Raw genomic sequence first — 1041127 nt, 5'->3', positions numbered from 1 at the left:
CAATAGACTAGAGAGGCGGGGGGGGGCATCCCCACTCCCCAGAGAGTTGGCAGGACAAAGTCGGGCGATAACGGGTTGGGCGCGAAACGGAGAGCTAGAGAGAACGGCGGGATAAAGAGAGGAAGAGAAACTGGGACAGATAGAGTACGAGATACGGGGCTTTTGCAGAGGAATAGCAATGCGTGACTTGAGCAGAGAGGGACAGACAGACGCGGACAGAGCAATCCAGGGAGGGACAATGCAGAGAGATAACAATAGACTAAGCGGATTTTCAATGAGGCCGGGGGAGCGTGAGTGCAAAAACAGACATCAAGAGTGGCGAAAAGGAATGAGAGAGATGGGTCTTGGCAGTGAGAACACAATGCAAGAGAGACAGCTAGAGGGAGAGGGAGAGAGAGGAGGACAGCTGGAGTGATGGGGAGAAAAGAGCGGCAAAGAAGGGCAACAGCGAGAGAGAGGCGGTAAAAGAGACCGGACAAGGCACAAATACATCTTTACACTAACGCACCAAAGAAATGGCAGACATACACGTGCAGTCTGAAGGTCGAAGGTTCAAACCCGAGTGCGCCTCCCAGCCTCTCATCCTTGTGAGGTCGGTAACTTTGCACCATTCAGCTGAGTAATACAACTCCACGCTCGCTTTTGAATAGCAATAAATACTGTTAAGTGAAAAAACAAGAGGGTTCAAAAGAGATCATGCAATCCAGAGTGGAGAGAAAGGAGAGACTGCCAAGGAAGACAATGACACAAGAAGAAAGACTCGGGATAGACCCAGAGAGTAAAATCACTCTCTCCGAAGCAGTGGTGTAGAAGGATGCCATTGGCCCTCGTGCATGAAAGGAACAGCTCCCTTTGTTGATGTGGCAGTAAAATGCAACATTTATCGTTGAGAAAACATGTCCCCAAGCAACATACTTTCAGTGCGAATCATTCGCCTGCTGGTATCTCGTGAGACTTCTTTTTTTTTATACAAGTTGACCGCTTACTCAAAAAAATGGTGAAAGGATGGACACCCTTCCCTCTTGAAATAGTTTCCATATTAGTACTAAATAATCGTATGTACGTTGTGTCAGAATGCATGATGTTCCACTGTAATATATGTACCTTAATGAGGACATGTTAGCACAACTATGTACCTACTCGGAGTAGGACTGTCAAGCAACAATTACATTGGAATTCTGTGGCAGTGTGTGATTGTTTTATGAGTCTTAATGAGCTAGTAATCTTGCTTCCTAATGCTAAATCCTACATACATTTAAATCCGATTGTTAAACTGTATGTTTCATAGTATCGTATGTATTTCTTCTATAGACTATAGGTCAGTATGTCAACGTGTAAATAAATCAGTTTGTAAATATTTTGCAAAATGTATTAAAACCCACATTTATCAGGCATGTTACTTTATTTCGGTGTTGCTGCAGATACAGTGACAAACGTTGTAAGCACATGCTCACAATCTCATGGAACTACACTGAAGCCAAATCTTTTGTCGGAAATGAGTATGCCCTCTCAATTCATAAATTCAGCTCACCGGTTCAGCAGTTGAAAACAAGAGCTGGATGCAACAGGATTTGCATGTGTGCTTCCTCAGCAGTCTCCTCCCCCCACCCCATTGATGGTTTGTGAGGGAGACAACCTTTACAACGCAACTTTTACTACGCAGTGCCATTACGACGCAACTTTTACAACGCAAACCATTACAACGCATTGCGCTGGGGGGCGCTCTAGGATAGGGAATAGGTTTAATTTACTATCCAACACCTTCCCTACTATCCACGGGGACTGGAGTTGGAATAGTAAATTAAACTATTCACTATCCAGCACCCCAAAGCGCTATGCGTTGTAATGGTATGCGTTGTGAAAACCGCGTTGTAAAGGCATGCGTTGTGAAAGCATGCGTTGTGATGTCATACATCCGGTTTGTGAATGGCGAAGAATTTGCACACAGGCTCAGGTTGCAGCGCTTCTTGGTCAGAGCGGGGAGCAAAGGCCTGGCAAAGGGTTAGATGAGGCCAGCCACTGCCTGTCATTTCCTGAGCACGCCGGCTATAGCCACGCCTCCGTAATAACATTAATGATTTGATGAAAAGCTGTGCAAATCCTATTTTATCCTCCGTTCTCCAAAACAGAATGAAGCAAGACATTAAGAAGGAAGCTTCGCCGTGTTTTAGATTCTTAAATAGGCACTGCTGGTTCCCCTCAAGACCAAGATTTAGTATTTTTGATGCTGCCGCTTTTATCCGTCTTCTGCCAGTCTAGCACATTTAGTTTTGGTGTGGAAAATACGTGAAAGTTTAATAATTTGCCTTCACCGGGCTTGAACACTAAATACTAGCATCATTTGCTCACGCAAAATAAAAATAAAAGGCTGCTGTTTTAGGCTTTGTTGTCTTTACCTATGCTGCGTAGTTTAAACAGATAATCTACAGTGTGTTGTAAAAGCGCACGGGCTTTGTGGGGGTATTGGTGACCAGCCTTCTGGTATTTTAGAGGAGGGTCAGTTCATCTTCATCAGTGGAAAAGTGTGTTTATAGCAAGTGCTATTAAAGATGTAAACACTGAGTACAGGGTCCACGTTTATACAAACAGACGACACTTTCTTATGTGCCGGACCTGAAAAAAAGCCCTGGAGACCACCCATGTCCCTGTACATTGGATCCGAGTAGATTGGCGTAGTGGGTGGGGTGCGGTTTGGTCGTCAGTCAGTGAGGATGGAGGCTGGGGGGGCTAATTGGGGAGAGGGCCTGAGGTTTCAGTGGGGCGCAGCTGGGCTCGCAGTTTGAATGGGTGAGGGAGGTGGGGGGTAGCATGGCTCGGGAGGAGGCGGAAAGGGGATGGGTACTGGAGGGACGGCGTCCTGGGATCCGGGGTTTAAATGGAGGTGGAGGAATGAGGGGGGGGGGGGGCGGTCGGCGGTGCGCCGGAGGAGGGGGGTGCTTGCAGGAGAGACATTACATTAAGGGGGTGGTCACAGCAGGGGCCTTTCATCCTTCTGAGGCTGTTTGGGTTGGGGGGTAGTTCGGCAGGCGATGGGAGGACAGGGCGGGGGTCGGGCACGGTCTGTTCCAGAGTGGGACCACCAAAAAACAAGCATTTACAATGCAACGGTTTCGCCTTTGGAAAAGTTTGAGCTATCGGCATTGTGAATTACAAACTTTTTATTTATGTGTTGGTTTTGAAAACAGATAAATAAATGGCATTGTCATTTACAATGGCAATAGCTTAATCTCTCGCAAATGCGATTTGTATTGCATTTTCAATGCAATAGGTCACGTATTTAAGCAAGTTTATGCTATTGACATTGCAAATAATTCGTTTTATTTATGTTTCAAAAACCAAAACATAAATAAAAGGTCTCACACTGCTGTCTCTCTCACACTGCTGACTCTGCCTTGAACACACCCACTGCTGTCTCTCTCACACACACTGCTGTCTTTCTTACAGACACTGCTGTCTCTCATACACAATGTCTCTCACACTGAAGGTGTGGGTTGTTTCCAGCTCATCCCGGCTCCCCAGGTTGAAAAAAAAAAATCTGATACGATATAAAGGGCTTTAATGCTTTTGGGTCAAGTTCCCGATATAAAAAAAAATGAACAAAAAAAAAAGTTGCATTACCACCTAAACAGAAAACTCGCTACTACTAATATATGAGGAGGACACTACCAATTCTAGTAAACAAAAAAAACACCAACGCTCCAATTTAAACAGAAAATACACCCCCCCCTTGCATGCAAATAGAAAACATACACGCTAATACAGCACACTTCCACTTATACGTAAACAGAGCACACACTACAGCTTGTATTTAACCAGAACACACACCACTTGATTGTGAACAGAAAACACACAACCACCAGAATGTAAAACAGAAAACACACAACCACCAGAATGTAAAACAGAAAACACACAACCACCAGAACGTAAACAAAATAAATACTGCCAATTGCGGCTAAACAGAAAACCCTACCATTTGACTGTGAACAGAAAACACTACCACTTGCACGTAAATAGAGGAAACACTACCACTGGCAACAAAATACAGAAAACACTACAACTCGCTTGATTGCCAACAGCAATCCTGAGGGCCCCGGGATTAAACACGTGCCAAGTGAGTGCTGGGTGAGTGACTGAGCGCAAAGATGGAAAAGTGAGGGGATAGATGGGCTGCTGGACTAGTGGGTGAGAGCATGAATGGATGAACAAGGTCTAATAAGTACAACTCTCTGGGGTCTACCTTGTCCAGCTTTCTGGCGGTGATATTGCTATAGGGAGCACAACGAGAACCTGTGCAAAAGTACAGTCACCCAAGAACAAAGGGTACAACAGTCTCCTGAGGCAGATGTATATGAAACTAGATCCCCCAACAATAGTACCCATCAGCAGGGACACAAGGGACTAGGAACCACACATTTTCAAGGGGCAATTTGAAGTTGTGGGTATTGGTGTATATTTAAAAAGAAAAATATCATGGTCTGCAGGCCTTCAGCATAGCCAATTTAGTAATTCTAGAAGTACTAATGTTGTAATCAATCTCCAAAAGTGCCACTTGGTTGTAGCATGCAAGTACATTTTGGTTGTCACCAGAATCTCTATTAAACTTCACAAATTGCTTGTAATCAAGTGGTTGCCAAAGAGGACAACCTTTTTTCTTCTAATGAAAATTGATGCAAAAAAACTCTAAAACCCCTAGGAGAGGCAACAAAGCAGCTCCAATGGGGTGAAAAAATAAACAAGAGAAAGGGCTGTGATGTGTTCTGTACTCTAGTGATGATGTAACCACTGTATCATCAATAAAATGCTGACAATGAATGGGGAGACGGATTCCAGTTGGAGATATCACGAAGAGCGGACCTTTGAGCAGCTTCTGGTGTGGATGAGGTCTCAGTTTTTTGCGAACCTAATAAAAAGGGTTTTGGACTTTTGCTGCTGTTGTAAAAGACTCAGTTGGATCCTAACAGATTGCTTTAAACCCTATCACCAATGTCGAATACAACTGCACAAAAGCAATTCTGGCTGCAGAGATGCCACACACTAGCAAGAAAAACATACACCTTAGTACCCACAGCATCAACCTACAGAAATCATGCCCTGGTGTGTCAAAAAAATTCAAACCCGGGGCAGAGAGGAAACTACAAACAAAGAGCCAGAAAACGTCACTTGCTGGTTTTAACGCTATATTAAACTATGTAATTATGTTTTACTAAATTTCATGGAAGTTAATAAAACTAAATTACTATTAGTCAAGCAAGATACGGCAAACCACTTTTTTTTGCTATTTTAACACCAAGTCATACCGCCTACATAACTGCTATGCAACATACCAAAAGCAAAAGAGTGGCCAGGAAAGAAAATGTCTCTGCGATACATTTTTGGGTCACAATTGTCTCCTGTATGTGAAAATGACGCAAAATGGCATAATGCAAAATTGAGAAGTTTTGCCTATTTCGCGTAATGCAAAATTCAGGAATTTCGCCATAGGGATTTCAATTTTGCCCAGGCTTAGCTTTTTACACCCTTGTTAAATTCTTAACTCCCATACAAACTTTTAAGTTTATGGGACTTGCCAAGCATTGCCAATGTCAATCATTTTGATTCCTCTATACTGAGAAGGTTTTCAGTAAGCTTAAGTAACATGCAAAATAAGGGCAGCACGAACAGGTAAAAGGCAGGTGGTGATAGCAGCAGCTCAAGATTGTACAGAAATAGTTTATAAAAAGCCGAATGCATACAATTTGGGCTGCACAGGAATGGCAGGCAGAAGTGCACACTTATTCAGACACAGAACAGTTACTCAAGTGCGAACTCCCTTGCATACAAAGCATAATAAATGCCTATGATGTGGAACTGCCGGCATCCACAGAGAGAGGGAAAAGAGAAAGGAAATAAGGAAAAGAGAGTGGAGGGTAGGAAAATAAAGCAAAGAATGAATAGAAACAGTAAGTAATAACGTGATTTAAAAAGAGACTGAAGTAGCATTGTGTAAGGACGGCGTCCTTACCCGACGGGAATGGTGGCGCCCGCCCCATACTGACGTCTCGTTTCCGGCTTCTCCACAGAGCCCCGAGTGGGAACACGGATATGCCTCTGACGGCGAGCGCGAGGACGATGGGCCCTTTAAGTGGGCGTCACCATACGAGGGGGAAGTCCCGGCCCCTCATGACGTCACGGAGACCGCATTGGTCAAAAGAGAGGAAGTCCGGTATACAGTGTGTGGAGACACCCCAAGGAGGGAGGCGGAACCAGCGGAGACGGAGAATCGGGACGGGAGAGCAGACGGAACCCGGAGCATCGTTGTCGGAGAAGCCCAAGACGAAACAGAACCACGAGGAGAGCCAGGAGGCCAACGACCCTGCGGATCGCCGTGCCACACTCCCGAGGGAGGAGTGTGGCTGACACAGGTACGGCGGCGTTTGGCGAGCTGGATAGGCAAGCGTACCACTAGCGCCTAAAAGTCACCGCGCATACCGCTCTTGCTGCATCCTACCCCTTGTCCTTTTCCCTACCCTCCTTGTCCTTCCCTCCCGACTCCAACCACACGAAGCACGCCCCTTTGTACATTAGAATCACGCGGTGTTATCCCGTCACCCCCTGGGCCCCCTGGTGCAAACCCAGTTGAGGATTGTGTCCTAACGGCTTTCCGCCCTGTTGGTCTTCTCTATTGCATGTGGCGAGACCCCTGGTGCCCGAGGAGAAGAACCAGCTACCCAAGCCGGACCCTCAGACGAGCAGCGCCACGGACCCCAGTGCATTCGCCCGGGAGAGACTAACTTTCAGGACTAGAAAGACGTTTGTCACCAAACCATTGAGAGGATTAAAAATAAAACCTTCCTTAAACCCTACAGCCAGTGTCACGGTCGTCCCTTCACCCACGCCAACACATTGTCAGTGCAATATCTTGGTCAATGAGAATCCACACATGCACACGCACACACACACAAACACACACCCATGCACACATGCACACACACACCCACACGCACATGCACGCACACACACACACGCACGCATGCACACACACACTTTCTCTAAAATACATTTAAAGTGGTTTCTCACAAATTTTCTACTTTAAGTTGACATTTGAAAGTGAAAAATACCCCCTTTTGCTGATTTTGTCCTATTTAACTGGCCTTAACAAAGATATGCTGGCTACTCAGCTAAAATGTGCATAAGAAACCACAGTAAGTTCGTCAATCGATGGCGGCCGTGATGTCAGCCGTGTAAGCTGGTGTTTGACTCCTCTGGTCCGTGACTATCCTCCTAGCTCAATTTCAATATTCCTTTCCCTGAGCACTTTAAAGGATAATATGTGTGCCAAAAGAACATGCTAATAGAGTTTTCTGTACTTTATGGCGCTTATCTGCCGATTGAACTACGTGAGATTGGGACTCACCGTTAAGCTGCTCTGGGTGTGGCGGGCGGCTCCTCGCTTCTATCTCCGCACACCTGGGTCGACACCCACACAACTCCACAACTCCACAGACCCGAGGAAGTGATTCCTGTTGCGAGCAAGGCACCTCGCTCGACAACATGCCTCCGAAGCCCCAAACAAAGGCGGCTGGTGCAGCGTTGAAAGCCCGCGCCTCGGCTCGGGTGAACACAGAAGCTGAGCCTAAGGCGGCTGCCCCTGCAGATGCGAGTGCGAAGGGACGTCCGGCAGCTCCCACGAAGTCTCTCTCTCCAAACATGATTCCGGCGGCAGCTATGGGAAAACAAGCACCTACGAAGACACAGGGGGCGGGGGAGGACACGGACGGCGGGAGGAGGGCGGGAGAGGACACGAACGGCGGGAGGGGGGCGGGAGAGGACACGAACGGCGGGAGGGGGGCTGGAGAGGACACGAACGGCGGGAGGGGGGCGGGAGAGGACACGGACGGCGGGAGGGGGCGGGAGAGGACACGGACGGCGGGAAACGTGCACAAGACAGCGAGGGAGGGGCGGGGAGGCACACGGAGGGGGCGGGAATGGACAGCGCATCTGAATTCACTTTCAGTGAAAGGGGAGGGAACGGGAAAAAACGTAACTCCGCCCTGGGAAAAAATCTCGGGAACGCCCCCGAATCTGGTCCGGCCTTGACGGACAGATCCGGCACTCAATGGCTAGCCTCCATTTATGGAGCTAGCCAATGAGAGCCGGGGGACGTTCCCGAAGTGCTTAGTGTCGACATAGGATTTCACCTGCGCTGAAAAGCTGCGCAGAGCGCAGCCTTTCGGCAGGCGAAACCCAAAAACCAAGATACTTGCTGATGTGCATGCAGGCGTCATGGCATGTACATTGGGAAGTCTCTGCACACGACTAGTGATATATGTGCACATGCGTCATGATGCAGGCAGTGATTTTTATTTTACCACTCTAACTTGGCAGATGGCTATTTAAGAATAGTGAATTCAAATGTTAAAAAAACAAAAGCAGTGCGCGTGAAACAAAATTAACAAAAGCATGCTTTGAAGTTAAGTCTATTCCGTAGTTTCGTTTTTAGAACTAAGCATTAAAAAAACAAGAGCAATGAAAGAAGAACAAGTAATGGCAGCCTGGTTGGGGAGTGCAGGCGGGGGGCGGGGAGGGAAGCCTGTGAGAGGGAAGCCTGCATAAGCAGAAACCGTGACCACAAACCAGATAACGAGTGCTGCATGACATAAGCAGTGCTCGTAAAGGAATTTAAAAAAACGTGTAGAAAGCAACGTTAACGGGCAGACCGCGAGGTATGTAGGAGCCGGCTGCAGACAGGGCAGAGGTACACACACGGAGGCTCTGCGGGGACAAGTATGTAAGAGAGGATGTACATGGAAAATTGGACATACGGTCTGTGGAGACAGACTCTGAAGGACACGAGGTGTGCAAACTACGGGTTTGCAGGGTCCCCGGACACGTAAAGGAGGGCTCTGCACAGACACTGCAGAGACCGGCCCGGCATAGAATACTGTATGTGAATGAGCTCTGCAGAACCGCGGGGCATGTAATGGAGCCTGTGATGCGGGGTGTGTAAAGGGATGCTCCGTGTGCAGATGAGGCACAGAACAGAGATGTAAGGTGGAGGCGAGCGGAATGTAAAGAGGCTCCGAGGCAGAGACATCGGGTAATTGAAGAAGAGACCAGCGCGGGCCGAGAGCAGAGGCTTGGGTGCCCTGGGTGTGTAAAGGAGGCGTGCATCATATGGTGTATGTAATGGGGGGGGTCTCTGCTGGGACGTGAGGTGTGTAAATGAAGCTCTGGTGTTCATGAGGTGGGCAAAGTGAGGCTTGGCGGAGCCTCGAAGTGTGTAAGGACTCGGCAATAGGAGACTCCGGCAGAGAGAAAGAGAAGAACGAGGGAGATAAAATTGCGCAGTCAGGGTGGCCGCATATGAAAACAAGCAGTGACCGGAAGTAGAAAAAGAAGTTCTCGCAAACGAAGATAATGAATGTCACACATTTGGAGGCGAGGGTGGGGGGCAGAGAGGTGGTGGGGGCAGGGTGAAGGGTTAAGGGGTAGGGAGAGACGGTACAGGCTGGGCAGGCTGCGATGGGCTGGTGGGAGGAGAAATGCGAGTGAGTCACGGCCTGGTGGCCGTGAAAAGTGAAGTGAATAATTAGGGGAGGAGAAATGCCAGAGGCCGGCCGAGCGCACGCTGGGGGAGCCTTTGAAGTCATGGGGAGGGAAGACTGTGGGAGGCTGATGCAGGGGGGAGTAGAAATGCGAGTCACGGTCTGCGGCCGTGAATAGTGAAGTAAATAATTAGGGGAGGGAGGCTGATGCCTTTTTATGTGGGGAAATGTGCGTGCTTGTGGTCACGTGATTCACGTGAACTGTTGAAAATCCGCTTTTGGGGAGCCTTTTGAGAGCCTTGGTTTAGCGGTGGTTTAGCGGCATTAGACTCGCATATTCATTCCTGCGAAATGGAATAGACGAGACCTAAAAACATACACACTTGTCTCTGTTTTGAACATATTTTACAAAATGCTATGTTTAAGTACCTGTTGCATACAATGTAAGTACACATGAAGGAATGTTAGAGATGTCATTAAGCGAATGTTTACAGTTGGGCATTCTGGAACCCTTCTACGCGAAAGACTCCATGAAATCGTTTCTAGTGTCAATTTTATGCAAAGAGGCTGAGGCAATAAAGCATCACACCTATCACTTAGGTGGGAGGGGGGGTCAACAATAAATCAAAGTGGTGTGCAAGTCCGAAGACCAGCCACTTTCGTCTTCCTCATAGGAGAAATACCTAGGCAATTACAAAGTTAGATGGCTCAGCAGTACAGTTTTTTATGATTATAACAGAACAGTATAAAATTCAGTTCAATATCATTTAAGACAATTATTGAACATAAGGCACAGACTCCATTATGTGTGTTCAAAAGAAGAGCTTTCTTTATTCATATTCTTTTAAAACAAGCTTCTTTAATTCAAATATAGCCAACGTGCTTCATCACAAAGGACTTCTTCAGGGCTTCATATGAAGGTTCTTCTAAATGAAGCAGTGTAGAAATGTTGTAGTGTAAATAGTACACTGGCTCTTTCAACAGTATCCGGATTTCCCTAGGTTCTTTAACAGGACAGTACCCACTTGTGAATTTATCTCTCTATGTGAAGTATCCCGGGGCCAAATAGTTCAAAACTGAAATTATCATTCTAGGGCCTGTCATGATTCCAGGTCGGGATTTCTATATGTTGTCTGTCATTCTATGGATCCAGTGAGTCCACAAAGCAAAACAGGACAATTTATATCTGTTTGCAAAGGGTCACAGAAACAATTTAGAGTGAACTGTGTGAGTATGGAGATGGATAAGTTAATCCAAGATCTTTCCCATGGTTTGTCTAAAGTTGTTTTTAAACATAGAATTGATTAAGGTACAACCTGTACAGATCAAATGACCATTATTTGGGTGATGTATCACTTACAATGATGGCAGATTTTGAAGCTGTTATTACAATTTTATCAGATTCAAAAATCTTCAGTTTGTGGGGACATAATAAGAAATTGAAGTCTCCAGATGTTAACCCCAAAGCTTTTGGGGAAAACTCCATCAATATGCTTGGTTATTTTGTGGATGTCGTGACGTGCCTGGGTAGGATAGCAACTACAAACATTTATGTGGCATTAAAAGGTTGGAATCTTGTTGGGTGGCATGATTTAGCCAAACTTGGGTTGATGTTGGAAAACCTTCTGAAGATGGTTGAAAACAATTAAAATTAGAAGTGTTTAAAGAAAAAGTTGGTTTCATTACTAAGTTTGAACACCACATCAAATTAAAGGCTGATGCTGTTCTGGTAGCTCATAAGGTGAGACCTGTTCCATTAAATGCACGAAATGATAATAGTTCTACAAAAGTTAACTGATGATAATATAATTGCTGAAACCAATTCTTCTGAATGGGTTAGTTCCATTGTCAGAAAGAAATTGAGAGAAATTTGGTTTTGTGTGGATTTACGCATGCTGAATAAAAATATTAATATAGATTGTCATCCCCTATCAAAACTTCAAAAGTTATTAGCCAATTTAGGTCAAGCAAACTATTTCAGTATTTTTGATTTAAGATCAACGTATCATCAAATACCTCTAGATACTGCTTCATTGGAATTAACCAGTTTTATCATACCTTTTGGTGCCTATACATCTTTGAAAATTCCTGTTGGTTTGGCTTTGGCTGCCAACGTTTTCAGAAGCTTATGGATACTATTTTGAACAGTATAAAAGGAGTACAAGCATTCTAAGAAGATGTTTTAATCTTTGCAGACAACATGCATGACCAAAATTGTATTTTAAGGAATGTTTTTTCTATTTTTATGTGACATGGAATTACTTTGAGATCAGATAAGTGCAAAATTCTCATGAACAAACTGAATTATCTAGGTCATAGAGTAACGTCAGAGGGTATCAAACCAAAATAGTGTCTTATAAAGGCCATCAAAGAAGCACCTGCCCCAAATTACAAGGATTCTCTGAGGTCTTTCTTAGGTCTAAGTGAGTATTACTCACAATTTGTTAAGGGATATGCCTTTGCGGTACAACCACTTAGGACTTTACTCAGGAAAGGTGTAAAGTTTACTTGAACTACTGAAGGGAGGGAAGCCTTTGAGAAGGTTAAAAACGTACCTGTACATGCTCCTGCTCTTACACCATTTACTGCGGGTAAGAAGTGTATCTTGACTGTGGATGCTAGTCAAGTGAGTCTTGGTGCGGTGTTGTCGCAGTGGTTTGATGACAAAGCGGTTACAGTTGCTTTTGCTTCACGATGCTTGAAGACACTCAAATCCAACTATAATACCATTGAGAAGGAAGCTCTGGCTTGCACATGGGCTGTGGATAGATGTAAAACCTTTTTATGGGGTGATAGCTTTACCAACTATACTTATCACAACCCCCTTGTATAGCTTCCCAGTGGTATTGGTACAGGTAAGGCTTCTGCCCACTTTGAGAGATTGTAATCATGACTTCAGAAATATGTATTCGACATTAAGTGACCGCTGACCTCGAGGGAAACGATACTCACCGCAGGGGTTGCCGCTGCGCGGTGGGTTGATCCGCTGCCACTCTGCTTCCTGCTGGGGCGGTCTGTTTGTTGCCTGCTGTCTCCCCCGCCGCCGCTGCCTACAAACACCACAGGCGCGGCCGCTGTGTGGGGAGACTACATTGCCCAGAAGCCCCTGCCTAACGCTGTGGGACACGCCCCCTTCGCGCCCGGTGGCGCTTAAATATCAGACTGACCTCCCGCATCGCGGGACGCGCGCGGGCGGCGCCGGGAGAAGCCCGGGACAAGGGCGGGGCCGTCCGAGGCCCGGGACAAGGGCGGGGCCGTCCGAGGCCGGGCTGGGCTCATTCTCTTTAGGTTGTGATCATAGTACTCGTTGGACTTATTGGGACTTGCCAGGACATTTAAGTATCCCTAAGCTATAACGGACTCCGTGGTAAGCCTGCTGCCTTGTGTTTTGTACTTCCTTTAGTGTACATTTGTACCCTGTCATAGTACTTAGTTATCACTTATTTGTCCATCTGCTTACAATGGGGAAGAAGAGAGTTCAGCCAATTCCCGCCGATACTTGTAACACCATAGACAACTATTTGGTCAAAGCTGTGAGCGCTCTGGCCAAGGAAATTGATCTCACGATAAGGCGTCTCTCTTTGGGGCTAAGTATAATACCGAGTGAGCAAGCAGAGTTAAGTTCCCATTTGATAGTAAGCCCTGCGGTATCCCCAGGTCTCGATCAAGAAGCAGGCGCACTTAGGATAGAAGAAGATAGCTCGCCTATCTCAGGAAATTCTAACTTATCACAAGTAGTTATTTCTGTCACCCCTGTTAACACGATTGAGCCAGTTGTTATAAGGAAATCAAAGAGGCCAAAAAGGGGGGGGCAGAAAAGTACAAATGCAAACCTGACCATTAGCAACTCACCTCAAGGTAACAAGGTGACAACAAGGTCAAAATGCTCTATACCAGCACCCTTGAATACTATTGACCCTGAGGCTATCTATTGTAAATTAATTGAGCTAATGAAACCTATTCATGACAAAATTGACAATATGGCCAGGGAGGTACACAAACTTAGAAACCAGATAGCGAAATCCAGCACTGCAGCTCATCTTTTTTTTTTTATATTTCTTTTTATTTCAAATAAACATAAACAAAAAAGGCAATAAAAATCGGTACAGTTGGATGGACGCTCAGCGGGGAAAGGAGTGCATTCAAGTTTGATACAAATCATCTGTGCAAGGGGGGGACAGGGGGGAAATTCAAAGTCATAGACATCAATGCATAAACATCACCAGGAATGTCAGGTCAGGGGGAAGACGGAACCTCCGGAGTATCCACGAGGGGAGGTGTACATATATCACCCCGGTAGGTGTTCCAATGACCCCAGATCCTGCCCCACTTCTTAGGTCTGCCACGCGCTACATACACCGTCTTCTCTCTAAACATACACCAGTCCATATTCTCTTTCCATGCCTGGACCGTGGGCGGTCTTGGGGAGCCCCACAATTGCGCGATATCTCTCTTTGCAATCATATTCCCAAGGGTACCCCACTGAGCCCGCGCCACATCATAATCATTCGGCTCCCACACATTCAGCAAACAGCGCCTCGTCTCCGGCAATAGCGCTATACCCGTGACCTCCTCCATCACAGCATGCACTTGACTCCAGAACAGCATCACCTCCGGACATTCCCAAATGATATGGAGGATAGTACCAGTTAAACCGCATCCACGCTTACACAACCCATCCACAGAATATCCCATACGAATCAGGCGAGGGACGGTCACATAAATCCTATGCAGGATCTTGAGCTGTACGAGTTGGAGACGAGCTGGAATCACGACCTCTTTCGGTGAGGATATAGCCGATTGCCAGTCCTCATCGTTCAACTCCAGGCCGTCACTAGTCCAAGCCTCTCTGAGGTGGACCAACAAATCAACCCGATCATTAATCAATTTTTTGTAGATCAGGGAAATCGTGCTGTCAGGAACGTATCCGTCAAGCACCCGATCTTCAAGTGGGGATGATTCCGGGATGACGGTACCAGTAGGAAAAACCGAGCTCAGTGCGTGGCGTATCTGTGCATATCGGAAGAACTCCTTATCACTCAACTTATATTCTACTTTCAATTCCTCGAAGGTCTTGATCCTACCTTTCATCCAGATATCATTCACCCTGCAGATACCAATCATGTCCCACTTCTCAAAACCTTTCGACCTCCACAGGCTGCCCAGTCTTTCAGACGCATAAAGCGGAGTTGCTCTAGTCAGCCGATCCTTCCATCCCATTGCCGCATTAGCACACTGCCACACTCGTACCGAAAGATTCTGCCCTGCAGATTTGGAGTAATGCGCTCTGTTATAATCGCCACCCGGCAATAGCCACTTATCCATTTCAAATGCAGGATTCGTCGCAGGACCGTACATTCCATGATTAATCGCTCCCAGCTGGGAAGCCCAGTAGTATCGCCTTATATCTGGAAGTGCAATACCACCGTCGTACCAGGGAAGCGTTATCTTGGCGAGAGCGATCTGCGAACGCCCACCCCATATCAATTGTCTCTGCAGACTTTCTACCTCCCGAAAATAACTCGCCGGAATGACGTCAAGTGTGAATTGCAGCGCGTATAAAAACCGCGGCAAAGACATCATTTTAAAAAGAGCTGCACGCCCGAGGGGGGACAACGGCAGTTTGCGCCAAGCCACAATGTCAGATTTTAAGCGTTGGAGCGGGGGAAGCAGATTACGTTCATAACGTACCACGGGGTCCAAGGTGATAAAAATCCCTAGATATTTAAACCCCGTTTGTACGATTTGCATGGGGCAACCGCTTGGTAATGAAGGAGAGTCACCCGAGAGTACATAGACACAGGATTTAGCCCAATTAATCACGAGGCCGGAGTTTCTCCCGAACGAGCTCAACACATCAAGCAAGACAATCAGCGATTTTCGAGGCGAAGTAAGATACAACAAAATATCGTCAGCATAGAGCGATATTCGATCCTCAAAATCCGGGGTCCACCGGATCCCCTTCATCGATGGCTCCCACCGCAGCCAAGCAGCCAGGGGTTCCAAGGCGAGGGCAAAAAGAAGCGGGGACAGGGGACACCCCTGTCTCGTGCCCCTCCCGAGAATGAAAGACGTGGAAGCCCGACCATTCACCACAACCTGAGCCAATGGTTCCTCATACAAAAGTTTCACCCAACCGATGAAACCAGGACCGAAGCCAAACTTTGCAAGAGCAGCCCAAAGATACGGCCATTCCAACGTATCAAAGGCCATCGTAGCATCCAAGGAAGCCAAGATGGCCGGTTCACGCAGTGATGCTGCTCTGGCAAGGACGCCATGCAAGCGCCGTAAGTTCAATGCGGTATTACGGTGTGGAATGAAACCGGACTGATCCGGATGGATCAGGTCGCCAATCACTGTTATCAAACGGTTTGCTAACAATTTTGCGAGGATCTTGGGCTCCGCATTTAAAAGCGAAATAGGCCTATAAGATGCGCAGCTATCCTGCGGCTTCCCTTCCTTATGGATCACCACAATGGTCGCGAGTCGTTGATCACGAGGGAGAGAGCCGATGTCTCGCGACTCTCGGAACATAGAAAGAAGATACGGCGCCATTGTATCAGGACGCAGTTTATAAAGCTCGATGGGGAGACCATTAGGGCCCATAGCTTTCCCCGAGCGTACAGAGCGGATAGCGGTTGCGACCTCGTCAAAGGAAAGCACTGCGTCCATCCGTTCCCTATCTGAGTCCGACAGGCAAGGCAATGCTAAGTCCCGTAGCAGCAGACGGGAGTCCTCCTCTGGTCTATCGGATACTGGGGAATACACCGTTTGAAAATATTCCGCAAAACACTCCACAATCTCAACAGGATCAGTCACTCTCACTCCGTCCACTCTCTCAACCACAGGGACCATGCGATTCACCTTCTCCTTTCTATCTAACCAAGCAATCAATTTCCCAGCCTTATCACCCACATCATATAAATGTCCCTGTTGCTCTCTGCTCATGACTTTAGCAGCATCTGTTACCAACGACTTGTAGTCATGTTGTTTAAGACTGAGAAGATGAATCTTGTCGTAAGTGGTACACAATTCCAAATCCCCTTCCAACTCAGCTATTTTGGTCTCAAGGTGGACCACCGCTTCGTTTTTGCTTTTCTTAGCGCCAGCAATTAACGAGAGCGCATGGCCACGGATAACCGTCTTGAAGGCCTCCCACAGCGAAACAGAAGAGGATACAGACCCCACATTCTCGGCAAAATAATGATCCAGAGACTTGACCAACTCCGCCCGGGTTTTGGGGTCACGGAGGTACCATGGATTGATCGGGGCCACTCGACCCTCAGTACCCATCTTCGCATCCATCATAAGCCACAGTGGGAAGTGGTCAGAAATGCCCCTAGCCAGATGTCTGACTTCCCTGACCGAAGAGGCCTGCGCCGCCGGCATCAGGACATAATCCAGTCTCAATAGACTGCCATGAGCACCAGAGTGGAAGGTGTACTGCAATTGTCCTGGGTGCATTAACCTCCAGCAATCCACCAGTCCCAGCGTTTCCAAGAAGTCACCCAACCAAGATTGTGATCTCGTGAGATCCCTGGGGGGGTAACGGTCTTCCCTACCGGAGACGACAGAATTGAAATCTCCACCCATCACCAGGATGCCTTCCGGAAGCCCCAAAACTACTCTTCCCAAATCAGCAAAGGTTGTGGTCTGTAAGCCGGGAGGGACATAAACAGAAAGCAGGGAGACAGACTTCCCCTCCCATCTACCAGTGAGTGCAGCGTAGCGCCCCCTGTCGTCAAGGATTATATCATCCACCTCCAGAGGGAGGGAACCCCTGACCAGGATACCCACCCCCCTAGAACCAGTAGTAAAACCAGAGTGCACCACAAGACGATAACCTCGCCGATTCATGGCATGGCATGTGTTTCCGATCAGATGAGTCTCCTGTAGCAACACTACATCAGGGGAGAGGCGTCTCAGTAGCTGCAGCACAACTCCACGTTTTATCCTATCCCCCAGCCCGTTAACATTCCAGCACAATAACCTCAGCCCCCTACCCCCCATCTCAAGAAATAAATGCAGAGTCCACCCCGCAGCGAGCACAGCACCCAGGTCCAAGAGTTAAACAATGCGTTGCCTTGAAACAAAATGAAACATACACTTACCCCCCCTCCCCCAACATATACCCAAAAAACACCCCCCCACCCTGCACCCCCGCGTTAGACTCAAAAGCCACCCCAACTTGCAGTGTGCCTGTCGCCCTAACATGAAACTAGTCTACAAAAAGAAACCCGGAGGCGGAAAGAGTCCCCCCCCCGCCACCTCTGGGTATAACATCACAAGCAGTGCAAGTATAAGAGTCATCGAACCACAGCTGCCAGTTGCACGCAATGTCCAGGAAGTCCAAAAGCCACTGCTCACTCCTGTTCCAACGGGCCGCCTTCAGCTCCTCCGGAATGTTCAGAGCGGTCACGCTGCAAGGGCAACGTATCGAGCCAGTCACTCACATTCTCGGGGCGATCAAAGAAAAACGTCCGATCTTCGTATTCCACACGGAGCCGAGATGGAAAGAGCATCGCATATTTTATACTCATGTCTCTCAATCGTCGCTTCACCCCCTGAAACCCCATTTTCTGTTTCTGAACAAACTGGGTGAAATCCGGGTAGAAGCTCACCGTAGCGTTTTCAAACTTTGTGGGGCCGCCCACCCGCGATGCCTGCAGGATAGCGTCTCTATCCCTAAAGTTGAAAATTCTGGCGATGATAGGACGCGGAGGGGCGCCCAGCTTGGGTTTCCCACCCGGCACTCTGTGCGCACGTTCCACCGCAAAGAAGTTGCTCAGGCCTTTGGGGGCAAGATGATTGAGGATGAGGTCCTCGACAATGAGATCAACTGCTGGATCTTCCGGTTTTTCAGGGACCCCAATAATACGTACGTTGTTGCGTCTGGCCCGACTTTCAAAATCCTCCAGCCGGCGAGAAAAGCGATCATTGGAGGATCGTAGATTGCGAACCTCCGTCTGTAAGTCGGACACATCAGTCGTGAGGCTGGAGGTCTTCAAGTCTAAGGATTTGACTTTTTTTTTTTGTCTTTGATAAGTCCGCTCTGATCAAGTTGACATCAATTGCCACAGTGTCAAGCTTTAAGGCCAGAGCCTCATATTGTTGGCCGATAGAGGTCTTCATACTAGCAATGGCGCCCATGACATCACGCAGGGTCAAGTCATCCACGGCCGCTGAGTCGTCTCCCGCTTCTCCCAAAGACCTACACGTAACACCGGGGGACCCCTTAGGATGAGTGTAGCGGTCCATGATATTCGATTGAGTAGTGCCCCCCCCGTTGCACGGTCTTCGTCTTCCGTTTCTCGCTGTCTGGTTTGCCCGCCATATTGGATGTCGCGCCCCTGAGGGGCCTGAGGGACCTGGTGAAAATGGCTCCTTCAATTCACCCACCAGATTCACCAAAACACCAGATTCCAGCTAGATCTCACGCAGCCGGTGAGGATGAGAATCCATTTTAAGGTCTTATGTTTGGCCTTCAAAATTTTGAAAGGCACTGCCCCCCAGATCCTGACCAATCTTTTCTCTTTGTATGTCCCGACACGCCCTCTCCGATCCCTGGGACAGGCTCTCGCCGTGGTTCCCCGGTTCAAGCTTTGCCGTGCCGGAGGCCGATCCTTTCGAGTGAGAGCTGCGGCTATCTGGAATTCTCTTCCGGTTGAGATTCGTTTGTTGGAGGATCTTCTGCAGTTCCGTAAGGCTATTAAAACCTTCCAATTTTAACTCTGCCTCACAGTTGCTCTTTTTCTGTTCTTGCTTTTAGCGGTGTTGTGTTTCACCTTGTTTTGCGCCAGGACGCTCCTTTGCTGGAGCAGCTGTGCGCACTATAAATGCCTGTAACATAACATAACATAACATTCAATGGCAATCACACAGTGGGGTCGCGGGGACAGACTGCATCCCGGGTCGTCAGAGCGGCTCTAGACAGGAGAAAGCCGAGGAGCCAAAAACGAAACCGAAAGTTAACTCCGGGGCTGTGAGCAATGTCCCGTAGGCCGCTGTTGTTCAATTACTACCTGGGTGCCACATTGACTCGAGCTCTGGGCAGTGCCATGGAACAGGCCGCAAAAGTTCAAAGTGCCGTAGTTACGGTTCCCGGAGTCCAAATCGATTTTTGAAAGCAGCTATTAGATCAGCTGGGCTGCATCCTCAATAACCCATCGTCATTATCAGGATAAAGTGCAGGATGGATGCGGGAGGTGGCGAAGGTCTCGGGAGCCCTGTGCTCACGTGTCCATCTCTGTTGCGCGCGAAGCTCCTCCCCCCACTGCAGCTCATCTTGATGCACTTAAGCAAACTCAAAACACGGATAAAACATCAGTTAATGCGTGCCAGGATAGCACGAATGCACCTAGACAGGTAATTGCCCAGCAAACTGCCCCAAAGGAAAGATCAACAAACGATCCGGTCTGTAGGGGCCCTAGAGGAACCAGCCGCCTAGGGTCAACCACTATAGACACTATCTTGGAAAGACTATCCCCTAATGGTTCTAACATCACCACAGAGCAGACAGCGTTGATGGAACGTAACAAGCAAGGTAACCCAGAACCCAATAAGTTAGGCAGGTCAGACCCTGTACGTAAAAATCAGAATGTAATTCCAGCCGTGATAAATTTACCACCTGAATGTGGTGCCTACGTAGCAGTTCTTGCGAACGTTCCAAAACTAAAACCCACCCAAACTGAAAACCATGAAATGCTTAAAAATAAAACCTTGCACTGGCTTTCTAGGCATTGTGGCTTTCCTATGTACGGGGCTAACTAGATAATTATGACCCAAAGAGTAGGCTGGCTGGGCCCCCTTGCAAAGAAAATTGAGGGTGACTGCGTAATTATTAATTTTAGAACACCAGACTGGGCTAGGGATTCCATTATGAATGCAACTCCCCCCTCCAAATGGGAGTATAATACAATTTTATTCCCACTAGATTCTTTCTATAGGGATCAGACGGCCAATCACACCAAAGTGCATATAAACGATCATCCAAGAGTTAACCATCACATCAAAGCCCACAATTTGTTCCCCTTATCTAATATCCAGGATTGTTTTTCCATTCCAACTTCTAATAGATTTCAGGCATTTGAATCAATCGAGGACATAGATTCACTCATGGGTCATCATGTTCAGAAGCACATTGTTGACGCCACATGCCGTGAAATGGGAACTGATGATCAGGCCTGCATAGTTAACCCTGGATCTGAAACTAGTCCTGAAGTGGTCAGATTGAACAGTACAGCTAGTAAACCCAAGGAGGTGGTTTTAAGTAAAGATATACAGACGGTTGTAGAAACGGTACAATATAATACTACACCGCCAGTAGTTTCTAGTATACCTGATAGTCTAGCAACATCCCGACCCCACATTATTTTACATGACACCATCGAAGAAGGCCTTAATATTATCACCTGGAACATAGCGGGCATCGGTGGGAAATTAACCACCCCATTTTGGAAGGACTTTATCACACAAGGGTATGATATAATTTGTCTCCAAGAGACATGGCATAGAGAGTCAATTCATGTTGAGGGCTACACATCTTATTGTGTAGACGCAGCAACGTCTGCTGCAGGCAGGGCGAAAGGTGGCCTTCTAACTTTGATATCAACTAGGTTAACCGAGTTTAAACTCGGGAGTTGTTCCGAGGTTGCCCCATATGCACAGCTACTTCGCTTGGAGCATCATAAAGGCAGGGATTTGATTGTAATACATTTTTATAACAATATCTTCAATGCTAGCAGGGGATCAATAGTGCAGGACTTAGGGAGGGTGATAGATGAAATCCTAGCCCTGTCTAAAGATTTACTGGCTATTCTCTGGGCTGGAGATTTTAATACGCAGGTTTGTAGATATGCACAAAAGGGGATCTGTGGATTTTTAGGCGAGCAGGGTCCCAGAGGCAGTGCCCCATATAATCACTTCCCCCATAACAACTATGGAACTGCGCTGAATAACCTAGTTGCCAAATTGGATTTAGAGTTACTGGATTGTACTAAGAAAAAGGGTAACATCAAGTGCCCAACTTTTAAAGGAAGGGATGCCCATTCTAACATTGATCATATCCTTGTGTCTTGTGGTTTGGCTTACTCTAACCTATGGATAGTTGAGCAGGTCATGAGCGATCACAATAGCATTTCTTTGAGATTACTGGGTTGGGGACGTAAAACTTCATTTATGGCAGTCCCATTCAGGATATTATGGCGTAACACCGAATGGCATGAGAATTAAGTGGGCCAATATTAATCCTGATCGACTTTTGGCGGATGTTCAAGTCAAATGTAGTGCAGAAATAAGTTACTGTTTAAGTGACGAGGTAACTCCTGCTACCCTGCTTTCTAAGTTCTGTAAAATAAATACGGTAATTGAGGGCTTATTGACAGCTACGAGTCGGAAATTGAAGACTACACAGGTCGTTTGGTTCGACAAAAACTGTGCCCAAGCCTTAGTTAAACTAAAATTGGCTTTAGATGCGAAACCAAGAGACATAGTACAAATCAGGGATAAGCGCCTGTCAGAGTCCACAATTCTTACCAAGTCTTGTCTTGATACTTGCTCAGGAGCAGAAGAGGCTAAGTCCCAACGCCCACCTTCAAATTCCTCAGAGTTCAAATAATTTCCAACTCTAATTAATTCAAAGGAGGGAAAGGGGAAGTGGATAAAATAATAAAGAACAAGAAGAGACTGTCCAGGACCCTCTGGTTCCACTCGATTCTTCTGTTAGCTTGTAATCAGCTCACCAAAGATTTCTAAGGAAACTAAACACACAACAAGAATTATAAGCTCCTTCCTCCTACTCTCATCTGCTCTGTCTCTTTGTACTAATTCTGTTAACCTACCCTAGGTCCTGAAGTAACCTGCCTCTCTTCTTAAGTGTGACGCAGTTCCTATTAGTAGTTCAGGAATCAACATCTGCAAAATATTTAGGCTGTCCGGTTTTCGGTTTAAACCGAATCTGACCGAAAGTACACTACCGAGTCAAAATAAACTGACCTGGTTTAAACCGAGTGTCACTGGTTTTTTAAATTTGTTGCACTGCTTGGCCACTTGGGGGAGCCAAAGCAGTACAAAACAGCATCCAAGCTAGCATCGGTAATTCCAATATATGATCTCACCCTCCTCCCGCTGTTAATGGTGTTCTTTGCTCTCTTCCCTACTCCTCCTGCTATCAGTGGCCATGCTTGCTCTCATCCCGCCCCCCTCCCAGTGTCCGTAGCTTTCCTGCTCACCATCCGGCTCCCGTCCTACGCTCCCACCCCCTCCCAGTTTCCGTAGCTTTCCTGCTCACTATCCCGCTCCCGTCCTACGCTGATTAGTCACCTTTGGTAAAAGAAAATCTGCTTTCGCCTAACTCGGATCGGGCCCGATGCAGACAGATCACTGCAGCAGGCGCCTTGATCACAATTCAGCTCCGCTATCTAATCACTTAATTGGAGTGCTTCTAGCTGTGAAGTCGACTCTCCACCTCTCCTGCCCCCGTTTCTTTTATGAGAGGCGCCTTTAGCCCTCCAGGGGGTCCATTCGCTGCTGGGAGAAAAGTCTTCAACGTTCACATCTGAGGAAAAGTACTTAATTGACACCCCCCCCCCCGACTGCTGGCTCTGTTACAAATGAAACCCACTCTATTTCTTTGTTGGTGCAACAATGGTATTCACTACTCTGTTTTGTTTGTGTGCAGCATTTAATCTCTTAGGTTATTTCTCAAATTATTATTAATTTGAAATCGCTGCTGCTGGCTTTGTGTTGGTGTTAGGAAAGGGACCGTACGCAGCACGATGGCTTCGGTTCAGTTAATCCCTTGGGGCATTTGCTGAAACTGGGGCTCATGTTACACAGAGGAATGCAACCTTATGTGAAGGTGACAAGGTCATTAAATTATTCAGATCCTTTAAGAAAGCCGTCGCTTCACTGGCCAGGATACTTCTTTGGGCTGCTGGCTCAAGGCAAAGACAGCTGAGGCACTAGTGTGTCTTGTGGGAGGTGCAACGTAATTCAATGGTTAAAACTGGCTCAACATTTCAGCTGCTTATGCTCGTCTTGCAGTATGGATCGGTCCTTTTAGTTATGTGTTGTGGGATCAACATTTCAGCAGTCTATCTACATCTTCCAGGAAGGCAAAGCATGTTTTAGTTAGTAACGGTTAGCTCAGCATTTCATCAATCGTATTTAAGTTTTTCAAGAAGGATGGTTTAACATGTTTGTTAATATTGGTTGGCTCAGTATTTCAACTTTCTTTGTATTTTGTTTTTATTCCCTGCCTCTCATATAAATACAATTCAATATACACATTTCCTGTTTTTCCCGTGTGAATAAAAACCTGAGATTAGGAAACATTAATGACATGTGCAGGCAGAGCTTGGGTACATTTCAGTTGACATCTGTACATTCTACAGTACCTTGAGCCGTCCTCAGGGCCATATTAAGCAGGTAGCAACATTGGCCTCAGAGTATAGACACAAGCCAAACATACAAGCACAGCAGAGAAGTGAATCCCTATTGTAAAAAAATAATAATAAACACGCAAGTCAGAAATAGTGGTGTAGTGCAATATATAAGCAAGTCACTATGGGAGCATTGTAGCATCGAGGCACATCACAAAAGGGAGTACCTCACAATATCCATGTAAATAACAATTGGGGGTTAGGTGTGAAATTTGGCCAGGTCTTAAGAGGAGTGCTGGACAATATGCTGGCAACCCCAAAAGAATATCTTTATAACACGCAAGCAGAGCACAAACCTAACTGATTCATAGCTCAAGAGAAAACCTCAAAAGCGGCACATTCTATGTAAGGGCACAGAAAAGAGGTACATTCAAATATAGGCAAAGTCACAAAAGGGTTGCTTTATTGCTTACAGGAAGGGTATTATGGGGCAGGTGGCTGTCAAGCCACAACGGTGAACCAATTTCACATGCTCATTTTGCCTTTATGTACACAGTTTGGTTTTAAAATTCTGTCTCCCATGCTATCCCTGAGTAGCGCTGGGGGGCAGGGAGCACAAACCTTCGCTTCCATCTTCCTTTAACAGAAAGGTGGGTCAGTGCCTTTTAACAATTTTAAAATTAACTGCATGGTTGCTTAGCACAACTTAGGAAGAAAGGCCACAGCCCCTCCCCCACACATTTACATTTCCTTTAACTGCACTTTCAATTACCGAAGGCAAATCTCTCCAGAAAGCTGCATAAATAGGAGAGGGGAAGAAGGAAGGCTCTGTGGGTGAGCTGGTTATGGGCAAAGCGGGCTAGTTTTTTTGAAAGAGCACTTGTCACTTTCTTGACCAAAGTAGCCTTTCAGAATCCCCATCAAGTAGTTCTCACAAGGCCACAGTGATAAAGTGTATGAGTGATGCTGTCCACCCTCCAGAAGTCACCACCAAGACCACAGAAGGCAGTACTTGACTCGTTCCTTGAGAGAATGGGGTGGCTGCTACAGATGTTAAACCACTCCATCATCTGTCATCAACAAACGAGGTGTCGTAACAATGCACCTTTCACATGCTACACTTTTTATCTGTTGGCAGAGTGCTTATATCCACTAATGGTGTACCTTACATCTATATCTGTTGGCACAGTGTCTTGCATCTCTTTGGAGCTCCCTGCACTGAACAACTCTGAATTTATTATTTACTTCAGCTCAAGCACACTCCTGGCAACTAGGGTCGGATCTTTGTCAACCCTCTTCCTTGTTCCAAACAAAGAAGAGAGTAAGGGAGTTCGTTCACCCAAAAGTGAACTAGAGACTTCTCCTATTCCCCTGGGAGGAGATATGGCAAAAACAAAGAGAGGAGTATCCACTATGATTTTGAAGAACAGACGTATCTGGAGGACCGGTTCTTGGCAAAAAGAAGGAAATTCATCCTTTTGATAGAAACCCCTCACTCACCACCTAGTGGTGACATGCTTCATCATCGGGGTCCACCTTGGCGTCCTAGCGACACCAAGGTGTGCTGCAACACCTGGACTACAGTGGAGCGGGTTGTGGCTGTAGGTGCAAAAAAATGTTAAAAATTGTCCTGGTTGTACTCAGAAAAAGTAGTTTTATTTTTAGAGCAACTGAACAATGTTTTAAAATTAATACTGGCGAGATCCTGGTAGGGAGGGTTACGACCAAGGGATCTCTATATGTGTTGAGTGGTCAACATGTTTCTTCCTTGACCAGCCTCTATCAGGGCCCATTCCTGGAACAAGCAGCCTTTCTGGCGGCAACAGAAAACCTAGCAGACTAGATGTTTGAACAAGATAACTGGTGCCTCACTTGTGGGCCTGTGCATAGAGTGGGTGTTTTTATGCTGACTACACTCCTGTCTCAGCTCTATGAGGAACAAGGATTTTAAGTCAGGTGGTACTAGATTGTGATCGTACCAACCCAGTAATGGAGAGATCATATAATGTCGCTCTGCACAGTACTTTGACACTTGGCGTACCCTTCCTACATTGGGGAAGTGGTCTCCAGCTGGAATGTGTCAGAAAAGCAGACAGACTAGGGATCCAACTAGGCCTTGTGTGGTGTAGCTACTCGGTCAGCACCATCAGGCATAATTTGCTGATTGGCCTTTTTGTCTGCTGCACTCCCTGAGCTGCCCAGGACTGGTATTCGGAATCAGGTAGCACTATGCTGTGATCTTACCAGTCTGGCAGCAGCTCTACAAAGTTAATGCAGTCACAAAGTGAGCACAAAATGCCAATTCCCACTGAACATTAAGAGTCATATGCTGATATTGCTCTTACAAATTCAGCATGTCACTGCAATCGTGCTGCCATAGTGCTCTCCTACCTCTTTTAGAGGCCTCAAGGTGCTTTCTGGTTGGTCGAGTAAGAAGCTACTCTGTTGTGTATGACCGCAGGGTTGGTAGAGGCGCATGCTGTAGACAGACCCTACTGAGGCCCTAATCTACAGTTGGGCGTTAACTTTGGGGGATAGGGCCCCCAGCAGTAATAATGTTACTGTAATCAAGAGGTGAATTGAGAATTCGGGAGCAAATACATTTGGTAAAACATGCGCAAGAGCTGTGACTAGAGTAGGGCAGCCGTATGGTCCTCACTGATGGCCTCTCCTTGCCTCTGCTGTGGACGAAACCTTCCCATGTGCCCTGGTCTGAGTCACCATCTGGCCACAGCCTGCTGCAGCCCTGGTTCGATGGTTTGGAGCACAGGCTCCTTCTTGTGAAACAATCGTGCATCCGTCACTGTTGAGAGGGACTTTTCACAGATACATGGGAAGGAAAGAGTGAGTGAGCATTATGAAAGACTCATTGAAGAAGGTATTTTATGGTGTACTACAAGAAGTTTGATTTGTAAATATGTATTTGGACCTCACATACACTGTGGTACACTTTCTATATGTCATGCATTATCAGTGCAGAAAGCAAGCAATAATAAAAGCAAAACGTTCCATAAACACCGGAAAAACACTGTTTCTGTTGTTTTTAATGGAGCGAAAATGGGTAACCACTGATAACCACTGTTTTTTTAAGGTATTGAAATCACTGGAAAACACTGAAAAAACACCACCAGAATTTACCAAAAATAGAAACTGAAAACAGGAAAGCCTAAAAATATTTAACTAAGGTTAGCTCTATTCCTTTCAAGTATTACGTATTATTTTTAAAATGTATCTATCCACTACCTACCAGCTTATTTACTTTTATTTGTTTCTTAATTTTTTCTGTAGGTTGAATAAGAAGACTCTGAGAGGTTAGCTTCTTCCTGTATTTTTGCCCTTGCTTCAGTAGAAGAACTTCTAATTATTTCTGTGGAGTTCCTCAGTAAGTATTCAGTTTTATTTCTTAGTTTCAATGTCTGTCAAAGATTCACTAGTCGATATGCTTAAAAAAGTCTTTCTTTTTCTATTCAGAATACCAACTAATTCAGGATTGCATTGACGATCTTTTCAGGTAAGCATATATTAAGTTTGCATTCAGTCTTTTCCGTTTATTTTAACAACTTAAATCAACTTAGCTTTGTCTTCGTGTTCCGTCTAGGAAGATTCTAAACTGCCGCTCCGACGCTTTGCCACTGAAGAGAATGAAGCCTTACAGGAAATCGTTCAAACTGCACAGCGCCGAATACAACGAAGACTGTCTGGAAATTGTTCAAAAGCACAGCGCTGATAGCAACGAAGTCTCGACTGTAAGTCTCTGAAGAGAACGCAATTTCTCAGAATGCTATTCTTCCGCACAGCGCTGAGGTGACACGACTTTCTCTTCAAGAAATACGAATACTTGGCACACGGCCTGTCTCCAATTCAAGGAATACTCGGGAAAACCATTAATTTCTGTGACTGCGAGATTTAACTATTAACACTAGGGGCATGACTAACTGAGAACCGTTCCGGGTAGAATTCTCGGTGAAGTGTGCAATTTTACAGTTGGGCGCGCGTCATCTCAATTCTCACCGGGAAGGTTTAGAACAGCTAGACCGCCAACTTCGCCCCAGTGGCGGCCATCTTGGAATTCCGAATTCGCCACATTGCAGACCATCTCGGACTTCCCTTTGATTCTTCTCTGCTGCTTTGACAACGAGGGAAACTCGAGATGCCAACAGGTCTACAATGTGTTTTTAAAACGTCATGGATCCTGACAGCGCCACAATTACAAGATTTCTCTGGAGGCGCGAAAAAAAGAACTACAAAATGAGGCCTGGTCTAACCTGGATTTGGCGGCGTCCACAAAAAACAACAAATTATTCCGGGAGACTATTAATTGCCCCTTTTCAAAGAACGAAAATACTCCTGAAATAACTTCCCATGTAAACTGCAATGCCTGGATAGACCATTTTTCAAAGATTTTTAATTCAGATGGGCTGATTTTAGATTTTATAATGGAAAATAAATCCAAATGGCAGATTATGTCGATATCTATTAGCTTGACAGAGGTACATGAGGGTTTAGTAAAGAGCAATGGTGGTAAAGCCCCGGGTCCCGATGGTGTGCCAGTGGACCTATACAAGCATGAGATGAATTTATGGGCACCCATACTAACACGTTTTTTTAATGCTGCTATTGAAGACAACCTTCCATTGACTTGGGGACAATCGATTATTGTCCCCCTTTTTAAAAAAGGTTCAAGGTCAGAGGCACGCAATTACCGCCCCATCTCCCTCCTGGACTCGTCGATTAAGGTCCTGAGCAGAATTCTTCTAGAGAGACTAGAAACTTGGGCTGAGGAAAATACCATCTTATCAACTGTACAGTACGGGTTCAGAAGGGGGATGGGAACAATGGAGCAGTGCGTAAACCTCTACCTTATCATTAACAAATATACCACAGTTAAAGAAGGTAATTTATTTTTATGCTTTGCCGATTTAAGTTCTGCTTTTGATTTAGTTGAACATTCCCTTTTATGGCCTATTTTACTGGAAATGGGAGCACCAAAAGAGATTATACATTTCCTGGCAAGACTTTATGAAAATCTGTCTAGCAAAGTGCGTTTTGGTCCTGCCGGCGAATGTACTCCCTTTTTTAAGATTAACAGAGGCATTAGGCAAGGTTGCGTTTTAGCACCTCTTTTATTTTCCCTATTTATCAATCAAATTGACCCAATACTTAGAACAACTCCAGCGGATGCCCCCTTGATTGATGGTAACCCCATTCCAATACTGCTGTATGCGGATGACGCGATCCTCCTATCACGCACCCGAAACGGTCTCCAACGCCTTATCGACAAATTCCAGTTGTTCATAAACAGCAGGAAATTGTTAATTAATAAAGAAAAAACTTTTGTAATGTCATGCGGGAAGAAGATCAAGCAAAATAGGACCTTTTATCTAGATGATTTAAAACTAGAAATTGTTAAAAAGTTCTGTTACCTTGGCATTACATTCTCTGGAGATGGAAGGTGGGCCGATGAACAAGAGTGCGTACAACTTAAAATGTTAGGAACACTAATAGTGTTTTTAGATTTGCCACAAAATTGGGGTGCCGCAGAATCAAAGAGATGGTGTCAATTTACAATTCAAGGTGCTTGTCATCCGCATTATATGGGGCGGGTGTATGGGGCCACCACACTCATAGCGGCAAGCTAATCCAACTTGAGGAAAATTTATTTCTGAAACGCTTGCTGTGTGCCCCCGTATCAGCCTCTAATGAGATAACCCATAGGGAAGTGGGATTAAATTACGTTAAAGACCTAATAGCCCTGCGCCCGTTGGCATTATGGCGATCGATTTGGTCTAAAACCGAAACTAAATTCACCCAGGATGTAATTAACGACTGTCTAAAGCTTGACTACTGCTCACGCATTCCATGGCTTAGACACATCCAACATTGGTATAAGTTACTTTTTGACCTAGATCCTTTCCAGGAAATGGAACAGGGCGCCGCTACATCCAAAAAAAGAGCTCAAGGAATCCTTCCTAGAACACAAAAGGAATGCCAGGGTTGTCGAATGCGAGAAACAACGTACTTTTACTTTTTATCAGGAGTATAATGTAAGCGAAGGCTTTCATCCCTACTTAACAGAAGTTACAAGAAATTCCCATTGCTTTGCATTAACACGCTTAAGATTAGGCACTGTACACCACCTTGTGGCATTTCCTTACACTAGACGGAACAGTACCTCCCCATGTCCTTGCGATGGCATTTCCAAACAGAGCTGTTGTCATTTTATGCTGTTTTGTGAATTTTATACCTCTTTAAGGACTTTTATTTAAAACCCATCTTTTTAGTATTAAATCTGTTTTATTAGTTTTTTCAGGAGCAAATATCATAGACAAAAATTGCCTACAACCCAATGGGCCGGCCTGGAAGCATAATACCGTGCAGTCGATTCAGTGAAAACAGTAATACATAAGGTATTTAACACAGCAAGCCGCCTACAACCCCGAAGGGCCGGCCGCGTCTTAAATCGAGAGGAAGGGGTGAGGGGGATGAAAGTATCGTGTTTTGCATCATCAGGAAACACCCGACTAACGAGCCACCCCGAAAGTTCTCCAGCCAGGCCCCGCAAAACAGGTGATGCCACTATATAGGCCACATTGTCAAACAGTTGAAAAACAAGAGACTAGAAAGAAAAACACCCTACCCCAACCCTCCCCCCAACCCAACATTCCCACCATCCCACCCTCCTCCCCAGGTCCAGGTCCAGCTTCCCCCGCAAACAAGGATGAGGTCCGTCAGATTTCCTCAGCTTTCGATCCGGGCCAGGCGCAGCAGGCGCAGATACTTAGGACAGGTGACTTCTCTAAATTCCGTGGCTAGCAGGGAGAGGAATGGTTGCCACAATTCCGCATATCTCACCCCCTTCCCCGCCCTGATCAGTGACAGCTTTTCCATGCTCAGAACCGCCCAGAGACGATAAAGCCATCCCTGAAAAGTGGGAACGTGTGTGGTGCGCCAGTAAGACACAATGTTCTGCAATGCTGATCCCAAAGCGATGGCGATCAGTCTGCCCCTACGGAACCGCAATGGGTACGTGATGGGATTGGGTAAACCCAGTAGTACATAGGAGGGGAAGCGAGGGATTTCGGTATCAAAATGGGTGTCTATTTCATCTAACACTGATTTCCAGTACTCCCGGAGATGGACACAAACTCATCTTTTTAAAATATAAAGTACGATCCACTAAGGCTGCGATGCAGATAATGTTTGAACTGGGAAGTCCAGATGTATGTTTTTATGTAGCTACATATATTTTAAGATGTATGTCCGTAAGGAAATCAATTATTATATGAACATCCAGGTTACTAGCACGCGTATTATTAATATTGCGAGATTTGCACATGTGTTATAAATGAAATTGCACTTTATTATTGCAAGTTTTTGCACATACGTTTTAAAGGAAATTGCATGTACGTGTTTTTGATTATTAGCATGCGTCACTTTCCCATTTGCGAATTTGCACATGTGTTATAAAGGAAATTGCACTTTAATAGGCGTACTTTGCCCATAATAGAGTACTGTAGTTCCTGCATACACCCCGCAACTGTTTAATCATTCTTGAAAAATTTGATCTCTGTCTAGGTGCTGACACTGTAGGGTTCACTTTTACTACAGAAACTGTATTATATTTCCTATATGTAATCTTATGTTTTATGCTTTGACTGCTATATGGTTATATATACCGAATAAAGCATTTTGAACTTGAACTTGACATTAAGTATATTTCAGTAGGAAATAATGTAAGAGCTGACTGTTTATCAAGAATGCCTCTAGTTGCTAGTAATAAAGTTTGCTGTCAGGAGCAAGTAGAGTGTGCCGTTGCTACGGTCGAAGATGTAGTAAATGGAAAAGCTAGTACATCGTACCATGAATGGTTGGAAACACTAAAAGTTGATAATGTGTTGCAGAAGTAATACAGTTTACAAAACTTGGTTGGTCGGGAGCAAGGCATTTGGGCTCTTAGGTGAAACAAATTGCTCACATTGCACAGGAACTGTGAGTTTTCAATGATGTTCTCATGCGTAATGACAAATGTATCCCACCCACTAAGCTTCGAAAGACTTTAATTGAATTTGCTCATAAGGGGTAATGAAGGGGTAAATAGTACGGTCAACTTTTAAAACAGTTTTATTGGTGGCCAGGTATGGATTTGCAAGTGGCTGATTGGATTGATAATTGTGCAACCTGTCTTCTCTCTGATAAGCCTAGGAGAACTTCAGAAACCCCTTTGAACACTGTTTCCATGCCTGAAAATGTTTGGCATAAAGTCGCTCTTGATTTTGCTGGTCCATTTGAGTGTTTATCTGTAGGAACAAAAATGCACTATTGTGTTGGTTGATTATTATACCAGATGCGTGTATATGGATTTTGTATCCTCTCCCAATTCTGAATGTGTAATTATGTTTTCTTTTTTTTAAACTCTCTTTTGAGAGTCTACCCAAATATTTGGTTACAGACAATAGAACCCACTTCGCTTCTAATTGCATGGCACAATTTATCAAATCTTTGGACTTTGATTATCTTCAGGTTGCACTGTATTCCCCTACATCTAATGGTTTAGTAGAACGAGTAAATAGAATTCTTGAAGAAGGGGTACAAACTGCTGTAGCAGTTCATGTGGATGTGGAAGGATTTTGTAAGGCAAACGTTGTAGAAGTATCTCATTACTCCGCATACCACTACAGATGTTTCATCATTTGAACGTATACAGTAGAGAATTCCTAAGTCATTGGTGACTCTAGATTGGACGAAGGAATTGCCAACCCATAAAGATAAATCTGGTCTTAATCTGAATGAAATTTTAAGTAAAGTGTAAAAAAAGCAGCAAATAACAAAAGAAAGATTTGATAAAAACATAATGTGAGAGAAGTGGCACTTTGTGTAGGAGATTGGGTTTTAATTAAGAAACCATTTAGAGTCAAAAAGGGATAATCAAAGTATTTGTACTCTGTGAAAGTTGTTAAACTTTCAAAAAAATTCAGATTATTTCTCAGTGAAGGGTTGGTGTGATAAAGGAAGTTTAATAAAATTGACAGATTTACAGGGAACTAAGATACTCAAGGTGAAAGTGAGTATATTTGGTTTGATTATGAGAGTTTACATGCTAACGATACTTCTTCCAACACTGTGATTCAAAATTCTTCAACTGTTTTTTCTCTTTCAGGATCTCCAGTAGATGTCTGATCTTCTGCTACTAGTTCAGTTGTTTCTGATTTTGGGACTCATAACAATATAATTCATAATACCACTGAAAATGATAATGTTTCCAATAACCACAGACCAGTACCCACAAAGTTTAAAGATTTTTATTTATATTAAGCAGTGATGCTATTTCAGTACAGTTACATGAAAATTTATATTTTATTTGTTTTTTAAAATGTATTTATATGGGGGAAAGGTGTGTTACATACACTGTAAGTACACATGAAGGAATAATTGTGATGTAATTAAGGGACTGCTTATTATTGGGCATTTTGGAACCCTTCTACATGAAAGATTCCATGCAACGGTTTCTTGTGTCAGTTGCTTCAGCACTTTCATGTAGAGGGTCTTAATCCATTGGGCTCCTCTGTTAATACTGAATAAACTTCAGTTACCTAACTTCTGGTTCCTGGTCTTTCGTTCATAACAGTACCCCTCACAATCAGTACTCCTGTCCCTTTCATCTAGCCCCTAATTCCCCCTCATGCACTGCTGCCACCCATATAATGATCAACATGATAATGCTAGCGTGATTGTTGGTAAATCTGAAGTCCCCTGCCAGTCTTCCTGACCAAGCTACGCCTCATGGCGCCTGTTAGTAATTAAAATGCTGGACAGGACAGGGCACTAATAACCTTTTGGCAAAGAGGGGGAGCAGCACCGATCAAATAACACCCAAAACCCGGGCAGTCATCCAACTGCTCCACTTTCCCAAAAAACTAGGGGGCAGACCTCACTATGGTCGGCTGCTCCTAAATCCCCATTGCTAAATAGGGGAAGCAGCGCCGACCACTGACACCAGGTTTGTGTGAAAAAGGTTGCTTTATTGAAACAGGTACACATTAAAAAAACAACTTGGGCCTTTGTTTTACAAAACTACAAACCTCACTATAAAAAGTTGTTCACCTATGTTAACCTATCCTCTACCCCTAAATGTTTCTCCCCCTCACGACAACTTCATTATGTAACTGTGTACTTGCTCCAGAACTGATCAAATGCAACTGATACCTTTAGACTCCCCTCACTCTTTACTACAACTATTAACCTCTAACTAACTAAACTACCTACATAACTGTTATATTTATTCCTGCTGCTCAGCCTAGAATGTTTGGTGTCAGAGCTTGTTAGATTGTTGAGTGTGTAAGATTGTCAGTTGGACGGAGGGCTGAGCGGCAGGAGGCTGCTCCTGGTGGGGTTTCCCTTTCTTATTCTTAACTTACCATCTTACATGAATAAAGGAACTACAATGAACTACTAGGACTACGCTGCATTTTTTTACAAACTTTTTGGTGACGACGGTGGGATGGTTGAATTTTAGTATGGCCCTACTATATTTAGGTTGTGTATGTTTACCAGATTTTCTTTTTTGAGTGATATGTGTGTTACCTAAGTGACGTCACTGTTGTCACATTCATACGTTTTATATAATGTTTCTATAATTGTTGCTTCTTTCCCTGTCACGCCGTGAGTTGGGACCCTTTTTGCCTCGTGCTGACCTGCCAGTCAGTTTGTTTGGTTTCTCAGGTTTTGTATGTTGTGTGGTGGTGTGTTGGTTATTTCCATTTGGGAGTAATGTTTTGTTTGAGGAAGGGAGAAGGTGGTGTGAATGTAATTTGCTGGTTTGCGTGATTTGAGTGAGTGGATGTTAAATTGCTGATCTGTTTTTATTTGATTTTAATTGCTGAAGTAGCTTGATGTGACTTGTTTTCCACAATTCTATTCGTATATATTGTTCTTCTATTAAAGAAGGAAGATGTGTTACATTTATTCCTGCTGCTCAGCCTAGAATGTTTGGTGTGAGAGCTTGTTAGAATGTTGAGTGTGTAAGATTGTCAGTTGGATGGAGGGCTGAGCGGCAGGAGGCTGCTCCTGGTGGGGTTTCCCTTTCCTATTCTTAACCTACCATCTTACATGAATAAAGGAACTACAAGGAACTACTAGGACTACGCTGCATTTATTTACAACATTTTTGGTGACAAGGGAGGGATGGTTAAATTTTAGTATGGCCCTACTATGTTTAGGTTGTGTATGTTTACCAGATTTTCTATTTTGAGTGATATGTGTGTGACCTAAGTGACGTGACTGTTGTCACATTCATACTTTTTTATATAATGTGTCTATAATTGTTGCTTCTTTCCCTGTCACGCCGTGAGTTGGGACCCTTTTTGCCTCGTGCTGACCTGCCAGTCAGTTTGTTTGGTTTCTCAGGTTTTGTATGTTGTGTGGTGGTGTGTTGGTTATTTCGATTTGGGAGTAATGTTTTGTTTGAGGAAGGGAGAAGGTGGTGTGAATGTAATTTGCTGGTTTGCGTGATTTGAGTGAGTGGATATTAAAATGCTGATCTGTTTTTATTTGATTTTAATTGCTGAAGTTGCTTGATATGACTTGTTTTCCACAATTTTATTCGTATATATTGTTCTTCTATTAAAGAAGGAAGATGTGTTATATTTATTCCTGCTGCTCAGCCTAGAATGTTTGGTGTGAGAGCTTGTTAGAATGTTGAGTGTGTAAGATTGTCAGTTGGATGGAGGGCTGAGCGGCAGGAGGCTGCTCCTGGTGGGGTTTCCCTTTCTTTTTCTTAACTTACCATCCCACATGAATAAAGTAACTACAAGGAACTACTAAGACTACACTGCATTTATTTACAACAATAACCTTCTAACTTCTTAGCTCCTGCAGGCCTGAACTTGACTATCTGTTCTCTTTTAGCCTGAATTACTGCTGTCAGCAACAATAAACTTCAGTAAACCATGGCAACTTCTCTCCAACCACCACCCAGAAAAAGAGAGGAGGCCTTCCACCGAAACCTTTTCTACCCCCCCCCCCACCCCCTCCTTAACCACACTCCTGACTGTCAGACGCTTAACAAGTGAATGTTCAAGACCTTGGCCAAAACAAACTTCAACTGCAGCAAGTACAGTTCCATGCCCATGAAGGACAAGTGTACACAATCCCCTCGAAAAAACTCCACAATATCATAATGAAGGTCTGATTGCTCAATTTTACCCAAACCAATCTCTCTATGTAAAGAGCGCATTTCAGGTTAAGCTTCCTCCTGGCCCCGTCTATCCCTGCCGACGTAAGGCCCCCCTGCCAGACCCTCCTGGGCATTCACTCTGTCTATAAAACATGGCATCCAGCCCACTGCCTAAGAATATCCTTCAAACCCTACTTCATGGACTGTATCAATGCTAACCCCTTCTCCACTACTAACTTATTCTCCCCTAAGTGTAACAGCAAGATATCAGGGTACTTTCCCTCTACCAGCAACCTGTTCAAACAAGGAAGAAGCTCCCTCCAACACATGCCCCCTTTCCCATGCCAGCTAACAGAATAAATGGCAGCATCAAGGCCCAAATATGCATTAAAAGCGCAGTGTCTGACCTGTCTCTCCACCTACGTTATGAAATAATGGCCCATAATCCAGATATTCAAACCGACGGACTCTGGACCCCCGAAGCAATTGACCAACCAATCGACCAAGGCAAGTCTTTCAGCGCACTTGGAACATTCGTACCGGAATTTACAATATTCTCTAGTGCAGAGACCTTTGATGAAATCCCAGCAAGCCCCCGTTTGACTGCCTTGACCTTTTCCAGACACACTCACCCCATCCCGGGTGGGGTGACCCTGAAAGGGCTAATAAACTATCGGCAAACAGCTGTCCGTGAAACAGTTTTGCCAAACTTGGCAGCCTCCATAGTGTTTCCGACATAATTCATTGTCAAGCGCACACCACTGTGCCTCCGTATCCACGGCCATGTGGGTCTGGAATTCCTCATCATATTGTAACCACCATCATTTATTTGGGCTTGTCTGATGACGTCCATATATGTAAATTGTGCGACCGACGTCCCCATGTATTCTCACAGTACACACTAGCATAAAAAAGGAATGGTGTCATCCAATTCTCTGTGGTCATCGGCACGTTCGACCCTTGGACAGTTCGAATTCCTCCTCCTTTGAACTCTCCTAGACCCTTAACTCCCTATGAAAGAGTTTTAGCATCTTAACGTACTCCCCCTTCCATATCTTCTCCTTAGTCGCCAGCATGAGGTGAGCCCCCAATGGTTTTAGCATCCTGATATATGTGAGATTTTCGATTTTCAACTCTTTGCTCTTCAGCTTGTCTGTCTTCCCTGATTCCTCTGCTTTCTTGTCTCAGTTCTCACCCCCACCATCCGCATTTGCAATCTTGCCAGAAACTATGGCTGAAGATCCAGGCTATACCTTGTCCACTTCAACTTTCCCTGCTGTCCCCTAGACCTCCTGCTTGTGTTCCCCTTGTCACAGCACAAGCGCCTCTGCCTCACCTAGGCTGTGCTCTTCGGTACAGTGGTTTTCCTTACTTAAAGACTTTTCCTTAACTGGGCCTCCCCGCTCACCGGAGGCTCCCTTGCCTCCACCCCAATGGATACCATTTTGGCAGCACTCGTCCAGCTTAACCTTACCTGGTGCCAAGGACGGTGCCCGCTCAGGTGCCCGCCGCCATGCCATCCTTTTCTGCAGCAAGGTTCCACCCAGTCCCCCACGAGGTTGCCGGGTACCTGCATCCTGTAACATACTACGGACAGATTGATTAGGGGGACCCCCATGCCCTGAGCCATTCTGCCACCATCTTGACTCCACAATTTGCACCTCATCCCGCACCTCTCCTTCTTCTAAGCCTCTTCTTCATAATCAAGAATTGATAAATCCCCCTAATTTGTCTCACTACCTGCTGGGCATTCTCATTTGCATACCATTGTGTGCATATATTGTATTGCACTATGATCTAACCAACCAACTTACGCTGGGGGGGGACGTACCTTGCCCTCCCTGCCTTTCCCCTGATGCGGGACAAATCACCCAGTGAGCTGTTCTGCTGGGGGTTGCTTTAACACCTTCGAGTTTCATGACGAGCTCAGCTCGTCATGAGCCACGGTGCTCGTGTGCTCATGACTAGCTGAGCTCTTCATGACCGTTAGAACGCTGGCATGCTGGGCAAATTCCCCTGCTGTTCGAGCGTTCTAAAGAAACGGGTGTGGTCATGACGAGCTCAGCTCGTCATGAGCACACGACCCCCGTGGCTCATGACGAGCTGGCCTCGTCATGAGCACGGGGCGCTGTGCGCGCCCCCCCCAGCCTTCCAGCACAGCAGGGGAATTTGCCCAGCTGTGAAGGGGTTAAACCCTCTTGCATGTTGCACCACGGAGGCCACGCCAAACTATCTTGAGGTGGTGATCTTGTCCAGCTGGCCACACGGAGCTGAGCCTACTCTTCCCCGTAGGGCCAAGAAGTCGTATTAGGCTCTACAGAGTCTGCTACTCTAGCTTCTTCGTCGTCCTACAGAAAAGAAAAGAGGCCTGTGTGCTTGTAAAACCCTCATTCTGTGATATACCCGACTCTGACAACTCCTACCAACTTCCCAAGACTGCCGGCTATGGGGTAATCGGGGGTCCCGAACTACTAACCGACTGTGACTGTAATGGGTGACCCCCAGCCTTCTCTCTTATTAACCATTCTATGCTGTACTCCCACCTGTCCTGACTTCCCATACACCCCGAAAGGAAGCCTCCCTTCCATGTTGACCGACCTGTGACCCCACCACCCCCAGGGCAAACCAACATTTTCCAGACCCCCTTTCTGATCCCCTTCATCACTCCACTCTAATTGGGCCATAGACACAGGCCCTTCTTCTGAACCATCACCTCTCCAGACTTCTGTTCATTTCCTGACCTGGCTCCAACCAATGCGACTCCTCCCTCATGCCTGTCCCCTCCCCCCTGCTGCCCAGGAGCCCACTAGTCCCTGACCCCAGCTGGCGCTCTTATCAAGCCAGCTGCCACTGTCCCAATCAATGGGATTCCAGAGCCCCTTTTTCATCCCACTGAAACCCCCTTCCTTTTCCATAGCCTTCCCTCCTGCTGAGGGCCCAGCACTGTCTTCTGTGAAATTGCAGTAAACCTCATGAAAATCCACATGTTTAGCCATATCTGCATTATACTTCTCGCATGGCTTCTTCTCCTCTCTCGGCCCCTCCCACCTCCCTGCTATTTCTTTTGCTGCCTCGATTACTCCCCTGGGATACCCGTTCTGAGTGGCCTTTGCCCCTCTCTCTACTGGAGCATCCCTAGCAATCCGGATCTGTTGCTTGCTTCCCCTTTGGCAGTTTATACAGATGACACACCAATATTCTCACACTGCTTGGAACCTACAATTCAATGTGATTTTGGCCACGTTTCAGGGTATAGATTAAATGCCCATAAAACACAACCTATTTTAGTAGGTGGAGCAAGTAGCTAAGATCAGAGGGTGACACTTTGAGCCAGGTACCTGGGTATTATTTTTGCACCCACTGTGAATACAACTATACGGCGCAGCCGCTACAGATTAGGGTGTTGCTGAACAAATGGATGCATTTCCTGATCTCCCTTATTGGGCGAATCAATTTAATTAAAATGAACATTGTTTAAAAAATCCTGTATCTTTTTCGTTCATTACCTCGCTATGTTCCTCATAGGTACTTCAAAATGATAGATACTGCAGTGTCAAGATGTATTTGAAAGGGGAAGAAAGAGTGGAGAACTTTAAAAAGCTTAACATTTCTAATAATTAAAGGTGGATAGACACTTCCTGACTGGCGCCTCTATTACTGGGCTAGTATGACCAATCGCATTCGCATGATGTACGAATCATATCCTGAGATCTGGCTCCATGCCATTTCATTTTTGAAGGATCCTAATATTAGTCTTACCAAATTTTCAGCAGAGCATTCTTCAAAAAAGTTAGATTTAAGTCCATGCTTGCCTTTTGATAAGATCAGGAGCAATATGAGGAGGTCTCTGAAAATTCCATTCTTTAATGCTTTTACACCACTGATAGACAATCCAGACCTATGCAACTGCTTTGCCTCTTCCTACTTTGGTGCTTGGGGAAACTTGGGGATTAAGTGAATGGGTGATTTGATTGATGAATTCAGGGTTAAAAAATGTTTTGATCTACTGACAGAATTTGCTATTCCCATTTTTAGGTCGAGCTGGCGTTGGAGCGCGAAGCGCTCCCGCCAGCGAGACTATAGTCACCTTCCTCCCTGTCAAGGGAGTAACAGCTGTGAACGAGCCCGATACAGACCTGGGCACGAGCCGACCCAGGTCTGTGAACGGGTTGAGCAGCTTGTGCACGTTTGTTGGACGTCAGGCGCTGCAAGCCCGCCAGACCAATTATCCCAGCATGAAACTCTACTTCCTGAGGCCCACAAGACCAATTATCCCAGCAGGAGTCTCCACTTCCTCAGGCACCGCAACAATTATCACAGCATGAGACCCACTTATCACAGCATGTCAACAGGCGCCCCAGGCTGCTGGAGCACTCAACTATAATTAATGTGCAGTTGAGTGCTCCAGCAGCGTGGGGCGGCTCTCTGCATGCTGTGATAATTATATCTTTGGGGCCTCATGCTGTGATAATTAGGGCGGCATGCTCTATTTGCAGCACTGAACATTTTCAAAGAAGGCCAAGCAGTGACATTCATTGGAGACACTCACCCTCACGCCATCACCGCTCACACACCTCCTCACCCTCACACACCTCCTCACCCTCACACCCTCACCTTCACACCCCCTCACACACACCCTCACATACCCTTACCAGCACAGCAAAACACAACACAACACAGCACAGCAAAACACAGCACAACACAGCACAGCACAGCAAAACACAGCACAGCACAGCAAAACACAGCACAGCACAGCAGAACACAGCACAGCACAACACAGCACAGCACAACACAGCACAGCACAGCAAAACAGCACAGCACAGCACAACACAGCACAGCAAAACACAACACAACACAGCACAGCAAAGCACAGCACAGGACAGCACAGCACAGCACAGCAAAACACAGCAAAGCACAGCACAGCAAAACACAACACAGCACAACACAGCACAGCACAGCACAGCAAAACAGCACAGCAAAACACAGCACAGCAAAACACAGCACAGCAAAACACAGCACAGCACAACACAGCACAGCAAAACACAACACAGCACAGCACAGCAAAACACAGCAAAACACAACACAGCACAGCACAGCAAAACACAACACAGCACAGCACAGCAAAACACAACACAGCACAGCACAACACAGCACAGCACAGCAAAACACAGCAAAGCACAACACAACACAGCACAGCACAACACAACACAGCACAGGACAGCACAGCACAGCACAGCAAAACACAGCACAGCAAAGCACAGCACAGCAAAACACAGCACAGCACAGCAAAACACAGCACAGCACAACACAGCACAGCACAGCAAAACACAGCACAGCAAAACACAGCACAGCACAGCAAAACACAGCACAGCACAACACAGCACAGCAAAACACAGCACAGCACAACACAGCACAACACAGCACAGCAAAACAGCACAGCACAACACAGCACAGCAAAACACAACACAACACAGCACAGCAAAGCACAGCACAGGACAGCACAGCACAGCAAAACACAGCAAAACACAGCAAAGCACAGCAAAACACAACACAGCACAACACAGCACAGCACAGCACAGCACAGCAAAACACAGCACAGCAAAACACAGCACATCAAAACACAGCACAGCACAACACAGCACAGCAAAACACAACACAGCACAGCACAGCACAGCAAAACACAGCAAAACACAACACAGCACAGGACAGCACAGCACAGCACAGCAAAACACAGCAAAACACAGCACAGCACAGCAAAACACAGCACAGCACAGCAAAACACAGCACAGCACAACACAGCACAGCACAACACAGCACAGCACAACACAACACAGCACAGCACAGCAAAACACAGCACAGCACAGCGCAGCAAAACACAGCACAACACAGCAAAACACAGCAAAACACAGCACAGCACAGCAAAACACAGCACAGCAAAACACAGCACAGCAAAACACAGCACAGCAAAACACAGCACAGCACAACAAAACACAGCACAACACAGCACAGCACAGCAAAGCACAGCACAGCAAAACACAGCACAGCAAAACACAGCACAGCAAAACACAGCACAGCAAAACACAGCACAGCACAACAAAACACAGCACAGCACAACACAACACAGCACAGCAAAACACAGCACAGCAAAACACAGCACAGCACAGCAAAACACAGCACAGCAAACCACAGCACAGCACAGCAAAACACAGCACAGCAAAACACAGCACAGCACAGCAAAACACAGCACAACAAAACACAGCACAGCAAAACACAGCACAGCACAGCAAAACACAGCACAGCAAAACACAGCACAGCAAAACACAGCACAGCAAAACACAGCACAGCAAAACACAGCACAGCACAGCAAAACACAGCACAGCAAAACACAGCACAGCAAAACACAGCACAGCACAGCCAAACACAGCACAGCAAAACACAGCACAGCACAGCAAAACACAGCACAGCAAAACACAGCACAGCACAGCACAACCAAGCACAGCACAGCCAAGCACAGCACAACCAAGCACAGCACAACCAAGCACAGCACAACCAAGCACAGCATAACCAAGCACAGCATAACCAAGCACAGCATAACCAAGCACAGCATAACCAAGCACAGCATAACCAAGCACAGCATAACCAAGCACGGCATAACCAAGCACAACAAAACATAGCATAACAAAAAATTGCATAACAAAAAATAGCATAACAAAACACAACAAAACATAGCATAGCATAACAAAACATAGCATAGCATAACAAAACACAACATAGCATAGCATAACAAAACACAACATAGCATAGCATAACAAAACACAACATAGCATAGCATAACAAAACACAACATAGCATAGCATAACAAAACACAACATAGCATAGGATAGCAAAACTAAACAGAGCATAGCATAACAAAACAAAGCATAGGATAGCAAAACAAAACATAGCCTAACAAAACATGGCATAACAAAACATGGCATAACAAAACATGGCATAACAAAACATGGCATAACAAAACATGGCATAACAAAACATGGCATAACAAAACATAGTATAGCAAAACATATAATAGCATAGCAAAACATAGCATATCAAACACAACAAAACATAGCATAGCAAAACAAAGCATAGCATAGCAAAACATAGCATAGCATAACAAAGCATAACAAAGCATAGCATAGCATAACAAAACATAGTATCGCATAACAAAACATAGCATAACAAAACATAGCATAACAAAACATAGCATAGCATAGCATAACAAAACACAACATAGCATAGGATAGCAAAACTAAACAGAGCATAGCATAACAAAACAAAGCATAGGATAGCAAAAAAAACATAGCCTAACAAAACATGGCATAACAAAACATGGCATAACAAAATATAGCATAGCAAAACATATAATAGCATAGCAAAACATAGCATATCAAACACAACAAAACATAGCATAGCAAAACAAAGCATAGCATAGCATAACAAAGCATAACAAAGCATAGCATAACAAAACATAGCATAACAAAACATAGAATAACAAAACATAGCATAACAAAACATAGCATAGCAAAACAAAGCATAGCATAGCAAAACACAACACAACACAACATAGCATAGCATAACAAAGCATAGCATAACAAACACAACAAAGCATTGCATAGCATAACAAAACAAAGCATAGGATAGCAAAAAAACATAGCATAGCATAACAAAACAAAGCATAGAATAGCAAAACAATACATTGCATAGCATAACAAAACATAGCATAACATAACAAAACATAGCATAGCATAACAAAACAAAACATATCATAGCCTAGCAAAACATAACATACCAAACACAACAAAACATAGCATAACATAACATAGAAAAACAAAGCATAACACACACAACCACACACACACAACCACACACACACACAACCACGCACACATAACCACAACCACACACACAACCACAACCACACACAACCACACACACAACTATCTATCTATCTATCGCCCTCACTCTATCTGTCTATCGATCTATCGCCCTCACTCTATCTGTCTATCTATCGCCCTCACTCTATGTATCGGCCTCAGTCTATCTATCTGATCGCCCTCACTCTATCTGTCTATCTATCGCCCTCACTCTATCTATCTATCGGCCTCACTCTATCTAATCGCCCTCACTCTATCTATCGCCCTCACTCTATCTATCTATCGCCTTCACTCTATCTTATCGCCCTCACTCTATCGCCCTCACTCTATCTATCGCCCTCACTCTATCTATCGCCCTCACTCTATCTATCGCCCTCACTCTATCTATCGCCCTCACTCTATCTATCTATCGCCCTAACTCTATCTATCTATCTATCGCCCTCACTCTATCTATCTAATCGCCCTCACTCTATCTATCTATCAATCTATCTATCTATCTATCACTCCATCTATCTATCTATCGCCCTCACGCTATCTATCGCCCTCACTCTATCTATCTATCGCCCTCACTCTATCTATATTTCTATCGATCTATCGCCCTCATTCTATCTATCTATTTAGATACTGATCGCCATCACTCTATCTATCTGTCTAGCTATCTATCGCCCTCACTCCTATCTATCTATCTATCTATCTATCTATCTATCTATCTATCTATCTATCTATCTATCTATCTATCTATCTATCTATCTCGCTCACTCAATCTCTCTATCGCCCTCTATCTATCGCCCTCCCTCTATCTATCTATCGCCCTCACTCTATCTATCTATCCCACTCACTCTATCTATCGCATCACCACAGCATCACTCAGCACCACCACAGCATCACTAAGGGGCACAACAACATCACTATGCGCTACCACAGGATCATTGAATGCCACAGCATCACTAGTCGCCACCACAACATCTCTCAGCCCCACCACAGCATCAATCTGTGCAACCATTTACCAACAACTGGGTCAAATATGATCTCTCAATGTTTCAAGCTTTATTACAAATGTCACAAAAAGAGGTTAGTATTTCACTTCTGTTCTTGGATTTTCGTCACAATAAAATACACTGAACATATTCTTCACAAAAGTTATTTACAAAAGTTTAAGCTATTGCCATTATAAATTACAATAACTTTTATTTAAGTATTAATTATTAAAAAAATTAAAAGCCATTGTTATTTGTACTATCAATACATCTAAGTCACGTGAATACAACACATATTGCATTACAAATGCTATAGGTGTCACAAGTTATAACTATTGGCATTGTAAATGACAAAGCTATTATTTTTGCTATTTTCAAAACCAACACATATATAAAAAATGTGTCATTTACAATACCAATAGCTCAAACTTTCCTAATGCGAGACCTTATGCATTGCAAATGCTTGTTTTAAAGTATCTACAGATCTCGACTCTCTTACTGAGTAGGGATACTAACATCACAACTCCGCTGGACCCAGCCTGGTATTACATAAATGATTTTTGGTAAACATCTGTTTAATATTTCGTAAAACTATAGTTGTCTTGTCCAGTCTTTTTCTAATGATTTGGGAATATGGGCTGACACGTGGACTCCTGGCCTAGGTGAGGAGGTCACGGAACAAGAACTAATTTGTGTCCTAGGGCAATTCTATAAGGTTATTAATCCTACCAGACTAAGAGGACAGATTTATCGGACACTGTTCGAGTCCTACATTACGTTAAACAGAGAGAGAATAAGGGTTTTTTGTTGGGAACAGACTCCCAGTCCCCTAGGGTTAATATATCAAAAACAAAAAGAGGGAGCGTCCCAGGACACAGCGTCCTAGTGGTTTGGAGAAATGGAGAGCAATAGAATAGAAAAAAATTCTTTCTTTATTTAAGAAACCCCTCACTCACCAACCTAGTTGGTGACATGCTTCATCATCGGGGTCCACCCAAGTAGCCGAATACCACTTGGGTGTGCTTCGACGCCTGAACTACAGCGGAGCTGGTTTTCTGAACAATGTGAAAAAGTGGTGTAGGTGAGTGGATTAAAAATGTATTTGTTGTACTCCTTAAAATTTTTTATTTGGAGCAACAAGACAAGATTAAAAACCAAGTGAGATACTAAAATGGCGTTGATGACCAAAAAGTATCAGTGTTCAAGTGAAAGAGTTGTCGGTCAACATGTTTCAACCTTCAAGTGATATTACAAGGTTTTCGTCAGGACCAAATGTTTGAACTGGGAGGTCTACGCATGCTAAGGCGCACCCGTCCCTGGTTCAGCAATTTGCCAGACCGTGTACTTACGGTTAGGCCATCTTACAGCCTTCTGTGTAGTGGAAAAAAAGTTATTTCCGGAAAGACCTCTGACACTGCTCGAAGGCAGGTCGCTCCCGATGCTGCTGCATTGTTTTTGCCTAATCTTGTATTTTTCCCCTGTGCCTAACTTGCTTTCTTGTCCAGACTTGTTTTCATTCCTACGTGCCTGTACTTGCTTTCTTGCCCAGACCTGTTTTTTTTCCTCTGTGCCTGTACTTCTTTTCTTGCTTAAACTTGTTTTTCCTTCCTGTGCCCAGTTCTCCCGCGGGCCCTGCCCATTTTTTCCTGCCGCTGCGTCCCTGCGGCCCCACACCCCTGCAATCCCATTCGCCGCCCGCTCCCGCCTCCCAGCTGCTCCTCCCTCCCACATCCCACATTGTCCTAAGACAAGCCCGTCTGTGCCCGTCCGCGCCTGGACCGCACCCAGCGCCAGGACCCCTGGAGCCTGCGAATGCCATGACGCCCGACACCGCTACGATGCCAGAACCCTCTACACACTCCACACCGGACGATCACACACCTGCTTCCTGGCCGCCCCGAAGCGCACCCACTGAGCTTTCACCTGCCAGAACTGCAGCTTCACAGGCATCCGCCCCACCATGCTGCCGACCAGGAAAGAACCCAACCACCTCAGATGCATCCTTCTCAACACCCGCTCCGCCTGCAAACACGCTGTTGAGCTCTGGGACCTACTCAACTCAACCTCCCCAGACGTCGCCTTCCTGACGGAGCCCTGGCTGAACTCCGCCTCGGCACCCGACATAGCCATAGCCGTCCCGGTAGGCTACAAGATCACCCGAAGGGACCGCACCAACGGAGCAGAAGGAGGAGGAATCGCCATCGTCCACATGAACACTCTGAGTCTCGACCAACACCGACGACACCCTCAGCACTGCCGAGCACCTGCACTTCCAGATCCACACCGACCCCAACACCACCCTCAGAGGAACCCTCATCTACAGACCCCCCGGACCCTGACCACAGTTCAGCGACTCCATCGCCGACTTCGTCAGCACACACGCCCTTGCCTCCACGGACTACATCACCCACCCACTCTGCCGGTAACACGCTTGACCCCATCTTCCCCGCAAGTCCCCACGTCTTCTTCAACCACACCACCGAACTCCACTGGACCGACCATCGCTGCATTCACTTCACCTTCAAGAAACCCACCACGCACCACCGCACCCAACAGATGCCTCGCCGCTGCTGGAGCAAAGTCACCGAATACCAGCTAACCACCACCCTCGCTCAGAGCCCACCCGCCGACCTCGCTGCCTGCAACCTCAGACAGTGGATCAACGACTGCGCCAACACCCTCGCCCCGATCAAGAAACCCTCCAACAGTCACACCAACAAGAAAGCCAGCTGGTTCACTAAAGACCTCCGGGCCTCCAAGCAAACCTGCCGACAGCTGGAGAAGATCTGGCTCAGTGTACGAACACCGGACAGCCACGCAGCCCACAAGAACGCCACCCGCAGTCACCATCACCTCATCAAATCCACCAAAAGGGTCTCCTTCAAAGACCGCCTAGACAACAACGCGCACAACAGCAAAGAGCTCTTCAACATTGTGAAGGAACTCTCCAACCCCAGCTCCAACACCAACGACGTCCCACCCTCGCAAGACCTGTGCGACTCGCTGGCCACCTTCTTCCACCGCAAGATCGCAGACATCCACGACATCTTCAATGCTACGACCACCCCGACAACCACTGAGACCTCGCCCCCACGACCACCATCCGCACCAACCGCCTGCTCTCCTGGACCGACATCAACGACGACGACACCATCAAGATCATGAACACCATCCACTCTGGATCTCCGTCAGACCCATGCCTACACCACATCTTCAACAAAGCCAGCACAGCCATCGCACCCCATCTCCGGAAAGTCATCAACACCTCCTTCGGGACAGCAACCTTCCCGGAGAGCTGGAAGCACGCCGAGATCAACGCCTTACTCAAGAAACCCAAGACGGACCCCAAAGACCTCAAGAATGTCCGGCCCATCTCCCTGCTTCCGTTCCCGGCAAAGGAAATCGAGAAGACCGTCAACGAACAACTGACCCGATACCTCGAGGAGAACAACATCCTGGACCCTTCCCAGTCCGGGTTCCGCAGCAACCACAGCACAGAGACTGCCCTAATCGCCACCACCGATGACATCAAGTCCCTGCTGGACCACGGAGAAACGGTGGCCCTCATCCTCCTGGACCTGTCAGCCCCCTTCGACACGGTCTGCCACCACACACTACAAACACGCCTCCACAACACCGGGATCCAAGAAAAGGCCCTGGACTGGACCACCTCCTTCCTCTCTAGCAGAACACAGAGCGTCCGCCTTCCTCCCTTCCGTTCCGAAGCCATGGAGATCATCTGCGGCATACCCCAGGGCTCATCCCTCAGCCCAACTGTGTTTAACATCTACATGGCACCGTTCGCATACGTCGCCAGTCGGCACGACCTCAACATCATCTCCTATGCCGATGACACGCAGCTGATCCTCTCCCTCACCAAGGACCCCCACAGTGCCAAATCCAACCTTCACGAAGGAATGAAGGCCATCGCTGAATGGATGAGGAACAGCCGACTGAAGCTGAACTCGGATAAGACTGAGGTCCTCATCCTTGGATCCATCCCTTCAGCCTAGGACGACTCCTGGTGGCCGACCGCACTGGGAACCGCTCCAACACCCACCTACCACGTACGCAACCTAGAGGTCATCCTTGACTCCACCCTCTCCATGACTAAACGGGTCAACGCCGTCTCCTCCTCCTGCTTCAACACCCTCTGCATGCTCTGCAGGATCTACAAGTGGATCCCCACTGAAACGAGAAGAACGGTCACCCAGGCCCTCGTCAGCAGCAGGTTGGACTACGGAAACACCCTCTATGCAGGAGCCTCGGCCAAACTCCTGAGACGGCTCCAACGCATCCAGAACGCCTCTGCACACCTGATCCTCGACATACCTCGCCGCAGCCACAACACACCCCACCTGAGAGACCTGCACTGGCACCCGGTCAACAAGAGGATGACCTTCAAGCTCCTCACCCACGCACACAAGTCACTCCACAACACCGGACCAACGTACCTCAACAAACGACTCAGCTTCTACATCACCAGCCGGCAGTTCTGCTCCGCCGCCCTCGCCACAGTCCCCCGCTCCCGAAGAGGACCTCCTGCAGCAGATCGTTCTCCCACCTCGCCGCCAAGACCTGAACACCCTCCTGTAAAGGATACACGATGATTCTGCAGGAGCGTCAGGAATCCGAAGTATAATCCACAGCCTTCCCCTGTAGCCTTCCGACTCTATCAAGCACTAGAGCACAGGAGGCAAAACAGGGGAAAACAGGGGGACAAAACAAGGAAAGGTTGGGGGTAACAAGTGGGTGTTGAGGGTCTTCAGACTGGTCGTCTCAACCTTCTTGTGGGCTTGGCAATCAAGAGAGACTGTAATGCAAAATGTTATATTCTTACATCTGAAGAGGACAATCACATTCCCAATTATACAACATAACCTTTCATACCTAGCTACTTGTATGTTGATGTTCCTGAATGGATATGAAAGAACCTCTGGAAAGGGATATAACTGGAGTCTGATCTTCTGTCTTAACTGCCACGAAGCACACCCCAAAGGATTATTTGAACATAAGAATTCGGTTGTCAATATCCTGGATAGTGGAAACAACATCGTGTTTCTGGAACATGTAGCTGTAGCCCATTCCTCTCTGGTCCACGCAAGATATCAAGTCCAATGAGGTGAAGTAATCACCAGAGCTGAATAACCCCCAAGAGTAATTGGTGTGAGAAGGGATAAAGAAAAGCCCTAACTAACTAAGGGCAGCACACCTGTAACAACCCGGCCGCCAGCGGAGCAGAACCCGGCTGGCAGCGGAGCAACCTGGTGTGGTAGAAAAAAGGAAGGGTGAAGGTGTGCCCGGCCCGTCAGCGGAGCAAAACCCGGCTGACAAGCGGAGCGGGAAACGAGGCCAACAACAGAGGGAGGATGCCCGGCTCGTCAGCGGAGCCCAAGCCCGGCTGACAAGCGGAGCAGCAAGGAGGCAAAGGTAGGGAGAGGGAATCCCGCCGGATGGCGGAGTCAAACCCGGCCGCCGGGCGGGACACCAGAACACTGCACAGCAGCTAAATAGGGAAATGACACGGAACGTGTCAAAGTGCACAAGCGCGGTGGAGAGGCGCTTTGTAAACAAGAGAGACGGCCCGCAAAGGTTCTCAAACGAACCAACAGAGCCGAAGACACTCTCACTGCGGAAGAACGCCAGGACGGAGAAAAACCGGAAGTCAGGCACAGGAAGTCAGGCACAGAAACGAACCCAACGGAGCTAGACGCTAGAACGTGAAGCGTCGCTCCCTGGGTCAAGAATACCTTTATAGTGCACAATTAAAGGGCTAGCGCACTGGGAGGGGGCTTGAGGCATGACACCTCCCCATCCACCTACGGCAGACCCAAGACCTGCTGACCTTCAGAAAACTCCTCAAAGACCTGGCTTTTCGAGCAGTAGCAGCATTCCCCACCCCAGCGCCTTGAGACCCTCACGGGTGAGTAGTGCGCTTTACAAATTATATGATTGATTGATTGATTGAAAGAGACAGAGCAAAACATATGTACACAGTTATTTGCATTTCTACTGGGAGTATGTTACCCCATACTCCTTATCTTAACTCTCCATTATTCAAGAGTGAGTGTTCTTGAAATCCGCAAAACATGCATGTCATATTTGTTGTGACATAGTTATCATTCACTATCTCCATGATGCGTCTTGTATAAGAGTCTTGTGTATACTCCTATCATCCATAACATACCCACAATCATTCATGTTTATCAGTGGGTGTCATGCGGCTCCCTAAGTTTAGGGGCGTATTGCATTGTGACTGAATAAGTCTTTTAGTCATGCATCACCTGTGTAGCTACGCTTCAGCTACTAATGCCAATGAATAAAAAGCGACAGACACTTGGAGGAACCAAGGTTTAGAAATGGAATAAAATGAACTCACAGGAAGCTAATTGTAGTTTCGCCCATGGAAACTGGGGGGGAGGGGGCTGGTTATAGGTGCATTCTGTGGGTTTTAAAATTGCGAGAATCAAAGGTACATTCTCTTTAAAATAAGATCAATAGATGGCTTGGGCTCTGGTCGGGACTCGCCGCGTTCCTCCACCGCCTCGTCTGGACGCTGGACCGCAACCTCCGTCTCCTCCGTGGGCCTGAGGGATACTTGAAGCAGAAATATCTGCACGTGCACGGTATGGTTCCGTCACGGCTGCAGAGGATCAGGGGGCCTGCGTGGCTTCTCCGGCGCGTGGGGAAAGGGCAAGTCCCTATTCGGGCGCCATTATGTGGTAAATAAATAAATTATTACCGGATCTATTTTTGACTATAATCAATAAACAGGTAGCTCAATAAATAAGAGTCAAGATACGAGGTAGCTGAAGTTGACAGGCTTTAATCAAGCATAAAGGACAGGAACAGGACAGCCTGTACGGGAATAGGATGGCAGGGCCCGGCAGCTGTCGGGCAGGATCAGACGAGCTCTCACCGAATGCCGTTATGATCCAGTCCCAGGCGATGATAATATGGCTATATATTCATTGCGCGTAAGACGGGTGACCGAGTATTTGGACACCCTACCGAATATGAAAGAAGATCTAGACAGAATATATCGTTTCATCCGTACAGGAGACGATCCAGAAAGTATTGGCGAAATCATGTCTCTAAGGAAAGCTGAGACTCAGCTCATGCTATTAAAATTTCTAATCAATTGCTTAATAAGGGAACAAGATTGTCCGACTAAAGATCCGATCGAAATGAGAATCCTGACAAAGTGGAGTGATCATATAGCCGAGGGAAGACACAAGACACTCAGTAGTATAGAGAGTATGTACAAGAAAATTCGTAAGGAAATAATAAGGTTACACGAGAAACGCATAGCAGCACAAGTAAGCGAGAAAGAAGACAACACTGATACTGAAGAGGTAGAAGACGAGAATACCGCCAGAATAGGGTATGTAGGTAAATCTGGATTTCCAGACCGACATTCACGCCTAGAACACAAGAAAGTTTTTCACCTTCCAGCACTAGAACAAGAGAATCTAGAACAAGTATTTCAAGCTACCGATCACATTCTGAAATCACGTATCGGTTATAGTGAACTTAGTACCATGCATGAACAAGAACTAGCCCGATCAGCAGTCCGATGGATTACTGATTCTACCACTTTTCCAGACGGAATAGTGGCACAAATGTTTCTGAAACTGCCCCCAGCCGAGCAGCGACTGGTGGGTATGTATATGATCCAGCACCTCATTACACTGTATGAGGGTCAGCATTCTGATCCAGGTCCGTTACATGATGTCCTGAACGAGCTACTCCAGTATAGATGGAGAGGTTTAGGTACCGATTTAATTAGTATCATTCTAGAACAACGCCAAAAATATAGAACGTTTCTGAATCCGCATTTTGTTCACATCTCACCTCCAGAAAGTAAACCATTCTACATGGATAGACAGAATCCGTTACGAGAAGTACACCCAGTTAGGACACCGGGTGGTGAAATGCAACGAGTATTTGTTTACACCCCTATTACAAAGATGGAACTCTTAGAGATGAAGAAATTAATTCCCTGTCACGACAAAGACCCAGCAGGGTTCCATCGAGAATTAAAAGACATGCTCCGTATGGGAGAATACACGTATCCAGATATTATTAAAATGTTAAAGGTCCTGTTGCCCGCAGGGGTATATGAAAAACTCAAGGAAAAAGAATGGGAGGTGGGAGAGAAAAAGATTGATTGGACAGCTCTAGAAGCTGAAGATAAAATACGAGTACCAGGTACCGGTCTTGGGGACAAATGTAAAGAATTGCCCGAGTTATTGATACAAGTTTTGCCAAGGTTACTAGCCACGAAAAAGGAAGATTGGGATGCAATCTCAGCATGCAAACAGAAACAGGATGAAGATACTAGTGATTTTTATTCTAGATTTGAGAAATGTTTTATTATTAACAGTGGTTTGAAGACAAGTAGCGAGTCGTACCCTCATCTTTTTGTTACTAAACTAGTCGAGAATTCAAGTCCACAAGTTAAAAATAGAGTATTGAAAGTCGAAAGTACCTGGCAAGCTAGTACCCCGTCACAAATGCTTCAAATGCTCCAGTATCACCAGAACAGAATCAGGGAAGAGCAAGAACACGAAAGGAGACGTATGAAAGACACGAAAATGAAAGTACTAGTTGCACAATCTGTTCCACAAGACAGTCAGAAGAGGGGTCCGAATCAAGCCAGTCATCCTGCAGTTCCCGTTAAAGGGACATGCAATTATTGTAAACAGCCAGGTCATTTTATAAACGAGTGTGCAGTTCTGAAACACAACATAGCTACTGGTAAAACTAAAGAAAGACCACGTCCGCCTAGACAAGAACAAGTTTCACAGACTTCTCAGTCACCACAGAATGCACAACAGACAGTTCCGTGTTTGTTATATACAAGGGGACCCCATACAATAGAACCTGGGGTAGAATGATAATTTTGTAAAACAATGGTTCGGAGTAGGCCTTATGTGGTCCTTAAAGGAGAACAAGGGGTATTAGCGAGTATTTAATAAGTCGCTAGGGAGCATTGGTAGTAGGAAAAATGGAATTTTTTATTTTTACTCTTTTCTCATAGCAAGACACAAAATTATATATATATATATACACAGTATTTCAGGTGCTCAGGTGAATAGTACGGTGCAGGACGTGACATAGGTGATCAAAGTGAACGAACTGTCACACACAACAAGGATAAACATACACAACAATTATATACAATGGTACAAGTGAAATTCCTTGGGTAGGTCGACGGCGTTTCGATCTATATTATTTTAGATCTTCATCAGGACAGTTGAGCCTCCTGAAACTTGCCAGTGGGGGGGGCAAGGATGGTCATTCGCGGAATACTATCGGGCGGATGCCGCAGCTTTTCACGGAATACAAGATTGGTTAGAATCCAGGCATTAAATGGGGATTCAGGTAGTGGCTGTTTACTTCAATGTGGGGAAAATACTTGAGAGAAAATTAAGGTCAAAACATGACACAAAGGTGAGCTTCTAGGAAGAGGAACTCGGACCCCCTGCTTGCCGCACCGACCCGCTAAAAATAATTTCAGGTCGCTCCTTCTACAAAAACGACGAATGCGCTGTCTGAACCCACAATAATTGTTTTCAGATAACCTTCCCTACCATAGCGACGACTGCGCCTTGGCAGTGATACTGATCATGTTTTAACCTTAATTTTCTCTCAAGTATTTTCCCCACATTGAAGTAAACAGCCACTACCTGAATCCCCATTTAATGCCTGGATTCTAACCAATCTTGTATTCCGTGAAAAGCTGCGGCATCCGCCCGATAGTATTCCGCGAATGACCATCCTTGCCCCCCCCACTGGCAAGTTTCAGGAGGCTCAACTGTCCTGATGAAGATCTAAAATAATATAGATCGAAACGCCGTCGACCTACCCAAGGAATTTCACTTGTACCATTGTATATAATTGTTGTGTGTGTTTATCCTTGTTGTGTGTGACAGTTCGTTCACTTTGATCACCTATGTCACGTCCTGCACCGTACTATTCACCTGAGCACCTGAAATACTGTGTATATATATATATATAATTTTGTGTCTTGCTATGAGAAAAGAGTAAAAATAAAAAATTCCATTTTTCCTACTACCAATGCTCCCTAGCGACTTATTAAATACTCGCTAATACCCCTTGTTCTCCTTTAAGGACCACATAAGGCCTACTCCGAACCATTGTTTTACAAAATTATCAACAGACAGTTCCAGCACCGCAGCCTATCGCTGCAACACAGCATGTTACACAGCAGATGTACCAGTATGCCCAGACAGAGTATCCAGAGTATCAACAGTATTCATGAAACAGCCTAGAGAGGGAGGTAGGCTTGCCTCTCATCGAGATACCTGTAGATCAAGAGGGTCCCTATGTACACAGTCAAGTATTAGGGAAAGACAGAAAGTTTTTGATTGATACAGGGGCAAGTAGGACTACTATCAGTCATGACGAGGTTCCAGGGGCTCCGCTCTCAGGCTCTAAAAATGTTTCCCTTGGATTTTCAGGAAAGCCTATTGTTAACGAGATTTCAAAACCAGTTACTCTAGAAGTTGGTCCATTGTCCCGAACTACTGATTTGTTACTTACGAAGTCATGTCCAGAAAATTTGTTAGGCATTAAAACATTGAAAGAATTAGGTGCAGTAATTTGCTGCTCCCCAGAAGGAATACGATTGTTTTTGCGTGACTTTAAAGGTCACTATGTATTACGCGATTTTGATCCAAGATTATCCAATGTACCGCAGCATTTATGGGCGCAAGGTCCAACTGATGTAGGTTTTATGCAAATTACACCCCATCGTGTGACTCTCAAGCAAGGTATAGTCTTGCCACGAATCAGACAGTACAGATTGCCACCTGAGGCTGTAGCAGCCTTATCCAAGATTATTGACAAGCTTATTGCTCAAGGAGTGGTTGTAGAAACTGACTCCAATGTATGTAATTCTCCTATCATTCCAGTCATGAAACGTACTGATCCAAATGCACCTCAGGTATATCGATTAGTGATTGACCTTCGAGAGCTTAATAAATGTATCATACCCCAGTATCCAGTAGTCCCAGATATTTCATCCCTATTGACAGCTATTGATTCTGAAGCTACATTTTTCACTGTTATAGACCTCAAGAATGCATTTTTCAGTGTTCCCATTCATCCAGACAGCCAGTACCTTTTCGGTTTTTGTTTAAATGGAAGGAGCTATAAATTCACACGAGCTCCTCAAGGTTTCACAGAAAGTCCTAGTATTTACAGTCAAGCACTTAAAAGACAACTAGACAACATTCACATGCCAACTGACACTGCCCTGCTCCAGTATGTCGATGATCTACTGATCACAGCCCGTTCTGAACGTGACTGCGAGTGAGCGTCACTTAAAGTTCTGTATTTCTTAGCCGAGATGGGGCACAAGGTGTCCCCTTCGAAGCTTTAGTTCTGTGTCCAGCAAGTGATCTACTTAGGCCACTTACTGTCCAAGTGGGGTAGGCAGTTGACACCAGACCGTATCCAGTTGATAGCGAGTCTTCCACAGCCCAAGACACAGAAGGAGGTACGTGCTTTTATTGGCCTCACTTCTTACTGCAGACAATGGATTCCTCAGTATGCATTTCTAGCCAAGCCACTGATACAGTTAACGACACAGGAGGCAGCCGTATCGACTGTTCTCCCTTGGACATCTGAACATACACTTAGTTTTAATGAATTAAAGAAAGCCTTATGCCAAGCACCTGTTCTAGCTACACCGAACTACAGTAAGCCTTTTACACTTTTTGTCACAGAACGTGATGGTACTGCATTATCTGTTCTCACACAAGATCAAGCAGGACAGTACAAGCCCTGTGCTTATTTTTCGAGCACATTAGATCCAGTAGCCCAGGCTCTGCCTGCGTGCCTCAAGTCAGTTGCAGCCACAGCTCTAGCTATCAGACAAAGTGATTCCATAGTATTAGGACACTCCCTGACAGTACAAGTCCCACACTCCGTGGAAGTTCTTTTAAACCGAACACAGACACAGCACTTGACCATTGCACGTTTAACAGGTTATGAACTGACACTGTTCCAGCCACACATAGAAATCAGACGCTGCAACGTTCTAAATCCTGCTACACTGTTACCGTCAGTTACTTCAAATCCCGCCACACATCACTGTGTGGAAGTTATTAACACTATGACCAAGCCAAGACAAGACCTGACAGACATTGCATTACCTAATCCCGACCTGACACTTTATGTGGATGGTTCATGTATGAGAACTAGTGCAGGAGAACTAGTAGCCGCGTATGCAGTGACTACTGACACTGAAGTTATTGAAACACACCGTATTGACACCCTGTCTGCTCAAGCAGCAGAGCTAGTCGCTCTGACCCAAGCCTGCATACGTGCCAAGAACCTGAAAGTAAACATATATACAGATTCACGTTACGCATTCGGAGTTGTACACGACTTCGGAGTGCTCTGGCAGGAGAGAGGTTTCATGACTTCTCATGGAACCAAGATTCAGCATGGTCTCCTCATTCAAGCTCTGTTAGATGCAATACATTTACCGACAGCTATCGCTATCATGAAGTGCAAAGCACATACGAAAGTTACTGACATCATTTCCCAAGGTAACGATCTAGCAGATCGAACAGCCAAGCTTACAGCTCAGACTCCAGACATTCCAGTTAACAAGACACAGACATTCATTCCAGAACAGACTACTTGTATGACAGTTAAGGACCCTACACAAGATGTCATAGACATACAGTTACATGCTACTCCTGAGGAAATCAAGAAATGGTCCGAACAAGGAGGGGTCCAGACAGATCAGGGATGGTTGACGAAGGGAAAAGCCACATGGTTTCTCCCCGACTCTATGGTTCAAGTCATTATCAATACCGCACATAGTCCAGCACATCTAGGAGAAAAAGCCATGTTAGACAGTATACAGAACCTTTGGTTCAACAATCACTTACGAGCTGCAGCCAAGCAGAAAGTCCGTACCTGTATGATATGTTGTCAGTTCAATCCAGGTAAAAGTGTCCCGGTGGAACAAGGGGGATTCCAACCTCCTGACCACCCTTTTGAAGTCCTCCAGATGGATTATATTCAGATGGAGCGATGTCGAGGTTTCAAGTATGTCCTTGTAGTTGTATGCGCTTTGTCCAGGTGGACAGAAGCATATCCAGTTCCAGATTACACAGCAGCGACCACTGCCAAGCAGCTGGTTCGTGAATTCTTTCCCCGTTATGGACTCCCTAGGGTCGTATATTCTGATAACGGCCAGCCATTCTCATCCGAGTTAATGAAACATGTTTCCCTTTTGTTAGGGTACCAGTGGAAGTTCCATTGTGTGCGCCATCCTGAAGCAGCCGGTCTCGTAGAGAGACATAATCAGACCCTGAAAATCCGTATTGCTAAGACATGTAAAGAGAAAGGTGTAGACTGGCTAGTTGCCCTGCCAGTTGCTTTATTCTTTATGCGAATGGTTGCACACTCCAGATCAGGTCTGTCCCCTTATGAGGTCATATTCGGCCGCCCCCCAAACATGTGGGGTACACCTAGACCCCGCAGTATTACAGATGTTTCCAGTAATATGTTGACAGATTACCTAGCTTCCTTGATGTCTGCCCTACACTCTTGTCGTTCACAGGTTGCCGCCGCATTCCCAGACAATACCGAAGTGAAACCGCATGAGGTCATTCCAGGCGACCTTGTCCTTGTAAGGAACTTTGATCGTTCAAGTCCGCTGGAGCCTCGTTGGAAGGAGCCGCGACTTGTCCTTCTGACCACCCGCACGGCCGTGAAGTTGGAAGGCCGCAAGGGGTGGGTCCATCTGTCCCATATAAAGAAGTTCCATGGAGTTCGAGAAAAAACATTTTCTAAGGACTGTTCCATTTCTAAAGACTGCCTGAAACCAGACTTTGATCTGAATCCTGAACTGAAAGTTCCTCTGTTAGAGAAAACTCCGCAACAGGAGTATAAGTTAAAGCTCCGGTCTAGTAAAATAAGTCAGCCAGTTTAATTGTCTAAGTCCCTCTCGGGTGAAACGGTTAGACAGGTATCTGACATGTATGAGATAGGCCCCCATAGTGAGAGAGTTAGTCAAAACTCTATACGATGTATCGTTTTTCTAAGTTTCTTATTGTTTCTAAGTTTGATGGTTACCTGCACAAGTTATGCATTACATTTATGTTTTCCAATTTCTCATGTAAATAAGTTTTCTAATGCTACAGTAGAGCATACATTTAGTGATCTGCCTCCTCACGAGTTATCCTATCGTCTTGCTATGAGAAATAATACATTCATAAGAATGTTACACTATTCACACCAGACCAGCAATGCCACTAATTGTTGGGTGTGTGGTCGACTCCCCCCTTTCCAGACACCGAAGGGAGTTCTGCCACTCTTTCCTTATCCGTTTTCACATAATGGTTCGTGTGGAGCATGGTCCACGTTAACGTCATCTTCAAATGATATGTCCCTTCTGAATAGAACATGTTTTCCAGACAAGCAAGGTCTCTCCCATAGAACAGGGTTAGATCTAGAAAATGAAGTTTATAATTTAGGTAATTATTCTTCGAATTTTATGGTCCTGAATGTTCAGTCTGATACTACTCCAGACTTACCTGCTATTTCAGTACTACCAGTCAAAGGCGAATTATGTGTCAGAAATAATGGTTCCACACATGTAGGACATAGTGATTGTACTACTACTGTCGAGTATAGTGACAGTGGGAAATCGATTTTCAAAGCTTCACGTCATTCTTATTTTGTTTGTGGTCAGACCGCATATGTTCGTCTGCCCCTCGATTGGGATGGAACATGTTACATTGCCTTCCTACTGCCACCAGTTTTTCTAGCCCCATCTGATTATCACAGAAACACACATCTAGTACACGTCAGACATAGAAGGGAGATCGAGTCCCCAATTGTCGATCAAACTGAAACTGCTCTAGAACAGTATACAGATTTCAATAAAGGTTTCTTCTTCTTTATAGGACCTATCCAGAATAGTAAGTTAATCCGTAGGTTAACCAGAACCCTTGAAGCAGTAGTGAATGAGACTACTTCTGCTCTAGGTAACTTAACTGAAGAGCAATCTGCTATGAGATTTGTCGTGCTCCAAAATCGTCTCGTTCTTGACGTCATACTGGCCGATAGAGGAGGAGCATGTAGAGTCATCGGATCTAGTTGCTGCATTTTCATTCCTAATAACGCGCCATCTGTTTATTCAGCTATAACCAGACTTCATAAAATTGCCCATCAGTTACACCAGAATCCAGGCACCTGGACATGGTCCGGTTGGCTCTGGAGTATTATATCTGCTTGGGGATGGAAAGTATTGTCATTCCTAGGTATTGCAGTAATGATCATATTCAGTTGCTGCCTCTGTATACAATGTGGCCCTGCGATTTGCGGCATGTGCGCTACCTCTTGTATTCCTAGTCCTAAGTCCCGTTCCAAGACAATTCGAGACGAGCAAATGATGCTATATGAAATGATAGATGGTATCATGAATATAGATGTTTCCTGATGGAAACGTAGGGCACAAGGAGGGAATGTGGAAAAGTAAATTTTGCCATGTTGTATGTGCCTACGTGTTCCCTATGTTATGTCATATGTGCATGATCGATATGCATGTATCCCCCTCTGATCGATTAAAGACGCAATTATAGTTGTGTCCATCTCCTGTATGCCAGTTTCCAGTCCTCGTGAAAGCTACGAATATTAGGCCTATGTAAAGCTACGTTGCCACGTTTTACAGTGTGCACGTTAATTCATTGAATTATCCCCGTTTCTAGGCCTCAAAAGGGCCCGGACTCAGATTCAGCTCCTGTTTCCTGAACCCTCTCCGAGGAGCGATACAGCCCCCACCTGTATCCCTGACCCTTAGCTTACTTTCATGCCTCGCAGTGCCCGGCTCGGCCTGGCTCTGCCTCCCAGTCTGCCAAGAGTATGTTATGTTTCTAGTTATCAGTCCAGGCCTCCTTCTCTGCATTCCTAAGCTACTGAATCGCATCAATAGTTCCCGTCATGGTCTAGCCTTTATGTCTCCATGTAAGGGAAATACTGTATTAATATTCATAGAATATTCCTCGCACACGCACTACACGTAGAATAATGCATGCACCAGTCTTAATGTCTGTTAGCCTTTACCCTGATAACTTTTGGATTCTATCAACATGTACTCTAAACACTAGATACTAGATATGCCTGGGTACATGTCGCTCTGACACTCCAGACTTTAGTCTCCTCTTCTAGCGCAGAAGTCATAGCCCCCCAGTTCTCCCTAGTAACACGTCATTGTCAGTTTGCGCGCACCACTAGGTTAGAGGTCCCAGCTGCTCAGGTAGCCCCCTCCATGTTTCCGCACCGTTTATGACATATTCTGTTACGTTTGCATCACATGTCTATGTATACGCCCTGTAACGCCTTCTTGTTGCATCAGTTTTGCCCTATCTTTCGCGACTGCTACAAACCCCGCCTACTGCTACGCCTACTGTATTGAATATAATGCAATTGTTTTTATATAAATACTGTGAACTGTTATTAAAAGTTACCCCCCTTTTACCCCCTATATGCTAGCCAATTCCCAGATCCTGCCCGACAGCTGCCGGGCCCTGCCATCCTATTCCCGTACAGGCTGTCCTGTTCCTGTCCTTTATGCTTGATTAAAGCCTGTCAACTTCAGCTACCTCGTATCTTGACTCTTATTTATTGAGCTACCTGTTTATTGATTATAGTCAAAAATAGATCCGGTAATAATTTATTTATTTACCACAAATGGCAAAATGGACTTTGGGAACTATCTGTCTTTTGCTAATACTTGTGTTCTGAACCTAAAATGTTAACGTTATTTCTGAAATTTTCTAAAATAAATGAAATTAACTGTTTGAACTAAAAACTTTAGTTTTAAATGTCATTAAAAGATTAAAATAAATAAATAAAGAAAAGAAACTTTTAGACATGTTAAATTGCTCTAATAAAATTAGATACATGGGAAATTAAAGCTGGTCTCGAGTTTTCCTACGCCTAATTTTCTTACTAGCAGACTCATCGACCCTTATGGCGATATGTCTAAATGTATATTTTCTGATGATAAAACCATGGTAAACTTTCAAAAACTGCAGATGTATATAATATAAACGTTTAGTTAAGTTAGACATTTCGCTATGATACAGCAGCTCTCCATTGAGATTCACTGATCCCAAGAGTGAGATAGAAATTGTGTGTACGAAACTCATAGTGATACGTGCCCCACTGGTGAGTGAATGTATGTTCTGGTGTTTCAGGGATAAGTGATATGGTTTCAGAAATTATTTCTGGAGTAGCGCTGCATCAATTCACCTCAGTTCCCGCAAAGCCCACCACCCCTTTCCTGACGCACGCGAGGTCACATGACTTAATCGCGGACCACGTGTGCGGATACAATCAGGAAGTACATCTGGCATTTAAGGCACCGGCAGCTAACGGCTCACATCCTCGGGATTCGGTAAGGCCCCACTGCAGGTTCTCCGGTGGGCACCAATGTTATAGGACGTGAGTACTTTTTGCTGCGGGGGGGGGCAACGCTTTTTCTTTTCTTTTTCCACCCTTTTTATCCCCCATATTAAGATGGGACTCTGCTCTCAGCAAGGGCAGGTGGACTCCGCTTATTACCTCATGTATCGCTCTTATTTTAAAGTGAATGTACCTTTGATTCTCGCAATTTTAAAACCCACAGAGTTCACCTATAACCAGCACCCCACGGTTTCCATGAGGCGAAACTACAATTAGCTTCCTGTGAGTTCATTTTATTCTATTTCTAAACCTTGGTTCCTCCAACTGTCTGTCGCTCTTTATTCATTGCCACTGGTATGCTGAAGCGTAGCTACACGGGTGATGCATGACTAAAAGACTTATTCAGTCACAATGCAATACGCCCCTAAACTTAGCGTGACACCCACTGACACCCACTGATAAACATGAATGATTGTGGGTATGTTATGGATGATTGGAGTATACACAGGACTCCTATACAAGACGCATCATGGAGATAGTGCATGATAACTATATCACAACAAATATGACATGCATATTTTGCGGATTTCAAGATCACTCACTCTTGAATAACGGAGAGTTAAGATAAGGAGGATGGAGTAACATACTCACAGTAGAAATGCAAATAACTGTGTACATATGTTTTGCTCTGTCTCTTTCAGAAAATACCTTTTTTCCCCCTACACAGAAGGCTGTAAGATGGTCTAACCGTAAGTAAACGGTCTGGCGAATTGCTGCTCCAGGGACGGGTGCGCCTTAGCGTGCGCAGACCTCCCGGTTCAAACATTTGGTCCTGACGAAAATCTTGTAATATCACTTGAAGGGTGAAACGTGTTGACCAACAACTCTTTCACCTAAACACTGATACTTTTTGGTCATCAAAGCCATTTTAAGTATCTCACTTGGTTTTTAATCTTGTCTTGTTGCTCCGAATAATTTTTTTTAAAGAGTACAACAAAGACATTTTGAATCCACTCACCTACACCACTTTTTCATATTGTTCAGAAAACTAGCTCCGCTGTAGTTCAGGCGTCGAAGCACACCCAAGAGGCATTCGCCTACTTGGGTGGACCCTGATGATGAAGCATGTCACCAACTAGGTTGGTGAATGAGGGGTTTCTTAAATAAATAAAGAAAGAATTTTTTCTTTTCTATTGCACTCAATTTCTCCAAACCACTAGGATGCTGTGTCCTGGGACGCTCCCTCTTTTTGTTTTTGATACAATTCCTACAGTAGCCATTCTAAGCTGAGCAAGTGGTACAAAAGATCGTATAGCTGTCCACGTTGCTTAGCTGGGACTGCTCATACTGTCAATATGTTTGTTACTTGTCCCAAACTTTCATAATGTTGGCCCTCGGTTGAGCGGCAAATATTTCTCGTACAAACCTCTCGAATAATAAACACCACAAATATAATGTTGTTGGGCATAGGTAGTACTGTTTGGATCTTTTATGTCTTTTCTCTGGCTTGGTTAAATATTTTGAGGAATTGGAAATCTGCTTTCCTGCCCAAATATGATGAGTGGTAGAAAGAAGTAATGGCATTGTATGAACTGGAATGCCAGATAGTGAGGGCTAGAGGATCTGTGGAGAAATGTAAATTTAAATGCGTTATTTGTAAAGCGCGGGTCTCATGGCGCTGGGGGCCACCGTGGAAATTAAGCGAGCTATTTCCCAGAGTCACATGGTGCTGAGCTGAGCTGCCCCCGGGGATCGAACCGTGAACCCTGGGCTCCGAAGTCAGCTGCCCTGGCCGCTGCACCACACCTCTCCACATTATCATATTTGGGGTAATTTACCTGATTACTTAGCGTCAGATTAGAGATTGTTGCTTTTTTCTGCTCATCTTGATTGCCCGCTGTTTAATGATTTACCTGAATATTGCTAATTGTCTATGATGTCGATAATGAATTTGTGTTCTCGGTGTCTATTTAATATTCTATTTTTCATATTTCTTATTGATAAGATCAATATCTAGCATACTGTCGTTTTTATATTGCTTGCACTCTCAATAAAAAAGAAAAAAAGGAAGCAGGCTGTCACAGCACGAGCAACTCCAAATCCAATAGCCCCAGAACACAGGCCATTGGAGTGACTAGAGCTCACACCTGGATGACAGCCACAGTGATATGTGTATCAAAAGGTTAGTCCAGGGCCCCAACCCTACTTTTTATGATTCTCTTACCAGCTTCATATCCTCACTGAGGTGTGCCCAGGCTCATTGTTTGTGACCGCTTACAAAATCAAAGAGTACACTTTTAAGTGTAAGAGGGTCAGCCTGGCACTCCTCCTTTCCAGTGTGTGTCCCACCTCCTCGGCATTTTTCACCATGTGGGCCAGGATTTCCCAAAATAGAACCCAGGTCCCTCCATGTATTGTCCCAACCACAGGCACACATACACCCAGTGCATGTATACATACACACTGCACAGCACTGTATCCTTTATGTACTGTACCTCTCACACACACAAATACATTCAGGACACACACGTAACATACACGTAACATGCACACACTGTGCAGCACTATTCTTCATATACTGTACCACTCATAGGCACACATACATCCAGCACATGTATTGTATTTGCTATGGACGCACAGCTCAGTACTGCACTATTCCTGAATTATTAAACAAGGGGTCCAGGTCTTTGCTTAATTCAGTTCAGTCTTTGAAAGCACCAATTATGTAGATCAAAGGTGAAAACGCACTCTCTCATCTGCCTGTCTCTCCTAGGCTTGTGTCCACTTGCAGCCATACACTTAATACCGCCCACTTCTATTAGCTTATAGATACATTGCAGGTAGAGGAGAACAGGTCCATGAGAAGGCACCTCAGGGTCCCAAAGGGTGTCCCTGCCTATATTGCCCACGAAGAGTTGGGGGGGGGCCTTTATAGAGGATAGGATTCAGGTCAGACCCCTGTTAGCATGGCTAAAGATTTGGGACAACCCAGAGGCTGAACTGACCAGGCAAATTATTATGGACTGTCTAGGCAGGGACAAGGGAATGGACATCCCATGGCTGAAGTCTCTCAAGGTTGTTTTTGAAAAAATTGGCTGTAAGGACCTCTTCCCAAATCCGGCCAGAGGTGCAGACCGGGATAAGGCTAGTGTGAAGAAGAGGTTCACTACTTATAAGATAGCCTCCAGAGAGGAGAAGGAATGGGGCAAACAGTCAGTTAGAGCATATAGCTTAGTGAGGTCCAGCGAAGGAATGGAACCATATCTCGCCCTCACACAATTTCAATTTATTTTATTATGTTTGGCTCTGGTTAAGGGCCACATAAAATTCATAACAAATACAGACAAACAAAAGAAACTACATCACATATACAAAATAAATTTCATCCATAGAATCGATGGCACTAGGGCACAGAATCAAATCTCTCCAGGTTACCTTAATAAAGAGCTAAAAAAACTTTAAAAAAATTAAAAATATAGAAGCAAAACATTTCATTTGGGGGACAGTATAAAGCTCCCAAAAACACATTAACATCAAATATACCCAATTGGAGACATATCGATTTTAACCATTTAAAACGCAATGGTCGGAGTGCAGGGCAGATTAACAAAACATGAATACAGTTCTGAGTACTCAAACTACAAAGATTGCAAATAGGGGAGGTTCCGTACCATTTGGAGAGTAGCAAATTTAAGGGCAGTACATCATAGCGTAGCAAAAACCATAGTCTACGAATACCATGCGGTAAATTCCAACTTACATATTGTTGGGGCAACTTCATGATGTAGGAATTGAGGAGAAGATTACTACCCCCTTTCTCTTGAATTAAATTCCTATCCATTTGGTGACATAGTTCCCACGATGCCTGTTTTAGGACCAGTTTTAGCTGTGATGATGAATACAGAAATAACATACTTTCATCTAGCTTTAAGAGTGACACAGCTCTTCTGAAATTCCTAACCATCTATGAAAACTCATTGAAATTGCCCAACAGTTCCTTTTTAAGAAGGGCCCTCATCGACCCTGATTCAGCTCTAGCCAAGCAGGCCACCCATCTTACCAAGGCACATAGTCCCTGAACCCAGCTGCTTCTGAGGCCGAAATCCAACCTACAGGCTGCCAAAGAGCAGGAAGTATTAAAGCTGGATAGAGATCTTAGGAGTTTCCCCTCAATTTTATTACAGAACTCCCAGTTCTTCAACTCTAACAGTTCTATACCATACAGTATCGTAGGAGGAATCTTGGCCCTAAACACTTCAAGAAGACAAGCAAAGTGTCTCTTTCCAGTAGCAGAATAAAGGGAGTTTAAGGCTCTGCCGTGGGCAAATGCTTTGCGTGAACAGTGCTCTATATGGGGCCTCTCACTCAAGTTAGCCGCAATAATTTTTCCCAAAAAGGTGTAGGTTTTAACAACCTCTAGTTTTTGGCTCCCTATAAACCATCCAAAATTTACAGAACGGCATTTCTTTTTTCCAGCGATACACATAACTTTGCTTTTAGATATATTAATTTTCATACAGTGGGTATCAGCAAAAACGTGCAAAGCTTTCAGCCGATTAGCAAGACCTTTAGGGGTTAGATCTAGTACGAGAATATCGTCAGCATACATGAGACAAGAAATCGGGGTCCCACCTACCACCGGCGCTATACCCACACATGCTGCTAAGTAGGCAGGAAGGTCAGCAGTGTAGAGTGAGAACAATAGAGGTGCCAAAAGACAGCCTTGTTTAAGGCCATTCTGGGAGGGGATCTTAGGAGAAAGTCCCCTCACACCCCCCTGAAGCACACTGCACCATGTCTCTGAGTGGAGTGCACGTAATAGCTCCAAGAGATACACTGGTAAGCCAAGAGCAGCTAATTTTCTCCACAGCGTTCGACGATCGACTTTATCGAACGCTGTGGAGAAATCAATGAACGCCGCGAACACCACTCCTCTTCTTACACGTACATATTTATCTGTAATCACATGCAGAGTAGTGAGATTGTCCAATGTACCGTGTTCCTTACGGAAACCAGTCTGTTCACATGGGAGAATATTATTCTCCACTACCCAGTCCTCAAGCAAGCCCAGAATACATTTAGCGAAAACCTTTCCGACTGAATCGAGGAGAGCAATCAGACGGTAATTCATGGGACACTCCCTAGATCCTTTCTTGAAAATAGGGATCAATATACTTCCCTTCCATGAGGCTGGAACAGTCTCGCCCTCACACATAACGCTCAGGATAGATTTTTAATAACACGTTTTAGGCTCAACATTTTACATTATTAATTAGCTGAACCAGCAGGTTTTACCAACTATGTAGAGCCAAAGGGTCCCTGCGGCTGCGATCATCGATCTCCGCAGGATACCCTTCATTTTGTATTACTTTGCCCTCTTTATTTATTGCCCAGGCGCCTGTATTTAATAAACTGGCTGGAAAAAATGAAATTTAGGCATGCCAAGGTTGCCCTTTTACATTTACAAATGGCGCAAGATCCCTTTACCCTGCTTGCCATTACAAGTTTTCTAAGGTTAGCATTGAAATTAAGAGAGACAAGAGGATCCGTGGAAAGGAGTGGGGGATAGATAGGGGACCACTGAATTTCAATGAACTGTAATAAATACTGTTGTGCCCTTTTTCAACTTTTCTCTCTGTATAGATGATAAGATTGTGTGTATCGTTAGCATTTTTACCTGAACTCTTATGGTGTTTTGTACAATACAGAATTAAGGAATTGATTTATCTATCTATCTAACAGCTTATACACTTCAATAGAGCGCACACACAATATAAGCGGTCACAAACAATATAATTAATAAGTCAGAGTCCCCTTTTAGAGAAAACATACAAATAAAAAAAATCTAAAAGTTCAATCATTTACAAGTTGACTTATTAAATATTGAGGGAAACTGTATGTTTGTAAACTAAAAATGCTGTGTTTGGGTGCACCACAGAGATCTGCACAAATGTGTTGTTTCCGATCGCAGGCAGCAATTACCAGGTCAGTGAAGGTAAACAAGAGGGAGGAAGGGGTTAAGGATTGGTGCTTGGGGGGGGGGAGGGGGGGTGACTCAGTGAGGGAAACAGAGATAAAACGCCCCACTCCCACCCACCCCAAATGGCAATGGTGTTGGAGAGAGGATGTGGCATGAAATCTAGAGCTGACGACTTTGAAACTGGGTATCAAGATTTGAGTTTCGGGGTCGACTCTCCCAGTACCTAAAAAAAGTTATGTTTCAATCCAAGGAGCAGTTAATAGAAAAGTACAATAATATGAAACATGAAGCACAGTCCATGCTGAAAAGCAAAAGCTGCGTGGGCTGCAAAAGCATATCATTAATCAAAGTTATTTTACACACACTACATTCTGTTTGGCACATGCCCTCAGGTGAGTGTGTTAAAAAAAGAACAAAAACACCACATTCCAAAAACACAAGCAGAGAAGAAGAAAATAAATAGTGCACCAAAACGAACTAGATAGTCCAGTGGGAAGGACTTCATATAATAGGGCCAGTAGCCATGGTGGGAAATCAAACAACAAAGGGAGGGACACATACAGCCAAACCACCCCTTAAAAGCCAGGATTTTAGAATGGCTCACAAAAGAATGAACGCAAAACAATGGTTGTGCTTGAAGCCTGTAGAGTAGATACAGTATGACTCGAAGAGACATCGCACTTGTTGCCTAGGCGAGACCTAAATAGGACCTGTTCACTCCTACTGATCAGTAATAGGTATGCTGCCAGCACTGCACTCGTATTGCTTAGCTTCTGGTGAAGGCAGTTGTCTTTCAGCCCTATGAGGGTAGCTCAACAAGACAGCAATCCGTGAGGCAGACCTATGTCATGGCACACATGCATTATCCATGTCTGTCTATAACAAAAATCAGCATTATGGGTTTAGACATCAGTACAATTGGACACTCAGGGCAGTGGTGCACATCCATTACCATGCAGAGGAGTGATCGCCACGGCGGCACAGAATCCCTCAGATCTTCCCACCGGCTGGTGTTGAAGACTAAGTAATGATACAAATAAAGAGGAAAATACGCCTCACATGAATAGGAGTTTGTCGGCTGACATTCTCCACTCCACAGCGGAATCCATCCTTGTTGATAATTGCCCTGTTAACAAGGCTGTCCACCCCCTTTTGCAGTCCTGAGGAAGACCCGCCTTTAGATGCACAAAGTCAGCGAATCCTATTAAGGGTCGAAACGCCGACGTTCTGTCTATGTATCGGTCCACACAGAGTTTCAACAAAACTAAAGGAAGAATATATCTGTTTGAAACTATTGTAATGCAATGTGGACACTTATGATTGAAATATAGTGTTTACATATATACTTATGATTATGTTATCTGTTTCATTTTCTGTTGAGCACCTAGTCACCAGTCACAACTCACCTTCCTAAATGTACATTGTGTTGATGTATTGTTTGTTTTGGACCGTTTCTTGAAAACTTTGAGAATCAAACCACTAAAAAGGCCAAATACAAAAGATTTGCCTACAAACGTCAATTGTGGTCAGCTGTTTGCTTCTGTTCTCCTTTTAATTAAGTTTTTTTATATATCGCTCATTGGTTATATCCTTAACATTATATATTCATAAATATATTTTCAATGCAAATGTGATTTCCAACAGAACCATTGTTTTCTTTTAGCTTCTGGTGAAGGCAGTTGTCTTTCAGCACTATGAGGGTAGTTCAACAAGACAGCAATCCGTGAGGCAGGCCTATGTCATGGCACACATGCATTATCCATGTCTGTCTATAACAAAAATCAGCATTATGGGTTTAGACATCAGTACAATTGGACACTCAGGGCAGTGGTGCACATCCATTACCATGCAGAGGAGTTTTCATCCTAAAGGTGGTAAAAAAAACAGATATTGGGAAATGGAGGTGGTGTGCCAGAGTGCTTCGCAGGAAGATGGTGAACTGAGCTGGCCACTTCCTAAGCCAAGGGAAAGCCAGTATAATCTAGCATGCTGTTGAAGTTTTTTTTACACTCCCAAATATGCAGATATGGCCCAGTGGCAATGCTGATTGAGACAAATGAGTGGAGGGTGAAATTACAGTATCCTAACACCTGAGGAAATCCAGTTTGCCCCAACCTTAGTGCCTACCTTTGCTTGGCCGCGGGACAACCATTGTCTGAGATAAAATCACTCATCAGCCACAGAAATTCTGGAATCACTCTGTGTGAGGCAGCCTCAAAGGAATTAGAGAACTATGTGGCCCATGCAGACAGGAGCGTTAGCTGCAGGTGAGGTAAGGCCCGACTGCGATGCGGCCGACTGACTGAGGCGAAACCAACAGAACTGATGCGGGGTTTGTGTTGGATGGAATCAAGATGGGTTTCGCCAGTGAATTAAGATCTGAAGGGTGGTTTGGCAGAAGGCCATGGAGTGAGTCCATGGTGCGACTGGAAGCCCAGCGGGAAGGATTAAATGACTGGGTGGCCCCCTATCCAAGCAAGTTGTGGGGAGACTAGTGAGATTGGTGGGGTGAACACTTTTCTCTTCTGCCATTGACTTTTACTTTCCCTATACTGCGAACAGTAAAAATAAAAAGGCTGTGAACTTGGTGGGCCATCCATGAAGGGTGCAGTAATATTATACAGTGCCACCTTTCCAGTGTTACTTTTGATGGAGAACCTTGGTTTCGGCCATGAGTCCATATTGGTAAGGGGAGTGTGGAAAATCTATTTCTGGCCAGGAAACATCTGAAATTGCCCCCTGCAAGCTGTGAACCCTTGAGCACAGACTTGAGCAAAACTGTTCAGTGTTGGTGGACTGAGGACCCATTCTGCAGATAAATGGTGCCTGTTGTAGCACTACATTAATAGAGCCCCTTCTGTAGGCCTACTGGAAGTTCATTCCATCCCCTAGGCAAAATGGGCATCTAGTGTCACTCTCAGGATCAATTACAGACCTTAGTTTGCCACTGTACCAAATTACATAGAGCTAGAAAAACTAGTACACCACAACAGATTGCAGACTATCTAGGCAATATCACACTTGCATGGTTGGGAAGGTCCTGTGCAAACTGCTTAATACACCAGTCGGCCTTGAGGATATACTAGAGGTCTCTGCAGAGTGGTAAAACTCCTGGACCCGAAGGGCTCCCAAATGAGTTCTATAATGCTGATGCTGATATAATAGCCCAACTACTTACGGTGAATGAGGAAATCATTCTGGAAGGGTAACTCCCCACAACAACCCAAAAGGTTATATTGATAGCACTTTTCAAACCAGAGAGATCACAAGACCACTCCAGGATTTCGCAATTTGCAACACAAAATAAAATAGCAAAATCTGCAGCTTCTGCTTTTTAGTATAGTGCCTGTGAAATTTGAGAATGTTACCCTCCTTGATTTGGTCCACTGGGCCAATAGGAGGGTTTCTTGTATTCTTTCCTGTGAGGGCTGTGATGACTCAGATCTGTAAATACCCGCTGGGCCCACCACATGCCCTGTGGACCCTAAACATAAAAAAATAAATATATATATATATACATATATATATACCCCCTGGGCCCTAGGCGTGTCCCGTGGGCCCAAATCATAAAAAAAGGGCCAAAACTTGAAACAAATTAATGTGCTGTGGGGGGCATGAACTTTTTTATGAAGTTATAATCCTGCTGCCCACAGGGCACACGGTGGGCCAAGGGGGCATTTATTTTGATCAAGTTCCCCAAAACATGATGAAAATACATGCCCCCTAGGCCGCCGCCTTCCCCATGGACTGCGGCCCTAATTATTTTAAAGAATGCATGCCCCTTGCTTGCCCTGCGGGTGGCGGGCCCAAAACATCATAAATGTTAATGCCCCCCGGGTGCCCCATGGGTGGCGGGCCCAGGGGGCATTATTTGCCTCAAGTTTTGCAGCCGCCACCAAAGGGCGGCCTGGTGAGCCCAGGGGCCATTTAAAAAAAAAATATTTAATGACCCAGCCCACGGGGCACGCGGAACTTTCAGGGGGTATTTATTTTTTTAAATAAGGGACAGTTGCCTAGGCGATGGGGTGGGGGCATTCATTTCTTTAAACATGTATGACCCGCCACCCACAGGCCACGTGGCGGGCCCAGGGGGCATTTATTTTTATCCCGATCCCAAAACATTGATAAAAATACATGAAAATAGCAAAATGAAAGGCAGCAAAAAAGCCACAAGATTTGCTGATCCATGCCGCAGTATCCGGGAGGTTTGCAAAACATCATCCTGCCAGAATATCATATCCAGATTATTGACTAAGACAGTATCATAAAAGTACTTATACATTATATAGCAGCTTTAAATATATGCTTAGGATGACCATCATTATGTCAGGACTTTAATTGTGCTATTGCTCCCAACATAAGATCTACCACATCATGTCAGTAATGCACATTATCATTCCAAGTTTAGCCATAAATATAGGATAGATAGCCACAATTCGGCAAGGAGAACTGCCATTATGCCACGATTAGCCCATGGGCACCCATCATATATCAAGGTTTACCATTATTATTCTAGTGCCAACATTACGTCATTATTGTGCCAGAGAAGAATACCTTATACTAGGGGCACCATACACATTTGAGGGTCCCCGATTCAAGGTTTCCAGGGTGAGAAATGTCTTTCACTGGAGGACACAGTACTAGCCACACACACAAAACATAATTAATAGCACTTATATACTTACATATGCACAGATAAACTGTAAGAAATGTATTAGTTGTGAGGGGTGGAAGTCACACTCAAATAATAAACAAAATGCTGGTCAGGATGAACTACAAAAGACACTAAATAAACCAGTGCTTTACCTACTGGTAGCTTGCCACAAAAGCAGTCATGCTTACCTTAGAGGGAATGTGTAAAGTATTTATACAGCACTCAAACAGTAATAAAGTTAAAACTCAACCCAAGCACCATCGCAAACACATTTAGAAAACAGAGAGCATTTTAATAAATTAATACTTTATAAAATGACACCAAAAATTAAAAAATCCAATCAGTAGAACTGGAGAGAACACTTGTAAAGTTTCAGGTGAAAATAGTGCCAAAAGCACAAAGCGCAGCTATCTGGTTGCATTGGACTGGGAGGAAGTCACAAGTTCAATCCAACTATAATGGAGTGCAGGTGGGATACAACGACTAGGTTTATCCCTCTTAAGAGTTCCCCCTCTCAAATCCATATGAAGACCTGCTGTTAGAGGTGGTGAGGGCTACGAAGAGGTTGTTGTCAGCACGATGAACAAGTTGGGCATCACAGGGCTGGTCATTGCTGGAGATTTATGTTGGTTGTCGCTATTGGAGCTATGTGCATGTCCCACTGGAGCCTCGCATTTGCAGTTGATGTAGACTGTTGATGTTGGTGCGAAAAAAAGCAGGTCCCGCTGGAGCTTTGCATTGACAGTCCTCATTGGTGGTTGATTCTTGGCATTAAGAGGTCACTTCACAGTGGAGAGGAGCCTCAAACTTATGTGTCTTCACCTTTTCCACAGGAGGAGTACACTCAGATGCCAACCAAGGGTCCATCACCTGGGTGGCACCTCTTGGGTATGAGGACTACTCCAGCAGAAGCCAGCAGCAGGGATCAGGCAGGTTAAGTTAATGCTGGTCAGCCGCAAGGAGGCCTCTGAAAGCTTGTTGTGTCCCTGTAGCTCAAATAGGTCAGAAAACTGCCCCTTGGAGTCACTTCTGGGGAACCTGGTTTCAAGGCAAGCTGGTCCAATCTTCCTTCTTGAGAAAGCAGGACAGTCCTTCTTCTGAATCTTTCACGAATCCAGGAGTGTTCTGATGAGAGGTTCAGAAGGTGCCTCTATTATACCTGGTGCCAACTTTTGTGCGTGGGAATTCCTTGACTTACCCCCAACACTAGGTTCGAAAGAGGTGAAAGGGATTGTAGTTTTGCCCCACCAATCTATGTAATCTCCCATATTGTTCAGAACCTGATGGGCATATTTTGTGGGGCATTGTGTAATTGCAGACAAAGATACTGCAATAGAAGGGACATAGTGATTATGTGAAATGAAATTCTATCTCAATGTATTATGATTGATGTGCTGCCATATTTCTGTTAAGTATATGTTATGGTATGATATGTGCCATAGTGCAAAAAAAAAGAATTAAATAACATTGCGTTTAGGCCTCCATGACTTTTTCCCCACTTAAGGTATACACGCCAAATTTGTGTCCTTTTTTTCTAAAACCCAGGTGATTGTGTAGGTATCCAGGATTTGGGGATTCCCTGGAAGGCAACAAGAAAATAGGCAAAATATAGCTAGAGTGTGAGTTTTTGGGACAAATAGGGGAAAAACAAAAAAGCGTCTGTTTTTCCCCCCTAAAAATGGCATCAACGAGGGAGGCGCTAGACTCTGAGTTGAGTGTAGAGGAAGTAGAAAGTCCCATACGAGATCTGCAGTCCGAGAAAGCGGCAGGCCCAAACTGGCTCCCTACAGGATTGTACAAGGTTGTGGAGGGGAAGCTCTCCCACATATGCTCAATATGTTTCTGGGGGCAAGAGACGAGGGTCAACTACCAGAGGATGTGAGGATGGCGACCATAGTGGTCATCCTGAAAAAGGGAAAACCACACAATCTCTGCAGCTCCTATAGACCTATCTCCCTCTTGAACTTTGAAGCCAAAGTTTTGGCTAAGGTCATCGCAAATCGTTTAAGCTCAGTCATACAGTCCCTGATACACTCGGACCAGTCCAGCTTCATGCCACACAGGAGCAGTAGGCTTAATCTGCGCCGACTCGGTGGCATAATGCATGTGACCCAAAAGCAGCCAGATGTGCCTGCGGCCCCTCCTGTCACTTGATGCGCGAATGGCATTCAACAGTATTGAATGTACATACTTATTTGCCATTCTAAACAAGGTAGGACTTGGCTCAAACCTACGGGAGTGGATACAACTATTATATACCGCCCGTTAACGCGAGTCAGAGTTAATGGGACCATATCCAGAGCTTTCACCTTCCACAGGGGCACACGGCACAGATGCCCGTTGTTGCCAATGCTTTTTGCGCTGGCACTTGAACCGTTGGCTATCTGGTTACGAGGAGACCCGCTGGTGAGAGGCATTGATCTAGGTGGGGGTTGGGAAGAACGCATATCCTTGTATGCGGATGACATCCTGCTCTTTGTCCACAGACCCCGACAAACATTCCACAGGCTCATTCATATAATACAGACTTTCGGTACATACTTAGGGTACTGTATAAACTGAGAAAATTCCCTGGTGTTTTCCCTGGAAGGATTGCTCCCAGCCCTGACATCGGCATGTACAGAGCTGGTACAGAAAGAGACGTTCAACTACATGGGCATATGGATAACAAAGTCAGAGGAGGAATTCATGTAGTTAAATGTACAGGCACAGCTAGACAGACTGAAGGATGACGCGACCCATTGGAGGCGGTTACCTGTCTCCCTTATGGGCGGAGCAGTCTTATTTAAAATGATGGCCCTCTTTCGTTTACTATACGTTGTACAGAACACCCCATATCAGATATCGGAGACATTTGTTCAGGCTGTTGAGTCCGAGCAGTGAACGTTGCTGTGGGGAGGTGGCAGGATCGCACTCCAGAAACTTCAGAAAGGGGTGTACAAAGGGGGATTGGCGGTTCCAGATATTAAAAAGAATTATTGGGCTCTCAACTGATTAATTTCAATAGATGGGCCTTTGCACCGCTCTAGGAGCCAGCATATAGGGTGGACCGACCGGCAATGCGCAAAGGTAGCTACCTGATTGAGTTATACAGGAAGAGGAGAGGCAAGGTGCACCTCCCAATACACACACTGACAGTGGTTGATGCATGGCATAAAGCAACTAAAATGACTGGCTGGGAGGCTAAACTCAAGTAACAGAGACCACTGTGGGAAGGAGATTGTTTGGGGGAAGTGAAGCTACTAGAGAGCTTCCGGAAATGGAGCCTTATAGGGATTGACTGGCTGGGAGACGTCTGGAAGGGAGGGAAGATGATTGAATTCGATACCTTGCGGGAAGACTTCCAAATGGGGTGGGGGGGGAGTATCTTCGATACCGGCAGTTAAGCCATGCTTTTCACTGTCACCTGAAGGAAGGGGATCTGATACTGGAATATGCACCACTCGAGGATAGACTCCTCTTCGATCCTATGATCGACAAAGCTATACCCCTCACATACAGAAAAATTGTGAAAAACTCCCCAGACTGCATGAGACCCCTGAGGGAGGCCTGGTAGTCGGATGTGGGTCTGCTCAAGGACGATGTTTGGGCTGAAGCCCTACAGAGCCCCAGAAAAATAGCTATTAGGGCACATTTTAGGCTTATTCAGCACCGCTTTCTACATCGATCCTATGCTTCCCGAATGGTGCAATTCTGTATTGGTAACTGTGTATACGAAGAGTGCGCGAGGGGTTGTGGCGAGAAAGGGACATACTTTCACATACTGTGATCCTGCCCAAACATTCAAATGTACTGGGTGGGTCTAGCCCGAGTAATGACACAGTTGTGGGGCGACGGTCCCGACAGCGCCAGGGGGCACATCCTGGGAGTAACAGGAAAGATTGGAAGGCCACAGTGGGCCAGGACCTGTCTGGCGTTAGTAGGGGGGTGGCCAAGAGAAACATTGCCCGGGCATGGGGGGCAGGAGATTCCCCATCACTGGAATCCTGGAAGAGAGACATGGATTGGTGCCACAGGGTGGAACAGTCGATTTACCAGAGTAGGGCAAAGTATAGAGGCCAATGGTCAGTGTCATTAAGAGCATCTCAAAGACTTCCTAAGAAACTATGATGTTGGTGGCTCCCTGGATCGTACTGGTCGCAGCAGTGGGCTGTTGGGAACGATATACTATACAATATATGGTACCTGCTATGCATGTCAGTCCACCAAATGTAAATTTTTTAAGATGTTGATCCATATCATGTTTTGCGCGTTTAATAAAAAGAAAGATTTTTTTTTTTGTAAATGGCATCAACGAAAGGTTCGCTGTAGTAAAGCCACTATCTTCCCAGATTTTAAGAACATGCAAAGCTGAATCAAAAAACCTATTTTCTTTGCACAGTTTTGGCATTTTTCAAAGAGGCAGACAATTTTTCCTATTTTTGTACTTTCAGCCTAGTTACAGTTTGTGGTGGAAATCGGTCTGAAACCATGGGTAGATACAAATCTGAATTCGGCAAGGAGTCAGTAATATGTTTTATTTATTTAAGAAGTTTTCTATAGCGCTGGCCAGACCCAGGGGTATCGGAGCACTTTACAATAGGTACATAGCAGAAAATCAAGAGATACAAAATAGAAAAGTGACACATCAACATAAGAACGTAAAAATAAAGAGCAACACAATGTAGTGCAGGATAGTAATTTGCCTTCAGGGTGCATCGGAGTCTTAGAGCTGGACCAGAGCTCGATGACCACTAGCTGCCCCGAGCTATCCATTCCCTAGGGAGTGGTTGAGGAACAAGGTTTTGAGTTGGCTTTTGAATTCTACAAAGGAGGGAATGGTTCTGATGTGAGGGGGAATGGAGTTCCAAATTTTGGGAGCGCTTCCGGTGAAAGATCGGTCCGCAGTTTCTTTTCTTCTAGTTTTTGGTGGTATGAGTAGGAGGGAGTTTGAACTTCTCAGGTTCCTGGTCTGCCAGTCTTTAGTGAGTTTTTTAGCCAAGTACTCTGTTTTGCCGGTGTGAAGGGCTTTATGGGAGGGGCAGGCTGTTCTGAAGCTAATCCGCATTTCGACTGGAAGCCACTTTAGTTCCTTGAGAGCAGGGGAGATATGATTGAATTTCTTGATACCGGTGATCATTCTGGCGGCCGCATGCAACGTTGTTTTGATGGGAGCCAGGTGTGATTTTGGAATTCCTGAGAGGACTGCGTTCCCATAGTCGAGTCTTGACAGTACCAGAGATTGGGTGGCCTGTTTGAGATCATTGGACAGAATGTAGGGTTTTATTTTGTTCAGTAGTCTGAGGTTAAGGAAAGCACTTTTGGCCGAATTCTTAATGTGACTCTTCAAGTTCAGTTTTGAGTCTAGAGTGATGCCTAGTGATTTGACAGAGTCTGCTAGAGTGAGATTTCCGTTGAGCGCATCGATGGCCTTTAACCATTCGGCAATTTGGGGGTTATCTTCCTTATTCGAGATGAGGAGTGTCTCAGTCTTATCAGGATTTAGTTTCAGGTGGTTGCTAGTCAACCAGTGTTGGACATCTTTCAGTACATCATTAAGTCTTTGTATGTCTTTAAGAGATGTAGTTTCCAGATAGATCGGAGTATCATCAGCATAGAGATGGAAGCGGATGTTGGCTTTTCTTAGAAGTTTGGAGAGAGGTTCCATGTAGATGTTAAAGAGTTGCGGTGATAGCTCAGAGCCTTGAGGGACGCCCTTGTTGACTTGCTGGAGGTCGGAAGTGAAGTTTTTGATTTTTAATTTTTGTGTGTGATTATGTAGAAAGGAGGAGAACCATTTGAGGACTACCTCGCCAAGACCAGCTCTTTCTTGGAGAGCCCTTATGAGGAGTTTGTGATCTACAGTATCAAATGCTGCCGAGAGGTCAAGGAGAATGAGGAGGCAGCATTGGCCAGAGTCTAGTGATCCAAGGATATCATCGACGATGTTGAGAATCGCGGTTTCTGTGCTACAGCCTTTTCTGGAACCAGACTGGTGGGGGTTCAGGAGGTTGATGTTGTCTAGGTGCTGGGTTAGTTGATGAAGTACGTATCTTTCTAGAATTTTTGGAAGAAGGGGGAGGTTTGACACAGGTCTAGGCTGGGTTTTTTCTAAAGGGGGGTGACTTGACCCATTTTAAGGCAGTCTGGAACCACTCCATTTTTCAGGGAGCTATTTATGATCGTGCTCCAAAGCTGAGCTAAGGCGTGCTTCAATTTTTTGGTCATTAGGGGAGGAATGGGGTCTAGGACATGGGCTGAGGGTTTGGAGGTGGAGATCAACGTGACTATCTCAGTTTCTAGGATGGGACGGAAACTGAGCCAGGAATTGGGATAGGAAGCGGGAGAGAGATCAGGCGACCTAGCCGCGATGCTTTTCGTGGGGTGCGTGTTGTTGACGTCCAGTCAGAGTTCGATTTTGGTGATCTTATCATTGAAGAAGTCGGCGAAGTTATCACATAGTTCTTTGGACGCCTGTACAGAGGAGGACACAGGCTTGGAGGTTTGTTGTCTGATGATGCTATAGAGCTCCTTGGGTCTGTTTTTGGCGCTGTCCAGTGCCGAGCGGAAAAAGCTGGATTTCTTGTTTTTGATGTGGTTGTTGTATTTCCTATGGGCTGATTTGAGTTGATTGCGGAGGATGGAGGTGGGGTTATTTCTCCACTTTCTTTCTTTGGCTCTTAGATTTCTCCTTTCGGAGTTGAGGTCGGGATTGAACCATGATCTGGATGGGATGACTCTACTCTTTTTGTGCTTTAAGGGAGCTAATTTGTCAAGTATGGACACTAGCTTTGTGTTGTAACATTCAGTGAGGTCATTAGTTGAGAGGTGGGCATTGTTGTCGGTGAGAAGTGAGCTAATCTGTTCTTCAAGGACTCCCATGGGGACCTGAGAGAAGTTTCTCAACCATTTGGGGGGATCTTGCAAAGATGATTGAGAGAGAGTTAGTTTGGTTGATATGAAATAAGATCATGTGGTGGTCTGACCAGTCGACTGGGAGTATGTGATTGATAGTGATGGTGTTTCTTTGAGCGATGATGGCATCCAAGCTGGCTCCTTTGTAGTGTGTCTCCTCTGTGCAGCACTGGGTTAGATTGTTATTACAGAGGAGACTGGATAGCGATTGGATTTGCGGGTTGTTGGTCTCATTCCACCGTAGGTTCAGGTCGCCTAGAATTAGATTATTGGCCTCACCGAGTGCACCATGAGCTATCAAGTCAGATAATTGTTCTCCAAATGCGGACGTTTTACCTGGAGGATGATAGAGAAGGTGACAGAGTAAAGATCCATTATCTTTGGTCTTAATGTTGGTTGAGAGACATTCAAATGTGTGTTAGTCATATTCATTTATTTCCGTGATGACGATGTTGTCTTTATGGATGATACCTACACCTCCCCCTCGCTGGTCTTTTCTGTCTTTGTTTATGAAGGAGAAACCTGGGGGTACAAGCATGTCTAAGCATGGTGGGGATATCTCATTGAGCCAGGTCTCAGGGAGGAACGCAATGTCAGTGTCATGCGAGAGGATGGCCTCTGCTAGTTCAGTTGCATGCAGAGAAGCCGACCTGCAGTTGATGAGCAGGCAGTTGGTGAAAAGCTCTTCATTGCTGGCAGTCTTTTCTTTGGGCGCCCTAGGTAGGGTGGTAAGGACAGGCGGTCTCGGGGGTTTTGTGCAGGGAAGGACTTTACGGAGACCCATGATCACTTGGATTTGGGATTTAGGGGAGTCACAAGGGGCTGTGTCGTAAGAGGAGGCTAGAACAGCAGCCTCATTGTCGGACATGGCTGCTTTTGTTCTAGTGGGTCTTGAGGTCAAGGGTTTTGTATCGGTATTTGAGCGACTCTGAGCTCTAGTGGGAAAGACTGCAATTCTTGAGGCTTTATGTGGCCAGGGTTCCGTGACCAGTCTTTGGGGTCTCTGAGGCTGAGTTTCATGGGTTTCTGAGGGCCAGGGGGGCTCTTGTAGCTATTGGTGTTGACAGTGGGGGGAACCCAGGGAGGAGATTGGTGGGGTCCGCGTGCTTTATCTAGATTGGAGAGGATTTCGGTCAGGCCCCGGGAGATCGAGTCTATCTGGTTTTCTAGTGATGCGAGTCGCAGCACCATTGAGTCGTGGGAGGGGTTGGCGGCATCTTGGGGGGGTTCGCCTTGTGTGGTGTAGGACGGGTTGATGGAGTGTTGTCTCTTACTCATTGTGTAAGACAAGTTGCCCCTTTTTGAAATCCTGGGAGGGGGGTGGATTAGGTCGAGCAATGAATCTGTGCGGGAACTAGTGAGGATGGGGGTCACTGTCAGCGGGGCTCGTTCGTGAGGTTGCGGTGGGTGGGTCCAATAGGGGAGTCTGGTTGTGTTTTCCTTAGGGATCTGTGGGGTATGCTTGGTAGGGGTGCTGTGTTGAGCAGGGACTCGGGGGGGGGGCGTGTGGTATTGTGTATTGTGTTTCCAGTTGGGGCCGGTTAGCTGTAGGCGGGAGTTGGGATGAGGCGGGTCGAGGCAGGTGGGGGAGAGCGGATCGGAGTGAGGGAAAGAGGGAGTCGAAAGCTTTGAGGTTCTCATTGTTTGCCTGAATGAGTATAGTGCCGTTAGTGTAGATGGTCACGGATGTGATCCCTCTTCTAGACGAGCGATTAGGGAGTAGGGATGTTAATTTGCAGCTGTGTGATGTGGTTTTGGCAAACAATTGCGCTCTGAGCGTGGAGATCCAGTCTTCTGGTCTCACAATGTGGAAAATTAGGTTCATCTTAATCAGACCTTTGGAAGAGGAGTGGTAGATGTCTATAAATAGGGGTTCTCTGTGTTGTCGGATTAGTTTCTGTTTGAAGTTTTGTCTCATTTCAGCAGAGCGGTGGGGGGAATTAATAGTGTATGAGTTCAGGCTGTGGGGTTTCAGATGTGTAGGTAGGGATTGGGGGGTTGGCGTGTCAAGATCCATAGTGAGGGTACTGTATGCGGGGGGGGGTCGAGTCTCTGAAGTCCCAGCAGAGCCCTGTAGGAAGAGAGTTCCCCCGCACTAGCTGTTGGCAGGTCTATTCCAGGTTAGCTGTGACAAAAAAAACACTTCTTTACTTTTGCTGCAGGCAGAGATAGTAAAAAAATTGGCTAGTCCTACTTCTCTGTGCACAGTCAGCAGGCCACCCTTAGATGGATATAATAACTGGTGGCTGATCCTACTCCTCTGTTCACAGTCCAATGAATGGTGGCTAGTCCTACTCCTCTGGTTAGTCCTATCCCTCAAGGTTTCCCCAAAAATACTAACTGTTGCAATAAAGAAGTATTGAAAATGAGTAGGAAAAACAGCTTTTTTGTGACGTTTTCATCTGTAATGGTTTCGTCCCAATGTCTGATTTACAAAAGTAATGTACCATTACATTCACTAGACCCTTATGGTTGTGAGGATACATAGGGTTTGTAGATTGTCCAAGAACCCGAGGTACTCAGAGCAAACTGAGCAGCACCGAACAGTGGTTTTTCATTGTGTAGAAGTATAGACCAATTCATATGGTGAAATATGTAGAGTGAAAAATGTGCATCAAGGAAACCTATGTATTTCTGAAATGTGCACCAGATATGTAGTTTTGATGAAGTGGTTATTTGATCTTCTCTCTAAGGTCTTCTTTCTTACACACTGGTTACATTTAGAACAAATGGAGCGAAATCTAATTGTCAATAACAAACTTTCTACTATTTGATGTTCCCACACATCTTCTGATACAAATTGTACCTCACATGTGTGGGTAGGCTTCGTGCTCGTAAAAGGAAACAGACAAAAAGCAACCTGGACACATCACATTTTTCCACTGAAAAAACCCTTTTTGCAAAGTGGGTAGCTGTAGATTTTGGGCCTTAGCTCAGTTGGCACCGTGGGAACCCTAGCACACCTCCACATTTTTGAAAACTAGACAACTAGGTGAATCTAGGGTAGGATGGCTTGTGTGGCTCTCATTCGCTTTTCATACCCACAAGCCTTTGTAAACCTCAAAAGTTGGCTAAAGAGACACATTTTCCTCACATTTTTAGGAGGAAAACATCTGGACTCTGCAGGAAGCCATAAATGTCCTACGACCCAACATTTCTCCAAGTCTCCTGATAGAAACGCTATCTTACTTGTGTGGGTAGGCCTAGTGCCCATAACAGGAAAGGACCCAAAATGCAACATGGACACTTCATATATTTCCACTAAAAACTGAACCTTTTGTTTTGCAATGTAAGTGTGGCTCTAGGTCAGCTGGCAACTAGTCCAAACCTACAAACCTGCACATTTGTGCAAGCCAAACACCTAGGTGATTCAACGGTGAGGAGACTTGCGTGGCTCTCAACAGATTTCCTGGCCCATAAGTCTTTGCACACTTCATTCTTTGTTTAAAAACACACATTTCCCTCACATTTCTGTGAGGAAAATACCTGGAATCTGCGGAGAGCCACAACTTTCCTACCACCCAGCATCCCCCAAAGTCTCCTGATAAAACTGCTACCTCACTTGTTTGGGTATGCAGTGTTCAAAATGCAACATGGACACATCACATTTTTCCACTGAAAACGGACCCTTAAGTTTTTGAAAACTAAATACCCAGGGAAGTCCAGGGGTGTGTCACTTGAGTGGTATCACCATGTGATTCTACACAGAAGCCCTTGCAACATCAAATATAACAACACAGATTTTCCACACATTTCTGTGACAGAAAGTTCTGGAATCTGCGGGGAACCACAAATTACCTACCACCCTGAGTTCCCACAAGTCTCCCGATATGAGCAGTACCCCCCACTTCTGTGGATGGGCCAATTGACCGCCACACATAAGACCTTAAAACGTGCTACATTGAGAGATAAGCAATAGGGGTAGTTGTGGTATTTGGGGCCATGCTGTGGTGCCACCCATGCAAACCTAAGAACCACAGACATTCTTAGCACTTCCAGAAGTGCTAGCTTCAAACAGATACTAATCACAGTATCAGCATACTGAAACTAAAACTACTGAAGGTGAGTGATAAAGCCACAGCAAGGCACCAATTGCTTTATTGGCCGTTCACATGCCATTCATGTACCACACACAAGACTCTCATACATCCAGCTATAGGCCCAATCCAACACATCAGTGCACTCACATCACTATACCGCTGTCAATCAAGGCCCATTGCATTCATTCACCACAGAATGTTCTCCCCAATCAAATTTCACCCAGTCGTCAACCAACTTGCATGCCTGTAGGCCCGTAGAAATGAATGGCAAAGCATTCCTTAATTGCGAGTCGCAATTTGCGAGTCGCAATTAAGGAATGTTTGGGAATCGCTAATTTTATAGCGAATCCTACATGCATCGGCTTTTGCAATTCTTTAATTGCAATTCCTTAATAATCGCAATTAAGGATCGCAAAAACCTAAATTTATGTATGTGCCCCAATGTGTATACATCACTGGTAAACCATAACATGGAGCATGGTGCTGAGGTTTGTAGAACACACCTGAAATGTGTTCAGTTGAGGAGGCCTCATTTATAGTGCATCAAGATTTGGAGGTCTCATCTAGAATACTGTGCAGTTAGCCAAATGCACTGAGCTGTGTAATGTTCTGAAACCCTCATCTGGATTGCGTCCAATTCTTGAGGTCACATGAGTAACATTTTTTTCACTCATCTGGAGTATTGTGTTCCGTTCTGCAGACCCCATCTAGAGTACTATTACATGAGCCTGAAGTCAAAATGTGGAGTATTGAGGCATCAAGAACTCCACACATCTGAAGTGTTGCTATTACCAGTGGATGCAAAATGTTTCATATTGTCTCCAGTTCTGGCCCATATCTAAAGGGTTGTATTTAGCAATGTTGGTCTGATCTGATGTACTGTCAAATGTCTGAATCTGTTTATTGTATGGAGCTCTTAAGGTCTCCATTGAACTAATGTAAATTCTTTTAGGGGTACTATCTGGAGTAGTGTGTACAGTTTTGAAAAATGTACATTCAAAGTTCACAAAGCATCCGCCTCATTACGATTTATGAAACTGGAGCCATAGTGTAAGCCACTGTGGTTGCCTGCAATTGTAGGGATTGAGGCATGTGAGGGACAGCAGACGTTCATCGCAGCATTCACATTTCTTACATGTGAACATTTTTAGTAATTGGCCCGTCTAATTACAAAATTGACATATGAAAAAATTAATTTGGGGTGGGGGGCGGTGTACTTGCAGTGGTCCTATGCCACTGTTTGCTCCCACAAGGTCTGTGACCACAAGTGCCATAGCAAACCACATATGTATTCAGAAAGTGGGTTTTTCAGGATTTGCTCTAAATCAGTTAAGCCGTTTTCAAGACATTCATATTTAAACAGTTGCTCAATGAGGTATTGAAAAGGTTAAAAAAATAGGTATGCCTAAACCGTTGGTCTTGCAGAAGTCCTGTATATTAATAAACATAAAGTCATCTGATTGGCAAAGCAAGCTTTATTCCCCATCGATCATCTCAGTCCTACGGGACCGAGTGTTCTGATTGGATGGCTGCAACTTGAACAGAAATGTTGCTACTACCATTACAGGACATGGAGACTTGGTCCCTGTGTTCTGGAGTTGAATTTGAAATTACAAATAACGAGGCAGAGTTTGGATAAAATGACCCCCTAGCACTTCTTAGGGGCGCCCATTAGGGACACACACTGACCACTCCAGACCAAAAAAATAAGCTCTGTGGGTACAGTGTTGCTCCCACATAACTCAGGGGCCCATTAGTATGTCGGGCAAATTGCCACCGCCCGCATGGCGGTGGCGATCCGCCTGACATTTTCTGCCGCCCGCATGCCAATTCCCCCCTAGATATCACTATGGCAGGGGGGGGGGGGCCCGGCGGATGGAAAGAACGTCCGCTGGTTTTCTGCCCGGTCGATGAGTCGACCTGCCGGAAAAGGTTTTAATATGGTACAATATTCCTAAATCCAGCACTCTTCAACAAAGTAATGGCAATCTATAACAAACATAATTATTTCAATTTATTCAATTATTGTGATGACTAAATCCTGACAAATGATGAATCTTCAGCGGAGTAGTAGTAAATTCTTTATTTAATCCAAAAAGTTCTTTCTTCATTAAAACAGACTGTAGCCGATGCCTACGCGTTTCGTCCGACAAGGATTTCTTCAGGGCACTCAATTGAAATTCTTGATTCCTTGTATACCAGAAATTTGCTCCTTCTATGTAATTTACTTTATGTGGGTCACTTCTTTAATGTTGTCAATACAATGCTATATCAAGAATCTCTTATATGTGTTCCGGGTATCTCTCTGGGTCTCAAACAGTCTGATTTTTTCTTATGGCAAACTGCGGTGGATACAACGCCACGGAGCCGGCTGTAACATCGAACTCGATATGTTGGAGATATAAAAATCCAGCGTATGACAGACCTTAAAATAAGAAAAAATCAGAGGGATGCGGAGGCGGAAAGAAGGTCGGCAAGGTGATGGACTGCCCAATGTGGAAGGCTGAGACAACCTTGGGCAGGAAGGATGGCTTGGTACGCAACACAACCTTGTCCGGATGGACAGAAAGGAAAGGTGGAGTACAAGAAAGGGCCTGGAGCTCATTCACTCTCCTGGCAGAGGTGATGGCAACCAGGAAAGCAGTCTTTAGAGTCAGAAGAAGAAGAGGACAGTTGTGAAGTGGCTCAAAGGGAGCGCACATCAGGAAGGTAAGAACAAGGTTCAAGTCCCACTGGGGCATCACGAAGGGAACAGGGGGGGAACATGTGCGTAATGCCCTTAAGAAAACGATTTACAATAGGGGACTTGAACAAAGAAGGCTGATCAGGTAGCCTTAAGAAGGCAGAAAGGGCAGAAAGGTAGCCCTTGACAGTGCCCAGAGCAGAGCCCTGCTGGGCAAGAGAAAGAAGGAAGAGGAGAACCTCAGAAAGGGGGGCAGAGAGTGGATCCACAGCCTTTGCTGTGCACAATGCCACAAATCTGTTCCACCTGCAGGCGTATACCGACTTTGTGGAGGGCCGCCTGGCCGCCAGAATGACATTACAGACTTCGGGAGGCAAGTCAAATGGCCTCAACTGTCGCCGCTCAATCTCCAAGCTTGTAGGTGGAGACTGGACAGGTTCGGGTGCAGGACCGTCCCCTGCTGCTGCGACAGAAGGTCCTCCCGAAGGGGCAGACGAATCGGGGGATCTACTGACATGCTGAGTAGCTCGGGATACCAGTATCTTCGTGCCCAGTCCGGAGCCACAAGGATGACTTGGGCCCGGTCGCGCCTGATCTTCTTCAGCACTCTGGGCAGAAGTGGTATAGGGGGAAAGGCGTACAACAGACCGCAGCTCCACTCGGGACGAAAAGCGTCTCCGAGCGAGTGCGCGTTCTCTTCGGTGGCGAATAGATCTAACCAAGGCTCTCCCCATCGCTGAAAGAGGCATTGCGCCACGTCCGAGTTCAGACGCCATTCGTGATCCATCATGCACCGACGGCCGAGTTCGTCCACCCTGGCATTCAGAGAACCTGCCAGGTCTTGAACCACCAGGGTCACCCCCTGATGTTCCAGCCACTGCCAGAGGCGCAGAGCCTCCTGGCATAGGGTCCACGACCCCACCCCGCCCTGTTTGTTGCAGTACCACATGGCGGTGGTGTTGTCCGTGAACACCTGCACCACACTCCCCCGGACAGAGGGGAGGAATGCTTTCAGTGCTAGACGAATCGCCCGTAACTCCAACAGGTTGATGTGGAGCCGGGCCTCCGCCGGAGACCAGAGTCCTCTGATCTCCGCCTCTCCCATGTGGCCACCCCAGCCCTGGAGGGACGCGTCCGTCACAACTACGTGCTCCGGGTGGGGTAGGGAGAGGGACCTGCCACTGACCCAATCGCGGTCCGTGAGCCACCACTGCAACTGTCTTGCAGTGCCCTCCGAGATCAAGACGTGATCGGACAAGTTGCCCTGATGCTGGGCCCACTGAAACTTCAGGTCCCACTGCAGAGCCTGCATCCACCACCGGGCGTGACGCACCGGAAGGATGCAGGAGGCCATCAGCCCCAGAAGCCGCAGCGTCACCCTGACCGAGACTCGGGATAAAGGCAGAAAGATGGGAATCAGAGCCTGAATATCCCGAACCCGCTGTTCGGGAGGGTAAACCCGAAACTGCGCCGAGTCTAGAACCGCTCCGATGAAGAGGAGCTTCTGAGAGGGACACAGGTGCGACTTCGGCACATTGATGGAGAACCCCAGCAAGTGCAGGAGGTCGGCCGTAGTCTGGAGGTGGCTGACGACTGTCTGGGGCGAGCCCGCCTTCAACAACCAGTCGTCGAGGTAGGGGAAGACTGACACCCCTAACCTGCGCAGATAAGCTGCGACCACCGCCATCACCTTCGTGAACACCCGTGGGGCGCTGGTAAGGCCAAAGGGGAGCACGGTAAACTGAAAGTGCTCGTGGCCTACCGTGAACCGCAGGTAACGCCGGTGGGCCATCCTGCAAGTCCAACGCTACCATCCAGTCTCCGGGGTTCAGGGCAGCTAAGACCTGAGCCAAAGTCAGCATCTTGAACTTCTCTTGATGGAGGAAGCCGTTGACGTTCCGTAGGTCCAAGATCGGGCGCAGGCCCCCCTTGCCCTTCTTGGGCACCAGAAAGTAGTGGGAGTAACATCCACACCCTACTTCTGGCCCAGGAACGCGCTCGATGGCCCCCTTGGCCAAGAGGGCCGTGACTTCCTCTTGCAGAAGTTGCAAGTGATCCCCCGACACGCGGTGGAATTGCGGTGGCATGGCTGGAGGGGTCGCCTCGAAGGGGAGGGAGTAGCCCCTTCGGTCGATTTGCAGCACCCACTTGTCCGATGTGACAGTGCGCCAGTGGAAGTGGTGATGGCGAACCCTGCCTCCCACAGGCGTCACATGGGCCTGAAAGCTCGGACTAGGAAGGTTTGGAGGCAGGTGCTGCGGAGGGAGGTGTGGACTGGCCTCGCCGCTGACCCCGACCGCCGCCGCCACGGCGGTTTCCACGGCCACCACCGCGCTGTGTATTCTGCGGTGCGTGGCTGGCAGCACGTGTGGTGACGCCCCTTCCGTGGCCACGAAAGGAGCGAAAGGCACCCGATTGCTGGCGCGTGGTCGAGAGACCTAAGGACTTGGCCGTAGCCCTGGAGTCCTTAAAGCGCTCCAGCGCATGGTCTGCCTTGTCGCCAAAAAGGCGACGGCCATCGAACGGCATATCCAGGAGGGTGGCCTGGACATCGGCCGAGAAATTGGCGGACCTCAACCAGGCGTGGCGTCGAACCGCCACCGTTGTTGCCATCGCCCTGCCCAGTGAGTCCGTGGTATCCAGTCCACACCGGAAAGAGTATCGTGCCGCATCTCGACCCTCCACAAGGGCTTGGGCGAGTTTAGCCCGGACCTCCTCCGGGCATTGTGGCAGCACGTCCGCGACCGTGTCCCACAGGGTGTGGGTGTAGCGGCCCAAGAGACACGCGGTGTTGACAGACCGCAGTCCCAAACTCAGGGACGAGAACACTTTCTTTCCGAACTGTTCGAATCTCTTGGATTCCCGATCGGGCGGGGCCGTCTGGAATGCGGTCTGGGAAGTGGAGGCCTGGATAACCAGGCTCTCGGGGGTGGGGTGGGTGGACAAAAAGCAAGGGTCGCCCGGGGCCGGGCGGTAGCGTCTGGCCACGTTCCTATCCACAGGCGGGCCTGTGGCGGGCTTGGACCAAGTGCCCACAAGAACGTCACATAGGGCTTCATTAAACGGCAGCAGAGGCTCGCTGGAGCTTGCCTGCGGTTTAAGAACCTCAGTGAGGAGGTTAGTCCTCACGGCCGCGACGGGGAGCTCCAGGCCCAAGGCCTTGGCTGCCCTCATCAACACTACTCTGTAAGCAGCCCCCTCCTCCGTAGCCACGGTGGGAGGGGAGACAAATCCAGTGTCTGGCGAGGTGTCAATACCACTGGCCTCCCCAAGCTCATATGTCCAGTCCTCCTGTGACTGGCAATCCTGTGCCAGAGGGTCCTCAGACCCCTCCCAATCACCTCCGTCATCAGTCTCCTGTAACCCAGGGTCAACAGACTGGACCTCCTCATGGAAATAGAAATCTCCAAAGGCTGTCTGAAGCGGCGCCCAACGGCGCCGTTCCGGCGCCAGAGTCGGACCGAAGGGAAGATTGGGGACGGCGTCCACAATGGGCGCCGGGGGCGACACCCTCGGGGCCGGTGAGGTCGACCGGCGACGACCCGGATCCGGAAGCGGGTCCGGTGAGGTCCCGCGGCGCCGGGCCCGAAGTCGCCGGCGGCGCCGGGGCTGAAGCACCCGGCGGCGTCGGGGCCGAAGCGCCCGACCCGCTAGGGCCTCCAGCCGGGACCACTGGGCCCGGAGGCGCCGTGGGGCCCGGCTGAGGAGGGAGGGACTTCATGGCCATGAGGTACCGCTCGACCTCCTCCGGCGTCGCGCCGTGCCCAGGGACCCGAAGGTGTGGGGCAGGCGGCGATGCTTACGACTCTCGCGGAGCCACGTGGGCGGTGTCGCCGAACCCCCGGCCGCATCGTGCGAGCGTCGGGGTGGGTCGGAGGAGCGATGATGCCGCTCCGACCTCTCATGCCTCTTACCTGAGGACTTGGATCCCGACGACCGATGTCCACTCCCGGAGCTGCGAGGACTCCGACCCCGCGACCGGTCCCTCGACCTCCCGTGGGACCGGGACTTGGAACGGCGCGGAGCCGACTGCCGGACCGCTCCCGCCTAGCCTTCGACGTCAGGGCCCGGCAGTCGGAGCAGGTGCGGTCGTCGTGGTCGAGGCCTAAACATTTCAGGCACCGGCGATGGGGGTCCGTAACCGACATCAGTCGGTCGCACTTCGAACAGGGCTTGAACCCGGGCATCCCTACCGGCACCGATAGAGTCGAGGACTCAAGAAAGAAAGGATCGAAAAGATCAATAAGTTTAGTCAAAAAATGACTAGGGGTAGAGCTTCTCTGGATCTGCGCTAGCTGGCGCGGAAAAAAGAAGAACTGACGTCAGCGCGCATGGGCGGCATCTAAGTACTCCGACGACGTCATTCCGGCGCTAACGACGCCGACGACGGACGCGGAGCCGCAGACGACGCCTACCGACGCGCAGGGGTATTGCTACGCAAAAATTTCCGGATCCAGTCTGACGCTTGGGGATATTCTAAGGTAAGGAATCTATCACTAACGTGTCTCTTTCAGATTGTATGTGCAGGACCGCCGCATGCATTGCGGGTGGTCCCATTTCCCGGGGCTATGGCGGGCAGACAAAGTCTGCCCACCATGCTAATGATACCCTTAGAGTGGCCCTTCTGTGAGATACTGCGTACTCCTGCGGGAGCTGCCAGACAAGTAGTACACCATAGTACCATGGGAACGTGCAGCTTCAGTAAATGAATCTGGTGCGACAAACAAAAAGGGGAAAAAATGTGTGTTGGGGGTTGTGGGAGGTTGACCGTCTACATGGGGGTTGGTCATCCATGGTAGATTTGATGCAGGGCCTGGCCTGGTGGTCAAATATGCTCAATAAAAACCGATCATGTAACAGAAAAAAATACAAGACATTATAGGTAGCCATGGTAAAAACATTTCACTTTAAGTTGAAAAATCTGTAGCAATTCACTGGAAAAAACAAAGGTTAAAGTGATGTTATAGTTAGGAATGGTAATAAGATCTTATTTTATATTTAAAATAAAACCTTACAATTTCACTGAAAACAACAATGGTTGAAGTCACGTTATTGTTGGGTAAGGCAATTAACATTTTAGTTTACAATAAAGAAAAACATAGAAATTCACTGATAAGACAAAGGTTTGCAGTGATGTTATAGTTAGATGTTGAAATAATACAAAAACTAATTTTTAAAAAACCAAACGCCTGAACCTTACCAGTTATAGGTTACTGAGCTAACTTTCATTTGTGTCCCTGTGTCTAACTCCTTCCTGCTCATGGTATGACTGAATTCCAAAAAGATGTTTTATACATTTTTGTTTGAAAATTATCTTTTTGAAATTCACTCATACCATGAGCAGGAAGGAGTTGGTATTTTTGCAGAAGAGGGTATCCTGAAGAACAATAAGCGTGAGAAACCAACGGCAAAAAACTGTCTGCTTTTGTATGAGTTTCCACTCCAGACATCTTAAAGATAATCTACCTTTTGGACAGTTCCTAAGGATTAGAAGAACCTGCATTGAACTCAGCGATTTTGAGAAACAGGCTGACCAACTGACAAAAAAACTGATGGCTAGGTGCTATCCAAGACTAATTGTATCTCAAGCAAGGAAACGCGGTTTAAAAAACCATAAGGATGCCCTTCTGGAACCCCGCTCCACAAAAGACAACCAGGAAGAGAGACTCATCTGTATTAAAACATTTAGCATAGCTTCTGACCAAGTCTCCAAAATCATCCATAAATATTGGCACATTCTGAACAGTGGAACTTTGTCTATACCTGAACCCATGTTCTCCCACAAAAGAGGGAAGAGCCTGAGGTATATGTTGGTAAACACCCGCCCTCGTACCACAAACGTGAGACTAAGGACACAACCCAACACTGTGACGTCACCAATGGGTCACTATCCATGCGGGAACTGTAGTGTCTGTCACTTCACTAAAGTCACTAAAACAGTGAATTTCAATAATGGACTGACATGGCAACTACACAAACTAACAAATTGCAACACATCAAGACTGGTCTACCTCATAACCTGCCCTTGCAACCTGCACTATGTAGGTATGACCACTCAAAAAATCAGAACTGGAGTATGTGAACATCGTAGTAACTGAAGATGTCAATGTACAACTAAGGTGTCCTCCCACTATCTTGAACTCAACCACACACCTTGTGACTTGAAATGGGTAATCCTGGAACATATAAAAGAGACAGAGAATTCAGAAAGGGGGCTTTTTGAAAAATAACAGAGATGAGTCTTCAAACTCAAAACGGACACCCAGGGCCTTAATGATACTATCCCATGGGGCCAGTTCCTCTGAGTAGCACGGATCCTTTACTGGTTTTGAGTGTCCATCATTCATAGGCAGTAAAGAGCAGATGGACCGTAATTGTAATCCTGCATGGTCCCCACAACAACAACCTCCACCTGCTTTGAGACCTCAAAACCATGTCTCCCAACAACAAGATATCCAATTGTTATTATTTAAAACTTTGAAGATAATAACATACCATCTTGATGGGTATGCCCCACAGGTGGTCTTTCGCAGCTCTAATTTTTTCACAATTCTCTCACAATGATTACCATACCAGTCTCTGTGGCCCCCTTTCCCCTGAAAATCCCAACTTACTCGTCAAGCATACCTGTCACGAACAAACATTGAAATGATTTTTTTAAATTAAAAATTTACTTGTTTTTCCCCCAATTCTTTTGCAATGATTGCCTCATCAGTCTCTGAGACATTTCCAAAAGTCCCCCATTTTTCTAGCTAAGAATACCTGTCAAGAATAAGCATAAAAATATAGATTTTTCAAAATCGTATTAACTACCCCACAGAATCCACTAAACATACTGGAGTGAAAAATTATTTTTTAAAGAAAGTTTACCATCCCAGGAGCCCGCGCACTTATACGGGTCCTCCAAAAAAAGAAATCACATATGTGGAAAACTTTGGCCATAGTTTCTCCACGCATTGAGTAATACTCCAATGGATCCGTCTCTGTGCCGAGACGGCCAGCCATCTTAGGAACTCTTGAGCGGACTAGTATTTCTGACATATCTATGTGGAAGCTACCTGCTACATGTCTGCTTAAGAAGCTCGCCTGGGACACCCACCGTTAGGATGCGGTTGCCGGGTGAGCGGTTAGGCGAAAAGTCAGAGGACAGCCTTGATGAAGTAAGTAGCAGGGGTGGGCCCTTCATTTCGCCGCATACTTTGTCGTCTAACGTATCTCCCTGCTACGCGGTGGAGTCTCATTTTCTCAGCAGAAACCTGGTGCATTACTTTTAAAACTAATCCATCCATGTTGGCCACAACTTTTTTCTTCCTTTCGGGTGTGACTGCAGACCCCCTCCTCCCCGACACGATCATGACGCACTAGTACGGCGTCATCAATGTATGTAATTTACTATGTGTGTGTTTTCTCTTGCTATTAAATTCCGCTATTACATATACAAAGGCGGTTTTCAGCCACTATATGGAATAATGGGCTGTGGGTTTAGCATGGAACTGCACACAGTGTGACCACATGATGTACATGTTTTTAAGCACTTTCACACCAAGGTTGTTCACATCATTACGTTTATAAGCATCTCAGTTTGTCAGCCCGGGCTGATGTTTTCTTTTAAACTCTCCTCTCTTGTCTTTTTACAGACATGCTGTGACGTTATGGCTTACATTGATATCAATCATATGTATGTTGTGTGATTATGCATGGCATGCTAGATAATGGGTTCCTGGCAGGGACATCAAGGAGTGGGAGCAATAGGAACTTGTTTGCTGTCGGTCCTGACGGACAGTCAATAGGGGCAAGGCTTGAAACATATTGACCTTCCTGAAGAAATAGACTCATTACAACCTAATTTCTCAACATCATCCCCTGATTTTAACCATACCTGCTATAGGCCGGAACAAAGTAGGGTATCTAACTAGTCAGGTATTTTTCCTTAATAGCATTCTCATTCCGCTCCCCTCTTTCAACACCACCTTTATCATAGTCATCATCAATAAGTCCTTCCGCGGATTCGCTTGGTTGTAGCACGCCTCGATCTGCAGCGGATTGGGAAGAACCCTATTGATGAAGCATGCCACCAAGAAGTAACCCTGGTGGGTGAGTTTTTTTTAGGAGAAACTAGATCTTTCTCTCATTTCTATCGCAGTGGAGAGTTTGTCATATTCTAGCCCTTCCATCTGCTGGGTTCTTTTGTTGAGGATATATTATGGAGGAGGGTGAACTCAGTTTTTCCTCTTTCTCCCCCTTTTCTGATTAACACAAATATTTTAAACATTGCCTCTTAAATTAAGCCTAACTACTCTATGCCAAGTTACCAGAGGGTGAGCACAGGTTAATTTAGGGTGTGTAACTGACTTACCCGGACTAGGATTGTGGCCTCTATTTGGACAGGGTGCATACCTCTGCCAACTAGAGGCCCATTTCTAACATTAGTGGCAGTGGTAGGATAGGACTGGTATTTCTTGTCCTACCCTTCCTGATTGGCATTTTTGGCTTGTTCCTAAAATCATGACTCTGACTGGGGGGCAATACTAACCAGCATTCCACGAGCCGCGAGGGCAACGGCGCTACTTCTCTTTCCTGTGCCATGAGGGAAACGGCAGGACTCGCCACGCCGTGAGGGGAACGGCTCTAGTTTTTAATACCTAACTACATGCCCCAGCAGCCCCGGGGGAGGCGCACATCCCTGACGGCCACAACACGCCTGGAAGAGCTTTAAGAACTCGGAGCGCCGAGTGCTCCTGGGGGCAATGCTAACCAGCATTCCACGAGCCTAGAGGGCAACGGCAATGACGCTACTTCTCTTTCCTGTGCCGTGAGGGAAACGGCAGGACTCGCCACACCGTGAGGGGAACGGCTGTAGTTTTTAATACCCAACTACATGCTCCAGCAGCCCCGGGAGCGGCGCACATCCCTGACGGCCACAACGCGCCTGGAGGCGCTTTAAGAACTCGGAACGCCTACCGCATCGCGGGACGCGCGCAGGCAGCGCCGGGAGAAGCCCGAGACAAGGGCGGGACAGTCTGTGGCAGTCCAGGGCAGGACGAGGCTGGGCTGGGCCACAGACCCTGGTCGTCGTTGTTGCGGAGGGTATTTATACCCGTAAAGTGAGACTTCTGATTTCCATAACTGTGACTGGCCGCCCATTGTTATTAATTTCTTAAAGCCATAAGATTATGAGCTGATTTTATCTATAGTACATAACAATTCATGAAAGTCTTTGTTTGTGTTTTAAACACATTAGATATTGTTGTTATCGTCAAAAATGTCTAAACAGAAAGCCCTAAATACCCCACCAGTGTTAGCGACGCTGGATAATTATCTAGTGAAGGTGGTTAGCAAAATTAATAACGATCAGAGAAAATCCCTAGGTAGGGGGAGTCCTCCACCGTTATACCCCCTGCAACTCCAAGTGCATTGACCACTACCCTTTTAGATGATAGCTGTGAACTAGTTAACCCTGCTGATGCGAGTATTGAAGTGCCCGCTGAACTAGAGACAAATCAGGATACTCCGGGTGCATCTAATGAAGCTCTGTTACAGACCCCTCTGGCCCCTAGAGCAGTAAGGGCATGTAGAAAACTACAAATTAAACGGGGGGAAATCGCAACAACAAAAGAGCAGACCCACCCCCTAATAAAATCCCTGGTGATCTGGAGTTATTGGATAAGTATAGTGTTGTTAAAATAGATAATGAGCAACTTGATTTTCTAGTCCGCATCATAGACCCTAAGATTGAAAAGCTGATTAAACCCCTAGTGCTTAAACTTGATATCATCTCTGCTGAAGTATTAAGACTAGGTGGTCTCTTCGATTCCCACATTGACCGGGCCGGAAGTTCTAGGGTTGCCAAGTTGGATTCGGTCGAGAAGGGTCTTAGAATTAGGGAAGATGTACTTAACCTATCTAAGGGAGAATCTAAAAAAAAACAAATAGCTATGCTTAACCCTACACCATTACCATGCCAGAATAATCAGGTTGCATTAGCACCAGAGAGTACAATGGGATTAGCAGAAGCCAAGAAAAGTCGTTTTATTAACCTCCCCCCCGACTGTGCACCGTATGTGGTCGTTTTAACCAATGTGCCACCAATCGAAAACCATTCTGCACAGCACCAGCAGGAACCACATGACTCCCTTAAAAATAAAACAGTCTCATGGATGCACAGGCAATGTGGGTTTCCTATTGCTTATTCGGACCAGATTTTATCCACTAGAAGGGTTAACTGGATTGAAAACTCTAGAAAGACTTGTAGGGGCGACTGTGTTATTGTTCATTTCAAACATCCCCAACATGTTGCTACTGTTCTATTAAGAGCAGCTTCGCTATCATACAATGAGAATAGTGTATGTGCGCGTTTACTTGGCTACTTTTATAGTCATCTAATTAAAGCGCCCCGAGAGATTAGTAGAAATAGACCATTCACTCCTATTTACCGCCCAGTCTTTGATATTTCAACGCAAAACAGGTATCAAGCTCTAAGTTCCCTGGATTCAAACGATTGACTTATCAAGGATCATGGGTTCCATGTGTGTGTGCCTACAAATAGCAAGGTGTCCACCTGTAGACAGGCGACCGAATTAAGAGAGGAGCTTACATATCCTGAGCCAGTTTGGACGACTGATCAAAATGTGCCCCCAGATAGACAGGTGTTAACGTCCAGACAGGTGATTGAATTAAGTGAGGAGCTTACATACCCAGAGCTAAATCTGATGGGCGATCAAAATGTGATTGGTAACTGCGGGGATATTTCAAATGGAAACCCGAAGGCGGGATATGGCATAAAAGTTATTGATGTACAGGATACTGTAACAAGAGTGGGTTCCATAGGTTTTACAATTGTCAGCTGGAACATTGCCGGACTGAAGTCCAAGGGGAATGTTTTGGGCTGGACGAGTTTCATCAATAGCCATGATATTCTTTGCTTTCAGGAAACATGGTGCAGGGAAGATGTTAATTTTGAGGGGTTTGTCTCTTACAATTTATTGGCGCAAGCCTCCCCTTCAGGGAGAGCTAAAGGCGGCCTCTTGATATTGGTTTCTATTGGTTTCTATTAGTCGGCAAATCATAGTAAAAAGACATCTGACTGTGGGTACGCATGCACAGATTCTTTGGTTTGTTGAGGATCAAGGGCGTAACATACTGTTAGTAAATTAGTATAATAATGTTTTTGATAATACCAGGACAACAGTAGTCAATGATTTGGCCAGCGCGATAGATAATTTTAGTGTAGAAAGTTGTGTTTCCTTTGATATTATTTGGGTGGGTGATTTTAATATTCCGTTATGTGATTTGTCAACCCAAAAAGTGTGTGGGGTTACCAATAACGATGGTTCTGATGACCTGCGATGGTTCTGATGACCTGCATTTTAGACACAATAGCTATGGTGAAACGCTGCATAAATTTATGGGATGCTATGACCTGGAAATTTTGGACCCTGTCAAAGATGAAGGGGGCCAGTTTATCACTACTTGTAAGAACAAACAGAGTAGTTCCGTCATAGATCACGTGATTGTTTCTTCTAATATTACCCCATTCTTTGCTCCTCCTAGGATTGAAGTCACTTCTCTTAGTGACCATAATTACATAATCCTAGTTTGTTCTTTATGGGGTAGAAGTTCTGTAGGTATAGGAACTATAATTACCAACGTGGAACCTCATAGACCTAACGGAGTTAGATTACGATGGATAGGAGAGAAAGCCAAAGAATTATTAAGCTCTATCGTTAAAGAAAATTTGATTGACATTACACTTATTCTTGATAATAACACGGATTTGAAAGGGTTTTACATGTTTTTAACTGTATTAATAAATCTATTGATGCCAGGTTTACCAGACCCAAAAGGACTCAGATTAGTAATGGACCAGTTTGGTTTGACCATTCGTGCACCAGCTTATTAACCGAGTTAAAACACGCACTTGCCAAAAAGCCCAGGGACCCAGGCCCTATTATTAAATTAAGACTAGAGTACAAGCAAGCCCTGAAATGGAGGAAGTGTGAGCTACAGCAGGAGGCCTGGGATTCTCTTAACCAAGCCGCGGAATTATCCAACAATACACTATTCTGGGCCACGGTAAATTCCCCTTTTCTTAAGGAGGAAATTATACCCGAGTTAACCTCCAATGTACCTAGCGATGGATGGGTCTCGCATTTTTCAAACATTTTTGGCTCTGATAGTCGTATAGATACTAATGCTGGCAGGTGGCCCATTATACCTCTGGGAATATCTGTTAATGAGGTGGAGCTTGGGATACGTGCAAGCAAGGGGGGGAAAGCCCAGGGACCCGATGGGGTCCCAATAGATGTTTATAAAGCAGCCCCAGAGATGTGGAGTCCCCTTTTGGCTATCGTTTTTAACGCAGCAGTCTGCACGAGGCACCAAAAACCTGGAAGGAATCCATTATAATCCCAATATATAAAAAGGGTAGTAGGGCAGATGTTAAGAACTATTGCCCCATCTCTCTTCTAGACTCCTCAGTTAAGATCATGAGTAGAGTTATGCTGGTTAGATTAGAAGAGTGGGTTGAGCAGGAGGCCATTTTGGCCGATAGCCAGTATGGATTCAGGAAGGGCCGGAGCACAGTGGACCAGTGTATAAACCTTGATTTACTGAGCGGTAAATACACGGAAGCCAAACATGGCGCACTATACCTCTGCTTTGCAGACTTAAGTAGCGCATTCGATATGGTTGACCACTCTAAATTATGGCCAACCTTGTTACAGCTTGGAGCCCCTGAGGGCATAATCTTTTTTCTTGACAGGCTGTACGAAAAATTACAAACTTGTGTGCGCTACGGTACTAACGGGGAATGTACCCCCAAATTTAGTGTCAATCGCGGGATTAGACAGGGCTGTGTACTAGCCCCACTCCTTTTTATATTGTTTATCAACGAAATCGACGCTATTTTAAAAAATGTAAACGCGGATGCCCCTAAGATCCAAGGTGTTTCTGTGCCAGTGTTATTGTACGCTGACGACGCTGTACTGCTCTCAAGAACTCTGCGTGGACTACAGCGTCTGATTGATAGATTTTCCACCTTTATCAAGGATAGAAAACTTACTATTATCAAGGGGAAAACATACACTATGACCTGTGGGGCAAGAAGCAAACTTACTAATGCCTTTTTTATTGACTGTGAAAAGGTGAAACAAGTAGATACATTTTGTTATCTTGGTATAACCTTCTCAAAAGACAGAAAATGGACTAATGAATTTCATAATATTAGCAATAAAATGGCCAAAAATTCCTATGGTGTTTTTAAATTTGCGGCAAAAATTGGGGATAGAAGGACCAGGGATATGCTGCAAATATACCAGGCCAGATGTGTCACTATAGCTTTGTATGGGGCGGGTGTATGGGGCCACAGGTGTGATCATAACTTACAGAAGGAGGAGAACACTTTTTTTAAAAAGCTCCTGTGTTTACCTGCCCCTGCCCCTTCTGAGTTGATCCATCGGGAACTGGATATTAATTTTTTAAACAATCTATTATCCCTAAGGCCACTTATGGCTTGGCGCTCTATCTGGCTTCAGGATGAAAAGTCATTTAATAGATCTATAATAGAGGATTGTTTGTCCCCGGATAAACATCGAAATATCCCTTGGCTTAAATATGTTGCTGATTGTTTTATGGAAATTTTTAACATAAATGTATTGGTTGATCCTATTGCCGCTTCTCAAATTCCCAAAGTAGAGCTAAAAGCCAAATTTTTGGTTAACAGAGCGAGGAAGCGGGCTTCAGTCTATGGATCTTTGTCCACTGTCATGTTTTACAGTAAATATATCATAAAGGAAGGTTTCCCAGTTTATCTAATCTTGGTGACTAGGCCATCCCATAAGTTTGTGTTGACTAGACTAAGGTTTGGGGTAGTACACCACTTAGTGGCACAACCGAACCCTAAGAAACACCCGATGGGGCCGTGTTTGTGTGATGGCGTTTCTAAACAAAGCACCTTGCACTTTTTATTATTTTGTAAACTGTACATGAATTTTCGAATAGCCTATTTGAAACCTATGTTCGTCAAATATGGTGTACGTACAGTTAATCAGGCAATGAGTTTAATATACAATTTGGAATTGGTCGATGTCTGTTTTTATACAGCTACATTTTTAAACCAGTCTATCAATGCACGTAAAAGCATTGCTATTTTAGGAAATCTGTATGTATTTTATTGAATCCCTTTATTGATTTGAATACTGAATTTTGTAATATTTATATCATGTATTTTTCTTTGCGCTTTTATGGTCATTTTTACATGTACCAAATAAAGCTTCATGAATTGAATTGACTCTGACTGGAGGTTGAACATCTGCACCTGCAAAAATGGATATTGAGCAAGCCAAACTTGAGAGTTACACTGTGGCCCAGCTTAAGGATTTCTGCAAGGGGTTTAAGCTTTCTACTAAAGGCTTCACCAAGAAGGTGGGGCTCCAAAGGGCACTGGGGCCTGGAAAGAAGCTCATGATGCAGCACTTGTAACCCCAGTGGACGATAATGAGGAACTGGATGATGATGAGGATCTGGACCAGGATTCACTGGAGATTCTAAGACTACCTGTGGGTCACAGGGACAATATTCTGCCAGGAGTAGATGTTTTGGTTTCCACCAGGACTGGGAGCAGTGTATTATCCAGAGGCCTTTCCCCAGAGGAGCTGGAGGGCGGAGGAAAAGTTGAAATTGGAGCTGGTCAAGCTCAAATTGGAGAAGGAGAAAGCCTTAGAGGAGAAAAAGCTAGCCACCGAGGCAGTGGAAAAGAACAAGTCTTTTGAGTAAAAGATATTGGCCATAGGCTAGAGAGAACTCATGTTGGCTCATCAACTGAGTCTGAAGGAGCTGAATATTATGGCCAGGCAGGCTGAATGCAGCAGTGATGGTGGCAGCGTTTCCTCAGTGCCCTCTGACAGGTGGGTCCACATACCACATGTTCCGGTGTCTGACTTTGTGATGGGAGGTGACATAGATAGATGGGTTGAGGCTTATGAAATTGCCCTACAGATGCACAATGTCCCTGAGGCAGATTCGGGGGCTAGTCTGTGTAGGCATATCCCTAATGAGGGGCGGGACACTGTACTGGCCCTAGAAGGGAGTTACAGGATGAGGTATCCCCCCATGAAGGAATCCCTAATCAGGAAATCTGATCTGACCTCAGAAAAATACAGAAAGAAGTTCAGGGACAGTAAGACGATAACCCAACATACCTGGGAGGATTGTGTTGATTCCCTTTGCAAGGCACTGGACGGCTGGGTGAAAGGCAATGAGGTAAATGATTACCAGGGGGTATATCATTTGTTTGCAAAAGAGCACATGTTCAGTCTTTATCTAGATCTGCTCCAAAACTTTGTTGACAGTAAGCGCTCTGACCCCAGGGAGCTTGCTAAGGAGACAGGCTGCTAGATCAGCACCAGGGTCCACCAGAAGGTGTCGGAGGGGGGGGGGGGGGTCACCACAAGGGTGAACAGGGTTCTCACCAGAAGGGGGAGGGGACAAAAACAAAAGCAAGGAGATCTTTAAAGGGCCCAAAACAGTTCTTCTGGTCAGAACTCCCATCCCCCTACTGAGAAGAAAAATAAATGGTTCCTGGACGGTAGGTCTGCAAGGAAGGCTCCACCTAAGTGTTATGAGTGTCAGAAGGTAAGACACTACAAGGGGGATGCCAAGTGTCTCAAGCGGGCACAGCCCCTCACCGGTGTCCAGTCACTGGGGTTGGCTAGTGTAGGCCTTGGGAAGCAGATTGTCCCAGATAGTCCTAGATAGTTTGGGGACAGAGTAGAGGTTACCCTAGTGTCTCTGGGTGATAGAGAGGTGGTGCAGAGAACCCAGATGCCCTAATAATACTAGGACGTACAGACAGTGGGTCACCATTAATGGGCAGAGGGTGGAGAAACACTGGAGCAAGCATTACCACCATCCAGTGTCATTTAGGGGCACATGTATCTATGTTAGAAATTGCGCGTTCCTATTTGCGTATCACAATTAGGAAATTGCAATCTCCAATGTACGAAACTCTATTGAGTTTCATTTGCGATTGCCAGTGGATCACAAATAAACCTACCTCATCAATATTCATGAGATAGTTCACCATTTGCAGCCCATAAGGAATTGCTAAAAATACAGGCATAGTGGCCTGCTGTGGACAACAGACCACCATGTCTATGTTTGCTTTTAAATAAAGCAGACCGTTTTCCATAAAGGAAAACAGGATGCGTTTCAAAAAGAAAAATTAAATGTTTCAGTGTAATTTTTTAAGAGCAGGCAGTGGACAGTTTGACCACTGCCTGTTTTTAAAAATGTTTTCACATGCATTTACAAAAAGGAAGGGGTACCCTGGGGACTCTTTCCTATTTGCAAAATGAGTTACCACCAAATTGAATTTGGTGGTAAAAAGTTAATTTTTTGCAACCATATTTCGGTCTCAAAACATTCGTACATGGCCTAGCGAGTCGCTATTAGGAAAGGACGCTCTTAACATGCCCCTTCCAAATACCGAATCGCAAAACTCAAATTGCGATTCCTGTAACAAGTTAACGAATCGCTATTTGGGCTTCGCAAATGGGCAAATTGTGCAAATCAGCCAATTTGTGACCAGCAAAAAGGTTTGTATATATGGTACTTAATGCCACAGAGCAGGTTGTCCCTAATGTATTCTACCAAGTTGTTGCAGCTAACAACTGTGAGAGCCTGTGCTCATCATCCAAATCCACGCATCGCCGTCATTGCACCGGTCAGAACAGACACATCGCCTGCTTTGAGGACATTGTATCGCCATTGGCGGGGCTCGACGATGGATCATCTACATCGGAAGAAGCCACCGCATCTCGATTTGCGTGGCTCAGAACAGACTAACTGCTTACATCCATAGGGATCGACGACGATGCGTCGCCTCCGCTGCTCCACGCAACGGGCCAGCTTACGGAGCAACAAGGTACTTTTTCAGTGGGACATGGTTGGTGCCTGTATCTGGCCTGCGCTCTGTTGCGGCCGGCCTGAACTTTTGGATTTGCTTCGGTCAATCGCGGCAAAAACAGTTTCTCTTTCAAAATTCATAACTCCGGATCTACTTATTGAATTTTGGTTGTTTGTGTCTTGCTTTACTCATAAAAATATAATATATTTTTCTAACTTGGTGTGGAGACTCTTTGTGGTGTTTTCCCTGTGTTACTGTTTTAAGTGTTGCACAAATACTTTTCACATTGCCTGTTACGTTAAGCCTGACTTCTCTGTCTCTGTGCCAAGCTAACAGAGGGTGAGCACAGGGTACTGTAGGGTGTGTAACTGACTTACCCGGACTAGGATTGTGGTCCTTACTTGGACAGGGTGCATACCTCTGCCAACTAGAGTCCCAATTTATAACACTCTTACCCCACAACAAACATGAATCGATGCCTCAGCCACCGCATCTTTACCGGACTGTGACCACCGAAACCAGAGTCAAATGTTCCCCCAACCTGCACCCATCTGTGATGACTTTGTAAATGTACCCAAAAGGCATAGGAATTCCGAAATCAATTAGTGCCAACTGCTACCACCCCACTGATAGGTAGAAGGTAGAATGTGGAATGCTGGTCCCTGCTTGATCAGGTGAGTTTGAACTGTGCACCATCCCGGTCTGCAGTATTGACTGTTGCGGAAGGCACATAATGAACGAAGAATGAATGCCTGCACACGCCCAGTAATAGCAATACTTGTCACATGGACCGACAAGCTGCCAGAAACTACAGCATGATGACAAGCTCTATTCAGTCTCTTGCATTAAATCATTGAAAAATTCAATTGACTCATTTGTACTTGAACCAAAAAGTAGCAAACAAATTCTTGCAAGGGTGTAAATATTTTCAAAAAATGTAATTTATAATGAAAAAACTTTTAAAGGGTACAAAGAAGAATATTTAAGTAAAATAACACATAGCAACTGAGGTTTACAGATATTTTGATGTTACAGACACCTCTTTGTCACTAATGTGGACACCTCTTTCCAAAATAAAATATACACGAAAATGTGACTGATCAAACAGAAAACAGATCCTTGAACAAAACAATGTAACAGGAAAGTAGGTGTTATTGTCGACGTTTCGGTCTAAACTGGAAACATCAGCTAGACCATCTTCAGGATGTAAAATTAAAGTGTTGGATGACCCTTAAGGAGTTATATGAACTGGTCGAGGTTGTAGTTAAATCCATTCAAATGTACTAGTTAGAAAACGACGAAGGGGCTGTTGATTCGCAACCACTGCTTCAAAAATAGAACATGCAGGCAAATAAGATTAATTATGAACCTGTCGGTTTCCTCTACGGCAGTACGTCCTTTGAAGCCAGGCCCGTACATTTTCTAGACACAAGCTACATCCTGGCATACTGGAGCCAGTCGAGGAGGTACCGGCAGTAGTGTTTGGTAAATATGTGCAATGAAGCCCACGTAGCTGCCTGACAGATGTCATGAGGGGAACTCCACACCCCAAAGCAGTAGTAGCTGCCGTTGCCCTGGTGGAATGGGCACGCAACCCCACTGGAGGTTCCTTTTTCGCGAAGGTATAGCAGATTTTTATGCAAAGAACAATCCATCGAGAGATGGTTCGTTTTTGCACGGCCCAACCTTTCTTGGCGCCCACATAGCCAACAAAGAGTTGGTCATCCACCCAGAATTGTTTTGTGCGATTCAGATAGAATGAAAGCACACGTTTTGGATCTAGAAGTTGGAGCCTCTTCTCCTTTTTAGAAGTATATATAGAAGTGGAAAGAAGGTGGGCAAAGTGATGGTCTGTCCTATGTGGAAAGAGGTAACCACTTTGAGAAGGAAAGGAGGCCTAGTGTGAAGGACAACTTTAAGACCAACAACAAGGGACCCCGAGAAAAACAAATGAAGGCAGGGACTCTCTGGAACAACAATAAGAAAAAGTCCACCCTTCAGGGTGGACTTTTCCTTAGTGAAGGACAACTTTGTCCGGACGAACAGCAAGAAAAGGAGGTTTAGAAGAAAGAGCCTGAAGCTCACTCACCCTGTGAGCATAGGGGAAGGCGACCAGAAAAGCAATCTTTAGAGTCAAGAGTCTGAGAGGACAATTATGTAGTGGCTCCAAGGGAGCGCACATAAGGTAGGTCAGAACCAGGTTCAAGTCCCACTGGGGCATTATGAAAAGAATTGGAGGAAACAAGTGATTAATGCCCTTAAGGAAGCAATTTACAATGGGGGACTTCAAAGGAGAGGGCTGATCAGGAAGCCGAAAAAAGGCCGAAATGGCCGAAAGATAGCATTTTAAAGTGCCCAGAGCAGAGCCCTGCTAGGCCAAAGAAAGAATGAAGCGGAGATCTTCTGAATGGGGTGCAGAACGGGGATTCTCAGACTTTGCTGCGCACCATGCCACAAATTTGTTCCATCTACAGGCATCTACCGTTTTGGTGGAGGGACGCCTGGCTGCCAAGATAACGTTACAGACTTCGGGAGGAAGTTCGAAAGCTGTCAACTGTCGCCGCTCAATCGCCACGCAAGGAGGTCGAGGCTGGACAGGTTCGGGTGGAGGACCGTCCCCTGCTGCTGCCAAAGAAGAGCCTCCCAAAGGGGCAGTCTGACTGGAGGATCGATGGCCATGTGCAGAAGCTCGGAATACCAGACTCTTCGTGCCCAGTCCAGAGCAACAAGAATGACTTGGGCCCGGTCGCGCTTGATCTTCAACACTCTGAGCAGAAGTGGTAAAGGCGGAAAGGCGTATAGAAGATCGCCACTCCACTCGCAACGAAAAGGGTTGCCTAGCGAGTGCCGCCTTGGAAATTCCAACGTGCAAAATTGCTGACATTGCGCATTGTCTTTGGTGGCGACTCTCCCCACCGCTGAAAGAGACCTTGCACCACTTCCGAGTGAAGACGCCATTAGTGATCCATCTTGCACTGGCGGCTGAGTTCGTCCGCCCTGGCATTCAGAGAACCAGCCAGGTGTTGAACCACCAAGGACATGCCCTGATGTTCCAGCCACTTCCAGAGGCGAAGTGCCTCCTGACATAGGGTCCACGACCCCAACCCGCCCAGTTTGTTGCAGTACCACATGGCGGTGGTGTTGTCCGTGAACCCCTACGCTACTCTTCCTTTGACAGACGGAAGGAATGCCTTCAGTGCAAGACGGATCACCTGAAGCTACAGAAGGGTGATGTGGAGCCCGGACTCCTCCGGAGACCAGAGGCCTCTGATCTCCGCCTCCCTATGTGGCTGCCCCACCCCAGAAGTGATGCATCTGTCACCACTGTGAACTCTGGTTGGGGAAGGGAGAGGGATCTGCCGTTGACCCAATCCTGGTTTGTTAGCCACCACTGCAATTGGTGTGCAGTGCCCTCCAAGATCTGGACGCAACCGGAAAGATTCCCCTGATGCTGTGCCCACTGGAACTTCAGGTCCCATTGCAGAGCCCGCAAATGCCACCTGGCATAGTCCACCAGCAGGATGCAGGAGACCATGAGGCCCAGTAGCCTCAGGGTCATTCTGAGCAAAACCCGGGATAAAGGCTGAAAGATCAGAATCATAGCCCGAATATCCCAGACTCGCTGCTCGGCAGGATAAGTCAGAAACTGCGCTGTATCCAGAACCGCTCTGAAGAAAAGGAGCTTCTGAGAGGGACGTCGGCATGTTGATGGTGAACCCCAGCGAATGCAGGAGGTCGGCCGTAGTCTGGAGGTGTGAGATGATAGCCTGGGGCGAGCCCGCCTTCAACAGCCAGTCGTAGAGATGGGGGAAGACTGGAACCCCTGATCTGCACAGATGAGCTGCGACCACCCCTATCACTTTCATGAATACCCGAGGAGCGCTGGTAAGGCCAAAGAGGAGCATGGTAAACTGACATAGAAATCGCCCTGCCTAGTGAGTTGGCAGTGTCCAGCCCACGTCTTATGGCGAACTTCGCTGCGTCTTTCCCTTCTGCAACTGCACGGGAGAGCACGGCCTAGGCCTCCTCCAGGTACTGTGGCAGCACCTGCGTGACTGAATCCCACACTGAGTGGGAATAACGCTCCAAGAAACATGCAGTGTTCAATGACCGCAATCCTAATCTGGAGGAAGCTGAGCAGCAAGGGCTCGTAGAGGCTGCCGCCAGTTGAAGCACCTCAGTCACAAGGTTAGTCCTGACCGCCACTGTAGGAAGCTCAAGGTTTAAGGCCTTAGCCGCCCTACGCAACACCACTATGTAAGATGCACCCTCCTCAGTAGCCACGGTAGGGAGAGATAGCATGCCAAGGTCTGGGGAGGTGTCCAGACCACTAGCTTCACCTAACTCCTCGCGCCAGTCCGGTTCCTCTAACTGGTCTGCCAAAGGGTCCACAAACCTCTCCCAGTTTTCCCACCCTCCTCTGGTAGCCACTCAGGGCAGTAGGGAACACCATGTGAGAACACTGGTACAAAAGTACCAGTAGGCAACGGCCCAACGCCGGTCCAGCTCCGTGTCCACATCGAGGCTGGGGTCGAAGTCTGATGGGGATTCAACCGACGTCGGCAGGGGTGTCGCCACTGGATTTGGCACCGGAGGAAGTGTCACGAGGTCGACCCGCGCTGATCCAGATCCAGGCCTGGATCCCTGGGGGGGTCTGCGGTGCCAAAGCCGAAGCCACTGGCATCGAAGGCCTAGAGCACCCAGCCGAGTCTGCGGAGCCCGAAGGCGCGCCAGCGGAGTGGGGCTGCCCAAAGATGGAATGGAGGGCTTTGTAAAAGCTATGTAAATGGGCAGGGGTCGCTCCAGCTCCCAGGAAGAGCGGAGTCTAACCAACAGGCTCCGCAGGCGGGGCCGCATGACTACCTTCCGTGTCGGCCGATGGACGGAGAGAACGAGAAGGGCAACGGTGCTTCTTCGCCTTTTATTTGTGGTTCGACTTACACGAAGACAAACACTTCGGCGAGGAGTGGTGAAAATGACTCCGTGGCCGGTCCTGCGACCTCCCTCTCGGTCGGGACCATGAACGGCACGTAGCGGACTGCTGGGCCTCGAGAAGCTTTTGGGACCGCTCCCGCAAATACTTTGGGTTCATGGCCCGGCAGTCGGAGCACAACTTCAGGCCGTGGTCGTGCTTCAAACACTAAAGGCACACGAGGTGTGGGTCCGTAACCGACATCAATTTGCGACAGGAGTCACAAGCCTTGAAACCGGTTCGAGGACGGGATATCCCTGTGTACACCAGAAGTCGAACAACTCGAAAAGATGTTGACAAAAAGTGAGTCAAAAACTGATTTGAGGCGGGGGCGTGGCTAGCAGCCAAGCATGGCGGCAGCTTAGAGGACGAGATCCATAGCTAGAGCGGCCCCTCCGTAGATCCGAAGACCCATCCGAAAGTCTACAAACCTCTATCGGGGTGGACCTGACGCCCGGGCGGCGTCGAGGGCAGTGACTCCGGTTGCTATCGGGAGCCGGGAAGTCAAGCAATCGTCGGAGACTCGAGAGGCCAGAGTGACGATCGGAGACCGGGGACTCGCTTGCCAGTGGAACCCGGCCGGAAGTATAGGGTGCAGGGGCGTTCCGGGCCGGAAGTGCCCAACCATCATGAGGAGGCACTGCAGCGAGCGGGTGCCCAGCGAGCGGAGAGCGCCGGACCACTGCAGGGAATCGGAGACAGTAGCGGTGCCAGGTGCGGAGGTGAGAGCTCCGTCGATTGAGGCCGGACTGCGGGCAGGGAGACCCCGCCAGTGACGCCGGTAACAGGACCGGGACCGGCGGCTGCTTCGGGGGGTGTGCGTGAGCCCTGCGCACAACCGGAGCGTGGTGCAACCTATTCTCCAGAGGGGCGCAGCGGGTAGAAGGGGAAAACGAAAAAAAAAAAAAAAAAAAAAAACAATAAAAACGCAAAGGAAGGCAAAAAAAAAAAAAAAGACCCCATTGCACGAGAACACAGCTCCTACAAGGCCGAGTACAGCCGCGGTTGGGACCGCGCGTCCCCCCCCCCCCCGACGCAGCAGAGCATAAGGAGGGAGGAGCGATCACCGTTGGGCCAGTCGACTACTGTCCACGCCGTACTACCGCACCCGAGTATTGTGGAAACTGTGTGTGACAGCGGCACTAGAGGGCAACATCAGCCGACAGAGAGGAAGCGCAGTGAGCCCCAGGGTGCTAACGCAAGGTAAGCCCAGCAAGCGCCATAGCGCAACAACGGGCACGCAGCCATAGTCTGGGTTTGGGACTGCCATATTGCCTGAAAGCCGAACGCTGAACTGTGAGCGCATCAACTCCTGACACTTAAGTGCGCGGAGGTGCATCGACTGCAGTGGATGACTGGCATGACCAATCTCTACTAAGTGACCGAGCTGGTGTGGTGCGGACATCGAGGAAACAGAAATCAAAACAGACGGGGCCCCACGTTCATCACGACCCCGGCCTCTAAGAGCACCCTGACGTTGACACGCCATAACGAACACTAAGATGGCAGGAAGGGGGCCCAAAGGGGGTGCAGCACAGGCCCGCCTCGAGAAGTATGCTTATGGCAAGGGTGCATCTCCCCCACCAGAGGGAAGGCAATCCGGCGGGAAGACAAGGGATGGATCAGGCGGGAAACAGGTGACGCTGGAAGATGTTATGCGCACGTTGACGCAGGTGCAGACCACTGTGGGCTCAATTTCCACGGAAGTCACCCTCCTAAGAGCAGACCTACATAAGATATCGGAAAAGGTGGTCTCGCTAGAGGTGGTCACGAAATCGCTGGTAGAAGATGTGTCGGAGCTGCAGACGGCGATGGAACGAGTAACAGCGGAGAACAAAGCATTGAAGGACAAGTTGGATGACCAGGAAGGGCGGTCTAGGAGAAACAACATAAGGATCCTGGGAGTTCCCGAATCGGAAGGTACTGAAGCTACAGACTTGTTCGTTGAAGATCTGATCAAAACGAAACTACAACCTAAAGGCCTGTCTGCCTTCTTCTCAGTGGAAAGAGCGCATAGAGTACCGGGGGGTCGACCAAAAACGGGAGCAGCTCCGAGACCCATCCTAGCAAGACTATTCAACTTCCGGGAAAGAGACGCCATCTTACAGTCAGCAAGGAAGTTCCCTCCTGTTAAGATACAGAATGTAACACTGGCCTTCTTCCCTGATTATACGGCGGGGGTCGCCCGGCGTAGGAAAACGTTCCTGGATGTGAAAAGAGACTTGAGGACACGAGACATTCAGTACTCAATGATTTTCCCAGCCAGGCTGCGCGTAGTAGCAGATAACAGAACTTGGTTTTTTGACACTCCTGAAATGGCGCAGGACTGGCTGGAGGGATGGAGGCCGGCCACTCATCCCCGTAGATCGAGCAGGGCACAGGGCGATCGCAACGCACAGGGTCGCACCGGTTCGCGGACTCCAGAGCACGAAGAGAGGGAGCACTCTCCACTGACCGAACGGGTGGAAGAAGACCCAGGTTCGGGACACTGACCGACCGGCGGTTAATGGACAATTGCTGCACAAGATAGCTGCCTGAAAATGCTGCCATTGGACACTGGGCGGAAGGCCTCCGGGGGTGTAAGAGAGGCCGCCGACTGTGGGGTATTCCTCACCTCAACAAGCAAGTATTCTATTTGGGATAGGGGATGAGCACTCTGCTAAGTTGGGGGGGCGGGCAGTTCTGAGTCCGTGTGGCATGAGGGCAGGGAGGGGGGGAGTAGTTGTAGAAGTTCACACCTCAAGGCAGGAGGTTTTGTTTGTTGAAAAGTTGACTCAAAGTAGAAAAACACGTTGCAGGGGTGCTGCTCACGCACAGATTGGCCCACTCAAGCGTCCACATGGGGACTTCCTAGCGCCAAGCAGGGGCGCCTCACTCCATTATATAGATGGCACAGGACGAACAGGTTGATGCCCCACGGGGAGGCCCCCAGATGTCACCAGTGTCGCCGCTGCAGCTTATGACATGGAATGTAAGGGGCCTAGGAGACAAAATCAAGCGGGGTCTTGTAATGCAGGGTATTAGGAGAGCACACCCAGCCCTGGTACTTCTCCAGGAGACACACCTAGTGGGTAATGCCAGTCAGGCGCTGAATAGGAGAGGATACCATATGATAGTGCATTCTGACTTTACCTCGGGATCACGGGGGACAGGAATTCTACTGCGGAAATCATCCCCGTTTTTGTTGCAAACTACCAAAACTGAAGACCAGGGCCGCTTCGCGGCTGCACATGGCCAATGGGAGGGCAAACCACTGACTATAGTATCAGTCTATATACCTCCAGCGTTACATATGATTGCGTTTCCAGATCTGGGGAGGTTTCTACTCGAGCTTCCGGAAGGGGATCTAGTCATTGGGGGAGATTTTAATGCAGTCATAAATAATACACAGGATAGATTTCCGGTATGGACGCTCACCCCTGGGCCCTCCCGTTTCGGTGACTTTATAGAGGCACAGGGGTTGGTGGACATATGGCGAAGCCTACACCCCGAAGAGCTACAATACACCTACTATTCAGCAACACACAATAGCCTATCCCGTATAGATTATATCTTCACCCTGGGTGATGGATGCCTCACCATAGACGAAATACAAATTAAACCTAGGGGAATATCCGACCACTCACCAATAACTCTAACTATGTCATGTCCAGAAAGGGCGTATAAGAGATTATATCAGATACGACCGGGCTATCTAGCGATACCGGCGATAAAAAAAGAACTGAAGAGGGCAACTCGGTACTATTTTGCCGAAAATGCGGCTTCGGTAGAGTCTCCTACGACCTTGTGGGAGGCATATAAAACGGTTCTCAGGGGACAGGCCATCTCATCCATAGCGGGGTACAAGCGCGAGCAGGGGAGAGAACTCCTACAGCTAGAATCCAGCCTGGCAGAGGCGAACAAAGTGCATATGGCAGACCCGACAACGGACACTCTGCACTCGCTTCAACTTTGCCAACAACTCCATGAGAACCTCCTGAAAAGAAGGGCCTTGGAACATATAACGGCGCATACAATTTATGATGTAGGGGACAAGGCCAGCAAACTCTTGGCATGGCTAGAAAAGAAGAGGGAAGGAGGCAGGAATATACTACAACTGAAGGATGCGGGAGGGAGGGCACACACACGCCCGGCGGTGATCGTAGAGACATTGGCGGACCACTTCCAGGGGGTATATACCCCGGAAGTAGTGATCACAGAGGAGATAGCGGTGGCAGCGCTCGATGACGTACCGACGTCGACCCTGTCACAAGATGAGATAGATGAGCTTGACTCAGATTTCACATCAGAAGAAGTGCAAGAGGCCATTAGCAAGATACACTCTGGGAAGGCAACGGGCTCTAACGTCATTCCGATTGAGTGGTGCAAGGCCATGTCGGAAACGCTGAGCCCTCGCCTACTGGCTATGTAGACCGAAAGCCTTGCCCGAGGCATAACGCCACTCGATCAACGTCAGGCCATTATAGTGGCGATCCCGAAACCAGGCAAACCACCTGATGACTGCGTGTCATACCGCCCGATATCACTTCTCAACGTAGAGGCTAAAATACTAGCGAAAATGCTGGCCACCAGGTTGATGCCCTGTCTCGCCCAATTGATTCATCCGGACCAATCGGGATTTATGCCGCACAGAAGTACAGCACTGAACCTCCGTAGAGTTCATGGAGCAGTGGCACGCACTCCGCTGCTGACAGAACCGACGGCCATTCTATCTCTGGATGCCAGGATGGCATTCGATATGGTGGAATGGGAATACCTTTTCGCGGTACTGGCTCATATGGGCTTTGGTCCAAAATTCATCTTATGGATACGGCTCTTATATAAAAGACCGGTGGCACGGGTGACAGCTAACGGCCACATCTCCCGTGAAATACCACTGGGGAGAGGGACAAGTCAGGGATGCCCACTTTCTCCGTTGCTGTTTGCATTGGTCTTAGAACCACTGGCTGTAGTCCTGAGGACCACCCCGCTGCTCAGAGGGATTAATTGGGGAGACAACTGGGAAGACAGAGTCTCTTTGTACGCAGACGATATGCTGATATATCTGACGGACCCGGAGAGAGGCATCCCGGCACTACTTGCACTGTGTGAAAAGCACGGATGAGCGTCCGGATACAAGATCAATTGGACCAAATCAGTCATATATGAGCTGAGGGGTCCCTCTCCGGTTTTACCAAGCGACTGCCCACTGGAAACGGCGGACACGTCGTTCAAATACTTGGGCATACACGTTACACGTGATGCAGCGGCTTTCTATGAGTGGAATCTCTTGCCACCATTAAATAGACTGAAGAGAGATGTCAGACACTGGAAGACCCTTCCCCTGATGCTGCTGGGGAGGGCAGCCTTGTATAAAATGATGGCCCTGCCGCGCTTCCTGTACGTGCTGGAGAATGCTCCAAGCCTGGTGTCACCACGCTACTTACAGAAGGTGACAGCAGAGGTGAAAGGGTTACTGTGGGGTGAACGCCCGCCACGAATAGCACATTTAAAACTTAATAGAAGCTGGTATGACGGTGGTATAGCTTTGCCTAACATACAACTATACTATTGGCCGGCTCAGCTGAAGGTTATTAACCGTTGGATACATGCCCCACAGGATGACCCAGCCTACATGGCGGACAGAGCACAGCTGGGTACAAATAGTCTGCTAGCACCGTAATACCACAGGACCGTGGCGGGAAAGCTACAGGGGCCGACCAAGCACACAGTCACGCTTTGGTACAGTGCGCAGGCGAGGCTCAAATGGAAGGGAGTCATAACGAAATTAACACCCTTATGGGACACCAAGGCATTGGGACACTTGCGACGCACCAAGGGCTTCACCCAATGGGACAGCATAGGAATTTCCACAGTAGGGGATATGTGGACAGCAGGTGGGGTGGTCCCGTTCTCAAACCTCCAACAGGACTATAACCTAGGTCCCAACTAAACACACCGGTATATTCAAATTCGGCACGCACTTATGACAGTAATACCATCGATAACTACAATCCCTGAATCCTCTCCGATGGAGGACCGGCTGCTCACCGATAATATGCAGACTAGCGCCCCCTCCCTCACTTACAGCAAGTTAATAAACAACCTGCCAGACCCGCTAGTTAAACTAAGGGAGAACTGGGTAACTGAACTAGGGGAAATGGACGAAAATGATTGGAATGCGGCACTGGCGTCCCCAAGAGAGGCCGGTATTTCGGCAAAGTTTCGTTTAGCGCAACTTAAGATCTTGCACCGAATATATTTCACAAGGACCTCCTTACACAAACTGCACAGGGCGGATCACCCGTATTGTTTGAGAGGCTGTGGTGAAGAGGGCACATTCATGCATACACTCTGGAACTGTCCCAGTGTCTCAGATTATTGGAGACGAATACTCCGCACCATTTCACAAACACTAAACAACACACTACCACCCGATCCCCGTACAAACTTACTACATATGTGGGGCCACACGGAGCTGACACACCAAGGTAAAATATGGGCGATTATAGGGTTTATGGTCGCCAAACGGGACATTGCTCAGAAATGGGGGGCAGCAGACACTTCGACTCTGGCCCAATGGTGCAGGACTATGGATGCGATCATGGTAACGGAGAGGGCAGTGTACGAAAAGAGAGCCAACCCACGCAAATGGAATACAGTCTGGTCACCCTGGAATAAATACCGGGGTGACATATGTGAACCGTTAGTAGAGGACGACGTAGGAAGCTCAGACGAAGAAGAGGGTGAGGGATTTAAATACAAGACAGGACTATGGGTAGCTGGCAGGACTCACTCGGAAAGTCGAGTAAAGGGGGGTACACCCTGTACGAGGATTTGTAATGCAGACGCATAGGTAGACCGAGAGTGGAAGTTCATATCACGGGGGCCGAGACACAGGAAATCTGTAGCACTACTGAGTCAAAATGTTGAAGTTTTTGTTTAAGAAAATTAGAAAAGTAAGAGGAAATCTGATTGTAAAGTGATATAAGTTATGATTGATGTGCCGTTTCTAATATCTCGCTGCCGGACCGCTGGTTGTCGGCTGAATAGCTGTGTAACATACAAATGCCAAGAATGTCTTTGATAAGCAGCCGGCCCCAGGGTTGTTGGCGTATTGCAGTGTTAAAGTGACGAATCTCAATAAAACTGTTACGGCTCAAAAAAAAAAAAAAAAAAAAAAGTGATTTGAGGTAGCGCTCTCTACGGACCTGCGCTGGCTGGCGTGGAAAAAGAAAGAACTGACGTCAGCGCTCAGGGGTGGCGTCTAAGTAGATACTGTAACATTATTCCGGCGACCAGGACACCAACGACAAAAGTGGAGTCTACCGACGCCACCTACTGACGCACAGGGGTACTGCTGAAGAAAAATTCTCCGGACCCAGTCTGATGCCTGGGGTAATTCTAAGGTGAAGAATCCATAACTAATTGTCTCTTTCAAATATGAGATAATAGCTATTCAATAGAGGTCTTTAAAAAGGCCTCCTGTCCCTGGTTAGGGACATGGTCCACCCCCAGGTAGACCAGAAAATTATTCAGGGCTCCATTTAGAAGCAGCCACCTTCCCACTGTGTCAACCAAAGAGGATTCAAGAGTAAAGTGGGCCCCTTTTATTAAAAAGAATTGTTATCCCCTTGATTTTGATTTGCTTGGGTGCAAAGTATTGTTGGAGGAACTGTTTGGAAATCAATCTGCTGTTATCTTTCATTAAACGATAAATCTGCTGCATAAAATTTACATCTCCCCTGCTATGCTTCAGTCTGTTAATCATGGAAATCTTTTTACTATGGATGTTAAGACCCTTTACTTTGAAGGTTATGAATGTTACAGCCTCATTCATGACAAGACCTGAAATGAAGAAAGAGTGGCTCTCTTTCCTCTGTGACTTGCAGGAGTCAGGACGCTTAAAATGTGTGTTCTGCTAATTTCTGACAAAATACTACAAAGAAGTTGTATGGATTGGTGTAAACTCCCATAAAACAACTCTTTAATCCGGTGTAAACACCCCCATAAAACAAGTCTTTAATCCAACTAGTCCCTCAATGTGGGAAAAACGTGTCCCTTGTAGAGAATTTGAAGTTGCTGGGAAGTTCTCTACAAGATATGCCCTGTCCCGTGGTAGTAAAAAAAGGCATATCTAAAATGTACAGGAAAATATTCTCAGTTTCATCAAGCTATCTGTCTCTACTAGTGATGTAAACACTATGACCTTAGATTCTTCTATTTCCTTCATATGTGTGAATGGTTGGATACCCACAGAAATGCTGGCATCACTTGCACCTGATCTCTAGGATTGTTTGTTAGAACTTGAATATATGAGATGAAGGTGATAATCAGGCTGACACATTTACCTCCATGATTGTTAGTCCTCTTGCTAAGTTAATCATATCATATCATAGATGTCTGTGAGCTTTGTCAATATTTTCATTATATCTGATCTTAAAATAAAATTCATATCCTGCAACGTAGTGTTACACATATACAAAAGAGGGTGTGGGAGTTTTATAGTTCTCTTGAATTTATCTTATTGGACTAATTGTTAATATTGAACACTTCCTGCTCAACATTGCTCAGTGAGTTGTTCATGGATCGCGGTCCAACTGGATTTCTGATGCACTTTGGTAAATTGACTAAGTCCTTGGTGCCGAGAGGGAATGGGGGGTTTGGAAAGCCAAACCCTGAAACGCTAGGGGGCCGTACTCCTAGAGAATGTATCACTTGGGGGTTTCCTCACACACAGCCCAAACTCATTTCTGAGCATTGTAGCCCTGGAAGCTCTCTTCGCCCCCACACCTATCTATACAGCCATACTTGCACAAGTGAAGTGAAGCCTCATAGCTCTTTATCTGTGGCATAACGTCCCGGTAAGAGGAGACCACCTTTGGCAAGCCGTTTAGTAGCTGATTCAAAACTGCCCTCCTTTCTCTTTTAATGATGGTTGCGATTGATTTGGGGTCTTTTCCTAGATACTCTTACATCCGTTGATGTTACTGGGATGCACTCTGTTTCTGTCTGCACTTTTAGAACTGGTTTGGGTCACTTTTTCTTTAAAATTAAAAATCTTCTTGTTGCGCTACCCTATGCCACTGTGAAAGGGCAGGAATGCACTGTATTTATAAAATACGGTGAATTCCTGTCCTTTCCCTTCGTGTTGACACACAACTTGCTGCCTAGCACCAACATAGGCAGGATTGTTTGTTTTATTTTTATTTTTTAATTTTATTTGTGAGATTTTGTGTACATACAATACAGACAAGAACTGTTATGTGGGCTACCCTCCTCTGAGAATACAAGGTATAGAGTTAATGGCATATATTTCGGCCGGTTTCCCCTTTGCTGGTTATACGTTGGTGGTAGGATAAAGGATAGAAAGAGGAAGAGAAGAAACTATGAATAAGTGTAGGAGAAGGATAGGACAGGAGTAAATCAGACATTACAGTTCTGTTTACCCTAGCAGATTTTATCCCACACCACTGTGTTCTTTTGGGCATACCCTTGTTCCGCTGTCAGTTATCCTATTGTGGCTCATATGGGATTAGGTTCTTCTCCAAAGTTTCCCACAGGCTCCTAGAGGAGACTTTCCAAGGCGAGTATCGTAGTGCTAGGCTGTCCGCTCCTCTTAGGTGGGTGACCCAGTTGAGCAACCCTTTGTATGTCGTTTTAGAGGAATCCTTCCAGTTCGTAAGCACTAGCTTGACTGCCGCGGTTAGCAGTAGGTCCATTCGCTCTCTTTCCCCCTCTGTGGGGAGATCAGTTCGGATGAATGCCGTGGTGAGAGTAGCGAAGTCTCTTATAATTTTACACTTGAACGATTTGTTTATGAAGTCAAACACCCCCTCCCAGAATCCCTTGAGTATCGGGCACAAAAAGATGAGGTGTTCTAGGTCCCCCTTGCCCGTGTTGCAGTTCCAGCATGTTGGGCTGTCCCTGAGGCCCAGTTTGTGCAGGCGGTCTGGGGTCTAGAATGTTTTGTGGTGCAACCAGAGTTTAGTTTGTGCTGGCACTGGAGTGATTTTATTGCGAGTGGCGGATGACCATCAGGTGTTCCACTCTCGGTCACTTAGGGCGGGTTGTGTACGGCTGTCCCAGTATTCTTTCGTTCTGTTGTTGCTTTTGGACTTTTGTGGGCTAAGGGTTTTATATAGGAGTGAAGCTTGGTGTCCCAGTTTGTTTATGTTTGTTACGTACTGGAAAATTGATGGGAGGGTTTCTGCTATTTTGGATTTTGTTATGTCCTGTTTTAACCTTTAGGAATCTGTAAAGGTCTATTTCTTCTATGTGGTGGGAGGCTTTCAGTTCTGCGAACGTCAGCAGTGAGGAGCCCTTTTCTAGTTGGGAGAGGTGTGAGATGCCCTTCTCTATCCATGTGTCGAACTTGAGGCTTTTCCCCTTGTACTTTATACTGCTGTTTGCCCATAGTGCTTCTGATGTGGACCCTTTAATGCTGACCTCCATTTGTCTAATTTTAGGAGCGCCATCTTGGTGTTTTTCAGTATTTTGTTGCTAGCGTGTGGGTGTGCATTGGCCATGACTAGGGCTAGTGGGTTTAGATTATTCAGTATGGCCTTTTCTACCTGCAGCCACATCGGTGTGTACCCCGGTGTTTGCTCGATCCATTGTGTACCTTGCTTAGCCAATAAAGCCAGCTGGAAGACTTTATAGCCAGCTAAATTCACTCCCCATTGGTTCTTTGGCCGTCTTAGTTTCTTCATGCTAATCCTTGCCTTTTTATCCCGCCATAGGAATTTGGTGCACATTTTATCTATTTTCTGCTGGAACTCGAGCAGGAAAGGGCACCTTCCTTCCCAGAAACAATACAGAGAGGCGTTTTCCTCTTTCTATGCGAACTGCAGAATGCAGCACACAAGGAAAGAGGAAGAAACAAGAAGAAATGAAAACATTCTCCTTGTTAAGACTTTGCTGGGGAGGTGTAAGGTTTTGGGACTGCCCCAGGTTTATGTGATTTGGTAAATCTAGGACAGAATCGAAATGCATGGGAATCCCCAAGCAACGCCTCTTTGACGTAGATTAAGGCAATGCAGTAACTTGCGCTGCTTTGTCTTACTCCATAACTATGGTGCCATGTAAACTCATTCATAGTGACTTTGCACCGCCTCATGGGTATGGTAGAGACACTTGCGCCACCGGGGCGGCAAAAATAGTGATGCTCTGACGGCGCAAGTCTCTCAAAAATAAGCCCCAAAATATTCTGTAGGATTTTTAGGTGTTTCACCATCAGGTAGCACCATAAAAAAACAGGCTGCTTAAATGAAAAATAAATTAAAAACAGTTGTTACTTCGTGGGAAATGCACTGGTAGTTCATTATGAAATCTCCATTAGTTAATACACTGTAGAGGTCTGTGTGCAACCAGAGAGCCACAGAATGAAATCTTGGTTGGTGCAGTGGAGAATAGTGACTTGTGACTTTTTAGTGCTATGAGGTCACATCCTTTGACAGAAAGCACTGTCAATATGCAAGTCATTATTTTATACTGGCACTACACACAGTATAAGATAGAGTGCTACAAAATGTGCAAATATTTTTACGATAAAATGGCAGACAAAATGTAGATTTTAGTAATACCAGAGCATATGTAATGCAATTAATTTTTTTACATAACTGTCCCTTTAACACCTCCTTAGAGGCGGTGTAAATATAATTATGATTAAAAGCACGCACTTCACAGCCTAGTTGTTAACTCTTTGCACTACCACTCAAAAAACCCTAATCTTTGTCATCACAAAGCTTGGAGGGATTCATTCAACGGCTCCCAAGCACCCTTTGCACTGGCAGATTAACTAATAGTGCACATTTGCATTTCATTCAGGCAAGCAGGCACCCTGGCATGAAACCTATTCCTAGCACAGGAGACTCAATTAATGAAACTTCAGCTTAAGTATTTTAACAATCAAAATTAGACCTCCCAGGAACATTGTCTTTTTCCAAATAGAAAGCAAACATGTTGAACTCCAGGCACAAGTGAGGCTGGGGAATGCACCTCTCCCCTCTTCCCAGGACTCCACGGCGCCCTCGGGGGGTCGCACCCGACAGATTGAAGGGTAAGGCTCCACACAGTCCCTTGGTTGCAGATATGACAACAGAGGTGTTGTGTCGGTTTCTTACTGTGCGGAAAGGTGATGCGTTGGTTTCTTACTGTGTGGGGAGGTGATGCGTTGGTTTCTTACGAAGACCCTGGTGTTCTTGCCGGGGTGGTGCCCAGTTGCGATGCGTTAGGATCTGGGAGGCGTCGGTTCTCGATGCGGTGGTGGCAACTGCGCTTGCGTTGGTTTCTTTAGCCGCAGTCCCACGATGTGTTGGTTCTTACAGCCACACAGCAGGGCCTGTGTTGGAATAAGTGTGGTCATCTCGGCCTCCGTAGATCAGTGCACTCGATGCGGAGTGCGGCAATTTCTCAAGCCGCGGGTAGGCGCTGCGTCCGTTTCTTCGGCGTTACATCAGAAACCGGTATGGATGCATCGCGCTTCTAAATGTTGCGTTCGTTTTCCAGCTCCCAGCGGCAAACAGCCTCCAGAGGCCTAAAACAGCAGCAGGAACCTCTTAGCAAGTCAGAACTCCCAGCAAGGACGTTCAGGGGAGCTGGCGGTAAAGTCTTTGTGTCCCAAGACTTCAGAACAGGAGGCAAGCTCCATTTCAAGCCCTTGGAGATCTTCCTCAAGTAGGGGACACAGCAAAGCCCTTGTGTTTTCCTTGGCAGAAACAGCCACTGCAGGCCAACCCCAGACAGCAAACAGCAAATGGGCATTACTCCTCAGTTTCTCCAGCTCTTGTTTTTGGCAAAGGTTCCTCTTGATTCCCAGGAGTGATCTAAAAGTCTGGCGTCTGGGCCCCTCATTTTATAATACAAAACTATTTGTTCTCTGTGGCAGAGAACCTCTTTGCCCAGCAAAAACCAATTCTGTCCTCTCTGGTGCAGCTTCCTGGCAGGAGGTGAAGACAGTATTGTCTAAGGCAGGCCAAGCCCATTCAGGTGTGAAAGAAATCTCACCCCCTTACTCTGAATGCAGCCCAGGTCTATTCAGCCCAGCTCTGAATCACCCTGGAACGGCAGGACACATGTCAACTCCCCAAGTGGCTGTCTGAATAGAATGCACATCCTCAGCCCCTGTAACTCCAAAGCCAGACAGTCAATACCCAACCTAGCTGAGGCACACTGGATGGTTAGTCACGAAAATACCTACTTTCTAAAAGTGGTGTTTTCAAACCCAGAACGCAAAAATCGTCCTCTCTTAAAGATACTATATTTTCCTTGGGCATTAATGCTCATAAGATGTAATGAGCAAACTTTCCATTCTATCCTAAGGGGACAGATAGCCTTTCAATAGTGAAAAGTGAAATTAACAGTATTTCAATTTCAGGACACATTAGGGCATGTCCTACCTTTCACATACACTGCACCCTGCCCACAGGGGTATCTTGGGCCTACCTTAGAGGTTACTCACATGTAAGTGAAGGTTTGGACCTGGCAAGTGGGTGTACTTGCCAGATCAAAATGGCAGTACTAGACTACACACTGGCACTGCAATGGCAGGCCTTATTTACATTTACAGGCTGCTTATGTGGGTGACACAATCAGTGCTGTAGGCCCACTTGCAGCATTTGATTTACGGGCCCTGGGCACCCATGGTGCACTGTACTAGGGGCTGACTAGTACATCAAATATGCCAATCATTAAATCACCAATCCATAACAACAGTTTACAAGGAGCACTTGCACTTTGGCAATGAACAGCAGTGGCAAAGTGCCCACAGCATCTAGACCAGAGAAAACGAAGTCCATTACCCAGCAACATAACAGGGGGTAAATGCAAAAATATAGGGTAAACCCAGATCCAATGGTCCCAGGCCTAACAAGAGGCACAGAGAGATGTTAGCATTCTGCACCTAGTTATTAGTAGCCATACTGACAGTGATTATGAAGAATGGCCTCTTCTAAAGAACCTTTCATACTTTGAATAACAGACTGCAGTCCCACACGTCTCCCCAACCAGAAATGTCATGACTCAGGGTGGCTAATCAGAAACTCGCTGCAGCAAAAGGAACATTTTGAATTTCTAAAAGCAGCACCGTCTCCTCTTCGACACTTCAATATCTTGGTCCTCAACCTCCAAATGACCTAGAAATGTCAATACATTTCCTTGAATCCATCGTATGCACATGAACTATCCAGGGCTTCCAAAATAGAAGCCACAGGCCTCCTTCACTCTGGTTCACCTACATATACATTATGTGTGTAACATGCAACCCCCCCACCCCCCCCCCCACACACACACACATATAGAACCATGCATGTGCTGGGATGGTTTCACAAGCATCAATAAGCTTGCAGCATCAGAACTTTACACGAGTATGCTACTACTCCTGTGACACAGATAAAATGACTGATTACACTAATGGATTTACTAAAATCACATGATGCTGTTACCACTGCCCCACATGATAGAACCTGTGACCAGGACAGTAGTCCACGCCACTAAGGAGAATGCAGTTGGTGTGCCATTCCAGTTCCTGGACTGCTCTAGGAACTGCTGACAAGGAGCAGGCATACGCTCACACTAGATTAGCATGAGGCTGGGCCAACAGTCCAAAACGTAGGACAACAGATACTCTTAGCTTGGCATAAAGGGAATGGGACACAACTGTAACTCCTATCAAAGTGAAGTTTGTGCCGATGATATGGCAATAACAACATCATTTTTAATGGGCGCTAAGAGCCTGTGTAAAGATAACATAGATTGCCAAATGTCAGCTGATATGAACTGGCTGATCAGTAGGTAGTGTAAAACTCACCTGGTTGAAAAAGCGAAGCTGTAACCAATTTTGAGAAAAGAGCAGTCTATGGGGCACATGCATCAACGTTTTTTGCATTCGCAAACGGTGCGAATCGGAAAAATCGGCCATTTGCGAATGCAAAAACCGTTATTGGGATGCATCAAACTTTTGTGCACAATTCGCATTTTTTTGAATTTCTAAAAAAATGCGAATGCATTTAAGGAATCGCATTTGTGCGATTCCTTAAATGCAATGCATCATTTTTTCTAAAATTGCGAATTCAAAAATTGGAAGTGCAAATTAACACGAGGTTGACCCTCGTGTTAATTTGCGAAAATTGTTAAAAAAGAAAAAAAATGCATTTTTAAAACTTGCATGTTACAGACACACATGTCCATAGGACATGTGTGTGTGAAACATCCACTTAAAAATACATTTCAGGGGTGCAGGGGGGGGTCCTTTGGCCCGCTCCCCTGCACCCGTGGAATGCATCAACAAATTGCGAATTCTTAACTGCCTTCCCATTGACTCCTATGGGCCTTTCGGCCCATAGGAATCAATGGGAATTGCGAAAATGCACTTTGGAATTCGCTATTTATTTGCGAATCGGTAAAAATTGCGATTTTTAGCGATTCCCAAATAAATAGTGAAAAAATGGATGCATAGCATTTTGCAATTCTTAATTTGCGATTCGGTAATTTTCGCAAATTAAGAATCGCAAATGCTATCAATGATGCATGTGCCCCTATGCGTCTTACATCAGTGAGAAGAAAACAAGCTGATCTGAAGTGGCATGATTTTAAATGAGGCTGTATAAGAAAAACAATTCATGTCTACTGTGGAGAAATATAGCCCTATAGTGTGGGTCAAAAGTGTGCAATTCAGCCACTTTAATTTTACATTAAAACGGGATTGACTATATATCTGACCTAGATGCTTCAACAAGGACCAACGCTTTATCTGGTTATTTCACTGAGGAAGACCCTTTCTTGTGGTCTGCCGTATGTGGGTAGGGAGGGTGTTCCAGGTCTTGGCGGCGAGGTAGGAGAAGGATCTGCCGCCGGAGGTTGTTCGTTGGATGCGGGGGACAGCGGCGAGGGCGAGGCTGGCGGAGCTGAGCTGGCGAGTGGGGGTGTGGAAGCTGAGTCTGCTGTTCAGCTAGGCTGGTCCGGCGTTGTGGAGTGCTTTGTGTGCGTGGGTGAGGAGCTTGAAGGTGATCCTCTTGTCGACGGGGAGCCAGTGTAGGTCTCTCAGGTGGGGGGTGATGTGGCTGCGGCAGGGACGTTGACGATCAGTCGGGCGGAGGCGTTTTGGATGCGTTGTAGTCGTCGTAGGTGTTTGGCTGGGATTCCTGCGTAGAGTGCGTTGCCGTAGTCCAATCTGCTGCTTACGAGGGCCTGTGTCACAGTTCTTCTTGTTTCGGTCGGGATCCACTTGCAGATCCTGCGGAGCATACGGAGGGTGTTGTAGCAGGAGGAGGAGACGGCGTTTTATTTATTTTTATTTAAGGTTTTTGTAGAGCGCGCAGTAACCCTGGAGCATCCCGGCGCTAGAACCTGTGGTCAGGAGGGGACATCACGGAAGGGGAGGAAGATCAAGGGAAGAGAAAAGTTTTCAGAGCCTTCCTGAACTGCAGGAGGTTCGGTTCGGTCCTTAGTCTCCGGGGGAGGCTATTCCATCGTTTGGCGTGTGTACCGAGAAGCGGCAGCCTCCCGACCGTGCTTTTTTTACTCTGTGAACAACAATGAGGTTCTCTTGGTTTGACCGAAGTGCTCTAGTGGCTTTATAGGGAGTGATGAATTTATTGAGAATGGGTGGACCTTTGTGGTGAAGTAGTTTATGGGCCAGACAGAGGGCCTTGAAGACAACCCTCTCTCTGACTGGGAGCCAGTGAAGCAGCTTCAAGGCTGGCTTTGCTGAGGATCTGGCCGGGGTGTGAGTGAGTAGTCGGGCCGCAGCGTTTTGGATTTTCTGCAGGGTGTTGAAAGTGGCTTCCGGGGCGCCCAGGTAGATTGCATTGCTGTAATCCAACCTCGCTAGGATAAGACCTTGGATCAAAAGTTTACGTGAGGTGACCGGAAGCAGAGGGAGGACCTTCCTGCAGGCCCTGAGAAGTCCAAAGCATATTCCTGCCGTCTTTTTGGCCTGCGTTCTGAAGCTCAGATCTTTCTCGAGCCAAACGCCTAGGCTCTTAACCTCCTCCTTAGGGGCGGGGGGTCACCCAAGCAGTCGGGCCAGATGTCAGGCGGCAAGGAGGGCCCTTTGTGTCCAAGTAGCAGGATTTCGGTCTTGGACCCGTTGAGTTTTAGGGCTGAGGTTACCTTAGGGCTCAGGGTTAGGGCTGTCTTACCGAAATCCAGCTGTGGATTTCGGTAAGACAGCTGTGGAGGTCGGAGGGATCTTGATGGGGGTGTGAAAGGGTCACTACCAGCTGGGTGTCATCTGCGTAATTGACAATTGACACACCAAACGGGGTGACCAGATCCTCCAGTGGAGACATATAAACGTTAAATAACGTCGGGCTAAGAGATGAGCCCTGCGGAACTCCACAGCGGAGGGGGATCGCGGGGGAGTGGCTGTCGTTCTCCCAGACTCGGAAGGAGCGGCCATTTAGGAATGACGAAAGCCGCTTCAGGGCCATATCCCTAACTCCGATGTCTCTCAGACGCTGGATTAAAACCTGGTGATTGACAGTGTCGAAGGCCGCACTGAGGTCCAGGAGGATCACTGCCACTGATCCTCCTGCATCCAGAATGCTTCTGGCCTCTTCCACTGCCGCCAGGAGGGCGGTGTCAGTGCCCTGGCCTGGGCGGAAGCCAGTCTGGGAGTTTTTTAGGAGGTTGTTGCTTTCTAGGAAAAAAGATAATTTTTTATTCACTAGCTTCTCCGTAATTTTGCTGTTTCCTGGGAGGAGGGAGATTGGCCTATAGTTGGCTAGGACCTCGGGGTCCAGTGAGGATTTCTTCAAAAGACCCTTGACCACCGCTGCTTTCCAGCTGGGAGGGACTACTCCCTGTGTAAGGGAGGCATTGATGAGAGACGTGAGAGGAGGAATGATGGTGGGGGCTACCTTTTTCAAAAAGCGTAGCGGCACCGGATCACTGGGAGAGCCACTCTTGATTGTGGCCAGCGTCACGGCTACCTCTTCCGTGGATACTGGGCCGGAGGTGTCAAGAAGAGGTATGGGGACGTCAGTGGGAGGGCTGTGGCCTGAGGAATGGTGGGGGGGGGTCCCCTTCTGTGGAACCGGCATCACAGGGTGGGAGGGATGCGAGGATTTTTTGAATTTTATCGTCGAAAAAGGTAGACAGTTTCATGCATTTATTTTCCGCGGCTGTGGGGTCCAAAGGTTTCGCAGGGGGATCTGGGGGATGCAGGAGTTCTTTAAGAATGGCGAAGGTTTCCTGGGCGGAACAGGATGAGTTTTTAATTCTATCTTCGTAGAATGTACTTTTGATTTTCTGGAGCGCAAGTTTGTAGGTTTTTATGGAAGCCCGAAACCTGACTTTCTTGTCTGCTGTCATGTCTTTCCTCCATGCGCGTTCATTTCTCTTGCACTCCCTGCGAAGGAGATTCAATTCAGGAGTGTACCAGGGAGAGGGGTTCACTCTTTTAGTGCGTTTAAGGGAGCTGGATCTCGGTAGGAGGCCATCCAATGATTGGGTGAGCCATGTATTGAATTCAGTGTCGGCCGTAATGGGGTTTTGAATGGGGATGGGGGTATTTTCCCTGAGTCTGGCTGCCCATTCTTCAGGGACCAGCTTGTGCCAGCGCCTAGTGAGTGTTCTGATTTTGGGCGGTTGAGGTGGGGGGATATTGATGTGCCATTCGAACGGGACCAGGAAGTGGTCCGTCCAGGGGAGGGGAAGGTGCGCGCTTGTCTTGAGGCCTGGAATGTTTGTAAAGATTGGATCTAACAACTGTCCTTTGTCGTGGGTAGCATGTGAGTTCTTTAAGCAGAGACCAATGGAGGAGATATCCAGCAGTAGTTCAGCTGCAGGAGTGTCGGCAGGGTCCAGGAAGTGAAGGTTTAGATCCCCTAATAAGAGGTAGTTAGAGGAGGTCATGGCCTCAAGGGTGATATGGTCAATAAGCTTGCTCGGGAACTCGGCGATTTGTCCGGGGGGGGCGGTATACAAGCAGTCCAGACAAAGAAATTTCAGGTGAAATTTGGATATTGAAGTGACAGCTTTCGCAGTCTTTGATGTTGCCATCCGAGATTCTGCAAGTGAGGGAATCTTTAAGTATTATGGCTAGACCCCCTCCTCTGCCGCATGGCCTGTTCAGAGAGCGGATTTGGTAGCCCGGAGGGAGTGCGTTGACCATGTCGTGGCCGTTGTTGGGGGTGAGCCATGTTTCGGTGAGAAACAGAATATCCATGGCATGGTCCGAGATCAAGAGATTTATTTCATGGGCGTGTTTAACAAGCGACCGGCAATTAAGTAGGCCCAGCTGTAGGCCGCCGCGTTCAGTTTCTGTGCATGACGGATTGCAGAGACTGCAACCCATGAAAGGGTTATCGCCCAAGTGGGTGTAACTACAGAAAGGGTGTTTAAGGGGGTTCAAAGCCAAGAGCATATCACGTGTATATGCAGGCTGTGTCTTGAGAGACAGGGGCATAGTGGCTGGGCCTGGGACCGTTCGGGCCCAGACGGGCTTGCCTTAGGCGCGCCCGCTGCGCCCGTCCGCTGCGCGTACGAGTGCTGCACATGTTTTATACAAGGGAAGGGGCGTGGCCTGGCAAAGTGGGCGTGGCCTGGCGGCAGGCTCGCTCGCTGATGGCGATAATGGCGGTTCCCTGTCCCGTGGCAGCGTTGAGATCGGCTGCACGGGTGTTGTAAAGTAGGAATAGGTGCCCAGAACAGACTAACAGGTGAGGGAGAGGTGCGCAAATTCTTAAATCCATTAACACACAAAGTTTTAAAAACAGTATTTACACAAACAAAGCTCCCGGCTGTGCCTCAGGAGTACAGGATCAACAGAGAGCTGGGCGTCAGCTCTTTAAGTAGTCGGTATGGGCGTGGCTTAATTAGAGGGGCGTGGCCTGGCAAAGTGGGCGGGGCCTGGCGGCAGGCTCGCTCGCTGATGGCGATAATGGCGGTTCCCTGTCCCGTGGCAGCGTTGAGATCGGCTGCACGGGTGTTGTAAAGTAGGAGTAGGTGCCCAGAACAGACTAACAGGTGAGGGAGAGGTGCGCAAATTCTTAAATCAATTAACACACAAAGTTTTAAAAACAGTATTTACACAAACAAAGCTCCCGGCTGTGCCTCAGGAGTACAGGATCAACAGAGAGCTGGGCGTCAGCTCTTTAAGTAGTCGGTATGGGCGTGGCCTAATTAGAGGGGCGTGGCCTGGCAAAGTGGGCGTGGCCTGGCGGCAGGCTCGCTCGCTGATGGCGATAATGGCGGTTCCCTGTCCCGTGGCAGCGTTGAGATCGGCTGCACGGGTGTTGTAAAGTAGGAATAGGTGCCCAGAACAGACTAACAGGTGAGTTGACCTGTTTAGACATGGAGAGGGAGGAGTCGAGGATGAATCCTAGGTTGTGTGCATGGTCGGTGGGTGTTGGTGCTGTACCCAGTGTGGTCGCCACCAAGAGTCGTCCCGGGTTGAGGGGGTGGGTCCGAGGATGAGGACCTCCGTCTTGTCCGAGTTCAGCTCCAGACCTTACAACAGCATACCAGACTGCCTGACTTATTTATACAGCTACATATTCATGCATGATGGGAAGAGTTAGAGCCACATTTATCAAATAAGCATTTTGCAAATATCAAATTGCGATTTCTAACTAATTGCTATTTGGTAATCGCAAAATGCTATATATGTAAGGAATTACCAAAGATTTAGCGATTCCTTAATATTACCTAATAGCAAATCGATAACTAGCGAATCACTACTAGGTAATATTACTCCATACGTTCCTATGGGACGAAAGGCCCATAGGTGCAAATGGTTTCGAAGTAGCTAATTTGAGATTACCTAATTGATAATCGCAAATTAGCTAATGCAAAGCAAAGGCAATCCCCCTGAAGCACCCCCAAAAAATAAATGTGCACGTGTAAAGCGCAGTCATGCCCTAGGGCATGTGTGTGCTACGTGGGACTTTGAAAATTTGAACATGGTTACCATCGACTTGAAGTCAATGGTAAGTGCATTTTCCTAAATGCAGTTAGCATTTGGAAAATGCTTCCTACATGTGCGAAGGCAATCGCAATTTGTGATTCCCTATATGTAGTCGCAAATTAGGTAATCACACTTTTTGCGATTACCTAAAATTGCAACTACAAAGCCTTTCGTACATCGTGAAATTGTAATATTAAAGCTCCCTCAAGCAGTTGGCTGACAAGCCTGGGACCCCGCACCTGCGCGCCTGAGTGGTACTAAACCTGGCAATATTTGACAGCCACCGGCAACCCCAGAACACAGCCTAATCCCTGCTGATGAGGGGTATATACCCCAAAACACGTGTCCAGGGATGGCGAAGATAGCGAACATAGCAGAGAATCGAAAGAAGATGCATCGCGGAACACAAACTACACTTACCATAGTCCTTAGGGGCGATCCCGCTGGTGTGTGAGTAGTGTGCGACCCCACCCCCATTTGTAATGTTAAAGCTCCCTCGAGCAGTTGGCTGACGAGCCTGGGACCCCGCACCTGTGCGCCTGAGTGGTACTAAACCTGGCAATATTTGGCAGCCACCGGCAACCCCAGAACACAGCCTAATCCCTGCTGATGAGGGGTAAATACCCCGAAACACGTGTCCAGGGATGGCGAAGATAGCAGAGAATCGAAAGAAGATGCATCGCGGAACACAAACTACACTTACCACAGTCCTTAGGGGCGATCCTGCTGGTGTGTGAGTAGTGTGCGACCCCACCCCCATTTGTAATGTTAAAGCTCCCTCGAGCAGTTGGCTGACGAGCCTGGGACCCCGCACCTGCGCGCCTGAGTGGTACTAAACCTGGCAATATTTGGCAGCCACCGGCAACCCCAGAACACAGCCTAATCCCTGCTGATGAGGGGTAAATACCCCGAAACACGTGTCCAGGGATGGCGAAGATAGCAAAAAAAGCAGAGCATCGAAAGAAGATGCATCGCGGAACACAAACGACACTTACCACTGTCCTTAGGGGCGATCCCGCTGGTGTGTGAGTAGTGTGCGACCCCACCCCCATTTGTAATGTTAAAGCTCCCTCGAGCAGTTGGCTGACGAGCCTGGGACCCCGCACCTGCGCGCCTGAGTGGTACTAAACCTGGCAATATTTGGCAGCCACCGGCAACCCCAGAACACAGCCTAATCCCTGCTGATGAGGGGTAAATACCCCGAAACACGTGTCCAGGGATGGCGAAGATAGCGAAGATAGCAGAAAATCGAAAGAAGATGCATCGCGGAACACAAACTACACTTACCACAGTCCTTAGGGGCGATCCCGCTGGTGTGTGAGTAGTGTCCGACCCCACCCGCATTTGTAATGTTAAAGCTCCCTCTAGCAGTTAACTGATGAGCCTGGGACCCCGCACCTGCGTGCCTGAGTGGTACTAAACCTGGCAATATTTGGCAGCCACCGGCAACCCCAGAACACAGCCTAATCCCTGCTGATGAGGGGTAAATACCCCGAAACACGTGTCCAGGGATGGCGAAGATAGCAGAGAATCGAAAGAAGATGCATCGCGGAACACAAACTACACTTACCACAGTCCTTAGGGGCGATCCCGCTGGTGTGTGAGTAGTGTGCGACCCCACCCCCATTTGTAATGTTAAAGCTCCCTCGAGCAGTTGGCAGGCGAGCCTGGGACCCCGCACCTGCGCTCCTGAGTGGTACTAAACCTGGCAATATTTGGCAGCCACCGGCAACCCCAGAACACAGCCTAATCCCTGCTGATGAGGGGTAAATACCCCAAAACACGTGTCCGGGGATGGCGAAGATAGCAGAGAATCGAAAGAAGATGCATCGCGGAACACAAACTACACTTACCACAGTCCTTAGGGGCGATCCCGCTGGTGTGCGAGTAGTGTGCGACCCCACCCCCATTTGTAATGTTAAAGCTCCCTCGAGCAGTTGGCTGACGAGCCTGGGACCACGCACCTGAGTGGTACTAAACCTGGCAATATTTGGCAGCCACGGCAACCCCAGAATACAGCCTAATCCCTGCTGATGAGGGGTAAATACCCCGAAACACGTGTCTAGGGATGGCGAAGATAGCAAAGATAGCAGAGAATCGAAAGAAGATGCATCGCGGAACACAAACTACACTTACCACAGTCCTTAGGGGCGATCCCGCTGGTGTGCGAGTAGTGTGCGACCCCACCCCCATTTGTAATGTTAAAGCTCCCTCGAGCAGTTGGCTGACGAGCCTGGGACCCCGCACCTGCGCGCCTGAGTGGTACTAAACCTGGCAATATTTGGCAGCCACCGGCAACCCCAGAACACAGCCTAATCCCTGCTGATGAGGGGTAAATACCCCGAAACACGTGTCCAGGGATGGCGAAGATAGCAGAGAATCGAAAGAAGATGCATCGCGGAACACAAACTACACTTACCACAGTCCTTAGGGGCGATCCCGCTGGTGTGTGAGTAGTGTCCGACCTCACCCGCATTTGTAATGTTAAACCTCCCTCTAGCAGTTGGCTGACGAGCCTGGGACCCCGCACCTGCGTGCCTGAGTGGTACTAAACCTGGCAATATTTGGAAGCCACCGGCAACCCAGAACACAGCCTAATCCCTGCTGATGAGGGGTAAATACCCCGAAACACGTGTCCAGGGATGGCGAAGATAGCGAACATAGCAGAGAATCAAAAGAAGATGCATCGCGGAACACAAACTACACTTACCACAGTCCTTAGGGCCGATCCCGCTGGTGTGCGAGTAGTGTGCGACCCCACCCCCATTTGTAATGTTAAAGCTCCCTCGAGCAGTTGGCTGACGAGCCTGGGACCCCGCACCTGTGCGCCTGAGTGGTACTAAACCTGGCAATATTTGGCAGCCACCGGCAACCCCAGAACACAGCCTAATCCCTGCTGATGAGGGGTAAATACCCCGAAACACGTGTCCAGGGATGGCGAAGATAGCAGAGAATCGAAAGAAGATGCATCGCGGAACACAAACTACACTTACCACAGTCCTTAGGGGCGATCCCGCTGGTGTGTGAGTAGTGTCCGACCTCACCCGCATTTGTAATGTTAAACCTCCCTCTAGCAGTTGGCTGACGAGCCTGGGACCCCGCACCTGCGTGCCTGAGTGGTACTAAACCTGGCAATATTTGGCATCCACAGGCAACCTCAGAGTACAGCCTAATCCCTGCTGATGAGGGGTAAATACCCCGAAACACGTGTCCAGGGATGGCGAAGATAGCGAAGATAGCAGAGAATCGAAAGAAGATGCATCGCGGAACACAAACTACACTTACCACAGTCCTTAGGGGCGATCCCGCTGGTGTGTGAGTAGTGTGCGACCCTACCCCCATTTGTAATGTTAAAGCAGCCTCGAGCAGTTGGCTGACGAGCCTGGGACCCCGCACCTGAGTGGTACTAAACCTGGCAATATTTGGCAGCCACCGGCAACCCCAGAACACAGCCTAATCCCTGCTGATGAGGGGTAAATACCCCGAAACACGTGTCCAGGGATGGCGAAGATAGCGAAGATAGCAGAGAATCGAAAGAAGATGCATCGCGGAACACAAACTACACTTACCACAGTCCTTAGGGGCGATCCCGCTGGTGTGTGAGTAGTGTCCGACCCCACCCGCATTTGTAATGTTAAAGCTCCCTCTAGCAGTTGGCTGACGAGCCTGGGACCCCGCACCTGCGTGCCTGAGTGGTACTAAACCTGGCAATATTTGGCAGCCACCGGCAACCCCAGAACACAGCCTAATTCCTGCTGATGAGGGGTAAATACCCCAAACACGTGTCCAGGGATGGCGAAGATAGCGAAGATAGCAGAGAATCGAAAGAAGATGCATCGCGGAACACAAACTACACTTACCACAGTCCTTTGGGGCGATCCCGCTGGTGTGTGAGTAGTGTGCGACCCCACCCCCATTTGTAATGTTAAAGCTCCCTCGAGCAGTTGGCAGACGAGCCTTGGACCCCGCACCTGCGCTCCTGAGTGGTACTAAACCTGGCAATATTTGGCAGCCACCGGCAACCCCAGAACACAGCCTAATCCCTGCTGATGAGGGGTAAATACCCCGAAACACGTGTCCAGGGATGGCGAAGATAGCGAAGATAGCCGAGAATCGAAAGAAGATGCATCGCGGAACACAAACTACACTTACCACAGTCCTTAGGGGCGATCCCGCTGGTGTGCGAGTAGTGTGCAACCCCACCCCCATTTGTAATGTTAAAGCTCCCTCGAGCAGTTGGCTGACGAGCCTGGGACCCCGCACCTGAGTGGTACTAAACCTGGCAATATTTGGCAGCCACCGGCAACCCCAGAACACAGCCTAATCCCTGCTGATGAGGGGTAAATACCCCGAAACACGTGTCCAGGGATGGCGAAGATAGCAGAGAATCGAAAGAAGATGCATCGTGGAACACAAACGACACTTACCACAGTCCTTAGGGGCGATCCTGCTGGTGTGTGAGTAGTGTGCGACCCCACCCCCATTTGTAATGTTAAAGCTCCCTCGAGCAGTTGGCTGACGAGCCTGGGACCCCGCACCTGCGCGCCTGAGTGGTACTAAACCTGGCAATATTTGGCAGCCACCGGCAACCCCAGAACACAGCCTAATCCCTGCTGATGAGGGGTAAATACCCCAAAACACGTGTCCAGGGATGGCGAAGATAGCAAAGATAGCAGAGCATCGAAAGAAGATGCATCGCGGAACACAAACGACACTTACCACTGTCCTTAGGGGCGATCCCGCTGGTGTGTGAGTAGTGTGCGACCCCACCCCCATTTGTAATGTTAAAGCTCCCTCGAGCAGTTGGCTGACGAGCCTGGGACCCTGCACCTGCGCGCCCGAGTGGTACTAAACCTGGCAATATTTGGCATCCACAGGCAACCTCAGAGTACAGCCTAATCCCTGCTGATGAGGGGTAAATACCCCGAAACACGTGTCCAGGGATGGCGAAGATAGCAGAGAATCGAAAGAAGATGCATCGCGGAACACAAACTACACTTACCACAGTCCTTAGGGGCGATCCCGCTGGTGTGTGAGTAGTGTGCGACCCTACCCCCATTTGTAATGTTAAAGCTCCCTCGAGCAGTTGGCTGACGAGCCTGGGACCCCGCACCTGAGTGGTACTAAACCTGGCAATATTTGGCAGCCACCGGCAACCCCAGAACACAGCCTAATCCCTGCTGATGAGGGGTAAATACCCCGAAACACGTGTCCAGGGATGGCGAAGATAGCGAAGATAGCAGAGAATCGAAAGAAGATGCATCGCGGAACACAAACTACACTTACCACAGTCCTTAGGGGCGATCCCGCTGGTGTGTGAGTAGTGTCCGACCCCACCCGCATTTGTAATGTTAAAGCTCCCTCTAGCAGTTGGCTGACGAGCCTGGGACCCCGCACCTGCGTGCCTGAGTGGTACTAAACCTGGCAATATTTGGCAGCCACCGGCAACCCCAGAACACAGCCTAATCCCTGCTGATGAGGGGTAAATACCCCAAACACGTGTCCAGGGATGGCGAAGATAGCGAAGATAGCAGAGAATCGAAAGAAGATGCATCGCGGAACACAAACTACACTTACCACAGTCCTTTGGGGCGATCCCGCTGGTGTGTGAGTAGTGTGCGACCCCACCCCCATTTGTAATGTTAAAGCTCCCTCGAGCAGTTGGCAGACGAGCCTTGGACCCCGCACCTGGGCTCCTGAGTGGTACTAAACCTGGCAATATTTGGCAGCCACCGGCAACCCCAGAACACAGCCTAATCCCTGCTGATGAGGGGTAAATACCCCGAAACACGTGTCCAGGGATGGCGAAGATAGCGAAGATAGCAGAGAATCGAAAGAAGATGCATCGCGGAACACAAACTACACTTACCACAGTCCTTAGGGGCGATCCCGCTGGTGCGCGAGTAGTGTGCGACCCCACCCCCATTTGTAATGTTAAAGCTCCCTCGAGCAGTTGGCTGACGAGCCTGGGACCCCGCACCTGCACGCCTGAGTGGTACTAAACCTGGCAATATTTGGCAGCCACCGGCAACCCCAGAACACAGCCTAATCCCTGCTGATGAGGGGTAAATACCCCGAAACACGTGTCCAGGGATGGCGAAGATAGCGAAGATAGCAGAGAATCGAAAGAAGATGCATCGCGGAACACAAACTACACTTACCACAGTCCTTAGGGGCGATCCCGCTGGTGTGCGAGTAGTGTGCGACCCCACCCCCATTTGTAATGTTAAAGCTACCTCGAGCAGTTGGCTGACGAGCCTGGGACCCCGCACCTGCGCGCCTGAGTGGTACTAAACCTGGCAATATTTGGCAGCCACCGGCAACCCCAGAACACAGCCTAATCCCTGCTGATGAGGGGTAAATACCCCGAAACACGTGTCCAGGGATGGTGAAGATAGCAAAGATAGCAGAGAATCGAAAGAAGATGCATCGCGGAATGTGGAAAAGTAAATTTTGCCATGTTATATGTGCCTACGTGTTCCCCATCTTCTGTTATATGTGCATGATCGATATGCATGTATTCCCCTCTGATCGATTAAAGACGCAATTACAGTTGTGTCCATCTCTAGTATGCCAGTTTCCAGTCCTCGTGAAAACAACGAATATTAGGCCTATGTAAACCTACGTTGCCACATTTTACAGTGTGCACGTTAATTCATTGAATTGTCCCCGTTTCTAGGCCTCAAAAGGGCCCGGACACCAGTTTCAGCTCCTGTCTCCTGAACCCTCTCCGAGGAGCGATACAGCCCCCACCTGCATCCCTGACCCTTCACTTACTTCTTGCCACGCAGTGCCCGGCCCGGCCTGGCTCTGCCTCCCAGTCTGCCAAGAGTATGTTATGCTTCTAGTTATCAGTCCAGCCCTCCTTCTCTGCATTCCTAAGTTACTGAATCGCATCATAGTTTCCGTCATGGTCTAGCCTTTATGTCTCCATGTAAGAGAAATACTGTATTAATATTCATAGAATATTCCTCACACACGCAATACATGTAGAATTATGCATGCACCAGTCTTAATGTCTGTTAGCCTTTACCCTGATAACTTTTGGATTCTATCAACATGTACTCTAAACACTAGATACTAGATATGCCTGGGTACATGTCGCTCTGACACTCCAGACTTTAGTCTCCTCTTCTAGCGCAGAAGTCATAGCCCCCAGTTCTCCCTGGTAACACGTCATTGCCCATTTGCGCGCACCACTAGGTTAGAGGTCCCAGCTGCTCAGGTAGCCCCCCTCCATGTTTCCGCCCCTTTTATGACATATTCTGTTACGTTTACATCACATGTCTATGTATACGCCCTGTACACGCCTTCTTGTTACATCATTTTGCCCTTATCTTTCGCGACTGTTACGAACCACGCCTACTGCTACGCCTACTGTATTGAATGTAATGTATTTTGTTTAACTATATATATTGTGCACTGTTATTAAAAGTTAGAGCTCCGATTCCCAGATCCTGCCCCCGGCAGCTGCCATCCTATTCCCGTACAGGCTGTCCTGTTCCTGTCTTTTATGCCTGATTAAAGCCTGTAAACTCCAGCTACCTCGAATCTTGACTCTTATTTATTGAGCTACCTGTTTATTGATTATTCTGAAAAATAGATCCGGTAATAAATTATTTATTTACCACATAATGGCGCCCGAATAGGGACTTGCCCTTTCCCCACGCGCCGGAGAAGCCACGCAGGCCCCCTGATCCTCTGCAGCCGTGACGGAACCATACCGTGCACGTGCAGATATTTCTGCTTCAAGTATCCCTCAGGCCCACGGAGGAGACGGAGGTTGCGGTCCAGCGTCCAGACGAGGCGGTGAGGAACGCGGCGAGTCCCGACCAGAGCCCAAGCCGAGAGTCCAAGGTCCGAGGTATCCAGAGGCCCACCTGTAACTGAAGTCCGAAGTTCGTCCGTCCGTCGTCGTAGCAGTCCAGTCCAGTCCGAGGCCTTCCGTTCTTGCTGCCCGGTGAGTACCGTTGCTGGGGTAGTATCTAGACAGGGTCAATCAATTTGTCTCTGGTCCGTGGGTTTGGGTACACAGATCCAACACGAAGTGTTCACCTAGGTGGATGCGGGTCCTGACGTGTCTCTTTATGGGACCGGTAAGTTTCGTACTGTTTTAGCAGTGCATCTAGTCATTCTAGTAAGTTTCTGTTCTCGAGAAAATTCATGTATTTTGTCCGAACTGTTATTATAAATGTTATTCCATGTGTTTTCAATGTCGTGGTATGAATGATTCGTTTTTCAGTTATTATTGTGTTTATCGTGTATTGTATTGTGTCCAGACTCCAGCCTAAGTTATGCCTCTGTTCTCGAAGTTACGTCAGTTAAAAACCAGAAAAGGTCTGCTCGAGGAAGCAGTTCCTGTCCCGCCTAGGGACAGTCCAGGTCATTTTATGTATCATAAGCATGGCATAAGTGCCATATTATATCTAGACTTATGGGTGGAGTACACCAAGGAATTAGAAGAGAAATATAGATGGCCCGTATCAGGTACGTGGGATGCCGAGTGCATCATGCGAGTAGAAGAAGTGTTATGGAAGAAGAAAGCCAGACAGTCCCAGAAAGATGCCATCGAGTTATGGCGCAAAGAATCTCATAAAAGAATTGAAAAAGAAATCAGAAAATCAGAATTAGGTAGGGAATCCTCAGAAAGAGCCCAAGAAAGGGAATTAATTGAAATAGGTGAACGAGTTAAAGCCGAACAGTCAGACAGACAGAGAAATGCCCTTATTAAGGGTATGTATCCTCTTCTTGCCGAGGGCTTGCCGAAAGCAACCCCGGAAGCACCATGTAATTTTCCGCCGCCATTGGTTCCGATTAAGCTACGTCACAAACCGACCGCAGCTGATATTTTTCTCTCGTCCTATTTGGACGACACAGTCCCAGAATATGCAAATACAGTTCCGCCAGCTCCCGTAAATAATGTAATTCCTGTTCCTCCAGCCACCGGGGCACCCGTTGCACCACCTGTTACGGTACCCCCGGTCCAGCCCACAGTACAAGTACCCGCTACATCAGTCACTCTGCCAGCACGAATAGTACCAGTCGACGATTCTAGTTTAGGAGCCGCGGGGGGGGGGGGGGGAAGTCCTCCTTGTACCCCGCCGCAACACAAACGTCCGTCGTTTCTCGAGTTACATGAACGTGCGTTACAGCGTACGCCCAAACCCCAGTCCGTTGCAGATATCAAGCGAGCTCTCACCGCATGCCGTTATGATCCAGTCCCAGGGGATAATGATATGGTCATATATTCATTACGTGTAAGACGGGTAACCGAGTATTTGGACACCCTACCGAATATGAAAGAAGATCTAGACAGAATATATCGTTTCATCCGTACAGGAGATGATCCAGGAAGTATTGGCGAAGCCATGTCTCAAAGGAAAGCCGAGACTCAGCTCATGCTATTAAAGTTTCTAATTAATTGTTTAATAAGGGAACAAGATTATCCAACTAAAGATCCGACCGAAATGAAAGTCCTGACCAGGTGGAGTGATCATATAGCCGAGGGAAAACACAAGACACTAGGTAGTATAGAGAGTATGTACAAGAAAATTCGTAAGGAAATAATAAGGTTACACGAGAAACGCAAAGCAGCACAAGTGTCCGAGAAAGAAGACGACTCTGCTACCGAAGAGGTAGACGACGAGAGTCCTACCAGAATAGCGTATGTAGGTAAAACTAGACTTCCCGACCGACATTCACGTCTAGAACACAAGAAAGTTTTTCCTCTTCCAGCACCAGAACAAGGTTCTCTTGAGCAAGTATTTCAAGCTACCGATCACATTCTGAAATCACGAATCGGTTATGGTGAACTTAGCACCATGCATGAACAAGAACTAGCCCGATCAGCAGTCCGATGGGCTACTGATTCTACCACTTTTCCAGACGAAGTAGTGGCACAAATGTTTCTGAAACTGCCCCCAGCCGAGCAGCGACTGGTGGGTATGTATATGATCCAGCACCTCATTACACTGTATGAGGGACAACATTCTGATCCAGGTCCGTTACATGATGTTCTGAACGAGTTACTCCAGTATAGATGGAGAGGTCTAGGTACTGATTTAATTAGTGTCATTCTAGAACAGCGCCACAAATATCGAACGTTTCTGAATCCGCATTTTGTTCACGTCTCACCTCCAGAAAGTAAACCATTTTACATAGATAGACAGCATCCGTTACGAGAAGTACATCCAGTTAGGACAGCGGGTGGTGAAATGCAACGAGTATTTGTTTACACCCCTATTACAAAGATGGAACTCTTAGAGATGAAGAAATTAATTCCCTGTCACGACAAAGATCCAGCAGGGTTCCATTGAGAATTAAAAGACATGCTCCGTATGGGAGAATACACGTATCCAGATATTATTAAAATGCTAAAGGTCCTGTTGCCCGCAGGGGTATATGAAAAACTCAAGGAAAAAGAATGGGAGGTGGGAGAGAAAAAGATTGATTGGACAGCTCTAGAAGCTGAAGATAAAATACGAGTACCAGGTACCGGTCTTGGGGACAAATGTAAAGAACTGCCCGAGTTATTGATACAAGTTTTGCCAAGGTTACTAGCCACGAAAAAGGAAGATTGGGATGCAATCTCAGCATGCAAACAGAAACAGGATGAAGACACTAGTGATTTTTATTCTAGATTTGAGAAATGTTTTATTATTAACAGTGGTTTGAAGACAGGTAGTGAATCGTACCCTCATCTTTTTGTTACTAAATTAGTCGAGAATTCAAGTCCACAAGTTAAAAATCGAGTATTGAAAGTCGAAAGTAGTTGGCAAGCTAATACCCCGTCACAAATGCTCCAGATGCTCCAGTATCACCAGAATAGAATCAGGGAAGAGCAAGAACACGAAAGGAGACGTATGAAAGACACGAAAATGAAAGTATTAGTTGCACAATCTGATCCACAAGACAGTCAGAAGAGGGGTCCGAATCAAGCCAGTCATCCTGCAGCTCCCGTTAAAGGGACTTGCAATTACTGTAAACAGCCAGGTCATTTTATAAACGAGTGTGCAGTTCTGAAACACAACATAGCCACTGGTAAAACTAAAGAAAGACCACGTCCGCCTAGACAAGAACAAGTTACACAGACTTCTCAGTCACCACAGAATGCACAACAGGCAGTTCCAGCACCGCAGCCTATCGCTGCAACACAGCATGTTACACAGCAGATGTACCAGTATGCCCAGACAGAGTATCCAGAGTATCAACAGTATTCATGAAACAGCCTAGAGAGGGAGGTAGGCTTGCCTCTCATCGAGATACTTGTAGATCAAGAGGGTCCCTATGTACACAGTCAAGTATTAGGGAAAGACAGAAAGTTTCTGATTGATACAGGGGCAAGTAGGACTACTATCAGTCATGACGAGGTTCCAGGGGCTCCGCTCTCAGGCTCTAAAAATGTTTCCCTTGGATTTTCAGGAAAGCCTATTGTTAATGAAATTTCGAAACCAGTTTCCCTAGAAGTTGGTCCATTGTCCCGAACTACTGATTTGTTACTTACGAAGTCATGTCCAGAAAATTTGTTAGGCATTAAAACACTGAAAGAATTAGGGGCAGTAATCTGCTGCTCCCCAGAAGGAGTCCGATTGTTCTTGCGTGACTTTAAAGGTCACTATGTATTACGTGATTTTGATCCAAGATTACTGCATGTCCCGCAGCATTTATGGGCGCAAGATCCAACTGATGTAGGATGTATGCACATCACACCCCATCGTGTGACTCTCAAACAAGGTATAGTCTTGCCACGAATCAGACAGTACAGATTGCCACCTGAGGCTGTAGCAGCCTTATCCAAAATTATTGACGAGCTTATTGCTCACGGAGTGGTTGTAGAAACTGACTCCAATGTATGTAATTCTCCTATCATTCCGGTCCTGAAACGTACTGATCCAAATGCACCTCCAGTATATCGATTAGTGATTGACCTTCGAGAACTTAACAAATGTATCATACCCCAGTATCCAGTAGTCCCAGATATTTCATCCCTATTAACAGCTATTGATTCTGAAGCTACATTCTTCACTGTCATCGACCTCAAGAATGCATTTTTCAGTGTCCCCATTCATCCAGACAGCCAGTACCTTTTCGGTTTTTGTTTAAATGGAAGAAGCTATAAATTCACACGAGCTCCTCAAGGTTTCACAGAAAGTCCTAGCATTTACAGTCAAGCACTTAAAAGACAACTAGACAATATTCACATGCCAACTGACACTGCCCTGCTCCAGTATGTCGATGATCTACTGATCACAGCCCGTTCTGAACGTGACTGCGAGCGTGCGTCACTTACAGTCCTGTATTTTCTGGCCGAGCAGGGGCACAAGGTGTCCCCTTCCAAATTACAATTCTGTGTACAGCAAGTGATCTACTTAGGCCACTTACTGTCCAAGTGGGGTAGGCAGTTGACACCAGACCGTATCCAGTTAATAGCGAGTCTTCCGCAGCCCAAGACACAGAAGGAGGTACGAGCTTTTATTGGCCTCACTTCTTACTGCAGACAATGGATTCCTCAGTATGCATTTCTAGCCAAGCCACTGATACAGTTAACGACACAGGAGGCAGCCGTATCGACTGTCCTCCCTTGGACATCTGAACATACACTTGTTTTTAATGAATTAAAGAAAGCCTTATGCCAAGCACCTGTTCTAGCTACACCGAACTACAGTAAGCCTTTTACACTTTTTGTCACAGAACGTGATGGTACTGCATTATCTGTTCTCACACAAGATCAAGCAGGACAGTACAAGCCCTGTGCTTATTTTTCGAGCACATTAGATCCAGTGGCCCAGGCTCTGCCTGCGTGCCTCAAGTCAGTTGCAGCCACAGCTCTAGCAATCAGACAAAGTGATTCCATAGTATTAGGACACTCCCCGACAGTACAAGTTCCACACTCCGTGGAAGTTCTTTTAAACCGAACACAGACTCAGCACTTGACAATTGCACGTTTAACAGGTTATGAACTGACACTGTTCCAGCCACACATAGAAATCAGACGCTGCAACATTCTAAATCCTGCTACACTGTTACCGTCAGTTACTTCAAATCCTGTCACACATGACTGTGTGGAAGTTGTTAACACTATGACTAAGCCAAGACAAGACCTGACAGACATTGCATTACCTAATCCCGACCTTACACTTTATGTGGATGGTTCATGTATGAGAACAAATACAGGAGAACTAGTAGCCGCGTATGCAGTGACTACTGAAACCAAAGTTATTGAAACACATCGTATTGACACCTTGTCTGCTCAAGCAGCAGAGCTAGTTGCTCTGACCCAAGCCTGCATACGTGCCAAGAACCTGAAAGTAAACATATACACAGATTCACGTTACGCATTCGGAGTTGTACACGACTTCGGAGTGCTCTGGCAGGAGAGAGGTTTCATGACTTCTCATGGAACCAAGATTCAGCATGGTCTCCTCATTCAAGCTCTGTTAGATGCAATACATTTACCGACAGCTATCGCTATCATGAAGTGCAAGGCACATACGAAAGTTACTGATATCATTTCCCAAGGTAACGATCTAGCAGATCGAACAGCCAAGCTTACAGCTCAGACCCCAGACATTCCGACACAGACACTCACTCCAGATCCGACTACATGTATGACAGTTAAGGACCCTACACAAGATGTCATAGACATACAGTTACATGCTACTCCCGAGGAAATCAAGAAATGGTCCGAACAAGGAGGGGTCCAGACAGATCAGGCATGGTTGACGAAGGGAAAAGCCACATGGTTTCTCCCCGACTCTATGGTTCAAGTCATTATCAATACCGCACATAGTCCAGCACATCTAGGAGAAAAAGCTATGTTAGACAGTATTCAGAACCTTTGGTTCAACAAGCATTTACGAGCTGCAGCCAAGCAGAAAGTCCGTACTTGTATGATATGTTGCCAGTTCAATCCAGGTAAAAGTGTCCCGGTGGAACAAGGTGGATTCCAACCTCCTGACCACCCTTTTGAAGTCCTCCAGATGGATTATATTCAGATGGAGCGATGTCGAGGTTTCAAGTATGTTCTCGTAGTTGTATGCGCTTTGTCCAGGTGGACAGAAGCATATCCAGTTCCAGATTACACAGCAGCGACCACTGCCAGGCAGTTGGTTTGTGAATTCTTTCCCCGCTATGGACTCCCTAGGGTCGTGTATTCAGATAACGGCCAGCCATTCTCATCTGAGCTTATGAAACATGTTTCCCTTTTGTTAGGGTACCAGTGGAAGTTCCATTGTGTGCGCCATCCTGAACCAGCCGGTCTCGTAGAGAGACATAATCAGACCCTGAAAATTCGCATTGCCAAAGTATGCAAAGAGAAAGGTGTAGACTGGCTAGTTGCCCTGCCAGTTGCCCTATTTTATATGCGGATGGTTGCACATTCCAGATCAGGTCTGTCCCCGTATGAGGTCGTATTCGGCCGCCCCCCAAATATGTGGGGTACTCCTAGACCCCGCAGTATTACAGATGTTTCCAGTAATATGCTGACAGATTACCTAGCTTCCTTGATGTCTGCCCTACACTCTTGTCGTTCACAGGTTGCCGCCGCATTTCCAGACAACACCGAGGTGAAACCGCATGAAGTCATTCCAGGCAACCTCGTGTTGGTGCGGAACTTTGATCGTTCAAGCCAGCTGGAACCCCGTTGGAAGGAGCCTCGCCTAGTCTTATTAACTACAAGGACTGCCGTCAAGTTGGAGGGCAGGAAGGGATGGGTCCACCTGTCCCACGTCAAGAAATTCCATGGACTTCGTGAAAAATATTTTGCTAAGGACTGTTCCATTACTAAAGACTGCCTAAAAACAGACTCTGAACTTGATTCCGAACTTAAAGTTCCCCAGTTAGAGAAAACTCCGCAACAGGAGTATAAGTTGAAACTCCGGTCTAGTAAAATAAGTCAGCCAGTTTAATTGTCTAAGTCCCTCTCGGGTGAAACGGTTAGACAGGTTTCTGACATGTATGAGATAGACCCCCATAGTGAGAGAGTTAGTCAAAACTCTATGAGATGTATCGTTTTTCTAAGTTTTATATTGTTTCTGAGTCTTATGGTTACCTGCACAAGTTATGCTTTACATTTATGTTTTCCAAGTTCTCATGTAAACAAGTTTTCTAATGCTACAGTAGAGCACACATTTAGTGATCTGCCTCCTCACGAGCTATCCTATCGTCTTGCTATGAGAAATAATACATTTATTAGAATGTTACACTATTCACACCAGACCAGCAATGCTACTAATTGTTGGGTGTGTGGTCGACTCCCCCCTTTCCAGACACCGAAGGGAGTTCTGCCACTCTTTCCTTATCCGTTTTCACATAATGGTTTGTGTGGAGCATGGTCCACTTTAACGTCATCCTCCAATGATATGTCCCTTCTGAACAGAACATGTTTTCCAGACAAGCAAGGTCTCCCCCATAGAACAGGGTTAGATCTAGAAAATGAAGTATATGATTTAGGTAATTATTCTTCGAATTTCATGGTCCTGAATGTTCAGTCTGATACTACTCCAGATTTGCCGGCTATTTCAGTACTACCAGTCAAAGGCGAATTATGTGTCAGAAAGAATGGTTCTGCACATGTAGGACATAGTGATTGTACTACTATTATCGAGTATAGTGACAGTGGGAAATCTATTTTCAAAGCCTCACGTCATTCTTATTTTGTTTGTGGCCAGACCGCATATGTTCGTCTGCCCCTCGATTGGGATGGAACATGTTACATTGCCTTCCTACTGCCACCAGTTTTTCTAGCCCCATCTGATTATCACAGAAACACACATCTAGTACACGTCAGACCTAGAAGGGAGATCGAGTCCCCGATTGTCGATCAAACTGAAACTACTCTAGAACAGTATCAAGATTTTAATAAAGGTTTCTTCTTCTTTATAGGCCCTGTCCAGAATAGTAAGTTAATCCGTAGGTTAACCAGAACCCTTGAAGCAGTAGTGAATGAGACTACTTCTGCTCTAGGTAACTTAACTGAAGAGCAATCTGCTATGAGATTTGTCGTGCTCCAAAATCGTCTTGTTCTTGACGTCATACTGGCCGATAGAGGAGGAGCATGTAGAGTCATCGGATCTAGTTGTTGCATTTTCATTCCTAATAACGCGCCGTCTGTTTATTCAGCTATAACCAGACTTCATAAAATTGCCCATCAGTTACACCAGAATCCAGGCACCTGGACATGGTCCGGTTGGCTCTGGAGTATTATATCTGCCTGGGGATGGAAAGTATTATCATTCCTAGGTATTGCAGTAATGATCATATTCAGTTGCTGCCTCTGTTTACAATGTGGCCCTGCGATTTGCGGCATGTGTGCTACCTCTTGTATTCCTAGTCCTAAATCCCGTTCCAAGACAATTCGAGACGAGCAAATGATGCTATATGAAATGATAGATGGTATCATGAATATTGATGTTTCCTGATGGAAACGTAGGGCACAAGGAGGGAATGTGGAAAAGTAAATTTTGCCATGTTATATGTGCCTACGTGTTCCCCATCTTCTGTTATATGTGCATGATCGATATGCATGTATTCCCCTCTGATCGATTAAAGACGCAATTACAGTTGTGTCCATCTCTAGTATGCCAGTTTCCAGTCCTCGTGAAAACAACGAATATTAGGCCTATATAAACCTACGTTGCCACATTTTACAGTGTGCACGTTAATTCATTGAATTGTCCCCGTTTCTAGGCCTCAAAAGGGCCCGGACACCAGTTTCAGCTCCTGTCTCCTGAACCCTCTCCGAGGAGCGATACAGCCCCCACCTGCATCCCTGACCCTTCACTTACTTCTTGCCACGCAGTGCCCGGCCCGGCCTGGCTCTGCCTCCCAGTCTGCCAAGAGTATGTTATGCTTCTAGTTATCAGTCCAGCCCTCCTTCTCTGCATTCCTAAGTTACTGAATCGCATCATAGTTTCCGTCATGGTCTAGCCTTTATGTCTCCATGTAAGAGAAATACTGTATTAATATTCATAGAATATTCCTCACACACGCAATACATGTAGAATTATGCATGCACCAGTCTTAATGTCTGTTAGCCTTTACCCTGATAACTTTTGGATTCTATCAACATGTACTCTAAACACTAGATACTAGATATGCCTGGGTACATGTCGCTCTGACACTCCAGACTTTAGTTTCCTCTTCTAGCGCAGAAGTCATAGCCCCCAGTTCTCCCTGGTAACACGTCATTGCCCATTTGCGCGCACCACTAGGTTAGAGGTCCCAGCTGCTCAGGTAGCCCCCTCCATGTTTCCGCCCCTTTTATGACATATTCTGTTACGTTTACATCACATGTCTATGTATACGCCCTGTACACGCCTTCTTGTTACATCATTTTGCCCTTATCTTTCGCGACTGTTACGAACCACGCCTACTGCTACGCCTACTGTATTGAATGTAATGTATTTTGTTTAACTATATATATTGTGCACTGTTATTAAAAGTTAGAGCTCCGATTCCCAGATCCTGCCCCCGGCAGCTGCCATCCTATTCCCGTACAGGCTGTCCTGTTCCTGTCTTTTATGCCTGATTAAAGCCTGTAAACTCCAGCTACCTCGAATCTTGACTCTTATTTATTGAGCTACCTGTTTATTGATTATTCTGAAAAATAGATCCGGTAATAAATTATTTATTTACCACAGGAACACAAACTACACTTACCACAGTCCTTAGGGGCGATCCCGCTGGTGTGTGAGTAGTGTCCGACCCCACCCGCATTTGTAATGTTAAAGCTCCCTCTAGCAGTTGGCTGACGAGCCTGGGACCCCGCACCTGCGTGCCTGAGTGGTACTAAACCTGGCAATATTTGGCAGCCACCGGCAACCCCAGAACACAGCCTAATCCCTGCTGATGAGGGGTAAATACCCCGAAACACGTGTCCAGGGATGGCAGAGCATCGAAAGAAGATGCATCGCGGAACACAAACGACACTTACCACTGTCCTTAGGGGCGATCCCGCTGGTGTGTGAGTAGTGTGCGACCCCACCCCCATTTGTATCGTGAAAGGCTATTTTGCATTCGCAAATGGCTGATTTTACCGAATCGCACTGTTTTTGAATGCAAAAAACGGTCATACACGTGGCCCCAGATTCCCTAAACAGTATTGAAAAGGGCTCCTATTTTCTTGAAAAACTTTGTGGGCCCTTTGCCACATCATTACGTTGCATCCGACACTATTAAAAAGAAGATGCTGCTAGGATCCTGGGAGGTAAAGAACATGTCTTTATTACGCAAGCCAGTATAACTCATCCAACAGATCAAGAGCAAAAAAAAAAGAATGCCCTCTATATTAGACATAGCATTGCACATAAAAATGTACTACTACACGTGTGCAAGAACAAACAGCTATTATTTGTAATTTTTAGGGCTAAAGTGAAGCAATATACTACCCATATCTACAAAAAGGCTGTAAGTCTCCAAAGAGCCATACACAAATAGCACCTCTGGATTCAGAAGGCAAGATACCGGACAACAGTATCTTGGACCACCTACAGATCTGGGGCTTTGAAAATGTTATCAAACTATCTGTATAGTTAGGTTTTAAATCCAACTGACCTACTCAATATTAAACAATGTATCTGCAATAGAATCTATGCTGGTAAGGTATGTAGACTCATGGGGTTCACTGACAAAATATTGCCTCTAGAAATATCGGCATACCAAAATATTGTCACATAAATATAGCATTTACAACAAGGGGTGGTGATGGACAGAGTCTCTGAATTAAGCAGTCAAGAGATCAGGGCTAGATCCAACACCGTTTTTTAGCTCATTGCACCATCCCAGTTTCAGAACCTGGCTGTATGCAAATTAGTCTGTCCCTGGCACAGTGCATCATGGGAACAGGGCAGACCAGACTACAAAAGCCAATTCTTACACTGGGAAGGAAACAAGCTTCAGGGGACCGGTTTCTGGCATTTCAGCCGTCTTCGGCCCGGCTTGCTTGAATCCTGATGGTACAACAAGGGGTGGTGATGGACAGAGTCTCTGAATTAAGCAGAATACTCTCACCCAGTCAAGAGATCAGGGCTAGATCCAACACCGTTTTTTAGCTCATTGCACCATCTCAGTTTCAGAACCTGGCTGTATGCAAATTAGTCTGTCCCTGGCCCAGTGCATCATGGGAACAGGGCAGACCAGACTACAAAAGCCAATTCTTACACTGGGAAGGAAACAAGCTTCCGGGGACCGGTTTCTGGCATTTCAGCCGTCATAAATATAGCAGTCAAAAATATCATCATGCTATCTTTATAATGAAACTGACAAAAATATCAAATATAAATATAACTTATACTTATTGAAAAATCAACACACACATTTCCATTTTCCATTTCCATTTTATTTCATTTGTATCGCGCATAAATCACCCGAAGGTCTCAGAGCGCTAGTAGGCAAAAAGGATCCTCATGACCAACTGATCCAGGGAGTAGGAGTACTCAACTGGCTAGAAGAGGCAGGTTTTCAGTTGTTTTCGAAATTTCATGTGGTTGGGCTCTAACCTCAGCTGAATAGGGAGGGAGTTACATGCTTCTGGGGCAGTTTTACTGAAAGCTCTATCTCCGTTTCTAACTGTCCGAACTCTGGGTACAGAGAGAAGCGGTTTGTTGGAGGAGCGTAGCGTCCTACTTGGGATGTGGGCCTTGAGCTTGTGTTCAAGATAGACAGGTCCATGACCATTAACAGCTTTATGGACTAGGTAGCAAAGCTTGAACTTTATGCGTGTTTGTATGGGGAGCCAGTGCAGAGTCTTGAGGCATGCTGCTGAGGCAGTACGAGGGGGGAGATCTAGCACTAGCCTAGCAGCAGTATTTTGGAGGACTTGCAGTCGATTCAATAGTGTTAGATTGATGGCTGAAAAAAGGGCATTTCCATAGTCCATCCTGTTAACAATGAGTCACTGGACTAGGGGCATACGTGCTGAGAGTGGGATCCATTTAAAGATCTTCCTCAGACTGCGCATCTGGCCAAAGCTATTTCCCACTGTTTTCCTGATATGTTCAGACATGGTCAACTTATCATCTATTGTTACTCCAAGATTCCTGACAAAGGGCTTAGGGGCTGGGCAGGAACCGAGGGAGACTGGCCACCATTCTGATGACCAAATTTGGTCGGCTTTGCCGAAAAGCATGACCTCAGTCTTTCCAGCGTTCATCATGAGGTAATTTCTGGTCATCCATTCTTGTATACTGGTCATACAGTTTTTGAACCTACTTTTTATATCATCAGGGTTTTGGTTGATAGTGACGAGGATTTGGGTATCGTCAGCATAGGATACGGTTCCAAAACCATGTTCTCTGATGATCTTCGCCAAGAGGGAGACATAAATGTTAAAAAGGGTCGGGCTCAAGATGGATCCCTGTGGGACACCCTTGTCATTTTCATAAAAAATGGAAGAGTGGGAGCCTAATTGGACCCTGGACCGTCTGTTACCAAGGTAGCTTGTCAGCCATTGGAGTGCGGCGCCTTCAACACCAATCTCTGCAAGGTGCTCTAACAGAACGCGATGCGAGATGGTGTCGAAGGCCGCAGATAGGTCTAGCAAGATCAGTAAAGCTGATTTTTTTTTAGTCCAAAGACAGTCTTATATTGTCCACGACCTCAAGCAGGGCCGTTTCAGTGCTATGGAACGCCCTGAAGCCGGATTGGGATGGGTCGAGGAGTTTGTTGGACTCCAGGTGAGCGATGAGCTGTTTATTTATTAAAGCCTCCATAACCTTCCCAAAGAGTGGTAAAAGGGAAATAGGTCGGTAGTTTACAAGTTGATCCGGGTCGGCCGAAGGTTTCTTTAAAATAGGCCTGATTACTGCCTCCTTCCAGTGTTTAGGGACAACACAGTGCTGTAGTGATTGATTGAAAATGTTGGTTAGGACGGGGATCAGAACTGGGGAGATTTTAGATATAACTTGCGGAGAGGCAAGATCTCCCGGTGCTTCAGATTTCATTTTCAGCAAGATTTGGTTCACCTCGTTTTCTGACAAGGGTGAGAACTGTTTTAGCGTGGCAGAGTGATTATCAGAGATGTTTTGCCCTTTGACGAAAGGGGTAGTGGTTTCATCTTTTGTCGTTGACTGAGGGAACCGTTTATGAATGCCATTAACTTTCTCATGAAAGTAGGAGGCTACAGATTCCACCCACTCCTTAGTATCGGGGCGCGCCTGCTGCGTTCCTGATGGAGTGGTGAATTCCTTAACAATGTTAAAGAGTTCTCTTTGTGAGTTGGCTGCTAGAGTAATCCTATTGCCTAGATAGACTCTTTTTGCCTCAGCAATGTCCTTCATATACTGCCGATGTGCAGTTTTATATATTTCCCTGTCTTGGACACTTTTTGTGTGTCGCCATTTCCGTTCTGCCATCCTGGTAGAATATTTTGTTTGTTTCAACTCTGGCGTGAACCAGGGTGAATTGTTTTTCGGAGGTTTGGATTCACGCATGGGTGCTATGTCATCTAGTGCACGAGTGATAGCCGATTCCAGTTTCATATTTATATATATATATATATATATATATATATATATATATATATATATATATATATATATATTTAGTTATATATAATTAAGAATATTATTAAACTAATATTTTCAATTCATATTTTAATTTAAAAATGCATTTTAAATTTAACATATATATCATAAAAACGAATGTATGTCTGTCTGTCTGTCCTTTATGCATTACTACACCATTCATCCGATCGCCATGAAACTTTGGGAAGTTATTGAGTACACTCCCGCGAAGGTTTCTGGCATAACATTTTTAAAAATATCGTCCCCCCCAGGGCCCTCATGATCTTTCGAATACTGATGTACGCACCAGACGGAAAAACAACAAATCGTGTATCCACAAGCACTCGAATAAATAAATAGAATGAAAACAGAATTCATCCGATCGCCATATAACTTTGGGAAGTTGTTGAGTACACACCCGCCAAGGTTTCTGGCATCATTATTTTTAAAATATCGGCCCCCCAGGGCCCTCATAATCTTTCGAATACTGATGTACGCACCAGACGGAAAAACAAAAAATCGTGTATCCACAAGCACTCAAATAAATACATAGAATTAAAACAACACTTTGAAATGTTTTCCATATTAAAATGAATACATTTCAATAAAAATGACAATGTAAATTGAATGTCATCATAACGAGTTTCCTTTCTTCTGAGATTGCAGCAATGCGCGACGGGTAAGCTAGTATATATATAAATATATACACACCCAATAACATGATCAAATAAAAAAACATATCAATTTAATTACAATTAAAAAAGTAAATATAAAAATATATTAAACATTAATAATGATAAACATTACATTTATACATACCCAATTTTCTTTTAAATAAATGAAAGTAAACTATAAAATTCTGTGAATAATAATTTTACTATTCCCACTCCAATTTATACAACAGTAGAAAGAATGTTGGACTCGGGCTGGGTAAAATTTACTACTCCCACTCCACGCAGTGCAACAGTATGGAAAATGTTTAATTGCAGAGTGTTATAAAAAAAAATTTTTCCCACTCCAGTCCGTGCAAGAGTAGGGAATTTGTTGAGCTAATGAGGGGTAAATTTAACGATTTGCACTGCACACAGTGCAAGAGTAGGTAAAGTGCTGGATTGCGAAGGGGTAAAAGTTACAAATCCCACTCTAGTCAGTGAAATCCAGACACCCCTACAAAACCTACAACCAGCACCTTAACCATAACATTTAAAAAATGTATAACACAATTTGCATAAAATATCAACTACATATTATTAATTTAAAAATAAATATTCATTAATTTAAATTAATTTACTTCCCACCCTATACCCCTACAAAACCCACAACCCGCACCTGAAACGTATCTTAAAACAAATTTAAACAATTAACAATTATTTATCAAGTAGTTGATATTAATTACAAATGAATTATTAACGGGGAAAAATTACACAGTTAAAATAATTATCAATTAAATAATTCATATTAATAACATTTTTATTAATTAATTATAATACATTTACCTCCCAAACCTGTGCCCCTATAAACCCCACAATCCGCTCCGGTACTAAAAATCACAAAAAATGATTGAACTAAATTTCATAACTACTAAATGCCTTTCCTCTATAGGATAACAGTACCGCTTCAGAAATTGCACTGTGCTGAGATATGAACACTGTAAATATTTCAAACTCGAAACATACTTACCTGATTTTGATGATCTTGGTGCCTAAATTTATATGAAGATACATTTCATTATTATAAATTGGTGTGGATGTCCGTATTGAGTAGTGTGCATCATTATTTAACTGTGTGTATGCAGCAGATGTCTAACACTCATCTCTGATAAGCCCAAGGCTGCTCAACCACACTGCCCCCTAAGAGATCACCTTGGAATTGCTATAGCAAGCCCCTTCCTACCTATAAGGGATACCTAGACTATTTTCACATTATACTTATTTTTGGTATACTATATAAAGAGCCAGCTTCCTACACCAAACACCAAAACTATTCCTATGGTGGTGCATCCAACTACTGACGCAACACCGTCCTTGACTTCACCCTTGCCTCATGAGCAAACAAACGCTCCTCCTCCACCCCGTGACCTCAATGCCATTCCTGATACATGTCTTATTGACTGGCCTTCACATTACTCGGCCTGTGATATGCGGATGCCTACTCAGAAGATCCTACATATGTTCACAAGTTCCCTATTAAGCTTCCATGGTCACAAATGTGATATGTAACTTGCTGTATATGACTACTAGCAACATCTAATGTTTGACAAGGCGCACATATAATGATCAGGACACTACTGTATTGGGCACCAGAATGCACATTGATGGACTGTTTCTAAGAGAATACTAGCTGTACAACTGTTATATGCTTTTTCAGCTCATGTACGTGATGACATGTTTGTTAACTGTAATGTAAACAAAATGTATACCAACATATAGTTTAAAAAAATAAATATATATATATTCCTATGGTGCTCTTGCACCTAAATTATGCTCATATCTGAATAGCTAAATCAGCTCAAAAGCATGCCCCACCCTGTTGTTCTTACAATGCAGCCAAATTCTAATTCACATATGACACTCATAGAGGTGTTGTCAGATGTATTTGATTACATGCACTGGTTACAGTGAAGGAAACACCCAAGGCAATAGTATAACAAAAGTGCACTGGAATAGGAAGTCTCAATCTCCAGGAATGTCACATGGGGTCCAGTGGTACAGATGAAGCAGCAAAGACTAGCAAAAATATTTCTGTGGCTAGAAAATGCTATGCACATAGGTGCCCGTTGCAACTGCACAGATAGATTCAGGCAGAGCCAGACTGGCTGCAGCCCATCTAGGATCATATAAGAAGCTTGCAGACAAGGTCGTGAAACAAATTACTCTACCAATCCCAAACGTGCTACTCAATTGAGTGCTGGCTTCTGAAATCATACTCCAATCATGTTCGGTTTCCCCAGTCATAAAAATAAATAAATTTAACAATTTAAACATATAATACATTTGTAATAACACAGATTTATAATTTTACAAGTAGCATACGTGTTCTAACTCTAAAGGTACAATAACATTTTAGGTCACACAATGAACTTGTAGGGGCCAATATGAGGTTCGTGGCATAGGAATGAAATAGGAAGAAATAAAGAGAAAGCAACCCACATAAAGTAAACAAACTCAAAATAAAACAGTCTAATGTTTAGTTCATTTTAGTCTTTGTAAAAGTGAAAACATTCTAAACAGATATTAGTAAGAAAAACAACAAGCCATTGTGTTAATGTGGTCTCATAACTGGGAGGAAAACAGTTCCTAATTCTATGCAGCAGGAAATGCACTCCTTATTGAGAATCCAATCCATGCTGTTATTTGTCAATCTTTGTAATCTTCTGGAGCCCTGCTGCTCTTATTCTTATAAACTCAGCAACTGTTTTGCTTATAGCTCTTTGCATAACTATAAGGTATTGGATCAGAGCTTTAAATGGGTTTCAAAGTTCCTTTTACTTGCTTGGAAAATCTTTAACTCCTTTGTTGTGTTCAAAGAAAAGAGTACATATAGTAATATATTTGTATTACCTTAGCAAATTCTGCCCAACTGAGAAATTCAACTTGATATTATCTCACAAAGAAAATAAACTGTTGAAATAGTTGCTATTGTTGTCACTATGGTTTAGAACGGTTTGAGTAATACCCATGTTTTAATTATTATAATCATTGATATGGAGTTAATATATTGTGCACAGTGAATGGAAGGTTTTCTATCTGAAACCACAAAACTACGCCATCTGTTCATACCATTACAATTACATGTTGCAGCAAGATGTTGGTGACATTATACTACATGCGCAGACACATGCATAAACACAAACACGTATACAAATACACACACCAATGCTCTTCATTGTTCTTCACCACTATCAACATTAAACAGAGGAACAGGAATGTAATCATCTTTTTTGGCTCCATAAACATTTTTGTTCATATTGTTTCAAAATACATGAATTAGCAGATGTTTATTCTAGGAGTAAACTAGAAGTAAAACTAAATGTAAACCTACTTTAACTCATGGATAGCAGATGGTATTAACTAAGATTTAATGCAAATTTAAATAGGATTATCCATGTCACAGAATTCAAACGTTTAAACCTTATAGGAGTAGTTGAAAATCTTTTTGAGAAAGTCCAAAACATCTCTATGATGCATTTTTTTTGTTATGGAGAAAAGTGAATACGAGATCTCAATTATACAGTAAAAAGGAAATAGATGCCTTGTAACAGACAATTTGTATGTTGCGTTTTAGCGTGTTAGCATGGTCTAACTAACATTTTTAGTTACACTGTACAATAAACATTGTTTCTAAGTTTAAATATTCATAAGGCGACATGCAAAACTATTTACAATTTTTAATATTCACCAATATTTACACTGTAAAAAATAAGACCAAGATTAACAATCGATATCAACCAATAAAATCTCACAAAATATTTTGTTAAAGACATTTCTGAATTATTTACATTTGATATAGTTATATACTATCTTATGTTTTAAAATAAAGAGTTCTCCAAAAACAATTCTGATTCAAGCAACACTTAGTATGGGTCCCAATTAAATAGGCACCAACACTACATATTTAGACTAAGTAGTTTCTAATAGGTTTGGAAAAATTGCTTAATGTTAAAATACATGCTAAAAATCTTTGAAACTGGTATATTAAACATCAACTCAAAGCCTGCTCAAATCACGTATATACTATGTGTCCACACTGTATATAATAAATACAGTAATCACAACTGTAATAATAAATATCAAACATATATAATAGGCACACAACGTTCTGTTTTACTTTACAAACCACTATATTTGCTATACTGGATCACATGTAAGGGGGCAATGTATAAAAGTCCCCGCACACCCCCAAAAAAAGAGGGTATGCCCATGTTTGGAGTAAATTTGAAATTCAATCCCAAGAACAGTTCTTAAATTGTTTCTCAATTCCATGTTACTCACCTGCTTAGCTATTTAGGTATGCTTACAAGTATCAAAAAAGTGAGTTTGCTAACTTATTTTCCTTTCTCTTTTCTCTATCGAAAATATATTACTGCAGGGACAACTCCTTCTTAAACACCCATCAATTTTGTCGGTGTTCCTTCCCCATTGCCATCCAAATTATGGACTTGACAGGAGTTAACCTTATACAGGGTGAGAAATTGCCTGCCAAAACTTTGTGAACCTCCCAAAAACTCACAGATTTGGGGTTGGTCTACTACCTAGGCAAAATTCATATATAGGAACATCCATAATCCACCACGTAAGCATATCTATTCACACAAATTCACACCATGCCCATAGCATTTTAAGTATCAGTGAATCCATTTACTTGCATATAATGAAGTCTTCTAAATGACAGATTATTGTACCTGAATACCTAAGCCTTTGTGACTAGGGTCCTAAAGCCAGTAAAAACATGACTGCTTCTTCAGAACAGGGACTATCATTTGCAAAAATGCTCGACACAAGCAGTCCTCAGATTACACAGCGGTATACAAATGAATATTGCAAATGGGGGGTAAATATCCTTCACGCTTTAGTTAATGTTGGTGGCAGTTCATAGTCTGTGTGATTTCCTCCAACAGAACAGAAAAGGAGTTCATATACAAAGTTTTGAACATGCCATTTAAGGTTTAGTTGCAGAATATATAATATAGCTCTCCAATACTCGCTGCCCTTCTCACTCCCCAAATCTACCTCTGCGAGAAGAACAACAAAGCCTAAACTGACTTATCACAGTATTTGTAGACTGAGCAAGACATTCTACAAATAACATATCTTATATTCCAATGATGAGAACAAAGCTGAGATTCCCTTTGAATCTTGCAATCATTTCATCACATCCCAAAGGGTGGATCGATGAATTGTGTGTAAGTTATTTGCCTATATACTTTCTTTTCAGCCTCTACAAATATATAATTGCATGTGAACATTAATAGAAACATCTCCCCCACTTCTTTTACATTTTCAAATAACTTCTGGAAATCCCACTTATACACTTGCATTTTTTCAGGTTACACAAATAGAAGAGCTTTTCTCTTGTTTTTTCCATGTCAATTGATAACATTTCTAGCACCACGTAGCATGAGTATGTTTATGCTGTTTTCTGGCACTGTCTTCTTAAATTACATTGTTTGAAGTTGTTAAACTTTTGGTCCTTTCTTGGTTTTCTGGCACTGTCTTCTTAACTTACATTGTTTGCAGTTGGTAAACTTTTGGTCCTTTCTTAAGAAGGTATCCCTGATCATTCAACGATCCAATGAAGCTTTCAAAATCAGATACCTGAAGGGTGGAAAAAGACCATTCAGAAACAAGATGTCAAATACCTTTTCAAAAGATGCCCATAAATAACAAAACATGTCAAGGAAAGAAAGGAAGATACTTGTCTCTATTACAAATTATCAGCATTGATAATGCTCATAAATGTATTTGTTTGAAGTATTCTGAATTACCTGGCTGGGAATGCTCTGCGAGTCATTTAATTTTAGCTTGCCATTATGTCTATGTTCCTCTTTGCTTCCATTCAAGCGACAACTAGATGGGAGGCTGAGACCCACATTTGGAGCAATTAAAAAGCATATAAATGCTCCTGCATACTTTGGAATGCCTGGTAATTGCGGCACATTGCATGTAAATGTATTAAAGAGGACTCGAGATCAAAACTACAGATATGCAATCTTTTTCTTCTAGCATTACATATTTTTTAAATCTTACATGTATCGATTAGACTGCTGTTGTATTCACAAGGTGGCACCAAGTAAGTTGAAGAGGCTTGTTTATTCAGAAAGCCCGTAATAAGTCCCTGCTGTTCATCTCTGCAGTGACTGGCACCAACTGACAAGCTTACATTGTTCCCTTGAGCTCCAATCCCCTGAGCTCACCCCCGTAATATTCAAGAACTAATGCAGACATTACTGCAAAGCTATTTATCTATATTACAACAATATCTCCCTTAAAAAAAACTGTTGTAAGCAAAAGTACACATACAACAAATCTAAAATACTAATAAGATAAAATATAATAAACTGATTTTGACAAAATTATACACACCATTAGAAAGATAAGAAATAAGATGAGCAGTAGCAAACCACCAAAACGCAAGTGAGTCTATATATCCATGGTACCCGTGTCGTACGGAACAATCTCCGCAGCTTTCACTCACAAGAAGTACCCTGAACTCACCCACAATCATTGTCAGTCTCATCTTTCTCATTTGACAAGTTTTCACAACTCTTTCAACATTCCACCACCGGCCACCTTGAACTCTGACAGCATTACCACAGACTTTATCAACTACCACAGGTGCCCCATAACTCTCTTCTTTTTTTGTTAACAAAGCCAGGTTTCTTGAAACGTACCACATCTTCTATCTGGAAATCAATCCGTCTCACATTTCTCATGATATTGTTATCTTATTTTTGAACCTCCTGAGTTTCAAGCACTCTTTTGTGAGCAATTTCATCTACATTATGTTTCAGATCCCCCTTTTTTAAGCCACCTAACCCTCCACACTGTAAAAAGAATAGTTGTGCATTTATGACCTCTCAATAACTCAAACTGTGCTATCTCAGCAACTCAATGAGGTGTTGTACGATAAAAACACAACATGGACCTCACTGACTCTTCAAAAGCATGCTTATTTAAAAAAAAAAAAAAAATAATGCATTCATTCAGCACTTGTTTCATGTGTCTCCGTAAGGCCATTAGTTTGCGGATTATAGAGCAATCTCCAGAGATGCTTAATCCCGGATTCCTCTAAAAATGCGGACATGTCCGGACCTTCAAATTGAACCTTATTATTTGAGTCTAAGAACTCTAGGAACCCTTTTATCAAAAACATGCCTCTCAAAGATTCAGCTCCTTTCCTGGCAGAGGACTCAGCAAATAATCTTACTTCCAGCCATTACCATTAAAACAAAAGCATAGCTAAGTTGTAGTGCCAACATTTTTAAAGGATCAACCATATCTATGCAAACCTTGTTTCAAAGTTTAGTTGGAAACGCAATAGGATTAAGAGGAGGAATGTTCTCTCTAAGTTTTTCTCAGACCTACTATATATTACACAACAATTACACAACAATCATCTATCCCTCTATCCATTGAAGGCCACCAAAAAACAGACCCAATTCTTTCCTTCGTCATGGTGCAACCCAAATGCCCATCATAAGCATTTAGAATCAAATTCTTATAGATATCAGTGTGTGGTACCTATCACACCCCTCTCAATACCATCCTCAACAGACAGTTCCTCCAAAATCTTAATAAAGGTTGAATGTTAGAATGTGCATTCTTCCTATAAGGCCTACATTCACGCACAAATTTGGATTCTCTTAATAGTTTCATCCTTCTCACTGGTTTCCCTCCAAACGTTTTCTTAGCACACAGAGAAGTGACATACATCTCTAGAAGCAATAAAGCAATTCTCAGGATCATGTTCTGGGTCTAAAAAGTCTTACCCCCAAGGGTAATCTGCATAAAAAAAAGTTACCCTAGGATTAATTTTGCCCGAAATATGCTTCACCACAAAATCATATTGAAGTATCTTAGTTGTTAACCTAGCTATTCACGGAGAGGTGTACTTAGTAAACTGACCATCCAAAATGTATACCAATGACTTGTAACAAACTTCCTTCCCCAAACATAATCACATTTCTTAATTGCCCAAAAACATGCCAAAAGTTCTTTTTCAATAACACAGTAATGCAATTCTGCATCTTAAAGGACACTGGGAGCATAACTAAGAGCATATTTGTTTTGGGTGTTAAAACAGCACCCAAGCCATCTTTAGCATTAGTCATTTCTTGTTTTACACATTCAAATGGTTTTGACACATAATATTCCTTGCACTTGAAGTGCAACAGCGGGAAAACCAAAATCATACCATTAGGGAAAGATTTACTCTTTTGCCCTAAGGATTGGTGGCCCAAAGATTCAGAGGCCCCGCCTAGTGCAGTGACTTCTGCTCGCAACCTGGGCGTGCAATTTGATGCAACCCTCTCCTTCGACGATCACGTCAGGATTACGGCCGGTTGCTGTTTCGGACTCATTAAATCTCCCCAAAACTTTTTTGACTTCCTCCCCATTGCTTCTAGGAAATCGGTCGTGGTTGCATTAATACTCTCCCGACTCGATTACTGCAATGGGTTGACGGCCGGAGTGAAAAAGTCCACTCTGAAGAAGTTGCAAAGTGTACAGCACGCTGCTGCAAGATTAGTGTTAAAACTACCCAGGAAATCTTCAGCTTCAGCAGCATTAAATTGTCTCCACTGGTTGCCTCTGCATAAGAGAATCCTTTTCAAACTCTTACTAACAGTTTTTAAAGCCCTGAAAAACATAGGTCCTAAATACCTCGCCAACCGTTTTATCCACTATGACCCCGCACGCTGTCTGAGATCCTCAGGGACCAACCTCACCAAGATCCCAAGGTATAAATACAAAACCAGGGGTGGAAAAACTTTCACAGTCCTTGCAGCAAGGGCTTGGAACAACCTGCCCGTAAACCTCAGACTGATTGAGACTGAGAGTCTTTTCAGGAACCAACTGAAGACTTGGGTCTATCAGCAATCCGATACCTATGTGATGGCAGCCATCTAGATCCTCTATCATCCAATCTTACACACGCTCGCTTAGCGCCAAGATGCTCCCTTCGGAGCGAAAGGCTGCGCTTAATAAATACCCACAAATACAAATACAAATACAAATATTCCATTGGAATGGAACAGTTTTCTTAAGCATTGCAGTTAAATTCTTCATTTTAGATGCGTAATCTTTAGTACATTGAACAACAATTTGTTATGGTCCTGGAGATTGTTTGCATAAAGCAAAACATCATCTTGAAACCCACCACACCATCAATATCTTCCAACAAATGAAACATAATCCTGTGGAATACCAATGGGGTGACAGCAAGCCCAAATGCCATGCCGCAGTACTGAAATGTTCCCAAGGGCGAATTAAATGCAGTAAAGAGTCTTGATGATTAATCTACTTCAACCTGATGGTAGGCTGAGGCAAAGTCAATTATCATGAACCACTGAGCCCCTCCCCCACCTCCAATCTTCCCAATAGCTCACCAATAATAGCAGGGTGAGGAGAGTCTGTCCAAATTTCTTTATTTAGGCTGTGTAAATCCACACACGCTTAAATCGCCAACCCTCTTTCAGGCAACTACTACAGGCTCAATTATTTCTTTACTAGTAACAGTTTTAGTTCTTTTTCCAAATCCTCCTTGAGGTGACAGGGATAGTATGTACCTTGTGTTTGACTGGTATTGCTCCTTTTTTTTTACCTATGTCTAAAACCTTTTATCATTCCTAGAGTATCAGCCAATACAGACAGAAATTTCAATTTCAATTCCGCTGCAACGGTCTGGTCCTTCACTACCACAACTTGATCTTTGGAATCTGGTCACAGTACCATTCCAAACAATCGTTGATGAAACCAGCCCAGTATATTAAGAACTATGGCTGCAATGGGGGACGGAGCTAGCGCGCGACAGCGATGGCTGCCTGAGCCGAGAGCTCCCTCGCCTCCATACCTATCCGGCTGACTATCCTGCACCTTAACGTGTCCCCCACTTTGGGACACGATCGATTCCAGCTCCGGAGCACAGCGAGCGCTATCTGGGACAGTTTCGGCCGTCTCTGCGGTGAGGTAGTGCCGCATTTCGCCGTTGTGCCTTGCCGTCTGGTGAGGCGCAGTGATACCCCCTGTGAGCCCGGAGCGGGGCTGACCCGGTCCCCATCGAGCACCCGGGGCGGCCGAGGAAGCCCGCATTGCCTGCCGGGTGCTCCCCAGTGAATCGGAACCTGTGGCGGATCCCCCCTGGCCTGTGCGAGGGCCGTGAGACGCGGCGAGGAGACTGGTGTCTCGGCCGCGGCAGTGAAGAGCTACGAGACTCCCCGGCCTTGCATGCGGGGCTGGGCCCGGTCGCGCTCGGGAGCGCCTGAGGCCTAAGTGCCTTAACTTGGGGTCCTGTTCACATTTGGCCCGAGCCGCCTATATGCACGATCTGAGTACCTGAGAGGACGAGTGGCAAGTTATAGAACAGGTGCTGTGTACCTGCACAAATTGGTCTAGGGGATTTGCGATTGGTGGTCACCCCTCCCCCCCTACATGCTGAGCGCGATATTGGAGCACAGCTCTGAGGCTCTGAGCTTGTGGTGCAGCAGGACCGGAGTTGCAGTGGCAAGGACAACGACCGGGCCCCGTGGTGTAGATGGCCGCCTGGTGCTGATTTGCTAACTCACCCAAACTTCTGACCATTGCGGGGGCTGCAGCATCTGGAGTGCGATCGGCCCTGCAGGCCTGCCTACTGCTGTACCTGGAGAGGTCTGGCAACTGGTGTCTACGATTTTTTTGGCCCAGGTACCTGGAGTACGACACTGCGAGCTACACTCAGCCACCGGGCTATTCGCGTAGAGGAGCTGACTGGCTGAGCTAAAAATGGAGACGGGGGAAAGACTGCGGAGCTACAGGGCCCCCTTTTCGCACACTCGGACGGGTCCGGGGAAGCCCGGGCCGCAACGGTCCGCCCGGCCAAAACACAGCCTAAATTGACTTTTGGCTCCAAAGGCTCCAAGCCAAGCGAGCCCCCGCCGAGCGCAGATGGTGGAGGAACAAGACCTGCGGTAGAGGAGACTGCGGCAGAGCCGGATATTCGCCCCATCTTGATGGCTATGGAGAAGAACTTGCAGGGCGGTATTACCTCATTGGGGACTAAGATGGATGCCCTAACATACCGCATGGACCGCATGGCGGAACGCCTCGACAAGCACGCGGAGCGCCTGGACATGTCGGAACAACGCCTTGTAGAAGTGAAGGAGGCACAAACGACGTTGGATGCTAACCATAAGCAGCTTGGCAGGGTAATACAAATTTTGCAGGACAAGGCTGAGGACTTGGAGGCGCGGCCCCACAGATGCAACATACGCATCACGGGCCTGCCGGAAACTACTTCGACGGGCAATATGGAACACTTTGTAGAGGCCCTATTGAAGAAACTGTTGGGTGAGGACGCTTTTTCGGGAATGTTTGTGGTGGAGAGGGCGCATCGTACTCTCGGACCACGGCCCAAGCCTGGCGCCCCGCCGCATCCAATTATTGCCAAGCTCCTCAATTACAGGGATCGGGACGTGGCGTTGAAACTTGCACGTGAGAAGCAGCCGCTACAATATGAGGGGTCCACACTGTCTCTATTCCCGGACTTCACGGCGAGGGTGCAAGAAGCGAGACGTCAGTTTGTCCCAATGAAACGTCAACTCCGAGAGCTTGGGATTGACTACGCCAGGCTGTATCCTGCCAAGCTCAGAGTCAACAGGCAAGGGAGGTCTGTGATTTTCACGGATCCTCGTGCGCTTCAGAAGGCTATGAAAGGCTGGAACAGGAACACCCGACGCCCAGCGGAGAACGACCGTCCTGATGAGTCTGCGGACAGATCGCTGGAGGATCAGGAGTGACCGTGCTGTCTGAGACTTGCCGTGCTGTGTGCCCTCTTGCGCTGTTCGGACTCTTCAGGGCTACATCTTGGGGCTCTCACTTCGGACATAGCTACGGGGACCTGGAGACTCATGGGTCCCTAATCCTCTGTACGAGTTCGCTGCAGGGCTGCGTCCACTGTAAGTGAGGGGTGGGGGCGGGGGGAGGAGGGTGTGCTTCTGCGATCGCCATTTACAGTGGGTGCTAATGTGGTGTTTAAGCCCCGTAATTCTTGCATGTACATAAGGCCTCACGAAGGGTTGCTGCCCCTCTGACTCTCTGGCTCTACTTGGTGATCTTGTGGTGTCGTGTATTTCTATAGGTTCTGAATCAGTCCCCCTATTCCTGACCCTATTCTGGTTAAACTAACTATCAAGTTAACTAACAGTCAGCCCATGAGGCATGAAAACCCCCATGATGCAGATACCGTTATCTGACGCAGTCACACTACGGCACAGGAACGTGTTATCTGATTAGGTCATAACGCTTGAGATCTAATTAGACAAGCGACATTCCTCCAGCCCCTGATAAGGCATACGACGTTCTCATAACAAATCAAACCTATGACAACCTGGATAATCCGTGCGGCCATTGTTTTGATTTCACAGAGAACTTTTGCAAAAGAATGTGCTAACGAGCAAGTCGTATGACATCTTTATTGACGTACCTATGTCCATCCTTACGTCAATCTCGGCACCTTTAAGGTATAAATATTGCCGACCTTGCCCTATGCAAACACATGCGTGGTGACAAGACGGAGCAGCCATACTTGCCGAAGCCGAGAGCAGAAGCAGACCCCGCTGGCAGCAGCCCCGCCTTCCTGACGCGCTGAGAGACGCGCTGCTATCTCAAGCCGAGAGACCCAGCACCGGCGCTTCTGGGCAGCCCTCGCAGGCAGCCTGGAATATCGAGAGCAGAGAAAGAGATATCATTCCTCATTCATCCTAACTTCCAGGTACAGAACTGAATAACCCCTCACAGAGAATTCTTTAGTTATTCACTTGGCAAAAACAAACTTAACTTAAACTGTAACTTTCTATTCCCGCCCACGCATTAGACTTAGGTCAGGTACACGGGGTAGGCGTATTTAGAAACACCAGTTGAGTACGTTTAGTCAAATGTATATGTGTATGTAAATATATTTTAATCATTTTAAACATCATATGGCTCAGAAACCATATCAATGTTTTTACAGTATTATTTTATACTATTGCTTTTAATGTATGCACTTTACTTAACTATAAGTATTGCAATAATATCGATCCATTTCTCATGTATGAGAAAAGAGACTGATCAATAAATAACACCTTTTTATTGAACACGCCCGTCTCTTCCTTTTCTCTACATTCTGATGAGACTAAGAATGCACGTACTGACTGAGTAAAATAATTGCCTTGTGCTCACACGACTCTCGAGATTGACTCTTGATTAGGGGAGAGCAAAGTTGTCATGTTCTATGGTTGTCAGAAACTAAATCCCTTCTTGTCTAATCAGGGAAGTTAATCCTTCCTTGAACATTCGAGAAAGTTTCTAGCGAACTCTGAGCTTAGCTGGCAAACCCAAAAATTAAGTCTAGTATCGACAGTAGTAGACCTAGTTAACGTCTGGCCTAGGCCTTTACTGCTGTAGGTACTATTCCAATGCGCAGAGCCTATTGGGAAGATAGGAGCTACACTACATGGCGCCCAACGCGTTTGGAAAGGGCGATAAAACTAACGTAAGACATTTAGAGTAACTCAGTCGTGCTTTCTCACTCAGACCCCTTTTCCCATTATACTCCAAAGACGTCTGGAGTGGGTGAAAGGTTATATCCTCCAAAACCTCGCAGGAGGGAACTCCTATGTATGGTTCTTGGTCAAGTCAACGTTGAAGGATAAACAGTTCCAAAATATTGTGCATCTAATCTTTGTTCCATAAAGAAACCTGATCTGCAAATAGACATAATACCATCCTGTCTGTAAAATGGGAGACAGTGATGAAGAAAGAGAGGCAGTTAGATTAGCAGCTGAAATAGCAGCAGCTGATAATACAGCACTCACAGCAGACCCGGATATAATACTCATCCAGGTCGCCAAAAGGAGATCTATAACTCTAAAACTTATAGAAAATGGACTGACACCTAGAGGTGGCACAGTCATATTCGTAATTGAGGCACACGAATATCGGCAGACAGAGGTATACTATACATGGATACATTTTCCAGCAGCTAATGCTATAACAAAGTACTTCCACTATTACAAAGTAGAGGAACCTCCTGAAACGTACACTCCTTTCGAGGAGGTGGAAGTACCACTCAAATTCCAAGAGCATTTGCTCTTATTTGATGGCGCCCTAAAACATAATAATCACATTACAAGGCTCGGTCCTTTAGGAAGACCAGGAGCAACGTGGCCGGTCTTAGCCGGATACACACCACATCCAGACATCGATAGGATGCCTGCAGCTGAGCTGTTAATACAGCTAAAACAATTACTAAAAATTCATAGACAATTAGTTCAGTATGTAATGCGGACTTCAACAATTCAGCCAGCGATTAAACTTCCACAGCTGACCCCTCACCAGGGGAACACAAATAAAATTACACCACAGAACATCCAATCCTGCCTAGGTAAAGTTCCAGCTAAACGGGAACAGATACCATTCTGGTTGGCACAGAAAATTACCCAAATAGAGGCGGTGTTTCCTGACACCACCCCATTAGAAAAACACAGGATTCTGACTATATGTCTCCCAATGGGAATCGCACCACACATTGAGGACTGTGACACTTGGGGTACAGTCTTTGCTTCCATCTACACAAAAACGCACAGTGTTCCATCCATTTCGGTAATACCAGATGTGCTAAAACAAATTCAAGATGAATACGGTCCAGAACCTGCTTTAACTCTTGGTATGAAATTACTGAAAGACTTCAAGCAGGTCTCGGCTATATTACTAGCCAACATAAAAGGTGAAGCAGCAAACGTGGCGATCCGCCAGAGGTTAAAAGAGACAGATATAGCAGACCAACCAGCTGAAATTGCCAGAATCATAGAAAAATCCTATGAAGAACTAGGCAGAGATAGTCTAGGTGGAATACCAGTAAAACCGCAACTGACTACAAGTCCAGAAAAAATAATTTTTAATAATAATTCACCAAAAAAGAACTGGGATGGAAACAAACAATCCAATCCTAAAGAAAAGAAATTCCAGTCCCGAGGAAGGTCTCCTAGGCGAAGAGAGAAATCTCCAAACCAAAGACAGAGGTCACCGCAGAGTGACCCCTCTGGGAATAGATATAACCTTAGAAATAGGGATAATATTAAAAAACCTGATAGATATCAAGACATTGATACACGTCCCTCTCAATCTTTTCAGAATTCCTCGCAGAAATCGGAAAGAAGAGGACGATCAGAAGAGCACGCCAAGTCCAAAGACAAGGAACCTGCTCAGCTAAAAAAGAAATTACAATTTCCAAAAAAGAAGGTAGCCAGTATCAAGGTAGTTAACAATGCCGAGAATACTGAGGACACAACTGAAAAACGGAGAGTGGGCTCAGACAATGCTAGACAGCGCAGCAGAGGTGAGCATAGCTCGCAAAGTCCTTATGAATCATCTGGAGACAGTGGACACGAATGAATATCTTCAAGTGGAAACTGCAGACACCAGAGTTAGCAAGCCCCACAAGATATACGAGATAACATTACGTATAGAGGGAGATAAGACTAGGAAAATAAGGGGACTATTTTGGGATAATCTATCCAAAGGCTATGACATCCTTCTAGCTGAAAAAGACTGGCCACCAGAGTTTGTCAGGGAGTGCCCTCATGGCGAAGAAGTAATTATGCCTGCCTTCTCGAATCAAATACCGATTCATAAAAAATACACACTTGCTAGAAAGTGGGCAGTGGCCTTAGCACCTGCTTTATATAAAAATCATGTAGGATGGGATGAGGATTCTCCTCCTCACAAAATCCAGTTAAAATCACAACCAACTGCACAAAGGCAGTACCCAATTAAGCAAGAAGCTAAAAAACAAGTAAATGAAATACTAGATCAGCTAGAATACCAGGGGGTGATTGAAACTTGCACCTCACAAATGAACAATCCTTTGTTTCCGGTCTCCAAACCAGACAATTCGTACCGTCTAGTTTTGGATTACCGACACCTTAACACATGTTGCAAAACCTTTGCAGTGCAAAACTCACACAGTGCTGCACTAATGAATAACATAGTGCGCAAAAAATACAAAACTACCTTGGACATTTCCAATGGATTCTTTTGTCAAAACATAGCACCGGAGAGCAGATATTTAACTGCATTCTCAGTAAATGGCACTCAAAAACAATTCTGTCGGTTAGCCCAGGGGTACAAGAACAGCCCGGGGGTATTCTCAGCGAGAGTAACAGAATTACTACAACTATATGATGATGAAGCATTATCTTATGTTGATGACATTTACTTAACAGATGATGACTTGGAGACTCACTTGAAAAGAGTGAACACCATAATACTTGGGTTCGCTGCAGAGGGTTACAAATTCAACTTCAAAAAATCCAGAATTGCCCATCTGACAGTCCTATTCTTAGGATATGAGTTATCAAGTGAAGGCAAAAGCCTGGCAGACAATTTCCTAGAGAAATGTGCCGTAATCCAAGCTCCTAAAACACTAAAAAACCTACAGTCAATTCTAGGCTTCCTAAATTTCGGAAGAACATACATTGCAAATTACGCAGAAAGGGTCAAACCCCTTTATGATCTAATTAAACCAGACTTTAAAAGATCCAGTTGGACTCAAACACACACAGAAATTTTGAGATCCTTACAAACAGACATGCTAATTAAAACAAAATTAGAAACACGTGATAACACACGCAACCTTGTGATCCGAGTCATCCCAGGGAGATGCGGATTCACATACCTAACCTCTAATGAGGGAGATAAGGTACCAATTGCATTTAAATCACACATGTACACAGAAGCTGAACACAAATTCAGTAATACAGAAAAAATGATTCGTGCAGTTCAAACCGCAATAGCTAGAGAAAAAGACATAGCTGACGGTAGACATATCACAGTCAGAACAGCAGAATCAGCCTTTGAGGCACTAACAACACCGTGTAATTTACCAACAACAACTTTGAATCCGGAATGGATACAATGGGTGAATTCAATTACAACGGACAAAGTATACTACTACTTTGATCCAGAACTAGAAGAATTAAAAAATCTAAAATATGAAAAGACGTATCCTCTGCCAATCGACATTCTGCCTCTACGACATTACGCCTGTGTAATCTATACAGACGGACATGCTCAACCCTCCGTTTGGGGAGAACAAGCATACAACCCCACATGTGAGATTACAAAAGAAGTGTGGCGCGGAGGTAAATTAAAACCTCTATTAACAAAATCACACTCAGTAGAAACCAATTCAGAAAAACAAACTGAAATAATCGCATTGAAAATGGCGCTAGATAATGCGGATCGCGAATTCCCGACACTTATAGTGTCAGATTCATATTACTGCGTCAAATCATATAACAGCGATTTGCAGACATGGATTCAGAACGGTTACAAAGATGACACAGATGCACCAATAAAGCAGAGACTGCTCTGGGAACAAGTAGCTCTTTTGAAAAAAGAATTACCAAAGACTCACGTGACTCACTCACTGAGTCATCAACGTGATGGCGTTCACGTTGTAGGGAATTCATTGGCTGAAACAGCCGCAGCGGCAGCCACTAAATCGGCTCCCGTAGATCGAAAAAAGCGTACATTAAAATACATTGACGGTGAAACATGGCTGGCGGTGAAAACGTCATCAAAAGGCGACTGCTCAGCGTTACCGATCAACTATCCACTCAATTACACATACATAATCGATGCAAACTCCGTCCCTTTTGCTCGAATCCATGGAGTGGGGGATAGAGTGATTCCAAACATGGACAGGAGACACTTGTTAATCGCAGACGCACATATGGGTGAGGGTCTTGGATACCTCAAACTGAAAGATTCTCTGGAAGATTTACAATCACGGTACTGGTGGCCAGGCATGAGCCTACATCATACCATGTTTGTAAAAAACTGCCCAAACTGCAACAGAAATCGCAGTGGGGAGAGAAAAAATAAAATACGGTGGAATCTGACTGCAGATAACATCACCAGTAAAAAGAATGGCTTGCGATTAACATATACAGGCTAGTTTCCACTTATAATGTAGATCCTCAGCACTCGGCTGACGTCCGGACTGTTATACAAAGATTCGCGAGTCTAAATGGCATATACGCTAAAAGCATGCTACGTTCGACCATTGTTTTCACTCAGGCAATCCAGCCTGGGGGGGAAACATGGCCAAATGAGCACAGCCCAGCGGGAATCTTCTCACTTCCTTCCTGAGGGTATGGGATGGTGTAAAGAAAAAACCAAGGCAGAAAGCAATCTATAATAGAAAGGATATTAGGTTCGGGAGCTGGGTGGGTCAAACATCTAATAAGTGTCCAACGTAGTCTAAATAACTTGCCAAGAAATTCTCTGAAGGGATTCAGTCCGTACGAATTATTATTCGGAACTAGGATGTTGATCTCTGACCTTGATAGTCAGACTTCAGTGGTAATAGAAAAAACCTTTGATGTCAAAGACCGTTTGGCTATTTTGCAGGACTTAAACAAAACAAGAAAAGACCTGAGCAACATACAGTTGAAACAACAGCCAACAACCACTGAAGAATCACCACCTGTCCCAGCAAGACCTGTCTGGATTCCAAAAGTCGGGGATCTAGTCAGGGAGAAGATCGCGGTAAAGAAGGAATTTGGGCCTTCTTACAGAAAAGCAGTTCCTGTCTTGTCTGTCAACGGGACAAGATCAGTTGTACTACCGCCACTTGCTGGGAAAAAGGAGAACCGAGTTGTATCCATCGACCTGGTAAAACCACAACATGTGGCCGATAACAAACAGTAGGCCAAGTGGACTCCCAATAAGTAGCAGAACACCAAGGTTTGCTACCAGTACAGAGGTCCTATCAAAGAGGCTCATCACATTCGAAACACCTACAGAAGAACAACAAGGACTATGCAACAATGCAATAGAACTCAGACCTCTGAAAACCCAAATAAAGACATTTAGCAGAGACACACCAATCTATACTGAAGTACCAAGTGACAATGCAAAAAACAAAAATCCTGAACCAATTGGAACAATTGACAGAACTGCATCTGGTTACTTCATCAACTTCGATGATTCCTCTGAAGGCTTCAGTGAACCAAAGACACAGCCATCATCAAAATCCTTTAAAGACAAAGCTAAGGAACTTTTGAAACAACTGAAAGAAACATATCTGGTTTCTCCATGGATTGAATTTTGGGTGGGTTTTGGTGCATTTATCCTCATACTTTGGCTCATCATGGTATTTACTTTGAGACGCTTCATTGAGGGAAAATATGCTAAAATGGACACAGCAAGTCAGAACATCAACTTGGTCCTCAAACCACACACATCTTCGCACGTCGAGAAAAGAGAACTTTCTTCAGAACTTTCTTCAGCCAACTTCACAGCAATTCCAATACCTGGTGGGGTAGCCTGGGACAACACTGACTATGAAATTTATGGTCCGGTCGAGATCCTGAAATATCCACACCAAATCAAGATCTCCTTGAGTGACTTTGCAAAACCAAACTCATTTGCTGATGATTGGGACTTTGAAAGTATTAACAATATGATGTCTGACTTAGTAATGTCTGCTAAATTTACAAAACATGATTATTTGCAAGGTTCTACAAATTATGATAGTATGTATTGCTATAACCATTATGGTAACCATTTCTTGCATAAATCTGCACAACCTAGAAATGTTTTAAATTATAATCAATGGGAACATTGTGCAACGCCTCCAAAAGGGAGTTCAAGAACCGTTTATGACAAATATTCATACTTTCAAGGTTTTAACACAAGTAATGCTGAAACATTTTATTACAAATTGTCAAACAAGACAGGGATGAAAACCATGATAACCAACACAAAATTGATATATTCAGATTCATTCTTTGAAAAAATGAATACTTTTGGATTTGATTATTGGGACAAAAATGTTGATTTGAAAAGTGTTTGGGGTACAAAAGAATGGCAAGTACAGGGTTTAGAAGCTTTGTTTAGAGCCTGCATGATCCCAGAACAAATGATATTTTTAAATGACACTGTTCAACAAACCACCTGTCTTGGCTTAGCCAAAATCAAAGATTTAAATAACCTGTCTATTCCAAAGCCAACAATGTTTAGCAATAACTCTGATACAGATGAAGAAATAGACATAAACCATATACTTAACCAAAACAGAACACATCCTGATTGGAAACAATGGTTGATCTGGCCCACAGATACAAATAACTGTCAAGATAGATTCCTGAATAAAACACAGGGTTTCAAAATGACCAGGCCAGACCCTAGATATCCTCAAAGACATCACCCAGGGATAATAACAACCTACAGTGTGGGCAAATTATGCCTTCAATGGCTACAAACTTCCACACTGCCTGAAATTAAGCAACACCTAACTTTACTTACTGATGGTGCTGACTTGCGTGATTTCATAATGGGACCACGCAAACAGCGTCAAAAGCGTTTCATAGCAGCCTCTGTATATGCAGCATACAATGAGGCCTGGAAGGTTACTCAAATTGAAACAGCAGAGAGAATACGTGAAATTGATCGTATTAATTTGGAAAAATCACTTTCTGTAGTGGACAATGGGTTAATGACTCTGTCCTCCAGAATATTTTCATTGGACAGCATTGTGTCTTCAGCAATCGATATATTATCGCAAGACTTACTGTTATTACAACATGGTCAGTCACAATTGCGTTCTATTGTACAGCTTGGCTGGACGTTACAAAATCTGCGTTCAGGCTATGTGCCTTGGCGTTTAATCAACACAACGTCACTATTCCAAATCTTTAACCTTACTGATAGACAAATCGGTATGGCGCAAAAGGGTGCTGATTATACAATCTTGAGCATTGAAAAACTAGAAAGATTACCAATGACAATGTCAGAACGACCTGTCAGTGAATGGATAATACACGGAATCATAAATATTCCAATCTCAACCTTCAGGTTTCAATACTGCCAAAAATATATACAGGCTGGCATGTACGAGAAATTGGGAAAGGGGTACCTTAAAACAACTTGGAACCTGCCCTATTCACATGCATTTGTCAGTAATAAAGGACAGAAAGTGTTTCTTAGTGGCAACAATTGTGCTATGTCACTAAGCGGCACGCTTCTGTGTAACGGTATTAGTTTGCACGGAGCCTGTGAAGGGAATTCATACAACCTTTCATGTCACCAGCAAGGCGCACCTGCAACTGAAATAGAACCATTCTTTCAAAGACTCTATAATGGGAGTTACATTCTTATTGTAGACCGCAGATGTTGTAGTCTTATGCCCGGGACTCCTTATCTAGTCACTACGACGGCCAAGGTCAAGTGCTGTGGACGTTCTTTGTTCCCCAGCTCCTTTCCAGACAGGGAGGCAAGGGCATGGCCCAATTTGAAAATTACTTCTATTCGAATAGATACTTTAAGCAGAATGAAAACAGTGCTTCTTCAGACGCCTACAAGGCTCACGTCATCAAAAGAAACGTATGATCTACAAGTCGCAAGGACGACTGCAGAGATACATACATTATTATCAACTAATTCCCCCGTACATTTCGCGGAAATCCTAAGCGAAATCTTAAATATTTCTGATACCACTGGGGTCTCAAAGGTATTTAAGACAGTATTTTCGATGGCATTAACACCATTCAAAGCCATACTGGGTATTTTTCCAGATTTCGTCCATTCGATTTTTGGCGGACTTCCCCTGATACTGGGACTAATTGCAGGAATCCTATTCCTAGTCCTTATTTTTCGTTATGGCAACCCATGTCACAGACCAAACTCTCGCGACAATGGAAGATACGATCCTAGCCATTGGATACCGGGACCGGATATCAAAAATCCTGGGACTCTCCCGGCTTAGAGACCTGAACATGACTTGGTTTCTATCATTTCGACCAATGTGGCAAAGGTGTGTTTTACCTGTACTAAGGTGTCTGCTATGCGGAGAAGAATGCGTGTTAGACACCTGTCTGACGCTACAATCGGATGCGCCAGTGGATGCAGATACACTGTTGGTTCCTACCAAGGTTCACGCTTTGTGCTGCCCTCAAAGGCTGCCAATCCTGATGACGGCATTCCTGGAATCTTCACCACTACGATTGAAGAGTAGTGAAGTTCAAGATGAAAGCAACATCGAACAGGTACGACCTTCTGTCAGCAATGCAAATCAGAATGTCAATGGAGACAATCATGCGCACGAATGCATGGTTACCCCTATTTCCGACTTAGTGGAACTTTCCCATGAAGCTGTTGACAGTTTTTTCGAAAGCCTGAATGATATGATGTTCTCTCCGGAACAGAAATAGAGACTTTTGAGTAAACTCGCACACGGCGTTCCCTGAATTCGGCCTTCAACTTTTAAAAATAAAGTCACATGAACAATTACAATCCAGTTCACGGACAGCGATTTTTTCAGTAAGCCCCTAAAATATTTTTCTATATATTTTTTTCCGGGACACTGATCTTCTGCTTAAAGTAAGAAACTATTCCTAGAGAACTAAGATTTCTATTTTTAGATACTTTATATAGACTTTAGCTGCCCGCTGGTATGTTCACAAGTATTTTATTATGTGATGAAATGGTCTCGAACTTCCTTTCTGTATAGCCATATTAAGAGCCATTTCATGTGTATTTCTCATATACCAAAAAGCAATAATGCATAACAATGCGTGTTTACCTTTGCATTTAATCCATAGCTTAAGTGCATACAATATATATGACTGCAATTTTTCAGTATATTTGAAAATTTCAAAATGCATTTATGTATTTTGGGGTGGTAAGGTATACACTATACTCTATAGTATGTTGTACTATGTTATACTATGCATAGATTAGTAGATATGACCATAGTTAGCGTGGAGTGGGTGTTGTGTATTTCTATAGGTTCTGAATCAGTCCCCCTATTCCTGACCCTATTCTGGTTAAACTAACTATCAAGTTAACTAACAGTCAGCCCATGAGGCATGAAAACCCCCATGATGCAGATACCGTTATCTGACGCAGTCACACTACGGCACAGGAACGTGTTATCTGATTAGGTCATAACGCTTGAGATCTAATTAGACAAGCGACATTCCTCCAGCCCCTGATAAGGCATACGACGTTCTCATAACAAATCAAACCTATGACAACCTGGATAATCCGTGCGGCCATTGTTTTGATTTCACAGAGAACTTTTGCAAAAGAATGTGCTAACGAGCAAGTCGTATGACATCTTTATTGACGTACCTATGTCCATCCTTACGTCAATCTCGGCACCTTTAAGGTATAAATATTGCCGACCTTGCCCTATGCAAACACACGCGTGGTGACAAGACGGAGCAGCCATACTTGCCGAAGCCGAGAGCAGAAGCAGACCCCGCTGGCAGCAGCCCCGCCTTCCTGACGCGCTGAGAGACGCGCTGCTATCTCAAGCCGAGAGACCCAGCACCGGCGCTTCTGGGCAGCCCTCGCAGGCAGCCTGGAATATCGAGAGCAGAGAAAGAGATACCATTCCTCATTCATCCTAACTTCCAGGTACAGAACTGAATAACCCCTCACAGAGAATTCTTTAGTTATTCACTTGGCAAAAATAAACTTAACTTAAACTGTAACTTTCTATTCCCGCCCACGCATTAGACTTAGGTCAGGTACACGGGGTAGGCGTATTTAGAAACACCAGTTGAGTACGTTTAGTCAAATGTATATGTGTATGTAAATATATTTTAATCATTTTAAACATCATATGGCTCAGAAACCATATCAATGTTTTTACAGTATTATTTTATACTATTGCTTTTAATGTATGCACTTTACTTAACTATAAGTATTGCAATAATATCGATCCATTTCTCATGTATGAGAAAAGAGACTGATCAATAAATAACACCTTTTTATTGAACACGCCCGTCTCTTCCTTTTCTCTACATTCTGATGAGACTAAGAATGCACGTACTGACTGAGTAAAATAATTGCCTTGTGCTCACACGACTCTCGAGATTGACTCTTGATTAGGGGAGAGCAAAGTTGTCATGTTCTATGGTTGTCAGAAACTAAATCCCTTCTTGTCTAATCAGGGAAGTTAATCCTTCCTTGAACATTCGAGAAAGTTTCTAGCGAACTCTGAGCTTAGCTGGCAAACCCAAAAATTAAGTCTAGTATCGACAGTAGTAGACCTAGTTAACGTCTGGCCTAGGCCTTTACTGCTGTAGGTACTATTCCAATGCGCAGAGCCTATTGGGAAGATAGGAGCTACACTACAGTGGAATGACTGTTAATTCTGAACTTTGATACCACATTGAGCGGGGCGGGCATTGAGGGGGTATTGGACAGTTATATATTGCTTTTGGAGCGCAGTCCAGTTTTATGGGGATATGTGTTGTGCCTTATGTTGCTGCTTTGGAGGCGGGGGCTGGGGGACTGCAGAAAGTTGCTTTGATTTGTCTTGAACTATACTTATTGAGAGTGAGCTACCTACGCCCCTGCGTGTATTTCACATTAGTTAGGGGTCCCTCAGATTGGGGGTGCCTCTGATTGTTTGATTTCCTTTATGTGTTTTGTTGCTCGCATGGGCGCTAGAGTTTTTTGGGGATTGAGGGGGGGAGGGGTGGGGAGGCGGGGATTTCCGTAGCTCTGTATTGCATTGGGGGGAGGGAGTTGGGGGAGGTAGGGAGCTGGAGGGGCGCGGCCATGTTGGGGTTGGGCAAGCGTGGGAGGAGGGAATGGTGACTTGTTTTGCTTTACTTTTTTTGTTGTTAATACAAATGGTAAAATGTGTAAAGGTTGTAGAGGTATCAGAGACCATGGCTGACATGACAGTAGGGGGAAATTGCTGGTGGATCACCACCAGTATGCCAGGCGCACTGCTTACATTAAAGTATAAAAGATACGAACAACAAATATTCAAATTGCATGAAAACATGAATCCATGAGATTTTGGAATTTTTTGTTCAACCGCTTTTTAGTGTCAAAAGCAATGAATCACGAAATATAACATACAAACAATATATTCATTTGTGTGTCAGCCCTATTCTCAGTCAAGTAAGATATGCTGTCAAAGGACATGATGTGAATGCAAGTGCGGGGTGCTACTCACCAGAAGAGGCAATTAAGTACAGAAAAAATGACTGGGTGTGTGCACTCCCTTTAATCTAGTGCTTAACAAATGCAAAATTGTACTCAACTAGACCTAATTTTGGATTTGTTAAGCACTAGATTAAAGGGAGTGCACACATGTAGTCATTTTTTCTGTACTTAATAGCCTCTTCTGGTGAGTAGCACCCCGCACTTGCATTCGCATCATGTCCTTCGACAGCATATCTAACTTGACTGAGAATAGGGCTGACACACAAATGAATATATTGTTTGTATGTTATATTTCGGGATGCATTGCTTTTGACACTAATAAGCGGTTGAACAAAAAATTCCAAAATCTCATGGATTCATGTTTTCATGCAATTTGAATATTTGCTGTTCGTATCTTTTATACTTTAACGTAAGCAGTGCGCTGGCATACTGGTGGTGATCCACCAGCAATTTTCCCATGTTCTTGTGGCCGGCAACCGTTCCACCAGGCAACACGCATCAGTTGAGTACAATTTTGCATTTGTTAAGCACTAGATTAAAGGGAGTGCACACACCTAGTAATTTTTTCTGACATGACAGTAGACCATAGTGAGCGTTGCTCAATTACGGAAAGGGATACACTTGCTGACACACATGTACAATGCCATTGTGATGGCACAAAGTTCCCTAGACGGTGACGTCGCCCAGGCGCACTCCACATCCCCTCGATGGACGCAAAATTCGCAGGACAATGACACTATCACCCTGCTGACCTGGAATGTTAGGGGGCTAAATGATCACAGGAAGGTCCGAAAAGTGCTCCAATACCTCTCTCGTCATGCAATTGACATTGCATTCTTGCAGGAGACTCATCTTAGACCGGACAGCCCAACGCTGCGCTATAGGGGTCTTCATGGACGTTTACATGCAGCCAGTTTTACCTCGAGTGCTGGGGGGGGCGCTTACTTGGGTAAACCCGAGGTCCCATTTTACGCTCACGCCGATTGAGACAGATGTTGGGGGACGCTATATCATTACTAAGTGCGAAGGGAAAGGCATGACTTTTCACGTGATCAATGCATATGGCCCTAACTTTAACTGCCCTTCATTTTATGTGACCCTTGCTAGCAAGATTAGGGATCTCGGGGAGGGACATGTCCTGTGGGGAGGTGATTTTAACCTGACACTGCAGCCAGCTATAGATAGATCGGACGGGCCTAGCAGACGTCCTTCTGCCTCATCTCGAGTCCTTACTGCAGAGATGGCCAGATTGGGGGTACAGGACGTCTGGAGGATTAAGTACCCAACACGAGGGGGATACAAACACTACTCCTCACAATATGACAGACACACTCGCATTGATTATTGGCTCCTTTCTTCGCATCTCCTCTCCAGTGTACAAGCAGTGTACAAGCATGCGTAACGCTCCCACGCACCTATTCTGACCTTTCCCAGTGCTGCTTTCCCTGCGCGCCCTGTCAAGGCGTCCTCCACCTTTCTCTTGGCACCTGCCACCATACGCGTTGCTTGATGACACCTTTCGCGAAGAACTTGCGACTGACATAGAAGACTTTTTCAGTAGAAATGAGGGAACAGTGGAGTCCTTCCTCACTGTGTGGGAATCCTTTAAAGCGTATATTCGTGGAGTCATCATTTCTAAACACGCTGGTGTCCTTAAATCTATTTGGGACTGCCTGACGCTCTTAGAGAATCGGCTTAAGGAGATAGAGGCACGTATTGTACTGGATCCGAACGTGGATCTGACACAACAGCTGGCGCAGACGCTTCGGGAGTATCATGAGGAGGCGGACGCTGAGGTTAAACATCTCGGGAAGTACGCCATCGCCCGCTCCTACGGGGAGGGTGAACGTCCCGGTGCAGTGTTAGCCAAAATGGCTAAACAACACAAACAAAATATGCCCACATCCGATATGCGGTCTCCCCTAGATTGAGAAGAGTTGACCGACGCTCAGGTAGCAGCCCGTTTTCGCGACATTATGCCACTCTGTATTCCTCCAGGGGACCAGTTTCGGAGGACAGTATCATGGATTATCTCACGTATATCCAATTGCCCTGGCTCACTAACAGACATCGTGAGTTTCTTATCCGCCCGTTTGAACGGGAGGAGATCGTCTGGGCGCTGTCCTCTATGAGGGCTGGCAGTGCTCCGGGCAGTGACGGGTTCCCAGCCTCTTTTTATAAAACATTTTCCGAATTGCTGATCCCTAAGTTATTAATGCTAGTTGAACAGGTTGCGGAGTGCGGCGAGATGCCCCCAACGATGCGTGAAGCTATTATAATAACTCTGTTGAAGCCGGGTAAACCTCCGGGGGACTGTGCCTCCTACCGTCCGTTGTCTCTTATTAATGTTGATGCGAAGATCTTCGCGAAAATTATCGCTAACCGTCTCAGCCCCTTGCTTCCGACTCTGGTTGCACCCGAGCAGGCAGGCTTTGTCCCCTGTCGCACCCTTACTTATAACTTGCACACAGTTTTTGCGGCATTCCAACACACGCGTCAAGAAGTGCCGGCTGTAGTGGTCTTCCTTGATATGGAAAAGGCGTTCGATTCCGTCGAATGGCCCTTCCTCCGCGCGGTGTTGAAGCGCATGGGTGTGGGGGATCTTTTTATCCAGCTGCTAAACACGCTATATGAATCCCCAGCGGCGAGAGTCCGTATAGGGGCGGTTATGACTGAACCCTTTCCTATAGGTCGCGGCACCAGACAGGGCTGCCTCCTCTCCCCTCTCCTTTACGCCCTTGTCGCAGAGCCTCTCGCCTGTGCACTAAGAGAATATCATGGTCATCGTGGTATCCGTTTCCCTGGGTACAATTTAATTGTGTCCACATATGCGGATGACACTCTGCTTTATGTGAGAGACCTGGAGGTCAATCTTTCGAGAGTGTTGCGGGAGGTAGTTTTGTTCAGCTCGCTCTCTGGTATCAAAGTGAACTGGGGCATAACTGTAATGTTTCCACTTACCCCGGCCACTAAAAGGGTCGACTCAGAGTACCTTATTCAATGGACCACTGATGCGGTCAGATACCTGGGCATACAGCTTCACACGGATGCGGAGGTGGTACTTAGAGAAAATTATGGGGTGGCGGTTTCCAAACTGGAGGATGATGTGGAAAAGTGGATTGGCCTTCCCCTCTCCCTCATGGGCCGAATATCGTTGTTAAAAATGACGGTGCTTCCTCGTTTTTTGTTTCTATTTAGCAATATTCCGATGGTATTGTCTAGTGTTTTTTTTTAAACAACTGCATTCCCTGGTGTTTCGACTTGTTTGGGCGGGTAAACAGCCGAGAATGGCGTGGGATATCCTTCTACGGGGACTGCAAGCTCCTGATCTAGAATTATATTATCGGGCTGCCTAGTGCGCTCATGCTTATGGTTGGATGCATGGCCCTGACACCGCCCCGCACATACGCATCGAAAAGATAGTGGCGGACCCGAAGCCGGCTCTACTAGCCCGCTCCCGTGATCGGAGAACGGGCCTCTTAGATTCACTTAATGTTGTAACACACGCTTGGCACCATCTCATGGACGCGCAGGCCTGTTCGCTATTGTATGCCCCGGAGGCAAGACTAGAGTGGTGTTCGTGGCTCGGACCATGCAGGGACCGGGGAGTTCTGTCTTCACTTGCGAAGTTAGATAGACATACCATGGGAGACCTGTTCCTCGATCGACTGTGGGATGATGTGGACAGGGGAGATGGGCCGGGGGCTCCTCCCCTCACCCGCTTCCAATTTCACAGGGTGAGACTCGCTCTCAGGGACTTACTGGGTGAAGACATTGCGGAGCCCCCAACAGTAACGGTATACGACTATGTAGTCACAGCTAAATCACCGACTCGGCTTATCTCGCGACTTTACCGCGACACACTGCCTGAAAAAACAATACATTATGCCAAGCCTAGATTGGAATGGCAGACTGATTTAGAGCAGGATCTTCCGGAGGACAAATGGAGGTATTGTTGTGCAAATATTAAGAGGGTGTCCCTTAACGGCCGGCATCGGTTATTGCATTTTAAATTTCTCAATCGGGTGTATTATTCCCCTGAGCGTTTGTGCAGATATGGTTTGCGTGAGTCGCCTAATTGTGAAAGATGTTCGGCTCCAACCGCGGATTTTTTACATCTCGCCTGGCTCTGCCCTAGGATTGCAGATTTCTGGAGAGCGGTGTTCACCAAGGTGAATGAGGTCTGCGGCTTATCACTATCCCCCTCCCCACTGCTTGCGCTGCTGGGATATTCTAAAGATATAGCCCCGGAACATTGCAGGTTGGTGGATATGGCTTTCCTTGTGGCTAAGTGCTGCGTAGCGCTGGCCTGGATGAGAGTGTGGTAAATAAATAAATAATACCTCTATTTTTGAATGGATAAATGAATAACAGATAGCTCAATAAATAAGAGTCAAGATTCGAGGTAGTAGGAGTTTGCAGGTTTAATACAGCATAAAGGACAGGAACAGGACAACCTGCATGGGAACAGGATGGCAGCTGCCTGGGGCAGGATCTGGGATGAGCGCGCTCTGGGGAAAGGACTGGCGTAACATTTAATAACAATACACAAGCATATATAGTAAAACAGTTGCATTACAGTACATATGATAGGCGGAGCAGTGGGTGTGGTCAATAGCAGTCGCGAAAGATAAGGGTGAAAATGGGTGTAACAGGGGCGTATACATAGACATGTGATGTAAACGTAACAGAATATGTCATAAATGGGGCGGAAACATGGAGGGGGCTACCTAAGGAGCCGGGACCTCTAACCTAATGGCGCGCGCAAACCGACAATGACGTGTTACTAGGAGAAGCTGGGGGCTACGAACTCTGTGCTAGGAGCAGAGACTGAAGTCTGGAGAGTCAGGGCGACATGTACCGAAACAGTATCTAGTATCTGATGTTTAGAGAACATGTTGATATAAACTAAGAGTCAGGAGGGGAGAGGCTAACGGACTCTAAGACTGGAGCATGCATTATTCTACATGTAGTGCGTGATGAAGAATATTAAATGACCATTAAATGCAGTATTTCTCTTACATGGAGACGTAAAGGCTAGACAATGACGGAAACTATTGATGCGATTCAGTAGCTTAGGAATGCAGAGAAGGAGGGCTGGACTGATAACTAGAATCATAACATACTCTTGGCAGACTCGTAGGCAGAGCCAGGCTGAGCCGGGCACTGTGAGGCAGGAAGTAAGTGAAGGGTCGAGGATACAGGTGGGGGCTGTATCGCTCCTCAGCGAGGCTAAGGAGACAGGAGCTGAATCTGGTGTCCGGGCCCTTTTGAGGCCTAGAAACGGGGACTTTACAATGAAATAACGTGCACACTGAGAAACGTGGCAACGTAACTTTACATAGGCCTGATACTCGTAGCTTTCACGAGAACTGGAAACTGGCATACTAGAGATGGACACAACTATAATTGCGTCTTTAATCAAACATGGGGGATACATATGCATATTTAATCATGCACACATAACATAAGATGGAGGACTCGTAGGGACACAGAACATGGCAAAATTTACTTTTCCACATTCCCTCCTTGTCACTACGTTTCCATCAGGAAACATCAATATTCATGATACCATCTATCATTTCATACAGTATCATTTGCTCGTCTCGAGTTTTCTTGGAACTGGATTTAGGACGGGACTTGGGACTAGGAATACAAGATGTAGCACAAATGCCGCAAATCGCAGGGCCACATTGTAAACAGAGGCAGCAACTGAATATGATCGCTACTGCAATACCCAGAAATGACAATACTTTCCATCCCCAGGCGGAAATTATATTCCAGAACCAACCGGACCATGTCCAGGTGCCTGGATCTTGGTGTAACATATGGGCAATTTTATGGAGTCTGGTAATAGCTGAATAAACAGACGGCGCGTTATTAGGAATGAAAATGCAGCAACTAGATCCGATGACTCTACAGGCCCCGCCCCTATCAGCCAGTATGACGTCAAGGACGAGACGATTCTGGAGCACGACAATTCTCATAAAGGATTGTTCTTCGGTTAAGTTACCTAGAGCAGAAGTAGTCTCAATCACTACTGCTTCAAGTGTTCTAGTTAATCTACGTATCAGTTTACTATTTACAACAGTACCTAAGTAGGGGAAGACACCTTTATTGATATCTATGTATTGTTCTAGAGCAGTTTCAGTATAATCGACAATCGGGAAATTTCTCTTGTGTCTAGTATGTACTAGGTGGGAATTCCTATGATAGTCAGGTGGGGCTAGGAAAACTGGTGGCAGTAGGAAGGCAATGTAACATGTTCCCTCCCAATCAAGGGGCAGACGAACATATGCGGTCTGACCACAAACAAAATAAGAATGACGTGAAGCTTTGAAAATAGATTTCCTACTGCCACTATACTTGACAATAGTAGTACAATCACTATGGCCTACATGTACGGAACCATTATTTCGGACACATAATTCACCTTTGACTGGTAGTACTGAAATAGCAGGTAAGTCTGGAGTAGAATCAGACTGAACATTCAGGACCATGAAATTCGAAGAATAATTACCTAGATTATAAACTTCATTCTCCAGATCTAACCCTGTTCTGTGGGGAAGACCTTGCTTGTCTGGGAAACATGTACTGTTAAGTAAAGACATATCTGTTGAGGATGACGTTAACGTGGACCATGCTCCACACGAACCATTATGTGAAAATGGATAAGGAAAGAGTGGCAGAACTCCCTTCGGTGTCTGGAAAGGGGGGAGTCGACCACACACCCAACAATTAGTGGCATTGCTGGTCTGCTGTGAGTAATGTAACATGCGGATAAAGGAATTGTTACGCAGAGCGAGGCGGTAAGAGAGTTCATGAGGAGGCAGATCACTAAACGTGTGCTCTACTGTAACATTAGCAGACTTATTTACATGAGAAACTGAAAAACACAAATAAAATGCATAACTGGTGCAGGAAATCATAATGCTGAAATATAGCAGAAAACATAAAATAATAGTGCAACTTCTAGAGTTCTCACTAACTCTCTCTCTGTGGGGGTCTATTATATACATGTCAGAAACCGGTCTAACCGTTTCACCTAGGGGAGGACTTAGACAATCAAACTGGCTGACTTATTTTACTAGACCTTAGTTTAAGCTTATACTCCTGTTGCGGAGTTTTCTCTAACAGGGAAGGGTTCGTAGCAATGTCTTTTGCGGGACAGTCCTTAAGAGTAGTACTTTGGCAGTCTTTAAGATCCTCGGAAATGTTCTTTGAAACAGGCTTCAATCCATAAAACTTTTTGATATGCGAAAGATGCACCCAGCCTTTGCGTCCCTCCAACTTCACGGCTGTACGGGTGGCCAGGAGGACCTGTCGGGGCTCCTTCCAGCGAGGCTCCAGCGGAATTGAACGATCAAAATTTCTCACTAAGACCATGGATCCGGGAACGATTTCATGCGGTGCCACCTCGGTATTGTCTGGAAATGCGGCGGCAACCTGTGAACGACAAGAGTTGAGGGCAGACATCAAGGAAGCTAGGTAATCTGTCAGCATATTACTTGAAACATCGGTAATACTTCGGGGTCTAGGTGTACCCCACATGTTAGGGGGGCGGCCAAATACGACCTCGTACGGGGACAGACCTGATCTGGAATGTGCGACCATGCGCATATAAAACAAGGCAACTGGCAGAGCTACTAGCCAGTCCACACCTTTCTCTTTACATACTTTGGCGATGCGGATTTTCAGGGTCTGATTATGTCTCTCTACGAGACCAGCTGCTTCAGGATGGCGTACACAATGGAACTTCCACTGGTACCCTAACAAAAGGGAAACATGTTTCATCAACTCGGATGAGAATGGCTGGCCGTTGTCAGAATATACGACTCTAGGGAGTCCATAACGGGGGAAGAACTCACGAACCAACTGCTTGGCAGTGGTCGTGGCTGTGTAATCTGGGACTGGATATGCTTCTGTCCACCTGGACAAAGCGCATACAACTACGAGGACATACTTGAAACCTCGACATCGCTCCATCTGAATATAATCCATCTGGAGGACTTCAAAAGGGTGGTCAGGGGGCTGGAATCCACCTTGTTCCACCGGAACACTTTTACCTGGATTAAACTGACAACATATCATACAGGTACGGACTTTCTGCTTGGCTGCAGCTCGTAAATGCTTGTTGAACTAAATGTTCTGGATACTATCTAACATTGCTTTTTCTCCTAAATGTGCTGGACTATGTGCGGTATTAACAATGACTTGAACCATAGAGTCGGGGAGAAACCATGTGGCTTTACCCTTCGTTACCCATCCCTGATCTGTCTGGACCCCTCCTTGTTCGGACCATTTCTTGATTTCATCGGGAGTAGCATGTAACTGGATATCTATGACATCTTGAGTGGGGTCCTTAACTGTCATACAGGTAGTCGGATCTGGAGTGTGTGTCGGTGTCTTATTAACCTGAATGTCTGGTGTCTGAGCTGTAAGCTTGGCTGTGCGATCTGCTAGATCATTACCTTGAGAAATAGTGTCAGTAACTTTCGTATGTGCTTTGCATTTCATGATAGCAATGGATGTCGGTAAGTGTATGGCATCTAACAGAGCTTGAATAAGGAGACCATGCTGAATCTTGGTTCCATGAGAAGTCATGAAACCTCTTTCCTGCCAGAGCACTCCGAAGTCGTGTACGACTCCAAATGCGTAACGTGAATCTGTGTAAACATTAACTTTCAGGTTCTTGGCATGTATGCAGGCTTGAGTCAGAGCAACTAGCTCTGCTGCTTGAGCAGACAGGGTGTCAATACGATGTGTTTCAATAACTTCAGTGTCAGTAGTCACTGCATACTCGGCTACTAGTTCTCCTGTACTTGTTCTCATGCATGAACCATCCACATAAAGTGTCAGGTCGGGATCTGGTAATGGAATATCTGTCAGATCTTGTCTTGGCTTAGTCATAATATTAACTACTTCCACACAGTCGTGTGTGGCAGGATTTGAATTTACTGACGGTAACAGTGTGGCAGGATTTAGAACGTTGCAGCGTCTGATTTCTATGTGTGGCTGGAACAGTGTCAATTCATAACCTGTTAAACGTGCAATTGTCAAGTGCTGAGTCTGTGTTCTGTTTAAAAGAACTTCCACGGAGTGTGGGACTTGTACTGTCAAGGAATGTCCTAAGACTATGGAATCACTTTGTCTGATAGCTAGTGCTGTGGCTGCAACTGACTTGAGGCACGCAGGCAGAGCCTGGGCTACAGGATCTAATGTGCTCGAAAAATAAGCACAGGGCTTGTATTGTCCTGCTTGATCTTGTGTGAGAACAGATAATGCTGTACCTTCGCGTTCAGTGACAAAAAGTGTAAAAGGCTTACTGTAGTTCGGTGTAGCTAGAACTGGAGCTTGGCATAGAGCTTTCTTTAACTCATTAAAACTAAGTGTATGTTCAGATGTCCAAGGGAGGACAGTCGATACGGCTGCCTCCTGTGTCGTTAACTGTATCAGTGGTTTAGCTAGAAATGCATACTGAGGAATCCATTGTCTGCAATAAGAAGTAAGGCCAATAAAAGCACGTACCTCCTTCTGGGTCTTGGGCTGAGGAAGACTCGCTATTAACTGGATACGGTCGGGTGTCAACTGCCTACCCCTCTTGGACAGTAAGTGGCCTAAGTAGATCACTTGCTGGACACAGAATTGAAGCTTAGAAGGGGACACCTTGTGCCCCATCTCGGCAAGGAAATACAAGACTGTAAGAGATGCTCGCTCGCAAGCACGTTCAGAACGGGCTGTGATCAGTAGATCATCGACATACTGGAGCAGGGCAGTGTCAGTTGGCATGTGAATATTGTCTAGTTGTCTCTTAAGTGCTTGACTGTAAATACTTGGACTTTCTGTGAAACCTTGAGGAGCGCGTGTGAACATATAGCTCCTTCCATTTAAACAAAAACCGAAAAGGAACTGGCTGTCTGGATGAATGGGGACACTAAAAAATGCGTTCTTGAGGTCTATGACTGAAAAAAATGAGGCTTCAGAATCAATGGCTGTCAATAGGGAAGAGATATCTGGGACAACTGGGTACTGGGGAATAATACATTTATTAAGCTCTCGGAGGTCAATCACTAATCGATATACAGGGGGTGCATTTGGATCAGTTCGTTTCATGACTGGAATGATCGGAGAATTACATACATTGGAGTCAGTTTCTACAACTACTCCATGAGCCATGAGCTCGTCAATAATTTTGGATAAGGCTGCTACAGCCTCAGGTGGCAATCTGTACTGCCTGATTCGTGGTAACACTACACCTGGCTTGAGAGTCACACGATGGGGTGTGATTTGCATATAACCAACATCAGTTGGACCTTGTGCCCATAGATGCTGCGGAACATTGGACAATCTCGGATCAAAATCTCGTAATACATAGTGACCCTTGAAGTCACGTAGGAACAATCGTATTCCCTCGGGGGAGCAGCATATGACTGCACCTAATTCTTTCAGTGTCTTAATGCCTAACAGATTTTCTGGACATGACTTAGTAAGTAGCAGATCAGTAGTGCGGGACAATGGACCTACTTCTAGAGTAACTGGCTTTGAAATTTCATTTACGATAGGTTTTCCTGAAAATCCAAGGGAAACATTTCTTGAGCCTGAGAGCGGAGCCCCTGGAACTTCGGCGTGACTGATGGTGGTCCTACTTGCCCCTGTATCAATCAGAAACTTTCTGTCTTTCCCTAATACTTGACTATGAACATAGGGACCCTCTTGATCTACAGGTATCTCGATGAGAGGCAAGCCTACCTCCCTCTCTAGGCTGTTTCATGAATATGGCTGATACTCTGGATACTCGGACTGTGCATACTGGTACATCTGCTGTGTAACATGCTGTGTTGCAGCAATAGGCTGCGGTACTGGAACTGTCTGTTGTGCATTCTGTGGCTGAGAAGTCTGTGAAACTTGTTCTTGTCTAGGCGGACGTGGTCTTTCTTTAGTTTTACCGGTAGCTATATTATGTTTCAGAACTGCACACTCGTTTATAAAATGACCTGGCTGTTTACAATAATTGCAGGTCCCTTTAACGGGAGCTGTAGGATGACTGACTTGATTCGGACCCCTCTTCTGACTGTCTTGAGGAATAGATTGTGCAACTAGTACTTTCATTTTCGTGTCTTTCATACGTTTTCTTTCATGATCTTGCTCTTCTCTGATTCTATTCTGGTGGTATTGGAGCATCTGTAACATCTGGGACGGGGTATTAGCTTGCCAGGTACTTTCGACTTTCAAAACTCGATTCTTAACTTGTGGACTTGAATTCTCGACTAATTTAGTAACAAAAAGATGAGGGTATGACTCGCTACTTGTCTTGAGGCCACTGTTTATACTAAAACATTTCTCAAATCTGGAATAAAAATCACTAGTATCTTCGTCTTGTTTCTGTTTACAGGCTGAGATTGCATCCCAGTCTTCCTTTTTAGTGGCTAATAATCTTGGCAAAACTTGTATTAACAGTTCTGGTAATTCTTTACATTTTTCTCCTAGACCGGTACCTGGTACTCGTATCTTATCTTCAGCTTCTAGAACTGCCCAATCGATCTTTTTCTCTCCCACCTCCCAATCTTTTTCCTTGAGTTTTTCATATACCCCTGCGGGCAACAGGACCTTTAACATTTTAATAATATCTGGATACGTGTATTCTCCCATACGGAGCATGTCCTTTAATTCTCGGTGGAACCCTGCTGGATCTTTATCATGACAGGGAATTAACTTTTTCATCTCTAAGAGTTCCATCTTTGTAATCGGGGTGTAAACAAACACTCGTTGCATTTCACCATCTGTTGTCCTAACTGGGTGTACTTCTCGTAACGGATTCTGTCTGTCTATGTAAAAGGGTTTACTTTCTGGAGGTGAGACATGAACAAAATGCGGGTTCAAAAACATACTATATTTGTGGCGCTGTTCTAGAATGACACTAATTAAATCGGTACCTAAACCTTTCCATCTATACTGGAGTAACTCGTTCAGGACATCGTGTAACGGACCTGGATCAGAATGTTGACCCTCATACAATGTAATGAGGTGCTGGATCATATACATACCCACCAGTCGCTGCTCGGCTGGGGGCAATTTCAGGAACATTTGTGCCACTATTTCGTCTGGAAAAGTGGTAGAATCAGTAATCCATCGGACTGCTGATCGGGCTAGTTCTTGTTCATGCATAGTACTTAATTCACTGTAACCGATTCGTGATTTCAGAATGTGATCGGTAGCTTGAAATACTTGTTCCAGAGAACCTTGTTCTGGTGCTTGATGATGTAAAACTGACTTGTGTTCTAGGCGCAAATGGCGGTCTGGAAATCTAGATTTTCCTACATACGCTATTCTAGTGGGATTCTCGTCCTCTACCTCTTCTGTAGAAGAGTCATTCTCTTTCTCGCTTACTTGTGCTGCTTTACGTTGTTCGTGTAACTTTAGTATTTCCTTACGAATTTTCTTGTACATACTCTCTATACTACTGATAGTCTTGTGTTTACCCTCGGCTATATTATCACTCCACCTTGTCAGGATTTTCATTTCGGCCTGATCTTTAGTCGGGTAATCTTGTTCTCTTATTAGACAATTAATCAGAAACTTTAGTAACATGAGCTGGATCTCAGCTTTCCTTTGAGACATGGCTTCGCCAATACTTTCTGGATCATCCCCTGTACGGATGAAACGATATATTCTGTCTAGATCTCCTTTCATATCTGGTAGGGTGTCTAAATACCCGGTCACCCGTCTTACACGGATGGAATATATTACTGTACTATCATCACCTGCAACTGGATCATAGCGGCATTCAGTGAGAGCTCGTCGGATTTCTGCAACGGACTTAAATTTGGGCGTACGCTGTAACGCACATTCATGTAACTCGGCCAACGTTCTACGTTGGTGCGGTGGCGGGGTACCAGGAGGACCTCCTCCTGCGGCCCCTAAACTGGAATAGTCGACTGATACTCTTCGTACCAGCGCGGCGGGAAATTGTAATGTAGGCTGGACCGGGGGTACCGTAGCAGGTACTGCAAGAGGTGCCCCGGTGTCTGGGGGAGCAGGAATTGCCCGATTTACAGGGACTGGCGGAACAGGATTTGCATATTCCGGGACTGTGTCGTCCAAATAGGACGAGATGAAAATATCAGCTGCGGTCGGTTTGTGACGTAGCTTGGTCGGAACTAATGGTGGCGGAAAATTACTGGATGCCTCCGGGGTTGCTTTCGGCAAGCCCTCGGCAAGAAGAGGATACATACCCTTAATAAGGGCATGCCTCTGTCTGTCTGACTGTTCTGTTTTAACTCGTTCACCTATCTCGATTAGTTCCCTTTCCTGGGCTCGTTCCAAGGATTCTCTACTTAGTTCTGACTTTCTGATTTCTTTTTCGGTTCTTTTATGAGATTCTTTGCGCCATAACTCGATGGCATCTTTCTGTGACTGTCTGGCTTTCTTTTTCCATAATGCTTCTTCTACTCTCATGATGCACTCGGCATCCCACGTACCTGATACGGGCCATCTATACTTTTCCTCTAACTCTTTGGTATACTCTACCCATAAATCTAGATATAATATGGCACTTATGCCATGCTTCTGATACATAAAATGACCTGGACTGTCCCTAGGCGGGACAGGAACTGCTGCTTCTAGCAGACCTTTTCTAGTTTTTAACTGACGTAATTTCGAGAATAAGGGCATGACTGAACTGTAATCTAGACACAATACAATACACAATGAACACGATAATTACTTCACATTCATACCACGACATTAAAATACATGAAGAATATTTAAAATAACAGTTCGAACAGAATACTACCTGGAATACTGAAAACAGAATACATGAATTTTCTCGAGAACAGAACTGACTAGAATAGAAACTAGATGCACTGCTGAAACAGTACGAAACTTACCGGTCTCATAAAGAGACACGTCAGGACCCGCATCCACCGAAGTGGACACTTCGTTTTGGGTCTGTGTACCACCAACCCACGGACCAGAGTCAATTAGATTGACCCTGTCTAGATACTACCCCAGCAATGGTACTCACCGGGCAGCAAGAACGGAAGGCCTCGGACTCGACTGGACTGCTTCGACGCCGGACGGACGGACTTCGGACTTCTGTTACGGGTGGGCCTCCGGATACCTCGGACCTTGGACTCTCGGCTTGGGCTCTGGTCGGGACTCGCCGCGTTCCTCCACCTCCTCGTCTGGATGCTGGACCGCCACCTCCGTCTCCTCCGTGGGCCTGAGGGATACTTGAAGCAGAAATATCTGCACGTGCACGGTATGGTTCCGTCACGGCTGCAGAGGGTCAGGGGGCCGGCGTGGCTTCACCGGCGCGTGGGGAAAGGGCAAGTCCCTGTTCGGGCGCCATTATGTGGTAAATAAATAAATAATACCTCTATTTTTTAATGGATAAATGAATAACAGATAGCTCAATAAATAAGAGTCAAGATTCGAGGTAGTAGGAGTTTGCAGGTTTAATACAGCATAAAGGACAGGAACAGGACAACCTGCACGGGAACAGGATGGCAGCTGCCTGGGGCAGGATCTGGGATGAGCGCGCTCTGGGGAAAGGACTGGCGTAACATTTAATAACAATACACAAGCATATATAGTAAAACAGTTGCATTACAGTACATATGATAGGCGGAGCAGTGGGTGTGGTCAATAGCAGTCGCGAAAGATAAGGGTGAAAATGGGTGTAACAGGGGCGTATACATAGACATGTGATGTAAACGTAACAGAATATGTCATAAATGGGGCGGAAACATGGAGGGGGCTACCTAAGGAGCCGGGACCTCTAACCTAATGGCGCGCGCAAACCGACAATGACGTGTTACTAGGAGAAGCTGGGGGCTACGAACTCTGTGCTAGGAGCAGAGACTGAAGTCTGGAGAGTCAGGGCGACATGTACCGAAACAGTATCTAGTATCTGATGTTTAGAGAACATGTTGATATAAACTAAGAGTCAGGAGGGGAGAGGCTAACGGACTCTAAGACTGGAGCATGCATTATTCTACATGTAGTGCGTGATGAAGAATATTAAATGACCATTAAATGCAGTATTTCTCTTACATGGAGACGTAAAGGCTAGACAATGACGGAAACTATTGATGCGATTCAGTAGCTTAGGAATGCAGAGAAGGAGGGCTGGACTGATAACTAGAATCATAACATACTCTTGGCAGACTCGTAGGCAGAGCCAGGCTGAGCCGGGCACTGTGAGGCAGGAAGTAAGTGAAGGGTCGAGGATACAGGTGGGGGCTGTATCGCTCCTCAGCGAGGCTAAGGAGACAGGAGCTGAATCTGGTGTCCGGGCCCTTTTGAGGCCTAGAAACGGGGACTTTACAATGAAATAACGTGCACACTGAGAAACGTGGCAACGTAACTTTACATAGGCCTGATACTCGTAGCTTTCACGAGAACTGGAAACTGGCATACTAGAGATGGACACAACTATAATTGCGTCTTTAATCAAACATGGGGGATACATATGCATATTTAATCATGCACACATAACATAAGATGGAGGACTCGTAGGGACACAGAACATGGCAAAATTTACTTTTCCACAAGAGGGCCGACCCCGACACTCTCCAGATGGTCCCGTGATATGCTATACTGCTGCACACAGATGGGATTATACAGCGAGCTGTTGCCCCCCGTAATCGCCCAAAGAACTATTGGTCACTGTACATGGAGAGGAGGTCTGTGGAGGGAGACGGGGATCCTGGGGACGCAGGGTCAGACTTGGAGACGACGCATACACCAGAATGAACCGTGGTAGGAACATAATATGTGCAAGACTTGGACTGTCACACTTGAGGGATATGAATACTCACGTTGCTGATGTTATTGCTGCGGAGGAGAGCTGTGTGGGGAATTGCAGCAGCTGCTGGACAGCTGATGTGGATGTTGAAGGGAGTAATGCGCTCATATTGAAATGTTTTATTGCTATTATACTGATATTGCTGTAAATGGGTCTCTTGTCATTTAACTGGAATTCTTTTGAAATGCCAATAAAAAAAAAAAAATAACTATGGCTGCAATGTCAAATTTTCCTTGAATCTTATGACTCTTAAAATCCAAAATTGCATCAATAAATTCTTTTAACTGAATAGTCCTACCTTTGTATGAAGTCGGGGATCTATATGGTGGGAATAATTTCCTATCTCCCCATTTCTCATGGAAATAAATCTGAAGTAATCATAGTAATCGTTCTCCTGAATCTTCCTAGAAATGTACAGACTTTTCACCAACATTAATGTCAACATACGGATCAATGCAATCACCAGGGTAAACTTGAACTCTGGAATATTTTGGCAAAATGTTCCACTTTAGAACAGAGCCTACACTCAACATTTCGAGCAGGGCATTATTTCCCTCCTTTCACATTTGGTGAGTTACCACACCTAAAACACACATTGCATAATTTAAAGAACCTTCTATCAGCCATTTTCATTTCTTTTTTTTGGGTAGATTCTTTTTCATGTACGACTGATAATCTACTTTTCTGTTTGTAATATAATTCCTTCATGGAAATACTCTTTGTTACTCTGATGACCTCTTTAAGTGATGGGCCACCCATGGTGAGCAACTTCTGTTGGATATGTTTTTGCACTGGCCCTTAATCAACTGTTCACTGACGTTTTCAAAATGACAATGAGAACTCAATTTTAGAAGAGCACTCACAAATGTGTCTATACTTTCATCCAGTATTGGTGACCTTTTAAAAAACCTTGAGATGTAAAGCCACCTAACTAAGTTGAATGCCAAACTTAGTCTCCAATTTCTTCACTACTTCTTAGAATTCATCAAGTTCTTCAGCATCCACGACTATTGGTGCAGAAAGATGTTCAAACATTTCTCTACCCTTAAACCCTAATGAATATAGTAATAAAAACGTTTTCCTTTCAGGTCTGAAAGATGATGTTGCAATTGCTCCCAAATACATCTGAAATGCTTGAAACCATTGCTTCCATCGCACAGGTGGTAGGTCAGGAGTTTCCAAAAAAGGAGGTGGAGGAGCTACTGACTGCATATTTGCACTACAATGACACCTTCACTATACCGACACATAATCAACTACTGATGCTTTCACTAAACAAAACAATGTTCACATCATACCATTTCACCTGTCTGACACACTAGTTACCTGAACATAAGTGTGTGTCAGTGTAAGTATTGTCTTTATTGCCTGACACACACCAATTACATAAAGGTGTGTGTGTCATCGTGTTTGGACTGGACAGTTGCTGCCTGACAGACAAATTACATAAAGGTGTGTGTGTGTCACTGTTTTTGGATTGGACTGTTGCTCCATAGTCTTTTTCACTCAAATAAGAGTGCCTATCACCGAAGACAAGTTGTTGCACAACTTCAGGGCTGAACATTATGTTGATTTTGAGATGTACTAGAAGACCTCTCAAACTTCAAAGATGGCCCCCATGTTGTGTAATTGGTATTTTTTTTATAGGTGATGGTCCTTGTAAACAGGTCTTTCCAAGCAGACAAAATGGGCACTGAAAAACACTCAGTCACTTTTCCTTAGGCGATTGGGCTCATTCCTATGTTTCTACTGGCACTGCTAAGATGGCTGCCAAGAAACAATCAGCTTATTTTCACTGATTGTTTGGGCTTATTTTTTAATGTTTCTACAGGGGGTGCAACTTGTTTAGCAACTGTTGGTGCCACCCGAGTGCCTACCTTCAAACCACACAGATCCACCTATGAAGCCCAGAAATCACTATTATGAAGCGGCGCACCTTAATTAAACAACTCAAACATGTTACCATCTTAGGCAGGGTTGGTATCCTGTGTTTTTGCCAATTAATGCCTTGACAGGAAAGGTGAAGCTGAGTTCAACATCCAGCGGTGATTATCCCCTGCTCTTTGCCAACTTTTCTATGTTGTGATCACAAGTAAGTTGAAAAGGCCTGCTAATTCAGAAAGCCCGAAACAAGTCACCACTGTTCAGCTCTGCAGTGACTGGCACCAACTGAGATGCTTACATCATGCCCATTTTCCCCTCGAACTCCAATCTCTTGAACTCAGCACCTTAACATTCTAGAACTAATGCAGATATTCCTGCAAAGCTATTAGCTCAACTCATATTGCGACTGTCAAGCAGTATTTATCTGGGTGAGGGGGACCAGTGGCAAGGAATTTTATAATGAAATTCCTGAACACTCCTTTCCCACTGTTATCGTTTACCTGTTATTCAAGCAATAAGGAAGAAGTTACTTATCTTCGGTAAGGCCTTATCTGGTAAAGATTATATCTAGCTGCAGATTGCTTACCTTCGAATTTTTCCAGGCACTAGACTGGATCCGGAAGATTTTTTGTGAGAAGTACTCGGGCACGCTGGTAGGTGGCGTCGATCAGCACTGCATCCAACGTCGTCCGCACCAGAAGTGATATTGCAGTACCCATACAGGCGCCACCCAGGCATGCTGACGTCATTTTCTTTTAACGACTTTCTACAACAGAAGAGCAGAGCCATGGAGAACACGGACCACTGGTGTGTCAAAACTGAAAGGTTCATCCCTGTCCTTTGAAATCTGTTCACAGAGCAGGGAGGATGGGTGGGTCAGTAAAGAATCTGCAGCTAGATGTAGTCTCTACCAGATAAGGCGTTACCGAATCTAAGTAACTTGTTCACCTGACAGAGACCTTTAGCAGTAGATTCCTTACCTTAGACTAGATACCCAAGCAATACCATACCTGTAGGAGGGTCTGCAAACCAATTTCAAATGAGAAAGTCCTGCCGGACCAAACGGGCAAAGTGCTCATCCCTGTGGACCTGACTGTCCAGACAGTATTGTTTGGTCAACCTGTGTAGGGAAGCCCACGTCACTTCCTGGCAGATATCCAGGACAGAAACCCCACATGCTAATGCTCGAGTTGGCCGCTTTAGCTCGGTTGTAAAGAGCTTGCAAAAGTTTAGGAAGTTGCTTCTTCGCCTGTGCGCAGCAGATTTTGATTCAGAGCACAACCCATCTGAAGATGATCTGCTTCTGCACTGCTCAACCTTTCTTCACACCAACCTACCCCGTGAAGGAGTAGTTTCTTACCAGTAACTCCAGTTCTGTAGTAGGGGTATCTCTGTCATAGTCATAATCTAGTGAATAGTCCCGCCCATGTGCGGGGACCAGGGAGCAATCAAAAATAATCTCTTAAGCTGTCTTCTTTGCAGTCCTGCATAGACCCTTAAGAGAAAATCAAAGACAAATAATGCAGCCTATAACTACAAGGCTACACTGGCCAGCACTTCAACTTAAAGTGAAAAGGATATCCAAATAAAATCAAATTTTGCATACATTGCCAAGTTTCACTCATAGAGAAACTTCCCTTCACCAAAATCTTTGAAATGATAGAGAGGAAGGGTTGGACAGACAAGCCCCCATAGGCTGCCATTATGTGTCTGGAAAAGGGATACCTTGCCTTTAAGGAACTCTCCAGAGACCCTCGGTATCCCAGGATGCACAGCCAAAGTCCTTTTACTTTCAGTTCTTTTTGAAGGTGTATAAAGCAAGGCCTGTAGCATACAGTATATTATAATTTTCTCCACCGGGGAGGAGGGCGGGCGCTTATGACTATAACAGAGATAACCCCTACTACAGAACTGGAGTTACAGGTAAGAAACTACTCCTTCTGTAGTAGGGGATCTCTGTGTATAGTCATAATCTAGTGAATAGAATGGCAAGGCTATCCCAACAAACCAATCCGGCGGTGGAGGAAAAAGACAACACCACTACTGTGCAAACAGATTTCTCAACGAAGCCTGCCCAACCTGCGCATCTGCTCTGGCATCAGAGTCCAGACAGTAGTGTTTAGCAAAGGTATGGACCGACTTCCAAGTGGCAGCCCTACAGATATCTGCAATGGGAACATTACGTAGCAAAGCTGTTGTAGCTGCTTTGCCCCTGGTAGAATGAGCCTTAGGCTTACCCCCTAAGGTCTTGTTAGCTTTCTGATAACATAACTGAATACAGGACACAATCCACCTCGAGATAGACTGTTTTGAGTTGGCAAGACCAGTCGTGACCGACCCATAATTGACAAACAATTGATCTGACCTACGAATGTCCTTGGTCTTATCCAAGTAGAATTTCAACACCCTTCTGACATCCAGGGAATGAAGAGACCTTTCCGCTGGAGTGAAAGGATTTTGGAAAAACGTAGGAAAAGTTATTGTCTGATTTACATGGAAATCAGAAATCACCTTAGGAAGGAACTTAGGGTGAGTAGGCATCACAACCTTAGCAGCATTAATTATAGTATAAGGTTCTTGGCAACACAATGCCCGAATTTCACTCACCCTGCGGGTCGATGTAATGGCCACGGGGAAAGCCGCCTTCCATGACAAGTGCTGTAGTGAAGCCTTATGAATAGGTTCAAAAGGTTCCTTCATCAACCTGGACAGCACCACATTCAGCTCCCATGAAGGCAAAGGACGCTGAACAGGAGGAAACACCTTCTTCAATCCTTCAAAAAAATCTTTAATCACAGGAATCTGGAAGAAGGATGTCTGTGAAGGATATTTCCTATACGCAGTTAATGCTGCAAGGTGGACCTTAATAGAATGAAAATTAAGGCCAGATTGAGCCAAATGAAAAAGGTATGGAAGTATGACATCGTCCTTGCAGGTCATCGGATAATAGTTCTTGGACATGCAACAGATGCAGAACCTCTTCCACTTGTAGGCATAGGAAATCCTAGTGGAAGGTCGCTTAGCCTCCTTGAGTATATCCATGCAATTGTCAGGCAGATTCAGGTGTCCATATTGCACTATTTCAGGAGCGATGCCGCCAAACTCAACGATGAGAGGTTGGGGTGCACCATCTGCCCCCCGAACTTCGTGAGAAGGTCCGGCCGACACGGCAGCCGCAGGTGGGGAGGAGAGACCTGTGAAGCAGGTCCGTGAAACCACCACTGTCGGGGCCACTCCGGAGCAATGAGGATATTCCGTGCTCTGGACTGAGACAGCTTGATGAGTACCACCGGAATCAGAGGAATGGGTGGAAAAGCGTACAGAAAGCTGTTCGGCCAGCTGATCCAAAGTGCGTACAGAAAGCTGTTCGGCCAGCTGATCCAAAGTGCGTTCCCCAGAGTCCCCGGTTGGTAATACCTGGAGGCGAAGTCTCGCATTTTCTATTTTCGGCGGTGGCGAACAGATCTACGTCTGGAGTGCCCCACCTGTAGAAGATGTTTCCTAGCACCTCGTCGTTTAGAACCCACTCGTGGTTTTCTTGCACGAGCCTGCTGAGTGCGTCCGCCTGAGCATTCTGCACACCTGGCAGATGGGTAGCCGTTATCGTCAGTCCTCTGGCTAGCAGTCAGTGCCAGATCGCCTGCGCTTCTTGTGACAGTGTGCGCGATCTCGATCCCCCCTGCTGTTGAGGTAATACATTGTGGTCGTATTGTCCGTCTGTACAAGCAAGGAGTTGGATTGGAGGGACGGATGAAAGGCCTTCAGTGCCATGTGAACAGCTCTGAGTTCCAGGAAATCTATGTGATACGTGGATTCCGCCGGGGACCACGTTCCCTGGATCTGTAGATGGTCTGAATGCGCTCCCCAGCCGTGGAGAGAAGCATCCGTGACGATAGTCTGAATGGGAATGTCCTTGTGGAATGGAACCCCTTTGAGGAGATTCTCTGCTGAGCACCACCATCTCAGGGACTGTTGAGCGTGAAGGGACAGCCGGATCCTGTCATGCCAGCTCCCCCGCTTCTGGTCCCACTGATTCTCCAGACAATCCTGCAGCGGCCTCATGTGGAGGCTTGCGTGTGGCGTGAGGAAGATGCAAGAGGCCATCGACCCCAGTAGAGAAGACACCGTCCTCACTGTCGTAGATGGAACAGCTATGAGAGTCTGAGCCTTCCGAAGGATCGATAAGCGTCGCTCCTCCGAAGGAGTCACGCTTGCTGAAAGAGTATCGATGGAGGCTCCCAAGTACTGTAGGCACTGGACAGGAGTCGAAACAGACTTGGACATGTTTATGTGCAACACCAGCTGGTTCAACAGAACGGCCGTCCTGTTGAGGTGCAACTGCGCTTCCTGGAAGGTGGAGGCTTTGATCAACTAGTCGTCCAGGTACGGGTAGACAAACACTTTGTTCTTTCTCAGGTGCGCTGCCACCACTGCCATGCATTTTGAAAAAGTCCTGGGTGCAGACTTCAGTCCAAACGGTAGTACGGTGTACTGATAGTCATTGGTGCCGACTAGAAAGCGCAGGAACTTCCGGTGTTTCCGTGCAATAGGCACATGGAAGTACGCATCCTGTAGATCTATTGCGCAAAGCCAGTCTCCTCTTTGCAGCTGAGGATAAATCTGGTGCAAAGACAGCATGCGAAACCTTTCCCTGCAAATGCATTTGTTTGCTTGTCGCAAATCCAGAATGGGACTGAACTCGTTCTTGTCCTTCTTGCGCACTAGGAAGAACCGTGAGTAAAGACCCTTTCCCCTTTGAGGCAAAGGGACGTCTTCTATCGCCCTTTTTCTTAACAGGGTATCGGCCTCCGCTTGGAGCTCGCGCAGCTGGTATTGCGAGCGAACCGGTGGAATAGCTGGAGGAGGGCTGACAAAACGAAGACTGTATCCATTGCAAACAATATTCAGCACCCACTTGTCCGGAGTAATTTTTCTCCACTCTGCCAGGTAATTTTGTATGCTACCCCCTTCGGAGCGGGTAACGGACTAGGGGGAAGTTGCACCTCAGGGCTTAGACCCAGCCGGGTCCTTGTTCGCCGAGGAGGACTGCTGGCGGCCTCTGCCCCTCTGACGCTTTTGGAAAGGCTGCTGCTGGTACTGCTGCTGTTGTTGTTGCTGCTGGCCAGCTTGACGACCTTGCCCTCGGTTCTGGGAACCATGGGCCAGATGTAGGAGAGAAAATACCGGTCGGTAATGGCCGATTTCGGCCGTTACCGACTGGTATTTAGGATTTGGCATGTAGGGGCCATCATTTTACCGAATCGGTAAATTTACTGATTCTGTAAAATACTGAATCGGTAATTTTACCGATTCGGTAAATCCACATGTTGGTGACACTCCTAAGAGTGTCACAGGCCCTTAAGAATCGGTATTTTACCACCCAATCCTATTGGGTGGTAAAATACCGAATTCAGGTGTGCATGCACATCTGTGCATGCACACCTGTGCCATGTGACACACAGACATGCCCTTAGGGCATGTATGTGTGCCACATGTCACACATGACTGTATTTGGGGTGCTAGAGGGTGTCAAAGTGACACCCCCTGCACCCTTGCAGGATTCGGTATTTACCGATTCGGTAAATACCGAATCGGTATTGCCCATTGATTCCTATGGGCTTCAAGGCCCATAGCAATCAATGGGCAATACCGATTCGGTATTTACCGAATCGGTAAATACCGAATCCTACCGATTCGGTAAATTGAAAAAGAAAATTACCTACATCTCACTACTTCTATTTTACCGATTCATAAATACCGAATCGGTAAAATTCGGTATTTATGAATCGGTAAAATAGAATTACCTACATCTGGCCCCATACCTCCTCTGGAACAGACAGAAGGACTTCTGTTGTTCCTTTGGTTTCTCCAAACCAACGACCTTCAATGTCTCTACTTCTGCCTTCATGCGGGCCATCTCCTCATCCGCATGCGTCCCGAAGAGAGTCGATCCAGAGAACGGCAAATTTGCGACTCTCTGCTGCGCCTCCGATTGAGAGAGGTAAGGCGCAACCAGGAATGGCGTCTTAAATTAATGCCATGGCAATAACCATGAGCCGCCAGGAGAGAGTCGTCCGTCGCAGAGCTGATGACTTGATTGGAGACCATCATGCCCTCGTTCAATATCTCCTGGAAGTCTTCCCTCCTATCTCTCAGGAGGAGCTCAATAAACTGTTGCAGTGACTCCCACAAGGCGCGGTCATAGCGACCCAAGAGGGCCGAGACACTTGCAGCTTTCATTGAGGTGGCAGCCATACCGCAAACCTTCCGTCCGGCTGAGTCCAATCGACGGCTCTCCTTGTCCGGAGGCACCGTAGAAGACGGAGCAGTAGCATGCTGTTTCTTGGCTGCTGTCACGATGACAGAATCCGGTACAGGATCTGACCTCAGGAACGCCGGATCAGAATGCCGGGGCCTGTACTTCTTTTGCAGCCGACTTCACAGAAGCCGGGGTCAGAAACAGTGGCCGTTCCTCCAGTCCTGGCACCGAGGGCAACAGCGGGCGAGATAGATGCCGTTTGTGCAAAGTCTCAACGATCACAGAGGTAGATGGTGTGGGTACCGTCAAAGTGATCCCTAACTTCACTGCCCCCCTCAGCAGCACCTCCTGAAATGTCACAATGTCGCCCACAGGTGACACTCTCGTAGGAGGGGAATCCGGTAACGTTGGAGAATACCTCCGGTCACTCGAGGAGCCTGTGTAACCGGACCGCGACCTGTCCCTCCGATGACGGGACCTTTTGGAGGAGCGCTGTCTACTGCCAGTGCGATCCCTTTCTCTAGACCTTGATCTAGATCTCCTGGGCCTCACCGGAGCCGCCAGTTTTGGAGGAGGCGGAAGCAGAGGAGTCAGAGCCGGAACCTCAGGCCGAGGTTGTGGAGGTCAGGGAGGCGGTGGAAGAGGAGGCAGGGGCGGTGTAGGAGGCGGTGGAAGTGGAGGAGGAGGAGGAGGAATCGTTGGAGGAGGAGGAATCGTTGCTGGAGGAGGAAGCTGCGGAGGAGGCATCCTTGGAGGCATTGGTGGAGGCGTAGGCGTTCTGGGCCTAGAAGGTGAGTAGGTCCGTGAATGCTCCCATTCCGATGACCTCACCACTCTCCTCTTCTTCTGAGCAGGCCTCGAAGATGTTCTGGAGGAAGATCTCTTCGCGGCCGAGCGCCGCCGCGACCGGGAACTCGCCGATGAAGACGACAGACTGACCACTGAGGCAGGGGACACTGTCCTGGGCCCTGAACGTCTCCTCGACGTCGATTTTTTTTCCTCGACATCTTCGACTTTCTACTTCTCGATGTCGATCTTCTAGACGTCGACAAACTCCTCGACGTCGAACGTCTTCTCTTCGACGTCGACTTGCCTCTTCTTGACGTCGACCGTCGTGTCGACGTTGACGGCGGTGCAGCGGCGACGGCGAGCGCCGTCGCCTCCTGAACTCATCTCGACTTCGATGGTGTGTCGACGCCGGTGAAGTCCTCAACGTCGACCTCGTCCGAGGTCTTGACGTCCTGCCCCTCGACGTCGAGCGGCGACGCTGTTTGGACCCAGAGCCCTGGGTCGACGGGGAGCAGATGGCGGTCATACCTCTCGACGCCGACGTCGAAGCTATCGACGTCGACCAGGATCTGTGCCTTTTCTGGGCCTTTTCTTGACTGGGGAGCCCCCCAGGCTGAAGCACGGGCAAAGGACAATGACTGAGTCCCTCCATGCCCAGAAGTCCCACCTGCTTCTTCATGTCTCCTCGGTTCCAGTCCCTGGAGATGAATCTTCTCCCTGTCACGCAGGGTCCTCCTGGAGAAAGAGTGCCAGATATCACAGGAGTCAGGGACATGGGTTGAAGGGAGACAGAGTATGCATACTCTGTGGGGGTCAGATTTAGCCTTCTTCCTACCACACTCAGGGCACTTGTTGAATAAAGCTGGCATTTTCGACAGAAAAAGGTGGTAAAACTGGTTAAAAAACACAGCAAATGGAAGAGGAAGACCCCGGACGTCGAGTGAAACACTCAAAACACTGGAAAAGTGCCAAAAATTGAAGAAATACCCAAAAAGGGAGAGCTCAATGCTCCAGGGTCCTGCTAGCAGGAGCCGGGAAAAAGAACTGAAACTAAAAGGACTTTGGCTGTGCATCCTGGGATACAGAGGGTCTCTGGAGAGTTCTTTGAAGGCACGGTATCCCTTTTCCAGACACATAATGGCAGCCTATGGGGGCTTGTCTGTCCAACCCTTCCTCTCTATCATTTCAAGGATTTTGGTGAAGGGAAGTTTCTCTAGGAGTGAAACTTGGCAATATATGCAACATTTAACTTTATTTGGCTATCCTTTTCACTTTAAGTTGGAGTGCTGGCCAGTGTAGCCTTGTAGTTATAGGCTGCATTATTTGGCTTTGATTTGCTCTTAAGTGTCTATGCAGGACTACAAAGAAGACCGCTTAAGAGATTATTTTTGATTGCTCTGGGGTCCCCGCACATGGGCGGGACTATTCACTAGATTATGACTATACACAGAGATCCCCTACTACAGAAGAGTTTGTTGTCCACCCAGAACTCTAGTGTACGGTCATGGTAGAAAGACAATGTTCCTTTTGGGTCTGGACAGTGGAGTCGCTCCTCTTCTTTAGAAGGATGTGGAGGAGCAAAAATGGTAGGCAAGGTGATGGATTGTCCTCTAAGAAAAGGAGTGACCATGTTTAGGAGAAAGGAGACCCTTGTGCGGAAGCATCACTTTGTCAGGATAGACAGCGGTAAGGTGGCTTAGATAAGGCCGGCAGCTCACTCACTCTACTGGTAGATGTAATGGTCACAAGGAAAGCGGTTTTCAAGGTGAGAAGCCTGAAGGGCACAATGTGTAGAGACTTGAAAGGAGCGCACATCAAAAAACTTAAAACCAAATTAAGGTCCCACTGAGGCATAATGAATGGTGAAGGAAGGAAGAGATGAGTAAGATCCTTGAGGAACCTATTTATAATAGAGGACTTAAACAAAGATGGTTGATCAGGCAACTGTACAAAGGCAGAAATGGAAGAAAGATAGCCCTTAAGAGTGTCCAGAGCACAGCCCCGCTGGGCTAGAGAAAGAATGAAAAGCAGAACTTCAGAAAGAGAGGCAGAAAGGGGATCAACTGATTTTTCTGCACACCATGTCACAAATTTCTTAAACGGCAGGTGTATACCGTTTTGGTGGAGGGACACCTGGCTGCCAAGAAGACGTTACAAACTGAGAAACCAGAACTTGATTTGGGCCTAATAAAATATGTAGATTTCATTAGTTATTAGCGTGATGCACCTATTATGCCAGTCTAGGGATCCACATCTGCATAAGCACGCAATACGTGGTAAACCTAGGGATTAGTATACGCTTGTCACACACTCTAACACCTAACCATAGCATATGTAGCTTGACCGTACTGGACGCCATTTTGTGGCCTAGCTTGCTCATCGCATTAGTGAAGCCTCACCATTATAGTTAGACGAAACTGTTCCCCTGAGAAATAGTATAATTGTAGCCAACTGCTGCTTCTGCACGTTAGGCCTGTCAAGGTTGTAGGTGGGGGTATGCTGGATGAGCACATTCCAGGAGGCACTGTCCGGACTCCCTCAGAGCCAGCAGAAGGGAGTCACCCTCTCGACCTTGCTATAACGAGCTGAGCGAAACTGAGCAGGCTTTATGTTCCATATATGGTCTTTCCCTTGCACCAACCTGTACCAAATTATATTTTTCCTTCTTGGGTAACGGTTTCGAAATGTATTAGTATATATGTGATCGGTTGACAATGTGCAAGCAGTCTTCTTGGCGGACCTCGTGGGGCTAGGTCGCAAGGAGCTCCTCTGGCAGAGTTTATGTTTGTTGTAATAAACGATTGGACCGTCTACACTGCCAACTGACTGATTGTTGGTAATTGGTAACAGGCTATTTGTAAGTATAGCTCGTTTGGGTTGTAATTATTTTTCGGTACTTCAAAACCTTGGAAGGCCAAAAGCTGTCAACTAGTGCCGCTCAATCGCCAAGCAAGAAAGCAGAGCGAGGACAGGTTCGGGTGGAGAACCCTGCCCTGCTGCTGCAACTGAAGATCTTCCAGAAAGGTCAGCCTGATTGGAGGACCGATGGCCATGCCCAAAAGCTCGGGATATCATACTCTCTGAGCCCAGTCTGTAGCCATAATGATGACTTGGTCCCGTTCGTTCTTAATTTTCTTGAGATCTCTGGGTAGGAGTGGAATGGGCGGAAAGCCGTACACGGGGTCCTGAGCTCAACTCGATACGAAAAGCATCTCCAAGCAAGTGCCGCCTTGGAAACTCCAGGGCGCAAAAACTGCTGACATTGCACGTTCTCTGCGGTAACTAACAGATCTAACCATGTTTCTCCCCACTGCTGAAAGAGACCTTGCACCACCTCTGGATGGAGGCACCATTTGTGATCCACTATGTTTAATAAGAGAAGAGCCAAGTGACCCTCTAGGCCTTTGACAGGTTTAAATGTGAACAAAAAAAGAATTGGCCAATAAAGGATAAGTTATGTCATTATTTTAACAATAGTGTATTAATAACTATTGGATTGTCGCAGAGAGTTCGACTCAGAATGCTTAAACCTTATAACAAAAACTACTCGAAATAGCTGTAAGTATGGTTCTTGTTTATGATTTATTTTCTCTTCTTACAATATAGTGTCCAACTCGATCATATTCAATGACACCCTTATAGGAATTTTACAAAATTTCCTCAAATATTTTACAGGAAAAACTGTCAGCCCACATCTTGTTTTATATGCTGGATCCGTCTTCTAGGTAGTCCACATGTTTCCACTAGCCACCCCATCTAATGTACAAAGACTGCATCTGACATCGGTGTCTTCGCTTTACACTTTCATCTACATAAAAATCATCATATATTAATCCAAGGCCAACACTAGACATTTTCAATTACCCCTTGATTAACACGTATAAGAGATCATTCAGTTATACCAACGGCACAGCAATTGCGTCTGTTATCTCGGTGTCTTATCTACATACTCATGTGTTATTTAAAATCCAACACCTATCCTGTTCCTTTAGCTCCTAAAGGCTAATGTTCGCTAGGCATCTGTGGATGAGTTTGTCCTCTCTGGCGTTCAGAAAACCTAGCATATGTTGAACCACCAGAGATATGCCCTGGCATTCCAGCCTGTCCAGAGATGCAGGGCCTTGACAAATGGTCCATTACCCAACCTCACCTTGTTTGTTGCAGTACCACATAGCGGTGTTGTTGTCCGTGAACACCTGTACCAGCCTTCCCTTGATGAAGGGTGGAAAGGCTTTCAATGCCAGTCAGATCGCCCGGAGCTCCAGCATGTTGATGTAGAGTCTGGATTCCGTCGGAGACCAGAGTCCACTGACCCCCACCTCTCTCACATGGCTGCCCGATCCCAGTAGTGACACATCTGTCACCACTGTCAGATCTGTTTGGGGAAGGGAGAGAGGTCTGCCTCTGCCCAAATTGCGGTCCGTTAGCCACCACTGCAAATCCTTCGCAGTACCCTCCAAGATCTGGACCAGGTCAGAGAGATTCCCCTGATGCTGCGCCAACTGGATCTTCAGGTCCCACTGCAGGAACCACACATGCCACCGGCATGTGTTACTAGCAGGATGCAGGAGGCCATTAGGCCCAGCAGCCTCAGAGTCAGTCTCACCGACTATCAGTATCATAGCCTGGATATTCTGAATTCATCGCTCAGGAGGAGAAATTAGACACTGCACAGTGTTCAGAACAGCTCAGATGAAAGGTAGAGTGTGAGAGGGAGTCAGGTGTGACTTCGGCACGTTAATAGTGAGCCCTAGCAAGTACAGAAATGTTGCCGTAGTCTGGAGATTGGAGACGACAGCCTGGGGCAAGCCCGCCTTTAACAAATTTTGCCGACCTAGGGGACAACTGACGCCCCTGATCTACGCAGATGAGATGCAACCACTGTCATCACCTTGGTGAACCCCTGAGGGGCGCTGGTAAGGCCAAAGGGGAGCACTGTAAACTGAGAGTGCTTGTGGCCTACCCTACACCGATGGGCAGGCAGGACGGGAATATGAAAAGAAGCACCCAGCAGGACAATCCAGTCTCCTGGATCCAGGGCAGACAAGACCTGAGACAACCTGAGTATTTTGAATGAAGTCTTCTTGAGGAAGAGACAGAGTTTGGAGAACAAGGATAGGATCTTTTTTTTTGGAAAAAGACATTAGCAGGAATAAAACCCACAGCCAACTTCTGGCACTGGAACCCTCTCTATGTCTTTCTTGGCCAAAAGAGGCATAACATCCTGGCGGAAAAGTGACAGATGATCCTCTATCAGCCGGTCGTGAAATGGTGACATGGGGGGAGGGGTAGTTTCAAAGGGGAGGGAGGAGCCCCTTTGGACAATCTGCAAAACCCACCTGTGATGTTATGGACTTCCAGTGGGGCAAGTGATGGCGAATCCTGCCGCCAACAGGGTGCCCATGGTGGTAAAGGGGCAGACAAGGAGGGTTTGGATGCAGCTGCACTAGGGACGGGGGGCACTGGACCGACCAGGCCGCTGCCCACCTGACCCACAAGATCTGTGGGTAGTGTGCCCTTGGCCACACAGAGGCTAGGTAGCCAGTGCGGCACGATGACTGGGCAGGAATTGGCATGGCTTGAAGCACCTTCGGTACCCACGAAAGGAGCAAATTCATCGATTGAGGTAGATGTGGGGTTGCAGAGAGGTCTAAGAACCTGGCAGTAGCTCGAGAATTCTGAAAGGGCTCAAGTGCCGAATCTCTATGGTCTCAAGAGACAGTTGCCATTGAAAGGGGGTCCATAAGGTAGGCTTGGACATCCCCCGAAAAGCCAGTCGTCCTCAGCCAGGCATTGCACCTAGGGGCCATTGTCGTGGAAACTGATCTGTCTTGGGAGTCAGTTGTGTCAAGTCCACATCGAATAGTGAACTTGGCTGCATCCCTCCCGTCGGTGACTGCTTGGAGAGTACAGCCCGGGCCTCCTCCTGGACCTGTTGCAGCACTTGAACCACCATATCCCATATGGTTTGGGATAACTGCCTAAAAGGCATGCAGTGTTCACGGACCATAATGCCAGGCTGGTGGAAGAAAACATCTTCCCAAATGAGTCCAGCCTCTTGGATTCCCTATCGAGGGGAGCAGTAGGCAAAGTGCCTTGGGAGGTGGAGGCTTGCACAACTAAGCTCTCAGGGGTAGGATATTGTGTGAGAAGTTTGGGTCCCTGGGTATGGGCCGATGGTGGCGGGCAATCATCCTATTCGCAGCAGCCCATGTGATCAGTTTGCACCAGGTACCCAACACCTATGTCAAGAGATTAGTCTTGAATGCCACTGTGGGTAGTTGAAGGTCAAGGACGTCAGCCGCACTCCTCACCACCATTGCGTAAGAAGCTCCCTCCTTCATAGCCACGGTAGGGGTAGAAAGCAGACCAGCAATTGGAGACATATTCAGGCTGCTGCACACCGTTCTTCCTCATAGGGCTGGAATTCAAAAGGGTCCTGTGACCCCTCCCAGTCTTCCCCGAGGCCTAGCTAGTGAAAATAAGACTGAGGCTTCGATCTAGGAGGCGAAGCTCCTGCCGGATCGAAGTCTGGCGATGCCCCTCCGGCTCCATGTCGGAGTTGGGAATGACAATGAAGAGAGGGGGCTCCAGCAGCATTGGATTCGGGACTGGCGCCAGGGAAGGTTGGGATGGCATGACCGGCATTGGTCTGGATCCAAGAATGAATCCCTTGTGCCCCACCAGGGCCAGAGCTGCTGACATGGAACCAGATGGGCCTTTTCTGATTCCACGGGCCTGAAGGCACATATCTTGGAGTCGGGCTGCCCAAATATAAGGTGCATGGCCTCACAGAACTCGTTCTGTTGGGCGTGGGTCACTCCAGCCTTTGGAAATTCGGGAAGGTGCAGAGTTTGCCCAGGTGCTGTGGAACTAGGGATTAAAACGCTGATGCTCCCTCGTCTTGTCAGCAGGTGGTCGTGAAGTTGAAGAGCACATCAATTTCTTGCTCCTCTTTTTTTGCCTCCAAAGGGAGTGTCCCAAGGACTTTGTTTGGGACAAAGAGGACTTCGAACGATCCCGTGACCTTCCCCTCGACCGGGATCTCTACTTGCAGCTTTATGGTCTGCTCCCTCAAAGCCTATTGAGGCAAGGCCTGGCAATCGGACCACGACTTGTTGTTTAAATCACGCTCCAGACACCACAGCCAAACGAGGTGAGAGTCCGTCACAGACATCGGTCGGTGACAGGTACCAGGATGTAAACCTCAAAAACAGTAGAAAAAAGCCTTGCAAAAAACAACAGAGCAGTAGCTCTTAACCGAAACAGCACTGGCTGCTGCATAAAGAAAAGTACTGATGTCAGCGTGCCTGAATGGCTGACTACTGACGTGGAGCCGATCGATGCCACATATCGTCAGTGCGCAGGGGTACTGCTCACGAAAAATCTTCCAGATATAGTCTGACACCTATGGAAATCCTAAGGTAAAGAATCTGCGGCTAGATGTTTCACACAGGCATTAGCCAATCTCCAGGTTACTCTTTTGCAGACTTCCAGTAGGACAGTGTATGCAGTAAGTGGTGCTGTTAAACTGCAAACTAATACCTAAGGACTCACTGAACAATCAAATTGTCCACAGTCTTTTCTGCTAAAACTGACAAAGTGGGCAAGAAACCTGACAACAAAAGTAATAGTTTAGATTCCTTTCCGATACTACCTTCCAGGAAATGGTACTTTTCAGTGCAACTGTGCCTGGTCTCAAAGGGTGCATGTATTCATTTGCAAATGTTACTGAGTAAGCTTCCCCCATAGGGGCTGGCAAATTCGCTGATGGCAGCTGAAGGAGGCTTGTCAGAAAATCCACAATTAATTGGTCAGACAATAAAGATGGGGTTACTTAAGGTTAGACGGATGCGGAATATCCCCCCAATCATTGGTGGCTTACCCACATCAACCAAACCCACCTCAATCTGTTTTGAAACAAATGTATGTATTGACTTTAGACGATGCACTCCGGTGTGTGATCAAGACCGTACTTCGGTCAAAACACGTCATTGGCGATTTATGCCATTAATAGACCCCTTTTTCTGTGAACTATTTCCTTCCTCTTTAGCCTGAGTGCACGCTATATTGGATTGGATTGGGGAATATATATATAAAATAAAATAGAATGAAGACCACTGTCCTTCAGCACAAGGAACTAGCTGGAGTAAACCCCAGATCCTACTTCCAAGGCAGAAAACCTCTGTTCGGTCCCTTTAGCTAAACGGGCCTGCACTTCCTGTTGTTAGATGGACAGATTGTCCTCCGTCAGAGGCCCTGATAGTGGTGGAACATGCTGCAGGTTAGAAAGAAATGGACAGCGAACATTCCATGAAACGTCAGGTCAACGCTGTGTCCTCAGCCTGCTTCCACACTCTCTGCAAAGTCTTCAAGTGTCTCCCCATCGACACCAGGAAATCAGTAATGCAGGCGCTCATCTCCAGCTCGTGGACTATGGCAACGCTCTCTATGCCCCACCAAAATGATGAAAAGACTCCAGATGATCCACAACGCAGCAGCAAGACTGATCCTCACCCTTCCCAAGACGACCCATATCACCCAGTACCTGAAAGACCTCCACTGGCTCCTCACCCAGAAAAGATGCCAATTCAAGATTCCGACCCATGCCTACAAAGCCCTCTATGACCAAGGACCCACCTATATGAACTAGCACCTGTATTTCCACCTACCTCCCAGGAACCGCCTTTCATCTTGCCCTTGCACAGAAACCACAAATCCACCGCTGCCGCACCGGAGGATGCTCCTTCTCCCACCTTGCCAAGTCCTGGAACATCCTTCCCCTCCACCTCCGTACTGCACCCTCATTGAGTCAAATCGGGAAGGGACTCAAGACCTGCATCTCTGACTGATAACTCGCAGCACAGAGCCTGGATACCCTCTGGGGTGATTAGCTGCACTATATAAGTACCTCTTGATTGATTGATTGATACTCAGCCACCTCTGTAAGAAACATCGGATTCTGCCTCTGACAGGGTGGCGGTGTTCCAGCAAGGACACAAACAAGCAGTTTTGAGGCTGAAGATGATGGAGTGGCCGGGGATGAGCTGCACCTTCTCCCTGCTGTCCTGGGCGTGGTTTCTGAGAACCGTTGCCATGGCCATAAAAGGATTGACCTGCTGGACTGTTGAGAGAGGTATGGTGTTGGCCAAAACTGAAAACCCAGACCATAGCTACAGTGAGGGTAAAATTATTGGTGTAAATGTCTGGTAGGAGCAGAAAGACTCAAAGAACATGCTGTAGCTCTACACACTCTTTATACCGCTGCAGGGCAAAGTCCGCTTTTTCACCACAGAGGTTAGAGCCAGTAAATAGCATGTCCATCAGGGGTTTTTGGGCATCCCTAGGGAAGCTTAGACCTCGCCAGTTGTGATGTTGAAGTACCAACCTGATGCCTTTTACCTGGGCCGAGCAGTCAGTTGAATCCAAGACAGAACGTTTTACAAATTACGCTGTATATGAACCATCCTGGATAGCTTGAGTAAAAGATGCCTGAAGATGATTTGGAACAGCCAGCAAAACTTGTGCCATTGTGTCCAGAAGAGTAGCAACTGAGAAGACATCTGGCTTTTACTGACCTCAGAGCAAAGCTCTTAGAGAAAAGAATCTATTTGCTAAATGTCTCTATCTGTTTTGACTCACGATCAGGCAGAGTGAAAGGGAAGACTTTGGGATTTACTTTGCTGGTGGAATGCCTGTAGCACAAAACTCTCTGGCCTTGGATGTTCAATAAGAAATGCGGAGTGCCCTAGTGCAGGACAATGGCGACGAGCAACCTGCCTGGTAACAGGTGGACTGAACATGGTTTCCCAAGTGACCAAAAGGTTGTCTGTAAGGGCCACGTAAAATGATAGTAGAGTGTTGGACTTGGGCCTTTTTGGCAGGTTCACCCCTAAACTTTTTGCCTTTAGCCTCTGGCATGGTGATAGTGATTTTAGGCCTCTGCGCACTTTAGCACTGTGGGCCAGTGTAAAGTGCATGCGCACTATGAGTGTGTGTGCTGAGTTGGTCTGCCCTCCCATAGGAATGCATGGGGAATATGTGTGTCCATGATCGTTCCTGATGCGTGGGGAGTGCAAGGTCAAGTTTGGTATGTGTGAACTCGTGAGATTAAATGCTGCGCGATGATATGTGCGGATTTATTGTAGCTAGTGTGGAAGTGCCACTTCTAGAAGTTGGCAGGTTTGTGTAATTTGTGTCTGGCTTGTGATTGGCTGGAGCTGGCTGGTGAGCCTGGCTCCATGAGTCATGATGGGTCTGCCCCGGTGGTGAGTGTTGAGATTAGCATGAGTGATGTGAGGGAGGAGTACACCTGGAACCTGAATAGGGCTGGGCTTTCCCCACACAATGCTGGCTCCGCCCCCTGTGGTGCGTCTGATGTCCCTGGCCTGTCTTGTGAATAGAGAGGGTGGCAGAGGAAAACAAAGTACTCAAGAACCAGTTGCATCTGGTTCTACCCTTGCCTACACTGCTACATCAAAGGATTTCTGTGTATAAAAGAGGGGCTGTGACCCCAAGTAAATGTTCTTGTCTTGTACTGGAATCTGCCAGGGGCGTGCTGCTGCTGGAGCTCAAGGGAAGGCTTGCCTCCCTGGGCTCTGCCCAGCCCCTGGATGCCTGGAGGACTTCTGGGGGACCCCTCTGCCTGCCTGGGCCGAGTGGGGGACTTTGCTTTGCCCTGGAACCCTTTTGACTTTTTCCATTTCCTTGCCCCAGGACCTTGCTGCATCTTTTTAGCACCCTGGGAGTGCTTTCCTCTTTATTTCAGGACCCTGGTTGCATCTAGCGCCCTGGGAGCGCTGTGTACATTGTGGCCGTGCTATTTCTGCTTTCCTGAAGCGAGTGCCCACCTCGCGTCATGGCTGCCTATTTTTAATTTTTAAATACACGGGTGCCACCCAGCTCATTTCAGAGTGTATCCCCGCAGGTCATACCCCGCTATTTATTTTTATTCACGAGGGTGCCCACCCCTCTTTTTGGCCCCCGAGATTCACCGCCGCGGCCCGGAGAAACACCGGAAGCGGAAGTCCGGCCAGCCACCTGGTTGTGGGCGGGGCCGGGAGGACGTTGTTTCTGCTTTCCCCTGCCTGGGGGAAGCCATGGTCTGTTTGTGACCCGCTAAGTTCCGGCCCCGAGATGGGGGGCCGGGTGAATCAGGGCATCTGGTAAGGCGGGGCTCCCATGGCGGAGGGAGAGCCCCGCAGCTGCCAGAGAATGCCCCCACCGCCAGTGCCGAGCAGAGGAGACGCCGTAGAGAGGAGACGCCACCTCCCAGCTATCCGGTGAGTGCGGGTGTCCCCGCGGGTCCCTCCTCAGCACTTCTGCTGTTTCTGAGTCCACAAGGGACTCCAACGTCTCGGGGGCACATTTCCGTTTTAAAGCGCTAGTACGCTCTAAGGGTGCACATGTTGTTGTCTGAGCCTAGAGGGCTCCAACGCTCCCGCATTTTTCCTAAAATGTTTTTAGAGCGAGATGGCTCCACCATTGGGCCACCCTTAATTTCAAGTACCAGTGGGGGCACCAGTTGTTTACCGCTCCAACGGGGGCTATATGTCTTTCAAAGGGTCCCGAGGGGCCCATGCTCTTTCCCGCACTTTCGCCCCCATTGCTCCCAGAGCCTAGAGGGCTCCAAGGCTCCAACAGTTTGCATATTTTGCTTGCAGAGCCAGATGGCTCCCAAGGGGGTACATTATTTATTTACTGAGCCCCGTGTGGCTCCACCACCTTGCGCATTTGTTCAGAGGGCCCCTGAGAGCCCATGCCACATTTTGATTCCCAGCTGCCCAGCAATTAGTGGGCAGCTGCACCGTTTAGGTTCTTGCTTCTAGGGGGGCCTGTACTTTTAATTCAGGAGTGAGACGCACTCCTTTCTCCCTACCCTGGTCTGCCCAGCTGTGCAGCACTTAGTGCCAGCTGCAACGTTTAGGCCTTCATTGATTTTCCAGTTGCCCAGCAAGTAGTGGGCAGCTGCCACGTTTAGGTTTGCGCCAAGTGTGCCCCTGTGACTGTCGCTGTTTAGACAGCAGCCCTGACTTTATGGACAGAGGGCATTTGAGCCCCTTATAGATGGCCAGTCGGCCCCGGGGACTATTAGGTTTTATAGGGCGCAAGGCCCTAATGTCATTTTATATGTACTAGAAGATGTAATGTTTTTAGTATGATTTATGCACCTTGATTTATGTTCATAGATGTGCTGTTGTGATTCTTAGGTTTTACCTTATGTTTTAATTATCTACTGTGGTCTAGGTTTGATTTATTCCCTACTACAGGTTATGTGCTTTTATACTTGATAGGTTTTACCTACTGTTTTACTTCTACTGTGGTCTAGGTTTGAGTTATTCCCTACTGCAGGTTATGTGATTAAGTGTATTTCTTGATGTTTAGGAGATTGTGGTTTATCCTACTTTTAGCTTATGAGGTTGGCGCAGAATAGAGTTCTCGCCCTATGTGTAACTGTGCCTGTTCTGATTCATATTACAGGTTGATGCTGAGTATAGTGTCTGCCAGTGATTACTGGCTGTGTTCTAAATTCATATGTATTCTTACTTTTTACTATTTCTTTACCAAGTGCTAATTCTGACAGTGGCCCACGTGGCCCTGTCATGTGTAAATAGTCCCATGTAAATATTGCCCGTGCCAGTTGGCACAGTGTATATTGTGTGATTACTATCTGATGTGTTTTTATTATAATACAAAGGCTATTTTTATATAACCTTGTGTGGAGTTCCTTTTGTGGTGTGCCTAGTGTGTTGTTGGGGGTGCGTGTGCAAACACTTAACTCACATAGCCTCCGAGTTTAGCCTTACTGCTCGTGTCACGTTACCAAGGGGGTGAGCAGGGGTTATCTTTGGCGTGTAACTCCCTTGCCCGGATGTAGAATGGTGGTTTCTGCCTGACTTTGGCGCAAGCCTCAGCCAGCTAGAAATCCCATTTCTAACAAAGAGGTTTTGTATTGGATTGATCTAGCTCAGTTAAAACATTAATCTTGTCCTTCATAGTGGGGAGCTGTATGCCTAAGACTTATGCTGGCGTCGGCATAACGACTGAGGAAGTGCTTTTCTCAGTAGCAGAACCAAGGGGTAATACAAATACAGTATCTGGAGAAGTATCCAGACCACTGGCATCTTGGAGTTCTCCATATCAGTTATCCTCATCACATTTTGGGATATAAACACCCATTCATCATTATTGTCATCGTCCGAGTCAGTGCCAAAAATATTGTGTAAAATGAAAAGTCTGAGCCCCACTGTTTGGTAAGGGCAAAGAGTCAGAATCACAGGGATTGCCTGTTGGCTGGATGCCAGTCAAAGCTGGACGCTACCTTGGTTGAAGTCCTGGTGTATTCTGTTCGAGGTCAGATACAACAATGGGATGTAAATCCGCCTCCGGCATCGATGCAAAGAGAAACAGTCCAGGGGGTGCTGCCAAAACCAAAGTTGGCACTAGAGCCAGTGCTGAACATTATGAAGGTTCAAGGGGCACATACAGCACCAAGGGTGGACCTGCTGGTGGACATTAGACATGAGGTGTCTTTGGATCCTTGGGGATAGAAGGCACGCCAGGGTGTGCTGAAAAAGTGACTCAAATGCACACAATGGGCTCTCTGATGGCCTATGGATGATGTGATGTCAACAACAGATCCGGAAACTCAGGGTGCACTGGGACTAGACTGGGGATCGTCTCTGATGACAGCGAGACCAGGAGATACCCTCTCAGGAGTCAGAGTGGCGGGAAGGGGTCGATTCCTGCTTCAACTTCCTATGCTTTCTCTTGAACTTACACAAAGACTTGAACCACGAATATGATCCGGCTCAGGAACGAGTTCTGGAACAGGATTTGCCTTACAAGTTCGACTGGTCATGTTGTGGAGTCTTCTTAGGCTTGCCAGCATAATGTTTGGCCTCACAGTCCAGCATGGCCTTTGGGTTCATCTGAGGGCAGCCATCATAGTACCTGGAGTATGTATCAGATCACAGGCACCAAAGACACACTTCGGCACAGACTTCTGTTTGCAACAGTCTCTACAGGGTTTGAACTTTATCATCCTGGGGGTAAATTTTTCCTTGTACAAATCTGGCGCTTTGAAGACCATGGAGAAGCACTAGGTCTGTGCCTGAAGTCACAAAGAAAGGAACCGACATCAGCATGCATGTGTGGCCCCTACATGTGGCTACTCTCGTCACTTCTGAATGGAACGATGTTGGCATGGAGGTGCTCAACACCACCTACTGGCATGATGCTGTACTGTTTAAAAGTTTCTGGATCCACTCTGATTCCTAGAGAATATTCACAAGGTGAGAAATCTTTGTCAGAAGTATTCATCAGGAATTAACTTACTGCCCATAAGGAAGGGTGCTTACTATCTAGAAGTGGTACATCCATAAATTAATATAATAATGTACCTACAGTGAAAAAAGGGAGGCAGTTGGATCCCCTTCCTCCTGAAATCTAAGGAGAGAAAGATCTCGGAGGATCATAAGGCTGATCCCCGGGTGGATGCAGATAAAAAAAGCTGTAGAGGACATTCCTGTTAAGAATTCCAGTGGTTCAGTGCCAACCGGACTGGGACTGGACTATGCTGTTGGCCTGACACCCTAATCGTCTGCATGTGCCTACCCATAAGGTTCTGGTGTGCTAGACGTGTACTCCTGTGGTTGTTTGGGTACCAGAAGAAAGTTTGGAAACTTTTACTCCAGAGCTCACATAGTATCCAACTAGCATAGCATCAGATTTGACCCATTTGAAGTTGGGACTTGGATATACTTCAGAAGAGAAGCCTCAAACATTGGCGTGCCCCATTGGGCCCAACCTGCTTCAGGTATCCCTTTGTTCCATGGTGGCTACTACAGTTTCAGCAGCGGGCAAATCTGACTTTTTTTATTTAAAAAATTAAGAAATTCTCTTACTGAAGTAGGAAATGGGAAACTTTTTTGAACTCATGTGACTTCTGGACTTTCAACTGAATCTATCCAATTGGTCTATCGATCTGGGCTCCATTGTTTTTGATCTGAAACTGTGCTTTGACCCAAAACTGCACTTTGGTCCAGGTATACGGCAACTATTGACTTACAAAGGGTGCTTAATTTTTTATTTAAAAATGCAAATCTCTGCTCTCCCTTATTGGATTTTAGTTATTTTTTTGAAAAACATTTTATAGATTTTATAACTTTCAGTAAAAAAGAAGCACTAATGCAAAAACTTGGCCTGCATTGCATTACTACAAATAGGCAGAAAAGACATCATATTACATTTCACAGCTGAACTACTGACCACCCGACTGTGGGGCAGGACCAGATCCTCCCATTCTCACAATAATAGATTCCACCCCACACAGACACTGGACTCCACCATCCGCTCATGGCCTCGCAGTGCATGGATCTAACTGTATCCCTCTATACTCCGCCCATTCCTTCCAAAATATTAAAGTGTTTCTGGGGCAACCCCGTGGCAAGTAAATCGGGCGTTCCATTCCCATACAGTGATCCAAGCCCCTAGGTCCAGGTGTCCACAAGTGGAGCATCCTTAGCCTTTCAGGCCCTGGCAATACTCTTCTTTGCGACTAAGTCCAAGCCAAAGAAGCACCCTTTGATAGCTTGTGCCCACCAGGTCATCCGTGATAAGCAGAGGAATGAGTTTAGGGTCTCTGGAGATATTCCAGCCTATCACTCCCTCGAGGCGGCCCAGCAGTCTCCTCCAGAAGTGGGCCAGTCCCGGGCAGTGCCTGAATGTGTGATGTAAATCCCCCCTTGGGTCATAACACTGCAGACACTTCGCAGTAGTTTATGCCATTTGAGGTATGTAAGATGGATTTTGGCTTCCATCGGGGAAAACTCGAGGATGTTCTCCACAGGCCGTATAAGAGGGAAGAGGGAATGACAGAGGTGCAAGTAAATAAAGAACTGTGTACGGTGCATGTCATATTCCTCCTGCTGGACCTGGAAGGACTTTATCATCCACCGTACAACATATCCCCTAATGTTGAAATGCCTATAACGTCCCAGGTCACGACTCTCCTCAGGGCCATCACCTGCGGACATCTGGTGCCCTGGCACAACAGGGTTTCCGAAGTTAAATGGTCAGCCCATTGCACAGTCTTCATGGCCACATTCCATATCTCTAGCACTAAGCAAATGGCAGGAGGGAAAGCTGAAATGGCTCTCCCCCATAGAGCAGGTGGAAAATGTTGCGGGCGTCCAACATGCATCCCTCCATTGCATACGCAGGGTCCCAAATCCCCCCGAGCCGCCACTCATTCAGAACAAGCAGCGGCGCCGCCCAAAATTATAGTAGTATGTCGGGTGGCCATTCCCCCATCCACTGCCGGTTGACAACATTTTGCCAAGGCGATACGTGGTGCACCTGCCCCACCCCATAGCAACAGTCTGAGTTGTACATTAATCTTGCCAAAGAATGATTTATCGATCAGAAAGGGATTATTCTGCAAGCGGTAAAGCAGACGCAGGAGGGACACCATTTTAAAAATTGCCGAGCGGCCCAGGAGGTAAAAAGGTAAGGTAGACCAGAACTTTACATCCCATCCAAGGGCAACCAACTGAGGCGCCATGTTCCTTTCAAAGGAGCGTGCTACGTCGCTGGTAACAAAAACTCCTAGGTATTTAAAGCCTAGGTGAAGAATCAGAATTCCTGCCACCCAAGACATTTCCACCGGGCAAGGAATTTTTGAAGATTCATCCAAAGACCCGAATAGGAACCAAGTGTGTCCTGGGTCTGGAGCACCTTAAGGCCCAAGACCGCTGGGCCATCCAAGAATAAAAAGACGTTGTCGGCATATAATGACATTTTATTGCTCACCCCCTCAGACCACTGAAAACCTCTAATAAGCGCGTCCACCCTCACCTATGCAGCCAGAGATTCAATTAACAGGGCACAAAGTAGAGGGGACAAGGGCCATCCTTGACGGGTGACCTTCTCCACAGGGAACTACTCCGAAGCCACTACTCCAAACCGCACCCGCGCTACCAGGTTAGTATAGCGAAGGTGCACATAGCTCACAAACTTAGGGCCGAACCCTACCTGAGATTAAAGGGTGAACAAACACTCCCAGTCCACTGCGACAAACGCATTCTGAAAGTCGAAGGAGAGAAGGGCCCTATGACCACAGAAGACCCCGCTGCGAACCCATTGCAAACTGTCCAGTGGCCCGTTAAGGCATAAACCCAGATAGGTCGGGTGGACGAGGCTTGTAATCACTCTTGCAAGATGAGTGGCCAGCATCTTAGCTCATATTTTAACTTCTGAGTTTAAGAGCAAGATTGGTCGGTAATACCTGCAATGCGTGTCCTATGGGATCACCACAACCTCTGCCATCCGCAGATCCGGGGGCAACTTGCCGCCTTTCACATCCTCCAGAAAAGCCTCAAGAAGTAACAGGCCAGTCTATGGCTGTATGAAGCTGGCTCTGTATATACTATACTGAAACGAGGTATAGTGTGCACAGAGTCCAATGGATCCCCAAAGGCTTTACAGAGGCTCAAGTAGATAATACTAATTCTCTTAGTGGTGGTGTGGGCGAGCAGTTAGGCTTATCAGAGGGCAATGTTAAGCATTTGTTGTACACACACAGGCAAGAAATGATTACACACTCAATAACTAAATCCAAGACCAATGGTTTGTAAAAATATTACTTTTTGTATATTTATTTCTTGGAACCAAAGATACTGTGTTGCAGTAAACTACGGTTTGCAATATCACTGTTTTTCAATGTAAAAAGTGGACTCTGCATTTTTCAATCAGTACAATATTATCGTAGGGGAGGAAACACAATCAGCAATATGCAGGTAAGTAAAAAATGTACAATATTGAGCCTTTGGATGAAGAATCAGTACCAGGCAAGGTTCAGTTAAGTGACCTCACTGCACCACCAGAGGCATGGTGGCGGCGAGGTGCAGAGATCAAACTCAGGATCTGGTTCCAATGTTATCCAATGGAGAAAGGGGGCAATCAAAGTGCTACTACTTGCAGGTAGGTAGCACTGTTTTGTAATCTAGTTTCCAGAGGTTAAGGCAAGCACAGGGGGGAGAGGAGTTGGCACAAGGTAGAATCAAACCTACACCCTCGGCGGCAAAGGGGCGACCGAGTGCAAAGTGCCATCACCGCTTCGGGCACCCAATGCAAGCCAATGGAGAATCTCAAACTTGGAAAAAGGCTGTAGGCTTAGGCCAGGAGACTGAGCTAAATAAACCTATAACGGCACAGGTAAGTTGGGATGTGCTGGAGCATACAGAGACCGCCAATAGATCTCCCCAAGGCCCAGGGGCTCCAAGTGGAGGGGTGTCCTTTGGCATCATAAATCAGCTTACCGGTGCGGTCGCGGTTTGAAGGGGTGGTCGTGTAGAGGCTGCAGGCGTCGACATAGAGTCCGGCAGGGGTCTACCCACGAGGGACTCTTGCTCAGGATCACTGGGGAACCTTTCCTTGGACTAAGGCCGTGGGAGTTGGGTACAGAGGTGGTCGAGTTTATGGTTCCACAGACAGAGCTTTGGTCTTTAAACTTGGTTTTTTTCTGGGCAGGTCCACTGTCCACCGAAGTTCAGGATTTTTTTTTTAGAAGGCAGACAGCCCCCCCTGGTGCGAGAGATCACTGGGCTGCAGGATGAGTCGCTCTTCTTTAGCAGGGTCTTTGAGGGCTGCTCAATTCAGGGGTGTTACAGGGATTAAAAGACTACTTACCTTTAGGGTGACTACACCCTCTGTATGTCCACTCCCTTTGGGGATGGGTCATACACCTAACACTAGTAGCTAGAATCCTCCAAAGCAATATGTAAGATTCTTGAAGAAGGCAGTCACTTCAGCTCAGGACACCTCAGGGGTGGTCCTGGCTAAAAGGGGGCAACACACCTCTTCTGCTTACAAATTTTTCTGCCGACCTTGCCACCAAAAGTGGGACTGGGTCAAGGGGGTGGGCGTCTCCACTAGCTGGAGAGGCTCTGGTCAGCGTAAAGGATGGGACGCCTTTGAGGCTCACCGCCTTTCAAGGCTGTTCCTGCTTGATGGTAGGTGAGAAGACCCTCCACCCAGAGCAGGCATTGTTTCCAGAAAAGCAAAATGCTCCCACATTAGGGGGCCAGAAACATATGTAGAGGTGCAAGCTGGTGCAGACCATTCAGGCACTCATTAGTGAGTTGGTAGGTTTTCTGATGTGCCCTATGAGTGCATTTATTAATTAATTCAACAATGGCATTAGTGCGGCTCATTAATCTGAGATATTTGGTACTTGGGGCCAGATGTAGGAAGGCAAATACCGGTCGGTAACGGCCGATTTCGGCGGTTACTGACCGGTATTTGGAGTTTGGGATGTAGGGGCATGTTAAAATACAGAATCTGTAAAATACCAAATCGGTATAATTACCGAATCTGTATTTTGACATGTAGGTAGCACTGTAATCAGTGCTACAGGGGTTTAAGAATTCTTAATTTACCACCAAATAGAAGTTGGTGGTAAATTATGAAAACCCTTTAGAAAGCTTTTCTTTTGCTTTTTAAACAGTGCCATGTTGCAGACATACATGCCCTAAGGGCATGTATGTCTGCAACATGTGCACCCATGCACAATTGAGAGGTGCAACAGGGTGTCAAAGTGACACCCTGCCACTCTTCAATGTTTCCCCCAATTACCGAATCGGTATTTACCGATTCGGTAATTGACATTCATTCCTATGGGCCTCCAGGCCCATAGGAATGGATGGCAATTACCGAATCATACCGATTCGGTAATTAAATCGGTGAAAATACCTACATCCCGATTGCCAGTTCTTAAATATCGAATCGGTATAATTCGGTATTTAAGAATCGGTAATCTGGGATAACCTACATCTGGTCCCAAATATCTTGAAATTCGGTGAAGCCATTACGAAGCTGTAGAACTCGTATTGACAAGCTCCCAGCCCTTGTACTTAGTATGGTTTCACTTTGCACTTATAATTTCTAAGAATGGACTTAGACAATAGAGGGGCATATCTGCTCAAGCAGTAATGCCCTCACATGAGGTATGGTGCAGCCTGCCTTAGGGCTAAGGCCTGCTGTAGGGATGACTTATCTATGCCTCTTACAGTGCTGTCATGCCTGGCACACAGGGAGGTGTGCCAGGTCGAATCTTTAGTATTATCTGCACTAAAACACATAGGCAGCAGTGGCAGTGTGCATGTGGTTGGTGAGGGTCTCTTAGGGTGGCACAATACATGCTGCAGCCCTTGGAGACCCTCTTTGGGAAAGAACACAGGCACAGGTAACCTGGTTAGCAGGAACCCAGTGCACACTCAATCAAAGATGCATCAGAGTCAGGCAGCAAAAAAGTGGGGGGTAACCATGTCAAAAGGGGTACTTTGCTATAGCAGCCATACCGGGTACCAAAACTCATGCATTTTAGTTCTTTTTTATCTTTTTTTACTAAAAAAATCTAAGTGCCACAAAACATATGTACTATTTTTATCGTATTCAAGTCATATATATATATTTTTTAGTGCTTTGGTATCCATATTTGCTACTTTTTAAGTTAAGGGTTTTTGCATGTGAGATGGAGTGCATGTGGAATATAGGTGATTGCAGTCTTCAATATAACCTGGGGGGAACATTTATTGGTTTGGTCTTGATAACCCTGTCCCTTGGTTGGATGGGTTACTCCCTATTTTATTGTCTGTCTTCTGACGTTACATCACATTTTTCCATGTCCAAGGAGAGCATTCATTAGTTATATGAGGCGCCACGCCATGTAGTGAAGTGATGACAGTCATGGAGAATGTAGTGACAATGTTTGGACAAGCGACACAATCAATGGCAATGGGGTAGCCGTCAGGGGTATCAAAGTTGTAGGTGATGGTGAGTCCTGTTCTTTTCGACATCGATGATGATGTTGACTTTGATGGAGCCCTGTGGTGTTTCCTCTTCGATGTCATGATGTGTGACGACTATCAGTGTTCTGCTTTTGAAATCAATGCTCAATTGTGAAGCCGATATACATGTCGATAATGAAAGCAGTATTTTTCAACACTGTTCAGTGGGTTGCCTTCAAAATCACCACCAACCACCAAATTAGGAACTGCAAGGCGCTCCTTGGTGGCTTTTAATGGAAGAGAAGGATATGACCTTCTAAAAAAAGAAGGATAATGCTCTGATCAGAGCAAAGTAGGCTTATTATCAGATAAATTGGGACCTTATGATTAGCACCCTCCAGGATACGGAAATTAATACATTTTGGAAGCTATTCGAGAGAGCGTGAAATAAGTTGAATCCACCTTTAAGGTGCACAGTCCCAGAAAATGCTTGGGTTTACGCATTTAAGCAATATTTATAAGGCCAGAGAGGCAGCTGAGAGAGGAAAATGGCCTAAATTGGAGGAGAAGTTATTGGATTCATTTTCTGTGCAATCCTTAGTAAAACTGATACCCTTCCTTAATCTAACCAAGGCAGTGGGTCAGATAACCTACACACAATTAAAATAATGTCCAACCCTTAAGTAGTGGGCAACCTTCTTTACAAAAGTTTTTGTATCTATAACAGGACAGGTACATTCCTGCCAAGATATAAGGGTGCAATAATCAAACCTAAATATAAAAAAAAGGAGACGGATGTCCTGGGTAATTTTCGCTTGACAGGCGTGCTTGATGTTGGTGCAAAATTCTACTCAAAGGTAATTTTAGGGGGAGCGTGGCCACAGGAGCAATGGAGTAGGACCCATCTCCTTCGCGCTCCGTCCTCCCGGAGCTCGCCGTACTGCATTTTTAAGCACCAGATTGTCTGCGGTTGGCCCAGGATGCCTCGACCCACCTCTTGGAACCTGACAGAGCCTGGATGGCGGCTGTCCGCACACCGGCCGGCCTGAATTGCAGCAATTTGTCCCGCTGGAGCACTGAGGCTGGAGGGGACGATCGGTGGCCGCCATTTTGACTCCTGAGCCCGCAGCTTTGCGGCGTACCCCGGGTGCCTCAACCCACTCCTGGAACCTGCCAGAGCCTGACTAGCGGGTGTCCGAGTACCAGCTGGCCTGACTTGCAACAATTTGTACCGCTGGGCCGCCCGTTCCCTCCAGCGGCACTGGGACACTCAGCTCCTCCCGACTGGTGCACTGGGAGTGAGTCAGTTCCATCCCAGGGGCACCCAGCTGCTAGGAAGGTTGACGGGGGCGGCACCCTGCACTGCGCCAACTACGTGGGATGGAGCGGGGTGACGGGCGCACTGCAGTGTTAATAGGCCCGGACTGGGGCCGGATCCCTCCACCCCCAACAGGGCACAACCCGAGCCGTCCCCCACCCTCACATGGAACTTCAGAGTGGGTCGGAGGGGTGGACGGTGCCGCATTGCCCATTGATCTGTAAGGGCACCCTTGGCCGGCGGAGAACAACCCGGCACATCGGCGCATTGAGTGCTGCATGGTGACAGGCCTGAAAAACGGCCTTCTGTAGAAAAGAGACGGGCTTGCCTCCTCCTGGTAAGCGGGCGATGCTGGCTGCAAGTTGGGACGCCCGGGGGGGGGGACCATTCTTGACGCGCACGTCGGACACGCAGAAGGCCTTGGACCGTTGATGGGTGCCGGAGGGGAGGCCGGGTCGAGTGACAGACCACCTCGTCTGGTGCACGGCAGCCCCCAGACCCACCTGCCTGAAGCGTGTTAGCTCCTGCGGTGATCCCCCAGAGCGCCAGTGACACGGATGGTGGATGCAGCATTGCCCCAGGCATGTAATCCCCGGCTGGGACTGACAACGGGAACACAGGTGGTGATGAGCGCCTCTGATGGACTCTAGCTGCCACTGAAACCGGCTACCCTGGGGGGTCTCTGCTCACCAATGCTGGCCTGCTTGTCTGTGAGGTGACCGGCAGCTGCGCGCACCCCGTTGAATCTGTTTTGATCTTTCTACTGCCACAGCGGTCTTATCAGAGTCCCAGGAGAACCTGTCGACTGGTGGGCTGACTTAAAGGTGGGTCTCCGAAAGTGAACCTGGTACACCCCCCCCCCCCCCCCCCGCTCCAAGGCTTCTAAGGATGCTTCAGTAATGTCCCTCTGTGGTAAAGCTTCACAATCGGAGGTGGCATCACGTCCCTCAACACCGCCGGCAGGGAAAGAGCCCTCAGCCCCAATAATTAATGGGTACATAGACCCCTTTCTTCAGGAGATATGGGCTGATATTTCATTTCTCAGAGACGACTAAGGAGGGCGTCCGGGACGTTCAAATAGAGGTGTCAGGGATTGGACGTTATGGCAGAGCTCCAACAGGCTGTCTGGGGAGATGACGATGCATCTCCCCCTGCCCAAGACCGGAGTAATCGAGTCTCTCGGAGAGCGAGCAGTGGACCTGATATCCTGACATGGGTGTACTTTTTCACTGAAAAAAAGGCAATCATGCAAGCGGCTAGAAACCAGGCTGAGCTCACTATTCAGGGCCACAAGATCCAACTCTACCAAGACCTCTCCCCAGTTGCACTCCGGAAGCACTGTGACTTCAAGCCTGTTACAGACAAGCTACGTACCCAGGGAATACGCTTCGCTCTCCTATTCCAATAGGTGGGCAAACGCTGCTCGCCACATTCGCTGGCAGAAGCCAAGACACTGTTGGGGCTGTTAGATGAACCCTCGACCAGTGACGGTCCGCCCCGGACTGACTCGCTGGGGCACGATCTCAAACCCAAATGGGCAACGGTCCCTCCGCAACGTGCAAGCAAACAACAAGTTGGTCGCTCCTCTCAAGATGCCAAACAGGACATAATTAATCACCTCAGAGCGCTTGACAGAGAGACCTCTCCTGATCACTGGAAGACTTCATTGTCTTTGGGGATTTTAACCTGGTGTTGGACCCCTCCCTTGATGGAAGTGCCGCGACCTTCCAAAACACAGGCGCTGTGTGTGCGAATCTTAAACGGGATATCGAAGGCTATGGACTGATAGATGCATGGCGATACAAGCACCCAGGTGAGAGGGATTGCTCCTGCTACTCCCATTGCCACACCTCCTATTCCCGCATCGATTACACCCTTGTCTCATATTCAGTCTTGCGACATCTCCACACAGAAGATATCGCTATATCTGATCATGCCCACTTGGCCCTCACCTGTGACACTGGTGCCCGTCATGACCATGCCCCACACTGGCACATGCCCCCACACGTGTTGGCCGACCCTGTGGATGTGGCGGAGATAAGCAATGGCATAGAAGAATACTTTCACCTTAACGCCCTGCCTGAAATCTCCCTACATTCGCTTTGGGATGGCTTTAAAGCTACTATCAGGGGCACAATCACGACCACAGCTATCACGCGCAGTTAGTGGAAGCTAAACTTACTGCAGAGATTAAACAGCTGGAGCAACTGGATAAGACCGCCCTCAGCCGCCGAACGAAGCGACCAATTGCGTGCCCAATGCACGGGTAGAGCTCAGCGCACCCTTCTGTCCTCACGTCAACAATACTATGAAGGGGGCGACAAAATGGGGAAGCTGCTGGCTTGCAAACTAAGCCACCAGCATGCTAGGTTCCATATTGCCAAATTAGAGGTGGGCGATACGGGTTGGGTAACGGTGGAGAGAGAGAGAGACAAACTGGAGGCTTTCCGGGCCTTTTATCAGCAACTGTATTCTAGCGAGGACCCCACCGCGCGCGGCTTCACACATACCTTACCGAATGCGCCTGGGAGCCCCTATCCCCACAGCATGCAGCTCTCCTGGATGCCCCCATCACTGCAGACGAATTGCGCAGTGCGGTCCACGCTCTCCCCCTAGACAAGGCTCCAGGACCCGATGGGATCCCTGTGCTCTTGTACCGCATGCAACACCTCCTGACCCTCTTCAACTCCTTTTCACAAGACACTGTATTCACGCTCACGATGGCAGAAATCTTGCTAAAACCGGAAAAGGCCCTGCACATTGCTCCTCATATCTCCCTATAGCCCTTCTTAACACGGACCCAAAACTCTTTACCAAAATCCTTGTGGCACGCCTCGACACGTATCTACCAGGCCTCATGAATCCGGACTAAGTGGGGCTATTCACCAGCGAAAAGGGGGCGATAACGTATGGCGAATTGCCCATTTAGTAGAGAAAGTCCGCAGACTCGACATACCCACTTGTCTTCTCTCGCTTGACGTGGAGAAGGCATTCGACAGGGTGGACTGGACATACCTTCAGGCGGTGCTCCACAAAGTGGGGTTGGGACCGATCTTTGTCTCCAAAATCATATTGTCTTACGTCGCTCTAACTGCCCGTATTCGTGTAAACGGGAGGACGACGAGCCTTATTTCCTTGGGTCATGGCATGAGGCAGGGGTGCCCGCTCTCGCCACTGCTCTTTGCCCTGGCTATGGAGGGGTTGGCTATCCGCGTCCGGGCTTCAGAGGGGGATCAGGGGCATCCCCTTTGGGAGGCAGGAACACAAGATCAATCTATTTGCAGACTACCTCCTTCTTACCCTTGCTCAGTCCGCGACCTCACTCCCCACTGTCATAGATGATATACAGTCCTTCGCAGCTACCTCTGGCTTAAAGGTCAATATGACCAAGTCATTCTCAATCTTACCCTCCTGGCTGCAGAGGCTAAGGCATTACAGGATGTCACCCCCTTCCAATGGTCAACGGCTTCTATTAAATATCTGGGTCTTTATAGTACCTCCAATCCTTCCATGTGGTCTCGGGTTAATTGGTCCTCCTTCCGTTGTGCGATTCTGGTGGACCGGCAACAGTGGAAACCCCTTTATATCTCTTGGTTGAGGTGTATTAACGCTATTAAAATGAATATACTCCCCCCGGATTCTCTATGTCTTTCAGATGCTGCCCACGTCAGTACCGCAGGAGGACATCCAATGACTTAAGAAAGACCTGCACGCTTTCATATGGAATGGGAAGCACCCCGCATCGCTCACTCTGTACAGATGCGGTCCCAAGACAGGGATGGGCTGGCGTGCCCAAACCTGTTAGAATACTACTGGGCGGCTCACGTCAGGTATATCTCCAAGTGGGTGGTGCGTAAAAGCGAGAAGCACTGGTTCCACATGGACCGGGCAGTAGCATGCCAGCCTCTGTGGGAACTGGCTTGGCTGTCCAAACGAGCACGCCTGCACAGAGCCTATGTTGCAGCCTGACCAGGACGGTATTCGATATCTGGGATAGAATCGCGTTGAAGAGGGGTCTCACTTCCTTCCCCTCTACCAACATACCCATAGCACATAACCCAGCGGGTCAGCCGCCACTGGCTCTATGCTACTGGACGGAGGGGGATTGCCGGACACTTAGTGACTTGTTCCAAGGAGACACCATCAAGCCCTTTGAGACTTGTAAGGCGAAGTTTGCTCTTCCTGCCATGACCCACCACCAATACCTCCAACTGCGACACTGGGCAACACAGGCCGGGACACACGCGGCAGCGACACGCCTCTCACCCCTTTCGAGAAACTAGTGCGTAACTTTGGGATGTATGACGTTACAACGCATACTTTTGCAAGGCATACCTTTACAACGCATTTTTTACAATGCAACATCCATTACAACGCATTCCATTACAACGCATGCCATTACAACAAATTTTTAAAAACTACCTTTACAACGCATTCCATTACAACGCATACTACCTTTACAACGCATACCATTACAACGCATAACATTACATTGCATGTATGGTAAGTATTGGAAAGTGTAGGGGTAAAAATTACTATTCTTACTCCAGGGGGTGCAACAGTAGGGTAAGTGTTGGATAGTGTAGGGGTAAAAATTACTATTCTAACTCCAGGGGGTGCAACATTAGGGTAAGTGTTGGAAAGTGTAAGGGTACTATGCGTTGTAATGTTATGCGTTGTAATGGTATGCGTTGTAATGACATGCTTGTAGTGGTATGCGTTGTAGTGTCATGCGTTGTAATGGTTGCATTGTAATGGCATGCAATGTAATGGATGTTGCGTTGTAAAAGTTTTGTTGTAATGGTAGTGCGTTGTAAAAGTTGCGTTGTAAAGGTTGTTTCCCGTAACTTTGATGGCTCTAAAGGGCTGATCTCCAGTACCTATCAGGTGCTCCAACACTCCACTTCAGCACCTACACATAACTACCAGGCCGCATGGCAAGGCGATACCCCTGGCGGGATAACCACTAAACAATGGGAAACACTATGGCAAGACATCCCTACAACATACCGCAGTATTGCAGCGCACGAAACTGCGTACAAATTTATGTTCCAATGGTGCCATACACTCGCCCATCTAGCAACTATTTACCACACTGTCCCTGATGTGTGCTGGTGTTGCAGACAGTAGGGTGGTACTCTCTGCCACATTTGGTGGTCCTGCAAGGTAATTACGACCTTTTGGAAGGAGGTATTGGGCCACATTAAGGGTATTTTGGGCTTCCCGCTCCCGGGCCTGCCTTCCATCATGGTCTTCGGTATACGCCCGCCCGTCATCAATGCTAGGACCCACGCTGACTGGGCGTTAACGAGCCATCTACTGCTAGCCGCACGGCAGGTTATCTCATGCACTTGGACACAATGGTCGCCCCCATCTGTGGCACAGTGGTTTGCTAAGATGTGGCAGCTCCTGGCGATGGAGCAGCTGTCACACAGCCTGGCTAACACCGATAAAAAGTTCCAGCGGATATGGCATCCCCTCATACACTATCTCAGATGCATAGAATTTACGTCTTTCAAACCCCCTTGCCATACCAGCGCGGCCGGCCCAAAGTGGTTGTAGGCAACTTGCTTTGTATCACCTGTACTGCCTTCTTAGATTTCTCATTCCTGGACATGTAGCTGGCCCCACCGGGGTTGTAGGCGATACATTGTATACAGCTTGTCTCCCTGTTAACTATAAAATGTTTTAAGTAATTTTATTCTCTCTTAGGAACTAGATTGAGTGCAATTATATTGTTCCAATGCAAGGGCATTCAGCAGTTTATCACTGCTTTAGCCTGTGGGCTCTGAGGCAGAAAGCAATAGAGACGACAGGGAATGTGTTCTGTTGCTTTGTCGACTTTAGCTCAGCTTATGATCTTGTGGATCGTAGTATTCTGTGGGAGAAGCTACGACAACTGCAAATTTCAAGTAGCCTATTAGTTATACTTCAAGAACTGCACTCATAGATTTAGGCTCAAGTCGAGCTTGACCTAAATGGGGCATTATCGAAAAGAATACCCTCAGATAATGGGCTGAGGCAGGGTTTGTCCTGGCCCCTATATTGTTTTCATTATTTCTTGCAGACCTTCCCTTAGCCCCTGCTATTACCAAATCTTTCTCGCCGAAAATTGGCGGCAGGCACAATATGTGCCTCTTCTATGCGGATGACCTGGCCATTTTAAATCGGACTCAAGTAGGCCTTCAGAGGAAATTGCATAGATTTAATATGTATTTCGAGGCCAAAGACCTTAAGGTCACGAAAACAAAAATAATCGAAAACGTTCAAGTGGTTACTGGGCAATAAGATGGTGGAGGTAGTATCGTCCTGTTAATATCTAGGAATGACTTTTACTAAAAACCTGAATTGGGCCTTACATGAAGAAACTGTGGAGATGCACGCAGCTTCCACTACAGGAGGACTAGTAAGATTTAAGAATACATTTGGAGGACCGTCTTGCACCCCGCTTCTAACAGCTTATGGCATGATAGTCCCCACTCTCTGCCTGTATGGGGCTGAGTTGCGTACCCTAAGCACAGAGGCAAACTGGGATAATTGAGGGTAAATGTTTTATAATATTGCAAGTGTTACCAAAAAGGGCAATGGGCCCGGCGATAAGACTGGAACGGGACTTACAGGATTGGAATTTCCTGGCCTGCAAATCAATCTTGAAATTCTGGGTTAAAATTTGGTCCTCGGATGTTCAAAAGGTATTAGTCCTCTGTGCTAATGAAATTGCAATCAGTGAACTAAGATGGGCGGTGCAGGTCCGGAATAGATGAAAATTTAAAGTTACAGAGGCCTCCCACCTTTCAAATGGGGGAACGTAAAGCGGCCTGTAGAAGACCTTGAAGGTTGACTGATTTAGGGTATATATATATATATATATATATATATATATATATATATATATATAGATAGTTGTGAAACCCTCAGACAAGGGTGGTAATGTGGTTCTATTAACTCGAAATCAGTATTGTCAGGAATCATTGAAACAATTGCAAGATCCTGGATACTATCAAAAGATCAATAAAGAAGAATACACAGAAAGCATCAAATCCTATCATATCTTACTGACTAAATGGCGCAATAAATCAATGTTAGACACTGATGAGTTCCTATTTCTCCGAAATCCAGAACTGGTATTGCCGACCTTCTATCAATTACCGAAGGTCCACAAAGACTCTAAGTTTCCACCGGGACGACCGATCGTCTCTTCAAGGGGGAGTCTAACCGAGAACTTATCTGTCTACATTGATTCTTTTCTCTCTATCTTTGTCACTGACTTACAATCTTATGTGAAAGACACTAAGGACTTCATTGGACAAATTGATCAGATCACTTGGGATCCATCTTATGTGCTAATCACTTTGGATATAGCCAGCCTCTATACAAGTATCCAACATGATCAGGGTATAGAGGCTGTCAAATACTTTCTGGACAAGAGACCAGCAAAATATGCTGTGCATGGACAATTCTTGATTGAATGTTTAAATTTCTGTCTAAGAAATAACATTTTTCTCTTCCAGAATGACCTATTTAGGCAAACAAGTGGCACAGCGATGGGAACCTGCTTCGCCCCCAGCTATGCGAATCTTTTCGTAGGCTGGTGGGAGGAGCAGGTTGCCCTAGCTGGTGAAAACCAGAAATGGGCCAATCATGTCATCGCATGGCGTCGATATATCGACGACCTCTTCCTGGTGTGGGGGGGCTCCACCACTCAGGCAGAGGAATTCATCGAGGGTCTCAACAGAAATAATCTGAATCTCAGATTTACATCGGACATAAGTGTGAAGGAGGTACACTACCTTGACTTAAGGGTTTATGTACAAGATGGTAAACTGGAGACAAGTCTCTATCGCAAGCCGACAGCTGGCAACAGCATTCTGCATGCTGAAAGCAGCCACCCCCCTAGTCTGATCCGTAGCATCCCATATGGGGAGCTACTAAGATTGATACAAAACTGTTCTTTGGATTCTGAGTTCGTCAGAGCAGCAAATGAAAGCATAGCTAGATTTCTAGTTAGAGGTTATGATCAATCTCTCCTTGATAATGTGTTCAGGAGAGTTCTGAGAATCCCTAGGAAACATCTACTAACTCAGACATCTCTAACTGCTGACGAAGCAGACTCTAAAACCAAATTCCGTCTGATTACTACATACTCGGACGAAGTTAATCAACTAAGACAGATTCTTACAAGGAACTGGCACATCCTCCGAACAGATCCTATCATAGGAGGTGATGTCCCAGCCAAACCCCTAATAACTTTCAGAAAATCCAAGTCAATCAAGGACAATCTTGTACAGAGCCACCTTATGCCACCTCCTCCGAAATCTACAGGTACTCTGAAAGACATGAAGGGGTTCTTTCCCTGTGGGAAATGCCGAGCCTGCGATAACAGTAGAAGGACTCTAACATACAAGGTGCCTGGTCTCAGTAAACCCAAAATGATAAATAAATGTATCACCTATACAACACCATTCGTAGTGTACTGCTTAGTTTGTCCCTGCGGGTTACAGTATATTGGAAGTACTATCAACAACGTAAAACTCCGTATACTGGAACACCAAAGGGCAATCACAAATAAGGATGCAACCTATCCAGTTGCCCGACACTTTGCCGAGACACATGGCAGCAATAGGGAATTGCTGCGTTATTATGGCATCAATCATGTGCCCCTACATCCCAGAGGAGGAGATAGACTGCTGAGTCTTCGTAGACTGGAGTCTAGATTCATAATAGATCTACAAACTAAGAACCCTTTGGGTTCAAATGTAGGGGAAGAATTAACAGTACATCTGGGCAGATAACAAATTGTTCCCAACATTAATCTGATACAGTCCCTGTCTGCTACCTCCTGTAGAAACTAGACAATTTCCATGCTGTACTAGTAAGTTTCTCTGTAGAATCTAGATTTAGTACATATAAATTCTCCCACCATCCTTTTCTTTTTGTTTTGTTTTGAATTTGCTTTCTTACCTGCCCTAGACTACATGAAATAGTCACATGCATTATTTTTATGGATAGTAACAATACTAATAAGGAATAAGAGAACTGGTATCCTATCCAGAGCAATTAAATTATGCGAAATGTGATTTTTTTATGTATATATACATTTCTCGATACAATCTCTCTATACATTATATATAACCTTTTGTATATTGTACTTTGTAAATATGATCAAATGTATTTCCTGACAGGTTACTCTCCGGACCACATATAGCTGTATGTTACCGGAGCTATGCCGATACACGGCTAGATTATTTCCTGTCTCTGGTGTTGAATATACAGCGAGTCACATGTTGGATGCTAGAGAAAATCCCCTCCGGTTAATCCTGCCAGTTCAATGCCGATACACGGCGATATAGTTTTGTTTTCTGGCAGTGGTGAATAGTCTGTATAAAGTTTATGATTTATATCTTTAATTGTTTTAGAAATCGTAAACGTTGCAATGTAATCGTATATTTACGTTTTTGCTTGTATATAAAATGTGTACAATATGGCTGCCACACTTAACCTATGTTTGACATCACGTTTAAATGCTTTTGCAAATACGTCCGCCCTTAGTTTCTATGGGGGCGTATACAAAAATGTGCCGCAAACTGAGTGCCGGCGACACTGAGGAAGGACTGCTGTCCGAAACGCGTTTGTCATCTTTTGCCGTGTGCGGGGAATAAAATCTACTACCATACCCGGAGTGCTTCTAGTTCTCTTTCCGAGTTGTGAGGGAGATCAATGAGCTTCAATATTTATATATATATATATATATATATATATATATATATATTTATTTTTTTTTCCAATCCTGGTTCCTTTCGTGCGGAATAAGGCGCTGACACCATGGGATCACGATCAAAGAAAAGTTGCTTTTATTTCAAACGATCAGCTTGACGTGTTTCGACGGCAGAACCGCCTTGCTCACAACATTTTGACACTGAGTGAGTAAGTGATTTATATTTTTATGCTTAGGTGATTGGCTTGCCTGTGGCGTGAGTGTGTTGCCATGGAAACTCCCCTGCTTAACAGTCATGGAAAAGGTATGCTACATAACATAACGTCAAGTCATGATCCTACAGTCTTTCTTTTTTCTCATTTTTACAAAAAAACACCATAATTGCGTTTTATGGTGCAAATTCATTTCCACATTACAATTGCATAATTGGCATATGTAAAGGATCAAGGAAAATTATAAAAAGTAAAGATAATATTTCTGGTACAAATAATGTTTGGGGAAGTTTAGACATTCTGGCAATTATAATATTTACAGTTGTGCAGTGAGTGAAATATTTACAAAAAGTGCTATTTATACTTTATTTTATTCCTGCCCTTAATTGGATAGAATATCGCTATTTTATCATTATGTCTCCCTTAGGGTCGTAAAGTGTGTTTGTGTAACTCGTAATCTGGTGTGGTTCTTGCTGCATAGTGGGCCAGTGCCCATTGAGCAGTGAATTTGGTTCAGCCCCTGTGGGCTGACATGTTCTGTACCTGGGGTCTGGGACCAATCTTGATGGGGTGTTCGACTCAGCAAGTGCATGTTTGTGGAGACACCTGAACTAGATGAGAAGGTCAAGAATTTATTTAAGTAGAGATGATGATTACTAAGTGCTTATATGCCACTAAGCCACTGTTTCTTAGTGATTGTGTGGGTTACTGTGATATAAGTTTTTTCTACTAAATGTGTTCAAAATGTAAATTGAGGACTTCGGTCAGGAATGTGGGAGGTTCGCATTGTCATAATAGGGAAATTCATTTCAAAGGTGGACACTCATGGCTTCATCTGAGTTCAGACCGTTAGGGGTCTTGGAGTCAAGTAAGATGATGTATCTTGACTCTAATCTCCTGAGTGCGAGTAATCTGTTTCCTCCTCTAGCATTTTTTGGAACATTGTCGATCACAAAATATTGTAAATCCTCAGCTCTGCTTTTGTGGTGTGTGTTGATGTGCCTTGCTACAGGGTAGGCCGGATCATCATTATTGATTGCCCGTAGGTGTTGGAGTATCCTCAGATGGACAGGATGTATTGTGCTGCCTACGTATCTCTTGCGGCAGGTGCACTGTAAGGAGTAGTTTCTGTCCTGTAACTCCAGTTCTGTAGTAGGGGTATCTCTGTTATAGTCATAATCTAGCGAATAGTCCCGCCCATGTGCGTGGACACCGGAGCAATCAAAAATAATCTCTTAAGGTGTCGAAAATTGCAGAACTGCACAGACACTTAAGAGAGAATTAAAGACAGATAATGCAGTCTATATCCACAGGCTACACTGTCCAGTACTTCAACTAGAAATTCCACCAAAAATCCACAAACAGCAAAGCCTGTCCAGATTTCCCTTGCTTTACCAGCAAAAACCCTCTGGAATGATAGAGAGGAAGACATGGACAGACAAGCCCCATAGGCTGCCATTATGTGGCTCAGAACAGGATACTGTGCCTTTAAGAGAACTTTCCAGAACTTCACAGTATCCCAGAATGCACTGCAGGTCCCTTTTACTTTCAGTTCTTTTTGAAGGCGTAACACGCCAGACCTGTAGCATTCCTTACATGAATATCTCTCTCCACCGGGGAGGAGGGCGGGCGCTTATGACTATAACAGAGATACCCCTACTACAGAACTGGAGTTACAGGACAGAAACTACTCCTTCTGTGGTAGGGGATCTCTGTGTATAGTCATAATCTAGTGAATAGAATGGCAAGCCCATCCCCACACCAAAGCGGCGGTGGAGAACAGAGAAAATAACACCACTATTGTGCGAACAGATTTCGCAGCGAAGCCTGCCCAACCTGAGCGTCTGCCCTGGCATCAGTGTCCAGGCAGTAATGGTTAGCAAAGGTATGGACCGACTTCCAAGTGGCCGCCTTGCAAATTTCTGCAATGGGAACATTATGGAGCAAGGCAGTCGTAGCCGCCTTGCCCCTGGTGGAATGAGCCTTAGGTTTACCCCCTAAGGTCTTATCAGCTTTTTGGTAACACAACTGTATACAGGACACAATCCACCTAGAAATGGACTGTTTAGAGGTAGCAAGACCTGTCCTGACTGATCCATAATTGATAAACAATTGGTCTGACCTACGAATATCCTTGGTTTTATCCAGATAAAATTTCAACACCCTCCTGACATCCAGGGAATGCAGGGACCTTTCCGCTGGAGAGGAAGAATTCTGAAAAAACGTAGGTAAAGTTATGGTCTGGTTAACATGATAGTCAGATATAACTTTAAGAAGAAATTTAGGGTGAGTACGCATAACAACCTTAGCAGCATGAAATACAGTATAAGGTTCTTGGCAACACAACGCCTGAATTTCATTCACCCTGCGGGCCGATGTAATGGCCACGAGGAACGCCGCCTTCCAGGACAGGTGCTGCATTGAAGCCTTATGAATAGGTTCAAAAGGCTCCTTCATCAATCTGGACAGCACCGCGTTCAATTCCCATGAAGGCGAAGGAAGTCTAACAGGAGGGAACACTTTCTTCAAGCCTTCCAAAAAATCTTTGATCACAGGGATCTGAAAGAAGGAAGTCTGTGAAGGGCATTTCCTGTAGGCAGTCATGGCAGCCAGATGAATGCGAGTATAAAATCCTAGGACATCCACAAAATAAGTGACCATACACGCTGGACCAAAAGAAAGAAGAAATTGTCGGGAGATAATGTGTGTATTTAAAAACACCGTATATATTTAATCACACATGAAGTAAAAATCATATAGAGACTAATTCGATAAGTCAAACTATATGATACAATAAGACATTAACATGTTAAAACAATTCCTTAACACAATAACTCAAATACATTCATTGAAAAGCAATAAACTTCATAATAAAAGCATAAATCCTAACTAATTGGACAATTATATACAAAAGGAAAATGTATACTAAAACACCAGATACATCTATAACAAATTAATTCAATGGACTCGACGCGCGTTTCGGCAGTAGGGGAACTGCCTTCTTCAGGAGCCGTTGATTAAATTCTGTAAAAAAATTTTTAAGGAACAAAATTATATCTCAACATATACATGTCTTTTAACAATTTTAGTCTATTTATCTACTGAAAAACCTAATGGTTCCTCACACAATGCGAATTTTTTAAAACACTTCTATATCTCCCTTAAAGGTCCAGACATTTTAATTGGTCACTTAACGTCATATATTAGACTGATATATAAAAAGTAGTGCACACTCAGCTTGACTTCAACAGAGCTCTTATTATAGGTACATTTAATGTTCATATGCATCATTCTTAAATAATTTCCTAATTAGAGACTCAAATATTCAATACAAATACATAATGCATTTTGGTCTCACTCCTGGATATATACATATTAAGTCACTTACATAGCACAAAAAAACATTGATGTTTTCCTCGGTAAATTAGAAGGATTTGCCAAAAATCACGAATAACAAGGACATTTGTTAAAGATGATACCTGATTATAAACAAAATTTATAATGAAAACAGACTATATGGTGGAACAAAATATAAAACAACTTAAACTCAATCTGGCATTACAAACACAATAATTTAATACAATGATGTAATCTGTATAAGATACCATTGGGATTAACAAGATATAGCTAATTAGTCCATATCTTTACATTTACACAAACAGAGGGGGTGGGAGCGGTTTTGCTTTTATAGTCGAAAGTTAAATGGATTTCCATTCAGAAGAAGAAGTTACCTATTATTGTTGCTGCTAGGGTATATTGACTCACTGTTACTCAAAAAGTCATTCCTGAGAAAAGTATACTAAACGGTGAGTGGCAGTCACTATAAATGGACAAAGGAATATATATGTATATTTAAGAAGCCATGGTCAAACATTTCTATCCTTGTTAGTGTTGCAGATCTAATTTTTATAACTAAGCTGTTCACACTAAAAAATCTTCTAGAAGTTGTGTGTTAAAGAGGGGAAATTACCTTTATATTTTTAGTTGTTTATGTTCCAATACTGGTGGTCAAGACGAATCTAAAAATGCCCAGGGCATAAGAGAGGCTGAAACAATATAAATTGGGCGATGGCAAGCATTAGATGTTATCTTAGACCTTAGATCATATACATCAACTTATAATGCAACGTATCCTATAATTCGAGACGCCGGAGTTTTACGAAAATAGATGAACAGTTACCTTTAAAACCAAGCAAGAATGCCAACAGCAAGATGGTGCTGTTCCATTTGGAGAACCGAGTCGGAATGCCGCTTTTTTCAGGGTTTCTGCAAATAAATATCAAACGAACTCAAAGTAAATAAAGGGCCATATCTGTGAAATGGGGTAGTTTTAAATATCTTTAGTGTGGAGACAATTGTCACCTTAATCTAAGGGAGGTGTTGCAGACTCCAAGTGGGTTCAGATCCAGGCGATAGATCAATGGGACTGCTTCGCCGGAAAAAGATGTAAGTTCCACTACTGGCTGATCTTTTAAGAAAAATGTTATTTCGTAAGAGGCCACATTTTAAGATTCAAACAGTTGCCAATATTGAAGCTTACATCTCACCTTGTTAAAATATAAATTTCACGGGCTGCAGGATGGTGCAGTTCCAGACGGCGGGATTGCGGGACTGCCTCGCCGAAAATGATGAGTATTCTGCTTCTAGCAAATCTTTAAAGCAGCCCGTGAAATTTATATTTTAACAAGGTGAGATGTAAGCCCACTTTAAAATATTAGGAACCGTGTAATTTTGTCGGATGTGGCCCTTTACGTAAATATCTTTCTTTAAAGATTTGCTAGAAGCGGAATACTCATCATTTTTGGCGAGGCAGTCCCGCAATCCCGCCGTCTGGAACTGCACCACTTTGCAGTCCACGATATCCATATTGTTACGAGGTGAGATTTATGTCCGCTTCAATATTGGCAACTGTTTGAATCTTAAAATGTGGCCTCTTACGAAATAACATTTTTCTTAAAAGATCAGCCAGTAGTGGAACTTACATCTTTTTCCGGCGAAGCAGTCCCATTGATCTATCGCCTGGATCTGAACCCACTTGGAGTCTGCAACACCTCCCTTAGATTAAGGTGACAATTGTCTCCACACTAAAGATATTTAAAACTACCCCATTTCACAGATATGGCCCTTTATTTACTTTGAGTTCGTTTGATATTTATTTGCAGAAACCCTGAAAAAAGCGGCATTCCGACTCGGTTCTCCAAATGGAACAGCACCATCTTGCTGTTGGCATTCTTGCTTGGTTTTAAAGGTAACTGTTCATCTATTTTCGTAAAACTCCGGCGTCTCGAATTATAGGATACGTTGCATTATAAGTTGATGTATATGATCTAAGGTCTAAGATAACATCTAATGCTTGCCATCGCCCAATTTATATTGTTTCAGCCTCTCTTATGCCCTGGGCATTTTTAGATTCGTCTTGACCACCAGTATTGGAACATAAACAACTAAAAATATAAAGGTAATTTCCCCTCTTTAACACACAACTTCTAGAAGATTTTTTAGTGTGAACAGCTTAGTTATAAAAATTAGATCTGCAACACTAACAAGGATAGAAATGTTTGACCATGGCTTCTTAAATATACATATATATTCCTTTGTCCATTTATAGTGACTGCCACTCACCGTTTAGTATACTTTTCTCAGGAATGACTTTTTGAGTAACAGTGAGTCAATATACCCTAGCAGCAACAATAATAGGTAACTTCTTCTTCTGAATGGAAATCCATTTAACTTTCGACTATAAAAGCAAAACCGCTCCCACCCCCTCTGTTTGTGTAAATGTAAAGATATGGACTAATTAGCTATATCTTGTTAATCCCAATGGTATCTTATACAGATTACATCATTGTATTAAATTATTGTGTTTGTAATGCCAGATTGAGTTTAAGTTGTTTTATATTTTGTTCCACCATATAGTCTGTTTTCATTATAAATTTTGTTTATAATCAGGTATCATCTTTAACAAATGTCCTTGTTATTCGTGATTTTTGGCAAATCCTTCTAATTTACCGAGGAAAACATCAATGTTTTTTTGTGCTATGTAAGTGACTTAATATGTATATATCCAGGAGTGAGACCAAAATGCATTATGTATTTGTATTGAATATTTGAGTCTCTGATTAGGAAATTATTTAAGAATGATGCATATGAACATTAAATGTACCTATAATAAGAGCTCTGTTGAAGTCAAGCTGAGTGTGCACTACTTTTTATATATCAGTCTAATATATGACGTTAAGTGACCAATTAAAATGTCTGGACCTTTAAGGGAGATATAGAAGTGTTTTAAAAAATTCGCATTGTGTGAGGAACCATTAGGTTTTTCAGTAGATAAATAGACTAAAATTGTTAAAAGACATGTATATGTTGAGATATAATTTTGTTCCTTAAAAATTTTTTTACAGAATGTAATCAACGGCTCCTGAAGAAGGCAGTTCCCCTACTGCCGAAACGCGCGTCGAGTCCATTGAATTAATTTGTTATAGATGTATCTGGTGTTTTAGTATACATTTTCCTTTTGTATATAATTGTCCAATTAGTTAGGATTTATGCTTTTATTATGAAGTTTATTGCTTTTCAATGAATGTATTTGAGTTATTGTGTTAAGGAATTGTTTTAACATGTTAATGTCTTATTGTATCATATAGTTTGACTTATCGAATTAGTCTCTATATGATTTTTACTTCATGTGTGATTAAATATATACGGTGTTTTTAAATACACACATTATCTCCCGACAATTTCTTCTTTCTTTTGGTCCAGCGTGTATGGTCACTTATTTTGTGGATGTCCTAGGATTTTATACTCGCATTGGTCTTTACCCTGCCCTAGGAATCTGTGTATTTGCGATACCCAGGGGGTCCTTGTTTATCTCTCAATGGCAGCCAGATGAACCTTAATGGAATGGACATTAAGGCCAGACTGCGCCAGATGTAGAAGATATGGAAGGATGACATCTTCCTTACATGTCGTAGGGTCATAGTTCTTGGACTTGCACCAGATGCAAAACCTCTTCCACTTGTAAGCATAAGAAGTCCTAGAGGAAGGTCGCTTAGCCTCCTTCAGTATGTCCATGCAATCTTCTGGTAGATTCAGATGGCCATATTGCACTATCTCAGGAACCATGCCGCCAAATTCAAAGACGAGAGGTTGGTGTGCAACATTTGCCCCCCGAACTTCGTGAGAAGGTCGGGCCTGCACGGCAGCCGTATGTGAGGAAGGAGAGACCGGAGAAGCAGGTCCGTGAACCACCACTGTCTGGGCCATTCCGGGGCAATCAGTATCATCCGCGCCATAGACTGGGACAGCTTGATGAGCACCGCCGGAATCAGGGGAATGGGTGGAAAAGCGTACAGAAAGCTGTTCGACCAGTTGATCCATAAAGCATTCCCCAGCGTCCCTGGCTGGTAGTACCTGGAGGCAAAGTCTCGGCATTTGCTGTTTTCGGCGGTGGCGAACAGATCTACGTCTGGAGTCCCCCACCTTGCGAAGACTTCTCAGAGTACTTCGTCGTTTATGACCCATTCGTGGTTTTCCTGAATTAGTCTGCTCAGTGCGTCTGCCTGAACATTCTGCACACCTGGTAGATGGGTAGCCGTGATCGTCAGTCCTCTGGCCAGAAGCCAGTGCCAGATCGCCTGCGCCTCCTGCGACAGAGTGCGCGATCTCGACCCCCCCCTGCTTGTTGAGGTAATACATCCTGGTCGTATTGTCCGTCTGAACAAGCAGAGAGTTGGTCCGGAAGGACGGATGAAAGGCCTTCAGTGCCAAGTGAACAGCTCTGAGTTCCAGGAAATTGATGTGGTACGTAGACTCCGCCGGGGACCACGTCCTTTGAATCAGTAAGTCTCCGGAATGCGCCCCCCTGCCGCGGAGAGACGCATCCGTCACGATAGTCTGCGTGGGAATGTCCTTGTGGAAGGGAACCCCTCTGAGGAGATTCTCCGCTGAACACCACCACTTCAGAGACTGAAGAGCATGCAGAGACAGTCGTATCTTGTCGTCCCAAGATCTTTTCCTCTGATCCCACTGATGCTCCAAGCACTCCTGCAATGGTCTCATGTGCAGCCGTGCATGTGGCGTGAGGAAGATACAAGAGGACATCGATCCCAGTAGAGAAGACACCGTTCTCACTGTTGTAGATGGAGTGGTCATAAGAGCCTGAGCCTTCCGAAGGAGTGATAATCGTCGCTCCTCCGAAGGAGACACGCTTGCTGACGGCGTATTGATGGAGGCTCCCAAGTACTGTATGCACTGGACCGGAGTCGGGACAGACTTGGACATGTGCAACCCCAGCTTGTTCAATAGAACGCACGTCTTCTGGAAGTGTGCTAGAGCTTCCGAGAAGGAGGAGGCCTTGATCAACCAGTCGTCCAGGTACGGGTAGACAAACACCTTGTTCTTCCTTAGGTGTGCAGCTACCACCGCCATGCACTTCGAGAATGTTCTGGGTGCAGACTTCAGTCCGAACGGCAGTACTGTGTACTGATAATGATTGGCGCCGACTTGGAATCGCAGGAACTTCCTGTGTTTGTGTGCAATGGGCACATGGAAGTACTCATCCTGTAGGTCTATAGCACACTGCCAGTCTCCCTGTTGCGGCTGAGGATAAATCTGATGCAACGACAGCATGCGAAATTTCTCTCTGCGATTCCACTTGTTTGCTTGCCGCAAATCCAGAATGGGCCTGAACTCGTTCTTGTCCTTCTTGCGGACCAGGAAGAATCGGGAGTACAGACCTCTTTCTTTTTGAGACAGAGGTCATCTTCTATCGCCCTTTTCCTTAACAGGATATCTGCCTCCGCATGGAGCTCGCGCAGTTGAAACTGCGAGCTGACCGGTGGAATCGATGGAGGCGGGCTGGTGAACCGAAGACTGTATCCCTTGCAAACAATATTCAGCACCCACTTGTCCCGAGTAATTTTTCTCCACTCTGCCAGAAAAAATTGAATGCTTCCCCCCACCGGAGCGGGTAAAGGATGTAGGGAAAGTAACCGCTCAGGGTCGAGACCCGGCAGCGCCCTTGTTCGCTGTAGAGGACTGCTGACCTCCTCTACCCTTCTGGCACTTCTGGAAGGGCCTCCGGAACTGCTGCTGTTGTTGCTGCTGCTGTCCCGAAGCCTGCCCTCGCCCTCTGCCCTGTGCCCCGAACCGTCTCTGGAACGGGCGGTAGGTTTTCTTTTCTTTGGGCTTCTCCAAGCCCACAGCCGTCAGAGTCTCTGCCTCCGCTTTCATGCGGGCCATCTCATCGTCCGCATGCTTGCCGAACAGGGTTTCCCCCGAGAAGGGCAGATTGGCCGCTCGCTGCTGGGCCTCCGGCTTGAGTGATGTGAGCCTGAGCCAAGCATGGCGTCGCTAGTTGATCCCATGGCAGTACCCATGGGCCGCCAAAAGAGAGCCATGAGCGGTCGCGCTGATGACCTGGTTCGAAACCAGCATCCCTTCCTTCTGGATCTCCAGGAAATCCTCCCTCTTTTCCGTGAACTGCTGGAGGGATTCCCACAGGGCACGATCATACCGCCCCAGCAAAGCCGTATCGCTAGAGGCCTTCATGGCCGTAGAGGCCGTCCCACAGGCCTTCCTGCCAGCTGAGTCGATCCATCAGCTCTCCTTATCCGGAGGCACGGTAGAAGACGGCGAGGTAGAGTGTTGTTTTCTGGCTGCCGTCACTATAACGGAGTCCGAAACAGGGTCAATCCTCAGAAAAGCCGGGTTGGAATCCGGAGCCCTGTACTTCTTAAGAAGACGGGATGGAGCGGCTTTCGTCATTGCAGGCGTGAGGAACAGCTCCTCCGCTGGCTCTATCAATCCTGGCACGAGCGGTAGCAGAGGGCGAGACAAATGCTTCTTGTGAAGTATCTAAAAAATCACGAACGTCGTAGGTGTTGGAACCGTCACCGTGGTTCCCAATTTTGCTGCACCCCTCAGGAGAACATCCTGGAATGTGCTGATGTCATCCACGGGAGACACCCTCGTCCCCGGGGAGTCTGACAAGGTCGGGGAGTAGGACCTTGTTCTGGAAGAATCCGCACGGGACCGTGATCCGTGCCTCCTGTGGCGCCGTCTTGACCTCGTAGAGGATCTGTGATGACTGCGCGACCTCCCTCTCCGTCCGGAGCGGGATCGCGACTTCCGTGGCTTCGGTCGCCCTGCCGGTTCCACCGGGACGGGTGACTTTGGCTTGGACGGGGTCCTCGGCCGAGGAGTCCCCTTAGGAGGAGTCGGAAATCGTGGCAACGAACCTGTCCTCGGAGGAGGCTTGTCAGCCGGCAACTGGGGTTGCGGTTGAGGCTGAGGTTGAGGAGGAGGAAGTGGAGGCGGGGTGGGAGCCCGCGGAGGAAGTCCTCTCAGTAACGGAGGAGGAGGAGGCGTAACTGTCTTCGGCCTAGCAGGGGTATACACAACAGAGTACACCGAGCCGGGTGACCCGCCCTCCTTACTAGGCAGGGACTTTGGAGAGCCCAAAGGCACTTGACACCTGCTAGATTTACTCCTGGCGCCAGAACTCCTTCCGCGCCTTCTTGGCGTCGAAGAACAGCGACCGGACGGCGAGCGTCGGCCCCTTGACGTCGAGCTACGTCTTCTTGACGGCGAGCGCCTATCCCTCGACGGCGAATGCCTTCGCCTCGACGGCGACCTTCTTCGCCTCGACAGCGACCTCCTACGCCTCGACGGCGACCTTCTACGCCTCGACGGCGACCTTCTACGCCTCGACGGCGATCTTCTACGCCTCGACGGCGATCTTCTCCTCGATGTCAAGGATCCCCTCGACGACGCCCTGCTCCTCTTCGCCGACGGCGAACGGCGGTGTCGCCTCGACGGCGAGCGCCGACGCCGGGCCTCTCGACGTCGAATACTCGACGACGAAGACAAAGACGAAATCGTCACCAGAGACTTCGACGGCGGTCTGTTCAGTTCCCTCGACGCCGAGCGTCAACGTCGCTTCGACCCAGAGCCCTGGGGAGACGGGGAACAGACAGCAGTCATCCCTCTCGACGTCGTGGTCGGTGCAATCGACGCAGACGGAGAATGGGGACGTATGCTGGTCTTCCTCCCCCTGGGGAGCCCCCCAGAGGCCTCAGCATGGGCAGAGGAAGCCCCTCCTGACCCACCTTGCGCCTTCAGTCTTCTGGCCTCCAGGCCCTGAAGTCTGATCTTCATTCTATCCCTCAGGGTCCTGCCAGAAAAACCCTGACAAATGTCACACTCCTCTGGGACATGAGAAGAGGACAGGCAGATGAAACACACCTCGTGTGGGTCCGATTTGGCCTTCTTCCTGGAGCACTCTGGACATTTGTCGAATAATGCAGGCATAATTCAATCAAAGAGTGCACCAAAAGACAAACAGGAAGAAGAACCACCAAAGTACTTCAGAAAAGCACTCAAACAACTATGAAAAAGTGAATTTTTTTTACCAATAAACCCTTGAAAAGGGAGAGCTCAATGCTCCAGTGTCCTGCTTGCAGGAGCCGGAAAAAAGAACTGAAAGTAAAAGGGACCTGCAGTGCATTCTGGGATACTGTGAAGTTCTGGAAAGTTCTCTTAAAGGCACAGTATCCTGTTCTGAGCCACATAATGGCAGCCTATGGGGCTTGTCTGTCCATGTCTTCCTCTCTATCATTCCAGAGGGTTTTTGCTGTTAAAGCAAGGGAAATCTGGACAGGCTTTGCTGTTTGTGGATTTTTGGTGGAATTTCTAGTTGAAGTATTGGACAGTGTAGCCTGTGGATATAAGCTGCATTATCTGTCTTTAATTCTCTCTTAAGTGTCTGTGCAGTTCTGCAGTTTTCGACACCTTAAGAGATTATTTTTGATTGCTCCGGGGTCCACGCACTAGATTATGACTATACACAGAGATCTATAATGTTTAGAAGAGAAGCACTCCAATTTTAATCTCAATTTCTCTTAAACTCTTATTTTCCGTAACTAAACTAAGTTTTATTGTGCGTGCTACAGTGGTGACACGTTTGACCTCACGTGCCTGCTAACTAAACCTTCATACCTCGAGTGTGAACACACTCGACCTCTGTGCACTGTTGCTGGAATTATTTTCCAATAAAGATTCAAAAACACTCTTTGTTTGTGGTAAACATAAACCAAAAAGTTTTTTATATGATGAATTTTTAAGAGTCATTAAATGACTCAATGCTTTTTACCAAAACAGCATCAATGATACATTTCATAACTTATTCATTCAAATCATGAACAATAAATCAACAGTAAGTTGCATTTTGACAATACACAAAATCAGAATATTAAATCCATTTCACATAAATGCTCATTTCACATGAATGCCCGATGCATTTCGAGCCTAAAATGGCTCTTCTTCTGGGGCCTGAAATCTAAACGTATAAAAGACATGCTGTAAGTTTCTGACAAGCAAAAGGGGCCAAAACATTTTCATACAAACTTCAGTTACATCGGAAATTATAAACTCAAAATTGAGGAAAGAAAGAATACCAACACCTTCACCCCAGTGGTTCTAGTGCAACCGCCGAATTTAGCATGCTAGACGCTTACCCTCTTAGTAGTTCAATGTTGTTACCAATAATGTCTAAACCAAATGAAGAAAAAATTAGGGTCCTTTCATCTAGTTGCCAATATTGTGGTAAATAAATAAATAATACCTCTATTTTTGACTAGATATAACAATAACAGATAGCTCAATAAATAAGAGTCAAGATTCGAGGTAGCTAGAGTTTGCAGGTTTTAATACAGGATAAAGGACAGGAACAGGACAACCTGCACGGGGATAGGATGGCAGCTAGCTCGCTCTTAATAACAGTGCACAAGCATATATATACTTAAACAAAATACATGGTATTCAATACAATAGGCGTAGCAGTGGGCAGGGCCTGTAGCAGTCGCGAAAGATAAGGCAGAAAGTAGGTGTAACAAGAGGCGTGAACAGGGCGTATACATGGACATGTGATGTAGATGTAACGGAATATGTCATAAATGGGGCGGAAACATGGAGGGGGCTACCTAAGGAGCCGGGACCTCTAACCTAGTGGTACGCGCAAATTGACAATGACGTGTTACTAGGGAGAAGCTGGGGGCTATGACTTCTGCGCTAGAAGGAGAGACTGAAGTCTGGAGAGTCAGAGCGACATGTACCTAAACACTATCTAGTATCTGATGTTTAGAGAACATGTTGATAGAATCCAAAAGTTATCAGGGTAAAGGCTAACAGACTCTAAGACTGGTGCATGCATAATTCTACATGTAGTGCGTGTTGAGGAATATTAAATGACCATTAATACAGTATTTCTCTTACATGGAGACGTAAAGGCTAGACCATGACGGAAACTATTGATGCGATTCAGTAGCTTAGGAATGCAGGGAAGGAGGGCTGGACTGATAACTAGAATCATAACATACTCTTGGCAGACTGGCAGGCAGAGCCAGGCCGAGCCGGGCACTGTGAGGCAGGAAGTAAGTGAAGGGTCAGGGATACAGGTGGGGGCTGTATCGCTCCTCGGAGAGGGTTCAGGAGACAGGAGCTGAATCTGAGTCCGGGCCCTTTTGAGGCCTAGAAACGGGGACTTTACAATGAAATAACGTGCACACTGAGAAACGTGGCAACGTAACTTTACATAGGCCTAATACTCGTAGCTTTCACGAGAACTGGAAACTGGCATACTAGAGGTGGACACAACTGTAATTGCGTCTTTAATCGATCATAAGGAATACATATGCATATTAATCATGCACATATAGCATAAGATGGGGAACACGTAGGGACACAGAACATGGCAAAATTTACTTTTCCACATTCCCTCCTTGTCACTACGTTTCCATCAGGAAACATCTATATTCATGATACCATCTATCATTTCATACAGTATCATTTGCTCGTCTCGAATTTTCTTGGAACGGGACTTAGGACTAGGACTTGGAATACAGGATGTAGCACAAATGCCGCAAATCGCAGGGCCACATTGTATACAGAGGCAGCAACTGAATATGATCGCTACTGCAATACCTAGAAATGACAGTACTTTCCATCCCCAGGCAGAAATTATACTCCAAAACCAACCGGACCATGTCCAGGTGCCTGGATTTTGGTGTAACTGATGGGCAATTTTATGAAGTCTGGTTATAGCTGAATAAACAGACGGCGCGTTATTAGGAATGAAAATGCAGCAACTAGATCCGATGACTCTACATGCTCCTCCTCTGTCGGCCAGTATGACGTCAAGAACGAGACGATTTTGGAGCACGACAAATCTCATAGCAGATTGCTCTTCGGTTAAGTTACCTAGGGCAGAAGTAGTCTCATTCACTACTGCTTCAAGGGTTCTGGTCAATCTACGTATTAACTTACTATTCTGGATAGGTCCTATAAAGAAAAAGAATCCTTTATTGAAATCTGTATACTGTTCTAGAGCAGTTTCAGTTTGATCGACAATCGGGGACTCGATCTCCCTTCTATGTCTAATGTGTACTAGATGTGTGTTTCTGTGATAATCGGATGGGGCTAGAAAAACTGGTGGCAGTAGGAAGGCAATGTAACATGTTCCATCCCAATCGAGGGGCAGACGAACATATGCGGTCTGACCACAAACAAAATATGAATGACGTGAGGCTTTGAAAATAGATTTCCCACTGTCACGATACTTGACAATAGTAGAACAATCACTATGTCCTACATGTACGGAACCATTATTTCGGACACATAATTCGCCTTTGACTGGTAATACTGAAATAGCAGGTAAGTCTGGAGTAGGATTAGACTGAACATTCAGGACCATAAAATTCGAAGAATAATTACCCAAATTATAAACTTCATTTTCTAGATCTAACCCTGTTCTGTGGGGAAGACCTTGCTTGTCTGGAAAACATGTACTATTCAGAAGGGACATATCTGTTGAGGATGACGTTAACATGGACCAGGCTCCACATGAACCATTATGTGAAAACGGATAAGGAAACAGTGGCAGAACTCCCTTCGGTGTCTGGAAAGGGGGGAGTCGACCACACACCCAACAATTAGTGGCATTGCTGGTCTGGTGTGAATAATGTAACATACGGATAAATGTATTGTTGCGCATAGCAAGACGATAGGACAGTTCATGAGGAGGCAGATCACTAAACGTGTGCTCTACTGTAGCATTAGAAAACTTATTTACATGAGAGATTGGAAAACACAAATGGAATGCATAACTCGTGCAGGTAACCATCAGACTTAAAAATAATATAAAACTTAGAAAAACAATACATCGGATTGAGTTTTGACTAACTCTCTCACTATGGGGTCTATCTCATACATGTCAGATACCTGTCTAACCGTTTCACCCAGGGGGACTTAGACAATTAAACTGGCTGACTTATTTTACTAGACTGTAGCTTCTGTTTATACTCCTGCTGTGGAGTTTTCTCTAACAGGGGAGGATTTGAGGCAAAGTCATTAGCGGGACAGTCCTTGATAATAGGGCAATGTTTGAACTCGGAAGTGTCTATAGAAGTGTCAATAAACGTTTTAGTTCTTAGTCCGTGAAATTTCTTGACGTGAGACAGATGCACCCAGCCTTTTCTGCCTTCCAACTTCACGGCCGTGCGGGTGGTCAGAAGGACTAACTTCGGCTCCTTCCAGCGAGGCTCCAGCGGACTTGAACGATCAAAATTCCTGATTAGGACCAGGGTGCCGGGAAGGACCTCGTGTGGCTTGACTTCAGTATTGTTGGGAAATGCAGCGGCAACCTGTGAACGACAAGAGTGTAGGGCAGACATCAAGGAAGCTAGGTAATCTGTCAGCATATTACTGGAAACATCTGTAATACTTCGGGGTCTGGGTGTACCCCACATGTTCGGGGGGCGGCCGAATACGACCTCATAAGGGGACAGGCCTGATCTGGAGTGTGCGACCATGCGCATATAAAACAAAGCAACTGGCAAGGCAACTAACCAGTCTACACCTTTTTCTTGACAGACTTTGGCAATACGGATTTTCAAGGTTTGATTATGTCTCTCTACGAGACCGGCTGCTTCTGGATGGCGTACACAATGGAACTTCCACTGGTACCCTAGCAACAGGGAAACGTGCTTCATTAGTTCAGATGAGAATGGCTGGCCGTTGTCAGAATACACGACCCTAGGGAGTCCATAGCGGGGGAAAAATTCACGAACCAACTGCTTGGCAGTGGTCGCGGCTGTATAATCTGGGACTGGATATGCTTCTGTCCACCTGGACAAAGCGCATACAACTACAAGAACATGCTTGAAACCTCGACATCGCTCCATCTGAATATAATCCATCTGGAGGACTTCAAAAGGGTGGTCAGGGGGCTGGAATCCACCTTGTTCCACCGGGACACTTTTACCTGGATTGAACTGGCAACATATCATACAAGTACGGACTTTCTGCTTGGCTGCAGCTCGTAAATGCTTGTTGAACCAAAGGTTCTGGATACTGTCTAACATGGCTTTTTCTCCTAAGTGTGCTGGACTATGTGCAGTATTAATAATGACTTGAACCATTGAGTCGGGGAGAAACCATGTGGCTTTTCCCTTCGTCAACCATCCCTGATCTGTCTGGACCCCTCCTTGTTCGGACCATTTCTTGATTTCTTCAGGAGTAGCATGTGACTGGATATCTATGATATCTTGAGTAGGGTCCTTAACTGTCATACAAGTAGTCTGTTCTAGAGTGGATGTCGGTGTCTTGTTAACTGGTATGTCTGGTGTCTGAGCTGTGAGCTTGGCTGTTCGATCTGCTAGATCATTACCTTGGGAAATAATGTCAGTAACTTTCGTGTGTGCTTTGCACTTCATGATAGCGATAGCTGTCGGTAAATGTATTGCATCTAACAGGGCTTGAATGAGGAAACCATGCTGAATCTTGGTTCCATGAGAAGTCATGAAACCTCTTTCTTGCCAGAGCACTCCAAAGTCGTGTACAACTCCGAATGCGTAGCGTGAATCTGTGTAAATATTAACTTTCAGGTTCTTGGCATGTATGCAGGCTTGTGTCAGAGCGACTAGCTCTGCTGCTTGAGCAGACAGGGTGTCAATACGGTGTGTCTCTATAACTTCAGTGTCAGTAGTCACTGCATACGCGGCTACTAGTTCTCCTGTACTTGTTCTCATACATGAACCATCCACATAAAGTGTCAGGTCTGGATTAGGTAAGGCAATGTCTGTCAGATCTTGTCTTGGCTTAGTCATAGTGTTGACTACTTCCACACAGTCATGTGTGGCAGGATTTGAAGTAACTGACGGTAACAGTGTAGCAGGATTTAGAACGTTGCAGCGTCTGATTTCTATGTGTGGCTGGAACAGTGTCAGTTCATAACCTGTTAAACGTGCAATTGTCAAGTGCTGAGTCTGTGTTCGGTTTAAAAGAACTTCCACGGAGTGTGGAACTTGTACTGTCAAGGAGTGTCCTAATACTATGGAATCACTTTGTCTGATAGCTAGTGCTGTGGCTGCAACTGACTTGAGGCACGCAGGCAGAGCCTGGGCTACTGGATCTAGTGTGCTCGAAAAATAAGCACAGGGCTTGTATTGTCCGGCTTGATCTTGTGTAAGAACAGATAATGCTGTACCATCACGTTCTGTGACAAAAAGTGTAAAAGGCTTACTGTAATTCGGTGTAGCTAGAACAGGTGCTTGGCATAAAGCTTTCTTCAACTCATTAAAACTAAGTGTATGTTCAGATGTCCAAGGGAGAACAGTCGATACGGCTGCCTCCTGTGTCGTTAACTGTATCAGTGGCTTGGCTAGAAATGCATACTGAGGAATCCATTGTCTGCAATAAGAAGTAAGGCCGATAAAAGCTCGTACCTCCTTCTGTGTCTTGGGCTGTGGAAGACTCGCTATTAACTGGATACGATCGGGTGTCAACTGCCTACCCCACTTGGACAGTAAGTGGCCTAAGTAGATCACTTGCTGGACACAGAATTGAAGCTTCGAAGGGGACACCTTGTGCCCCATCTCGGCTAGGAAATACAGAACTGTAAGTGACGCTCGCTCACAAGCACGTTCAGAACGGGCTGTGATCAGTAGATCATCGACATACTGGAGCAGGGCAGTGTCAGCTGGCATGTGAATATTGTCTAGTTGTCTTTTAAGTGCTTGACTGTAAATACTAGGACTTTCTGCGAAACCTTGAGGAGCTCGTGTGAATTTATAGCTCCTTCCATTTAAACAAAAACCGAAAAGGTACTGGCTATCTGGATGAATTGGAACACTGAAAAATGCGTTCTTGAGGTCGATTACAGTAAAAAAGATTGCCTCAGAATCAATGGCTGTCAATAGAGATGAGATATCTGGAACTACTGGATACTGGGGAATGATACATTTATTGAGTTCTCGAAGATCAATCACTAATCGATATACTGGGGGTGCATTTGGATCAGTACGTTTCATGACTGGAATGATAGGAGAATTACATACATTGGAGTCAGTTTCTACAACCACTCCTTGAGCCATAAGCTCGTCAATAATTTTGGATAAGGCTGCTACAGCCTCAGGTGGCAATCTGTACTGTCTGATTCGTGGCAGGACTATACCTTGCTTGAGAGTCACACAATGGGGTGTGATTCGCATAAAACCAACATCAGTTGGACCTTGTGCCCATAGATGCTGCGGAACATTAGACAATCTTGGATCAAAATCTCGTAAAACATAGTGACCCTTGAAGTCACGTAAAAACAAACGTATTCCCTCTGGGGAACAACATATTACTGCACCTAATTCTTTCAATGTCTTAATACCTAACAAATTTTCTGGACATGACTTCGTAAGCAATAGATCAGTAGTTCGGGACAATGGACCAACTTCTAGAGTAACTGGCTTTGATATCTCGTTCACAATAGGCTTTCCTGAAAATCCAAGGGAAACATTTCTAGAGCCTGAGAGCGGAGCCCCTGGAACCTCGTCATGACTGATAGTAGTCCTACTTGCCCCTGTATCAATCAGAAACTTTCTGTCTTTCCCTAATACTTGACTGTGAACATAGGGACCTTCTTGATCTACAGGAATCTCGATGAGAGGCAAGCCTACCTCCCTCTCTAGGCTGTTTCATGAATACGCTTGATACTCTGGATACTCGGACTGTGCATACTGGTACATCTGCTGTGTAACATGCTGTGTTGCAGCAATAGGCTGCGGTGCTGGAACTGTCTGTTGTGCATTCTGTGGCTGAGAAGTCTGTGAAACTTGTTCTTGTCTAGGCGGACGTGGTCTTTCTTTAGTTTTACCAGTGGCTATATTGTGTTTCAGAACTGCACACTCGTTTATAAAATGACCTGGCTGTTTACAATAATTGCATGTCCCTTTAACGGGAGCTGCAGGATGACTGGCTTGATTCGGACCCCTCTTCTGACTGTCTTGAGGAACAGATTGTGCAACTAGTACTTTCATTTTCGTGTCTTTCATACGTCTTCTCTCGTGTTCTTGCTCTTCTCTGATTCTATTCTGGTGATACTGAAGCATCTGTAACATCTGGGACGGGGTACTAGTTTGCCATGTACTTTCGACTTTCAAAACTCGATTCTTAACTTGTGGGCTTGAATTCTCGACTAATTTAGTAACAAAAAGATGAGGGTATGACTCACTACTCGTCTTTAAACCACTGTTTATTATAAAACATTTCTCAAATCTGGAATAAAAATCACTAGTATCTTCGTCTTGTTTCTGTTTACAGGCTGAGATTGCATCCCAGTCTTCCTTTTTAGTGGCTAATAATCTAGGCAAAACTTGTATCAATAATTCTGGTAATTCTTTACATTTATCTCCAAGACCGGTACCTGGTACTCGTATCTTATCTTCAGCTTCTAGAGCTGTCCAATCGATCTTTTTCTCTCCCACCTCCCAATCCTTTTCCTTGAGTTTTTCATATATGCCCGCAGGCAACAGGACTTTTAGCATTTTAATAATATCTGGATACGTGTATTCTCCCATACGGAGCATGTCTTTTAATTCTCGGTGGAACCCTGCTGGATCTTTGTCGTGACAGGGAATTAATTTCTTCATCTCTAAGAGTTCCATCTTGGTGACTGGAGTGTAAACAAATACTCGTTGCATTTCACCACCCGCTGTCCTAACTGGGTGTACTTCTCGTAACGGATGCTGTCTGTCTATGTAAAACGGTTTACTTTCCGGGGGTGAGACATGAACAAAATGCGGATTCAGAAACGTTCTATATTTGTGGCTCTGTTCTAGAATGACACTAATTAAATCGGTACCTAAACCTTTCCATCTATACTGGAGTAACTCGTTCAGGACATCATGTAACGGGCCTGGATCAGAATGTTGACCCTCATACAGAGTAATGAGGTGCTGGATCATATACATACCCACCAGTCGCTGCTCGGCTGGGGGCAGTTTCAGAAACATTTGTGCCACTATTTCGTCTGGAAAAGTGGTAGAATCAGTAATCCATCGGACTGCTGATCGGGCTAGTTCTTGTTCATGCATGGTACTTAATTCACTATAACCGATTCGTGATTTCAGAATGTGATCGGTAGCTTGAAATACTTGTTCTAGAGAACCTTGTTCTGGTGCTGGAAGATGAAAGACTTTCTTGTGTTCTAGGCGTAAATGTCGGTCTGGAAATCTGGATTTACCTACATACGCTATTCTGGCGGTATTCTCGTCTTCTGCCTCTTCAGTAGAAGAGTCATTTTCTTTCTCGCTTCCTAGAGCTCCTTTGCGTTGTTCGTGTAACGTGCACGTTATTATTTCTTTACGAATTTTCTTGTACATACTTTCTATACTATAGAGTGTCTTGTGCTTACCCTCGGCTATATTATCACTCCACCTTGTCAGAATTTTCATTTCGTTCGGATCTTTAGTCGGGGAATCTTGTTCCCTAATTAAACAATTGATCAGAAACTTTAATAACATGAACTGGATCTCAGCTTTCCTGAGAGACATGACTTCACCAATACTTTCTGGATCTTGTCCTGTACGAATGAAACGATACATTCTGTCTAGATCTTCTTTCATATTCGGTAGGGTGACCAAATACTCGGACACCTGCCTTATACGTACGGAATATATAACCATACTATCCTCGCCTGGGACTGGATCATAACAGCATTCAGTAAGAAGTCGCCTGATTTCTGCAATGGACTTATATTTGGGCGTACGCTGTAACGCACGTTCATGTAACTCGACTGGCCCTAGACGTCTATTTGGCGGCGGGGTACCAGGAGGACCTCCTCCCGCGGCCCCTAAACTGGAATCGTCGACTGATACTCTTCGTGCTGGCAAAGTGACTGATGTGGCGGGAATTTGTACTGTAGGCTGAACCGGGGGTACCGTAACAGGTACTGCAACAGGTGCCCCGATGACTGGAGGAGCAGGATTTACATTATTTACAGGAGCTGATGGAACAGGATTTGCATATTCTGGGACTGTGTCGTCCAAATAGGACGAGAGAAAAATATCAGCTGCGGTCGGTTTGTGACGTAGCTTGGTCGGAACTAATGGCGGGAAATTACTGGATGCTTCCGGGGTTGCTTTTGGCAAGCCCTCGGCAAGAAGAGGATACATACCCTTAATGAGGGCATTTCTCTGTCTGTCTGATTGTTCGGTTTTAACTCGTTCGCCTATTTCGATCAGTTCCCTTTCTTGGGCTCTTTCTGAGGATTCTCTACTTAATTCTGACTTTCTGATTTCTTTTTCTGTTCTTCTATGAGATTCTTTGCGCCATAACTCGATGGCATCTTTCTGGGACTGTCTGGCTTTCTTTTTCCATAATACTTCTTCTACTCGCATGATACACTCGGCATCCCATGTACCCGATACGGGCCATCTATACTTTTCTTCTAACTGTTTGGTGTACTCCACCCATAAATCTAGATACAATATGGCACTTATGCCATGCTTTTGATACATAAAATGACCTGGACTGTCCCTAGGCGGGACAGGAACTGCTTCTTCTAACAGACCTTTTCTAGTTCTTAACTGACGTAATTTTGAGAACAGAGGCATGACTGGGCTGGAGTCTAGACACAATACAATACACAATGAACACAATAATTACTGAAGAACAACACATTCATACCACGACATTGAAATACATGAATAACATTTAAGATAACAGTTCGGACAAAATACTACCTGGAATACCAAAAACAGAATACATGAATTTCTCGAGAACAGAACGGACTAGAACAGAAACTAGATGCACTGCTAAAACAGTACGAAACTTACCGGTCTCATAAAGAGACACGTCAGGACCCGCATCCACCTAAGTGGACACTTTGTGTTGGATCTGTGTACCCAAACCCACGGACCAGAGACAATGCAATTGACCCTGTCTAGATACTACCCCAGCAACGGTACTCACCGGGCAGCAAGAACGGAAGGCCTCGGACTGGACTGGACTGCTACGACGACGGACGGACGAACTTCGGACTTCAGTTACGGGTGGGCCTCCGGATACCTCGGACCTTGGACTCTCGGCTTGGGCTCTGGTCGGGACTCGCCGCGTTCCTCCACCGCCTCGTCTGGATGCTGGACCGCAACCTCCGTCTCCTCCGTGGGCCTGAGGGATACTTGAAGCAGAAATATCTGCACGTGCACGGTATGGTTCCGTCACGGCTGCAGAGGATCAGGGGGCTTGCGTGGCTTCACCGGCGCGTGGGGAAAGGGCAAGTCCCTATTCGGGCGCCATTATGTGGTAAATAAATAAATAATACCTCTATTTTTGACTAGATATAACAATAACAGATAGCTCAATAAATAAGAGTCAAGATTCGAGGTAGCTAGAGTTTGCAGGTTTTAATACAGGATAAAGGACAGGAACAGGACAACCTGCACGGGGATAGGATGGCAGCTAGCTCGCTCTTAATAACAGTGCACAAGCATATATATACTTAAACAAAATACATGGTATTCAATACAATAGGCGTAGCAGTGGGCAGGGCCTGTAGCAGTCGCGAAAGATAAGGCAGAAAGTAGGTGTAACAAGAGGCGTGAACAGGGCGTATACATGGACATGTGATGTAGATGTAACGGAATATGTCATAAATGGGGCGGAAACATGGAGGGGGCTACCTAAGGAGCCGGGACCTCTAACCTAGTGGTACGCGCAAATTGACAATGACGTGTTACTAGGGAGAAGCTGGGGGCTATGACTTCTGCGCTAGAAGGAGAGACTGAAGTCTGGAGAGTCAGAGCGACATGTACCTAAACACTATCTAGTATCTGATGTTTAGAGAACATGTTGATAGAATCCAAAAGTTATCAGGGTAAAGGCTAACAGACTCTAAGACTGGTGCATGCATAATTCTACATGTAGTGCGTGTTGAGGAATATTAAATGACCATTAATACAGTATTTCTCTTACATGGAGACGTAAAGGCTAGACCATGACGGAAACTATTGATGCGATTCAGTAGCTTAGGAATGCAGGGAAGGAGGGCTGGACTGATAACTAGAATCATAACATACTCTTGGCAGACTGGCAGGCAGAGCCAGGCCGAGCCGGGCACTGTGAGGCAGGAAGTAAGTGAAGGGTCAGGGATACAGGTGGGGGCTGTATCGCTCCTCGGAGAGGGTTCAGGAGACAGGAGCTGAATCTGAGTCCGGGCCCTTTTGAGGCCTAGAAACGGGGACTTTACAATGAAATAACGTGCACACTGAGAAACGTGGCAACGTAACTTTACATAGGCCTAATACTCGTAGCTTTCACGAGAACTGGAAACTGGCATACTAGAGGTGGACACAACTGTAATTGCGTCTTTAATCGATCATAAGGAATACATATGCATATTAATCATGCACATATAGCATAAGATGGGGAACACGTAGGGACACAGAACATGGCAAAATTTACTTTTCCACAATATCACGAAAAGAACATTGTACTTATGCACCAGACACTCACCCTCGTAAATATCCTCCTATTCATGAAAAAGACCTTCCAACTCGAAAAAAATCTGAAAAAACGAAAACCGCAACTTAAAAACCTGGTACGAGCTGTGCAGTCTACAACAACAATCTACTCTGCCTCCGTTCCACAACATACCTGGTGGTTGTTCTTTAAACGGCTTAGTCTGCAACTATCCGTGCCATCCTCAACTCCAGCTCACTGTCAACTCGGACGCTGCCACCCGCCATTTTTACGAACCCCCTTCACGGACTCTCTCCAATACAATCTCGCGTTTCCCCATTGCGTCATTAGAACAACTAGAACGTCAACCTATCTTCCTCGTACCTCCTTCCTGGAGGTGACCAACGCCGTTACTAATCAACTCCCGCGATACCAACCATCATCATGGGAACTCCGTGATCTTGCAATCCCTCTGACTATTCCGCAAACCGGAAAAGGTATTACGCTGCTGCCAGCGAATGTAAACAAACTCAGTTCTTCATAGTCAACACAAAGATTCCTTAGTTTTAACAATCCGCAACGAAACGGAAAGAACATAATGCTGTGCAAAGGAATAAAAAAGTGAAAAATAAATGAATAATACAAAATAATAAAAACGGTAGAAAAAAGATGTAATTCTGAAGTTTAAATAATACACATCATCAAGGGGAATAACCAGTATTTCATACATTCGCACATGGTGAATCAGCTGTAAGAACTTGTTATAAAAAACAAGAAAAATCTATTTTTTCATTTAAACCCTTCGGATCCTGAGTTTCTAATGTTTTAATCCAATAAGTTTCTCTCTGCAGGAGGGATCTAGTGAGATCCTTTCCTGCTTGTGGTTGAATTTTTTCTATCACTGAAAACTGAACCTGCGCTATGCTACGTGTAGCCTCCATCCAGTGAACGGCTAGTGGACTTTTGGCATTTTGATTTCTAATTGTACTTTTATGTTCTGAAATTCTCACTTTCAATTTGCGCTCAGTTTTTCCAACGTACAGTTTTCCACATGGGCACTTTATGTAATAGATCAGCATACTGGAATTGCAATCTGAATTGTGAAATAGCATGATTTTCTTGCCTGTTCGAAGATGGTAAAGTGAAGACCCTACTATTACTTTGTTACAATGTACGCAGTTGCCACATTTTTTCCATCCCTTTAAAGACTGATGTTTGTTTCTGTTTCGTTTGGCTTTTCACAATGTCTTTCAAATTTTTCGATCTAGTATAAGCAAAAATTGGTTTTTGATCGAAAAGGCCTTGAAAATCACTTTCATTTTGAAGAAGCTCCCAATGGCGATTAATAATATTCTTAATCTTTTGTGAAATTGCGAAAAAGCCAAATTCTCCTTAAGATTTTGTGGATGGAAGCTTTGAAATGATAGTGCGTTGTTAACATCAGTATCTTTACGGAAAACTTCTGTTTGTAGGCCTGTATCTTCTAAGCGTATAGCCACATCTAAAAATGAGATCCAATTTTCACTGATGTTGTGGGTGAATTGAATATGCTCATCATGACAATTAAGGGTAACTAGTTTATCTTCCAACAATTGTCGGTCTGCATTCCAGATTACAAAAATATCCTCGATGAACCGGCAGTAAAGTACTGCAAGATTCTTCCAGTCTTTGTCTGTGTATATGTGATCTGACTCGAACTTGGCCATGAAGGTGTTTGCATATGCAGGAGACCCTGCAAAGCCCATAGATGTGCCATTTTGTTGAAGAAAAAACGTATTTTGCCATTGGAAGTGACTGTGATATAAGCAAAAGTGAAGGATTTCTAAAGTGAACACTTTGTCAGCTCCTATGGTGGGCTGACATAGCAGAGCCCATTCCACAGCTTCCAGACCCGCTTGGTGAGGAATTGACGTATATAGAGATTTAACGTCTATAGTGCACAGCAGCATCTTGCTGTCTACTGTTATTGTCTGAAGTTTGAGCAAAAAATCCGTGGTGTCTTTTACATACGACGGCCACTGTTGGACAAACGGTTGCAAGAATTTGTCTATATAATGACCAAGGGGTTCGAAGATGGTACCACACCCTGTCACTATTGGTCTCATCGGTGGATTGTTCAAATCCTTATGGATCTTTGGGAGCATGTAGAGACGTGGTCTCCTGGGGTGATCCACAGTTAAGAACTGCTTGGTTGATGATGAGATGTGTCCTAGTTCAAAAGATTTTTCTAAAATTTCTTGGAGCGTCAATTTAAGGTCTTCAGTGGGATCTCTGTCAAGTTGTAAATAAGTCAAAGTGTCTGAAACATGTTCTTCAACTTTATCCATGTAAAATTTAGTATTCAGCACTACGATCGCCCCTCCTTTGTCTGCTTTCTGAATTGTTATCTACATGTTATTTTGTAAAGATTTCAACGTGCTTCTGTCTTGGTTTGACAGATTCTTTCTTTTGACATTCTGCATGTTGATTTTTTGCAAATCATTGCGCACTGATCTTTCAAAAGCATCCAAAATGTTGTGCGAAACTGGTGCTTGATATTTAGATTTTGGCCGAAACTCCAAAAATTCTGTTTCAGTTTTTTGTGTCTGACTTGGTGTTACGTTAGTGAAAAAATGCCTTAATCGTAACACTCATAAATTTGAACAAGGCTACTTCGCTTTCAAAGAGATTCGTTGTATATGTTGGAACAAATCCTAAGCCTTTGTTTAAAACTCTCTTTTGTTGAGACGTCAGTTCAACATCTGATATATTAACTACCAGATTTACTTCTGGCTCCTTGTGCGAGCTTTTTCTGCTGCTTCGCCTTGTTTTGCGGTTGGCTTTGATGTTCCTGGTGGGCGACTGGTGTCCGCGGCATTGGATAAAAAAAAGGTTGTTTAGAACTTGAGGCATGTGCCCCTCCTTCATCTGTTGTTTTTGGAGTTGATACTTCTTTCGGTAAATGAGTTTGGTCTGATGGTCTATTTGTTGTAGTTTCTGAATCTGATACCAAACTTTCTTCCGATGAGACGTTAGTTCTTCTCTTAGGATGGACCCGTCGCTGGGCATACACATCTGCCCAGGTATACACTTCTTGAAGTTTATAATCAAGTGTATCTCGTTTAAATTTCCTTATTTTACCATCTTGAATTTCTTTAGTGTGTTTCTCTAGTTTCATGTTAATGTCTTCAAGAGTTTTGTCCCAGTCTACCTTATCCATTCTTTCCTCCAGATTTGATTTGATTTCTTCAATTTCTTTGGCTAGATCTCTAATGGTCTTAGCTAGTTCCTCAACCAATAACAAAATCAAATCCAAACTGCACTTATTTAAAATAGAATACCATCGATCCATGAATTCTTTATTCAGATGAAACCTAAATAACATGGGTTTGATAGACAGCCTCAAACCTCGCGGGATATGATGAACTCTGTGATATTGCACCAGTGTTGATGCATGAAGTTTCTGATTGATTTCCCGTCTTGCTAAAAATTCCAAGTGTTTTAATTGCTGAATTATGGTGGTCCCTTGCTTGTCTGATGTTTTAACTTCTTCAATTAATGAATAGATATTCGAAGCTTATTCAGGTGTAAAAGCCAAAGTGCTTGCCCTATGTTCTGTTGTGTTTAAAATGGTGTCAAAAGACATGGTTGGGTGCTATCTCTATAGTGGACAAAGTAACTAATGAATAATGTTTAGAAGAGAAGCACTCCTATTTTAATCTCAATTTCTCTGAAACTCTTATTTTCCGTAACTAAACTAAGTTTTATTGTGCGTGCTACAGTGGTGACACGTTTGCCCTCACGTGCCTGCTAACTAAACCTTCATACCTCGAGTGTGAACACACACTCGACCTCTGTGCACTGTTGCTGGAATTATTTTCCAATAAAGATTCAAAAACACTCTTTGTTTGTGGTAAACATAAACCAAAACGTTTTTTATATGATGAATTTTTAAGAGTCATTAAATGACTCAATGCTCTTTACCAAAACAGCATCAATGATACATTTCATAACTTATTCCTTCAAATCATGAACAATAAATCAACAGTAAGTTGCATTTTGACAATACACAAAATCAGAATTTTAAATCCATTTCACATAAATGCTTATTTCACATGAATGCCCGATGCATTTCGAGCCTAAAATGGCTCTTCTTCTGGGGCCTGAAATCTAAACATATAAAAGACATGCTGTAAGTTTCTTACAAGCAAAAGGGGCCAAACATTTTCATACAAACTTCAGTTACATCGGAAATTATAAACTCAAAATTGAGGAAAGAAAGAGAATACCAACACCTTCACCCCAGTGGTTCTAGTGCAACCGCCGAATTTAGCATGCTAGAAGCTTACCCTCTTAGTAGTTCAATGTTGTTACCAATAATGTCTAAACCAAATGAAGAAAAAATTAGGGTCCTTTCATCTAGTTGCCAATATCACGAAAAGAACATTGTACTTATGCACCAGACACTCACCCTCGTAAATATCCTCCTATTCATGAAAAAGACCTTCCAACTCGAAAAAATCTGAAAAAACGAAAATCGCAACTTAAAAACCTGGTATGAGCTGTGCAGTCTACAACAACAATCTACTCTGCCTCCGTTTCACAACATACCTGGTGGTTGTTCTTTAAACGGCTTAGTCTGCAACTATCCGTGCCATCCTCAACTCCAACTCACCGTCAACGCTGACGCTGCCGCCCGCCATTTTTAAAAACCTGTGGTTCTGAAAATCTGGACCCTGTTGTTATCCCAATATCGAGGTCCAATACCCGTGTCACAAAATATCAACGTACCATGACGATTTTGGTGTCCATGAACCGATAATGATTAGGACATCATTCCTATGTATTTGCGTCACAATCGAGGGTTGCCAACACCCCTAAAATCGTAGTTTCCGTCCCAATCCCTTAGACTCCATTTTGTGAACGGCATCCATCCTACATCTTGCCCTCATGTTAAGTCAATTAAAGGTCGAGCTTGATCCAAAGGGACACGTCCACCTTCCCTGACTTCCCCCTGACCTGTCCCAACTGACTCCATGGCCTTAAGCCAAACCTGTTTGGGCAGCTCCTCGCCCAGTGGCCGAATACGATAGCATCAATGCATAACATTCCACAAACCATTTACCCCATACAGAACATGCTTTCTACAAACATGCACCTGTCCATATTCCTTGTTTATGGCCAGTTTTATGACTGGGTGGTACCTGCCTTTATTGGTGTTTCATCGATATCTGATGGGAGTCCCGGATCTTGCTGGGTAATCTATCACGAACTGGACATCTAAAATGTGGGCTTGCTTACATGACTCCGCACTTTGTATTATTGCAGAAATATGTTTATAATCAATAAACAAAAGAAGAGTGTCTGGGAGAAAAAAGAAGAAGAACTACGCTTGGAGCTCAGTAACAACCACACTAGGATGTTTAGGAAGGCCCTCACTCACCACCTAGTGATGACATGCTTCATCATCGGGCCCCACCAAAGAGACCGAGTGTCTCTTTGGTGTGCTGCAACGCCAGGATTACTGCGGAGCTGGATGGTGAATATAGTCCACTTTTAATTGAATGGTGGGATCTCTAGGATCCCACCTCTCTAGGATCCCACCATTCAATTAAAAGTGGACTGGATCCTTTAATACATTTTACATTTTCTGTCTTTAGTGATCATTAATAAAATTGCTTCAGATACACTATTGACAATTTTTTAAATACCCTCATCACTCACTAATTTTTCATTTTCACTCAACACGCCCTATATTCACCATCCAGCTCCGCAGTAATCCTGGCGTTGCAGCACACCAAAGAGACACTCGGTCTCTTTGGTGGGGCCCGATGATGAAGCATGTCATCACTAGGTGGTGAGTGAGGGCCTTCCTAAACATCCTAGTGTGGTTGTTACTGAGCTCCAAGCGTAGTTCTTCTTCTTTTTTCTCCCAGACACTCTTCTTTTGTTTATTGATTATTGACCGGGGAACAAGAGTGTCAGATACTCTCCCTACCTCTCTCCTTGATATTTCGAAATATGTTTATAGCCATATCATAAACTCAAGAATTCTTGCTCGAAGCCATTTTTTCTGTATAAAAGGAGAAGGCTGGTTCTGTAAAAACGAATACGAACAGTCTCCTGAGAATACATGACCCGTGTTTGTCGTGCTTCTAGGACACGTGTTACTTGGTAGCTACCAATAAAACTTGATTTCTGACTGCGACTAGAAGACTCATTGTTTCTGTGGTCCGGAACAAGGGAGAACTCAGAGGTCTTCGGGTGTTATCCCCTGGCACCACCGGGTTCCTAAAAACCCAGCACCTCAGTTGGCGCCCAACTCGGGGCGATATCAAGCGGCGACGGTCCAAGCCAGATGTTCGTGAGGAGCTTCGTGTGAAAATTCCGGAGGACGGCCAGCCACTTCAGCGACCCCTGTATGTCGACGTGGTTCCGAAGGTCTTTGCTGCGAGGTTCCCCGCGTCCCGACGGCTACGAAGGACTGCTGCCCTGACTATCGCCTTGTTTTGGACCCAGTGATCCTTGGTAGAGCGAAACGATAGACGAGTCTTCTAGCGACGTCACCGATCTTCAAATACTTCAGTTAAGTATAAGTGGAGCGTCTCCCAGTCCTTAGTTTTTGGTATCCTTGAGATACGACTTGATTTGGTACTTGCAAGCCCCAAAGCCGAAGGACTCGTGTTTTCACGAGAAATATCGTAATAGAAAAACCTTTGAAGTTTGAAGCTAGACTAGTGAGCGAAGATGCCTGGTTTTAGCAGACTTGGAAACTTGTTTTGTCTTGGTTATAATAAGGACTCCCGATTAGAGGATTCTTGTCCGGTTCCTCCAATTGGAACTCCAACGTATGAGCTCTATGTAAAACATGGCGTAGGTCCTATCACATATAATGAAGTGTGGATAAAATACACCCGTAAGGATGGTGTTTTAAAATGGCCCCAATATGGTAGTTTCGACTCAGAAGTTTTAGATAACCTAGAGGTCAAACTGTTCAAGAAGAAAGCCCGACCGGCGATGTTTGACTCTTTCCGCTTATGGCGTAAAGAGGCCAAACAGAAGGAAATTAAATTAGAAAAGAAGAATTAGAGGGAAAGAGGTATTTCAGTAATGCAAGCCGCGATAAAATTTAAAGACAACGAAGAGGATCGAATAAGTGAGCAGTTGCACAGGCAACGTAAAATGGCAATAGATAAATGCTATCCTGTTTTACCTTCTCTTCAGCAAGAGACAGTAAAAGAGCGTGAAAAAGATCCATTAATGGCTCATTTGCTAAGTTCGCCACCACCCTATGCGCAAAATGCCACAGCACCTCCGCAACCTTTAGTTGCACCTCTGGTAGCTGTTATACCAGCTCCTCTACAGCACTCACCAGCTACTCTTCAGCTGGCTTCTATTTCTCTAGTGCAGCCTCCTCAAGGCTCACCAATCACATCTACTTCTCCTACTGTTCCTTCTACAACTTCGCCTAGCGCACCTTCTATTTCCTCTGATACTAGTTCTGCGAACGCTTCTGTTTCTGCTTTGCGTGACTCTGTTCTGCCACCAGTTATTCCTCCGCTTTCACCTTTCGTCTGGCATAAAATGGCCAGCATTGTTACTAACATTCCTTCACCACTGTTTCGGTCGCCTAAAACGACCCCTAATACGGGACAAAGACGAAGCCAAATGCCTGATTATCAAGAGAGGGAATGCCTGAATAAGTTAGCACGGAATTGGGTTCTGGATACAGCCAGATATGATGTAGAGTCCGTCATGAACGTTTTCCGTCAATGGGATGAACCGACGCATAGATATGTTTTTGAACAGATGTGTGTTTTTCTGTGTGAGGATTTGGAAGATAATGGTCAAGAGAGCAACGCTCGAGAGTTGTGTAATGTACGATTTAAATTTGGGAAAGGCATGATTGTAGGTCCCGATGTCGACAAAGCAGTTGAGGTATTATTATCATATCGAAGTACAGGTGGTAACTCTGGGTCATCGTCTGAATGTGGTACGTCTAGTAGGAAAAGAGCGAGACAGTACCCCATGAGAGAGTTCCTCCAGTTTGGAGGGAAGGTGATGCGAATGCTAATCCACCAATTCTGCCCCATTTCCAGCGTGTATGGGTACATGTCCCATGGAAAAGATCGGAAGTATTAGCACTCAAGCAGTCACTACCTGACCCTCGTAAGAACCCAACTGGGTATTATAAGGAGTTATCGCAAACTGCAAGCTCATGTATAATGAATTTAGCGGATGTAGACATGTTATTTGGAAATGTTGTTCCACATCCTTTATGGAGCAAGATACGTCATACGGATCACGATCAGGAACTAGGTGACTCGTGGGCGAACATTGCGACTACAGATGCTAGACAAATCGGTGGTTTTAAACCTGAGCCGTTAATAGCCGAACTTCCCGGTAGAATTATAGCATACATGAAGACAATAATGCCTGAAGTACGCGTAAATTGGGACAAGCTATCAGCGTGTAAACAAAAGAAAGATGATAATGTGTCTGACTTTTTCACAAGAATTGAGGAAACATTCACCGACCACAGTGGTCAAGATATGGCTACCGAGGGTGGCCAAAGATTGTTTGTGGACAAGTTCGTACATAATTTGCTCCCTGAACTATGTAATAAACTAAAAGACTCTGAGAGTGCTTGGGCTGTCTCTACGTCAGCGCAGATTTTAGCTACGGCCCAGTACTATGAAAATAGGCGTAGGGACGAGCTAGACAAGGCAGATAAAAAGACGAAAGATTTGAAAACTAAGGTTCTCCTCCAGCAGGCCTATCCGCCTCGCATGGCTAGTCAGCCCGACTATCAACCACGACAGCAGTATTCGAGGAACGCGCAAGGTAACGAGTTTTCCCATCAGCGTCCTACATATGGCCCGAATCAATGTGCGTATTGCAAGGAAGAGGGTCATTTTAAAGGTAATTGTCCGGCTCTTGCGCGACGTTTAAACGGTGCTCAAGGTATAAGGGGAAGAGGTGTTCAGCATGCCCCTAGAGGTAGAGGCCGTGGAAATTTCACTCAGAATACAACTTCTTTTCCGCCTCAGAAGTCCATGAATAGCTTTGACCAACAGAATAATTCATCGTCTAAGTCAGCTCAGTACTATGCTGACGACTATTACGCCGAACACGAGAATGAGGGTAATGATTGCTAGGACAGCCATGGACAAAGAGAGGGAGTTGTTTCAGTTCCGGTAGATCAGAATGGACCTTATGTCGAGGTGATTACCTCAGGAGTGTCAGAGCCATTTCTGCTGGATACTGGTGCTACAAAAAGTTCTATTATGCACTTGAAACTTCCTGGCGCACCTTTGTCTGGCGAAATGAATGTCTCAGTAGGTTTCTCTGGCGCCCCTGTTAGAAACCCGATCTCTAGTCCTATATCCCTTTCTGTTGGCCCATGCGAATTAGAAGCACCCCTCATTTTGACAACAGGTTGTGGTGAAAATTTGTTAGGTTTGGATTTACTAAAAAGGTTATATGCGACCTTGTACTGTTCTCCCTCGGGAGTACAACTTACTTTAGGTAAGAAGGTCATTTCTTTGATGTATTTGTCAAAGGAAAATATTCCAACTGAATTATTGTCACTTCCTGATATACTTTGGGCTAATGGTTCTAATGATGTAGGTCGTTTGGATATAACACCATATGTCATAACTTTGAAAGCCGACGTTAGGTTGCCACGTATTCCCCAATACAAAATATCTAGCGAATGCGAAAAAGCATTGTTGAAAATTGTTTATGATTTGATTGATAAAGACGTCATCGAAGAAACGACAGGAAATGTCTGTAACAGTCCGGTTTTGCCCGTCTTAAAACGCACTGATCATTTACAACCGCCTACATACAGATTCGTGATCGACCTCAGAGAAGTGAACAAGGTAGTTATTCCACAGTTTCCAGTCGTCCCCGACATTACTGCTTTATTGACAATGGTTCCAGCTTCAGCAAATTGGTTCTCGGTGATTGACCTGAAGAACCCTTTATTCAGCATCCCGATTGCTGAGGAGAGTAGAGACATTTTCGGCTTCAATTTAGGAGGACGAAGCTTCCGCTTCAAGTGCGCTCCTCAAGGCTACTGCGAAAGCCCATCAATATTCAGTCAGGCCCTGAAAACACAACTGGACACGATTATTCTACCAGATGGTTCGACTCTGATTCAGTATGTCGACGATTAGCTGATCGCCGCAGACACTAAGGAAATTTGCAAGCGAGCTACATTGTCATTATTACGTCACTTATGTGACATGAAGCACAAAGTATCCCTTTCCAAACTACAATTTTGCCGACAAGAGGTAACCTACTTAGGTCACATCTTGTCGAAGGAGGGAAGGAGACTGACACCAGAAAGAATACAGGCAATTGCAGAACTGAGTGCCCCAAGGACACAGAGAGAAGTTCGAGCCTTTTTGGGCATTACATCGTACTGTAGACAATGGATACCGAATTTCTTACTACTAGCTAAACCCTTGCTGGCACTACTCCGTAAAGATACGCCCAATCCTATGCCCTGGTCTGAAGATTGTCAGACAAGTTTCCACAAGTTGCGTGATGCATTGTGTTCGGCTCCTGTGTTGGGAAACCCCAACTACAGTAAGCCTTTCACATTATATGTCCATGAGAAGGAAGGCTGTGCATTATCAGTCTTAACACAACACTTTGGGGACAAACAGCGCCCATGCGCGTATTTGTCAGCAAACTCTAGATCCTGTGGCTAAGGCACTACCAAGTTGTCTGAGAGCCACCGCCGCAGCAGCTGTCTGCATTCGACAGTCTGCTGGATTAGTCATGAATAATACTCTGATTGTTATGGTTCCACATGCAGTAGACATTTTACTAAACAGGACAAAGACTTACTAGCGCTCGACTATCCAGTTACGAACTTACACTGCTAGCAAGTCACATACACATAAAGAGGTGTGATACACTCAACCCTGCTACACTATTACCCATCCCGACAGAAACAGACACAGACAAGATTGATAAACATGACTGCTGCTTCAGGACAGAAGAAGAGACAAAAGGGAGAGTAGACTTACAGGACACTCCCCTTCCTGAATGCAAAGATACTTTATGGGTTGATGGTTCATGTTTCAAGTTACTGAATGGTGATACGACTGCCGCATATGCCGTAACAACATTACACACCATTATAGAGACCGCACGTATTTCCCACAACTCTGCACAAGCTGCGGAAATTATTGCACTTACCAGAGCATGCGTGTTAGCAAAAGGAAAGCGAGTGAATGTGTACACTGACAGCCAATACGCCTTTGGCGTGGCTCACAGTTTTGGGAGATTATGGAGTGAACGTGGCTTCCTTACATCACATGGTGCAAAGATACAACATGGTCAGCTAGTTAATGAGCTCCTTGAATCACTGACCATGCCACTACAAGTTGCCATTATAAAATGCAGTGCACACAAGAAAATTCAAGACGATGTTGGCCGCGGGAATGCATTTGCAGACGGGGTTGCGAAAGAGACCGCAAGGAACACGATGAGTCGAATGTATGTAGCGGGTCCCGCTAGATGTATTGCTGATGTGGGAATGTGTGAGGACACCATTGAAAGCGTGAAATCTATACAAGCTGAGGCAACTGAGAATGAGTTGAATGAGTGGAGAGAAAGTAAGGGTAGATTGGATGCGAATGGTTGTTGGGTCGAATTATCGGAACACCAGCGATGGCTACTACCTAATGCATACGTACTTGCAGTAGTAACAATGGCTCACGGCATGGCACACATCAGCTCGAAAGGAATATGTAAGCTATTGGCCCCAGTATGGCAGAATAAGCAATATCCCAAAATATGCAGAAAATGTGGTCAGAAACTGTATGATATGCCTGAAACACAATCCCGGTAAAGGAACTCCAACTCCAGCTGGTCATTTTGCGCCTCCTACGTATCCGTTCGAGGTTTTGCAGCTCGATTTCATCCACATGGAGAGGTGCAACAATCTAAAGTATGTGCTTGTTGTTGTTTGCGCCTTTTCAAGGTGGGTGGAAGCGTACCCCCTTAAAGACAATACCGCTTTGACAACTGCCAAAGCTCTTGTCAAAGAGTTCTTCCCGAGATTCGGTATGCCTAGAATTGTCTGGAGTGATAATGGAAGTGAATTCATAGGACGAGTGATGAAGAGAGTGTGTGAGTGTCTAGGCATACACCAGAAATTCCACGCTGCAAATCACCCCCAATCAGCTGGATTAGTAGAATGCTACAATGGCACATTGAAACTCAAGCTAGCCAAGATCCAAGCCAGTACGGGTCTTAAATGGCCTGACGCCTTGCCCCTAGCACTCTTGTCAACTAGGATGACTGTCCATTCCAGATTAGGTCTTAGCCCCCACGAGATAGTGTTTGGCCGCCCAGCCAATGTCTGGGGCGTGCCAAGACCAAAGAAACTCAGTGACATAGAACACCCCGTACTGCTTGATTATTTGTGCGAATTGACAGCTAAATTGCGTGTTTTACACCAACAGGTTCACAGTTCCTCTCCGCCAGCCTCTGACGATCCAGGTCATACAATCAAACCCGGCACGTGGGTCTTGGTGCGGAACTTCCAGCGCACCAGCAACGGACAGCCGAGGTGGACCGGACCGTATTTGGTGCTTCTTTCCACGAGGTCAGCTGTTCGGGTGGACGGCAAAAAGAACTGGGTGCATGGGACCCATTGCAAACGGGTCCCTCTGCCCCTTCCATACGACCGGTGGGTCGATAAAGGACTTGCCAACTCTGAGACTGAATCCGTACCTCGTTTCATCCCTTTCAGCGATGCACGTTTAAAAGAGACTGGTACCGAAAAGGAGAGTGATCGTATTTTGCAAGGACTTGTGTCACCGTCTATGCAGTTGGACACTACCGAACCTGAGACATTGTTTAAAGACCACACCGTACCTGAGAAGCGACGGTACGACCTGAGATCTAGCCCCAGAGACTAATAAAACTTGATCTAATGTGATTTCCCTTTTCCCCCCCAAGAACTATTTTTGATCTTTCAGCTCTCTCGTCCCAGGGAACTAGCTCATTTTTTGATTTGCGAACCGCCATCCGGTTCCGCTGCTAGGGTCGCGGTTGAAGTGTAGGGAGTGCAACCAAGGAAGTTTTAGGTCCACGGTTCTGGTTGGTCCGAGGGAGTCACCCCGGACTGAACGGAGCGCACTCCCTGGCAGAATCAACCTACCACCGCGGGCAGCAAGTAGAGGATGGAGTTTCCAAGGGTAGAGAGACCTGTCAAACCTACGAACTTTGAAAAACAATTGTGTACTATACTGTCCAAGAGAAGATTTTTAATAATATGTGTTCTAATGCTGTGTAGCACTGTGATGCTTTTGATTGGTTATGCTCTATTCGTATTTCGAGTTTCCCTATTCTCAAATGACACTCTGCCAACGCCTCCTCCCACTCTCTCCCCACACTCTTTTCACCCTCTACCTGAACAGGAGTCTGCCAGAAGACTCGAATTTGTAAATAACTCTTTCATCCAACTCCTACACCAACACCAGTCTATAATGAACACATCAAACTGTTGGATATGCGGACTCATGCCGCACACAACTGATAAGGGTATCCCATACTTCATCCTGCCATTTAGTTATTATGGTTCTCTGTGGGCTTTTCAGACCATGTTCCTATTCGCCCTAGAACCATACCCGACCCGTTCCACTGAGAGCGATTCCAGTAATAAGGCACTAATAGCAGGGATAAGAAATATGAGTAGGGATATCGACACATATCTGACTATCCCCAAAGATGAACTGACTCCATACACTCGTTGGAACGTAACCAAACATGGCGCTTACCTGATCAAGAGCCAAGCAGCAAAGAAATCCCGCCCAGTTTGGATAGTGCCCCACCGAGGTCACTTATGTTTACAAGGTATTGGTAGGGATCCCACAGCACAGTTAGGAAAGAGCATTTGCACAGAAACATATGTGTTCGCCTCCCGAACTTCCCCTATACTCTTAGCAGCCAAAGGCACGTATTTCGTCTGCCACGACCAAGCCTATACATGGTTACCCCCTGACTTCTCAGGCACGTGTTTCATCTAATTTCTGCTGCCTCCCACCTACACGGCCCGAGCAGATTACCATCGGACAAGGACAGCTAGAGGTGTCGTGAGTAAAGACGACACCGCGGGTCAGGAATTCGCTGACTTCGCAAAAGGTTTTCTGCCATTTTGGGGGCCTATGGTGAACAGCAGGAATATTCGCCAGTTAGCAAGAATAGTTGAATCCGCCGTGACTACAACGGCCGGAGCACTTGGCAATTTGACAACCGAGCTTCAGTCGGATCGACTTATGACCCTTCAGAACCGAATTGCCCTTGATATCATACTCGCCGATCGTGGTGGTGTGTGTAGAGTCATCCAATCCAGTTGTTGCATATTCATCCCTGATAATGCGCCGACAGTATACCAGGCCCTCTCTAAACTACATGAAATATCTGGTTCCCTTCACGTTGAGAAAGGGGATTGGTCCTTGCTAGGGTGGTTCTGGGGACTGATCGCTGCCTGGGGATGGAAAGCACTGATCTTCATTGGGATGATCTTAACACTTCTGTTTATGTTCTGCCTGTGTGTACAGTGCGCTCCTGCACTCTGTGGCCTCTGTGCTACTTCATGTGTACGGAAGCCTGTGTCAAGGGACGAACTGAGCAACAGAATGATGTTACAGCAGCATCTCCACGAATTCCTTCATACAGATTTGGACTCGGATTAACATGAGTTATTGCCTTACATAAGGGCAAAAGGAGGGTCTGTGGTTCTGAAAATCTGGACCCTGTTGTTATCCCAATATCGAGGTCCAATACCCGTGTCACAAAATATCAACGTACCATGACGATTTTGGTGTCCATGAACCGATAATGATTAGGACATCATTCCTATGTATTTGCGTCACAATCAAGGGTTGCCAACACCCCTACAATCGTAGTTTCCGTCCCAATCCCTTAGACTCCATTTTGTGAACGGCATCCATCTTACGTCTTGCCCTCATGTTAAGTCAATTAAAGGTCGTGCTTGATCCAAAGGGACACGTCCACCTTCCCTGACTTCCCCCTGACCTGTCCCAACTGACTCCATGGCCTTAAGCCAAACCTGTTTGGGCAGCTCCTCGCCCAGTTGCCGAATACGATAGCATCAATGCATAACATTCCACAAACCATTCACCCCATACAGAACATGCTTTCTACAAACATGCACCTGTCCATATTCCTTGTTTATGGCCAGTTTTATGACTGGGTGGTACCTGCCTTTATTGGTGTTTCATCGATATCTGATGGGAGTCCCGGATCTTGCTGGGTAATCTATCACAAACTGGACATCTAAAATGTGGGCTTGCTTACATGACTCCGCACTTTGTATTATTGCAGAAATATGTTTATAGCCATATCATAAACTCAAGAATTCTTGCTCGAAGCCATTTTTTCTGTATAAAAGGAGAAGGCTGGTTCTGTAAAAACGAACACGAACAGTCTCCTGAGAATACATGACCCGTGTTTGTCGTGCTTCTAGGACACGCGTTACTTGGTAGCTACCAATAAAACTTGATCTCGGACTGCGACTAGAAGACTCATTGTTTCTGTGGTCCGGAACAAGGGAGAACTCAGAGGTCTTCGGGTGTTATCCCCTGGCACCACCGGGTTCCTAAAAACCCGGCACCTCAAACCCCCTTCACGGACTCTCTCCAATCCAATCCTGCGTTTCCCCATTGCGTCATTAGAACAACTAGAACGTCAACCTATCTTCCTCGTACCTCCTTCCTGGAGGTGTCCAACGCTGTTACTAATCAACTCCCGCGATACCAACCAGCATCATGGGAACTACGTGATCTTGCAATCCCTCTGACTATTCTGCAAACCGGAAAAGGTATTACGCTGTTGCCAGCGAATGTAAACAAACTCAGTTCTTCATAGTCAACCCGAACATTCCTTAGTTTTAACAATCCGCAACGAAACGGAAAGAACATAATGCTGTGCAAAGGAATAAAAAAGTGAAAAATAAATGAATAATAAAAAATAATAAAAACGGTGGAAAAAAGATGTAATTCTGAAGTTTAAATAATACACATCATCAAGGGGAATAACCAGTATTTCATACATTTGCACATGGTGAATCAGCTGTAAGAACTTGTTATAAAAAACAAGAAAAATCTATTTTTCCATTTAAACCCTTTGGATCCTAAGTTTCTAATGTTTTAATCCAATAAGTTTCTCTCTGCAGGAGGGATCTAGTGAGATCCTTTTTCCTGCTTGTGGTTGAATTTTTTCGATCACTGAAAACTGAACCTGAGCTATGCTATGTGTAGCCTCCATCCAGTGAACGGCTAGTGGACTTTTGGCATTTTGATTTCTAATTGTACTTTTATGTTCTGAAATTCTCACTTTCAATTTGCGCTCAGTTTTTCCAACGTACAGTTTGCCACATGGGCACTTTATGTAATAGATCAGCATACTGGAATTGCAATCTGAATTGTGAAATAGCATGATTTTGTTGCCTGTTTGAGGATGGTAAAGTGAAGACCCTACTATTACGTTGTTACAATGTACGCAGTTGCCACATTTTTTCATCCCTTTAAAGACTGATGTTTGTTTCTGTTTCGTTTGGCTTTTCACAATGTCTTTCAAATTTTTCGATCTAGTATAAGCAAAAATCGTTTTTTGATCGAAAAGGCCTTGAAAATCACTTTCATTTTGAAGAAGCTCCCAATGGCGATTAATAATATTCTTAATCTTTTGTGAACTTGTGGAGAATTTAGAGACAAAAACATGTCTCTCAATAGTCTTCTATGGTTTATGTTTTAACAGATACATTCTATCACACACCTTTATTCGTTCCCTTGTTTTGGATAGTAGATCCATAGGATATCCTCTTTCATTATATTTTCTTTGTTGAATGTCCAGGTGTTTATCTAGATCAGTGTTTGAAGAGCAAATTCTCTTGATTCTCGTACATTGCGAAAAAGGCAAATTCTCCTTAAGATTTTGTGGATGGAAGCTTTGAAATGATAGTGCGTTGTTAACATCAGTATCTTTACGGAAAACTTCTGTTTGTAGGCCTGTGTCTTCTAAGCGTATAGCCACATCTAAAAATGAGATCCAATTTTCACTGATGTTGTGGGTGAATTGAATATGCTCATCATGACAATTAAGGGTAACTAGTTTATCTTCCAACAATTGTCGGTCTGCATTCCAGATTACAAAAATATCGTAGATGAACCGGCAATAAAGTACTGCATGATTCTTCCAGTCTTTGTCTGTGTATATGTGATCTGACTCGAACTTGGCCATGAAGGTGTTTGCATCTGCAGGAGCCCCTGCAAAGCCCATAGATGTGCCATTTTGTTGAAGAAAAAACTTATTTTGCCATTGGAAGTGACTGTGATATAAGCAAAAGTGAAGGATTTCTAAAATGAACACTTTGTCAGCTCTTATGGTGGGCTGACATAGCAGAGATGAAAGGACCCTAATTTTTTCTTCATTTGGTTTAGACATTATTGGTAACATTGAACTACTAAGAGGGTAAGCGTCTAGCATGCTAAATTCGGCGGTTGCACTAGAACCACTGGGGTGAAGGTGTTGGTATTCTCTTTCTTTCCTCAATTTTGAGTTTATAATTTCCGATGTAACTGAAGTTTGTATGAAAATGTTTTGGCCCCTTTTGCTTGTCAGAAACTTACAGCATGTCTTTTATATGTTTAGATTTCAGGCCCCAGAAGAAGAGCCATTTTAGGCTCGAAATGCATCGGGCATTCATGTGAAATGAGCATTTATGTGAAATGGATTTAAAATTCTGATTTTGTGTATTGTCAAAATGCAACTTACTGTTGATTTATTGTTCATGATTTGAATGAATAAGTTATGAAATGTATCATTGATGCTGTTTTGGTAAAGAGCATTGAGTCATTTAATGACTCTTAAAAATTCATCATATAAAAAACTTTTTGGTTTATGTTTAGCACAAACAAAGAGTGTTTTTGAATCTTTATTGGAAAATAATTCCAGCAACAGTGCACAGAGGTAAAGTGTGTTCACACTCGAGGTATGAAGGTATACACAGAGATCCCCTACTACAGAAAACATATATCGCAAAGTCTGTTTTACATGTGTAGTTGTTCCGTATGTCTAGTGGTGTTTTTCTTAGAGGGAGCTCAACTCTGCTTGTGTTCACACCGCTTTGCTCTTTGCTCTTATAGAAGCCTTTCGTACTTTGTAGCCAAATCGTGTCTTTCTTTTTTTTGTGGTATGTTGTGCACTAACTCTTCCTTCATGGATTTCGCCCTCCTAAAAGTTAATTGAGGACGTTTGGCACATGAAGTCCCAATTGTGGGATCACTTCGCACAAGTGGCCAATGTTTGTAAAGGATTTTGCGCAGCTGGTTGTGGTATGCATTGTATCCTGTGATTAGTCTTGGTGTGCCTGGTGATTTTGATGGTGGTGGATTGTCTGGGGTTTTAAAAATAAGGCTTTCCCTGCTCCTTGTTTCACATTTCTGCTCAGCCTTGATGAGAGTGTGATGTTTGTAACCCCTAGTGCGCAGTCTTTTAAATAATTCCTGTTTTGATTCTGCAAAGCTGTTTTGCGTACTACAGTTACGCTTCATTCTTAAGCATTCCGAATAAGGGATGCTGTTGATGATGCTGGTGGGGTGGAAGCCGTTAGCGTGCAGTATGGTGTTTCCTGCTGTGGGTTTTCTATATGTTTTAGACTGTACCTTGTTGTCACAGATCAAAAGTTCTAAATCTAAAAACATGATAGATTTTTTACTGGTTATATATATATATATTAAACCCTCAGCAAATTATATTTTGGAGTCCTGGTATAGTCAAAGGGCATTCCCATATATATCTGCATTTCCTAATGCTCAGTTATGGCTACTATTACAAAAATTTCAGGTTGCTTTTAATATGCGTTAAAGTAGGAGAAATGTAGTGCATTTTTGGAGTCTGTGAACAACTGCACTTGCGTATTAAGGTTTCAACATTTTAATGTTCCCCTTTTTAATAGATTGTCTGCACCCTAACAGAACCCGCTGTTCAGATTTTAAAACTGCTTTTCAGAAAAATACAATATATATATTATCGTAATGAAGCACTCGCACTTTGGGCTAGTAATGCGTTTATTTCAGATTTTAGATATTCTAGGCTTGCTGATGTTGGACCCTATGGAATGAGCGACAGACGGGGCCTATGGGGATTCATGAGCATTTCAGTCCTGATTTTAATAGAGGAACATGAGGGGTAGGCTGAGTTAAGGACCTCGGAATGGTCCGGGGGAGGGGTTAAATTTTAGTGTTATATTGTATGTATTTATGTTTTCTGCCTGGAACATGGGGTGAGAGCAGCAAATGGGCGGACTAACTCGGATGAAACTGGGATGCCAACTTTTACCAGTGGGCAACGTGCTAGTCGTATAGACTTTTTTTTGCTTAGTAAAGAACTCTGGCCGAGCTTACTGGATATGGAGGTACACGTCCATCCTGAAAGTGATCACAACCCTTTGCTACTTTCTTTACGCTACTCTAGTTCTATCTATGCAGAGGGTATGGTGGTTAGCTCAGAATATGTAGAGGCCTACATGACTAATGACACACGTCGCCTCAAATGGTCTAAGGTAGCGTGTAATGTCAAGTGTGTGAATTACATGAATATGCTGGTATCTAGTGCTATAGCAACATTACAGGTAGAGGTAGAGCACGGAGTAGTGACCAATAGAGCAGTTGATGTTCACGAGCACCTTTTTAACAAATTTAAAATGTTTTTTATTACTAAAGGGAATGAACCAAATAAACCTGTCCGACTGAAAGCAGCTGAATGGTACAAGTCGTCTTGTGGGATAGCGTACAGATCGCTAGCAGCAGCTATTAGGAGTGAAGATAGGGCACTAATTAGTAAAAGTAGGTCTGTTTATAAGGCTGCGCAGTTTGTGGCCAAAAGAGAATGGGACGAAGAGCATTGGGTTTCCCTCCTAGAGGCTTGCTCTAGGAGAGACATGACCACGTTTTGGCACTTGGTGAAGTGGGGTAATGGCTTGGAATGGATTTCCCACTTCAACTGTCAATTTACTTGTGACACCGCAATAAGTGGTTTCACAGAAATGCCGACAGTAACCCCAATTCTTCATGTAAAAAAGCTTGAAGTAGAAAATGCTCTACTTCGGGTCCCAAAGGGTAGGGCCCCGGGGCTCGACTGCATCCCCGCCGATCTGTTCCTCCAAGATACAGGATTGTGGGCTGAATACATTCAGCTCCTAGCTAATGCCATTGCCAAGGGAGCTCGATTACCCTGTACTTGGGCAGGAGCAGTAATTCTTCCCATCTTTAAAAAAGGGGATCGGTCGATTAACTACAGGCCCATCAGCCTAATAGACTGCATTCAAAAAGTTATCGCAAGGGTGGTGCTAGGCAGGATCAGGCCTGGTTGGAGGAACATGCCATCCTTTCGAACCTCCAGGCAGGGTTCCGGCATTGCACAAGCACTGTGGACCAGGTTATGAGGTTTATTTTGATATATTGGCACACTGTGATCTTAGGAAGGGGCACCATCTTTGCAGCGTTCATGGACCTCAAGTCAGCGTTTGACTTGGTCCCGCGTAACAAGCTGTGGTGTACACTGAAAAGGTTAGGCATGTCGGCAGACCTGTTAGCCTTTGTGGTGAAATTATATACTGACAACTTTGCCCTGGTAAGATGAGATGCAAGGGGTAATACTACACGAAAATTTCCAGTTGAAAGGGGGGTGAGACAAGGTTGTGTCCTTGCTCCCACTCTCTTTTCAATATACATAAACAGGGTGGTAAAATACTTCGAGGATTTCCCTACTGATGCTCCAACTTTAGCAGGGACTAGGATCCCGCTACTAATGTTCGCGGAGGACACCCTTATCCTCTCTAAAACCAGACAGGGCCTTCAGCGTGCCCTGTCCAGATTTGAGGAGTTTTGCCAGGACTATGATCTTGTTGTCAATGTTGACAAGACCAAGTACATGGTCCTGACTAACTCCCCAAAGGCTATTGGTGTCGTCCGGATGAACGAGGGAATTCTTGAATAAAGTGAAACATTTTCTTATCTAGGCGTTCTAATCGATAGAAGGATAAGTTAAGTTGGAAGCCACAGGTTAACTGTCAAGCCGTTAGGCATGCCCAACTTGCAGGAGCTTTGTTGAAGGAACATAGACAGTCCCACACAAAACCTATAGCACCGGTGCTCCAGCTCTATAATTCTAAAATTGGTGCCTCATTACTCTATAGGGTTGAGCTGTGGGTCTAGGCGAATGTGGACTGTCTAGTTACGGCTCAGAACAAATTCTTACGTTCAATAATTGGTCTTCCCCGATCTATCCCGTTAGTCCCTCTGTTTCTGGATCTAGGGTGTTATACAATCAGGGATGTGGCACACTACAGGTTGGTTGCCTAATGGAGAAGACTATGGGTGACCCCAGAACTCTCCCATTACGCCAGGCTCTGATGGAAGTCAGGGATTTGGACGTAAACAGGAAACTGGGGTAGTTCAGGAGTGAAAAAAAATACTTACGGATATGGGGCTGGCCCACTTGTGGACTTCCCCAATGTATTTCCATCCAAACCCAAGTTCAAAGCTGCCTATTGGACTATGGTTAATATGAAATGTATTATGGTCTCCCCTAGCTCTTCCCCGTCTGGTGTTTTCCTGGACTTCAAGCAGGAGCCAAAATATGAGGGGTACTGGGATATCATTTCATCAATCTGCGATAGGAAGCTATTCCATAAGTTCAGGGTGGGCACGCTACCCATCAATAATTTTACATCCAAGTGGGGTAACACACAATCCAGCAACTGCCCATTTTGTGTGGACATGACAGAAACAATAGGTCATATCTTTTTCGTCTGTCCCACGTACAGCAAACCTAGATCTAGGTGGCTGAAACCCACCTGTGCTAATAAGGGTATTAGGTCCAGCCTTGTGACTCTTCGAATCCTCAAAACATCAGTAGCTGGACCGGTTGTGGTTGCAGTAGCCAAGTATCTAGGTTGGGTATGGGTTCTTCGCTGGAAATAGATGAGGCAGAAGCATTGGTCCACCCCCAGATAGGCCTCTTTATATTCTGAAACATTTATTATGTATTATCCCCCTAAGATAAAATATACTCACTATAAAAGCAGAGCACCAATTTTAGGATATTCGTCATGGTTTTTTTAAAACATGTTTTAATGCTTTTATAAATATTTATAAATAAATTTAACGAATAGACAAGGTGCTTGATTGGATATATTGTATCAGTTTTCTCAATCATAATGAGTAGCTCCATCTTTTCTTTTACTATATACTATGTTCATGTGTTTTTACCTTTTGTGATTTTATGTAAATCGAAATAAAGTTATAAATGAAATGGTATGTATTTATTGTTTTAAATACTATTATCCATACATTAATAAAGAACTTGACTGATTGGCTTTATGATTTAAATTAAGATTCCTATAATTAAGAACGATATTGAGGACTAATAGTTTAAAAAAATATTTACCTGTATCTGCGCCTCCTTTGCAATCTGGCGAAGTTGCTGAAACTCAAAGAGGTTGTTGTATGTTCTTTCTGCAATTCTGTTGAGCGCAGAAACAAATCGTTTTGCTTGTGACCTATTGCTCATTCCAGATCCATGCTGGGAACGCTCAAAGTCTAACTTCCCAAACTCATCAGAGTATGTGCCTAGGAGGCTAAGAAACAAAGACAAGATAAATGTATTTATGACGACACAATCATTTCAGATTACATGTTAAATTAATGTAGAGAAACATTCCCATTTTTTAAGTACACGTAATGCAATTCTGTACCCCTAGATGTCAGTATAGTACATTCTTCTTTAGAATGTTTTCTCAAACTTTATGAGTGAGCCTTTGGAAGAGAGAATAAGGCATGATTCTAAACCGTCTGCAACAACAGTAGGTGGTTCCACTGGTGCTCCATTAGAGCTTCTTGCTTTGAGGCCCACTTCATATTGGTAAACTCAATAGTGAGTGGAGTGGAACCATGATCGTCCGGTGTTCAGTCTTCTGAATGTCCAAAGATACAAAGTGCCATAATGTGGACTACTACTTGGCTACAGTAAAGGGTGAAAAGAAGTGGAAATCTCTTCTCACAATCCAAGATCACTTGAGGTACAGAAGGGGAAGATGGACCACTAATTGTGTCCTACATCGTAGACCTCAGGGCAGACGTGACATTATCCTTGTAAAGCCCGTCGAGACAACATTTCTGAGATACCCATTGGTGATTGCCGCAATGTTAGAACCAATGGGTTCTTCAGAAATGTTCCTACAGGTAGGCCATACCAGTACCTTGAGTTAGTCAAGACTGGATGGTTTGCCATCAGGGACCCTCCTCCCCTAACTCAGAGAGCTCTCTCAGTTCAAGTGAGGAATGATGTTGAGAAGAGCTGGCATCAAGGTAGGCAACCTGTGAAGTAAGCACTGACAAATACAATGTTTTTTCTTGTTGGTGTGTAAGCATTTGTGTGTTCAGTGTGAAAGTTGTGGTGTTTAGTTATAAAATGTAGGCCCTGATTCAGAGTTGCACAGTACTGGGACCACAATATAATCACAGTGATTTTACTGTCACCGACTGATAAAATCACCCTAGTATTGTGCAATTAAGAGTAAAATCCAAAGGAATGGATAAATATCGCGTGGGACCGATTTTTCCTAGCCATTAAACTACACAGAATTTGCAATGTCATGGGGTTTTACCACATATATACATTTACCATATGCCCCCAGCAGGAGGTGAACGTATGTATGGGCCTGCGGTGGAGTAGGGAGGGAAGGTGTACGTGCCATGTTAGGAAAAAAACTGCAACGAGACTTAGCTTTTGTCAGCATTACTGGCCGGAAAAATAATGTACATTTTTCCCAAACCCAGCAAAACAATGTGAGAAAAAAGCACTAAAAAGTTAGAATCTGGCATAACGAAATTACAGCATAAAACCATGTATTAATTTCACTCCATTTAACTTGAAATCAGGGCATGAGTGTGGGAAAATAATATATTTGTTGAGAGTGTCGTAATCGGTTAGTTCTGGTATTTATCGGTGTACTTCTAGGTTTATAAATAACGGACAAGTTACTTACCTTCGGTAATGCCATAACTGGTAGAGACATGATCTAGCTGCGAGTTCCTTACATTATCCCAGGCATCAGGCTGGATTCTGCTCGAGCACCGACAGTGGTATGTTTAGAACAACTGTGGCCCTGACAGAGATCAGTACTGACCCTAAAAACCTGTCCGGAGTACAGTGACGATGGATCGGTCGGTAAGGAATCTGTGGCTAGATTATGTTTCTACCAGATAAGGCGTTACTGAAGTAACTTGTCCATCTGATGAAGACATCCAGCTGCAGATTCCTTACCTTAGAATAGATACCCAAGTAATACCATCTGCAGAGGAGGGACTGCGGACCAGATTAGCCCAGGTAGTCCTGCAGGACAGAGTGGCCAAAAAGGGCGTTCCTGCGGACCGACTGTCCAGGCAGTAGTGCTTAGTGAACGTGTGCAGTGCTCCCCACGTTGCTGCCTGACAAATGTCAAGGACTGGAACACCACATTAGAACGCTGAGGGAGAAGCCTTAGCTCTGGTGAAATGAGCACTTAAGCCTTCAGAAGGCTTTTTTTTGGCCACAGCATAGCAACTTTTGATGCAGAGGACTACTCATCGCAAGATCCTCCTCTTCTGAGCCACAAAATCTTTTTTTGATCCAACCTGCCCGACGCAGAGTTGGTTGTCCACCCGGAACTCTTTAGTGTGGTCAAGGTAGAATAACAACACTCTTTTTGGGTCCAGACGGTAGAGTCGCTCCGTCTCTTTGGAGAGGAGCGGAGGACTATAGAAAGTGGGAAAGGTGACTGATTGCCCCATGAGGAACGGTGGTACCACTTTCAGTAAGAAAGAGGACATAGTATGCAACACCAACTTATCAGGGAAGATGGTCAGGTAAGGATGCTTAGATGACAGAGCCTGCAACTCGCTCATCCTCCTGGCATAAGTTATTCCGACTAGACTAAAAAGGCTGTTTTGATGAAAAGGAGCCAGAGGGGACAGCGGTGCAGAGGTTTGAATGGAGCACACATCAGGAAGGTGAGAACCAAATTAAGGTCCCACTGAGGCATGTTGAATGGGGCAGGTGGTAACATAGGTACAATCCCCGTAAGAAATCTGTTTACAATAAGGGATTTAAATAAAGAGGGTTAGTTGGCAGACTTAAAAAGGCAGACAAGGCCAAAAGGCACCCTTTAAGAGTTCCCAGAGAAGAGCCTTGCTGGGCAAGGGTCAATGTAAAGACAGGGACTTGAAAGAGGGAAGAAGAAAGAGGATAAATATTTTACACATTTCGGCCAGCGGCAGGCATTCACGGTCTTGGTAGAGGGACATCTGGCTGCCAAAATAACATCACAGACTTCGGGAGCAAGTTCATATGCTGTCAACTGCCGCTGCTCAATCTCCACGCAAGAAGGCATAGAGTTGAAAAGTTAGGGTGGAGGACCCTCCCCTGATGCTGCAACAGAAGATCCTCCTGAAGGGGCAGTCTGTTCGGAGGATCGATGTTCAGTTGGAGAAGCTCGGGATACCAGACTCTCCCTGCCAAACCCGCAGCCACAAGAATGACTTGGGCTCAGTCGCTCCTGATCTTGTTGAGCACTCTGGACAGAAGTGGTATTGGTGGAAAGACATACAGGAGGCCTGAGCTCCACTCAAGACGAAAGGCGCAGCCGAGCTAATGCTGCCTTGGGAATTCCAGCGTGCAAAACTGCTGAAATTGCACGCTCTCTGAGGAGGCAAACTGATATAACCAAGGCTCTTCCCACTTCTGAAAGAGACCTTGCGTCACCTCCGGATGGAGACGTCATTTTTTATCTGCTGGGCATCAACGGCTGAGTTTGTCTGCCCTGGCGTTCACGGAACCTGTCAGGTGTTGAACCACCCATGTCCATAGACTCTGGGCCTCTTGACCAAGGGTCCAGGACCCCAACCGGCCCTGTTTGTAGCAGTACCACATGGCGGTGGTGTTGTCTGTGAACACCTGAACCAGCTTTCCCTTGATGCAAGGGAGAAAAGATTTCAATGCCAAGCGAACTGCTCGGAGCGCCAGCAAGTTGATGTGGAGTCCGGATTCAGCGGTTGAGACCAGAGTCCTTTGATCTCCACTTATTCCACATGGCCGCCCCATCCCAGGATTGGCACTTCTGTCACAACGGCGTGATCTGATTGGGGAAGGGAGAGGGGTCTGCCTCTGACCCAATCGTGGTTGGTCAGCCACCACTGCAGATCCTGTGCAGGTCCCTCCGAGATCTGGACCAGGTCAGATAGATTCTCCTGATGCTGCGCCCACTGGAACTTCAAGTCCCACTGCAGAGCCCACATATGTCCTCTGGAATGTGTCACTAGCAGGATACAGGAGGCCATGAGGCCCACCAGCCTCAGAGTCATTCTCACCGAAATCCAGGATAGATGCTGAAACATCGGTATCATAGCCCCAATATCTTGGATTCACCACTTGGGAGGACAGGCCTAAAACTGCACTGTGTCCAGAACAGCTCTGATGAAAGGGAGTGTCTGAGAGGGAGTCAGGTGTGACTTCGACTCGTTGATAGTTAAGTCCATCGAATGAAGGAGATTCGCCATAGTTTGGAGGTGGGAGAGGACAGTCTGGTGCGAGCTCTCATTAAACAGCCAGTCGTTGAGATAGGGGGAAGACTGGCACCCCTGATCTGCACAGATGAGTTACGACCCCAGTCACCACCTTGGTGAACACCTCAGGGATGCTGGTAAGGCAAAAAGGAAGCACTGTGAACTGAAAGTGCTTGTGGCCTACCATGAATCGCAGGTAGTGAAGATTAGCAGACAGGAAAGGAATGTGAAAATAGGTGTCCTGCAAGTCCAACACTACCATCCAGTGTCCGTGGTCAAGGGCAGACAAGAACTGAGCCACAATGAAAATGTTCAGAGTAGTTGTGGGCTCGCAGGTCTAGAATAGGATGAGGGCCCGTGTCCCATTTCTGGACCAGAAAGTAGTGGGAATAGCAACCACAGCCTACTTCTGGCGCGGAACCCTCTCTATGGCTCTCTTGGCCAAGAGAGTCCTCACTTACTCCTGAAGCAAGTTCAGGTGGTCCTCCATTAGCTGATCATAACTCGGAGGCATGGAGGGAGGGGTAGTCTCCAAGGGGAGGGAGTAACCCCTTTGAACTATCTGAAGAATCTACTTGTCCAATGTGATATTTTGCCAGTGGTTGAGGTGATGGCTGATCCTGCCACCAACAGGCCACCCATGATCTTGAAGGGCTGGACTAAGAAGATTTAGAGGCAGCAGGGGGAGGAGCAGACTGATGGACTTTTGGCCATCTGACCTATGGGCTCGAAAGGAGGCATGCCCACGGCCGTGGAGTGGTTGCTGAACTTGTGCAGTCTTGTGGCTGATAAATGGCTGGTGCGGCTGAAAGCCCCTTCCGTGGCCCGAAAGGGGTGTAAAGCAGATGGGGGTTGTGGGGGGGGGGGGGTGCAGGTGGTCATCGAAAGGCCCATGGACTTTGACACGGCCTGCAGGTCCTTAAAGCACATCAGGGCCATGTCTGCCTGGCCTCCGAAGAGACAGGTGCAATCAAAGGGCATGTCTATAGGGGAAGCCTAACTATTCCCAGAAAAGCCAAAAGTTCTCAGCCAGGCAAGGCGTCGAACAGCCACAGTCAATGACATTGCTTTGTCCAGCGAATCAGGTGTCAAGCACAAAACAAATGGTGAACCTTGCCGCATCTCTTCCGTCTCATTCCGCCTGGGAGAGAATGACCCAGGCCTCCTCCAGGACCTGTGGCGGCACTTGCGCAACCGTTTTTCACTAGGAGTGGGAATAAAGGCCCAATAGGCATTCAGTGTTCACTTACCGTAAATGCAAGGCTGGCGGAAGAAAAAATCCTCTTGCCCAAACAATCCAGCCTCTTGGATTCCCAGTCCGGGGTGTAGAAGGGAACGTGCCTTGTGAGGTAGAGGCCTGGACCACCAAGCTCTCGTGGGTAGGGTCGCTGGTGAGGAATTTTGGGTCATCTGGTGCAGGGCGATGGCGACGGGCAGCTATTCAAAGGAGATTCTTTGCTGAGACTGGACAAGGTTCCCAGAAGCACATCAGTAAAGGCCTTGTTGAAAAGCAGATGGAGTTCTGTGGAGAAGACATCCGGCTGCAGGACCACTGCCAAAATGTTTGCCTTGACTTCCACCGAAGGGATCTGAAGGTCCAGGACCTTAGCTCCCCTTCTCACCACCATAGGATATGAAGCTCTCTTCTCTGCAGCCAATTTTAGGGAAGAAACAGGCCAGAATCTGGGGAGGTATCCAGTTCAAAATAGAATGAGTCGCACCCCTCTCATCTCTCGAAGTCCAGCATCTCATTAATGGCATTCTTGGTCAGGAGAAGGTTGACATCAATATTACAGTGTGATCCTTAAAAGGTCACTAATTTGGGGAAAGATGCGGTGAGGAGGATATGTAAGGCAGCTTGTATCTCTTTGAAAGACATGCAAGACCATCTGCTTAATGTGATGAACCTGCAGCTGGAGAGGAAATGCCATGTCTAGTCTCCTACCACATTGGTATTTGCATGCGAGGGCAAAGCAAAGCGGCTCTAAAGCCTCAGCAGTCGGGAAGGAGGAGGAGTTGGAGAATTGTTGCCCTTGCGAATTGCATCTGCCATCACCACATCCTCCACCCTGAAAGGGCTGGGTATGCTGCATGTTTAGAGAGCTAGAGTCTTCTATAAGCCAGTCCCGTAGAATAGCTCCTGAACCTTCTGTATTGCTGGTGAAACCGTTTGGATGGTGACACTAGTGATGTGACATTCATTAAAATCTTCTAGCACTGAATCAGCTTTCTCACCAAATGTCCTGGACCCATCAAAGTGACAATCCATTAAGGACACTTGTATATCTCATGAAAACCCACCTGATCTCATCCAGGTGTGCCTCATAAGCACTATACTGTTGCCGATTGCTCCACCCTTGTGGTCTGCAGTGTCCTAGTCAGCCAATCAGGGACCGTCTTGTACTGTTTGTGCCAAAAAGGTCTGGAGCTTTTCCGGGAGGGTCTGCAAAATCTTGTTGGCCAAGTTCCACAAAGCATAGATCCACTTACCCAAAACGCATTATGTTTCGAGAGATCCGAGGGCTCGGCTGGATTAAGAGAAGATTTCCTTTCCAAAAGCATAGATTTGTTACACTTCGCAACCAGTATGACTGATCACAAAAGAATTCAGGGTCACCTTACTTGTCCGTGCCTGAACCATCAGGCTTTAAGGCAGCGGCGGCCCCTCCTTTAGGACGGAGGAGCGCTGCCCCTCCCCGCCACCACCCGTAAATAAAACGATAATAAAACTGGTTTCTAACCTGTTCTATTATAGTTTTATTTTAATCCCCCTGGACCAGCCCCTAGGACTCGGGCGGGTCTAGGGGGGTGACACTGTGGTGGGGGGGAGTGGTAGTGCACTCCCTTGTCCCCTCACTGGACATCGGGTGTTTGAACGGCCCTTTCAGGTGTTTGGGCAGTCATACGCAGTGAAGCTTTCTCCAGCCCCAGCTGCATTGCTGGGGCTGGAAAAGCAGGCACAGGCTCCCAGTCTGCCTGGGAGGGCTAAGTCATAACGCTCGGGCTTTCCTGCAGCGTCATGATTGGCCGCAGTGCAGTCTGGGGGCCTGACCCAGAAATAGGAAGAGCATAATGGAGCAGACGGCGGAGGTGGCAATCAGGTACGATTATTTTAATTTTTTTTATTTTGTCCCCCAAACTCACCTAGCTTCCTCCTTCAGCCCGCACCGCCACTTTGGCAGGGAACGGGCCACGACAGCTGGTGAGGCTCATCTGTGCTTTAGGGAAAACATTTGAGGTGAGTGGAAATGGATCAAAAGGGTATGCAAATATGTTTACCCTCAATCCCAGATCCCACAGCCTGGTGGCTAAATATTGCAATTTCTTGTTTGATGATAACGCCAAAACGTCTAGCATCAGATTACTAAAGATGCCAACTACTGAATGTTGCGCCACCTCACGTTCATAGGAGATGCTATTGATCCTGCTGAGGGTGTCTACATAATTATTCACAATCCAAGAGAGATAATCTGCTCTTAGGGAAATCCCTCCCTATATTGCTTAGTCCCAAACGAGTTGTGCTTCTTCTGAAAGAGGACACAACTTTTTGCCACTATTTTGATACAGAACACCACAGTGGCATTGTCTGTTCTTACTGGATCTGTTGAAGTTTTCAACTTTAGAAGAAAATACTGCAAACCATTTCAAACTGCTCTGAGATTCAGGATATTTATGTAACATTCCTTCTAATGGATTGTAGAATAACCTCTTGTTTCCAGCACCTGAATGTGAGCACCTCATACCTCCATTAATGCATCTGAGGTCATGACAAAAGAAGTTATCAGAGTTCGAAAGTGTAAACCTTTTGTGAGGTTGATCCTCTCTAACCGCAATATTAGGGCCGTTTTGATTTTGTTCAATACCTGGATCTGATCATTGAATAATCTGGTTACTCGGAGCCATTGTGCATCCAGTTCCTCCTGAAGTGGGGACAACTGCAATCTTCAGAAAGTAATTATTAAAAGACAAGTTGAATCGTGTCCAGCAATTATTTAAACAGTTGAATCAATGCTGATGTTAGCTTTAGGAACTGTTGAGTGAGGGATTAAAGAGACACCATTCTTTGCTCTAAAAGGAAGGCTATCCTAGTGTTCAGGATGGCACTTAGGGACTAGATTGATGTCACGAGGCAAAGTTGAGGTTTGGATGGTAAGATCAAGGTTAGTGAATAGTTTCATACATTCTTTCATGATGATGGTAAGCAATCTTTTGCGGTGGCTTCTAGGTAGTTACTAAACAAACTCAAGGATAGGACTGTACTTTATTATATCCAAACCCCATCAGTTGGGTTTTGTATATTGCCGCCCGCAGGCCCTGGAGGAGTACGAGCTGGGGATGTACTAGCTGGAGCCAACACAGAGTCCAACATTGAGTCCCTGACAGCGAGAGCTGCACTATTGGTTACTCTCCCTAGAGGAATTCTCCTGAATGGTAGCTTGGAATATGCCAAGTTAGGTGGTCTACTGGAGGGGAGCTCAAAATAAGACTGTACTATTGCAGCTGTGATGATTGCTGCTGTGGAGATCAGTGTGGTGGATAGCTGCCTCTGTGGGTGGAGACACTTCTATCTCTTCTTGCCCGACGAAAAGGTTGCCAGACACACTAAAGCACCCATAGAAAATGTGCTGCACCTATGCCTGGTTTGATTGCCTGTAGGGCATCGTCCACATGACTTCTAAAAAGATAGCCACCATTAAATATAGCTTCAACCCAACATCCACATGTGGCTTTATTTTTATGAAACTGCAGTGCATGCAAATAAATGCCCACAATATGACAAGAATTGCTAAGGACAGAATTATTCCAGAACTTGGTACCCCTGTAACATTTATGTAAGTGCCAGCATTTCACTATGGGTTTGCGCAGTTATACAAAGGATGCCCACAATGTGCCATGAATTAATACCGCTACACCTGACCCATCATTAGCCAGATGCAGTAGCGTTGTACTTATCTAGGCCCCCGTTATGGAAAGAAGTAAAATCACTATGTGGGGTAGGCACCATGATTCCACGGACACCCGCAATCAGCTTATAATTACCACCAGTTTATCAGACCCAGCATTATGTCAGTTGCAGGTGCCCTCTTGCTGTGGGTGTACAAAGAAATATTAAAGTTATGTCAAGAAATAACACCATTATGGAAAGGATTATCACCATCATACCAGAGATGGACCTAAACTGCGAAGAAGAAGGGTCTGGGTCAACAGATGCCATTGATGGCCATCAAGAGGCATATCTAGGGGACAGATTAGTAGAATAGAGCCATGTTAAGGCACAAAGACACCTGTCACAGTCTCTCACGAGCATGTACACAAAGCTCATTCCATGCAGCAATTCATTTCTAATTAATCTCTAATTTCTGCATCTGAATCGAAATGCCAACCTGGGTCTCCCCTCTAAAATGGTTACTGGCGGTGTTCTTCTATCATGCTAGCCACTGGCCTCAAGGTGGAAGAGGTGTGGTGCAGCGGCCAGGGCGACTGACGCTGGACACTGGGGATCACGGTTCGATCCCCGGCTCCGGTGGCAGAGGTTTGCCCAGCACCATGTGGCTCTGGGCAATAGCTCGCTTAATCTTCCCGACGGCTCCTAGCACCTTGACACCTTCGGGTAATTGTTTGCGCTTAACTAATACTGGACATTTACATTTTCATTTAACCGGTTCCGTGCTGATGACGGAACCACTCAGTCATCAGCCGCGGTGGCGCTGTGCTGATGACGGAGCGGTTCCGTCATGGCCCGCCCGGCGCGCCGCTGATTTCGCGCCTGCGCGGCGCGCTCTATTGAGCGGGCGGGGCCATGACGGAACCGCTCCGGCATGAGCACAGCTCAACCGCGGCTGGTGACGGAGCGGTATCGTCACCAGCATGGGCCCGCCGCGCGGCCCCCCGCCCCCTTAGCGCTGCGGCGGAATAGCCGCCGCAGCGATGTGGTTAAAGAGAATTTCTCACCTTTGGAGAAAATAAAAGATAGCACTTGGAGAAGCTTAAGACCAAAGGGAAGTAGGCCGCTGATGAAGTGGTCAGAGCAGTGGCACAGTGTGCAGCCCATTCTGGGTATGCTGTCCCATGGCTTGACCCAAACTGTGAATGCCACTCTGGCAAAGTAGTGTCTCAAGGGGGCAGACCGTTAAGCTGCTAAAACAAAATAAGGCTGACAAAAGAGTCCACCTGTCTCTACACTTAAATGTACAAGATTATGTGATCAATTAAATGCTGAGCGGCTCTAAAAAGGCTAATGAACAAAGGGATGGAGCTAAAGTTCCTCTCTGTATACTGTTTGTTTCTCTTTTTTGGCACAACATGAAAGCAATTTCAGACACAAAAATAGTGGTTCAATGATATAAAAGGTAACTAAATTATGCAAAGATGTGGGTACAAACACTCATTGTAAAAAGTAGATACTATCACTTCACAAACATGTAAAACTATGAAAAAAAAGGATCCTGTCGTTCAGACCCCTCACCATATATGCACCCAAGTTGTCAGCGTAAAAGTCGCATACCTGAATTTCATTATGTCAACCACATCTTCAGCATCCTCTTTTGTAGATTTCTCCCTCATTTCCAGTTTTGCCCGTGCCTTGAACGAAGAGAATACATCATGTTCCCAAGTTAAGATTGACATTTAAAAGGTAGTCTACATTTAAATAAAACAGGAGCAGAGCAGATGTATTGCACTTCAACACACACTACACAGCTCATTGACGGGTTTAAACATAAAAAACAATAAAAATGCACAAGCTGTGGGCAAGAAAATTCACAATGAAAAGAACGCATTTTGCTTTAGAGCCTTAAGCAAACAGTTAACAAAAGTGTAATTTAAAAGGCACTACCAGTGGAAACATAAGCTGGTCAGCAAAAGTCAGACAGGTAAACAAAGATGTTCACGTATTCCATACCCATTACTTCCTGTTCTGTGATTATCAGTTTAATGGGATTGATAGGAGAGTTTTAAGGCTCAAAGATTATGATACATTGCAACCTCAATGATATAATAAAATAGAGGATTACCACATACATCAGCAAAGCAGAGGGATTACTTATATTTTCAGATCAAAATGAGCAATTGATAAAAAGAACAAGTAACTTACCTTCGTTAACGCTCTTCCTGGTGGATACTTTAACTGCAGATTTTTCACCTTGTGAACAGATACCAAAGCAGTAACTCCTAAGGTAGCACATCTGTCGAATGGTTCAAGTCGAAAAGTTCTACAGGACCGAAACAGGTAAAGTGTCTGTCCCAAAGGACCCGACTGTCAAGACAACAGTGCTATGTGAATGTGTGCACTTATGCCCATGTAGTAGTCCGACAGATATTCAGGACATGCTCTCTGAGTGGGAAAGAGGTGGTAGTACCTTTGGCTCTGGTGGAATGAGCCCCTAGACTTTTTGGAGGCTGCTTTTTACTTAATGCATAGCATAACTTAATAAAGAGGTCTATCCATTGTCATATGGTCTGCTTCTGGACCGCGTTGACTTTCTTTGCTCCAGAGTACCCCAGAAAGAGCTGATCTGATCATCCACCTGATGGTCCTTGGTACGTTTGATGTAAACGCTCAGCACTCTTGTGGGGGTCCAAGCAATGGAGTCTATCCTCCTCTTTCAAGGAATTAAGCGGAGCATAGAATGTCCGACGAATGATAGCTTGTTCTGGCATGAAAACGCATCACTTCCTTAGGATGGAAGGCAGCTTGGGATCTCAACCCTGATTGTCTGGAAAAAAGAGGAGGTATAAGGCAGCTGGACCAAGAGGGCCTGAAGATCACTCACAAGACGGGTAATGTTATTGTAACCCAAAAGATGTTTTTCAAGGTCAAGAGGCGTAAGAAAAACTGTGCATGAGCTCAAAAGGGGTTCATATTACAATAGTGCGAATCAAATTTAGATCCCACTGGTGCATCACAAAGGATTTTGGCAGAAACATATGTTGCAAACCTTTCGGAAATGTAATCATAACTGGAGATTTGAACTGGGATGGCTGGTTAGGTAAACATAACAAGCCCAAAAGGGCCAACAAGTAACCTCTAACAGTGCCAATGCAAGAGCTTACTGGGCTAAAGAGATAACAAACAAGACATCCAAAGGTTTGGCCTACAATGAGTCTGGCTGGCAGGTGCCGCAATATACCACAAACTTATCCCAGCATTCAGAGAACACTGATTTTGTAGAAGGGCACCTAGCTGCCAAGATCACATCAATGACTTCAGAAAGAAGATCAAAGGAAATTAACTGTTGCTGCTCAGCCCTAATGAATGGAGTTACAGATTGCGGAGACCCAGGTGCAGGACCCTGCTCTGCTGCTGCAACAGGAGATCATCCTAAAGTAGCAGCTTGCTCAGAGGACAAATGTTCAAGCCCAGAATTCCAGAATATCACACTCCCCTGGCCTAATCTGGAGCCATGAAGATAGATGACTTGGGCCGTTCTTCCCCAGAACAGGTATCAGGAGAGATCGTGATAAGAAAGCCCACACAAGTCCTGTGCCTCACTCCAGGCATCATGCGTCTGAGGGAGAATATATTAGGGAACTTCAACAAGCAAAAGTGTTGACACTGATCGTTATCTAGGATGGTGGAGATCAAGCTAGCGCTCTCCCACCATAGCTAGAAGGCCTACACCACCCACCTGCAGGTGTGTTTGCCATTTGTGATGCGATATGTGTTGAATGACTAAGTTAGTCCGTACTGGTGTTCAAAGATACCAGCAGGTGGTTCATTAAGAAGGAGATGCCTTGATGACCCAGCCAGTTCCAGAGGCAGAGTCTTCTGGCAAAGGACCCTAGACTCTGCTCTGCTTGTTGTAGTCCCACCTGGCAGTTGTGATGTCCATGAGGACCTGCACCAGTTAAGCTTTGATGGATAGCAGGGAGGCCTTCAATGTCAAGCGAATCGCCCACAACTCCAGCAACTTGATCAAGAGGCGGATCTCCATTGGAGACAGGAGTACTCTGATTGCCACCTCTCCCAGATCTTCCCAGCGACACATTCGTCACCACCGTCAACTCTGGGTGTGGTAGAGTCAGAGGGGTCTGCCACTGGTCCAGTTGCGATTGAGCAGTCACCAAAACAGACCATTGGTAGTCTCCTCCGAAACCTGGATGGAATCAGACAATTTTCCTTGGGGCTGTGCCATGGGGAATTATGATCCTACAGCAGCGCTCTCATGTGCCATCCTGCATGGTCCAGGAGCAGGATGCAAGAAGTATGGAGACTAAGAAACCTCAGAGGCATCCTTACTGAGAACTATGACAGATGCCAAAACATTGATATTGTAGCCCAAATGTTATGGACTGACTGATCCAGAGGGAAGGCCCAAAAGCACATTGGATCCAGGAAGGCCCTGATGAAAGGAAGCCTCTGTGAAGTGGTCGGATAGGACTTCGGCTTTACTTGACTGTGAACCCCAGAGATGTAAGGAGGTTCGTCGTCTTCTGGAGGTTGTCCACGACTGACTCTGGTGAACCCGCCTTAAACAGCCAGTCATGGGGTAAGGGAAGACTGATGCTATTGACCTCTGAAGAAGGGAAATGACCTTCCCATCACCTTTGATAACACCCGAGAGACACTGGTGAGACCAATAGGTAGCAGGCCAAACTGAAAACGCTTGTGGCCTACCTTGAACTCCAGGTAGCCTCCGTGGGCCTGCAGAATGGGGATATGGAAAAAGGCATCCAGTAGGTCCAATGCCACCAACCAGGCTTCTGAAACCAAAGCAGATAGAACCGAGGCAATCACGAGCATTTTCAATAAGGCGATTAGAGGGTAAAGGCCTCCATCCTTCTTTGGCACAAAGGCAATAGTGGGAATAACATCCAGTCCCCGCTATGGAGTTTGGAAACCTCAGGGTGGCACCTTTGCCCAAAAGAGCCTGCACATCCTGTGGCAAAATGAACAGGGTGCTCCGTAATCTACTCCTTAGGTTGCAGGTGCAGCTTGTCAAACAGGAATGGCAGGGTGTAACCCCATTGAATGACATGAAGGACCCATTTGTCGGACGTGATGCCACCCCTGGAGGAAGTGGCAGATCTGCCTTGTACAGGATCGTTGTGTACCACTACGGGCGAACTGAAGAGGATTTGAGGTTGTCGCTGGAGGGTCGGGTTACGAAGTCATGCACTGTCCATGATGGCCTGGACATTGTCTATCAGGGCTCGGAGGCCTGGTATGCAGATAGTGGAGACTGATGCTGCTGACACACCAAGCCTCTGGCATACCACTGAAAAAGGAGTAACTGTTTGTGAGATTACAGAACTGGTGGCATAAGGCTCAAGGAGACTGCTGCGGCTCAGCTCCTGTCCAAACTCTCCAGGTCCAAGTCCGCTTTTTTGCAGAATAAGCTGGATCCATCAAAAGGCATATTCATTGTGGATGCATGGAATTGGGTGCTGGATCTGAGGGAAGGGGTAGTTGCAGGGGACGTGAAGGGGTAGTTGCAGGGGACGTGAGGAGGAATCCGAGAAGGGAAGAGAGCTTAGTAAGATGGAAAGAAGTATCTTAATTGTTTTGCTTCTATTCAACTACTCAAAATGCATTTTGTAATGTCATTTTCCCAGCACAGATTTCAGCTTATCCAAAACATTTTCCACAATAGTATCACAAAGAAAGAGAACAAAAATGTAAAAGATGGTAGAGGGGGGGTGAAAGCGTGACCAGGCATTATATGACAAAATAATACTCTTCACTGGATACATAAATCACATCAGAGTTCTGTGATCTTCGGGAACAACCCTTCCTTCAGCTCTTTTTGGTCGTTGGACATGGTACTCTTCAGTCACTTGAAATAGTCTTATAATGTGCAGTCAGGATACTTAATCCCATGTATTAAAGATTTCTAAAGTGACATCCAATTAGTAAGACGTTATTGCTCCATTTACGTAGAAGTTAGCTTGTGCACACAAAATCAGCATACGAAACATTCTTACGTTTTACTTTTGCCAAAAACTCCATGTTATTCAACAGGTTACATTTATAGTGCTTACCCAAACAAATAATAGTAGCTTGTGCTGAAAGTATAGTTCCAATGTTTGTTTACATAGTTTTTTCACAAATAAATTATTGTATTTCAAAAGGAAAAGGCACCTCTGTCAGACGAATCAAAGACTCCAATTGCCTTGTAGTGATGGGTGTGCTGTCCACTCCTTGATTGTGTTTCCGAAGTTGAAGGTAGAAGTTCTGGAGCACTTGAGCAGCCTCAGGGGAAAGCTTTGGGTGCACGTACTGGCGAGCATACCCAATGTACTTCCTTAATAACTGATGTGGGATGACATCAATGTGTTCGCCGGCATTTATCTGTGCAAAGAACATACCCAGTGTAAATGTATGCACCTGGGTGCCTCTTCAAATAATCTATATAACCAAAAAACACAGTTAAATCATGCAATCTCAAGCCAAGTATGAACACTAAATTTAATAGGGCATTCAAGAACAAAAATATTTCCGTTAGCTATTTCCTAAACCTTCCACTCTTTTTCCCACACCGCCTTGCTCCATTTCTAGGCTCCTTCTCCTGATCTTTCTCTGCAACTTTTTTTAAACTACTCCCATAACAGGCAACACCAGGAGATGCCTCCTCATTTTAAGAACAATGCAGATGGCTCTAAAAAATGTTCTACCCCAACTCTCTCCCATTATTTTTTTTTTAATTATGGATATTTATACCATGCAGAAACAGACACATGGGCAGTGGAGTGATGAACACGCGACAGTAGTCTACAGCGATCTTGAGGAACCGCAGAATAGAATGGAATTGGCAATATTTTTTCTTCCACTTGTAAATGTAATTCGAATAGGTATGTTAAAATGTAGCCTTTGACAGAAGGCATTCAAATTCAAGTTGAGTGAGTTCTTCCACAAGGCAATCCCAGAGTCTGGAAGCAAGGCAACAGAAGGCCTGTTGAGTTTTGGGATTTTCAGCCTTGGTTATTTCCAGTACTAGGCTGGATTTTTCCCAAATGACTCTTTCTCTTCCAGTGGTATGGAGTTTATTTTTCATGTGGATGGCCAGACCGTGATAAAGGGCTTGAGTGTGATGCCGGTCATTTTGAAGTGTATTCTGGCTCCTAATGCGAGCCAGTGGCAGTCTCTCAGAATAGGAGTGATGCTTTCTGGTTCTTTGCATATTGGGCAAGATGTGCTTTAGCATGGAGAAAGGCCTTGAGAGGTACTAGAGTGGCTGTGAAGAGGTAGGCTAAAAGAGCAACGCAGCGGTAATAGAGCCATAAAGCCATATTCTGTACCACCGAGTACCCAGAGTATGAGTATCTGGAAGCAGGTTTTAGTCTGTTTTAATACAGTGCAACAGTTATTTTTCGGCTTTTGAGGAAAACAAAAGATTAAATTAAGAGAATCCATGTAAGGGATGGGTCTAGAAAAGAGATGTTTGAGCCCCAATTGCACAGGTGGAATGTTTTCTTTAGAATAGCAAAGAAAATCGTTTTTATTAACTGTAGGTTTAGGGGGAAGGAACCCACTGTGTTAAGGAACACTGTAAGGTCAGTAATGTCAGATGGGTTGGAAATGCGCAGGTAAAGTTAGGGGTCATGCCCCCTCCCCGCCCCAGTTTCAGCCGTCTTGTGAACCTTATTGTTTCCAAAATGCACAATAAAAACTATTCAGATATTTACAAAGAGGGGCTTTTACTCAGCCCTTTTCACCCCATTGTCTGTTCAAATGCAATTCACATTTTGCTTTCGCCCACCACACCCCATGGCATGGGGCTATTGGTCAACCCATTTTAGTCACTAGCTCTCTTCACCGTGGGTGACAGCAGTTTGTTCTTTCACATGTGCACAACTTTCTAAAACATCGTTAATTTCAGTGCTCTGTTTCCATTTAATTATTATTATTTTTTGCAATAGGTCTTTTTCTATTTAAATTTTTTTTGCAAACAAATCTTTGGACATTTTTAGGCTTTATTGTTTTTATACTTTTAATATCTTTTACAAACGTTTGCAAAAAAGAGATACATTAAATAAAAAAAACTCTGGCTTACTGAAGCCAGATCTATCAGCTGTGCCAATGCTTGCTACAAAGTGGAATGTTGGCAACTGTAACAACAATACCAATTTAAGTAATCGACCCTATAGTCCTGTTCTGATCTATATGACGGCAAGAAGTGTATCCTAGTTACAAATGTCAAACGTGGCTAATCAGACAAGAAAAACTAAGATGCATGTATGGCTTTCTTCTAAAGCTTGGAGAATGATGGATGCATTTGAAGACTTGCTGTTTCAGTGCTGTTTGGTCAGAAGTCACACAGAAAAGAGCTCAGCTGTTCATTTTTAAATGTGAAAGGAGTTGTAAAGAACAAGTTACTTACCTTTGGTAACAATGTATCTGTAAGAGACATAGGTTAGCTATAGATTCCTTACCTTAGAATTTCCCCCCAGGCGTCAGACTGGATCCGGAGAATCTTTTTAATCAGCAGTACCCCTGAGCATCGGTAGGTAGCATCGGTCAACTCCACGTCGGTCGTCTGCGTCGTGGTTGTCGGGATGATGTCGCAGACCTACTTAAACACCGCCCCTGCGTGCTGGCGTCCGTTATGACACGACTTTCCATGCCCGAAGCACAGAGCCATGCAAGACACTGACCACTGGTGCGCCAAAACTAGGGCCCTGTAAGGGAGTGCCTATCCCTAGAAGTCGGTTCGCAGAGCGGGACGGATAAGTGGGGCTGTGAGGAATCTATAACTAACCTATGTCTTTTACTGATACATAGCTACCGACGGTAAGTAACTTGTTAATCTGAAAGAGACTGTACTTATGGATTACTTACCTTAGAATAGACACCCCAGCAATACTATCCCCGGAGGAGGGTCTGCAAACAAAATTCACACCAGGAATTCCTGGAGGACCAAATAGGCAAAATAGCCATGCCTCTGGACTTGCCTGTCCAAGAAGTAATGTCTGGTGAACGTGTGCAAGGATGCCCACGTGACTGCCTCACAGATATCAAGACGTGGAACTCCACGTGCCAGTGCAGTGGTGGCTGCCGTAGCTCTAGTAGAGTGAGCCCGCAGCCCCACTGGAGGTTCCTTTGTCGCCAAAGCGTAACAGATGTTGATAAAAAGGACAACCCATTTAGAGATGGTACGCTTTTGAACAACCCGACCTTTCTTGGCACCTACATAGCCAACGAAGAGTTGATCATCCACCAGGAAATCTTTTGTGTGGTCAAGATAGAAGGACAGCTCACATTTAGGGTCCAGACGGTAGAGTCTCTCCTACTCTTTGGAAGGGTGCGGAGGAGGAAAAAAGGTGGGCAAAGTAATAGATTGTCCAATGTGAAAAGATGTAATCACTTTAGGAAGGAATGAGAGCCTCGCCCCAAGCACGACTTTGTCCGGATGCACAGAGAAGAAAAGGGGCTAAGAAGAAAGAGCTTGAAGCTCACTCACCCTGAAATGCAGAGGTGATGGCAACAAGGAAAGATGTCTTCGAGTGAGGAGCCTGAGAGGACAGTTGTGAAGAGGCTCGAAGGGAGCGCACATAAGACAAGTTAAAACAAAGTTCAAGTCCCACTGGGGCATTATGAAAGGAGATGGAGGAAATAGAGGAGTAATGCCCTTAAAAATCTATTTACAATCGGAAACTTGAACAAGGATGGCTGATCTGGTAGCCAAAGAAAAGCTGAGATAGCAGCAAAATAGCCTCGAGAGTGCCCATGGTAGAGCCCTGCTGGGCCAAAGAAAGTATGTACAAAAGGACCTCTGAAAGAGGGCAGAAAGGTGATCCACAGCCTTTGCTGTGCACCATGCCACAAACCTGTTCCATCAACAGGCGTATACAGTTTTAGTGGAGGGATGCCTGGCTGCCAAGATGACATTACAGACTTCGGGTGGAAGGTCAAAAGCTGTCAACTGTCACCGTTCAATCTCCACGCAAGGAGGTGGAGACTGGACAGGTTTGAGTGAAGTACCGTCCCCTGCTGCTGCGACAGAAGATCCTCCCGAAGAAGCAGTCTGAGTGGAGGATCGATAGCCATGCTCAGGAGTTCTGGGTACCAGACTCTCCGTGCACAATCTGGAGCCACAAGAATAACTTCGCCCAGTCGTGATTTTCTTCAGCTCTCTGGGCAGAAGTGGTATAAGTGGAAAGGCCTATAGGAGGCCGCCGTTCCACTTGCGACAAAAAACCAGTGCCTACTTGGGAACTCCAACGAGCAGAATTGCTGACATTGTGAGTTCTCTTCGGTTGTGAACAGATATAACCAAGACTCTCCCCACCGCTGAAAGAGACCTTGCACCACCTCTGAGTGAAGACGCCATTCGTGATCTACCAAGCACCGTCGGCCGAGCTCAGCCGCCCTAGCATTCAGAGAACCTATCAGGTGTTGAACCACTAGGGTCATGCCCGGATGTTCCAGCCTTGTCCAGAGGCGAAGAGCCTCCTGACGTAGGGTCTAGGACAGTCTGGGGCGAGCGCGCCTTCAGCAGCCAGTCCTCGAGATAGGGGAAGACTGGAACCCTTGATCTGCGTAGATGAGCTGCGACCACCGCCATCACAGTTGTGAACACCCGAGGGGCACTGATAAGGCCAAAGGGGAGCACGGTGAACTGAAAATACTCGTGGCCTACTGTGAACCGTAGGTAGAGTCTGTGGGCTGGCAGGATGGGTATGTGGAAATAGGCGTCCTACAAGTCCAGCCCCACCATCCACTCTCCAGAGTCGAGGGCAGACAGGACCTGAGCCAATGTTAGCATTTTGAGCTTCTCCTTCCAGAGGAAGCGATTGAGGGCCCTGAGGTATAGAATAGGAAGCATGCCTTTGTCCTTCTTGGGCACCAGAAAATAGTGGGAATGGCAACCACAACTTACATCTGGCGCAAGGACCCTCTTGATCTCTCCCTTGCCCAAGAAAGCTGAGATTTCCTGGCGGAGAAGTGCCAAATGATCCTCCGCCATGCGATCGAAATACGGTGACATGGAGGGAGGGGTTGTCTCGAAGGGGAGGGAGAAGCCTCTTTGGACTATTTGCAAAACCAACCTCTCCGACATGATGGTTTGCCAGTGGGGGAGGTGATGGCGAGTCCTGCCACTCACTGGCCATTAATGACCCTGAAAGGTCAGACTAGGAAGGCTTGGAGGCTGCTGCAGGGGGAAAAAGCGGTACAAAAGGGGGTGGTGATGGACGGAGCATCTGAAACAATCAAATACTCACACTCAGTCAACAGATCAGGGTTTAATCCATCGCCGTTCTTTAGCCCACTCTGCACCCCAGTTCAGACATGGCCATATGCAAATCAGTCAGACCCTGTGCCTCATGGGAACAGTCCAGCCCGAACTGCCAAGCCATGCCTTCCCTGGACCGGAAACAAGCTTCTGAGGACCGGTTTCTGGCATTTCAGCCGTCTTCAGCCCGGCTTGCTTGAGTCCAGTGGCAAAGTGAGCAAGGGGCTCACGTCTGAGCATACCCTGCCAACTTATGGCGAACAAAGCGGTACAAAAGGGGTTGGTGATGGACGGAGCATCTGAACCAATCAAATACTCACACCCAGTCAACAGATCTGGGTTTAATCCATCACCGTTCTTTAGCCCACTCTGCCACCCCAGTTCAGACATGGCCATATCCAAATCAGTCTGACCCTGTGCCTCATGCGAACTGTCCAGCCCGAACTGCCAAGCCATGCCTTCCCTGGACCGGAAACAAGCTTCCGAGGACCGGTTTCTGGCATTTCAGCCATCTTCAGCCCGGTTTGCTTGAATCCAGGGGGAAAGAGGGTGGACTGGCCCGCCCGATGGCTCCCAGCCCCGCGAGGTCGCTGGGTCCCACATCCACGGCCACACAGAGGCTAGGCAGCTTGCATGAACCGGTGGCTGGACTGGGCTGGACGTGGCTGGGTGCCCCTTCCGTAGCCACGAAAGGGACAAAAAGCAGACTGGACGAGAACGCACAGCGAGACCCAAAGATATGGACGTAGCACGATAATTTCTAAAGAAAGCGCTTGAACGACAAGTCTGCTTTGTCACCAAAAAGATGACGGCCTTCCAAGGGCATGTCCATCAAGGTAGACTGGACATCCCCCAAAAAGCCAGATGTCCTCAACCAGGCGTAGCGCAGAGGGGCTACCAACGTGGAAATCGTCCTGCCTAGTGAGTCGCTGGTATCAGGTCCACATCTTATTGTGAATTTGGCTGCGTCCCTCCCATCTGCCGCTAACTGGGAGAGAACGGCCCGGAACTTCTCCAGGCACTGAGGCAGCACCTGCGCAACCGAGTCCCAGATGGGATGGGGTATCGGCCCAAGAGGCACACGGTATTCACACACCATAGTGATAAGCTGGAGGAAGAGAACATTCGCTTCCCAAGGTGATCCATTTTTTTCTTTTTGAAAATATATTTTATTGATTTTCCACCTCAAACACAAAAATTACTTTACATCATATATCTTTTCAAATGGGCCCAGGTCTTGAGCCTGATATATAGTTACATTTCCTTCTTGTAACCCTTTTAAGTAGCTTGATACACCCCGTTCTATCACCTTAGTGCAATTCACCATCATATAATACCAGCATACTGCTTCTTTGGTGTAACAGTCTGTTAAGTTTGCCCCAGGGTTTTAGGTTCAATCGAGACACGTGCACCCCAAATTATTTACCCTCCTCTCTGCCCTCCCTAACCCCGTCTACTGGTGTGTTCTCTCTTAATGCAATTGAAAAACTATCTGCATAGTATAACTGTCGAGCGATATACATCTCTACTTCTTTCCCTAGAATGTGAATCTAATCTAGGTCATTGAAATATCTGCCGCCGTGTGCCCCTGGTCCATAAGGAGCCCCACCACAATCTATCAAGCCGGGGGGTTTCTATCGACTCCTCCTCTGATTCTCCATCTGTCTACGGCTCGGTAATATCAGCAGTGCTACCAAAACCTCCCATGCTTTCGCAGTTTCCAGTGCCTTCTCGTTATTAGCTCTCCTAGCTTGCTGGAACCGAACCGTCCTTTCACTGGCCGCCCAACTTGCGAATTCCGCTTTACAGCGCTACATGCTGGGCCCCTGCCTGGCTTTCCAATGCCTCGTCAATTCCCTCTTGGCTAATAGTAACCCCATGTGTCTGAATTTAATTTTCAAATGAGCCGTATGAGGAAACCAATGTAATATGTGCGCTCCCATGTCTTGTTCTATTTGCCTATCCGTCACCCCGCATAACACCTCAACAGTGTCTTCCCAATACGTTCCCAACTTCAGGCATCTCCACATCATGTGGGAAAAATCTGCATCGCCTGAGTTGCTGCAAGGGCATCTGGCTGCATCCACGTTAAAATATCTGTTTATCCGTGCTGTGCAGCACATAAAAGTGGATAAGCTGGATTCTAGCATTGCGTGAGCTCTTCCACGCCCTCTTCAATAGCCTGGGCCACGTCGTTTCTGGAATCTCCTTGCCCAGATCTGTTTCCCATTTCTCTCGCAACCGACTCAGCGGCCGCAGCCCTTCTTCAACCATTCGCCTGAACAAACACGTTATAGCTTTGACAGTCCCTGCCGCCATCACGACATACTGACATGTTAAAGAGGTCTTCGGCTTCGATAACCCTCCTCCCCAATGGCGTTGGATAGCAGATACCAGGGCCGAGGTGCAGCAAGAAATCACCCCTGGGAAGGCCATACCTATCCTGCAGCACCTGGTAGGGCAAGAGGGCCCCCTCTTCATATAGGTCCCCCATTACTTGCAAACCCTGCTCCTCTCACTCTGCCAGAGCGGGCCAGTCCCCTCCATGTGGGAGGGCTGTGCACATGCCTAATGGGATCTCCGGTACATACGGCCTAGTTACTCCACCTCTATGCTGACTCCGGTTCCAGCACATTCTCAACGTTCGCTCCTCGTTGGTTAGTCAACCAAGTCACAGCCGCTGACAAAGTACAAGAAATGAAAACACATGGCGTGGGATCCATTTACCCGTCAGGTCCTCCTGACCTCTAAGCTCCCTTGCCACTGCCTGGGTAAGCCACTACAACTGATTCTCAAGGTGATCCATCTTCTTGGATTCCCTATCTTTCTAAGCAGAAGGGAATGTGCCCTTGGACGAAGAGGCTTGGACCACCAAGCTCTCAGGGGAAGGGTGTTGGGTGAGGAAAACTGCGTTGCCTGGGGCCGGGAAATGGTGGCGTGCGATCGTCCTCTCCACAGGAGCCCCTGTGCTGGCCTTGGACCAGGTGCCCAGAAGGATGTCAGTGAGGTCTTTGTTGAAGGGCAAAAGGGGTTCAGAGGAGGATGCCGCAGGCTGAAGAACCTCTTTCAGGAGATTAGTCCTGACCTCCACTAAAGGAAGCTCAAGGCCCAAGACCTCAGCCGCCCTTCTCACCACCACAGCATAGGACGCTCCCTCCTCCGTAGCCACGGTAGGAGGAGAAGCATGTCAAGGTCTGGAGAAGTGTCCAGACAACTGGTGCCACCAAGATCCGCTTTCCAGTCTGGCTCTTCTAGCCGGTCTGCTAAAGGGTCCAGCAACCCCTCCCAGTCCTCATCACCAGCTTCTTGGCGGTAGGGAACACCAGGGATGAACAGTGGAACAAAAGTACCCTCTGCATCGGGTCCGACATCAACCGACATCAACCGACATTGGTCCATGTCCATCTCGGGGTGAGGATGTGGACGGGGCCGACTGGGGGCATGCCGGGGGCGTCGGCGCCAGGATCAGCGCCGGGGAAGGTCGAGTGAGATTGACTGGCGTAGATCTGGATGCAGGCCTGGATCCACAGGCCCTCTGGCACCATGGCCGAGCCGCCGACACCAAAGTCCCAGGACCCCCGACCGGCTCCGCGTGTCCCGAAGACAAACTGGCGAAGTCGGGCTGCCCAAAAACAATACGAAGGGCCTCGTAAAATTTACGAAGTTGGGTAGGGAACGCTCCGGCTCCCAGAAATGGGGGTAGGTGCGGAGTCATCCCTGAAGGAGGCACTGGAGATGGAGCCTTAGAGCGACAAAGTTCCGGGTCCCGCATCGCGTCAGTCGACCGATGGGGAGAAGGAGAACAGAGCCAGTGGTTCTTCACCTTCTTCTTGTGCTTCGCCTTACCTAAAGATTTTGAAGACTGAGTACAACAAGGTTTGGGGGCTCTGCGAGCGACCTCGAGACCTTACTCTCGAACGAGACCAGGAGCGACGCGGAGCCGACCACCAGGCCTCCAAGAGCATTTGGGACAGCTCCCGGAAAGACTCTGGATTCATGCCCTGGCAGTCGGAGCAAGACTTTGGTTCGTAGTCGCGCTCCAGAAACCAAAGGCACATTCAGTGTAGGTCTGTCACAGACATCAGCTTGTGACAGGCGTCTCAAGTCTTGAACCCGGTCCGGCGTTGGGACATCCCTCGTGCAACAGGAGTCAAAAGACTCAAAAAAGAGGTCAACAAAACGTTGAAAAACTTTAGTAAAAAAGTGACAAAGGGGTAGCTCTGATCTGCACTAGGCTGGCGCGGAAAAAGAAAGAACTGACGTCAGCGTGCAGGGCCGGTGTCTAAGTAGGCACTGCAACATCATCCTGGTGACCACAATGCGTAAATTGACGGACGCCATCTACCGACGCACAGGGGTTTTGCTGAGCAAAAAATCTCTGGATTCAGTCCAACGACTTGAGAGAAATTGTAAGGTAAGGAATCTATAACTAACTGTCTCTTTCAAGATCTGAGCTTTTGCTATTATTTTAAAAAGAAGGGTAGATTTGAGCGATGATGTTTTCGAAGTCCACAGAATCCAGATTGGCCTTTTTTTTTTAAATTAAGAGTGTGGTCTGCCAGTATTTCAGGGATAATGGACATTTTCCTTCTATGGAGGAACATAATGTTTTCACGAATTACATCTGCATAAAATGATGAAGTCAAACCTGCCATACTTTGGTGTAGAGACTGGTTATCTACCTAACAGTTAGTAGAGAATCATGAAGGTATTTACAGACTGGTTGATGTGTCTGGCTGCTTGTTTTAATGAGGGTTTTTTAAATATATTCAGTGAAGTATCTGCAACATTAATTGCAATAGAAGCTGGTGATCGAATCTTGTGTTTTTAGTTTGGGCGGACAATGCTTGATAGCTTGGAAGTATGTTCTGGGTTAGTGGTTTGAGGCTTTATTGATTTGTTCTTTGGAATAGTTGGCTTTGATGAGGAGCCCTTGTTTCTTGCTTTGTCGATTCAACTGTTTAAAATGTTCATGTCTTAACCAGTTTTCTGTTTATTCTTTTGAAGGCACCAACCTTCAAGTGTACCATGGCTTACAGTTGTATTTTCTTTGTAAGACTTTTATTTAAGTGTAATAGGTTTATTCATGATGTTTAGTATGGCTGTCCTTCATGAGATCTTCGGAGGACTGAGGAATGTGAGTGGCTAATGCAATGGATCCAGATTTTCTTTGTCTTTCTTTGTAGAGCTTCAAAGAAGTGTTGAAATATGATAACGCCTGATCAATCACGTTTTATATGTTCCTTTAGGTTTATCAGGTTTCAGGGAGCAAAGATTCTTTGATTTCTGCGTTATTCCTATATAAAAACAAATTGCTGGCCATCCATCATGGCAAAACTGAACCACTGTAATACTATGTTATTAGGAAAGCCCCACTGCTTCATTCGAAGCCTTCAGATAATTTAACTCTGCCACCAGGCTCGGGTTTGACCTCATTAGAAGGCCTCGCATCATCTAATTTTCTGGTCTTACACTGTCTTCCGGTCTGAAAGCCGGTCTCCTTCAACACACTAAACATGGTACAGCATATTTACTATCATAGAGAACACACCTTCATTCACAAGGAGGCTAAGAAGGGTTGTAACGGGAAAAATTAGAAGGGTTGGGTTTGGTTGTATTCAAGTGAGTTTATTGTTGATTCAAATATATTGGTGAACATGATCTAAAATAACTCGAGGTCTTCACAGTATTGTTGGGATGGGCAAAGGTCAGTTTTTAAGGCATTTGCAGTTCCTGGGAGATATTTGACTGATTGGGTACCTCATGAATACATTTCGCATAATAAGCCTTTTTGGCTCTCTTGTTAGTTTTGGTGACCTCTACTGTGTCTCTTGTAGTGGATTTTGGTCTCTTCTGTCTGTGAGTTAAGCAACTGTTGATTTAAATTTCAGCTAGTGTGTTTCAGCTCAGCAAGTTCACTTATTAATCATTTGTTTAAGGAGTTATCTTGGTTTGGCGGGAATTAGAATGTCTAGACCAGATAATATGTTCACTAGCGCTTGTCAAGCAGTTTGTGGAGCTATAGATGCTATATAATTGTTTAGTAGCATATTGGTTGATTCGAAAATCTCTGTGCTACTGTTTCCAAAGTGCCTGGTAAGGATCGAGGGTGTGGTTGTATTGGTATATAGTGCATTTATATTTTAGATGTTAAAAGGTGCAGGAGACAAAAGAACAATCCCACCAAGCTTAGATTAGCACTGTTAGTTTGGATGTTTTGAAGGCGAATGCAAAAAGAACACTTGAGGGGCCTAGTGTGTGCCCAGCTGTTAGTGTGTGTGTGGTCTTTTGCAACTTTGCTGAAAAAAGAACCCCAGATTATTGAGCCGATTGATAGCAAGTTTGGCACGGAGTTTGTGAATTTACAAATTGAAGTCACCCGTAACCAGAATTATGTTGGTGATGAAAGAGCTATTATGCTTAGTGGTGAAGCAGGCCTCCCTGCACTCAAAAGATCAGAATGTAATAATTATTAGTTTAGACCAGAACTACCTCTCTGCCAAATTTGATTTCAACATTCCTTTATATGATTTTGAGACCAGGAGGCAGCACATCAAAGGATGGTGAATGTGTTGAATTCAAACAACATTTCAGTGAGTAGATCTAAGCGACATTCAGATTGAGACAGAAGGTGGTGAATGCTCAGGGTGTGCCTCGTGCCTGATCTTGTGTTTATAAGGCCATTTTTAGGTCTCGCCTGTCGATGCGCATGCGCATCGAGCAAGCGAGACTATAGGGGCTCATCGACTCTTTATCTAACTTGCAAGGAATCGTGGCGATTCCTTGCAGTGCCCGTGACTTTTAAGCTCAATGCGCATGTGCATTGAGCTTAAAAGCGCGTGCACAGCCGCCCGCATTCCTCCGACACCTTTGAAGTGAAGCTTAGCTTCACTTCAAAGGCCCGGCTTCTTCACACCCACATGCCGCTCTGCCCCGCTCCGCCCCCTCCCCTGAGTCATCCTGCCTGCACGTGCGTCTTGTTTTACCCGCTCCGCCCCCTCCCCTTCCCGCCGTGTCGCATTTCTCCTCCCCCCTCCCCTCTCTTCCCTCCGTCTTGTTTTGCATTCTGAGCTCATTACTCTGAGAATTGCAGCCTCTACCTATTTCTTTAGAGTGAGTTTATATTTCCGGACACTCTTATTTAAACAGCATTTGCCTCACTGCCAAAGTAACCTGCAGCTCGGCTTCCGTTAATAACCTTCTAGATTTCCTCCATTTCATGCTACCTCATTCCCTCATGTTACCCATGGTAACCTCCTACGTGCTTCACTTAAAATCCACCCTCTAAGAAGAAATGCACTCAGGCCCTCGGCTGCGTCTTGTGGTCTCCGCATCAATTTGTGCTACTTGCTGGTCTTGCTCATGTTATGTGATCCACGGCATGTCCTGATTGCACGAGCGGGACCCGAGGGCTCAGGAAGAGCTCGGCCGACTTCATCCAGAGCGCGCGCATCCCACCCCCGCCCCCTCTGACATCTGCCCGCGAGCGGGACTCTGCTTGATTTCCTCCATTTCATGCTACCTCATTCCCTCATGTTACCCATGGTAACCTCCTACGTGCTTCACTTAAAATCCACCCTCTAAGAAGAAATGCACTCAGGCCCTCGGCTGCGTCTTGTGGTCTCCGCATCAATTTGTGCTACTTGCTGGTCTTGCTCATGTTATGTGATCCACGGCATGTCCTGATTGCACGAGCGGGACCCGAGGGCTCAGGAAGAGCTCGGCCGACTTCATCCAGAGCGCGCGCATCCCACCCCCGCCCCCTCTGACATCTGCCCGCGAGCGGGACTCTGCTTGAATAATCCCCGCCGCACGAGGCATGGATCCCATTACCGTTTTATGGGTAGTTTAGTAAATTGAGATTTTTTGTCTAGTTGGCAGACTCAGCTGAGAGGCCAACAACTGAATGGGTGCGTGCGAAGAGTCCGGTAGCCTGTACTTCTGCCACGCACTTTTGTTTCTAATGCTTACAGAGCAGGCAGCGCTAGTATCTCACTCGCCTCTCGGCATTCATGCTTAGCTCCCTTTGTTAGTTTTTGGAGGGCAGTGTGATGACCCACTTTGTGGGATAGTTCAGAGTCAGGTAGCCTGCACTTCTGCCACGGTCTCACTAATTCAGAACGCATTTTTTTTTACTGCCTCATTAGTTAACCGCTCCACCTCCACTTTTTTGTCTAGTTGGCAGACTCAGCTGAGAGGCCAACAACTGAATGGGTGCATGCGAAGAGTCAGGTAGCCTGCACTTCTGCCACGGTCTCACTAATTCAGAACGCACTTTTTTTTTTACTGCCTCATTAGTTAACCGCCCCACCTCCACTTTGTTGTCTAGTTGGCAGACTCAGCTGAGAGGCCAACAACTGAATGGGTGCATGCGAAGAGTCAGGTAAGCCTGTACTTCTACCACTCTACCGCCCTCACTCTACCACCCTCACTCTACCACTTTACCGCCCTCACTCTACCACTCTACCACCCTCATGCTACAGCCCTCACTCTACCGCCCTCACACCCTCACTCTACCGCCCTCACTCTACCACCCTCACTCTACCGCCCTCACTCGTTGCCACCACAACATCACTCAGCGCCACCACAGCATCAATCTGTGCAACCATTCAACAACAACTGGTTCAAATATGTTCTGTCAATGTTTCAAGCTTTATTACAAAATGTCATAAAAAGATGTTACATTTTTTCACTTCTGTTCTTGGATTTTTGTCACAATAAAATACACTGAACATAATCTTCACAAAAGTTATTTACAAAAGTTTAAGCTATTGCCATTATAAATTACAATACCTTTTATTTAAGTATTAATTATTTAAAAAATTAAAAGCCATTGTTATTTGTAATATCAATACATCTAAGTCACGTAAATACAACACATATTGCATTACAAATGCTATAGGTGTCACATTTGCGAAAGTTAAAACTATTGGCATTGTAAATGACAAAGCTATTAATTTTGCTATTTTCAAAACCAACACATAAATACAAAATGTGTCATTTACAATACCAATAGGTCAAACTTTCCTAATGCGAGACCTATTGCATTCACCCTCAACCCCTCACCCTCACACAGTGCAATAGGTCTCGGAGCATTTGAGTTAGAGCTTTTAGATTTGTTTATGGCTTTTTTTCTTTGTAATTCTTTAGCATTGCCTACAGGAAACAAAAATGCTAAAGATTTAAAAAAAAAAACCATAAACAATTCTAAAAGCACAAACTCTAATGCTGCGAGACCTATTGCATTTCCAATGCTTGTTAAGATAAGGTATTGGTAGCAGTGGAGAAGTGTGGCTCAATGGTTAGAGCGGCAGACCCTGATGCAGAGGTCTAGCCCGGGACTAGGGTTCAATAACCCGCCTCGGCGGGTCTTGAGCTCAAAAATTCCACGGACCTGATAATTCTCGCCTCGTGCCTATTCCAATCATGGAGTCCCACTCTGCAACTCTGGGCAATAGCTTGCTTAATCTCCACAACGGCCCCCACAACGCTAAGGATGCCTGGCCTCCACCTTGGGGGTGCCCAGGAGTGGACACCTCACAGGGAAAGCCAGGATGGGTTCCACAGCGGTATTCGTACAAGCGCCTTGAGAGCCTTGCGGGTGAGTAGTGCGCTATACAAGTATCAATTTACATTACAGCTTGAACTTTGTCATTCGAAGTTGGTGAGGGAAATGTGGGTGTTCAATAAGGGCTGAGAAGTATACTGACGACAAACGATTTTGATGTGCTGGTGACTGAGATTCTTAGAGTTGTAGAAAAAGCGATATCATCCATGTTCAGTTTGGCATGTTTGATGCTTGCTTAGAGCGGTGTGATGGCTGGCAGGTTTCCATCACTGACTTGTGTTAAGATGGTGCCCCTGCTATAAACACTGACATTCCTGGGGATGCTACAGGAGGTTGCATCTGTGGCCACCTTGGATTCCTGAGACTTTGTTAGTGGCAAGTATGGAATGGAAGGTGTTGTGTTATGCTTTAGGCTTACTTGAAAAAATGATACCAGTGTTCTGGATACCATCTTAAAATGTCATACTTAAGCATTTTCTGGAGGTTGATATTGTACGATGCAGGAGGAATTAACCCTTGGAACCATCACATTTTAGTTGGGGTGCCATGCTTCTACTGGTACTCTTTGTACATTCAGTGTGAGAATAGAAGGGAGGGCTTCGAGATCAATGGGTTGTGTGTGAATTGTTGGTTACTTGACGGCATGAAGGATAGGTGGCTGTTTAAAGAACAAATTACTCAACACAGATTTATGCTTAGGTCCAGCATAGTCAGTTGCTAGAATGAGCTCCACATGCAACAAAGATAGAAACATGTGACGGTACTGGTCTTTAAATTGTGACGCATTCGCCTTCCAGTGTGGCAGATAAAGGATGGCACACAAAGATAGTAGTGATTCTGAGAGAGTTCTAGGGAATGTAAGCACCACATGTTCAGCAATGGAAGCCCTAAACTTCGTATGTGATTCTAAGAATGGAAATAATGAAATTCACTTTTTCTTCTTTTGTCACTGGTTTCGTCAGTATGGTTTGCAATCACTGTTTAAAGATTATCGGGCAATATCAAGTCAAGAAAGCATTACTTGTATGTGTAACAATTCCTCAGATCTTAAAGTACAGTTCCCTGGTGTAGGAGAGTAGGGTCTGCTATCCTATGGTCACCCCAAATTTTTGCTTTTTGCTTCACTGGTTTATGACTTAATGTGGCTGTGGGCCTGCTAATCAGACCCACAGCCTGCTGTTCTCTCTCTAAATGAATGCCAATGCACACTAGGTGCATTACGAATTGGAAATGGTTCACCTTATTGGCCCCTGTAACAGTGTACTCCAGGTACCCAGGGCATAGGTGTTTCCAAGGCCTACCAGGGGCTGCAGCATGTATTATGCCACCCCTGGCCTGGCCCCCATATTTGACACAACTGGCTGATCACTCAGCTGGGGTAAGTCGGTGTAATCACCCCTTACTTAGGTATAGTATGTCTATATCTAACTTAAAATGGACACATATGTTCCTATCAGCCACTCCTATGGAAGGCCTCATCAATCCTGGAGGCAGAGTGCTTGGAAATATGTGAGATGGTGCTCTAGCATGAGCTGAGCCTGTCTGCAGCTTTCGGAACCACGTCTTTTAGCTGTTCCATGATACTGCCATACCATATACTCTTAAGTGCATTATGAACCTCGCGGTTAAATGGTATCTTTGGTTTGGCTTTATCAAAACATGTCGAGTAAGTTGTCATACGAATTGGAATACTACCCCCTCGCCAATTCTGGCGACGGGGGTAGCATTCCACCCTTCTAGAGGGACACGACATGTACATAACCTGAAACCCGGGTAAAGTTAAACATGAGCCTCAGCATCACAAAATGGATGCTGCCACCACAGACACAAGTCTGACCTCCTGCTGCTGGGAGTCCTTCCAGTGAGTGAGGCTTGGACAAAGGGTTTCCTGCCTTGGGAGGTGCTAGCACCACCCCAGACAGGATTTTGTGTATTGGGTAGGACAGGGCTGAATAGAATGAGACATGCCTGGGGCACACAAGGTGTCCCTGTGCATAAGCCAGTCCAAACCGGTGCTGGGGCTTCCCAGCCCCAGTCCTGGCGCGGAGATGGACAAAGGAAAGGGGGTGTAACCACCCCTCTTCCTGGTCCCACCCAGAGGAGGGACCTAGCAGGTAATACGGCCCCTAGATTTGGAATAAGAGTAGGAGCTGTGTCCCAAGACTTCAGATCATCCTGAACTCGACTTGAAACTAAGAAGAAAACTGGACTTCGACATTCTGCTGCACAGAAGACTGAAGAGAATCTCCCTTGTGGCCAAGGAGTGACCACCCTGTGAATACAGGCACCAACCAGCAACTCGACGTCTGCTTTGCCGCCACCTCCCGCCAGAGCCCGAGCCCAGAGCCCGACAAGACCTGGATTGCCAGACATCTCACAGCCCGATCCACAGTCCCTGAAAAGAAGAGACCCATGGAGGCATCGAGAGACGTGGGACCGGCCATCTTGAAAGACCCCCGAGAAGCTGACTGCGCAGCACCCGAGGCTCCCTCAACGCTGTGCTTTAGGGTTTGAGAAGCCCCACCACCGAGCAGCAACTGCACCAAAGATCAGCCCCCCAGCATCTCCACGATCTGCGTGGGGCCCTTTTGCACTTTGCCACTCGATGTGTCATCCCGGTCACTTGCCACGTGGCTAGCGGCCATCTTGGCGACGAAACCTACAAACAACACCGCTGGTCTGGTTGCTCCAGACTGGCCCTCGCTCCCCTGAAAAGGAGCACCCGCTCTGACCTTGCTGGTCCGAGTAACAAGCTTTCTTCACTCCCTGCGTGGCTTACATTAGCCAAGGCCTGTTTGCTCCAATCAAGTTGCCGACACCGCCATCAGCTAGAGCCTTCGTGGGACAGCTCGTGACCGACTCCTGGACGTCCTCGACCTCTTCGTGTCCACGTGGCTGCGGAGACAAGCTACACCTCTTCGCCTGTTTGCACCCGACATCGCCTGGTTCCATCCTGGTTCCACGGTAGTCACTGGCTAGTGACTTTGAACATTGTCCCCTCTGCTTTCAGGTCTTCACCTCTTCAGATCCACCCTTGGATCCACCGGAACTCTCCTCGACGACCCGCCTGCAGCATCTTCATCTTCAGGCACCATCGACCTGCGTGACGAAACCAGACACAACTTCGCACCTGTGCACCCGCTTCCTGTGGGTGAGGTAACTCAGCAACGCCGGTGTTCCTACACTGGTACACACCTCTAGTGCCTAGGTCTAAAGTTTTGTCCTTCTAGGTCAGTCGGAAGGTTCCTTAAACAGTAACTTTATAACTTTTACGCACCATTGACATTGCGTTGGTGCATGCGTGTGCTTTAAGCGCTGCACCCGAGTCCCGCGGGCCTTTCCCGACTTCTTCACTGTTAGCCCCGAACAGCTCCAGCGATTCCCCAGGCCCTAGGCCTATTTCCTTTCCGATTGGTGGTTCTTATACCACTATTTTAGTATATGGTTTAGGTGGCCCCTAGGGCTCATCCATATTGTGCAACTTTTGTATATTTAAACTGTGTTTTGTTTTAACGCATTTGCTTCTGTGCTCATAAAGAGTATAGGGGATATTTGTAGTAAATAAATATATATATATATTTTCAATATATATCTGTGTGGTGTCCTTTCATTAGGTATTCAAGGGGATTGTATATGGTAAAACAGCTTGCTTCACATGCCTTTACAGAGTTTAGCCTAAGACTGCTTTGTCCATGCAACCTCTAGGATAGCTGGTCTATAAGGTTGACTTACAACCAATCATCATAAGGGTTGCTTGGTATGGTACAAGGTGATCACTAGAACTAGTGAGCATCATATACCAGGCCAACTTCTCACATTGGTGAGCAGCGGTTGGGATTTGAGCTTGCTGTTGTTTTACCATTACAGTCTTTGAAAATATCATTTGAAAGATCATACAGGTACCTGATAGGTACATATAAAACAAGACTAGTATACTTAAGTTCTACTGAACTTAGTTGTTGTAGAGGATAGGGAGTAGCACACTCTGACTACAACTACTAGATAGGTTTAGTAGGTAAACACCAGTGTAGGTAGATTGCAACATATCCACCCACACCAGAGCAATGTCTGGAGCAGAGGGGTTCACTGGACCTGTCCCTGTCGAGAGTGACCCTCCAAAGGCACCATCCAAATTTGCTATGTTAAACTTTAAAGAAATGAGGCAGCCGTGTACCTTAAGAGGTCTCAAGACGGGTCCAACCCCTACTACAGCACACCTCAGAGAGCTTTAAGACCAGTCTGAAGCTCTAAAGACCTCCAATCCTAACCCCAAAGGGTCTGGAGAAGGAGGCTCTCCCTCTGAAGATGATAACACCGATGCCCCTGTCCCTGTTGTCCAGATAGATGAGGAAAACCAGAAAACTGGAGATACTCAGCCTGAGGATGAGGAGGAGGAAGAAGAAAGTGATTCTGATGATGAGAGACTTAGTCAGGTGCCAGTCAGGCGACTTAGCCAGGCTAACTTAAGCCAATTTGGGACTGAGTCAGGGTCAAACCCACTCAGACCCCCCAAGTGGACTTAACCAGGAGTCTAGGAGGAGAAGGAATCACTCAGGTGAATCTGACACTTCCCATGCTTCTAGAGGTTCTCATGGTCACTCCAGAAGGAGAATGACATCCCCTCAGAGGAGGGAACATGAGGCCAAAATGAGAGAGGCTGAGCTTAGGATCCAGAAGCAAGAATTAGAAGTTGCCCTGGCCCAAGAGAAACTTGCTAGAGCAAGACAGCCTAGAGAAAGTGGATTAGGATCCACTGGTGGCAGCACTATCCCTAAGGATAAAGACAGGTCTTATGACAATAGAAACCTGAGTAAGATTGTGCCCCCCTACAAAGCTTGGGATGACATCCACAAATGGATAACTGCACTTGAGAGAGCCTGCAGAGTACAGCAGATCCCTCAGGAGCAGTGGGCAGCAATCTTGTGGCTCTCCTTTGAAGGTAGAGGCCGAGACAGACTCCTCACAGTTAGTGATGGGGATTCTAGAAACTACCTGGTCCTGAAGAGTACTCTGATAGATGGGTTAGGCTTAACCACTGAACAGTAAAAGTTAATGTTCAGAGAGACCCAGAAGACACAGACTTAGGACTGGTCTGAATTTGTTGAATGTGCCACTAAAGGCTCTGGAGGGATGGTTGCTGGGAAGTAAGGTTACAGACTATGAAGGATTGTACAATTTACTTATGAGAGAACACATTTTAAATAATTGTCAGAACCAGCAGTTGCATCAACATTTGGTTGACTCAGATCTGACCTCTCCCCAAGAATTGGGAAAGAGGGCAGACAAATGGGTTAGAACCAGAGTTAAGCAAAAGAACCAGAACCAGGGTGGTGACCAAAAGAAAACGGACCAGAAGGGTGGGGAGCAGAAAGTTAAAGACCAAAAGTCTTCAACAGGGCCCCAAACTAATACTGAGGGTGGGTCCCAAACTTCCAAGAAGAAGAAGAAAGAAGTTCAAAGGAAACCCTGGTGTAGTACTTGTAAAAACACCTCTCACTGGACCAGTGAGTGTAAAAAGGGTGGAGCCCCCAACACTGTAGCCCCTAAGGCACCTGCACCCAATAGTACAGTCAGCAGTGTTGGTCCACAAACTAAGGGGGTAGTAGGTATCACCTTGGGAACTGAGGGAGAGTCTGGCCTAGTCAGAACCCCTACACAGGCTGTTCTGATTTGAGATGTGGAAATAGATTTGTCCACTACTGTCAGCCCCAGTAATCTGGGCAAGTACAGGCAGACGCCTTTGATTAATGAAAAAGTGTCTCAAGCATACAGGGACACATGTGCCAGTGTCACTATGGTGACACCTAACTTTGTGGACCCTGGACAATACATACCAGGTGATAATTACCTGGTGACCAATGCCAGCAATGTCACTACTACACATAGTGTGGCAATTGTTAATTTCTCCAGGGGAGGGGTAACTGGCCTAAAAAGAGTTGTGGTTAGTGCTGATCTCCCAGTTGAATGTTTGTTGGGCAATTACCTGGAGAGCTCTCTATGGTCAGAAGTTGATTACAGGACTCATGCAGAGATGTTAGGGATATCATCACATGTCCTTGCTGTGACCAGGTCACAGGCCAAAAAGTGCCTCTCTGAACCTCAGGTCTTGGATCCTGGAACAATGGACCAAGCACCTTCCAAGAAGAAGAACAGGAGGGTAAAGGCTGTGCCTTCCCAACTGCCTACAAGTGAGGATCAGCCTTCACAGGAAGATGATCTTGAGACCCCTGAAGGAACTGTCCCTGAAGAACTTGAACCTGATCAGGTTGAGTTTCTGGGGACAGGGGGACCTTCTAGGGCAGACTTGGGGCAGGCTCAGTTAACCTGTCCTTCTCTTGAACCCCTCAGACAGCAGGCTGCTGCTGAGGCTGCTGGGAATGCTCAAGGTACCCATAAAGTGTATTGGGATGATGGGCTCCTTTATTCAGAGGGTAGAGACCCCAAGCCTGGTACAACCAGGAGGTTGGTTATACCTCTGCAATTTAGGGGCTTCCTTCTAACCTTGGCCCATGATATTCCCTTAGCAGGGCACCTTAGCCAGAACAAGACTTGGGACAGGCTTGTCCCTCACTTTCACTGGCCTCACATGTCTGAAGATACAAAGGAGTTTTGTCGCTCCTGTGTATCCTGCCAAGCCAGTGGCAAAGCAGGTGGAACAACAAAGGCCCCCCTGGTACCGCTACCTGTGGTGGGGGTCCCCTTTGAAAGAGTGGGGATTGATATTGTAGGTCCAATGGATCCCCCTACAGCATCTGGGCACAGATTCATACTGGTGGTGGTGGACCATGCCACCAGGTACCCAGAGGCAATTCCCCTTAGGACCACTACAGCTCCTGTTGTGGCCAGGGCCTTACTTGGAGTTTTCTCCAGAGTGGGGTTTCCTAAGGAGGTAGTATCTGATAGAGGTGCCAACTTCATGTCAGGATACTTAACAGCTATGTGGAAGGAATGTGGTGTCAACTACAAGTTCACCACTCCTTATCATCCACAATGCAATTGGCTTGTTGAAAGGTTCAACAAGACCCTAAAGGGTATGATCAAAGGATTACCAAAAAAGCTCAGGCGAAAATGGGACATCCTTCTACCCTGCCTTCTGTTTGCTTACAGAGAGGTCCCACAAAAGGGGGTTGGCTTCAGCCCCTTTGAATTGTTGTTTGGGCACCCTGTAAGAGGACCCCTATGTTTGGTGAAGGAAGGATGGGAGTTACCTCTCAAAAAGCCTAAACAAGACATAGTGGACTATGTACTTGGTCTCCGCTCCAGGATGGCTGAGTATATGGAGAAGGCATCCAAAAACCTTGAGGCTAGCCAAGATTTACAGAAAGCTTAGCATGACCAAAAGGCTGTCTTGACTGAGTATCAGCCTGGACAGAGAGTATGGGTGTTGGAGCCAGTGGCCCCAGCAGCACTCCAAGACAAATGGTCTGGGCCCCATACTATCATTGAAAAGAAGGGAGAGGTTACCTACTTGGTGAACCTAGGAACTCCCAGGAGCCCCCACAGGGTGCTCCTTGTTAACAGATTGAAGGCATATGTTGAAAGGGCAGACTGTGATGTATTTCTATAGGTACTGTATCGATCCCCCTATTCCTGACCCTGGTTTGGTTAATAATTAACTAGCAGCCATCCAACGGTGCAAAAACCGTTATCTGATTAAGCCACACCACGGCACAGAAGCGCGTTATCGGATTAGGTCATAACGCAGGCCATCTAATTAGGCAAGCACTATTCCTCCAGCCCCTGATAAGGAATACGGAGTTCTCAAAACAAATCAAACCTACAGCGACCTGGGAAATTCCCGTAGCCATTGTTTTGATTTCACCGAGAACTTCAGTAAAAGAATGTGCGAACGAACCCGTTCGTATGACATCCTTATTGACGTATATATGTCCATCCTTACGTCAATCTCGGCACCTTTCAGGTATAAATATTACCGACATTGCCTTAAGCAAACACACGCGGTGGTGACGAGATTGGAGCAGCGAGACTTGCCGAGGAGCCCAGCAGAGAGCGAAGCCCACAGGCGCTGCCCCGCCTTCCTGACGCGCTGAGAACGAGACGCTGCCTTTCTCCTGCCGAGAAATCCAGCTCCGGCGCTTCCAAGCAGCCCTCGCAGGCAGCTGGAATATCAAGACCTGGGATAAGAGATACCAGCCCTCCACCATTCTAGATCTCAGGTACAGAACTGCATAACCCCTTGCAGAGAATTCTTGAGTCAGTCCCTTGGCAAAACAAACTTAACTTAAACTGCTACTTATCTACTCCCGCCCACGTATTAGGCTTAGGTCAGGTACACTGGGGTAGGCGTGGTTAGAAGCACCAGTTGAGTACGATTAGTCAAATGTATATATGTATGTATCTATTTTATCCATTTTAAAGTATCATATGGCTCAGAAACCATATCAATGCTTTTTCAGTATTATTTTATAATTCGGTCTTTACTGTATGCACTTTACTTAACTATAAGTATTGCAATAATAGCGATTCATTTCTCTTGTACGAGAAAAGAGACTGATCAATAAATACCATCTTTTATTGAACACGCCCGTCTCTTCCTTTTCTCTACAATCTGGTGAAACTAAGAATGCACTGAACTGACTGAGTAAAATAAGTTGTCTTTTGTTTTCACACGACTCTAGAGATACACTCTTGATTAGGGGAGAGCAAAGTTGTCATGTTCTATGGTTGTCAGAAACTAAATCCCTTCTTGTCTATCCAGGGAGGTTAAAATCCTCCTTGCCTATTCGAGAAAGTTTCTAGTGAACTCTGAGCTAGCTGGCAAACACAAAACTTTAAGTCTAATATCGTCAGTAGAAGACCTAGTTAACCTCCGTCCTAGGTCTATACTATTGAAGATATTATTCCAATGCGCAGAGCCTATTGGGATAATAGGAACTACACTACATGGCGCCCAACGGTTTGGATAGGCGAGAAAACTAACGCAAGACATTAGAGTAACTCAGTCGTGCTTTTTCACACAGAGCCCCTTTTTTCCCATAATACTCCAAAGACGTCTGGAGTGGGTGAAAGGTCATATCCGCCAAACTTCGCAGGAGGAGACTCCTATGTATGGTTCTTGGTTTATTCAACGTTGAAGGATACACTGTTCCAAAATATTGTGCATCTAATCTTTGTTTCCGTAGAAACCTGATCTGTAAACAAACAGAAGAACCTTCCTGTCGGTAAAATGACAGACAGTGAAGAAGAAAGAGAGACAATTAGAATAGCAGCTGAACTCGTAGCAGCTGATACTACTATGCAGGAAAATGACCCGGATATAATACTCATCCCGGTCAACATAAGAAAATCTATAACTTTAAAACTTATAGAAAATGGACTGACATCGAGAGGTGGTACAGTCATATTCGTAATTGAGGCACACGAATATCGGCAGACAGAGGTATTCTATTCATGGATACATTTTCCAGCAGCAAACGCTGTAACAAAGGTCTTCCACTATTACAAAACAGAGGAACCTCCTAATGAGTACATTCCTTTTGAGGAGGTGGAAATACCACTCAAATTCCAAGAGCACCTGCTCTTGTTTAATGGCGCCCTAAAACATAATAATCACATCACCAGGCTCGGTCCACTAGGTAGACCAGGAGCAACGTGGCCGGTCCTAGCCGGATACACACCACATCCAGACATTGAAGAAATGCCTGCAGCAGACATTTTAGCACAGCTAAAACAATTAATAAAAATACATAGACAATTAGTCCAATATGTAATGCGGACTTCAACAGTCCAACCAGCAATTAAAATTCCACAGCTGACCCCTCATCAGGGGAACACAAATAAAATTACACCACAGAACATACAGTCCTGTCTAGGTAAAGTACCCGCAAAACGGGAACAAATACCTTTCTGGCTAGCACAAAAAATCACTCAAATAGAGGCTGTGTTCCCAGATACCACTCCTCTTGAGAAACACAGGATTCTGACTATCTGTCTTCCAATGGGAATCGCACCACATGTGGAGGACTGTGACACTTGGGGAACAGTCTTTGCTTCCATTTACACAAAAACACATGGTGTACCATCCATGTCAGTAATACCAGATGTGCTAAAACAAATTCAAGATGAATACGGTCCAGAACCCGCTTTAACTCTCGGTATGAAATTACTGAAAGACTTCAAGCAGGTCTCGGCAATATTACTAGCCAACATAAAGGGAGAAGCAGCAAATGTGGCGATCCGCCAGAGGTTAAAAGAGACAAATATAGCAGACCAACCATCTGAAATTGCCAGAATCATAGAAAAATCCTATGAAGAACTAGGAAGAGATAGTTTGGGTGGAATACCAGTGAAACCCCAACTAGTTGAAAGTCCTGAAAAGGTATTTATTAAAAATAATTTAAACACTCAAAAAAGAACTGGGATGGAAATAAACAATCCAATCCTAAAGAAAAAAGATTCCAGTCCAGAGGAAGGTCTCCTCGGCGGAGAGAAAGATCTCCTGACCAAGGACGCAAGTCTCCCCAAAGGGAGCCCTCTGTGAAAAAATACAACCTTAGAAATAGGGATAATATAAATATAACCTGATAGATATCAAGATATTGATACACGTCCCTCTCAATCTTTTCAGACTTCCTCGCAGAAATCGGAAAGAAGAGGACGATCAGAACACAGGGAAGAGCACGTCAAGTCCAAAGACAAGGAACCTGCTCATCTGAATTAAAAATTACAATTTCCAAAAAAGAAGGTAGCCAGTATTAAAGTAATCAACAATGCCGAGAATACTGAGGACACAGCTGAAAAACGGAGAATGGGCTCAGACAATGCTAGACAGCGCAGCAGAAGTGAGCATAGCTCGCAAAGTCCTTATGAATCATCTGGAGACAGTGGACACGAATGAATAAATTCAGGTGGAAACTGCCGATACCAGAGTTAGCAAACCTCATAAAATATATGAAATAACATTACGTATAGAGGGGGATAAGACTAGAAAAATAAGGGGTCTATTTTGGGATAATCCCTCCGAGGGCTATGACATCCTTCTAGCTGAACGAGACTGGCCACCCGAGTTTGTCAGGGAGTGCCCACATGGCGAAGAAATAATTATGCCTGCCTTCTCAAATCATATTCCAATTCATAAAAAATATACACTTGCAAGAAAGTGGGCAGTAGCTCAAGCTCCTGCTTTATATAAAAATCATGTGGGATGGGATGAGGACTCACCTCCTCACAAAATCCAGTTAAAATCACAACCTACTGCACAGAGGCAGTACCCGATTAAGCAAGAAGCTAAAAAACAGGTAAAAGAGATCCTAGATCAACTTGAATACCAGGGGGTGATTGAAACTTGCACCTCACAAATGAACAACCCTTTGTTTCCTGTCTCCAAGCCAGACAATTCTTATCGTCTTGTTTTGGACTACAGACACCTGAACTCATGTTGCAAAACCTTTGCAGTACAAAACTCGCATAGTGCTGCACTAATGAATAACATAGTGCGCAAAAAATACAAAACAACATTAGACATCTCTAATGGATTCTTTTGTCAGAATATAGCACCAGAAAGCAGATATTTGACCGCGTTCTCAATAAATGGCGCGCAAAAAAAATTCTGTTGTTTGCCCCAGGGGTTCAAGAACAGCCCAGGATTATTCTCAGCGACAGTAACAGAATTACTACAAACATATGATGACGAGGCATTATCTTATGTCGACGACATCTATCTAACAGACGATGACTTGGATACTCACTTGAAGAGAGTGAACACCATAATACTTGGGTTCGCAGCAGAGAGTTACAAATTCAACTTTAAAAAATCAAGAATTGCCCATCTAACAGTCCTGTTTTTAGGATATGAACTATCAAGTGAAGGCAAAAGCCTGGCTGACAATTTCCTAGAGAAATGTGCTGTAATCCAAGCACCTAGAACACTAAAAAACCTACAATCAATTCTAGGCTTCCTAAATTTCGGAAGAACTTACATTATAAATTACGCAGAAAGGGTCAAAACCCTTTATGATCTAATAAAACCAGATTTTAAAAGAATCAATTGGACTCAAAAACACACAGAAATTTTGAGATCTTTACATACAGACATGTTAATTAAAACAAAATTACAAACACGTGATAACACACGCAACCTTGTGATTCGAGTCATCCCAGGAAGATGCGGATTCACATACCTGACCTCTAATGAGGGAGAAAAGGTACCAATTGCATACAAATCACACTTGTACACAGAAGCTGAAAAAACGTTCAGCATAAAAGAAAACATTGTTCATGCGGTTCAAACGGCTGTAGCAAGAGAAAAAGACAAAGCTGACGGTAGACGTATTACAGTCAGAACAGCAGAATCAGCCTTTGAGGCATTAACAACCCCATGTAATTTACAGACTACAGCATTGAATCCAGAATGGATACAATGGGTGAATTCAATTGCTACGGACAAAATAAAATACTATTTTGATCCAGAACTGAAAGAATTAAAATATCTAGAATATGAGAGACAATACCCTCTGCCAATCAACATTCTGCCCTTACAACAGTACGCCTGTGTAATTTATACAGACGGCCATGCTCAACCACCTGGGTGGGGAGAACAAGCGTACAACCCCACATGTGAAATTACAAAAGAAGTATGGCGTGGAGGAAAACTGAGACCTCTATTAATTAAAACACACTCAGTAGAAACTAATTCAGAACAACAGACTGAAATAATAGCATTGAAAATGGCGCTAGATAATGCCGATCGCGAATTCCCGACACTTATAGTGTCCGATTCGCATTACTGCGTCAAATCATACAATAACGATTTGCAGAAATGGATTCAGAATGGTTACAAAGATGACACAGGTGCCACAATAAAGCAGAAAGCGCTTTGGGAACAAGTAGTTCTTTTAAAGAAAGAACTACCAAAAACTCACGTGATACATTCAGTGAGTCATCAGCGTGATGGCGTTCACGTTGCAGGGAATTCATTGGCTGAGACAGCCACAGCGGTAGCAACTAAACCGGCTTCCGTAGCTACAAAAAAGCGTACAGTAAAAAACATTGACGGTGAAACAGTGCTGGCGGTGAAAACGTCATCAAAGGGCGACTGCTCAGCGCTACCGATCAATTACCCACTCAACTATACATACATAATTGATGCAAACTCCGTTCCTTTTGCTCGAATCCCTGGAGTGGGGGATAGAGTAATTCCAAACACGGACAGGAGAAGCTTGTTAATAGCGGACGCACACATGGGTGAGGGTCTTAGTCACCTCAAGCTTAAAGATTCTTTGGAAGAATTACAATCAGTGTACTGGTGGCCAGGCATGAGCCTGCATCACCACATTTTTGTAAAAAACTGCCCAGACTGCAACAGAGATCGCAGCGGCGAGAGAAACGGTGTATTACCATGGCGTTTCACTCCAGAAGGGCTAGACAATAGTCAATAAAACCAACAAAAAGAATATATAAAAAAGAAAAAAGCATCAGATTAACACAAAAAGACTAACTTTCACTTATAATGTAGACCCCAGCGCTCGGCTGACGTCTGGACTGTTATAAAAAGATTTGCGAGTCTATAATGGCATATACGCTAGGAGCATGCTACGTTTGGACTAATAATTTCCCTTTAGCCCTGAAGCTTATGGGGAAGCATGGCCAAATGAGCATTGCATGGCGGGACTCTTCTCACTTCCTTCCTGAGGGATACGGGATGGTGTAAAGAAAAAACCAAGGCATAAAGCTATCTATAATGGAAAAGGTATTAGGTTCGGGAGCTGGGTGGGTCAAACATCTAATAAGTGTCCAACGTAGTCTAAATAACCTACCAAGAGATTCTCTGAGGGGATTCAGTCCGTACGAACTATTGTTCGGGACTAGAATGATGATCAAAGATCTTGACAGTCAGACTTCAGTGGTTAAAGACAAAAGCTTTGATATCAAAGATCGTTTGGCTATTTTGCAGGACTTAAATGAAACAAGAAAAGACCTGAGCAACATAAAGTTGAAACAACAGCCAACAACCACTGAAGAGAAACCACCTGTCCCAGCAAGACCTGTCTGGATTCCAAAAGTCGGGGATCTAGTCAGAGAGAAGATCGCGGTAAAGAAGGAATTTGGGCCTTCTTACAGGAAAGCAGTTCCTGTCTTGTCTATCAACGGGACAAGATCAGTAGTACTACCGCCCCTTGCTGGTAAAAAGGAGAACAGAGTTGTATCCATCGACTTTGTAAAACCACAATCATGTGGCCGATAACAAACAGTAGGCCAAGTGGACTCCCAAGAAGTAGTAGAACACCGATGTTTGCTACAAATCCAGAGGTTCAAACTAAGAGGCTAATCACATTCGAAATGCCCACAGAACATCAACAAGGAATATGCAACAAAGCAATGGAACTTGAACCTCTAAAAACCCAAATAAAAACATTTAGTCGAGACACACCAACCTACAATGAAGTAACATATAGTATGCTGATAAAACAAAGGAAACTTCTAGAACAAAAAGTAATCCAGAAGCAATTGGAACAATTGACAGAACAGCATCCGGCTACTTCATCAACTTCGATGATTCATCTGAAGATCTGAGTGAATCTAAGAAACAGCAATCAACAAAAACTTTTAAAGATAAAGCTAAGGAACTTTTTCAACAGCTGAAAGAAACCTATCTGATTTCTCCATGGATTGAATTTTGGGTGGCCTTAGGTGCATTTATCCTCATACTTTGGCTCATCATGGTACTATGCTTGGGACATTTCATTGAAGGAAAATATGCTAAAATGGACACAGCAAGCCAGAAAATCAACTTGGTCCTTAAACCACACACATCTTCACACGTCGAGAAAAGAGAACTTTCTTCAGTGAACTTCACAGCCAATCCTATACCAGGCGGTGTAGCATGGGACAAAACTGATTATGAAATCTATGGTCCGGTTGAAATCCTGAAGTATCCACACCAATTCAAGATCTCCTTGAGTGACTTTGTAAAACCAAGCACATTTGCTGATGATTGGGACTTTGAAAGTATTAATGATATGATGTCTGAACTTGTGATGTCTGCTAAATTTACAGAACATGATTATTTGCAGGGTTCGTCTAATTATGATCAAATGTTCTGCTACAACCACTATGGTAACCATTATCTACACAACCTAGAAATGTTTTAAATTATAACCAATGGGAACATTGTGCTACTCCTCCAAAAGGTAGCTCGAAAACATTTTATGATAAATATTCATACTTTTCAGGGTTTAACACAAGTAATGCAGAAACATTTTATTTCAAATTGTCAAATAAGACAGGTATGAAGACCATGCTTACAAACACAAAATTGATATATTCAGACTAATTTTTTGAGCAAATGAATACATTTGGTTTTGATTTCTGGAACAATAATATTGAAGCAAAAACTGTTTGGGGTACAAGAGATTGGCAAGTACAAGGTATAGAATCATTGTTTAGAGCCTGTATGATCCCAGAACAAATTATATTTTTGAATGACACTATTCAACAAACTACCTGTCTTGGCTTAGCCAAAATCAAAGATTTAAACAAACCGTCTATTCCAAAGCCAACAGTGAACGATAATAGCTCTATAGATGTTGAGATAGACGTAAACCATATACTAAACCAAAACAGAACACATCCTGAATGGAAACAATGGTTGATCTGGCCCACAGATACAAATAACTGTCAAGACAGATTCCTGAACAAAATACGGGGGTTCACATTGACCAGGCCAGACCCTAGATATTCCCAAAGACAACATCCAGGAATAGTAACCACCTACAGCGTGGGCAAGCTCTGCCTTCAATGGCTACAAACGTCCACACTGTCAGAAATTAAGCAACACCTAACTTTAGTTACAGAAGGTGCTGACTTGCGTGATTTCATTATGGGACCACGCAAACAGCGTCAAAAACGTTTCATAGCGGCCTCTATATATGCAGCTTATAACGAAGCCTGGAAAGAAACTCAAATTGAGACAGCAGAGAAAATACGGGAAATTGACCGTATTAATTTGGAAAAATCACTTTCTGTGGTGGACAATGGGTTAATGACTCTGTCCTCCAGAATATATTCTCTCGACAGCATTGTGTCTTCAGCAATCGATATAATATCGCAAGACTTACTGTTGTTACAACACGGTCAGTCCCAATTGCGTTCTATTGTACAGCTTGGCTGGACGTTACAAAATCTGCGTTCAGGCTATGTGCCTTGGCGTTTAATCAACACAACATCATTATTTAATATCTTTAACCTTACTGATAAACAAATCAGTTTGGCACAGAAGGGTGCTGACTATACAATTCTGAGCATTGAAAAACTTGAGAGATTACCATTAACAATGTCAGAACGACCTGTCATTGAATGGATAATACATGGAATAATAAATATTCCGATAACTACTTTCCAGTTTCAATACTGCCAAAAATATATACAGGCAGGCCAGTATGAAAGGTTGGGTAAAGGGTACATTAAGTCAACATGGAACTTGCCCTATACACACGAATGTGTCAGTAATAAAGGCCAGAAAGTGTTTCTTAGTGGCAATAATTGTGCAAGATCACTAAGCGGTACACTTCTGTGTCAGGGTATTAGCTTGCATGGAGCCTGTGAAGGGACTTCAAATAACCTTTCATGTTACCAGCTAGGCACACCTGCAACACAAATAGAACCATTCTTTAGGAGACTCTCGAACGGGAGTTACATTCTAATAGTAGATCGCAGATGTTGTAGTTTGCTGCCCGGAAAACCTTATCTCATAACCGTGACTAGGAAGGTCATGTGCTGTGGACGGGTATTGTTCCCGAACGATTCCCCAGACAGGGAGGCAAGGTTATGGCCCGATTTGAAAATTGCTTCTATTCGAATTGATACTTTAAGCAGAATGAAGAGTGCTCCTACAGACGCCGACCAGGCTAACGTCATCAAAAGAAACGTATGATCTCCAAGTTGCAAGGACAACGGCAGAGATTCATTTATTGTTATCAACAAATTCCCCCATACATTTCGCAGAAATACTGAACGAAATCTTAAATATTTCTGATACCAGTGGTGTCTCAAGTGTATTTAAGTCAGTGTTTTCAGGAATTTTGGCACCATTCAAAGCCATCCTGGGTATTTTTCCAGACTTTGTCCATTCCATCTTTGGCGGACTTCCTCTCCTTTTGGGACTAGTGGCAGGCATTCTATTTTTGATCCTGTTATTTCACTATGGCAAACCATGTCACAGACAAAACACCTGCGACAAGGGAAGAAACGATCCTAGCCATTGGCTACCGGGACCGCATAACTAGAGTCCTTGGACTAGCACGGCTACGGGACTTGAACATGACTTGGTTTCTTTCATTTAGACCAATGTGGCAACGTTGTGTTATGCCTGTATTAAGGTGCTTGCTATGCGACGAAGAATGCGTGTTGGACACCTGTTTGACACTACAATCGGATGTGCCATTGGACGCAGAAACCTTGTTGGGTCCGGTAACAGCTCATGCATTGTGCTGCCCCCAGCGGCTACCTATCCTGATGACGGCATTCGTGGAGACTTCACCACTACGATTGAGGGGTAGTGAAGTACGAGATGAAAGCAGCATCGATCAGGTACGACCTTCAGTCAGCTATGCTGATCAAAACATCAATGAAGGCAATCATGCTCATGAATGCATGGTAGCAACTTTTTCAGACTTAGTGGAACTTTCGCAAGAAGCTGTTGACAGTTTTTTCGACAGTCTAAATGATATGATGTTTTCACCAGAGCAGAAGGAATGACTTTGAGCAAGCTAGCACACGGAGTTCCCTACATCCTGAATTTGGCCTTCAACTTTTCAAAAACGATATGGGAATTTTTTCTCATCAGTGTGAAGACAGCGAGATCCTTTTTCCTCAATTCCAAAATGTTTACAATTTTTTGGGACACTTATCTTCTGCTTAAAGTAGACATTATTCTTAGAGAACTGAATTTCTATTTTAGGTAGTCAAGAGACATTAGCTACCCTCTAGCATTTTCATACAAAACTTTATGATTGTGATGAAATGGTCTTGCACTTTTCTTCTGTATAAAAGGGCCATTTCATGTGTAGTTTTCACATTTTATTCATGCGGAGTTTGAAATATGCGTTATATGTTTAGCATTATTATACTGCTTATGCATACAGTACATGTGATTGTATTTCGTATATTTCATAATTCCAAATTTTTCAGAATGCATATGAATGTATTTTGGGGTGGTACGGTATACACAAACGCTACTAGTTTCACTATGCCTAGATTTGTAAATATGGACATAGTCTACGTGGAGTGGGTGTGATGTATTTCTAAAGGTACTGTATCGACCCCCCTATTCCTGACCCTGGTTTGGTTAATAATTAACTAGCAGCCATCCAACGGTGCAAAAACCGTTATCTGATTAAGCCACACCACGGCACAGAAGCGCTTTATCTGATTAGGTCATAACGCAGGCCATCTAATTAGGCAAGCACTATTCCTCAGCCCCTGATAAGGAATACGGAGTTCTCAAAACAAATCATATCTACAGCGACCTGGGAAATTCCCGTAGCCATTGTTTTGATTTCACCGAGAACTTCAGTAAAAGAATGTGCGAACGAACCCGTTCGTATGACATCCTTATTGACGTATATATGTCCATCCTTACGTCAATCTCGGCACCTTTCAGGTATAAATATTACCGACATTGCCTTAAGCAAACACACGCGGTGGTGACGAGATTGGAGCAGCGAGACTTGCCAAGGAGCCCAGCAGAGAGCGAAGCCCACAGGCGCTGCCCCGCCTTCCTGACGCGCTGAGAACGAGACGCTGCCTTTCTCCTGCCGAGAAATCCAGCTCCGGCGCTTCCAAGCAGCCCTCGCAGGCAGCTGGAATATCAAGACCTGGGATAAGAGATACCAGCCCTCCACCATTCTAGATCTCAGGTACAGAACTGAATAACCCCTTGCAGAGAATTCTTGAGTCAGTCCCTTGGCAAAACAAACTTAACTTAAACTGCTACTTATCTACTCCCGCCCACATATTAGGCTTAGGTCAGGTACACTGGGGTAGGCGTGGTTAGAAGCACCAGTTGAGTACGATTAGTCAAATGTATATATGTATGTATCTATTTTATCCATTTTAAAGTATCATATGGCTCAGAAACCATATCAATGCTTTTTCAGTATTATTTTATAATTCGGTCTTTACTGTATGCACTTTACTTAACTATAAGTATTGCAATAATAGCGATTCATTTCTCTTGTACGAGAAAAGAGACTGATCAATAAATACCATCTTTTATTGAACACGCCCGTCTCTTCCTTTTCGCTACAATCTGGTGAAACTAAGAATGCACTGAACTGACTGAGTAAAATAAGTTGTCTTTCGTTTTCACACGACTCTAGAGATACACTCTTGATTAGGGGAGAGCAAAGTTGTCATGTTCTATGGTTGTCAGAAACTAAATCCCTTCTTGTCTATCCAGGGAGGTTAAAATCCTCCTTGCCTATTCGAGAAAGTTTCTAGTGAACTCTGAGCTAGCTGGCAAACACAAAACTTTAAGTCTAATATCGTCAGTAGAAGACCTAGTTAACCTCCGTCCTAGGTCTATACTATTGAAGATATTATTCCAATGCGCAGAGCCTATTGGGATAATAGGAACTACACTACAAGACATGGGCTTGCTCATGGCTACAGATGAGGGGCAGGAGGAAGAGAGTGACCCTCTCCCAGAACTGCTGACTCAGAACCCTGAAGATGGCTCAGTTGATGGTGTGGCCTTAGATGGCAGCCTCACTGAACATCAGCAAAATGACTGTAGACAGGTTTTGCAGTCATATAGACATATGTTCTCATTGACACCCAGTCAGACTAACTGGTGTACCCATGTGGTGGACACTGGTGACAGTCTTCCTGTGAAAAACAAGATTTACAGGCAACCTGACCATGTCAGGGACTGTATAAAGACTAAGGTGCAAAAGATGCTGGAATTAGGTGTTATTGAGCCTTCAGAGAGCCCCTGGGCTAGCCCAGTGGCTCTGGTCCCCAAACCTCACACCAAGGATGGCAAGAGAGAGATGAGGTTCTGTGTGGATTACAGAGGACTCAATGCTGTCACCAGGACAGATGCACACCCTATTCCAAGGGCAGATGAGCTCATAGACAAGTTGGCTTCTGCCAAATATTTGAGCACATTTGATCTGACAGCTGGCTATTGGCAATTCAGGTTAGCTGAGGAATCCAAAGCCAAAACAGCATTTTCTACCCCAGGAGGTCATTATCAATTTGTGGTGATGCCCTTTGGTTTGAAAAATGCACCTGCCACCTTCCAAAGGTTGGTGAATCAAGTCCTTACTGGGTTGGATGACTTTTGCGCAGCATATCTGGATGATATTGCTGTCTTCAGCTCCACCTGGGAGGATCACCAGGTCCACCTGAAGGAAGTGCTAGATGCTCTGCAAAAGGCAGGCCTCACTATCAAGGCCACAAAGTGCCAGATAGGGCAGAGTAATGAATATGCTACTTACCAGTATGCATCTGTTCTTGGCATGTAGGGCTGCTGACATTCATATCTATAGCATAGATCGCCGCCTAGTGTTGGGTCCGGATGATTGCACATTGTTGTCCTGGAAGAGTCTTCAAAGTATCACGAGATAGGTGGCTCCTCCCCTGGACTACAGTGCGCATGGGCATCGACTCCATCCCCAGATTGTTTTTAGCCATTGTGGCGAAGATGGAGTGTAACAGTGTGAGCGATGACCATGCTAAGAGTAATGTTTAAATTCTGCAGCCGCTACAGGCGCCGGGGAGGAGGGCGGGCGATATGAATGTCAGCAGCCCTACATGCCAAGAACAGATGCATACTGGTAAGTAGCATATTCAGTTCGAGGCATGTGGGCTGCTGAATTCATATCTATAGCATAGAATATTTAGCAGTCCCTCCATTATTGGCGGCCGCCTGTGCCAGCTGCAGACGTTTGAAAAAGTGTCTTTAGAACAGCCTGCCCTACAGCTGCTTGCTGCTTGGAGTGCACGTCTACACAGTAGTGTTTAGTAAACGTGTGTGGTGTAGACCATGTGGCTGCTCTACAAATGTCTTCCAAAGGGATATTTCCAAGGAAAGCCATGGAGGCCCCCAACTTGCGGGTGGAGTGGGCCCTGGGGGGACTGTTAAAGTGCGCTTAGCCTTCTAATAGCAAATTTGAATACACTTAACGATCCACATGGCTATACCTGCTTTGGAAATGGGGTTGCCTTTGTGTTGGGCAGAAAAGGCAACAAAGAGTTGTTGAGTCTTCCTAAATTCCTTGGTCCTATTGATGTAGTACATCAAAGCTTGTTTGACGTCAAGAGTGTGGAGCATTCTTTCGGCTACTGTCTCTGGGTTTTGAAAGAACGCGGGCAGTTCAATGGTCTGATTGACATGGAACTGTGAAACCACCTTAGGAAATAATTTAGGGTTAGTGCGCAGCAATACCCTGTTAGAGTGAATTTGTATGAATGGCTCTTGGACAGTGAGCGCCTGGAGCTCACTAACACGTCGCAGAGACGTAATGGCTATGAGAAAAGCAACCTTCCATGTTAAGAACTGAACCTCGCAGGAATGCAGAGGCTCGAAAGGTGGGCCCATGAGTCTGGTGAGGACCACATTGAGGTTCCATACAGGAGCTGGCGGGGTCCTGGGAGGGATGACCCATTTCAGTCCTTCCAGGAAGGCCTTAATGGCAGGCACTCTGAAAACGGAGGGATGCTGCCTGTTTTGGAGATAGGCCGCTATGGCGGATACGTGTATCCGAATGGAAGTATATGCTAGATTGCATTTGTAAAGATGTAACAAATAACAGATGATGTTGTGAGTGGATGCATCTAGCGGGTCGATGTTGTGTTCTGCACAGTAAATGACAAACCGCTTCCATTTTGCTGCATAGCAAGCTCTGGTGGTGGGCTTTCTTGCCTCCCGTATGATATCCATGCAGTCAGGAGGCAAGTCAAGGTAACCAAACTCTAAGACCTCAGGAGCCAGATCGCCAGGTTGAGCTGTTGCGGATATGGGTGCTGAATGTCGCCATGGCTCTGCATTAAAAGCCGGGGCGTGAGGTGTAGCCTTTGATGCGGTACCATGGAGAGTTCTAGAAACGTGGTGTACCATGGTTGGCGTGCCCACGTTGGAGCAACCAGGATGAGTGTCATCGAGTGTTGCTTTAGCTTTCGTGCCACCAGCGGTATGAGAGGTGCTGGGGGAAAAGCGTACGCAAATCTGACTGACCAGTTCATCCATATCGCATTGCCCTGCGACTGTGGGTGAGGGAACCTGGCGGCAAAGCTTTGGCATTTTGCGTTTTCCCTTGTGGCAAACAGGTCTATCTCTGGATGACCCCACTGCTGAAAGTACGGGTGGAGCACTGATGGATGTATCTTCCACTCATGCATTTGGTGGCTGTACCTGCTGAGCAGATCCGCCATCTGATTGTCCTTGCCCGGGAGGTGTTCCGCCATGAGGAAGATGTTCCTTTGAATGGCCCACTTCCACATGCTCTGAGCCAGATGAGACAACTGTGGAGAGTGCGTACCTCCCTGCTTTTGAATGTAGTACATGGCCGTCATGTTGTCCGTCCGGATCAACACGACCTTGTTGCACAGATGTACTTTGAATGCCTTCATTGCCATGAAGATTGCCATCAGTTCCAGGTAGTTGATGTGCATCTTCGTTTGCTGCGCTGTCCATAGTCCCTGCACCGTGTAGTGGAGTACATGAGCTACCCATCCCTGGAGAGATGCGTCCGTCGTTAGGATAATCTGTGGCACAGGCTCCTGGAACGGTCGGCCCTTGCAAAGGTTGTGTGGATTCCACCAATGCAGAGAGCTGTAAGCCCGACCGGTCACCAACACTAGGTCGTTTAACTGTCCTTGAGCCTGAGTCCACTGATGAGCCAAGCATTCTTGGAGCGGACGCATATGTAGTCTCGCGTGCGGGACGATGAAGATGCAGGAGGCCATCATGCCTATCAACTGCATGAACACCCTTGCTGGAAGCGAGTGTTGCGGCCTGAACTTCTGGATCAGAGACTGAATGCTGTTGATCCTCACAGAGGATGGCTGAGCCGTGGCCGCCAGAGTATTTATTGTCGCCCCCAGATACTGCCGCACATGGGCTGGCTGAAGGTGCGACTTTGGATAATTCAGTGAGAATCCCACATAGTGAAGAAGATGAATGGTGTGGGACATGTTGGTGGCACACTGCCGGGCTGACTTCGCTTGGACAAGCCAGTCGTCCAGATAAGGGTAAACGTGAACGTTTTGCCTCCGGAGGTGCGCAGCCACTGTCGCCAGACATTTTGTGAACTCCCGGGGCGCTGTGGTCACCCCGAAAGGTAAGACCTTGAACTGATAATGCCGACCCTGAATTGTGAATCTGAGGTATTTTCTGTGTGATGGATGCAGTGGAATGTGAAAGTATGCATCCTTGAGATCCAAGGTTACGAGGAAGTCTCCCTGATTGAGCAACGGAAGAACTTGCTGCAGCGTCAGCATGTGAAAATGTTCTGAGAGAATATACTGGTTTAGGGGTCTGAGGTCCAGTATGGGTCTGAGGGACCCGTCCTTCTTTGGGATTAGGAAGTACAGGGAGTACACTCCTGTGCCTTCTTCCTCCACTGGCACGAGCTCGATTGCCCCTTTTTGCAGCATGACAAGTACCTCCTGCTGCAATAAGTGCAAATGCTCTGTGGACATAGGACGGTGTCTTGGTGGCATGTTGGGTGGAGTGGATGTTAACTTCAGACAATAACCGAACTGGATAAGTTTTCTGACCCACCGGTCTGTGGTGATGGATTTCCAGACTGGCAGGAACTGCTGGAGTCTCCCCCCGACAGGTGTGGTATGGTCGGGGGGCAGTGACAGGGCGTCACTGTTTGTTGGCGGCAGAGGAACGGGAGTTGTTGTTTCCAGGGCCTCTGCCCTTGGCACTGTTGCCCCGATAGCCTCCTCTACTCTGCTTGGTGTAAGAGGACTGCGCCCCACCTTTAGTGTATTGCGTTTGCTGGGACATTTGGCCTCGGGAAACACCTCTATTGCCTGAGCGACGAAAAGCACTGCTCCTAAATTGTTGGGACTGGAGAGCTCCCATGGACTTCGCAGTCTCGGTATCCTTCTTTATCTTTTCTAGGGTGGTATCCACCTCAGGACCGAATAATCTATCTGGGTTCACCGGTTGATTGAGGATGGTGATCTGTATCTCCGGCTTGAACCCGGAGATTCTGAGCCATGCCTGACGTCTCAACATCACACTGGTGTTAATGGCCGTGGCTGCGGTGTCCGCCACGTCCAGTGCACATTTAATAGAAGCGTTGGATATGAGCTTCCCTTCCTGAATAAGCATCTCCGCTGCCTCTTTATACTGATCAGGTAGATGCTGCAACAGGGTCTCTAGTGTGTCATATCTGACCAAGAGTGCCTGAGTGTTTGAGATACGCCAGATATTGGCCGCTTGAGCCGCCACCCTCTTCCCAGATGCCTCCAGCACTTTAGATTCCTTGTCAGGGGGAGGAGCATCACCAGTTGTTTGCGAATTTGCTCTCTTCCGGGCATTAGACACGACCAGAGAGTCCAATGGCAACTGGCCCTTGATGTAGGTAGGGTCGCCAGGTGCCGGCTTATTTTTCTTTTCAATCCTAGGGTTGATCACCCTGGCACGTGTGGGTTCTTTAAAAATGTCTGCAGCATGTTTCAGAACCCCTTTCAGCATTGGGAGAGTCTTGACAGTCTTTTCTGCTGTGGAAAAGGTATCAAAGAGGAAGTCCACGTCAATAGGGTCAGCGTGTAGCTCCACGTCGTGGTTTTTAGCTGCCCTCTCAATTAGAGCATTAAATGCCGCAGAATCCTCAGTAGGAGAGGTCTTGACACTGTATAGCTGAGTGTCCGGGGCAGTTTGCTGATCCCCTGGGTCCCCTGCAACTGCCCAAGAGTCCTGGTGATCCTCAGGATCAGTGTTGGCAGGAAAGTTATACTCCTCGTCATCACCTTCCCCAGCATCCACATCCGAATAAGTGGGTGAGGGTGTAGCAACTCTTGGAGTCCGTGGAGCAAGTGGCTACACCAGAACCGGGGAATCTGTAGAAGGCTTCTTGCGCTTCAAATGAATCGTGTAGGACTCCAAAGGCTGTGTCGCCGTGATCTTTCTCTTATAGAGGGTAAGTTTACCGCTGTTGGCGTCGATAAAGTGCTCCGACTGCTCCTCCATCAAGGGTTGTCGATGCTTCGAGCTCCCAAGCGGCTGAGAAGTCTTCGACCCTGTAGACACCTGCACGGGCGTTTCAACGACCGTCTTCGGTGCGAACGCTTTCGGTGCCACCTTCGGCGACAACGTGAACAGGATTGGCGCCGAGGACTTCGGCGTTTTAGCAGCTGGCTTCGGGGCGGAAGCATCCTTCCGACCGACCGCGGAAGCCTTGTCTTTGATGCGTTGTAGCGAGTCCGACACCTGCTTCGTAAAGGAAGCGGACGGTTTCGTCGACCCGACAGACGTCCTTGGTCCACCAGCGTGTGAAGACTTGGATCAGCCTTTTTAGGAGCGCCGTGTGTTTCGACGGCCTTTGGCGCCGACGGTTTCGGGTCGGCGGCCTTGACTACTGTGCTTGGGGCCCCAGGCTTCGGCTCCACGCCCTTGCTTGATTTTGACTCGACGCCTTTGGTCGACTTCACCGAGTCGACAGTCTTCTTCGGCTTCGGCTGCCCCGACGTATCGGAAGACGAGGAGGCGGCCAGAGGGACAGACGTCTTCTGTGTCGATGGCGTCTCCATTAGTTTCGTTTTTGTCGACACCGAAGGTTTCAGTTTCGGTTTCACCAATGGCGGCCCCGCAGAAGTGTCCGTAGCCGGCCCCGTGGGCGAGGCCGTGGATCTGGGTGTAAGGTCTTGGGTAAGGCCGCGTGGCGATCCCTCGGCCTGAGCCTTTTTAATTGTTCGAACGGGGCATAGCTCTTCCTCCGAGCTATCTTCCATGGCCCCATAGGCCTCATTGTTGTCTCCTACCTCGTCGACGACTTCTTCTGCATCGAGCACTTCGACGTCCGCGTCGTAGTCGTAGTCGATCACCTCCGATGGAGGCGAAATCTGCATATGAACTTCTTGTTCGTCTGCTTCTTCTCTCTCGAAGATGTCCACCGGTGCCGGGGCCGACTGTTGGGCCTCCAGGCGCGCCACGCGCCGAAGTCGAATTGTCTTCTTCGATCGAAACCGGGAACAAGCCATACAGTTGGCTTCATCATGGTCCGGCGACAGGCACTTGTTGCACACCGAGTGGACGTCGATGTGGGGATACTTCGATCCACACACAGGACATTTCTTGAACGGGCTCCGTTCCATGATGTGTCGTCGAAAGTCTTGCTACGTTGACTGGGCCTCGAGCACTGAAGAGCCACGCGACTCCTCTGGATGTCCGACTCGGTAACCGAGCCGGAACAGAGCTGGGCACCGAGCGCAAAACAATACAGACGGTATAGGAAAAAAGGCCTTCGGGCCTTAAGAAAAGTTTATATCGATTCCGAACTGGAGATAACGAATATACATCCGAACCCAATGGCGGAAAAAAACAATCTGGGGATGGAGTCGATGCCCATGCGCACTGTAGTCCAGGGGAGGAGCCACCTATCTCGTGATACTTCGAAGACTCTTCCAGGACAACAATGTGCAATCATCCGGACCCAACACTAGGCGGCGATCTATGCTATAGATATGAATTCAGCAGCCCATATGCCTCGAACAGTTGTATACTTGGGCCACCTTGTAGGTGGAGGCCAAGTTCAACCACTGGAGAGTAAGATCCAGACCATAAAGGACTGGTCCCCTCGAACCACCCAGACTCAGGTCAGAGCTTTCTTGGGCCTGACTGGGTACTACAGGAAGTTTGTTAAGAACTATGGGTCCATTGTGACTCCTCTTAATGATCTGACATCCAAGAAGATGCCCAAAAAGGTTCAGTGGACAGTAAACTGTCAAAAGGCATTTGATGACCTGAAGAAGGCCATGTGCTCTGCACCTATCCTGAAGAGTACTGACTACTCAAGAGAGTTCATTGTCCAAACAGATGCTTCTGAGTTGGGAGTGGGAGCTGTGCTTTCACAACTTAATGTAGATGGTCAAGACCAGCCCATTGCTTTTATTAGCTGAAGGCTGACCCCCAGAGAGAAACGTTGGTCAGCTATTGAGAGGGAGGCCTTTGCTGTGGTGTGGGCCCTGAAGAAGTTGAGACCATACTTGTTTGGCACTCACTTCAAGATTCAGACCGACTATAAGCCCCTCTTATGGCTTAATCAGATGAAGGGTGAAAACCCCAAACTGCTCAGGTGGTCCATTTCCCTACAGGGGATGGACTTTACAGTGGAGCACCGCCCAGGGACTGACCATGGTAATGCAGATGGTCTCTCCAGGTACTTCCACTTAGAACATGAAGACACAACTGGTCAAGGTTAGTCTAATGTCCCTGCGTTTGGGGGGGGGGGGGGTTGTGTAGGAGAGTAGGGCCTGCTATCCTATGGTCACCCCACATTTTTGCTTTTTGCTTCACTGGTTTATGACTTAATGTGGCTGTGGGACTGCTAATCAGACCCACAGCCTGCTGTTCTCTCTCTAAATTAATGCCAATGCACACTAGGTGCATTACGAATTGGAACTGGTTCACCTTATTGGCCCCTGTAACAGTGTACCCCAGGTACCCAGGGCATAGGTGTTTCCAAGGCCTACCAGGGGCTGCAGCATGTATTATGCCACCCCTGGCCCCCATATTTGACACAACTGGCTGATCACTCAGCTGGGGTAAGTCGGTGTAATCACCCCTTACTTAGGTATAGTATGTCTATATCTAACTTAAAATGGACACATATGTTCCTATCAGCCACTCCTATGGAAGGCCTCATCAATCCTGGAGGCAGAGTGCTTGGAAATATGTGAGATGGTGCTCTAGCATGAGCTGAGCCTGTCTGCAGCTTTCGGAACCACGTCCTTTAGCTGTTCCATGATACTGCCATACCATATACTCTTAAGTGCATTATGAACCTCGCGGTTAAATGCTATCTTTGGTTTCGCTTTATCAAAACATGTCGAGTAAGTTGTCATACGAATTGGAATACTACCCCCTCGCCAGTTCTGGCGACGGGGGTAGCATTCCACCCTTCTAGAGGGACACAACATGTACATAACCTGAAACCCGGGTAAAGTTAAACATGAGCCTCAGCATCACAAAATGGATGCTGCCACCACAGACACAAGTCTGACCTCCTGCTGCTGGAAGTCCTTCCAGCGAGTGAGGCTTGGACAAAGGGTTTCCTGCCTTGGGAGGTGCTAGCACCACCCCAGACAGGATTTTGTGTATTGGGTAGGACAGGGCTGAATAGAATGAGACATGCCTGGGGCACACAAGGTGTCCCTGTGCATAAGCCAGTCCAAACCGGTGCTGGGGCTTCCCAGCCCCAGTCCTGGCGCGGAGATGGACAAAGGAAAGGGGGTGTAACCACCCCTCTTCCTGGTCCCACCCAGAGGAGGGACCTAGCAGGTAATACGGCCCCTAGATTTGGAATAAGAGTAGGAGCTGTGTCCCAAGACTTCAGATCATCCTGAACTCGACTTGAAACTAAGAAGAAAACTGGACTTCGACATTCTGCTGCACAGAAGACTGAAGAGAATCTCCCTTGTGGCCAAGGAGTGACCACCCTGTGAATACAGGCACCAACCAGCAACTCGACGTCTGCTTTGCCGCCACCTCCCGCCGGAGCCCGAGCCCAGAGCCCGACAAGACCTGGATTCCCAGACATCTCACAGCCCGATCCACAGTCCCTGAAAAGAAGAGACCCATGGAGGCATCGAGAGACGTGGGACCGGCCATCTTGAAAGACCCCCGAGAAGCTGACTGCGCAGCACCCGAGGCTCCCTCAACGCTGTGCTTTAGGGTTTGAGAAGCCCCACCACCGAGCAGCAACTGCACCAAAGATCAGCCCCCCAGCATCTCCACGGTCTGCGTGGGGCCCTTTTGCACTTTGCCACTCGACGCGTCATCCCGGTCACTTGCCAGGTGGCTAGCGGCCATCTTGGCGACGAAACCTACAAACAACACCGCTGGTCTGGTTGCTCCAGACTGGCCCTCGCTCCCCTGAAAAGGAGCACCCGCTCTGACCTTGCTGGTCCGAGTAACAAGCTTTCTTCACTCCCTGCGTGGCTTGCATTAGCCAAGGCCTGTTTCCTCCAATCAAGTTGCCGACACCGCCATCAGCTAGAGCCTTCGTGGGACAGCTCGTGACCGACTCCTGGACGTCCTCGACCTCTTCGTGTCCACGTGGCTGCGGAGACAAGCTACACCTCTTCGCCTGTTTGCACCCGACATCGCCTGGTTCCATCCTGGTTCCACGGTAGTCACTGGCTAGTGACTTTGAACATTGTCCCCTCTGCTTTCAATCTTCACCTCTTCAGATCCACCCTTGGATCCACCGGAACTCTCCTCGACGACCCGCCTGCAGCATCTTCATCTTCAGGCACCATCGACCTGCGTGACGAAACCCGACACAACTTCGCACCTGTGCACCCGCTTCCTGTGGGTGAGGTAACTCAGCAACGCCGGTGTTCCTACACTGGTACACACCTCTAGTGCCTAGGTCTAAAGTTTTGTCCTTCTAGGTCAGTCGGAAGGTTCCTTAAACAGTAACTTTATAACTTTTACGCACCATTGACATTGCGTTGGTGCATGCGTGTGCTTTAAGCGCTGCACCCGAGTCCCGCGGGCCTTTCCCGACTTCTTCACTGTTAGCCCCGAACAGCTCCAGCGATTCCCCAGGCCCTAGGCCTATTTCCTTTCCGATTGGTGGTTCTTATACCACTATTTTAGTATATGGTTTAGGTGGCCCCTAGGGCTCATCCATATTGTGCAACTTTTGTATATTTAAACTGTGTTTTGTTTTAACGCATTTGCTTCTGTGCTCATAAAGAGTATAGGGGATATTTGTAGTAAATAAATATATATATATTTTCAATATATATCTGTGTGGTGTCCTTTCATTAGGTATTCAAGGGGATTGTATATGGTAAAACAGCTTGCTTCACATGCCTTTACAGAGTTTAGCCTAAGACTGCTTTGTCCATGCAACCTCTAGGATAGCTGGTCTATAAGGTTGACTTACAACCAATCATCATAAGGGTTGCTTGGTATGGTACAAGGTGATCACTAGAACTAGTGAGCATCATATACCAGGCCAACTTCTCACACCTGGTACTGTTTACTTAAGGAATGGAATAGTAGGTTTGTACTGTTGAGCTATACAAATGAGAAAATGTACGGTTTCATTAAAAATAGTAATGTTTCACTTAAGAACGTATTAGCACTATGAAATGAAGCATATTAATTGGTAATTTATGGGACTTATAAATCAGAGAAAATGAGCACTGTATTTGGATTTATTAAGTGTATAGCTTTCAATAGAAAAAATCTGCATACAATAAATAAAACCTGATCAAGTATCAAGCACATCCAATGACCTGTATGATTGTCACATCCACTGGGGGCCATTCACCCTCCAGGAGAGAAAAAGTAAAATCAGGCAAAGATTTCACATTTTTCGTTGCTATGTGAGGACATTTGTCATGGTAGCCCAAACAACAAACTCTCAAAACATGCCTGGAACACTAAAAGACTATGTGAGTGGAATTCGTTGTTGGTAGAAAAGGATGTCTTGTGCTGGTAGAAGCCAGATTCACACTCAAATACTGTCATTCTTGTATAAATTAAATAAAAAATATCCAGAATGAATGAGTTCTCAAATTTTGGTTCAGCCTGTTCAAATGTACTCTTACACTTCTAGTACTTTATAACAAAAAAATAGACATACTTATCAATAATGTACCTGATGTGAACCTCTAAACATAATTGTACCAGTATTAAAATTAGGAAACAAGAATCAACTTAGGTTATCGCCTGTAAAATGACTAAATAAGTTTGAAATTCTTCAGATTTCTAAAATTTCAAAATTATAATACAGCTAATTTATCTACTCAAGTGATGTCAAGAATCAGTATACATCCTATTCTGTCTGGGGAAAATGTAGGTACATTCGTCCCATAACCATTTTCAACATTTCGGAAATTAAAACACTAAAAATAATTCTCTGCCAAGTGCAAAACACTAAGGGCCCGATGTAGGTAATCGCGATTTACCTACTCTTACATACCGAATCATACCGATTCGGTATTTAAGAGTAGGTAAATGGGATGTAGGTAATTTCTCTTTTTCCTATGGGCCTGAAGGCCCATAGGAATGAATGTCAATTATCGAATCGGTAAATACTGATTCGGTAATTAGGGGAAACATTGAAGGGTGGCAGGGCGTCACTTTGACACCCTGTTGCACCCCTCAATCGTGTATGGGTGCACATGTTGCAGTTATGTCTGCAACATGGCAGCGTTTGAAAAGCAAAAAAAATGCTTTTTCAAGGCTTTTCATTATTTACCACCAGCTTCTAGTTGGTGGTAAATAACGAATTCTTAAAGCCCTGTAGCACTGATTACAGTGCTACCTACATCTCATAATACAGATTAGGTCATTTTACAGAATCGGTAATTTTACCAAATCTGTAAAATTACCGAATCTTTAAAATTACCGAATCTGTATTTTAGGTGGCCCAACATCTCATTTTTCAAATACCGATCGGTATTTGCCTACCTACATCTGGCCCTAAGAGTTTGGCACCAGTATTAACTTCAGTTGTGATCTATTTGAACATCCTACAAAAAATAACATTAATATTAAATCAATATCAAGCTTCTCAAGGTTATGGGAGCCTACCTTGAGCCTCTCTGATAAGGGCTTCTCCGACACTACTTCAAGAACAGACGTGTTGGAATCCTGGGTGCCACCGACACGTGTTGCATTGGCACTGCTCACGGATCCCTTCTTACCAGCTCTCATTGCCATCACGTGTTCAGATAGAAAATGATCATGATCTTCATTTGGGGTATCGAGCAAGATGAACACCAGGTCAAACCTAGAGAGCAGCGCACTTCCCATTCTAGAACACATAAACATATACTTGTAAATGGTTCCCAAAAACATGCTTCAGGATATACTGCGGCAACATTACAAGTCTTCTATGTCAAGCACTTAAAAATAATATGGCCACCCCTTTCAAGCTTTCCACTCTCCAGTCTGCTCTTTAACACATAACAAATATGTCAAAAGTATCGCTTCTCCCTGACGATGCTGCGCCACACAATCAATAAATAAAGAAACAACAAAGTTTCCTATTTCTAATACAGTTTCAAGTTGTCTCTCGTTGCTTCTGAAAAGTGTGAATCCCTGAAACTTTCCTCAGACACACAGCAGTGCTATCACTCACATTGTCTAGTAAGGGTCTGCTTACAGACTTCGATTCCGACCTGTCACGAAGAAGGATCGTGCAAAGCTGGAAGAGCAGAAACAGGTCTATCAAGAAGTGGCAAAACATAACCCTCAACCTACCCCACCTCGGCAAACGAAACTCCATAGCTCCTCTAACTGGAATGAAGGAAGGGAGAAGCAACACCACATCACCTTCAACCAGAAAAGATGAATTTACATTTAAATCGAGTTCTGAATATAACAGCATATCCTTGGGAGTGCATCCCAGAGTTACTTACTTTAAGTTCTCAGAAACTGTTTTGGCTTTGTTGTAATGGCCCCCCACAGGGTTGGCGGCTGCAATGATGGACGTCCGTGCAGGCAAACTGCAAACAATGCCTGCTTTGGCAAGACTTATACTCTGCTGTTCCATGGCTTCTAACAGAGCCTGGTGTTGATTGCCCATCTTATCAAACTCATCTATGCCGCAAATGCCTGCAAGAAGGGGCAATGTTAACGTCAGTAAAGTCAAAGTTTGCACTGGTGCTGGTGAATGGAAGCATAACGAATCATAAACTTCAAGTGTTGGAATATGACAACTTAGCTCACGAAATGCGAACTTTACAGTAACCTTCTCTGATACCCTAAAGTGGAAAAGCGCAGCTTTTGTTTCAAGAGAAAGATAACAGCATCGAAAAGTATCAAAAACCTATAGTCCAGTACTGACCTTCAAATTGTCTGTGGTAGTTGAGCAAAATAATTGTGCCTTTCTGTGCGAATCACTGTTAGCTCCTTGTGTCTCAAACAGTCAATATGTACTATATGTGTAACATAATTCTACAGTGGCAATAGGGATAATATGATGCATAATTATTATTTATTTTATAAAAAATATTTTATCGTTTTTTTTTACACATATACACATATACACAAAACATATACATTTCGCAAGTTTTATGATACAAGGCCCCCCAGCCTCAGGTAGGTGGCTGCTGGAGGATCAGTACACAGTTATACATTATATTTGCTTCGCTTCCTTGCTAATATCTGTTGCAACATATAACACTAAACAAATGGAGTGTGGTGGTCATAATAGGATTAGGAAATGCGTCAGGTATCCTCTAATGTTTGCTGGTATAAGTTCTAGAGGTGATGTACATCATGTTCTGGTTGGTCGGGATTGGTCTCAGCCCCACCCTCTTTCTGTCCGCTACTCTGCTTCTTTTTAGTCGCTCCTGCTTTTTTTCTTTGGTTCATGGGGGTTCGTAGTGATCTAGGGATCTATCTAGGTTTGTCCACATCTCTCTGATGGGGTTCTTACAGAGCGTGTTTCTTAGCGCTTGCATGCCAGCCCCTCTAAGGTAGGTCACCCAGTTCAGCCAACCCTTGAATGTGGCTTTGGCTGTGTCCTTCCAGTTTGAGAGTACCATTTTTGTTGCTACTGTTAGTAGGAAATCAATGAGGTATCTGTCTTGTTTTGATTTTACATTTGCAGTTATAAGAGCCGTGGCGATTGTGGCGAACTCCTCCTTGAGTGTGCATCCTATTATCTTATTAATGAAGGCTAGTACTCTTTTCCAAATGTTTTTAACTTTAGTACACTGGAAGATAAGATGTGCCATGTCCCCTTTCTCTATACCACAGTTCCAACAGCGGCCATTCTCTCTCAGCCCCATCTTTGCTAATCGTGCTGGAGTCCAATATATCTTGTGCAATAGCCAGAATTTTATCTGGTAGTTGACCACCGGAGTGCCCATCATTTTTACGGTGTCTATTCTCCCCCACCATGTGATATATTTGGGAGACCAGTTTTCTAGTAGTACTTTGATCTTTGCTAGGGTTAGTTTCTCGTTATGCTCGAGAGTGGCATATAGTCTCTTCCCGAAATGGATCCCCAGGTATTTGACGAACCCGGGTTGCCAGGCTAGTCCTGAATCTCCTATTACCTCTTTATGTGTGTGTACATTGAGTGGCATACACTCCGACTTGTACCTATTCAGTTTGTATCCTGAGAGCGCCGAGTATCGCGCTATGGTGTCCATTAGGGCCCTAATAGAACTTTCTGGTTCTTCTGTAATTATGAGTATGTCATCTGCATACGCTGTAATTTTCGCTGTCACATTATAGATTGTGATTCCTGCTATCTTCCTCTCTGTTATTACATCTTTAATCAGGGGCTCAAGTGCCAAGAGGAACAGTGCAGGGGATAGCGGGCATCCCTGCCTTGTCCCTCGCTGGAAATCAAATTGCTGTGAGGTCGTACCATTGATAGCCAACTGTGCTTTGGGTGCCTTATACATTGCCATTACCTTCCTAATGTAATTTTCCCCTTGTGTATAAGCTCGCATGGCCTGTTCTAGTAAATTCCAGGACACCCTATCAAAGGCTTTCTCTGCGTCGAGCGTGATTTCTACTGTTGGGTTGTTAGATTTGGAGGAATGCTCTTGTACATGGCAGAGTAGTCTAGTGTTGTCATGGGACATACGTACTTTCAGGAAGCCTACTTGTGTATTGTTGATCAGCTGTGGTAGAACGGTGTTCAGTCTTGTGACTAAGATTTTGGCATAGATCATGCAATCAGTGTTGATAAGTGAGATTGGTCTGTAGTTTTGGGGGCGCTTTGTGTCTTTGCCTGCTTTCGGAATGACTATTATATTTGCTTCCATCATAGATTTTGTGATTGTGCCTTCTTTTATCGCAGTGGTAAAAGACCTTTTTCATTGTTGGGAGTAGGTGGGTTCGGAAGGTTTTATAGAAGGTTGCTGTGTAACCGTCTGATCCTGGGGCTTTGTTGTCCTTAAGGGACTTGACCGCCATTTCTATCTCATTTAGGCTTATTTCTTGACCAAGTCTATGCTCCTGCTCGCTTGAGATCCTGGGTAGGTTTAGCTCTCTTAGATAGGCTTCGCAACCTTCCTGGTCTAAGGTCTCGTCGCTTTTATAGAGGTCTTGATAGAATTCCTTGAATGTATGTAGAATGTCCTTGTGTTGCGTGTGTGTTTTGTTGTTTGAGTCTGTAGTGGAGGATATGGAGTGTTGCCTCTGTTTGTGTTTAAGATATGAAGCTAGAATATTCCCTGCCTTGTTTGCCTCACACAGATTGATCTGCTTGTATTTGCTTATCCACAGACCTGCCCTTTCGCTCAGGATTGTGTTGTACTCATACTTTTTGCTTGTGAGCTCATTTAGTGTACTGGTGTTCTTGGTGTCATTAATGTGTGTCGCTTCTAGGCGTTTGAAGTCTACTTCTAGTTGCTCTATCATTGCTCTTGCTTCTCTATCACGCCTCCCCTTGATCTCTATAAGTTTCCCTCTAATTGTCGCTTTGAGTGCGTACCATAGGATTTCTGGGTCACCGCAAGATAGAACAAATGATAAACATATTCCTATGGCGGGGTAAAAAACCAAGAATAAGCCTACAAAAACAAAAATTAGAGAAGAAACTAGGGGGGCTAAACATAGCGGACTTTAGGACATTCCAGGCAGTGTTTATAGCCAGACAGGTATGTACTAGATACTTAACAACCAGACGTACATGCCGACATGGCTCAAACTTGAGAGGTCCATGCTAAATAATACGGACCCAATAACTCTCCTCACCGCAAGCATTCAGACACAACCGAAAAACCCCATTCTCAAAAACACTAGAATAGCGCTACTCAAGGTAGACCGGAAACTCGAGCACAGTATTAAAAACTCAAATTGGGAATCATTATGGTGTAACCCCAAGATAAAATATAGAGGTAAGCCCCTGGACATGGACCACTGGAAAAGACTGGGACGCTCGTTCCCAGCCAACTGGAAGACAGGGGCAACCCCCACACCTTCAATACTCTAAAAGCAAAACATAACCTTCCGGATATAGAGCTTTATAACTTTCTCAAAATTAAAACAGCCCTAACAAAATCTAAGATAACAAGACACAAACCCTTGATTATCCAATACATGGAGAACTTAAATAAAGTGGGCCACATGGTCTCCCACCTCTACATACTCCTACGACCCACATCCTCAAAACTGAACCACAAAGCTAGCATGTACTGGGAATCACAACTTCCCTCCACACAGCAGGAAAGTCACACCCTCTGGACCTCACCATCGATGCATAATTATTATAACAGTGGGAAGGGGAGGGAACAAAAGCCGGGAGTTCATTTTACATAATTTTTTCCACAGTACCTATGGATACCTCAATGGAAAGAATGTTAATAATAAAAACATAATGGCTAGAAACCTACAGTGCTTGTCCCTCCTAGTTCATTCGTGGAAAAAGACCGGTTGAGAAGGCATATATATGTTCTCTAGCACAACGTAATAACGAAAACACAGCTAAATGAAATAATACTGTAGCTTTTAGAAAAATTGCAGGCACGTTATTGCCTGATAATTCAATTCTCCAGAATCTGGAGAGTCTAAAACAGGGTTTAAAAAGCTGTCCTCTGTGGCACAGTGGGCTATCCTAAGCCCACAGAGTCAAAGGCTCTCTTTTAGCACCTTAAAGGCGTGAAGAGCACTTTTCTTCACGGCAAACTTGAAACTAAGAATCACTACGTACTTTTGTTTCTGCAAAGTGAAGGCGAGTCAACACATTACACAAAGAAGGAGATTACAATTCTTTGCCAGCAATTGAAAGTTCGAAGGAAGAATTTAGGAAAATTATGCTATAATACAGAGTATATATGAAATAAACTAATCCGTCATGGTGGTGAAATAAAGACCCCGTGGCCGCCTATGCAGCCCATCCACACTGCATGCAGATTTTGTCAGGCCTGCAGACAGGGACTCCAAGGGCACTATTCATCATGCGGATCCGACTTTCAACCTTTTGCAGGACAAGGGCGCCACGAGCTGCCAAATGCTGAGAATTACGACTCTAAAACAAGGACACATTTAAAAAATATATATATATTTTTTTATTTTTTTTTACAACATATAACACATTTCACATAACATATAACATATAACATGTATTAATGTAAATGTAAATGTAAATGTAGTATACTTGTAAAGCGCACAGCTGCCCCAGCAACGGGGCGTCCCGGCGCTGTATAACTCTGGGGAACCCGTCCTGGCTTTCCCTGTGGGATGGTCCCTTGCTGGGAGTCCCCAAGGTGGAGCCAGGCATCCCCGGAATTGGTGGGGCCGTTGTGGAGATTAGGCAAGCTAATGCCCAGAGTTGCCGAGTGGAACCCCTGATTAGAGTAAGCACCGAAGCGAGAATTATCGAGTCCGCTGACCAAGGTCCACAACCCTGCCGCGTCGGGAATTGAACCCTGGTCCCGGGCTGACTTCTGCTCTCAGGCCTGCTGCCTCTAACCAGTGAGCCACACTACTCCTCGCATTGTTGTTGTCGGGTATTGGCCCAAACTGGCCGTGCTGGTTGCGGTACCATTCTGGTTTACGTTTGTTTGGGTGTTCCCCCTATCCACTGTCACAGAAGGAGGAAGGGGAATGGTGAGAGGGGGTAGGAAAGGAATCAAGGTAAAGAGAGAGAGGTAGCATACAGGAAGTTTTTTTGTTTTTTTTTTGCTTAATTCTTGGTCGCAAGGACACATTCTGTTCTGTGTGTAATCAGGAGGTAGAGACAAGGTAGTTCAGGGTTTTTTTTCTTTATAAGGGGGCTTGCATTATATCGATTGGAAAAATACATACTTTTTGCGGAAGATAAAGATCACACACGCCTCTTGCGTTGTTTACCGGAAAGTTTCACTTTACTGTGCTGCTTTTTAACTGATGTAACAACCAGCATTTGAAATGGAATAGGGCTCGCATTTACGTTAGTTTGAGCTATTGGCATTGAAAATGACAATGCCTTTTATTTATGTTTTGGTTTTTAAAACATAAAGAAAAGGCATGGTCATTTACAATGCCAAGAACTTAAACTATCGGAAATGCGAGACCTATTGCATTGAAAATGCTAGTTTCTTTTAGTTACAGCACTCCCTAAGAGTGCATAGGCTTGCAGACAGTCTCCTTTTAACCCTTCAACCCCACACCACACCAGCTCCATGTTATTGCTTGCGCCCTTCACTCCCAGTATTATTGGTTAAGCTCTATGCTTTTTCAGTAGAAGGCTGCATTTGCCATAAGCACTATTCTGCAATAACCACCATAAGCAGTAGCCACCAGTACGAGCATGCTTTGAGCTTTTTCGATTTATGAGCAAGAAATAGATTATTTCCTCAGGAGTCAGAATATATAGAATGTGAATGGAAAATACGCCCTTAACATATTTCCCGGTCTTTTTTTTAATTTTTTGTCATTTCCTTTCGTATTCTTATGTTGACTTGGTACATTTTTGGAAGCACTACAGACAATGATTTAAACCTCTACAGACTGTGGTGTCACCCACACCGGACAGTGTCTGGAGGTACCGATAATAATGTTATTTACGCAGGACAGTGACAGGAGCCACTCGGGTTCTTTCAATTTCTTTCTTATTTTTAATTTGTATAGCGCGGGTATACCTGTGGGTGTCTTGGCACTACTGGTACTCCATACTGTGTTTCAGACGAATAATTCTAGAAAAGCCATGTCTTCAGTTGCTTTCTAAACTCAAGGAGAGTAGGAATTTTCCTCAGGTTTAGTGGGAGAGAGCTCCATTCCTTAGAAGTATTGTAGCTGAAGCTCCTCCCTCCCCAGGTTAGCGATAAGAGTTACTTAGCATAGTGATGAGGCTCTCTGCTGTGTTTGTAAAGGGGCCGATAGGATAAATACTGGATTCAATCGTCAGCTCGACTTCTCGGAGCAGGTTCAAGTTGGAGTATCGGCGTAAGCTTAACAACCTGTGTTTCTGGGCTAATCCCCTAATCTCCCCGTGCCCCAAAAAAAAAAACAACTAAAAAATGAATGCCCAAAACTCAAACCAGCGGACCCACTCGAGCTGGTGACTAAACCTAAACACTCAGCTAAACTGGACCCATGCAGGGCAGAGACTGGGAGCACTCAGATCAGCGATGGGGCTGCTTTATGGCGACCGTCGCCACGCTCGAACTGTCCCGTGCCAGCGCGAGCAGCGCCCCTGCCTTCTGGTACTTGTGGTACCCTCCCCCCGCCAGATGAGTCTGCCCAGCGCCGGCTACGGCTGTAATGTGAGCCCTGTCGCTACGCTCGGACTGTCCCGTCCCATTGCGAGCAGCGCCCCTGCATTCTGGTACTTGTGGTACCCTCCCCCCGCCAGATGAGTGCGCCCAGCGCCATCTGCGGCTGAAATGTGAGCCCTGTGCTCACTCTCGGCTTCCTATGTGTGCAATGCTCTCCGTATTTCCAGTAAATAGTGAAAGCTCCTGGGCTCCTGCACTCCACCCTCCTCAGGCTTCAACTGCCTCTCAGGCTGAAGGACAGAGGACGAGATATAGCGCCCTGAAACCCTAGAGACCAAAGAGTAGCGCAACTCCGCTCAAGAAGGAGAGAAAGGAGCGCAGTGCTGAGAGATCATTCATTGCTTGGCCTCTGGCTGACACTTCAGCAAGAGATCGATTTAGCAGAGCGGACGCGACTCTGGGATCGAGAGTTGGGGTTCCATGCGGATGAGCGGACAAAGGAAAGAATGTTCAGGGAACGTGGGGGCCCTTGCTAAAAGGACTGGGATTCTTGGAAAGGGGTGTCCAAGTTAAGGCGGAAGTGAGTCTCTGCCACGAGATGCCTTGAAAGCATAAAATAGATAATTCATATGGGGATGGGTTGGCACGTTAAAGGGTTGTTAGGGAAGGTGGGGGACCTGAGAAAGGAAATCCATAATAGAGAGGATGTAATGGTGAATGGTGATCCTTTGGGATCGAAAAGCAGAGTCTCGGAAACATGGCATGGTATATGCTTGTCAGGGAAATGGGGATCACTCAGAAAGGAAACGGTTCCCATAGTAAAGGAGGTCTGGCAACGGATGACCCATGGAAAGGGGGGAGGGGGCATTTGGAATGTGCCATGTGGAAAAGGAGCGATTGGTAGAGAAAGATCTGTGGTACGTGGACCCCCGTGAAGAGGAGCATGCAATTATTTTAAGTCCCATGGGACAGACATTTGTGGAGGGATGGTATGAAGGGCGACTCTAGCTCTAAAGCTGTTCTTGGCTGCTCCCATCTGAGATTGTATATGCCGAAAAGATGTAAATTGTGCTTTTGCTAAGCCGGTATTTACTGGGATCTGTTCCTGTTACAATGCTGTTTTTGTGAAATTGATGTTTAACTCAATTGCATAGGGTGACTTTGCCCCAATAGCGAGGAGAGGCTCCCTCAGCGGACGTGTTCTCAGGGGGTGGCGGGGGGGAGCTGAAGCGAGGAGACCTCAGTGTGCAGGGTAGTGCCTGCAGACTTTCTTATCTTTAGGGGGAGCCATCTGTTTCTAATTAGCATGGCCGTGCTAAGGCCAAGCTAATTAGAAACAGATGACCCCCCTAAAGATAAGAAAGTGCTTAACGACAGCCGTGAAGCAGACGAGCCAGTCTGGATGGGGATGGGCCGAACGAAAGGGAAGGGCAGTGGCCAAAAAGCATCATTTTCAATAGGAAGCTAGTGTTTAGCATAAACTAAATCTCCTTGATCACAAGAGGTCTCGCAGAGCGAGCAGCGCAACGCGATGCAACGCTACGCAAAAAAGCACAAAAATGCTGTTCAATTACAGAGTACAGTTCATCTTTGGTCCGCCCATGCTTCAGTTAGAAACTGCTTTGCAGATTAGAGTGAGCGCGCCAATAAAAAGCCTGCACTCTGGGCACATATTGTTTAAAAGGAACCCAGCACTTCTAGTCCTGAAACTTAAGTTTTTTCATTTACCAGATTCGCAAAGTTAGAACTCGATTACACAAATAAAGTGGCTTATAATAAAGAGAGACACATCAGCTTTTCACTAGTCAGTTTCCTCGAAGCTTGCCATGGTGTAGAAATCATGAATCCACATGGAGTGGAGCAAAGTTTGCTCGCTTCTGCCCCGGTTACACAGGGACCAGGCCCGGGGTTAAATAGGGCTGCTCTTCAGGGTAACTTGATTCAAAGATGCAATATTAGCGGCTCCGCATGTGTTAATATCCACAATGGATTTTGTTCTAGCACAAATACAAAATTCAAAGTGAGCCTTGCTATTTTTTGGAGCTTGCAAACAGTTACAACCGAGTGTATACATTTATTTTTCATGTTTGGGCGTTTTATCCATTATGCAACCTTTTGCACAAAATGTGTTGTCCAGGGACTATTCCAAAGTCTAGGGTTCGGGTGGAGTTGCAGGAGTTCTCCCACAAGAGGGCGCTGCAAACATTCTATTACAGGAGAGAATCGGTTTACACCACAGAGAGATGAGCCCAGAACACGTGGCAAAACTCGCTGTGCTACAGGTTGATTACCATAAATACTATAAATACAAATCAGTAAGAAAACAAGTTACTTACCTGTAACTTTGGTTCCCCAGTATTGGTAACTTTCATAGATTCCCATGCTTTTGTATCATTCCCCGTCGTCGGAATGGGAGTCTCGGTAATAAAAAATACCATAGTAGTAGGTACAAAAGAGAAAGGAAAGGCCTAGGCCTCATTCCCTTTTGTAACATATCAGCCTCTTTTTGTAAAAGAGACCAAATTGTAGGAATCAGCCAATCAGAAGAGCCTCACCCCTGGAACCTTCCTGAAGGAACCTCAGAGCCTCAGATTTTCGTAGCCGTTGTGTGCTAGACACCCTACTTGCTGAAGGCTGAGCTTTCCCCGGGGAGGTGGGTGGGCGCATGGGAATCTATGAAAGTTACCAATACTGGGGAACCAAAGTTACAGGTAAGTAACTTGTTTTCTTGCCCCAGTATTGGAACTTTCATAGATTCCCATGCTTTTGTATCAGAATAGCAAGCAGTAAACCATCATAAACACATTTTGTAAATAAGTACCTTATAACATTAAAAATGAAATCACAAAATGTGTTACCAATGGAAGGTGGGATAGAAAGGAAAGCTCACCAATCACTTGAAGAGGTTCCTCAGGACAGCCTGGCCCACAGCCGCATCATCCTGCTGCGATGACTCTAAGCAGTAATGCTTAGTGAAAGTGTGCACGCTGCTCCAGGTAGCAGCCCTGCAAATGTCCTTTATATGTACCCCCGCAAAGAGGGCTGTTGAGGATGCCACTGATCTCGTTGAGTGAGCACGGATCCTGCCCCCCAGAGGTTTTCCTGCTATGTTGTGGCAATGCAGAATAGCACTCGAAATCCATCTTGAGATCCCCTGTTTGGACAGAGGGAGACCTTTGCTTGGACCACCAAAGGCAATGAACAATTGCGAAGTCTTTCTAAATTCCTTGGTACGGTCGAAGTAGAATTTTAGACATTGTTGTAAATCCAGAGTGTGCAATGTCTTCTCCGCTGGAGTGACTGGGTTTGGAAAAAATGTCTTTAGAATTACTGGTTCATTTAAGTAAAAGTCTGTAGGAACTTTAGGAATGAATCTTGGGTTCGTCCGCAAGATGACCGTGTTCCTTTTGAACTGTAAAAACGGCTCTTGGATAGTAAGGGCCTGCAACTCCCCCACTCGCCTAGCCGATGTCAGGGCTAAGAGTAGAGTCAATTTCCATGACAAGAATTTCAAGTCTGAGCGGTGAATCGGCTCAAATGGTTCCTTCATCAGTTGAGCCAGGACCAAGTTTAAATGCCAAGTTGGAGGAGGAGGTCTCACTGGTGGATAGACCCTGAACAGGCCTTTGAGGAATTGCTTGACAATTCTTGAAGACCATAATGAAGGACCAGAGTCAGATCTCCTGAATCTTGAAATTGCCGCCAAATGGACCTTGATCGTAGAATGGGTCAGATTAGACTCTGCTAGCGAGAGTAGATAAGGCAGGAGTTGATGAGGTTTTGAAGTAAAAGGATCAACCTTTTCCTTTTTACACCAAATACAAAACCTTTTCCATTTTAATCTGTATGTCTTGTTTGTTGAAGGTGCTCTTGCCTGGGAAAGGATGTCCTTGATCTCCTTGGAAAGAGGGACATTCATGAATTCTCGCTGATCAGGAGCCATGCAGTCAGGTGTAATGATTTTGGGTCTGGATGCCAAACCTGTCCTCCGGACATTGTCAAAAGATCCGGAACCTCCTCCAGCAGGAATGGAGGAACTAGCGACAGCAGATGTAGTTCTGTGTACCAAAATTGTCTCGGCCATGCTGGGGCTATTAGGAGTATTTTGCATGGTTCCGTCTTCATCTTCCTGATGAGGCGTGGAATCAGGGGAATTGGTGGAAACGCATAAAGAAACCTCCCCGTCCAGGCTATCGACAGGGCATTGCCCAATGAGCCTTGATGGTGGAACCTGCTGGCGTATGACCGTCATTTCTTGTTGGTTGGCGTTGCAAATAGGTCCACCTCCGGTGTGCCCCATGTCTGAAATAGTAGATCCAGAACCTGCTGTTTTAGTTCCCACTCGTGACTGACTGAGGATAACCTGCTCAGTCTGTCCGCGCCTTCGTTCAGCACTCCTGGTAAGTGCTCCGCCTTTAGTGAAATTCTCTGAAGAATTGACCATTCCCATATCTGCTGAGCTTCTCGCGACAAGAGGAGTGATCTCGTTCCTCCTTCTTTGTTCACATAATGCATAGCTGTGGTGTTGTCCGTCCTGATGAGCACTTGTGAACCCTGGAGTCGCGGAAGAAAAGCTTGAAGAGCTAGCCTGATCGCTCTCAGCTCCAACAGATTGATATGCAGTTTTTGCTTGCGAGGAGACCAATGGCCGCTGACCTGCAGATCCTGCATCACTGCTCCCCATCCCTCCAATGACGCATCCGTCGTTAGTATTTGAGGCGATGGTACGCTTGCGAAGGATAGACCTTGGCACAAATTATCTTGATGTGACCACCAAATCACTGCCTCTTTCATCTCCCGAGTGACAACCACCTTGTCCTCGAACGATCCGTGCACTTGTTTCCATTGGAGGTCCAGTTGTTCCTGCAGGGGACGCATCCGCAGTGTGGAATTAAGGGAATACATGAGGACATCACCCCTAGCAGCGACTTGTAGCTGCGTAAATAAAGACACCTTTTTCCCCGAAGGTTTCGTGCCAACCGTTGCAGTTTTTCTATCCTCTCTTGAGTAGGAAACGCCCTCGAGAGCCTTGAATCTAACACTGCTCCTAGGAACCGTGCTCTTCTTGAGGGCATCAGCGTGGATTTTTCTCTGTTCAAAGTGAGCCCCAGATTCTGGAACAGATTGGTGCAAGCCTGCACAGCGTCCTGCGCTAACCTTCTGGACGGGGCCTTCAGTAACCAATCGTCCAGATAAGGGAAGACCTGGAAGTGGTTCTTTCGCAGAAATGCTGCCACCGGTGCCAGCACCTTCGTGAAAATCCTTGGGGCAGAGCGAAGACCGAACGGCAGAACCCTGAACTGAAAATGGCTCTTGGCTACTGTGAAGCGTAGGAACCTTCTGTGTGCTGGGTGAATCGGGACATGGAAGTACGCGTCCTCCAGATCGAGCGTGGCCATGAAATCCCCCGGGCTGATCATCTTCAATATGTCCTGTAAGGATACCATCCGGAAGGATAGGGAGACGAGATAGGTATTTAGCTCTCTGAGGTCTAAGATGGGGCGCCATTTTTCCAGCGTCTTTCTCACCAGGAAGAACCTGGAATAGAAACCTTGGCCCTGTTGTTTGGAGGGGACCGGCTCTATCGCCCCTTTGCGGAGCATGTGTTGTACTTCGAGCCTTAGGAGACGCAGATGTTTCGATGGAATGGCTGCCGGGGGCCTGGGTGGAGGGACTTCCATAAATTCCAAAGTATGTCTTCGCCTTATGATGTTGATCACCCAACGGTCCGATGTTATTTTGGACCAATTTTGAAGGAATTTTGACACCCTGCCTCCAACTGGTGATTTCTTGGAGGAGGGAACAGTAGGCAGAGCCAGGAGGCCGCTATTGGCGCTTGGACGTGTCTCGTCCACGGGCAGCCTGCTTGCCCTTGTTGTAAGGCCTCGAATAACCCGAAGATTGGCCCTGCCTTTGCTGGTATGACTGGCGGTTTTGCTGGTATCCTGAGCTGTTTGAAGAATAGCGTTGCTGCTGTTGTTGGTATGAACCTCTATAACCAACTCCTCTGCCTCTCGAACCTCTGAAGGGAGATTTGCGATACTGGAGGGTACCTAGCGACCTGGCTGTTTCTGTGTCCTTTTTGATCTCTTGAAGAGTATCATCTATTAATTTCCCGAATAGGGCCTCGCCATCGAAGGGCAGAACAAGGACCTTGTTCTGAATTTCCGGTCTAAACCAAGTCGCCTTCAGCCACCCTTGGCGTCTTAACACTGCCGCTCCTGCCAACGCCCGAAAGGACGTCGTGGCAATGTCCATGGCACAGTCTATAATTTCCATAGAGACCGCCTCACCCTCTTGTAAAGTCTTCTTTGCTTCCGCCACTGACTCCGGTGGAAGCTGTTCCAGATATGGAGCTACATCACACCATAATTGGCGATCATATCGTCCTAATATTGCCAAAGCATTGGCGGCACGTATTAGCAGGCTAGCCATCGATGAAAACCGCTTGCCCGTGTTATCCAGTCGTCGTCCATCCTTGTCAGGAGGGGCCGTTAAGGGAGCAGAGGGGTTCCGCGACTTCCTCTGTGCTGCCTGTGAGATGACAGAGTCAGGTTTTGGATGGCCCGTTAGCGCTGCAGGTCCATCATCTGGTGCTTTATACTTTTTATCCAGACGCGGTAGCACAGGGATCACCGTCGCTGGGTTTTTCATAGCTTTCAAACCTTCCTCCCACAAATGATCCACAATTGGAATCGACCTTGTTGTCTTGCGGTGTGTTTCTTGGAAATCATATAAGAAACAGTCCGTGGTTTGAGCGGGCATTACCAGTTTAAATCTCCCAGCTGCACGTTCCATCAGCTGGTGAAAACTGCCGATGTCAGCAGGAGGTGAATCTACCAAGTCTTGATGTGGCGAAGCTTGGTCTGGGATGATGTAGTCATCATATTCATCCCCATCATGATCCGACTCTTGGTTATCATTGGATGATTCATCATCATCACCATCCCCATCCGGGTCATCGGCTGGCTCTGACGGAGCCTGAGGCACCGGCCGCTGAGGTTGAGGTGGCGTCTGTATCGGAAGTACCGGAGTGACTACAGATGAGGGGTTCCTCACTGGTGTCGAAGGAGCAGACCTACGTGGTGTTGGTCTTTCTGCTTTTGACTTATAGTCCTGCAACATCTTGTGGAGGTCATGCAGGAATGTTGTAGGAACCGAAGTCATGTCTTGTGGCACATAGCCCTTAGAGTGGGCAATTTGATGATAGTCTCCTTCCCCTTAGTCATATGCCCCTTCTGAATCTGTCTCTTGACTCTTGATTAGTAGCTGAGACGGGCTATTGGCATAGTCATAAGCATCCTGTCCGTCTTCCTCAGATTCTCCCTGGTCCAACAACAAAGTTGGCGGTAAAAGGGTCACCCTTCTCGGGGATGTCATCTCAGGAGTGATTCCCGTTAAAGAAACCGTCACTCGTCTCTCCGTAGCCAGTATCGTCGATGGTTCTGTCGACGCCGGAGATATCCTCGCCGACGATATTGGAATTACAGATGTCGTCGTCGACACCACCGTCGACGAGCCCGCCGACGTTGTAGATATTATTGTCGTCGTCGATGCACTCGTCGACGACACCACCGTCGTCGATACCGTCGTCGTCGTCACTGCCGTCGACGATGATGGTTTCCTCGTCGACGATGTTAATGAAGCCGTCGACGACGTCTTCGTCGACGATGTCGTCGGCACATCTCCCGTCGATGCTGCCGTCGACGATACCTTCTTCGACGACGACGACGAAGCTTTCGTCGACGATTCTCCCGCCGACGAGCCCGTCGACGGGACCAATTGGATTTTGGGCTTCATTTTCTTCGTCGACGGACCCACCGTCGACGATGTCTTCGTCGTAGAGGACTTAGAACTCCTCTCTGAAGAATGTGAGGAGGGTTTTTTGAAGGCTGGGTCTGTCTTCTCACCCGTAGGAGGCGAAACCAGTTCTGCCTTATCCTTCCCACTGCGGTGGGGGGAACTTCCTGAACCCCGGCTATCAGACTCTCTGGGGGTCTTTTTAGAAGCCTTTGAGGGGCGCCCAAGAGAGGAAGATGGGGAACCTCTACCCCTTTTCACTGACCTTTTTGAGGAAGCAAATGAAGACGATTCCTCCTCATCACTGGAAACTCCATGTTTCCTCTCCTTCTGCCTCTGTAGCCATGTAAGCAGTCTTACAGCACGATCTCTCAAGGTCTTGGTGGAGAGAGTGCGGCAAATTTTGCAGTCCTCTGCCTTGTGATCCGGATAAAGGCAGTAAATGCAATCTTTGTGTTTGTCCTCCACAAACAGCCTTTTCTTTCCACAGGTGGAACAGGGCTTGAAAAGGGCTTTCTTTTTCTCAACTTCAGACATCCTGAAGAAAAGGAGAGATTCCTGAAGTAAAACTGAAGAAATCCTGAAGAAAAAACTGTAGAAATCTACTTGAAAGTGTTGAAAATAGAGCAGAGCTCAATGGAGACTCCCTAGCACAACGTGCGGTAGAAAATCTGAGGCTCTGAGGTTCCTTCAGGAAGGTTCCAGGGGTGAGGCTCTTCTGATTGGCTGATGCCTAAAATTTGGTGTCTTTTACAAAAAGAGGCTGATATGTTACAAAAGGGAATGAGGCCTAGGCCTTTCCTTTCTCTTTTGTACCTACTACTATGGTATTTTTTTATTACCGAGACTCCCATTCCGACGACGGGGAATGATACAAAAGCATGGGAATCTATGAAAGTTCCAATACTGGGGCAATCTGTTTTACCTCTCTAAATAATAAAAGAGTTCCGTATTTTGTTAAATGTCTTTACAGTTTCACTGCTATTGCTGTGTATGAGGCCAACTCTTATTAGCAGGATGTGATTTCAGAAACACAGAAAAAGGAACAAGCGTTGATAATGGTGCAGGGGTCATAGAAAGGTCAAAAAGTCGCTCTTCTGGTCTTCATTCAGTGGACCTCTTGTGATGTGCTCAGTCCCCTCCTGCCTTGCCAGACCCGTCCAGATAAGCATGACGCAAGAGGTTGGGACCCCAGTGGTTTGTTGGGAATACCTGCGTATGACAAGGACAGCTGTACATTTCACACACAGAAATACTCACAGGCAAGCATGCAGTCAGCGCAACATACCTAGGGAGTGTCCGTGCGTACTCGGACCAACAAATATGCAGCTAAGGCAGAGGCGCGCGCGCGTGCGTGCACACACACACACATCGTCGTCCCAGCCAACAGACATACATGCACTGCATGAATGCGTGAGCAGATGGATTCGTGAAAAGAGCGTGCATGTATGGATAAACTGCTGATGAATATACGGGTGACTGATTAAACAAGCACTGGCGTTGCCAATAGGTCTCGCATTAGGAAAGTGTGAGCTATTGGTATTGTAAATGACAATTATTTTTTTAATATGTGTTGGCATTGAAAATATATAAATTAATAGCATTGTTATTTACAAATCCAATAGCTTACACTTTCCTAATGCGAGTCCTATTGGCTATGGGAATGCTTGTTGTTAGCCAGCAAGGACAGTGCTGTTGTGGTGCTGAGTGATGCTGTTATGGTGCTGAGTGATGTGGTGGTGTATTAGAGTGATGTGGTGGTGTATTAGAGTGATGTGGTGGTGTCCCAGAGTGATGTGGCGGTGTCCCAGAGTGATGTGGTGGTGTCCCAGAGTGATGTGGTGGTGTCCCTGAGTGGTGTGTTTGTGTCCCTGAGTGGTGTGTTTGTGTCCCTGAGTGGTGTGGTGGTGTCCCTGAGTGGTGTGGTGGTGTCCCTGAGTGGTGTCCCTGAGTGGTGTGGTGATGTCCCTGAGTGATGTGGTTGTGTCCCTGATTGATTTTGTGGTGTACATCAGTGATGTGGTGGTGTCCCGGAGTGCTGTGTAGGTGTCCCTAAGGGCTGTGGTGGTGTCCCCGAGTGCCGTGTTGGTGTCCCTGAGGGCTGTGGTGGTGTCCCTGAGGGCTGTGGTGGTGTCCCTCAGTGCTGTGGTGGTGTCCCTGAGTGGTGTGGTGGTGTCCCTGAGTGGTGTGGTGGTGTCCCTGAGTGGTGTGGTGGTGTCCCTGAGTGGTGTGGTGGTGTCCCTGAGTGGTGTGGTGGTGTCCCTGAGTGGTGTGGTGGTGTCCCTGAGTAGTGTGGTGGTGTCCCTGAGTGATGATGTGGTGGTGTCCCTGAGTGATGTAGTGGTGGGGTCCCTGAGTGATGTAGTGGTGTCCCTGAGTGATGTGGTGGTGTCCCTGAGTGGTGTGGTGATGTCCCTGAGTGGTGTGGTGGTGTTGCTGAGTGGTGTGATGGTGTCCCTGAGTGGTGTGGTGGTGTCCCTTAATATTTAACACAGAAACTGTCGTAATGGCCCGGACTAGTGCTTTAATTACGATTTAATACTTGCGGTTTGACAGCTGAGTTTACTGGACTTAATATGTATTGTTAGTGTTGCTGGGGCTGTTATTAAATTGTTCCTTGTAATATTAGCAGAGATCCTATTAACAGCATGGGCAGAGTTCACACTGACGATTTACATGTATGCATTAGTGGTGCTGCAGGCGCAGTGACACTAGGACGCATAGGGGCAAGGGGCCTGTCCAACAGTATTTTAAGTAAAGCTAATGTTTTAATTTACATCTTTTCTTGGTGATGTTTTTTACGGCTTTTGACAGAGTTTCCTGGGTCCAATGTTTTAATTTACATCTTTTCTTGGTGATGTATTTTACGGCTTTTGACAGAGTTTCCTGGGTCCGTTCTCTTTGTAAAATATAGGCAAAGATGACATTTTTATTTATCTTGACGACTACAAAGTAATAGCATTTTCCGTGCATTTAAAATAGGTGCTTGTCAACAAGCAGACACTGTATAATAAAAGAAGACACTTAACGTTGTGAAATGGTGCTGTACTATATGTGGGGGCTGTACTGTACCTGAGTGCTGTGCTTAGCGAGTACTGTGGTTATGAAAGTGCCGTACAAAATGGGTGATTTTCTGTAATGTCTGCTTTGCAACTGGAGCTTCACTACAATAAGGGGGCTGAGTAATATAACGTTTGCGGTACAACTTGTGTGTGCTGTACTGCATGCAGAGAGTAGTTGAATTTACGAGCTTCATATTACAACAACTTGGCCACCATCAAAGAACGGCGATCCGAATCCGAGACTGCTGACGCCGTGCAGAGTCCCCGGGAGCTTCCAAGATGTTCTGGAGCCGACGGGGAGAGGTGCATGCTGTGCTGAAACAACACGAGCCATATGCGCGCGAGAGGCGTATGGCCAGCCATGAATAATTAGGGGGGGGGAGGAGAAGCCGCAGAGCGCACGCTGGGCGAAGCCCTTTGGCGCTTTTAAGTGAAATAAACTACTTTTGACAACTAACTGCTTCCAGACACACTCCTGCATCCTCTCAGACAAAGGCGCACAGAGTTGATTCACTGGAATTCTTGCTGCTGGGGGTGGCCCCTGGTTTGGGAAACTAAAACTAATATGAAACCTAAGGAAAGGAAGTCTGTTGAAGGGACACTCATTACCTTCCTAAGTGTTTTGATGTTGAAAGTGGATTTTAGGGGTTTACGAAAGGTGCCCTCTGCTGTGTGAATAATGACATACAATGTAAAACAGTAAAATATTTGGCGTGCTCTGTGGTATCGCATGCGTGCCACAAAATTGATCCTTGAAAATATGGGGTTGCTGCATAGTGGTGAAGTTTGCAGTGCATAATGGAGGTGGTGTACAGCGCTGAGGTACAGTGTGGTCACTTGTGTGCAGTACATTCTATGGGTTTTGTTCAGTTTAAGGGTACTGAGGGGTGATGTATTGTATGGGAGTGTTGTGCAATATGGAGGTGGAGAGCTGTTTAATATGCAGGCGGTATTGTATGATAGGTGCTTGTCAACAAGCAGACACTGTATAATAAAAGAAGACACTTAACGTTGTGAAATGGTGCTGTACTATATGTGGGGGCTGTACTGTACATGAGTGCTGTGCTTAGCGAGTACTGTGGTTATGAAAGTGCCGTACAAAATGGGTGATTTTCTGTAATGTCTGCTTTGCAACTGGAGCTTCACTACAATAAGGGGGCTGAGCAATATAATGTTTGCGGTACAACTTGTGTGTGCTCACTACAATAAGGGGGCTGAGCAATATAACGTTTGTGGTACAACTTGTGTGTGCTGTACTGCATGCAGAGAGTAGTTGAATTTACGAGCTTCATATTACAACAACTTGGCCACAATCAAAGAACGGCGATCCGAATCTGAGACTGCTGACGCCGTGCAGAGTCCCCGGGAGCTTCCAAGATGTTCTGGAGCCGACGGGGAGAGGCATGAATAATTAGGGGGGAGGAGAAGCCGCAGAGCGCACGCTGGGCGAAGCCCTTTGATGTGCTGTGCGGCCGTGAGGGAGGGAGGCTGATGCGCGTGCTTGTTTGGTCACGTGATTCACGTGAACTCAAACAAAACCGCAGCAAGAAGCCCTTGGTTTGACGAGGATTTTGAGGACATGAATTCTCGCTCCGCTCAATGCGCTTGCGCGCATTGATAGGTCGCGAGACCTAAAAACAGAAGAAACATATTTGGTATTCATGGCGTTGGCATTTCAATTCCCTTCCCTGCTTTCATTGAGTTGACAGGTTTATTCTGCAGCACTATCTGTGGTTACAAAGTTCGAGTAAACTTTTTGCACAAAAAGGTTTCTCTGAAAAAGACTAATGGATATGCACAATGTTCATCCTGCTATGATGACACCCAGCAGGGAAACATACAACAAATGGTTTTAGGTTTAAAGCATTTTATTGCATAAGTATAAAACAGTACATACAACAAAAACTCGTCGTCACAAAGAGGCCATGGTGAGTCCCCACATCCTGAGCGCCTTCAGATATGCAAATGGTACATTCAGAACAAGTGGAAGGAACATATGCTGGACGAAGAAGCAATGACGACTGACTCCAAAAAAACAAAACTCCCCCCAACAGAACTGCCCCTCCCGCCCTCCCCAAAGTCCCCTCCCCCCCCATAACGGTGTGCCGAGCCAAAGTCATGTGCCCTTGTTAACAGTTCAGCGGATCCGCCTCCTGTCCCACAGAGATCCCCCAGGGGCGACTAAGAATGCGGAGTGGCCAAGGATGTCAGCCGCATGAGCCTGAGGTATCTGGGGCAAGTAATCTCCTTGAATTCCGACTGCAATAGAGTGACGAAGGGTTGCCACAGCTCCACAAACCTATCAACTTCCCCTGCCACCATAAGGGACAGCTTCTCCATACCTAGAACATGCCACAGCCTGTGTAGCCAACCAGTAGTGTCGGGAATGGTAGTGGTGCGCCAATATATGAGTATGTTCTGGATCGCTGAGCCCAATGCAATTGCTATCTGCCTACCCTTCCTGGATCTCAGGGGGTACATCAACCCATTGGGCAGCCCTAATAAAACATAAGCCGGTAGGCGAGGCAGTTCAATGTCAAAACAGTGGTCGATTTCATCTAGGACTTCTTTCCAGAACAGATCTAGCGATGGACAGTCCCATAAAATATGTGTGAGGGTACCAGTCTGTCCGCACTCGCGCCAGCAGGTGTCGGGAAGACCATGGTTCATGTCGTGTAGTCGCTGAGGTGTATAGTACCAATATGTAGTAATTTTAGTGAAGGTCTCAGTGAGCCCAGTGTGATAAGCTGAGTGACGTGCGCGATAAGATATGTCGTCCCATTCTTTATGGCTCAGTACCCTCCCTAGTTCGCGTTCCCATCTCTCCCTCCCAGGGTTATGGATGTGAAAGGCAGGGGGCTGCAAAAGTTTGTAGAGGTCCGAGACGAGCTTGGCATCTGAAGAGCGGGTCGCCAACCACAACTCGTAAGGCGTAAGTTTCCGGTCCGCCAGTGCCCGTACCTGCAGCTGCAGCGCCCAGTGGCGGACCTGCAAATAGCGCATACGCTCGGTTTCAGGCAAGTGGTAATCCCTCTTGAGTTCCTGGAACGACACTATCCCCTCTGGGCCATATATGTGAAACAGAGCGCTACACCTGGCCGCCTGCCAGCGTGCGAATGCGCCAGGTTCCATCCCAGGCTGAAAATCAGGATTTCCGATCAGCGGCGTAAGCGGCGACGGGAAGGAAGTAAGTTCCCGCGTGACATTCACCGCGTCCCACACTCTAAGCGGGACCCGGGTAACCAGGGACGCGTAGAGGTTAGGGGGCCTATGTGCCCTGCGCATGAAGGGTATCTCTTGCAGAGTTCTGCCCGCCACCGCTTGGTCTTGAAAAAGCCAGTGCCTATCAGATTCCCATTTGCTCCACTCCACAAAGAACCGCAGTTGCGCCGCTTGAAAGTACTTTTGGAGATCGGGGATGCCGAGGCCGCCCGACTCTGGAGCCAGAGTAGACAAGGCTCTCCTAAGCCTGGGTTTGCGACCCTGCCAGACAAAACGTGCTATATCTGCTTGTGCCTGACGGAGCCACCCCTTCGGTGGCTGAAGCGGTAGCGCTCGAAACAAGTACAGGACCTGTGGCAGAAGAGTCATCTTGACAGCGGCCACCCGACCCAGCAGCGACAACGTGCCCTTGCTCCAGCGGGACAACTCCTCCTTCATCTTTCTGCCCAACGCCGCATAGTTCGCCGCCACCATAGCGGGGAGGGAGGGAGCCAGCAGGACACCCAAGTACGGGATTAGGTCCTTAGACCAACTCATGGGAAAGCGCCCCTGCAACTCGAGGCGCGTCGCGTCAGACAGCGAGAGGTCTAGGGCAGACGATTTCCTCATGTTCATTTTAAAGCCCGCTACTTCGGCGAAGGCGTCCAGCTCGGCAATGCAGGCCGGGAGTGCCTCTTTCGGATCTTCAAGTAGAAGGATCACGTCATCCGCGTACAGGCTGATGGTGTGGATGTAGCCTCCCATTCGGATGCCAGTCACCCTTGCGTTCTGTCGGACTCTCTGGGCAAACGGCTCCATATAAAGAGCGAAGAGAAGTGGGGACAAAGGGCATCCCTGCCTGGTCCCCCGTTCAATCGCAAAGCGGTCGGAGCTGTGCCCGTTAACCCGCACCACCGCGGTCGGGTGTTTGTAACAGTTAAAGACAAGCGTGCGGAATTTCTCCCCTATCCCCGCTTTGCGAAGTACACCGTCAAGGTAAGACCAGCGCACTCGGTCGAACGCCTTTTCCGCGTCGACTGATAAGAGCATGCGTTCCCCAGGGACGCAGGAGGCCTTCTCTAGGGCGTGCACCACCCGCTTAGTATTGTCCACCGTCTGCCGGCCGGGGATAAACCCCGCCTGGTCCGGGTCCACAAGTCCCGGCAGGTATTGTGCCAGGCGAGACGCCAGGATCCCCGTATAGAGCTTGAGATCCACGTTCAGCAACGAGATCGGCCGGTAGGAGCCGCACTCGGACCTATCTTTCCCCGGCTTGGGAATAACCGACACCGTCGCCCAGAGCAAGTCCGGAGGAATGGCACCCGGCTCCGCGAAAGAATTAAAGAGCCTCGTCAACAGGGGGACCAGGTCCTGACAGAACGTCTTGTAAAAAAGCGGGGAGTAGCCGTCGGGCCCTGGGGCCTTCCCGAGTTTAAGCCGGGAGATAGCCGCAATCACCTCCTCCGGGCGAATGTCCCGTTCCAGGTACTCCGCCTGCTCCGGGGTGAGAGAAGGGAGGTCAATCGAGTCCAGATATGCAGTCTCCGCGAGCGACGACGGAGGCTCGCCTGTGTATAAGTCGGCGTAGAATCGGCGGAATCCCTCTGCAATTTGAGGGTCCTCCGTCACCTTCACACCGCTCGGAGTGGAGAGCTCCGTAACCCGCATACGCTGATGTTTCACCCGAAGCTTGTTAGCCAGGAGTCGGCCGCATCTGTCGCCCCCAGAGTAGTATGCATGCTTCAAGCGGAGCGCCGCATACTCCGCCCTGTCCATATCGAGCGCGGAGAGCAATTTCCGCGTCGCTTTAAGCTGCCTCCAAACCCTGGGTGCCCCCGTTCTCTGATGCATCTGCTCCAGCTCCCGTGTCGTAAGCTCATCCCGTTTCTGCTGTCGGTCCCTATTCTCCGCCGACGAGATGGAAATGAACTCCTCGCGGAGCACCGCCTTCAAGGCAGCCCATTGCGTCGCACGAGACGTGTCCCCATTATCATTATGGGACCGGTATTCAGATATCGCGTCGCGGATCCTCTGCACCACCGCCGGTTTGTGTAGCAGCGTGTCCCTGAGGCGCCAAACCCCCCGAGAGGGCGACAACGGCGGAAGCTGAAAGGAACCCGACACCGGGGCATGATCCGACAACGAGAGCACCCCTATGTCGGAAGCCGTCGCCAGCACGGCCATAGACCCTGTAACTAGAATGTGATCCAGTCTCGCATATGTCCTGTGCGCGTGGGAGTAGTAAGAATAGGCCCGGGTAGCGGGGTGTAGACGTCTCCAAAGGTCGTGTATGTCAAGCTCGCTAAGGCGGGAGTGACTCAGTCGCGAGAACTCCCCGGTGTGTGGGCGGCGCTGCGCAGATCTGTCCAGGAGTGAATCAAAGACCATATTCAAATCCCCCCCGATGAGTATGTGTCTGTCGGGTGTAGTTGTAATGTGTTCGAGGGCTGAGTGTAAAAATGTTTCCTGGCGGTCATTCGGGCTATAAACAGAACCCACTGTGAATAACAAACCCCCCAATTTGACTCTGTAAGCCAGGAGCCTCCCCTTTTGTTCCGCTACTTTATGCAAGACCTCTCCCCTGAATTTACTAGAGACCAGGATAGCAACCCCCGCTGTTTTAGTGGACCCTGAAGAGAAAAACTGGGTTGGGAACTTCGATGACCTCATTCTAATGCAATCTCGTGTCAAAAGGTGAGTCTCCTGTAAAAGGCAGATGTCCGCCTGAGTATTCTCCAGGAGGGAGAGGATCGCCCTACGCTTAACCGGGTTGTTCAGCCCCTTCACGTTGAGTGTGACTACCTTAAGGGCCATGAATAGGCGACACCAGGGCCGCGATCAATGAAGCAGTGTCGGCAAGGAACATCATGAGGAGCAACGGCAGAAGGTCAAACAAAGGCAAGAGGCCAGCAGCCCCGGAACTACAACCTAGCGCACTTGGCGCGAAGCAACAGGAGGAGGAGCAATAGAGCATGACAGCCCAGCACAAAACCCCAATGAACCCCCAACCAAACCAACACTCGACCTCTCCCCCTCAAACTGCTGGACTCGCGGCTTCCCCGAGCCCCCCCTTTCAACCCCAACTCTCTCCCACCCGTACCCCACCCTGTACCCCAACATGTACCCCAACATCCCCAACAATCCAACTCCCCTGGAATGAAGAACATTGTCCCAGTCCAGTCCCTAGTGGACAAGTCTGTGGTAGAGTATTCGTGTGGACGTCCAGCCACCTCCAGCACCCCCCCGCCGCCCCCTCCCCCCGGAACCCCCGCACCTGCTATGAAGATGAGGCCATCAGGATCTCCCCCCGGAGTGTGCTCAGGCCGTCAGGGCTATGTCACTTGGCGATGTGGCACCGGTAACCGCCAGTATCGCGTCATCTCTCTCAGCCCTGGCCGCCGGTGAAGCCGGTCGCGCGGGCAAAGCAGAGGCCCGGCGCCGGCGGACAGTTTGCCACCCATCTCTAGTGGCGCGCCGCCCGGGCGGAGCAGGAGTGTCGGCGTCTGTAGCTGTGATCCCCAACACTTCACAGGTGTCCTGAAGGGACCGGAGCTGATGCAGGGTGCCGTTCCAGCGGAAGATGAGCCGAAAGGGGTGGCCCCAGGAATATTGTGTGCCGTGTTCTCTCAAAAAATCCGTGGCTATCTTGAAGGACTTCCGCTTTTGAAGGGTGATCGTCGACAAATCTTGAAACAGCGCCACTGGATGGTTCCGGAAGGTGAGCGGCTGCCGACGTCGAGCCTCGCGCAGGATTCGCTCCTTCAAGAGGAAGTCCGGCAGGAAGGCCAGGATATCAGGAGCGGGCGCGGAGGCTCGGCGCCGCGGCCCCACTCTGTGCGCTCTGTCTATCCGCACTTGGAAGTCTCTAGGCTCCTCCAGAATGTCGCGGAACATGTCGCCCAGGTACGCAGCCACGTCTTCCCCTTCCTCTCCAGAAGGAACGCCGCGAACCCTGATGTTGTTGCGCCTGGACCTGTTCTCGAGATCTTCAGCGTGGGCCTGGAGGTCGATCTGCTGGTCCCTGAGGCGCAGTACTTCCTCCTGCAGGTGCGTGATCTCTTCATCTCGGGCGTGACTGGATTCCTCCACAACGACCACCCGCTCCCCCAGGGAATCGACTTCCCGCCGCACCTCCCTGACCTCTCCCGCCACCTCCTGCTTCAATGCCTGGAAGTCCTCCCGAAGAGTGCTGAACAACGACTCCAGAAACGATCGAGTCACCGGGGGTTCCCCTCCCTCAGCCCCTCGAGAGCCGGACGGGGGGCTCGGGGCGGGCTGGGTCCTGTCCTGTCGGGGGGGGGGGCTGCCCTGCTCAGCATGTCAGGCAGGGTGCGGTCACCTTTCTTACCACCTCGGTTGCCCGACATCGTCGCGACAGGCCTGGACCGCGGCACAGGGGGCACCGCGAAGGACCCGGGTGGGGCGGGTTGAGATGCTCACGTCTGCGCTCCTTGTCACGGTGTTCCGCGGTGCGATCACCGCCGCTGGGCCACCCCCTCGTCGTCCCCCAAAGATGGGTGGCAGCGATCGTCCCAGTCGTGGAGTATCACCCCCGAGATAGTGCGAAGAAGAGTGCGGTCGGGGAGGAAGGTAGGTGGGCCTCGCCGCTATGCTGGTTCTGCAGCGCCCACAGGAGCGTAGTCCGCCCAAACGGGCCCGGGCAGTCTCCCACCGCGACACCAATCCGCGTCTCAATAGGCAGGTGCCCTCACCGCAATCGGTGCGCTGCGCCACGTGGTTCCCAGGCCCACAGCCCCTGTACCTCAAGTGTCTGCTTCCGGGGGCTCCGGCCCGGTACCGGAGTGAGGTGTGGTGAAGGAGGGTGGGCTCTGTCTTGCGCAAAGTCTCTGGGCCGGGCTCCGCCTTGTCTCTATAGGCCCTCCGATGGTCCCCGGGAGGGGGGGGGACAGCGCCAAGGTCCCCCGCCTGGGCAGCCCAGGGCGCTGCGGCGCGCGGACAGCCCGTTGCGCCAATCCCTCCTACAAAGTGAGGCGCCGTGACGTGCTCCCAGATTGCAGGCCTCAGGGTAGGCCTCGTCCGTCACTGAATCCCCGGGGTCGCGTAGTTGCGGTCCCCGGGGGCTGGCACACTGCAGCTCGGGTGGCAGGCCGCCGGCCCGCTGCGATGCGTCCCTCCGCCGCCTCCAGAAATCACAGGTCGCGGGGGCGCTGCCCCCTTGGGTGTCTCGGAGGTGCCGCTGGGGTCCCGGAGCCGATCGTCGGCTGGCACCGCCGGGAGGTCCGGCCGGGGTCCCGGCCCGGCAACAGGCCGCTCCGCCAGGGGACGCCTGGCACACCGCTGCAACGTCCCGGAGGACGCCGGGGTCTCACTGACCGCTCCGCTGCTCTTCCGTGCTCGTCGGGCGCCGGGCTCCGCCTGATCCGGGGGAGATCAGCGGCGACAGGCGGCACACAGGGTCCGGGGTCTCGGGAGCTCGGAAGGATGCGTCCTCCTAGCTCGCCATCTTGGCCACGCCCCCCCAACAAATGGTTTTAACGTGACAGCAGAAACACGAACCAGCGTGTGAATAAGTGAAACCGACCATGCAAAGCAAAAAAATTTTAATATGTGAAAAGGAAATCACTCGACCTTCTTCATGCTGTGACATACACATACGGAAGAAAGATCAGTAAATATATGACAGCAGCATGCAGTCTGGTAAAGCAGGCAACTGTTTTGTTTTATATTAAATAAAGCACTACAGTGTTGCAGCGTTGGTATCTTTTATACATACGCATGGCTGAATTAATCCCCATGGCTAAGCTGGGAATACTAGTTTAGAAAAGTTGAACCAGTGACATAAATGAAGTCATTTAAAGTGCTATGCCGAGGCTAGCCAATGAAACGAAGAGAGCACAAACTAATCTATTAGACTATGAGTACTCGCAAACATTTTCCCAAGGGCCACAAAGATTGGTCTGCGATGTGACCGAGGGCGGCATTGATGCCAGCAGGTTGGCGATCAGGAGGATAAGGACCGCGATAAGGTGGCTATAGGGGGAAGCAAAGCATATACAGTAACATCTAGTGGCTGAATTGCACAATGTGAAACCAGAAAACCTGGGATTAATCGCAGCTTCATCACTTTACCCAAACTGTGTGATCCTAGGCAGTTGATTTATTTCACTTTTCCTCTATTTTTTCATGCTCACATATAAGAGGACCTCGAAATACATTACTTAAGGATGTGTGCTGTACAAAAACCTTCTCCTGTGTTTGATTTAATAAACTAGAATGTTGTTCATGTGTAATAGGTGCTCAGAGCACCTTAAGAGTGCACATACCAACTGACTTGCCTCTTAGTTCACAATTAGCATTGTTGCCAGTGTGGTAGGAAGAATGAATGTTTTTAAATTCATATTTTAAAACTATCACTTAAAAAAAAACATTTTTCAATGCACTCATAGAATCTGATATACGAAGGTGAAATGGTTCTGCATGTTAATGAAATAATTTGAATTTTGGAGACCTTATCCTATTCTTACACTTTTGCTGCAAGATGGCTTTGAAAATGAAGTTGTTCGTTAAAGTTAAGTGTGCAGGACGAGCTAATTAATTGCTTTTCTTAACTTCACGTAACCTTTAAGTAAAGGATTGCTTATGTATTCCATTTTTTTTAATGTTCAGGCTAAATCGAGAGAGCAGCAGCCCAGTGCTGCTGTTGATCATCGTATTTTGAGAACCCCTGTACAAGACACTTCCTTACTTTAGATATGACAAAAAGGAATCACAAATTGTATGGATATGTATGACTACGTGGCTCATGAAAAGGGGAGGTGGTAGGGTCGCTTGTAAATTTATGAAAAATTGCATGCCTGGAGTGAGACACACTACCAGAAAAAGAAACGGAAGGCAGAAGTGAAGCTTACTGTAATGAAATTAATTACATACCTCTTCCTTTCCCATTTTAGTCTATGACCTGGTCTGCAAATCTAGCCGCAGAATCATGTAAATGTACAGCAAGATGTCCATGTTTCTGTCTTGCACTTCATCTGAAGGAAGCTCATAGCCATTTTGTGGGAAAGAGTAACGCAGATGATGACAGTAAAAATGTGTCACCGTTTTTGGTATAAAATAAAAAGTAGTCTCTAGGATAACCTTGTCTGTGTGAACATTAGATAATGCCGAAATTTCATGGATCCAAGTTCATGCTGAACTTACGGCCAACTGAAAGACAATTTATGATGATAGAGACTTATAAATCTGCTTAAAGACTGTGCCATCAGGCTTGGCAAGACAACCTTGAGTTCCACTGAGGAGGCCAGCACGGAAACTGATGGTATTATTATGTACAAATCCTTACAAACTCCTTAATCTATACTACTATTATAAAGCAAGAACTTTGAACCTTTGAGGCGGGTAAACTCGGGAACCACAGCACCAATCCACACACCCGATACATCATTGTAATCGTCAGGGTGTGCAGATGGACATAGGCTATATAAACTATAAAAATATGCGTTATTTAAAAAATGTACCATAAAAAAATAGTAGTCCCTTCGAAGTAGCGCCGGCCGCGACCTGCGTGCTGACGTCAGGAGCGCGGGGAGGAGCGGCGTCCAAGAGCGGCGGACATGGCGCGGGGGAGGAGCGGCGGACAGGCGGTGAGGACCGGCGGACAGGCGGGAGGAGCGGTGACGAGCGGCGAGGAGCGGTGAACTAATGAGCGCTGGGGAGGAGCGGCGGCTCAGGTAAGGCTCCGGGGGACCCACGGACAATGTTGGGGCAGGCGGGGGTCGGGGCAGGCGGGGGCCCGGGCTGCTGGACAATGTCCGGGCGGTGGTCGGGGAGGGCGGGGTCCCGGCTGCTGGACAATGTCGGGGCGGGCAGGGGTCGGGGAAGCCTGATTGCACCCGGACAAGGTCGGGACGGGCTGCTAGTCACTTAATAATATGTTATGTTATTAGAGATTTATAAAGCGCACAGCTACTCCATAGAGTGGCCCGGTGCTGAACATGATGGGTGGGGCTAACTGTGAGTTAGGAACTGGCAAATGTCACTCTATTGTCGGAATAACCAGGTTTTCAGTAACTTCCTGAAAGGAAGAAGCTCCTGCATCTGTCTGAGTGCCAGCGGCAGCTTATTCCAAAGTGGCGCTGCTTGTACCTGGAAGGAGCGACCACCAATTCGAGCATGGGCAGGTTTAGGAATGCCGGCTAAATGAAATGCTGCAGACCTCAAAGCACGACGCGGGTAGTAGAATTAGACTCTCTTACTCCAGTAGGGGGCCCCCATCCCATGAAGAGATTTGAAGGACAAGACCATGGCTATAAAGACTATCCTCTTACGGATCGGCAGCCAGTGCATGGTTCTCAGGTGGGAAGACATCTGTGTTCTTGGGCCCAGCATAAGTGTTGCTCTGGCAGCAGCATTCTGGACTACTTGTAGGCGTGTCAACAGGTATTCTGGGATGCCCAAATAGAGAACGTTGACGTAGTCCAACCTGGATAAGATCAGCGCCTGGACCACAGTTTTCTTGTGTGCCACCGACAGAAGAGGCAAGAACTGCTTCAGCATTTTTAGCGCTCCAAAACAAGAGCCTGCTACAGCTTCCACTTGGGGTTCATGGATAAATTATCCTGACTCCTAAGTTTTTAATGGCCTTACCGAGACGGTGGGTGAGACATGTTCTATGGCCACCAGTTTCGCCACACATTGTCTGAAGGGAGACCAAGAAGGATAATTTCCGACTTATCGGGATTGCACTTAAACTGGTGGAGTTTGAAACAAGAAAACACTTCTGACAGGCAAGAGTTCATCACTTCCCTCTAAAATCTGTCTTCATATCGCAAGTGAAGAGCAATTGCGTGTCGTCAGCATATGACACGATCTTGGCTCCGTGGGCTTCGACCAGATGTGCCAAGGGGGTCATATAAAGGTTAAAAAGTGTGGAACTAAGAATTGAATCTTGCGGGACCCCCACCTTTAGGGAGGGAATGGGCGTTGCAAAAGGAGGAGACCAGACCGTTTGTTGTCGGTTTTTCAGAAAAGAGGAGAACCATTGGAGAACCGTGACCCCACAGCCACATTCTTGGAGTCTCAGGAGGAGCTGATCATGGGGCACGTTATGGAAGGCCGCTGATAAACCCAGCAGTATCAGCACGGCCTTTCCCCCTTTGTCCAAGGTCTCCTTGATGGCCTCTGAAGCGCAGGTTCTGTACTAAAATTAGACCTAAATCCGGATTGACTTTGGTGGAAAACTTGATTTTTTCCGCATATGTGGTGATAACACCATTAACATGTTTTTCCAGTACCTTCGAGAAAAAGGGAAACAGAGAGATTGGCCTATAATTTGTGTCTAGATCAGGATCCACCCTTGTTTTCTTTTAGTAGGGGGGAGTATTTTGGCATTCTTCCACCTGTCCGGGACAAGCCCAGACTCCAAAGAGGCGTTAAGAATCAGATTTAAAGCAGGGTAATTACCTCTGTAAGTGATGTCAGCAACTTGGCTGGACAGGGGTCAGACGGGGAACTGGATTTAAGGGCCTTCATGATTCCCAGAGAGTTGTCCAAATAGGGGGAAACTGCATGAGCAGCGGGCCCCTAGGCTGTGTCGGCGGGGTGAAAAACGCTCTAATTTTCACCCTCGCCCATTGGCAGCAGAGAAAAGGAGTCTTGAATAGTTTTAATTTTCTCATGGAAATAGGAGGCTAAATGGTTTGTCCAGGCTTCTGTTGGAGTAATAGGCCTTGCAACGGCGCTTGGGTATAAAAATTCCTTCACTGTCTTAAAAATGTCTTTACTTTGGTTAGCAGACTGTGATATTTTTGGGGGGATGAAATGTTTTTTCTCTTCTAAAACTTTTTTATAGCGCACCTTCAGTGCCTGTTTATAGGTTAATTTATCAGCGGGGCTAAAAAAAAAAATCGCCATGCCCTCTAGGCGTTTACAGTCAATCTTGCTTTTTCTGAAGGTGACTGTAAACCATGGTGCTGAGGTGCATGAGGCCTTGACAGGTCTCACAGAGGAGGGGGCGAGCTCATCAGCACGAAGCTGGAGCCAATTGTCCAGCCCTTCTGCATCCTCCTCATGTTCCCGTGGAAGGGGATTGGGTTGTTGCTGAGGGCGGTAGTGAGAGCCTCAGCTGTAATTTGGCTAAAAGGCCTGAAGCTGCGGGAGGGAGGCCTTCCCTGGAATTTACAGGAGTTATGCACCTTCTCAATCGTGAAAACGACCATCGAGTGATCGCCCCATTCTATTGGAACCGGCGCAGAAGTCACAATTGGATCAGTAGAGAAAATCTGGTCTAAAATATGTCCTTTCTCATGAGTCGCCATAAGGACATAAGGAGTCATTTAAAAAGAGCTAGTGAGCTACATAGTTTAATAGGCTCCTGTTCAATGGAATATGGATATTAAAATCACCTAAAACTAGGCAGTGTTTAAAATTAATGGCCAGAGGAGCAACAGCATTGCTGATAGAGTCAAGGAACTGACCCGCAAGGCCGGGAGGTCTGTACATCAAGATGCCTGCCACAGATTGTTGCGCTGACACCCTTACGTGGAATCCCAGACTCTCGGCCCTCGCTATGTCATCTATAAGAACCATGGTGCACGAAAGATGATTACAGGCGAACACCACAGTCGCGGTTCAACAAAGGGTTAAAAGATTCAAAAGATTTAAAAGGAATGGTTTTCCTCAAGCAAAGTGCAAATTCAGCAAACAATGAATATTAAAACACAGCAGGCATTCAATCAGTCGTGATGCAGCAATACAGCAGCGCACGTTACCCCAATAATAGACCATCCAAAGTGTGATTTGTTGGCTTCTGAAGCAGAAGGTATGAAAGAATCTAAGGATGTTCCACAGATGAAGAATGCAAGCCTGGTGTCCTTGCCCAGAAGCAGAATCCAATACATTTTGCAGACTATCTCTTCAATGTGGACTGACGGTCTGCTGTCATTACATGGTGATTTAGATTTGGGGTCGACATTTGGCTTTCCCCTAAAACACTAATAGTGCATTGCACATGCCGGTGACACACGGGTATTTTTTAATGGTAACGGTGCCCCTTTAAATACTAACGCTGTGGTCACACTACTTTGGCAATATCCTGTGTCACATGGTGTGAATGCACCCCCTTTCACTTGGAAAACTGAGCAGAAAAATCTAAGGTTTTTTTTAAAACTTACAACTAGACTTGAGGAGCTCATTATTTCACGATCTACCAGGAATAAAAGCATCTGATACTGATAATACTAATGAAATCTAGAATTTAAATTACAAAGGAATATGCACTCTTTTTAACAGTTCTGCATGTGGGCTTCTAGACCCACTTCTGATGGAGTTCATCTATCGGAGTGATCTTTGAGCAATTGTTTCTTTCCTTCTAATAGAGCGGTGCTCCAATTACCCGAGCTGCAGCCAGGTGAGGTGATGCCTGTCCTTCTACCTAATAGGTATTGCCTAGCTACTGTTAGATGTACTTAATATTATTGACATCTTTCTGTTCTGCTCTTTTCTATGTCCTGTCCGGGCGTGACCCCTCCTCTGGTCTATTATAAGCAGCTTCCAAGAGGAGGACTTTCCTTGACCTAAATCAGGTGATATGGTTATTAGTTTTTCTTTGCTATTTTTTCACAATTTGCAGTAGCGAACGGTCCTGACGAAAGCAGTGGAAAATTCCACATAAGCTGAAACATGTCGACCAACATCTAAAATAAGCAGCTATTTGGTAAACCTGCTTTAATCTTTTTGCACTGTTTTTAACTTTGGAAGTCTGGGAGATACTTAATAAAATATTTTCTCTCCACTCTCCAATTTTATACATGCACTTTATTTCACATTCTCACTAACTCATGCACTGCATACCAGTTACCCCCTACTACAACTTGGCCCCCTTGTACCTCCCACACCACATTTATCATTCTCAAAATATTGGCATTGATCACTGATAACTCCTAGTGGTTGCCAACATATTCTCCCTGGTGTAGGGAGAACCCAAATGATGAAAAGGGCGGTACAGGACGGGTACTGATGGGTACTTTTTATACCCTGGTGATACCATGTTGTGCTTACAGTATACACAGGTATGATTCCTTCTTCCTATTTTACAAGCTGGTCACACCTTTATCAGGTCTTTAAAAGACGTTCCCACAGACCCATAGACATTTAGTGTGTTACATGACTGATGTTCACTCCCATGGCCTAGGGGTCTCGGGAGCGAGCAGGCTGGCAGATGCATTCCTCCTTGATCATGTGCTTTTGCCTCCGATTTATTGCCTGCCTTGCTTAAACTAGTATCCGGTTACTAATTGATTTCCAGCTTCGACTGCTTGTTTTACTATGCATTCACCGCAGGCGCACAACACCCATTGGGATCAAAGGGCTTGAGCCCCCCTCCCCGCCCTCGTGTGTGTGGCAGCCCAGGCTGAGACAGCTTCCCGGGCACACACAGTCCAGGTCTTTAAAAGACCATTTGCTTGTTAATGAGGCTTTGTTGTTTTTCACTCCTTCTTAGAGCCCCTGCATCTCCACTGTTTATTGCTGGAAGAATTAGCCCGACATCCCCGGAAAAGTTTTCATGATGAACCCCCAATCCCCCCTTCCACCCCCCCCCCCCAAAAGTTAGGTCTGGTTGCGCCTCTGATTCGCCGAGCTTTAGCTTTAAACAGCTTAAGCTAAAACACGGGTGCCGATTACTCCAATGCAAAGAAATGGGGAAAAAAACTTTTTGTATTTCTTTACTTTTAAGCAATTATGGCACCCGTGCTTTAGCTTACAATGTTTACAGCTAAAGCACGAGTGCCACAAAGGTCACACATTTGCAAGAGTATGAGGTACTGGCATTGTAAATAAATAAGGCATTGTCATTTACAATGCTAATACCTCTATAGACCTATTGAACTGCAAATGCTTTTGGTGGGGAGCTATTCAACACACTTTGATATTTTACAGGCAAATAACAAATTGTTTTTAGCAAAATATCTCCTAAACAGAACCATGTTGTTAGTGTTAAATAAGCAACAATCTCAAATTCATGTTTTTCACACCAAGGTTACAGAGAAAATATCTTTTGTTGTCCTCGCAGTGTTTTCCGCAAACATCCTGCGAGCAACAGAAAACAAACCTTGGAACCTGTCAGCCTTCTCTACTGAAAAGGATTTCGCGGCACAAAATATTTTCGCCATAGATAAGTTTCAAAGAGCAGAAGCTGGTTTATCCCCTTCTTTCAGAAGGAGTCACTGATGTTTGATACATTTTGGTTACTGTTGACGTGGGTGAAGGGACGACCGTGACACTGGCTGTAGGGTTTAAGGAAGGTTTTATTTTTAATCCTCTCAATGGTTTGGTGACAAACGTCTTTCTAGTCCTGAAAGTTAGTCTCTCCCGGGCGAATGCACTGGGGTCCGTGGCGCTGCTCGTCTGAGGGTCCGGCTTGGGTAGCTGGTTCTTCTCCTCGGGCACCAGGGGTCTCGCCACATGCAATAGAGAAGACCAACAGGGCGGAAAGCCGTTAGGACACAATCCTCAACTGGGTTTGCACCAGGGGGCCCAGGGGGTGACGGGATAACACCGCGTGATTCTAATGTACAAAGGGGCGTGCTTCGTGTGGTTGGAGTCGGGAGGGAAGGACAAGGAGGGTAGGGAAAAGGACAAGGGGTAGGATGCAGCAAGAGCGGTATGCGCGGTGACTTTTAGGCGCTAGTGGTACGCTTGCCTATCCAGCTCGCCAAACGCCGCCGTACCTGTGTCAGCCACACTCCTCCCTCGGGAGTGTGGCACGGCGATCCGCAGGGTCGTTGGCCTCCTGGCTCTCCTCGTGGTTCTGTTTCGTCTTGGGCTTCTCCGACAACGATGCTCCGGGTTCCGTCTGCTCTCCCGTCCCGATTCTCCGTCTCCGCTGGTTCCGCCTCCCTCCTTGGGGTGTCTCCACACACTGTATACCGGACTTCCTCTCTTTTGACCAATGCGGTCTCCGTGACGTCATGAGGGGCCGGGACTTCCCCCTCGTATGGTGACGCCCACTTAAAGGGCCCATCGTCCTCGCGCTCGCCGTCAGAGGCATATCCGTGTTCCCACTCTGGGCTCTGTGGAGAAGCCGGAAACGAGACGTCAGTATGGGGCGGGCGCCACCATTCCCGTCGGGTAAGGACGCCGTCCTTACAGTTACACGCAAGTGTTGCTTAGAATCTGCCACAGTCACAGAACCCCCAAGGTACTCTCAGAATCCTCTAAGTCCTAAAAAGTCAGAAATCTTCTCCAAGGCAGGCTTGGGAGTGAATATCTTGCTTTCCCACGAGCTCCAGTGAACCCCCCTGAGGGGGAGGGGCCCGTGACGTGAAGGTCAGTCTTAGTGATTGGATGGTGATGAAAGCTGTTCAGCCCAAGGTGATGTCTCTGGGTGGTTCACTTCCTGTGGTGTCCCTCCCTCCTCTCCCCATCGTTCATTGCTCTTCCTGCTTTTCTTCAGCATTGAGGTTCCCTCATGTTGTTTCAGCTAGATTCGGGGTTACATTACAAAAGTGCTGTGGAATAGTATGTGGTGTATCTCTACCGCACAGTTAACCAGATTATTTTTATATTTTGACACAAACCTTTTGCTGATGGCAAACTGTCCTAGACCTTTGTACCTTCATGTGGGATCACCTTGGTGTCGCCACAGTATTACCACCTCACTCGAAATCTGCATAAACAGGAGACGTGTGCTCCTGGAGTTACCATAAGATGGCCTTGTGTCCACAGCACACTGGGATTGTGAGTGTTTGTCATTATAGGGTTACTTTATTGCTGTCTGTCTGCTCAAGGCTCGCAAGCCGATTGACGCAGGTGAGGTCAGCCGATTGACGCAGGTGAGGTATTATTACACCAACTGACTGCCCAGGAATACATTCATTCACTGGTTTATGTATTTATTTATATGGGAGTTTTTTTTTAATCTACAGTTGAAGTACAGGGTCTGTACCTGGTTCATGAGACACAAATAGTTCTTGGTGGCCACATTTCCCTTGTACAAGCCTCACAGCTGGCTTTGACTTTCCTGCACTGGGTTTGAGGGGTGGGGGGGGGGGATTCGTGGCACCACTGTTGTTCCCCTCACCGGGTGGTCTTTAACAGCCTTGGTTGAACCCCTATGGAATTCGCCTTCAGTGCCACTACACCAGCAGTAATGCTGGTGGAAGTCTTTAGGGCCACTGAAAAACTGACACTACTCCCACCAGCGAGTCTAGTCTGTGGGAGGTCAGATATAAAATGTGTAAATCTATGCGCATGCGTTTAAACATAGAATTAGGCGTAGAATTCTGTATTTCTGTAATTCCTACATAGTTCCAGGTGTACACTTGTGAAGCTCCAAGAGTAGCATCCTACAAGCAAGAGTAGTTGTGCATTTGTAATTGTACGTAGTGTGCATTCGTAATTGTACGTAGTGTACTATTATAAGTGTGTAATCTCTTAACCAAAGTACTTGCTCACTTTTTTCTTTTCCTTTTCTTCTCCAAAGGGAGTGTGCATTTCCTTGTGGAAAAGCCACTTTTCCTAAATAACTGACCAATTTCGGGGAAGTATTTATTGTTTATTTCCACCTTGTGAACAGATTTAGGCCTGTCTTGCTGTCCTCGTCCTTCACACGAGTAAATCCCTGACTTCTTCCAGAGAAAGACTAGGCCAAGGAAACGTGTAAAGGCTCAGAAACTCACAAGTCGGCAGATGTATTCACATTTTTGGGGATATTCCCTCCCAGCAACTTGAAGCCTCCACACATTACAGCAGGTTTACTTTCAAGTAATATTACAGCACACTGGTGTAATAAGAGCAGATGAGTGTAAATGTGCGTTTGTGAGGACAGAACGTGAACTTGCACACAGCACCAATAGCTTTTTTTGTGTGTAAGTTGAATTTGCACGCCAAATTGGCTTTGTAAATGGGGCCCTTTAGCACCAAGACGCTCCTTGGTATACATATGTGCAGTGTGCTTTCAAAAATCCAGCACGTAACTCTCAAGTAATTATCACTCCTGTGTGTTTATTTTGTAAATGTAGTTGCCATAAATTTGTGACGAAATCACCCACAATGTTGCTGCATGAAAAAACAAAGTTTCCACGGGCGCTAAGCTGTAAATAAGAGAGGGCACTATTGTCTATACTATATACACCAGGATGAAAGGCTGAACAGATGTTTCAATCAAAGGCTGAGCAGATCTACCGAGATGCATAGCTGTCCTTTCTGGTTGCACCCACATCTGGGCAGAGGACTCCATAAACACCTGCGCTGTCTTACCTGCTGCCCCGCCTGGTCTCAAGCCTAGGGGGTATCAAGGTTCCAGCACTAGGCTGGTTTAAACACATCTTGGGGGGGACGGGGGGGGGGGGGGGGGGAGACATACAAGCTAGCAGCACCCATAAAGTTGTGGGCCCCGTAGAAATTCAGATTTGAGGTACCAGGGGGATGAACCTTGCTGCCAATTCTCTGACTCAATCATTTGATATAAGGTTATTACTACACAACTTGACCCAGGGCAATGTCCGGCTTCACAGGACCAGATGTTAACCTTTTTCAGGGTGACAGGAAGCGGTAGGATACATGGCTCAGAATCAATGCCATGTAAACCCCCTGATATCAGAATATGAGGGTGGCTGTGCCCGAAGGAAGCAGGGTGGAGGGCCCCTGGCTTGCTGTAATGCGCAGAGCTTAGCTTTGCATGTTCAATGGGACTGCACATACCAACCAGTCGAGGGCTTCCTATGACCAAGCAAGGAGGCATGTTGTGTTTTTGGCGGCGAAGGTGGGAGGGGGGAGGGGGGAATCATTTTGAAAGCTGGCATGCAGCGAGTGACAGGGCAGTGCACCTTATTTCAAGCACAGACCTTACATCAGTGCACACAGTGTGCACGAGTGTGTGCAAAGGTGCATGTGTGTTTATTTCTTAAATTTGTATAGCACAAAACAGTCACCCTCGGGTATCCTGGCGCTGTGCTTGCCCAGATGACATTGTGTATAAAGATAGCCTATTTAACGCCGCGGTATGCGCAAATTGCTAGTTCTTAGGGAAGATCCATGTCTTTACAAGGCTCTTTCTAAATAGGAGCAGAGATTTGATTTGCCTAATGTATTTATTTCTTAAATTTATATAGCGTTAAACTGTAGGTGCTGACTGAGGTGATGGTCTCCAAATAAGTTAAATGGTGTTATCTAGTGCCTGCTTTATGTTGTTGGACACTACCACAATAAGAAGGCAAGAACACAAATGGCCAAAGGCGGGCGCATGTCCCACCTCTTTGTTTACTGGTCACTCCCACCAAACTTCAAAACACCTCTGGCAAAACACTTATAAGGTCCCAGAGGCGAGACCTATAGGCTGTGCCAATTCTTGTTTCTTATGTAAGCTGCAGGGCAGCCCTGTCTTCTGATGCATATATTTTCTACTGATGAGTATAGATTTTAAGCAGAGACATATCATGGTTTGAGATGGTGTCGGATATGGCCTGTCCGAGTTGAGAAAAGCCTAATTGCTACAAGATGTGTAGAGCCATGTGTTGCTTCGCTTGCGCTTTCAGCTCATGGAGATTTCAGACGGTTGTCAGTAAATGCACATTTCTGAACCCATGAGCATCCTAGGTGGGCTGCAACTGGAACAATGCACTTTGTAAAAATGTGTGGTTCTGAAATAAGCCTTAAGAACGAAATTCTGTCCTGAAAATGTTGGCATTTCACCACAAAACATAGCTACTGACAGCGGTTTGCATAAATTGAGACATAAAAGTAGACATTATGGCGGATCAAAGAAGTTTAGTAGTTGCTAGAAACAGTGAAATAGCTGGCAAGGTGACAATCTTCAAAGTTCTATTTCTGTAGATAGCTGTCGAAAATGTGTTGGTATAAGATAAGTTTGTTACATGCCAAGTTTCTTTCTTATGATCAACTATCTTGAATAAAACTCTCTCCCACGGGCACCTGCACACCTACTCAATTGATCTCCTTGGCAACATGCTCAATATCTCTTGTAGAGAATGCAGGTATTTGTGGCTTTCCGCTATGGATGATAAATACGTAGCTTTGTGATGAATTTGAATAAAATGCCAAAGTTGAACAATGTCCAACAATATCAGGCAGAAGTAATTCCGTGTCAAACAGCCAAATGATTCAACATTCTGGCACATATCAGCAAAGTAGGGGCCTGGAGATGACTGTCTTGAGGAGTTGCATTCTCATGCCACGGGCCTGTGACTTGATGGGAATAATCTTGTTCAGCTTAGCGATGCATTAAAAAAAGACTATGCTTTGAAGTCTGGTATGGGTATCTTTTCAGTAGATAATTAAGGGACTTTGTCGTGTCTGTGCTAGTGCTGATGGCCTGCAGTTTCTTGTGAGAATGCTTCCCAAACAATTCCAGCCCATTAAAGGCCGTATATAAAATCTTTGCTTGGATGCCTCGACAAACAGAGATCCTATGTAGCAACCCTGTCGTCAAGAATGGTTAAGTTCACCAACTACTTCATGCTGCTAGTGCCAATGTCAAAGATATGTCTAATAAAGCAGAGGACACATACTACCCTTTTGAGAGTATGGCTTTGGTCTCTGTGTAACAATTCCCAGGGGTCAGAACAATGTAGAGGGTGAGTTTGTGCTTTAGTTGGCAGTCCTGTCAGCTCAGTATTGCATTATCATTAGTTGCCTTCACTAACCTAGTCACAAAGACATGGACACTCTTCCCCAGCGAGCTTGTTGTTCTTTTCCTGTGTCAAGGAACTGTGCAGCAACTGAGGTGACTAAATCTGCTTTAGTTTGGCTCAAATGACAAGTGGGTGCCATGTTGTGAGTTTTATTCTTCTCCATACATGATACTGTAAGTGAGAAAGTGTTAAGATTCTTCACATGTAGAATTCCTTGCTCCCACCAATCATCCTCAACAAGAATTGCACTGAATGGCATCTGTAGTTTGTCCTTTAAACTGAACAGGACACCTTTCCCTTCGGTTGATAGGTAAACATTTGCAGATGTTCTCTACATGAGGCTGTGAAACCTACCTATGTTGGCTAGTGGTGAAGCTTCGGTTATGTTCGCTGTGCCTTTATATAGGGTGCTATCGTCTCACTCATCCCCACTCTCCTCAAATTCAGCTTACTCTAGAAAGAGAGGCAGGCAATATTTCTTCTAATCTTCTTCATCCTAGTCCATCTCTGCTGGAGTTATTGAGGCTTGAGCTTTAAACAACTACAGTTTAATGGAAAGAACCAATGCATGAGCTTATATTATGTTTGATCGATCTAGTGGGATGACAAGGTGCAAATGTCCTGGTCTGTCGCAGGAAACTTTGTATAGAAGTCCACATTGCATTTTTCCAAAAAAAAAAATCAGCCTGTGCATGCATTCTTGGTCTCAGTAATATTTAGTTAAGTGGTAGGGAAGTTCCGTCTTACAACCCAAAAGTGGATGCTAAGGTCTTCAGGAGGGACAGCTCCTCGAAACTCAGGCCCTTCACCTGCTTTAAAACTACATAGACTGGGGGCCCGATTCCCTTAAATCTACCAGACATTACCAGAGAGGTACTTGAGTTGCGGCTTTCAGCCCCGAAATCTATAGGCTGGGACTGGAAACTCTCCTTTAAAACCGTTTATAGACAGGCCCATGGTTACATTATATGCCCCATCTTCAAGGGTTCAGAGAGTGGGACTTAACCGGAATCTCTAAAGTAGGCGATAAAAGGCAGGCTTCCCATTTACAGTCCTCTGCAAAGCTCCAAAGTGAATATTTCTACAACAAATCCCATTTCTACCAATACTTGCAGATGTAACATGCCCTTCAACCCCAATACACAGTCCTACAATCCCCACCAGAATACAGTTCCCTTGAGGGACACATTTTTATGGGCCCCACAGTTACGGGAGGCATCTCCTGGATATACAGATCCCTAGTTAATAAATCCACCAGTTCCCTGCAAGACCCGAAAGCCAAGTGGGAGCAAAGGGAAGGTGCCTTCGACGAGCCGGACTGGAGAGATGTCACATGGGAATGTTCCATTATTCAGAGAGATGACCGCACACTCCTGGGCACAGGGACAGTTCTGGCCAAACGCAACTTTGCCAAATGCTGATGCCCCTAGGCACTGGTGAGCTGGAGGCCAGCGATAGAAAAGAGAGCCAAACTTGAGGAGCCAATTTGTTAATCTAGATGGTGTCCAAAAAACACTAAAAGGGTATGGACAAAATGGTTACATCATTATGGCAAAGACTCAACAGTACTCTGAAAAGCCTGTACCGATGCTGGTCTGGTACACGTCAATTTGTTGTAAAAGTCGATAAAATTAAATAAAATTTTCAGCATTAAAAAAAACCTACGTAAGCAGTCTTGTTCTGGGTCCCTTTTTCCCCTCTTTCTCCACGTATTCCTCTTCAGAAGTAGACGCTTCATGATCCTAATTGGTGAACCTTGAAACCCAATTAGGGTTCTACTGATTCAAATTGAATGTGCAGTGCATGGGCCTAGCCTGTACGGTCTGTGACATGGTTGGGGAGGCCATTTCCAGGGGTCCCGTCATTTTTATCGATGAGTATAGTGTCAACAACCACAAGGTCGAGAATATTTTTGTAGACCATATCACTGATTGGTCATCCTTTGTCGATGAGATCGCCCACTACATTTTATTTGTTGACAGAATGTGGAGGACTCTACAATGTGGCAGCTGAAGATGCTGCGTTGGTCAATGAGGTGGTTGACACGATTTGGCAAACACGTTTTCTGAAGCTTCAATGAAGTGGCAAGCTTAGGTGTTTTCTTTCTTTCATGTCCTTTTTGATCCAACTACAGAAACCTTTTTCCAGTGTTTTGGATGGAGTAAATAGAGACACTATGTCCACTGACTATTCACCTAAAGAATATAGTCATTCTATGTTCATTGCTTTTCTCTCACACATGTGGGGCACGATCTGTGTGCTGGTGGTTGAACCCAATAAATATGAGGGCTGTATCAATGATCTTTTAGCTCCACCACTCCAACAGGGCTTCAAAAGAGAGTGTTTTTCCTTGCTCAGTGAGCTATGTAAAGAAAAGGGCGCAAAATATGCCTTCATGTAGATTCCACCTTGACGTACTTGCCAGAGGCAAAGAGGCTGCCCCTGCTCTTTGGAATTGGGACTAATTGCAAAGTGCATTTCAGAAAAAAAGCATGCAAGACGAAACCGTATGTATCTCGAAGACCTGATCTGTAGCAAGGATGGGACTAAAATCCACTTCCAGCAGCAGAATGTGATTTAACGCAGGTATTGGAATTAATTGTCATCAAAAAGAAGATTGTGTCGATTCCCCTTTTAATAGGAAGGTGGGAGAAAATCGAAGGTGGAAGAACTTCAAAGGTAAGGAATCCTCCCAGGGTCCTAATGGTGCTCAGACTCTCTCCGCCTCATTGGCTGCTTTGCATGACTTGCAGTGAAGTTGATTAGCTACAAACAGTACTATGTAAAATAAATGTACTCATGTTTCTACCTGGTCAGTCCAACCTGCCGACAGGGAGTAATTCAAGCATGTGAATCTATACTGGAGAAATGCCAGTCTTATCTTCTCTGGAGACTCATCTATTGCAACACCCTCATGTTTGATTTGCTTAAGCCATTTATAAATAAGAAAGATGTGATCTGATCCATGGTCAACTCTATGAGCAATAGGGGGACATGTTTTTACTCACAACTTTGAGGAAGAGTGATGTTTTTCTTAAGAATTGTTCCATTAAATGAAAACTACTGTAATGACAATACCATAGCCGCACTGTGGTTGGAAAAATATAATAGAGGCAGTGAAACAGATGCAATAATTAATTACAGGGGGAGCAAGAGTGAAGTCAGACGCATGAAGATGTTTGGCCTCAATAGTTTTGGATCTCCTGCTCATATCTGGACTGAGCTGTTCTCCTCAGTAATGGGTCAGAATTTGCTTAAACAATTTAAATAGCCTTTTATGGCATTTGAAACTATGAAAGGAACAGAGAACAACGACGTCACTTGGCAGATAGTACTTAGTTCATGTTATGTGTACGAGTCCCTGCCTAAACTCAGAGCCCCCCAGAGTGTTTTTTCTGGACTGCTACACAAGTACACAGTACAGGTTGGCGCACAGAACATATCAGACAGAGAAAACTGAATAAAGTCAAAGTGAAAGTGCACCATCAAAATAATTTTAAAAAAATACGCTTATATAGTTTCATTAGCTGAAAGAAACATATCAAAACATTAGATCAAATATTTTGTGGTGAATTGTCTCCCTAAATTAGAAAAGGTACAGAAGTATACAACCACTTTCTATCTATCGCCTATTGAAAGATGGCAGCCCCAGCCTGACCATAGGCTCTACCTACCTGAGAAGTGCAAGGCAGGACTGGTGCTGCATTACTTCCTCCTCTCTACCCGGTTCTTAATTTGTAAAAAAAAAAACACGTGCCAGAGCCCTTGTCAGGATGCCACTGCAGCTTGCATCTCCCACTGCCCCTGCAGCACTGCCAATGCAAGTACCAACACAACTACTAACCATTACACTCCTATAAGTGACAGTTCAAGGCCCCAAACCTGTAAGAATGTCTTAGCACGAAATGTATTTGTCATTTTAATGTAAATTGAATTATTAAACAACTGCTGTTGTGCTCATCTTTAATTAGACAGAGACACCATGTGGCAGGCTGTTATATGCGCCGGTGTTGACAATTAAGTGGAGGTGCTGTGTACCGGAAATCACAGGCTCAAATTAAGCTCTGTCTTTACATCCCTGAGTGTTCTCTAGGTCTCAAGAAATCCAAGTGAAGAGACTGAAGTAAGGGTACCCCCTTCGACCTTCAGCTGCCTTGCAGCTCCTGGGTCTGTAGAGATCAGGGGAAGTAGGTTATAGGGAGGTGCTCCCTGCAGGAGCTCAGAGGATGATGCAGTAGTTGCTCATCCCTCTTTTCAGCAGGAAGGAGTGCCATCAGTTTAAGACTGAAAAGGACATTCAGAAAGAAATTGAGAAAAGTGTCAAAATGCCAGACCTGTATCTAAAGACAAAAGTGGAGACACACCCAGAGCGGGTATGATCAGATTATAGCATGCAGAGCATTTCTAAACGTATGTGAAGGCAACACTGAAGGTGGAAGAGGCTAGCAAGCAATCTGGTAGCTTTATTACACACATAGGAAGGAAAGGAGGGGGGAAGAAATGTCGGGGTCGGTAAGGATGTTTAGAAAGGCTATTCTATCAGATTTGAGCGATGTGGGGTAGAGTTGCAGAAATGTAGGTACATTTCATATTTGATGGTGGTGGAGCAATGCCCATGTAGAAATATACTAAGGGCCTCATTACGAGTACTGCGTTACTGGGACCATTGTACTTGTGGTAGTAGTCCGACCACCACCACCTCTCCGCCCTAGTACGAGTGTGGCGGTGGGACCGCCACAAGACCGCCGCCGCCACAGGGATCAAGGATCATGTTGCGGCGGCAGTCTGACAACGGCCTGAACATGCTGGAGGGGCCGATGCCGGCACAGCGGAACATATTCTGACCTGCATATCTACCGCCCTTTTCATGGCGGGGATCCAGTCATGAAAAGGTTGGCAGGCATGCAAGTATACTATAAGGCCCCAAGTAATTATTTAGCAGAGGGAGGCACAGAGAGACGGGGATTCTTTGGCAGGTTAGGGGTAGTGTTGAATGTTCTCTAGCGCTACCATATGTCTGCTCTTCAAATAGCTGAACGGGACAGTTTTGAAGGGGAGTCTGGCGAGCACACCAAACATATGCACAGCCCTCGGGATCAGAAGGCCTTAATAGATCATTCGAATTTCTGTTTCCTCTCCATGTTGTCACTCAACTCCTCTGCCGTAAAAGCATTGATGCTCATACAGAAGCATGGACAGTTCTATTTTTATGAAATTACGAACAAATTGGAAATTATGGCCTGAAATACCATAAGGTACAGCAATGCCATAATAAAGGCAGATTGTGCGCTACACAAATGCTAATTAACATTAACCCTGCACGAAAAGTGCGTGTGAGAGAAAAGCATGAATTAAAATCCCAAGATACAACTCACACAATTGTACAATGAACAAAGCACATTTGCTTCTACAGAAAAGTATATATCAAATGTTTTATCGCGATGCCTCGCTAACGGAGCTGAGTGGCCCAGCTTTTTCATTTCTCACCTTGGTCTCCAAGAACCAGGGCACCAGCTTCCAATCCAAAATCCCCAGTCGAGCTGTCTCTAGAAAGAGTTACTGTCAGACCAGACGAGGTTGTCGTATTGCCACAGACATACACACCACGAGGGGCAACATTACAAACTGCCTACAAAAGAATACAGGAAAAATTAACTTAAGAAATCCCTTGTCAAAAGTCGACATGGATTTTTTTCACTTGAAACAGACATATAATGGAATCCATTTTTTTATAAATTTAAAATGTCTTGCAAAACCAACATTCTAAGACATTTCATGGTTTCTGAATACACTCAGATTTTAAATCCTATTTGTTTCCATGCTGTTTCCTTTTTAAAAAATGTATTTTATGGAAGACTTCAATGGAAGGTAAACAAATAAGTCATAGCAATAATTATAAGATTACATACATTGAATTACTAGCATACCTATGTATAATTTTGAGAAGCATGTACATGTTCACCTCACATATTGGCTCCAACAGTCTCCAAATAGAGGGATGGAATAAGGTTTAGACAAAATTCAACGGGGTAAGGGAACTAAAAGGTATACTAGGGAATGCTTCCTTAACTAATTATGAAACAATTTAATAAAACTGCTGAACATAGCAAAGTAAATAGTAAACATAATAAAAGGGAGCGAAATCTGCTGAAGAATCATTGGATGGGAAGAAGGGTTTTACAAAATATGTTTGGGCTTTAACTATAGATCTTGTAGATGCCATCAGGCCATCTACCTCGGTTATGGGTGTATATAGTTTAATTTATGACACTTAGCTAATTTCCCCTCCCGCTCCTCATTTCAGAGTCCACTATTCATTCCAGGTCCTTGGGTGCCTGGAGGTATGAGCACTATATAAAACTTGAATTTTTGTTTAACAATGATAGCGACATTCTGGCCCAGCGGTTGCAACCATATTTGGCTTCATTGGTGCACCCGGATCAATAAGGTTCATGCCTCAGTGGGGGACCCGCCACTGCCTCCGAAGATTGCAGTCGGCTCTGGCACATCGGCATCTGATTACCTCTTACTTGGCACTCCCATCCATAGACTTTGAAAAAGCTTTCGATTCAGTGGATGTATGACATTACAACGCATACTTTTACAACGCCTACCTTTACATCGAAAGTTTTACAACGCATACCATTACAACGCATAATGCTTTTGGGCGCTGGATAGTGAATAGTTTAATTTACTTTTCCAACTCCAGTCCCCGTGGATAGTAGGGAAGGTGTTGGATAGTACATTAAACTTATTCCCAATCCTAGAGCGCCCCCCACCGCTATGCGTTGTAATGGTTTGCGTTGTAAAAGTTGCGTTGTAATGGTAGTTCGTTGTAAAAGTTTCGTTGTAAAGGCTGTATACCGATTCAGTGGACTGGGCGCATCTACAGGGTGTGCTGGCCGAAATGGGGTTCGGGCCCCACTTCTGTTCTCTGGTCCGAGTCCTCTATGCCTACCAGAGAGCGCACGTCCTGGTTAACGGGGTACTGTCAGACACCTTCCCCATCGCCAGGGATGTCCCCTTTCTCCTTTGCTACTCGCCCTGGCGATGGAACCTTTGGCGTCCCTGGTGCAGGCTGAGGACCCCCTCCGTCGATGGGAACGGCCAAATACGGATACTGACAAGATTGCGTTATACGCGGATGATGTGCTTGTCTTCCTGTCTGACCCCGCCTCCTCCGGGCAGCAGTGCCTCCGGATCCTACATGCTTTCGAGCAGGTCTCAGGGTTGCGGCTTAACCCCGGGAAGTCCGTGTTGGTCCCACTGCATCTCTCTAGAGAGTGCTTTGAGTGGCAGTCCACCATCCCGCTCCAGAGGCAGTCCTTTAAGTATCTGGGGATCTGGATCGCCCTTCTTCCCGAGCTGGGCTGGTCCCTCAACGTGGCCCCCTTGGTTAAGAAGGCTATGGAGGACCTTCTCAAATGGAAAGTGCTGCCTCTGAACCCCCCGGGGAGAGTGGCTCTGTTTAAAATGATGATCCTCCCCAGGTTCCTTTACGTCCTGCAGAACATCCCTTTCTGGTTTTCCAGGGTCTGGTTTAGGAAACTGGACAGTCTAATCACTACGTTTCGCTGGAGTGGAGGACGGGCCCGGGTGGCTCTGTCTGTTTGTCGGATTCCCTCTTATGACGGCAGCATGGGGATGACACACCTATATCTCTATTTTCTGGCGGTACGCCTATTAGTGGTACACGATTGGTTTAGTGGGGGCTTGAATTGAGCGAACTGGGGATTATGGACGTCCAAGCCATGCTATATGGGGAGCCCATTCCGAATCGACTACCTGAGGTGACGCGCTCAGTGTTGCTGGCATGGCGGGCCTCGCTCCGACACACGGGGTGGTCGGGGAAACTAACCCAGTGTACTCCCCTTTGGCAGGGGGCTTGGCTTCGGGAAGTCAGTGGGTTGCAAGGATTTAAAACTTGGGACCTTATTGGTATTTCCCAATTAGGGGACGTGTGGGCAAGGGGCCAGATGTTGTCCTTCCAGGAGCTCCAGACCTGTTACTCCCTACACTCCTCCCAGCTCTATAAATATCTGCAGTTGAGACATACCCTCCTCAAGCACAGCGAGGGCGACGCGAGGCTCCCCGAATACTGCCCCACCGAGGCTCAAACACTGATGGGCGACTTAAGTAATGGGGGGGTCTCCGGATTTACCGCACCCTAGTTAATAACACTCCCACATCTCTAGACAAGCTGAGGTACCAATGGGCGGGCCCCCTGGATGACGTAGATTGGCGTGATGCCCTTATGGCCCCCAGAATAGTCACTGTCTCTGCCAAACTCAAGCTGATTCAGTTATATTATTTACACGCTACGTACCTCACCCCCCTGCGCCTGCAGCGGGCGGGTTTGCGCACGGAAGCGTCATGTGTAAGATGTAAGCATGCCCCGGCCGACTTCCTCCATATGGTTTGGTCATGTCCCCGCTTGGGGCAGTTCTGGGGATCCATTGAGTGAGAGTTAAGGGAGGTATTGGGCTGGGAAGTTCCTCACGACCCACGTCATTCCTTGCTGGAGATCACTGATGGGCTGAATGGGTCCAGGAATGATAAGCTGTTCTACAACACAGCTATGATGGTGGCCAAGCGGGACATTGCGGTGGCCTGGAGAAGCCCTGATCCGCCTACCCTGGAGAGGTGGCAAGAGGGGTGGACTGGTGTGCGCCCCAAGAGAAAGCCATGTATACAGCTAAGGGGCGCGCCAGGAAATCTCCCAGAGTGTGGGGGAAATGGCTTGGGGCGTTGAAGGGTCTTGATTGACCGGATTCAAGCTTTCAATGGGTGTTTTTATGGGGATCGTGATTGGGGGTATAGTGATGATGTGAATGAACTTATATCTGTGATTTCCGTGATTTGGCGGATTTGTTTGTATGTTTTGGTTTTTTTTCTTTCTAAAATCAATAAAATGTACTTATCAAAAAACAATGATAGCGACCTCAACATTCTAGTGTGTGAAAGGTATATGAGAGGTGAGCATTGTTTTGGGCAAGAATGTAGTGCGCTAGCCACAAAACAGTAAGCAGCCTTGTTCCCCCGAACTCTACTACAGACTTCTCTTGGTGTGTCTCCCAGGACCAGCCAGGGACAGTGGGAAGGTCCTGAACAGCAGATTCAAGTGCAGTGAGACATGTACTCCAGAGAGGTCAACCACGACAGGGCCAGAAGGGAGAAATCAGACAGACCATCTTCAATTCTCCCGCAGACTAGAGGCGACGCCCTGCTCAACTTGGTTGGCTGGCGTTCAGATGGTGCAAAAGGCCACTCACAGCACAAGCAGTCACAAATAAAGGTTTCCCTTAGTGCAAACCACACCGCAAGACTGACAAAATGGCAAGGGATCTCAAACTACTTCCTGGAGCACCACTCAGTGGAGTGGATGCTAGGGTCTGATTGTCCAAGGAACACTAGATCGCTTACTCAAGTTGAGAGCACTAGGGTGCACAATCAGTGAAACTCATTCACGAGTAACTGTTATGTTCAACAATTGGGACTAGAAATGAAAGGGTGACGTTATACAGAGGTTTCCTAAAAATGAGACGCTCTAACTGTGCATAGTGTCCCTAGTGTAGTGGCTTCTTAAGTCTCACCGACAGAAGAGGGGATTTGCTTAATAATGAGTGCCACCCAGTGCAAGACTGGAGTGCCACTGGATGCCTACAAAGCACATTGACTTAAATCGATAAAGAGAAAGGAAATAAGGGATGGATGTGAAGCCTGGGATTCGAATAGTGACAAATTAAAGAATGGGTCTCACAAAACGTACAAGAAAATTGATGTTAAAGAACTGCCTGAGTATTGCGCCACTTGGTTCTGAATATATTATTTCTCAAGCTTGTCTAAAATGAATAGTGTTCCCTCCTTGCCAACTTTTAGGACAAATTTAAACCAATTCTTTTTTTAAGAGGACATTAAAAACAGAGAAGTCATGTTTTGGTAATGTGAAAAAAGAACAAGTTACTAATCATCGGGAACGCTTGTTCTGGGAGATACTCTATCTAAATGTAGGCTTATCACCTTTATCATACCTACAGGCACCAGGTGGATCCAGATCATTCTTCTGCAATGCTCCCGCGTGCCTGTAAGTGGTGCCATGTGGCTCTGCACAGACTCCACATCGCCAACAGTAGTGCATGTATAAACTCCATTCCTGTGCACTGATATACATTTCTTGTACTGTAAAACAAATTGCCTGTGTACAGATTCCTAACTTGGGATCTTTTTAGATGGCAAAAAAATCACTAATCAGAACAGGGAAGTGGGATGGCAATGAGGATTCTTTGTTTAGATTGAGTAGCCACCGTCATCTAGGGTGAGTGACCTATTCTTCTGATGGTTAGTTCCAACTGCATATTCCTTATTTTTAGAATAGATACCATGGCAGCCCCAAAGGTGGGGTCTGGGGAATGGACTTAGGCTTAGGCCAAAAAGTCCTGTAGAACAAAGCAGCAAAGAGACCTTCCCACTGAACATGGCTTTTGAAGTAGCAGTGTTTCATGAACGTATGCACTGACAACCAAGTCGCAACTAGGCCTATGTCTAGGTAGCGGCCTTGGCCCCGTTAGAATGAGTCCTCAGCCCTTCAGGAGCTACTTCTTGGCCAGTGTGTACCAGGTCTTAATACAGAGGATTATCCACCTTGACAGGGACCTCTTCTGCGCCGTCTTACTTTTCTTTGCATCAAAAAACCACAATGCATAGCATTTTTGTGTTCTATATAAACATTCTGAGCTTTCTTAGGGGAAAGGCAATGAAACCTCTCCTCTTTTGAGGAGAGAGGCAGTGCGACAAAAGCTGGCAGAGCTATCAAGTGGACAGCATAGAAGTGAGGCACGATATTCGTAAAGGAGCCACTCTAGTCCTCAGCACTCATTTGTGCAGACCGAAAGCACCTGGAGTTCACTAACGCAGCACGCTGATGTAATGCTGAGGAAGGAGACAGTCTATAGTGTTAAGAGATTTGAAGAACAGCTGTGCATTGGCTCAAAGAGTGTGCCCTTGAAAAATGCAAATACCAAGTTCTGATCCCATTGTGACATATTAAATGGTCTGGGTGGAAACTTGGGAGCCAAAACCGTTATAAAGTGGCAACTTAAACAAAGACAGTGGGTCAGGTAAGCTTAAAGAGGCTGTAGAGATCAACAAATATCCCTTCTTTGTCCCCACTGCAAAGCTTTGCTGGGCTTACAAACAAAGACAAGGAAAAGAAAATCAAAGTCTAACTTAGAAGAGGTTAGTGTTTCAGATACCACTTCAGGCAGCAAAATCTGTCTCAGCGCCCTCCATAAATCAACTTTGTGGAAGGGTATCTGGTAGGGTGGAAGACACCCATCATCTCGACCAGCAAATCTAACACATTTAGCTACTGTCACTCAGTCTCCATGCATGGAGGTGCAAGTTGTGGAAACTCAGACACAAATACTTGCCCTGTGGCTCCTCCCACATTAGAAGCCTCACTGGAGGGCAAATTCTCAGGAGCTCTGGGTACCACAATCTCCTGCCCCAGTCCAGGGAATAAGAAACACTAGGGCCTTGTCTGTTTTGATCTTCCTCACAACAAGATGCAGGAGATGTAGCAACGGAAATGAGCACAGGATTCCCTTTAATTCCAGCCAGAAAGGTTCTTGAATTGGTGATGCTGTGCATTCTTGATTGGTTATGAATAGCACTAGCCTGGACATACCACACTGCTCAAAGTCCCCTTGTGCAACCTTGGCATGAAGAAGCCACTCGTGGTCCACCAGAAGATGCCTGCTCGGTTCATCCACCATGGCAATCAGAGACCTTGCCAAGTGGTTGGCAACCAGGAAGATCCACCCACCACCAGAGGCATAGTGCCTCCTGACACAGGATCCAGGACACCACTTCCCCCAGCTGCTTGCAGAACAACATGGTGGTCGTGTTGTCTGTGAGGACCAGCACAGCATCCTTTTGGTGGATGGCAAAAAGCCTTTTTGGGCCAGATGAACCGCCAAAATATCCAGAAGATAGATTATGGAGCCAGTTCTTGGCGGGATACCAGAGGCCTCTAATCTCCACCTCTCCCTCCCAGTTAGCTCCCCCAAACCAAGCAGTGTGGAAGAAAGATAGCACAGCAAAGAAATGATGAGCAGGGCATAGCCTCTTTGAATGATCTGTACAACCCATTTATCTTTGACAGGCCTGAAATGAGTTGCTGAGAAAAAACTAACCCCCAGATGCATCAACAACCCATTTTGCGATTTGAGATTCCTTAAATGCAAATAATCGCAATTTAGCGATTTCTCAATTTGCGATTTTTGCATTTGGGATGATGCATCCCAAATGCAAAAATACCGGTCGCAAAGGGGCAGATTCTGAGAATCTGCCCCTTTGCGAGCGGATTTTTGTTTGATGGAACTAGCTGTATGTGGGTTAGTAGGCGTTGCATCGGGGAAGATTAACTGGAGGACTGTTGAACCTGTTGCCTTCTGCGATGTTTGCAGGAACAACATCTGTGGCACCAAAGGACTGAACCATGGATTGGGAAGGTAAGCATTGCCTACTGGCTAGCCCAATGGGAATAGCCTATGATTTCCAAAATGGATGGGGAAATTGATTCACTGGCACCAGTAGCTCCAAAGAGCTCAGCTGTGTTTAAATCATTCTTGCACTGAGCCTGTTTTTACCCTAACAGCCTGGACCACTGAAGGGCAGATCCATTAGGAACGTTTGCCCATCAGTCAAAAAACGAGTCCATCTTACCAAAGCGTGTTTTCTAAGCAGGATACTGGTACTAACTGACCTGCCAAGTCAATCAGTAGTATCCAGGCCCACATGGATTACTTACTTCGTTGTACTCTGTCCATCATGTACAGTTTGAGCCCGAGAAGGTACTTCGGGGCAGTTGGTAAGATCTCACTTGCCATATCTCACAAACCATGCATGTACCTGCCCAGTAAAAAAACGAATTTATGGACCCAAGGGTCAAGACTACAAGAAGAACACATTCTCTTACTAAAAGCATTATTCCATAAAGTCAAGGAACATGGACAAATTAAGCTAGTTCACATGAATTATCAGACACCCAATACCCTTTCTAGGCTACCACATACTGCAACTGACCTCGCCACCAAGTAGATTTCAAAATGGCCTATACACATAGTCAGATATTCTGTCAATCACACTGAGGGAGGAGTTGCAGCAGTAGCTGAATAGGCTTTCTTGAGTCGAGACACATGAAACACTGGGTTATTATTCCAGTGACCAGGAAGAGTTATTTGACTGGTGTAGTCCCAACTAGCTTTATGATTGGAAAGGGAAACACTTGGGAGTAAACTTAGAATGTACCCCCCAATTGAGAGGGAATGTGTGGATAGCCAAACCTTTTCCCCAATCCTGTAGTCAGGACAAGTAGTGTGATGTTTATCAGCAAAACCTTTACATACCGTACCCATCCCGGAGATTGGGGAACCGTGACCGCAGGCACTCGCGCCTTACCTGTCCTAAGATGATGAAGCCGAGTGTAAGGAATAGGCGATGTGTAGGGAATAGTGGTTGGTACAAAGCAAGATGGCATCTAGGTTTCCTTCTTGGTCAACAAGGGCAGAAAAGTATTTAAGGTCTACATTCTCAATTAGTCTTTGTCTGACAACTGTGAGCATTGTTTGGTTAGGTCATCCTCGTTTCAGTTCGCACCCGGCTCCCCTCCCCATTGTACCTGGATGGCTTTCATGAGTTCCTGCTGGTTGCTTACCTAGTCAGGAGTCATTCTGCTGTTGCCTATTTACCTCTCAGTCTTCCTCCTTTAGCTCCTATTGCCATCCTGGAATTTCCAGATGTAGCCGTAAGTAAAACTGTCCTATTTCCATCAGGTGAAGTTGAAAAGGGCTTCAAGGGGCTTTGTCATCTCTCCCCTGTTTCTCCAGGGCCTGCTTCTAAGTGCTTCAGTTATTTTTGATAAGTTCAAAGGATCTTAGGCTTCAGAGAGACTTCTGCCTATCTGGCTTGACACCAGTTAGAGGCTTGTTACACTCAGATGATGAAAACAGCCACTTGTTCCTTACTTATCTTCTGTGAGAGCTCATATACGGATGGACCTATCGTAGCGTAAAAACTGGGTGACCAAATGCGAGGGTGCAATGCACTGGAACAAAAAAAGAATATCCTAGTGATATATGCAGTGTGTTCTTATATGAGAACTCAACGTACATAACCTCAAAACTGTAGTGGCAAAGTAGCTTTTTCGTCATTCAGTACTATACCCTGGATTGATGAAACATATTCAGCTGTTTATCAGATATAATGCAAGATGTCAGTGTCTAACATGCATATCAAAGTAGAACAAAAAGTACCTGTTTGGTTAGTACATTGTCAGGGATGAGATTGCGACTATCACATTTTGCAAATTATGAATTTGGTAAGTACAAGTATGAGTTCAGCATGGACACAGACCATGAGGAGACGGACAACAATTATTAGTACAACAAGCCATAGGACATCCTCCTCAGGATTGTAAACATCAGACGTATAACACACACGGTCAACATAGATGCAGTCACACCCTGGCAATCCACAATCGCTCCCACGTCCCCATAGACATATAAAACTCTGCGACACATACAGTATCTCACTGCGCACATTGTGAATGAATGTCATTAAAAGCAATATCCCTTTACGGATTCCTATGTCTGCATTGGAAGTCTAATCCATTTTCACTACAATGTTGTTCTGGACAAAAAGCCGGTCTTTGAACAGCTTCAGCCTTATTTATACTCAGCCACAAATGCAATGTTTTTTGCCGTTTGTCACTTCATGGGGAGCAAACGATTCCACCTGAGAGGACAATATTTTTAAATCGCAGTTACAGAAAACCTCCATTTATTCTAAAAGATGTGATTTTCTGGTGTGGTTGCTGTCCGTATGTTACAGTGTTGAATTTGTGGTTGTTTCCCGCAATTTACGCAGTGGTTTGTTTGCATGTTAGTGGGCGGGAGCTGGTTGCTTTCCATGGACTTCGGCACAGAAGCAGGACTGGAGCCTTACTTCCTTGCTTCCCAGAGTGCCTTTTAGTACTGTCAAGAGTGCAGTTGTGATCTTAGAGATTATTAAAGCCCAGATACGGTAAACCGCATCTACGTTTTGGGGGGGGCGGAAGTCATCTATAACATTCTTCTGCCCGCCTCGCTCCCTGTGTCATGGCTCTTCCAATCCCCTGAAACCGGTTGGTCAGATAGCAGGTTTGGAGACCCTGCTATGCTCTCTGTGGGTCTACAATCGGGGCGGGTTTCTGCCTGCTCTCAGAATCAACTAACAAAGTGCTCTAATGCCCTCGGGCCGAGTTACAAACGTCACTGCTATATAAATCCGCAAACTTGAATTTTAATAAAAGTTTGAAAAAACTTTATTGGGAACACATTTAAAAACCTCTTCAAACAGAAAGCGAACTCCAGGCCAGCAAACTCGACTCTGTCTGTGTTATAAATGTTCTCACGACCAACCTGACAGATGGTGAAATCCGTAAGTGGAGTGGGGGAGGAAAAACTGCAATAAGAAAGCGGAATAACAAACCGTCTTCATAACACACCTTGGCCTTAATTCCTACTGTAGTCCTACACATTTTTAAAACAGAAATATTCCGCCTTTCTTTCACGAGTGTGGATTTGGATAAAATATGAGAAAATAGGGTGAAATCTGAAAGCATTTTCCTCACGTTTCCTTATTTTTAACCACACTTCAGCTGCGTATAAATGAGGCTGTTGGTGCCTCTGAGGATATGCCTCTGCAAAGTGATTTCTCCACCAGCACACATGCAGTGCAATAGCCACAAGGTTGCTCTGCGGCTCAAACTGAATCTTTCAGCACGATAAATAATGGTGCAACATTCATATACAACAATTTAAAATTACAAAGTTCAAAAGTTGTACTTTTGAACTTTGTAATTTTAAATTGTTCTTCATGTGTATGGGCACATTTTTAAAACTTTTTAATGAATGGTACTGCATTATTGTCATCAAATATTCAATTTAATTACATGTAATAAATTGTTCAATTTAAAAAAAAAACTGTTTTTTGAATATTGTTTTTACTTTATGTTTAAAATTGTATACTATTCACCAACTCACAAACAAGACCAGATTTGAACCCAAATATGCATGAATGCAAATGTCCTGATTAACGAGTTCGGTGGTGCGGGAGTGGGGCAGCACGTCACCGCACCAAACTCAACTGCCGGCCGACTGTTAAGTCCATGCCGTGCATGAATAGGGGTGCATGCACAAAGGAGGGCACACCATGTGCCCCCTGCATGCACCTAAGGGCCCAGAGGCAACAGGGGGCCCTTTAGGGCCCCCTTTGTTCCCTCACTGGCAGAATTTCATGGCATGAACACCACCATGAAATCCTGGCAGTGAGGAAAACTCGTAATATGCTTGGCAGTGCCGCAGCAGCACCGCCAGCATATTGCACGCCTCTGACTCCCGTACCACCGCTAGGGAACGTATTCCCCTGGAGGGCCGACCGCGTAGTAGACTGGTCCTCGACCGCCACCGCACCTCCACCACAGGTTTGGCGATCCGATGAACCGCCAAACAACTTGTAATCAGGGCCAAAATGTTTACCACACATACTGGAAATAGTAAAGATTTCACTAACTACCTAATAATGCATTGATGAAGTTGGATAGCACGGCTTGTACTAAAGGTTTCAATATTAGCAACCAAACCCACCTTCAACAATATAGGTTTGATACTGAAGTTAGCACCCGCTGAATTTGTGCTGGAAAGAAGACAAAAAAGACAAACTGGATCCTACCTGTAACATCTGACTCTTTCCAAGTCCTGGGTCTCCAACAACAAGAATATGGGGATCGCCTCGGACTGGAATCCTGTTTTTGTCATCTACATACTTTTGGCAGCCTCCAAAGAGAGCCAGAGATAAACCTGCTTTCACAAGCTGTAGTTCAAGAGAAAAACGCATAAGTTATATATAGGACAATCTTCTGGCATATCGCTATAATTTTTCAATAATTCTATTTCAGCTGGTAGTTTATTCTCTTACTCTCGTTGAGGAGATATTTTGAATATAAAACATTCTAATTGTTTATGCGGTTATGTAAAGCGAATATGGCTGCAAGGGACAACAATTAAGTAGCCCTTATATATGCCAATTAAAATCAAAATCATCCTAAATGTTTGACTGAAAAATACCACTCCAAAGTTACTGAAAAGCAAGTTACAAAAGCAGAGAATCTTACTCCTCGGCATAAGGGTTCAAATCTGTGAATGCGGACACCGCATCCTTTGAATCTGCGCAGTTCCAGATAGGGCCGCAAAGTCAGACAAACAGTTCATTATTCTAGAAATGGTCAAGTGGGTAAATATTAATTACAAATCTTACATATGTTCCGTTTTTTTATGATTTAAAAGAATATAACCAGGATGGAGAGGGAGCACAAGTATAAATGCACATAACCTTTCTTTGATATTCTTACAAAATGTAATAATAATCCCAGCACTTCACTCTACAAGTTGGTGAACTAGGAGTATAGTGAGAGAAGACAGGAATCCAATTACAGCAAGTTGTGGGAAGAGGTGTCATCAATCAAGGTATCATTTTTAGGGTCATAACCTATGAAATACTGTTTTGCAACTTTATAAACAGATATCCAGGCAGCTGCCCTAAAACGGCAGCTATTGGGACATTTAGTGAGAGCAGGGTGACTGCTTCTTTGTTGTGGAATGGGTCCGGACTCTGTCCAGACGAGGTCTGCTGACTATCTTTTAGCACACAATGATACAGAACACTATCCAATTGACTGCAGCATGCTTGGAGGTTATTAGCTGTGTGACTTCCATAGCTCCTGGGTCTTACTGAGATGATAACTAAGAGAGTTTTGTTTAAATTTAAGATAAGCAGAGATCTCCCTGCTGAATAATTTGGTCTAGGAAGAAAGATATATGTGGAAATCTTAAATAACCTGAGGAGCAAAGGCTGTGATCTGCATGCTGCAACGAAAAAGTGTGTAGTTCACAGGTACAGAGTTCTTGCAACTCACCCACAGGCCTGGACTCAGGGTTAGCCTCCATGGTTACCTCTGCAGTAAAAGAAATGTCAAGAAATTCATCCAAGTTCCTGTTCAGTCAGACTCACCGAAGTGAAGCTCAGCTGGGAGCACATAGCTCTTGACCTGGGGGAGATGCTGAGAAGTCTGGGCCTTCTCAAGAACACTGCAGTCTGATAGAGTTCACGCCTGTGTGTTGCTCTGGAAATAGCCTATGCCTGAAATCCATTTGGCAACAGAAGGCGTTCTCACGCCTTCCTATTTAGGCGTGTTTCACCAGTGAAACAAGCACCCGGCGCCCAGCCCCTTAAGGACTGGGTAGTCCTTTACTGCAACTGGAATTGCACATACAGGCTCTAGCATTAACAAACAAGGTGATGGATGGAATGCTTGAATTATTCTCAGCCAGTGGCAATCACTCTGGGTCGCATACTGCTCCATCATTTTTCGCCCACCATGCCACCTCAGTTTCAACCCAGCCATTTAGAAATCGATCTTGACCATGCTCCAAATAGGAAAAATTCAGTCCAAACTGCCAGGCCAGGTCCTCCCTAATTAATCACAGACACTGGTTATTACCAGAGGCCGCATCCCAGTTCATTGTTATTTTGCACACCATGCCACCTCAGTATGGACACAGACATATGCAAATCAGGCTTGACCCTACTCCAATGAACTGCCAGTCCAGGTTCTCCCTGAACTGGAACATAAGCCTGGCTGATGAGCACTAATAAGGGTGAAACCGGTCCTGAGTTGCTTTTCTTTGACCCGGTCTGGTTGTACTCTTATTAAAAGAAAGAATGAACCTTCATCTTAAAATAAAACATTGCATGAAAATGAGAGAGCAAAGATTACCCTTAAGGAAGACACTGGTACGTTTTATTGTGTAAAGCTCTCAGCTAATTCTTGATCAAAACAAAAAAAACATTAACTTTAGATAAGGAACATGTGTGTGAGGGCAATAGAATAAACCTCTCAAGTCTCCTCGACCTCTGTGAATTACGACACATTTGATAGAAGGATAAGCAGGGTGTAGCAGTGAGCAGCTAATCAATCGAATAAAGTTCAACAAACAAAATGTTTTGCCTAATAAAAAAAGCAAGCTTTTTTCACTTTGTTGTTAATACAGTCTGGAGTAGCGATTTAATGCTTTTCACTTTTGTATGGTACTATTGATTGATATAAATAATACAAATAAAATATCACACAAAGGAGAAAAAGTAGGGCATTACAGGGTTTGGAGGGCCTCTCATTTGCTGAGAGGAGACTACTGATGGATATACCTGTTGCCTTTTATCTCGTTTTTTTTACAGGGGTGTATTTTGCTAACTTGCCAAATTAACTTTGACAATGAGCTATTTTACAAATGTACTGTTCATGTAAATTGGATAAAATATGATTAGATTAATGGCTTTAGGTGGCTCCTACTATCCCTTACTTATATAGCGGAACCTTATATGAAGGTTTTTGTTTGTTAGGTTTTATTAAGATGAGCCCCAACTCATTTTTAGACACTATTTTTTAAGAGGTTTTTGCTGTATTTCTGTATTATTAGCAAAGCATTTTTATCCCTACAAAGGTTCAATTAAAAAAATTCACAGTATTTTAATTTAGATATGTCTATGAGTGTAATTTTGATACGAGATGACTTGTGGCTATTTTATTTTTACGTGCATTTATGGCCTATTTAGACCAAATAAAGAATTTATCGATTGAATGATATACATTGATAACATGATATGCTTAGACGCATTCCTATCACCTGCTGAAACTCAATAAAATTTGCTGTTGAAAAATACCCTTTGGAGAGATGAAGGAAGGATGCTTATATCTCAATACCAATGTCATACATTTCGATTCTAAATGTACATACAGAAAAAATCCTTACCTCGTGTCCGTATATGGTTGGACAAAGAGAGCTGCAATAACAAGAAATAGGTCATTCAAGTAATGCTTTATTTTATTAAGCTCTTCGGTATTACACAATGGTACAAAGTAGTCTCATTATTACTTGACAATATAAAATACATTAACGATAGAGGACCATCCATCAACTCTCTTGATAAAACATTATTTTGTCAGTGTTCTAAAGTTATATGATAAAATATGTTCTCTAATCTTCCAAATGGTTTGAAATTGCAGTGTTTAGTCAATTTCTCTTCTTGCAGCATTGAACAATTCCACAAATATAATTACACCAAGCATATTCTTTTGCAATAAATGGCATTTTATAAGAAATGGAGTATATGAAGGAACAGATACTAACATCTAATCCTAGTTTAGCATTCAAGGACATCAATAAACTGAATTATAAACAGTGTAGAAATCTATATATGCTTGGGTAGTTATAGTGAGGACCACGTTTCCATAGGAAATTGATTTTTTTGGTTTGCTAATAACTTTGGAAAGTTAAATGCAGATTTGTCAAACTGCGCCAAACAAAAGGCTCATCAACCTCAGCTCCTTCCTAGAAATTTTTACAGTGATCGGTCAAATGGGGCCGATAAAAATGGGAGTGGGGTCTTAAAATGTGTTTCCTCATGCAATTTTTCAGAGGAAAATTGAACAGCAATACAGCAAAAAAGGCTGAGAGGAATTGCACCAAATTTGGCAGAAAGCTAAATCTTGATCTAGAAACCTTTTTGTTATTTGGTATAATTCCATTCAGTAGAATTTGTGAAATTAACGCTCAGAATAATTGTATATTCAGCATATTTTTTTTTTGGGGAGGGGGTGTGCCTTGTGGAGGCCGCAGGAACCCCATACCCTGGGGCGGCTCTTCATTAAATGGGTAGGGGGACATGTGGCCCCCTTCCCTGAGCCTTGTGGAGGCTCTGGGACCCCATTACCCAGGCCCCTGTGTTTTAAAATTGGGAGTCCCGTCCCTCAACCTTATTTAGGCCCAGGAAACCACAAACCCCTGGGCCAACTTTTTCTAGTGGGGGGTGCAGCCCTCCTCCTCTAGCCACATGAAGGCCCTGGGGACCACATCCCCCAGGGAGCAAGATTTAAATTCTGCGGAGGAGACAAGTGGCCCCCCTCCCTAAACCATTCTTCGGCCTCAGAAACCCCATCCCTGGGGCCCGATACTGCTGCATTGTCCCAGGGACCCCATCCTTATGGATATTGGTGTTCCCTGCCTACGGGAGTCGGTATAGGTCAAATAAACTTTATTCCCTGCCCACACTTCCTGGGCAGGAAATACAACTTTGCTCTTGCCAGGGTGGGAGCAAAGCAATAGAGCTGGCTGGGGCCGCCACGTCACTGGGACTCCTCTGAAGTCCCCAAGGATCTGGCCTGATTTCCGTGCGCTGGAGTACCCTCATTAAAAAGAAAACCACAAAAAAAAAACTTGCTGGTTCCCCCAGAGGTGCGAGTTAAAGTTACTTTAGGGCATAAGTTATAGTTACCCGAGACAACTCCTTTGTTTTTATTTTCAGTGAAAGACAAAATATATATATATATCTCACTGCCACACCAGGATTTCAACATGTGCAATACTGGAAACGGTTTATAGATGATGTTTTTTGTATATGGGAGGGGGATGAGACGAGTGCACAGGTTTTTATTGATGCACTCAATGATAACCAAGAAAATCTTTTCTTCACCTCTAATATCAGTAAGGTACAAGCAGATTTTTTAGATGTTCATCTAATGATTGAAAACAATACTGTATCTACCTCTCTTTTCCGTAAACCGACAGCTGGAAACAGCATATTACATGCCAGTAGTAATCATCCAAAGCATGTGATTAATAATGTCCCATATGGAGAATTAGTGCGGGTCAAGCGAATCAGTAGTACCCCTGAAATATTTGAACAAGAAGCTAGGAATACAATTAATAGACTCAAAGTCAGAGGGTACAGTGATAAGGTTTTAAATAGTGCCCTAAAGAAAAGTCGTGAAAAATCTAGAGAATCTTTATTAAGATCTGATGCACGAGAACCCACTCCAGAAAATAATACTCCTCGCTTGATTCTAACCTACAGCAAGCATGAAAAACAAATAAGGTCCATTGTCAGAAAACATTGGCCTATTTTGATGACAGATGGTTTTTATGGTGAGATACTACAAGGTGCTCCTATGATAACCTATAAAAAAATCACACAGTATGCACAACAGCCTAGTGAAAACTAGCCCAGAATCAGGTGGTGGCAGCACCTGGCTCAAATATAAAGGATTTTTTAAATGCTCCACGTGTAGGGCGTGCAAATTTGGAGTTAACACCACTCACTACAGCACACCTTTCTGTCCCATTAGGAAGGCCATTCGGGGCAATTTTAATTGTCACAGCGAGTTTGCTATATACGTCCTGACTTGCACCTGTGGTCTGCGATATGTGGGCAGCACTAAGCTACAGGTGCATGTCAGGATTTTGCAACACTTGCGTGCAATAGTGAACAACGACAATACATACCCCATGGCACGCCACTTCAAATCAACACATAATAATGATCTGTCACAGTTGACTTATTTCGTTATAGATGTAGTGGCCCCTCTCAATCGTGGAGGTGATAGAGAGGGACTTCTAAGAAGAAGGGAGACAGAGTACATAGTGGAGCTGGATAGCAAATATCCCAATGGGCTCAATACAACTGAAGATTTGCATCATCTTTTATGAATTGTGCGCAGTATGTATATAGTGACGTATATAGAAAATATGAAATAAATCCTGATGAGGATTTTTTATTTTCTTTGTTCTTCAAGGGCCGGTATGGATTCAAGATCACTATATCCAATATAAGAAAAATTAAGGCAAGAAGTTGTACATATGGGGAAGTAATGATTCAACCATATCTTTCGAGATAATGAACTGATAACAAGCTGAAAATACGGTTAAATTCTCTTCAAACGACTATGTACATATTTTAAAAAAGTAAAAAGTCACATTTTTTGTCAATTACCAAACACAAAGATTTTTTTGTACTTTGTTGTTTTTTTTAAGTGTCTCAATCACTAATATATGTATTATCACTTAGGGTTTGAGTATGGACTATAGGGGAAATGTGAAAAAAGCCAATTTATGATAAATAGTTTTTGTTCTCTTATATCCAATAGATAAAGACCAATAGTCAACAACTTTTCTATTGTACATATTTGTAGATATTGTATATGTTATGTAATTGTGTATATATAGGAATCACATATATATATTTTTTTTATATATATATTTTTGTATTTGTACAGAGAGTTTGTTTGTATTGTGGGGTTGTTGTTCTGATTGGGTCTGTAGGAGTTGATATTTTAACCCTTATATGATGGATTGGACAATGAGTGTCTTATGAGAACATTTTGGCTTATTGCATTCATGCAGTTATATATTTCCTTTTTTCCTTTTCTCCTGTTTATCAATGGTAAGGAAGGTGGGTGTCGTGAAGTATTTTATTTATGTTCATGCACCATGTGACTCACTTTGGAGGTGGAGCACTGCAAAGAGAAAATGTATTTAAAAAAATGCTGACCAGGTGTCTGGTGTGTGATCAAGAGCACGAGTTGCTCGAAACGCGTCGCCTGAGAGGAAAATAAAATCTACCTGACTGCAGCCTGGGGTCCGTGTCTTCTGTTGCTGAATGTTTGCAGTGCTGAGGACTTGGTTTTTATATATATATATATATATATATATATATATATATATATATATTAGCAGCCCGTCCCGACATTGTCCGGGAGCAACAGGCTTCCCCGACCCCCGCCCGCCCCGACATTGACCAGCAGCCCGGCCCCCGCCCGGCTGTCCCCCGCCTTCCCCGACCCCCGCCTGCCCCGACATGGGTCCCCTTATCTCAGCCGCCACTCCTCCCACCTGTCCGCTGCTGATATACTGCTTTAAATATGTCTGTTCATCTTTGCAGAGGTGTACAGCTGACCAATCCGTTCTACAGAGTGTACATTGGCTGGGAAAGCTTACATCATAGCTAATCTTTTTGGCCTAGAGGTGTGTTAATGATTGCTGTTTCACCATAAAAACACGGGATCATTCTCTTTTCTCCTGCAGCCCGGGCCCCCGCCCAGCCCGTCCCCCGCCTGCCCCGACATGGGTCCCCTTACCTCAGCCGCCGCTCCTCCCACCTGTCCGCTGCTCGCACCACCGCTGGCCTGTCCGCTGCTACTCACGTCTGCGCTCTTCCCCCGTGCCATGTCCGCCGCTCCCTTACCTCAGCTGCCACTCCTCCAGCCTGTCCGCTGCTCGCACCGCCGCTGGCCTGTCCGCTGCTCCTCACGTCACCACTCCTCCCCTGCGCCATGTCTGCCGCTCCTCGTCGCGCTCCTGGATGCCGCTCCTTATCGCGCTCCTGACGTGAGCACGCACGTCGCGGCCGGCGCTACTTCGAAGGGACTACTTTTTTTTTTTACTGTAAATTTTCTAAATAACGTTTTTAAAAAAATGTATATAGCCTATAACCATCTACACACCCTGACGATTCCAACGGTGTATCGGGTGTGTGGATTGGCGCTGTGGTTCCCGAGTTTACCCGCCTCAAAGGCTGAAAGTTCTTCCTTTATTATAGTAGTATAGATATATATATATATATATATATAGAAACAGGAAAGTCGACCCCTTAAGGAATTCGAAGGACGACAGCGGACCCAAAATTTGAAGGTGCAATATTTTTTATTTGTGCAAGTAACCCCGCACCTTAGCCATGACGCGTTTCGGGCCTCCTTGGCCCTTGATCACACGACACGCTATGGAGTGAAATTCAGAAATTTAAAGTGACAGTGCAAGTTGCAATCGACAACGTCACCATAGACAAAGTCAAGCAGCTCGTCATTTGCTTTAAAAGCATCAATAAATAATGCTTGTTAAAATTGCAACAACATATTTACACAAGTAAATGGTAAAAATTAATAAAGGTAAGAGTTAGCGAAGTTACTGCTAAAATAGCAATATAAAAACCGTATTTAACACTAACTCCTGTATAAATAACATACCTTCAACGGTTGGAGCTGGGAATAATTGTAAAATACAATAAAACGTTATAGATATTCCTCAGTACATTTAATCAAATGCCATGACACTGCTAATTACTAAAAATCGATATCAAAAGTAACTCGCAGAGATGTGTATATATATATATCACGCTCACGCTTGCTTCCGAAGTTTGAGAATCACTCGAACACCAGCATAGAGTTGCAAGCATAACTCTTTATTACAGGTACAGAGTTATGCTTGTAACTCTATGCTGGTGTTCGAGTGATTCTCAAACTTCGGAAGCAAGCGTGAGCGTGATATAAGGGCGGCGTCCGAGCCGTCGAGAATGCACCAGCCCGGTAACCTGGGGGCCACCGGGGATGACATCAGCCATCTCCGCCTTGTGGAACATCAGCTAAGGATTGAGGGGGGCGCCTTCCTGCGGGGGCTCATCTGCGGGCCCCTTGATTCCAGCAGAACATTGCACTTTATTAATGGACTAATCTGGCACTGCAACTCCCAGAACTCTTTGCGCAGTTTTCATACAGAACAGCCCATTGTAGGGCGCGCTATCGTGAGTAATTAGGAGCAGCTGTGACCAGATTGTGCTCTTCGTCTACCACAGCCCATGAAGAAGATTTATTTCGAAACGCGTCGGCAGTGGAGTACGAGCTGTGAAAGGATAGCAGGCCGACGGCCCCTGTACCTGTAATGAAGAGTTATGCTTGGCAACTCTATGCTGGTGTTTGAGTGATTCTCAAACTTCGGAAGCAAGCGTGAGCGTGATATATATATATATATATATATATATACATACATACATACATATACACATACACATATACACACACACATTTATATATATATAAATATGGTCCAGTGGAAGGCTATGTGTGCTAAATAAATAATTCTTGAAAATCCGACCCCTGTTTTGTTGATGTGTATTCTCGCTGGAGGAGAAGGTTCAGCGAAGAGTGAATTTGTGTGTGTATATATATATATATATATATATATACATATATATATATATATATATATATATATATATATATATATATATATATATATACACACACACACATATATATCGTGGAAACAGTCCCTCCCGACAAGAGAGACTCAGAGGCCGAAGGGGTTTTCTGAGAAGCCAGCTCGTATTTATTCCTCTTCTGGCAGCGGTGGCGAATGCATTTCGGCTTTGACAGCCTTCCTCAGCGCCCAACGCAGAACACACCCATCAATCCCCACCTGTGTAAAATACTGTCCAGCGCTCGCTGCTCCTCCCCTAATGAAGTTGTCACACCCATAGCAGTTTGTTGCGGATGAATAAACTACAGATCCCAGCAGGCACTGTAACGTCCAGCCTGGGTGGGTGGTGTGGCGGAGTGAGGCAAAACAATGGGTTCGCGCTGATTACAGGTAGGTTGTGTGCACATCCAAGTTGAGGAACATCCACGGCCGGCTTCCTTGGTCCCCTTACTCCGCAACTTCCAGCTCCACAGGAACACATGCGGGGCAGGGGCAGTCAATGCGGACTTTGCACCAATCGGTAAAATACCTATGTCTCCCCGGAATTCCTGTGGCTGCTGGCGGTCCAAAGGAACTGTCGATACCTCGACGTATTGCAGCTGCAAGCAGTCTGATGCCAGTATTTGTCCTTTGACCTTTGGTGTCGCGGGGCCTTCCGTAATGCGTCCCTGGCAGGCGCAGCAAAATCTCGTGGAAACAGTCCCTCCCGACAAGAGAGACTCAGAGGCCGAAGGGGTTTTCTGAGAAGCCAGCTCGTATTTATTCCTCTTCTGGCAGCGGTGGCAAATGCATTTCGGCTTTGACAGCCTTCCTCAGCGCCCAACGCAGAACACACCCATCAATCCCCACCTGTGTAAAATACTGTCCAGCGCTCGCTCATATATATATACATACATATATACACATATATATATATACACGCACACACATATTCACTGTAAATAAAAACAAAGATTACAAAGACGTGATAGTTAGGCCGCAGATTTCACTCGAAAAAACCCACTGAAATTCAGCAGTTATGGTTACCTGAGCTAACCATAACTTACGCCTCAGCAAAGCACTAATTATGATCTCACATATTACATCACTCATGACATGGTCAGTGAGATCCCTGATGACATCTCGAATGACATCACTGATGACATTGCTAATGACATCATCCACTGAGTGTAAGTATTTTGTAAACGTTTTTGAGACTTAAAGATATATACTAAGCTACTCCATAAGTTAAAATACTATTCTTTCTGTACTACTGAGTGATAATATTTTTAACATGTGAACCGAGTGGTTGTGTGACTGTCTGTGTCTGTGTGTGAGTGGCTATATAGCTGTGTCAGTGGCCATATGAGTTAGTGAGTGGGTATGTGAGTGACTGTATGGTTATGTAAGTGGGTGCAGAATGGCTCTATGAGTGAGTGACAGTGTGTGAATGGCTGAGTGAGCGGATGTGGAAGTGCTTGTATGAATGTGTGAATGGGTTTGTAAGTGGTTGTGTAAGTGCTTGTATGGGTGAAAGAGTAGCTGTGTTGAGACGCTGCATGGGTGAATGAGAGGGTGCCTGAGTGGCTGTACAAGTGAATAACTGTGTGTGAGTAGTTGTATGGTTGAGTATGTGGCTGCCTGAGTGGCTGTGTGGGTGAGCGACTGCTAGTATGAATAGCTGTATGGGTAAGTGGTTGTGTGAGTGGCCCTATGAATGAATGAGTGGCTGTGTGAGTAGTTGTATGGTTCTATGAATGGGTATGTGAGTGGTTGAGTGCATGTGAGTGGGTGCATGAGAGGTTGTATAGGGGTGTGAGTGGGTGTGTTTGTGTTTCTGTGGATGTCATTTGAAATGTCATGAGTGATTTCACTGACCAGGTCATGAGTGATCTAATATGTGAGGTCATCAGCAGTGCAGTGCATTGCAGGGGCGTAAGTTATAGTTAGCACAGATAATTAGAACTGCTGAATTTCAATGGTTTTGTATGAGTGAAAACTAAGCCTTACTAGAACGTCTCAGTAACCTTTGTTTTTTTCTGTGAATTTCAGATTTTATAATTCTAAATCCTAAAAGGAGCAATCATCTACATCAATCCAACAATGCATTCAATTGTTAATGACTTTAGAACAACAATCAATAAAGAGAGCTTGGTACGAGATAAAGAGTTTTGTTTTTCTATGTTTTAAGTTTTAATCAGAGTTATTAAATACAAATTAATATTTCAATACAAGGTAAAATAGAATATTAGTCAAGATAACAATAAATATGGTAATAATGCAACAAGTGCGTTACATATAGGAAGTTCCCTAATCAAATATATTGTTAAAAGGTAAAATAAGGTGTCAGTTCAGATATTTAATAAAGAGGTCTGATGAGAGAATCAATGCATAAGCATAAAGCCTTTGCATGATAAGCTGGAACTTATTTTCTGCTTTAAATCAGCAAACAATCAATGAAAATAGGTTAGGCAACCTCTCCTGTAGAGAAGTACCAGAAGCTCAAAGACGAGTCTCCTATCAAAATGTCGGGGAAGGAATCCGGCTGCTACTCTAGGAATATGCACTAATATAAACCCACAACATTCCAAATGGCATCAAGTGCCTTTTCGTCTCCTGTACTATTCAATAAGAATGCAGTAATCTCCTAGGAATAGATAAACTCCCCATCATCTCACACTCGTATAGTTGTCTTTAGACGTTAGTCCTTGGAAAGTAACATCATTCACATTCTGTAGTCCAGACCGTTCTTCTCATGAATCATCCTTCCTGTTGCCTTCTCTCCTCCAGATGAGAACCTCTCTATCAACTATGTAGTACAAAAGAAATGCTTATTCACTAACTAACAGAAGGCTTCTGGAAAGTTACAACATCTGCAGCAAAAGAGAAAAAAATCTATTGGAAAATAACGGTTCAACGTGAAAAACAAGCCTTTGATTGTTAATGCATTATTATCAGTTAACATGGCATCAACAGTTAAGCTAACTTAAATCAGCACTTATTTACTTCACTTGTAGGCCTATAAAATGTAAGTTTGATTATGTGTTATTTAAATGCATGCTTTTGCATATTCTTAATAAAAGCGTTTTTGTTTGCAAAGATTTGCTCTTGCATAACATATTTTTCGTTTTCTTGACACATCTCTTAAACTATCTGCCTGTATGCTCCGGAAGTCTTGAAGATGAATTGATGTTATTGCTACATTTGTCACATTAAACCAGATTCCATAGAGTGGTTTTTTATATTTGCTTGTTGAGGCAATACATCACGGCCGCCTGTCTGTCTGTAGGAGAATTCTGTTTGGTGTCAGAGAAGACAGGATAGCCCCAAGGGCTAAATACACCAGCCTCAATTCCATAAAGTTGAATAGAATACAAACCCAGAAGAGCTTCCCATCCCCCTTAGGAGGGATCTATTATACTTCGAGTAGGGACATCTTCGAGAAAAGTAATGCCCTTGATTAAATTGCTGGTGTCTAATCACCACTGAGGGGGGACTGTGGCACTGATCAGCATAGTAGTGGTCTGGTGTCCCACCTGCATTCGGTCTGATTCCACTACTAATCACACATTGCTGTAGCTGTATAGTTTTTAATTTGGTGTTGGAAACAATGAGTATGTATGATGCAAAGAAGCATAGGAAGGATGGTATCCGTCGAGCTATAGGCGAATAGTTTTTTTCAATTGCAGGCATTTCGCCCAAATTAATATTACTTTCTCTTAAAAATGAAAAAAATAAAAAACAGCTTCCCACTAGGAGCATTCAAGGTAACTCCTAGATAAATGAATTTGTACATTTTTTGAAGTTTATATTGAAATATGCGCCCGAAGTACAAGGAATTAGAAAAGCTCTTGGGTCATCTGGAATTCCTGAACTGCTTTCTAGGGAGAACTGGGCTTGATGAGCCAGTCACACAAACAGAAATATGAAAAATTGCTGTTTTAATAGATGGGCTGCAAAGACCAGCATGCATCTGGAGAATGTGCGTGGTGCAGATTGATACCAAGCAGGACAACTTGGGTATTATCAAAACTTGCAATTCATGAATGGAAATAAACATCTTGAAGGCATTAACACACATCTAATCGATTTAAAGTTGTGAAAATATTTGGTGCAAAGCTAGCATGCTACATGTCTCTTTCCTCATCCATTAATTTACTGTTTTAGGTCCTGAATCGGTCGGGAATATTGTTTGGGACCTTTTGGTATGAATCAGGGAATATTTGGAGTAAATTCATTGTCTCATTGAGCAGGTGGAACAAGTGCTCTAGTTATTTCCCGTAGAAGATTATTTTCTACTGCTTTCTTGGTTCAAACTGATTGAGGTGGAGTATTGAAGCTTAACAAATAGCCATTTTGCACAATATCCAAATGTCTTTGGTGATGCTTTGTCACGCTTTGTCATAGTTTGTGACACTTCTCTCCCTATCAACTCTATCCAGAAGTGGTGCTTACAGGGGGGGGAGCATTAAGCCATGATCCTGCTGGATCAGGGAACTTACCTGATGTTTGATGACTTTCTAGGCCTTTAGATTGATGATTCTGCCGGCACAGTTGCCGTTGTGGCTGCTGGTATAGCCAACGAAGGGGGTTTAATCCTCTTATGCGGTTGCTGGTGAAAACATCTTAGTCTGGATACGTAGTGTGATCTAAAAAAGATTTTCTTTTCCTTAAGACACCCCACTTGATGGTCTTTGCCTCTGCTTTAATTTTCTACTTCTCCTCATCAACATGACGTTGAAACAACTAAAATTATGAAATACAGATTCATCAAATCTAGTAGAACTATTAAACTATTAAATTTAAGCATTTGTCTCACCCCCCTGCCTGCCTCCTTGTATGTCGGTTTAAGAACTACTCGCCTCCACAACATTGCAGAGTGCCTAATACCCATTTCCCAGTGCCTTCGTAGGGGGGGAAACTTCCTCTGTACCCTCCCCAGGACATCCTCTTATATTATATAATATCTGTGCATGTGTCCCTCAATCAAGAAGCATAGTCAAAAAACACCATGGCTCTATATTGTTCACCTATAATGGCTATCTCGCATGTGTCTTTAGGTGTTTCTGGGGTTACGTCGGATGTTAACAATCCCCTGCCCATTGGTTGTTGTTTTACCGGGTCTTTTGTTCAATAGTTAGACCATCTCAGTATTGTTCCTCGTGTAGGTCTTGCATCTCGACAGGTTGTGCCCATAGCAGTTCGCCTCTGAATAGAGGTAGACCTCCATCTGTTCAGTTCTCTTGGCCCTCTTGGAATTTTGATGGTCTTCTAAATCGTCAAGCATACCGACCAAGCAAAGCGGTCCTGGCGGTTTAGCGCACTTTTATGCCCAGTGTGTTATTTTACTTGTCTAAGGGCACTGTTGTAATCAGAGGTGAGGAACATAGTTTACACACAAAAGAAATGATCAAAGAGTTCATATGAGGCTCTCCTTTAAAAAAAGCTGGGTCTTCCCATGGATCGTGCACTTCATTTACCTTGCAGCTACCACTTTGTAGAAACTAATTCAAAACAGTCAACAACCAGTCACACATGTGGTCTAGCAGGGGCCTTAGGCTTTGGGCTTTCTACTATGACTAAAATAGAAATCTGAGACTTTTCCGGTGAAATATTCTGCTTTGATGCTCCTCTTTCGAATACATCCTGGAACGTCACAATTTCATTAATGGGACAGACTCTTATCAGAGACACCGCTGGAGATGTGGTAAGTAGGAGGTTGAGTTTGTCTCTCAATCAGCAGCATATCTTCTGGAAGGAGAAGGAGTAGGTGCAGGTTTCATTCTGTACTTTTAGAACTGTTCTGTTTTCAGTGATCTTGAACATGAGAGCAAACAATCGTAGCTTTCGAAGGTTCTCAAGTTACAACCCTAGATATTAGAGGCACAAACAAACTTGGCTAGGGCAAAGTCCCCCAAGTGGATTTTCAAGATTCTAGTGAAGGCAAAACTTCTTGGCAGAGGTGAAAATGGTATAAGCAAAGGTGTGATTGTAGTAGCCATCAAAAACCCTTTAAGAACCTCACAACATGACCTGGTGACAAATCTGCCAATTCAACCTCTGATGAAGGCTTGTAAGATGGTAACTTGGATATTGACTGTAAAGCTCAAAACATGTAGATGGAAAGTGTCTTGTAAGTTAATGTTTCTTCAAAATATGCGTCAACTTCAAATGGCACAAAATCAAGTGCCATGATGATGACTGTCTACCTAACAGATGAATGTTTTGAGGTTTTCTTTACTCCTAAATGCCTTCTTAACATCATATCAGTCCCTGATGTCCAATTTGTACTATAACCGGAGCAGGACCTTGTTATGTCTTGCATAGTAGTCTGCCTTGCTTCTACCCAACATCTGCAATTCGTCTTCCCTGGTGGATACAGATTTGTTACGCCCTCTCCTCTGCACTTATCCTTATTCAGGAAACGTGATATAAGCCTTAGGCGTTAGGATACATTTTATCCATCAAAAAAATTAAAACAGAATGTACAGCTGACATTCAGGCACAAGACGTGCCTCTATCTGCCCTCTGTCCACCAACAGCATTTCAGCTACCTTTAAAAACACGTTTGGCTTGTGTTGCCATCGCACAGTCAACCATTTAAATGATTGAACAGCAACCTCCAAATCCCAGGGAGTATGTCTAGAGGAAGATTAAAGTTGCCCCTTCGGTCCAACAAAACACTACCCTTCTAAGGATGACATGATCAATGAGAGCAATAGTCGGTTCAGAGGATAAGCTTAAAGCAGAGACACCAAGTCAGTGTGATCACAAATAGAAAGACTTACAGTGTTAATGCAGGAACTGACAGCAACCTCTAAATCACCGAATGGATCCTGGGAACAATGATGGTCCTTTGCTTCAGTCAGATATTCTCCACTATGTAAGGCACAGTCAGCAAAAGGAAATCAACATGTTCACACAAATAGCTCATAGCGGAGACGCTGGACAGGCTAATAGTAAACCACAAGGTTGGCTGCATCGGAATGGCTGAGTTTAGAAGTAACCTGCTGGAAAAAGTACATATTTCACAGTAGGTTTCTGGTGCCACTGAAAAGTTGGCTTCAGTACCTTACTCCATTGTTACCCTAGGTCACTTTCAGCAAGAGAACAATAACTTGTTCATTTGACTATTTGGCACCAGTGAGGCATGGTAAGGGGGATAGCAAACAGTCTTATCAATGTACTCTAGAACATGTAGAAAAAATGAATACATTTTATGAAACTCAATCTTTAGATCTACTAAAATGAAGCACAAAAGCACCATCAAAGACATACCTGACAATGAGCTTGAAGAGGTTCTCTTCAGCCTGAATCTCTTGGATGGCATACAGGTCTTTGAGTGAAAACTCCAAAGAAGTACCTTGGTTTGCACCATCTTTTGCATCTTTCCCTTTCTGGCCTTTGCTGTTGCTTACTGAGTTCGCCTCAATGTACAGAAGAAACATGCACTTGTCATTCTTATTTCTGTAACCTCCTGCAAGATAACATAGATATTAGCATAAGTTTCAATAGAAAAATTAACGCTAACTGTATAATGGCCTGATTGTGTTACGTTCACCAGTGAACCAGAGATACTTTTGAGCTGTATTTTCACCCTTCTGACCTAATTTTAAGGTTTGGGCTATGCCTTGGTAGGCATATGTTTTATGCCCTGTGTAAAAACAATGCCAATGTTGGAGAAAAATAGCTCTTAGCCCAGCCTGTCCCTCAGAAAGCCATAACAATGTGCTACTACATCAGTCCATAGATTGTTATTTGCCCTGATTGGCACAACAAAAGATAGGGCAGCAGTAACCAATAGCAGCTTGTCAGTCGCTGGCTGAATCCCAGGTGTATGCAAATTCAAACCAGAGAGGAGGTCATTTTCAAGTTAAGAGCACTCTTGCTCATTTGCACGTGTTACCATTTAACGTTACAGAGTTCTCCCATTCAGATACATGAAGGCTTTTCGAATTTCCAATTATTATTTACAGTCTTTTTGGAATACACAACATATATTTTATATATACATTTATACTACACAGTGGCAGTTACCACTATTTAGTAATAGTTAGGTTAGATTTTCCATCGGAAAGGATTTAAAAAAACGTTTCTCATAAATCTGGCGCCGTTTGAGGAATCTGCACAAAACTACACCCCCCACCCCCAAAAAAAGTTCATCCAGTTTGGCACAGAAGGTTTTGTGCTGATCCATCAAGCAGGCGCTAAGAAAAAGTGAGGGAATGTAGTCCCAAAGGATCAAATTCCCATGTTAAATCCCACAATAAACTTTACTCTCAGATACAGAAAAAACTGCTAAACTGAATTACACCAAATTTGCCAAGAAGTTAGAACTTTACTCAGAATGTGTGCTTTTTGTCATTTGTTGTAAATCCATTCAACTGATTTCAAGAAATCAGGGGTTAATGAAGGAGTCAGGTTGGGCATCAATGGGTTAACACTCAGTGAAAAAGGATTGGTATATCTGGATGGTTGGTACAGAATTTATTTAAAAATAGGCCATTCTGAATGGAGGAGGGAGTTATTTCTTCCATCCATTAAACAGTACAGCTGCATGTGCAGCAGCAAATGTTCCGATTGGTTGGCTGCTACAATGAAGAAAAAGTTGAGTCTGCCATTACAGCACTCTGGGCTCAGTCCCCAAGTCCAGCAAATATTTTGAAAAGGCTGTATACATGGGCAGGGTGGGCACACTCTTGCCCCCTGGGCCATGTGGGGATGGAGGAAAATTCCCAATGGGATGCTCCCTAAAGTTGCCAATATTCACTAAGGACACTCCTGTGATACTGTGGAGCCAAAGACTTTTTTAAATAAATTAAATAACAAGGGTATGGTCACAGACCAGATCCTGCAGCCAACCGTCAATGTGAAGGCTATAAGCTAAACCAAGTGGGGTGAATATATACTAGGGAAACTCTAACGCTCCAAGAACAAGTAATAGTGAAAATGTATCCCCAATGTATGTGCAGTGCTAAAGGGAGGAGGACTCACCCTGCCCCTTCAGAATTGAAATCCAAAAAGATCCTATAAACACACTCAATATCCTAAGCACACACCATGAAACGCGTTAGAAATGGGATTTCTGGTTGGCTAAGGCATGTGCTATTTCAACAAGCGCAATACCTCTGACACCATAGATCACAATACATTTTCTGTCACAGAAGTCCATTTTATTAACTCTGCTTGGATACTTATTCCTTCATTTTCATCAAAAGCTTTTTTACATTTAAGTATCCCTTCACCTGTACATAACAAGATCTCTTCAATGTTTCAAAATAGACATCACATTTATAAAAAACATATATACATAAAACATTACTCAGTGGACAAAAAACATCCCTTTTTAAATATCAATACACTTAGGTACATTTCAGTATTCCCATATGTCATGTGGTGTTTCATTTCTTTCATACGTTGCAGTGCATTGTTACACTCGTATCGCAGGGAATACCAACACTATGTATTGTCCTAGATCTCTTTGTGTCCTACTTTTGTCAGGGGTGCTGGAACTAAGTAACACTTCGTTCTCTGCACTATCTGTTAGTAAGGTCCTGTTAGGGGTCAGAGACTACTTGACAACTTGTCAATGTGAGTCAGACCAATCGGACTCTACTGGCTGATGGAAGCAGCGTTTTTTGGCATCGTAATTATCTCTGAACCACTAAATAAGCCGACGCGTTTCGACCTTGTGGACGTGGGACCATCACTTTATTTATACAAAGGTCTTCATCAGGGCTGAGTTGGGTTGAAGTAGGACATCTTTAAATCATCTTCTGTTGCAGAGGTAGATTGCTGTGAATTTTCTACCAGTATTTCTTATGATTGTGAAGGCAGATACTCTTTATTTCTCTTCCCTGAGGTGCCGGAGCTTGGTGAGCATTATAGGGTTTTTTTCTTCAGGCGTGTTCTGCTCTTCAAGAAAATGTTCGAGTTCCCAGTTCTCACAACCATCTGGCAGTTTCCAAACACTGGAGCCGTTATAGCGATTGAGGAAGTTTAAGCCAGGCAGAAACCACCAATCTAGTCAGGGCAAGGGAGTTACACGCTGAAGATAACCCCTGCTCGCCAACCTTGGTAGCTTGGCTCGAGCAGTCTGGCTTATCCTAGAGACAATGTGTAAAGCGTTTGCACAGCACACTCACACTCACACAGCAGCAACACAGTAGGCACACCACAAAAGACTCTACACAAGGTTATATGAAAAATAGCCTTTGTATTACTCAGAAACACATTAGATCATAATCACCAATATCCACTGTGCCAACTGGCACTAGGTAGGACTTTACACGGACATATATAGGACAGGGCCAATGGGCCACTGTCAGAACCATTAGATTGCACAAATAGTGAAACTAGAAACTACCAGTATCCACTAGTAAAGGCACTTCGCCTAAACACATTATGGAAAACATAATCAGCAACCGTGCACCGTAGTGCGCTCTGATTATAGTAAACATCTCATTAGGCATGAACATCAGAACAGTACTTAGCATAGCACACTATGCATAGACACCTCCTCAGTAGTGTACCCCAGTAACACATAACCCATCATGCCCTTCTCTTGTGCAGATAATATACACTCTAGAGGAATGCCCATCTTAGGCATAAAGCTTGACCATGGAACCGAGCTTGGCCCACCAGGCATATTCTCATCAGGGCACCTTAGTACCCTTCCTGCTGGGCCCATATATCACAAGGGCGTCCTGCCCCCAATCATTAGGAGCGGAGCAGCTGCCCGCGACTACGTGGCGCAGCTGTGACGGTGTCAATACAACCAGAAATGCTGGCAATCCAAATGCCCCCAATATCCAGGATGGCTGCAGCTGCCCGCGACAATGCGGCGCTACGGAGCCCTTCACCACCGCGGCTCAGGCTGGAAGGAATACCTGGACACTCCGGCTGAGATAGGGAGGGCGCAGCGACCTCTACGGTTCCCCTTCTGCCAGGCGAAAAAGGCTGCTGCGATAGGACCCAGAGCGAAGTCTCCGTCGAGTCCGCTCCCTGCGCAGCCTATCTGGTCTCCTCGGGGCTCGGGAGGCTCTCCTCTCGCCTCTGGCAGTCCCTCCCCCCCTTTTACAATTGGACCTCCTTCCACTGGGGCGTACCCAATGGCTCCTTTTTCCACCGGTCTCACTCCCCACCGTCTCGGCCGCAAGCGAGGATCACCTCGAGCACCGCCTACAACCAGGCTGCACCTCCGCCTGGCTTCCTCTGCCTGGCCACACCGCAAGTCAGGCTCCCCTCGCCCGTCTTCCAGTCCTGCGGCGATTAATAGATTCCCGGGTACAGCCGCACCTGGTCACCATTTACAGAGCGAAGTCTCCGCGACATATGGCACAGATGGTGCAGCTTTCCAGATGCTGCTCAGGGCATTCAGACCCCTGGTGCACTCCTCGCGCCCCGTGGCGATGTGAGCCCCCCTCTGGGGTTCCGGTCCCTTTAGGGAGGTTAGCGCGGCCCACGCTGCAGGACATAAGTGCTCCTCCCATCCTTGGCACCAGGCAGAGTTGGAGCCCCACTCTTTGGGCTCAGGGAATAAACATGTGGCGGTCACGAGGCGCTAAGTCCCAAGTTCCCTAGGGCAAAGCTTGGCACAGGCAGGCCAGCACGTAGGTATCCCCAGGGAATATCAGCTGGGTCCCACGGCGGTTCCTCCTGACGCCCAGCAGTCCTTCGGCTCCAAAACAGGTCTCAAAAAGCACACTTCATGGGGTCACAGCCCCAGTACTTATACCCCATATGTCTTTGTTCTCTTCCCCTGGCACAGACCTAGACCCGGTCCAAACCGGTTCTGGGGGGCACTTCAACCTTCCTTTACTGGGCACAAACACCCTCATTGTTAGAGTAGGTCCTGGCCCCCAGATACACCACAGGGGGGCAGAGCCAGCATTGTACAAGGCAGGCACAGACCTATTCAGGGTCAGGGGCTACTCTTCACACTACTCCAAATGCAGATCTGCCTATTCAGCCTAGCGCTGACTCACCCTCCCCTCTGGAGCCACGGCACCTCCCCAGCCCCTGTCACTCCAGAGCCAGACATTAAATACGCATCAAGCAGGCACAAAGACACAGAGTACACAGAAATGCCATCTTCTAAAAGTGGCATTTCTAAAATAGTGATAATAAATCTGCGTACACCATCAGGCAGCATTTATTATTATTATTCCACGTTACCAAACTTCATCAGGCAGCATTTATTATTACTATTCCACGTTAGCAAACTGGACCACGCTACTCCTCTCATATTAGAAATTACCACTGAACACTTATCAGGGAATTCCCAATGCATTCCTATGCGAGGGCAGCCTCACAGAAGTGAAAAACCAAAATGGCTGTTTGTGACTACCAGGACATGTCACACAATAAAGGTACATGTCCTACCTTTTACCTACAATGCACCCTGCCCATAGGGCTAGCTAGGGTCTACCTTAGGGGTGACTGATATGTAGAAAAAGGGGGGGTCACAGACGTGGCACCCACTTTATGTGCCATGTCACAGCGGCAGTTAACTGCGCGCACAGGCCCTGCAATGGCAGAGGCCTGAGACAGGTTTGAAATGCTACTTTGGTGGGTGCCGCAAGCACCGCTGCAAGCCAACCAGTAGCATTTAATTTACTGGTCCTGGGTATCTGAGGGACTGACAAGTAAATTAAATACGCAAAAAACAGGTTTACCACATAGAGCGCACACACTTTACACTGGACAGCAGTGCCCAGAGTCCTAAAACCACCAACACCAGGCCAGAAAAAGACTAGGAGGAAGGCAAAAAGTTCAGGGATGACCCTGCAAAAGGGGTCAAGTCTAACAACACATAATTATTGTAAACAGTAAAAGCACAATTGTCTTGGTCTTTTATTTTCATACCTTCATATGCACATCCTTCGTTATTAGGCGAGTTCCCCACAACTTCTTCAGGGCTGTTTAATTTTAAGAGTCAATTCTCAAAATCCAACCTCCTAGTCGGTTCTTATTCCGTCCCGGCCGTTCCATGTGTACCCTCTGCAATGTCAGATATCAGTTTCTGATGTCGAGCGTTCACTATATCCAGTTAGTTCATTGGACAGTTCTTTAAACCTGTATATTCTCAGTGCAATGTATCCACAAACAAATAATCTTGTAAGCTAGAATGCTTCACAGTCCGGTGTCTCTCAGCCTTGTTTCCGTGCTGACGGATGTGTGCATTGAGGGGTTGGGCGCATTTGAGATACCATCAGTGATATCATCAACAATTTCATTTAACGGACCATGAGTTATGGTTTATTTAATAGGTCAATTCACAAGCGCTCTATGGCAGGAATGCAACTTATAGTTAGTTCACTAAACTACAACTTTTCAAATTTCTGTCAAATGTTAGTTTTAGTCTCATTAAAATACATTTTCTGAGAACACACACACACAAACACGGTGGCACTATGTAGTTATAATTAGGTCAAAGTTCCCATAGGAAGAACAATTTTTGTTTTGACAATAACTTCACCTACCCTAAGCTCCTAATTGGAAAGTTTTGGGGTGATCTGTCAAGCGGGGACTGAGAAAAAGTAGGACCCAGTAAGAGTTTCTCATGGAATTTCAGATAGGAATTTTAGGCACAATACAAAATAAGGGTTGAACAGAATTACAACAAATTTTGCAGGAAGCTAGTCTTTACTCAAAAAGCATGATTTTTGTGATTTGGTGCAAGTCCGTTTAGCCTTTTTTGAGAAATGAAGTTTGAAAAAATAGAGCTATTTGGACAGTTGGCCCAGCAGGAACCGCAAACTAAAAAAAAAACCTAGTGTTCCGATTGGCCAAGAGGCCGTCTCGTACCGGTATGGTCCCGCTGGACCGAGAGGTCTAACTGGCTGGATGCAACATTGAGAGAAATGTTGAGTCTGCCATTATAGGACACAGGGACTCAGTGCCCGTTTCCTGAAAACAAAACAAAAAAAAGTGCGAGGGGGCAGAGTTGGCATTCCCTGATCCCCCAGCCCTTGTGTGGGTCCCTGAGGGACCACCTTCTAGGGTCATCTAAAGAAAACATTTTCAGCCCATCAGTAGTGGATTACTCTAGCGAGACCCACGAGCAAGGTGGCACAGAACCCGGCTAGGTTTACATGTACTCTCACAGGATTACTACAGGATTATCTGGGAATACCGCTGGACTGGAATTTTTAGCTTAAAATGAAAAAAAAACATGGCCCTTTAAGTAAGCCAACAGGGTTGGTCCTCCCTCCACCCACGGCACATGCGGCGGAGTACACGGCAGAGGGTGCCGGGGGTAGGCCACCTGCAGGAAGGTTGGTCCAGCCCATGCATCCTGGCCTGGCTGTGCATATGGCCATGTCTGAACTGGGGTGGCTTAGTGAGCAAAATAACGATGGATTAAACCCAGATCTGTGGCTGGGGGTGAATGTTTTGCCATTGTGCAACATTCCGTCCATCATCTTGTGTGTTTTGCTGTTCACCCTACGTGGGAAGGGTATGCCCAGACGTGGGTCCATTGCTCACTAGGCCACTGGAGTCAAGCTATCCTGGCTGAAGAAGGCTGATAGCCAGAATCCGGTCCTAGGATGCTTGATTCCGGTCCAGGGAAGACATGGCTTGGCAGTTCGGTCAGAACTGTTCCCATGAGGCACAGGGTCAAGACTGATTTGCATATGGCCATGTCTGAACTGGGGTGGCTTCGTGAGCAAAATAACGATGGATTAAACCCAGATCTGTGACTGGGGGTGAATGTTTTGCCATTGTGCAACATTCCGTCCATCATCTTGTGTGTTTTGTGTCCAGCTCCCTACTGCACACAGTCAAAAGCTATGATCAGTGAGGATGTTAAGATAGTTTCAAATTGAACTTAATTCCTTCTTATGTGGCCTGCTGATGTTTGTGGCAGGGTTTTTCTGCTAATACATACATCTTACATACAATTCAGGCCTAATTATAGAAGTATATAACTATGCGATGCTCTTATTCTTAAGAGTGTATAGATGCAAGATTTAGGACTTAGAGAAACTAATATTTTGAATGAAAAAGATAGCTAATGGAGTGTGCATGATGCTCATATTATTTTAGCAGCTGTTAACATAAGTCACACTAACACAAATAAAAGAAATGCAGCAGAGAATATTCATCCTTTCAGTTGTCCTTCAAGCAATGTGAAAGCGAATTTTGGAAGGAAGCAGACTTGGATACACTTGCTTGAATTTTAAACACTTCTCTAACTGAGACATTGTTCGACAGACAGCTTTCTGAGGATTGCACCTATAAGTACATGGCTTAGAATAAATTAGTTTTAGAGATTATTAAATCACTCAGCTCAAATAATACTCAAGAGGCTGAGAAATATATCTCTCTCTCTCTCTCTCTCTCTCTCTCTCTCTCTCTCTCTCTCAGACTAATTTATTTAATTTATGTTAGTAGTAGGGATATGTGAGGTGATATGTTTTGGGCTTTTCCAATGTTTATTGTGATTTATGCAAGGACTGCTGATAATACCTTAATAATTACTGCACATTTTTGACATGGTCACCCCCACTTTTTGCCTGTTATCCGATGCAATTCTGACAGGAAGTGCACTGGGTTCCTGCTAGCCATTGTGCCACCCTAAGTTACTTAACTCATGCGGACTGTCATTGCAGGCTGCATGTCTTGGTGCAGACAAAAGTAAAAACACGACATGGCACACAGTCTTGTGTGCCATGCCTGAAGACACTGCTCACATTCTATGTAAGTCACCCCTACAGCAGGCCTTAAAGCCATAAGACAGGGTGCACTATACTGCATGTGAGAACATATCTGCATGAGCAAATATGCCCCTGGCTGGCCAGTTCAATTACCAGGGAAGCCATTTTAAGAACATATTCTGCACACTGGTAAAAACAAGTTCCCAAGCTACATGGTGGCTTCACTGACATATATGGCGTTTGGTATCAAACACCTTGTATTAATAAACCCACACTGAGTCCGGTGATGGATTTATGAATACATGCACCCAAAGGGCATCTTAGAGGTGCCCCATGAAAACCTACTAACTACTAGTGTGCTGGCTGACTGGTCCTGACCAGCCTGCCACACAGACAAGTTTCTGACACCCAGGGTTGAGGGCCACGCTCTCAGGAGGTCAGGAACAAAGCCTGCTCTAGCAGATGGCCTGTAAATTAACAGAACCCCACCACAAATCCTACGAAGGATGCACTTCACCACCCCAGCCCACCACCAGCCACCACCGCCACCACGGCACCTGGACTGGCGGCAAAATTAGTAGTCAGATAGGCGTGTCCACACTCAGGCTAGTTCCACCCTTAAGATGGGCTACCTGATGTGAATGAGAAGTGTAAACGTCTGCCATCTTTGTGATGGCAGAATTTGGAACTCTAGGACAGGGTTATGCCCATTTGCCGCAGGAAGTGGTCATAAAGGGGCATAGTGACCCCAGGGAAAAGTAGCCCATTGGCTTCTACCCTACACTAACGTTATCTAGTATTTAGGGGAGCTCCTGGCAACAAGAAATCAGATTGTGCCTACCTGAAAGAAGAAAACAGATGCTGAAGAGTCACAAAAGAAAGAACCGAAGACCAGACTGGCATGACACCAACCCTGCCTGCTGTTCTTGACAACTGCGCCAAAGACGCCTCATCCTGCAGCTTCCTGTACCTCCAAAAGCTTGGGAGGACTACCAGCCTTCATCAAAGACCTGGGAACTCCCATGGAGTGGCAGAGCTGCTCCCCTGCATCCTGCAGGTAACCCAGAAGATCTGCGAGAATCTGACACCGGATCCGACTCCGGAAAGCACCACTGCACCTGTGCCCCCTGGCCCAAATTGAAGTGGGCAAACAGTGACAGCGTGGCCCTCAGACCCTCCAGACTCGAAGCCCACCTTGGGTTTCCCAGCTGTGGACTTCCCGATACCGCCTGCAGCCTCTATGTGCAGGCTCCCTCTACCACGAGTGTCTCCAGAGCCAAAACCAGATGCCTCAGGACCCCTCTGCACCTAGCCGCCACGGCCTGAGGAGAAGGCCAAAGGCGGTCCCACGTCCCGAGCATCGTGAGACCTGAGCCCACCAGTTGATTCAGCCGGACTGGCATCCCAAGTCCAAACCTGCAGCCTTTTTGTGACCGGACTGAAACCAACGGACTTCAACAGGGCATCCAATGCTGTACTGTACTCCTTCACCAGGCCACCCCAGTGCTGTCAGAGGTGACTTGTTGGTTCTGCATTGGACCCTGCCACCATACTTGTTGTATCTGAGAGCAGCCTTTGGCATGGTCTACCACCCAATTCTTTACCAGAGGCTGGAAAGCATAGCTGTTACAGGGACAGCTATAAGATTGTTAACATAGTTTCCCACAGACAGCAGCTTTCAAGTTAGTGAGGGGCTTTTTCTGTCAGGAACACACCAGCTGAAATGCGGAGGGCCACAAGGCTCCTCTTTGAGCCCCATACTATTTAATGTTTATGTACAGCCGCTCTAAGACATTTGTGATCAGGGTTTCACAATGGTCCCCAATGCCACCCAGATTGTGGTCGGTCTCTGTCACCAAATACTAATGCAACCTTCGACAGCCTCAACATCTGTCTGGAAAGAGTATCCAACTGGATTGCTTCTAGCTGCCTCACATTAAACAGAGACAAGACTGAGGTAATGGTGACAGGAAACAATCCAGCACTTTGGGACCAATTCCTATGGCCATCAGACCTGGGCGAAAGCCCCACCTCCCTCAAGTATGAAGTAAAGAGTCTAGGTGTTATCCTAGACAAAGAAACAACAAAGGCTATTCAAGCAAAAAAGGTGTCTAGCACCTGCTTAGGCCTCCTGAGGTCTCTGGAAAACACTCAAACAGCTCCCTTTGGAGTGTCGGAGAATAGTGATCCAGGGGTTAATACTCTCCAGAATAGACTTCGGCAACTCACTCTACATAGCATATGAGGGCAGCCCCTCATATGTTATGAGAAAGCTGCAGGTTGCCCTGTACTCCGCAGTCAGAGTATTGACGGGACTGTCTTAAACTCAATCTGCACAAGCAGACCTGGTGCAACTTTACTGGCTGCCAATAAAAGAGTACAATTTAAGGCTCTCTGTAATGCTCACAGGGTAAACTATGCCAGAGAGAACCACATATCCTTTAACATCTCATTACTCCCTACATTACTGCCAGAGATTTGAGATCAAATAATCTCTCTCTGTTAAGCGTGCCCAGAGTCAGGAGAGCAATCAATCAATCAATCAATCAAGGACATTTATAGAGCGCACTACCTACCCGGAGGGTCTCAAGGCGCTTGGTGGGGGGGGGGGGGGGGGGGGGTGCTGCTACTGCTCGAACAGCCAGGTCTTGAGCTTCTTCCTGAAGGAGAGGTGGTCTTGGGTCAGGCGCAGGTCGGGAGGGAGGGAGTTCCAGGTCTTGGCAGCCAGGTGGGAGAAGGACCTTCCTCCTGTTGTCGTTCTTCGGATGCGGGGGACGGCGGCGAGGGCGTGACTGGCTGATCGGAGGTGGCGTTTGGGAGCGTAGAAGTTGATGCGGTTGTTGAGGTAGCTCGGGCCTTGATCGTGTAGGGCTTTGTGTGCGTGGGTGAGGAGACGGAAGGTGATTCTCTTGTTGACGGGGAGCCAGTGCAGGTCTCTCAGATGTCCGGAGATGTGGCTGCGTCGGGGGATGTCGAGGATGAGTCTGGCTGAGGCGTTCTGGATCCGCTGGAGTCTCTTCTGGAGCTTGGCGGTGGTTCCAGCAAGAGGAGGGATCAGTCCTTCAGCTACCTCGTCGCAAAACTCTGGAATCCACTTAAGGTCAAAATGGACACACTTTTAGGAAACAGCTGAAAACTCACCTTTTCATTCTAGCAGAGCAAGTCCTTCACTTGCCACTACCACCAGGAACCCCATACATGGGTAGCTGTACGCTCTACAAATATTCTATAATCATAATACTCACCTTAAGTCCGGAAGATTGGTTCTGTAAGTTGCTGTAAAGTACCTGTGTGCAGTACATGCCTTTTCTCCATAGGATAACATTACCGCTTCAGAAAATTGCGTCAAATGTTGACTTTTGAAAACTGTAAATATTTCTGTTCCGAAGTGTACTTACCTGATCGTAATGAATTTTGTGCCTAAACGTATATGAAGATATGTGTTATTTTTATAAATTGGAGTGGATCTACTTACTGAGTTGTGTGTATCTTTAATTGACTGTGTTGTATGCAGCAGATGTCTAACACTCCTCTCTGATACATACACCTAAGGCTGCTATACCACACCGACTTCCAAGAGAGCTCCTTGGAATTGCTAGAACAAGCCCTTGTCTACTTATGGGGGATTCCTGGACTCTTTGCACCAGTATACCATATACGTAAGATATGTGTGATGATCTACTTATTGTAAACTATCAACAGGCATAGCAGTGTCAACTATTTCTAGAGTTCGGGGTGAAGTTCATACATATACAAATCACCCCCTGCAAATAACAGTTAATCGGGCAGAGCGGTCTAACTCATAACATTCAATCTAGATGAGCCTAACTCATCTTAGAGAACAGTGAAGGACACCTATCTGTTCCTTTTTCGACCAAGAAAGGTGCAATTAGATTTAACTTCTTGAGGCTAAGAAATCTAACTGGTCTCCCCACACACAAATGGAGAATTTTACAACTAGGAGTACCTTGCACACCTGCATTAAAAAGTAATTATTGACTGTGTCTTTAGCACACTGCAGTACAGCTATACCAAGTGAATGAGTTTGCTCATTTCTGTGAGTACTTGTGTAATTCTCAAGACTTAGGTGTGACTTATGTCTGAATTTCCAGGAGTAAGACACTTATGTGAAAAACTTTAGGAATCAGATCCTGTGTATTTTTTTTAAGTATGAATGTTTGTCATATTTAGCTGCCCTCTAGCATTACATTGAAGTTTTAGAGAAACATTGTTTTTAGCTTGCCGTAGTGACATCAATATATTGTGGTAGGATTTATTCTCTCATCTTGAAAACAGGGGTACAAGGACAAGTGCCAACAAAGTCCCATCCGGCATTCTCGCTTCCTTCACCTCTTTAAATGTGTGCACATTTCTTGATGAAAGAGCTGCCTTAAGCTCTGCCATCTGGATGTCCCATGTGGTATAGACACATCGGCGCTCGAGGGCCTCCCTAATTAGGGCCACATGCTAATCATTGCAACCAGTGACTACTTCATTATGCTTTGTTGTTTGCTCAACATCCCTTATTAGTCGAATGAAACTGTACACCTGCGTTGACCCCTTTACAAATTAGAATGAGCTTTTGTAACTTTTTAATGCGCAATAGGGATTATCATCAATTACAGCAGGCACCGATATTACTATCAACCATAAATGCACAAAATAAACTTTCCTTAATCAAAGTGATGCATCTCCATCAAATTCAAACTGAATAATTCCTGTGAAAATAGTTGCAATGAGGTTCCTCACACAGGAAATTCAAACATGACTAAAGAAGAAAGCAAGAGAGATGAAACTACGAGCAATGGGGTAAGTGTTTGTGGCTATGCCAAATGAAAGTAGATGCAGCTAGCAGACAATTCCTGCCTACGAAAAGATCTTTCAGTCCCACAGAGTGTTTCTACCTATATCTGTCATAAGGAACTAGGTTTTCCTTTTTTAGAAGATCTTATTAGGATTCGCCCGATTTTACTACGGAATAGGATTTGGACTCTTGAATAGAAAAATATTCTCCAATAGTATATCTTTGGATTAGGCAAAGAAAATCCCATGGATGAGTTATATTGACTTTCCGTATTAAGTTGGATAGAACGAAAAGTTTTAGAGACCCTGTTTCCTTTAACAGAGTAAGGTAGAAATTAAATCCATTTCAATTAAATTGTTGGAGGAGGAAATATTTAACAAGGAATGTGGGAAGCCTAGTGTTTTATCTCATGAAATTTGTATTATTGATGGTATTCAATCTTATTTAGAGCATGTATTTATTAAACAACATAGATATGTTTTAATGCAGATTAGATACAATATTATCTACTGCCTTGTGTCATTTCCAAGGGAGAATAATTGATCTACAGCTGTTAAGTGTCCATATCATGGTGTTTCAGATCAAAGCACTTTTTTGTAAATTTAATGAGGTGCCGTGGAAGACACGAAATCTAATACCTATATTGCAAAAGTACAAATGTAGTTGATGCAGACCAGCTGTGATTTTTCTCCAACAACTATGTACTTTAGAAATTTGTTTAGCTGTGTCTACATTTTTATGGCATGCAGCTTTTATACACAAGAAATTAAGGAGGTATTGAATGATACAATTCTATGCAGCTATCTGTAAATGGGTAATTATTATATATTTTTATGTGTAATGTTTTTACATTTTTTATGAGGTTGTCCTTTTATGGTTCTGTTAAACCGAATAACGCTTTGGAACTAAGAATAATGTTGACGAGGAGGAGCTACGCGCGATTCCAAGATGGACGCGTGAGCTAAGGGCTCCCGATACCCCTTCCGCCTCCTGCGACTATCCTGAAAAGATCCTGATTCTGACGACGGGTACTTTTTATTGAAGCCCTGCTGATGCCAACGTTCTTTTCAGAAATTGATTTGGCCGTCGGATACTGGACTTACTGCGCATTGAACTTTGAGGCCTACATCGTATGCCAGCCGGGGGCTTGGGTCCCCGAGGTACCCAGGTGGCAATCGAACAACAACGGCTAATAAGCCACGCCCGCTGCCCCTGGTGTACTTTCGGTTTCGTTTCTGCCCTTTGTTGTGAACGCTCACTTCCAGATCGGAGTTCCGATTCTGCTATCGCTGCCAGCCTGTTGCTAGTGCTGTGCCCCTATCTATTCGCAGTTCAGAGCCTGCCACGACGAAAATCGATTTGACTGAATTCTACAATTCCCGTTGGAGCCCCCTCCGCGACATGACGGGCAGAACAGTCGTTGAGCGGCGCGGCACTAGAGGCTCGTCCCGAGGGGGGGTCACCCAGTCTCAGACCATTGATCTATTTACTCGACCACGGGGCTCCCCGGGTGGATTAAGTGGTGCCCTGGAGGACGCTGGGGACGGTACTCCTGACGACGAGGAGCCGACATTGAAGGACGTTATGGGCGCTATTGCGAGTGTCCAATCCGCCATGGGCCAGCAATATGAAACTCTGGCGGCTAAGATTGATACGGTGGCGATTGATGTCACCCTTATCAGAGCGGACCTTGGGAAGACGAATGAGCGTGTCAAATCTCTCGACCTCAAGACTGCTAGTTTGACCACGGATGTCTCGGACCTACAGACCACGGTCCGCCATCTTCGGACTACTTGTGACCTGTTTGCCAATCGCTTGGAAGACTTCGAGGGCCGGGCCAGGCGCAACAACGTCCGCATTGTGGGTGTCCCGGAGAATTCTGCCGACATGCCCGTTGATATCCTGGTGGAGGACCTAGTGTTAAAGCATCTGGTGCCGAAAGGCCTAAGTAATTTCTTCGCCGTGGAGCGGGCCCACCGTGTTCCGGGTGGCAAGCCGAAGTCGGGAGCCGCTCCGCGGCCCATAATTGCTAGACTCTTCAACTTTCGTGATAGAGACGCTATCCTGCAAGCTTCGCGCACCAATGGGCCCACTAAATTTGAGAACGCTTCAATTAGTTTTTACCCTGACTTCACTCAGGCAGTTCAGAAACAGAGGATGGCCTTTACGGGTGTGAAAAGGCGTCTTAGGGACCTGGGACTGAAATATGCGATGCTTTTCCCGGCCCGCCTGAGAATTGAACATGCTGATCGTGCATTCTTCTTTGACCGCCCTGAGGTGGTTAGTGACTGGTTGGACACTTTATCGACACGTCATGAGGGCCCGGAGGACTCGAGAGGCGCTGAGGGAGGCGTGGAGGACCAGGAGCAGTGAGTCTACATCGGCGAGCTGGAATCCGTTGCAGTGGCTTAGAGACTTTGTTTCAAGCATGGTGTGAATGCCCGGGGGTGGGGGGGTTCAGGGAATCTTCCTCCTCTGGGAACTTTTCTCTCTTTCTGTAGGTTAGTTCAATGGGGCGACAGGCACACTGCAAGTTGGGGTGGCTATCAGGTCTACCGCAGGGGTGCAGGGAGGGGCGTGTGAATTTGATGGGTTCATTGGGGGTGGTGGTGGGGTTCTTTTCTCTTTGTTGTTTCCGAGGCTGTGCTTTGCTTTACAATTGCTTTCATGTGTCTGTTTCGGGATGGGAGGGGCGGTCGGTCTTCTTCCGGGATGGGGGGTAGGGGACTTAGGGTGTTGAGCTGGAATGTTAACGGTCTTGGGGACAGGATAAAACGTGGGATCGTGCTACAATATTTGAAGAGATGTTCCCCGGATGTGGTCTTGCTCCAGGAGACCCATTTGGTAGGCAATACATGTCATGCATTGAACAGAAGAGGCTATCGTTTGGTGGCACATTCCGGCTTTACCTCGGGATCGAGAGGGGCTGGTATCCTGGTCAGGAATTCCCTTCCCCTGGAGATAGATAGCACAGTGCTGGATGATAGAGGCCGCTATGCTGGTATTACGGGGAGATGGGAGGGGAAATTGATTTCCATACTGTCTATTTATGTCCCGCCTGGGCTGCAATCTACCACATTTACCGACTTGGGTGAGGTTGTTCTGGGTTTGCCCGATGGCTTGCTGGTGTTGGGTGGAGACTTTAACTCTGTGGCGAATGGAGAGAGTGATCGTAGCCCCCCCAGGCTCCTCCCTGCATCGCAGTTATGGTTGGGGAAATTCTTGGATGCCTTTGGTTTGGCCGACTGTTGGAGACAACTGCACCCTGGCCGATCTCTGTACACCTTCCACTCGGGAGCCCATGGCAGTCTCTCGAGAATTGACTATTTCCTTGTGCCGATGGTGCAGTTGACCTCTGTGCGTGAAATTAAACACTTGGCTAGAGGGATCTCAGACCACTCCCCGATGTGGCTCCAGTTAGACGTCTGTTTAGGGAACGGGGGCCGAATTGCCCCAATAAATCCATGGCATTTTCAGAACCCCAAAATAAGATCCGAGGTGGTCAAATGCATGAATTTTTATTTCGCCGAAAATGAGGGATCGGTGTCTTCCCCAGTCTCCTTATGGGAGGCGTATAAAACTGTTATCCGTGGTCAGACTTTATCCCTAGTTGCTGATGAGAAGCGGCGTGCACAAGAAGAGGTGGTGAGTTTGGAGTCTGAGATTACTGTGTTGGAGGAGCGTTTGGAGACTGGGGTTACGCCTGAGACATTGCATGTTTTGGCTCTTAAGCAGTCTGATTACAGAGCTTTGGTGACTGCCTCGGCTGAGGCACTGCATCGTATGCAACAGGGGCGTCTCTATGATGTGGGTGATAAAGCAGGGAAGTTGATTGCTTGGCTGGATAAGCGAGACAGATTGAATCGTGTGGTGCCTGTGGTTGAGAGGGTTGATGGGGTGCGTGTCGTGGACCCGGTTGAGATAGTTGAGGTGTTTGCCCAGCACTTTCGGGTTGTGTACACGCCGGTTTCGGGCTTGCCGGAGGAGGACTCGCGCCTGCTACTTCGTGATCTTGAGCTGCCCAGTCTCTCGGAGTCAGACGGGGTTTTAATGGAGGCTGACTTCTCCATCGATGAGGTTGCGCTCGCTATTCGCTCTCTTCGTTCAGGAAAGGCCTCGGGCCCTAACGGCATACCGGTTGAGCTGTACAAGCTATGCCCGGATAAAATGGCGCCGTATCTGCTGCGTATGTTTGCGGCATCGCGAGACCTCGGCTTTCTTCCTAGGGACCAGAGGCTGGCCTCTATTGTAGTCATTCATAAAGACGGCAAGCCCCGCGAGTGCTGCTCCTCGTATCGCCCGATTTCGCTTTTAAACGCGGAACCTAAGATATTGGCGAAACTACTGGCAAACTGACTGGCCACGGTGATTAGTGGACTGGTTCATCCTGATCAGTCCGGTTTTATCCCCCAGCGAAACACTGCACTCAATCTTCGTCGTCTACATGGCGTCATTGCGAGGGTGGGATCTCTTAGTGAGCCGGCCATCTTGGTTTCTCTCGATGCTTCGATGGCCTTTGATACGGTCGAATGGCCATATTTGTGGGCTGCCCTCGCCAAGTTCGGTTTTGGGCCGAAATTTATTGCATGGGTTAAACTCCTGTATGAGCAGCCGTTGGCGCAGGTGGTGGTAAATGGTAGAGCTTCGAGGCCCTTCAATCTTGGGCGTGGCACGAGGCAGGGATGTCCTTTGTCGCCGCTGTTGTTTGCCCTTGCGCTTGAGCCGCTGGCCGCCTGGCTCCGGTGGGAACCCTCCCTGAAGGGTATTCGGTGGTCCCCTGATTTTGAAGACCGGGTTTCGTTATATGCCGACGACATCTTGTTGTATTTGACGTCCCCCCGTAAGTCACTGGGAATTCTCTTTGATGTCCTGCGCTCCTTTGGACGTAACTCCGGGCTGGTTATCAATTGGTCCAAATCCTGTATCTTCCCGCTCACCGGTGACCCGCTCTCTTTGCCCCGAGTATGCCCGATCCCGGTCCGTACCGATGGCTTTAAGTATTTGGGTATCTATATTTCGCTTGACCCTGTGTTGCGTTATGACCAGAACTTGTTGCCTCCGCTCGCCTGGCTCCGGTCGGACGTCGCGGCTTGGTGTAATCTGCCCTTATCCCCCTTGGGACGGGCGGCCTTGTTTAAAATGATGTCTCTTCCCCGGTTCTTATATGCTGTGCAAAACACACTTGACCTTGTGCCGGCTAGCTACTTTCGCGAAATTGAGTGCCTCCAAAGGAAGCTAGTGTGGGCTGGCCGACCCCGTATCGCGTTGGCTAAGCTCACGTCGCCCTGGTACGATGGGGGCATTGCGTTGCCTGATATACGACGGTATTATTGGGCATCTCAACTGAGTGCCGTGAACCACGCTATGTACGGTCCGGTTCCTAATCCTGCTTTCGAAATGGACCGGTGGCTCTTGCCCGGGGGGAACTACTATAGGGCATTCTACTCTCGGAGTGCTAGGAAGAATTTGACGGGACCCACTGGAGTGGCGGTGAGGGTGTGGAGCAGCGCGACCGCGGCTACTGGATGGACAGTAGGGGCTGACCAGAGCGACCCCTCTGTTTGCCGCGGAGAGGCTCGGTGAATTGTGGACTTCAAAAGGGTTTGATAGATGGGACCTCATCGGGATCAGTAAGTTGGATGACCTCTGGGTTAAAGACAGGGTTAAGACGTTTGCTGAACTGCAACAGGAATATGGTTTGACCGATTCGGAGTATTTCCGGTACCTTCAGGTTCGTCATGCCGTTGGGTCGGTTTTTCCGGCTGGTTCTGCCATCCCGGAGAGCTCCCCCCTGGAAGATAGGGTGCTGGACGGACATGTTCCGGACAGCACTATCTCCCTTATCTATAAGAAACTCATCAACACTCGGTCGGACTTGCTTACTCACCTACGTACTTCCTGGACCAACGACGGGCTGGAGCTAGATGATGAGGATTGGCAGTCCGCGATATCCTCTCCTAAAGAGGTTGCGATTCCGCGCGTCTGCGACTCGTTCAGCTGAAAATTCTGCACCGGGTCTATGTCACGGGTCCCCGACTGATGCATATGGGTTTTTCAGAGGATGGATTGTGTCGGCGGGGCTGTGGTATGCTTGCTACCTTCCTCCACATTTTATGGGAGTGTTCGGAGGTCGTGTCCTTTTGGAATGGAGTATATGCGGTGATGAGTGAAGTTACGAATGTTCAGTTGCTGCCTGAAGCCCGGCGTTGTCTTTTGAATGTATGGGAACCGACTGATTGTAATGTTGCTCAGACTCAATGGGTGACACTGGGGAACATGGTTGCGAAGAGGGACATTGCACAATTGTGGGGGTCTCAGAGGGCTCCGTCAGTTTCCAAGTGGGAAGACAACATGGACTGGTGCATGTTCAAGGAAAATATTGTTTATATCTCCCGTGGCAGGCCCAAAAAATGGGGTAGGATATGGGGCCAATGGAATTCGTTCCGTGGGGATGTATGCGACCCCCCCTTCACTGATCCCCCTGACACTCCTTGTTCCCCTTGACTGTACGTTTCGGCTCCCTCCTGTACTGTATTATTATTGTTAGACCATTGGCTCTGGGTCCCCCTTCTTCCCCCCCCCTTTTTTCGTCTCCTGAAGGTTCTCCTGTTTTTTCCCTATTATTCTTGGACTGACTCTTCCCGCATCATATGGAACAGACGTGATAACTTGGACATAGCCTTGTCTGTTTCTTCTTTGTTTGTTTGGTTGTTTAAAAATGAAACCTCTCCTTATCCTGTTGCTCTGTAATTGATTGATGTCATGCACCATGGCTGCCGGACCCCTGGTTGTCGGCTGATGAGCTGTGTAACTTAAAGATTGTCTAGTGCTATTGCAATGGCCGGCCCGGAGGGTTGTAGGCGCATTTTTGTCTTTTGTTTCTTGCAAATAAAGGTTTTTAAAAAAATAAAATAAAAAAAAAAGAATAATGTTGACGTATTTCAAGATGCATACCATCTCCACTGCTCGACACCTTTACAATTCCAGTGACAGTCACCATGTCGCCAGGAACACAGCTGTCTACGAGATCCTGGACCAGCTCACATTCTATTGTACGAGGAATTCTTCCTGCCTCTCTCTGGTCATCTGACATCAGCTCCTGAACCCTGAAAAAAAACCATTATCAAACATGCAGTTAATCTCCATATACAATATCCAGCTACTCAGCCCTATCCATAAGTTGCAACAGGTGTCTATTATAACAATACAAACCATGGTAAATTAATTTAGAACCTAATCAGAATATGCAACGCAAACTAAAAAGTGCAACCTGTATGCACATTACAAAAAAGGAATGAACAAATTATGTACCTGTAAATGTAAAATGCTAATATTTCTCTTACAACATTCTGCTTGTTAGTGTAGTGCACACTAATAAAAGGTAGGGAAGCAGGTTTTTCTGGCCTTATTTACAACAACAGTGTTAATCCAAGACCAATGTCTCAATATTTTCAATGAAAATACAATTATCAAAATCTAGATTCCAACATTCATATTCCATCAGGCACTGGAACCAATTAATATAATGACAAAATGCTTGATCTATCTTGCCAAGCAAAGAGAATGCTTTCTGAGAACAGTTACCTCAACACTTCAGAAACATGATCTCTACTCAGATTTTCTTTAAATTAGAAAAAAACACTGCCATTCCTGAAGAAAGAATAAACCTACAAAATAATGCAGCTGCCACATCATAGCACTTTTTTTGTTGATTCTGCACATTATGCCAGATGAAGACAGGAGTGCAACTATTTTAACAAAAACATAAAAAAAAACTCACATATAAGGTCAAGGTAATCATGCTATAGTGTTTGCCTTACAATTAAAGTTAGAGACCAGGCGTCAGTCTCACTCCTAGTGCTAAACACAAAAATAAAGGAAGATTCCAGTTCTGGGTGTACAAGAATCATAAATTAATATAAATATTACAATTTAAGCTATTGTGAATCCAGCATTAGCTTTCCTTCTTGAAAATTGTGTGGTCAATGCTGGGGGGTTCTATTTTTGTAATAGCAGCAGAGAATGCATATAAAATATGCAATTACTTGTGTGCCCATGAGTGACTAGTAGTGCAGCTAATGAACAGCATGAGCTTTAGGAATATAGACGGGCAGCAGAAATAATCAGGACCTTACAGAATAAGCATTGGAAAAGCCAATCAGTCTAGTGTTGGCCGTCAGTCTTTTGGCAATTCTTGTGTCATGGGTTTCACAAAGCTTTGTTTGGGAAGCTGCTGGGCCCTCATCAAATCTAAAACAAAAAAACATTGACTGAAGGCAAAAAAAACATTTTTTCTACAAAAAAGTATATTACCATAGTTATCTCTGGCACAGAAGGCAACTACTTTGTGTGTGGATGTGCTCCTTTTGAATGGGCAGCATGCCATAACTCATAGTGAAGTGGGTTGACGCATTGCCCCTTCATGCGTGTTGGAGTGGGTGGAAGAAAAATGTGAAGGACATAGTTACAGGCTAAAGGATAATGTCTGGCTAAAAACCTAAACAAGCATTTACAATGCAATAGGTCTCGCATTAATTAAGTTTGAGCTATTGGCATTGCTAAATATTGCAACACCAATTGCAACAAAAGTCTATAAATTGTAGGACAAAAACATTTTTATTTATTTTGTAGCAATGGTGGCATGCTGCGCTTTAAATGAATATGTTTAAAAGTAAAGTGCGCCATACTGCTATTGTTACAATAGTTATTTGTGGATGCGTCAACAATGGATGTGTGCACTGATGGCTGGTGGTGTGTGTGTCTGTAGAAATTGTGCACTGATGGCTGGTAGTGTGTGTGCCTGGTGGAAGTGTGCACTGCCGGCTGGTGGTGTGTGTGTTCCTGTTGGAAGCGTGCACTGACGACTGATGGTGTGTGTGCCTGGTGAAAGCGTGCACTGACGGCTGGTGGTGTGTGTGTGTGCTTGGTGAAAGCGTGCACCGACGGCTGGTGGTGTGTGTGTGCCTGGTGAAAGCGTGCACTGACGGCTGGTGGTGTGTGTGTCCCTGGTGAAAGCGTGCACTTACAGCTGGTGGTGTGTGTGTGTGCCTGGTGAAAGCGTGCACGGATGACTGATGGTGTCTGTGCTTGGTGAAAGTGTGTACTGACGGTTGGTTCTGTGTGTGGTTATGTGTGTGTTTTGTGTGTGATTTGTTGTGTGTGTTGTGTGTGTGTGTGTGGTTGTTGTGTTTGTGGTTATGTGGGGTGGGTGAGGGGCAGATAAGCGTAATGTTGTCTGCTCTGAGGAGCACACAGTTTATGCTCATATTCTGACGCAAGTGCTTCCAGACTCCCTGCTCCCCCTTGACGGTCGGTCCGAGTTATACCTTGCACTGCTGTTAAGCCTCAATAAATCCCAGGCACACTTCCGCTTTGCATCTATAGCCAGTGGGAAAAAGCAGTGCACCAGTACATTGATTAATTGGCCGGCTGATGGAGACCCTCCTGTGAAATCTAAAGCATTTAATAAAATAACACACGTTAGCTCTTAAAGTGACCCTCACATTATATCCTCAAATGACCTTCACGTGAGATAATAAAGTGACCCTCCGGTGAGACCCGAGAGTTAGCCTCTTGAGATTCAAGGGTGATTATACCTGAGACGCCAAAAGAAGCTGCTGTGACATGTCCAGGAGCCACCTAAATTACCCAACTGTATTTACAAAAACTACAGAAATGTGAGAAAATAGATGCAAAATAGGTCATGTGCGAGACCCCGACATGCAGCCCCTACGCTAGACGATTACAAAAGTATGCACATGTCTATTTCTGAGCTTTTAAACTCTCCAAACATAGAAATAGTGGTCTAACTAGAATATTATATCTAGGACCACTGGGATTATGTGGCAGTGATGGACAAAAGTATGCCGCTAAATTATATGGCAAGAAAAGGCAAATTATGCGGCATAATGCAACACATTTTGTTATATTACTTAACTATTTTGTCTTTTTTGCTCACGGTAACACCATCTGGGCAAATATTTCACCTTATTAGCAGTACCTGTTTAACATCCAAATGCACCAATAAACAAATGAAAGATAACTAGTCAACTATTGTAAAAGGTCTTCCACTGCGCTTGAACTCATCGTCAAGCTTTAGTGAGGCTTTAGTGCGCTAGAAGCATGCAGCGCTAGGAGAAAGCAGCTGTGTGCAGAGCGAGGCGCTAAGGGAGATAGATGTACAGAGAAGGAGAAGAGACGCCTTGTGCGCAGAGCCATCAGGAAGGAAGCGAGGACTCGTGGCATCACCTTACAGTACACTCTTCATTTAATGCCGTCCACATCAGCAGAGCAGAAACCTGTACAGAGGTCCTGGCAGGTTCGAGCTCAGCTCCCTGAATACTGGATGGGGAGTGGGAGGGGGGGTGGGGGGAGGATGCCTGGCTCTAGCTCAGCCCGAGGTCCTGTTGGCACCTCGAGCCCATGACGAGCTGAGCCTCCATGTGGCATTGCCTGCCCCTCTCCCCTTACCCCAGGATGCGGTGTAATGGCCAGACCTGCTGACTTTAGAACTGGGAATCGGGTTCGAGTCACAGAGTCGCTCGACATCCTGTAGTTCTGGATGAATAAGATAATATTCCCGGGACAATAAATATGAATGTGACATTGTGTAAGGTAACTGGAATGAATGACGCCCCTTAACAGGAGACATGCCCATCCAATGCCTGGCCTCTCTGAAGAGAGCATGCAGCGATGGTCAGCTATGGGCGAGTGTGTGAAGGGGTGCACAGCGCTGAAGGAGGTTACAATGAGTTGAGAGGGTTGAAGGGTGAAATAACTTGCAATACCACCTACCATCGTCCTGCCCTAACAGCCCCACATAACGCCTTAGTTTGCTAAAATGTGAGGGACAGTACAGCAGCAAAAAGTGGATTGAAAGGATAACGCCAGCAGCATGGGTAATGTAATAAAGGGAGTGGCTTAAATAACGTGCAAAAAAAAAAAATCGTGCTTAGCTTAGTGTGCTGCCCCACTTGTATTTTGGCTGTTTCTGTCATTGCATCCAGATATATGATACAATGAGTAGCAGCATACTGACAATAAGTCAGGTCTATTGGCTTTGTCAATGGTTGTTAGTTGCATAAGATAAATAAGCAGCAACGATGGCTTGGGCTATAGTATGCGGCAGGGTTGGGTAGAAAAAAAAGAAAAGAAAAAAAAGCCCAAATTATGCTGTATAATGCAGCATATTTGGGTGCATGGGGGGACTAAACAGGCGCAAGCCGCGGAAAGATAGTGGGAATACAAGTCACTTGGGGTCATTACCTGGCCTGTAGTCACATCACATGGCTGATGTACGTCCATCCAATACCTGGCCTCTCTGAAGTGAGCACGCAGCGATGGTCAGCTATGTGTGAGTGTGTGAAGGGGTGCACAGCGCTGAAGGAGATTACAATGGGTTGAGAGGGGGTGAAGGATGAAATAACTTGCAATGCCACCTACCTTCGTCCTGCCCCAACAGCCCCACATAACGCCTTAATTTGCTCAAATATGAGGGACAGTACAGAAGCAAAAAGTGTATTGAAAGGATAACGCCAGCAGTGTGGGTAATGTAATAAAGGAAGTTGGCTTAAATAACGTGCAACAAAAAAAAAATCGTGCTTAGCTTAATGTGTTGCCCCACTTGTATTTTGGCTGTTTCTGTCATTGCATCCAAATATTTGATACAACAAGTAGCAGCATACTGACAATAAGTCGGGTCTATTGGCTTTGTCAATGGTTGTTAGTCGGGTCGAGTTCGGTTTCAACAACAGGCACATACATTAAACATACTGGGGAGGGACGAGGAAGGCGATTGCAAAACTGAAAGCGATCGGGAAAACAAAGCCACGAGTGGTGCGCGCGCTTTCCCTGCCATATGCTTTCAATTATCGCGCCCGTGTCTGGGCAATGATAATTGAAAGCATATGGCAGGAAATGCGCGTAATAGACACCAATAGGCCAGGGGCGGAGCAATGCACTCGCCTCTGACCTATTGAAGTCTATTTTACAAAACTGCAAGTAGTGAAAGGCCAATAGCAGGCCGCAATGGAAAATCACATGCACAAGCATGTGGAATTTCCAGGTCCATTTTTAAACCCCCTACAAAAGGGCTCACTTTGCGAGACCTAAAAAGCCAGTCAGTCTGGTATGGCCTTAAGCCTCTTGCCTCTGAGAAAGTGGGCAAGACAAAAAGAAAGAAAGGCAAGAATAGGAAAGAAGGTAAAAAAAGGAAGAAGAAAAAATGTAAAGGAAGAAGGAAAGAAATCAGGAAAATAAGTAGAAAAGAATAAAAGAAAGATGGAAAGAAAGCAAAAGAAACATGAAAGAAATAAGAATGAAAGGCAAATAAAAAAGAAGACAAAGTATAGAAAGAAAGATGAAAAATTGGAATGAAAAAGGAAACGAAACAAGGCAAGAAAGAAAGCAAAGGCAAAAAGGTAAGAAAAAGGGAAAGAAAGAGAAAGGCAGGAAGAACGAAAAAGAAATAAACATTGGCAGAAGGAAGGCAAGAGGGTGGAACATAAAATATTGGATACCAAAACCCAAATACCACCATACTTACATTTAAATCATTGGTGAAACAGATACATATACAATACATTATGCGGTGAAATAGCATATAAACACGCAACACATTATGCTGTGAAATAGAAGCAGTCAGATAACCAAAGGCCACTTTCAACGGAATTTACAACAGCAATTGGTAGGAGACAGGAACTGACTAAGCTGAAATGTGCCCGGTACTCATATGAAGAGCTGGTAGAAAGCATCCTGCTATCACAAATGCAACACTAAAATAACAGTAAGGTAAAAAAAACACTTGCACTGAAGGGAACTACCTTGAGTGTGGACGTGCTTATTGTGAAAGAGCAACATGTTGTCACTCAAAGTAAAGTTAACCAATGGCTTAAGTAGGATGATCCAGTCGCACATGCTGCACTCTGTAGTGGGAAGAACCAAATTTGAATGACAACAAGAGACTAATGGATGAAAGCCTCTTCAAGTAAGTAGATTATAAATATTGTTTTAGTAAAATCAAAAGTTATTGGCTAATGACAGGTATAAATTGTAAAGATCAATGCTGTCAAGTGGTATAAAAGAAATACTGGAAACTCAAAATTTATTTCAATAAATCAAAGCCTATGTTATTGAATCTCCCAACTAATCTTGGTAATCTACGATCAACTAGAATTAAGTTTAAGGATCATTTAGATAACTTGGGATACATATTCCCACATAAAGAGAGAATGTAACAAACCAATCATGTAAGTAAATGGTGTAGATCACATAATCAGAACTTCCCGATTTCCATGATTGGCAGAATTAATTAAAATCATAATAACAGAACTTGTGTATTTGTAAAGCGCGCATTCACCGAGAAGGGTATCTTGGCGATGAAAAACAGATGTTTATAGTTACCCAACTCAATGGTATTCATTTTTACGACCGCAGAGAGATGAAAGGATGCGTGGACCCACTGGGATTTGAACCTGTGACCATGAAGTCAAACACAGGCCACTAGAGTGGAAGCATTAGTCCACTAAGCCACCAGACACTGCAAATAATTTTGGCTAAACTGGTGCTTTTATTTCAGCAACTCTTCCTCTTACTTCCCTGATTTAAAAAAAAAGAAATTAGACTCACAGCTTGAGAACTTTATTTAGCAAAGCAAACTCAAAGAATTTCTAAGAACAGATTGTTCCATGACATAGCAAAGTCAGTCACATAAATTTAAGACAAATTACTTGCATGTCCAACTGCTGAATACCCAATTTTTGTTAGTACCTATAAATTCAACAAAGATTGTTTTCTCTTCTTATCACAGCGGATATATCCCAATTAGCCTTTTGCCTTTTTAACTAAATTTAAAGGCGAAATAAAAAATAAATTACATTACAAACTGCTCAGTATAAGCACACCTTTGGTACTATAAGTAGAAATATTTGCAATTGTATTCCACCCAAATACTTCACTTTAGGATAACAGTAAATTTTCTCTATTAACCATCAGGAAAAGATCCACTGTTCCAACGCTGATTTATTTTTATTAGAGAATGTGTCATCAACGATAAAAAATATTAGAAAATTTGCATACAGAAACAAATAAGCTTATATTCCATTATAAGAAGAAATCAACTTTCTCACAGTTTAAGATGAGTGAAGCTATAGCTCATTACATATTTACTTCAAAAGATACTAAATTATTCTACCCACATTGTAACACAATTTAAATTTAAAAAAATACAATATTAGAACAGATGGGCCTCAGAGATAACCAAGACAGCTGAAGACATGAGTGCTGACAATGAAACTTGGGTAATAGCAAGGTCTTTTATCCCTAAAACCTTCTGCTTTGGGCTTCACCTTCAACACTATATGATGCAGACGTAGATTAAGACTTTAGGTGCTGGTTTTAACTTTTCCTCTTGCCATTTCATTTATTTTTTCACATCCATGGATGACTTTAAAGCTCAATAAGGGAGTTCAGTGAATCTAAATTTGAGTTCTTAAAATTAAGTTCAGAAACCTGTGGGATCAAGATCTTGCCGACTGCCAAGTGCGTCTTCTCGTTTTGACCCTGGCAATAAGAAGACTTCATTAAAGAATAAAACTTCCAGTCTCAGTAGAACCACAAGGATGCCTTAGCAGGGCACCTTAGTATTACAAAAATAAGGAAGAGGCTATTTTCTTTAACTGTATGGAGCATGGGTATTGAGCTCGACCTGGTCGATTTACCGGGTTTAGAGTCGGGAATAAATAATAAGAGGCAAGGGGACTCTGCAATCCTGGATATCAGACTGAATATTCCTTTTTGTGGATCATACAACACAAATTCCAGAGATGTTTCCTTTGAAGAGGACTACTGCCATTGCGGTAGAAAAAGCGCTTATAAGAATAGTTTCTTTTGTTGGATTTCAAAACAAAGTGATCAACAGCCAAGCAACAACTTAAGTCAACAAACATCACACATAAAGGCCAAGTGGGAAAAAGTGGGGTGACTTCCAAGTTTTCAGCTTTGTACTCCCACTCCCCAAAATCAATGAGCTACTGAACTGTTTGACAAAAACTCTGGAAGGCATCATGTGTGACTTAAAGCTTCCCATGAGGAGGAGGTAAGACATCCTTCTGCATGCTGTTTTTTGTTAGTGATAGGTGCCAGAAAAAGAAATCAGTCCCAGTCAATCTTAACCTTTCTTTGGACTCCCATTTGAAGCCCCAAATAGTTTAATGAAAGAGGAGTTTAAGATCCCTAAAACAGGCGTGGTGGATTAAGTACTAAACTACAGAATAAATCAGAATCCCTTTGTCCATATGCCATGTGATGATCCCAAAAGTGAAGGGCCACACATACCCCAGCTCTAAAATCTACTCCCTCATCCTTTGAAAATGTTACTCAACCACAGTGATTGCCCTATTCACTGTCCACACTGACAGAATTTACGGACCACTCAGACAATTAAACATTCTGCAATGACCTTGACTGTATTCAGGGATCATCTTTGCCCACAACTCGACTTATCATACTTGGAGACCTCAAACACTATTATAAACATGTTTTCCCAGCACTGTCTTTTTTCCCCATCTTTCCCACAGAAAGAGCCCATCAGAAAGCAAACGCACTAGTCCAGAATCCAAGCAAACTTTCATAATTTACCATCATTCAGGTCCTAAAATATGGTCATGCTCCAACTTCCTGACATGCGAGCAAGACAAATCAGTGGAGCGCCCACTGCAGGCTTCACCTCAGCCAGCACATATAATCCCTTACCTCAATTGCCGATCCTGGAGGAGCAGATACAAGGGCCTCAACCTCACTAAACTATCCGATCAGCATTAGCGATAAAAGGAATATTTAAAGCACAGAGACAATCAACACAAGCTTAAGACCGCACTTTTTGGGAATAACTCATGGAAAGCAATTCTAATCCTCAATTCGTATCACAAATGGTGTTCAGACACGTGTCTGCAAAGACCAGAAAAACACTTCTACTTTCAGTGTAGCACGCACAGCCCTAGACATCGAAGCGCATCACCAACCTGTTACTGCTTGTTCTTTTGTGACTGAACATTACTAGTTTGTCTAAGAGATTGACTGCCAACTGCTGTACGGTCACGTAACTAGTTTGAATAGAGGAATCTCAATTCTTATTGGAATTAACCAGAAAAATCAGTCCACCAGCTAAGAACACCTTTGTATCACCACCTACAGAATCGAGCAACAGTTCTCAATCTGTCAATGCAAGTAAGTGTCTCATGCTGCCAGTACTAGCTCTTAATGGCAGCCTTAGTGGCACTCCTGAGGTCTGTTGGATTGGTCCAATGATTTGCACAGCCTAGTTGGGTAAACGATTGTTGGACGTACCTGTCCAATTGTATTTTTGGGGCACCAGGTAGTCTGAGGACCTTCTCTAGGTCCTGCCTATAGGCTAAAAGCTCAGGTGTCACCCAAATTCTGCGCCAATAAAATAAGGGTCTAAGCCCTATTTTTTAACTGAGTGCTCTCAGTCCAAAGTCTAGGCGCAGAGGAATGAGCTGGGTGCTAACAGGAAGGTCAGTCAATGAACGCATAAAGCGGCTCTCAACTTTATCCAGCGATATCTTTGTGGCCCCAAAGTTCCGCCAATATGATGCAAGCCCCCACAGCTTGCATATTGTACATTTGAAAATGGTCGAAATTGGGTGCCCCTAAGGGACCTAATAATTCCACCGGAGTACTTTTAGAGCTTCAACTTGCATTTTACAATATGTGGAGACAAATATAAATATTCGGTTAGTGTGACCCTCTAGTAATCAAAAATTGGAACTCGCTCCAGCAGAGCTCCATGCAATTCAGCGTTGGCCCTGGAAGTTGGACAAGGGTTAAGGACCATGTATTTGGTCTTGCTGATGCTTGCAGAAACACTCAAACTGAGCCAGAAGCTTTTGGAGGCCCATCAGAGATCTAGAAATCAGGAGGGTATCTTAACACCTCCAAGACTTGGTACATCATTCTCGCAGTTGGCCAAGTACGCCACCAGCCCGTTTATAAAGAGCAGGAATATGGTTGGGGCCAGGACACATCCCTTTCTGACGCCCCGGTTACCCAGGATAGCATCCGTGAGTTTGCCCCGAGTCTGGCAACGCACTTGTTCAAAGTTGCCAGAGAGTAACCTGATCAAGACCAGCATGAGATACTTGAGGATACCCAATATCACCGAGAACCATCCAAAGAACATCCCTAGAGACGAGGTGAAAGCTGACCGGAGGTCAATAAACATCACGTATAGATGACAACCTCCGAGTAATACATAATTCCAATGCGGCAAATGAAGACGAAAAACTTGATCGATTGTGCCAACACCATCTAAAGCCAGCTTCAATGAGCCACTCACGCAGCCTAGCCAAGATGATTATACTAAAGATTTTCTGCATACTGTCAATGAGGCTGATGGGCCTGTAGTTAGCAGGGAGAGACCAGGAACCCTTTTAAAAAAATCTGAATTATCTCAGCCCATGCCCAGGTGGAAGGCACTGGAGCACCTTTCAGGGCAGCATTAAAGAATATAACCAACTACGGATACCAAATGTCTTTTTCAGCCCTAAATAAGTCTCCTGGAACCTTATCAAGACCAGGGGCTTTATTATGTAAAATCCAGTCCAAAGCAGTCCTGACCTCGAGAAGAGTTATAGGGTTGCTGTTGTGGTCCGAGAAGTCACACAGGGAAAAAACTGACCCAGCTGCCACTAGACCAGAATCATATGATGAGTTCTCCGGTAATACGGTGAAGAGAGAATAGAGCATGGAAAAGTGGGCAACCCAGTCTGCAGCCATGATGTTATAATCCATAAAGGAATAATTATACAGAGTTCCTTTAGCTAATATGTGCCACAAGGAAAGATGGTCTCCTTCCTTAATTGCATGCAGCATAGAGGTACAGCTGTCGATGACCCAATCTTTCTTGGCACAGGCTATGGTGGCCTTATAAGCTTCCCTAGCTTCTGATATCGATGTCCTATCCTGGCCCTGGATGGCTTTAGATAGAATCTGTCTAGCTTCCCTGCATGACTTATTTAACCACGTTTTGGCAGACTTTAGCTTCTTGTTAGATCTGATTCCACAAAGAAGATATCTCTCACTTTTAGCAATAAAGGTAACAGAAAAAACAAATAGTAAACAGTGTCCAAAGCATACAGAAGCTTGTTACAAGCCTTCTAGCAAAGCAGCAAGATAGCACTGGTTTGTGCAGACAGTTTCAAATATCCCAAGTACTGAGCTCACAAGGGAGCATTAGCTGGAAGTTCAGGAGAGAGGCACAGGAACAGGTGGTGGCCTGGTGTGAGAAATTGTATAGGTGCTGGGAATCAGGGTTCCATCTGTGGAAGGATGGCTGCACAAGGATTTGGAGAGGAAAGTACTAGAGAAAAGCCAGAATGCACAAGATGGCCAATGAGGAAATCCGAAAAGGAGAGTGTACTGGAGCTGAGAAAGAGAAAAGTCCAGAAACATGCATGTGTGGGTCTGAACATACCTAGGAACGAAGAACCATAATATTGAACAGCACTCCAAATCAATAAAATGATCTAGGTAAGGTTTGGCAACGGAAGGAACTACATGGAGCATAATGCAGCAGGATCGTGGATTGGAAACCAGGACTACATTGACATGTGAAGCCAGGTGCGCAATGTGTTGGAGAATGTTCTGACATAAGCTGGTCTGATGGCAGGGACCCTCAGGCATTGATGAAAGCCACTTAACACCTGATCTCCTTGATCCTATATATAAAAACATGTAATGAAGAAGAGAATTCTTCTCTTTCCTGACTAGTGTAGTGGAACTTGGTTGCGCAGAATAGAGCTCCAAGTTGTGGCAAAAAAATCATACTCATTTCGGAGTAGAGTCTCTGTCTGGTACCCTGAATGCCCTAAAGTTATAGAGAACGCTATGATAGACAAAAGCAATTAGCGCCTTTCGAGAGTTGGCGAACACAGAAGGTGCAACATTAGCATAGGCTAATGGAAGCAAGTCTGAGGTAGCCACTGAAAGAAAAACAACAGTCAAAAATAGTATTTACCAGTTTTGCTCCTTTCTCAACAATTATATAGATCTACCAGGATATAATTCCTATTGTTTTTTTTATTGTTATTCTGGGATTATAGCCTCGGTACCATGACATTCGGTATTCCCTAAACAAAATATACTTATGGATTGCTTTCCCAGAATACCTTGGGCAAACCCTTGCTGAATGGCCTAATTGTTTTCTTTATCATTGCATTGCTTTTATTTTCTTCTTTATTTATGTATTCTTAGATTTTAGAGATTCCGTAAACCTTTGTGTTTTATTTATTAAGCCTGAAACACAGGTGACCTAATAGCTTTTAACACAGTGTAGTGTCAGAGGCACTCCCATGCATTGGGACCACGTGTTGACCTTGGACTACCGTTGTTTTAATATATTTTAGGTGTTTTGATGTATTCTAGATTGAATGTACCACATACTTTTTCCTGCATGGGCATTTTTCCTGGAAGATTTATTTTGTGTCTCCTTGTAGCTTCAGAGTGGGAGTGTTTGCTTTTTACAGCCTTGCCAGGAACAGAACGTGTGGGATGTGCATTTGCAAGCATGAGAGAGAGAAAGGTGTGGAATATACTTCTCTGTCTCGGATTGTAGTGTTATACGTAGTGGTGCTCAAATGTGCATTATGTTTTACATTGGAAGATGAAATGTGTACATTGGGAAGTTTTATGAAGTTCTTACTAATGGCTTTGACATACCCTCGTGCCATTTTGAATTCTGACTATCTAGCTTGAGGTTTGCGCGCACAAGAAGGCCCCCAGAACACTCAAGTTGTTTAAGCTATCCACGTTTAAGATTGTTTTCTGTATTTTTGGAGACTTTCATAAGCTTCACTAGGAAAATGTGTGGGATGTGTCCTTGGTACCTTTCAGGGCAGTGATTGTTGTTGCCACATAAATGTGCGGAATGTACAGCTCTGTTTTGCAGTCAAAATACAGTGGCTTGGCCAGCTTTTGTCTTGACCCTGACAGACCAGTACAGTCCGCTCCGTTTTCATAACAGAAGAAAGGGGGCGAGGTTTACAGAAACTTCTCCTCAGGTTGAGAAAAGTTATTAAAAGGCAAGAAATGTGTGTGTGTGTGTGTGTGTGTGTATATATATATATATATATATATATATATATACATACATACATATACACACACACACACACACACACACACACACACACACACATACACATTTGCATATTGTTTGCATTTGACATCTGGAAAAGCCTTTCTGTTCAAGAGTGTTGCACAAATAAAATATCTCGCTTTATTCTGAAAACTGTTTTTTGATGTGCTTTATGAGAGTGAAATGCCTTTCCAGGTGTTTTTATTGCTTCACCTTCGGTGCGCTTCTGTGTGAGTGTGCACCATTTTCTATTATTTGGGAGGGCAAAGCAATACACATAGTATACTGCTTCAAAGTAAAATATTCCTTCCATTAATCCTAATGCATTTCACACACAGAAGCGATTTTTCCTGAGAGTTAATCCGAGTAAGAATTTGAAAACAAATTAGGGCACAGTTTATACAATATAAAACCACCACTCTAACCCAATGTTAATGATAAACCTTGTAAGAAAGGGATTTCATGCTCCTAACCACTTTTTTGTGAGGCAAAAGATTTAGAGAAGACTCTTGACTACATAAATGACCAAACTAAAATATCCACAGACTTCGTTTAAAGACTGTATGCTCCCAAAACCGATCCACGCGATCGGAATATTTATGCTTGTGGGACAGGGTACTAAATTTAGATTGTTGTTTGGTTCCTTTTGGATATGGTGTTTTCCATAATGCCTACCATGTCCTACCATAATTCTCAATGTTGCTTTCCAGTCCTTGGTCATTTTTTTACACTTTTATCCCTTATGCAGTTGTTTATTGTGAAGCCATGGTAAGGAATAATATATAACTAAGAAATGTTCTAGTGATTTATTTTTTCTGTGCTGCTGAACCACTTTGTGAATCATTTTATACAGCTAGGGAAGAATGTACAACGGGATCAGGTGTACGTAATACTTTTTTAATTCAGTCTTTGGGTATGATAAAAAATAATTTAAACATAATGACAATATAAACTAATACATAGAGAAATACTATTAACGAAGAAACCAATATATAAATGAAGGAAGGGTAACAGCACAAAATAAACTTGGATACAACACCAATCCCTATTAATTCTCCCTCAAGAGAGGAAAACAGATGGAATATAGACTACGCATTGCTCAGAGAATACAATATCTTGCAAGGAATGCACGCTTAAAACAGTGGTCTATAAGAATTTGAATTCAAAGCCTAGCAAAGGAGATAAAGGCACCTACATTTTAAAGACATGAATGCCAGAAGGCACCACCTAAAGTAGAAGGTATAATGGCCTTAACACAATCTACTCTAAGAGTCTGAACCCCACACTTACTCTATAGTTCGCGTCACACTACCTTATAAATAGTGCCCCCAATCGAAGATCCTATTTTGGGTCTTATTCCACCCAAACTATAGCCCATAATTCAGCCCACCAGGGCCATGACCACTAAGGGCCTCAGATGAGGCAAAGACACGGGACAGAGAGAACTTTCTGCAGAGGGGCACAGACCCTGGGAGGACTAAGTTCACCTCTAAAGACATAACAATGACACAATGTCACAGGACCCGTCCATCAAAGTCGAAGCAGATACAATGTTTACCTTCTACATCATCTATTGATCGACTACTAGAAAATGTTTTTTTCCAGAAGACAGTAAAATGGATACAGGATTGAGTAGAAGATAGAAACAAGTAACATTTATGCCTTCTTGACAGATGCTCGCAAGCTCCTGTTAATGAGAACAGATTTGCAAAATACCTCTACCATCGACACCAATCTCTCTTTCATGGAAAGTAGCATACAGCAGCACCATGCTGTTCCTGCACAATAAGGATTTAAGCTGACTATTAATTGCCTAAATTAAAAGCCATCACTCAAGTACTCCAAGACTTGTACATCTTCCCTACACTAGTTGTCCTTCCAATGATGCATGCCACAATGGATGTCACCAGCGTCTGTGACCTGATCTCTCACAACTACGAGGGGGTATTACATTTTAATATTTACTTCTCAAAGGGAGAGGATGCTTCAAAAAGTCTACTTCTCCGGTAAAATAAATAAATATCCATTTTATGCCTTACAGGACTGTTCTCATTTTATCAGAGAACTGATAATAGCTTCAACGAGTATGTCAGGGCTCATATGTCCGGTTTTGGACTCTTGCAAGGGTTCAATTATATCACTTTTCTAATTATACAAGGCTTTGAACATATCATGCTCAATATAGGTCTTTACATATTCACAGTCTCTGCAAAATAATTTAGGAGCACTTTACGTGAATACCAGATTAAGTTACACAAAGTCCGATTTCAGGTTTTTTAAGGCACAAGTAGATTAAGTGATTTGCCCAGAAATACAGGATGTTGAGCAGACACTGGGATTTGAAACGGATTCCCCAGTTCCAAAGTCAATAAGCTCTGGCTTCAAGGCCACATCTCCTCTCCCATTGCAGACACATTTATTGGGTTCATTATGTTTTAAAAGCAAACAAATTGCAAAATAATTCAGCAAAACTGTTAGCAACTCTCGTATATATTTTTTAAGTTGCACATATTTGTTTGGTACATTTTGTTTTGAAAGCAAACAAATACTGACTTCCATTGTTCTGCATGTATTCAAGGAGTATTCTAGGAACTTCACATTCAAAAATGTTGAAGTTTTGCACCCATTTGAGTGCAGTTTAACATTGTAACCACTGTCAGTAAAGCAAGCTAAGCTTACAGCTCACTGTATTTGAAACTAAGATCACCTGTTCAAACAATAAGGCTTTCCAATAATGAGTCATATAGAACAACATAAAATAAATAAACATTTTGAACATCCTATACTTGTCGATACATATCTTGCCTTCACAGCAGACAATGCTCTCTTCCACAGCCTTACTGTTCCACTGTAAACTGTCAGTGACAGGGTTTGTGCCGCAGGGGGTTGAGCCTACTTGTCCGGTGGACAAAACAAACAGAGACTTCGTATCCAGGACTCCAAATAGTATGTCATCTCCTTACCCTCAAAGAGGTTGAATTCAGACATTTTGGGTCCCACGTCTCTGAAATAATGCAAGCTAATCAAAATAGTGTCTACTAAAACCGGATGGGGTGGGGTAATGTCTTTGTTTTGTCAATCTTTTACCATTTAGTGAAATGTTTCAAACATGCTGAAATTCTGTCAGGACAGGAGGCAAGGATTATGCTGTACTTTCTTTATTTCAATTTCTAGCAGCCTCAACACAAAAAAAAATACTAAAGGTTCCAGGATGCACAGGAACCAGCTGTCCGACATCAGCCAATCAACAGCAGGGCAGCCAAGTAAAAATATGCATGTCCATAAACTTCTTTCTCTTTGTTTTCCAGCTTCCACCAGTTAAGTCATGTTTCCCTTCTGTGCTGTGTTTTGAAGCTTGTTTAATGCTCATGGTTAATACTATGTGACTGTTTCAGGTTCCCTACCGCCAGGCGGGCAAGTAGAGCCAAATTTCGGGGGGGGGGGGGGGCTGAAAAATATTTCGGGGGGGGGGGGGGGTAATTTTTCCAAACATAGACAGAGTGGCTGTAAGAAGGGGCGAACACACAACAAAAGCCTCATTGTAAAAAGGTGGTGATTTCCAAAGAAGAAATAATCCTCAGGAAGCAATTAAGTTGTAATGTAGATTTATTCCAGGTAAATAGTAATAACACCACGGGAGTGCGTCCTTCCTCTCCGGAGCATGAACGGCAACTGACAAGTACAACCGTCCATGCCAGAGAGTCAGGATGCCCTCACGAGAATGCATCTTTAAATAACAATACATAGAAACTAACATTAGACTTCATGCGCACCTAACAGAAAGTGTGCGCATGGAGTCGGAATCATAAGAAAACATGTACACGCGCTCACGCATGTGCATAAGCACCTGCGCATCAAAGATAAGGGCACGTGTACATAAAAGTCAAAGCAAGCACATATTACATCACCCTTCCCCTTTCATAAACATATAAAGAAAGTTAAGATAAATAAAAATCTCTGTACTTTGAAGGAAAAGAGCAATTACGTGTCGGTCTTATTTGTTCAGTATTATGACATGCAACATCATTACATAAAGAATCACTTGAAAGCATTGGATTAACCAAAGAGTTTCCTAAATCCTGATCTTGTTCATCTTGATCTTGACAATCTAGACTATTTTGTACCCTTGGGTTTTGAAGATCCGGTCCAATAGGAAACTCATTTTGCACACCCAAATCCTCCAAAAAATGTGAAAAGTGTAAATCATCTTGCAACACTTCTTTTTTATCAATAATCCTTCTAGCTTGATCTGGTGTTAATTTCACCAACACCCTTTTGCTCCACCAACCTCTTTGACCAAGAAATAAAGACCCTTTTGAAGTTTTCAATACCTGTACAGGAAGAGAAAACCTAGATAGACCTTTCTTAACTTTCATTGGAGACGTAATCAATACCCAATCTCCAATTTCAAAATTAGAATCACTTTTGCAGTTCTTACCATCATAATATTTCTTCTGAACAGCTTGCTTGAATGAAACACTCTTGAGAATTGTTTCTTTATCTTTACAAACCAAACATGAGTTGTCACTTTTCCTCAAATCCTTAATCCATGAAGGACACAGAGTACCATTAGGTTCCCTTTTCCTCAAAAGCCTAAAGGGAGAAACCCCAGATGTCGTGTGTGGGGTAATGAGATATGCCCAAAGTTTCTTCTTTAGAAAAATATCCACAGGAACTTTTTCAGCTAAAGCGGTCTGTATTCCTTCTTTTATGACCCTATTCATACGTTCAACTAAACCGTTAGCTGCCGGAGAATATAAAGCAACCTTTAAATGTTTGATATCATGAGACAACAAAAATGTCTGCATACTTGTTGAAGTAAAATGTGAACCATTGTCTGTGACCAACTCTTTAGGAAAACCCTCAGTCATAAAAATTCTTGACAAAAAGTTAATCACAGAAGTAGAAGAGGCTGAAGAACAAAACTCAAATTCCACCCATTTTGAGTAATAATCAACTAACACCAAAATGTATTTTTTATCATTGGGAAGTAGATCAAACGGGCCTGCAAAATCTAGTGCTAATTTCATCCATGCTTCTTCAGTTGTTGGTACATTGTATAAAGGGAGTTTTGCAATTTTCCAGTGCTTGTCTGAGACAAGACATGTACTACAGGCATTTATCCAATTGGTGACATTAGACTCTAAAGCAGGCCACCAAAAACTTTCTTTTAACCTTCTAACCGTCGCACCTATGCCTAAATGGCACTCATGTGCTATGTCAAAAATCCTTTTTCGTAAAGATAAACGAGGTACTGCCAAATCTCCACGCATAACTAAACCCTCTACTATAGAAAGTTCTTCACTGACTTGTGCAAAAGATTTCAAAGGGGATGGTAAAGACCTTTCTTTAGGCCAGCCAGTTACAATCATGTTCTTAACAGCCTGAAGAATCCTCTACAAAAGCTTTTAACCCCTTCAGTGCTAATGACAAGGGTAACTCGTCATGGAGTTTCCATTGATTTCAATGGAAATTCAATGGAAGCACAGAAATGTGCTTAGCATCCAAGTGGTTAACCAATCATCCTTTGTTACATGAGGAAGATTGGTAATAACATCCTCAATTGTGGCAACCACGCATTCTACATCATCAAATCTTGAAGGCAAGGAGTTATCCTTTAATGATAATCTTGACAGACAGTCCGCTCTACCATTGCGACCACCTGGTATATACCTAATAATAAAATTATATTCATGCAAGCGTGATAATAATCTTACCAACCTTGATGATGCTTTACCTGTGCCATTACCTGATAATAAATGGATTAAAGGTTTGTGGTCTGAAAAGATTTCAAATTGTGTACCCCAAATAAAAGTTCTAAATTTTTCAAAAGCCCAGGTACAAGCCAAAGCCTCTCCCTCTATTGTACTGTAGTTAGATTCTGCAATAGAGGGAGATCTGAAAGAGAAACCCACTGTGTTCTCTTTCCCATTTACCCATTGAGATAAGACTGCCCCTAATCCTTTTTGGCTCGCATCCACGGATAATATACATTTGAAACCAGGTGAGAATGGCAATAAGGCAGGAGCCTGAAGAATTAACTTTTTTACTAATTCAAACGCTTTCTGTGCATCATCATTCCATGTAAAATGAATATTTTTCTTTAACAAAAGGCGTAGTGGTTGAACAATCTGTGCATAGTTTGATATGAATCTAGAATAATATTCCGTCATACCCAGTAAGGACCTAAGTAGGTCTTTGGTATGAGGAACTACCACTTCATCAATAGCTTTTGTAAGAGAACATTTTGGACTGATTCCAGAAGCTGAAATGGTGTGCCCTAAATAATCTAGTGATTGCACCATAAATTTGCACTTATCTGCACCAAGTGTAACTCCAAATTCGTTGAACTTCTCAAGTACCTTTCTTAAAGTAATAATGTGTTAGTTTTTGTCCTTTGAGTAAATCAAGACATCATCCTGGTAAGCCTGAACTGAAACAATACCTGCTAACATGTGATCCATGAACCTCTGGAATACGCTTGCCGCAGAGGCCAAACCAAAGGGTAACCTAAGGTATTTGTATGCACCAAAGGGTGTTATGAAGGTTGTAAGGTCAGTGGAAGGAGTGGACAAAGGAATTTGATGATACGCCGACTTTAAATCTAAGATGGAAAAACAAGTGGCAACAGCAATATTTGATAACAGATCCTGAATTTTCGGTAATGGGTGGCAATCTACTATTATGTTTTTGTTCAGTGAGCGTAAATCAGCACACAAACGAATCGAATTATCTTTTTTTCGCACAATAACATTAGGACTCACCCATTCAGAGGAGTCTGTAGGAGTTATAATCCCTTTTTCCACTAATTTATCAAGTAAGACCTTCAAATCAGTTCTCACACTTAAAGGAATGGGCATGGCCTTATGTACAATGGGAATAGCATTCTCTTTTAACTTTATAAAATGCTCTACCTTTGTAATCTTACCAATGCGCGTTGTAAAAACTTCTGAGAATTCATTTAAAATCTTTGTTGTAAAAGATGAAACATCAGTTCCTTCAGAATTATCAATAACATCAATAGAAACATCATTATTGATTTGAATGGGATTTTCAGCACCAGGGACTAACTTTAACCCCATCTTAGCTAGATCTTGCCATCCAATAATGTGCTTACCTTGAAGGGCCACATACACTTTTGTAGAATTTTTTCTCCCCAAACAAGACACAAAATCAATGAAATAGCCATGCATTTCAATGTTTTGACCCCCATAACCTTTAGGAATAATATCTAATTTTTCTAACTCTTTACCAGGCCAGTGTTTCTCAAATAGTATGTTTTGAAATGATCGTAACTAGTGCTCCAGAATCACCCATCATTTCTATTTTTAAATCACCTATCATAAATTCACCTAATGGTTCCTTGACCCTCTTCTCAGAAGTACTCAAGTTTACAGTATCAATATCAACAGAAAGCATCATTCTTTCCATACTATTAGAAAGAATGAGACTATGTTCAGCAGAGTCTTCATTTGAAATCTCTCTAGTATCTAGAGTACTCACTCTAACAATTCTTTTGCTTTTACAAACGCTGTAAAAATGACCAGTTTTTCCACATTTTGTGCATTTTTTGCCAAATGCTGGACAAATGGGACTATCACCTAAGTGTGATCTCGCCCCACACCTGTAACAGTATGATGAACCTTTGTTCTGTCTTGCTTGAAAAGGTTTGGTAACCCTTGCCCTGTAAGAAATATTATTAACAGAAGAATCATGTTCAACAACATTAATAGGAGAAACATTTTCTTGATTCAGGCAAGTAGAAGTGATGATGGATCTTTCTATTCCCTTTGCCATAACAATAACCTCAGTCAATGTTGGGTCTCTGCAGCTAAGAATTCTTTCTTGTATCTTTTTATGATAACAAGAATAAACAAACTGATCTCTTATGTGATAGTCTAGTTCTGCTCCAAAGTTACATTCAGATGCCAAATTCCTGAGAACTGATATATATCGAAGCAAGCACATATTACACTCATTTACACGTAAATGGTCTTTTAAAGACCTGTTAAGTACTCGGGTGCGGCTGTAATTAAATGCTCGCCAGCCCGCGAAGCGGTCTCCGGCCGGGCTGACACACACGATTGGGGGGGGGGCTGAAGCCCCGTGAGCCAATGGGTGTTGCGCGCCTGCTTAACGCTCATCGACAGTGGCTAGTGCCGCAGGAGTGAATTCCAATGCTCCGTTCGCGATGAGAGTGAGAGACTCTGGCCGCACGATTGCGGCAAGGCTGTTAGCCTGCTAGAGGGTTCTGGAGTGCGTCGGAGCAACTAGTTGCTCCGCGCGGGACGCACTCTATCTCGCTAGGCGAAACTGACAAATTACATCCTAGAGCAGCTTTAAAGCCTCCCCGAGCCACCTGGAAGCCCAAATAACCAATGTGAAAAAGTCTGTAAAAAATATAGTGAACAGTTTGCCGAGTTCCACAAAGGTAAGTAATTGTTTATTTACTGGTGCACTAGCGCGCATTGATCAAACGCTTACATCTTGTTCCCGGCTGTTCCGGGGCAGGGCCCAGGTGTTTATTGGATACCCTCCGACTGTCAGGGTGAGTCTATCGCTGGCAGGAGCCTTCTGTTTAGCGCTTTGTGCGTCCATATTCAAATTACTTCACAGTTGCCTTATGCTGCCTTAGGCTGTGTTAATTGACCTTGGTCACACGACTAAAGTGAGCTGGGCAGTCATGCTGCAAGCCCTGCTCGTCTATTCCCTCCCAGTGGGTTGGGAGTTTTGCGCACTGTTTCATGCCCTGCTGGTCTATTCCCTTCCAGTGGGTTGAAAGTCTGCCGCACTGTTTCCTTAGGGTCATGAAGGAGTACACTGAGGAAGAGACCCTCCAGTTTTTTTCCCTGGACAATGAATTTTGTAAGGCTGTGGATGCCCCCATCCACCAAAAGGTGGTGGCAGCCATGGGGCCCTTTGAGAGGTGCATCATGGAGTTGCCGTTTGCCTGGGTCTCTCCCCAGCCTGACCCAGATGACGTTCACCCCTTGGTGGCTCCCCTCACGAGCACCTTAATAAGGTCTTTCTCGCGCATCCCATGCCTTTGGCTGCATCAGAGTCCTTTTCAGACTAGGCGGGTGATGTTTCCCCCTGCCACAGATGGAGACAATTACCAAGTGGACTCTATCTCTCGACCTTGGTGCCTGTCGCTGATCACTGCTCCTGTAGTGCCCCTAGACCAGGGACCCCTGGATATGTTAGATCCTGAAGATCTGGTGCACCCCAGCTCTGCGGAGTGGGTCCCCTCAGAGAAGGTCTCGATATATGTGGCAAGTCGGCTAAGGAAGCCATTGGATAAAGTGGTCGGAGCAGGCATTAGGGCAGAATGCAGACGCCCCTCCCTTCCTGGCAAAGTGGCATTTTTGCCAGAGTTAGACCCACACATGCCCACTTTTCTTCAAAAATATATCAGGGACCCGAAGAACTGTATAGACAGATCCTGGCATTCGTGCCAGTACAAGTTTTTAAACATATGCGGGCCCATCAGAAAAATGTTGGATCTGGTCAAAGAGGCCCAGGATTCTGGGACCCTGAACTCACTAGATTGTTTGGGCAACCTTCGCTACTCGGACAAAGTGCAGGCTTCCATTAAGGAGCTCCTCAATCAGCGCATTTTTGTCGGGGATGGTCGCGGTAGAGGGCTTGAGATCGGATGCTTCTACACTCAAGGCCCTACAAGAGGATTCAAACGGTCCCATGACCAATCCTGTCAAGGGGATTTTTCAAGGTCATGTAGTGGTCACCGTGGCCACGGTTCCAGAGGTGCTGGCAGAGGACTACAACCCCATGCAGGTGAGTGTTTGCTTTTCTTCTCAGTTAAAAGTGGGTGGGGGATTGGCTCTCTTCGCTCGAAATTTGAAGCAACTCACTTCAGACGCTTGAGTACTTCAGACTGTCTAGGACTTGCATATCGAGTTCTATGGTTCCCCTGTTCAAGAGTCCTGTCCGCATACACTGGTTTTCGTAGGCGATAAGGCAAACTTGATAGTCCAGGGGTTGCAGATTTACTGCGAAAGGAGCGATTACAGAGACCTACCTTCATCCTCAGTAACATCTTCTTGGTTAACAAGACCAATGGCGGACAGCGCATAGTGATAAACCTCAGAGTTCAATGGCTGGTTGGTTTACCGTCATTTCAAGATGGAGGGTATCCATCTTCTTTGTGACATTTTGCGCCCAGGTGACTTTGATGTTGCGGTTGAACCTCAAGAACTCGAACTTGGCGGTCCCCTCATCGCAGGTTCCTGGAATTCTGATGGCAGGGTCAAGTGTATGTGTTTTACAACTCTCCTCTTTGGACTCTCCTCGGCCCCCTGGTGTTTCACCAAGGTGCTTAGCGGGTGGTAGAGTTCCTCAGAGCTCTGGGGCTACGTCTAATCTTTTATTTAGACTGTCTTCTCCACCTAGATCATTGCCCGTCCCAGCTAACACATCAGACAGATACACATGGCAGTGGACTTACTGTAGAACTTGGGATTTGTGCCACCGAGCGGAAGTCGCTCCTTACCCCCTCCAAACAGCTGACGTTCTTTTGGTTCATCATAGATTCCATGAAAAAGACATTGAGCCCGCCGGCTCAGAAAATAGCAAAGATTTGCTGGGAGTTGTGAAGGACGTTGTCCAGAAACACGTCCTCTCTCTGTCAAATGGCCGGGATAGTGGGGCTTATTTCCTAATCTATTCAGGCGATATTACCAGGTCCTCTTCACCACCGGGCCCTTCAGCGCCTCAAGGGTTTTATTTTATTTTATTTTATTTATTTTAAAGGTTTTATATAGCGCTGGCTAGACCCGGAGGTATCAGAGCGCTTTACATTAGCATCAGATCATAGTTACAGGTTACATCGTTACAAAGGTTACACAGTAATTAGAGCATGGCAACATAGTTACTTGTAAGGTCGAGATAAACAATAACCACAAATACGTAAGGGGAAAAGCAAGCAAGGGGAAAGATTCAGGGGAAGGGGAAGTAGACAGGTAATGAAGGCAGGAAAGAGGAGGGGAGGGTGAAGGACACCGCATGGAAAGAGGAGAGGAAGGGCAATTGGGACACAAACCGGTAGACAAGTCAAAGCAATGTCCAAAGTCCAGTAGGCTGTGATCCCAGGGGAAGTGGTATCACTTCCCTATCTCTGTTGCGGGAGGCTCCCTTTACGCAGTGGACTCTGTCAGAGGGGTCTCTGAGACTCCAAGGCCTACATACTGGATCCTTCCCCATAAAGGGGAGAGGGAGTGCTTTGGCAAGGGGTGCCCTAACATACCTCAGCTGTGAGTGGCTCCCTTGGCGCAGAGGACTCTCAGCGTGTTCGCTGAGACTCCAGAGAATAAATATTGGATCTTTCCCCAACAAGGGGAGAAGGAGTGCTTAGTCGAACGGCACAAAGGACAGGGGGTTAGGTAAACTAGCAAGAAAGGAGAGAGAATGCAGGGGAGAGGGGAGAGGAGCTAGGAGCTAGGGAGGTGGACAAAGAGAGAAAGAGTACTAAATGGGAACAAATTAGATTAATGAGATATTATATAGTGCTGGCTAGACCCGAAGGAATCAGAGCGCTTTATACGAGGAACAATAATGTTGCAATTTACATCAGTTAAAAGTTACATAAGTATCAAGAAAAGCATTTAAAGAACATAGGGGACAAGGTGAATGGAGCAATGAAGGGTAAGGGGATAGGGTAAAGGGGTAGGAAGGAGATAGGACGTAGAGACGAGGGGAAAATCTGCCCAAAGTCCGGCTGGGTAGGTGACGGCAGGAGGGGGGAGTCCACAACCCAGCTCCTCTTTAGCTATATGGTAGCTCCACCGGGCATCAGCCAAATCGATAGGTCTCCTCAGTCTGGGGTAAGTTCCGCAGGTTCCAAGTCCTGATGTGTAGGCAGGTTAGGGGATAGGTTCAAGGTCTGGTCAATGTCCAATTGTTGTCCCAGGGAAGTAAAATCATGTAGGGGATCACTAAGGAAGCCATCCTTGGGGTCAGGCAGGGGACTGTACTGTACACTGGTACACTGGTGGCCATCCTAAGGTCCGGCATCTGGCAGTTAAAGTCAATATCCAGGACAGCGGCCGCCAGAGAATAACAAATCCAGCGTGCACACACCATCACACGCACATACATGCACAAGCACACACACATGTGAGCAAACATTCTCATATGCGCACTGACGCACACACACAAGCCCATAGACAGAAAATATCCATGAACACAAGCACACATAAAATCCCATGCGCATATACAAAAACACCCAAATACATACACACGCAGACACCATCACATGCACAGACATGCACAAGCACACACAAATGCGCTCACACTCTCAAACACGCAGATATGCACACACACACACACAAAAGCACACATACAGAAACTATCCAAAACACAAGCACCCATACAATCACATGCTCCAGAACAAAAATGCCCAAGGACGTACACACACATACATGCACACACACACACCATCACACGCACAGACATGCACAAGCACACACAAATGTGCGCACACACTCTCATACGCGAACAGAGGGCGCATACAAGCAAGCATACAGAAACATCCACACGCACAAGCACACAGACAATCCCATGCTCTAATACAAAAACACTCAAATACATGCACACACCATGACACGCACAGATATAAGCACACAAACAGAAACATCTGCGCGCAAACACAAGCACACATAGAATCACATGCTCTAATACAAAAAACACCCAAATACATGTCACACCATCACACGCACAGACAAGCACAAGCACACACAAATGAGAACATAGTCTTTCAAGCAGGCACACATACAGGCGCACACACGCGCGTCTGCACACACCCTCATACACACACAGACGCACACACAAAAGCACTCCCATGACATTTCTCCAGGACTGCTGGACCGCAGCACCTCTCCACTTGGGCCGTTCCCAGCAGGGTATCACCGTCCCAGGCCTCTCAGCTCTTGCTGCTCTCAGCGGCCGCTGGGAAGCCCTGGAGCCCCCTCGGTCAACACTCCGAAGGAGCTCAGTTGCGCAAGGCATCCCCGTGGCCTACCTTCACCTCCACTGCTGTGCTGCCATCTTGTGAAGGGGGATCATCTTTCTTGCAACTTTGTTGTGGGTGTGAATGGGAGCAGTCAATACCATTGCAAGATGGCCGACTCTTTAGCTTAGTAAGCTATTGCTTAGGTGCTGGAAGTCCTGTTTCCCTTTTTAGTTTCCTGCTTGGAACCTTCTTCTTCTTCTCTCGGGAGGGATTGGTCAGTCCTCTAAGTTATTTTAGTTTGAAGGGAGGGCTTAACTATAGGTTGTGGGAGCACAAAGTGGTTTCAAAATGACCTCCATGAATGTAGTCTGGATAAAAGATTTCCAGAGTGTGCTGGAAGTTCCAAGTGAAAAACCGAGTCCTCAGAATGATCATCAAATATTGGTGTGTGAGCAGTGGACCTGGCCCAGAGGAGCTAAACAATCGAAATCCACCATATTAAGGTCAGGCAGGGGTAAGTGTTGACAAAGTGTCACCACCAGTGTCTGGATCCTCTCTCATCTTAAGGTCAGGTGTGGTACACAGACCTATAAAATATTGATCCGTGTTGCTCTGGGATTCTCTCCTGTCTCCTAGCCTCCCGTGGGGGCTGCTGGAAACCCCAGCTGCCCTCTTGCCTCTGGGCCCATACGGTGCGTCGCAAAGAACGTCCGGTGTTTCCCTCACCGCCGGAACCGTTTTCTAGAGGATATCCTGCTGCGTTTTCAGTCGCTGTTCGTTAAGGCTCTCCCCGCTCCCACTGAGGGCACAGTGCGCCTCCAGTCGCTGTTGATTCTTTGCGGGCCACACCGGAGGCAGGCCGCAGCTCTCTATCACCGATGGGGCTGTCTGCTGTGACCTTCGCCCCACAACGTATTTATTTTAGTTGTGCTACCTTAGTAAAAACGATCGCTAGTTCAATCAGGTGTAACAATGTCTGCGGTCATGTTCTGAAGACATGAAAATGGACAAAGTAGTTGGTAGAACGCCGAAAGGGCCTGCATTACTCAGAGCAGATCCTGCTAACAAAGGATGTTCCAGAGGAGATGAGGTGGTGGTTAGGCTATATGGAGGCATGGAATGGTCAGGCCATCTTCGGCTCAGATTCAGACCTTGTGATAGAATCAGATGCCAGCAAGTCTGGCTGGGGATCCCTCTGCTGGGACTCCACTACAGGAGGAAAGTGGTCTGTAAACGAGCTCCATCTCCACCTTCAACTGCTTGGAACTGATGGCAGGGTCCTTCGCCATCAGATGCTGGACCAAGGATAGGGTCGACAGCAGTGTGCTCCTCAAGATGGACAATGTGTGCACAGTGAGGTACATCAACCACTTGGGGAGTATGCTCTAGCGGATCTCGTCAAGGACTTCTGGACAGTCTGCCTTTCTCATAACATCTCCATGATGGCGGAGTATCTCCCGGAATGTCTAATGTAGTGGAAGACTGGTGCTCCAGAGACCGGTCGGACATGAGCCTGTGGCAATTGAACCCCGCGGTGTTCCAGAGGCTGGACACTCTTTGGGGCCCTTTCTCAGTATACCTATTTGCCTCCAATTTCCCAGATATTTAGGCTGGAAGCCGGACCCCCTAGCAGTAGCCACGGGTGCTTTCCTGCAAGACTGGGAAATAGAGACCGGATATGCCTTCCCGTTGTTCACCATGATCAAGAGGCTGTCAGTCCAGATCCGCAGGCATAGGGCAAGGGTAGCGCTAATCCCGCCATTTTGGAGATCTCAAGTTTGGTTTTCGGTTCTTCTAGAAATTTCCTAGGATTCTTCAATCCTTCTACTCCACATTCCGGATCTCCTAGGGGACTCTCTGGGCAATCATCACCCATTAGTCCTTCAGGGCTGCATGCCTCTCATGTCCTGGCGGAATTTTTGCAACATTGGGGAGTCCCTGGCATTTCTTGAGAGGCAGAACAAATGCTCGCAGCGGCTTGCGTGGAAGGAACAAATGCTACCGATCTGCCTGGACCAGATGGATCAGTTGGTGCCTTAGAAACAACCAGGATCCCATGGGTTGCGAAGTGGTTCCTGTCCTGAATTTCTTGGCATCACTGTCTGCCCAGGGGTTGGCATATCGCACAATCAATTCCTACTGGGCAGTCATTTCTGTGGGTCATCTTCCTATACAGGGAGCTCCAATAGGAGAACACCAGTTGGTGTCTAAGCTCATGAGAGGCATCAGTCTAGCCCTTCCTCTGGAACTTCGTTACTCCTCTCTCTGGGATGTTAATAAGGTTGTACATCTTTTCAAATCCTGTGTTTGTGTCTTGTTCTTTTCAGCTGTGGATGGTTCTACAGTGGAGTAAAGGTCAAAGGGAGCAAGTTTTCTGTCGCAGTCAAGAAAGAGAAAGAGGATACGGACATGCATACCTTTCTGGTTGCCCTGCTGTTGATATGCTAATGTCGAATGGCTGTTTCCTGTACATCCTGAGAAAGCTATTTTTTTTAAATGTTGTTTAAGACTGCTGGAAATGGAAATAAAGAATGTACAGCATAATCCCCACCTCTGTGTCTTAGTAGTATTTAGTATTTATTGATGAACTGTTCAATAAACGAAAATCGTTGCAGTAAAAAACGCTCAGCATTTAAAAACTAAAACAATGATGCTAAAAACTTCTGTTTATCATACATAAAATTAAGCGCCCCACCCCAGTGCCTACACAATCGTCCCTCCCCCGAGTTTATAGTCAATGCCGTGTGGCCATGCACACTTTCGTAAAATCCCCTTTGAGCCTCGATAGGTAAACAGCTATACAGGATTATGGACAACGACTTTTACATTCCAATTGGCACTCTCTGGTGTTTGGAGCGGTCTTAGACTGGCAGGCTATGGATGTTTTTAGGCCACCAAGCTTACTTCCGCCAGATTTGGGGTGTCCTTCACCAGAGTTTTGTTGCTTTCATTGGCAATTTTTAGGGCAATCCTGATTTAATGGATGAATTTGCCAGTCTTGCTAGTGTCGTTGTGTCGGTGGAAGATAGACACAAAGCTGACGCTTCACTGCAGGACTCTATTCCACTTGTAATGCAGATTTTACGCAGGAGTCGCCAGCGGTCATTATTAAGGTTTGGGCAGCAGTATAGGAGATGCAGCCAGGATTCCCTCATTTAGGGTCATAGTCTGCAATTTGTGGATTCCCCCTTACGGGCCCATGCAGGATTAAAGTCGACAACTCCTAATATAGTTAGTCTCATGTAAAGGATTTGCTTTGGGCCAGTGGGGTGAGCGCATCACTTAGGTAAGGTTGTGCTTAGCCTACTTTATAGTTATTCAGAGGGTCTAAGTGGGCGCTTGAACGAAGAGATTTAGTGTCCAGATCAAAGGAGGTTTAAGTACTTGCTGGTTTATGAATCTTTTCCAAGCATTCAGGTGGATATCCAGCCGTGGTATGCTTTCTTCCTTGATCTTCAGAGTTTTAAGCGTTTTTTTCCTAGGCTGATATGAGAGGCCGTGCCTGACCCCTCAAAGATTATTCTCAGTTGGTACTTCAGAGAGTGGACCGGGGCCCTGAGTATCCTTATGTATAACTTAATAATCTCCCCCTAGCATGTCAGGTCTGCCCTTGCTAGGCCTAGCTCCAGTCTTAGCCTTGCGTCCCTGGTAGACCTTGGAATATGTAGCATAGATTTATATGCCTTTACTTGGGCTGTGTTGAGGGAGGCATCTAGTAGCCCAGGGAAGGTCTGGAGGCCGTAGCTAATAGTAGTTTCGCTTTCAGGACAATTAGTATTGGACCAACAGACGGGCAATGGTTTAGTTGTTTTAGTAGGTATATGACCTTGCGGGCCTTGGAGCGCAGTTGTTTCAGGTGGGCCTTCTCCTTGGCTCGCTCCATCTGCCAAACTCCAAAATAATTATATGAATCCACCGTATTGGTTAGCAGTTTTCCCATTTGCCATTGTGTGTGATTCTTCCGATGATAAGTCCCAAAAATGACCACCCTGGTTTTTCCTTGATTGACTGTCAGGTTGTAGGTATTGTTGAAAACAATTTACTGCATTTAGGGCACTTTGTAGGCCCATCCTTGTGTATTCTAATATGGCTGTATTGTCGGCGTATTGTAGCACCGGTAACCTCATGCTTCCTAGTCTAGGAACTACTAGACTTGCTCCTTTTAGGGCCTCTCCCAGGTCTGCTGTGTATAAATTGAAAAGGGTGGGGCCAGCACGATTCCTTGCTTCAACCCATTCTCATTGTTTATTTTGGGGGACACTGTGCGGCCACTTGTTTTAACCCTCACCCAAGTGTCTTCGTAGAGTGATCTGATTGCCTTCAAAAGGTTTGGTAGAATGCCCCAGTTTTCTAGCTTCCACCATAATCTTTTGCGGACCACTTTATCGAAGGCTGTGCTGCAGTCCACAAAACAGCAGAAAAGTGGGGGATGATTCTTTAAGGTTGCCTGGGATGATGAATAGGTCAGTGCCAATACGTTGTCCAAGGTTGATGACTGTGACCTAAAGCCGGTCTGGTAGAAGGGAATTAAGCTCTTCTCTTCGGCCCACTTCTCCAAGTCCTTCAGTAGAAGGCGAGCTTATGCCTTCGCTTCCATATCAAGCAGGGCTATAAGCCTGTAGTTTGATGGCCTGAGTCGATCCCCCGTTTTGAAAATGGGTACCAGTATTGAGTCCTTCCAGGAATCAGGGGTTGCAGCTGTCTAGAAGGTGTAGTTGAAGAGCGGGGTTAGGGTAGCTACCCAGAAATCGGGGGCCATTTTGAAGACCGGTGCTGGAATCCCATTGGGCCCTGGTGCCCCGTCTTTCTGCATGATCTTAATAGTCTTAGTGACCATTTGATGGTTTGTCCTTACTGCAGGAGTACAGTGTGGTGCATCCTGGGATCTAGTTTCCGTTGGAGAGCTGCCAGCGCTGATGGTCGTGTCGCCTTGCTTTGCACTGGCTAGCCCGGATCGTCCTTCTTCACAGCTGGTCCCCTCTGTGCTGGCCATGTTTGTGGGTGCGATTACATATAGCTGCTTCACGTATATCATCCAGCCTTTTTCGGCTACGTTAATTTCTCTCAGGGCCCCTCGACTGCTCAGCTTGTTTATGTGTCCCCACAATGCAGTAAAGTTCTTTTGCTTGAGCAGGGAGAAAACTCTGAGCCATTCCCTTTCCATATTGGCTTTTTTATGTTCCCATGATTTTTTCCTTAGGGCTGCCCTCAATGGAGCCACGGATGGGCCCTCTGATAGATGACCCCCTCTTTTCTTTCTTACGAGCGCCTTACGTCGGAGTCGTTTGCAGTCTTGTATGTCTTTGTTTAACCAGGTGCTTCCAGATCTTATTTGCCAATTGGCCCTGGTGCAGTGGGACTGGGGGTTCCCGAATTTTGCTTGTAGTTCCTCAACAATGTTCTCCCAGCCTTTTATGGGGGAACATGTAGAGGACAGACGTCCTTCAAGTTTTTGTTCCAGCCATTTTTGGAGTGTATGCTCAGTCCTGTCAGGCCATTATATCCTCCTCAGCACGGTGCATCTTTCATCCCATAGTGATTCATCAATAATTTATAGGCTGTTGGCTGACGGGACTTCCAGCTGGAACACCGCTCTCAGTGGCCTATGGTCACTGTCCGTCCGATCCTCGACTACAAAATCTATCAATCTGGCTGCCATCCCTTCGTTTGCCATGATGTAGTCGATCCTTGAGGAATCCCGAAAAGTGAACAGGGGCTCTCATGTGTTTAGATGGGCTTTTTTCAATATATAGGTTGAGGTCAGTTTATGATTACTAAGAAGGTCGTGAAGGGGTGCTGCCCTGCCTTGTCCATGAAAAGAGGAGTCAGGTTTGTCGAGGTCTGTCAGGTTGAAGTCCCCGACTAGGATGACCTGGTGTGATGGATGCTTGAATAGGAGGTCATCTATTTTCCGTGTCAGTGTCCCCAGCTGATTTTTTGAGGTGATCTGCGCGGGATTAATGTAACAGTTTATTATCAACAGTCGCATTGGGTGTGAGTTCTGGACCAGGCCTCCAATCTGTAGAGCTTGCAGCCCTGGTAAATTCAGATTAATCTCTGTGGCTTTGAGGATGTATTCGTGTTTTATAAAAACTGATAGTCCACCCGCCAGTCTGCCAAAAAGGTTCCTTTTTATTGCTGGGAGTTAATGCTCGTGGAACCCGCCCAGTGGGGTGCTGGAAAGCGCCCATGTCTCTTGGAAGTAGAGTATGTCCCTGTTTCCAGGAACTGCTTCAGGTTTTCATTGATGTTGATTTTGCTAATCCCTGCTAAATTCCAATAAATTATGGTTAATTGCTGCTTTCTGGAAACTCCTCTCCCGACCTCTCCCCTGCCGGGCTGGCGTTCTCAGCTGTTAGGAGTATTGTGGCATCCTTCCTGGCATTCCGGTATGGTCGGGGGTAGGGGAGGTTACACGAATGTCACGTTGGTTATTTCCGCATAAAATCCTGATGCCCATTGGGTCCCAACTGACTGCAGCCCCGGGGGCCTACGCGGTTTGCCCCGTGTAAGACCGACCAGGGAGACTTGCCACCGTTGACTGATGCTAAGACGTGTGGATATTTTGGGTGCGGCACCAGCTGGAGATCGATGCCCCATTCGGCGGGTTGTGTGGTGTTGTTCAAGATGGCTTGTTGTGTTTCTTTGTACTTCAAGCCTTCCACTGTTGAATCGCCATGTGTGTCCCCCTTCATGCTTCGAAATTCCACCCATTCTACCTCCCCCGTTTGAGTCTTTTTTAAGTTAGCCAGATGTTTGAAGAGGCGTAGAATGTTGTTCCTATTCAGGATATCGTGCTGTCCCGTGCTAAGAAATCTCGGAGTAAGGACTACCTCATAGGCTGCTGTGGTTGCGCCTGAAGGTTGGTCCGCTTTTCCCCTTCCCAAGTCCGGCTCTGCCAGGATTATTCTTAAGTTTGTGCTTGCTTGGCTGGTCCTGCTTGGGGGAGATTGCTGTATTCCTGCTTGTATAATACAACAAATTAGTGAGGGAGGGCCCGAGGGAAAGTTTAACGACCTAACAGGTAAATACCCCCAGTGTGACAACCTAAAAAACAAAGGTACCTGTCAGTCGGATAACGCCGAGGTGCTCAGAAAGCTCGCTAGGATAAGCACAAACACCCAACAACCGGATAGATCAAACACATTGATTGTCAACAATTGCTGGTTTTAGTCCTGTCAGACCACCCAGATGGCGGAGCCTCATCATGTAGGACACTCAGGCCATGGTAAGTCTGCAAAAGCCCAGGTGTATATTGGCAATGCATGACTGAGTCATGGTCTGGAAAACGCAAATGTTAATACAAGGTGGTACTGATAGGTGCAGTGCAAAAAAATATACAAATAGTGCAGTGGCTAAAATGGCTGTCAAGGCAAACGAAAACCTTTATTAGTGCTTGCCTGGACGTCAGATTAAAAAATAGTGTAATGACAGTGTAAAATAATCACTGTCCAGTTTGCTTGGTAGAAAACAAAGATATTCAGGCCAACATGTTTCTGCCGTACTGTGTAAATTCACTGGCATTCATCAGGGCCAAGCTTTCAAAAATGCTACTGCAGGATACACTACCAACTGTGTAGGAATGAAAAAGTAAGAAATTAAATCAAACGACCATATTATAGGTAAACTAAGAGTGGTCGAACACGACCATCCTACCGCATCTTCTCGAATTGCTCAGTGGATGCGATTGGTCTTCCCTGTGAAAAAAGTCAAAAGAAAAGAAAACCAAATACCAATTGAATAACCACGTGGTGCCTGGTAAAACATAGTCAATCTAAAATGTTTGAATATGCCCAAGGCACTGCGTGTCAATACTATGCATACCCAGCACTCATTCCAGCAACCTCAACCGGATCAATCACTCACGTCTGATTAACCTTCCAGTGGTGCGAGAAATACCGTCACCACACAGTACTACTGTAGTGAAATTTCAAAAACAACAAAGATATATGAATTTGACACTTACCCATCGATATGTGGGAAGTAAGCCTCACCTCACCCGGCAACTGCTCGGAAAGATAAGGCCCCGCTCTAGACGTATAAATGAAGACAGTAACTAGATCAGATCACTGTCAAACCTACAATACACGGTATTGTCTACTTAACCCAATCAGTTTTCTAAATTGCCCACACAAAATCTCCCCACGAAAGACAAGGTGACCGCATAAGGCGAATCAAATTAAAAAGTAACCTCAAAGCATATTGCCAAATATTGATTGCAAACAAGTTGCTTGGTTATATGTCTATGCTAAACAATTGTGCAGCATCTGTATCTCCTTTCACACAATTTACTTTTAATTCTCTACATATACTGCACAGCAGCGCAGCATCTGTCTCTACTTTTCACAATTTATCTTTAGTCAACATGAAAGAGGAGAGATGGGTAGGAGGCACACAGTCAAACCCTCATCTCCACCCTTGTTCTAGCGTTAAGCAGACACACCGCCTACCTTCCCAAGCTAAAGGTCCATGCTAGACCGCCAAACCATCTAAACCCCACACATGCCAACTGACCTGTCCGTCGGTACCTCACGGCGGGTTCACGAGCCGAAGGGGAGGCACCGACGGACCGGTTAGGGCCAGTTAAATAATGGCGCTAGTGGGTTGATGACTTACAGCTGGTGCGAGTCCCGTAGTCACAGCGCACATACGCTGTCGAGACACTACCCGGCGCATGCGCCTAGACGGCTAAAGGTGATAGCGCGCATGTGTGGCTGAAAGCCACTCGCCATGAGGAAAACACTACCCGCATCGCGCGTCTGCATATGGGCGCATGCGCATAGCGGGTGCGCTCGTCTACAGCAATCGCGGCACCCGTATTCAGGCTGCTCTAAACCGCATCTATTATCAGGAGTTGGCGAGCGCATCCTGGAAATACCAAAATAACATTACCCGGCTTCTAAAGCGCCACCTCGTCCTAACAAATGTGATAGGAGAATATTAACATGTTAGCAACAATAACACATGTGTAATCACTTCAGCCTAAGCTACTAGTCAAAACGACTAGGCGAGTGAGAGGGGTATCGATCAGCACGAGGAAACTCACAGATATGAACCCCATGTACCCCAAGTCGGACGCCTGTAGTTAGGGGGGCGCCGCTATGTCCACGCGCTAGCAGAGTATGCCCTTATCGCTACAACTAGGTGTGGTTAAATCAGTGTGAGCCATCTATAGTGATGCAGATAAAGACGCCCCTAGGGGTAGATGTTACCATTACCTTTACCAGGCCAAACCGTGGATGAAACCCGCCCCAAAGAGTCAAGAAAAACCCCCTTTGGAGGCTGGAGGCCTGCCTGGGCACCAGTGAATGCCCAACTCGGTCAGACAACCCCTTAGTAATAGTAAAGTCTCATAAAACCTAGAATGGACAAGTAGTTAAACAGTCCCAGGGATACTCCCAACCTACATTAGTGCACCCTGCTCGTGGAGAAAGCTGCATATGGCAGCTGCCACTTGGAGGATCTGAGTGGTCGCTTAGATCACGGTGCCTAGAGGTGCGCACTAAGTCCCCGACATAGGGACAGAGGAGTATCATCATGGCAAGTGGTGCACCCGCAGGTTACAGAGCCCGGAAAAGGTATTCAGATAGAGAGCCACGGGATGTTGTCATTCAGTCCAGCCACATCAGTTTTTAATTTGAAAATCCATCGCTGCTCTTTAACAAATAAAAAGTGCGAAACATCAGCGATGTGTGGTGGGATGTATGGCTGTTCAAGAACCACCCAAGTCAGATCCTCTGCTCTATGTTTGGCCTCAAGAAAATGATTTGTGAGGCCTGTAGATTGTTTCTTGCAGCGGATCGTACTTTTGTGTTCACTGATTCGAGCCTTGATGGCTCTCGTTGTATGCCCCACATATTGTTTCTTGCATGGGCACGTGATCAGGTAGATGAGTTTGTCTGAGTTACAATTCGTGCGTTTTGTGAGCCTCCATGGTCTAGTGGTCCCAATATCTACCATTAGAGTCTTGCGTGTCTGTGGGCAAGCCGCACAGTTGCCACAAGGGTAGTGGCCTTGTACTGGGATGGTATTCCAGAGGGTGTTGGTGCACTGTTTCAATTCTCTCCGTGGTCTAGTATGGACCAGACTATCCCGGATTGATGGTCCCCTCTTAAATGCAAATAGAGGTCGAGGTATGGTGCCCGCCCCTGAGTTCAAAGTCTTCCAGTGTCTGAGTATCGCCTTCTTCACCATATTGGAGGAAGTGGTAAAAGTCTGGTAAAAGTCTGTACCATAGTCATTCGGTCTCGGGTGCCATCAGACCTCTTATGTTGTAGAAGGGCCTCACGGTTGTTGTTGAAAGCCCTCTTATGAGCCCTGCGTACAAGCTGATTCGGGTAGTGCCGATCTCTCAGATTAGATGCTAACTCCGCGGCATGGTGCTCGTATAGATCATTCGAAGAGCAATTCCTTCTGACCCTGAGGAACTGGCCTACAGGCAGATTCTCACGCAGTGATTGCGGATGGAAACTCTGGAAAGATAATAAAGAGTTACGTGCCATGGGTTTCTTGAAGAGTTCACTTCGTAGGCCTCCCTCTGCTGGAAAGATGTGAAGGTCAAGGTAAGCTAGTCTGTCCTTGCTGCTCTCCATGGTGAACTTGAGGAACTGATTCCTTGTGTTCAGCCAGGCGTGGAAAGATGCCACCTCAGCGGTCGTCCCTCTCCAAATCACGAGGACGTTATATTGACGACATCCTCGTGATTTGCGTGAGAATCTGCCTGTAGGCCAGTTCCTCAGGGTCAGAAGGAATTGCTCTTCGAATGATCTATACGAGCACCATGCCGCGGAGTTAGCATCTAATCTGAGAGATCGGCACTACCCGAATCAGCTTGTACGCAGGGCTCATAAGAGGGCTTTCAACAACAACCCTGAGGCCCTTCTACAACATAAGAGGTCTGATGGCACCCGAGACCGAATGACTATGGTACAGACTTTTACCACTTCCTCCAATATGGTGAAGAAGGCGATACTCAGACACTGGAAGACTTTGAACTCAGGGGCGGGCACCATACCTCGACCTCTATTTGCATTTAAGAGGGGACCATCAATCCGGGATAGTCTGGTCCATACTAGACCACGGAGAGAATTGAAACAGTGCACCAACACCCTCTGGAATACCATCCCAGTACAAGGCCACTACCCTTGTGGCAACTGTGCGGCTTGCCCACAGACACGCAAGACTCTAATGGTAGATATTGGGACCACTAGACCATGGAGGCTCACAAAACACACGAATTGTAACTCAGACAAACTCATCTACCTGATCACGTGCCCATGCAAGAAACAATATGTGGGGCATACAACGAGAGCCATCAAGGCTCGAATCAGTGAACACAAAAGTACGATCCGCTGCAAGAAACAATCTACAGGCCTCACAAATCATTTTCTTGAGGCCAAACATAGAGCAGAGGATCGGACTTGGGTGGTTCTTGAACAGCCATACATCCCACCACACATCGCTGATGTTTCGCACTTTTTATTTGTTAAAGAGCAGCGATGGATTTTCAAATTAAAAACTGATGTGGCTGGACTGAATGACAACATCCCGTGGCTCTCTATCTGAATACCTTTTCCGGGCTCTGTAACCTGCGGGTGCACCACTTGCCATGATGATACTCCTCTGTCCCTATGTCGGGGACTTAGTGCGCACCTCTAGGCACCGTGATCTAAGCGACCACACAGATCCTCCAAGTGGCTGCTGCCATATGCAGCTTTCTCCACGAGCAGGGTGCACTAATGTAGGTTGGGAGTATCCCTGGGACTGTTTAACTACTTGTACATTCTAGGTTTTATGAGACTTTACTATTACTAAGGGGTTGTCTGACCGAGTTGGGCATTCACTGGTGCCCAGGCAGGCCTCCAGCCTCCAAAGGGGGTTTTTCTTGACTCTTTGGGGCGGGTTTCATCCACGGTTTGGCCTGGTAAAGGTAATGGTAACATCTACCCCTAGGGGCGTCTTTATCTGCATCACTATAGATGGCTCACACTGATTTAACCACACCTAGTTGTAGCGATAAGGGCATACTCTGCTAGCGCGTGGACATAGCGGCGCCCCCCTAACTACAGGCGTCCGACTTGGGGTACATGGGGTTCATATCTGTGAGTTTCCTCGTGCTGATCGATACCCCTCTCACTCGCCTAGTCGTTCTGACTAGTAGCTTAGGCTGAAGTGATTACACATGTGTTATTGTTGCTAACATGTTAATATTCTCCTATCACATTTGTTAGGACGAGGTGGCGCTTTAGAAGCCGGGTAATGTTATTTTGGTATTTCCAGGATGCGCTCGCCAACTCCTGATAATAGATGCGGTTTAGAGCAGCCTGAATACGGGTGCCGCGATTGCTGTAGACGAGCGCACCCGCTATGCGCATGCGCCCATATGCAGACGCGCGATGCGGGTAGTGTTTTCCTCATGGCGAGTGGCTTTCAGCCACACATGCGCGCTATCACCTTTAGCCGTCTAGGCGCATGCGCCGGGTAGTGTCTCGACAGCGCATGTGCGCTGTGACTACGGGACTCGCACCAGCTGTAAGTCATCAACCCACTAGCGCCAGTATTTAACTGGCCCTAACCGGTCCGTCGGTGCCTCCCCTTCGGCTCGTGAACCCGCCGTGAGGTACCGACGGACAGGTCAGTTGGCATGTGTGGGGTTTAGATGGTTTGGCGGTCTAGCATGGACCTTTAGCTTGGGAAGGTAGGCGGTGTGTCTGCTTAACGCTAGAACAAGGGTGGAGATGAGGGTTTGACTGTGTGCCTCCTACCCATCTCTCCTCTTTCATGTTGACTAAAGATAAATTGTGAAAAGTAGAGACAGATGCTGCGCTGCTGTGCAGTATATGTAGAGAATTAAAAGTAAATTGTGTGAAAGGAGATACAGATGCTGCACAATTGTTTAGCATAGACATATAACCAAGCAACTTGTTTGCAATCAATATTTGGCAATATGCTTTGAGGTTACTTTTTAATTTGATTCGCCTTATGCGGTCACCTTGTCTTTCGTGGGGAGATTTTGTGTGGGCAATTTAGAAAACTGATTGGGTTAAGTAGACAATACCGTGTATTGTAGGTTTGACAGTGATCTGATCTAGTTACTGTCTTCATTTATACGTCTAGAGCGGGGCCTTATCTTTCCGAGCAGTTGCCGGGTGAGGTGAGGCTTACTTCCCACATATCGATGGGTAAGTGTCAAATTCATATATCTTTGTTGTTTTTGAAATTTCACTACAGTAGTACTGTGTGGTGACGGTATTTCTCGCACCACTGGAAGGATCATCAGACGTGAGTGATTGATCCGGTTGAGGTTGCTGGAATGAGTGCTGGGTATGCATAGTATTGACACGCAGTGCCTTGGGCATATTCAAACATTTTAGATTGACTATGTTTTACCAGGCGCCACGTGGTTATTCAATTGGTATTTGGTTTTCTTTTCTTTTGACTTTTTTCACAGGGAAGACCAATCGCATCCACTGAGCAATTCGAGAAGATGCGGTAGGATGGTCGTGTTCGACCACTCTTAGTTTACCTATAATATGGTCGTTTGATTTAATTTCTTACTTTTTCATTCCTACACAGTTGGTAGTGTATCCTGCAGTAGCATTTTTGAAAGCTTGGCCCTGATGAATGCCAGTGAATTTACACAGTACGGCAGAAACATGTTGGCCTGAATATCTTTGTTTTCTACCAAGCAAACTGGACAGTGATTATTTTACACTGTCATTACACTATTTTTTAATCTGACGTCCAGGCAAGCACTAATAAAGGTTTTCGTTTGCCTTGACAGCCATTTTAGCCACTGCACTATTTGTATATTTTTTTGCACTGCACCTATCAGTACCACCTTGTATTAACATTTGCGGTTTCCAGACCATGACTCAGTCATGCATTGCCAATATACACCTGGGCTTTTGCAGACTTACCATGGCCTGAGTGTCCTACATGATGAGGCTCCGCCATCTGGGTGGTCTGACAGGACTAAAACCAGCAATTGTTGACAATCAATGTGTTTGATCTATCCGGTTGTTGGGTGTTTGTGCTTATCCTAGCGAGCTTTCTGAGCACCTCGGCGTTATCCGACTGACAGGTACCTTTGTTTTTTAGGTATTCCTGCTTGTCCCTATAGCCAGACTGATGCCTGGGGTGTAGCTGTAGTATGTTTGGAGCGTCGTGCCACAATGATACTGTTGCCGACTCTAACTGGGGGAGTGTTTCAGGAGGTACCAAACTTGATCTTGCGATTGCCTCTGTGCTGATTTGGCCTTGCGGAAGGCTTTTGGCCCATCACACTGGGGGTGATGGCGGATGCTGTGTGTGTTGTCTGGTTTCCCAAAGTCCGAGACCCCGGAGGGTCCATTCTTCCCCAGTTTTTAGATATAAAAATAGGGTACAGTGGGGTAGCTTTGGAGGCACCTTGTTGGGGTGGATGGTCGATGTTCAGTAACTGGAGAGGTTTCCCTCTTGCCTTTGTCTTTTTCAATTGCTTCTTCAGCTTCTTATTTTTTGCTCTCCTTGATAGATGTGTAGCCACCATAATTAAAGTGTGTTCCTGCGGGTCAGTTGTGGAAGTGTCGCTACCCCCTCTGTTGGGGCTTTGTGTGTCTTTGACTAATTTAGAGGTGCTGGTGGGGTTCTTGGTCGTCTGTGCCTCGTCGTTGCCCTGTTTGGTTTTTTCCATCTGTCCCCGTGGGGCCTCTGCTGTCTGTCTGCCAACTGTATTACTGAGAGTCGATGCCTCCCTGCAGCCTTTGGCAATCTCCACTATATCTATTAGCACCTCCGGGAGGGAGGCCCATTTCTCCGTCAGGGTTGAACAACGACACAAGCAGTCCCCCGAGTTGGAGGCCAAGTACTGAGAGAGCCTGTTGCTAGGACCTCTACCCTGGATCCTAGATTGGCCAGGCGGCCCGCAATTGCCTGTAGGAGGTCGATTTGAAGTTCCATCTTAGTTGATTGCCATAGAAGGGCTTTATTGGTGTTGCTGTTTGCCTCTATTAGGGTCTTTCTCTCCAGTTCCGCGTTGGCAGTGATGTCGCTGTCATAACGGTCTGCTTTTGGATTAGGGACTAATGGGGGTGCTGACCCTGAAGTTGGTATCCACGGCGGGTTTGGTGTTAATTCAAGAGTTCTTTCGATCTTTTGCCCTAAATTGTGGAGAAAAGAGGCTGTGAGCTCCCCTGCCAGGGGAGACGCTAGGCCCAAAGTGGCTGGGTAGAGCCGTGGACTTTGGGTCTTAATCTCTTGTGGTGGCACGATGGTCTCCTCATTCTGAGAGACTAGGCCGTGGGTGTCGGGGTGGTGGATTTGCGCCATCATCACTATGGTGTGGACGTTTTTGATTGAGGCTGTGTCACAGGACTTGCTGACTGGGGAGTTTGTGGGTGAGTGACTGCTCAGCCTTTTGGAGCTGCTGACCTGGGCCCAGCTTGGAGTGTTAGGTGGCGCGTCCTGGATGGTACTGCGGTAGGTGCTTAATGAGTCACTCTTCCTGAAGAAGTAACGTATCGACCCCCTTTGCTCGGCATTTTGTGGCATTCCGTTAGGGCAGTCCGTTAATGATTTACTCCTCATTGACCTAGTTGCCCTTTTATTGGGGTGGGGGTGGGTAGTAGAGGTATCCTCTGAGATCAACTGTTATCTGCCCTTTTTTTTAGGACCCATTTGCTTTGTTGGCTAAAGTGGCGCTGAGCTTGTTTTTCCCGTGCTGCTGCTCCTGGTCCTTTGTGAACCTTTTTAGCCCACATGACTTTTTTCCTGCTTTTACGCTGTGGAAGATGTTTACATTTGCAAAATTGCAGAGACTCCGTTTGTTGATCTTTGGTTGTTCTTTGATCTTTTGGTCGCGGGAGGCAGTTGGATCGGCGCCTTTAAAGCCTTGAAGGTTTGCCCTGAGAGTCGCCTTAGCTCTTGCGTCTTGGTCGTGCCTCGGGCCTTGGGCGTCCTTATGTGCAATCCTCCCCCTGCAGTGTGGTTGACCCTCCCCCCCAGGTGGGGTTCGGGGGCAGGGAGCAGGATGCAAGGCGGGCAGGCTCCCAAGGCAGGTCACTGCATCTCCGTGAAACTACCAGGTACTCACACACCCACCCAGACGCCGTCTGCTGTCTGCCTGTTCTCCTAATGCCACGGCCCACCTTCAACCTGAGACAATGAAGCACTGTGCTCCGGCTCGAGCTTAGGCGGCCAGGGCGCCCTCAAACTCCGGTGGCCTGCCCGCAACCTTCTTGGCGTCTTGGCGATGCAGGTGCCCCTCGCTCGGCCGGCCGAGATGCGCCAAAAAGAACAGGTGGCGAAAGCCGGGTCAGCGCCAAACCCCTGAAGCTCCGGGGCTACGCACAGAGACCAAGAAGGAGAGTGACGTGGGGTGGGACGTCGTCTCCTTTGCTTGTTCGTTGCAGCTCCTCTCACATCTCTGCTGCATGCGCTCTGACCGCCAGGACCCCCACGCAAACAGGGATGGCAGTTTGCAAACCCAGGTCGGGTCGGAGCCGTGGAGCGCGTGGCGCCGGCAGTGCAGCTGCTTCGCTCACGATTTCGTAGCTCCTCCTCCTGAACACAGCTGCGAGTTCCAAAGTAACTCAAGTGAGGGGTACGTCTCTGTGTCCTTTCCTCATGTATACTAGGAAAATTTTCATTTTGCTTGGTACTGCTATGGTCTTTTATCGCCTTCAGAAATGGAATCGCCCCATCCCAGGAGCAATTTGATTCGGCTCTGGGAACATTCTCATCTGCCTTGACATGCCTCACCAATATCTCTGGAGTTTTAAATACAACAGCAGAATGTTGGAAAGAAAATGGAAATTATCAAACCCATAAGCCTGCAGTGTTGTAGCTTGCCCCATCTTCATCTGCTGAGACAAGCATGCCATAATCTGGGCAAAAAAGTATAGTATGTTTAAGTGTATATTAAAAGGTCATTAAAAACAGAAATTTCCTAAAAGAACTCATATGAATTCATAGAGAACTGTTGACACCATTCAAAGCTGTAACCCTCAAAAGCTTATTTCCAATGCTTGGACGATGACTTACAAAAGATTGCCAGTACTTTAACTGTGCCCCCATATCTCTAAATCACCACACTGGTAAATCCTGGTGCCCTGCAGTCTTTCCCCTGGTCTCTAATGCAGAAATAATTAAGATTCCAATATCCCTGAAACCACCAGGATCACCTACAAAGATGTGCAACGTCAAAGGGTCCGACCCTGCTTTATCTGCTCTCCTCTCTCCAAAACAAATTTCCTCAGTGATGGAGTCATTTCTGAGTAGATCAAATAGGCAATCATCACACAAATTCTATGCAACCACAATATCCTCATAACCGGTAAACCCATCTCCGATATATGCAGCAGCAAAAAGATCCTGGAAACAATCTTCACCCCCTATTCCCAACTCACAAACAAACTGGAATTAATAGTCCTTCAGTGACTATCATTCTGGTGTTGTCCCTCACATGGGAATCAAACTATGCTCATGAACATAATAGACGTGATGCTCCCAACAATGTGTCAGATTGACCCATGAGCCCAGATCCTACTCGACCTCCATATAACCCTCTATCAACTACATGACTCTGCTACATTGACTGCACTTAGATACGGGTGTCTGTGCCAACATACACAAATCCTTCTCCTCCCAAAACCACCACACCACCAAAGTTGTTTTTCTCTTCCTCGTTCTCTGCTATTACGAATATGAATGTGCCTCTGATCCTCTTATACACTTACTTATTTCTGCTTAGAAATATCCTTGATGGGTACAGTATAGGAATGCCATCCACAACCACATCAAATTAGATAAATCCTGAACTGGGTGTATCATAATTATGATGACTTAACAGCACCAAGATTTTCCCCAGAAAACCAGAGAGCAATTCCATTCCATTGGCCCCCCACAAAGCAACCCACACAACACCCAAAAAGAATTGACTTAACTTAAGAGGTCATATACATACCCACTCTTTTCCATTACTACAGCAACAAAGGCTTAGCCCTCTGTAAGGGATCCTCTTTCTGTTGCCTCTGCCCTAATGGAGTACTATTTCTTGATGTAGGCATATCCAATTCGAACTATACATTGAGGGCTACACACACACTCAACAAACTTTAATAGGATCAAAGCCAGGCAGGCTGAATCAATGGTAGTCTGTGTACTTCATAATAGATCTTTTAATATTACTTCAGTAGGGAGTACATGAAAAGTACAAACACTTGAGCAATTTGTAGAACATTTCAGCTGTGCCCAGGAGTCACCATCTGTACCCCTAATGTTCTCTCACTTCTCTGCTACGCTCCAAAAGGAGCTAGTAGGTCATTAAATGCCAGATGTATCACCAAAATCAAATAGAATGCAACAGTAGCCTGTCTGCTACTCATTGTATGCAACACACGTCGAGTAAAAGTATGAAAAAAGATGTATAAAATAATTATGAAGAAAAAAAAGCGCATACCCTCATAAACTGAAAGTGTAAATTAAAGAGGGTCTCATTGTTGGACATCTGATATTAAACACCTAGCATTTTACCAGTGGACTATAAAGTAGTTCGTCTGTGATCACACTGAACCTTTGCACAACAAATGAAGAAAAGGCTTTTAAATATAACATCTGGCTAATATACAAATGCAGTTGTGATTTTGCTTGAAAAGGAGAAACTTACTGTTCTCGCCAACAACAACCATTTGTGCAGATAACATTACAGAGAGCTGCAGAACAGATTGAAAATTCACCCTCTTTAAAAGGGTACAACACAACCTTTCATATTTAGTCATGAAAATTACTTCGCTTTGTTGCAACTCTTTATACTACCCCTTTCAATGCAGTAGTTGTTTACCTCATTTCCATAATATTTACAATGTGGCTGACCGGAAGGACTCACCATGCCAAGATTAAAATAATTTAAATGAGGCATCTATTGACAAAAGACGTCAAGCTTTCAAAAGCTTGCAATCGCCTTGGCTCATAATAAAAACAGTTTCTTTGTAAAGCATCCTTTGATCTACAGTATTTCTTTTATTACAGGCGTGGGGGTAAAATAGAATACACAATTATAACCATTGAATGGTGTGTGCCTACTCCAAACTATCACATTTATATGCTGATTAAGTTTCTAAATTTAGATGCTGCTTACTTGATAGATTGCCAGTCAACAGTAGTGGTGAGAGGTGAGCTTCTGTTAGGAGTAAATTGTCGTCCATGGCACGCTGGCACAGGGCACTGCAACATAAATAATGTGATTTAGTATTTTCACAAATTGAACATACTCATTTCGATCGAATATTCTAGACTTTAGAGCCTGTCGTGAAGGTCTTCTAATCATCAAATTAAAAAACATAAAAGCAGTAATAGAATGCTTTGTCACCGAAATTCAAGTTACAAGCGTGGCTAATAATGTACACTAAATATACATATATTCTTAAAGGAGGGGATACAAGTCATACAATTTAAATTTCAAAGTAACTTTGAAGAGGAAGTATTACACAATATTAAATTCTTACGAAACGAGTGAACACGTTTCCAGCAGTGAATGACCATCCCTGTCAATTAATGTGTTTTAGAGACATGATATCCAAATAGCGACGAAGGAACAGCATACATTTGGTAATAAAATTAATAGGAATAAAATCTATTTTAAGATTGTAATATAAAACTCGATGTTGGCAGGTAAACAAATCGAGTTAAAAGATTAGCCCTTAAAAATCAAGTTCATATTTGAAGTGTTTTTACACGTCGACTTCATAAACACTGGTAACGTAAAAATAAGTGGTCGGAATTTGGGTTTCTGGTTGGCAGAGCTATGCACCCTGTACAAGCAGGAGTCACAACCCTAGTCAGCGTAAATCAACAACACACCCTATATTAGCCTGTGATCACACTCTGGTAGCGTGGCACAGAGAGGTCAGGCTTAATTTAAGAGACAATCTGTGAAGTATTTGTGCAGCACTTCAAACAGTAACACAAAAAGACCCCACACCAGGTTAGAAACGTACATTTGTGTGAATAAAACAAACATAACGACAAAAATCTAATAAGTAGAACCGGAGTAATGAATTTTGAAAGAATAAACAAAAATCTAGTGCTTAAAAGCATAAAGTGCCAACCAAGGCTATCTGGTCACGCTAGACCAGGTCAAATCCTAAAGTTCAGGTCAGATACAGGGACCAGCCTTGGCTCGCTGCATGGTACCTTGTTTTGCATCGATGAGATGACAAGAGCAATGCGGGGAGCAGAGGAGGCGATGCGTCGATGCTTTGAAAGGAAGCAATGCTTCGGTTCTGAGCAGCGCATAGTCGAAGATGCATCAGGAATGGAGGCAACATCCAGCTGGCGTTGCGATGCAGTTGATCCTCAAACCTGTGGTGATGTGTAGTCATCAAGAGAGATGCGCTGGTTCAGTGCGGCACAACAGTGTCTATGCAGTGGTTTTTGCTGAAGGAGCACTTTATACTCACTTCAAAGGACCCAGACTGGGTTTGCACCACTGGACAGGGCAAGACTCTAAGATGGAAGAGTCCAGGTGCTGTAGCACGGTGAATGGAGTCTTTGATGTTGCTGAGACCTCAGAACAGGGGACATGTTGGCAAGCCCTTGGAGTCACTCTGGGTTCAAGTGATGTGGGTCCAGTCCTTCTCAGTCAGACCAGAGGGTAGCAGGCAGCAGGTCAGCACAGTAGAAAACCAGTTCTTCCATAGCTGCAACCCAGAAGACTGGCAGTCCTTAAGCAGCACAGCAGTCCTTCCTCCAGCCAGTGTTCACAGGTCCAGTAGTGTACCAAAGTGGTTGTGTCTGAAGTCCAGTTCGTATACCGAGTTGAGCCTTTTAAGTGGAGGGAGACTTCAAAGAATGGCTTTGGAGTGCTCAGAGATCCTCACTCCCAGCCCTGGCTCCAGACTCAGTACACGGGGGTCTGCAGTCCTTTGTGAAGGGGACAGGACACAACCTATTCAGGATTTAGTATGAGGCTGTACCCAGCTCATCCCTCTCATCCTGTCAGGGTGCCCCACCAAGTCACACCCAAGCTCCCTTTGTGTGTGGCTGTCTAGAGGGAATGCACAAAGTCCAGCTGACACCCGCCGCAGACGTGTACTGGTGACAGGCTGCAGGCACACAGGGCTAAGATCAGAAAAATGCCATTGTTCTAAAAGTACTTGAGAAGTTAAGCTGGAACAGAGGAGACAAACCATTCACGCTCAGTCAAAAGTATTTACTTTTTGTTCTGAGAAATAGTCTTTATCCATTTTTTTTATTTTTTTTTTAAATTTTTTATCCATTTTTTTTATGAGGCTGTCAACAATTCAATACAAAATGGAGTGACAAATACAGTGAAAAAAGTGCTCAGTGACATGGGTGAAATAAGCGTCATTTACACATGGGTGAGACAAAGACATATACTGTATTTACAATTTATACAATTATTAATACGGCCAGTATAGCGGGGAATCAAGGGTCTTTGGTAGAGTGCATAGTTGCTTGCTACTTTGAAACCAGAAGACCTGATGGAAATAGACCATAAACTAATGCGGACGTTTCGACCCGGACATATGCATGATTTAAGAAAGCGTCATGGTGGGTCTTCTTCAGGACAAGGTAACAAAGGTAAGGACAGCCAAGTAAATGTGGACAATTAATGTCCTTCTGCTGCCTTAAAGGGTGCCCGAGACCAACCGGTAATCTAAATGATTCAGGGAGACTTCCCAGTAATATTTAGGTACATAATCCACCTGGGATGGTGTTGAATCCAACTTGTCTAAAACCTCAAAATCATTCAGAGGTAGAGCCGTTTGTGATCTGATTTGAAAATATTAATTCATGAGCTATGGGGTTGCTGCAGCGATCAATCTGCCCGAGGATGGAACTTTAATATTTTGTATGTAGCCCTCAGCGCATAGTCCATGCAATTGGAACAGATTCCTGCGAGTTGGGGATGCTCACGAGTCACGTCTACGAGACTGCTACATGCAACTCGTGAGCATCCCCAACTCGCAGGGATCAGTTTCAATGAGGGCTACATACAAAATATTAAAGGCACCAAGCAGGAACAGATGCAGTGGGCTAGCAAACAGAGTACTTGTAGAGACGCGGCAGTCCTTTCAGTCCAACAGACCACAGATCAGTACAACAGACAAGCGAGTTCAATGGCGGTTCCTCCTGGCAGCTTAACAGTTCCTTCTATCTAGGTCTGAAAAGCCAGCAGCGTCTGGTTACCAGTCCCACACGTGAAATAATGGGGTCAGAGCCGCTGTACTTATATTCATAATGTCTTTAGTTCAAATCTGTTTTATTTTTGAACACAGCGTTAAGCCTACAACCTCGTGCCGAGGCCGGCCGCGTAGATGATAACTCTCGTGTTGTAGTGCCAGCGTGAACGGGGAAGGGGTTGCAACACAGCGCCTTGCCTACAACCCTCTAAGGAGGGCCGGCTGCGTGGCTTAAGGGGGCATAGCACAGAAAATTGTCACACGTGAGAGTATATCCGCTTTTGCGAAGAAGGCGTGGGGCGTGAAACTAGCCCAGCTGTCGTAGACTGCCCAACAGGGCACAACTGTCTCGTAGAGAGACGAGGGCCAGAGCGGCAAGTGGGAGAGAAGGAAGTAGGAGGGACGAAGGAGCCTGAGGGTAGGCAGAGAAAGAGAGAGAGGGTGATGGATACGCGCAGTCTGGTGATGAGTGAAGTGTAGGGAGTCGTGCGTGGTAGCATTAGCATCATCTATAGTGTGCATGGTGATCAAGGACACAGCCTGGCCGGGTCCGCAGGAACAATGGTATCCTCGAAGAGGTGTAGCGCGCGGAGTCTAGGGGGCATATGTCGCGCGTATTCTGTAGAGCAGAGGTGACGCACTAAGGGTTCCCAAACCGCCTTGAATCGCGTATCCCGCGCCTGCAACCTTGCTGTGAGTAGCTCCATCGCCAGGACCTGCCAAAGGCGCACAAACCAGGAAGCTATGGGCGGCGCCTCTGCTCGCTTCCAGTATATGGCGATGAGCTGTTTAGCTGCACGCAGCATTTGGAGCGTAAGGATCCAATCGCTGCGGGTAAGAGCCTTGAGCGCGGTAGGATAGATGCCGAGGAGGATCGTGCTCACTTCCTCAGGCAGGGGAAACCCCAGCACCCCTTTGATGTGGCTAAGCACCCCCTTCCAGAAAACAGTCAGGGTCGGACACGTCCACCATATATGCACAAAGTCACCAGTCGCAGAATCACATCTCCAGCACGTCGGCGAAGCGGTGGGAAACATTTTGCTAAGTCGCAGAGGAGTGTAGTACCATTGTGTGAGCAGTTTATAGGCGTTTTCCCTCTGCGGGATGCTGCGGTACACCTTGGGTATATCCCTCCACAGTCTGTGCCATTGGGGGAGGTCGATGTCGGTTTCCGTCGCCAATTGCCATTGTCTCTGATAGGGATGTGCAGGCGCCGACGTAGGGTGCTGCAGTATGTAGTATATTTGCGAAATTAGCCTCCTCAGCCCCCCAAGGGAGCGTGCCAACTTCTCAAAGGGCGTAAATGCCCGGGTGGCCGCTTGATACATGTCGTCGCTCGCGGTCCAGTGGCGCAGCTGGGCATGCTGTAAGCTAGCCGTCTTAGGCACCCTAAATTCCTCCCTGCAGTCCTTCCAAGTCTTGGGCGAGCCCCCAAGGAAAAGGTCTCCAACTACTCTGCAGTCCCCTTGTGTCCATTTGTCAAACGCCCGAGATTGATGGGCCGGGGGAAACTGCGGGTTCCCCGCTATCGGGGTGTGTGGGGATGGGAACGTGGTGAGACCTCTAGACACGGCTATGCTATCCCAGATGTCTAGAACTGTTCTTGTGGGGACCGCGAGGTATGCACTTCTGGAGCGTGCCGCCCGCGGGAGCCAGGGCAGATCCCATATGGTACGTCCTGTGACTGCTCGGTCCATGTGGAACCAGTGCTTGTCGCTTTCACGTGCGCCCCACTCTACCACGAAGCGGAGATGTGCGGCCCAGTAATAGTGCACCAAGTTGGGAAACGCCAGGCCGCCTCTGTCCCTCGGTTCCATGAGAACCTTCTGCGAAAATCGGGGGCGCTTTCCGCCCCAGATAAAGGACGTGAGCTCGCGTTGAAGGCTCCGAATGCAGTGGAGCGGGATAGGAGTGGGTAGGCATTGGAACAGGTATAAAATTCTAGGGAGGATCGACATCTTGACCGCATTAAGGCGTCTCAGCCATGAGATCATCAGGGGCTTCCACTTCCGAAGGTCCTCTAACACCGCTTCGCGACACTCCGTCCAGTTCACCGAGGACCAGGAGTCTAGGTGGGGGGTGAGAGTAAGGCCCAAATACCTGATATGGCTTTCCGCCCATTGATAGGGCACAGCCTTCTTCAGGAGTGGGATATCCGCCGCAGGTACTGTGAGGTTGAGCGCCCAAGATTTAGTGTGATTTATTTTAAGGCCCGACGCTTGTTCAAATAGGCAAAGCACCTCATGGACTGCTGGGAGGGATTCTCGAGGGTGTGTGAGGGTGAGGGTGAGGATCAGATCGTCCGCGAATAACGCCACCTTGTTGTCCCTCCCCCCATGGGCGATTCCATGTATTCTAGGGTCGCGTCTTATCAGTGCCGCAAGGGGTTCTACTGCGAGGGCGAACAGGAGCGGCGAGAGTGGGCACCCCTGCCTCGTGCCTCTGTGTATCGCCAGCGGTGATGTTAATTGACCATTCACCCTGATTCTGGCCTGTGGCCCAAGGTATGGGGCCATGATACTCGCTATCATTTTGGGGCCTAGACCTAGTTTCTGGAGGACCTCTCTCCGGAAGGCCCAGTCCACCCGGTCAAAGGCCTTCTCCGCGTCAAGCGAGAGAAGGCAGGCCGGAATGTCCCAGTGCCGCACCTTGCCCACCAAGTGTGCCAGTCTGTGTACATTATCGGCCCCCTGTCGGTCCCGGATGAACCCCACCTGGTCCGGGTTCACCAGTCCCGGCATGTAAGGGTCAAGTCGCTTGGCCAGTATCTTGGTATAGATCTTCAGGTCGGTGTTTAGGAGGGCGATGGGGCGGTAGGAGGGACAGAGCGCAGGGTCCTTCCCCGGCTTCGGTATCAACGCGATCTCCGCCATTCCCATATCAGGGGACGGACCAGATGTGTCTGAGAAAGAGTAGAACAGCCTCAGCAAATGAGGGCGAAGTTGAGCCTGGAAGATTCGGTAGAAGGTCAGTGGCAAGCCATCTGGCCCCGGGGTTTTCCCGGCGGGGAGATCTTTGAGAGCCGCTGAGACCTCGTCCTCCAGGATGGGCTCCTCCAGTTCCATCGCGCATACCGGTGACAACGGAGTCCCCTCGTATTCAGCGAGGACAGCCGCTCGCGATTCCACCGACGTGGAGTCGTTCGCGTACAGGGAGGTGTAGTAGGCTACAAAGGCATCCTGTTTGGCTCTTTCAGTGACGGCACTAGTACCATCCTGGCGTCGTACAGTAGCAATATGGGCTCTGGCTGCTCTCGCCCTCAGTCGTCCCGCCAGCAGACGTCCCACCTTGTCTCCCCCCTCGTAGTATTTTTGTTTGAGCGCTAGTAGGGAGTGTTCCGCCTTGTTGGTGCGCAGGAGGCGAAGTTGTCCCCTAAGGTTCGCCAACTTCCGTCTGGACGCCAGGAAAGGTCGGTCCTTGTCCAGCGTCTCCGCCCGCTTTATCTCGCCCGTTAGGTCAGCCTCCAGCTTATAGGCCGCCCTGCCTCTCGCTATCGCCAGGGAGGTAATGTGACCCCGTATGGTGGCTTTAAAGGCATCCCACACTACCGGGAACGGTGTTTCCGAGATATCGTTGATAGCGAAGTACGAGTCTATGGCTTCTCGGATGTTGTTAACATCCTCCGGGTCTCGAAGGACGCTCGGTGGGAGGGTCCACCTGCGCTCCCGGGGGGTTTGCGCCAGTGGATCTTGGAGAGTCAGTTCGCCGTGTGCATGGTCCGACAGCGAGATATCCGATACAGCAACCTTCAGCGTGTCCCGCATCAGGTCTAGAGAGATAAAGAAGTAGTCGATGCACGAGTAGGTGCGGTGGGAGTGCGAGTAGATGGTGTAGTCGCGTATCCCGGGGTTGTGGTATCGCCACGCATCGACGAGTCCTAGGTCCGTAATCTGCTCCCTTAGCGTGGCTGACATCGCGCCCGTGCCGCTAAACGCATTGTCCCCGCGGTCTATGTCCGGGTCCCATACTAGATTAAAATCCCCGCCTAGTATTGTGCGCGGTTCACTGGTCCGAAAATGTTCCCGCAGGAGCGACTGGAGATATTTATCTTGCGACTGGTTGGGTGCATATACATTGCCTAGCGTGAACTGCATCCCTCCCACCTGTACCGTGGCCCGAAGGAAGCGTCCGTCGCCACTCTTGTAGGGTTTGGTGGATCCCTGCCTAAAGCCAGCCCTGCACAGTATCGCCACCCCCGCCGTTTTAGTGTCAGCCGAGGCCCAGAATTGTGTGGGGTACCTAGGATGTGCCATGCGTCTAGAGTCCCCCCGCAAAAGATGCGTCTCCTGGAGGAAGACAATGTCAGGGGAGTGATGGAGAATGTTGCGCCATACCTTATTTCGCTTGTTGGGGGAATTAAGGCCTCTGACATTAAGCGTCAGGACTTGTAGGGGTTTAGGAACGTTCACCGCCATGGCACTAAGGGGATTAGAGCCGCCCCGTCAACCAGCATTTCCCACCCCGCAGAGCGGAGGGGTTCAACCCTCCCATCCCACCGCAGTTGCACAGACATCCCTGAAAATCTCCGAATCACCACTCTAAACCAGGAGAGAAGGGGTCTAGTACAGAAAAGGCTCAGACGAGAAGTAGGAAAAATAGTACAAGTAGGAGAAGAAAAGGTACGTAGAGGGTATATAACCACAACAGGCCAACGTGGCCGTAGAACAGTGTCCCAGGTTCCGGGCATCCTCTACCCGAGGGTTTGGATGGACTCAGGAATGTCACTTCCTAAGGGACAGTAAGGGGGGTGTTCTGCTAGAAGGGTGGGTCTCGGTTGCCCCGCTGCCCAGGGCGGATTCTGGGGGTCGCTACCACAAATTCAGCGCAAAGGTAGTCGGGTCACATCGATCGGCTCTGAGGCGCCAGGTCCCAACGGTGAGGAGAGCACTCCCGGACTGTGGGTCCACCGGGACCGATCCTCACGATCCCCTCCAGGAGAGCAGCTGCACCCCAGGCCGCTCCTCCGCAGCCCCCGCTCCCGCCAGAAACTCATTGAGGCCTCCACCAGTGTCCAGTCGGCCTCACTCCTTGGGGTGGCAGGTTCAATTCAGGGAGCGCTCTCCGCCTGTGGTGCCTGGGAGTGCAGTCACATAGGGGCACCGTAGTGAGGGGATCGTCTTAATGTCTTTCAGGGAGCGCCGAGCCACGACAATTGATCAGTACAACTTCAGGAGGTGGGGCGGTGTTTTCCTCGCTGGCCATTGAGTATCGAATGTCGAGAGTCGGTCCTCTGCAGGCTACCGAGTGCGGGGCTTCGTAGGTTGCCCCTCGCGGTCATCTTCAAGGTAGCGAATGTGTTCTATGATATCTCGCTTGGCCTGTGATGTGGAGCAGGCATCCACTGGGGGTGTTCGGCGACGGCGAGTCACCGTGGTCCAGTCCGGTCGGGCCGGGATTCTCTCTTGGCGCTTGGGGCGGGAGGGGCTGCGCTCCGGGGATTCCGAGAGTCCAATCAGTTGTGCCGCCTCGCGGTAGGAGCGGATGGTCCTGCGCTTGTCCTCCCAGCGAAAGATGAGAGCGAAGGGATGACCCCACTGGTAGGGTATGTCGAGGGCCCGCAGCTTCTCTGTCACCGGGCGGAAGACCTTCCTTCTGTGCAGCGTGTTGGGGGCCAAGTCTTGAAAGATTTGGATCTTGTGTCCTCCATAGCGTAGGTCTGGCTTGTCCCTCGCCGCTTTCAGTATGGCCTCTTTCTCCGTGAAGTAATGCACTCGGGTGATATTGTCCGGGAGGAGGCCCGACCGACCTCCCGCACCGAAGATCCGATGGGCACGGTCCAGGAGTGGTGGGGGGGCGTCTTCATTGCCCCACACCTCGTGTAGTAGTAGGGCCACATAGGCCATGGTGTCCGTCCCTTCTTCCCCGAGTGGCACGCCCCGGATACGGAGGTTGTTGTGGCGCCCCCTATTCTCTAGGTCCTCTTGCTTGATCTGGAGCTCGATGTTTTGCTCCTCCAGGGCTGCGACTCTCTGCCACAGCTGCTCCATATCTTCCGTGCGCGTATCGACGGTTTTCTCGAGCCCGTCAACCCTGTCTCCCAGCTCGGTCACTTCCTTGCGCAGCTCCTTGACGCACGAGTGCACCTCCGACCTCAGGGACCCTATCTCCGATTTTAGGTCCGCCATGAAGGATGACATGAAGGCCTGGGTCACCGGGGGGGAGGAAGTAAGAGGTGGCGGCGTCTCCTCCGTCGGCGCTGATACTCCCGCTTTGCCCCACATAGCAACCACCGATGTGTCCTTGGACGCCGCCGCCGAGTCCGCCTTGCCCCCTCTGCCGCGCGTCATGATCAGTCCGGAGCGCAGGGTCCAGCCACCCGGAGAGTCGCCCGTCTCAATGGGCGCGGGTCCTCTATGGTGCTGCAGTAGCTTGGGGACGGTCCCGTAGGCCACCAGTAGTCTCCTCCCCTCTCGTGCTCCTACTCACATGCAGGACCGCTTCACCCAGGAGATAGGTCGGGGCCCGTGACCTTAGCGGGCCACACAGCGGCTCCTACGCGTGAGTGGGTCGCTAAGGGGGCCAGCACCCCCCTCAAGCCAAGGGCGCGTCACTCCTCACCCCCGCGGCATGTGGCAGTCTCCCACGGGGACAGCCAAGGTGCGCTCCGCTCCCCCACCACTTTCGCACCCCACGGGGGGGGGGGCAAAGAGACAGCGTACAGTTCACCCCAGGGCCCCAGTGTATATAGGGGGGTACTCACGCGGCTCCAGTCAGTTCTTCCCGGGACCAGGCTGCGGGGGTGCGGGCACCTGCGGAGGGGGCAGCTCGTCCAGTCAGCCGAGAGCAGAGTTTTCCCCAGGCAGGGGGCCCACCGGTAGGGGGAGAGGCGCGTGGGCCGCCTCTTCAGCCGCCCAGGCAGCGTCGACTCCTCCGAGGTCCTCTCTGAGGCGGGGGGGGGGTGGCGAATCTGGTCCAGCGTGGGCGCCCAGGCAAGGGCAGCAGGGCCGGGCAGTGGCTAGCGAGCACCCCTCAAAGCGGGGCTCCGTCGCACCCACCGGGAGCCCCAACGGGCAGCTGAGTCGGGCACCTGGGCCAGCGGTGCCGGTGGAAGCAGGGAAGATGGCGGCCGTGACGCCGTCCGGGGACACGAAATGGCGGACAGCACTTGCGGCGAGCCTAGCCGCGATGAAGTAGCCCAAGGTGCCGCCGGGGCATCAGACAGCAGGCAGAAGGGGGCCGTGGAGGGATCAGGGTGCCAGGGCGCCCCCGCGGCAGCCCGTGATCTTTTTGGCTGGGTCCCCAGGCCGTGAGGCAGTCAGCGGCTTTCCCGCGGCGAGCGCGGCCCTGCGCCTCCTCCAAAGCCGGGGCATCTCGTAGGGCCGGCAGCCGAGTGTCCTCCACACCCCCGCCCGGGGGTCTCCCCGACGCCGGCAGCTCCGTCCTCCCTCTCCGCTGGTCACGTCGCGCGCAGTCCGCGCGTAGTGAGGCACCACTGCGGGTCCGCTGGAGGCTCCGGTCACCCCCTCAGCGCTGCGGGCCGCCCGCAGGGGATGCGAGATCAAGGCCCCGGCCGCCAGACGCGGCGGAGAAATGGCGGCAGTGCGCCGGCAGCTGAGCGCCAAGGCCTCGGACGTCCTCAGCTGTGTCCCCCTCACCAAGGCTGCTGCACCGAGGGACGCCCCGCGTCCAGGGCTCAGGTAGGAGACGGGGTCCCCCAAGTAGCCCCCCCCGAATATCGCTCCAGAAAGCTTATGAAGGCAGCAGGGCAGCGGAGCTCACTCGAGGTGCGCCCGTTTACATCGCCGCCTTGACCACGCCCATTCATAATGTCTTTGATGCAGAGGTAACTTCAATACAAACATTAGAAGTGCACAACATCTCCATTCAATCTCCAGCTCCGACTTCAGACACACTACGGGTGGCAGAGACAGCATTGTGAAAGGCAGGCACAGCCCTATTCAGGTGGCAGTGACAACTCATTCCACCGCTCTAGCTCAGGAAGAACTATTTGGATATGCGGGCACACCTCAGCTCTCTTTGTGACTGTCTAGAGTGAATGTCAGTCTAAACCAGACATTGATTAGAGTCAGGCTGTAAACTACAAAGAGTCATAACCACATAGAAATGCCCACTTCTAAGAGTGGCATTTCTAAAATAGTAATAAAAAAATCTGCTTTCATCAAGAAGCAGGATTTATCACCACTATTCCAAACATACCAAACATGGCAACACTACTCCATTCCTATCAGAAATACCCACTGAACCACAAATCAGGGAATTCCCAATGCAAACCTATGGGAGGAGCAGCCTCACAGCATTTAGAAACCAAATAGGCTGTTTGTCACTACCAGGACATGCCACACAGCAAAAGCACATGTCCTACCTTTTACCTTAACAGCACCCAACCCATAGGGCTACTTGGGGCCTACCTAAGGAGTGACCTATATGTAGTAAAAGGTAAGTTCCACACTTGGCAAGTAATGTTAAATGGCATGGCATGGTGGCAGTAAACTGCACATGCAGGCTCAGCAGTGGTAGAGTGCTGAGACAGGTTTGAAAGGCTACTTCTGTGGGCGGAGCAAGCACCGCTGAAGGTCCTGGGTATATATGTTATACCACTGTACAAGGGACTTGCATGTAAATTAAATATAACAAGCAGGTGTAGACCAATCATACCAAGTTTAAAGGAGAGAACGCAGGCACTTGACCACTGATCAGCAGTGGTAAAGTGCCCAGAGTCATAAAGCCAACAAAAATAGGTCAGGAACATTTCAAAAGAAAGGCAAAAGGTTTTGGGATAACCCTCCAAAAGGAGGCTTGAAACTCTTGCACAACATTTGGGGCCAGATGTAGGAGACCAAATACCGATCGGTAACGGCCGATTTCGGCCGATTTCGGCCGTTACCGACCGGTATTTGAGTTTTGTAATGTATGGGGCCTTTGATTTACAGAATCGGTAAATTTACCGATTCGGTAAATTTACAGAATCTGTAAAAAACCGCATGGTAAATAACGAATTCCTGTGTACATGCACATCTGTGCATGTACACCTGTGCCATGTGGCACACAGACATGCCCTAAGGGCATGTATGTGTGTCATATGGCACACAAGCCAGAAACAGGGGTGCAACAGGGTGTCAAAGGGACACCCTGTCCCCCTTGGCAATTCGGTATTTTTACCGATTCGGTAATTACCGAATCAGTATTTGCCATTGATTCCTATGGGCTTCAAGGCCCATAGGAATCAATGGCAAATACAGATTCGGTAATTACCGAATCAGTAAATCCCGAATCCTACCGATTCGGTATTTGTTACCGAATAATTACCTACATCAGATTTACCGATTCATGAATACCAAATCGGTAAAATTCGGTATTTATGAATCGGTAAATCTGATTTACCTACATCTGGCCCTTGGTGAGCTCATGGGGGGTTTGAGCCCTTGTTTACCATTGGTTGGCTTCATAGTCACTCTCAACTGTTTGCTTCTCCTTGGTCAGCATGTGCCAGCTTCACTTCCTCTTTGTGTGTTTGTTCCACCCCATGTACTGCTTCCTTGTTCCAGTGTGTACTTCCACTGCTCTTCATTCGTCGTTGCTTGCTTGGTTTACCCAGTCGTTGTTGCTTGCCCTTACCCCTCGTGCTTCGTTTCTATTGCCCCATTCCGGCCACTCACCTCCTGCGTTCCTTCTCCTGCCCTTTACAACCCCTCCCATGTTGTGTTGCTTCTACCATCCCTCCCATCTCCCTCCTGAGCAGCGCCGCTTACCCTTTCCCTCCCACCATCTGGCGCATTGTGTTTTCCATGTACCCCTCCCACGTTGTGTTGCTTGGCCCAACGAAATAAAAAAAAGAGCTATGCCGTATCATATCACTTTTTTCCCAAACTTTCAGCCATGCTGTACAGCCGCTAAGTTTCTGTACAACATGGCCAAAAGGCATTGACAAAGCCAATAGCACTCTCATATGCAAGACCTACTAGCTTTGCCAATAGTGGTTTAGTGAGGCCGAAACTGAATATTAACATTTATATTTTGAGCCCCAAACACACTTTCATAACTGAGTGTTTAGATTTTTGGGTCAACCATGGCTCAAATGTTCACATCTTTTATTATGGGTAAGCTTTACCTGACTGACTGAATTATTAATTAAGCGCACTTATGCCGAGGCGTCTTGGCGCTGTAGGAGGAAGATGACGGGACTACCAATTAGACCATGGAAAAAAGCCAGGTTTTCAAAGCTTTCCTAAATCGGGTCTTGTTTGTATCAAAGCGTAGCACAGAGGGCACGGTGTTCCATAGGTTCGCTGCCTGGTAGGAAAAAGACTTTCCACCCCATCGGACTCTTTGTTCTAGGCAAGCATATCAGGCCCAGACTACCCAGTGCGGGAGGGCACATAACGAGGAAAAAGGTTTGTCATTTCCTCCGCCCCCCTTCCATTGAGGGATTTATGGACTAGACAAAGGGCCTTGAATTGGCCCCTTTGCCTAACCAGGAGCCAATGGAGTTGTCGAATGGCGTTAGATGTCGGGTGACGCTTGGGGAGATCTAGCAATACTCTGGCTGCCGCATTCTGGCTTACCATTCAGATTCTACATTTTTAGGGGGGCATTTGTCCAATGGGGTCTGCTACGAGCTGTATTTGTGATTGTGAAACAATTCTTACTGAATACATTTGCTTGTAAAGAGAAATGAAGGACTATCTCTATCCATGCTCATTTAGACGCCTCCATTGAGGCATTTTTAGCTAGGATTCTAAAAAATAGTTTCAATGAAATTTCACGTTCTGGCCTTTGCACTCAATCCCAGAGTATGAATTGAGAAACTCAGTTCCCATTTTATAAAAATTGTTTGCAATAAGTCAGAACATACTATTGAAGTTAACACCTAAGCTTTGAGCGCATTTCTGACTTTTCAGAAACGGTTAGAGAATTCCAGGAATACTTCTGGAAAGTTGAGTCTGCCACAGATTCCCTGAAGAAACTGCATGTATAAGCACAGAATGTACTGTCAACCTCTAGACAGAATTCGAATGCGAAGGCATATTTAAAGAATGGAACTTGTTAATTGTGTTTCTCCGTGGTGAACATATGCTACCCTTTGCAGCATCCCATGCCTGTGCTCCACCAAAAACTATGAAGGAACCTTCAGCCACCATTCCTTCCTTGAAAGCGTATGTGCTCCTTCATGACTAAGGGCCACGATTTAGCGGTAGGTGAAACTGTAAAGTCCTTTAAATAATGTCTGCAAGAAATACAAACTGGAGTACAATCCTCTGACTGAATTTCAATCACAACACAGCTGTGTAAACTGGCAGGCTCACATTACCAGAGAGAAGATGCACCAGTGGGCCTAAATATCAGAAATGCAGACTGGAGTAGAATGCTCTGACTGAATTCCCATCATAATTAAATTGTGTAAACTGGCAGGGTCACATTGCCAGAGAGAAGATGCACCAGTGGGCCTAGACAGCAAATTACAGCTGTCCAGACTTCATGTAGAGTACTGCCAGGCCCAGGATGTGACAGGCCAGGGAGTGGGGAAAAAAGTGCTTTCTGGAATGTGTTTCCTGAAAAAAGCAGCACCGCTAACTTGGCCTTTGACGACGGTCTCCAAGCTAGCCAGACTCCAAGGTGCCTTTGTGGGGAGGCCAGAGGAGGAAGCAGGAATAGACAAAAAGTATTCAGAACAAGCACAAAAAGAATGACAACAGATGGCTTTAGGGTACTCCTTGCGGACTGGAGAGGCTGAGGAGAATCAGACATTCCTTGCACACCAGCTGCTGAGGAAGAGGAGATTGCTAGGGGATGGGTGCACCGCTAAGAGGGGGAAGAACATGCCCATGGATATAAGATACATGGAGAAGGAGAAGAGGGGCCTTCCTTTTTTGGTGGGCAGGGTCAAAGGATGTTAGCCTATAGAAAAAAAATTCAAGGAGGAAAAATCAACAGGCCTTTACCCCAAAATGAGAATCATCAAATCAATGGATACATAGGAAAGGGGGAAGCGAGGAGAAACAACGAACTTCCTGTTTCTAAGGGCACTCTACGAAGGTGAGGATCAAGGGAGAGCACTGAGGCTGTTAAAGGCTCTTATAATGTCTTTACAGGCCACCCCTGGCTGACCAATTTCAGGACACTGAATATTGAGCGATATGAACACTCAAAACGTGAGTAAATATTCATTAATTGCTTTAGATATAATAAGTAGTAATATTTCCTGTCTATTAATCATCCAATATATCGAATTCTGCAGCAACTAACAGTTATTTGGACCTCATTTGTGAAAACCCCTCATGGTGGATTTTCTATCCTCGTTGAATGCCAAATCAGGTTCAAAATCTCCAAGGGTTTTCAGAGTCAGATACTACTTGTAAAAAGTGTATGTTAGTATACAAACGTGCAAGTTTGTGTGTCTTGCAAGTCAGCACCACCACCTCTTACACACACCTTGGAACAATCAAACTTTCCTCTGTGAGCAGATATATTTACAAAGAAATTCAATCACACTAGAAAAATTGCCATGTGGAAAAAACCAACAGAAGACGGCAAAATGACACCACTCTTGTTTCTAGAATGGGATTCGCAATTATTCTTGATGTTTTTACAGCACACAAGGCAAACGTAGGCACACAAAACATTTGTGAATCGGGCGCTCAAACAGCAAATCTCATTCATGGACTTGTCTTGTGTAGGAAATCGACCTTTTCTGGGTGGCCACCCACGATTTTTCTTCTTTTCTGGACCCCAATTTTTTTTAGATGCTGTATACTGGAGCACTGCTGTGTTTGTGCTTTGAACCCTAAGACATGGAGAAATTGGCTAATCCATGACCCCAAAGGCCCTATTTTCAGTGTGGCAGGCCTAGCTATCCTACGTAGAAAGCCAAAGTACAGATTAACATACTAATACTGTATCTTGGGAAAGGGACTAGCTAGAAAAATTATTAAATAACTATTTTTATTAGTTATTCGCTATGACCCTTATGTAATGCTAGCCCTGAAAAACGAGAGCATTTTATATTTTTTTGTCCGTTTTATGTAAAGCTAAGGAAAACCTGGACACGCGTTATCCTTCTCACGCCCCAAAAATGCACTGCATGTTTTTACATCAGACACAACTAGGTGGCTAGTCTTTACATTAACCAGATACTTGCTTTATGCATGGTGGAGAACGACAAAATTTGGACTGAGCACGTGCAATGGAAATAGGTCCAACTCTGGGGAAGTGGACCCTAGGTCCCTTTTTGATTGGTATTTAATTTTGTGGCCCATGATTAATCAAATTTTATCATGTTTTAAAGATTTCTTATATTTGTAACATACTCTTATCTGATCTCTTTCATAGAACTGATCGACGTCCTCTTAATCGTATGTTTTAATGTTTCACAGAGTTTGTTATAGGGAAACATCATTTACCACGAAGGCATTACCACTACTAACGTTTACCACGTGACACTTACCACGCAGGGTGCCTTCCACGCAGGGTGCCTTCCACGACGTCTTTACCACGGGCTGGGGGGGAGACGTGGTATTCCTTCAAGTCGTTCTGCGTGGGTTTGGGGGGCAGGGGGGGGTGGGGGCTCGGAGGGGGGCTGGGGGGGGTCTCCCCCCCCAAAAATAACAAGCAGGTTACTTTAAAAAAATAAACGAACATAAATTTAAAAGAAAAAGGAAAGAGCCTCCCCCAAAGACGTGCCGTGTACGTCAAAAAAGCAGTCCTTTTTTTATTTTGGTATACGTGTTTTGACGCTTGTTTCAATGGAGGATGGAAGTAAGGGCTCGTAGAGAAAGACGTGCAGGTAAGACGTTTCTAGGCGTTGTAAAATCCTACGTTGTAAATACCAGCGTGGTAAAGCCACTTGCGATGTAAAATTCGCGTGGTAAAGCCATGCGTGGTAATTGAAATCGTGGTATAATCATATATTCTTTGTTATATAACTAGTAATGAGATGATGTTTTTTATCTGTATTTGATATGCTATTATGAATTTGTATGTTTGACATGTTTTTGTATGATTCTATCTGTATATGATCACCTTATAGATCGAAAATAAACTACTATTTTTAATAGTTAAAAATCCAATTCAATGGAGGAGTCAAATGTATAATAAATATTAAGGGGAAAGTAACGTTTAGAAAGTTAAATTTTCACTGCCTGAAGTTTCTGTAGGCTAATTAGCATTATCTCTCCCGTAATAGCCCAGCCATCGTGAAATGCCTCCCAGAGCCTCAAAGGGCTGAGACGACTTCACTGAACTCCACAGACTATTCAGAGGGGAAGGGGGGGGGGGGAGCGTCTTAGTCATCCTCTGACAACAAACTGTCAAATTCTGGTTGAAAAGTCTGTTGAGCCACGTGTGATAAATGATATTTATTGATATGATAAATTATATTTATTGAGCGTGCGTTCACCAGCGGTTTCTTGGCGCTTAGTGGAAAATGCACGAACATGTCCAGCGGGAAAGCCATTAATCGAAAGCCAGGAAGAAAAGGCACGTGGCTTTTCTCCCTGGCCAATTTGAGGGATTTCCTGAGGAATGGATTTGGAGTAGTTCGAGGGGTAGAGAGTTCCAGAACTGGGGTGCCAGGAACGCGAATCGAAGTCCACCATGTTTTTTAAAGGAACGCGGGGTCAGGAGATTGGAGCTAGCAGAGCGTAGGGCACGGGGGGGAACATAGGGCTGAATTCTATTGGGGATTAAAGCTGGCCCGTGGGATGACAGAGCTCTGTGGATCAGACAGCCCAATTTGAAGAGACAGCGCGGGGCACCGGAAGCCAATGAAAGCTCTTAAGCAGAGGTTTCACATGGTGCGGTCTAGGTTGTCCCTACACAAGTCTGGCTGCTTGATTCTGCACCAGTTGAAGCCGCTGTAGCTGATATGCGGGAATTCCGGCATAGAGTGAATTAGCATAATCAATGCGTAACATAACTAAGGCCAGGGTGACTTGAATAAGGGCCTCAAAAGAAAGAAATCTGCTAATTTTCTGGATCCTGCGTAAATGGAAAAAGCAGGAAGAGACCACTGAAGTAATCTGAGTCTTCGGGGTAAGATCTCTGCTTATTTTAACACCAAGGCTTTTGACCACGCTAACTGGGGAGGGTGGAAGACCCATGGAAGGGGCCAAAAATTGGAGTTCCAAGGGTTGGCTGAGGTCCTTGTAAATGTAAATGTCTTGGTACTTATAGAGCGCACTGTCAACAGATGGTCACCTTGCGGTGTCGCCTATTCGGCTTCCTGGCGCTGATACTCATACCGCTGTGGAACCCCTCCTGGCTTTCCCTGTGAAGTGTCCACTCCTGGGCACCCCCAGGGTGAAGCCAGGCATCCTTAGCGCTGTTGGGGTCGGTGTGGAGGCTAAGTAAGCTATTTCCCAGAGTTGCAGCGTGGGGCCCGTGAATAGAATAGGCACTGAGGCGAGAATTAACAGGTCTGAGGAAATTGAGCCGAGACCCCGCCGAGGCGGGATTCGAACCCTGGTCCCTGGCCAGAACTCTGCATCAGGGTCTGCCGCTCTAACCATTGAGCCACACTCTTCCTTGTGAGGACAAGCTCCGTATTGTCCGGATTTAATTTTAACTGGTTTAGGTTCATCCAGTTTCTGATGAAGGTCATGGTAGACTGAAAGATCTCCATTGCAGAGGGTGACGAGTCGATGGTAAAAACAAGTTGGAGGTCATCAGCGTAGTTGAAAATGACTACTTCTCTCCTCCGTAGATCTAAAATCAGTGGCAGAATAAACAGATTAAAGAGGAGTGGGGAGAGAGAAGAGCCCTGGGGGACCCGAGGAGAAATCAGAGAGGCGAACAGCTTGATGGCAGTTGTTAAGGAAGGAGGAGACCCATTTTAGTGGGAGGCCCCAGATGCCGGCGCTCTCGACCCGCTCAACCAATAAGTTGTGGTCGACGGTGTTGAAGGCCACTGACAGATCCATGAGCACCAGTGCCCGCGAGATGTTTTGGTCCGCCCTTTTCCTGAGTTCATCATGGATTGCCAAAATGATGAGTCAACAAGAAAAAAAGAGGGGGGGGGGCACAGGAGCTATTCAAGGTCCAGTGTCCGTGCTCCTTACATCGATATCAACCCAACAAAGGACACTGTTTCTAAACGCCGGGTGCAAACAGTCACCCGAAGAGTCAGGGTGCAAAAAGTCACCCATATATTCAAAAAAAGAAGAAGAAGAAAAAAAGAAAAGATAACCTAGGTGCAAAGGACCCACCCAAAGAAAGGTGAAAAAAACATTTTGTCCTCTGTTGCCCTCACACACCCCTGGGGGTGTCATGCTTCATCATCGGGCGTTAGCTCCTCGTAGGGCCGGCGCTGCAATTCCCTATGGGTCCCCCGAAGGGTCTCTTTATTGGAGATCTTTTTAGGACAGCCGGATGGTGCATGCGGGTGTGCGGGTCCAATGAGGGTAAAGGAAGTGCGTGCAAAGTGAAAAATGAATTAAAAAAGGGGGTTAAATATGCAGCGAATGCCTCATTTGTATACCCTTAGCAGACTTAACTAATGAATAAAATCTTGTTCCTGTAGGCACACTGACCCCAGGTGTCAAGAAAGTCATGGGTCAACATGTTTCGTGCCTATGTCGCCATAACGGTCGTTGGCGCTTTGTCAGGACCAATACTATAAAGTTAAAGTGCACGTGAAATCAAATAAAATACCCTCTAAATTTATCTGGGCGGGCAGTAAGGTTGTATACATATAATCTGGCTACAGCTTCATTGTGTATACCGCTCCTGTTCAATACCTAGGAAAAAAGAACATAGTCAACCACAGGTATGAGCATCAGTAGCAACTTGATGCCATATAATGTGCCACCGCTGTGTGCACATCGCTTACACAAAAGAGCAGAACAGGCACACGAGACACCAAATTGCCAAGTAGATACTCAAAGGGGCCCATACCCAGTGAGATATAGCAATCAGGGTCTAGATGGAACACACAGTAGCATTACCAATGTACTAGTTATAAGGTGGCAAAATTAGTAGCCCCATATGTGTTAGAAATGTCTCAAGGTTTCAGTGACTGGTGTAAAAAATTATATTTAAGATCGGCACCATCAGCACTAAGTGCCGTTGTGATTCTGGATATTCCAAAATGCTCACCTCGCTTGGTCGAGGGATATCTCCTCTGGCGAAAACACTGGACGCCCTTACATTACCGGGCTAGAAAGCACTGGAAAAGTAAATAGGAATATGTAACCATATGTAGCAGTAAAAACCGGGCACAGACTGTTCTGAGCCACGATGTCTAAATCCATTCTAAAAAGACTAAAAAGACTTACGTTTGTCCCGGGGTGCTGTCTCCTGTACACCTACCCATTCTGAGTGTCTGCCAATAGCGAACCAAAAGTGACTCGGACGTTAATGCTCATTAAGTAATTAGGGCAGGTGCCTGGGCGTAAACCCTTTCCGGGCTGTCCTACGGTAATCAGAAGGTGGGCGTATGCGCCGGAGCGCGAATTCATCGCGCATGTGCATACGTATGGGCAACTACTCCCCGGTGCATGCACAAGAGTTCAATACATATCATTGTGTCTGACGGGACAGAACTAAAGCTCACCGATTCGTTACTAAGGCTGGCCACACATTTAATTAGCCGACCAGATATCTTTGAACTCATTTGCGCACCCAAACTTATCCCTGCATTCACGTGGGGTGCCCGCGTAGGTGCACATCATACCTTTCTGTTCCTGGACAGATCCCCGTACAGAAAGTCTATGCTTGTGGGGACCATATATATTATAGACAGCTACATATAGACAAATCCTAATACTAAAAAGTGAATACGAGAAAAAAAACTGAACGGACCCTTTTAAGGAGGGAAAAGAAGGTCTCCTGAGTGATTGGTGGAAAAAGGTAGAAAAAAAAAAGAGTTATGGTGCACATGGGCAGGGTCTGATGGGGAGGTGGTCCTGGGGATACTAGCTTTGATACTGGTGATTTTGTCAATAAAATAAGTGTTAGGGGAGTACCAGAGGAGTTGTGAAGGGACGAGTCTGGTGGTGATACGGTCAGGTTTGACAAGTTCGTCCACGATGGCAAAAATGTCTTTGGCTTTATTAGTGGGATTAAGGACTTTCAGTGAGAAGTAGTCTGATTTAGCTTTTAGGATGGCACATTTGTAGTCTTTGAGGGCCAGCGTAAAGATGGATTTTTTCATGGAGCAATAGTCCGGTCTCCACTTACGCTCAGTTTGGCACAAGGCTAGTTTCATTTCCTTGAGGTATTAGTAAACCAGCGCTGAGCGTTATGTGGCCTCTTACATTTGATCTTTCTAAGGGGAGCCAGTCTGTCTCTAGCCACTGCAAGCCATGCATTGATGTTTTCTGCCTGGACATGGGGGGAGGCCAGATGGTTGTTGGGCAGGCATTGATGTTTTCTGCCTGGACATGGGGGGAGGCCAGATGGTCGTTGGGCAGGGAGGCGGAAGGATTAGAAGTGGCTAAAAGGGAGCATAGCTCGGAGGTGTCAACCTGGCTCCAGTTCCTGGCCAGGGCTTTAATGGTAGAGGTAGTTGGGATGGAGAATGAAATAAAATGGTGATCCGACCAAGTGCAGGGAGTTGCCTGTATGTTTGTGATCTGCAAATTGGAAGTCCAGACCTGGTCCAGAATATGCCATTTGATGTGAGTGGCTACCTTGATGTGCTAGGCAAAGTTCATCCTGGTCAGTAGCTCACAAAAAGCTACTGAGCAGGGGCTTTCATGTGTATCATGCGGCCAGTAATTAACATTGCCAATAATCAGTACCCTAGCATGATTTATGGCTAGTTCGGCGATCGCGTTTCCAAAAGTTTGCGGGAAGGTAGGCATGTGACTGGGGGGTCTGTAAACCAAGGCACAAGCAAATGAGGAAGGGATTGAATCAAACTTAAAAAGAAGGCAATCTACAGAGGGGATTTGTGAGGTAGATGGGGAAATAAATGTGTGATTGTGATATTATGGCCGCAACCCCTCCCCCTGCCTTGGTTCCCGGTCTATTAGCCTGAAGGGCATCGTAGTTATCGGGGATGGCTGCCATCATATCTGGAGTAGATTCGGCTGTCAGCCAGGTTTCTGATAAGAGTAAGATGTCAGGCTTGAAGGTGTCTAGGAGGTAAAAGATCTCTAATTGGTGCTTGACCATTGAACAGGTGTTGAGATACCAAATGGACAAGCTGTTGTGGGTTGGACTGGTCAGGGGGGTGGGAAATGAGGGGGGAATATCCCTCAGATCAGAGAGTGGTGGAACATCAAGGGAGGTGGGATTAGCATTCCTAGCCGTGTTCCTGGGGGACAGCAGCCAAGTACCTCCAAAGTTCTGCTAATGTCAGGAAAGATGGCCCGGTCCCCCCGAAGGGAATGTAATTCAGCTGAGGAGTAACAGACGGGAAAACGGGCAGAGTGCGTGGCCCCTGGCCCCAGGGGCCGCGCGCAGACGGGCTTGCCTTCGCTACACCAGCGGCGCGCCCGCTGCGTGACGGATAGCACATGGGGAGATATAGGCTGCAAACACGGCGCTAGTCGCGGTGCTCCGCCCCCCAACTGCCACGGAAGAAATACCGTGTGCCTGTGTCAGCCTGCACCCTCCACAACAATCGGGATAACCTGTGGTGGACCGGGGTGCAGGCGGCAGGACAAGGCAGGAAGTGCAGGTAGGCAAAATACATTTTATTAAAAAATCTAGAAGTAATGTGCAAAATAAGCAAGTACGTTTTTAAGAACAGGTATTAAAATTCAAAAGAGCAAGCGGTCTGTACAACTACGGCTTGGTGGGAGGTCACACCGAGACTTATGTAATTAATATCAGTACAGTCTGTAAACGCGTGTAAAATATGGAGCGCAATTGAAAGGGCGAGATCGCAATGCCAACTTTTGTGGATCCCTTGTCTGATTGCTGAAGAATCCTGCTTTCGTCCTACCAGACTTCTTTCTCTGGGTTTGGTTTTGGTAGAATGCCTGCCTCAAACTGGGTTTTAGTGTTAGTTATATAGGATAACCATAGTGCACTCCTCAAACATACCTCCATCCATCGGAGCCCAAGTTTAGTATGGCTGAAGACTTCTGCTATCTTGAAAATGTACTAAGACATGGCACTTTGGGCCTGTTTCAATACGGTAAACAGGAACTACTGAAAAGTGGGTAGGGTTGGCCACAGGAACTTTTACCTTGTTGGTTAGGGTGTGCCCAGGAGTCATCCCCATCCACTCGCTGGTGCCAAGTGTAAATGTGGCACCTCCAGAAACTCACATCAGAACACTTTTTGAACCTGAAGAAGACCAGAAGAAGGCTGGTCCTGCTGTTTGTGACATGGAAGGAACCTTGAAGGACTGTGCCTGCCACCTAGGACCAAGGTGTGAACTCCAAGGGCCAGTTGGCTGAGCTCTTGTGTGGGTACAGGGAGTCAACAAGCTGGAAAAAGCTTTTTCCTGGAAGTACTCAGCTGGCCAGTGGCAACTAAACCTGTGCTGAACTATTTCATTACTTATTCTTGAAAGAACTATGACAAAGCAACTGTCATTAATTACATTAACATTATATTACATTAATTTCATATGTTAAAAATTCATATTCAGCAGTTAAGTTCAACAAAAATGTGGGTAACACGTTAGAGTACTCTTTAATTATCGAAACATTGGAAATTAAACTAATGAATGCACAGTGTTGGAAAAATATGATAAAGAACTCAGGAGTTACAAGGCAAATGAAACATTAGATACTTGGCCTGCTCTTTTTTGATGATTTGGATAACTCCAAAAGAACGAAAAAACACATGTCAACAACGGATTGACTTTACTGCTAAAAGACCGACAAAATACCTCACTTGGTGTGCCAGAATAGAAGCTGTCAGGATGGTCATCTCAGCCACTGTTAATTGCACACTACACATGCTTCCCTTTCATCTAACTTATAAAATGTTTTAAAAATGGATAGCCATCTATATTCAATTTGATATGGTGCAAGATAAAATCAAGAATCACTATTAATAAACTCTGCCTAATGGAACATCTTGGTGGTATCAACCTATCAAATGTGCAAAAGTACCACACTGCCTTCCTGGCTTGAGTAGCAAACCACTGGTTATTCATTTCTCATCTGAAAAATATAAACAATGTTAGTTATATGTGGATAAAGAACCATGGGACCCCTACAACATCACCGCATTAAGAACACAATCTTGTAGTCCTCAATCATCGACAACACTATCAAAACAATAAAGAAGATAGACCTAAAACACCCAGAAAAATTCCCCAAATCAAATTTATTGTCACTCTACATAATATACAAGTTCTAATTAAGGGCATTTTACCTGCAGCTCTGTAGGGAGACTGTCTATGGTTCTCCACTATACAACATTCGTACAGCACCTTTATCTGGGGTTCTACATATATGAACGGTGCCTGATCTATGTTTTATAATACGTGTATTACAGACTGGAAAGTGATGGGGTTCTTTGGACCCTGCTGTGTGTGCTGCACAGAACAGTGGTTTGTTCTGGGTTTGGCTAGTGATGTCCAAATTGGACAGTACATACATTCTCCTTGCTCTCTCCCAGAAAGTTGGATGCCTGGTGGGTCAGGGAAGTCTACAGGCAATGCAGCCAGTCTCAAACAGAGATCTTACTTTCAACTCTCTTCCCCAATTTTCTATGTTGTGGTCAACTTCCTTGGCAACAATAGCAGAGAGAGTCTCTAAGGTGAATACAAATTGCACCCAATCCAGTAAGAAATTAGCTTAATGGGGACAATGGGCACAAAGCCCATAGAATCTGGTCAACAACAATACAAGAATGTTCTTTCAGGATAGGAGGAGGTAATCTTTTGAAAGTGGCAGAGCCTCAAATTTTTTTCTGCAACCTAACTAAACCATAAGTGTAGTTCAAGCCCTGAACCCCTCTGTTAGTTCCTTTGTTCATCATTATCGACTAAACACTGAGGAGACCTGTACACCAGTGCAAGGGAGAAGATGGAAGTATCTCTTGGACTACTACTCTTCCTTCAGAACAGTCTGATATCTGGCACACTAATTGCTGTGTACTAAGAAGAACTGCACAAGTCTGAGCAGCCTGGGGTGACTTTCAGGATCAAAGATTTATGAACTGGACCTGTCCAGGAGCCACTAGGTTGTACTAAATTGGTGCATTAAAGTAAAGTCTAGAGTCTGGTACCCTTCGCTGTATTTGGCTCATGTGCATGATTGCCTGCATACATGTTGGTCTATGAATATGCCTGCCTGTTGGTGTGCATTTACCTGTGTGTGTAAGCTTGCCTTTCTGTTGTCACCTTGTGCACATAAACTGTACGAAAGCCATACCTTAAGGCTCGGTCAATACTTGTAAATAAATTGCTGAAAAACAAAACCAATGAGAGCATTGAGGAAAAAACAGGACATAAAGTAAAGCATTGATAATTACCGAAGTAAGGATAGGTTTAAAGCAGAGATCATTGTCTTTTTAGGAAGGATAAGCACTGCAGCAGCGATCTTTACCTTTGTTGGCTGGAACAATAAGCATTGCAGCAGCAATCATCACCTTTGCAGACAGAAGGGTAAGCGCGATAGCAGAAATCATTACCTTTGTAGGAAGGGTAAATTTTCCATCTGGCAGTGAATGACTTTGCTCCTCACCACACATATTGCACAAAAAGGCCATCTTGGCGCACAAAGGTTTGATGTTACTGACTCTCACAACCGTCCCACGTAGTGAAACATATTTCCCATAGCAATTCGCTCGAACATTCTTCAGTGGTGTTAGGGGGTCATAGTTGTACACTCTAATAAAGGGGAAAATAAAATCCATGGCTTACACAACTCGGCATTGGTGAAATAAAAATCAGAGAGACAATTAAAGGTTTTGTGGTGTGCACTTCAAATAATATTTTAAGTATGCGGTTAACTGGAACATATTTGGGAATTCACAATTAAAACTTTGGCAACCTATATTTTATTATTTAAATCTATATCACCACACAATCTACAACTCGAATGGAATCACACTGATTTCCATTGTTTGAGGTTGACTTTTCAAATGGCTCTGAATTTCCATCACAGACTGGAATCTGATGAGGCATGTGAAGACATGTTGTATGTAATGGGGCATTGGTATGTTCCTTGATGTTTGGTGGGTCCTACTACAAGAAACGTATAAGCACCTACAAGGTTGGTAAATGTAAATGTAAATGTAAATGTATGTAAATGTATAGGCATTTATATAGCGCACTACTTACCCGTAGGGTCCCAAGGCGCTTCGACCGCTGCGAAACCCTTCCTGGCTTCCCTGAGAGATGGTCCCTTAATGGGTATCTCCAGGGTGAGACCAGGCATCCCCGGCGGTCTGGTGGGGCCGTTAGTGAAGATGAGGCAAGCTAATGCCCAGAGTTGCCGAGTGTGAACGCTGATCAGAGTGGGCACCGAGGCGAGAGAATTATCGAGTCCGCTGACCCTGGTCCAGAAACCTGCCGCGCCGGGAATCGAACCCTGGTCCCGGGCCGTCCTCTGCTCTCGGGTCTGCCGCCTCTAACCAGTGAGCCACACTACATTCCCATTGCCAGGTAGAAGTAATATAGATGCAGCTCAAAAACATAACCCCCCCCCCCCCAAAATCCCCATATTTTTGAAGTCATAAAGTGCTCTCTTTTACCATGGTCAGAAGGGGTGTTCCATAAGGACCTAGGATTTACATAAATGGATGACAGCTGAGAGAGATGTCGGACAACAAAACACTGGGCTGGAGGGAGAAGACAAAGGCCTGAGTTTCCTTCGACCATCTCCTACCTTGATACACTTTCAACCAGACCAGTGTGCAATGAATGACCAGATAACACATGCGTGAACGACTGCCTATGCTGTGCAACGGTTGATAAATTAACAAGCCCATTCTAGAGCTCTGAATTTTTATATATGGTTATCTCTGAATGTGACTTGATTATTAATATGATATGATCATAAAGTAAATAGATTAGTTGTAATGAGAGATTGTCTCTGCAGCAGCTGTAAAGTTGGGATTATGTTGTTGTGTCTGTTTGATGTTCACTGAAACATAACAAGCATTGGAAATGCAATAGGTCTCGCATTAGAAAAGTTGGAGTTATTGGTCTTGTAAATGACATATTTTATTTATTTGTTGGTTTTTAAAATTGCTAAATTGATGGCTTTGTCATTTACAATGCCAATAGTTATAACTTTCGCGAATGTGACACCTATAGCATTTGGAATGCAACATATTTTGTATTTACGTGACTTAGATGGCAGCTCTGGTCGTTAGGCCACATCTCTAGAGAGCAGGAGAGTGCAGCAGGGGAGAGAAGCACAGCAATGCAATAGGTCTCGCATTAGGAAAGTTTGAGCTATTGGTATTGTAAAGGACACATTTTTTATTTATGTGCTTGTTTTGAAAATAGCGAATTAATAGCTTTGTTATTTACAATGCCAATAGTTTTATCTTTCGCAAATGTGACACCTATTGTAACACAATATGTGTTGTGAGGGTGAGTGAGGGTGAGGGTGAGGGGTTGAGGGTGAGGGGTTGAGGGTGAGTGAGGGTGAGGGGTTGAGGGTGAGTGAGGGTGAGGGGTTGAGGGTGAGTGAGGGTGAGTGAGGGTGAGGGGTTGAGGGTGAGTGAGGGTGAGGGGTTGAGGGTGAGTGAGGGTGAGGGGTTGAGGGTGGGTGAGGGGTTGAGGGTGGGTGAGGGGTTGAGGGTGGGTGAGGGGTTGAGGGTGAGTGAGGGTGAGGGTGAGTGAGGGTGAGTGAGGGTGAGGGTGAGTGAGGGTGAGTGAGGGTGAGGGTGAGTGAGGGTGAGTGAGGGTGAGTGAGGGTGAGGGTGAGTGAGGGTGAGGGTGAGTGAGGGTGAGAGTGAGTGAGGGTGAGTGAGGGTGAGTGAGGGTGAGGGTGAGTGAGGGTGAGGGTGAGTGAGGGTGAGGGTGAGTGAGGGTGAGTGAGGGTGAGGCTGAGGGGTTGAGGGTGAGTGAGAGTGAGGGTGAGTGAGGGGTTGAGGGTGAGGGGTTGAGGGTGAGTGAGGGTGAGGGGTTGAGGGTGAGTGAGGGTGAGGGGTTGAGGGTGGGTGAGGGTGAGTGAGGGTGAGGGTGAGTGAGGGGTTGAGGGTGAGTGAGGGTGAGTGAGGGTGAGGGTGAGTGAGGGTGAGTGAGGGTGAGTGAGGGTGAGTGAGGGTGAGTGAGGGTGAGTGAGGGTGAGGGGTTGAGGGTGAGTGAGGGTGAGGGGTTGAGGGTGAGTGAGGGTGAGTGAGGGTGAGGGTGGGTGAGGGTGAGTGAGGGTGAGGGTGAGTGAGGGTGAGAGTGAGTGAGGGTTTGAGGGTGAGTGAGGGTGAGGGGTTGAGGGTGAGTGAGGGTGAGGGTGAGTGAGGGTGAGGGGTTGAGGGTGAGGGGTTGAGGGTGAGGGGTTGAGGGTGAGTGAGGGTGAGGGTGAGTGAGGGTGAGTGAGGGTGAGGGTGAGTGAGGGTGAGGGGTTGAGGGTGAGGGGTTGAGGGTGAGGGGTTGAGGGTGAGTGAGGGTGAGGGGTTGAGGGTGAGTGAGGGTGAGTGAGGGTGAGGGTGAGTGAGGGTGAGTGAGGGTGAGGGTGAGTGAGGGTGAAGGTGAGTGAGGGTGAGGGTTGAGGGTGAGGGGTTGAGGGTGAGTGAGGGTGAGGGGTTGAGGGTGAGGGGTTGAGGGTGAGTGAGGGTGAAGGTGAGGGTGAGTGAGGGTGAGGGGTTGAGGGTGAGTGAGGGTGAGTGAGGGTGAGGGTGAGTGAGGGTGAGTGAGGGTGAGGGTGAGTGAGGGTGAGGGTGAGGGTGAGTGTGAGTGAGGGTGAGGGTGAGTGTGAGTGAGGGTGAGGGTGAGTGTGAGTGAGGGTGAGGGTGAGTGAGGGTGAGGGTGAGGGGTTGAGGGTGAGTGAGGGTGAGGGGTTGAGGGTGAGTGAGGGTGAGGGTGAGTGAGGGTGAGGGGTTGAGGGTGAGGGGTTGAGGGTGAGTGAGGGTGAGGGTGAGTGAGGGTGAGGGTGAGTGAGGGTGAGGGTGAGGGGTTGAGGGTGAGTGAGGATGAGTGAGGGTGAGTGAGGGGTTGAGGGTGAGGGGTTGAGGGTGAGGGGTTGAGGGTGAGGGGTTGAGGGTGAGGGGTTGAGGGTGAGGGGTTGAGGGTGAGTGAGGGTGAGGGGTTGAGGGTGAGTGAGGGTGAGGGTGAGTGAGGGTGAGGGGTTGAGGGTGAGTGAGGGTGAGTGAGGGTGAGTGAGGGTGAGGGTGAGTGAGGGTGAGTGAGGGTGAGTGAGGGTGAGTGAGGGTGAGTGAGGGTGAGGGGTTGAGGGTGAGTGAGGATGAGGGGTTGAGGGTGAGTGAGGGTGAGGGTGAGTGAGGGTGAGGGTGAGGGGTTGAGGGTGAGTGAGGGTGAGGGGTTGAGGGTGAGTGAGGGTGAGTGAGGGTGAGTGAGGGTGAGTGAGGGTGAGTGAGGGTGAGTGAGGGTGAGTGAGGGTGGGTGAGGGTGGGTGAGGGTGGGTGAGGGTGGGTGAGGGTGAGTGAGGGTGAGGGGTTGAGGGCGAGTGAGGGTGAGGGTGAGTGAGAGTGAGGGTGAGTGAGGGGTTGAGGGTGAGGGGTTGAGGGTGAGTGAGGGTGAGGGGTTGAGGGTGAGTGAGGGTGAGGGGTTGAGGGTGAGTGAGGGTGAGGGGTTGAGGGTGGGTGAGGGTGGGGGTGGGTGAGGGGTTGAGGGTGAGGGGTTGAGGGTGAGTGAGGGTGAGGGGTTGAGGGTGAGTGAGGGTGAGGGTGAGTGAGGGTGAGTGAGGGTGAGTGAGGGTGAGTGAGGGTGAGTGAGGGTGAGTGAGGGTGAGTGAGGGTGAGTGAGGGTGAGGGTGAGTGAGGGTGAGTGAGGGTGAGTGAGGGTGAGTGAGGGTGAGGGGTTGAGGGTGAGTGAGGGTGAGGGGTTGAGGGTGAGTGAGGGTGAGGGGTTGAGGGTGGGTGAGGGTGAGGGTGAGTGAGGGTGAGGGGTTGAGGGTGAGGGGTTGAGGGTGAGTGAGGGTGAGGGTGAGTGAGGGTGAGGGGTTGAGGGTGAGTGAGGGTGAGTGAGAGTGAGGGTGAGTGAGGGGTTGAGGGTGAGGGGTAGAGGGTGAGTGAGGGTGAGGGGTAGAGGGTGAGTGAGGGTGAGGGGTAGAGGGTGGGTGAGGGTGAGGGGTTGAGGGGGAGTGAGGGTGAGGGTGAGGGGTTGAGGGTGAGTGAGGGTGAGGGGTTGTGGGTGAGTGAGGGTGAGGGGTTGAGGGTGAGTGAGGGTGAGGGTGAGTGAGGGTGAGGGAGGGTGAGGGTGAGTGAGGGTGAGTGAGGGTGAGTGAGGGTGAGTGAGGGTGAGTGAGGGTGAGTGAGGGTGAGTGAGGGTGAGGGTGAGGGGTTGAGGGTGAGGGGTTGAGGGTGAGGGGTTGAGGGTGAGTGAGGGTGAGGGGTTGAGGGTGAGTGAGGGTGAGTGAGGGTGAGGGGTTGAGGGTGAGTGAGGGTGAGGGGTTGAGGGTGAGTGAGGGTAAGGGTGAGGGTGAGGGGTTGAGGGCGAGTGAGGGTGAGTGAGAGTGAGGGTGAGTGAGGGGTTGAGGGTGAGGGGTAGAGGGTGAGTGAGGGTGAGGGGTAGAGGGTGAGGGGTAGAGGGTGAGTGAGGGTGAGGGTGAGGGGTTGAGGGGGAGTGAGGGTGAGGGGTTGAGGGTGAGTGAGGGTGAGGGGTTGAGGGTGAGTGAGGGTGAGGGGTTGAGGGTGAGTGAGGGTGAGGGTGAGTGAGGGTGAGGGTGAGGGGTTGAGGGTGAGGGGTTGAGGGTGAGGGGTTGAGGGTGAGTGAGGGTGAGGGGTTGAGGGTGAGTGAGGGTGAGGGTGAGTGAGGGTGAGGGGTTGAGGGTGAGTGTGGGTGAGGGTGAGTGAGGGTGAGGGTGAGTGAGGGTGAGCGAGGGTGAGTGAGGGGTTGAGGGTGAGGGGTTGACGGTGAGTGAGGGTGAGGGGTTGAGGGTGAGTGAGGGTGAGGGGTTGAGGGTGAGTGAGGGTGAGGGTGAGTGAGGGTGAGTGAGGGTGAGTGAGGGTGAGTGAGGGTGAGTGAGGGTGAGGGTGAGTGAGGGTGAGGGGTTGGGGGTGAGTGAGGGTGAGAGTGAGGGTGAGTGAGGGTGAGTGAGGGTGAGGCTGAGGGGTTGAGGGTGAGTGAGAGTGAGGGTGAGTGAGGGGTTGAGGGTGAGGGGTTGAGGGTGAGGGGTTGAGGGTGAGGGGTTGAGGGTGAGTGAGGGTGAGGGGTTGGGGGTGAGTGAGGGTGAGGGTGAGTGAGGGTGAGTGAGGGTGAGGGTGAGTGAGGGTGAGTGAGGGTGAGTGAGGGTGAATGAGTGAGGGTTGAGGGAGGGTGAGGGGTTGAGGGTGAGTGAGGGTGAGGGTGAGTGAGGGTGAGGGTGAGTGAGGGTGAGGGGTTGAGGGTGAGTGAGGGTGAGGGGTTGAGGGTGAGTGAGGGTGAGGGGTTGAGGGTGAGTGAGGGTGAGGGGTTGAGGGTGAGTGAGGGTGAGGGTGAGTGAGGGTGAGTGAGGGTGAGTGAGGGTGAGGGGTTGAGGGTGAGTGAGGGTGAGGGGTTGAGGGTGAGTGAGGGTGAGGGGTTGAGGGTGAGGGTGAGTGAGGGGTTGAGGGTGAGTGAGGGTGAGGGTGAGTGAGGGTGAGTGAGGGTGAGTGAGGGTGAGGGGTTGAGGGTGAGTGAGGGTGAGGGGGGTGAGGGTGAGTGAGGGTGAGGGGTTGAGGGTGAGGGGTTGAGGGTGAGTGAGGGTGAGGGTGAGTGAGGGTGAGGGGTTGAGGGTGAGTGAGGGTGAGGGGTTGAGGGTGAGTGAGGGTGAAGGTGAGGGTGAGTGAGGGTGAGGGGTTGAGGGTGAGTGAGGGTGAGGGTGGGTGAGGGTGAGTGAGGGTGAGGGTGAGTGAGGGTGAGTGAGGGTGAGTGAGGGTGAGTGTGAGTGAGTGTGAGTGAGGGTGAGGGGTTGAGGGTGAGTGAGGGTGAGGGGTTGAGGGTGAGTGAGGGTGAGGGGTTGAGGGTGAGTGAGGGTGAGGGTGAGTGAGGGTGAGGGGTTGAGGGTGAGTGAGGGTGAGTTAGGGTGAGGGGGTGAGGGTGAGGGTGAGGGGTTGAGGGTGAGTGAGGATGAGTGAGAGTGAGGGTGAGGGGTTGAGGGTGAGTGAGGGTGAGGGGTTGAGGGTGAGGGGTTGAGGGTGAGTGAGGGTGAGTGAGGGTGAGAGGTTGAGGGTGAGTGAGGGTGAGGGTGAGTGAGGGTGAGTGAGGGTGAGTGAGGGTGAGTGAGGGTGAGGGGTTGAGGGTGAGTGAGGGTGAGGGGTTGAGGTTGAGGGTGAGTGAGGGTGAGTGAGGGTGAGGGGTTGAGGGTGAGTGAGGGTGAGGGGTTGAGGGTGAGTGAGGGGTTGAGGGTGAGGGGTTGAGGGTGAGTGAGGGTGAGGGGTTGAGGGTGAGTGGGGGTTGAGGGTGAGTGAGGGTGAGTGAGGGTGAGGGTGAGGGGTTGAGGGTGAGTGAGGGTGAGGGTGAGTGAGGGTGAGGGTGAGGGGTTGAGGGCGAGTGAGGGTGAGTGAGAGTGAGGGTGAGTGAGGGGTTGAGGGTGAGGGGTTGAGGGTGAGTGAGGGTGAGGGGTTGAGGGTGAGTGAGGGTGAGGGGTTGAGGGTGGGTGAGGGTGGGTGAGGGTGGGTGAGGGGTTGAGGGTGAGTGAGGGTGAGGGGTTGAGGGTGAGTGAGGGTGAGGGTGAGTGAGGGTGAGTGAGGGTGAGGGTGAGTGAGGGTGAGGGTGAGTGAGGGTGAGTGAGGGTGAGTGAGGGTGAGTGAGGGTGAGTGAGGGTGAGTGAGGGTGGGTGAGGGTGAGTGAGGGTGAGTGAGGGTGAGTGAGGGTGAGGGGTTGAGGGTGAGTGAGGGTGAGGGTTGAGGGTGGGTGAGGGTGAGGGAGGGTGAGGGGTTGAGGGTGAGTGAGGGTGAGGGTGAGTGAGGGGTTGAGGGTGAGTGAGGGTGAGGGTGAGTGAGGGTGAGTGAGGGTGAGGGTGAGGGGTTGAGGGTGAGTGAGGGTGAGTGAGAGTGAGGGTGAGTGGGGGTGAGTGAGGGGTTGAGGGTGAGGGGTAGAGGGTGAGTGAGGGTGAGGGGTAGAGGGTGAGTGAGGGTGAGGGTGAGGGGTTGAGGGTGAGTGAGGGTGAGGGGTTGAGGGTGAGTGAGGGGTTGAGGGTGAGTGAGGGTGAGTGAGGGTGAGGGGTTGAGGGTGAGTGAGGGTGAGGGTGAGTGAGGGTGAGTGAGGGTGAGGGAGGGTGAGGGAGGGTGAGGGTGAGTGAGGGTGAGTGAGGGTGAGTGAGGGTGAGGGTGAGGGGTTGAGGGTGAGTGAGGGTGAGGGGTTGAGGGTGAGTGAGGGTGAGGGGTTGAGGGTGAGTGAGGGTGAGTGAGGGTGAGGGGTTGAGGGTGAGTGTGGGTGAGGGTGAGTGAGGGTGAGTGAGGGTGAGGGGTTGAGGGTGAGTGAGGGTGAGTGAGGGGTTGAGGGTGAGGGGTTGACGGTGAGTGAGGGGTTGAGGGTGAGTGGTTGAGGGTGAGTGAGGGTGAGGGGTTGAGGGCGAGTGAGGGTGAGGGTGAGTGAGGGTGAGGTTGAGTGAGGGTGAGAGGGTGAGTGAGGGTGAGGGGTTGGGGGTGAGTGAGGGTGAGTGAGGGTGAGGGTGAGTGAGGGTGAGTGTGAGGGTGAGTGAGGGTGAGTGAGGGTGAGTGAGGGTGAGGGAGGGTGAGTGAGGGTGAGGGAGGGTGAGGGAGGGTGAGGGAGGGTGAGTGAGGGTGAGGGGTTGAGGGTGAGTGAGGGTGAGGGGTTGAGGGTGAGTGAGGGTGAGGGGTTGAGGGTGAGTGAGGGTGAGGGTGAGTGAGGGTGAGGGGTTGAGGGTGAGGGGTTGAGGGTGAGTGAGGGTGAGGGTGAGTGAGGGTGAGGGGTTGAGGGTGAGTGAGGGTGAGGGGTTGAGGGTGAGTGAGGGTGAGGGTACATGCTTTTTACTTTCTTCAAAGGTTGTCCGTGCATCAAGGGTAGTTGACTGAACTTTAAGTATAATAATTGTACGTACTCTTCGGTGGCATTGAGCTCACACCCTCGAATGGTCTTCGGTAGTATTGTTTCCTGTAGAATTCTATTTCCTGCTTATAAAGCGCATGTCTCGGTCAGTATCAGCAAAGTGGTATGTGCATGTGAAAGTCGGAGAGTTGGAGGCGGTTAAGGAAATGCAGAACATTCTGCAAAAGTAATGGGAAACCATTTTTATCTTGAAACTGTTTTTAACTGACAGTCTTTTATTCCTAATCATAGATGAGTGGGAGTAATACAGGGACTGGAGCAGCAGCGCCTCAGTTTGGATTGGTGTGGCAGGCAGGAGAAAGTCAGGAGAGGGAGGAGAGGGAGGAGGGGGAACTGCTTGCGAAATGAAATTAAAAGCGGCCGGCCGGGAAATGCTCTCGGTAGCATTCTTTTGAAGTGTGAAGCAGGGGGCGGGAGCAGCCTTTGATGTGCAGATAATTAGGGGAGGAGCAGCCAGGAGAACCAAGCTGGGGAACAGATGGCTGGCGATTTGGTGCTGTTGTGGTAAATAAATAAATATTACCGGATCTATTTTTGACTATAATCAATAAACGGGTAGCTCAATAAATAAGAGTCAAGATACGAGGTAGCTAGAGTGTACAGGCTTTAATCAGGCATAAAAGGACTGGAACAGGACAGCCTGCATGGGAATGGGATGGCAGCTGCCGGGGGCAGGAATAGGCTAACATTTAATAACAGTACATTAGTATATATAGTTAAACAAAATACATTATATTCAATACAGTAGGCGTAGCAGTAGGCGGGGTTTGTAGCAGTCGCGAAAGATAAGGGCAAAATGAGGTAACAAGAAGGCGTGTACAGGGCGTATACATAGACATGTGATGCAAACGTAACAGAATATGTCATAAACGGGGCGGAAACATGGAGGGGGCTACCTGAGCAGCTGGGACCTCTAACCTAGTGGTGCGCGCAAACTGGCAATGACGTGTTACTAGGGAGAACTGGGGGGCTATGACTTCTGCGCTAGAAGAGGAGACTAAAGTCTGGAGTGTCAGAGCGACATGTACCCAGGCATATCTAGTATCTCGTGTTTAGAGTACATGTTGATAAAATCCAAAAGTTATCAGAGTAAAGGCTAACAGACATTAAGACTGGTGCATGCATAATTCTACATGTAGTGGGTGTGCGGGGAATATTCTATGAATATTAATACAGTATTTCTCTTACACGGAGACATAAAGGCTAGACCATGACGGAAACTATTGATGCGATTCAGTAGCTTAGGAATGCAGAGAAGGAGGGCTGAACTGATAACTAGAATCATAACATACTCTTGGCAGACTGGGAGGCAGAGCCAGGCCGAGCCGGGCACTGCGAGGCATGAAAGTAAGCTAAGGGTCAGGGATACAGGTGGGGGCTGTATCGCTCCTCGGAGAGGGTTCAGGAAACAGGAGCTGAATCTGAGTCCGGGCCCTTTTGAGGCCTAGAAACGGGGATAATTCAATGAATTAACGTGCACACTGTAAAACGTGGCAACGTAGCTTTACATAGGCCTGATATTCGTTGTATTCACGAAGACTGGAAACTGGCATACTAGAGATGGACACAACTGTAATTGCGTCTTTAATCGATCATAGGGGAATACATGCATATCGATCATGCACATATGACATAACATAGGGAACACGTAGGCACATATAACATGGCAAAATTTACTTTTCCACATTCCCTCCTTGTGCCCTACGTTTCCATCAGGAAACATCTATATTCATGATACCATCTATCATTTCATACAGCATCATTTGCTCGTCTCGAATTGTCTTGGAACGGGACTTAGGACTAGGAATACAAGAGGTAGCGCACATGCCGCAAATCGCAGGGCCACATTGTATACAGAGGCAGCAACTGAATATGATCATTACTGCAATACCAAGAAATGACAATACTTTCCATCCCCAGGCAGATATAATACTCCAGAGCCAACCGGACCATGTCCAGGTGCCTGGATTCTGGTGTAACTGATGGGCAATTTTATGAAGTCTGGTTATAGCTGAATAAACAGACGGCGCGTTATTAGGAATGAAAATGCAGCAACTAGATCCGATGACTCTACATGCTCCTCCTCTATCGGCCAGTATGACGTCAAGAACGAGACGATTTTGGAGCACGACAAATCTCATAGCAGATTGCTCTTCGGTTAAGTTACCTAGAGCAGAAGTAGTCTCATTCACTACTGCTTCAAGGGTTCTGGTTAACCTACGGATTGACTTACTATTCTGGACAGGTCCTATAAAGAAAAAGAAACCTCTATTGAAATCTGTATACTGTTCTAGAGCAGTTTCAGTTTGATCGACAATTGGGGACTCAATCTCCCGCCTATGTCTGACGTGTACTAGATGTGTGTTTCTGTGATAATCAGATGGGGCTAGAAAAACTGGTGGCAGTAGGAAGGCAATATAACATGTTCCATCCCAATCGAGGGGCAGACGAACATATGCGGTCTGACCACAAACAAAATAAGAATGACGTGAAGCTTTGAAAATAGATTTCCCACTGTCACTATACTTGACAGTAGTAGTACAATCACTATGTCCTACATGTGCGGAACCATTCTTTCGGACACATAATTCGCCTTTGACTGGTAGTACTGAAATAGCAGGTAAGTCTGGAGTAGTATCAGACTGAACATTCAGGACCATAAAATTCGAAGAATAATTACCTAAATTGTAAACTTCATTTTCTAGATCTAACCCTGTTCTATGGGGGAGACCTTGCTTGTCTGGGAAACATGTTCTATTCAGAAGGGACATATCATTTGAAGATGACGTTAACATGGACCATGCTCCACACGAACCATTATGTGAAAACGGATAAGGAAAGAGTGGCAGAACTCCCTTCGGTGTCTGAAAAGGGGGGAGTCGACCACACACCCAACAATTTGTAGCATTGCTGGTCTGGTGTGAATAGTGTAACATTCTGATGAATGTATTATTGCGCATAGCAAGACGATAGGATAACTCGTGAGGAGGCAGATCACTAAATGTGTGCTCTACTGTAGCATTAGAAAACTTATTTACATGAGAAATTGGGAAACATAAATGCAATGCATAACTTGTGCAGGTAACCATCAAACTTAGAAACAATATAAAACTTAGAAAAACGATACATCGTATAGAGTTTTGACTAACTCTCTCACTATGGGGGTCTATCTCATACATGTCAGATACCTGTCTAACCGTTTCACCCGAGAGGGACTTAGACAATTAAACTGGCTGACCTATTTTACTAGACCGTAGCTTCAACTTATACTCCTGTTGCGGAGTTTTCTCTAACAGAGGAACTTTCAGTTCAGGATTCGGATCAAAGTCTGGTTTCAGGCAGTCTTTAGAAATGGAACAGTCCTTAGAAATGTCCTTTAAAAATGTCTTTGATCGGACTCCATGGAATTTCTTGATATGGGACAGATGGACCCAACCCTTGCGGCCTTCCAACTTCACGGCCGTACGGGTGGTCAGGAGGACAAGTCGTGGCTCCTTCCAACGAGGCTCCAGCGGACTTGAACGATCAAAGTTCCTTACAAGGACGAGGTCGCCTGGAATGACCTCATGCGGTTTCACTTCAGTATTGTCTGGGAATGCAGCGGCAACCTGTGAACGACAAGAGTGTAGGGCAGACATCAAGGAAGCTAGGTAATCTGTCAACATATTACTGGAAACATCTGTAATACTGCGGGGTCTAGGTGTACCCCACATATTTGGGGGGCGGCCGAATACGACCTCATAAGGGGACAGACCTGATCTGGAGTGTGCGACCATTCGCATAAAGAATAAAGCAACTGGCAGGGCAACTAGCCAGTCTACACCTTTCTCTTTACATGTCTTGGCAATACGGATTTTCAGGGTCTGATTATGTCTCTCTACGAGACCGGCTGCTTCAGGATGGCGCACACAATGGAACTTCCACTGGTACCCTAACAAGAGGGAAACATGTTTCATTAACTCAGATGAGAATGGCTGGCCGTTATCAGAATACACGACCCTAGGGAGTCCATAACGGGGAAAGAATTCACGAACCAGCTGCTTGGCAGTGGTCGCTGCTGTGTAATCTAGAACTGGATATGCTTCTGTCCACCTGGACAAAGCGCATACAACTACAAGGACATACTTGAAACCTCGACATCGCTCCATCTGAATATAATCCATCTGGAGGACTTCAAAAGGGTGGTCAGGGGGCTGGAATCCACCTTGTTCCACCGGGACACTTTTACCTGGATTGAATTGACAACATATCATACAAGTACGGACTTTCTGCTTGGCTGCAGCGCGTAAGTGTTTGTTAAACCAAAGGTTCTGAATACTGTTTAACATGGCTTTTTCTCCTAGATGTGCTGGACTATGTGCGGTATTGATAATGACTTGAACCATAGAGTCGGGGAGAAACCATGTGGCTTTTCCCTTCGTCACCCATCCCTGATCTGTCTGGACCCCTCCTTGTTCGGACCATTTCTTGATTTCTTCAGGAGTAGCATGTAACTGTATGTCTATGACATCTTGTGTAGGGTCCTTAACTGTCATACATGTAGTCGGATCTGGAGTAAATGTCTGGGTCTTGTTAACTGGAATGTCTGGTGTCTGAGCTGTAAGCTTGGCTGTTCGATCTGCTAGATCATTACGTTGGGAAATGATGTCTGTAACTTTCGTATGTGCCTTGCACTTCATGATAGCGATAGCTGTCGGTAAATGTATTGCATCTAACAGAGCTTGAATGAGGAGACCATGCTGAATCTTGGTTCCATGAGAAGTCATGAAACCTCTCTCCTGCCAGAGCACTCCGAAGTCGTGTACAACTCCGAATGCATAACGTGAATCTGTGTATATGTTTACTTTCAGGTTCTTGGCACGTATGCAGGCTTGGGTCAGAGCAACTAGCTCTGCTGCTTGAGCAGACAGGGTGTCAATACGGTGTGTTTCAATAACTTCAGTGTCAGTAGTCACTGCATACGCGGCTACTAGTTCTCCTGTACTAGTTCTCATACATGAACCATCCACATAAAGTGTCAGGTCGGGATTAGGTAATGCAATGTCTGTCAGGTCTTGTCTTGGCTTAGTCATAGTGTTAACAACTTCCACACAGTCATGTGTGGCAGGATTTGAAGTAACTGACGGTAACAGAGTAGCAGGATTTAGAACGTTGCAGCGTCTGATTTCTATGTGTGGCTGGAACAGTGTCAGTTCATAACCTGTTAAACGTGCAATGGTCAAATGCTGAGTCTGTGTTCGGTTTAAAAGAACTTCCACTGAGTGTGGAACTTGTACTGTCAGGGAGTGTCCTAATACTATGGAATCACTTTGTCTGATTGCTAGAGCTGTGGCTGCAACTGACTTGAGGCACGCAGGCAGAGCCTGGGCTACTGGATCTAATGTGCTCGAGAAATAAGCACAAGGCTTGTACTGTCCTGCTTGATCTTGTGTGAGAACAGATAATGCAGTACCATCACGTTCTGTGACAAAAAGTGTAAAAGGCTTACTGTAGTTCGGTGTAGCTAGAACAGGTGCTTGGCATAAGGCTTTCTTTAATTCATTAAAACTAAATATATGTTCCTGGGTCCAAGGGAGGACAGTCGATACGGCTGCCTCCTGTGTCGTTAACTGTATCAGTGGCTTGGCTAGAAATGCATACTGAGGAATCCATTGTCTGCAGTAAGAAGTAAGGCCAATAAAAGCTCGTACCTCCTTCTGTGTCTTGGGCTGTGGAAGACTCGCTATTAACTGGATACGGTCTGGTGTCAACTGCCTACCCCACTTGGACAGTAAGTGGCCTAAGTAGATCACTTGCTGGACACAGAACTGGAGCTTCGAAGGGGACACCTTGTGCCCCATCTCGGCTAGGAAATACAGAACTGTAAGTGACGCTCGCTCGCAATCACGTTCAGAACGGGCTGTGATCAGTAGATCATCTACATACTGGAGCAGGGCAGTGTCAGTTGGCATGTGAATATTGTCTAGTTGTCTTTTAAGTGCTTGACTGTAAATGCTAGGACTTTCTGTGAAACCTTGAGGAGCTCGTGTGAATTTATAGCTCCTTCCATTTAAACAAAAACCGAAAAGGTATTGGCTGTCTGGATGAATCGGAACACTGAAAAATGCATTCTTGAGGTCTATAACAGTGAAAAATGTAGCTTCAGAATCAATAGCTGTCAATAGAGATGAAATATCTGGGACTACTGGATACTGGGGTATGATACATTTATTAAGTTCTCGAAGGTCAATCACTAATCGATATACTGGAGGTGCATTTGGATCAGTGCGTTTCATGACTGGAATGATAGGAGAATTACATACATTGGAGTCAGTTTCTACAACCACTCCCTGCCGGGTAAGAGCGCCGTCCACTGGGGTCCATATTTCTGGCCGACAGAGCTTGGCTCTCCTCCCTCCCCGGTAACCTCGGTGAAAAGCCTCGGGGTCACTATTGACGCTGGGCTCTCTCTGGGGCCGCAGGTGGGGACAGTGGTTTCCTCCTGCATGTTCCAACTGCGCAGGATCAGGAAGGTGGCCTACCTTCTTACTCCCGATGCCTTGCTTCAAGTCATCATGGCCCTTGTTCTCTCCCGCCTGGATTTTTCAAATTCCATCTATTACGGCTTGCCCAAATGCTCCATCAATAGGTTGCAAGTCATCCAAAACCAGGCGGCGAGACTGGCCCTCGGGATTCCGAAGTGGCAGTCCGCCAAACCCCTCCTTATCAAGCTACACTGGCTCCCGGTTAGCCTAAGGGCTGCCTTCAAGGTTGGCTGTCTTATTTTCAAATCTCTCTCTGGTTCCTGTCCCGCCTTTCTGAAATCCCTGATCTGCCCCTACTGTCCCTCACGTAACCTTAGATCACTTCACTTACATCTTCTGGTGGTCCCTCCCTTCAAACTCTGTAGATCTGGGGGTCGAAGATTTGCCTTTCTCGGCCCCAAACTTTGGAACTCTCTCCCCCTCTCAGTTAGGACTTCCGGTACTCTGATTCAATTTCGCAAATCATTAAAAACCTGGCTTTTCCCACAATCCCGCTAAAATCCCTCTGTTTCCTCAGCACCCTTTCAGCGCCATGATACCTCCGGTGACAGTGCGCTATACAAAATTCCCTTAACATAACATAACATAACATAACATAACATAACAGTAATCAGCTCGTCAATAATTTTGGATAAGGCTGCTACAGCCTCAGGTGGCAATCTGTACTGTCTGATTCGTGGCAAGACTATACCTTGCTTGAGGGTCACACGATGGGGTGTGATTTGCATAAAACCTACATCAGTTGGACCTTGCGCCCATAAATGCTGCGGTACATTGGATAATCTTGGATCAAAATCTCGTAATACATAGTGACCTTTAAAGTCACGTAAAAACAAACGTATTCCTTCTGGGGAACAGCAAATAACTGCACCTAATTCTTTCAATGTTTTAATGCCTAACAAATTTTCTGGACATGATTTCGTAAGTAACAAATCAGTAGTTCGGGACAATGGACCAACTTCTAGAGTAACTGGCTTTGAAATCTCGTTAACAATAGGCTTTCCTGAAAATCCAAGGGAAACATTTCTAGAGCCTGAGAGCGGAGCCCCTGGAACCTCGTCATGACTGATAGTAGTCCTACTTGCCCCTGTATCAATCAAAAACTTTCTGTCTTTCCCCAATACTTGACTGTGTACATAGGGACCCTCTTGATCTACAGGTATCTCGATGAGAGGCAAGCCTACCTCCCTCTCTAGGCTGTTTCATGAATACGGTTGATACTCTGGATACTCTGTCTGGGCATACTGGTACATCTGCTGTGTAACATGCTGTGTTGCAGCAATAGGCTGCGGTGCTGGAACTGTCTGTTGTGCATTCTGTGGTGACTGAGAAGTCTGTGAAACTTGTTCTTGTCTAGGCGGACGTGGTCTTTCTTTAGTCTTACCAGTTGCTATGTTGTGTTTCAGAACTGCACACTCGTTTATAAAATGACCTGGCTGTTTACAATAATTGCATGTCCCTTTAACGGGAGCTGCAGGATGACTGGCTTGATTCGGACCCCTCTTCTGACTGTCTTGCGGAACAGATTGTGCAACTAGTACTTTCATTTTCGTGTCTTTCATACGTCTCCTTTCGTGTTCTTGCTCTTCCCTGATTCTATTCTGGTGATACTGGAGCATCTGGAGCATCTGTGACGGGGTACTAGCTTGCCAGGTACTTTCGACTTTCAAAACTCGATTTTTAACTTGTGGGCTTGAATTCTCGACTAGTTTAGTAACAAAAAGATGAGGGTATGACTCGCTACCTGTCTTCAAACCACTGTTAATAATAAAACATTTTTCAAATCTAGAATAAAAATCACTAGTATCTTCATCCTGTTTCTGTTTGCATGCTGAGATTGCATCCCAATCTTCCTTTTTTGTGGCTAATAACCTTGGCAAAACTTGAATCAATAACTCGGGCAATTCTTTACATTTGTCCCCAAGACCGGTACCTGGTACTCGTATTTTATCTTCAGCTTCTAGAGCTGTCCAATCAATCTTTTTCTCTCCCACCTCCCATTCTTTTTCCTTGAGTTTTTCATATACCCCTGCGGGCAACAGGACCTTTAACATTTTAATGATATCTGGATACGTGTATTCTCCCATACGGAGCATGTCTTTTAATTCTCGATGGAACCCTGCTGGATCTTTGTCGTGACAGGGAATTAATTTCTTCATCTCTAAGAGTTCCATCTTTGTAATAGGGGTGTAAACAAATACTCGTTGCATTTCACCACCCGTTGTCCTAACTGGGTGCACTTCTCGTAACGGATGCTGTCTATCTATGTAAAATGGTTTACTTTCTGGAGGTGAGACGTGAACAAAATGCGGGTTCAGAAACGTTCTATATTTGTGGCGCTGTTCTAGAATGACACTAATTAAATCGGTACCTAAACCTTTCCATTTATACTGGAGTAACTCGTTCAGAACATCATGTAACGGACCTGGATCAGAATGTTGTCCCTCATACAGTGTAATGAGGTGCTGGATCATATACATACCCACCAGTCGCTGCTCGGCTGGGGGCAGTTTCAGAAACATTTGTGCCACTATTTCGTCTGGAAAAGTGGTAGAATCAGTAATCCATCGGACTGCTGATCGGGCTAGTTCTTGTTCATGCATGGTACTAAGTTCACTATAACCGATTCGTGATTTCAGAATGTGATCGGTAGCTTGAAATACTTGTTCAAGATTCTCTTGTTCTGGTGCGGGAAGATGAAAAACTTTCTTGTGTTCTAGACGTGAATGTCGGTCTGGAAGTCTAGATTTACCTACATACGCTATTCTGGCGGTATTCTCGTCTTCTACTTCTTCAGTATCAGTGTTATCTTCTTTCTCGCTTACTTGTGCTGTTTTGCGTTTCTCGTGCAACCTTATTATTTCCTTACGAAGTTTCTTGTACATACTCTCTATACTACTGAGTGTCTTGTGTCTTCCCTCGGCTATATGATCACTCCATTTTGTCAGAACTTTCATTTCGATCGGATCTTTATCTGGATAATCTTGTTCCCTTATTAAACAATTGATTAGAAACTTTAATAGCATGAGCTGAGTCTCAGCTTTTCTTAGAGACATGATTTCACCAATACTTTCTGGATCATCCCCTGTACGGATGAAACGATATATTCTGTCTAGATCTTCTTTCATATTCGGTAGGGTGTCCAAATACTCGGTCACCCGTCTTACACGCAATGAATATATAACCATATTATCATCGCCTGGGACTGGATCATAACGGCATTCGGTAAGAGCTCGTCTGATATCTGCAACGGACTGATATTTGGGCGTACGCTGTAACGCACGTTCATGTAACTCGACTAACGTTACACGTTTGTGTGGCGGCGGGGTACCAGGAGGACCTCCTCCCGCGGCCCCTAAACTGGAATCGTCGACTGATACTCTTCGTGCTGGCAGAGTGACCGATGTAGCGGGAACTTGTACTACGGGCTGGACCGGGGGTACCGTAACAGGTGCTGTAACAGGTGCCCCGGTGCCTGGAGGAACAGGAATTACATTATTTACAGGAGCTGGCGGAGCAGGATTCGCATATTCTGGGACTGTGTCGTCCAAATAGGACGAGAGAAAAATATCAGCTGCGGTCGGTTTGTGACGTAGCTTAATCGGAACTAATGGCGGCGGAAAATTACATGGTGCTTCCGGGGTTGCTTTTGGCAAGCCCTCGGCAAGAAGAGGATACATACCCTTAATGAGGGCATTTCTCTGTCTGTCTGACTGTTCGGCTTTAACTCGTTCACCTACTTCAATTAATTCCTTTTCTTGGGCTCTTTCTGAGGATTCTCTACTTAATTCTAACTTTCTGATTTCTTTTTCGGTTCTTTTATGAGATTCTTTGCGCCATAACTCGATGGCATCTCTCTGGGACTGTCTGGCTTTCTTTTTCCATAATGCTTCTTCTACTCGCATGATGCACTCGGCATCCCACGTACCTGATACGGGCCATCTATACTTTTCCTCTAATTGCTTGGTGTATTCCACCCATAAATCTAGATATAATATGGCACTTATGCCATGCTTTTGATACATAAAATGACCTGGACTGTCCCTAGGCGGGACAGGAACTGCTTCCTCGAGCAGACCTTTTCTAGTTTTTAACTGACGTAACTTTGAGAACAGAGGCATAACTTAGACTGGAGTCTGGACACAATACAATACACGATAAACACAATAATGGCTGAGAAACGAATCATTCATACCACGACATTGAAAACACATGGAATAACATTTAAAATGACAGTTCGGACAAAATACTAACTGAAATACTGAAAACAGAACACATGAATTTCTCGAGAACAGAACTTACTAGAATGACTAGATGCACTGCTAAAACAGTACGAAACTTACCGGTCCCATAAAGAGACACGTCAGGACCCGCATCCACCTAAGTGGACACTTCGTGTTGGATCTGTGTACCCAAACCCACGGACCAGAGACAAATCAATTGACCCTGTCTAGATACTACCCCAGCAACGGTACTCACCGGGCAGCAAGAACGGAAGGCCTCGGACTGGACTGGACTGCTACGACGACGGACGGACGAACTTCGGACTTCAGTTACAGGTGGGCCTCCGGATACCTCGGACTCTCGGCTTGGGCTCTGGTCGGGACTCGCCGCGTTCCTCCACCGCCTCGTCTGGACGCTGGACCGCAACCTCCGTCTCCTCCGTGGGCCTGAGGGATACTTGAAGCAGAAATATCTGCACGTGCACGGTATGGTTCCGTCACGGCTGCAGAGGATCAGGGGGCCTGCGTGGCTTCTCCGGCGCGTGGGGAAAGGGCAAGTCCCTATTCGGGCGCCATTATGTGGTAAATAAATAAATATTACCGGATCTATTTTTGACTATAATCAATAAACGGGTAGCTCAATAAATAAGAGTCAAGATACGAGGTAGCTAGAGTGTACAGGCTTTAATCAGGCATAAAAGGACTGGAACAGGACAGCCTGCATGGGAATGGGATGGCAGCTGCCGGGGGCAGGAATAGGCTAACATTTAATAACAGTACATTAGTATATATAGTTAAACAAAATACATTATATTCAATACAGTAGGCGTAGCAGTAGGCGGGGTTTGTAGCAGTCGCGAAAGATAAGGGCAAAATGAGGTAACAAGAAGGCGTGTACAGGGCGTATACATAGACATGTGATGCAAACGTAACAGAATATGTCATAAACGGGGCGGAAACATGGAGGGGGCTACCTGAGCAGCTGGGACCTCTAACCTAGTGGTGCGCGCAAACTGGCAATGACGTGTTACTAGGGAGAACTGGGGGGCTATGACTTCTGCGCTAGAAGAGGAGACTAAAGTCTGGAGTGTCAGAGCGACATGTACCCAGGCATATCTAGTATCTCGTGTTTAGAGTACATGTTGATAGAATCCAAAAGTTATCAGAGTAAAGGCTAACAGACATTAAGACTGGTGCATGCATAATTCTACATGTAGTAGGTGTGCGGGGAATATTCTATGAATATTAATACAGTATTTCTCTTACACGGAGACATAAAGGCTAGACCATGACGGAAACTATTGATGCGATTCAGTAGCTTAGGAATGCAGAGAAGGAGGGCTGAACTGATAACTAGAATCATAACATACTCTTGGCAGACTGGGAGGCAGAGCCAGGCCGAGCCGGGCACTGCGAGGCATGAAAGTAAGCTATGGGTCAGGGATACAGGTGGGGGCTGTATCGCTCCTCGGAGAGGGTTCAGGAAACAGGAGCTGAATCTGAGTCCGGGCCCTTTTGAGGCCTAGAAACGGGGATAATTCAATGAATTAACGTGCACACTGTAAAACGTGGCAACGTAGCTTTACATAGGCCTGATATTCGTTGTATTCACGAAGACTGGAAACTGGCATACTAGAGATGGACACAACTGTAATTGCGTCTTTAATCGATCATAGGGGAATACATGCATATCGATCATGCACATATGACATAACATAGGGAACACGTAGGCACATATAACATGGCAAAATTTACTTTTCCACACTGTGCACGCGCATTTTAGGTCAATGCGCTTGCGCATTGACCTAAAAGCCACGGGCACAGCACCAAATCGCCACAGTTAGGTAAGCTTTGTTTAAAGCCCTATAGTCTCGCTTCTCTCAATGCGCATGCGCATTGATAGGTCACGAGACCTAAAAATCAATAAAGAGATCTGGAAAAAAGTTGCCCATTGATTATTTTTTACCAAATGCTTTTCAATCTAGAGTCTATGCAATTTACTACTTCACAACCTGTCCATTTCCTACACACTGCAATTTTCTCCATTTTCCACCTCGTTTTGCAAACATGTTGACAAGTAAAACATGCATAACAAAAACCTACAGAATACATGCTTATTGTAATCATTGCAAGAAGCACCATGAGTAACGAATCTATCATTTTCAGAGGACAGAACTCTCGGTGTTATGATACACAATGTATTCTGAAGTGGTCGGTGAAAATATTCCACTAAATCATGCGATAGGTTACCACAGACATCTAAAGACGGATGCGTAACTTCCATGTTAGAGAAAGTCTAAGCCTCCAAACGCACATATTTTTTTTACCCCCTTCGCGCGCTGCGCATTTTCGCCCTGTGAGGGCGATTTAAATAGTGGGCGGGATTTGGACATGCCCACCGTGATGCATGACGGCTGGGGGCCGTCATGCGCACCGAAGGGGTTACAATTACAAGTAAACACGCATATTCTTAGTCACATTTTTGCATGGTGACCTGTAGAAAGCCTAGTTAAAACGCAACACCTCCGTAAAATTATTCCTACATGTCCGAAGCCCACAAAAGCGGATGTATGCTCAACTGCATATCATACGTCAGCCTTTATACAGCAATATTGTATTGCAAACTAGAGAGGTATATTAAACCTTTCCTCATTTTGGCAGTATGCTTCTGATGTCGAGAAGAACAAGCAACTTACATTTGGTAAAGTTCTTTCTGGTGGATACTCTGCCTAACCGCAGATTCCTCACCTTTAAAATATCCATAGACACCATATTGGATCCGGAAAGCTTTCACATCAATGTGCCCGAGTGGTGGCAGGTGGCTGTTCTGCTCCAGAAGTGACAGAGAGGAGCTGCATTTAGGCACCTCCCCTGCGTGCTAGCGTCCATTTCTTTTTTGTCTCTGTCCGTGCCCTTGAATGCAAAGCACAACACCAATTCGAAGTACCAGGGTGTAGATCTCCAAATTGGCACCTTTTTAGAAAGATAGACCATTCCACAGAACAGGGAGGCAGGTGGACTGTGAGGAATCTGTGGTTCGATTCAGTATCCACTACGAAGAGCACTACTGAAGATAAGTATATTTTCTGATGAATACTTCCAACTGCACATGTAGAATAGATACCAAAGCAGTACCTCCCAAAGGTTGAGAGCCCCTGGAGTGGGCTCAGACCAAAATGTCCAGCAGGACCAAATGGGCAAAATGGCCTTCCTGTTGGACCGGTTTGTCAAGGCAGTAGTGCTTTGCGAATATGTACATGGACGCTCACGTCACATTCGGCAGATATCAAGAACAGGCACAATGCATGCAATGCAGCGGTAAATGCCTTGGCCCATAGGAATTCCAGAGGCTACTTCCATAGCAGCTCTTAATGCAGAGGAGTAACCACCTTGACAAAGTCCGATTTTGTCTATCCATGCCTTTCTTTGCTCCAAGAACCACAAAGAAAGAAGATTGTTTTCCCAATGTTCTTCGGTGCTATCAATTTAGAAGATTAAAGCTATTTTGGGGTCTCCCCGATGGAGTCTCTCCTCCTCTTTCGTGGGGTGAAACAGGGCAAAGATTATTGCGAAGGCGAAGGATTGCCCAATATGAAAAGGCGTCACAACTTTAGGTGAAAAGTCCGCCTCAACGTTGTACATTCGGGGAAAAAGTTGGTGAAAGCCAGCTGCAGCCAGAGAGCCTCTAGCGCACTGTGTTATGACGAGATGAAGTAATCACAATAAGAAAGACTGTCTTTAGAGTCAGAAGACAAAACAAGCAGTTACGCATTGGCTCAAAGTCAATTGAGATCCCACTGTGGCATCACAAACTGTTTGAGGAAATATGTTGGTTACAACGTTTATAAATCTAATCACAACAAATAGTAAGGGAAACACATGACCTATAATTGTGCTCACAGCAAGCCACTAGGATGACTTGGACCCGATTGTTACTGATCTTCTTCAGAACCTAGTGCAGGTGAGGAAAAGGCAAAAAGGCATACAGGAGTCTCGGTACTCCACTCTAGACTAAATGCGTCTTACAGAGAGAACATTCTGGAAAACTGCAGTGCGCAAAGGTTTTGACATTCAGCAATCTCAAGATCTAGCTTGGGTTCTCCTGACTGCTGGGAGATACTCTGTGCCATCTTGAGGTGTTGTCACCATTCATGATCCACCTTGCACCGCCGGCTGAGCTTGTCCACCCTAGTGTTTGAAGATCCCACCAAGTAGTTCACAAACAGGGATGGTCCAACCAACTTTACAGGCATCAAACCTCTTGGCACAGGACCCTACTCTGCCCTGCCTGTTCCACTAACAAATGGGAATTGTGCTGTCCATGAGAACCTGTACCAGCCTCCTCTTGATGGATGGTAGGAAGGCCTTCAAAATCAGGCGCATAGCCCGTAACTCCAACAGACTGATATGGAGTCTGGTTTCCGAAGGAGACCAGAATCCTCTAATCTCCACCCCTCCTAGATGTCCTTCCCAACCCAGAAAATACACATAGATCACTACTGTCAGCTCTCGTGGGGCAGGGAGAGGGGTCTACTGCTGGTCCAATTACAATTAAGTAAACACCACCACAGATCTGTTAGAGTCTAAACCGAAACAAGGATGGAATTCAACAGGTTTCCTTGTTGCAGAGCTCACACACACAACCTAGAATAGCTGATCAGAAGAACGCAGGGGTCCAAATCTAAGAAACACTCTCACTGAGACTCAGGAAGCAGGCTGAAACATAGGGATCATGGTCCAAATGTCCTGGACTCGATGTGGTGGATGGAAGGTCCTGAACTTCACTGTATCCAAGACAGCTCCAATGAAAGAAAGCTTCTGCGAATGAGTTAGGTGTGACTTCGGCACATTGATCGTGAACCCAAACAACGTCAGGAGGTTAGTCGTTGCCTGGAGGTGGCATGAAACGGACTGTGGCTAGCCTGATTTCAACAGCCAGGAATCAACAGAGGAAAAATAACATCCCGAACCTCCAAAAGATTTGGGTAAACACCACCATTACTTGTGTTAACACACAAGAGGCGTTGGTAAGGCCGAAGAGGAACACAGCAAACTGAAAATGCTCCTGGACTTCCTTGAACGGCAGGTAACATTTGTAGGACAACACGCCCTGCAGGTGCATCCAATAGTCTGGATCCAGGACAGACAGGGCCTGGGCCATTGTCAGCATTCTGAATTTGTTCTTTACCAGAAAAGGGCTCAGAAGGCCACTCCTCTAACTGTTCATCATTGAAAATAGGATGAAGGTCTCAGTCCTTTCTCTGTACTAGGTAATAGCAGGAGTAACAATCCAATTTCAGAGTCCAGTATCTCTTCAAGGGCCCATTAGACAGCAGGGCTTGCAACTCTTGCAACATGAAGGACTGGGGATTCTCTGAAAGCCGCCCAAACCTGGGTGGAAGATGCATATGTGGATATAAGGCTAGGTCAGGAAGGCCATTGTCTTGCTGGACGATCTGAAGGATCCATCGGACAGATGTGATAGTCTGCCACTCTTGGAGGAAATGTCTGATCCCAACTCACACAGAATAGTATGTGCCACTAAAAGCAGAGTAAAACTAAAGTGATTTGGAAGCTGATGCCGAATAGGGGATGGGGAGGAATACGCTGTGCCCCTGGACACCTGCACATTGCCTGCCCGATTACCATCTCTGATCCCGAAAGGCACGGGTTGACTGTTGTGGGACATGGAGTCCTTGTGTTACCAATAGGTCAAAGCACTTGAGTCGTGAAATTCTTGAACTTGTGGAGAAAACTGTCCGGCTGGGGTCAGAGAAGACAAGTGTTCCAGGGCAGAATCAGCGATCTCGCCAAACAGGCAAACAGGCAAGATCCGTCGAACGGGATTACCATGAGGGATGCCTGGACATCTCCAGAGAGGCCCATAGACATCATCCATTCATGGCGATGGATCACCACACTAGCTCCAACTGCTGGTCACAAGCAATCAGTGGTATCCAGGCCAGAACAATATATATATTTAGTTACATCCTACTCATCCTTAATGGCTTACTTCATGAAGGCCTGAAACTTCTCAGGGACTAATAGTATGTTCCTGACCATGTCCCAGAGAGTGTGTGTATATAACGTCCAAATAGGTAACTGGAGTTGACTGACCTTAAGGCTAGGCTGGCTGACGAGAACATTGGTTTCCTGAATGCCTCAATCCTCGTTGATTTGCTGTCCATTGGGGATGTAGGGAATGAATTGCAATTGGGGTTCATCTTGCTAGTAGAAGCATGTACCACCAGACTTTCTGGAGTAGAATGGGATTAAAAAAAACGTGCCTGTTCACTGGTGGGCAAGAACAGGGCTTAGACCAGATGTCCATTTTATGTCATTTAGGACTTCATCAAACTGTTTCAAGGGTTCAGATGAGGCCTGCCCAGGCTGCAAACCTTTTGTAATGATATTATTTTTAAACTCCAGAGAAGGGGGTTGTAGATCCAAGATGTCAGCTGCAGGTCTAATCATCACAGCAAAGAAAGCACTTTTTTCTGTTGGTGGCCTAGAGGGGTGGGTGAAGTTATTGATTTTAATGTGGGGGGAAATCATTCTTATGTGATAGTGGACTTTCATTGGAGTCGGAGCCAAAACGTTTACAGAGCACCTTCGGGCAGCACTCTACTACAGCCAGTGTTTTGTCTGAATCGGACTGGTGATCGGATGCTTCGAGGTGAATACGAGAGACAACCTAAGTCGAGGCCAAGACAAGTTCAGCTCAGAGTCAGACAGCGATATCGGTAAAGAGGCCTCCTCCGGCGCCAAACTCATGGTTGAAGATTCCAGTGCAGTTTGTGGCCCCGGAGTGGTAGTCAGCATTGAAGTTAGTGAGGCACCCAAGGTGGGTTTGAGAGGAACAGACAGGGGCAAGGATGGATCGCTGGCAGTAACCTAACTGGCCTCCCCTGCAGATTCTTTGGGCCAGAAGGCACACCAGAGGAAACCGGAAGAGAGCCAAAGATGCTTAAAATTGTCTCCATAAAGGCCTTGATCAGCTGCAGTGCCACCAACAACCCAGGGACCCCAAGCTGCATCAGGATCAATTGCAGAATCTGCTTCTCAAAGGGAGATACAGATAAGCCCAAGTGGCACCTTGATGCCCTCTCAACTTCTCTGAGGATAGAGTGGCATGATAAGAACATGTTCCACTTAGTTTCTTGTGCTTCCCTTCTGACCTAGAGTTTGACTTACCAGAAGACTACGACAGCAAAGATGAACAGTTAAAGGAGTGGGCTTAAGGACACAAACAAGTCTGTGCTCTTAACCTTGAGTGGGATTTTGTGTGGGTTCTTCTGTTATTTGGAGATATGCAGCTTTCCCCTACGGTCATGGCTAACCCTTGGATTCAAGAGGGTGCATTTCTCACACGACTTGGAGCCGTCTCAATCCAAATAACTCAAGACACAAGGTGCAGATCAGTCACCGACATTTGTTATCAACAATCATTACAAGGTCTAAATCCTTCAATTTTGAGTAGGGATGCTGTTGCCTTGCCCATCGGTTTTCAAATTATTTTGTAGTAAAACTCATCAATTGAAGGAGCAAAAAAGGGTAGTGGAGCTCCAGATCCACATTCAAAGGCGCGGAAACAAAGGAACTACATCAGTGGGCAATGGTGGTTCTGATAAGCAGCTCCACACCGTTCATTTCCGGGCAGGAACCGAGTCACTGTGGGCCTGGCAGCGCCACCTGCCAGCACGCGGGACCCCTGCTCTGAAGGGTTTCTGTATCCAGTCTGGCACCTGGGCATATTATACAGGTGGGAAATCTGCAGTTAGAGGTATTCAGCAGAAAAAAAATATTTTCCAAGTTACTTTTCATGTCTGAATTTTCCTTACAGCATAATGTTCGACGGAAACACTGCATCATGTTTTTTTGTACATCTTTGCTATTTTTACAGTGAATTCTTCTCTGGCTTATCTTTATGAATCCAAATTAACCCGAACTAGAGACCGTTTTTATTACACATGGCCTATACTTATGGATACTCCTCAATCAAGTCCACCAATCCTCTTCAAATAAAACACAGTTATTTTCTTTTACAAGACTTCAACTTTACACTACTTCAGCAGAAAACCTACCCTGCATTCTGAAACCTCTCTGCGATTATAATAAATATGTGCAGGAACCTCCCTCCCTGTACCACATGCTTACTTATAGATTACACTGAATAGAGTGGAAGATAGGACTATTACTATCTGTATTTAACAATACTGGCGAGTCGAGTTAATGAAAATGAAGACTAAACTAAGACTCCTTTAGATCCTGTTCTTTGAGCACCACACACATAGTTGAGTAATGTAATAAAAAGCTGGCACCTCTGCTTAACTTGATGCATCTCAGTGATTCTATGACAGTATCAGAGGTTATGCATGATTCCATCTTCTTTATTTTATAAGTATCCCAAAACACCATAACAATAACGAAAAAAACCTGATAGGGAACATTTCCCATGAGCCTGAAAAAGAATACCCAATCATCCATTTATCAAGCAGCCAATCCTATATGAAGGTCCCCAAGAACAGAGCACTCCACTTTCTTTGCTGCACAGCATCCACATAGGGTTATCTTCTCTTTGGAACATTTATGCTGATTGTTGACAGACAGCTCTGTAGGGGAATTTACTCCATTCAGGTGGTTTACTGTGAAGTGGTTTAAGTCATGCTTAACCAATATTTTGCTGGCAGCTTTCACTGCAGTCTCAGGGCCTGCCTGCTAGGGCTGGAGGATTTGGCTTTATTCGTTGTTTTTTTCCCCCACATTAACTGTTCTCAGTGTCACACAAAGCGTCAACAAAATGGAAGACGGAGCACTGAGAAGTGGCTGCAGCCCATTAGAGGTTAGTGATGTCACAGGATCTACAACGCACAATCGTAAATTTCCTCACTAAAGGGCATTGTCGGCCAAGAGGGTGCTGCTGTTTTAACCCCCTCCCTGTATGGTTCCGGGAACTAGTGAGTCTCGAGAAAAAGATTGAAGCCCCAGCTGGACTCTGAAAAATTAAAGGGGTACGGAACGGTTTTCCAGACTGTTATTTGTGTTTTTACTCGCGCTAAATTACATCTGTTCGGGCAAGGTTAAGTATGCTTTGCTAGGAGCAAGATTGATTTTGAGTGTATATTTATTTATTTATTTGCGGGTTTGTATCGCGCTCGAATCGACTCCCGGAGGAGTATCTCTGCGCCCTAGGAAACACAGCAAAACACAGTCAGAAGGGAAGCCAGACGAAAAAAATAGATTCATTTTGTAACAAAAAGGTTTTGAGTTGCTTTCTAAACAGCAGATGTTCTGAGCACTGCCTGAGAGCTAGAGGGAGCTTGTTCCATAGAGATGGACCAACCACAGAAAGAGCTCTACCTCCGTGCCTGGCCTTCTTTGCGCGGGGCACGCATAATAGGAATTGATTGCTTGACCTAAGGGAACGTACAGGGGTGTAGGGTATAAACTTATTTTTCAGATATGCAGGACCTAGTCCGTTTAGGCTTTTGTGAATTAGACAACATGTCTTAAACTTCGTCCTCTGCCGGACTGACAGCCAGTGCAGTTTGTCCAAGAGAGGTTTGGACGCAGTTCGGGGGGGGGGGGGGGGGGCATTTAAGACCAGGCGAGCCGCAGTGTTCTGGATCACTTGGAGTTTGGCTAATACTCCCTCGTTTACAGATAGTAGCAAGCCGTTACAATAATCAATACGGCTAAGGACCAGGGCCTGTACCAATGTTTTCCTGATGGAGTCTGGGAGTATAGGGAAGATTTTGCGTAACAGGCTAATTACGTGGAAGCACGAGCCCACAATATGATTGCTATGTTGTTTCAGTGAAAGCTCATGATCTAGGCGGACTCCTAAGTTCTTTACAATCTGTTTGGGTTCGGGGACAGGTCCCAGATCATGTGGCCACCAATCTGGGGTCCAGAGGATCTTTGCCTCCCCGAACAACATAACTTCGGTCTTGCTTACATTACACTGCAGACAGTTTGATGACATCCACTGTGCCACTGCTTTCATGCCATGAGAAAAGGAGTTTTTAATCTCGGTGGTGAGATATTTAAAGGGAAAAAGGAGCTGGGTGTCATCCGTATAAGCCCCCTACATCCAAAAGAGTGTTTGCTTGTGAGCCTACAAGCTGATTTACCAACCAGTTAATTTTGTGCATACACCCAATAGAGGTCCCTTGTTGGCATCTTTACAAAGGTGTATTTCAAGCCAGTGATGGGTATGGCTTCTTTGGCAGTTAGTAGCTATGAACTGGCATAATCCTTAGTCTCCAGTCCCTGTCAAAGAATGTAGCATTTCCTACCTATCATGACAGAAAGTCGAAATTCTATTAAGGACACAACAGAAAGGATTATTTCAACTTGGTTTGGACAGAGTTCTCTATAGCTCCTCCACCCTCACGCTCCCAAGTCGTAGAAAAAAAATTCATCCACTGGTCAGTTTAAATATCTTTCTTTTAATTACATTTTTTTAAATTGTAATGTTGAAGATGTGGTTTGTCGTCTCAAATGTTGAATATGAAGAATAATGCATGTTGTAATTCATATATTGTCCTATTAAATAGCTTTAGTATTGTATTAAGTTGTCGTAGCGCGGTTATTGATATTCCTTACAGTATTTCCCTTCCCCCTTCTCCTCCATATGTGGTGCATTCCAGCGGTTTGGCTGAAACTGAAGCTGGCTTGACAAGAGAAAAACCTGTGAGGCTGGTCATGAGGGCGTTTGTGAGGCGGAGTGGAGACGTGAATAAAGACTTCTTGACTTTCCTTGTCCTTTCAGTGATTTCTTAACAATGTAGTGTCAGGTTACAGGTCTAACTTTCATTTTCGTCACAGGTTTGGAACAAAGGCAAGATTTTATATGACAGTACCTGGAGACGCTACAAGTGAAGTCTTTTTTTTATTTTTTTTATTTTTTTATTTTTTTTTATTGACAAATTCATAGTTAATACATAAAATTCAAAAAGAAGCAGGAGTAAGTATAACAGTTGATCGCATAGCTTAATTAACAAAACAATTTATACAATATCAGGTGGGATAATAACACCAAAGAGAGAAAAAAAAAAAGAAAGAGAAAAAAAAAAAAAATAAAAAAATAAAATAAAAAATAACAACAGAAAAATATAAGCAGATTAAGCGAACAAGAATCGGAGAAACAAAAGAAGTGTCCATTAATCATTGGCAGAACCTAATTGGCGAACCTCATTTGTGTACCATCTTGTAATCGGGTCCCAAATCTGTGCTCCTATTACTTTCATTCTTCTCCCCCTAGTAGCATATATTGCAATTTCTTGTTTATAGATTGCAAGAAAGCGACTAAGCCACATATGAAAAGTAGGGGGGTCTTGGTCTTTCCAGCGAGCTGTCAAAATGATACGAAGTACGGCATACCCCAGAAAGACTACCGCTTGTTCCTCTTTATTATGACCCAGTGAGTCATCATGGCCTAGTATACAGAGAGTTAGTGAGTCCCTTATCTGACGTCCAAAGACCTGGGCCCAGAACTCCAAAATCATGGTCTTTAACCTCATCAATTCCGAGCATTCTGAGAACATGTGAAGTAGATTGGCCAGTGGCTGTTTGCATCTTGGGCAGTTGTCGTCGGCCCGAAGACCCCAAGCAAATAATTTTGCGGGTGTATAGTATAGGTTGTATACTGTTTTATAATATTGTGCTCTTAAATTTGAGGCTATAAAGTATTTTGCAGATAGCGCTAGTGAAAGATCGATATCGACATTAGGATTTGCCAGTTTTACAGCCCAAGATTGTTCTGTTTGTTCGATATCATCAGGGAGATTACCCATAAAAATCTGATACAAAGCCCCTATTCTTGTCGTTTTCTTACCAATAGCTTCAAGAAGTGGGAGTTTGTCTCGTATTATTATTGGTAAAGCATTGCGGATACACGACAGTATTTGAAAATATTTAAGAAAATCCTGCGTAGGGACACGATATTTTTCTTGAAAATATTCAAAAGATATAGGGATATTATGTCCTAATATGTCGCCAACTGTATTGATACCTAGATGTTCCCACCTCTGCGAGGTAGAATCATTAAGGGATGAGGGGATGATCTTACTATGCCAAAGAGGAGTATATCTTGTAAAAGTGGGAATTGATAGGTATTTAGAGATTGCTTTCCAACCCACCCATGCGTCTAAGACTGTCTTCAATTTGATTTTTTTATAATACGAAGGCTCTACCTGTCTTAAAAAAAGCCCTTTACATTTATCACCGAGACTAAGTTCGTAGATCGAGGGAATATATAGGTCTGGGGACGTATAGGTATTAGTTTTTTTATCCGTAAGCAGGGGATCCATAGATTGCATCAGTGTTGCCCAGAGATATTATTTTAGATTAGGGATAGCTAGTCCCCCTCTATCCTGTGGAAGCGACATTAAGCGGAAGGATCTTCTTATCTTTCCGTAGCTCCATATAAATTTAGATATAGCAGACTCAATAGTCTTAATGAAGTTATCTCCCGCTAACAACGGGATCGCTCTAAAAAGGTAGAGGACCCTCGGAAAAATATTCATTTTAATATAGTTAGCCCTCCCAATTATAGATAGATGTAAGTTGTCTATTCTTTTGAGATCTATTTTGATTTTATCAATGAGGGGAGTGTAGTTCAAATGGATAATTTTCTCCACTTTGGTAGTAAGGCGTATGCCTAAGTATGTAGCTTCTTCAACTTTGAGAGCACTTTCATAATGGATATTATCAGTAGCTAACACCATGGTTTTGTCCCTATTTAACGAGTATCCTGAATATGTACCAAAGGCCTGGGTAATTGATTCGATTTCCAGGATTGCCACCGTAGGGTTGTTAGTTACAACGGCAATGTCATCCGCATATGCCATGACTTTGGTGAAATATGGCCCTATTTTAATAGGCTGTATTACTGGGGTCAGAAGTAGTTTCTGAATAAGGGGATCTATGTATAGTGCGAACAGGATCGGGGAGCATGGGCATCCCTGTCTTGTACCTCTGTGCACCTTGATAAGCTCTGACTCATTGCCACATATAGAGATTTTTGCGCTAGGATCGATATATAGGGCTTTAATGGCTCTGATGAATTTGTTTCCAAAATTCTTTCGTTCTAATATATTCCAGAGAAACTGCCATGCTACTCGATCAAAAGCCTTTTCGGCATCAAGGAGAATCATCGCCATCTCGCCCCCCGTGGTTCCCATGATATCAAAAAGGGTAGTGGCTCTCCGGGTATGATCTGTAGTGCCCTTTCCGGGTATAAAGCCGTGTTGCCAGGGGGATACGAGATGTTTGATAACCCCATTCAATCGGTTGGCTAGTATTTTTGAGTAGAGCTTTGAGTCAGAGTTTATCAGGGATATCGGTCTGTAAGATGAGGGAAGCTGAGATGGTTTACCTTTTTTGTGGAAAATTATAATATTCGTTAGTTTCCAGGAGTCTGGTGGGGCAGAGTGATACTGCACTCCGAGAAACAGATCTAACAATAGCGGGATTATTTGTTTACCTAGGATTTTATACAGTTCTAGGGGGATTTTGTCGGGGCCTGCCGCCTTACCGTTGGAAAGTTCGGATAAGGCAATCTCTACCTCAGTATAGGTGATTTCTCTATCCAGAATTATTTTAATCCTGTCATCTATCCTAGTATTTATGTCTTGATCTGGGAGCCAGTTGTTCAGAAATGATGTGATGTCCGAATCCGAATTTGTCAAATCGCTGTGATACAATTTCTTATAATATTTTTGAAATATGTTTAGGATATCCTGCTTGGATGTATATTCCTTGGCTTCATATTCAATCATCTTTATATTACCTTGTGATTGTTTTTGGCGTGTTCGTAATGCTAAATGTTTACCAACATTCTCCCCTGATTCATATAGCTTATTTTTGTTAGCTTGATAGGTCTCGGTTGCTTTTTGGATCAAGGTGTTATTAATTTCATTGTTTAATATCAGTATTTTTTTAGGGGTTTCAGATGTTGCAACCCCCTGGCCTATCTGAGTGGCATGGAGTGTCTCAAGATCAGAAAGTTCTTGCATGAGCTGTGTATTAATATTGTCTTCCCTCTTCTTTTTATTGGCTACAAATGAGATAGTTTCTCCCCTTATTGCCGCTTTAAAACAGTCCCAGACCGTTACTCGTGACGCACTAAAGCGGTTACAATCGAAAAAGCCCTGTGCCCAATTTTTCATATGTGTTATGAATTCCTGATTGATCAAGAGTCTTCTGTCAAAGGTCTAGTTACACTTTGGTTTAACCAATTCGGGGAAATCGAAGACAAAGGTGAGCGCATTGTGGTCCGAAATTGTTTTAGGGGACTTAATCATATCAATCATTACCAAGCCCTCTAACGATGACATGATATAGTCGATCCGAGAATATTTATTGTGAGGGTGAGAAAAGAATGTATAACCGTCTGTCTTTTTGCCTGACTGAACCCACATATCCAGTAAATTATGGCTTTCCATTAATTGCCTAAGTGCGCTAAATACTTTTGGTTTGCGTCCTTTATAATTCAGAGTAAAACTGTTGTTGATAAGTACGCCTATATCAATGTTCAAATCTCCACAGAAAATTAAGGAGCCTGTCCAGGAGGCCAGTTCTATCTCTAACTCTTGGAAAATAGTAGGATCATCCATATTTGAGCCATAGATTGCGCATATTGTAAGACCGCATTTTAGTTGAACTATCGCCCATCTGCCATTTTTATCCGCTGATCTGCGAGTCGGGGGGCCTATAATAGGTTTAGCTAGAATAGCTATCCCTCTAGTTTTAGAGGATTGGGTTGTGGCTACCAGCAGGTTATATCCAGGTAATTTAAGTAGTTCCCTATCAGCAGTTACAATATGAGTTTCTTGCAGGCAAAGTATGTCTACTGGATTCTGGCGTGTTAGTTGGAATAGTTGAGCCCTTTTACTTTTATCGTTTAAGCCTGCCACATTCCATGAACATAGACTCACTCTCCCCATTTTAAAAAAAAATACGTTCAACCTGGTTTTAATATAACGACCAACTGAGTCGTAACTAGCATCAAAAATTATAATGTCTCTTGTTTCTCTGCCATATTTGTTGTAATCCACAAATAATATTTGCATATACTTTTCTTTACGAATGAATTTGTACATTTTTTTGCATTTTTCCCCACCCCCTTTCCCCCCTCCCCTCCCACCCCTTAACTGCCCTCCCCCACCCCCCCGCCTCTCCCCCAATGAGGCATTTAGACTCTAGCTAGAGTCTGTTGTGATGGAGAGACATCCCTACCCAGTCCCACACATATAACCTTATATCTTATAATGTCCTTTTGGAGGGCATAAGATAGGAGAAAATACATGGTGAGAATAGAAGAGAGAAAAAAAAGAGAGAAAGAAGAAAAAAAGAAACAACAGTGAGCAAAATAGAGCCAAGAGAACTAAGAGAGCTAACAGTGTGACCCATTATAGAACTTTATATAGAGGGCTAAGAGATCCTGTCTGGAGAGAGCAATATACATCAGTTCTATGTATATATTGGTTATCTTTTGGTTAGGAGAACTAAATAGCCCAAAAGCTGGCACCCTAGGGATATCAAGTTGTTAGAGTTTTTTTTTTTTTTTTTTTAAGAATATTTAGTAGCTAATTAGTGGCTATCTCACAAAGACGTTATCTAATTCAGAGCCTTAACTAGGTGTGCTGTTTCCCTCTGGTTCCCTCTAGTTCCCTCTAGTCCCCCCTCTTTTTAAAGCAATAGGGCCTAACGTCATAGTGAAAAAATACATCTCTAGTTCATGCTGTCAAGGAAGTCTTTTGCTTTAATTTCTGATGTGAAAAACTTAGCATGGCCCTTATAGATGACTTTCAGGGTTGCCGGGTTATTCAAGTACACCTGGGCCTTTTTCTCCAGGAAAGGCTTAATCAGTTGTCGGAGACGCCACCTCCGCTCCACCGTGGTGTGGCAAAAGTCAGGTCTAACAAAATAGGAAATTTCACCTCTTGTCCGATGAGCATCTGGTCTTGCTTTCTCGGCAATAGCTTGACGGAGGAGGAAATTTCCAAAGTACACTAAGATAGCCCTTGGATATTTAGTCTGTTCCTTTGTGGCCCTTAAAGTAAATGGGGTTCTGTGGGCGCGTTGTACCTCTAGCTCCCAGTTCCAGGTGGAAAGTTCGGGGAGCGTATCCTTGAAGAGCTGGATTACAAACATACGCACATTTTCACCCTCAATTTTTTCCGGAACACCAAGTACTCGGAGGTTGTTGCGCCGCATGCGGTTTTCCATTTCCTCCAGTTTCCACCTGACGTCTTTTAGTTCAGCATCATGAGCATCTACTTGTTCTTTTACAGCAGTGGCTTCAGCCTCATTTACCACTATGCGGTCCTCCATGTCGGTCATTCTTGCATTTGATGCAGCCACTGATTTAGAAAGTTTGCGTACAACGCCCTGGACTTTGTGAAGTGCTTGTTGAGCCCTGCGCCCATCTTTTGAAGTCTGTTCCCTATGGGAGGCTATTGCCTGAAGCACTGTGTCCATGACAGATGTCAAGGTGGCATTTTGCTGTTCAAAAAAAGGGGAACTATCGCTATGGGGTCTGGAGGGAGGGTCCTGCACGCTAGTATGAGGAGATTGGACCCTAGGGCGACCACTAGAGCCAAGGTGGCTTTTTTTCTTTTTTAGCACTGTGTGCCTCCTGTGTCTGCCCATAACTGCGTCAGGATCACTATCTTGTGAGCTTGCATCCGTATTTGTACAAATATCTGAGTCAGATTGGGAATCAGAAAGAGAGTAGGAGTCTGAGTCAATGTCTTGGTCCTGAAGCAGTATAGACTCCTCCGCACCTTCAGAGATGGTAAAAAACTCTGATGGTTCCTTGTCTGTATCTGACGCTAAGCCTGTCCCAATTTGAAATCAGTTGAGCACTTCCCATCGTTTAGATGCTGCCGAGCGATGGTAATCTCCTTACCCAAGCTGGAAGTAACAGTCTCGAGGGGGGTTATGTATGCCTGGGGATGCACTGGAGCTGATTCAAGAGAGTTGGGCTCGACAGAAGAAACAGAAGAAACATCACTATGGAGGGTGTGTGTAGCCTGTGCTGGTTGAGATACTGGTGTGGGTGCAGATGCAGGCCTTACCTCCTTTTGGATCGGTGCCGACCCTTGCTGTGATGATACCAGCCCCGCCGATGTAGGTACTATTTGCATTGTAGATTTTGATGCTATTACCTCTGTGCCAGGCGTCCCAGGTGATCCCCTATCCATTTGGGCCTGTGTGTCACATTGTTGCTGTGCGGTGGTATCAGCTGCCTCTCTAGCTTCAGTTGCTTCAGTAGAGGTCGGATCTGCCGATTTTCTGGCTTCTGTTGCCTCAGTCGGTTTTGAGCATTGTGGAGCCTCAGGGACTTCAATGGGAACCTCTGCACCGGGCTCCAAAGCTAACTCTGCCTGAGGAGAGAGCAGCGAATCAGGGCCGGCGGGAACTGCGGGAGCGGCAGCAATCACCGCTCCGCTTGTTGCGTGGTGAACAGGGGAGGAAGAAACAGCCGCTCCGGCGGGTAATTTCCGCAATAGGTCCACCACAGATGGCCCCGGGCCGGGCCCCGGTGTAACGGGAGTCTTTACCAGCTTGGACTGACCTCGCTCTCTCTTGTGTGGTTGCTGGTCAGGGCAGGCTCCTTCCTCTGATACAGATCCGCAAGCGCGCCTTGCCGCAAGCTTCTGTTCTCGAATAGCCTGTTTAGCCGCTCGGGCTTTGGAAGCGGCAGCACCCGATGCAGCATTTTTTGGTGCCATCTTTGCAGGAATACAGGCGCCGTCCGTCCCCAGTCCGGATGGAGAGTTTCTCTGTACCCCGCTGCCTTCGCTCAGAGCGCTCGGAGCGTTTGGAAGGCGGTGCCAGGAAAGAAGTCTCAACAGCGCATAGCCGAGCACCGAGGCCACCAGGTGCAGAGATGGATGGGGCCGGTCTGTTATTGAAGGAGGATCAGATGCCAGATAAGCTCCACGCATATTACTTCGTTCCACCCGCATGTAAGAGTTCTTGCTTATATCTTTCTACCGCCAACACGGATACATGTCATTCTCCAAGAAAAAAGGAGATAGCCCTTTGATTTTCCCAGGCACTGGGCAGAGGGTGTCTCACAGCGGTCTAGGGAGCCGCCGCCATCTTGCCTCAGTCACAAGTGAAGTCTTTGCACAAAGAAAGAGAAAGTGCTGTGTTCTCAGGAATGTTTATATAAAATTGACTGTCTTATGATTGGAATATTGGATGTTCTTTTTTGGACTCATGGAAAATGTATATCTAACAATTTTTTGTGGTTGTTATGGTTTTTTAGGCTACTGAGTAATTAAAGAAGACTGAATAATGCATACTCCTCCCCTCTGTGCGCCTAATAGAAGCGAAAAATTCCTTCAGGATAGCTAGGAAATTGTACATTGATCAATAGGATCCAGTTTCACCCAAGCTCGAAGAAGTAGAAGTCACATTTATCAAAACAAGAAAAGTAAAGACAAACTGGTTCTACACTAAAGGAGACAGCCATAACTAAAGTATTTCGCACTTGGAGTCCCTCCTACTCCAAGCCCCCCCTCAAATGTTTTATTTAAGGAATAGGGGTTGACTAACGACTCAGAGGTGCACAAGAAAAGAAAATGCAAGGGTCAGTTGGTAATGACAGAAGGATGCAATGGGTTATCTTAGATTTGGGTTTGTACTTTAGGCTTGATTTCCCTGTACTATTCCATGGTATACAGAGATACATTAGTATGATAAACTAAACCCAAAATCCCTAAAAGGCATGTAATAAACCAAGAAACGATTGTCACAGTGTTCAACGCAGCTATCATGAACCTGATAGGGCACCCAGGCCATTTCCAAGTTGAATACCTTGCATGTATATGTGGAACGTATATGATAGGAGCCTCATCTTTTGGGAGTCCTTCTTGCTCCACCAACTGTGATGCCTGGCTCTCAAGGTCCTTCGTAAGTACCTAAAAAAGATAAAAGCACACAGAAACATAAATAGCAATAATATATGTGGACTGCAGGGAATGTATGTGGTTACAACGCATGCTTTTACCACGCATGCCTTTACAACGCAGGTTTTACAACGCAAGTCGTTACAACGACTTGCGTTGGGGGGCGCTGGATAGTGAATAGTTTAATTTACTTTTCCAACTCCAGTCCCCGTGGATAGTAGGGAAGGTGTTGGATAGTAAATTAAACTATTACCTATCCTACAGCGCAAGTCGTTGTAATGATTTGCATTGTAAATCCTGCCTTGTAAAGGTACTGCGTGGTAAAAGTTGCGTCGTAAAGGATGTTTCCCGACTGCAGGTCCATCAAATGTTGCCCTTTTACTGCTTGCTACAAGAGTGTTAGTCTAACGAGGCAAGGGTCAGTGTTGGTCTTACACTAGGAGCATCGTTCAATCATTAACTGCTGTTGCTCCTGCCACCTCTGTTGGAAAGTTGATCCACACATTTGCCATGTTTAATTTCAAACGTTATCTTCAAAACTGATTAGGATAAATCATACCTGAAGAGATAATCTCACAACACTTCTAGTAGAACATACTTAAGGGCATTAAAATTATTCAGCCATGCAGGACCAAACTATGAAGTGCCGACTTTCAAAGAGGCTAATTGCAGAGGATAATGTGCGATTAAAGGCAATCTAAGAATCATGCTTTGCTGCACTATTTAGCTACTGTCAAGTTTAATGATTAGGTATCTATGTAAAACAGATCGGAGTGCTCTGCAAATTAGAAATCAGTTTTTTTTTAAAAGAAAATGATACACAAAGTAGGTGACATACTAAAATAGTATTCATCACCATCATGTGACGTAATCTTGCAAAACATGTCCCAACTCTCTCGATCACACCATCTGTGTTTTAAAAATCGAACTCATGAAGATCAGTACAGGATATATTCACGTTCTAGTTATAAGTCTGCTAAGGACCAAAGTCTAACCATGCTTGAGCGTATACCATTCAAATATTTTTTAGGTGTAGGACTTTAAATCAAATCTTAAATAAGGATTCTGACTACCAAAACGGTTGTTTTGAGAACACTGATGGAAATGTGTTTGCTTCAATAGTGAGCAGACCTTCCAAAGGGTAGAAAGTGAAGAAACAATTCAGAGAAAACGAACAATGGCTATATATAAAAGTATTTACTTAGGCAGGAATGTATTCATGCATCCGATTTGTTTTTTCTTGTGCTTTTTATTTGATCTTAGATGGAAATACAGAGAAGACGTTTGCTTATACTCACTTTCCAGACGATAATTCAAAATTCCCTTACCTAATTTAAAAGTCTCTAAACATATCTTAACATTCTCACCGACGTCCATGACAAGGGGGCACAGAAAAACGTGTATTTCTCAGCTAGTAATCTTTGATAATGTGGATGGTCACTAAGAAAAGGTAAAGGATGAACAGCTGTTACCAGTAATGACAGAAGGCAAACTAGCTGTACTGAATAAACAACTGCAGGAGTATCTTCAAAGAATAAGGGGGGTCCCCAAAAAAGGCTCTCGCTCATGTCCAGATAGGAGGCAAACAAAGATGATTAGTGCCATCCAATCTGTGTCTTAAACACCTAGAATATGGCCTCCTATGCTCCCTGTCCATGCCACACACTTTCTACTCCAACACTAACTCTTGCTCAACAGTGCTGCTTTCTCTAGTGTATTACTCACAATCATCCTTCCTCTTATGGAGTTTATTCCACCCTTACCAAGAGCAAGTTCTGGAGTGGGACTTGAATGGAGCAAGGGAAGTAAGAAACTGCACTTTGAGAGTTGCTAGTGCCCACTTCAGCTCACACTCTTGGATGGTCTTGAGGGAAAGCCTTACATGAAGAGAAATAATGCTTTGGTCCTATGTAACTGAGGCTACATCTCTGCCTTTGTGTCCTCAACATATCATAGACATAGGGTCGGGGCAAAGAAGCTGCTCTGTGGCACACAGTCAGCATTCCCTTTCCCCCTGGGGCACTGTATGGGAAGTGGTACATAGAAGTCAAATACCTCCCCTGTCCCAGCATTCCCCGCGACCAGGAGCAGTTCACAATGTGTGCACACCCGGGGTGGATCCAGGTCTCCTCATAAAAATGAGTCCAGGCCTGCTAGCAGTGAAAATCAGATCTGCAATTTCAAACCCTGGCTAGGTCTTCAAATGCACTATACCAAGCACAGACACGAGCTGAGTTCACACCTGCACTTAGAAATGCACAATTCTGTTTAACACCACCAGGCACACTGTCCCAATCTGTGCCAAATGTGTATAAAAAGACCTGTGATTGTCAATGCATGGACTGGAGTAACAGGACACCTCTTTTGGATAGAAAGGAGTCTTTCTGAAGGGCACACTTGTGCATTTTGCTTATCTATTGTCTCTCACAAGTACTGAATCTTCTGTACTGGTATGATATAGAGTTGTTGACATTCCAGGCACAGATGTTCAACTGGAGTCTCTTACTTTAAAATCTTGACAACATTTCTGGTAGGTGCTCGCTTTTAAGGAATCTATACATTTTTAAGTCTAAACCTGTTTTATCCAGACACACTTCCACTCAAAGCTTTGAACGACACACGATGTGCAGGCTACAGGACATATGAAGGTGACTTGTATTCAAAAAGATTTTTAACTACCACAAATCACAGGAATATTCAATATGTCTTAGCTATTGGAAAAGGAAATCTATGCCCTGGAGGTCTATTCTGCACACCCAATGCACTAGATGATGCTTCAGAAACTTTTAATTCTTTTTAAACATTTATGTTATTTGGATGAGCATATACTGCTTCCCGTGGTCTTTCGAGTACAAAAATAGCATTTCTTGCCCTTCTTAAATTAAAGACTCAGTACTGCTACCTGCATATGTTGAAATGTTTGGCAATATTCAGAAACCATTTGCCTCCTGTGATAGATACTGTATGCTATAGTAAATTTATAGATGTGAATCACAAAATGTACACCTGTCCAAACCTAATACACAGCTAAAACACACGCACAGCTACCTTAACACCAGACATAGCAGATTGGCTGAATGCATTGCTTTAAAAGGAGAATGCTATACAATAGAGGTCAGTAGATGGCTACCTATATAGAACATGTGTGTTTTCCACCGAGGAGTGCATGTGTCAGCATAAAGGAGAGTCTGCATCTGAACAAGACTCCCAACAAACAGTGGCGGCCACGAAGTAACGTGTGCAGTTTGAAAGACATCCAATTAAAATTAATAAATAAGTGCCAGAGGGAAACAAAAAGGCACATACAATACTGCTACAAGATGCAGGGGATACTTTCCTATAAATGTGAAAAACTAGGTCTTGTGAATCTTAGGGCTAACATGCACAGAACGGATGCTTTGGAGCAAGACTTAAAACAATGCCCCGATGACAAGCCAGGATCACAATTTTTACCAGCAGATACTGAAGTGAGTCCGCAGATTCAGACGCTGCATAGGAGCTTTTGGCAAAAAGCACCTGCAAGCTATTTTTAGGTCTGCATACACAACATACAGAAAAGGAACTTCGGGTCGGCCCTCTTTGGTCACTAGTGCTACAGTGACTTATCTGTTATTGGAAAGGCTTATAGTAGTAATGTGCACAAGTTTATGTTTAATTAAAGCATATTCTAAATGCAAAACCTTCAGTTGTAGAATTAATTTAAAACTTCTGAAATTATTAAGATATGTATTAAAAATGAAGTGGAGTGTTAGTTTTTTAGACTTTTTTTGTTTTGATTAACTACACTAATGTTCTGATTTGTTACCTTTGCCTCAAATTGTAAAGCACTCTGATATCCTTCGGGATCAAGTTTGCGCTATATAAAACCGTATAAATAAATATTTAAATGTTAAGGGCCTGCACATAAATAAAGTGTTGAACTAAGTTAGCTTTATTGTCGATGCCATGGTAACTGGGAAATAATGGAAAGGCCTATTCTTTTCACAGTGAATAGTTGTTTGTACAAGATGTTTTTCTTCTATTTGCTGCAGGTTTACAACTTCAGAAGCCCACTGTTAGCTGGTGAATTGGTACTTGTTTTGTATTAGAAAACTGAAAGTGAGGTTTTCATCGGAAGGAGACGAAAACGACAGGAAGATTGATTGATGGGAAGAAGTCTTGTACCACAAGAAAACAACATTGTATCCTTTCAAGGACTAACGTCTGAAAGTCTATTATGCTCTGATGAGAGCATGGGGAGTAAACTTGTTCCCAGGAGGTTGCTGATATTCTATTGGTGACTGGTGAAGAAGACAAAAGAAAATAATGTTGCAACTCAGAATGTGTGTGTTTCGTTTTAGTGCCATATTCCTAGGCAACACAGATCTTAGAAATGTCTTTACCCAACATTATGACTAGAGACTCGTTTTTAATCTCTTAAATTGCTATACACGAAAGGCTACCTAGCTTCATTCTATTTGTCTACTGAATTAGGACTGTGAATAATTTCCAGTCTGATTAGCAAAAGCTTTATGCTTGAGCATTGATATCTCTGTCTCACATCAGAACTAGTCATTGGGTTTGCGAACTGACACCTTTTCTCTCATAACATGAGTTGATTTAGAATCGGGAGTTTCCTTTATGGAACATGCTTGTTGTGTTATTTTTGCTAATGGTTCTATTTCCTCTTTTTTGTCAAGAAGAGGTGTGCTTCAAGATTTCCTCTTTCCCCACTCCTTTTTATTCTCGCATTAGAACCTTTTCTTGCAAAACTTAGACAAAACTCTAAAATTATTGGTTTTCAACATGGTAAAATCCATATCAAGTGGAGTGTTTATGCTGATTGTATTATTTTATTTCCATCCAAACCAGACATCTCTCTTCCTGATTTCCTTGCGGAAGTTGAAACCTTTTCTACACTTTGTGGTCATAAGTTGAACATGATAAATGTGAAATTTCCCCTCTCAATGTCTCCATTTTAAAGAAGATTTCTCTTTCTAATTTTGCTTGGTACTCTCCCAAAAATTTATATTTAGGACTTTGGTGTGCCCCTTCCATTAAACAAACTCTAACTTTAAATATGAATCAAGTTCATTCCGCTTTATCCACTTCTACTGCTAAATGGCCCCCTCTTTTTTTATCCAGACTCGATATTTATAAAAATGATGCTTGCCCCCATTGTGTTTTACACCATTACTGCTATTCCTTTAGCAATTCCTTCATACTTTCTCAAAAAGATTTATTCTATATGATCTTTCTCGTTATGGAACCATAAAAAGCCCTTTATGGCTTTGCCTACGCTTAAACGTAATGAATTACATGGCGATGTGAATTGTCCCGATTTCCAATGTTATCATACTGTGTTTCTCCTTAAACAAATTTCTAACTGTTTATTTGATTCGCCTTCAGATCCCTTTCGACTTTGGACAGATACTGAACTATCCTTCCTTTCTCCTTTTTCATTTCAAGAGTTTCTTTCATTTACCCATAAACAACGCTATTTACCATTTCCTATACATAACACTACTTATAAGCTTTTTAAACCTACACTTCTTTCACACCTTATGGATAATGAACAGTTGTAAAAATTAACAATAAGCCTATTTTTTTGAAAACCTGGTGGGTTAAAGGTTTACTTTGAGTTTCTCAACTTTGCCCAAATTATACTTTTCCTACATTTTCAGAAGAGCAATTCATCTATAATCTACCACAATAGTCTACAAAATGTACTACATTGATCCAAATCATATCTTCCTACAATCTTCATTATCTTCAAATATCCCCCCTCCATTACCTCATACAAATATTCTCCATATTTCCATCCACAAGTCACTAACGTTCCAGACCATAGAAATAAGACTACCATTGAATTACAGTGGGAGCACAACTTTCAAACCGCATGGTCTGTCACGTTTTGGACCAAACGGTGGTTACAAATTCGTAAGACCTCAAGGTCAGCCAGCACAACTCAAACTCTTTTCTTCCTATATAATAGACTTATGATCACGCCTACTACTTCACATAAATTCAATCCAGATGTCCTATCAAATTGTAGGTCATTAACTGCTACCCATGCAGATTTATTATATGTACTTTTTTCCTACCCTTGTATCCACCAAATTTGGTTAAAGGTATGGTCTCAAATTAATACTATTTTTAACACACACTTCCCTTTTTCTACTGCAAATATTTTTCTAGGTTCCCTCTCTGAACACTGGCATTATATTGCTTGCAACACCACTATAGTGGATTTATTCATTGCAGCTGCCTTTCAACAAATCCCTAAACATTAGAAACAATCCTCACAACCTTCTTTTCAAGCTTAGTGGTCTAGTGCTTGTTACAATCATTGATTGGATAGTGCATACGTCAAGCCCTTATCCCTTCTTACTAAAAGGGAACACATGTGGTCACTGATAACTATTTTCTTAGATACTTCTGCTCATAATTTTGCTCATCATCAGCCATTATTGAAATAAGTTCCCAAACTGCCATGAATTGTTTTAATTCTTACTTCTTATATACCATTTTATGATCTTATATTACAGTTACTATGTTGATAGTTTGACATTTTAATATGTTCTATTGTTGCTCTCCATTCCTTTTAGTTTTTTTAAAATCATGGTATTAATTCATTCCTTCTTTTATGCTTTTCCCTATAGTTGTGTTCTAACATTTTCATATATGCAACTATTTGATTCCATTGACTGTTATTGTATTGTTGATTATTCCATTGTTATATGTACTCTTTATTTCCAATTTGTTGCATGTTTTCTTAAATCTCTTTTTAAACTTAAAAAGAGTATGTATGTGTAAAGAAAACAGTGACAAAATTTACCCAACCTGCAACCAAGGTATTTAATCATTAAGGCCTTCAGAGTCTGTACATAGCTTACAGACCCACCTCTGTTCAAATTTTAGTAGAGAATTGGTCATGTCATTATTCATGGATTTTAGTCTCTCTAAAAACAAATTGGAAATCATTTTCATGAGGACCTTTTTCCAAAAAATGGTGCATCATTTTTGTCACTGATGTTTTACATCTGGCAGTACTCTGGTGTTTAATACGAGTTCTTACTTTCCTCGTGGTCATCCATACATATTTCAAACCACATTTGCAGATCATAATATACACCACATTAATGGTGGTACCGTTACTGTGATGCTTAATGACCTAAGGTGTAGTAAGGCCTAAATCAATGATTGTTATTTCAGTTGGCAAATGTTACATTGACCGCATGGAAAGTGACTAGTCACGGCAGGTAATCCCAAAATGTCCTTTGTTTTTGTGTCATATCTTGGTTACTAGGTCTTTAATGTACGACCAAGTCCTTTATACTTCTGGCCTTCCTGAAAGAAAACATTGTTTTTTCCAGGTTCAGTAGTCCCATATTTAGGAATTTTGTGTTTATTTACCACTTTAACTTCATTGGACAGGGAGTTGTACGTTGTGACGGGTTTGTGTGTTACAGTGATCCCGTACCCTGTCCTGGAGTAGCTGGCCCCCATCAGAGTATCACACTCTTTTGTATTCTGCTCTGGAAAAAATCCTCACTGGATATTCCTTCTCTCAGAGCTTGGTTCTTAACTTCTTAGCATGCTTTTTGTAATCAGACTTCTCTGTGCAGTTCTCCCTAAAGTGTAAAAATTAACCCACAGGAAGACTTTCCTGAAGACTTCTTGGTTGAAAAACTTTCAAAACGTGAGTGTGTTTCTGTCGGTTGGTTTGTAAAAGATTTCAGCTTTCAGGAATCCTTCCGAAGCAAAGATCCATAGGTCCAAAAAGTTTAGTTCTGTCTCTAACTGTTGAAGGGCCATACATGCGGGGCCACAGTGCTTCATACCATATGTTTTTAAGACAGGAATAATCCATAATTTTCTCTGTACTAAATAACATTTGCAAAAGAATACCACATGTATAGTTGATTGTACAGAGATATCATCACATGGGCATTTACATAGCTCTTTTGACCAGTCATTTACCTCCTCAATCATTACTTTGTCCTTAAAAAAAAAAGGGGTGTAACAGAATCTTTCATAGGAATTCCACAATCTCTGTGCATAGTTTAGTGAAGTCTCTTCTTTGGGTGGGTGCAAACCCTAAACTTTTATTCAGTACACACATGTGTGCTTTAGTTAGAGTTCTGCTACTCAAATTGATTACTGTATTGACTTGTTGGTTTAATTCCTGCTGGTGCTTGGAGGCAGTTGTGATTTTCTGTTCTTTTTTTCTTTCCTCTCCTCCATCCTCAGCTTCTTCCTGACAAAAGTGGTCTTATGCGGGCCTGCCAACAAAAAAAAAAGTGGGTTCATTTGTTGGGGTATTCCATAAGTGTTGAGCCGGTCCCAAAACCGCTCTGGATAAGTTGTGGGGCCATAAGAAGGGTGTTCCTCTCCTTCCTGAACCCCATTTCCCTTTTGTCCTGAATGCGCCATTTAAATTGGTTTCAATATTGGATGATCCACTGCAACATGAGGAGGTCTCAGATGAGTTCCTCTCTTCCACTCAAAATCGTCTCTTGAATCGGGATCCATTTCCTTGGGAGAGTCGTTTTGTATTTTCTGTATTTTCGACTTGGTCAAAAAATACTTGGTATCTGAGACTATCTTGTTCATCTCCTCAAGTTTCTTCTTAAATGCAGAGATGGTAATCTGAGTCATCAGGGGATTTTCAGTCGTCTTTATCTGAATCAACAAATTATCCAGAGAGTCTCTCTGCTGTTTTTATTATGAGGACCAACAAATCAAGGGTGGATTTCAGACGATTAGCCCTCAGGGTGCTGCATTACCCCTCAAATATTCTGTCATCTCGGCTCTGTGTAATGTTTTACTTGTGACTTCTTTAACTCCACCAAAGAGTCCCAATCGCCATGTTGTGATGGATACGAAGTGCCTTGTCTCCCAAAAGTGAGGGGGCTGCAAAGATTGCTGCAACCGCTTCATCATCATGAGAAAGGCCATGCGCCATTCTGATTAGTTCTAGACAAAATTAGCCTGTGATTTACAAGTCCAAAACACCCTTACAACCTGCCCAACACAATAACTTGCACAGATAGAAGTTTGTATGCATACACCCTACAACACAAAAACAAGAACCACGCAAAAGTACGGCAAAGTATCTATTCCTGCATTCTTCTTGGAATAGCAAAATCATGCCTAAAGGAATCAAAACTGATTTGGGCAGAAAGGCTTCGTCCACTATTTGTGGCATGCTTAATTATCTGCCAGTCTGCCCCACCATGTTAAGATGATAACAATATGGCCGAACTCCAGTGGACCAGTTACAAAAGGTCTTCCCTGGGAGCAGGCATGGGCATGTGGATTGTGAATCATTAACAAATCGCTATTAGATTTGCTGCTGCATTTCATATATTGAGGCCTACCTGTGTCTATTACTTGCAACCATAAATTTTGATAAACAGCTCAATAGCCTCAGTTTTTTGTTTTTGTACTTAAAAAATTTCAAGACCCAAAATCATAATTGTCATTCCAAAATTCAGTACAAAGCATGTATACCTGGTCAAATGGAATTGCCCCCACGGCTCTGGAGATTGTGGACCTTGTGCTGTATTTAGGGCTATGAATACTGGCTAGAATAACAAACATTCATATAACACCCAGGAGGAAGTAAACAAATCTCTATTTTATGACAACTGGGGTGAAATTAAACAATTTGATGGACAATCCTTCAGTCTTTTTCAATATTTGGAATTTAAAGCATTAAGTGATCGGGAAACAAAACTCCTCTTTATGGTCTGCGGTGCTTTCCCTAAAGTCTCCTGCCCTTCCGCGTGGTATTTCATTAGGTAAGCATAGAATCGATTTTCACTGTGATGCTACCCTGTCAGTCAACATGTCTGGATTAAATGTGCTAATGTATGAACGCTAATAGCATTTGTCCACGCGTTTGTATGCATTAGTACATTAGATAGGCCTACTACTTTTGTCAATGTTTATTTTAATACCTTACAAAAATGTTCAATAACCTGCAGCTAGATGACAAGTGACAGCCAGGCCATATATCTGTGGGCTAAACACCTTTCCCAATTAAAAGATTACCTCTGTATTATTTTGTAAACCTTTAGAAAGAATGCAAGCAGTGAGGTATAAAACTAGAACTGTAAAATCCTACCTAGTACAAAAAGCAGAGAGGTTTTGTTGCCCATATGTAAAAAATACAAAGTGGCATACCTGATGTATCGCAAGTCCCATGCAGTCCAGTATTTTTTCAGGCATATCTCTCAGTTCAGTGGACACAGGAATCTGTTCCATTAATTCATTATCTTGAATCAGTTCTTTATAATCAACAAGGATGCTTCCCTTTCTTTCTATTTCATCCTATGAAAAATGTTCATGTTAGAGACATTACAACAAAACAAGGTAATTTACTACCAAATGGAGGACGGGCAATTGACTACCCCGGAAACACACTCCAGTAAAGTACTAACTGGACAATTGTCTTGCTGCCCCACAACATATAACTATATATTGTCTTTAACTTTTTCCTTAGGTGCTGTGCCCCGTCGACTCATCAGCTTTGTATCACACTTCTTGAATGTATTTACTGCATTATTTTAGTCACGCCTCTTGCAAGTTCTTTAAACCCCTGAAAATATTTACCAGTTTTACACAAGAATCTACCTTGAATCAAATGGTGACCAACAGTTCTCAGGAAAGTTTATGCTTGAAATGTAGTACATTTGTGCTCTACATATTAGCTTTATGGATATGAATGAGCCATAATAGTCACAATTCCTCCTATTGATCCATTATATGCATTTCTCAATTATTGCTTCTGCAATATGCATGTCGAGCATAAACCATTTAGGATTTGGATAGCCAGTTTATCTTGTATATATAGCATTTCAAGCAAAATGTACAGCGGTAGCACAATATTCAGGTTTTGGATAGTAATAACAGTCATGCTATTACTTTCGCCATGGCTGTGGTTCTACCACATGGTTTATCCACGATTAGAGAAAAAAAAGGCTTTTCTCTAAAAAAAAAAAAAGAGTTCACCTTTCGTCTTCTACTCAGAATTTCGGTGCCTTAAGTGCATGCTTTTGTACTTCGATGACCAAAGTATTGCACATTTTCTAGTCTACCTACATCATCAGTTGAGTATGCTGGAAACCAGACCAAGTTAATGCAATGCAGTGCTTTTTACAGCCTTTCCTGTAAACCAGGTTATATTTCTCTGCAAGCTTTGGCACCTACTACCCAGTCAGTTCCTAGACTAGTTTACCAACCTATCCCCATCTACAGAAGGTCTAAGTCACCTGTGTGGAACGCTATCAAGACTTCGAACATCACTCTAGTACTTAATGTACGTTTTCTTTACCATTCCCAGTAAAACATTTCAGATATGACTGACATACTGCTTCCCGTGTGCTGCTGTGAATCCATCAGGCCAACTGTTTAAAAATACTCCACTTTTCTTTCTTTAATGCAGGACTTCCCTAGTATCCACAAAAAAATTCTGAACTGAAGGGTCAGAGGAGTTTCCACCCTATTTCCTACTTCTACATTTGAAGAGTGCGATTGTTTCAGGCATTATTAGGTTCTTACAAACCTCTCAAGTCTCCTATACACAACTGAATGTGATTCTAATGGTACCATCTCTCCAAGAACTGGATATGCTTTGCTCGGGTCGCATTGCGGTCACAATTTTTGTGCGGCATCTGCCATGCAGCCCCAGTCAGTAAGAATAGCAGTGTTTGGAATAAAGGTATATTGCAAATAGACTTTGGGCTTGTGACTGTAAAGCATTGATACATGCAAATTGCACTGCGCAAAAAAACAAGAACGCCACTTTCAAGCTCACTTGTTCTTGCAATTCTTTACTGGAGTGCACAATAGCTCCATTCATATGCACCATATACCCATCTCACTGCTAAGACTCATTAGCATGCTGAAGAGTAATCATAATGCAAGTTAGGCAATGTATATGGTGCCAAGGCAATTTATGGTCCACATAATCCTTTGATTACATTTTTATATGTTATCAACCTGTTCTTACCTTATCATAGGAATCTATACGGCTTGTGAAGAACCTCTCAAAAGCTTGAATCTTCTGAACGTATGGCGAATTTTCACTATATACTAGATAAAGGTAAATTAGACACAATAAATTCATTTATAGACCCCAAAACTAATGATTTTTACAGGATGGTTACTTTATTAAGCCATGATACATTGGTGTACTTCCTCAAAGCACCACATGGGTCCTTTTTTTTGGCTGCTTATACTACTGCAGCAAAAATGTCTTACATAGGGCAGAAAGGTCTAATTTTACATCACAAAGTAAGCAGCAAGGTAACATTTAAGAAAACAGAAGCCATGAATAGTGTAAATTCTGTAAGTAAGCCGCTATTGCTGTTTGTGACTCGGTGCAATTATCTTCAAGAAAAGGTGAACGAAATCCCAAATTGTCATATTTTGAAAAGCCATATTACAAAGGACAAGCCACTCAGAATTCAGCTTTGGGTCAGACTGAATCTATCTTGGGTCCAAAAGATGTGTACAGTGCTTAATTTGAGCTGGTGGGTACCAGTTGGGGGCGCGTGCACATATTTCTCCTCATCAGACATTTCCCAAGACCAACAGAGGGAAAAACAAACTAAACGGAAAGACTGAGGAAGAAAACTTCAGAAAATAAGTCACTGAGAAAGCAGAATTGGTTGCAGGTATTGGGATGCGACAATAAGCTACCAGCCTTTTTAACTCAGCAGTCCAGACCTCAGTTAGTAATAAAGTGGTTCAGGAGGTTTGACTGTTGATTTTATCTTCACTCTGTTCTGTCCTTGTGTCAGGAGCTATGCTCTAAGCTCCTTGCTTCGCACCTTTTCTTTATCCTTTTGTCTTCACTTTTTTCACAAATTCTGGAAATTGGAGTGGCCACCTATGATGAGAAAGGGGCACAATATTTGGTAAACAACTGACCAAATTGCCCTGAGGGTGTTCGCCCGTGAGGTGCCTTCCTCTCCGCCACACATTTTTCCTGGTTCTATATGTGTATGTGTGGTTGTTGGTACAGTCCTATTTAAGGCAGACTATATTGGTTGCGCCGAGTTGAATACATAGTGAACCCTCTTTTTCTTACCAGTATTTACAAACGAAGTGTTCGTTTAGGACAGTGAGGCATTAGAGACAATAAATATCTACTCAGAGAATTCACGAAGAGGTATATCCATAATTTTACTATAGAAAATTTCAGTGGAGAATGTTCTCATGCCCGCATGACAATTGTTAACTCGTGTCCTGGGTACAGGGAACTTTTGGATTGCATTTCATTGAGTGGAGGGCTTTCCCTAATAGTACCCTTTTTTCCCTCTAAGCTCCTTTTGTTATTGCACTGAGAAAGCAGAAACCTGTAAGAGTGAGATAAAGGTGCAGGGAGTGCCTAGCAGTTAAGTAAAGAAGCTGAGGTGGATTTAAGACTGCTCACCCTTGGTTTTTGGCAAGCTGACATTTTACAGAGCTTGCCGCAGGAATCTGAACAGCGTTTTAGGCACTTATTATTTTACAAATAAAGCACTGTATGTGTAGTAGTTACATTCATTGACTCCATCTGTTAAATTTGTTAGTGAAAATATACCTAGAGGAAGATAATTGGAAGTTGGGTGTGGCTTCGATTGTCCTACACCCCAATCCTAGCCTATTCATCCATGATACACCCGGAAGCCCTCAGGTCCATTGATAGACTGTTGGAATAGAGAAAGAATGGGAAAGGCTGTCAACAGACCATTTGGGAGGTGGAGAAGCTGAATGTTCCCATTTCGTCCATTCACAATCCAGTAATATGATTTCTGCATGAGACCGAAGAAGTACCAACAATGCAACTCATAATCCCTCTACCCCCTTAGGCCTGCTTCCTAGAGATATAGAGAATCAAGCATATGTACAAGAACGCAGGGAAAAAAGAATGGGTATAAAAAAAAATGTACATTTTAAGAATACAGCCTAATAAGGAACAATCCAGGTGCCATCTATTGATAGAAATATAAACAGTCATACATAAACGTTCTGTAAGAAAGTGGGTTCTAACCCTTAGTTTCTTCTGCTTTTGAACTTCTGCTGTTGGTGGGGGGGACAGTAATCATCCACTGTAAGCTCTACAGTAAAATAGTTCAGAGCTGGAACCTCCAGTGCTTATCTTTCAAAATAATATCTGCTGCTGCACCGCTGGGGTAAGAGGCTCTGTGCAGGCTGAGCAAGAAGACCGTTGTCTGACTCAGCCTGGCATATGCACACACGTAGTACTGTTGTAGAGGAGACCCGAATTAAATTGTCAGTGTCCTGCTCATGCCTGTTATTCAATTAGGAATTCAAGAAGTGCGCCTTTTCTTTTTCGCTTATATGTAAATCTGTGGTGTTTAAACTGGTTTACCTTTTGTGCAAAGTGTACCTAAAATATAACTTTTGATTGGCAATAGACAAAGACAATTGGTATGTCTTTCCCCATCAATTACTGGGTCAATAACTTATATTAAAAGTCTGCTTTACTCTGAGTTGGTTCATGCATTTATAAATTGGGCACATTTCCCCAAGCTAGTCTGAATGGGATTTATGCTTTGGGGTTGCCATGGTGGAAAAGGTATTTTTTCTGATTGCAAGCAGGTAGATCAAAGCATCACTGAAACAACAGGCACATCCTAGATAAATAAGATTTCTCCTGGCAGAGGACGGACGAGAAGCGGATTCCTCCATAAGTTTATTAGCAGCACTACACTCTCTCAAGCATCTGCAGGGTGTTCTCACGTTGGACAAAGAGAGTTTAGTCAGACCTCTGGCTCCCGGCTCCACATGTGATTTATTTGAACTCTTAGAGAGAGGACCCCAGACCTGAGTGGGCAGAGCATGACTTAAAGTGTAGTGTAGTTCCTATATTCCCAATAGGCTCTACACATTGGAATAGTATATCCTATAGATTTGACGTAGGACTTAAGTCAATAGGTCTCTATTGAATATACTAAACTTAATAGCGAGTGCCAGCTAGCTCAGAGGTCACTAGAAACTTTCTCGAATTCACAAGAAGGGATTAGTTTCTGACAACTGCATAAACATGACAACTTTGTTCCCCAAGAATAAGAATATATCTCTCAGAGTCGTCGAAAGAAAAGGTAAGTATTTCACTCAGTCAATCGTGCATGCTTCGTTTCTACAGAGTTGCAGAGAAATAGAGAGACGGGCGTTTTCAATAAAAGGTTTATTGAATAGTCTTCTTTCTCATGCAAGAGAGGTGAACTGCTACAATCGTTAGACAGAATGCAAAGTATAATGCGTACAGCGAGAGTAGTTATAAAATAATACTGTAATAGCATTGTATGGTTTCTAAGCCATTTGAAAATACATACGTAAATACACAGGCTAAAATACTCAACTGGTGCTTCTAAAATACGCCTACCCCAATGTACCTAACCTAAGTCTAGTAAGAGGGAAGAAGTAAGTATGGTATTTTGCATAGGTTTAGTTTTAGCCAAGAATCTACAAAAGGTTTCTCTAGGTTCTAATCAGCTCCATACCTTGGAATGAAGGAGGTTTGGTATCTCTGTCTCGGGACTCGATTTCCCAACACCCCGCAAGGGAAGCCAGAAACACTGGAGCTGGATTTCTAAGCAGAGGAGGGCAGCTTCCTGATCAGTGCGTCAGCTGGAGAGTCGGCTTCCTTCGGCACTTCCTGTAGCGAGCTGCGTCGGGCAAGTAGGTCGTCAAACTGCTCCGAACTACTGACCCTAGTTATAGCAAGTGAAGGTATATTTATACCTTGAAGGTGTTTAGGAATGCCATCTTTGAAGTAAAGTCAGGCATATGAACGTCATGAATCAACACCTGGGGAATAGTTGTTCATTGTAAAACTAACGGAGTTCTTGGAGAAATCAAACATTCAAGCAAGGGAAAGTCCCGAACGGCTTAAGCTGGTTTTCCAAGAAAACGTTGTGACGTTTGGTGAACGGATGGAAGTAGCCATGCCTGTATTTGGGCTGCATGGGCTATGCCTAAATAAGGGCTCGATTTCTATGCCTATATAAGGGCAACGTGATTTATACCTATAAAAGGGCATGAATCGGGGAAAATCCATTCGGAATGCAAAACGACATACAACAAAAGGAGACGTTTGCAGCCATTTTGCTTTTTACCTCTATCTTTTTTTCTGCTCAGAATGCAATGTGAGCAGTTGGACAGCCCATGGGTTAATCATTGCAAGTGGCAATTATGGGTCGAATGGTGATCTGGCGTCACTGTACTCCTTTGTTGTAGAACTCTCTAAGAGAGCAGACCGCCTCTACGGTATTTACTTCTGGCCCATAGCGGAGGCGTCAGACTCTCTGTATCGACATCGACAAACAATGGAATAATTTTTTGTAAATGCAGACTCACAAAGCAGCCAGTTTTCAAGGCCTACGAACCCCCTGCACTGCCATGTAAAAAAATGAAAACAAGCACTCTTGAAATGCATGGAGCCACAGGGAGATTAGGTAAACAAGAGCTGGTAAGGCAAAACCTTTTTTTTAAAGTTCCATAAAAGGGGATGAAAATTAATACATGGGCCATGGGTCACTCATTACAAAAGAGCACACGAAGAGCAACAGGAAATTGTATGCTACAACCAAAAGAAATGGAGGGAAAGTAAGTGGCAAGCACACGAACTAATGAAAAGTAAGGGTGGGATGTAAGTTCCTTTTAAGATTTACATTACATTCAATAGATCTCACAAGCACAGCGCATGCGCTGTGCAGGCGGAACCTAACTAGGCACAAAGATGTTTGCTGTTTAGAAAATTCTAAACCCGTGTTTTTTTAAAACTTTTATACTGCCGCATTTTTGGGTGCTAGTGCAGCAATGTTATTTATGTTGCTGTTTGCTCTTAGAAAGGCTGTGCCTTAACTGTGCCTGTGCAATATGCAAATAAAATAAAAATAGATCCAGAAATCTGTAGTTTATTCACTGGTTGCTGCAGCAGGCCAATAAACTTACATGGGAGTTTGCACGGGGAAAGTTTCTGTCCTCTATTTTATTTGAGAAGCTACAAACTGTGGATTACAAGCAGACCACAACAGCAACTGGGTTACTGAAAGTTGCACAGCTAATACTGCTTTCTATGACTGATTTCCTATCCCACTTTTTTATACAGAAGCCTGCAACTTCAGACTAGAGAACCAGAATGCAAGCTTTCAATCATGGCTTATCAAATTAGCGTCAATATCCTTCACTAAGAACCTGAGTGGCAGAAACACAGTGCTATATAAAATATTATTTGAAAAGAGCAAAATCACACTGCACAGTTGGTTACTGAGCGTGAATGTAAAGCCAAGTAAAGAAGCAATACTTTCGGTGTTGAGCAGACTGGCATGTGTGTATGGGGCCAGGTTTGAAAGACCACTCTCATTCGGACAACACTTGCATGCATTTATAGACTTCAAATATCTATGACGCTGTGTTGCAGTCTACAAACACTGCTATTGACTGATGGATTGGTATTAACAGCACAGGCCTTAAAACTCAGTAATTAGTCTAAAAAACCCTCACCAGTCTCAGGAAGAATTCTCAACATTGGTCAAAACGAGTGAGGGATGGGGGGGTTAACTGCTTTACTATATGGTATGATGAATTTCAAACACTGACTACAACATTTGTTCATTTCAAGTTCCCATGAAACGGCTGTCTTACTTAGCGGAGGTAAGTACATCCTTGAAAACATGACTATGCTTTAATGAAGTACCTTTTATTACTGCCCAAAGATGTACACAGTCTGGGGTATCATAAACAAGGAGTCTAGTCGCAGCATAGTAACCTACACTGCGCTGTAACCAGCACCTCCCTCGCAGTGCCAACAGTCTTCTTAGGAAACAATTGTAAACTGTCCACCTCATTAAACTGAAGGGGCAGAAATGTGCTTGCAACTAATATTAAGAAAATAAGAATTCTGGGATGGTTGCTTCCATAGAACAGCAAACCTCCATTCCATCATTTGCATTCGCAAGTCGCAACATACTTGCATTATGAGCCCTGTACCTTAATCAATCATAACACTTGTTGGGAATGGGTCACAATACTACAAACAGTGGCACAATGGTAGGTTCACTGGGACCACTTTCTGCTCCTACGAATGTCCGCAACAAGTACAAGCTGTTAAATATTGATAGCTTATATTTTCAGAATGGCAGTCACCTGCCCACGGCTGGTATTAGCAATTCTAAGCTTTGCGGCCACTGGAATGGCCACATTGCATTGGGCATACACTTGCTAGAATCTAGTGTGGAAAAAAGTCTCTTGGATGTGCCTTTCACCTTCCGAATCACAGTAGAGCACACAATAATGGTAATATCAAATCACTAAGCACTTCGGTGCATTCCAAACGTGGGCAGTGTATACGAAAAATTCATTCAAGGGACTTTCCAAATTACTTTTGTGCATAGTTAAGTGACTTTGAAAATGCCTTTTTTTGCATGAACGCCTCCTTATGTTCAATAGGCAATTACGTGTAAAATAAGAAAAGGGCTTGATTTCTTTATTATGTGCAACTTAAAACTTTTTTTTTGTGGGTTCCAGGAAGGACAAACTTACATTGAGGTTTATGGCTTTATCAAAGTAATGCTTGCTTCTGGATGAAGAATGTCATTCCGGTAAAGGGCCCGGAAGACCACACTGAGTGATAAACAGAGGCTGCTGCTATGTTCACAAAGAACACGTCTGACACCAAAGTATACTTTAAGGCCATGCTTGCTAACAAACCAGATTCCTCTGCTGCCGCACAGAGGGACTTCTCCCTCATGAGAGACGTCATTCATTGCAGATTAGACTACGGCAGCTCCTGTACCGTGCTGTGAGGCACATCACAATCGACAAATTGAAGAGCTTAACAAGTCAGTCAGGGTCACCCTGAACAAGAAACCTCATAAAGTACACCAAAATCACCTTAAAATATCAGCAGTGTCTACTGATGCTGCCGGTATACTCTGTAAAATAGTCCTGTTCACCAAATAAATATTCACATATCTACATAATTAAGTACTATCGGCAACAGACCCACCAGGCTTCTTAGATCCAGAAACGTAACCCTCAGATCTTTATTTATTTCTCAAATGAGCACCACTGACTTAACCACATCTAGGCATAAAGGAGAACAACAGCATGGAGGGCATTTAGGTGAGATAATAACAAAATCAGCCAGGTCGTAAATACTGTCCAACGGGATAGGAGATTGTTCTTTCTGACGATGAACCGGAAGGAGTTCAAAAGCAAAGAGTCTCATACAGAGGGTCTTGTGTCACAGAGCATGGGAGTTCTAAAAAGGAAAGCGCTCCAAACGAAGACTGGTATTTTTTACACCAAAGGAGGGAAGAGTAGCATGTCCCGCTAAATGATGCTCATACTCAAAAAGATTTAATGTAGGCACTTTGGGCCAATGCTATTTTTTAAAGACTATGCAGCGGCAAGGTGCTGCAAATGAGAACTACCATCAAGGGAGCTGGGAAATAAAATTCCACCCCTCTGCAGTGAATTCAAGTCAATTACTTTAGGAAGAAAGTAGCCAAACCTACACATGCACAATATTTGAGGAAACATTTTTAACACCCTGCCTGAGGTTAAGAAAGGTTTTAAATAAGTCTCCTATATAGGTATACAATATTGTATCAGAGGTAACACAGCACAAAGAATGCACTTCAAGATGATTCCCATGCATAGTAATATGCAGCTTGACACCACGTCAGACCCTTGCCCTGCTTCCTTATACAACCGCACAGCTGCCAAACATTTCTAGGTCCAGGTCCTGTCATTTGGAAAGAACTTCCGTAATGGTCTGCCAAAATGTTAAAACTCTCCTGTTTCACCAGGCATTCAGAATTAACAATTTTGTCCAATCCCTTTTATGTATGCAGTGGCATTCTTCCTGCACAGTACGCACTGTGCAGATATCATCACTCACTCCTCTTCCATTTGGCCACACATAAATATTACCAATGAAAGGCCTCAAAAATAGTTACATGAAAGGGAAATCACTCCTCTTCCATTTGGCCACACATAAATATTACCAATGAAAGGCCTCAAAAATAATTACATGAAAGGGAAATCATATCAGACCATCACTGTATCGTCACTCATGGACCTTGGATAAAGAAAACAGTACTTCAAAACTGGGAAACGTCTGCTGGACAGCAGCCAACCAAACAAAGACAAATCAAGAATACTTTGTAATGCACAGCACTAACGTTGAACTAGGACCAAAAGACCAAGACAGTAGGTCCTTGTACCAACTCTGTCTAACTGCACTGCTCGACTACAGAAATAGAAATGAAGTATAGAAAGAGTGGTGCAACAAGGATACTTTCAGCCCTGATTCTTCAATAATCTGTGGCCACCTTGGCAGATGCTGTGCAGCTTTAAGTAAATAGTGTGCCCTACAAATGCTGAAAAATAAAAAAGCAAAAATAAAAAAATGTGATTATTTCATACTTATCCCTCATGACCTGAAAAACAGTTTACCAAAAAAAAACATGTAAATCAATGGATCAGATAGATGTTTACATTTTTTACCAATAACAAATCCCACTAAGAGCAGGCATTGGATTCCATACACTTTAAATCTGTCCACATGGGAGACAATCCACAATCTGTATGTGTGTATTTCAGTATGTGTGTCATGAAGTCCAAGCCTAGCTGCGAAGCAGCAGATCAATTTACAACAAGGGGGGAAACATTGCAACAGGCGAGGGAAGAGTTGATGTGCGAAAAGGGTGGTTACAGCAGGGATAAGAAGGGAGGGCTGTGGGCTTTGTGGAGGGTTCAGAGCTAGGATTTGCTGGGAATGAAAGTGGTTTGGAACAAGGACTCAAGAGGACAATTAGACATCCACATCACGGAAATGTGCAAAAGAATATATATTTTTTTACACTGTTTTGGTCCACAAAGATATCCCTTCTGCAACACCCCCATTATATAGCCTTTCATATGTCACCAGGAGAGCCTTTACACCTGCCTTTAACATGAGTTGATTTGCATGTGTCTCAATGGCGGAAACCAACCTGCGAACAGCTTGTGAATACACACAAACTTGCAAGTTTGTGTTCGCAATATTTACATCCTACAGTGAACAAGCCATTATATTCGCAGATTTTCTGCATTTCCAAGTCCATCTATGAACAGAAATGTCCACGGTTTCCTATTCTGTAAATCAATCCAAGGACGTTCCACCTGCAGATCATGCAAGAAACAACACTGCTGGCATTCCCAGAGTCAGACTGAATTATCAGGTATACTTTTAAAGCTTCCGCGAAATAAAACTGTAATGCTTTGAACTGTATATTAATGAAAATACCATACCTTCAGAAAAGTAAAGCTTCCAGCCTTTATACGGTGTAAACAAATCCAATGATGACAGAATTAATGCAGGTTGAGATGATGGCGAATAAAACCCTGTAATGATCAACAAATATACCGTTTGAATTAGCTCTGCTGTTCCTTGTGTGCAAGAATACCTATTTACATCTCACAATTCTAAATGATTTTTTCTGTTAGCCCAACACTGATCTTGGGAACACAAAACCCCAACTACCTTGCAATGAGAGATCATGGTTTGTTTTCGAACACCCGTTGAAATGCTTTGGGAATAACAACAAACATGCAGACAAAAGTGCAGTCAGGCAACATACTTACAGGCACATGGAGACAGAGGTAGATGTGGCCTGGAGGGATTGATGGCTGTGTGGTGCGCATGGATAACAAGCATTTGCAATGCAATAGGTCTCGCATTAGGAAAGTTTGAGGTATTGGTATTGTAAATGACACATTTTTTATTTATGTTTTGTTTTTGAAAATAGCGAAATTAATAGCTTTGTCATTTACAATGCCAATAGTATTAACTTTCGCAAATGTGACACCTATAGCATTTGTAATGCAATATGTGTTGTATTTACGTGACTTACATGTATTGATATTACAAATAACAATGGCTTTTAATTTTTTTTAAATAATTAATACTTAAATAAAAGTTATTGTAATTTATAATGGCAATAGCTTAAACTTTTGTAAATAACTTTTGTGAAGATTATGTTCAGTGTATTTTATTGTGACAAAAATCCAAGAACAGAAGTGAAATATTAACATATTTTTGTTACATTTATAATAAAGCTTGAAACATTGAGAGAACATATTTGAAGCAGTTGTTGAATGGTTGCACAGATTGATGCTGTGGTGGAGCTGAGTGATGTTATAATGGCGAACGAGTGATGCTGTGGCGTTCAGTGATGCTGTGGTAGCGCATAGTGATGTTGTGGTGCCCCTGAGTGATGCTGTGATGGTGCTGAGGGATGCTGTACGCTATGCTATGTTTTGTTTTGCTATCCTATGTTTTGTTATGCTAAGCTTTGTTTTGTTATGCTATGTTTTGTTATGCTATGCTATGTTTTGTTGTGTTTTGTTATGCTATGTTTTGTTTTGTTATGCTATGTTTTGTTATGCTATGTTCTGTTATGCTATGTTCTGTTATGTTATGCTATGTTTTGTTATGTTTTGTTATGTTATGCTATGTTTTGTTCTGCTGTGTTTTGTTATGCTATGCTTTGTTATACTATGCTATGTTTTGCTATGCTTTGTTATGTTACGCTGTGCTTTGTTTTGTTATGCTATGTTTTGTCATGCTATGCTATGCTTTGTTGAGTTTTGTTATGCTATACTTTGTTGTGTTTTGCTATGCTTTGTTGTGTTTTGCTATGCTATATTTTGTTTTGTTATGCTAAGTTTTCCTATCCTATGCTTTTTTGTTATGCTATGCTATGTTTTGATATCCTATGCTGGTGAGGGTGTGTGAGGGTGAGGGTGAGGGTGTGTGAGGGTGAGGGTGTGTGAGGGTGAGGGGGTGAGGGGGTGAGAGGGTGAGGGGGTGAGAGGGTGAGAGGGTGAGAGGGTGAGGGGGTGAGAGGGTGAGGGGGTGAGAGGGCGAGGGGTGAGAGGGTTGTGAGGGGTGTGAGGGTGAGGGTGTGGGGTGTGAGGGGTGAGGGTGAGGGGTGTGAGGGTGAGGGAGGGGGTGTGAGGGTGAGCGGGTGTTATACCAGGTATGTGTGCATGAGGTTAACGTGGACTGCTGCTGCACATGCAATACCGGATGTCTGTGTGTGTAGAAAGCTTGCGCTGCTGAACGTTTTATTGGTCTGCCTGTGAGGAAGCTTGCATTGGTGTTAGGGCTTCCAATGAGGGAAAGGGAAGCGTGCATTACTGCTGCATATGGTGTACCTAGTCTGTGTGCGTAAGGGAAGCTTGCACCACGGCTGCACATGTTGTACCAGGTCTCTGTATGCGAAGGAAGCTTGCACTGCTGCTGCCCATGTTCTACCTGGAGTATGCATGTGAGGAAAGCTTGGCCTGCTGCCCCAGTGCATGATGTGCTTGTGCAGCATGTGTAAGCGAAGCTTGGTGAATATTTCACTACTCGAAAGCCTCGACGATCGGTGTTGCATGTGAGCAGCCCATATCTGGGGATGGGCTGGGGTCCGAGTCGTGAGCAGCAGCGAAATTCAGCAATTAACCTCGGAGTTCATACGACACGAGGATAATCGCAGATAATGGTGCCATTTAAGAGCTGTTAAGTAGTATTACTTTGCTGCAGTTCAGCAGATTTTCTGCCTGTGAGCGCACCCAGTGCTAGAGGGGTTCATAGAAGAAGAAAGCTCTTCCAGTCTGGAAAAAAGAAAAAAAAAAATATATATATATATATATATATATATATATATATATATATATATATATATTACCTACTGGCGGTCGCCAGTAGGTATATATAGTTAGGATTTTTTCTCTATGGGTTTTTTGAAAATTCTATGTCTAATAACTTTGGCGTTTGTGGACGGAATTGGCTGAAATTTTCAGGAAAATTGCACATTTTGTTTCTGAGCAGCCCCTGAAAATTGGGGGGGGGTTCGTCCAGGGGGGGTCGAGAAAAAAGGGGGGTCCCAAAACGTGTTTTTAACATTGAGTTTTCCATAGGGCGGTTGGCCTCACTTTTAGCCCGAACGGCTGAATGGATTTGCACGAAACTTGGCAAAATTGTAGGGACTGGTAGCCCGATGTGCCTTTTGTAGGTCTCAATATATGTGCTACAGTGGATTTTGAGAAATTAACGTTTAAAAAAAGATATATATCTGTAACAGCGGACCGGGCAGCGCTCCAGGACGCGTACTTTTCGCGCAACGGAGCTTTGTGAAGCGAAGCTGATTGGTTCTCCGGCGTCTGTCAACATTCCAAACAGTCCGTAGCGGCCGCCATCTTGTCTCTCGGTAGGATCGAGAGACAAGAGGAGGCCAAAGCGAAGGGGCAAATGACCATAAGGGGGAATAGTAGATCCTCGCTGACCCCCTAGGTTTGATGTGGAGGTTTTAAAAAGGGCCCCGCGGGGCAAAAAAAATAAATAATAATAATAATCGAACGGCTGAATGGATTTGCACGAAACTTGGCAAAATTGTAGGGACTGGTAGCCCGATGTGCCTTTGCTAGGTCTCAATATATGTGCTTCAGTGGATCTTGAGAAATTAACGTTCAAAAAAAGATATATATCTGTAACAGCGCACCGCTTCGCGTACTTTTCGCGTTACGGAGCTTTGCGAAGCGAAGCTGATTGGCTCTCCGGTGTCTGTAAACATTCCAAACAGTCCGTAGTGGCCGCCATCTTGTCTCTCGGTAGGATCGAGAGACAAGAGGAGGCCAAAGCGAAGGGGCAAATGACCATAAGGGGGCATAGTAGATCCTCGCTGACCCCCTAGGTTTGATGTGGAGGTTTTAAAAGGGCCCCGCGGGGCAAAAAAAAAAAATAATAATAATAATCGAACGGCTGAATGGATTTGCACGAAACTTGGTAAAATATTAGGGACTGGTAGCCCGATGTGCCTTTGCTAGGTCTCAATATATGTGCTTCAGTGTATTTTGAGAAATTAACGTTCAAAAACAAGATATATATCTGTAACAGCGCTCCGCTTCGCGGAGATAAAATTATATCTGTATTACCTAGCTGTTGCTAACACCAGTTAGCGACGGCTAGTAGGAGATAGCGACCATCTTGGGCCCCACTTTGCATGTGAGTGATATTTATCACTAATGACATGCAAAGTGGGCATGCCAAGATGTTAGCGACTGGAAACAGTCGCTAACATCGCTATCTCCTATTATCAACTTTTGGAAATATTCGAGATAAGCGCGAATATCTCCAAAAAGTAACAGCTGCCCTGAGCAGTTCTTAGCCATGTTATCCAATGGGAGGTGGATAACATGGCTAAGAGCATTAGCTCGGTAATGCATGAATATCGCTGAGTTTTCAGCGATATTAATGCATTGCGGTCGTTTTTTATCGTATTTGCGATAAACCTTGATAATAGCAAGGTTTATCTGCGATAATTTCTGACGGTAAAAAAATCTTTGCAATGCATCGTTAGGGATAAATATCGCTTAACTTTGGTAATATGCCCCAACGTCTGTTAACGTTCGATTCGAAGGAAATCAGGAAGTGTTGAAAAACATTGTCTGCGCCATCTTGCCTTTTTTCAAATGCCACACTTTTGTCGTGCACGGCAGCCATTTTAGATGCCTTGACCAGACCCACTCTGTGCACGCTGTCGATCCTTAGCATGGCTCCCCACCCTCGCAAGCATCTCACCCAGGCAGTGGTCACCCCCGCTCTCTGTCTTATGCATGGGTAATAAACCTCCCCCCATCTGCGCTGCTCTTCCCTGAGAATCACACCCTGTGCCCGCCCGACACCTCCCTTTCGCCCTATTCACTACCGCACCCTCTGACACTCCTTTTCCTCTGTGTCCGATTGTCCTGGCCGGTCCTAGGCTATCAGCTAGCCCTGCAGATGTAGTTTATGGCCACAGCTGTAAAGAATCACCCCTCTTCAAAGGAGTTATAGTAGATCAAGGCCCACACTCGATGAGATCCGTCACAGCAGAAGCGTTGCTATTATCTGAAAACCATCCTGTATTGTGATTGGGGAGGGGACCGAGCGTGAAGCGGAAGATTCCAGGGATGACTCTTTGTACATCAAAGTTTTTACAATTATGTGTCACATTAAAAATATATAGCACTCCGACAAAGTAGTAAGATTATAAAACTTTAATAATTTATAAATATATACAAGAAAACAAAAATAGTAATAACATATAAACATTTTTAGGGAAAAACAACGAAGTAGCGGTCGGCTGTGCGAATAGTCCCAACGCAGCACAACGTCCAGATTTCCGGCGTGGGGCGTCGCGGGGGGTGGGTCATCAGTAGCAAACTGTTGTACGAATAGTTCCAAGGCAGCAGAACGCGCCGAAATCTAGATGACACGAAAGTGATGTCTAGTAAGTTGCCACCCAGCAAATAACGGCGTGGGGCGTCGCGGGGGGTGGGTCATCAGTAGCAAACTGTTGTGCGAATAGTTCCAAGGCAGCAGAACGATGGCACCAAGGTGATGTCCAGTAAGTTGCCGCACTGGTTTTGGTATCCTACAATGCTGCTCCGAATAACGGCGTGGGGCGCCCCGGGGGAGGCGGCGTGAACGGGCCTCTCCAGGTGGAGTGTCATCTGTTGTAGTGGGGCGCCCCTTTACCGTTTCAGTTGCCATTCCGTCCGTTTTTGGTCCACTGTGTCAAAAGCCGCAATTCAGCTGAGTTGCGCCCACTCTTGCGGTGCAGCGATAGGCGGCTGTCACAGGACTCTCAAAATGGCGGCAGGCTCTTTCCTTTTTGGGCCTGGTCCACTGAAATGGCCCTGGGACACCTTGGAAATCGGACGCTTGTCTGCTAGGTCTTGGACCCCATTCTCGAAAGCGTCCCCTCCGCCTTGAGAATTCATCAAAAGTTTTGGGGGCCCCGACTCCTGCAGGCTTCTGGTGGGGAGCGGCTGCCATGATTGCTCGCGGAATGACCACGACGGAGCTACGAGATGGTGGTGCTCTCATTCTGACGCCAGTTTAGTCTGAAACATCCAGAAACAAGGTGGGGCTTTCATCGTTTGGGGAAAAAAAAAAGTTTTCATCCAATGAAAAGTGTTGTTTTTAGGTCATATGATCAAGCCTTCCATCATTAGGAAACCAAAAGTAAAATGAACCAATGAAAAGTTTTATAAACAAGTCACATGACCTGTTATGCGGCATAGGGTATAAAATGCGAAGAAAATACGTTGGCACGTGAGGCGGCGTCAGTAGCGGACCGATGTGCGAATAGGCCGAAGGCAATACAACGCGCCAAGATCCGGATGGCACCGAGGTGGTGTCCAGCAAGTTGCAGCACTGGTGTGGCCATCCTACAATGCTGAAAGTCGGCGTGGGGCGCCCCGTTGGCCTGTGAGTTTGCGTCAGTAGCGGACCGATGTGCGAATAGGCCGAAGGCAGCACAACGCGCCAAGATCCGGATGGCACCGAGGTGGTGTCTAGTAAGTTGCCGCACTGGTGTGGCCATCCAACAATGCTGAAAGTCGGCGTGGGGCGCCCCGTTGGCCTGTGAGTTTGCGTCAGTAGCGGACCGATGTGCGAATAGGCCGAAGGCAGCACAACGCGCCAAGATCCGGATGGCACCGAGGTGGTGTCTAGTAAGTTGCCGCACTGGTGTGGCCATCCTACAATGCTGAAAGTCGGCGTGGGGCGCCCCGTTGGCCTGTGAGATGGCGTCAGTAGCGGACCGATGTGTGAATGGGGCCGAAGGCAGTGCAACAATATTTTCGGAATAGAAGACACCACTAGGCGCTGAGATGCCAAGATCCGGATGGCACCGAGGTGGTGTGTAGCAAGTTGCCGCACTGGTGTGGCCATCCTACAATGCTGAAAGTCGGCGTGGGGCGCCCCGTTGGCCTGTGAGTTTGCGTCAGTAGCGGACCGATGTGCGAATGGGGCCAAAGGCAGCGCAACAATAGTTTCTGACTGACACCACAAGGCGCTGAGATGCCAAGATCCGGATGGCACCGAGGTGGTGTCATAGTTGAGAGTTCTGAGCAGCGGTTGTAACACTGTCTGAAGCTTATTTGCAGCTGCTGCAGCTTCACTACGCGTCAAGATCCGGATGGCACCGAGGTGGTGTCTAGTAAGGTGCACTGGTGTGGCCATCCTACAATGCTGAAAGTCGGCGTGGGGCGCCCCGTTGGCCTGTGAGTTTGCGTCAGTAGCGGACCGATGTGCGAATAGGCCGAAGGCAGCACAACGCGCCAAGATCCGGATGGCACCGAGGTGGTGTCTAGTAAGTTGTCGCACTTCTGTGGCCATCCTACAATGTTGAAAGTCGGCGTGGGGCGCCCCGTTGGCCTGTGAGATGGCGTCAGTAGCGGACCGATGTGCGAATGGGGCCAAAGGCAGCGCAACAATATTTTCTGATTTGAAGACACCACAAGGCGCTGAGATGCCAAGATCCGGATGGCACCGAGGTGGTGTCTAGCAAGTTGTGGCACTGGTGTGGCCATCGTACAATTGTAAAAGTCGGCGTGGGGCGCCCTGTTGGCCTGTGAGATGGTGTCAGTAGCGGACTGATGTGCGAATGGGGCCAAAGGCAGCGCAACAATATTTTCTGACTGACACCACAAGGCGCTGAGATGCCAAGATCCAGATGGCACCGAGGTGATGTCTAAGTTGCGGACTGATGTGCGAATGGGGCCAAAGGCAGCGTAACAATATTTTTTGTATGGAAGATACCACTAGGCGTTGAGATGCCAAGATTCGGATGGCACCGAGGTGATGTCTAGCAAGTTGCTGTACTGGTGTGGTCATCCTACAATGCTGAAACTCGGCGTGGGTCGCCCCATTAGCCTGTGAGATGGCGTCAGTAGCGGACCGATGTGCGAATAGGCCGAAGGCAGCACAACGCGCCAAGATCCGGATGTCACCGTGGTGGTTTCATAGTTGAGAGGCACTTCATCTGCAGTGGGGCGCCGAGATCCGGATGGCACCGAGGTGATGTCTAGCAAGTTGCTGTACTGGTGTGGTCATTCTACAATGCTGAAAGTCGGCGTGGGGCGCCCCATTAGCCTGTGAGATGGCGTCAGTAGCGGACTGATGTGCGAATGGGGCCAAAGGCAGCGCAACAATATTTTCTGAAGAGAAGACACCAAAAGGTGCTGACATTCCAAGATCCGGATGGCACCGAGGTGGTGTCTAGCAAGCTATGCAGTTGAGTTGTGTGCGCACTTGCGGCGAATAGGTCGAAGGCAGCATAACAATGTTTTCTGAATAGAAGACACCACAAGGCGTTGAGATTCGGTTACCACCGAGGTGATGTCTAGCAAGTTGCCGCACTGGTGTGGCCATCCTACAATACTGCTCCGAATAACGGCGTGGGGTGCCCGAAGGGGGGGGGAGCCGGCGTGAATGGGCCTTCCTAGGTGGAGGCTCGTCTGCTGTAGTGGGGCGCCCCTTTACCGTTTCAGTTGCCATTCAGCTGAGTTTCGGCTGCTCTTGATGCTACAGCGACAGGCGGCTGCAAGAGGACTCTCAAAATGGCGGCCTGTTCTTTGGATTTGGGCCTGGTCCACTAAAATGGCCCTGGGACACCTTAGAACTCGGACGCTCGATTTTTTTTTCCTTTCCTGTACATGCAAAAAAAGGTAAATGCCCGGTACGTTACACGCTTCATCTGCCACGATGAACTCTCCAGAGGAACCGAAAAAAAATATAGTTGTGGTAACTATACCATGCATCGTCATATGGAGAGGTGGCACCAATTAATTATAGTGCTGCATAAAAGAGAGATTTGGAGGAGAACCCCTGACCTGCTAGTACATTCATCAAAGAAGTGGCACTGAGAGCTTCAGAGGCAAGGGAAACGGTCCCACATTTTTAGAAGAACTTTGGAAAGATTAAAATGACATGTTTAGATTGTGGCAAATTAATTTCATGTGGACAGATGAGTGTTACTCTAATAAATACAGCATATGAACATCATCATAGTCGATGGTTGGTAGAGACATTTTGACTATATCCTGGACCTGCCCGTCCTCGCCCAAAATGGCGCCGGAATAAATGGGACTCGTAACTCCTTGTTGTGTACTGGTTGCAGAACCTTGAAATCACGAGATACGTATGCAGTTTTGAAGCACATGGCGGGCGGGGACGAGAATTGATTGAATATTTCGACATCCCTATTGATATTAAGTTCTGATGTGTTATTGATTACTGTACTGTTGAAAGTTCGAATTAACGTCACCCATGGTACTTGCCCGCAAATGTATATCTAGATAATTTTATTGTAACTGGCCCTGTCGTATTTTAATTATAAAATGTACGTCCACCGATTCCGTAACTGTTAGACACCTTAGTTCTTGCAACCTAATGGCCCGCCCGTTACGTTCCTCTACAGTGTAAATGTCTATTCATCATATACGATTACAGTTTGCTCCGTGGCAGGCCCACGTGGTTATAGGCTCGTATTTGTATAATGAAATTTTCACAATAAAGGTTTTTAAAAGAAAACATGGTAGTAGTATATACATTGGTAAAGTTTTTAATAATAGTGACTGTTTTAGAATCATTAAAAGGCAAGTGAAATAAAGCAGACCAATTACATGAAGGGTAAAAGGTATAATACGAAGGAACGCAGTAAAGATAAATGGTCAAGGGCTGTTGTGTTTTCTATTCCTGCAACATAAAGTGATCGATAAGAATCTCATATTCAGGCGTATCGGCGACTAAGACAGCAGGTCGACCCTCTTTTGCTCAACGGCTCCGTCATGGGACGAAGAAACGCTCTTTTTCTCGAAAAAAGAATATATTTTACTTGCAGGACAGTTGTAAAATTTCCGGGAAAGTACATTAGCCTGGATCATTATAACATATATTTAAGAAAAAATTATGTTCGGAAGTAATGAAAAGCGTAATTTTTAGGTCATATGACCAAGCCTTTCATCATTACAATAAGAAAAGTAAAATGAACCAATGAAAAGTTTTATTAACAAGTCACATGACTTGTTATGCTTACGTTACGCGCTGCGCGCCCCGGATGACTTCCGGATGCGCTAACGCGGCGCGTCATATGACGCATTACGCGACAACGCAGGTACAGAATATAGTCAAAATGTCTCCACCAACCAGCGGTCGGAACACAACCCCTTTCAGCAGGCTAAATAGTTCTGTTAAATGACAACAGAAGGGACAGGCAACAAGAACCATCAGTCAAAGAGGGGAGGGCTAGTTCTTCTCTACCGGGTTACATTGGGGCGCTACCGGAACTGATCGAATTGGTAGTCTACAGTGTTTCTGGATGTTTCAGACTGAGGCTGGGGTTAGCATGAGAGCAGCACCATTTCGTAGCTCCGTCGTGGCCATTCCGCAACCAATCATGGCAGCCTCTCTTTATCGTTATTTTGGGCGGGGTGGGTGGCGGAGCCGAGCTGTTTTGCAGCCATCATTGTGTGGAGTTCAGTTCATCTCACTAGTTTTGTATTTGTCATGAGGGGTTGTTCCTAATGTTTCTATTTTAGCGAGGTCAAAAAGAGATCCCATTAGTGGCCTACTGATTTTGCTCGATTCCTTTTCTTTTTTTTTACACGATTTTTCGTTATCTGCAAAGACTAAACAGAGTATTGCGACTCTGTGTTTGTTTGTAAATAGAGAATGAACCAAAGAGAACTAATTCTAAAACAGTAAATACTTGGATAACAATCAATCAAATGGAGAGAGAAGCAGGCACGACGGATTACAACGGGGGCAAAGGCCTGCGTTAACTACCTTTCACTATCTGCAAAGAGAGAGTACTCCTAATAGAAATGAGGGGGGGGGGGCACCATTCAAAGCAGATCAGTGTGCATAAACACGAAAATGTTTTCACTTACCACGTACTTGACATTCGACAGCTTATGATATTTGCTATTAAAAAACCATTGAAATTCACTGAAAAAACCATAGGTTATAGACCATATATAGTTAGGAATTAGCATTTACAAAACCTTGAAAATTCACTGAAAAAACCATAGGTTATAGACCATATATAGTTAGGAATTAGCATTTAAAAAACCTTATTTTACTCACACAAAACCATTGAAATTCCATATATAGTTAGTTGCACTAACTATATATCGCGCACCCGCAATCCACTGCTGATCATGTCACATATTACATCATTCATGACATGGTCAGTGACATCACTGATGACATCACTGATGACATCTCAAATGACATCACTGATGACATCACTGATGACATCTCAAATGACATCACTGATGACATCTCATTTGACATTACTGATCACATCACTGATGACATTCATGTGATAATACGATGAACCTCTTCAGACTCTAATATAACCTTAGATACACTCAGTGTAAACAGACACTCATAGACTGTCACTCATCCATGGAGTTACTCAGACACTTAGTCAGTCATGCAAAGAATCAATCACACCTCCATTTCCTCAACTATACAGTTATACACACCTTAATTATTCAAACATATACTAAAACATATTTACTCACTTATACAATCCTGGATACAAGTTCACAATGATCCATACAGCCACTCACACATTCACTGGCTCTTATGCACAGTTATTTATATATGTCAACTCTGACATGTACTGTGTTTTACATATGTACTTACTTTGACATGTAGCACTGAGATATCCATTCACTCACCAATACACTCATGCACACAGTCAACCGCCCATACAGCTGTTTCCACATGCACTTTTGAACCCATACATCTAGTCAATCAACTGCTCACACATCTATGCAGAGAGTCATACACTTCCCAGCCACCCAGACACACACTCAGTCTCCCATACAAATGCTTGGGCAACCAATCAATAACCCATACAGTTAATCATATAGCTAATGATCAACACATGCAGCAGTTTACAGAACAACAGACATAATGATGCACAAATTAAGACAGTTTAGTCACTAACCCATGCACTCAGTGAGACACATTTAATCAGTCACTCATACAGTCAGCCATGCCCCTACTAAATCCTTCATCAAGACACTTATACATCCACTCATTCTTCAATATGTAAGACATATTTTAACTTTACAGAATTATACAGTCACTGGATGTAGTCATCAGTGATGTCATTTGAGATGTCATCAGTGATGTCATCAGTGATGTCACTGACCATGTCATGAATGATGTAATATGTGACATGATCAGCAGTGGATTGCGGGTGCGCGATATATAGTTAGTGCAACTAACTATATATGGAATTTCAATGGTTTTGTGTGAGTAAAATAAGGTTTTTTAAATGCTAATTCCTAACTATATATGGTGTATAACCTATGGTTTTTTCAGTGAATATATATATATATATATTTCAGCCGAAACGTTATGGCGACAGCTGAATAAACGAAACTAACCAGCATCCAAGTGTGGTCCGTGTCTGTTTCCAGCGCGATCAGGTCAGAGGTGATTGTGGCAGGAGAACGGAGGTTTTTACATATATATATATATATATATATATATAAACTTGTGCCACTTACTTGCCTAACCAATTAGACGCTCAGGACACACACACATTAGTGTTTATGTTTTAAACGCACGGTTGAGACGGATTTACTGGGGAGCTGGAACGAGGGGATACAATTGCAGCAGTTTCTAATGATGGGCTCTAGGGTCCCAAAAACGTGCCAGCATATAATCCGCCGGGTTACAGAGGTCTGGGAGCAAGCAGTAACATTGGTGGTCAAAAAGGCCCTATATGCTAGCGCACTACCTCTGCGTTGGTTGAAGGGTTTCCAGAATATCCATGGGTTCATGGATCTCTCGCAGTGGTACGAGGAGGGTTGTGAGACGGCGGGGGACTTATATCAGAATGGCAAGTTGATGTCATTTCAGGCAGCGCAGGACTGTTCCAGGTGCCTTATGGGCAATTCCTATAGTGTGCCTGTGGTACACAAACAATGATGCTTAGTCCAGTTGTAGTAGAAGGTTCTTCTTTATTGATATGTAGTTAGGTGGCAAGTTATAGGATAGGAAGATATAAGGAGAAAACCCCACCAGGAGCGAGATACCAGCTCCTCAGCCTGAGATTACTAACTGACTCTTTAGCCACAGTCAGGCACTTAAACATTCTATGATGTCATAGGACATTCTGATGCAGTGGTAGAGTGGAAAAGATATAGAAAGCATTTACCACACATCCTCTTCCGTTAGTGAACAACAGTAAATAATAAGTTAAGACAGAGCAGAAGAATCCAGAAGAGACTGTAGACATAAGAGCAAGTCAAAGAGATAATTTGAAAAACAGGAAATACAAGCGTAGAAGCAGAAACAAAGGAAATTTTAAAAGAGGCATGTAGAGAGGTATTCATAAGATGCACAAATGGTCATGGTTGAACAAAACACAAGAATGCAAATTATATAACATGCCCATCCACCCTCCTTAATAAAACAAGGTAGCGATCCCGGTAAATTAAGTAGGGTGTGATAACCAGAGACAAAATGTGTGCGGATGGAAATAAGCACAAAAATATTTTGAATAAGTAACCTACACAGAAAAAGGGTATGCCTTGCAAAAAGACTAGCGCATGACGTGCACTAACAACCTTCCCTCCAAGGGTACACCTAGAAAGGCAGCCTTTAAACTGTGGAACAAAACAACTCCCCAGGAAAGGGTACACCAGAGGATACTAACGCTCCTGGAACAAAGAACACAGTAGCCACAACTTGACAACTGTGACGCAACTACACCAAGAAGTAGCGCTGACAACGCCTACCCAAATAGAGTGATGCAACTTAGACAATCACTGACAACCTCCCCTAATAAAAGGGTACCACATGCAAACATAGTAAATTTTGTTTGACGCAAGTTCACCAAATAGTGGCGCTGATCACGCACAGCGCCTACCCAAGAAAGGATAAAACACAGTAGTCACACATGGCAACCTCCCCTAATAAAAGGGTACACCTTGCAAAACAACGCAAGAATAGTGTGGCACAACAGAGTAGACACAACAACCTCCCCTAATGAAAGGGTACACCTTGCAAGACAACGCAAAAATCGTGTGACGCGACTTCGCCAAAGGGTGGCACTGACCATGCACACCGCCACACAAAAGGAAACTAACCCTTTGTCAACATCCCTTAATAAATGGGTACATTTCAGAAACAACTTAAAATTATGTGTGACGCAACTTCGCCAAAGGATGGCGCTGACAAGGCACACCGCCACACTAGAGAATACTAACTCTTTGAAACTTCCCTTAATAAAGGTACACCATGAAGACAACGCAAAAATAGTCAGTGACCCAAAACACATATACCAAATTACTGTTCGACACACTAAGAGCGTGTGTGTCGCTGATGCAAATTTCATGCGTTACTCAAAATATCCTTAAAATAAGAATGCATGTGATACACTGTTGGTGTTTGTATCACCGAATGAAGTGCTCAATAAAACAGTTCGAAAGTTGTTTCAGACAAGTTCCAATACCTGGATATTAATGTGGTTCTTATCAAAATACACACGAGCAGCGTGATTATTTCGCTTAAGTAAAGATCGTGTGCTGTGTGCTTTTCTTTTTACAACAATTCTGAAGGACAGATGCGCCATGAAATCTGGAGACCGCTGCTGAGGAGACCGAACTGCGTTGTAGTTTAACTGAGGGCTGATTAGAGAAGGAGGTTACTATGGTAACCAAAATGGCATCCTTCATGACGTGTGCGTAGAGAAGAACAGAGATTGGTAGAAGTCACGTAACCAAGCGTGTAACTTCAAGAGGAAAGAAAGAGTCACGTAGTAACACTTGATTGGTGGAATGAGTAAGTGTCATCGATTCTTTCCACCAACACCCTCAGACATTCCACAACGTCACCATAAGGTCAGAGTAGAGCAGGGAGTGTAGAACGGACGAGAACAAAAATGCCGTTGAAGACAATTGAGCAGTCTCCTGACTTTCACACCAAACAGGTAAACAACAGTCAACTTTGAAGTGCTTTAAAAATTGAAATTCTTCAAGACAATATAATAGTCACTGCAAAAATAGATCGTCATTCTCTCCAGCTATAATTAAATAGGCTGCACATTCACTTCAAAGTTACGCCCAACTTCAGGGATCAAAACTGTTATGAAGCAGAGAAACACCTCGTGACTATAAAGTAAATAGTTTGCGTATAAGCAGCATAATAAATTCTGTGACACTTCACTCAGGAGATGCTGATTGGTTAAAACACCCAAATCTTCCGCACAGTCACTTTTTTAAAAATAAAGAATTAATCTCTCACCACCTTGTAGTCAGTTTCCTTACGTGTTCATTGGTGCGGACGACAATAATTTGAGTGGGAGAGATATCAGCCTCAAATTGGCCGTGTGTTAGGGTGTTCGAAGGTTGGCAGTTAAACTGACATTAACGCGTGGCGCCATGTTGAGCACAAAGGTAGACAAAGAAAAATGTCTCAAAACCCAGGATAAACACATTTTTCCATAGATGCATGTAAGGTCACTGAAGATACTTCGGATAGTGATGGCTGTTGTGAGGGAGTACTGCTTGCGCCGGGGCACATCCATGAAAGCAGAAGTAGGAAGCGCTCACAGAAGAAACATGTCCACACTGTGGGAATACACAGCTGTCTCACCAGTCTTACAGTAATTGTAGCGAGGGCGAACTGTCAAGGGGAAAAACAACAGAGACGCAGTAGGGTGATCAGGCCAGATGGGTCTCAGTCGCTTTTATGGCTGGAGGCAGACAATCTCCAGATGACAGCAAGATGGCAGTAGGCTCTTTCACAAAACAAACGCCCAGAGTACAGGCTGTCCACGATGAAAAGGACACTGGTGGGGTTTACTGGGCGTTTCTCCGGTTTTAGTTGAACATTAGCTTACTCCTGTTTTAACTTTAACTGGGTCCCAGAACAGTCCTTGGTTTCCTTAATGCTGAGTTACAAACTTTTTTTTTTTACAGCGTAGGTTAGTCCATGAAACGTCGCCAAATTGTGGTACACAAACAATGATGCTTAGTCCAGTTGTAGTAGAAGGTTCTTCTTTATTGATATGTAGTTAGGTGGCAAGTTACAGGATAGGAAGATATAAGGAGAAAACCCCACCAGGAGCGAGATACCAGCTCCTCAGCCTGATATGTCTAACTGACTCTTTAGCCACAGTCGGGCACTTAAACATTCTATGATGTCATAGGACATTCTGATGCAGTGGTAGAGTGGAAAAGATATAGAAAGCATTTACCACAGTGCCAAAATATCAAGCATCGTACGGGAGATGTGGACAACATTTCCGATGAACCCGGAGAGTCCAGCACGCTGGCAACGTTGCTGGACCCGGGATCTAGTCGAAGGCTCATCTCCCGCATATATGCGACAATAAAGGTGGATCGGGGTCGAACCTAAAAAGGATCAGGGTGAGATGGGACGATGACCTGCCCGTCCCATTAACAGATGGCGAGTGGAGGAGAGCGCTGGCACAAGTAGCAGAAGCCACAAGTGACACACAGTTCAAGTTAATCCAGTTCTATTAGCTACACCGCACATACCTGAACCCCCCCCTCCACCAACGGCGAGCCCGGTTCACTCCAGGGTTGTCTTCTGCATGTCCGCAATGTGGTATGGACCCCGCCACATTTTTGCATATGGTGTGGAACTGTCCGCACCTGCAGCGGTATTGGCACCAAGTGGTGCAATCTCTTAGCACAGCTACCACGGTGCGTATTGACACATCCATAAAATACTGTCTTTTGGCGGTGCTTCCGACACCCAAGATAAGGACTAGGATGCGCTATAGGTTTGTGCTACTAGGACTGGTCCTGACAGAACGGCAGATAGCGATCCATTGGATACACTTAGGACCACCTGCGTGGAAAGAAAATGGAGGGAACGACCTGGGGGAGTGGGGTGTAGCTGAGGAATGCGTCTCAGCAGTATGGACGGATGATAATGCGGAGAGCGATCTCTTAGAATGGGGGCAAATGGTGTCCGAAGTGTCCATAGCAATGAATGAGGATGAGAATGAGAGCACACATAGCTTGCCGAGTGATGGGCCCACTCTAACACCTCCATAGGCAAGGCTGTCACCCGCACCCTTTCACAACATGAATGCCCGACTTACAAACAAGTTATGAGTACACCGCTAGTTTTCACCTAGGTCAGAGGTACTAGGCCACCTGTCTGTCGCTGCCATGTGGGCAGAGGGAGGGGGGGTAGGGGTTGGATTTTAGGGGAGGAAATCTAGATTTCCTGTTGTGTTTATTATTGTTCATATGTCATTTAATATGCTGGTCCTATCGATAATAACATTGTACTGCTGCTACGAATGGGATAAACTCGGCTCACGAGTAGTGCGTCCATGCACAACCATGGGATGCCATGTTAATAGCGCTGGATGTATATTATGCTATAATTTCTGAAAATGTACATGTATTTCCTTGTTCTGAATTCATTGGAAGCAGTGGCTAAATAAACAAGTTATAACAAAAAAAAAAATCTTCTAATGTCATATCTTTTCACCTGTATGTTGGATTTTGTCGTTTTGGTCTTGTTGAGTTTAGATAAAGATACTTTATTTTTCTAAACTGGTGTAGTGTTCATTTGTGGTGGTATCACTGTATTACTGTGAGTTTTGAGTACAAATACTTTACACTTTGCCTTTGGGATAAGCCTGTCTGCTCGTGCCAAGCTACCAAAAGGGTGAGCAGGCGTTATCTAAAAAGAATGTATCCCCCCCCTTATCCTGACTAGAAGTAAGGGTCCCTATTTGGACAAAGGTACTCACCTCTGCCAACTAGAGACCCCGATTTCTAACAGTAAGAAAACGTCAACTTTCTAAAAATTGCATTTTCAGACTTACAATTTAAAATCCGACTTCACCATAAGTTCTGATTTTAAATTGTGAGTCCAGAGACACCAAACTCTAAAGCTCTATCTTTTCCTCTTTGGAAATTACACTTACAATAAGTTTTAAATCATTCCCAATGTTAACATATCGGAGAGATATGCCTTGCAGTAGTGAAAAACGACTTTAGCAGTTTTTCACTATTAGGACATGTAAAACTTAAAAGTACATGTACTACCTTTCAAGTACACTGCACCCTGCCTCGAGCCTACCTTAGGAGTGACTTATATGCAATAAAATGGAAAGTTTGGGCCTGTCAAGTTGTTGAACTTGCCAGATCAAAATAGAAGTTTAAAACTGCGCACACAGGCATTACAGTGGCAGGCCTGAGCCATATTTAAAGGAATACTGTAGTGGGTGGCACAATCAGTGCTGCAATTCCACTAGTTGAGAACCAAAAGGGGATAGGTCCATAAACACGTAGTGGGGGCTAGACCTTATATTTAAATTGCAAAAACACACAGTGCCCACACCACAATTACTCATTCAATATTCAAGAAGGGTAAGAAACCAGTTTATTGTAACCACCCTTAGACAGCATTACTAATTGTGGTGTGGGCACTGTGTTTTTGCAATTGCAATTCCACTAGTAGCATTTAATGTACAGTCCCTGGGCACATGTAGTGCACTTTACTTGAGACTTATAAGTAAATCACATATGCCAACGGTAGCTAACCCATTCTTACCATGTTAAGAGTTTAGAGCATACACACTTTAGCAGAATGAACACATTATCTTTTTACCTGAAAGGTAGATTAGGTCATGTGTATGTCCCACCTGATGAGTAAGAATAGTTCCTTTTTGTTCCTCCTCATAGCATAGGCGACCAGGATGTAATCTGGCTTTTTTTGCTTAAGACCTCCCCCCATACGTTAAAACCTCCTAATAAAAAGAAGTTTGAGACTAGCATAACACGTGGTACTACAAAACGAACCATCTCATTATCAAAGTCAGAGGCAGATCCTCGTGTTAAAATACTAACCAGAAAGAGGTGGTACATTACAATGTTAAAGCAACTTCCTTCATCATGCCAGTGTTTTGTCATTTATAGTCAGTATTAAAATCCTGTGGATCATTGACTGGTAGTCCTAAGTAATCAGGAGAAACTTAGTTTCAAAGTAATTGTTTCGCCCTTGGCAGAACCACTGTTTTGTATACTGTCAATGTTTAAAAACAGACACACAACCTGAATTCCCTGATAAGTATATTACATTGTAAGTACTGCAATGTGCTTAAACAGTATAGAGCAGAAGGATTTTGTGTGATAGGATATTTCAGAGGAGGCTATGCATATTAACCGATAATAAATGGTTAAAAAAATCACTCTTCATACACATATCAATTGCTAGGAGATTGGATGGAGAACCTGGGTATCGTGACAGAGCTGTAAAGGGTGCAAGAGGACTTGCTAAATATCGAAAAGAAAACACATGGACTTTGATTGAACTGGCATGCCAACATGCTGGGCATTGAACCAGCTATGCAATACTGGCAACTCCATCCAAGACTGTCTTTTAAAGAAAGAATGTGCAATGACGGATTGAGCTGTTGCTCTGAGACAACGCCATTTCAAAATAAATGCCAATAAAGTAGCAAACTTTCTTTTGTCACAATGTTTAAATATGTATAAATGAGAAAGCGCTATGGTTCAGAGCTGCATTGTATAAAGCATGTGTCGGCTGATTTCTATTCAACTATGTATACCAATTTTCTCTGATAGTCAAGGAAATACGTATTTAGAAAGCTGTGACACTGGTTTAAGATGGGTATACATAAAAACAAAGAACTATTTAAAATTATTTTGTATGGAGTATATAATTGAAGGAACGAAAAACATGTGAAATGATGGGATATTATATGTCTCATATAAGGGGATACTGTATAACCCTAAAAGCTTGAATATAAATTGATTAGGGTCGATCCCAGCTATTGAAAATTAGTACAGGACAAAGGATCATCATACTTAAATATGTGGCTACAAAGGAAAATTATAAATCCTCTATGACCCTGTATTGATCTCACGGTGCTACTAGTAGCAGTGCTTGGTCAGGGATGTCAAATAATGGTTCATGAGGATCTGATACAGGAGTGGTTTTGAGGATAAACACTAACTAAACACCATTTGAATTTAGAAGAATTAAGCGACTGTATCATTTCGGGATAGCTTAAACATTTGACATCTGTAAATCAACATTGCTTTAGAATTGTTAATTATAATACGAGGACCAGCAGTATTCATTGTGATTGTGTCAATAGTAAAAACATCAGTACAAGTAGGAGAAGGGGTACTAACATCAGTAGGTATAGATAATTAAATAAAATTAAACGTATAAGTAATGGTCTAATTGAAATATGTTGGCAGAATTGCTTGGTATATGCGTCAGGCACTGGGGAGCAGGATTGCCAAGTACATGGAACCATGTGTTTATAAGACTGAAGAGCCGTGACTAAATGTCATACAAATCTGTGCAAGGGTTTAGACTCACTAAGTATAGAATTCCATGTGGTATGAAGGGGAACGGTTATGAAGTGTGTCATTTAATTAATTGAAAGTAAAAGAAAATGCAACATTTTATATTTAAGCTCTGCAGCTAAAATGGATTTTCAGATTACACTTCCTGTTCACCGCTTTCTTTTTCATTGGTGAAAGGCAGGTCACAAACCAAGAACAGCTTAATTAAAGTAATGCGGGAAAGTTGTACCCTGGAAGGCACTATAAATGTCAAACCAATGGCATATTGTTTGCTATACAACTCCTAATTAAAAATAAACACTGAAAATAAGATGGCTAGAAAAAGCTTTTGAAAAAGAAATCCAGACAAAGATAAGCATTGATAGATAGGATCAACATTTTATATGTACAAATAATTTGTGTCATTAAGTAATCACGAAAATAGGCTTACCACCATCATCCCTTCCGCCATTCCTCTTCCAGGTCCCTCTCTGCCCTTTGCCTCGGTCGCCTCTTCCCCTCCATGGTCGGCCTCTCCATCCATAGCTACTGCCTTCTCCTCTTCCACCTCCTCTCCAGCCACCTCGCCATGACCCTCTGAAATCACCGTTCATTTCACCCTGTGGGAGAACAAAGACTGACAATTAGCAAATACTAAGTCATCTTAGGAAAGCTGGATATTTCTGGCATAGATACCCCCCAAATGTTGCCTGGCGTCAGTGGGCTTTAACTATAGTTCACTGGGATCCTGCTAACCAGGACTCCAGTGAGTGTGCTCTCGCCTCTAAATTTGCTTGATAAGTACTTTGTACACCCCACAATTGGCATACTGAGATACCATTATAAGTCCCTAGTATATGATACGGAGGTACCAAGGGCACTGGTACACCAGGGGTCTCCTATGGGCTGCAGTATGTATTGTGCCACTCATAGGAGCCCATGCAAACTGTGTCTGCAGAGCTGCCATTGCAGTCAGCATGACAGGGTGCATGCACCCTTCACTTCAGACATAAGATTTCCCTTATATCCTGGTCACTACACTTTAAAACCTATGCCGCCCCTAAGGTAGGCCCTGCCGTCAAAAGGTAGGGTGCAGGGTTCTAAGTATGTGAGGAATCCTGCACGAGTCGAGATACCCCTACAAAACCCCAGACTCAATTTGTTTGGGCTTTGTAAGTGCGAGACAGTTATTATAAGATACCTAGTGGACACTGGCAAGTCAAGATATAGAACTACATAATGACTTTCCTGAACCTGGTCATGTTTGGTATCAAACATGCAACTACACCAACTCCAGTACTAGTTGAATGATCACATGTACTGGGGGGCTCCCCAGAGGACTCCCGAATACCTACCTGTGTAGCCATACAGGGTCTGACTGCCAGCCCCCGCTGCTGCCGACCTTAGACCGTGCTCTGACCCACTGCTGATGAGCTTCACTCAGGTAGGGGAAGCTTCTGAGCACCACAAGACTTTATTGAAGGGCACATTCGGTACCCTCCATGCATAAACCTGTTTTGTCCAGTTCAGGAGCCGTTGGCTACAACTCTGGTGCAAAACTATACAAAGGACAGGAGAGTGACCACCCTCTGTCCAGCTCCTCCCTAGGGAGGTGCCCCAGATCTCCTCCAGGTGGACACTTGATTTTGCTGTGTTAAATCTTGGCCCCTGGAAGCATCTGACTGGCTAGGGCATCTGAGTAGCATCCCTGGCCCCCTCTGATAGGTGGTTCACCACAGTAGAGGTCCTTCCCCTTTTTGGGGTTACTTAAGGGCTCCCCTGAGGGTGGGTCTTGGATTAGTCCAGACAACAACTTCTGGAACCGACTGTCTGTTGTCTGAAGAGTATTCAAAGACTCTTCTACTGGTGGCACTGGAATTCTGCTCTTCTTTAAGCCAAGACCAATGGCAAGACTGCTTCAAGTAGGAAGAATTCTGCTGCATCTTCATCACTTTGCTTCTCCTAGGATATGCAACTCCGTGGCTGTGCATCCTCTGAGTCACCAAGGACTGCATCCTAGCCTGAAGGAATCTCCCTTAGATTGAAGGAGTCACTTCCCTGCATCTACAGGCACCACAAAGTCGACAACAGGTTTGCCAATCCTTTTGTCTCCTAGAAAACGCCTGGCTCTGCAATACAGGTGGTGGTTTGTTGGTTCTCCAGAAGCCTGAGCATTCTTCCCTCCAAGATGGAAGACTGTAATCACTCTCTAGCCAACGTAGACCGTATCCCTGTGCACCGCGTCTGCTTGTTGTCACCAAGGCTTGTTGGCTCTCTTCACCGAAGACCTTCAAGCTCCAAGTAGCCCTTGCCTCCGGCACTGCACAGCTCCAAATAAGTTGTCCTGCCTTCATCTCCTGTGTGCTGTTGGGGCTTCCTTGCGACCTCTGGTGTCTGCTGCCTGAGGGAGATGTATTGAATCCTGCTGGCTCTCCTGCATGCTCAAGGCCGGCTCCGACTTACCCTTACTGAGTTAGTCCTAAAGACCTTGCTGGTCTGCAACCAAGCATCTTCTCTCACGAACCGTTGTTTGCATTTGCCAAGGCTTGTTGGTGGTCCTGCCAACCACTGACCTTCCTGCACTCGTCGACAGGCTTAGGACAGCTTGTGAAATGTTCCTGCAATGTAGCGTGGTCTTCACAGCTGCTGTCTTCTCTTCACTGTCTACAGCAAAAACCTTCAATCAGGGCTGGCATTGTGCTCCTGGTCACCTCCTTGTGGTTTGGACTCAGGTCCCTCTGCTTTCAGGTCCTTCTTGTCTGGATTATGTGGCCTGGTTCCACTGGCCTGATCCACGAAATGCTGTAGCTGCTGTACTTCCACAACCCTCCATTGGCGTCTACTGAGATTTCAGACACCACTTCACCCCTAGGCACCTAGACTCCCTGTTGCAGGTGTCCGTATCTATGGGTGGGGTGAACCTCCAACCTTCCTTGATCCAAGTGTTTTCTTCTAGGTCTTTGGAAAGGGTCCTAGAACTTTTCCATACGTGACTTAGCCTGTGTTGTCCTACGGAAGTCCGACCCGATGTACCCAACCTGCTCCTGGGCGCCTTGGGGTCCCTAGCTACTCACCTTGGGTGGTTCCTTGCCTCCCCTGGGGTCCTCCAATCTTGGGTACTAGTCTCGTTTTGGTAACCATTTTGCATTCCACCATAGTTGGTATAAGGTTTTGCCCCCCGATAGTGCCCTATGTGTTTCCAATGCTACTTACCTCTTTTCTAAGTATTTCTTGTGTGTAATTGATACCTCCGTGTAGGAGGTATACCAAGTTAATGTCTAGTGTGTAGTAATAAAGTATTTTTTCTACTCACCTGGTGTGGTTCTTTCTTGTGTGAAAAGCTTACTGACCAACTATAGTGGTCCGTGCAACTGTTTACACCCCTCCTGGTTAAGCCTTAGCTGTTCTCCACAGCTACCCCTTGAGAGCCTGGTTTTTGGGGACCTAAACACTATCACTAAGGGATGCCTAGACTCGGTGCACAGTGGCTTACCATAGGTGGACACTATACAATGAGCCAGCTTCCGGCAACCTTTATTTAGCATTTCAGAATTTTCAAAAACAGAAGTATGAAGACATTATAAATTAAGAGGCTTTACACGGTTGCCCCAGGAGGGGATAACCTGCACACAATCTTCTAGTAAGACTTTTAATTTGTCTATGGCTTAATAACACGAGCCACACAAACCTTAGTACTGCATCTTCTTTGAAGACCTGCAAGTGAGAGGGACTCCTTAACCCCTTCGGCGCTGATGACGAGCTCAGCTCGTCATCAGTTGCGCCGCTCGCACGCTGATGACGAGCTGAGCTCGTCATCTAACGAGGCTTTTTGAAAAAAGCCGCGTAGCGCGAAAATCGCTGCAGCGCGCATGCGGTTAAGTGGCCCAACCTCAAAAGGAGAAAATGTTACTATTCGAAGGGTCCTAAAATATTAAACTCCACAAAGTGAGCTGATAACTTCTACCTTGAACTTGAACTTGAACTTACCTCCATAGATCACTAACTCTGTGTCTTTGCTCACAGCAAACTGGTTTCAAATATGTCCATCGTCACACTGCACAGAAAAGCTACCAAATCAGACAGTGGCCCAAATTCTACTCAATGTCCAACCACTCTGCCTTTTTATAGGCAGATGACCAACCCTAAGCCACTATCCCAGTATAAATTGTGGCTGTCATTTCATTTTTACAGTTCACTTTTTGAGGATTCAAAGCTGGAAGGTTACATATAAGCACAGATGCTAGCCGAGGCCCTCCACTCAGCCATATCAATGAGCTATTCTGTTTCACTATTATTTTGTCCCCAGCAGTGTTACCTGTGACTACAACAATGTTTACTGATTGTGACATTTTCATCATCCCTGCATGTTACCTTGGTTGTGCAGGGGTGTGACATTTCTATAGCCCCACACCCAGGACATATTGTTAGGGGTCAAGGACAACAAGTATTCATGTTTATTTTGTCCTTGGGACAAGAAGGCCTAATCACCTGCTGCACAAACCCTTTGACTGTCAGTTTACTATACTACATTATAAAATCAGAGAAGGGCATTGTCTGCAGTTAAGGTAATATTGTGTCCATACCCTAATGTTGTTCTAACTTGTATTTATGGTTCATTAATGCAAACCTTTATTATTAGGGTGAGCACTCTTAAGAAAATGTAAGCTCGGACTGAACTACTGACAGTGGTTCCAGTATAAAAAGGTGTACACACGTTTGCAAGGTTTACCAATATGAGGCTAAGTATAATGCTACCAGAATGGTCTCGGATTAAATGTAAATATTTGCAGAAGGTTGAAAGCAAGATTGATGATTCTTTGTTTTCAAAATAAAATGTTGAAAAAAAATGCAAATAGGGAAAAAAATGTTTTGCTAAACTACAATGGAATTTTCTAGACAATTTCTTTGAGCCATCATTTAGTAAAATGGGTTGAGATATGCTAGTATTTCCCAAAAATGTTTACAATGGAAAAATCAGAGTAACCTGTTTCACCAAGATTAAGGTAAACATGAAAATAAGCAAGTACTGGCAAAGCCAATCGGTCCGACATTAGTGGTCAGTCTCCTGCTTTTGTCAATATGCGTCTTGTTTTGAGATGGTTTTTGTAAAACGTCATTTTTGTGGGAGCTGCTGGGAGCTCACGGTTATAACAAACATTGGCAAAAAGAAAAATATTTTGGGGGTGTCAAAAAGCACATATTGCTACAGTAGCTCCTGGCACTGAACAAAACTACTTTGTGTGCCAATATGCTCCTTCTGAAAGAGCAGAATGCCGCTGACCGCGTGCCACGCAGTGGGACATCAGCGAGGCAGCGCTCTAGTGCCATTCGTTGCAGCTCCCTGCCGGTACATGGGGGTGGGCGTGGAGGGGAGGTATGCAGGGCTCCTTGCCCCTCCCCGCGATCGGCAGGTCACGTGGCCAGGGCTGGGCTTACCTGTCGGGGGGTGGGGGGGGCGTACCCCGTACTTAAACCTCGGCTGCCCACGGCTCGGCCTCTTTTCAGGCTGTCAGCCCGCTCGAGTGCTGTTCGTCGTGTCGTCGTGCGTGTTGTCCTACTGAACCAGGTATGTGCTGCTCTCTTGCCTCCCCCCCCTGTCCCTGGGCATGAGTAGGTTGCACGGGGCCCCAGTGGTGGAACACCACGGGGGGAGTGAGAGGTGGCCACGCTAGTCGTGGGTACGGGCGGACTCGCTTAGAAGACCTCGGGATCGGGGCGGTGGGGGGAGGTTCAACCGTCCCGGGCAAGCGTGTAGGGTGGTTTAAGAACAGGGCTTAGTGGTCCGGAAATCAAGCAGAGTATCCTTGATGGTGAAGGCCGGGTAGGTGCTAGCGAGAGTGGCGGCCCGCCAGCGGTATGGGCGCCAGGGGAACGGTTAAGGCGCTACAGTTAGTCTCCCCGAAACATGGGTTGTGCAATGTAAGCGCCGCGCGTTTCAAACAATTGTGTGGCTCTGCGGCGCGCATGTTGCCTGCAGCCGCACGTGGTCGGGGTACCGTGCAGTCGTTATGAGCTGCAGGCCTCGCGACATGTGCTTGTGCCCAAGAGTCAAGCAGTTATGTGGCCTTGCGGCGCGCCTGCTGTCCGGCAGCCGCACGTGGTCAAGGTACAATGCAGTCGTTATGTACTGCAGACCGTAAGTGTGCCTCATTATCGTTTAATTTCCGTGTGCCACATTATCTTTTAATTTCCTTGGCCAGATGCCCGGGTGATCGGGTGTGATGATGGTGGATGGCCACCAGACAGAACACGACGTGAATTACAATACTTTTATTTCATGCTTATGATGTACTGCTGTATTCAAGCTCATGTCCCGGCTTGACCGGGTGTGCCCACCCCCATCTGGTTGCTGCCTTGTTTTCTCGGCCAGCGGCCACACAGTCGGTCAATTCGTAATACAACTAGAGCCTGGGCCTGGTGGGGAGGCGGGGGGGTTAAGATGGCGATGGGTCCTCCCCATTCGCCACCATCTCCCGCACTCAGCAGCTACGGGGCTATGGCTTCGCCACCCCCACCCCTTATTCTCAGCAGCAAGGGGCTAATCGCATGAGGGATAGCTCCAGCATAAAGCGCTTGCCTCGTAGGTACGAGGCAACGAGCTCAGCCCCCGGTACCGCCTTGTAGTTATTTGGGGAAGGAAGTGTTCGGCCGGGCCTGGGGGTCGCTTTTGAAGCTGGCCCAGAGCACCGAGCACTTCGAAGATAAAGAATGCTGTTAGGCCAATACTAGGGTCATGCGTGTGCCGACGGCTGCACCCAGGACACGCTTGCGACTATGTAGCGCTCAGCCTGTGTAGTTTTGCGGCAGGACCCGAGGACGAGCGGCATACTTGGGCGGTATCCCGGCAGTCGGACTGGGACTCATTACCCAGCATCGCTTTAATAATAGAGTTTTAGAACGGGATTATCAGAAGATTGAGCGCCAGCGAGGCGGTGACAGTAATTATTTAAGCGGCATGGCTGCTGAAATGATCTCAGCGGGCGCTATAATGGTGCATTCCCCAAGTGCTCTTGCCGGAGCCAGCCGGAGTCTTGGAAGGTGGTTCGGCGCACAGTCTGGGCACGAGGGCACGTGGTTGGTGCCGCTCGATTGGGGGTTGTTGTAAGGCGGTTGATGTTGACGATACGGGCAACATGGAGCGCCCCCCCCTCCGCCTCCGAACACAATGAAACAACACACAGTATGTTTCAGCCCCTCCGCTTGGTCCATAGAGCATGCTACATTAAGATTAGTGACAGCTGCCCAGTTTGCGTAGAAGGCGAGGCACACTGGGGAGCAGGTCTCTGTACTCGGAGCCAGAATTGAGGTCAGGGGTTTTGGTCAAATCAAGTGAAATGCGTGGGGCGGCGATTTGTGCATTTAGACGCTAACACCAGTGACCCCAGTGCCTACGTAACGCTTGTCGCTGGGTTTGTTGTGGGCGTGGAAGCTATTTGTTCAATTTTAAACTCCAGTGCATACGTACCGGTTGTCTCTGGGGTTTTGTTGCGTGCGTGAGGAAGCTATTGTTCATTTTAGACGCTAACGCTAGTGACACCATTGCCTACGTAACGCTTGTCCTTGGTTTTGGTTGTGTGCGTGATGATGCTATGTCATGCATGTTGGCGACCGGGCAGGCCTCGAAAGAGATTTGGCGGCCATGCCTTGTCAGGTTCCACAGGACGGGAGTGACTTTCTAATCCGGCATTACAAGTCGCGCGCCGAGGATTTGGAAGGACCGGCAGGCCCGGAGACAGGCAGCTAGTACGAGTCAAACAGGTATATACAAAGGGACACGGTGTGCCATTATAGAGGGGGTCGGTTGCGGGAATGGGCAACCATGCGACGGTCGGCAATTGGGGTGCGCCGTTTACACAAATTTTCTTCCATAGGTACCCACTAAGGTAGAAGCCACCTGCTCACGAATTTTTTTGCCCATAGGGACCGTCAAGGGTAGAAGCCACCAGTATGGACACCCGCGGAACCGCACTACCGCTGGAGGGTCTGTGGGCCGAATTTTTTGGCCTTGGCTCAGGCGAAAGGACCAGCGTGGGCCCAAGGTTTTATCGAGGCACGCAGGCAGGAGTAGTCCGGAGTCCCAGTCACCCCTACTCCGGAGGACGCGGCGGACCTTCATTCGGAGCGACGCGGAGGTCCAATCGCAAACGGAAACACACACGCAAAGACTTCCCGGCCGAGGCACCGCGACCGAAACCAAGACCAACGCCGCCGCCCCCTGCAGCACAGGCCCCCGAACCGACAATGGCACCAGTCGTGGTGCAGGAATCGGCCACTGGCCTAACCGATCTGGCCCAAATGGGTAAGGCTATGGACGAAATGCTGAGACTAATGGCACTCTTTCAGAAACGTTTGGATGGTGTGACGGCGGTACCACAAGTATTGCCGCCTGCTCCCACACCAGCGGCCCCAACATCGGTGCTGCAGGTGTGGGCCCAACAGGGGGCTCCTACTGCACTGACCCATGGGGCAGGGCTCACAACCACCAACCTGCCGGTTCCCATAGCAGCCGCCCCAGCAACCCCAGCAGCAGGGCCGTCTGCCCAGCCCAGCGGCCTGACCCCCCCTCGCACTTCCGTAACAAACCCTACAGTGGCCCCGGGGTTGGCGCCCGCCCCACCCAGTGCAATAACACCACCTGCTGGTGGCGATACAGGCATTAGCATGTCAGCTGAGGTAGTACTGCCCGGCCCTGCAGGGGCCGCCCCGGCCCAAGTGGAGGTAGCAAAGACAGCCGGAGGAGGGCTCCCAAGATCGGCAGTCACCCAGGCACCCCTGGCCTCAGGCCATTGTTCACTAGCATGGCAGGTACCCCAGGCAGCTAAAGAAGGGATATGGAGATGAGAGTGTATCGATATTTTAACATTACGGATGCATGGCACCGCGGGGGCAGACACTAGAAAGATGGGGGGGGAAGGACGATGAGAAGAAGACCAGGTACCAGCGCTTGCCCGAGAAAACAATAGAGAATTGGACAGAGGGTTTTAACATCTTAGCAGCGGTAATAGTGCAGAAAGACCCCGCCCAGAGCGAGGCATTGATGGAATACGCTAGCACCATCCAGCAGGAAGCAAGACACGTCAGGGGGGATGGGTTGGTTCCTGTATGATCAGGATTTTAGGAAAACAATGGCCATATGCCCTGATTTAGGTTGGGACCAGAAAGAAATTCAACTCTGGATCAAGCACATGTGCAAAACAGTCAGCGACAAGAAAGACACACCATACAAAGCGCAGGGTGAGTCAGACAACAAGAAATGGGAACCATTTCCTAGGCGACCTTTCAAGCAGTCCTTTCGAGGGGGCCGGGGGAGGGGCCAAAATGCGGGACCTAGACGTTTCAATTCTGGGACATGTAGACTGTTCAATGGAGGGGTGTGCACCTGGGGAAGAGCGTGCAAGTTCTCCCACAGCTGTAGCAAATGCGGTGCGCAACATGCAGCAATTGCCTGCACTACCAGCCAAAGCCTGCCCCCCGCTGCCCAGGCCCATAGAGCAGACGTTCCACGCCAGTAAAGGTGTCAGTGAGGGGCTGACCGCAATGATGACAGACAGCAGGGCCCCACCTATTCCCAACAGGCAAGACCAGCCCCATGTATACAGCAAGGGTCCTTCACCTATTGTGATGCAGAATTTCCTACCACTAATAAGGTTATACCCGCACTTGAAGGAAAAAGCACTACTATCTGAGGGTTTCATAGATGGTTTCAGGATACCATACAAAGGACCACTGGGTTGCAGGGATGCTTTAAACCTCAAATCAGCAAGAGAACTCCCGTTGGTAGTCCGTGAGAAGATCAAGAAGGAGGTGGTCCTTGGGAGGGTTGCGGGCCCCTTTCCCTCCCCTCCCCCCCCGGAGCACTTTCTAGTTTCACCATTAGGAGTGGTGCCAAAAAAACAGCCAGGGGCATACCGTTTGATACACCATCTATCCTATCCTGAGGGCAACTCTGTGAATCACTGGCTGGACGAAGGGGCTTGCTCTGTGTCTTACTATTCACTTGACATGGCTATAGATATGATAAGGAGGATTGGTAAGGGGGCGTGGTTGGCAAAGGCCGACATTGAATCCGCGTTCCGTCTCCTGCCCGTACATCCAGCTAGTCAACACCTTTTAGGTTTTAAGTGGGGTGGCGAATTCTTCTTTGATCACTGCATGCCGATGGGTTGTGCCGTCTCATGCGCGTATTTCGAGGCCTTCAGTTCCTTTCTCCAGTGGGTTCTATCAACCAAGCATGACATCTTCCAAGTGACACATTACCAGGATGATTTTCTTTTTTTCGGCAGGGTAGGGACTCAGGAGTGCGCAGAAGGTCTGCGGGCCTTTGAGACGATGGCGGGACATCTGGGGGTGCCCCTTGCCCCTGACAAGACCGAGGGTCCGGCACAGATCCTGACTTTTTTGGGCGTTGAGCTGGACACCATCAAAGGTGAATCCAGGCTCCCTGCCGACAAGGTTGGCGATTTGAGGCGGGACATTAGGTCTCTATTGGGCAGGGATAAGGCAACCTTGGAGGTTGTGCAGAGTCTTTTGGGCAAGCTGAACTTTGCAGCATGGGTCATACCAGCCGGCAAGGTTTTTTCCCCCGCAGGTTAGCAAAGGCTACAGCCAACATAAGTAAAAAACACCACCTGGTGCGCCTTGGTCCTGGTCTGAAAGCAGACCTAGAAATGTGGGACGATTTTTTAGAGAATTTCAATGGTACGGTGATTTGGAGAGCTCCCTGGGAAAGCAGTCAAGACTTTGCATGTTTTCAGATGCATCTGGTAGGGAAGGTTTTGGTGTTATCTTTGGAAAAGAGTGGTGTGCGATGCGCTGGCCCAATGCTTGGCGGAAGAAGGGAATAACAGCAAAGATAATGGTCCTTGAACTCTTTCCCATAGTGGCGGCTGTGCACTTATGGCCAGGTGGGCTGGGCAACAGAAAGGTAGTGTTTTGGTCAGACAAAATGGCCGTAGTTCAGGCCATCAACGGGCTATCAGCCACTTGTCCCCTTGTTTTGAGTCTACTCAGGGAATTAGTCAGGGCGGGTCTGCAGAATAACACAGAGTTTAGGGCGCCACATATTGAGGGTGTGAAGAATGTGGCAGCTGATGCTCTCTCTCGCTTTCAGTGGCTCCGTTTCCGAGAGGCCTGGCCGCGGGCGAGGGCGGCGATGACACCATTCGCTGCACCGCTATGGCGACTCCTTCGGTGGGGGAACGATTGCAGAAGATGGGCGAGCGATCCCTGGCCCAGGCCACCCGGAGAAAATATGCCTCCCAGCTGACCACTTTCAGAGCAGTGATAGAGTCCTTAGAAGCAACGGCGTTGGGTCTTCAGGAACAGGTCGAGACTTTTGTGGTATGGGCCAAGGAGACTGGCAAGACACATTCCTGGGTGTGTGGCCACTTGGCGGCCTTGAAGCATGACACCAGACCCCACTTGTTTTTTCAGACCAGGACAGCACTGAAAGGGTGGGCACGTGAGGAGACGAGGTCAGCTGACAACAGAGCGGCAATAGAATTCCCCGCATTACAGCGCATGATAGATACTCTGCCGATAGTCACCAATTCACCATTCGAGGCTCAGCTTTTCTCCACTGCCTTCTGCTTGGCGTTTTTTGGCGCCTTTAGGGTGAGCGAGCTAGTAGCTAAAGCTAAGACAGATAGAACTGGGGCAGCGTTGGATATGCTGGATGTCTGTGCAACAGACGCCCTGGTACTCCGCATCCGCAAATCCAAGACAGACCAGGCCGGTAGGGGCACAACAATAGTGCTTCATGCGTTGGGGGACCCCAGATACTGCCCTGTCGCTACGGTCAGGGAATATTTGAAGATCAGACCGCTCTTAGCAGGGCATTTCCTCATACATGCAGATGGGGCACCATTAACCAGGTTCCAGCTGGAACGCATCATGGGGGCAGCTTTGGACAAAGCTGGTCTCTCAGGAACGGGACAGAAATTTTCAAGCCACTCCTTAAGGATTGGAGCGGCAACGGCGGCATTTAGGGCAGGGATGGGGGCAGAGGGGGTCAAGAAGGTAGGACGATGGAAATCTACCTGCTTCCAGCGGTACATTCGCCCTTAGGAATCCCAACCTAGGATGGGCGGGTAGTACCGAATGTCTCCAAATATATGTGTGCTTAATTATGTCTGGTGGATTCAGCCACGACTTTTGCAGTGAACTGTGTGCAGTGTATACCATTAAACCAAGTGTTCAGCCACATCTTTTGCAGTGAACTGTGTGCAGTGTAAACCATTAAACCACGTGTGTTAACGATACGGTGCCCTCCCCCTTTTTTGAACAATATTTTGTCTTCTTTCCAGCAGACTGTTGCGTGTGGGTGATGGGACATTCTTATGTTGCCAGGTTGGAACAATGGGCGGCACTCAAGAATTGGACCCGGGTTTCGCACGGACGCAGATCGTATGGTTGGGCCTCCCAGGAATGAAATGGGGCAACTTGAGGTTCAAGCTAGACCAACACCTTGCTTTAGGGGGGTCCCACCCAATGTCCTCATCATCCACCTGGGGGGGAACGACTTAGTCATGATGGGGAGGAGGGCACTGATTCAGGTCATGCAGAGGGACTTGGTAGCAATGAGCAACAGGTTGGGAGCGGGCGAGCTTCTGTGGTCTGAGATTGTCCCTCGCAGAAAATGGAGGGGGGCTAGATCACCAGTAGCAGTAGAACATTCCCGCAGGAGGGTCAACAGATCCATGCAGAAGTTCATGGAAAGGAGAGGCCTGGGTTTCATTAGGCATGCACTGATACAGGAGAAAACTGAAGGGTACTACGATAAAGACGGGGTACACTTGTCTTATTTGGGAATGGATATGTTCCTACTGGACGTACAAGAGGCACTAACAGCAGCAGGATGTAAGTAACTAAGTAGGTGGGGGGGCTCTGTCATCGACGGGGGCCTCCTCCAGAGCTGTGGCGGAGTTACAGGGCGATCTGGAGGCAGACGGGTATAGTAAGGGTACCTCTGCTGCAGACTGGTACAGTAAGGGTACCTCTGCCTGGCACAGTAAGGGTGCCTGAGCCAAGAACCAGGAGCCGCAGGAGGTTCCGGGAAAACGCGACGGCGCCCCGTTAGTCCTTCGGGCGGTCGGGGGGCCTGAACCGACCGGAGTGTGCCACACCGCTCCGCCCTGACGGGGGGGCGGGAGTATAACAGAAGATGGCAATGTGCTGCACCGTCCGAGCATCGACTCACCGTGCTGGCCGGCTCTTTAGGCAGGCGGGACAGCGAGGGGCTGCCTGCTTGGGATCGCCCGTAAGATGACCCACCTAAACGTCATACGTTTGTTGTATGAAAATAAACCTGCAGCAGTTCTTACCCATAATACGTGTCCAGAGTATCATTTGGGTTGGAGATGTGATATGTGTAAGTGGGCGGGAGCGAATGACGGTGTGGGCACTATGTAGTCTGCCTCAGTGAAGTCGGCTGATAAAGCGGGAGATAGAATTTTAATAAAAACAAAAAGGGTCTTGGTTAACGCAGACATCATTAGGGTGCCAATTCTTAAATACATTTACAAAAGTGCACCCATGGTATGTCTTTGGGTTAGTGCAGATTTACAGCTTTCATGGTAATTTTTTTGAACGGCATTTTAGCACAAGCAAATATGCATCTGTAGATTTGCTCAAGCGAAAATCTGTTGAACGTTTCAAAAGTCACATACCCTACAACCACTTTTGTGCCAACCCTGGAAGAAGTTTACTTCTGCCCATGTCACGAGCAAATTTCCAACATTTCACAGTAGTGCTGCGTAAGAAAAGTGCGAATGTCAAAACAAACCAATGAATGAAAAGCCTTGGCATTGAGCTCCAATAAATAAGTTCATTTTACGTATAATTTTAACACCATCAAACGGTTTTGGCTACTGCCAGAACTAAAGACTGAGTAAAACATCAGACACCGTAGTTTCTTTCGTTCATGTGCTTTAACTTCACTTTATGTTCTCAGTAGACCTGCTCGGTTTTGTTTTTTTAAAACAAAAAAGCAAAGTGACTATTTAAGAAAGCAAGCAGAAGGTCAAGTGGAATGGTCTTGTACCCGACTTGAAACAGGCGTAGTGACTCATTGAACACTGGTTGCGCACACACTAAAACAACAGAATAAGGGAAAATATTTCGAACCTAAGACTTACCGCTAAAAACTAACCTGCATTTCTTTCGACTCTGAAGTGCTTGAAAACTGAAGGGAAGGATAGCCAATTGTAAAACTAGTTTATACTGACAGACGCGCGAACTGCACTGGGTTGGTCCTGAGTGGTTGCGCCGCCCCACACAGGGTGCAATTGGTTAGAAGAAAAAAATAGTACCCGCCTCAAAAAAGCTGGTCCAGTCACTGAAAGTTATCACCGAGTCGACCCGGAAAAGAGCTCACACCGTTCAAATAAACAACTAGAGGGCTCATTTTCTTTATTTTGTCAAAGGAGGTGGTGTGAGGTACTAACCGCAGACGCCGGCGGCTTGATCTGGCGCTGGGAAATTTACGTCGTTCTCTTAAGGGCAGGCTTCAGAACATGAACAAATCGAAAGGTGTTTTGTGTTGGCGAACTACGACAGTCCTCTTTTTATGTCTCATGACCTGCTTCTTCCGGTGCACATGGTCCCTAATACACGGCCGTACCTCCTGAACTGCGGGTAAACCAGAGCACTTGAGCATGGCGGGGAGTAGTAAAGGAGATCCAATCGTGGATGGCGCTTACGTGGTGCTGAAGAGAGGCGAAGTGTTCAAGGCGGCGCAGGTGCAGTTCCGGAAGTGAGTGGGCAGAGAACTTGTTAGTACTTTCAATTACTCAAAGGTTTTATTTAAGGCTTGGCGGTGTCGTACACCCTCCCAATTTATATTGGTGTGTGTGTGTTAAAAGATTAGCGATAACATTACAGCAGAGTTTTAATGAGAGTAGAAGCAGTCAAAGTACAATTTGTATTTATTGTTTGTGTTGTATAAAGCGCGAACATGACCAACATGGTATCGGAGCGCTGATGAGGGTTGCAATACAGTCAGAACACATGATACTTGAGTTGAGCTGTACGTAGAATTCAAAGAGCAAGGTATGACGTAGTAGAGTACAATATCAAATATGGAGGATTGACAATATTAAAATAGTTCTCTCATGACTCTTAATTTTTCTATCTTGAGTGAAGCATGAGGTAGCGGCATGCAGGGGGATGCTGTTGAGATACAATAAAGATACCGGACACATTCAAAGGAGGCAACTGTTGAAAGTTTATTCCAACTTAAGCAGGAGCTCACTGGTCTGTACTCCATAAAATCCCAACCGTACCTGAAAACACAGTTGCAGATACCGTGGAGAAGAATGCGGCCATGAGCTCAATGCAATAACAATCAATCATAGCATTTGTAAAGCCCACTACATACTCGTGAGGGTCTCAAGGCGTGGGGTGGGGGGGGAGGGTCACTGCTACTGTTCTAAGAGCCATGTCTTGAGGAGTCTCCTGAAGGTTAGAAGGTCTTCAGTTTTTCGTAGGTGGATGGGGGGGTGGTCCATGTCTTGGCGGCGAGGTGGGAGAATGATCTGCCGCCGGTGGGCACTCTTCGGATGCGGGGGGGGCGTGGTCGAGGGCGTGGTCTGCAGAGAGGAGCTGGTGGGCGGGGGTGTAGAGGTAGAGTCGTCTGTTGAGGTATGCTAGTCCGGTGTCGTGGAATGCCTTGTGTGCATGGGTGAGGAGCTTGAGGGGTGATGAGGATCAGTCGTGCGGAGGCATTCTGGATGCGCTGGAGTCGTGCCAGGAGTTTGGCCTTGGCTCCTGCGTAGAGTGCGTTGCAGTAGTCCAGTCTACTGCTGATAAGGGCTTGGGTGACCGTCCTTCTAGTTTCAAGTGGGGATCCACTCGAAGATCCTGTGAAGCATGCGGAGGGTGTTGAAGCAGGAGGAGGAGACGGCGTTGACCTGCTTTGTCATGGAGAGTGTGGGGTCGAGGATGACCCCTAGGTTTCGTGTGTGGTTGGTGGGTGTGTGGGGGTGCTCCTAGTGCCGTTAGCCACCAGGAGTTGTCCCAGGCCAATGGGGTGGAGCTGAAGATGAGGACCTCTGTCTTGTCCGAGTTCAGCTTCAGTCTGCTGCCCCTCATCCAGTCGGCGACAGCCTTCATTCATTCGTGGAGGTTGGTTTTGGTAGTGTGGGTGTACTTGGTGAGCGAGAGGAACAACTGGGTGTCGTTGGCGTAGGAGATGATGTTTAGGTCGTGCTGTCGGGCGACGTGGGCTAGTGGTGCCATGTAGATGTTGAACAGCGTTGGGATGAGCCTTGGGGCATACTGCAGATGATCTTCGTGGTTTTGGAGCGGAAGGGGGGGAGGCGGATGCTCTGGGTTCTCCTGGAGAGGAAGGAGGTGGTCCAGTCCAGGGCCTTTTCTTGGATTCCAGTGTCATGGAGGCGTGCTCTTAGTGTGCGGTTGCAGACTGTGTCGAAAGCGGCTGACAGGTCCAGGAGGATGAGGGCCGCGGTTTCTCCATTGTCGAGCATGATCCTGATGTCGTTGGTGGCGGCGATTAGGGCAGTGTCGGTGCTGTGGTTGCTGCGGAACCCGGACTGGGATGGGTCCAGGATGTTGTTCTCTTCAAGGACGCTGGTTAGTTGTTTGTTGACGGCCTTTTCAATGACCTTCACCGGGAGCAGGGAGATGGGTCGGAAGTTCTTGAGGTCCTTGGGGTCTGCCTTGGGTTTCTTTAGTAGGGCGTTAATCTGTGCGTGCTTCCAGCTCCCCGGGAAGGTCGCTGTCTCGAAGGAGATGTTGATGGTTTTCCGGAGGTGGGGTGCGATGGTGCTGCTGGCTTTGTTGAAGATGTGGTGTGGGCAGGGGTCTTTCGGGGATCCGGAGTGGACGGTATTCATGATCTTAATGGTGTCGTTGTTGATGTTTGTCTAGGTGAGCAGGCGGTTGGTGCGGGTGGTGGCCGTGGGAGCGGTGGTGTTGGATGTTGCTGAGGTGGTGACGGTGTCGAAGCTGTCGTGGATGTCTGCGATCTTGCGATGGAAAAAGGTGGCCAGCGTGTCGCACAGGTCTTGTGATGGTGGGATGTCGTTGGTGGTGGAGAGTTCCTTCACGATGCTGAATAGCTCTTTGCTGTTGTGTGCGTTGTTGTCTAGGCGGTCTCTGAAGGGAGGTCCTTTTGGCGGATCTGATGAGTTGGTGTTGTTGGTGGGTGGCGTTCCTGTGGGCTGTGTAGCTTTCCGGTGTTTTTTCTCAGGTCCAATTTTTCTCTAGTTTACGGCAGGCTCGCTTGGAGGCCTGGAGGTCTTCGGTGAACCAGCTGACTCTCTTGCAGGTGTGGGTGTTGGCGGGCTTCTTGAGCGGGGCGAGGGTGTTGGTGCAGTCGTTGATCCATTGTCTGAGGTTGCGGTGTCGGGGTCGGTCGGGTCTGTGGGTGGGCTATGGGCGAGGGCGGCGGTTTGCTTGTCCTCGGTGATCTTGTCTCAGCTGCGGCGGGGCATCTGCTGGGTGCGGTGGTGTATGGTAGGTTTCTGGAAGATGAAGTGGATGTAGCGGTGGTCGGTCCAGTGGAGTTCGGTGGTCGAAGTAGATGTGGGTGCTCGCAGAGAAGATGGGGGTCAAGCGTGTGACCGGCGGAGTGTGTTGGTGCTGTGACGAGTTGTCTGAGTCCGAGGTTGTCGATCAGCGTGGAGGAGTTGGTTCGTTGTTGTTGTTCTCGAGGTGGAAGTTCAGGTCCCCGAGGAGGATGAAGTCAATAGAGGCGAGGGCGTGTGTGCTGACTAGGTCAGTGATGGAGTCGCTGAACTGCGGTCGGGGTCCGGGGGGGTCTATAGATGAGGGTTCCTCTGAGGGTGGTGTTGAGGTCTGTGTGGATCTGGAAGTGCAGGTGCTCGGCAGTACTGAGGGTGTCGTCGGTGTTGGTCGAGACTCTGAGAGTGTACCTGTGGACAATGGCGATTCCTCCTCCTGTCCCGTTGGTGCGGTACTTGCGGGTGATCTTGTATCCTTCCGGAATTGCTATGGCGATGTCAGGTCAGCCAGGTCCCCGTCAGTAAGGCGACGTCTGGGGCGTTGGTGTCGAGTAGGTGCCAGAGCTCGACGGCGTGTTTGCGGGTGTTGAGCAAGATGCATCTGAGGAAGTTGGGTTCTTCTGTGGGTGGGTTGGCGGGCCGGATGCTGCTGAAGTTGCAGCTCCGGCAGAAGGGTCCTTGGGTGCATTTCGGGATGGCTAAGCAGCAGGTGCGCGATCGACCAGTGTTGAGTGCGTGGAGGGTGCTGGAGCCGTAGTGGAGGCGAGCATCGTGGTGTTCGTGGGGGTCAGGGGTCCTGGCGCTGGGCGCGGACGAGCGCAGGCTGGCTTGCCTTTGGCGCGGCCGCTGCACGGCCTCCATATAAAGGGTTAAGGGAGGGAGGAGCAGCTGGGAGGTGGGAGCGGGCGGCCAATGGGTGCTGAGGGGGTGGGGCCGCGGGGGAAGGCGGCGGCGGGAGCGGGCACAGGGGGAGAGAGCCAAAAAAATAATAAAGTTACAACCATGGCATAGGAGGCAATATATGCGGGGAAACAATGGCACAGGAGGCAATAAAAGCGGGGAAACAAATAATAAGTTACAACAATGGCACAGGATACAACAGAGCGGGGAAACAGCGGCGGTGGCACAGAGGAGCGGCAGTGAGCGAGGTGGGGGAGCGGCCTACCCAGAACCAGGGTTGAGGGTCGCTCGACCCTGGTTCAGGGTAAGGTTAACAAAGTTAACAGTATGCATGATCAAGCTGTGAGTACAATGTTAGGATTATCACTGGCGGCCCTGAACATTTGGAACAGGTGCAGCACCAAAGTCAGAACGGATTGCAAGTTTATAGGTTTGTAACTCTGTATTGTACTTCCTATATTCCCAATAGGCTCTGTGCATTGGAATAATAAATCCTGTAGTTTAGACGTAGGACTGAGGTCGACTAGGTCTCTACCGGATCTATTAGACTTAATTGTGAGTCTCGGAGGTCACTAGAAACTTTTTCGAATTCACAAGAAGGGATTTGTTTCTGACGACCGAATAAACATGACAACTTTGTTTCCCAAGAATAAGAAATCAATCTGTAGAGTCGCGGAAACAATAGATAACTACTTTACTCAGTCAATCGTGCATGCTTCGTTTCACCAGATGTGCTGAGAAAATAGAGAGACAGGCGTTTAAAAAAAAAAGTATTTATTGAACAGTCTTCTTTCTCAAGCATAAGAAATGTACTGCTACAATCGTACTACTGGTTATAAAGTACAGGTCATATAATACGAAAAGTATTATAAAGTAGTACTGTAAAAGGATGATATGGTTTCTAAGCCATAAGTTGCCTAAAACATATAAAATACATACAGTAATAAAATATTGACTAAAAGTACTCAACTGGTGCCTCTAAAATACGCCTACCCCGGTGTACCTAACCTAAGTCTAGTACAAGGGAAGAAGTAAGTGAGGAGTAGGTTAAGTTTAGTGTTCTTTGCCAAGAATCTATTCCAAGAATTCTCTTAACGGTCTAATCGGCTCCGTACCTTGGTTTTAGAATGAAGGAGGTCTTGTATCTCTAGCTCAGGACTCGATTTCCCAGGAACCCGCAAGGGTAGCCAGAAAACACTGGAGCTGGATTTCTCGGCAGGAGAAAAGACAGTTTATGTCAGTGCGTCAGCTGGAGGATTGGCTTCCTTCGGCACTTGCGGCTGCAGGGCGTCAGGCAAGTAGTTAGTCGATCTGCTCCAAACCACCGTGTGTTTGTCTGGGCAAATGTAGGCATATTTATACTTTGAAGGTGCGGAGTTTGACGTATGATTGGACTTAATAACGTCATCAAAGACTCAGTTCTTTGAAAACTCCATGATTTCCTAGATAAATTAGTATTCAGGCGAGGGGAAGTCCCTGGCTGCTGAAGGCGGGTTTTTCTAACAAATCGTTGTTGATTCTCGGAACTTAGTGGAAGTAGCCATGCCATATTTGGGCTGCATAGGCTTAGTCTAAATATGGTAATGATTTCTATGCCTATATAAGGATCGGGTAATTTATACCTATATAAGGGCATGAATCGGGAAAATTTCACTAGGGTCCTAGATTAATTTACAACACCCACTCCACGATTTTAAGTTCAATAAAACTAAACGTATAAGCACTGAACATATCTAAGGTTAGTGTTTACAATCCCACCCAAAATACAAAATACAATTTGCATTTGAAAAGGCTTGTTTACATGAAACTAGTATAAATTGTAAAAAAAAAAAAAAAACACAGCTCTCAACAGATATGAAGCATAGTATGAGAGCATTCATTAAATGTCTTTTAAGTTTACAGAAAAGAAACCAAGACTATCCCGTAGTATAACATTTAAACCGTTTTGTAATGATGATTAGCCCAAATATTGTCACTAGGAAGTTTTCAACAGAAATCTTGTCCTCGAAGAATAGTTCTACTTTAAGCAGATTAGTCTGTGCCAAAAAGTTCTATTTTGGAAACGGTTGAAAATGCATCGCAGAAAGAGTTCTCAAGTTGGATGTTTTTTTAAAAATGAAGGCCGAATTTCAGAGTTCAGGGAACGCTATGTGCATGAATCAAAAGTTATTCTCGGTGTCAGGAGAAAACATCAGATCGTCTAGGCTGGCAAAGAAACCGTCTACCATAGTAGGCGAAAGTGGAACCGCTTCAGTTAGCTGGTCAAATGTGCACAGATGAGGATCATTGCCGTCAGCTTTTGATGCATTAGCAATGTCCGTTGTAGGTGGTACCTGTGTGCCTGTAGTGTCTCGTATCTCACCCTCAATTAGACTTGCCAGTGAGACCTCAATGAATACCGTCATCAGAATGGGCAGCCGTTGGGGGCAACACAATGCATGAGTCGTTACCGGACCTAGCAAAGCGTCAACATCCGATGGCTGGACTGATGGTAGTGTAAGACAAATGTCCAACACGCATTCTTCTCCGCAAAGCAGGCTTCGTAGAACAGGTAAGATGCAATCTTGCCAGATTGGTCTGAACGATAGAAACCAAGTTGTGTTCAGATCTCTTAAACGAGCCAAGCCAAGAATCTGTGTAATTTTCTCACAATACCTCATGGCAAGGAGGGCTTGTTCCATGGTAGTCTGGGTATCGCTGGTCACTAGACTTGCCATATCGGAGCAGAAGGAACAAAAATAGAATTCCTGCTACGAGTCCCAAGATGAGAGGCAGGCCACCGAACACAGAGTGCACGAATTTTGGAAAAATGCCGAGGACTGCTTTAAATGGTGTTAACAGTCCCGAAAAAATCGTCTTAAATACATGTGCGATGCAACTGGTATCAGACATATTTAAGATTTGACTTAACATTTCTGCAAAATGTACTGGGCAGTTTGTTGATAATAATGCATGTAGAAGTCCTTGCAACTTGCAGATCATACATTTCTCTAGACAAGGTCAGTGGCACAGTTTTTTGTAAGAGAATGACTTTCATTCTGCTTAAAGTATCAATTCGTATAGAAGAGATATTCAGTGAAGGCCATAACGCCGTCTCCCTTTCTGTCTTGCTTTTTGGATACAATACTTGCATACAACAAGTGACCCTGGATGACACACTAACTAGATACGCTTTTCCTGGCAACATGCCACAACAGCTGTGATCATTGAGCATAGCGTAGCTGCCAATGGATAGCTGCCTGAAAATTGGTTCTATCACTGTGGAGGGTGAACCGTGCAGGTGGCATGAGAGGTTATTTGCAGAACCTTCGCAGGCTCCGTGTAAATTAATACCTTGGCACAAAAGTGTACCACTTAGTGAGTTCTTACAATTTTTACCACTAAGGAATACCTCTTTTCCCCATTCCAACATTTGTGTGTGTAAGGTAAAGATCAGGTCGACTTAATGTATTCTTTACCCAACCTTTCATACAGGCCCGCTGGTATATGCTGAAGACAATACTGAAATTGGAAAATCGTCACTGGTATCGTGATGGTGCCATGTCCTATCCATTCAATGACAGGCTTCTCAGAAACTGTCAATGGTAATCTTTCCAGTTTCTCAGTGCTCAGCACCTTATAGTATGCTCCTCTTTGTGCCAAAGAGATTTGTTTATCTGTAAGGTTGAACACAGTAAACAATGACGTGGTATTGATTAAACGCCATGGCATGTAGCCTGAACAGAGATTTTGTAACGTCCAACCTAGCAGCATTATAGAACGTAATTGAGACTGGCCATTTGTAACATTAGCAAGTTTTGCTCTATTATGTCAATTGCAGATGATACGATGCTGTCCAAAGAATAAATTCTGGAAGACAGAGTCGTTAACCCATTGTCCACTTCAGAGAGGTTTTTCTCTAAATTAATAAGATCAATTTCTCGTATTCATTCTGCAGTTTCCATTTGCGTTATTTTCCAAGCTTCGTTGTACGCAGCGTATATGAAAAGTTTTTGAAGTGGTTTGCGAGGCCCCATTAAGAAATCTCGCAAATCATTGCCTTCTTTAAGTAAAGATAAGTGTTGTTTGATTTCTGGAAGTGTAGATTTCTGTAGCCACTCAAGGCATAGCTTTCCTACACTGTAAGTTGTTACTATCCCTGGATGTTGTCTCTGGGAGTATCTTGGATCTGGCCTATTTACTGTGAACCCCTGTGTTTTGTTCCAATCGGGATTAGTTCTGTTTTGTTTCAAAATATCTGGTACGTCTGCCTCCTCTTCTGAAGTATCAATACTGTCAGATGTGGGCTTGGGTATAGACGGTTTGTTTAAATCTTTTATCTAGGCTAGGCCAAGACAAGAAGTTTGTTGAACAGAAAGTCATTTAAAAACATTATTTGTTCTGGTATAATGCAGGCTCTGAACAGGGCTTCTAAACCTTGCACCTGCCAATCTTTTGTGCCCCAGACAGTTTTTGTCTCCATGTTGTCTTTCCAAAAGTCAAAACCTAATGTAGACAGCTGAGCATAAAAGGTTGCAGAATAAATTTGTTTAGTATTGGTCAGCATTATTTTCATTCCTGTCTTATTTACATTTTTAAAATAAAACGTTTCTGGATTTGTGACATTAAACCCTGAGAAGTAAGGAAACTTTTCATAAAATGTTTTTGAGCTGCCCTTTGGCGGTGTTAGACAATGTTCCCATTGATTGTAAGTAAAAACATTTCTAGGGCTTGCAGATTTATGCAAATAATGGTGACCATAATGGTTAGAACAATACATTTGTTCATAATCTGATGAACCTTCTAGGTATTCATGTTCTTTAAATTTAGCTGACATTTCTAAATCTGTCATCATGTTATTAACAGTTTCAAAGTCCCCATCATCAGAAAATGTGCTGAGTGAGATAAAGTCACTCAAAGAACCCTTGAACTGGTGTGGAATCTTCAGCAGTTCCACCGGGCCATAGATGTCCTAATCTGTTCTATCCCATGCTATACCACCAGGTATTGGGACGGCTGTAATGTTTACTGATGACAGGTCTCTTCTTTCACGATGAGATAACTTGTGAGGTTTCAGGATCAAGTTGATTTTCTTACTTGATGTGTCCATTGTACTGTATTTTCCATCTATCTTCCTTCCCAAACTTAATACCAGTATGAGCAAGAGCAGGAGGAAAAGTACACCTAACACAATCCAAAATTCAACCCATGGTGAAACCAGATATGTTTTTTCAAGTTGATGAAAGAGTTCTGTTATTTTTTTTTCTTTGAAAGTTTTATTTGCTGGCATTGCTTCAGGTTCACTGGGACCCTCAGAGAAAGTATCAAAGTTGATGAAATAGCCAGAGGCAGTTCTGTCAATTGTTGGAATTGCATCCGAATTGTTCGGAAACGTTGGAGCTGCTTCTTCCTTTGTCATATTTGTATAGTCAGAGGCTATATCATTGTAGACAGGTGTTTCTTGACAAACTGTTATTTGGGTCTCAAGAGGCACAAGTTCCACGGCTTTGTTGCATAGTCCTTCTTTTCTTACTGCAGGTTTATCAAATGTGATAAGTCTTTCAGTTTGAACCTCTTGGATTGTAGCAAGATTTGGTCTTCTGCTACTTCTTGGGAGTCCACTGGGCCTACTACTTATTATCGACCACATGATGTGGTTTGACCAGGTCGATGGACACAACTCTGTTCTCCCTTTTACCAGCAAGGGGCGGTAGTAATACTGATCTTGTTCCGTGGATTGCCAAGACAGGTACTACTTTTCTGTAAGAAGGGCCAAATTCCTTCTTTACTGCGATCTTTTCCCTGACTAGATCCCCAATCTTTTAGAATCCAGACAGGTCTTGCTGGGACAGGTGGTTTTTCATCAGTGGTCGTTGGCTTCTGTGTCGTGTTACTCAGACTTCTTGTTTCATTTAAGTCCTATAAAACAGCCAAACGATTTTTGACATCAAAGGGTTTTTGTTCCACCACTGAACTTTGACAATCGAGGTCTTCGATTTATCATTCTAGTACAAAATAGTAATTCATATGGAGTGATTCCACCCAGAGAATTTCTTGGCAGATTGTTAAGACTACGTTGGACACTTATTAGATGTTTGACCCACCCATCACCCGAACCTAATACCTTAGCTGTTATGGATTGCTTTATGTCACTTTTTTTCTTTCCACTACCGCATTATCCTCAGGATGGAAGGGACTAGAATACCGCAATGCAACGCCCAAGCTAGCCATGGCCTCTGTGTAAGCTCGAGAGCTAAACGCAGGACCCTGGTCAGAATGTAGCCTGCATATTGCGTATGTGCTGATGAAGACTCGCAAATCCTTTATAACAGTTCTGGCGTCAGCCGAGCGCTGGGGCCACATCCAAATGAATCTTGTCCTAGTAGTTTTGGGACCGCATCTGTCCATCGAGACGTTTGTGTGTCGATAGCCTAATGCTGTCTAGCAATGGTATCTGAACTGGGCTGGCTACACTTTAGTCAGGTATCTGGTGGTTTTCGAAGCTATGATCTCTGTAACGGGTGTCACAGTTAATTCCGAATTTGTAAACATCTACGCTCATTCCCTGCCACCAGTACATCTCTTCTAACTCTATTAGAGATTTTAAGATCCCTTGATGTGTCAGACCCTCTCCCATATGTGCTTCGTGAACCAAAGCACCTCTCCTGTTCCTAATTACGCTGTCCCCCACTCCAGGGATTCATGCAAAAGGAACGGAGTTTGCATATCAATCATGTATGTATATGTGAGTGGATAGTTTAGAGGTAACCCTGCATAGTTGCCTTCTATTGAGGCTTTTACTGCTAGTAACGTTTCACCGTCTATTACTTCTTTCGAGTAGCTACGGAAGCCGTTTGCACAGCTGCCTTTGCGGCTTCATCAGCCAATGAATTCCCTGCAACGTGAACGCCATCACGCTGATGACTCAGTGTATGAATCACGTGAGTCTTTTGTAGTTTTTTGTAAAGAACTACTTGTTCCCAAAGTGTTTTATGCTTAATTGTGCCACCTTTTGCATCTTTGAAACCGGTTTGAACCCAGTTCTGCAGATACTCATTGTAAGATTGTACGCAGTATAATGAATCGCACACTATTAGTGTGGGGAATTCGCGATCGGTATTTTCAAGCGCCATCTTGAAAGCCTGTAGTTCAGCTCGCTGAGCTGTACAGTCTCCAAGTGATTTGAGTTTTAGTGACCATAGGTCTAAATTTACCTTCGCGCCAGCGACTTTTAACAATCGCGCACGCAGCACTATAAGCTTGTTTACCCCCAATTGTGGGCTGTGCTGATCCATCTGTATAGATTATACATCCTTAATGTTCTAGAGGCAGAATCTCGGTCGGCAGATGACATTCATGTTCGTATTGTAGGAATTCTTGTGACTTCAAGTAAGGGTCAAAGACGTATTCAACGTCTGTTGCAGCAAGAGTTAACCCATTGAATCCATCTCGGATGTAAAGCTTTAGCATTCGGAATGCTCGCTTTCGTCACTGCTTCTAAAGCAGGTACCGGTGTAACAATCATTATGCGCTTACCCTGTGCTAGTGCTCTCTCCTTTGCTACTGAAGTTTGAACCGCTGTCAGATTTCTTTCTGTAGAAGTGAATTTTATTTCAGCTCGTGTGTACAAGTGTGATTTGTATGCTATTGGTACATTTTCACCTTCATTAAAGGTCAGGTATGTGAATCCGCATCTCCCTGGCATGATTCGGATCACAAGATTGTGCACATTGTGGCGTGTCTCAAACTGTGTTTTTCCTAGCATGTCTGTTTGCACTGAACGCAAAATTTCTGTGTGGTTTTGAGTCCATTTTGTTGGTTTGAAATCAGGTTTGATTAGTTCGTAGAGAGGTTTAACCCTTTCTGCGTAATTCAGAACATAAGTTCTTCCAAAATTCAGAAAGCCTAGAATCGACTACGTTTTTCAGCGTCTTTGGAGGCTGGAGCAGTGCACATTTCTCTAGAAAGTTTGCTGCCAGGCTTTTGCCTTCACTTGAAAGTTTGTGTCCTAAGAATAGGACATTGTGGTGGGCAATTCGTGATTTCTTAAAATTTAATTTATACCCTTCTGAAGCGAACCCAAGTATTATGGTGTTCACTCTTTTCAAGTGCACATCCAAATCATCGTCTGTAAGATAGATGTCCTCGACATATGATAATGCCTCATCATCGTACATTTGTAGTAACTCTGTTACTCTGGCTGAAAATAACCCTGGACTATTCTTAAATCCCTGGGAAAGACTGCAAAATTGTTGCTGTGTCCCCATAATTGAGAAAGCGGTCAAGTGCCTGCTTTCTGGTGCAATGTTTTGACAGAAAAACCCATTTGAAATATCTAATGTTGTTTTATATTTTTTCCGCAGTGTTATTCATCAGTGCTGCACTATGTGCATTTTATACTGCAAATGATTTGCAACAGGAGTTTAAATGTCTGTAATCCAAAACTAGACTATATGAATTGTCTGGTTTGGAGACAGGAAACAAAGGATTGTTCATTGACGAGGTGCATGTTTCAATCACCCCTTGGTATTCAAGTTGATTTAAAATCTCCCTGACTTGTTTTTTAGCTTCTTGCTTAACTGTATACTGCCTTTGTGCAGTAGGCGGATTTTTTTAATTGGATTTTTATGGTGAGGAGAGTCCTCATCCCATCCCACATGATTTTTATACAATGCTGGAGCCTGGGCCACAGCCCATTTTCTGGCATAGGTGTATTTTTTTTATGAATAGGAATATGATTTGAAAAGGCTGGCATAATTATCTCTTCGCCATGTGGGCACTCCCTGACACATTCAGGTGGCCAGTCTTGTTCAGCTAGAAGAATGTCATAGCCCTTGGAAAGTTTATCCCAAAAGAGGGCTTTTATTTTTCTAGTTATGTCCCCCTTCATCCGGAGTGTTACTTCATATAACTTGTGGGGTACACTAACCCTGGTGTCAGCAGTTTCAACTTGAATGCATTCATTCAAGTCCACTGTCTCCAGATGATCCATCAGGATCTTGCGAGCTATGGTCACTTCTGCTGCGCTGTCTAGCATTGTCTAAGCCCACTCCCCGTTCTTGCTACCTTTTTGGTGAATTGAGTTTTCTTATTTTTTGGAACGTGCTGTTCTTCTTTGGACTTCACGCGTTCCTCTTTCTGTTCTGATCGTCCTCTTCTTTCGGATCTCAGCAAGGAAGTCTGAAAGGTACGAGAGGAACGTGTATCAGTATCTTGATATCTATCAGGTTTTCTCAAAGTATCCCTATTCCTAAGGTTATACCTCTTTACAGGGGGCTCCCGTTGGGGAGACCTACCTCCCCGTTGGGGAGATCTTCCACTGGACTGAGAACGTTTCTCTTTAGGAAGTGTCTGTTTAGTGTTTTCCAACTTCTTTTTAGGAGTAGTGAGATTATTTTTAATAAAAACATTTTCAGGATTTTCAGTTAGTTGGGGTTTTAACAGTTTTCCACCCAAACTATCTCTACCTAGTTCTTCATATGATTTTTCAATAATTCTTGCAAGCTCATATGGTTGGTCTGTTATATCTGTTTCTTTTAATTTTTGGCGGATTGCCACTGATGCTGCTTCACCTTTAATGTTGGCTAATAGTATAGCCGAGACCTGTTTGAAATCTTTTAGTAATTTCATACCAAGATTTAAAGCAGGTTCTGGTCCGTATTCATTTTAAATCTGTCTCAGAACGTCTGTTATTACCGCCATAGACGGAACACCATGTGTTTTTGTGTAGACTGAAGCAAAGACTTTACCCCAAGTGTCACAGTCCTCCACATGTGGCGCTATCCTCATTGGTAAACAGATAGTACACCTCATGAGAAACACAGAATTCGAACAATCAGGAAATACTGCCTCTATCCGAGTAATTTTTTGTGCTAACCTAAACGGAATTTGTTCCCTTTTGGCCGGCAATTTACCAATGACTGATTGTAAAGTCTGTGGTGTGATTTTGTTTGTGTTCCCCTGGTGAGGGGTGTGCTGTGGAATCCTCACAGTAGGTTGGACTGTTAAGGTCCGCATGACATATTGAACCAATTGTCTATGTATTTTAATTAACTGTTTCAGCTGTATTAACAGTTCTCTACCTGTCATATTTTCTATGTCAGGATGTGGTGTATTGCTGGCTAGTACCGGCCATGTAGCTCCTGGTCTACCTAGTGGACCGAGCCTGGTAATGTGATTTTGATGTTGTAGGGCGCCTTTAAACCAGAGCTGATGCTCTTGGTAAGTTAATGGAATTTCAACGTCCTCGTAAGGAACGTATTCCGTTGGAGGGTCCTCTACTTTGTAGTAGTGAAACTCGTGTGTTCCTCCATCTGCTGGAGGAAAGTGAATCCATGAATAGAACACCTCTGTTTGCCGATATTCATGTGCCTCTATAACAAAGATTACTTTACCACCTCTCGATGATACTCCATTAATTATGAGTTTGTAAGTTATAGTTTTTCTTACGTTTACCGGGATGTTTATAGCATCCAGGTCATTCTCTAGGAGATTTCTGTCATCTAAGGCTGCTTCTAATTATTCGTCCGTAACCATTATTTTTACTGATTGAAGAGTTTGCAGAACAAGTTTCAAGGAAACAAAGATTAGGTGCACAATATTTTGGAACACTGTATCCTTCAACGTTGAACAAACCAAAAACGAATACATAGGATTTTTCGTCCTACTCCGTTTTGGTGGATACTATCCTTTCACCCACTCCAGACGTCTATTGGAGTATTTTATGGGAAAAAGGGGTCTGTGTGAAAAGCACGACCGAGTTATTCTAGTATCTAGCGTTAAATTATAGCCTTACCAAACGTTGGGCGCCATGTAGTGTAGTTCCTATATTCCCACTAGGCTCTGCGCATTGGAATAACAAATCCTGTAATTTAGACGTAGGACTGAGGTCCTCCAGGTCTCTAACAAATCTATTAGACTTAATTGTGAGTGCCAGCTAGCTCAGAGGTCACTAGAACCTTTCTCGAATTCACAAGAAGGGATAAGTTTCTGACAACCGCATAAACATGACAACTTTGTTTCCCAAGAATAAGAAATCAATCTCTACAGTCGCGGAAACAATAGATAACTATTTTACTCAGTCAATCGTGCATGCTTCGTTTCACCAGAGGTGCTAAGAAAATAGAGAGACTGGCGTTTTCAATAAAAAGTATTTATTGAACAGTCTTCTTTCTCAAGCATAAGAAATGTACTGCTACAATCGTAATACTGGTTATAAAGTACATGGCATATAATACGAAAAGTATTATAAAGTAGTACTGTAAAAGCGTGATATGGTTTCTAAGCCATAAGTTGCCTAAAACATATAAGATACATACAGTAATAAAATAATGACTAAAAGTACTCAACTGGTGCTTCTAAAATACGCCTACCCCGGTGTACCTAACCTAAGTCTAGTACAAGGGAAGAAGTAAGTGAGGAGTAGGTTAAGTTTAGTATTCTTTGCCAAGAATCTATTCCAAGAATTCTCTTAAGGGTCTAATCCGCTCCGTACCTTGGTTTTAGAATGAAGGAGGTCTTGTATCTCTAGCTCAGGACTCGATTTCCCAGGAACCCACAAGGGTAGCCCGGAAACACTGGAGCTGGATTTCTTGGCAGGAGAAAAGACAGCGTCTCGCAGCGCCGGAGGGTTGGCTTCCTTCGGCACTTGCGGCTGCAGGGCGTCTGGCAAGTAGTTAGTCGATCTGCTCCAAACCACCGTGTGTTTGGGCAAATGTAGGCATATTTATACTTTGAAGGTGCCGAGTTTGACGTATGATTGGACTTAATAACGTCATCAAAGACTCAGTACTTTGAAAATTCCATGATTTCCTAGATAAATTAGTATTCAGGCGAGGGGAAGTCCCTAGCTGCTAAAGGCGGGTTTTTCTAAGAAATCGTTGTTGATTCTCGGAACTTTGTGGAAGTAGTCATGCCATATTTGGACTGCATAGGGTTAGTCTAAATATGGTAATGATTTCTATGCCTATATAAGGATCGGGTAATTTATACCTATATAAGGGCATGAATCGGGAAAATTACACTAGGGTCCTAGATTCATTTACAACAACTCTATAAGTATCTAGTAGAATGGCTTTGATTTCATAGAAAAGCTTGATTGTGGTAATTACTCTTGTTGAGGGTGGTAAGGAGTGCCATATTTTTAGAGCAGATCCGGCAAAGGCACGGCTGTGTGTTCCTTTTAAAAAAAATAAAAATCTGTCTGGTTCAAGTATGAGGGATTTAGCACTTCTAGAATCCCTTCCACGTTTGATAGCTTAATTCTGTTTGCCATGTATTTGGGACCAGAGTTGTGTATTATGCATGCATCCTTCAGTTGGATCCTAGTCTCAACTGGGAGCCATTTGAGGACTTTGAGTGATGCTGAACTGTGATCATAATGGCATGTGCCTGTTAATAGTCTAGCCTCTGCATTTATTGTCACTTTCATTGGAGCTAGGCTAAACCAATGTTTCAAGGTCTTCTAGAGGTCTGAAAGCTTTTAATTTTCTTAGAAGGTGCAGATGTAGCAGGCCTAGAAAAATCATAAAAATGTTAATATACCTGCAGGTCTAGTGACGTAAATAATCTACTTGACTTACTTGTAATGATCTTGACCCATAAACTGGCTTCAAATGATGTGATTGTGGGCAAATGATTTAATTAATTGAGCCACCATTTTCTTCATTATCACAGATGAGATCACCTTCAAATGTGCGAGTTCAGCATGTCTGCCGGACAAAAAACCCATTTGTTTGATTTATTAGACTAAATCTTTGTTTCCATATATAATATAAATCTAGCCTCATATAGGACACACATGTCCCCTGACTGTCCGGTTAGTTCATTAACAGCATTTTCATCAGAGTGGCAAAGTTACTTAAATCATGTTTAAAAACTATCACTTTTAATAAATACATAACGAAAGCATGAAGTTGTAGCACACTGTTATTTGTAATCAGATTTTACAATGAAGTGGCCACAATCTTTCCCACTGAGATGCAGCTTTACTGATAAAACTATACAGTGTATGTACAATAATGTTTGGAAATAGTTTCTGCAAAATGGGTCATTTGCACATCACCAAGTAAAGTGTTCTGGTTTGTTTTGCTCCTATTTAACTCTTTATTTGCATCACACTTCTTAATTACAAAACATTGTGCCTTTTGTAGTTCCTAATATATTTTGTAATATTTATAATATTCATTTACAGGCTATTTATTTAAATGTTATGTATTAGAGAAAATTAACTGACCTCTTCAGACAGTTCACTTGACAGAAACCTCTAGCTCAAGTTAGAGAGAGAAAAATAAACCTAATTTTCCAAGCTGCAATTAGTTAAAAGACAAACTGACATTTGACCTCTTTCCTTGAACAGACTGCAAATGTGTCAAGATAAAAACAAGATTTATTGGCCTCTTTATTGCACATTCCCATTCTGAATGAACAGAACACCTGTTCCTTTCCAGCCTGTTTACTTGCCAGATGAGACTACTAGGTACTAAAAATGGCTTGACCTGATAACATTTTACAGGTAATTGAGAGTGGGCGAGTAGATTTTTCGAGGCCTGTGTAGGTTAGGGCTTCTGGCTGCAGCTGTTGTCTAATGTGATGTCTATTGATTTTATGGAGTTGCCGATTTTTGGGGTGCAGTTTAGAGGCACGAGATTTTGAGCCCATAATTGAGGTTGTTGGGATCTATTGGGTGGGGGGAAGCGAATGAATTCGGATTTCACCGGATTTAGTTTTAAATGGTTTTGGGCCAGCCAGATATCCTCTTATGAGGAGAGTTGATGTAGAGTTGAGAATCCTCTGCATACACATGGTATGAGATTTTTGATTGTTGAAGTGTTTCAGTAAGTGGTTCCATTTATAGATTGAAGAGTGTTGGTGAAATTGTAGATCCTTGCGGATACCTATGTCGAGGTCCTCTACATCGGACAGGGTATTGCTGATTTGGACTCTTTGTTGTCGGCTCTGCAGGATAAGCCTATTTTGAATTCAAGAGTTTCTCTCGGGCATTTGTGGCTGACCGTGCCGAATGCAGCTGATAAATCCAGAAGTATAAGGAGACCGGATTAATTTTAGTCTATTGAGGTTTGCCTATCATCTAGGATGTTTAGAATGGCAACCTAAGTGTTGATGTGTCCTGGCTTAAAGCCTAATTGGTGTTTGTCTATTACGTCACATTTCTTGATTTGTGGGCATAGATGATCGTGGGCATATTTCTCCCACAGTTTAGCCAGGAAAGGCAGATTGGATACTGGTCAGAAATTGTTTAGAACTTTCTGGTCAGTGCCCTATTTTTTTAGCAGGGGGGAAACTTGGCCCATCTTAAGGCACTGTGGGAGAGATCCTTGTTAAAGAGATGCATTCACAATTTTCATCTGGGGGGAGTGGCAGCTTGAGGAATCTCTTTGAGTAGGTGGGAGGGAATGGGATCGTCAAAGTGTGTGGTTGGTTTCATTGACGGAATGGTTTCCTGGATTTCCTCTTCAGACCGAGCTCTGAAGCTGTTCCAGAAGGCTCCATTTTTAGGTCGAGCCTGAGCCAGCGCGCAAGCACTGCTCTGGCGATCTGTTGTAGTTCAGTACGGGAGAGAAGCCCCATCCACTCCCCCGCCTTTATTTTTCATTGGCTTGTGTCTTTGTCCTTTGTAAATGCTGGCGTCTGATTCCTTAATAGGCTTATTAGTCGCTCCTTAGTGACGTCAATGTTGTAATTTGTAACCTCCCATGACTACTGGCCCCTTTATTTGGTTGTTACACCATACGTGTACTATTTCCTTTATACAGTTTTTCCTATGTTAGACACGACGACGTGCTTCCGATGTCACCGCTCGTCAGTGCTTGTTTTATTTTCAGCACCGCTCTGTACGCACTAGAATATTCGCACGCTCTTCTCAGCGGGGCGCCTCTTTGGACGGCCTGCAGACTGCATAATATTCTCAAGAATAAAAGCAGTTCAGCTTCACACCTCCCGCTCCGGCATGTACCTATAAAGATGACGCACAAACTAAGACGTGACGTGACGTGACAGGACTTGCTGGCTGGCTCTGTCACATGATGGAGTAGTTGCTAAGGTAAATTCCTCTAACTGGTCGAGTCCCTGCGAAGCTTCTCCCCTTTGGTTCTCACTTTACTGAAGTTTGTGAAGACACAAAGGATCAGGAGAGGCGCTGGGATCTCCTGTCCGGTCTCGCAGGTTAAGTGCATGTTTGGGAGCTTCCCGCCTGGTCTGGGCTGAGTAGCATGTACGAGAGACATTGTAAGAGAGGAAACAGTATAATAGTCTGTCATACCTGCTGGTTTCTGGGCAGAGCTACCGTCCTAACAGAACCGTGTGTCCGTTCATTGGAGATCAGCCATCTTATTGCCTATAGTTTATTGTGGATGAAAGCAGCCAAAATCACAAGTTCCAGTACCTGCCTGTAGTCCAACAACCCCCCGCCCCTCACCGCTGTCTACAACAGCAGGGATCTCGGATCTACAGAAGGATGCCTTTACTGACTGTTGGGGATGGTACCGCGATCGTATCTGCATCTTGACATGTGCCCAGGATGCCCCTTCGTGCCTGGGGCTGACTTAACTCCCTGAATGACCAGCCACGCCTGGGCATTTCTCTGGAACCTGTCTTCCCTGCCAGTGGACTAGCTCCGCTCCCAGAATGGCAGCGATCAAGGCTTTCCAGCAGTGGTGACGCCAGAAGTGCGAGGGATACCCAGATGTGAACATGACCACTTCTTTCCGGCATGGCTTGGCGTTCTGTGCCATCCTGCACAGACCTGACCTCATGTGAGTAACCCATCTAGGGTGCTGTCAAATCCACGTGGGCACCCTTTGTACTTTTGCAAACAACTCTTGTTAGGTCGAGCCTAGAGGCAGCGCGCATACGCTGCTTGCTCTGCGAGACTGCTGTAGTAGAGTATGGGAGAGAAGCAGCGCCCACTCTCCTCCCATATTTTTCATTGGCTTGTGACATTGTCTTTCGTAAATGCTGCCTTCGGATTCGTTAATAAGCTTGTTAGTCCCTCCTTGGTACTGTCTTGTCTTCATTTGGAACATCCCATGGCCAATGGCCCTTTTACTTTATTTGTTACACGGGACCTGTTATTTAGTCTGTAAGCACTATTTACTTTATTGAGTTTCTCTTACTGCAGGCCAGACATGCGCTGCTTCAGCTGAAACAGATTGTGTTTTTTTAAGCAGCACGGCCGCCCCCGTAACATGGGCACCTGCTTTCAATCACTTTAACCCAGCATTATCAACCCCTCCACCCCCAAGTAAAATGGATTTAGAAATGATTAGTGAAAGTTATGTGAATTCCAGGTATCACATAATCCTGTGCTAATGGGCTGAAGCTGACACCCGCACATCTGTGTTACATGTCATCTGTACTAAAGCCACCTGGTTGGTTGTTTTCAAGAGCCTGTTTTATTAACACAGCCACCAACATCCATACTACCACCACCATCAATACCACCACCACCACCATACCACCACTTCAGTGCCTCTCGCTCACTAGTAATAGCAGGGGCTCTATACCAGGCCGGACCTGCATCCGAGACCATCCCTCCGTCCCTCCATGTCTGCCATAAAAGCACAGTCCGCCCTGCACCAGAAAGTGAAGCCAGGGTCCTACTACAGCCGGAGTGTTTGAGGCCAAAGATAGCAATGGCATTGCGCAATACTACACTGCACACTCAAATCACAGAGAGGGCAGGATCTAGCCCCCCTTCCTCCTGAGCCACGACACTGTAATCACAGAGCGGAAGGTGTTGGAGTGCTTTGTTAGTGTTTTAAAGCTCAGATAATATGTAACTCTCACTTCACACTTTGTGTCTGTGTAACTTGCACATCTTCTTCACTGCACTATTTATCACTACTTTGAAAACTTCGCAGGCGGGTCTCTTCCTCTGATATTTACAATCCAACAAGCGGCCGAGAAGGCCATACATTGCAATGCAATAGGTCTCGCACTTGCGAGAGTTTAAGCTACTAGTATTGTAAATGACAATGTATTTTATTTATGTTCTAAAACCCAAAACATAAATAAAAGGCATTGTTATTTACAATGCAAATAGCCCAAACTCACGTGAATGCGAGACCTATTGCATTGCAAATGCTTGTTCTTTGTGTCACTTGTGTTGTGTTGGTCATTGTTTTTGATGTCTGATATGAGAGTGGGGTTGATGGGTTCCCTAGGTTGGACACTAGCTATTCTGGAAATGAAGTTACTTATAGTTGCGAGTTTTATCTTTAAAGAAAATTGAGAAGGGGTTGCAGTTGTCAGTCGAGTTGTTTCGTCATTGGAGGTTCTGCAAGCTTTCCTGATTGTTTTATTATGTCGAAGAGTTTTCTGGGCCTGTTCTTCGCTCTGTCTAGTTATGCATTAAATAGATCCCAAGCTATCTAACAAATGCTGTAGATGTGGGCAAGGTATCTGGACGATGCTTTACATATGGTGGGAGTGCACCAGAATGAAACATACTGAGCAGAATACAAGAGGTCCCATGACACACAATCTTAAGGAGCCCCAGCATTGCACTCCTGGAACTTTGCAATGAAATTGACCACCTACTGCTTCATCGCAGACCAATAATCTTGCAAATGACTGGCACAGCTAAAGTGTTAATTGCAATAAACTGGAAAACATACTGACACAACCAGTGATTTTATAGACTTCAGCAGTTCCTATCCATAGAAAAAAATAACATACAACATATGAAAATACATACGAGAAAACAATTTGTACGAATTTGTCACTATTAGTAGGCTAAAGCGCACAGAGGACGCCAATATGCACAAAAGAGAGTTAGTCTTGCAACTCCTTAATTAGTGAAGAATCCCTTAAGACTAAATCGACCTTGCTGGGGATTGTAGAATGACCCCTGCAAATTGATTGTGTCCAAAGCCATTATATACGTGACTGCTATTGCTCTTGTCTTGACACCTGATTGTGAGAAGGCTCCATAGCAGAGGTTGGAAGGGTCGTGGGTTAGGAAGAGAGGGGATATATCTACTCAAGCTAACTGCCCTTTCCATTTGTTCTAATATGCACCTTTTTAGGTCTCGGCTAGCGTAGGCTGCGCACATGCGCAGTCTCGCTGGCGAAATTTAATGACTGAGTAGCGAGGTTAAACCCCGCCCCTCTTCTCCATTGGCTGGCCTCCTAAACCGCGGCCAGCCATTGGAGAAAAGGTCTCAGTGACATCATTCTCTCGCTCTAAGCATCGTCTTTTTCGGATTGGGGGGCGTGTTTTTCTTCGTTTCTTTCTCTCCTCTTCTCCATTGGCTGGAATGTAAACAACAAGTCAAAAAACGCCCCTTGTTTACATTCCAGCCAATGGAGAAGAGGGGAGAAAGAAAAACATGCCCCCCTGGCTGAAAAGGACGGGGCTTCGATAGAAAGAAATACGTCCTCGCAGTGCAGGCATCCACCGCTCAGCGCCGTTCGGAGGGAATCAGAGGTAGGCGCTGATCCCCGCTCGGGGTGACAGCTCTTAGGATGTAGAGTGTCTCGCCGGCGCAGGTGGAGCTCTCACCTTTGCTACCGCTGGCTCTGCACTATTGACGTCTCGTCCGTCCAGAAGGCTGTTAACACAGTGAAGTGGCCCTCAAATCGGGATGCGGGCCGAGGGTTGGGGGCGTTGTTCCGTGGTTGAACACGGAGGCTGGCGGCCTCCCGGTGCATTTCTTGCAGCACCAGCACGTCCTCTCAGCTCTCCAGGTGCCATCATAAAAGGGGGTAATATGGCCGCCGCCGTTTCGGCTCTCGAGCTTCGCTACTTTTCCGGACCTGAAAATACAGCATTGTAAAGCCGTACCTGCACGAAAGGCACTCCTGTGGGGTGCAAACGACTGGAGCAGAGAATGGCCCGCTAAGCGATTATCGAAGCTGCTCCTGAGCGCCGCTGGACGAGCTCGTGTGGAGGCCTGGGCAAAAGCATAATGGTGGCCGATCCCGCGACCTGAGAAGACCACCCCGTTTGAGGCCACTTGCGGTCCCGTGCCAATATATCCGGACCCCTGCTGCTCCGGGATTTACAGTGAGCGGGTCGCCTTAACAGAGGGGGAGGAAGGGGGGGCAACGCACTAAACCCCCTATCCCAGAGATATCTGGTCAACCGGACAGTACGAGCACTCATCGGCTTCCCAGAGAGAAGCGGTCCAATGAGGGGCCGATAATTCTCAGACCGCTTTCCTGAGGCAAGGGGGCGAATGGCTGGCGGACACGAACGACCTTGAGCCATGCCGTGCCTGACTTTAAAATGGCGGCCATCCGCTAACACAGGCGGCGTTTCTTACCGCTGATCACACAGAGACGGAGCTCCTATAACCCTACAATCCGCTCCATTGCCCTTCAACTCCAGACAGGAACACTTGCGACGACTGGCTATCAGGGACTACATAGACTTAGCCCCAGGGCGGACCCTAACCGCAGGCATGCTTGCCGCCCCCCTTGTAAGGAGGTTCCCAGTTGAGGCCTAGAGATATCGCCAGCACAGTAGCTATATTGGAGACCACCTTGCTCCTGCTCCTCCCTGACATTGAGTGCGCAGCTGGCTATCTGCAACGGAACTAGTGTGGAATTATGTGGGTTGGCTACGGGCTCAGAAAATGTAAGACTGTACGTCCATCCTCTCGACCCACCCCACCCCCTCCATGGGAACTATCTCACTGCACCTTATAGTTCGTCACTAAGCAAAAGGTGCATTAACCTTCCCTGTGGTAGCCCATTCCGAGTTTTGACCTGAGACGCACAAGGCCTGTTTATTCTTCAGCCATTTACTTTACATTTTATTCTCCCCTCTTCCTTTCTACTCCGCCTGTTTCTAGCTCAGTTATTTTTCTTCCTCTTTTCGATTTTTTCCTGCCAGTGCTTGTACTTTCGCTTGAATCCCTTCGATTTTCTCTTTGTACCATATTCTTTTCGGCTTTCCTTCCTCATTTTCGATTCGCCCGGCGCCGTTTACACGTCAATGATTTACAGCTAAACCCGCGTCACACCATGGATGGTCGGGTGAGAGGTGCTGTAGGGCACGGGGGCCTGTGCAGGAGCAATGGATGCACAGTGCGGACCCCCGGGGGCTCTGTGCAGGAGCGATGGATGCACCATGTCAACCTCCTGGGGGCTTTACGCAGGACCCATAGATGCACAGTACCCCCTCGCCCCATGGCTCTATGCAGGGCCGGTGGATACACAGTAGCAAGCCGCCAACTAACCCCTCCCACATATCAACCTCCTGGGGCTTAGAGGTCACAGGGCCGTCCGTGTACACAGTTATAAACAATCACTGGAGCAGGTGCATTATCCTCCTTAACTATCTCACTACATTTAGAACATGTGACTTTTCAGACTAATAGTTCTGCTGTCTGCACACTGACCATGGGAACTATCTCACTGAACCTTATAGTCCATCACTAAGCAAAAGGCGCATTAACCTTCCCTGTGGTAGCCCATTCCGAGTTTTGACCTGAGACGCACAAGGCCTGTTTATTTTTCAGACGTTTTCTTTACATTTTATTCTCCCCTCTTCCTCTCTACTCTGCCTGTTTCTAGCTTAGTCATTTTTCTTCCTCTTTTCGATTTTTCCTGCCAGTGCTTGTACTTTCGCTTGAATCCCGTCGATTTTAAACATTTAAGGCACTAGTAGTGTTGCTAAATGTCCATTGTAAACCCATTCGTATATTATTTTGGGTAAGAGTTTGTGTGTGTGTGTGTGTGTGGCTGTGTGTGTGTGTGTGTGTGTGTGTGGCTCTGTGTGTGGCTCTGTGCTCTGTGTGTGACTCTGTGTGTGGGTGCGTGGCTCTGTGTGTGGGTGCAAATGCAATAGGTCTCGCATTTGCGAGAGATTAAGCTATTGGCATTGTAAATGACAATGCCATTTATTTATCTGTTTTCAAAACCAACACATAAATAAAAAGTTTGTCATTTACAATGCCAATAGCTCTAACTTTTGCAAAGGCGAGACCATTGCATTGTAAATGCTTGTTACTTTTTGTGAAAAGAGAATGATTAAAAAAAAAAAGTCCAAAGCAATTGTTTTTCTTGGGGGAAAAAATATCTGACAATTATAGCTGAGATGACAATCAAAATGTAGATTGTACACTGTAGGAAGGTGGATATCTGACTATGGTTGCCCCCAACTTTTTGCCTGGTGTTTTGCTGTTTTTTGACTTAGTTAGCCTGGGATCCTGCTATTCAGGACCCCAGGCTTCCTGCTCTCTCTGTTAAAATGGACTCCATGTACCCTAGGTACATATCCAATTGGTACTGGGCCACCTTATCAGTCCCTGTACAGTGTACCTTAGGTATCCAGGGCATAGGTGTACCCAGGGCCTACCAGGGGCTGAAGCATGTATTATGCCACCCCTGGCTGGTCATCTAAAACTGACACAACTGGCTGCACGACAGCTGGGGCAAGGTGGTGTAATCACCCTTTGCTGTAGATATAGTATACCTATATCGAACCCTAAAATGGACACATATCCTCCTATCAGTCACTCCTATGGCAGACCCTAACAATCCTGCAGGCAGAGTGCTTGGAATTATGTGAGATGGTGCTCTGGCATGAGCTGAGCCCGTCTGCAGCTTGCGGAACCAAGTCCTAATAGCTGTTCCATGATAACGCTATACCATATACTCTTAAGTGCATTATCAACCTCGCAGTTAAATGCTAACTCTGGTATAACATTATCAAAACATGTCGAGTAAGGTGTCATACAAATTGGAATACTACCCCCTCGCCAATTCTGGCGACGGGGGTAGCATTCCACCCTTCTTGAGGGGCACGACATGTATGTAACTGTGAACCCCGGTTAAAGTTAACTCGAGCCTCAGCATCACAAAATGGATGCTGCCACCACAGACACAAGTCTGACCTCCTGCTGCTGGGAGTCCTTCCAGCGAGGGAGGCTTGGACAAAGGGTTTCCTGCTTTGGGAGGTGCTAGCACCACCCCAGACAGGATTTTGTGTATTGGGTAGGAAAGGCCTGAAAGGAATGAGACCTGCCTGGGGCACACAAGGTGTCCTGTGCATCCACCGGTTCAAACCAGTTGCTGGGGCATCCCTGCCCCAGCTCTGGCGCGAAACCGGACAAAGGATAGGGGGTGTAGCCACCCCCCTTCCTGGTCCCACCCAGGAGAGGGACCTAGTCAGTAGTGCAGCCCCCTTTAGCAGGATAAAGGTAGGAGCTGGTCCCATTCCAAATTAGATTAATCCTGAACTACTCTACAAGAAGAAACTCTGGACTTCGACGTTCTGCTCCACAGAAGACTGAAGAAAATCTCCCTTGTGGGCAAGGAGTGTCCACCCTGCAACTGCAGGCACCATCAAGCATCCAGCGGCTTCACTTTGTCGTCTTCCCTCGAGGATCCAGACCTCAGAGCCCGACGAGACCCGGATTCCCAGACCTCTCCGACCTCTACCTACATCTGCAGCACAGCTGAGATCCGTGGGTGCGACGAGACACGTGGGACCGGCCATCTTGAACGAACCTGCACTTCGCTTCCAGCACGACTCCCAAGGTAAACTCGACCAAGTGCTTTGGGGACTGAGAAGCCCCAGCCCCGAGCAGCCCTCCAGCATCCACGAGATCTGCGTGGGGCCCTTCTGCTTGTTTGCTGCTCGACGCGTTGTCTGGTCACTTGCCTGCTGGCTAGTGACCTCCTAGACGACGAACCTTTGAATCTTTGCTGCTGGTCTGGTTGCTCCAGACTGGCCCTTGCTCCATTCCCAAAGAGGGGCACCCCGGACTCTCCTAGTCCGCACCAGATGCTTTCTTCACTCAACGCGTGGGTTGCCTTTGCCAAGACCTGTTGACGCCGATTCCGGATCCAACACCGAGAGCCTGCGTGGGACAGCTCGTGCCTCCATCCTGGTCGTCGAAGACACCTCCTGGTCCACGTGGCTGCAGAGTCAAGCGTCCACTCTTCACCTGATCGCGACGACGACATCTGGTTCCTTCCTGGTTCCACTCAAGTCACTGGCTAGTGACTTAGAACATTGTCCCAGCTGCTTTCAGGTCCTCTTCTTCACCGATCCACCCTTGGATCGCACCGGACATCTTCCTCCTGGTCGCCTGCAGCATCTTTTCTTTCAGGCTCCATTGACTTCAACGCGAGAACCCGACACACTTTGGCACCTATGCACCCGCAGCCCGTGGGTGAGGTAACGAGAGCATTTCGGTGCTCCGGGGTAGTTTAACTGTCCTAGTGTCCAGTTCCACAGTTGTTGTTGTCCTAACTAGTCAGGATTGTCCGTACTCGCCTTTAACTTGAACTGTACTGTCCATAGACGTTGTTAACCATCTCGCGTGTGAGTTCCCACTCTGCACACGCGTTCCGTGGGCCTCCTATTAGTTACCTAGTGTTAGTGTAGCGTGGTCCCATCGATCCTACAGCCTCTGGACAGCTCCATTTCTTCTATCGACTTTCACATTCCACTTACTTAGTATATGGTTTGTCGTGCCCCTAGGGCACCATTGTAATTTTGTGCAACTTGTCGTATTTTTCGTAAGAGATTGTCATGTGCTTAGCCCTCTGACCTCATAAAGAGTTCAGAGGTGTTGTTGTTAATAAATATACTGTTTATTTTCATAACAACCTGTGTGGTGTCCTTTCATCTGGTATTCAAGGGGTTATATTGTGGTAAAACAGCTGGCTTCACATGCCAAAAGAGTTTAGCCTAAGACTGCTTTGTCCATGCTACCATTAGGATAGCTGGTCTATAAGGTTGACTTACAACCAATCACCATAAGGGTTGTTTGGACTGATACAAGGTGATCACTAGAACTAGTGAGCATCATATATCAGGCCAACTTCTCACATTGGTGTGCAGCGGTTGGGATTTGAGTTTGCTGTTGTTTTTACCACATATAATCTTGAAATATCATTTGAAAGATCACATAAGGTACTCTAGGTACATATAACAAGCTTAGAAATACTCTGAGTTCTACTGAACCAGCTGTTGTAGTAGAAAGGGCCTATCACACCCTGACTACAACTCTTAGCAAGGGATCAGTAGGAAAACCCATAGTGTAGGTAGGTGCATCACTTACACCTCACTAGAAAGCATGTCTACCCATGGAGAGTCTTCAGAGACTCCCCTAGTGGTTAGTGACCCTCCACAGGTCCTTTCCAGATATGCAGCTCTCAGTTTCCAGGAGATGAGACAATTGTGTACCTCCAGGAAATTGAATCAGGGCTCTAACCCTACCACTCCTTTTCTGTTAGGTCTCTTAGAGACATAAGATGCCAGAAGGGCTGCTAACACAGACCCCTCTAATCCAGATAGGAGCATGCCCCCCTTAGAAGGTACTCGTGGTGATCCAGATCTCCCTGAAACAGAAGATGTAGATGAGGAACCCTCTGGGGATGAGGCAGACAAAGGTTCTGTGATAGTCAGCAGACTCACAAGGGCCAACTTAGACCTACATAGGGAAGGAACTGGGGGACCCCCAGTGCTGAACCTAAGCAGGCCTAACTATGGAGTTAGAAGAGATAGGTCTCATTCTAGGGACTCCAATAGATCTGTGCACTCTCGTGCCTCTCATGCATCTGCTCAGAGGAGGATGACTTCCCCTCCGAGGAGAGAGCATGAGGCAAAGATGAAGGAGGCTAATCTGAGGATCCAGAGGGAAGAACTTGCCCTTGCCAAAGAGAAGCTTGCCTTTGCTAGAGAGCAACAGTTGAGTGGGGTAGTCCCCACTGGTGGCAGCAATATCCCTAGGGATAGAGAAAGCGGTTTTGATACTAGAAACCTGAGTAAAATAGTGCCCTCCTATAAGACAGGAGATGATATCCACAAGTGGATAACTGCTTTGGAGAGAGCCTGCAAAGTACAGCAGGTACCCCAGAGTCAGTGGGCAGCTATATTGTGGCTCTCCTTTGAAGGTAAAGGTAGAGATAAGCTCCTCTGTTAGAGATGAGGATGCTAATGATTACCAAGTCTTGAAAAATGCACTGATTGATGGGTTTGGCTTAACCACTGAACAGTGCAGGTTAATGTTCAGAGACACCCAGAAAACTCAGGCTCAAGATTGGACTGACTTTGTTGATTGTGCCACTAATGCTTTGGAAGGCTGGTTACTGGGAAGTAAAGTTACTGATTACACAGGATTGTATAATCTAATTATGAGAGAGCAAGTCTTAAATAATTGTCAGAACCAGTTATTACACCAGCACCTAGTAGACTCTGATCTGACCTCTCCACAAGAATTGGGTAAGAGGGCAAACAAATGGGTCAGAACCAGGATTAGGCCTAAGAACCAAGGTGGTGACCAACAGAAGCAATCAACCAAGCCTCAAGAGAAGGGTGGGAATAAATCTACAGATCAAACCACATCAGGGCCCCAAAAATCCTCTGAAGGGGGTGGGTCCCAGAATCCTTCCAATACCCAGAAGAAACCTTATTGCCATACCTGCAAACAGGTAGGCCATTGAAAAACTGACAGCAGTTGCCCAAGGGCCAACAACAATAAGGAGAACATACCCCCAAGTAACACTTCCAAGCCTCCTGTTACTACTAGTAGTAATCCCCCAGGTGGTGGGAGTGCCCCCAAGAATTTGGGTGGATTTACTTTGGGAGTTCCTGGGCACTCTGGCCTAACCAGGTCCCCTAACTCAGATACTCTTGTCTGTGAAACTGGCATGGGGTTTGCCAACTTCACTGATTGTCCCAACACGTTGGACAAATACAGACAGGAGCCCCTCATCAATGGACTGAAAGTTGAGGCCTATAGAGACACAGGGGCTAGCATCACCATGGTGACTGAGAGCCTAGTCCCCTCAAGGCAACTTATACCTGGTGCCACATACCAGGTGACAAACATTGATGGAGTGCAGAAAAATCATCCCATGGCAGTGGTAAATCTCAGCTGGGGAGGTGTCACTGGCCCCAAGAGTGGCAGTGTCATCAAACTTGCCTGTAGATTGCCTACTGGGGAATGATTTAGAGATCTCAGCCTGGGCTGAGGTAGAACAAGAAACCCATTCTAAGATGGTAAATCTTCCTGAACAGGTTAGGAGGGCTGTGCCAGTCTCAGCCCAATCTCAGACAGATTCCTTCCCTGAAAAGGTTAGCAGGGCTCTGATGGTAACAGCCCATACCCAAACTAAGTCCCTTCCTGAAAAGGTTGGTGGGGTTGTGATGGCCACAGCCCAAACTCAGACTGATGATAGTGTTGTGAAGCCTGAAACTATGGATCACTCCACTCAAACAGAGAGCATTGAGGAGGAAGAGAAATCTCCCTCCCACCAGACTTTAGGAAAGGATCAGCCTCCTCAGGGAACTGATCTTACCCCTTGTGAAGAAACTGCCCCAGAGGTAGTCCGGCCTAGCCTGGCCGAACCCCTGATGTCAGTGGACCCTTACAAGGTGGGACCCAGTCTGGAGCAGGTAACCTGCCCCTCTCTACCCTGCCTCAGTCTGCCCAGGGCTGTATAGGTCAGGGAGGCCAGTGGTGGACCCCAAAGGGCCCCCTGTCCGAAAGAACTCCCCAATTAGCAGGTTAAGGGCACTGAAGCTAGTAGTCCTAGCCAAGTGAAAATAAAACAATCTCCTGAGGGATCCCCCTTAAAATTAGTTAGGGACCTCCCACAGATGGATACTGTTGGGCACAGCCAAACCTGGGACCTAAGGGCCCCAAACCTGACCTGTCCCTCCAGTAAGCCAAACAGGGGGACCCAGCCTCCAGCTTTAGGTAGCCAGAGGTTGACCCTGAGAGCATACAGCAACTCAGTCCTGGAAAGAAAGGCATATATGGTGGATAGTGATTGGAGGAAGTTGAGCCCAACATTAGTGGAGCCTCACTTCAGTACTCCATCCCAGCCCCAGCCTTTTACTTTGCCAAAACACACCACAGGTAGAGATTCCCTATGGTGGAGACCCTCAGATACCCTTAGGGTGAGGGATTGCTTAGTGGACCATGAGATAGGGGGTAACCATGCCAGTGCATGCACCTCCTCATATGGCCACTCAGGCAATATAGGCTTACCTGGTCAAGGATAGCCTTATCTCCTTTCGTTTGGGGGGGGGGGTGTTATGTAGGAAGGTGGATATCTGACTATGGTTGCCCCCAACTTTTTGCCTGGTGTTTTGCTGTTTTTTGACTTAGTTGGCCTGGGATCCTGCTATTCAGGACCCCAGGCTTACTGCTCTCTCTGTTAAAATGGGCTCCATGTACCCTAGGTACATATCCAATTGGTACTGGGCCACCTTATCAGTCCCTGTACAGTGTACCTTAGGTATCCAGGGCATAGGTGTACCCAGGGCCTACCAGGGGCTGAAGCATGTATTATGCCACCCCTGGCTGGTCATCTAAAACTGACACAACTGGCTGCACGACAGCTGGGGCAAGATGGTGTAATCACCTTGTGCTGTAGATATAGTATACCTATATCTAACCCTAAAATGGACACATATCCTCCTATCAGTCACTCCTATGGCAGGCCTTAACAATCCTGAAGGCAGAGTGCTTGGAATTATGTGAGATGGTGCTCTGGCATGAGCTGAGCCCGTCTGCAGCTTGCGGAACCAAGTCCTAATAGCTGTTCCATGATAACGCTATACCATATACTCTTAAGTGCATTATCAACCTCGCGGTTAAAAGCTAACTCTGGTATAACATTATCAAAACATGTCGAGTAAGGTGTCATACGAATTGGAATACTACCCCTTTGCCAATTCTGGCGACGGGGGTAGCATTCCACCCTTCTTGAGGGGCACGACATGTATGTAACTGTGAACCCCGGTTAAAGTTAACTCGAGCCTCAGCATCACAAAATGGATGCTGCCACCACAGACACAAGTCTGACCTCCTGCTGCTGGGAGTCCTTCCAGCGAGGGAGGCTTGGACAAAGGGTTTCCTGCCCTGGGAAGTGCTAGCACCACCCCAGACAGGATTTTGTGTATTCGGTAGGAAAGGCCTGAAAGGAATAAGACATGCCTGGGGCACACAAGGTGTCCTGTGCATACACCGGTTCAAACCAGTTGCTGGGGCATCCCTGCCCCAGCTCTGGCCCGAAACCGGACAAAGGATAGGGGGTGTAGCCACCCCCCTTCATGGTCCCACCCAGGGGAGGGACCTAGTCAGTAGTGCAGCCCCCTTTAGCAGGATAAAGGTAGGAGCTGGTCCTATTCCAAATTAGATTAATCCTGAACTACTCTACAAGAAGAAACTCTGGACTTCAACGTTCTGCTCCACAGAAGACTGAAGAAAATCTCCCTTGTGGGCAAGGAGTGTCCACCCTGCAACTGCAGGCACCATCATGCGTCCAGCGGCTTCACTTTGTCGTCTTCCCTCGAGGATCCAGACCTCAGAGCCCGACGAGACCCGGATTCCCAGACCTCTCTAACCTCTACCTACATCTGCAGCACAGCTGAGATCCGTGGGTGCGACGAGACACGTGGGACCGGCCATCTTGAACGAACCTGCACTTCGCTTCCAGCACGACTCCCGAGGTAAACTCGACCAAGTGCTTTGGGGACTGAGAAGCCCCAGCCCCGAGCAGCCCTCCAGCATCCACGAGATCTGCGTGGGGCCCTTCTGCTTGTTTGCTGCTCGACGCGTTGTCTGGTCACTTGCCGGCTGGCTAGTGACCTGCTAGACGACGAACCTTTGAATCTTTGCTGCTGGTCTGGTTGCTCCAAACTGGCCCTTGCTCCCTTCCCAAAGAGGGACACCCCGGACTCTCCTAGTCCGCACCAGATGCTTTCTTCACTCAACGCGTGGGTTGCCTTTGCCAAGACCTGTTGACGCCGATTCCGGATCCAACACCGAGAGCCTGCGTGGGACAGCTCGTGCCTCCATCCTGGTCGTCGAAGACACCTCCTGGTCCACGTGGCTGCAGAGTCAAGCGTCCACTCTTCACCTGATCGCGACGACGACATCTGGTTCCTTCCTGGTTCCACTCAAGTCACTGGCTAGTGACTTAGAACATTGTCCCAGCTGCTTTCAGGTCCTCTTCTTCACCGATCCACCCTTGGATCGCACCGGACATCTTCCTCCTGGTCGCCTGCAGCATCTTTTCTTTCAGGCTCCATTGACTTCAACGCGAGAACCCGACACACTTTGGCACCTATGCACCCGCAGCCCGTGGGTGAGGTAACGAGAGCATTTCGGTGCTCCGGGGTAGTTTAACTGTCCTAGTGTCCAGTTCCACAGTTGTTGTTGTCCTAACTAGTCAGGATTGTCCGTACTCGCCTTTAACTTGAACTGTACTGTCCATAGACGTTGTTAACCATCTCGCGTGTGAGTTCCCACTCTGCACACGCGTTCCGTGGGCCTCCTATTAGTTACCTAGTGTTAGTGTAGCGTGGTCCCATCGATCCTACAGCCTCTGGACAGCTCCATTTCTTCTATCGACTTTCACATTCCACTTACTTAGTATATGGTTTGTCGTGCCCCTAGGGCACCATTGTAATTTTGTGCAACTTGTCGTATTTTTCGTAAGAGATTGTCATGTGCTTAGCCCTCTGACCTCATAAAGAGTTCAGAGGTGTTATTGTTAATAAATATACTGTTTATTTTCATAACAACCTGTGTGGTGTCCTTTCATCTGGTATTCAAGGGGTTATATTGTGGTAAAACAGCTGGCTTCACATGCCAAAAGAGTTTAGCCTAAGACTGCTTTGTCCATGCTACCATTAGGATAGCTGGTCTATAAGGTTGACTTACAACCAATCACCATAAGGGTTGTTTGGACTGATACAAGGTGATCACTAGAACTAGTGAGCATCATATATCAGGCCACCTTCTCACATACACTTCATGTTTGTTTCTCTTACTTATTATTTATTTATTTCTTTATTCTTAGTTTTATATAGCGCAAACATGACCCATGGGTATCAGAGTGTTTTACAGTTACATGTCGTAAATCGTTTAGAGTACAACAGATATAGCAATAGTATTAAAAATATGGTTCCAATGTGTACCTTTCGTACCTGATTACGACAATAACAAGAGTAGGACCCAATAATTGTAATAATGTACAGCCTAAGTGCATTTGTAGCGATCTGGGGAGTTTACCCGTACATACGTTATTGTCCTGTTGAGGCAAACTTCTATATTAGATCAAAATGGCACTAACACTTTGATCAATGGTGAGGACTGTTATGATGTCTCACTACTTTGCACTTGTTCACCTTTAAATTTTGCTTGTTTTTGGACACATTCTTTTACTTTCTGGGAAGAAATGATTGCAGATGATGGGAAAATGGGCCTAACCTGGTGAGTACCTACCAGTTACCCCGATGGCGGTGCGCCCGTGAGGTGTCATTTCTTCCTCCACACATTTTTCACTGTACTGGTGATTTGGTACACAGACATTAGGACTTGTGGTTGTCCTTGTTTTTCTTTTCTTTTTTTCACTGTCAGTTGAGAATTGAAAGAGGTTTTAAATTAAGGGTGACACACGTTCATACCCTCGAATTTAGTAATAAAAAGGGTAGTGTAGCGGAAGAATTGGATGTAAGATATTCTCCGCACTGAAACAGAAAGACTTAGGCCGCCAAACGAGACAGGTTTTTTGTGTACTGATGTTGGTTGAGTGGAGGGCAACCCTGCTGTTGTTTTCCCTCTGGGGTCCTTTTGAAATATACGGATGCATCCACCCAAGAAAGGTCACAGAGACATCATTAAAACACAAACAATTGAAGAAGGGTCTGAGGGAAATTTAAAGACCTGCCCAGTTCGTATCCCCCTAACTGTAATCCTAACAACAAAAGAACCGGGGGTCTATAACGGAGCTTCAAGTACTCCGAGCTGCTGCAAAACTCCTACATAAGTGAGTTAGGCGCTAATAGAGCTACATAAGTCTCTATATCAGAATGTGTGCCAGGACAAACCTGTCGAAGGACCTACTGAGATTGTTGGTAAGACCCGTACAGAGATGTGTTGGATTCCCATCAAATAGGTATGTAGGACAAGTGTTCTCATTTGGTCATCCAAAAATGGGGTGGTATGTCTCTTGATCAATGAGACCCATCCATTGCCCTTACTCAATTGGGTCGCACCATCAATCGCTAAGGTACCCATGAACAAATGATAAAGATGGGATCGAGTGCAGTGCAAAAATCAAAAGATGTGTGAGTTAAGCTCGGAGTACTTGAAGCTCCGTTATAGACCCCCGGTTCTTTTGTTGTTAGGATTACAGTTAGGGGGATACGAACTGGGCAGGTCTTTAAATTTCCCTCAGACCCTTCTTCAATTGTTTGTGTTTTACTGTTTAGAGCAGCTGCCAGCTGCGGGTCTTTCTCTTAGACTACACTTTATGGAGGTAGTTTTTTTACTAGGGACACTGTGTGCTCTAGTCTGCACCACTGAATATTTTGGGGAGGTATTAGGTTCAGTTTCCTTTTAGTCTAGGGTCACCCACCTTCACTTTGGTCCTTTAGGGCTCTCTACAGATGTACCCGTGGCACACTGTTTGCCTATATGTGAGTTTGAACTAACAAGCAACATCATTATTCTGATATGGCAGGCACAGCACGATATTGTACTGTTTTGACAGCCCTCTACCACTTCAGTTTTTGAAGTGAGGGGCGGATGATTCAGCCCCCCTCTTCCTCCTCCCCCCTTCCCACCATTGGCTACCTTTCTTTGGGTTCATTTGGGGATCATTATCAGAGACCACTTTGATGGATCTTTATAAATAGACATCAGCTCGGTCGACTATTTCGCGCTTGCAAATACTTGCGCTATGGTTAAATAAAGCACCTTTATTTTTGAACTAGTTCAAACTACAAAGATGGCCGTAATGATGTCATCTTGTAGTTCTTGGGTGAACTACAACACAGTGGATTGTGACATCACTCTGTAGTTCAATCGAATCCCGCGAGAGTACGTGATACTCCGCCCCTATCTCCTTTATAAGCTTCCTGTGGGCAGCCATTTTTTGCCTTCCACCAAGCTCGGGTCCTGCGATGAGACAACGCCGGACAGGTTAGTGGCTCATTAGGATTTATTCTTGGATTTTTTTCTTTTGGGGTGGCATAGACTGGTTCACCTATGTTTCTGGGATATGAGACCAGGCTTGGTCTGTCAAACTTTTGCTAGCCTAGATCTAAACCTGCTACAGTTTAGCTCCATCCTATTTAGGACACTCATATTTAGAGGAAAGCTTTTTACATTAAGTGATGGATCTTGGGAACCTGGGACTTTGATGGGCTCTGTGACTTATTCCACCCTTAGGATTTTTTGTGGCTCTGTGAAGCTTGACTGTTATAGGGGCTATATTATGTATTGGAGGGGGAGATAGAGTAGTACTGTCCACCCTTCCGTTCATTACCCCTTCCTTGCCTTCACAGAGCGGGGCCTCCTTTTTCCTGAGCTGGGTTCCAGGAGAGGTGAGGTACACTCCCTGTACTATTCAGGTGAGTAACATTAGTAAAATAAATTGGCTTAATTAGTAGAAGCCAGTGCCAGGTCTTTCCTGTTTTGATAGGACTTACTACAATTTGTTTCTTGTTAACAGATGTAAGAGACACCGTTTGGTACAGAGGAACACGATTTTGGACTATTTATGTATATCCTTTACAGATTGTCGTTACGTTCACTTTATGTATGCAGTAGCTAATGCTTAGAACTCTGGCCCTGAAGAAAGCCAAGGGATCTTGTCCCTACCGGCTGAAACATGTTGGCCTTGTAAATGCAGTTATATGTTTAGACTGCTTCCTCTGCATTGTTCTTGTTTGTTTGAGGGAAAGGACAAATTACATTAGAGTTTTTCGCCTATTGATCCTTTTACCCCTTGTTTTTAACTCGCACGTCTTTTGATTTTTGCACTGCACTCGATCCCATCTTTATCATTTGTTCATGGGTACCTTAGCGATTGATGGTGCGACCCAATTGAGTAAGGGCGATGGATGGGTCTCATTGATCAAGAGACATACCACCCCATTTTTGGATGACCAAATGAGAACACTTGATCTACATACCTATTTGATGGGAATCCAACACATCTCTGTACGGGTCTTACCAACAATCTCAGTAGGTCCTTCGACAGGTTTGTCCTGGCACACTTTCTGATATAGAGACTTATGTAGCTCTATTAGCGCCTAACTCACTTATGTAGGAGTTTTGCAGCAGCTCGGAGTACTTGAAGCTCCGTTATAGACCCCCGGTTCTTTTGTTGTTAGGATTACAGTTAGGGGGATACGAACTGGGCAGGTCTTTAAATTTCCCTCAGACCCTTCTTCAATTGTTTGTGTTTTAATGATGTCTCTGTGACCTTTCTTGGGTGGATGCATCCGTATATTTCAAAAGGACCCCAGAGGGAAAACAACGGCAGGGTTGCCCTCCACTCAACCAACATCAGTACACAAAAAACCTGTCTCGTGAAAGTGATTAAAATCGACACACACACCTCTCTCAAAACGTTATTCTTAAATCCTAGATGTGCTCTGTCTAATTAAAAAAAGGGGAAAGGTAGCTAATATTAGCTACCTTTCCCCTTTTTTTAATTCGATTTTTTGATTTAAGAATAAAGTTTTGAGAGAGGTGTGTGTGTAGATTTTAATCACTTTCTGTCACTAGTGAGTTAGGCTGTTGCTCACTACTTTGCACTTACTCACCTTTAAATTTTGCTTGTTTTTGGACACATTCTTTTACTTTCTGGGACAAAATGATTGCCGATGATGAGAAAAGGGGCCTAACCTGGTGAGTACCTACCAGTTACCCCGATGGCGGTGCACCCGTGAGGTGTCATTTCTTCCTCCACACATTTTTCACTGTACTGGTGATTTGGTACACAGACATTAGGACTTGTGGTTGTCCTTGTTTTTCTTTTCTTTTTTTCACTGTCAGTTGAGAATTGAAAGAGGTTTTAAATTAAGGGCGACACATGTTCATTCCCTCGAATTTAGTAATAAAAAGGGTAGTGTAGCAGGAGAATTGGATGTAAGATAGGATGCATCCATACCTGAGAAGGACTTGGCGACACCTAGCAACTGACCACAATGCAGATGATGATGATGAGTTGTTGTTTAGGGTAGGAATTTGCTCATTAGGAAGATCTTTGCTTCCCTCTTGAAGGTTGACGTGCTTGGAATTCTTCTAATGTTTGGAGGGAGTGAGTTCCAGATTCTAGGGGGCAGCTCTGGAGAATGCTCTGTCATACGTTTTCTTCTGCTGAACGATGGGAGGTTTCAGCATCCGGTCTCTTGCACTCCGGGGTGGTCTCCCTCCACCGGATAATTCAATTTTCTGGGCTAAGTACATTGGTGTTTTGTAGTGGAGCACTTTTTGGGTAATACATGCCAGTTTAAGCTGAATTCTGCTTCATATGGTAGCCAGATGAATGCCTTTGAGTGTGGGGAAATATAGTTGTATTTTCTTGAACCTATAATGAGTCTTGCAGCCGCGTTGAGACTGGCTTTTAGTGGTGCTGTGGAGATCTTAGGTAGTCCTGTTAATGTTGTACAGCCATATACAATCATTCATAGGACTAAGGACTGAACTGCCAATTTGAGGTCTAATGTAGTAATGAGTGGCTTCAATTTTCTAAGGTAGTTCAGGTGAAAATGGGCACTTTTTGACTTTTGATTTGATGTTGGCTTGCATGTCCTAATGAATGCAAAAGTAATCTCTTTTTCTGTGCATGAGACATGTTTCCATCTATGTCCAATGCATCAATATATTTACAGAAATAAGGTTTCCACTCTAGCCACTTGAGTGGAGGTTCTGCACCTGAAACCCAAAATGCTTGTGGAGCACTGATATTGTAATTTGGTTGAGTCATGGTATTCAATTCAAGATTCACTTCGAATATTAATAATACAATAGAATTAGGACCAAAAAATGAAGTACTTGGATTATTGAATGGCAATTGAAGAAATAATGTAATCGCTGGATGGTGAACCAACACTAAACTGTGAAGAGAAAAGAAAAAAAAAATAATAAGTCACACCAATCACAACAGTTAACTGGAATCCAATACTAGTGTTTTAATCCTAGTTATGAATCTTATGTAGGTAATATCAGGCAAAACCAAAATGAAATGTGGTGTGCGAATCACCGATTCCGATGTTGCACCAAACAGCTAAAAGTTCCCTGCTTTGTTGGTGAAATTATAAAAGAATGTCTTAATGCGTAAAAACTTGACCAGAAATGAAAAATAGAAAATAAAGATGAAGCACGGTGTGTGAAGCGGCGATTCCTATGTCGCACCTAACAGTTAACAGTTACCTGTCTCGTTGGAGAAGTAACAAAGAAAATGCCTTTTAATCACATAAAAATGACCGTAGAATTTGAAAGCCTCTTTATTTCCAACGTCTCACATAAACCGCAACCGCTGATGGTTTGAGTTGCTTCAACCTTAATCAAGATGGCTGCTTGCGTACGTAACGTACGTAATATGTCATACGCTATCCCAAAATGCAATGTGAGAAGCTCATCAGTGTTCAGAGAAGCTCCTCGGTGTTCGGAGAATTCCACTTGCAGCCAGCAGTAGAAAGTTCCAATTAGAACTATCAGGTGAATGTTTTCTTTAAATATGGCTTGCGCGAGTAAACAGCGAATGAAACCAATGGCAGACACTGTAAATATCCAGCAAATGTACAGTATTTGGTAATAAAGCGCGAAAATGACAGGAATGCGCTGTAAAGGTACTTAAGTCAGTCGGAAACGAATCCATCAAGAATCCTTATATATTTTCCATTCAAATTCCCATAATGATATAGCGATGATGGAAACAAAATGTAATCCAAGGAAAGGAATTAACAGTATGAATATGGAAATAACTCACAGCATTAGCGCAACAAGGAATCGTCGAGATAAGTCCGAGGAACACCTTCGAGACAATTTTCTCGGTACTTCCTTGAAAATTGTATCCATATGTGTTCTATTGGCCTTTTACTTCTGCCATGTGTTCTGGAGCATGGAATATGGAATCATGTCTGACACTAACATGATTCCAGACTCCTGCATTCAGACGGGGCAGTAGCTGAGGCAGGATTACCGGTACTTTCTTCCCTGACTAAAAAATAAATCTTTTCCTCGTACTCACCTTGATTCCTGAAGACTCATTACCATACAATATTTGGCGACGATCCTCTGCAGTATAATCCGGCCATCACGATCTTCAAGAACCTGCTGGCAGTTTCTACCGTTCATGGTGTTTCGGCATTCCTGCTACTCCCGTGTGAATCTTTCCCTGACACTTTCGATGAGCCTTCATTCTTCGAGTTCCACAGGTAAACACCGCAACATTTTCATTTGTTTGGCAAAACATTACTGCCGCGCGCCATTTCTTATCAGCGCTAACCGGCAGACTGCCGCGAGACCCTTTCTGCATCATTTAAATCGCGCTGACCGCGAGACGCTGCAACTTGACGCGCACACCCATCATGCGCGCTTCTGCATGACGTCATCGCGCTTTCACGCTCGGCAGCCATTTTCTCTAATTTGCCAACCAGCTTTGCCAACCACGTTTTTACCGTGACTGTTTTCACCGTGTTTCACGCTACCAAGACGATTTACTTCAAATTCGTCACTTCTTTAAAAGAATTTATGACTAAAAAATGTCATCTACAATTAAACAACCTGCGTGACTTTCAGTGAATTTAAAAAAAAATATATATATATATTTTTATTTCATCTCAAAATATTTAGGTGTGTTAACAAACTATCAAGAATTCATTGATACCATTCCTGCCTCAGCCTAAATCCGCATACAATACTTATACTTGAAATGGCTACAACTGCAAACTCTACTATTGCACCGCCTCCTCCGTTTCTAGTTGATGGAGATACACCTACCATTGAATGGGAAGAATGGATAGGTGTTTTTGAAAATTACTTGGAAGCCATCGATGGACTTAGATTTCCTTTGACACGATAAAAAGCAATCTTATTAAACTCCCTTGGAAAAGGAGGTCAACATGCTTTTAAATTCTTACCAGAATTGCGTGGTGCCGATGGTGAACTTATTGAAAATCCTTATGTAGAAGCGAAAATGAGACTTGAAAAATACTTTGAAAAAAAAAGTCAATATTGTCATGCAAAGACATACATTTTATACCATGCCGCAAAAAGACAAAGAATCGGTGGATCAAATGGTCACACGTTTGAGGGAACTCTCGTTAAAATGCGAATTTGGTCCCTTGACTGATCAAATGATCAGAGATCAGTTAATTGTCCAATGCAAAAATAAGAGGATGCAACAAAAACTTTGGGCCGCCAGAAATCCAAGTCTAGTGGAGGCAATCGCCATTGCTAAAGTTGTTGAAGAATCCGATAAATGTATGGAGGAGATGCAAAACTTGGAGTTAAAGAAGGAAGATTCAGTTAACATTGTTAACAGACTTGATAAAAACTTTATTTCTACAGATGTCAAGCAAAAGAACTCAATCTCTGCTGATGTTAGATCCAAAATTGCAAATTTTAAACCAAAAAACAAGAATGTTGGTCCGTTTTCTAAAAGTAAATTTGTTGGTTGTTTCCGCTGTGGAAGCATGACTCATGCAGCAGATTTCGCAGGTTGTTTTGCAAGAGACAAAACTTGTATGAAATGTGGCAAAAGAGGCCATATCAGCAAAGCCTGTAGGTTTCCATCACTCAATAAGGTTGCATATATTGATGATGACAATGTTTCTAATGAAATGTCTTTATGCATAGAAGAATACAATGAACTGCAAAATTGTCTTTGTGTTGGTCTTCAAAGACCTAAAGCTACCTTTGTAGTCAATGGAGTTGCCATAACACTCTTGGTTGATCCAGGTTCTATGTTTTCGATCTTTCCTATGCGTTTAACGAGCACTGGCCTAATATACCACTCCACAAAAGTGATATTATTCCTAAAGGGTATAGTGGCCAAATTATTAACATCATGGGTGTTATGGATGCTTCATTTGAATTTAAAGGAAGATATTCTTCAGGGAAGGTATATATTTCAGACGAAGGTCCAGCTATTTTAGGCTGGATACAACAATATGATCTGCATATCATCCTAGACCCAAGATCTATTGAAAGTGTGTTAGTTGTTGAAGACTTTCCAATTGTTAATGCCATACTGGATAAATACAATGATGTTTTCCAAACAAACCTAGGCAAATTAGAAGGTTACCTGCATGAAATAAAACTTAAAAAGGGTGCTTCTCCTGTGAGACATACGCTTAGGAGAATTCCTATTGCTATTCGCAAGGAAGTAAAAGAAATGTTAGATGATATGCGAGAACAAGATATAATAGAACCTATAGAAGTCTCTGAGCGGCTTTCTCCTGTTGTTATTACTAAAAAAAAAATGGTAAGCTTCGTTTTTGTGTGGACCTTAGGTCCCTCAATCAGAATATTATCGTAGACAAATTCCCTCTCCCTAATATTTCTGAAATGGTCCTCCTCATGGATAAGGCAAAATATTTTAGCAAACTCGATCTTCGTTCAGCCTATCACCAAGTTGTCTTACACCCCAAGTCCAGGGAACTTACTGCCTTTGTCACTGTGGAGGGTGTGTTTTAATTTAAAAGGTTACCATTTGGCCTAGCCTCTGCGGCCAGCGTGTTTCAACGCATGATGCATTCATTGTTAAAGGACTTGAAACATGTTCATTTTTTTCAAGACGATGTTTTGATTACAGGGATTGATGAATCGGAGCACAATACTAATTTAGCCAAAGTGTTACATGTGTTTTCAGGTGCTGGTCTTACTCTTAGAAAAGATAAATGTCAGTTTTTATTAACAGAAATAGATTATTTAGGATATACCATATCACATTCTGGTGTCAAACCCAAAGAAGATTTGTTGAAGGCTATTAGATGTGCTCCTCTACCTTCAAATAAGGACCAGTTGAAATCCTTTTTAGGATTAGTGGAATATTATTCCAAGTTTGTTTCTAATTTTGCACACAAGACTGAAGCGTTAAGATTACTTCTTAGAAAGGGTGTACAATTTGAGTGGGGTTCACAGCAAACTGAAACTTTCGAAAAGATTAAACTTGAAATCGTTCATGCAGGCATCCTTTCTACTTTTCAACCTGGGAAAGACACCTATATAACAGTTGACGCCAGTGCCCATGGTATTGGTGCCATTCTTTCTCAAAAGTACAATGGCGTAGAAAGAACTGTAGCTTTCGCTTCACGCACACTTAGTACCTCTGAACGAAATTATGCAGTAATAGAGCGTGAAGCGTTAGCTGCTGTTTGGGGAGTCTCTGACTTTCGCACGTATGTGTGGGGTACGCATTTTTCAGTGAGAACAGACCATAAACCACTCATTAAGATATTGTCACTTGGTGGTGCTAATAACGGCTCTCCTCGCCTGATGAGGTTTGCTGCTAAATTACAAGAGTATGATTTTTCTTTGCAACACATTTCTGGGTGGAAAAATGTACAAGCAGATTGCTTATCACGTCTACCTATTAAGTCTGAAGAGTATATTGATTTTAACGATGAGACTGTTTGTTTGGTTGCTGGCTTTGATGATGCTTGTTCATCTTGCTTTAACTCCATTTCTAGAGAAGAATGGCATCAAGCTGTTGTAGCTGATCCTGACTTTACTGAACTGATTAGTGCTATTCGTCTTGGGTGGAAAAGGGAAGGTGATGTAAAACCTTCTTTACGGAGTTTCGTGAAATTACAAGAAGAACTTAGTCTGGGAAGTTCTGATGACTTTGTGTCGAGAGGTGAACGATTTATACCTCCGCTTCCAATTAGGAAAAGACTTTTCACCTTGGCACAGGAAGGTCACCTTGGTCAAAGTATGACTGGTAAGCGATTGAAGGCAAATTTCTGGTGGCCTGGTTTAGATGATGATGTGAGGCGGTGGGTTGAACTGTTCATTATGCAAGGAGAGTGAGAAGAGATTGAAAATTGATTCACGTCCCATGGGTTCAATATCTTGCAATGAGGATTTGCCTTGGAGTAAAGTATGTTTGGATTTTATTGGTCCTATGGACTACTTATCTGGTGAATGTCGTTTTGCAATGGTTTTAGTAGACGTATACTCACGTTGGTTGTGTGTTGAGTTCATGAAAAACATAACTACTGAAAGTGTTATTAGTCAACTCAAATCCATTTTTTTGAAAAAGTTTTCCTGGTATCTTGTTGACAGATAACGGTACCCAGTTGACTTCTTCTTCTATGCGGACATTTTTGTCCAATCAGGGTGTCAAGCATATGTACACTTCGTTATACAATCCACAGGGTAACGGAATAGTAGAACGAATGAATAGGTTGATCAAAGGCGTCATTCAGTTAGCTGTGCAAAGTCAACGTGATGTTCATAATGCTGTAGAAGAAGCCGTTTGGTCTTACAATACCACTGTCCATAGTGTCACCAATAAAGTTCCCTTCGAATGCATGCGGGGTAGGATACCCAAGACCAAAATGGTCCCTCAGTGTTTGTTTGAAGAAAGATATCAGGATGTTAATAGTTCTAATCCCAGTGTTGTAAATTCTAGTAATGGTCTCAGAAGTAGGGTTGGCAGAGTTGATGTTGGTGACTATGTTAAAATCAAATTAGGTAGGTAAGAGTTTGGTAGTAATACATTTTCGGAACCTCTTAAAGTTAAGGAAGTACATAGGTGGCATGTAGTCTTAGAAAATGGTCAAAATTGGAATTTCAGAAGGATTGCGTTGTATTCGAAAGGAAGTAGTGGTGATGCTACTGCTTCTGGAGAATCTTCTTCTAGAAAGAATGTTCCTGGTTCCAAGATTATCAACTCCAAGAATATTCCAGATGAATTAATCCAAGTAGATAAATTAGTACAAGGAGGTGTACATGCTACAAGGCAGCGCAATGCTCCCAAGAAGTATGATGACTTTATCATGTATTGATACTTTCCTTTGTTTTACACTTGTTATCTACAGAATATTTGGTTATGTATGTTCTTGTGTTATCTCATCCAATGCTCATGATTTTGTCATTATTGTTTATCTCTCATGATCAACCTATGCTTTCATGACTATTGTTACTATAGTCACTGCTTTCAATGATTAACATGTTTTCATTGTAGTTATCCCATTCCTTTGTACCGCATCACCACGTTTTGTTTTAATTTTTCCTTTATGTTTCTTTTGTTTGTTAAGGAAAGAAGATATGTTCTATTGGCCTTTTACTTCTGCCATGTGTTCTGGAGCATGGAATATGGAATCATGTCTGACACTAACATGATTCCAGATTCCTGCATTCAGACGGGGCGGTAGTTGAGGCAGGATTACCGGTACTTTCTTCCCTGACTAAAATCTTTTCCTCGTACTCACCTTGATTCCTGAAGACTCATTACCATACAATAATATGCATTAGAATAATAATCTTGCTCACATAGGTTCAGCTCTTCAGTCCTCGTCGCCAGTGAAATGATGCAATAAATGTTGATTAAAGAAGTTTATTGCATAAATTGAAGAGCTCACAGAAATACATCCAGCTCAAACTTCAATCCAATACTTAACTGCCTGCATCTGAAAGATGCACTTCGATGACACAACTACATTCCACATTACATCTACATATTCTAAGTTACATCATAACATGTAAGAATGTAAACACAACACCTTTGCAGAGTAAATTCTGCTGGTATGCCCCTCCCCGCTGCCTTCGATCCTCTTCAGCCAATTGGGTGAAAGTACCCCTGACAAGACGAGTTAAGCTGGGGGCTCAAGCTTTCAGTGTTGCTGCTGCAAGACTCTGGAACAAGTTACCCATGGAGTTGCAACAATGAAATTATCTTTTGCCCTTCCGTAAACAAATAAAACCTGGTTCTTTCCTAGAACCTAACCTCTAGCTGATTCAGATCACAGTTGTCTTTTACTGTCTTTCCCTCTTTAGCGCCAGGATGCCCGATGGGTTGCAGTGGGCTCTATAAATTTCTTTTACATTACATTGCATATGGCAAGAGTGATCTTATTGTTGTGTTCATTGGACAATATTTCCTGTTACTTGTTTTGAAAAAAAAAAACAGATTAGCTGTACTGGGGAATAAGTCCATTGACAATCATTTTACACTAGTCTTTAGGCTGTTGGTGGTCCAGCTAATTTTCTTTGGCTTGTATTTTTCTGTGTGCCTGGACTCTGAAAGTATTTTTCCTTTATTTCTTTGGGGAGTGGCGTATACATCATGCAGTTTGAGCCTTCTATGACATTCAGGCCTCAAAATCTACTCGCCATGGCGAGTCAGATTTGATCAGGTCGAGCTATTTTTAGCACCTACACGTCTGTTCTGGCGAGTGAACTTTAGTGGAAAGGAACAGGTTTTTGGTCATTCAGAAAGTGAATGAGCAATGCCTTTAAATCCTGATTTTATCTTTACACATTTGCTGTCTAAGTAAAGCGATCACATGTCCCTTTGTGTTTTTACTATGGAGAGACACGGTGTCTCTCTATAGTGACAACTTTACATTCAGGAGCATGAGCCCCTGGACCTATATCCAGCTCCTTGTCCCACCTCCGCCTTTTTAGTGAGAGTTTGTGTTTTTATTATTACAAAATGTTTCTTATCCTGGAAAATGGTGTTTACTCTTCTTTCTGTTATTACAGTTACAGGTTTTTGTCAAGTGAGCTGTATGACAATCATTGTGAAACAAAAGGCTGTAAAGTGTCATGTTTTTATTTCGAACACAACATTTAAACAGCTTGTTAATGAATAGTATAAGTATTTCAAAATATATCGGGACTTACAAAAGAACTTTTTTGAAATACAGGAGTGTGATGCAAACACAGATTTAAATAGGATCAAAACAAATCAAAACCCTTTACTTGGTGATGTGCAAGTGACAAATATTTGCAGAAACTCGATTTCCAAACATCAGACACTATATAGTTTCATCAGTATAACCGCATGCAGTGGAAAATAGTGTGTCCATTTCATTGGAAAATCTGCTGATTACAAATAAGTGTGCTACCGCTTCGTGCTTTAGGTATGTATTTATTTAAAATGATAGTTTTTAAACCAGATTTGAGAAACATTCCTGCCAACCACCCTAATGACAATGCAGTTAATTAACTTAGAGGCAAGTCAACGGTCATGTGGCTAGATTTGCATTTATATGGAGCAACAGTTTAGTTAATTAAATCAAACAGAAGTGTTTTTTGCACAACACACATGCTGATTTGAAGGTGCTCTCCGTTGTGATAAATACGAAAATGGTTCCTCCGTGAATCAAAATATTTGCCCAGGATCACATAATTTGAACTAAGTTTATGGGTCAAGAATATTAGAATTAGGTTGAGTAGATTATTTAAGTCACTAGACCTGCAGGTCTGGTAACATTTGTAATGATTTTTTGAGGCCTGACATTTTTACAGGGTAGGGAGATCCTTCCGTTCCATGGACCAGATGGAAGGAAGACTTTGATGGGGGAAGAAGGGGAGTAGAGAGGGGAAAATAAGCATTTTGCTCCATTGTTTATGGTCTGAGTGTCAAGTTGCTATCAGAACTTTACCATAAGTGGTACCTTGCGATGTCAAGGAGATATTGATGCTCATGAGAAGGCACTATTGAGGATAGAGTATCGGTTTAAAGCCACTCTGAGTATAGCGTTGAAGAGATTCAAATATTATACCTGTCCGCTGATGCAAGGGGGGAGTCTTTTGATGAGTTTCTCACTCCATTGAGGGCCGTTTCTGTGACATGCAATTTTGGTCCCATGGCGGATGTGATGGTTGGGGATCAAATAATTATGCATGTCAAAAGTAAAAGCAGTACAAGAACAGTTGTGGGTCAAAAGTGATCCCACGTTTCAGGATGTCATTGTCACTGCATAGGCATTAGAGCAATCAAAAAACTTCGATAAATAATAAGAGTGTAAATGTCAACACTCCTGAAGAAATGTGTAGTATAAGTAAAACCGATGTGGGTAGCGCGAACAATGCTCCCAATAATAATGGGACCTCTCGGAAGAAAGTCAAGAGGGTTGGGTGTATGTTACAGATGCATTAGTAATAATTGTATTGCTCTGTCTGCATGGTGTCCTGCAATAGGCAAGGAGTGTAAAAAGTGTGGATGAGTGGGTCATGTTGCCCATGCGCGTAAGTATATTAAAAAAAAACGCTACGCTGCATAGAGGGAAAGTATTACTAGCAATGAGGATTACAAATGCGAGTGTGAAAAGAAAATGGAGAATTACGGTACAGTGTTGTCTGTCAATGATTCCTATGTTGGTGAGTAAGGTTTACTAATCAGGAAACCTCCTAAATGGAAATGTACGGTCTTGGGCATTGAATTGGAGCTCCTGACTGATTCTGGGTCAACCATCATCACAAATACCTACTTTATGGAGAAGTTTGAAAATATTTTGGATCTTAAACTATGACTTTCTCATATAGTTAGGAAAGTTTGATGATACCACTGCTAATATCATAGGTTTTAAATGGCTCAAGATTGAATTTAGAGGTAGGAGTGCTTGAATAAAATTGTATGTGGCTGAAAAAAGGAGTCCACGTATTATGGTGGATGGACCAGTGGGAGTTGAGAATAATGAGTTGAGAATAATGAGTTGAGAATAATTTTGAATCCCAGAAGTAAAGAACCAATGTTGGTTGTTACGGATGTGAGTAAAAAATATTACATAATTTCGAAATTTCCCCAAATATTCCATGACACTTAGGGAAGCTGGCCGATTTTTCTCATAGAAATAAAGTCAAGAAATGTGCGATGCCTGTTAAATGAAAGCTGGGGGGGGAGGGATCCCAAATAATTTAAGACAAGAACTGAAGAATACGGTGGATAATGGCATAATTGAGGAGACTGAGTCAACTGAACTGGTGATCCTCATAGTTTTGACGTGCAAGCCGGATATCAAACTAATATTGTGTGGATTTGAGATAACTAAATGCTAATATTGTAGTAGGTTGCCACCCCTTAAACTAATCTCAATGAAGTGGTTTGTATGCTTGAAGGTGCTAAAATACTTTCCACATTAGATTTAAGATTTGTCTACCACCAGATTGAATTTACAGAAGACTTGAAACATTAAACTGCATTCCTTATGCTGCAGGGACTTTATCAATTGAAAAGGATGCAGTTTGGATTGGCTTCTGTGGCTTGATTGTTCCAAAGTGCTATGTTCCATATTTTCAAGAATGTGGACAACTTTATGAAGTGTTTCCTAGATGATATTTTGATATTTTCAGTTTGAATAAGAACCTTTGGAACATATTAATTCTGTAGAATGCTGTAAAGACATGGTTTGAATCTCAAGAGCTCTAAATGCAAATTGTTACACAATTGGGTGGATTATTTAGGCAATTCTTTGTCTGGTAACGGAGTTCTGCCCTAGAAATCCATTTTAGATGCTATCATCAGTGCCTCTGCACGAGAAAATAGACAGCAACTCCTCTTATTCACAGGGTTGTGTGAGTATATAGCAAGTTCATTAGGAATTGTGCCACCAAAATGATACCTTTAATTGACAAAGAAAAATATAGAATTTGTTTGCTTTGAAAAACATTAACAGGCTTTTCAGTGTATGCATGGTCGGGTCTTCGCCATTGCGTAGTGATACAGAGACGAGCTACTGCCATAGCCAGAAATAAACAAGCATTTGGAATGCAATAGGTCTCGCATTAGGAAAGTTTGAGCTATTGGTATTGTAAATGACAAATTTTGAATTTACGTTTTGGTTTTGAAAATAGCGAAATTAATAGCTTTGTCATTTACAATGCTAATAGTTTTAACTTTCGCAAATGGGACACCTATAGCATTTGTAATGCAATATGTGTTGTATTTACGTGACTTAGATGTATTGATATTACAAATAACAATGGCTTTTATTTTTTTTAAATAATTAATACTTAAATAAAAGTTATTGTAATTTATAATGGCAATAGCTTAAACTTTTGTAAATAACTTTTGTGAAGATTATGTTCAGTGTACTTTATTGTGACGAAAATCCAAGAACAGAAGTGAAATATTAACATCTTTTTGTGACATTTGTAATAAAGCTTGAAATAATTGGAGAACATATTTGAACCAGTTGTTGTTGAATGGTTGCACAGATTGATGCTGTTGTTGGCGCTGAGTGATGTTGTAGAGGCGACGAGTGATGCTGTGGCGTTCAGTGATGCTATGGTAGCGCATAGTGATGTTGTGGTACCCCCGAGTGATGCTGTGGTGGTGCTGAGTGATGCGACAGATAGAGTGAGTGCGATAGATAGATAGATAGATAGAAGATAGAGTGAGGGCGATAGATAGAGGGAGGGCGATAGAGAGATAGAGGGAGGGCGATAGATAGATAGATAGATAGAGAGATAGATAGATAGAGTGATGATGATAGATAGAGTGATGATGATAGATAGAGTGATGACGATAGATAGAGTGAGGGCGATAGATAGATAGAGTGAGGGAGATAGATAGATAGATATAGGAGTGAGGGCGATAGATAGAGTGAGGGTGATAGAGTGAGGGCAATAGATAGATGGAGTGAGGGCGATAGATAGAGTGAGGGTGATAGATAGATGGAGTGAGGGCGATAGATAGATAGAGTGAGGGCGATAGATAGAGTGAGGGCGATAGATAGAGTGAGGGCGATAGATAGAGTGAGGGCGATAGATAGAGTGAGGGCGATAGATAGAGTGAGGGCGATAGATAGAGTGAGGGCGATAGATAGAGTGAGGGCGATAGATAGAGTGAGGGCGATAGATAGAGTGAGGGCGATAGATAGAGTGAGGGCGATAGATGGAGTGAGGGCGATAGATAGATGGAGTGAGGGCGATAGATAGATGGAGTGAGGGCGATAGATAGATGGAGTGAGGGCGATAGATAGATGGAGTGAGGGCGATGCGGGGGCGTGGCTTGAGCGCCGAAGGGAATGGCGGCGTGAGCCCGGAGCTCCGTGCCTCTTCCCCCGCAAGCATCCTGATACAGAGCCCGTAGAGCCCACGTGTGCCCCGGCGCCGGATGGTGGCCCGGCGGTGACCGCCTGGGCGTGATTTGGGCAGCCGGCGACTCCGCGGACCTGGGAACGACCGCCGATCGCGGCGGCCTCTGGAGCGGCTGAGGGACTGGCGCCGAGCAAGATGGCGGCCGCAGCGAAACCCTGGAGAGCGGCGGGTCGCTGAGCTCCGCACTGCCGGCGTGCAGGGTGAGGGCGCGATAGCTGGAGGTGCCGTGCCCCGCACGGAAAGGATTGTTCCTCGGCGACCGGCCACGGCGGGCGGCGCCGCCGGTGGAGAGCGAAGTGGGCGTGGCCTCCGGGTGGCCCCGTACTGCAGAGACCCGGCGGACCGACCCAGATTTAGGCATCGGCCGGCCCGGTAAGCAAGTGAGGACCTCCTGGGGAGCAGGGGAACTGGGGGAGACGGCGAGCGCTGCAGCGCATTCTGGGCCCCCCCCCCTCCCCCACGGCAGTAACACACGCGTCTTGTGGAGGCGCTGGGAGATCCCACGGAGGCTGCAACGGGCGGTATAAGGGCCCCTGACATACGGCCTGTCACACCGTCTCGGTGACGAAGTGCACGCTACCCCACAGCACCTGGGGGCTGGACGCAGCGACAAACGTACGTACTGAGTCGCCCTTCCCGGGGCGCAGTGGCCGCCCAACGTAGCCCCGAGGAGCACAGGGGCGATACACGACGCCGGAGCCAGTGGGCAGTCGGGGTGACCGGGAGCAGCGGGCCGGCCACGATGGGAAAGCCGAGGGCAAAGGCGGAGGAGGCGGCAGCGTCAAAGGCAGGGGAAGGGGGCCCTGCGGAACAGACGGACCTGCAGCGGCTGCAGGACCGAATACTGGACGCCATAACGGCCACCAGGGATGCACTCCATAACGACATAGCGCAGGTGGCGTCGGGGCTGGGCCTACTCCGGGCTGACCATGATAAACTGAAGGACAGAGTTAAGGAGGCTGAGGTGGCGATCGGGGACATGGCGCCAGCTCACAAGGCGATGGAGAGTAAGCTGACGGAGGCCCTGGACCGCATAAGCACCCTAGAGAGACGGGCGGAGGATGCCGAAAATAGAAACCGACGCAGCAACATTCGGGTCGTAGGTGTGCCGGAGACGGAGGGGACAGGAGACATGATTGCCTACATGGAGGAATGGCTGAAGACGGTGGTGGCGCCAGAAGGACTATCGCCATTCTTCACTCTGGAGCGGGCCCATAGAGTCCCCTCAGGACCACCCAAACCTGGACTCCCACCCAGACCGATCATAGCCAAGCTGCTACACCACAAGGACAGAGATCTGCTCCTGCGTAGGGCCCGGGAGGATGGCCCCTTCCAGATTGCAAACAGTAGAGTCACGCTCTTTCCGGATTTCACCTTTGGAACGCAGAAACAGCGTGCCTCCTTCCTCGCGATCAAGAGGGAATTGCGGACCGAAGGCATCCCCTACTCCTTGCTCTTCCCAACCAGACTACGGGTGGTAGTGGACGACAGGGCGATTTTCTTCGCGACATCGGCGGACGCTTGGGACTGGTGGGAGACGTACAAGGCTGGGACTGATGGAGCCAGAGTGAGAGAGGAGCGGGAGAAAGAGCGGGAGCGCTCGCCCAAGCGGCAGCGAAAATCGAGAAGACTCTGGAAAAGGGGCCAGGGGCAGCTGGGCCCGACGGCCTCACAAACGGAGGCGGAGAGGAAGGCGGCGCTGTTGGAGGTGGGGAAGCTCGGCCGAGCAGAAGGCTCCGAGTCCAGAGGGGCCCCAGACTCGGACACTCATGTTTCGGCCTCTGGTTCGGAATCGGACTCGTCGGGACTACATCGCATAGAGGGACCGCTGGTGACACCGCAAACGGCTGATGAGGTCCACAATATATGACCTACTGTCGATGCTGATCGGGTAATGTTGGGGATGTACGGGAGAAGGGGTAGCTGCCCTCGCACACAGTGGGGGCCGGGGTGCACGGCGGGACACGGGGCAGTTGATCCATGAGGAACTGGGGGGTGGGCCGGGGTTGGGCGGCGCGGCCTCCCTTTGGACAAGGCCGCACTCCGTAGGCCCTTAAGGCACCCACAGCTGCGGCTGTGTAGTTGAGACCTGGGTCATCAGGTACGGGAGTTTGGATGGGGACTGGTATTTCGATATTGGGGCCTGTACTGGGGGAGGGGGGGGGCTCCACAGTTGGGGATTGTTGGTTTGTATTTTTGACACTGTTGACCCTGGGTACGCCATTGACAGGGCTGTTGGGGAGGTTTGTTTTTCACACAGGGGGCACCATCACCGCCAAAGGGCTGGACCTGGGAGGAGGGTTTCGACCGGATCACTGGGATAATGGCTAATGCAAATGTTTTGACTTGTATGACCTGGAATGTCCGGGGCCTTCACACTATGCAACGCAGACACAAAGTGCATGCCTTCTTAGTACGGAGGGGGGTACACATTGCGCTGCTGCAGGAGACGCACCTCACACAACGGGAGGGGGAGGCCTTACAAAGGAGATGGCGGGGCCAGGTTTACCACACCAACTATTCGGCTTATGCGAGAGGGGTGCTCATATGGATTAGGGCAGGCACGCCTTTCCAACTCTCACGGCATTGGATTGACCAGGAAGGGAGATATGTGGTGGTGGAGGGGAAACTAGAAGGTAGAGATATAGTGTTAGCTAGCATCTATGCCCCGAACACGGACCAATTGGCTTTCCTAGCTGCACTGTCGGGGACGCTGGCCCACCCCCTTGCGGGCCCGGTCCTGCTGGGGGGGGGACTTTAACTCCATTGCCGACCCCCTGCTGGACAGGTCTCACCCCCCCCTTCGTGACTCCCCGGTACACAGACTCTCTAAGGGAAGGAGGGACTGGCAGGAGAACTGGGGACTCGTAGACGTCTGGAGAAGGCAACACCCGACTGATCGGGATTACTCGTTTTTCTCAGGGCTCCATGACCTGCACGTCCGACTAGACGCCATACTTTGCTCCCGGGAGGTGCAGCCGTGCGTCACCAGCTCGGAATACTTATCGAGGACAATCTCAGACCATAACCCGCTCTTGGTCCGGCTGGCGTGGGTTATGGGGAAGCCCAGGGTTCCGCTCTGGAAACTGAGGCCTGAGACACTGGAGGACCCCCTCTTCGGGGAGGCCCTTGCGGGGGGCGTGACCTCGTATTTTGCGGAGAACGCAGGGACGGCCACCTCAAGGGCGATGGAGTGGGATGCCTTTAAGGTAGTGGTAAGGGGCATCTGCATCCGAGACTATGTGGGCGTACGGAAGGTGCTGCTGGGGGATCTGGCGAAGGCAGACGAGGTCCTGAGGGAGACGGAGAGGACGAGGCCTGGGAGGCCGGAACTCCAGGACTCCCTATGCTCGGCCAAGGAGGCGGTAGCCGTTGAGGTGGAAAGGCTTCGAGCTTTTGATCACAAGCGGTACGTGCTACGCTCCCATGTAGAAGGCGATAAGGTGGGCACCCTCCTGGCGTGGCTGTCGAACCCCACCAGAAGATGCGCTCCCATACTCCAGCTGCGGGATGCGTCGGGAGTGGTACAACAGACGCAACTGGGCATAGTCAACGTGTTCCAGCAATACTATGAGGGCCTGTACAAGAGTGACCCGGGAGGCAGGGCGGAACTGGTGGGTCCCTTCCTGGCTGACTTGCCCCTAGGTCAGTTAGAGGCGGAGCAGGCTAAGGACTTGGGGACGGACATTGACGCGGGTGAGATACGACTGGCGGTGAGGCGGATGGCGAGGAACAAATCGCCGGGGATAGACGGACTCCCCATAGAGTTTTACGCCAAAAACCTAGATGTATTGGCCCCCCGTCTCCAGACTATTTACAGGGAGGCAAAGGCAACGGGTCGACTACCGCAATCGATGAGGGAGGCGCTGGTGGTCCCACTGCTGAAACCCGGCAGGGAGAGCACTGACCCCACGTCATATAGGCCCCTATCTATGCTAACCGCAGATTATAAAATCCTGAGCTCCATTTTGGCGGCGAGACTCCTCCCGCACATGACGGGGCTGGTGCATGACGACCAAAACGGTTTTATACCGACCCGCAACACCACGGCTAATATCAGACGGCTCATCCGCATCATGGACGGGCTTACCGAGAGGACAGGGACGGAGTTGGTCCTGTCAGTTGATATTGAAAAGGCCTTTGACAGCCTCGAGTGGGACTACCTCTACGCTGTCATGGAGCGCTTCGGCCTGGGAGCTGGCTATATCCACTGGACTAAGGTCCTTTACGCGGAAGCGATTGCGAGAGTGAGAGTAGGCCCGGCGGTATCCCTACGATACCCGGTGGAGCGGGGCACTCGACAGGGCTGCTCCCTATCACCGCTCCTTTTTGCACTGGCCATTGAACCGCTGGCGGCCGCGGCCAGAACGGGGCGGCACATCCACGGAGTGCAGACCCGTGACGGACATCATTTCATCTCGCTGTATGCTGACGACTTATTGCTATTCCTCCGCGACGGAGGTGAGGACCTGAGGAAGGCGGAAGCTCTACTTGAGAGATTCGGGGAGATGTCGGGCTTGCGGGTCAATTGGCCCAAGACAAGCTTGTTCCCGCTGCTGGAGGGCACTGCCCGGCCGCAGCACCAGTCGGAGGCGACCTGGAACCCTACCTGCATGAAATACCTGGGGGTCCATATCTACCACAAGCCGGAAGACTTACTCGAGGGCAACCTGGGGCGGTGCGTGCGCGGACTGAAGGGCTGTATGTCCTTCTGGTCCACATTGCCGCTATCAGTAGCGGGCCGGATTTCCCTGCTAAAGATGGTGGCCCTGCCGAGATTACTGTACTATTTCCGGACGCTCCCAATTTGGATACCTGGTTCCTTTTTTAAGCTCCTCAAATCTCAGATCACATCGTTCATCTGGGGAGCGGGACGTTGCAGAGTAGCGCTGGCCACGCTCTCTCGCCCGAAGGATGAGGGGGGGCTGGCGGTGCCGGACTTCGAGCTCTATTACCTGGCGGCCCAATTGCAGATATTCACGCAGGAGGTTGCGAGGGTATTCCGAGGCCCAGAGGATGCAAACTTGCGGGGAACGCCCAGGCACGTCCTGGCGTTCATAACCCTCCAGCAGCGGTTGGACAGTCGGGACCTATCGCTGGAACAGCGCACATACCGGCAATGCTGGAATCGGACCCAGAAGAGGGCGGGCTCCAGACGTCCCTACGCGCCTGAGATTCCACTGGCCATGCTGACGGCACTGCCACATGGCGGCGATTGGTCGAGTCTGCAGGAGTGGGAAGAGGCGGGAATTCAGGTGGTTGGGGACCTCTTTGAGAGTGGAACACTGCTCCCGTTCCGGGAGCTATCAGACCGCTTCGATATTTCGAGAGGGGGATTCCTGCTGCACGCAGCGGTAACCCGGGCGATGCATGCCCACTGGGGCACGGGACTTGGAGAGCCCGAGACGGCAGCGGCTTGCCAATACGCCATGATGGCGGCGGGCACGGTTAAGGCAGTTACATGCCTGTATAACCGAATGGTTAGGGAGAATATCCCTCCTCTCGCGTCCCTGAAAGCTAAATGGGAGGCGGATCTGCACAAGGACATTCCGGACACGACCTGGGCACAACTTGTCCGCAGGGCTCGTAACAGCACGAGGAACGCCAGGTTCCAGCTGATACACTACTATGTGTTGCACAGGGCGTATATGACACCAGGTAGAATAAGGCGGTATTTTGGAGACGACACAGCAACCTGCCCCCGGTGCCCGGAAGAGGGAGCTGAGTTAGTACACATGCTATGGGCGTGCCCGCTCCTGCAGGACTTTTGGCAAGAAGTGGGGGAAGTACTGAATGAGGTGACGGAACGATCGCTAGAGTATGGACCGGCCGAATGCCTGTTGCACTGGTTCCCCCACACTCCCAAAAATAAGCTCACGAGTAGGTTCATCGACATGGGGCTGATGATAGCGAAGAGAGAGATTACCAGGAATTGGAAGGCGCGGCTGGGGCCTACTCCACGGAGGTGGCGGCAGGAGTTTCTGAAATGGGCCTCGGCGGACAGCACGCATAGATACCAGGTAGCGCGCAGGACCCCTAGCCAGACAGCAGCTGACACCGCGACAGCATGGGAAGTAATGGTGCAGGCGCTCAGGGACAGCGTGGCTGACGCACAGGAGGAAACTCCCGGAGGAGAGGGCATGGAGGGAGAGAGTTGAGGCCCCAGGAACGGCAGGGATACGGGGAGCATGAGGCTAGCATCCCAGGGTTAGTATTAACGAAGCCTTAGGCGGGGGATGGTGTGCGGGTCGGGGTGGGAGGGGGGGGGTGTTTAGGGGGGGAGTTGGGGTTCAGCGCGTAGTTTGGTAGGATAATAAAAGTAGGCATACACTTAATCCGGACACTAACCACTCCTCTTTACGGAACGTCAGGCATGGAAGTGCAGATACTTTACCGCCGCCCAACCCCCGGGTTGTGGGCCGGAAGGCTGTGTAATGATTGACGAAATGTACTGTATATCTGCTGACATTTAGGTTGCTACTGCTATTCGTTTATTGGTCTGTACAGGTATGTCTACAATAAAAATTATTTAAAAAAAAAAAAATGGAGTGAGGGCGATAGATAGATGGAGTGAGGGCGATAGATAGATGGAGTGAGGGCGATAGATAGATGGAGTGAGGGCGATAGATAGATGGAGTGAGGGCGATAGATAGATGGAGTGAGTGCGATAGATAGATGGAGTGAGTGCGATAGATAGATAGATAGAAGATAGAGTGAGGGCGATAGATAGATGGAGTGAGGGCGATAGATAGATGGAGTGAGGGCGATAGATAGATGGAGTGAGTGCGATAGATAGATGGAGTGAGTGCGATAGATAGATAGATAGATAGAAGATAGAGTGAGGGCGATAGATAGAGGGAGGGCGATAGATAGAGAGATAGAGGGAGGGCGATAGATAGATAGACAGATAGATAGAGAGATAGATAGATAGAGTGATGATGATAGATAGAGTGATGGCGATAGATAGAGTGAGGGCGATAGAGTGAGGGCGATAGATAGATAGAGTGAGGGAGATAGATAGATAGATATAGGAGTGAGGGCGATAGATAGAGTGAGGGTGATAGAGTGAGGGCAATAGATAGATGGAGTGAGGGCGATAGATAGAGTGAGGGCGATAGATAGAGTGAGGGCGATAGATAGAGTGAGGGCGATAGATAGAGTGAGGGCGATAGATAGAGTGAGGGTGATAGATAGAGTGAGGGCGATAGATAGATAGAGTGAGGGAGATAGATAGATAGATATAGGAGTGAGGGCGATAGATAGAGTGAGGGCGATAGAGTGAGGGCAATAGATAGATGGAGTGAGGGCGATAGATAGAGTGAGGGCGATAGATAGAGTGAGGGTGATAGATAGATGGAGTGAGGGCGATAGATAGATGGAGGGAGGGCGATAGATAGAGTGAGGGAGGGCGATAGATAGAGTGAGGGCGATAGAGAGATAGATGGAGTGAGGGCGATAGATAGAGTGAGGGCGATAGATGGAGTGAGGGCGATAGATAGATGGAGTGAGGGCGATAGATAGATGGAGTGAGGGCGATAGATAGATGGAGTGAGGGCGATAGATAGATGGAGTGAGGGCGATAGATAGATGGAGTGAGGGCGATAGATAGATGGAGTGAGGGCGATAGATAGATGGAGTGAGGGCGATAGATAGATGGAGTGAGGGCGATAGATAGATGGAGTGAGGGCGATAGATAGATGGAGTGAGGGCGATAGATAGATGGAGTGAGGGCGATAGATAGATGGAGTGAGGGCGATAGATAGATGGAGTGAGGGCGATAGATAGATGGAGTGAGGGCGATAGATAGATGGAGTGAGGGCGATAGATAGATGGAGTGAGGGCGATAGATAGATGGAGTGAGGGCGATAGATGGAGTGAGGGCGATAGATAGCTACGGTGAGGGCAGTAGATAGATAGATAGAGTGAGGGAGATAGAGTGAGGGCGATAGAATAGATAGAGTGAGGGGTGATAGAGTGAGGGCGACAGATAGAGTGAGGGCGATTGTGAGGGCGATAGATAGATAGATTGAGGGCGATCGATAGATAGAGTGAGGGCGCTAGATAGATAGAGTGAGGGCAATAGAGAGATAGATAGATAGAGTGAGGGAGATAGATAGATCGATAGATAGAGTGAGGGTGACAGATAGAGTGAGGGCGAGAGTGAGGGCGATAGATAGAGTGAGGGCAATAGATAGATAGAGTGAGGGCGATAGTGAGGGCGATAGATAGAGTGAGGGCGATAGATGAGAAATAGCAATGAAGAGAGGGGTGAGAACGAGAAAGTAGACAAGAGTTAAAGAGAGAATAGAGAAAGCATAAGAGAAGAAAGATGAGAGGAAGAGAGACACACATGTAGCGCAGGAGCAAGACTATGGGAAAGAGAGAAAGAGTGACCGAAAGAGAGGGAGTGCGAGAGAGCAAGCGGGAAACAGGGTGAATAAGAGAGATGAACAGCTAGAGAGGGAGAGAGAGAAAGGCGGAGACTGTGTGAGAGGCAGGTAGATGTCACCGGCAGCAGAGCTGTCGCTGTCCCCTTGGGTCTGTAAGTACCCACACAGGTCAGTGTGAGGGGCGCAGCCTTTCAAGCGCTATGTTACACAGTCTAACTAAATACAAACTAAACTGTTTAAGCAAAACAAATCGGACATTAAAATGAAGCGTAAAAAAGAGAAACGAATGCTAATCCGAAATGCAGTTTTAGCAGGACCCCCTTGAAGCACTGATTGTGCCGCTGGTGTTTCAACCTCCTATGTACAAATTGTCACGGTCACGATCTGCACTATAGAGCGGTTTGTAGCAGTGGCGTCATGAAACTTGAGGGCGAACCCCCCCCTGCAAAGTACTTTGAGAGGCCCCCTCCGGACGCACTCGAGCACTGAGGCCTGGGTGCCGTGCTGAGAGGGCTTCTGGCACTTGGAGCCCCACACACCCCCTTCAGGCTTCTGGCACTTGGAGCCCCACACACCCCCTTCAGAAGTTAACATAATAGGCAGAAAACATCGCAAATACGCATTTGTACCGAACCGGCAATTCAAAGCAGTAAAGATTTCACAACTAATTAGCAGCCGCCACAGATTAGCAATATTTTCTCTAACAGCATGTTAACAAAGCCATGGACATACACATACATACATTCCTAAATCCAGTGTAACATTTGCCGTTTATACTGAAGGTGGAAGCAAAGAGGGACCCGTTTATGAAAAGTTTGTAAATGTAAAAAAACACTAAACATTTTATCAATAGGAGCTGTACAGATTTCCAGTATTTTTTTGATTCACACAAAAAAACAACAGCCCAAGAGTACACAGCGCGCCTATGACCGCAGTTTTCCATTCATACTCCTCGGAATGAGAGCCTGTGCACGTGACTTGCCCATTGCTGGTTAGCTACATATTTTTCAGACTTGTAGACAATCCATATGAGAAACTTTGGCAAAAGTGCAAAAATTGTTCAACATGGAAACATCCCATCCATCACACCCAATGACACAGGGGAGGTGTTCACTCCCAACAATGCATATCACTTTCGTGAACCAGTAGTAATGTGCTTTGCATGATGTGAAACTGTGCACACAATAGATTAGACTACTAGCAAGATTTCAGGTTTGTGGGTGTTTTTGCACGTCCTTTGGGTACTCCTAGCCATAACTTTAAACACAGTCCACAGTACGAGTGGACTCTGTAGTCCAATTTAGTCTACAAAAGTAACTGTCTGCAAATCTTGAATCCGTGGATCGAGTAATTTGTGTACATAAGAAAGCGTAGATGCAGACGGGCGAAAAAGTAAAGAGGATTTAAAGACATGGCAGGCTATTAAGATGGCTCGTTTAGTCCAGTCAGTATCTCGGCACTCCAGTGCAAGAGGCCGCCTACCACCGGGGTGTGCAGCAGCTAGGCGCTAGGCATGAAGCCTGTCGAGGCACCTAATATCACAGCCAATGAACAACTGAGGAGAAACGTCTTATCCGTTTTTGAACACGATGCAGTCTTTAGCGCCCGGCATAGCCTGTAAACAAAGAACAAGTTAGCAGTTTGAGTGAATGTGGCGTAACATACAGAAGACTGCTGCTCCTACGGCTTGGGCTGCACTGGTTGCTATGCCTGGGCATTGGGCAGTGATAACTGGGCGGGGTTTGGCATTGGCGCATATATATATATTTTTAAACGTGAAAGACGTGTGTTTGAAAAAGAAATAATACCGTCAGCGCATCGCGGCAATAAAAGTAACCGGTGTGTTTCTCAAATAAAAAAAAACACATATGTCGTCTCGTATCCATTTGAAAAACAATGCTGTAAGCGGAACGCAGCAATCAAAGTAACTAGTGTGTTTCTTATAGTAAACGGCGAAAAAGTAAAGAGGATTTAAAGACATGGCAGGCTATTAAGATGGCTCGTTAATCCAGTCAGTATCTCGGCACTCCAGTGCAAGAGGCCGCCTACCACCGGGGTGTGCAGCAGCTAGGCGCTAGGCATGAAGCCTGTCGAGGCACCTAATATCACAGCCAATGAACAACTGAGGAGAAACGTCTTATCCGTTTTTGAACACGATGCAGTCTTTAGCGCCCGGCATAGCCTGTAAACAAAGAACAAGTTAGCAGTTTGAGTGAATGTGGCGTAACATACAGAAGACTGCTGCTCCTACGGCTTGGGCTGCACTGGTTGCTATGCCTGGGCATTGGGCAGTGATAACTGGGCGGGGTTTGGCATTGGCGCATATATATATATTTTTTTAAACGTGAAAGACGTGGTTTGAAAAAGAAATAATACTGTCAGCGGATCGCGGCAATGAAAGTAACCGGTGTGTTTCTCAAATAAAATAAAGTGAAAGCGGACCACGCTACAAATAAAAAAATAACTAAATTATTTAATACCGCAAATCACCGCCGTCACTGTGCCGGCCTGCGACCAGGAAGTCAGGCAGGCCGGCGCGACAACAGGAAACAGGAAGTAGGAGGGCGGGAGCCTACCCCGCCTCCAACGGAAGAGCCGCGATGGGAGCCGCGTTTCAAGCACCGGAGCTGGCAGGAGCCGGAGCCGCGTTTCAAGCACCGGAGCTGGCAGGAGCCTACCCTGCGGGTGCCGAAGGAGGGAAGAAGAGTCCTGCTGCCCTGCAGCTGAGGAGAGCCGCCGCAGGAATGAAGCCGGTGAGTGGGTTGCTGAGCGGGGGGTGGGGGGGGGGGGAGAGCATGTGTGCGCGCGAGTGGGGGGGGGCGGGCTGTGTATGTGTGTGTGCGTGCGTGTGTGTATGTGTCTGGAGTGCGTGTGTGTGACTGTGGGGGAGGGGGGTGTGTGTGAGCGAGTGTCTGCCATGTGCCTGCGTGTGCATGCGCTCGCCTGTGTGTGCGCATGCAGAGGGGTGGGGGGTGGGGGCTGCCTATATGTGAAGCGCTCTGATACCTGATTCGGTTCGGGGCTGGGAAATAAAAAAAATAAAATAAAAAAAAAATTGCTGAGTTACTCTGCGCATGCGCGGGTGAGACGCGCGCTCCCGCGGTGAAAACCGCGAAGGAAACGCTCGTCCACATCGGTGTCCACATTCCCATTAATGGGCAACAATAGTAGTCGAGCAGACACTCTGTCTGCTCGACCTAAAAATAAGCCTCCCCTCACCACTTCATTCCCTTCTTTGTTATCGAGCACCCCCAAAATCATTAAGGTGGGGGGAATTAAAACTGGAGGACCACCACCAAAAACCTGACAATCTCCTGAAAAAAATATATCCAACTGGGGCAGGAGAAAAACATGTGCAGGCTGTCTGGCCGCTGTAAACCACATCTATTACACTTACCCCCAAACCTGCCTCACAAGTTTGCCACTTTTACAGGTGTATGATATAGATTGAAAATTGAAAAATCTTGGTTCCTGAAGCTACCTGTTAAGAGTACCTTATTCGCCAATTCCAATGATTCCTCCATAAAAGACCCCTTTTACCCTAATCTGGATTCCCATTTCGAACTTTGCACCCCAATATCGAAACATCCCTAGATTAGTATCTCATAAATCTTACCAATCTGGGGCCTGTTTTTCTTTGCCTCCACTAATTGCAACTTCGTAACTGTTCAGAGTCTTTCATGTTCTTGATGAGAGAGCCTTTGCAATTTGAAGTATTAAAATAAAATCAATAACTGCTATAGTTCTAAAAAGGAGCAGAACTGCCCATCAATATACATTTCCCGCAGGGATTTTATCCCCTTTTGCACCCACCTGAATGTTACATGATCTTAAAATATTGGAGAAAGAATTGTTGGTGCCGTCATAGGTGTATAGTCAGTTTAGGGATGCAGAGTTTCCGTCTCACCTGTATCCAGCCATATATGCTGCTTTTAGGATTTAAAATCTTGTCTTTTTATAGTAGCTAGGTTCTAAGATCTTAACCAGACACCCTCTGGCCTGACTCCCAAAAACTAGCTCGTAAATAATTGGCTTCTGTGCTGCATTCATTTTCCCTGGACTGTCTGAAACCAGAATACCTATATTTTGGGGCATACATGCCCAGTAATACAACATGAAGCTGGGGATTGCCCACCCACCCCATCGTCTTGGCAATATCGGCCACTTAGCTGCCATTCTAGATTTGCATAGCCCCATACCATAAAAATCCAAAACGGATCCTTTCAAAACTAGACTATAACAATGAACTAATTTCTAGAGGGATTGTTGTAAAAACGTACAGTACTTTGGGTAAAAGGGTCATCTTTAACACGCTGCTCCTCCCAAACAAGGAAAGATGCAAAAGATCCATTCTTTCCAGCACCCTGCTAGTATTGTCTAAGATCAGAGCCAAACTCAGACTAACAATCTCGTCCATGGTGACTGTAATTTATACTCCCAAATAAAGAACCTCCGAGGCTACCTGCAGATCCCTAATTTGCTTTCCTTTTGTGCATTGAATTTTTGTCTTAATTTCGTTCAGTTTATATCTGGACCATGAAGCAAACTGCCTGGCCAGAGCCTCGATCTCAGAAAGTGTCGGGTCCATGGTGACCACCACTATATCATCAGTATATGCAAGGGCCATATAGTCTACTGTATTAAGCACATCTGGATCAGTATTGGTGCTCCTCACCAATTTTTCTAAGAAGGGGTCAATATATAAGGTAAATAATAGCGGGTAGCACAGGCATCCTTTTCTGGTGCCCCTTGTAGTATCGATTGCCTTGTAATTTTGTTCCATTATTTGAAAAATAGTGCTAGGTGTACAATACAACGCTCTGATTGCCTGAATAAAGTTGTCACCAAACCCTTTCCACTGTAAGATTTACCACAGAAACTGCCACGAGACATGGTCAAACGCCTTTTCGGCGTCCAGTAATATCACCCCCAGTGGTGAACCTGTAGTTGGAGCCGAGTCTAACATCCTAATCACCTGATGAACATGAACGGTTGTGCTTCTCTCTGGTATTAAGCCATGCTGCAGAGATGACGCTAAACGGACAATGACTTTCCTAATAGATTAGCGAGTATTTTTAAATAGATTTTACTGTCACAGTTGATAAGGGAAATTGGTCTATAAGATCCAGGCAGCATTTCTGGTTTCACTTCTGTATTTAAATACTATAATATTATTAATTTGCCAAGAGGCTGGAGTTTTCCCAACCTGAGCTGTAAATTAGTTTTTTGAGGAGACTTTTGCTAGAGAAAGATTTCTTGATGTTTTAAATACAGATAATGGAATTCTGCTTCAGTCACGAGGGCATTGGAGAGTTTGCTCAAGTAGTATGGAATACGCCATGTCGCTACCTTGTTATATGAACCTCGCAGTAATGGATTAATAGAGAGATTCAACCGTGTTTTACCAGATTATGTGGTAGAGGCATGTAAAGGTGGTTGTCAGTGGAGGAATGTGTTGATGGAAAAATTGTGGCTGTATCGCATTACACCTCATACTGTTATTGAAGTTAGTCTGTCCAAATTACTTAAAGGAAGAGATCGTTTTTTCACTGTGGTTCAGGAAAAGATGTGGTACTAGCAGACTGTAGTTTAATGTGGATGTAAGGAGATGCAGAGGAAGACTAAAGAATAGTATGATGTAAAATAAAATGTTAAAGAACCCATGTTTGTTGTGGGAGATTGAGTAATGATTCTGAAACCTGGTATACTCCACAAAGGTGAAACATTATGGCAAGGTGATGAAGGTCATAAAGGTGTTTACCAACAGCATTGATATGCAAGATGGTGAAGCATGGAATTTTAGGAGGGTTTCTATATGCAAACATATTGCACATTTACAAAAAATGGATTTGGTGCAGAGTTGGGATGGAAGTGATTGAATTCTTCTAAAGGTTGACCAAATTGTACCAGAGGGGGAAGTTGTGAATGTTTCTGGCGATGAAGGCGTTAGAGTGGATCCTGAACTTGAAGTGACACATTGAGATTCAGTGATTACAGGGTGAAGAACAGGGGTAGGAACAGACGTGCTCCCAGCAAATATGGAGATTTTATTCATAACTGTAATTATCATTCGCCCACTTAATTGCCTTATAAAGGGATTTTCTACAGTATCTAGGAATGAGACCTCCTACGTCCCCACAGTTCTGCGCAATGCAATGCAGACCCAAGTACCTTATGGTTATAGATCTGCAATACCAGTGAAACTGGGACTATATTAAGAGGCCTTATTTGTCCTAAACAATCCCCAAATGGTTTGCTCTCATCTAAGTTTTCACCTTCAATATGGATCTGCCAATTGATGTGCTTGTTCAAAACGATGCCCAGGTATTCAAAAGCATGAACTTGCTCCAAGGGGGTCCCTCTGAACATAGCATTAGATCTAGAGGAACGGCAAGGGTTAAAACCAATATACTTTGTTTTTGCCTGCCAAATATTGTCACACCTGTCTAATATTTTTTGTGATCTCATGGTAGACTTGGATAAGGGCAGCGTGTCATCTGCATACATCCGGGCAGGAGCCCTGAGGGTGTCCCGGCGGGGTGCGTCTGACTCCTCATGATCCACATAAGCTACCAGATCATTTATGAAAAGCAAGAATAAAGTGAATGCAAAAACGCACCCCTGTCTAACTCCCCTACAGACCGTAATTCAATCTGCGATTTCCCCCCGCTGCCCACACCTAACTTGGGCAAAATTGCAGTCATGGAGTCTTATAATCAATTTTATAAGGTAAAGCGTACCCCCATGTGAGCCAAAATTTGCCACAACTTAGGTCGGGGACGAGGTTGAATGATAATACGGTGAAATAAAGGGTCCAAACATCAACCTCATCTAGAAAAAGATCTCCAGGTACCTTGTCTATCCCCGTGCCTTTATGCCTCACAGTTCTTATGGCTTGCCTAATTTCCCCACGACTGAAGCTTATTTCTTGGGACGACTAAAGAGAAAAGGCAATCCCATTGTGGTTTCTGACCCATCTGAGCTTGCCAAAGTTGTCGCAGGTTGCCAACCCAGTGTGCCTACACTCTTCTCTGGGGAGTATAAACTAGTAAAATGGCCAACCCATTTAGACTTCGTGATATGATTTTCAACGGGGGAAAACCCGTCACCGGAGCCAGTAGAGATAATGTTCCAGAAGGTATATGAATCTCCTCTTTTAGCTGCTACTGTAGACCTGTCTAGCTTGTTGGATCAGCAGTCTGACATTGGCTTAATAGCATCTATCAGTGCCCCTTGAGCCACATTACACCAGTTGTTATACCAAGAAGGAGCACTGATTCTCCTATCCATTCAACTGGCCTCAACAAAGAAATAATCTCTGTTTATAGGACAAGTTGGTATGGATTTCACTAAAAGTGGACAGTACCACTCCATCCACTCTGGGAAAACTTATTGCTGGTAGTAATTCCCTCATACCATAAGCGACCACTCTGTAGATTTTAAGTTATGATTCCCTGGATAGAGATGGCAAGCTCCATTTAACCCTTCGCCTAGTAGAGGACAAGGTTAACCTTCTATCTAGCTGCTCATTCTGGTTTGGCTGAGCTACAGATACCAAGCTCCTCAATTCCAGGGAAAGTATATTATGGTCACTATCCTGGTGGGTAAGTACCTCAATATCTATTAATTTGATGTGGTCGAACATCAAGTAGGATATAATCAATAAGACTTGTAGGTAGATAGATATCTTTTATTTCGCCACCAAGCCATAAAAAGTTGCATAAATAAACAATTCCAAAGATCATCATACATACAAAGTTATTACACTTAAAGAAGTTCAGATAAAACCACCTTAGATGAATGATTACAACTAGCAATTCATTTTTATAAGTGCAGTAGAACTTGGTCATATCAATACTTTCAAAAGAAGAGGTAGAACCTCTTATAAAACAACCAATCTAAAAAGATAAAATATCAGATATTATAGGTATAAAAAAAATCATGCATATGACAATCTAAAAACAGATCATAAAAATGAACACCGACGTAAGCATAAGCATCAGACTTTGTCCTGTGTTTTTGTTTTTTTAAAAGGGAGCGGCTGGTAGGCACCAGGTTAAATGTTGCTCTTCAAGGCGACTATCAAGGTTAAGTTTTATATGCAACCTTCTTTCTTAGTTTCCACGCACAATGGCATCGCTCTTGGTATCACTCTTGAAGAGTCTCCAGGCCTCCAAATAGTGTCTTAACCCCACAAATTTGCATACTGCTTAACACCATTTCTTACACACAGGCCTATATGAGGGACAAAAAGCATAAAGTGGGCCTTGGTTTCATCAATGTTCGGACAATTGGGGCAAGATTTTACAGGGGAGGGGGCATTGGTCCATGCTGAGGTGTGAATTCTCAAAGGTAAAAGCCCACATCTAAACTGAACATATAAGCGTTTGGTCTGAAGGGATACGTTCTATCCATATACAGTTAAAAACTTCGGAGAAACTTGTGATTTAAGAACTGACCTGTCAGGCTACTGTCTGGATAGGTTTCCAATGTCTGGGCCAGGACTGCTTCCCAGTATTGCTGTTTTACTTTTAGTGCATCACCCCTGACAATCAACTCGAGGGAAGACCATAATTCATCCATGCCTATTATAAGTGAGGTTTCTTTGATCGGTCACTACGCACCCCTCGGTTGAAGTCTATCCAGACCAACCAAGTCTCTTACGCAGTCTCTATAGGTACCTAGTTCTGGCGTGGACCGCAATATAATCCAGTATAGCAGTGGTTTTATTTTGACTGTTAAGTGTATAGGACTGAGTGCTAGATCAAGTCATAATGGGGCAGTGGGCGAGCTTGGGGGAAGTTTGAATATACCTTTTAATAAACTTATTTTCAATCTTGGTTAATGACATCGATGAGGTGTGGCCCCATATCTCAGCTCCATATATCGCCGAAAGAACCACTTCTACTCTTTATACCATGAGAACGGGAGATATCTCACCTCCTGATGCGGCCCTATGTTTTCTCGTTATTGCAAAGGTTTTCTGTTGGAGTATGGCTTTACTTTTTTCCAACTGTGGACCCCATGTTTGACTATCACTTAGTCTCACCGAAAGATAATCGAAGTGGGACACCTTTTCTAAAGGAAGTCCCTCAATGAGCATATTGCCTTTATGTTTTATGTTTGGTTTAAAAACATTACCTTGGATTTGGAAGGGTTTCATTAGAGTCCTCTTTCCTGGCAAAAACTAACAAAAGCGTTCAATTCTGTATTGAGACTCATAGGTGTGTGAGAAATCAGCAAGGTATCGTTTGTAAACATCAAGATAGGGGGTGGGTACACCAGCTAGTTTGGGGGCATCATTCATACATTCTTTCAACTTCCTCACTGCACCAATAATATATAAACTAAAAAGTGATGCGCGAGGACAGACCCTTGTCTGACTCCTTGATTAATCTTTATCCTTTCTGTCAGATCCCCTATGTCATTCCATCTAACCATTACTTTCTGGGGTCAGTTGAACGAGTGTTTGCCATCTTTGTCTGACCGTGACCTGCCATTCCTGGCTCTCAAATCTTGACTTGGCACAACAGTGCAGTTAGCGAGACAACCATTTGTTTTATGGGGGGCATCGTTAGAGCCTGTGTAAACCATAGTCAGTCTTCCTCAACTGTTTGGAACCCTACATGGCAAATAAAATCCCTGCTATAATCTTCACAGACTCTACTGCTAGTTTAGCCTGATGGGCTGACAACATATGGATTACACTCGATTACACTTTATTTGCTGTTGACCTGCAGTAGACATTATAAATATAATGTGTGACCATGCCTGGTGAGATCAAAGCAATGCACAACAAATCTGGGCAATCCAAATCTACTTTCTCAACACTACATGATAGGGTTGTTTTGACCCAAGTTGTCAAGCTCTCCATCAGCCTGCCTCTCCCTGATGTAATTGCCTCTTTGCTGTATTATGTAAATCCTGAGCGATACAAAGGACTGTTCGACTAGGTTTCTTGGAATAAACATACTTCGTATACGTATATAAAGGTGCTCTGCTCAAGGCAACTTAGATGAAAGCCCTGCTGCATTCCAAGATATAATTTTAGTAGTAGGGTTTGGGATAAGCCTTTTCGCACTCGCACCCCCTCCACCAACAATGTTAAATGGGACCGAACCTTTCATAATCCCATCCTTGCATCTGTTCCCCTTGTCAATACCACAGATTTGAAATAAATCCATCTGGGACTCTTTGTTCCCTTTTCATTGGAGGTACACCAGAAAGAACTACCACTTATGGACATGACTTTGGGGGAAAAATTATTGACGGACAGCATTACAAATTTAGAGCGGTCTCTCTGGCCAACACTGTTCAAAACCCATGGTTTGTTAGTAGCAGCAGCCTAATTTCTGACATCGTTTTTAAGCTTAGGGCCACAACTTACTCTATTTTCCTTGTGGTCCAAGCTACTGGGATCCGGCCTTCGCAAGTCAGGCGAGGATCTAGGTGCTGTGTATTCCGCAGGGCCGGGTTGAAGCCTCTGAGACTTGCTATGGTATGTTGCAGGGTTTGCCATCTGGTTTAGTCTTGCAGCGAGGGTTTTTCCAGGGCACTGAGCAGTTAAGTCACACATGCATTTCAAGTTTGTCATTGATTGCTCAATACCGTCCATCCAAAGGAATGTAGGGAAATATTCCATCTGCAAAAGAACCGTAATTTTATCCATGCAGGCCTCAATCATGCTCTTTACCCCGAAGTATTCAAAGGAGTAGACCGATGGCTGCGGATTGGCTGGAGTTTGCCTGAGCGTGGCCCTCGCGCGTCCTGCACTAAGGGACTAGGCTAGAGCTTTGTAGCGCCTAGAGATTGCCAGGTGCAGAAGATCAATAAGGGCTGACTCCTGGGCCCTTTGTAGTCCCCAATGATCACACAGGCTCTGTGACACCTGCGCTGCAGGACTAGTCAATGCGCTTTGTAGCGCTGAGAGGTTACCAGGTGCAGAGGATCAACAAGGGCTGCCTCCTGGGCCCTTTGGCTGCTCTGTGACACCTCAAGATACTCCGTCTATCCACACAACCCACTTTGGAAAATGCGTTACGTGCCTGCTTAACAATCCAGTTGGCTCCAAATCACATATCTAGGGATTAGCCACTACTCCAGAGACCACAGCAAAAACTGGTTACGGGAGCAGAACACATCTAATCAGCCAAGATCTATGCTTTTCTTGGCTAGGCAGAGTGGCAGCCATCAAAATGACTGTTGTATCCGCTGCTCCTATTTATCTTCCAAACACACCGCTTACACCTCTGTCAGGCATGTTGGAAACGATACATAGGGTGGTAGAAACCACGCATGGCCCCAACATTGTCGTACCGACAACCAATTGACGGAGGCCTTGGGGTCCCCAATGGGGCATAACACTACCAGACTGCACAGTTAAACCCCAATGGTTGAATGGTCCAGGGAAAGGATGGAAAAACACTGGTGCTTTCTGGGCCAGCAAGTGGCTGGGATACATATATGGAAAGCCGGGAGGTCTCTTGCCTATCCTCTGTGTTTTTATTGTTTTAATTGCAGCATCTTGCATTTTGCACTTCGCCTCACCTGAGCTGAATAGGTGGGATTTTTATTGTACATTTGTGCTTTGGACCACCCAGCGCGCGTTGCGCTTCAAGTCTCCCTCTCACCCCCTCCCCTCTTGCACCGGACCTGCTCTCGGCTGAGTATCGACGCCGAGGGCAGAGCACCGGTTTTTGGCCGCCATCTTGGGTAGGGTTGGGTTTACTGACGCGATTTCAGCGTCATAAAAACGGGCAGGGATGACTCCGCGCAGCGGACGCGATCAGCGGTCGCGCCGGATCTGCGCCGGAGTCGTGCCAGAGTCCTGCCCGTCTGCGCCCGTCCGCGACACGGCAGCGGTCGGCACGGCGGCAGGCTCTGTACTTAGGCGTATGTACTCTGCTGAGGATCTACTCTCATTGAACCCTAATACCGCCACTTGTCGGTATGTGTTCCCCGGCCGCTTTAAAGGTAAATGCTGCTGCCCAGGTTGCGGTTGGTATCCTAACATTTACCGGGCTTCTGAGGGTTCCCGGCCATCTCTGTCTAAACAGTTTAAGTGCTTACTACTTAACACCCGTTCATTGCATAGGCACGCCTTGGACATATTTGAGCTACTTACCTCTGAGAAACCACTCTGTCTCATGCTCACAGAAACATGGCTCTGCGATTCGTCTAATCCTGACATCGCGGTAGCCTTCCCGCCAGAATATATTGTTTACAGACAGGATAGGACAGTGGGAAAAGGTGGTGGTGTTGCACTTGCAGTCCTAAAATCTTTTGCCTGCTCAATAATTCCATCTCTGTCTATTCCTGGCTGCGAATCCCTCGCCTTCTCCATTGTACTCTCCCCGCATCAATCTTTTACTGGGCTTCTTGTTTATAGACCTCCGGGTCTGCGGGGTTCCTTCTTTGAGGACCTTCAATCGGTCATCACTTCTCTCTGCTTGAAGGTGGAAAACTGCATAATGTTAGGGGATTTTAACATCCATATGGACGTCGAGTCTGATAGTGAAGCGACTAAAATCATGGACATTACTGCTCCTCTTGGCCTAATTCCTCACATCTCAAGTGCAACGCATAACAAGGGTCACACGCTTGATCAAGTGTTTTCCACCTTTCCCCTTGTTATGTCCCAGCCCACCCCTGTTCTCTGGTCTGACCACACATTGATCAGTTTTTTGATCCAGGGCAGAAGTAAAACTACTTATACTAACTCAGACCACCACAGACATCCCAGAAGACCCCTACATAAAATTACTCCTGAGAATCTGGCTCAAACGCTCCAGGATTATCCCTGTATCCAATCCGGCCATCTGGAGAGGGACCTTGAAACCTTCCACGAATGGTTAACGGATAGGCTTGATGATCTCGCGCCTCTCTCCACCCCTTCCTCATCCGTCAAGCGTAGTTCGGCCCCTTGGTTCTCTAAATCACTTGCTCTAGCACGCCGTAATTGTAAGGTAGCCGAAAGACTCTGGCGGAAGCATTATGATCTAGAAACTAAGTTTGCTTATAAACTAGCTATTAAATCCTACCATTCTGATATTCTTGAGGCCAAAAAAAACTATTTTTCAGATAGGATCGAGGCTGCGGCAAACTCCAGTAAAGAAATTTTTTCCATTGTTAAAGAATTTACCTCTCCTAAATCGAGCATAGTCCAGCACAAGTTCTCTGAACCCTGGGTTAGGGAGATGGCCATTTTCTTTAACACTAAAATCAAATTGATTCAAGAATCCTTTCCATCTGCTGTTCCAACTGCTTTAATGTATGAATCTAATTTGATGTCCTCATCCCCTGACCCCTGCCCCACTCTATCGGAGTTTCCTCCCTTACTGGAATCCAATTTTTTGGATCTTTTACCCAAAATCAAATCTGGCTCCCCGCTTGACCCTTGTCCGGCGAGCTTTCTAGCTAGGAATGCCTTGACCCTGAATCCCATAATCTCCCCCATTCTCAACCTTTCTCTGTCCAGCGGCACTGTTCCACCTGCCTGGAAGAAGGCTATGGTTGTTCCCCTTTTAAAAAAAACAGGCCTCGATCCAGAGATACATGCCAACTATAGGCCCATATCTCTCCTACCCACCCTGGCTAAGATCGTCGAGAAGCACGTTCACCTTGTGCTGTCTTCCTTCCTTGAAGATCATGGGTTACTCCACTCCACCCAATCTGGCTTCCGCTCCAATCTGAGTACTGAGACCGCTCTTTTGGAAGTTAGCGAAGCCATCAAGGAAGTCCTCGACGCAGGCGGAAGAGCAATGCTGGTGATGTTGGACTTGTCGGCGGCCTTCGACACCGTCCCGCATGAGGCCCTCTTGAGAAGACTTCACGAGATCGGTCTCAGAGGGACGGTGTTGAGCTGGCTGAGATCTTTCCTAGCGGGTCGCCGTCAAGTGGTCTGGGCCCCCCCGTACTCTGCTGAAGTTCCGCCCATGGATGTCGGAGTCCCGCAAGGGTCGGTGTTGAGCCCGACCCTTTTTAACATCTTCATGACTCCATTGGCGGCGCTGGCGGAGTCAATGGGTGCCCAGATCATATCTTACGCTGACGACACCCAGCTACTCTTCACCTGCAAGAAGGGCACGGAGTTTGACGGGGAGAGCATCCGTGGTTGCCTTGGGGCTGTCTTCAACTGGTTTCAGCGAAGCAGCCTCAAATGCAACCCTGATAAATCTGAGGTGCTCTTCTTCGGATGTCCGGCAGAGCCGCCCTGGCAGGAATGGTGGCCAGTGAGCATGTCCCCCCCTTCCTCCTCTTCTTCGGTTGCAAAAAACCTGGGGGTTAAAATTGATAACACCCTTGCTTTGAAAACGCAGATCACAGGCCTCACAGGTACCTGTTTCGGTCTGCTAAAAATGATTCGTAAATTCCTTCCTATGCTCCCCGCTGCCCATAGGAAGTTGACAGTACAAGCTCTGATCTGTTCCAGGCTTGACTATTCTAACATCCTCTACCTGGGCTTGCCGGATTATCTTTTGCACAAACTCCAGGTTGTGCAAAACTCTGCGGCTAGAGCCATCTTCGGCCTACCCCGGCAAGCCAGAGCCTCTGAGTTGCTAGTCTCCCTGCACTGGCTTCCGATTAAAAAACGAATCATATTCAAAGCTCTTACACTGGCCCACAAGGCACTCCATCTGGTAGGGGCTTCTTACATTAGGAAACGGCTTTCCTTTTACAAGCCCACCAGATCTCTCCGGTCGGAAAATCTTGGCTTGGCAATGGTGCCTCCCATTAAGAAAGCCAGAATCGGTGGACGTTCCTTTAAACATCATGCCCCCAGACTATGGAACTCTCTTCCCGTTGGTCTCCGCCACATCTCCAATTTGTTCGCCTTTAGAAAGGCCCTGAAAACGTGGCTTTTTAATCAATAATACTGTTATGTCTGTTATCCTTCTTTTTTTCAGTAATGGGTCAGAAAGCGCCGGGACACTCCTTGGAGTAGCCGTGCGCTATATAAGTCACCCATTAACATAACATAACATAACAAAGTCCCCTGGCTGGCATCACCACTTCCCTTCCGCTTCTGAACCATTTATATCAAATCCTGAGTTCTCTCTGGCTCTTTACGGGCAAAGAGTTTGTGTGACAGAACGTTGCCTGCAAACACAATGGTGATGTGATTGACTTGGGAGGGGTAGTCACATTTGACTACTTAAAAAACAAACTGGAGATCTGAAAAAGATACTCTCAGGTGAGGCACTCAGTCTCTGACAGAGTTGAAACTGGTGGCAAGCAGATCTTTAACTGACTTTGAGGAATGGTTACTGTCTAAAATCAACGACGAGCACATACTATCAAAGCAATATGCGTTATATACGTTATTGTAGTCTACCCTGTTGCTAAGAAAATTACAGGGTCAAATGGGCTGACAAAAGGAAGTTGGTTATACTTTATTGGATAAGAAGTGATCTGACATACGCCAGAGATTTCATACTAAATGGAGCTCCGCTGCAATCAGAGAAACAATGTTAAAATTGATGTCTCACTGGTACGATATGCCGGCACAAATGGTATCCCGAAAAGTCAAGGCATTGCTGGAGGGTTTGTTGGAATACAGATATACTCATGCAACTACTATGGGAAAGCCCCAAATTGACCCTATGTTGGAAAGGAGTATTAGATAGCCTTGACAAGATGGTGGAGGATGAAATTCCGCACTTCCGAACGTACCTACTACTATGACTCCCCAAGTAGATTGGCATGCCCTCTACATTCACTCATGAGTAAACGGATAGCTTTTGCACTATGCCCAGCAACCCAGGTGTTTCTTTCCCAATGGTGTACGGATAGAATCCTGGAGCTTGGCTTCAGAAAATAAAGGATTTATTGGGCATGGAGAATGTTGTAATGTCAATTGACTAATTCAGATACAAATATTCAAGCACAATGCCCCCTACCCCCCTTTCTGTCTGCGGAATATGGAGCACTAACGTGGCACCCCCAAGAAATGACTAAAGTAGCCTTCTTCACATATCAGTGACATAGTTGGTTGTATGGTCTATAACTACAACATAAATATTACTCAGCAGTCATTTTTCTTGTTTTGGGGTTGGATGGAAAATAGACGAAGGCAGGTGGTGTTAAGTTATTTAGTGGTGTAGTAATGCCAGCTGGCCCCTTGGGGGGTGTAGGCAGGAAGTGTGTATTTATCTGTCTTGATTTATAAGGATTTGCAATAAAGAACATTGATCCATGAAGAGTGCTGCTCATATTTACAGGTGGTCTACCCACGAGGAGTTGACCTGAATCAATAGGGGAATCCAGCTAAAGCATTGGTAAAGTGTAATCAAGTAATGACTTGTGCACGACACGCCACTTTTTAGCTGTTTAAGTGCCAAAAGGTGTTTAATTTTCTTCAGTAGATGTATGATGAAGATAGTGGCTGCTTTCTTATGTGAGGTGAGATTGATAGTGTGGTCCATGGGACGGAACTTATGATTGGGGCAGCGTTCATCAGGGAAAGGCAGACTGCCCATGGCTAAGTCAAAGCACATCACACCCTGACATATGTAGGAACAGGGCGCATAAGTTAGGGCAGAAAAACCCGTACTACTCAACTGGCATCAAACAACTCTTACAACCACTGGCAATGCACTTTGCAATTTGCACTTTTTCTTCATGTTCCTATACTTTTTTACATTTTATAAATTACATATCCCACCTCACAGCCCTAGGGACACTAAATTCAGGGTTTAGCGGTATCTCAGATGTTCTCAACTTTGCATGGCCTGAGCTGAAGTTTGTACAAAGTAATAAGTCAGCTTGCACACTATTTAAGACTGCACTAATTTCAACATGTCCGAGAGATTTCTCTTGATCTAGGAAATTTTATTATTTTAATGGGCCTTGTTTTGACACAGTGGTTTATTGTAATGACCGTGTTAATTATGTAACTTATATGATTTTAAATAATCGCATAATAAATCATTGACTCAACTTGACTGGCTTGTGTGATCCATGGTCAAACCCAAGGATTTCAGAGGAGGATAGAGCAGGATGGAAATCTGCAAATATGAGATTGTCCAGTGCTTTATTGAATTTGTTGTTAGACATTTCTATGGTGGTAATTTCATTTATAGTTATTGTGTCTTAAATCACTGCTATATAATGCTTTCAAAGTCTAATGATAGTTCGAATAGGGGTCCTAGCTATAATGTTGGTGTTAGACTGGAGTCATGGGGGGATGCCAGAGTTCATTTGTGTGGTTTCCAATTTTCATTAGTTGGCTGTTGACACTGTCCTGTACGATTTAGGTGGAGAACTAGTGCACAATCTGATTGGGGAAGCCCAGGTCTTGGGCTGTATAATAAATACTGTATGTTGACGGGCAATTTTTTTTTCATGCAGCAAGATTTGATGACAAAAGTATTGACAGGGTACATTTAATGTTTCTCTCTTATAGAAAAGTCATTTTTGGAAAACAATGGATTTTTTTGGACAATGCTATTGGTCAATGTTATGGAACAACATTCGAGATCGCTGGTGGTGGGAAGCTTCTGCCTCTGACGAAAATTGAGGACACTTCAACAGGTAAGATTTTGGAGAATTGTTCGGGAGACGTATGAGATAAAGGAAGGACCTGGATAAGGATATATTAATGTCATCAATAACCGCTTAATGTTTTTCTGTGCCCTGTATAAAGGTTACCCTGCAGCCCTGGGACGTTGCTTTATTTCATACGAATGCTGTTTAGTCAGTGTTTGGCTTTGCAGATATGATTACCTCCATTAATAGTAACATTTTGACCTGTTTTTATTGAGCAATTCAGATAACACTTCACCCATTTCTAAGTGCTGTTACTATTATTTAATTAAATGTTATTCAGTTTATCAACCTTTGCAGGAATACAAGCGGCGTTCTCCTTGCTGTTTAAGAACTTGATGTGAAGACCACAGAAAATGCCTGTGGTGCATACAGCAGTTGGTAAGATCTCTTAGAGATGACTGGGGTAGAGAAACATGAGTACTCCACTTTGCTGGAATTGGTCGTTAAGGTAAAGGTAGAAGACCCAATTTCTAAAGCAGCCGAGCTGGAATGAATACAGCAATCTCTAGGCGAGCTTTGGGAAAAAGATATCCTCCAAAACATTATGGTGGTGGTCCATCTTTTCGGTAAAATAGTAATGGGGTAGCGTCAAAGAGACAACACAAACAGTAATTTCACAATATTAGTAGTAGAAGGAAAGGAAGCCTATGGAAGCCTATGAGCTTTACAGAAAGCTCCAACTTGTGACAGATTAAAAGGTAAAGGAGGGTTCCAGAATCCCTGTGTTTCCTTAAGCAAAGGACTATGAAAGAGTTTGTGCATAGGCTGCTGGTTTTGTTCCTTTCAGTTACTAAAGCAATCACATCTTTGTAATTGAATGCATTTATCAAACAAAACATAATTCAGTTCGGTTTGGCATGTAGAAGACTGACTTCTTGCAGCCAGGAGAGTAGGATACATTCATCATTTCTAAACAACCTTTCAGTAAGGTACAAGAAGGTTTGTACATAACTATATCGAATGCCACTGTATAATGGGGGATTACAACACCACCACTTCACTGTGGAATATTACATTTCCTATTCATTTGGCGACACCTCCACGCTCCCATGGAACACCTGCTCAAATCTGGTAAAAGAGTGGGAAAAGTCCCTGAAATCGGAATAACCATGGGGAAAAGGGCAGGTAATCTCGGTTCCACTTGGCTATTTCCTGTGCCGGGAGCTAAAACTCATAATGACCACAAACCCATGCAGAGATACACGCCTGAGTCTGTCCCAGGTATGCACACAGCCTTTCACCCCTATTTCAATCCAAGGTTATTGGAGGCCTGGTTTTTCACTACCGCAGTGTTTCCAGAGCAGCCTTACCAGTGATTTAGATTTAGCTTGCTGCCTAAGCACGAGAATGCTATATCACACTTATTTTGACTTTTGCTTCTTTTCTGGAGAGTCCTTCGAAGGTTGTTGGAGAGCCAACAAGGGAAAGCACGTTCTGGCAGGACAGGGAGTCATCCTAGGGGGGAAAAAATTACACAGTTACAATTATTGCATTTTGATCCCTTTTTGAAGATACTATTTTTATCCCAATTTCTGGATTATCTTCTTTAACTGTTTTAGAAGTTCACAGGAGTGTGGCGTCTAAGGAAAAGAGATTTTGCTATCTTTTGAAGCTGTACTCTCTTCCAAAATAATCTATCCATGTACTGCTCTTCAAGTCATGTTCCCATCAACCATACAGCTTTCAGTACCCTACATTTTTCAAACGAGGAAGTGGGTGCTTTTAGCACTGTGCTTCCCTATGGTACTTAAAATCTGGACCCTACGGAGGGACATCAGATCCTGCAACCAACCTCTGCAGAAACATGTCCTTCATGCAGTAGTCCAGTACAATATCTGTGTGTTTGTTGTCACTTGTAGTTCAGCAATGCAATTATCTCTTGATGACCTTTGTTGATAAGGAAGTGTTAACCTGTGCATGACAGTGCAGGGACCTGGAAGAAACTGTTGAAATAGCTCAGACACATCTGTTGCTGACCTTTAATACAGAACACCATCCATAATCCTCCTGAACCTACATGCAGCCTCCGTAAGGCATCACTCTGTCCTTTCTCATCGCCTGAATGACAATGTGGGCGCCTTGGCAAGTAGTAACATTTATTATTCTATGTATTTTACTTTTCTGCAGCTTTTACTCTGATGGAATACCGACGAAGCAGGTGTAGTGAAAGTACCACTATGGTTCTAGTTGTGATGCTGGGGATGTCATGCTAAAAAACAAAGAGTAACTTCAATAAGAAATTGCACCAAGTGCTTGAATTTCTTCCTATACATGGGCACCTTGGATATCCCCAGCTGGTAGATTTGATCCTCTCTTTTGGAAATGGCGTAGTGAATCAGTTTGTGACTGTTCAGATTGAAAGAATTTTCTATATTCTACAGAGCTCGCTCCATCCGTGAATCTTTCATTACATAAGAGTGCCCTCTTTATCAGACCTTGCTTACATTTTCAGATTTATACAGATTACTAGGATTCATCTCGCTTTTCAGAATTGAATTGGAAACCACATGGCTCTTGGAAACATCGAGGATTGCCTAATACTCATTCAACACTGGGTTGAATGGAAAATGTATGCTACTGGTAAAGAGAACAGAAACCAAAAATGACTGCCCAACCATCTCTTTTTTTTACATTTTCCACCTCTTTAATCTTTGAGACCCACATTATACTCAAACCTCGAGGTTAATGATGAATCATGATGGGTGCCGTCCTCCAGTATCTGAAACTGACCGAAATCTCACCTACTATTTAGGATGTGTTTGAATGGTTCAAGAACCTTTCTGTGCAATGTGTTCACCAGGGTACATACACAGTCCAGGGATTCTATGCGCCATCAGGTATTCAAACTTTACACTTTTCCTTTTTATGTAAGTAACTCCTAATTTAGCATGGCTCGTGCTACCTAAAATATACTTGTAATAAAGAAGTTATTAAGTTAAGATTTTAGCTATTAATATATTACCTTTAGATAGTTCTCCATGAAAACAAACAAAACAACTTCAATTCAAACACAGTAGGGTAGTGTGAAAGATGAACAAAAAAAACTCAACACTGCTCATGATGTGGAAAATGCAGATGTAAATTTGACTTTTGTGACTCCATTCCCACTCCTCAACGCCAAGAATATCGAGACCTCCTTTGCTGAACCTGGAAATATTTCTTGTTTTGAGGTGTCCTATGTGGCCACACATTGCTCTCTTTGTCACTGTACAGGGCTAAAGTTAAGTATTTTACTAATTGCTGTGTCTTGAGAAGCTGGAAATGTTTCAAATTGCAGGAAAGCCTTCTTTGAGTTATATTGTTCACTTGTCATGCCGTAAAACACTGTTTGTGTAGGCCTAAACTTGCACAGATCCAGAATCACTCGGTCTGTGGAGATTTCTATAAACACTGGCTGTTTCAGTAATAATATGGTGGCTCACCAGGATCTCCCTGTCAGTTAACACACTACCTCAACATTGTTTAAATAAACACCTATTCTGTTATTACATGACGAGCTATGTAAAGAATGTTTTTTTTTTTTTAGATAGTGACGAACGAACCTTATAAATACTCTAACAACTTCCAGTTGTGCCAGTAAAAACTTACAAACAACCCTGCCTGCTCTGCAAAGCATCCTGTAGCTCAGACAGCTTCATGAACTTCTTCCCGCAGTGTACCCAAAAATTACCTTCAAGTCACAATTGGAAAAACATCACATACAGAAAATGTAGACATTTCTGCCTGGGTTCAGATCTTATAAACTGGGTTATCACTTTTAGTCAAGAATTTGTACACAACTTATTGGAAGCATTTGTTAGCGCTTGAGATTTTGGCATTATATTGAAGGAAATATTATTCTATTGGCAAATACATACCTATATGACCACACCGACCTAGTCACAGGTCAAGGAGGTGGAACCTGACGAGATCAATTCTTTTCAGAGCTATAGCTAAATCCATCAAGGTTGTGGATTGGTAATAGAAAGTCTATATGCCCTTCCATTGGTCTGTCTGTTCTAAATGGCAACATAGCATTGTTTAAAAACATTTTAATGATCCTCTTTGCCATCTTTTAGAAACTGTGGAAGCTGGTGCAGACAATCGTAACATTGTAGATGATGGAAAGTCTCAGAAGCTGACTCGAGATGATATTGAGGCATTGAAGGAGAAGGGCATTAAAGGAGAGGTAATTTAATATTTTTTTCATTAAGTGGTAAAATATCCATTAGATTTACACTGGAATAGATTTCTTAAATTGTTGTGACTCCTTTAAGTGGTATTAGGCACACTTAATTTAAACATTGTACTGTAGTGCCATGCATTTGTATCCGAGACTGTGCATCAAGCTAATACTTAACGCACTAGTGCAACTTTTTATCTGAGATTGTTCAAGGATAAAAAGTTAAAAATATTCTGGGACAACATGCGGCCCATGATAAAAAGCCATTTTGTAACAACTAGAGTTGTTGATAGTTATAGTGTACTGTACATTGACAGAACATGGATAGTGCCGTCTTTTTCCGATAGAAGTGCCGAATGGATTTACTTGGCAGTCATGAATAATGAGCACGTGTGTAGTCTAGATCAGATTTGACAACAACCTTGTGTGTCTTTGGAGGAATCCAGTTTGAACATAGCCGCGATCTGATTGACCTTGCTCAATCAATTTTGTCGCTTAAAACTTAGAAAGGTTTTTGACCCCATCTTGGGATTTTCATTCAATCAGGTAATCTCTTGTATTGGTTATAAGCATAAGCTGAATGTTTGATTTACATTTACATTTTTGAATAACCAAAAACCTAGTGATCAGTGTGGCATCGAACGATCAGTCACTTCTAGAGTGTTTAATTATGCCTAAGAACCACATTCCTTGGTTCAATATTCAATTTCAGCTTTTAGATTTTAAGGAATCGTGTAAGGCCCCTGAGGTACCCCTCTATGTGATTGGCTTGTATAGTTTGTTCAATCAAAGTATTATATCCAGGATGTGAGAAGACGGAGTCCATTGTTATTAATAGATAGAACAAATCTTGTTTTGTACTCTGATAAGGAGGGAGTGTTCGTCAGGCTAAAACATGCTTCTGATCTTGATGTGGGAAAAGGTTATCAGTATCCAATGGTTTACTGGCTATAGGACCATTTTCTTGCACCTGTTAATTCTGTCTTTTTCATAAATTGACAAGTCACACTTGGATTTGTGGATTATGCTTTGTTTGTTCTTCTTCACAAGAAACCTTTATAATCAGCTCAAGTGCCTGAAAGGTTTCATGAAGTTGTAATAGGAGCTTATGATCTAATGTCTGCAAAGGTACTGGATCTCCCCAGTGAAAATGACTCATTCTGGTTCTATTATTATATTCTGTCCCCTGCTGTTTTTGATCCATTTGAGAGTTCCTTGTAAGTGATTCTGCAGCCTTGATCTACCACAGTATTTTGTGTTCCTTCCATCCCCTACTGCTTTCACAGTACTTTTGTAATGTCTGGGGTAGTTTATCAAGTAAGAGGTCAAAAGGACTGAATACGTGGTGTGCTGCATACTGTAGATCAGATCTGTATTAAATCCGCTACTCCATCCTTCCATTATTGTCCAGCTGTTTCCCTAAGCATCTGTTTTATTCTGGGATTCTACCTCTCAGCGAAGACCTTGGACATAGTTCTTGCTCCTTTTTTACCTCTTAATGCTGTCACCACTCCCATCCTAAAGAACCCCTCCATTCATTCTGACAATCAAACCTATGATGAACTAATCTCACGCCTCCTTTGTATCGCAAACGCATTACAAACAGTGGTCACCCAATATCTATCCTCTCCTATGTGGGCCAAGGGCTTTCTAAGTGGCTACCATTCAGGCTCCAGTCCCTGCTGAGGCACCAAGACAATGTTAATGAATATCAGGGAAGAGTTACTAAACATAAACCATCATTGATACCCATGGGCCTGGATTTTGTTACCGCTCCAGTTTTACCAGCATCATGTGTGGAGTACCTGAAGGCTTGTCTTTCACGTTATTCAACTTTTACATGTCCTCATTTGCCGTTATCCTGGGCTCTGACAAGACTATTCTCTACACTATTTCAAACTTTAGGATAAATCTGCATACCCCCCAAAAGTCTTCACTGCCTTTCACAAATTTGAAGGAACGTGGTGCTGTTTGAATGTTGTTAAAACTAATAATCCAGCTCCTAGGGTCTATTAGTGGCTCCCCTTTTCCAGTCACCATAACGGAGTCAATCATTTTGTTATGTGGTAACAACACATATCCTTTCTTCTGTCTAAATATATTTGAAAGGTTGCCCCCACCCATAAGATCATTGCACGTAGCTAGTAGGACTACAGAGCTATTGTGTGTTGGAGGGTTCTTGACACTAGGTCCTAGGAGAGCTATGCGTGGTAACCTTTGAAGCGGACTTCTCGCCCCACGTTAACCTTTTGCCCAGTGCCTTATATAAATGTGAAGCGAAGTCAAGATTTTGTGAGAAGTTTTTTAATCTCTTGCTAAAGATATGGGCTTTATGGGTCTCATCCAGGTCCTGGCTGAGGCCCATCTTGAAACTTCCAAACACAAATATTGTTGCTGTGCAACCCAATTGCTGGAACCTTGTGCGTTCCAGAAGCCGCTTTGTTTACTGTAGAGTCCTTCAATGTATTTTACTTGACTTCCAGATCCATGTAGTCTCAGCAGTCTAATTCTTTTCAGGTGTAAGTTGCACTCTTACTTTGCACCTGTTTGATGGAAGAAACACCTTAATTTCTTTTAGGAAACAATCTACCTTTTAATTTACATTACCCAAAGTGGACATGACATTTAAATTTGATGAGGAGCTTGAGTTGACAGTCTGCAAAGAAATGTTTCTCTTGCCCATAATGTATTCTACTTTTGCCTTTAGTCGTTCTTTGATGACCTAGCCTGACCTCAGCAGTGCCGGTCGCTCAACCCGCCGCGTGGCCCCTCCCGAGGTCACCCGGTCCCCCTGCTCGTTTGCCGCCTTGCTTTCCGCTGTGCCCCTGACTGTGTTTGTATTTCTGCTGTCCTTGTACTTCTGCTGTGCCCCCGTTTTTGCCCGCTGTACCCCTGATCATTGTTGGGACTTCTGCTGTCCTTGTACTTGTACTGTGCCCCCGTTTTTTGTCCGCTGTGTTTAGCCCCCTGGCTAGTGTCTCTGTACTTGTGCTGTGCCCCTGATTGTCCACCGTTTTTTAGCCCCCTGCCTTTGTTTGTATTCAGCCCTCCAGCGCTTCTGCCGCCGTTCCCCGCTGCTCCAGCCCGCTCCCTGCCGCTGCTCCCCCGCGGCCCCGCCCCTCTCCATCTGGTCCCCCTCCCCTCTCCCATTCGCCACCCCGTTCCCAGCTGCTCCTCCCTCCCACTGGGCACTTAAGGAATCGACCGTGCGACGGGGAGCTGTGACCTAGCCTGATCTCGTCAGTGCCGGTCGCTCAACCCGCCGCGTGGCCCCTCCCGAGGTCACCCGGTCCCCTGCCGCCACCGCCTGCTCGTTTGCCGCCTTGCTTTCCGCTGTGCCCCTGACTGTGTTTGTATTTCTGCTGTCCTTGTACTTCTGCTGTGCCCTCGTTTTTGCCCGCTGTACCCCTGATCATTGTTGGGACTTCTGCTGTCCTTGTACTTGTACTGTGCCCCCGTTTTTTGTCCGCTGTGTTTAGCCCCCTGGCTAGTGTCTCTGTACTTGTGCTGTGCCCCTGATTGTCCGCCGTTTTTTAGCCCCCTGCCTTTGTTTGTATTCAGCCCTCCAGCGCTTCTGCCGCCGTTCCCCGCTGCTCCAGCCCGCTCCCTGCCGCTGCTCCCCCGCGGCCCGCCCCCTCTCCATCTGGTCCCTCTCCCCTCTCCCATTCGCCACCCCGCTCCCACCTCCCAGCTGCTCCTCCCTCCCTCCGCCCCCCCCACTCTCCATTTATGGCATAGTCCGCGCATACGCGCTGCGTCCACGCACAGCGGGCGTGCCGATTGTGCGCCAAAGGCAAGCCCGTCTGCGCCTGGCCCGCGCCCAGCGCCAGAACCCCTGGCCCCCGCAGACGCCAGCCCACCCGCCGGACTTACGACGCCGCCACCCTCAACGTACTCAACACCGGCCGGAACCCCGGTTGCTACCGAGCCACCCCAAGACGCACCCACGGACCCTTCACCTGCCAATCCTGCAAATTCTCCTGCATCCGGACCTGTACCGCACCCGCCAAGCCGAGCACCAACAGCAACCACCTGAAGTGCATCCTGCTCAACACCCGCTCCGTCCACAGACACGCCGTGGAACTCTGGAACCTGCTCGACACCACATCTCCAGACGTCGCCTTCCACACGGAAATATGGATGAACGCCTCCTCAGCGCCCGACATCGCCGCCATCCCGGACGGATACAAGATCACCCGGAGGGACCGCGTCAACCAGACAGGAGGAGGCATCGCCATCGTCTACAAGAACACCATCTGCATCACGACCAACTCCGACGACACCCTCACAGCCGCCGAACATCTTTACTTCCAGATACACACCGACCCCAAGACCACACTCAGAGGCACCCTCATCTACAGTCCCCCGGGACCACGCACACAATTCAGCGAAGACATCGCAGACTTCATCAGCCCACACGCCCTCTCCTCCGCTGATTACATCCTCCTAGGGGACCTCAACTTCCACCTAGAGAACAACGACAGCAACACCACCACCCTGCTGGACAACCTAGCCAACCTCGGACTCAAGCAACTGGTGAACACCCCCACCCACTACGCCGGACACACGCCTGACCCAGTCTTCTCCTCCAGCAAGTACATCTCCTTCAGCCACTCCACCGGACTCCACTGGACAGACCACAGCTGCGTCCACTTCAGCTTCAGAAGGACCACGACTCACCACCACCCGCAACAGGTTCCCCGCAGAAGCTGGAATAAGATCACCACCGACCAGCTCAACACATCACTGAGCCAGAACCCTCCCGCCAGCTCAACGGACCCCAACCAAGCAGCCAACAACCTCACACAGTGGATCACCAACTGCGCTGTCAACCTCACACCTCTGAAAAACCACCCCAGCAGGCCCGGCAGCAAGAAAGCCTTCTGGTTCAACGACGATCTCAAGAAGAACTGCCGTACCCTCGAGAAAGCCTGGCGCAAAGACCCGACGACAAACAACATGACCGCCCTCAAGCACGCCTCCCGCAAACACCACCATCTGATCCACACCACCAAGAAGACAGCATTCAAGGAACGAATAGACAACAACGCACACAACAGCAAGGAACTCTTCAGCATCGTCAAAGAGCTCTCCAACCCCAGCGCCGGAAACGACATCACTCCCTCACAAGACCTCTGCGACTCCCTCGCCTCGTTCTTCCACAGCAAGATCGCCGACATACACAACAGCTTCGGCGCACAGACCACGCACCCAACCACCGAACCAACGCCCCCCACCACCACCCTCCGCCCCTGGACCCCGGTCAGCACCGAAGACATCATCCACACGATGAACACCATCCACTCCGGATCACCTACCGATCCATGCCCCCACCACGTCTTCAACAAGGCCGACTCCGTCATCGCACCCCAACTCCGGGACATCATCAACTGCTTCTTCAACACCGCCACCTTCTCGGAGAGCGGGAAGCATGCCGAACTCAGCGCCCTCCTGAAGAAACCATCTGCAGACCCCACCGACCTCAAGAACTACCGCCCCATCTCGCTCCTTCCTTTTCCTGCCAAAGTCATCGAGAAGACCGTCAACAGACAGCTTGCCGCCTTCCTCGAGACTAACGGATCCCTCGACCACTCGCAGTCCGGCTTCCGAGCCAACCACAGCACCGAGATCGCCCTCATCGCAGCCACTGACGACATCCGAGCCCTGCTCGACAACGGGGAAACAGCGGCCCTCATTCTCCTGGACCTCTCGGCAGCGTTCGATACTGTCTGCCACCGCACCCTAGTGCAGCGCCTCAGCAACATCGGAATCCAAGAGAAGGCACTAGAGTGGATCACCTCATTCCTCGCCGTAAGAACCCAGAGAGTCCGCCTCCCCCCGTTCAGATCCGAGGCCACCGAAGTCATCTGCGGCGTACCACAAGGATCATCACTCAGCCCCACCCTCTTCAACGTCTACATGAGCCCCCAAGCAGCCATCGCACGCCAACACAACCTCAACATCATCTCCTACGCCAATGACACCCAGCTAATCCTCTCCCTCACCAACGACCCAGCCACCGCCAGAACCAACCTACACGAAGGGATGAAAGACGTAGCCGAGTGGATGATGAACAGCCGCCTGAAACTGAACTCCGACAAGACGGAGGTCCTCATCCTTGGATCAACACCCTCAGCCTAGGACGACTCCTGGTGGCCCCCTGCCCTGGGCAGCGCACCCAAACCAACGGACCACGCACGCAACCTGGGCTTCATCCTGGACTCCTCCCTCTCGATGACCAGACAAGTCAACGCCGTCTCATCATCATGTTTCAACATCCTACGCATGCTCCGAAAGATCCTCCGATGAATCCCCACCGAAACCAGGAAGACGGTCACCCAGACACTCGTCACTAGCCGACTGGACTATGGAAACACCCTCACCGGAACCACAGCCAAACTACAGAAAAGACTCCAACGCATCCAGAACGCCTCTGCACGACTCATCCTGGACATCCCCCGACACAGCCACATCTCCGGACACCTGAGAGACCTGCACTGGCTCCCCGTCAGCAAGAGAATCACGTTCCGACTCCTCACCCACGCACACAAGGCCCTCCACGACCTGGACCCCATGTACCTCAACAACCGCCTGACCTTCTACACTCCCACCCGCCAGCTACGATCGACCAGCCACGCCCTTGCCGCCGTTCCACGCATCCGAAGAGCCACCATGGGAGGAAGATCCTTCTCCTACCTGGCAGCCAAGACCTGGAACTCCCTCCCCATCCACCTCCGTCTGACCCAAGACCACCTCTCCTTCAGGAAGCAACTCAAGACCTGGCTGTTCAAGCAGTAGCGGACCCCCCCCCCCTTCTATTGGATGACCTATCTCTTTTGGTATATAAATGTTAAAATACATAGCACATGCTAAACATGAGTAAAAACGAACTCTAGACCTAACCTAGCCTTTCCTCAATAGTTGCTTTAATACCTACTTGCAAATATAAATGCATAATATATTTTTATTCCTGATGTCATTGCCCAGACGATATAACTTACACAATATTTTGTATCACAATATTTTGCAATAGATACTGTGGTAGTGCACCACGTGAGATTTTAGATGATGGTGTTCTTCCCACAACAGTAACTCCTTGGCCTGCCAGCCGCCCTGCCACTCCATCCCAGATTCCCAGTTGGTCCATGTCCCGACTAGCACCACCTAGTATGAGGCAGATCTATCTACGATATCTGATCTACCTCTGACACCCTTCCAGTTTCCCAAATAGGGGTACAGCCAGCATGTGGCATGTATCACACTCAGATGCATAGCCCCTATCATATAGAAGAGAGGTCCTAGAAAGTCCCAGCATCCCTACATCCTTCCTCTCATTTAGTTATCTGTCCATGTACATCATTCAGGGTGCTTCTGCTTAAACAAGTCACTTTCTGCCCCAGAGCATAAAGTTGCACAGCAGCCAATGCAGCACTCCCTTGTAATTAAACTTTAAGCTGCAATGTCTATCTTCATCTCCCTGTGATCCCTTGGGGGAAAAAGAAATCCGTGAGTTTGTGGCAGGTATTGTAATAGTAATTCACCAGAGAATCTAGGGCACTGCTGAGGTCATAATGGAATAAAGCAACTGAGTGTCGAGTAAAATTGATAAATCTTGAGTGGAGTGCAGTTCTGACCCAAAATCTGTGAATGAAGAATTTGTGGAAGCCACAATCTCCCCATTTCACGCATGCCCATTTCCCTTTGGAATCCCCTCTAATGTGACTTTAAAACCTCACTAGGTTTAAACAAAGACTATCCTGCTGCTTTGATATATCGCACAGGCAGGTTTTCATCTTACAAAATTACAAAAACAACCAAAAAATGGTTGTATGACATTTGCCCTTCTTGCCACATAAGAAAAGTCTGCCAAAAACAATGTTGGCATCAGTCTGATACCTTTTATACTGATTTATTACCATTTTTGTGCAATTTACACCATTTTGGATACTTCTTGCCCAAATGTTCTATTTACTGATTCAGATCTATCCCCCAAAAATATATATTCATAATCTCCTCCTTGTGTCGACTATATATATCTCTCTCACCAGCAATTTTCCTATATTATACTAGTAAATCTTGTAAACGGATACATTTGTCTGTGTAAAACAAAAGAAGCATACATTAAGTCAATTAAGATTGTGAAAATATTTTCCGACATAAGCTGGTGGTAATTTGGATTAAAATCTTTTTTTGCCTAGGAAATAGTTCAGCAGTTAATTGAAAATAGTACAACGTTTCGTGACAAGACCGAGTTTGCGCAAGAGAAATACATAAAGAAGAAAAAGAAAAAGTAAGTTCATGGAAATATGTTTGCATAGTTTTTCATTTTTTGTCCTGCGCTGGCATGTAACATTTATTTGTTGTTTTTGTTAACAGATACGAGTCAATCATTACAATCGTAAAGCCATGTGCGCGTATTCTTGCCATGATGTACTACGCAAGAGAACCCGGAAAAATATGGTGAGCCTAAACAGAACATTGAGTTGCGTTTCTTCTTAAAGCAACTGTTACTTCGAAGATCTGTTGTTTATTTTTGTTGAATCTTTGTTAATGGCGAGACCGTGGTGTTTTTTACAGTCTGAATCAGATTTTAAAGGCCTGTTACTTTATTTCCGTACTCTTACTCAATAAAAACTATTATAAACTATTTCTGATTGGAGGTTGGCTATGCTGCTATGGACGGTTGAACATTGTTGAGGACTTGTATATTCACAAGCTTCCTTCCATGTACTTTTTTGATCACCTTCAAAGACCTTAAACATTTGTAGTTGGCGTTCACATAAATCTACACACGTTCTGTTAAGAAAGAACTTACCTTCACATTTGATGTTTGAGGTAATGTGCTCAATTTACATGTTTCTCTTTTTTTCTTTTCTCAGCAATTTACGATACGATACATTAGCACAAATGTTAACTCTGGGAAATATCCACGCTGGGAGCAAAGTGATTGTTGTGGAAACATGTGCAGGATTGGTACTTGGGGCCGTAATGGAGCGAATGGGAGGTAAGGGTATGCAACTTGATTTACTTGTGAAATATTAGTTGCTGTCGCGTAAATACTATTGTTTCTGCGTGCTCTCTGAATGCAAAATAACTCTACTTTTCTCTGACATCCAGTAGGGTCGTAAACTGGAGTTTGCTTGCCAATTTACTCCTACAAAACTACGGTTTTGTTTTAAATGTACGTTCTGGAAATGCAGCATAACTAGTTTGAACGGTTGATAATTGAAGGATTATGGCCCTTAAGAGGGAGAAGTTCCACTCCTTTTTAATGTAAGAATGATGTAGAATTTATGAGTGTACACATATCCGTGATAGTGGAAATAAAGGCAGAGGTACGAGTATCCTAATATTTTTTACGACGACCAAAATAGATTGGTAAAAGTCCTTCTTTTATTTGGCTGTCAAATCTTAGAAACTAACCAGCAATTTCATAATGTTTTTGCTTGGACAGTGCTAATGCCACAGAGAGGTCATCCTTTCGACTTCCAGTTTTCCTTCCCTTGACTCCTCCCCCCTCTCCCCCCCCTCACCCCCAACTAAAATGTCTGTAAAAAACAGGGCCATGCCACCTGATGGTGTATGTGGGCTCTCTAGATCAGTGGTTCTTAACCTTTTGACTTCGATGGACCCGCACTGAATAATTACTGGAATCCATGGACACTCACTGAGTCATTATCAGAAGACGGGGACCTCCGACTTAAGCAATTTCTGATTTGGACCACTAAACAATACACAAAAATACAAAAACAGGGCTGGGTAAGGGTGTTGGGTGGTAGGGGTGTTAAGGGTATTTTTCGGGTTTTGGGGTGGGTGCGTTTGGGGGTTAGGTGTCAATAAGGATGGATATATATATATATATATTTGTTTTTTAGATGCTCACACACAAATATATTGGTTTCACTTACCTGATATATACTAACCATTTTGTGGTAAAGGCATTGTTTGGTAAAGGCGTTCGTTGTAATGTAATGCAACCTCCTGCACAGTCTGTTAGGAACTAACTTGTTGTACCTGTTCTGAATTAATTTTTCTGTACCAGATTTGTGTATTTATGCAGATGTCAATAGTATTTCCAGGTAATCAGGTGTTGACTATTGTAAATGTAACTTACCTTTTCAAATTGACCAATACAGGAGAAGATCAAGATTTATTCCAAAATGAAACAAGCATTTTTATTTTAAATAATTATTGTGATTAATTATTGAGAATTGCTTAAAACACATGCAATAAAGCAAGTAATGTTATTTTCTTGTTTAAATCTTTCAGGTTTTGGGTCTGTTATTCAAATGTACCAGGGTGGTGAGCCTGGTAGAGCAGCCACTGATTGTTTTGGCTTTCCAAAATCGTTCCTTGGCATGCTTCATGAGTTTCCATTAGCAAAAGTGCATTCTCTACTGTCTGGAAAGTTTTCCTCTGAAATAACACCTGCAGATACACAGGACTGTCTCCAAACAGATGAAAAATCCAAAGGCTCATTTACTGAAAAAGAGGATGCATCTAATGAAGTGGAAAATGTTATTTCTGATCGGGTTTCGGAGTGCAACCAGTCGGAGGAACAACAGATAATAGAAATTGCTAGTGGAGGGTTAAAGAACAACAAAGAAAATGAAAATAAAGAGAGAAGGCAGCAGGTAAACTTAATAGTTTTTTTATATTGTTTCTTCTTTATTTAATACAGATCAATACATTGCTGTGCAAGACAAGACCTCTTTTCGAGTATCTTTACTTGTTAGCGTGGTCCACACAAGGCCAGTTGATTGTCACGGATTCTCGTCTGCTTAACTCGGCTTGCTGTTGCAATATAAAGACAGCTGAGGATGCAACGGGGAAATCCAATGGACGTTTACAGTGATTCCAAATGGACATCCATTTTCATGTTTGCCCCATAGCATAACTCATAAGCGTCCAGCCCTTGTTTTATCTGAATGAATACTCTGAATAAAACTAGTTTGATGTTACATCACCACCTCAGAAACAATGCAGTGCATCTGAAAACAAAATTCATATTGGGCAATTATTTCAAAACTCGAGGACCCTTATTACAACTATAACAGGTTAAAATCTATGAAATCATCCTGTCTAGTTTAAGTAGACGAGAGACTGTCCAAGTCGTCAAATTACGTTATAAAATTGCTGCAGCAAGTACAGCCTAACTTGCTAACAGCAGCACACTAGCAAATAATCTGTAACATCAAAGGATCACAAAGTAGACCGGGGTAGAGGTGTCCGCATGTTACATTCTTTAATAGTAGATTAAAGATCTCATCCAACCGTCTCCTGGCATCTCTTCCCAGCTTCTCCACACACCACATTCCGTGTCACATTTACACGTTCTCTATGATCCTGCTTAGCATTCTAACCAAGATCACAGCTACCAATAAATCCTTTCTTTGTGTCTTGGTATTTTTACATCGCAGGAACCTAGCTGTGAAGCAGTGGCGCGTGCCCTGATAGAGCGCGCAGGTCACCCGACCAACAATTTTACCATATGCACATTTGGGCCCATAAATTCAATTCACCATATTTATTAATCGGGTAACCTTACACTCTACTACCAGTAACCCAGTTCCTTCCTATTTATTTCCAATGTACCCGACTTACCAATCCACTGTTTCGGGTACCTATGATCACAATGGATCAGGGAGCTAGCTGTAAAAGAAAGGCAGACACCTAAAAATACAAATACCATGTACTCTATTTGCACTCGTATAATAACCACAGACTCAGGAAGTTTTAAAACCTTTATCTAGTTTTCATCAGATTCAGAAAGCATAAGGTTCACAGCAAGTAAACTGTCAATAACTAAGATTATAAAGAGCACATATCCATATAGGAAGTAAATAAGACCAACCATTTAGGACTCTAAAAGGGAAGGTAAGAACAGGGAACATGCTAGTAAGAATTTCAGGGATTTAGACTTGACGTGGAGTAACGAAAGGATGGGAAAATAAGGAACACGCTAGAAAGTCACAGTTTGCATATCCTTCAAAAGTGGGCAAGCAGGAGAACTTTAATAAATCTATAACAAACTCGAAGGTAACATGCAGCTATAGGGAAGGTAAAAGTAGAACACGCTAAATATTCCTAGAGCAATCACTTTATTTGACTAAAGGAGGGTAAAGAAAAGGAACATCTATATCTCATGAACTGTATGCAAGAACGTACTAATGGGATAGGTAAAAATGGAACATGCTAGTATAATAACTATAATGTAGGACTTTATCATTTGTCAGTGTAAAAGAAGAGTAAGAGAAAAGAATACTGTGCAAGTACGATTTTATTAAAAGCAAAGAAATAAAGAGGGCGAAAAGGGTTCCCTCAGATTTATATTTACCTATAACGGTGTGGAAACCAACCCTGGCCACGGGTCAGTTAAGGACAGGAGAAAGGACCCCAAGGAAGGACAGTCGCCAGTAGGCCAACAGGTGCAGAATGGACACCCAGGACAGGAAAACCAGATTAGGATCAGGACAGGACCACCAAGGTAAGACCAGCACCCGCAGTTCAGTTGCAACGCCTGCGCTACACCCTCTCTGCAGCGATCAGTCAAAAACCCGATTGGGTTATCGAATTTCCCAGCAAAGTGCTCCGCCAGCACTTCAGGTTCTCAAAACCCCCAATGGGTCTGTGAGACAGTCGGACAGAGTGCTCCGCAGCACCTCTGTTTCAGGATCAGCTATTGAGTGCGTTGGGTCAGTGACAGGTCAACTATTCGGACAAGTCGGACAATTTCTCTAACTAAACCTAGGCTAGTTATACTGTATTCGGGTCAGTGTACCACCCCCCAAATGTTGCAAGTGTAAGAATCCCCAATTTCGATTGGTCCTCAAGTAGGACAGGTCAACACCCCAACCAGGATTTGATTTTCACAAGCCCCAATTTACATCTTTTGGGACCGCCTATTGAATTTGGGGTTCCCATGATATGTGCTCTTCTCCTAACAATGGATTATACAATTTAATATACAATTGTTACAAATGCAGTACAGTTCAGCTTCGTCTTGCTGGGTTACAGGTCGGTTCCCATGAGTATCTTGACTGTGGCTGCCATCTGGCTGGGTTCCACTGGTACAAGGTTTTCTCCCCTCTGCTAGGATGACATGCGCAGTAGGGACTTCAAATATGGAGTAGTAATCGCCTCCCCGGCCCAAAAGATTTGTCACATGAAAAAGTAAAGGAAGACCATTTAGAACACAGAAATAAATGAGTACACTGTATACCAGGAATCCCTATGACTCCCCTTACTTTATATTAACTATAGCATTAAGATTAGTGCAAGACGAACTGCATAACAAAAGCTGCATGGCAAGCACCGGACATGTGAGAACACAGAGCAGCCATTTTAGAGCTAGTGCGCAAGCGCAAAGATTTCCCACCAGAACTGCAAGTACAAAGATTTCCCACCAGAACTGCGAGTACGTCACATGAGTGTGACCGACGCCTGCACCGAAGAAATTCCCGCTAAGCAGCGGCCATTTTAGTGGCAAGCGTATTACGGTTAGTAAATACGTATGCAAGCTTCGCTGGGACACCCCGTGTAGTGTAAAATGTGCAATATTAGTAGCACGAACAGGTTGATTATATTTCGTTAACATTATTTGAGGTTCTTGATGCAAGCAAGTCGCTATACGTGCGAATCCTTGCTCCATCAATCCCCTCTTTGATGATATTTTATATCATCACAAATTCATGGAACCAGATGCCAACTTTTCACATTTTCCCAAGTTCAATCTCTTCAAACATTCTGTTCAGTTTTTCTTTCGTTTCTTTATTAGGGTGAGAATTTTTCACCCTTTTATAAATCTGATTATTCAGTTCCTCTAATTCAAGTTCATCCACATTTCTCTTCACTCCTCTCTTGTTCACAGTGTACTTCTTTTGGTGTTTGCGACATTTACAACAAATGAATATGATGAATACTACTAAACCTATTCCCGCAATTGGCATCAGTACTTTTATCAAAAAACTTTTACCTAAGTTAGAAACCCAATGACCTATAGCAGAGAGACCATCAGTAAGTCTCTTCCAGGCACTGTCAACCTCAAGTGGGTTGAGCTCTTTTTCCAAATTTGTAATGTTCCTCACATACCCTTTGATTTCAACACTTTTATCAGGTAGGTAAGTGCAGCAATGTTGCGCTTTCAACATTCTGCAGACTCCGCCCTCTTTCGCCAATAGTGTATCAAGAGCAAGTCTGTTCTGTAAAACCATTGATCTGATCGCAACCACTTCAGTATTGACCATCAGGAAACCTCCAGCAGTGTCAGTAGATAACCGATCCACTACTGTTGACAATTTGCAAATTCTGTGTGTATTCAGAACCACTCCACTGTAGGTATCAGTGCACTAAAAATATCTCCTACTATTTCACCAGCACTTTCTCTTTTACTACGTACTAATTCATTAGTTCTTCCAGTGCTTCCGGTGATTTCCCCCACATGGTATATCTTTTTGGAAGACAATACCAAAATAACAACTCCCGTACCAATGATCGGGCAATTTGAAGTAAGCCTTATTTCCACATATAAAATAAATTCCAGGGAACACAGGCTCTGACCCATCTTTGAAACCCCAACCTCCAATTACCTTGTAATTATGTTCGCATTCACTGGAACCAATGAAAATATTGTTATAATAACTAGTTTTCTCTCTTTTAAGACAAAGTTTCCCTTTCTTTTCGAAATCCAGCAACATTGCAGCGTTAGCTCCACCATTTGAGGTGCTCCCTATACTTTCTGCCCATTTGGGAACTTTCTGTTTCTTGTCATTGGCTTTCTTTTGGAAACTTTCTCTTCTCTTTTCAACCATATCTAGAAATTATTTTTCTTCTTTATGTAAAGAACAGGTCAAGTTACTTGTGTGTGCGTCATCTACATTTATTTTTCCTACAGTTAGAAAATAATCACTCATGTATTTAGCTCCGTCTCTAGTTGTATGTATAGGGTTCAGGTTTCTTCGAACAGGACGTTCAGAAAATGTCACGTCAGAGTTTGAGTAAAAATACTGTAAAGGTCCTCTTTTATAAAATAAACTAGTTAGTATACTACAGGAAATTCCATAGGTTAAGGGCAAGTGGTGGTAAGTCACACCTTCAGCTACAGAAGTAGGTAGTTTCATGCAGACATAACAGTCGTCTATCTCCATAGTTTCTACATAATGTACTAACAGGTTTGCGAAAACATTTAAATGAGTCTTGTTTTTGATTTTGTTAAAGTGTAGTCCTTCCTCATCTGGTGCTTCTAATTCTAACTGTCTGTTTCAGGCTAAGTGGTTTGTCCAATGCGTCTACTCTTCGTGGTGTACTTCTAGTGTGTGATTCTACAGTGTCATCAGGTAGGTTATTATTTGGGTATAGACTCGGGTTTTTACTCATCATAGAAGGAATAGTTATTGTTAGTCCTATCCAAAGTATCAGTACTATTGCTACACTACATAAACATATTTGCAGCATGTTTTAAAACCACCTCGTCTCGGTCTCCCATTCTCAGAAGAATCAGACATTTTGGCTCAAAAGAAGCTTCAACCCCTCTTTGTAACTCTGCACAGCTTGCTTACTCGATTAACTTCTCAGGTTGGGTTTGCTTCTTCACTGGTCTGTTCAGCAATCAATTCTTCATCCCATTCATCACTTTCGTCACTTATTTCCAGATTCTTAAATTCCTCCAATACAAAGTAAGTCCATTCAGGACTCGCGTACTTGTTATTCAGTTTCTTGATGCGAGCACTTCTTCTCTTTGGTTTTGTCACCACTGGGTCAGTTTGACTCGAGGCCTCAATTATCTGTTCAGGCTCCTCGTTTACCGTCTTTAGACGCAATCTCAGCCTTTTCACAAATCTAGGTACTGAGTCACCTTTTCTGAGTCTTTTAACTGCCACTGTGTCTTGGCCTTCGTCAAACACCCTTTTGTTTTCGTTCAGTTGTGGCACATTGGGATCAAGTTCATCCTCTGTATTATTCCCTAACTGACTAGGTCCAGGTCTTTCATCTGTTTCTTCTGTCTGGTCCCTAAACTGGCCTTGTTCAGGTGTATGCTGATTTTGGCTTTGATCTGTTTTGATCTCTTCTTCCTGAACACAATTGTCTAATCCTACCTGTTCCTGTTCAAGCTCTTCGAGCTCTTGATTTTCTTCCGCTTGAACTTCCGCCCTAGTTTCTATCTGTCCCTCCTCTGACACAGGTGTTCTTGGAGGAGTGTCAATTACCTGCTCTTTCCCTATCTGGTCCTCCTCAGAATCAGATTTAACGTGGATTTCTAGGATCTGAGTAGCTTCTTCTTCACCTGTCTCGTCCTCCCTATCCCACTGTCTATCTAAATGGGTCTGACTTCTAGTTCGTATAGGGTCGATTGTCAGATAGATTATCGGGACCCAATCTTCTTGACTGGAGCTCGGTTGTTCTTCTTCAGCTACTTCAGGACCGATATCTTGGGATCCTTCAGCTGCGCAACCTTCTGCCTCAGTTTCGTCAGGCTCAGTCACTTTCCTCGTGTGGCTGGCATGTATCCAGCGAGGTACACCTGCACACTTTACAGCTGTGGTGGTTACCAGGAACACCTGTCGTGGCTTTCCCCACCTTGGTCCAAGGCAACTTTTCCGAGTGTGCTTTTTTATTACGACCCAGTCACCTGGATTCAGGTCATGTGCTGGAGTCGTTGGCCTGGCGACGTCTTCTCCCCCAACCTGGCAAGAGATAGAACGCACTTGGTCAGCCAGCTCTTTACAGTATTCCAGTACCAAATCATCAGATATGCTTATTATTTTGTATCCTGGTATCCATGCTTGCCGCATTGCTCTTCCCATCAGGATTTCATGGGGACTCAAGCCCGTGTTCCGATCTGGAATACTAGTCCCATCAACACAAGAGGCAGGGCATCTGGCCATTCCAATTGAGTGTATTCACACATCTTTCCCAATCTTGATTTGATTGTGCCATTTATCTGTTCTACCACTCCAGAAGCCTCTGGGCGATATGCACAGTGCAGTTTTTGCGTGATCTTGAAAGCTTCACAGATTTGCTTTATTATTTCATTCTGGAAATGACTTGCTCCGTCAGATTCAATTAAGACTGGGAAACCGTAACGAGGTATAAGCTCCCTAAGCAATAATTTTGCTACTGTGATGCTGTCATTTCTACGTGCAGGGAAAGCTTCCACCCATTTTGAAAACAGGCAGACAATGACAAGTAGGTATTTCATTCCTCTACAAGGGGGCAACTGAATGAAGTCAAGTTGTAATCTAATAAAAGGGCCTTCTGCCTTTCCAATTTTCCCTGGCAATACTATAGTTTTCTTTCCAGGGGTAAATTGTTGACAGATCAAACACCTCTGGCAGAGTGCTTCTGCTACGCTTCTGAATTTCGAATTGAACCATGTTTGGCGGAATATGCGAATCATCGCATCTCTGCCTACATGTGTGTCTCCATGTATTAACCTGGCCATAGGAGCAAGCATACAGTCTGGCAACACAGGCACATCATCAAGGTAAACAATGACACCATCTGCATTTCTCCTTCGACAACCAAAGTTTCTCCATCTTTGTTTCTCCTGTGGCTCTGCTGCTTCCTGTAAGTTTCTCACTTCCTCCCATGTATTCACTCCCTCTAACATCAAAAGTTGGCAGCTGTTTCTGTTTCCCCCAATCTTTATATTGATTGAAACTCTGTATTTTGCACAATGTTGGGCTAACTGGTCAGCATATCGATTACCTGCTGTCACTTTGTCTTCGCCAGATTTGTGAGCAGCACACTTGACCACAGCCAATTCTTTTGGTAACTGGATTGATTCCAGTAAATCCTGTACGTATTTTCCATTTCTGATAGGGGTGCCTGAAGAGGTCAGGAAATCCCTTTGTATCCACAGCTGTCCGAAGTCATTCACAACCCCATAACCATACTGGCTATCCGTGTATATGGTTATTTTCAAATTTCTCCCAAATTTGCAAGCTTTTGTCAGGGCAACCAATTCGGCTATTTGTGCAGACTTGACTCCATATAAATAGGATGCTTCCACTGGACCTCCCACTGTGCATACGGCATAAGCAGCGCTTAGGCCACCATCCTCATGTCTCATGCATGAGCCGTCCACAAACAATTCATAGCCTTCAATAATCAGAGGATTTTCTTTTATATCTGGACGTGGTTTTGTACTGAACTCAGTTAAATCAATGCAGTCATGTACAAATTCTTCCCTTACCTCAGCTGCGAATGAGCTAGGTATTAAAGGAGCTGGATTCAGAATGTTACATCGTTCGATGGTCACATTTCCTGCACCTGCAAGGATTTTCTCATACTTAGTCAGCCGACTAGGGGTGAGATATTGGGTCTTTGTTCGTGTCAGCAAAATTACAACAGAATGTGGAACATACACAGTTACTGGATGCCCCATCACAATGGACTCACTTTGTTCAAGACTCGTGCAAGTTGCAGCTACAGCTTCCAAACATCCAGGTAATCCAGCTGCTACTGGGTCCAATGTGGAAGAAAAGTATGCCACTGGACGTCGAGTCAAACCATGAATTTGGGTCCGGACTGAAAGTGCACAATTGTCTTGTGTGTCACAATATAGTGCAAAATCTTTTGAATAGTCAGGCATTCCTAATGCGGGAGCAGTACACAGACATTCTCGTAGTTTTGTAAAAGCTGTTATGCTTTCGTCATCCCACTCTACAGGATCTTTTGCTCGTTTCTTTGTCATTTTTATCAATGGTTTAGCTAGGACTGCAAATCCCACAATCCACTGCCCACAGTAACCTACAACTCCAAGGAACATTCTGATTTCCTTCTGGGTATTTGGTAATTCCATGTTCCGAATTATCCTAATTCTTTCGGTGGTGACTTTCCTGGTACCTCTTTCTATCTGGTGCCCCAGATATTTCACTGATGTGGTACAGAACTGCAATTTTTCTGGTGACACATTATGTCCCCCCTTCACCTAAATGATTCAATAAGGCAATGGTGTCAGTAACAGTCGTTTCTGCTCTTAGACGCCACCAAGAGGTCTTCTGTATATTGCACCAGAACAGATTTTCCGGGCAATATTAGGGTTTCAAGGCACTTTTTCAGAATCTGATTAAATATTGACGGCCTTTCTGTGTACCCCTGAGGGACGCGATTCCAGACATAGACGTGACTGTCTAACTCAAATGAAAAAATACATTTGCTGTCTGGATGCAATGGAATTGAAAAGAATGCATGACATAAGTCTATGACGGTAAACCATCCTGCATTCCATGGAATTTGGTATAGAATCACTGCAGGGTTTGGCACGACAGGACAACAAGGAACCACAATTTTGTTAACCTTGCGCAGGTCCTGTACTACCCTGTACTTACCACTAGGTTTCTTAATTCCAATTGTGGGCGAATTGCATGGACTGCTCATCACTTCTTGTATGATATCTGCTTCTAGCAATCTTTTTATTTCAATAGCAACTCCTGCTTTTACTTCTGCACTCATTTTGTACTGTTTAGTATTTGGGTAAACTGCATCTTCTTTTATGGCTATTTTTATTGGGTCAACATTTGCCATTAATCCTACATCTTTTCCAGTAAAATCCCATACCTCTGGTTTCACGGTCTCTTGGAGTTCTTCAGGTAAGTCTTGCATTGTCAGTCTTTTGATTTCTGAATCGGGTCTAGCTAACATTAATTTGTAAACTCCGTCTTCATCTGGGGTCTGTATTTCGACGCCATTTGGTGTGCAAAAGATGGTGCAGTTCATTTTACACAACAAATCTCGTCCTAGCAGGTTTACAGGACTGGAATAACACACAACAAATCTATGCATTTCTTTAAAATTCCCAATTTTAATCTCCATAGGTTCAGTAACTGGGGTACTAATTAGTTGATTAGAAACGCCCAGTACTTGGATTGCTTCTCCCGAGAGGGGTAGGTTTGGAACGTCTGCTGTTCTCACAGTAGAACGGGTAGCACCAGTGTCCAACAGAAAGGTGACGTCATTTCCTTCAACCTTTCCTTCAATGTATGGCCCTGTCCACCGGTAAGGAGGCGCCAAGCACGCACTCCTCGTCCTCCCCCCCCTCAGGCACCGTCAGTAAGTGTCATCACAGAGAAACGTGTCATTTAACAGAAATTGTGAAGTTGCTGCATTTCTATCCTCCCTTCCTTCCCACACCTCAGTGTCTTCGCCCTGTTGTGCTTTGCTCCTATAATTTGGTCTAGGTGCACGCGGCAACTGATTTTGCTTTACATGTTGCTGAGTCTTTCGTGGAGTCTCTTTCTGCGTCTGTGGATTTAAAGCTGGACACTCGTCTCTCCAGTTGCCTAACTGTCCGCACCCGTGACAGGGGAACTTCTTTTTGGCCTCCTCTCGGCTCATCTTTACTCTTGGCTTTCCCCCACCCCCGGGGCCCTAATTCTGATTACTGGTCAATTTATTTAGCTGCTGTTCCTGGTGTTCTGCTAATTTTACCTGAGCCCACATGACCTTTTCTTTTAACTCCTTCCGTTTATCTGCCAATTCATCCTCGCAATATTTAGCATACTTCAGGACCTCATCAATTGGTTTAGACTGCCAACAGATTTTATTGTCTTTGATCCACTGTGAAATCTCAGGCCTTAACCCTAGCACAAATCAATAAATGAAATGGATCATGTCTTTCATCTCAATGTTATCCAATCCGCTGAATGTTTTGAACACCTGTAACAGTCGTTCATAATAGGAATGCACAGTTTCATCTCTATTCTGGGTAGTTCTATCTATTCGGGTCCAATCAGTTTCTTTTGCAGGCACCTTACCTTTCAGATATAACATTACCTGATTGTATTTTTTCATTACATCTGCTGAAGGTGCCCCTGTGTTTGGGTCTCTCGGGAACTCCTCACGAGGCCAATCAACAGCAATTTTACATTCTGTCCACAGATCTACAGGTACTACAATGTCGAAAAACCCATCTAAATCTTTCAGGAGGCATTTCTGCACTTTCACAAATCTCTCGACCTGTCTGTACCAATCTACAGGTTTTTCTCGTAATTTTGGGAAGTCATTGGTAAAGGACACAATATCCTGTCGGGACCATGGAACATGTACATACTTTCCACCTGGCACTTCTCGCATAGGATATCATTTTTCTGCCTTGTCTGCTTCTTTTAAGACATACTCTGAAGCCATCTGTTTAGATCTAATTTCCTCTTTTTTCTTTGCCCACCTGGCTTTCCATTTTTCTAATTCTCCCCATTTTTGCAACAGGTTTAATAATACCCTGATCTGTACCTTTTTCACATTCATGTTTTCCAGATCTTTGTCTGAGAGCTCTGCTCTGTAGGGTTTTTGCAACACTTTAGATTTACCAATATCTATTCCCATGCTAGCCGCTGTGTCCATTAATTTCTCATGGAACACTCTGGTATTACGGGTGATACTTTTGCAAATAAACAGCAATTCTTCTTCAGTAAATGTGTTCAGTCTGTCCAAACCCACATTTCCAGCCACCAGTTCTTCCAAGTCTATTCTTAGTTTGTAAATATCTAATGGTTTCGACTGAGGATTTTGTTTTTTCTAATTCTCGACTCCATCTCTCAATTTCTTCGGGAGTCACTACCGTGGCACTTCTAGTACCCGAAGAGGACTCAATCTGCACATCTTCTGAAGTGAAAGGAGTGTTCATCCTCCGTGAACCCACTTCTGGTTCCCTTATCGGTAAATCCATCAAGGAAATCACAGATTCACATTTACTTGCCTGATCATCTACAATTAAGGGCTCTTTTCTCGGCTGCACTACAGATGGGGTAATTATAGGAGTCTTCGGGCTATTCTGCTTATCCCCGTACAAAGGAACAACTGGTCCAATAGTCACTGGGATTGTCAAAGCTTCAGGACTTGTATTTAGTTGGGAGATTTTCTGAATTAATTCTGTTCTTTGTTTAGCTAGAGCCTCTCGTTCTCTCTCCTGCAGTACCCTTTCCATGCTTGTTTCATGCACTATTTGCGGAGTTAGGGTAGGAATATAATTCGGGGCTGTTGGATGTGTCATACTTGGTCCCTCACCATAATTAGGTTTCAGGAATGGATTCCCTGTACTTAAAGGTCTTGGCTCCTCCTGATAAGGAGGTCTTAAACAGGTGTCTCTCGCACTTACGGGTCTTGATCCTTCATTATAAGGAGGTGGATTCTTCATTAATAATTCCTCCAAATAATCATCATCTGAATCCCCACTGGTCATCAAATGCTTTTTCTCTGTCCGTTTCTCTCCCAGAGGCGCTTCTAGTGCTATCACAGGGTATAGTCCTTCTACTATCATGTTCTGTCTCCACTCTTTCATTCTTTTTTCTCGAGTCTCTTTATTAACTTTTGGATACCATTTAGTCAACCCCTTGTCCATTCTGGGTTTCTCTCGCTCAAAAGCCTCTATCTCCCATTCTTCTAAGGCCTCATATTGCGTTAGTCTGGGTCTGGGATGTAAATCATTCATTCGGGTTCTCAAATTAAACAGAATCCGGCTATTAAATGTACCATCTAATGGAAATGCCAAAATCCCGTCATTTTTAGTATATTCCACCCAATTTCCCAACCATACGCAAGTATGGTAGCCCTTGTCAAACAACATAAATGATGCGGGAGTATTAGGCGTTTTTGATGACCACTCCTTCTCTAGTTTTAATAGGCTTGTCTTTCTTGAAATAATTCTTCACCTTGTTTACTAAAGTCGTTTTCCTCTTATGTCCATATATAATGTTATATTTACGACCTTTCCACTTATCTTTTCCGAACCCTAGGTATCTTGGATCAGGTCTAGTCTCTGGGTTAGACGTATGCCACATATACTTATTCGCAAAGTGACTTTGTTTACAAAATTACTTCCAATCCAAAAGCGTCTTTTATTCTCCTGTAACCAATCAAATGTGCGATTTCAAACAATCTTAACCAATGGGTGCGCGGTGTTTCTCGTAAACGAGTTCTCACGCTCCTCCCTCCTTTACAATTCCGCCTCAGCTACACGCCCGATGTCTCAACCAATACCAGCGCGGCACTGAGTGACGTCAGCGCAGCTCCGCAACTGACTCCCTCCTTCACAAGGTAAGAAACACTTCGATTTCTACCCTTTAAAGTGCAAGTGCTCTGTTTAATTTACAACGCAAACACATTCGCCACTGTACTTGTACTCGAGTGTCTAGAAAGAATAGATTTGTTTCACTGCAAGTAAACCTCTTCTATTTACTTTTCAAATACTGCGAGTAGAACCCTTCACACAAGCATTAGAGAACCTGCTACTCCTTCGACTCATCCACTCAGGGATATATACTAAGCCAAAAGTTTCACCAATTGAACCCCTTTGCTATCAATCAAGCTGAGACGAACCTGCTACTCCTTCCTTGTGACCCTTACTAGGTTATATCACAATAGAAGTTTTGCCAGCGAACTCTTTGCTATCATTTATTCATACATTTATACAGAAAAAGCCTAATTAGTGCTTCCAGTTCTACCCAACCTGCCCCAATTTTCCTCGAGCCACTGACCTCACTGCGCAGTGGATTCTCCTCACCACCCGCTATTCTGCCCCCGGGGATTCCAGACAAACATATAACAATCACTAACCAGTTATTAGTACATATCTCAATATAGCAGCAAGAAAAACAATTTAAAACATTTCATAATTTTTCCAATGCAATAAACATCAATTTTTTTTCATTTGATCGATCAATACTTTTAGCGGCAAAAATGTTCACAGTTAGCAGCAGTTTACCTATTTACCTATCTTAACTAGTCCTACCTACCTTTAACTAGTCCCTAACCATCTCCTCTGCTACCAGAAAATTACTGATAGAGCGCGCAGGTCACCCGACCAACAATTTTACCATATGCACATTTGGGCCCATAAATTCAATTCACCATATTTATTAATCGGGTAACCTTACACTCTACTACCAGTAACCCAGTTCCTTCCTATTTATTTCCAATGTACCCGACTTACCAATCCACTGTTTCGGGTACCTATGATCACAATGGATCAGGGAGCTAGCTGTAAAAGAAAGGCAGACACCTAAAAATACAAATACCATGTACTCTATTTGCACTCGTATAATAACCACAGACTCAGGAAGTTTTAAAACCTTTATCTAGTTTTCATCAGATTCAGAAAGCATAAGATTCACAGCAAGTAAACTGTCAATAACTAAGATTATAAAGAGCACATATCCATATAGGAAGTAAATAAGACCAACCATTTAGGACTCTAAAGGTAAGAACAGGGAACATGCTAGTAAGAATTTCAGGGATTTAGACTTGACGTGGAGTAACTAAAGGACGGGAAAATAAGGAACACGCTAGAAAGTCACAGTTTGTATATCCTTCAAAAGTGGGCAAGCAGGAGAACTTTAATAAATCTATAACAAACTCGAAGGTAACATGCAGCTATAGGGAAGGTAAAAGTAGAACACGCTAAATATTCCTAGAGCAATCACTTTATTTGACTAAAGGAGGGTAAAGAAAAGGAACATCTATATCTCATGAACTGTCTGCAAGAACGTACTAATGGGATAGGTAAAAATGGAACATGCTAGTATAATAACTATAATGTAGGACTTTATCATTTGTCAGTGTAAAAGGAGAGTGTTGGAAATGGGGGTTACCCAAGTCTCAAAGGGGGTAGCATGGCATCAAGCGGGCAGGCCAAACTTGGAGGACATGTGAAGCACTCACGCAGTACCCTCAGTCAACACACCAGGCACACTACAAAAGAGGCAGGACACCAATTTGAGTTGGAAAAAGATACGTCATTTAGTAGGGTTTCCAACCTGCAAGGCAAAAGAATGCAAAACAGTAGTGTCACACAGGGCGCCAAATGGCGCCAGAGCCAAGTGAATAAAGGGGGGAATTATTTACATAGGAAGTAGTCCATGCTGAAATAAAGAACAATTGTGATTAAATAACAGTAGTCCTGGGGCCAATCTGGCGGGGCCAACTCAGGCTCTCATCCTTAGGGGGTTGTAATTGCAAAATTCTACGTTAGCATAGAAATACATCATGCACATTAGCACCAACCCGCCCCTGTTAGGGAAAAACAACAACAGAGCATTACAGCACATACTAGTCAGGAGCACCTGTAAGAAATCAGTACGGCAGGCTCATTAATCAGGGGCATAACAGGGGCCTGGAATAACTCTTCAGGCCAGCATAGGGGCACCACGGCACTAACAGGGCGCAAAAGCATACGATCACCCATCAGGTGTAAAACCACAGTATACCTAGGCCTCAATAACCTTAGTGTAGGCATAACATTTGCATAACCACATTAGCAGGGTAATCAGCAGACCATAACACTAGGCGCAGTGGCGCATCACACCTGGACAGGTAACATGAAACGCTGCGTTACCCTAGGCAACCAGCATCCTGATCAGAAATGAACATGGCAAATAACCATTGCAGGGCACAGGGGTCAACAAGCCATTAACAACCAGGCTGAGTTACCCAGCCCTTCACTCTGCAGGGCCTGACACCTAGCTAGGGGTTAACTTGTCCCTCTACCAATCCCGGGGAGGTTTCAGTAATGTCCCAGCCCAGTCTAGAGGCTTAAAAAGGAGATCAATAGGGCCAATGAAGATCAGTACAGTTTCCAGGGGGCTAGCACAAGTCCTGGGGCGAGCACCGACCCTGTGCCCCGACCTCCACACAGTTTAATCCAAGCCCCACTCACCAGCTACTCCTGGGTTCTAGATCCGGGCTCCATCCACACTGCTGGCCCCTTTTGTCAAGGGGGGGGCGAGCAGGAGGCTCCACGCGGCCTTCTCCCGGGACTTCTGAGATAAGGGGGGGGCAAGCACCGACAATGTGCCTCGAGGCCCCCCCTCTGGGACCTTGCCACCAGTCGCAGGACTCACGGCAGCACTCAGGGCTTGCAGGCTCCGTCTGGGCCCTCTCCCTGCTTTCCCCCGGAATCCTCCACAGCTCGGGGACCCGGGATTTCCCTGTGTGGGGTTCTCTTCACTGGCTCCCACAGGTCGGGAGGCGGGGCTGGTACCGGCAATGCACCCCTGCCCCTCTTCTACCATTACCGGCCCCTCGCGTGGGGCACAGACCGGCGGGGTGGCCTCCCGCTCCGGTCGCTCTTCTCAGGGCTCCCTCCTGATCACGGGGGCCCTGCAACGAAGCTTCACCCGGGCCCCTCCTTCCTCATGGGGACCCGGGGCTGCCTTAGGTCCGGGCAGGCTCTCTTTGGGGCACAGACCGGCGGGGTGGCCTCCCGCTCCGGTCGCTTAATCCTCGGGGCTCCCCCCTCGTCCACGGGGGCCCCGCTCCAGCGCTTCACCCGGGTCCCCCTCCTACCTCATGGGGACCTGGGGCTGGGATTCCGCTTCTCCTGGCCTTCCCGGCCGTCAGCCAATCCCTGCGCGGCCTTTACAGGTCACGGCCGCGCAGGCCAATCAGTGCGCGACGGGGGCGGGCCGATGATGCAGCCTGGCCCCCGTCATGTGACGGGAGAACCTGACGGCCTCAGGGCCTAGCGCGGCCCTTCCTGCACTTCGGCGGCCCTCTCCTGGTACCGGGGGCCGCCGCAACGATTTCCACAGCGGTGGGGGGGGTCCCCACGATGGCGCCGGGCCGCGGCGGTGATTTCCGGTGGCAATAAGGGGTAGGCTCCCTTCTGATTCATTATTTATATAGCGACAGAAGCGCGCTTCCTCACACCACAGCGCTATTCACAGCGCACTGCTCCTTGCCCCAGTCTCCTCAGGGAACAGCGTTTTTCACCGCGCACTACTCCTCAGCAGATGGCGCTATTTACAGCGCACTGCTCTTCAGCGCTTCACCACACAGCGCTATGCAGGGCACAGTTCGAGTTCCTAGCGCTTCTCAATTATAGCGCTTGACAGGCAGTCCAGAGGCAGTCTAATAGACACAGTTCCTCGAGGGCACACTCCTCCTCAGAATAGCGCTTGACGGGCAGTACCTCACAAGGGCAACAGTTCCCTCAGGCAGCTCCTCACGACCCAGTACTCCCACAGGGTCACAGCTTCAGCAGGGGGAGTGGACAATCCTATTTCTCACCTCCTGGGCGCTTCTTCATTGTAGCGCTGGCGTAACTCCCGGTTCCCACAGTGTCAGGGACCTGGGTAGGGGCCCTCCCTTGTCAGGGGCCCATGGGGACAGCAGAGGGGGGGTCATAGGGGTGCAGGGCCCAGCTCACAGGCCCATGTGGCGGTAGCACCTCACAGCAGGTCCCCTCTCTTCTTTGTCCCAGCGCTGACTGACTCTCTGGTGACACTTCACCCTATTTATACCCTCCTCCCAGGCAGTGCCAGGACCTTCTAGAATGTTGGCACATCTAGCCTAAACTGGTTCTAGGGGAGGGGGTGAGCACCCTGGGTGCCAGGCTTTCCCTCCAAAACTAGGGGTAGCTGGGTAATATTATCTAGACCGCTGACCTATGTCAGTCCAGTGGCAAAACCCATGGCCATGGCATCCATTTTAAAAACAATACATTTCAGTCAGGTACATTTCCAAAATGGGGGTGCAGTTTTAAAATGGGGGATTTTACAAGTGCTCACATTATGTCAGGTAATTACATTTTTCAAAAGGGGTCTCACACCACTCATGGCCTATACAGGTTTAATCCCATGGGGGAGACAATCCAGATAAGGGGGTCAAAAGCGAAAAATTTTGGGGGGAAAAGGCCAAGTCCAACACGACTTCCCCCCCAGCCAAAAGCCAGGGTAGACATATCAATGCCTTGATGGGCTTCCCTGCTTGGGGCGGAAAAAGGTGGACGCAGGCCTGCAACTACAGGAGCACCTGCAGTCTCTCCTCCACTCTGGAACCCAATGGTTCTCTTTCGCATCCCTCCTTTCACCAACAAAACCACCCCACTGGTGTTCCCTAGTGGGATGTTTCTCCTTCCTAGAGTGGGAGGCTCTAGCCTCAGGCTTGTAATTCCCTTGGACCACTCTTCTCTCTCCAAATTGCCACTGGTCCACCCATCTGGGGTCTACACCCTCAGACTGACCAGCCCTTAGGGGCGAGGCTCTCCTCCCCCTACTTCTCCTCCTAGGGTTCCTCCATCTCCTACGCTGGGGGACACCCTCACACAACTCTCTCCCCAACCTGGAGCCGAAACCCACAGGCTGAACCGGTGACAGGGGCGAGTCCTCCCTCTCCCTGCACCCCCTCCCAGAGTTCCGCACCCTCCTAACTGGAGTAGTACCCCTGGGAGTCACTTCCGGGGGGACTCTGGTTACAGAGGTCCCTCCCACCAGGGCAGGCAAACCCTGTCCCTGGCCACCCAACCCAGGATCTGCGCCCTGTGGCTGAGCTGGTGACAGAGAAGAGACCTTCCTCCCTCTGCACCCCCTCCCAGAGTTCCGCACCCTCCCACTGGGAGTAGTACCCCTAGGAGTCAAAGTGGTAGGGACCTGAATTACAGGTACCCCACCCTCCAGGTCAGGCAACCCCTTAACCTGGAACCCCAGTCCAGGATCTAAACCCTGTGACTGGTCAAACCCCCGAACCACTGGAGCTCCAATTAATGATGCTCCGGGTCCTCCTGACATGAGGGGATCCTTTCCTCTGGATGACGCATCGGGACAGCCTAGTCTCCCAACCGGAGGTTCTCTTAAAGAACACTCCAGGCCCGGTGACCACAGCTGGGGCCTCTCGGGACACCTCCCCGTCTCACTCCCTTCAGGATCACTTCCCTCAGCCTTCCCAGACGCTCTGGCACTTACCCAGAGGTCTGCCTCCCGTGCAAGTTCCCTGGGGTCTGAGAACCCGCACCGCAACAGATGGTGACGCAGTCTTGGGAAACAACTCCTCAGCATGTGCTCCCGGATAACGGCATGGCACAGCCCTTCCCAATCCTCCACTGCTCTCCTCACCACCCAATCCTCCAGTACAGTCCAACACTCCTCCTCAAACTCTCCCCAGGACTGATGGAACAGCTTTCCCCTGCCCCTAAACACTAACCCGTCCTCCTCTTCCGGGGAATCAGGCACAGTCTCTTGGGCTTCGGGAGTGGGACTCCTTACACTGGACCTACACTCGCTGCCACCACTGGATCCCACCCTCTTCGGTGAATCCAGACTCCTAAAACCACTCTCAGGGGACAACCTACCCACCTGAGCTGATCTCTCCCTGGCGAAGGCCCTCTCCGCCTCCGCCATCCTCTCCAGCGCTAGGACTTTTTCAGTCTCTAGTCGCTGCTCTTCTACCCTCAGCTGCGCTAAGCCCTCGGCATGCCTGAGCTTTGCCAGCGCCAGCTGATACTCCCTCTCCTCCCTCCTATCTACCCACTCTTCTGGGGACAGGGAAAGGGATGGGGCAGTGCCCCCGGGACTGGACCCAGTGCGAGACTCCCTATCTTCGGTGTCTTCCACAGCTACTGGCGTCTCTGCCCTGCTAGACTCTTCCTCCTCCTCATCGGAGCGACTACCTCCCAGGGTTCTGGATGGGGAGCCCTCTCTCTGGTCTCTAACCCACTGACCCTTCAAAACTTCGGGGGGGTAGTCAGACAAATCCCCACCAATCTCTAAGGGCTCTCCCCTCTTGAGGGCCTCATAGAGAAACAAATTTCTCCTAATATTCCCTACTGGGGGTATCCCTCTCTCCAGGAGGAAGTCTATCACCTCCTGTTCGGTGTACTCCATCAGTTCCACTTCCTGGTAAATCAACCCCATCGTGGCGAGGTACACCCGGGACACACCCTCCCAGTGGAACAAGGGGACAATTCAGAATACCCTTCAGGAGGAAGCAATCAAAAAAACAATATTCAGCCAAACAGCAATAATCCCCACCACAAGGCTCTACCTGTGGTGTAACCTGTGGCCGCTGTGGTACTGCGCAAACACAAGTCCTATCCCACCGCTCTGCCACCAAATGTTGGAAATGGGGGTTACCCAAGTCTCAAAGGGGGTAGCATGGCATCAAGCGGGCAGGCCAAACTTGGAGGACATGTGAAGCACTCACGCAGTACCCTCAGTCAACACACCAGGCACACTACAAAAGAGGCAGGACACCAATTTGAGTTGGAAAAAGATACGTCATTTAGTAGGGTTTCCAACCTGCAAGGCAAAAGAATGCAAAACAGTAGTGTCACACAGGGCGCCAAATGGCGCCAGAGCCAAGTGAATAAAGGGGGGAATTATTTACATAGGAAGTAGTCCATGCTGAAATAAAGAACAATTGTGATTAAATAACAGTAGTCCTGGGGCCAATCTGGCGGGGCCAACTCAGGCTCTCATCCTTAGGGGGTTGTAATTGCAAAATTCTACGTTAGCATAGAAATACATCATGCACATTAGCACCAACCCGCCCCTGTTAGGGAAAAACAACAACAGAGCATTACAGCACATACTAGTCAGGAGCACCTGTAAGAAATCAGTACGGCAGGCTCATTAATCAGGGGCATAACAGGGGCCTGGAATAACTCTTCAGGCCAGCATAGGGGCACCACGGCACTAACAGGGCGCAAAAGCATACGATCACCCATCAGGTGTAAAACCACAGTATACCTAGGCCTCAATAACCTTAGTGTAGGCATAACATTTGCATAACCACATTAGCAGGGTAATCAGCAGACCATAACACTAGGCGCAGTGGCGCATCACACCTGGACAGGTAACATGAAACGCTGCGTTACCCTAGGCAACCAGCATCCTGATCAGAAATGAACATGGCAAATAACCATTGCAGGGCACAGGGGTCAACAAGCCATTAACAACCAGGCTGAGTTACCCAGCCCTTCACTCTGCAGGGCCTGACACCTAGCTAGGGGTTAACTTGTCCCTCTACCAATCCCGGGGAGGTTTCAGTAATGTCCCAGCCCAGTCTAGAGGCTTAAAAAGGAGATCAATAGGGCCAATGAAGATCAGTACAGTTTCCAGGGGGCTAGCACAAGTCCTGGGGCGAGCACCGACCCTGTGCCCCGACCTCCACACAGTTTAATCCAAGCCCCACTCACCAGCTACTCCTGGGTTCTAGATCCGGGCTCCATCCACACTGCTGGCCCCTTTTGTCAAGGGGGGGGCGAGCAGGAGGCTCCACGCGGCCTTCTCCCGGGACTTCTGAGATAAGGGGGGGGCAAGCACCGACAATGTGCCTCGAGGCCCCCCCTCTGGGACCTTGCCACCAGTCGCAGGACTCACGGCAGCACTCAGGGCTTGCAGGCTCCGTCTGGGCCCTCTCCCTGCTTTCCCCCGGAATCCTCCACAGCTCGGGGACCCGGGATTTCCCTGTGTGGGGTTCTCTTCACTGGCTCCCACAGTGTGGAAAAGTAAATTTTGCCATGTTCTGTGTCCCTACGTGTCATCCATCATATGTTATGTGTGCATGATTAAATATGCATATGCATTCCCCATGTCCGATTAAAGACGCAATTACAGTTGTGTCCACCTCTAGTATGCCAGTTTCCAGTTCTCGTGAATACTACGAATATCAGGCCTATGTAAAGCTACGTTGCCACGTTTCTCAGTGTGCACGTTATTCCATTATAAAGTCCCCGTTTCTAGGCCTCAAAAGGGCCTGGACACCAGATTCAGCTCCTGTCTCCTGAAGCCTCGCTGAGGAGCGATACAGCCCCCACCTGTATCCTCGACCCTTCACTTACTTCCTGCCTCGCAGTGCCCGGCTCAGCCTGGCTCAGTCTCTGAGTCTGCCAAAAGTATGTTATAGTTCCAGTTATCAGTTCAGTCCTCCTTCTCTGCATTCCTAAGCTACTGAACTGCATCAATAGTTTCCGTCATTGTCTAGCCTTCACGTCTCCACGTTAGAGAAATACTGCATTTAATGGTCATTTAATATTCTTCATCACGCACTACATGTAGAATAATGCATGGTCCAGTCTTAGAATCAAGTTAGCCTTTCCTCTCCTGACTTCTAGTTTATATCAACATGTTCTCTAAACATCAGATACTAGATACTGTTTAGGTACATGTCGCCCTGACTCTCCAGACTTCAGTCTCTGCTCCTAGCACAGAGTTCATAGCCCCCAGCTTCTCCTAGTGATACGTCATTGCCAGTTTGCACGCACCATCAGGTTAGAGGTCCCGGCTCCTTAGGTAGCCCCCTCCATGGTTTCCGCCCCATTCATGACATATTCTGTTACGTTTGCATCACATGTCTATGTATACGCCCAGTTACACCTACTTTCGCCCTTATCTTTCGCGACTGCTACGCATCACGCCTTCTACTCCACCCACTGCTACGCCTACTGCAATGTTATGCTATGTGTTTGCGTTATGTATATATGCTCATGCACTGTTATTAAAAGTCAGCGCGCTCATCCCAGATCCAGCCCCAGCAGCTGCTGGGCCCTGTCATCCTATTCCTATGCAGGTTGTCCTGTTCCTGTCCTTATGCTGTATTAAACCTGCAAAACTCCTACTACCTCGAATCTTGACTCTTATTTATTGAGCTATCTGTTATGATATATGTCTAGTCAAAAAGAGAGGTATTATTTATTTATTTACCACATAATGGCGCCCGAATAGGGACTTGCCCTTTCCCCACGCGTCGGTGAAGCCACGCCGACCCCCTGACCCTCTGCAGTCGTGACGGAACTCTTCTGTGCACCGGCAGATATTTCTGCTTCAAGTATCCCTCAGGCCCACGGAGGAGACGGAGGAGGCGGTCCAGCATCCAAACGAGACGGTGGAGGAACGCGGCGAGTCCCGACCAGAGCCCAAGCCGAGAGTCCAAGGTCCGAGGTATCCGGAGGTCCACCCGTAACTGAAGTCCGAAGTTCATCGTCCGTCGTCGTAGCAGTCCAGTCCAGTCCGAGGCCTTCCGTTCTTGCTGCCCGGTGAGTACCATTACTGGGGTAGTATCTAGACAGGGTCAATCTAAATTGACTCTGGTCCGTGGGTTGGTGGTACACAGACTCACAAACGAAGTGTTCACCTAGGTGGATACGGGTCTTGATGCGTCCCTTTACGGGACCGGTATGTTCCGTACTGTTCCAGCAGTGCATCCAGTAACTCTAGTCTGTTCCGTTCTCGAGAAATTCTTGTGTTTCTGTTCTCAGTATTCCAGGTAATATTCTGTCCGAACTGTTATGTTATGATGTTGTTCAATGTATTTCCAATGTCGTGGTATGCCTGAATTGTTCTCCAAATTGTTATTGTCTCTCGTGTATTGTATTGTGTTCCGATTCAAGTTTACAATGTCTCTCTTTTCGAGATTACGTCAGCTAAGAACTAGAAAGGGTTTGTTAGAAGAAGCAGTTCCTGTCCCGCCGAGGGACAGTCCAGGTCACTTTATGTATCAGAAGCATGGCATAAGCGCCATATTGTATCTAGATTTATGGGTAGAGTATACCAAACAGTTAGAAGAAAAGTATAGATGGCCCGTATCGGGTACATGGGATGCCGAGTGCATCATGCGAGTAGAAGAGGCATTATGGAAAAAGAAAGCCAGACAGTCACAGAAAGATGCCATCGAGTTATGGCGCAAAGAATCTCATAAAAGAACTGAAAAGGAAATCAGAAAGTCAGAATTAAGTAGAGAATCCTTAGAACGAGCACAAGAAAAAGAACTAATCGAGATAGGTGAACAAGTCAAAGCCGAACAGTCAGACAGACAGAGGCATGCCCTTATTAGGGGTATGTATCCTCTCCTTGCCGAGGGCTTGCCAAAAGCGACCCCAGAGGCATCCAGTAATTTCCCGCCACCATTAGTTCCGACCAAGCTACGTCACAAACAGACCGCAGCTGATATTTTTATTTCGTCCTATTTGGACGACACAGTCCCAGAATATGCAAATCCTGTTCGCGCCCCGCCAGTCCCTGTAAATCAGGCACTTCCCGCTCCTCCAGACACCGGAGTACCTGTTACGGTACCCCCGGTCCAGTCCGTCATACAAGTCCAGCCTGCATTTCCATTTCCCACTCTGCCAGGACGAAGAGCCTCAGTAGACCTAGACTCCAGTTTAGGGGCCGCAGGGGGAGGTACTCCTCAAACCCCGCCGCCACACAAGCGTTTAACGTTAGCCGAATTACATGCACAAGCGTCACAGCGTACGCCCAGACATCAGACTGTAGCAGAAATAAGAAAATCCCTTGCCGAATGCGGCTATGATCCAGTCCCAGGCGAGGATAATATGGTTTTATTTTCATTCCGCGTAAGAAAGGTGGCCGAGTATCTAGTCACCTTACCGAATATGAAAGAAGATCTAGACAGAATATATCGTTTCATCCGTACAGGAGATGATCCAGAAAGTATTAGCGAGGCCATGTCTCAAAGGAAAGCCGAGATCCAGCTCATGATATTAAAGTTTCTGATCAATTGTCTAATAAGAGAACAAGATTACCCGTCTAAAGATCCGGCCGAAATGAAAATCCTGACAAGGTGGAGTGATAATATAGCCGAGGGTAAGCACAAGACCGTCGGTGCTATGGAGAGTATGTACAAGAAAATCCGTAGAGAAATAATAAAGATACACGAACAACGTAAAGCAGCACAAGTAAGCGAGAAAGAAAGTAACTCTGATACTGAAGAGGTAGAGGACGAGAATCCCGCCAGAATAGCGTATGTAGGAAAATCTAGATTTCCAGATCGCCATTTACGCCTAGAACACAAGTCAATTTTCCATCATTCAGCACCAGAACAAGGTTCTCTAGAACAAGTATTCCAAGCTACCGATCACATTCTGAAATCACGAATCGGTTACAGTGAGTTAAGTACCATGCATGAACAAGAACTAGCCCGATCAGCAGTCCGATGGATTACTGATTCTACCACTTTTCCAGACGAAATAGTGGCACAAATGTTTCTGAAAATGCCCCCAGCCGAACAACGACTGGTGGGTATGTATATGATTCAGCACCTCATTACATTGTATGAGGGTCAACATTCTGATCCAGGTCCGTTACATGATATCCTGAACGAGTTACTCCAGTATAGATGGAAAGGTCTAGGTACCGATTTAATTAGTGTCATTTTAGAACAGCGTCACAAATATAGAACGTTTCTGAACCCGCATTTTGTTCATGCCTCACCTCCAGAAGGTAAACCATTTTACATGGAGAGACAGAATCCGTTACGAGAAGTCCACCCAGTTAAAGGAACGGGTGGCGAAATGCAGCGAGTGTTTGTATACACTCCAATAACAAAGATGGAACTCCTCGAGATGAAGAAATTAATTCCCTGTCATGACAAAGATCCAGCAGGGTTCCATAGAGAATTAAAAGACATGCTCCGTATGGGAGAATACACTTATCCAGATATAATTAAAATGTTAAAGGTTCTGCTGCCCGCAGGGGTGTATGAAAAGCTCAAGGAAAAAGAATGGGAGGTGGGAGAGAAAAAGATCGATTGGGCAGTCCTAGAAGCCGAAGACAAGGCACGAGTACCAGGTACCGGTCTTGGAGATAAATGTAAAGAATTACCAGAATTATTGATACAAGTTTTACCCAGATTATTGACAACTAGAAAAGAAGACTGGGATGCAATCTCAGCCTGTAAACAAAAGCAAGATGAGGATATTAGTGATTTTTATTCTAGATTTGAAAAATGTTTCAGCATCAACAGTGGCCTCAAGACAAGTAGTGAGTCATACCCTCACCTTTTTGTTACTAAATTAGTCGAGAATTCAAGCCCACCAATTAAAAATCGAGTTCTGAAAGTCGAAAGTACCTGGCAAGCTAATACCCCGTCCCAGATGTTGCAGATGCTTCAGTATCACCAGAATAGAATCAGAGAAGAACAAGAACACGAGAGAAAACGTATGAAAGACACGAAAATGAAAGTACTAGTTGCACAATCTGTTCCTCAAGACAGTCAGAGGGGTCCGAATCAAGCCAGTCATCCTGCAGCTCCCGTTAAAGGGAACTGCAATTATTGTAAACAGCCAGGTCATTTTATAAATGAGTGTGCAGTTCTGAAACACAACATAGCTACTGGTAAGACTAAAGAAAGACCACGTCCGCCTAGACAAGAACAAGTCCCACAGATTCCTCAGCCACAGAATGCACCACAGACAGTTCCAGCACCGCAGCCTATTGCTGCAACACAGCACGTTACATCGCAGATGTACCAGTATGCACAGTCTGAGTATCCAGAGTACCAGCAGTATTCATGAAACAGCCTAGAGAGGGAGGTAGGCTTGCCTCTCATCGAGATACCTGTAGATCAAGAAGGTCCCTATGTTCACAGTCAAGTATTAGGGAAAGACAGAAAGTTTTTGATTGATACAGGGGCAAGTAGGACCACAATTAGTCACGCCGAAGTTCCAGGGGCTCCGCTCTCAGGCTCAAGAAATGTTTCCCTTGGATTTTCAGGAAAACCTATCGTAAATGAGATTTCAAAGCCAGTTACTCTAGAAGTAGGTCCATTGTCCCGCACTACTGATCTGTTACTTACTAAGTCATGTCCAGAAAACCTATTAGGCATTAGGACACTGAAAGAGTTAGGTGCAGTTATATGCTGTTCCCCAGAGGGAATACGATTGTTCCTACGTGACTTCAAGGGTCACTATGTATTACGAGATTTTGATTCAAGACTGTCTAATGTTCCACAGTATTTATGGGCGCAAGGTCCAACTGATGTAGGTTACATGCAAATCACACCCTATCGTGTGACTCTCAAGCCAGGTGTAGTGTTACCACGAATCAGACAGTACAGATTGCCACCTGAGGCTGTAGCAGCCTTATCCAAAATTATTGACGAGCTCATCGCTCAAGGGGTGGTTGTAGAAACTGACTCCAATGTATGTAATTCTCCGATCATTCCAGTCATGAAACGTACTGATCCAAATGCACCCCCAGTATATCGATTAGTGATCGACCTACGAGAGCTTAATAAATGTATTATTCCGCAGTACCCAGTTGTCCCAGACATCTCTTCCCTATTGACAGCCATTGATTCCGAAGCCACGTTTTTCACTGTCATAGACCTCAAGAACGCATTTTTCAGTGTTCCTATTCATCCAGACAGCCAGTTCCTTTTCGGATTTTGTTTAAATGGAAGGAGCTATATGTTTACACGAGCTCCTCAAGGTTTCACAGAAAGTCCTAGTATTTACAGTCAAGCACTCAAGAGACAACTAGACAACATTCACATGCCAACTGACACTGCCCTGCTCCAGTATGTCGATGATCTACTGATCACAGCCCGTTCTGAACGTGCTTGCGAGCGAGCATCACTTACAGTTTTGTATTTCCTAGCCGAGATGGGGCACAAGGTGTCCCCTTCTAAGCTTCAATTCTGTGTCCAGCAAGTGGTCTACTTAGGACACTTACTGTCCAAGAGGGGTAGGCAGTTGACACCAGACCGTATCCAGTTAATAGCGAGTCTTCCTCAGCCCAAGACCCAGAAGGAGGTACGTGCTTTTATCGGCCTTACTTCTTACTGCAGACAATGGATTCCTCAGTATGCATTTCTAGCCAAACCACTGATACAGTTAACGACACAGGAGGCAGCCGTATCGACTGTCCTCCCTTGGACATCTGAACATACACTTAGTTTCAATGAGTTAAAGAAAGCCCTATGCCAAGCTCCAGTTCTAGCGACACCGAACTACAGTAAGCCTTTTACACTGTTCGTCACTGAACGTGAAGGTACAGCATTATCTGTTCTCACACAAGATCAAGCAGGACAATACAAGCCCTGTGCTTATTTTTCGAGCACATTAGATCCTGTAGCCCAGGCTCTGCCTGCGTGCCTCAAGTCAGTTGCAGCCACAGCCCTAGCTATCAGACAAAGTGATTCCATAGTCTTAGGACATACCTTGACAGTACAAGTTCCACACTCTGTGGAAGTTCTTTTAAACCGAACACAAACTCAGCACTTGACAATTGCACGTTTAACTGGTTATGAATTGACACTGTTCCAGCCACACATAGAAATCAGACGCTGCAACATTTTAAATCCTGCTACACTGTTACCATCAGTTAATTCAAATCCTGACCCACATGACTGCGTGGAAGTAGTTAACATTACGACAAAGCCAAGACAAGATCTGACAGATATTCCGTTACCAGATCCCGACCTGACACTTTATGTGGATGGTTCATGTATGAGAACAAGTACAGGAGAACTAGTCGCCGCGTATGCAGTGACTACTGACACCGAAGTTATTGAAACACACCGTATTGATACCCTGTCCGCTCAAGCAGCAGAGCTAGTTGCTCTGACACAAGCCTGTATACACGCCAAGAACTTGAAAGTTAATGTTTACACAGATTCACGCTACGCATTCGGAGTCGTACACGACTTCGGAGTGCTCTGGCAGGAGAGAGGTTTCATGACTTCTCATGGAACCAAGATTCAGCATGGTCTCCTTATTCAAGCTCTGTTAGATGCCATACACTTGCCGACATCTATTGCTATCATGAAGTGCAAAGCACATACGAAAGTTACTGACATTATTTCCCAAGGTAATGATCTAGCAGATCGCACAGCCAAGCTTACAGCACAGACTCCAGACATTCAAGTCAATCCGACACAGACACATGCTCCAGATCCGGCTACATGTATGACAGTTAAGGACCCTACACAAGATGTCATAGATATCCAGTCACATGCTACTCCCGAAGAAATCAAGAAATGGTCCGAACAAGGAGGGGTCCAGACAGATCAAGGATGGTTAACGAAGGGTAGAGCCACATGGTTTCTCCCCGACTCTATGGTTCAAGTCATTATTAATACCGCACATAGTCCAGCACATTTAGGAGAAAAAGCTATGTTAGACAGTATCCAGAACATTTGGTTCAACAAGCATTTACGAGCTGCAGCCAAGCAGAAAGTCCGTACCTGTATGATATGTTGTCAGTTTAATCCAGGTAAAAGTGTCCCGGTGGAACAAGGTGGATTCCAGCCCCCTGACCACCCTTTTGAAGTCCTCCAGATGGATTATATTCAGATGGAGCGATGTCGAGGTTTCAAGTATGTCCTTGTAGTTGTATGCGCTTTGTCCAGGTGGACAGAAGCATATCCAGTCCCAGATTACACAGCCGCGACCACTGCCAAGCAGTTGGTTCGTGAGTTCTTCCCCCGTTATGGACTCCCTAGAGTCGTATATTCTGACAACGGCCAGCCATTCTCATCTGAACTCATGAAGCATGTTTCCCTGTTATTAGGGTACCAGTGGAAGTTTCATTGTGTACGCCATCCTGAAGCAGCCGGTCTCGTAGAGAGACATAATCAGACTCTGAAAATCCGTATTGCCAAAGTGTGTAAAGAGAAAGGCGTGGACTGGCTAGTAGCTCTGCCAACGCTTTGTTTTATATGCGCATGGTCGCACATTCCAGATCAGGTCTGTCCCCGTATGAGGTCGTTTTCGGCCGCCCCCCTAATATGTGGGGTACTCCTAGACCCCGAAGTATTACCGATGTTTCAAGTAATATGCTGACAGATTACCTAGCTTCCTTGATGTCTGCCCTCAACTCTTGTCGTTCACAGGTTGCCGCCGCATTTCCAGACAATACCGAGGTGGCACCGCATGAAATCGTTCCAGGATCCATGGTGATGATCCGCAACTTTGACAGATCAAGTCCGCTGGAACCTCGTTGGAAAGAGCCCCGACAGGTCCTCCTCACCACCCGTACAGCCGTGAAGTTGGAAGGACGCAAAGGCTGGGTGCACCTTTCTCATATTAAACTTTTTAATGGACTGAAACCCGTCTTAAAGAACATTTCCCAGGATTTGAAGGATTGCCAAAGCATTGTTCTCAAGGACTGTCCCGCAAAAGACATTGCTACAACCCCTCCCCTGTTAGAGAAAACTCCACATCAGGAGTACAAGCTAAAACTTCGGTCTAGTAAAATAAGTCAGTCAGTTTGATTGTCTAAGTCCTCCCCTAGGTGAAACGGTTAGACTGTTTCTGACATGTATAAAATAGACCCCCATAGTGAGAGAGTTAGTCAAAACTCAATCCGATGTATCGTTTTTCTATGTTTCATATTGTTTCTCAGCCTTATGATTTCCTGCACCAGTTATGCATTTTACCTATGTTTCCTAGTTCTTCATGTAAATAAGTCTGCTAATGCTACTGTAGAGCACACGTTTAGTGATCTGCCTCCTCATGAACTCTCTTACCGCCTCGCTATGCGAAATAACTCATTTGTCCGCATGTTACATTACTCACACCAGACCAGCAATGCCACTAATTGTTGGGTGTGTGGTCGACTCCCCCCTTTCCAGACCCCGAAGGGAGTTCTGCCACTTTTTCCTTATCCATTTTCACATAATGGTTCGTGTGGAGCATGGTCCACGTTAACGTCATCCTCAACAGATATGTCTTTTCTTAACAGTACATGTTTTCCAGACAAGCAAGGTCTTCCCCACAGAACAGGTTTAGATCTAGAAAATGAAGTATATAATCTAGGAAACTATTCTTCGAATTTCATGGTCCTGAATGTTCAGTCTGATACTACTCCAGACTTACCTGCTATTTCAGTACTACCAGTCAAAGGCGAATTATGTGTCCGAAATTATGGTTCCATACACGTAGGACATAGTGATTGTACTACTATTGTCAAGTATAGTGACAGTGGGAAATCTATCTTCAAAGCTTCACGTCATTCTTATTTTATTTGTGGTCAAACCGCATATGTTCGTCTGCCCCTCGATTGGGAGGGAACTTGTTACATTGCCTTCCTACTGCCACCAGTTTTCCTAGCCCCACCTGATTATCATAGAAATACACATCTAGTACACATTAGACATAGAAGGGAGTCCCCAATTGTCGATTATACTGAAACTGCTCTAGAACAGTATACAGATTTCAACAGAGGTTTCTTCTTCTTTATAGGACCTATCCAGAATAGTAAACTAATCCGTAGGTTAACCCGAACCCTCGAAGCTGTAGTAAATGAGACTGCCTCTGCTCTAGGTAACTTAACTGAAGAGCAATCTGCTATGAGATTTGTCGTTTTGCAAAATCGTCTCGTCCTTGACGTCATACTGGCCGATAGGGGCGGGGCCTGTAGAGTCATCGGATCTAGTTGCTGCATTTTCATTCCAAATAACGCGCCGTCTGTTTATTCAGCTATAACCAGACTCCATAAAATTGCCCATCTGTTACACCAAGACCCAGGCACCTGGACATGGTCCGGTTGGTTCTGGAATATAATTTCCGCATGGGGATGGAAAATATTGTCCTTTCTAGGTATTGCAGTAGCGATCATATTCAGCTGCTGTCTCTGTATACAATGTGGCCCTGCGATTTGCGGCATTTGTGCTACCTCTTGTATTCCTAGTCCCAAGCCCCGTTCTAAATCCCGTTCCAGGATAATTCGAGACGAGCAAATGATACTGTATGAAATGATAGACGGTATCATGAATATTGATGTTTCCTGATGGAAACGTAGTGACAAGGAGGGAATGTGGAAAAGTAAATTTTGCCATGTTCTGTGTCCCTACGTGTCATCCATCATATGTTATGTGTGCATGATTAAATATGCATATGCATTCCCCATGTCCGATTAAAGACACAATTACAGTTGTGTCCACCTCTAGTATGCCAGTTTCCAGTTCTCGTGAATACTACGAATATCAGGCCTATGTAAAGCTACGTTGCCACGTTTCTCAGTGTGCACGTTATTCCATTATAAAGTCCCCGTTTCTAGGCCTCAAAAGGGCCTGGACACCAGATTCAGCTCCTGTCTCCTGAAGCCTCGCTGAGGAGCGATACAGCCCCCACCTGTATCCTCGACCCTTCACTTACTTCCTGCCTCGCAGTGCCCGGCTCAGCCTGGCTCAGTCTCTGAGTCTGCCAAAAGTATGTTATAGTTCCAGTTATCAGTTCAGTCCTCCTTCTCTGCATTCCTAAGCTACTGAACTGCATCAATAGTTTCCGTCATTGTCTAGCCTTCACGTCTCCACGTTAGAGAAATACTGCATTTAATGGTCATTTAATATTCTTCATCACGCACTACATGTAGAATAATGCATGGTCCAGTCTTAGAATCAAGTTAGCCTTTCCTCTCCTGACTTCTAGTTTATATCAACATGTTCTCTAAACATCAGATACTAGATACTGTTTAGGTACATGTCGCCCTGACTCTCCAGACTTCAGTCTCTGCTCCTAGCACAGAGTTCATAGCCCCCAGCTTCTCCTAGTGATACGTCATTGCCAGTTTGCACGCACCATCAGGTTAGAGGTCCCGGCTCCTTAGGTAGCCCCCTCCATGGTTTCCGCCCCATTCATGACATATTCTGTTACGTTTGCATCACATGTCTATGTATACGCCCAGTTACACCTACTTTCGCCCTTATCTTTCGCGACTGCTACGCATCACGCCTTCTACTCCACCCACTGCTACGCCTACTGCAATGTAATGCTATGTGTTTGCGTTATGTATATATGCTCATGCACTGTTATTAAAAGTCAGCGCGCTCATCCCAGATCCAGCCCCAGCAGCTGCTGGGCCCTGTCATCCTATTCCTATGCAGGTTGTCCTGTTCCTGTCCTTATGCTGTATTAAACCTGCAAAACTCCTACTACCTCGAATCTTGACTCTTATTTATTGAGCTATCTGTTATGATATATGTCTAGTCAAAAAGAGAGGTATTATTTATTTATTTACCACAACAGGTCGGGAGGCGGGGCTGGTACCGGCAATGCACCCCGGCCCCTCTTCTACCATTACCGGCCCCTCGCGTGGGGCACAGACCGGCGGGGTGGCCTCCCGCTCCGGTCGCTCTTCTCAGGGCTCCCTCCTGATCACGGGGGCCCTGCAACGAAGCTTCACCCGGGCCCCTCCTTCCTCATGGGGACCCGGGGCTGCCTTAGGTCCGGGCAGGCTCTCTTTGGGGCACAGACCGGCGGGGTGGCCTCCCGCTCCGGTCGCTTAATCCTCGGGGCTCCCCCCTCGTCCACGGGGGCCCCGCTCCAGCGCTTCACCCGGGTCCCCCTCCTACCTCATGGGGACCTGGGGCTGGGATTCCGCTTCTCCTGGCCTTCCCGGCCGTCAGCCAATCCCTGCGCGGCCTTTACAGGTCACGGCCGCGCAGGCCAATCAGTGCGCGACGGGGGCGGGCCGATGATGCAGCCTGGCCCCCGTCATGTGACGGGAGAACCTGACGGCCTCAGGGCCTAGCGCGGCCCTTCCTGCACTTCGGCGGCCCTCTCCTGGTACCGGGGGCCGCCGCAACGATTTCCACAGCGGTGGGGGGGGTCCCCACGATGGCGCCGGGCCGCGGCGGTGATTTCCGGTGGCAATAAGGGGTAGGCTCCCTTCTGATTAATTATTTATATAGCGACAGAAGCGCGCCTCCTCACACCACAGCGCTATTCACAGCCCACTGCTCCTTGCCCCAGTCTCCTCAGGGAACAGCGTTTTTCACCGCGCACTACTCCTCAGCAGATGGCGCTATTTACAGCGCACTGCTCTTCAGCGCTTCACCACACAGCGCTATGCAGGGCACAGTTCGAGTTCCTAGCGCTTCTCAATTATAGCGCTTGACAGGCAGTCCAGAGGCAGTCTAATAGACACAGTTCCTCGAGGGCACACTCCTCCTCAGAATAGCGCTTGACGGGCAGTACCTCACAAGGGCAACAGTTCCCTCAGGCAGCTCCTCACGACCCAGTACTCCCACAGGGTCACAGCTTCAGCAGGGGGAGTGGACAATCCTATTTCTCACCTCCTGGGCGCTTCTTCATTGTAGCGCTGGCGTAACTCCCGGTTCCCACAGTGTCAGGGACCTGGGTAGGGGCCCTCCCTTGTCAGGGGCCCATGGGGACAGCAGAGGGGGGGTCATAGGGGTGCAGGGCCCAGCTCACAGGCCCATGTGGCGGTAGCACCTCACAGCAGGTCCCCTCTCTTCTTTGTCCCAGCGCTGACTGACTCTCTGGTGACACTTCACCCTATTTATACCCTCCTCCCAGGCAGTGCCAGGACCTTCTAGAATGTTGGCACATCTAGCCTAAACTGGTTCTAGGGGAGGGGGTGAGCACCCTGGGTGCCAGGCTTTCCCTCCAAAACTAGGGGTAGCTGGGTAATATTATCTAGACCGCTGACCTATGTCAGTCCAGTGGCAAAACCCATGGCCATGGCATCCATTTTAAAAACAATACATTTCAGTCAGGTACATTTCCAAAATGGGGGTGCAGTTTTAAAATGGGGGATTTTACAAGTGCTCACATTATGTCAGGTAATTACATTTTTCAAAAGGGGTCTCACACCACTCATGGCCTATACAGGTTTAATCCCATGGGGGAGACAATCCAGATAAGGGGGTCAAAAGCGAAAAATTTTGGGGGGAAAAGGCCAAGTCCAACAGAGAGTAAGAGAAAAGAATACTGTGCAAGTACGATTTTATTAAAAGCAAAGAAATAAAGAGGGCAAAAGGGTTCCCTCAGATTTATATTTACCTAGAACGGTGTGGAAACCAACCCTGGCCACGGGTCAGTTAAGGACAGGAGAAAGGACCCCAAGGAAGGACAGTCGCCAGTAGGCCAACAGGTGCAGAATGGACACCCAGGACAGGAAAACCAGATTAGGATCAGGACAGGACCACCAAGGTAAGACCAGCACCCGCAGTTCAGTTGCAACGCCTGCGCTACACCCTCTCTGCAGCTATCGGTCAAAAACCCGATTGGGTTATCGAATTTCCCAGCAAAGTGCTCCGCCAGCACTTAAGGTTCTCAAAACCCCCAATGGGTCTGTGAGACAGTCGGACAGAGTGCTCCGCAGCACCTCTGTTTCAGGATCAGCTATTGAGTGCGTTGGGTCAGTGACAGGTCAGCTATTCGGACAAGTCGGACAATTTCTCTAACTAAACCTAGGCTAGTTACACTGTTTTCGGGTCAGTGTACCACCCCCCAAATGTTGCAAGTTTAAGAATCCCCAATTTCGATTGGTCCTCAAGTAGGACAGGTCAACACACCAACCAGGATTTGATTTTCACAAGCCCCAATTTACATCTTTTGGGACCGCCTATTGAATTTGGGGTTCCCATGATATGTGCTCTTCTCCTAACAATGGATTATACAATTTAATATACAATTGTTACAAATGCAGTACAGTTCAGCTTCGTCTTGCTGGGTTACAGGTCGGTACCCATGAGTATCTTGACTGTGAATGCCAGCTGGCTGGGTTCCACTGGTACAAGGATGACATGCGCAGTAGGGACTTCAAATATGGAGTAGTAATCGCCTCCCCGGCCCAAAAGATTAGTCACATGAAAAATAAAGGAAGACAATTTAGAACACAGAAATAAATGAGTACACTGTATACCAGGAATCCCTATATGACTCCCCTTACTTTATATTAACTATAGCATTAAGATTAGTGCAAGACGAACAGCATAACAAAAGCTGCATGGCAAGCACCAGACATGTGAGAACACAGAGCAGCCATTTTAGAGCTAGTGCGCAAGCGCAAAGATTTCCCACCAGAACTGCGAGTACGTCACGTCACGTGAGTGTGACCGACGCATGCGCAGAAGAAATTCCCGCTAAGCAGCGGCCATTTTAGTGGCAAGCGTATTACAGTTAGTAAATACGTATGCAAGCTTCGCTGGAACACCCCGTGTAGTGTAAAATGTGCAATATTAGTAACACGAACAGGTTGATTATATTTTGTTAGCATTATTTGAGGTTCTTGATGCAAGCAAGTCGCTGTACGTGCGAATCCTTGCTCCATCATGCCCAGCACATTACATGAGGAGTTGGAAGATGATCTACAAGATCGTGTACATCAAGTGGAGATTACTGAAATATATTTTACACACATTACAGTTCCATTTCTAGGGACAAGGAGATTAAGTGATTTGCAGAGATTCACACAATGTTGTGTCTGCTGCTGAGGCCTGGATTTGAACCTGGGTCCCCTGGTTCCAAAGGCAACCGCTCGAATCGCTATGCCACGTCTCCTCCTCTTTCTAAGGGCACTAATCAATTTAGCCAGTGTTTTTATATTTTATTTTAAACCATATAACCGGATGAAATGCTTAATGGGAAGATCCCAAAGAGAGTGTTTGTGTTTTTCACTTTTTTATGGCATTTTACTCTTGCATCCTCCATAATTGTGCGTACAGTGCCATCTTCAATGCATATTGTTAAATCAGAACTTTAAAATACTGCCTTATCTTACCACACTAGTGTATCCTGGATAAGTAGTATAATTTGTCTCTCAAAAATTGATCATCTGCTGTTTTCCTGCATTTGATTGTTGGTTATTTTTTATTTGTCACACTTTTGGCAATTTGTTTCTCCTTGGATGTTTAGATTCTTTGTTCATTACAATGGAAAGAAGACAAGTAAAGATAGATGCTCTCATTGTGACAAAAAAATGCATCCAGTACCAGACGATAAAGGCCAGGGGCCTTTAGCAATGGCAGGCAATATATATTGTACCAGAGGGATGAATGGCATAGCGCTAAACCATCTGCTGACTCTCTGTGGCTGACACCAGTCCCACATTTCTTTCCTCTATTGATGTGACGGACACTTTTAACTCTGTCTTGTCATCCTATGGTACAACCAGCACATTAACTGAACATGTCCTTGCTGAGCCCTTGTCCGCCCCTTGCTGTCTATCTACAGTGGGTGTGGGGAGCAGCACCTCCTTGGACAAGATTCTTGGCACCAATTCTGGTATCTGTCACCAGAGCTATCAGTGCCCCATTTCTCCTTAGAGTCTTAATCATTGTTTTGGCATTGGGGTATTAGGGCCATTCGGTTTAGTTATTTTTTGTGGATCCCTTAGAACCAAGATAGCAAGTTAAGTGCATTATGTTCGGGGGGCGGGGGCAATTTAAGTGAAGATTAAGACTTAAGTTATTTTCTTTAGGTTTTAGGAAAATGATGGTGGATGATTAAATTACTCTATTTTGTGCATATGAGGAAATAATGTAGAGTTGTAGACAATTGGTAGGGTCATGATGTGATTAAAGCCTTTGTTAAGATACAAGATGCTTACTAATACAGTACTCCACACCCTGCCTGTTGTAGACAATGACCTAATACGTGCCTGCTTTACTGTAAGCTGACGACACTATTTTAACGGCAAGGCAGCCCAGTGCTTTCCGTACTTTTGTATAGTCCTTAATCTCATTCATTGGTAGCTTAGAACATGTCGAACATATTGGAATATTGCACATAATGGCACGTGGCCTAGACAGGAGAAATGTCATCCCTAAGGATTAAAGATCAGTCTCTTAGCTCTGTTTAGAATTTTTGTTACTTTGGTGTTCTTTGTGACACAACAGGCACTTGGCAGCCCCAGGTTAATGCTGCTCGCACGCAACTGGGCAGGGTGGCTAGGTCTCTATTCATTCTCTTTCAGAAGGTAGGTAGGGGCCTTATTTCCCCCTATATCAAGATAGCCTACACAGGTGGAAGAAAATAGGATTTGCCGGTGGATCTTGAATCTTCTGCTGACAAGCTCCCATTTTATTTTGCATTTGAAATTACATTTGTGATGTGTCTCTGATTTAGTAAAGATGGCCCACTCCTGCTCTGGGTTAGTGTATGGCCAAACTCTGAGGCAAGTTTTAAAAGAAAATCTATTTCAGATTGCTTCAGTTTAGACGAGGGTCTTTTAATCCCCGAGTAAAGTCCTTTACTGATATTGGTCTCCCTGAAAGGTTTTCTTCCCCGGATACTTTAAGAAAATCTGTCTGGTGACGCTCCGTCATGAAGAGTTCTGTCTCTCCCAAAGAATGGGGGAGGTTTTCAGCAATCACTCTATTCGTAATTATCTTATTTTTCTAGCAAGAGGAGACCTAGCATTTTATTTATATTAAGAATCCTCGTGGTGGGAGAGGTCTCTTATTTTAGATTTAAGGCAGTCACGGTTTGCCGTCTTTTGTGTTTTTTCTATCTGGGCAAATTTCTGGGGCAGTATTATATCGTCCTGATCTTGTGATGAGTCGGCTGAGCAATCTTTGGTAACTTTTTATGAGTTTTTTGCACATTTTATCAACTATTCTTTTTACCAGGTCTCAACCATATTTTGAAACCACTTGCCCTCAAGAAATGTTGAAATGCCTTAACGTATCTTCAGTTGTTAGGCATTTCGTGTCATAGTGTTTGCTGTTTCCTAAAAATGTCCGTAGGTATAAGGAAATCAGGGAAAGGATAATGGCAGATTATCAGCATAGTATAGGGAGTTACTTCTTTAATATTCGCGATGGTGTCTCACTGCTGTGTTAATGCACTTTACTGCAGAGGTCTTTTATTGTACAGAGATGTATTTTTACCTGATCTGTATTCATTTTTCCATTCCTACTGTTTTTATTGTAATTTATTCCGGTGATGAATTTTATTGTGCTCTTTTATATTTTTTTTCATAAAATTGAATATATTGAATAACTTAATAAAAAGTATTCCTTGTTGAACTTCCTAACACCATTTCAAAACTAAAACCAGCCAACCATTTGATCTGATGCCAGTGAACCTAGCAAAATATTTACATACACCTTGCCTACATCGGTTCAACCTTATCAAGGCTTTCAATCCCACAGGGGTGGGTTTCCAGAGTGCTTAAAAGTTTAACCAGTATCTCCTTTATGTACGATCTGCTTTCAGAGGAGAATGCAGCACTAAAATAGCCCTCCTGGAAATCAACGATGTGCTGCAAATCATGGACAGTGATTGTAATATATTACTTTATTAGTTGTGAAGTATGTGAGTCATTCACAAGTAATAGGTCCCCAATTTTCTTTTTACTGTGAGCCAAGTACTCCATTGTAGCACTTGTCTTTCTCAGCATAGCAAAGAAGTTGGAGGCACTCGTGGGAGGTGGTGTGGGCTAATAATCCCAGCTCACTGGTACGCAATACAAACACTCAATGAATTATTGCCCAAAAAGTGCCCTTCTTTTAAAAAGGAAAAGCACTTTTATTACACATAAACTATTAAATACTATTATTGGACTTCGCCATTTTTGCAGGGTTATCCCCAAACCTTTTTGCCTTCACTCCTCTTCGTTTTGGTGCATTTGTTTTTGTTGGCTTTTAGGACTCTGCACACTTTACCAGTGCTAAAGTGCTTGTGCTCTTTCCTTTAAACATGGACACATTAGTTATACCCAGTTGGCATATTTAATTTACTTTTAAGCTCCTAGTAAAGTGGTTCTACATGTAACCAGGGCATGTAAATTAAATGCTACTAGCGGGCCTGCCACATTGATTGTACCACTCACTTACGTAGCACTTTAAATGTGTCTCAGGCTTCCATTGCAGCCTGTGTGTGCTGTTTTAAACTGCCATGTCTACCTTTTGCCCGGCCCAAACCTTCCTTTTTAATGCTGGTAAGTCACACCTAGGGTAAGCCCTGGACTGCCCGGAGGGCCGGGTGCAATGTACCTAAAAAGCAGGACATATACTTTTACGTGTCCTGGTAGTGAAACTCTTAAATGTGTTTTTCACTTCTGCAAATCCTACCTCTTGCATAGGATAACAGCTACCTTATTACATTTAGTAAGTTGTAATTTCCAAATGGGAGCAGGTAACTAGTTTGTTTGGTGCCTTTGGAATTGTAATGAAAAATCCTAACTTGTGGTGGTCAGATTTAAAATTTCAATTTTGAAAATTTCAGTTTTAGGAAGTTGGCCTTTTCCTGCCTTATCATTTACTGCCTGCAGCCTATCTCTTGGGCACCTGAATGGGTGTAGTTGACAGTGGGCTTTGTGTAGACCTCCTAGATAGCCACACACAATAGAGAGCTTAGGTGTGCCTCGATGTGCCATCACTGGCAGGATGGGAGGGTGGATCCGCGCGCAGCCCTATTTACACATGAATAGGCTTTGTCCTGCCTCCACACAAAAGGCTGCAGACCCCCTGTAGTTAGTCTGGAGCCAGGTCAGGGAAGGCAGGATGCCTGGGGACTTCAAAAGGAAACCTCTAGAAGCTTCTAACCACTTTGGAGGCACAACTGAGTATAAGAATTGGACCTGAAACACAAATGCTTCAGTACACTTCTGGACCTGTGGATTCTCTGCAGGGTAGGAGGACTGCTGTGCTGCTGAAATGACTGCCATTCTGCAGAACTACTGCCCTGGCCTGCTATGCTGACCTCCTGCCCTTTTTCCTGGGTGAGGACTGGCCCTGTAGCTGTTGAACCCAGGACCACAAAGTGAATACAAAGGCTAGTTGACCCGCATCCTGAATTGAGTCTCATGAACTGAGGGCTCCAAGAACCTCAACCCTAGCACCTAGGCTCTGCCATCTGTGAGTTTACTCTACCAAGTGGTACCACCCCAGTCCTGGTCCCTTGGAAGTGAGCCTAAGGTGCTCTGCCAGCCTCTGTGGATCCAGCAGAACTGACGCATCTCATCTGCTGCGTGGATCACACTGTCATGAAGTCTCACATCCCAGCCTGCAGCTTCATCGGAACCGCCGCTGCGCAACACATCCTCAGCGCAGGCCCTTGCATCCCTTGTTAACAGCAGCCTTGATGCCAGACTCTGCATCGCAGCCTTGTAGCTCCTCAGAACCCACTCATCAACTGACTGCACAATGCGTTCTCAACACTGGACTTTACATCGCAAACCCCATTGACTGTATCCTCCATGATGATTCAGCCCCTCTCATTGCTGCCTTACCGCATCTCGGAACTGACTCATCATTTCGGTTGTGCGACACATCTACGGGGACCCTGGCAACGCCCTGCAAACCAGGATTTAAGGTACTCTGTTCAGCGGGCCTAATTGGGTCCCTGTAGCCAGCCCTCCCTCCATCACGGTCTGTCTGAACTTGTGACTTTTGTCCCGTCTGTCGCGACCAGATATTCATTGTTGGTGCTTGGTGCTTTGTGCTTTTTGCCACGGTTTTCATTGAAATCTTTAAATCTGCATATCATATGTTCTACTGATCAAATTTTTGTCTCTTTGGACTTGTTTTATTTATTTACAATTACTCTCTTTCTAATCTGGTGTGGGATACTTTTTTAGGTTTTGTCTGTACAGAGCTTGCCCTGAGCTTAAGAAGTCTCTTGTATTCACAGAAAAAATCTTAAAAGGGGTTTAGAACCGGCCCCATACTTACCATTCGTTAGTTCCCGCATTGGTCCACTTTACTTGCTTCTGATTGGCCAGCACGTCGTCTACTTTCACTTATTGCTTTGCTTTGCCGTCCATGCTATTAGGCCTGGCTTATGATGCCCAAAACGCATAGAGCTTGTTTGGGTGGTAGCTATTTCAGCTTCCTGGTGGCAAAGATATGGAATCTCCTTCCTGTGGCCCTTAGAATGTAAGTCCTGGTTCTTCAGGAAGTCAATGGTAATTGAATTGTCATGGCTGGATCACTGATTGCTATAGGAGAAAACCTAGCGCGAATTGGGGTAACCATGTGCTTTACAAGCTTCTAACATAACATCCTGTTGTGTGAAGCCTGTACCAAGTACAGCTTCCAGTCACTAGCTACTTGCCAGTGTCCTTCCACTGGCTACTCATTCTGCAGGTCCTTTTTTAATTTTTATTCTAATATACTAAGAAGCACTACATTTGCGTGCATCTGCAGGCCATCTCTCCCCTCCCCGTGGTCTTTCAGTCTCTTACCAGACCTTCCACACGTTGCTGTTTCTCCACCCTCACACTCGTTCACTTTCCCCCTCCCATGGCCGTGCACTTGTAAAGGTATATTTATTTTTTCCATTGCAGCATCACATTCCGCAATCCAGTTTGTGTCTCACCCGTCCCTCCCACCACCTCACTCCCGTTGCTGTATTCCCCTTCTTTGCTTGCTCGTCCCTTCCACTTCTTCACTCCCCTTGCCGCATGCCTCTCCGTTCATTGCTTGTTGTTATCAGAGGTCTTAAAATATCTTTTACAATGGCGTTTTACTCCTCTGACAGTAAAAATGGCACTTCGAGGCTAGATTGAGGACACTATTCACACCCCCAATGAAGTGCAGGAAAAGTTTATTTCTAAAGACAGCAGCTGTTTAGGTCGTGTTGGGCCTGCTGGGTGGCCTGGAGTCTCGATTCTGTTTTTAGGTCTTGTCTAGGCAGCGGTTGCGCTGTCTCTTTGAGACATGCTGTATTCAGGTATGGATGTTAAGCTTCACCCATCTATACAATTTGTTTCTCTTCCTGTCTTTTGTGAATGACTGCTTGTGATTCCTGAGTAGGCTTATTACTCCCTCCTTAGTACCTCCCTGTCTTCTGTTACCTCCCATGAGGGAAGCCCCTCTTACATGTTTACCTATGCTGTAGCTTTCATTAGCAGTTAGTGAGCACTATTTGCTTAATGTCTCGTTTTTGCTTGTCTAAGAGCGGTTCACAAAAGGGAACTCTGAGCATTTGTGTTAACCGGGCCATAATTCTTATTTTGTTGCATTTGCTATTCCCACGAGACTGAAATCAAATGTCATACCTGGTTTCCTCCTGCTTTCCCCCAGCAGTGCGGTGTTTATCATGAAGTGTAAATTTTATAGCTAGCTCTGTGGTGTGCTTCCTCCCTCCGGCTGTGTTTGCTTGTTCGCTCTGTGTTGGCCCCCCACCCAGCACAATAAGAGGCCAGATGCCTTTGTGCTCATGAAAGCCTCTGACTTTTGCTGAAGTTTTTAAATAGCGCAAACACGCAAAACACATTTTGCGTACACCAAGATTAATGATTTGCAGAGAGTCACCGGATGTTGAGCCAGCATCTTGACTGGGTTCTCGTCCTCCAAGGTCGGCAGCTTTGGCAGTTACTCTACATCCTCTCCCCTGGGTTGCTTGCTCAGATGGCAGATAAACGTTCACATTGCTGGCAGTATTATTGAAATGGATATTAACCCCTTCTACCCTCATGACGAGCTCAGCTCGTCATGAGTTACGCCTCTCGTACGCTCATGACGAGCTGAGCTCGTCATGTAACGCGGTTTTCCGCAAAAGTCAGCGCACAGCGGGAAAACCGCTAGCGCGCACGCGGTTAAAAACCAAGAGCTTATATTAACTACAACCTCAAACTTTTAAAACTCCAAGCAAAATAAAAACACCTTATAAACGTAGGCCACGCATATTAATGCTATAGTCTTTCTTAAATGCCATATTTTATTATTCTTATACAAAGCAGGCGAATCACGTGAAATGAGTGTGTATGTGTGTGGCCCGCAGGCTATGCTCTGGACTTTCTTGGGCCAAATGGGGCTCCCTGTGTGCTGATTACCACAGCATGTCCTTTGTGACGTTATTTTGCCAGGTAGAAGGAAAACGCATTAGCTTTCAGCACCAAAATCATCATGATTCCTTTGATTGCACAGAGACATTGGTGAGAGGGGGAGTGGGCGGGGGTGAGGGTGAGGGTCAGAAGACAGATTCGATGACCTATGATGATGCCTGACTCAAAACCTGAAATGCCCCTCCACCCCCCCGTCCTACTTTTTGATGCACCACCGTTGGTGATCAAGTCTGTCAGCTGGCGCGCCTCCTTATGGGGTGGATGCTGCAGTCACCCGGTGCTTTGGCTGTGAATCCGGGTGTTTTGCAGAACCAGAGCATGCCAGGGCGCCGCAATAGCTCTCACACGATCTGCTGCCCAGCGGTGAGGGGTCGGGGGGGGGGGGGGAGTACCAGAACTCACTGTGCCCTGCTGCTGTGCCTCAGAGCACAAGTGATCTTGGACAGTGGTTAAGGCCTCTTGTGACCTATTCTGCGTTGATAGCTTCTCGCACCCCACCCTCTCAGTACAAAAATGCAAAATTAACTCCTCATTTCTGCTGCTCCACCCCCCCAACCCCCAAAAACAAAACCTAAAAAGTCCGACTCCGCACAATGAATTTTACACAGGGTGGCTCGAAATTGCCTGCAGGGCCGGGTCTGGGCCAGTCTCTGGCCTAAGATCTTATTGCGCTGACCCAATTCACCAACTAAAAACTAACCCTGGGCGTAGTTTGCGTAGTGTGTAGTGTGGTAGGAAAAATGCTAATCGCACTGATTGCACAGTGCCGGGTGCTTGTCTGCACTGTGCACTCATTGCAAATGGCATCTTGCACAGTGCATGCGGTCGTTGTCTGCCGCTCTAAAAGATTTGTACTCGAGCATCAGCGTTCTCAACGCGGACTGGTAGTTTCTCATCGCGAGCGTACGCGACCACTCGCAATGAGAAACCTGACCTCCCCGCGTTGAGAATCTCCCCGGTAGGGTATATTTTCCACGCTTGCGAAAGGCAATTTGATGTTGCTGATCGCGAACAAGGAAAAAGTCTCGCCGGGATGTTAATTTTGCTTGCTCGCGTTTGCTACCCGTTTTTGCACAGTGCTACGTGCAATTCGTGTAGCGCGTAGTAGCGCAAACTACGCACGCTCCAAGAGTGTAGCGTAGTCCTACGCTCAGGGTTACTAAAAATGCTTATTGTGCCTGCAGCATAACAGCCCCCATGGGCTGTTGCTGCCTTCTGACGGTTGCATGCTGAGCATCTCGTGCTTTCTTCTCTAGTCACATGCAGTGCTCATGTCCATCCCTTCTTCTGGTAGAGATGAAAGTCTGAGTCGGGCAGAGGACGGGTATGTAGATTTGCAGCCCAGCTAGGAGCAGTGAGGGGCCACATTGCAGGCCGTTTTGCCGTTCTTTGAAGCGCTCAAGGGCCAACTGGTTAGGCCCCGGAGCCTCCTATAAAAACGCGAGGGGCTATAGCTCTTTCAGAAAGTATCAACTTTTAGAAGGCAATAAGAGCCTTTACCGAACATGTAATACATTCACTCCGGTGTGCTTCTCTTCAGACTTTAATCGGATTACCAGTGGTTGTCATTGCCAAAGAAACTTAAATGTTGTGCCACAACAGAGGCCCTCAAGCAGAGTTTTCTTTTCCTAGCGCTATGAAAACCTCAGCAGCTTTAAGGCTCCTAATTTTATTTGATCTGTTCCACTAAACGGGGGTAACAAACCAAGGAATTTGCAAGAGATTATCGGGCATGCAGCTGTGTAGGACGTAATCTTGAAACGTTTCTTCTGGGTTGTTTACATGGCATCAACCAGAAGTTGCCTAATTACATTAGTGTGCTTTTTAGTGCGTCCTTGGTCATGTATCATTCTTTCGCATCGAAGGTTTATGGAGTGTATGCATCCCATAAAATATGTTACTTGTATTTACTTACTTTTCAGTAGACCATTTGCTGAAAGCAGGGTGTTCGACATTTTTTCTGAGTGAGCTGTGTTTGTGCTTTCACTGAAATGTGCATGTTTACTTATTCGCTGCTATTTCATGTTGCGTTTCTTTTGGAGTGGTAAATGGGTGCCCAGACGCTCTTACCTGTCAGTTCCGGCTGGTTCGATTACAGGGATCTAACATGGGGAGGGAGCCTCAACATGTTAGCATGGTCTCGTCTGCCTATTCGGGACACAGATTATCATTTTGGCAGAGGCTACAGAAGCATGAGAAAAAGAAAATTTTCCCACTTTGACTGTTTTAAACTTAGCGAGTTTTCAGGGCCATGTTCAGTGTTTCTCTTAACTACAACATTCTCCCTTTCAGTGTGAGTGTGAGGAATTTCGGCTTCTGTTGAGATGTGTACTGACAGGGTACGTTGAACCTCATCTCTTCTTTTCAGATGCTGCCTCATTGTTCATAGCAGGATTTACAGGTTGAGGTACCCTGTGTTCCATGGGTGGGGAAACTGTATTCACTGTTCTGCAGTTTCAAGCACCACAGAGCGGAATTATTTGAACACACTCGAGGTTAACAGGTTAGGTTTAACAAATTACCTCATTCGCTAACCCCTGCCTCCCAGCTGCTCCTCCCTCCCAGCTCCCCTTAAAACTGGCGACAGCGCGCAGTGAGGAGAGCGACCCTTGACCTTGCCAGGTAGGTCGCTCCTCCCCCTCCCCCCCCGCTGCAGCTGCACCAACCCTTGTGCCTCGCACCCTTGTCTCCTGCTGCACCAGCCCTTGTGCCTCGCACCTTTGCTGCCCATTCCTGGGCGCCATTTCCCCCCCAGTGGCCACCGCCGGCTTTCCCGTCGCTGCTGCCCCTGTGGCCCCGTCTCCCAGCTGCTCCTCCCTCCCAACTCTCCTTCTAATGGTGGGAGCTGCGCGGGCGTGCCTAAGGCAAGCTTGTCTGCGCCTGGACAGAGCCCAGCACCAGAACCCCTGGACCCCGCGAACGCCACGACACCAGACTCCACTATGACGCCAGCAGCCTCCACGCACTCAAAGCCGGCCGAAACCACACCTGCTTCCAGGCCGCCCCTAAACGGACCCTTGGACCCTTCTCCTGCCGCACCTGCAGCTTCACCTGCGACAGAACCACCAAACCTCCAAGGACTGGAGCCAACCACCTCCGCTGCATACTCCTCAACACCCGCTCCGCACGCAAACACGCCGTCGAGCTATGGGATCTGCTCGACACCTCCGCCCCAGATGTGGCCTTCCTGACTGAGACCTGGTGGAACGACTCCTCGGCGCCCGACATCGCATAGCCATCCCGGACGGCTACAAGATCACCCGCAGGGATCGTGCCAAACGAACCAGAGGAGGAATAGCCATCGTCCACAAGTCCACCCTGAAGGTTGCCACCCACGTAGACGACACCCTCAACGCCGCCGAACACCTGCACTTCCGGATCCACACCAACCCCAACACCACCCTCAGAGGAACACTCATCTACAGACCCCCTGGGCTCAGTTCAGCGACTCAATCGCCGACTTCGCCAGCACCTACGCACTCGCCTCCACGGACTACATCCTCCTCGGGGACATGAACTTCCACCTCGAGAACAACGACGATGCCAACTCCACCACCCTGATCGACAATCTCGGCCTCAGACAAGTCGTCACCGCACCCCACACGCTGCCGGCCACACGCTGGACCCAGTCTTCTCCACAGGCTCCCAGGTCGCCTTCAACCACACCACCGAACTCCACTGGACCGACCACCGCTGCATCCATTTCACCTTCAAGAAACCATCCATGCACCACCGCACCCAACAGCTGCCCCGCTGCTGCTGGAGCAAAGTCACTGAAGACCGGCTGATTACCACCCTTGCCCAGAACCCACCCACTGACCCCACCAACCCTGACGCCGCAGCCCGCAACCTCAGATAGGGGATCGACGTCTGCGCCAACACTCTCGCCCCGCTCAAGGAACCCTCCAACAACCACGCCAGCAAGAGAGCCACCTGGTTCACCGACTAACTCCAGACCTCCAAACGCGCATGCCGGAAACTGGAGAAAGTATGGCTCCACGAACGCACACCGAACAACCACGCAGCCCACAGCACGCCACCCGAAGACATCACCACCTCCTCAGATTAGCCAAGAGATCCTCCTTCTAAGACCGCTTGGATGACCACGCACACGACAGCAAAGAGCTCTTCAGCATCGTAAAGGAACTCTCCAACCCCAACGACATCCCGCCCTCACAAGAACTGTGCGACTCACTAGCCATCTTCTTCCACCGCAAGATCGCTGACATCCACGACAGCTTCAACACCGCGACCGCTCCGACTACGCCAGACTCCACCTCCCCTGTGAACACCACCAGCGCCATCCGCCTGACCTCCTGGTCCAACGTCAACGATGACAAGACACGCAAGATCTCCGTCAGACCCGTGCCCACACCACGTATTCAACAAAGCAGATGCAGCCATCGCACCCCAACTACGGAAGGTCATCAACATCTCCTTCGAAACAGCGACATTCCCGGAAAGCTGGAAACATGCCGAAATCAACGCCCTCCTCAAGCAGCCCAAGGCGGACCCCTAGGACCTCAAGAACTCCCGGCCCATCTCCCTGCTCCCGTTCCCGGCAAAGGTCATAGAGAAAATCGTCAACAGACAGTTGGCCAGCCACCTGGAATACAGCAACATCTTGGACCCGTCCCAGTCTGGATTCAGACTAAACCACAGCACCGAGATAACCCTTATCGCCGCCACAGACATCAGGCGTAAACTAGACAATGGCGAAACATCAGCCCTCATCCTCCTGGACCTGTCAGCCGCCTTCTGCCATCGCACTCTAAAGACACGCCTCCTAGAAGCCGGAATCCAAGAGAATGCCCTTGACTGGACCACGTCCTTCCTCACCGGCAGAACCCAGAGCGTCCGCCGCCACCGAAATCATCTGCTGCGTCCCCCAGGGCTCATCCCTCAGCCCGACGCTGTTCAACATCTACATGGCTCCCCCTTTGCACAAGTGGCCCGCCATTACGACCTCAACATAATCTCCTACGCCGACGACACCCAGCTCATCCTCTCCCTCACCAAGGACCCACACTCCGCCAAAACCAACCTCCACGAGGGAATGAAGGCTGTAGCCGTCTGAAGCTGAACTCGGACAAGACGGAGGTACTCATCCTCAGACCCACCCCCTCATCCTGGGACGACTCCTGGTGGCCTACCACACTGGGAACTGTACCAACACCCACCGACCATGCACGCAACCCAGGATTCATCCTCGACTTCTCCCTCTCAATGTCTAAACAGGTCAACGCCGTCTCCTCCTCCTGCTACAGCACCCTCCGCATGCTCCACAGGATCTACAAGTGGATCCCGACCGAAACAAGAAGAACGGTGACACAGGCCCTCGTCAGTAGCAGACTGGACTACGGCAACATACTCTACGCAGGAATCCCAGCCTAACACCTACGACGACTACAACGCATCCAAAACGCCTCTGCCCTACTGATCGTCAACGTTCCCCGCCACACCACCCCCCCACCTGAGAGACCTACACTGGCTCACCGTCGACAAGAGGATCACCTTCAAGCTCCTCACCCACGCACACAAAGCACTCAACGCCGGACCAGCCTACCTGAACAGCAGACTCTGCTTCTACACCCGCCAGCTCCGCTCCGCCAGCCTCGCCCTCGCCACTGTTCCCCGCATCCAACGAACGACCTCCGGCGGCAGATCCTTCTCCTACCTTGCCGCCAAGACCTAGAACGCCCTGCCTACCCACATACGGCAGACCCAAGACCTACTCGCCTTCAGAAGGCTCCTCAAGACCTGGCTCTTCGAGCAGTAGCAGCACCCCCCTCCCCTAAGCGCCTTGAGACCCTCACGGGTAAGTAGCGCGCTCTATAAGTGTCATTAAATAAATAAATACAAGTACTATTATTGATTGGTCCTAAAGGTGAAAGTAGATTGTATGAGTCAGAGGAAATGGTGGAAGTCTTTTGGAATGCGGTTACTTAACACTCAGGAAGGATGGAAGTCAATTGTGGTGGTAATGACGAGAATTATGAAACCACCACAGTGGGTAGAAGATTAGTTCGTTGAAAAGTTTACATTTTTTTTTGTGTGCATTTTCTCATTTTAACTTATTGCTGTTTTTAGTTTTAAGTTGCAGTAATAGGCTGTGAATATGTGTTCCTGTGTGAATAAGAGGGGATTTGTTGTGGGCTTCATGTACAGATTCCAGGTGTGGAATCATTGCAACATGTAACTGCATTCTAGGGTGCTGTGGTAGAATGTGAGGATTGAAGGGGTTGGGGATGGAGGGGTTCAGCAGGTTATGTCTTGAGCTGCTGTAACATACTCTTCAAGCGGAATGCATATTTTTACTTTTGTGGGATCAGAACCCCAATATTCTAAAGCACTTCGGTATTTAGAATCACCCCAAAATTTGCCACCTAGGTTCTGCTCCAGGATCCTTATTCTTGTGATAAATCACCACCCTCTTTAACATTCGGCTCAACAAAAATTAGCAGAGTAATAAGTAACTGGGTCCACTCAACAATGGAGTTCTAGATCAGGGAAAAGTTAAAAAATTGTTACAAAAATCTCAAAGTAGGCATTACAGCAGCTTGCAAAATCCGTGCCATGAAGGCGCAGTACAGAGTACACAGTCAAAAATCAGAATAATTCTTAGTACCAATAAGCAACAAAAATCATAAAAAGAATGGACTGGATGCTTTGGAAAAAAGTCTCTAAATGGACAGAGTACTGTGCGGCAAAACAAAAGTCTCTGGTACACTCCTAAAAGCAAGGAATATATATACGCCTTTATGAAAAGGTAATATACAAAACTGCAAATTTAGCATGGCATGACAAGTGATAAACATATTGAGCAAATCGTAATTAGGAGCTTCATACATAATCATACAACATTAACCCATTTCTGAGTAATGAAAACTCCATCAGCTAGTGCGGCAGGAGCATAGCCCGGACATGTACTGCACAATATGAAATATTTTTCAAACAAGATCCATACTCTAGTGTATGCTAGAACGTCCACATCGGCACTTCCAGCAGAATTGTCCTTGAGATTGATACAGTCCGTACACAAAGTTTCATTCACAATACATGCACTCCAAGGAATATAGCCAATTGCGTCAAAGTGTCCTCTGCGAACACTGTTTGGAAGAGAAGATGCGCAGGGGGACATTAATTGGGAGGGGTAATGAGCAGTAGCAAGAGAACAGAACACCAAAACAGCAGCCATATTGATAAACGTCCTGTGATTCTAGGGCCTAGGCAAATAATTTCTTCTCCCTCTGCCTGTAACAAATACAAATCCACAAATATGGCCATGTGCAATGTAATCTGGTGCTCATAAAAAGCACTCTAATGTATTTAGCCCTGGCCCAAGTTCCTGTTACATAAAACTGCAGGAAAGAAAAAATAAGTCATTCACACAACCGTTGTACACATCGCGTTATGTAGACACTGCCTTGTCAGACAAACTAGAAATCCTTGCAAGGGGTACGTTTTCAGTCTTGTGACTCTGCTCTTGCTTAACACATTCCGGGTTTTCCATATGGAAACACACAAAATGCTTGATTTGAGCAGATTAGAAAGGCCAGTAGAGGCAGTGGTCGAAGTGCATTTAAGAAAAGTATTGGAACTGCTATACCAAGGGGGTGGGGAGGCTGACTGAGAGCGTGGACTGGCCAGGGTCAAATGCTGTAACTTTTTTCGGTCTTTAACCTTCCGGTAACTACAAATAAATTGAAGGCATAGCTTAACTGAAAAATGCATGCAACTTGAGATATAATCAGTGGGAAGTGCACTATTGTACAATATGAAACCTCTATTAGTAAATGCACTGCAGAGGTGTGTGTCTGTAACTAGACAGCCACACAAATGAATCCTTGTTGGTGCAGTAGAGAATAGTAACTTGTGGATCTTTAATGCTACGTGGACCCAGTCTGTGGCCGAAAGCACTGTGAATATGTAAGTCATTATTTTAATCTTTCATTAGACACAGTATAAGATAGACTGCTACAAAATGTTCAGAAAGGTTTAAGATAAAAACAACGTGCTGCCAAAATATAGAGTTTAGTAATATCCAAATTGCACATAGGGCATTTTATTTATTACTGTGTTTTAAAAGCACACATTTCCAAGCTCAGCTAGTAACTCCATTGCTAATCCACTCAAAAGGATTAAATCTGTGTCATAAGGAAGTTTAAGTGATTCCATCAATGAAAGCCAATACCGGCTTTCAAGCACCATTCCCACTTGCATATGAACCAGTTGTGCATACTTGCATATCTTTCAGGCAAGCAGGCACCCTGGCAGGAAAATGTGTTTCGCTGTCTGCCCTTCCTTTGGTTTCTCAGCGCACAAGACTCTGCCTTGCATTCCAGCTGTCAGAATTACCCGCCCCAGGACAATTTTTTTTCACTAAAATTAGGTGAACTGTTTTTCTTGAGTTAAAAAAAGTAATGTTTGTGTGCAGCGCACGTAGACACACATGGTAGGAAACACAAGTATTGCACAACCAATAGGTCTCGCCTACCCGAAATCTGTCGGCTGTGTCAATATGTATGCCATGTTGCACTTTATCACTGCTCTACAACATAGCTTAAACTGTCAAAGCCAAATAATAGAGCTATTAGGCTTTTTCATTTTTTGAGCCATGTTCTCCAGCAGGGTAGCATGGTTCAAAGTAAAAAAAAAAATGCCAGCGTTGACGTTCTTATTTATTTACTTTCACCCATGCTGCTGTACAACACAGATTAAAAAAAACATTCACACAGCCCATAGACCTTGCATCGGCAAGATCTATTGTCTTTGGCAATGCTTGTTCAGTGTAAATCCTTATGCTAAATCAGAAATTCCAAAGTGTGCTATCAATTGCATCCCATGGATAGCTGAGCTGCTAATGTGCGCTCAACAAATGCACATGTGCAATAAAATATGTCTGTCTTTTTCCAAATGCACTCTGGAATCTGTATTATGGGGGTGCCTTGCTAGATCTGCTGATTTTTCAGACTATGAGCAAGGTCGATAACTTCCTATTGTAAGTTTCAGTGCATCAGTCTGTCCTTTAAATTATGTCAAAGCGCTATAACGGCTAAGACTGGAAGTGGTATAGTCCCAATTCCGACTCTGTTGCTTCCCGACTAGGCCCGTCACTAAAGCATTTAAGATCAAGTTCAATAATTAATACTGGATCATTGGTACTAATAATGACAGACACAAGTTAGTTTCGATGGTTAAATAAGTTATTAATAGGCAGAATACATGAAATGCCATCAATCAGTATAGCTGAAAATTGGACAATTCATAGGTACAAAGAACTCAGTAAAGTTCTGTATAAAATCCAGCATAGATTCGCCTTCTAAAGGTGGGAAGTAAGGGTTTTGGGGTGCAGTGAAAGGCAGGTCCTTTTATAGGACTTTAGACCAAGGCTTTCATACACTTATTCACTAGTACATGGTTCTCAGGATATGCACCAATGAGGAACAAGCTAGAGGAAACATTTTACTACAGAAGACATCTGAGGATTTTCATTAAAATTAGTTGTTCTCACAAAGTACATTCTACATCGAAAGCCTGGGACAGTTTGAACGTCCTTGGTATGGTGCTAGAAGAAGTCTCTGGGAACGCTGTTTATTTATTAGTGTAAGCTTGCAATTCTTTATTTAGAACAAGAAACAAGAGTGCTAGTAATCACATGGTATATTACGACAGTGATTCAAGATGGAGGACAGTGTAAACCCAGTCAGTTTATGTTAGCATTAAGCCAGTTTCCAATGTATTTAAAGCGAGATAAGGAAAACCACTCTCACACCAGTGTCTGTTAGAAGATGGTTCTGTGGAATTGTATGTAATGTTTGAGATTCTTTTATCGGATTGTGTGCACTGTAGAGCTTTGTATTCTCTGGGGATGCCGGTCTATTTCATGTCAGTATGTCTGTCTGTTCACTGTTGTATTGAATAGTTCTCCAGTGATAGCAAGAACATTTTTATTTTATATGGGTTGAATGCTAGTTTAAATGCTTTCATGAAGTATATCTTACAAATTATGGTGCAACAATTTATAATTTTGTTTTAATAGCTATTTAAACATAAACTAGAACAGTAAAAAGAGATATGTGGCTCATAATACTTGAGGATAGAATACAAAACAAAGAAAATGTTTTATTTTCTAGGCTCTTGAATTGGAACCAGCGGATAGAAAAGCAGATAGAATGTGTTTTTGGGCAAGATTGCATGAGTTATGGATTACTTGGGAGTCTGTTTTTTTTGGGGGGGGGGGGGAATCATCAAACGCCCATATAGAATCCTGTATTAAAGCAGTGCTGGACTAGAGAAGTCGTAACAGGGGCCAAATTGTCTCGTGTCATGGTGTCTTTGCTCAGTGGTGAAGTTAAGGGATTCGACGTGTAGCAAGATGAATGTCAAGGGTATGGGAGTACCTATGGGGGTAATTTTCACTCATTCTTACAAGGTTTTATTTCTGGGATAATTCTGGCGATTTGTCTCCCTGTGTTCATGAGTCGAACAGGGTGCAGTGTTACACTAGTAGACAAAATCCCAGGTACATTGTGTTTTTTCACTATTACTCTACAACGCACTGTTGCTTCCTAACATCTGTAAGAGGATGACATACTGAGTAATTGTTGATAAGGACACTACACAAGCCCAGGTATTAAATTAAGCCAATGCAAATAATCCAGTGTTCCTTTACTTTAAACTTTAAAGCTGATGACAACATTATAGTTTTTCTGATTTGTTTTGATTGGTAAACGATGCTGACAAGAAATGGGCTTGGAAACATGAAAGCTAGGCTGCTCCCAGTTTCCACCCAGTATGTAGTGTACAAAAGATACTTCACTCAGACACTGGAAACACTGATCATCTCACTGGGAATTAAAAACTGTTTACATCAGCCGACACAAACAGAATCTTCAACTATTCTGAATTGAGACAATATTTGCAAGTCTTAAACGTGCGCACTTAGAAGTGCGCGTCTAGAGGATGTAACGTTCAATAACATTAGGGGTGGGAGACTTGACGCTTACTTTAGGTTTTTGAATTTTGTAATGTGAAACTCAGCTTGACAATAGATAGTATGCAAATTCCCATCAGTCATGTGGATGTAGCCAATGGTGCGTTTTTTAAGAGTCCAACTGAACAATGAATCAATATATATGAATGAATGACGTTGGAAAGACTATTGATAAGTTTTACACATTTTAGTGTTTTTTATTATCTTTATTATATGATTCTTTTTTCATCAAGGCTTTTGAAAAGAAGCCAATGGTGTTTTTTTTTTTAAAGTCCAACTGAACAATTAATCAATAGATATGAATAAATGATGCTGGAAAGACTATTGATAAGTTTTACACATTTTAGTATTTTTTTGTTATCTTTAATATATTACTCTTATTTTTTTCATCAAGGCTTTTGAAAAGAAGAAACGACAAATAGAAAAGAGGAAAAGGGAAATGGAGGCTGCTGATTTACTAAAAGACAGAAACGCAGATGGGTACGGTTGGTAAAACTTGATTTAGAAATTATATACCACTATTTAATTAAATTGCCTGACATATTAGTAGGCAATGTGGGAGAAATGTTGACATGTTAAAAAAAAAATAAAAAAATTCATTTTTATTTTTTATTGTAACACTGAAACTGTGGAAGGAATTACAGGCGTATATAATCAGCAGCATTGCCTACTTTTTGTCAGAAAAATGATACACATTGATCAACAATGCAAGCCATTTGAAAATACTTAACACTGTTAATGAAAAACTGTACGTCACACACCACTCGACATATTGTTCACAGTAGTCCAATTCAACCATTTGCCACACCAGATAGTTCCTCCTGGCTTCCCACTTCAGATCTCACCTCATCATCCGTTTGCCCTATTTCCAGATTTTATCAGACTTACGGGGCAGCCTCTGCTACGGTATGTCACCTTTTCCGCCGCCACGTAGAGGTCCATCCTACGCCACCATTCGTGCATGGTAGGCACCTCAGGCCCTCCCCAACATATAGCCACATCTATTTTGGCGACTATGAGGCCTAGCATGCAAAAGATCATCTTAGAACGAGGAATGCCAACAATCATTTGGGACCCCCAATATTTCAAATCTCAGGTCATGTGGTAGTGGTATGTTTAATATTGCAGAGAGTTCCTGGATGATCATGCTTCAGTAGTTTTTGATACGTGGACATTCCCAATATGTATTTAAGAAGGATCCTATGTCATCCGTACAATGCAGACAAGCTGGAGAAGGTGCTCTTGCCATAGTGTGTAGTCTATGGTGGTCATACTTTACCTTGTAGTGTATTTTAGATTGTATCAGGCACAGAGCAGCCTTGATGGCAACCTCTCGGGGGTGCACCTGTGCCGCCTCCCAGTCTGTGTCCTCTAGGTCACCCAGGTCTCTCTGCCATCACGCTCTCAATGGGCCTAGAGTATCTGGCATGATGTTTATGGTTTTATATGTCACAGATATTGCACCTCTGTTGAGCTTGTACATTAGGATGCGGCCTTATAGGGAAGCATATTCCGGTATGTCAGTCTCGATCAGTCCATCCATGCATGCCTCAGTTGGGCAGATCTCAGAAACTGGGATGGGTGTACTTGATATTCCCTTTGCATCGAAGTGAAGGGCATAATATCTCCACCCTTGATTGTCTGACCCCCCCCCCCCTTTAGATATAACAATGGTGTCCAATGCCCCGAATCTCGGCAGATTCACGATTTCTTGCAGCTATCTTCCTTCTCACAAAGGAGTCTCTTGAGTGATCTTACGGGCCCACCCATGCACCTTTGTTGTCCTGCTCCAAGCTGTCAATGCTACTTGTGTTGCTGGCGAAAGCATATGTGCCCTTCCGTCCCCCCTCCTACTCCATTCAGGTAGTAAATTTGTGTTCTGTGTTCCAACAAGGCTCGCTTGAACCTGAATGTATGGTGGTCAAGGGGGCATAGAGCCAGTTTTTAAGGTTATTCAGATGAGCTGCCCTGTAGTAACCTTCCACATCAGGAAGTGCAAGCCCACCATTGTACTGGTTTCACTGCAGCGTCCTAAGTGAGATCCTTGGATGCCCCCCCCCCAATCCCACAGGAAGGTCCTCAATTCCTATCTATCTTAGTAAATACTGCCAACAGGACCAGGTAGTAAGTATTCTGGAGGGCATATAATCATTTTAGCAGGGTGATCATTCAAAAAATGGCCTCCCTTCCCATCAGTGTAAGAGGTAGACCTCTCCATCTAACAGTGTCTGCCTGGAAATCTAACACCACCCTCCCTACATTGCGGTGGAAACATATATTGAAAGCCTTCCATTGATTTCCGTAACCCTTGGGACAAAGATAAAATCACCTGCAATGTTTGGTGAGTATATAATACTGATTTATCCCAGTTCATCTTGTGGCCCGAGTAAGCTCCATAGTCTCCCAATATTTTGAAGAGCGTCGGGACAGGGATTGCTGGATTCGTAATATATAGGAGTATATCGTCCGCATATAAAAATATTTTCTCCACCTGTTCGTCTTCTGGTGCTATCTGTAATACTCCAACACCTGTATGTTGCTGAATCACACATGCCAGGGATTCTATTGTTGGGGCGAACAGTAGTAGGGACAGCCTTTCCTGGTCCCCCTGCTAATCAGGAATTTGGCCAAAATCTGTTTGTTGACCCTTACTGTGGCAACTGCACCATGATATAATATCTCCACCCATCTCCTGAACCTGGGGCCGCACCCAAATTTGAATAGTGTCTGCCTAAAGGGCCAGTGAACCACATCGAACTCCTCACCATCCAGGGACAGAAAAACGCGTCGGGTAGGCTGGGCTTGCACCACATTAAGCCAGTTGTGTGTGTGCCACACATTAAGACAGGAAGCATGAATGATCTTGAGGTATCCATGGGGAAATGACTTGTAGTAATCGGATAGCAAGAGTGGTGGCTGGTAGTTTTGTTTCTGCGGTCAGGAGAGGAATCAGGCGGTAGAAGTCTCATCTATCTCGGTTTCCCTTGATTGGGCAAGACAGTAAGGGTGGCCATTAATAGATGCGGGGAAAGTAGTTCCCCTGACTCACAAACTTCTTGAAACATATTCAGTAAGTGCAGCCTCAGGAGATTAGCACGTCTCTTTTGCCGGGATGCCATTGGGCCCAGGGGTTTTCCTGGGTATTCATTTTGAGATGGCTGCCTGTACCTCTGGTAATGATAGAAGCCATAGAACTATTTGGTGCAATCTACGTCCAGAGCACGAGTATGGATATCAGCCTGGTAGTGCCCTTTTGTGTGGGTCACGAAGTGGTCTGGCCTTGTAAAGTTTGCCGTAGAAACGGGTGAATTAGCCAATGATTAGGTGATCCGTGTCGTACAACTCCCCTTTTGGGCCACGCAGACTGGATACCCATCGGGCCTCTTCTTCCCTCCTGCTTAACCAGGCCAGCAGTCGGCCGGTCCTATACCCAGTCTCATACAGACAATGGAGAGTAGCCATTATATGTTTTTTGGTCCCCTCTTTGGCCAGGTCTCTGAATTCATCTTCTAAAGATGCTATTTGTATAGGTACTGGGGGTTAGATTCCATCCCCAGTGATCCTTCTAACTGTAGGGTCTGGACTTCCCATTCCTCCAGCTCTTTGTCAACTGTTCTTTTTTTCTGTGCATTCCGATTTTGGGCCCAATCTCCAAGTACTGTTTTAGACGCTTCCCACGGTACAATCCTGGATTCCGTGAAGTATATTTCAATGTCTGCTCGGAGACCCCGTCCCTAAGGTCCCAGGCGTTGTTCCCATCCTGAAGCCCGCCTTGCCCCACGACACCCCAACTGAACCAGCAAAGGCGAGTGATCGGATAGCCCCCTTGCCATGTAGTCTACTTGCCTGACCTTCCATATCTTACCTTGGGGCACAAAGACATAATCTAGCCTTGAGTACACCCTAGGAGCCCCTGAAAAATAGGAGTACTTCCATTCGCCCAAGTGTATACTGCGCCAGAGATCAAATAGTCCCACCTTGTCAACAAATGGAGCAAGCTCTGTTGCCATGGGGGGTAGGGGAGGGGGGCGCAGACTGTCCTGAGCGGTCAGTGTCTATCTCCATTACATCATTGAAATCCTCACCCACAATGTGTAGTGCAGGGGTTGAATCCAGGAGGATCTTGGTTATTTTGGCCATGGTGGATGCTTGTATTCTGGGCAGGGCATATACGCTTACTAGTAGTTTCAGTGCAGCCCAGCATGCCCTGCACTCCCACATACTGCCTTTGAGGGTCAGCCCACGTTCTTGTTGCTTTAGAGGGAAGGATTTTCGTTATCAATTTAGATACTCCTCTGGCCCCCCTAGTAAATCCTGCATGTGTCAGAGTAGTATATGCTCCTCTCCCAGAAACCTTTTCCCCTGTTGGTGGGTCTCCTGGAGAAGGACCAATTCGGGCTGCATCCTCTTGATGTATTGCGCCATCAGGCCTCTCTTAATCTTGTTACAGAGCCCATTTACATTCCATATCAGTATCTTTAGGGGTGGGTCGTCAACCTGTCAGGTCTATGCCATTTAGAGCTGTGTAGTAATGGTGTCGCTGTGTAGGTACGTATATGGCTGTAAACACGGCTGTGCTGTTGTGTACCTTCCATGTCAACCAAATAAACAATACAACACCGTCTGTCTATCCTTCCACCCTGTCCGTTTCGCCCCCTTATATCTCCCCTTGCAAAAAACAAGGCAACTGTGATGAATCATGCTTGAAGGGGGTCTGAGATGCCTATGGCCCACCCACCATGTTAACATGCACAACCCCAAAGGATTATAACCACTGCAGTAGATATACCACTTACTTTAGAGCAATAGAGAAAGAAAGGAGGAAGAAATGGAAAAGAGGAGAGAGCGGATTGTTCACTCCAAGAACCTCTGTAATTCAACGTGGACCAGAAAAAGGGAGAACGGGGGGTCCCCTGAAGAAAATATGCACCCTCTGGGGCTCCATTACAGCCATGCTGCCCAGGTCAGCTGTCACCGCTATCTCGCTCCACATCTGTCATGGAGGATTGACTTGCTTGTTCATATTCTAGTACAGCTAGCTCTTGTGCTAAGAGTTGGTGACCCTGAGTTCTGACATGTCTCTTTCCAGTCCGGCGTAGACAGAGTCTTCTGGTTTAGTGTCATGTTTAGTCTTTTTGAAAGTAGGATCCATTCACCGTCTGTCGGAGGAAATCCCAAAGCTGCGCTCTGTCTTGGCCAGCCAGAGATGTCTCTTTACGCCACGTGAGTTCTGTGGAGTTAGTCTTGGGTGTTGCACCTTCAGCATAAGATGGTTTTCTGCCAGAGTCTCCTCTCATCCCTGCTGGCGGAGGCTCATCTATCTATGCCCAGGCTTTCTGCAGTGAGTGAAAAAAGTGTTGTCCCTTCATACGGGACCTTAAGCTTTGCAGGGAACAGCAGCATATACTGCAGGTTGAACGCTCAGTTTGGTTTTGACCTAATCAAAGGAGCATGTCTGCTTTTGCACCTCATGAATATAGTCGGGGAACACCATGATTTTAGCATTCTCATGGCAGACCTCTCCCAGATGGTGTACCTCTCGGAGGATCATGTCCCTGTCAAGGAAGTTTAGGAATCTCGCTACGACTCGCTTAGAGGGTAAGCCAGGAGACGGTTGAGCACTTTGTGCCCTTGCGATGACCAAGCATGATGAAAACTGGTCTGAGGGGAGAGGTCTTCAGCCATCCATGAAGAAAAGTTCCCATGTTGGGCCCTTCAACCTCTTCCAGAAATCCTACAAAGCGTATGTTGTTTCTTCTGGTTCTATTTTCCACATATTCTACCCCCAGTTGGTTTATTTCATGGTGGCACTAAGTTCCGACACCTCCTTTTGCAGTATGTGTACCATGTCCTCTACTTCTGATATCCTGGATTCAGCTGTTGTGACCCTTTTAAAGATGTTATGCAAGTCCTGCCGCAGTAGGGAGACGAGCGCACCACTCAGATTTTTCCCTTTTAATGCTTCCTGCGATGTTTGAATTGCCATCAGAAGTGTTGCATGATTTGGCGATTCAGCTGCCGCATTCTCCACCTCTACCTGTGAGGTCCGTACCTTTGTGGAGCAATCCATCGTGCCCTGTGTAGTAGTGGACAAAGCAGGGACACAAGTAGTATGGTTCTTGAAGCGTATTACTACTCTTTTGTTTATTAAGAAAAAACAAAGCAGTCAAAAGAAATCAGAGTAAAAATTAGCCCTAAGTAGTCTCTCAGGTGGTCGTTGAGGGGTCTTCCTTTTCCTCTCAAGTAGTTATAAAAAAAAAAAAAGAATTCAAAACAAGCCATTAGAATGGGTTAATGTGTGAAGGGGTGCTTCACTTATGTGCCACCGTCACTAGGCCAGGTAGGTCGTGCACAGCAGGGGATTCGAGGTGGAGTGTTCGAACAGTGTGCCCGACCTTTCGTGCATCAATCCTGTATGCCGACTGTCACCAGAGTGCTCCCTATTCTGTGGCGCCCCACCAAAAGCACCATCCTGTTGCGGTACTTACCTTGAACCACACCAGTCTCCTGGATCGTGGTGGTTGTTACTACGGCGTCTGTTTCACTTCCGGGTCCACAGGGTTCGCTAGAGCGAGCAGGTGCCTGAATGTGAGGAACATCCTGATGCAGGCCCCCAGGTAGAGCCATGCCCCAGCAATTTAGATTGTTCTGTGGCCTCTTCCCAGCTCACCTCAAGACAGCATCCACAATCTCTGCTCGAAATGGCAGTTGCTGTATCTTCTATATTCGTTGCCATGTAAATCATGGACATTGTTACTGTGTAGTGATGTAGTCCTCTTTAACGATGCATGCCTTCAATCTCTTTCCTAAATTGGAGCAGTGTCGGGGCAGTCCTGATTGATAAATATAGGGATATTGTTTCTGATCCTGTGGACATGGAGAGAAGGCTGAATACCCTTTTTTTTTTTTTTTTATTTAATACACTTATTCATCTCCAGTTTCAGATGGTGTGACTTTAGGTGTGCTAAGAGTCGCTGGAGACGGTGGGCTTATACATTATGAATCTGGTTTTGAAGATGGGGCAGGCCTGCAAGGGGAGCCAGAGGGATTCCATCAGGCTGGGGTGGATTGGTCATGTTTCTTCAGGCTCTTGATGAAGCATGCTGAGATCTGTAGGACACCCTTAAGGGTGGCAATGTGGATTATGCTACACCATGGGGCAGGCCACTGCCACATCCAGATGTGACAGTCCAAAACCGTAAATAGGAGTTTTGATGTCGCTCTCTGGAGGAATTGTTTCACTTTCTGATACCAGCGTGTCTTTGTTCTCTTCTTGGTGATGTGTTCCTTGAGGGTGAGTTTAGTGTCTAGGGTGACTCCAAGTTAGAAGGCACTGAGTGAAAGTTTGTATTCCAACCTCTGAGCAAAGTTTAGACTACTTTTTGCTTGCATTTCTTGACAAACAGATGGGATTCTGTTTTGGCTGGAAATCCAGGTCCAGCTGATGTCTAGAGAGGATGTGACTTTCAGGTACAGTTGTGTGCCAAGGATGCATTGGTAACTGTAAAAGTACACTTCCACTCTTAGAACACCCCTGTGTCTCCTATCTCTTGATTGCTATGCAAGACAAAGATACAGTCTTTCCACTGAGCAGGCTTTCAACACATTGGATGTCCCATAAGGGTCACATATTAGCTTGCTAAAAATAACAAAATGTTGGTGTTCTAGACAACTGTTGGTATGTTATAGCTCCGAGTTCTGCATTATGTTGGGAATTTGTGGGTGTTCTTCCTTAAATGCGCGTGTGATTTTCTTGGTAACTGACCTGTTAGTCTGACATGCTACTGGCCTGTTAGCTTGAAATGCAGAGAAGAAGTCTAATAGAATCCGTGCATGAAAGACCATAGGATTTCTTTTGCCCAAACCGCTTTCTTGACCCAATCTGTCATGTGGGACTTAACAATCGAGCTTGTTGGAGGCACCATCTTGGGTCTCCTATTGAGTTCTTAGTGTTCCTGAGCCTTATGCAGGATCTGTTTCTGGCTCACTGTGTACGGGGAATATATGATGATACAACGAATTCCGTTGCAACGCATGCCTTTACCACGCATGCGTTACAACGGAATTCGTTTAGCACGCATAAACCTTTCACCGACTATTTGCGTGGTGACGTCATAAGTCGTTAAAAAAAACGGCATTTTTTTACCGATTTCTCTTAATCGACTCTGATGCCGACGTGACTTATGGTGAGTTGTTTTATTTGGGGGGGAGACCCCCCCAAGCCCCCCCCTTTTTTTAAAATTTTTACCACATATGCCTTTACTACAAACATCGTAGTAACGGCATGCGTGGTAAAGGCATTAGTTGTAACCACGCATGCGTTGTACTGCATGCGTGGTTAAAGATTTCGTGGAAACGGCTTCGTTGTAAAAGCCGTTTCCCGTGTACGGGGAGTTTCTTGTCATGCCTGAGATACCTCTTTGGGATCAAGTCATAGGTTTTTCATGATGTACCAGGCAGAGCTTAACATTTGGCTTTGCCTGCTATGCCTCTTTGAACCATGTACCAAGGTTTCATTCGATATTTCCCACATAACCTTGTGATTTGACTCACCTAAGGTTCCCTCTGGAGACTCATACTGGGTCTTCATCCAGTTGGTCTGGCAGGGTCGCTACTGTGCCTCATCTGAGGTCACCTTTTGGAGGGCAAAGTGTTTCATGCCCTTGCCACTGTGCAGAGCCTGTGAATGGTGTTTTCCCCAAGGTATCTCTGTCGCAGCGTATCTGGGATTTCTCTGAAGGAGAAGTGCCAAGCCTTCTTTTAGCCATCACCCAAGTGTCATTCATGGTTGTATAACAGGGTTTCTAATTTGCAATTTCTTAGCATTCCGTACTTGAGACACTCCTTTCATTTCCAGATAGGTTCTCAACCCTAGGCCTGATGTCTGTGGTGCCTGCCTAAGAGTTTCTTTGGAGGCACATTGCTGGCTTTCATTGGGAGATTGTCAACTCCTGCTTGGCTGGATTTCCATAATTAACTCTGTACTGGTCTGTGTTCATGGTGCTCCATTCAGAATTTAGTACTGATCTTCGCTCGGGTCTGTGAAGGCTGTTTGTGTTTTTCTGGGTGTGCTCTTAGATGCACATCAACACTTCTGGTTTCTTTTAGGTCTGCAGCCATGCAACATAAGGGTTCTCTTCAAAGTCATATTTTCAGTTTCATCTGAGGGGCAAACATCTCTCTGAATGGTGAACCAAATTCCTAATAGCAGCCTTCACGGAAATCATCTTGATGTTGATTGTCTGGCCTCCCTCCTGGTGGAAAAGCATGAGCATTATTTACAGGAAGAACCACAAAAATTAACCAAAATCATATAGGCCCATCAGCCTTATTGATATGGATTTCACAATCTGTTCTAAAATGCTACTTCGGGTCCTCTGTGACTGGATAACAAAATTAAATCTTAAATCCACTCCAAGGGGGGTTCAGAACATCTCAAGTAAAGCTAACCCAAAAAGGTTCTGTTGGCAAACTGGTCACCATTGTAAGGGTGTCATACAGGGAAATTTACTTGCAAATTCTCCTCCCCTCTTAACATTTTCGCTGTATGCAGATTACATTTGCTCTGAGGTTTTAAAAGCCTTGCTAAGACCAGCTCGCTGTTGAAGCCTCACAGGTTCCATCCCTTTATGCAGTTAAGTGTATCCTCATTGCCCGAACCCCAAGAGGTATGCATCCCCAACTAACTGCTGTAGATAAGAAATTCCATGTAGAAGGTGTGATGGGAATTGGGCAGTATTCAGGAAAAAACAGAGACTATAAGGTGTTCTTCTTAGGGAGCAAAAGCTTCAAAGAAGTTAGCTCCTTCACATATCTGGGTCTGACCATATTAAACGCCTTAAAGTGGGGCATACATATTAAAAAGGCAGGGAGAATTCTGAAGCCTCATTAAACGCCATCCTCAGTCATGAATCATGTGCTCCAAGTAACATTTAAAAGCCAAATTGCATACAATGACGAATTTTGGGGTCTGGAGAACACACCACAAATACGTTACAATTACCTAAAATTCTGGTGGTCATTATTGGTGTTACCACTTAGCTTCCCTACTATATTTCTCCAATAAAATATGTACTTAAAAGACTGAGATTGATTGGAACAAATCTAGTAGCAAAAGATTCAATGGAGCACTTTGTCAAGTCACAATGTTTCCTGTCTCGGGAAAAGGAAGCAAAACGACTTGGTCACGTTCCATCTGCAGGCAGTCTCAGTCGGTAAAAAGAATTGACACCATTCAATCCTTCAAATGGAGACACACCTCAGAGTACTAGAAAATGCCTCAAAACATATTTAATCCAATGTGATGCAGAGAACAAATCCAAGGGAGAGGAGACTATTTACTCTGCCTACAAGTGGAGCCATAACTTTGAGAAACCTGGTGGAAAAAAATGATCTTGTTCTATCAGACAATTGCACCTGTGGCCAGATCAAGGACCTGCCTCACTTCCTGCTAAAATCTCTATTATTCGATTTGATCAGAAGAAACCCAATCACGTACTCCGTGGACAAGCAACACAGACTGATGAAAACAAATCTATCTTGTAAGGGCTCATTACCATTTTCGGCAATGACTAGAAGACATGTGGCAATAACTCGTTAAATGCCATGACTTAAGAGAAAAGATCCCAATGAACATGCCATAAAAATGTGTTCCAAACCTGCAGCCGTTTCCCTTTGCTGTCACTGAGGCTACGTTGTCTAACACTTTTTTTTCTGCCAAGTTTTCCTTGTTTGATCCATTTTTCATCGATTAGAAAATGAATACTAGTGTGTGAAAGACATTTTTGCCAAAAGCCCCTGTAAATAAACTAACTGTTTATGGTGGCTTCTTTTCAGAGTACTTTTTGGAAAACTTTTTCGGTTATTCTTGCTGAACCACAGTGCTTCTTGGACTTATTAGAAGTGGTGCTAAATGTTTCCATAGGACCTTAGCTCGTAGAGGGTTCTGCGATCAGGTGGGTGTGTTTTCGAGGCAGATGACACTCATCTGCCTCGAAAACAGGTTTGTTTTCTGCCGTGGGAGTTGTGCACCCTCTCTTGCTCTCCGTGGCCGTGATGAGCATAAACTTATTCTCAGTTTCGTGGGATCTCTTAATGGTGTTAAATGCCTATCAATGGGGCATCTGAACTTTATCATTAGGGGCTGTGCACTAAATCCACAGCTGAGTGACACACATAGCTCTCGGAGGCTTGCCTTTGGTTCCGGTTTTATTTTGTATCGTGCATTCAGTGCCTGGTCAGAGTCCCACTTGCTATTTGACTTTGTGTGGGTTCTGGGCTTTTTTTTGTGCTGATGTGAAAGTAATTTCCCAATATGTCCATAGATTACTTTTGGGCTCTGCAGGTCTTTCCAATGCAAGCTCCTCCAGATGGCAGTAGACCTGAGATTGGTCTTTTTGACATGAAACCAATACATCTTCTGAAGTTGTCTATCTCTCCCTGTCTTTTACAGAAATGTCCTTATTAGGCCTTTTTTGAGGAGCTGCAACCTTTTAATCTATTAGTTCCTTTTGTCCCCTTCAATGTTGTTTCTTAACAACCCCTTAATGGTTTAGGATTTGTTATTAAGGTGCCATTCCTAGACATCATGCAGTCTTCGCCACTGGCATCCAGTGTCTGATTCAGTCCTTTCCTTACCTAACTTGACGTGGTTCCTTGGGAAATGGGTGGAGAGGGAATGGAGATGCTGTTAAAAAAATAAAAGAATTCCTCAACAATTTAGAGAGTAACCTCTTTTAGGGGATGCGGTCCAGCCAAACCAATACAGACATTTTCCTCCTGGACTTGTTGTTAAAATCCAAACTTACGGGGCGTGTCCAAGATGGCGACCGACTAAGTTGTACAACTTGGAGCTCCGCCAGATTTTTCAGGCCTAGCGATGTGGGCGCAGCAGAGGGCAGCATTGATCGCTGATCCATACTGGATAAAGCCACGGGAGCCTGCGCTGACATCCACAGAGGTGTGGGATTGCCTTCTAGCCTGCCGATGACTGCGGAGACCTGAAGAGATGTGTTCCTCCCTCGGCGGCCCTGCCTGAATCGATGCAGCGTTGGTCCCAGCCACATCTGCTCCACCCCTGAATTGGCCCTTGGGCACAGGCGGTCTGCCTAGCGGAAGGAGCTTACCAGCCGCATATGGAGGTGTGGTGCCCTCGGTAGCGCCGTGCAGCGGCCTTAAGGCCTTTTTTAATAGAGGAGACACAGTGAGCCACGATCACAGGAGGGGCGACATGTTGGCTTGGGGTTCGTCCCTGCCCTGCAGGGGGAAACCATGAGGCGAGGGTCGTGACGGTGGGCAGACCCGCCTTGGGGACACCAGTCCCCCTCTTTTTTTCTTTCTCATTTCTGCCTTCTCCTGATGGACTGTGGCCCTTTTCAATATTCGCCGATGTGCTGAGCACGGGGCTGGAGCAGTGCTGCTGGCACACCTACGGCAGCTGGAGTTGGGGGCACACTGCAGTGCTTCCTGGTGGTCCTGTGTGGCAGAAGGCCCCCCTGCATTTTATTCTAGGCGAGAGGTCGCTTGCTCCAGTTGGTGGCGATAAGAGTCCCTATCCTGGCTCTGGGCACACTTGGCATTTTTACCTACTCTGGCCTGAGAGACCCTCTGTACCTGGTCCCTGACTAGCCCTGGCTATTAATTGCACAGGGTGTACGCTCAGCGGACGTTGTTGTGGCCTCATCGGCACCAATACCTTAATAAAAAGTACTGAGACTTGGATATGCTGCGCACTGTTCACTTGGTGAATCACACCATCAGTGTATACAATTCGACTTCGTACTGAGATATATTTATTCAACTCGTTCCAAAGAAATAAAATTACAAATAAATTGACATGATCAAATCATTTTACAATTCACTTTGATTGAAATTTTTTCATGAATATATTACATATACTATGTATCAATGCATGAAAACAACACAGTTTTACAAATTCAAGCACCATTCAAATGCCTGATGCATTTCGGGACATAAAAGTACCTTCCTCAGGGGAAAATCTGTAAATGCAAAATAAAGTAATTACAATCAATTCTAATTGTTTGGATGTATATTTGAGCCGAGTGCCCCCATCATGCTCTGTAGACTGTTACAGAAAACTCAAAAAGGTCACATGCTGACCCTATAGCCGTCAATAACCTCATAGCTGCTGCCGTCGGCCGCTGAACGCTCGGAGCACTACCTGGCTGGTGCTGCGAACGTTCCACGGCTGACGCGGCCCCGCCTACTCTTTGGAACACCCAGCACTGCGACGAAATAACGGCTGCAGCTAAGGCGTTAATATACATAGTGTGCCTTATGGTGGTTTAAAATAGTGTGTGTGTGTGTGTGTGTGTGTGTGTGTGTGTGTTAGTTAAAGTTCGTACCCTCAAGAGTATGCCATTTACATTGACCGTGCCTGATATTATACTATATATATTATAATTTTAACATCCTCTATATTACCATGCCGAAGCCCCAGCCAGCCTCTATTGCGATAGCTCTGCCAAGCGACCAAAACAAATAGCATCATGTGTCATGAACTTAGCCTACAGAATGTGCCTACGAAGTGGTAGTGTAAGCAAAACTGAGTTAAAAGAATATTATCCTGCATGTGCACGCAAATAAATGTGTTTAAGGAGAGAAGGCAACATAAGAATGTGAGCATGTAAAATCGTGTTTCTGAACTGGACCTCGTGTACCCATGTGACGGTGGAGGCAGATAACTGCCGAAACTTTGCCTCTATAATAACCCTTGACCAAGAAAAAGCCCTGGTACTAGTGGGTGAATTCAATCTGTATGATCACAGCCCCATACGCGATCATGCAGTAGGAATGCACTGCAAAAAGACACCGGGTAAGGAATAAACTCTTTCCCTTTACCCCTGGTGCCTCTTTGCACTTCCTGATCCCTCCCAGGAGGAAAACTCACCACCTTCTCTGCACAGCGCTGAAAGCAAAAGCCTTCCAGCGGCTCTGACGTCGGTGTGCACGCCAGTGTCATCAGATCGCTGGGGGAGTGGGCAGGGATGGCTGTAGAAGCGCTTCCACTGTCATCCCTGATGGGGCCTAAAGAGGGGCAGCCCACAGGGGGAGTGCCAGTGCTTCCTCTGAGGGTGGGTGCGGTTCCAAGAATTCATCGGCACGCATGGGGTTGATTCCCATTTTTATTCTTCTTGTTTTTGTAACTTGTGGCACAACAAAAGATTCTTACATCACTGCTACAAAGAATAATGTGTATCTAACTTATGAAGGTGAAACAGACAGAAGCATTTTTGCTCTTCATGAAATCCCAAAATTATTTTTCAGGTACCCATGACATCTTTGTTTGATATTTCAAAATGTTTACTACTTGAATGATACTTAAAATTACTTTTGGAAGTAACTGTGATATTTTTGTTGCAGGTTAATAATAGCCTGTAGATTCCACCCTACTCCGTTGCTACTTTCTTTATTAGAGCTAGTTGCTCCATCTCGACCTTTCGTTGTCTACTGCCAGTATAAGGAGGTAAGACATTGCTTTGTTCTCCCAGTATTTCCTTACAGAATTCCTCCCTTTTAGGCACCGCCCACCCCCCGGGTTCCCCAGCTGAGGAAGCAATATGTGTAGAGATTGCCCCTAAATATCGGTATTTTAGATGTTTCAGTGCACAATGGATTGCAGTACCTCTTGACTAGCTGCAAAATTTGATGTTTGGTGCAATATGAAGAGTGTACTGGAGGTTCATGTTCTGCAAAGAGGAACTCGTGAGGACATGGGTAGAAAGTTGTGGATTGTAATTGGTCTGGGGTGACTGAACTCCTTCACGTGTTACGCCCTCGATACCACAAAGTGGGCATGCATCTCCACCCATACTAACAACTAGAGGAACCTGCAGCTGGACACACCTCACAGAAAGAGGAAACAACTGGAAGGAGAAAATAATTATGTGAGTGGCATATGAAAGAAGGCGGCTCAGTTTTACAGATTTACAGAGAAGGAAGATGTATCTGCAAGTCGTGGGTTCAATGTGAAGTAACTCTTTGAGAGCACCTGGCTCACCTTATAAACTCATGGAGAGGGCTCTTGTTTTACATCTACTGCAACCTAGATAAACATCGTCTTTTGAGAACAATTAAATAGGGCAATAGAGTAGAAATAAGTAAGGCAAGGAATAGATATATGATTTCCCTGAATAGAGCTAAAAGGGAATGGGATTTGAAGCAGTGGATTGAAATAACAGAAGCCTTTGAAATTGGGGATCAAAGGGCTTTTTGGAAGCTGATCGCAGTTAGTACTCAAACTATTGACAAACATCTTGACGCAGTAATAACAGTGGATAGAGGGGTAGCCCTTTTTGGAAGTTTATATAAGAATTGGACTATGAAAAAATACATAAAAGACCCCCAGTTGAGAAATTAGGTGGGACTCAGAGGAATTCTAATACTATAGAAATTAGGCTACCTGCCAAAACTGATCATCTTTTACATGTTATCTTAGCTGAAACAATCCTAGCACTAAAACAGATGAAGACGGTAAAAAGCCCCTGTGTTGAATTGACTTCCTGGCAACTTGTATCTATCCCAACCAGAGATTTGGTCCCTATATTTAATGGGTAATGGCATCCTAAAGTGTTAACCAATTCCCCCAACCTGGCATGGAGCTGTTATTATTCCTATCTACAAAAAGGGGAATAGAGAAGCCCCCTAGAATTAAAGGCTTATAAGCCTGTTGGACAATTCACAAGCGTTTTCTGTTGTCAGGTGCTGTCCAAACTCCATGGATCGATAGACGAGAATAATATCCTCTAAGATGCATAAGCAGGCTTTAGGACCAAGGTTAGCACTCTCGACCTCGTCTTATGCTTCAAGATGTTATGTTGGAAATATGTCACATTAAGGCAAGACCATCTATATGTTGCTTTTATTGATTTTAAGAGCGGCATTTGGCCTGGTTCCGAGGGAAAATCTCTTGGAAGTCCTGGTCGAATATGGAATCTCAAGAAATCTACTTTGTATTTTGAGGTTCCTACATGCAGAAACATGCCAAGGTGAGATGAAATATGGCAGGGAACTTATCGGATAGAATTGATATTGGGGGAGGAATGGGACAAGGATGTCTTCTTGCTTCCACGCCTTTCAGTTTATATATCAGTGGAACTGTCAAATGGTTGGCTGAAAGTAGGCATGATGCCCCTAAATCTGCAAGAGTATCCCTTCTAATCCTAATGTTGGCTGAAGATGCGGCTGCCAAGACCCTGGTTACATCATTGGTTCTTACCTCCCTAGACTATTGCAACGGCCTCCTTCTAAATGCACAAAAAAGAGTCACTAAAAAACTTCAAACTGTACAAAACGCGGCTGCACGCCTGCTATCCAAAAAACCAAAATTCGCCCCCATCTCAGACACTCTGAGAACCTATCACTGGCTTTCTATCCAAAACAGGATAAAGTTTAAAGCCATGTGTATAGTTTACAAAGTAATGCAGGACCAGGGGCCTCGCTTCCTTAAAGATCAATTAAAACCCTACAATCCAGTCAGAACACTCCGCTCCTCTACACTTAATCAACTAATCACTCCACGCAGCAGAACAGCTACTTGGGGCGACCGTCGCTTTCTTGCTGCAGCCTCTAAGATCTGGAATTCCTTACCTTACTACGTTAAATCCAGCTCAACACTCCTACAGTTCAGGAGACAACTAAAAACGTGGTTATTTGACCAGTAACTCATATACTCAGCCCACCGTACCTACTTCTAAGGATAGACACTACTGCAGTCTAGCGCCGAGACACCCACGGGTATTTGGTTGCGCTCTACAAATGCCAGTAAATAAATAAATAAATAAATAAATAAAGATACTCTCCTCATATCAAGAACTTCTATGGGGCTGCAATCAGAACTAAATGCTTTTGTAGCTTTCTGTGAGAAAAGGGGCCTAGAATTAAAACCCACAAAATCAAAGTGTATGACAATAAATTCCCTTCGATCCTACAGATGGAAGGTGACAATAGATGGGGTATGGAGCTACGTGAAATCTGAAACCCTCACTAAGGTTGAGAATACGTTCATCAGATCTCTTTAACCTGCCTGTAAGTACGCCTATTTTACCATTGAGATTAGACTTGGCATTACATCCTATACATTTGATTACCCTTCTTAAACCTTTGCTCTGTTGGATCAGACTTTGGTCCACTGAAGAGTTGGCACCTTACAGGGAGTCACTAAAGGAGCCGATATCCCTTGATAAATAAGTATGTACCCCCTGGTTGGATATAATAAGGAAACTTTCAGTTAGCATTGGACTGGGAGGAATATGGAGTTCACCAGTACAGAGAACTAAAACAGATGTTCAGAAAGTAAAACAAATGTACTGGGAGGAAGTGATGCAACAGACCTGGAGAGAACAACTAGAAGTGAGCATATCTGGATTGTTTTTGAACCACAAATGTTTTCAGAAGCTGGAGCCTTATATGGACAGAATTTCCCCCTTCCAAGCTAAATGTTTATATGTACAATTTAGATATGGCCTTCTGTCGCTGACAACTCACACTTCAAAGTGGACTAATATACCTCCAAAATCTAAATATTGACCAAGCTGCTCACAGATAGTAGAGACTGAAGTACATTTCTTATCCTGTTGCCCCACTATATGACAGCACGTAAGAAATTGATAATTGCCATCTGTAGACTTATGGGGTGAGGCATTATTGGGAGGCCGTAAGGATTTTGAAAAGTGACCCATGGGAAAAAATCGTTTTGTGGTCTCGAGGTTTCTTTATTGTGCATGGAATCAAAGAAGTAAGGCCCTACTTAACTCAAAGCTTTGACTATCGATTAAGCTAGCTAAGTCATCAATGTATTAACAGCTGGATGTTTTAAGTGTACTAAATTGGAATTGTATGTTAAATTATTGCTTCAATTAATCAGTCAAGATAGGATGAAATAAATTATCTAGATATGAATGTATTTAATGTATATGTATAATAGTTTTAACTGATAGTAGCACTGACTTGAGATGATACCAGATTTATGCCTAGTCCTAATTATAATATATTTTTTTAATGTTCAGTAAATATAGGATTTTTAAACCTCTAGTTTATGCAATTCTAATATGAATGTAAACCTTTCATAGCTTGATATCCAATATATATATATATATATATATATATATATATATATATATATATTCTACACATCTACTGATTCTTCAACCTATATCCCTTAATGGACTTGGACACTTGCTTGGAAGATCTGTACTAAAGACACCTTTTTGCGTTCAGAGATCCCCTCTAATTCAAGTTGTCTGCTTTGCTTGTAACTGTCTGTGTGTTCTACAACTAAATGTGTTTCATTTCCAGTCTACAGAGTGCTATGCTCAGGACAATGTCTCACTGTCCTACTCCTGTTCTTTTTTTTTTTTTTTTTTTTTCTTTCTCTTTTTATGACTGTCCCGCTCCTACCCATCTTTTTCCTCCATTCTGTCTTCCTGCTAATTATACATTTCTTACAGAAGTCTATGACATACACCATGGCTTGTATATGTGCTGCACATTCAACTGGGAGGGACATATGGGCGAAATCGCCCAAAGACCATCATCTATAGGAGAATGAACCACTGGAAGTCTGCAAAATGAGAAGTTGGGTTACTGATTAGTACTACTGGAGTGGGTTCTAAACTTAAGTTTGATGCTAACAAAGACTTGATTTTACTAAAGTTATACGTATAATCTACTTACCTATTGGATCTTTCAGCCATCCCTCTTCATCCAGTTTTCTGTGATGTCATTAACATTTCTCCAGTATTAGATCTTTCATCATTCCCCGTCGTCAAAGTGGGAGTTCCAAGGTATTATAGCAATCAATCAGTATTTGTATAGAGCAGCACTGTCAGCCCCTAGAGGTATTGGGGCACTGTGGATGCGACGTTAGAATGAAGGTCAGAAACGAGCAGAAAGAGGCAAAATAAAGGTCAGAAACTAGCAGAGGCAAACTAAAGGTCCGAAACTAACACAAAGAGGCAAAATAGAGGGCAGGAGCAAGCAGAGAAGAGGCAGAAAAACGAGCAGAGGAGGCACAAAACGGAAGGCAGCAGAGGGTAGCGGACTGCAGGCAAGCTGGACAGGAGGACTATCGCAGGGGGATCTGGCACGAGGACCTTCTGGGCCACGTCAAACCCAGAAAGTCTGCAAAAGCACCCACTGCCACAGTGGTCCCTAGCACTGAAGGGAACTACTTTGAGTATGGATGTGCTCTTAGTCGAATTGCAGAATGCCTCTGCTGACAGTGAAGTTAGCCAATGACTGAAGTCACTGTGCCCTACGGTATGCTGTAGTGGGTAGAATAAGAGAAAATAAGTTACTTGCATGTAACTGTAGTTCTCAATTATTGGCATCTTTCGAAGATTGTTGTTGAAGTGGGAGTCCCACGGTACCATTAAAAAAGCTGTACATAAGATTATAATAGTCTATAATGGCAATGAAATAATCTCTTTGATAACATATTCATATCCTTAAAAGGAATCAAACTCCAGCCAGTCAGGCAATAGCACCTACTACAGCACTCCTCACAGAGGCTGAGTTCCTCCGATGTTCTACTGCATGCTGTATGAAGGGCATCTCCATGAGCTTTGCTCAGTTATTATCAATCATGTCAGAGTCGTTAAGGAAAAGGCTTTTCAGACCCTGTGGCTCCTGTGGGGAGAAAATACCTCATTCTGAAGACCCACACAAGGACTTAGTCTACTACTCCCACCCTACCCATGTGGTTGTACTTTTTCAACCAAGACTCTAAAAGGTAGGGAGGGGGAGGTTTGTTGTGTGGCTGCAGAAGTCCAAATCAAAAAGATCTCCTCTTTCTGAGGAAGAAGATAATGACTGTCACATAAAAAGGAAAGGTTGCGTGACAAGGAACATCAGAGTCTAGGAAGGCCATCAAAAAGACTTCCCATGAGTCTGCCAGGGACAATTCTCAAAAGTAGAAAAAAGAGAAATTCTGCTCAGAAACTGAGGTTTGAACTCACCTCTCCATCTTCTAAAACTGGAGTGTGCCCAGAAGTCCTCCTCTGAACCATCAACAACAAAGCCAAAAATTGCTTTAAAAATATCAACAACAGATTTACAATTGTCCTCAAAGGAATTATTTAGATATTCTTCATTAATTAATACTGTCACTTAAGTGATCAATCATTCACCAAAAGCAAGGTAGATACAGTATATTACTGTTGTTTATTTCCCCAAAAATGTTTTCATTAGAATTTTTATCAACATTTAGGCATTGCAACATAGATACTACTACAATTGATTGATTTCAGTAGTATGTAACACCTTATGCTATTTACATGGACCAAACAAAACACCATGCACAAAAGAACTTTTCATTGTAATACATTCTTTGTTGACATAAAAAATGATATCAATGCAAGCAAAACGGTGTCGGGCGTTGACGTTTCGGTCCTTCTTCGGTTAATTAATTCCATAAAACATCATCAGGACAAGTTGCACATCTATATCATTAACCACCAGCCAGACATAAGGCCTAAATGGGCAAAGATCTTCCCAAAATGAATTGCTTGAATCAATCCTTCACACTAGTCGAAAGATTGATGTTCCAACCGAAACGAACAATGTTATTTCAATCACTTGTAATCGGGAGCTGTCGCATTCAACTTCCTCATGCCTCAATAGTTCGAACTAGTGTGAAGGATTGATTCAAGCAATTCATTTTTATATAGATGTGCAACTTGTCCTGATGATGGTCCTATGGAATTAATTAACAGAAGAAGGACCGAAACGTTGACGCCTGACACCGTTTTGCTTGCATTGATATCATTTTTCATGTCAACAAAGAATGTATTACAGTGAAAAGTTCTTTTTTGCATGGTGTTTTGTTTGTTCCATGTAAATAGCATAAGGTGTTACATACTACTGAAATCAATCAATTTTAGTAGTATCTATGTTGCCATGCCTAAATTTTGATAAAAATTCTAATGAAAATGTTTTGGGGGAAATAAACAACAGTAATATACTGTATCTACCTTGCTTTTGGTGAATGATTGATCACTTAAGTGACAGTATTAATTAATGAAGAATATCTAAATAATTCCTTTGAGGACAATTGTAAATCTGTTATTGATTATACCCAGTCCTCACGGGATTATTGGGTTGCTCTGTTTTTTGAACATTAAAAATATCAACGGCGATAACTATGCCATCAAAATCCAGCATAGACTACGGTGGCATCGACGATGCCACGCACTACATTGTTGGCGTTGATCCCGTCAGCAACAATATAGTTGAAGGGTCCATCATTAGTAGCAGTTCTGCACTCAACGACAACACCGTCCACTGGGAAGATAACTTTGGTAACATTGAAAACATCAGAAAAGCACTCATAACAGGAAAGTGCAACCACGGACTTGACAACAACATAGTCGACAAGCATGTAAACAGAAAAAACATTCCTGCTTCCTGACCATACTTCAAGTAAGTATGGTCTTTCCCCTTCCTCCAAGTCACCTTTATGATGTGGAAGAGTCTGATGATTATGGACCATTATTAATGCCCCAAAGCCCTCCTGAGTTCCATGTCCAGTATCAGGAGGAGGATGATAATGTTGAGCAGCACTATTGCACATATAATGTACCATAACAGACTCAATAACTCTGAAAGGCCAAAGGAGCCTGGGGAATACTTCCAATATTATACCAATTCTTCCTAAGAAGGAATGGTGCAGGTACCTTAAACCTTGTTTCAAGGCATGCTGCAGGATTATTACAAAAGATTTGCGCAACTCACTAAGCCACCATGCCCAGTACAGCCCAGCATTCCAACTCCGCCTCCATCTCCGAGAACACATTGTCCTATTCCGCCACCTTTGACACCTAAGATTACACCTGCCTCCAACATTGCAGCACCGCCTAGAGATGATCCATCCTCATTGGATGAAGACGGGGATGAAGGAGAGATAGCAGACAATTTGTCTATTCCCAACCAATGGAATGACTATTGATTCCCACTCCTTTTCCACCTGCACCACAACAGGTGGACTCTACCAGATGACTTTGGAGGCTTCCATAATCTTCTAGAAAGAACTGCAAAACTATACCAGCTGCCAATGGCATTTAAGCAATCTGATTTTTTTATGTATGATTTTAGAGACCGCCAAAATATCTGTACTTTTAACCCCTATAGTTGATTTCATTTGGGAAGAGGGCTTGAAAACCATGAAATTTAGCTACGATCCCTGTTGTCTTACCACGAATCAACAAAAAATATAAGGCATGAGAGCATTCGCCTGCATTTCTGATAGGACATCCAAAGCCAGATTCACAGGGATATCTCAGATGACTCAGCTCCCGCCGGTCCAAGAATCCCTCAACACCTATCTCGGCTCCACCAGATGAAGAGGGCAGACGCCTTGATAATATTGGCAGTAGATTCTGCAAAATGTTGGCAATAACAGTGCGTGCTGTAAAATGTGTTGGCCCTGTTGGGCCAGTACGACCAGCAAACGTGGTCCAACATTAGTGCTTTTATAGATCTTGTGCCTGAGGAAAAGATAGCGCAAGGGAGAGAGAACATCTTCCAAGATGAGAATCAACTGGATTTAGGCAGCTAGCAGGAGCTGGGGTCCTAAGGTGTTAAAGGCAGCGTCATTTGGGCTGGAGGTACAGAGCAGGATCCTGGACATGTCCTATGACAGCGAAGCCTTATTTGGAACAAAGTTGATGACGCCTTACAGGCCATTAAAGCAGATGCAGATACAGACACTGCCAAATCTCTGGGCACCTTTGAGGAGCACGAGGAAGGAGTTGTACATCTTACAGAGGAGGTTAACTAAGGTTTCAACAGTTTCAAATCTTCCAACAGCAATGTTGACCATCCTACCAGCAGCTATCTTATCGACCGCCACCAGCTGCTGCTTTTAATAAGTGCATAGATGAAAACAAACCTCCCAGGGAAGAGACCCTAACGGAAAGCAGTGACTTCTTTCAAGTGCCTGTTACGCCCAATACAAATCAAATTGCGGGTTAAAACCTTTCCAGCTCCTCCCATCAATGGCGTCAAATAACATCTGACAGATGGGTGTTAGACCTCATCACCTACACTCATTCATTAGAATTCATCAAAAGACTGCCAAAAACTCCACCAAAGGGAGTGCACCCACCTAGACTTCACCTACTCCGGGAGGAAGCCCTCAACTTGTTAAACAAAGGAGCAATAGAATAAGTTACCACTCCCAAAAAGGAATGGGTTTCAACTCCTGGTTTTTCCTCATGAACAAGAAATAGGACATTGATGCATTTTTGATCTATAGAAATTAAACAAATCTCTGCAAAAGCAATTTTTTTGCATTGTAACCCTTCGAGACATCCTGCATCTGCTCAACCACAGAGACTACATGACAATCCTGGATTTACAGGATGCATATTTTCATATTCCATACATCCCAAAAATCCCGCGTTTTGAAGATCCACTGTAGTCCGCACTCACTATCAATTTCAAGTCCTCCCATTCGGCCTCAGATCATCTCCCGCTTCATTACAAGATGCCTTGCCTCTATAGCAGCTTCCCTAAGAAAGAAGGGTTATCAGGTATTCCCACACCTCGACGATTGACTGAGAAAAGCACCAACGGGCGGTCAAGCTTCGAAGCCACGGAGGCTACCCTACCATTGTTCAGCAGTTTGACAGTTGGACCTAATCACCAGAAATCGATGATTCTTCAGTCAAGAAGAAGAATGTTCTTGTGAGCGGCTTTAGATACAACCCAGGACAAAGCATTCTTGTCTCAGGCAGGCAGCAAGGGCTCAAACAAGTAGCCTCCAGACTTTTGAAAAAGTCAGTATCAGTATGTCTGTGCAAGTCGCTCCTGGGGATGATGTCCCCCGCCATATCTCTATTACCGTTCTCCCACCTGAAAATGAGACCTCTACAGGAAGAACTAGACAAGCAATGGATTCAGACAGAGGGATCATTCGACGATCTGGTACAGATCACTCCAGGCATGAGAGAAGCTCTAACCTGAAGGCCAAAAGCCAACTATCTTACAGAAGGCTTAACTTTCTGACCTCAAATACCAGATTATGTGATAACCACGGGTACCTCCTTAGAGGACTGGGGTGGCCAGCTACAAGACCTTAAAATAAGTGGGAAGGGGTCTCCAGACCAAAAGATTTGAACATCAGTCTTCTAAAGCTCAAAGCATTTTATTTAAGTCTTCAAGCTTTCCTGCCAAGGATAGCATGTTTGTTAGTGTTCGTTTGCACAGATAATGTCACCGGCATGCACTAAATGAACAAACGCGAGAGTACAAGATTGCTAGCCCTTTCCAAGGAAGCCCACGGGATCTGGTACTGTATTATGACACACGTGATAACACTTTGGGCAAAACATGTTCCTGGTACAAGCAACCTCTTAGCGGGCAGGTTAAGCAGAACAAGAAACACCTGCCACGAATGGGAACTCGAACAGTCGACTCTGAACAAGATCTTCTCCCTATAAGACAAGCATAAGATAAAGGCAGAACAGTGTTGTATATTCCGGATAGCTCCACGATGACCAGGCAGCATTGGTTCACAGAGCTGCTCTTGCTATCAGAAACCAACCACATTCACCGGAAACCATTTAGGACACTTTTGACAATGAACCAAGGTCTGATACTTCATCCACACCTGGCTTCTCTGCACTTGGCTGCATGGCTCCTAAATTCCATGAGATCTCAAATCTAAATATCTCTCAAGACTGCTGAGACATTCTTGCTAAAGCTAGAGCGGACACTGCTACAAAAATCTATAGATTAAAGTTGAAATCTTTCTGTCTATGGTACCAGAATTCAAATATTCACACCCGATCAAGCATCACCAGAACACATTCAACCCTATCTTTTGTCACTGGCAAAATCAGGATTGGTCTAAGCGTCAATTATGGTACACCTTGCTGCAATATCAAGATATAGACGCTCTTCAAACTCTATCTTTATGCTCTAACAGGATCATTAAAGAATTCCTTAAAGGGCTATTCAGGGGGTTCCCTCCAATAAGGGCTCCTCCACCTGTGTAGCAGCTTAATGTAGTGCGACACAGCTAATGAAGGGTCCATTTGAACTAATATACTAATTGGAACTCAAATTTTTGTCATGGAAAATAGCATTGTTGTTCGGTTAAACATAAGCCATAAGGGGTAGTGAAACACAAGCCTTTACAACAAACAAAACTTTCTTGCAATTCACAGATGACTCTGTCATGCTCGGAATCAATCCAAAATAGATTCAGAAAGTCCCTTCAGATTTTCATCTGAATGAGCCTGTGATACTCTGGACATTCTTTCCATTTCCTCGGTCAGCAGCTGAAAGATCTCCACGTGCATTGGCAACATTCAGGCAGCATTATTGACTGCAATTTGCATAGCGCAGTAATGCGGTGTTACTTCATTTATTTCAATAAGGTGAGGCTTGTTGGGTTACACATGTCTGCTTAATGGGTGTATGTCTATATAGATATATATGTATATTCAGTGAAGAAAAAAAAAAGGTTATAGGAACGTTATAGTTAGGCTGCTATTTCACTTGTACAACACCCGAGAAATTCAGCAGTTCTAGTTAGCTGAGCTATCTATATCTTGCACCCTAGCAATGCACTGCTTATCATTACATGGTCCGTGACATCACTGATGACATCTCAAATGAAATTACTGTTGACATCATCCAGTGGCTGTGTTTATAAAATAGTTGAGTGTTAAATATATATATAACAAGGTTTATTGATATATCAGTGGCTTTATGAGTGCCTGTATGGATGATTCAGTGGGTGTGTGACTGTATAAATTAGTAATTTGGTTTTTCATGAATGTATGAGTGAGTGGCTAGGTTTTGAGAATGTCTGTATCAGTTTGTCAGTTGGTGTCTAAGTGGCTGTATGGGTTGGTGAGTGGGTATATGAGTGGCTGCATAGGTGGCTGCGTGTGTGTATAGGTGTGTCAGTGAGTGAATGAATATGTCCGTGGTATATGGGTGAGTAACTGGATATGTGAAAGACCGTATAGGAGAGTGTTGGAGTATATGAGTGTATGTGTGAAGGATTGTGATAGTGGCTGTATGGGTAGGTGTGTGCTTGCATCATTGACTTTAGGTGAGTGAGTATGCATTAGTATCTGTATGAATAAGTAAGTGAGTGTGTATAACTTTAAAGGTGAGTAAATGGCTGTGTGAGTGACTCTAGGTGATGACGTAGGTGTGTGAGTAGCTCTATGAGTGACAGACTGTGAGTGGCGTATGCTTGGATGTGTGTGTAGACCTACAAATCAGAGAGTGGGTGTGCAAGTATTTGTATGGATGTATCAATGGTTTTGAGAATGGTAGTGTGGAAGTTGGAATGGGTGTATGAAAGGTTATATGGGGTGTGAGTGGGTGCGTCATCAGAGATTCTGTGGATGATTCCATCAGTGATGTCACTGACCATGTCTTGAGTGATGTAATATGTAAGCTCATAAACCGTGAATTGCGGGCGAGAGTTAGTTAGCTCAGCTAACTATAACTGCTGAATTTCTCTGGTTTTGTACGAGTGAAATATCAGCCTAACTATAACACCCCTGTAACGTTTGGTTTTTTTCAGTGAATTTCTAATATTTTTTAAATTCTATTTCACAACTATAATGCCCATGTAAACTATGCTTTTTGTTAAGTTTTTTAAATTGTAATTATCTAAAATGGCACTATAAGGGGTTGTTTTATAAACTTGTATTTTCTTCAGTGGATTAATAAGCGGTGGCTTTATATTCGCGACAACGTCACGATCCCCGCGGACACGTCACGAAAAAGGAAAACAAAAGCAGACCTTCAATGACCACCAACACATCCAAAAATACTATGTAAAAAAATTCATTATGAACTTTGTCCTGCACATATTACTATATATGTACTTATTTCAAAGCATGTTTAAACTCCTATTTTTCCACTACATTTCTTTAAAAAACATCTTTCAGACCTATATTTTGTTTTCGCGGTTTTTCAGGATGTATCGATGACATTGTTAACCGCGACGATCGTGCTGTTTGCATAAATTTAAAACACATAGCTATTTTACACACTAGGGGTTTATTACTGTACAGACATGTTTTTCTAGTGTATTTCTAGAACAACACTCTCCAAAACCTGTGTTCCGTTTTCGTTGTGACTCCGTAGACCGCAATTACGTCGATAATCTCGATTCCACTGGACGCGTCGCAAACGCATAAAAAAAAGCATAAATTCATTGGCCACCAACACATTCAAAAATAATATGTAAAAAATCCATTCTGAACATTGCACTATTTTCCATTTTCGCGGTTATTCGGGACGTCGCGGTGACGTCGTTAACCTAGATGATTATACGTTTTCCATAAAGTCTACAATACATATATACATACATACCACAGTACTTTACACACTAGGGGCCATATGTAGGTAGCCCAATACCGGTCGGTAACGGCCGAAATTTACAGAAATTTGGCCGTTACCGATCGGTATTTAGGGTTTGAGATGTAGGAGGCAGGTTTAAGGATTCGGTAATTACCGATTCCTTAAGGAATCAGTAAAATACCGATTCCTTATGTTAAGGAATCGGTAATTACCGAATCCAAAAAGCTATGTAGGAGGCACTCGAGTGCCTTCTTGCATTCAGGATTCGTTATTTACCACCAACTAAAAGTTGGTGGTAAATATCAAACCTTTAAAAAAGCAATTTTGTGCTTTTTCAAAGTGCCATGAGGCAGACATACATGGCACACATGCACGATTCAGGGGTGCAACAGGGTGTCAATATGACACGCTGCCACCCTTGAATATGTGCCCCCTATTACTGATTCGGTATTTACCGAATTGGTAATAGTGAATGGCTTCCCATCCATTCCTATGGGCCTCCAGGTCCATAGGAATGAATGGGAATTACCGAATCGGTAAATACCGATTCTTACATACCGAATCGTACCGATTCGGTAATATTTACCGAATTGTTTCCTACATACCATTTACCGATTCTGAAATACCGAATCGGTAAAATTCGGTATTTTAGAATCTGTAAATGTAGATTACCTACATATGGCCCTTGGGGTTTCTTACAGTATTTTATAAACATGTTCGAGGCATATGAGCTGCAGATCACACACTATGCATAGATCGCCATCTGGTGTTGGGCCCGGATGTTTGCAGTTGTTTTTGTCTTGGAAAAGTCTTTGGAAGTCACAAGATAGGTGACTCCTCCTTTGGACTATAGTGCGCATGGGCATCCACTCCATCTTCCGATTGTTTTTTCCGCCGTCGGGCTCGGATGTGTTTTTCGCGCACCAGTTCGGAACCATTACAGATTCCACTTTTGACGCGCTATTCTTCACCCTCTCTATGGTATTGTTTTCGATCGCGATCCCCAGTCGTCGCGTATCTCTCCAACTTCGAAGTCCTCGATTCCGATCGTCGACGAGGGCCTTCGGGCCGACTCGGGCCTTGGCATCTGGCTCATGGAAAGGACTCCATTCAAGAAGTGTCCTCAATGTGGGTCGAAGTTTCCCCACACCGATCTGCATGAGGTGTGTAACCTCTGCCTTTCACCGGAGCATGAGGCCAGAGACTGCAGCTTGTGCCTCTTTCCGCTCCAAGAAGACCATTCGGGATCGTCGAGCTCTAAGAACAGTGGCTCGCTCGTCGGCATCCATTCCTGATTACATCTTCCAAGAGGGTGTCGACGTTTCAGAACAGTAGCGGGTTGAAGAACTCCTCATTAGCGCCTCCGAAGCCGAGGACTCCGTCGTAGAAGAACTCACTCCTGCGCAGCGGGTCGTAAGTAAAGACGTCGACCCTGACCCCCTCCATACACCATTGAAAAAGGCTTCGGTCACACCTTTGGGCCCAGGTGCACACGAGAGACTGCTTGCCAAGCCCTGCCCTCAGGCTCAGCAAAGAATCCTTTTAAGCCTTCAGGCGACTCGGGCTCGAGTCAGTCTGCCATCGGTACCGAAACCTGGTCACCGGCACCGAAAATGAAACCGCCCTCCTCCTCCGTGCCGATCGCTGCCTCCACATCCAAGCACTCTGCACCGAAATCTACAAGCACCAACCCATCGATTCCGAAAAAACACTTGGAGCCGAGCAAAAAGCTGCTCCCTAAAAGTTCGGATTCACACCCTTAGGAGCCGAAAAAAGCCTCGGAACCGAAAGAACAACCGGTTCCACAGACCGCCACAGAGATTGTAAAACATCACGGTTCCAAGCCAAAAGACCACAAAACTGGAGTCGGTGCCGCGTAAGTCTACCGAAAAGAAAAAGTCGTCACCGAAAGACCAGCCTCCATCAGAAGAACTCTTTACACCAGACCCTGAACAGAAAATTCTTCTAGAAGACCCTAAAACTGGTCCGCTCACCCTAAGTTCAAAGAAGAGACCATTGGGTATGCCTGCACCTGCTCCACCACCTAAAAAGAGGGACATTGCCACATCTCCCCTCAGGGTCCCTTCTCCACCACCACCTCCTCCTCCTCCTCCTCCACCACCTTCTCCACCACACCATTCTCCTACACCAGGGGACGATGATGACACAGGGGGGGGTGCGGATGAGGAGCCACTAGGGGATCATAGTCCACCTTCTTCCCCTGACCCCTGGGACGATTACAACACACCAGATGTCCCTAATGTTCCACAGGAGGACATCTACCCCTCTAGGCCTTCCCCTCCAGAGGACACAACAGGTTTTAATCAACTACTCCACAGCTGTGGAACAGGATTTCCTAATGGACACTTTTGATACCTCACAAAGGTCCACCTCTATTTTGCCTATGCTAAAAGGGGTCATCAGATATGCATCTTAAGTGTTTAAAGATTCTGTGAGCGCTAGAATTATTAACCCCAGGATCGAGAAAAAGTACAAAGCTGCCCCTTCGGACCCAGCCTACATTAAGGGCCCCGTACCTTTTAGATTCCCTAGTAGTCTCCAATGCTAGGAAAAGGGCCAACTCTCAGACATCAGGGGACACTCCACCCCCGATAAAGAGTCCAAACTCTTGGACGCCTCTGGTAAAAGAACAGCGTCACAAGGCAGCTAACATATGGTGTATCGCCAACACTCAAGATCTGTTAGCCAGGTACGATGGGGCACATTAGGATGAACTAGAGACTATTGCAGCACCTTCCAGACAAATCTAAACTCAGGGCCAATGACCTCATACAGGAGGGAAAAAATATCACTAACACCTCCGTTCGTTGCGCTCTGGACGTAGCAGATACTGCCTCCAGAGCAGTCAACACAAGTGTCCTTCTGCGTAGACATGCTTGGCTACGCATTTCAGATTTTAAACCTGAAGTACAAAGTTCCATCTTAAACCAGCCATTCGATCAGGAACACTTATTTGGACCTAATGTAGATTCATCACTTGAAAAGATGAAGAAAGACACAGAAACAGTTAAATCAATGGGAGCCTTGCAATCGCAAGTCCCAGACGTTCTTTTTGTCGCTCCTTCTACTAAGGCACCTCCAGAGGCTACTCCTCTGACAACCCTTACACCTCTTACAAGGCTCCAACCCAGTCTACATTCACCAGAGGTTACCAAAGAGGAGGCTACAGAGGCAAAAATGAAGGTAGAGGCAAGACCAACTATACCCGATCTGCCTCCACCCCTATCCAATGACTTCCCTCCGCTCCCCAGGACCATTTCACTCCAGTCGGGTGAAGAATACAACAGTTCCTTCCTGTCTGGATAACATCACCACAGACAGGTGGGTGAGACAAATCGTTCAATCAAGTTAATGTCTGGAACTTTCCTTAACCCCCCCCCCCCCCCCAAACAGCGCCCAATGCTGTTAGAACATTTATTACTGCTCAAACAGGAAGTCATCTCCCTCCTACAAAAGGGTGCATTAGAACCAGTTCCCCTGCACCTACAAAACACAGGAGTTTACTGTTTTCTCATACCAAAAAAGGACGACTCTCTGAGACCTTTTCTAGACCTCAGACCCCTAAACCTGTATATACACTCCATTTCCACATGGTCACACTTCAGCAGGTCCTTCCTTTTCTTTCACAAGGCGGCTTCCTTGCCACTCTAAATCTCAAGGACGCCTACTTCCATATTCCCATTCACACATCTCACAGGAAATATCTCAGGTTCGTAGTGAACGGTCAACACTACCAATTCAAAGTACTCCCTTTCGGAGTCACCACAGCACCCCGGGTATTCACCAAGTGCCTGGCGGTAGTTGTAGCTCATCTAAGAAAACAACACATTCACTTCTTCCCATATTTGGACGACTGGCTTATAAAAGCCATCTCATACAGTCAGTGTGTACATCACACCCATGCCACTATTCAACTACTCAACAACTTGTGGTTTACAGTAAACCACGCAAAGTCTCATCTACAACTGTCCCACATACAACAATACCTGAGTGCCACAATAAACACCTCAAAAGCGCTCATTTATCCCAGTCCAGCCAGGATAGCAAGCATGAAAACCCTCCTAAACAAATTTCAGCCTCAACACTCTCCTCCAGCTCAAGTTTTCATGCAGCTCATAGGGATGATGGCCTCTTGCATACTCATAGTGCCTCACGCAAGACTCCAGATGCGTCCTCTCCAAGAGTGCCTATCACGCCAATGGAACCGGGCTCAAGGTCAGCTAACAGATCTGGTGTTGGTAGATGGTCGCACTCCTCGCTCTCTGCAATGGTGGAACACCAAAAACATTTCCAAAGGGCGACCGTTCCTAGAGACAGTTCCACATATTGTCTTGACAGCGTATGCATCGCTCTCCGGCTAGGGAGCTCATCTATTACATCACACCATGCAGGGCAGGTGGACTCCTCAACAGAAGTTACTCCACATCAACCACCTGGAGTAACTAGCCATATTCCTAGCCCTAAAGGCATTCCAGAAGCAAATATCAGGCAATGCTGTCCTAGTCTGCATGGACAACATGACAGCCATGTACTACATATAAAAATAAGGCGGGACACATTCTCTGCAGCTCTCTCAACTAGCACATATCAAATGGAGATGGGCTATACCTCACAACATTTTTCTCCTAGCCCAACATGTCCCGGGAGTCCAGAACAACATAGCCGATCTGTTAAGCCATCAAACGCAGCGGATTTACGAGTGGGAACTTCATCCACAAGTTCTTCAACCATTTTTTCAAATGTGGGGACAACCAGAGATAGATCTCTTCGCCACACACAAACTCCAAATGCCCAAGCTTCGCCGCCAGATATCCACACCCATTGTCCAAAGGCAATGTGATATGGATGAATTGGTCAGGCAAATTTGCATACGCTTTTCCGCCTCTCCCACTCATTCCACTGGTGGTGCGCAATCTACAGCAACACTCACTGACTCTCATTCCAGTTGCTCCAACTTGGGCCAGACAACCGTGGTACGCCACATTAGTAAAACTGTCAGTAGTTCCACACCAAAAACTACACCTCTCCCCACGCCTCTTAACCCAGAACCGTGGCGAGATCAGACACCCGGACCCAGCTCAGCTCAACCTTGCGATCTGGCTCCTGAGGTCTTAGAATTCGGTTACCTTAACCTTCCCCCTGACTGTATGAACGTTAATAAAGAGGCTAGACGTCCCACCACTAGAGCCTACTATGCAGTCAAGTGGAAAAGATTTGTCATATATTGTCATAACACCATCAATCCCCTAGATGTGTCTATCCAACACATCATAGGTTACCTACTACATCTCCAAAGATGTAACTTAGCCTATACATCTATTAGGTTGCATCTCGCAACCATAGCAGCCTATTTACAAAATAGGCAACACTTATCACTTTTCAGAGTACCTGCCATCAAAGCATTTATGGAAGGCCTCAAAAGAATAATTCCTCCCAGAGTACCACCCTCACCTGTGTGGAATTTACACATAGTTCTCACAAGACTAATGGGTCCTCCCTTTGACCCTCTACATAAATGTGAGCTACAGTTTTTAACATGGTAGGTTGCTTTCCTAGTGGCCATTACTTATCTTAGAAGAGTTAGTGAACTACAAGCACTAACTATTCAAGAACCTTTCTTACAAATGCATCATAATAAGGTTGTTCTCCGAACTAATCCTAAATTCCTTTTATTTCTCCCTTCCACCTCAATCGGTCTGTGGAGTTGCCAGTGTTCTTCTCGCATCCACAAACTGCCGCAGAAAGAGCTCTTCATACTCTAGACGTTAAAAGAGCATTGCTTCATTACATTGAGAGAACACAAACTTTTCGTAAGACCAAACAACTTTTTGTATCTTTCTCACCACCACATAAAGGCAACCCCATATCAAAATCTGGGATAGTAAGGTGGATTGTTAAGTGCATACAAATTTGCTATCACAAAGCAAAACATACCTTATCAGTTCCTCCTAAATCCCACTCTACAAGAAAGATAAGGGCTTCAATTGCATTTTTAGGGAACATTCTCTTAGATGGCATCTGCAAAGCAGCTACATGGTCTACACCGCACACATTCACAAAACACTATTACGTAGATGTGCAAACAAAACAACAAGATACTGTGGGCCAGGCTGTACTCAAAAAACTATTTCAAACTACTGCAACAGATACTGGTGGTTGCCGCTAAGGGATGGGTACTGCTATACAATCTATGCATAGTGTGTGATCTGCAGCTCATATTCCTCGAACGGAAAATGCTACTTACCAGTAGGCATCTGTTCTTGGCATGTAGAGCTGCAAATCCACACACGCCCACCCACCTCCCCGGCTACTTTTATCTGTTCCAGTATTATCTTATTTAGATACAGCATACGTGGGCATCTGTTCTGTTTCTCAAAAAACTCCATCATTTCCCTGTTGGCGAAAAGACAATCTGAAGATGGAGCCGATGCCCATGCACACTATAGTCTAAAGGAGGAGTCACCTATCTCATGACTTACAAAGACTTTACCAAGACAAAAACAACTGCAAACATCTGGGCCCAACACCAGATGGTGATCTATGCATAGTGTGTGGATCTGCAGCTCTACATGCCAAGAACAGATGCATACTGGTGAGTAGCATTTTCCTTTCTAAACATGTTTTTCTTGAGAGTTTCTATAAAAACCATCTCTAAAACCTATTTAATATTTTCGCGGTGACTCCAGTGATTGTGAGGACATCTGCAATCACAATCCCCCTGAACAAATCGCAAAAATGGAAAACTAAAGCAGAATTCAATAGCCACCTCCACATTAAAAAAATATACATATATAATTAATTCTAACCATCACAGTAGATAATTCACTATCTAAATAACTATAAAAACATTTATCAGAATCTTAATAATGATGCATATTAATGATTCACTGATATATATATTTTTTAATATTTCCACCAATGTCTGTGACGACGTTGATAGTCGCGATGTCCCCGCGACAGTACATGGTGGGGCCTCACTGGTGGTCGTGTCTTCATCGCGAGTACCATGGGCGGTTACATTTTTAAAAATGTTTTTTAAAAACAATTTTGGACACTTAACTTGTGTCACTAACACCCCCATTTCTCAACCATGGGGTCAGAGTATCTCCACCCTGACCCCTGATGTGGGCTTTCACACAAATTTTCAGCCCTGGGAAACACTTCTGATAGATAATTGGCGGCTGCAACTTCCTGTTCAGGTTGCGTCTAGCCAATCAGAGCATTGCCATTGGAGTGTGCATTCACGATTCATCGCAAAACCTCCGTGAAATATCCACAGCCAGAGATATCACTATAATTTTAAACTTACATTTCTCAACAACTACTGAACGGATTTACACCAACTAAGCAAAAAGCACCTCCTTGAACTGACATCTACCTCTCTGCCAAACTTTTGTTTTAGTCCGTTCAGCGGCTCAGGCTGTAGGTGTTGCTAATGGTTCCCATGGGAATTAACAGTACAAATGCAACTCTATTTCGCACCCCAAATTCTCGGTGCCCACTGCACAGATCACCTCCAAACGTTCCATAACAATAGAACCCATCTTGACACTTTTTGGGGAAAAACCATGTGTATGTATGTGTGTATATATGTAGATGTGTGTATATGTATGTGTGTTCATACCCACCATCTGCTATTTTGATATTATCATGTGATTGTACAAATATTGTAACTGCTTTCTACTCTGATTCAAGCATGTGAGTCTAGGAAAGATCCAATATTGGACAAGAAAATAAGTTGCTTATCTGTAACTGTAGTTCTCCAGTATTGGCATCATTCAGATTCACTTGTGTCCCACCCTCCTCTCCATAGAGGCTTCCCTTATTGTTACAGGATTACCTTTTCCACTGGTGTTTGACAATCTGAGGAACTCAGCCTCTGTGGGGAGTGTTGTAGAAGGTCCTGTCGCCTGATTGGCTGGAGTTCGGTTCCTTTTGAAGGATACGGAAAAGTGAATTTTTCTTTGCCATTATAGGCTATGGTAATGGTACGTACTGCTTTATGTACCTTGGGACTCCCACTTCGACAGGGAATGATTCAAACATTTGAAACTACGAGAGATACCAATACTGGAGAACTGCAGTTTCATGTAAGTAACTTTTTTTGTTCTTCTGCCCACTACAGCCTACATTATGGTGCTGTGACTTCAGTCATTGGATATCTTCACTGTCAGCAGTGGCATTCTGCACTTTGACAAAGAGCACATCCACACACAAAGTAGTTCCCCTCAGTGCTAGGGACTACTATGGCATTGGAGATGTTTGGGGATTGACAATGCCCATCAGTGTTCCCACCAATAAAGTTTTGCAAAATCCACAACAAAACAAGCTCTGTAAAGCCAAAAAGCTAATGCTTGGTGGTGCCACAGTGTTACCTTGTGATTATACATTTTATGAAAGTTGCAATCAGAGTTGTAGTTGCAGGCTGTACGTCCTTACAAAGTCAAGCTAAATGCCTTCTCCCAGCCTTTTTAAAGCTACAACATGAATTGGCTAGAGGTTGGGTGTACCTGAAATAAGAATGTTGCTTTTGGTGAAAGCTAGCTACTCCTCATATGGGAGTGGATATGTAATGTTCTCTGCAAATCTTTGACTTGCTTTATTTCTTCTTTCAGCCATTGCTAGAATGTTACACAAAACTGCGAGAAAAAGGAGGTGTGGTTAATCTCAAACTGTCTGAAACCTGGTTGAGAAATTATCAGGTAAGCAAATTGTGCGGCTTTCTAAACTGATTGAAACTTTTAGACAAGTATTTAGATGAGCATTTTAGATGTGAAACAAAGAAGAAAGTGACTTTTTCCATTCACAAAACTGTCTGATGCTTTCTGCTATATTGTTTGATGACTGACTTTGTAGTCCGGTTCACCTAATTATTGGTGGTGCCCAGAATGCATAACACAATTTTCAATTTACATTTGGAAGAATTACAAGTAGGATGGCAGTGATGCAGGCTCACCCACTTATCAAAACAATTGCACCCATTTTAAGATTGGGCAATGTAGTTAATTCCATTTCCATATCTCTCCGATTGCTCGCTCTGCACAAGCACTGCCTCCTCTGCTTTCTACTCACCAGTGATGTCTAAAAACCAGCACTGAGCAACAGTACCCGGAATTCCAGCAAGGGAAGGGAATGAGCCAGGTTTCTTTTTTAGGCGAGTTAAAGGGGTCTCCCTCTGAAGAAAAGTTTGGGGAAAAAGAGTCCGGGTAGATTGCTTGTAGTAAAAATCTAAAGCACACTCATTGGCAAGTACACTTTTTTTTTTTTTAAACGTGTCCTGATGATTAAAAACATCGGCAAATACTGTTAAAATGAAACGGACTGGGGAACGCTAAGGTGGTTCTATATCAACTCTTAATCTACAGACTTAAGTTGATTAAAATACAATTACTTCCAGTGACTGTGGCCAGGAGGTTTTTTAATGCTGAGGGTTTAATGTATCCGTCCTGTGGAAGGAGTGGCATTTCACACCTCTTACCCCACTGCTTTGATCAAGGGCAAGGTAGTGTTTAATAATTTCTCCCCCTGGGATATGGTGTAGAGGTGCCTTGCACGTGACCCCTTTCTCTGTGGCCTGTACAGTGGCTACATATGGGCATATATGGACAGATCAGCTGACACAGCCTCTTCCGCCCTGTTAGGCCTCTGTGCACAAACAGTTTGATGACCATTCATTGAAAGATTTCGTATTTAACACCGAAAATAAATCAATGTGTAAACGTATTTTTTTTTTTTTTTTGGCATGTGGAAAAAAATTATTTGGGAAACGTCTTCTAAACCGTTCAGTCTTTTGACCAATTTGTACAAAATTTGGCAGACTCGTAGAAAACCTACTAAACATTTCATCTGTTTCGCTATGTAAGGGGGGGAATGACATACCCTGGCCATAGTAGGTGGACCCTCAAAGACCCCCGACTTATTGTAAATTAAGCAATCTAAAGAATCATGGGCTCTGTAGACACTTATCTAAAAGTACCCTCTGCTGTATTTATCTCTGTACAGCAGACCTCTGCCACCATTGGGGCTGTCTGGAATCTACAAATCCAGAAAATGATTCACAATTACAGAGAAACCTTCGTGTCAGAGTTCTGCAAGCCCTAGGGAAGCTTCACCAACCCATGCAGCTCCTACTGAGGATTCACAAATATACACTAAAAACAGTAAATCCCTAAAAGGAGCTTCAAGGTCTGAGAGGCTTGTGCTGGGTTCAGGGTACACATAATTGAGGCTCATAAAACACGACCTGCCTGGTAAAAGGCTAAGTAGTGTGGTTCAAGCCCTATGCGCAGCAGGGTTTGGTTGTCCGTGGCACTTCGGACACAACTCCTGCAGCTAACCCTAGCTAACCACGGGCTATTTGTAACAGTATCTGTTTGCGTTTCTGCCATGCCAAGCATAGGTTTAGACAAGGCCAGGCCCTCGGGCCTGCTCCTGCTCTGCTGGGCCTAAGGCTGTGAGTCTCAAGAATTCCCTGCTCTAAACTAGGGGTGGGCGTCAAATTCCGTTCCGCTCGCGGGACTTTCGAAATTTCGCCATTTTTGTGTTCCGCGCGGAACGCGAAAATGTCAAAACTTCCGCGATCCGCGGTGGAACGGAATTGTATTGCACAAACGGTGGCATCTTAGTGGATAAATATGCAGGGCAGGATTCTTTCTGGCACAGTGCTCCTGTCACAAAAAGTAAACCTGAACAGGAAGTTTAAGCTCAAATTCAGTGACTCATTAATCAGCCCAAAAGAAATGTGAGTTTTGTCGAGGCTGGGCAGGTGTGCTTTCTCCCCATATCTACCCTCGAAAATTAGCAGTGATCCTTGATGGAGGCATTTGCCTCCTTGACTTTCACGAGCACAATCCCCGTGCATTTCCTGTGACCAGGAGCTTCTTTCTCCTCATCTGCTGGTCTGATCGGTCTCGGACCTTTTATAAACACAAGAGGCATGTGAACTCCAATAAAAGCTCCTCCCGTTTGGCCCCGCCACACACACTAGCGGTGTGCACCGTCTTCCTGCCCATTACTCACTATGATGGGACAGCTCACTCAAGGGACCCTGGAGCCCTTCGGCATGATGGCAAAGTTACACACACATTGTCACTGGAGACAACTCTTCTGGCCCTTTACGCAGCTGTAGTGTAGGAAAAGCACTATACATTTACCCAACGAGGTAGCACTTACTGATTAGCCAGTAGAAAGTACTCCAGTTGAGTAGCGGTATCGCACAAAACAGTGGCGTCTTCTTGGTTAAATGCAGGGCTGGATTCATTCTGGCACAATGCTCCTGTCACAAAAATTAAACCTGAACAGGAAGCACTTACAGATATAAATAAAGCAGGTGCCCGAGTTTAAGCTCAAATGCAGTAACTCATTAATCAGACCAAAAAAATTGTGAGCTTTGTCGAGGCTGGGCAGGTGTGCTTTCTCCCCATATCTACCCTCGAAAACTAGCTGTGATGCTTGATGGAGGCATTTGCATCCTTGACTTTCACGAGTGCAATCCCCGTGCCGTTCCTGTGACCAAGAGCCTCTTTCTCCTCATCTGCTGCTCTGATCAGTCTCTGACCTTTTATAAACGCAAGAGAGGCATGTGAACTCGCAAAGAAGCCCCGCCCCCAAAATCTCTGCGAGCACGCGAAATTCCGCATGTTCGCGGAGATTTTTTGCCGTTTCGTGAAATTTTGCCAAAGGCAATTTCGCAAATTCCGCCCACCCCTACTCTACACAGCCAAGACCATGCAAGGCAGGGGTTAGCCAATCGGCATGCCTCTGTTGCAAACCAGGGATTAGTCTCTTCTTGCTCCTCCTGCAGGACACTCAGCTGACTTCTTTCCAGGAAGGATGAAGACTGAACATGTCTTTTATCTTCTGCGTCCGATTTTCTTTTCTTACTATTGAATTGCTGTTCATACCAGGCATTAAGGGATTGTGCATTGAAGATCTTACAAAGCTGTATTTTCTTCTGTTATCACTGTTCAGCTTTTTGGCACACAAAGTGCACATGTATTTCGATTAGTTCTTCTTTTTTTTTTTTTTTTTTTTTTTTTTTTTTTTTTACCCAGAATGCTGAAAATCGAAATGTAACATCGTTACTTTTTGGAGAAACTTGTATAATTCGGATTTACAAACAATATTTAAATTAGTTTTCATACCAAACATAACTTTATTTAAATTACAGGGTACTTGTACTTGAAGTCCCACTTGCAGTCACATGAGAGCTGCAAATCTGGAATAAGACTCAGTCCTCAAGAACTGTGTGTTCAATGCATGTGTGCTGTAGATACATTATTTGCATAAGTCCACCATCTAGTGTTTGGCGCAGATGATTGCAAGTTGTTTTTGTTTCAAGAAGTTTCCTTCTAGTCACAAGGCTCTTTGACTCCTCCTCTTCATAATACCGCACATGGTCATCGATGCCATCTTCAGATAGTTTTTTTCTGCCGAGGGGTTTGAATGTAGTATTTTGTGCTCCGATTTGAGTCTCCTTCAGTCTGTTATATCTTTTGATGGTATTGTTCCAATCCGTATCATAATACATATCATACTTACACTTGCGTAGCGGGTTTTGACTTGTTCTCTTTTCCTACTGGCCACACCCGGCCATGTAACACTTCTCTCATTTCAAAGAAGCTTGAGAATAGCCTGCCAATGGAACACACTCAGTTCCATTTCTCTCTGAAGTGCAACTCCAAATACCCTCACACAGACCAACATCCCATTTGCAACTTATGTCTCTTGCCTGAACATTGAGAAGATACCTGTGAGAAGTCTTTTCGGTCTAAAGTGACTCTTAGAGATCAAAGTGCTAGACAACAAGAAATGCAGCGCAAGCTAATAGCCAATGTCTCCGACATCTTTCTCATCTTGTCGACTGAAGAAGAGGCTTCAGCGGCACAGGTGGAATCATTTCCATACTTGAGTCTGAGTCTCAATCAGAAGAGGACTCCGCCTCAATTCAGCCAGCACAGAAACAACGCACCTTGAGTACTATTACAACCGCACCGAAAACCAAATCCTCCCTCCGCTTTCACCGAAAAAAAGACTCACAGGCCGCCACTACACACCAGTCATGGAACCCACCCAAAACCTGGCTCAGAAGCCTCGCCCTCCGACTCAGCTCCAAAGATTCGGCCTAAAGCAGGTGCCTCGATATCCCTTCCATCCAAGACCTAAACACCTCACTCTTCTGTCTTGTCACCGAAAAAAAGCCTTTGCATTTTGGAATCAAATTTTCCTCCATCAAGGACAAAGCTTCCAAAATGCTTCGTTTTTGGTCCGTAATCTCCTCCAGAGCCAATCCTCAAGCAATTTCATCAAAAGCTCAATCCGAAATGGAATAAACTTCGAATTCAGCCTGGAAAAAAGAAAATTATGGTACATCCACCAAAGCAACATACTCCTAAAAAGCAGTTACATTTTGGGGAGGCTTTGGACATTCCTGTTCAACCCCTAAAGAAGAAGAGAAAGGATCAGGGATGTGGAATTCCTATAGCCCGATGCCCAGGACATATTGTTTGGGGTCAAGGGCAACAAGTTTTAATGTGCATTTTGTCCTGGGAAAAGTAGGCCCAACCCCCTGCAGCACAAACCCTTTGGCTGCCAGTTTGCAGTAGCACATTAAGGGCCATGGAAGGGCACAGCCTGAAGTAAAGTTATTATTTGTGTGCCTATGTTAATACTGTTCAAACTTGTATTTATGGTTCATAAATTCAAAGGCTCTATTATTAGGGTGAGCACTCTAAGTAAATGTAAGTTCTGACTGCACTACTGACAGTGGTTACAGTATAAAAATGTGTACTCACGGTTTCAAAGTTTAGCAATATGAGGCTATGCATAATGCTCCCAGAATTCTCTCTGATTAGATGCAAATATTTGCAGAAGCTTGAGAGCAAGATTAATGACTCTTTGCTTTCAATATAAAATGTTCCTAAAAAAATGAAAGTAGGAAAAAATACATTTAGCTAAACTACTGTGAAATTTCAGGTACCGTTTCTTTGCAGGATCATTTAGTAAAATGTGTTGATGCATGCTAGTATTTCAAAAAAATATTCATATTGGAAAATCAGTGAAACCAATTTCAATAAGATTATGAGAAACATAAAAATAAACAAGCATTGGCAAAGCCAGTAGGTCTGAAATTAGTGTCAGCTTTTTTTACGTGACTTGTTTTGGCATGGTTTTTGTAAAGCCTTCTTGATGTGAGAGCTGGCGGGCCCTCACCATTATAACAAACATTGGCAAAAGCAAAAATAAATTGGTCTAAAAAAGCACACACTGCCACATTAGTTACTGCCTCTGAACAAAACTACTTTGTGTGCCAATATACTCCGTGTGAAAGACCTAAATGCCGTCACTCACAGTGAAGCCAGCCGATACAGAGAGAGGGAGAGAGAATTTTAATAAACACAAAAGGTTGTGGTTAACGCCAGACAAAATTAGGGGCTCTATTATTAAAGAAAGTCTCAAAGTGCACCCTTGGTATATGTCCTTGCATTAAGTGCAGCTATATGGCTTTCGTGAATTTACAAGAATTTATAGAAGTAGGGCAAGAAATGTACTCCTGGAAAATATTTGTGAACTGCAGTTTATCATGAGCAAATATGCATGTGTAGATTTGCTCATGCGAAAACCCGAGTGTTTGCAATGTCATTTTCCCATCAACCACTTTTTTCCCAACTCTGGAAGAAGGTTTTCATCTGCCATTGTGAGGAGTAAATTTCCAACATTTCTCAGTATTGGAAAAGATTAGAGCAGAGTTGTTAAAAACCCTTAAAACATGGAAGTTAGTATATTTGCAGAGACTTAAAGGGCATTCCAACCCCCCCTGGAACCATTGCTTACCACTACCTTCAGTCCCAGTATGTAGATCTGCAGAAACGTGTCAACATAAAGGGATTGCCAGCATTCAAGAACCACTATGGCATGAACACTGGCATAATCAGGGAGGCTATATAAGCTCTTTTATCATGAGATTGCTGCCATAATTTGTCGCCGAACCACATGGCACCAAAGGGACAAGTGGATTTTGTTAAAGGACAAGTAGATTTATGAAGCAACTTGCCCCATGGACAAGTAGATATTTTATTAAATTCCACACCCCTGAAGGATGCTGCAACTATTACATTGCACATTCCTATTCCTACTCCACCTGTACCACAATCAACACCTCCACCACCTACTCCACTACTCACAATTATCTGAATCAGGTAACATGTCTCCTCAATCAATTGTAGAGGATGATCAGAACTTCCAAGATGACACAGAACCAGGGGATATTTGGGAGGATTATAATATTGACCCTCATATTGACACTGATCCTGATTTCTATCTCAGCCGTCCATCACCACATGATGATGCTTCAGCTTATCAGGATCTCCTAGCTAGGGCAGCCACTTTTCATCAGGTACCTTTATATAAGTATTCAATAGAGGTTTTCCTCTTCAAGACTTTGTCTACTGGACAAAGGGAGGCACTTCTCAAAGGTATGACATTTCATGCAGATTAAATTTTTAAACAGCCTGGCAAAGCAAGAATAGTTACTCCTCGCACTGATAAGAAATACAAACCACCACCATTAGACCCCATTTTTATTAGAGGTCAATTAACCCCGGACTCTTTAGTGGTATCCAATGCTAGGAAAAGAGCTAACTCTCAAACAACTGGAGAAGCACATCGCCCCACCCCCACCCCAGAAAAGGAGCCCAAACTTACGGATGCCTCTGGTAAAAGAGTTGTGGCACAAGCAGCTAATCATTGGCGAATAGTCAAGCGTTACTAGCAAGATATGACAGGGCCCACTAGGACAAAATGGATGGGCTTCTCCCCAGCTGAACACAGATAAAAGGTCAAGAGATTGTCAATAAAGGCAAACTTATTAGCAACAATTCCATTAAGTGTGCACTAGATGTAGTTGTCACTGCTGCTAGAAGTATAAATACCAGTGTAATAAGAATAAGACATGCTTGGTTAAAAGTATTGGGTTTCAAACTGAAGTACAACAAACCTTATTAAATCTCGCATTTGATGAGAACCTCTTTTCGGCCTTCAAGTGGACATAGCCCTTGAAAAAATGAAAAAGGACACTAAGGCAGCAAAATCAATGGGCGCTCTACAAACTAACTTCTACAGGAGGTTCCTTTCGTAGGCCCAATTACAAACAAGGGGCAAGGACAGATTGCACAGATACCTCTGGTTCACAATATAAATGTCTGGGGCAAACCTAAACAATGAAAACCTTTTACAGAGGTAATAATTTTAAAGAAAGAGGCAGAGGAAGCAATACCCATTCCTCAAATACCAAACAATGACTTCTTTACCTTACCCCCACAACACCAAACACCTGTTGGGTCGTCTTCAACAATTTTTCCAAATTGGAATTTAATTACTGAGAAGTTAGCCTGGCATATGATGTCCACTAGTTCTAGTGGGCACCTTGCACCAGTCTAATCGACCCTTATTGATGGTGGTTGTAAAGTCAACCTTATAGAAAGCTATCCTAGTGGTAGCATGAACCAGCAGTCTTCAGGCCATGACTTCAGTAGGCAAGTTAAGCAAGTTGTTTTACCATGTATAATCCCTTGAGTACCAAATGAAAGGACACCACACAAGGTATATATCAAATATATATGTATTTAATCTAAACACAACCCCTCTGCACTCTTTATGGGGTCAGAGGTAAAAATACAATACAAGTCACACAGATAATATACGATAAGTTGCACAGTATACGTTATGCCCTAGGGGCCTCACAAACCATATACTAAGAAAGTGGTACAAGTACCACGTGAGAGTTAGAAAACAGGCCTGGGGCCTGTGGAATCGCTGGGGCTACTCTACTCAACCAAATGATAGGAAGGAGGAGGCCCACGGGAGACGCGTGCAGTGTCTAAACACAGACGCGGGTTACCATTGACTTTCTATGGGAAACGAAGAAGTTACAAATATACCATTTAAGGACACTTCCGGATGGACTAGGATGGAACCCTTTTAAACTAGGACACTTCGAGGGTCAAGACCCACGGGAGCACCGGAGTACTCGTGTTACCTCACCCAGGGAAGCCGGGTGCATAGGTGTCTTTTCGTGTTGGGTTTCGTCGTTTTCTATGGAGAGCTGCAAAGAAGTGCTGCAGGCGACCAGAGGAAACGTTTCCAGGTGGATCCAAGGGTGGATCGAAGATCTGAAGAACCTGATAGCAGAAGGGACAGAGTCTGCGTCACTAGCCAGTAAACAGGAAGGAACCAGGGGATGTCGGGTGATTTCAGGTGAAGTAGTAGAACTTGTCTCTTCAGCCACGAGGTCCAGGAGGCATCGACGATGACCAGGCGCTGGATTCGAGCTGTCCCGCGATGGATCTAGATGACTGCGGTGTCGGTATCCGGATTGGACCCAACAAGCTTTGGCAACCGGAACCCACTCAGGATGTCGAGATTGGCTCTGTTGCAGACCAGCAAGGTCTTTGGCGCTTCTCCTTTTATGGGAAGCTGAAGCAAGCCTGGAGCAACCAGAAAAGCGAGTTAGTTTCAAAATGGAGTCTTCAGGGGGCTCACTAGCCAACGGACTAGGAACCAGGAAGACGTGTCGAGCTCAAATGCAAAGGCGGGGCCCACGGGACACTCGCAGAGTGTGGGGGCCTGGGTGCAAATGGTGCTTGGGGCTGGGGCTTCTCGTACCCCAATGCACAACTTACTGAGGCTTCAGGAAAGGAGTGCAGGTAGCAAAATGCAGGATGTCCAGGGTGTCCGGTCCCACGTCTCTCGTGTCTGCCACGGGTCTCAGCTTTGATGTGGGTCGGAGTCAGGGAAGTCTGGAAGTCCACTTCCTGAGTCGCAGAGTCTTCGGGATCCGACAGGAGCCTTGAAACTGCAGACCGGCAAAGATGCTGTTGGTGCCTGTTTGCACAGGGTGGTCACTCCTTGACCACAAAGGTGATGTCTTCCATCTTCCAGTCAGAATGGAACGTTGAAGGTCCAGGATATGTCTTTCAAAGATTCGTCCAGGATAATCTAAAGTCCTAGGGACACAGATCCTATACTTCTACTAAGAATGGGGGCTGGATTACCTGACTAGGTCCCTCCTATGGGTGGACCTGAGAAGGGGGTGGTTACACCCCTTTCCCTTTGTCCAGTTTCGCGCCAGAGCTGGGGCTGAGTGCCCCAGCAACTGTTTTGAACCGGGCTATGCATAGAGCACCCTGTGTGCCCCAGGTAGTGTCTGGAAAAGCATCTGCTGATGCAGCCCTCCCTGCCCCAATACACAAAACCCTGTCTGGGGAGGTGCTGGCACCTCCCTGGACAGGAAACCTATTGTCCAGGCCACCCCTGCCGGACTTTCATCCAGTAGCAGGAGGTCAGACTCGTGTCTGTGGCAGCAGCATCCATTTTGTGATGCTGAGGCTCTGTTTAACTTTAACCAAGGAAAGCAGTAACTACATGTCTTCTCCCTCTAGAGGGGTAGAATGCTACCCCCGCCGCCAGGACTGGCGGGAAGCGGGGGGGGGGGGGGGGAGTATTCCAAAGTGTTTGACACCTTACACGACATGTTTTGATAAAGCCAAACCAAAGTTAGCATTCACCGCGAGGATTATAATGCACTTAAGAGTATATGGTATGGCTATATCATAGAACAGCTATAAGGAGATGATTCCGAAAGCTGCAGAGGAGCTCAACTCATGCTAGGGCACCCTCTCACATAAAACCAAGCACTCTGCCTCCAGGATTGTCGAGGCCTACCATAGGAGTGGCTTATAGGTGTATATGTGTCTATATCTTAAGGTAGATATAGGTATACTATATCTAAGTAGGGTGATTACACCACCTCACCCAGGCTGTGTGAACAGACCTGTGGTGTCAATTTGGAAGGCAAACCAGGGGTGGCACAATACATGCTGCAGCCCCTGGTAGGCCTAGGGTGCACCTATGCCCTGGGTACCTATGATACACTATACAGGGGCTCACAAGGGTGACCCAGTAACCAATCTGGTATGTACCTAAAGTACATGGTATGAATTTAGAGAGAGAACAGCTGGGCTGGGATTCTGATCAGCAGGCCCACAGCCACACTAAAGTCGAAAAACCAGAGAATCTCAGCAAAAAGTGGGGGTGACCATAGGAAGCAGACCCTACTCTCCTACAATTACAATCTACTAATGGGTCTTAGACATTATCCAACATGGTTATTGTCTGAAGCTTATAACTACTTCCCCAAATAGTCCACCTCGCAAACACAAACTATCCATGCAACAAGAAATAACAGCTCTGTTGCAAAAAGGAGCAATAGAACCAGTTCCACTTCAATTTTACAAAACTGGTATATTCATTATACTTCCTTACTTATAAAAATGATTGGTGCCCGCTATAGCCAATCCGGCCCTGGATTTTAGACCACTAAATAATTATGTGATATCAGAACATTTCCACATGGTCACTCTTCAAGAGATCATCCCTTTACTACAAAAAAGGAGACTTCATGACAACCTCCGATCTAAAGGACACCTATTTCTTTATACCAACTAGGGTTCAAAGTCAACCTATAAAGATCTAATCTACAGCCAGCTACTGCTCAAGTGTTTCTAGGGGCCTTGCTCGACACAAATCTAGCGTTGGCATCCTCAAACACAGACAGAATATGCAACATACTAACATTACTTCAATAATTTCAAATAGGTACTCTCATTCCTTCCAAAAAAACTTCAGACTTCTGGGCATTATGGCATCTTGTATTTACATAGTCCCACATGCCAGGCTAAATATGAGACCTCTACAACAATGTCTCTCTTCACAATGGACTGAGTCACTGGGTCATCTTCATGATGTAGTGTTGGTAAACAGCCGTGCGGATCACTCTCTGCAATGGTGGAATCCACACAATCTATCCAAGGGCAGTCGTTTCAAGACCCAGTTCCCAAATAATTCTAACAGATGTTTCCCTACCAGGATGGGGAGCATATCTCAACAACCTGACTACTCCGGGACTATGGGGATTCCAAACACAAGAATCTCAATATCAATCACCTAGAGCTGCAAGCTGTTTATCTAGCAATCAAAGCTTTCCTAATTCACCTACAGCACAAAGTTGTCCTTATTATAAGTATGTAATTACCCAAACCGGGGACGGGATGAGAGACGCTCTCTAATTATCTAACTTAGCTCAGAAAATATGGAAGTTAGCAATACACTACAACATTCATCTGTTAGCAGAACATGTCCCATGGACAATCAATCAGATTGCAGACTTTCTGAGCAGATCACAATAACAAATCCACGAATAGAAGATTCACCCCAATGTTCTTCAACCATATTTTCACTGGTGGGGGTTTCCAGAGATGGACTTGTTTGCAACAAGAGAAAACGCGACATGCTCACAGTGTGCATGCCGATATCACCACCATCTATACAAAGGCAATGCTGTATGGATGAACTGGTCAGGGATATTTGCATACTCTTTTCCACCTCTCTCACTACTTCGGTTAGTGGTTAGGAAACTCAGACAAACCCCTCTCCTCATGATACTAATGGCTCCCACATGGACTCGACAACTGTGGTTTTCAACACTCATGGGACTATCTAGTCTCACACGAGAAGCTTCACCTGAACCTGGACCTTCTCACACAGATCCACAGAACACCAAGACATCCCAATCCCAAAGAAATTAATCTTGAAATTTGGCTCCTGAAGTTTTAGAGTTTGGATACTTAAATTTACCTAATGACTGCATAAACATTCTTAAAGAGGCTTGTAAACCAACTATAAGGCAATGTTATGCAGCAAAATGGAAAGCTTTGTTTTATGTTCTGTCACAAGTCACAAATAAAACGTTAACCCTCTTCAGGCAAAGGTACAAACACTTATTTTATACCTATTGCATTTACAAACTGCAGGATTACCATATACTTCTATAAGATTACATCTAATATCTCCAAAATAGACAACACATATCCGTGTTGAAATTTCCTGCTATAAAAGTTTGTATAGTGGGACTTAAAAGAATAATTCCTTCTATACTGCCACCTGCCCCAGGCTGGAACTTAAACATTGTCCATACAAGATTAATGGGTCTTCCTTTCAAACCATTACATTCTTTTCAATTGCAATATCTTTCGTGGAACTTGATTTTTAAAATCAATATTACTTATCTTAGAAGAGTTGGTGAGTTTCAGGCATTAACCTAGAAGAGCCTTTCTTTCAACTATAGGGACAGAGTAGTGCTTAGAACTAACCCTAAATTCCTACCAAAAGTAGTTTTCGATTTCCATATTAATCAATCCATTGATTTACCTGTTTCTACCCCCAACAACCAGATACAGTTGCGGAAAGGGCATTACACACCTTAGATGTAAAAAGAGCAGTGATGTATTACATTGACCGGACTAAATCATTTAGAAAAACAAAACAGTTGTTTGTTGCCTTTGCACCTCCTCGTTTAGGAAAAGCAGTTTCAAAATCGGGCATTTCAAGATGGATAGTTAAACGCATCCATACGTGCTATGCAAAAGCAAAGCAACTGTTTCCTGTTCCACCAAAAGCACACTTTACTAGAAAAATTGGAGCTTCTGTGTCTTTTTTTTATGTAACATTCCTAATGCTGATATTTGCAAAGCAGCAACATGGTCTACTCCACACACCTTCACAAAACATTATTGTGTGGTTGTATTTGCATGCCAACAAGCCAATGTTTGTCAAGCAATACTTAAAACTCTTTTTCAGACAATTGAAACCCCCACAAGCTAACCACTGCCTAGGGAGAGGGACTGCTTCACAGTCTGTGCAAAGCATGTGTATCTACAGCACACATGCCTTGAACATATTATGTTACTTACCCTGTAAGCATCTGTTCTTGGCATGTAGTGCTGTAGATTCACATGCACTATCCCTCATCCCCCAAAAATTATTGTGTAGGATGCAGTTTATACACTATTTCATACTAACGCATGGACATCTCAATGCTTACTTACACAGCATTCTTACATTCTCACAGTCTGAAGATGGCATCGATGACCATGCGTAGTATTCCCAAGAGGAGGTGTTTCAAAGCCATGCGACTAGAAGAAAATTTCTTGGAACAAAAACAATTTGTAATCATCCAAACCCAACACTAGATGGCAGACTTATGCAATGCCTGTGAATCTATAGCCCTACATGCCAAGAACAGATGCCTGCAGTGCACGTAGCATAATCCTTATTGGTGGATTCAGGAATCCTTGAACAGCAAAAGAAAGAAGAGGCATCTGATTCGTTACAAACTCCACATTATCAAAAGCCAGACCATTGCCTATAGCAAAAAAGGAGCCCATCATTTGAGTTCCACTCTGTGCAGAGCAGAACATTTTCAGCTCATCCATCTATTTTTCAACCAGAAGGACGATGTCCAAGTCATCATGCAAAGAAAACCACCTCCACCATTTGCTAGGGAAGGAGAATATTTTGTTGACTATCCAACAACCTTTAAAGCCTCTGAAAACTCAACCAGAGAGTCACGTTCCTGGAAATACTCCCCCTCCCCCCCCCCTTCCACCGGAAGGAATAAAAGATAGTAAGGTGACATGCACATTATGTGGCCAAGTGGTGCAGAGAGTACACCCAGGTGTGTACTTGCTTGTGACTACTGACAGTCAAGCCCCTATGTCCTTTACATGCAAACATATATTGTCTTGCAGAGATGGAGCTCCAGAGTGAGGAGCAAGAAGAATCACGTTTTCCAGCTAAAGCTCCTCAGTCAAATGAGGTGGAGTCAGATACAAGGCTGACCATGTTTGCCACATACTGCAGGAAATGCAAAAAAGGTATTTTGCTCTGAGGGGGGAAACTGGAGTTATCGCCATATTCATGATTAGACACTTACATATACAACAATAAAATGATTGCAACTTAATATGGGACTTTAAAAAAGGTTTAAATATAGTTTTTACAACAACCGTTGACAAAAAAACTTTTAAAAAGTAAATGTTAGGACGAACAAAAGGAAAAAGATTAATATGACGCCCATCCTTGCAAAAACATCAATATGAAAATGGTATGGAAAAGAAAAACTGTCAATAGAACAACATGGCAGGTGGTGCATTTTATGTCATTAACCATAACTGACCTCTTTGTCTCAACTTTTACCTCACCATTTTCACCACATCAGTCTTTATTTCCTCCATCTCAGTACATTTCTTAGCTGGTGGAGGCCTCACCGGCAAAATTACAGATACCCCTTGCGGGACTGTGCTGGTGGGGTGATGGCATTTTGAAACAGCACAATGACTGGTCACACAATTAAATAGGCTGTGTATTTGATACAGTACATGTATTTTGTAGATGCATCTTGCCAGAGTACACCTTACCTAGGTAGGGCCCTGGGCTCAGCTTCTCATTAGATCTCACCTAGCAGCGCGCATGTGCTGCCTAGGAAAAAGACTTTTGGCCCTCGAGTTGGTTTTGGGGCAGAAAACGTGCACGCGTTCCATTGCCTTCAGTGGCAACGCATGCACGTTTGGCGATTCCCTTGCCGGAGCGAGCAGCAGCACCATATATTATCGCGCCTTGCTGCTCCCTCCCACAAGGGAATCCGGCGCAGGCCCCCTCCCCCTGCTGCAGCGCGCGCGCGCTAGTTATACATAGTTACTGCCAGTATTGCCCAAGTTATGGTTCTCATATAATCGATTTTGGAAGGATGAAAGGCTGACCTAGTCGCTGTGGCTTTGATATTAAGGATCAGAAGGTCATTGAAGATTTCAACGGCAACTGGAAGAGGGCTGCATACATTCCGACATACCAACAAATTGTCACAATTTCGAAAAGCACATCGAAGCTTAAAGCTCCTCATCTATTACTCTAATTTTGCCGGATATGTCACTGCACCAAAACAGGAAACAAGAGGTTTTTTTTGTTTTTACTCTGATGATTTTTTAATGGCCAATTCAAAGTAAATATATAACCCAGGGAAACATGGCGCACAGTGGGATGTGGTGATAACAGGTCTATTGAGCATGCGCGTCCTCTGGGTGTTTAGCACCCCAGTGATCAAGAAACGAGTAGGAAGCATATGTTTAAATGGCATTTGGTGTTAATCGTCAAATGCTAAATATAGTTCACATCGTTTTTTCGTTGCATATTGTCACAAGCTGTCAAAACACCAACATAATAGGAGTCCAGGAGGAACTAAAGGCCCCCCACTCAAAGTCTTATAAACAACAAATGGCCTCGGCTACACTAAACCCAATCCTTAAACTATGACAACAGGGTTTTCAATATTTTTCAATTCCCTAGAGTGTGTACCCTATCACTACTCAGATTGTCAAATTGTATGAATTTAATGTCTTAAAAACCATCAGAGGCTAAATCCCACCCGAAAAATAATTAAAGGAATGTGAAAAAAGTGTGAGAAAAGAGAGAGTACCTCATGGTAGAAACACCCAGGGGGCTGCTGGCTGGTTCTCGCCAGCATACCCACTGATCATCATCGGTCACTCTCTCTCTGTGTGAAGAAAAGATAGGTGTAAATTTCCTTTTGGTAGAATCTCAAACCAATTAGTTAAGAGTGATAGTGAAACTTAAATAGAAATAAACTTTCAGTGTCTAGTGAGTTTTTTATATGTGCCCATTGGACCCCTGTGAGAATCTGAAAATGCAATTCTCACTATTAAAGACCGGTGAAGCTTGCTGGCTTGATACAACTTTATTAAATGCTGCAAGCTTCCCCAATTAAAAATGGTTTCGTCAAACCATGATCAATTCTGTACTGCCAACATGTTTCGTTGCTGAATCGTCATGCAACTTCTTCAGGGCTGTTAGGGGTTCCAATTCTCAACTTCACTCGAGACTCACCTAAAACCTGTGATGGTACCGTTAAAAAACACAAACAGGACGCCAGTTGTAACATCCATCTGCCTTACAAGAAGACACACTGAATTCAAGCACTTTTTAGCCAAGCTGTTTGCTGCAAATAGTATACATAATCACATCTTTACCTAGCAGTTGCGAAGCCTCCTCGTACCTGCAACAGTCTTCACAATGGTAAATGCGTCCTCTGATCGCGTGCCCCTGGGGTGACTGCCCAATGTCTAGTCCCCTACGGACATTCAAAAAAGATATGTTTTATTATTCCTTGGTATCTCAATCGATATCCTGCTTTTCTCGCAAAATAAAAAACACAAACTGCAGCCCTGCATGCTGTTCTGCCACTTGTAAGTGTAGTATGCACACGCCCGTCATGCTCGCTTTCCAAACCTTCAGTTATACAGAGCAACATTGGGTATGTAAATGTTTTGAATCACTAGTCTCCCAACCCCTCCCTTTATCAATATAACCAACATGTAATCAAGTGTGCAGTTTCATTGTTATCCAGATTCCATACACACTGCAATGTCGACATCCCCACCGGTACTCGACAATCTTGGTACGTGCACTCACAGCTAACAGTGCGCGTCATAGTCCAAGTCTGAATTATTAAGCGATTTTTCAGCAATGCACACCTTCTCTCTCTCTCCCGCATGCATACCGCTTACCCCTGCCACGTCCCACCGGTGTGTTAGAAGCTCCAACAACGAGCTGAAAAACCCGCGCGGGTTAAAGGCACTCTAAGCCCCAACCCTCCAGCATGTAAACAGCCGGGGTAGACCTCCGCTGATCGCGAATGGCGGCCATCTTAAAATGGGATTACAAAGCGGCAGAAATAAAGTTTAAATTGGATAAAGTGAACTTACAACATATCCACAAAACGATCACTGGGCACATATAAAAAACTCACTAGGCACTGATAGTTTATTTCTATTTAAGTTTCACTATCACTCTTAACCTATTGATTTGAGATTCTACCAAAAGGCGAATTTACACCTATCTTTTCTTCACACAGAGATAGTGACCAATGATAAGTGGGTATGCTGGCAAGAACCAGCCAGCAGCCCCCTGGGTGTTTCTACCGTGAAGTACTCTCTCTTTTCTCACACTTTGTTCACATTCTTTTGGTTATTTTTCGGGTGGGATTTACCCTCTGATGGTTTTTCAGACATAAATTGATACACCATGACAATCTGAGTAGTGAAAAGGCACACAAGCTGTCAAAAAACACAGAAACGGCTAGAATAAAACAAACAAAATGTAATTAAAAATGACTCTAGTGTTCATCGTCTCTGTGGTGCTGACGCGATTTCAACCGCTTTTTCGATAATGCATTTTAGGAACAGAGGGCGTGGTGACTCAGCATCGCAAAGCTCTTCAGCTGTCCATGTCAGGAGACTTATTTGAGGCAAATATTGTTCTTCTGTTTTCTTAACTGAGCCAGTTCCACTCAGAAAAGTCAATGCGTCGCTTCCGAGAGGTTCAAATGAGGACATTTGGAAGATGTCTCTCTAAGGAGGCTGCTGGCTGCCTTGCTTTTTCCCACTTATTTAACCGCATGCGTGCGGGCGGAATTCCGCCCGTACGCTGGGTTTTTAAAAAGCGCACTTTACGTGACGAGCTGGGCTCGTCATGAGCGTGCGAGGAGGCTACGCCATGACGAGCCCAGCTCGTCATGAGCGTCGAAGGGGTTAAGGAAAAGCATAGGTAAGCAAAGGCATCTAAACCAGTACGTTAAATGGGCCGGTCTGCCCGGTACTGAGTACCAGCATTTCTTTTTATTTTGTGAACCTTTTCAAGAATAATGTAATACATTTAATTGAAGGGTACCCCGTTACAGGTAACTATTGCTAGACAGTGTATGCAAAAAATCCATTACGGGAATATACTACCTAGAGGCCCTGAACATCAAAACACATCGTAGGAATAAGTCAGACACAAAAACCCCTGGCCCCGCCCCCCCTCGCCAGCCCGTATACATCAACTCATCAAGTAATGACAATATGACTGACATGCTTCCGGGCATTCCGGTGCCCAGCGTAGCCGCTCCCTGCCTGCTTTCCCAGTTTTACCCCCACAAGTTTAGACCACCAAGAATACATCAGTAGTTTAAGAACCGACACCACCACACGCAGACACAGGCACCTTACATTACACATTCCTATACTGCGATGCTGATGTGGGAGTGACGTAGCAACTCCCGGGAAGGGGCCATCCACCTGGACACACCACAATATGAGAGCCACTGCAGATGGGACATTGGACCAGTATGATGCATATAATAACTGTTGTTATTGGTACTTTGTAAGATGTAATATTACTGTGTGTGTGCATCGATATGCATGACTTGTATTACTCTAACCTGTGTACTTCCTGAAATTTTCAAATTCAATAAAAAAAAATTTAAACTAACAAATTTGGAGAGTACCCGCACTTCACAGAAACAAGCAGGTAGGTACTCTGGCACAGAGTACCTGCACTTCTATTTTTCCATTTCAAAAACATGACCTTTGAACCTGTGATCTGTGACCCTTTTGAGGCAAGGGGGCTCCCTATCAGCGCTCCAATGACAAATTTCAAACATTAATTGGAATGTGCAGAAGAAACGATAGAGCTCTCAGCTCATCTAAATATTTGACAATTTCGCCCCCTCCTATCAAGGGATTTCACCCCACGCACAAGGCACATGCCGAAACTGTGGCTACCCAAAAGTTACTTGAGCAAGACGCATTTATCAGTTTGCACGTCATTAAAGAAAGTGGCAGTCCGATAAAAAACTCCAAATTCCCCAATATAAAGACACGGATCAGGAGTGCTGAGCTTCTCACCCTTCGACTTGTGAAACTTGACAGCTTTTCTTGCTGCAGTGGCAGGTGCAATATGTCCCATTGGTAGTTATTTGTACCTCGAACCATTGGGCATTGATCTGTTGCAACAGAGCTATGTTAGAGGAACAGCGCTCTTCTGTGAAGATGACCATGTCATTCAGTTAGTTCGATCAATTACACATAAGGAAACCTTCGACCCAGTGACCAAGATACTTCTTTAAGGAGGTACAACGTGTTTAAATGGTGATAATGAACTCAACATGCAGTATATCTATATCTTCCAGAAAGGCAAAGCAAGCCTCAGTTGGTGATGGTTAGCTCAGCATTTCAGCATTATATGCACTTCTTCCAGGGGGGTGTAACATGTTTCAATTAGTAATAGCTGGCTCAGCCTTGCAGCTTTCTATGCATGTCTTTTCCCTCTGCTTCTCACAAAAATGTATTTCACTATAAAACTCGTCTGTTTACGGTGTGGGAATTAAACTTAGATTGCGCAATATTGATAAAAATGTGCGCAGGCAGAGCTTTGAGTGATTTATGGTGATGTTTATATTCTACAATGCCTTGAGAAAGCCTCAGGCCCACTTTTAAAATGTATGCACTGCACCTTTCATCTGCTGCTGCACTTTCTATCTGTTGGCACAGTGCCATACATCTGTTAATGTTGCAGTTTGCATCTGTTGGCACAGGGCCTTGTATCTATAAGTGCATCACCTTGAATCTCTTCACATTCTTGCTTGCCTTGTCTCACCCGCATCTTTCCTATGTTGATCCTTGCAACGACCTCCTCCCAAAAGAAAACAAGCATTGGCATAGCCAATAGGTCTCGCCTTTTGGACCTTATAAGTGTTTAGCCATGCAACGGTTGATGTTGTTGCACTAAGGATATTGTGCTGCATAACTATACTATACGGTCCCAAAAGCGAGACCTATTGGCTATGCCAATGCTTGTTTTTCTTAGCACTGTACATTTTTAAAATAGTCTTTTTTTTTTTTTTTTTTTAGTTCAGAAGTATTTCAAGTGTCTTTTTGATTCCATTATTTTCATAGGTGTTGCCAAACCGAAGCCACCCAAGACTAACAATGAGTGGCGGTGGAGGATACATTCTCACTGGTATAACCGTGGTCCGAGAAGATGTTCAACCTGATGTAAAGAGTTTGGAGCTGCGGAAGACCGATGAGCCACCACCTAAGAAACTGAAACTTGAAGAACTCTGAAGTTCAACCAATGGCACATTATTTTACATGAATGCTTGAGAACCCTAATGAATTCAACAGAGATTCATTTGTTTTTACAGATGGTCCAGTTATGCATAGTGGCTTGTTTTGCAGAGGAAAAACCGGTCGTACTGTATTAAAACATCAACCGGAGGGAAAGGGATGCACATGAACAATTCTTTGTATTCTGAGATCTTCATTTGACTAATCAAAATGTACCTGTATTTTTCATTTCTACATCTAGAGGCATTAAAGTATTGCAAGATATATATATATATATATATATATATATATATATATATATATATATATATATATATATATATATATATATATATATATATATATATATATATATATATATATAGAAATTGCACAGCACAGAAGCATCTCGATTGTTGATTATAAGTTAGGTCAACTTCACCAGCACCTTATGTAAAACAATAGGAGAGTTTATATTTGATTTTTTTTTTTTTAAATCATTTGGCCAATTTTCGACAAGGAAGGACTAAAACTTCACTAAGTACCAAGATGTTTAATGACGCCTCATTCCACTTGAGGATTTCCTTTCAGTAATTTACAAAAGTGGACGTTTTTAATACCATATGTAAAAATTAGATTTTGTATTTGTAATATTCTACATAAAAACGCATGAGGGTATTTATTTTACTGCTGTAACTGTCATTGTAAAGCCATGTTCCTCTAATGTTGTTTAAACAAATGAAGAATAATTCTTATTCGGTAGTATTTTTGTTTTATTTTAATTCCTTGTAAGTTGAGTTTTAGCATAGTGATGAATTTAGGGAAATACAAATTTTGTAGTGTAGTTATAGTTCAATTAAATCATTTTAGGACCTAAACTTTTAAATTGCTAGGTTTCCTGATGCATCTTAAAATGTTGGACCAAGGAGTATGTTTTAAAGTACTCGAAGCTGAAACTACAATTTAAGAGGACTATGATAGGTTACAAAGACAAATCTGGGAATCTAAACTGAGGTTCCTGTCTCTTGTATGCTTGTGTCTTCTTCCTTTGCTGTGTTTTTATGTGTTGCAGCAATCAACGTCTTTCATGCTGAGCGTCAGGCTTGGGTGTTTTCTTTTTGTTAATGTGCAACGTTTTTGGGTCATTTCTAAATATTTCTAAAGCTCACTACCATATGGGTTGGTTTTCTGAACCCTGTTTGTTTTCTACTTTGCTAGGTTCTTAATAGTGCTAGGTGTTCTTTTTTCGTTAAGCACTCCAGTGGAGGACAGGAAAGGGAGTTTAAAACACAGTATTTAAAAGAACAGCAAGACACCACAGGTAACGAGTAAGTGCTGACTATTTTGCAAGAGGGCAATTTGCTACACGATGGAGTCTGCCAAAACCAACGTCAAACTAACAGGGAATCACATTTTATAAGGGGATAGCTTCTCTATTGGGGGGGGGGGGGGCGGGGGGTGAGAACATGCTATAGAACCAGTTTCTCCTTCTGAAAGATGGAAAGGCATTTGTGTAAGATTCTGCATGGTTCAAAAGTAAAGTCCCAAGAAGGAATTCACATGTATTGTGGAGCTATGATTATTGAACAGTTGGATGACGCCATCAAATCTTCCCTCATCTCAAAGATACAAACTGGATGTGGGCTGTAGGCTTGCAAGCTGCTTCGCATTCCAATAGGAAAAAAGCAGAAAGTTGCTAGGATTTATAGTGGCGAAAAACTTATAACAACAAAAAAAGTAATGGATGGAATGCTTTAATTAATCTCAGCCACATGTAATTACTCTGGCTGGATATCAGTCTGTAGTATTCTCGTGTTAAGATATATATGCCTTATGTAACTTGCTCCTAGCTGCTCAGCCAGTGTGAGTGTTCTGAGTGGAATGTTTGGTGTGAGGGCTATGTGCAGAATGCTTGGGTGACGAGAGGAGAATTTAAGGGAGGGAGATGGCTATTTTTTATTTAATACTAGCTTACGCGTTGCTGCGATCTCAGAAGAAAGGAATGTTGCTGCTGCGCAGAAAGATAAGTATATCTCCGACATCCTTGTTATTGATTTATCTGCTTTGCTTATCTGACACTTGTATATATGTAAATAGGATGTTATTTAGTATTAAGAGTTTCCTATGTTTTCTGGGATTGGCCTATATCTTCTGAATACCTCAAAATGGCCTTTTAAGGTGAAATTTAAAAAATGTTCTCTGGTTTGCGTACGCTTTCTAATGATACTTGTGTCTCGCACTCGATATTGGCCCCTGTGTCTTTCACCCTAGACTACTTCCCCTCCGGTTCTATTTCGAACTGGATTAGGCCTCATCGCATTTGGTATACTTTTGAATGCGAGAGCACAGCGCTTACACGCTCATACCTTGCGCCCCCATCACGACTCGGGTTCATTCCCGATCCCGTGCTGTCTCGCCAACACGAAGACTGATTCGACATGTTTGTGCTGCTTCTCCGGCCCCCTCAACGCGCGTAGCTGCGCTCGAGGAGGGCCTGGTTACATTAGAGTAATTCACCTTCGGAGCGATTCTCGATGGACATTCGTTTGAGAAGAACGGGCTTAATCAGTTTGTATTCAAACAGCTTCTAATCTTGCTTTATTTTAAAAAAATGTATGCCAGAAACCTTCGCGGGAGTGTACTCAACAACTTCCCAAAGTTTCATGGCGATCGGATGAATGGTGTAGTAATGCATAAAGAACAGACAGACAGACATACATTCGTTTTTATATATATATATATATATATATATATATATATATATATATATATATATATATATATATAGATGTATGTACCTGTTCTCTTCCCCTTTGACCTTGCTTAGTCTCTACCCCCCTCGTGATGTCGTTTTCAGTCATCCCTGGGTTATGGACTGTTTATTTATCTTGTACCTCTATGCTTTTCTTATCCTGTACTTTATTATTACTTTATGTTTACAGTCTTAAGATGGTTGTATATTTTGTAACCGTGTACCTTTAGCTTATAGTTTTAAGATCTTTGGTTCCGTCTTTTATGTATAAGGAAAGGGATATGTAGTATTCTCGTGTTTAGATTTATGCCTTATGTTAACTTGCTCCTAGCTGCTCAGCCTGTGTGTGTTCTGAGTGGAATGTTTGGTGTGTGGGCTATATGTGGAATGCTCAGGTGACTGGAGGAGAATGACAGTTGGTGAATGGGGCTGAGCAGCTAGCAGGCTGCTCCCGGTGGGACTGCTGACCGAGATCTACACTTGTGATATAATGAAGATACTTACCTGTTTATCTACCGTACAATAAACCTACATTGACTTTTTCACACCAGCATGGTCCTGATTACTACACAGTCCTTTTTTTTTTTTTTTTTTTTTTTGGGCCTGCTAGGCCAGCTCAGATTATCCGGACACATGCAAATCACCCTTGGTCCTGCTCCAATAACAAACAGCTCAAACTGCCAAACTAGGTCCTTTCTGAACCCAAACACAACCCAAGACCAGATTCGGCCTAGTCTGGTACAGCTTGGTCCAAGTGGAACAGTGAAAACGGGACCCACATCTCTGCATGCCCGTTGCCTTTAGAGTGTCACTGTGAAAAATACCAAAAAGTGATCAATGGATTGCTTGAATTAATCTCAGTCACTGTTAATTACTTGGCCCATTCTATTTTTGTCCTTTATATAACCTCAGATGAGAACCTGAAATATGCAAGTCAACCATGGTCCTACTCAAATAAGAGCCATCCAGCTTGAACTACCAAGCTGTTCAGGGCGGAGCGTTCCCATGAAGAGCTGGGTCAGTGCTGGTTTGGGGAGACTCTTACCGTCTGAAGGGGGCTGAGAGACCACAAGCCCCAGCACTAACTTCAGCAAGGAGGGCCGCTTATGCTCTTTCTGTGCCAGGAAGTGGATAAGGCAGACTTCACGACCCCGCAGTGTGGGTGATTCTTACCTGCGGCAGGGGGCTGACAGACCACAAGCCCCAGCAGTAACTGTGGCAAGGAGGGCTGCAGATGTTTTCCACCAGTAGGTGCATAAGGCAGAACCTGCAGTGCGGGATTGTACCGGTCAAAGGCCAGAGGAGGCTGGGCCGGCCCCAGCCCGCCTGATCTCTTTTCTCTGGTTCTTTAAACCTGCAGTGGTGTGACTTGGAAGAAGCACAGAAGGAAACCCATCAAACAACCTTACTAAAGTAACACACAGGTAACCTTTCTGTAATTAACTCGGTCTTGTGTACTTTAAGGATGGGGAAACTGAAGGGAAACTACCAATCTACAGGCACGAAAAAGAGAGAGGTCCCGTCCAACTCCATTAAAAGTTACCTGTCATCTGTTATGGTTGCCATTGAAACCGAGATTGACAGGGTGGAAGCGAGGATGGATTCCGCTATGAAAAAATGTGTGCTTTCTGGACTTAGGATCAATATTGTGGACTTAACTGAACCCATGCATACGCACTTTACCAGTCAGACTCCCCCTGAGGATCTAAATAGTGTGTAACTACCCTCTCCCTCCAAGAAGATCGGCTCTACCTCCACCTCCTTCAATCCGAGCATTGTCAAACACTCGCAAGTCCTGTCTGTGCTTGAAGCTATATCTCAGTTGGATAATCCACCTTGTAAGAAAAGTATAGAAAAGGCGATCTGTGTCTGCCAAACCCACTAAACCTGAATTAAATTCCCAATCCCTATGAAACCAAGCCCCCAGTGTAAAGAAAAATGTGTGAAAAAAGCACATCAAGAAGATCTCCACTGGTGATTGTAATTTAAAAAACTTGGCACAAACTATTTGGGCAGACTGGATCATCTCGGGACCCAACTCAATATTCATAGCTCAATGCTGCTCCATGATAATTGCAAAGTTAGCTCTTCTGGAGGGAAAGATTGACAGTATTTATTTAGCTCAGGAGAAGCTTATGAATAGAATGGCCCCTTTGGAAGGACAAGGGAAGGACCAAGGTGACCTGAGGCCTAAGCTAAGGTGTTTCTTCTTCATCAATTGTGACCTCTGTTTGGCCATTGGTCCGAGGCCCATAGTAACCTCAGTTCTACTGCACGTACGGCACCATTGGTATGTAGTTCACTGCCCACCCCACTAAGCCATCACTCCTAGGCCTGAGGTCAAAACAGGCAGTCTGCCCCGTTGCGCTAAAAAACAGGTAATTCCCACATCTCAGCCCCTCTGTCACTTGGGCACTGTTCCGAGCACAGCTAGAGCAACCTGCCCCCCAATTCCAGCATGGAATATGGCTCCTCAGCCCCCTTTTTGCTGGTAACACAACCATATTTGGGGTGTAGTGCACCTTTACACCACTACACCAGCGCCTCTGAAACTGCTGCACTAATGGTGGTGATGGTCAATTGAAAAATATGAGCCTGAATATCCTTCCACCATCCTCAGGACATCTGTCTAAGTAAGCAGTATTTGTCCCTTTGTTTCTAAAAAAGAAAAGAATAGTCCCCCAGCACCATCACTGGGCCCATCACATTCCTTTTAGGTAAGTGAATGTGTGCAGTTGCTTACCAAATGTAATTCTGGTTGGGAGCAAACATTGGATTTAATTTTTGGAGTCACTTGAAGATTCATGGTGACCGTTTTATATTTTTTTGAGAGGTAATATAAAGGTGCCAAGTTTTGTAAAGTGTATTTTATATGGCTTTATAAAAATGTTTGCACCATATACTGTCTGGTTGCGTATTTTTTTTAAAGCACCTGGTTTACCTGAAACATGAAATCATTTTGTTGCAGTCTATCATACTGTGTGTAATACACGTTTTTAATAATGACAAACATAACCATGATTCATATTGTTAGTCTGGGACCTTATAGCACTATAAATAGAGAAGTCACTATTCTGAACTGCTCGGATCGGGATTCTAATCTGTGCCTTTCTGGTCTCACAAACAGACCTCGGCAGTGATTGCGTTAACCAATTGAGGTTTCTTAACCTAAAAGATAGACCTTCCAACTAATTAGTTTTATTTGCATTTAGTTTTCATTTAAAATGTATATGATTTTTGTTGTTTTAGGTACATCTTTGACCTTGCAACTACAGTGTTCCCGATCACAGTTGTCATAATTTCATTACTTTTTTGTGTAAAAGCAGCAATCCCTGAATTGTTATGGAGACCTTGTGGTGCCTATGCCTGAGAGGGAAACTGATGGTCTGAACAATGGCAAATCTTCATGTAAATGAAGGCGACCTGAAAACGCAAAAACGCACTTACAGGCCATCTTCATGTACTAGTGTTTACTGAGATATTTGTGCCGCCCCGCCCCCACCATGGGAATGCCGCCATGGACTCCCACGGAGGGGATGGGGGTGGGGGGGGCGCGCTACAGTTTGAATACCTCTGCTCTACAAGATGATCCTAACCCGGCCGAGGTTATATAGGCTTTTACTTCTCTAAATAGATACATGGCAGCCAAAAGCGATAGGAAAACATCTGATACCCCTAAATGGTTTAACTGTGCTTGCTCTTAGGCCTATAGATCTTTAAAACATGCTGTAAGCAAACACCCAAGGAATAAGGAGATCATAGCAAAGGCCAGGAAACGCTATAAAGAAACAATTAGAAAAAGGAAAATCAATCTGAAGGAGAAGACCTGGAAGAACTTAAAACTGCATGTACAATAAAGTTAAGCCTTCTGGCAGATCGTGAACTCCACTTCTTTGCTGGAGTTGGAGGGGGGGCAATCCCTAAAGTAGAGACTGCTGTACCAGCTAAGGACTTGGTGAACCGTTTTTTAAAAATATCTGTCCATAACCCCAGATCTCTAACTTGGTCTCTGATTCTGAAGTCCCCTCTGACATGAATGCAGCCCAGGTTCTGAGTAACTCAATTGAGGTAGCAGATGTTGTTTTGGCCATAGAGAGAAGACCCTCAGAGAAAGCTCCTGGACCTGATAGAATTCCAAGAGACCTTTATAAATACCTTGCACAATGGTTGGCCCCGTTAATAACAAAAAAAAGATGTGGAATAGTGGGACCCCTAGTTAAGACCTGGCAGGAAGCTATTATTTTCCCAATCTTTAAAAAGGAGATGAGCCATCCTCATTGCTACCACCTTATTTCCCTGCTCGATAACATGGTAAACATCCTGGGCAGGGTCATCTTGTCTAAGCTAGAACTGTGGGTATCGGAGACCCAAATGCCCTCGGACTGCCAATTCGGGTTTTGCACAGGCTTGGGAACAGTAGAGCGGTCTCTACATTTCTGATAGTCCAACAATACACTAAGGCACAAAGAGACTGTGTCCCTAGCCTTTATGGACTTAACATTTGACTTTGGCACAGTGGACTGACCATAAATGTCACTTATGGCACAGTTAGGGATTGGAGGATCAATTATCACACTTCTCAGCAGGCTTCACGAGCACAAATCAGCAAGAGTCCGTTATAGCAGGAATGGTGACCTAAGAGAATTCCTCTCTGGTGTCGGGTTAGACAAGGGTGTGTCTTGGCACCATTCCTTTGTCTACTTTATGATAACAGGCTGTGGAAACATCTGTATTATGTTGGGAAGGGCAACCCGAGGGCCAACTCAAGCCAAATTCCTGTGTTATACTCCGACAATGCTCTTCTCATAGTAAGAACAGATAACTGCCTCCAAAGACTGCTGGATGCTTTCAATGTATCTATACTACTATTATAAAGGAAGAACTTTGAACCTTTGAGGCGGGTAAACTCGGGAACCACAGCGCCAATCCACACACCTGATACATCGTTGTAATTATCAGGGTGTGCAGATGGACATAGGCTATATAAATTCAAAAAATATAAGTTGTTTAAAAAATTTACGAGGAAAAAAAAAGTAGTCCCATGGAAGTAGCGCCGGCCGCGACGTGCGTGCTGACATCAGGAGCGCGGGGAGGAGCGGCGTCCAGGAGCGCGAGGAGGAGCGGCGGACAGGCAGGGAGGAGCGGTGAGGAGCTGCGGACAGGCTGGGAGGAGCGGAGAGGAGCGGCGGACAGGTGAACTCAGGAGCGCGGGGAGGTGCGGCGGATGAGGTAAGGCTCCGGGGGACCCATGGACAATGTCAGTGCGGGTGGGGGCCCTGAAGCCAAGGTCGGGACGGGCTGCTACTCTGGGGGACCCCCGGACAAGGTCGGGACGGGCTGCTAGTTTATCAATAATTTAGGACTCAAGACAAACCGCACTAAATCGTTTATAATGAGATTTGGCCCAAAAATAGCTAAAACAACAAAACTTTTGCTTGGAGGTGAAGAACTTTTGGGGGGAAAAAACACTTTACGTACCTGGGTGTGCCTTTCGATGTGAATTGTAACTGGACGTTTTTAGGTCTCGGCTATAACGCGCTGAAAGCGCGTTCTTGCCAGAGAACTATTGTCGGCGTCTCAGCAGTCTGAGACGCCGAAGTGAGACAAGACCTGGCCGCGCGCAGCGTTTCCCCATAGGATAACGTTGTGCGCGCGGCCAGGTCTTGTCTCCACAGCATCGCAGGGCAGACAGGATCGCGTTGCGCGCCTCTCTGGAATGCAGGGGGAGTCTGCAGAGGGGCGCGCGGCGCTGTTCACGAACAAGCTGGCTGTCTCTTCTCTCACCCGCCTTCCCACCTTCAGCCTCCTTGGGACTAGAGGCGTTCACAGGAGAAGGCATGAAAGCAACCAGTCTCAAGCCCAAGATTATGGCTGTGCCGGGAGCGAGACACGGACAGGAAGGGTCGGAGGCTGCACATAGCGTAAGGTGTAGCGCCTAAACGGGTTCCAGTAACTTACGGTGCGGCCTTGCTTCCGACGTTTTCATAGGTTGCATCACTTACGACACTGACAGCGGTCACGTGCAGCTATGCATGTCACTGCATGCAGGGTGTCACAGCAGATGCTGCTTGAGTTAGGTGAATGGGGTCTTTGTCAGCAAAGCCTTCGCGGCCGCACCATTGTAAAGCTCTTGCCCCACCCCCATCCCCGTCAGTAAGTAGATGATGCAGCAATGTGCCTGTCATTACATATGTCACGTTTGTTTACGTCCGATGCTCGTCTCATGCATACGTGCACGCGCCCCTTCAGTGTCTGTACTAGTATCACAAAGTACACGTCAGCCAGACACATATCGTCTTTTTCAGCAATCTTGTTTGGCAGTGAAGGGACAGTCATACATGCCATTACCAGTTTGGCCATTGCCAGACTTGCAGTAGTGGACATTAGGCGGACTGGTGCTATGGTCCTTTGGCCACCCGCTAGAATAGTGCACTGGCTTTCACAAGGTTACCATTGTTACTGCAGCATCTGAGCGTGTGCAGGTGTAGTGTTTACTGGGGTTTTACACAGCTCTGGCAGCCCCTGCTTCAGAGGGGAGATGCTGGCCTTTTCCAGAAGCGGACAGTTAAAGATCTAGACCCGTGTGTATTAATGGGGCTGCGTCACAGACTCCGCCCTCCCTGGGAGCTGAGCTCTGGCTTTATGTATTTACTTAAGACCCCGATTTCTGAGCTCATTGAAAAGCACCTCGTCTTAGTCAATTGATTGAATTCCTATCTCGTGCACACATCTGAAGGGATACCTTATGTGCAGTTTTCTGGGGCTGCACTTTGTAGCCTGAAGATTGTAGCGCCTTTTCTTTGTCTCTGTGATTGAATTCCTATCTCGTGCACACATCTGAGGGGCCCTTGTGTGCAGTTTTCAAGGCTGCAGCCAGGGGCTACCCTTTGTAGCCTGAATATTGTATCTTAAAATGGTGTGCTCGGCGATCCGATGATTGACACCTCCAGCCTTTCTCTCCTCTTTAGAGTTAACCTGCCCTGTTTCCTCGGGCGGTAGAAAATAACACCAAACTCGGTGCCCTTTAAAACAACAACAGCAAAAAACAAGCAACACTGGCAAAGCCAATACTCTGGAATTTGGGAAGCTGGTGTGATGGTTAACTGTTTTATTACTGCAAGCATGTGCTGCAGAAATGCTGCTGGTAGAGTCCTCCAAAGTGTGAGTGCCTGAAAACAGGCAAGGTCATGCTCCGAGAATCGATTTTACTGAATTTTTTGGAAACACTTAAATGTGGTTTATCTGAATCTGTGTTTATTTGGTAACTCCACACAGATTTTAGTGCCAGGCTCAAGGCAAGTAGAAATGTGTTAGCAATATACCTCTCTCTTTAAGGTTTTCAGAAACGGAAACCCAGCTGTTGAGAGAAGAGGTTAGCGTCCCATTTCTGTCTGCCTCTCAAACACCTGTTAGTAATATCAGCACAGCATCGGAGGCTCATTGCCCCTAAAAGGTATAAGAGCGATTTTGGTAAAGAAATGACTCAAGTACGAACTAATCAAACAGGCGGACCTAGGGCGTTGTATGGCGGGGCAGCGTTGAGTCTCATCCTCACTGTGAAGCTATCTTTTCTAAGTGGATTGGCACGACATTTTAAATGGATGAAGATTTTGAATGCATATGTTATTGTGGTGAAAGTTAGGACTTGAGGTCGATGTGGTCTCCACTTTGTGTGTGTGTTATTCTAGAATCTTTTGGTGCTACTTTCCATTTCCGACTCAAAACTGTGTTTAGTATCTCATGATGATACTGATATTCAATCACAAACAAGTACTCTGATATCTGGATGCAGTAATAGTAACAACTGATCACATAACTTGGGCAGGCGTGTGTGTGGTTCTGTCTGGCTGTGTGTGTGTGTGTGTGTGTGTGTGGCTCTGTCTGTGTGCGCGTGGGTGGCTCTGTGTGCGTGTGGGTGGCTCTGTCTGTCTGTGTGTGTGGGTGGCTCTGTCTGTCTGTGTGCGCGTGGGTGGCTCTTTCTGAGTGTGCGTGGGTGGCTCTGTCTGTGTGCATGGGTGGCTCTGTCTGTGTAGGTGGCTCTGTGTGGGTGGCTCTGTGTGTGTGGGTGGCTGTATGTGAATGGCTCTGTGGGCGGCTCTGTATGTGTGTGTGGGTGGGTCTGTGTGGGTGCAAATGCAATAGGTGTCGCATTTGCAAGCTATTAAGCTATTGGCATTGTAAATGACAATGTCATTTATTTATGTTTTCAAAACTAAAACATAAATAAAAATAATGTCATGAGCAAAGCCAATGGCTCAAACTTAACGATGCCTAGACCATTGCATTGTAAATGCTTGTTATAGAATGTTAGAGATATGCACTTTCAAAGGTCGATTGATGCTGTTTTCAGATTTTCTAAAAGATTAGGACACAAGCTAATCAAAGAATTTCTGTTTTTGAAAGCAAATATCAGTTGTCTCTTGTGGTGCTGGTGCTTGGGGATATATTAACTGTAACTCTCTTTAAGTAATAGAAAATGGGATTAAAAGGAGCCTACTGAGGGCGTGGCCAAGATGGCGACCGGGACAGAGGTCTGACTGTACAGCTCCTCGCCCTAACCCCCTATAACCCCCCACGATAGCCCCGTATCTGCTGCTTTGGCCCCCTGGCACTTCGCCTGAGGCACAGACCCACGGCGCGGTTCGCCCACGACGAAAACAGCGCCCGCCTGTCACCGCCGCCGGACATAAACGGAGGGTGCCGAGTCGGAGGCCGAGAGGGGCTCGGGCCGCCCTCCGTGCCTGAACCGCCCACCCGCCTTCAGAGGTTGCGGCCGCGATCCGGGTCGCGCCTCAGCATCAGAGACCCCCCCGAGGCACGGGAGGGGCCACCTACGATGAGCCGCTACCCCGCGGCCGGAGGAACCCACGGCCCGGGCGAAGCCCAAATCCAGTCCCTGGTCTGGGCCTGTGACCGGTGGGGAGCCGACAGTGAGCGCTGAGGCGGCCAGGCGCTTTACTGCCCGCGTTGGTGGGCCCCTCCAACGCTGCGACCGGCGCTGAGCCGCCTCTGCCCCCGGGCCCGCAGGGGACACCGGGACCTGGCGCCAGCTTGCAGGGCGGACTGCGGCCCGTGAGTGCGCTGCTCTGGACCCCGGCTTGGGCCTACACGCGCCTGCTGCTGTGCACCCGACGACGGCCGGTCAGTCTCCTGTTTGGGCGCCAGGGGCCACAGCGCGGACCCATCCCCTACCTGGACATCTGCTGCTGGGGGATACCCCGCGTCGGAGCGCCGACCTAAGGCCCCGGTTTGAGCCAAGCTGGGGTGTGCCTGCCTTCGTGTCACCGCCTGGGACAGCGGAGAACAGACCAGCTTTGCAGACTCAAGGTACCAGCACCCCGGTCGAGGGGAGGGCGGACCCGATCTGCACTATCAGTGTGCCAGCACCCAGGCCTGCAGGACAACCACTTACTCAGAGGTGAGGAGAGGGGGAGCTCGAGGGGCCTGGTGATCGTGCCCCTGGCGGGAGGAGAGAGGACACCCAGTCGCTATTCTCGCCCACTGGGAACTGCTAGAGGGGATTGGACTGGTGGCGGAGAGACCCAGGGGGTGCCACGCGGCCACCTCACGAATTCTTGCGGTTGACCCCGGTGGCAGTGCCGTGCTTTGACTTGCGCCGGTGCTCCCCGGCTGCTGGCTCTCCTTGGTGGCGGACGAGGGGGTTGAGTGAATCGCGCCGCCTGGTCTGTCACGGCACGATGTCTAACGCTACTCGCCGAGGGACCCGACCAATTAATGAACTTCTCCTGAAGTCATCCGCTAAAGGTGAGAAACCCCAAACACCCACGTCGCCATCGACATCTGCGGGTACCCCAAGCAAACCCTCTGAGGAGGCCCCCATCACAAAGTCATTCTTGGAAAGCCTGTTCAACACACTGCGTGATGATTTCCAAACTCTGAAACAGGAACTTGTGAGTGACCAGAGGGAACTGCGCCGAGACCTGGATGGCCTAGGGGACAGAGTAGCGGCGGTGGAAGATTCCAACCATGCACGCGGGGACGAGCTGGAACACCTGCAACAAGAGGTCCTCCGCCTTCAGGAGCAACAGGTGGACCTCCAAGCTCACGCAGAGGACCTCGAGAACCGCTCCAGGCGGAACAACATACGGGTTCGTGGAGTACCATCGAAAACAGAAGGGAACAGCGTCACGATGTACCTCCAGGACCTTTTCCGCGAAATCCTGGGAGAACCTGCCGACTTCCCCATTCGCATCGACCGGGCACACAGGGTGGGGATGCCCCGCCGGGCCCCGGCGCCCCCCCCGGACATCTTGGCATTCCTACCGGACTTCCCTCTGAAAGAAATGATCCTTAGGGAAGCACGCAGAGCACAACCCCTACGCTTTCGGGACGACCCTGTTGAACTTTACCAGGACTTATCGGCTGTAACACTGCAGAAGCGCAAAGACTTCCGGGTGGTCACCACATTCCTGAGAGAAAAGGGGGTGCCATACTCCTGGGGCCACCCGTTTCGCTTGATCTTCAAATGGGAAGGAGGCCTGCACCAGCTCCGTTCGCTTCAGGACACTTGTACCCTGCTGGGCCTTGAACTGCCCGACGACGCATCGGCGGGTCCCCCTTCCCCGGGATCCTCCCAACATACCGGGACGCAATCTTCCAGAGACGGTTGGCAACAGGTGCGGAGACGTCGCGCTCCTAAGTCTCGCCTCCGCCCGGACCCGAGAACGATCGCCAAAGAACACACTGCGGCCATCGAAGCGGTGGTTAAGGACACCACTATGTAACCCGGAATTGATCCTGCTGGGGGTCCACTCTTACTGCATGTTCTCATAGTGGGGGGGTGGGGGTGAGGGGCGGGGGGCCACATGGGTCGCCACTGCCACAGTCTCCTTCACCTTCTAAACCTACAGGCCTGAACTGACTCTGGATAGGCCTGGGACTATGACTTCTGGTTGGGGTCCTCAAGTTGGGGTTAGGGTGGGAAGGGGAGGAGGGTCTGGGATGTTGCTCTCACTATCTCTGACAAGAGCTGTTTTTTCAATATGCCTACGGCTTGCCTTTTGGAAGCTTGGGGAGGTTTTTGGGGTTGGGGGGGGGGTGTAGAGGGTGGGAACCAGTGGACAGGGCACGGGAGGGGGCGCAATGTTGTGGACGGGACGGGGTGGGACGCGAGGGCGGGGACCAGTATGCCAAGGGACATCGTTGAATTCCGGGTGTTAATCATTACTTACTATGTACCACGATGGGCTGCTGTGCTACGCTTTGCCACCTTCGTACTGCCACGCGATGACTGACACGCTTAAGATATTGTCACTCAACGTAAAGGGCCTCAATAACCCGATAAAACGAAGGGCTGTTATTTCATATCTGGAACACTCAGAGGCTGACGTCTGCTTATTGCAGGAAACCCACCTTCTACCCAAAGACTGGCACAGGATGCGTTCCCGGATCTTTCCTCAACAATTCTTTTCTTCGCTTCCATCTAAAAAGGCTGGGGTGGCCGTTCTGGTCTCCCGACGCTTTCAGGGCCGGGTAGGGGCCAAAGCGGGAGAGGTTAGGGGTCGCCTCCTGGCCTACACCTTCCATACGGGGAACAGGGCACTGACGATTGGCTCCATATATGCTCCAAACACAGGTCAGGAACCATTTTTGAAAACTGCATTCTCTGAAACATTCCAGTCACCTAACTCTCAGCTGCTCATCGGGGGGGACCTCAATTTGGTCATGGACACGAATAGAGATAGATCTGGGCACCGATATGGGACACGGGGGCGCTCTCTGTGGAGGGCGGGTCGTAGCTACGTGAGAGGGGTTTGGTGGATCTCTGGAGAGTGGCGCACCCCAACACAGAGCGCTTCACCTTCTATTCCCATGTACATCACACATATGCGCGGCTAGACCACTTCTTGGGCTCTTCGACTTTGGTCCCTCAGGTCACGGGCGTTTCTATAGTCCCGGCGGCCCTCTCTGACCATGACGCGGTAGAGCTGACGCTCAGTATTCCCAAGACTCCACGCGTCGGGGGGTCGTGGCGGCTCAACGAACCCCTTTTGCAACGGCCGGCTGTTCATAAACAGATCCACCAATGCATTTTGGACTACCTTGCTATAAATGATAACCCCGCAACCTCGGTGTCGGCTCTCTGGGGAGCCCTGAAGGCCGTGGTCCGGGGGGAACTGATCGCCATTGCGGCCGCTGACGCTAGAATCCGCAAAGAAAAAAGGGTTGACCTCACGGCACAAGTAGCTGAACTAGAGAGAGCCCACAGCCGTACCTGCGCTCCGAGAATTTGGCGTCAACTGAAGGCCGCTAGGGCTCAATTGGCTAGCCTTGATACTGACAGAGCCGAATTCGCCGCCCTTCGACTTCGCCATACCTACTATGTAGGGGGCAACCGCACCGGACGCCTTCTGGCCAGCACCTTAAAGGCTAAGACTCAACGCTCGAAAATCACCACTCTTCTAGACGACTCCGGTGAGACCCTTACTGATGAGTCGCAAGTCGCCGATGCCTTTCGCTCCTTCTACGCCTCCCTGTACAGTGAGGATAAGGTACCGCCAGCCGCCATTGACGCATACTTGCGCTCGGCGGACATCACGCCACTGTCCCAGACGAACACAGAGGCCCTGGAGGCTCCTATTCGCCTGGACGAAGTCCTGTCCGCCATCTCGCGCTTACGCCCGCTCAAATCACCTGGACCTGATGGATTTTCTTCAGGCTTCTATAAACTTTTCGGCCAGATACTAGCTCCGGTACTCACGAGGTTATTTAACTCATTCGAAGGCCCGAGCTCCATACCCCCGGATATGCTGGCGGCAGAAATAGTGGTGCTGCCCAAACCGGGCAAACCCCCGACACACTGCGCTGCGTTTCGCCCCATCTCCTTACTTAATTTAGATCTGAAACTGTTCACGGGGGTATTGGCGGCCCGCCTGGGCCCTTGCCTACCGGGCATCCTTCAACCGGATCAGTCGGGCTTTGTCCCGAACCGCCAATGCAGTGATAATACTAAGCGGTTGCTGCACCTCGTAGACAAGACTCACTTTCAGGACTCTGATTCGGCGCTATTGGCAATCGACGCGGAGAAGGCGTTCGATCGCGTCGACTGGACCTATTTGCAGACAGTCCTGCGGCATTATGGGCTGGGCGACCGATTTCAGGCCTGGATCGCGAGCTGCTACCACCACCCTATGGCCCGGGTTCGGTTAGGCAGCCTTAAATCAGACCCCTTCGAGATACAACGTGGCACACGCCAGGGGTGCCCTCTCTCGCCCCTCCTGTTCGCCCTGTACGTGGAACCCCTAGCGCAAAAAATCCGTGACAACCCCCGCATCAGCGGCATTACCTTCGGCCATGAGCCTCACGTGGTGGGGCTCTATGCCGACGATATCATTGCCGCACTTTACCGGCCTTCCTGGAAGAACTGGAGAGCTTTGGAGCAATCTCTGGCTTTAAAATCAATCGGGGAAAGTCCTTGATATTGCCGCTGGGTAGCAACGCCCGTCCTCACACCCCATCCCCGGACTTTGGTTGCGGCTTACAATCTTCTCCGCAACTCCCGTATTTGGGGATCACTCTCACCTCCTCCACGGACTCGACGGTGTCCCTTAACTATAAAACGCTCGCTTCCCAGATCCGAGCCGACCTTGCGCGGTGGTCGAAACAACCCCTCTCCTTGCTAGGCCGCATAGCGGCAGTTAAAATGTCAGCATTACCTAAGATCTTGTATGTCTTCCAGAATCTCCCAGTGCTACCGCCACCTGGCGCGCTGGCTGACTTGCAGACCGCTTTCCACCAGTTCATATGGGCGAAGAAACGCGCACGACTGCATAAACTGGTGGCGTACAGGGGAGTTGACGAGGGGGGGGTCTCGGGATCCCCAATCTCCTACAATACTTTCAAGCCTCACAACTCCGATACTTGGTGGAGTGGTACAGACCAGAGTCCGAGAAGAGATGGCTCTTTCAGGATAGAGCGATGGCCCAGACGTCACTGTGGAAGATCCCATTCCTAGCCCGCCAGCATAGACCACGATATCTCCTCCGCTCCCCCATCATGCGCACCATTATGAACACCTGGGACACAGTGGCAGCCAGGAGAAACCTAACAACTTTCCCCTCCCCACTCACTCCCCTCTTCGACAACCCAGCATTCCCACCGGGCACCGATCCTCAAGCCTTCCCACAGTGGCGTGTTACGGACTGCCGTTCTGCCGGCCACCTCTTTGATTTAAACGGCTTTCTCCCCCTCGCTGATGTTACGCAGGGCTACGGAGTCACCAGGCCCCACATGTTCCAATACTTCCAACTTCGCCATTGGATCCTGGGCCCGGATTATGCCCCCCTAGTTAGTCGGCAAATGACCCCATTCGAAAAATGGCTGGTGACAAAAGACTCCGATAGGCACCTTATTTCGGACCTTTATAAAATGCTATCTCCCTCGACCGTCCCGGGTAAGACAGCGGGACAGAGGCGCTGGGAGGCGGAACTTGGCAGAGCACTCTCGCCCAGGGAATGGGAATTCATCCACTACAGGGCCGCACACACGACTCGCAATACTAACGCCAGAGAGGCAGCGGTGAAATTGGCCATATACTGGCATCTCACCCCGGCTAGACTCAACCAAGGCAACCCACTTCGAAGTGCGCTGTGCTGGAGGGGCTGTGGTGGGAAAGGCACTTTGACCCATATCCTGTGGGACTGCCCCGCACTGCAAACGTATTGGAAAGCAGTTCTGGACGACATCGACTCCACCTTTGACACTGAAATCCCGCGCTTCCCGGCGTACACAATCTTGGGGCTGCCCAACGCACTTACATTCCCTTTGAGATCTCCTCGCGGCAAACAGATGGGCGTTGCCATGCAAGCAGCGTCACAACATATCCTGTCGCTCTGGGGATCCGCCACTACACCCACCCACACCGGCTGGCTACATAAATTATGGTTCACTTTGGGCATGGAACGCATCCAGGCCACGCTCACACATACCACCGACTCCTATCAGAAAGTCTGGCAACCGCTTCTGTCCCTCTTGTCCAAAGAGTTTCACGAGATAACATGCCCGAAATATCTCCGCATTCTACGACTCACAGGCCCACGGGGAGAGCCCCATTGAGTTTGCACACCCCGAACCACACTACTCTGTACGTGTCACTCCGGAAGCTCCAGACAAACGGCATACTGGTCGGGGAGGGGGGAGGCGGGGGGAAGTTGGGTACAGGGTGGGGGGTTTGGTTTTTCTTCTTCTTGCTTTGTTTGATTGACTTTCGTGCATGGCATCTTCACCATAACATCGGCAATAATTCGCTGTGTTGGCATATTGTACTTGCTTCTTCAACGTCTCTTAGAGAAGACATGCCTGTCTGTCTCGCTCACTTTATATGCCTGCTACATATATGCTGTCTTGCTTGCCAATTTTTTCTTGCCTTTAAAACCAATAAAAACAAATTTGAAATTAAAAGGAGCCTACTGGCAGTGCCCCAAACTGCTTCTGTATCCTTATTGTCATGAGGAAGTTGGTCTGGGCCGATTAGGCAATTATATCAAATGATAGCCCCTGTTGCTCTGGGTAAGAATTTGGAATAGCCCAGAAGCTGTACTGGCAGACTGCATGAATCTGGATAACTGCCTCAACATACATTGGGTCAGATTTATTAAAACAAACCTTGAAAGGATGGGCACCCCAGAATATGCACAACAATTAAAGCACTCTTCTACCAACATTCCCTGATGCCCGTTTGGTGACTAATTTACCTGAACTGGTGTAGTTATGTCGACAGCCCCAAGCACAGCCTGCACTTTATTTGTAGCTAAGCCTGCATGAGAGGCAAACATTTCTGCTGCGGGTATGGTACAGCCTTCTGTCTGTAAGTGCTAATAACAGTCACACTTTAGAAGAATAACTAATAGTTTAAAACAAGGTATGTGTATGCATACGGTCCATGTGTTAGTCTTACACCACACTCTACCCTTCTCTAGTGGAAAAAAAGGGGAGGGGAAGTTGGCAGCGCCTCACGGGAGCAACACCCGGGGGAGGATATGGCAGACTGGTACTCGCCTGGATCCTCACGTTCTCATCATCAGCTACTGCCAACCTGAAAAAGTAAGGGGATAAAGGCTGTGCAAAAGAAAAACTCTATGTGTTATATGTTTAAGTGACCCAGTTGCAGTATACCCGACCTCCTGTGTGCGAGGTCTCGTCCCACCACCATAAAAAGAGCTGAGCTATACTAGCCACTACATCTTTATTCTGTGCTGCATGCCCGTTCTAATTAAAAACAACCAACATGTTTCATCGCCGTTAGTTACTTTACCGGCGATTTCATCAGGGTTTTTGTTGGGTCAGCGTGAATCCTGCACGTCTTGATTCTCCCTTTATTGTACCTGTGGTGATACATGGAATAAAATCACACATACACATACATATACTCACTGTGTCTCGAATGGAAATATACAATATCCACACTACATTTGGTCATGTTTGTATCGATCATACGTTACCAGGTAGCCTTATGTGATTGAGCCTACCAAGCTCCCGTAGAAGAATTTGGAATGATCGGACCCTTTAACAGTTAATGGGTTCCTTGGACCGCCCTTGGGTCGGTATCTAAAAAGATGAATGCGGTTAGGTCAAACAAAGCATGTAAGGTGATATCTTAAATACCTAATTTTTGCCCCTTCACACCTTGGCATTATTGACGTTGTACTCAATTTGTAATTCGCTGTGTTACTTATATGGATTACCTCGACTGGATGCCTATGCCAGACGTGGTGTCAAGTAGATTTATTTGCACCCTGCACTCTAAAAAGTTATGCGGTTTGGTTACGGCCGATGAGCCAGAGAGTGCTGCCCTGCTCTCCCTCATCGGCGGTAACAATAACAGAGTCTCGTTGTATTATTTACAGCTTTAACAGTAAGGACCCTCAATTCCGGAGCCGCTCGTGTGGCAGTACTTCATGGCATGTAGCCTTGAGTAACTCGCCCGCCCTCGTGATAGCAATGTTTTCTATCAGCTTTTCATGCGTGCTGCAGCCCGGATCTAATCCCTAAAAAATAAATATACAGGATGGTGCCCTTACCGGTTTCATGTGCAACTGTGGCCTCCGCTCACCCTGCGACTTCACTCGAAGGCACTGCAGGCTTGGCGACGAAGGTTTTCTGGGTGCGACCACCACTTCAAGAGGTAAGTGGTAAGTCAGGGTGCTGTGTTTCAATTTAAATACCCATACATAGGTTTCCCGAATCATGCCCTTTTATAGGCACAACTCACATGGCCCTTATTTAGGCATAGAATCCCAGTCCTTATTTAGGCATCAGCCATGCTATGCAAATACAGGCATGGTCACCTACATCCATCCATCCCACGTCACAATGAGTCCTTAGAAACAAGACCCCTAAGCCATTGGGACTTTCCCTGCTTAGATTATTGATTTCTCCAAGAACTCATTTAGTATGCATGAACAACTATTCCTTAGGGGTTCATTCATGACGTCTTCCTCTTTACGTCAATGCTAGCATTCCTAGGCACCTTCCAGGTTAAATATACCTTCACTTACCATGGCAAACCACGGCTCGGCTTCACACCTCGATATGGCTCGGCACAGCAAGTTCGGAAGGAATTTGAGTCCCCGCCTGACGCACTGACCAGATGCTGTGATCCTGCTCTCAGAGAATCCAGCTTCCAGTGTCCTGACTCCCTTCATGGGGTGTTAGGGTTTGAGATCCGTAAAGAGATTTCCACCTCTCTCATTCTAAGGAATGGAGCAGACTAGAACCTAGAGGGACTCTTTGCATACAAAACGTAAACTAACTTAGTATTCGGCACCTACTTCTGACTTCATACTACACTTTGGTTAGGTACACTGGGGTAGAACTATTAGAAGCACCAGATGAGTATTCACATTTTAGCCTGTGTTATTTATGTATGTTTATATGAATATATGTCATAGCTAAAAGATCTTGCTATTGTAGTATTATTTTTTCTTACTGCTCATACTGTAAGTATTACATTTCGCATACTGTCTTGCGATTGTAACAGCTCATGTCTCTTGCACGAGTCATAAGACTGTTGAATAAATTCTGTGTAACTCTGAAGAAACTAAGCATGCATGAGTGACTGAGTGAAACTGTTATCGATTGTTTCCACGATTCTGAGAGTGTTCCGATTCTAAGGGAAACAAAGTTGTCATGTTTATGCGGTTGTCAGAAACTACTCCCGCTGGCACACAAAGTAATTACATTTAATACACTCGATAGAGGGATACTGACCTCAGTCCTATGCAAAAACTATAGTGTATATTATTCCAATGCGCAGAACCTAAAAATAGGAACTAGGAAGTACACTACATGGCGCCCAACGTTTTGGTAAGGCACTAATTTAACGCTAGATACTGAAGTAACTCAGCTGTGCTTTTCTCGGAGACCCCTACTCATAATACTCTATAAGACGTCTGGAGTAGGTAGGGATAATATCCGCCATAGCTGAGTAGGACGAGAATCGTATGTATTAGCTGTTTGGTTTGTTCAACGTTGAAGGATACAGTGTTCCAAAATATTGTGCACCTTATCTTTGTTTCCTTGAAACTTGCTCTGCATTTTTTCAAAAACAATGTCCCATAACGGGGATAATAAAACCGTGACCGGTGACGCTGCGGCTGACCCAGTCGTAACAACTTTTAATCATACAAGTTTTAATGAAACTATGCGGATATTATAAACATCCCTCCAAATTTAAGGAAAGCCATCACTCTAGAACTTATAAAACATGGCCTAACACCAAGAGGTGGTAGAGCAGTTTTCGTAATAGAGGCACATGAATCTTTTCAGACAGAGGTATTCTATTCATGGATAGTATTCCCAGAATCAAATCCAATACCACATATGTTTCACCTCTACAAAGAAGATGATCCACCTGAGGAATATATTCCTTTAGAGGATGTTGAAATTCCACTCACATACCAGGAGCATAATCTCTGGTTTAAAGGCGCCCTAAAACATTTCAATTACATTAACCGGCTCAGTCCACTAGGCAGACCAGGAGCAACTTGGCCGATTTTAGCTGGCTACACACATCATCCTGACATTGAAGAAATGTCAAACGAGGAATTACTCACTCCACTCAAAGAGTTAATAAAAATTTACAGACAATTAGTAAAATATTTAATGCGGACTTCCACAGTCCAACCATTCATAAACCAACCTCTCACCAGGGGAATACATTAAAAATTACTCCACAGACTTTACACGCAGTCATGGGTAAAATGCCCACAAAACATGAACAAATTCCATTCTGGATAGCTCAAAAAATTACTCCCAATAGAAGCAGTATTTCCTTATACTAGTCCTTATGAGAAACACAAAATTCTAACAATCTGTTTATCAATGGGGATCACACCACATCTGGAAGACTGCACCACGTGGGGCACAGTCTTTGCTGCCATCTATACTAAAACACATGGTGTTCCTTCTATTGCGGTAATACCTGATTTCCTGAAACAAATTCAAAATGAATACGGGGCAGAGCCTGCTCTGAATTTAGGTATGAAATTACTGAAAAGCTTCAACCAGGTCTCACCAATAATATTATCGAATATTAAAGGGGAGGAAGCATCAGTGGCGATCCGCCAACGCTTAAGGCAATTTGATGAAAAAGAAGATCAACAAGAACTACCCAGAATAATAGAAAAATCCTATGAAGAATTAGGCAGAGACAGTTTTGGTGGAAAACCAGTTAAACCACAACTGTCTGAAGGTCCTGAAAAGAACTATATTAAACACAATCCTACATCTTCTTCTAAAAAGAAGTGGGAAAATAACAAACAACATCGAAAAGAGAAAACTTCTCAAACCCGAGGTAGGGCTCCTCAAAAGGAGCCCTCTGAAAAGAGGTATAACCTCAGGAATAGGGATAATTTGAGAAAACCTGACAGGTATCAAGATACCTATACACGTTCCTCTCTTACCTTTCAGATATCGTCACAGACATCCGAAAGAAGAGGACGGTCAGATCACAAAGAAGAACACGTGAAGTCGAAAGACAATCAACACGTTCAGAAAAACAAACCAAAACCTCAATTCACCAAAAAGAAGGTAGCAGGTCTGAAGATCAGACATGCCGAGAATTCTGAGAATACAACTCAAGAACGGAGAATGGGCTCAGACAATGCTGGACAGTGCAGCAGAAGTAACAATAGCTCACCAGAACCTGAAGGAACTTCTGGAGACAATGGACTTGAATAAGTACATACAAGTAGAGACTGTAGACCCTAGGGTTAGTTCTCCACAAAGGTTATATGAAATAACACTCCGAATGGAGGGAGACATACCAAGAAAAGTGAAAGCACTCTTTTGGGAGAGACTTTCAAAGGGTTAAGATATACTTCTAGCAGAACAGGAATGGCCACCAGAATTTGTCAGGGGGTGCCCACATAGTGAAGACATCATTATGCCAGCCTTCTCCAACCATGTTCCAGTACATTTAAAATACACTTATGCCAGGAAATGGGCAATTGCCTAAGCCCCAGCATTATACAAAAATCGTGTATGATGGGATGAGGACTCCCCTCATCACAAAATCCAGTTAAAAAATCAACCAACTGCACAAAGGCAGTATCCAATTACATATCGTCTAGCTTTGGATTGCAGACACCTGAACACTTGTTCAAAAACATTTGCAGTACAACATGCACATAGTACAGCATTAATGAATAACATTGTGCGTAAAAAATATAAAAACCACTTTAGACATTTCTAACGGTTTCTTTTGTCAAAACATAGCACCTGAAAGTAGGTATTTGACAGCTTTCTCAATAATGGGGACTCAGCATCACTTTTGTCGACTCTCACAAGGGTTCAAGAACAGCCCGGGGTTACTCTCAGCAAGAGTAACAGAGTTACTACAAATTTATGATGACGAGGCATATGTCGATGATATCTATCTGACAGACGATGACCTGGATAGGCACTTGAACAGGGTGAATACCATTTTACTGGGCTTCGCCTCTAAGGGCTACAAATTCAATTTAAAAAAATCAAGAATTGCCCACATCAAGGTTGTTTTCTTAGGATATGAGCTTTCAAGTGAAGGTAAAAGCCTGGCAGCCAACTTTTTAGAAAAGTGTGCGCTGCTCCAACCTCCAAAAATGCTGAAAAACTTAGTTGATTCTAGGTTTTCTGAATTTTGGAAGAACTTACATTCTAAATTACGCAGAATAGGTTAAACCTCTCTACGAATTAATCAAACCTGATTTTAAAATAAAACATTTGGCACAGGGACACGCAGATATCCTACGTTCACTTCAAGCTGAAATGTTAGCAACAAATCACTTACAAACGTGCGTAAACGTATGCAATTTAGTGATCCGAATCATTCCGGGTCAATGTGGATTCACCTACTTAACTTTTAATGAAGGTGAAAAAGTACCAATTGCATACAAATCACATTTGTATACACAAGCGGAAATGCGATTTATTTCAACGGAAAAAATTCTGACAGCAGTTCAAACCACTGTAGCAAAGGAAAGCGCTCTAGCTCCGGGGAAACGCATAATTGTAGTGACTCCAGGACCAGCCTTAGAGGCGGTTACAAAAGCGAGCATTCCAAATGCAAAAGCTTTACATCTAAAATGGATACAATGGGTTAAGTCTCTTGCTGCAACAGACATTGAATATGTTTTTGATCCTTAATTAAAAACACAAGCATTCCCGCAATATGAACACGAATGCCCTCTGCCTATTGAGATTCTCCCTCTTGATCAGTACGAATTTATAATTTATACTGACGGATCTGAACAACCCGCTACGGGGGTAAGCAGGCTTATAGTGCAGCATGCCCGATGATCGTTAAAGGTCTTATGCGCGATGCTAAATTCCGACCATGGGTACAAAAACACAATCTCTAGGAAATTGTACAGCTCAGCGAGCGAAACTACAAGCACTCAAATTGGTACTCGAAAATACGGATCGCGAATTCCCCACACTCCTAGTGTGCGATTCTTTTTACTGTTTTCAATCATATAATGAATATTTACAGAATTGGCTTCAAAATGGTTTCAAAGATGCAAAAGGTGGCACAATGAAGCATAAAACGCTTTGGGAACAAGCAGTTCAGTTGCGATACAGACTACAAAACACTCACGTGATACACACGCAGAGTCATCAACGTGATGGCGTTCACGTTGCAGGGAATTCATTGGCTGACAAAGCCGCGAAGGGGCTGTGCATACGGCTTCCGTAGCTGCAATCACTCGTTCAAAAACGAGAATAGACAGTGAGTTATTATTGGCTGTCAATGCTTCAAGCAAAGGCAGTGGTGCAGCGTTACCTAAAAAGATTCCACTCAAATACTCGTATATAATTGATGCTAACAACGTTCCATTTGCTCGAATCCCTGGAGTGGGGGATAGGGTAATTCCAAACATGGAACGCAGATTAGGACTAATCCTAGCAGCACATGAAGGGATAGCCTCTGCCCATGCAGGTGTTTCTGTCACAGTATCGTTATTAAAACAGAGGTATTGGTGGCCCACTATTAAGAAACGGACCAAAAACTATGTTTCGGAATGCGATGTATGCCAGAAGATGAAAATCTCAACAGTGAAACATCCTGTGCAGACGCCCCTGTTAATTTCAGATAAACCATTAGCGTATGTTTACCTGGACCACTGCGGTCTCTTGCAAAGGGATGGTAACTATAAATAGATCATGGTCACAGTGGATTTGTGTTCAAGTTTCCTATGGATGTGGCCTCAGCGCTCAGCTGATGCTCGAACTGTTATAAAAGATTTGCGAGTCTTAATCGGCACATACGCAATAGGCACACTACACTCTGACCAGGGCCCTGCGTTTAGCTCTCGAGCCTAAATAGAAGCCATGGCCAGTTTGGGCGTAGCATTGCGGCACTCCTCTCCATTCCATCCTGAGGGAAATTCGGTTGTGGAAAGGAAAAACCGGGACATAAAGCGGTCTATAACAGCTAGAGTATTAGGTTCGGGTGATGGGTGGGTCAAACATCTTTATGGGGTCCAACGCTCATTAAACAATTTGCCAAGAAGTTCTCTAGGGGGTGTCACTCCATAGGAGGTCCTATTTGGGACAAGAATGTGGGTCCCAGATCTCGATTACAAAGGCACAGTGGTGGAAAATAAAACTTTTGACATCAAAGATTGTTTGGCTGTTTTACAGGACTTAAATGAACTAAGATCGAAACAAAGCAACGTGTTCCTGAAGCCAACCACCACTGGGGAAAATCCAGCCGTCCCAGCAAGGCTTGTCTGGATCCCAAAGCTTGGTTATCTAGTCAGAGAGAAGATCGCAGACAAGAAGGAATTTGGGCCTTCTTGCAGACACCCAGTACCTGTCCTAGCCATCCACGAATCAAGAACTGTACTGATGCCACCCCTTGCTGGTAAAAAGGAGAAAAGATTTGTGTCCATCGACCTCATCAAACAACACTATGTGGCCGATACTAAGCAGTAGGCCATGTGGATTCCAACCAAGTAGCAGACGCACTCCTCTAGCTACTATCCAAGAGGTTCAAACTGAAAGACTCATCACCTTCAAGGAGTCAGAAGTGAGAAATGAAGGACTAAGCAACAATGCTATGGAACTTATTCCTCTTGAAACCCAAATAACAGTTCATTCTGAAACACCTATCTACACCAATGTAACACGTGATCAACTGGTTCCAGCGATTTCAACGAATCCTGATACAATTCCAACCATTGACAGAACTGCCTCTGGCTATTTCATTAACTTTGATACGTTTTCTGAGGATCCCAGCGAACCTGAAATGATGCCAGCAAAAAGAACTTTCAAAGAACAGGCAACAGATTTTTTCCATTTCCTGAAAAAGACATCTGGTTTCACCATGGATTGAACTATGGACTGTTTCTGGAATATTTTTCTTTCTGCTTTGGCTAGCTTTAGTAATGACTATGAGTATGCTGATAAATGGAAGATATATTCAATTGGACACAGCAAGTAAAAGAGTGAACTTACTTCTGAAACCACACAAATCATCCCATCGTGAAGCAAGAGACTTGTCAGCAGTGAACATCACAGCCGTTCCTATACAAGATGGTGTAGTTTGGGACAAAACTTAATATGACATATTCGGACCGTCAGAACTTTTGAAGATTCCACACTTGTTTAAAATTTCATTAAGTGACTTTATTACCTCTAGTACCTTTTCGGATGATTGGGACTTCGAGAGTGTTAATAACATGATGTCTGATCTAGAAATGTCAGCAGCATTTTCTAACCATGAAAACTTAGAGGGTTCATCAGACTATGAACAGCTTTATTGTTACAACCATTATGCATTAATCTGCATCACTTAGAAATGTATTTATGTATTATCAATGGGAACATTGTCCTACACCACCAAAGGGTAGCTCAAAAACGTTTGCAATGAAGTTTCCATATTTTTCAGGGATCAACATATCCAATCCAGAAACGTTTTATTTTAAAAATGTGAACAAAACAGGAATGAAAAGTATGTTAACCAATACAAAACAGATTTATTCTGCAGCATTTATTGCCCAACTGTCTAGACAGGGTTTCGACTTTTGGAAAGACACAATTGACACAAAATCTGTCTAGGGTACAAAAGATTGGCAAGTGCAGGGGATAGAAGCTTTGTTTAGAGCCTGTATCATCCCACAGCAAATAATGTTTTTGAATGACACTGTCCAACAAACGTCTTGCCTTGGGTTAGCCAAGATCAAAGACATGAAAACACTGTCCATACCTGCACCTGCAAGTAATAGCACTACACAGGGGGGGAGGTCGACTTAAATACTATTTTACATAACAACAGATTAGATCCTGAAAGGGAAAAATGGTTGCTCTGGCTCACAGACACAAACATTTGTCAAGAACAATTCCTGAACAAAATACAAAGTTTTGCTATCAATAGGCCAGACCCATGTTCTGTCCGAAGACAGCATCTAGGGGTTGTAACAACATACATTGAAGGAAAATTGTGCCTTGATTGTCTCCAGGAATCTACACTAGAAGATGTGAAACAACACTTATCTTTACTTAAAGAAGGCGCAGACCATAGGGATTTTATTGCTAGGTCCAAGAAAACTGCGTCAAAAATGTTTCATATATGCCAGTATGTATGTTGCTTATAATGTACTATGGAAGGTTACCCAATTAGACGCTGCAGAAAGAATACGAGAAGTTGATAGTATTAATTTAGAGAAATCTTCCGCTGTAGTCGACAATGGGTTAACGACTGTCATCCACGATATATTCATTGGGCAACATTGTATCCTCTGCCGGAGACATTATGGAACAAGATTTGGTCATGCTGCGACAAGGCCAGTCTCAATTACGTTCTATTATGCTGGACGCTACAAAACTTGCGTGCGGGCTATATGCCTTGCCGTTTTATCAATACAACGTCTCTGTTTTCAGAATACATCTCACTGATAAACAGATCGAACTGGCACAAAGGGGAGCAAAGTATACAGTGCTGAGTATTGAAAATCTGGAAAAATTGCCATTTACGGTAGCAGAAAAACAGCTACTGAGTGGATCATTCATGGCAAAACAACTCAGCCTGGTACAACTTTTCATTTTCAGTATTGCCTCAAATATATACCAGCAGGCAAATATAAAAGGTTGGGTAAAGAATACATCAAGACATCCTGGGATTTACCTTACACACACAGATGTTGGAGCGGGGGCGTGAAGTTTTTCTTAGCGGTACACACTGTGAAAATGCACTAAGCGGTTCTCTCCTATGTCAGGGTATTAATTTACACGGGGCTTGTAACGGTTCCACTGCAAATTTATCCTGTCACCTGCAAGGTTCACCAGCCGCTGTGATTAATACGATTTTTGGACAACTTTCACATGAGAGTTACTTTATGTTGAATGTTTACAGCTGTTGTGGCATGTTGCCAGGAATCCCATATCTAGTAACAGTTACTTCCAGGGTCACTTGCTGTATGCAAGTCCTGTTCCCCCAAATAGACACAGTCAGTCGCCTTTATGGCCTTCACTGAACATCTCTTCTACACGAATTGATACTTTAAGCAGAATGAAAGCCATTCTTTTGCAACAAACCGTGCCTTTGACCTCGGCCAAAGAAACCTATGATCTACAAATTGCAAGGACTTCGGCTGAGATACAGGCTCTGTTAAGTACAAACTGCCCTACACATTTCACAGAAATGTTGGGACGTATCTTAAACATGTCTGATACGAGCGGTATTGTGCATGTATTTAAGAACGTATGTTCAGGACTGTTAACACCTTTTCAAGCAGTCTTCGGAATCATTCAAAACTTTGTGCACTCGGTGTTTGGTGGTCTGCCGCTAATTCTAGCACTCTGTCAGGGGGTCCCGTGCTCAGCCCCGACAGGGCTAACTGAATGTCCGTCTCCTCAACAGGCGGATTACTACGGGCCCTTTAAGGATGGCCTTTGTGTACGTGACGGAGGCTTCGCATCGGAACCACCTGACTTTTCGGACCTATCAGGAGTGGCGTCTCGCCATATGAGGAGAGACCCGGAAGACGCTGTGTCTTCGTCGTGGGAGGAGGAAGTTAGACGCCAGGAGAACCACGCGACCGGGAGGACGGAAAGCACCGTGGGGACGGATTCCTTGGAAGTGGACGACACCAGGAGCAGAGAAGGTGCCGGACCGAGAACAGAAGAGGAGCGGACGGCGGCAGCTGTAAAGCCAGGAGGCCAACGACACCGCGTTTCGCCCAGCCACGCAAAGGAGGACGCGTGGCTCTCCCAGGTGCGTGCTCGTTTGGGTTCGTTGTTAAACTTCAAGAAGGGAGGGACCGGATAGGGGACCGTGCAAACACCGGGGCACCTCGTTTAGCAAAGCCGTGTATAGCTCACTGAATGTGGTGGTGGTCTTTGCTTTATCCCTCACACCCTCCCTATTACAAGAGTTTCTAGTAAACGGAACAGCCCACTAAAAGCCACGTTCTTTTCTTTTCTTCCATGTGCTGGAGTGTCCCGGACCCCGACCCAGGAAGTGCCCCGAGGATCACAAACCTACCACCGACCCCGTGTCTGACTGAAAGACTTTGTTTTGTTATCTGTAAACCGCAATAAACTAGATAAACAGTCGCCCTCTAGTCTTGGCTCCTTCCCTTCTTGTGACCGAAAGGTGACACACTCGTTGCAGGAATTCTGTTTTTATTCCTACTGCTATGCTATTGTAAGCCAATCCACCAGCTTCACTCTCAGAATCTTGGAGAATGCTCTCCTGGAAAGGAAGTGTCGTGAGCGCATAGTACAGCTTTTGGGTTTTCCTCGTTTACGAGAATTAAATACCACATGGTTTCTGTCATTCAGACCAATCTGGCAAGATTGCATTTTACCTGTTCTACGCTGCCTGCTTTGCGATGAAGAATGTGTGTTAGACATCTGTTGAACACTCCCATCAGTCATGCCAACGGATATCAATACTGTGCTGGACCCGGTAACGGCCCATGCTCTGTGTTGTCCCCAGAGGCTACCAATCCTGATGACTGCATTCATTGAGATCTCACAGACCCAAATTGCTACTGCTGAGGTATGAGAGGAATCAACAGGCACACAGGTAACATCTGATACAAACATTGCTGATGCTTCCAATGCTGAAAGCGATGCTTCTCATCTATGTGCGGTTAATCTTATAAACGAGGTATTCCAAACATCATTTACAATGGTTGACGATTTTTTGTCTACAGGAATAGAGGACTTCATGTTTTCTCCATACACTGACTTTTGATTCAGCACACAGTGTACCGGGAAGACTCTGAATTTGGCCTTCATTTTTCAAAACAAAGACAAAACGTGGAACTTTATACTATGATTCATTTTTTTTCTCCAAATTTCTATTTTTCTTTTTTTTTTGGCAAAGTAATCTGCTTAGAGTAGAACTATTCATAGAGAACAGAATTCTTTGAACACTTCCAGAGACAATTTGTCAGCTTGTCAAACAATTTCATTTATGTAACCGGACATGAAATGGTTTCGAACTTTTTCTTCTGTAATTACGAACCATTTCATCATGTGTATATATTTATGTTCATTCATTTAGCATTCACTGTATGCTTATGCTTAGAAAGGAACATTGCTTTAATATGTACTGCACCACTGCATTTCATCCATAGCAACAGTTTTAATGCATTTTTTTTTTAAACCTTTATTTTGGAAAAAGAATACAGATACAGACCTACAACCACCAAGGCCGGTCAATCATACGAAATAGCAAGAACAGATCAATACACAGCTCATCAGCCGACAACCAGAGGGTCCGGCAGCGTAACAGTATGGTGGGATTCGGAGCAATTGGCAGATGAGGATAAATAAAAGGTTTTCGTGTTTTATTATATACAAACAACAAGAAAAAAACATAAGAAAAAGAATCGAGGCAAAATTATCAAAATCAGGCCTGCAATGTACGGCAGGGGGGAGACAAACGAAAAGCAAGCATCAAACAGTCGTAGAGGCGGGGAGCGGGGACCAAGAGTGAATAGCACTTCGCAAGGAACAGAAAATCAAATCACTGGAACGTACAGTCCAGGAGATCTCGGAAGGTCCGGGGGCTCAGCAAAGGGGGGGTCACAAATCTCTCCACGGTACGAATTCCACTGACCCCAAATCCTCCCCCACTTCTTGGGCCAACCTCGGGAGATGTACACAGTTTTTTCCCTAAACATGCACCAATACATGTTCTCCTCCCAGGTCGAGACCAATGGTGCCCTATGAGACCCCCAGAGTTGAGCGATATCTCTCTTTGCAATCATGTTGCCCAGCGTGACCCATCGAGTCTGAGCAACGGTACAGTCATTTGGTTCCCAAACATTCAGCAAGCAGCGTCTGGCCTCGGGGATCAACCCGACACCCGTCAAGATGTACACAGTTTTTTCCCTAAACATGCACCAATCCATGTTCTCCCAGGTCGAGACCAATGGTGCCCTATGAGACCCCCAGAGTTGAGCGATATCTCTCTTTGCAATCATGTTGCCCAGCGTGACCCATCGAGTCTGAGCAACGGTACAGTCATTTGGTTCCCAAACATTCAGCAAGCAGCGTCTGGCCTCGGGGATCAACCCGACACCCGTCACTTCCCCTATCACCGCATGCACTCGATTCCAAAAAACCACGACCGCCGGGCATTCCCATATAATGTGGAGGAAGGTAGCAAGCAAACCACATCCACGCCGACATAACCCATCCACAGAATAACCCATATGGATCAAACGTGGACCCGTGACATAGATACGATGTAGAATCTTGAGCTGCACTAGTCGGAGACGCGCCGGAATAGCGACTTCCTTTGGGGAGGAAATTGCAGCCTGCCAGTCTTCATCATCTAATTCTAGACCGTCACCAGTCCATACCTCTCGTAGCTGTACAAGAAGGTCCGAACGGGCATTAATAAGTTTTTTTATATATGAGGGAGATAGTGCTGTCAGGGACATGTCCATCCGGCACTCTATCTTTCAGGGGAGAAGACTCAGGGATCGAAGTACCAGCAGGGAAGACCGAAGCAAGTGCATGGCGGACCTGAAGATATCGGAAATATTCCCTATCACTCAGCTTATATTCCCGTTTCAGCTCATCAAAAGTTTTGACTCTGTCAACGGCTCAAAGATCACCCACTTTGCTAATACCGATAAGGTCCCATCTATCGAATCCCTTCGAGGACCACAGACCACCCAGTCTCTCAGCTGCATACAGAGGAGTCGCCCTAGTCAGTTTATCCGTCCAGCCCGTGGCCGATGTTGCACTATCCCATACACGGATCGCCACCGCCGTGGGGCCCGTCAGACCCCTCCTGGCGGTCCTGGAGTATAGCGCTCTATTATAATCGCCCCCCGGTAATTGCCACCTATCCATATCATAGGCGGGATTAGGAACAGGACCATACATGGCATGGTTAATAGCAGCCAACTGTGACGCCCAATAATAACGCTTGACATCAGGCAAAGCTATACCACCGTCATACCAGGGCAAAGTCAATTTCGCCAATGCTATACGCGGCCGTCCACCCCAGACCAATTTCCTCTGAAGGCCCTCGATTTCACGAAAATAGCCGGCCGGAACCAAATTGAGCGTATTCTGGATGGCGTACAGGAAGCGGGGAAGAGACATCATTTTAAACAGGGCCGCTCTCCCTAAAGGAGACGGAGGGAATCCACACCATGCCACCACATCCGACCGAAGTCGGGCAAGCGGAGGCAGTAGATTCCGCTCAAATCGTACCCTGGGGTCCATAGAGATATAGATCCCCAAGTACTTGAAACCAGCACTGGAGACAGGTATAGGGCAGAAACGGGGCAAAGACGGTTGTCCACCTGCAAGCGGGTAAATACAGGATTTAGCCCAGTTGATAACCAAACCAGAGTTCTTCCCGAAAGAGCTCAGGACGTCAAACAGAACACCCAATGACTTACGGGGAGAAGTAAGGTACAACAGTATATCGTCGGCATAAAGCGACACCCGATCCTCGAAGGTAGGGGACCACCGTATGCCCCTGAGCGAGGGCTCCCAGCGGAGCCACGCGGCAAGGGGTTCAAGAGCGAGCGCAAAGAGAAGAGGCGACAGAGGGCAGCCCTGCCGCGTGCCACGCCCGAGGACAAAAGGGTCAGAGGCCCGTCCATTAACCACCACCTGTGCCAGCGGTTGCTCATATAAAAGCCTAACCCACCCGATGAACTTAGGACCAAAACCAAACTTGGCAAGGGCAGCCCACAAATAAGGCCATTCCACCGTGTCAAAGGCCATCGAGGCGTCAAGGGAGACCAAGATGGCCGGCTCCTCAAGAGACCCCGCCCTCGCCAGGGCACCATGGAGGCGTCGAAGATTGAGTGCGGTATTACGGTGGGGGATAAACCCGGACTGATCAGGGTGCACCAATTCGACAATCACCGTAACCAGTCGGCTCGCCAAGATCTTAGCGAGAACCTTAGGCTCCACATTCAAAAGCGAGATCGGCCGATATGACGAACATTGTTCCCGAGGCTTTCCATCCTTATGGATGACCACAATGGATGCCAGTCTCTGATCCCGGGGAAGAAGCCCGAGATCTCGCGACGCCAAGAACATCCGACGAAGGTACGGCGCCATTTTGTCGGGGCACAGCTTATACAGCTCAACTGGCATACCGTTCGGGCCCGAGGCCTTCCCCGAGCGAAGCGCACGGATAGCGAGCGCTACTTCATCGGTAGAGAAATCCGCCTCCATAAGCTCCCTATCCGAGTCCGACAGACTAGGCAACGTTATATCTCGGAGCAACAGGTGCGAGTCCTCCTCGGGCCTGTCCGAGACCGACGCGTAAACCTTCCGAAAGTGCTGGGCAAAGACCTCTACTATCTCGACAAGGTCCACCACTCGCACACCATCCACTCGTTCAATCACGGGCACCACCCGGTTCAATCTATCCCTTCTGTCAAGCCAAGCAATCAATTTCCCCGCCTTGTCACCCACATCATATAGGCGCCCCTGCTGCTCACGATTCAGCGCCTTAGCCGCATCAGTCACTAGAGCTCTGTATTCAGACTGTTTAAGCGCCAGGGAGTGCAAGTCACCAGGCGTAGTTCCAGACTCCATCCGCTCCTCCAACTCAGAAATATCATTTTCCAGACGTACCACCTCCATAGTTCTGCGCCTCCTTTCGCTGGCAATCAAAGAGAGAGTCTGACCCCGGATCACAGTTTTATATGCTTCCCATAAAGAAACAGGGGAGGAGACTGACCCTTCATTCTCAGCAAAATAGTAATCCATACATTTAACCACTTCCGTACCAATGTTGGGGTTACGAAGATGCCACGGATTAATAGGAGCGATCCGACCCCCGGACTCCAGCCGCACGTCAATAGTGAGCCAGAGTGGGGAGTGGTCCGAAATCCCCCTAGCCAAATGTTTAACTTCCCTCACTGAGACCATCTGTGCCGCCGGTATAAGGATGTAGTCGAGTCTCGAGAGACTACCATGAGCCCCTGAATAAAAGGTGTATTGGAGCTGTCCAGGATGGAGTAGTCTCCAACAATCCGCTAATCCCAGTGTGTCCAAGAAATTCCCCAGCCATAACTGCGATACGGGGAGGACTCTACGGGGGCTACGATCCTCCTCTCCACTGACGACCGAATTAAAGTCGCCACCCACTACCAGCAAGCCATCGGGGAGTCCCAGGACCACCCCGCCCAAATCAGAAAACGTGGTGGACTGAAGACCAGGGGGAACATACACAGACAAAATGGAGATCGTCTTCCCCTCCCAGCGACCCACAACAGCGGCATAGCGGCCCCTATCATCTAGCACCTTATCATCCACTTCGAGGGGGAGGGAGTTTCTAACCAGGATACCCGCCCCCCTCGACCCAGTGGTGAATCCAGAGTGGGCCACCAAGCTGTAGCCTCGTCTATTCAATGCATGGCACGTATTTCCTACAAGATGCGTCTCCTGCAGTAAAACGATATCCGGGGATTGTCGCTTCAAGTATTGCAAAACTATCCCCCGTTTTATCCTATCCCCGAGACCATTAACGTTCCAGCTCAGTACCCTCAGCCCCCTACCCCCCATCCCCGACAGGAACAAACAGTCCTCCCCGACACAAAACAGGCACAAATGATAAAAGAGCGACCAAATCGTAGCCTCGTAACAAACAAACAAGAAAAGACCCCCCCACCCCCCCCCAAGGAACCCTCAACACACAACCCCCCACCCTGCACCCCTGCGGTAGACCAAAAAGCCACCCCAACTTGCAGTGTGCCTGTCGCCCCATTAAACTAACCTACAAGAAGAGAGAGAAAAACGTCCCCTGAGGAGGAAGAGTCCCGAATCCCCCCACCCACGGGTATCTGCAACGTAGAAACATCGCAATCACAGAGCCACTGCAAAGCGTCCAACAAATTGGCTCGTCGGCACAGACTCACTACTTCTGTTCTTCCAAGCCGCCCTCAGCGCCCCTCGAGCTCTACGGGCTGGTGCGTTGCGTCGGCAGGGTGTCCAGCCAGTCACTGGCCACCTCGGGGCGATCAAAGAAAAATGCACGTTCATTATGTTCAATCCTCAGGCGAGCCGGAAAAAGCATGGTGTATTTCAGTCCCATGTCCCTGAGACGTCTCTTCACCCCCGTAAAGCCCATACGTTGCTTCTGCACCGCCTGCGTGAAGTCCGGATAGAAACTGATCGACACGTTTTCAAACTTAGTGGGACCAGTAGTACGGGAGGCCTGCAGGATAGCGTCTCTGTCCCGGAAATTAAAAATCCTGGCTATTATGGGCCGCGGAGCGGCACCGAGCTTGGGCTTCCCACCCGGAATTCTGTGAGCACGCTCCACCGCAAAAAGATGACTAAGGCCCTTTGGTGCCAAGTGGTTCCGAATAAGATCCTCCACCAAAAGGTCCGTAGGCGAGTCTGTAGAGTTCTCCGGAACACCTACGATGCGGACGTTGTTGCGTCTGGCCCGGCGTTTTAATGCATTTTAAAATATATTTTAGACATATTTTTTAGCAACTCATGTGAAACTATTTTAGTATGTTTAGCATGTTTAGCATTTAGTAATGTCGATCATTTGAAACTGGAGTGGGTGTTGTGTTTCGATTTAGATACCTGTACATAGGTTTCCCGAATCATGCCCTTTTATAGGCACAACTTACATTACCCTTATTTAGGCATAAAATCCCAGTCCTTATTTAGGCATCAGACATGCTATCCAAATACAGGCATGGTACCCACATCCGTCAATTCCATGTCACAATGAGTTCTTAGAAACCAGACCCATAAGCCATTGGGACTTTCCCTGCTTGGATTATTGATTTCTCCAAGAACTCATTTATTATGCATGAACAACTATTCCTTAAGGGTTCATTCATGCTGTCTTCCTCTGCCCGACTTTACGTCAATGCTAGCATTCCTAGGGACCTTCCAGGTATAAATATACCTTCACTTATCATGGGAAACCACGGCTCGGCTACACGGCTCGATACGGCTAGCCACAGCAAGTTCGTAAGAAATTCGAGTCCCTGCCTGACGCACTGACCAGACGCTGTCATCCTGCTCGCAGAAAATCCAGCTTCCAGTGTCCTGACTCCCTTCGCGGGGTGTTAGGGTTTGAGATCTGAAAAGAGATTCCCACCTCTTTCATTCTAAGGTATGGAGCAGACTAGAACCTAGAGGGACTCTTGGCATACAAAACATAATACTAACTTAGTATTCGGCACCTACTTCTTACCTCATACTACACTTAGGTTAGGTACACTGGGGTAGAACTGTAGAAGCACCAGATGAGTATTCACATTTTAGCCTGTTATTTATGTATGTTTATATGAATATATGTCATAGCTAAAAGACCATGCTATTGCAGTATTATTTCTTCTTACTGCTCACGCTGTACGTATTATATTTTGCATACTGTCTTGCGATTGTAACAGCTCATATCTCTTGCACGAGAAATAAGACTGTTGAATAAATTCTGTTATTGAAACACTTGTCTATATATTTCTGTGTAACTCTAAAGAAATTAAGCATGCACGATTCACTGAGTGAAACTGTTATCTATTGTTTCCACGATTCTGAGACTGTTCCGATTCTAAGGGAAACAAAGTTGTCATGTTTATGTGGTTGTCTGAAACTACTCCCTTCTTGTTTATTTGAGAAGTTTCTAGTGACCTCTGAGTTAGCTGGCACACAAAGTAATTAAGTTTAATATACTCAATAGAGACATACTGACCTACGTCCTATGCAAAAACTATAGTGTATATTCCAATGTTAATGTTATTTGTATTTATAGAGCGCAGACTGTTACCCGAAGGTGTCTTGGCGCTGGGAGAAGACCTACAGTGAGCTGGGCTTAGAGACATCCAGTTAACTAGAGAAAAGCCACGTTTTTAATGCTTTTCTGAAAGGCAGGGGGTTAGGAATATTTCTGATGTTCAGCGGTAGAGAGTTCCACGACTTTGCCACATTGATCGGGAAACTCCTTCCTTCCCAATGAGCTTTTTTTTACTCGAGGGATTAATTTTTGGTCGGTTGAACATAGTACTCTCTTAGGAATATACCAGGTAAAGCGTTGTTGTAAAAATTCTGGTCCTATGCCATGAAGAGCTTTAAATACCAGGCAAAGGAACTTAAATTGGGTACATTTACTGACAGTAAGCCAGTGAAGTTGTTTTATTTTGGCTGAGATAGATTTGTATTTAGGTGTAGCTGTTAATAGACTGTCTGTCGCATTTTGCCGCATCTGTAGCTTGTTCATCGACCCTTTATGGACCGTAAGATATAGACTATTACAATAGTCTAGTCTAGACATTATGAGGGCAGAGACTACAGTTTGTTGTGCTTCATTTGGCAGCAGGAGCATGATTCTTTTGCAGGATTTAAGAATGTATGAGGTAGTGGAGGCAACATGGTTGATCTGATCCCTAAAACTCAGTTTATCATCAATCAGGATTCCTAGGTTCTTGACCTTTTTAATTGGCACAGGTAATGGTCCCATGTCATCTGGCCAACAACTAGGGGTCCAAAAGGTGGAGTCATTTCCAAAGAGAACAACTTCCGTTTTACCAGAATTAAGCTTCAGACAGTTCTGGAACATCCAGTCTTGCACAGCTTTCATACATTCCTGCAGTCTTGTTGCGGTTTCATGTAAGTTCTCTGGTAGTAGTGTCACGACAATTTGGGTGTCATCAGTGTAGGAGGTTCGAGAAAACCCAAAGCTCTGAATTAGGGGTGCTAGAGATGACACGTAAACGTTGAACAACGTTGGGCTCAATGATGAACCCTGCGGTACACCACACGGCAGAGAGAAAGATTTAGCTTCAAATCCATCTAATGTCACTGTTTGGGTTCTGTCAATGAGAAATTATTTAAAAAGCTTCCACATATTGTTTTTGATCCCTAGCTTATCCAACTGGTCCATCAACAGTGTGTGATGGACCGTGTCGAAAGCCGCAGACAGATCTAGCATGATCAATACGGCTTTCCCCCCCTGATCCGGAAAAGTTCTGATTTCCTCTTTGGACTTGAGGAGCGCCATTTCTGTACTATGGGCCTCTCTGAACCCATACTGGGTTGGGTCAGGGGCCTGTGAGTCCTGCAAAAACTTATTGAGTTGGGAATTCAAATGACTTTCTATGAGTTTAGCGGGAAGGGGTAGTCTAGAAATAGGTCTAAAGTTGTTGGGATCGCCAGCATCCAAATTAGTCTTTTTAAGGAGAGGCAGGCTGGAGGCATGTTTCTATTCCTTGGGGAAATATCCCTCTTTATAAATGCTGTTAATAATGTAGGTCAATTGTGTTGCAACAGGCCCAGCTGCCATTTTTACAGTTGAGCACGGACCAGGATCGGTTGGGGATACCGATTTAACGTTTTCCAAAAGTTTGTGAGTATCTGCTACCTCTAAACCGGAAAAAAGGTTAAGAGTAGGTATATCTGGATTAATAGCCTGCTGACATTCAGTTAGACTGATACTATGGTCAGACGAGGATTCTGAAAATGTTAAGAAAATACTGTTAACTTTGTCCAAGAAACTTTGAGCAATTTTGTTACAGAGCTCTTGACTGGCCACAATAGGAGGCGTCTGAGGATGCGCCAAAGATTTTACAATTTTGAAAAGTTCCTTAGGGGAATTTTTGGCTCATGTAATTTTGTTGCTAATAAATTCTTGTTTTGTGTTTTTAAGTAGTTGTTTGTATAGTGCCAGACCTGCTTTGTATTCCTTTTTATCATTTTCCTTATAACCCCCTTCATATTCTCACCTGCTTTTTAAAGATCTAACTTGTTCCCTACAGTTTCCAACCATTTAGTGTATGCTCTGGTTGCGTCATCTAAATTGCTAGGAATGGGAGTAATGGTGTCGGTTAGTGTTTGAAATAGGTCCTCTGCTTTTATCTTGTTCCAAGATCTATTCTTAGAGTGGCTTAAAGATAAATTCTGCGTTTTGTGGTTGGATATTAAGAGCTCAAAGAAAATTGCCGAATGGTCAGACCAGACTATCGGCAGAGTTTTAGTTACTGAAAGCTGCGGAATATTTGAGAAAATGCCGTATAAGGTATGACCGGCTAGATGTGTGGCACCCTTGACCAATTGCTCCAAGTTACCACCTCTCATGAGATCAAGTAAATTAGAGGTATCAGGATCCAGGGGCGATTCCAGTTGGAAATTAAAATCACCTAGAATGGTATAGGAGTTAGAGCAAATACCCCTTTCTAGTATGCTGGTGAGTTGTGTTGGGAAAGGACCTCTCGGGCCTGGTGCTCTGTATAGGAGGGTGCTTCTAAATGTATAGCAATGGAAGAGGTTAAGACAAAACTTGAATGCTTCGCAGTCTTCTATAGCTAAAGGATTAAAAGAAGCAGTGATAGAATGATGGAAAGGCCTCCTCCGCGTTTCTGTTGTCTATTGAGTGTGTGGCAGAAATAGTCAAGGGGGTGGCTTTAACGAGATCGGGTTCAGATGCCATGTCTATCCATGTCTCAGTGATGAATTCTGTGTGTATTCTCTCCTCTGTAATGAGGGAGGCGATTTCTATACTAGGTTTCACTAGAGACCTGGCACTGAACAGAGCAAATTTCCAAGGGCAATTGGAGGTGTCCTGCTTGGTTGGGGGTTGAATAAGACTTCAATCAGAAATGGGCTAGACGATGAAATTAGGTATGTTGACATTACAACCCAAACAGATGAAGGGGCCCCTAGGGCGTATTGCTTCACGGTGAAAGATGGCACAGTTATGATTACTGGAGGTAAGGTTAAGTTTTTTCATATCTTCCCCTGAATATCTTATAGATGGGGTCATACCTATAGAATTTGGTCCATGGGGGCTGGCACTGAGCGCGTTTCGAGTGTGGACAGGCGCTAATGGGCTTGCTTTTGGCACGCCCGCTCTGCACGTTCGCGGCAGGGTGTTATTAAATAGTGTCAGGGGCATGCGCAGAGCCTATAAGGGAAATAGGAACTACACTACAAGGGGTTCGATAGGCACAGTTGGTTTGACCACCCAAGGCCGTGGGTGCAGGGGTGCCTTTTGGGGTCTGATCTTCTCACTAGCTCCTGGTTGCGGTTGGGGGGGACCTTCTGGATTTAGCCTGCAGGTGTCGGCTGGAGGCAGGTCAGGGGTCACCAGATCTCGGGTCAGGATCGCCGGGGTGACCTCTTCGTGATGTTTGCCCACTCTGGCTCGGCCGTGGACTGCGGGTGCCGAGTGGTGCAGATTTGCGGTTTCCGGCCGGGGCCAGAGGTTGCAGATGAACAAATCTGGTGTTCACTGGAGATAAAGTTTTTGTGGTTGAAGGCAGGCCGGTCCTCCGGGGTTTTAGAGATTGCTGGCTGCAGGACACACCGGGATTTGGCAGGAGCAGGTTTGAGGTGGAGATAGGCCGATAGGGCTGGAGCCAAGTCTGTGGGCATCTTCCTCTTGTTTGCTGCTGCACTGCTGTTTGGTCCTTCTTCTTGTAGTTTCTTCTTGTAGTTTCTTCTTGTTTGAAGAAGCAAGGTTAAGGGGTTCCCTTAAATACTAGATTTAGGAGTGTTACATGTAGGGACCAATGTGTCCCTTCCCTGGGGTGGGTACATCCCCTATTATGCCATCCTCCAGTGGGAGGGGGGCATGAGCCTGACCCTGGTTGGCTGTGTCCCCCCATCTTCAAGATAAAGTGTACCTAGAATTGTGCTTCACCTCGCCTCCCCCACCTGAGGGGTGGAGTTGGCAGAGATTGGCACACCTCTCTTCGTCACTTGTTTTTCCTGTTGGTTCTCCCACCCAAAGTGGGGGTAAGAACCGGTGGGGACCAGTTGCTGAGAGCAGCAAGTGGCCTGGGGAAGCTCACTAAGGCGGCAAGCCTTTGAAGCTTCCCCTTCATGAACCCTGCCCATCCTGGGGGAGGAGGCTTGGCACCGCGTCCCAGGATGTGCATTGTTTCAGGCCCCAGGGGTCCAGAAACATGTCTGGTGGTGGCAGCTGAAAGCAGCCACTCAGACTGGACACTAGTGGTAGGTTAGTTTTCAAGGGGCATCTCTAAGATGCCCTCTGTGTGCATTTTTCTTTTTTTTATATTTCTTTTTATTAAACATATCCATCGACATATATTATACAATACAGAGGAACCAAATCACACTCTCTATTAGTAGACACATTGTCAAACAGACGTGCAACCGTACACTGTAAGGACATTATACTGGGTACGGGAATCATCCGAGTTGGCGCTACGTCGCGGGTTGCAAATGTTCCCTCGGTAAATGTTTCAGGGGCTCCATATCTGGGACCACTCTCTGGGGCAGCCCCGTGCTAAATAGACTGTCTTTTCTCTAAACATAGACCAATCTAGGTCTTCTTTCCAGGCCTCTACTTTAGGCGGTTGCAAAGCTCCCCACAGTTGTGCAATATCCCTCTTTGCCAACATTAATCCCAGTGTGACCCAATGTTTGTTGTAACTATTCAGGTCTGTAGGTTCCCACACATTCAGGAGGCATCTCCGTGCTTCAGGGCGGATGACAAGTGTGAGCACTTCGCTAAGGATGTTGTGTATTTTGCGCCAGTATGTTTCTATGTGGTCGCATTCCCATATTATGTGCATAAATGTGCCTTCTCGACCACATTGTCATCTACATTCTCATCCCTCTGCTCTACCCATGCACACCAAGCAGGGCATTTGACGTACACTCTGTGGAGAATTTTAAGTTGAACTAACCTTAGTCTGGCCAAGATTGACACCTCCCTTGGGGAGGACACTGCTTTTTGCCATTCTTCATCATCTAGCTCAATGCCATCCCCTACCCATTTCTCTCTTATTGGCTGAAGAGGGTTTGCTATGTTAATTTCTTGTATGTCAGAGAAAGGCATTGTGTGAGTGTGAAGGTGCTGGACCTCTAAGGGTGAAAATTGCAAAAAACACAGTTGATGGACAGAATGTAGAACAATGTCATACATTCACCCCAGTACAAGGATCTGGGCCTAAATCCATCGTTTTTTTGCACTCCACACCACCCTGGGTTAGACACTGGCTATATGCAAATCAGCTCTGACCCTGTGCCTCATGGGAACAGTCCAGTCCGAACTACCAAGCCATGTCTTTCCCAGACCGGAATCAAGCATCCAAGGACCGGTTTCTGGCTATCAGCCTTCATCAGCCTGGATAGCTTGACTCCAGTGGTGTGGAGAGCCTGGTACTCACGTCTGAGCCTACCCAGCACACTCGGGGTGAAAATTGCAAAAAACACAGTTGATGGACAGAATGTAGAACAATGTCATACATTCACCCCAGTACAAGGATCTGGGCCTAAATCCATCGTTTTTTTGCACTCCACACCACCCTGGGTTAGACACTGGCTATATGCAAATCAGCTCTGACCCTGTGCCTCATGGGAACAGTCCAGTCCGAACTACCAAGCCATGTCTTTCCCAGACCGGAATCAAGCATCCAAGGACCGGTTTCTGGCTATCAGCCTTCATCAGCCTGGATAGCTTGACTCCAGTGGTGTGGAGAGCCTGGGACTCACGTCTGAGCATCCCCAGCACACTCGGGGTGAAAATTGCAAAAAACACAGTTGATGGACAGAATGTAGAACAATGTCATACATTCACCCCAGTACAAGGATCTGGGCCTAAATCCATCGTTTTTTTGCACTCCACACCACCCTGGGTTAGACACTGGCTATATGCAAATCAGCTCTGACCCTGTGCCTCATGGGAACAGTCCAGTCCGAACTACCAAGCCATGTCTTTCCCAGACCGGAATCAAGCATCCAAGGACCGGTTTCTGGCTATCAGCCTTCATCAGCCTGGATAGCTTGACTCCAGTGGTGTGGAGAGCCTGGGACTCACGTCTGAGCATCCCCAGCACACTCGGGGTGAAAATTGCAAAAAACACAGTTGATGGACAGAATGTAGAACAATGTCATACATTCACCCCAGTACAAGGATCTGGGCCTAAATCCATCGTTTTTTTGCACTCCACTAAGGGTGGCACAATAAGTGCTGCAGCCCTTAGAGGCGTTCCCTGGTCACAGTGCCCTGGGTACCTGTGGTACCATTTACCCGGGGGTTGACCTTTGGCCAGAGATGACAATTGGATTTAGGCTTTAATGCAGTTTTAGGGAAAGAACATAGGCCCTTGGTACCTTATTAGCGGGAGCCCAGGGCACACTCAGTCAAAGCACTTCAGCAATTCAGCAAAAAGTGGGAAGTTTATGTTTTTTCATATCTTCCTATGAATATCTTATACATGAGGTCATACCTATAGCATTTGATCCAGGGGGGCTGGCGCAGACGGGCTTGCCTTTGGCACGCCCGCTCTGCGCGTTCGCTGCAGGGTGTTCTTAAATAGTGTCAGGGGCATGCACAGAGCCTATAAGGGAAATAGGAACTACACTACAAGGGATTGGTTAGGCACCGTTGGTTTGGCCACCCAAGGTCGTGGATGCAGGGATGCCTTTTGGGGTCAGATCTTCTTACCAGCTCCTGGTTGCGGTTGGGGGGGAACCTTCTGGATTTAGCATGCAGGTGTCGGCTGGAGGCTTGAGGCAGGTCAGGGGTCACCGGATCTCGGGGGTGACCTCCTCGTGATGTTTGCCCACTCGGGCCCGGGCCGTGGACTGCGGGTGCAGAGTGGTGCAGATTTGTGGTTTCCGGCCGGGGCCAGAAGTTGCAGATGAACAAATCTGGTGTTTACTGGAGATAAAGTTTTTGTGGTTGAAGGCAGGCAGGTCCTCCGGGGTTTTTGAGATTGCTGGCTGCAGAACACACCGGAATTTCGCAGGAGCAGGTTTGAGGTGGAGACAGACCGGTAGGGCTGGGGCCAAGTCTGTGGGCGTCTTCCTCTTGTTAGCTGCTGCACGGCTGTTCGGTCCTTCTTCTTGTAGTTTCTTCTTGTCTGAGGAAGCAAGGTTAAGGGGTGCCCTTAAATACTAAATTTAGGAGCGTTACAGGTAGGGACCAATGGGTCCCTTCCCTGGGGTTGGTACATCCCCTATTATGACATCCTCTAGTGGGAGGGGGGCGTGAGCCTGTCCCTGGTTGGCTGAGTCCCCCCCCAATCTTCAAGATGCAGTGTACTGAGAGTTGTGCTTTACCTCGCCTCCCCCACCTGAGGGGTGGAGTTGGCAGAGATTGGGCCACCTCTCTTCCTCACTTGTTTTTCCCATTGTTTCTCCCACCCAAAGTGGTGGTCAGAACCAGTGGGGATCAGTTGCTGAGAGCAGCAAGTGGCCTGGGGAAGCTCACTAAGGCGGCAAGCCTGTGAAGCTTCCCCTTCCTGAACCCTACCCATCCTGGGGGTGGAGGCTTGGTACCGCTTCCCAGGATGTGCATTGTTTCAGGCCCCAGAGAGCAGGAGGCTCTCGACCCAGGGGTCCAGAAACATGTCTGGTGGTGGCAGCTGAAAGCAGCCACTCATCCTGGACACTAGAGGTAGGTTAGTTTTTAGGGGGCATCTCTAAGATGCCATCTGTGTGCATTTTTTTTATATATTTGTTTTTATTAAACATATCCACCGACATATATTATACAATACAGAGGAACCAAATCACACTCTATTAGTAGACACATTGTCAAACAGAAATGTGGAACAGTACACTGTAAGGACATTTTACGGAGATGGGGAATCATCCGAGTTGGCGCTACGTGGCGGGTTGCAAATGTTCCCTCGGTAAACGTTTCAGGGGCTCCATATCTGGGACCCCTTTCTGGGGCAGCCCCGTGCTACATTGACTGTCTTTTCTCTAAACATACACCAATCTAGGTCTGCTTTACAGGCCTCTACTTTAGGCGGTTCCAAAGCTCCCCACAGTTGTGCAATATCCCTCTTTGCCAACATTAATCCCAGTGTGACCCAATATTTGTTGTAACTATTCAGGTCCGTAGGTTCCCACACATTCAGGAGGCATCTCCGTGCTTCCGGGCGGAGGACAAGTGTGAGCACTTCGCTAAGGATGTTGTGTATTTTTGCGCCAGTATGTTTGTATGTGCATAAATGTGCCTTCTCGGCCACATTGTCATCTACAATCTCCTCCTTCTGCTCTACCCATGCGCACCAAGCAGGGCCCTGTGACGTACACTCTGTGGACAATTTTAAGTTGAACTAACCTTAGTCTAGTCGAGATTGCCACCTCCCTTGGGGAGGACACCACTTCTTGCCATTCTTCATCATCTAGCTCAATGCCATCCCATTTCTCTTATTGGCTGAATAGGGTTTGCTATGTTAATTAATTTCTTGTATGTCAGAGAAATGGCCATCTCGGGCAGATAGCCATCCAGCAGTCTATCTTCAAGTGCTGAAGATTCTGGGGGGAGGAGCCTCTCGGGAGATGGGATTGTAAGGCATGACGGATCTGTATGTATCTGAAGCGTTCTGAGTCGGCTAATTCATATTGTTGCTGCAGGGAGGCAAATGTTGTCACTTCGCCTTTTACCCATACATCCCTGATTAGTGAGATCCCAATTATCGAATCCTTTTGTCCTCCCCAAATTACCCAACTTCTCGGAATCCCATAAAGGGGTTGCCAACATGAGCCTTTGCTCCCATCCCAGATTTTTGGTTGCAGCGTGCCATATATGGACCCAGTGTTTAGTTGGCCCAGTTAAGGGGTATCGCTGGGGTTTTGAATTGAGTGCCCTGTTGTAGTTCCCTCCCGGTAGGAGCCACCTATCCATGGCATATCCCGGATCGTCCGGGTGTCCGTAAGTGCCATTATTAATGGCTGCGAGATGAGCCACCCAGCAGTACTTTTCTTTTTATATCTAGGAGGCTAATCCTCCATCATACCAATTTAGAATGAGTTTAGCCACAGCTATATACTGTTTCCCATCCCACAACAAATCTCTCTGCAGGCCCTCGATTTCTTTAAAGTGTGATGCTGCAACTGGGTCTAGAGTTCTGCAATGCGTACAGAAAGCGGGGCACCGACATCATTTTGAAGAGGCTCTGTGTGCATTTTTCATTAAATCCTACACTGGCATCAGTGTGGGTTTAATGTGCTGAGAAGTTTGATCCCAAACCTCTCAGTTTTCAGTGTAGGTATTATGGTATGGTGCTCGAGAGTTTGTAATGACAAACTCCTAGACCATATATTCTTTATGGTATTACTGCACTTGCCGTATCTAAGAATGAACTTAGACACTGTAGGGGTATAGGGCTCATGCATCTGTACCCTCACATTTGGTATAGTGCATCCAGTGCAATGGGTTGTAGGCATGGCACACAGGGATGTGTGCCATGTCGACTATTCACTTTGTTCTGCACCAAAACACGCAGCCTGCAAAGGCAGTGTGTTAGTGTTAAGGTACTGGACCTCTAAGGGTGGCACAATACGTGCTTCAGCCCTTAGAGGCGTACCCTGGTCACAGTGCCCTGGGTACGGTTTGCAGCCATTATCCCGCGGACTTTCAGTCCGCAAACCATTTTCCCGCAAGGTCATTGACCTCGCATACCATCATCCCGCATTTTTTCAAAACGCATGTGCATTTATCACGCATGCCTTTACAACGAATTACGTTGTAAAGGCATGTATGGTAAATGCATTTGCGTTGTGACGAGAGAGGTAAGTGGGTTTGGGTTCATTTTTTCGTCGTGCTGGGTTATTGATTGTGTAGTGTAGTGTTGTGTTAGTGTAGTGTAGAGTTGTGGTGGTTGTTTAGTGTAGGGTCGTGCTGGGGGAAGTGTTATAGGGTTTAGGGTAGTGTTGTAGTGTTTGTGTAGTGTAGGGTCATGCTGGGGGTAGTGTGTTAGGGTTTAGGGTAGTGTTGTAGTGTTTGCGTAGTGTAGGGTCATGCTGGGGGTAGTGTTTTAGGGTTTAGGGTAGTGTTGTAGTGTTTGCGTAGTGTAGGGTCATGCTGGGAGTAGTGTTTAGGGTAGTGTTGTAGTGTTTGTGTAGTGTAGGGTCATGCTGGGGGTAGTGTGTTAGGGTTTAGGGTAGTGTTTGCGTAGTGTAGGGTCATGCTGGGGGTAGTGTGTTAGGGTTTAGGGTAGTGTTGTAGTGTTTGCTTAGTGTAGGGTCATGCGGGGGGTAGTGTTTTAGGGTTTAGGGTAGTGTTGTAGTGTAGGGTCATGCTGGGGTAGTGTTTTAGGGTTTAGGGTAGTGTTTGCGTAGTGTAGGGTCATGCTGGGGTAGTGTGTTAGGGTTTAGGGTAGTGTTGTAGTGTTTGCGTAGTGTAGGGTCATGCTGGGGATAGTGTTTTAGGGTTTAGGGTAGTGTTGTAGTGTTTGTGTAGTGTAGGGTCATGCTGGGGGTAGTGTTTTAGGGTTTAGGGTAGTGTTGTAGTGTTTGTGTAGTGTAGGGTCATGCTGGGCGTAGTGTTTTAGGGTAGTGTTGTAGTGTTTGTGTAGTGTAGGGTCATGCTGGGGGTAGTGTTTTAGGGTAGTGTTGTAGTGTTTGTGTAGTGTAGGGTCATGCTAGGGGTAGTGTTTTAGGGTTTAGGGTAGTGTTGTAGTGTTTGTGTAGTGTAGGATCTTGCTGGGGTAGTGTTTTAGGGTTAAGGGTAGTGTTGTAGTGTAGGGTCATGCTGAGGTAGTGTTTTAGGGGTTAGGGTAGTGTTTGTGTAGTGTAGGGTCATGCTGGGGGTAGTGTTTTAGGGTAGTGTTGTAGTGTTTGTGTAGTGTAGGGTCATGCTGGGGTGTAGTGTTTAGGGTTGTGTTGTAGTGTTTGTGTAGTGTAGGGTCATGCTGGGGTGTATTGGTTTAGGGTAGTATTGTAGTGTTTGTGTAGGGTCATGCTGGGGGTAGTGTATTAAGGTAGTGTTTGTTTAGGGGAGTAAAGTGCTTTATGGTAGTGTTGGGGGTTATGTTGGGTAGTGTAAATGTTGGAAAAGGACTGTGTGTCAAGGGTGGGTGGTGCAGGGGTACTACATTAGAGTGTAGTGTAGGGTAGGGTACTCTTACTTACCTTTAGAACTTTTACAACGAGTATATCTTTAACATGCATGCCTTTTCGTTGTAATGGCATGTGTGCGCTAAAGGCATATTTGTTTTAAAAGTTTTCGTTCTCTTATTTTGCGGACTAATAGTACTTGCGGTATTATATTTGCGGGATGATGGTATGCGGGATGTTTGTCTGCGGTCTGACATCATATATTCCTGGGTACGTGTGGTACCATTTACCAGGGGCTGACCTTTGGCCAGAGATGACAATTGGATTTAGGCTTTAATGCAGTTTTAGGGCAAAAACATAGGCCCTTGGTACTGGATTAGCAGAAGCCATGGGCACACTCAGTCAAAGCACATCAGCAATTCTGCAAAAAGTGGAGGCAACCATGCACAAAGACTGATGGATCTTACTCTCTTATAGTTATAAAATCCTGTGCTAAGTGAGAACTATAAAGACAAGAGGTAAAAAGGTCTTTTATAGAGATTATGTTTTGAACATATTAACAAAAGTCACAAACTTCACATCTTTTCAGTGCCTCACTGTTCAGATAAGAGCTGCTCTAGTACCATGCAAAGGATCAATGTCATTTACCATTCAACTGGTAGACCAAGTGTTTGTGGTAGAATGCATGGATCGCATCACTGACCACGTACTTTCGTCAGCTGTATTTTTGACAGCTATTTTATTGTTCACTCTGAAAATAACATATGCCCAAATCCCAAACTACAGATTGCTCCAACAGGCTTGAGACTGCCCATTTTTACTGACCAAGATGCAAGTTTACTCGTTTTCTATCAATCACAGTAAGACTTGAACTTCGTACTTTACCCAGAGAAAGCTCAGTGGGTGATGCACAAGTGCAAAACGTGTTGGCTCTAGTCCCATTTTCTCATAGCCTGAATACCGGAACAATGAAATATGACATTTCTGTTGTCCGTTTAACACTATCTGAACATTCAAAACTACATGCTAATTCTAACTCACTGTGTAAGTTTACGTACCATTTAAATATGTCAGTGAGCGAGTGCTGTATGTATCAATAATAGTTACGGTGTATACCCAAACAGGTATGTGGGCCGCTTCCAGGGCAGCCACCAGCAATACCGAATCAGAACTAATCATTCTTGTAAAGTGTTTGGGGGGGTTCTATTCCCCCCAAAAAATATACACGTGTGTGTGTGTGTAAATATATATTATTTTTTTTGACACAAGGAATGCGGCACAACAGAGTTCCAAGTTGTTTTTACGAGGGTTTATTGCTCCAGCTCAGACCAACGCGTTTCAGCCTAAGAACAGGCTTTGTTCACGGTAAGTGAGCAATTAACTATGTTTACTATTTATCCCACCTGGCTATTAAGGTGCATTGTGGGATTCGTGGTTCATATTAATGAAAAGGTTATTTTTGCATGATTCTGACATATAGCAATTTTTAAGCACTTAATTATCAACATTAGGTACTTTGACATTGTGTTAGTCATGAATATTCTGTTATGGCAGTTATAACATAATTGTCTAATTCTCAGTAGTCACAATTAAGGACTTATAACTCCAGTTGTGGTATTGTACCATAAATCAACATTATTCCACTAAATGTTTTTTGACACATTACTGGGTATAGTACCCGATTTAGATAGATCATGTATTTACAGTTAGCCATCGCAGTTCATTTAGTTAGTTGCTGATGTTATTCTAAATGTACATAAAGTTCCTCGTCAAAGTTCATCCCTCTGGGCATTTTCGTTTTAAGTCTGATAATAAACTTTGATTCAATTTGTCGCAATTTACGTTTTCTATTGCCCCCATGTTCATCCATATCAATCATATGTATCCCATAATAGGACATGGCTCTCCAGTCACTTTTTTGACAGGTTGCCATGTGTTTTGCAGTGGCATATGACATGTCTTTGTTTTTAACTGCTCTGATGTGCTCTAGAATGCGTTTCTTTAGAGCACAGGTGGTACTTCCTATATATTTGGATCCACATTTGCATTGTATGAAGTATATTACATGTGTGGATGAACAACTTATTTTTTCAGTAATTGGGAAGCTATTTCCATCAGTTTCTTCGAAGGTAGTTTTATTTTGGCCAATTTTGCATGCCTTGCAAGCGTTACATCTTTTGAATCCATTTCTTTGGTCTGCTAGCCAATTGTTTTGTTTTTTGTTTTTTTCTCTTTGAAATGGCTGTGTACCAATTTATCTTTAAGTGAGGAAGTTTTTTTTGTAGGTTATCGTTGGTTCAGTTCCTACTATCTTCCCAATATCAGGGTCCCCTGATATTAAGTGCCAGTATTTTTTTATTTTGCTTTTGATGATTCCACTTTCTTTATTGTACGTTGTTACAAAGCGTGGTGGTCCTTTAGGATCGGTGGTTTTCAATTTGGGAATGAGTATTGTTGTTCTATTTTGTTTAGCAGCTTTCTTTTTTCATTTTTCCAAAGTTTGTTGGCTGTATCCCCGTGTTCTCAGTCTTTCAGCAGTTTCCTCAATTTTGATTTCTGCATCTTGTTCTTTTGAACAGTTTCTTTTCATGCGAATAAATTCGCCATATGAGATGCTCGCCAGTAGTGGTTGAGGATGAAAGCTGGTCCCATGTAGGATACTATTGGTTGCGGTTTCTTTACGGAATAAGGTCGTATGTATCTGATCATCTTCTACATATACTTTCAAGTCTAGGAAGTCAATTTCTGTTTCACTGGTTTTATATGTATAATCTAACCCAATGCTGTTGTTGCAAAGTTTGGAATAGTAGGAGTCAAATTCAGTTTTGGTGCCATTCCAAATTAAAAACAAATCATCGATATAACGGACCCATAAGATCAATTTCTCCAGGTCTGTTTGGTTTATAGGGTCCAATGCTGTAGTTTTTTCCCACCACCCCATGGTAGTATTAGCATAATTGGGTGAAAATGAGATGCCCATAGAAGTTCCGCATTCTTGTTTATAAAGTTGTTGATTAAACAAGAATACATTGTTCGTAAGACAAAGTTTGATCATTGACATTAGCATTTCTGTGTGTTTGAGATTGCTGATATTTCTTTGTTTCAGAAAGTAGTGACACGCATTTAATCCTACTTCATGTTTTATAGAAGTATAAAGGGAGGCTGCATCAATTGTAACCATCAGGTAGTTTTCATTCCAGGAGATATTCTCTAATATTCGTAAGAAGTCCCCAGTATCTTTAATGTACGAACTTTGGCTTTTCGCAATAGGGGCTAGGAATAGGTCTACATACTGTGAGATGTTTTCGTATAGACTTGAGCATGATGAGACAATTGGTCTTCCTGGTGGATCTGTCAATGTCTTATGTACTTTAGGCAAAAAGTAGATCGTCGGGATTATTGGAAATTCATTCATAAGGAACTTTTTTTCATCTTCAGTCTATAATCCTTCTTTTTGCCAATTCTCTAGTAATCCGTTAAGATGTAGCACCATCTCATTCATTGGATTCTTTTCCAATTTGCTGTAGTTGGTTGGGTTATTTAATAGTCTATTTGCCTCTTTGATGTAGTTTTTAGTTTCCATTAAGACAATATTGCCGCCTTTGTCTGCTGGCTTTATTGTTAGGCATGGGTCATCATTCAATGTTTTTATGGCATTTCTTTCTTTGCTAGTTAGATTTTCTCTGGTATTTTTCTTCCGAATGTTTGAAAGTTTATCTATTTCTTCCACTACCGCTTCAGAAAACATATCAATTCTGTTGCCAGGTGATAATGTCGGACAGAATTTTGATTTATTTTTCAATCCACTATTGATCCTCCGATCGGTTCTTATATCCAAGTCTTCTATCAGTTGAGATCCTGATATTAATGATGTGTCCTCTTACTATAGTAATCCAAAGATATTTTGTAGATCAGGGACCTCTTGGATCTGCCACGGTGATTCATCATCGGAGATTGTTATGGCTTCAATATTTTCAGATTGTTTTGGTCGCCGTGCATGTATTTTTGCTAGTTTCAGTTTACGGACATATTTGTGAAAATCAATTCTTGTTTCGACAGGGTTGAAATGTTTCTCCGGGCAAAAGGAGAGTCCTTTATTTAATAGAGAATTTTCCTCTTCAGTCAGTTCATGTTTTGATAGGTTTATTATTAGATTCTCTATTTCCGATTTCGCAAGGGGTAGGTTTTTCTTTCTTTTGGCTCTTCGGGTTTTCCTTGTTTTCCGGCAGCGGTGTTTGACCCCCTTCCTCTGCCGCGAGATGTTCCTCTTCCGCGGCTCCCTCCTCGGGACAATGATTTGTCCAGATTTCAGAGCCGCACGTCTTCTAAAAAATCGTAACCGGTGTCACTTGTTTCGCTCTCAATTCCATCGCTTGATTGTGATCCACTGGTACTTGGTGGTGTAGTTCCCTTTGGGAAATTCTTTTTCAGATTGTCAAACCTACGAGCAAATGTTAATATTCTCCCTGAGAGGTAATCTTTCTCATCTCTTTTAAATGTGCGTTCCTTATGCTCTTCTATCTCGGTTTCATATTTTTCTAGTCTTTCGTCCATTTCTTTCCTTAATTTTGTTGTTTCTCCTTTGTCAGGATGTTGTTTAATTTTATCTTCAATTTCATTGATTTTTGTTGTGATATCAAGTATGTCAATCTTGGCATGTTTTATTAATATGCGCATCATGTTCAAGGAGCATGCAGTATTGTTTTGCATCCATTCTTCAATTAATTCTCTTTTAGTTTCTGGATGTGTCGGCATTGTGAAGATTCTCAGTCCTCGTGGAACTCTTTTTACCTCAATGTATTTTTCTAAAGCAATCACTTCCCAGCTTTTGTCGATTTCCTTTTTGTACAGTTTTTCTACTTGGTTATACATTTGTCTTAAAGCGCTTGCTTGCGGTGCATTGGCATTACTGGCACTAGGGTTTTCTTTGTCTTTTTCTGTATTCGCGGTGGTTTTGAACATGTTGTTCGCTTTGTCAGCGCGTTTTGCAGCTCGCGCTTCCATTTCGGAATTTGTTTAATTGTTTACACAATGCCGGCGTGCTTCTTAAAAGCTAATGTCTTTCCACTTTCACATTTCCGAGCTCTAGCGGAGCGTCAATATTTGTTTTCTCTGAATGGAACTCTTTCCCCAATGGCCTCTCGAAACCTCCGTAATGTGTACGGCAGCAGTTTCACTAATGGGCGTTACGGAGAACACAGCGCTTGTTGCTTGAGTATCACACAATGGCTTTCTTCGCCACTCACCTTCGGGAGACTCCCAGTACGACGGCGTCCTCCGACACTGTCTCACGGCGCTCGACCTCCGGTGACTTCCGAACTACCAAGCCATGTCTTTCCCAGACCGGAATCAAGCATCCAAGGACCGGTTTCTGGCTATCAGCCTTCATCAGCCTGGATAGCTTGACTCCAGTGGTGTGGAGAGCCTGGGACTCACGTCTGAGCATCCCCAGCACACTCGGGGTGAAAATTGCAAAAAACACAGTTGATGGACAGAATGTAGAACAATGTCATACATTCACCCCAGTACAAGGATCTGGGCCTAAATCCATCGTTTTTTTGCACTCCACTAAGGGTGGCACAATAAGTGCTGCAGCCCTTAGAGGCGTTCCCTGGTCACAGTGCCCTGGGTACCTGTGGTACCATTTACCCGGGGGTTGACCTTTGGCCAGAGATGACAATTGGATTTAGGCTTTAATGCAGTTTTAGGGAAAGAACATAGGCCCTTGGTACCTTATTAGCGGGAGCCCAGGGCACACTCAGTCAAAGCACTTCAGCAATTCAGCAAAAAGTGGGAAGTTTATGTTTTTTCATATCTTCCTATGAATATCTTATACATGAGGTCATACCTATAGCATTTGATCCAGGGGGGCTGGCGCAGACGGGCTTGCCTTTGGCACGCCCGCTCTGCGCGTTCGCTGCAGGGTGTTCTTAAATAGTGTCAGGGGCATGCACAGAGCCTATAAGGGAAATAGGAACTACACTACAAGGGATTGGTTAGGCACCGTTGGTTTGGCCACCCAAGGTCGTGGATGCAGGGATGCCTTTTGGGGTCAGATCTTCTTACCAGCTCCTGGTTGCGGTTGGGGGGGAACCTTCTGGATTTAGCATGCAGGTGTCGGCTGGAGGCTTGAGGCAGGTCAGGGGTCACCGGATCTCGGGGGTGACCTCCTCGTGATGTTTGCCCACTCGGGCCCGGGCCGTGGACTGCGGGTGCAGAGTGGTGCAGATTTGTGGTTTCCGGCCGGGGCCAGAAGTTGCAGATGAACAAATCTGGTGTTTACTGGAGATAAAGTTTTTGTGGTTGAAGGCAGGCAGGTCCTCCGGGGTTTTTGAGATTGCTGGCTGCAGAACACACCGGAATTTCGCAGGAGCAGGTTTGAGGTGGAGACAGACCGGTAGGGCTGGGGCCAAGTCTGTGGGCGTCTTCCTCTTGTTAGCTGCTGCACGGCTGTTCGGTCCTTCTTCTTGTAGTTTCTTCTTGTCTGAGGAAGCAAGGTTAAGGGGTGCCCTTAAATACTAAATTTAGGAGCGTTACAGGTAGGGACCAATGGGTCCCTTCCCTGGGGTTGGTACATCCCCTATTATGACATCCTCTAGTGGGAGGGGGGCGTGAGCCTGTCCCTGGTTGGCTGAGTCCCCCCCCAATCTTCAAGATGCAGTGTACTGAGAGTTGTGCTTTACCTCGCCTCCCCCACCTGAGGGGTGGAGTTGGCAGAGATTGGGCCACCTCTCTTCCTCACTTGTTTTTCCCATTGTTTCTCCCACCCAAAGTGGTGGTCAGAACCAGTGGGGATCAGTTGCTGAGAGCAGCAAGTGGCCTGGGGAAGCTCACTAAGGCGGCAAGCCTGTGAAGCTTCCCCTTCCTGAACCCTACCCATCCTGGGGGTGGAGGCTTGGTACCGCTTCCCAGGATGTGCATTGTTTCAGGCCCCAGAGAGCAGGAGGCTCTCGACCCAGGGGTCCAGAAACATGTCTGGTGGTGGCAGCTGAAAGCAGCCACTCATCCTGGACACTAGAGGTAGGTTAGTTTTTAGGGGGCATCTCTAAGATGCCATCTGTGTGCATTTTTTTTATATATTTGTTTTTATTAAACATATCCACCGACATATATTATACAATACAGAGGAACCAAATCACACTCTATTAGTAGACACATTGTCAAACAGAAATGTGGAACAGTACACTGTAAGGACATTTTACGGAGATGGGGAATCATCCGAGTTGGCGCTACGTGGCGGGTTGCAAATGTTCCCTCGGTAAACGTTTCAGGGGCTCCATATCTGGGACCCCTTTCTGGGGCAGCCCCGTGCTACATTGACTGTCTTTTCTCTAAACATACACCAATCTAGGTCTGCTTTACAGGCCTCTACTTTAGGCGGTTCCAAAGCTCCCCACAGTTGTGCAATATCCCTCTTTGCCAACATTAATCCCAGTGTGACCCAATATTTGTTGTAACTATTCAGGTCCGTAGGTTCCCACACATTCAGGAGGCATCTCCGTGCTTCCGGGCGGAGGACAAGTGTGAGCACTTCGCTAAGGATGTTGTGTATTTTTGCGCCAGTATGTTTGTATGTGCATAAATGTGCCTTCTCGGCCACATTGTCATCTACAATCTCCTCCTTCTGCTCTACCCATGCGCACCAAGCAGGGCCCTGTGACGTACACTCTGTGGACAATTTTAAGTTGAACTAACCTTAGTCTAGTCGAGATTGCCACCTCCCTTGGGGAGGACACCACTTCTTGCCATTCTTCATCATCTAGCTCAATGCCATCCCATTTCTCTTATTGGCTGAATAGGGTTTGCTATGTTAATTAATTTCTTGTATGTCAGAGAAATGGCCATCTCGGGCAGATAGCCATCCAGCAGTCTATCTTCAAGTGCTGAAGATTCTGGGGGGAGGAGCCTCTCGGGAGATGGGATTGTAAGGCATGACGGATCTGTATGTATCTGAAGCGTTCTGAGTCGGCTAATTCATATTGTTGCTGCAGGGAGGCAAATGTTGTCACTTCGCCTTTTACCCATACATCCCTGATTAGTGAGATCCCAATTATCGAATCCTTTTGTCCTCCCCAAATTACCCAACTTCTCGGAATCCCATAAAGGGGTTGCCAACATGAGCCTTTGCTCCCATCCCAGATTTTTGGTTGCAGCGTGCCATATATGGACCCAGTGTTTAGTTGGCCCAGTTAAGGGGTATCGCTGGGGTTTTGAATTGAGTGCCCTGTTGTAGTTCCCTCCCGGTAGGAGCCACCTATCCATGGCATATCCCGGATCGTCCGGGTGTCCGTAAGTGCCATTATTAATGGCTGCGAGATGAGCCACCCAGCAGTACTTTTCTTTTTATATCTAGGAGGCTAATCCTCCATCATACCAATTTAGAATGAGTTTAGCCACAGCTATATACTGTTTCCCATCCCACAACAAATCTCTCTGCAGGCCCTCGATTTCTTTAAAGTGTGATGCTGCAACTGGGTCTAGAGTTCTGCAATGCGTACAGAAAGCGGGGCACCGACATCATTTTGAAGAGGCTCTGTGTGCATTTTTCATTAAATCCTACACTGGCATCAGTGTGGGTTTAATGTGCTGAGAAGTTTGATCCCAAACCTCTCAGTTTTCAGTGTAGGTATTATGGTATGGTGCTCGAGAGTTTGTAATGACAAACTCCTAGACCATATATTCTTTATGGTATTACTGCACTTGCCGTATCTAAGAATGAACTTAGACACTGTAGGGGTATAGGGCTCATGCATCTGTACCCTCACATTTGGTATAGTGCATCCAGTGCAATGGGTTGTAGGCATGGCACACAGGGATGTGTGCCATGTCGACTATTCACTTTGTTCTGCACCAAAACACGCAGCCTGCAAAGGCAGTGTGTTAGTGTTAAGGTACTGGACCTCTAAGGGTGGCACAATACGTGCTTCAGCCCTTAGAGGCGTACCCTGGTCACAGTGCCCTGGGTACGGTTTGCAGCCATTATCCCGCGGACTTTCAGTCCGCAAACCATTTTCCCGCAAGGTCATTGACCTCGCATACCATCATCCCGCATTTTTTCAAAACGCATGTGCATTTATCACGCATGCCTTTACAACGAATTACGTTGTAAAGGCATGTATGGTAAATGCATTTGCGTTGTGACGAGAGAGGTAAGTGGGTTTGGGTTCATTTTTTCGTCGTGCTGGGTTATTGATTGTGTAGTGTAGTGTTGTGTTAGTGTAGTGTAGAGTTGTGGTGGTTGTTTAGTGTAGGGTCGTGCTGGGGGAAGTGTTATAGGGTTTAGGGTAGTGTTGTAGTGTTTGTGTAGTGTAGGGTCATGCTGGGGGTAGTGTGTTAGGGTTTAGGGTAGTGTTGTAGTGTTTGCGTAGTGTAGGGTCATGCTGGGGGTAGTGTTTTAGGGTTTAGGGTAGTGTTGTAGTGTTTGCGTAGTGTAGGGTCATGCTGGGAGTAGTGTTTAGGGTAGTGTTGTAGTGTTTGTGTAGTGTAGGGTCATGCTGGGGGTAGTGTGTTAGGGTTTAGGGTAGTGTTTGCGTAGTGTAGGGTCATGCTGGGGGTAGTGTGTTAGGGTTTAGGGTAGTGTTGTAGTGTTTGCTTAGTGTAGGGTCATGCGGGGGGTAGTGTTTTAGGGTTTAGGGTAGTGTTGTAGTGTAGGGTCATGCTGGGGTAGTGTTTTAGGGTTTAGGGTAGTGTTTGCGTAGTGTAGGGTCATGCTGGGGTAGTGTGTTAGGGTTTAGGGTAGTGTTGTAGTGTTTGCGTAGTGTAGGGTCATGCTGGGGATAGTGTTTTAGGGTTTAGGGTAGTGTTGTAGTGTTTGTGTAGTGTAGGGTCATGCTGGGGGTAGTGTTTTAGGGTTTAGGGTAGTGTTGTAGTGTTTGTGTAGTGTAGGGTCATGCTGGGCGTAGTGTTTTAGGGTAGTGTTGTAGTGTTTGTGTAGTGTAGGGTCATGCTGGGGGTAGTGTTTTAGGGTAGTGTTGTAGTGTTTGTGTAGTGTAGGGTCATGCTAGGGGTAGTGTTTTAGGGTTTAGGGTAGTGTTGTAGTGTTTGTGTAGTGTAGGATCTTGCTGGGGTAGTGTTTTAGGGTTAAGGGTAGTGTTGTAGTGTAGGGTCATGCTGAGGTAGTGTTTTAGGGGTTAGGGTAGTGTTTGTGTAGTGTAGGGTCATGCTGGGGGTAGTGTTTTAGGGTAGTGTTGTAGTGTTTGTGTAGTGTAGGGTCATGCTGGGGTGTAGTGTTTAGGGTTGTGTTGTAGTGTTTGTGTAGTGTAGGGTCATGCTGGGGTGTATTGGTTTAGGGTAGTATTGTAGTGTTTGTGTAGGGTCATGCTGGGGGTAGTGTATTAAGGTAGTGTTTGTTTAGGGGAGTAAAGTGCTTTATGGTAGTGTTGGGGGTTATGTTGGGTAGTGTAAATGTTGGAAAAGGACTGTGTGTCAAGGGTGGGTGGTGCAGGGGTACTACATTAGAGTGTAGTGTAGGGTAGGGTACTCTTACTTACCTTTAGAACTTTTACAACGAGTATATCTTTAACATGCATGCCTTTTCGTTGTAATGGCATGTGTGCGCTAAAGGCATATTTGTTTTAAAAGTTTTCGTTCTCTTATTTTGCGGACTAATAGTACTTGCGGTATTATATTTGCGGGATGATGGTATGCGGGATGTTTGTCTGCGGTCTGACATCATATATTCCTGGGTACGTGTGGTACCATTTACCAGGGGCTGACCTTTGGCCAGAGATGACAATTGGATTTAGGCTTTAATGCAGTTTTAGGGCAAAAACATAGGCCCTTGGTACTGGATTAGCAGAAGCCATGGGCACACTCAGTCAAAGCACATCAGCAATTCTGCAAAAAGTGGAGGCAACCATGCACAAAGACTGATGGATCTTACTCTCTTATAGTTATAAAATCCTGTGCTAAGTGAGAACTATAAAGACAAGAGGTAAAAAGGTCTTTTATAGAGATTATGTTTTGAACATATTAACAAAAGTCACAAACTTCACATCTTTTCAGTGCCTCACTGTTCAGATAAGAGCTGCTCTAGTACCATGCAAAGGATCAATGTCATTTACCATTCAACTGGTAGACCAAGTGTTTGTGGTAGAATGCATGGATCGCATCACTGACCACGTACTTTCGTCAGCTGTATTTTTGACAGCTATTTTATTGTTCACTCTGAAAATAACATATGCCCAAATCCCAAACTACAGATTGCTCCAACAGGCTTGAGACTGCCCATTTTTACTGACCAAGATGCAAGTTTACTCGTTTTCTATCAATCACAGTAAGACTTGAACTTCGTACTTTACCCAGAGAAAGCTCAGTGGGTGATGCACAAGTGCAAAACGTGTTGGCTCTAGTCCCATTTTCTCATAGCCTGAATACCGGAACAATGAAATATGACATTTCTGTTGTCCGTTTAACACTATCTGAACATTCAAAACTACATGCTAATTCTAACTCACTGTGTAAGTTTACGTACCATTTAAATATGTCAGTGAGCGAGTGCTGTATGTATCAATAATAGTTACGGTGTATACCCAAACAGGTATGTGGGCCGCTTCCAGGGCAGCCACCAGCAATACCGAATCAGAACTAATCATTCTTGTAAAGTGTTTGGGGGGGTTCTATTCCCCCCAAAAAATATACACGTGTGTGTGTGTGTAAATATATATTATTTTTTTTGACACAAGGAATGCGGCACAACAGAGTTCCAAGTTGTTTTTACGAGGGTTTATTGCTCCAGCTCAGACCAACGCGTTTCAGCCTAAGAACAGGCTTTGTTCACGGTAAGTGAGCAATTAACTATGTTTACTATTTATCCCACCTGGCTATTAAGGTGCATTGTGGGATTCGTGGTTCATATTAATGAAAAGGTTATTTTTGCATGATTCTGACATATAGCAATTTTTAAGCACTTAATTATCAACATTAGGTACTTTGACATTGTGTTAGTCATGAATATTCTGTTATGGCAGTTATAACATAATTGTCTAATTCTCAGTAGTCACAATTAAGGACTTATAACTCCAGTTGTGGTATTGTACCATAAATCAACATTATTCCACTAAATGTTTTTTGACACATTACTGGGTATAGTACCCGATTTAGATAGATCATGTATTTACAGTTAGCCATCGCAGTTCATTTAGTTAGTTGCTGATGTTATTCTAAATGTACATAAAGTTCCTCGTCAAAGTTCATCCCTCTGGGCATTTTCGTTTTAAGTCTGATAATAAACTTTGATTCAATTTGTCGCAATTTACGTTTTCTATTGCCCCCATGTTCATCCATATCAATCATATGTATCCCATAATAGGACATGGCTCTCCAGTCACTTTTTTGACAGGTTGCCATGTGTTTTGCAGTGGCATATGACATGTCTTTGTTTTTAACTGCTCTGATGTGCTCTAGAATGCGTTTCTTTAGAGCACAGGTGGTACTTCCTATATATTTGGATCCACATTTGCATTGTATGAAGTATATTACATGTGTGGATGAACAACTTATTTTTTCAGTAATTGGGAAGCTATTTCCATCAGTTTCTTCGAAGGTAGTTTTATTTTGGCCAATTTTGCATGCCTTGCAAGCGTTACATCTTTTGAATCCATTTCTTTGGTCTGCTAGCCAATTGTTTTGTTTTTTGTTTTTTTCTCTTTGAAATGGCTGTGTACCAATTTATCTTTAAGTGAGGAAGTTTTTTTTGTAGGTTATCGTTGGTTCAGTTCCTACTATCTTCCCAATATCAGGGTCCCCTGATATTAAGTGCCAGTATTTTTTTATTTTGCTTTTGATGATTCCACTTTCTTTATTGTACGTTGTTACAAAGCGTGGTGGTCCTTTAGGATCGGTGGTTTTCAATTTGGGAATGAGTATTGTTGTTCTATTTTGTTTAGCAGCTTTCTTTTTTCATTTTTCCAAAGTTTGTTGGCTGTATCCCCGTGTTCTCAGTCTTTCAGCAGTTTCCTCAATTTTGATTTCTGCATCTTGTTCTTTTGAACAGTTTCTTTTCATGCGAATAAATTCGCCATATGAGATGCTCGCCAGTAGTGGTTGAGGATGAAAGCTGGTCCCATGTAGGATACTATTGGTTGCGGTTTCTTTACGGAATAAGGTCGTATGTATCTGATCATCTTCTACATATACTTTCAAGTCTAGGAAGTCAATTTCTGTTTCACTGGTTTTATATGTATAATCTAACCCAATGCTGTTGTTGCAAAGTTTGGAATAGTAGGAGTCAAATTCAGTTTTGGTGCCATTCCAAATTAAAAACAAATCATCGATATAACGGACCCATAAGATCAATTTCTCCAGGTCTGTTTGGTTTATAGGGTCCAATGCTGTAGTTTTTTCCCACCACCCCATGGTAGTATTAGCATAATTGGGTGAAAATGAGATGCCCATAGAAGTTCCGCATTCTTGTTTATAAAGTTGTTGATTAAACAAGAATACATTGTTCGTAAGACAAAGTTTGATCATTGACATTAGCATTTCTGTGTGTTTGAGATTGCTGATATTTCTTTGTTTCAGAAAGTAGTGACACGCATTTAATCCTACTTCATGTTTTATAGAAGTATAAAGGGAGGCTGCATCAATTGTAACCATCAGGTAGTTTTCATTCCAGGAGATATTCTCTAATATTCGTAAGAAGTCCCCAGTATCTTTAATGTACGAACTTTGGCTTTTCGCAATAGGGGCTAGGAATAGGTCTACATACTGTGAGATGTTTTCGTATAGACTTGAGCATGATGAGACAATTGGTCTTCCTGGTGGATCTGTCAATGTCTTATGTACTTTAGGCAAAAAGTAGATCGTCGGGATTATTGGAAATTCATTCATAAGGAACTTTTTTTCATCTTCAGTCTATAATCCTTCTTTTTGCCAATTCTCTAGTAATCCGTTAAGATGTAGCACCATCTCATTCATTGGATTCTTTTCCAATTTGCTGTAGTTGGTTGGGTTATTTAATAGTCTATTTGCCTCTTTGATGTAGTTTTTAGTTTCCATTAAGACAATATTGCCGCCTTTGTCTGCTGGCTTTATTGTTAGGCATGGGTCATCATTCAATGTTTTTATGGCATTTCTTTCTTTGCTAGTTAGATTTTCTCTGGTATTTTTCTTCCGAATGTTTGAAAGTTTATCTATTTCTTCCACTACCGCTTCAGAAAACATATCAATTCTGTTGCCAGGTGATAATGTCGGACAGAATTTTGATTTATTTTTCAATCCACTATTGATCCTCCGATCGGTTCTTATATCCAAGTCTTCTATCAGTTGAGATCCTGATATTAATGATGTGTCCTCTTACTATAGTAATCCAAAGATATTTTGTAGATCAGGGACCTCTTGGATCTGCCACGGTGATTCATCATCGGAGATTGTTATGGCTTCAATATTTTCAGATTGTTTTGGTCGCCGTGCATGTATTTTTGCTAGTTTCAGTTTACGGACATATTTGTGAAAATCAATTCTTGTTTCGACAGGGTTGAAATGTTTCTCCGGGCAAAAGGAGAGTCCTTTATTTAATAGAGAATTTTCCTCTTCAGTCAGTTCATGTTTTGATAGGTTTATTATTAGATTCTCTATTTCCGATTTCGCAAGGGGTAGGTTTTTCTTTCTTTTGGCTCTTCGGGTTTTCCTTGTTTTCCGGCAGCGGTGTTTGACCCCCTTCCTCTGCCGCGAGATGTTCCTCTTCCGCGGCTCCCTCCTCGGGACAATGATTTGTCCAGATTTCAGAGCCGCACGTCTTCTAAAAAATCGTAACCGGTGTCACTTGTTTCGCTCTCAATTCCATCGCTTGATTGTGATCCACTGGTACTTGGTGGTGTAGTTCCCTTTGGGAAATTCTTTTTCAGATTGTCAAACCTACGAGCAAATGTTAATATTCTCCCTGAGAGGTAATCTTTCTCATCTCTTTTAAATGTGCGTTCCTTATGCTCTTCTATCTCGGTTTCATATTTTTCTAGTCTTTCGTCCATTTCTTTCCTTAATTTTGTTGTTTCTCCTTTGTCAGGATGTTGTTTAATTTTATCTTCAATTTCATTGATTTTTGTTGTGATATCAAGTATGTCAATCTTGGCATGTTTTATTAATATGCGCATCATGTTCAAGGAGCATGCAGTATTGTTTTGCATCCATTCTTCAATTAATTCTCTTTTAGTTTCTGGATGTGTCGGCATTGTGAAGATTCTCAGTCCTCGTGGAACTCTTTTTACCTCAATGTATTTTTCTAAAGCAATCACTTCCCAGCTTTTGTCGATTTCCTTTTTGTACAGTTTTTCTACTTGGTTATACATTTGTCTTAAAGCGCTTGCTTGCGGTGCATTGGCATTACTGGCACTAGGGTTTTCTTTGTCTTTTTCTGTATTCGCGGTGGTTTTGAACATGTTGTTCGCTTTGTCAGCGCGTTTTGCAGCTCGCGCTTCCATTTCGGAATTTGTTTAATTGTTTACACAATGCCGGCGTGCTTCTTAAAAGCTAATGTCTTTCCACTTTCACATTTCCGAGCTCTAGCGGAGCGTCAATATTTGTTTTCTCTGAATGGAACTCTTTCCCCAATGGCCTCTCGAAACCTCCGTAATGTGTACGGCAGCAGTTTCACTAATGGGCGTTACGGAGAACACAGCGCTTGTTGCTTGAGTATCACACAATGGCTTTCTTCGCCACTCACCTTCGGGAGACTCCCAGTACGACGGCGTCCTCCGACACTGTCTCACGGCGCTCGACCTCCGGTGACTTCACTCGATTTTTCCTCTCATCGCAACACAAGCGGGCGCTCAGGGGTCACTTAATCAGTCCTCCAAAGTGATCCATACGACTCCGAGCGCTCTGTTGTGGGTGCTCTGCATGGGGGCCGGATCCTGGCCCGACATTCAGTTTTGACACAAGGAATGCGGCACAACAGAGTTCCAAGTTGTTTTTACGAGGGTTTATTGCTCCAGCTCAGACCAACGCGTTTCAGCCTAAGAACAGCCTTTGTTCGCGGTAAGTGAGCAATCAACTATGTTTACTATTTATCCCACCTGGCTATTAAGGTGCATTGTGGGATTCGTGGTTCATATTAATGAAAAGGTTATATATATATACACACACACACACACACACCTACCTTGTTTCCAATGTTCTCTTCCTTTTGTAGGTAAGCCCATTTTTACTATTTAATCATCACTGTTTTATTATTTTTACATTTACTGTATGGATTTTACCATACCTTTTTTCACGTTATTGCTATATTTTTTTTAATGTTATCTTTACCAAACCCTCAAAATTCCTTTTACACTTAAATCCATTATATGCCCCTAAATCCTTCACCTCTTAATCCTCCTCCCCTAAAACCTTGACTCCTAAACGCTTCCCCATTTACCCTTAAACCTGGTTCTAAACCATTTGCACACTGCCCTGAAGCCTTAACCTACTTACCAATGTAGCTGCAAAAAAATAATTCCTTTGTGTTTTCTCCTATGGAATTCCAATGTTATGGCATCTTGAGGCAGTTCTGTGATGTAGATATACACCTCATGAAATAAACAGTTTACTAAAGTAGCACCTGCACCCCAGACTCAGAAAACAACAGGACTCTGAAGGTTATACGATTATGAAATGTTTCTCCCAGTCCACTTGTTGGAGACTTTTCATCACTGTGAGAAATTAGGGAACTATACAGGTTCATGCACATCAAAATAATACATATATCAAAGTGTACAGTTACAAAACACAAACTAATAATGTCATGAAGTCTGTTTAAAGGCTATATGGGAGACGAGGGATCTGAAAAGTCAAGTGGCAGCACTAGATGTGTGACATATGCTTCCATTGCAGATCCTTGCCATTCTTCCAAAGTTGATAAACTCAATCAAGATCACCTTTCCCATTTAAGATGTAGATTGTGGTCCTCATTTGTATACCCAGGTGCTTCTCCAGCAGTCAATTTCTTGATTTGGCTTTACAGTGTTGAGTATGAATCCTCACTCATAGTCTGCACTTGACTTGTAACTGCCCTTTACATTCTCAGTCCTAAAGTGAATGTGATCATCTTGCCATTGCCTGGAATTCAAAGCTTGCCCACTCATCCAGTTCATGTTCACAACCTGAAATGAAAGACAAAATAGACCCATTGTCAAACTCTCTTCCTGTACTACTCCCCCCCCCCCCTCCTCCCCAATACAGTTCCTTATAATTTGTCCAATCTCCACTCTTGAATGCTGTACATATTGGACACTGGTTGAAGATATTTGAAAAAGCTTGCACAAAGAGAAGAGTTATTTTAGGTGTTTCTGTTCTGCAAGGGAAATGTGATTGAGTCAGTCAGGCAGCTTTTGCAGCAGTGTTTAGCAACTGCGTCATTCTCACACTTAAGGGCAACCTCATGAGTACAAATGAGTGCACCTACTGCAAAATGCCTTGAAAACATATGCACTTCATGAAGTGGCTGAAAGGAAAGAGGTTACTATTCAATGACCTATGCATTTTAATCCAACTTTGACTTACATGCAGGAGAGCTAAGGAACACTGTGCGACTTTCTCAATGACTCCATAGCAACACCATTGTTCTTTACCAGTATCACTGTACACCGTCTGAGTAAAACATGAGCATTTTTATAAGGTACAATTCACTGGCAGTGTAGACGTCTCTCACAGCTGTAGTACTAGCCTTAGCATTACAGTTACTCAGCTTCATTACTTCCCCATCCACCATTTTGTGCTATGATTATGTTACAGGACGAGCTTTTTGGTATCTGAAATGTGTTATCAAGGGATGATAGTAAGCATTAAGAAGTTCTGCCATGAGGCAAGATGGCGGCGGCTCGCTAGGTCGCTGTGAGGCTGCTCCCAAGCCAGCCCAGTGATGAAACAGCATAGTGAGAAAAGAATGTAAAAAATATCCCGGTCTGGAAAAAATGTAGTTACTGGATTTGAAGCACTTACCCTCGGTAATGTCGGAGATCAACGGAGCCGGTTTCAGTGAACAGCGTAATCCGACTTTGTTGCAGCAGCGTATGCTGTTCTACACTTCATTAATTGGTGTCACTGTCCTGCGGCTCTTCACTCGCCTGCAGACCAGTGGAGGAGCTGGGTTGATCGGACGAAACGGAACTCCGGAGTTTCCAGCTCCACAACTGCATACAGTCTCAACTTTGGCGATTACCAGCGATAGAATGGCGCCAAAAAACACTGCTGCTGTGGCCGCCGCCGCAGCAAAGACAAGAGCAGCAAAGCAGGCTATGCTCAGAGAAAGGGAGCTGGCTGCTAAACGAGGCGGTTCACGTTTGGAGAGTGGTGGCAACAGCGGAGATGTTGCTGATCTTGAGACAGGGGCAGAAGCAGGAAAAGCAAAAGCCCCGAGACGACAGCAAAGTGCTTCTGTGATGGATCTGCTCCGGAAAGCTCCTGGGTCAACCTCCGCTCCGGCTATGATTTCAGCTCCTGTTTCTCAGCCCTTGGCAATCTTGCTGGTAACTGACACTGCTCTGAATGCTCTGAATGCTAAACCTATGCCTATAGCGACATCTAGTGGGCAAAAGAAAAATGATATAACTAAAGAAAAAGAGAAAAATGTGAATATCAATAGTAACAGCTTATTAACTTCAGGAGGGGATTCTCCAGTAAAAAACGTGGAAATTACAGATATAGCGGCAGGTATATCAGACCCTAAAGGTGGGGCGAATACGGACGCAGATGCAGATGCAGATGCAGAATTACAAGGTATGGAGCACCTCTCCTTATCCGAAACTCCTCCTGTTTCTTCTTCTTCTATTCCGATAAACTCTCTGATAGTACAATCCTGTACAGCAGGCATGATAGAATCAGTATCATCAACAGAAAAAGCGCTAGAAAGTACACCAACAGTTTGCGAAGTCGCTAATTCTGTAATTGTACAGGAAATATTGCAAAATCAGTCACCAGACATCGCTCCTGAGAATAATTTTGTGGCATCTGATCTTAGAGATATCACAAAAAATCTGGGGGGCTTGTTGGAGGCCACTGAAGGTAACGAGATGAGTCACAGAGAGGCGATAACTCCTGATCCTACTGATACTGATAGGGACCCATCAGACTTTTACTCACTATCAGAGGGGATAGAGGATGCAAGATGGTCAGAGGATTCCGAGCTAGAGATTGAAACAGACACAGGCTCTGCGACAGAGAGTGACCAAGAGGAAAAGACGACAGAATCCAGGGAAAATAGAAGAACTATCATACGAAAGAAGAGAGCCCAGGGGCTTACATGGGACTATTCAACGTCGATCGCCCTGGGGGGTCAAGAACATATCAATGTATCCCGGACAGCTCAAAGGAGCTCTACGCAACAACCAGAAGCCACACTCTCCACGGTAATGGATACAGTCCTTCAGGCCATTGCATCACATCGAGAAGAAACATCAAAAGATGGGCGCAAAGCACAATCAGCGCTGCATAAGGTTCAGGGTGTAGTGCGCAAACTGTCAAGATCAGTAAATGCCTTCAACACTAGAATGACGGAGATGGAAGAGCGAATAGTCCTTAATGAGGCAGAGGCTACAGTCACACAAGAGAAAGTTGAATCTCATGAGGCAGAATTAAGTGATGTCAGATGGAAGCTCGAGGACATGGAAAATCGTTTACGTCGTAACAACCTCCGCGTACTTGGGATACCAGAAAATATCGAAGGTTCCGATATCCGAGCTTTCATCATTCAGCTCTTTAAAGACACTCTTCCAGAACTCTCTTCATGGGACTGGGAGCTCGAAGTACAACTAGTGCATAGAACCCCATTTACCCTGAAACCCACTAGCAAGCAGGGGAATTATCCACGGGCTGTCCTTGTATTTTTGGGAAATTTCCTCCTCCGACAGGCTATTTCGGAAAAAGCCAGGCCAGAAGCTCGTAGGACCAGAGACACCATCTCTTATTTTGTAAGACCTGATTTCTGCCACACGACAGTGGAAAGGAGGTGGCGTCTGCGACAGCTCATCAAACCCTTTATGGAGAAAAGAGCACAAGTCTACTTAAATAACCCAGCTAAACTGAAAGTTATATACAATGGCCAGACTAAATACTTTACCTCTGAAATCAAAGCTAAAGAATTCCTAGATAGCCTCTCTTAAAGACATGCTGGCGAAAATACGAGAATAAGTGATTCTCTCAGTAGATACTAAGGGGGGAAAAAGAGGAAATAGAGAAGTCTGATATTCGTTGGTGGCTAATCCAGTGGAATATAGAAACTATATGAAACTATATGGGTCTATTCTGAAACTATATATATATAATGTCTCTTATTCTCGTCCTTCTTTTCATTAGTATCTCTTTTTCCTCTCTTTCTTTTCTTTTTTTTTTTCTCTTGTCTTAAATGACTTTATTTTGAATTCGAACCTGGCTTGGGAGTGTCTCTCCATCACCAAAGACTCTGATAGAGTCTAACTGCCTCACATCGTGGAGGGAGGGGGGGTGGGTTGCAGGGGGTTGGAGGGAGTGGGAGGGGGAGGGGGAGGGTAAAAGGGAGGGGGAAAAAAACGAAAAAAAGAGTGTGATCTGTAGAGCGATTTGTAGTACCAAAAATTGTGATGAATATTTTGTGTTTGTGAGTAACCGAAGTAATGTATGCTATATCATGACTAACCTAAATTGGGAGAGAAATTGCAATTTATGGTATTGGTCTAAAATGAACTATAGAGATGGCACAGGTTTAATTGGTTTATATATTAAATGGGGAGAGTAAAATTGAGATGCTGGAACATAGCAGGTCTTAATGATGGGAGGAAAAGGGCCCAACTTTTTCAATTACTGCGCCAAGATCCTGTGGACATCCTCTGTATTCAGGAAACTCACATAGCTGGCTGCGATAAAAATCTGTTAAAAATTCCCGGGTTTAATTTGCTTGCAGCAACAACACAGACAGCTAAAACACGAGGGGTCGCAATCTTGGCTAGACCAGGATTAGGGAACCCTAGACGCCAACTAGTTGACAAACAAGGCAGGTGGGTTGTGGTTCAAATGGAGTCAGATATAACCATTTGCTCACTTTATGGTTCAAACCTGGACGATCCACAGATTTTCACCGAGCTAGAACTAGAACTGGCCTCTTGGGCCGGCCCACTAATTCTGTGTGGAGACTTCAATATAAATATTGAAAAATTAGTAAATAATCGACTCCCACAGAATTATAGTGGCCGTAAACCCAAAGTTTATAAAGCAGTCTCTCAACTGATGGACAGTCACGATTTAATGGATGTCTGGGATATGCTGAAGCATAACGCGAATGGCTATACGTATTACTCATATCCCCATAACAAATATGCCCGGCTAGATTATATCATGACATCACTACACAAGACAGCTTTAATAAATATAACCAAATCCCCCAAAACCATCTCTGATCACAATGCATTAACACTAACCTTTGAACTGGACAATTTTAATAGACCCAACACTCAATGGTCATTTGACCGAAAGCTCCTTACCAATCCAGACTATATTAATCATATTATATTATTTGCTCAATCCTTCTTTGATAATAATCAATACAGTGCACCCAGATTTAGTGTATGGGACTGTTTTAAGGCAGCAATTAGGGGAGAGACGATTGCATATGTGGCAAATTATAAGAAAACTCAGGATCGTACTAATAAACAACTAAATACTGAATTAATCAATCTGGAAACAGAACATGCCAAACAGATTCAGCAAGGAAAATCAACCTCCGATATACTACAAAAATTACTGATTACAAAAACAGAAATCAATAGTTCATTAACTCAAAAAGCGGCAGAAATTTATCAAGCGAATAGAGCTAGAATCTACGAAGCAGGAGAAAAAGTAGGGAAACAATTAGCTCTTAAAACCAGACAGAAACAAACCTATAATAGAATAAAAAATATTGAATATGAGGGTCAACAATATACTACCTCTCAAGACATCGCAGAAGTGTTTAGGAAATATTATCAAAAATTATACCAAAAAGAGAATGAACATATATCTACAAGAGATATGAACATCTTTCTTAGAGAGTGGGTACCGGAATCAGAAATACCTAGAATACTTGACAGTGTTGATAGAGAAGAACTGGAGAAAGAGATCACAATGGAGGAAGTAGAAAACGCATTAGCAGACTTAGCTAACGGGAAGGCGGCTGGGCCCGACAAGATCCCATTAGAGCTGTATAAACTGTTGGGCAAACAGATACTACCTTACCTACTAGATCTGTTTCTAGGGGTACAATATCACTCAGATACACCGGATTCATGGAAGCACACAAACATAGCAATATTTCCGAAAAAAGGTAAACCCTCTCATCTCCCCTCCTCATATAGACCAATTTCACTCATAAACTCAGACTCAAAGCTTTACTCAAAGATACTCGCAAATCGTCTAAGGGGAGTGATCAAACATCTCGTATCCCCGTGGCAACATGGCTTTATTCCAGGGAGGGGAACAACTGATCATACTCGAAGAGTCATTGCCTTATTTGACATCATGGGCGCCACGGGGGGAGAGATGTCAATGGTCCTATTAGATGCTGAAAAAGCGTTTGACCGTGTGTCTTGGCGGTTTTTATGGGAAATTTTGAAATTTAACAACTTTGGTCCTGGCTTTATTAAAGCCTTGAAAGCCTTATATATTAATCCTAAGGCTAAATTATCAATTGAGGGTTTTGAGTCAGAGTATGTCGAGGTACAAAGAGGTACTAGGCAGGGTTGCCCGTGCTCCCCGATATTATTTGCCTTAGTAATCAATCCCTTAATCTTAAAGCTTCTTAATTCTCCCCAAATCCAACCAGTAAATGTGGGTCCATACTCTACTAAAATATTGGCTTATGCCGACGATATTGCTGTCCTTACAACCAAACCAGCAGATGCAATAGCTGAAATAGAACAATTAACTCAAAATTTTGGACTTCATTCTGGTTATTCACTCAATAGAGATAAAACCATGGTAATATGTACAAATAATATCACATATGACAGTCCCTATAAAGTGAAAAACGCAATATATCTTGGGGTGAATATCTCTCCGGAAATAAAAGTAATTAATCAGCTCAACTACGATCCATTGCTTAATTCAATAAAAACAGACTTAAAGAGGGTAGACAATCTACACCTCACAATAATAGGTAGGGCTAACTATATTAAAATGAGTATATTTCCTCGTATACTCTATCTATTCCGAGCTATCCCATTGATGGCCGATTACACCATTATAAAAATCCTGGATTCAACAATCTCTAAATTCATTTGGAATTACGGTAAGATAAGGAGAGCATTACCAGCTTTAACTCTTCCCCCGAATAGAGGCGGTCTAGGAATCCCGAATTTGACATTCTATCTTTGGGCTACACTACTTCAACAAATGGGCTTGCTTTTCAAATTAAAACCTCTCAATTCACCTATCACAAACACCTACATCCCCTCTATTTTTGAACTGGGACTAGGAGATAAATGCCGAGGATTACTGTTGAAACAGCTTGAAGCATCTTATTATAAGAAAACAAAGTTTAAAGTAATCGAAGATGTATGGAAGGTGTGGAAACTTGCTTCTAAACAGTTAGGTATACCTAAAATAACAAGGTATATCTCTCTCTGGCATAGTGAGGTTATATCATCATCCCTAAAAGATACTGTCTCTAGGAGATGGGAAAATTCAGGCATATACACACTTGGCCATTTTTTTGGACAGAACGTTGCTCCATCCTTTGAGAGATTTCAGCAGAGATTTGATATACCAACTACAGATTACTTAAAATACTTTCAAGTTTATACCAACATTCGTAACTCTAAAGCCATCATCAACCTAGATAGTTTTAACTTTTTTTCTGTTATAGGGAAACTAGACACCAAAATAGGTACTCTATATAACTTATTCTCTCACTCCTCTAAGGATGATTTAGAAAGTGTTGAGAGGTCCTGGGCACAAAAACTTGGTAATTCTGATGTAGATATCAATAAAAGTATAACTCTTTACACAACTTTATTTTTAGCACCTAACCTTAAAGCACAATACTTTAAAACCATTTACAACCTTTATTTTACTCCAGCTAAACTGTTCACATGGGGTATGCGATTAGATGACAGATGCCCCAGATGTAGACAGGGACAAGCTAATTTGATTCATATGTTTTCCGAATGTCCGAAACTAAATAACTTACAGACAATGATCGAAGGATTCTGGATTCAAGTTTTTGGACGGAACCTCAGATCCTCCACCACTTTATATCTTTTGGGCCACGATGAATCTTTAGGCCATAGCGTAGAGGAACAGAGAATTGTATTTCTGGGTACTGCCGTTTTCCGCATTCTTCTAGCGGCATGTTGGAAAGATTCTAATGTTCCCACTTTTCAGATGTGGCTCGGCCGATTTCTTGCCACCTACAAGCAGGAGATGGCTATATATCGCACAAGGGGTAGGAAAACAAGAGCTAGGGGTACTCAGATTTGGGCCCCAATTTCGAACTGGTATCACAATGTAAGATCCTCCACCTGATATGATAAGGGCTGACAAGGAACTACATGCTAAGAAAATGGAAAAAATGTATTATTTATAATTGACCCCTCTTTTCATTTTCCTTCGCCTCTTCTGTTACCTTCTTTCTTTTTATTCTCTTTTCCGTTTTCCCTTTTTATTTTATTTTATTTATTTATTTTTTTTTTTACTTTCTTTTTCCTTTTTTCTGTATTTTTTTCGTTAAAATTTTACGGATGTTGTATTGTATTATTAAGAATTTATTCTCTACTGTACAAAATACGTTTTTGTTTGACTACTACAGATCATGCTCAATAAAAAAAAAAAAAAAAAAAAAAAAGAAGTTCTGCCATGACTTCAGAGCATATCATCCTGTTGATGGTTGTAAGAAACTCAAAAGCATAATTGATGCTCCTTCCGCTGTCTGGTATCTTTGATTACAAAGCAACTCATTGTTAAGAATCTTTATTCTTTCAGGCAGGAATATTTGCTATTCAAACACTTCTAGTCTGCTCATCAGTCGCAGTTTCTGTCAGCATAGTGTGCAGCACACTTCAAAACCCAACCCAAGTTTCGCGTTAAACAGAGTTCCAGTAGTTGGAGGATAAATAAGGTAGGGACCGCATGGGGGCGGGGCGTTTGGCAAGTCTTTTTTGATTGACCAATAGGGCTGCAGTCTGGGGAATTTTCGTATACAGGGATTCTACGTCCATGGTGCAGAGTGAGTCAGTGTCAGGATTATGTGGATGATGTTCGACCAAAATCATCATAGCCATGCTATCCCTAACATAGCAGATTGTGTCAGGTACAAAGTCCTTCTTCGTTTTTGCTTCTTAACATTTTGCTCTTTTAACCAATGTTATTTTGTTTATGTACAACATGAATTCTTTTTTAAAAGCATAATTGTGATTGTGGTTACAAATGTGGTTGCTGATGTTGAATTTGTACAAAAACTACCGTAATTATTTTCACCAATCAGTCCATGCCTTCTAAATAATTTCGATGGTACAGTAGTCTTTCATCTATTTCTCACAAACCACTCAACCAAGATGGCGCCCCTTTCCTCTTTATCACGCCGATCACTCGACACACACAGTTCCAGCTATCATGCTACGAACCACGGGCGGATCCTCGCCTACGGATTAGACGGTAAGCGGCTCAGCCCACCCGTGCACGCAAGATTCTGCCACCTCACTACCACCTAATTCCGACCTACCCCTCCCCTTCTTTTGTCTTTCCTCCCCACAGTGAACTTGGCAATGAATGCCCCTTGTGGTGCCCTCGCGGAATAGGCTATCCCGACAAGAAGCCCGCCGTACTAGTTAGGACAACCTTGTTCTAATACCCTCAGTCCGAAAGGTAATTTGCCGCATTGATTGCCGTGTCACCTTTTAATCACAAAAACCGCCACCTGGCTTAAAATGTTTTTTCCATTTTTACAGTCTTGTCGACCTATTGAGTCTCCAACAACCCTTCTCCCGAGGAATACACACTCCATTCTTCAAGGTTCGGTAGCGTATTTTTGGCATGTTTTACTTTTTAACTTTCCTAGCATGTTGCAACCGCACTCTCTACGTCATGTGCTAACGTAACCCACAGAACCTCACCCGGCTCGGTCTCACGCCCAGACCTTAAGTCGTCTCACAATTTCGGCCGCTATCCTAAACACCAACTACCTAGCCCCATTCAATAGCAATATAGGAATTAACTCACACTGCGGTAACAATAATACGCGCCGCTTATGCCTCACAATACTGTCGCGACGGTCTTATACAACGGGTGCGACTTGCAGCACTAGTTCCGGCGCCACTCATGCTTCACAATGTTGTCAGGATTGTCTTAAACAACAGACGCGACATGTCACTAGTTTCCTAACGTAACTTCCCTGATGCAGCGGCACAGCATGTTGAGCCACTCCTCTCACCAATTCGCCTTACAAACGGCAGACATTATTCACCTATCCACCCGAACTTGTATAGTAGTCTTTATTAAGTGGTACTCCTGTTGTTAACATGCTGCTAAATGCTTTTTCAATTAGGTACCCGACTGGTTCCCTTGTTTCCTTTCTTCCCTGTTTTTACTCCGACAGGCAATTTTTGGTTAAATACCAGGCAAAATTATTGTTCTAGTCCTGATGATGATCCCTATTAATTGTGTGCTTGGGATCGAAACGTCGTTGACACTTTGATTAGTGCCATTAATTTCTATTCTACATTTGATTAATGTGGACACTGTGTGGGTTAGCTTGCTTCACTGTATAACTAGTTCAAGCTCCCAAAGCTTATATTAATGCCTGTGTTTTTTCATCTTATATGCGTAATGTTTATTTGTTTTTCGTCTGTTTTCCAAAAATTCGGGTGCAGAATTGCGCACCGTTGTAGTGTTTTTGTCTTTATTGTAACCAATTTACTACTATCACTGAAATTAAAATTCTTTGTCCGGCTGGACATTGAAATACTATAGTACCCATTAAGGTCTATACTGTATCTATTTCCTTTTTATGTTTGCTTTACTAAGGACCATTGTTCTTAAAAAATATAGTGCCTCGGGGTCCTTAGTTACTCTTCGGGTCCCCTTGTTTGTTTAAAATAGACTATTTTACAGCATGTTATGTAGGCATAAGCCCCTAAACAACTTCTTTATAGAACTCAGGCTGTGGATGCCTGTTAAATAGCTATGTTGAGCCTATGGAGTCTACACTAAGCATACATGATGTAAATGAGCAGATTTATACCCAGGATTTATGGTGAAATAATGTAGTTAGTGTTTTTATTGCTCAACCATAAATTCTAATTACTCTTTTCTGATGATCCACAATTCCATATAGAGTGACAGAAGGGTGCATAAAAGAAAGTGCATACTAGACGTTAACATGCATTATGTCTAGCTGCTGTATCGCAGGGATTATTAACCAAAATGCCCTCTCACTCAATGATGGTTGTCATTTGACCAGCAGTTTAGAAGCAAGGACAGAATCTACATGTTACAACCGGAGAAAATATCAGAAAAACCATTATAATTAAATACTCTTCCCCTCTGAAATATACATTGAAAGCACCATATAATAAATGAACATGTCAACAGAATGTTAATGCAGTATAGGCAATTCCTAAAATATATAAAGTAAAATCCTTTACTTTACAGCATGCTACTGGGCCAATATTAGGGTACTTCTCCGTGATGTCGGTTAGTGCATTCAAATACATCAAAAACAAACGCCTCAAACAAATTAGATATTGGTTTTTCCTATGCTTGTTAGCATAGATTTGAATCCACAATACATAACATCTCCCATTCTTCCCTTCACATCCCATTGAAATGTCCTTCTCTGCATTCATCACAATTACCCTTTACTCCACATATTTTTCTGAAGCCCAATCATCTATGTTTCGCACTTCATGTCATTCCATCGTATTACTGTCATTTCATTTGGTCTCTACTCCCTTTCATCTCCTCCACTTATCCATCCTCTCAGACACATAAGGAGTTTTCTTTTACCTTGATGCTGTCCATCTAATCAACAGTTAATCGCCTCCTTCGCACTTTCTCACAGAATTACAATTGGCACTCATGTGGCAACTGCTGTGTGAACTCTGCAGAAAGGTTTAAAACTGGATGAGCAATTAGTCACACCTTTAAGACAAGCACTGTCGAACTCACACTGTCTTCCACCTCAACTCTATAGCATCCTATAAAGAACACCCATCCATAAAATGAACTCACCCAGACACAAAGGCAACCGTTTGCAGTAGGTGCTATACAAGAGGTGCATATTGTTGTCGAGAAACACATGCATGTTTATCTGTTGCTGCATCATACAGCAGGTAGCAGGCCTAAGAGCTACCTGCTTCAAACCCAGGTAGCCCCTGCTTACCCCCCCCCCCCCCTCTCTTCCTTGATCCTGGAGCAGGCAGTATGCCCAAGAATGGTCTTCTCCAACCTGTGTAATTTCTTTTCTTTGTCCATGAAGACCGCCATTCATCCACCCTCCTCTCCAACAGGACTCAGATAGGCACCTGCTCTTCCCCCACCTCCCATCCAGCAAGACCCACGGGGGTTGCGACTTAAGCTTTCCCCAAACAACAAGACCAAGTAGGTCCCCTGCTTATTCCCCCCCCTCTCACCCGAGAATATCTACGCAGGCCTCTGCTGGCCCCCTTCTCTCAACAAGAGGCAGGAATTCCCATCTCACCTAATTAGATCCAGATGGGCCCCTGCTTGCCCTTTCTGCCCAACACGCTTCCTGCCCAACACGACGCAAGAAAGCTGCTGCTTGCCCTCTCCCCAACCCTAATCCAAGCTCTTTTAGGTACAGGGGAATAGAAGAGGTAAACTTACCTACTACAAGTTGTAGAAAAGTGTCCCTTTTTGCATGGTTGTCCCCCACTATTTGCCTAAATGTTGATGCACTTTGAGTGTGCACTGGGTTCCTGCCAATCGGGTACCCAGGGCCTTTGTTCTTTCCCTACACTGTACGGTTGCAAAACCCAATTGGCAACTCTCAAGCCACATGTAAGTCCCTTGTAAAAGGTACCGAGGTCATTGTGACCAGGGAGTGCCACTAAGGGCTGCAGCACTTAAGTGTGCCACCCTTAGAGACCCTGTATGTATCTATATATATATATATATATATATATATATATATATATATATACACTGCATGTTTTAGTGCAGAACAAAGTGAAGAGTCGACATGGCACACATCCCTGTGTGGCATGCCTACAATCGACTGCCCTGGCATAGGTAAGCCACCCCTCTAGCTGGGTGCACTATGCCACGGTCGAGGGTACAGGTGCATGAGCCCTATACCCCTACAGTGTCTAAGTCCATTCTTAGACACTGTAAGTGCAGTAATACACAACAAGTATATGGTCTGGGAGTTTGTCATTACGAACTCCACAGCACCATGATGGCTTTACTGAAAACTGGGAAGTTTGATATGAAACTTCTCAGCACATTAAACCCACTGATTCCAGTGTGGGATTTAATGAAAAATGCACTCTGAGTGCATCTTAGAGATGCCCCCTGAAAATCGACCTAACTCTAGTGTCCTGGCTGAGTGGCTGCTCGCCAACTGCCCCCACCAGACATATTTCTGGACCCCTGGGTGGAGAGCCTGCCTTTCTTGATGTCCTGAAGCAAAGCACATACTGGGACGATGTGCCAATCCTCCTCCCCCAGGATGGGCAGGGTCCACAAAGGGGAAGCGTCAAAGGCTTGCCGCCTTTGTGAGTTACCCCAGGCCTTTGCTGCTTCCAGCAACTGGCCCCCTTCGGTACTGACCCCCCCACCTTGGATGGGAAAATCATCAGGAAAACCAAGTTAGGAGAGGTGTGCCCACCTTTGCCAACCCCACACCTCAGATGGGGGAGGCTAGGTGAAGCACAACTCTTAGTCCCTGCCATCTTGAAGATGGGGGACCCAGCCAACCAGAGTGAGGCTTCTGCCCCCTTCCCACTGGAGGGTGGCATAATGGGGGTTGTACCCACCCCAAGGAAAGGACCCATTGGTCCCGCCCTCTAACACCCCTACATTTAGTATTTAGGGGCAACCCTGAACCTTGCCTCCTCAGACAATAAGAGAGAAAGACCGAAAAAGCCATGCTGAAAGAAGGAGGACACCAACTGACTTGGCCCCAGCCCCACAGGTCTGTCCCAACCTCGACCTGCAGCAAAATCCCGGTATTTCCTGCAGCCCACAGGAACCCGGAGAACCTGCCCTGCCTTCCCAGATCAGATTGTCTCCGGTGAGCACCGAATTTGCTCACCCACAGACTCTGGCTCCGGCCAAATTCATGAGTCTTCCCCTGATGCCCACTGCCCGAGTTGGAATGGCCCAACACCATGAGGAGTTCTTCCTGGCAATCCTGACCTGGGATCTGGTGATCCCTATCCTACCTCAAGTCTCCAACCGACACCTGCAGTTCCTTTCTGGAGTACCCCCGACAAAGACCAGAGCTGGTATGAAGAATCTGACGCTAAAAGACACCCTGCACCCAACGTTCCACAGCCTTGGGTTGGCCAACCAACGGTGTCCCGGCCTCCCAACTTACCTCTCCAACCAGCCGTGACCTCCAGATCTTCATCCAAGAGATTGCAGTATTTGTTGCAACCGGAGAATCCCCATTGAAAACAACTGAGCACCTGATAGCAAAACAGCACCCTGAACCCGGCTGCCAATGTACAGCTGCAACTTGGGTGATAAATCGGATCCCCATTTGCCCCGAGCCTCATTCTGCCGCCCTAGTGCCACGGAGGATGATTTGAGAGTGCATCCTTGACACGGGGAGAACCCTGGTTCTAACCCCAGAAAAACAACTCCCAAATCTCTAAGTACTTACCATTAAACCCATAACATTGTTTCTCTCATAGGACTGCACTGACTGCTTTCTTGTGAAATAGTTCTAAGTGTGGAGTTGGTTTGCATGAAACCGTACGAAATTGCATATGTACAAACATTGATTTACTTACCTTTTCTAGTAGTAGAAAACAAAACTTAAAACATAATCTGAAAAGTAACGTACAAAGAATTCTCAGTAGTAACTGAAAAGTAATCCTAACTGTTTTATGAACAAGTGACTTACCTGCAACCAATTCAACTGCATAAACAAAATCTGTATTCAACTGCATTATTCTTGCAAAGTATTATTACACCTACCTGTACCAGGCCTGGTTCTAGAAATTAAAAAAACTACTATTTTTTATACAAACAAATTGGTCCGAGTTCAGTCTTTAGTGTGTGATCTAATTTCTTGCTGGAGTGTGTGCAATAATTGCTTAACACTACCCTCTGATAAAGCCTTACTGCTCGCCCACACTACCAGAAATCGAGAGTTATCTACTTTTATCTCTGCCTACCTTTGGGGGTTCCACTGGACTCTGTGCACACTATACCTTACTTTGGTATAGTGTATACAGAGCCAGCTTCCTACACAGGTCCTTTCGGATCTGTTCCTCTGCCACGCACAAGCACTACAAAGAAAGTGGCCAACTTTTGTGGGACTCCTTTTAAAAGAGCAGCTAGCGCTTTCTTCTTGTGGTTGCAGCAATGTTGTGCACACTCCACAAGAGGGTGCAGTGAGGTTGAGAAATCTGCATACATGCACCATACAGGGAACCATGTTCCTTGCCATAATCTGAAAAAAAATATCCATCTATTTCTTCATTGTAATACTTATAATGAAACAACAAATGATGAGGTGGTCCACAAATAATTAATTCACAAGGAAATGGCTTGAGACTAAATGAATGTGACCAAGTAATATATACCCAATCCAAATATTGATCAGGCTAGATTGCCTGGTTATGTTTAGGAATATTTTTTGCTTAACAGACAAATCCCAAACACAATATCAGAATCCTTAATGATAAACAAAAATCCAATGAAAATAAGTCAGGGTAAAACCATCAGGATGCAACCACTTGTCTCAAAATCAGTAAGGCTACACTGGACCATGAGAACACTGTTACAGCAGTAGTTTGCTTTTTCCTAAAAGTCTCCAGACTAGAGTTCTTGGGTGAACAGTGCTCCAGGACGTACCCTTTGACCCATTTACCTTAAACGTAAATACCTTAGAACAGCGCTGACCTAATAAATGGAACACGCCTCGTCTAAAGTAAAAACGAATGTCTCTGACGTTAGAGAAAAAAAATCTTTAAAAAAAAATTCGAAACTAAAATTCTGATTTTTTCTCCATCTAGAGCCATGTTTGTTGCAAATCAGGCCGATTCATAATTATGTAAACTCTAATAGTGTTCATTATTCATTCAAACATACCTGCTGAGGCAAAATAAAAATCCTGCTTTCTCACACAGTTGTATTCTTTACCTTGTGTTAAAGGTTTTCACCACGTACTACCCTGTCTTTAATACAACAAGAGGCTTCAGCTTATAGTATACTGCTGTTGTCAGACCAAATCACGATATCATATCCATCTATCAGCCTCCTCAGTTCTCCAAGAAGAATTAAACTACATCACTGTAAAATAGCAAGAGTTAATATTAGAGCTGATGCACACGCTCCTTACCACTAGCGTTTTGTTCTCTCACTCATGGGAAAAAAATCTCTAAGAGGGCCCAAACACATATCTAATGTATAGACAATTATACCACAAACACTAACTAGAAGCCATTATGTCGCCCTTAAATCAGTTCCTATCGCAAACTGCCAAAGGAGACATGAATAATTTACAGCATCAAACAATGCTCCAAAAATGTTGCAGAGCAACTCTGGCAACTATGAAGGGAATTTGTCTTGCACTCTTATCAGCAGAATAAGAATGAAAGATGAGACAGCAAAGAGGGCCACTGGAACCTGGCAAAAATAACATGCTGTATGGAAAAATGGTGCCACGGTAAAATATAAATAAAAGAAATCAATAATAAACCTTGACAGGGAGAACAAGGAAAACACAGATATTCTCTAATTAGGTTTTTAATAAAGTCCTTCCTTAATACAAGCATTTGCATAGCCAATAGGTCTCGCCTTTGGGACCTTATAAATGGTTAGCTATGCAATAGTTAATGTAGTTGCACCAAGGATATTGTGCTGCAGAACTAAATACTTATAAGGTCCCAAAAGCGAGACCTATTGGCTATGCCAAAGCCTCTTAAAGTTGCCGGTAAGGCCCTTCAGTCGGGTAGGAGGGTGCAGATGAACAAAAAAGGCATGAGATGGAGAGGAGACCAGCAGTGGAGTCTGGGTGGACAGAAACCAAAGTGGGCTGAATCCAAAAGTAGGGAGGAAGGGACGTTTTCTTACATCGTAAATGCTCAGTCTTGAATTGCTGTCATTTAAACTTTAAAAGAATAACAAAATATGCGTTTTACACATACAATATGTTATAAGGTGTCTTAAACACCTTATCCACGAGTAAAGCCAAGTTCATTAAAGCAACACTAGTGAGAACCTTTGAGCCAATTTAAGAAAAATAGGAATCAATTATTATTTTTTTTTAATTCACACCAATATGACATGTTTCCTACAGAAAAACATCATTTGTTTGTAATTTCACAGTACTGCGTCACGGACCTGTAGAATTAGAACATTGAGTTAGATGGAAAAGCGGTCTCCGTGAGAAGAAAAATAGATTAAACAAAGGTTGAATTTAATTTTACCGTGTACACTTTAAAAAGTACGACCAAAATTCAAATAAACCGGACAGTGTTAACTTTTGGGGAGGGGGGGCTAAGAAGGATGATGGGTAATGCCATTGAGAGATTCGTATCTTCTGGTGTAATACTGAGGTTTCACATGGCACCTATAGAATAGAATGCAAGTTGATCTAGAAGCCAGAAGAAAGCTTGCGACCATAAATGAGCTTTCCTGTTATTGTATGGCACATAATAGCCCCCAGGGTACGATTCAGAGCACATTGCAGGTAAAAGTACAACAATAGAAGGGGCAACACTAGAGACGTACATATCACATGTAAACGTATCAATCTGAATTAAACTTACAAAAAACAGGTGTGGCGCCGCGGCCAGGGCGACTGACGCTGGAATCTGGGGACCACGGTTCGATCCCCGGCTCCGGCGGCAGGTCAGCCCAGCACCATGTGACTCTGGGCAATAGCTCGCTTAATCTTCCCAACGGCCCCCCAGCGCCTAGAGACCCTTACGGGTGATTGTGCGCTTTACAAATGTGGACTTTACTTTACTTTTACCCACAAAGATGTTTAACGTTTTGTGTGTACTGCACTCAAATTACTTTAAAACAAAATATATACTGGAGGTTGCCATGTTTTAGTGTATGTGTGAATGGTGCTTAAGTGAATAGAGGGATCAACCATACACAAATAGCACAGCAAAAAAGGAATCTGATGTGAGTGTTAGTGTGTCTGTGGCACCTTCACATAATGGTACATGCTCTTGGAGAGGGAGAGCGAGTGCTTGTGTGCTTATACAGTAGCGAAATACAAGTGCACTGTATATTATTTATATGTAGAGTACGGTTACATTAAAGGGCGCAGTGTATAAGGCACGCAGAAATATAGTACTGCGAGATAAAAAGTGACTTAGAGTAACTTAAAGATGCTCTTTGTATGTGAGGCGGCGGGCACTAGCGTCCATTCACAAGAATGAGAAAAGAGATGTGCGCGAGTGTGTTTTAAACGCGGAGCACAGCAAGACAAAATGTCATTGTGTGTGTGTGTGTGCGCGCGCCATCTTGCATATGGAGCAAAGTAACAAACGTGGGCAATGTGTTTGTGGCACCAGCGCTCATACAGCACATGGAGAATGAACCAAAGGCACCATATGTGAGTGTGATGTCACCAGTGCACATAGACCATGAAAATCAAAGGTCCCTGGGACATGGGTGGTGGAGGTACAATAATATGTGCTAATAGGTGCACACACAATAAAAGAGCACTGTAGGTATGAGAGAGGGTGTTTGCAGTGGGATGTGCCTGCCGTGTTCTGACACACAGCACATGTGGAGTGAGATGCTACAGAGGTCAGAGCACGAGGGGCCTCTGCCATTACCTGTGTCTGGAAGTTTCTGTAGCTTACCTTGACGTAAGACAACATGCCAGGGACCGTCTGGAACATCCTCTCTTGTACATGTTCCTAAAATCGAACTGAGATGGAGAAGGTGTGTTTTAACGCCGGGAACAGCAGTGCAATGTAACAGTAAATTGTGGTCAACGCACTCAACAACGGTCATTGTGCGGTTAATAGCGATTTGTCATATCTACGCTACATTCTGAAATGCTCAAAGAACGGGAGAAGCTGCCTCTGCAAAGTATTACATGACTATGTCCAGTTCGGTGCCAAGGAGGTCAGACAGTGTCAAAATATTACTGGTGGGGTGAGGCAGGCGGGAGGGGCGTAACTAGAATGTTACTCTAGCGAGGTAAACAAGCCTGGTAGTGGTGCGCGCACTTGTGCCCGCCGCTGCATGCGAAAAACAGATGGCACACTGCGCGCAGCTGTGCGTAACCGCAAGCCGTAGGCTGTGGGCGGCTACAATTCCTGACAAAGGTGGGACATGCACCCGCCTTTACCCAATTATTGCCGCACGCAAAGATCAATAGAAAGAAAGCAAAAAAAAAACAAAAAACACACGCGCTTGTGAACAGTACAGATTGATTCCAAGCGGTCGTTTTCCTAGAGCAGCGCATGTGCGCTGCGCTAGGCATGACCTAAAAAGGAGGAACCTCAGTCATTACCTTCATACATTCACTAAACCCATCAATCCATATTGTCTATTTTAGAAGCTAAATCGTATTCCATCAGGAAGCTCAACAGAATAAAAAAATATATATATCAGAGGGCTACCCAGAAAATGTCCACACTCATTCCCGATTCAGGCATCAAAAACACCAAAGAAGAAGAAAGTCAATATCCAAGTTTGGGGCTGTGCTTTGGCATTCAATCAATTACTTCTACAAGGGCCGAAGTTGTCAGGCCACCAGGAGTTATTTGAGACGGATTTGTTTTTCCCGAATAGATTTACCTCAATTTTTTCTGTGTTTACCTTTAACCAATTATACTGCATCCAGACTGAGATTTGGGTTAAACAATTATTACATTTATTGGCAGCTACGCGATACTCTGCGGAATGGATACAATTATCTGCGAGTCGTCTGCATAAGATCTGGTGAAGAAACCAAATGATTGAATCAATTTCCCCAAGGGAGTGATATAAATGTGGAAAAGAGTAGGGAACGGAGAAGACCCCTGTAGTACTACGCAACAAAGGGAACAAGCATTGGTATAGCCAATAGATCTCGCTTTTAGGACCTTCTAAGTATTTAGTTATGCAGCACAATATCCTTGGTGCAACAACATCAACTGTTGCGTGGCTAAACACTTATAAGGTCCCAAAGGCAAGACCTATTGGCTATGCCAATGCTTGTTATTTTTTGTTCTTGGGGGAAACCAGGCTAGTGCCAGGATGGTCACGGGTGAGTGGCAGGGGGATGAGGAGTGAATGCCAGGAGGGACAAGGGTGACTGTCAGGCCATGGGGGTGAAGGGTGAGTGCCAGGGAGATGAGACGTAAGAGTCAGGAGGGTCAAGGATGAGTGCCAAGGAGGGGAAGGGTGAGTGCCGGGGGGGGGGAAGTATGAGTGCCAGGGCTGAGGGGTAGCTGCCAGGCCAGGGGGGTGAAGGGCTAGTGCCACGGAGGTGAAGGTTGAGTGCCAGGTCAGGGGGGATGAAGGTTGAGTGCCAGGTCAGGGGGATGAAGGGTGAGTGCCTGGGAGATGAAGGTTGAGTGCCATGGAGGTGAGACGTAAGAGTCAGGAGGGTCACGGGTGAGTGCCAGGGAGGGGGAAGGGTGAGTGCAAGCAAGGGGTGAAGGGTAGCTGCCAGGTCAGGGGGATGAAGGGCTCGTGCCATGGGGGCGAGTAGTGAATGCCAGGAGGGACATGGGTGAGTGTCAGGGAGGTGACAGTTGAGTGTCACGCAGAGTCAATGCTGAGTGCCAGAGAGGGAGAAAGGTGAGTGCCAGGTGCGAGGAGTGACTGCCAGGCCTGAGGGGTGAAGGGAGAGTGCCAGGGAGGTGAGGGATGAGTGATAGACTGCAAACAGTAGTGAGCTGGGATCTAGAAGGAGGTGCCAAGATCACCACCCGGTGTGTGCCAGGCTGGGACCCACTAGTGCCAGGCCAGACTTGGGTGGATGCAAGATCCTCTGAAAGGCAGGTGCCAGGTCACTCGTAACCTTAGTACAGAAGTGGGGTGCGCAGGAGAGAGTAACATCTTCAAACAAGAAACTGTTCAAAATCCTGAATACTCCACTTTATGGTCTTGCAACCTTATGTGGAAAATAATTAGCAAATGAATGGGCTTCCGTAGCGGACTTGCAGCTTGTTACAGCAACTTTTTGAGATAAAGTTTGCATTGCAAATAAGCTAAAGCTAACACGATTTGAATTAGTAACGGTAAGATTCGCAATGAACTAGAGACAAGTTAATAAAGCAAACCAGAACTGAACAGAGGATACAGAATAATAAAAATGGGAGCAATATTGGTCTCCTTTTCACAGCTGACAGCTCAAAAAAAACAGGGTGTTGTGGAGGACTCAAATTCTGGTGGAATCAGAATTTTTAAGAGTCAGTTTTTCATAAAACGTGTGTGTGTGTGGTTTTTGTGTGTGTGTGGTTGTGTGTGTATGGTTTTGTGTGTATGGTTGTGTGTGGTGTGTGATTGTGTGTGGTTGCGTGTGTGGTGTATGTGTGGTTGTCTGTGTGTGGTCAGGTAACTAATTAAAAAAAGCTTGATCTAAGCAAGGAGAATTGTCCCGGTCAATATTCAATAGTGAGGCCACAGTTTTGAACAATTCTGTAATTCCTATTTTATCAGAATCATTTTGTGTTTTCGCTGAGAATATCAGATTTTTATATTCTTTGCAAACTTCTATAGGTTTGATTTTGCCAGTCAAATCATAGTCCTTACTCCATTTGCGGTCTGCAGCTCTGCATTTTTGTTTCCATTTCTTCAAATCTGGGGTATACCAAGGGGCAGAGGGGCGTTTTCTATGACTTATTGTTTTTCACTGATGCAACCTGGCAAACTGTAGCGATCGATCCAGCATGTAAAATTAGCTGTAGAAGCGGCGATATTAGCACCCGGTTTTGGTCAATTTCTCCCCAGAGCCAATCTAAATCAGATTTGCTGATCTAATGCCAAGAACGTGTTGATTTCAAGGAGTTGGCATTATTAAAATGCCACTCTTACACAATTAACTCCAGTTTAAAGGAGACTACCTTATGATCAGTCCATGCCAATGTGTTATCAATTTTAAGGACGAGTTGTTAGTGAAAATCCAATCACTGGTATTATTGGCCTCATTGATTATCTGTGAAAGTCCAAAACTACTACAACAGTCTCACAAATGATCTGTGTCGTAGTTATCCTCTAGATCTAAATAGAAATTTAAATCGCCTAACAAAGTGACATTTTGCAATTCCATGCAGGATTCTAATAGGGCTTGTAATCTGGTGACGAATGCCAGACAGGGACCTGGAGGGTGGTATATTAAGACACTAATAAATGATATTGGTTTAAAAAATGTTAAAACTGAACATCAGTGCCTCCTCTTCAAAAGGGGAGACAAGAGTAGAGCTAGCTCGAAGGTTGTTTTAAAAAAATAATTGCTATCCCACCTCCCCGATTACCCACTCTGTGAATTAAATGGACTTCTGGGACCGCAGTCTTTAAACCATGATTGGATGCTCCATCTAGCCAGGTTTCTGTTAAAAACAGCACACCTGTGCCGAAATTATTAACAAAATCAGCAAATTCAACACAATGCTTCACTAAGGAGCTAGTGTTGAGAACCACACAGGTAAGAAACCAATTATCAACTTATTCTGTGATGAAGAATGTATAATTTCTTGTGTTGTTTTGGATTTGATCCCTTCTGAGAGATACTGAATAAGCTGGGAAAAGAATGAAATGTCTCAATTGGGTTAATGCTTTGTAATGTGTATATTTCTCCAGGGCTTCAGTAGAATGATTTGCTTACAAAGGTATTGGGAAAAAGATTTTAAAATACTTACTTTGGGTGATTTGAATGCAAACATGTCATACAAGTTGCTAAGTGACGTAAAACAGGAATGTGCTTGGAATATTCATTACGAGTAAAATGGTTCATCCAAGAGGGAAACGGTTTTTGGGCACCAATAGAACCGAGAGGTATATAATTAAATGGTCGAGTTAGCGGTAACATCCCTCACAGGAAAACGCAAAAAGGTCATAAAAACACCATGGTTCCTAAGAACTGTTAAGTATGGTTAAGAGGATGGTACTTCTTCAAACGATACTAAGTGACCAACTTTTACTGCAGGCCAAGGTACCACTTTTAACCATTACAGTACCACAGTGGAATCTGAGGGATACACACACTGGAAAAAATATATATTTAAATCAATAATTACTTGGTTGCCTAATTTGATTACAGTTTCAATAACCGCTTCTATTGTTGAAGATGCACTCATTTCCGAGCTCCATGTAGTTGAAAGGTTCAAGTTTTACTTGTAAATGTAAGCAATCAGAAGTTCAAAGCAAAATAAAGTTTTTCCACAAGGCTTTTTGGGTGTGCAAACAAGAAATTAGAAATACTTGACTACATGTTTGAACAGGTTAACACGTATATGATATAGCTCATTATAACATTTTTTTTAAATAGCTTTTGTTCACTAAAAAGTGTCTACAAAAGCTCGAAAAGAAACGGAGACATGCAGGGGGAAATAAACTGTGATGCTCTCTACACAAAGATGTGAAATAATCGTCTTTAACGTATCGCATGAAAACAAAAATCTGACAAAAGAGAACGGGGAGAATTCTGGAAAAAACAAACAAAATCCTCCTTCTAAAAGTCATAATAGTAGAAAACATTACTGGGCCAAATGATCTGTGACACAGTCATTTACATCTCCCTGGCCTTTGACGAGGTTGTTTACTGCCCTGCAGTAAACTGGATGGCTTGGAATTCCAGATGGTCTGACCAAACGAACTGCATTCTACAGAAATACTTAAAAGCAATATCTTCGTGGATGCCGACAGGGGTCTGAACAAGTAGATAATTATAAAACAATTTAAGGAATCTTACGGCCCCCTCCCTCTTCCATTTTTCATCTGTTGATATGAACTCTAGAATGCTTCCTCCGAAATTGGGTGGCTGTAAAATACCAAGCTTACTCTACACTCATGGTAGCATCAGTTGATCAGACCCAAACAGCGAGCACTACAGACAGTAACTGAACATTCTAAAAGCCGTTTTTCAAAGATTAACATGGTTAGAACCAAAGTGATTTTATTTACAAAAATAAAACCAAATAATAAGCAATTTAAGTGGGTGACTGGGATTACACAATTAGATCCAGGATCTCTGCATACAGGGTCCTATTGGACAGAATACAAAGAATTTGACCCACATATGCAATTGCACATGGGATGGGTCTCCAGATCCAAAAACTATATAATGCATTGGGGAACAAATCTCTTAAAAAGTCCCACCTATATAATATCGTGTAGAAGCTATACAATGTTGGAAATATGAATATTTACACAAAACATAAGGAAAGATTTTAAAATCAATTTTATAATGACATCAATTTTGTTTTAGCCAGGCCATCAGATTGAAGCAGGGCTGACCAGTGTATACAATAAAGTCTTTGGGGCAGTCCAGAGTTGAATTACTGGTTTTATCATGCAAAATAGAAAGGAATTCGGACGAACACAACAAATATCTACACTATGCAAAAGAATAGGATACAAAGCATTTGGCCTGCAGAAACAGGTGTATTATAAAATGCCAAATTCCAACCAAGCTCGTAATCAAAAAAGCCACACAAGAAATGTAGTTTATGCAAGATAAAATACATTGCATGTCTATTACACGCTACCCTACATTACAGAAGCTGTGATGATTAAGTAATGCCAACCATATAATCTACACTGAATCAAATATAAAGAATGGAGATTATTTGTATAACCCACCACTAAGATTAAATAAATACCTGACGGTTGGGAAAGCTTGAGCAATTAGGAGCGTGCATACCTTCTATGCAAAGTAGGAATACATTGTCTAGGACATGTGTTATGTTATCCGACTTTCCAGCTGGACAGTACTAGGTATTTGAGAAAAAAATGATTAAGGATCGGTGTAATAAACGTTACCCAGGTTTTCAATTAAGTATTGTCCCCACCCTCAATAATGGATTGTTATTGGAATATAAATATTTTAAATGTTTTGTAGAGTCGACTAGTAAAGGATGTTTATATTTTTTCGTGTTTAATTTCGATGTTTTATTGCAGTATTTGTTTCTCTTTTACGCGTTGTCCTCTTTAGGAGGACAAATGGAAATCTAAAAATACACTTCTACTAAGCACAGTTTTAAAGGAATATAATGCAGAGAGTTGAGGTAAGATGGGGCAGAGTTGGGGTTAAAGCAATGATAACAGTACGAATATTGCTAGCTTGTTAAAACTGGGACGTGTGTACGCACAATAAAAAGTATTGAAATATCTCTGCAAGCTTACCCTTTGCAGAGCTATTTTATGCACAGTAGCACCTTTTAAAAAAATGGTATACTCCAATGCAACACATTTTATGCAGAACCTTTTTGTTAGTGTTAAACCAGGATATGATCAACATATTGTTGCAAAAGCCTCGATTTCTATGCAGATGTGGCAGAGAAAAAGTCTTTGCACTCTCCTACTTAACACTACATATGGAATAAGGGTAGGTAAGGCGGAAAGAGACCTGGTGGAGAGGCTGCTTAATGATAGCAAAGTTATACGGTCAGCAGGACCCAGTGAAAAATAGAGAAAGCAGCATTTTATAGAAGACTGCAAGGAGGCAACATATGAAATCATCATTAATGTATCACAATTCAGCTAGAAAACCTTATACCAATTAAGTATTTAGCACTGCACAATGCAGCACATTTCTCCACTGAAGAAACCCTGGTCTTATCTGCCTGTGCTCTAGGTATTTTTGTACCAACAAACAGGATTTGGCACCCTACTCCCAGCCCAGATGCAAGCTGAACATCTAGCCAGGCTACCAGCAAATGCTAGAATAGCCAGTGAGGCGGTTTGGCATAAAGTCCAATGCTGAAAGCTCACTCCTGACCATATTAAGTTAAGCCTTACTGGAGCCAAGCCTTCGCGGCACTCTACTCCAACTCTGGCATCTGTCCTCTCCGAAGCCTGAACAGTTACAGAAATATAAAATGCCACAGTATGGCTTCATTTTTCGGTCACTTATCTGGAAGTACAGATAAATGAATGTTAGGGAACAGACTTTACAAGAGGTCTGTCTGCAGCGTAGACAATACAAGGAAGGCGGCAGCCTCTGGATTCCCATGGGCTAACTTTAAGGCTAGCCTCAATCTTCACAACAGCGAACTATGATTTCAAACACGCATATCACAATTTCTCCAAGTGCTATCCCTCTCCTTTTAAAGAAAACTGAGTATGCAGTTCCTAAGGAGCCAAAAAGTGACTAGGGTAAATTGTGCAGGTGACTGTCTATCAGAAAGGAAGAAGGGGAATTCCTCCTTTCGGATTTAGGGCTCTCACACAACCAGCCAGCTGAGTGTCATGCTTCATCATTGGGCATGCTCCTCGTCGGTCGGTGCTGCAATACCAGACGGGCACCCTCGGTCGGGACTCTTTGGCAGAGATATTTTAATCCTTGCCGTAATTCCTATTTTTACACAACACCCCACTACACTTCTACACTATAGGGCCCCTTACACGCACTCACCCTCATGACCGACGAGGAGCATGCCCAATGATGAAGCATGACACCCAGCTGGCTGGATGTGTGAGGGCCCTAAATTCGAAAGGAGGAATTCCCCTTCTTCCTTTCTGATAGACAGTCACCTGCACAATCTACCCTAGTCACTGTTTCTCTCCTTAGTAACTGCATACTCCGTTTTTTTAAACTGTTACATTGGGCACGTATGCTGTACCTCTGTGAAAAAAAGCCCTCCACTCTTGGCTCTCCTTTTGATAAATGTACAGGAATTTATATAGCGCAAATCACCAAGCGGTTTCTAAGCGCTTGCTTAGGGAACCCGTCCTGGTATTCCCCTGTGAGATAACCCCGGCAGGGTAGCCGCAAGGTGAAAGCCAGGCATCCCGCCGCGAGGGGCCGTTGTGGAGATTAAGCAAGCTATTGCCCAGAGTCGCAGAGTGTGAACCCGTGAATCGAGTAGGCACCGGAGCGAGAATTGTCGAGTCCATGGACATTTTAGGACTCAAGACCCCGCCGAGCCGGGAATTGAACCCTGGTCCCGGGCTGACCTCTGCTTCCAGGTCTGCCTCCTCTAACCAGTGAGCCACACTTCTCCAAGTATCTTTGATAACACTATCCCTCTCCTTCCCTTGTTCTAGTTTGTCCTGTTTCCTCAAGCTTCCAACTGTTTTTTCAACAAAGGTAGGAAGCACACAAGCATCCAACAGATCACGTCTGAAATCAGGCAGCATGCATATAGAATATAGCCAGCAATAGGGGGGACACTCACGACCAGGATATCCAACAGGACAACTCATACACACCACAGAACCAGCTTTTGAGACACCTGTATCAAAAACACATCAGAATTGCAATAATCGCGCAAATATAGTCCACATGTTTGGCGAATGCTCCAACCTGGCGCCTTTGATAAAAGAAATCGAAAGGTTTTTAGATAGATCGCTGAATTGTAAGTTAATGTTGACACCCGAAGTAATATTAATGGGACTGGACGGGACTGGAGAGCAATCACAGTTTGAGAACTTTTTGTTTGTAGCCATGGCAGTATTTCGTCTATGCATAGCTTCAGCATGGCGAGATAAGCTCCCCCCTACTATGCAGCAATGGTTGGCCAGGCTTTTATATATATACACAACATGGAAAAAGCGTTATACGCCAGAAAAGGGAAGAAGTGCAGATCCCTTGGTTTGCAGATCTGGAAACCAATAGCAGATTGGAAGAATAGGATGGCAGGAAACATAGAATCTCCATAGGGTCTTAAGGGGGGTGTGTAATGAAAATCAGGAATATTAATCAAGCTGCATCCATGGTGCTATGTTTAGATGTTTGCCCTTTATGGGTTCTTTCCAGCTGTTTTGATTGACGCTCTAGCTTACCTAGTACAATTTGCCAGGTTTAATTATTGTAACCTGAGATATAGAAATGTTGTGGAAATCTGATTGTATTTTTTTATTATTTTTTTTGTTGTTTTTTTCATGTCCTGTGCAGGGGGGGGGGGGGGAGGAGTTAGGCGAATAAATGTTGTAAAAAATTTTTGAATAAAAATATTAAAAAAAAAAAAAAAAGAGTTGTAAGAGCGCCAGTGTGCAAAATGTGTAATGAATACCGTCAGTGTTCTGAGCTCTGCATTTTTCTTGCAGTATCAGAGTATGTCACTTGATGGGCTGAACTGTTAGTTCTTGGAGCTCCTGTTGAAGGTGTATAAGGCGATACTAACAGACAGAATTTTAAAAATGGAAAAGCCTCGTGGGCGTACCGCAATGTGTGGACATTCTTCATTACAACTAACATCTTCACAGGTCTACCATGTCCGACACAGCATACACAAGCCATATAGCCAACAACACCACGTTTATATTACCTTCAATATTATTCAATGGGCTAATTAACAATCTAAGATATATAGAAGCACCCGATAAAGTACTTCGACTATTCCTCCTTGTCACCAAAATTCATACACATACAGTTTACCAAATCGGTCACTGACATCCAACCTAAAAAGATTAGAAGACAAGGTGCAAACGTATCACCACAAAATGCCTGACCCCAATCTATGATCGACATCTTATACTGAAGGCACGCTGCATCATCACATGCCAGTACTGTGTGCAGTTTAAATGTGACTGTGTAACACATCATATTATGATTGAATATGTTAATTTTTATACACGAAAGGTGGTGATAAATGAAGAGTTGGACGGTGCAGAATTACTTCGAAAACTGCATGACAGGTGGACTGTTTATAGCAACTACTTTAACACTAATTTTGGATTATCGAATTGCCACGATCAACGAATTTCTGGTCTACCAACAAAGGATGGTGGTAGAAGACAAGACAATAAAAACACTTTCTAAAAAGCCGGATTTATTTTGTAATAAAGAGTGGTTCTTATCGGCTGGAATATCGTACGTCATGTCAAATTCAGTCTGTCGTACAACATGCTCATTTGTTAATTTATATTAACTGTAGAAAAAAGTAAAATATTAAACGTGTCCAGGGCGGAGGCAGTTTGTGTATCTCAGTGCAGACAGGCGCTACGTATCGCCCTCCTCTTCGTCTTCCTGTCGCATCTTCTCGATGAGCTGCTGCCTCTCGGCCGCCTGTCGCATCCTCATCATCACCAGGCTCTCGTAGTCTCGCTCGGAGCGGGCAGCGCCCGGTGGAGGTGCTCTATCCTCGGGTCGGGTTTGGTTCGCGGGGGGCTGAGGCGGCGGTCCGTCCAGCCAAGACACCGTCAGGGGGTTCTCCACCAGTCCCACCTCGTTCTTGACCGCCAGCTCGGCTGCGCGCAGCTCCTCGAACTCCACAACGGCGCGCCCGCGCTTTTTAGTCGACATAACCACGGTGAGCACCGGGCCGTATTTTTGCAGGAGGGCCAGCAGCGCCTCGTGGGTGTAGCCGCCACCGTCTGTGTCTCCCTTACGGCATTTCCATTTCAGCTTGAGCCTGGCCGATGGTCCCCCCGATTCCTTGGCACTCACAGGCTCCTGCCCCGGGATTCCACCGACATGCCTACCTCCGACCCCTTCCCGCAGGATCTGCTCCCGCACCAGCCGCTGCTGCTCCTCTAGCTGCCGGGAGCCCTCTTCCCGCAGCCGCCGCACCTCCTGCTCCAGGTCGCGGGTGATACGCCGCTCCTCTTCCTCGCTCAGCCGGGTCTGAGCCTCTCGCTCCCGTGCCTCAAGGTCGAGCTTCACTTTCTTGCGGCGGTCGTCCAGTCGCTGGGTGCGCCGGGCTGCGGCCTCCCGCGCCTTCCGCACCCGGTCGTAGGCTGCCCGTGCCGCGGCATCGGTGAGCACGGCCAGCGCCTGCGAGAGCTGGTGGAAGCGCTCCGCTGCGCGCGGGTTGTCGGGGTGCTTGTCCGGGTGACATGTTAACGCCTTCTGTCGGTAGGCTTTCTTGATGTCCTTGTGGCCAGCCTCGGGGCTCAGCCCCAAGAGTGCGTACAAGTCTGTGTCCGGCACCGGCAGGCTGGCCGCCATGGCGAGTCTCCGGAATCCGTTGCAAGCTTCTCTGTTCACAGTGAATAACCCCTTCTACATTGAATGGGACTCGACTGGCGACGTCAGATTACGTCATTTGACAGAGACGCGTTAGTTTTGACGCTCGAGGTTTGTGCGCCTGCGTAGTTCGGGTACTTGCCTGCTGCCGTCGAACTGACCCTCCATTGGTTCGATTCGATTGGAATGGGCGTATATTAGTAAACAAAGTGTAGAGAAGGGCAGTGTCAGCACGGGTCGCGGAGTTTCATTGAAAAAGAAGAATAGGCTATGCCAATCGTCTTGCTTCCTGTTATGTTTGCCCTGTGTCCACTTAGGGACACCGTAGCGTGTTATCTCCTGTTGTCCCTGCGAGGACACCGTAGTGGTTTTCATCACCAGCTGTCATTAGGCTTTGACAGTTACAGCTGGTGACGTGAGGCCGCAGGTCCAGTTTACGCTCCGCTCTTTGAGCCTGTGTTGGTCATTACAATAAAGAACATACACTTAATAAATTAACTCCTGCGTGGTTCTTAACAATGGCGACGAGGACCAACACCGGAACCCACCATGAAAAATGATTTAAAAAGGAAACGGTGAAGATAAGCACGAAGGAAGGAAAATAAGGAAAGGAAAAAAATGGGGAATAAACTAAAGAGAAGTAAAGACAAGAATCTTAAAATACGGTGAAGCATACAAACAAGTAAGGAACCTGTTGAGGGAATGCATATGAAGCGCAGTTGAGAAGAATGAAAGAGTCTGGGGAAAAAAATGTAATGAAATAAAACTACGCGCAAAATAACTGTGAAAGAGTGATGTGGAGAAACTCATGTGGAAAGTTTCAACAGTTGCAAGCCATATGGGAAGAATAAAACGACGATAAGAAATCACCTCACAAACGTGTGACAGTTCAACGGCATCCTCCACTGCCAGCTGATCACAGCGTCATCGACGAAAGGAATGCACGTCGTGACGCGCAACGCCAGGAAGTCGGACAAAATACAAAGAGGATAGTTAGCGGTCCAGCTTATTGTATGACGCTACACGCAAAACGTGCCACCATTTTGAGAGACAGAAAAAAAGTAAACAAAGGTCAATTACAGTCATCGGGGCAACGCGCGAAAAAGAAGCAGAAGGAATGAAACTACACTCGAAAAAATCGCGCAAGTAGGTTAATATATAAAAAAAACGGAGACTGTGTGTATAATTACATACAGAACAGTGCCCAAAATTTTTGGGGAAAGAGAATAAATAAACGTGACAGACAAAACGGGAGAGCAACTGACACTTCATATAGCAATTAATTATCCCCAAATGACACCTTAGTAAGAGGAAATTAACATTTTAAAAAAAATAAAAGGATTTGGACACTAGAAGAAAGTGGAGTATAAATATATGTCAAAGTGAACAAGCTAAAATAATTAGAGAGAAAGGGTGTGTTTAAGCATTAAAAAAAGAAAAACAAAGAGGGGAAAAACATAATTTAGACGTTAACATTTGCCAGTTTATTTAACCAGTTTAAAAAGAAAAAGGAAAGCAAAATGGCATCAGGTTATTTGTGGAACTTGTCCCCTCCACAGACATTCCTACCTGGCAAAGATGAACCCCGTGTTAAAATGGGAAGAGTGGAGGGAGTATTTTGAAAATTATATTTCACAGTTTGAGGAGGACGACGAATTCAATTCAAAGAAAAAATACAAACTTCTATTGCATTGCCTCGGTGCTGGTGGAATAAAAGTATATAACAACATCAATAAAAAACAAGAGGAGAAGGTTAGAATGACTTATACAAAAATGCTATAGATGATCTCAATAGGTATTACAAGCCAAATGTATGCGTGGGAGTGGACAGATATAAGTTCTTCCACAGAAAACAGGGAAAAGAGGAATTGGTAGATGACTATGTGTCAGCACTCAAAAACTTAGCATTGAACTGTAGATTTGGCGACTTATATGACGAGCTCATCAGGGACCAAATTGTAATGCAAGGTTCTAATGCAAATATACAAGACAATTTGTGGGCTAAAGGAGAGTACCCGCTTCAAAATATAATAGACATTGCTAGAAAATGTAGTAATGCAAGATAAACGCACATCAAAACAAGCTTGGGGCAACAGATCATTCAAACCAGTTTACAACAAACAAAGAGACAGTGATAAGAGACGTTGCTATAGATGTGGCGACATATCACACTGGGCAGATGACAAGAAATGCCCCGCCAGAGGAGTGAAATGTACGTACTGCGGAGTAGTAGGACATTTCCAAAAAGCATGCAGGAGAAGGAACACGCGTTCCGTCAAATATGTCAACGATATAGGTAACTACCAACAAAACACTTCAGATGAGGAGGATGATAGCTTGTGTGTCCTCAGTATAGAAGAAGAACAGGTGAACGAGGTCATCTCTAATAAATCAAAGAGGAAAAAGAAGCCAGTTTGTGAAATGACGATAGGTGGTGTAGGTATCAGCATTGTAGCTGATTCGGGCTCACCCTACACAATCATAAATAAAAAAGTATGTGAAGAAAAATTCTCACCACAAATTGGAGACCACCTAGATAAAGGTGACATAGCTATAAAATCATTTAATGGAGAATCCATAAAAGTTTGTGGAGTAAGAAGGCTTAAATTCAACTTCAAAGGTAGAGAATCAGATGGAAAACTGTATGTAGCAGCTGTAGGACCATCCGTGCTGGGATGGATGGATCAGGGCGATTTGGGCATCATCCTTGACCCAAACCAGGAAGACCCTGTACAAGTAGTACAAGGAATAGATGACTACAGCAAGAGTGTGTTGGATAAGTACCCCAAGGTATTCAATGGAAAAATTGGAGCTCTAAAAGGATACCAGCACTGAATCAGGGTTAAACCACAAGCTATACCCGTAGTGCACAAACCAAGGAACCTCCCGTTTGCAGTCAAGGATGAGGTCAAGTCTCAATTGGAAAAACTACTTAAGGAAGGAATCATAGAACAGGTGGAAGCCAGTGAGTGGGCTGTACCCTTGGTCGTAGCCAAACGTCCAAATGGAAAGATCAGGCTATGCATGGATCTTCGCGACCTGAATAAAAACATTATTGTAGAACAATTTCCACTTCCCAAGATAGGTGAAATGTTGGCAATACAAAGGGGGTAAAATGGTTTACAACCATAGACTTGAAATCAGCGTAACACCAGGTGCCACTACATCGCAGCAGCAAAAACCTCACTGCATTCATCACACCCTTTGGGTGCTTCCAATTTACAAGGGTCCCCTTTGGATTAGCTTCCGCAGCAGCGATGTTTCAAAGACTCATGAGTGAAATTTTCAAGGGAATTTCCAACATCTTGATATTCCAAGACGACATCCTTGTGATGAGAAAAACCAAAGATGAACACGATGGGAAAGTGAAACAGGTATTGGAAGTCTTGGAGGCAAAGGGACTTACTGCAGAGTACAACAAATGCAAATTTGCTCAAGATTCTGTGAGTTACCTGGGACACGAAATCAATGGCAATGGGATTAGCCCAAAGAAGGACCTACTTGATGCCATCAAGAACTCAGCAGTACCCAAAAATAAAGAGAAGATGAGATCATTCCTGGGACTGGTGGAATTTTATGCAAAATTTATAAGGAATTTTTCTAGCAAAACTTATGATCTTCGGCAACTAATAAAAATGAGAATCAAATTTGAATGGGACGAAACCTGCCAACAAGCATTTGAGAAGCTAAAAAAAGAATTGAGCAGCTCAATGCCTTTGCAAGGATTTGACCCTTCACTTAACAATACCATCACCACGGATGCAAGTGCAAACGGACTCGGAGCGGTGCTGACACAGAAAGACAACAAAGGGAAAGAATGTACGATCGCATTTGCATCGCGATCCTTGACACCATCAGAGGAAAAATTCTCCGTCATCGAACGGGAGTCACTAGCGTGTGTATGGGCACTAGATCACTTTAGGAACTTTGTATGGGGAAACAAAGTCACTCTTTGCACCGACCATAAACCCCTCACCAAAGTGTTCACTACAAAAGGACTGTACAATGCATTGCCGAGACTAGCGCGGTTGTCCATGCGCCTTTTCGATTACAACTATGAAGTCCACTATGTTCCAGGTGTGAGAAACATTGTAGCCGATTATCTGAGCAGAATGCCAGTGGAGAAAGCAGAAACAGAAGCAACAAGTGAGAACGAAGAATGTTGCATAGCCACCTTAGAAGAATGTCTCCAGGGAATTTCAAAAGAGGAGTGGCTAATTGAACAAGAAAGGGACAATGACATGCAAAATGTGATCAAGATGCAGAAAGAAGGATGGATCAGCAAGAAGAACATGAGCGAAACTTTGAGACATTTTTACGAAGTAAGAAATTAACTTTCGCATGAGAATGGGTTACTGATGAGAGGAGGAAGAGTAATTCCCCCAATCAACATGAGAAAAAGAATTTTGCAGCTATGCCATGAAGGACATTTAGGCATAGTGAAGAGTAAAAAAAGGGTGAAGGAGAACTACTGGTGGCCAGGAGTAAGTATTGACGTAGAAAGGATGGTAAGAGATTGTGGTATGTGCCAACAATCTGACAAGAGCCATGTGACCCTCAGACCACCCCTCCATCCCATTAAATGCCCTGCAATGCCTTGGGAAAGAGTAGTGGTAGACATAATGGGACCCATACAAGACCTGGGAGAACAATGGTACATAATTGTAATCATTGATCATTTTACAAAATGGCCTGAACTCAAATTTACTACCAGGGCAGATTCCAAAACTGTGGTGGAATTCTTGGATGGCGTATTCATACGTGAAGGCTTGCCGAAAGAAATTATTAGTGACAACGGCCCACAGTTTATATCAGATGCCTTCCAAGCATATGTTTTGAGAAATCAGATAAAACACAAAACTACATCTGTGTACCACCCGTCGGGCAATGGCGCAGTGGAACGGTTCAATAGGGTCCTCAAGGGTATTATACAGCTAGCGTACAGTAACAGACTAAGTTGGGAAAGAGAAATCCTTAAGACCTTGTGGGCCTACAGAATCACACCATGTGACTCCATTGGCCATAGTCCATTTGCACTTATGCGAGGAAGGACGCCCCTTACCAAAGATAATGTAGGGTGGACATCAGCAGCAAAGGAAGTGCACTGGACAGCAGAACAAGTCAGGAAAAGAACAGAAGAAGTTTAACACAACGCCAAGACCCGGTATGATGTGAAACACAACTGTAAACCAGTGCAGATATCGGCTGGGGACATGGTAAAGGTGAAGAGGAGCGGCCACATAGGAAAGGGGCAGGACAAATACTCTGCGCCCCTTACAGTCAATGAGGTGTACTGTAATTCAGCCTTGTTGAGCGATGGAAGGGTGTGGCATTTCTCTGCCCTATCTGTGTACAGGCCATCACAAACTCATGAAGTCATCACGCCAGAGATGCAGGAACTGAGCAGTGAACAGACGCACACATCCAAACATAACATGGCCCTATCAGACTCATCAGACTGCGAGTCTGACCTCGGTCCTGACAACTCTGGAGTTGGGACACAGAGCGCTATGGAGCCTGCCTCAACCAACAATGCACCTGCCCTTTCCACCAACGCTGGAACTTGCAGAGCAGCGAGGTTATTGCCTGCAACCCCTGTACGAAATCTGCTACCACAGGGTACCACTAGCAGGTGTGGTAGAAGGGTGCTACCCCCGGCGAAGCTCAGCGACTACGTGTGTGACTAAGCCTATGCTTCTCTCCAAACAGTATTGTTGTTGTTTTGTTTACATTCCTCCCTCACCACTCTCAACGGGGGAGGATGTGTTATGTTTGCCCTGTGTCCACTTAGGGACACTGTAGCGTGTTATCTCCTGTTGTCCCTGCAAGGACACCGTAGTGGTTTTCATCACCAGCTGTCATTAGGCTTTGACAGTTACAGCTGGTGACTTGAGGCAGCAGGTTCAGTTCAGTTTACGCTCCGCTCTTGGAGCCTGTGTTGGTCATTACAATAAAGAACTTACGCTTAATAAATTAGCTCCTGCATGGTTCTTAACACTTCCTAATAATGGCCACGCCCATGGTATTGTCAGAACGCGACTTCCTGACAGCAAGCGGTAGAAATTAGGTTTATAGACATGCTACATGCCTACCTAGTACTTAAGTTGGATGAAAGGGAGTGCGGGTGTCTGGTAAAGAGACGTGTCTACAAAACCGTAACTAGGTGTCCTTTTCCAAAGGTGTGGCTTTTGTCATTAGTTGTGTGGCTTAAAACGGAAGCTAAAATAACAAGCATTTACAATGCAATAGGTCTCGCACTGACATTATTTTGATTTATTGACGATGTAAATAGCATATTTTTTGTTTTGTTTTTCTTTTGTAAAACATAAATAAAATGCATTGTAATTTTATATGGCAATTTCTAAAAAAAAATATTCCTCTGTCTTCTGTAACATTTCCAATATGCTGAGTTATACACATATGATTGATTGTCTAAGTGTAATGTGTGTGTGATGACCCCACACTGGAATGAGTGGCACTATATATGCATCTGAGAGAGAGTGCTATATATGCATCTGAGCAAGAGTGGTTATGGAGACTTGGGGACTGTTGAAGGGTGGTGGTGAAGGAATCTGTGGCGGAGCTGGCCATTGGGGGCACCAACAAACATTATCGCACTGGGCGCCACCAGCTCTAAAGCCGGCCCTGGGCACCAGTTCCTAGGTGTAGGAAGGGCACCCCAATCGAGGTTGTCGTTTGCTGCAGAACTAGCGGGCGCATCATCGTACTTGCCTGAGGGTTGTGTTCTACAAGAGAGCACAACACTTTGCACCTGAAAACTTTGGAACTGACTTACACAGAGCTGCAGGCTTCTCTTCTAAGGGTTAACAGGTGTCCTTCCCCAGCGCCATTCGGAAAAGTAATCTGGGATCGAAAGACATCCTTTACATTCGCATTGTCAGAGGATACTGTGAAACCGAAAGTATTTTCTACAGCCAGTCGGAAGTTCACATGGAAAACAAGTGATGCGTTAACATCGCTTGCAGGTTTTCTAAACACTTAAATTAAAAGCATTGTCATTATTCATCACTTACAAACATTTTAACAGCCAACCTGAACACGTGTGTACTTATTGTCAGTGGCAGGGCCGGCGCTAGGCATGGGCAGCATGGGCGGCTGCCCAGGGCCCCGAGCTCAGCCCATCAACAGGGGGCCTCGCAAAAGTGTTTCCCCACCAGCCTCGTGCCTTTGGTGAGCACTGCGTGGCCCAGGGAAGGGCTGCCTCTCCTCTGGGCTTGGCAAGCATGTGTAAGAATGGGAGAAGAGGCCCCCTCCCCTGTGCCTCGCAGCACTGGTCAATGGCTGTTAACCCCCAGGGAGGGGGGCCCTTTTCCCCAAGGCTGTGCAGCCCACATGTAGTGCGAGGCCCGTCTGCATTTGCAGCTTTGACCTTTAATTGGGGACAGGGTCGGGTTGCGAAGGCAAGCAGTGCTGAAAGGTGTGACATGTGGGCCGTTTGTTAAAGGGCCTCAGCTTCATTCCTGCCTCCCAGGCCATCACACTTCTGGCTATGGTGTGCGGGGCGAAGGTGTTCAGTGTGGCAATCTGCCTTAATTGTGGCCAGGTGTTGCTCTAAGTGTTGTGTAATTCTCCCCTCAGCCCCCCAATGGGGCCCGCAAAGAAGTGTCTTGCCCCAGACCGCTCCCCTGCCAGGCAATGGTGGCTGGGGGAAGGTGGGAGTATGCAGGGGCGTCACTGAGGGAGCAGGTTTTTGGCTATGGGCAATTGACACCTTAGCCTCCACGGTAGCAGCAGTAGCTGTGTCTTTTTTTCTTGACCCCCTCCCCTGCGAAGTCATCAGCCTGAGGAAATGGAGGGCTGGGGAAGGAGGGAACTATGATAGGCCTTCCTGGAGGGTGTGGGTGTATTTACATGGGCCTCGCAGTGAGATAACCTTTGTAAGGCTTTTATTAAACTAGAGAGGATGCGGTGTTGTGTCCTAAGCTGCTGGAGATCAGGTTCTAGTCCCAGCATCAGCTCAACATCCTGTCATTCTGGGCAAATCACTTAATCTCACCAAAGATTAAAGTAAAAATACATTTGATCTTGTGCAGTGTAACTATTGCCCATGTAAATCACCCCAATGGCCTAGCACCGAGTTCACCTTATGTAAACTATAAAAATCACGGACCGATCGCAAAAAAGCCATTTGTTTTACTTAATTCCAGCTATTTTAATGCACACTAACTGTCTGATCGGCTCACACTGCAACAACAAGGAGTTTAATCCCCTAGCCATAGTTTTCACTTGCCTTGAGTTTGCTTGAGCTTGTTTTGCGCTCAATGTGTCGATGTATGCATATAGCACCGTATGTAGATTTGCATATAGACCTGACACATAGCACTCCATGCATTATCCTCACTGGCCTTTGCTATTCTCTAACTATGTATTTTAACAAAAATAAAACGTGAACAAAAAGTCGGAATGCTTGTTCTTTACTTTGTATGTTTGTTGCCTCTGAGTAAAATTAACTGGTTTTTGCATGAGACAGTGTAGGAACAGAAACTGTCTATGAAGAGAATGCTGCAAAGCGTTCAAAGCAAAGAGAAAATAAAACGCCAACTTATTTATGTTATAAGATTCTGCAACGGCCAGAGCATGATAATTAGAGAGCACTATTTATATATAAATATCCATATTATTTTTAACATGTCTTATCTGTCTTTCTTTAGTTTAACTATTAGTCATAGTTATGTAAAGCAGCTTAGGAACATATTTTAAAGTGCTTTCAACTTACTTTGACTGTTTACATACTGATCAGAGAAAAAAATAGAGACTTCCGCATTTTTCTTAATTTTCACACCGGCCAGGATATTAAAATACAGGTCATGTAAGTAAAAAAATCAGCCAGGTGGTAACCCTAGCCAAATCAGGTGTGGCCCGTGTGCCATTTTTTTTCACCTAGCCTGGTCTAAATGCAGTGCTTCTAGTTTTCACCAATCTTACTAATTCTAGAGGCTTTAAAGTGCTTAGGTTACCAAACATTTCTCTAAAAAAGAGTCCAATGAGACTAATCAAATGATTTCTGAAAGAGCACAACCAGCAAATGTGGGCCACTTTTTAGGGACTGCCTGGGCCTAATTGCAATCCCAATCCGACCCTGATTGGGGATGCTGTCCACTTCCCACCCCAGTGCCACTTAGCATGCATTTTGGGGCCTGACAGTTGTAATGATTTAGAAAGACAAGCAACTCTCACTCTTTCAGATGCTGAAGAGCTGTGAAAGAGATGCTGGTCAGTGGCAGAAAGGACGGCGTTTTAGCACATGAGGGGGGCATGCACCATGCAGGGTCAGGAGCACCTTCTGTAATTTAGAAGCAAATATCTTTCAATCTCTGAGTTCCAAAGAGCTCTCTCAGTCCAGGGGCTGTGTCAGGTCAGTTAAAAATGTTAAGTGTTTTGCAAATGTTTGGCAGGCTCCACTGGTGGAGAGTTCATACTACTCCTCATTTCAGTTGTGCATGAATGTTACGCGGCATCCCCAAAGCTTTGAGGGGAAAAAGTTACCTTTTAATTAGTAGTTACGAAAAAACTTGATTGAGAAAAATTATGTCTATTTGAGGAGTACCGTGTCTAGTAGTTTAAGCCCTAGGCTACGTTTTACAACTTTTTTTTAACAAATCTATGGAGAGAAAAGCACTTTAAACATTGAATGCAAATATATAAAATAAAAATGTTGCCTACCCCAAGTTATGCCCTTGAGTATATTCCCATTTATGCCCTTGAGTATATTCCCATTTTTAATTGGCCTATTTGAAATGTATACAAAGGGAAGATTTTATGAAAAGTTTGTAGCCTAAGCTCTGCTATCCCAGTACTAATTCTTAGGCTAGAGCTTGGACTCCATCACCCATGTTCAAGCACTGGCTAATGTGATTTGTTGGGGGTTTCAAGGTCCTTAACTCCCTTTGCTGCTAGGCCTTTCCCCCGTGCTAAGCCTTTTTTTGGCCATTTGTTGTAGTTTGCGTTTATGCCCGTAACTTTGTGCATGCAAGTGGATGGAACCACCCTCCTTTGGGCCCTACAGCTCGGGCTCATGGTGGGGGGTCCACATCTTGAAGCCATGGTGTAGCACTGAAAGGCCTTGCAGAGGGCCCCTCTCCCCTGGGCCTCATAGCCATAGTTCAATGCTGATAGGCCTTTGGGTCTATCCTAATCCTCTCAATGCTACACCATGTCTGAGAGTAACAGGAGAGGGGGACCCCACCCCTGGGTCCAATTAAAATTTTCACACAGTGCTGGACCCTGGCCCTGTGTAACAGAGGAATAGCAATCGGTAGTGCAGCAGGTGGCAAGGCACCAGGTTCGGGCATATTAAGAGCGCAATGTTCCCATATTATGCTTTACTGTACTGTGCAGCCAGTGGACGAGGGTGAGAGAAGCTTTCACTTTACACCATGGCACCACTGGTGTGCTACAGCCCTCTTTCATGGGCCTCACAGCCATTTTACAGAGCCGTGAGGCCTGCACGAGGCCTACCTCCCATGGGCATCACAGCCATGGTTGGACACTCACAAGAGGAGGCACCCTCCTATGACATAAGCAGCACTGGAACATGGGTATGAGGCCCATGGATCCTCTCTCAGGGGGTGTAGTTAATTGTGCAGCAGGTGCAGTGGTACCAGGGCTCTTTCTTGCATCACGGTCCATGACAACATTACTATGTCACTGGTTCCTTCTCCCTTGCACTGCACAGGCATGATCCAGTACTGCGGCCCACCCTCCCCTAGGCCTCACTGTCATCATCCAATGCTGAGAGGCACAAATTCATGAATCCCATGCTTAGGGCAAGAGGCGACATCTGAAGGGCATAGCTATCAATAGTGTAGAAAGTGCAATGGGACCATGGTCTTGTGGGGTCATGTGTCCAATGCACCCAAATTATGGCTGTATTTTACTGCTCAGTCAGTGACCAGAGGGTAGTGGGGAGTCATAATTTGCCTTGCTTGCACGATGGCTGGCCTGCTCTCCTACACCTTGCAGCCATGATCCTGTTCTGCGATGTCCAAATGTCGTTCTCTCCCTTGGGCCTTATGTTTTTTACTATATGCGTTGTGTTTTACACAACATAATTCTGGTGAGTAAAGAGCCTACACACAAAAAAGATTGTCCTACGTCTCTTAGCATGTGCGTGTGGGATACTGGTGAGAGGATTAATGTTAAAACAAATTACGAGGTATTAATGTCATCCTAAAGTAGCACAATAATGGCACATAAAGATAAGGGAGCCTTTTGAAATGTGCAATTATATCCATGGTGAGTGAGGTTTTCTCTTGTGTCATTTTATATTTTGAATGATACCGCCCCTCATTACCTCACAGGATTGCCCCCCCTTTATGAGGCAGAACTGGAAATTGTATCATGCACTCATCTGGAAACAATCAGTTAACGAGGAGTAAATAATATACATCTTTGTGAGACCTGCACCTAGCTTTTCCATCCAATGTGACACACTTAATCAATTTAATACAGTTTTAAAATATATGGACTTATTTAATTTGTATATTTATTTTTTTGTCAATGTTACTGCTATCCATGTTAGGTCTCTTCAGAGATGCCAAATAAGATCAATAGTCCTGCAGTATAACTTTCTGTTATGCCACCTCTTGTGATGTTACCAAGGGCGGCTCCTCCACTAGGGCGGAGGAGCGTCACCCCACTGCTTTCTCGCAGAGCGAGAAGCAGAAATATAAAATGCAAAAACGACCATTTTATGTTTCTGCTACTCACACTGCGAGAAAGCAGAAGTGTTTGGTTGGGGGCAGGCGTGTCTGCTTTATGGCAGGGGAGGAGTGCCTTGCCCCCTGCTAAGGGCCCTGACTGTTTGGTCGGCCCTCCGGGACCGACCTAACCAGTCATGCACACTCTGGCCTTTGTCCATGTAGACACCAATGCACCCTACATGGAAAAAACGGCCTCCCCATAGGCGCCTGGCTGGTCGGTGTCCCAACCAATCACAATGCTGCCTTTTTTTTGTTGTTTGAAAACCTTTATTGTGCATTAATACAAGGACAAATACGGGCCCACAACCACCAGGCCGGCCACGGAAACTGTTAAAGCACCAGCGCATGCAATATGGCGACACAGTAACACATTACTACCATAAGCGAGCATTGAAAAGTTACACCGTAAATCATCATGACACCATGTCGTAGGAGCGATAAAGGTTCATTTTAAATTTTGTGCGTTGCAACTATTTAGGTCGACATTTCGGTTTTCAAATTGAAAATATAAACTATAAACTAAGAAAGCAGAGTCCGTGCTGGTGTAACAGAACATGAGTGATAAATCCACCATATAGTTCAACAACCCAAAAGTCAAGTCCCCCCAGGCGGCATGGCGGCTCAAAGTGTGTGCAGCGGGGGTATCAGAACCAACAACCTAGCCAATGTCCACCGCCACCCGCCCGCTAGCAATCCAAACACGGACCCAAAGAGAATAAAGAAGAAGAAACAAAACGAAGAAAAAACAAGGCACCATAGAAACTAAAACCAAGAAACTAAAAACCCCTCCCCCAACCCCCCACCCTACACGCATGCAGAGGCTACGGCCTACCCCCCCCCCAGCAGTGTGTCTGTCGCCCAATAAACCCGAAATATAGAACAAGGAGAGAAAAAGAAAAAAGAGAAAGAATTAGTATAATACCTAAAATATGAGAGTAAGAAAGAGCATCCTAATCTAAAACTCCCATAGAACACGAAAGACCGGAGGAGGGCCAGAACCAATTAATCCCGGACTCCACAGCCCGCACAGAACCTCTACCCCACCAACAAGGATCAACAACAGGACATATCAATTGCAATCTTAAGTGGGGAAAAAACATTACAAACAGCGCATTCAAATGTATCAGGAAGCGTTCCAGTCCGGGTCTCCGCCAGTCAAGCAAACAAAATCAGCGAGAAGAACACCATCAGCCCTGGCCCGAACGTTGAAAGCCCACCAAACATAGCCACCGCTGGGAGCCCACCGAGGGCAGAACAAAGAGACAAGATGGCCCCCCCAACAAAGAAGAAGCAGAAAAAGATGAGATGAATGTCTCCAGTTACCAATAAGTCCAGTGTCCCAAAAGACGAGCGTCCCCTCGAGCACAGGATGAAACACACTCCACCGTCGTAGTAAAAAGGCTCCGGAGGCAAAGGCAGCCAGGAGGGTCAGCAACCGGGAAGGTGGCAATCGAAGCAATAGTAGCGATTGCATCCACAGAGCCTCAGTTCTCGGAGCGGGGGGAGACAGTGTAGCAGCAGCTCCGTCGATAGATGGACACAACCCATTATTGCCAGGGACAGTCCGCTTCATTGTACACGCATGCTGAAACATAGTATCCATTCCAGGCGTAGTTGGAGGCAGCAGGGAGCTGGAGCGCCTCGGTCGCCCCAGTTCAGATGTAGCATCTTCAATCTTCCGACCCAGCTCTCGGTTGTATCGCAGCCATGTAACCCTTAAGTCGGTAAGAGCTGCCAGGATGTCGCCGCAAGTCAGGACCCGCTGCAGTTCTAACCGGTCCGCGCTTAGAGTGGACGCCGTCGGGCCGTCATATTGCTCAAGGCCAGGCAGGATAGCACGCCCAGGGAACAAGGAGGCACTCATCTCCTCGTCCTGGAAGACCGGCGCCATCACCACCCCGTCAATGAGACGACAATGGAGGGAGGGGGGCGACATCGATACCGGGAAACATCAGGCCGTGTCGCCGGTAGGAGCACGGCTCGTAATCCAGAGCGGCGCACAGGGAGAGCCCCTGCGCCTCCAGTCGATGAGGGCGACCCACGGCAGAGAAGGCGCTCCAAGATGGAGTCAGCTCAGCCCGTCAGCAGCGGAACAAAGAGAAGCGATGCGAGAAGGGATCCCGCCTCGCCAGTACACACCTCAGCCACGTAGGGAATCTCGCCACATCGGAAAGGGTATACACCATCTCCCTCCGCAGTCAGCAGCACCACCTCAAGCGTCAGCGCCTCCCCAGATCGTCCCACCGACACCGTTACAGCAGCGCCCAGCGGCGGCGGTCGGCACAGGGTCCAGGGGCAGCCATGGAGGACAGCCAACACATCGAGTTCTCCGTCAAACCAGCAGGCAGAGACCTCGGAAGAACGCGATCGGAAACAGCGCGTTTAAATCGCCGTTACACCGCAACATAAGCACAGGATAAATAGTAGGATGTCGATGCAGGAGTGGAAGGCTCGCGGAGCCGGGAGCCTACACGTCCGTCCCGTCGGCCATCTTGGCTCCTCCCCCACAATGCTGCCTTTGGGGAGGAAGGCTGCCTGCTTCCTTTTCCTGCCAGAGGCAGGAAAGAAAAAGAGCAGGTCAGGAGCAGAGATGACGCGAGACCTGGGAAGGTAAGTTTATTTTATTTTTTAAATAACCCCTGCGAGACCTCCCACCCGTGAATCGTGCTAGCCGCGACTGGATTTTACATGCAAATTAGAGGGGCCTCACATCTTCCCTTTCGCCCAGGGCCCCAGAAGTTCTAGGACCGGCCCTGGTCAGTGGTGTGCAAATCGAGTCATGTGATTTGTTGTTTGCGTGTTTCAAAGAAGCGTCTGATTATAACACTCAGGAGCATAGTTATATTTATTTTGCTTAATATAACAGCTGTGGTTCAGCGCCCTGAATACTTGTGCGACTCTGCTTCGAGGCACTGAATACTGATGGCGCTGAGCTGTTAGGTTAAGGCAGTCACTAGAGTGGCAACATTTGATACGTGCTGTTTTTTCATTGCCCCTCGTGGCATGTGCAACAGTGTATTAGGACAACACCATGTGGGTTATCTCAAAGAACAGATGAAATTGCATTTTTTTCCGAGCTATTCCAGTGTCAGCTGCTGGGGGTGAAACCACCGCAGAGCAGCTGTATCCAGCGTGCCTGGGATGTCAGTCAGTTTATGTTATGAGAGATGGGGAGCGGCGGAGGTCACATACATCTGCGGCGTGGTCACACTCAGCAGCTCCTACGCAGGTCGCAGGGCTTTGGCAGCATGCCAGAATTAAATGATCAACGTGCTAGTGTGATATAGAGAATTGAGTACAAACTGAGATACCCTGTGGAACAGCGACGTGCAAACCCTTCTGCCTCTCAAGTGAGCGCGACACGTTGCTGAAGCAGTATTTAAAGAAATCTTCACCCCCCACCCGACACACAACATTCATCAAAATCTTTTGCTACCTGTTCGATGCTGATTGCACACAACTTTCAATTGGCATGAAGTGGCATGTAAAATAACGCAAGGAAGGAAATAATGTAACATTTAAAATACGTGTTTTAATCTTACAAAACTGTAAAAATGTATACATATATTTAAAAAATTGAACATGCAGGCTCTAAGAGGGGTGGCAAGGTGCTCTTTCAGTGCGTTTAAACCGCAAGAAATGGGCGGGACTGGGAGAGTGGGTAGGAAGTGAGGAGTGGAGGATACGAGACAAGAAGCAGCGAAGATCAAAGAGGGGAGGCGCGAGAGACGTTACCAAGGGAGCAGAGCCGGGAAAAGGTGAGGGCCAGGGTGTGGCAGTGTAATTACAGAGGAGCGACTCTGCATTACAGCACACCTTTTGTGGAACTACAATGCCTTTGTGCAGGCTTGCTTCTGTGTATTCTGCTTTGTCTTCATATTTGAGCATCTTGATAAAATGTACAGTCAGAGACAATACTTCAAAGACGAAACCCTCAAAGCAACCTAAGTTAAGTGCTCACCTCACTGCGCTATTGTGGCACAGAGAGGAGTGCAGATGACAACGAAACCGGAAGTCAGGCAGCCTTTGTTGGGACGTGGGCGCGGCCTGCAAAACAAACCGGAAGCAACCGCCGGAGAGGACGTCCAGAACCCTGTAGAAAAAGGGGTCAGGCAGATCAGGTCGATTACCCCTTTTCAAGGTTTGCCCGGCGTTAGCCGCCTCTCACCCAACTCACGGTTACCAAATAAAGAGGCAGGCGCTGGAGACTGGAAGGCAGGAAACAGGAGTTTATTCCGACGGGGCAGAACACGTCAAATCAGACAACAGGGTATCTTCTCGAGGTGCTCTAACCGCATCTCTGAGGCCTGGCCTCTTATACACAGGTTTATGGCTTTATTACATTTATTAAAGAATATAAACTGTGCACTGCCGGTTCAACCAAAGATTTTTATATAGTAAATGTCGTGCTCCTGGGATTATTCCCTGCTCGGGAGTAAATAAGAACTCTAAGGATCGCACTGTCACCAACCATGTGAGAGTGTCTCCCAGGGTATCGACAATAGCTGCTGAATTCTTCAGCTTAATTCATCAAGAACGTTTGTCAATAAAGTTTTGTAATGAACAAAAAAATCCTCTTCTTTTGATTCTTCAATCAAGGTATTTTATTCATACTTGAAATTTTTCATTTATTTCTTTTTCCAATTCATGAAATATATTTTATAATCCGTGAGTATTCCAATGCATTTCGCCCAGCGGGCTTCATCAGGGAAATCTACAACATGAAAATATATCTATCACCAAACAATATTTACTGGCATGTTACATAATATACAATAAAACTATTTACAATGTTAAATAGTGGATGATTCTAATGGAGTTGATGTTAATGATTGTTCATATCTATCAGATAGAACTCACTGGTAAGGGATGTTTCACAAATTATTGCCAAAGACCATCATTTCAAAACATCAATGATTTCTATTTGTTTTGCTGAATTTTTATGACTAAAACGTTCGTTCGGGATTTTACGCAATGGATTGGCGCTTATAGCGGCGTTGGGAAGCAGTGGCTAATTATGATGGTATAAAAAACAAATATGCATTCCTATATGCGTTATCACAGTTCTGCTTGTCAACGGTTCTAAATGGACCTAAGCGTTCTTAACTGCCGCATTGCGTGCTCACTACTTAAGCCTAACGTTAACTGGTTCAAGAAAATTTCTAGCGTGCATACGCATCTACAAGGTGTTAACCAATGTCCGCTCTACCATACTTCTATTTGAATCTTACCCTCAGATTTTGTTCATTCGCGCCTATTCCTCCGTGTTAGATTATCGTACACCGTCTCTCCTCAACCCGGTGGCGTGTGACGCGCTAGCCGGAAATGCATCTATTGGCAGCTTTCAAGCATTTAAAGGGACCTACGCGCTATTATGTGCGTTGAAACAGAGTATCCCTGCTGATTCCCTCCCTCGTTATAATTCTATCTAGAAACACGATATTCATGCTAATTGTAACACAACTCAATCCCAAATTATAAATTGTAAACTATAAACATGACATTTAAAAAAACAGAGGGGGCATGTGTAAGCACAAATACTTGTAGTATTTGTGCTTACACATGCCCCCTCTGTTTTTTTAAATGTCATGTTTATAGTTTACAATTTATAACAGAGGGGGCATGTGTAAGCACAAATACTTGTAGTATTTGTGCTTACACATGCCCCCTCGGTTTTTTTAAATGTCATGTTTATAGTTTACAATTTATAATTTGGGATTGAGTTGTGTTACAATTAGCATGAATATCGTGTTTCTAGATAGAATTACAACGAGGGAGGGAATCAGCAGGGATACTCTGTTTCAACGCACATAATAGCGCGTAGGTCCCTTTAAATGCTTGAAAGCTGCCAATAGATGCATTTCCGGCTAGCGCGTCACACGCCACCGGGTTGAGGAGAGACGGTGTGCGATAATCTAACACGGAGGAATAGGCGCGAATGAACGAAATCTGAGGGTAAGATTCAAATAGAAGTATGGTAGAGCGGACATTGGTTAACACCTTGTAGATGCGTATGCACGCTAGAAATTTTCTTGAACCAGTTAACGTTAGGCTTAAGTAGTGAGCACGCAATGCGGCAGTTAAGAACGCTTAGGTCCATTTAGAACCGTTGACAAGCAGAACTGTGATAACGCATATAGGAATGCATATTTGTTTTTTATACCATCATAATTAGCCACTGCTTCCCAACGCCGCAATAAGCGCCAATCCATTGCGTAAAATCCCGAACGAACGTTTTAGTCATAAAAATTCAGCAAAACAAATAGAAATCATTGATGTTTTGAAATGATGGTCTTTGTAAATAGTTTTATTGTATATCATGTAACATGCCAGTAAATATTGTTTGGTGATAGATATATTTTCATGCTGTAGATTTCCCTGATGAAGCCCGCTGGGCGAAATGCATTGGAATACTCACGGATTATAAAATATATTTCATGAATTGGAAAAAGAAATAAATGAAAAATTTCAAGTATGAATAAAATACCTTGATTGAAGAATCAAAAGAAGAGGATTTTTTTGTTCATTACAAAACTTTATTGACAAACGTTCTTGATGAATTAAGCTGAAGAATTCAGCAGCTATTGTCGATACCCTGGGAGACACTCTCACATGGTTGGTGACAGTGCGATCCTTAGAGTTTATTACATTTATGACATCCGTGGTATTGCTTTGAAGTTCAAAAAGGCATCTTTGGAATCCCTGGTTCAGGCCCGTTCTCACACATATCTACAGTAGAGGTCCCCACCCAAATCTCAGCATGATGGCTATCGCGCAGCTGGACATTCCGCTGGGAACAGGATTGTGGGCGATCGGTCGGATCTAGGGGTGTGAAGGCATTGATTAATCCCCGCTCCTTTGATGTGGGGCGAGGTCCTACTGTAGGGGGCAATAAACTGCATCTGTTGAGCTAAGTGATGGCCTGGGGTCAGGCCGGACAGTCGGGCAGGGAGGAAGAGGTTATCAAAAGGGCCTGTTCTATGAATGAGATGAAAGAGTGAGGGGGGTTCAGCACGGGATGTGGCTCGGAGACAGGGTCGCGCTGGAGGTGCGTTTATGACCCAAGCAGGAGAGACCGGGGGCTGTCGGGGATGCTTGCGAGGCTGGGGAGTGAGGGGGAGGGAGAGACGCTGGCTATCGGGAGTGGGCAGAGAGGCCATGGCAATCAAAATGGTTGCTGCTTACGCGCACGTTTGGATCTGAAAAGGACAAGATGGCGCCGATAATGTTTACGCCACAATCCAGATTTTAACAGTCCTCCCTTTTCAACATATCTAGCCAGCTTGTCAATTTATGTCTATCCCCATTATATTACGTATTTCGATATCATACAAAGCTTTCATACGTTCAGCTTCGAAATTCGGAGTCTTAGGGCACATGCAGTTAGTAATGAGTGAACACAAAGGTGGTAAGCATTGAATACCTATGCAACACCCACACAGTACCACGACCAGTATCAATATAAATGTAAACAACCTCCATCCCCAGTCCTTCAAAGTACCCCAAAACCAGCTCCCAAGCGACCATCCTTCTTGCTCCTGGTGAACCTCTGAGGAAAGTCTGTGGAGGTGCTCGATTGCTTTGTAGACTGAGGGCGAGTTATCTGGCACGTAGGTGCAACAGCTAGATCCGATGATGCAGCATGCTCCTCCACGGTCAGCTAGAACCACATCTAGAACAAGGCGGTTCTGAAGAGCCACCAGGCGGACTGCCTGAAGCTCGGCCGTATTGTTAGTGAGGATGCCAGCCGTGATGTTCATGGTCGTTTCTACTGCCTGGGTCAGGTGTCGGATGGCGCGGCTGTTTGCCATTGGGCCCCACAGAGGAACAAGTCCCTTCACTGCATCCAGGAACTGTGCTCCGGTGGAGTCGGCTTGTTCAATGTCTCTTGCGCGCTTCTGCCGGTGATGGTTTGCTAGGGCCACGTACGTTGGAGGGAGAATGAAGGCGATGTAGCAAGTACCCCCCCAACCTTTTGGAAGCCAAGTGTAAGCTTTGGTGCCACAAACAAAGTACATATTCGGAGAAGCAACAAAGGAGGGGGGATCAATCGAGTCCAATGTTCTGGTGATGTGGCAGGAACTGTGACCCACCAGCTGTGTTCCCAGGCCTTCGAGGCACACGAGGCCCGTGACATTGATAACAGACAGAGCCACAGTCAGAGTGGCAGCAGTTCGTTTCCGTGGGTAGGAGAAGGTGGGTCTGGCTGGATTATGGAACACCTGCATTTCAACTCGTTCCTTGGCAGGGATGTCCATATGGAAGGAGGAACCAGAGGTCAAAGGACAAAAGGGAGCAGACTTCCTCCCGGTTTTGTTCAGCCAGAACCCATGGTAAAAGTGTGACACTGTTTGACCAGAAGTGGCGTTGTCCTTGTAGCTCTCTTGCAAGAGGATCAACCAGGCAAGGCAGGAGCCATGAACTGAGAAAGGGGAAGGGATGAAAGGGATGGAGTGTCCGGTGGCATGCGGGAGCAACCCGCAGATCCAGCAGTTTGTGGCGTTGGCGGCAAGGTTGTGTTGGTGCAACAGTTGCACGAAGGAATTGTTCCAGAACTCCTTACGCCTTTCTCGGAGCTGAGGTGAAAGGGAGATCAGGTGATGCTCTTTCATAGTGGTTGGCTGTGCAGTGGTCAGCAATATCTGATGAGCGGGTGCGCTCTCTTCCACGATCCAGAAGGAAGTCATGAGGAGGAGGCAAAAGAGGAGGACAATGAAAAGGGCAATTGTCTTTGATTTGAGCATACTGTCAGTCTTTGGGTTCCTGTAGTGGGTATTTCCGATTGCTTCCATCATCTTCTTATCTGGCGCTTCCATCATCTTCTTATCTGGCGCTTCCATCATCTTCGAGGTGCTCGGTAGTGGGCAGAACCGCAGACTTCGTTTAGCTTCTCTCCGGGTAACCCTTGGTTGTGTTTAGGCTACCGTTCTGAGATTCAACTTAGTCCGTGGCCTACTTAGCCGAAGCTCCCTCCTTTTCGACGCAGGAAATACCCTTCCCTGGATGGCACAGTGGGATCAGAGAATTTTGCAAGTTCGAGTGCCTCGGTATCAGGATAACAGTTCAGTGATGGCCGGTCTTTGTTCAGGAGCTCTTCTTGGGTGCTGACATTTTCTGTCGTGGCCAGGGTCAAGGAGACCTTCTTACAGTGGTGTGCATGCAGCCAGTGTCGTTTCCCCTCCACTCGAAGAGCCGTCCGGGTGGTGATCAGTACTTGCCAGGGGCCCGTCCACCGGGGTTCCAGACTCTTTGCCCGTTGGAAATTTCGGATCAGCACGTAATCCCCCGGTTGGATATCGTGACCCGGACCCCTGGAAGCATCGGGGATGGCCTGCTGCACCTGCTGATGAATGACAGACAACGTTTTAGTCAATTTGCACAAGTAATCAGACAGTAGGACACCCGGGACGTCGTGAATGGAGGTCGGTTTAGGGGCAGTCCAGAGGTTCATCGGTCGCCCAAATACAACCTCGTAGGGGGTCAAATGGTGCTTAGTGGGAGTGGAGCGCATCGATAGCAATGCCAGTGGGAGGGCATCTGGCCATTTAAGTCCTGTGGTGGCCACTATCTTTGACAGTTTTAGTTTCAGTGTGGCGTTGTGTCGCTCAACTAAGCCAGCAGATTGGGGGTGAAAGACTGCATGAAACCTCTGTTTTACACCCAACCCTTTCAAGATTAGTTGGATAACTTCAGCTATGAAGTGGGGGCCGTTGTCGCTCCATAGAATTCGACAAAGACCGTAGCGAGGGAAAAACTCTTTCAGTAGTACCTTGGCAGTGGTCATGGCAGTGTTATCACGGGTTGGATAGGCTTCTACCCATTTGCTGAAGGCACACACAATGACTAATACATACTTCAGGCTTTGGCATCTTTCTAGTTGGATGTAGTCCATCTGGAGGACCTCAAAGGGATGGTCGGGGACCCCAAACCCTCCCCGGGGTACCACAGTTCCTTTCCCAGGGTTGTGTTGCAGGCAGATAAGGCATTGCTGGACCAGGCGTCTGGCTGAGTCGGGGATTTTGTCGTTGTGCCAGACCTTGGAGATGAGTTCGATCATGGGGGCAGATTCTATGTGTGCGGGGGAGTGTGCCATAGTCAGTATGGGAATCAGGTACGAGTCAGGCAGCAACCATTTGTTTGTGTCTTTTGTCCGCCAGCAGCCTTCATCGTCTTTTAAGCCTACCCGTGCCCACTCAGTCAGTTCGTGAGGTGTGCTGGCCGACTGGATGTCCCTAATCGTTTCTCTAGCATCAGTCCATTTTTCTGCTTGTGACCTGGTCACATACATGCGTGTCGTCGTCCTATTCTCAGCTGTGGTTCGGGCAGTGATGTCAGCCAGTGCGTTTCCCTGTCCGACTAAGTCTGTCACCTTCCTGTGTGCCTGGCATTTGATTACGGCTAATCGTTTGGGGAGGAGAACTGCTTCAATCAGGGCGGAGATTAGATCTCCGTGGAGGATGGGCGTGCCGTGGGACGTCAGGAATCCCCTTTCTCTCCACAAGTGTCCAAAATGGTGAACCACTCCGAAGGCGTACTGGCTGTCCGTGTAAATGTTTGCCATGGTCCCTGTCGCTATAATACATGCTCTCGTGAGGGCAATCAGTTCTGCCGCCTGTGCGGATCGTTGTGTGATGCGGGCTGTCTCAATTACTGTTCGGGCTGTCGTTACTGCATAGGCAGCTGAGGTGGTGCCGTCGGAGAGTTTGATGCAAGAGCCGTCTACCCATAGCTCTCCGTCAGGGTGTGTGAAGGCGGTGTCTCAGAGGTCAACTCTACTCCTAGTCTGTTCGTCTGTGAGGGTCACACAGTCATGTATAGGGGGGACATTTGGGTCGTTTTCGGGCAGAGGCAACAAGGTGGCTGGGTTCAGTGTGGTGCATCTTTTCAGCGTGATGTGGGGTGCAAGCAGAGTCAGTTCGTATCCAGTCAGTCGTGCGCTAGTCAGGTGTTGCGTCTTAGTCTGGTTCAGGAGGGTGTCAACAGCATGGGGCACTAATACCGTGAGTACGATCCCCTCACTTTGTCGGATAGAGACAGCAGCGGCAGCTACGGCTCGAAGGCAGGCAGGCAAGGCTCTCGCTACGGGGTCAAGGGTGGCAGAGAAATAGGCACATGGTCGTTGCTTGGGGCCAATAGTTTGAGTCAGGACAGACAAAGCGCACCCCTCCCTTTCGTGAGTGTAGAGAGAGAAGGGCTTGGTGTAATCGGGGGTTCCTAGGACTGGTGCAGAACAAAGGGCGTCTCGAAGTTCTTTGAAGGCAGATTGGCATTCGGGGGTCCAAGGGAGTGGGAAGGGGACATCTTTGGCTAGTAGGGAAAGTAGTGGCTTTACAATGAGGCTGAAATTTGGCAACCACTGCCGGCAGAAGGAGGTGAGGCCTACCAGGGAGCGGACTTGTTTCCGGGTCTTTGGGACAGGGATTTCTAGAATGGCCTGAATTCGATCGGGTGTAAGCTTTCTCCCGTCTTTGGACAAGAGGTTGCCTAGGTAGGTGACCTGGGGTTGGCAGAATTGCAACTTTCTCTTGGAGACCTTGTGGCCATTTTCCGCAAGGAAGTGCAAGAGTTGGATGGTGGCTGTGACTGCAAGTGGAGTGGTGTCGGCCGCCAAAAGGATGTCATCGACGTACTGTATCAACACCACTCCCTCCGGTAGCTGAACGGCGTCCAGCTGTCTCTTGAGGGCCTGGCTATAGATGCTGGGACTTTCTGTGTAACCTTGGGGAGCTCTACAAAATCTATATGAGCGGGATTTTAACGTGAAGCCGAAAAGGTAGCGGCTGTCTGGGTGGATAGGGATGGAGAAGAAAACGTTCTTGAGGTCTATTACAGTGAAGGTGACGGCTGTGGAAGGAATCAGGGTCAGAATGGTGGCGATATCTGAGACTACGGGGTACTGAGGTACAACTACCTCGTTGACCTCTCGAAGGTCGATGATGAAGCGGTACGCTTTCTCATCTCCCTCGCCCTGCTTCTTCACAATGGGTAGGATAGGGCTGTTGCAAATATTGCTGACTACTTCCTCTACCACTCCTGCCTCTACCAGGGACTGGATTATCATTACCAATGCCTTCTCACCTTCGGGCGATATCCGATACTGTGGGAGTTTTGGGAGTATCGCATCTTGGTGAACAGTTATGTGCACGGGGTCGATCATCATTCGTCCTACGTCAGCGTCAGTTTTAGCCCACAGATACAGAGGTAGAGAGTCAAGTAAGGATGCGTCAGCGTCAGAGATGGAGAACATGTGTCGTGCGGGATGAGGTCTGAGCAAAGTCGGGTTATCGTACAGAATGACTCGAACTCCGTCCTGTGAACACCTGATAGTAGCTCGGAAATGCTTCAGTAAGTCAAGTCCCATAATGGCATCGGGGGTGTTGGAGGAAAGCAGAAACGTCGTGTCAGTGGGGTTACTGTCCAAGTCGAAGGAAACGGGTGCGGATAAGGGGTTAGTGGAGGGCGTTCCATCAAAGCCTATTGATGTTATGTGTGAGCCAGACAAGGGTGCCCTTGGAATCAGTCGTTTAGATAACGCACTACGTGTCGCGCCAGTGTCTACCAGAAATGGAGACTTCGTGCCTAGGACCTTAGCGGTGACATAAGGACCTTGCTGGTCAACATAGAGCTCGACTGGATCCCTCCCTTGCCCTAGGCAGTCCTATGCCCAGTCGTGGGCATCGTCACAGTCAGTCTGCTGGCATTGGTTCTGTCGGGGGTGGTCAAAAGTGTTCGGTCTGCCTGATCTGTCATTGCTGGCGTCGTTTGCGTGCCCTCGTCCCTGTCCTCTATTTTTCGGCCCACCCGCTACGTCTTTTGCGTCCCTATTTTTGTACATTTCTAGCAGGACCGGGCACTGGGACTTCCAATGCCCAAATCCTTTGCAAAACGCACACTGGTTCTCATCGAGGTCTGTTCGTGGAGCGCCGGGTGCGGGTGTGCGGTCTCTAGGGGGTGGATTTCTAGGAGCATTCGACTGGTAGTATCCTCTATACTGTTCCCTTCCTGTCGTCACTCCTTGCAATTGAGCAATCATCACTCGTTCTTTCAAGTCCTTTTTCTTTTTCTCAGTCGCCCTATCGTTCTCGTTCTTTTGCCGTTCGTAGTATTGAACCATCTGAAGGATAGCCGCGGGTTTGGAGGCTGCCCAACTACTTTCACTAGTCTGCAGTTTTTGCGAGACTTCTGGTGTCAGGCCTTTTACAAAGTTCTGGACGAACAAGTGATGTCCGGTCGCAGAGGTCATGTCCTGGCCACTGTAATCGGAGAACACCGTTTCGAACCGGGAGAAATATTCTGAGGCGTCTTCCTGTGGTTTCTGGCAGCAAGCCGTTACTATCGACCAGTCCACCTTCTTTTCTGGTACTATGGTTTTCAGTTTTAGTACTATTTTGTCTGGCAGGTCTAGAATCGATTTCAAGGGTTTCTGTCCGGGCTCTCGCTGTTTGTCTATGCCATCGAGTTGCGACCAGGTATGTCCGAACAGCTCAAGGTGGTTGACTTTCCGGATTTGCTTCCACACATCAGCTGGCAGACATAGCCCGAAAAACAAGTCGATGTCCGCTAGGGTCATAATCGTCGAACCCAAGGCGGTACCTAATTCTGTGTAGAAGGCAGTGGGGTTCTTTCATAGATCGGGCAAGGACTTTCGGAAAGTCAGGATGTCTTGACGATCCCAGGGTTGGTAGACCCAGTTGTACACTACCCTCCCTCTCGCATCTTGGTGGTTAATATCGTCGTGTGTTCCCTGTCCTCGTGAGGGGACCCAATAAGGTGCCGCTTCTCTTATTGGCATCATGGTGTCAGTTCTCTCGGTTTGAGGTTCAGTCGCTACAGGGGTCGTGGTGTCGGCTTCTAATCTTTGTTCAGTGAGGTGGCGGAAGACTTCAAGCGTGCCCGAGAAGAGGTCCGTCACATCACCTTCGCCCTCGTCTCCAATGTCGACTTTTCTATACAGCGTCGTTAGGCTTTCAGGACCCTTGTTACGATACCGGTCTTCATAGGCGTTAAGGGTGTGGTAACAGAAACGTGCAACAAAATGTCATTTGTGGTTATCAGCATATGTATTGCATATATCTGTCACGTAATCTTCGTTTTCTTTCCGTTCTACTAGCGTCTTTACGATCTTATCAATCCCTGCTCGTTCATTCTTACTCAATCGATGGGGCCTAGCAGAGTCTTTCTTCTCAGTTTCGGGCTCATCTAATGTTGCTGCTTGCGCTGCGCTGAGTACAAGGGGCTCGGCCGGCGCGGAGGCCGTGAGGACCGAGGCTCTGGCACTGCTCTCATCTGTGCTAGGGGGTTGCGTGCGTTGCACTAGAGGTTGGGAAGGGGCGTATGGAGGGGGCATGTAGATGATCGGGGGACCTAGCAGTAGATCATCGTTCGCTCGCTGCTTCGAAGGTAGCTCAAGGTAAAGCGTAGAGGGTGTTCTAACGGGACATTGGCTCGATGTCTCGGATTCTTGCTTCAGTCTAGCTTCCTCTCTTTCCTTTATCTCTTCTTTCAACTTGCTCGCGGCTAAATGAGCTGCTTTTCGCAATTCTTTCTCTAGTCTGACTTCGTTTCTTTTCTTTCGCTGTTCCGTCTCCTTGCGCCACATGCCGAAACTATCAAGCATAGTGGGCGTTGTTTTATTGTTACAAAGGGCTGTTTCCAGCACGCTTATTTTTGCGTCCTCGAAGGATCCTATCAGTGGCCACTGACTTTCCTGATCCTTTTTAGTATATTTATGCCATAACTTACTATAAGCTACGGCGACTAGTCCATACTTTAAAAACATATCCTTATTAGGGGTGCCCTCCAGAGGAGCCGGATGATCCACCTCTAATAAGCGGTCCGGGCTGAACCAACTACTGAACAATGGGGAGAAGATAGGCATGACGGGTTACAATGGGGACAAAAGTCGGCACTACCTATCCTTCACTACTTTGCAAAGACTAGACAGAATATTTCTATTCTACAGTATTCGCAAGTAGGGAATACCCAAATAGAGAACCAATTCCAAACAGTCAATGTTCGGACAAACAATCAATCAATCAAATGAGGAATCAAATAGGCGCGACGGGTTACAACGGGGGCAAAATCCAGCGCTACCTACCCTTTCACTGCTCACAAAGACTAGACAGAATATCTCTATTCCACGTTATTTGTAAGCAGAGAATACCTCCAAAGAACCAATATCGAACAATTAATGTCCGTTCAATCAAACAATCAGTGGCGAGAAAGAAATAGGCACAACGGGTTACAATGGGGGCAAAGGCCTGCGTTACCTATTCTTCACTATCTGCAAAGGAGGACAGAATACTTTTATCCTTCCCCGTTTGTAGACAGAGAATTCTCGAGGAAACAATCCTCGAACAACAATGTTCGGGCAAACAATCAATCAGTGGGGGAGAAAGATAGGCACGACGGATTACAACGGGGGCAAAGGCCTGCGTTACCTACCCTTCACTACCTGCAAAGGAAGAGAGAATACTTTCTATTCCGTTTGCAGACAGAGAATCTCCAAGAGAACCAACAATTAGGAGAGTAATACTAGTATTTTCCAATCAATCAATCAAATATTTCACAGTTTGTCGTGTTACACGACCTTACCCGGACCGCATGGACAGTTTCCTGTCTTCCGATTCCAGCGCCCGATCGTCCTCTATCTTCTGTCGTGGCACTCCTGATGGTTCCCAGTCAGGACCGTAGATCACTCGAGAGAGGTCTGCTCGGAACCAGTGAAGTTCGGATGATCGGCGGCCAGACGAGGGTCTATCGGGCAGGTGCACTTCCCGATCGTTGCAGTCGTTCACTCCGTCGTCAGGACCTCTCCCACTGGATCCACGTGTCGCTGATGGGCCCCACGTTTGGGACGCCAATTGTAGAAAAAGGGGTCAGGCAGATCAGGTCGATTACCCCTTTTCAAGGTTTGCCCGGCGTTAGCCGCCTCTCACCCAACTCACGGTTACCAAATAAAGAGGCAGGCGCTGGAGACTGGAAGGCAGGAAACAGGAGTTTATTCCGACGGGGCAGAACACGTCAAATCAAACAACAGGGTATCTTCTCGAGGTGCTCTAACTGCATCTCTGAGGCCTGGCCTCTTATACACAGGTTTATGGCTTTATTACATTTATGACATCCGTGGTATTGCTTTGAAGTTCAAAAAGGCATCTTTGGAATCCCCGGTTCAGGCCCGTTCTCACACATATCTACAGTAGAGGTCCCCACCCAAATCTCAGCATGATGGCTATCGCGCAGCTGGACATTCCGCTGGGAACAGGATTGTGGGCGATCGGTCGGATCTAGGGGTGTGAAGGCATTGATTAATCCCCGCTCCTTTGATGTGGGGCGAGGTCCTACTGTAGGGGGCAATAAACTGCATCTGTTGAGCTAAGTGATGGCCTGGGGTCAGGCCGGACAGTCGGGCAGGGAGGAAGAGGTTATCAAAAGGGCCTGTTCTATGAATGAGATGAAAGAGTGAGGGGGGTTCAGCACGGGATGTGGCTCGGAGACAGGGTCGCGCTGGAGGTGCGTTTATGACCCAAGCAGGAGAGACCGGGGGCTGTCGGGGATGCTTGCGAGGCTGGGGAGTGAGGGGGAGAGAGAGACGCTGGCTATCGGGAGTGGGCAGAGAGGCCATGGCAATCAAAATGGTTGCTGCTTACGCGCACGTATGGATCTGAAAAGGACAAGATGGCGCCGATAATGTTTACGCCACAATCCAGATTTTAACAACCCTGCAGGCTCCATGCTGAAGTCACGGCCCCATCAGAGGGACCGGGCGAAGAGCAAGGCAGACAGCATGGATGGCACCAGAGGCAAGATGGGGCTCCCCAGTGGTGAGGAAAGCCCCACCGCGTACCAGAAGACGGACAGGGAACCTGCAGACCGGTAAGTCTGTAATGCGCATGCTGAAGGAGAGGCCATGAGCGTGCACATCGGCTGTCTGAAAGAGACGCCGTGAGCGTACACATGGCATGTCCGGGCGCCGTGAGCTGTGCACACGTCTGGTGCGAGCAGGCGTTGTGATAACGCCGTGAGCCGAGCTGTATGTGCGCACAGCTGATGTCTCACGCGCGTGCACCTATCCTGTCCCGCATCGCTAAGCAAGGCGGCGACAATAGATCTCGCTTACGCGTGCAGCGCATGGCGCTGCATCGCTTGGCGAGATCTAAAAACAGTTTGAGCAATTGTGTCAAGTATTTGCAGTTTTGTTCACCCCTTGTGAGCTGAGGAGACCCTAGATCTGTCCTCATCAATAGTGCTCGTGTGCTGAGGCTGGCTCCAGTCTGTCCCAACACCTACAAAAGTTGGGAGTGCTGGCGTCCCTTCCACACCTCCTGCAACACGCCTCCATTTGGGATGGCAGCAGAAGTGCTTCCGCTGCCGCCCACAACCACCTCCGTCATCGATCTGAATACGTCAGCGCGCCCACTGCGCACAGTCATCAGATGGTGCCAGTGATGCGCTGGAAGCTGTTTGCTTTCAGCGCGTCAGCAGAGACAACTGGTCGTCAGTGAGTGCTTCTCTGAGGGTATGGAGGTTATTTGTCAGACAAACACAGGGGGAGAGGAATTAGTCCCCCCCTCCCCTGTATCTGTCTGTAGTGGATTCCAGCTCCACAATCACAGGTGGGGCCGCCATCATGGAGCAGGAATCTAGACCACCAGAAAATAGTTGGGGGGGGGGGGGTAAATTGGGCAAGGGTCGATCCCTTTTTATAGGCACATTTTCTGTCCGACCTGCCTTCTGGAGGGCTGGTAGGACGGAAGTCCACTAGACACCAGGGATTATGTTTGGAAGGGGAGCGACCCCTTGGGCAAAGGTTGCTCCTCTTGTCTATTTTTTTGTTGTGTTTTTGCCCACCCTGAGGGCAAATCGGCCCCGGGAGGGAGGGGTTAGGGAGCCCACTAGACACTAGGGATAGTATGCAGAAGTGTTGCTTTTTTTTGTATTCCCCGAGGGCAGAGCTGCTGTTTTTAGTTTAAAATATCCCCTGTTAGGGGAGGGGGTTGAGGCGGAAGCCCACTAGACACCAGGGATTGTGTTTTGAAGGGAAGTGACCCTTGAGGACCATATATTTTTTATTTCAACCTCTCCCTGCCCACCAAAGGCAGATTGGGCATTTTTATGCCGATCTGCCCTCTGGGGGGGAAAGGGGGGTGTTTAAAGCCCACTATTCACTGCAGATTTTGTATGGGAGTGTGACCTTGGCCAAAGGTGGCTCTTCTTGGTGGCCATAGTATTTTTGCTTTAAGCCCTCCCCGTGGAGTGCAGATTGGTTTGGTATTTTGCCTTTTTGTGAGTGGGTTGGGCCTTAGGGTGGGTGATACAACTTGTCACCTGGAAATAAGGTCATCTGTGTCGTGGGGATCTGCTTCTGGGGTAATATCTGCTTCCATCTAGTGGTGTCTTTTTTGCCTTTGTCACTCCTCCTTTTGGTGGAATGTCAGTGCATATTGTGTGCTATTTTGTTATAATTTTTCTATGTGTTTTTAAATATTTTTTTTACTGTAGAGCCAATTGTTTTCTTTGTCATAGTAGTTAATCTGGTTTGCAGGTTGCAGCTTTGGCAGATCTGTAGTTTGTGGAGTTATAGTTCATAAGCAAGTCATTTTGTAATCTTTTCATCCAATGGTTATCCTTGGCCTGTTTGTATAATGTTTTTTGACTGCTGTACGATTGTTTGAATCTTTAGCTTTTTTGTATGATTTTCTTTCACAGTAACATATTGATTTGTGCAGCTTCTATACAGCCTTGTCATATGTGTCATGTGTTTTGTTTTTGTTGTTTCCTTTCCAGTGAAACTTTTTTGGTGCTTGCTGTATCTGTGCAGAGTAGGTGCAGTTGATCCTTGTTTTAGATTATATAGGTCTTTGTTCTTTCTATCGATTTATTTACTTTTCCTTCCAGGCTACTATATGCCAGTTGTTTTACTTTCTTTTTGATAAAGTCACAGTGTTAGTTATTTTTGACTTATTTGTTGTGTTACTTTTATTTGTAAGGATTATGGCTAACCACATGATGACTGCTCAGTAGTTTGTTGGTTTTCTTTTCGAATCTTTCTCTGGCCATGTTTCTGAGACTGACTCTGCATCTGAGGCAGTGGACGAAGTCCAAGATTCTGGCAGTAAAGGTTCTGTCCAAGAGGAATCATTTGATGATCAAGCCACTATCAAAGTGGAAGGAGTGCCTCCTTTAAAGGAGGACACTGATATGCCGATAGTGCAGCAAGAGGAATCTGGATTACAGCCTGGGGCTGAAAGTCTTTCCATTGGCAGTGCTGAACTCTGGGTCATCCCAAACATGGTGCAGCCTGTATGGCCTGCCTTTACTGGTGACACAGGATGTAGAGTCAATACTGAAAATGTTTTGCCTATAAATTTCTTTCAGTTGTGCATGGATGATTTATTTTTGGATGAGGTTGCTGACCAGGCTAATGTGTATGCTGCAAACACAAGGAGACGATAGACAGAGTGCAAAAAAATTTCAGACACTCATCCCCAGTCACAGATCTGGGTTGAATCCATCTAGTTCTTTAGCTCACTTTGCCATCCCAGTTCAGACCCAGCTATATGCAAATCAGTCTTGACCCTGTGCCTTATGGTAGCAGTCCAGCCCGAACTGCCAAGCCTTGTCTTCCCTGGACCGTAAACAAGCATCCTGGGACCGGTTTCAGGCTAACAGCCCTCATCAGCCAGGCTAGCTTGAATCCAGTGGCAAAGTGAGCAAGGGACCCTCGTCTGGGCATATCCTGCCAACTTAGAGGCACAGGGTCAAGACTGATTTGCATATATGTTAAGGTTAAGAATATCTTGTAAAGCGCATGTACACCGGGCTGTTTCATGGCGCTGTAGGAGTAAAGGCAGAGGTCGTTATCCTGGAGAACGTCAGTTGTAGGCTTGCTCAAAAAGCCAGGTTTTGAGGGATCTTCTAAAATTCATGAGGTCAGAGCAGGCCCGGATCTCCAAGGGGTAAGAGTTCCAAAGTCTGGGGGCGAGAGTGGCAAATCTGCAGCCTCCTAGGCGTTTCCGCCTAAATGAAGGGGTGTGAAGGAGTGAGAGGTGGGCTGAGCGTAGGTTACGGGAGGGGGTGTGCCTGTGTATCAGGTTGTTGATAAATTTTGGACTTTTGATGTGCAAAGATTTAAAGATCAGGCGTCCAGTTTTGAAGCTACAACGTTGAGACATGGGAAGCCAGTGTAGTTTCCTTAGCAGGGGAGTGACTGGTTGCCATCTAGGTTGTAGTAGAATCAGTCTGGCCGCCTGGTTCATATAGCTGGTTCTGAACTGAGGTGGCGAAGTGAGCTAAAGAATGATGATGAATGCAACCCAGATCTGTGACTGGGGGTGAGTGTCTGAAAAGTTTCAGCGCTCCTTCCATCACCTCCTTGTGTTTGCTTTGTTCACCCTAAGTTGGCAGGGTATGCCCAGACGTGGGTCCCTTGCTCACTTTGTCACTGGATTCAAGCTAGCCTGGCTGATGAAGGGTGTTACCCAGAAACCGGTCCCATGATGCTTGTTTCCGGTTCAGGGAAGACCTGGCTTGGCAGTTCGAGCTGGCCTGTTCCCATGAGGCACAGGGTCAAGACTGATTTGCATATAGATGGTTCTGAACTGAGGTGGCGAAGTGGACTAAAGAATGATGATGGATTCAACCCAGATGTGTGACTGGGGATGAGTATCTGAAAAGTTTCAGCGCTCCGTCCATCATCTCCATATGTTTGCTTTGTTCACCCTAAATTGGCAGGGTATGCCCAGACGTGGGTCTCTTGCTCACTTTGCCACTGGATTCAAGCTAGCCTGGCTGATGAAGGGTGTTACCAAGAAACCGGTCCCAGGATGCTTGTTTCTGGTTTAGGTAAGACCTGGATTGGCAGTTTGCGCTGGACTGTTCCCATGAGGCACAGGGCCAAGACTGATTTGCATATAGCTGATTCTGAACTGAGGCGGCGAAGTGAGCTAAAGATTGATGATGGATTCAACCCAGATCTGTGACTTGGGGTGAGTGTCTGAAAAGTCTCAGTGCTCCGTCCATCATCTCCTTGTGTTTGCTTTGTTTGCCCTAAGGTGGCAGGGTATGCCCAGACGTGGGTCCTTGCTCACTTTGTCATTGGATTCAAGCTAGCCTGGCTGATGAAGGGTGTTACCCAGAAACCAGGCTCAGGATGCTTGTTTACGGTTCGGGAAAGACCTGGCATGGCTGTTCGGGCTGGACTGTTCCCGTGAGGCACAGGGGCAAGACTGATTTGCATATTGCTGGTTCTGAACTGAGGTGGCAAAGTGACCTAAATAATGATGATGGATTCAACCCAGATCTGTGACTGGGGGTGAGTGTCTGAAACGCTTCAGCGCTCTGTCCATCATCTCCTTGTGTTTGCTTAATTTGTATGCTGAACAGTTTTGAAGTACAGAAGTGACAGGCGCAAGTCACACTCTAGAACTGGCTGGTAGACTCCCACAAATCTGGATGAGTTTAACAAGTTCTGGGGTTTAACATTTTAGATGGGATTGATAAGGAAACTGTTACTGCCTTCATATTGGTCTACTAGTCCCTTGATGTCAACTGCTATATTTCCTGCAACCATGAGTCATGATCGGTATTTGCTTCTGCTTTGGATGCTCTATTTTTTTTATAATGCTTCAGTATTGCTACTGGATCACCCTGATTGTGATAATCACTTCAAGAATCCCCCTTTTGTAGATTGGTTTTCAGAGATCTATGTTCCAGTCAAATAAATAGTTGTGGATAAGTCTTTGGTCCTGTTCAAGGTCCGTTTGTTTTTAGACAGTACATTCCTAGAATGAAGGCACTTTATGGGATTAAGATATATATACTGTCTGAGAGTAGTACCTGACATGTCTATAATATTCAGGGTGTACACTGGTAGAGACTCTTCTGTTGACCCCCCTGGTTGTCCGTCCACTTATGGTGTCAGTGAGTAAATTGGGTGGGAACTTGATAGAGGACTTTTTAACGAAGGTCACCAGTTATACATTAATTACCTTCTACACCAGTGTACAATTATTCAAGTAATGGTTCAAAGTGGACACTGTTTCATGTGACACAATCAGCTCTTACTGTAAAGGTTATCCTAAAGAACTTGTATGTAAAAAAAACTTCAGAGAGGACAGTTCTGTGCCTTACATAGTAATGAACGTCTAGCTGTGAAATTTCCAGGCACGAGAGATGTCCACATACTGACAACCATTCACAATGAAAGTACTTCAACTTTGACTGTTTGGGATCAGGTTGCTAAAGTGCACAAACCTGTGTGCATTTCAGACTATAAGAAGCACATGGGTGGTGTAGATAAGGTAGATCAAATGATGGAGCCTTACAGTGCTCTTTGTAAGTCATACATTTGGTATAAGATGTTAACACTTTTGTCCTAATTAAAAACACTACCCCACTTTTGTGCCAGGGCCTAGTGACCGCAACAGGAATAGATCACACCAGGGTCAACAGAACCATTGACCCTAGTGTGATACATTCCTGTCGCCACATTAGGCCCAGGATCACCAGTGGAGTAGCGATTTATCGGGAGACGTACTATTGTGTGGCATTTTAGGCACCGAGTGAATTTTCCTGATTCATGCCCTTATATAGGCGACAATTCACATTGCCCTAATATAGGCATAGAAATCAAGCCCTTATTTAGGCATAGCCCATGCTACCCAAATACAGGCATGGCTACTTCCACCCGTACCAAACGTCACAACGATTTCTTGGAAAATCGGCCTAAGCAGTCAGGGAACTTCCCCTTTTTTGAATATTGATTTCTCCAAGAACTCAGTTAGTTTTACAATGAACAACTATTCCCAAGGGGTTCATTATGACGTTCTTATGCCCAACTTTACGTCCAACTATGACATTCCTAAACACCTTCAAGGTATAAATATACCTTCACTTGCTATGGCCAACTACGGTGGTTCGGAGCAGTTAGACTATCTACTTGCCCGACGCAGCTCGCTACAGCAAGTGCCGAAGGAAGCCGACTCTCCCGCTGACGCACTGATCAGGAAGCTGCCCTTCTCCTGCCAAGAATCCAGCTCTAGTGTTTCCAAGCTCCCTTTGCGGGGTGTTGGGAAACCGAGTCCCGAGACAGAGATACCAGACCTCCTTCGTTCTAACCAAGGTATGGAGCTGATTAGAACCTAGAGAAACCTTTGGTAGATTCTTGGCAAAGAAAACTAAAACCTATGCTACACAATACTTACTTCTTCCCGCGTACTAGACTAGGTTAGGTACACTGGGGTAAGCGTATTTTAGAAGCACCAGTGAGTATTTTGGGCTGTGCATTTACGTATGTATTTCTATATGGCTTAAAAACCATACAATGCTCTTACAGTATTGTTTTATACTACTATTCTAGTTGTACGCATTATACTTTGCAGTCTGCATAACGATTGTAGCAGTTGACTTCTCTTACATGAGAAAGAAGACTGTTCAATAAACCTTTTTATTGAAAAGGCCCGTCTCTCTATTTCTCTCCAACTCTGTAGAAACAAAGCATGCACGATTGACAGAGTGTAATACTTATCTACGGTTTCCGCGACTCTGAGAGATATATTCTTATTCTTGGGAAACAAAGTTGTCATGTTTATGCGGTTGCCAGAAACTAATCCCTTCTTGTGTATTCTAGAAAGTTTCTAGTGTCCTCTTAGTTAGCTGGAACACACACAATTATGTTTAGTATATTCGATAGAGACCTGGTTGACCTCAGTCCTACGTCAAATCTATAGGATATATTATTCCAATGTGCAGAGCCTATTGGGAATATAGTAACTAAACTACATGGCGCCCAACGTTTGGTAAGGTACTAATTTAACGCAAGATACTAAAGTAACTCAGTTGTTCTTTTCTCAGAGACCCTTTTTCCCGTGAATACTCCAATAGACATCTGGAGTGGGTAAAAGGATAAAATATCCGCCATAACTGAGTAGGACGGAAAATCCTATGTATTAGTTTTTGGTTTTTCAACGTTGAAGGATACAGTGTTCCAAAATATTGTGCACCTTATCTTTGTTTCCTTGAAACTTGCTTTGCAAACTTTTAGTCAACAAAATGGCCCACAAGGTTAATCCCGGGGCCAATGGAGCTGCGGCAGATGCAGCCGTACAAGCTTTAAACTTCACAGGTCTCCAAGAAAACAACGATGATGCTATAATCATCCCAGAAAATTGAAGGAAAGCCATCACTATGAAAACTTTTAAGAAATGGCCTATCATCAAGAGGTGGTAGGGTAATCTTTGTGATAGAGGCACAGGAATATCATCAGAAGAGGTATTCTATTCATGGATTATCTTCCCTGAAGCAAATCCAGTAACTTAAGTGTTTCACTTCTGCAAGGAAGATGAATCACCAGAGGAATACATTCCTTTCGAGGATATTGAAATTCCACTAACATACCAAGAGCATGCGCTCTGGTTTAAAGGCACCCTAAAACCTATAAATCACACTACCAGGCTCGGTCCACTAGGTAGACCAGGAGCAACATGGCCGGTATTAGCCAGCTATACACCACATCCTGCCATTGAAGAAATGTCAGATGAGGAATTATTAGTTCAACTAAAACAACTAATCAAAATCCATAGACAATTGGTTCAATATGTCATGCGGACTCTAACAGTCCAACCTCCTATAAGGATTCCAAAACACACCCCTTACCAGGGGAACACAAATAAAATTACACCACAGACTTTAAATTCAGTCGTTGGTAAACTACTCACAAAACGGGAACAAATTCCATTCTGGATAGCTCCAAAAATTACTCAAATCAAGGCAGTATTTCCTGATACTACCCCTCATGAGAAACACAGAATTCTAAAAATCTGTTTGCTAATGAGGATCGCACCACACCTGGAGGACTGCGACACTTGTGGTACAGTCTTTCCTGCAATCTACACTAAAACACATGGTGTTCCGTGAAACCCCAACTGACTGAAAGTCCTGAAAAGGTCTTTATTAAAAGCACTCCTACTACTCCTAAGAAGAAGTAGGAGAACACTAAACAAACTTCTAAAGAGACGCCTTCTCAATACAGAGGTAGGTCTCCTCAAAAGGAGCCCTCTGAAAGGAGGTATAACCTCAGGAATAGGGATAATTTGAGAAAACCTGATAGATGTCAAGATACTGATACACTTTCCTCTCGTTCCTTTCAGACTTCGTCACAGAAATCCAAAAGAAGAGGACGGTCAGAACACAAGAAAGAACGCGTGAAGTCCAAAGACGATCAACACGTTCCGAAAAATAAGAAAACTCACTTCACAAAAAAGAAGGTAGCAGGTCTAAAAATCAGACATGCCGAGGAGCTTGAGGACACAACTCAAGAAGAGGGAATGGGCTCAAACAATGTTGGACAGCGCAGCAGAAGTCACCATAGCTTGCAAGATCTTGAAGGATCATCTGGAGACAGTAGACTTGAATGAGTACATCCAAGTTGAAACTACAGATACCAGGGTTAGTGTCCCACACAAGTTATATGTAATAACACTCCGGATGGAGGGGGACATAACTAGAAAAATATGAGCACTCTTTTGTGAGCGGCTCTATCAGGGTTATGACATTCTTCTAGCTAAACAAGAATGGCCACCTGAATTTGTCAGGGAGTGCCCAAATGGCGAAGACATCATTATGCCAGCCTTCTCCAATCATATTCCAATTCATTTAAAATATACTTATGCCAGGAAATGGGCAGTAGCCCAGGCTCCTGCATTATACAAAAATCATATAGGATGGGAAGAGGATTCTTCTCACCATAAAATCAAGTTAAAAATCAACCAACTGCACAACGGCCGTATTCAGTTAAGCAAGAAGCTAAAAAACTGGTCAGGGAGATCTTAGATCAACTTGAATACCAAGGGGTGATTGAAACATGCACCTTGTCCATGAACAATCCTTTATTTCCTGTGTCCAAACCAGACAATGCATATTGTCTAGTTCTGGATTACGGAGATTTAAACTCTTGTTGCAAAACTTTTGCAGTACAAAATGCACACAGTGCAGCACTAATGAATAACATAGTGCGTAAAAAATATAAAACCACATTAGATATTTCTAACGGTTTCTTCTCTGTCAAAACATTGCACCAGAAAGTAGGTATTTGACCGCTTTCTCAATAAAACATTTTTGTGCATATTTTATATAGTGCAAACTCGACCCGAAGGTATTGGAGCGCTTCATATGAGCATCGTATTTACATTACACATTCAGGCACGGGGAGATTAGGATGTGGACGCGACCTTGAGGCCGGAAGCCTGGTTTCCAGCACCAGCGTCGGGTGTCAATTCTGTCGTCTCCCCCAAGGATTCAAGAATAGTCCTGGGTTATTTTCAGCCAGAGTAACAGACTTACTACAAACGTATGATGATGAAGCAATATCATATGTCGATGACATCTATCTGACGGATGATGCTTTGGACAGGCACTTGAACATTATATTGGGCTTCGCCTCTGAAGGGTATAAATAAAATTTTAAGAAATCAAGAATTGCCTACCTCAACGTCCTTTTTCTAGGATACGAGTTATCAAGTGAAGGCAAAAGCCTGGCAGCAAACTTTCTAGAGAAATGTGCGCTGCTCCAACCTCTAAAAACGCTGAAAAACATACAGTCGATTCTAGGTTTCCTAAATTTCGGAAGAACTTACATTCTAAATTACGTAGAAAGGGTTAAACCTCTCTACGAATTAATCAAATCTGATTTCAAAACAGTTTATTGGACTCAAAAACACACAGACATTTTGGGTCCATTGCAAACAGACATGTTAGCAACAAAACATTTACAAACACGCGTAAACGTACGCAACCTAGTGATCCGAATCATTCCAGGAAAATGCGGATTCACTTACTTAACCTTTAATAAAGGAGAAAAAGTACCAATAGCTTACAAATCACACTTGTACACACAAGCAGAAATGAAATTAACTTAAACCGAGAAAATTCTGACAGCGGTTCAAACTGCAGTAGCAAAAGAGAGAGCCCTCGCACAGGGTAAGTGAATAATGGTCGTTACTCCTGTCCCTGCCTTAGAGGCAGTGACAAAAGCGAGCATTACAAATGCAAAAGCCTTACATCTGGGATGGATACAATGGGTTAATTCTCTTTGTGCAACAGACGTTGAATACGTTTTTGACCCTTATTTGAAAACACAAGCATTTCTACAATACGAACAAGAATGTCCTCTGCCTACTGTACCTCTGCCTCTAGAACAGTATGAATTTATAATTTATACTGACGGATCAGCACAGCCCGCTATTGGGGGTAAACAAGCTTGTAGTGCTGCGTGCGCGATCGTTAAAGGTCGCTGGCGAGATGGCAAATTCCAACCGATGGTCACGAAAACTCAATCTTTAGGAGATTGTACAGCTCAGCGAGCTGAACTACAAGCATTCAAGATGGCGCTTGAAAATACTGATCGTGAATTCCCCACACTCATAGTGTGCGATTCCTATTACTGCGTTCAATCTTACAATGAATACTTGCAGAACTGGATTCAAAACTGTTTCAAAGATGCAAAAGGTGGCACAATCAAGCATAATTTGCTTTGGGAACAAGTAGTTCAGTTACGACAAGAACCACAAAAGGCTCACGTGATACATACACTGAGTCATCAACGTGATGACGTTCACGTTGCAGGGAATTCATTGGCTGATGAAGCCGCAAAGGCAGCTTTGCAAACGGCTTCCGTAGCTGCAATCACTTGTTCAAAAACAAAAATAGACTGCAAAATAATGCTAGCTGTCAATGCCACAAGCAAAGGCAGCGGTGCAGCGTTACCTCAAAACTATTCACTCAAATACTCATACATAATTGATGCAAACTCCGTTCCTTTTGCTCGAATTCCTGGAGTGGGGGATAGAGTAATTCCAAACAGGAAACGTAGAGTAGCTTTGATACACGAAGCACATTTGGAAGAGGGTCTGATACATCAGGGGATCTCTAAATCTATACTAGAATTAAAGGAGATGTACTGGTGGCCAGGGATGAATGGTCACATTCACACATTTGCATTTAACTGCCATAACTGCAACAGAGATCGCAGCAGAGAACGCCGCCAGATACCTGACTATAGCATAGCCAGCCCAGTACAGACACCATTGTTAGACAGCATTAGACTATCTACACGCAGACGTCCCTATGGACGAATGCGGTCCCACAACTATTAGGACAGATTAATTTGGATGTAGCCTCAGCGCTCGGCTGATGCACAAACTGTTATAAAAGATTTGCGAGTCTTTATCGGCACATACGCACTCGCTACCTCCCGACCAGGGTCCTCCGTTTAGCTCAAAAGCTTATTAGGAGGCCATGGCCAAATTGGGCGTTGCATTGCCGTATTCTAGTCCATTCCATCCCGAGGGAAATTTGGTAGTGGAAAGAAAAAAACGGGACATAAAGCAATCAATAACAGCTAGGGTATTAGGCTTGGGTGACGGGTGGGTTAAACATCTAATAAGTGTCCAACGTAGTCTTAACAATCTGCCAAGAAGTTCTCTAGGGGGAATCACTCCATATGAAATCCTTTTTGGAACTAGAATGATTGTGCTGGACCTCGATTGTCACAATTCAGTGGTAGAACAAAAACCCTTTGATATCAAAGACCATTTGGCTGTTTTGCAGGACTTAAATTAAATAAGAAAAAGCCAAAGTAACGCGTTCCTGAAGCCAACGACCACTGAAGAGAAACCATCCGTCCCAGCAAAGCCTGTCTGGATTCCAAAGATTGTCGAACTAGTCAGAGAAAATATTGTGGATAAGAATTAATTTAGGCCTTCTTACAGACAAGCAGTAACTGTCCTAGCCATCCACGGATCAAGAACGGTGATACTTCCACCCCTTGCTGGTAAAAAGGAGAACAGGTTCGTGTCCATCGACCTGGTCAAACCACATCATGTGGCCGATCATAAGTAGTAGGCCAAGTGGACTTCAAAGATGTAGCAGACGCCCTAATCTGGCTACTATCCAAGAGGTACAAACTGAGAGACTCATTACCTTTGAAGAACCTACAGTGTGAAAAGAAGGACTATGCAATAAAGCTATGGAACTTGTACCTCTTCAAACCCAAATAACTGTTCGTCAAGAAACGCCTGTCTACAATGAAATTTCAACTGATTATACAAATGTAACAAGTGATCAAGTGGTTCCAGCGATTTCAACGAATCCTGATGCAATCTCTACAATTGACAGAACTGCCTCTGGTTATTTCATTAACTTTGATATGTTTTCCGAGGATCCCAGTGAACCTGAAACAACGCCAGCAAAAAGAACTTTTAAAGAACAAGCAACAGAACTTTTTCACCGCCTGGAAAAGACTTATCTGGTTTCACCGTGGATTGAACTTTGGATTGTGTTGGGTGCGCTTTTTCTTCTACTTTGGTTGACTCTTGTATTTACTTTGGGAATGCTGATAAATGGAAGATATACTAAAAAGGACACAGCAAGTAAGAACATCAACTTACTCCTCAAGACACACAAATCATCTCATCCTGAAGAAAGAGACTTGTCAGTTCAGTGAACATCACAGCCCTTCCTATGCCTGGTGGTATAGCTTGGGACAGAACTGATTATGACATCTTTGGTCCTGCAGAGCTGTTGAAGATTCTACACCATTTCAAGATTTCCTTAAATGACTTTGTTTCAACTACTACCTTTTCTGATGATTGGGACTTCGAGACTGTTAATAATATGATGTCAGACTTAAAAATGTCTGCAAAATTTACAAATCATGAATACTTAGAAGGTTCATCAGATTATGACCACATGTATTGTTATAATCACTACGGTCATCATTTCTTGCACAAATCTGCAAATCCTAGAAATTTACTAAAATAAAACAAATGGGAACATTGTCCTACGCCACCAAAGAGTAGCTCAAAAACATTTTATGACAAATTTTCATACTTTTCAGGTTTTAATGTTTCAAATCCATAATCATTTTACTTTAAAAATGTTATTGGTTGATAAGCTTTATTTCGATACATAAAAATATCTTAAAAGCAGTACATACAATATAAATTAAAAAAAGATATACAACAAATATACATGGGTATACATCCATAAGATAAAAGAGACAGTAAAACATTGGGATATGTTCAATTAAAAAGAATTGAATTAGTATATACAATTAAAAAGGAATTAAATGGATACAGAAAGCCTATTTGATCGGATCAACCAAGACCATTTTAAAAATTTTGAAACGCCACACACTACAAGGGGGGTGGTATCTGTTAGTAAGATGCGTAGGGCCAATGAAAATTGGCGAGTGCCAAGTGATCTACACACAGGTTTGAGCCAGCGCTTTCTTGGGTTACAATAGTCTGGACATTCAAAAAAGATATGGGCAACCGTTTCCACCCTCGAGGAACATAGGGCACAGTAGGGGGAGTGCTGGGAGGTAGATTTCCATCTCGATGTCAAGTAGCCTACTGGTAGAGTGCCCACCCTAAGCCTAAAGTACAGAGCCCTACCAAATAAGATGGAAATCAAATCAAGATAGGGTTCATAAGACACCACGTCTTTGATTCGTAAGAATACTGCGGTGGAATTACAGTGTCGTGGGTTGCTAATAAGCTTAGAAGAGACCCAATCCCAGTACAATTTCTTTAGGGTGGCTTTGGGAGGGGCGGAGCGAGTAACCCAAGCTTCACCCAATCCCAGCTCCCCCAAAAGGTTTTTGACATCCCTCAACCACTTTATCTTATGCCAACCCTCCATTGACATCACCTCAGACAGGCCCTCAGCATAAGAGGCGAGTTCTGGAACCCTCCACAAACGAGCCCATAACAACAGGGGCCGTAATCGTGCCTGATCTTCAATTGGTCTGCATCCCAGATCTAGTAATACAGGGACTGTGGGTGTACTCAAAGGGAGAGCCATTAGATCTTTCAAAAATGTGCTCTCCACTTTGGTTAGAATCTCCAGATTACAAGTACCCCACAGCTCAGCCCCATATAGTGCAGCAGTGACCCCTCTAGCTTTATATATGTCGATAAAAGGGGCCATACAATGTTTAGGGGAAGAACAGTGTTCCCTAAGTAACGCGCCACCTACTCTTTTATGGCTGAGTAACATTTTGTTAATGTGCGGGGACCAGCTCATGGAGTCACTCAGCCGTATTCCCAGGTAGTCAAACTCTGCTACTTTCTCCAGTGGACAGTTATTCAGAACTGGTGGACGCCCTAGTTTCCTGGGGGGATTCATGACCAAATATTTGGTTTTATCAATATTGATCACCAATGCCCTCAGGGAACAGAACTCCTAGAAGCGGTCGAGAAGCTTTTGCAGACCTTGGGGGGTCTTAGATATGAGGAGGGTATCATCCGCAAAAAGCAGAGTAGGGATTCAGATGCCCGCCAGGGAGGGTGCATCGGCCGGTTCTCGTTGTAAATACTCCACCACCCCATTCACATACAAGGAGAATAGGGTGGATTCTAGCACACATCCCTGGCGGACTCCCCTGCGCACCGGGATCTTATCAGTCTTTTCCCCCCCTATGCCCCACCGCACCTGCGCGTAGTTCCCTGAATGTAGTTTGGTTAGGAGCATCAGTAAGTAGGGGGGCAACCCCATGGTTTGCAGGACCCTCCACAATTCCTCCCTAGGTACCAGGTCAAAGGCAGTCTTCAGGTCTATAAAGGCCAGATAAAGACTGCCCTTGCCCAGCACCACCACCTTCCAATGCAAAAGCATTAGTCTAAAGGCCTGTTCGATAGTTCCAGTTCCCGACCGGAAACCCGCCTGAAGGTCTGACAAGATCTTATTGTCCTCTACCCATTGGAGAAGCCTCCCCAGGATTGCCTTCCCTGCAACCTTCTGGGAGGAGTCTATTAGGCTTATGGGCCTGTAATTGGCAGGGCTATCCCGACATCCCTTTTTGAAAATCGGGACAACCTCCGCCCCTTTCCAGGAGTCGGGTACAGGACCTCCCCCCAGGATTGCGTTCAGTAGGGAGGCGACCAACTTACCCCATTCCCTGGGGAAGGCTCGTATCAGGTCGTCCGGAATCCCATCTGGACCTGCAGCTTTTAGTGGGACCAGGGTCTTTATTACAGTTTTGACCTCCCTAGCGGTGAAGGCATCGGGGAGGTCAACCATAGCTTCGACTACCATGAGTGGAATATCGCTGTTGCCCACGCCAGGTAAGGAGTACAAGGCCTCAAAGTGGTTATACCAACTCTGGGCTGGAATGTTACATGTAACCAACGTGGCTACCGGCCTATCCCTATTCCTGACCAGGCTCCAGAAACCCCTAGCATCCCTTCCTGTACTGGCTGCCAAAAGGTCCGCCCAGAACTTTTCCTCCCACTCCTTTTTCGCTGCCTTCAGTGTTCGATGATAATCCTTTCTTGCAAGCCTGGTAGCTACTTGGGATTTAGATTTAACTGCACCCACCAAGGCTTTTTTCATAGTCCTACATTTCTTTGTATACCAACCCTGTTTGATAGGTGGTCGCTCCCTATTGTTAGCTCCCATGCGCCCACCAGGAAGAGTAAATAAATTACTTAATTCTCTAGTTAGGTTACAGAAAGTCAACGAGACCTCTTCAGAGGCGTGGGGAGACAGGTCTAGTTTGTTCGAAGCTGCAAGCAGAAGGCACCCTACGGCTGCAACTTTCTCTGGGGATAAGGTAAATTTAGCCCACTTCAGCCGTCGACCACAGTTGGAGATATCGACTGCCTGGAGATTGGGGGCCATATGGGGGAGGGATTTCTTCCTTCCCTTAAGCCACTGGGGAGAAAGAACAAGAGAGAGGAGGTTGTGATCACTCTCAACAGTCGAAATGATCTACATGTCCCTTAAATCACCCCATAAACATACATCAAGAAAGATGTAATCTATTCTTGATGTATGATTTGGCCTGTTATAGGTATGGGCCCCTTTCAAATCTGATTTAGACCTCCCATTGACTGCCCTCAAGTCGAATTCCATATTGAGGGAATTTATCTGTAAAGCCACTTGAGTCCACCTCTTAATGGGGGGCAAGGTCAGAGCGGGAATCCCCCACCTTGAGTCTTCCTCTTCTGTGCCTAATACATCATCCGTATCAAGGGGCTCAAACGTGCAATTAAGGTCTCCCGCCACCAAGATGTGGGATCCAGGGGCGCGCCGCCTAAGGAGATCCTCTAGAAGAGCAATGGTGGTCGATTGTGTACCACCCTTAGCTCCTCTAGCGTAGATGTTAAAGATGTCCAAAAGCAGGACACACCTAGAATCCTTTAGGGTGATGTTAAGGAGGTCGGGAAAGTTAGTAGGATGCTCCTCCACCTTGCAGCCTAGGGAAGTTCCAACCCAAATAAGGAGGCCACGCGAAGGACGTCCCTTCCCTGCCACCGGGAGAACAGCTGGGACAAAGTGGGTTGAATAACCTACCTTGTGACAAGGCTCCCTACACCAGGTTTCCTGGAAAATACAGATGGAATAACCCTCCACGAGGGTATTCCAGTCCGGCAGACCCAACTTCCTGTCAATACCCGCGACGTTCCAGCTGCAAATCCTTAAGACTGGATCCGCCACAGCTCTCTCGCCGCGGGATACAGTGCCATCTCTACCCTCCAACTGATCCTGGCTTCCTATTTCACTGCCCCTGCTTGATCTCCCATGGGACACGTTATCTCCAAGTGCAATAATAGGTGGCATTAAGCTGTCGACAAGGATGTTGCCCACTGCTGATGCTTTAAGGACCGCACCAGTTTTACCCATACACTGTGCCCGGGAAGGCTCCCATTGTGGATGTCGGTTCAATATCCAGGAGGGCTCCATTCCAATCCGGGCCATGTAGCACATGGGTGGAGCTGAGGGCCCGCTTGTTTGCCAATGTGAGATGGACCACTACTCCATCCCCTATCAAGATATGGATAAATGGAGATTGCAGCAGGCCTTGGATAAAAATAGGTCAGGTCTACTACGCCAACGCTGGAACCCCCATTTGTATCCCTATGGTTACAAATAACTTGTGCCACTCTACTGTCTTTGAAGTTAACTATCACACATCCCCCTCAGATTGCTTTTTGCCATACCCCACCCACCCTACTCTTCTTACTCCCAGGATCAGCCCGTCAACACCCCTGGGTAGTGGTCTGTTCTTTTTTAACCAGTGTAAGGTTTTATTTTTAAGTGTTTGGTGGGATTCATATTGTCCATATGTCGCCATCCTTACAAATGTACACATACTTCGTTAACTTTAGTACCGGGATGGTTGCCCCTGTTTTCAGTATCGTTGTTGTCCTCAATGAAACCCTCCACCATTGCCTTTCCTATACCCCTACCTCCAAGCTTCTTCGATCTCTTATATGATTTGAAAAAACTACCTTTACGCGGACTAGCAATCCTTTTCCTTTTGGCGCGAGAAGGGTTCTTGGTTTCTATCGCCGGTAAGGCCAATGGCAAACCAGAACCACTCGGAGAGGATGCCAGGTGTTGGTGAGGGTGCTGGAGCTTCCTGGGAAGACAGGTCTAGTCCACTACCAACAACAGAAACGGGGATGGGTTGCGCTACCAAGTTCTCCAGCCTATCAATACTGTCCCTCAAAGAAGCAATTCTTGATAGGTCGGATGGTTGTGGGGTGAGGTTGAGAGCACCTGAGCTGCATACTGGTGACTTAGCCTGGGCTAACAAGCCCAAAGAAGAGCGCTTTAGCGGTAGCTGTTCATGAGAAAGGCGGTGCTCTGTCATTACGATCTCTTTTTCAATGACTGCAGCTACCCGTGTAATGAATTGATCCATAGTTCCTATAATAGTGCAGGGCCCCGCCTCTCCTCCTCCCCTCAAGATTTTCCCTGAGCGTGTGGACATTGGTAATAGCAATTTGGGTATAGCAACACACTAAGCCTGACAGAGTCCAGCCCTTACACAGGAAGTAGCAGATGGAAGGGGGGTGTCCCAGCCTCCTGCAGCCCCTGACGGCCACAGACGGCCCGCCCTTGTCCCGGGCTTCTCCCGCACGCTCCCGCGTCGTGGGATTGGCAAGATGATTATATCGGTTGGAATATGAGGGCGTGGCTTGCTCCCGGGCCAGGTGGTGGCAAGTAGAGGATCCTGGGTCTTGTAGTCCGCCTCGGTGTTCCAGCGTGACTTCCAGCAAGCCCAGGGTCAAAGTTTACTCCCCACTGTCCTCAGAGCACACTCCGGGGGTATCGACGTTGGAAGGACCACTGTCCTGCAGAGAGATTTCACCTGCCTGGTGTTCTTCGCGCTGCGGGTCCTTTTAGGCAGCTGTGAGGTGAGAGCGCGGCTTGCTCCCGGGCCAGGTGGTGGCAGGTAGAGGATCCTGGGTCTTGTAGTCCGCCTCGGTGTTCCGGCTTGACTTCCAGCAAGCCCAGGGTCAAAGTTTAATCACCACTGTCCTCAGAGCACACTCCGGGGCTATCGACGTTGGAAGGACCACTGTCCTGCAGAGAGATTTCACCTGCCTGGTGTTCTTCGCGCTGCGGCTCCCGCGAAGCGGGAGCGGCGAGGTCCTTTTAGGCAGCTGTGAGGTGAGGGCGCGGCTTGCTCCCGGGCCAGGTGGTGGCAGGTAGAGGATCCTGGGTCTTGTAGTCCGCCTCGGTGTTCCGGCGTGACTTCCAGCAAGCCCAGGGTCAAAGTTTACTCACCACTGTCCTCAGAGCACACTCCGGGGGTATTGACGTTGGAAGGACCACTGTCCTGCAGAGAGATTTCACCTGCCTGGTGTTCTTCGCGCTGCAGCCGAGGTCCTTTTAGGCAGCTGTGAGGTGAGGGCGCGGCTTTCTCCTGGGCCAGGTGGTGGCAGGTAGAGGATCCTGGGTCTTGTAGTCCGCCTCGGTGTTCCGGCGTGACTTCCAGCAAGCCCAGGGTCAAAGTTTACTCCCCACTGTCCTCAGAGCACACTCCTGGGGTATCGACGTTGGAAGGACCACTGTCCTGCAGAGAGATTTCACCTGCCTGGTGTTCTTCGCGCTAAATGTTATTAGGACAGGAATGAAAAAGTATGTTGACAAATACCAAGCAAATTTATTCTGCTGACTTTTATGCTCAGCTGTCTTCATTAGGTTTTGACCTTTGGAAAGACAACATTGAGACAAAAACTGTCTGGGGCACAAAAGACTGGCAGGTGCAGCGATTGGAAGCATTATTTTTAGAGCCTGCATCATCCCAGAACAAATAATGTTTTTGAATGACACTGTCCAACAGACATCTTGTCTTGGGTTAGCCAAGATCAAGGAGTTAAACAATTCGTCTATACCTACACCTACACATGATAGTAACAACACTACAGAGGGGGTGGTCGACGTACATACTATTATGCATCACAACAAAACATATCCAGATTGGAAAAAATGGTTAATCTGGCCCACAGACACAAACAACTGTCAAGATAGATTCCTGAACAAAATCCAGGGTTTTAAATTCACTAGGCCAGATCCAAGATATGTTCAGAGACAGCATCCAAGAATAGTAACATCATACTGTGTAGGGAAACTGTGCCTTAAGTGGCTACAAAAATCTACACTAACGGAAGTAAAACAACACTTATCTTTACTTAAAGATGGCATTGATCTGAGGGACTTCTTACAAGGACCTACTCAACCGTGTCATAAATGTTTTATATACGCCGGTATCTATGCCATGTATAATGAAGCATGGAAGATTATGCAAGCAGAGACTGCAGAACGAATCCGAGAAATTGATCGTATTAATTTAGAGAAATCTCTCTCTGTAGTTAACAATGGGTTAACGACTCTGTCATCCAGAATATATTCTTTGGACAGCATAGTATCCTCTGCCATAGACATAATGGAACAGGACTTGGTCATGTTGCAACATGGTCAGTCGCAATTGCGTTCTATAATGCTATTAGGCTGGACGTTACAAAACTTACGTTCAGGCTATGTGCCTAGGTGTCTAATCAACACCACGTCACTGTTTTCTGAATTTAATCTCACAGATAAACAGATCCAACTGGCACAGAGGGGAGCAGACTATACGGTGCTGAGCATTGAAAAACTGGAAAGATTGCCATTAACTGTTTCTGAAAAACCAGCAACAGAATGGACTATACACGGTACAATCACTCTGCCTGTTACAATTTTCCATTTTCAATATTGCTTAAAACATATACCAGCAGGCATATATGAAAGGTTGGGTAAAGAATACATCAAGACATCCTGGGAATTACCTTACACAAACAGATGTTGGATTGGGGGAAAAGAAGTTTCTTAGTGGTAAAAATTGTGAAAATGTCCTAAGCGGTTCTATCCTTTGTCAGGGTATTAATTTATACGGGGCCCGCAATGGTTCCTCGACCAACTTATCCTGCCACCTGCAAGCTTCACCAGCTGCGGTGATTGATCCAATTTTTAGGCAACTTTCTAATGGAAGTTATATTATGTTGAATGATCACAGCTGCTGTGGCATGTTGCCAGGATTACCCTATCTCATAACTGTGTCAGCCAGGGTCACTTGCTGTATGCAAGTATTGTTTCCAAAAAAGAAGACAGACTGGGAGTCACCGTTATGGCCTCCACTGAACATCTCTTCTATACGAATTGATACTTTAAGCAGAATGAAAGCCATTCTTTTACAGAAAACTGTGCCACTGACCTCGGCCAGAGAAGTGTATGATCTGCAAGTCGCAAGGACTTCTGCAGAGATACATGCCCACAAATTGCCCTATACATTTCTCAGAAATGTTAGGTCGTATCTTAAACATGTCTGATACGAGTGGTATTGTACATGTATTTAAGACAGTTTTTTCGGGGCTGTTAGCGCCTTTTCAAGCAGGCCTAGGCATATTTCCAAACTTCGTGCACTCTGTGTTTGGCAGACTGCCTCTCATTTTAGGACTCGCAGCAGGGATACTATTTTTGCTCCTACTGCTCCGATATGGCAGGCCAAATCTATTTCTATTTAGGGGGTTTTATAAAGCGCTTGGTGACGCTCAACGGCGTGTCCCCGCGCTGAGGAGCAGAAATTACAGGAGCCTACAGAGCAGAATATCTTACTGTGCGAATAGTGCAGTTTTAAGCTTAGCTCTAAAGATTGATTCTGATGGTTCTAATCGCAATGCCATAGGTAATTTGTTCCATCTAGAGGCTGCAAGGTACCTAAAGGATCTTCCGCCCATCCATGCTCTAGACACTTTAGGGACAGCCAGGAGTCCTGAGCCGGAAGATCTCAGGGGGCGGGACGGCTCGTAAGATGTCAGCAGTCCTTTCAAAGGGAGAGGGGACCTCCCGTTGATGATCCGATGGCACGTACATAGTGCTTTGAATTCTACCCTGCTTCTGATAGGAAGCCAATGCAAAGAACGGAGGGCCGCTGAAGATGCGGCTCTTCTGGGTAGTCTAAGCACTAGTCGGGCAGCGGCATTCTGTAAAACCTGTAGGCGGCTCAAATTCTTCTCCAAAGTCCCTAAATAGAGAAGATTGCCATAGTCCATCTTTGATGTGACTAGTGCATGCACCAGGGTTTGACGGGCTGTCACAGGTAAAAACTTTAATGCCTTCCTGAGACTTTTAAGGGTCCCGAAGCATGATCCAACCACCCGGTTGATCTGAGGGCCAAAGGTAAGGTCAGTATCAAACCATATGCCCAAGTTCTTTGCTTTCTGGCAGGGGATAGGTGATGGACCTAAGCAGGACGGCCACCATGCCGACGTCCACACAGATTGGCAACCCCCCACGACCAGCACCTCAGTCTTGCCTCCGTTGAGCTTGAGACAATTGGCGGACATCCAGGCAGCTAGATCTTGCATGCAAGCTCTGAAGATGTCCGCCGAGAGACCGGGTGCACGCGACAGGGAGATAACCATCTGTGTGTCGTCGGCATACGACACCATTCGGAGGCCGTGACTCTCTACTAAGGAGGCAATCGGGGCAACATAAAGCTTAAAAAGTGTTGGACTCAGGGACGAACCTTGCGGCACCCCCTGGTCCAAAGTGATTCGCTCAGAGTACTGATCACCTTGCCTCACTTGGAAGCCCCGACCTGTAAGAAATGAATAAATCCATTTCAGCGCTGCCCCTCTCACCCCCCCTCTGTTCAGACACTGTAGCGAGATGGAATGTGCTACAGTGTCGAACGCCGCGCTGAGGTCCAAGAGGATTAAAGCCATGGTTTGTCCCTCATCTGCACCCTGCCTGAGGGTTTCGGTAGCCCTAAGAAGGGCAGACTCCGTAGAATGACGGGGCCGAAACCCAAATTGGGTGGGGTGAAGAAGGTTGTTTTCCTCCACATATTTCATTAGCTGTTTGTTAACCACCTTCTCTGCTACCTTAGAGAAATATGGCAGCAGAGAGATGGGGCGTAGATTGTCCAACTTCTCAAAGCTAATGTTGGGCTTTTTGCGGAGGGGAAGCACCACAGCCTGTTTCCAATCCTCAGGTATAGAACTAGAATGGAAGGAGACATCTAGCAAGTGCCTGATATAGGGTTCGAGTGTCTCCAAACTGTCACTCAACCTTTTTGGGGATGCCGGATCTCGAGGGGAGCCAGATTTAACAGACCTGCAAATTTTAACTAAATCCTCCGTTGAGGGGACAGTGAAATTAAGTAGCAGATTTTGATCGGCTCCGTCTCCTACTAGATCTACAGGCTCATCCGCTACAGGTGGTGTATCGGGAAAAGCAGAGTAGATCTTAGACACTTTGTCACCAAAGTAGTAGGCAATGCGATTGCATGCTGCTACTGAGTGGTCTACGTCGTGAGTAGAGGTTTTAAGGGTGGCTAGGGACTTATATATGCTAAACAGTTCCCTGGCAGAATTCTCTGCCCCATGGATTCTGTCTGCATAGTATGTGGCTTTTTCTATCCGGATTTTGTTATGATAGATGCGTCTCTTGGTGAGATAAGTCTCCTTCAGCCGGTCATCGTATGCCACTCTCCATTGTCTTTCTGCTCGTTTACAGTCCCTTTTGGCGCAGCGCAGCACCTTGCTGAACCAGGGAGCAGTTCTTTGTCTGTGGACACCTTTAGTTGACCGGCCCAAAGGGGCTGTACAATCCAGAGCAGCCGTGATGCGATCATTGAGCAGTTTATTTGCCGTTACCACGTCATTGCCTCCTGGGGGCCCTTCCCCGGTGAGAGCCTTATTGAATTCTAGCAGGGAGAATCTTGCCCACCTGCGTCGAGGGTAGTTGAGAGGGGAGGGAGCGATAACTGTATGCTTGGACAGTTGAATAACGAATGGAACAAAAAAATGATCTGTCCAGGGCAGGGGCACTGGGGGTGCAACCAAAACATCCTCCCAATTGGCAAATATAGGGTCTAGTAGGTGCCCACGGTTGTGTGTTGGGAGCTGCCCCTTTAATTCTAGCTGTAGGGTGTGAAGTTCTTCCAGGAACTCCACCGCTCCTTTGTCTAGTGGGTCTTCCAGGTGTGCGTTTAAATCTCCTAAAAACAGAAACTTGTCCCTCCTTATTGCTGCTTCTGTGACACACTCTAGGAGATTGCCTTTGAATCTGGACATTGGTCCTGGTTGGCGATAAACTAACAGACCTTTAACACCAATCACCAGCGATACCCAGTTTACTGTGGAGAACACTCTATTGGCGATGAAGTGTCGTGAGCGCATAATCCAAATTTTGGGATTAACTCGTTAAAGAGAATTGAGTACCACATGGTTTCTATCATTCAGACCAATTTGGCAAGTTTGCATCTTACCTGTTCTGCGCTGCTTGCTATGTGGAGAAGAATGCGTGCTAGACATCTGTCTGACACTCCCATCAGTCATGCCAATGGATGTTGATACTTTGCTTGGACCAGTGACGGCTCATGCACTGTGTTGTCCCCAACGGCTACCAATTCTGATGACGGCATTCATTGAGATCTCACAGAGGCAGAATGCTGACAGTGAGGTACGAGAAGCGACAGGCACCATCTACTTCGAACATTGCTAATGCGACCAACGCTGCTGCCGATGCTTCACATCTATGTGCAATTAATCTTCTTAACGAGGTAATACAACTTTCACCTGCAATGATAGACGAATTCTTTACAGACTTAGAAGATTTGGGGCCAGATGTAGGTAAATACTATTTACCGATTCTTAAATACCGAATTTTACCGATTCGGTATTTAAGAATAGGTAAATAGTATGTAGGTAATTTTTCGCAAAATTTTACTGAATCGGTATAATTCGGTATTTACCGATTCGGTATTTACCGAATCGGTAATTCCCATTCATTCCTATGACCCTCCAGGCCCATAGGAACGAATGGGAATTACTGATTTGGTAAATACCGAATCGGTAAAATTGGGAACACATTCAAGGGTGGCAGGGTGTCACATTGACACCGTGTTGCACCCCTGAAAAGTGCATGGGTGCACATGTGGCACACATACATGCCCTAAGGGCATGTATGTCTGCCACATCGCAGTGTCGGAAAAGCAAAATATTGCTTTTAGCAAAGGTTTTCATTGTTTACCACCAACTTGTAGTTGGTGGTAAATAACAAATCCTTAACTGAGGAATGCACTCACTTGAGTGCCCTCTACATTACGGATTCGGTAATTTACTGATTCTTAAGTTACCGATTCGGGAAAATACCGAATCCTACAAAAAGGCCACCTACATTCCAAATGCCAAATACCAGTCGGTAACGGCCGAAATTTGGTAATTTCGGCCGTTACCGACCAGTTTTGGGCGACCTACATCTGGCCCTTGATGTTTTCTCCAAACAATAACACAGATTTTTGAGTTGGCACGCAGTGTTCTGAGAGACTATGAATTAGACCTTCATTTTTTCAAAACAAAAATCTAACTTTGGAACTCTATCTTTTCTATGATCAAACTTTTTTTTTTCAAATTTGTATTTTTTAATTTTTTGGCACAAAGTAATTTGCTTAAAGTAGAACTATTCATAGAGAACTAAAATTCTTTGAAAACTTCCAAGAGACAATATTTGACTTTGTCCACATTCAAACAGTTTATATAATCTGCCATGAAATGGTCTCAACTTTTACTTCTGTATTTAAGAGCCATTTCATAAATGTATTTTCGTGATTCATTCGGATAGCATTTTCAGATGTCAAACTATATGCTATGAATGATACATTGCTTTTAAATGCGTACAGCACACATGCTCTTTTCATGTACAACCAGTACCAATGCATTTTTATGTATTTTGAGTGGGTTTTTAATACATCATGTTTAGATATGTTTTTATGTGTTTAGAACTTAGTAATGTCGTACATAATAAAGTGGAGTGGGTGTTGTGTGGCGTTTTAGGCTCTGAGTGAATTTTCCCTATTCATGCCCTTATATAGGTACAATTCACATTACCCTAATATAGGCATAGAAATCAAGCCCTTATTTAGGCATAGCCTATGTTACCCAAATACAGGCATGGCTGCTTCCACCCGTACCAAACGTCACAACGATTTCTTGGAAAATCGGCTTAAGCAGTGAGGGAACTTCCCCTTGCTTGAATATTGATTTTCCCTAGAACTCAGTTAGTTTTACAATGAACAACTATTCCCAAGGGGTTCATTATGACATTCTTATGCCCGACTTTACGTCAAACTATGGCATTCCTAAACACCTTCAAGGTATAAATATACCTTCACTTGCTATGGCAAACTACGGTGGTTCGGAGCAGTTCGACTATCTACGTGCCCGACGCAGCTCGCTACAGCAAGTGCCGCAGGAAGTTGACTCTCCCGCTGACGCACTGATCAGAAAGCTGCCCTTCTCCTGCCGAGAATACAGCTCCAGTGTTTCCAAGCTCCCCTTGCGGGGTGTTGGGAAATCGAGTCCCGAGACAGAGATACCAGACCTCCTTCATTCTAACCAAGGTATGGAGCTGATTAGAACCTAGAGGAACCTTTGGTAGATTATTGGCAAAGAAAACTAAAACCTATGCTTCACCATACTTACTTCTTCCCACGTACTAGACTTAGGTTAGGTACAATGAGGTAGGCGTATTTTAGAAGCACCAGTGAGTATTGTAGCCTGTGTATTTACGTATGTATTTTTATATGGCTTAAAAACCATACAATGCTCTTACAGTATCGTTTTATAATACTATTCTCGCTGTACGCATTATACTTTGCAGTCTCCATAACGATTGTAGCAGTTCACTTCTCTTGCCTGAGAAAGAAGTCTGTTCAATAAACCTGTTATTGAAAACGCCTGTCTCTCTATTTCTCTGCAACTCTGTAGAAACGAAGCATGCACGATGGACTGAGTGAAATACTTATCTATTGTTTCCGCTACTCTGAGAGATATATTCTCATTCTTGGGAAACAAAGTTGTCATGTTTATGCGGTTGTCAGAAACTAATTCCTTCTTGTGTATTCGAGAAAGTTTCTAGTGACCTCTGAGTTAGCTGGCACACACACAATTAAGTTTAGTATATTCGATAGAGACCTAGTTGACCTCAGTCCTACTTCAAATCTATAGGATATATTATTGCAATGCGCAGAGCCTATTGGGAATATAGGAACTACACTACAGGAGGGGAACTCTGGGTGGTAGGAATGTTTCTGTAGTTTACATTACAGAAATGCAAGGGAAATTAGTGTTTCTGTTCAATGTTTAATCTTTGTAATATATGCTGGATGTGAAAATGTTGGGAGATCCACAGAAGGCACACCTGCCTAGACTCCCCCAGATGTCTACTTTCAGAAATGTCTGGGTTTCCCTACAAGGTTGCAGTCCCCGGGACTAATTCATGGACCTACTGGACTTATCATTATCGCCATAATATGTTTTGGGCCCTTCCCTCTCTTGGGCACTTGACCCACCCACGCAAGTGAGGTACTGTTCGTATGAGGAGACCTGGAGGAATGCTTGGTGGTAGGAAATTTCAGCTGGCCTGGTGATCCCACAACTTTCCCACACAGAAATGTGAACAAAACATGACTTTTTATCTACATTTGAGGTTTGAAGGGGATTCTAGGTAGGAAAACGTTGGGGGATCTATGCAAGTTCACCTCCCTGGATTCCCCTTGGTGTCTAATGTTCAGAAATGTCTGGGTTCGATTAGTTTCCCAAGATATCCTCTGAGCTTGGGACCAAAAACGCAGGTGCCCTCCCTTGGAAAACTGGGTTGTTTTGTAATAGCTAATTTTGATCTGTTCACAACACATTTTGGACCCTTTCCTGTCACGGACACTTGGTCCACCCACACAAGTGAGCTACTGTTTTTCTTGGGTGCTTTGGAGAAATGCTGGGTGGTAGGAAATATAGTGCTGCCTGCAGATTCCAGGACATTTCACACAGAAATGCAAGGAAAATTAAATGGTTTTTTAAGGCACAGTTTGGGCTTTGCATTATATTCTGGGTAAAAAAAACCTGGTGAGAGGAATGCAAGTCACACCACCCTCGTCTCCCAGGGTATCTAGTTTTGAAAAACTTGCTCGGTTTGTAGGTTTCCCTTGATGCCGGCTGAGCTAGGGCCCAAAACCCACAGCTACCCACATAAAACAAAAACACATTTATTTTGACTGGAAAAATGTGATGAGCCTACGTTGCGTTTGGTGCCTTTTCCTGTTATGGGCACTTGGTCTACCCACACAAGCGAGGCACTGTTTTTCTCAGAAGACTTGGGAAAATGTTGGGTGGTAGGAAATTTGTGGCTGCCTGTAGATTCTAGGATCTTTTTTTTCCTCATAGAAATGCAAAGAAAAAAACGTTTTCAGACAAAGATTGAGCTTTACATGGGTTTCCCCAGGTGTTGGCTGAGCTGGGGCCCAAAATCTAAAGCTAGCCACCTCGTACAAAAAAATCATGGATTCTGCCGAGTGAAATATGATGTCACCTAGGTCATGTTTTGGGGTATTTTGTATATCATAATATTATATATTTATAAAACCAAGAGCAACCCATACCTCCTTGTGAGCTGGTTAAGTACATTCGTACACAACAGTGTTCACAAGGAACTCATTTTTATCACCAATATACACTTTAGCAATTAAATAATTGCACTGAGAAAATTGAAACACGATATGCAATAAAGGACCTTTCTATAGGTCAAGTTTTACTCAAACAAACTATAATAATCCTAAACAAGCCCGTAGAGACTTCTCATCAAAGTATACCCAGCTTCAGCCGAAGCAGGTACATTTATTTTGCACATAAGTAAGAAAATATTTATTTACACAATCAAAAAGTTTCCTCTATTTTTTTATTTTTTCACATTTAAAGTGATTCTGTGACCCCAAGTGTAGTGACCATAACCCTATTACAGTGATCATTCAGGGACATATTTAGACATGGTTATTGGTGAATTTCAAAAGGAAAAAGAAAAAGGACTGTGAGAAGTTGGCCTGGTATATAATGCTCACTAGTTCTAGTGATCACCTTGTACCATGCCAAGCAACCCTTATGATGATTGGTTGTAAGTCAACCTTATAGACCAGCTATCCTAGAGGTAGCATGGACAAAGCAGTCTTAGGCTAAACTCTGTAAAGGCATGTGAAGCAAGCTGTTTTACCATACACAATCCCCTTGAATACCAAATGAAAGGACACCACACAGATATATATTGAAAATATATATATATTTATTTACTACAAGTATCCCCTATACTCTTTATGAGCACAGAAGCAAATGTGTTAAAACAAAACACAGTTTAAATATACAAAAGTTGCACAATATGGATGAGCCCTAGGGGCCACCTAAACCATATACTAAAATAGTGGTATAAGAACCACCAATCGGAAAGGAAGTAGGCCTAGGGCCTGGGGAATCGCTGGAGCTGTTCGGGACTAACAGTGAAGAAGTCGGGAAAGGCCCGCGGGACTCGGGTGCAGCGCTTACAGCACGCGCATGCACCAATGCAATGTCAATGGTGCGTAAAAGTTATAAAGTTACTGTTTAAGGAACCTTCCGACTGACCTAGAAGGACAAAACTTTAGACCTAGACACTAGAGGTGTGTACCAGTGTAGGAACACCGGTGTTGCTGAGTTACCTCACCCACAGGAAGCGGGTGCACAGGTGCGAAGTAGTGTCGGGTTTCATCACGCAGGTCGATGGTGCCTGAAGATGAAGATGCTGCAGGCGGGTCGTCGAGGAGAGTTCCGGTGGATCCAAGGGTGGATCTGAAGAGGTGAAGACCTGAAAGCAGAGGGGACAATGTTCAAAGTCACTAGCCAGTGACTACCGTGGAACCAGGATGGAACCAGGCGATGTCGGGTGCAAACAGGCGAAGAGGTGTAGCTTGTCTCTGCAGCCACGTGGACACGAAGAGGTCGAGAACGTCCAGGAGTCGGTGATGAGCTGTCCCACAAAGGCTCTAGCTGATGGCGGTGTTGGCAACTTGATTGGAGCAAACAGGTCTTGGCTAATGCAAGCCACTCAGGAAGTGAAGAAAGCTTGTCACTCGGACCAGCAAGGTCAGAGCCGGTGCTCCTTTTCAGGGGAGCGAGGGCCAGTCTGGAGCAACCAGACCAGTGGTGTTGTTTGTAGATTTCATCGCCAAGATGGCCACCAGCCAACGGGCTAGCGACCGGGATGACGCGTTGAGTGGCAAAGTGCAAAAGGGCCCCACGCAGATCGTGGTGATGCTGGGGGGCTGATCTTTGGTGCAGATGCTGCTCGGTGGTGGGGCTTCCCAAACCCCAAAGCACAGCATCGAGGGTGCCTCGGGTGCTGCGCAGTCAGCTTCTCGGGGGTCTTTCAAGATGGCCGGTCCCACGTCTCTCGGTGCCTCCACGGGTCTCTTCTTTTCAGGGACTGTGGATCGGGCTGTGACATGTCTGGGAATCCAGGTCTTGTCGGGCTCTGGGCTCGGGCTCCGGTGGGAGGCGGCGGCAAAGCAGACGTCGAGTTGCTGGTTGGTGCCTGTATTCACAAGATGGTCACTCCTTGGCCACAAGGGAGATTCTCTTCAGTCTTCTGTGCAGCAGAATGTTGAAGTCCAGTTTTCTTCTTAGTTTCAAGTCGAGTTCAGGATGATCTGAAGTCTTGGGACACAGCTCCTACTCTTATTCCAAATCTAGGTGCCGGATTACCTGCTAGGTCCCCCCTCTGGGTGGGACCAGGAAGGGGGGTGGTTACACCCCCTTTACTTTGTCCAGCTCCGCGCCAGGACTGGGGCTGGAAAGCCCCAGCACCGGTTTGGACTGGCTTATGCACAGGGACACCTTGTGTGCCCCAGGCATGTCTCATTCTATTCAGCCCTATCCTACCCAATACACAAAATCCTGTCTGGGGTGGTGCTAGCACCTCCCAAGGCAGGAAACCCTTTGTCCAAGCCTCCCTCGCTGGAAGGACTCCCAGCAGCAGGAGGTCAGACTTGTGTCTGTGGTGGCAGCATCCATTTTGTGATGATGCGGCTCATGTTTAACTTTACCCGGGTTTCAGGTTATGTACATGTCGTGTCCCTCTAGAAGGGTGGAATGCTACCCCCATCGCCAGAACTGACAAGGGGGTAGTATTCCAATTCGTATGACACCTTACTCGACATGTTTTGATAAAGCCAAACCAAAGATAGCATTTAACCGCGAGGTTCATAATGCACTTAAGTGTATATGGTATGGCAGTATCATGGAACAGCTAAAGGACGTGGTTCCGAAAGCTGCAGACAGGCTCAGCTCATGCTAGAGCACCATCTCACATATTTCCAAGCACTCTACCTCAGGATTGATGAGGCCTTCCATAGGAGTGGCTGATAGGAACATATTAGTCCATTTTAAGTTAGATATAGACATACTATACCTAAGTAAGAGGTGATTACACCGACTTACCCCAGCTGAGTGATCAGCCAGTTGTGTCAAATATGGAGGCCAGGCCAGGGGTGGCATAATACATGCTGCAGCCCCTGGTAGGCCTTGGAAACACCTATGCCCTGGGTACCTGGGGTACACTGTTACAGGGGCCAATAAGGTGAACCAGTTCCAATTCGTAATGCACCTAGTGTGCACTGGCATTATTTAGAGAGAGAACAGCAGGCTGTGGGTCTGATTAGCAGCCCCACAACCACATTAAGTCATAAACCAGTGAAGAAAAAGCAAAAATTTGGGGTGACCATAGGATAGCAGACCCTACTCTCCTACAAGGACAAGCAGAGTAAATTTGTTTGATAAACAATACAGGCTGTCTCTTTTGTTAGTAGTCGACGGTGTTTCGACCCTCTCTAGGTACCGGGACTAATCAGGACTGTATATCTGGGGACTAAGCAGGGAACATAGAGTAACTATAGGATATAAAACAGGATAAAGAGAACCGAGCTTGTTAGGAAGGAGGTCTGATCTTACCATGGATCAGTATGAAGCCATTAAATGCTGTAGGGTAGTATCCGGACCTGTAATCATGGAACCTGTATTAATTATAATGGACTAAATGGTAACATGCCCTTCTCATTGTGCGCACCCAGTGATACAGTGAAATGCGGTAGGCAGACTCACGGTGTATAGTCCTGCCTGGCACTACGGAGGAAAGGGCACCTTCTACGTACGATAACGCTATAACGGGCCCACCTAGAAAAAAGGGGAAGGTTGGCAAGGGTTCTCAATTAACAGGCAGATCGTACCACCTTGAACTAGTAAGGGCACTTACTTAGTTGGCAATCCTCTCTTTAATCATCAGCTTCTTGTGGTCGCTCGGTTGCGGCAATCGCTGTGTACGCGAGACCGACCGGAAGCAGGAAGTGAAAGCTGTTGCTAGGAAACAGTAACCTGGCGAATTAGGCAGCCATCTTAAAGTGGTACGTCTGCGCGTTATTTAGACAATGTTGTCTTAGATAAAAGTCCATTATTCCAGTTTTGTAAGTGGGAACTACTTTAAAACGCATAAGGCTGGCCTGGATATACGGCGGTATAATTGCGATATTGTATCAGCGGTATAACTCTCATATACATATAGCGCAGACTGGTACTACTCTCTGGCAAACATCCTGAGTACCTGTACAGTCATCGTATACTATGGCGCTCCTTATAAATTGAGTAGTCGTTATAGTCAAGATATTCCAGAGCCAATTCGCATGATTGCATGACATTACACATGGAATAAAATTAGTATACAATTACATAGTTCACTATACATTAAAAAGTGATTACTATATACAGTGATTTGTTTTTTTATATACACTATGTACAATATTGGTCACCCTCTAGTTTACTTTCTTATTCTATATCCCAATTATGAGATCTCTACATGCTCTGCTATATACAGCAATATCGATGCATGGTGTCTGTTATAGAACCATACCTGAATGCTGAGGGCAATATATTCTAATCTCGTACGAAGTTACCCTGCACAGTGTGAAGGTGTAAGTGTGCAGGTTTCAGTTCGCATGTAGAATGTGAAGATTTCATAAGACAGGGCCCTGTCTATCTCAGTGTTAATGCTGCTCAGATTCAATGTAGGCTAATACATTTGCCCCATTCCTCAAGACTGTTCAATCCATTACGGATTGAGCCACGTTTATCTATCCATTTACATTCCAATGATTGTAGGATGAGTGACGTATCACCGCCTCTGGGTGGTATCCTCGCTTTCTCAATAACCTGCCATTTGATGTCATTGGCAGAGTGACCTTTCGCTTTGTAGTGCTCCACCATTGGTGCATTGTCCACCACGCATCGAATGCGACTTCTGTGTTGGCTGATGCGAGATTTCACTGGTTGGGTGGTTTGGCTTATATATATCAGGTTGCAGGGACACCACAGACAGTAGACGACATTGGCTGTTGAGCAATTGGTAAAATCACGGAGTTTTACTTTTACATTGCCATGTATGAATTCCTTTGTTTCACAGTCGCAAGGCCCAGCCACACAAGTGGGGTACAGTTTTTATCGGGAGACATGTGGGGATACAGAATAGTAGAACATTTGTTATTACAAAGTGACTATCTCTACATTTGTACCTTTCAAAGGTAAGCAAGTGTGTAACAAAGAAGACATCTTTACAAAATGCCCTCTGAAACACATGCTAGTATGAGTACTCACAAATTCAGAGATGTATAAAACAGCACTGCTCCTAAACTCAATATCTGTTGTGCATTTCAGAAATACAGAGTTTTCTTCATATCCTTTTTCCTTTCTTAACAATTTACCTTATGAATTGCTGAATAATCGGTACACAATGAAAAACCATTGTAAGTTACAGCTCGGTTTTTGGCTCTGGATACCTCGGGTCTTGTAGGAACCTACAAAGCCTATATATCCCTACAACCAGAAGGGTCTAGTAGGTATAACGGTATATTACTTTAAAAGAAATCTTCCATAGTAACAAGAAGTTACAGATGGAAATGTCACAAATGGCTGTTTTTATGAGCTCAATTTCAGTATTTTTTATTTCAACTGTTACTTTCTATGGGAAAACCTTGAAAGATCTACATGAATGTCTCTTTGCCGAATTCATAATGGTGTCTAGTTTTTAGAAATGTATAGCTGCCTGAGATCCACCATGGGTTTCACACCTGTTTCCAACACAAGCTGGAAGGAGGTTGAACGTACCAAAAATAGAAAAAAAGGCTATCTCACAGTAAAAGCGGTACAAAAGGGGGTGGTGATGGACGGAGCATCTGAATCAATCAAACACTCACACCCAGTCAAACGATCTGGGTTTAATCCATCACCGTTCTTTAGCCCACTCTGCCACCCCAGTTCAGACATAGCTATATGCAAATCAGTCTGACCCTGTGCCTCATGGGAACAGTCCAGCCCGAACTGCCAAGCCATGTCTTCCCTGGACCGGAAACAAGCTTCCAAGGACCGGTTTCTGGCATTCCAGCCGTCTTCAGCCCGGCTTGCTTGAATCCAGTGGCAAAGTGAGCAAGGGACTCACGTCTGAGCATACCCTGCCACAGCCGGTCTCTCAGGAAATATCCCGGTTTCTGAGCCAAGAAACACCAGTTTTATAATATTTCAATGCATTAGAAGACATCCTCTACAGCAAGGAAACTCACTCGTGCTGGCCCAGCTCCCGCAAGCTTTCCAAAGCAAAGAAGTCCTCACGCATTCTCAATGCGCTCCCACACTACATGTTCCCCTTATCTTGAACCAACTCAAGAAAGTAGACAAAATCACCTCCAAAGAGAAAAATAATCTTGAGTGTGAATAACCTAAATAACCAGGAGTAACCTGGGGACCTGCATGTGTGTGCAGACCTCAAGCGAGACACAGTCAGAATTCAAGATGGAGTTAGGGCATGTTATAGCCCATAGGTAAAATTCCATTTTACAATGCACAACCTAATGCCCATTTGTGCACCACTGCCTACAGCACTTTACTCTAAGACAGAGAAGCACATTCCACACATTTATTCCTCTCATGCTTTCAAACACACATCCCACACGTTCTGTTCCTGGCAAGGCTAAGGCTGTCCTACTCTGTGAAACACTGCCCCTCTGAAGCTACTAGGAGACACAAAATTAAATCACCAGGTGAAATGCAAGTGCACAAAATAAATGATGTAGTACATTAAAGATAGAGTAAATTAAAAAACATGGAGTCAATTAAAACAATGGTAGTCAAAGGTCATCATGTGGTCCCAATACATGGAGCTGAGGATTATGCTTCTTTTCACTGGTAAAATCTGATTTTTTTTAATACACAAACTACATCTCCCATGCACATCATACAAGAAAATCATAGTCCAAGCCAGCAATCATCAGACATCCATGTAACCAACTAAAATGGATACCATATTGCTGCCTCTTAGTGAATCCTAATTCCTCAAAATCCTAAATTCCTCAGAGAACTTGAATGGATACCTTCAACAAATTCAAGCATACAACAGTGTCATTCCACTTAACTTTGTCTTTGAGCTCATTCTTGCTTTTGCTCATTTCAGAAAGAAAAACATCAGAATTTCTGTCTCCATTTACCATACCAAATTCAAAACAGGATGGACAACAGGTAAAATTTTAGTCAAACATAATAACATAAGCTTATTTAATATACACATACATGCACACTATTGGGTGGGATAATCCTTGCGTCCATGTCCAAAATTGAACTGAAAATTGATGTCATATTAGCTAGAGAAATGATAATTCTATGTTGAGGCTGGAGGCTCAGATTATGCTTGTTCAAAGCTTTCCCATAACAACAGAAGCATCATTAACAGCAGATTTACAAAACAACTTCGTGAAAGTTGAATCTCAAGACATCAAGAAAAATCTGCTCTGGTATCCCTTGTGAATCTTCAGCCTGTGCAGGGCTCTATAATGCAGAGGGCCCAAGAAGATTGTTTAGATTGATTAAGCCAACAGGTCCACAATCTGAGCCACAATTCTCAACACAGTTGTCATGGACAATGCTGCTCTCATTTACATCTTGATATGCTTTATTTATTGCATCAGTAACTGCAAACGAGCTCTCAAAGAGTCCACTTTAAAACCTAAAAACTCTATACATTGAGTAAAAGTCGACACAGATTTCTTTCATTGATGATGAATCCCAACTCCTACAAAAGAGGAATCATCCAAGACAAATGAGTTATAGGAGCTGGTTATTTTCTGAGCTATGATGATCAAGCCGTCTAAATGGGTGATCAATAAAACTCTTTTGGTCCTCAGTGCTTCCACCACTGGCTTCATTATCTTGGAAAAAAGCAAGAGGCTGATGGAAGGCTTAATAAGAGAACAGAGAATGCACACCACTGATCCTTACACTGAAACTGTAGGAATCTCCTGTGAGGTGCAAAAATAGGGACAATGAAAGTAGAATTTTTGAGGTCCAAACAGACCATCCAAACTTGATCCTTAAGGAGATCTCTCAAAAGATGGACCCCTTCCATCTCAAAATGCCAGCAAAGGATCCAACCATTTTAAATCGCAGATTTAAAACCAACCTATAACCTCCACTTTTATTCCTTACAAAAAATATTTTGCTGTAAAACTTTCTTGGATGTGGCTGGACAACCCATATTTGCCCTTTCAGCAATAATTCTTGAATTTCTACATCAGACAAAATTAAAATTTGCTTTTGAAAGAAAAAGCTCAACTGTCTGGAGACAAGTTACTGAACTTGGGGTACCATAGAATTCTAGTTTGAACCTTTTCCAAGACCCAAGTGTCTTGTGTTACATTTTCCCAACAGTGTAGGAACAAAGCAGACTGCACCCTAATACCACCTGAGAGACCTGAATTAGATTTACTTGTAAGGTAATTTTCTGTGATGATAGAGACTCCTGCTCTTTAGCTACCTATGTCATATTAACCACGGCCACCCCTGGAACTGGACGGGAAGAATGTTCCTCCGATGTTGCTGCCAAACTAGCCTCCCTTTATGTGTGCCACAGAGCATCTGTGGGAAACTTGGAAAAAAGGGCGACCTGACGAACGTCTTTATCTGACCTATCAACAATGGCAGATTGAAAAACCTTCTTTAGAGACATCTGCAATTTTCCAGGTGCTGTGTAAGTGTTGACTAACCTCCTTAGTTCCTTTACAAATAGATCATAAAGCAGGTAATGGTTTGCCAGATTTTCTGGAAGGGTCAGTTCTGGGCATTCTAACCAAGGCGATTGTGTACCATGTTTTCAAACCCTTTCTACAGACTGGTTTGCAAATACTCAGCAGATGGATCCACCTCTAACAACCCTTTGTCTTTACTGGATTCTGAAAGGAGTTGTCATTGAGAAGACACTGAATAGTCAGAGTGGTCAAACTCATGATTGCATTTTTCTGCTGTCACATATGTTACTGACATAGGCTCACTTTGAGGGACCTCCAAGGCATTATAACCATGGCCCTCTAGGTAGCTCTTCGAAACCTTATCCATAGCTTTGAAGTGTGGCCATTTATTATACTTGTTCTTTGTTTTAGAGGACGTACATTCAGTATGCATTTGAGGAGCTGAGGAGGAAGCTCTAGGTTCTTCATCCCTCCAAATGCTGAACATAGTGTTTTAATTGCCTGTTGAAGGGCTTGAGCGCTACAGCCAGGGCTTTGTTCACAGGTTGCTGTACTGAGGTATCTAGAGCCTTTACCAGATGCTTCTCTAAATAGTAATCTGTCATGCCTTCACCACAACCCTCATCAATATTCGCATGAACCTAGAGAGGGAAAACACAGTGGCTCTCATCCTTCTGGACCTCTCTGCATCATTTGACATGGTCTCCCACCTCATCATAATCCAATGCCTACATGACATCGGAGTACAAGGACTCGCTCTCCGATGAATCTGTTCCTGACTGACAGGGCCTAATCTGTCAGCCTTGTGCATTTCATCTCAGACCGTCAAGATCTCACCTGAGAAGACTTACAAGGATTCTTCCTGAGACCTCCCATCAATACCTACATGACGCCCCTGGCCACCATCACCAGCATTTACATAATTAATAATGTCCTCTTGTATGCCAAAGACACAACTTATCTTCTACCTCCTGGACAAGACACACAACACCTAGAATAACTTCACAACATGTATGACCAACTTTGTCAACTGGATGAGGATCGACTGCCTGAAGCTGAACTCAGACTAGAATGAAGTTGTAGTCTTCGGCAGGAGCACATCTCTTTGAGGTTTCACCTGGTGGTTGACATGACTAGGACCCACTCCCACCCCCATCATCCACGTAAAGAAGCTCAGGATCATCATCAACTGCAAACTCAACATGAACGCCTGAATAAACTCTGTCATTGTCTTGTGCTTCCATATACTAAAGACACTGAGGAAGATCTTCAAGTGGCTTCCATTCAACACTCAGAAAACCGTCACCCATGCACTAGTCGCAAACAAGCTAGACTACAGGAACACCCTTTATGCTGGAATCAGCAAGCAACTCATCAGTTCATTGCAGGCCATTCAGAATTCGACGGGCAGACTCACACCCAAGCTCCAATGCCACAAACATATCTCACTCCAAGGAGCTACACTTGTTGCCCATACACAAAAGAGCACAATTCAAACTCCTAACCCACACTTTCAAGGCACCACATGACTCCAGCCCAGTATACCTTAGCAATGGTATATCCTTTCAGAACCCCCTCAGGCAATTTAGCCAGATACAGCCAGAGTCCTACTCACACACATCCCACTTATAGAGAGAACTAGCTCTAGGGGTCATGCATCTTCTCCTACGTATCCCCTAAAGCATGGAACGACTTGCCACCACACATCTGAGCCTCCTCCTCACTTCTCGAACTCTGCAAGAAGGTGGAGACCTAGCTTTTTGAGTAATCTCTCATGATCTGAGGTGGGGCTTGTCTCTTACCTGCTCAGCTCCAGGATGGTGTCTCGGGTGATAGTGCACTTTTAAAAATCTGCATAACTTAACATAACATAACTTAGCGTAACTTAGCATAACATAACAGTACTCTTCATATTCCTCTAGAATAAAGGATTCAGAAGCTGCCATGCATAATTAGTCAGCCTTCAATATATCAGGATAACTCAACCACAAAGGGAATCAATAGGGTGGATGTGGCCCCCAGTTAACTCAGAGAAAAGGTGAGCAGTACAGACTGGAGCTAAGCTCTGAAGTACTCTCTTAGGACAAGCGTGTCATAAGAAACTTTTCAGCCCCAAATGACCCTGACACACTGGGGTGTAAGCAAGGAGGATAAAATGAAAAACTCAAGTTTAGACTCTGAATGAAACTCCTGGAGGCCAAGGTTGATAAAGCTCTTATTTTTGCAGTCACAAACGAAGCAGTGTGTCCTCTCCAAATGCAATTGTAATCATTATTAACGCGGAGTCAACCACGTGGTGCCCAAGACATCCACTTGCACCCTCTCTGCAGCTTCCCCCTACATAAACGCTCGAAATGTGAAGGCCCCAGCCCATCGTGCCCGGATGATGGAGAGTAAATAACCGAGCAACAGCTCCCTCCGCGCAGACAACTGCTTGGGCCTACCAGTGAGCCAGCCTCAAACCCAGGCCTCTGTTTTCCTCGCCCCACTTCTCCAGGATCTATGCCCTATTGAGAATGTGAGCTAAGCTGTGATGGGATTTAGAAAAGAAACCCCGCTCCCTCACACTGTATAGCAAGATCGCGGCCTGCAGGGACCTGATACACAAGACTCCATCCAGTGTCTGACCTTAAGATGGCCGCCATGACTAACAATTAAAGCACTGTGCTTCTGACCTGGCCACTACTCATCATACTTCACTGAGACAGCTGAAGTCCGTGGGAGCATAGGTGGGTTCAAATTCGCGCCTGTAGCTTTTGAGCTGTGGAGTGGAAGCCCTTCAGTCGAAGAGTAAAGTGCACGGGACAGTGATTTATAGAGCAGCTCTCCACCAATCACTTTCACTAATTTGACAATGACTGAGCGCAATCTTTTCATTCATGATGTCTTCGAGATGTCTGACCGATTATCAGCTCCGGCCAGGAACGCCCCTACTAGCGATTGCCTTTTTGGCAATAATCCCCTGGAAGCTACCCTATACTTGGACCTTTATACTCCTGGAGTTAGATCGGACTGTGGTCCTCATCTCTCTAAACTCCAGTGTTTAAACTCGAAATCTTCAGAGGAACTGTGATTATTATCCCGACCGCGGAGACCGAGCAATATGGCTGATGCCCGGTGGACCTGCCTTGACAGCTATAGAGAAGATCGGCTTTGGTTCAACCCCTCGGCCATCACCTACCCAACTGGACATTGGGCACTGTTCTCAGCGTCTCTCTGCTGTGTATCCTTTCCTCCCACTCCCTTTGAACGTGTAACTTTATCTTTTATATGTCGTTGTACTGTGTAACCCTGTAACTGATGTAACTTGTAACTCACCTGTCATCATGTAAAGCGCTCTGATACCTCCGGGTCTAGCCAGGACAGTGCCTAACCTCAAGATGGCCTCTGGATTTTTGTTTGACTGCGGTATCACATCTCTGAAAATCCTTGCTTTATTATGACATTCTCTGATTGCACCTGATCGTTATCCTGACAGCGGAGTCTGAGCACTTTGTCCAATGCACGGTGGAGCTGCTCGGTTCAGCTATAGAGGAGATCGGCCTTGGTTCATCCCCTCGGCCGTCACCTACCAAGCCGGACATTGGGCATAGTTTCTCCCTGTCCCCCTGTTTTTCTGCCTTCCCTCCCCCTCCCCAGACAAATTTCCGTAACTTTGCTTTCTTTTTTCCTATGTTTGATTTTGCTCTTGGAACAAATGTAACTTTTAACCTGTAACTCTGATCCTCATGTAAAGTGCTCTGATACCTCCCGGTCTAGCCATCGCTATATAAAACTCAAATAAATAAATAAAATGAATAAATAAAAACACAGCGATTGGTGCCCTATGAATGTAGTTTACTCCCTAAATCCTGCCAAGCCAAGCCAAACAACCATATATGATGGCAGTAACCTTAAAGCTAGCAACTCGCGCCATGCAGCTCCAAACAGGACCGCACAAGTGTAGCTTAATCATTACGACACAAACCACGATACCATCACTGCAACTGCTTGCTGCTACATTAAGCACAATAATATTACATTCCAACCAGAGCATTCACAATTTAAATAACATATAGCAATAGCACCAAAAGGAGGGCACTGATCTTGACTTCCAAGCCGCAAAGAAAGAGGCAGCAATATGGTGTTTGTTTTATTTGGTTACTTGGAGGCCTGTGAGTTGGTGATTTGGACTGTGATAATTTTCACAATGTCGTTGGGAAATGTAGTTTGTGCATATACTGCTTTTTATTGGCTGCTGTTTTTTTTAACAGTATAGTCAGAGCATCAGAACCTGAGCTTCTGGTGATGACAGAATTATGTACTTCATGCAGGCTTCTGCCTGAGCATTATTTAGGTTCAACTAGATTAAGGTCTGTAGAAGGGGTAGTGGTCATCAGAGAATCTCTGTCACTCTTGTTCTCCTCTTCACATGACTTTCCTCTACAATCTCTCCCTATTTTAGACCCTTACACCCTTTTCCTCTCCACATATTTCTGAAAACATCTATCTACATATCTCACTCATAATCCCTTGCCGCTTTATCACGTCTTTTTTTTACTCTCTCCTTCTTTCATTTTATCCGCTTTACCATCACCTCAGCATTCACAATGCACTCTGTCCCCTGTAAACATAGCATTTTCTTTCCTTTTGGTACTCTCCATATTTTGACATCTGTGGATGTCCTTTACACACTTTGCTACAATTGCAGTTGACACATATGTGACCATCGATCAAGGATTGGGTGTGGGTTTAGTTTGGCCACCTTTACAAGCCTCTGACTGACACTATGAGAAACTCGCACTGCATTCAGCTTCATCTCCAGAATTCTCAATCGTGCGATTTCATAAATACCTGCTCACAATCTTATATTACCCAGATAGCTGGAAGAGTCTCAGTTCACAGTATGGACAGCACAAGCCTCATATGTTGCTTGGAAAACAAAATACAGAAACACAATTTCTGGGAAATAAATAATTTTAGGGAAGGCAAATTTTAACTGACGCGAATTACTTCAAGCCTATTAACCCAAACAGTTCCACCATGTGACACATAGTTTCACCCCTCATCTATTGCTACCAAGTTTCACAGGCCCACGTGTGACTAATTAAGTCCCATTTATTTTAGAAGTCTAGCACTTGTAGTCCTCATTTTATACTGGTTTGAATAAAACTAGAAGTCCCATAATTCTAACTAGTCACACATGGAGCTGGGGATCTTGGCATCTATGCTCATCGGACAGCAATCAGGCAAAGAGGCACAATTCCACATGCCTTGGAAAATTCTTTCCCAGAATAAGTTTCCTTCTGACGTCTGAGTGCTCTGCCCTACAGAACCTCTGTTGCATTACAGAACAATGGTCACAGTAATCATAAGTAAAGGTGAGATCTATTCATGAAGACAAGAAGTCTAGAAGTAACGCCATCTGCACTAGTCCCAGAGTGGCTCCCTAATGATGCCCCGATTCTTCAAACCCTGCAACCATCACTGCTTGTGAACCAGCAATCCAGGACTAACAAATTTCCATTACCTGGGCCCAATTCATTACCCAACAAATCCCTTCACGCTTGATGCAGAGAATACCGAACTTACCAATTTCAAATTAGTATATCATCCTTGCATATACTTGTGGCGATGCGATCTTTATTTATGTAATCAGGGGTTGGCAAACTAATACTTGAATCTAGAATAATACTATTATATACACATCATAAACCAATTAAAAAACTCTAATAAAGACAAACTCACTTGTGAAATTATAATGCTTTATCTAAATAAAGTGATTGCTCATCAATACAATACAGTACAACACATAATCACCACACAGGAGACAATAAATTAGAAATGACAAAAGAATATATCATCAATCAATGTAATGAGTGAGTGGAAAGGCGTTCGAGACAAAAGATTAGAAACAAATGACATTTGCAAATGATTATGCAAATTCAGATACAGTACTAACCCACTAAGGAAATTAGGAAAACTACTCTCTGGCCATCAAGAGGATTTTGAAGAGCAAAGATTAAAGTCAGGATTCAGCAAAAAGGAACAGCTAGCCCAATAACAATAGTAGACAGAAATGTGGCCCTCTCCTCTCGCACAGTAGGAAATCACGCAACCAACCTAACCCCTCCCAACGGGACCTAATATATACTCTAAAACTAAAAAAGACCAAACCACATCGTATCATTACACACAATTTCTATTCATTCTATTGGTTAAGGAAGGGGGTGTACTGTCACACCACTCTCATCATGACACTTCTGTAAGACTGTCCATTGTCCTCTTTATTCATCTTATCAACTTCCAGCCCAGGACATACAAATTCGAGCTGCTGTCATAATACACATTTCTTCCATCTCAGTCATGTAACAACTTTTGTGCCTTGATTGTTCAATTGCACTGCTTTCTATGGAAGTATTCCTTTTCCGCAGATTATTTTGTTTCTCCACACAAACTTTGGCAGGCACACAGGACTCGTTAAGGACAAACATTTTTCAACCTTCCCTTTCTCGCTTAAATTAAATACGCATTTATTTTCTAAAATGACTCTCGGCCTTTTCTGCAGAGCAGAAAACCATACTTCTATGGCAAGCAAACACACTCATTATTAATCCCTTATAATGTCATACCATAACACACCCACCCTATGTGTTTCATTTATCCATGCGCATCCCAGTTTAATGGTATATTCCCAAAGCATGAGTATAGGATAAACAAGCAGCATTAGTCCTTCTATTTTCCATTAATCATAAGTGTTTGCGGCCTTCTCCAGCATTTTTAGTTTGCATTTGCGCAGTTTCATTTCCCCTTATGTCAGCCCTTTTGCATTTAGTTTGCACACCTAACAATTAGTGATTTCAAACTAGGGGGTTGAATCCGAGCAGGTTTCATTTTGCGTAAACCCTGCTCCATCACTTGCATCACAAATCCTGGGTCACCCTGGCACAAGGACAAAACATAAAGTTGCACATGAACATAGGGCATTAATTTTAAAAATGGAATAAACTCAACTTCCCCCTAAAACACCAAAATGCATAATTAACATGGTAAGTATGTAAGATTCCTTTGCCAACTCAATATAATGTCAGGCGGATCTCAGCTCAAGCATGGTGAACATTTTATAAAGGGACATTAGAGAGCCATGACGTAGCCAGAGGGGGCCTAGCTAAGCACAGTTGTGACTGCTTAATTGCAATCTTTCCCCGAATACATGACATTGTTGGTGATGGGGCCGAGTGCCAATCTGTATAAGATGTTTTCCACCCCCCCATATCCCTGTTCTCCTAAATTACGATGTCTGAATGTAAACGCAACTCAAAAATGTGCAGGCTCTTGCAACATTATTGTACTGTCTGATCAGCTTGTTTAATAAAAAGAGTTTAAAGAAAAAAAAGCATGGCAACATTTTTGAAATTGCCCTTAACTGTGAAAATAGTTTCAATATTTTTGGCACAGGATAACAATATACCCAAATATTCTTGTTTAATGACCTGAGTTCGGCATAGTGGCGAATCCCACAATTTTTTGCCATCAATATAAAAGCAACCCATTCTGCAGAATCAATTAGTTTGATAACTCCTTCTTGCACTAACTAAGGACGATGAGTATGTAAGTCCTCCCTGATGCTACGTGGCATGTTGCATACTTTATGTTGTACAGGAGAGTATTTTCCTGTAAAACATTTTTGGGAACATATTCTTTAACACAACTCAAACTTTTCTTGCAGATTACCAAGTGTTCCTCACTAATGTGACAGAGATCCATGCCAGTGAGCTCCACCAATGAAATGAGACAGTTGGAAACAGGACGTTAAAACCATTCTAGAGATTCCTGGTCCCAAAAACCCAAGACCCTATACTCTCTCTTGATAACATATATTTAGGTGAAAATGTTCCTATCTGCAAATCTTACTTCCTCACAAAAATACACCATGTCTATCCTGCTGCCTTCAAATGCCACCAGATTAATGTCAGCTGAAAAGAGAATTACATTGGTTCTTACCTCCCAATGTAACTGGTTAGAAATTATGGTGACTAGGGAACCTGAGTCAAGAGTCACACTCAAGAAAAAGGACCCAACAGCAATCTTACAAGCAGGATCTCTCTTACAATTTTCAGGCTTGACACTCTCATCAGTGATAGACTAAAACAATCTGTAATATATCTTTCCTTGTCCACTTTTAATGGCTGGAATGGCACTGACAGAAACTGTTTTTTTGTCCATTCCTGCAAACTCTAGTAATGTGCCACACTTGCTGAATGTTTTATTTATGGCTTGGCATGCATCTGAATTGGCAAGGTAGAACCAAGAACTACATCTAAGTAATCCGATTAATTTGTTGCTTTTCTCTCCTAACCTGTTTTGAATGTTGCTCATTTGCCCGCCTGAGTTAGTCCCACCTACTCGAAAATCATATCATTAACTGAGTTAACCAAGAACATGTCACACTTGTATGATTCTTTTATAGCAGCCATAGAACATTCAATTTCGTTGACAAGATCAATAGTTTCCATCAAACTTGGATTCCTAAAGCAAAGCAGTTGCTCATGAGTTTTCTTCTCATAACAATGCACTCAAATCTGCAATGGTGGCACCTCTTAGTCGGCTAAGGGGCTACAGCCCCCTTGTTTCCTGGCCCATTTGTTTTTATTTTACCAAGAGTGAATAATAATCTATTATTCACTCTTTGTATAATGAAAATGTCAACCTCCTTTGGGTGTGCTATGATGAACAAGGGAGACCTTAAATTCCGTGTCGTCCGGGGTTGTATTCCTAACTATTGTTTTTTTTTTTTTTTTTTGTTAAACAATTTTTATTGCAGAGGTGAGTACAGCATACAGTGCAGTGTTCAGCATTTAACAGTACAGAGTCGTTGGTCTCCTGATACAATTTAGACTCTACATACACAGCCATTCAGCCCACATCCCGGAGGTCGGGCGGCGTCATACTGCTAAATTTCGCTCACTTGGTTGGGCTGCTAGCTGTAGTCTTCATATAGAGCCCTCTGCTCTCTGCTTTTATTTTTTGCCCCGTTCCCCATTGCTACTCTAGAAGGTACATACATGTTTCACTGTAGTAACCTGGTGTGCCGTGCGCCCTCCCCCCCGGTGTCTGTGTCTAGTCTTGGTGCAAGGATGTGTACCTATATTGTGGGACTTCGGATCTTTTGTACTTTTATCGTGTGTGTGTGTCCGGCATAGGTGCCGGGGTCGTGATCCTTGCTGCAGGGGGTATCATGTTCTCCGACTCATCTTCCTCTTCCTCATCTACTGCACTATCTTTTAGGGCCTGCACTAACGTTTCCCATGCCATTGCTGCGTCCTGAGCTTTCTCGTCTGAGCTACGGCGGGCCAGTTGGAATCGAAGCGTACTCTCCGCTGTCGCCCACTTCAGAAATTCATTCATCCACCTCCGGTGTGTGGGCCCTAATTTCGATTCCCACCCCTCGGTCAGCTCTCTCTTCGCTATAAGTAGGCCCATGTTGATGAATTTGCTTGACAGTTTGTTCTTGCGTGTATGTGGGAACCAATGTAAGATGGTGACCGCGCTGTCGTATGGCAGTTCTCTATCCGCTACCGCATTCAGGCATTCAGGGTGTCCCCTATATCCCCCCAATACTCGTGCAAACCTGGGCAGCTCCTCAGCATGTGCACTAAGTCTGCTCTCAGCTGGCCACATCTGGGGCATGCTGCGTCTTCCGCGCCAAAGTATGCTGCTATTTTGCCCGGGGTGAGGTAAGCCCTTTGGAGGATGTAGAGGTGTATAGTTGGAAACGCGCGTTTCTGGTGCTTTTCCTAGCTCTACGCACTAGCTGGGACCATGTTGTGCCTGGTATTTCTAACTGTAAGTCTGCCTCCCATTTATTCTTCAATAGTGCAAGTGGTTGCAGGGTATCTGTGAGCAGTCTGGAGAGGCACGTAACTGCCTTAAAGGTTCCTGCCGCCATCATCGTGTATTGGCACGCCAGTGATGTCGTGGGTTCAGCCATCCCTTCCCCCCAATGCGCTTGTATGGCTCTCACTACCGCTGCATGCAGTAGATAGTCTCCCCTCGGAAGGTCGTACTGCTCTTGTAAAGTCTGGTATGGGGTTAATACTCCGTCGTCATATAGATCCCCTATCATCTGCAACCCTGCCTCTTCCCACAGTCGCAGCCTCGACCAGTCTCCGCCATGTGGGAGCGCTGTCACCATGCCCAGTGGAATTTCGGGCGCATACGGGTCACCGGTCCCAACTCTCTTTTGCGCACGGTTCCAACACAATCGAAGCGTCAGTTCCTCATGGGTTAGTCCTCTTAGTAGTAACCTTTGTTGCAAGGTTATGTATGCCAAGACATGGCGGGGGGTGCCAGACTCCCTCTCCTGTTCTGGGCCGCGATACACCCTCGCTATTTCTTGTGTGAAGAATTGTAATTGAGCCGCCAAATAGTAGAGCTCAAAATCTGGGACCGCTAGGCCACCCTCATCTCTCGGGCGGGTCAGCGTCGCCAGTGCAATTCTAAGTCTGCCCGTACCCCATAAAAAGGATACGATCATCGATCGTAATCGACTGAAAGTCGCTCCAGGTATCCACACGGGGAGGGTCCGGAAGAAATATAATAAGCGCGGAAGGGCTATCATCTTTAGGAGTGCAACCTGGCCCGCCACTGAAAGGGGCAGAGTAGCCCAGAAGGACATACAACCCTGCAATACGCGGAGGCAGCGACCCACATTACCGTCTAAGAGGTCCGCAGGTTCGTGGTAGACGTGCACCCCTAGGTAGCTCAGGCAGCTGGGCTCCCATCTAATTTTCGGGTGGAGTGGGAGGCACGTCTCCCCCTTCCTTAGAGGGAAGAGGCAGGTTTTAGTCCAATTAACTCGCAGTCCTGATACATCACCAAAGCGCGCTAGTAGTCTCTCAGCGCTTTCCACAGCTCCCTGCGCATTGTCTAAGAAGAGGAGGAGGTCGTCTGCATATAAGGAAATGTAGTGGTGGGCCTCTCTGAAGACCAAACCGTTGTAATGTTCACCCCGCCTTGCCATTGCTGCGAGGGGTTCCACCGCAAGCGCAAACAGCAGGGGAGAAAGTGCGCATCCCTGTCTGGTTCCTCTATGCACCCCATATTGGTCCGATACCAAGGGCCCGACCTTCACTCTAGCTTTCGCCGATGACTATAGCACCTTCGTACACCCTATATATCCATCACCTAGGCCGAAGATCTGCATTACCCTGTATAAGTAGTCCCATTCCAGGCTGTCGAAGGCCTTCTCTATGTCAACCGCCAATACTAGGGGGACCCTCGCGTCCTGCGGTGGGTCATCCACCAGTCTGAGCAGCCTACGGATGTTGTGTGTCGTGTTCCTTGTGGGTATAAAGCCTGATTGATCTTTATGGACCAGGTCTTGCATATGGGTCAGCAGTCTGGCGGCCAGTATAGTACTCAAAATTTTGTAATCTGTAGTTAACATAGATAACGGCCTATAAGATGCAGGGTCCGTGCTTTCCCTCCGTGGTTTCAATAGAGGGATCATTATGGCTTCGCGCATTGATCGGGGAAGCCTGCCCTCTTCCCTGGCCTCATTATAGATCACCTGTAGTCTCGGGCTAGTTGGTCTAGATATCTCCCGTAGAATTCAATGGGCAACCCATCTATTCCCGGAGTTTTGTTATGCGCCATTCGCTTAATTGCTCCTCTTATTTCTACCAGGTCTATTGGGCCCCCTAGGGCGTCAGCCTGTTCCTGTTCCAGGCGCGGTAGTTGCAAATCACTCAGGAAGATATCTATAGCCTCAGACTGGTCCCCTAACTCAGTTCTATACAACCTTTCATAATATGACCGAAAACAGTCCAATATTTCTGATTGTGTTTCATGGGTATCGCCTCCATTCTCCCGTAGGCTCATAATCGGTTGATTACTCCTATTGGGGTTCGCTAGCCAAGCCAAGAGCGTTCCAGTTTTGTCCCCTTCAGCCAGAGTCTTCGTTAAGCATGTTTTGTAATCGAAGCTCCGAAGGCGCTCAACCTCTGTGGCCACTGCCTCGCGCGCCTCACTCACTCTCCCCTGTAACTCTGGGCGGTTAGGGCGTGCTAGTTCCGCCTCCCTCAATTTACGTTCAGCCTTATCTAAGTCTTCCACCAATGACCTGCGCGCCCCTGCAAATTTCCCTATGCAGTGCCCTCTTACTACTATTTTAAACGTATCCCATTCCACTGCTCTGGAGGAAGCGGTACCCTCGTTCTCTGCAAAGTATTGAGTGATCCGCTCCTCCAGCTCCGCGCGGAAGGGAGGGTCATCCAGCGTGTCTGGCCGCAGCCGCCACGTCGGAACTCTTGGGAGTTCATTCATCCAATCTAATGTCAAGAGTATAGGGTTATGATCAGAGATCGTACGCGCTAAGTATTCTGTCCGGGCCACCGCTGGGAGTACTGTTTGGGAGCAAAGGAAGGTGTCAAGGCGGACATGGAGGTCATGTAGGCTAGAGTAGAAAGAGTAATCTCGCTCTGTGGGATGTTGTGTGCGCCAGCTGTCTGTCAGGTCCCATTTTCCCTGCCATTCCGCTCTGCACCTCGCTAATCGGTGTATTGGGGATGTGTGTAGTGGCGGGTGGGATCTATCTAGTGTAGTATCTTCTACTGAGTTGAAGTCTCCCCCATCAGTACAGGACCTATGAAGTAGCTGGCTAGTGCCCTGGAAATCCTTGCGAAATACGTCGCCTGATCCACATTCGGCGCGTAGATGCTACAAAGCACAATGTGTTGACCTCTAAGCAGTCCCTCAACCGCTACGTATCTCCCATCTGGGTCTACCGTATGCCTAGTTACCTGGAAAGGGACACCCGCTCTTACCCAAATGAGCACCCCCCTAGCAAACGCAGAGTACGTGGTATGAAACAGTTGGCCCCTCCAACTGCGCTGGAGCGCTATTCCCTCCTTCTTTGTTAAGTGGGTCTCTTGTAGGAATGCTATATGCACTCCTCTACGGACTAGGTGAGAGTGAATTTTATGCCTCCTCATCATCGTAGTCAGACCCCGCACGTTCCAGAACACACATTTAATCGATCCCACATTAGCCATTATCCCATTGTGTTCGGGATAGACCATCCACTAGTTGCCTCCAGACCCTAGACCAAACACCGCCCCGCCCATTTCCAACACCTTCCCCTCCCTTCCTCCCCAAACTGCGCCTTGAGTTACCCCAACTACTCCAGGCCCCCCCTCCCCCAGAACAGGACCTAACTGCAGAAGAGTCACTCCCATCCAAACTAACGAGCAAACGTGCTCTCAAATCCTCCTAATCCGTAGTTGATACTACGAAGGCCTTATGGGCCCTGGGGTGCGTGAGCTAACCACTGGAGCCTCCAAGTGCATTCCCCATTCCCCCGCCCCGCAATGCGCAGTATGACTCACAATATTCCAGTCTTACGGCGGCCTGCTCAAAAGTTCGTAGGAGCCGCACTAGCCGTAGTCACCCCAGCCAGGTAGCATGTTCAGGATTCAGCTCCCAAAGATTTCTCCTGACGTCTGTGGAGTGACCTTAGGGCCCTTCGCTCCTCCCAGCTCCGATAGCTCAGTGTCCGAGCCCGTTCCCTGCCCTCCGAGCCCGATCCTCTCTCCGGTTGGGCCAGCGTCGATCCCGAGACCTCTTTGACTGCCTACAGTGCTGCTCTTCGCTCGTCCGCCGTTTGGGAGGTCGTGAGCCTGCCGGATCCCTGGCAGCGCCCCCGGTGTCTCCTTGATCGCCTGACTGATTGGTCCTGGCGCGCCTCCTCAGCTCGGTGTGAAGCTCCATCCGTGCCTGCCTTATAGGTGTCCCACCAGGTCCACGCCTCCGCTGCCGTGGGGAAGAACAGGGCCTCCTCGTCTACTACTACGCGGAGTCTGGCCGGGAACAACAGTGAGTACTGTATGCCTTCTGTGCGCAGTTCTTTTTTGATTGAGCGAAACGAGGCGCGCATTTTTTGGGTCTCGAACGTGTAGTCCGGGAACAACGTGACCTTGCCGTTGTCCCCCTGGAAGGGACCAGCTTCCCTGGCTCGTTGCAACAGCCAGTCCCTGTCCTTGTAGTGGAGCAGTTTGATGACTACTGGGCGAGGTGGGAGACCCGGTTTCGGGGGTCTTGACGGTACTCGGTGCGCCCTTTCTAGTGTGAAGAAGGAAGAAAGGCCCTCTGGGGCCACCACAGTCTTTAGCCATTCCTTCAAGTAGCCCACCATGTCCGTGCCCTCTTTTTTTTCGGGAAGGCCCACGAGGCGCACGTTGCTCCGCCGGCTGCGGTTTTCAGCGTCCTCTGCTCGTCGCTCCAGGGCTTGGATGCGGTCTAGCGCCTCTGTGAGCTTCCCATCCATCGATTTCTGCGCTGGCACTATGTCTTTCAAGGTGTCTTCCGTTTCCTTGACTCTATCTGTTAATTTTGCGTGGTCAGCCCGCAGGAGCCCCAGCCCTGTCGACACCTGCTCAATGTCGTGGTGTAATGCATCCCTCGTAGCAGCGATAGCCTCTAGGATCCGGTCCTGCATTTGTTGCAGTTCTGTTGAGGATTGTGTAGTGTCTTCGGGCGTCTCCGCGGCCGGGCTCCCGTCCCCTTTGGCGCCCGTTGGCTTCCCCATCTTGCTCCCGTTTCGCAGACCTGGGCCCCCAGGGATGTTCAGGGGGCATCGACGCCCCTCGGTGTGGGTAGACCGATGAGCGCCACCTAGGAGGGGGACAGTTCAGGTTCTCCGGCTTGGCCCTCACCACCCCGGGGTCGCCCAGCCCTCCCCGCCGCCGTGGCGCCTGGCCTCACACAGGGCGGTCAATTGCCGTTGTTTTCGCTTTCTGGTCTGCCAAAGGCGCACTGCTGTCACGATGGCGCTGTGGTTCCCCGATAGTGCGACAATGGGGTCCAAGGAGTACACCGGCTATGGGGCCTCTTCCAGCCCAATCGGAGGGACCACGTCGTCGGGTACGCCCGCTCAGAGGTCCGCAGCTGGAGTGGATAGCTGCTCGCTGTACTGTTCGTTCCTCCTTCTCCACCGGCGGTGTCCGTAAGTCAGGGCTGTCTGCGCGTGACACCTGGGCCACTGCGTTCAGCCGGTCAGGAGTCACAAACTTGTTTCATGGGCCCGAACTTCCTTCCGAGATAGCAGCGAAAAATCCAATCGGGGCCCCCCGCTAGGAGTGGTTCTTGGGTGGACGGACGAAGTTCACCCCTTAAATGGACCTCCACTTGGGTCACTATCCTCGGGGTGCACGCACTGCTGACCGGGCAAGGTTGGTCACCGGCCTTCCTGCGGGGATCGCTGGGACCTCTCAGACGGTCACTCCTCCCGGGCTCTAGTTCAGCCGCGGCGCAGGTCCAGCTGCATTCAAGGTTCACCTCGCGATATGAGCGGGCCGCCTAGGCACTGGGATCGCTTGTAGAAACCCCTCTCCTCCCAGGGGCTAGCCACTGAAGGGTCACGCCGCACAGACTGGTAGGTGAGGCCGCCCGTCGCCACTCGAGGCGCGTAGGCACCCTAGGCCCCAAAGCCGGGGCATCAATTTGCGGCTCTCAGGCGGGGTGGGGCCTCCAAGGGCTCCGCCATGTATAGGGCGCCGCGCTGGTCACTCCGGAGTCGGGGGCGGGCGGCTCGACGGACGGTCCCAGCCCTCTTCCCGGTATCCCGCGGCGCTGCCTCCACAGTTAAGGCTGGTGGTAGGGCCGGAGCTGCACTCGCCGAGAAGGTGGGCCCCGATGCCGGGGCGCAGATTCCAGCCTCTTGGGTGATGCAGGGCCACGTTACTGCCCCCCGCCCACGGCGTCCCGCAGCGGTCCCCAGCAGCCAGAGCGGGTGGGCCGGCAGTCGGGTCACCCTCGGGTCCTCCTTATGCTTCCGGCCAGGCGCCGGGCCAGCAGGCCCCAGAGCCGGGGAGTAGAGTGCCCGACTCCTGGGTGGGGTGGAGCTTCATTGGGGCACCCGCAGTCAGCGCTTCTCACCAGGCGTTTTGGAGCTGGGGGCCGACAGCGTGTCCGCGGACTCCCGCTGTACCGCGGCTTCAGTTCAGCTGGGCGCCGGGGATGAAACCACTGCTACGCCTCGGCGTTCGCCTGTCCGAAAGCCGCCATCTTAAGCTCCGGCGTCTCAGGAACTGCGCAGCTAGTTATGCCCGTTGCAGAGGTCACATCGGCTTGTCTCTTAGATCGGAGCAGGCCTGGGTGTTACACTCGGGATCTACCCGATTTCCACGGGGATCCCGGGGCAAGGGCAGGATTAACAACGGATCTTTGGGCGGAGGGTCGGGAGCCACGCTAGGCTGCGACCGTCTTCATCGGTTGCTAGCCACGCCCCCTCCTGTATTCCTAACTATTGGTAACAGAGATCCCTATGGTAAAAAGAATGTCAAAGAATAGAAGATTATTTTCATTGTATAAAGTTCTTTGCATTAATCCAATCATACAATATCAACAGTCAATAACAATTCCAGTGAATAATCAGTGAGGTGCAATATGTGCTTGGGGCCCCAATTCTAGGGATTCTTTTGCTTAAGTGTGCAATACAAGTATCATCAATTATGGTCACTGCCCAAGCACAAAATTAGAGTCAACATGGATCTTGTGGTAATTGTCAAAGGCGTTTTGATCTCATAGACATGAGAGATCATCATCAGGACTGAGATAATTAATAGACATATACTGAGCTTAAAAGGAAAAGACAAACAAAAACGGGCATATGAATATGAAGTTAAAAGCACAACATTCAAAATAAAATCAAAATGCTAACACATGAGGATTGTATACTGTACTTTTAAGTGATTTAGAATTCTCTATTTAAGTTTTAATAGTAATTTAAAGTGTTGTAGCAGGTTGTTGGGTTTGTAGGCGGAGAGGATGGGAAGTTAATTCAGTAATTAATTAAGAATTATTTAATACATTTTATTTAATTATATTATTGATAATTAGTATTAAAATTATGTGGTTCTGATTTATTATCCTTATATGTTATTTACGGGCTGTTTGATTTGTAAGGGTTTAGGGTAGGAAGTAAACTAAGTAATAATGAAGTCACAATTAATTAATTTTTAATGACTTATTTGGTTGATTTTTAATTATGCAATTCGTGGAATCATTATTTATTTTTCTTATATTTTAGTTGCCGGCATAATTAGCTACTCATTATTTAACTGATTTTTAACTTAGTAAAATATGGAATACTGATTTATTTAATTTAAATTTAAGTTGATGGATGCTAGGGTCGTAGGGGTATCGGGTGGCAAGTTAATTAAGTAATAATTAATTAACTATTAGTATTTGTAAATTCATTATTTAATTGAATTTTAAACATGTACATTTTAAAATAGTTATTTGTTTTCATTTTCATTTAGTTGCGGGATACTAGGTTTATTGGGGCCTAGGATGGGGAGTTAATTATGTAAAAATTAATTATTAGTGATTAATTAATTATTTAATTGATTGCAAATATGGAAAAGTTATTTTTTTAGTTATATTTTAGGATTGGGCTGCTTGGTTTGTAGGAGTACAGGATTTGGAAGTTAATTAATAATTGAATAACAATTATGTAGTAATTATGTAAGTTGATTAATTGTTTTTATTTTTTTTATAAATAAATATATATATATATATATATATATATATATATATATATATATATATATATATATATATCCCGAACACAGGGTTACCAATGTGGCTTGCCTTAGATCCAAGGTAAATAACAACACTGGAGCCGTGGCCTCAATTTTCAGTGCGGATTTAATTAGACACAATGTCCGACGCATTTGGGAGTATAGCTTACTCCTTCTTCACGGGCAAGAGACTGTGTTTCAATACAACTAATAAAGTGCAAGTCACGTGATTTTAGACATAAAAGACATTCTTCAACATTTGAAATTTGTAAGTCATTTCATCTCAATAAAGTTTTGCCAACATTGGACAACCTTCATGTTGATACATTATATACATTTCATTTATAAGTGCAAGGGTAAAGATCTTTTCAATAAGAGCACCAACGGTGTGAAAACCGTCGTAATGTGTGTACCGCTGTCTGAGGTCTGACTCGCTGTCTTAGAAAATTAAGTGTATTGTATCACAGTAATGTGGGAGAATCTTATCATAATGAATACAATGGCATATCCGACCTCACAGTTGCGAAATGCCGAAACCAAAGATATGAAAAAAACAGAAGTAAGGTCAAAAATTATAGTGCAATGGCGGGGCGCGAACCGTTCCAGTACACGGCAAAATTAATGCGCACCTTACGCAGCACTAACATATAACGCTACCGTATCTCTTATCCAAAGCCAAGTGGCAAAACATGTATGTATATGGGAGGAAAATATGTCCCAATGCCTTAATAAACAAAATTCATCAATACAACCCAAGTGGGTAAAGTATAATGACAACCACATCACTGATATAAATGAGTTAATAACTTGAAAAAGGTCTTATGACACGTCAGCAGCCACAATATAGCCCAAGTGGGAAATCATGTACGATAAATCCGAAAATGTTAATTTCTCGTTGAACAATAAAGATGCTTCTATATAGATCTTTCCTGTGCACATGTCTGTAAAGAATCAGAGATGAAAACAATGTGGTTAAAACCCCAAAACGAGTGCACAACTAAAGATAAAACACAAAATCTAAAAAACAGCATTCGGATAATATACAGATTTGAGTCAGTTTCAGTTTCATAAAGTTCAAATGTTTATGGATAACAAAAGGGGCATCATTACTGCAAATTTTGATAGATTTAAGATTGTTACTATATTTGCATGCTTTACACTGATTACACGTGTAGAAGCCTTTTATGTCATTCACCTTTCTCGGGTTTTGGATCATATTATTAAATAAATGATCTCGCAAAGATCTTGGTTTGCGGAATGTGAGTGCTGGCTAATCACCTATATGTTCTCTAAGATCATCGTCAGTTTTGAGGACCTCCCAAAATTTCCTTAAACTTTTTCTTACTTCCCAAGCATGTGTGTTATATTTGGTGATGAATCTAATAGGTTCTTTTGTCTCAAGTTGTTCATTGACATTGGTTGGAAAGATGTATATACATACATACATACATTCACAGGCTTCCTCGTATATGTAATGTGCTTGAAGTGAAGTGTTATCTCTACTATTGCTTAGACTACAGTAGGAATAGTAAAACTAACCTTTTTGCAGTGCAAGACTTTCCTTACTGTTGCGCTGTTTGGAGCGGGAACTGTTAATTTCACCCATCCCAAATCAAACGCTTCCCTACTGTTGCACAGCCTGGAGTCGGAACAGACAGTTTAACCCTCCAAAGTCCAACACTTTTCCTACTGTAGTACTATTTGGAGTAAGAATAGTAAATATTAACCTTCCAAAATGCAATGCTTTCAGTACTGTTGTCCTGTTTGCAGTGAGATTAGTAGACTTCACCCCTCAGAAATCCAACGCTTTTCCTACTGTTGCACAGACTGGTGTAGGAATAGTACATTTTACCCCACCAAAGTCCAACACTTTCCCTACTGTTGCGCTGTTTTGAGTGACAATTATAAATTTTACCTCTCCAAATTTCTATGCTTTCATTACGGTTGCCCTGTTTGTAATGAGAATAGTAAATGTAACCCCTCCAAAATTCAAAGTTCCCTATTATTGTGCTGTTTGGAGTGGGAATAGTAAATTTCACCCCTCCGAAGTCCATTGCTTTCCCTACTGTTGCACAGATTGGAGGTGGAATAGTAAAACACATTCTTCTGTAGTCTAACACTTTGCCAACTGTTGTGCTGAAATGCAATGCAATATTTTCCCTTCTGTTCTACTATTTGGAGAGGGAATGGTAAATATTTTTACTTGCATTCTCTTTATCAAATATTTTTAAAGACAGTACAGAACATGCCATTGCATCACAACTAGAGCCCAAATATGCATCAATCATAGCAGTGCAAAGCATTGAAGTACACATCGCTCTAGAAACAATCAGCAGCTGCAATGAGCAACACGCAAAGTGTGAGACAGTCAACCCAGGGCTGCCTCAAGTTGATGAGACATGTCAGGAGCACTCCAAACAAATTAAAACATAGGTCAGCAGCAACCGAGTGGTAATCACCTCCAACCTCCTGCAAACCCAAAGTAGGGCCCATCAGGCTCACAAGGGAGGCCTTCAGGTATTAGGGGTCGCCTCACAGGATGGCGTCTCTGAGAAGAGCTTTTAATCAAATAGCAGTTAACGGTTTAAGTTTTGGGTGGGTAAAGCAGTTGAACTCAAGGTGTGTAAGATATGTGAGTAAGGGACGCCAGATATGGAGGAACTTGGTGGCCTTGTGGGCCAGCTTGTTAGAAAGTTTCTCCATCACCATCACATGCCACAGATGCTGAAACCGTAGAGTTTCACACACTAAGGTACACCTTGTTTGTTCAACACTAGGCACATGGTGCTCATGTGTGCTTTTGGATTCACAAACTACAGCACAATATAGGATGGCACATAAGAATGTCACTGGGTGCTAATACCAAGTCCACTGTATGCAGATTAAATAATACCCACAATGTCGCAATGTTCAAGAGTTATCCTGTTTTCTGATTTTCAACATCATAAAAACAAGTCTTGGTTGATACACTTTCCGTTATTGTACTAACCTTAAGGATGCTACTTAACCATATTTTTTCCTTTTAGGTGTGTGCCGTTACAGGAATGGAGTTCTCTGTGTCATTGGATTTGCAGGGAGAAGATGTCCGCAGTGTCGGAGAGTTGCAGGAGAGCCGCAATGTAGAAGAAGCTCGGCTGGGTCGTTGAAATGTTCAGGTGAGCGGGATCTCTGAAAAGAATCTGACCTCGTTAACCAGAGGGTAAACCAAGCACTGCGTCGAGGTTTGAGTAGGGCATAAATACTGTTCCCAAATCCTGATGAGTCAGGCTAAATATCACCATAGTCATGTGCCTATGAGTCAGTCAAAATATACTCATAGTCATGTGCCTATGAGTCAGCCCAAGTATCCCCACAGTCATGTGTCTATGAACCAGCCCAAAGCGATATCAAAGGGGATGATGGACGGAGCATTGGAGCAAATCAAACACTCACCCCCAGTCAACTGATCTGGGTTTAATCCATCATCATTCTTTAGCTCACTCCACCACCCCAGTGCAAATCAGTCTGACCCTGTGCCTCATGGGAACAGTCCATCCCGAACTGCCAAGCCATGTCTTCCCTGGACCGGAAACAAGCATCCTGGGACCGGTTTCTGGCTAATCAGCCGTCATCAGCCAGGCTAGTTTGAATCCAGTAGCAAAGTGAGCAAGGGACCCATGTCAACTCCCTCCTGTCGGACTTTCTGACCAGGAATAACCTGCCAGACCCCTCCCAGAATGGCTTCCGACCGGGTCACGGCACGGAATCTGCCCTCCTGGCTGTGACATACCATCTCTGGTCCGCCCTGGACGCCGGCCAAACATCTGCGCTGATCCTGTTTGATCTGAGCGCCGCGTTTGACACTGTGTCCCATGCCATTCTACTGCACCGTCTGGAGGAGGCCGGCATCACCGGACCGGCATTGGAGTGACTCACCTCCTTCCTCCAGGAGAGGTCATTTGTGGTGACAGTCCCCCTATTCGCTTCAGGCATACACCCCATCAAGGCTCCTCTCTCAGTCCTTTGCTATTTAATCTTTACGTGCAACCTTTAGCCGTTGTAGCTAAGAGTGGAGGACTGACCACGGTCTCCTCCGCCGACGATATTCCGTTGGTGGTGGCACTCTCCAATAACATCGAGCGGGGCACCCTTAAGTTTCAGGGTGACCTAGCGACAGTCGCCGAGTGGATGACCTCCAACTGTCTCCAACTTAATGCCAACAAGTCGGAAGTACTACTGGTGGGGAAGGACCATGGTCAGTGGAGTGAACGGTGGTGGCCTGCTAGCCTAGGCTGTGCCCCCCATCCTAAGGATATACACCTAACAAATGGTTCAAAGAGAAAATCGCTTACAACATATAGTTCAACATATCAATATACAGACATTAATGAATCAGAAAATCAAAAAGAAAAGAGAAGGAGAAAAGAAAGAAGAAGCCCCTAAATCAAAAAAAATCATGTATCAAAAGTTAATATTTATTACATTTAGTAAAAGCAACTGAAACAGTTACGCTCAAGACAAAGTGCTGGTATACAAACAAAACATATCACAAACCAGACAAGTGGCAAACATGGAAACACACATTACAATCAAGGAACAACATAGACAAAAATAATGCGTCCTTCTATATTTTTGGCCACATAAGCGTGGACGGCGTTTCGACCACTATATAATTACACGGTCATCATCACGACTCCCATTTCGCTTGAGCTTTGCAAACAAATCTGTTTAAAAACAATCACACCAACTTTCATTGTGGGTGATCCACAAGAAATTTGAAATAAAAGCAGCAGCAGGTATTGCTTGAACAGGTCTCACTGTTTAATAGACAATTAGTTGTGTCTATCTATTGCATCAGGGAGTAGAATTCAGGACTTTGGAGATCAAAACACCAAAGTCTTTGCCCAGTCAATCGGCGGCTTAGTCCGTAGACCCGCTCATACTTTCAAAGAAGTTGATTGCTCTTACAGTTGAGCCGCCATGTATTTGGAGGCTGTAAAAAATCTGGGAGTGTGGCTGAACTCATCCCTCAACTTCCGAGTCCAAACCAAAAAAGTGGCAGGTACCTGCTTTGGACTCCTGCGGGGGCTTCAACCTCTTCTGGTTTTTTTTTACGCCACTACTCGCCAGATCATCATTCAGGCGTCTGTTTTATCCAGACTAGATTATGCCTCCTTGTTATATCTTGGGTCTAATAAGGCAGAAATCATGAGGCTTCAAAGGGTACAGAACGCGGCAGCAAGAACCCTTCTAGGTCTGCGCAGGTCTTGCTCTGGATCTAGCGCTATCGGGCGCTTACACTGGCTGCCTGTGGTCAGGCATATTGAATTTAAGGCTCTCTGTATCACCTTTAAAGCCTTGAAACTTTCTTCTCCCGACATCCTGGCACAACTTCTCTTGCCCTATGTTCCCTCACGCCATCTTCGCTCACAGGGTCAACATCTGGTAGCTGTTCCCCGAACACAGAGAGTCCGCGCTGAAGGCCGCTCATTCCGTAGTAGAGCAGCCCTCCTTTGGAATACACTCCCAGCCCACATCCGGGGCATCAACAGCTTTCTAGAATTTAGGAAGGCCATTAAAACCCACCTTTTTCCTGCACCATAGTCTTCTCTTCTGGTCCATCCATCATGTCAGTTGCTTTGCTGTCAGCGCCAGGACGCCCCTTCGCTGGGGCAGCTGTTCGCGCTTTACAAGTAATGTTTACATAACATAACATAACGTCTGGGCATACCCTGCCAACTTAGGGCGAACAAAGCGATACCAAAGGGAATGATGGACAGAGCGTTGGAGCAATCAAACACTCACCCCCCAGTCAACTGATCTGGGTTTAATCCATCATTATTCTTTAGCTCACTCCACCACCCCAGTTCAGACATGGCCATTTGCAAATCAGTCTGACCCTGTGCATCATGGCAACAGTCCAGCCCGTACTGCCAAGCCATGTCTTCCCTGGACCAGAAACAAGCATCCTGGAACCGGTTTCTGACTAATCAGCCGTCGTCGGCCAGGCTAGCTTGAATCCAGTGGCACAGTGAGCAAGGGACCCACGTCTAAGCATACCCTGCCAACTTAGGGCGAACAAAGGGATACCAAAGGGGATGATGGACGGAGCATTGGAGCAACTCATACATTCACCCTCAGTTAACTGATCTGGGTTTAATCCATCATCTTTCTGTTGAAGTTGAAGAACGCTAGCAGATGATCTTGTAGGGCAGAGAGGAACAGTCGATTGAAGAAAACAGGGAGCCCATCAGAGCCCGGCACCTTGACATGGAGGAGGTCCCGAACTGCCTGGTGGAACTCCTACACAGTGATGGGAGCATCAAGAAGGTCTATGTGGTGGGAATCAATAGGGTCCCAGTTGCAGGCCCGCAAGTAAGTGTGTGTAAGACTCTGGGGATACCATCCCACGCAGATAAGGTCTGATAATAGTCTTGTAAGGCCCTTTAATTGTCGCATTCAGTGGTCGCCCAAGTCTCAGCCCCAGCTGGATTTTAGTTATGTGTGTCTTGGCCTAGCACTGGTGGAGTTTACAAGCAGGCAGTGCACCCTCTTTGTTTACCCCCTCATGATATTTTTGCATTAGGGCTAGGAGAGAGGATTCAGCGCCTTGCTAGTCCTGTGCGAATGCAACTGGCCATGCAGGATTGCTTTTCCAAGGCCTTGATCTCAGCCATTAAACTTGCTTCTACCAGCCTAGTCTCCCATGCTTTGGCAATGGCAATAGTAGTACTCGACCCCCGTATGGTAGGTTTGAACCCATCCCAGAGCGTGTGTAAGAAAGTGTCTGGCAGAGCATTGAGTTCAAAATAGTCGTTAATGCCCTTACGGATGACCGCCACGTCAATAGGGTCTTCGAGGAGATACTGGGGAGACGCTAGCGTGGGGGTCCCTTTGGTTTGTGCGTGTTGCTCGACCACATTAGCTCCACATGATTAGAGATGGTTATATCTGATATGGCTACAGTATCTGGGTCTTGAAGGAGGGAGTGGGTGATAAAAAGATAGTTGATACGTGAGTATGAGGTATGCACATGGCAATAGAAGGAGAAGTCACGCACCTCTGGTTGTCGATAGCGCCATGCATCTACAAGGCACCAGTCCAAAATGTCTTGTTTGTGCAGAGGATACATTACCCCTACGCATTGGTAAGATGCTGTGCTCCTATCAAGATCCGAGTCACCCACAAGATTCAGATCCCTGCTGCAATGATTTCTCCTGTCACCCCTGATAGTTGGTCATGTAATACCCGCTCAAGGTAGGCATCCTGTTCCTGGTTAAGGGGATGAACACTAGGCATTGTGAGGGAGCGCTGACCCTGTAGGATCTCGAGTGTTAAGAAGAGGCTGGCTTTGTCCCTAACAATTTTTGCACAAGATACCAACCCCCAACATTTTAGTAGGGGTGGGTGCCCAGTAGCAAGGCAGGTATTTTGGGTAAGCCATCCGGCGAGTGTCCACCCCCAGGAGATGATTCTTTGGAAGGAGTACAATGTCCGGATCCTGGAGAAGAAGGTAGTGGCAGACTTGTTTACCTTTATTAGGTGAGTTTCCTCCTGACATTTAAGGAGAGCAACTTAGTATGCAGGATCTTTCCCATAAAGCGAGGCAGGTCTCAGCGCTAGCACAGCCCAGGACAAACCCAGAGTGTTACATGAGGGTAGATGGAGGAAGGCAGGGGGAGGGAGAGCAGAAACACAGCTGCAGTATCTCCTAGAATCTCTGGACCTAAAACAAAAGAAAACATAGCAGAACCAAGCAAACACAGGCCAACGGACCTTAGCATAGTCTTCTGCATCTCTCAGGGATCGACTTGGGGTGTGAGGTGAGTTGGGTAATGCACTGGAAAGTCATCTCGTAGCTGTCTGGTGTTAAGGTGGGGACAAACCCCGTATTTCCATGGGCCAGCAAATGCAAGAGAGAGGGCCTGACAGGGTAGCAGGCCTACAACCAGTGGAATGATGGCAAAGCACTCCAATGGCATACAAAGTGTGTACTAACATGGGAGCCCACTGACAGAAGCAGGCGGGGAGTAGTCTTTCCCAAGATTTTGGAGGTGTACTATGGTGCCCTGCTTGGCTTCCTGGGACTTAGGCAGCAGGGCTGCACCGTGCTCTAAATGGAATGTAAACCACCCTCAGGGCCCATATGAGGCTCCAGAGATCCCCCTCCAGGTGCATCATCCTTGATCCCCAACAGCTGTTTGTCATCAGATAAGGAGTGCACTGACCTCTGTTTCCCCTACAAGGAGAGCAGAGGTTCAAAGGGGTGCCCCCATTGATAGAAGATGTCAAGAACCCTTAGCCAGTCTGCCATCAATTTAACGTCTTGCCTCTTCTGTTATGTGACCAGAGAAAGATCTTGAAAGAGTTGCATAATATGGCCTCGAAACAACAAGTCCGCTTTGCACCTGGCGGTAAGATGGACTCCTTTTAGCCAGGTTGTCGTCACACACTTCAGTGTCAGAGACTTCCTAGTGTACATCATGGAGGCATGATTTGAAGTGTGTCTTGGGCAAGCTTTTCAGAGTGTAAATCTGCAAGGAATTGGGCCCTATAGTTCTGGGTGATGAACAGGATTAAGGATCCCCTCGACATTTGTTCCACCAACTTATGCCATGACCAACAGGATTTTGGCCTACGAGAGTGTGGTCTTGAGAGATGTCAACAAGATATTGGATGAACACAAACACACCAACTTCAATATCAGTAGGATTGAGAACGCGGCCCTCTCGGCCCTCAGAGAGAACAAAGAGCCAATAATCAAACCAGCTGACAAGGGGGTGCCATCGTAGTGCGAGATGTAACTGAATAAAAAGATGAGATACTCAAACAACTACATGATGGTGTCAGCTACATGAAACTGAAGTCGGAGCCTTCCAAAGAGCTGGCACTTGAAATACTCTCCCTCACACAATATGGCTTTCTCACTGATTTGGAATTCCAATACCTAAATCAGAAGCATCCAAGACGACCTACAATTTATACACTACCCAAGATACACAAGGATATGACCAATCCACCAGGACGCCCCATTGTGTCCGGTTGAGGTTCAATGTTGGAGCCATTATGTAAATATATTGTTTTTTTTCTGAAACCCATTGCCAAGATTACACAGGCATACTTACGTGATACCATGCAGACAATCAATATTGTGGATGGACAACCATTTGACCGCACCAAACAACTACTGGTCACCTGTAATTATTGTGTCATTGTACACAAGCATTCCTCAGCAATCCGCCTTGGAGGTCGCAGAAACAGCACTCAATTGTAGAACTGCGCCCGTATCAGTACCCACAGAGCTTATCATTGCACTTCTAAAGATTGCCATGATGAAGAATTTCTTCATCTTTCAGAACAACTTCTATTTGCAAACTAAAGGAGTAGCTATGGGGCCACTTTTGCTCCTGATTTAGCTATCATCTTCATGGATAACTTTGAAAGAAACCATGTCTTCAATGACTCCAATCCATATGGCAACAATGTGGAGATGTGGATTCGATATATAGATGATATTTTGATGATCTGGACCGGCAATACATCTGAACTGTCATCCTTCCACAATTGGCTCAACCAGAGAACGTCTGACATTCAATTCACCCTACAATCAGATGCCCAACGGATAGTTTTTCTTGATATCACCATCTATGCGGAGGGAGATGAACTCTGTACCACACTCTACCGCAAACCAGCGGAGCGTAATTCACTTCTCAAGTACAACAGCTATCATCCGAGAGGCCTTATGGACAATCTGCCTTTCCGTCAGTTCCTGCACATCCGCAGGAACTGCTCTGGGAAAACGAACTACATGCTGGAGTCTGAAGACCTTGCTAACCGACTAATAGAACGGGGCTACCCTAACAGACTAATCAAGAAGGCCAGAAAGCGTGCTTGGTTCAGCCCTCATGAATACTTGCTGCAACCCAGAGATAGAACAGATTCGGCCGACCAGAGGATGATATGTGTCACGACCTTCTCTACCAGAAGTATCGCAAACAAGAAGATCATTAACAAGCATTGGGGCCTAATATCCGATGACATACAACAGGAAGCCCTACTGATTCATTTATGCAAAAAGGCCAAAAGCATCAAAGACGATATTGTCTGTTAATTTCTAGAATCTCCTGACCCTGCGACTGTCCAATCTTTGTGGAACCTACCACCCATTATTGGCCACCATAGATGTGGGCAATGCAAGGCATGTGCTACCACCATTCAGACTAAGGAATTTGAATACAAACAACACAAGATCACTGTAAAGACCTACACCAACTGCAACACGAGTAATGTCATCTACGGGATTATGTGCCCATGTGGCCTGATTTACATCGGCCTGACCCAGTGTTGAGAGGTACGTGTCTTGCGCATTGCATTAACATCACAATTGTTTTACCCTCCTTTTTTACCCTCCTGTGCGAGAGGTACACATTGGTCAACAATGATTTTGGCCCAGACCCTACTTTCGCAGATGCTTTACCCTCCTGTGTGAGAGATACGCGTCACAAATTATTATGATGATGTGTTCTTCATATGGAGTGGAACTAAATCTACCCTACTGGAAGCCATTGAAGATTAGAACAAAAAGGACGAACGAATCCAATTCACATCTGAAATTCAATCTACTACGATTACTTTCTTGGATGTAGAAGTCACGAGAAATAACACAGGTTTTGATACAGATATATATCGTAAACCTATGGATCGTAACAACCTCCTTTATTACCATAGTTTTCACCAGGAGAACCTAAAAAAACATTTACCTTATTCACAAATGCTCCGAGTAAAAAGGATTGTATGTTCACCAGAAAAGGCTAATTATCGCAAAGCTGAAATGGAAAAAAGATTTTTAAAAAGAGGGTACCCTCAGGATGTATTAGGCCAGGCCAAATGGAGATGTGCACAAAAAAAGAGACATGACCTTTTGGAAAGAACACCTAAAAAAGAAAACACCCGGGGGTAGTAATTGTTTTCAAATACTTAACGAAAAGTAAAGTTTTCAAACATATTATCAAAAGACACTGGTCTATATTGGCACAGGAACAAGAATTTAACAACATTTTTAAGGATGAACCTATTTTTGCGTATCAGAGAGCAAATACTCTAGGAGATATACTTAGGCCGAAACATTCAAAGACGGAGGAAACATACCGGGGCACAATGCCATGTCACAATTGCAGGAATTGCAATAATATTATAAAAGGCACTACGATCTCCCATCCAAGTAAAGGTTACAAGATTAAGCTCAGAGTGTCTGCAACATGCGACACCATGAATGTGGTTACCTTTTAAAATGCCCCGTCGGACAAGGTTATGTGGGGAAAACTGAACGGGAAAGGAAAACCAGGTTGAATGAGCACAAATCTAATATACGGAATAAAATGATGAAATCCACGGTGGCAAGTCATTTCTTGGAAGCATCTCATAATATCAGTCAACTGAGATTCACAATATTGGAGATTGTACAAAAATGAGAAGGAACGGACAATAACAAACTTTTGCTGCAAAGAGAAAACCATTGGATATACAGACTGGAAACCCTGAAACCGACAGAGATGAATGATAGGGTTGAACATAGTTGTTATCTATAAACCTGAAGTATGTATACTGTTTTGATTACTTTGCCCTTGTGTTATCTCCCAGAGATAACTGTATTGAAAGAGAAAGATTTTTCTTGTTATTTTCTATGAAATGATGAGGCGTGATTTATCAAGTTTATGTATTTGTTTACACGGCACACAGATGCACTCACCATTGAATTTATCATTTTAATAGGCATTCACGATTTAGCCCCTACAGTCCTATTTCTTTGCCCACTTTTTAGCTTTTGTTTATTTCAGTCCTTCGACTGTGTTTACCAACACTAAAAGATGGCCCCCATGTTTACATTCACCTCCGGAATATAGTCTATCGACTATGTTGGTGGTATTATGAAGTTCTGAGGAATCGTGAAGGACGGGTTAACCCCAAGTAAGTGGCGGCGTATATTTTTGAGGCACTGGACTTGTGCACGCTTCACTACAGCTTTTGTAATACTTTTGAGCCCAACACGCGGTCCTATTTAAATATTTTAAACCCTGTATCAGTGTGTCTTTGAGCACTTTCATGAATGCATGTTTTCGATACCCGCATTATGTTGTGTTATAAATTAGCAATGCCCTCACACGTTTTTCAATTTCATGCGCCACGGACAGTAAGGCGGGTCCTTTAGAATTGCTTTACACACTCTAAGACATGGGTACTCATAGTACGGGCCGCGGGCCGCCAGCGGCCCGGCAAGCCTTCCCTGGCGACCCGCGGACCTTGCAGACATGTACCTGTGTTTAAATTTTTTTTTAAATAGAGTTAGCAAACACCACCTCAGCAGCGCTGGACTCAGAGACTCTGCTCTGTGGGGGTCAGGGGAGCAGTGATTGTCAGAGTGGAGATGCGGGGCGCTAAGAGGTGAATACAACAAAGCCTCTGCTCTGTGGGGGCCGGGGGAGCAGTGATTGTCAGAGTGGAGATGCAGGGGCTCTAAGAGGTGAAATCAACAAAGCCTCTGCTCTGTGGGGGCCAGGGGAGCAGTGATTGTCAGAGTGGAGATGCAGGGGCTCTAAGAGGTGAATACAACAAAGCATCAATAACATGTAAATGGTCTTTTAAAGACCTGTGAAGTACTCGGGTGTGGCTGTGTGTGCGCTGAGGAAGCTGTCTCAGCCCGGGCTGAAGGCTGACACTGACACTCACAGACACAGACACACACAGACCATCACACACACATACACACACGGGTGAGATGACAGAGGGTGAGGGTGGGAGGGAGAGGAAGGGAGACAGAGAGAGGGAGGCAGAGAGGGAGGGAGACAGAGGGAGAGGGAGACAGAGGGAGAGGGAGACAGAGGGAGAGGGAGACAGAGGGAGAGGGAGACAGAGGGAGACAGGGAGGGAGACAGAGAGAGAGAGACGGAGGGAGAGAGAAGGAGGGAGAGAGACGGAGGGAGAGACGGAGGGAGAGACGGAGACAGAGGGAGGGAGACAGAGGGAGGGAGACAGAGGGAGGGAGACAGAGGGAGGGAGACAGGGGGAGAAAGAAGGAGGGAGGGAGAGGGCGGGAGGGAGAGAGGGGGAGGGAGGGAGAGAGAGGGAGGGAAAAAGAGGGAGACAGAGGGAGGAAGACAGGGGGAGGGTGAGAGAGCGAGACAGGGAGGGAGACAGAGGGAGGGTGAGAGAGCGAGGGAGAGAGAGGGAGACGGAGGGAGACAGAAGGAGGGAGACAGGGGGAGACAGAGGGAGGCAGGGAGGAAGACAGAGGGGGAGACGGAGGGAGGGAGACAGAGAGAGGGTGAGAGAGCGAGACTGAGGGAGGGAGACAGAGGGAGGGTGAGAGAGTGAGGGCAAGAGAGGGAAGGAGACAGAGAGAGGGAGACAGAAAGGGGGAGGTAGAGGGAGGGAGAGAGAGGGAGAGAGGGAGAGAGGGAGAGAGAGGGAGACGGAGGGAGACAGAAGGAGGGAGACAGGGGGAGACAGAGGGAGGCAGGGAGGAAGACAGAGGGGGAGACGGAGGGAGGGAGACAGAGAGAGGGTGAGAGAGCGAGACTGAGGGAGGGAGACAGAGGGAGGGTGAGAGAGCGAGGGCAAGAGAGGGAAGGAGACAGAGAGAGGGAGACAGAAAGGGGGAGGTAGAGGGAGGGAGAGAGAGGGAGAGAGGGAGAGAGAGAGAGAGAGAGAGAGAGAGAGAGAGAGAGAGAGAGAGAGAGAGAGAGAGAGAGAGAGAGAGAGAGAGAGAGAGAGAGAGAGAGAGAGAGAGATGTATGTATGCTGGGTCTGGTGACTCAGTGGACGAAGGCGTCTGCTTCAAGGACCTGTGTTCAACCTCATGGTAACAATTACTTTTTTTTTTAGTCCCACCCCTTCCCCTCTGACCCCGCCCCCACCGGTGCGGCCCTCGGCCACAAACCACACTGTAAATTTGGACCCTGGGAGAAAGTTTGTGAGTACTCATGCTCTAAGACGATTCACTTTAATATCCCCAAATTTCACTTTTGTATTCACAGCGCCCATTGCGGGACCGTCACTGATCTTTGTCACAGGCAATTCCACTGTCTGTTTTTTAGATTTGTTGATCACGACGCATACCTTATTTATTTTAAGAGACGTATATTGCTACTCACCACTACTATATAGTGTATTGTGAACACATTTTTCGAACATTGATGGTTATTGTCCTCGTGCATTGAAAGCATACATTTATTTTCAGAATCATGTTCCCTGATGAAGGCTATCTATTAGCCGAAATGCATTGGATGTGTTAATAACATGCATTTGGAATTCGAGCATTTGGAATCAAGAGTGAATTACAACTCTGATATAAAAATATGAAATAAATCATTATCGAATATTCACTAAGGAGTATTTGATTCAACATTATTTTTAAATCTTTACAACCCCTGTAGGGGACATTGCAGTGACCAGGGGATGTTCCCTAAATCAGGGGCACACTTTTGAGCTTCAATTGACGTGCACAATGGAGTGCACACCCTGGAGCACGCAACAAATACGAATTCTCAACAATTTGAGTGCAAGTGTATATTAAATTTATAGACTACACAGGGACCCCTATGTAGCCCAGCAGAGCCAGCGCAAATGGGCACGGGCCAAGAGCCGCTGGTCTCTGCGCGGGGTCATGGGGCCCAGCCGGTCATTAATGCTGCCTCCGTGAGGCCCCAGGGGGACACCGAACAGAACGGGCACAAATCTAGCTGGGAGGGAACGGTGATAAAAGCAGGCCCTCCTTTCTGCTGCTGTGTCTTGCAGGTTTGGTGCTCAGTCCCTCATCCAATGAGACCCCGGGATGTATGTGCAGTTAGAAGCCCCCCTAAGCAGGTATAGGATGCGGTGTTAGCCCACAATGCAGGATGAAAACAGATGGTGGCACCCACAGGTGCTCCGCAACAGTTCTGAGCAGCAAAGCCTTAATCAAGATGGTGGACTGGCATTGCAAGCCTGGGCTGTGGGCATCTGTGTGCAGCTGTAGGGACAGCAAGTCAGCAATGGGCCTTTCACACGGGCTCCAGGAGGGTGCTGTAGCAAGCAGAGCACTTGTTTTAGTAAGGATGAGAAGGTAGAGGAGATGGGACCCTCTCATGTGCTCTTTGAGGGTTGCGCTCGCCGATGCAGGGTCCCCTAAGCAGTGTAGGCCCCCTCTGTAGTCCACACCAACTGGTCACTTCAGGGCCCCCAGGGGAACCCAAGACTCTGCTGCCTTTTTACGCCGACCGGCGTCTCGAAAGGTGGCCTCACTGGATGCACTGATGGTATCTGTGCAGCAAGGCAGCCGACAAGGTGGCTGCCTCGCAATGCCGTCTCCAGACTCAGGGCAGAAAGCATCAAAATTCATGGCGGTCTCGACTTCAGACTGTCCTTGTCTGTTGCACTACATGGTCACCGGGACTATCCCAGGGTGAATATAGCAGGGGTGGGGATGAGGGTGCCCGAAGTCACCGTGCAGGCCCACGGGGAACCAGAGCTGAGGGGAGCTGCGTCTCACTCCATTCCATCCCAGCCATGCCCCCCCGGAATAGTAAATGTAACCCCTATGAAGTTCAGCACTTTCCCTACGGTTGATTAGACTGGAGATGGAATAGTACATTTAACCACTCTGAAGTGCAACACTTTTCCTAATGTTTCACTGACTGGAGTAGGAATAGTAATTCTAACTCCTCCGAAGTCCACCACTTTCCCTATTATTGCTGTGACTAGAGTAGAAATAGTAAACTTAACCCCTCCGAAGTCCAACAGTGTTCCTACTGTATCATAAGCTTGAGGGGGACTAGTATACTTAATATTCTTAGACTCCAATAGTTTTCATAATACTTGTTATATAGATTTCATAGCTTTAATTATTTTCTTTTTTTTAGTATTTTATATTAGTTGGTGTTTTATTTTAATATTGATATAATTATAAATAATTGAATTTTTATTTTTAATGTTTAGCATTTTATTCATTGCCTAGATTAATTAATAGATTTTTTTCTTATTCAATTGTTAATATTTCTTTATGATTTGTGTGTGTGTGTATTAGTAAATGTAAAATATAAAAAAGTAAATACATACCATATATATTTATATAAATGCAATTATATATGTGTTTGTGTGTTTATATAATCATATATTTATAGTATTAAATATTAGTGGAATATATTTAATTTACATTATATTACATTTATATTTTCAAATATGTAACATGTACTACTTCAAACTCTATTTTTTGTCTATTTTTGGACAATATTAGTATCAACAATATTTGTTTTCCTATATTTTTGTACTAACCATTATAAGTATAGTGTGTTCCTCTTCATGGCACATAACATATGGTCTAGGTGACTGTGATTAAGCGGTTTGCCCTTTTAACCAGTAAGCATCCTCCATCTATAGCTAAATGCATTTTAAAGCAAGTGTCCCTTCCCGTAAATGAAAACTGTGTTTCAAAGTAACCAATCTCCTCTACAGTTGTTCTTTCACTCTACACTTTTTCTTTCAAAGGATAATATTTTAATTTTCGGTTTCTTTATTTCATCGTCTTTATGCACATGAAGTATTTCTTCACCAATGAGTGTGTAACATGCCCCAAAGCCGGCTATGACTTTCATTTGTTGGCTGTTAACTTTAATCTTACAAAACGGAGCATCACTGCTCCCCAAATCTGAAGAATTAATTCTTCCATAATGTTCTGTTGTACACTTTCCTCGCCACCCTTGTGTTCTTGCTCTTGAATGAACTATAGCCATGACTGCTCATATGCGTAGACATGCAGGCATAGTGGCCTTGCAAGTTCTAACGTCTTCTGCCCACTTAGTTGAATGCTGTCCAAGTTTTATTTTGTATTTAATTTTCATTATTTTTAATTTTGTTTGTTGATTTCATTAGTGCACTACGATGCACCTTATTGTGAAGTGGGGGCGTTTCCATCTGTTTGGAGGGGGGTAGGCGGAGTGAGATGACCAGGGCTCGAGTCGGGGGTGCACACAGGTACACGGCGTCCCCCCACTTTTTTCACAGGGTGGACGCCGTCTCCCCTGCCAAGAAGCTGGGCCCCACAGAAATATGCTGAAGTTGTCCCGGTGTAATTTTCAGACACCTGGACACGTTCAGCGGGTGACGTCATGAGGTCTTTTGCATATTGTCAGTTCCCCCACTTTTTAGGTCTCGGCTAGCCGCGCGATGCGCGTCTCGGCCGAGCCCCTTTTGTCGGCATGTGCGCTTCCCAGGAGACAGTCCTGGCCGCGCGCATCGCCTTGGAGGCGATTTGAAAGTGTCACGCGCACGCGAACGAGCGCTGCGGCCAGGCGCTGTCTCCTGGGAAGCGCAAAACACCATACACGCATGCGCATACACACACCGACACACACACACAGACACAAGCGCCCACGCACGAACATACATACATACATAGGACCCCCCCCACACATACACACAGGCGCGCGCACACACGAGTGCACCCCGCCACCGCACGCATACACACAGGCGCGCGCACACACGAGTGCGCACCCCCCCCCCCCCGTCGCCCAACTCCACGGCTCTCACTACATTAACGGACCAACCTTTCTCTAAATCCCTCCTGTTTGCTCACTCAGTCCATGCAGCTGCCGACGTACGAATACTTTTAGAACCAACCCTGGAGCGCGATTGCAATTGGCGGGTGGTGTACAGATACGCCCATTTAGTGTTGCTATGCCCCCAATTGGCTAATTTTACTGTCGCTCACACGTTGATCCTGTTGGGCTAGAGGGCGGGCACTTCCGCTCTGGCGTTGTGGAGCACCCGCGCCTTGAGCGACGATATCTCAGGGGGAGTCTGGGAGTGGAGCTATTGGGGCGGAGAATGCTCGGTACGGGGCGACCGGGGCGGGGAGAAACGGGCCTCGGCTCTTCAAGATGAAGGAGTAGATTATTACACACAGGCCGAGAAAGGCAACTGTGGAGAGTGAACACACCACTTAACAGGAAAGGCAGTCAAGATTCATACGAGGGGAACGCAGGATTCAGTGGCGAGGAGACCGCGGCGAATATGTTGCATTATATGCTGCTGAATATGTTGGCATTGTTTGAAGCACTGCTTTTGGGTGGCATGCATGCTGCATTCAAGTTCGCCTCTCACTTTGTCCTGTGCTCTAAATCTGTGTTTCTTTGACTTTGTGTTTCTTTGCAAGTCATTGCATGCTTTGAAGTGAAAACTCTTCTGAGATGACCTATATCACTTGGAGTTTACACATGCCACGTAAACCTTTGAAGTGTGATTATTAAATGTAACATCTTGCCCCTGAATTACTGGCCTGATGCTAAAGATTCTTAAAGTTTGTGGAGCCTGTGCAGCTGACGCAAAGTTTCAATTTGCAATGCACCCAAGTGACTTGTTTTATAGGACTTGTGCCCTGGCAATGACAGTGGTGGTAATTAATTCCAGGTTTAAAAAGTTAAAGTGGAAAACAGGGTGAAGAAGGATAGAAATAATGACCACATTATGGTGGAGTATGTTCATAAGCATGGTGGGACATTTAGCAGACGAAAACATGCAAAGCGTTCTTCCTTTTGAGGCGCAATGGATATACCGATCGTTTTCAGTTGAGGGAGGCGTTTATTGTCCAAATGAACTATGTACGTTTGCTGCCTTGAGCAATGTGTTAACTTGTTGCATTTTTTTTTATCGCACTACTGAATTTGTTTTCAACATAAAAGGTTTTTTAAGTATGAAGTTTGTTTCTGATTTTACTTGTATTTTGGTCAGTAGAAGTGGGTGTTTATTTAACTTGTGTATTTCACTGAACTTATTATTTAGTTTATTTTGTGGGGCTTGGTAATGCTGTATGTACTGAGGGCTGGTAATAAGAGGGGTGAAACGGTGGGTTTGAGTGCCTAAGATAATGGGTTTTTCTTACATATTTATATTACAGTTACCCCTGAAGAATAGATTAATTCTCGAAATGGCATGCATTGGTTTTTTTTTATAAAAAAGAATGAAAGATGTACTGTTACACCAAAATTGCAACATCAAGGAATTATGTTTTATGGATTGTCACAGTTGGAAACAGCAAATTGCTAATAAAATCTTTTAAATTTGAATGCCCTCCTGTTTAGCTTGTTTGAACTTGAAAAAAATGGGACAAGATTGTTAAAAGAACCATTTACGTAAGGAGGATTTGGATCGTATCTGGTATAAAAAAGGCCTACGGGCCCCGTCTTCATAGGCTGTGCACCTCAGACTGTTGAACCAAGTGGGTCTCAGTTGAACTTCAAGTTTTATTTGCTGCCACATAACCCTTTCTTCTGCTCTTTAAAACACACTCCCCTTGCACTGCATCTCCCGAATACTGCCCAAACCAACATGTTTTTATTTATTATGAGACATATGCTCAATTTGTTTGGCAATCTCTATTGCCTTTTCTAAAGTTAAGCTTTTCACCAATAATAGTTCCTCTTGTGACTTTTGTTACTGTTTTTGCATTTACTGATCTTGTAGTATCTAGTCATAGAATAATCTAGATTTACATGATACCATTACTGCTTTCACTGCTGCTATGAAACCATGGGTGGACTCTCGAAGAAGGTATCCTCTTCCAAAACATCTATATTTTTCCACAACCTCAATCCTCTTTGTGCAATATTTATTACCTGATTTCCTTATAGCAGTAGACTATTCATTCAAATCATGATCCGGTGCTTTCGCAGGACTCGGTTAAATTTTTCTACAAATATGTCTGCTTCAACAGCTCTCATGTATGCCTCAAAACCCTTCTTCCATTTACTCCATTCCAACAATGGTTGGCCAGAGAGTTTTAGAACCGTGGGAAGAGCACCCATACACACCATGTCTGGCGGGTTAACTTAACATCAGGTCCCACAAGTAATTGTAAATTAGTATATGTTTGACGTTTTACTCTGAACCATCACGCAACGGCTAAAATTATACAATAATAGCAGATACAGAAAAATAACTGTTATGTTTACTATTTAACCTTGACTGCAGATTGTGGTGTGAGTATCACCACTAAGTGAAACACAACATAGTATAATTGCAGGTTGTTCAAGGTGTGCGTATCACCGTTGTGCTTGCACTTAATTGTGTGCATATTAACTTTTGCCACCCCCACACTATATTGTGAGTAGTTACTGAATATTTAATCCTCGTTTATTGTTGGTTGTTCAGGTTTTTTTTACAGTGTGCCCATCACTGTTATTTAAAAAAGTAAAATGGTGTACTCATCATCGTTTCCACCAAGCCTACCATGATTGGAGTGAATGTTTCTTATTTGTTTTCGTCCTTCTTCTACATTACCATCTGTCTCTTGCTTAGGGTTTTTCCTCTAATCACGCTACTGCACATTTATGCATGCCAACAGACCCAATTCAGGCTGGACACTCACGATTTTTTAAGCCAAAAATGGCTTAAATGTATCTGTCTACTGCCTGAAAATGCTTCTACTTCCACAGAAGTCAATGCGGAAAATACATTCACACAATTTCTTTTCTAAATCTCCCACATTTCTGTTATAAAATGTTGCCATGTAGGGCCTGTTCTAGAATTTGTTGGGTCCTGGGCAGAAAAAGAAACGTGTGAAAATGTGCATATTACATAACATCACAGGACAACTGAACATTAATTCTATGTCGTCTTTGGAGCAACTTTGCAAGAAGCTACTTACCACTAGTGTTAAAATAACACTATAACAATAAAATGTCTACAGATGTAAATAATAACTGAAATAAAATAAGTGCATAAATATATAAAAAGCCTATTAGGTGAAAATACATTACAGTGGTCAAACTGGGTGAAAACGTTTGTTCCTAGGTCTCTCCAAAACTGATATCAATACTTAAAGATCTATACAGCATGTCTTGAAGTGACTCCAAAACCTTCCCTTTATGTCAGTGAAGTTCAAAGATGAGGCATTCGTTTTTTAACTGATAGGAGGAATCAATGCAAATGAATTCATACTGGATCGGGTGAATGATCTGTAACTGCTACAGAACAGATTGTAAAAGAAAAGAAGAGAGGAAGGCACAGATGTCATGCACAGGTGAGGAGGCTGAGGCATAGGAAGGTGAAAGCACTAAAGGATGAACTGGACAAAATCCACACACTGAGCACCTAAAAACAGCAAGTGATCTCAAACTCCATTTTATCAGCTTCAAAGAGTTGAACTGACTAAATGATATAAAGAACAGATGGCTGGGGCGTGGCCAGCTGGTGAACAAGATGACCACACGGCATTGAAGCTCTAACGAGCATCGCCGAAACCTGTTTCATTGTGTATATACCGGCCATACAGTGCACACTGCAACAATATTTGCTAGGTTACATCTGCTCTTAGGGTGACCAATCGTGCCAATGGCTCTGATGCGGCCCCTGCGCGACATCGGCCAAAGAACTCCACCCATTGCGACCTGACGTGGCCTTCAGAGGCCCCATGCAGACAGGGCCCGCAGGTGAGCCTGAAGGTGGGGTTGCCGTTCGGCCTTTGACGGCGGCTGCTGGCTCCGCTATCTTTCTGCCCAACGGCACTGGGCTCGATGGTGTGGTCCTGATGCATGGGCAGCTATCCAGATGGTGGTCCCGTGGTGTGCAGCCTGCACTCACGATCGCCATCGGATCTGTGGTTCTCGGGAGCTCCCCTGGGAGCCCTTTACCCTGGACATCCTGGCTGGACTCACCTCTGCCCTCCTGGTGGTATTGAAGGCTGCTGATTACTGTGGTGGGGGGCTGTGCTGGCTGCCGCTTGGCTAGCAGTGGTACTGTGCCCATCTTGCCACCTCTCCCCTGGGCCCACTTGGCATCCTCCTTGCACCACCGTTTCATAGTAAGGAGGGGAGGCAGCTACGCACTCGATGGCTGAGGCTGGGGATTGCGTGCTCCGCACTGCCATTGGGAGGGAAGGGAGACCATTTTGTTGTGTGAAAAAGGCTGCTTTATTGAAACAGGTGCACATCACAATAAACATCCCTGGCAACTGCCTTACAAAACTTAAAGCCTCCCCAAAAACGGGACATTTTGGTATTCACCTTCCGCCTGGCTTTGTCAATGGCACTCGGGTGCAAGGCACCCCTCCACACACAGCGTGGCACAAACTCCGTCTAATTCTCATGACAACCTGACCACTGCTCCTTTATCAAGGCCAAATCTTTCCTCATTGCCCTAATCAAAACAACCCCTTTTCCCCTTCACAAATCATTTTCCCCAAGGTGAATCACTAAAATATCCTGGCGCCTACCACCTACCATCCGGCTGTTGAGACAAGGGATCAGTTCCTTCCAGCGCATACCCCCCTTTCCCTTTTAGACAACATTAAACAAACGTTCATTGAACCCAAAGAGGGCCCCAAAATAACTCTTGCACGCTTGAACTTGCCCCCAATTGACAAAAGAGTGTCCCACTATCCAAATGGTCAATTCTTCCTCCTGAGGGCCGGACATAGAACCTCAAACGAGAAAAACTGGAATGAGACTCAGAAATGCGGGGTGACGCGTGAGCCTCCCCCGTATCCCGTCTAATTTAGTGCCAAAAACAATCAGAAGACCAGCTCCCCAATTGCATGTTATTCTCCCTGGCCCATCCCCTATTGCACACCTCTGTTGCATCTCCGATCCGAAAAGAATGAGTCCATAAAGCACCCCATCCACCCCAATGTGTTTGCAAGGCCTTCCACAATACCACCCGAAGCTGGTAGTTTGTGTCAATTTTCATGTTTAAACACTGCCCCACGTTGCGCCCGTCAGGTTGAACCAGTGTCGGGCCCACCGAAGCGGACATGTCACCTGTGGCACTGCCACCTCCAACCTGACCCATCTGCCCTTCACCCTTTGGTCTGTTTTGGACCTAGCCAACCAAATCTGCAAACCTGGCCCCTGTGGAGTCACACTCCCACCCCCAACGTCCTTGTTACCCAGTAGTTTTGACACAATGAAAGCCCCAAAGAACATCCAAACCATTAATATCGAAAACAGGCAAGATTCAAAAGGGAAACGGCCACTACAACGCGGCCGTTTCCACGCACACCATAACCACGCATGCATTACAACACATGCATGGTTACAACGAGAAGCCTTTACCACGCATACCTTTACTACGAAAAACGTGGTAAAGGCATGTGTGCTAAAGTAAAAAAAAATAAAGGGGGGTCTCCCCCCCACAAAATAAAAGCGTGGGTTTAAAAAGAAAAAGACGCACCTGTTTGTGAAAGAAAAAGATGTGAAGGAGAACGGCGTCTTAAAACACTTCCGCTTCCTCTTAATGACGTACAACGTCACCATGGCAAAACAAGGAGAGGAGAGGTAAGGAGGAATGAGCAGGTGGTGTAGCGGAGAGTACAAATAAAAAAGTAAATTTTTAGGGTGAAGATCCGTTAACATGAAAATACCATTTACATGCATACTTTTACAACGAAAAACGTTGTAAAAGTATGCGTGTAAAAGGTACTTTCGTGGTAAAGGATGTGCGTGGTGACTGCATTCCGTTGTAACGCATGCGTGGTAAAGGCATGCGTTACAACGGAATGCGTTGTAAAATCATACAACCGATTCAAAATCATCCCTACACACCACTGGTAATACTTCAAACACCCGAGCTAAAATCCCCCATGAAAGCGGTTTCTGGAGTTGCCAAGCCCGAATTTCTCTTTGGCCCACCCCTTGAGTATTCTCCTCCCCAGTTTACCCTCTGTCGGAGGATAACCCCATAGCAGTTTACCCATGAAAGCTATCTTAGCCAGCTTCAGGGCGATTGTCCCCCTGGATAAACCCCGACCAATGAGATCCAGAATGAAATAAATTACATCCTCTGACTGCCTCCAGACCATCATGTGCTGCTGGGCACCTGATGCCAAGAATTACCTCCATGACAATCTGTATGATGCCCAAGTGGATAACGACAACGAGCCTACCACCATTTGTAGCACCCTACGTTATCTTCGTATCATAAATGAGCGGGCATTGGCATCAGTGTCCTGTCTGCCTCCTTGGCCAGCCCACGGAATCTCCCCCACTGTGAATGAGACAAAGCATCGGCTATGTCATTGTCCACACCAGGTACGTGTAAAGCCCTGAAAGCAATATCGTGTCTCAAGCACCCCAACACGAAGACCCTTAAAACTTCAGTATTTGCTCGTCCCTTGCTGACTGTCTATTCACAATTTCGACCACTGCCATGTTGTCCACTCTGAAATGTACCTTCTTGTGAGCTAACTCCTCCCCGCGAAGTGTTATTGCTACCACTAGGGGAAAAAATTCCAAATAGGCTATGCTCCTGCCCCCACCTTTCCAAAGTGGTGGCGACTGTTCTGCGCACCATTTTCCCTGCCAAAACATTTGCTGCCTGCTGCATCTGAAAAAATGTGCACTTCCCGTGTGACGTCATCCGCCCTCGCCAAAGACACTCCATTGAATGATTGAAGAAGCACAGTCCACATCCTCAAATCTTCTTTCACTCCAGCTGAAAGGCGTTCATGGTGGTGGAGTAAATGGTGTCCTGCCAGTGCACGCCCCAATCTCCTACAATAAGTCCTTCCAGCCCGCACCACCCTACACGCGAAGTTGAGATATTCTAACTGTGCCTGAATGTCCTTAACCTTGACTTTGTCCCTGGACAACATGCTTTTTAGCAAGTCCAACATTTTTCCTTTTTTCTCTTCTGGCAGGCGAGCCCGCATTGCCACAGAGTTGATTTCTATGCCCTACAAAGACAGAGCCGTACTGGGTCCCATTGTCTTCTCAGGTGCCAAATGCACCCCCATTTCCTCCATTAGCTCATGGAAATTGTCCAGCGCTGCCTGGCATTCCATGGAGCCCAGCAAACCTGCGAAGAATAAATTGTCTAGATAGTGCGTCACTAGTTGGTGACGTGTGCACCTAGTGAATACCCACTGCAGAAAAGTGCTGAAGCACTCAAACAATGCACACGACATAGAGCAGCCCATCAACAGTGCTTTGTTCATGTACCATTTTCCTTCAAAATGGATACCCAGAAGATCCCCATCATCCGGATGGACTGGAAACAACCAAAAGCCGACTTTATTTCACATTTTGCCATTGGTGCAGTTGCGCCCGCGGTTACCACCAGTGACATGGCCGCGTCAACTGATGAGTAAAATACGGAGGCTGTCTCCTCATCAATAAATGGAACAGTACCATCATACTTTGATCCTCTGGTTGTAGACTGCTACCCATTACATATACCTTACAACACCCTCACTTCCAATCCGCTGTAACTTGTCTTACACTGCTCGGTACCCAGTACCACTTTTCCAGTCCTACTTTCTAAATGCAATGTTGCTTCTTTTTACCCTATTGTATCTAACAACTTTCATTCGCTGAGCTGGATTACCCTACTAATTCTGGCTCTTGATACGATTCCTACTATGTAGGTGCCATTGCCAGCCACTAGAATAGTTCATTTCACTGTTCGGTACCCCGTACCCCTTTTTAGAGTCCTTCTTTCCAAATGTAATTTTGCTTTAGTTTGACTGTTTTGCCCTACTGTGTGTTTCTGCCGTCATTCGTTGAGCCGTAATACCTTACTTCTTGCTCCGATTGTAATTATTGTTCCTGATACTTTCCCATTGTGTAGGGGCCTTTACCGTCCGTTAGAAATAGTTAATCTGTGAGCACTCTTTTCCCTTTCACCTCCCCCTGCCCCCTTCCTCGCTGAGTCACTTAAGACACACCCCCCCACTACATACACAAGACCACTTGATGTAGCTAGACCCAGAAGTTCCCAATATTTCTTTAAGACGATCACTGCCGCTCAGTGCCTGCACTCTGCACATGAACGTGGCGGTCTTGCGTTGATTGCAGCTCTGCACCCCCACGCCGGATTGATTCCGTGACTCAGCTAAGCCCCACCGAGATCGTGGCCGAAACACCCAACCCTATTCACGCTGCCCCTTGACCTTTCCACACTCTCTCCGTAGGTCTCCCCCACCCGTTCCCACTCCGGAGAACACAGTGAAGCCTCACCCACCTCCGATGTTCACCCACGACATGGCCTCTACAATTACACACCCCTTGGATGCTTGCTACACCAAGGTTATTCCTATTCGCCCTGCGCTTTGTTTTTCATCCCCTGTGAGCCTCTATCCACCCACTCACTTTCTCCTTCTTCACTCACAGGATCTCCGTGACCCGCTGGATACCAAACCTCACTTCCCCCGGCTCTCCACGCCACACATGGACACGGGACCGTGTCCTACCAGGTAGCGCTACGCCTTATTGCCGGCTAGCTACCCAGCTTTCACCGCCTCCACGTTACTGTACTTCGCCCGCTCTCACTTATGTTCACCTAACAGCGTTATGTCACTCCAGCAACGGCACGCTCATCATTGAACACGCCATATCTCACCTATCATTAATTTCACGCCGTCCGGAAAACTGCCATTTCTATATTTCATACTCCACCCCTAACTACCTTCTCACTGCATCCCCCACGTGGGGTACAGTCACTGTTCTATTTTTAAAGCGCTGCACTAACGCCTTGACCTTTCCCACCCCCTCGCACCCGCTCTCTCCTAGCCATCCCAGAGACCGTCACAATAGGTCATTAGACACCACACCACGGTCCCGCGCCAACTCTCACGTGCCGTACGCCTACCGCAGACTCTTCCCCATCGTCATGCGGGAGTGTTTCTTTATGCTACCCACGAGCTCTACCTTCCCTACACAACCCCGTCCTTATAACTGCGTCCTGATGATGATCCTGAGTAATAGGATTGAAACGCCATCGACTACTCAGCGCAACTAAAGGCGCATCTTCTGTGGTTCAACTGAAATTATTGTCATTTTTTTTGTAAATCATTGTCTTGAACCACTGTATTCACTGTATATACTTGCTCACATCCGCACCTTGCGCCATATTTAACTGATTACACATTGTCACTTGCGTCGCCACTTTTTCTGTCACGTACATATTTGAGCACCAAGTCCAATTCGGGTTGTTCACGCAAATTTTTGCCTACAGTGTTGTTATGACTGTACCTTGCTTTTTTCAAAATTTGATCTTAATTATATGATGCCATGTGCACATTTCAAAAGTCTGCTTAGAATCTCCCGTTTTCTTTTCATGTAATGTATTGTACATGCATTTTTAATGGTCTTTCCTAGTGATACCAGTTGAGATACTGTTGCTTTGCTCCTCATCGATAAAGTCATTGACCGAAGTTTCTTCTGGCCATGACAGGTGTTGAATCAATCTATATTGCCCCACTTCTTTTTTGGGCATTCCCCTTTTGGCGAGACAATCAAGTTCTCTGTTGGCCAATTGTCGAAGGGGGCCTGCCATTCTCCCTTCCTGCACTTCTTTGCTCAATTTTTCCCACACTAACTGTCACTGATTTCAGATTGTCAGCCATTCGTCTCTGTCTCGGCCCACTGTAACCCAAATGAAACCCCCATCTGAATTCTACCCTCAGTACTTGTGCTGATTCTGATCTGAATTCCTCATACCCCCGCAGCCCCTCCTCCAACTTCTAGAGTTTAACTGGCGCACGAGCCTTTGGGCCCAGGTCCATATGGCACATTACCCCTCTATTGCCTGTGAACTGCTGTGGGTAACCTGCTGTGCTATTTCCTGGCTGATGCCATTGTTGGCCTCCCTGTTGTTGTCCGCACCAGCAGTTGACCAATGCATGGCGGCCCCCACATTTGGAACAATCGTGACGGAACCTACAAAACTCCTGTGTGCATAGGCCTTTGTTAAAAACCCAGCACACACTGTCAGGGTGTGACCTTGTGCGCCTCCTTTACGGGCTGTTTTTCTGTATATTTCATCGGGACTACAATTCCCTGAAGGCCTTGGTGGGAGGGGCCTTCTGATATATCAATCAGGAACAACCCTCACGTACTATGCGTAATTCTGAATGCGAGGGGAACCGTTGATTGCAGAGAAAATTCATCCGTCCTGGAAGAAGGAGTGGATCGTCTCTGTCTGCACGGCTTCCTGTTGGACTTTTGGAGTGCCATTGCTCATTCTGTGGCAGACTTGCGGAGTTCTTGTCCAACCGGAGTCTGCAGTGTTAAGTTTGCAAGCGCTGAGGGAGGCGTTGCGGTGAGAGAAGCATTCCTCGTTCTGTGGCAGACTCGCAGTGTTCTTGTCCAACCGGAGTCTGCAGAGTCAAGTTTGCGATCTCCGAGGGAGGCGTTGCGATGAGAGAGGCATCGAGGATGCTGGACAACTGGACCGGGTAAGGCTGTGGCGTGGCTTCAACGGCTGTTGAAGTAACAGTGATACTCGGGTGTGTGGGGCGCTTGGTAGGGAAAACTGCGCTCCTGTTCATTCTTTACTTTTGAAGTCACTTTTGACATTGCTATGAATGGGTACCTTTAAGTATGCCTAAAATACATTTAGAGTGAGTGAGAGACGCTACCTGAAGTGCATTACTAGACCCTGGCTCTGGATTGATAGATTAGGATTATCCCTGATTCTGGCAAATGATGTAATTGGCTTGATTCTCAGTCCAGAGAATACTTTTCTTTGGTTTAGATACTTTCACTCTCCTATCTCTGTTGGTGGAATTGCAGTGTTTTTCTCCTATATTATTAGAAAAAGGGAATTGAACAATAAGGGTATGTATGAGTATGGGAGGTACTTAATAAAGATCTGAAGGAGTGGTGAATGTGGAATAATCTGTGTGCTTTATGTTATAGGTGTATCCTACTCCTGTGCAAGACGAATCGTGCCTGAGGTAGTGAGGTCACAAAGGAACACCGCGGCTGGTGGAACTTGTTTTACAGGTACAAGTTCCCCCCACCTAGTTAGACCATTTGAGAGTAGCTAGAGTTGCAGGCATGTATTAATCGATGTGTTTTTTGGTTACAGGTTTCCCTCTCCCGGCTGGTCCCACCCAAATGTCTTTCCCTCAAATGATCACACCAACACTCTGTACATCAGGTGTTAGAGTTAGGGATGTCGAGAGGTGAACCCCTTTGAGCATCGCCCGGATCCCAAGCAGTTCCCGTGGTTTTGACAAGCCCCACCTGTCCCAGTCTGAGTCTTTCCCATGCCCCCCCACCCTCCCCAGGTGGGCCTCCCCTGAAAGGGCCGGTATATTATGGGTATGCCGCTGGCTGTAAATCTGGTTTTCCTCCCTTTGCCGCCCCATGCTGTGTTGCCACCGATCCGTGTCAAATTCCCCCCATTTTGCCTCTGTGTCCTACGCCAGTTGCGCTTTAAACTTCTCATCATATTGTTCCATGCGTATACACCCCCGTGATCTGAGTTTTTCAAATCACGTCCATGTATTTAAATAAAGCTGTGCAGCGCTCTGGGTACTTCTCGCTATCTACACTGGCACATATAAAAAATGCTGCAGACCAATTTTCTATTGTCACCATTACTGGGGTACGCTGCGCAAGGCTCTACCCTTGCTTTGCCTCGGTGCCAATGGACCGCTTCCAGCCCTGCCGAGTCAGCTGTGCTGCGCTGCTCCTCGCCATGCAATAAAAATGTCTGGCCTGATGTGCTGGTTTCCTTGCACCTACCCCTCTACCTACCCTGCTGTCCCCAAACCCCTTATGGCCCTCTAATCCTCGACCCTCCTCGCCCCTCTTCTCTACCGGCCCAACGAAAAGAGATTCCCCCCATCCTCATCCCCACTCCACTCCAACATGGCTGCTACCATTGCTGAAGCCGAACCCTGTCTTTGACCCGATCCCCTGACAACCTCCTCCCCCTGAGGGCCCCCTATGCCCCCACCCCTCTTGACCCCCCTGGCCTGTCCCCAGGATGGCGCGCCTGTCGCTTAAGACCCCCGTGCCATGTACACGTCTATCTGGCCCACCCTGTCCAGACCCCTCACCTCATCGTTCCATGCTGTAAAAATGTCCAGCCCTCCCAGGCCTGGCCCCACCCAGCCGGCTCCAATTCTTCTGGCAGCTCCTCATCAGAACCCCCCTCCCATGGCCTTCCTCCCCCATGTCACTAAATCCAGGGCCCCCCGTAATAGCCCCTTGACCCGGCCCTGCTGTACGACCGACTGGGGCCTCCCTCAAAACCCAACTCCCCCACAGGCAGCGTTAAGGCAGGGCTCCAATCTCTTCCTACCTGCAGAGCCCACTCTCCATCCCCAGCTGGCCGCTCCCCCCAAGAACGTACCCCCGCAGCCCTATCAGGCTGCCAGCCCCCAGCGGCCTCGATCTTGGGCTCCCGGTCCTGCAAAGAGACCTGGCCCCGCCCTATGCTTCCGCCCCCGTTATGCTCTGAATGCATGCCCCTCTCAGGAGAGGAGTGAGTCTTCCAATGTACCGCTCCCCGCACCCGGTAAAAGCTTCCAAGGCACCGGGGAGAGATCAGCTGATGCGGTGCCCTCCGCAACACGGCCCCGCCCCTGCTCCCTTTCAAGCTATCAGCAGGAGTGGGCCTCTCAATGTACGCACCTCCACAGGCAGGCCAGTCACCCAGGCTCCGGGGTGCGACGGGCCTTCTTTATCCTTTCCCCCTCAGGCCCTCAGGACCCAGTCAAGTCCTCGCTTCACCTACAGCTCCCTGCAGGAATGGAGCCTGCATTTCTGGCTGCCTGGAGGCCAGACGAGGCCTCCTGGGCTTCGAGGTGGCAGTGGCAGATGCCCCCTTCTTCATGGGCTTGCTACTCCGCGCCACGGCCCGCGCCGAATAGCTGGGGTACTGCCTCAGCCCCACCCTAATCGCCTCAAAAACCTCCCCCATCCCCCGGCATGACAGACGTACCTGGCACTCACCACCATAGATTTACACCGCTTGGGCGACCTTCATGCTGCCACAGCTGCAGTTACACCGGCCGACGCCTGCAGGGAAGAACGCGCCGGCTCCACTGCCTCAGCTATCACAAGGTACATGCGCCCTGCCTCGCTTAAGAGCCACAAAGTCTCCAGCACTTTATGGTCCACTATCCTAATGTAAGCAGATGATCAATTCTAATATATCCTGCACTAAGGCTACACTAATCCAACCTAGAACTAGCTAAGGCCTGACAGAAAAAGCTAACTACCGCAAACGCTCCCAGCCCTTATAGTTGGGCTACATAATAAGGAGCCCAACACAAAATGGAGGAAGGGGGGGGGGGCTGCTCCCCCACCCCTCCCAAATCACCGGGGGGGGGGAGGGGAGACCTCCCTGCAGTCGGCTAACCCCCAAACTCCCCATCCTATGCGGCTCTCCTCTGCCCGCCAGTGCTAGGTTGGGGACTGTGTGGGTTGGGCCTAACTCCATCTGATCATATTTATTTTCTGCCTCCTGTATTCTCCGCATCGTGCTGTGCAGGGATGCTTTCACATGTTTACGCAATCTGTGCAGACGGGGCAGCCTGATCGGAGTGTGCCTACCGACGTCTGGGGTGCCCCCCATTGTGTGCTATTGGACTACATAGCCACTGCATATCTTCACCCCCTGCTGGAATCCACCCCCCCACATCTCTGCTGCACTACTGGACACTTTCCATATAGTGGCGATGGCACACTGATCAGGGAACTTCATTAAATGAATCGCTCTTAGACTTATTTTTTTTCCTCCTGCTTAACATCGCTGTCTCTGTGCCTCCGACCCCTTGGGCTGAATACCCCTTCTTCAGCATTGTGTGCCTGGCTGGTTCTTCTTGTGCTTCTGTGTGGTGAGGTTGACTTCATAGCACTATTGGGGACCACAATAACATCCTTGCCTCCAGTGCCCTCTTGCTTTGGTGAACACTATTTTCACTGCAAAAGTAGATTTCACTGCCGAAATGGGTCGCGGAGTTCCTAAGCAAAAGCAACTCACCTTTGAATCTTTCAGAACTCTGCGCCACCAACATTCACCCTCCAGGGCAGGTGACACCTCTGACCATACAATGTCCGGTGGTGATGGCCCTGGCACTGACACTCCTGCCTTCCCTGGTTCGACCTAGTGGTTCCATTGTTTCTGAGATACATTTAAAGTGTTTGCACCCATTACGTTTTCAGTGTGTTCACTCTTGTCTATCGTATGCATGCCTTGTGGACCTTAATTAACTGCTTTTTGTTCTCACATTGATAATTTGCTTAATGATCTGTATTGTGTCTATTTACACTGCTTATTGGGCCTTGCTCCTCTGGTCATTGTCACCCCTGTGATGTATACCAATATGTTTGTATCCCTAATTTATTTTCAGGTGTTTTGGGTACTCAGCTTCTGTTTTTGCTGAAGTGAGTGGGAGGGAAGGTTGATTTTTTTTCTTTCTTGATTGTTGAAGCCATTCCTTTATTTTGGTAAATATTGGATTTACATTTAAAACACTCACTTTCATATCGTAATGTCTCTACCTAACACTAAAGACTCGATGTTGCAACTTTCCTGAATGACTTGGAACATCAGAGGCTTGAACAATCCCAGAAAAGAGAATCAGCTATTTGAGTCCACACGGGGTCCAATTGGCCTTCCTGCAGGAAACGCATCTTCCACCTTGACCAGAATGTGCTATTGCTTCCTCTTGGGGTCCTCACCTCTGTTTCTCGCATTTCTTGCATTATTACTTTTACTCGCACGGGGGTATGCATCTTGATACACGTGGGTATACATCTTAATACATAGTGGTGTCACCTTCAAGACGATGGGAAGCACTTCTGACCCCGCATGTCATTACTTTTTGGCGCTGGGCGAGTTGTCAGGTTGGACTGTGCTTCTTGTCAGTGTGTATGCACCGAACATAAACTCCCCTGATTTTTTCACTGACCTGTCTTCACAGATTAAGCAATATCAGGTCTACCACATCATACTGGGAGGTGATCTAAGCATTACCTCCAGACCAGAACATGATTCCGCTTGGTCCACAATAGTAGTTAAACCCCGTCCTCTGCAGATACTGACCTTCTACTAATCACTTTAAATATACACACACATGCACTTATGACCGCCATTGGCATTTCCCTGCCAGTGCATTATATGAAACAGTTTTTTGCTCTGTAATCCGAGATGCTATCATTGCCCCCATATCATGCCACATATGTGTCTCATTTGTGGCGGCCCTATGGCACTGACATCACTGATGGTGCTACCATCCTGGCGGACTTTACAGACTATTATAAATCACTTTACACATTGCGCTCAGGCAACAGCGATGAATCATTGACTGGCTACTTATCTGAAGTTGCTATTGTTTGGCTTGAAAATGCTCAACAGCAATTTCTTGCCTCCCCCATTATGTGCAAGGAACTCTCACAGGCCATAGATGACTTGCTGTGGGACTAGATGGATTCTCAGGAGATTTTTTATTAAGCATACAAATCACTGCTGGTCCTTCATTTGTTGGAAGTGTACGCAGAATCTCTTGAGCAAGCTGTCATCACGCTATTGCTTAAACCGAACAAACCTCCTTATATTTGCAATTCATATCAGCCGTTGTTCCTTATAAATCACAATACAATTTTTTTAGCCAAAGTATTAGCTACCCGACTTTCTTTATTATTGGACCGCCTAATTTTCCTTATGCAATCTTGTTTTGTTACATCTTTCCCCTTCCATTAACCTTCAAACTCGTTTTGCACTGATCAACTAGATTTACCTTACTGTCCCAGTGGCTGTCGCCCTGCAAGATGCCAAAAAGGCATTTGATTCTCTTGAATGGTCTTTTCTTCACACCACTTTAGCGAAATTGGGCATCCTCAACTGCTTCTGTAAGCTGATTCGTTTATTGTACCACACTCCCTTAGCCCATGTGTGGCTCAATGAAACACTCTCTGAGCTCTTCTTATCACGAGGATCCCAACAGAACTGCCTGCCCTCCCCCCTTTTATTCATAATTGCCATAGACCCTTTGGTCCGTCACTTGCTGATATGAGGGGCCTTAGATTCCCACTTGGGACGCTGTTAGTCTCCCTTTGCGCAGATTATATATTGCTGTTTGTACATGACCCCCCTATAAATTTGCCTCCGCTTGTTTGAGAAGTACAACTGTTTTTTTTGTCTTGTCCGGACTACACATTAACTGGGGTAAAGATGAATTATTCCCCCTTACAGATGCCACTATTCCTTGTGATCTCGAATTTCAGTGGTGCACGGACTCTACCAAGTACTTAGGTATTCATATTCATAGAGATCGTTCCGAGGTAATTTGTCACAATTATGATCCTGTTATGGACAAACTCGAGACACAAGTGGAGTGTAGGATCAACAATTCCACTAGGCATGGCTGGGCGCATAACCATCATTAAAAGGGTTATGTTGCCCGCGCTTTCTTTATCTTTTTAGAATCAAAGTTTTTTATTAAGCAGCGACATATCAATGAACACAGCTGGGCTGCCTACATCCACCGGCAGGCAGAGCATAGTCTGACAACATTGAAATACAGCTATAGGGTCTACATCCCGGAGGGCGACCCGGTGAGGATGAACTGACGGCCAGATGGCGCAACCAATACTCGCGCTGGTACTGCATTTTATAGAAAAGGAAAAACAAACACTAACAAGAAACAGAAGCCTACCCACCCCCTCCAATCCCCCTTCCCCCTCCGCGTCAGCCTTGCCCGTGTCTCCGACTCCGCCCCCCACTGTGTCTCCGCTCTCATAAAGCCATTCCAATCCGTTTATGAGCCCGCCCACGCTGGTTCCAAAGGGATAAGCTGCAGAATTTGCAGAAACTTGGGGCATGTTACCTCCCGCAGATCTCGCGACAGCAAATGTATAAATGGTTCCCAAAGCTCCGCATATGTCTCCCCCTTGCCATCCACACAGAGGGAAAGCCTCTCCATACCCAACAACAACCACAGCCGTCTAATCCAATCTCTCGGGTCGGGGGCAGCAGGGGAGCGCCACTGCGCAAGGATGACTAGGCGCGCGGCCAATAGAGCTAGGGCTATCTGCCTACCCCGCAGGGAGCGCAAGCGGAACGCTTTAGGGTGAGGTAGGCCTAGCAGCACATACTCCGGGGCCCTGGGAAATGTAATACCAAATGCGTTGTCTATGTCCTCCAGAACTACCCGCCAGTAGCGCACCAGCTTAGGGCAGTGCCAGAGCAGATGTGTCAAGCTGCCCGTCGCACCGCAGCCCCGCCAACAAAGACTCGGGCACTCGGGATCCCACGCGTGGATCCTAGCCGGTGTGTGATACCAGTAGGACACCATTTTGTAGGCAGATTCGGCCCCAGCCACATTAGAAGCGGTGTGGTGTGCGCGATAGTGCACTTTGTCCCATTCTTTGCTCGTCAGCGGGCGGCCCAACTCCCTCTCCCATCGGACCTGCGCCTTGGTGCGCTGTGTATGTGGACGCGTTATAATTAGGGCGTAGAGGTCAGAAATAAGCCTGCGGTCATCTTTCTTACAGACAACCCAGCGCTCCAGGTTCGTCATGGGGCGGGACATGTCCGCCACGTTAGAAGGCAGCGTGACCCAGTGCGCGACCTGTGAGCAAGGGAAGGCATCGGACTCGTGCAGCGCAAAGTATTCTCGATGGAGAGAGGAGAACGGGATCAGCCCCTCCAGATGGAAGAGGTGGCCCACCCTCTTACAGCCCAGCTCCCTCCAGCGCTGAAACACCGGTGAGGTGCATCCCGGGGGAAACTCCGGGTTGTCCACTATAGGCGTCAGAGGTGACGGAAAGGTGGTCCAACCCCGCCTGCGTGCCAGCCGATCCCAAGCATCCATCGTTGGAGAGGTGACCGGCGATGAGTATAAGCCCCATGCCCTGTGTTTACGTGGGGGCCACAGTTCGCGCCAAAGGTTGCGGCCCGCCACCGTCTGGTCCATGAATAGCCAGTGTTTGCTGGACATTGGTCTGTTCCATTCAAGGATAAAGCGCAGGCAAGAAGCCTGATAGTATGCCTCTACGCAAGGGAGCCCAGGCCACCCTCGCCTGGGGGGGCCGTAGCCCGGGAGAACACTACCCGGGGACGCTTATGATTCCACAAAAACGTGGTGAGCAATCTCTGCAATTTCTTCAGTGCTCCCGGCGGGGGGCGCAAGGGCAACATCTGAAAGAGATAGAGGATGCGCGGGAGGATCGTCATCTTTATTGCCGCCAGTCGGCCGAACCAGGCCAGCTGCATCCGGGACCAATCCGACACAGATTTGGCCGTCTGTTCAAGCAGGAGTCTGTAATTGAGGGAAACAGTCTGCGGAATCGTGGGTGCTAAACGCATTCCCAGGTATGGGATGTCCGTGTGAACCCACTGGAAATCAAAGTCCCTCTGAAGGTCTCGAACCTCCTCCGCCGGCACTGAGAGGTTGAGGATTTGAGATTTGAGGAAGTTGACCTTGAAGCCAGCCACCGCTCCGAACTCCCGGAGCTCGTGGGAGAGGTGCCGTAAAGAAGAATGAGGTTGGGTGAGCGACAGGATCACGTCGTCAGCGTAAAGGCTCACTTTGTGATCTTCAGCACCAAAGCGGATCCCATGTATGGCCGCATTGTCCCGGAGACGTTGAACAAATGGCTCCATGTAGAGCGCGAAGAGCAAGGGCGACAGGGGGCAACCCTGTCGCGTCCCGCGCGTGATGGAAAAATGCTCCGATCTGCATCCATTGGCCCGCACTGCCGCTCTAGGGGAGTCATAAAGGCAGCGCACCCAGTTGACATAGGTGTCACCCAGCCCAAAGGTTTTCAGGACTGCGAACAGGTATGACCAGTCAACTCGGTCAAACGCCTTCTCGGCGTCAATAGAGAGGAAGAAGGCCTGCGTACGGGAACAGGGCACCGAGTCCATCAGGTGTAGGAGCCTCTTGGTGTTCTCACCCCCCTGTCGCGTAGGGACGAATCCCACCTGATCGGGCTCAATGATTCCGTCCATGAACGGGCTAAGGCGCGCGGCCAGGATACCGGAGAACAATTTCATGTCAATATTGAGGAGCGAGATGGGGTGGTACGATCCGCACTCCTTGGCATCCTTTCCCGCCTTGGGGATGACCGTGATGACCGCCTCGGCCATGGAGGGAGTCACCCTCCCCTTCTTCCTAAAGGAATTGAAGAGGCGCGTTAAGAAGGGTGCCAGCACCCCACAAAACTTCTTGTAAAAGGTGGCCGAGAAGCCATCCGGCCCCGGTGACTTGGCCGTCTTCAAGCGCGAAATAGCAGAGATAACCTCTTCAATGCGTATCTCCGCGTCAAGAGACGCTGCCGAGCTCTGGGAGAGGCGCGTGATTCCGCAAGTCGCCAGGTAGGCCTGGACCTGACCGGGTTCGGGGGGCTCACTTGTATACAGCGTCTGATAAAAGCGCTGAAAGATCGCCGCTATGCGGTCATCCGCAGTCTGTTCTACAGCCTGCGCGTCCCTAATAGCCGGGATGGCCGCCTGCTGCGTGCGGGCCCTCAAGCGGTGCGCCAGCATCTTGCCCCCTTTATCGCCGCTAAGATAGAACTTGTGGCGTAGGCGCAAGAGTGCGTATTCGGCGCGGTCAAGGTCCAGATGTTTAAGCATGCGCCTTTTCGTCTCAAGCTCCCTCCAGACCCGTTGCGCCCCGGTTCGCTTGTGGATCGCCTCCAACCCCTGCACATCACGCTCAAGCTCTTCCCGCTTCTCCTTGCGCAGTTTAGCCAGCGACGCCGAGACCGCTATACAGTCGCCCCTCACCACTAATTTAAGCGCTTCCCATACCGAGCTCAGTGACATGCCATCCACATCGTTAGTAGCGAGGTAATGTGTGAATGTGTCTCGCAGGCGCTCTACCACTGAGGCGGAATTGAGGAGAGAGTCGCGCAGACGCCAGCCCCCGGATGAGCGCAAGCCACCGCCCCCCGCCACCCGCACAGAGATAAGAGCGTGATCGGATAAGGAGCACGGGGCAATCTCCGCCGAAGAGAGCTGGGGCATTAGGGAAGCAGAAGCAAGGAAGTGGTCCAGGCGCGCGTAGGTCTTGTGGGCAGCAGAGTAATAGATGTAATCGCGCTCTAACGGGTGCAGGGTACGCCAAACATCATGGAGCCCCCCTTCCTGTAGCCACAGAAGACCCCCTTTGGATACTCCCCCAGTTTGGTGCGAGTGCGCTTCTGACCTATCGAGGGACGAGTCCATAACCATATTCAAATCGCCCCCTACCAGTACCCAGGGGTCAGGAGATACTAGAGCATCCGCAAGAGCCGAGGTCAGGAAGGGTTCCTGCTGTACATTGGGAGCATAGAGGGAGCCCACTGTAAGGCGTGTGTCGCCCCACTGGATCCTGACAGTTAGAAAGCGGCCCTTGATATCTACCACCTGAAACAATATCTTGCAGTGAGCTTTCGCGCTGATCAGTATCGCTACTCCCTGTTTCTTCGTAGTGCAAGAGGACCACAATTGAATTGGAAAACGTCTATCTTTCATTCTCTTGGTATCCTTGGAGAGGAGATGCGTTTCTTGCAACAAACAGATATCACTCTCCGCTCCCTCCAATAGTGACAAAATCGCCGCACGCTTAACTGGGCTGTTAAGGCCCCGTACATTCAAACTAACAATTTTCAGATCCTTCCCCATCGTAAAGGAAAAACACAGATAGCTCCACTAAGGCTGGGCACACCACAACTGGACAGCAGATCATTCAGATTCAAAATGAAGGCATTTAACGGCTGATGCGAAGTCCCCCGCCCTCCCAAGCCCCCCCAACCCAACTTCCCACCACTCCCCACCCCCCCCAGGAACCACCCCAGAAACAAAACCCCCAACAGTCTGACAGCACCCTCCCGCTTAGTAGACAAGAGGAGAGAACAATAGTTCGTCACAGAAGTCCAAAGGGCTGGGGGCATGGACTTAACCCCACCAGCCACCCAGATCCTGATACAGGACAGTATTTTCGGAGAACGTGGCACTACATTACCCATCAAAGTCCATACATCAGGTCCCTCCGACGCCAGCAATCATCCTGCAGAGATCAAGCGTCCAAAGACAGAGATCAGGACCCCTCCGGAGTCTCCGTCACCTTTGCCACAGAGGCCACTGCCGCCCCTCTCTCATTTAAGCAAATGAATAAATCCGGACCTGAGGGTTTCGCTGGTTTGCCCACTGTTCACCACTCCGCGGAGCGACGACGTCACCTCGATGGGGAGGATGAGGCCTCCGTCCGGGCCTCCGCACCCTCCAGTCCCAACAGTTCACGAGCCGCCTCCAGGGATCGCACTTGGTTCAACTTGCCCTTCCACTTGAAGACCAGTCGGAAGGGATGCCCCCAGGAGTAGGGGACCCCTTGTTCGCGTAGGAAGGTGGTGATTGGCCGAAAGACTCTCCGCTTGGCCAGGGTGGACGCCGCAAGGTCTTGGTATAGTACTGGGCGATGGTCACGGAACAGAAGAGGAGTGTGCTCGCGTGCTTTCTTCAGAATCCGTTCCTTAAGCTGAAAATCGTGGACACATACCAAGATATCAGGGGGAGGTGCGTTGGATCCACGTGGGAGGCCGACTCTATGGACCCTGTCCATCTGAATCTCCCGGAGGTCTTCCTCTTGCAGGACGTGGCGAAAGAGGCTATCGACATATTCCCGCAGGTCTGTCCCCTCCCCTTTCCATGGGACAGCTCTGATCCTGACGTTGTTGCGCCGAGATCTATTCTCTAGATCCTCCGCTTGTGCCTGCAGGTCTAGGTTCTGCTCCGTGAGGCGTAGGACATCCTGTTGAAGCTGATGAATATCCTCGACCGTCCCTAGGTCGTGCTCCTCCAGAGTTGCGACTCTGTCTCCAATGGCATCAACGTCCCTCCTCACCTCCTTTAGATCTGAGGCCAGCTGAGTCCGCAACTCCTGGATATCCTCCTTTATGGCTTTGGTGGCAGGGGCTTCATTGTCATCCGGACTGTGGTGCTTATTGGCCACTGGTGCAGGCCGCAGCGCCGAGCTCCTCGGAACCCCATCTTTTGGGGGTTTATCCTTTTTAGGCCTGGTCGACGCCATGATGCTTCTTCGCTGCCGGAGCCCCCAGGCAATAGTCGGTGCCCCTCGGCAATAGTCGGTGCGCTGTCACCGCCTCCCGTCTGGCGCACCAAGGTCGCAGTTGAGGCACGGCACCCGGAGGGTGCTTCGTGTGGCGGTCCCCTCTGTTCGAACACCACAGTCACAGGGCCAAACTCGTTGGGGGCCTCCCGCCAACGATGCCGCGCCGCTTCTTCAGGCCCGCCGGCTCCTCGTCTCCGCCGCTAGGCCGGGGCGTCTCGGCGCAAGCCCGGGCGGGAGGGACTCAGATGTAGGCCCAGGGCCCTTTGTCGTAGGCAGGGCCCGGGGTAGCACGCTGTCCGGGGAACCAGCAAGTGTATGGCGCGCTGTGGTCGCAGGCTTCGCTCAACGCATGGCCGCCCACCAGAGTCACCTCGCCAGCATTTCAGGCGCCAATCGCTCCCTCTTCACGGATCTCGGGGACAGGCAGGTCTTTCTTTTGGGTCCGAGTCCTGACCCCCAGGTTCACGGGGCTGCGGACGTGCAGTGCGGGCCCGCTGAGCTCGTCCCGCTCCCCACGCGGCGATCTGCTTACCCGGCTCCCCGGGATCCACTCGATCTCCCCCGGCGTTAGTACAGGCAGCACCGCCTGGACGCACCACTCGCGGGTCGGGGAAACGTGGGTGCACTATCCGGACCCCCGGCAGTGGTCCGCCTGCTATAGTGCGGCGCTGCGATGTCCGTCAGCTCTCTGCACGGGCCTTCTTGGTTCTGGCTCTTCGCGCCGGGGACTCCAGCAGCAGCCCGCCGGAAGCAGGCTCCGGCAACACAAGACACAACACCCCGGTCGCGCGCCGATGGAAGGCCGCGCCCACCAAGCTGATATCGTTGCCTCCAAGCAGCCGCTCGCCTCGCGGGGGACTTCCAGGCAGTGTCCAGGCACCCGGCAGCGGCCGCGGACCTCGGACAGGGAGCTCTGCAGGGCTAAAAACAATGCTGTAGAGAAAGCGGCGACCAAGGGACCGGGTAAGACGTCTTACTCCGCCGCCATCTTGGCCACGCCCCTTTCTTTATCTTTTTTAAAACATTTCTATTGCCCTCACTAGCAGTTTTTTTGCTTCTCTGCTTGGACTACTCATCTGACTCTCATGGGCCGGGCTTTAACCTCATATCCATTGAGAGGTCCTCACACTTCCTTATGAGCACAACCGCTTTGGTGTGCCAGACCTCCAGCTTTATTATTACATAGCCCAGTTTCATTATGCTTACTGTTGATCAGCCGGATGCCCGCTTGCCATTCCTTAAACCTGAGGGGGGCACAACTACCACATCTCCTATTATCCACCATTTTTCCACTGGGCCTCCCACATGACGCCCACTACCATACAGACACTTGCTACTACTGGTTGGGCATGGTTTAAACTCCTGTGCTACCTAGATGCTGTCTATTCCTCACATATTCCACTTTTCAATAACCCATGGCGCTCACTTACTCTAGATTGCCTGGTGCAATATTCCGTTCGCTCAATTGACTTATGGGTTTCCCACAACCTGTTTATAAATGGTGTGCTCACACCTAGCTCTACTATGGCTAAGGGAGGTCATTCGGCGCTTATGGAAGGATTCACGTTTCACCGTTTGCATAGCACATTGCACAAAGCATTACCCACTTATCCAGCTGAACCTAAAGACATCCTACCCTGCACATTGGTGATCACTTCCCCAGACAGTAGCCATCTCATTTCCAAATTGTATCACACTTCCTTACAACTGAAGTCCACTGGTGTGGAGAGGGCCGGGGCTGTATGGGAATACGCCATAAGTATCACTATCCCAGATAAGATGTGGTATTATTGTTGTACGCAGACTAAACTTATTTCTGGTAACCACCGTCATAAACTGTTGCATTATAAATATCTCCACAGATTTTATGCTACTCCCCAGGCTCTGGCAAAGTTTGAATCCTCTAGATGCCACTGTTGCCCCAAATATCAAATGGACCAGGCAGGTTTATTGTGGACCTGTGGGGTGATAGCATCCTATTTGGTAACATTTATTCTACTTTGTCTTCTTGCTCCCTATCCCCTGATGGCTTTACTGGTGTATTTTTGGCCATTAACATTGGGATTACGTTGACTTACTGCCATTGCCTTACTCCAAGCCAAACGGCAGATTTCGCTTCACTTTTTAATATATATATTTTTTAAATTATTTTTTTATTGAGAGTTCAAGTTCAAGTTCAAGAAACTTTATTCGATTGAATTTACAATCATAAAAGTACATTGTAGAAAAATATATACAACGATTTATAAAAAGTTTCCGTGAAAGCAGAATTGACTAAGTAGTAAAATAAGCATTAGATCAATCTTAAAAAGTCGACTATGCAATGGTACCTTAAATAACAGTAAGAAAAGAGTTATATGCACAGAGACAGAAGAAAAAAATTTCTATACAGAAGCTGCTATCTGGGAACGAATTTTCATGCATGTCTTTAAAAAGCAAGCCACTGATTTGGCAACAAAAGGGGCATCTAAACGCTGTAGTGCCAAGAGAGCAGGTCTGCATCTTCTCAGTCCTATTTGTCTTAGCAGTGGGACCAACCAACGTTTGCGTGGGGTCTCGTAAAAAGTACAAAATAAAATTAGATGCAATGTAGACTGAGAGGAACAATTGTCGCAAGGACATTTACTCAATTCACGGGACCAGTCAGAGGGCTCAGGGAACGAGACAAGACGGTAAAATGAGTCGAAACGAAATCTAGTTAAAACATACCTATCGTAGTTTGACAAGTAAAAAGACAGGTAGGGTTGAATGCCATACGAGGATTGAATCATCACTAAGTGTGTGGCTGTCTGTTTGCCAATTTCAGAACACATGTGTAGATCTCTTAGATGGGACACAGATAAGTTCTTTAGAGACTTTCTGGATATGGCCTTTAGTGAGTCAGGATTGGTAAAAAACAATGACCTATTCAAATCATTCAAAAAGTAAAAAACATAGAATAGCCAGGGAATCTTTTTCCAGTGGGTCAGTGACAGGCAGTCTGTTATTAGCGACCGAGTGAGAAAACACTGCTCCTTAGTCCATATACGGTGCCAGAGGAGGATCGGCTGGTACCTAGTGGTGTCAGAAAGAAAGTCCCAGCCGAGCTCTATGTGGCTACCGTAATTGGAAGCGCTGCGGGGGAGAGCTAAAACATATTTCAGAAAATCATTTTCGATTACTTGAAGCTCGGTGGTAGGAGCATAGCCCCATACACCTGCTCCATAGGTCGCCACACTCAAACATTTGGCTTGATAGATTTTCAAAATCACAGCCGGAGCGGGCTTGCCTAGCTTTCTTGAAAAAGAGGTCAGCGCAGATGTAGTGCGCTGAAACTGCAGTTTCTTACTGGAAATGGCAGGTTTCCAAGACATTTGGTCATCAATAAGGATTCCTAAATATGGATAGTACCTAGCAGTTTCCAACCTAATATTCTCAATGTAAAGGGGTTTGCACTTCTGGGTTTTCTTGCCAATATGCATTACGAAAGTCTTGGATTTATTTACTTTTAAGCCAAGAGAAAGCATAAATTGGCAATACTTGTCCAGTTGTAGCTGGAGCTGATTGGGTGTCCTCGCTAAAATGACAGAGTCGTCAGCATATAATAATGCAGGGATTGGACGGGTACTTATGCAAGGGAGGTCCTTGTTGCCTGCCAACATCGCTTGTTCCAGTCCATTTGTATAAATATTAAATAAAAATGGAGCAAGGACGCACCCCTGCCTGACGCCTTTTGTAATGCTGAATGAGTCCGATAGCTCTCCATTGGTGCCATATCTCACTCGTGCTTTGGCGCCCGAGTAGAGCTCGCGGAGAAATTTCAGAATTGAAGGATCTACTCCCAAGTTTCTCAGAATCTCCCACAGCTTGGAGTGTATTACGCAGTCGAATGCGGAACTTAAGTCCACATAGACCAGGTAAAGGTTACCGCCTTTGGCACAGACATATTTACCCAAAAGTAGTGATAGATTAAGAGCCTGTTCTACAGTACCCAATCCCTCTTGGAACCCGAACTGAAGGTCGGTAATGATCTTATTCTCCTTTGCCCAATCCTGGAGACGTTCCAGGATGAGTTTCCCAGCGACCTTGCCCAGAGAATCCAAGAGGGAAATTGGTCGATAGCAGGCTGGGTTATCGCGGTCTCCCTTTTTAAAGATGGGGAGAAGCACGGAGGTAGACCAAGAATCAATTAGGCCGACCAGGGAAGCTGCAGACATGACTTGCACGACTACTGGGAACCATAATTCTGGATTATTCACAAAAATGTCGAGTGGGACTCCATCTGGACCGGGAGCTTTCCCGGTCTTTGAGGAAGTCAATGCTGCGTTCACCTCCCCTAAATTGAAGTGAAGGTCGATGGGATAGATATTATCACTGGTGGAAGCTACTTGAGAGTTCATAAAAGACAGATAGACAATACAAGAGACATTTGAAATAAAATTAATACAGTACAAAGCATATGAGTGCAAAAAGCGTCTTTACAATTCATCATTTCAGAACTTGATTGTAAAGTGCAAAGTGCGTAGAGAAACAATCTAACAGACTAATAATAATATTCAGAAGATATGGTTAGGATTAATACAATACGAAGCATATGAATACAAAAAGCATCTTCACAATTCATCATTTCAGAACTTGATTGTAAAGTGCAGAGTGCGTGAAAAAACAATCTATCAGTCTAATAATAATATTAAGAAAATGTGGTTAGGATTGGATGACAACAACGAAGTTAGGAGTCAAACACGCTCCAGCATTTCTCATATTTTTTAAGAGCCCCTGATCTTAATGCATATTTTCTTTCCCTACCCTGGATTCGTAATAATTTTGCCTACCATGCCTGAAAGGTTGGTACAAGATCTGTTTTCCAGGACTGCAATATAAGGGATTTAGCTATTGAAGAAGCTATGAAAAGGGACTCATCATATGGAGTGTGGCTCGAGGAACAGCCTAGGATGGGGATTAGGTCATCGAGTACTATGATGGTTTTGAGCTCGATGGAGAGATATTTTTCTATTTCCTTCCAAAATACCTGGATTTTTGAACACTCCCAGACAATATGTTTCCATGTGCCTTTTTCTTCACACCGGAAGCATTTGTCGGCGACTTGGGGGAAGATATTATGTAGAAAAGAGGGGGTTCTGTATATTAACCATTTATTATAAAATTGCATGTGTTTAAAATTAGCTCAGCGAAATATGGTTTTATTAAATTTATTTATCTTACCCCATACCTGTTGGCTGATTACAATATCTTCCCTCTTTTTCCACCTCTCAATAATCTTGCTGGAAGAGTCCTGCCCTTTGCTTTCTTTTAATATTTTAATCCAAATACTCATTTTCTTTTGTATTTGATTATTCAGAGCTGTAGAGATATTTTCTTTATTAAATAGATTTCCTATATCAAGCTCTCTGAGTTTTGGATTTAGCATAAGGAAGGACCAGTTCAAGATTGTATAAGAGTGAGGAATCTGACTGGAAATTTCATCCCAAGATTTCCACCTATTTCCCAACAGGAAGTCTTCAATTTTCTCGAAGCCATTCTCCTTCCAGAGATTTAATATATTTTTGTCCATACAGCCAATTTCACCTAAGCTGAAATTTGTTAAATTCGTTTTATTACTTAATTTAGGAATGTCATAAAATTTAAAAAAACTGAGTTTTCAGCTTAAAAATCCACTGTAGGGACTTGTAGCGTACTTTCTTTGGATCTTTCGTAATTCTGACCGGGTCAGAGATTTTTGATTCTAACAACATCTTCTCCATAAAAAAATTGTCTGCCTCATGAGTATCTAAAAAGAAAAACCTATAACTGTAGTGTGCAAAAGACACACAATAATATTCTCCAATATTTGGAAGGGACAACCCTCCTTGTATGGATGGTAGATATAAAGTGCTGAGTGCAAGTCTGGGGGATTTTTTTGCCCATAGAAAAGAGGAAATCAATGCATCTACTTTTTTAAAATAGGAGGCCTGAATAGCGCAGGGTACTGCGCTAAAAAGGAAATTAAAAAGAGGTAAAACCGACATGCGAACTAGCACTGCCCGCCCCATTATAGACAAGGGTAATAAATTCCATCGATCTAACAGCGACCCCACCTTTTTTAATAGAGGTAGAAAATTAAGCGAGTACAGGTCGTCCAAATTATCCGATATAAATATTCCCAGGTATCTCTTTGGATCCGTATTATATATCTGCCTAAATTCTGGTACTTTAGTGTCTACAGTGCAGTTGGCTAAAATAATTTCCGTTTTGTTGACGTTAATCTTATAGCCCCCTAATTTTTGAAAGTCAGAGAAGATTTTTAAAATCTTCAGTTGACTTGAGGGTTTAGAGTCTAAGAAAAGGGCAATATCATCCGCATATAATTTTATATTTGTCATCCCTGCTACTGGGGCAGTCTCGATATTTATATCCCTAATAGCAATCGCCAGTGGTTCAATAAATAACGCAAATAAAATTGGCGACAAGGGGCATCCTTGTCGCGTGCCTCTAGTGACCTGGCAGGTCCCAATATTAGTATTATTGATAATAATCTGTGCCCTAGAATTCATATAGAGTTGTTGTAAAAGAGAAATAAAAACAATCGGGAAATTAAAACTGTGCAAAATTGCATAAAGGCAGTCCCAAGACACTAGATCGAAGGCTTTCTCCGCATCTAAAAACCAAATTTAAGCCTTCACCTTGTTAGTTTTAAAATAGTCTAGTGTCTCCAATAAAAATGTTGTGTTGGAATGGAGATGCCTGCCTGCAATAAAACCACACTGATCATGGGCTACCAGAGATCCTACTATTTTATTTAATCGGTTTGCTAAAAGTTTTGTAAAAATGTTATAGTCTGTATTCAAGAGACTTATTGGTCAGTACAAATTTATATGTTCCTTGTCCTTTCCTTTTTTTTAAATGCTAACCACCACCGCTGAATGGAAAGAATCCGGTGGGGGACCTCCTTGAAGTAGATAGTTAACTAGTATCAACAATTCTTTACGCAGGGTTCATCCAAATATTAAAAAAAATTCAATAGGAAGGCCATCATCACCGTTGGCCTTACCATTGGGGAAGGACCCTATCACTTCATCTAGTTCTAATAGTGTGAAATCCTGTATGAGGTATTTCTTGCCCTCAGCGTCTAGTTTAGGTATTGCAAGTGGCTCTAGGAATTCCACAATGGAGTGGGATGTAGCACCCTCATTTGCTTGATATACTCCCTCATAATGTTTCAAAAACAACTCACCGATGGAGGCGGTGGTCTTAGCTTGTACTTTAGTGATGGAGTCCGTTAGTTGGTCTATCCTATTTCGGGCCTGCTTTTCTTGGCTTGCCAGGCCAGGAGCTTTCCTGTGTATTCGCTCTCCTCATATATTTTTTGGGCATAAAAATTACTGTTTGTCTCGCCTAGGTCATAATAAAAATCCTTCATCTTGCGCTTTGCCTCAAAGAGCTTTTGCCCAGAGAGCGTAGATCTAACCCTGTAGTGCTCTTGGGTTGCCTGAGAAAGTTCAGTTTGAAGTTTGGTTTTCTCCTCCCTTCTTGCCTTCTGCTTAGGTATTTCTTTAGACGTAATTAGCCCCCGTAGAGTGGCTTTAAATGCATCCCAGGTTGTATTTAATGGGGCTGTAGCTCTATTTTGTGCAAAAAACTGCTCTATCTTTTCTTCAATATCTGTGCACCATTGCGGATCAAGGAGGTTAAGTTGTTAAAAAACCATCTTCTTGAAGGCCTTGCTTCATGAGCCCCCAGTTTTACCTCCGTGCAAAGTGCCGCGTGATCCGAAAAAGCGTTTGGTAGATGGGCATAGTTGTATAACTCTAAATCATGGGATGATAAAAAAAATATCTAGCCTTGATGCAGAATTGTATTTTGCTGAGTGGCATGAATATTCTCGCTTAATAGGATTTGAGATTCGCCAATGATCAATAACGTCAAGGTCTATTTTGCAACTTTGGACGGCCAAGACAGCTTGAGGTTTGTTCTGCCGGCGGTCTTTTTTGGAGGAGTGCAATAGAGGGTTTTGTAATAAATTAAAGTCTCCCCCCCCATATTATTGGCCCAGGGAGACCTGTTATTGCCTGCTTTAACTGTAGGATTGGCAGAGGGTCGTCTAAGATTGGTGCATAAATTGTGGCAAGAATAACATTGGCATTGTTTAATTTACCATGTGCAACTGCCCATCTACCTCTGGGGTCTATAAATGTCCCTTCCAGAGAAAAGCCTACATGTCTTCCTATTAATATGCATACTCCTCTCTGTGCCGACCCAGCAATTGAAGATATCTTATGACCCGCCCAACTTTTGAAGAGTTTATCTGACTCAGCCTGATCTCTATGGTGGGTTTCCTGCAAGTAGATGACATTTGGAATGAGATTTTTTAGCCAGCACTCAATTGCATTCCTTTTGCGAACATTATTCAAGCCATTTACATTGAAAGAGATAAACTTCACTATGCTATTTGTTCTTCAAGATACTAAAAAGCCCGTAAACACAGCCAAGCAAGCAAACAGATAATAAAAATAGGTGTGTCCAGGGGTCTTTTAAAACCTCGGCTTGTGCAAATGGACAATAAGCAGCATATAAATATAATAGCAGCAAATAATCATAGAGGAGCTGTCTTTCTCTGTGCAAATATGCAAATGAGCAGCAAAATTGTACAATAGCAGCAGAGCTTGAAGGGTTATACCCCCCCTTGTGCAAAATACGCAAATAAACAACACATTTATGTAGTCTTATCTTATCCTATGCGAATAAGCAAAAAGCAGCACAAGTATATAGTAGTATAGTAATAAGCAGCATATATATATAATAGCAACAAATAGTCATAGAAGAACTGCCTTTCTCTGTGGAAATATGCAAATAAGCAGCAAAATTGTACAATAGCAGCAAAGCTTGAAGGGTTATACCCCAACTTGTGCAGAATACGCAAATAAACAACACATTTGTGTAATCTTATCTTATCCCGTGCAAATAAGCAAAAAGCAGAGCACGTATATGATAGTATAGAGATCATGTAGATAAGCAAATAAGCAGATAATTCAGAACGGTTAAAAGATAACAGCATTACATGGAGCTGTTTGCCTCTCCTTGTGCAAAACCGCCAATAGGCTGTGCAAATGTAAGATATCAGCAAAGCCAGGATGAAAATCCTATTAGTTGATCTTTAAAGTGACGAGTGCGTGGTATCAAAATTAGATTACCCTTTTGTGCAAAAAAGCCTTTTAAATGTAGCATTGCTCGTACCATAGTTGTGTCAGTGTGGAAAAACAAATAATTTTTCAAATTTGAACTCTCTTTTTTCCCCTTGCAACACCCCCTTCACTCCCCTTCCCTCCCCCCCCTTGAGTGGACGGAAACCCCCCGTGTCCCACTTCCGTCCTCTGATTTTTCTTCTTTTTGGATGCCAGCTCGTTGCATCCTTATGTGCTTCCTGTCTCCACCATGGGCCCGCCGTTGAGTGATAATGAATTCAGCAGCGAATTATGCCCCAAGGCCATCAAGGAAAGACTGGGCTTCATGCAGGATCGAAAAAATAAAAAATTTCCCTTTGGCCAGGACTTTGAGTTTCGATTGCTGTACTATCATGGCTTGAGCTGCCTTGCTCTTAAAGGAGTCAATAAGTTTAACAAAGTCCCTGCGTCTATGGGCAGATGGTGCCGACATATCAGAAAAGATTTGAAAGTTATTCACCCCCTCCGCATTGAAAGTTTTTTTAGAAAAAGCAGTATTTAAAAATTTTTCTTTTACTCTAAAGTCTGAAAAATTGAGCAAAATTGTGCGGGGATATTTCAAGTTATTAGGTTTGTGCGCAGGGACTCTGTGCGCCCTTGTAATCGTCAGGTCGTCTTGAAGCTCAGGTATGTAAATGTAAATGTAGTTGAGCTTATATAGCGCACAGCTACCCGCAGTGGGTTTCCCGGCGCTTGCTTAGGGAACCCTTCCTGATATTCCCCTGTGAGATAGCAGGGTATCCACAAGGTGAAAGTCAGGCATCCCGCCGCGAGGGGCCGTTGTGGAGATTAAGCAAGCTGTTGCCCAGAGTCGCAGAGTGTGAACCCGTGAGTCGAGGAGGCACCGGGGTGAGAATTATCGAGTCCGTGGAATTTTTAGCCCAAGACCCGCCGGGGCGGGGAATTGAACCCTGGTCCAGGACCGATCTCAGATTCCGGGTCTGCCGCCTCTAACCCCTGAGCCACACTTCTCCACACATGTATGGCTCCACACAGGTATGGCTTTTTCCAGGAGAGCCTCTGACCATTTAACTACATCCTTATCTTCAAGCCCCTCTGGTATGCCTACTAGTCGTAGATTGGACCTCCTATTATAATTCTCAAGGTCCTGCAACTTTTCCGCTAGTTGAGTTTTCTCTCTATTGACCACTAGAAGGTCTTTCTGCATTGCCGTTAGAGAGTCCTCTAGGGATGTTATCCGGGCTTCAGCTTCGGAAACTCTCAGGGGGAGATTACCGAGGCACTCCTCCATTTTCGCAAGCCTACTGTGCATGAGCGAGATTTCCTGAGCCTGGGAGGTTTTAAAGTCTCTTAATTCCTGAAGGATAGTTGCTAGTATATCTTCAATCGGGTTCGCTTTTGTGGCACTCGGAAGAGAGAGCAAACCATCTTCCTGGGAGATCAGAGAGGCTTGTAGACTTGAGACTTGGCTTGAGGCTTTCGCGATTTGCTTGTTGCTTGGGCTTGTAATCAGCTGTGCCGGAGGGTGGGAGGGGAGGGGCCAGATCTGGGGCAGGGCAACGCAGGGAGAGGCCCTAGTTGATACAGTTGGTGTAGATGAAACTGCGTCTTCTAAGCCTGCCGCCACCGCAGGTATTGCCGTCGGTGTCTTATGCGTTGTAGGGCTGATTGTCTTTCCTCCAACATTAGAGACATTATGCTCCGAAGCGCCGCTTGCATCCCCTTGTTTCATTTCTCCCCGTGTAGGAGTGCTCGAGAGTTGCCCCTGCTAGAGAAGGGGTTTAGAAAAAAGAGGGTATTGCTTGGGGGTAGATTGTCTCTCAGGACGTTTAGTAGGAGGCATGTTAACAGCCTTGTCCATAGCTTTATCCATAGCTTTATCCCCCTGGTCTGCCCTTGTTCCCTTGTCTTTCCCATCCTCCTCACCTTTGTCGCCAACAACAAGCAGGCTCAATTCTGCTGATAGTTCAGATAGAGTCAAGCTCTCTACATCTTCCTCTTCTTCGCCCTCCTCTTGGTCATCTTCATTTTCTTCATTTTCATCATTATCTTCTTCGGCCTGTTTTTTTAAAACATTATATTTATTTTTTCTATATGGCTCATCAGATTCCATTATTTTCTGTTTCAGGGCGTCTTTTTGTTGATTTCTCCTTCTGTTTTTTTTCTCTCCTTTGGCAGCTGGTGGGGATCTAATCGGTATTGGCAGTTTTAACAGCTCCCTCCCCAGCTCTGGCTTGGTCTGCTTGCCCCTTGCTCTTGCTGCCATCTGTGCATGAGGTTTATTAAACTTGAGCTAGCGGTTTTATTGAGTACTCTGAATCGCTCAGTGTTTTTTCACAGTCATTTTTTCCCCAAAAGAGCTCCCCGCTATTGACCGAGAGGAAAAGTTATGGAGGTGCAACCAGAGAGTTCTGCCAATAATCTTGTTTGACTCAGCCTCTCTTCGGACCGTGTGCGGTGGCTCCCCTGCTTCACCAGTGCCCGGATTCACAAGCGCAGGGAGATAGCAAGTTCTGTGTCTAGAGTCTGAGGGACAAAGTTAGGTTCATTTCGTCCCACTCGGCGGTGTCCTAGACTATTTTTTAAACAATGCAAGCGGGACCAGCAGCCATCTGATAGACACAGACCTCGGCGTGGTTACGGCGGAGCAGGCGTAAAGGGAGGGAAGCGGTGCGAGTGCGAGCTGGGTAGAGCACAGCCCAACCCAGCGCGCCTTACCTCGCGGAAACCGACGTCCCAACAGTACGTTGCTACCGCAGCCGCTGGTCCTGGAATCGCATCAGCGGGACCGAGCGGGGTCGAGCAGGCATCAAATCCCCAGTAAGCAGCAGGTAGTCTCGGTTTAAATTCCTTCCGAATTCACTCATGGGTCTGCATCGAAGCTCCGGCACCTAGCGAGGGTCCAGCGTTGTACACATGAGCGTGGCCACAGGGAAACAGGAAGCACAGCCACAGCCTATCCCCCACAGCTTCACTTGGGGGATAGTCTGGCTGAAAGATCTGTTCTACTGTGATACTAACTCTGAATTGAATGCTTCCCTTCAGCCGGTTACTTCTAGGCCCAAGGATATCTGGCAGCTGCTGCGAGATTACTTGTTGTCCCTGGATCATTCTGCAGACGATAAACAGCAGATTAAGTGCTTGTTAGCTATTCCAATGCCGTATAAGGCACTCCACCAATTTGCTCTGTGCTGCTCTGATGTTCTGTGTCAATTTTTGTATTTCTTGAAGTGTAACTTGTCTCTATACTAATTTATTTGCCCTTCTACTTGTAAATCCTCTTTTCTTTTTTCCTAGTCATTTACTGTGCCACACATGTGTCTTTGCTTTATTTTTAGCGTCGGCTTCATTGTATATATTTGGTGTATAAAATGATAAAGTTAAACAAAAGAAGAAATGGCTAAACAGGCACAACAATTTGTGGTCAGGGACAACCCCACAAAAATCTACACTGAGACAGTCTCTGAAAAGACAAGTGTAAATTAAAGTAACATAACAAGAGGGTCTTATTACAGTAGACTCTGCAGCTTACACCTATAAGAAAACAAAATGGCCTTGCCATCAGAATAACTACCATCGCAAATATGATCAAGGAGACATGGTTTTCAACCTAAGCCAGTCTATTTTTCCACATTGTCTGCTTTTTTTTAATTTCCACTACCATTTGTACCAAGAATGGGCACCCTTAAAAGCAACCTAAACACTTTTAGTCGGTGTGTGGTAAAAACACAAAAACAAAAAAACTTCACTGGTATTACCTTGGTGGTGGGGAAGGTTTCAGCAGAGCCCAGAATTGTAGTATATTCATGAACATGTAATAAATAGGGTGGTAAAGTCATAGCCATTGGACTATGCAGTACTGCGGTGCAATCTCTCGGGTCTCCTACTTTGCCAATGTATTTGATCTTGGGCAATGTATTTAATCCAGTGCCTCTATCTCCTAATCAGACAACTGTGTGCACTCTAAATCAGACTTATTTTTATTTTATTTAAAATTTTATACAGTGCATAGCTGCCCCAGTGACGAACCGTCCCAGCGCTACCCCAACAAATGACACTGGACCACTCCAAGCCTATGCAGGGAAAAGCCAGGTCTTTATGGCCTTTCGAAATGCTAAATGGTTTTGAAGGCCTCTGATAGAAATCGGAAGAGAATTCCACAGACGCGCCGCCTGGACCCTGAAAGAGCAGCCACCCCCTCTGGCTCTTTGGAAGCGAGGAATACAAACTGAGCCAGAGTTGGCTGAGCGCAGAGGGCGATTAGGCACATATTGGACCAGAAGATCCTTTATGTGTCAACATTTTGTGGGCTACACACAACGTCTTAAAGTGGATTATTTTAGCTATCGGCAGCCAGTGGAGTTTAGGCAGGAGATTCGCAACTGAACAAGATTTGGGCAATGCAAACAGAGCACGCGCTGCCGCTTTCTGGATTCTTTGGAGACGAGTAATACAGGATTTGTTGGTACCTAGATAAAGCGATTCCCCATAATCTAGCCTCAAAAGAATTGTGGTTTGAAGAATAGTTTGACGAACCTTAGGAGAAAAATATCAAGTAGAGGTTCAACCCTCTCAGGAGACCGGTACATGATCCCGCTAAGGCTTTTGATTGTACGTCAAATGAGAGCTCGCTATCAATTCAGAAGCCTAAGTTCTTTACTGCCTTCTTTAACAAAGGTGCGGGTTTTAATTTATCAGGCCACCACTTGCCCGACCAGAGGGCCCTGTCTCTACCCATCACCAGGGCCGGACTGGGAACCAAAACCGGCCCTGGCAAAGTGCTTGGCCGGCCCCCCGGGGAGGTTGGGGGTGCGACCGAGCTCTTTGCCGGGGGCGGTTTTCGGCCGTTTTTGTTACAGGGCCGTTTTTGCAGCAAAAACGGCCCTGTAACAAAAACGGCCCCCAGGGGCCTTAATCCGGCCCCCACCCTTGCGGCGCACCGGGGGATTGCCCGCAACGGCCAGTCCGGGCCTGCCCATCACCAGAATTTCAGACTTGGCGGCATTCAGCTGTAAACAGTTTGCCGTCATCCAGTCAGAAATAGCTAGCTTAATGTAACAAACACCACCAACATATTTCAGAAAATGCCACCAGTAAGGTTCCATACAAACATTCATGGCCTTTAAAGGCAGTTCCCACATTCAGCTTTAACATCTCTAAAGGTGACAGTATCTCTGAAATTGCATTGTGCTGGACAACTCCTGTGCTGAAACTCCTCTTTCTCAGCCTTGCAGCTAACAAAACCTTGCCAAAACGAGTATCTCTTTTATAGCCCTTAGAGTGTTGAAAAACTGAGAATGGTCACCTGCTGGACCTCTCACTTGCTCCTAATGAGCCTTTCCTATGTTGGATCTGAGAACAGCTAAGTGCAGGACATTTGGTGTCCCACGCTAACTCAGTGCAGGAAGCTAGAGCTTACCAATAAGTTAGACAAACTGCAGAATACTGGACAGATGACCATTAGCATATTGAACAGGTGGAGCACTGAGGTCGAGGGTGTGGTGTGTGGTCATTCAAAACCTTTTTGAAGAGGTTGCACCTATGTGCCTGTACTGATCGTAGTTACGTAGGCTTTGGCTCGGCTCCTCCAAAAATAATTTCCCACTAGGTTCCGGCTATTTCGGCAAGCAACACAAACATGTGGTCTCCCAGTGCCAGGAGCAGGAGTTTCAAGATGCTAACGTAGAACATCACCAAATGAGAATGTTGTCACAACTTGCATATTTACTTACTCTACCACTTATACATTCCTTTCAGTGACTTAAGCAATTGCCCCAGAGAACTGTCTGTAACTTACTTGCTGGGCCTGTTCTATGGGGAATGGAAGACTGCACTTACTGCCTTCTGAGAAAGAAGGAATCTTGCTTTGCTAGTTTTATGCTGTACCTGTTCTATGAGGAAGCAAACATTGAACTGCAGCTGTCCTATTTTTACCTATCCTGTTGTGGGGAAGGTTGCACTTGTTTGTGCTCAAGGTGTACCTGTTCTGTGAAGAAAATGCATCTCCACTACTGTTGCCCCATCTTGCTTTGCTAAAAATAGTTGCAGTCATCAACTTGTAGTGAAGGCCTTTTCCCACTTCTTGCACATGGTTTCCCAGGTCGAATGCATCTCTTTGCACATCTTGTATGTTGCTGCAGAGGTTTGTCTTGAGTGGCTGAATGCCATCCTTGATTCCTCCGATGGTATGGAGCAAAGAGTCTTTAGTGATGCTGTGATCAGGATGCACAGTCACCTCCTGGCTTACCATGATAGCTGCTCCCTTGCTTCCCCCAGTATCCATGTCCTTGATTCCTATTCTTCGTCCGAGCCCTGTCTTTGAATAGTAACAAGCTCTCCCATCGCCCCAAAGAAGTATCCATGTATCTAGTGCTCATGGCCCTTGTACCAGCAACACCCAAACAGTCCAAGGAACCTGATGTCAAGTGCGGAAGTGGATCACGCGGCACATCACACCAAGTGTCACGTGTGGGGCTCATGTCACATTTGTTGTGGTGATGAATGAAGTCCAGGAGTGAGCACTCACAGCCACAGTATTGCACCGATTCGAGGTTCTGCTATAACGCTTGCATCCGGGGGCCTCAAACCATGACCTTCTACTGGACAGAAGTATAAGTCAGTGGCAGCAGGTGAGAAAAGTACGTGATCAGAGAACTTCCAGATGAAGGGCTGTGGGGACCCCAGTTTTCTATTATTTATATCTTGCAGCAAACCTTCACATCTGTGGCCTCCCAAGTATCTATCAGGCCCTCGCTGATTTAATCTCTTGGGGTCCGCATATGTCTTCTGGGCCCCATGTTTTTATGGCCTCCTTGCAATTGAAATTGAGCAGCAGCATAGGAGGGGTCCGAGAACTGACTGGATTTTCTGTGGGGATTCCATATGCATCTATCAGGCCCACACTTGCAAGATGAGGTTGCCTGGGGTCCACCTAGATAGGCCTAGACCTGCAAAGACCCTGTTTTTCATGCTGCTACATATGGGACTGCTGTTGTTGGGGGCTCAGCTCTACAGTGGAGCCACTGTTCCACCCTCCCATGTGCTCCAGCCACACACACCCCCAAGCCTGGGAAGCTGAGCCATCCTCAGTTGTCACCTGCTAATTCTTCAACTGCCCCCATTATTGTGCTGAGTGGTCCAGTGTGTGAGTGAGGCATCCCTCGCCCCCTCCTCTAGGTCACGGACACTCCTGCCCTTGTCTTTGGGAGTTCTCTCAACCCTCGGACAGTGCTTTTGCTTACAGGATGAGTGGAGACTCCAAGCCTCAGTCCAGAGCCTTTCAGGTTGGCATTGCCATTTTGGTACCCTGCCATGCCCCCATGCTCGTTTTACTCCATGATGTAAATGAAAGAGTGTACCCTCACAAAATACATGAGCAGAGTTTGCTTTTGGTTTTACTTATGAAACAAGCAGGTTCTAAAATGTCCTAGGCAACTTTGCTGACAAGTGACTCCACTTCGTTTATAACACCTTCGCCCATTTCTGACATTTTATATCGCCACCCCACGCCCCGAGGACCATTCACATTCTAAAGGTGGGCGTGTTTTAGGTGGAGCGCCTGCAACACACTGTAATGCGCAATGCTTTGGAGAGGTGTAGCGCTCGGTACGGGACAGGAGCTGACCAGCCAGGGCTGCAAAGTTGACCAGCCTTAAGTTGCAGTGAGGCCCTCCCTTAGACTTTGCAGCGCTGGACCATGGTTAAGAGGCCCAGGACAGAGGAAGCCCTCTCCTGGGCCTCACTACACTGCAGATCGGCTGTCAGACCCATGCAGAGGGGACTCCCACCACTGGGACCTTAACACTCACCTCAGTTAAGAAGGTGGTACACTGGTGCTGGGCACCATAGAAGTGAGAAGAGTGAGGCCATGGGCACCTGCCCACACTGCCCATGCTTATTTCCATCCCTGCATGTATGTGTGTTTGATGTGAGTTTTCCAACAACTCATACTCATGGCCAGGCAGGTCTTTTATACCACCGGCAATTTCCCCAGGCAGCTCGAACCCTTGGAGCAGGTTTTGAAAGCTCAGGGCCGTTCTTGGTGCTCTGGTCACTGTCCACAGGTCCACAAGATTAATTTCAACAGGCATGGGGAGGCATCAAAAGAGAGAGGTAAAAAGTAGAGAGAATGTGATCATAGAGGGAGACTAGAGAGGAGAGAAGGGGGGAGACAGAATGGATGGAGGACATGTGAGAGAGAGATTGTGTAAAGAGACGAAGGAAGCAGGCTGGTTTAAATATTTTTGCTAGGGCTACTTTTGGTTCCTCAGTCCGTCCCAGGATGCAGTCTTACCAAGGGGCCATGCGCTGAAGGAGTCCACACCTAGGGCCCTTTTGCAGCTAGGGTGCACTTTCCCTGTTTGCGCCGTGTCGCACCTTAAAACAGGTGCGCTGGGTGCAAACAGGGAACGTTTAGCCTATTACATTGAATGTGCTACCCCCAGGGCAACTGCAAAGTCATGCTACCTTGGGGCAGTGCATTTGAGTGAAAAAAAGAGTGACTTTGAAACAGCCGCTCCGTGTTACACTGTGCAGGTGGCAACCTTTTAAGAGGGGAGAGAGAGATCCCCTGGCAGGTGGGTGCAGTGAGTGACTGCAACTGCCTTTAAGGGGATGTCTTGGGGGTCCATAGCACCTCCTTTTCCCCCTCCAGAGGGTTGCCATCAAGGGGTGCACCTTTTAAGTGGCGCATTATCAATGCGCCTCCTGAAAGCTTCTTTGCGTCTGTGCCCGTGTATATAATACGGCGCAGGAGCAGAGGCAAAGGGATTTCCTCACTTGCAGGTGGCCATGCTGCCATGCAAATGAGGGAACACCCTGTGGTGATAGCGCTGGGGCTATATGTGTGCCAACGCTACCTGTATTTCAAAAAGCACTGCACAAACATCTGCAGCCCTTCTGCAATACCAAATTGCACCGGAGGGTGCGCAAAGCAGGCGCACATGCCCATTGCATCCCTGGGCATTTTCCATAATATAGCTCCTGGTCTGCTTAGTCAGGCCTCTGTTGGGTGGTGTGAAAACAACCTTGCAAGCCTGCCAGATCATATAGGGCCTGATTAACAAAGGTAAACATACACATTTATGTAAGTGTTCATTTTTTTTGTATTCACAAAACTGAATTTTAATAGTAAGTTAATGTGCGCGGAGACTGTGCAGTCAGGACGTAGAACTCCGCACATAAAGTGATAGGCCTATCCTATTTTTTGCTGTGCGGAGTTCTTTGCCCCCACTGTGGAGTCTCCGTACTTGTAAACTTACTATTAAAATGCAGTTTTGTGAATACCGAGAGAACATAAACTTATAGAAATGTGTAAGTTTACCTTTGTGAATAAGGCCCACAGTTCACACACAGCTATCACATACCTTTCTCCCCCTGCTGACAGTCCCATATAGGAAAACAGTGGTCCAGGCCCTGGTTGTGTCCAGACTGGACTATGTTAATTCCTTGTATCTCGGCCTTCCTGAGTACCTTCTGGGCCGATTACAGGTGATTCAGAATATGGCGGCGAGGGACATTTTTCTGTTTGGGCTCAGGATTCATACAACTCAGCTTCTGTCCTCGCTACACTGGCTTCCGGTGCAGAAAATAATACATTTTAAAGCCTTGGTCTTGGTTTTTAAAGCATTTCAAAAGATTGGAGCCCCCTACCTTAGGGAAAGATTTCAACCTTATATTTCACAGCGTACCCTTAGATCTTCCTCTATGCTCTTGATCTCAGCTCCGAAGCTCCTGCTCTCCCAGGTAGGGGGCGGATCTTTCCAAGTTGTGGCTTCTCTTCTGTGGAATAGCCTACCCTTCTCTCTTAGACAGTTTCCCTGACCTACTTACTTTTAGGAGGAGTCTAAAAACATGGCTCTTTCAGCTGTGAACTTTTCTGTAGTGGAATGCTTTGTTTGATGAAATGAAATGAAATGAAATGAAAAAGAAATTTATAAAGCGCACTGCGGCCAAGCGGCTTCCTGGCGCTGGGGAACACAACCATATCTGCCAAAGGCGAGGGGAATTAGCCAGGAAAAGCCTGGAGAAAGAGAAAAGTTTTCAGAGCTTTGCGAAAGTGTGAAAAGATAGGGATAGAACAAATAGAGAGAGGGAGAGTATTCCAGATCAGAGGGGCCCGCACCGAGAAGCGGGTGCCTCCGGTGCGGGATTTGCGGAAGCGGGGAACGTGAAGAAGAGAGAGAGAAGAAGAGCGAAGAGAGCGGATTGGGGCATGAGAAGAGATTAAAGAATTGATGAAGAGAGGGGCAGAGCGAGCATGTGCCCGAAAAGCCAAACAGGCAAGTTTGAACTGGGACCTGAAATGAACGGGGAGCCAGTGGAGGGATTTAAGGGCGGGAGTGATGTGGGAAAACTTAGGAAGACGAAAAACAAGACGGGCCGCCTGGTTCTGGATGGCCTGGAGCCGGCGAGTTTCGTAGGCGGGAATGCCTACGTACAGGCCATTTCCATAATCCAGGCGGGATGTAATAAGGGCAGAAATAATGACTTTGAGGGCGTCAACAGAAAAGAACCGGGAAATTTTACGAATGAGGCGGAGGGAAAGAAAACAAGAGGAAACAACTGAGCTGATGTGCGCGTGCATAGAAAGATCATTACTGATCTTAATGCCCAAAGTCCGGACAGAAGAGACTGGAGAGGGGGAAGGGCCAAAGGAAAAGGGCCAGTGAAGGGGGGACCAAGGATTGGAGGGACCACCAGTGAGAACAAGCTCAGTCTTGTCAGGGTTGAGCTTCAAATGATTGAAGCTCATCCATTGAGAGATGAAGACAAGGGTAGAACTGAGCTTGGGAAGAGAATGAGTGGGAGAGGAAAGGTCAAAAACCAGCTGGAGGTCGTCTGCGTAGTTATACACCGAGACCCCCAGCTCAATGAGAGAGGAAATGAGAGGACGGATATAGAGATTGAAGAGAAGAGGGGAGAGAGAAGAACCCTGGGGGACCCCACAGGTAACCGGTAGGGGGGGTGCAGAGAAATCAGAGAGGTGAACTGCCTGAGATCTGCCCCGAAGGAAGGACGCGATCCAGGATAGGGCGGTGCCCTGGATGCCCGCTGCGCTGACACGGTCGAGAAGAATGGCATGGTCGACCGTATCAAACGCAGCGGACAGATCCAAGAGGACTAAGGCCTGGGGGAGGTTGCTGTCGGCCTTCGCTTTCAGTTCGTCCAGGACCGCGAGGACCACACTCTCAGTAGAGTGGCCAGGTCGGAAGCCGGCCTGGTGAGAGGCCAGAATGTTATTCTCCTCGATGTAATTAGAGAGGCAAGATGTCACGTAGCTCTCAAGGATCTTCCCAAGATAGGGAAGAAGGGAGATCGGCCTGAAATTAGATGGAAGAGAGGGGTCCAGGCCAACTTTCTTCAGGATAGGAAGCACAATGGCAGTTTTAAAAGAAGAGGGGAGAGAACCCAAAGCTAAGCAAGAGTTGAGAAGAGTTAAAGGAGGGGTAGGACAACTAGTGAATAAGGTTCTAAGAATCCGAGCGGGTGCGCAGTCAGCCGGAGAACCGGACTTGACTTTGACAAGAAGGTCGAGGAAGAGCTCAGGTGAAATAGGGTTAAAATGATCAAGAGCGGAGGATGGAGAGAGGGAGTGATCCGGTAGGTTGGGTGGGGGCACGATGGGAATGTTAGCCTTAATGGTGATTATTTTGTTGATAAAATAGTCGTTGAGAGAGTGACAGAAGGAGAGGGAGGGAACAGGGGAAAGGCTAGCACGATCAGAGGTGGCAAGGCTGCGCACCAGTGAGAAAATCTCGCGAGATTTGTTGGCTGAGTGGGCTACGCGCTCCGAGAAATAACTAGATTTGGCCGCTAAAATGGCCAGTTTATAGTTGCTTAGGAGAGCCTTATAATTGAAACGAAGAGTGGGACAGTAGTTACGACGCCAGCGGCGCTCAGAACGCCTGAGCTCTAATTTCAGGCGTCTGAGGTCGTTGGTAAACCACTTATGAGCGTCGTGAGGACGGGCTGATCTGATCTTTTTAAGTGGAGCAGCCCGGTCACAGGCCGAGGAAAGCCAGGTGTTAATGGTGGCCACCTGATTCTCCACAGAGAGATCAGTCAGGGTGGGAGCCGATGAAGACAGAAAAGAAGAAAGATCATTGAGATCAGTCTTGCTCCAACACCGGGCCCAGATGTTTTTGGGCAAGGGGGCCTTCTCGGGCTGAGATAAATGAATAGAAAAGGAGATCAGAGAATGGTCTGACCAGACACAGGGAGAGACAGAATTGACCGAGGGACTGCACCGTAGAGACCAAATCTGGTCCAGGGTGTGGCCATGGGTGTGGGTGGGCACCGAGACGTGAGGCAGAAAGTTAAGACAACGGAGGGTGGCAGAGAAGTCTTTAGAAGATGAATCCTCCCTCGGATCGCCCGGCCAAAAATTGAAGTCCCCGAGCAAAAGTATCGAGGAGTTGTTTACAGCCAGAGTGGCCAGGAGATCCTGAAGGGTGGAAACAAAGGAAGGCATGTTTTGAGGGGGGCGATACAGAAGGATCACCGTGAGGGGGACCGGGAGGTTAGTGGAGCGGGCCACCAGAAAGTCAACACCAAGGATACTAGGATGAGGCAGGAGTTGGAATTGTAGCGAGCGGCGGATTATCATGGCCACACCACCTCCAGTTTTTCCGTCAGGGCGGTCGGCACGGAGGGCATAATGGGTGACAGGAAGGATAGCCAGGAGATCAGGAAGTGAATCCGAGGAGAACCAAATCTCGGTGAGGAACAGGAAATCCGGGGAAACAGTGTCCAAGAGGTTGTAGAGGGCAGTTTGGTGTTTTACAGCAGAGCGAGTGTTAAGAAGAAGAGCGGAGGCAGAAGGGTAACCGGGGGAAGCACAAGAGAGGGGAAGTGTAGGAGAAGTTAGAGAAGGGGGAGTGAGTGATGCTGGACCAGAGGGAGGAGAAACATAAAGACCATGCGAGGATAAGTGTTCAACTGTGGAGGGAGAGAGAGGGATAGAGACAGAGAGAGAAGACAAATGAGAAGAGGAATACACCAAGGGACGGGCAGGGTCGGTGGCCCCTGGTCCCGGCCCGTCGCGGACGGGCGCAGACGGGCTTGCCTTAGGCGCGCCTTTGGCGCGCAAACGGCGCGCCCGCTGCGCCCGTCCGCTGCGCGAACGGTGAAGACACATGTTAAATAGTGAGGGAGGAAGGCGAGATCAGGGGGGTGTGGCCAAGAAGTGGGCGTGGCCGGGGGGCGGCCACTGAAGGCGGGAAGCGAGTGGGAGAGATGCCGCTGCAGGGTCCAACTCGGCTGCGCGGGAGGGAGGGAGCGAGGGCAAGGTCCCTGAGCAGGTGAGGAGAAGGTGGGTTTAAGAAGCGCACTCAAGCGCTGTAAAATCAAAAGAATCAGGGCTGAAATGAGATTGCAACTAAAAGCTCCCGCGGATGGCAGGGAGTGATCCTGATGTGAGTCAGCTCGTATTCAGCTGCTAAGTAGCGTCCCGGGGGGCGTGGCCAAGAAGTGGGCGTGGCCGGGGGGGCGGCCGCTGAAGGCGGGAAGCGAGTGGGAGAGATGCCGCTGCAGCGTCCAACTCGGCTGCGCGGGAGGGAGGGAGCGAGGGCAAGGTCCCTGAGCAGGTGAGGAGAAGGTGGGTTTAAGAAGCGCACTCAAGCGCTGTAAAATCAAAAGAATCAGGGCTGAAATGAGATTGCAACTAAAAGCTCCCGCGGATGGCAGGGAGTGATCCTGATGTGAGTCAGCTCGTATTCAGCTGCTAAGTAGCGTCCCGGGGGGCGTGGCCAAGAAGTGGGCGTGGCCGGGGGGGCGGCCGCTGAAGGCGGGAAGCGAGTGGGAGAGATGCCGCTGCAGCGTCCAACTCGGCTGCGCGGGAGGGAGGGAGCGAGGGCAAGGTCCCTGAGCAGGTGAGGAGAAGGTGGGTTTAAGAAGCGCACTCAAGCGCTGTAAAATCAAAAGAATCAGGGCTGAAATGAGATTGCAACTAAAAGCTCCCGCGGATGGCAGGGAGTGATCCTGATGTGAGTCAGCTCGTATTCAGCTGCTAAGTAGCGTCCCGGGGGGCGTGGCCAAGAAGTGGGCGTGGCCGGGGGGCGGCCGCTGAAGGCGGGAAGCGAGTGGGAGAGATGCCGCTGCAGCGTCCAACTCGGCTGCGCGGGAGGGAGGGAGCGAGGGCAAGGTCCCTGAGCAGGTGAGGAGAAGGTGGGTTTAAGAAGCGCACTCAAGCGCTGTAAAATCAAAAGAATCAGGGCTGAAATGAGATTGCAACTAAAAGCTCCCGCGGATGGCAGGGAGTGATCCTGATGTGAGTCAGCTCGTATTCAGCTGCTAAGTAGCGTCCCGGGAGCGTGGCCTAGAAGTGGGCGTGGCCGGGGGGGCGGCCGCTGAAGGCGGGAAGCGAGTGGGAGAGATGCCGCTGCAGCGTCCAACTCGGCT

At 45.7% G+C, this 1041127-nt stretch overlaps 3 protein-coding genes across 6 annotated transcripts; 1 reads left to right on the top strand and 2 right to left on the bottom strand.

The window, feature by feature from the left end:
• Nucleotides 1–155319: 155319 nt before the first annotated feature.
• Nucleotides 155320–599717, bottom strand: MCM8 (minichromosome maintenance 8 homologous recombination repair factor). 4 transcript variants are annotated; one of them, XM_078649512.1, is made up of 19 exons: nt 599306–599439; nt 585608–585776; nt 565252–565344; nt 555947–556029; nt 554119–554265; nt 543857–543960; nt 505800–505998; nt 480236–480321; nt 434954–435105; nt 414812–415010; nt 401501–401531; nt 398364–398504; nt 387078–387219; nt 342173–342368; nt 341343–341565; nt 294930–295139; nt 290355–290431; nt 279696–279885; nt 155320–157257 (listed from the first exon to the last, which is right to left on the bottom strand). In XM_078649512.1, the coding sequence occupies exons 1-19, from the start codon at nt 599309–599311 to the stop codon at nt 157165–157167; spliced, it is 2541 nt and encodes an 846-aa protein (XP_078505638.1). In that variant the 5' UTR covers nt 599312–599439; the 3' UTR covers nt 155320–157164. The 4 variants fall into 4 exon arrangements, with proteins under 4 accessions (XP_078505638.1, XP_078505639.1, XP_078505640.1 ...); XM_078649513.1 differs by having other exon boundaries at nt 599292–599413; XM_078649514.1 differs by lacking the exon at nt 599306–599439 and adding an exon at nt 598824–598901.
• TRMT6 (tRNA methyltransferase 6 non-catalytic subunit) lies at nt 599697–800775 on the top strand. The gene is made up of 11 exons (XM_078649516.1): nt 599697–599908; nt 676109–676236; nt 680310–680419; nt 688612–688703; nt 688790–688873; nt 689293–689417; nt 690683–691047; nt 744798–744883; nt 758786–758888; nt 780391–780477; nt 800461–800775. Exons 1-11 carry the CDS (start codon nt 599811–599813, stop codon nt 800626–800628), a joined length of 1446 nt encoding a protein of 481 aa, XP_078505642.1. The 5' UTR covers nt 599697–599810; the 3' UTR covers nt 800629–800775.
• A 93295-nt stretch (nt 800776–894070) lies between these two features.
• On the bottom strand, nt 894071–895318 carry DNAJC17 (DnaJ heat shock protein family (Hsp40) member C17). The gene has a single exon (XM_078649511.1). The coding sequence runs from the start codon at nt 895206–895208 to the stop codon at nt 894261–894263; it is 948 nt and encodes a 315-aa protein (XP_078505637.1). The 5' UTR covers nt 895209–895318; the 3' UTR covers nt 894071–894260.
• Nucleotides 895319–1041127: the final 145809 nt, after the last annotated feature.

This window comes from Lissotriton helveticus, chromosome 6 (assembly GCF_964261635.1).
Source record: "Lissotriton helveticus chromosome 6, aLisHel1.1, whole genome shotgun sequence".
Taxonomy (NCBI): domain Eukaryota; kingdom Metazoa; phylum Chordata; class Amphibia; order Caudata; family Salamandridae; genus Lissotriton; species Lissotriton helveticus.
Note: the sequence above shows the minus strand (reverse complement) of the source record. Positions and strands in the feature narration are given on the sequence as shown.

Bases quoted from the DNA above. Each gene is read 5' to 3' on its own strand.
- MCM8 (XM_078649512.1), bottom strand. The intron at 565,345-585,607 runs GTAAGCCTATTT...TGATCATTACAG, and splicing joins TGGCGGAAGGGATGATGGTG to GGTTTTATTCGCCATCATCT. The intron at 401,532-414,811 runs GTATGTCTTTGA...TTGTTATTGCAG, and splicing joins CTCTTCAAGCTCATTGTCAG to CTCTCTTTGTCCAACCATAT.
- TRMT6 (XM_078649516.1), top strand. From the start codon at position 599,811: ATGGCGGGGAGTAGTAAAGGAGATCCAATCGTGGATGGCGCTTACGTG. The intron at 688,704-688,789 runs GTAAGTTCATGG...TTTTGTTAACAG, and splicing joins ATAAAGAAGAAAAAGAAAAA to ATACGAGTCAATCATTACAA. The intron at 691,048-744,797 runs GTAAACTTAATA...TTTTTCATCAAG, and splicing joins ATAAAGAGAGAAGGCAGCAG to GCTTTTGAAAAGAAGAAACG.
- DNAJC17 (XM_078649511.1), bottom strand. From the start codon at position 895,208: ATGGCGGCCAGCCTGCCGGTGCCGGACACAGACTTGTACGCACTCTTG.